Source organism: Siniperca chuatsi, linkage group LG5 (genome assembly GCF_020085105.1).
Source record: "Siniperca chuatsi isolate FFG_IHB_CAS linkage group LG5, ASM2008510v1, whole genome shotgun sequence".
In the NCBI taxonomy this organism is placed as follows: Eukaryota; Metazoa; Chordata; class Actinopteri; order Centrarchiformes; family Sinipercidae; genus Siniperca; species Siniperca chuatsi.
In genome coordinates, this window is record NC_058046.1 from 2,881,177 (window position 1) to 3,904,689 (window position 1,023,513).

General features: G+C 39.8%; 25 protein-coding genes, 6 long non-coding RNA genes, 5 other non-coding genes and 1 pseudogene across 66 annotated transcripts; 21 read left to right on the plus strand and 16 right to left on the minus strand.

Moving 5' to 3' along the window:
* Nucleotides 1–471: 471 nt before the first annotated feature.
* Nucleotides 472–6,289, minus strand: gstt1a (glutathione S-transferase theta 1a). The gene is made up of 5 exons (XM_044195203.1): nucleotides 5,935–6,289; nucleotides 4,814–4,901; nucleotides 3,937–4,093; nucleotides 2,599–2,775; nucleotides 472–843 (listed from the first exon to the last, which is right to left on the minus strand). The coding sequence occupies exons 1-5, from the start codon at nucleotides 6,272–6,274 to the stop codon at nucleotides 643–645; spliced, it is 963 nt and encodes a 320-aa protein (XP_044051138.1). The 5' UTR covers nucleotides 6,275–6,289; the 3' UTR covers nucleotides 472–642.
* A 1,749-nt stretch (nucleotides 6,290–8,038) lies between these two features.
* cfap157 (cilia and flagella associated protein 157) lies at nucleotides 8,039–18,414 on the minus strand. The gene is made up of 9 exons (XM_044195199.1): nucleotides 18,158–18,414; nucleotides 16,689–16,960; nucleotides 14,584–14,737; nucleotides 14,178–14,424; nucleotides 11,270–11,370; nucleotides 10,807–10,957; nucleotides 9,823–9,980; nucleotides 8,980–9,135; nucleotides 8,039–8,328 (listed from the first exon to the last, which is right to left on the minus strand). The coding sequence occupies exons 1-9, from the start codon at nucleotides 18,238–18,240 to the stop codon at nucleotides 8,121–8,123; spliced, it is 1,530 nt and encodes a 509-aa protein (XP_044051134.1). The 5' UTR covers nucleotides 18,241–18,414; the 3' UTR covers nucleotides 8,039–8,120.
* trnac-gca lies at nucleotides 11,009–11,080 on the plus strand. The gene has a single exon. It is a non-coding gene; the product is annotated as a tRNA-Cys (tRNA).
* trnac-gca lies at nucleotides 11,812–11,883 on the plus strand. Its single transcript has one exon. It is a non-coding gene; the product is annotated as a tRNA-Cys (tRNA).
* On the plus strand, nucleotides 12,140–12,221 carry trnas-gcu. Its single transcript has one exon. It is a non-coding gene; the product is annotated as a tRNA-Ser (tRNA).
* Nucleotides 12,798–12,869, plus strand: trnac-gca. The gene has a single exon. It is a non-coding gene; the product is annotated as a tRNA-Cys (tRNA).
* Nucleotides 14,018–14,089, plus strand: trnac-gca. Its single transcript has one exon. It is a non-coding gene; the product is annotated as a tRNA-Cys (tRNA).
* An 871-nt stretch (nucleotides 18,415–19,285) lies between the features above and the next one.
* On the plus strand, nucleotides 19,286–23,424 carry LOC122876164 (annotated as a pseudogene).
* Nucleotides 23,425–32,648: 9,224 nt separating this feature from the next.
* mmp11a (matrix metallopeptidase 11a) lies at nucleotides 32,649–67,791 on the plus strand. Its single transcript, XM_044195198.1, has 8 exons — nucleotides 32,649–32,946; nucleotides 46,067–46,287; nucleotides 51,232–51,375; nucleotides 54,162–54,295; nucleotides 56,255–56,493; nucleotides 58,034–58,238; nucleotides 59,792–60,052; nucleotides 62,356–67,791. Exons 1-8 carry the CDS (start codon nucleotides 32,725–32,727, stop codon nucleotides 62,472–62,474), a joined length of 1,545 nt encoding a protein of 514 aa, XP_044051133.1. The 5' UTR covers nucleotides 32,649–32,724; the 3' UTR covers nucleotides 62,475–67,791.
* Nucleotides 39,376–46,176, minus strand: LOC122875742. Of its 2 annotated transcripts, none has more exons than XR_006377902.1 (3): nucleotides 46,045–46,176; nucleotides 45,763–45,923; nucleotides 39,376–41,676 (listed from the first exon to the last, which is right to left on the minus strand). It is a non-coding gene; the product is annotated as an uncharacterized LOC122875742 (long non-coding RNA). The 2 variants fall into 2 exon arrangements; XR_006377901.1 differs by having other exon boundaries at nucleotides 46,035–46,160.
* LOC122875741 lies at nucleotides 59,239–59,883 on the minus strand. The gene is made up of 2 exons (XR_006377900.1): nucleotides 59,746–59,883; nucleotides 59,239–59,463 (listed from the first exon to the last, which is right to left on the minus strand). It is a non-coding gene; the product is annotated as an uncharacterized LOC122875741 (long non-coding RNA).
* A 361-nt stretch (nucleotides 67,792–68,152) lies between the features above and the next one.
* derl3 (derlin 3) lies at nucleotides 68,153–79,182 on the plus strand. The gene is made up of 7 exons (XM_044195205.1): nucleotides 68,153–68,785; nucleotides 71,090–71,155; nucleotides 71,233–71,306; nucleotides 71,449–71,542; nucleotides 73,928–74,123; nucleotides 74,839–74,929; nucleotides 76,372–79,182. The coding sequence occupies exons 1-7, from the start codon at nucleotides 68,666–68,668 to the stop codon at nucleotides 76,451–76,453; spliced, it is 723 nt and encodes a 240-aa protein (XP_044051140.1). The 5' UTR covers nucleotides 68,153–68,665; the 3' UTR covers nucleotides 76,454–79,182.
* Nucleotides 78,936–89,726, minus strand: smarcb1a (SWI/SNF related, matrix associated, actin dependent regulator of chromatin, subfamily b, member 1a). Of its 2 annotated transcripts, XR_006377903.1 has the most exons (10): nucleotides 89,571–89,726; nucleotides 87,976–88,087; nucleotides 86,291–86,420; nucleotides 84,485–84,622; nucleotides 84,060–84,187; nucleotides 83,797–83,963; nucleotides 83,507–83,697; nucleotides 80,571–80,702; nucleotides 79,306–79,400; nucleotides 78,936–79,154 (listed from the first exon to the last, which is right to left on the minus strand). XR_006377903.1 is itself a non-coding variant. In XM_044195204.1 (9 exons), the coding sequence occupies exons 1-9, from the start codon at nucleotides 89,652–89,654 to the stop codon at nucleotides 79,361–79,363; spliced, it is 1,122 nt and encodes a 373-aa protein (XP_044051139.1). In that variant the 5' UTR covers nucleotides 89,655–89,726; the 3' UTR covers nucleotides 78,936–79,360. The 2 variants fall into 2 exon arrangements, 1 of the variants encoding a protein (XP_044051139.1); XM_044195204.1 differs by having other exon boundaries at nucleotides 78,936–79,400.
* A 1,782-nt stretch (nucleotides 89,727–91,508) lies between these two features.
* LOC122875746 (ral guanine nucleotide dissociation stimulator-like) lies at nucleotides 91,509–157,968 on the minus strand. Of its 9 annotated transcripts, none has more exons than XM_044195214.1 (18): nucleotides 157,314–157,968; nucleotides 115,842–116,146; nucleotides 114,169–114,243; nucleotides 112,748–112,941; nucleotides 112,181–112,305; nucleotides 111,012–111,227; nucleotides 110,692–110,795; nucleotides 110,470–110,554; nucleotides 105,603–105,680; nucleotides 104,776–104,862; nucleotides 104,653–104,685; nucleotides 104,332–104,453; nucleotides 102,577–102,672; nucleotides 102,138–102,396; nucleotides 101,703–101,777; nucleotides 99,730–99,978; nucleotides 98,879–98,993; nucleotides 91,509–97,829 (listed from the first exon to the last, which is right to left on the minus strand). In XM_044195214.1, exons 1-18 carry the CDS (start codon nucleotides 157,332–157,334, stop codon nucleotides 97,654–97,656), a joined length of 2,415 nt encoding a protein of 804 aa, XP_044051149.1. In that variant the 5' UTR covers nucleotides 157,335–157,968; the 3' UTR covers nucleotides 91,509–97,653. The 9 variants fall into 9 exon arrangements, with proteins under 9 accessions (XP_044051149.1, XP_044051146.1, XP_044051144.1 ...); XM_044195211.1 differs by lacking the exon at nucleotides 157,314–157,968 and adding an exon at nucleotides 147,358–147,634; XM_044195209.1 differs by lacking the exon at nucleotides 157,314–157,968 and adding an exon at nucleotides 140,202–140,414.
* A 258-nt stretch (nucleotides 157,969–158,226) lies between these two features.
* LOC122875747 lies at nucleotides 158,227–158,969 on the plus strand. The gene is made up of 2 exons (XR_006377904.1): nucleotides 158,227–158,377; nucleotides 158,604–158,969. It is a non-coding gene; the product is annotated as an uncharacterized LOC122875747 (long non-coding RNA).
* A 718-nt stretch (nucleotides 158,970–159,687) lies between these two features.
* On the plus strand, nucleotides 159,688–169,382 carry ptgesl (prostaglandin E synthase 2-like). Its single transcript, XM_044196145.1, has 8 exons — nucleotides 159,688–159,697; nucleotides 160,093–160,526; nucleotides 163,938–164,126; nucleotides 164,503–164,558; nucleotides 165,515–165,667; nucleotides 166,183–166,383; nucleotides 166,495–166,612; nucleotides 167,903–169,382. Exons 1-8 carry the CDS (start codon nucleotides 159,688–159,690, stop codon nucleotides 168,029–168,031), a joined length of 1,290 nt encoding a protein of 429 aa, XP_044052080.1. The 3' UTR covers nucleotides 168,032–169,382.
* Nucleotides 169,383–170,664: 1,282 nt separating this feature from the next.
* On the minus strand, nucleotides 170,665–186,090 carry gle1 (GLE1 RNA export mediator). Its single transcript, XM_044195224.1, has 15 exons — nucleotides 185,863–186,090; nucleotides 184,045–184,287; nucleotides 183,371–183,529; nucleotides 182,054–182,202; nucleotides 181,900–181,960; nucleotides 180,407–180,658; nucleotides 179,019–179,241; nucleotides 176,521–176,633; nucleotides 175,798–176,010; nucleotides 174,640–174,830; nucleotides 174,418–174,547; nucleotides 174,122–174,226; nucleotides 172,921–173,003; nucleotides 172,738–172,801; nucleotides 170,665–171,804 (listed from the first exon to the last, which is right to left on the minus strand). Exons 1-15 carry the CDS (start codon nucleotides 185,959–185,961, stop codon nucleotides 171,736–171,738), a joined length of 2,154 nt encoding a protein of 717 aa, XP_044051159.1. The 5' UTR covers nucleotides 185,962–186,090; the 3' UTR covers nucleotides 170,665–171,735.
* Nucleotides 186,091–186,886: 796 nt separating this feature from the next.
* LOC122875749 (outer dense fiber protein 2-like) lies at nucleotides 186,887–197,085 on the minus strand. Of its 2 annotated transcripts, none has more exons than XM_044195223.1 (17): nucleotides 196,817–197,085; nucleotides 196,435–196,530; nucleotides 195,715–195,854; nucleotides 194,852–194,981; nucleotides 194,596–194,727; nucleotides 194,428–194,502; nucleotides 194,268–194,339; nucleotides 193,952–194,068; nucleotides 192,839–193,030; nucleotides 192,164–192,273; nucleotides 191,170–191,305; nucleotides 190,694–190,804; nucleotides 189,766–190,029; nucleotides 188,274–188,374; nucleotides 187,982–188,144; nucleotides 187,364–187,489; nucleotides 186,887–187,237 (listed from the first exon to the last, which is right to left on the minus strand). In XM_044195223.1, the coding sequence occupies exons 1-17, from the start codon at nucleotides 196,913–196,915 to the stop codon at nucleotides 187,091–187,093; spliced, it is 2,211 nt and encodes a 736-aa protein (XP_044051158.1). In that variant the 5' UTR covers nucleotides 196,916–197,085; the 3' UTR covers nucleotides 186,887–187,090. The 2 variants fall into 2 exon arrangements, with proteins under 2 accessions (XP_044051158.1, XP_044051157.1); XM_044195222.1 differs by having other exon boundaries at nucleotides 196,435–196,533.
* Nucleotides 197,086–197,355: 270 nt separating this feature from the next.
* Nucleotides 197,356–200,010, plus strand: si:ch211-51h9.7 (uncharacterized protein LOC558400 homolog). Of its 2 annotated transcripts, none has more exons than XM_044195232.1 (2): nucleotides 197,356–198,157; nucleotides 199,261–199,394. In XM_044195232.1, exons 1-2 carry the CDS (start codon nucleotides 197,843–197,845, stop codon nucleotides 199,342–199,344), a joined length of 399 nt encoding a protein of 132 aa, XP_044051167.1. In that variant the 5' UTR covers nucleotides 197,356–197,842; the 3' UTR covers nucleotides 199,345–199,394. The 2 variants fall into 2 exon arrangements, with proteins under 2 accessions (XP_044051167.1, XP_044051166.1); XM_044195231.1 differs by having other exon boundaries at nucleotides 197,523–198,275; nucleotides 199,261–200,010.
* On the minus strand, nucleotides 199,523–203,682 carry seta (SET nuclear proto-oncogene a). The gene is made up of 8 exons (XM_044195226.1): nucleotides 203,386–203,682; nucleotides 202,140–202,197; nucleotides 201,666–201,808; nucleotides 201,460–201,563; nucleotides 201,257–201,370; nucleotides 200,884–201,054; nucleotides 200,509–200,640; nucleotides 199,523–200,431 (listed from the first exon to the last, which is right to left on the minus strand). Exons 1-8 carry the CDS (start codon nucleotides 203,456–203,458, stop codon nucleotides 200,408–200,410), a joined length of 819 nt encoding a protein of 272 aa, XP_044051161.1. The 5' UTR covers nucleotides 203,459–203,682; the 3' UTR covers nucleotides 199,523–200,407.
* Nucleotides 203,683–203,836: 154 nt separating this feature from the next.
* On the plus strand, nucleotides 203,837–222,386 carry LOC122875748 (serine/threonine-protein kinase N2-like). Of its 4 annotated transcripts, none has more exons than XM_044195218.1 (22): nucleotides 203,837–204,202; nucleotides 204,306–204,429; nucleotides 204,536–205,107; nucleotides 205,397–205,559; nucleotides 207,771–207,922; nucleotides 208,745–208,958; nucleotides 209,932–210,060; nucleotides 213,201–213,310; nucleotides 215,708–215,851; nucleotides 216,225–216,300; nucleotides 216,463–216,655; nucleotides 216,982–217,117; nucleotides 217,859–217,911; nucleotides 218,022–218,079; nucleotides 218,179–218,270; nucleotides 219,136–219,312; nucleotides 219,611–219,673; nucleotides 219,781–219,857; nucleotides 220,261–220,403; nucleotides 220,666–220,773; nucleotides 221,739–221,819; nucleotides 222,151–222,386. In XM_044195218.1, the coding sequence occupies exons 4-22, from the start codon at nucleotides 205,403–205,405 to the stop codon at nucleotides 222,352–222,354; spliced, it is 2,367 nt and encodes a 788-aa protein (XP_044051153.1). In that variant the 5' UTR covers nucleotides 203,837–204,202; nucleotides 204,306–204,429; nucleotides 204,536–205,107; nucleotides 205,397–205,402; the 3' UTR covers nucleotides 222,355–222,386. The 4 variants fall into 4 exon arrangements, with proteins under 4 accessions (XP_044051153.1, XP_044051154.1, XP_044051156.1 ...); XM_044195219.1 differs by having other exon boundaries at nucleotides 203,837–203,954; nucleotides 204,140–204,202; nucleotides 204,306–205,107; XM_044195221.1 differs by having other exon boundaries at nucleotides 204,306–205,107; nucleotides 205,416–205,559.
* On the minus strand, nucleotides 205,454–207,898 carry LOC122875756. Its single transcript, XR_006377905.1, has 3 exons — nucleotides 207,765–207,898; nucleotides 206,862–206,998; nucleotides 205,454–205,583 (listed from the first exon to the last, which is right to left on the minus strand). It is a non-coding gene; the product is annotated as an uncharacterized LOC122875756 (long non-coding RNA).
* A 5,657-nt stretch (nucleotides 222,387–228,043) lies between the features above and the next one.
* Nucleotides 228,044–237,037, minus strand: LOC122875753 (palmitoyltransferase ZDHHC12-B-like). 4 transcript variants are annotated; one of them, XM_044195228.1, is made up of 6 exons: nucleotides 236,950–237,008; nucleotides 236,653–236,740; nucleotides 235,528–235,661; nucleotides 235,061–235,150; nucleotides 232,295–232,461; nucleotides 228,044–230,278 (listed from the first exon to the last, which is right to left on the minus strand). In XM_044195228.1, the coding sequence occupies exons 2-6, from the start codon at nucleotides 236,735–236,737 to the stop codon at nucleotides 229,963–229,965; spliced, it is 792 nt and encodes a 263-aa protein (XP_044051163.1). In that variant the 5' UTR covers nucleotides 236,738–236,740; nucleotides 236,950–237,008; the 3' UTR covers nucleotides 228,044–229,962. The 4 variants fall into 4 exon arrangements, with proteins under 4 accessions (XP_044051163.1, XP_044051164.1, XP_044051162.1 ...); XM_044195229.1 differs by lacking the exon at nucleotides 236,653–236,740 and having other exon boundaries at nucleotides 236,950–237,037; XM_044195227.1 differs by having other exon boundaries at nucleotides 236,653–237,033.
* Nucleotides 237,038–239,317: 2,280 nt separating this feature from the next.
* On the minus strand, nucleotides 239,318–247,938 carry slc25a25a (solute carrier family 25 member 25a). Its single transcript, XM_044195225.1, has 10 exons — nucleotides 247,665–247,938; nucleotides 245,856–245,982; nucleotides 245,640–245,727; nucleotides 245,422–245,533; nucleotides 243,606–243,764; nucleotides 242,668–242,820; nucleotides 242,441–242,548; nucleotides 242,147–242,314; nucleotides 241,629–241,779; nucleotides 239,318–240,768 (listed from the first exon to the last, which is right to left on the minus strand). The coding sequence occupies exons 1-10, from the start codon at nucleotides 247,821–247,823 to the stop codon at nucleotides 240,584–240,586; spliced, it is 1,410 nt and encodes a 469-aa protein (XP_044051160.1). The 5' UTR covers nucleotides 247,824–247,938; the 3' UTR covers nucleotides 239,318–240,583.
* Nucleotides 247,939–261,667: 13,729 nt separating this feature from the next.
* On the plus strand, nucleotides 261,668–300,292 carry LOC122875757 (protein FAM102A-like). The gene is made up of 12 exons (XM_044195234.1): nucleotides 261,668–261,827; nucleotides 261,917–262,204; nucleotides 281,998–282,118; nucleotides 283,640–283,669; nucleotides 285,551–285,667; nucleotides 287,987–288,033; nucleotides 288,875–289,026; nucleotides 289,920–290,024; nucleotides 292,263–292,458; nucleotides 292,639–292,760; nucleotides 294,641–294,710; nucleotides 297,056–300,292. Exons 2-12 carry the CDS (start codon nucleotides 262,062–262,064, stop codon nucleotides 297,099–297,101), a joined length of 1,149 nt encoding a protein of 382 aa, XP_044051169.1. The 5' UTR covers nucleotides 261,668–261,827; nucleotides 261,917–262,061; the 3' UTR covers nucleotides 297,102–300,292.
* Nucleotides 300,293–311,626: 11,334 nt separating this feature from the next.
* On the plus strand, nucleotides 311,627–315,688 carry LOC122875760 (C-X-C motif chemokine 13). Its single transcript, XM_044195240.1, has 4 exons — nucleotides 311,627–311,760; nucleotides 312,745–312,862; nucleotides 314,233–314,313; nucleotides 315,101–315,688. The coding sequence occupies exons 1-4, from the start codon at nucleotides 311,700–311,702 to the stop codon at nucleotides 315,141–315,143; spliced, it is 303 nt and encodes a 100-aa protein (XP_044051175.1). The 5' UTR covers nucleotides 311,627–311,699; the 3' UTR covers nucleotides 315,144–315,688.
* A 1-nt stretch (nucleotide 315,689) lies between these two features.
* Nucleotides 315,690–340,087, minus strand: cnot6l (CCR4-NOT transcription complex, subunit 6-like). The gene is made up of 12 exons (XM_044195235.1): nucleotides 339,949–340,087; nucleotides 335,512–335,633; nucleotides 334,337–334,523; nucleotides 332,083–332,168; nucleotides 331,786–331,875; nucleotides 331,561–331,629; nucleotides 330,586–330,743; nucleotides 328,620–328,774; nucleotides 327,762–327,913; nucleotides 325,802–326,029; nucleotides 325,266–325,468; nucleotides 315,690–322,217 (listed from the first exon to the last, which is right to left on the minus strand). The coding sequence occupies exons 2-12, from the start codon at nucleotides 335,621–335,623 to the stop codon at nucleotides 321,996–321,998; spliced, it is 1,662 nt and encodes a 553-aa protein (XP_044051170.1). The 5' UTR covers nucleotides 335,624–335,633; nucleotides 339,949–340,087; the 3' UTR covers nucleotides 315,690–321,995.
* On the plus strand, nucleotides 339,510–356,053 carry mrpl1 (mitochondrial ribosomal protein L1). 4 transcript variants are annotated; one of them, XM_044195239.1, is made up of 11 exons: nucleotides 340,052–340,109; nucleotides 340,666–340,752; nucleotides 341,513–341,621; nucleotides 341,846–342,113; nucleotides 344,285–344,368; nucleotides 344,775–344,846; nucleotides 346,485–346,596; nucleotides 346,963–347,063; nucleotides 347,915–347,996; nucleotides 354,242–354,357; nucleotides 355,498–356,053. In XM_044195239.1, exons 1-10 carry the CDS (start codon nucleotides 340,067–340,069, stop codon nucleotides 354,343–354,345), a joined length of 1,062 nt encoding a protein of 353 aa, XP_044051174.1. In that variant the 5' UTR covers nucleotides 340,052–340,066; the 3' UTR covers nucleotides 354,346–354,357; nucleotides 355,498–356,053. The 4 variants fall into 4 exon arrangements, with proteins under 4 accessions (XP_044051172.1, XP_044051174.1, XP_044051173.1 ...); XM_044195237.1 differs by lacking the exons at nucleotides 340,052–340,109; nucleotides 354,242–354,357; nucleotides 355,498–356,053 and adding exons at nucleotides 339,510–339,659; nucleotides 349,896–350,689; XM_044195238.1 differs by lacking the exon at nucleotides 355,498–356,053 and having other exon boundaries at nucleotides 354,242–354,395.
* Nucleotides 356,054–360,775: 4,722 nt separating this feature from the next.
* On the plus strand, nucleotides 360,776–613,098 carry fras1 (Fraser extracellular matrix complex subunit 1). 2 transcript variants are annotated; one of them, XM_044195242.1, is made up of 73 exons: nucleotides 360,776–361,359; nucleotides 367,074–367,105; nucleotides 441,742–441,849; nucleotides 446,093–446,185; nucleotides 449,330–449,489; nucleotides 451,497–451,630; nucleotides 452,906–452,989; nucleotides 455,933–456,034; nucleotides 458,561–458,752; nucleotides 461,770–461,859; nucleotides 464,371–464,518; nucleotides 473,731–473,874; nucleotides 477,724–477,870; nucleotides 488,919–489,062; nucleotides 491,086–491,226; nucleotides 491,993–492,133; nucleotides 492,243–492,410; nucleotides 502,547–502,687; nucleotides 505,598–505,744; nucleotides 513,575–513,730; nucleotides 515,644–515,790; nucleotides 516,910–517,056; nucleotides 520,398–520,538; nucleotides 521,165–521,305; nucleotides 521,640–521,780; nucleotides 524,932–525,232; nucleotides 530,750–530,834; nucleotides 536,816–537,139; nucleotides 546,182–546,341; nucleotides 547,081–547,259; nucleotides 552,408–552,524; nucleotides 553,097–553,211; nucleotides 555,127–555,264; nucleotides 556,735–556,767; nucleotides 560,061–560,192; nucleotides 561,719–561,847; nucleotides 562,892–563,139; nucleotides 563,772–563,923; nucleotides 565,658–565,820; nucleotides 567,455–567,587; nucleotides 571,906–572,096; nucleotides 573,230–573,386; nucleotides 577,558–577,821; nucleotides 578,344–578,532; nucleotides 579,551–579,670; nucleotides 581,713–581,892; nucleotides 586,871–586,995; nucleotides 589,650–589,790; nucleotides 590,206–590,433; nucleotides 592,315–592,428; nucleotides 593,564–593,714; nucleotides 595,561–595,720; nucleotides 595,925–596,093; nucleotides 596,604–596,850; nucleotides 597,853–598,197; nucleotides 599,260–599,420; nucleotides 599,815–599,962; nucleotides 600,090–600,295; nucleotides 600,412–600,568; nucleotides 601,151–601,351; nucleotides 601,494–601,681; nucleotides 602,273–602,548; nucleotides 602,962–603,194; nucleotides 603,309–603,469; nucleotides 604,214–604,428; nucleotides 605,056–605,206; nucleotides 606,062–606,169; nucleotides 606,410–606,569; nucleotides 606,862–606,978; nucleotides 607,101–607,267; nucleotides 607,790–607,995; nucleotides 609,644–609,790; nucleotides 611,023–613,098. In XM_044195242.1, the coding sequence occupies exons 1-73, from the start codon at nucleotides 361,272–361,274 to the stop codon at nucleotides 611,602–611,604; spliced, it is 12,051 nt and encodes a 4,016-aa protein (XP_044051177.1). In that variant the 5' UTR covers nucleotides 360,776–361,271; the 3' UTR covers nucleotides 611,605–613,098. The 2 variants fall into 2 exon arrangements, with proteins under 2 accessions (XP_044051177.1, XP_044051178.1); XM_044195243.1 differs by having other exon boundaries at nucleotides 573,233–573,386.
* Nucleotides 613,099–614,364: 1,266 nt separating this feature from the next.
* On the plus strand, nucleotides 614,365–626,937 carry anxa3a (annexin A3a). 2 transcript variants are annotated; one of them, XM_044195244.1, is made up of 14 exons: nucleotides 614,365–614,440; nucleotides 615,851–615,885; nucleotides 615,968–616,015; nucleotides 616,114–616,201; nucleotides 617,666–617,760; nucleotides 618,044–618,157; nucleotides 618,748–618,838; nucleotides 619,011–619,090; nucleotides 622,094–622,150; nucleotides 622,265–622,358; nucleotides 622,484–622,579; nucleotides 622,882–622,940; nucleotides 623,952–624,074; nucleotides 625,543–626,937. In XM_044195244.1, the coding sequence occupies exons 2-14, from the start codon at nucleotides 615,871–615,873 to the stop codon at nucleotides 625,600–625,602; spliced, it is 1,020 nt and encodes a 339-aa protein (XP_044051179.1). In that variant the 5' UTR covers nucleotides 614,365–614,440; nucleotides 615,851–615,870; the 3' UTR covers nucleotides 625,603–626,937. The 2 variants fall into 2 exon arrangements, with proteins under 2 accessions (XP_044051179.1, XP_044051180.1); XM_044195245.1 differs by having other exon boundaries at nucleotides 614,427–614,555.
* A 10,061-nt stretch (nucleotides 626,938–636,998) lies between these two features.
* Nucleotides 636,999–685,997, plus strand: bmp2k (BMP2 inducible kinase). 3 transcript variants are annotated; one of them, XM_044195247.1, is made up of 17 exons: nucleotides 637,000–637,579; nucleotides 637,675–637,982; nucleotides 658,390–658,508; nucleotides 660,128–660,233; nucleotides 661,331–661,473; nucleotides 664,377–664,498; nucleotides 666,447–666,528; nucleotides 669,978–670,110; nucleotides 670,821–670,924; nucleotides 671,010–671,089; nucleotides 671,446–671,594; nucleotides 671,977–672,194; nucleotides 672,304–672,444; nucleotides 674,144–674,373; nucleotides 675,017–675,186; nucleotides 675,649–675,768; nucleotides 682,951–685,997. In XM_044195247.1, the coding sequence occupies exons 2-17, from the start codon at nucleotides 637,838–637,840 to the stop codon at nucleotides 684,387–684,389; spliced, it is 3,501 nt and encodes a 1,166-aa protein (XP_044051182.1). In that variant the 5' UTR covers nucleotides 637,000–637,579; nucleotides 637,675–637,837; the 3' UTR covers nucleotides 684,390–685,997. The 3 variants fall into 3 exon arrangements, with proteins under 3 accessions (XP_044051183.1, XP_044051182.1, XP_044051181.1); XM_044195248.1 differs by having other exon boundaries at nucleotides 636,999–637,982; nucleotides 675,020–675,186; XM_044195246.1 differs by having other exon boundaries at nucleotides 637,000–637,982.
* Nucleotides 685,998–686,051: 54 nt separating this feature from the next.
* paqr3a (progestin and adipoQ receptor family member IIIa) lies at nucleotides 686,052–697,843 on the minus strand. The gene is made up of 8 exons (XM_044195249.1): nucleotides 697,646–697,843; nucleotides 696,492–696,723; nucleotides 695,763–695,925; nucleotides 694,513–694,668; nucleotides 690,843–691,040; nucleotides 690,109–690,199; nucleotides 689,387–689,556; nucleotides 686,052–688,621 (listed from the first exon to the last, which is right to left on the minus strand). The coding sequence occupies exons 1-7, from the start codon at nucleotides 697,704–697,706 to the stop codon at nucleotides 689,414–689,416; spliced, it is 1,044 nt and encodes a 347-aa protein (XP_044051184.1). The 5' UTR covers nucleotides 697,707–697,843; the 3' UTR covers nucleotides 686,052–688,621; nucleotides 689,387–689,413.
* Nucleotides 697,844–702,907: 5,064 nt separating this feature from the next.
* Nucleotides 702,908–738,364, minus strand: LOC122875766. Of its 3 annotated transcripts, none has more exons than XR_006377907.1 (7): nucleotides 738,292–738,364; nucleotides 721,931–722,004; nucleotides 714,333–714,526; nucleotides 712,900–712,977; nucleotides 709,505–709,872; nucleotides 706,478–706,583; nucleotides 702,908–703,909 (listed from the first exon to the last, which is right to left on the minus strand). It is a non-coding gene; the product is annotated as an uncharacterized LOC122875766 (long non-coding RNA). The 3 variants fall into 3 exon arrangements; XR_006377908.1 differs by lacking the exons at nucleotides 702,908–703,909; nucleotides 706,478–706,583 and adding exons at nucleotides 724,499–724,699; nucleotides 725,288–725,373 and having other exon boundaries at nucleotides 708,420–709,872; XR_006377906.1 differs by having other exon boundaries at nucleotides 702,908–706,583.
* A 121,396-nt stretch (nucleotides 738,365–859,760) lies between these two features.
* antxr2a (ANTXR cell adhesion molecule 2a) lies at nucleotides 859,761–940,146 on the minus strand. Its single transcript, XM_044195251.1, has 17 exons — nucleotides 939,634–940,146; nucleotides 934,643–934,714; nucleotides 931,512–931,583; nucleotides 930,400–930,481; nucleotides 930,181–930,285; nucleotides 929,726–929,794; nucleotides 927,862–927,942; nucleotides 924,455–924,515; nucleotides 923,168–923,263; nucleotides 920,474–920,543; nucleotides 911,221–911,299; nucleotides 910,696–910,791; nucleotides 905,439–905,489; nucleotides 904,169–904,258; nucleotides 901,915–902,085; nucleotides 901,365–901,445; nucleotides 859,761–862,436 (listed from the first exon to the last, which is right to left on the minus strand). Exons 1-17 carry the CDS (start codon nucleotides 939,792–939,794, stop codon nucleotides 862,398–862,400), a joined length of 1,476 nt encoding a protein of 491 aa, XP_044051186.1. The 5' UTR covers nucleotides 939,795–940,146; the 3' UTR covers nucleotides 859,761–862,397.
* Nucleotides 940,147–943,305: 3,159 nt separating this feature from the next.
* On the plus strand, nucleotides 943,306–949,740 carry LOC122876216. Its single transcript, XR_006378035.1, has 3 exons — nucleotides 943,306–943,397; nucleotides 945,636–945,674; nucleotides 948,410–949,740. It is a non-coding gene; the product is annotated as an uncharacterized LOC122876216 (long non-coding RNA).
* Nucleotides 949,741–979,223: 29,483 nt separating this feature from the next.
* Nucleotides 979,224–985,842, plus strand: prdm8b (PR domain containing 8b). Of its 3 annotated transcripts, none has more exons than XM_044197341.1 (4): nucleotides 979,224–979,638; nucleotides 982,381–982,605; nucleotides 983,293–983,524; nucleotides 983,907–985,842. In XM_044197341.1, exons 2-4 carry the CDS (start codon nucleotides 982,387–982,389, stop codon nucleotides 985,166–985,168), a joined length of 1,713 nt encoding a protein of 570 aa, XP_044053276.1. In that variant the 5' UTR covers nucleotides 979,224–979,638; nucleotides 982,381–982,386; the 3' UTR covers nucleotides 985,169–985,842. The 3 variants fall into 3 exon arrangements, with proteins under 3 accessions (XP_044053276.1, XP_044053278.1, XP_044053277.1); XM_044197343.1 differs by lacking the exon at nucleotides 979,224–979,638 and adding an exon at nucleotides 979,982–980,242; XM_044197342.1 differs by lacking the exon at nucleotides 979,224–979,638 and adding an exon at nucleotides 980,847–981,157.
* A 15,694-nt stretch (nucleotides 985,843–1,001,536) lies between these two features.
* fgf5 (fibroblast growth factor 5) lies at nucleotides 1,001,537–1,018,754 on the plus strand. 2 transcript variants are annotated; one of them, XR_006378117.1, is made up of 4 exons: nucleotides 1,001,537–1,003,445; nucleotides 1,006,408–1,006,511; nucleotides 1,015,259–1,015,787; nucleotides 1,017,047–1,018,754. XR_006378117.1 is itself a non-coding variant. In XM_044197344.1 (3 exons), exons 1-3 carry the CDS (start codon nucleotides 1,003,235–1,003,237, stop codon nucleotides 1,015,628–1,015,630), a joined length of 687 nt encoding a protein of 228 aa, XP_044053279.1. In that variant the 5' UTR covers nucleotides 1,001,537–1,003,234; the 3' UTR covers nucleotides 1,015,631–1,018,754. The 2 variants fall into 2 exon arrangements, 1 of the variants encoding a protein (XP_044053279.1); XM_044197344.1 differs by having other exon boundaries at nucleotides 1,015,259–1,018,754.
* The last annotated feature ends 4,759 nt before the right edge of the window (nucleotides 1,018,755–1,023,513 follow it).

Consider the following 1,023,513-nt stretch of genomic DNA (forward strand, 5'->3'; position numbering starts at 1 on the left):
AGTGTGATAATACACTTTAAAATGTCCGTTTTTATTTCTGCCTTCACTCCAGCAGGTTTTTTGTAAGTCACATAACCTTGTGTTTATCTGCAAACTAAATTTCAGAAGGCAGTTTAGAAGTTGACAAAATATTAAACAAGTCGGTTTTTATACATAATTTTGATTATTAATATTTGTGGTCTAGGGATCATAAATGTGCATTCATTCATAACAGCTCAGCAGGAAATAAATACACAATGAGTTGTTGTAAAGAACATTTGTGCTCATTTTTCCTGGTGAATATTTCCATCTGAAAAGTTTTAGAAGAAAACTTCAGTTTCACAGTTTTTATTTTGTAAATTTCTAGATTTTGTTCAGATTTTATTGCATGAAAATGAAGATTATTTTGTTGGCAAATCAAATTATGTTTGATTTCTGCAGGTAGAGACCCAACAGCAGTCTTTACCTAAATCATATAAACACACAGCCGCACAGTTTTCCAAACCGTTTAATATCTGGAAGCTGGTTTAAACGCTTATTCAGTACTTCATGACAAAGCTGCACAGGAATTCTGCTAATAAAATCCCCACACAACCATGAAATGAAAAACTAATGAAGATCATTCTCGACATCAGGGACAGTCGCGTTTAAACAGAAGCTTCTTCAGATGAAAAGCCTCTGAAACTTTGGTTTGAGTGTCTCCAGATCGCTGCTGTTCTGCATCTTCTGCGCCAGGCTGCTCGCGCTCATGATCAGCTCGTGACCTTCGTCGAACAACTTTTCACCGAGCTCCTTCTTCACTCGCTCTCTCCAGCCGATCAGCTTCGGCCGGCCTTCAAACACATCCAGGCCAGAGCCAAAAGGCTGCAAAACACACAGCAAGCACAACCTGAATACACGAAAGGTAATACTGCAATTACATGAGAATAAATACACATCACATGAACATGAAACGTCTAAAAGGGTCAGGATCCCTCGTGGGGTCAATGAACATGCAGACAGGGTCTTCAGAACTTTCTAATAAATTGATATTCGTCAGATATATTTTTCATATAAATGCAAATAAAATAGGCCTTAAATATATCATCATAATTCATTCTGAGCTCCCGCAGCGGTACTAATTCTGGGTTGTACATATCCTGAAGTAACGGCCGTATTTTTCACAACAATACTTTGAATTTCAAGTCCAGCGGCCTAGTGGTCCAGGCGGGTATCAGGTGACCACAATGCCCTGGAGCTTTGATGCACGTCATACTTCTTTCCCTCCCAGTGTTTGTCCTTACCTATAATGTAAACTGTCCAATGAAGGCAGAAATACAGCCCCCCCCAAAAAAAACTATATTTGACGTTCCATCAGTTTTGTTTTGGCTCAGCTTTTCCTGCCACGGTTAACGGTCGGCTTAACAAAGTTATTTTGGTTAAAGCAGTTCTCCAGCAATTCAGTACTGCACTTCCGTAAAGTCGGGGGGGGGCTCACAAGAGACCGATTAAAACAAGAACTGATTTTTAATAACATTTATTATTATTTATTTTTTCAATTATTTATATAGCACAATTCAGAATCAGTTACAAAGCGCTTTACAATTTGACAAATCGAAACAACATAAAGACACAACAGATAAAAACTAAGTTAGAACAATAAAATAAAATAAAAATCAATAAAAAGTCTAGAGCTCTGAAAGCAAAGGCTGATGTCCTTTGTGTCTAAGTCTAGATCTTGGAGAGACTTCAGAGGATCTCAGAGCAACATAAGGCACTAAAAGGTTAGACCTCACTTGGGGTGCCACCGCTCAGGGCCTTAAAGCTAATCAGAAAGATTTTGTCATCAATTAGAGAAGCGACGGGATGCCAGGACGTGAAATGTGGTCGTGTTTCTTAGTTCCAGTTAAAACCCCTGGCAGCTGAGTTTTGACTCATCTGTAACACGACAGAGATTGTGTGCAGACACCGGAGAGCACGGGTTAGTTTTAGTCGACAGGTGATGGCGGCCTGAAGAACAGTTTCCATGTTTTTGGTAGAAAGAAACAGTCTAATCTTTGAAAATGTTTCTAAGATGCAGAAAACGGGACTGAACCACAGATCTGATGCGAGTCTGGCACAGTGTGGGGTTACAGAGTGAGACGGCGTAACTAGAGAATATGAGAATAAGATATTTGCACTGTCTGCACCTCTGATTAATATCTCTCATCACTTATTCTCTTGTGTGGGTCAAACTACAAACATGCTGGATCCTACATTTCCCAAAATGCAACTCATACTTTGGAAAACTCCCTCCAGAGCCACAGAAGACATGATGCAACCGTTCACAGGCGGAGTAGTCCTCCTCATGACTAGTAAACTGAACTTCATGGGTAAAATTGGTGCCCTTTTAAGGTTAGCCTAACTTACATTGGTTACATTAAGTAGTTTTACTTTAATGCAAAAACACCCTGGTTCATTTCACCGGGTTGTTGGTGTTCTGTGTAATTTTAGAATTAGTTGTAGAGAGTAGTAGAAATCCTGCAGTAGTAGAAGTAGCAGTAGTACCAGGTAACCCAGGTTCTGTGTGCTATATAAATAAAGTTTTTACTTACTTTTACTTACCAGTAGTAGTTGTAGTAGAAATAGTAGTGTTATTACCTGCATGATGTCAACTATAGCCACCAGATCAGCCAGAGAGATTTTGTCGCCGATGATGAACGGTTTGTTCTGCAGGAATTTCTCCTCCAGCAGCTTGAGCGACTGATTCAGATCCTCGACAGCAACGTCCATCTTCGCCTTCGGGGCCTCGGAGCCCATGATGACAGGAAACAGAACCTGTTCGGAGAGACACGCAAAGATCAATCAGACTTTGTTAGAACCAGCAACAGCAGTTAATGTAGCAGCACGTCTTTCCCATATGACAGCGGCAAATTATACCTGATCATTAATATTCTGCAAGAACATTTAGAAAAAGTAGTCTCAAATGTTAAATGTGCTTAGCATATTTTTAGCCACGTTAGCAGCATGGCGCTAGAGATGACAATCTGACAGTCGGTTGGCCGACATCTCAACAATTATTGAAGGATTGCCAAAAAATGCGGTTCACACATTCACGATCCCCAGAGGATGAATCCTAATGACTTTGGTGATTCCCTGACTTTTCCTCTAGCGCCACCTGCAGGGCAAAGTTTATACTTGTCCTGTGAAATATCTCAACATCTACTAGATGAATTGGCACAACATTTTGTACACACATTCAGGTTCCCCAGACGACGAATCTTAAAGGTGGGGTATGCGATTCTACTCCAAGACACGTCTTTTTGTCAGATTCAGTGAATATCTCCTCACGGTCCGCTAGCTGTCCGTTCTGTATGCGCTGTACGCAGCCCCGGCTCTGTGAATGGGAAACAAACAAAGCGGCTCGGACCGGGCCACACAGCACTACTCCAGCCATGATGTGTGTGTCAGGTAACGTTAAATGACTTGCCCTCGGACATTCAGCTCACTTTCTAGTTTGCCAAGATCTGCTGTTGTTGTGATGTTAGCTGTAGCAGCAGGAGAGTTGTGAGCATCGCTGTCTGGAGCTGCTGTGCTGGCTCTGGGAAACCGTCTCGTCCTCTCTGGCTGTTAGCTTCGCAGCAGCAACTGTAGCGACAGTTTGCTAACCCACAACCTAGCTAACGTTACATGCTGTGTCGTCGTTCGCTCTGTATCATGGTATTGGATTTCTGCAGAATCGCATTCCCCACCTTTAATGACTTTTGTGATTCTGTGACACAGTGGCGGTTTTGAGTGAAATGTCTCAACAACTATTGGATGGGAATTTCAGGGATAAAGATACTAGTTGTAGTAGTAGGAGGAGACTATCAATTATTATAGATCTAAAAATGTTGGTGCAACAAAACAAACAAATTAACTCATGTTTGAACTGTTGAAATGTGTGTACTGAAGTAGGTCAGGCGAGGACCCAGCACCGGGTTAATCTGGGACTCGTACCCTGAGCAGGAAGACCTTTGAGCCGTGAGCTCTGAGGTTCATGTGCTGCCAGGACAGGTATTCATTAACGCGAGCTCGCTGCTGCAGGTTAGCTGGATACCAGTGATCTGCCACTGACGACGAATATTTCTGCACCAGGTACTTCAGGATCGCAACGCTGCAACACAGACAGCATAAAGAACATCAGAGGAACAAATTTATGTTCTGACCACAGCAAACATGACAGAGAATCTGATGTGATGTTTGTGAAACTGTTTCACCTCAACCCCTGTGATGTGCAGATGTTCAGAACAACAATCAGATACAATCAAATAAGAAATTAAATCAACCTGTTAAAACTCAACAGCGTCTTTTGTACAGCGTCTTTCCTCTTTTGGAAAAGAGTATAAAAGTTACACAAAAATAAGATGGTTTGCTCACACAAGTCCTTAAAGTGACAGTCTTGAAAGTAGCCCGAAGACCTCACATTTGTAATTTACTTGTCTGGGGGCCCTCTACAGGCTGCAAAGCCTTATGAACCCACTTAGCTTGTTTATGTCTCAGGCAGATGAGTGGAAACTGAAATCCATTCAACTCCATTGTTCTGGGATGGAGGCAGAGATTTGATACCTCAGCAGGTAAAACCAGAACTATCTGCGTGGCTAGCTCCACCTAGGGGGCAAGTGGAAGAATATGTTTTTGTAATTTGGGCGAGCTGGCCCTTAAAATGATGAAAGCAGCCTTCGAAAGAGCTCAACAAACTCTTCCTCGCAGGTTTCCATCATAACTTGCTAATGCCTAAAATATGAACAGATGGACTGATCAGATTTCCAAGACACTCATTGTCATTATTTGTAGATGTAAGGAAGTCAATCCTAAACCCAAACCATCGTTGTACCTTTCCGTCAGAATGAAGCTTCCATCCTTCATGACAGGAACCTTCTTAGCGATGCTGATTTTTCCAAACTCCTCGCTGTACTGCTGCCCTGTGACACACACACACAAATGAGATTCACAGATTTTAGGCTGGGACACCAACGGAAGTTATTTATACTAAATAACAATTTATTTACAACAAAATCATCAAAGCAAGTAGGTGGGAGGAATCTGTAAAGTCAGTGGTGTAGGGAGTGGATGAGTAAAAATATGCTGCATAGATGTTGTGCTGTAAAAACAAAGAAAAGGAAACAAAGCAACACCACAGAGGATTGGCTGCTGCTCTGGCTTATAGGCATGGGGCACACCGGGCCCAGGTCTGCCAATAGGTCTGCAGCCCTGGACACAGAGAGCAAAGCAACAGCAGAGTGAACCAAGAAATGAATACATGCACCCAAAGCACATAACTGAGGGTTGTTCCGCCATTTGGAGAAAAGGAGTAAAAATGGTGTTTTTTCAAACTCTCCCTCCCCTTTTCCGTCTTATCTGCTTTGAAACGCTTCTCTTTCCTTTATTTTCTTTCCCCAGCACGTCTCCGTTATACTCGATCACCTCAGGGACGCAGGAACGTTTTGTCTCGATGCTTTGACCTCCGACCCCGCGACATCCCGCCCACTGTTTGCTCGTAAAGTCGGTTATCTAGGAGTTAACGTAACTGTACTCCTCGCCTCGCTGGATGAGTCTGGCAGCTTTCTGGGTGAAATGTGAAAATGTAAACTGATCGCCCAGAGGAGTGTTGGAATGCTTACAGAGCAAGTTCAAAACCTGCTGGACGTTCAACTCCCAACGCCTGCAAAATGTGGTTACAGAGTTACAAACCCATAGAGATAACAATGGCTGGAAATATAACTATGCAGATTTCTGGGGCTGGAGCTTATGCAACAAGTTTAAAGTTTGCAGGTCATTCAACTCTGCAAACTCTACAAACATCTGGTGACTTTTTGTACATTTCAAAAAGCTCAAAATAAACTACTATTTTAAGGCAGAATGTGAACTAAAGCCTAAACCTTTTACTAAAACATGCACAAATCATCAATGCATGAATTCAAGAAGTCCCATCCCTGTCCCTGTGTGTGGAATTACCTGCAGCGAGGTCGACAAGCTTAAACTCAAAGGGAATCCCGACCGCTTTGGCGAACAGGAAGACGGCGCGGCAGGGCTGGGAGAGCAGGTCGAGGTAGAGCTCCATGATGTCCGAGTCTGAAGGCAGCAGCTTCGTTTCCACCACGTTCCCTCTGTGCTTCGGTCCTCTCCTGCCGCGCCTGTTATCCTCTGTCTGCCCAGAACTCCGCCTCTCCTCGCTGAGACGCTCATTGATTTTTAAATGGTGGCGACAGTTCAAAGTAAGCAGGCCGTCGTGGTTGAGCAGTCTGACCTTTGGCCTCAGCTTGGCCCGGTATATTGTAAACACTGCTGAGATCATCACAGTTTTATCTGCTTGGCATTCCTCTAATCTGTGTTTCAGTGTCCTCTTTATAATGTAAAGCAATTAAAGGTAATTAACATGACACACAGTCAATGATGTGATCATTGAGTGTATGTCAGACTTTACCCGCTTTTCACTAATGTCTGATTGTTACTGTGCATTTGAATTACCTTTAATTACTCTACATTATAAAGACGACACTGAATCACAGATAAAGGTTTTCAAAATGCATTATTTGTTGCTTTTTTCCTCTTGTGAAGACTCTGCCCTCACATGATTTGCACAAATCTTCACTCCACTTATTACATAAACTATGATTTTGTATCAACTAGCTGGTGTCTACAAAACTACATTCTTTATCATATTTTTAAATAATATAATTCTTTCTTAATTATTGTGTAGGGCTGAAAGTAGTAATTTAGAATAAAATAAAAATATTCAACAACAATTTTGACAACCAATTAATCGTTTATGTCATTTATCAAGCAAAACTGCAGAATATTCTCTGGTTCCAGGGTCTCAAATATGAGAATTTGCAGCTTTCCTTCATTTTAATCACTGTACATTAAATATTTTGACCGTTGGTCGGACAAAACAAGACATATGAGAATGTCAGATTGGGCTTTGGGAACTTGTGATGGGCATCTTTCTCTCTTTTCTTACATTTTTTTAGACTAAACTATTAATCAGTTAATTGACAACAATTAGGCTACTCAACAGAATAATCCCAATAATTATAAGATAAGAGATAAGAAAGACATTATTGTTATCCATCTGTATACAGTGCAGTACTGTACATAGAGGAATGAAATTGTTTCTCCTGGCCCTGGTGATGCAACATTCAGACTACATATAAGGTGCAACAACAAGATACAAAACAAGGTACAGACATGTAGTGCAAAACACAGGACAACTACACAAGAGTTATAAAAATATAAATATAAGTAGGTGCAAATAAGTGTAAAGTGAAGTAGTGCAGTAGCAACAGTTTGTGTGTCCCTGAGGATATTTATGTATACAGGATATGTATGTTGTAAGGTGCAAGTGGTCAGACAAGCTATGGTCCAGTGTAGAGGTGAGTGGGTGGGGGTTCCACGGGTGTTTGCTTGTTATGTTGAGCTTGGGGGCAGCAGGGTGTTGAACAGTCTGACAGCCTGGGGGAAGAAGCTGTTGCAGTCTGGAGTCTTGCCTGGATGCTCCGGTACCTTTTTCCAGACGGCAGACGGGTGAAGAGCCCATGGGAGAGGTCTTTTATGATCCTGGAGGCCCTGTTTGTGCAGCGTTTAGTGTAAATGTTGATGGTTGATGATGGACTCTGCTGACGTCACTATCCTCTGTAGGGGCGCAGACCCGCAGTATAAACCAGGTCCAGACTGTTCACCCCTCTGGTTGCAAAGTTGACATGCTGATAGAATTTCGGATGAACAGTTTTGAGATTTGCGTGGTTCGAAATCTCCGGCCACAAAGAAGAAGCTGTTGGATGTGCCGTTTGAAGTTCACTGATGGACCCGTACAGAACAGATCGTGACTCTTCAGTGTTCGTAATGGGAGGGATGTACACTGCCACGATAATAATGGTGGTAAATTCCCTCAGTAGATAGAAGGGACGACACTTTACTGTCATATATTCAACCGTCGGTGAACAGCGGCTGGAGACCACTGTAGCATTAATAAAAAAATACTTTGCAATCTGTAAATGTTCAGAACAGTAATTATATAGAAATCTACACAAACAGATCAGCAGTCAGAACAGAAGCAGGATTAAAGTGAGTAAAACCTTTATTTTGAAATAGGGCGGTGGGATGAAAAACATTCATCCTTCTTACTATTGACTGGATTTGGTTCAGCAGTCTGCAGAGGTGGAGGCTCCTGCCTCTGAATCAGCCTGCTGAGGAGGATCAGACGGGTCAGGCTGAGGAGCCGGGTCAGACGGGTCAGGCTGAGGAGCCGGGTCAGACTGGTCAGGCTGAGGAGCCGGGTCAGACTGGTCAGGCTGAGGAGCCGGGTCAGACGGGTCAACAGAGCTGGATGTCTTGTGACTGCAGAGTTTCCTGAGGGACAAACAGAGCAACATTATTCATACAAAGAACAGATTATACATCAAAAACAACAAATTTTGTAAAACAAGAAAAAAAAAAAAATTATAGTATATTTTTATTTATTTATTCACTTGGCGGCAGCAGAAACAGACATTTCATCACCCTATAAAGTTGATATGGCAAACGTGTTTTTCTGTATTAAGTCTAAACAAAGGAAACATGTGAACGAAAGTCAGCTTTTTGGCCATTTATACTGTAAGCATGCCTTGTGCGTGAGGACAAGGACAGGACAAACAGGACTGTTTGCGGTCCTACAGATCTTCCGTCGCAGACTGAAAAGTCATCTGTTCACACTGCACCGTGGCCCATAAAAAAACAAAAAACAAAACACCCCTTGAAGCAGTTCATCATATTTGATGAAGTTGATGTGTTTGCATAATTCTTGCAATTTTTGGATTGTTACTTTGGATAAAAGCATCAGCTAAATAAATGTAATGTAATGTAACAATGAATCCCTGTGAGAGCAGATCAGGCAGAGGAGGAATGTAGTTTTTGGAGCATTCGAATGCAGAGTGATAATAACATTTTTACACTGTAAACACGGATGTGACCCAACACTGCCCCCTGCAGGCAAAGCACTTGAGTTTTCAAGTCACAACAAACCTGTTGAGAGGCAGCTGGGTGCTGGTGGACGGGGCACCCGTCCTGGAGATGGCTGGTTTGTGTTTCCACGTGGGTCGAGGTACGAGGCCGAGGTCGCCTGGCCTGTAGCGAGCCATCAGGAACAACGGATCTGTGGCCAGGTTCAGGGTCTCTGCTCTGTGGAGGAGAGACAGGATGATGGGAACAGGAGCTGACTGTCTTGGCTCAGGATGGTGGGACGCTAGCTCTATTCTTTAATACAGTTTTGAGGTTTTTTTATACTTTATACTTTCCTTTTTTGAGAGACTTTCTATTTTGCCTCCACTACATTTCCATTGTACAAAGTGAAGTTTTACTCCACTACATTTATCAGACGCTGCAGTTAACAGTTTACATGTACAGATTTTACATTTAGCTTGAGATAAGCTCATAAAATATCCCTAATATCACTCTTCTTTACTTCTATCCTTTACTGTATTCTCTCTTCTTAATTTATAGAAAAGATAAAGATGTTGATATATAACTACTCAAAACTGCTTTTTTCTAAATATATTAGACATAAGTGAAGATATAGCAGAAGATTTAAAGCAGGGACACAGGATAAGAACTCATTTCACTGGGGTGTTTAAAACTTTACAGTCTTACTTAGAGAGGAATGCATTGTTTGAATATTTTGATGAGACCAGTCAACAGCTAATCTGGTTCTGGTGGGACTCAAACCTCAGCAGGACTCTGATCCAGCCCACTGTGCAGCTGCAGTGTAATCTGGGCTTTTCTAAACAGGAAATCAGCTGCCAGCAACACCAGTGTCATCACGAGTCATAAAACTAACAGACACGGTCCAGTGGAGAGTGATTCCAGTACCTGACTGGTTTGGGGCCAGTGGTCTGCAGTTTCTGTCCTCGACTGCTCTTCTCAGTGGAGTCCCTGAGGGCGGAGCCTGTTCCCTGGGGGGCAGTGCTCTCCAGGACCTCCAGCAGCCTCTGCATCTTCCATTGAGTCTCGGACCCCTTCTCTGAGTCCTGCAGAGGACAGAGAACACCAAATCTTCAAAAATCAGAAATTATCTCATTGGTTGAGATACACCTTAGTGGGCGGAGCCACAGAACCACAATTGTTCTCATGTTATTGAGATGTAAAAGGTCAAAACACTTTATGTTTATTTATACTACAAGTGAGTTTTTTTTCAGTTCTCCATGCACCTTGGAAGTAGGTTGTGCCAGAAATTCCTACTCTGCACAGGCAATAAGTATAAATAGCTAATAATGTTAATGAGCATTATTTGTTTGTAATAATGTTCATTTTAATGAGCATTATTTTCTTACATATTTGAGGGTGGAAACCTTACTAATTCTGTATTTAGTGATATTTCAAATGTTGTAAAGTCAATAAGGTCAATCAGTTTACATAAACATCAATTCACAAACGATTCAATCAAACTGTGGTAGATGATAAACAGCACAGGTGAAGGAATGCTTGTAAAAATACACTGTTATTTAGGTTTGTACTGTGTTTTATATTTTGTCAACCTTTAATGCAAAACTTTTACTTGTAATGGAGGATTTGACATTGTTGGAGTGTTTTGACTTGCTAGAGATCCTTAGTAAAGGATCTAAATACTTCTTCCACCACTGGATGTTTGTCTGAGCAGCAGAAGGTAAATTGGATGTCTGACTGTCCTGGATTAAAACCAGCCAAATTGAACCAATGAATCATCTTCCCTCTCTGGAATACAGCTCCCACAGATATTATGATATTTCCAAAGCCAAGAGTCTCCGAGGTTTCATTTCAAGCAATCAGATGCTGCAGCGGGAACTAAAGCAGCTGTCCTGACACTCCTGTTTTTACCTCCTGGATGTTTCTGATAATGATGACTGCTTCCTGCATGACGCCTTCCAGCTGCCTCTTCCTGCTCCTTTCCCTCTGTAGCTCGGCCGCCAGCTGATCTGTCTCTGATATTTTTCGACAGCACTCTTTGGACACTGAGGCCAGCTCCTGCCTGAAAACACAGACAATACAGTGACAATAACAGTGTGATGACTCTAGCAGTGGGGGTATAGCTCAGTGGTAGAGCATTTGACTGCAGATCAAGAGGTCTCCGGTTCAAGTCCGGATGCCCCCTGAACCAGCTTTATACTGTTTCATCCCCTCAGTAACGTATCTTGGATTGCCTGTTTACTTCTATGAATGGAGGCAGTGGAGTCGGCCGTAAATACTATCAAAAATGGTGTTTGATGCTTTGAATCTTGAGGATTATAATGTTTATGAAATGCACTGTATTTAATCTTAGGTATAGACTATAAACCTTTACCTGAGAGTCTCTTCCTTGGCCATCAGGTGCTTGTGGGTGATGCTACAGTCCGTTAGCTCCACCTCCAGTTGTTGGCACTTCTTCGTCAGCTGCTCCACCTCCTGAAGAAGGGAAGATGTTGAATGATTTTGGTGATTTTTTTAACTCGAAAAGGAGGACAAGGTAAAGGAGGTTCTATTGCTAACCTTGTGTATTTGTTAGCAAACTGACTGGTGCCTTGGCCCTTTGTAGATCAAACATCTGTGACCCCGGTTTCCAACCTACAAGTACAAGTACCTGGGAATACACATGGACAATAAACTGGACTGGGCTAAGAACACTCAAGCTGTTTTCAGGAAGGGCAAAATGCTACGTTAACAGAGTGTTGACTACACACTGTATCTATCTTAAAACAACACTCGTATAACTCAAAATACAACGTTTTGAAACTGCATATAATCATATAATATGTAGGTTCTAACAAGGGTTTTTATCAGTTTGTCGCATGGGCTTTGCATTAAGTTTGTTCACCTGCTGCATGCTAGAAAGCACAGCAAAGGTGTGGGGGTATAGCTCAGTGGTAGAGCATTTGACTGCAGATCAAGAGGTCTCCGGTTCAAGTCCGGATGCCCCCTGACCCTAGTTTATGCCACATCACGACAAATGTACTTCCTTTCTGTGTTTCCTACACTCTAGATAGTAAGCAAGTAAATGCAATGTTTCTCAAGCTCCAAATAAATAAATAAATGCTTTAAGGTGATGATACTCTATGTAGCCTGAGTTCGATGAATTCATTTGTTATAAGGAGCCAGGGAAAAAAATATTCTGTAAAATGTTTAAATCCCCTCTAACGCATCCATTATTTTCTGACATGTGGACACTGACATTGTAGACGAGGTGGCCGAGTGGTTAAGGCGATGGACTGCTAATCCATTGTGCTCTGCACGCGTGGGTTCGAATCCCATCCTCGTCGAAGTTAAGTTTTCAACAAATTCTCTTGGGATAAATAAAGTTCTACAGCTCCATCATTGTACTATGCTATGACTTTGGTGTGGCCACAAGAAGCAATAACAGAATATTGTAGAAAAGGTTTCAGTCGTATTGGCCAATAGGCCTGATTACTGGGCCATCATGGAAAGAAAAGAAGGTTAGTTTCAGGTGAAACTAGGCAGGGTAAGCAGCAGGCACTCAGGTAGACTCCTCCCTGAGGGCGGGGCCTAAGCAACACACAGTAGCTTAAATTTCTGTTTTCTCAGACCATTTTCACAATTGAGAATGACTTCCGGATGGGAGCCGAAACGTCTTGATTCTGAAAACAGTGTCCAGATGACGACGACTGAAACCTTTTCTACGATGGAACACTCCTGGACGAATGAGGGACTACACCGTCAATAACAGAATAGTTAGTTGTGCATGTTCTCTCACAAACACTGAGGCCATGTCCAGCCTGAAAAAACGACGACGACAACGACACATACTTCAGTTTGTCGCATGTTCTTTGCCTTAAGTTTGTTCACCTGCTGCATGTTAGAAAGCACAGCAAACGTGTGGGGGTATAGCTCAGTGGTAGAGCATTTGACTGCAGTTCAAGAGGTCACCGGTTCAAATCCGGTTGCCCCCTGGTCACTGATTTATGCAACTTCACAACAGACATACTTCTAAATGATGTCTGGGTTTCCTACACCCTAGATGGCAAAAAAAACAAATTCAATGTTTCATAACATACAAATAATACATGCTTTAACATTCAACCCTCTCATATAATGAGACTCTGGGTAGGCAGAGGTTAAATTAATTTGTTGTAAGGAACCAGGGAAGAACCGGATCCCACATCCATTATTTTCTAACATTACGACACATCATGTCTGACTGTACTGTACTGTATAGCGCCTTTCTAGTCTTCCGACCACTCAAAGCGCTTATCACTACATATCACATTCACATCACTGTGCATTACGTAGGTAAGGCATTAGTGAAAGAGGTCTAATTGCAAACACAGCTTATTTGTCCAGAAATATTGTGATATAAATAGAGACCGGAAGTGAAAACAAAACTCAAGAGGTCTTTGGTTCAAATCCAGATGCCCCCTGAGTCACAATTATATCACTTCTCTGCAAACACACTAATGTTTTTTAAACTCGAAAAGGAGCACAAGGTAAAGGAGGTTCTATTGTTAACCTTGTGTATTTGTTAGCAAACTGAGAGATGTAAAGGGCCAAGGCACCAGTGACCCCGGTTTCCATCCAGGGGGTCAGTGTGGACATGGTAGAAGTACCTGGGAGTACACATGGACAATAAACTGGACTGGGCTAAGAACACTCAAGCTGTTTACAGGAAGGGCCAGAGCCGCCTCTATTTTCTCAGGAGGCTGAGGTCCTATAACATCTGCCGGACAATGCTGAGGATGTTTTATGAGTCTGTGGTGGCCAGTGCTATCCTGTATGCTGTTGCATGCTGGGGCAGCAGGCTGACGGTAGCGGAAGCTTACAGACTCAACAAACTGATCCGTAAGGCCGGTGACATTGTGGGGGTGGAGCTGGACTTTCTGGCGGTGGTGTCAGAGAGGAGGATGCTGGCCAAACTACATGCCATCTTGGACAGTGTCTCTCACCCGCTCCATGACGTGCTGGTCAAACAAAGGAGCTGACAAACTGACAGATGTTTGATCTACAAAGGGCCAAGGCACCAGTGACCCCGGTTTCCATCCAGGGGGTCAGTGTGGCTTAAGTTTGTTCACCTGCTGCATGTTAGAAAGCATAGCAAGGGTGTGGGGGTATAGCTCAGTGGTAGAGCATTTGACTGCAGATCAAGAGGTCTCCGGTTCAAGTCCGGATGCCCCCTGAGCCCAGTTTATGCCACATGACGACAATATCAGTGAGTCACAATTATATCGCTTCTCTGCAAACACTGTTAATCGTTGTCCTCTTACCTTCTTGCGGGTGAAGCTCTCCTGTGTGATCTTGTTGAAATCTTTCTTCAGGTCGTCCAACTCAATGAATAGATCATTCTCTCTGCCTTGCAGGGCGTCCTTCTCCTTCTGCAGGGCCACGGCCTCGATCCGCAGGAACCGGAGCTGCCTCGACCGCTCGCTGTGCTGGGCCCTCTCCTTCTTAAGAATGTTGGAGGTCTCCATCTTAACGCAATCGTCCACTGCTTTCTGCCTCTTCTCAATCATCCTGTTGTTGGAGGACAGGGGACGGTAAGGGAAAACATCTACTGTTCGCTGACCATCTTTTTGAAGCAACAGTCAAACCAACATCAAAGAAAGGAGATCAGCATGAACGCTGCCCCTGCAGACGTAATGCCGCCTGTCAGCTGAACTCCTAGACTTTTACTTTTTCATCCCCAACTCTGCTTCCTTCTTCAGGCTGTGGATGGCAGCTTCATGCTCTTCCTTCTGACTGACCAGCTGCTTCTTCAGAGGCTCTTTGTCGGACAGCTGCTGCATCCACTGCATCAGCTGCTCCTGCTGCTCCTCAAACCTTGCCGCTGAGGGGAGGAGAGGAGAGTAAACAAGGAGAGGAGAGGATGCTTCCCACCGTAGGCTTCACACAAAGTGCTTGGGACAGTGTTTGAAACCCCCTCCCACCACACCTTTCCAACGCCAGCATATTGAACCCTTTACACAAAAACTCTGAGTACTTCAAATTCTCCTTTAAACGCTGTGAGAACCATATCCAAACATTTCATGCCAGGTGGAAAGACATTGAACTCTCCATTATGAATGATCCTCCAATTTACGCAGTATTGGCCCACAAAAATTGTTTTTTTTTTTAAATCTCTGGACGGCAGAGGAAATAAAACAGCTTTTGTCCTGATTTATGTTTTGAAATATATACTGCTGTCCCAAAACAAAGAAAAAATTAAATAACAGCCAAACCTTTAAAAAAGATTCATAGACTTGTCCTGCACTCGGGGACTTGACACGAAATTGAATCCACAAGGCTGTGATCATAGATTATGAGGCGACCCACCAGCCACTCCAGTCATTTACCTACCTGCAGATCTACCATCGTCGCTTAATCGATTTGGCCAGCTACAGAAAATTAATCAACAGCCATTTTTATAATCGCTTAATCATTAAAGTTGTTTATAACACTAAAATGCCAAACACTTGATTGAAAAAATAATCAATCAGTAATGAAAATGACAATAATTAGTTGCAGCTTTAGTTGTTTCTGTGCCGTCGTTGCAAATCGCAGAAATTGAATCCGTTCTAAGAGGGTGGAAGATGAAGCAACGAAATACTGTGTAACTATTGAACAATTCATCGAAATCGCAATTTGGCCAAGCGCAATATCCAAATCACAGAAGCTGCAATTTTTTGATAAAGGTCAAATGTGTGACAAAACAGCTTTATAATGAAGTACAGCGGTGCTGCAGAGACGCCCCGGCCTACACATCTTGTTCTCCAGATGTAAGAAAACACGTTTGTTTGGTACAGACCCCAACAAATGTCACATCATTTTGGCACATCCAACCTGCCCAGCGTTTCAGCTCCTGGTCTTGTTGCGTTGACCCCCCCATTTTAACCACGTTGTGAAAAATTTGGGGGTGAAATTAGACAGCAGTCTAAAATTTGATAAGCAAATTGATTCTGTGGTCAGGGCAAGCTTCTTTCACCTCCTAGCAAAGGTTAAACCCTTCTTGAGCCGTTGTGACCTGGAGAAAGCTATCCATGCTTTTGTTAGTTCCCGCATAGACTACTGTAATGCGCTCTATGTGGGAGTTAACCGAGCTGGTCTTCACCGTTTGCAGCTTGTGCAAAATGCTGCGGCCCGCCTGCTCACTAACAGTCGGAAACACGAGCGCATCACACCTGTCCTGTACTCCCTGCACTGGCTCCCTGTCCAGTTCACAATTCATTTTAAAATTTTGACATTTGTTTTTAATGCAGTCAGTGGCCTCGCACCTTCCTATTTGTGTGAGATTTTGAGCCCTCACCGACCCGGCAGAGCTCTACGATCTGCTGGGCGACATCCGCTGGAGGTCCCCCGGTCCCGGTGCAAACAGTGGGGCGACCGTTCTTTTGCAGTGGCCGGTCCGAAACTCTGGAACTCTCTGCTCGTTGACTTACGTCCATCACTGACCTGCCTTTGTTCAAAGCCAAACTTAAAACCCACTTATTTAGAATAGCTTTTAACACTTAGTGGCCCTGCGACACTTCTCTTTATCTTAATGTTGTAATGTGCTCTGCTGACCTATTTGTACTTTTATTATTATTTGTTATTATCATTATAATTTTTTTATCTTGTTTTTAATGTTGTACAGCACTTTGGTTCAGTTTCGGTTGTTGGAAGGTGCTATAGAAATAAAGTTTGATTGAGTTCGATTGACATCGTGACTTTAATAGTTTTTTCAGTGATAATGAATATTGTGATGCAAAAATGATCATTCCCGCTAATCCTGCAGCGCTACGTGTAACAAACGTTTGTCTCACCCCGCATCACGCTCTCTGAGTTAAGTCTGTCGACTTGTTCCTGCAGCTCCTGTATCTGCTGGCTGTGCTGCAGCTTCAGGGCCTCTCGCTCCTGCTCGGCAGCCTGCTGCTGCTCAGCCAGCTGCTCAGCCAGCTCGTCCACCATCTTCTGTTTTGCAACCACGAAGGGCTTCAGGTGCTCAGTGGTGTCTTTCTTGTCCTTCTCCAGCGCTCCGTACTGAGAGACGAGGTCCTTGTTCTGTTTCTCCAGGTTGTGGCATTCAAGCTGACATCTGCAGGACGAAGAGGGACACGTGGGTTTAAGGCAACAATCTACTATCATTTTTATCATGCTGAAACTGTGACTGAAGCCTGTCCTCAGTTACAGTATGTCAATAGCGAGGTGAAATATCGTGATAATTCTAGGAGCCAATAACTGGAGATGGAATTTAGAAAATTTCAATCACATTTCAATGTTTTACTGTGTGAAACAAAACTTAAAGGACCACATACCGTACAGTTTTTTGTATATATTTTTTAATCAAATGAGATGATACACAATGTGCAACATAGTGGATGTAAACCTGAGGTCAATTAAATGAACATTAACACAAGACAGAAAAATAATAGACTAATGTAAACGACCATTGTTGACTAACTTAAATACTGAAATAGTGTTTGAGGGCTGGAAGTAGAGCTGAAACAATTATTATATAAGAATTAATTCTTCAACTTCAACACAAAATTAATTAATCAACTACTCTGACAGACTATTCGTTGTTTCAGTCATTTTTCAAGCAGTAATGCCAAACATTGGTTGGTTCCAGCTCCTCAAATTAGAAGATTTTCTGCTTTAATTTGTCATGTGTGATAGTAAATTGAATATCTTTGGATTTTTTATACTGATGGTTTAATAAAACACTACACTTAAATACATCGCCTTGGGATCTGGGAAGTTATAATCAGCATTTTTCATTATTTTCTGACATTTTATAGACAACTAATCAAGAAAATAATCGGCACAGCATGGTAGTTAATGTCACTTTATATTAATTCTGGGTTATATTATATTTATTATATATTTTTTGTGATCAAACATTAAAGCTAATGCAAACACACTTCCTTCCCAATAATAGTGGATGTTGAGGTTGCTTAGTTCCAATATTTTTAGTTAAATATCTAAATTTTTTAACACATTTAACATGGTGGCAGTGACAGAACCATTTTATGTGGCACAAACATCTTAAAAGGCACAAACTGGTGCTAATGCTAACATGGCTAACACCACTCTCGCTGATGTTAAAGGGCTATGCAAATAAAGTAGGATTTTTTTATTAGTTAGGTTATATTTTCTAAGTTTAAAAGACAAAAACTAGTGAATATATCTACATTTATGCATCATTATGTGTTTAAAGAAACAATTACGGCTTTATTTCCCCCCAAAAGAGAAGCAGCTCTGCAGTGTAGCTAACGTTAGCTAACAGTCTTACCTCTCCAACCGCTCATCCAGATATTGAATTTGTATCAAATATAACGACTTCTCTTTGACGCCAGAACCGATTATTTCCGTCATAGTTCTGTGTTTGTCTTTTTCCTGTATATTGTTTGGCTTTCTGTTGTTTATCTCCGCTTTTTTAATCCTTCTTTCATGGCATTTTTCAAAGAAAGTTCACAGAAAAATCTAGGCTGAGAAGCTAAGCTAACGTTAGACTGGTGTTGCTAGGGAATGATGCCTTCAGGGACTGCTCGGAAAACTCTACGCTTTTTAAAATAAACTGACCATCATCAGAAACTATTCAGAAATAAATATATTATAATATAAAATAATCTAATATTATATAATATAATATATCAGAAACTTATTTCCCCAAAAGAGAAGCAGGTCTGCAGTGTACCTTAGCACAATCTTGCCTCTCCAGCTACTGCTCATCGAATTTGCATCAAATAATATAACGACTTCTTTAGTTTATCCACCATAGTTATGTATTTGTCTTTTTTCCTGTATAACTGGCTTTATGTTGTTTATCTACACTTTTTTTAATCCTTACATGGTCTTTTCAAAGAAAGTTCACAGAAAAATCTAAGCTGAGAAGAACTAATCTCTATGTTGTTTGGCAGGGAATGCTGCCTTCAGGGACTGCCTATAAGGTTCTACCATTTTTAGAAATTAACCAACCATTATCATCTGTTTCAAACTATTATTACTAGTACTATTACCATTACTGTTATTACTATTCTCACTTTATATGAGTATGTGACTTTGTACTTGTAAAACTTTAACATAATCATTTATTCATATGATTATTAGTTTATTTATTGAACATTTTAAGGCTTCATATGTCTGTGCCATTGTCTGGCTCAGATGGCGTCACTTTCATTCCGATAAATGAATGAAAATGAAGGTGGAAACACTACCAAGTCAATGCGTTTCGTCTTCAGTATCTGAGCCAGTTTATTCTAGCTATGCTGCTCTTTGAGTATTAGTCTTAGTCTGGTAAAGGACCTGACCCAAACATTGCTGTGTGGATGATATAACAGCAACATCACTGTGACAACAATAACAGACACATATACACGTAAAGATACAGACATAAACAAAAACAAAACGCTCAGACTGTATGTCAGGTCAGCTCGAAAATCTGTAATTGCTCAGTTTATAGTCAAGGTCTGTTTTATAAATGAACAAAGCAGTGATGTCTAATTTCTATTTTCATGTGCAGCAACATTCACCAGTGACTCGAGGGGAACCGATTTGCATGCTGGGTATTTTCATTTCCTCTGTAAGGACGCTGAGCATGCCATTCTGCTCCGAAGCCGGGAGGAATGCAACAGGATCCATCTCCGCTGGGCCTCTGCAACCATCTTTGGACCTGCTGATCTGAAGCCGAGCGGCACCGCCCTCCTGCTGGTTCTGGGAGTGCTCGCCAACGTCTTCAACCTCGGGGTCATGCTGGTGCAGCAGTGGAGGGCCGGAGGTGTGAAAATCGTGGCCGCCATCATCCGCTTCATCTCGATACAGATCTCCACCTTCGTCCTCGTGGCCTCGGTCTGGGCCAGGGTGCTCTGCTGGCTGGACTTACCTTTCTTCTTCTGTGTCACCCTGTTCGTGTGGCTCAGCAGCTTCTGGTCTGTGCGTCCTCTACTGCGTGAGGGTTTTGAGCTTCTCCTCAGCTCTCTTCTCAACCATCCTGAACGTCACCCTGGTGGTGACCTTACTGACCTCCTGCGTGGTGTTCACCCCTTTCTTCTGTTTCCAAAGCAAAACTCTTGTTCCAAACATGACAGAAAAGGCTGCTTGTGTCATCAGGAAGCCTCTGTTCCCCGCCTGGGTTGACGTCAGTGTTTATGTGATCATCTTCATCTGCTTCCTCACCCTGATGCCCTTCATGCTTCCGACTTCACTGAGGCTGGTCGTCTACCTCTCTGCAAACACGCCTTGTCCATGCAGAAGAAGCAGGGCGGCTCTCACACTGCAGAGTCGTACCTGCTCGTCTGCAGGCTAACGGTGGCTCTGGTCTGGGTTTACCTCACCACGCTGCTCACCATCTCCCTCTACTATTTCCATGCGATCTTTGCTTCTGGGTTGAGCACGGACATGCTCTTCTTTGGATTGTCCTGAGACCTGAGAGAGAAGCTCAGAGTGCTGTTCTGCAGGGGAAAGAACACAAACACTCTGGCCAGCAGAGCGGAAGATAAGAGTGGCGTAACAGCAACAGTTTGACTGAAGTTTGAGTGAACATGTATCCTGCATCTCATGTAATAATCCTCACGTTGAATTATGTAAGGTACTAATTCTAAAATGATGTGAAAAAGGGTTATACTGATTTATGACGCACTCATTACAGACCAAGTTACCCAGAAGAAGCGGTGCCTGCGCTCTTGCTTTACCCACGTACCGAAAATAGTTTTAATTCAGTAACTATCAAGTTTATAATTAACGCTAAGAGTAACTGCAGTGGCAGCTGGTTTGTTTTCCGTGTTTTTAAGTGCCAAGTTGGACACATCAGAACTTTTCAAAAGATCTGAGTGTCCTAGTCGTAATTACAACTTGGTTGTGGACTTGAACACTATTAACATCGGACACATAACATGAACCTGGCATCATACCATGACCACAGAAAATACTTGTTTCTAATAGCTGTCTGTTAAAATAGACCTTTTCCTGTCATAGAAGGAAATGCTAAGGTGTAAATAATAACATGTTTGATGGCTCTGTTCCATTTAGGTGTTTGAGTGGTTCCAGACTTCCTACGTCTCAAATGTTGTGACATTACTGACAGCAGCCTCTTGATGCATGAGAAAACACTCATGCATCAATACAACACACAATAAAGAAATCACCTGGAAAGCTCGTGCTGCCAGGGGTGGGTGGGGGTTTCTAAATTGGAGAAAGTAATTTGTTTCGGGAGGATGATTTATGCGTAGGCTACATGTGGATTCGGATGATGTCAGAGCCGCGCATCACTAGTAGAACAAACATGCTGTAGAAATTTTTGATTATTCAGGTTACCTAGTAGAAGGTTGGACCGTTCACACTTGAACCAAACAGAAACCTTCCAGATGAAAACACGTCCGCACTGAGTGGAAACGCTGAAGTGTGTGTCCGACAGACAGAGCTTCGTAGGACGTATTACAAATGGGAACCAGAGCCAGAAAATGACCACGCAAATGGCCATAAGCGTGGATGTTGTTGTCAGTCGACTTACAGAACAACAACTCTTAAATAGCCATATTTCTTCTCTGTTAGGTAACGGCCTCTGGCAACTGCTACCACAGCTTCTGTGTTGACTGTCGGAGGGAGACGTCACTCACTGTTCGAGCAAAACAAAACAATACAGAAATCAGCACACATGAAGATGATGTCAGACTGAATAACGCTAAAGTGAAACAACTGACACTGGCACATCTAAACGGAGTGCTGCCATTATTGGTGTTGTTAGTTACACCTGTGTCCAGCGTCAGAGAGGTCTGGCATGTAAATAGAATAATCCACATTTTGCAAATAGCACTGAAGCTGTAGGGGTGAGCTGCCATTTTCTCCTGTCGTTGTTCGTTTCACCCAGGTGAGTCAGCACTTTCTGAGGAGGTGGATTGTTTTCTTTGTTTATTTTGGCAACAAAACAAACAAAACAAACAGCTTAACCACCGTTAAATCTGTGCTATGTTAAACTGCAAGTAACCATGGCAACAGCACTAAAGCAATAAAAGAGCCATAGTGCCCTCTCAGGTGTCCTGGTACGAGAGGAGAGTCAATGGATCTTTCTTACGCTTTTCTTCATCTTCACTTTCTAAATCTATCATTATTTTATCATCAACAATCAACAATTAATGTGCCAATACTGTTATTAAATATCTGACATCAGCAGGTCGCTGTAACTATAATGCTGGTTACTTAAAGTAGTAAAATCTGCACCGCAGTTTTATATTCTTTGGTCATTTAGGTCTGCATTGTAATTATTATTATCATTACTACTGCTATTATTATTATTATTCCAAAGTTTGATGTTGAAAATGCCTGATTGTAAAATGTTTCCCGGTAAAGGTAAAACATTTTTATTGGATGGTGATAATTACAATTACTTTTTGTAATTGTTATTTTATTCACTGTATGTTTTATGTTATTTCTATTGATAGGCAGATAATGTGCACTAATAATGAAATGAATGATGGGTTGATTGACTGATTGACATCTCTTAGTGTGTGTGTGTGTGTGTGTGTGTGTGTGTGTGTGTCTTAAAGGCAGTCCTTGTTGTTGCAGTTCCTCCTGATCACCAACAGAGGTCCCTAAAGGCCCTGGGTTCCTACTCACCCCTTGAAGTTCACATCAGTTCATGTGAGGATCTGTGCGGTGGAAGTCATACCTGCAGGTGAAATATAGTTTTGTTTACCGAGGAGACGACTCTCAGAAACTCTCTCAGCTCCACCTGGAATGCAAAAGAAAGAGGAAGAGGTCAACTGGGTCATTTTATCAGACTGACTGACTTGACTTGGGTCAAAATATTACAGCAGAAAATCAGAAACACCAACCTTTGGAGCTCTCTGTAGTGATTTTGCTCATGAATTGTAGTGTTTTTACCTCAAATAGGAGCCACATGATTAACCTCTTGTTGGCTCTACTTGCACTTCTGTTGTTTATGTACAATTCTTCTCTTGTGTGTGAACCTGTTAGAATTTCGCTCTTTTGACTTTTTTCTTTCTATTTTGTACAAATGTGTAAATAAACAAACTGACATCACCATAAAGCAGATATCTCCACAATATTTATGAGAGCTTGCAGGTTTTTTTTTTTTGTCAAATCCCTCCAATTTATCAGAATTTTTTTTTTGTCAAAGTGGAAGTAATTTAGTAATTTCTTCGAATTTTCAACCTGAAAAACATGGCGTCTGTTCTGGAAAGGTCAAGTTCTTACTAAACTATCCACCTGAATGAATCTGAGGTAAAAAACAAAAACTAAAAACATAGATCATGCAGATACATGTCAATGCTTATTGTTATAGCTTCAACACCTATAATAGGTTTGAACAAGGTTTTGGGGTTTTGGAAAGGCGGTGTGTTACGTTAACATCTAAGCGTTTGCTGATTTGTCGAATGTGTATCTGACTGGGCTGAATTAGTTCTCAAGTGAAGCATGTGCGTTCATTCTTGACCTGGGAAATAGTAGATTGACGATACAATCCCAACTCAAGGTCCACTTACTGGCTTTTTCCCGAAAGTTTATAAGCATGCTGGATAGATACGTCCTAAAAGTGCTATGGGTGAAATCATAAAAGCTACCGAGTTGCACGTCAACAGATCCATCTTCACAACAAGTGAGTAAACTCTAATCGCTGATGAAGACTGCATGATATGGTCGAAAGCTTTGGAAAAGATAGTAAGTGGACCTTAAGATGGGAAGATCTCAAATGGTTGTTTCCTCACTTATATCTCATAGTGAAAACTTAACATGTGGAAGGAAATCTGTTAAACATTCAAATATTCTGCATATTACTAAAATTGTTATAATAATACCAATGAAGATTGAATTACCATAAAGTATAATAACTATAACACCGTAAATCTATTCATAAAAGTAACATGTAATTAAACTGTGTGAGATTACTGGATCGGCTGCATGTATTTTATCTTAATGCCACAGTTAAGGCTAGCTTATCGGTCCTGAAGTAAAGCTGCTTTGAAAAGCAAATGATTTCAACCATGCTGACAATCAAAACTCTTGAACGCCCACAGCTTCAGACTTCTTTTTATCACAGAAACTGCAGAAAATTGATTTTTGCATACGTAAACTCAGAACAGGAAAACTCATTATGTGACCGCAGAGGATGCTGAGGCATGACGTCGTTAAAGGAAAACCAAGATTAGCACTTTTCTGGCTCTGTTTTGATCTCCCTTCTTTCTGCCTTCACCCCTCTGGCCCTTTTGTTGTGGCGAGGCCTGCCAGGGGTCAGCCGGGGTCACGCCAAAAGGAGCGAATGAGGGTTAATGCCTTCAAACCCACTAATAACACCCACTGCGTCCCCCCTCCAGGGTCATTTTTCATAGCTCTAGGAGGCAGGCAGCTGGAGGCTGGTCGCTTCCATCCTTCTGGTTTGCATTAAATGGACACATGTGGTCTTTGTTTTGAGCAGTGCGGCTGACACGAACCCATAACCAACCGTATGAAAAATGGATTTCTCAGGCAGCGGATTTAAGCTAAACTTTGTTCAGGGCCAGTGTTTCACTTTAAACAGGAGGTATCGTAATGACAGGAAGCGGATGATTTGACTTGAGCCCTTTGTTAAGGATGACGGGCAGAGTATCGCTGCGATGTGGAACAGTCGGTCTGAGAGGGACGTTGTGTGCGAGTCGGTTGCCAGATATGAATCTATTCCCAAGATAATGTATGTTAGATGTTTCGGCTCAAACGTATATATATCACACGTCAGAGTTTTACAGCTGGATGTTGCCGTAAAAAGCAACTTTTCTGTCCACGACTGAGTTTTATACTCCAGGCTTTCACACAGTGGCTCAGTGTTTAGCTCAGGGACACATGGTGGTTGATGGACACATTAGCTGTGGCAGCGATCAAACCTGTGACCTTTTTTTATGATCGGACAATCTATTTAACCACCAGACCACCCTGTAACAACCAACAGCCACTGGATACTTCAATGAACTTTCTTAAAGGATAAGTCTGGTGATATTCTATATTTTTGTTATAGTCAACAAATCCCACAAAAAGACCAAAACCAACACTGAACGTATCTACTAACAAGTATTGTGTGTGTATCGAAGCCTTATATATCTACCTGACATGTTCCTTCATTACACACTGTAGTTTATTCTGACTCAGTCCCACACACACCGTCCTGCTGCCCCAAACACTCGAGCACCAAATGTGGATTCATCCGCCGCTGGAAATAGTCCCCAACAAATGCACTATTTCCTCCTGTTTGAGTAACGTTTGCTAAAATCTGCAGTGTCCAGCTGTTTTTAAAAAAAAAATGACTGAGCCTTTTCTATTTAAATGAAACAATCTCACCACCAGGTGTATTTAGTGGCTGTTCTGGAGCTTTCAATCACGACACATGATCTTCATCAGCAGATGAAGTTGCCCACGGGATTGTAGATGTTTAAATTTCCGTTTTTTCCCCCGATCACTTCAAAGACTTCTTATCCATGTTGGCTTAAAAGTTAAGGTTCAAAGTAAATTCTTTGAGCTTGGAAACAGCGGTATCCACCACAAGGTCCATTTAGTAAAAGTTCTGGAACTTTCGATCTTATCACATGATCTTCATCTGTTTTTAAAGATTTACATCTCCAGGCACCAATGGGCTTTGGGTTTACCACAGGCAAGGAAGTCAGAGCGTATTGAGAGTCAGACTCATTGTTGGTTTTGGATTTATTGACAATGAAAAAACTATAGAATAAAGACAGAATTATCCTTTAAAGGGACATTTTTAAATACTTCCTTTATATCTTGATACGACATCTGAGTAGTTGCAGGTATATCAGCAAATTTGCTTCCTTCAGGAGAATTAATGTGGTCCCATTAATTCTATAATACAGGAAACACTTACCAAAAAGCAAGATAACACTTTACAGTAACCACAAGGGAATCTCGTTTTATGAAGCCAAGTTGAGCCTTTTCATTTCAGTGGTGTGTTGCGTAACACTCTGCTTCCCTTCAGTCACCTGAAACCAACAGGAAGATTTTTCTCACCTCACTGAGCTTCACTTAGCATGAATACTGATTTGCAGGAACACACACAGTATCTGTTGTCTCGGAAAATAAAAGAGTTTTTATAATAACATTTTAATCTTTGGGCTTTTGGGATATCGAGTCATTCCAAGTCAAAAGTCCAAGGGAAGTCACGAATCATTGGTGTTAAAGTCAAAGTTTCACGTTTTGATCCTGTCAAGTTATGTCTATAAGCCACCAGAGTTGTCATGCAACTTAAAAGAAAAGTTTGACATTTTGGGAAATACGCTTATTCGCTTTCTTGTCGACGTCTGAACGCTAAATATGAAGCTAGAGCCAGCAGCTGGCTAGCTTAGCTTAGAACAATAACTGGAAACAGGAGGAAACAGCTAGCCTGGCTCTGAACAAAGGTAACGACAGTTCACCGTTTCACAGGGGTTATGTGCCGGACTATTTCTTCGCTGGCGGGCAACCAGTGGAGACTACAGGAAGTTACTGCCAAGAAATAGCCCGGCACACAACCCAAAGAAACAATGAATTGTTGTTTTCACAATTTGGTTTTTGCACGAACTAAACAATCGAGATATATTGTAATTTAGAGTTTTAGAGTTAACAGTAGGAAGATTTTGTTACCTTTGGACAGGCTAGCTAGTTTTCCCTGTTTCCAGTCTTTATGCTAAGCTAAGCTGAATGGCTACATAGTTAGCATACAGATATGAAAGTTAGGGATGTCCCGATTAAGTTTTTCTGATCAGAGTCCTTTCGGTATTTTCCACAGAGTCCAATCTGATACTTATATTTGCCTAAATGTTGATGAAATATGTGTCTGACACATTGAAACACCTTATTTTTCACAAGCTACTCGATCCAAATACTGAAGGCCCTGATTCAAAACTATGACGTTAATCTAAATGCAGCACTGTAGAGCCCGGCTGTCATTAAAGCGTGGCAACTCCAGCAGGCTGAGGTGGACAAAACACAGCGAAGTTCAGTAAAGAAAGGATTGGCCTTTGATCAGCTTTATTTTAGCCAATACAGATCATTATAATCAGCTCAGGACATCCTTAATGAAAGTGATATCAATCTTCTCATCTAACTCTCAGCGAATAAGCATATTTCCCAAAATGTCACACTATTCCTTCAAGTCCACACCTCTCCTCACCTTCACACCTGCAGAGTCCAACCACAGTCTGAGCTGTTGGCAGCTGCAGCAGTTGGGGATTATGTACCTTGTTCAAGGGCACATCAGCTGAGGGAGGGTGAAGTATGCTCAGATTTATTCTCCAACTTTTACCTTATTGTCACTTCAAAGTCTTTAAATTAACTTCATGGGTACATTTTCAAATTTCCTGGGATGTGTGAGCTAAGGTGTGCACGTGGGCAGATGTAGCGAGGGTTAACCTTGGACTGAACAACCGCCATCACACACACACACACACACATGCAAACACCAACTCAGCATTAGCTCAGTGGAACGCCACGTTGTGAGCCTTTTTTTAATTTTTTTTAATGGTTTTTGCATTTTTTACCAAAAACAAAACACTGAGCTCCATTACAATAATCTGTGCATGTGATAAACAGACCGAAGAGCCCATTCATATCGGACCAACAGCTGCTGCATCGGGTCCGGATGGAAACCACTAAATCTTTTCATCTGAAAAGATCTTCAGCTTGATTTCACCTGGACAAACAGACGTTAAAACAAGGACTGGATGTAGGCTTGGAACTAACGTGCAGGTGTCAGATTGGGATAATCACTATGTAGATATGGATATTTATGTTATGTTTTCAATAACGAAAATGTGTATATGGATATTGAATGGATAATGTATACATGAAGGGTTATACCCTGAAATACTAAGCAGTATTAAAGCTAGGGTAGGTAATGGATTTGCAGAAGCATTTTTTGTTATATTTGTTTAATTTCTCTTTATATCCCGACAGGAATCAATAAATCTAATGCTCTGAAATAAAAGGAAAAGAAATCCGGTATCTGTGGCCTTCGCAGACCTGTAATCAGAATCAGAATCAGAAATACTTTATTGATCCCCGAAGGGAAACACTTTGTTACAGCAGCTCACCTTTACGTCAGTGCACACAGGAGAAAGTACTAGCAAAAAAATATATAATACAATACACTATAAAAACTATAAAAAACAGGTCAGAAAATAAATTAAGTACCAAGTGGGTATAAGTATAAAATAAAATAAGTGTGAAGTACCAAGTGGGTTTACCGGTTGATGATGATAATACGGTATAAATGCAATGTAATAATATAAGTAATAAGTAGTATAAAGTAATAAGCTCATCCAATCATTTCATCCAGCCTAAAAGAAATGATTGGCTGGCCTACCTGCCTGCCTACCTGCGCACACTCTGCAAAATCACCAAAATGCAATAGGCACTTTCTTGGAGCCATCTTGGAACTGCATCTTAAAGCATTTTGCATTGTTTTTACATTATTTTTTAACATTTAGCCATGGATGTTGCCATTTGACCTGACCCTGTAGTCTCTGATAGCCTGTTTAACCCCTAGTTGAATGGGTTTCCCATGTCTGTCCTTTTTTTGTGTGTTTTTAATTACATCCTTCTACCTTAATCAACATGTTATGTGAAACTCCAGTTAGTTTTCCGCGTTTCCTGCACCAGTATCACTCAGATTCCTATATCTTTATTGGACTTGGCAGTGACTTGGATCCTAATTTAGAAGTGTATTTCTCATCTAATTGAGAGCTGTTGTCATGTGTTGGAACGCAGCCACCTCTTGTAAAAAGTACTGAGGAGGAAAATGTATTGGGACCATCTGTGGGGAACATGAGATAGCTAGTTTATATAATTTACGTGATGACAACGGCCAGTGCAGTGCAGGTTACTTTAGAGTTACAAGAGCAGTTTTAAGTCTTAAGACAACAAAGAGTTCAGAGAAGTTCAGAGTCAAATAACAGACCAGCTGCAGATCAAGAACATTCTCCTCTCAAACACGATAAAGACATATGGAGCACGATGGAAACGCAGTAGATCTTTAAGTTACAAACTTTTCTCATATGCATGCCTGAAGCACAAATGATCTCGTTGGTTGAGTTAAATCTTAATGGGAGGAGACGAAGCTACATGCTTTGGAGCGTAAGTTAACTGGCAAACATGAACAACAAAAACAAAACAATGATAAAACATAAACGACAACTTCTTTTTCCATATGAAACTCTTGCACTTAACTACCATTAATGATTTATTACATATCGACTGAACTATTGCAATGCACTCTAATCCTGTGTAAGACAAAAAACTAAAACTTCAGCTAGTTCAGAACGCCACAACCAGACTTCTTGTAAAAACTTTTAAAATCATTTTTAAGGCTCAAAGTGTTAGCTTCGAAGTATTAATGATTATTGCTGAGTGTGACCTGTTATCCTATTAGCTAATTTGCTAACCAACAAGTAATGCGGTTAGCAACAGCTAGTAACTTATACCTATATACACCAACAATTTGAAAATGAAAGTTTGCATTGCCAATTTCTGGTGTAACTGAGCCCTTAAAGGAATAGTTCAACATTTGGGGAAATACATTTTTCTTTTTTTGTGTCTGTGCGTTAAATTCAGAAGAGTGGGTTGGTGGTTAGCCTAGCTTAGCATAACTAGAAACAGGGGGAAACAGCTAGCCTGGCTTTGTCCACAGTGAAAGAGTGCGTCTCCCAGCACCTCTAGAGCTCACTTGTAAACACACTGTATCTGGTTTGTTTAATACAAACAGAAGCATAAAAACAACAGTTGTGGTTTTAGGAGGAGTTAGAAACTATTCCTTGGCGAACAACGGCCGGCGCAGTAATTGTGCGCCGCTTCCTGGAGTCTTGTCATCACAGTGAAGTTGCCAGGTTTGGCACCATCGTCCATGTACAGAGACCAAAACCTAAACTCACCGACCAAACCTGGCAACCAGCACTATAGAGGCGCAGCCCAGAAGCACCGGGTGGATGGATAAACTGTTGTTCATCAAAATATAGCTCCAACTGACTTACAGAGAGCTTTACCAGCACAAAGGGACAAAGGCAGGTAACTCCACCTAAAACCACAAATTGTAATTTTAACATTTCTGTTTGTCTATGTTTTTAACAAACGAGACACAACGTGCTAATTAGTGAGTTTTAGAGGTGCTGATAGGCACATTTTTACACTTTGGACAGAGCCAGGCTAGCTGTTTCCCCCTACTTCCAGTCTTTATGGCATGCTAAGCTAAAGTCGGGACTCTGTTCGATCTTCGATCTCACTCTCAGCCAGGAAGCAAGTAAGAATATTTCCCAACATGCTGAACTGCTACCAGTATTTAATTGCAAAACTATAGCTTTTGGGGGAGACATCATGTTAAACACGTACTGTGAAAGTTGTTTGTTGCTAGCTGTTATTTGTTTTTGGACCAATGTCACAAAGATATGAGTCTGTAAACTATACAAATGTTGAAAACAGAAATATAATCCTTGATTATTACATGTTATTGTGTCACTATCTTCTGTCTGCCTGCATCAGCCAACACACTAACAGCTTAAATGAGAGGGTGCAGGCCAAAATCCACTGACATCTGACCAATCCAGTGCCAGCTTTAACTATAATTGGCCTCTGTACATAACACATCTGCATCCAGCAACAGTCTCCTGTCCAGAAATTAGTAGTTTCACTTTCTTATAAAGCCTTTCGCTTTTCTCTTTCATTACACTTATAAGATAACAGGCCTGATGTGGTGCAGAACTTGCAATGTCTTTTTATTGGAGCCCTTTTTCGTGTCCAAATAGCCTTCAGAAACCTGACAGCCATTACACAGGAAAGCACTGCTAAATTCTTTGCTGCTATTAGTGGTTGTAATTATAGAAATGATCTCAAACTGACTCACAGAGAGTTTTTCCTGCACAAAGGGTCGGAGGTGGATCAGAAAGCTCCACGTGGGTCCGACTGTGCATGTTATCTTACAGCTGCAAAAGTAAATCAACAGATTCCCACACTCCAAGTATTTTCTTTCTTTCTTTATCACACACACACTCCTTCAAATCTCATAAAAACTACACTTCACACACATTGTGTCCCCTTTGATGTCAGTTATCATCAGAATTATTTCTCTTTTCTCTTTCATAAAAAAAATTACTTTGTTTCCGAGAGTTAGATGAGAAGGTTGATCGATCTCATGACTGAGGATTAAGTACAGCGATGGAGCGTGGAGGTGGTTAGCCTATCTTAGCAGACAGGAAACAGCTAGCCTGGCTCGGTTCAAAGTTCAGCTATCCACCTTCCAGCACCTCTATATCTCGTTTGTTTAATCCGTGCAAAAACAGATCGAACAACAATTTATCCATCCGCCCAGAACTTGTGTGCAGCGTCTCAGCTGGTTGGCAACCTCACGGTAACTCCCCCTAAAACTACAAATTGTCATTTTTACATTTCTGTTTGCACACAGATTAAACAAACAAGATACAACATGTTAATTAATGAGCTTTAGAAGTGTTGGTAGGTCTATTTTTGATCTTCGGACAGGGCCAGGCTAGCTGTTTCCCCCTGCTTCCAGTCTTTATTATGCTAAGCTAAGCTAATCGTCTGACTCCAGCTCTGAACCTAAAGGGGAACGCCACCGATTTTACACATCAAAGTAAGTTGCATGAAGCCTTTAGTGAAGTCTGACAAACGTCCTCAAGTGATGTCACTTGAGTCGGCGTCGGTCGGGGCAGAAGACTACAAGTTTGAAAATGAACACCACCTGTTGGTGTGGAGTTGGAAAGAAGTGAGCTCACCAGATGTCTGTAGCCAGCTGCTCATCTCCGCTGCAGGCTACATTAGCCGCTACGAGCATAACACACCTGAAGGAGCTGTCGGTGGTCGAGTTGCATTGTGGGTAATGTAGGCGCCAGGTTTGGACAAGGAAGAAGAATGTGCGGAATTAAAAAAATTATATCTCTGGTTCTGCTGCATCGATTTTGATCTTTTTTTTTAAAAATCTGTCCATCGTGAGTCCGAAAATGTTTTAGGAGTGCAAAGCTAAATTCGTGGAATTTTAACAGACAGATATGAGATTGATAATCACTGTTAGCATTAAGCTTATTTCTCAAAATGTCCAACACAGATGTCAAGTCCGCTGTATTTTTTCTAGGAATTTGGGAGTTTTAGCTATCTGAGGGAGTTTACATCGGCTCATTCCAGTATTTTTTTATTCCACTCATTATTTCCCCACCTGAATTTTACTCCCAGCTGTGTGCTAATTTTTCAGATAAATGTAAGAATTAAGTAATCCCTGGGTTGAGAAAATTCTGCTTTTTAGGCTTAATGAACTATTTACACAAGACAAATCTTTAAAAAATGCCATTTTGTAGCTACATGGTCTTCTTTTACTTAAAATAATAAAATGTTGTAGGGTCAAAGTGGGGAGCTTGAACAAAAATCACCTTCCTTTCATTCACAGGTGTGCACTGGGTCTGTTGGGCTTAACTAAATCCAGTTCTCCTCATGAGAAGGATTGAAACAGAGTTGTAGTGTGTTTTGTGGTTGTCTGGTTAGAACTTAGTTATTGTGTCCTTGTAATACTCTTATAATAATCCTATAATATTCCCATAGGTACTGCGCCTGCGCTGTGTCATGGTGTTTAATGTGGGATATTGTGTGCACATAGCCTATTTAATGTCTTCCTCCTAAAAGTTAGACTCGGGTTTCTCGGTCTGTATGAAATCAAAAACCACAGGTGGGAGGAAAAACGCAAAGCCATCATCATCATCTGTTTTGAGTTGACGTGCGCGCGGCAGAGAAAGGGTTAAGAGTCACGTGGTAGCGGGTGGTATTATCAGCCCTGGGCTGTAAAAAAAAAAGTGTGTATGTGGAGGAAAAAAAAACTTTAGGGAGAACAAAGAAATGAGAGTCTATTTAAAGAGAAGTCGCCCCGGATCCTGCAGCCGTGTGACTCCCGGCACACAGTTGCGCCAAAGCCAGCCTGCCTGTGCAGCACCGCGGCTCCGGACGGCGGCGAGGATGCGGACTTCTCTGATCGTGTGCTGCTGCGTGTTTGCGCTGCAATGCCTCCCCAGCACGCTTTGTCTTCCAGCGCGGGGATCCAGCAGGTACAAAGTGGCACCGGTGAGTTGGAGGACGCTTATTTTTTTTTTTCCACCTTTAACTTGTTGCAAAGTAGAAGCAAAATAAAAATAAAAATAAAGAGAGACGACTTTCCTCTGCTGCAGGAAACTTTCTGATGTTTTGGCGCAGAATGAAACTGTTTGGTTAAACTTGTTGCATGCATGGGAAATGATTTATTCTTTTTTTTTTTTTTTGCATTTTAAAGGAATCTGCAGTGTTGACTTTCTTCATTCTTTCTCCTGCTGCAAGTGACTCCCCCCCCCCCCTTAACACACACACACACACACACACACACACACACACACACACACACTCATTGGTTGCAATTGTTTTCTTGTGCAGACTTTGGGGCACTTTGCTCCAAAATAAATAGGCTGCTATCCGCATTGTTGCATGAAACATAAGTTTTTAGGTTTAAGTAACACTTTTCTGCAGCGCCTCCTATCTCATTCGCGCGCGCGCACACGCACGCCCGCGCTTTCCTCGGAATCATCAGGACCAATGACACTTATGTTGTAATTAAGAAAATGGCTATTTTACGCGCACAGAAGCTGACCTGTCACTGTAATTAGCCCGGGAGCTGCTCTTACTTTGAAGAAATTACTATCATCACTATTTATTTTTTGTCTGCTCAGCAGTCATGACTTTGCAGCCAAACCTGACGTCTTCCCCTCTCCGTGCCTGCAGCATGACAGCAGAGTGTTTTGGTTTTGCCTGAGTGCAGCCAGGTCTGATCTCTGGGGAGGAGAGAGAGAGAAAAATAAAGGTGGCTGAGTTCCCCTGTCTGCAGGGCAGGAAGCTGTAATAACAGCTCTTAAAGGCATTTAGTCAACAACACCATAAAAGAGAGGGGTCCTCCATATGGACCCGTCATGACGGCGTCAGTGGCACGCGTTACACTTCATGCGTGTCTGTGGCTTTACTAACTTCTTTTCATGTTGTTTAATGTCATTTTCAGTCATGTATTAGTCTCAGCTTGGTCTGCTGCTGTTTTGCACACCCGACCACATGCTGCAACTCTTAATTTAACACTTTTCATTCTAATATTTCTTCTTAATATGTTCTAGTGTTGTCATTTTGCATTCCATTATATTTTCCACAGCTTCATCATTGCCTTTATCTTGTTTATATCCTCTCTTCAGCTGTATATTACTAGGCTACTTCCTGCAGCAAACATTTAACCTTTATTTACACAGAGTAGGCTGGTTTAGCATGCGTGCTTTTTCACAGGAATGTCCTGTTTACAGGTATGCAGAAAAATAAATAATTTATCAAAACAAACAGGCAGCTCAGATAATCAGTTCCCGAGAAGAATGTAGCGTTTCCAACGAATAGTCTTGAAGTTTCAGAGAAGCGTTTTTATTTTTAGGTACGTTTGCAGATTATTTTAGGAGACTGACAGTAAATAATTGCTGTTATGTTTCTGCAGCATCAGCCAAGATGGCAATTTTCTGACAAGAGCCTTACAGAGAAATAAATACCACGAGGTCGGTATATCTGTCAGTCAGGGAAGAACAACCTCGTGATAAGACATGTGGTGGTGAGTGTTGTTCTTATCTCCAGTAAAGAACCGTAAAGGTGAATGAGACGGTGTAGTCCCTCATTCGTCCAGGAGTGTTCTATCGTCGAAAAGGTTTCAGTCATCGTCATCTGGACGCTGTTTTCAGAATCAAGACGTTTCGGCTCCCATCCGGAAGTCATTCTCAATTGTGAAAAAATGGGACGGGAACTAGAAATTTAAGCTACTCTGTGTTGCTTAAGCCCCGCCCTCAGGAAGGAGTCTACCTGAGTATCTGTTGATTAGCTAGTTTCACCTGAAACTGACCTAATAGTTTCCAAGATGGCCCAGTAATCGGTAATCAGGCTTATTGTTTTCTGGCTGCACCTCCCTCATCACTGTTAAGTACCTGATTAGCATGTGATTGGCGTGACCGAGGTGATAACACACTGTGGTAAACTTTGGGCAGATTGAATCTCAGACCACCATTTCTGTTCAAAGAGGGGTTTTCTTTTTTCACAAAAATGGCTTCCTTGACGCCCCGTTCAAACCAACTCTTCTCTCTACTTAGAATCTTCACCTCGCTGTCTTCAAATGTGCGGTTTGTAGCTTTTAGATGCAAATGCACGGCGCTCTGTAATCCTGAGTTAGCGTGTCGTCTGTGCTGATAAAGTCTTTTGTGAAGTGGCTGTTTAGTCTCACCTATGTAACGTTCTTTGCAGTTTTCCTCACTGAATGGAGTAGACAACATTGCTCTGTTTTTGCGTGGGCATCTGTGTGGGCACCGTAAAGGTGAATGGCGTGTTAAGCCCTGGTCACACCAGACGGCGGCACAGCATCATCGAGTTCACGTACAGGAGCCTGCGTGGCGCCGGAAGCTTGGTGATGTAGTAACCGAGGGCGAGAGAGCAAACTGCTGCAGCTGGAGAGCTGAACACTAACAAGCTAGCCAGGTGTGGGAGCATGCTAGCTCCGTAGCTAACGGAACAAGGTCACATCGTTTATTCAAGAGGCGTATTTGTACCATTGACTCCCGTCTTGTTTTGTGTCGCAGTTTATACTCCAGGAGAGGAAGGTTAGATAATGGTGCAACACAGCTAATAGGCCACGAGAGCTTCCTTCATCTTTGACTCTCCGGCTCTCTGATTCCACAAAGGTCCGAATGTTTTGCAGTTGTTCAGTGGCGTTGTTCAAACTTCAAGGTTAAACTTGACGCGAAAGATTCACGTTGATTTCCTTTGTACCCCCGAGCGAATCAACTGATTGCTCTGATGCCACTGAAATTCATTGATTTTCCCACAAATTTTTGCTATTTTAAATGCCGGTGCGACCAGACCTTAATGTCGGGATCCGACTGCACAGAATTAGCACCGCAATGGGCCGGGCCGACCCGACAGGCGTGGGGCGAACAAAAGCGAGTGTCGGGGGGGGACAATTTCTCATTTTAACCCCACAATTGTTTCCACCTTCTCTTGCAGAGTTTAAAATGTGTTCCATATCATAGCCTAGTTTATTCAAATAACAGTTTCAATATATATATATATATATATATATATATATATATATATATATATATATATATATATATATCAAAAATCTAAACTTTTTCCGGCTTGGTCTGTACCAAATTTGGTGGCGATTGCTCAAAATTTGTAGGAGGAGTAGCGAAAAAACTGATTTGGACAAAATTCAAAACGGTGGAAAATCGATTAGATCTAGACACACATTTTCCAGAAAGAACATAATTTTGTTTCTGAGACTCAGGGTTCAAAAGTTACAGACCAAAATGTAAAAATTGTTGTTATAGTGCCACCATCTGGCCAAATTGCACCAAATTTGACACTGCACCCCCGTGGGTCCTCAGCAATACACTCGCCAAGCGTGAAGTTGATCGGATGAATGGTTGTTGAGAAAATTGAAGGACAGACAGACAGATTCCTTTCTTTACAGTCTGATAAAACATGGGGAAAAACACTCAATGGTCAAAAAAATCACGAAGACTGATCTTAACGCATAACGATCGGTTAACGTGCTTGGAGATTTTGTGCTTCCTTTGTGTTGATTCATTAGTTTCCACACTATGTTTTTGCATACTTGAAATACTTTTTCCACAGTTTAGCTCACAGTCTTTGTCGACCGTGTGATTATCTGTTGAGTTGAAAACCAGGTTCCTACACATGAAAAATGACCCTTTTCCAGCACCTCATTATCAGAACTATGTTGCACCTGTGATGACAACTTGTTATGTCTGCTGGTCATTTCACTGGAAAGTCTAATCTGTAGTTTTGTCAATTTGTTCCCCTGTTGATAAAAGAGTGAGTGAGTACACAGGCCTGGACAGGCCAGGGTCTGTGGCATTCAGGGGCAGTGGGATTTACAAAGTGCCCGTTTTCTCTCTCGAGTGAAGAGGAGGGGCTAACCACTAACTGTTTGGATATCGCTTTTGTCAATAAAACCTGAGTCCCTTGGTTTTCCTTTTTGTTTTGCCCCATCGTGTCGATGTCTTCGGGGGAAGCGATTGGTCGGGGAACCGTGAGAGTAAAGGTGACATCAGAGCCAGCCTGGGTTCCCATCGCGCAGATCTAGGTCACAGCTGCGATACAACAGGGGGGCGGTGGGGGTGCTGTTAAAAGGCACATGCACCCCTCCTTCATAAAGATAATCAGATGCTTTTGTTAGTTAGCGAGGGGAGCCCTCAGCCTCGTTCATCAAACCTCGGCATCATGTTACAATATTTACAGTGATTCTGCTGACTGAATAAACCCTGTCAGGACTTGCTGAGTTTGGCAGGATGGTGTTGGTACTTGAATTTATTAAAGTGCACATCACTGGAGTTTTCACCTTGATTAATTTCACAAGGTGTGTCTCCATCTCTCGGCTCAAACAAAGATGGCAACTGGAGAAGTTCAATGTCCATGGTAAGGAATGGAGAGGTAAACCAAACAGAACTGACAGAGTTGGCAGTAGATGGGTTCGAGAAGGGGGGCGTCATCTTCCAATATAGCCAGCTAGGTAGCTGTGTTCATGAAAAATGGTGTGGATGAGATGGACACAGCTGTACATTTTGTTGTAAGTCAACTTACAGAAATAACAACTCTCAAACAGACATTTGATCACAACGTAAAAAACGTTAAGTTAACTGCTTCTAGCAACAGCTACCACAGCTTCTGTGTCGACTGAAAATGATGTCATATGACACTCACTGCTGATTGGTTCGGGTGATCCTAACAAACTTTGGCTTTAACTGGCTTATTTTGTTCAATTTAAAGTTTGTACTCACCAACGTAAGGAAACAAGAGTCTGCAGCCATGCTAGTGGCTCTGAAACTGTACTTGTGCTGGTGCTTTGAGCTAAATGCTAACATCAGCATGCTAACATGCTCACCATGACAATGCTAACATATTGATGTTTAGCAGGTGTGTTGTTTACAATGTTCACCATCTTAGTCTAGCGTGTTAGCATGCTAACATTTGCTAATTAGCACTAAACACAAGGTACAGCTGAGGCTGATGGGAATGTCATTAGTTTTGAAGGTATTTGGTCATAAACCAAAGTATTGGAAAATATTTAAACTTTGACCCAATGATGCGTCAGAGAACCACCAAAGCTATTACAATTCATCTTGAGGGGGACGCGAATGTGTGTATCAAATTTAATGCCAATCGATCCAATAGTTGTTGAGATATTTCAGCCTGAACGAAAGTGGTGACCGACAGACCGGCAGAACTTGACGCTGCAATTTATACTGCAGTATTAAAATCACCCAACTTTCCCTAGAAAACGAAATCTTGTGTTAACTGGGATGTCCCGACTTCAACTCTGACCTGGGACCTTTTCAATCCCTTTTCTCTAAAGCAGCCATCTCTGTCTAACTCTACCCAATCAAACCGAATAACGCATAAAAACAACCAAAAGATGCCAAAAAAACCCCCAAAACCTTAAACAAAATATAAAGACACGATTTGCCTGGTAACTATTACTCTCTCGGGGATGTGCTCTCATTAATAGTCTCAATCAACGAAGAAATAATCAGTAAGTCATCCTGCAGCCAGACGGACAGAAGATCCGCAAGTCTGAGGTCTCAGCGGAAGAGGTTTTTGTGGCAGCAAAGATAAAGGATTTAAGCAGATGCCCAGATGGTTTATATCACCTTCCACTGCCGAGTGTTTCTGATTTTCAGATGATATATTGGATTAGGAGAGTAAGAAGGAAGATAACGAGGTATTTGTTGATGAGAAATTATGCACCCCCCCCTCCTATCTGGCACTATAAATCCTCTCCCACTGTAAGCAATCCTTTGTCCCTGATTTCTCAATGAGAGCACACCCTTCAAATTGAAACCTTATCTGTCTCCTCATGTAAATACTCACTTATGACTTACTTCCTATCATCCAGATTCACTGTTATTAGGTTTAGACAGTTTCTTTTGGGCAGTTAGATATCATGCTGATGAAAAAGCTTCTAACTTTTGTCAGAAGCATTGGCAGTGTCACCTGTAGCTTCTTTCAAACAATCAATAAACTGGTGTGTGTTTTGCTTTGAACGTAAATGCACCCTCAGATCCTTTTTTTGCATCTCGTCGGTCTGTGATTTCTGGAGGAATTTTTCGATCAACTTTTGTGATTTCCTTTCGGCCCACTTTGCCTCAACCTTTCTTTTCTACGTCTGCTGCAGTTACAGATTTCCTACTGCCCTTATTCAAAACACATGTTGTGTGGATGCAAAGCATTCTGGTCTGTTGATGCTAATGCTCGAGTACAAATTGATCTCTGTGCCTTTTTTCACTGGTTTTCCCAAGAGAATGACCACAACTGATTATTATTTTAGGTTGTTGAATGAAATCTCAAATAACGTATAAATTGTATATTGTTTGAAAATACAGGATTTTGTTCTAATAAAACTACAAGAATTTATGTATCCCTAATAAACATATCAATCCACTAGCGAGTGTTTGGAGTCAGAATAAACTACAGTGTGTGTGTTCGTGGTGATGAAGGAACATGTCAACAGTGCAAGAGTTCGGCTCGCTGATGTGTTTTTAATAGTTTCTGGACAACGATGGAGCTCTAAGGCTCACAGGAAGAAGATATATCAGGCTGCGATACACACACAACACTTGTTAGTGGATATATTCAGTGAATAATAAAAATATCAAATATACCATACCTTATCTTTTATGATAGAAGTAGTAGTCAGATCCTTTACAAATACGTAGTAGTACCACAGTGTGAAAGTCCTGCGTTCATTTTTTTTTTACTTCAATAAAAGATAATAAGTTATTAGCAGTATATTAGCAGTAAAATGTTAGTTTTACTATCAGGATTTTTGTGGTTTCTTATGAAAAAGAATAGGGGGAAAGGAGGACTGAAAGATGGAAGGAATAAAATGAAGGAAAGAATGAAAGACACTGTAAAAAATACAATATATCCTCTAAAATGTAGTGGAGGGAAAGTGGAAAGTCTCACAAAATGGAAAAAAAGCAAGTGAAGTAGCAGAAATACCTGACTGTACTGTGGTTAACTACTACAACTTTGCATTTAAGGCATTAAATTGAGGGTCTCTCTCCTCCTGAAGATGTATTTTGGTTGAAAGTGGACTTGAAGCTGGACTCTGTCAAAGGTTTCTTAGTCAAACCAGCAGTGAAAATGTCCCGACTGCCTTCCGGCTCCCTCCAGGTTCTTGGTCGTGTCAAACTAAAGCACGGTGACCTGGTGGGGGGTGATGGTGGTGGATTTGTTGTTAGACTGGAGACGCTCTTCAGACACACCGTGTGCAGACATGTTTCTCTGTCAGATCCCCTACACTGCTGCTCACAGATCTTGTCATCACTGTAACCAGAAGCTAGATATGTCCATACTTGTAATGGACGCCCCCCCTCCTCCTCCTCCTCCACCACCATCACACATGTTCCCAGCATGAAGAAGCATCTACGATGCCTTTGGGCTCTTTGGGTGTTTCATGTCTCATCACCGACTTCTTGCACTCTCAGCAGAAAGTGACAGACTAATTGTCCCGAGGGTTGTTTTTATTATTTTAATTTTTTTTTTTTTACTTTCCCAAAGTCGTCACACAGTCTCCTGACAGGACTTCCATTGTCTGCTCTGAAATTACACATGAACACGCGAGCAGCAAAAGAATTAACAAGCGAGCTAAACACCCTGTGTTTATTGATACAAACTGTCTCAGTAAAACAAGAAAACATACGAGATATTCTATGTAGGGAGCTAATGCTCTTGTTTGGGTTTGACCTTGAACTCTGATGTGAAACCGGTTGGGAATCAGGCGCATTTAGGGTTTGACTCAGCCGTGGGGTCAGACAGGTCACAGGCGGGGAGGGGGGGGGTTAGTCTTTTAACCACAAGTTTTGGGGGTTTTCCATCTCCTCTTTGAAAAGACAGAGGCAGCGACCCTGAAAGCCGACACTCCCTTTACCTCACCTCACTGATTGGGATCAGGCGGCGGGCCGCTTCAGTCTAAACTGTCTAGTTTGGGGACAGAGGTCGGCTTGTGACTAGGTGATTTACAGTTCAAACCTCGGTCCTCAACAAAGACCACAGAGGCCGCTGAACACAAGGCTGAGCTGTGGGCAGGACACTGTCCTCACCAGCAAAACGACAGCATCAGTCGTTTGTTCAAATACCTAAAATGACCTGTTTGCTACCAGGGCCCCAGACCACGAGGGGCTGCAAAAGCCCCAGGTCCACTACATGTCAGTTGGTTATGACAATTTGATTAATCGCACATTTTTAGGGAATTTTCACATCTAGAGTTGTGGCCATGTCTTGTAAAGGGACCCTATATCAAAATCTAGCTGTAAGAGTTTTATTATTTTAGTTTATACTGCGGTCACATGATCCATATTCCTAATAAAGATATGTTTAATTAAATTACCACATACTAACACTAATAAAGTATTATGCCATCATAAGATACACTGGATACACAGCATACTGGTTACACTGGGCTTAATGGGAACTTGGAGGTGACATTGCATTGAGGGCAGTAGGTGGGGGGTCAGTAGGGGTCATTGCCCCGGGGCCACCTAACAGGTTAATCCAACCAACACGAGGACCTCTTGTGGCCATGTGGATATTAACGTCTGTCACGTCAGGAGCGAGTGTGGAGGTCGCGGTGGATGGATGCATCAACAAAACGTGTGAGAGGCAGCAGTTCAGGTCCTGTCAGCATCCAACAGCCAGTGTTGCTTTATTATCCCGAACCTTAAAGGCGCCCTGTGGAGAAACACGTTGCGTTTACATCCAGCGTTTCTCACCAAAACGTACTGAGTGTATCCTGGAGGTCTGACAAACCTGTTGAATGCATTTCCTTTCTCATAAAACATTTGCAAAGCTGATTTTTTTTTTATATATATACACAGTATATATTTTGAAATCGCAATTGTTTGCAGCCATGTTTGCTAGCTAGCAGTCTTCTCTCGTGACTTTGCTGTTGCATTGCTACATTTCTTGGCACCACCTACTGTCAACAGTGGAATAGCATGCCAGGAATGCATATTGCATTACCCACCAAAAAATAAATAAACGTGGGCCCGCTCATGAAAACAAGTGGACAAAAACACCACAGGGTACCTTTAACCAAGTAGGTTTTGTGGCTAAACTTGCCAAAACTTTATCATCAGAGACGGCAGGTGACAAAAAAACCCCACATGAATCTTTTTTTTGTAAAGGTCATACGTGCTTTGGAAGGCAATGCCAAACTACCTGTTTTATTGTTCATGTTGGGGAATGTGTTTCTGAGTCCCTGACATCATGTCAAAGGTAAAAAAAAAAAAAAAAAAAGAGAAAAGTAACAGGGTTTCAGGTTTGAATACGAAATTTTAATTTAACTTTATTATTTTTCCTAAAACAGTCGCATTTAAAGAATATGAAAATAAGCCTTAGAAATCGCACCATGTGTATTTAATCTGTAGTTGTAACGTAAAAACTCCTCCTCAGGTCATTAAAACAGGTGGTGAACTCAGCGTCCTCAGTGCTGACTCCGGGGGGAAAAAGCACACAAATAGAGACCGAATTCCATGCTAGTTAAGATTTCAACTAGTTTCGTGTCAACAGCCATTAGCCTGATACGTTTCAGACCTGCTTCACACTTTGATAAGGGTTTTGTTGTTTATCTGAGGTCTCTACTGCAGGTAACAGCGCAAAGACAGAAACCTCAGATCAGAATCGTCTTACAAACCCTCCGGAAAAACAGCAAAAAGAAGCAGTTTTTCCGGGGGCGCCTTTAAAAAACCTCTTGGGTGCTCAGTTTGGGAACCACAGCTGTTTTAGTTCATTCATAACAATACTAAAGAGCTATTTAAAGAAAACTGTATGACATGGGAAAGAAGAAACTTCCCCCCGTAACGTGAGTAAGTGCTTTGTGCAACAAAACAAGCAGCTAAAATCTCCTTTAAACAAAGTGAAACGCAGGAGGTGGAGGGGTGGGTGGTGTGGGTGGGGGGCTCAGGGAGGTGTGTACTGTTTGTTCTGTGATCCAGACCCATCAGTCACTGTGTTTCTGCAGTCTGGAGCACATTCCACGAATCCTGCTGGGTTTTGTTCCCCTTAACCTACAACAACGACACGGTTGAAGTCCCGCAGAACCGAGCGAGGAAGCCTCGTTTAAACACAACAAAAACATCAGTGCGACTTCATTCAGACAAACTAATTAAGTATTAAGCTGTTTTATTTTCATTATTCTATGTTTTATGGATCCAGTGTGGGTTAGGGTTGGGCTTTTGATATAGGATTTGTAAGGTTGATTTCAAAATCTTTGGTTTAATAATGCGTACAGCTGATATTTGATATTTTGATCCCCTGGGCTGAAACTCTGCAACATTAAATCCATCAGAGTGCGTTTTACGTTCGCACAGACATCTTATACTTTAGTTGTAAACATGAGGTTACATGAACTTAAAGAGAACTCATTTATTGGATAGCTTGGACTCGTTACCCGGCATCTTTGGGATCTTTAGAAAATCCCTAAATATGCCATCATTTTTTAAATCTTACATTTTTTAATCTTCGGATTTTAAAGGACGATAGTTTGGCCTGAAATCATTCTGCACTCTTTGTACAGTTATTTGGTTTTAGGCACCTGGCAACAAAATACAGGAAGCCTAATGGGGAAAAATGTAAAAGTTAAATTGAATGCACCGGCTGGCTTTGTTTACTGTTAGTTTACTGTTATCATTGAGACTGCAACTGGAACTCATCTGTCATAAATAATGAGGGACAGTAACTGTGCTAAGGGCCGAGTTATGCTGGGAAAGAACTAGATTGTGCGCCATATTGTCCGACCACGTTGGAAATCAAGTGTTGCTGTAGCTGTTCATGGAGAGGGGAGAGATGAGATAATCATTTAATTATAATTTAAATATGGAGATAACGGCGCACATTTTCAGACGGTCTCTCCTTCACATGAAAAGTGACAGAAACAGTTGTGTAAAGACTGAAAACGAGCTGAGAGAGACGTTGAAACTCAGCTTACTGTCTCACCGCCACACAGCTGGCCAATCGCGGCGTCAAAACAGATTGTCGGTTTCGGAAAGTTACTAAAATGTTCGGAGTTCGGAGTTTAGGTGTGTGTGGGGGGGGGGTGTTTCCAAAGCTAACATCCTAAAACGTTACATGTTAACATGCTACCTGCATTTTAACAAGCCAATATTTCCAAAACAGTGTCATGAGGTTCTCTCCATATATCTAGAAGACAGAGTTGGTAAATTGTTTAGAAGTAATATTGTTGTTTATGTAATATTTCTGTTTCAGTGGACCACTACGACCACTGCAGCATGTCAGGCACTATGAACGAACAGGGAGTAGACAGTAGAGATTACAGCTAAAAGGTTGGAAAGATGACATTAAACGAGTGTTGGTTTAATTTGTAGTGATGGCCTGCCTCACCCTGAAATACAGTCGTTTAAATGCTGCTAAAATAGCTGTTTCCCTTTCCCTGTCTACCTAACAACTTTCCCTTTTCGACCAAATGTAGCGTGGTTAAAACCAAGAAGCTAAGATGTCTTTTTACCTGCCTGTCACTGAATTAGTGTTTGGCGGGAACCTCCCTCCATCCCGACAATGACTCGTTGATATTTCGCGAGAGCTTCAGTATTTCAGAAAAGGAATTTATCAGTAAAAAATTACAGTAAAGCCAAAAATCAGAGTCACGGTGGCCTCGCAATCCTCGAAAGATTATGTAAGAGAGATGTTGTGGGAAGATTCATGGGATCTTATGATAGAGCTAGCTAATTAGTTTCATCTCTACACAATACATTGATAGCGTCTTTTCCCATAGGTTTTTCTGAGCAGCAGCGGAAAAGGAAATGCACGTAATTGTGTGATAGGAGGAGAACACCCAAACGTTCCCTGTAAGAGTGGCACTGCAGATGTGGTTTGGTTTAGAGGTGGAGGACTGAGTCAGATGAGGAGGTGCGGATGGGACGGCGCTCTGTAATTTGCTTCTGTGGAAATGAGCAGAGCCATTTCCTCTGGATCTGGTGGGGGGGGGTATAAACGATAATGGGACACCCTGGGACCGACTTGTCTTCTAAACTGGGGCAAACTACGTAGCTCTGTGACCTGATTATGAGTGTGTGCTGTCATTAACCTCATTAACCTTTCAATTAACTCAAAACGATGCTGATTCGTATCCAGGCAACGCTGAGGGACACGTCTCTCTCAGATCTTTCTCTCGGTTTCCTTCTTCCTGTCACATTTTCGTCTTCCTCACCTACTTCTTTTTCGAGGCGAAATCAGTTTATTTCAATGGCTTTGCTCACCGGTACGAAGTAAATCTGCACAAATGTTTTGCAAGTTTTGAGGCTCAGCTTCGGTGAAGTTTGACCTATAGAAAGCCGTTTTGACAGTGCTGAGCTTTGGGGTAATGAAGAGCCAGAGAGTCCAAAATGGAGAAGGCTATTGCAGCTTAGCTGTGTTGCACCATCCACTTTTATTTAACCTCCTCTGTCAGTGTATAAACTGCTCCGTGTGGTTACCCGAGACTTGTGAGACAGGAGCTAATGGCGCAAATACCTCTTTTAATTAAACTGTGTGAGCTCATTGTCCCCGAGATTAGCAGCTCGTTAGCTCAGAGAGCTTTTCCCCCCTCTTCAATAGCTCTTTATTAAAATAAACGATGTCCACTCCTGAGAACAGGGGGAGTAAACGGCGAAAAGAGAAGAGGAAAAAGAGAACGGAGAAAACAAAAAGCAGCTCAGAGAGCTATTGTGACTGACTAGCACTAGCATGTTCCTAGCTGGCCAGCGTTAGCAGTTAGCTCACCAGCAACAGAAGTTCACAAACAAAACATGCGAGTCGTACCTGCTTCTCCAAGTCCTGCAAGTGTGGCCAGGCTTTTATTCTTGTGTCCCTCTTGTCCTTCCTTTACTTTTTAAAAATGTTGCTCTGCTTTGCATTTTTGCTTCTTTTCTCCTCCACGTTTCTCCCTTTACTTTCATTTTCTTCTTACTTTTCATCTTCTCCTGAAACACGAATGATTTTCTCATTTATTTCCACACACTGTAATACTATAGCAAAGGCACAGCATAACTTGTTTAATTATTTACGTGTTTAACGACTCAACAAAAACCAACCTGCACTTACTCATGAACACCGATGTTTCCAGGTCTCTGAAAAGTTCCCCGAGCTGAAGAAGAGGGGGAAGGTTCCTCACGCTCAGGACTTAGTAAAGGAGACGCAGACCAACACCTCTAACACGTGGAACCGACCTCGCTGTGGCGTACCGGACTACCCCGCCCAGGAGGAGGTGCATTATCGGGGGCGATACCGCCAGAGACGCTTCGTCCTGCACGGAGGACGTTTGGAGAAGACAGACCTCACATACAGGTATCTGCAGAGCTGCATACCCACATCAGAATCAGAAATACTTTATTAAACCCCGAGGGGAAACTCTTTCGAGACGGAGCAGCGGCAACAGGCAGCATGCACGTTGGCGCGTGCGCACATAATAAATACATACTCGGTTCTGATCAGTGTCACAACCCGGCTCAAGGCTGGACAAAGAAGAGGAGAACACGCAAGAGTTGTAAGTAAAAATAGGTTTATTTTACATAACTAAAAAGAAATTAAGAGAAAGACAAACAAAATACAACAAAACCAAACAGGGTGGAAGCCAGGGGAGAGAGAGAGAGAGACTGGCTGACTGACTGACTTATAAATCCTGCAGCCAGACCAGGTGAGCTGCGTCTCCCCAACGACCCGACTCCGCCCAAAAGGCTCAGAGCGGCGTCACATCAGCGAACGCGTTTAAGGAATCAGGTTAACTTTCATTTCTTAACTTAGAGCCGCCGTGTTGGACAGAAAACACTAATTCATTTGTAAAATTCACAACATTTGATTGTTGGTTAGCAGTGGATAGTCACTAGATACCATGGTGAGAGGGAATGGAAAAGCATTACCTGATCGGACAGTCATTTATCTGTTTCCTATGTTTGCAAACAAGGAGGGATGTTTGTTTTTCTCTTAAAGACACTCACAGGGAATCACTCCACCCGTCCGATAGGAATATTTTACTATGTGCCCCAATTCCTTATGTGATTTGAAATAAAAAGAAATTCCCTCTAGATCAGAAATCAGAAATACTTTATTGATCCCCGAGGGGAAACTCTTTTGTTACGGCAGCTCACTGTCACGTCAGATGGCTTGTTTTCCAGCATTCGTGCCTGTAATTCAATTCATAAAACTTTATTCGTCCTGCAGGGGGCAATTTGAAGCAACAAACAAACACCAAAAACAAAAAACACAAACTATATTCATGTAAAGAATAGAATTTTAAAAAGTTCAAAGACACAATGCATAGCTGACCAACAGCGTCCAACACAGTGAAGACACATTATGTCAAAAAGTGGCGCACAGGCACAAAATAAGGTCCCCGTTATCAGAATCAGCACCTGAACAATCGAGTAAGTGACCTCGAGTGGAGAATTTTGTTTTGTCAACTGCTGTGAAATATCAAGCTCAACATGGATGAGAAATCCTAAAAGTGCGCAGAATAACAGACGTTCTCATCTACAGTTGCAGGACAACTTACAGGTTTAAAGAATGACTTCGTTTTTAAGAGATCGCACAGTTCTGAAGTTCATGGCGGACAAAATGATTCCAGGCTAGACTTCAGACACACACTGAATGATGAACTGGAAAAAGGGGGGAAAAATGAAAATGGGTGGGCCTATTATAGTAGTAAATGAAGTCTTGACATTATAATTCTGAAAAACGGGTGCTGGTTTTCTTTCATCTAAGGCCTTGGCACCATCGAGTGTCTGGCAGTCCTCTGCTGGTTTCTGCCTCTCTGTCTGTGTCTCCTGGGGTCCCTTTCATTGTAGTCATTCTTTTAACGCAACACTATATTAAGACAGAGAGAAAGAAGGGGGAGGTAGAGTTCTTTTAATAGCAGCACTGGCCACAGACTAATAAGATTCTGCTGGATCGGACCAATAAAGCGCTCACACTGACACCTGACAAAGTGATGCGGTTAATACACGCGTTGAAAGAGTAAATGAGTCCCTGTGTTTACTGTTTATTTAGAACCAGCCAGCATGTTGAGCTTGTGCAGCAAGTTCTGGCATGACACTTGAAGTCACGCTGGGTCAGCGGAGTTGTTTTAACCGCTTTAACGGTCGTTAACGAAACTGAAAAGGAGCTCTCGGGTGGCTGCGAAACTGAAAAGGATGGAGCTTGTCGTGGTTCAGGCGCAGGAGGGGAGGCCGAAATGAAGCTCAAAGAAGTATTTAATCAACTTTGTTTCGCAGTCATAGTTTTATTGATATTTACGACGTCATTCTTCACATTTTTATCTTCTACATTACATATGTAGTTGTAAAATTAAAGGATAATATACTGAATGTATTAACCAACAGGTGTGTGTATCACAGCCTGATGGATCTTCTTCCTCCATTGTCGTCCAGAAACTATTAAAAACACATCAGCGAGCCGCACTGTTGCACTGGGTGACATGTTCCTTCATCACCATGAACACACACACTGTAGTTTATTCTGACTCAGCCCCACACACACCGTCCTGCTGCCCCAAACACTCACTACAGCACCACATGTGGATTCATCCGCCGCTGAAAATAGTCCCCAACAAATGCACTTATTTCCTCCAGTTTGTTTGATGAAAACTACAGCGAGCAGCTGTTTGAGGAAATTACCGAGCCTTTTTTTAAAGATGAAACCATATGTTTGTGACCCGTTTTACAACATTTAGATCTTCAGCGGGAGCCAATGGGCTTGGAGCTGAGAGCCGCAGACAGGAAGTCAGAAAGTACTGAGACACGAATATAGAATAATGCCTGCATTATCCTTTAATAAAATCCTGGTGGAATAATCTATTTGAAGCTCAGCAATGTGGGTCAGATGAGTCATATTTAGAATAATATTTAATCTCTAATCTACTTTAATCTATCTCTCTCGCTCTTCCTGAGGTTTCTTCCACTTTTTCTTTATCTGAATCCAGGCTCTAAGGACAGAGGGTGGCGTATATTGTAAAGCCCCTTGAGGCAAATTTGTGATATTGTGATGTATAAATACAATTGACTTGATTTAATCTACAGGGTATTTACATTGATAAACTCAAGGATTTCAACCTATGTGAACTTTGCACCAAGGAAAGTCAAACTTAAGACACTCTGCACAAATATTTGCAGATTTGAAGTCTTGTTTGCACTGTGTTTGCACAAGTACACTTTAAATTAATGATCCAACAGAAATTATTTTCTGTCAGTCTTTTAATACAGAGTGTGTGGGTACCGCTCCTCTACACACCTGGGTTTAAATGAACATTTTTCAGAAAATGTCATGCTTTAGCTCTACCTCTCCTCCTACTGTATAAACTTTATGTAAAAACAAAAGACTTTTCCCATAAACCCTGCTGCTTTGTGTCCCTCTTGACCCTCCTTTACATGAAAAAGACACGAGCTGATGACAGCCAGAATAAATTCTTGCAGGTATGTTGACAGCCCAGCTTCCTGTTTTGTGCAATAAAATGATGCAGCAGATTTTTCTCGAAATCCAAACCAAAGTACACAGTAGAGACAGCTTTCTTAGAGATGGTTGCATGTTCACAGTGGCTGTAATTATATATCTCAACTCCACTTAACTGATGCTGAAAATAACTACTTTAACTTTAAACCTTTACAACAATAAAGCCTGTTTATGCAGGAAGACAAGCTGATTGCTATTAAAGTAAACAGGATACCGTAATAAACAATAAACAACTACTTAAACTGCTCATATCCAGAATTAACAGCTAGAGGTTAAAGGAATAGTTTTTAACATTTTGGTAAATACACTTATTTGCTTTCTTTCTGAGAGTGAGCAAATCGATATCAATCTAATGTTTGTGTTCAGCCTAGCTTAGCATAAAGGGGACAGTTAGCCTGGCTCAAAGTTCAAAAATCCGCCTACCAACACCTCTAAATCTCTTGTGGGTTTAATCTGTACACAAGCAGAAATGTAAAAACAACAGTTTGTAGTTTTAGGGGGAGTTACTTGCTGGAACTATTTTTTATTTTCTTTTTGAACAGTCAGGTTGCCAGCTTTGGTACCATTGTGCCAAAACCAAAACATGTGCTGACCAGGGGCAACTTGCAACTCGCACTTTAGCCGGAAATGTTGCACAGAATACTGGCTGAACAAGTCCTGAGCTCCATACGTAACCCACCCACAATGTGACAGGCCACATTGTTGTTATGCCTATTCGCCGGCTAGCTTAGCTTAGCACAAAGACTGGGGGAAACAGCTAGCCTGGCTCTGTCTGAAGGTAACAAAATCCGGCTACGATCACCTCTAAAGCTCAATAATTAATGTTATATCTTTTTTATTTACAATTTATGTACAAAAATTGAAGTGTAAAAACGTGAACTTTCCGTTTTACGGGGTAGTGTTATTGTGCCCGACTTTTTCTTTGCCAGGACCAATAACTTCCTGGAGTCTCAGTTACTGCTCTGAGCCAGAAAATAATCCTGCAAATAACCTATCGTTTAACGGAAATCTGTAATTTTTACACTTCGTACGGATTATGTACTGATATAACGTGAACTTTGTGCTGGTAGATGGATTTTGTGACCGTTAGACAGAGCCAGGCTAGCCTATTTTTGGTTTTTGCCAGTCTTTATGCTACGCTAAGCTAACTGGCTACAGCATGTAGCTTCACATTGACCGTACAGACATGAGAGTTGTATCAATCTTCTCATCTAACTCTCCGCCAGAAAGCCAGTATGTGTATTTCCAAAAATTAAAAACTATTCCTTTACTGTCAGGACTGAACATGTGGCCTCTCTACATACTGGGACAACCTGCTACCTTTCTGCGAGTTATTACTCTCATTATACAAAGTCAAAGTCAAATTCCATCGAATTAACAACCTATTATGTTGTCAAGTCGTGTTGGTCGTTGCTGATTTATTCCTAACTGAAATGTAAGGATTTATTCATTTCATTTCATTTTACTGCAGCAGTAGACAATGCCAAATGTACCTAATACTCTATATAATTTATGAAGTGTTTGTGTCCTGTTGGTAAGATAAGGAGGTTTCTATTGTTTAATTTTTTCAGTTATCACACTGGGTGGTTTTATCTAAAAGGAAAGGCAGGAGACCACGATGCTGTGTTTTGTTAGCGAGCCTGAGGGCATCAGTAACAGCACACCTTCCCGCTGATGAGACGTCTGCAGGTATCAGATTAAAGGGAGGCATGCGAGGCCGGTGGTCCCTCTCTACTATACATCCTGTGTGTATTGTGTATGTTTGACACCTGCATTGGTGTCCCGCAGGATCGTCCGGTTTCCCTGGCAGATGAGTGAGGAAAAGGTGCGTCGTGTCTTTCGGGAAGCGCTGAAAATCTGGAGTGACGTTACCCCGCTCACCTTCACCGAGATCCACAGCGGGAAGGCCGACATCCGCATTGACTTCACAAGGTGGGAAGCCTGAGACGTGGGGAAAAAAAAACATCTTTAATTGAAAGGAAAAGGAGCCTGCACGTGTGCTTTATGTGTAGATTAAAAAACAGATATTATTGCAAAATGAATAAAAAAGAAAGAAGAGAATATGAATATCTTCAGCCATGCTAGCGGCCACTTTGATTTGGTTCAGACATTGTGTCAAAATTAAAATTTGTCCAGTACTTTGGTTTATGACTAAATACTTGCTAAACTAATGACATTCCCATCAGCCTCAGCTGTACATTGTGTTTAGTGCTAATTGGCAAATGTTAGCATGCTAACACGCTAAACAAAGATGGTGAACATGGTAAACATTATACCTGAAAAACATCAATATGCTAGCATTATCACTGTGAGCATGTTAGTGTGCTGATTCGCATTTCGCTAAGCACAGCCTCATCTCACAAAAAATGAAAAACAAGACTAAACACGCACTGGTGGTGTCTGGATGTGCATAAATACGTCAGGACACACCACTGTCCTATTTCCCAGCGCTGACATCCTGACTACTGTGCCCAGACTTCTTGCTAGCGGCTCTGTGAGGCTCTACTTCGTCACAGCGCTGCTTTAAGCTAAATGCTAACATGTTCACAGTGACAATGCTAACATGGTGATGTTCAGCAGGTAAAGTGTTTACCGTGTTCAGCAGAACCAGTGGGTACATGGCTCACTGTTGACAAAAATGTCAACATGCTGTTGGCGCTAAATGAAACGTCAGAGGATCACCAAAGTAATAAGGATATAACATCTGGGAACCACGAATGTCTGAACAAAATGACATGCCAAGTCGTCTAATAGTTGTTGATATATTCCAGCTGGACTGAAGCGGTGGACTGACTGACTGACAGACATTGCCATCCCTAGAGCCGCGCAGCTACGTGGCTAAAAAGGATGCAGATATTGTTGTTTCTAATTGGCTAAAAGAAATTAAATCATAAACTATGGCAGCAACTAACGATAATTTTCATTATCAGCTAATTTTCTGATTGTTTTCTGGTTTAATAGATTCATAATTTTGTCAATAAAATGCCAGAAAAAAAAGTCTATGACTAAACCCATCGCAACATTTAAGAGCCCAGTGTATATAAATAAATAAACAGTGCAAAACACAAAGATATTTACTGTTTTATAAGTCAAAGAAAAATTAGAAAGTAGCAAATGTTTGGAATTTTTGCTTGAAAAATTACTAAATCAATCAATTATAAAATAGTTGCAGATTACTTTTCTGTTGAGCAACTGATCGATGAAACAGCTGATCGTTTCAGCACTAACATTTACATTTTATATCACAGTTAGGGGAATCATAAGTATGATGTTCATTTCTCACTTTTTCTCGATACAATGTTGGGTTTTCTACAGATTTTTAAAAAAATTCTTAGTTGATGCCAGAGTTTTATGTTGTGGTCACAACTCACCAGCCTCCATCCAACATGTACTTACACCACAATGTCCAATCAGCGATGTGTATGTGGGACAACATTTATGATTTCGTACCACTTTAATCTTAAAGAACTTGTGTTTTCACAATATGAGCTCTGTTTTGGTTTCACGCCGTAATGAATTGATGTGCTTCTTTCTCCCCTCTATATTCACCACGTGTAATCCTGAGCTCGTCAGTCAAGAGGCACAGAGTGAAACATTTTAAGTCTATTTATGAGGGCGGCAGAATCGGACCAATTCAAATGCGATTTTGCCAAAGATCTTTGCAACAAAGAGCTTCAGAGCGCCACAAAGATAGAAACAAGAGATAGTAGAGCAAGAAAAGACTCCAGAGATACAAAACCACCGTTTTATGGGGGATCTGTGTCATCTCCGAAATGACTTCATTCTCTTTCATGTAGCTTGGTTTGTTTATTCCTGCAGTGATTTCACGTTTTTCCCCTTTTGAGTCATGCTTTGTTGTTCGGTGTGTCACAGCAGTCTTTGTATGCCCTGCTGCACGAATATACCTCGGAAACTGTCTAATTATGAGGAAAAAAGGGAATCAAAAATCTCATTACTGTTGTGACTCATCACTGTTTACACTGACTTAAGCCCACACATCCCCACATGCGCATCTCATTATCATATAAGAATAATGAAAAGTGGAAATATGGTCAGGAACATGGAAAATGCTGTACATGTATGCCAAGACCCAAAAAAAGGGAAAATCTAATGAGCTAGTCAAAGATAAAGTATATCAGAGTGAAGTTAATTCAATTTGAATTTATTATGTTTAAGGAAGAATTAGAAGGTTTTCTTTATTTTTACCGACTGATTGGAGGTCAAAGGCAAAGTATAAAGCTTTATATTTCTTTATAGAGGGGGCGACACATTTAAAATTAGTGAGATTAGTCAAATCATTTTGACTAATCTCACTAATTTTAAATGTGTCGCCCTCTAAATGTGGCGACCCCTGAAAGGGAACAGCCGAAAGGAAAAGAAGAAGTCAAATCATTTGATTTTTTTAAGCAAAACTGGAAAAAAAAAAACCTCCATTCCAGCTTCTAAAATGTGAATATTTGCTGGTTTTCTTTATGATGAAATAAACTGAATATCTTTGGGTTTTGGATTGTTGCTCGGACAAAAGAAACCATTTCAATGCGTCAGCTTGGGTTCTGGCAAGTTGTGACGGGCAATTCTCATTTGGCAGACTATTCGATACTTGATGTTGACATTGTTTTAAATCTGCTATGAAAAGTTTGATTTATAAAGCTCATCGTGCTTTAAGCCTTCAGAGAGGCTTTCATGTTCATCAGCGTGTTTGATTTATGGACCTGAAGGTACTGGCACGGAGACAACCTTCCCTTCGACGGCCCCGGTGGGATTCTCGCTCACGCCTTCTTCCCCAAAACACACCGACAGGGCGACATTCACTTCGACTACGATGAGTCATGGACCCTCGGAAACCACATGGGTGAGTGTTTGTCTGAGAGGGTAAAGACAAAGAAAACTTTCTTTCTTTTTGACTTTTTTTGTATTGCTCTCAGTAGAACATAAAGACTACAAAATGAAAATTATTAAATAACAGACCAGCTCATAAGTTAATACATAATAAGAGTGGGTTTACTGTATGTTAAGGGTGACTTTATCTTTATATCTGCACTTAGTAAAAAAAGCACTAAATCGTCACATTACCCCGGTTTCATCTTCCCTTCAATGGCTTCCCGTTGCTTTCAGAAAACAATTCAAAATGCGATTAATCACTTATAAAGTGTTAAATGGATTAGCTCCAAACTGTATCTCTTACTTACTATGCGCTGACGTAAAAGGTTCGTACCACTATTTTTAAACATCAACAACAAACACACCTTTTTAAATGACTTACTAGACAATATTATATTACTTATTTATCTTATTCATTATTTTATCTCATGTATCTGGTTTTACTTTTTACTGTATACGTTTATTACTGACGCTCATGTCCTTTGTTAAAGCACTTTGTATCTATGTTAAGAAAAATGCTATACCAATAAAGTTATTTTTATTATTATTACTACACACACACACAAAAACAACAACTCCAAATGTTCATCAATAAATGAAATTCCAAGTCCACAGAGAAAAATAAAATAGAGTAAAATGAAATATAGAAAGAAAGAAAATGTAATAATAAGATTGGGTGTTAAATTAAAGGCATTACAGTTTCTTTTAGTCCCCAACAGGAATTCAAATAAACAAAATTATGCACACAATTCCTACAATAATCATTTCTCCCTTTACTCACTAAATGCAGCAACAAAGGAGGAAATAAATTAAATAGTGATAATAATAATAATAAATAAGAATACAGGATAAAATATTGCATGAGGCTTGTGAAAACAGTGAGAGACGGTAAGCCACATATGCAAGAGCCAGGAAGGACCATTATTCTAGGAAGTGTTATTATTCTTGCTTATTCTACTATATCCACATTCGCATGCAGTTACAATTTTACAAACTTAACAATATACAGAGTCCTAACTGGATTGTACAGCATATTTCCCCCGTACCTCAGTTTCAGAGTTCACTTTAAAACCATTTGTCTACAAAGCACTTCGTGGATTGGCTCGCTCTTACCTATCTGACCGTCTAATTCCTTAAACCCCACCCAGGTCACTCAGGTCCTCTGACCAGTCATTTCTGGCCGTCCCTCGGGCTCGGTGGAAGCGGGGGGACCGTGCCTTCTCAGTTGCGGGCCCCTGTGGAGCAAACTGCCCCACCACATCAGATCTGCCCCCTCTACTGAGTCGTTCAAAGCACAGCTCATGGCCCACCTCTTTTCTTTGGCTTTTGAACGTGCCTAAATTACTACTGCTAATTGGTCTTTTATCATGGTTGCTGTTAGTTTTTTGCATTACTCATTCATTTCATCGCGCTCTCTGCCTGGGGTATATGCACGATTTTGTTGTCTCTGTTGACCGGTTTTCTTCTGCCTATGTTTGTAAGGCACTTTGGTCAGCTCATGTTGTTTTAAATGTGCTATAGAGAAAAATTTGACTTTGACTTTACTTGTACAAAAACTATCATCAGTCTCTAAATCCAGTGTTGATTTTATTTCTGTTAGTGAAAAATAATCTCACTGGTTGAGTTAATCGTCAGCTCGGGTATGAAAAGTCAGATATCTGACACATCTGTAACACCAGGCTTTATCTTTAGCATGGAAACAGGTCGGATAACTGAGAGCAGATGAGTCAGCAGGCAGAGGAAGCGGGGAAGTGCTTTTTTTATCTCTTTGCTGGCACTGTATCGTCTCAGGTAGCAAAATCCCCACCTTCTGCCCCTGCAAGCAGGTCAAAACAAACGCCTAGAACTATTTTCAGACGCCATGTGAACCAGGTGTGGGTTTGCATCCTCTGAGGCTTGTCTACCCCCCCTCCCCTCCCCCCACCCGCAGGCACAGACCTTCTCCAGGTTGCTGCCCATGAGTTTGGGCACGTCCTGGGCCTGCAGCACTCCCGAGAGCCGGGAGCCATCATGTCCGCATACTACACCTTCTCCTACCCGCTGAGGCTGAGCGAGGACGACAAGCAAGGCATCCAGTACCTGTACGGAGCGCATCCGCAAGTCCTGCCCTCACCGCCACCCCCGCCTCCACCTCCATCAAACCCAGAGACCAACGAGATCGTCATTAATGTGAGTGGAGCTGATGCAACATTTAAAGAACTAATCCTGGGTTGAAATAACTGGTAATTTCAATGAGGAAAAAAAGGCTGTGGCACAAAACATCCAATACCAGGCAAGTGAATGTTTAAGAGTAAAAAGCTCTTAATAAATATTTTCATAAAAATGCACCAAAGCGTACCTGCACACTTGTGTCAAGAAAACTGAAGAAGGCAAGTGTGGAGGTAAAGTTTGGTCTATTGTTGGTCCACCACATTGGTCCAGACTGAAATCTCTCAACAACTATTGGATGGGTAGCCATGAAAGTTTGCACAGACACTCATGGTTCCCACAGGATGAAACCTACTGACTTTGATGATGCTAGCTTTTCATCTAGCGCCACCATGAGGTTGTCATTTAAGTTTTTTAGTGACATTTCTCAACACCTATTGGGTGGATTTCCATGACATTTGTTACAAACACTCAGGATGAACTGTAATAACTTTGGTGATCCTCCAATACTTTGGTTTATGACCAAATACCTGAAAAACTAATGACATTCCCATCTGCCTCAGCTGTACTTTGTGTTTAGTGTTAATCAGCAAATGTTAGCATGATAACATGCTAAACTAAAACGGTAAACCTGATAAACATCAGCATGTTAGCAATGTCCTTGTGAGCATGTTAACATTAGCATTTAGCTCAAAACTACGCTGTGCCTAAGTATAGCCTCACAGAGCTGTTGGCATGGCTGCAGACTCTTTGTATTGTTCTTATTGTCAACAAATCCCCCGAAAAGACCAAAACCAACAATGTGTTAGTCCGCTCAGTAATTTCTTAAAACAGCAGCTCGCTGTAGTTTTTATCAAAAGTTACTCAAACAGGAAGAAATAGTGCATTTGTTGGGGACTATTTTCAGCGGCGGATGAATCCACATTTGGTGTTCTAGTGAGTATTTGGGGCAGCAGGACGGTGTGTTTGGGACTGAATCAGAATAAACTACAGTGTGTGTGTTCATGGTGATGAAGGAACATGTCACCCAGTGTAACAGTGTGGCTCATTGATGTGTTTTTAATAGTTTCGGGACAACAATGGAGCTCTATGGCGCAGAGGAAGAAGACATCCACAGGGAATACTTGTTTGTAGGATCAATTCATTTTTATGGGCTCTGTTGACAAGAAGAAAAACGGTTATGGCGGTGGTTTCTGTGGTTGTGACAAACTTGAATATAGTGAATATCTTTGAAACCACACCACATCATACAAAAGTGTTTTTGAACCATAGATGATAAATGAGGGTCAAAGACAAAAGTATTGTAAGAGTTTCTCACAGTCGAGCACTGAGAAAAGGTTCCACTTTATTTTATTATTTTCTCTTGTAAAACTTGTAACTGAGAGGTTTTTCACTGGACCTTAAGAAGCACAAAAACCCTCTCTACTTTATTTTGGGATCCTTTCAGACAATAAAACGGCTCCTTAACACTTGACACACAGCCCACTGCAATAAAAATCCCTCTTGTTAGAAACTTTACGTTTGCGTGTGGAAATGAAGAAGTGATCTGTCTTGTTTCCAGCCCGACGCCTGCCAGACGGACTTTGATGCTGTGTCTATGATCCGAGGGGAGTTGTTCTTCTTTAAGTCGGGCTACGTTTGGCGCATCAGGGACGGGCATCTGGAGAGCGGTTACCCAGCGCTGGCGTCCCGTCACTGGAGGGGGATTCCCGACAACATCGACGCCGCCTTTGAAGACAAGTCAGGGAATATTTGGTTCTTTCAAGGTGGGTATGAGGACGTTTGAGCTTCTGTTATGTGGTTTATGGTTTCATGTGAACGCAGGATCATCAAGTATCACTTTTAAGCAAGTTTAAACAGGTTTAAAGTGTTAATTAACACAGAGTTGTGAAATTATTGCAATGAAGTCTTTCTGTGAATATTTCCATTAGATGTGGAAAATTTTAGTTATATATTATTGTGATTGTCCTTACTGTGAGGGCCTAAAACACAGATGTTGTCAGGTCACTAAACACCCTCTAGCAGCCATGTTGGATGTCTTCTACTCTTGTGTGGTTATCAACAGCTCTGTTTGTTTGTTCATGCACAAGGCGGACGTTGTAACGTACCTGAACAGACAATGAAACACTTCTGCACCGTTTTGACAGGGAGCAAATAGGTTTATAACTGATACATCTGGCTGAGTTCGTATTTAAAGATAAACTCCCTGATTTTGTTTTAGCAGCAAAGAGAGAAACCAAATCCCCAAACTTTTTCGCAGCTAACTCTTGATGTTTCGAAACTCAAAAAACAATATTGTTTTAAAACATCAAGTGAGTGCAAGCGAATAACAAAAGGACTTGTATCTTATCTTAAAATATATTTGGGAGCAAGCTAACCACTGTATGGTCTGCTAATTACTGCTACCTTCTGATAACATTTTTGAATAGCGCACTAGCTAGCATAACTGGTCGTAGCTAACATTAGCGCCAACATAAACATCAGCTGTCTAGTTACCTAGCTAATTTTGTTTTATTTGCTCTAACCAAGCCCCCAGTAAGGGTACCGTGCTTTGAAGCGAATTTTACATAGTGGCCAAACCGTGGAATTACAACTTCCATGTCCGTCACATGATGCACACTGGCCCCACAAGACTTTTTCCCCATAGACTTACAATGTAACGGTGGTTAATTGTTTGAGCGTCACAACCCCCAGCGAAATGACTCGTTTCACTATCAGAATTAGAGCCATTCGGCCTGATAACATTTGGAAAGTCTATAAGAGCCGCACGATTAAATCATTTTATTGATGATTAGTTTTCATGGATGTAGCTAGCTAGCAATGTAGGAAGATGACATTCCCATTCTTAATCCTGCATACAAAGCTCTGATTGGGCAATTGTTTTTCCAAACGGGCAAACGGCCTTCTAGGAGCACAACACCAGACCTCTGAATTGCTGCCCTGATTTCCGAAAGTCTGTAACCAGGATAGAAACCTTTGTTTGACATTTTCCTGGGGGGAAATAGAGACAAGACAGTATATCACTATTTAGAAACACATTTCTGACTCAGAACATGACTGAATGGATCTTAATTTAAGCGACACAACAACTTACTTGTTTCTTATTTAGAAATATTAGAGTTATATAATAATTTATCTCTATCTATCTAAGCAGAGAGTCTCAACTGTAGAAAATGCTGTAGTTAATATAGAAAAACATCAAAGCAGTAGCATTAAGTCAGTGTGTAAAATAGCAGCAGCTGCACAAAGACGAATGAGAAAGATTAGATTTACCAACAAGAGTTAAATGGCGTCCATTGTTCACCATCTCTCTCGGCAGGTGAGAACTACTGGGTGTTCGATGCTGAGAAGCAGATCAGAGGGCCGGAGTCCATCAGGAGTTTGGGTCTGACGGTGTCCGGGATCCAGGCGTCACTGCGCTGGGGCCACGACTCCAACTACAACACCTACTTCTTCAAATCAGGCAGCTACTGGAGGTTCAGCCCCCGCGAGAACCGAGTCGAGTCCGCCTACCCGCGCAGCATGCAGGACTGGAGCGGCATCCCCGACGACGTGGACGCCGCTTTCAGGGACATCTACGGTACATTAAGAGCTCCTGTTTGGGGTTGAAAAAGTTAGTAGTTAGTTGCAACGAGATTTCAATACTCCAAGACTGATGTGTTCACGTTGAGGCTGCGGATTCGTCAGTTTTAAAAATCAGCACTCCTTTTCCTCCAACCCTATATAGAGTGCTTAAACCCTGGGACAGAATCTTACCAAATGAGGGTCCGTGGTCTAATTTGTTTCAGTTTAGGGGTCCTTGATGTGAACCACAGTAGGGCTGGGCGATATCACCTGAAATTCGGGTGACTTGGTATTTAATTACAATTGCTTAAAACTGTTATGCCAAACAATACAAGATCAACTTTCTCTGTTGTGAATGAACACAGCAGAAGCTCACATTGACTGACACTGACTTGGGTGCATTAAAGGGCTAAATTACAAATGACAGCCTGTTTAAAGAGATTTACCAAACATACTGACATTACTTAACCTTAGTGCACAAATGCCCCAGTACGTAGCACTAAAGTCAGTGGTGGAAGAAGAATTCAGATCCTTTTCTTAAGTAAAAGTACCAATACAACAATGTAAAAATACTCCTTTACAAGTACAAGTCCTGCATTCAAAATCCTAGTTAATCCTAAATATTATCAGCTAAATGTACTAAAAGTATCAAAAGTAAAAGTACGCATTCAGCAATAAAATGTCCCTATTGAGGGATATATAATTATATATGACATTATTAGATTATTAATACTGATGCATCAATGTGTTGCAGCATTTTAATGTTGTAACTGCTTGAGGTGGAGCTAGTTTTAACAACTTTATATACAGTTAGCTAGTTTTAACTTTGTTATATACGGTTAGCTAGTTGTAACTACTTTATATTCAGTTAGCTAGTTTTAACTTCTTTATATACAGTTAGCTAGTTTTAACAACTTTATATACAGTTAGCTAGTTTTAACAACTTCATATACAGTTAGCTAGTTTTAACAACTTTATATTCAGTTAGCTAGTTTTAACTTTGTTATATACAGTTAGCTAGTTTTAACAACTTTATATTCAGTTAGCTAGTTTTAACTTCTTTATATACAGTTAGCTAGTTTTAACAACTTTATATACAGTTAGCTAGTTTTAACAACTTTATATAGCCTACAGTTAGCTAGTTTTAACTTCGTTATATACAGTTAGCTAGTTTTAACTTCTTTATATACAGTTAGCTAGTTTTAACTTCTTTATATACAGTTAGCTAGTTTTAACTTCTTTATGAACAGTTAGCTAGTTTTAACAACTTCATATACAGTTAGCTAGTTGTAACTACTTTATATACAGTTAGCTAGTTGTAACTACTTTATATACAATTAGCTAGTTTTAACAACTTTTTATACAGTTAGCTAGTTTTAACAACTTTATATTCAGTTAGCTAGTTTTAACTTCTTTATATACAGTTAGCTAGTTGTAACTACTTTATATTCAGTTAGCTAGTTTTAACTGCTTTATATACAGTTAGCTAGTTTTAACTGCTTTATATACAGTTAGCTAGTTTTAACTGCTTTAAATACAGTTAGCTAGTTTAGTCCAGTGGTTCCCAACCTAGGGGTCAGGCCCCTCCAAAGGGTCACCAGATAAATCTGAGGGGTCGTGAGATGATTAATGGGAGAGGAAAGAAGAAAAAACAACGTTCTGATACACAAATCTGTTTTCAGATTTGCTGTTTTTTCTGAAATATTGGATATTTTTTCTTCTTTGGGCCTCAAATAGTTATATGAATGAAAAATGAAGTTTAGAGGGGAAATGTCTTTTTGGTGTAACTGATAACTCATACACTGTTTTGTAAAGTGTTTGGAACCACTGGTTTAACAATTAATTGTATTTTAAGAGCTTATTTCTTTTAAATGTAAAATCTTTATTTGAAAAGTAACTAGTAACTATAGCTGTAAAATAAATGTAGTGGAATAAAAAGTATAACATTTGCCTCTGACATATAATGGAGTAGACGTATAAAGTAGCAGAAAATGGAAATACTCACGTAAAGTACAAGCATCTTAAAATTGTACTTAAGCACAGAACTTGAGTAAATATACTTAATTACTTTCCACCACCAACTAAAGTTACCTTACAAACTTAAATCAGGGGATACTGTCCTAGTCACATATCTGCACAGACTACTACTGAACAAACTGCATTGTGCATTTTAAGTATTTGAGTATGAATATCACTAAGTTCTTTAAACTCATGCTGTTTTGGGGTTTTTTTTTACAGCTGACTTGCAATGACTTTGCATGATTCCTGAGACTGACTATTTACACACAGATTTCACAGTATGTGTTTTCTATCTTTCAGGCTACGCTCACTTTATCCGAGGACGACAGTACTGGAAATTCGATCCTGTTGGCATGAACTCTTTGGAGGGCTACCCTCGCTACATCGGCATGGATTTTTTCGGTTGTAGAAACATGTGAGTCTTTTAACTGTGGAGAATCAGATTAACAGATTTTTTTTTTTTGTGAAAACGAAGAGGAGTTTTTTGGAACAGAGATGTTTGTATGTTCATCCTGCAGATTCAAGGGGAGGAGACAACCTCCTTTAAATCTGTTTATGCTTTACTCCATTTTACTCAGATCAATTTCACCTTCTTCTCAGGAAAACCAAGGTATGTTTCCTCAGACTCGGCACCTCCTGTGCAGCTATACTCATATTTATTTTGCACATTTTGTCACCACACGGCTGAGATCTGGGCCCTGTATTAATGATGCGTGATGCTGATGTGAACTGCATCGTTCTCACTTCCTGTCTTTGAGCCTGAAATTGAGATTTTCGACAGATTTCGGTTCACAGACTGTCTTACTCCCTGTAGTGGATGTTTTTCATTTCAAGCGTTTTGTTTTTTCATCATGGATGGAACTGCTGATCCTCAAGTGTTTGAAGAGTGACATCAAACTTAAAGCTGCAGAAGGTAGATTTGTGCATTATTTGCTGTAGATGGCAGCGAGAGTTAACCTTTGTTTTAATACTGTAACTTTAAACCCAGAAATCATTCAACATGGTGTTGGTAAACAGGCATCATCCACTCTCATGCTGTAATGTGTCACCAATAGTCAAGTTTCCACCCAAATGTAGCACAAATTTTAACAGAATTTCCAGGATATCGGCTAAAGAAAATGCAAATTAACACGCGATTCCATCCACTACGCAAATATTAGGAGTTGGGTACGTCGAGATAAACAATTCTCCATTAAATCAGTGCAGAAGAAGAAGAAACAATGGGTAACCATGCAACCAATGTTATGGTTGCATTTATGTTAATTTCATGTATTCATTTGTGGAACAGTCTCCTCATCGCTCCACACGGCTCTGATGTTTTCGCCTGCCGCTATTGTTCGTCTTTTCATTTCTTTGAGTCACATGCCTCATGTACGTCATGATTTACTCACCAAGTCCGTTTCCATTGCACTTCATCGCATTTTCTTATCACCGATACGTCAACTTTTCCACCTCAGCCGAGCATAAAAGCTTTTTTGCGGTATTTCAGTTTTAGGTTTTTCTTTTTTAATTTCTGGCGTTTCCACTCAGGTTTTTTATACTCAAATTGTAAATGCACATAAAAACAGGTGGATGGAAATGCACTTAACGACACATAAATTGTGCGTCTGACCACCAGCAAACTGTCTTGACAGTGCTGGCCTTTGATAGGACGAAGAGTCAAAAATGAAGAAAGCTATCATATTAGCCATTCAGTTTCATGTAAACTTGCTCTGACGAATGAAAAGCAAACGCCAATACAGCTTTCCTTTTCGTATCGATTTTGCTACGAATGAAACTTGCCATAACCAAAAAGGTACCCTGCCCCCTCCATCAACAGGGCACCACCAGCGATGGAAGAAGTATTCAGATCCTTTCCTAAAAGTACTAATACCACACTGTGAAAAATTCCCACTACAAGTAAAAGTCCTACATTCAAAACCTACTAACCCTAACCCTACTTTACTTAAGTAAAAGTATGTAAGTATTATCAGCCAAATTTACTTAAAGTGTGACAGTAAAAGTCGTCACTGTGCAGTAAAACGCTCCCTGTCAGTGTTTTATTATATCTGATGTTTCTGGATTCATATTCCTGCTGCATTAATATGTGTGTTGCATTTTACTGCTGCAGATGTTTCAGGTTGAGCTCATTTTAACTGCTTTATATACTGTTGGGTAGTTTAATCTGCAGCAATGCATCATGGTCTATAAGATCATCATGTGTTTGTAGCGTCGCTGTCCTGCGAGAACCACGTATCTCTAAAAAGTTTTCCTGAGCTCAGAGAAACAGCCTGTTTTCAGCTCTGTGACGATGCGTTTCCCAGCTGATCCGAGGGGGGGTTAAAGAGTTTATTCAGCTTCAGGAGGAGGAGAGTTTTCTCAGCACATGAAGGAAACTCTTCATCCTTCAGCTCATCACAAACATCTGGAGGACAGGAAGGGGATGAAAAACTGTAACCTGCAAAGTAACTAAAGCTGTCAGACAAATGTAGTGGAGTAAACAACACAATATTTGGTTCTTAGATGTAGTGGAGAAGAAGTGTAAAGTTGCATAAAATGGAAATACTTAAGTAAAGTACAAATACCTCAAATGTTTACATAAGTAGCCTACAGTACTTGAGTAAATGTACTTAGTTACATCCCACCATCTAATTAAGGAAGGACATGATATTAATTTTGCTGTGTCACTTTCAGGCACTTGTTTGAGTCTGCCAGTCAAAAGCAAAGGAGGCAGGATTTTAACTTTTCCCAGAAGGAAAGTCCCGATGTTACTGTAGTGTCACCAGCAACCGTCTAAATATCTAAACATGTTCTTTTCCATCGTCTGCATGTTATATGAGAGCTTTAGAGACGAGGAAGCAGAATGCAAAAGTCAACCAGTAGAAGCTTTTGTCGCAGTGGTTCACATTAATGAAGGGTTAGAGCAATGGTTAGTGTTCGGGTCTGCCAGAACCTGGAGGAGGAGGACATTTATACACAGGGGACGGGAGGGGAGGGGACGCCTGAGAGGCTGAATTAAGGGCAAGAAAATCCCAATTCTCCTGCCAAGGAGGAGGACCTTCATCTAGTTTCTTCTAAACGTAACGTTGCTTTGGGTAATGTTGTCTCTCTAAGTAAAAGAGTTAGTGATTGGTGATGACGTTCTGTCATTATTGGTGATTTCAGCGTGTTTAAGAGAAGGTTTTGTATATATTTTTTTATATTTGGGCAAATGTAGAAGGTTTGAATAAGTAGAGATCGGATGCTTCTCTCTGCTGCTGTGTGTGATTTAGGCTGATAACACGTCTGACTTTTTACATTAAACCTTTCCTCGTGTATCTTTTAGATGTTATTTTACTTTTCTTCACTGAAAAAATTCCTGCATTTCATACAATATGGAGCCTCAGAGAAACGAGTTGTTCACGGGTGAAGAAAAGGTGATAACATCACTGTAAGTCATGTTTTGATGTCACTCTTCTAACATGATGGTTGTTGGTAATCACTCACCAGCGTGCAGGCCTCTGTGGCAGTAAAAAAGCTCCAGGGCGCCATCTAGAGCGCAACACCGTCGTCCTGCAGGAGAAGTGTGATATTTCCTGAGAATGTCCTCATATTTTGTGATGAAGTCATCGCTCGTCTATAACATAACACGGTGCTCTATTCCGGTTGGTCACTGTGACACATTCAGGGACAGCAGCTGCTGCGTGGATCGGCGGTTCTCCACCTGGTCGGTTAGTCACTCCCAAAAACAAACTGCTGGCTTTAATCAATCTTTAGATCAATCACATAGACCACTAGCTGGATGGCAGTGGTGGAAAGTTACAAAGTACCTTTACTCAAGTATGACTTTGAGATACTTGACTTGAGTATTTCCATTTTGTACTAATTTATACTCCTACTCCACTACATTTCAGAGACAAATATTTTCCTTTTTCTTCACTACATTTATCAGCTGTAGTTAATAATCAGTTTTAAGATTAAAGTTTTACATTAAAAAAGATCAAAGCTGTCCCAAATCCTGTATACTGTTGTTACAGTTAGTAATCAAAAAGTCAACATACTTTATCATTTTATACTAACAGGAGATGATTCAATACGTGCAACGTCAATTAAACTGCGACTTTGAAACATCAAAAGGTTTTTCCTAACATTTAATACTTACTTTTTGTTTTCCAAGATCCTTCTGGAGCTGTTTCACCACCATCCACAATTTACGTTAATGTTTTCCAGCTGTGAGCGGCTCCTCCATTTCCTTTGTGCATTGCATTGTGGGAGAATAGCATCCATCAACAGCACACTTAAAAAAATGGCCGTATTTAGTATGCACTGTGTCTGGTTTGAGTGTACTTCATCTTGTCACTTTTCCAGTGTGAACACGCTATATACTAAAAACCTGCTTAGAAATAGTATGTAGTCTGGATTTGGGCCATATGTTAAAATTTGCCACCCGGCCACCCAACAATTGGCGATTACTGATATATTTACACAGGTGTGTGTGTGTGTGTGTGTGTGCGCGCTGGGTTAGCTCGCTGAACAAGAGTCTCACTCGTTCTTCAGAGGCAGACAATTAAATTAGAAAAATAAAATGACAAAAATCGCCCAAAAAAACCCCAAAACAACCAGCGATGCACTGAGCCAGTTGTCGATATATTCGTCCAACAACCCTAGTGTGAACCAGTGGTTTCCAAGCTTTTTGGCTTGTGACCTCTCATTAAACAGCCGGTATCTGGTTGGGGCCCCTTGTTGTGTTTATGATGTCTATGATTTGTTAGCAGTTCCACCAAAGAGACATTTCCCCTCTAAACGTCTCGCATTGTTTCATTTAAATAACTGTTTGAGGCTCAAAGAGGTCAGATTATCCAATATTTCACAAAAAAGATCAGGGGAAAATCCATAAAAGTAATATAAATTTGTTAGCAGAACTTTGTTTTTTCTTCTTTCCTCTCCCATTAATCATCTCACGACCCCTCAGATTCATATCTTGTGGCCCTTTGGAGGGGCCCGACCCCTAGGTTGGGAACCACTGGCCTAAACTAGCTAACTGTATATAAAGTAGTTAAAACTAGCTCCACCTCGAGCAGCTACAACAGTAAAATGCTGCTCTAACATCGATGCATCAGTATTAACAATATAATAATGTAATGTATAATAATATATCACTCACAGGAACATTTTACTGGTGAACGAGTACTTCTACTTTTGATACTCCAAGCACATTTTGCTGATAATACTATTCTTTTACTTAAGTAGGATTTTGAATTCGGGACTTTTACATGTAATGAAGTATTTTTACAGTGTTGTATTGGTACTTTTATTTAATAAAGGTATTTGAATGCTTCTTCCACCACTGCTGGATAGTGACAGGATCTCATGGACCCTAAAAACTCACGTGACGACCTCTTTGTGGGTCAGGACACCCAGGTTGAGAACCGCAGTGTCCCTGGTTGCAGCACTTGAAATGTGAAGGCTCAGTTCAGACTGTCGTGTTCTTCAGATGTTAGTTTTTCAGTGCAGGACACTGACGAGTCGTTACAGTTTTCATCATTCAAACTTTGTTGTTGTTGTTTGATTCATTTCTACAACTCATTTCAAGTGTTAATCAGTGAACTCTGACTGCTTTGAAAAAATATATTTATACACAGACAACTTAGTAAAGGTTTGTTGTACATACATGTCTTTGATTATAATTTTTTTTTTACTCAGCCTATACGCTGTACATTTAAATGTATGAACTGTGTGTTGTTTACTTTCTAATAAAACCATAACCTTTTTACCAAACAGCTGCCTCTGGAGAGATTACAGCTAATTCACCACGGAAACTTTAAAACTAGACATACTCTACATACTCTATTAATATTTTATTAAATATATAGTTTTTTTTAAATGTTTTTCTACCCGAAAAGTGAAAATGTCACTTTTTTGACCAACTTACCGCACTTTAATCTTTGTGCTGAATGAGAAAAATATGTATATTTAAAAAAAATCTGAATAATTTTCTTGACGTTACTAATAATTATCAATTTTTGTAAAAACATTACATTTATTGCGCATTAGACTTCGAAATCAAAGTATATCTTTTATAGTCTGAATCACTAATAATTTATATATATAAATATATATTATATATTTATGAGCTTTGAATTATGAGTTTTGAGTGATTTCTATGTCAAGTCTCAAAAAGTTTGTAAATAAATTCTCAGTCACGATATATTTTTCAAATAACGCAACAACGCTCGGCTTATTTTTTTAAATTTGTATTTAATTCATCTATTTTCTGTTGTGCGATTATTATTACCATCTCATTTTCAGCCCAGAGAAATGTCATGTATGTAACTTTTTTTTAAAATCTTTGACAGCTTTATTTTCACAAACTAAATCACACTGAGATTAAGGACCTTTGTTCGGAGGGAGACTTAAAATATTTGTTAAAGAAAATTAGGAAGATATCACAACACTGGGATTAAATGTGGAGATGCCAGAAAAAAACAACTTCTAAATTACATTTCTGCATCTGTATTCTGATGTGTTTGCCTTGAAAGTAACTATAATGTGTTAAAGTATGGGATGGATGGTGTTAATTGAAGAGTCAATCTGATTGGCTGGTGCAGTGAGGGGGGGAGGGGCCTGTGGCTGTTCCTCCAGTGAGTAAATCATGGTTGACAGTGAGGCAGCAGCAGCAGCGATGGCTCACAGCTTCACTCAGGAGTATTTTCAGATCCCCGTGGTGACCCGAGCGTACACGACCGCCTGCGTCCTCACCACCGCTGCCGTGGTAAGAAACAACAACAACAACAACAACAACAACAACTACACCTCAGTAACAATGGAGAGAGTTCAAAATCTGAAGCCCTGAAATCATTCATTTCTAACCTTTTTCTCTTAAAATTCACAGTCGAGCTGCTTATTATGAACTTTTAAGAAAGAATATTGATTTCCGGACTAGACTTATGTTAATATTAGTAAATGCAAGTTGTTATGCTTTTTTTTTTTATGTCAAATAAATTGATAAACCACCGAGCAGCATACAGTTTTTGTCAGGTGTTGCTTTTTCCACATTTACTGAGAACATAAATGTGTCTTTCAACTAGAAAAAGTCCAAATTTACTGAAAATCTGCAGTAGAAACATTTGAAATACTTTCAACATCTTAACAAGCTGAGGCTTTTGTTATTTAGACATAGTAAAAAACCATTAATTTCTAACTTTTTTCTCTTAAAATCCACAGTCAAGCTGAAGAATATTGATTTCCGGACTAGACTTATGTTAATATTATAAACGCAAGTTGTTTTATGATGTCAAATAAATTGATAAACCACTGAGCAGCATACAGTTTTTGTCAGGTGTTGCTTTTTCCACATTTACTGAGAACATAAATGTGTCTTTCAACTAGAAAAAGGCCAAATTTACCGAAAAAAATCTGCAGTAGAAACATTTGAAATAGTTTCAACATCTTAAAATGTTGAGTCTTTAGAGCTTTTGAAACAATATAAACAAGTTAAACAGTTTTAAAATGTCTTTGAGATGTATGAGAGTTTAAAGTTAAAGCGCATACATGTTAGTTAAAGTACTGAAAGGGTTTGAAGTGTCAGTTTAAGCGTAAGTAAGAACCGTCAGCTAAAGAGTAAAAAACAGCAGGTGAAATATTAGTTGAAGTGGAAGCGCTGAAGATAGTTGTAGTCTTTGCACCAAAACCAGCGTCAGTTGATTTGCAAGCGTTGACAGCAGTTGAAATGTCGGCTGACGTTTAACGGGTGAACGCAGCTTAAACGTCGGGTCAGATGTAAGCGATAAAAGCACTCGAAATGTTAGTCGAAGTGTAAGCTTTAAAATGAGCTGAACTGTTGGTTGAAGAATAAGAGATTTCAAGTGTCAGTTGAAGTGAAAGTGCTGAGAACAGCTGAGCGGTTAGTTTAAGTGTTGTCACTGAGTTCAGAACTCATTTAATGTGTATGGGATGAAAGCAGTCGAACTGTCAATTGAAGTGAAATACTGGAGATAGTCGTGGTATGTGCACTTGCAGTTGATATGCAAGCATTGACACCAGTTGAAATGTCAGTTGAAGTGAGAGCTAAAAGTAGTTGAACTGTCAGTTGAAGAGACAGCAGTTGACGTTCCAGATGAAGTTAAAGCATTGAAAGGAGTTGAGGTGTCAGTTGAAGTGTAAGCGTTGGTATGTCAGTTCAAGGTTAAACAAGCCATTTGAGTTGTTAATTGAAGTATAATCACTAAATGCAGTTGAACTCATCTGAAAGCAGTTGAACTGTCAGTTGAAGAGTAAAAATCAAAAGAGTCGAAATTTTAGTTGAAGTGGAAGCGCTGGAAATAGTTGTAGTGTGTGCACTTACAATGGTGTCAATTGAGATTTAAGAGCTGAAAGTAGTTGAAATGTGAGTTAAAGTGTAAAATATTAAAGCAGATGAAATGTCAGTAGATATGTTACGGGGGAAAGCAATTGAAGTGCCAGTTTCGGTTGGAGCGTAATCACTGAATGCAGCTGAACTAATTTAAATAGCATGTGATAAAAGCAGTTAAACTGTCGGTTGAAGAGTAAATAACAAAACCAGTTGAAATTTTAGTTGAAGTGGAAGTGCTAGAGATAGTTGTAGCATTGACGCAGTTGAAATGTTGGTTGACATGTAATGGGTGAAAGCAGTTGAAGTGAAATTTTGTAGTTGTAAATGTTGAAGTGTAAACTCTGAAAGTAGTTGAACTGTCAGTTTAAGAGTAAAAGATGAAAGCAGTTGTAAATGTTTTATATAAGGACATTTTAAGTGTTTATGTACTGTATTTGTCGTAAATTATAACTTCTATCAAGACATATTATTACAACTGTGTTTTACTATATAGTCACATTATTTGTTTATACAGCAGCCTCCACTTTATGGGGAGTTATAGTTGTGGACAAATACATTAATAAACACTTAAAATGTCCATTTATTAAATGTTTACATACTGCTTATATATACTAAATAGGGCCTTTAAGTCCTTAAAGTGTTACCAATACAATTCAAATATCAAAAAAATAATTACTTTATGTCTTGATACCTAACTTGCTGATTAATATTATTTTTTTTTAGCAACTTGAGGTCATCACCCCCTTTCAGCTCTACTTTAACCCAGACCTCATCATCAGAAGATACCAGGTAACATTAATCAACTATTTAGTAAAATAAAAACATAGCAATATGGTATATTTACACTCTTTATCTCTTTCTCTCAGATATGGCGCCTGATAACCAGCTTCCTCTTCTTTGGTTCTCTTGGATTCAGTTTCGTGTTCAACATCATCTTTCTGTATCCTTTATCACAGCGTTTCCTCTGGCAAAAACAGAACAAATATCTCAGTTTATCTATAAAAACACTTCTATAAAGTCTAACAGCAGCATTAGCATTATCACTAGGGCAAATCTGCAGCAGAGTCCTTAACCAAAGTAAGTTATCGATACTGTCGGATGCTGGAGGAAGGCAGTTTCCGGGGAAGGACGGCAGATTTTGTTTTCATGTTCCTGTTTGGAGGAATAGTGATGACTGTATCCTTTTAGATCCTTAGCAAAAAAATCCCCAACAGCTACCGCTTTTATGACACCCTTAAATAAAAAGGTCAGTTTTCACAAATAACAAAAACACATTTTCTCACGTAGATGAACAGATTTTGTCGTTGCCTTCTGTAAGTACCAGTGGAACTGGTACTTCAGATAAATGTACAGCGTGAACAATCGGGTAGTAAAGTAAGACGGGATGTTAGTGTTTGTCCAGGTTTTGATACGTCTCTGAGATTTCTGCCTCCACCCAAATATAATGGAGGTGAATGGAATTTAGTTTGTGTTGTTTCCATTATGCAAAGTTTAGATTTAATAAAATCCAGCAGCATTTTATCTTTCCAGAAACAAATGTTACTCTGAATAATCCACAGAACACACTGTAAAGAGTTTTCATTGGAACTGAAGAAATATTCCTTATGAAATAGCTGCAAGTGCAACTAATGATTATTTCCATGATCGATTTGCCAATTATTATCATCATCTATTCATTTTGTCTGTAAAATTGTGAAAAATTGTGAAAACTCACAATTTGCTAAAGCCCAAGGTAATGTCGTAACATTATTTATTGGTTTATTTAACAGAAACAGTCATAACCAACTCTGTACAATGTCAAAAATGCCCATCACTATTTACCAGATTCCACGAAGACGTCTTCATATTACTTGTTTTGTCTGATCAATGCTCCAAAACAAATATATTCAGCTATCACATCAGCCAATCCTCACAGCTGAGAAGATAGAAGCTTTTTACTTAAAATACTTCAAAGATGATCAAAATAGTTGCAATGATTATTTTTCGGATTAATCGTTTCAGTTCTACTATGAAAAAACGGTCCACAGTGAGGTCCGTCGGTTATATTCCAGACATTATTTGTAATATGTAACTCACCTCTGTCGTACTGGGGTGGAGACACAAATCTCAGAGTCAGAGCCTAATAATCAAAAACCCGGTCCCAATACAAGACCGGTCCTCAGTACCCAACCCAAGTGGTGACAGAAATCTAAGAAAAAATCTGAACAAATAAAACCAAAACTAACCGCATGGTTAGATACCAGAAGAGTTGACCGATAAAATGTGGGGGTTTTGTAATTTGGGTGAACTGACTTCTCTTCTGAGCTGTCAGTTTTCAGGTCAGTCTCATGTTTAGGTCATTGCGTGTATTCTCCTGCATCATGAGGGGTAATTGTTTCAGTAAGATGCCTGCTGGCTAAAAGCACGTAAAGCCAGCGACTGTACATGCAGCCGGTCTCTTTTTGACGACGCTCAGCAGTTTGTAGCCAGAAGCTCTTGTTCACATTCCAGGTTAATGATACAGTCCTATGGTATGTTTACCACAGATGTCCCTCTGGGCTGTTGTGAAACTGTCAAAGTGCAGGTTTATGGGGTTTTTCTGGAGCCATGTTATGTTTCATGGACAGTTTTAAGTGCAGGTCTACTGTACGAGGACTAATTCTGCTGTAATATCAGGATAGTACAGAGTTGAGTGTGTTAACAGAACAGTAACATGCTTAGCTTAGCATTCGGTAAACAATAACTCCAGCTGCGACAAAATGTCTGCCGATATTAGAGAGAAACTCATATAAATGTTTAAGTTTTAGGACTTTAGTCAAACAAATACTCCCATTTTAGCATCATATCAAGCACTGAGTGATTAACGTCCAGTACTTGTGTTTTGTTGTGTAACATTTCTGGAGGCAAACAAAAAAAACTAAAACGTTTTTCTGACTATAATGAACAAAATACAGTTCATTTTATGAACGGATACAAATCGTCACGGCCAGTCAAACGTATGAGCCATAATTATGAGCAGAAAGTAAAAGTTGTTCTTTTCTACTCAAAATGATGATAGTAAGTCAATAAAACATATAAGTTTGACTTAATGTGTCATAATTTTGCCTTAGTAAGTAAAATTTTTGACTTGATATTTCAAAACCTTAAATAAGTAATAAATCAATATTCAAGTCCAACTTTAAGTCAAAATGTTTAAAATGAAAATACTCTTTGTAAGTCAAAGTTATTCAGTAAAATTATGTAAAAATCAATATTTTTTTATTAAATAAGTCAATTATTTACTTAGTATCTCATAATTTTGACTAAGCAAGTAACTTTGACTTATCTCATAATATTGACTTACCAAAAATACTGAGAAAGTCAAATTTTTTGACATATTATCACATTATTAATAATTTACCATTATTTACCATTTTTTTCTTTTATCAACCCAAATTTTTAATCAATTTTTGTCCTTTTCCTGGCAGAAATGGGCTTCCATAAATTTTAAAATTAATCTCCACCTAAAACAGACGCTCTCAGGTGTTGTTTTTACTGTCATGAAACAAGCGATTAGTTGCATTTAACCCGAAGAACCTGCAGCTGTTCGGTCTGTTCGCCAACGTCTTCTTCCTGGGTCAGGCCTTCATCATCATGCTGGTGTACGTGTGGAGTAGAAGACACCCGCTCGTACGCATGAACTTCTTCGGCCTCCTGAACTTCCAGGCGCCGTTTCTCCCCTGGGTGCTCATGGGATTTTCGCTGCTGCTCGGAAACTCCATCGTGGTCGACCTGCTAGGTATAAAGACATTCCACCAACAACATCTGATGTAGCCAGACATTGTTCTGTTAATATAGGATGAGCAGATATGGCTTATTTATATATATATATATATATATATATGAGTTCTGCAGAACTGCGGAGTCTTTTAACAGTTCAAAATGGGCAGTCCAATTTAAAGTTTATAAATTGTATCAGAAATAACTGACTGCAGTGCGACAAGGTAGCGCACAGACCACGACACTCGCTTGTACGCAAAAGGCTCAGTAATTTCTTAAAACAGCTGCTCGCTGTAGTTTTTAATCAAACAAACAGGAGGAAATAGTGCATTTGTTGGGGACTATTTTCAGCGGCGGATGAATCCACATGTGGTGCTGTAGTGAGTGTTTGGGGCAGCAGGACGGTGTGTGTGGGACTGAGTCAGAATAAACTGCAGTGTGTGTGTTCATGGTGATGAAGGAAGATGTCACCCAGTGCAACAGTGCGGCTCACTGATGTGTTTTTAATAGTTTCTGGACGACAAAGGAGCTCTGCGGCTCAGAGGAAGAAGATATATGAGGCTTTGATACACACAGTACTTGTTAGTGGATACGTTCAGGGTTGGTTAGACTATGTAGATGGGATTAGTTGAGATTTGCCCTTTAAGCATGAATCAAACGTTATAATGATGCAGATGCATACGACTAATGCACTGAAGTGAAGTCATGCAGCTGTTCCTTCCCTCCCTCCTCAGGTATCAGTGTCGGCCACATGTACTACTTCCTGGAAGACGTGTTTCCAAACCAGCCGGGAGGAAGGAAGCTGCTGACGACACCAGAACTTCTGTAAGAATCAGAATTCATCTTTACTGGAGTCCAACACGTGCGTTTTTATTTATTTCATTTAGAGATGACTGGCAGAAACGACCACTACTGACTGACTGAGACTGTCTGGGAAGTTCAGTACTGAACCCCAGTACTACAAACTAGTCTGAACCACTGAGTATCCAAAACTAAAATGTACAGGCATCAAATGCTTTGGATGTCTTGTTTACTTCAATCTCTTAAACTAGGAACTATGTTTCAGACATTTCCAGATTTAAACACATTTTGTTAAAATGTTATAGATTTATTTTATACATTATTGTTGGTTGTTTGTATCAAGACAACATTTAACACTTCTGTTTTGGAGTTAAAATTCTCTTAATGTTCTGCAAATTAAGCTATCAGTGAAAGTAGTGTCCTGGGAACCATGAAGCGTTGCATCTCCCCAATCGTCACTAAATATTGTAATATTAGTTATAACTAACTATTGTCATCTAATAAAAGGCAGAGAACGTCCAAAAACAGAAGAGAGTATTGTCTTGATATTGGTGTGGAAACTATTCCAATCTAATAGATGAAAAGTTGTTTTTTTTAAGTGGAAATTTGCAAAGTTACCATGCGTTTGTTAAAGTTTTCTTAAGCATCAAACCCTCCGTAGGTTTGACATACATGCCTGTTTCATTTCCATGTCACTCCTCAGTTGTACAGAGGGTGACATTACACATTATCAGGGAACATTTTTCATAGAAACTTCTATTTATTTATATATATATATATATATATATATACATTTATTTGTTTTTCCCTCTTTAATTACATTTAATGTTATGCTTGTTAAGTTTCTCCTTTTCCCGAGAATGTTGAGGGATGGCAGGGAGGGTTTTTATAAATGCTTAGAAGGGTTCTGTTTATCCAAAATGAACAAAAAACAAACATAAATCAAGAAAATTATAATCTTTTCACAGGGCTCTCGCATTCTCACGCATGTTTCACTAGTATGGCATTTGTTTTGATTAGTGAAATGTACTAACACAAGAAGGAAATAGTCTGATGTTGCAAATTTGGTGAAACAGGCCAAATGGTAAGTGGCCAAAAGTCGCAGGGTTCAATCAGAGCAGACGCACATCCTGATGAAGTCCAGGCTTTTTTTTTTCCCGGTTGTACTTAAAGCGTCCAGATTCAGTATATTAGTATAAAGAAGATCAGTCTGTTTTATTTAGGTAATACAAAGAGATTTTTTTCTGGCAAGCGATACAGAAATATCCGCTTCCGTACCAGCAGACTACAGAGCAGCTTCTTTCCTCAGGCTGTGACTCCTCAGTTCATCCTCTGCACTCCACCATAAATAATAGTTTTCTGTTTGTTTGGTTTTTGTCTGTAGCATGAAGGGCCAACAGCTTGCATTTCATTGTACAGTGATATTTAAATTAACCTTGAACCATCACGTCATCCTTACTGTACAGGCGAGCCATGTTTGACCGGCAGGAGGACCCAGGCTACAGTCCCCTCCGAGAGGAGCAGCGGGACGAGGAGCCGCACGACTAACAGCACCAAGACCCCCGAAATCAGGAGAAACCAGCTGGCAGAAACACCATCGGACAGTGGATGTGGATTTGTGGAGCCCCGAGTCCTTGCAGAGGACAGTTAAGATGTTTAAGGACTGAACTGAAAGATTTTTATTTTGCCAAAGCATTTCGGAGTTTAATGGCACGTTCACACAAAGTTTATTTTAACTACTGAGCGTTAATTTGTCTTAATGAGAACAGCAGCACAGAGATGGCAGAAAAAAACAAGTCTCAGTTCTCTAACAAGAAGACTGAGCTCCAGTTTCTGTAGGACAGAAAATATAATTTAAACAAGCAATGAGCAATAACCCCAAAATGCAAAGGATTACAGGTAGAAGGAAGACAAAGCAGAACAAACTTAAAAAGGTACCCTGTGGAGTATTTGACCACTACTCAACAGAGCGATGGTTTGATGAGTGGGTCCTCGTTTTGTTCGGATCGCGCACAAGCATGCGTAGTATGCCGAGAAACTCAGCAAAGCGCCAACAAAAGGAAGCGAAGAAGACTGCTAGCAAGTAAACATGGATGTAAACAATACTGGATTCAAAAAAATCACCTCTGCAAATGTTTTATGATGAAGGAAAAGCACTTAACACATTTGATAGATCTCCAGGATACACACAGTGAGCGTTGGTGAGTAACACTGACTCTGAACAGAAACTTTGTTTACAAGGAAACTCCACAGGGCACCTTCAAGGTCCACTTACTAGCTTTTTTTTTTTTTTTTTTTAGCTTTCAACCATATCTCACAGGCTTTATTAGGGGTCATCACGTGACCTAAGACTAAGAATGACCCCTCTTAAACGAATGGTGATCGTTTAAGAGGGGAAATTGTAACCCCCGTTTCCGAAGACTAAGTGGACCTTCGAGTTAAGGTTATTCTGTCACACGTTCTGTTTAAGGTCAGAAATTAAGTTAACGGCAAGTAGAGAGACACTGTCCAACAACAAGCTCCAACTGCTTCACTTGGCCTCTGTTTACAAAGTTATTCACATAAACAAATGTATAGATTAATAATAAATATTTCACAGATGCTTTGGCAATGTTAACATCTGTTTCCCAGGCCAATAAAGCCCAATTGAATTGAATATAAACATTGTAACTGCGTAAAAGAAGTAGGAACAGTTAGTTTAAAATTGCCGACATCTTAAACTTTCATTTCTGACCCCAGCATCGCCTTCCCAGTGCTAACACGACCAGTTGTGTAAACTTGGTGTTTGTACGTTGCTTAGGAAGAGCTGAAAGGAGCGGGACTAACCCACAACTCCCTTCCCTGCTGTTGTGTCACTGCTGCAGGTTCACAGAACTGCCGACGGCCTGAAATCCCATCAGCCCCGTCTGCACACTCTGCACTTTCACCCACTGCCTTTGTGGGTCAAACACTGGGGACAAAATGGAAATTGCTTAGCACAACAACACGCAAACAAGTCTCTGTGGGACCCCAACAACAAAACACGTACTTCATCATCCCTTATAACACAGCACTGCTGAGAAAGATTAGTCACAACTGGGGTTAGACTGATGTGGGTGTGAAGGTCAACATCAAGAAACCAATTCTTTGTTTTCAGAGACTCAACAAGTTTTTTGTTTTTTCTTTTCAGGGTGGAAAAGTGTCTAAAGGAACATTTACATTAAGTGTGTGATCATTATGGGACAGAGAAATTCGGAGAATTAAGAATTAATTCTCAAAAACCTAAAACTAAGGCTAACGATTTAAGACAAATGTGTAATTGCAATTTTGCTGACCCATATTTCGAGTGAAACTGTGAGAAAGTTCTACAAATTAAACTACAGCCTTTTATTTGTTAAACAAGGTTGCGCCAAACAAACTTACAAACGCATTTAATCTGACAGAATAACGCAGGTGCTCGTTTCTGCGACCCTTTTTTAAACCTGCCAGTTAGAGAAAAGTCAACTTCAAAGTAAACTTGCCGTTTTATACAGAAAAATTGACCAATTTAAATCACATTAAGATATTACATTGCATGTTCGGCAACTCTGTTCACCATGTTGTCATTTACACTCGACAACTACCGAGCTTCCTGTCTGAAACTGTTGCGAGCGATCATCTACGAGTCTACAGCCACGCCAGCGGTGCCTTTTAGCTAAAAGCTAACATTGGCATGCTAACATGCTGATGTTAAGCAGGTATAATGCTTACCATGTTCATCATCTTAGTTTAGCCTGTTAGCATGCTAATATTTGCTAATTAGCGCAGAACTCGAAGAAGAAAAGTCAGAGATCACCAAATATTATTAAATTATATTATTAAAATGTATCCTGAGGGGAACATGAGCGCCAAATTTCATTGCAATCCATTTAAGAGTTGTTTCTATCCATTTCATGCAAACTCCATGTTCAACAATAATATCAGTAAACTCCAACATCGGTCTAACCCTTATGGAAGAAATACTTCAGTCAATAATGTTTTTAAATGATGCACAATATAACCAGACGGCAAATCAAGCTCTTTCACTTTTTTTATTTTTATTTTGTAAGAATTATTAAAATGTACAAAAAGACAACAAATACAACATAACAATATATTATCTGAGAATGGCTGTGTGGTTTTTTTCTCCCTCTGTGGTCAGGTAAAGAGAGTCAGTGGTCAAAAGTGAGAGAGCAGCTTCTCCACGCTGAGGGTCGTACGGGAAACACGAGGGACATTTTCTACAGGGGGCCTTTGCCAAACAGAACATAATATTAACATTAATAATAAAAAATAACACGGTGAACGGCCGAATGAGAACCCGGTCGAGCAGAAAAAGACATCCGGCGCGCGATGGAGGGACATCTTTGTTGGCGATGTTGCGAACCGTGACAGCGTCATACCTCAATCAGATGAGCACCGTTCCTGTAGGGGGCGCCGCCGCCGCTGACGCCTCATCTACCACGCAGGTGCCGTGTTCGCCAGTCGCCTCATTCGCCTGTGGAGCAAACGGGAACAGAGCGTCAACAACTCAACAACAACAGCCAGACAAAACGATCTACTGCGGTTTCCTCTTTTGATGGAAAAGACGCGACACAAAGTTTCCAAAGTTTAAGGTGACGTCTTCAAATTAGGGCCGCAACAAACGCGCATTTTTCAATTAATCCCTTGATAATGTTTTTTCAATTAATCATTTAGTCTCTAAAATGCGAGAAAATTGTGAAAAATGATGCAGGTGACGCCTTCATATTGTTTGTTTTGTCTAAAACCAGAAGATATGAAAGTCAAAAGCTGCAATATCTCACATTTGAGCATTTCTGCTGGATTGACGACTTTAACAACTAATTAATTATCAGAATTTAATTATTCATTTACTGTCGCTGAACTTACCAATTAATCGACCGATCGTTTCAGCACTGCTTAAAATAGCTCGTTGTGTCTGCTCAGCAGTCCAAAACCCCAAAATATTCAGTTTACAAAGACGTGAAACGGAGAAAGTTTGGCATTTTAGCTTAATAAATGACTAAAATGGGTCATCAGTTATCAAAATTGTTGTGTTTACAGTTTCTGTAATCTCTAATCGAATAATTGGTAATACTTTATTTTATGGGCCCGTAATTTCCTGATAATTTCCAGAACCATGTATTTTGTCACTAAATACAAGTAGCTGCAACGATTAGTCGATTGATCGATCGACAGAAAAAAAAATACTGAATTTATAATACTGAGTTATTTTTTTAAAAGAAAGAAAGCCAAAATTCTCTGGTTCCAGCCTCTCAAATGTGTATAATTTCTGGTTTCCGTATTCGTATTCTTGAACTAAATATCTTTGGGGTTTTGGACTTTAAAGAGGTCACCTTGGAAATTCTCACCAACATTTGTCACTATTTTCTGATATTTTACAACCAAATGATTCGTTGTTTAATCAAGAATCGAATGAATCTATAATCTATAAAGAATAAATTATCACCTGAACATGTTTCTGCAATAAAACCAATACAGGCTTTGCAGCTGTACCACATACTTACTTTTATTTTATTAACCTTTATTTAACCAGATAAAAGTCACGAGATAAAAAGTCGTATTTTGAAGACAGAGCGGGACATAAAACACAAAACTAATGAAGCAAACTGCAGTCGACTCTGTCGAACATCCAACCGACACTCACCTCGTGTTTCTGTCCTGATCTCTGATCTTCTTCTCCATCTCTGCGTCTGTCAGGGTCTCCAGCAGGGGGCACCACTGGTCAGCATCACCTGTGTTTCTAATGGCTATCTCCACTGTGGGCAGAGGGTTCTCACTGCACAACACCAAAAACAAGAAACAAACACTTCAGCTTCACTTTACAGCAGCACTCGACGGCTGTTTCTGCTGCGACTTCTCATTTCATGTGACTCAGATCGGATGTTTTCTAATCAATGTGAAACCTGGCCCCCGAAGCTTAAGCGGATCCTGAAACACGCACGCAAAATTGTACTTGAAAGCTTCAAAGATGGAGACCTGACACTGTTTCTGTTACAATAACTAAATATTATGACATATGACATTATGACAAAAAGACAGGATCGAGAAAGGAAATTCCTGACTTTGCTGATATTTTAGGAAAAAGCGCAACTAAACAGAAACATAGATGTGTAGATGTGAAAACAAGCGTGAGAAGCGAAGGCAAAATAACAGATCTGAGCTCATGTTTTTGTGCATGTGACCGTCGCTGTGAACACATACAGGCATCACATTCAGGTTATACCCTCCATAAATATATGAACATTAAAAAGGAAATTCGTAAATACACCAAGTTCAGCTCTGTTCAATTTGACTTTTCTTTGCACGACTCTCTGCAAACATCCAATCATTCGTTCTCATGAAATAAGCAGGAAAACAAATAAACAATTTCTTCCTCACCAGATGACTGTGATGGAGATCAGCGCTGCTGTCTGGGTTTTGAAATATTTCATTACTTCACATCCTGGGAAACTCAAACCCAGACAGCAGACTGTCGGCTGCATTTCACCCAAAGAAGAACCATCAGAGCAGCAAACGCCAAACCTTAACTTAACCTCGTTCAACTTCAGTCTGGGCGTTTCATAAAAAAAACCCCACACATCTGCTGGTTCACAATTAGAAATGCAACAACGGGCTTCGGGTGCTGGATGAGCATCCTAACAAGAAGCCTACAGGTGAGAGGTTAAAGGTCACAGCCACATCACCGTGGCAACAACATGCACAACAAGAGATGTAATAGGACATTTCCACACAGTTTGTTTCTTGCAACTCCCTAAAACAAAAACAAGAAATCGTCAAATTCCCCTTTTTCATGCTTGCGAAGGAAACACGGCTCAAGTCTCTCGTTGGACATCAGACTATAAAACCTTTCTAAAAGTTAGCAATAACGTGTCAAAATGTGCTAAAATGTCCCTCTAAAAATAATAAAATACCGTAATACACAACATTATGGCCTGCATCATAGCACGTTATCGTTTTAAATGTTAAAATATTTACTTTTCTTTCTTACTGTGACTATCCACATTACAGCTACATTCACATATGTAATGAACATAAATATGTTAAATATGAATATGTTTGACGTAATGGTGAAAACTGATCGTGTCGTGTGTTTCAGAAGCGATCCAAGAAAACTCATGCCTGTTTTCCAAACTGTGTTTACAATAACTTAGATTTAGTAGTTGTATAGTGTAAGGTTCTGTATAATGAGTATAAGGAATAATACCTTTAACGGGACATGATGTAACATTTTTATCATCATCCAGCACAAAACTGCCCACAGTTTCTCAAAATTATTTTTTTCATATTAAAAGAACACTAAATCCACTTATTAGGTTAGTAAATTACACGTAAAGTCACTTTATTATACTATCATCAAATAATTCTGGCGCCAGTCTATGAGTTTATTGCAACTGTAGTTATTTGCCTTTTTAAAAAGAGTACGTTTTCAGGTTGGTGGTGGAAAGAAAATTACTTCATAAAAAAAACCTGAGTGGAAACACTGGAAATAATTTTTAAAAATAATAAAAACTTTTTACGCTTGGCAGAGGTGGAAAAGTCGGTGTATCGATAAAAAAACAAATGCAGTGGAAACAGACTTGGTGAATAAATGATGACGTACATGAAGCATGTGACTTAAAGCTTCCACTGAAGAGCTGAAAACATCAGATGTGTGTGGAGCGATGAGGAGGCTGTAACCTTCCTCACATTAATACGTGAAACTAACAGAAATGTCATATTTCATCAGGTTTTCCCACGTGGTTTCTGTTCATTTGAGCTTTGACTGGAGCTCTTTTTATTACGTCAACTCGTTGTGTCCTCTGGTTTGACGGCACCCGACTGGAGAACTAGCGCCACCAACTGTTTCTCAATGAACCAACACCTAATATTCACAGCGGTTGGATTCATTCGCATTTTCTTTTGCCGGTTTTCTGGAAATTCGGTCAACATTTGCACTACATTTGGATAAAAATGTGGCTAGTGACAAAAAAGCATGCGTCGATCTAAACCTAAGCACAGACTGCTACGTATATTTTGTTTTTACCGGTAACTCTTACATGTTGGGGAAATGGGCTTGGTGGGTGAGACTGGATCTTGTATCATAGAAAAGGTTTCAGTCGTAGTCGTCTGGACGCTGTTTTCAGAATCAAGACGTTTCGGCTCCCATCCGGAAGTCATTCTCAATTGTGAAAAAATTGGACGGGAACTGGAAATTTAAGCTACTCTGAGTTACATAAGCCCTGCCCTCAGGAAGGAGTCTACCTGAGTATCTGTTAATAGCTAGTTTCACCTGAAACTGACCTAATAGTTTCCAAGATGGCCCAGTAATCAGTAATCAGGCCTATTGTTCTCTGGCTGCACCTCCCTCATCACTGTTAAGTACCTGATTAGCATATGATTGGCGTGACCAAGGTGTTAATACACTGTGGTAAACTTTGGGCAGATTAACAGAGGGACGAATGAGGGACTACACCGTCTTAACTGGATCTTGTACTGGATCCCTTCCATAAAAAAAAAAAAAAAAAAAGGCAGCCAGGATACAAAATGCAAGAAAAACACACTTTCAAACACACATTTTGCTCAGTGTTTGTGAAACCGTACCTGAAGGCATACGTCCTCTGGTGCCAGCTCAGCTGACCGCGGATGCTGTAGGCGATGGTGGTGACAAACTCCCCTCCCAGGCCGAGCTCAGAGCAAAGCTTCAGGGCAAACTTCTCCGGAGAGTTCTCCCTCTCAGACATATCCCACTCAAACTGGTCCACCAGAGAGATGTTCCCAACATGGATGTTCAACTGGAACAAACATTGGATCAACGGGAGAAAAAGACGGCTGATAAATGACTGCACTACATGCGTTACTCAGTATGAGCTACTGGCGGTGCAGAGCGTCACCTTGATGATGACCCTCTGGTCCGCCTGGTCCTCCAGGATGCTGTCTGTCGGATAAGACTCGATCTGCTGTCGGATGGCGGAGGCGATGGCAGGGACGAAGGCCAGCGGGTTGAGGTCCAGATCGTCACAAAGGATCTCAGCGAACATCTCAGGCGTCATCAGCTTCTCTGAAAATATAAAAAAAACAGGAGGATAATTCTTTTAATACTGATATTATAATTCTCGCTTCAAGGCCATGAGCTGAGAGAAAGCGATGATGTTACCGTTCATATTCCAGGTGAAAGCGTCTCTGAGCTTCTGTCCCTCGATCTCCATGTCCAGACGGATTGGAACCAGAACTTCAGACTGAGTGGCGTTCTCATGGATCACTGCTGGATCGTGGTCGTCAAAGCTGGGCAAGACAAACACACGGGGCAAAAACTTACTGACAGCAGCTAAAATTATACACTGCACTCATTGTAAATGTCTATAAAATACAAAACAAACAAAAAAAAAGTACTTTTTGCTTTGACAGACGTGAAAATCACAGTTATGCGGCACTATTAGCTATTAAAATGTGTCCAGAAGTGTCCCAAATCTCAATTTACCGCTCACTAAAGAGTATTGAGTATTTGTGATATAGGGAATAGTGAATGAGCAAACAAAGGGATTTCGGACACGGCCCCCTGTGCAGGTTCCTGTTGCTCACCACAGCGGGAAGGTCCTCTTCTTGTCTCGGCCCAGTCGGCTGCGGTTGATGGTGGTGGAGCAGGGAACCGCATCCAGGTGGTGAGAACTGTTGGGCAGCGTGGGAACCCACTGACTGTTCCTCTTCGCCTTCTGTTCCCTGGTGACAGAACAAGACATGTGGATGTGTGAGAATCATTCAAAATGAGATGGTCATGCAGTAAGTTGTTAATCTCACCTACACGGACTTCAGTGTTAAGCGTTTACAGGTTATATTCTACTCAGATGAGAGGGTAACGTAATTATTACTAGAGGATCTCTGATTTCAAACTGAGCCAGGTCAGTTAGACTGCGCACTCCCCGTTTTATTCTTCTACTCTTTATTATCTTAGGTTTTAGGCGTCATGTATTAATCAACAAGCAGAGTCGTATTGTGCTGAAAAGGAGGCTGTTTTATTCAACTGCAGATGACATGGCTTCCTGAAGTGTACGCCTATAAACCGTCAGATCAATTAGTGAAACCGGTGTTCACCATAAACTCAAACTCATACTCTAGCTTACTTGATCCAGAATGCTGCGGCACGTGTACTGACAAAAACTAGGAAAACAGATCACATCTCTCCAATATTAGCTTCTCTGCACCGGCTCCCTGTAAAATTAAGAATAGATTTTAAAATCCTTCTCCTCGCCTACAAAGCTCTTAATGGTCAGGCACCATCGTATTCTTAAAGATCTCATAATACCTTACTATCCGACTATAGCACTGCGCTCCCAGGATGCAGGGTTACTTGTGGTTCCTAGAGTCTCCAAAAGTACACCGGGAGCCAGATCCTTCAGTTATCAAGCTCCTCTCCTGTGGAACCAGGTCCCAGTTTGGGTTCAGGAGGCAGACACCATCTCCACATTTAAGAGTAGGCTTAAGACTTTCCTCTTTGATAAAGCTTATAGTTAGGGCTGGCTCAGGTGAGCCCTGAACCATCCCTTAGTTATGCTGCTATAGGCCTAGACTGCGGGGAGACTTCCCATGATGCACCTCTTTCCTCTCTCCTCCTCTCCCTCTGTATGCATTTTTATCCCATTACTGCATGTTACTAACTCGACATCTTCTCTCTCCTGTAGTTCTGTGCTTTCTCGTCTCTCTCCTCTCTCCTTCAGTTGCTTTCAGCAGGTATTTCTGCCTCCGGAGCTGCAGAGTCTGGATCTGTGGTTGTGGGCCGCCTGCTGCCCCCGTGTTCCTGCTCGACAACTGCTACTACAGTTGTTGTTATTGGCTCTGTTACTGATGCTGACATTATTCTTCCTATAGCTGTCATTCCTATTATTACTAATTTATTAATATCAACACTATAATTACTATTCTACTATATATATATATATATATAAATTTAAAAAAATAATAATTCTACGTGGTCTTTGCATTGTGCCTCCCTAACCCTCCTATCCCCTTCCCCCCTCTCAAAACCTAACACGGCAGCGGCGGATGGCCGCCCACCACTGAGTCTGGTTCTGCTCGAGGTTTCTGCCTCTTAAAAGGAAGTTTTTTCTCGCCACTGTGGCCAAGTTCTCGCTCGTGGTGGGATTTGTTGGGTCTCTGTAATTAATATTATAAAGAGTACGGTCTAGACCTGCTCTATAGGAAAAGCGCAATGAGATAACTTCCGTTATGAATTGGCGCTATATAAATAAAATTGGATTGAATTACTAGCTCTTTTGCGGAAGCCACGTGTGACCCGAGGAACCCTTTTGATGTGATGCCAAAGTGTAACTCATGGCGGCCCTGAAAGTCCTGTCCGGACGATGTTTTCAGAGGTGGCTGTAAAGGAGGTACCTGAGGTAGGCAGGGGGCTCAGTGCTGATGGAGACAGCTTTGTACTTCTCATCGTTTCCTTCGAGGATCTCCTCGACCTCCGAAGCCTTCAGCAGGGTCACGCTGGTGGCCAGCTGAGTGTAGCCGTGATCTGAACGACAAGAGTCAAAGAGTCAAATCAACACAGAAACAGCAACTGACGCCGTGAGCGTGGGACTGAGCTGGCCAGCCATTTAAATGATAACCATTGTGTATAAATTACAAAATGAGATGTTGTCAACCTCTAAAGTAAAATAAATGCGTTTAACCATCAGTGAGATAATCAGCATGTAGTTTTACATGACACGCTGACACTAGTTTTAGAATCAGAAATACTTTATTGATCCCCGAAGGGAAACTCTTTGTTACAGCAGCTCGTCTTTACGTCAGTGCACACAGGAGAAAGTACTAGCAAAAATATAATACACTATAAAACAGGTCAGAAAATAAATTAAGCATCAGGTCGGTATAAGTATAAGATAAAATAAGTGTGAGGTACCAAGTGGGTTTACTGGTTGATGATGATAATACAGTATAATAATACAATGTAATAATATAAGTAATAAGTAGCGGTGCAAGTACTAGAGCTCATTACTTTTTTAAATCTTTTTAAAACAGAAATGTATCAGTATTTTTGCATATTGAGAATTACATTTTTTAAAAACACTCCAAGGTTAAAAACCCGACTGAGAATTTGATTATTATTTTAACTGTAGTTTCCTGTTTATTTTCTGTCTCAAATTTTCTATTTGTGGAAAATACGTCTCTAATAGGGGTGTAAGCGGTACAAGTATTCGTCCCCGAACCGTTCGGTACAGGACGTTCGGTCCAGTATGGCGACTTCGCCAGTCGGCTTAGCCCGGTTAGTCAAGCTCATGTAGTGTCGCTGCCTGCGAATGTTAAACACAAATGAGGGACCAGAGCTGGAGGATCCTCCCTGACATTAAGATCCACTGCACCCAGTTACGATGGGCAACGATGAGTGTCAAACTGCCCATTGTTCAACTCAAGGCGGGTTTGTCTGTAGAAACACTTCAAACGCGACATTTACGACGGCATCACCCGAATGTGTCGATTAGCGGAACGAGACAGAAACAGACTGGAAGGCGAGTCCTCCTCCCCACAGCGTTCAGGCAGCCTCTCGCTGCAGATTCGGACCGTGCCGAAGCAATAACTGATGCTATAGGAGTGTTTATCTCGCAGATATGCAACCGTACTCGTCGGAGAGAATAGAGGATTTAAGCATTGTGCGTTGTAGTCAGTCCGTTGTGCTGCTCTATGTAAACGAGCACGAGCTGCAGTTGTTCGGGAATTATCAACAGAGTCTTATGATGGAGCATTACTGACATTTGTGTTATTTATTTTTATTGACAATAAGAAAGTATTTGAGTGCATTAACTGTTACAGTAATGGCCAATGAGCAACTGTTTAATGTTACATAACATTTAATAACATTTTTTCAAAATAACTTAAAAAAAAATGCATTTTTGTTTTCCTGCTGTACCAAAAAACATACCGAACCGTGACCCTAAAACCAAGGTACATACCGAACCGTTACACCCCTAATTTCTACATAAACCAATCGACTCCTTTAATCGTAATTAACTCTTAATTTCCATATTATTGAATTGACAGCCGTTTCTTTGTTTGGACTGCACTCTACTGACCGTGTGATGACTCCACTATTTTCTTCCGTTCTTCCACTGATGCCAGTTTTCTCCATAATGACGGGTATCTTTTATACAGGGAGCCTCTGAACATACGGAGGTAGTTTCCCACCTGAACATACAAACAGAAACAAATAGAGAATCAAGAAACATGAAGGTAGATGATCACTTTGGCTAAACAAAGATTCTTGATGATAATCAATTACTCATTAGTCATTTCTTGCTGATTCCAGTTTCGCAAATGTGAGTATTTTCTGGTTTTCTTCTGCGTATGATAGTGAACTGAATACATTTGGTGTTTGGATTGCAGGTGGGAAAATCTGAATTTGTCGATTTTTTCATCATTTTCTGACATTGCATACAACAAAGAAATAATTGATTAATCAAGAAGATAATTTACAGATTAACTGATAATGATAATAGTCACGAGTTGCAGCCCTTTACAACATCTTAACACGTTTTGCATATGACAAACACTGCTCAACGCAGTAGGACTGGGCGATATAATCTAAAATCTATATCACAATAAATTCTCACATTTCTGTATTGTTACCTGGATAACAAATCTAACTTGTTTTGCCACATACATCAGTTTATAACATGTCCTTCATTGTGCTGACTTACTTTGTATGCTCTTCTGGATTATTTAACTCCAGTATGACAACCTACAGATATTGTATTTGCTGACACAACACCAGGTCCCATTAACATTTGTAGTTGTAGTTATTTTAAGTTTTTAACTATATGGGATTCAGGCTTCAATATTTATTGAATACTGCACTAAATTTAAGTCAGTGAGCGATTCAGCGTGTCGGCTTGTCATCCAACCCTTGCATGTAGATTATATTATACATATTTAGTAGCAAATTCTGTGACCCATCAGATTAGAAATTTCAACATTTTTTAAATCATACTTACTTTGTTTGATATCTATTACTAAACACGGCGCATCTGTTGTATTTAAATAAGGCCACACATTTTGATAGCTGTGTTTTTTTGTGTATCTATCCACTAACGTTACAGTCTCTGCTATCACAGCTAGCATAATATAAGTACTAGGGGGCTAACGTTAAGAGTCTGGTATAACATACATCGGTTTATTGTGTAAGTAACATTACAGCTAACATGTATGTAATCTAATAGTATGAGAGGAACTATAGTCACGTAACAAAATACTAGAAAATAGCTAGAATTTGTTATCTAATTCAACAAGTATGAGACTTCCAGTTTCACTATGTCGTATGCTAGTTTAACGTTACATAACGCCGAAAAAAGCAGCTTTGGTTTGTTTGATAAAAGACCGTTAGCTAACTGTTTAACGTTAGCTAGCTCAAGGACGAACGTTTTCAGGTCAAACGTCACTCCGTTCCCACATCATATATATTAATGTGTTTTATCCTCGAGGCTATTCTCAGTTAAATTAACAATAAACCAGAATTAAATGAATGAGTCTCCGTGCGCTGTCTTCCCTCTCTGCTAGCATCGTTAGCTAGCTGGCTAGCTGCGAGCGGACCGGTTGCCAGGTTAAACAATACATGTCTGCCACATAAGCAAATAATTACAGTAACGATTTGTTAAAGAGGTGAAATGCTAACCTCCGATCCGATCATGTAAAAGTCTCCATCCTCCTCAAGCTGAAATTTGACCGGTTTTTGTCCAAACGTCTTGCTAAGCGCCATTCTGAAATGAAATAACAAAGCTCTGTGCTACTGCGCAGGCGCGAAAGTCAACAAAGTCCTGTCGCTGAGAGATGACGTTACAACTAACGTCTCGCTACTGTGTCAGTCAACAAATTAATAAATAATCAATGATAAACCTATCAATTAGTCAATCAATCAATCAATCTATTAAATAAAAAATCTTATTTCTAAAATATAACTTTGCTAATCCTTACTGAATCATAAAATCCCCATCTATTGCACAAGAAGAATTATGTTAATATTAATTATGGTAAGTTAATTTTAATTTAACTAAATCTGGGCTGAATATATAATTAACTGTATAATATAAAAATCTATTTATTTCTTATCCATTTATTTTGTCCAAACATGTACATAATGTAATAAAGATTATGATAATTTACTGTGTGTTTTAGGAGAGTTTGCTTAATCTTTCTGTGGACAAACAAGTCTAAAAGTATCACAGTAGATAATAAATCCTCCTGCCAGACAGTCTGGCCATTTGCACCCCACAAACACATTCATAGATATTCATCAATCCACGTTATCTTGCATTTTTATAAGCATGTATCAATACTACAGACCGATAAAGAACAAATGTACATTATTTTTTATTCCAATTGAGTTAGACATTTTAAAAAAACACTGAGGTCCTGAGAGCCGACTCTACTTCCTACACTATACTTCTACTTTTTTACTCTACCACATTTATCTGACTGCTGTAGCTACTCGTTATTTTAGATGAACATTTTAAAAACCTGTAATGAGCCAAGGCATTGGCATACAGTGAATTAAGCCGTCTGAAAGTATATAAAATTAGTAAAATTACCTCTACCACAGTCGGCTACAATATCAAAATGCTGCTTACAAGTTAATGCATTAATAATAATAATAATAAAATAGGGTAATATTTAAAAATGTAACACTCACAGAGCCCATTTTGGCTGCATAGTGAGTACTTTTACACTTTAAGTACATTGTGCTGATAATTATTACTTTACTTGAGTAAAGTTTTGAATGCTGGACTTTTACTTTTACTTACAGAGTATTTCTAAACTGTGGCATTTCTACTTTTACTTAAGTAAAATATCTGAATACTTCTTCCACCACTGTCATGGACAGCACCGCCCGTCACGCCCTTCTTAATGAACAGAAGAGCAGCAACAGCCTCACACCACCAAAGTGCACCGCTGACACGTTTTCACAGTTATATAGTAACATAATAATCACAATATCACATAATATCAGCAGAATCGCCTTTTTGTTTCACTTCATTCATTCTTCGTTTGTATTTTTCGAACCACTGAAGAAATCACATGTGTGTGTGGTGATTCAGAGGAACCAGGCGAACAGATCGATGCATCTTTTTGTACACTTTATTCATTCGTTGCAAGTTGGAATACGCATTGCACCATACTTTGCAAGTTCAATCATTTGACTTTATTGAGTATTTTTGGGGGTGTTTTATGACTTTACGGAGGAAAGCGAGCGAGATGAGGGATGTAACAAATGAGCCTGGTTGGACAGAGTCTTAAACCCCGTACGCCACCGGGACTCCCCATACTTTTATTTTAGTATAATATAGGAATAAAGTTCCATCTTATCTTAACTTTTAAAGGGAAAATTCCTTGCACTTCTTTACATATTACACATATATTATTATAATGCTTTAAAAGTCTCATTATGATCAGTTCAAGAGTTCAGTATAACATCCACATTAATTACAAAAGATCCTTTATTATTTTAGCTCTCTTCTGTCAAATAAAGACATTTTTTAGCCAGAAATTCCCATCTCGGTTCATTAATCTTAATGCAATAATAAGATTAAAAGATATTAAAATAAAGAAAAGAGTCTTTTTACTTTTATAAACTTAATGTTTATTCGTATATACATGAATATATTAATCTATAACCAAGAAAGGAGAGAATGTACAATGCAAAACAAAATCTCTATATACAAATCAATAAATAAACAAAAACATAACCAAGGGCAGTTTTGTATTTCTACGTAGGTTTTGTGTTCTTGGGAAAAGTAAAACAAAGAAGAGACTGCAGTTAGAAAAAGTTCTGAAATCCTTTTGTTAAAATGGAAAATGGCACCCGAGCACAGTTCAGGGGAACAAAACAACAACAAAATAAAAATAGAAATAAAAACACACACACCACGCCAGCTGGTTTCCAGTTTTTAGTATTTTTTTTTTGTAAACGCAGCCTTTTTTTGTTCAAACTCGCACAGAATCAGGTCAAATCACAACGTCATTGTCAACACGGGCTACGACGACACACAAACCGGTCCAACGTCAACCTCATCAGCACATAAGACGCTCGCCGGGTCCGGAAATTAATTTAAAGTTCCACTCGTGTGCACAATGTCTACGTTCTCAGAGAACGCAAACACACTTCAAAGTAGAGACGAAGCTGCTGCAGAAACGCTGCCGTTACTGTGTTCAACCGGGAAAACGAGGAATCACTGGAACCGGGACCAGGCATGGTTTGTTTTTAATGAACGGCCAGATAATACGAAAGTTTTTAATCCAACCAAACGCCACAGAGAAGGAAGTGACGCTGCGTTCAAGGTATGTTTGGAAAAGTGACCAGCTGTTTTAGGAAATTATTGAGACCTTTAAAAAAAGGAATTAAACTATATATTTGTGAGCTGTTTTTAAAAGAGTTTTAATAAATAGTAAATTTGTCTTTTTTTTTTTTAGGAATCTGTAAATCAGCTTTAAGAGGAGTGCAACAGATACTGCTCAGTTTCGACTGCTCGTGGATCAGCTGCAGTTAACTGACTCTTATAGTCTGTTTGTGACATCAAGTAGGAGATACGAAAACACTTTTTCACAGGCACCGCGGTGCATTGAAGGTCCTGTCGCAAACAAGTTGCTATGAAAGAATGGAGGAGGAATATCACTGAAAGTACATATATCTAATATATCACTACACTGCGTTGATGAACGTTTGTAACACTCTTAAAGTTTGTACCACTGCTCTGCAGGGTTTTCACCACAGATGTAGTGGGTTTTAAGCGGTTTTCATCCCTGAAATTTGGCCTCAAAAACCAGAAAAAAATATCTCAAAGTCTGATGTTAAATGTTGAGCACCAGTGGGAGGAAATATATACAGTAATATTCAATCGGTTAACAATTTTAACAAAGTTCTTACACACCATAAAGTCTTCTTGTTGAGGTGTGCAGGATCAGAAACTCATGACACTGTCGACCACTCGTACTCACAATTCAACCAGAGATTTGCTGCTACATTTTTTCAGTGAACGCACCTCAGATGTAGAGTTTGGTTGGAATAAAAACCTGGTTTATGGTTAAAAACTGCTGATTTTGATGGCAGAGAGTTTGGAATATTTGAAATTTCGCAGCTGTTTTTATCCCGAAAGACATTAAAACGTGAAAAATAGGAGGATAAATTCATGAAAGTGGGGTTTCTACAACAGCTTCATCTGCAGCATCTTTGCTTCAAGTCTCTTGGACGACAGTCTAATTCTCCACAGGGAAATGGGTCCAGACAAATGTTTTGTTCTCACCCTTTTTTTTGTTTTCCAGAAAAATGCGACAACAGTAAACATACAAACTAGATTTTTTTTTCACTGTGAAAGGCAGAGGAGACATCTGTTAAAAGTAACCTTTTTCTCACTTTCTTTGTTATTTTTGGCACATGTAGGGTCAAGCCCGTTGCCTTCGCCGCTTGCCAACAAGATGAGCAAAGGGCGGATGTTCACTACGACGCCATTAAGGGCGAACAAGACGAGGGGGGGGGTTTGTTCACAGTGCTCGACATGACGCGCTGATCAACAGGCAGAGAGGGCAGAGTGAAAGGGTTAAAGGTCACAGTGTTGAACAGCGAAGGATTTCACGCCACAGTGGCACGAACAACATCCACGACGTGCCTCCTGCCGCTCGTCACCATATTGCTTTCGCAGGTTTCTTCTTCTTCTTCTTCTTTTTTTTTTTTTTTGGGCGTTTCATTCATTTGATCGTTAAGAGAATTATGAACTTCATGCAGGTGAAAATAACAAAAAAAAGGCAATACATGGTTGCAGTGCAATCCAGGCGAATTTAGTGTTTTGTTGCAGGTGATATGAACAACTCAGGAAAAATCCAACCTTTGATATTCAGTCATGAAGTGTTTTTTGGTGAACTCATTTTGCCTTAGTGATTTCCTACATTTCCCAGGATGCTATGCGACAGCACAACAGAAGGGGTTTGAAAATGGGATTTCTCCACGTGTTGAAGCGGTTAGCGTGGAGTCGTAGTGACAGCGATACTCTGAATTCTGAAAGAGTTTAAAAGTGTGGTAGCCTTTCCAAAACACAAAAGCAAAAGCGTAAGAAATGCATTAAACAGTGTGTTTTGTTTGCTCTACCATAAGCCACAAACGTTAGCATGTCAGGCTAACTAGCTCACAACCAACAGTAGTAACCAAGTGTTACTTTCAGGGCCAAGGAGCACATCATTACAGGTTATGTTAAAAAAAAAAAGGTCCTGTTCATGACTAGCACATCTACTTTGTAGTATTTCCCCCACTGTGTGTGGAAGCCGGTCCCGGATGCTATCAGAGTTTAGGCTAACGTTAGCCGCTCTGTCCTGCTTTTTAGTGGATTTGGGAGAGTTTACACTCCAGCAACCCCAGCCTATGTTATCCGAGATAGTACGTAAGCTAAGCAGCCAAACTGGGATCGGCGTTACATTACATTTTGCCTTATCATACTTACAATACCATGACTAATAACTCTACCCTTCAATACAAGAAAAAATGCTGTTTCTTTATTTCCATGTCTTTTGCATGGATCATCAACTGGTGAGGATGTTGACTTTTTCCCTCAAACCTGTTAGCTTTAGCATGATATCATGTACGTAGCATAAGTGCATATTTAAGACCCCATTTAAAGGGTTCTCGTTTTAAACAAACTGGAAACATAAAAAAAAGTCAGCCGGAGGTGTTTTCAACAAACTCATGAAGCCAACATTAGCTTCATTAGCTAGCTAGCTACAGCTGACTAAATCTGTTAGCGACAGCTGGTATTTCAGCCGGCAAAATTACAGGCCGCCGGCCAGAAATGAGAAGCAGCTTTTATCTACTTTTGTCTGAAATCAAGGACCCATTTGTTTCAGAAAATACTAAGAACTTTGATGGTAAATCTGCCACCGTTGTCACTGTAAACTGCATATGTGCCTTGTGAGAATGGAGAGCTTGACAGGTGCAGAAACAGCAACTACGGGGGTTGGGCTTCGCTAACGGTGTGCAAACAGAGAGAAAATGCAGAATCCAGAAAAGAAGCCTTTTAAAAATGTTAGAAATGTAACTTCGCATGCATGGGAATAAAAGAAATATGGACCCCAGAAATGGATCTGAAAAACTAGCTTTTTTGTAACAGTGATAAAGTGTTTTAGGTTGGATTTTTCCTTTTAAAGAAACAGATCATTTACAGCACAGAGAGGAGAGAGAAGAGTCAGTTCCCTCACGTGCAGTTTGGCAGCATCACCATCGTTCATCTGGGCTCCTACGAACAACCTTTAACACACTTTACGGCCCGATTCAAGGAGCTTTTCTGCACTTTGACCAGTTTCCCACATGTGGAAATAATCAAAATCCATCTTTTCCACACTTTCTATAAGAGAGAGCCCACAGCGGAAAGACTCTGTTGTCATCACCGGCACGTAAAACCACAGCTGACACCGCAAGAAAACGTCCTGCAGGATAAATCAACTGGATTCGAAGGGTGCGTCTACAGCACACAAGCCTGTCATGGCACATTTGGAAAGTGGTTACTAATGGATGTGAAGGGTGATTCGCCATGTTGGAAGAACTAAACCACTAAACCAGAGTCTATCGCTTCTTCCCATGCAATGTTAGGGTCCAGGGTTAAACCAAAATATCAGAAAAATTTGAATATTGTTACACAGCCAGAAAAATGTTGAATATTGTTTTGATGATTTTATGTAGTTTACATTTTTGACCATTCTGTTGTAGCCAGAAAGTAACTACTGCAGAATCTGACAAGAATATCTTGTTTTTGATTATTAATATAAAATAATGACAGCTTTCACTGAAATACCTTAAAGTCAGCTTTTAGTGTCTTAGAAGGTATGGAAGCCCATTCATGCCAGAAAAAGAAAACATTTGAAGAAAAATTAGGAATGATAAAAATACTCATGGATAGACCTAAAACAATTGGTTGACTAATCGATCAGCAAAAATTCATCGGCAACTATTTTGATAATCGTTTAAAGTAATCTTTCTCGCAAAAAAATACCAAAGATCCCTTATTACTGCTTCAAATGAACAACATTTGCTGCAAAACAAGCTAATTGAAGACATTAACTTGGGCGTAAGAGAAATGTAACAGGCACTTTTCACTGTTTTCTGACATTAATTGATTATATCTGATTATAAATTATCAATCAATAACAAAATATTCGGCAGTGTCACCCTTATTCATGGTATTTCAAAAATGTTTTTTTTTCCTGGCAGAAATGGGCTTCCATACGGTCGACTGTTTGAAAGATTAAACAATAGTCTTCTGCGAACAGCAAACATGACATTAAAACGTCTCCCTCAGCAGGTAAGAAGAGACGTTTCTGCTGTCTTCCAACATGGCGGCCGGCGGTCAGGAAGTAAAGAAAGCAGTGAAGTGCGGCTCGAATGACATCTTCAGAAGGATAATTAGCAGCACCATATCAGAGCAGAGAGATGCGAAAAAAAAATGTACAAAGCAAAATGAAAATAAGTGTTGATATTGTGACGAGTCTATTAACAAAATCTCATGGTCCGTTTCAAAAGAATATACTGCACAGTTGGTGTTAATTGATATATACACTGTTTTTTTTTTGTTTGTTTGTTTTCAGCTCACTTGTTCTTCTTTCAGGAACGTTTTCTGTCCCGGTCAAGTGCGATCGAAGGACTGCCACATCCTTCACGGTGTAGTGGTTACGATTCATTAATAATAAAAAAAAAAAAGAAAAGACAACAGTGGCATGTGATTCATGGCTGCGCCCACTGGATTTTGACACCGTGTCTCCATTTTTAGACTACTTGACCTTTTGTTTTTTTCCAACATGGCAGCGTTCAGAAGTGAAAATAGTTCAGATCCCTCCATGTCAGCGTCGCTGGTGTTAAAATGCTGAAATGAGTCCCAGCGACCAAGAGCGGAGGGCGAAAGGTTCAGTGCTGCAGTCTTAGACACACTGTCGACATCAGGAACCCCGGGGCGAGACGGTAAAGGCGGCGGTACACTCACAACAAAAGTTCCCTGAAGAAATAGAAACACATTCGAACCCCCAGCTGTTACACACGTCTGTGTTTACTCGCTGCGGCTTCGTATTGTTCGTTAATGTACACTCCATGAAGGAGGGGGCGTGCATGAAGACTGAAAAGTAAAATGCAGAAGAAAAAAGGAAGGCTGCCGAGGGACGCCGGGGTTTTAAAAAATTGTTTTATCGAAGGTGCAAAAAAAATCTCGCGAACAAGAGGCTTGAACAAAAATGTTTAAGAGCTGACCGAGTGATGTTAAGGTGTAAACAGTTGTAAACAAAAAGTAAGACCAGGAAATGAAATGGATCTGCTTCTCCACAAGCTGACACAACCAGTTAGGTGAAGTTTCACGCCGAGTGGAGGCTGGTACAGAGTTCGACTAGTTCAGCCACCGAGCAGCGGCGCCCGACTCCAACGCAGCTGTTTGTTTTTTCCCCACAAACGAACTTCTTCACCAGTGGGCGTTTCCTGCGTCAAACTCGGTCTTTTAACGTCCTCGGAGGGTCCTGATGACACGACAGCTGTTACTAAGTGCTAAGGTACTCCTCTGCTTTCTGCTAATCCACAGAAAGGTTGCTCCTCTGGCGTCTCAGTCTTTGTCCAAACCAAAACTCAGATACTTCAGGTTAGTTTGCCTCCAACAGACCCGAACAGAAATGTTTCTTCTGAGGAGGAGTGGAGACCAGAGAGGGTTCAGGGGGTGGAGGGGAGGCAGGAAGTGGTGCGTTTCTCCTCAGAAAATCCCTTTAGCGATTTTCAGTCCCTTCTGTTTCATGCGAGGCAGCGTCGAACTGGCCACGTTCTTGGCCCGCACCGGCCGGGCCAAGCCGCGCTTCTTCAGCACAAAGTCGTAGTTGGCAGTGGAGTTCATGGCGTAGAAAACGTTGGCATTGTCCGGGATCCGAAGCTCTGTAGATCGAGACGAGAGAGAGAAGAAACAACACGTAGTCAGGCAAAACAAATCTGGTAAAAATCTTTTGTTTTGGTGAGAAATGAAGTGAAAATGAATCAAAAGAATAAGAACATCAGGAGTTATTCTTCCGTGACCAAATACGGGATTATTTTGTTTAATCTACGGAATAAGATAACAAAAAGATTACAAGATAATAATTACAAGATGATGATTTGTGTGTTAGCTGGGGGCTCAGCACACATGGTATTACTGTTAATAACATAATTTTACAGATTAACAGAAAAGCATTTTCTTTCCTTTGTCAGGGAGGAAGCGGTAATACCCCAATCTTTCAATTTATTTGTATTTTTCTTGGTGGCGGTTCCAATATAAATTTTCAACAAGGTTGGGCTGATATATCCAACTGCTAACAGGCTCGTTATAAAAATATTTGGCATCAGATTGAGATTCCTCCCTGCCACAGCTGCAAAACAAAAAACACCCTAAACAACCTGACAACATTTTCTGTTCTTTGTAAAAAAAGTATTTATTTACAGATAAGATTCGACCACTTTTCCAACATTTCATGTCTAATCTAGAGTTCTGCACAGGCCTACACCTGAGACCCCAGACTCACCTGCAACTTTAAGACCTGACCTGATCAAACCAAAGGTAAGATTTGAGAAATTTGAACCCAACGAGGCAGCTTTATTAGATACAGAAGCTATATTGTATCTGTATTTCATCCACTGCTGGCCATTTGCTCGCCAGGCTACACTCTCTTTCCCTCTCCCCACTGGACTTTGTGTATCTACAGTACTTACAATATATAAACAGCAAAAAGGTACAGTCTAAGAGAGAGAGAGAGAGAGAGAGAGAAATGTCTTAATAAATAACATCGGCAAATGACTTAACCTGAACCCGACCAGGGCTGGGTTATAATGGTTATTTTCAAATGTAAATTATTAAGAAATGTCTCTCTTCCTGTCTTTGACTGTCTGCGGACCTTTAGTCAGATCTTTGCGGAGACGCACAGTCAGAATGCGTTGTGTTTTTGGTTTTTTACCTTTGTCCTCAGAGATTTTCTGCATCAGCTCGTAGTCCTCGGTCTTCTCTCGCTCCAGGTTGTGTTTGATCATGGCTTTCCTGATGACGGCCGGAGTCTTGTCTTGACTCGTCACCTGAATCGAGGGACAAACATCAAAGCCTTGTATCTTTGTCAGAGTCAAACTACCTGTAATCTCTACAAAAACAACGTCTTCACGGTAATAAAATCTAAAATTAAATGTTGTTTCTTACTGCTAGCATGTTTATAAGACAAATTATATTTCTTTCCTGCTGTTTAATATTGTTTTCCTGAATCAGAAACGTGGTAAAACCTCGACTGCAGCCAGAGAGGCAGGAAAATCTCCAAAATGGTGTAAAAATAAACGCTGGCATATTCCTGTAAAAGTGTCCAGTTTACCAAATATCTGACTTTTCTGCCTGAAATAGAGTGAATCAGAAATTCAAACTTGTTTTGCCACTGAGATGTTTCTGAAATTGTTTTTAGATTTAAAAACAATTCAGTATGAACCAAAATTGTATCTAAAGTTTTAAACGTGGGCTTTGGCAAATGAACAACCATTTGGTTTATTACATTATGTTTTGGTTGTTTTAATTCTAATTATCTGCTAATAGTTAATTCTCAAGCCCTTTATGCGATCAGAAAGCTGCTAATTCTGTGTTTGTCGATATGACATCTTGTTTTTGCTATGCCCATATTATCCTACCATTTGCTAATTAGCATTAATACTGTACTAACACAATATTTAGCCGATTGTGGCAGCTGATGACACAGAGATTGTGATATTTTATGCTCACCGGCTCTAAAAAGTTTTATTTTCTGAAACAAAAAGAGTTTGGAGATGAACTCACCAGGATGCTCTTGTACATGTTGCCGTTCTCCACGTCCAGGCTGACCCTGATGATGCAGCAGTCGTCCACCTGCTGGTTGTACAGCGGCAGCGACAGAGTCGAGTAGTTCGACACCGCAGACACCGAGCGTTTGTGTGAGCGGGAGGCTGACAGCGGGGTGGAGCAGGAGACGGAGGAGGAGGAGGCGCTGCTGGAGCCGGAGGCCGAACCGGAGGTGTCCAGAGACGACAGAGACGTACACTCCCAGAACTGAACGGGACAAGAGGAGAGCAGAGGAGGTGGTGAGGACAAAACGCTACCGGACAGGACGCTGAAGGTTACACTAGGACTATTTTTATTATCAATTAATCTATCAGTTACCTTTTGGATTAAAGGAGTACTCCACCAATTTTAAATATCAGTTGTCATAGAGTGCTCAGCCTGTGAAAAGTTGTCATCAGGGTTATCTCTACCTGGGCTTGTAGATGAAAGATTTTTGACAAAAAGGCTGTGTGGAGTTTAAAAGATGTGGGCACTGACCAGTATTTACCAGGTCTAATGAAGAGGTATGAGAGTTGTATTGTGGGAAATGTAGGATCCAGTGTTTTTCGAGCTTGACCCATACTAGGGAACAAAAAGTCAGGAAGTCTCGGCCTCTGCTGCTTCATTTTTTTTACCATTATTTAATCTCTCTCCTGCTGCCCTTTAATAGCTCAATCATTTAGGCTGTAAAATGTCAGAAAATAGTGAAGATTTCCCATCAATCAACATTCAAATTATAACCGTGTCAATTAATTTTCTGCAAGTGAACTAATTGTTTAATTGACTAATAATTTCAGCTGCACCAATACTCATACCTTACCCATGTTAACATGCTTATGTTTACTATGTAACATTTGACATTGTTAGCTTGCTAACATGGAAGATCTACTCTATGAACTCGAGTGTTGGGATAACATGAAACTTTGACCTGCTGGTGGCTCTAGATCAGGGGTGTCAAACTCAAATACACAGTGGGCCAAAATTTAAAACTTGAACAAAGTCGTTGAACCTTTTAATATGAACCCAAACAAGTTTTGCTTTAACATTGAATGTGGAAGCAATGCTTATTACCATTCAATGTACAGTCCCCGACAAAAATATAGGGAAATGAAAATATTTGAATTGACATTTGCTTTGAACCAAATTTCAACGTAAAATATATTTATTTTTAATATTATTTTCATGTATTTTTTAGTTTTCTATATGATGCAATTTATTTTATAAAAAGATCAAAAACATTTTTTTTTATGTTTTTATTCCGACAAAAACAGGGAAATTAATCATTTGTTGACTTTCCGTGCCCAAGAATTACATCTGAACACCAATCTGGCACGCTAAAAGCAAGACTTTTCACTGAAACTCACCGTTTCATAGTGTCGTCTAATGTTGTGCTCCTTAGTTAAAGCCACGTTGGCTCCACATACGAGACAAACAGGTGTGTCTTTTACACAGGTAAACAGATATTCTGCCTCCAAAAAGCTCCTGTTTTCTGCCTTTCTTTTCGCCATTTTTGGGAAGGGGTAGCACGGTGACAGTTGTAGCATGAGGTCGCTATGACTACTGTCACACAGGAGAGGGCGTTTCTGGGTCCTGTCATGATTGACGCGCCAAAACAACAGCAGAGCATTATGGGATTTGTAGTATTAGTGGTGAATACGCTGTATAATACCGGCGGGCCAGCTCTAGTAGCCATTTGGTATTGCCTCTTATAATTACACTGCGGGCCAGAGTTTGACACCTATGCTCTAGATGAAGCTGAAGATGAATCAATAATTATTGAGGTATTTAACTTTAGACCCAGAATCAAAATTTTTGGTTTGACATATCAAGCACTCAGGAGCATATCTAATTACAGGTAAACATTGTTAAAAAGGTCGTTATACTGCCATCTAAAAATACTTGATCAAGTTTTCAGGATAAAAATGCAAATTAAAAAAAGTCAAACTTGTTACCGTTGATGTTGTATCTGCTGCTGGAGCTTCTCTCCCCAAAGCAGAGACGGTGAGTTTCACTGAAGGAGTCGACGTCTAGAGAGAGAGAGAGAGAGAGAGAGAGAGAGAGGAGAAAACAGAAGCCATCAACAAACAGCTACACAGGTGAACATGCAACACTAGCATATAATTGGCTGCTTAGCCTGTGCAGTTAAAGGTGGAATGAAGCAACCAGGAAGAGGTAGACAACATCACTTGTGCAATAATGGGACATTACGTGCAACATCATGGACATAATCATTGAACATTTTGAATTAACCATATACACTTACATGAGCTTTGATATTGTAAATACATAGCTATGTGCAACTCACCAAGGAGCAACCTTACCGTTAACCTTGTGTATATTTTTGACATTGTGTATATTTTGGATTTTGTGGATTTTGGATATAATACCTTTATACTGGTAAATGTTTGCAGTGACTTCTCTATCCCGTCTTTCCTTCTTACTTTTCTCTCATGTCCCTCCGGAGAATCGGACAGGAAGCTGGCGTTCACGTCCTCCAGGTCTGAACCACTGGAGCTGACAGAGGTGACGCTGAGGGCGTCGCCGCTGTCCCCCCCGCCTCCTTGGTACGGTCTGTAGTGCGAGTGGTCGAACGACTTGGAATGAGATCCTGGGGCGCTGCTGCAGCCGGCCTCCGTCAACTGCCGGCTGGACACGAAATAATAACAGGGGGTCATGATACTAGAGAAAAATCCTCCTACAATTATTAGGCTGAATGTTATGATTATAATTTGAGTTGTAATACATGTGGACACAGCTTGTCTCTCTCTCTCTCTCTCTCTCAACAGCTCATTCTGCACCTCACTTTTGATCAGCACTGTCACTTACTCGCTCCAGCGTTTCATGATTCCTCCGTTCTTCTTGGCTCGGAGCGTGTTGCTGGCCGACTCCGACAGAGGCTCGATCTCACAGGACAGATTGTAGCTGCGGGAACAGGAAATCAGGACGATGACAATGTTAATCTGAATCCATCTCAAGGATAAGACAGGACGGCCTTGTTATTCACAGCTGTCCTGCCAGTTCAGTACCCAGAAATCCTGCACTGGTATGTCAGTAAACAGAACCCTGAGTGCTGGAGAATCACGTCATTCTATGATTATGACGCAGGTAAGTCCAGCTTTCTCTGGAAGGAGACAAACTGAGTCTGCTCTTAATTATTTAGAATTTAATGTGGGAAAATAGAAGATCTGCTGTGTCAAAATCAGTAGGAATGGGTCATTTTTCTTTACATATTTTTACCAAACAAACTTGCCTGGTGCAGCTTTAATACTTTGTCTTATTTGTGTTTATATGCTGAATATAATTTGTCTGTTGTTTCAGATGCTTCCAGTGGATTTCACCACTAGAGCATGAATCTACCAGGCATCTTTCCCTTAGTGTTATCGTCATTTTTTTTCCAATGAAGTGCTAGCCGCCTCCTTTGACCACCAGTATCTTATTTTCTGAGTGCTCTGTTGCTTTTGTGCAGCAGTAAGCTTCTGAGCACTTTAGATAAAAATCTACTTTTTAGCTGCAGCTGAGAACAGCACTCAAGATTGTTGAGAGTAGACACCCGACACATACTGTAATGACCATTTCCACCAACATACACGGATGTTTTACAGTCAAAAAGGAGCACATGTTGAATGACTGAGGTCTACACACTGGATGTCAGGGGTTTGAATAACTACACGACCCCTAAAATCCTGTGAGTACATGACAGAAATACATTTTAAAAAATGCTAATCCAGAAAAGGCAAAGAGAAACACTGGGTTTGAATAAGACGGTGGATGGAAAGAAGAGGGCAACAAGGACTGCAAACTATACAGAGAGAGTTGGACAGTGGTGAAAGGAGTACTCAGAACTTTTACTTAAGTAAAAGTAGCAATACCACAGTGTAGAAATACTCTGTTACAAGTAAAAGTCATGCTTTAAAAATTTTACTTGAGTAAAAATACAAAAGTACTGGAATCAAAATATACTCAAAGTAGCAAAAGTAAAAATACTTATTATGCAAAATGGTCCATTTCAGAATCATATATATTACTGTATTATAAGTATTGATGCATTAATATACTGTACTTATCAGTTTAATGTTGCAGCTGGTACAGATGGGGCTAATTTTAACTACTTAACGTACTGCTGGGTAGCTTAATCTATAATAATATATCATAATTTTTTGTTGATTATATTTTCTATTAATAATCTGAATCTGCAAAGTAACTAAAGCTTTAAAATAAATATAGTGGAGTAGAAATATAAAGAAACATAAAATGGAAATACTCAAAGTAAAAAAGTACCTCAAAATTGTACTCAAGTACAGTACTTGATTAAATGTACTTAGTTACTTTCCACCACTGGAGTTGGAGGAGAGCGAACTTCAGAGTGAGGTCAACTTCAGTTGAGCTGTGGCAGCTCTTCTTATTTCTTGCCGATCGTAAAACTTCAACCTTAAAAATCATCTTGTGACTGGATGAGAAGGCAAAACTTCAGCACCACACGTTGTAAGATTTTATCTGGTCCTCGTCTGATTTTCTGCTCGCCTGAAGGGGCGCGCACTGTTGAGACCGAGGGAGAAAAACAGCACAAGTGGACCGACTAACCTCTCTGCCTCGCTGAGTTTCTCCACGCCTGCGAACCACTCTCTGAAGTGGCTGTCCTGAGTGAAACTGTAGTTGTTGGAGGCCAACTGGAGCAGTTTGATCTGAGCAATCACCTCAAACTCCTGCAAGTAGAGGGCAGAGCAGGAAACAGTCAAAGAAAGGGATTTAATTGTCAGATTTAGATTTGCCAGTTTTGTTTTTATCTGTTTTTTTCTGTTCTGAGCTGAAAGATGATTTCTAAAAGCCACTGTGCTTTTGTAAATCTTTTCTTCTTTTAGGTTTTTCCCGATCATTACAACCAAACAAGACAACTGAATTCACCTTTCTCCTCTTCTCGAAGTTGATCAGACCACCCTGAAAAAGGAGATAAGAAAAACATGAGAAAGTTGCAAAAAATTAAAACCTTAAACTTGTCACAGTAAAAACACGTGTCAGGTGTCTGACCTCAGTGTAATCCTTCATGGCAGTGTCCATCATCACCAGGTCCGTCAGGAAGGTCCCTAGGTAAGGAATCGTCCCCTGCATCACTCCCTGTTGACAGAAGGACAGAGGGACCATCAGTGGAGGTAAACATGGAGGCCGAGCGAGAAAACAACTTAATGTGGAGGTACTAAAAAACAAAAACACTTTCCTCAGGGCAGGATTTTTCAAGTTAGAGAGGCACAGAAATGCAGAACTAAAGTCATGTTTTACAGGTAAAATCAAAGTGGCTGATTAGGTCATTTTTCTCTGTTACAGCTGCATTTTGTCCTGACACCAGCTGCAGCTTTAATACTTTAGATGATGAATATAATTTGTCTTTTGTTTCAGATGCTTCCAGTGGATTTCACCACTAGGATATGAATCTACTAGGCCTCTTTCCCTTAAGTGTTGTTGTCATTTTTGAATGGTCGATATTTTGGAGGTAAAATCAAAGTGGCTACTATCAGCATTTTGATAATGTGTGGATTTCCTGACTATACCATTCCAGATATTTTCAATTACTCTTAAAAAGGAGCATCAGCTAAGCACTGTAAGAGTTTTATATTAAACATAACAGTATAAACATACAGTATATATAGTCTCTCTCTCCTCAGACTGGACAGACTTCACTTGCCACTAGATGGGGCTGTTGGCACAAAATTGGTGCTGCTCATTGCTCAGTGTGGAGAGGCAGCAGCCAGGGCTGATTGTGTGAGTATAACAATGTGAAGAAGAGCAGTTTATTCATAAATAAATAAAGACTGTGTTAAAAAAGCAATCGCCTCTGTTGTTTTGGTGTGTGGACTCACCAGGTCTCTCTGCTGCTGGTGTCTCCTCTGAGCTCGTTTGGGGTTGATTTCCAAAGTGGCGAACTTGGAGGTGCCCTCCTGCAGAATAATAACAGACAGTATGTTAAATACGCAAAGAAATAAACTGCAATTCTTTAAATCCTGTGCAACAGTTCCCCACATTTCACCAACAGGGCTTTATTACCTTCAAGTAACCCAAACACATCTAAAGAAGAAGCAGCAGCAGCATGTTTTTCTTATCATTTTCCATCCATGTCAGCTGACACCAACATTAATCTGTCTAAGAACTGTAGCTCAGCTGCAAAACAGTTTAGGCTTTTCAACGATGTCTAATCTAACTCTAAAAAATATCTCTGCATGTCTCAATGTGTGTCAGAGGGCAGCACACCTTGAATAAAAGTGAAAACAACTCCCACACAAGTTGGTTTATACTGTATATTTATGACATTTCAGTCTACACAACCTTTATCAGGTAGTTTGTGGAAACCAAGACATTGTAAATAAATGGTACTTCTACGTGGTAGAAGATGAGACATCCTGGTTTTAGTCCCTAGCAGGGGTCAAACTACAATTACGCTTGAGCCTACATTTCCCATAATGCATTTTATTAGACTTTACCCCCATCTCAAACTTGTAATCTCCAAGCCCAAGCCCAATGATCCTTAACCACAGAATATATTATACAACAGTTTTCAGTGGCTGAGTAGTCCTAACCGTGACGAGTAAATTGATCTTCATGTGTAAAACTGATGGAGTGCCCCTTTAATTCTGAAGATACGGCAATGGATCCAACTTAAATGACAACTTTTGTGTGAAAAACCGACTAAATCACTGCTGTTTTCCATAACACACAGGGTCAGGTGAGCATGCAGCTGGACTGGATGTTAGAGAGAAGGAGGGTGAGTGTTATCAAGTGGGAACCTCCCTTTTGTTGAACTCAGCCTGAAATACTTCCAAAAGCTTCAAGAGTGAATTCTGGCACACTTTTAACCTGCCTAAGTATAAAATGTAAATACATTTTTTACTTCCTAAATACTTTTTAAGGCCCTAAAAGTGCATGAAAGTAGATGGGAAACAATTTGTCGAAACATTAGTTAGGTAGTTTAGTTTTCTGATGTCTACAAAGTCATTTCTGTAATTACAAAGCACAAACATGAATGGGACCATATTTTCATGCAGATTGTTCTTCAAAACACTTTTCCTTGTTGCTAAATTTCAGAGGCAAAAAAAATCCCCTCGATCTGACCGAGTCGAGTGAACGCAGCCTGGCCTGAGCAGATAGAGCGAGAGAACGGCAACGCCCCGAGGTGCTCTCGTCAGATCAGAGCTGTTATCTGCACCTGACAAAGGTTTTCTCCTCCTGACTTGACGTCAGCGGGGGGATTCCCTCAGAGAAAGCCCTGGGTGTTAAATCAGCAAACTACTCAGGTTTATAAATAGGTGATAACACATTCACCGTCTCTTTTTTGACACACTGAAAAGATGTTTGTGTGAATGGGAAGAACCTGTTTCCGGTGTTTAAATTTATTTAGTGTCTACGTACAATACACCTCAGTTTGTTCAATTTGAAAACAGCAATTTATACGTCATTAGGTGTCTTTATAAGATAAGTCTGTATTTTTCTTAATGTCAACAAATTCCATGAAAAACACTGACTGTATTAACTAACAGGTGTTGTGTGTGTATCACAGCCAGAGTATCTTCTTCCTCTGAGCCACAGAGCTCCACTGTCGTCCAAAAACTATTAAAATCAGTGAGCCACTCTGTTGCACTGGGTGACATGTTCACCATGAACACACACACTGTAGTTTATTCTGACTCAGCCGCACACACACCGTCCTGCTGCCCCAAACACTCACTAGAGCACCACATGTGGATTCTTCCACCGCTGAAAATAGTCCCCAACAGATGCACTATTCCCTCCTGTTTGTTTGATGAAAACTACAGCGAGCAGCTGTTTGAGGAAATTACCGAGCCTTTTTTAAAGATGAAACCATATGTTTGTGACCCGTTTTACAACATTTAGATCTTCAGCGGGAGCCAATGGGCTTGGAGCTGAGAGCCGCAGACAGAGTAGGTAAGTCAGACAGCACTGAGAGACGGACTTACACATTTTTGGTTTCGGTAAGTCTTTGCTGAGATAATAGGGGTGGGCGATATGGACAAAATCCTTTATTATGGTATATGTAATTTTATATCATAATATTGATATCTATTGTGATAACCGGTAGATATATTTTAGATATAATAACCAGAGAATGTCTGGTTTTGGCTGATATAGTCAATTAAATACCTGACAAATAAAGTTACTACATCACAGTGACGTAAAAATCCAATATTATCACAAAGCAGTTGACCCCAATGGCCTAAAACAGGGATTCTCAAGGTCTGAAACTGTGGGCCCCCCTCAGACAAAAGCGAGATAACTGCACCCCCACAACACCTCCTCATCTACCCCCAAGGAACCGTGTTGATGGGACATTCTGAGCCTTAGTACGGTCAAAGAAATATTGATAGTGTAACATGAAAAAAGTTAATATTAATGAATACTGTAACCATTATTATTCTTTGTCTTACTTCTGTTTGGGGGCTAATCGTGCTCTCAGTTTTGGAACTACAGCTCCCATAATTTGGGGGCTTTGAGGGATCTATACAGGAAGTATAATGTTGTGGGCTACAATGTGACGTTTACCTTAACATGTAATTTTTTAGCTTATATTCGGCACCATTTAAAGTATGCCGAATTAGCTATTAGCAGTTCCTGTCTGCAATGTACCAATGGATGTACAGACAACTATCACTCGATTACTTTGATACAGAGGAACAATTAAAAACACGATGATCCTCAGGCAAGTTCTGGAGTTATATGGAGCGTCTTTTTTCTACGATTTCCAAGCAGACGCTTATGGGCGTTTTTATGGACGTTATTTGCGATGGAGATCGGAGATAATGATATAGTAATGATATACTTGGAAAGTGTAAGTCACGCTGAACTTAAAAATATGTGTATCATGTCTGTGTTCAGAGTGATGACTCCAAGAAGAAGTAAGAACTCTGACATAAATTGTGGCATAAATGTGTGTTCAAGCTAAAAATAAAAAAAATGTTAGCATTCTAATCTTTTGTGATGTTTTGTTAGTGTTGAAATGTTACTTATTATGACAACAGCAGTAAATGCAACATGTAGATTTGTCGTCTCATTTCCTGTTCAGTCACGTTTCTTTGTGTCAGTTCCTGCTGTCCTTGCACCGAGTGCGTCAGTACGAGCTGCAAAACACTCAGAAGGTGTCAACGCCTCTCTGCATTAAACTCCATAAATCAGATATATGATGACAGCAATCTGTCAGCTGCACGGAGCCCACCCAGGACATCATGAGTAATATGTGGATACTGTGATCCAAGAACGTGGTACAAGGTGTTCTGCCCTGCAGGATGTTTCTCTGCAGCTGTTATGAGACAGAGGTGAGAAAGTCCACCGATGGGACGGGTCACCGAGCCGTACGTCCTGCTGCCATCTGTTCAGCTGCAACGCACCGACGCACTCACGCAGATTGATTGATTGGTTCGTCCGATTAATAAGGGCTGATTAGAAGCAACCACTTTACTTTTTACTTCACCGTGTCTCTATGCTGTCATTTCGTTTTCTGAAGCTCCTCTTTCTTATCATGCAATCATCATTAGTATTACGGTACGTCTACTGTACGGCTGTGACAGCTCAGATCCTTGAACTCGTTATTGCAGGTTTCTTGCAATGACAATGTCAGTCTGCACAGATTTTAAGTCACTCTGGCTTAGAGGATCAGACAAATTAGATGGGACCAGATGGGTATCAGCACTGAGCAATACTGACAAACTCAAATATTGTGATTAGGGCTTCAACTGACGATTATTTCCATTATTGATTAATCTGCAGATTATTTTTTCAATTTCGTTTGGTCAGATAAATGTGAAAATGCCCATCACAGTTTCCAGGACCCCAAGATAACGTCTTCAAATTGTTTCCTTTTTCAATTCAATTTTATTTATATAGCGCCAATTCATAACAGAAGTTATCTCATTGCACTTTTCCTATAGAGCAGGTCTGGATCGTACTCTTTATAGTATCATTTACAGAGACCCAAAACATTTTTCTAACCAACAGCTTAAAACCTAAAGTAGGACTAAAGAGAGCAGCGAACCTTCACATTTGAGAAGCTGGAACTGGCTTCTTTTTATTTTTGCTTAAAAAATGACAAACAATTAATTTTCTAAAGTGTTACAGATAAATTATTTGTTGATATATATATATATATATTTTTTTTTGTGTGTGTGTGGCATTTCTGCTCTATTATGCTATTGATACCTGCAGGGGGTGACATGCAGCAAAGGCCTGGTACGCACTCTACCAGGTGAGCCACCGGGGCGCCCCCTAATTGTGATATTTTAATATCAAGATATAATGATAATGGTTATGTGGGGCTCAATATTGATGCTTTAATAGACACTTTCAAAATTATTTGTAGTGTTAATATGATGATCAAATGAGCAGAATGATGATTTTATTCAGCTAGATCTAGAGCCCTTAACTGTAACGCAGTATTTAAGACCAGAAAACGATAACGTTTAGGATTTACAGTATCTGAAAGTTACAATAATTAATTTACAGAAATAATTTGAATCTTACAGTATAATCACAATATATTATATTAATTTTAGTTATTAGTAGACAAGCAGAGAGCATTTTTAAATCTTAAAAGTGAAAACTGTTTTTTCTTACCTCCATTTTCACAAGGAAAAATTACATTATGAAGTTTTAACAAGCTACAACATATGTTTGATATTTTTTATATTTAAAGTCATCATTTTCTGTGTGTGAGCTGTGACCCACCTTCACCAGCAGCTCTCGGCTGAGGGAGTAGTTGTTGTCGTCTGAGAAGATCTCGGACAACTCGCGGAAAGTGCGGAAACTCTCCCTGTGAAGAGACGCAGAGGTCAGCGCACGAAAAAACAATCAGGCAAAGACCCTCTGCCTTCAACAGCATTCAATCTGTGCAAATATGCAACAACATATATGGAGCCCACTGCTGTTAACCCAAGACTGGAAACCTACCGTGACAATTCCTCCCACGTCCTCTTCAGGCGGTGGATGGCGTTGCACTGCAGGGCGGAGAGGATGGCTCGCAACGAGGAGAAGTTCTTCAGGATCCGACACTCCTAAAAGCAACGGGAACAATTATCCAGTCAGAAACAGATACAACAAACTGTGCTACAACTTAAAATGTTTTTAGTAGCCATGTTTTTCTCCTGTTCCTTTCTGTCTGATAAGCTACCAGCTCCTAGGAGACCTTCAAAAATCTATAATATCCCTTTAAAATCCCTTTAAATTGTTTCTAAGTGCTAAACTAAGTAAACCAGACAGTGGTTGCTCACCCGAGCCACGTCTATCCACCTCTCCAGCAGCCTGGCTCTCTGGTTGGGCTTCAGCGTCGGGTTGCTCAGGCAGGTGGTGATGACACAGTTGGTGACGGAGTTGAACTGGGCCACAGTGGCTCTGATGGTGGGAGCCAGGTGCTCCTTCCCCTTCTTATCCCGCTGAGACCAGATCCCCCCCAGGCAGTGGTAGGGCACCACCTTCTTAAACAGATCCTGGACACAGAGAGAAACAGAGAGATGTGAAATATTAACAAAACAGTTTGAATACAGCGTTTGAATACTTTATTTTACGCACCAAACCAGTCATTTTGCAAGTGTTGAGCGAGTTAGTCCATATGATTATGTGGTTTCAAGCTGAGGCTGTTTTAAAGGGTAATTTCACACAGAAAGGTCAGTTTACTAGTCATCGGGAGTACCAATCAGCATGCAGCATGTTGCATTATGGGAGGTGAAGGATCCAGAGTTTTTGGAGCTTGACCCTGTCTCCTGTGAATCTTTATGGATATGCAATACTAAGTCAATGGAGTGCCTCTTTGAATACTCTCCTTTGTGGTGGATTCAAGGAACATGAAGCAGGTTATTGAAATGTCCTAAAACCGACGGCTGCATGAAAGGTTGGAAATCAATCAAAAAATAAATTGTAAGTTTTGGAAAATGATCAGCAGCGATTGACGTGCAATTTGAGGTTAAACATGCAAAAGCACCGGCCTTCTATTAAACTGTTGTTTTAAATCCTGATATCATCAGTTTATTGCTCCTGTAAAGCCTGTAAAGGTGAAACGATTAGTTGATTAATAGATTAGTAAATTAGTCAACAGAAAAATAAACTATTTTGATAACCGATAAATCATTTTAGTAATTTTTTCAAGCAAAAATGGCAAACTGAGTTTCTCCAATGTGCTGCTTTTCCTTGGCCATTGTGTAAACTGAATCTCTTTGTGTTTAAGACTGTTGGTTGGACAAAAAAAGAAAATGAAAATGTCCCCTTGGGCTTTAAGAAATTCTGGGTAATTTTTCAGACTAAACGGTTAATCTATCTATTAACCTGACCTACCTTTCACTGATTTGAATGCTAAACTGTCTGGGAAACTATAGAGTTACAGTGGAACAGAACAGAGGTTGAAAGAGACTACATCTGTTGATAAGGGAAAGGGAAACGTCCTCACCGCGTCCATGAGCGTGAACTGCTCTGCCACCATGATGGGGTCAAACGACAGGAAACTAAAACCAGGAAGCTCGTCCTCAAAGCCACTCTCTTCCTGCGTAGCAAAAGGGCAGCCGATGTGTTCCCCTGAAGGGATAAAAAACAAACTTTTTCACAACACCGCCTCAACCTGAGCTCAACCTAAACACAGATCCTGCACTTCTTCTGTTTCAACACCTCATCCTTTCTTTGACCTTGGTGTTTGTTTTTTACTCCCCACAGGATCTGAACATTTCACTCAGCGTTCAATCTCACTGTGTGCTGATGGTGACTGTCGACTAGTTCTTATCATTTGTACAACCAAACTGTTCTTTACAACAACGAGTATTACAACATGTGAACTGACATTATGTCTACAGCTACATGAAATGTGTAGACAAATTGTTTAATCAAATTCTCAACATGAAAAACAAATCTAGCATTTCTCTCCTACATACATCTTTACATTGACTACAACTTTAGTTTGTACTGGGACCCCCTTATTCTGGAGTCCCTGCCCTGTTGTCCCTCTCCTGTCCTGCCTTCATACCATCAGGATCAGGCTCACACTGCTGTCGGCGGTGGAAGTGGGCCAGCAGGTTGCGGGCACGGCGCTCCAGGTCCGAGCCGGGGAAGTGGCGGTGAAGGTAGGACAGAAGCTGGTGCAGACAGTCGTAGTTCGGAGGGGTCCAGAAGTCCTCAGAGTACTGGTCCAGCCACGCGCCCAGGATGGACGAAACAGTGCTGCAACACACACAATCAAAGATGTTACGATATGAATATAAATTATACATCTGAGCTTATTTTAGTGTTGCAGTCAAGCTGTTTGGCTAAATATAAATGCCAAATACATTCTTCGAGTGAGGAAAGGTAACCTTGTTAAAGAAATAGTTCAACATTTTGGGAAATACATATTTTTGTGTTCTTTCAGAGAGTGAGATAACGAAATCTGAATCAATGTCATGTCGGTCTAAGTATGAGGGTGGAGTCAGGACGTGATAAGCCTAGCTTAGTGTAAAAGGGAAAACAGCTAGCCTGACTCTGTACAAAGCAAAAAAAAAACACCGTAGTTCATCATATTTCCCAAAATGTTGAATTAGTCCTTTAAAAAAAAAACATTTAAACGTCATTGCAGGCAGCTTTGACAGTAACTTTGAGCTGGTCCTTTGATTTTGAACTCTAACAATGCAAACAAGACATTTCTGAACCAATACTAGCATTTACAGTCGATTGAGCACCTGTTCTGTCGTCCTCATGTCAAATGCTAAAAATTATAAACGTAATGCTAACAAGCAATAATTTTGTTAGCATGAAATAAATATTAGAATTGACATGACATGACATAAGATAGGCTGTTTTCAAAAGGTATAAATAAAGTCATACTTTAGCATTAAGCTAAAGCTCGCTGCACTTCCTTGATTTTTAAAAATGAATTGAGAAACGCTAAAGGAAAACTGTACGTTTGTCAACCATGTTAATAAGACAACAGCTGCCCATAACCCTGGATTTCAGTGAGGCATGCTAATGCTGCTGAAATGGCAGCATTTACTTGTAACCCTTGGTTTCACTGAGTTATGCTAACATGGATGACATGGTAGCTGCTCCCAGTATTCATGGGTTTCACTGAGACATTTCAACAAACTATTTAACCTGAAGGCTGAATTAACTATGGCCTGTGGTTTCAACAAGCGATGCTAACAATGCTAATGATCTGTTTTAGTAAAACTGAAGCTACAAAGGGCAGTAAAAGCTTAAGTGTTTTTCTCTGTGATTTATTCAATTTTTATCAGTTCAAGAACTGTGTTTTATCAAACTTGTGCAGAAACAGCCTCAGTCTGACAGGTGTCTAGCAAAGAAAAATAACCTGCTAAAACATCAAATCCTGTTGAAACCCCCTTTGACCCGGGGAGGAGTGGGACGAGGCTCGGTGCTGTGAATGTACTCAGTGATTAATGTTGGCAGCAGACTCACTTTCTCAGCTCTGTGCAGTCGTCCTGCGAGACTCTGTGCGCTGTGGCTGCAGGGACATTCTGGAGCTTGGCATACCTACAAAAAGACACACAAGCTCAGTCTCGTTCAACCAAGTTAATGAAAAAATAACATTTAAATTATGATAAAAAGAAAAAACATCATACACTGAACTTGAAATAAAGAGGACCTTGTGTACACAGGGAGAAAAAACACACCTATTTCTAATTTTCTTGATTTTCTGCTTTCATTCATCTTGTAAGAAAAGGCGTTTTTGTTAATGTGTTTGGAAATGGCACATATAATTATATGGCCCATGCATGACAGAAAACTTTAACCTACTGTAACCATTTATCAACCAACTAAATTTTTAGAAATGCCAAAAAAACAAAAAACAAATTATAGCTGGAGATCTTCCTTAGTAGCAATCTCTTTTTCACCAATAGCTAAAATCTACCAGAGTTTGTGATTGTGATTATATTTGTAGAAAATGACATTTTGACTTAAAATCAGCAATAAAGTTACAAATGTAAAAGAGAAGCACAAGTGAGTCAACAAGCCTGTAATAAAATAATAAAATGAAAGCCATTTAAAACTTACAGAAACAGAAATTAATGTTTAAGGAAGCAATGCTTAAAGAAACACATATTCCTTGTTGGGGATGATGTTACAGTAAGTTTGTCATTTTATCAAACATTTATGTTCCTTTTCAATAAATGTTACTAAATTGGCACAAGCTACCTGTCTATGTTTAACTTATTTGAACAATTAAGTATTCGAAAGGCAAAGACGAAGCAGCAAAAACCAGTTTCTTGTTTCAAGTTTTGTAGCTGCTGAACAGGAAAAGAAAAAGTGTTGAAGCTTGTGTGAAGCGGTGATTTTGATTTTTAAAGGGCTGAAGACGTAAAATTAGAGAAGAGTCTGAAAAAACCTTTAATCATCTTGTAACCAGACGGTGTAGTCCCTCATTCGTCCAGGAGTCTTCTATCGCAGAAAAGGATGGGAACTAGAAATTTAAGCTAGTCTGTGTTACATAAGCCCCGCCCTCAGGAAGGAATCTACCTGAGTATCTGTTAATAGCTAGTTTCACCTGAAACTGACCTAATTGTTTCCAAGATGGCCCAGTAATCAGTAATCAGGCCTATTGTTTTTCTAGCTGCACCTCCCTCATCACTGTTAAGTACCTGGTTAGCATGTGATTGGCTTGACCAAGGTGCTAATACACTGTGATAGACTTTGGGCAGATTGAATCTCAGACCACCATTTCTGTTCAAAGAGGGGTTTTCTTTTTTCACAAAAATGGCTTCCTTGAAGGTGAAGATTCTAAGTAGAGAGAAGAGTTGGTTTGGTGTCAAGGAAGCCATTTTTGTGACAGTGTATTAGCACCTTGGTGCTGATTACTGGGCCATCTTGGAAACAATTAGGTCAGTTTCAGGTGAAACTAGCTATTAACAGATACTCAGGTAGATTCCTTCCTGAGGGCGGGGCTTATGTAACACAGACTAGCTTAAATTTCTAGTTCCCGTCCCATTTTTTCACAATTGAGAATGACTTCCGGATGGGAGCCGAAACGTCTTGATTCTGAAAACAGTGTCCAGATGACTACGACTGAAACCTTTTCTACCATCTTGTAAGATTTCTCCCCCAGGCAGAGAACCAGGGGTGTCACACTGTACCTGTGGAGCAGGAGATCCAGCACCTGCTTGGTGGTGGCGAAGGAGCGGTAGGTGCAGAGGAAGATGGTGACGTAGGTGGAGTCTTTGCCTCTGAACGCTGACACCATGTACTCCACCAGCCTCTCCAGGGTGCCGGCCTTGATCGTCCGCACCTTGCAGGTCTCGTAGAGGCTCAGGGCTGAGTCCGTCTCCACGCCCAGCCATCGCTGCCCCTTACTGGCCGACTGGTGAAGCTGCACCTTCCTCAGCGTGATGGTGAAGATGGCGTCGTCTTCGGCCTCCTCGCCGATCTCCTGCGTCGAGCTCTACAAGACAGAGGAGACGGAAATTGAGACATTTAACTCCAACTAACAGCCTCAGTTATTGGCTTATCTTTGTTATATCCTTAACTTTAGTGCTACAAGTCCTGGTGAATTTATATTTGTTGGAACAAGCTTTTCAAATATCTGCTTAGAGCAGATTAGAGGGAGTTGAAGGCAGAGGAAAGATGCCACCCTTACCGTGCCGAACGGCGAGTTAAAAATGTCCGACATCTCATTTTGGGACGAAACCCTTTAATTATGACCATCTGTGTAAGCTGGCCCTCTTCTTTTTTGGTCTCTCTCTCCCTCTCTGAGTCATACTTTGTGAATCATGTGCGTGGCCGTGCACAAACAAACAATAGCTTGTTACTAAACAGAGCTTACTGGATAACTGGCACTACAATACAAGCTGCAGCCTGTATATACCCAACAGGGAATTAATACAAGCCGCTTGTTGCATCAATGAGCGCTCTGTAGGCTTTTGCATGTCACCATCACGGCACTTTGTTGTTGTTTTCTCCTGAACATGAAAAACAAAAATGCAACAAGCCACGAAAAGAACGCAGTGGTGTTGACAGAGATAGTTTCATTGATCATTGCGACTGTCAGCAACAGTCGTGCGTGCAACCCACATCAGCACTGCTGAATGTTACCCAACGGAAACTAATCGTTGGATTACAAAACTAAACTCTACTTAAACTCTGCTTAAAGAGTAAAACCAGATCTTTCCTGATCATTTACTTTAAAAGACAGAACTCTGAACTAGAGCTGCGACAATTAGTCGATTAATCCATTGACGGAAAATTAACCAGCAACTATTTTGATTATGATTTTTGCAACTTCTCCAGAGTAAGGGATTTGGATTTTGGACTGTTGTTCGGACACAACAAGACAACAATATCTTCATACATTTTATAGATTAAACCACTAATTGAGACAATTGGTAGGTTAATCGATAATGAAAATAATCAGTAGTTGCAGCCACCTGCAATGAAAAGTGGGACTTCGACAACAGCTACATCTGTATAAGCACTAAGAGTTGTTTATGAATATTAATATATAATAACATTTTTAGGTCTTTACAAGAGCTGGGCAATAACTCATGATTAGTGGATTACTTGATTAGCCGATCGCCAGTAAATTGATCTGCAATTATTTTGATAAACAATTCATCATTTTTTGTCTGTTTTGTCTGACGTGATGCAAACTGTAGCACAGTTCACTGCACTGAACATCAGTTTTAATGCTTTATATGTAAAAATGTGTATACATTTGTGATTTTATGATATATAGATACATCAATACTATGTACTATGTCTCATACTATTTTTTTTTATCAGTATTAACATGAATACATAAAAAGGTACTGAAGGTATGTCTACTTGTTGAAATGGAGACTTCATTTGCACAAAAGACTGAACAAACACTGAAAACAGAAAAACACCAGCTGTCTGTGAACACCAAACCGAAACCAGTCACCGCATCGACTGGGAAGGGGTCATTGATACTGTGATATTGATTTTAAAGGCCTTTGTTCATTCCATACTGTGTTTTTGGTGCTAGTGTTAATAGAAAAGATACCAAAAAGCTTGACTTTGTTAAATTCTTTAGACAAATTGGTGATTATCTGCACTTAAATTCTTGAAACTGAATTTGTCTTATTGTCATTGGAATTTGGACTGGGGAAATAAACTTGTAGTACTTAAGATAAGGTATAATCATTAAAAAAAAATATTCCAACTTGCAACTATCTCTTATATTTCCAAAATAGAGCGCTTCTGGTCTACTTTAATACTCTTAAACCTAATACTAACAGCTAAAAGCCTAATAGTTGATACTCTAAAGGACTAAAGCCGCCTGCTATCACTTTACAAAATCTCAGTCTACATTTCGTACAGCTCAGTAGCACAACTTTCAAGTAGCGTATAACTAATTTTGTAAGTCCTCAAATGTGACAAAGAGAACAGTTTATCACACAGCAGCATGTGCTTCCAATCAGCAGATTGTATCACATATCTAACCTAAACAGCCGAGTTACAGTAGTGTGAGTCATTAAGGCCTCGATGGAGGAATGGCATGTAATCTGGCGTGCCACAGTCATCTGTCACGTCCTCTTGTAGTGCATCCTGGGAGTCAGTCATCACAGTCCATTTCCAAGGCTCAGTGTGACTCCCTGCTTCACTGCCTACTTATTTTGGTCGGGATCTATTCGGTAACATCTCAGTCAACGCCAAGTCCCTCTGTTGTGTCTTTGTTACCATGGAGACAAGCAAAAATGAGGATGGCTGTGAATTTGGAAAGCCGGTGTAATGAGTGATACAGTATCTTCAAGCACTGTTCAAAACTGTTCTTATATTTAAGTTCCATGTTGTGTGGACATGATAAAGAAGTTAAAGATATGAATTTAAACCTATGAGTATTCAGACAGAGACTGTCACACAGGGTTTCCTGACCGTTCACATTCACAAAAAGAGAAAATACAAAATAAGCAGAGCCAGAACACAAGTGAACTGGACAAAGTCAACGAAATGACATCAGATAGGATAAACTACAAAATACCAAGGAACATGTTGACTCCAAGCATGTTTCAATAAGGTGGTTTTGTCAGGTTGCACAACTCTTCTCCAACACGTCACGCTTCATTCCCCGACTGTTTTCAACTAACTTGCCTCAGTCAGGGTGGTTTCTGAAGTTGTTTCTGGTTTTCTTTAGGTCGAATCCAGAAATTAGTCGGGAAATTTAATGAGGAACTAGATTTGAAGCCGTTTCTGAAGAGTTTAAAATGACATTTGCTCTCAAAAACGTGAATCTTTGGAGAACAATGTGAATTTCAGTTAAACAAGGGATGCACTGAGGTCCACTGAAGACTGACTGATATAAATTAGTTTGGATTTCCATATGTACATGAGTATACTGTGTTTTTAAAAATTAGTTTTCAGAGTAGAATTTGCTATTTTGTACTGATGTAGATTCAACCTGTTTACCTAGAGATGGACAAAGATAAAATACTGCATTTCATAAAACAATATTTTGAAACGTTGGTTGTAATGTTGCTTTTATGGACATTTATATTTTTCTTATAAACAAGGAATAAACATGATTGTAATGTTGTTTTGAATACCTTGTATTTATTGGGATTAATAAGTCACGTGACTAACCGATGGAACGTCCCTGATGAAGGCAAGATGGATGAAAATGTTTGGGGTATAAAGCATGATATATATTGGAGTTGTGTGATGTGTTTAATTTGAATAGACTCGGACTGAAGCTCACATTGGTCTGCACTTTGCTGTGAGTGCGTTGGAAGCTGGAAACGGTGGGGTAGTCTAGAGCTGAAACAATTAGCAGATTAATCAATTAGTCAGTCAACAGAAAATTAAACAGCAACGATTTTCATTTTTTAATGAAAGATTAGATGGGAGTATTTGCTAGTTTTCTAAGTCTTCTATGTTAGTAAACAGAGTGTCTGAGTTTTGGACTGCTGATCGGACAAAGCAAGACATCTGAAGACGTCACCTTGGGCTCTGGGAAATCATAATATCAAATAATTTTTTGCCAATTTACAGACCAAACAATTAATTGAATACAACTGGTGTATTAATTGATAATGAAAATGAGTTAGTTGCAGCTCAGGTAGCAACAAGACTATTGAAACATAACACAGCTCCTCCAAAAAGAGAGTAAGATAATAAAAAATAATCTCAACAATCTACAAGAAACACCTCAAAACACAAGAGATAACAAACAGAAGAAAGCTGAAGCTGTTCCACATGCTTGAAAAACAACAATATTGTTCTTAAACACAAGAAAAAAAAGACTGGAGTGAAAATAAAGGCACAGAAACTGGTTCTAACTGGGAGCTCAAACCTCTGCCCACTAAACAAGATGCTGGTGACTCACGTGACGTCCCTGTTTCAACAAAAACTGAAAAAGTTAAAGCAAACTTTTCCCACTACGATCAGAACAATGAAGACTAAAGCTTACGCAGAAGGTGAACTTCAGTAACCCCAGCAGAGATCCTTACAGAGTGTGTTACAGAGGGAGGCTGTGTGTGACAGATGAACTTGGACAAACCCCTGGACTGTTGTAAATCGTGTACAGTATAATGGCTGGGGCACAGCTGCAGCGGAGGGCCTTGACAGCAGGAGAGGTGCTTATCAGCCAAAACACAGAGGCTGCGCTGCTATCACTTCGAGCCCTGAAAAATGCAGCGCTCAAGGGCAGCGCCTCGCTCCGTCCGCCGAGTCAATTCCCACCATAATGCTCCTATTCATCCCTGTTCCAGTGTGCACGAGTGTTGCCATGATAACCAAACTCTCACTGCTACTTGAACAAAACACTGAACGATCAATACTTTAAAGAGAAGGGTTCGGTGTCACCTCAAAAGGCCTGAATGGAAAGAACGGAACAAATAAAAGCTGAGACTTTTGAATGCTGCAACATTAAAATATCCAAAATCCAAAAAAAGGTCGAAACAAGCAGAAACATGTAAAGACACGAAGTAAAGACCAAAAGTTTTTCTGTTAACAGAGAGTCAGGAAGCAGGTGAGAGTGTTTTCTAGCCAGGAATCTCACAGCTGACAAGGGCTTTAGTTTGTAGGTTGGTCTTAAATTCGAAGAACGCAATTTACACTTGCAGCTGGTGATGAGGGACTCTTCTCTCACAGAGTCTTTCTACATGTTTGTTTGGACCAGCCCTGGATTTGCATTACATTTCTGAAGTGAATAAGATGAAACCTCTCTGGGCACTTTGCTCTTTCAGCAAGTGTCGGACTCCAGCGGCTGAACAAGCCACAACCGTGTTGAACTGGATCCCAGTGCAACTAAATTTACTGACAAAGTCGATAAGAAACTGTAAAGTGTAAATAAGAGGGAATTCCCTCTGAAGTGTGGACAGGAAGTTAGTCCACTGTCTCCTTTTAAATTTAGGTTCGTCTCACATTCCTTCAGCCTGACTCAGTGCTTAGTCAACCGGACCGCCACCATCCTGGTTACAAACACACTGGAAGTGGCAACTAAAGACAGGCAGCCTTCTCAGCACCCTGGTTCAACAAGCTGGATATTTTGGCAAAATCTTTACTTACATAACATAAGACAAAAGACGGTTTTAAAAAAAAATGCAGCTCAATGTTATTATATTTGCATTTTTGATTGCTGGCGGAGAATGCGGCTTCGTTGGAAATCACTGACTCCACCGCTTCGTGTAATTCTCAGCTCTGTGATCTCTCGTCATTCCTGAAATTTAAAGATCTAAATTTGGATTAAGAGAATCCAGAGCTAAATTTTACTCCCACTGGGAACCCATGATCTCCTCTTTAGACGCCTGTCATCTGACAAGATGTAACTCGTCTCTCTTTCCCCAACTTCTTTCTTTTCTTTCTTCTTCTGTGTTAACATTTGTTTACCTACCTTTTTGTATTAGTCCTGCTCAATTTGTCACTTATCTTGAATAAGTCTGTATTCTTGGAGTACTTTGAATAATGTTGACCAGGGCTGGCAGGAAAGGGATGATGGAGGCGTGGGTGAAGGGGTAGTGGGAAATGCTTTTCATCGCCTTGTACTCAATTTTCTTTTTCGCATTTGTCTTCAATAAAGCCCTTAAAAAAGATGGTTGAGACCATAATAAAATAACTACATCTGATAAATTGCAAAACAAAAATACAGCGGCTCACAATATGTTTCAGACATTTATGAAAAACAACACTTAGCATCTAATGTCTGCTATTAAAAAGGTGAAGGGTCCTCACTCAGTGCTTTGAGGCTGTAGATTCACTCGTTACTTGAGGTGTTTTGACTCCGTCACCTCCTCTGTCATCCAAACCTCTGGCCTCTACAGTACGCCGCTGAAAGCTCTCATTATTAGTCGTGGTCTTTAAGCCATAAAATCACAAATGTTCAGGGTTTCCAGCAGGGAACACTGGGTAACCTAGAACACTGCTTTCTGAACACGAGACACTAAAAACGTTTAAAACAAAGGCACTGATGGCTTGTATTTATAGAAACCTATTTACCCTTTGTTGTCAAGAACTATGTAGCTAAACAAACTGCATCCCAGCCTGATTTTTATTTACTTCAACAGAGATTGGTCTAAATCTAGTCACCACATGTTCCCGCGTTTAACGAAACTGTGTCAGAAAGTATTTACAGTAAAACTATAAAGGATTGTTTTAATCAAGATGTATGAGATGGGTGGTGGTTTTAAAATCAGGGCAAATTAAATACTGAAAACTAAGTAATCAACTACCGAAAAGTGCAACGTTACTGTCTTAACAGCCTGAATATATAGTTACATGGTACACCAAGCAACTTCAACAAGTTTCTGCCAAACCAACAGTCACACTCTTTTGTCTGACAGCAGAAGAGCCACTTATAATCTATAAATGGGTGTCTATTAATAGGTGACAATGATAATGACGTTTTAATTTAAAAAATCTTGCACTGCGCAGTATCTGCTAAATGTCAGAAATATAAATATAACGGACTGGATGTTAAACGCAATGTAAAACTTTAAAGTTATCTAATTCAACTCTGAAATGAATATTCTGTTCAGTGTTTCTTGGCTCGTCGTGTGAGTTTTGGAATAAAATCAGAAAATGAGAAAACTCCGGCAGGGTCCACAGAAATGTCTGGCATCCAGAGTCAGCCTCCTCCACACTCGCTCCAACAGTTATCAGATCTACATTCACCTACACCATCCTGACCATGAATGACCATGAATGTACATGTGGGCTGGAGGAATGCGAGGCGAATAAAAGTGTCAGCAGAGAGTGATGAGGCAGAGAAAAGGAAATAAGTTTCCAGACAGAAGAAAAGGGAAATTTATTAAACAGTCAGTCAGTCAGACGTAAACCATACATCTAACATGATGGTGTTTTCTCATTTACCACACTTACATGTCAACTGTCTAAAACTGCAGAAATCTCACTTTCTTTGCACTTTTTTGTACAACACACAGACATTACATGACTTGATTCTACGTTTAAAGGCACGTCATGTCTCCCATGATCTTCCTTTGCATTTAACAATTGGCCGATTCATCTTCCTTAAACTAACCCCGATAGAAATTCATCTGTTTCTGTGAGTATTAATATTTAAAAACCCACAGTGGTTGAAAAAAATCTCGTGCTGAATTCTGACCACAGCAATTTCTCAATCACAGCAGGCACTAATCTTCATCTCAGAAGGGAAACAGTTTTCTGTCTTCGGCCTGCAAATTAACCTGCATGATGCTTCTGTCGCTGTTGTGCAACCAGAACTGAATTCCTCACAAAGGCCATTAGAGATAAATAAGATTCCTCAGAGCTTTCCACAGAGATACAGGGACACATTCATGTGACACATTCATGTTCCACTGCGTGCAGTACTGGCACTGAAAACGTGCCACAGATACTGCAGCGATACTGCGACAACAAAGTCCGACGTGTCAGGAAACACGAGCAGTTAGACGATCAGACAGGTTGTAACAAGCCGAGTGTTGTAAATCACTTTATTCTGAGGTAAGACCAAAAGTGAACGCAGCCAAAACATCTCTAATAGTTCCTCACGACACAAGGAAAACTGTGGTAAGTCTGGTAGAGCAGAAAAAATGGTAAATGGCTGCATTTATATAGCATTTTAATCCAAAGTGCTTTAGAATTTGTCGCCAAACAAGTTTTTCTTCTGTGTTTCTTACCTATTTTTAGTGGTCGCCTTGTCCCCAGATCTCAGACATGAACTTGATGAGCACAAAGTTATTACAACTGATGGGAATGATGGCTAAAACTACAAAAATAAGACCCAGGTTACGGAAGTTAAATGTTTAGGGGAGTGACATAGAGATGTCAACACCTCACAAACTCCAAGCCTCACCCTCAGTCTTAACAACAGGCTGAACTTTTGGCTGACCTGCTCATCGGTTCAGAAATCACAATTCTGCATAACAAACGTCCCATTTTGATATCTGATGCTGCACAGTCGGTTTACACAGTCACCTGGCACCGGAACAGACTAAAACAAACATACAGGGACAAAAGTAAAACCTCGTTCTCAGCCAAATCCCCTCAAGGCCGAAACAGCGCTCTGGGAGTGTGTTCGGAGGCGTCTGCCAAATTATGGCGCTCATCAACAGAAAACACACCTGCCTCAATAGCGACGGCCCTATATGACCCTTAGAAAGCCCCTCACAGCCGAGCTCTAAATGTAGATCAGCGGGGAAACTCCCAGTGGAAAGAGAAAACCTGCCCCCAAAACAGTCAACACCTAAACAAAGCCAACAATAGCTCACGTCCATTACAACCCTGTAGCACAAGCCAGTGACTTCCCCTCGCTAACAATGACTGCTGAAAGCCAGTGAGATCATTTGGATGCGGGGCAAGAGACAAAAGAGCAGAGGGGGGTGTAACCAAGTGTTCAGAAACCTCCTCAGCGGTCTAAATATTGAGGCAGCGTGGCCTCAGCAAGCACAAACCTTGTTCACTGAAATCCTCATCGTACGAGAGCCGGTTAAATGGCTAAATGTCATCCTCCTTTTTCAAATTGATTGAAACCTTTATACAAACACAGGGGAAACTCACTGACAGCAAGCTTTCTTTTGGAAAATATAAAAGAGTGTAATTATAAAATTAAAAAGACTAAGAGTCTACAGCCATGCTAGCGGCTACCTACAATGCCATCCCTAGAGCCGCCCCGCTAGCATGGCTAAAAAGTAGTTATTGGGAAAATTTAATAAACTTTAATCCAAAGAAAGTAGCTAAAATGTGAAAAGGGCAAATACAAGACAACAGCTAAAAGAGAACTACGATAAAGGACAAAGATGTCAATTAACCAGCACCTATGTGATAGAAATGCTCTATTTATATTTCTGTAAAGGGTACACTGAAGAGTAGTATGGCTATCACCAGCAATCAAAAAATCATCAATCTTTTCTACTCAACAACCTTTCTCTCTTTTCCTTCTTCTCTTTGAGCAAACATGCATAAAACCACCACCACACCAGCAGCGCTTTCTCTGCATCTAAGCTAATCTCAAAGGTTCTGGATAATTTCTTTTTCCAAATTACCACCAACACAAAGAGTCTATTTCTGCCTTCGTTTGTGCCTCTTCCAGCCAGAGACTGACATGAACAGATTTTTCTGTGAAATTAAGTTGACAGATAAAGCCGTGGGCCAAAGAACAACTGATTAGATTTTGGAGAAGACCTCAATCCACATTTCCTGCCATCGGATTATTATTTTTATTTAGCTGTAATTTCAGATATATTCCAAATCTTCCGGGCTTGTTTACAGTGTCAAGAAATCACTGTCAATTCAAAGTGACGGGACTTAGTATAACAGAACGTTGCAGCAGGTTTGTTTTCTTTCAAGTGCCTTCTAGTTATTTGTACTTTGTACTTATTTGTCTCGCCCACACAGTTTGTTATATTTTCTCTCTTTTTTCACCAGTGGCACACACACATAAAAACTAAACCTTGATTTAACCCGTGGCTAAATGCTCTCCTCTCCGTGCGCTGCCTAAAACTGGGTGACGGAGCTATTGTGACAGGTATTAGTAATACACGCCAGCAGCTAAACTGGCTTTGTCAACCATTATCAATCACCAACATGCATGTACAGAGTTTCATTAGGAGAATAAACCTCTTATCTTTCATTGGAGTCTGGTGGGGATTCTGGCAGTGACCTCGTCCCAGTTTCTTTTAATTTGACCGAACTCTTGTACATAGGTGTTCACCCTGTTCACATACAACTGCTTTTCCTTGAACTGATATTTGTGCTGAAACAATTAATCAGTTGGTTGACTGATGACCAAATTATTTAGCAAGTGAACATACTAAACTGCAGCTTCTGAAATAAGAGTATTAACTAGTTTTCCATCATTTCATCATTATTGTAAATCAGATACTTGTGGGTTTGCTTTTTTGACAAAAAGAGACAAAACAATATCAACTCAAAGTCCATTTAGATATTCGTAATCACGGAAAGTCAACATCTACATTTCCACAGAGCAAACTTAATCTGCTGATGAGGACAGTTTTGTATGGTCAAAAGCTCCAGAAGAAGAAAAATCACTTCTTTAAAACACAAAAACTTAAAAACTCTCCACTGTGCACAGACAGTGTAGTAAAGACCTCCATACCCCTGCGTACAGGGACCAGATAATCCTGCTGAATCAAATCAAATCCCTCCAGAACTTTCTCTCCTGCTCTGTCCTTCCTTCAACTATGTGACTCAATAAAGAAAAATACTCAGAAATTTAGACAGAGTCTTGTTTTCATCAAATTATGAAATGCAAACACAGGCTGAGTTCTTGAACTTTGCGCTCTCACTATCTTTTGTTTGTGTGATCAAAGGTTTATATCTGGTTTTGGTCATTTGGTCTGGTCATTTTCATTTAAACAGTTTAATTATCTATCCAATATGCACCAATCAAATACCGCACATGTCTGTAGAGAATAAGAATTACCGAATATGTCACATCTGTTTTCGTTTCCAAACTGTTTGAGTTACGATCTGAGAGTTTCAAACAAACAGAAATCGATTAAATGTGCCTGAACAGAGAGCAGACGCTGCACAGAAGTACTGGGTGTATGGATAAACTGTTGTTTGATCAAGAAATAGTTACAGCACATAACTCCCCATCAAATAAAATAATGTAATTTTGTTTCCGTACAGATTAAACTAACGAGATATTAATATTTCTCCGAGCTTTAAGTCTTGATGCTAGGCTAGGCTAGGCTAGGCTAATCTCATCTGGGCTCCATGCTGCATATTTAACGCACAAACATGAGACTGACATCAATCTTCTCATCTAATCAAACATGTTGAAATAGTCCTTTAATAATGTAACATTTACAGACCCCGACAGATTCAGATTTGAGGTCCATGCAGGCTGCAGATCTCAGAATCTGATTTCGGCCCATATTTTAACTCAGTCCAGATGGGAAATTTAAAAAGGCAACTCCACGCAGCTTGTAATAGCCTGATTAGAAACCCTCAGATTTCATGGAGGGGAAAAAAAAAACTCTGATTTTGGACCTGTGATTAGGAACTTCTCTATAAATACACTTTAGATAATATGTTTTTCAAAGTTGCCTTATGTAAGACCACTCCAGGTAATTAACCCAGATCAGACAGACAGCGAGTGCAGAATCAGATCAGACAATTTAAGTATTTTTCCAGGCGTCGGGCCTTCACATTCCAGCCGTCTGTTTCTGTCGCTCTGTCTGCCGTGGAGATCCAACTCTCGGCTACTCGACTCTCTTCAAAATGAGCCGCGGAAACAAAAGCTCCTCTGTGCCGACTCGGACGGTCCGGCTCCTGTTTCTCACCTCGGCGCTCAGCTAAACTTAAAATCAATGCTTATCTTAAATTAGAGCCCATCGCAGTTCACCTCCACTCCCTCAGCCTCTGCTCACACTGCAGCTCAGAGTTTCCCAGTATGACATCTCTGTCTCCATGTGTCTCAGATGTGATGTTTTATAATCAGTGTCAACAGCAGAAAGCTCACTGAAGTTTTCTCACTGCAGATCTGGGTCACGTGGATAAAAATACCTGCAACAAGAAAACTCTAAACCAGTATTGTGTCCTGTTTTTGTAATGAGATATTCTTGTTTTTGACTGTCTGTGAGAGTATTTCTTCCATGTGGGATAATCAGAGTACCGTGTTATTATGTCATTCATCTGGGACTGCTTGGCTGAGTCACTCAGCTGCTTTTAGATTAGTTACAGTAGCTCTGGGTCAGATATCAAATCAGATATAGGATACTCTTAAGCGTGAAGGTGAACGGAGCCACAGAGACAACAGCAGCTCTGTTGTTCAGACCCAACAGTCCTGAACTGATCTGAACTGTTCTGGGAGTCCAGGAGCTGCAGGCCTCATTCTCTGATGTCCTCTGCTACCAATGCAAACTGATTTCTAACTGAATGAGCTGACAGTTTGAAGGACTTACTGTTTAAAGCCTCTTGAGACGGTCTCAATGAGCAGCAGTCTATTCTTTGTTTAGCAGTGTTTTATGTTGGTTTGGCCCCTAATCCTGCTGGTTTGCTGCTGGACTACAGCGTTTGGAGAGCTCTCAGAACTCTGCCTCCGCTCTTAATTATGACTATTTTTAGCTTGAATGCGCTGTTGTATACTGCTTGGCTGCAGCTTTTTACATCTGTGTCGGTTCGGTTTACTTGGCTCCCATGAAAATACGATTACAGTGGGACTTAACGGTTACACAAATTCAAACAAAACAAAAAAAGAAGGCTTAAACACAGGATATCTAAACAGCTGAGTTACACACTGTTCACTCTTTCCCAGCACACCAAACTGCAAACAAAATTTGGCCGTTTAAGACTCGCAGAACACGGTTCAGGACCCAATGTTGTGATATTTGAACCATATCGACCTTAAAATTTTAAAAACTAAGCTTTAACCGAAGTGAACAGTAAACCACATTAGATTGACAGAACAATTGATAAGCCCACAATAGGACGATCGCAGGTACTGAACATCAGTACTTTTTCATACTATAAAATATGTCCTTATCGATGAGTATCGAAAAGTGTCAAGATCCAAAATCTGGCATCAAATGCTTGCTCAGATTTGTAATCTAGAAAACGTATTCTTTGATTAGACGGTTTCTGATTTGAATCAAAACTTCATCTGGTAAATTCAAATGCTGGCAAATTTAGACCGTTTTATTTAGGCAAAGTTCTTGTACAGCTGCTTGTGTTTAGAGAACATTTGAGAATGGCTTCTTTGTAACATGAAAGAATGGTAGATAAACATATTCCTCAAAGTAACGAGCTGAAAACACGGTTTGGTATTGTACTAGAGCTGAAACAATTAGTCAGTTAATCAATCGCAACTATTTTTTTGATAATCAATTATTTTCAGAGCAATTTCTCAAGATCTGCTGCTCTTCTTTATGTGACAGTTAAGTTATAATTTTTGGGCTTTGGACTGTTTATTACATTATCAGCAGATTTATCAATAATGAAAACAGTTGTGAGTTGCAGCCTTAATTGGTAGCGAAACACAGGTAGCGCATCAGCACCAGAATCAAAAACATTTCAAACGATACCCTGCCCTGATCGTGGGAGGTGTCTGCGGCAAATGGTGGCCTTGCCAAGTTACTTAATAACTTAATAAATAATAAATCAACATAAGAGGAATTAGGGAATAAGCATGAGCAGCAACCCAACCACAGAAACTTCAACTTCAGATTGTTTGTAACCAAGAAAATTCAGAAATTATCAGCCAGCATGAAGCCAACCATTACTTATTCATTCAAGTCATGTTTTAGCAGCATTTGGTGCTGATCCGGCACTCATTTCAGACCTTTTGTGATATAAAACAATAAAAGAAACAAGTATGAAATAAAAATCTGCATTAACGGGGGCAACGCAGCATCACGTTTCTGTCAGAAGCCTAACACAGCAGTAACTCGACCGGTTAGCAAACCTCCATTTCAAAGGCATTTGATACTCAGCTATACGATACAGTACGTACAGAATCTACTCCGATGCTGGTTACATGGAGCCAGAGGGATCGACAAATGACTGAATCCAACCCAGCCCCTCCTCCACATCAGCCCCAGTGACCCTTCATACTGTAACAGAACCACAGTGTCGAGTAAGATTCACCTCAGCCTCTGGACTGACTGAAGAAAGGCGGCGATTGTGAAGGAAACCCCTCGGCCTCTGCAGGAGGGGGATTAAGTATTAGGCAATTGTGTTAAGAGGAGAGGATTAGATTAGAGCAGAGAGACGAAGCAGAGCAGGTTAGCTGGAGACGAGAGGCCGCGGCTGCCTCTCTGAGCTCAGGACACGCAAAGGGAAACATACAGGTTTTTAATAACTTGGGCTTGTGATATCAGTCCAGGTCTGATTGATGACGAACAGACCAGAGAATCAAAAAGAGAACATGTTATCCCGCCTAAGTGGACCAGACTGTCTCCATGTTGTATCAGTTATGATGTCGTCCTCGTCCGAACTGAGGCCTTATAAAAGACCAATAAACGTGATTACTCATCCTCCCTCCTTATCGGATCGAATGAACGGGACGTAAGGAGCGCAGTGCTGGAGAATGTTCCACTCGATCCATAACAAAGGACATTTCTACAGATAACAGTGATATCTTTGGGTCATGGGTTGAAGAGGAAAGTGATGCAGTGGGAAATAAAGAAGAGGGGGCTGTGGATATTATATTAGCTGAATTTGTCGATGAGGATAAAGTACACAGCCCAGAGTGTACAAAATAAAAAAACACATTGCCAGAAAAGCATTAGGGTTAATATGCTTGCGGCTCTGGGGATGGCAATGTCAGTCGGTTGGTCCACCACTTTGATCCAGACTAAAATCTCTATCTATTGGATGCACTGCCGTGAAATTTGGTTCAGACATTCATGTTCCCCAGAGAATGAATCCTAATGACTTTTGTGATACTCTGACTTTTCCTCTAGCGCCACCATGAGGTTCAAAGTTGTGCTTTTATGTGAAATGTATGTCCCCACAAGAGCTATTGGGTGGACTTTCAAGTTTTGTGCACACATTCGCGTTCCCCTCAGGATGAATTGTAATAACTTCGGCGATCCCTTCATGACCAAATACCTGTAAAACTAATGACATACCCATCAGCCTCAGCTCTACTTTGTGTTTAGTGCCAGTTAGCAAATGTTAGCATGCTAACACGCTAAACAAAGATGGTGGACATGGTAAACATTCCCCCTGCTTAACATCAGCATGTTAGCATTTAGTAGAGCTGGAACAATTAATCAATGAACTGATACTTCGCCGCCTATAAATCGTTTGAGTCGCTTTCCAAGCAAAGACATTCCCAGCTCCTCCAGTTTGAGTATTTGCTCATTTCCTCTGTTTTATATCACTGTAATCTCTTTGGGTTTTGGACTGTTGGTCGGACAAAACAAGCAACGTGAAGACGCCACCTTGGGCGTTAGGAAATTGGAAAAGGATTGCCTTTTTTTTTTTACTATTTTCTGACATTTTATAGACCAAACGATTAATCCAAAAAATAATGAGCAAATATTGAAAACAATCGTTAGTTGCAGCCCTAGCATGTAGCTCAAAACACTGCAGTGCTCAAGTACAGCATCACACAGCCGCTGTAGACTTTTAGTATTGTTTATCGTTAATAGACCCTGTCATTATATACCTTACTGCAGTTGTTTCCTGTCATTAATGCTGTGAATTTACATATCTATGGACTTTGTTGGCTACCTCACTACACAGTCTGGACATATTTAGCTTCTAGACGTACTTACAGTACAACTCTGGATCCCAGAACATAGCAGGAAATACCAATTTGTGATATGACAAACATATCTGAGCACTCTCGGTATTATTAACATTACATTATATTTGGTAAGACCTGACTCAGTGACACCCAAACTGGAGGGTTTCAGCTGGCACCTCTTCAGTATTGAATTGAATAAGTGTGCGTTCGGAGGGAGGAGTGATAACCACAGGGGTGAAACTTGTGAAAAAAGCAAGTCATCCTGTTACAGCTCTCTCGTGCCAACGTCTAGGGAGTGTCACTCTAAAATTTCTAGTATTATTTTATATGTTCTACTTTACCAGCTCGTCATGTCCATTAAATTACCTCATACAGATCCCATAATTTCCAGCAACTCAGCATTTGACATTGATAAGCTCTTTAAACGCCATCTACATTATTATAATAAGGCTTTACAGGGTTTAAACATATAGGATTAGTAGCTCTCTTCACGTTAGATTGCATCATCTGAAGTACGAGACAAGAAAAAATCATCATCATGTGAACTTATTTACTGTCTACAGCTGTTTTTAAGTTGTTTAAATATGTGATAAACTGGTTTAAAAGTGGAGTAAATGCAGCCAAAAAAGATTCAGAGCTAAAGCAGAGACAGCAGTGAAATCCTATCTGTCTGACTGTGGATATTTTTAGTTTTTATTTACTAACTACTTCTAAAAAAAAAAGGGATGTAACTTGGTGGTAACTGGCCTTAAATTAAACTCTTTTTATTCGTAACTTTGATTGTTAATAAATAATTTCCCCACCCTGGACCAGTTTGGGTCCTGGATCCGCCTGATCACAACAAACCGCATCAGCTAACGGACCTCAGTCGACTCTCATCCCCGCCTCTCCTTCACCCTTCTCCCTCCCTCCCCCGGCCTCTTCCTCCTCCTCCTCACCTCCATCAGCGGCAGGTCCGGGTCCAGATGTGTGAAGCTGTGCAGGACCACCGGGCTGCGGTCCTCCACCACCTCCATCCTCACCCCGTCCCAAATATTCCGCACCCTCCAAGACGAGTCAAACATCTCGACCAGCTTACCCGGCTTGACGCTGTGCGCCTCGGTTTGCATCCCCGGGAAATAGACCATGGATGCCCGCGGAGCCGAGGGTTCAGTCACAGCGACGGTAGCGACATTTTTTATTTTACTTTTACTGTTTATAGTGTTTTTAAAGCAGCGAGTCGGTGCTGCTGTCTGTGGTACAGCGGTTGTGTTGGATCACCGCTGCTGTCTGTTGCGTTTAGGGGAATCGTGACTCACACAGGGGCTTTTCTAAACCCCGCCCCCAGGCCTGTGCTGCCTTCACTGCCGTCGGAATATCAGAGACCACGGCTGTACCGGAGGATTGCCGTTACCGTTAATATTAATTCTGAGAAAACATGGATTTAACATTATTCCACGCTTGTTAGATCATCCCAGCAGTCCATAACTAACGGTCTGTTATTATTATTAGAAAATGTTATAATATAAAATAAAATAATTACATAATTATTATAAAATAAATCTGTAAAATGTTATGTATGCTACATTCACTTAACTGCACAAATGTTTGCATAATGCACAAATCATGTAGGGTATATAAGCAAAGTACTGCAATATATAATGTATGTAGTTTTTTTTATGTTTATTCCTTTATTGTTCTGTTGTTTATAATGTGTTTTCGACTTCTTTAGTGTTTCTTGTACTGTTTTAACATGTGAATTTGCCCTTTGGGGAGCAATCAAGTCTTATCTTAATTGAGAAAATGTTATTTTGTTGCAATAAAAACATCATATTCATCCTTAATGTATTTGGTTTACTCCCTATAAATAAATCATTTCAATTTATTGAATTTCTTTTGAGTTTTAATTTATTTATTTTTCGATTTTCCCTTTTTGGTATATCAGAATCAGAATCAGAAATACTTTATTGATCCCAGAGGGGGAAGACTTGCGTTAAAGCTGCTCACTATCACATCAGTGCACACAGGAATAGAAAAATAAAATAAAAATAAAATTAATACAAAGTGGATATAAGTATAAAAGCTAAAATAAGTGTAAGCACAAAAGTGGATTTAGCAATAATGAGTACTGTCAAGTTAGGTGTAGCAGATTAACCAGATTATTAAACGGATTATTAGATATATTTGTATATATATTTATACAATTTTTGATGAAAATGCAAGATGGATATACATTTGTGTGGAAAACATTAAGATATTAATCCGAATATTATGTTTCTGGCCTTCCTCAGCATACAAGTTCCTTAAAGTAACCTCTATAAAAAAAAACATCATATGACAGTCGACCGGCAAAACAAATATTTTTAACACAAAGCCCCCTTTTTTTTGCTCCGTAACAAGGTCTACACTGTGTGGTAAGATAATGTTTACAACATGTATACTACAAAGCGCAGGGCGGATACAAAGTGCGTGTCTACATGGTGTCCCTGAAGGCAGCGTTAACTCCCCCACTCTTACGTCATGCCTTTGGGAAATGATGGCAGTGTTGTTTCTGCTCTCACTATGGCAGCAGGCTGCTAGGGGAAAGGAAAACCCACTGATGTTCAGTTCAAAACACACATTTACACTGAACCAACAGCAGGTACTTGTACTTTACTTGAATATTTTCATCTTTTACTTATACTCGATACAACTCCACCACATCTTAGAGGGAAATATTGTACGTTTTACTGCATTTTCCATACATTCATTAAAGAGCTTTAGTTATCACTCGCATTTTTCTTACATGTTAAATGCATTTAACCAATAATACCATGAAATAAAATAGATATAATAATGTATGTACCACTTGTGTACATTTACTTTTGATGCTTTAATACGTAATTAACCTTCTAACAGAGTACTTTGACATTATTGAAGTAAAGGCTGCAACTAATGATCATCTCAATTATCGATTAATCTGCCAGTTATTTTCTCAATTAACTGATTAAACGTTTGGGATATGCCCATCACGAGTTCCCAGAGCCCGAGGCGACGTCTTCAAAAGTCTTGTTTTGATCGTCTCACAGTCTAAAATCAAAAAATATTAATTTACAGTGATATAAAACAGAGCAAAGCAGCAAAGCGTCATGTTTGAAAAGCTGGAATATGCAGATTTTTTTTTGCCATTTTTGCTAAATCTGAGCACTTCTATCAATACTGTCAGCAAGTCTAAGTCCATGACAAACCAGCAAAAACTGACAACAAATGCAGTAAAACCACAAACACCACCAAAAACACAAAGATCTGTAGTTCTCCACAAAAAAGAAACCCATTATTTCAAATGCCAGAAAGCACAACTCCTCAAAGACCTGACCCATCAGTCCCCGTTTAACTGAATTACCACAACAAGACAGGCTCAGTCAGAAGTCCATTCATTTTTGATGGATTTTACGGTCCAACGTTGCAGGAGCCTTCTCACAGTAGGAGCCTCTGTCAATTTGACATCTAACACTGCCTCCTACTGGCCAACGTCAGGAACAAATGTCTCACACAACACATCTGTCATCTTAATAAGATGCCCGGCAGGCTTTTAAAATGATTAATACTAACTCAGATTTATTCAGCCTTCAGTTTTAAATGACAAGAAGATATGTCAGCGAAACAAATGAACACAACACAGCCGGTTTGTATTTTTACAGATAAATTAACGGTGACCTTCAATCGATGTTTTCGAATTTCCAAAAATGTTTTTGGAAGAGAGCGAAATACTCCGCACTGGCTGTTCACGCGCTGACAGGAAGAACAGGTGTGAAAGTGATTGAGCAAGTTTAATAAAAACATCTGCTGCACCAGCTGAGGTTGAATCTAACCACAAACATGTCTGACCTCACCGGCCTCTCTCAACACGAGCTGCTGCGCTTCATAACTCACAAATCTGCAGCTGCTGGAGGAGAAAAGACTGTGTGTGTGTGTGTGTGTGTGAGTGTGTGTGTTTATGAGAGAGAGAAAGCGGTGAAGGACTGAAATCGTTTTTTGAAGATCAGTACTGATGCTGATGGCCACAAACGCAAGTTACCAACAACTGATATTTTGCGCAAATACTATAATTTTACATCTGATCGTTATCATTCCAAAAAATGAAAAAAGTATGCAGTATGTTTCCACCAAAAAACTGTTTTAGTCTGCCTCTACGCAGCCTTTATACCAACGTGAGACACTTAAACTGTCCATTACGGTCTGAATAAAGTTTTACCTGCCTTTCATTATAGAGTCATTTTTTAATTTTCTGGCAAGGCTGCAACATCACAGCATAAACAATGACTCTTTATTTTACATTTAAAGGATAAGGCTGGTGTTATTCTATCTTTTTCGTATTTTCGTCAACAAATCCCTTGAAAAGGCCCGGACCAATAATGTGTCAGTCCGTCTCTCAACTACTTTCTGACTTCCTGTCTGTGGCTCTCAGCTCCAAGCCCATTGGTTCCTACTGAAGACGTAAATCTTTAAAAATATATAGTTTCATTTTTGAAAAAGGGAAGGAGGAGGAAATAGTGCATTTGTTGGGGACTGGCGGATTAATCCACGTTTGGTGCTGTGGTGAGTATTTCTGGCAGCAGGACGGTGTATGCGGGACTGAAAGAAATATTGTCAGCCTTTCTGCCTTTAACATTTAGCAAGCTGCGCCTGACAGCAGCTTGTCAACATCAACACTTAAGATAAATCCAACTGCAATCTGATTTACTGCAGTGCACCTGACACTAAAATCTAAACCTAAAAAAAAAAAAAAAAAAGGCTGACCTGGAGCAAAGACAGTTTCAAGAAAGGGGGGCGATTTTTTGTTGTAGTAAAGTGACTGCTTCCTGTCACATCTGCAAGGAGAAAGCTGCTGTTGTCCAGGAAAACAACCTCAGGAGGCACGACAAACGGCTAAACATGGAGAGCAGTGTGCTAGATAGAGGAGAGGGAAAGACGAGTCGGTATAGAGTTAAAAACACTGCCGTTTTTTGGCCAGCCTAGTTTGAAACTCCTGATCTAAATGCTGTTTCGGAGGATTTTTCAACCACACGAGAAGAAAGTAAAACACTGGATACTGACTTTTGCATTTTGGGTGCTTAAAATCACAAAATCTGAAGTCACTGAACGTATCAGCCATTAGCAGAAGCGTCAGTATAAAAACATCAGCACTGGCATCTTCCAGAAAAACCCGAATGGGCTGAATCCCAGAAATCTCTAAGAGCTCGGAGAGACTGCCAACTTTTAGTCTGCTGCAATTTAACTAAAACTCTGCCTCCATCTGCTGGAAATCAATACCAGAGGATTTTGTTGTGCTGCCGCTGTGGCTCTGGCTGATGCTCCGACAGGTTTTATTGTTCCCTGAGGACAGTGATGCTTTCAGACCCCCATTACTTCCTTAATCTCTCTCACACACACACACAAAAAACCCCACAAGCTTGTACTCAGATGCATTCGCAAATAGATACGAAGCAGCATAATTAAAGACGTCGACCACACCTTACAAGAATTTGACAAATGTACACGGGGAGGTTGAACACTGTCAACCAAAACCGGCAAAATATTTCCATCATGACGAGGTTAAAACGTTAATCAGAGCTGTGACATCAGGAAGATATTTTAGTCCAGACGACACAGAGCAATGCAGAAAGTTCTCACTCCTGTCAGAATCCAATTTAGCAAGGCACTTCACCCCCAGTGGAGGCTCACTGGGCAGCCGTGGAGGCCTGTGGTTGCACTGGGCTGCTGCCAGGCGCACAATGTTCCCCGAGCGCTCCACAAACAATAAATCTGTAGCAAATAAAAGCCAATGAGAGTGCCAGACATGGACAAAGATCAGAGTTACGCAACAGGAAAAAAACAGGCTAATAAAATGAGAATAAATTCATTATAAATCATAGATGTACGTACAAAAGCCTGCTCATGAAGATCCTTTTGTAGAAGTCACAGAAAAATAACTAATAAGCAGGATTTTGTTTTTCCGAGATGCTCTGTGCTCAGACTTTGAGTCTATGTTTAGCCAAAATGTGGTTTTTTTTTTGTTGGACGTATTTTTAGATGTGAAGGTATCATATTTTCCTTTGCGATTATTTAAAACTGCGCTAATCAATATTTTCATACTGATAACGGATCAAATGACCACCTCTAATGTGAAAGGGAACGCCTGTCATGACAAACCCACAGAGAACCAAAACCAACTCTGCAGCTCTTCTGAGCCTTTTAGCTTCTTTTAGCTCCTTGTTTTGGTTCCACAGGAGATTTTCTGTATGATTCAGTCTCAGCGCTCTCGTCAACCTCGTTTCCAGCGGCAAACACTTAAAAATGTCCTTGGATCTGCTTATAACTACATTATTTATTTATTTATTTACAATTTATAATATGTTAATATGCTTATTAGAAATGATAATGAGGGTATGGCTATTAGTTACATAACAGCAACATCAAACATGGAAGAAAGCAAGACGAAAACAAATGAAAAGAGAAGCACCAATGCTAAACGTTGAGAGAACATACACCTACATTTTCTGCCTGCTTCTTCTACACCTGTGAAGGCCGAACGATTGCCGCTTACCTTCGCCAGACGACAGCTCATCGAGATGATGGACAGAACCTGACTGAGTGGGAGGACGGAGGTACAAACAACACATTTCGCTTTCTAAACCCAGGAGTCTTGATGTCAATTATTAAGTCCATTTTTTTATGTATAGCCCAAAATCACAAATTTGGCTCAGAGCCCTTTTATTGACACCTCAGGCTGAGTAGATCCACTCCTACCTGAGGATCTCTGATTGGATGCCAGCTCAGGCAGCTCAGACAACGCCAGAAATATCACCTGGGGGTTGACTTCTATTTCGAAAGCCAATTAGACTGGTAAAATATTTCATGCGGCTGCTGATTTTTAGAATCCGATGGCCAGAGAGAGTATGATGTGGGCAGGGGAAAGGTTGGCTTCCTGCCCTTCCTGTTGTCCCAGTTTGACATCTCTTAACAGGAGCAGACAGTTGAGGTCAAGCCTCTGTGCTGTTTCGTGTCGCTGCGAAGGCAGAACACTATAATGACGCTTAATGGTATCAGATTATCTCCAGGGAAGCATCTATCGTTTCATTTATATCTATTTCCCTTGCAGACGCGTCGCATTGTGATGCAGGAGTCTGATTTTTCACTCAAGAACCGACCTCACTGTTGTGTTCCTGCTTTTACCAGCTCTTTGTGATGTTTTTGTGTTGGAAAAAGTTCACCAGCTAATCAAGTCCAGGCAGAAATTCTTAACCTAATATCAGAGCTGTTTTTAAGACTGTCAGGGCCAAGTCACAAGTCTTAAAAAGCAAAAATAAAGTCTTTCAGGCCTCTGAATGCTGACCATTAAAATCACAGCATTTGAACAGTATGGTGTCAGAGCTGTGTTACCTGTGATCTGATCCAACTGATCGGCCCCGACACTGAGCCTAATGAACGGATCAGATATCAACCAGACACGACCACCACATTAAATCTTTCTTTATCCATGTTATTACAGAATTCAGTTTCTGCTATAAATGACATTTATTGAGTCATGGCGGGCAGGTGGCTCAATTTTTAGCACCACTGCACCCCTGTATAATATTGTCTTATTTATCCCAATGACTACCACACAGTTAAATCGGATACAGATTTTAAATTCAGGAAAAGGACAGCTCTGGTATCGGACCAGGACTAATTATTGGCAGATACCCTGAGTTTAGGTATCAGAATCAGTACATCGAGAAAAAATGTCAACTTGGTGCATATCTATGAGGCCTGACAATTAAATATAAAATCTAAAACCTGAGTGGCCGTGAAAGCCTGCCTGTTGCTGTCTTATTTATTTCCAATTGTTCCGACACTTAACTACGTCAAAAGACATGGATGTCTCACAACAGTCAAAATGATGGTAAGTCTCATTTTTGTGACTTAAGTCCAACCTGAGTCTAAAATCTGCCTAATACTGTTTGAAATGAATACACCTACTTCAGTTTAAAAATCATATTTAAGATTTTCTTCGTTCACATAACTCAGCAACATAAACTGTCTTTTGTTCTTAAGATTATTTTTACATTTCTGAATGTACTCGAGAGGGACGGTAAAGACACAGACAGGAAATAAGGAGAGAGAGAAGTAAGTATGACATGCAACAAAGTTCTCCAGCTAAAATCAAACCAGGGACATTGTGTTTACACGATGTGCATTTTAACCACTAGGCCCCCAGGACACCCGATACATATCACAGTACTTACACAATACTGTAGCACTAATCCTGAAAGCAAAAGGTAAGATAGGCAAGGGTAAGAATTTTTATAATGGGAAATATCTTTATCATATCTTTCTGATCATCTATTAGGTTGTCTGAGTCAGTGTCTTCTTTTAAGTCTCTTCTAATCAGAAAGCAGATCTGCAGCTGTCTGTTTATTTTATTGCTTTTATGTATTTTATTTCTTTTCTATTTTATCATTCACTGCGGTATTTTATTTCTTTTTGTGAAGCACTTTGTACTTTGTTTTGATAAGTGCTCTATAAATAAAGTTTTATTATTATCTCATCAACCAGTCAAATTAAAAGTACCTAATGTGAAATTAACCTTTAGAATTTCAAATGTATCAGCAGATAAAATGGTATCATTATTTTGCCTGTAAAGGGTGCCTTAACATGGTTTACCAATCAATACAAGAAACTCTTGACTGTGGCCTGAATCGCATTAGTAAGAGCAGGATGACCTTTTGGTTTACAGAAACAGACAAAAGTTCAATCCTTATCAACGTGTCCTCAGAGAGACACTAAACTACAAGCAGCTCAGTCTCATTAGGTGAGAGATTCATCTATATGTCTGAAAATAAAAGAAGACATCCATAAATCCAACCTGTCTGCCTGCTTTCCTGACTGTCTGGTAATAATCCTCGTCGTCCCAGCAGTCACCTGTCCTGACCAGCGGTCCACAGGTCCACGGGCTCCGGCACCACATCATGACTTCACTCAGAGCCAGACCAGAAACCTCCAGATCCAAAAACCCATCAACGAGCCTCCAGAGCTCGCACTCCCCTCGTCACAGATTGGCCGAACCCCCGCCCACGCTCTGCTCATGCATATTTACTTTACCAGCTGTGTAAACAACGCGAGGAACAACACTAGAAAAAATTAACTTTTGCTGGGAAAAAAGAAAATGGGTTTCCAGAAGCTCAGCAGGTCCGTTCTTGTCTGTCAAAGGTGAAGTGAAACCTCTTAGAAATAATGCCAATCTTCCACAACCACAACAACACTGCAACACTGTGGTGTTCACACACTTAGTGACTGCCAAACAGAAAATGAAAGCAATTTAATTCAAAGGGACTTCCCTGATTAACCAAAGGAGGGAATAACCTCATCAACAGGCCGAATTCTCCTAAATATCATCAGTGGTTGGTTTAGTTTACCTGCTCTAACAACTTTGCCAGTATCTGAAGTGTAAACAGCCTTGCGGCATTCAGCTGGTTGAACAATTACACTGACATGTTTTACGTTCTGCGTCAAATAAAGACATATAACGTTTCTTGTCTGTTTTCTGTCTGCCTGTTTTTAAGGGTTGGATGCAGCAACACTGACAGAAGAAATCCAAGGACCATCGCCTGAAAACAACTTATTGAAATGGTTGTTTAATCTGACCAACAGTCCAAAACCCAAAGATATTCAGTTTACTGTCAGATATGACAAAGAAAAGCAGCAAATCCTCACAGTGGAGAAGCTGACAATGTTTGGCATTTTGGCTTGAAAAAATAACTGAAACAGTTACTTGATTATCAAAATTGTTGCTGATTAATTTTCTCTCAATCGACTGATAGATTGACTAATTAAAAAATAGTTTCAGCTCCAAAAATAATTTTATTTTAAAGCAAAATAAAAGAAACACACTGTTTAATTCAATCGTTTAAAAGTTCTATATTTATCTTCAAATCTGCACACAGACAGCAACTTTAAACAACTGACTTCTTTTCGAGTGAGAATATGTCTATATCATGTCAATTAATACTGATATTATTTTATATATGTCGTGTGATGGTGGTGGTGCGCATTTGGAGGGGCCATGAAAAAAGAAATCAATATGAAGGGTTGCCTAGTTTAAAAAAGTTTGGGAACCGCTGGCTTAGACTGAGAATCAAAAGGCATTCTGGGAAATAGAGGAAATCGAAGTAAACACAAGTCAGGTGGAAGGAAAACTGGTTTACCTGAAGAACAACTTGAAATAACAAACAACTCATCATCACAGATGAATGAGATCGGACTTTCAAGCATCCAAGGAGAGATTTTATTTTTCCATTTACAGAGCGTCACTGGGAAATAACCCCCCATATGCGAGTTTCCCAGTAACAGACAGAGACAAGAAGAAGCTTCCCATTCACACCCAGTGAAGCAGCACCGGTCTGAGCTGCCTCTAACAGCCTCTGGATTTATTCCCTGCCATTATTTCAGCCAGCAGAGCCATTCAGGTGCTCCGCCGAGGTCCTGGCATTTAAAAATGCTTTCTCATGCCAACTGCAGCCAACTGGGAGATCACTGGGTGAGCGGCTCTGCTCTGAGGCAACCTGACAACCGTCGCCAAGGCTGAGAAAGAAACCCGCCTCTCTCTGTTTGTTTAGAAAATGGTGCTGTCGGAAAAATTACTCTGCATTTTTTGTTGATTGATCCACGACATCTTTTCATTTGATTCTCTTGACTTTAATGGCTGTTTGTTGTTTCTTTCTTTCTTTCGTGTCTTTGAAGTGAGATATTTCTGTCAGCATTATCTGATCTGCACAAATGAATGGTTGCATTTCTGCTTTCAGTCATTTCCATTGCTGCCTCTATTATCTGTCACAACACAAAACTAACTTAACAACCAAGAATGCAAAGTTTCTGTACTTTGAACAAAACTGTCCACCAAATTGCATGCTGACAGTAGTGGTGGAAGTAGAATTCAGATACTTTACTAAGTAAAAGTACCAACACATCAATAGAAAAATTCTCCATTACATGTAAAAGTATTATCAGCTAAATGAAGATTAAGTATCAAAAGTAAAAGCACTCGCTCTGCAGTAAAATGTCCCTTGTGAGGGATATATAATTATATATGACAGTAATAGATTATTAATACTGATACATCAATGTGTTGCAGCATTTTACTGTTGTAGCTGCTCGATGTGGAGTTAGTTTTAATACTTTATCTACAGTTAGCTAGTTTATTTCCATATATGTCGTTTACTTTATTAAAGAAAACGACAAGGCAAAGTGCAATGCATGTGGGAAGCTAATTAGCTGTAAGTCAGGTTGCACATCAAATTTGATCAAACATTTAAGGCAGACGGCATTGATCTGAGAGAACGTTCAGTATTTTTATTGTATGTATTTACTTTGTGAATGTTCAGTTAAAAATACTTTTTTTAATGAAACAATAAAAGTCAAAGTAAAAGCTTAAAAGAATAAAGATATTTTTGTTATCTAATCATTTAACCATATTGGAATTGAAACTGGGAATTGAAACGATACCCGTTATGATGCTCATTATTTGCTGAAAACTGTCTCACTGTTGACACTTTGACAAAATACTTAAATTCCTCAGAGAATCAACACTTGCTGAGCGCTTATCAACAAGTGCGCAGACATCCATTCATTTCCTTTAGAGCCGACTGACAGTTTGACAGCTCGATCACTTGGTAGCTGAGCACAGTTGGCTGCTGCTAAACGTTTTACCATCATTGGCCGTTAACAAGTAATAAGATTTCTGCACCTTCTTGTTTTGACCGGCTTCTTAAACAATTGTTCTTCCTGACAAGCTGCCGAGAAAGTTGATCGCAGCCATTCAAAGCTCACAAGCTTTTAACTCACGGTAAAGATAACACTGTCAAGTCTCTCAGAACGGCTGCATAAATTATTGGGGCTGATAATTTGGACTTTTTTTTTTTTAAACACTTCCCAGTTACCACAGGCCGAATAATAATGTGAACTCATCAAACCCATGCAACATCATGAAAGGAACGGAACAAACAATAATAATAACTACCCCTAACCTTTGAGTGATATAACAAGAACAATAACCCTTATATAAATGAAAAATCAGGACTAATCATTTTGATATAAATACAGCGTGATAAGCACCGTTCAAGATTATAAGTGAGGGATTTAACACTTTTAGGAATATTATTCGTATTAATCGTACTTCACCAAGAAGTTATTTGGCTATTTGAAGGCTGTGCACACCCATGGTAATCCCACACAGGTGACTTTCATTATTTTGGCAGATTAGACCTCTCGGGGCTGTGTGGGAAGGTACAAACTGTGCTTTATTAACATATCTGTTGCACCTGTTAGGGCAGGACAAATTACACCTTTATCGTTCTGACTGGTACATGGCAACCCTGTCTCTTAGAAATTACGTTTATATAGTACTAATTTGTTTTGTTTTTATTCATTTATGTTGTGAATAAAGGGCTGCATTTATGTACCGCTCTGAAGTCGCAGGGAGGCCGGGGTTTCACATCCTGAGTCTCATTTATGGTTAGATTTAGACAACAAAAGCACTTTGGTTAAGTTTAGGGAAAGGTTATGATAAATGTTAAGTAGTACATCGTGTCTAGTGCAAAGTAGACTTCAATATTAAACCAAGACCATGATCTTTCCCTAACCAAGAGCTGCGAGTGCCTAAACATAACCATAAAAATAGCGCTGTAGTCACTATAACCAGATATTGTTTTGCAAGATCGGATATTCCGGCGAATAATAAGTTGTCAGGGAACATTTTTGCGACTTGCCAGATACGTTAGTTAACATTTCCTCATTATATTAATAGAAGACGTAATCCGGTCGGCATTACGTTTCCATCAAAATGTATTTGCTGTTGCAAATTAGTTGCATATAAACGTAATTTCTAGTCAGATGACCTCACCTAAATGGTTTCCATTCAAATGTGACCAAATTTTAAGCAAATTTCCAGAAAATCGGATACAGAAAATGCGAATCAATGTGCGTTTCCATCCGTTACCGTTATGCAAATATTAGGAGTTGGTTCATCGAGATAAACAGCTGGTGGCGCCAATTCTCCAGTCTGGTGCCATTAAACTACTGTAGAAGAAGAGGGTGACGTAATTAAAGGAGCTCCAGTCAAAGCTCAAACAAACAAAAACTATTTGTAAAATTGATGGATGGAAATATGACATTTCTTGTTTCATGTATTTATTTGAGGAAGGTTACAGTCGCCTCAGCGCTCCACACAGACTGCTGCTATTTTTCATCTCTTAAGTGAAGCGGAAGCTTCAGCGGACGTTTAAGTCACATGCTTCGTCATGATTTACTCGCTAAGTTTGTTTTCATTGCACTTTGTTGCATTTTGCTTTTATCGATACACCAACTTTTCCACCTCAGCCAAGCGTAAAATCTTGTTTTTGAATTTTTGGCGTTTCCACTTGGGTTTTTTAAAAAACTGGTGGATGGAAACACACCTGTAGCTTCACCTACCCTTAACCTGAGCAGAGGTCTAATCAGGCAAAACACCTGTGTGGATGTGTAGCACCACAATGCACCCAGTAGCATCTTTTTGTTACGCTATAACTCCCTGGTAAACACAGGCTGTCTGTTATAAATTTGTAGTCTCAAACCCCGAGCTGAGATAACCCGGATGACATCACTATGATTTCATCAGCTGTTATTTTCTCAGACTTGACAAAGCTTCTCCACGGCCACAGAGGATTTTATACAAGTGTTTTCACAGCCTGGTGGTTTCCCTTTAATATAAAACAAATCTTTATGACTACATGCCTGGACTTTATTTCACTCTTATCACCCAGCACGACCGTAATACAACGACAGACTGACAGCAGGGAGAGCGAGTGACTTCGCTTGACCCCAGAGGAGAAATCGGGCCACATGAAACACAATCAGGTGTTGCAGCCGAGAGACGCTGAGTGGGTGTGAGAAAGAGAGAGAACAGCAAACAGCTGACAGCACGGCGGAGTATCAAATCTAATTAAATATTATTGTTAGAGTACATTTCATACAACAATATAACCTCAGGTGCTCTACAGATGTAGCGAACAACACGTTAATCAAGTTCATACACAGGCAGGAAACAACAGGACGTGATTTCGGCTCTCGTATCAGGGCTTTCTTGGCTCTACAGCAGGTTTAAACTCAGTAGTAAGTACATGTTCAGTTTCTTTGTGGAGTAAACTGAAAATCAGTCCAATCAAAAACAATCAATTCAATCAGTCTAGACTTGAAACTGAATGTGCACACACAGACTTTTGAAAGGAAGAAATACAGTATAATAGGCTACGTGGCCAAAAGTATGTGGACACATTTTAAACATGTCATTCCAAAGCCCCGGACATTAACCTGCTGCTGTAACAGCCTTATTATGATATCTAAAATATCATTGTATGCATTAAGATTCCTCTTAAATGGGACTAAGGGGCCTCCAAAACATGAAATACAGCCCCAGACCTAAAGTTTGGGCACAAGGGTGTCCACATACTTTTGGCCATGTAGTGTATTTTTGTTAGGGCCGCTAAAAGATATATTTTTAATGGGAAACGCTGCCATTTTTCTGTATTTAAACAAGAAAAAAAGAGCTATAAAAATCAAACGCAGCACCACAGACGTGTAAAATAAGAGGGCACAGTCTAACACCTGAATGTCTAAAACTGGAGCTCCATTTTAGTCAAAACTCTATAAAACTATTGCCATTTAAAATAGATGATAAAAGTAAAACTGCTCAGTGGGGACACGTTAACAGAGGAAGTAATGATCTCAAAGTCCAAAAAATATTAACAAATAGAACAGTTTAAAATGTAAAATAACAAACACTTGAGTCTCAGATAAAGAGCCTACGACCCTGAAGGTTTAATATCAGGCCAATAAAAAGGGCTTTGATCAACAACAACGTTAATCAAATGTTCACCCACAACAGCAGAAGATCTGCCCGTTGTTTTCACTCTCAGAATTTATTAACAAGCTTACACAGGAACACATTCGTTAGGTGCCGCAGGACAAGACCAAACATGTCAAAATATCAAAGGGCACAGCCTCCTCTGCAGGGAGACGGTTGCCTGGGTGTGCAGGGTTTGGTGGCAGCGCGACACATACGCAAAAATATACACAGCTGACCCCATATTTTCTCACGTGAAGCAAACAACCTCACATCGCACGGGCATAAGGTGACAGATTTTGGAATCTGATAGCCAGAAGCAAATCCAGGCAAACATAATCACCTGAGGGCAAACTGAGAGTCAAGATCAGGTGAGAAGTCACCTGATGAACAGCAGAGAAGGAAAAAGACAACAAAAAATGACAGCTGAAGTTAAATTCTACAACCTGCTGGGCTGACAAGTTTCCAAAACTGCTCATTATACTACTAGTGAGTCATGTGACTTTTGTTTACAAGCCCTAATTGGTTGTTAATTGATCCGAGGTGCGAAACAAAACAAACCAGGTACAAAAATGCAGCAAAATCAACTTCTCTGCTCTGATTCTGTGTAAACCACATATTACCACATATTATCACATACAAACACTCATACAGTACTTAATGCTTTCCCTAGCCCCTTACCCGAACCTTAACCATCACAACTAAATCCCTAACCTGTACCCTAAAACAAAGTCCTAACCCTCAAAAAGCAGTCTCTAACCATGGGGACCTAAATTTTTGTTAGTGTGCATTCAGGTTAAAGTCCCCAACAGGATATATGAACATGAAACACATCCACACACACACACAAACACACACACACAATAAATACTTAAATGTACTCTGCAGTATGCAGTGTCACTCACGAGTACACAGAAACACACACACCTACACGCAAACACATTCACCATTAGATGTGGGCATATACATACATTTGCATTTAATGTATGCTTACACACACACACATATATTTACAGAAACAGATAATGTAGCACATGCACACATGCATACATAACCTATATGAGTGCTCTCACACAGACATATACTGCATGAACATGTACACACACACACACACACACACACACACACACACACAGCTGGCGCTCACCAGGTCGTCCAGGATGGTGACGGGGAAATCGAACATGCACATCTTGACGGGCTGAGCGAGGGCTCTGTGCAGGCTGAACAGGGACTTGGCATCCATGCTGCACACTGAACGCCACCGCGCAGCCGCCGCGCGACTGCTCGCAAAACAAACGTACACCAAAAAAATAAAAAAAAAATTTAATTAAACGAGAAAAAAAAAAATCAAGGAACTCCCCAAGCTGGCTGCTCGCTCGCTCTGCCTCTCGCCGAAGACTGCGAGAAATCTGTCTCAGAGGAAAAAAAAGAAACCCCTCCACCTCCACCCTCTTCTTCCCAGCCACCAACAACCCTGCACCCCCCTCGCTTCCCTCCCTCTTCCTCTTCTCGCCTTTCCTCCCGTCCTCCTCTCTTCCTCCCTCACCAGGGAAAGTCTTAACTGTCAGCAGCTGCTCTCTTGTCTTTCCGTCTTCTGGAGGTATTGCCCAACACTCAGCTGTTATGCCACGACCGCAGTGTGTTTGCTTTCTCTCCTCTCTGTAATGTTCAGGCTGAAGCGCTCAGACTTGCCACATAACCGAATGCGTCTGCCAGACAAAAAAAAAAAAAAAGAAAAAGGAAAACCTTGCCAAATGAAATGCAGCAGGTACACAGAGGGGTTCTGAGGTGCCGTCTGACTCTCTTCTGCTTCATTATGCTGCAGCGATTTAATCAAGAGAGAAGGACCGGCTCTGTTTTGCTCCTGTAGTGCCAGACTGTCTGTGTGAGCCCATTAAAGATGAAGCAGGGTGACTGCTTCCTAGGCTGATGTATGAATCAGCCTCCCCTCTCATTAATGTTGCTGGTAAATGTGAAACCAGACGTTCTGGCGGGTTACCAGCCCTCATCTGAAAATTGTTTTCTTTTGTAAATATCTGTTGGGACGATAAAAGCGGCCGGTGAAGTCTGAAAATCTTCCAGCTGCTGTGACTCCTGCCTTTCTAAGGAGCGTTATTAAATCTTTGATGGTGTTTAGAAACTCAGTGCTGTGGGGTTTCTGCACTGCACCTGTCACAGACTCGGAGACCACTTGTCAATCAAACAGTGTGATGTCTTTTGCCATAGATTTTTGATGATGAAATGTTGTTAGGTTTGTTAGGTGGCCCTCCTTTCTTTGTCTGTCAGTCCACGTCTTGGCGAATGCAGTCCATGCTAGCTTTATATTGAGTCACAGTCAATTAAGTTTACTGTGAATACAGCCTGTTCAAAGGTTCCCTGTGGTGCTATGGAGCAATGTTTTGATGAGCAGGTCCCAGTTTGTTTCTCATGCTCTACTAGTCGTGCATGAGGATGCACATGTACGTGCGCGAGTATGCAGTTGATGCCAATAATGTGTATCCTTTGCAGTTTTGAATGTCATATGCACATTGTTTTGTACAGCTAACAATAAATTAGCATCAGTTTTAAAGAGACAGTTCACCCCAAAATGGATAGATAGCTCTACAGGTAACAGGAAAAATACATATTTTTCCTGTTACCTGTAGTGCTGTTTATCCATCTAGATTGTTCTGGTGTGAGTTGCCGAGTTTTGGCGATATCGGCCGTAGAGATGTCTGCATTTTTTTAATATAATGGGACTATGTGACACTCGACTTGTGGTGCTCAAAGCGCCAAAAAAATAAATTTGGAAAACTCAAAAACAACGTCTCTTTCCAGAAGGGATGACGCGGTGACTCAAGATAATCCACAGATTTGTTGAGAGCAGTTTCATGTAGGAACTATCGGTAGAAAGAAAATAGTTCCTACATGAAACTGCTGAACTTTAGCGATATAGCAACCTCCTCCTGTATCGCCATGTTAAGTTTTGTTTATGTAGAGCAAAATCTGAAGTTCTCAAGGAAGATATTCTGGTTTTAGCCAGGGATGATTTGGCCCTGATCTGCCCCTTAGTGGAAGTCCTCCAGGTACACTCAAAGTCCGCAGGCAAGTATGTGACCAATGCTGCATGTTTTGCAGCCACTTGTCCACACCTACCCATTTGTAAAAAGCAAGTATATCGTGAGACTTAATTTGTAAAGTCTGATTTGATTCGAGTTTCATCATCCGGGTGCACTACACTGGATCGATTGAACTTCACAACTGTGAGCTTTCTTTGCACCTCAGCGAACACGCTGCAACACTTCGATCAAACTCCTGCTATGTGGAAACTAACCACATCACACTACACTGAGGCTTCTGGCTGCATTTGAAGAGAAACTAAACCTTTACTGAACATTTACCTTCACAATAAACTGAATATTCTCAGTCTGCATTAGATGTTTAGTCTGCTGTTTGTAGGTGAGGGAATCCCCACAGCAGCAGGACTGAATCGGAGTCCGTCAGAAACATCTTTCCCTCCAACTGGACTCGATATTGACATTTTGATATTTTAGTTTACAGCCTGAACCTGAAGGCTCAAACTGCCTCCTGCAAACGCTCTAAAATATTTCTAGTCAACATCGTCGTATGTAGGTCACACGGCTTTTACCCCACATGGCTGATACAGTGATAGAAAGGAAGTACGTTTGCTTTGACCTGAAAAAAAAAACAGCCTCCGAGCTGTGAAAATGTGTCGTAATTTGTTTTTGAAAGCCTCTGAAGTTTTTTTTTTAATCTCACCTATCGCACAAAATCACGCTGTCTGTTTTAACGCTGCTTTGACCACTTTGCTTTTGTGTTTTATCATCGTGCAAATGTACTAAACTAAACTAAACTGAGCGCCCACACGGTGTAATTATTAACTGTGGAAACTTTGGGGAAATATATTGCAAAATAAAACACAAGGATCCTGCAAAATGAGCATCATCATCACACATTCCTCATTTTAAAGCTTTTCTTTCTTTCACTTGGCTAATATTTGCATATTTGCAGGACAGTCGGTCTAAATATTTTAAGTGTGCGCTGGCTCCAAGTCCAAGCCTGTAGTCTTGGGGAATTTGAACGGGGAACAAAGGCAGAATTCAGCCCCGATTCAGATGCAAATGATGTTCGACGTTGAGATTTAAAAGTACAGCAGCGAGTGAAGATGAAGTGCTGTTGCTTTTAAAAACACAGAGACAGTAGAAGAAGAAAAAGGAAAGAGCACAGCTGAAGGAAAAAGAGCAAGAGGGCCTGAAACACCACTGGGAACTGCTTTCACATGCAGAGGCCGTCCCACGGCTGAATACTGTAGGAGAGCCGTTGTCATGGAAACAGAGAGGCAAAGCCGGCTCTTCATAGGGCTATATAAGACCAACCTCCCACCCCCCCACTCCTCCCTTCCTCCTCTACAGATACTACGCCAGGACAGGAAACCAGTCTGTAACCTGCAGGTCCGCTTCCTGTGGACTCAGACAAAGACGGGACGGGCTGTGCAGATACACAAGAGGTCGGTTCATCTGCAACACGTGACTGCAAACCTGTCATTACCGCTCTCGGTGTGCAGTGTCATCTTGTGTGGTTAAATGCCGCTGCAAGACGATGATGAGGTGTTACAGTTTAGATGACGCTACCGTCCACAACACCTTTCAGGACGACATGCAACAGGAGAATAAGATCGACAAACATCACAGGTGACTATAATAAGAAGTCTGGATGTAAAACTTATCGTAACGTTTAACACAAAGCTCTGGATTCAGTACATACAGGGAATCAAACATATTCAGCACACAATCTGTCCAGAATCTGTTGAACCATGCAGCTCTGTGTTTGCTGAGCTCAGATTTTATCTTGAGTTTTTGTCACCACAGCTGGTTGCTTCTGTTCGATTGTAAAGCCGCTTTGGTGGAGAAACCACCCAAGTTTCAAGCAAAAGGTCAAAAGTTTAATGTTAGGATAAATTAAAAACGAAAATAAGGCTATTTTCATTAAGTAATCTGCCAATTATTGTTTCTATTAATCGTTTGGTCCATATAATGTCAGAAAATAGTCAAAAATGTCCTTCACAATTTTCCAAAGTCAAAGTTCACGTCTTAAAATTGTTTGTTTTGACGAACCAATAGTCAAAAACTCAAAGACATTCAGTTTAATATCGTAGAAATCTCAGAAAACCAGCGTATACTCACATTTGAGAGGCTGCGACCGGAGAGTTTAGCATTTTTGCTTTAAAAAATGAAGTAAAAAAATATTCTAACAATCAAAAAGCTGCAGTTTTGAATTTTCTGTCCATCAACCAATCAATTAATCGACCAATCGCTTCATTTCTAATAAGGGTAATCCTCAGGTGTTCAATATTTTTACTGTATTGAAAGTGACATTATCATGTCGTTACACCTTTTAGTAAAGAGGTAAAGGGTTGAAGCTGGAATTTCCTAGTGACGAATGTATTAATACATTAATGTTTAATCCTAATGATAATGTTGAGTTTAGGGCTGCAGACGCACTTTAATGTGTTATTAACACCTTTTCATGTCTTAGTACTAAATAAAACTGAGTGCAGTCACTGAGGGAGATGAGCTCAAATACTTCAACTCAAATGTAAAAAACATGTAACATTTACTTTGGTGTAACATTTTTGTCATTAGATGGCTTTCTGCAGCAGGAGGAACCTTGAACCTATCACATGCTGATAGTCACAACACAAAAAGAAAATGGGGAAATCAGCTGCCTTCAAGTTTTTACAAAAGCCCAGAAAGTTACAAATAACCATTGAAAATTGCCCAGTAATTGTCATGTTTTCAAACAGATACGATTATGCTGATATATTAGTGCTAAATATACGTGATAATGTTGATATCAGTCCCAATACCAACATTCAACACCATAACATCCGTTACATTCAAGCCCTTGTTGCCAAATGAGTTCACACAATGCTGATTAAGCCTTTCACCGCCAGGTAAATCTCTCTGTATTTGGTAATGATGCGTTTTACGCCAACCAGCAATGATTGGTTCGCCAGAGCAGAAGCGGGGGAGCAACCCAGAGCCACGTAGAGAGCGCCGCGATCCGCCATTGCTGTAAAAAAGAAGGTCCACTGGAGAGAATGCTTATTATTGAGCTTTGTTTACTGTTTTTGTTTTATTACGATTGTATAGTTCGTGTTAATATGCTACGGTGTATTGTATGCAGTCACGCCAATAAAGCCACTTGAATTGAAATTAAACGGAGATGACGCAACTCTCTCTCTCTCCCTCTACGTGGCTGCGGAGCGACCGTAGTGACGCAGCAGGCTGCAGCAGCTAGGAGTAAAACCTAAGAAGAGTCCAAGAAAAGTTTCTAATGCTTCAGATACAAAAGAAACTCAGCGTTCAGAGGAAGGATTACAGTCAAAAAAAGAAAGCGTTATATGGATAACCGCTGGTGTAGCTTTAGCTTTTCGTTGCTGGAGAGCGCTGCGAGACGGGACTGATGTTACTGATCTTGGATAGGTTGGTAAAATATTTGGAGTAGGCTGTGTAGCTATTACATTTACTCTGTCTAAATAATGGATAAATCTCATGGGATCCAATGTTTTTAGATCAGATTTGAACCTGAAATTGAGCATAAAATCATCTGCAGGTGATTCACCTAAGATTTTGTTTTTTATCACACCTCATGTATCAGAGCAGAGAGGACGGGCAGGATGAAGAGATTTCAAGCCTTTTCCGTCACTGACAGCCTGTTTTTTATTATCCTGAACAGGAAAAAACACCTCAAGAACTGAAAAAAAAAATCTATAAAAAGAACGAATGAGCAGCAGCCAGACTTCATGTTTCTGGCCTGCAGAGACTCTGGATGGAAAACTTGCCTTCAGTCAGCATAAACACGCCTGCAAATGATTACAGTGTCTACACACACAAATCTGATCCGGTCACTTGGAAATTACAAACGTGGACGGTCGGCTTTAGAGAGCAGATCTGAAAAACAAATTGGAGCTGTTTGCTGACTGAACAAACAGCTGACGAGAAAGGAAAAGGCAGAGCAAAACAGTCTGACAGTGAAATACTCAGAAACACTCCGAATGTTACACCGCTCCTGCATTTTGCAACACTGTTCATACACTTCTCCACGGTACAAAAGTGCTTCTGACAAGAGATTTCAAGGACAGGCCCTTCCTCCACACACAAACATAACTAATGCTTGTTTTAAAGAAAAGGGAAAAGAAAAACCCTCGGGACTAAAAAGTGCAGAAAAAAATGTCTGATTCTTGTCACATTCCATCAGACAAAGAAGTCAGATATGCTTGGAGGGAAGTCAAGCTTCAAGAACAGAGTGGCTTCTGGAGCGCCGTGCAGAAAAATGGAGCGCCGTGGCAGCGACAGAAAAGCTCACAGCTTTATCTACAATTCCTACAATAGTGGGGGGGTGGAAAAAGGCAAATACATGTTTCAAAAGAGGATAAACATCAACAATACCAGGGAGAGGAAACGGGATTTATGTGGAGGGGAGAAAAGAAAAATAAGAAAAGGTTGTTTACGGTGAATTCCAGGCGATGTGTTTGAAAGCTGGTGTGTGTGTGTGTGTGTGTGTGTGTGTGTGTGTGTGTGTGTGTGTTGAGGGTTAAATAGACCCTTTAAACAGAGGCAGTGGGAAGCCTCACATCTTGAAGCAGTCGCTCTCATCCTGCTCGCCTCACAGAGAAAGCCCGGCGGTGACCTCTGACACCGATTCATCGTGTTTGCTTGTGTCGGAGTAAGCCTTGCAGCGTTGATAAATGTTGGTTTGCAAGAAAAATATTACAATTTTTGTATTAAAACTGCGCTCTGAAAGTTTCACACTAAACAGACAAAGAGAGGAAAATAATAATAATAATAATGGTGAGTGCAGCTTTCTCTGGATGGCGCACACATCCACACTGGCAGTTTTTTGCAGTATTTTGCTCTTTATTTGTTACATCCTGTTGACGTGAAGTGGCCGCGCAGACACTAGTGATTCATTTCAGCAAACGGGGTGTCTCGATTACATCACCGACTCAGTTCAGTTTGTGATTTTAGCTCACCACATGGCACATTTTGACAAATATATGTTGCTTAGAGCTTCAAAAACATGCCCTTTTCCCTACAGGCCACATAATATCTAGATAGTAATCTATACAGTAGTTTCAGAAACCCCTTGAAGGGGTCACAAGATAAATCTGAGTGGTTACCAGAATATTAATAGGATAAGAGGGAAGAAAAACAGTTCTCACACACAAAATTACTTTTCTCGAAATGTTGCTTTTTTGTGTGAATTACGAGACAGTAATAAACCAAATTGTGATGATACGATCTTATCATGTTATGAAGTAAAAACTAACAAAATTAAAATGTTTGCCTGACACAAAGAATTTGGCTTTGTGTAATTTAATTCACAGTGGAACACAGGTCTTTGCTTTGAACATAAGTTTGATTATTTTATATGTGTATATTTGTCACATTGTGATATATATATACCGGAAAATAGCCACACTGATATGGTAATAATGATTTCAACCATACCAGAACCAAAAGAGATGCCAAGTCAAGGCAACTTTGATAATCACAAGCTATAGGAAAATTACAATATGGAGAAACAGAATGACAATATTAGGCAAAAGTACAAACATACATTATTAAGTGTAACAACCATCCTAAACTTGCATGCAGCCAAAAAAAAACTGAAAAGCATTCAAATAATAATGAAAAACAACATTTTTTTTTGGTATTTGTCCTGAATAAATGACACTTCATCCATCCATCCACTACACCCACTTATTCTGTTCAGGGTCACAGGGGGGCTGGAGCACATCCCAGCATGCACTGGGCAAGATGCAGAGTACACCCTGGACACGTTGCCCATCTAGCTATCACAGCGCTAACACACATACGGACACACAAACAGGACCTTCTGATTTTCCAGTTCGCTTGACCCGCTGGTCTTTGGACTGTGGGAGAAACAATCAGTCAGTATTAGACAATTAATAGAAATTAATTTCCAGCTGAGTGACTAATGGATTAATTGACTAAGCAGTCCACCAGTATCTCCTCTGCGCCTCGTCCTGAGCAGAAACACCTCACATCTCTGAAGCTGTGATGCATTATTGATGTGTCAGCTTTTGTTTACGGTCATTGATGCTGCTGTGGGAGTAACCATGAGGAAGAAACCCCGACCCCGACCCCGACCCTCGACCCCCACCCCCGGCAGTTCTTGGACAGCGGAGGTTAAGAGCTCCACTCACCGAAGGATATTTCCTTGAGGGCTTCCGGTCTGCAGCTCAGAATAACACCGAAGCTATTGAGTCTGAACGCAAGAGGGGCGCGACAAACACCAGCATGTTCATTTTCACAAAATGACACTGTATTTTTAATTAGCGGTTATTTTTCCAATTAGTCCACTAATTGTTTTGTTTTTAAAAAAGTTGGAAAATAAGTACAAATGCTCAAAGTGTCGTCTCTTAATTTCTTATTTAGTCTGAACAAGTATTAAAAACCCAAAATCAGTTTATAATGACATGAGAGAGATACAAAAGCTGCAAATTCTCACACTGTTCAAACTGTTGATTAATTATCTGTCAGTCGTTATATTGACTAATGGTTTCAGCACTATTTCATACCTTTTTGGCCGATAATAATTTAAATAATAGATACCACGAGTCTTTACATATTTGTTCACTGTTTAGTATGTTACTTACACTGCATTGTCCAGCGAATACAGTATTTTGTTTTTATTTTAGGGTTGTAACTAACACGTATTTCCATTATCAATAAATCGTTAAGTCCACAAAAATGATGACAATCGTCATCACAACATCCCAAAGTGATGTTATAATGTTATCGAATGTTTTGATTTGTCCCACCTACTATCAAAAAAACCAGATCCTCACACTGGAGAAGCCAAAACCAGCAAATGTTTGGCTTTTTACTTGATAAATGACTCAAATGCTGCTTAATCACTTTAGTTCTGTAAGGATTAGTTGATTAATCGCTTAATCAATTGACAGAAAATTAATAGATAACAATTTTGATAGATTAACGTGGAGCACAAATGCCAAAATCATGTTACTCCAGCCTCTCAAATGTGATGATTTGCTGCTTTTCTTTTATATAATTTGGGCGGTGGGAACGATTTTCTGACATATTTTTCATCAATTAATTGTACAAAAAAAAAATTATAATGATAAAATAATTGCTTGTTGCAATTTAATTGTATAAAAAATTAGTCATCAATTAATCTTTGGGATTTTTGATCGACTAATCATTCAACTAATGGTTTCAACATGATCGTTTCTTGACTGCAATGACCCAAATATCTACCCAGGATTAAATAAAGTCGTAGACAAAAACAAGTCAAGCATTACAGGCATTCGGTGCTGAAACACAGAAAATTAATTGAAAATCAAATTAATTGGTTACGTAATCTATAAAGACAATAAGACAAATATTCTAATATTGGTTCCAGCTTCTCCAATGTGGTGATTTGCTGCTTTTCTGTGTTTTATATGATCGTAAATTGAATATGTTTGGGTTTTGGCACTGTTGGTAAAAGAAAACAATGAAACTGAAGATGTCACCTTGGGCTCTGGGACCTTGTAATGTGCATTTTCTGGCATTTTATGGACTAAACAATGAGCCAATGAATCAGAAAAATGCTTAAATTGACTGGCGGTTACAGCCTTATAATGACAGAAGACAATGAAAAACAAATTAATGATCCTGTTGTTCTGTTCCTAAATTGGCATGTGTTGTTGTAGCCTAAAACAAATCCCTACAATGCCAAACTCCACAGTTTGAATGCTTTTCTAAAAACACATAGCAGCTGGAGAGACAGTGGGAGAGAGAGGCTGACTTTAAGCTGGGCACAGAGAGAGAGAGAGAGAGGAAGGTTATAATGAGGGTCAATATGTGCAGCAGGGTGATCATTAGAAAAGGTATTGATCACCAGAAGAATTACTGCACAAATCCACCTTGAAGCAAGTCAGTTTTACCAGACACACGCTGCGAAAGAGGTCTAATTAACGCCTAATTAACAATATGCAAATGAGTTCACACCTGAGCTCATTTGCATATGACCGCCCCCCCGGGCTTGATACTCTCCGCTAATTTTACTTACCTGTTTTTCCAGCATGATCATTCTCTCAGTATCATGACCTTCATGGAGTCGGTGTCCATGCGAGTTCAGGTTCACCGTTCAGACACACTCCTCCTCCTCCGCCAGCATCTTGTTCTTCACGGATGAGCGAGAGAAAAAATAAATAAATTAACGAATTTTAAAAAAAAAAGGGGGCTGTTAGCTAACAAGCGTTAACGCTGGGAGGCTAGTAGATATAGCTACGGTGCTTTTTATCCTTGAGATAAATGTCCTCGCTGACTCCAGCATGTCTCGACATCAATATAAAAAGGCATTAAGGAGTGTTTATTCGTGGAGGAAAGCACCACATCGGTCAGTAAACGGGGGAGGAGGAAAAAAAAAAACAACCAACGGCGAGCTGAGGGCTAGCTAACATTAGCGTGCTAGCGTTAGCCAGCTAAACCCAACGGTTATCAAAATTTTATTTGTCTGCTCGTGCCCTCATCCATCGCCGCTACGCTCCCTTCCAGTCACGCTCGAAAAAATACAACGGGAAGGTCTCCTCTAGCATCGGTTCTCAAAGCCTCGCCGTTGCTCGACGACGACATCCCAGTGAGGAGTGGTCAGTCCGGGGGAAGATGTGGTGGTGATTTGACCACTGATATTTAAATGGATGCTGCTGCTGGCTGGCTGGCTGAGGGGGAATCTCCGCTTTCACTAAGACAAGACGCTGCTGCTGCTGCTGCTGCTGCTGCCGGAGAAATAAGAGCATCTCAGAACAACGACGCTCCTGAACGCACCACACGTAGAACGACTCAGAGGCGAAACAGACGCTCTTGAACAGACTCCAAATCTATTTTAATACATTTATTTATTTATTTTTTTTACTATTTTAAAACGGCTGAAACAAATTAATATCCCCCATAAAAAAAGAACAATGATAACGAGACGGAAATTGTAATTCTTGACCTTAAAAATAGTAGTTTTACCCCCCAAAAGTGGTCCACTTACTACCTTGCTAGCTTTTTGTCATCTCCATGACAACGGAGATAACTTCTTCCGGCGATGAAGACCATGAGATACGGTTGCATGTTCGGAAGAAGCTAGTAAGTGGACCTTGAGTTACTTTTTTTTTTTGTCAAACAAAAATGTTTTACATATAATATTGATATCTTAGTTGTCAATTATTTATTACAAATGTTCTCAAATGCTATATTGTACTATTTGTAACTTTCTCTGTTTCAAATAAAATATTATATAAAATATAAACTGTGATATAATAGGGGTAGTGGGAGTGAGTTGGGCATCTGATTAAGATGCCTCCCTGTGGAGGTTTTTCTGGACATGTCTAACAGGGAGGAGAGCCCAGGGAAGAACCAGGACTTACTGGAGGGACTGTACCTCCCGGTCTGGCCTGGGGACACACATCAGGATCCCCCCCCAGGAAGAGCTGGAAGACATGAGGCTGATGAGAGGCACGCCTGGGCTTCCTCGCCTGCTGCCACCACACCCAGATTAACAGCAGAGAATAGACTGATGGATATAAAATATAAACAACATGAATATTATATATAAAAAGTAAACTAACTTCCTGCCATGTCGGACGGCATTCGAACAGTCCTATAATAGTCCTAAAATAAAATAAATACTCTCAATGGTATAATGGTCATTTTTTAAAGACTGTGTCAAGGGTATTTTCTCTGTTTTATATATAAATTGAATATGACATTTGAACACATGGGCCCTTTTCACTATTTTCTGCCATTTTGTAGACTGAACTACTAAACAATTATTAGAAAAATTAATCAACAGATTAATCAATAATAATTGCTAGTTGCTGCTACTGGCCAGGGACAAAATATTCTATACAGACTACACACTACAGCCTGTCTGCTACAGTTTTGGGCTGGACTGCATTAAATTGTAGGCTACACGTTGGCTTGTGTGTACAAGAGAATTTGACAGAAACCAGATAGACAAGATAAAATAAGCCTTTATTGATTGAAATTCAAGTGTTGCAGCAGCACAAGGACAGAAATAAGTGCCGATAAACAGAGGAAAGTAAATAAAAATAAAGTTATAATTATATAAAATAAAAAAGGATAAAGATAAATTAAAATTAAATGACACCATCTACTATAACAGTTTACACCAGATTAATATATAATATGATTAAGTAATGATACTTAGTGTTTGTCTGTATTATATAGAAATACAATACAAATATAATATAGTACACAATGTAATAAAACAGTCTATCATATTACCTTAATATAGTCTAATATAGTATGGGCTATAAAATGTAATGTGTATAGTATCACAAAACCTTGAATTTTGGGGAAAGTTTTGTACAAAACAAAGAGATATGTCACTTCCAGCTGGCTGGAAATGCCTTCAAAACAATGATAAGTGTTGCATGTGGATCTGTGTGGTTTTTAAAAAAAGTTTTACATGTTTTTATGTTTGGAGGAAAAAAACATATATATATATATATATATATATATATATATATATATATATATATATATATATATATATATATATACATATATACATATATACATATATATATATATATATATATATATACATATATACATATATATACATATATACATATACATATACATATATACATATACATATATATATATATATATATATATATATATATATATATATATATATATATATATATATATATGTATATATATATATATATATATACATATATATATATATGCAACTCGAGTGTAACTATAAACGAAAAAGTCTAAAATGTAAAAATTAATATATGAGTGACATAAAAATGAACTAGCAGGGTTCATCGTGCCTATTGTCTCACGTGGCCCCGGAGCCAGCACACAGCCTGGCAGGCTAAACTCGGGGCGACAACACCCTTTAAACTCCTCCCTCGCGGTGCATTCTGGGACTTTATGTAAAACCAACATGGCGGCCGCCTGCGCCAGAACGCTTTATAAGGTCGGCTGGAATATTTTGGAGTTTCCAGCCGCCCGCCGGCCCGGTACCGTTTCCTACCTGGTGGGGAACGTGAGCGCACACGGGTCCAAGAGGGCGTACGGTACCGGCGGGACCGGGGTCCGCTCCAAACTGCTCTCCTCTCTGCGGGGAGGAGGAGGAGGAAGAGGAGGAGGCAGGGTGCTGGGCTGTGCCTTCCTGCTCGGTGGAGGTTTGGGTTTATATCAGACTGTGAAGTTCAGTGTCCAGCAGCACCTGGCCGAGGCGGAGACCAAGGTGAGTGTCCGGTCACCGGTAAACGGTGTCCCTGTGATCCCCGTTAACTGCTGTTACCTAACGTCACATGTCTGCAGACAGAGTCACCTCAGTGCACTGATTGGACTAAATACATTTACTGAAGTACTTAAGTACAATTTTGAGGTACTTTGCCCCTTTGTACTCCACTACATGTATTTGACAGCTTTAGTTACTTTTGCAGATTCACATTATTAAAACAAAATATAATCAACAAATAAATTCTGGTGTATAATAATAATAATAATAATAAAATAAATAAAACTTTATTTATAGAGCACTTATCAAAACAAAGCACAAAGTGCTTCACAACAAGAGAAATAAAACACCACAGTGAATGACGAGATATAAAGAAATAAAATACACAAAAGCAATAAAATAAACAGGCAGTTCAGGTAAAATCAGGATCTGCTTTCAGATAAAAATGTGTTTTGAGAAGAGACTTAAACGAAGACTCTGACTCAGACAACCTAATTTCTTCGGGCAAGTTGTTCCAGAGCCTCGGGGCCCTGATGGCAAAACCTCTGTCCCCCTTAGTTTCCATCCTGGACTCAGGAACAGACAGGAGACCCCTGCCCGAAGACCTCAAACTACGTGAAGGTTCATAAGGGACTACAAGGTCTAAAATACAGTCTGGAGCCACGAAGAGCCTTAAAAGTAATCAATAAGATCTTAAAATCAGTCCTGAAACCAACAGGGAGCCGATGTAAAGAGGGTATTATTATAGATTAAGCTCCCCAGCAGTATATAAACTAGTTAAAATTAGCTCCACCTTTGCAACATTTTAAATTAAAGTCACACATGAATGCATCAATAATTATTATCCAGTTATATAATATATATTATTCTGCATAATGAGTACTTTTTACTTTTGCCGCTAACACTTTTGTACTTCCACTAAAGTAAAAAAAAAAAAGTGTATTTCTACACTGTTGCACTGGTACTTTTACTTAAGAGTACTTCTTCCACCACTGTCATTCTGCAGGTGTTACCACATCTGTTATCGTCGTCAAAATTTCAGTTCACCGTGTCGATCAGCTTGTATTGAAGCGGCTTTACTCGACTCTCCATCACAAACTCGCATCGTCAGTCGGGACGGGCGTTGTTCGAACCCGCAGGACTATATTTTAGATCCCAAATTTACTTTAAGATACTTAGATTAAATAGCAAATAAAATAAATAGCAGTAAAGACATCGAGAGTATTTAAAGCACTCGTTAAAAAATGGATTATACATTGTGTGTCAGTTGGTTTGTGGTAATCAGATTAATTGCAAATTTATTTGGGAATATATACCACCAAAGCACACTCATCAACTGAAATTAAGGGGGTGTTTAAGGTGGGTTTTGCATTATTACCTGGCTCTTCTACCTGTCTCGTAGAGGGGCATAATTTACATGCATGTTCCTACTGGAATTTGGGTCTGAGGAGGTTAATTTTCACTCCCTAATGGTTTAATCCAGCCATTATTTTTTATACACTGTGGATTTTTGTCTAAATTTAACGCTTTTTAACAGATGCTGATATCGATATTTGAGGATTCGAAGAATCTAATGATACTCCGGCCAGTTTCTTTACATTTACATGTTCTGCATTTCTGTATTGCAGTTTATTGTTGCTTATCAGCAGGCATATACACCGATACGATACTGCGGGGATGACGTATTTTTGTAGGCCAACCCAGAAGTTAGCGCTGGTTCCCTCGATTATTGCAGAAAATAAGATCTGCGGCAAACAAAAGTTCATGATTACGTTTTGTTCAGCAAGATAGTCTTCAGAACTCTGATTTTTGAAGCATAAATGCAGTCGCCAGAAGTAAAAAGCTCACGTTAGGCTTTAAGCGAACTACACCACGGTCGCATGACTTCGGCGTCATCGTCGAAGTTGGAAGCTCAGCGACGGTGATGAACTACACCATGGTCGCATGACTTCGGCGTCACCGTCGCTGAGCTTCCAACTTCGACGATGACGTTTAACGTCCCACTGTAGTCTCATTTAGCCTTTTTTAAGACACGTAAAAGCTTCAAAATTAACTTTAATGACGTATTTTATGTCGTAGAACAAAACGTGAAAACCTCCTTAAGCTCGTGTTAACCACAGACCTTATTTCAGGCATCTAAGAGACGAGGGAACCGGAGCTCGTTTCCGGGTTTTAGGACTCATTCCTATATCCATGCAAAGAAAATTTAATATTGAGGACAATGTTTGTACTTTTTGTTTAGCTAACAACTGAAACAAATGAGCATCTCGTTTTCTCATGTGTTTATTCAAAGATAGTTTGGGATAGTTTCTGTATTTGGGCTTATCAAAATAACTCGGGTGTCCGATCTTTCGATTACAATGATGTTAAATTTGGCGTTGTACTGGAGGACAAATCAAAAGATTTAACAATTAATAGCATGATTGTTATGGCAATTTTTTTCATTCACAAATGTAAATTTGGCAACACTAAACCTTTTATATAATGTTTTTATTCATGATATGTCATCTTTAAAAGAGTCTTTGAATTTTTGTAAATCTAAGAATGCACTTTGGCTATGTAATCATTTGGATGCTCTTTCTTTGAACCCTGTAACTCTGTAATTATGGCTTTCTTTGTTCTTGGTTTCCTTTTTGTTCAATTGTTCGACCTGCTCTACTTGAAATATTAAATGTTTAATAAGCCTGTATGGTTTTTGAAATAAATATTAAAGAGGAAGAGAAAAAAAAAAGGACTCTTTCCTGCAGCGCTCTGTAGCCACTATAAGCTAATATCGGCCAATCAGCTCACCTGATTTATCAGTCTAGCTCTAGCTGTTACAGCAGCATATTAACGCCCATTGATTTTGAATGACATGTTCAACAATCGCACATGGGAGGCATGTTTGGTGTCCTTGTACTTTTGGCAGTCAGGTATAAATCTGTAAAAACTGTCACAAAAACAACATTAGTTGGAAGCTACTGTACGTTAGAATCAGCCTTTTTAACATAACCTGTAATGGGACGGCGTAGTCCCTCATTCGTCCAGGAGTGTTCCATCGTAGAAAAGGTTTCAGTCGTCGTCATCTGGACACTGTTTTCAGAATCAAGACGTTTCGGCTCCCATCCTGGAAGTCATTCTCAATTGTGAAAATGGTCTGAGAACACAGAAATTTAAGCTACTCTGTGTTGCTTAAGCCCCGCCCTCAGGGAGGAGTCTTCCTGAGTGTCTGCTGTTTACCCTGCCTAGTTTCACCTGAAACTGACCTTGTTTTCTGGCTGCACCTCCCTCATCACTGTACCTGATTAGCATATGATTGGCTTGCCCATGGTGTTAATACACTGTGGTAAACGGTTGGCAAGTTGAATCTCAGACCACTCTTTAAACAGAAATGTTGGTCTGAGATTCAACTTGCATTGATTCAACTCGTTCCAGGTTTCAGGAGAAGGTCTGAAGTTGACTCTGTACCAGTACAAGACCTGCCCGTTCTGCAGCAAGGTGCGAGCCTTTCTGGACTACCACGGGCTGCCGTATGAGATTGTGGAGGTAAACCCGGTGATGAGGCACGAGATCAAGTGGTCGGCCTACAGGAAAGTTCCCATCCTGATGGTGAATAATGAAGTGGTAAGACGGTCAAATCTCAAGATGAGAGCACTTCATTTAGGGTCTCTTCACCTCGCATATAGGTTACAAAATGAAATAATTTGCATTTTGTGGAGTATTATTTTACTAATGCTGGCACTTCCACCGCCAAGTAGCACACCTTTCTACCTTAAAACTGGAGTTTTAACTTTTCTCAACCACTTTAATTTGGAAATCAGAAATGCGAGACAACACCAGAGAGCTGCTTCAAGCCTTTTCCAGTCTGATAAGAACACTTTGTCCTGATGCAATTCAGAAATTAAACTGGTTATTATTTAATTTCCATAAATGTGCAGTTATTTTCAAAGAAACCCTCCATGTCTTTTTGTCTTTCCTCTCTTTTGTTGCTCATCTGCAGCAACTGAATGACTCGTCTGTCATCATCAGCTCCCTCAAGACATATTTAATCAGCAAGTAAGTTGTGTAGCTTCCCTCCATGTGATGTCACTAATTATTCTAATTAACCTGCCTGGGCAATACACATCCAATGGCCTTCATGTTAAAATCAAATTCATTGTGTGGGGAGAACATGCAACACGGTCAGGTCGCACCAAAAGGAATTACAAAAACACCCATATTTTTTCATTTACTCTTGGTATCCAGCCATGCAAATAGTTTTGGTTTGATTCGTTAAGGTTTTGAGATTTTGTGCCTCCACCCGAGCACAATGGTGGTGATTTAGTGCAATTTAGTTTGTGGTGCTCAAAGCGTTGAAAAAATTATGAAAACAGTGTAAAAGAATTAAACAGAAACGTGTCTTTTCTTTTTTTTTTTTTTTTTTAAATGACCCACGTATTCTGGATAATCCACAGACTTCGGCGTTAACGGTAAAGCTGCAGTGATTAGTTGATTAATCGATTGACAGAAAATTAACTGGCAACCATTTTGATAATCACTAAAGCGTTTTTAGTAATTCTTTTTAAGCAAAAATGATCTGGTTCCAGCTTCTCGAATGTGAGAATTTTATACTTTTCTTCGTCATACATGACAGTAAACTGAATATCTTTGGGCTTTGGACCTTTGGTTGGACAAAACAAGCATCCTTGTGTATTTATATGGTCATTTTCTGCCGCTACTTATTTAATTTGCCTTGTAATTTTAGATGTTATTGCTGCTGTGGCTTTTATTTTGTGCCCTCCGGGGACAAAATAAAGTTGAAAGTTGAAAGATGAAAGCTATTAATCAAGAAAATAATCAAGCAGATTCATTTATAGTAAAAATAATCGTGACTTTTCTAAAATTTCCCAGGCAAATAAAACCAAAACTATCTGCGTGGATAGATGGCACTAGAAGTAAGAGAGAAAATAAACTGTGTATTTTTATAATTTGGGTGCACTGATCCTTTTAAATGTGAACCTTTTGTCATCCAGGGAGAAAAGCGTGTCTGAGATCCTTCGCTGCTACCCGGAGATGAAGTCGGTGAACGACAGAGGGAAGGAGGTGACGGAGTACAACAACAAGTACTGGGTGATGCTGAGCGAGGCCGAGACCGCCGCGATGTACCCCGAGAAGGGAATGCAGAAGTAAGTCCAGACCTGCTGCTCACACACAAACTACTGCCAGACGCTAGAGATAGAAATCATGGCCTGGAACCATCAGCATACTTTTATTTTGAAAGGTTGCACTCTGTGGCTTTGCTTTCGTCCAGCGGCTGCTTAGCGCACTTGCTCCCTGGCTCGTGGTTTCTCTTTCTCAAATGTTAAACGTCGTCCAAACACGAGCAGCTGCGCGAGAACTAAATGACGACTGAGCGAATTCCATCCACTGATGAAGGCCACGAGATGTGGCTGAAAGCTCCAGCAAGTCTGCATGATGGGAAATTTCCAGCACGTGGACTTATTGTGGACTCTAATTGTTTTAGAACTACATTCAGTATCTTTATAAAAAGTGATATCTGTCCCAAATTATTCAGTCTGACCCACATCCGGTCAGCCGACTTGGCAGCAGTGAACAGATTTTCTGTGTAAATGACATGAAAGTCTTATTGCTGCTATGATGTAAATTGTACTCAGCGTTTGTTTTGGCTTCCTGTTTTCAGAGAGGAGATGAAGTGGCGTCAGTGGGCCGACGATTGGCTTGTGCATCTTATATCTCCCAACGTGTACCGAACTACCGGCGAGGCCCTGGCCTCCTTCGACTACATCGTACGCGAGGGCAAGTTTGGTACTTACGAAGGTTTCTTTGCCAAATATGTCGGCGCTGCGGCCATGTTTCTCATCTCCAAAAGGCTGAAAAGTCGGTGAGTTAGACCTGAAGAAATATCTTACAATGAGTTTAGCTCCGCTTCATTTTCCAAGCAGGAGGAACTGCATCTGTTGCTTAAGGGGTCAGGACTTTGTATTTTTAACAGACACAACCTGCAGGACGACGTCAGGCAGGATCTCTACAAGGCCGTCAACGACTGGGTGGCAGCCATCGGCAAGAAGAGGAAGTTCATGGGTGGGGATCGTCCCAACCTGGCAGACCTGGTGAGGGAACACACCCGTCTCGCTCTGCAGGTTTTACGTCCAGTGTACCCGGACCCGCACCTTGGTCCAGGGTGAAATATCTCTATTAGATGGGTTTCAGATGGGTCAGCCGCAGCTTTACTTTGAGTAAAAGCAACATAGAAGTCACTCGCGCGCTTCAGATGTTCTGTTTTTGTCTTGCTGCTTTGTTAGTTTTTCGTCCAGAAACTTCATTTCAACCTGTATTTTATTTATTTATTTTTTTTTATTCTGAGAATGACAAGTACATTTAAATTAAACAAACTCCTATAACACAAGACAAACAAATGCTAAAAGCTAGCATGTTCTGCAAACATAATAAAAGGTTACCATATTAACTGTACAAATGTTAACATGCTTACAGAACGAGCCAAATTTATGCTAAACTTTGTTAATAAATGAATGGAAACAAGGAAACGAGTTAAGGTACTAGTCTGCATAACATGCTAACTGTCTGCATTTTAACATCAATAGTCTAACGGATTTTTAAAGGGACAGTTCACCCCAAAATCAAAAATACATATTTTTCCATTTACCTGTAGTGCTGTACTGTTTATCCATCTGCATTGTTTTGGTGTTTTCTTTCTACCGATACTTCCTACATGAAACTCCTCTCAACAAATCTGCGGATTATCTTCAGTAACCGGGTCATGACTTCTGCAAAGAGACGTTGTTGTTGAGTTTTTCAAATGTATTTTTTTTGGCTCTTTGAGCTCCACAAGCCGAGCGCCATATAGTCCCATTATATTTAAAAAAATAAAAATAAAAAATGCAGACATCTTTACGGCCGATATCTCCAAAACTCTGCAACTCACACCAAAACAATCCAGATGGATAAACTGCTCTACAGGTGAGAGGAACAATATGTATTTTTGATTTTGGGGTGAACTGTCCCTTTAACACGTTAAGTAGGCATGCTAACACGTAAACGTCTAAGTGTTAGCATAACTGTGATCATAGTAAACGTGTATGTTAACATGCAAGCTTAAGGCATGTTAGCATGCTAACAACGTCGGTATAAAAAGTGTTGATTAATCAATTCATTATTGGTTTATAAAATGTGAGAATATAAAAAAATCTTTATATTCGTCCTCAAATTGCTCATTACTGCATGCTAGCAGACAGAGGCTAAGATGTCCTATAATGGCCACCGTACAGTGAATAAACTTTATATTGTGGTGGTGGTAAGGATGTAAGAGCAAAGTTGTCTGTTTTTTTTTCATCCATCTAACAATATTGTTGTCTTTGGGTCAACTTTTCCTCCGTCTGCAGGCGGTGTTTGGCATCCTCAGAGTGATGGAGGGCCTGCAGGCGTTTGACGACATGATGGAGAACACCAAGGTCAAACACTGGTACAGGCGCATGGAGAGAGCGTCGCTGAACCACGAGGGCCGCAACTGACGCCGAGGTGAGTCGAACCGGTGAACAAGACCACGGAACACCATCCGGCCTCAAAAACACTGAACAGCAAACCGCCAGAAAGACAGCGACCGGCATCAGGAAGCAAGAAGTTCCTGCTTTGATTGTGGGGAAGACGGTTGAACGGTCACTACTGCCCTGAATTATTTCCTGCTAGAGTTTAAAACCTGTTGATCTGTCTGAAGGAGTTAACTGCAGACATTTATGAAGATAAAGAGATCACACACACACACACACACACATTAATATGCTGGCGCCATTTAAGGGCATTTTACCGACCTCTACTGGTGAACTTTGGGAACTGCAGCAACATCGATAAAACAGATATTGAAACGTACTTAACCAACACAATAACTTCACACTTTCACAACACAAACAAAACAAACAAGTCAGCATATATTTGATGCAGCAATTCTGTCATTTTCCTGCAAATATGTTCGCTTTCTTTGTGGGGAGATGAAAATATCACTTGTTGAATTGTTAAGACGGCCTACGGGGGTTTCCATGGAGGTCTGGAAAATGATTTTACGCATTTCCAGGCCTTGAATGGTGTCACAAAAGGTCAGAAAAATGCTCGAGAGAAAACATTTTCAGTCCTCAAAATGACCAAAAACATTTCGTAATTTGGGGAGTGCTCGTATTTCACAAACTACTGTATATAGTTTCTTTTAAAAAAAAATCTAAATTAACGTGGTCTTTTCCAGCGGTTCTCGACCAAAGACTCCCACAAGGACTCACAAGCTTACTGTATTTATGGAAAAAAAACAAGACTACAAATCTATTTTTCTATTTTCAGATTTTGCTTCAATTTTTGCCCCTTTTCTCTCATAAATATTGAACTTCTTCAGACTGTTAAAAGGGAACAAATTGAGAAATAATTAGCTTCAATTGGAGGTCAAGTACGCGTGACTTAGTTTTAAGTGATCTTGAGCGAGGTTTTGGTGTAGTTGACTCTCAGATTGCTCAGCTAAGTTTATCATTTAATTTAAGTTTATTTAAAAAAAAAAAAAAAGACACTTTCAGATAATTGCAGCTTTGTCTGGATAAACTGTTTATTTGGACGTTTTCTGTGTGAACTTGTCTCAGGTACCATGAGATCAGGTTATCTCTATTTATTTCAGATGATTGTTTCTCTGTGTAACTGATGCAGGATCAGTCTGGCAGATCAGCTTCTCTTTGGGGTAAAATAAAATAAAATGTTAAGAACTGGTGTGAGCTGCCCGTCTGAATGTACTTTAATATGTAAACCGCAGATCAACTTCTGAATTAATTGTATTAAAATCAACTCAATGTGCATAGTTGTAAAAAGGTAAAATAAAAAATGAAACCTGGAGCTGTGTGTTTTATTTGATAACAAGATAACCAGTATATCATTTATACTGTATCAGGCTTTGGTACAACACAGTAAGTAAATACAAAAATACGAAATAAGAATATTTTCTAATCACACATATGCAGGATTACATCTTGTCAGCTGCTCTTGTAGTTTTAATGTGGCCAGGTAGAAAACTTCATGCAAAACCTCAAATTAATGTTCTGAAGTTTGTAGTTTTTCCCCATAAATAATGTTTATACATCAGACAAATGTGACAAATTATCTGAACGTTAGAGTGCTACAAAACCGTCAACTCAAATCCTCACTGACCTTTTAACTATTAATCATTAATCATCATCTTTTGCTTATTTTATTTCTATTAGTTGATTGTTGAGTCTATAAAATGTCAGAAAAATGCCCCAGAAGTGCCAGGTTCACTTGAGGTTTTTGGTAATTTGAATACTTGCAAGTTTGTTTGGGAATTTTTACCGCTAATGTACCGTAACAACTGGGTCCTGCATTATTAAATAATCCCGTGGCCCTTATTTCTAAAACCTTAATTATTTTAGTTTGCCGTGCTCATACCACGGACTAACTGACGCACAATATTACCTGTTGCCAGGTAATATTCCAGGACCGGTTGGTTCCCGGTTCTGTGCCATTTGCACTGTATTTCAAGGGAACATGGAGGCAACAGGGGCCCTCAAACTGGTTAATCCAGCCATTAAAATGCCCGTCACTGAGCCCAAGGTGAAGCCTTCCAGTGTCGTTTTATCCGACCAACAGTCCAAAACCCAAAGATTGCTTTGAACATGGTGGAAAAATTACTGAAATGTTTATGTAAAAGTGATGAATGACTCAAAAGGGGGCATTGCGACCTTTGACGTGAGAGGATTCAGACCTTTGGGGGTCTCAACTTCTTGAGATATGCTCGTTCGAAACTGGTTCTGACTGGATTTTGGTGTTTCGAGAAGACGACGAGGAAGCTGCCCTCGTGACATCTTGGATATATCGAGGCTGGTGGAAGCGGACACTGTGCTGCGTCTGATGTGTGGAGTCTTGCGTCCTGGTACCAGAACTGTAATAATAAAATACATTTATCTTAAAGACACAGGCGTTTCTTTATTGATCGTTGGAAGCTTGAACCGGAGACAGTTTGACAATTTTACTCAATAAATTGTCAGTCAACTTCCGCTCTAACTGAAGATCGAACACACTGGCTGCGTGATTCCTTTACTCTTCTGAAAACTTTTCATGGAGGGTAAAAACAAACAAACCCAAGGACGACAGAAACCTCCAGTAAACTGCTGATGAGGTTTTATTGCAGACATTTGGTTTATAGATATAGATGCAGATGCACAATCATTCTGGTAACACACACACACACACACACACACACACACACACCTGTATAATCTACATTATATTCAGAACACACCTCTGGCTCTGCCGGAACAAAAAGCACACCGAGTTTCACTTTAAAGCGCCGAGTCGTCTTCAGGTTTCTGCTTCCACGTGAGGATCAAATCATTTGTGTTTTGGAAATATTGACTAAAATGCACTTCAGCAGTTTTGCAGTCAAACCCCTTTACATATTTCTGGTCACAATGATTAAACGACAGTTCATCGTCACTCTGTTTCCACACGGTGGACTCGTAAAAAAAAATAAATAGCAAAAGTTCAAATCGTTCAACACAATTTTGATTTGAACAGCGACTGTGGAGACTTAATAAAAACACAAACAGCAGTGATCCTGTAGTGGCCAAATAAAGTAAAATAAACAAACAGCGTTTACAACAAACTAACAGTAAGACTAATATAAACAGCTCCCACATTGTGATCCTGAACACTGGAGATCTTTGGAGGCACTTCACAAGAAACGTAAGGGAGACGTTCACGTCTCAACACAGCGCTAATTATTCGATGACACCCAGAAAACCATTCGAACAGATGTTGGCAGGACGGATGTGTTGGCGAGAGAAGCGCTACCTTCGCTGTTTGGAGGAAGCCAGAGATAAATATCTTGCTATCTTTCCAAAGCTGTCGGATTAATTTTTACTCTGGAATATATTGTATTCAGAAAGTGCAGTGGCCTCCGCTGTGTCGTTGAGACATCCAATAAATGAAACGGACACAAAAGTTCACAAGCCACAGAAGCTGCGTCACTTCAACACGCGAGACAACCATCGTCCTGCAGTCGCAGCTTCCACTGTTCCTCAATGATTGCTGAATGAAGTTGCAGAGGAAGTCTCCTTCCAGACACAGAGGACACGAGTTTCCCCGGCATCAGACCACATCCCTCTCTGCTTTATTCAGTCCTAAAAAACGGCGTCAGGCAGCAGCATCCAACATGGCTCCTCCTCCTCCGTCATCATGACCTCCAGAACACGGAGCTCAGCTGGCCTTTGGGCGGACTGATCTGCCGGCTCTTCAGTGACGTCTACGTGTTGGAGGCAAAGTTAAGTTTAGTTTTTTCCCCCACAAGAAACAAACCGAGACTGAGATCACAAAAACTATTTAAACACACTTTATAAATGTATATTTATAGTTTCTGTTTCTTCCTTCAGTTTATTTCTTATTCTACCTTGTTTGTTTTTATTGCCTATTTTATTATTCTTCCTATTTAATTTGTCCTATTTAAAATGTTTTCTGAGTGTGGAGGGGGCATTTCAATGTGTAATCCTGTATTGTGTTATGACAATAACGATGAACCTTACAAACAATTACAGAATCATCCTGTTGTCAACATTTCTACTTTAACTGCGCGTCGTCACGTCACGTACATGTAGATGTAGATGAAATGTCCGCATGCTGCGAGTGAATTTGACTCCTCGTTTTTGGGAAGACAGCTTTACGTTGTTCTTTCATCTCAGGTGCAGAAGCAAATGGCGAGCAGACGCTGTATGGATTAAGCCATTTTTAACCCCTAAGTGGTCGCCCCGTGACTAATTTATGAACTGGGCTGAATTCCTGCCAGACTGGCTGCTGTCTGAGGCTCGGATTGTAAAGATCAATAATCTGGGACCATCGGATGGATTTCTGAGGGGTCAGACATTTAGAGCTGCAGTTTGAACAGTTCTGTGATCTGATTTTCTGTTTCTAAACTGCATTTAATTACTGAAGTAGCATTTTACATTGTTGTGTCGGACACTGCTGTGATATAAATAAAACTCAACTTTGCTGCTCTTTTTCTTCTTGCTTCACGTTCAAAAGTAGAAATGCACAAAATGACATTGAGGACGTTGTTTGAAACAAAACCAGTGTGAACCTCACAGCGCGAGGCTGATTAAAGAGTTCAGTTAATGCAACATACAAGATTGATAAAGCCGTACAGTGTCTGCTCAGTTCAGTGCTAACATTAGCAGTAACATACCTCTAGAAACTGTTTGAGTCTGATGACTGAGCCCATCTGTCCAGTGCTGGTCACCGCTTCAATTCTGGAGACACCAAAGAGACACATCATGAGACAGAAGGAAGTTAAACTTGTGGCGACAGCTGCTGCTAAAATATTTGACCTTCTGGTGAAAGATGCTTTAAATCTACAGCGAGAGTGTACCTTGGGAAGTATTCCTCTTTAAGTAGCAGGATGAGTTTCCAGAACTGGACCTGATACTGCTTCATCAAAGCATTACCACAAACCTGAAGGAGACACGCAAACAAAACAAAAAAAAAAAAAAGAGAAAAATCAACACTGAAGTTTAGATGTTTAAGCCACATTTACACCCACAGCTGCTTTCACTGACCACAGTCATAAAATAAACTTTGCTGCATCACCAGCTTTTCAAACAGTCACTAATAAGGCTTTAATAAAGGCTCCCAGTCGGGGAATTAGCTCTGAAAAATAGTCAAAATGAAGACGGTGTAGTCCCTCATTCGTCCAGGAGTGTTCTATCGTAGAAAAGGTTTCAGTCGTAGTCAGAGCGCCGTGCATTTGCATCTAAAAGCTACAAACCACACATTTGAAGACAGCGAGGTGAAGAGAACCCCTCTTTGAACAGAAATGGTGGTCTGAGATTCAATCTGCCCAAAGTCTATCACAGTGTATTATCACCTTGGTCACGCCAATCACATGCTAATCAGGTACTTAACAGTGATGAGGGAGGTGCAGCCAGAAAACAATAGGCCTGATTACGGATTACTGGGCCATCATGGTAACTATTAGGTCAGTTTCAGGTGAAACTAGCTAATCAACAGATACTCAGGTAGACTCCTTCCTGAGGGCGGGGCTTATGTAACACAGAGTAGCTTAAATTTCTGAGTTCCCGTCCCATTTCTTCACAATTGAGAATGACTTCCGGATGGGAGCCGAAACGTCTTGATTCTGAAAACAGTGTCCAGATGACTACGACTGAAACCTTTTCTACGATAGTCAAAATGAACCTGCACTGGTCATAATATACTAAACTCTTACCTGAACTAACAGACTAACATATACTACACTTTGTACCGCCACGCTCACTGCGCAACACAGAACGCAGTAAGTCCAAACACAACAAAACACAAACACGCGCTTCTGAAAAAAACTCAGCACAAAAAGAGAAAACAACAAAAGACAACTGTCACTTTATACGCTGTATTTCACTCACTGTGATCTGCTTGGTCATACATTGGACGACGCGGCCCACAACTTACCCGCTGGCCGCCAGGAAGCCCCTCTGTGCCGTATGTTTTAACTGAATAATCTCTGTGCTCTATTGGGGATCTGTGTGTGTACAGATACAGCAATGCTGATGTTTAAAAAAGGTCTCAGGACTCACCTCAAGAAAGTCGAACAGCAGCGTTGCTGTGATGTCTGCCAGAGGCTCCATGTTGAGCATCTGAGCCAACCAACGCCAGCCGTGGTTCAGGCCGTGAGGAGCAGACTGAAACGCATCAAGTAAAAAGTGGATTCAACACAACCAGGAATCACTGTCACACAGATGTGAAGGTCTTAATAATGTTTGGAAACGGTGCCTTTCTGAACTCCACAGTGCAGTCTCTGTGACGATGGAGTGAACGAACAAACAAACAAACAAACAAACAGGGACCTCACAGGAAGTGAGACAGTTTTTACCCCCTGCTTGGCGCCGTAGGGCCACCTCAGCTGGATAATGGCGGCGTAGAGACGGATCATCCCAGACATCCTCTTCAGGAAACTGTCCTGACCTTCAACCCCGGAGTCGTCCACACGGTAACCAAGAATCCTGATGAAGTGAGGATTATTTTTGTGATTAATCAAAAACTTATTAACCGCGTAAAAAAGGAGGGTGTGGCGACACATTTCTGTCTCCCTGACCTCTGGTATTCCTCCACAGGCGTGCCTTCCTTCATCGGAGGGTAATGTGGCACTGCGTACGGACATTTCTTGTGCAGGTGGGCGAGGATGAACCCTCCCACTTGCGGGTGCAGCTCCCAGACGCCAGAGGCCACCACGGCGATGGGGAAAGCGGCTTCGTGGTGAGACGCCACCTCCTCCTCGCCTTGTTTCTACGGGGGGAAAATTTAAAATCAGAAAAAATAATCCCACAGGTAGTTTTGTTGTTGTGTGGTTTGTTGTGGGTTGTGTTTATTTGTACACATGATAGACTAAATACTGGTAATTTGATTGTTCTGTGTTGCATAAGAAAGTAAGAGTTAGGGGTTTTAATTCCCACTGTTGTCATCTGCTGTATATTTAAAAAAAGGATAGCACACTGTGATCTAATTTCTCTCTGCTAATCGATATTAACAACAGTCTTTGGGTGAAAGTGAGGTCTGTCTCACGTAGCAGGATTCCTGAGTTAGCTGGATAACTTGAGTAAAAACCAAATCTGAAACGCGTTCCCAGCTGCGCTCCGTAAAGTTACCCTGATAAACTCGGTAATCCTGCTTCAAGTGACAGACTGATCAACAAATTAAATTGCAGACTAAAAAGACATTTTCTATTGAGGGCTGCAACTCATGATTTATTTTGGACTGATCAATTAATCATCCAGTGTATAAAATCTCAGTGAATAGTGAAAGTGACCGACCAACAGTCCAAAACCACCGAAATATTTCCCATTTACATGGGAAAAGCAGCAAATCCTTATATTTGAGAAGCTGGAACCAGAGAATGTTCAGCCTTTTTGCTTGATTAAATAACTAATCAATTATTACAACAACTGTTGTAGATTAATTATCTGCCAATCGACTAACCGTCGCAGCACTATTTCTAAAGCCAACTTTAATACAATATCATGCGATTTCCCCTTTTTGACGAATGTAAAAGTGACCGACTGTAAAAATGACTAAAAAAAATAATATCATGTTATATTTCCTTGACGACACTAACTGAAAAGATTTTTAACATTTATTTTTGAATGACCATATTTTGGTGTTGCATCCCACATTTCCCCTCCTTCCCCACAAGTCATCTATTCAATTTGAGGAGTTTCTGGGATAATATAATCAAACAGCGCCAGAATGGACTCACCACAAACTTCTCAGCCAGTTTGTAACTGACGAAGTCCAGGCCCTGCGGATGCTGGGAGGTGGAGACAGACTTCCCCCCCGACACCACCGCCCGTCCCGACAGCAGCTTGTCGATCTTGTCGAAGATTTCTCTGAGCTGCGATCCAGAGTTGCTGGAGATTTGACTGACGGGGATGCTGGCTGCTTTCTGGAGCTCCAGCTTCAGCTTCTTGGTCTGAGTCCAGAGAGGAGACATGAAACCATGCGTACAGAGTTCTGCTCGCAAGCAAATACTGAAAATGTTACGCGTCACCATTACTGCACTTTTTTTCTTGCCACAACAGCGCTTAATATTACGGCTGGTTATTGAACCTAAATACGTTTTGGGCACTGTAGTATTAAAGACGTCACGTACTCGAACGTTGGTATGATCAGTTTCATAATCTTGTTTACTTTTTCTTTGATCATGTAGTTCTGATTTATATAAAACTTTGTACCTATTTTAAGACTGTATTTTATTTATTATTATTTCACTTATTGTATGGCTGAATCCACATATAGGGAAACTCTTCCTCTCCGACTGGAAAAATACTGGTACAAACAGTAAAGATGAATTTGTATCATGCTGTTTTAATCAACTGCTCTTTTCTCTTTTAATTTGTAAAGCACTTTGAGCTGAATTTGTGTATGAAAGGTGCTATAAAAATAAGATATTATTATTATTATCATTACTGCGCAAACTCACCTGGACGTCTTTTGGGGAGTTGAGTTGTTCGAAGGACTGAGCACACTGAGCCGCCGACTCCTGCAGCTCCTTGTACCATTTCAGCGTGCTGTCTTCAGCGCTGTTCTGCAGCCCTGTTGGAAAACAATAACCGTCAAATGTTTTAAAAAGTACTCGCGGTATTCTGTATGCCTGCATTACAGACAAAAAATATTAACTAGTAAAAACTCTAGCTGAGGATGCTGATGGAGAAGTACAGAGAAGGTCATAGGGAGTTGCATTGTGTCTTCGTAGATTTAGAGAAAGCGTGTGACAGGGTGCCGAGAGAGGAGCTGTGGTATTGTATGAGGTCTGGAGTGGCAGAGAAGTATGTTAGACTGGTGCAGGACATGTATGAGAGCTGTAAGACAGAGGTGAGGTGTGCTGTAGGTGTGACAGGGGAGTTCAAGGTGGAGGTGGGTGTGCATCAAGGATCGGCTCTGAGCCCCTTCTTGTTTGCTCTGGTGATGGACGGGCTGACAGATGAGGTTAGACAGGAATCTCCATGGACTGTGATGTTTGCGGATGACATTGTGATTTGTAGTGAGAGCAGGGAGCAGGTGGAGGAAAATCTAGAGAGATGGAGGTCTGCTCTGGAAAACAGAGGAATGAAGCTTAGCCGCAGTAAGACAGAATACATGTGCGTCAATGAGAGCGACCCAGGTGGGACGGTGAGGTTACAGGGAACAGAGGTGAAGAAGGTGCAGGACTTTAAGTACTTAGGGTCAACGGTTCAGACCAATGGAGACTGTGGAAAAGAGGTGAAGAGGCGAGTGCAAGCAGGTTGGAACGGGTGGAGAAAAGTGTCAGGTGTGTTGTGTGATAAAAGAGTATCAGCAAGAATGAAAGGAAAGGTGTTGAAGACGGTGATGAGACCAGCGATGTTGTACAGCTTAGAGACAGCGGCACTGAAGAAAAGACAAGAGGCAGAGCTGGAGGTAGCAGAGCTTAAAATGTTGAGGTTCTCTCTGGGAGAGACGAGGATGGACAGGATCAGGAACGAGGACATCAGAGGGACAGCTCGTGTTAGACGTTTCGGAGATAAAGTCAGAGAGGCCAGAGTGAGGTGGTTTGGACGTGTTCAGAGGAGAGACTGTGAATATATTGGTAGAAGGATGCTGAGGTTGGAGCTGCCAGGCAGGAGGTCTAGAGGAAGACCAAAGAGGAGATTTATGGATGTAGTGAGAGAGGACATGAAGTTAATTGGTGTGAGTGAAGAGGATGCAGAGGACAGGGTTAGATGGAGGCACATGATTCGCTGTGGCGACCCCTGAAAGGGAACAGCCGAAAGGAAAAGAAGAAGAAGTAATAACTCTAGCGAATGCAGTCCTTCACATGTAAGCATTCACTTCTTGCTGCCATGTGAGGGTTTGAAGTCTCATTAAAAAAAGAAAAGCTGCTCTAAACCATACGTGTATGTTAACAATAGGTCAGATGACTACATGTAATGTGAAAGGGGTCACTAGTGTAGCGATGAACCCGGAGAAAAATCACTCAACACTGAAGTTCCCGTTAGCTCTATGGAGCCAGTTAGCGTCTTTAAAACTCATTGTTTGGGTTTTTTCAGCCCGTTAACTTCAACTCGCATCGGTGTCATTTCCAGCAGCGTACACGACCGGCCCTGCACCGATCAGCAGGCAGACACAGTTAGAGACTAGCTGGTTAGGAAAGTGGAACATTTAGCAGCTAAAGAGCCAGATAGTTTTCTCAGGAGTTGGTGGAGACCAAACAAGAGCTGAAAAGAGAGTGAATACTGGACGTATATTCATCAACTTAAATTCACAAACACGACTTCAAATCGAATGATAATGTTTCTTTGTGTCTGCTGGATGTGTAAATAGGCAGATCGCACTGCCTCTGTCCGTATTTACTGAGACCAAAATTTATCTTCCATGAAGGAATTATATCTACCATACTATCAAAACACTGCGACATTAGAACCAGCGGTAAATTAAGACTGTCCTCCCCGGGATGATGACCGGCTGGTCCTCACATCTCCAAAGCAAATTGCCAAATTGGCATTATTTGGATAAACTGACCACATATTCGAAATCTAAATGGTTACTTACATCAAAACTTAATAAAGTGACATAACAGCAGCCCCGGGACGAAAACTATAAAACAGCTTTAAGCCAGGCTCAAAATCTCTGCCATCACCGCTGGTTGGCACAAAATGCATTCTGAGATACTTGGCTACCAAGTCCACGCGTCAGCTCCCGAACGATCCTCGATAACAGAACACTTGTTGCGTACTTGGCTGGATGTTGACTCTTTACTTGTGAAATGTCATCAGTCAAGAAAGCAATGTTTTTTTGTTACTTTACAGCCTCCTGACAGTTTTTTTCCCCCAGCTTATAGGTCGCCAAGAAGATTTTCTACCATCTGGTGAGTTCATTTTTAACATTTTATGAATGGAGTTCTAGGTGACGTCCATGCAGCGACACACAGTATACGGTCCTGGATCAGAGCGATTCTCTCACCTTTCTTCCGTGCCTTCTCTATGGCCGACTGCGCCGCCTTCTTCTGCGCTTCCTGCTGCGCCTGCAGCTCCGCCTGCTTCCTGCGCTGCTCTTCCTCCTCCTGGTCCTTCTTCTTCTTCTCTTGAGCCTTGGCGACCTCCTCCTGCATCAGCCGGATCAGCGCCCTCATCTCGTGGAGGGCTCGCTCGGCCACGGTCATGTCCTCCACGCTGGGAAACTCTCCCTGGAAAGACACAGTAGAAAAAGGTTACAGAGAGTCTGATGAGGGGGATGATCCACATCAGAGATCCAAGTCTGATTCATCCTGAACTGGGAAACCCGAGAGCAGCTAGAGAGAAAAACGCTATATAAAATATACAGAACACACATTACATATTCACCCTTAGTATCTTTTCAGTTATTAAAAAAACAACACATTTTCCCACACTGACACTAAGGTATATGGCACTTACACTGAATGAAATATTCAAAACCAAGATGGCATTTTATTCAGCTGCACCATTACATCAAACTTAAAACATTCTAGGTATCTTGTGCATCATTTATACACGTTTCCCCAAAAGCCAGCCTGACATGTTCAGTATCTTTGTAAAAGTGGAGATCGCCATTAGAAATTCAGATGTAGTTTCAACACTGCTTGACTGCGCACACAGTGTTTTTAAAAGATGGAGCAACCGGAAGGTCGAGGAGATGTGTAGTGTAGGAAAAAAAATAAAAAATAAATGGAACAAATGGGAAATGTCAAAGTGAAACTTGTTGTAGTGACGTGTTAGTGCTCAATCAATCAGTTGACTGATCGATTACTGGATCCAGCGAATATTCATCAACGACTTCTCCTTTCAGCCGTTTAACAACGTTCTCTGGTTCCAGCTTCTCTAATGTGAGGACTTGATGCTTTCCTCTGTGTTACGTCATTGTCAAATTAAATATCTTTGGATTTTGGACTGGTGGTCAGAGGAAAATTTATTATTATTATTTTTTTTAAATAAGCTATTTTGAAATTCTTTACGGCATTTTTCACATTTTCTGACATATTATTGAAAAAATAATCCACACCAAAGTACGATAGATCAAAGTTGAGTAAAGAAAACCGTTACGGACGTTTATAAAACGTTTGGGTGATCATTTTACAGTTCACTTTTATTTTATCTTCCAAATAAGTTCCTGTGGGTTTGTTTCCAACCTGTCTGATCGTCTGACTGCTCGCGTTTCTTCGCTCTTAACTTCTTGTTGTCTTAACAATGTTGTAGCTACTTGAAGTGATACGAATCAAGTTGTAACAACACAAGCACAATAATTTTCCATCTCTCTCCAGACTTTTCCCCTGTCAGCGTAGGAAGTTAGCCCCGATCCAAACCTGAACTTTACGACTCAGCAGTTACACTGACCTCTGCCGTCTTTCGCACCACCTCGGACACCTGGGAGCACAGCTGGTTCCCGCGGGTGCTGTAGGAGCTGAGGCTGGCCGGTGGGAGATCAGTTTTGGTGGATGGCTCCAGCAGCTGGTTGAGCTGCAGGATCTCCTCCTGGATGGTGTTAAGGTTACGCAGTCTCTCCCTGCCCTCCGCCTGCCGCTGCCGCTCGAGCTCCGCCTCCCGCAGCCGCTGCTGCTCCGCCTCCCGCAGCCGCAGGTTGAGGATCTGACGCAGAGGAAGACGAAGGAGATGTGTTTATACTGTGCAGAACACGCAAGGCTGCTTACAGATGTTTTTCTCGTGAGTTCAGGTGTATCACGCTATCACGAAAACAGGGGTCAGGGTCCATATTTAATCAGGTAACTCAGAATCACTCCTTGAAATTGTGCTACAGGTGAACCCAGGACTAGAAACACCCCTAACTCTGAGCAGAACTTGTGTTATTTATGAAGCTTCCCACACAGACTTTCAGCAAGGAGAAGGATTACGCCTCGGCGACAGCGTGACGTCGCTGTTTCACCACACTCTCACAGTTGCAGGTTGCAGTAGCAGAGAGTGGTAAAATTCAAAATGCGGAAAACAGCAAAAAAAATTTCTGCGCAGGCTTTATGTATATAGGCAAATAATACAGGTAACTAAGCCATTTAGGTTATATATGCAAAAATATGTTGTTGTAAGAAATAAAATCCTGCTCCGCCCCATCCAATCACATTGTTTTACAATGCCTATAATAATGTAATAGTGCTGTGTCCTGCATGTATTGTAAATACTGCAATGATGATTACAATCCCTCTGTAGGCTGTGGGCACTTGTCCACTGCCTTAAAACTGTTTTTGTTTTTTTTATTTATTTACAATTTATTAATTATTTGAGCATAGCGCTTCAATATAGCACGACCATTTTAAATAAATAAATAAACGAATAAATGAAGCCCCACATTTGCAAGAATGCAGCTTGTTCTGTAAATTAATTAATCTGCACGTTATCTGAGGAGCTGTGAGTGAGCGAAGTTTGATTTATTCCTGCCAGAATTGTTAGCTGTGACAAACTCAATTAATCATTTTCCCTGTTGCCGTACATCTGTGCGGACCTCGGTTTAGGCGGTGAGAGCACGAGCTCTCTTTTTTTAAATATATTTTTGCCAAAACTCTATTAATCTATTAATAAGCTCATTGTCATCACTCAATATGAAATGTCTCTGTCTGGCCTCCATCACTTGGCCCCTGTGGAGCTCTCCTAAATATCAGCTCAGATGGGTGTAATTAAAAGTTAATTAAGTTGGTAAAATGCTTCGACTCCTAGACCAAAAACACTGAACATTTTTTAGCCAGTTAGGACTGATTTTCTACTCTGAGATGCTTGGCAAATACCACCGGACTTCATGGTGTTTCCAGACCTTTAAAGCAACCGTCTTTAGGGTGTCGCTCACAGACGTGTCCTCTCTACACGTGGTCTGATGATCGTACCTTCATTCTGTGTCGCTGCTCTTCCTTCAGCTTCTCCTGACGCCCGATGCTCTCTTTAGTTCTACAGTGCAGGAAGTGGAAAAGTTTTGATCGAACGTAACATTTCAGAAATGAAACAACATTAAGACTTGCGTCTTTGCCCGATGGCTCTTACTCTCTGTCCATCATGTCCCTCATGCTCTGGTACTCCTGCCTCTGCTTCAGCTCCATGAACTCCTCGAAGCGTTTCAGCTGCTCCGACTCGGAGCTCACCACCGCCGCCACCAGCTTCTCTTGCATCTCCTGCCGCAGTTTGAGCGCCATCTGAGCAGACACATTTAAGACATCAATCAGGTGAGACTGCAGAGCTTCCTGTCTGCATGTCAGGGTTATTACACCTAACTAATCAAATGGGTTACATCCTTGTTTCAGGGCCGGTATGTATAAAACATCCAAGAAATGGTCTTAAAAATGGTCCTTTGACTTATGAGTCAAGAAAGTCTCAGCAAAAAGTAGGACTAAGGTAAGCTTAAAGTCACTTTCAGCTGCTTCAATATACCGAAACATTAAAGCTTATATGACATATTTCTTCTATAAGCAGGTTGACTTTTCCCCATTCCTAAAAATCATAAATAAGTCAAAGAAAAAAGAAGAAAAGGATATACTAACCATTTGAAGTGCTAAAAAAAAAAAAAAAAACAAACAAAAAAAAAGACTAACTTACAATAAAACTACTTCAAAAATAAAAAGTACTTGGAAAAATATTTTTTTAATAACAAGATAAATTCATTGTTTGGTTCACAAATGAAACACTTGGACACATGTTTGGCTGCAACTAATGATCATCTTCATTATCGATTAATTCAATTAATCATTTTATCAGAATGTTAGGGTCAGTCCACATAATACATTTACATTAATATAAAGAGAGAAAAGCAGTAAACGTTTGGTATTTTTGCTTTTATTCATTACATCGATTATGAAAATGATTCTTAATTACTTTTCTGCTGATTGACTAATCAATTTATCATTTAATTGTTTCAGCACTACTCTGAATGATCTAATTAATGAATCCGCCCCCCCCAAGATGATGTTCTGTCCAAAAATGAAAACTGTTCTTACACAAACACTGTATGCGCATTTATGCTCATGCCCTTGTTTAAAATGTACAATCTATTTCACATAAAACACTGTACAGCCAACACTTTATCACACAGCCGTTAAGTTGACCTTATGGGATAATAAATATTTTGCCTCCTCTTCGTTTTAAACACTGTACAGCTCTTTTGATTTTAAAACTGACATATTTTACAAATTTTTTATTGTTAATTTCGACTTCATATTTAAGATTTGTGACTCACAGTACTTTTTCTTTTACTTTGTTTATTGTGAACGTTATGCACCAAAATACCAAGACAAATTTCTTGCATGTTGAAAACCTACTTGGAAATAAACCTGAGTGTGATTCTGATTAAGAATCATAGTGTCTGACCTTGGCCTTTTCTCTTTGTTCCTCCTCAAATTTGATAATGCGTCCCGCCATCTCCATGGCTTTGGGTGACAGCAGGGAGATGGCAGGCAGTGATGAAGGACTGGAAAGTTCGCTGACATCTGCCTCTGGATCTTCATCCTTCGCGTCATCACTAACAGCCTGCAGCACGTTAACGTGAGGAAAGTCAGAAATTCAGACAGGTGGATTAATTCAAACAGAGTCGCAGAAAGTAATACAAAGTGTGTAGCTGTTATCATTTTACAGGGAAGAAAGCATAACATCCAGCTCCACAGAAAAGTTAAACATCCCCTTGAAAAACCGGGCAATCTGCTGGTTTTGAGATATTAAATTTAATATTAAAACTTGTCTGTTTTAGACTGTATCTCTTACATCTGAGTAATGCCTGTCCTTGCAAACCAAAACTGATGTAAAAACTAATTTGATGCCATGTAACATGACCTTCTGAAACCAGCAGTTCGGGTTGTTTCAAATATATCAATATTCTGTATATATGCTCTCTCAAATACCACTAAGCTCCAAAAAACCTTGGTAAAATCACACAAAAGTTATTCCTTTAACTATCAGAAAATACAGTTTAGTCTGACAAGCTTTTTTTCCCCCTCACATACAAAAACACTGAAAGACCAGCATGTACGCTGGGACGAGAGACTTGCCTGCTCACTCTCGATCCTTAAAGACGGGGCTGCGGACGGTGTGTTGTGCTTGCCGTTGATGTCAGGGATGGATCCTGTGGAGGAAGCCGAGGCCGAGATCTCCTCAGAGAGGCCAGGGCTGGAGTCTCCGGAGCTGGAGCCCAGAAAGCAGGACGTCTGCAGGGGCAAGGGGTCGAGACGCTCCAAAATGACCCCGGAGCGCGAGGACAAGCTGAGGGCCTCTTTACAACCAGCCAAAATATGCTGCAAGAACACAGACACACACTAAACCTCAAGCGTACTTCATTCATGGGGCGCGTTTAATGGTTTAAATGCAGATGAACACACACTGAGCTCCAATTATTTTATCATATCACAGACGTTTCAACTACACTTGTTTTTTTCTTTTCAAGGCAGTTTAAAAGACAACAGTCAGATGTAGTTTTAAATATATACACACCACCAAAAGTTAAATCACAAACAAATATTCACTATTAGACAAGAAGAGACATAGCATAAGTTGTGGATGGACGCTAATGATTAATTAAACAATGGCAATTAGGCAGTTTTGCTGGTCAATATTCTAATATTGAACACAAAAGTAACTGTAGTGAAATAAAAAAAATATATAACAAGTCCCTTTAATATGTAGCGGAGTATAAAGTAGCATAAAATGGAAATACTCAAGTAAAAGTACAAGCACCTCAAAACTGTGCTTGAGCAAATATACCTAATAACCAGTGGTGGAAGAAGTACTCAGATCCTTTACTCAAGTAAAAGTACCAATTCAAAAATACTCTCTTACAAGTAGAAGTCCTGCATTCAAAATCCTACTTAAGTACAAGGACAGAAGTGTTATCAGTACAATGTATTAAGTAAAAGTACTTTTTCTATCAGTCCTTGTGGCCTTTTTTTATTATTATACTACATTTCATTACATGATTAAAATCACTAACACTGATGCATCAATATGGTCAACGTGGAGCTAGTTTTAACTACTTTATATACAGTTAGGTAGTTTCGTCCAGTGGTTCCCAACCTAGTGTCCGGGCCCTTCCAAAGGTCACAATATAAATCTGAGGGGTCGTGAAATGATCAATTGGAGAGGAAAGAAGAAAAAATGTTCTGATACACAAATCTGTTATCATTTTATGAACTTTTTGCTAAATATTGGATCATTTGAACGGTTATAGAAATGAAACCATCTGATTAGTTTAGAGGGGAACCATGACAAGATGCTGCTTTTTTTGTGAGGGGTCACAGGCCAAAAAGAGTTTAATATTCAAATCTTAATCTGAAAAGTAACTACATCTGGCAGATGTAGGTAGTAGTTATGGACATTTTACTCCTCTACAAATGTAGAATGAGATTTTACTCTTAAAACGTAGTGAAGTACAAGTCTAAAGTGACATAAAAGGAAATAATAAAGTAAAGTTCTTGAGTAAATGTACTTACTGACTTTCCACCACTGTTTTATGTGGCTTACCTTAGACCTATTTTTTGGTGCGTATCCACCAGACAATGTCAGACTCAGTGGAAGACCAAGAGACAAAGTTTCTACACTAGTTAAAAAGTGAAGAGCCAGTTCTTCGTTTAGCTTAATACTATTAAGGTAAGCAAAACATTAGCTAAATAACGTTGACTAATTAAAGACTTCCACCTGCTGGTGCTCCTTCCTAATGGTCATAATTGGTGATTTTAGCAAACTGTGGTGCCGGTGGAGCTAAATGGTTAAACAGTCTAGCTAACGTTAGCTAAACAGGCAGGGACAGCTTTGCTAAAATTAACTAACGTTAGCCATTAGTCAGCTAATGTCTGAGTTAGCTAGAGTTAGCTCACCTCGCCCCTTTCCGACCAGTATGGGTTGTATATGATATTTCCCTTTGGTGAATTTTTTAAGGCCTGTAAAGTTTCCCATCGTAGATTTTCAGCAGGCATCACGGCAGGAGAGGTAAACAAAACCCAAACTACAAAACTACTAATAGCGCTAAGCTAAAGCTTGAGCCGCCGGATGAGGTTACATAAATTACAATCCGACGAGAAACAGCCCGCCTATTTCCGGGACGCTCTGTTTCCGGCTGGGCCATACTCTTTATTATATTTTTTTTATGGTTCGGCGATATCATATGAATAGCATTGCACACGATAAAATCTAAACTATGTAATAGCAAGATTTATTTTACTATTTCGAGTATTTCTGACCCGGTGGCTCAACGGGAAACACCACATTATTGCAGTCCCTAAAGCGGTCCGCCTTTTTAAATCATTCTGTCCATCAATTTTTTTCAAATACTCACCTCTCACGCCAAAACGTAAAAGCTGATTGCAATATTACACATTACACATATATTACACAAAATTCGGCGTAAAAGCCATTCACCAGTATGCATTTTATCTAATAGCTTCACCTGATCCATGGTGTGACTGCACACCCTGACAACCCAATTATAAATGTTGACATTTAAATTAAACAAGATTTTGTTGCATCACAAATATGCCGAGTTAAAGAACAGAACCGAGTAATTTATAAAATATCATAATTTATGTCTTATTTGGTTTTTATATTTGCAAATGAGCAAGAATATCATGAATTATTAAGTTCTAAATGGGGTTTGGCGTAAGTAGGACGAAAATGTTTTATTTAGGTAATCGCTTTATATGAGTTTACATGTTTTTTTTTCTAATTTACACAGAAATAAAATGTGAGACTTCAGTTTTAAAGAAGCCTCATGTTAAATGTTATTTAGGGAATTAAAACGGGGGTGTTTATTATGTGTTCTGTCAGAAAAAATGTATTTGCTCAAAAGGTGAAAAGGTGAGTATTCAAATTCAGATACATGAAAGATGGAAGCAATGCAAGAAATGTGCAGCAAGTTATTTATTCAAAAGAATATAAATACATTTCAGGCAACTAAAATGTAAGAATTTCATTTTTTAAAAGTTTTATTAATTTCATATATAGCATATAAAACTCTCAGGTCAAGCGTAGTAGTCAATAAATGTCATTTAGGTCTACTACAATGCTTTGGGAATGGATGAATGCTGGTCAGGTTGGAGGATTTTGCAGTCAGCTTGCGAGCAAAGAGTCATTAAACACGTTTCCATATGAGGTTTTGAGAAAATGAACATAGTTGTGCAGACTGCGGTTTGTAGAGTCTGACTGCTCCAGTCTGTCCTTCATGTTCTGCAGCTGACTCTGGAAACGACGCTCCATCTGAAAACAGAAACAACACATTTTCTTTAAACTAATTTTTATTTCCGCTGTTTGTTACAGCGCACAGCAGTTCTAGCATGAGAACCAGCGGTTGTATGTCCAAAATCCATGGACATCGCGACGTACCTCCTCCTTGCTTCGCTGTAGCTGACTCTGCTCCGCTTTGGCTCGGCTCAGCTGGCTCTGCAGGTCCAAGGCTTTAGACTGACACACTCTCTCTTTGGCTAAAACCCTCTGCATGTTGTTGTCCACCTGCAGGCCAGAAAGGAAAAAGTTGAGTTCAAGTTTTCCTCACTATGTTTACATGGACTGCAATATTATTACCACTATAAACCCCAAAAAAATAACAAAACACTAAAATTATTTATCATTTTTCTACTTTTAGATTAATTATGCAGGGGCACTGTAGACGTGTACACACATGAAACCAACTAACTGTAATTACTGGAGTTTTGTGGCCCACACATTTCTTGTATGAAAGTTGCTATAAAAAGTTATTGAAATAGTAAAAGAGAATGAGATATCTTGACTTTTATTCCTGTGTGTGTGTGTGTCAACCTCTTAGGAACTTGAGAAAAACCGGTACAGTTAGCAGAGTCCAACCTTGTTTAAATCATCAAACTGACAATATTCAGTCAAGCGTTTCTCGGCGGCCACTCTGTGACTCTAAGATAAGTAGTTATGTGATGTTTTGTTCTGAGGACGCTGACGGACAGGTAAAATAAGTGACCGTATAGTTCAGACCTGTCTCTGTGCGTCGTCCAGAGCTTGCTGTAGCTGTCTGGACAGGACGCTGCACTCGCGGGTCTTCTCCTCCAGCTGCTGCTGAACGCTGCGGATACTGGCTTCCTTCGAGGAGAGAGCCTGACACATCTCTTTGTTTTCTGCCTTCATGTCCTCCAGCCGCCTACAACAAACGACACAGAAATCAGCAGTTTGGAAAATGTATGGAAACCATTTCTGTCACAAAGCATTTTGTTTAAAGTAATACTTTTATCTTAAAAATGTATATATTTATTTTTCAAAGTGTCTGTACCGCTCTAAGTTGTGAATTTTCTCTTTGAGAACGTTGTTCTCCTCCTGCAGCAGCAGGTTCCTCTGCTGAAACGTCTCCAGCTGAGTGCCTTGCTGTTCCACCTGTGGAGGAACACAATTAACAAGCAACACAGTGTCAGCCATGATATAAATCCATCTCCGTGGAGGCGTCCTGGAGGCCTCGGGGTCTAAATCGCTGGCAATATAACAGCAACATCCCCAGTTCGAGTCCAGCCAGCAGCTGGATTTTCTGTCAGTTTTCTGTCACCTCTATGCTGCTTGTTTCCAAATAAATACCCCAAAACATATCTGCAGTATTACCTCAGTAAGCATGAATTTAAAAACTGTGATTCTCTTAAACTTATATCTGTAGCAATCACTGATTGAGTTTATGCACAATCATGTGAAAAAAAAACAAAACTGACTGGACACATTTCTGTTTTCTTATTATTCTATACATAATCTTTCTGTTTAATTATCAGCGGGGTATATACATTCTTTCCCATTAAAAAGACAAATGAAAGCCTTTTATTTTATAAAAAATAAAATACTAAAAATGTGTTTTGCTTCCTTCACTTTGATGTTTGAATGATGTATGTATGTTTCTTGTGAATACTGAATAATATTTGCATTTTCGTAGATGTAATTTAAAGATTTTTTAGCTACGCAACTTGAGTTTTTTGTAGAGAAACCCTATCAGACAGAAATTATTATTCAAAGAGATTTTTTAAAACATGTTTTGAGGGGATCTTTAAGTAAGAAAACATACTTTGGCGCTATCTGGTGGGAGTATCAAGAATGACAGCATGGTACTGAGTTGACCACCATGTATTTTTTCTTATTTATTTGGCTGGTTTTGAAAGGGATTCAGAAATTAGGCCAGGTGCCCACTAGACATTGTTTTGCTAGAGGACATCGCATATCACCCAGCGTAATTTCAGGGGATTTGTTGTCGATTACGCTCAATCAACCTCTCACACAAGAATGCCAGTAAACGCAGACTGGAACGGTTTTTATTTAAGGTCCGGAGCACAGAAGGGAAATCAACAGCAGTGCGGCGACTCATTCACCGCAGGAAGCCGAAGAGGTTCGGTAATGACTCTGCGAGAAGATTTATACAACTTTCATTAGTTGGTTTCTTTTGTAAAGTGAGAATATTTGATCTTCCACCAAAATCTTTAACCTGAAAAGTCGACAGTTTACCAAAACTCTGTCCAATTATCATGCTGCTTGTGAGACTATTTAATCTGTTGAAGACATGCTTTATATTGAAATGTCAGTTGTTGAACCTTATTAAGAAGCTCTATAACTGTGTTACAGACCTCATCTCTCCACATCCTGTGACTTCTGTTTAAAACCTTTAGTTAACTTGTATTTGCTCTATTTTAACAAACTAATGAGTGAAATACAACAAAGTAAACCTTCGTTATTGCACCATTCCGCCCCCCCTCTAACTATCAAAGCTATAATATATCTTACAGGCTGTTAAGTACCTTGTGTCTGACTTCAGAGAGGGCGGAGTTGTGCTCCATGTTCCTCCTCTCGTGGGCGTCGGCCTCCTGCTGGGCGTCTCTGAGCTGCTGCTCGGTCCTCCTCAGTCTGTCGGGCAGCGTCTCGAGCTCTCTGAGCCGGCCCAGCAGCTCCCTCCTCACCTGCTCCTTGTCCCTCTCCAGGCTCACCCTCACCTCCCGCACCTCCTTCTGTGTCATCTCCAGCTTCAGGCAGTACTCCTCCGATTCCAGGCGAGCCTGATGGACCTGCACAGAGAAGTCTGACGTCACTACAACACAGTAAACACAGTAAACTTCAACACTTTCCGGTATCTGAAGTCTTTCCAGGAAGAGATTATGCTTTTCCAGAGCGTTACTTTAACCGAATCACAGAAAATATATTATCCCATCGCCAGACGTAGATGAGATCTTATGTGTGTTTTTGTGATTTGGGTGAACTGAACCATTTAAAGTCTCTTTAACATTTGTTTGCGAAAGAAAATCTGTCACCAGTATAAAAACTTCCAAAACTCACGCTGATGTACTTTGGGTTTTTTTTACCGGGGCATGTTTGCAGAAATCAGTTTGGTTCTACCGACTCTATCGCAGAAAAGGTTTCAGAACACTCCTGGACGAATGAGGGACTACACCGTCTTATTTTGAAGAATTTTGGGCAGAAAACCTTGGATCTGGTTCGGGAACTCGAAAACACAGCCAGGAAATTAGCAGACCACATCTCCCTGAAACCTTTTCTACGATAGAACACTCCTGGACGAATGAGGGACTACACCGTCTTCTACCGACTCTATCGCAGAATTTAGAAAAGCAAATCATTGTGCAGAAATTTGGTCAAGTGTGTAAAGTTACTCGTCATTTGTTCGCAGGTTTGAGTGTGCAAAGTGAAGCAGCCTCGCTGAGAGTGTGACTGTACCTTCTTCTTGTATTTCTCCACCAGGTTTTCGTGCTTTTTGATGGACGATTTCAGCAGACGGGCTTCAGACTGCAGACCTCCGAGCTTCTGCTCAGATGACGTCAACTGACCCTAAATATGATGTATGATTATAATAAAGGCCATTGAAATACATTTCCTCTAGTCCACAGAAATTATGAAACAGCAGAAGAAGAAGCTGTCAAAACAGATAATTTAACAATATTTACAAATTAACACTTTTGTCAAGAAAATTAGCCATAAGAGACACATTTTTATAACAATTTAGGTGATGATGATTCATGAACACTCAGCGATCATAACGTAGAGAACACTTGTCTTCTATAAATACCCATCCAAGTTATTTTTCTTAAAAGCATAATGTGATGAATGAGGCGCGTTTGATTTAATAAATGTTTATGAAACTGATTAGAAGTTGTGGGAAATCTCAAATCTGCTGTAGATTTTTCTGAAGGTACCTTGAGTCTTTGGTTGTCCAGCTTGGTGGAGGCGTTTTCAGCGCTGAGGTGATGAAGCTGATCCCTGAGCTCCTCCCTCTCCGCCCGACTCCTCTCCTCTGCCGAATGAAGCCGAGAGTTCAGCTCGGTCACCTGACTGTGAAGGAAGCACGTACCACAATTATATACTTTCCAAATTTATAAAAAAAAATATATCTTCATGTCAGTTTTCTAGACTGTAATGAAATTAAATGTAAAGCAAACCTTTCAAGTGTTATTAAATTGAATATTTATAGCATTTCTCACTGCTCTATATACATTTTATTTATTTTTGTACTAATTTACAGAATCGAATAACTGACTCATTAACTCTCTGTCTTGAATACACCATAAAAAACGTGATGGTACTTCAGAAATTCCATCAATGTCCAATTTAATCAAAGTAACACTATAGCTGAAGATTAGTCCTCTCAATAACAAATATCACAGTATGTGAAATGACAGCTGTTGTACATTCAGTGTGTAATCATATTTTTTAAAACTCTGTTAGACTTGCAAACCTTTTTAAAAAAGGCAATAATTATCAAGTCTTTCATGCATTTTCTCTTAACTAGATAAACTGGTGCAGAGGCGGCATTATATGTGCAGGAGATCATTATTTTGATTATTTGACTCTGGGGTTTAATTTTGCTCATTCAAATGTTCAAGTAGTAATTTGTGACATTATTATAAACCAGTTCTATTTTGCGGCAAGAGGAGTTCTTGCTCCACATGACGTGCTGACATAAATTCTGTCTCTCTTACTACAAATCCATAAAAATTCTAAATTATATGATGAAAAAGACGCCAAAAATAAGTACGATTTTGATATGATTGCCTGATCATCCCGGTCTGTAAATAGGGATGATTGTATCAAAATAACAAAAAGTAAAAATCACAATGTGAAAATGTTTTTCGGGCCGTACTGTGGCGCACATCATGATGTTTTACAGCAACAAACTAAATGCGCACTCACAATTTGAGAGCAGATATGTCCTCCTCCAGCTGTCCTTTAGCGGCTGCCTCCTTAGAGTGGCGGAGGCACCAGTCGCTGGATGTGGACAGAGCTTGGGCCAACTGGGATTCCTTAAACAAAATACACATGTTGTCTTATCATTATTGTTTCAAGTTATTTCACACCTGGAATACATTTATATTTTGGGACATTTTGCTGAGACTCCTGACAAAAGGGGGTAGGAGCTGCAAGACAAGATTCACAGTAAAGTCAAACAAACTCAACAAGCGAGAAACTGTTCATTCCCACAACACGTCTGTACTGTAGTCTGCTGTGTGTTCTGTACAAACTCAGCCATCAGGTGCTTTCAAAGTTAAAATCAGGCTACAGTAGCCTGTCCTCGTGTGTGTTTCACTGGAATATTGCAACTGAACCAAGAGGCTGGCTGAACTTCCTTTGAACTTGATTTGCATAAAAGCGTGTGATCAGACCACCAGTGAGAAAACTAATTTGCATGCAGGATAAACCACAGAGAGGTCTGCGGATCATTCTAAGGAACTGGGAAAGACATGTTGCTTGTAATTTTTTGATGCGTTGTGTTCCACCAAGTTACGGGACTAATCTCCGCCCACCACTCTGATGTTCTGTGATTTTCAGACATTGTGGCGTAGACCCGTGGTACCTCTGAATACTCGCCTTCTCCTGCAGTTTTGCCGCAAGCTGCCTGGCGGACTCTTCAGCTCGCTCGGCCTGCTGGGTCAGCAGGGCCAGCGCCTCCTGGTCTTGCCGCTCCTCCTTATCCTCCTCTCTCTGCTGCCTCAGATTCTGCAGCTCCTCCTGCAGAGCCTGAAGATCCTCCTGCTGCTGCCCGCGGCTCTGCTGCATCTTCTGCTCCACATGCAGAGAAGGAAAGAGACATTCACACATCCAGTTTAAAGGGTAATACAGGCACTTATATGCTGTTGTGACAGTCTGAAAGGGATGAAAATCCCATTTCAGAGGGTCAAATAAGGCGGGTCAGCATCATCCACTTTCTTACATCCCGAAACACCCGGTAACACTGTATATGAGCAACCAATAGCAAGAACAGGCAGAACTTGATCTACTCCTCCACTACACATTTTTCTGGTGCAAACCTACTGCAACCTTCTTGAGTTCCAATTGGCTTAAAATGTCACAAGTCATACTTTCAGTAGAGGATTAACGGAATAATTTATCTTTTAAGATAAACACTCACTCTCTTTCAGGTTGCATACAATTAGATAGACTGCTTAATATGCTACTTCCAGCGGAGCTACTGAACGACAAAGAAGTGGAAGTTTGACCCGGACGTAGTTTATTTAGCCATGTTGTGGACAAACTGTGGATAACGCGGCAGGAGTGGTTTGAGAAGTTTCCATAAATGTTTGGACACGTTTTTTTTACCGTGACTCTGGGTCACCAAGCTGACTACAGCTGCTGTCCACCACAGAGGAGCAAGCTACAAACGTTTCAGAGCCTCCTACAGGGAATGAGTGAAGAAGAAACAGGCAATATGACCAAAAGTATAAAATCATCATAATATATAATATCATCACAGTATCACCATGCTGGATACTGATTTAGTAACAATGACAGTTAAAGAACGAGGGTTTTTAGCCTTCAGAGCTGAAATACGTTCGGACACCGGCCGTTTCCCTCTAACACCGACAGTAGCACCCATTTAACTGTCAGTGTGTGTTGGACCGATGAAAACAAGTGGTCCACGTCTGACAGTTCAAGTGTGTGTGTGTGTGTGTGTGTGTTTTATTGTATTTTATGTTCACAGACCTGAACCTGAGCAGCCAGATGGGCCTTTTCAGCTTCTGTTCTGTTCAGCTCAGATTCTAGATGGTCGCGGGTTGACTGCAGGATTCTTGAAAGCTCCTCCATCGTCTTCATGTTGTCCTGCCATGACAGAGGGAAGCAGAGGGGGAGGGGGGAGTTCCTAACTGTGAACACATGAAGCTTAAAAAAGGTGTCTATGGCTGTGTAAGAGATATAAACCTTTTTCTACAAAGCTTTGACAGAATACAAGTTGTGTAAACTTTCTACTTTGGTAAACCAGTGTAGTAGTAGCACAAATCTAATGGTGAGCTTTTCAAACCTTTTCAAAGTCCAAATGCTCAGCAAGTTTAGAAGCCTCTTTCTCCTTGTTGGTGAGTTTGGCCAAAAGTCGCTGTAAGAGAAGAAGAAAAACAAGAAAACTCTCCTCGCATGTCTGGTGCCTGACGATAAAGGTGAATGACCAGGTGATAATTACTCACAATGTTCTCTGCTTCACTGTCGGCGATTCTCTTCTTTAAGGCATCTTTCTGTTCTGACCACACCGCTGATTCTCTCTGTGGACACAACACAGCATGCAAATAACAGTAAGAAGAGAATTATTGCACGTCGGCATTTGTTCTCCTTGAGTTTTCTTCTACTTCCTGTACCTCGTATTCACTCCGCTCTCGGAGGAGCTCTCGGAGGCTGTGATTCGTGTTGTCAAACATCTCTATCTTCTCTAACAACAGCTCCTGCTGCCGTCCCAGCGAAGCTGCATGCAACTTTGACAGCCGCTTGTCCTAAAATATAATTGAATAAATATAAACACAGTCATGTACAGCATTGCATTCATTCATCCTGCATCTATCCTTCATCCTCCTGATCAACTGTGTACACAAAATGATCGTTTGGTGCCAAATTTACCTTGGCGAGGCTGTCGATAGTTTCCTTCAGAGCTGTCAGCTGATTAGCTACAGCTACGCCATCGATTTCTGCTTCTACAAGCGCCCTCAGCAGCACGTCTGTCTCTCTGGGTTGACCCCTAGAATCTGACCTGCAAGCAAGAGGAAAGACAATCAAACTGAAATACCAACGTGTGTATACAGCTGTCATCGCATGAGACATTTATCATAGGCCTGCATCTTTTCTGGTTATTTTGAAAGGTTAAGTTGCAGCAAAAAGGCATCTCATCCGCACAAAAAAGTTGGCATTTTCGTCAAAATTTATGATGATGAGTCTAAACCCACCAGAGTATTTTTACCACAGTGAGAAACTCCTTCTGTCTACTCCACAGCAGGTTTTATGTCCTACAGCTGTTTCACAAAATATTACTCAGGGACAAACTGCAGTGTTGACTAACACAGTTCCCCAAATAAAACAGCACACGAACAACAGTTTTTCAGTAAAAAGAGAAGACTAACACAGTGCACTATGTCCTGTAACTGTAACCTAAGTTTACTGTATTATTTTCTGGTCTATTTTTGGCAAATGTACGTCTCTGCCTGGACGACAAATGGCAACCCAGCAGAGAAGCCCTTGCTTTTTTAATTTTGAGGGGACTGACAACAACAACAACAAAAAAAAAACCTGACATCTCTTAAAACTATCTGGATGGGTTGTCTCATTGTCTACATTTGGACAGTTACAGTATCCACCAAAAGAAGACAAATCACCACAAAAGAAAATGTACCCAGATATGAAAAGTACATGAACTGTTCTGAACACTATTAAAGTGTGTTAGGGTGGGTTTTCCTTTGTTATTTTCCGGCTGCTGAAGAGGCTCATACTTCTTTAAACGACGAATGCTTTCTTGCTCTCTGAGTAGGACGCTGAGGTTTTTGGATACTGCAGCCAGCTCTTCTTCCTGCTCCTCTGCGTCACGCTGGTGTCCGATTCCACTTTCTGATCGATGCCGCACTCTGCTTCTCTGATCATGAGACACAAACAAACAAGACCCATGTTCAGCGATAGTGAATAGTTTCTAATTGAATTCGGACGACAAAACGTACAACAGGGCTGCACGATAAACAATAAATATCTGTACTGGATTCTGCAATCAAAGCAGGGGCTGAAATATGTTCTTAAAGGAAAAGATATTCAAGCTCTTAAGTATTTAAAGTATTCAGTGCTGCCTAATTCCCTACCGATAAAACATGCTGCGTATCAGTGAATATCTTCCATTTCAGTTCAGAGCATCAACATCTTTTACATGTTTGGAACATGTTTACGTGCTTCTAAATTGCATATTACCTCGGTAAACAAGCCATGAAATTAGATTATTACTTCTTACTGTTTTGTTTAAATCCAGTTTTGTTTGTAATCTTTGTTTGACCACATTCAGCACTCCTGTCAAACCCTTCTGTCCTGTTAGGGGTGCGAATCCCTGCCAGAATATCCTTTCCTCTCGCCTCTTGTGTTCATTTGCCTGCATGTTTACTGGCACTGTTTGAAAGCATGGCGGTGAGAGATAAACACTATAAAGAGACTTGACACTTGTATGAACCCACATCTCTTCGGCAGGACAGTCTTCCTGGAGGAATCCACGGCGTCCGGACCTTTGGCCTCCCTCCATCTCCCTTCACCTGGGCATCTTTTGTCCTGTTCTGCTGAAAAAAGGAGGGATTCCACAGGTAAAACACAAGACTTACTGTGGCATCCTCGTAATAATTTATTTGTAAACTCTTTAAAAAGTATGTTAAAGGGAAAATTACAAGGTAAAGAAACTAACAAATCAGTGGGGGTGACAACAGACAGGTGATGACTTTCACAGCTACAAAATAATGTACTATGCATCTGATATATTTGATCACTATGCATATATATCAGCATTCAAGGTGACCTATAAGAACGTCAATATGTATTTCCACTTTAACAAACCTGTGTACTAACCTGTGGGGTCCTGCTGGGACTCCTCCTCATATGAACATGTACAGGTGTGGTCTCCGGTACATGGACGTGAACCGGCGGCGGTGAATCCCGGGTTTTCATTCTTCTGAGACGTTACAACAACATTTAGATCGCGTTTAGGATCAACGAAGACCCAACCAAACAAATATTAAAAGCGGTGGTTCATTACGACCGCGCTAAGTTACATGTTTCCAAGATATTCCCAGACTTTTTGTCTGTGGAGCGGACGGTTGTTTGGGTCGACAAACAACCACCCTGATTGGCTCGCTCGCAGTATCCTGTTCTGTGATTGGTGGAGGCGCGTTTTCGATAAGCGTTGCCCGTGGTAACCATTTAAAGTAACGGATGATGTTTTAAAACACATTAATAGGGCCATCTCCTTACACTCTACTAGCTATCTAAGTTTGTATTTAACGGCCCATTTTTGTCTTACTATCTATCTTTCTTAATAAATAAATAAATAAATAAATAAATAAAACAATCCCAAAAAGGCACAATGAAACCCAAAATGGTGGGCGGGTTACACAATTATTTTTTTCCCCTACAGTTCAAATGTAGCAAATGTGTCAGTGAAATGGCCTTTCTACAAAGGCAGTATTATTTCAAACTTAAAACTTGTTAAATGCCAATTTAACAGTTATGTGACCGTTGTACTGTAATGTGTAATGTGCGCAGTTAGAGTAGGAAATGGTTGAGATGACTGCATTTCCTGTTTCTTTCCATGGCACTTCCGAACAGAAGTTAGCCTAAAGAGCAAGCTAACGCTCGCTAGCTAGTCGCCTCTTAAGTTCACGAATCACCACATAGTGGTATATTAACACTGCAAGTTAGTACTTCTTGATCGAGTTAACATACTTAAGTGATGAATCTGATATTCTTTCGATTGGTATTTGATAACCAAACGACAATCGTCGGTGTTCGCTCGACGCACCTCAGCTAAAAACAAAGCTACTGGGAGTTTAAGCTAGCTAGCTTGTGATTAGCCTTCCATGTGCGTGCGAGGCAGCAATGATGTGCAAGCGGAGCCTGCGGCTGCTAGTAAAGCAGCTGGAGAGGTTAATAATGCAGTATATTTCCTTTGTACTCCTGTTTTATCCCGCTCCATACCAGCCCGGTGAGGCGTGTGCTGCCATAGCGGAAGAGGGGGGAACCAGCCCCGCCACCCAGATACTGTGCAGGGCGTGTGGGCATGAGCTGGCGTTCGGGACGGACATCCATTTCGTTCCCAGCCGACTGGCGCTCTCCAGCCGCAACGACACGTTGGTCGGGGGCCGAAGGGTTAACATCCAGCTTTTCGAAAACCCCCACGGACACCGGTTTGAGGTGATTACGTTCAGAAAAGCGGATGTTACCAAGCACTGGCCGGCAGATAAACACTTCTCCTGGTTCCCGGGGTTCTCATGGACGGTGGCCACCTGTCCTCGGTGTAAAACTCATTTAGGTGGGTACAAACCCTTAATGGTGCAAACAAACAAAACAATAATAATAATGCATCTTCAACTTAAAACAAGTTATTACTGAGAGCAGTTTCAAGAACATTTTTTGATGAGGTCTGTGTACTGTGAGATGAGACAGGTCAGATCATTTCGACCACCAAGAAATAAACATTGCTGTGTAAAAACTTTATGCCTGTTTCGACCATCTGGTCACTTTTGTCATCACATACTCCTAACAAGCATGCGATAATTAAACTGTTAAAAGGAAAGAAATATGCTTAATCATGAACTACTTATATCTACACCAGACTGTAGTGATCAGAATTTAGTATATCATAATAAAGACTGTTTATATATATATATATAAATAAAACTTAACCAACAAATTCAAAAAAGTTATAAAACTTATAAACTTGTATTTATTCCTAGAACAAGTAACAGTTATTAAATCAAAATTGAGTTATGTACTCATGTAACTTCTTATAATCAAGTCTTGGAGATCATAAGATTCACTGTCTAAATTACGGAGCAAATAACTTTGAAAAGCAAGTCAAAATAAAAAATATTTTAAGGTTATGCATACTCAAGTTACTTTGGAGAACTGTTCTACTTGTATATATGCCACACTTTGTTATAGTAAGGATTTATTATTTGAAATCTTAATTTTGGTGCAAGTGATACTTTCAGATTTTAAGTCAAATGAGTCTAGAAACACACACCTGGTAACAAATCCTTATTAAATACCATAATTGGCATAAAGGTTTGGTATGTCATATTTGGGAGTAAGTGTTAACTTCAAATCTTAATCTCAAAGAAGAAAAAGCAAACTGAGAAGCAGCAAGAAACAGGCTTTCATGCTTATCTCATCCTTTACTGGCAGACTTCCCACTTGTTTGGAACCATTTGCTATATTTTAATCATGATATAAAGCGTGATGCCCATTTATCAAACACTTTAACAAGTTTCCGTTTGTCTTTTCTCTTACTCCAGGCTGGGCCTTTCAGCCCAGTGACTGGCCAGACACGATCACGAAAACCAGCTTTGAGGAGTCGGAGCACACCTTCTTGGCTTTAATCAGCCATCGTCTGTTAAGAGAAGACTTTGCTTCAAGCCTGCTAATGACTCCAAAGTCCTTCATGAGCTGACGGACTTTTGACTGTACAGTTAACCCAGGTGCCTTTGCTGCTACCTGAAACTATTTTTTTTAAATAAAGTTCTATGCACCCACTTGGTTTGAAAACTCCCACACATGTAAACACAGTATGTTTTATTATTGTAACAAAGCAAGCTTTACACCTCAAATTTTAAAACAGTTTCTTTTCCCCCCAGCGGAAAAGGAAAATGTGATTAACTGTGAATTCTATGAGATAACAGGTTTATTTTACCCATGAAGCAGTGGGGGCCAAAATTTACAAGCTTGTTTTTTTTTTTCCATTTTGTTCTTTATTAAAAATGTCATTTCAAATCTCAATGGATATCTGTAAAACAATACAATGAAAAAAAAAAAAGTCCCATAGAAATGGTGTCAAAATAACCACTCTCCCCAATAACCAACATACTCCTGCCCCTCCCCAGCTTATCCCACCCCCTCCCCCTAAACATTACAAGTCAAAGGAATGAGCTGGTACTCGTTAATCACATAGGGGAAAAATAACAGTTTGGGGATCATCACCCCAACTTAAGAAACAAAAAAAAAAATATATGGGAAAAAAAAAAAATATTGAGGTCAACTAGCGCTGGGTCACTACACCATGGCTTTAGTCAATTTACCACACAACCTTTAACAGGAGGAATTCTGTGTGAATTGTCTTCAAATTCTACTCAGGATGCCGTGCTGATTCTATTTTTATACTTTTCTTTTTTTTTTTTTAAATTATTTTTGAGACGACTTCGGGGATGGTACTCACAATTCAGGGCAAAGTGCCATTGGCCTAAGATGAGTCAAAGGAGAACATAACATGGCACCAACAAGTGAAGAGGCCTCAGAATGGAAAATGAAGCACACAGGTTTAAAAATAAAAATTTAAAAAAAAAAAGTAAAAAAATAAACATAAAATTAAACCTTTGCTCCCGAACGTGAGTGGAAAAACCAAACAGGGAATAGAAGGTTGAGGGTCTGGGTAGATGATGTTATTTCTTAGTCGTCTTCTCCCTCGTCATCCTGAAAGAATAAGACAAGTCAGTGAGTGTTGAAAACAAACTACTGTTAACGACACCTGTTTGACTTTATCACCGTACCTCTCCATCTTCTCCGTCGTCCTCTTCGTCCTCCTCTCCATCTTCGTCTCCCTCCTCGTCTATGTCCTCCAGACCCTCCTCATCCTCTTCGTCGTCCTCACCTTCACCCTCTTCGTCATCCATGTCAGGAACCTAGGGATGAGAATCACATTAAGCACTTTTGTTTGCCTTTCAGTTATACCAGAAGTAATAGAAAGTTTGCTTGGTGGGTGGAATACATTTTATCAGCGGGATACAGGCCTGGAACACCCACACAAACACAAAAATGAAGTAAATAAATGAACGGATCGCTAAAAGATGTTTATTGTAGAAAGTGGTAGCAAAGGAAGTGTATATGCCACAAGCAAAGATACATTAACCTGGTCGAATACATACCAGGTAGTACTGCAGAGGGTTTGGCCAGATGTCGTCCTTGATGACCTCCCCGAGCTCATCAGCGCCGGCGTCAGCGTGATCAGTGAACCAAGTGAAGAAGCTCTCTGGCTCTTCATGTTGCCTCTTCCTTCCTGCTTTGTTCTGTGTCTGGCTGGAGCGCTTGGTCAGGTCCTACAAAAACACGGAGAGAAATAAAATGTCTAACTGAAAACTTCATATGTGCGAGATCTGGTGTTAGGTCAGGTCATACTGGTTTAATATTTGCTTTTTAAGTTAAGAACTCAAAGCTAGCAAAGCAGTTCAGACAAAAACAAAGCCCATCTCTTCACCCCTCTAGTTTACTTTGCTGACAAACTCAGAAAGACACACATACCTTTCCTGATTTCCATTTGATTTCTGTTGACTTTGAAGATGGGTCTCCGCTCTCGTTCAAATGGAACTCTTTGGAAAGTACTTTGTTTTCGAAGTACGGATTTTCATCGAAATACTAGAAGATAAAAATGCACCCAGGTAAGAACATAATAAACAACTCGCACCTCAGTGTTGCGTGTGTGTACATAACATTACAATACTTACAAAATCTATTCTGTAGCCTGACTTGATGTCTTCAAACTCTGTCACCTCCACTCGGCTCAGGTAATGAAGTGCTTCTTCATCTTCCTCTCCCAGTAGGGCAGATACTGTGGGGGAAACAGATCATATAGACCAGACGTGAGTCACTGTCCAAATCATACAAACTTTTGGAAACTATGGAAATAAATACCTCATGTTGAATTGCTCACCTTGTGGATGGTTGACAAACGTGGTGACCCAGAAGTTGGGGATTTTGGCGATCAGTTCTGACCTCTTCTGAAAGAATGGCTGACGGAGTTTGTTGTATTTCTGTTCTACTTTGAGGATCTCCTCACTGGCTTGCTCGTTCAACCTGAAGGGAAAGATAAAAATCAAACCAAATTAAAAATCAGTCTTGAACGTTTATGCTGATTGAGTGTACAAAGAGTTCTTCATTTCAGTTCTGTATGTTGTCAATTATCATATTTATTTAGGGCATCAAACAGTGCATCATGGAGGTGCTGAGGTTCTGCAGATTTTCATGCAAACCACAGATTGCAGCGTCTGATTTCACTAGTTAGTTCCTTTTCTGCTAAGAGATGTACTAATCACATCTTTGAGCTTCCCGCTGGACAGAAAATCTCATCCCCAACTAGGACAAGATGTGACAACCCACATTTTTAACGATGACTTTTTTTTTTTACCTGTCAATTTCATTTTGAACTTCGTCAATGTGTTCAATAGCTTCTTGCTGCTCTTTCTCTGTGGAAAAAAAAAATAAATAAGTGTGTTACAAAATTATGTACAACTTATTACACACAAGTTAAGCGCACTGGTACAGGAAAAAAACTGATATTATTGTTAAATATAAAAAAAAACAAAAACGCATATTTACTCGCACAAAAATGGGGTTATATAAGTCATAGTAAATTTACTATCACTGAGTTACTTTATAGCCGCAACTAAAGATAACTGCAAGTCCGAAAACTACTGATGTCTAAACGAGCGATATTTAGCTATTCCAATAAATTTCGGTGTTTACAATAGCTAAAATCATTTTTAAGTGCGCGGTAGGTTAACAGTAGTTGTCAGGTAATCTGGCAGATTAAAACCCGTGGTCTCCCGGAGGTTAAGGTAATGTGTGCGGCCAATAGCTGCAGCTCTGGCGGCTCAGACACTCACCGTTTCCTGCCGACTGCTACCGACAAGGCCGCGTGGTTTAAATGTGGGACATTTGACTACACACACAGAGCCGCGATAACGTGAGAGACCGAGCTAGGACAGATGCCAGAATAGAGCCCCCTAACTAACAAACTGTTGCTCATATGGCGGAGTCCTGCATCCAGTTGTCTAAATATAATAATTACATAGCTTAGTTGACTGCAGGGCCGGTGAATTTAAATGCATTTTTTGAGTAACAAAACATAACGTCGTCAGCTAGCGTTAGGTAACATTACAACAACAACACTAGCTGGCTAACTGCTAATGCCCGAATGAAATGTACGACTTTTACGGTTATTAAACACCATAATAGAAATGTAAACATATATCGGCCAGTTTGAGGTAATTTTACAAGAATACACAGAATAATGATCCTCCAGCATCGCATACGACCACTCAGTCGGTAGCCAACGACATAACTGGCCACGCTGATGATGCTAAATCAACTAGCTAACATGGCCTCTCAGCACCGGTCTGAACTGAACAACAGCAGGCAGGAGTAGCGGCATGCTAATAACCGCGTTAGCTGACGAGCTAGCTGCTGTTCTCGAAATGTGAATACACGCAGCAACCGCCGTGGTCAACCGCGAAGAAGGTCCCGGTCCATTAAGGGAAATCAAAACAATACACACAATTATTGTTAACAATATTGCACCCCGTGGCAATGCAAATTATGTTAAGAGAAGAAAGTGAAAATGGCGGTGAACAGGAGGCCGCCATTCCCCTTACCGGAGGTTTCGTCCGCTCCGTCATGGTTCGAGTTCAGCTCCTTTTTACTCACTTTTGCCGCCGAGGCCGACATGTTTTCGCAAGCTGGGGTAACTTACAGACGTCTGAGAAAATAGCTGGTAGCTTTGAATCCGGTTTCTCCTTGAACAGGAGAACGTTAATTCGGCGTAAAGTTCAGCGTGCAGAAGCCAACAACGTGCTGCTTTCTACACAATGTAGCTGCCGATGAGCGAGCGAGGAGGAAGTCACAGCAAGCGCTGCTCACGCGCTCCTTTCATTACGAACGCGCCTCACCGAATGGAGCAGCGACGAGCTCCGCCTCTCAAAATAGGTCTCACTACTCGGCTCCAATTTGCTGATTTAGTACTGTCTCTTCTCTTAAAATCGCACCCAAAATGAACTAAACCTCGAACTGTTGCTTATATTCATCAAATCTGCGATTTTAAAATTAATTGCGGCCAAAAAATACGTTTATTCAGGCAAGGCCAAACCTTCAGTTGGACCGACTCGCACTTGCGCACTTTAAAAAGATGCTGAATATCAGTTGAGGCAGGAGCCTCGTTCTGGTGGTCAGTGCAAATTAGCCCGTTAGTCACAGTTTTGTCCCGAGCTAGCTAATTGTTTGTTTTAGATAAGAAAAGGTCGAATAAACAGGATATTTTTGTTTAGGTTATGTCCAGTAGCTTGCGTACTCCTTCATTGTGTTTATAAACAAAGCCATGTCTAAATTATAGCTTTACATTTTCTTATTTAGCGGGGAAAACCTTTATGCTAGTGAACGTGTAATAGCCAATAGTCCAATTACGACAAGTGTACGGTGAGGAATGATATTTTAAGCGTGTCCTTTTCATGTCTACATGTAACTCATATATTAATGACCTGTCAACTTGAGCCCGCCAATCTCCACTGTCATTTTACAGGATAACAGGCGGCTGAGAAGAGGACAACAACAACAAGACAAGACGTGTGTATGCAGGGCTTGGAGACATTCACATTGGGGATTCACAATGCTGTCAGCAAACCTAGCTGTATGCCCAAGATCATGTTAAGTACACCAGCAGCTGCTCCTTCATTTCCCACCCCCTGGATGTGTGTTGACTACTCTCAGTATGTTTATTAATGTCTTTCACACCACCTTCTGTCAAAGCAGGTTAAACAAATCTCCTAAAAACTGCAGGCTGGTCTCTTTGCCTTGTCCCGAAGGGAGCAGCAGCAGCAGCAGCAGCAGCAGCTCTGTGTTTGTCTTTTGGTTGGTGACAGCACGGGAACATGTGGTCCTGCAGCGGCCAATGCCGAGCCCAGAGCAGGCGATCAGCACTGTCAGACTAGCAGCAGCAGTGCTGGCACGGGAGAGGGACTCTGTAGTCCCCCTGCAGAGAGAAACCCCCTTAAAAGAGAGAGAGAGAGGGAGAGAGAGGGATTTGATTACAGAGCGGAGGATGAGGATGCAGTGGGAGGAAGGGGATGTTGCAGAGGAGTCTGCAAGGAGGCAAAAACAAACAGGAGGACAGGCTGTGTGATCCAGATCTCAAGATGTAGGAGCCGCATCAGAAGAGCCCTCTGTCAAAGTGTGAGTGTGTGAACGCACTGTAACATCAGGGGACTTGTGTTTCAAGGATAGTGAAGGTGGAGAGAGGCGCAACCTGAGAAGTCCCCTCTCCATCTCCACAGAGGATGACAAATTAGTCCTTATTCAGCAAGGAGCGAGAGCATCACCCTGAGGTTAGTGAAGTGCAAAGTCATACTGTTTCCACCTGATTTGAACATGTTGTTCTCACTTATCCCCTCTCTTCTTTGACACTTGTTTTTGTCCAGTATGGAAATGATTTGTGTGTGCAGCACTGTCGCTGGCGATTTCCTCATGCTCTGCCACTTGTTAATATAAACTATGGCTGTATTCAGTCAGTGTGTTGTTCATGAATGCGCTCCTGTCCCCCGCTGACCTGTCAGGGGGAAAAAGCGTGGTGACGAAGTGGGGCTTGTTGTCTCTTGATGTGATGTCTTTATCCAGGATCAGATGTTGTCCACAGCTCAGCAGATGCTGCAGGATAGCCGCTCCAAGATCGAGCTGATCCGACTGCAGATTATCAAAGTCACCCAGGCTGGCAGCAGCAGTGGCGGCAGCGGTATTACCGATGATGGTGGCGGCAACCATGACAGCTCTACACATGGAGGTCAGAGTCCTGGACCATGAACCCCTTAGAGGGTCACAGAATGATGCACTGAATGTCAAGAAGAGCATTCTTATATACACAAATTTATATGCCTTCTTTATGTAAGATTGGGGATATTACCAGCCTCTAAGCTTCTTCTAGTATGTAAACTAGCTCAGAAGAGGTATGAAATTTCTGTCTTTCACCGGTAGCAACTGCAACAACATCAACACATCTGTGACACGCTTTATGGCTTGTTTGTTACAGTCAGATTTTCTAAATGTAGAGGAGTAAGCTGGCTCATTAAACCAGAAATCTATCAGAAACAAGTGAAAACAGCATATTGGAATAATACAACTGTAATGCCATTTTTTTGGCTTGAAAACCAGACTGCAAATCTATCATTGAGCCATTACAAATGTGATGGGGGGGGGGGGTTCAGGCTAGAAATTGAGTTGTGAAATCTAGAAGCATCAGCATCTGGTAAAAAAATTACTGAGTCATTGGTATTGATAACCAATTATATCACTCCCTGCAGATACTATATGTCATGGTTATTTCTTTGGCTGCATGGCAGGAAAACTTGTTTGTTTCTCTTAAGAAATGACAATTTAGTGTCAGAGGTCAATGTCCTCTTTCTGTTTTGGGGATCACAACTTACAAAGACAACTCAAAAAGTTGAAACAGTTCAGGACTGCCTGGTAGAGTTAAAAGAAGGGGCTTATGACCACTTTTCTCTTTGATGTATCTCAGGCACTTTTGCAAACATCGGCAATCTTGATTTTTTTCTTTCCTGCTGATCTTAATCCAGATTCGTGGTTTTGAAAATGTTATGCTTTAATGAATGATTCAGTTCAATTTTAAGGCAGTAAAAGTATGCCAGAGCTTCCCTTTCATTGAAGAGGTTTAGGTTGGCATGTTGTAATAAGCTGCAAAAAAAATATTATTTTAGTTTCAGTAAAGTTTTAGTGTCCCCAAAAAGCATTTCCTGTGGAAAAAGTACAGGTTTTTGGTTTGAAAAAGGTCAAGTTCTGAGTAACAGTAGAAAACATTGCCTTTTAGCAACTTCAGTTCAGAAATATCAGTGCTAGTATCAAAAGCCCATATTGGTTAAACTGTGCTTCCTGCCAGCTCATGAGTGTTATTTGTATAATCCAGAAAGTGAAACCACTCTGACAGCATTAATAGAGACAGAGAGTAAATGTGACATTTAATTCTAAACTGGAGATGTGTGCCGTTTGAAAACTCTGAAACTAACACTTACAAAATTATGCATGGCTTGAAAGTAAAAGAGTATGAAATACGAGACAAGTAACTCTTTACCTCGTTTCCTCTGCTCATATTTCCTTCTCCTGACCCCCGGCCTCCTTTCCTCTCATCGATTCCTTATAATGATCTGCCGGGAATTGAAGTCCTCTACTGTTGCAGGCAGTTTAATTCACTGTGCGTCCAAGTGTCAGCTAAATGTGAAAAGGCAAATGTTAATACGTCAGGGCACGTTACACATTACACTCAGTGTCACTTGCTGCTTTGTTCACAATTTTCATCATCTTTACGTAGGAAACGTTGCACATTTCTAATCAAAATAATAAGAGATGAAATAACTGCAGCACTACTATCATTTTTCACACCCTATAAGCATATGCAAGACTTGATTAAAACATTTTTGAGAAAATAAGTACAGAATTCAAGCTTTTTCCTATACAAACAGAAACCATTTAACCATGTGTACAGTTGCAGTGCAGATTCCCCCCAGTAAACTGTTAGTTTTTTAGAAAATGATTTAAGCTGTTAAGGAAAAGCAGTGATTAAATGGATCAACATTTAAAACTAGACATTTGTAGGGCAAAGCCCCAAGCAGCAAGAGGAAAAAACTAGGATTCTTTCAGTCTAAATTACCACATTTTATATAACTGCTTTTTTTTCTCCATGGCTTGTCTCCTTATATTAACTTAGCAACAGGTGAAGGGTTTTTCTCCCAGTCATTTTTATCTCGCCTTTTATAGCTTTCATACGTTTCAGATAAGTGTCAGCTAAATGCCAGAAACATAAAAAATCTAATGTTAAGACCTTTGCCTGGAGCACAGTGACATTCGAGAGAAAAGGGCTCACTTCAGCTTTATAAATACTGATTGCAGGAATGAAAAGAGTTTCAGTGAGGATCTCTCGAGGATGTATCGCTCGTCTGAAATGAATTCCTTCATTCTGAAATTCTCTCTCTCTTACTCTCAGGGATCTCTCCGGTCGCTGTCAGTCCTGTGGATGCTCGTTTGGCAGAGTTGCAGCACTACATGCAGAGAGAGACAGATGCGTTGGTGCTGGCCAAAGATGTGGTGAAGCAGCTGGAGGGAATCTCATCGCTGGACCAGAAGGCACTGGCAGAGGTAGGTCTCTCAATTAGTTTTATTTTAAAGTAGCTCGAGTTCAGGGGAGCCAGAATGCTGATGTGCAATCTAAACATGGGGAAATAGATACAGGCTGGCAGTAGAAGTAAAACTGTGGTTAATGATTGTTGCCAAGTTTTTCAAGGATATTGACTTTCCACACTCACATGACAGCACATTCATGTAACTGTACACTTTGTTTTACCTGTCAACTGCATTGTAGAATAACCTGTAGCTACAGAGAAAGATGTCTACTTGGAACATGTTGAGAACATTTGGGTTCCCCTGAGTCCCCTGAGTTTTGAAGGCTGATACAGATATTTTTAGATTGGCGCCTCTGAAACCTTTAGATCATTAAAACTCTCTCAATGAAACCTGATTGATGGGCAGCAGCTCTTTAAGATAGGGGGACCCTCCATATGCGACGTCAGACAAAGTTTGGGATACATGTTACATGTGTACAAGTTTCCATTTGAATTTTATGTCACATATAAATGAATAGAAACCAGTAATATAAAGTCCAATCCCACATCACAGGTATGGTCCGTTAATTGTGTTAATTGAAAACATTAAATATGCAACAAAAATAAAGTTTAACGTCAGGTTTTCGATCCTGTTTAGCTTTGGTCAGAGCAGCACCTTCACTGGGCATCGATTTTAGCTAAAATTTGATATTTAATAAAAGCAAAAATTGTCAATCCTGGTTAAAGTCTTGAAAACATGTTTATGTTCAAAGTGCAGCACACTAACCGTATCCCAAAATACCAAACAGCACTATATTTAAGACCAAACATAACAACACAATGTTTATCTTCTTGTCAGGCTCGGTCCCGGGTGCAGGAGTCCTCCCAGAAGCTGGATCTTCTGCAGCTGTCCCTGGAGAAATGCCCGAAGGAAAAGAACCAGGCGCCTCTACAGCAGAATGCAGGGGGGGTCAACTCTTCAGAGGGACCCCCGTCTCCCCAAATCTCCAGACCTGGTTGTCCCCTGTCCACCTCCCCGTCCATCTTCTCTATCAGACCTGCCTCCTTGACTGGTACATATCTTTGCAAATTGCGCTTCTTGTTTCTGAACAATACTGACATTTTGTTTTGCGTGTATAGAGATAAAGTTTTCTGCATGATTCATTTTCACGCACTTAAAAAGTTTGTATGAGTAAGTGTGTCTGTATGAGAAAGAGGGCCACACTAATACTTCAGGTTTACTTGGTTTGAATAAAGTCAAGCATTTTCTCTCAGATTCAGCCTGATTTGCAGGTTATGGATTCTGCACAGCACCTTGAAATGAACATTTTTAAACAACATTTCATTCGAAGAAAGTAATTGCAAGTTGATTTTCTTTGTATTTTTTTCACTCAAACATGCAGCCGTTCTCTGTAGCATCATGGGTGCCCAGTGTTTGAACATGGTTTACCATATAGTGACCTCTGGCAGTCGATAATCAGATGTAATCTCTTGGTTTTGGACGGTTCAGTTGTAAGCCAGTCTCTCCCTTTTCGAGGCAAAAAAAAAAAAAAGCCTTTTGATGATGTAACGAGGAGACAAATCCTGGAGTTGCTCTGTTGGCAGCAAATAAAGAGAGCGATTCTCAGAGTAGTGAAAACACAGGGGGTGATTTTCTGCTCCACAGCTGTTAGCACTACAGTGAAATGAAGAAAATGAGGATGTGAAAGCTCGGTGTGCAGCTCCAGACAGCGCTGATTAAAGGCTTCAGTCTGAGAGATTTATTCATGCTGACAAATGAAAGGTTTTATTTTAAAATGCTGCTTTCATTTTGGTCAACTGTCTTAACTGAAATTCATTACCAGGCACTAGAAACACGCATGGTTACACAGTGTAGGGTTGAAGTATTTAGTAAGAACAGTTCTCAAAATCAATTCCAACTTGCGTGTAGTTACTTTTACACTTGATAGCAACACATTTAATTTAGTAGATGCTCTTCTTGTAAACTGAGAATTGAATATTCTGTTTTTAAAGTCAAAATTAAATTCTCTTTATTATTTTTTTCAGGTATACTTGAAGTCAGGCTTCTTGGATGTGAGGACTTACTGAAACCTCTGACACACCCAGAGCAGGAAAACCATCTGAGTCCCACTGAGGACAGTTCACCAGCTGCTCATGGGACCAACAGACCCTCTGGTAAGTGGACATTTTACATTTAGTTTTTACATTTTACTGTTTTGCCAACAGTTTAGCTTGTTTCTCAGCTGTTTCCTATTGAATATACAGTAGGATGAAATGTTATTGATCACTCAAGTACAACTGAATTCTTAGAGCAACAGAAACTAACAATATAAGTAATAATACAGTAACAGTATCTGTAATTTCTGAATTATTTCCTGGGATAGGTTCTAGAGAGAACTATGTAATTATAGAGAAAATAGAACAGGTGTTCAATTGGTATATTTCCAGTTGACTCCAATTACTTACTAGCATAACCTAGAGAGTCATTTAGTGAGTGCACAGCTGGTCAAATGAAAATGCAAAAATGTGAAATTTGTCTACAGGCAAGCATATAATACAACTACCATGGAGAGTAATGTTTTCTAATAATAAATAAATTATTTATTTGGGTTTAAATTGAGCTTTTTGGGGGGTTTTAAAAAGTCCTTTTTAAAACTTTTTCCCTTTAATTAGTGCCAAATTACATAGTTCTTTCCAGAAAACTTTGTTGGAAATTATTAGGAAATTATGTGGATCCATTAAAAAAAAAAAAAGTCACAAAAAAAAGACAATTGATAAAATAATAAAACACTAAAATGCAGACAGTCGTAGGGTCATGACGTATAAACATATGCTTGTTCAATTCACTGTGTGTGAATATGAGTGTGAGTGAATTACAAGCACGTTTAGATGAGTGTGAAAGTTGTTGCTCCATATATTAGCTGTTTTTCTGAGCTTTCAATCACATCTCATGGTCTTCATCAATTAATTGAGATTGCTCAGTTGCATAGTTGTTGTTTTTGTTTACACGGATTTACAGTTGTTACAGATATTTAAAAGCATTTTTACTAAAATTGAAACATACTTGTTGTAAAGTATGAAATACTTGTATAAAGGTTAATTTAATATCAATATCAGTGTGCTTATTGCATTTTATTACATCATACCCTCTGCCAAGGATGTTGAAAGGCGGCTATGTCATTTCAAAAAGTAATTTGCTAAATGGCATGACATTTACTTGCTATTTTGTTAAAATTGAACGGAAGAGACAAATGATTGAAACAAGTATAAACTCATTATAAGTTTGCAGCTTTGGAAGTGGAAGAATTACTCATTCACTGTTGAGTTTTCCTGTATGGCTCAGTGGGAATAGCATGCCATTAAAATGGTTAAAGTTTCAGGTTTGATTCCAGCTGGGGTGATCCACACTGGTTTTATATTTAACTGGTGCTCTTGGTTGTAGTGTCTAGAGTCAGTATATTAACACGAACAAAAACCCCAGGTACTGAAAGTAAAGTGAGTAGAAGGAACCCTCTTAAGGGAAATGAAGGGACATCATTGCTTTTTGTTTTTGTTACATTGATGATTTTAATTAAAGCTCCACTAATCAATATTTTTTATATCAACAATGAATCAAATGACTGTCATTTGAACCCACTGAAAATTCTCGCCAATGCTGCAGCTTTACAGAGCTTTTTTGTCACAGTTGCATCTGTTTCCTCTGATAAATCCCCTGTTCTCCGGTTCATCACTGCTTCACTGCCAGCACACCTGCCCCTCATTCCCCCGATCAGTGAGTTGTGTGTATATGTACCTGCCCACTTACCATTTGCCCTGCCAGATCATCAGTGTTGCTCATATCCTTTGCACACCTGTTCCTGACCTGCTCACCAGTTGTGCCCTCTTGTTTGACTGTTCGGACTGCCATCCCATTGCCAACTTGTAAATTAACTTGTTCCTGACCATTGCCTTTAGTAGATTTCCATTCATCCTACCTGCTTGCCTTGTATGTGTTTTTGTCTGCATTGGAGTCCTCCTCCCGCTGTTGCCTGAAATCACTAATCGTGACATTTTTAGCCTCTCTCAGTGCACATTTACTGTAAGGTTCAGTCTCAGCGCTCCCATCAGCGTTGTTTCCAGCAGCATCAGCAGCTGTTTTCAGCTGACAAGCTCTGAAAAACCCCCAGTACACTACCTGCCCAGCAGCAAACAGCAGACAGACACAGTTAGAGACGAGCTGGTGAAGTAAGTGGAAAATCTAGCAGCTAAAGAGCCAGATATTTGTCTCAGGAGTTGGTGGAGACCAAATCAGAGCTGAAAGGAGAGTGAATACTGGACTTGCGACTTTCGATGGAATGATAATGTTGCCCCGTGTCTGCTGAATGTGGAAGCTAACATGTTAGCTACAGTAACTTCATTAGACGATAAAATATTCTGCCCCAAATTGGCCAATAAGACAATTAATGCAGCTTTAAGTTCATTTAAATGAACTGTCTGCAATGCCGCAGCACTTTATTAACATAGAAACACCACTTTAAATCTTTGAACATACTCAGATTGTTTACTGCACTCATGTTTTCATGGACCCATACACTTAAGATGTTTTTTGTTTTTGTATTGATGATTTTATTCTTTGTCTGACGTTTTGTCAGCTCTATACTCTAGTCCAGAAAAAGAACATTTAGTTTTAACTGTATTTTTCACAATAAGACAGTGTAGTCCCTCGTTCGTCCAGGAATGTTCCATCGTAGAAAAGGTTTCAGTCGTCGTCATCTGGACACTGTTTTCAGAATCAAGACGTTTCGGCTCCCATCCGGAAGTCATTTTCAATTGTGAAAAATGGTCTCTGAACTCAGAAATTTAAGCTTTTCTACGATGGAACATTCCTGGACGAATGAGGGACTACACTGTCTTATTTTGCAGAATTTTGGGCAGAAAACCATGGATCTGGTTCGGGAACTCGAAAACACAGCCAGGCCATAGCTTAAATTTGACGATTGAAACCTTTTCTACGATGTATTTTTCACAGTTGAAATGAAAAATTAACTTGAACTTCTCCAAACACCAAAGGAAACAAGACTAAGGTGCACATATTGTAGTAAATTAACAAGTTAATCAGTTTATGAATGCTCAGATTTTAACTTTAACTCAATGAACTGATTAAAGTGTCGAGTTGACAGATCTAATAATCAGACTATTGCCTTAATCCGATTAGAAACACTTTATGTAAACACTCTGACTAAGTGAGCAGGGGGGGATTCAACAGGATAGATCCTGACAGTTGTTTGGATCGAGCCTGTGAATTGTTAGGTTCAGTGTTACTTTCTGTCCCTCAGTGGAGATCAGCGCGGTGCTCAGGCTGGACACCAGAGCGGTCGGCCAGACTCGCTGGGCAGCCGTCAGCAGGCTGAGCTGGGATCAGACGTTCTGCATCCAGCTGGAGCGGGTGAGTCCTGTAACTGACATGCAGTCAGTCTGAGTATGTTTACGCTAGTAGCACACTAGTGTCTCCACTTTGAAATACCCTTGTCCTGCTGTTGATCATACTGAGCATTTACATGAAACATGGCGAAACCCTGCGTACATGCTTCAGGGTTTTGATCATCTGCTTCAGTGTAGTCATGTCTTTGACTCCCCTTCATCTCAAACAGTCAAAAGTTAATTTACTCAAGTACTGTACTTAAGAACAACTTTGAGGTACTTGTACTTTCCACTTTCTGCTACTTTCTACTTTCAACCCCACTACATTTTGGAGGAAAATATTGTACTATTTACTCCACTACATTTATCTGACAGCTTTAGTTACTTTGCAGATTTAGATTATTAACATATAAATCAACTAATAAATTATGATGTGTTATTAAAGGTAAGCTACCTAGTAGTATAAAAAGTAATTAAAATTAGTTCCACATTTACCAGCTGCAACATTAAAGTGATGAACACATTAATACATCATTAATTATGATCCAGTAATAAAAAAAAAAGTAAAAATTGTAGTCTGTATTTTTGATGTTAGTGGCAAGTTTGTTATGTAGAAAGTGTTAGAAAAACTCAGAAACAATAGCTCCACCACAGTTTCCCATCATTTAAACCCCCTTTACTGTAGTCCATCTTCCAGTATTTGTGAGTCATTTTTCATGTTCATTCTGACCGACGCCACCCACGTTCCAGCAGTCTTTCCTGTGTACTTTACTTCCCTCCCGATCATCCTGTTTCAACCTGAAGTAAGTTAAATTACAGAAACAAGGCGCCATTGAAATATGTTCTCCGTGTATGATGAATGTACAGGACGTCTGTTTTCCCAAAAAAGCAAAAAATGTATAGACAGAAAGGGTTTTAGAAGTTTATTCAGTGGTAGAAATAACATCATTATTATAACATTATTTTGAGGTACTTTCTGCTACTTTAAACTTCTGCTTCACTACATTTCAGAGGAAAATATTGTTCCTTTTACTCCACTACATTTACTTGACAGCTGTAACATACAAAACACAATGATCTAATAAAGTATGATTTTAATTGATTAACTGGAAAGTTAGTTCCACCTTCATCAGTTACAACATTAAAATTATATTTATATACAGAATTTAACACTCCATTCTGCATGAACCTGCGCTCTTCCCTTTTGATACTGATGATACTTTCACTAAAGTATACTTTTGAATGCAGTACTTTTACTTGTAATGGAGTATTTTTACATTGTGGTATTGCTTCTTTTACTTAAGGAACAGATCTGAATACCTTTCCCACCACTGTTTATACGCCTTCTCTGTGTTCAACATTGAGACCTACTGTGCTTCTCACTGGTCTGAGGTCAGTCCTTTCAGTGGGCAGCAGGAGAAGCTGCTGGACACCATGATGTGCCCCCTCTACCCCGTTATTTGTAGCAGCTGTACTGCAGTGATTTATTACTGTTGTAGTTCTGTCTCTCACCAACAGGTGTCTCCCTAATACCTGCAGATATTAATTCATCACAAAATCTCAGTCATTTATTACACAGAAAATGTACAGGAAGGTAACAACTAAAAGCATTTTCGGCGCTAATAGTACAAGTGCTTCCAGGTGTTTTGTTTTGTTTGTTTCAAGAATTGAGACAGAAGTAAGTACTAGCACGGGGTTTCACCTAATTAAAACTCAATTCTGACTTTATAAGGTAAAGCCTCCACATCTGACTCAGTGCATTAACACAGATTTTTTGGATTGTTATCTCTACATTGCACATATCCTTTGTACTTTATAGTGTGAACATATATTAATACACACAATATTTCTACTTTGTTTCAAACACTGCACAGCTCTTTTCAATTTAAAAACAGATCATGTTTTTTTTCCATATATATTTCATATATTTTATTGTAAATGTTTCTATTTTATATTTCGGATTCTTGACATTTGCAGTACTTCTATTTTTTCTTTTTCTTTTCTCTTACTATGTCTATTGTTATGCATCAAAATACCAAGGCACATTCCTTGTATGTGAAAAACTACTCTGCAATAAACCTGATTCTGATTAAAACGTTAAAATCAGAGAAAGAAATCAAGTGTTCCAGTTTCAGATGCTGGTTTATTGTTCCCTCTGATTGGAGCAACACATTTAAAAGCTTATTTTGTTTGTTTGTTTGTTTGTTTTCATGATCAGTTTTAAATTTTGGAACCTACAGAACAATACAATCCTGAAATATATTTCCCGTTGGAAATATCATTGGCAAAAAGACAACTCTCTGCTGAAATCATCAAAGCAAATCAAACTAAATTAAATCTATCTTTTGAATATCAAACACTCCAGGTCCAAATTCATCGTCCACGTGTGTGCTTGTTGTGTCTGCTGTCAAATTACTGATAGTCTCGAGAGCTGGAGGTCGGTGTGTTCTGGCGGGACCGGAGGGCGATGTGTGCAGTCAAGTTCCTGCGACTGGAGGAGATGATGGACAACCCAGACCACAGCCAGGAGTTAAGTCTGGAGCCACAGGGGCTCCTCTATGCCAAGGTACACACAATGACCTGCCTGGTGTGTGGTAGCAAAGGTCCTATAATGTCTAGTAATGATCTGATGGTGCAATCAATGTGGTCTCCTAATAGAGAAATTCTCAAAAAGTATGGAAAAGTATTAAAAGTCTTCAAACCACGTGGAATTTTCTTTGTTTTATGGCCATGCTTGACTCTTTTTTTTTTTTGACTGGTATTTTTAAATCACACATTTTCGCCATATTTACAAGTATGTTCATATACGCATGGTATCAATTTAAATGTAATAAATTTGAACAAATTTTAAATATAAAATGTTCAGGAACTCTTTAATCTATGCATAAACACAAGGGAGCGTCCAAAAAAAGATGTTATTCTGTTCTGGATTTTTTCAGCTTCGATTCATTGACGCTGTCATTGAGCGGCAGCCGAAACTGAGACGTCAGCGATGTATCTTCACTAAAGAGAGAGGTACAGACGAACAACCTATAGGAGCACAAGATTTCATTTGGCCTCATTTGTGTTTCTGTTTCTTAAGTGTAACTTATGCTATGAAGCATGTCAGTATTTAAATTCTTCACTTTCTTTACCTGTTGTTGGTTGATCTGTTAAGTTATTTTTCTTCTTCCTCAGGGAAGAACTTCCTCAGAGCGGCCCAGATGAACATGAATTTTGCCACATGGGGTCATCTGATGATGAGCATCCTCCCTCGCTACAGCTCTTTCACCACATTCAGCTCGTCCCTTTCTACGACCCCCGACGTCGTGGCCAACAACACCCTGCGTCCAACTGAGAAGGAGCTTCAGACCACCTCTCCACTGCCAAGGTCAGAAATAAATCTAAGCATCACAACTAGACCTGACATAGTGTTAGATCGTAATTAGTAGAGAGTGTAAACCTCCACCAAAACTATACTTATTTCCAATTTGCATTGTCGCATCCTCTGCAACAGTATGTTTGTTTATTGTTTGGCATTTTATGAAAAGGCATTACTGTTTAGCAGCCAAGTTGAACATCCCAGATGTCAGACCTTCAGACTTTAGTACCATGGGCCAACACATTTTTTAGTGTGGGTGGATCCAGTTGGAATCAAGACTGTTGGGGTTGAAACTGAACAATTGCCTTTTGTTTTTTGTCTTTGTACATCTGCAGTGAAGCTCCAGTAATCAGACTCAGCATCACTGAGGATCAGCCCTCTCCCACCAGCCTCGACCAGGGAGACAACACTCCCACCATCATCACTACAGCACACAAAACCTCATCTGTGCCTGCACTGCAAGAAAACCTGGTAAAAGACTATTGACAAACCTGCCATAAAGGACATGTCATCACATTTTAATTTTGGGGTATTTTCACTTTACTTTTATCCAAAGTGACTTCGAAAGAATGAAACAGTAGCAAAAGCCTAATCTATTTGAACTCCAACATTATGAGCAATATAATAACACAACTAACAGTCTAAAGCTACACTAGCTGCTCTGTGAGTCTGTACTTGAGCACAGCAGTGCTAAATGCTAATGTCTCTGCTAGCATGGCTAAAAACATAAATGTTTCCAGTAGGTTTCATTCTTCTTTATATGATGTAATGTTAAAACCAAACATGTTAGCGATACTTATATTTTATAATGTTACAGTTTAAAAGAACAGAGGTTAAAAATGACAGTTATTCTACTTCACTTGTAGCATTTCATCAATTTCTTTTATGATTGGGGAAAATGCTAAGACATGCTATATAGAGCTTTTCATCATCCACCAGATGGAACTTCATTTATAAGGTGATTTTAGCTTTTAGTGAAGGATTAAGGAAGGACACTCCTGTGGGTTCAGAAACTTATACAATTCTTTCATTTTAAGAAACTCTTTTAAAACTCAGCAATGCTCTCTTGGATGGAGTGGCAGTAATAAATGCAGTGGAGCAGGTAGAAATGAAGAGAAACATTTGGATTGATATTTGGATGTGATTTGTGGTGAGCTGAATCTTGGTTGCAACTGAATGGTAAAATGTTCCAAACTTTGTCTTTATTTGCAGTCATCCATAAACAATACAGAAGAAAGTGAAGATCAACCTGTATCTGCTCCAAAGTACACACACATACACACATGCACACACAAGACATTATCTTATATACTGTAAATGTTAAAAGTTATGAATGAAACATGGCCTTTATTTTAAATGTTTGTGTCTTCACAAGGATGCAGATGGAAGATTACAAATATATTTCAGTTCTTGGCAGAGGACACTTTGGGAAGGTAACAGTTTAAAAGTTTTTCACTTAAGCTCTTCATGCTTGATCAAAACGTCTTCTCGTGTTTGTCCTCAGTTGGTTGCTTGTGAATGTTTCGGTCTAGGTCCTGCTGGCAGAGTTTAAGAAGACAGGAAAACTGTACGCCATCAAAGCCTTGAAGAAAAAAGACATTGTGACTCGTGATGAAGTGGACAGGTGTGTGGAAGGACTGGGGAAGCTTTAAAGAGTCACTTTATCCAAATTACAAAAAAACTAGACCTCTAAACGGGTATACCAGGGTCCACCCAAATTACAAAGCATTCTGTCTTCAGTAGAAAGTAGTTCCAGTAAAAACTGTACAGAGTGAGGTCTGTGGATTATACAGATGTACATTTTTGGTGCTTTGAGCTCCAAAAATACCATTCACCTCCATGGTTTTGGGGTGACAGTAGACCAATATATCAAAACATTGGCACGTAATTCCTAAACTGCATGTCAAGACACCACAAGGGCTAAGTAGAAGTTAAGTCACTTTGTAATTTGGGCAAATGGACCCTTTTAAACTTTAATAGTAACCAACTTTGGCAGTTTGCTTCAAATTAAATTGAATAAATCAAACGCCAACAATCCACCTTGAGAAAGGGTTTGTTTTATTGACACCGTTAATGCATTTTACTTCATTAAACCCTATTTGACAGAATAAAGCACCTTTATTGATTTCTACATTAAGCAAATCCATTACAGCAAAATAAGGAAAAATGTAATGCTTGCTGTAATTTAAATGAGTTTTAAGCTAAAAGAAGACAGAGGTAAAACAAAGTTAGAATTGACTTATTGTATTTCTTAGGCATTTAGTTTAGGGGCTCCATTTTTATATCTTTGTAGCTTTTTATTTTTTTTGTATGTATATAGACCCAAGGCCATACTTAATTACTGAATAAAAGTTCCTCAATATGAGCTAAAACTTTACAAGAAACAGTAAAACCACATTCAAGATCTAAAGGTGGCAATTTGTTATACAGGTCTAGGAAATGTGTTACGTTCAGAGTAATTCGTGTTAATCTGAGGCGTTATTCTGCAGCCTTATGAGTGAGAAGAGGATCTTTGAGATGATCAACGCATCTAGACATCCGTTCCTGGTGAACCTCCACGGCTGCTTCCAGACCAGCGACCACGTCTGCTTTGTCATGGAGTATTTACCAGGCGGCGACCTCATGATCCACATCCACAACAACGTCTTCACCGAGGCCCAGACCAGGTTCGTATGTCCTCCTGTAGTTTAAAGACACTCCACTGTTAGCAAACAGTATGTTTGTGTAATGTAAGAGCATATATATTTTAGCATTTTTACATTGTAAGATCATCACACTCTAAAAACCATCAGGTCTACGATCGAGAGAGAGCCAGTAAATATAGCAACAGAGTTTTTCCAATTGAAAATGGCTTGGTAGTTTATTTTAGGTTACATCAAAGAAACCATTTCTTTTCTAAAGATATTTAGGTGGCGCAGAAAGTGCGGTAATCCATAATCTAAAATCTGTTGTTGTTGTGTGCAGGTTTTATTCAGCATGTGTCCTGCTGGGTTTAGAGTTCCTGCATCTGAATAAAATCATCTATCGGTAAGTCACACCGGCCATAGTGATGTCATGTCACTGTACAGGTACTGTAGCTTCAGGTATAATTACATAAATTAAAGTATTTCTGATGTACTCTGTGTTTTACACAGAGATCTGAAGCTGGACAACCTGTTAATGGATGCTGATGGATTTGTGAAAATCACAGACTTTGGACTTTGTAAAGAAGGTGAATTGATTTAACACACTGTCAATACATCACCTGACTCTTTCCCCCACCAAACACACCTGCTACAACTTATTTTTGGCTCATTTCTTCACTACAACTTAACAGATTTACAAAAAGCCTCTATGCGTTGAGTTTTTATGCAATTATAGTAACTTTCAAATTATTCCCATGGAAGTTTTTGTTGGTAGAAAAATGTGAAAATCCTAGTGAAAATAGGTGCAATCTATGTGTTGCTTTCAGCCCATTGTCTGTGTACCTGAGTCGGGAAATGGTCGCAGCAGAAAATGGTTAAATCTTACACTTACAGGCTTTAATTACTCATACTTCTGATTCTTGGTTTAAAACTTACTCAAAACTCTTCTTAAGTCGATCTGTGATGATGCTTTTGTCACTCTTTCGGCAGGGATGGGTTACGGAGATCGAACCTCGACTTTCTGTGGGACTCCCGAGTTTCTGGCTCCTGAGGTCCTGACAGACGACAACTACACCCGAGCAGTGGACTGGTGGGGGATGGGCGTCCTCATCTACGAGATGCTTGTGGGAGAGGTTGTTAACACATATTTAATTGTGGATAGAAGTTGTGCCCCCTCTCCTCAGCTTCACTAGCATTTGTAACTCATTGTGTTTTTTCTCTGGTTTTTCTGTCATCATTTATGTCCATATTCAAAGCTTTGAATGACAAGGTGTTCAAATTGCAATGTCTAGTGCAATAGTAGATTCCCATTTAGCTATAAGTTTCCAAAGTATTAAATTCCAAAATATACCAGGGTTATATCGCTAACTCAGCATCTCTCTGCCCTGCTACTAGTCTCCGTTTCCTGGTGAGGATGAGGAGGAGGTGTTTGACAGCATTGTCAATGATGATGTGCAGTATCCAGGGTCTCTTCCTCCTGGTGCTGTCTCCATCATCCAGAAGGTAAAAGTCAAGTCAGCTTTATTTATATAGCCCAATATCACATATCACAAATTTGCCTCAAGGGGCTTCGCATCTGTACAGCATACAACACCCTCAGTCCTTAGACCCTTGATTCAGCTAAAGAAAAACTCCCCAAAAAAAACCTTTTAACGGGAAAAAATGGAAGAAACCTCAGGAAAAGCAAAAGAGGAGAGATCCCTCTCCCAGGACGGACAGACAGGAAATAGATGTCGTGTGTACAGAATAAACCAACATAGTAAAATTACAGTATGGACAATCAGGATGACAAAATTATAGATTGTAAACATATATGAAGAATGGATCCAGGAGGACGTTGAGCAACTTCAGGTGTCGCCAAACAGATCAGGACGTGAGCCACATGACCTCCTCTCCACCATGGAGACCTGGAAGAGGACAGACTACACAAACACAATAAAGAGGCAAGGCTCAAGAACACAGAGAGAGAGAGAGAGAGAGAGACAAGGACACAAAATCCACACAAAAGCCTCTTATCTGCTCTCCCAGTCTCACGTAACTCCTAACTATTTATGCCTCATTTTATACCCATTTCCCATTAATTCGGTGAAACATAATTTGGTATATTTGAAAACCTAAGGATCTTGAATAGAATATAAAATAATGTTTATGGCTGAAAAGGTCAAGCTTTGAGACAGATCCTAGCTGTAATAATCAAAAAGATGTTTAATATTATAATCTCATCTACCAGAGACTGTGATAACTGGTATTACTTTTTAAAGTATAATACATTTTTTGCACCGTAGCTTTTCAGACGCTAAGATATGATTATAATTATTACAATAGAGAAACAATTACAGTCAAGCCAGGGATCTGGCTGCCGATGGAGTTTCTGCAATACCTTTCAATATTCAGTTGGATGAAATTATTGTAATCTGAGAATGAACACTGGTAAACTTTGACAAACTTTCCTGTTCATTCGTCTACAGCTGTTGAAGAGGAATCCTCTGAAAAGGCTCGGAGCTGGAGAGAGGGACGCAAACGAGGTCAAAGGAGAGAAATTCTTTGAGGTTAATCACTTTCTTTAAACATTGCGTACTCTCTAAACAAATGGTTTGCTGATAAACTTCTAAACCTTTTTAAAAATCAATGTCCACCACTTGTGATTCAGCCTAATGAGATATTGATTTGTATTGATTAGCCATTGTATGAACCTGCCAAGACACATCCAAGCTGTGACAAACACATTCCACTAAATTATCGATTGCTGAAACCTTTGTGACTGAATGCTGTAAATTGAATGTTTTGATCAAAATTACAATAAACTGTGGACAGCAGTTAATATTGACTCAATACGAAAGGATAACTTCATTGTTCACTTTGTGGAAACTTGTCTTTCAGACCATCGACTGGGAAGCCCTGCTGGCCAAGAGAGTAAAACCACCGTTCCTGCCGTCAATCAAAGAGTCGATGGATGTCAGCAACTTCGACAGCGAGTTCACTCGACTCCAGCCAATCCTGTCGCCTCCCTCCAAGCCCTTCAGCCTCTCTGCCGAGCAGCAGGAAGCCTTCGCGGACTTCGACTTCTGCGCCTTGCATGGATGAAAGACGAGCTGAAAAGACCAGAGTGGGGAAATCACCACCAGACAAAATGTTTTTTTTTTTTTTTTTTTGTGGCTGGGAAGTTCAGACGCTACCTTGGCAGGTAACCAACCATCATCATTTACGTATAATCAACCCCCTTTTGACAAGAAAAAGAAGTCAAGTGACCAGTTACTTTACTTAATGTCCCTTTAATGTTTCTGTCCCAAAAATTATATATAATCAATGAGTCCTGTTTAGCTGTGAGTGAACAGAAGGACTTGCAAGAACATTTACAGGACTCTTTAGTGCTGTATTAGTTGATTAATTAATCAATCACTTGGCATAAAATTAATCAGTGAGACACATGAACACTTTTTACAACTGTTGGTCAGCCGCCAATAAGCACTTTTTTAACTTGTAATGGCCATTGGTCATCATAACTTTTAACAGTTTATAGACTAAGTTGATTAATCAAAAAAAAAAGACATTAAAGGAATAGTTGGGAAATAGTCTTATTTGCTTTCCTGTTGCGAGTTAGATGAGAAGATTGATAACTGCTTGCTAGCTTAGCTTAGCACAAACGCTGGAAAAGGGCAACCAGCTAGCCTAGCTCTGCCCAAAGGTAACAAAATCTACCTACCAACCACTCAACCCCACTAGCTGTTTCCCTGTTTCCAATCTTTATGCTAAGCTAAGCTAATCGACTACTGGTCCGTAGCTTCATATTTACCGTACAGACATGAGAGTGATCTTCATTTAACTCTTGGCAAGAAAGCAAACAAGTGTTCTATTCCATTAAAATAAAGTATTTCTGTAGTTGGAGCCCTGTATTGTTCAAAAACAGATTATAGGCTAGAAAGTGACCTCCTTGGCCAATAATCATTTAGCTATTTGTATTGATCAACAACCCTTCAAGCCCCCACATGGTCACTTTATCCTCTGGAGCAGTAAAAATCTCACTTAATTACCCCTTTTTAAAGAAAGTTCCCCACCCTGGTCTTGGTAGTACTACCAAATGAACAAACACCTTGGACATTTCTGCAGCTCAGTCATTTTTAAACCAGACACTACATACGATCCCATGGCTGATTTTGCTGACTGTTCTCACCGCCATCCAATCGACAGCCAGTTGTCGATCAAGTAACTAATCTATTTTGTTGTTAACAGAGCAAAGAAAGCGATTGTAGCCCTTTATATTCTCTGTGGAGAGTCGAGCTTTGTTCTGACTGTTCCAGCAGTAATACAACTCTACCCTCACCTGAGTTTATTCATGAGATTTGGTCAGGTGAAGGTGAAGGTGAAGGTGAAGTGTTGTACAAACTGATGAAAGGCAGATACAGGGTGCTTTAAGAGTTTATAACAGTATCACCTCTTCCTTACATTGCTTTGTTCCTCTTTTATAGTCTAATTTCAACACTGGATAATTTGCTATGTACCAGCCAAATACAGGGGGTTTACAAATGAGTGCAAACTAAATCTTAAATTACAGTAGCGTGCAGAACACTTCGTAAAGCTCTGATAATGTTTGATTGTTGTAAAGACTGTCAAGAGAGGTGTAATCTGCCTTATGTTGCCTCAAAAATGTATAAAATTGATGATTGTCATACCTCTCTGAAAGTTAATATGTAATGCTGACTCGTATTGTGTAGCAGTGTTGGCTGCCTCAGTTGCTGGTGCATCAGTCACAAACAGGGCATGTAATGTTATGTAATGTGGTAAGAGGAAATGTCTCACGGATCATGACGACATAATATCACAAAGGAAAACTACAACGGCACAAAGAGAGAATTAGAATTGCCACAGCCAACAGCACTGACTGATGGAAAATTTCCTTAACGACAAAAACAAATAATTATTTATTAGCTTCACCAAATTAGAATTTACTCCAGAGCTATTGTCTTATTATTTTAGTTACGCTGCGTGATAGGGTGCAGATCAATAAGTAAAATGTCAAGCGCTGTACACATCTTGGTCACAATTCTTTAAACAACTAATTGGTGAGGTGTTAAAAAAATAATTTTTAAATCATCAAATATTGATATCAATCTCAAAAATCCAGGATTGGTCGGGTTATAATAGTCACTACTCCAAAACTGTTAGAGCTAGCCAAACTAGCTAGGTAGCTACCCAGCTAAGATAACTCCTTTAGCAAAGTCACTGCTGATGTTGATATGCTAATGCTAACTGCTACTAGTTTCTGGCTAATCAAGTTCAGGTTTATTATTCCAACTATGATAAATGTAGCTGAGATAAAATTATGTTTCTTCAAGATTACGTTGTAGAAACATTTCGACAAAACATCACATAAAGCATAAAAACATTTCTCATCAAAACAGTGCTGAGAAGCTAATCATACATCACAGTTTGCTAGTTAAATAATGTGGTAGGATTAGCTAAACTTAATCTCATGTTCTCATTTCAAGCAGTGAAATGATTGGTTCTCTGTCATGAACAGTTCACAGATTAACTATAAATTTACTGAATTCTGTTAAGTTAAAACATTATTGCCATTTTTAATAAACTTATAAATGTAATTCTTGCCACTAATAACCAGTCGTAGCCTCTTTGAGCATCCTGTGTGTTGGAGACAGATGGAGTTTGCTTTGTGGCCTTTGCTTATTATATTTATTTCAGATATTTATCCCTCAGAGGTACAGTATGTGCTGCCGTTTCTATGCATCACTGTGACAGGCTTCGCCCACTGCCTTGACCAAACAAATGAAACAAAGCTAACCCAATTTCTGGTTACAAGACTTTTTTAAAAGATGTTAAATCCAACATGGAAATGTTTAATGTATTTGTCGAGTCATTTCCTCGTAGCAAAGACGTGCGCATCCACATATCAGTCTCCTCCTGACCAACTGTTTTCTGTTACAACGGTAGAAGTGCATGGCACCGTGGTGAACTTGTGCGCTAGATATCCTGTAATTGCTAGCGGTATAAAAGAAGCCATAGAGAATCTAATATAGCCATAATAGTTTAAAAAAAATATATATGTATTTTGAATTTAGCAATTCTGTGATACTGAGCTCTAATGATGTCAGTGCAATAAGAGAAGAGGAAGAAGAGGAGCGGCAGGGACGAAGCTTGAAGATGCATGCCCTGATTTTGTTGAAGTGCATCCAAAAGTCCCAATGTTTCCTTCCACCTTGTTTTTTGATATTTTCAAACTCACAGCTGAGTTTAAGAACATCAGCACTAGGGGAGCGCTGGGGGAACTATTGGGCACAATATCTTTAAAGAGTAACTTAACACTAAATTCACTTTTAGAATTAGTCAATTATATGTATAGTCATGTTATTATACTATCAATTGATCTAGTCCCAGTCTTTAGTGTTCACAGCAGTTCTTTACCTTTTTTCAGAGAAACATTGAGTAAATCTGTCATCTAGACCAAAAGAAATCTGTGACACTGTCTTCCACACCCCTTAAGTACAAGGCAACGTCACAACACCGCCCAATCGAGATATACAGTATAAAAACAGAAATCAACTTTCGGCTGTTTGGAGAGTTCTTCCCGACAACCGTACTGTCTCAGGCCGTCATCCAGAAGTCATAGAACCGTAGTTAACGCATGTAATTCTTGTTTGTAGTTGGAATTTGAAAAGAGATTGAGATTGTGCGACAGATAATAGTTGGGTCACAGTTACACTTAAGTGAAAAGCAAGCTTTTCGTCTCCAGCGTTAACAACTACATTGATTAAACAAAGACAGACGAATAAAAAACGCAGCAGAAAGCGCGTCTGTATGGAAGTATATATATATATATATATATATATATATATATATATATATATATATATATATATATATATATATATATATATATATATATATATATATATGACAAAACAACTGGGTGAGCACAAAACAAAAAACAAGAGCAAAATCAGTCTTGAGCGCCCAACCCCTCATTTCTGTCTGCTTTCTTGAAATTCTCAAATTTTGATTTTTTAAATAACGCATAAGCGTTGCTCAGTCTCATACGCCACTGCCCCCAGCTTTTGTTTTGAAAGTGGATGGAGGTGTCTAACAAGACGACACTTGACTTCCAGGTCAAATCGAACAGATTAGCTCTGCTCTCGGAAGTCTTGAGTTCGCACTCAGGGGGTTCAGGTCATGGATGTATTAATAGAGCTCATATGGCACCGCCACGCAGCCTTGCTGCTAATTTGTCCGCGTGGCCACTCACAGTACTGCAACGGGAAAAAAATCCCCTGCAGCCCCAAATAGTATTTTCCCCATAGACCACCATTATAAGAGAGATGTCTGTAAAACTGTTCACAGGGCACCTCGACCTGCAAGCAAGGTCGATTATGAATTTTTAATCCATGAATTTGTGTGAATGTTGTCACAATGTAGAGGTTTTGGGCCGAGCGGGAACAAGGTGGCAGGGCCAGCGGGGGGAAACGCTAATGAGCATGTGCAGAAGGCCGCACAACGTGGAAGCTAGAAAACCTTTTTGCGCTAGGCAAGCAATTGTGAGTAGGCGCCATCTTTGAATCAAGTATCCCTTTACTATAATCCATGGTTCAGATTACCGAAAGTGAGAATGAGCAACTTTGACAATAACAAGCGAGAAAAGCCATATTGTTTGTTTAAACGTTTAAACCACAGACTGTATATAAAGATGGACGACGTGACAGCTCCCCGAAAGTGAAGCCAAAACATCTCGAGCGCCCCCTGGTGGCTGGCTGCAGTATAGGTCATAAACCCCGCCCCCTCCATGTTAGTGGATGGGACATGAGCCAAACTAAAGTAAAAAAAAAACGTACACGTCAAATAAATTTTTCCCAAAGATGGTTTCTGTCATTTTAGGTAGTTCTTATCACGCTGATGTATGTTCAAGTGTTCATTTTTTGATGTTTGGTTTTAATTAGTTATTTGATGCTATAAAAAGGGGGTGTCACATCATGATTGACAGCTGAGGCCGGCTCGCGATTGAGTCGGCCAGGTGTACAAATGACGTCACCAGCGCAAGATGGCCGCACCCGCATCCAGTATATTTTTGCTTCATTTTTGTACAGTGGGTGGAAGTGGAGACGCGTCGTCCATCTTTATATACAGCCTGTGGTTTAAACAATGAATCTTTCAGGCTTAAAGCGTCTGTTACGCTCACGTTTCTGTCGTCACTCGCGCACAAAACTGATTCTGCTCTTACATATCTGTGCCCGATTGCTCTCGCATGTTCTTTTGTCATTTATTCACTTCCATACATAGAAGGTAGTAATTATCTGATTTGAAAGCATTTTTGAATACGCGAAGAAGGCGTGTTTTAGCTGTAACGGGGTGTTAAGTTGCTCTTTAAACAAATAGGACCGCTGTCCTGAAACTGAAAGGTCCCGAAAGGCCAGTATGTCCATTCATGGCCAGGTGTCCTGCTGAAGTGTCCCTGAGCAAGATACTGAACCCTCTACCGGATAAGATTGTCAGCTAAATTGGTAAACTGTAACAAGACAACCAGCCGGCGTTGATTTAGCTGCTGTAGCACTTTAAGTTTATGCTGCTGAATATTACATGTTACTTATGTGTCAGTACTGTATTTATGTACGTATGTGAAGCATCCTGACTAGGAATGTCAGTCTCTACAGATGTACTCTATAACAACATGCATATCATCAGTGTTTTAATGTACTCTTGTTGTCAAATAAATACAAACAGAACAAATACTGTAAAAAAAAAAAAAAATGTTTGCAAAATGGTGTGAAAATTATCTTTTTAAATTATTACATTTATTTTTAACAGTAAAAACAAACAGTTACATTAAACAAAAAGCAAAAGACATTATTTGCAACAGACATAAAGGCCCTTAGTGTTATAACGTGGGGTCACCACTCTCACGAGGCAACGACAGAAACATTTACAGAAGAGAAAGTGGTGACCAGACCTGAGGAAAAAATAGTTTCAATCAGGCAGAGTGGTTTTCTTCTGAAAATACTGTTTGTTTTTTATGCATTTCTGTAATTGTGGACTTAACTATCACCACATAGTGTTCAGCCTTTTTGCCCTGGAGTGTAATGAATCCAGCGATATTCAGTCAGAAAAGGGTCTGTAAAAAAAATTTTAAAAAAAGTCTCCCAGACAAATTGCTCCCAGACCAGAGTTTAATTAAATATTCAGGAATTATCTGCAAACCGTGAAGGGGAAGTTTCCATCTGCCAGCCAGATACTAGTTGTGAAACCTCATTGCTTTTTGGTCAGCAGAATCAAGTATCGCTGTCAAGAACCAAAAAATGAGCGCAGAATGTCAGATCCTTAGCCTTGTTTACTGACTCTTTGGTAGGATTATGCCTTACTTATAATTCTGTTCTTTTCAAACTGTAAAGAGCAACACACACACACACGCTGTGAGAGTATGACACGCGTCAAAACACCCGCACGAAGAAGTCTGGATTACTTTGTTAAATGAAAACAAGACTACAGCCATGCTAGTAGCTCTATGAGGCTTTAGCTAAATGCTAAAGTTAACATGCTAACATGCTGACATTTAGCAGGTATAATGTTTACCTTGTTCTCCATCTTAGTTTAGCATGTTAGCATACTAACATTTGCTAATTAGCGTTAAACACAAAGTACAGCTGGGTATTTGGTCATAAACCCTACATGAAAAGTCAGAGGATGACCAAAGTGATTACAATTCATCCTGAGGGAAACATGAATGTCTGAACCAAATTGAGATATTTCATTCAAAACCACAAATGTGAACCTCACGGTGGCGTTAGAGGAAAAGTCAGAGGATGACTTAAGTAGGGCTGGCCCCTAAAAGCCTAAATGAATCACTGCACTTTCTTTTTAGCTGCGTCACTGTACACAGAGCAACGGCATGGCAGAATATGAACTTTACAAACAGAGCAAAGTGACCTCAAACTTAACGCTGGTACGACCGCCTGTTCTGCCATCCAGTGTGAGGATTTTATAACTGAACTATTAACACTTTTTATTCCTCTGTGTGGAAATCTGATGTTTGCACATCACAGATGATGAACAAGGGCATTAAAACGTGAGTCTTACAGGTAAAACGTGAGACTCGTGTAGGCTAACTCTAACTGGGCAGGGCAGTGAATAATATATTTCTCATATTTGTAAGTAAGGTGTGTTGGAGAGAAACCTTCAGAGTCCGTGCATCGGGTTAGAAGTGCAGACTGATCGGGGACAGCCCTACACCAAAGTCATTAAGATTCATCCTCTGAGGAACATGAATGTCTACAAAATTTAATGGCAATCCATCCAATAGTTTCTGAAATATTTCAGTCAGGACCAACGTGGTAAACAGACATTGACATCACTGCTAGCGTGTTTAAAAGTTGTTTTTTTGTTGCAGAAAAACATGTTTCTACTCAAAAGTTAGGTAAGCGGGGTAATCATGTTTTGTTATGTGAATCACATCAAAAATCAGGTACAACAGCGTTGAAAATTGATTAAGCCATAACTAGCTTGAATGCAGGTAATTTGCTTAATGTCTGGCTGTATGTCTGCTCTCAACGTTTGCAGGTAGTTACGCAATTCAGTTGTCAAGTTCTACCCAAAAGGGAAATAAAAAGAACTGAAATCTGCTTTTGAGGTTGTAAAATGATTTTTTTTTTTTCCCTGAAAGTAGTGTCTGACAGTAACGTGCCGTCTGGTTGGTGGTCAGACAGAATTTGGGGTGTTTCTGTAGTATATCTGCTCCCACACCACCGTCCTGCAGATGCAGAAGAAATGCCACAGGTTGCAGAAGACTCCGCGGTCAAAGGGGTTCTCCTCGTCTCCGCAGTTCTTCAGGTACGAGATCCTGTGATGGGACATGAACTCCCAGGTGGTGTAGTTGATGGAGACCAGGTAGAGGTGGCAGCCCAGCAGCAGCAGCACCACCACAGAGAAAACACCAATAACGCCCAGCGCCGCCAACAGGAACCCGTTCACTCTGAACCACAGCTCCCATGTGACGCTGGGTGAAATGCCAGACCTGAAAGATACACACTAGTGTTAAAGAGAAATACAACCAGTGGTGGTGGTTATTTTCAGGGTTGTTCTCTGCCCTGAACAATGCCTGGCAGGCTGACTGTCTTGCCAAACTATGTACAGCCCCCAACAAGTACCCATCATTCACATCACCACCAATCATATGTTACAGTTTAGGTTATAGATGGTATCGATTAGAGTTTTGGTTCTGCGGATTTAACACCTGACATACGTGACAGGGTTGAGCGCATTCATTCATTATTATTTCAAACTGATTTAGGGACATGAGAATTAGGTCTGCCGATCCTAACAAAGGATGCAGAATCTGGTGGCAGTATATTGATCAGAAATTGATCATTCGGATTCCTAATTATTCTTAGCACTTACTATAGTAATACAAAAAAGCAAGCATGGCACATTTCTGACGGGTAGAAATAACCTCATTGGTTGGGTTAAACTTCAGCAAGCGAAGATATACAGTTTTTCTGGCTAAGTTAATATTAGACTGAAAAAACCAAGAGGTAAGAGAACAGGGAAGCCAAACTCTGTTACGTGCAAATTAGCAAGTTATCTTTAGTTAGCAGGTTAGCCTAACTAACATCCAAAGTTCAAACTAGCTGCACTAGTAATACTAACATCTGGAGATGTTGTTTATTTCTTGTCACTTAGGCCAGTGCGTTCCCAACCTTTTTGCCTTGTACCCCTCAAAACAAAGCAATCTGTATCACTGGTTACATCATGTCACCAAAGAGTGACATATTCCTTGTTTTATTTGAATAACTTTTATCCGAAGGAAGTAAAATTATCGACTAATTTACCAGAAAAAGAGGGCAAAGATTAGTGGAAACAATTAGAATAATGTTTAATGCTTTCCTCTTCTGTTAATCATCTCGAGACTCCTCGAATTCATGACTCCTTGTGGCGGTCCCAATCACTGGACCATAACAATTACTGGACCATAACAATCACTGGACCATAAGTGTATCTCTTAGTCCGTCTTCCTTGTCCCAGCTGCAACTTGTTTGGCTTCTCACTGACGCCAGACAGCGAGACAACGCCACCCGTGTGATGGCCTCTCTTCACCGGCTTCCAGAATCGATTTTTTTTAAATTGTGGACTGACGTCTTCTTACATCTCAGGCCTTTTCAACCCTCAAATCTTCTCCAGCTCTTTGAGGTTTTCTGACCCAAAGCTGTGCTGTTGTGCAGCACTTTGGTCAACTTGTGTTGCTTTTTATACATGAACTTGTCTATGTTTTATCAAAGTTTCTTTAAGTTTATTTGGATACCCATCAGTTTTCACTGTAGCAGTTAACAAAGACTTCCTTCAGTTGTTCTTTGGCTCTACTCAGTGAGGTTTAAGCCAACCAGAGATGTGTGTGCAATCTACATTAACCTTCAGAGCAGTCCAAGTTGGAAAATGTACATGAGCAACACATTAAAAGGTCCAGTGTGTGACATTTAGGAGGAGCTATTGGCAGAAATGGAATATAATATTCATAAGTATGTTTTCATTAGTGTAGAATCACCTGAAAATAAGAATCGTTGTGTTTGTATTACCTTTAGAATAAGCCGATTATATCTACAGAGGGAGCGGGTCCCCTTCCACGGAGGCCGCCATGTTTCTACAGTAGCCCAGAACGGACAAACCAAGTTTCGCAGCCACCGTAGTTTCTCCTACACGCTTGGAACGCGACGGTGAGGCGAGCGGTATTCAAATGGTTGCAAACTGCAATTTCACTGCTAGATGCCACTAAATCCTCCACACTGGACCTTTAAAGCCCCCGTTTACCAAATGTAAACAGAGATTAGTCTACCAATTTTCTAGTATTCTCAAATACGAGTGTTACCTAATTCAGCCTAATGTTGTAGAGATAAACCTGCAGAGCAGAGTACACTGTCACTATGTGATAATTTTTCACTGACTCAGAACTAGAAAGCAAACTGAGGGTGCAAGTATTTGACCAGATAAGGACATTTATCTTAAAGGCTACGGAGGGGGGGGGGTTCGGCAGACGTACAGAGCGATGTGAAGAGCCCACAGAAGAGCGAGCAGCTGCACCAGCAGGTAGACGATGAACCAGCGGTGGTTCCTCTCTCCTACGCAGTTCTCGATCCAGGGACAGTGGTGGTCGAACCGTCGAACGCAGCGTTTACACGTCTGACAGTGCTTCGCTCTCATTGGCTGCTGCTTGAAAAAAGAGAGAGAGAGAGAGAGAGGGGGGTGCTATTTTAACTGGGAAAAGTTAAACCACTCTCAAGGTCTTTCAGACCATTCATCATCTTTTGATACTACCAAAGTTGTCAGACATTTTTAAATTCTACACACAGTGGCTTTAACACCGTGTCTGCACTGGCTGTGCAGCCAAACAGTCGCATCACCAGCAGCTTCAGTGTCTACACAGGATGCGTTCAGGCACTGTACTGCTGTGTAGGTCACCCTTGGCAGTGCTCGCTGCCAATAAAACCACGCTACTACTACAGTTGTATATTGGGCTCTGAGTGCTGCCAAAACATGGGTGACCTACGCTCAGTATTGTGCCTGAACGCATCCTGTGTAGACATCAGGGTTTCTGCAGGTTTACCAAGTTCAATTTAAGACCTTTTTAGTACCACATAGAAAGCAGTATCATACCTGTTTTCATGATCATACCAGCCAAATTACTGAAGGATGATGGAAAACCAGTAGGGACATTATTATTATTATTATATCATATTTTTTTCAGTAGTTCCCCGCAGTATTTAGTAATAATTCCTATTTAAATTAAAGCAGCCTGGACCCAGATAACGACAGAAAATGTATGGGTGGATTAACCAATTAAAAATGATTAATTAATTTAAATTAATTTAAGTTTTTGCTGAAATCAGCACTTGCCTGTTATGATACATTGACTTCCTAGTTACTGTAGCTGCAGGTCTGGTGGTGCTGACTGAAACTCCACATAAAAAGGATTGAACAGCCTCCTGCAGCACAATCCACTGTCAACAACAATGCCGCTTTTAGTTTATAGGTGTGTAACGTCTCCCGGAAGCCCGCAATCACATACAAAAACATTTTATAACTAACATTACTGCTTACGGCAAGCAAGAGAAAATATTTAATACTTTTCTAAATTAAATTTAAGACATTTAAATACCTTCTAAGGCCATTTTTTTTAGGAAACTGACTGCAGTAAGACCTGCAGATACCCTGACGAGGCACTGACGGAGGACTGGAGCTGCTGGTTATGTGCTGCTTTAGCTGCACAGCCAGTGCAGACACGATGTTAAAGTCACTGTATGTAGAATTTGAAAATATGTGACAACTTTGGTAGTAACACATTTTCAAATTCATGCAGTTTTCTAAAAAGACCAAGTCTGCACTGTTGCACACAAGTGTGACTAATACCCTCAACTAACACTCTTGACACCTTTCATGAATGGTGGGTTTCTCCCTCTTTAATGAGCTGCTGTGGCTTTTTGCTGTATAATATCTTGCTGGTGCTGAATTCACAGCAGGGGAATCGTGCTGATTCGCTCACATTTAAGTAGAAAAAAAAAAAAAGAAAACACACTTGCCAGAGGATACAGACATGGATTGAAAAGATGCTTTAAGTCGTGTTTACAGGTGTAAAGTGAAATGCGAGCGGTTTTGAGTATACAGCTGTATTGATTCAAATAGCAGCAGATCAGTTACGTCAGACACACATTAGACGGACGACTAAAAACCATGAGATGTGGTTGACCTTGAGCTAACATTACATTCTACTATAAAAACAAGCAAAATGGAAATTTAGAGAATACATGGAAAGAAAGGAGAAGCGAATATGAATGAATATAAACAGTAAAAATACTGGATTTTCTTTTTTCTTAAAAGACGTTAGATCTGCTTTACAGCCTGACTGATTGCATCATCATGCAACAGGGTGACAAGACGTGTCCCAAGTGTTTTAGACACAACGAGGAGAAAAGGCTAATCTGAGTTTGAGCTGGAAAAGAAACAGAACATAAACTGATAGACTTTGTTTGATAAAGTATTGGTTATGACCTATGAATATGGATATTACATAGAAATAAAGGAAATAATTGGTATTGTCTGACCAGTTTTATCATATTTATAATTACTTTTTTCCCCCGTTTTGTTCTTTATCTGCTTTGTATCGATAAAAGTTGTGAGTACTGGTCAAAATGGTTATTACGTATGAAAATGGATATTATATGGAAAGAAAGAAAATACTTGGTATTGTGAAAAACTTTTTTTCCTCCCCCCTTAACTTTATGTATGTGGTCTACAAGTGTTATCACTTTTATAATTCTTTCCTCATTTCTTTTCTGTGGTCTCTTTGCTCAGTGGGTTTCCACTGGGTTTGTATGTGTATTTGCTAGATAAATGTCAAAAGACAATAGTCATTTTAATTCCCTTTGAGGACTAGATGGACCGAGACTGATATGGACTGGAGGTGATCCTAACTTGATGCCCTGTTGGTGTTGTCTCGGTTATGCCTCTCTTTCCTCCTGGGACTACTGGGAAAGCAACCCTTAACACAAAGCTAACTACTAATAAAGATTGAGCTGTATTGTTTTAAACCTGGTGACCTGCCTGTTCAGTTCTCCTGTGCATTTGTGTTCCACTAAAGCAAAAAATTACAAAATAAAGTCTTAAAAATATATATATATATAAACTGATGGAAATATGTGACTATGCAGACTTGTTGGGAAAGCATACGTGTCAATAACAAACTCGTGTTAAAAATTTCAGATGCCGATGAACACAGAGTGTAAGTTGGCGGCCGGCAGCAGCTGGTTACCTGCAGCAGGCAGTATCCACAGCGCCGCAGCCGAGGGGTCGAAGTCTGAGGAATCATCGACTCCATTTCCTCATTTGAACCCTGAACGCCCTGCGCAACACAGACTGATGTGGGTCACACACATACGCGCACACACACACACACACACACACCATCCACTGTGACCTTTACTTAAAAGGACTATAAACTCATGTTATTGCGTGTTTTAGTCTGTTTTCTAAAAATCACATGTACTTACCATCGCTGCTGACCATTTTCTATAGTACAGTATGGGTTTCTAGATTAATTCCTACAAGAAAATCAACTTCCACAGACTTTAAAACATGTGATAGGGTGACAACATGTTACATCACAGTAAACATGTAGTGGAAAGCACAGTGACCACTGTAGTGCAACAAACGATCAGAAACACACATAACATTGTTCACGACATCTGTGTCTGCTTGGTCTTTGTTAGTTCATCTCACCTGGACCGTGTCGGTGAGAACGAAGCCAGGGTCCATTAAAGAAACAGCAAAGTATAACAGCACCGACAGCATGACCAGGAGGAAGAACAGAACCGGCAGCAACAGCTCTCCTCGCTCCTCACACTTCCGCAAATCTGCACACACACACACACACACAAAACTAACTAATCTAGCCAAATGTGTTTTGTCTCAGGCCGTTGATACTCACGCACTGGTGTTTTGGATATGACTACTGCTGCTTCCATGCAATATTAAATCTAACCTGGAGATGGATGATATGGTCTAGAACATTCATATGAGTTTATTTAACTGTAATAAAGACTTTCAGACTGGGAAAATAAAACATAATTAAAGCTGTGTCATCACATATTATCACTACATAGCCTGTGAAAACAGTTGTATAATGTCTTCTGAGGCTCTGGAGAGAGTTTTCTGGATAAAGTCTGGAAAAATAACCCTGATGGCATCTAATGAAAGACGCTATCGTCATTATGGAAAATGTAGGATCCCTCGTTTTTGGAGCTCGACCCATACTACAGACTGAAAGTCCGGATATCTATATATATATATATATATATATATATATATATATATATGTTTCTTTTGAGTCTTCCACCTTTATGGAAGTCATTGAGTCACTGGAGTACTCCTTTAATATGAAATATAATCTCCACCTCCATGTAATAAGCAAACACATAACCTTGGTGATGGCTTGCATGTCCCAGCTTTTCTTTCTTTCTTTCTTTCTGTTTCTTCATGTAACCAGGTGAAAGTCTCACTAAGGTTAAAATATATTTTTCAAGTGAGACCATGCCAAGCGGGCATCATAAAAACATGACTGCAACAATAAATACATTATAAACAACATAAAACCCAGTTAAGGTGCATATAAAAGGAGGTATTTTAGTTGTCAGAACTATCCAAATAGAGCTAAAGAAAATGCTTTCTGAATTTGAGCAACAACAGTGGGACATCTGCATGAGTCAGGGGACCTGGAGCTGGACTGGGAGTCCTGGAACAACTCAACCTCTAATACTATTTACTATTTGTTTTAGGAACCATGTGATCTGTTGTTGTAACCTCCCTCCGGAACTGTACAAGTTGTCCCAGTTTTAATTAACTTACCGGTGTTGTGCAGGAACAGTATGAGGGTTATGACCCAGGTTAGCAGGGTGTGTGTGGCCCGAACCAGAAACCCGGTCCGAAACATGTTCTGCACCATTTTAATATATTTCATTAGCACCGCTGCTAATTAGCTAGCTAGCTGTTTTTTTTTTAAACTACATAGCTAGGGTGGTTAACGTTACGAAAATAAAACAAATACATACAAAATTTAATACATTCTAACTATGCTAGGAAATAAACGTGGAATTTATCAAATAATCGTGTAGCTAATTGCAGTAGTAAATGCGCATTTTATACATTTTATGCCTGAATCGATATTATCCATCCTGGTATCGCCACTTCCGTGTTTACGTACGGGACGCTGCGTAGGACAAAATACGCGGAATACTGTGCGAAAAAGTCAAACGAGTTATAATTATAGTAATCCTCATCCTACGTCAACTAATGTTATATAACAGCGGTGTTTACTGTCTAATCCCATCCCGTTAAAGTATCTGATGTTTTCTGCATTAATTCTAGGCCTATGTATAATTTACAATGTAAGAATGTAATAACTTCTCAAGGTCACAAGACAATCATGCAAAGTTATTGAAATATTAAGCGAAATATCTTCACTAAAACCACACCGCTTAATAAGTCAGCCATTTTTTGTATTTAATTCGTACGTACAAAGACTTAGTCTGTCTTTTATCTTTTATCTCTGCCCAGAGGAGAAAACTTTCTGTAGTTTCTGGGAACAGCTGATTAGCTGAATGCGGTTTTACTCTCCAGAAAATTAATGTTTCACTTGTTTTAAGCAAAACATGTTAAGACTGAGTGGGTATTTAAAACGAAAAAGGTCAATTAAATTGAATTTGTATTTATAATACACTTATTCCATGTGATCCAGTGCGGACAATAATGTTACTGGGAAACAACTTGAGGTATAACTATTGTAAATCTATTATATAACTCATAAACCCTCCTCCTCACTGTATGCATGTGAAGGTTAGGGCACCTTTTAAAGGATCAGTTCACCAAAAATAACTTTCTCACTCTTACCTCTGCTGGTATCTTTCCAAGCAGACAGTTTTATTTATCTAGGTTTTAAGATATCTATCTCTAAGCTAAGTCTGCCCCACCCCGATTCGCTGGAAGGTGTATTCGAAGAAAAGTGTCCACGAAGAATAACTCCCACTGTCAAAACCTTTTATTAGAAATGCTTGCAACAGAGAAACAGTCCCCATGAAACTGTGGATTATTCCCAATAACGGGGACACTTTTGCTGTTTAATTTGTAAGTTTGTAATAAAATGTCACCTCAAACTGCAGATATGTCAAAATCCAATCTGCATGGCTCAATGTCACTAATGGAGGTAAGAAAAAACTGAACTGAGCCTTTTAAATGCAGCTCTAACAATAAAGCTTGATTACAAACCAGTTCCTCAGTAGCTCATGCTGTGTTCATGTATGACAGCAGAAATGGGAAAGATTAACTGGCGAGCATTCACGTCATTAAGACGGTCATGTGAGGATTAAAATACTGAGCACTGACAATGTGACACTACGTGAAATTTGACTTTAATTACAGACGGTGTTCGGTGGATATGAGGCATCCATATTTGTTCGGTTGTCAGGCACTTCCCATATTATTAAGAGCCAAGTTGGAAATATTGGAGCTTTCCGTTTCCCGGATGTAATCACTATTAGCCGACTGATGCTGGGGTTTTTGAGGCCGATACTGATATTATTTGAGAGCTTAAAAACAAAACAAAAAAATCGATATCAGCCTTTAGCAATTTTTCTTGAACATAAACAATCTTAATATAGTTATTGTGACCAAGGTATGTTCTGAGTCGGACATTTTGCAGTTGAAAAATAAACTTGCATTTCCTTGTTACTTATCGGCCGACAAATCGACACTATACTGATATATCTTAAATAAGCTAATATCAGCCGATTTATCGGTCTTTATTCTTCATACTGTGAACTTTTGCACATTCCCTGGTCAATATTTTGCACATTCCTGCACAAAACTGTACAGCTCTTTAATTTTAAGTTATACTGTACATATTCTTTTAGATTTTATTGTCAATTTTCTTGACTTTGTGGCTTTTTAAAGATTTGTTTTGCTCCAAAACAAATTCCCTCGTATGTGAAAACCTACACGGCAATAAACCCGATCCTGCGCTCCAGCGATTTCGATTCTGACACGAAAGCTCTTTACAAGTCAAACTCGTAATTACGATAATTCAGATACGACATGAATGCATTTGATGCTTTAAATTCAAAATAATGGTGTAAAGCCTTGTTCGTCATTACCGCCTGCGGCAGAGTAACTGAAGTGAGAAAAAGCAACTTATGCCTTCATTAAATACCAACTATCACAGATGAAAATAAACTCTGCAACAGTGTCAAAAGACCCAAACTAATTCCACTTCTTTCTTGGTCACATGCAATGTCACTTGACCTGAATGTGGTCATATTTCTAAACTTTCAGTCACTTCTCACCAGCTGGTTTCTCCAGTCACTTGTTCCTGAAAGAGTCATCAGCTGCTGTAGTTTGTGGTTGAAGTGACATTTATGATCTGTATACAGAATTTGACAAATCACACAGCTCTTATAGCTACTTAATTCTGTACAAAAAAAAAAAAAAAAAAAAAAGGAAGACATCCGGAGACTCAGCATTACAAGAATTTGCATTTATTTGCATGGTCCATTAAAACAGTACTAAAACTCATTCTTTTCAAAAGAATTCAATCTTAATACTTGGATTGATATGACATTCATTCAGAGGCCCTTCCAGCATTGATTAAAGTGCATTATGCCGTTCCTTTTTCCAAGCCCTTGTTTTTTCCCCCCCAGTATAAGTGTTGTGAATTAAACAATCTGTGGGGTAACATTAAGACATTTATACCTTCAAAAAAAGGGCAAAAAACACATCTACACCTGTTAAGACATAATCTGAAGCACAAAAAAAAAAAAAAAAGTTTTCAGATGCTGAAACAGTGACTCGTGATTACAAACTCCAACACCCTTTAACATTTTACCCGACAGCTATATTTAGTGTTCGATAGCCACATGTTAAGGCTGTTGCCCTTAGTTAGGTCCCCACCCTGAATACAGTCACACTGCATTTTTTTTTTTTTTAATAACTTATCACACATTTGGCTCTACAGACAGGAAACATGCAGCATTATACCTCTGCTCTCTTCTAGAGAATAAAAATAAATACAGGACGGATGGAAATAAATACTCCATAGTCAGTCACAGAAAAATCCTGTCATCCATTCATCCATTCATTCATTCAGGACGGGGGTGGAGAGACATCAAACTCACGTGTGCAAAATCCTCTCATTTTAGAAACGCAATTATTTATTCCTACAGGCAGAACCGTTAAAGACTAAAACTTCTTAAAGAGCTTATTAATGCTTTATCTGCCATGTAAAAAAAAAAAAAAAACTACTCTGAATGAGAGTTGTTTTCAGTAGAGTTACACAACACGAGTGCTGGTGATGCATCTTCAGCTGACTGACCAAAGCTTGCAATGTCGCGCCAACGTTAAAAGAAACTGGACGCTTGCTCAGGCACCAAAACACAAGATGGCAGAAGAAGAAAAAAAAAAAAAAAAAAAAAACATTTGGCCCTCGATTTACAAAAATCACTCACTCCTCACGTTTCTCGTTTCAGCTCTCAACACAACTTCTTTAAAAACATAAATAGCAGCAATCGCAATCCCGACAACCTGAGCTCACAGAGTCCATATCATCCACCTTGGCCTTTCCAACGTTCAGTGTCCTTTCTCGTCTTTCGTCAGCTGACATTCACAGAATGAGACGACTACGCGAACCCTCGGAGGGGCCCAAAGGTCCCTGGGATTCCCTAACATGGGGGGGTGGGGGTGTATGAGGGTCACTTCATGCTTTGAAGTAACGTGACTGAGTTGGTGAGTTTCAGCGCGATGTCACTCCCAGGTGTGTCTTCAGGTGCTCGTACACCACGTAGCTAATGCTGACGGCGGGGATGACTTTGAGGAAGTTGGGGGCCAGGCCTCTGTAGAGCCCCGTTGGGCCCTCGGTCTGCAAGATCTGCCTGAAGAGACCCGTCATTGTCACCTGCTGGCTGCCGGCCGTTGCAGCTGTAAAGATAAAAAAAAAAAAAAAACAGGTTACACTTCAGTGATGTGAGAAATATTACTGTGATGAAATAAATGAAAAGATTAGGAGCTTCCTTGTTTGTCCCTTTTTCAAAAGGTCAACAATTCTCTGCAACGATTAATTTCTGTCAAAATCGACAATTATTTTGATATAAAAATCATTTAAAGTCATTTTTCAAGCAAAATTGCCAAACGTGACAGTTTAGGGTTTTGAACTGTTAGTTGGACAAGACACGTGATGGTGTCACATGCCGTGCTCTGGGATATTAGGATAGGTTTTTTTAAATAAATAGAACAAACAATTAATAGCTTAATCAAGAAAATAAAACGGCAGATTAAAACAATCATGAGAAAATTTAACGTTTCACTTGTACTCTCCTTGTTTAGTGCAATTTGACGTATGATGTATCATATCAATTTCTGCCTTTTTATTGGCCAATACTATTACTGAATCATGTCAGCCGCCTCGGATATGAGCATCCTTTCCTGACCACAGTTAGGAGGTATCCTCCCTGACCACAGAAACATAAAAATAGGTGTGGTCCTTTAAGGAGCTGCTACTTTAAGAAACTAAGTCTCCACACCATGTTGGGAAAAAAAACACGTTTGGCATTTCCCCACCCTAAGAACACGACTTTTTCCTGGGGTAAAACTCAAAATTATTTCCCAGCCAGGACATTTAAAAGTATTAAGACACTAAATATCTACGCAATAAAAATTTTGGTATTAGCAAAGTCAGCGTTCAGGCATTCAGTATGGGCTTCAACTAAACTAATGAACATCTGAAATAGTCAGATTCATACTGATAAAAAGGATCAGTATTTCAGGAGCAGAGGCCTCACCTTGTGCTTGCATGCGGGTGCGGACCAGAGCCAGAGGATAACTGGCGAGCTGACCGCAGGTGCTGGACACGGTGCCGCAGGCCAGCAGGACGAACACGCCAGGGTCTGTGCTGTTGGTGCCGTACTGCTGCAGGTAGCTGTTCTTCAGCGTCTGAGGGGGGGGGGAAGTATGCGATGAGAAAAAGTGCGAATATTCTCAGATATGTTTGTGTATTCAGATGATGTTTCACTCTCATTTATCTCAGTATTGTGTCACTTGGTCATTCACATTCTGTTACGTAACTCAGTCACGTATTTGCTTTAACACTTGTATCTTATCAGAGAGCAAAGTTAAAAGGCAAGTAAAACTATAAATGTCATGTATTTGCAGGTGAACAATAAGAAAGGTTTGTTTCGGGTTTATTAGCAGGGTGATAAAATACAAAAACTGATACTTTAAGCTAAAGAAAAGTAAGAAAAATAAACCCACAGGAGGTTTTACAGGGTAACTGTAGGTGTGTGTAGTGGCGAGTGCTCACCTCGTACACTGCCAGGTCGATGCCTGCGTAGGGGATGATGCCCAACATGTTGGGGACGTAGCCTTTATAAAACGCTCCAAGTCCTTCTCTCCTGAAAATCTGCTTGGCACAGTCCGAGATACCAGAGTACTGGCCGGTCTTCCTGAGAGCAAGACGAGTTTTTAGGACCTGGGGACGGATTCAGTAAAGAAAAATGTCAGTTTCAAGTCTTGAGAAGTCCTAAATACTGTTACCTAATGCCTTTTTAATTATTATTATTATTTTTTTTTAAGAGTAGATGTAACTGGTAATCACCTCCATGGGGTAGATCGTGCTCTGGGCGATCACTCCAGCCAGAGATCCTGCAACAAATCGCTCCAAGATGCTCAGAGTTTTGCTGTCGCTGCCGATTAAACGTTTAATCTGGAGAAGCAAATTGAGAAAGAAAAAAACATTAGTGAACAGACACAAACACCACCAAGCGTCATATAAATTATACATTTATAGACTTCACAGTTCACAGCAAGAGTCACTCGTCTCACCTGCTCATACGCCATGAACTTGAGGGCCGACTCGGGGGCAATTTTGATGATGTTCACACCATTGCCTCGCCATAACGACCTCATCCCGCCCTCTTTGATCATCTGCGTCAGCCCGGTCATGATGCACATGCTGTTGGTTCGGGATCCATAAACCTGAGAAGAAGACAATTAGATATAATCAGTGAGATGGAAATACAGCCCTAAACTTTTGTCTCTCTGAAATATTTAAGATGGCAGTTGAATTTTGGGATTAATCTGGCATGGTGCCATATAGGCCAGGATTTCTTTTGACCCAAAAAACGAGGCCAACTAGGTCTGTTTCCTAACCAATACGGTTCAAAGTCGACTTTCCACCTGGCAACTGACGCAAGTCAGGGCCATTGACACTTCCTGAATCTGAGTCAGACCTCTATCCCATTGAGGACGGCGAAGTTGACGGAGTCGAAGGTGAGCCGTCATTGGTCGGCAGCGTGGCTGTGACAATCAGCCCATGGACTCTGGCCACACGCTCTTACACACCGTCTTTCAAACATTAACTTGTTTATGGCTCTTAAGTAACTCACTCCAGAGCAATTTCTTTCAAGTTCCTTGACTAACTGATTTTCTCACCTGCAGTTATGAAAGACGTGAACCTCATTCACATTCAAAATTATATTTTTAGAGTTTAAATCTTTTGATTTGACTGAAGAATTGGGGAGGTTTCAGCATGATGTACATTATGTCTGGGTGGAAACCAGCTGGCGACTGGGTCTATCACCCACAAGCTGATGATAATTCTCTCCTGTTGCAAATAGCCAGTAAGATAAGAGTTTCCACAACTTCCACCCCCCCCACAAGGCCTGGAAACTCAAACTGTATTTTCCTCACTTTGCTAAAGAAAAACTTTTAGAAAGGAGGTTCAGCCTGTGATTTATGCAAGCTTGATTCGGTTGTCTTACCTGCATCATGACCTTGAGCCGGTCCAGGGGAGCGGTGCAAGTCCTTGAAACAGCTCCAGCTCCTCCACCTGCAACCAGGTGCCTCCACCACATCCCAGTCTGCTTCTCTTCTACGGTGAACTCATCAGGCACCACCAGGTTCTCACCCACATCGAATATCTGCCGGGGACAGAGGCATGAATTATTAGGTATATAGAGTAAATCTTTAAAAAAAAAAAAAAAAAAAAAAATGGCTCCAAGAAAGCCTCAAAAACTTTTGGAGGAGGTTGGAAGATGGCCTAGAAGACTCTTCACTTCAGGAAGATATGACAAAGATAACAGACTACAAGAGGTCAATATCAGGTGGACAACTTCTGGATGTTTAGTAGAACTTCTGTGTTGTTTTTATTAATTTGTCTTCACCACAACTGGCAGCTGTCACCTCGAGTTCCCGTTAACCAAACAAACATTCATTTAGCCAGTAAAAAAAGCTTCACAGGGCACTGAAAACTGCAGCACTGCATGTTTACAGTTTTCTTGTTAGCAGCACATGACAGTGGTTTTGTGTGACAGCCAATGAGTCACTAGACTCCTCTGCAACAGTAAAGGTCAAACTGTCACTGAACACCAAGTTTGTTTTCACAGACACCGCAGCGTACGTCAAGATTTTATTAATTTGCTCCACGAGCAAAGGGCAAAAGGCGCAAGTCCATAAGGAGACATGTTACGAAATGATCTAGGTCAGGAGCAGAAAGCAGACATGGGTTACAACTGGATCTGTCTAAACCTGCAACTTTGGATCTCTGCCATCTCAGGTCGCCTTAAACAGGTGTCTGAATTTCAAAAGCTTCTCAAAAAAAAAAAAAAAAAAGCTATTTTACAGGCAGAAATTCACAAGTAATATCACAAAAAGGGAAATATAAGTTTGTTTCTGTGAAGTCTCAGTTTTATTTGAATCAACTTAACAGAATTTTATTGCGTTAATAACAAACAGCTCATGTATTGCCCTGTCCTAATTAGAGGATATCAACAGCCTCCTCATCATAGGGAGTGAGTTTCAGAGTCACTCGCGGACGCACTGCCTCTGCTGTGGGGATTAAACCTGTGACCACGAAGAGTTCAAGCATTTCTTTTCTCTCGCAAACTTAAAATGATCCAGCAGCTCATGTTTCATCAGTCATTTGGCTGCGTCTTGCGTGACCTCCCTGGAGAGGCAACTCCAGCTCTATTCTTGGCCCTGGTCGAGGCTGCTAGACTCATTTCAATGCTGTGCCATGTAATAACTAGAACACCGAAGATCTCACTCCTGCAGGAGCTGTGCTATATCACTTCAGTCTCCACTTGCTCTGATTGACTGCTGCTCCCTTTTACATAACGCTAGACAAATCCTTCAGACATAATCCTCCCAGAATGGGATCAATTCCTTTAATAGCCTAATAGAGCTTAATTGCTGACGCACGGCGTGTGCCGATTGAGCCTTTCAGGGAATTTTCAGTTTAATTGACTTGTTTTTTTTTTTTCCCACCCCACACAGGAAGAAGGTACAATACCCTGTGCACTTTGATTAGTTTCAGCTTGAGTGATATCATTATCAGATGCCCTAATACCGTAATTAAGACTGGGTGAAATAGGACATCTGAAAAAAACGTATGCAACGTCAACTTCTGACTAGTTGAACTCTAGTTATTTCCACATTAATTTAATTTATTGTTGTCAAATTAAGTCAAACTAATGATTCAGATCTTCCCTGTTTGGGGTTCCGGTAGTCAAAGAGCACCATTGTTACAGCTCAGCTGTCTCTACAGCTGTTCCCTTTTGGGCAGACTGTTGAACTAACCGTAGAGCGTTTCCAGTAGAGGATGATCTCAGGAATGTTCTCCGTCTTCTCCACCATGGGGTAGTTGCTCCAGTCCTCACTGCTGATAGTTATCATTCCGTTCTTATCCATGCTTTAAAAAAAAAAAAAAAAAAAGACCAGATGGAAAAACTAAGACATTGAGCCCCTTAATCCAACAATCCAACACTGCAGAGGATGAAATGGTTGAATGAAATTACCTGTTAAGGGCTTTTTCCGCATGCTGCGGGGAAATATGCACACCGAGGTCCTGAAGAGACTGCATGAACTCCTTAGGATCAACACGGCCTTAAAAAAAAAAGGAAACAAAGACAAGGTGTAAGAAGTACTGTGGGTGAACGACTGACACAAAGTGAAGATGAAACCAAGCGAGCAGCGACACATCTGTAAACTAAACCGGGGCATCAGCCTCATACCTGCATTCTTCCTGTCAAGGCTTTTCACCACAAGCTTCAGATCTTTCTCATAGTCTTGCAGATAGTGAACAAAGTCCTCAAAGTCCAGCTGTCCATCTGAGTCATTTTCTTCCCTTTTGAAGGTTTTCTGCAAGGAAAAATTAAAAAGGCAATGAGACAAGGTACTCCATTTTAAGTCCGATAAGAGGACAGTAGAGTTTGAATAATGAGGGTTGTTGGGAGACTAAGAATTACATTTTACTGACAAAGATGCAAATACAGTGTGGTTTCGGAGAGAAACCAGTTTCAGCAGCAGCTGACTTCTTGCAGTGGTATGCAGAGGAGCCATGTGCGCTGACACATTTAAAAATAATATTAACAGGCACTTGTCAAAACAGGTACAGTCAGTTCTGAAATGTACTCTGTTTAAATGCCATTCATGCTGTCCTGATTATGAGAGAAGATTTAAAAAGGTGCACTGGCTTGCGTTTCATGACCCCACAAGACAGCGTTATAACCCATTTGCTTCTTGGCCGTCTTGAATGACTGGGATGACGCCTGTTCCTCCAGGGCTGGGGAGGTGATTAAGTACAGTAGTAACACCCTGGTCTATCTCAACTCAACTGCAGGTGGGCCCGCCAACTGTTTTAATCCGTCCAAACTCAAACCACCTGCGCTAAAACGAGACGAGGACACTGGCAGTGCTCCAGCCTGCTGGCCAGCTGATACCTGACCCGCTGCCCACAGCAGGCATATGACTGTCACACAGTAATGATACTCCGCAGGACATTCTGCTCTGCAGCTCACACGAAACTACCTGCACAAGTGCATAAATGTGACTTACAGCATGGTTAAAAGGGCAATGCCAGGTCACAAATTTTAAATATTTAAAATTATGATATTTCTGTACTAAATGACACATTTGTTCAGCATTTGTGTGTACTATAAAAGCCCAGAGAGAAAGCCATAAATTAAATTTCCACCAGTTTTCTAGTTTAAGAAAGGCGCATGTGTAAGTAAGAAGATAAAATCCCCAGAAGAGAAATGTTACAGCAGGACAGTCTAAAGAGGTAGGGAACAGATATAACTAACTATTTAAAAATAAATACAAGGGACATTTAAAAAAAAAAAAAAAAAAAAAAAAAAAAAGAAAAGCTAAATATATTACAATACGGTGCAATGTGCATTTTGCAAATATACACTGCATGTGCAGAGTAATGAATGTAGTACTGCAATGCCTGAACAGTTCCAGTCATTTGCATTTCAAAACTTTATAAAAATCAATACTATCATTTGTGCATTTGACACTATTTTACAACTTCAGTGTATTTCAGAAATTGATTGATCCGATAAGAACTGCCTCCTTTCTCTTTAAGGGACTGCCATCAGCTACTTTCGGGAAAGAAAGAAAAAAAAGCACTCGCATAGCACAAATTCCTTTTTAGGGTGGATTTCCCTTGTAAAAATGAATGACACGCAGCGCGGGCGGTTAAGTTCAGGTCAATTTTTCATTAAAAATTCATGGATGGACGAGATTGCATTTTAAGTCAACTAAATGTTACGTTATTATATTAATAGTTATCGCCTCGTTTTTTCACAAAAATTTTAAATGTTCTCGTAGCGACTTTTCTGGAAGCCGGTCAGCTTTGCGGCCTACTCGTAGAGGCTTTTCACTACCGGTGCTAATCTTTTCCGGCGACCGGAAAAAAAAGGGGTTTAGTGACGGTTAAAGTAATGAGATTTAAATAAGTAGGTAATTGCGAATCCTAAATAGACTGTGCGTTGACATATACTAACAATAAAAAGTTAACTTTCAGTGATTTTTCTTACCTTTCGCCATTTTTGGTAGGTTGAAAACTCCTGCGACGGAAGGAACACGCTCAGTTTGTTAAAGAGAGACTTCAGCTCCGACGGCAGTCCGTTAGACTCAAAATGTTCCACAATCGGGTCCGAGTTAGACACGGGGACGTAAAGGCACAGGCTGAGCATGTTTGGCTCCAGAAATTTTTAAAGTAACTACAATAAATAAATAAATAGCACACCGAGTTGTCTCTCCTTTTCGGTGTAATACTGAAATGCCGGTAAAAAGAAACGCCGGCTACTAAAGAATGACAAGAGGCCACGCCCCTTTCAGGAATAGCCCTAGGTCATTGGCTGTTGACGCTGTCCCGCCTACAAAATTAACGTAATTTTACTACTGACCAATCACTGAGGCCGCCCATTGATGGGCTCGGCTCGATCCCGCCTTCGTTCTTACGTTAAGAAACGGTGAATGCTTGAACCAATCCCATCGCTCCTTTCATCCAGCCATGTGAAAGACTAACCAATCCCGTCTTTTGATTCATTCATTGCCAGAAGAGCAAATAATATGCAATAAAGTAGAAGTTACTACTCTAGCTGCTGAAATAATAACAATAATACTATTAATAATGATGGACTTTATATAATTCTGTCATAAAAACAACTTATAAATAACACAAAGCCAAGAAAAAAGAAAGCAAGACAACCAAAACCAAAGACAAATTCAATTCAACGGGGACACAAACAGATAAAATACAATTAGAATAAACAATGACTTATATGAATAATGATAAGAAGAAGAAGTAGAACAACAACAAGTCTTTATTTGTATAGCACCTTTCAAAACAATTTGATGTTCAATTATAAACCTGAATAAATGAAACTGTTCCAGTCAAAGGTTCACAAGTAATGGAATTTATAACAGCACAAGGCAAAGCATATCTACTTTTCCAAAACAGGATGTTTTTAGATGTCTCTTGCTGTCTCACAGGTAAAAATTTAAAACATAGGTGTAACTTTTAGGCGTGCTAAAAGATTAACCTGTTGATAGCCCACAACATTAGCTAATAATGCAGGGCCTGCCTTAGTTTATTTTGCACTTTAGTAGTGTAAGTTCCCTAAAAATGTGCAATTAATACAACAGGGTGAAATATTACTTTCAGATAAGCAAACACGTTTTGAGGAAATCATAATTTCTTTGCATTTTAAATTACGTTTTTAACCTTACATTCCTGAAAAAATTGTATAGGCTACTTCATGTGTCAGCATTAACTATTAACCATGACTTTATTATCATCCCAAAGGGAATTTGGTTTGCTGCAAGGTATTAAGCACAAGATGTACCGATGACAGGGTTCAAGGTTCATGGTACATGTATTAGTCATTCTACAACACATGGCTGCACAATGAAATTTAAGTTGTAGTCACGCTAGTTCACGCTACACACAAATATCCAAAATCAGTACAGAATAAAAATAAAAACAATAAATACAGTGACTTTACAAAGGTAGTGGTATGTTAGTGCAGAGGATGAGGTGGAGCTGAGGAGTCTCACAGCCTGAGGACAGACAGCATTAATCATGAATGCTTTATGCTTAGTTTCAGTTCAGTCTTCATTGTCTTGCATGGGAAATCTGGTGTTGCTGCACGGCAAAAACAGACACATTAAAACAGACTCAGAAAGAAACATGTATCAGTTAGAAAAAAAGTAACGCACCAAAGTAAAAGAAAAGATAGTAAAACATGTAAAATTGATAAGCTAGTTTTGATTTTGAGCAAAACCGACAACAAATAGCCAGTGGTCCATTTGTTCCCTCATTTTATTTCTGCCTCAGGCCCTGTTTGCCAGTTTTGTCTCACTGAAGCTCTTAAACACCTTCTGCATGTCATGTTTAACCTCAAGTCTTTTTCTAGTGAGCTTTGGAGAAGCTGAAACAGTCCTGTCTGCAACACGCTTCATCAGTCTTGTACTTTCTTTTGTTTCCGTGTGTCACTCTGCTGCAGACACTATTGCGTCAATTTGTTTGGCCACTGACTCTGCAGAGACTATTGCGTCACTTTGTTTGGCCACTGACTCTGCAGCTAAGCCTGTTCTCTCTGTGAGGGCCGTAGAAATACTCTGGGACAAAGGATGAGCGCCAAAAGCCAAAAAAGGTGCTGAAGGAACGCAACCAGCTAGAGCAACCAGCTGAACCCCAGAGGCTGTCAGCTAATCCTGTCTGGGTTTACATACAACACACACACACACTCCTCTGCACGTAGCTTAACTGTCAGAGCAAAGTTGTAAATATTCATCAGATGTGTGTGTGTGTGTTTATATATAAATACGTTTTGGCCACTTTCTCTCGCATCATCTTTTAGCTATTTCTTCAAATTTAATTCTCTAATTAATTCTCATAAAACCAGACATGTTGACCATTTTCATCTTCCTTTTCACAAAACCAAACATGCACATCGTGGAAAAGGTTTCAGTCGTAGTCATCTGGACACTGTTTTCAGCATCAAGACGTTTCGGCTCCCATCCGGAAGTCATTCTCAATTGTGAAAATGGTCTGAGAACTCAGAAATTTAAGCTACTCTGTGTTGCTTAGACCCTGCCCTCAGGGAGGAGTCTTCCTGGGTGTCTGCTGTTTACCCTGCCTAGTTTCACCTGAAACTAACCTTCTTTTGTTTCAATGATGGCCCAGTAATCAGGCCTATTGTTTTCTGGCTGCACCTCTCTCGTCACTGTTAAGTACCTGATTAGCATATGATTGGCTTGACCATGGTGTTAATACACTGTGGTAAACGGTTGGCAAGTTGAATCTCAGACCACCATTTCTGTTTAAAGAGGGGTTTTCTTTGGTGCAGCCAGAAAACAATAGGCCTGATTACTGGGCCATCGTGTCCAGATGACTCCGACTGAAACCTTTTCTACGAGGGAACACTCCTGGACGAATGAGGGACTACACCGTCTTGTTTTGAAGAATTTTGGGCGACAAACATGTACACATTATCAAGAGCTCGCTATATTTTGAATAATTTACTTTTCTTTACTTCCCTTTTTTCTTCATACTTGATTATTGTGTGCTGGTTTGGTGAACTCTTCTGTTCAGTTTGTGTTTTTTTTATTGTCGTATGCTTTCTTTGTATTTTGCTAAATCTTGTTGTAGCCTAGTTAGGCCTATTAGTTTAGCAATATTTTCCTTCGTTCGCTTTGTTGAGTTGAGGGGAGGTCTGTTGTATTCTCAATGTGGTTTCTCGACCTCTCCTGTCACATCTGTTTTATTTCATCTGTTTGCAGCCTACGTTACAGACAACGTTGAATCGATTCCTCACACGTTTGCTCTTGTGTTTTAGGTTTTTGAAAGTCAAAAAAAGACACCATCCTCCAAACTCTCTTGAGACACAGAGTAACGCTCTTCTTAGCCCCATGCACACTGCTTAAACATGGACAGAAATCCAAACCTTGACAGGCCTGCGGTGCCTAGTCACAGTTGCTAAGCTATGATTGGACAGTTGCTGTTCAGAGGAGGGGTTTAGCGAAGGGCAATTCGTACTAGTCACAATGACACGTGAGATATCTGCAACTATTATTTTGACTAGTCAAAACTGAATTACAGATATCTGCAGTTGTCATTTAGGATGTGTGACGAGTTGAGTGTCGTTTTCAGTGACATCCATGCTGATGTCTGTAATTCAGTTTTTTATCTCTAACTGTTTTCACAGAATCACGTTATAGAAAAATTCATAAAAATTCTGACTAGTCACAATGTAATTACAACTAGTCAAAATGACGCTGTTGATACCTGTAATGTTAATTCCTGATACTCAAACTTAGCTAATAAATGTTAAAACAGCTTGCCATAGACACAGGGGCTGATTGGCGGTAGATGTGCTAGTACGGTAACGTGGGAGGAGAGCGACTCAGCCACGGCAGCTCACGTTTTCATTCCCGCTTGTTGGAGATACTGGAAGTAAGTTAATGTGAAACGCAGAGGCTGAGTCGCTCTCCTCGTGGGCCTGTCTAGTTCGTAGCGCCAGTTAGTGTCATAGCTAGGCTAGCATTAGCGTTTAGCAGACGCCTGGAACGGTATAGCCAATCAGAGGCAGAGTAGGGGGGGGGTCTTCTAGCAAGGAATACTGGGTAGGCGCGCCCAGCGAGTCAGTTCACTATTATCTTATCTTTATTAATAAAAACAGAATAAAAAAGAAATATATATCAGTTAGAAAAGGTTACACACAATAGCAGTAAAAACAAAGTAAAACATGTAAAATCAATGAACAAGTTTGGATTTTGACCAAAAGTGTATGAGTTTTAGAAAACTTCATTTGTTCCCTCACTTTTCTGCATAAAGCCCTGTATGCTAAACACCTTCTGCATGTCATATTTCACTTATGTTTACTTATTTTACTTAAGTTATGAGCTTTTGAGAAGCTAAAACAGTCCTGTTCTGTCTCTGCAACACGTTTCATCTGTTGCATCATTTTGTTTGGCCACTGAACTTGGAGTAGGGTGTCTCTGCAGGAGATGGGCGGGGCAACTGTCAAACATTTTTAAATTTGGCCAATCAGAGGCTTACAATCCACTGTCAAACAAAAACGAATTTCACCAATACGCCGCCTGAACTGTCAATCAGTTTTTAATTCGGCGAATCATCTTTCTCATAGGAGAAGGGGGAGGTTCGACACGAAGAAGCAAAGTTGCCTTGTTTCTCAATGTTTAGATCTGAAATTTTCAGCTCTAGTCAGAGGATCAAAGTATCAACAGACAGCAACTTTTTTAATGAACATTTTAAAGTGGAAGTAGACAACTTTTGATCATAACAGAATATAGTAACTTTCACCACTGCTCATTTTAGAAATCACACATCCTAAGTTTATTAGAACGGCATTTGTTAGCGGCTAATGAGCTACCACAGGCTGAATGCAGTAAACTGGATGTGTTATTACAACTGGATACCGGACCCCAAAATGGCGCCTATTCATTCCAATGAGAATTGCTCGCCTGGTGCACACGTGGATGTATAAAAAGAACTGAATACAGCGTTGAGGGCGGGGGCCCCGTTTATTTCTATGAAACATACTCATTGGCGCATGACGCCAAAAAAGTTCGACTTCCCGGGCTGCGGTCAAAAAGTCCCTCCTTTTTTTAAACACTTCTCCTTGACCTCGATAGAAAACGTCATGAGGTCATGGAAAGATGTGAAGGAGAATTCAAAGGAAAAGACAACCGCATGCTAAGAGAATCCGACTGCACTTACTAAGCGACGTAATTATGCGTATGTTATCGACGTGGGTCTGCCATGGTGAAACTACAATGTTCCGAATATGGACTACAAAAAGCATATCTTATTTCGCCCTGTGCATTCTTACCGTGTTGTTTCATGCAGACAATATAAACGTGGACAACCACGTGGGGAAAAATATTACTTCATTAACAAGGTTGGAATGGAAATTTTAAAAAGTAATACAGGCAGGGAGCTGGAGGTCAGTCACAGTTGGGGGTGCTGAGTATAGTCTGTAAAAGACAAGTGCTGAGAGAAGGTCAGTATATATAATGACGACATACTAAATGGTTCGCAATATTCATGTTTTTTGTATTCATTTGAATAGCCAAGATAACTTAGTTATTAACAACAGTTTACAACAATTTGAGAACATTTTACACTACAGCAGACAGCAAACTTGAACACCAACAAACGTTCAAAGCAGCCACAGAAACTACACCGTCAACAACACAGAACTATATGGAGCCAGGGCAGTGACTTTAAAATTTGGCATTGAAAATAAAATTTGGCATTGAAAACAAAACCGGAACTGAAAAAGGAAACATTGGCATTGAAAGTCTTGTATTGGAAAAAGTTGTATTGGCACTGAAACAAGTTTCACTGACAAATAAAACACAGACATTAACATTTATCTAATTTTAATTTGATATTTTTTTCTTTGCATTTTTTGTTTTTCAATGACAATGTTCTGATTTTGTCTTCATGTCGCTCTTTTTTCCGGTGACAGGTTTTTGTCACCGGTTTGGTTTTCAGTTTCAGCTTTCTGTCACCGTTTTGGTGTGGAGAGGAGGGGTCTGAGGGGAGGGGGCAAGGAGAGCGTGATTTACATATAATCTGCCTACTAAGAGAGAACGCCACTCTTCCTGAACCAGCCTCTGGCGTCACCGCAAACCTACGGCAATGGCTTCCACGAGTTCACCGGGAACTCTCAAACAGCAAGTCAGTCTGTTTCTCTCTGCCGTTGTTTTCTCACGTAGAACCGAGCTGGTTAAAGTTAACTTTTAACTGACGTTATGCTGGTCTGGCAGAGGTCTGCTGGAACAAGCGCTAACGTTAGCTGACAGCTAGCTAACTTTAGGCTCTCTGTGAACAAACAACGGCAGAGAGAAACAGACTTACTTGCGGTTTGGGAGTTCCAGGTGAACTTGTGAAAGCCATCGCCGTAGGTGTCAGAGGATTACTAGCAAAAAATATCAAAGTAAAATGAAATTATTTTTAATGTCTGTGTTTTATTTTTCAGTGAAACTTTTTTCAGTGCCAATACAACTTCTTCCAGTACAAATGTTTCCTTTTTCAGTTTTGTTTTCAATGCCAAATTTTATTTTCAATGCCAAATTTTAAAGGCACTCTCCTGGCTCCATAGCACTAATGCATGAGAACTGCAAGGAGATGAAGATGGAGAGTCAGCGACTGGACGGGGCGAGAGATGTGACCCACGACCAGTTCATCATAGTTCACAACAATGCAGCGCAGTGAGGATACAGACGTTTCATAGAGGAGACGAGCGGATATAACGCGGATCTGTTTACTGTTAACAGAGACTCCAGTCTGCAGTGTGGTTCATACACTTCACTGATAAACCACAGAAGAGTAACATTAGGCTTCATGATCAAAGGAAGTTTTAAAATCACATCAACACTTCTGTCCATATTCACACGCTCCCTCTCACTCTCGCTGCTGCGAGTCTGCTTTACGTTAACGGTCGAATGGCGCGTCGCTTTAAATGTCGCCGCCACAAGGAATTGTGGGACGGCATTATCTCCTTTCCTTTCACAAAGGTGTATCCTATGCTAAAGGAGACATGAAAGGAAGCACTGAAGCACATTTCCTTACAATTTAGAGAATTCAAACAGCTCTTATCATGGCTGCCACTTAAAGCAAAAAGGGCTATTCCACCGCATCAGTCTTGAGTCACTGAGTGAAACCCGGAAGTATCTGTTTTATTTCTATTATCTGGTTTTACGTATTTATATGTGTGCAAATAAAAAAACTAAAAAACGAAAGATGGTTTTCCCCAATTTGGTGCGGAAGAACTTGGTGTCCACATACTTTTGGCTATGCAGTGCATTTTGCGACATACATTGTCAACCATTTTTACGTAATTAAATCTCTTTTTATACCAAAACTGCAAGAATTCAGTCTTAGACCATTGGAATTTAAATCTTGTCAGGGTTAAAAAAAAGCAAACAAGAGATAAAAAGCACTTGAATGTTTTTATAAAATATGCAAATGAGGACAGATTTCTCTGCAGGTTTTCCAGACTGTAGTTTCTGCAGCTGTGATCCGACCTTCATTTGGTCCAAACACGTTAACCCTGATCATTATGAGTATTTTACTGTTGTAGCTGCTCGAGGTGGAGCTATTATGTTTCACTACTTTATATGCAGTTCAGTAGTTTAGTCCAGTGGTTCCCAACCTAGGGGTCGGGCCCCCTCAAAGGGTCACCAGATAAATCTGAGGGGTCGTGAGATGATTAATGGGAGAGGAGCCTCAAACTTTTTTTTAATAGATTTTTTTTGGGTGGCTTTTTGCCTTCATTCGACAGGGAGAATGAAGACGACACGCAAGCAAAGGGACACGGGCCGTAGCCGAAACCCAGGCCGCCGCGGGAAGGACCCAGCCCTGCGTCCACCAGGCGAGCCACCGGGGCGCCCCAACAGTTCTTTAATTAAACCACTGGTTTAGAGGGGAGGTGTCTCTAACAACGACGAGGCATCCTGTGAGATATTGTCACTGTTTTTTTATGTAAGAGGTCACAAGGTTTAGTCTATAATAAAGTATTGTATTTTATAAGATTATCACGTGTTTTTCAATGTAAAATCTTAATCTGAATAGTAACTATAGCTGTCAAATAAATGTAGTGCGGCAAAATACAATATTTGCAGTGGTAGAATGTAACTAAGTACATTTACTCAATTTTGACTCAATATTTTCATTTTCTGCTACTTTATACTTCTACTACATTTCAGAGGGAAATATTGTACTTTTTATATGATATGATGCAGTACTATACAACTAATCTGCCCAGTAGTATACGAAGTATCTAAAATTGGCTGTAATTAAACTGCATTTTCAAAGATCTAGAAATGTTTACAGTCATTTCAGCAGCTTGCAAACTCAGCAGTCCATTAACACACCAGTTAAAGTCCAGCGTGAGGAAAAACATGTTTGCGTAGTTGTAGTTGTTTGTTGAATCCTCTGCATCACGCAGCAGAGGGTAAAGGATAACCGTTACGACAGAGACACGTCTGTTTGTGACAAACAGGATTCAGCAGCACTTTAACCTGCGTGATCGGACAAATACAGGTGAGAGGTGAGGCAGAGTCTCATCAATAACAGGGAAATCTCAGTGTTACAACAAAATAACATGGTAGCAACACTGTTCTTGTTTTTATGGTTGTTAATGGGTTGTTTGGGACAGACAGGTAACAGGATGTTCCTTCCCGCCAAAGGCTCACCTTCTCATTGAATTACAACATTTACAACTTTAGTTAAAAGAGATGGGAAGCATGTTGTCCTTTATATAACGATGCAATATTACACCTCGTGTTCATTCACTAAGCATTTTGGGACGAGAACAGGGATGGGACACATGAACATCAGTTGTCATGGTGATCATCTCTACCCATCACTTCCAAATAGGGACCCGAGATATTCCTGAAAACATTTAAACTATTATTAACTCTCCCAGCTCATCGCTCCATTCTTTGAAGCTGACTTTTGATTTCCTCAGCACTGCGCTGCTTCTTGTTATGAGGGCTAGTTTCACCCATGAACTCACTTGTGAGGACAGGTTAGCCTCCATTGGTAAGATACCCAATATGCATAATGCTGGACCCTCAATGAACTCTGTTTCCAGTATGTTATTATTTGACGATAGCTGACCAGAAGTAATTTCACATTCATATAGCATGTGGGGCCAACGTGCCCCTTTCTTTGTTGCATCTCCAACAGCTATTATCTTCCCTAAGCCGAGTCTAGTAATTCCTATACATTATTCTAAATAAAATTAGGCGTGTCTGCAGGTCTCGGGCTATGGAGTACCATGACTGTACTGCTTTCCTCCAGGCTTCCCCATGAATAGATGTTCCAAGATCCACTTCCCATGTGAGCTTGACACCCTCATAGTTTGGGGATTGGTGTTTTCTAAGCTAGCTGTAAAACCTGAATGTCCCCCCTCTAAGCTTTCAACTTGATCACCCTAACTCCTGAATGCAGCAGGGGCAAGATTCCCCCCCCTTCTGTTGTTATTCAGCTCCTTATTTGAATAAACTTCCAAAAACCCTTTCTTGGGTATATTATATGTAAGACACCAGCCGTTCAAAAGGAGTGTAAATGTTTCCCATCAAACAGGACTTCCATTAACATTATTCCTGCTCTCACCCAAGTTTTTTCTTAGTTTGACATCTTGGAGAGCCGGTGAGTAGATTGGAGGCAGGTGTCGGTTCGAAGACTGAACCTGAACACAAGGAGTCAGGGGATTAGTCGAGGACTCAGCAAACATGTAGGAAAACTTTCTATAAAAGCAAAGTCAGAGTCGGAGACGTAGCACCAGTAATTTTAACGGACGAGCTGGCAAAGACTGATGACAAGAGCCGGGTAGATATGCTGCATGGTCTTGATTGGTGGATGGAGAACAGGCGAGCAGCAGCAGATGAGTAGCAGGTGTGTCAGAGTCTGAGTGGAGGTTCACCTGAGGCCGCGCCCCCACCAGCACACACATACACAAACAAACACAGGAGGGGGACCAACTGGGGACAAACAGACAGACACACGAGCTCGGCAGATTCGTCTGGTTCCCACGCTGCTCTTCTCCAGCTGTGTCCAGCAAATGCCAGCACAGGGTTTCTGTAAGGAAAGCTCGCATCGAGAAGGGCTCCACCAGCTCTTTCTCCATTGCTACCCAAGCAGGAGCACAGGTCTCTGATAGATGTGATTTAGATAACTGAACGAGCAGGCATAATTGTACAAATCTAATTTTGGGCATCCCAGACCCCCCTCCTCCACTGATGCATAGCATTTTTTTTTATTGAAAGAGGGCTTCTTGCCCGCCCTGTTACAATGTTGGCGAACAAGGAACAGGAAAGGACCCAAAGGCAGACAGCACGACGATTTAAGTGACTTAATAGAGCTTACAGCAAAAGAACAAAGGAAGGACACAGACTTAAATACACTTAGGTGATGGCGACAACGAGAAACCAATGACACAGGTGAAAACACTCGCAGCAATCAGCGACAGGAAGCAAAACTAACAGACACAAGAGGGAGGGAGAGTATTACAAAATAAAACAGGAAATAACAGGACAAAAAACCCCAAAATCATGACACGCTCATAGGAAGCTACTCATGGCTGTTATATCTAGCAAGGTGAGGAGGAAAATCCAGAGGTAGCATGTATGTTATATAATTACTACAATCATTTTTAAGGTATTTAGCTTTCCTATCAATGAGAGACCCAATTTGACCAGTTTAGTACATTACTTTTTTAAAAAGTTCATTATGGGTTGATCATGACACCCAAATAAACCAATCCAGACGGAAGCCATTTAAATTGCCAATTACTACGAATACTCGCGGGGGGGGTAATTTAGATAAAGGCATAGCTTCAGACTTAGCCCGATTAATTTTATATCCTGATATACATGAGAAAGAACCAATCAAAGACAAAATCCGTGGCACTCTGGGTTGCTTGACAACAGTGAAATATCATCAGCATATAAAAGTTACTTGTAAAGATTATCCGCTGATGTCCGGCGCTTGATAAATCCCACCTGATGTGGATGAATTGGTGTAGGTGCGTACCCCTCTACCCCACACCACGAGCCGAGCTCTTAGCTCTTTTTAAGTGAACCTCGAACACGTTTTAAGACTTGTGCTTTCCAGTCAGCAGCCCCTAAGCTTTGGAATAGTCTCCCAATAAGCCTGAGGTCTCTGGACTCTTTTAAAAAGCAGCTAAAAACCCATCTGCTCAGACAGGCATTTAGGTAGCATGTGGTATTTTATGTTTTAACTTGTGTCTTATGTCTGTCCCCCTTGTATATAAAATATCTGGTGTTTTAACTTATCATATTTAATTTAAATTTTATTTCTTTGACTGTGAAGCACTTTGTGACTGGTGTCCGTGAAAGTTGCTATGTAAATAAACTTTGCTTGCTTGCTCTAATCTTGTTGCTAAAACCTTAGCCAAGATCTTGGCATCAACATTAATCAAGGACACTGGTCTGAAACTCCCACACAGTTGTGGGTCTTCACCCTTCTTATGAATTAACGTTATCATCGCGTCCTGCATACTTTCTGGCTGGCTACAGCGAGGAGCCTTGGGGTCAACAAATCTAAGATTACCTTGCAGAAGTCTGTAGGGTTTAATCAACATTTTAACACTTGATGATCTGGCTTTTTGTGTGTGTGTGTGTGTGTGTGTGTGTGTGTGTGCTTCTTTTCACATTTTTAGGAAACAACCAGTATAAAATCAACACTCCTGTAGTATCAGAAGATACCCATCCACAGTCACATAAAAACACAATAAAAATCCACCAATAAATAAACTAAAACAGTAGAAACTAGAGTAGAAACTGAAATAATACTTTGACCATACTCATATGTGCTGAAAGTGTCCCACTTTTCCTTGTATTTCTATTTTCTATTTCCTTAAACCAGCTCCTTATAATGTTCCAATAAAAATATAGTCTTTTTCTCTATACTATCATACACAGTCTACTCAGATGGTAACTTAGCATTTTACTGCACACTGTACTGTGTCTGTGACAAATAAATCTTTGAATCCTGTACATCATATCACTGTTTGCACAACAAGGTGCTGCAATGTGCACACAGTGCAGTTAATAGAGACGTTTAGATGGATCCACTTTGCCTTTGCTTCAGTACTCTGCTGCTCTCTGTTGGCTGAACTTGAACCTGAACTTCATTTAAAACTGAAAACAGCTGAAATACATTTGATTTAATTTGCACGTCTGAAATTTAGTCATTTCAGTCATTGCGCAAAAAACACAGTGTTGATTTGCCTACTCCTCCCCTCACAGAAATAAACATTTACTCATGCTAAAACATCAAATATAATATAAATATGAGTATATAAACATTATAAAGATAATAAAAATATTAAATCTGTGGTGATATAGTGGATGAAACACCCTAATGTACTTTATGGTCACTTTAAATACATTATTATTAATTTCACTCTATTAAAGATCTGTAGGAATAAAGCTTGTAACTGTGCCGCATTCATTAAATGTCGGAAATATCGGAATTCAAATCAAGTCGTTTTAAATCAGCACAACAGCAGCTCGATTGTTTCGTTATTTCTGGAATAAAAGAGCAGCCATCCCAAACATCAATCAACAGTTATGGTATGTGGTGTGAAAGTCCTAACTTTGATATTTTATTATATATTTATTATTTAAAAAAAAAAAGAAAACAAACAAAAGCTGTATCTCGTTAAATATTACTGAAATATTACCAAAACCAACATTGTAGTCGTCACTTGTTGCCCCATTTGTCCCAGAAAATCCATTTTGATGTTTATGAATCAATAAAACATAGGTTAAATGCATTTTTTGGTGCTTGGAAGTTAGAACTTACAAGGAGTCCCTGAAGGTGGCAGCGGTGCGGAGTGCCGCCACACGGTGGCGCTGTTTCACCGTTGAGGCTGCAGGATGACGGGTCCAAAGAGCTGTGTCAAGCTAACAAGGGTGAGCCAGTAAGAAACCGGAAGTACGGTGATTTGAAAATAAAATCTACTAACGCATCTGCAAACTTCAGAAGCAGCGATTCATTGTTTTAAATTGTAAATTGATTTAAATAGTTTAAATGAATCCTACAGCGTAGCTCTAACTTAATATATTTAATATGTTTTGTTTCATTGTGGGGCCTATTTTAGTTTGTATTCCAGTAGGCTACGTTATGGTTTTATACATTTTACACAGTTTTCCCAAAGTGATTGGTTTAATTTTACCAGTCTGAATGACTGATAATGAATAAGTATCACCACAGAAAACATAATTAATTGACAAGGAGAGAAATTAAAAATGTCTAATCTAGTCATTGTAACTGAGTCAGTTTTTTTTTTGATTATAAGAAAAATCTTTTACTCATTTCATTCATTTGACTTATTTATTGTTTATACAAAGTTTAATCTCTGCTTTTGTCATCTAGGCCAAGATCACCTGTAACTATACTTGCTCTGTATTTTTAATGTCACTCTGCACAGTTTACTTAACACTTTTATTTACCCTCCCTTCTACATCAGTAGCTCTGCTTTCAAGCAAAGAAACAGCAGCATAGCAATACTACAGTGTAAAAATACTCAATTAAAAGTCCTGCTACTTAAGTAAAAGTACAAAAGTATTAGCATCAAAATATACTTAAAGTACTGTAAGTAAAAGTACTCATTGTGCAGAATGGCCCATTTCAGAATAATGCATATTATTTCACTGGATTATAATCATGAATAGATTAATGCTGCAGCTGGTAAAGGTGGGGCTAATTTTAATTACTTTATGTACTGCTGTGTAGTTGTTGTATTAACAATCTGAATATGTAAAGTAACTAAATTTATCTAATAAATGTAGCGCAGTAAAAACAATAATTCCCTCTGAAATGTAGTGGAGTAGGAGTATATGGTAACATAAAATGAAATTACTCAAGTAAAGTACAAGTACCTCATAATTGTACTTAAGTAAATGGACTAGCTGTTTTTTTTGTCACATTTGAATGTAAAAAGATTTGAGCTTTTATTCCGAAAGGTGCCAACCGGAAGTCACATGACGTACTCTCAGCTAGCTTGACGCTGCTAACGGAAAGTTCCTCCTCCCGGTGAAGAAACGGGGTTGAAACGTATTTTTCTGTCAGTTTATGTTCTTGAACTGCCGCTGTCGAAACTCAAAGGGACCCGGCATGTCTCCGGGTAAGTCCGGTATTACTTTTACACCACAAACGTTAACATTTATCCTCCTTTACTCGCGTTATTAACGGAAACACTTGATTTGTTTTCAGATTTCTGTGCTGTGTTATCTCTGAAGAAGCGGAGCTCGCATGAAAACACAGACTAAAACGTCAACAGTAGTTTAATTTAGCTTAGCTAGTCTTTAATAGTATTTTTCCCCTCCCTGTGTTTTATGCGAGTGAAGATACTAAAACAATGGCTTTCTTCGTGAAAAAGAAGAAATTCAAGTTTCAGACCCATCTGACGCTGGAGGAGCTGACCGCTGTGCCTTTTGTCAACGGAGTTTTGTTCTGCAAGCTGCGGCTGCTGGATGGAGATTTTGTCGCTACTTCTTCCAGGTAAAAACACCCGGAAACAACACTTCAAACAGGCAAAACTTCTTTAAAAGTCTTTCGGTACAATTTAATATAACTTGGAAATTATATTACCTCTGTCAAAGTCACTTTAATACACTTACACTATACTTATATGAAGCCATATAGTAAATTTAACTTTTTTTAAATGGAGTTTGGTGTAGGTATGATACTCTAAATGGCTCCTAATGTTGTTTATGATGTGTTTGTTATGTTAAATATAGTGATTTGCATAGGATTTCTTGTTTTAGGTGGCTGGTTTAGGTTTGTCCCCCCCCACCCCCCCCACTGCAGCATCACAAAAGTCAAACATAGACTAAATGCTTTGCTTTTGCATCTTTGTAAAATTTACTATAAAAGCATTGTTATTTTTTTAAAGCTGTTGCTGCTTTGTTGCACTAGCTTGCACCAGTTTTTGCATGTTGCCATGTTAAGTGGCCTCTCTGTGTATCTGCACTGGCACCTCAACTGGACTACCAGACTAAACACAACGAAACCTCTCAAACCAGTTCATTCTGGTCCAATTATCTTGTCTAGTAGCTCTAAACCTCCCTAGAATAACGGTTTACTCCAGCTGCTTTTTTCCAGCCCTGCTGTTTTCTGGTTGAATGACACCTGGATGTGATGACCTAGATAGTGAAGATGGCTTTTCATCTCCTCATTCACGTCACATAACTCCAGATTCCCTCTCTGGACTTCGATAACATCAACAACTTTCATCTCTTTCCCCTCCCTCGTCTTTGATTCACTAGATGAGATTATAACGGCCTTGAAAGTCTCGGCGTCAGATGTCTGTTCCACTTGTTAAAGGATAAAGATGGGACACAGTGAGTGTCTGGAGGCTGTTTGACCGTCGTAACCGCATTATACCTCTGAAAAACCCGCTAAAAGAGTCGCCAGGTTGAGGCATGACTTGACAACCTGTAACACAATTTCCCAAATGTTACGGACAGTTTGTGCTCTCGTGTTACAAGTTAATGTGTCGTGTTTCAACCTCATTCATCTAGAATGAAAGTAGAGCTTGTTTTAGCTGATTTTTCTATTTCCATGACAGGTGTGCACGTGTCAAAGGGGCCTCCGGACGCTCACTGTGTCCTACATGAGCTAAATAAGTTAGCAAACATCACAGAAAACTTTATTTTTTAAATTTTTTTTAGCTCTGATACGTTGTTTATGCACCTTCTTTTCAAAGCCAAGCCTGCCCAAGACTGTAGCTCAACTTGTAAAACAACACGATGCGTTAAATTGTTTTTATTGGCAGAGAATCTCTGAACTAACCCATTTTTCAGATCAGAATCAGAATCAGAATCAGAAATACTTTATTGATCCCTGAAGGGAAACTCTTTGTTACAGCAGCTCGCCTTTACGTCAGTGCACACAGGAGAAAGTACTAGCAAACAATATAAAACACTATAAAAACAGGTCAGAAAGTAAATTAAGTACCAGGTGGGTATAAGTATAAGATAAAATAAGTGTGAAGTACTTGAGAAGAAGATGAAAAGATGGACCCACATTCAGGACCTCAGTTGTCTGTGGTGTAAATCAGGAGGGAAAAGCAGTTTGTGGTTGGTGGCAGTGCCTCAGTCGACCCCTTTTTACCTCCTTTTTACTAAGACCACACCTCGTTTGTACCTCGTGTTCAAACAGGCCCGTTAAACTTCAAATCCGCGAGCTGACTGTGGCGTACGTCGGAGAACGTGTTCTCCGATCGTCCTCAGTAAAAGCAGATTGTCCTCTTTGTATTCGCTCAACCTCCCTGTTGTCACGTAGCATCATCCCACTGCAAGTGTGTGTGTGTGTGTGTGTGTGTGTGTGTGTGTGTGTGTGTGTGTGTGAGGGTCTTGGAGAGGGAAAAGTAAACACACTGACAGATCATCTTGATCAGGTTTCTTGTCAGCGGATGTTTCCGTTTTCTTACCTTTCATCGGCGAAGAAAGAGCACAAACACGTCTGTGAGGCAGAGATCGTCTCGTCGAAACCGAAGAACTACAGTTTTTGTGTGTAACTGATTTTATTAATGATTCTCATATATTAGGGCTGCACGATATGGTTCAAACAATCATATTGCGATTATTTTTGACAGATATTGCGATATGATTCACGATTAGTGGGAATGATCATTTTTGCATCACAAAAAAAACCTATTAAAGTCACGATGATGTGACATTTGTTGGGGTCTGTACCAAACAAACACGTTTTCTTACATCTGGAGAACAAGATGTGTAGGCCGGGGCGTCTCTGCAGCTCTGCAGCACTTCATTATAAAGCTGTTTTGTCTCACATTTTACCTTCTTCAAACAATTGCAGCTTCTGCAATTTGGATATTGCGCTTGGCCAAATTGCGATTTCAATAATATTTCGATGAATTGTGCAGCCCTACTATATATATATATATATATATATATATATATATATATATATATATATATATATATATATATATATATATATATATATATATAATTTTCAGTAATTGTTTAGTCCATAAAAGTCAGAAACGAATGACAAACGCTTTCATGAAGTTCCCAGACCTCGAGGCGATGTCTTGTAGTTCCTTATTTTGTGTGAGCAACAGTTTAAAAAAACCACAAAGAGAATCAGTCAAAGATATCAGGAGGAGAAAAGCTGAACATCCTCACTTTGGAGAAGCTGCAACCTACAAAAAAAAAGCGATTTAAAACAGTTGATGTGTTTTCTGTTTGACTAATCCCGTGGTTCCAAACCTGGAGGTCAGGAGCACAAGTTATGTTTATATTTCTGACTTTCCTTTTAAAGTTGTTTTAATCAGTAGTTAATATTAACAACGTGTAATGTGTTGCTTGTGGTGATGAACCCACAGAAAGTGATCACCAACTCTGCAGCTCTACGGAGCTTTTTAGCCTCTTTTAGCTCATTATTTTGTTTTTTTTCGACACATTGACTGAACGGCTTAGCCTCACCGCTCTCATCAACGTCGTGTCCAGCAGCTGTTTTCAGCGAACAAGCTCTGATAAACTCGCAACAACTGAACACTACCTGCTGCTTAATACAGCTTAAATCTCTGCTATTTCTATTGTGAAAACTGGATACTTTGACCTCGTTAGGCCTCTAAAAACTATTCAGCTTCAAACAGCCTGAAAGGGAATGTCACACTTTTCACAATTCTTATCACAACTCACAGACGTAAGAGGTCATTACGTCACATTAAGGAACTGCTGGACTAATCTATTAATCAACTTATTACTGTAGCTGCACTGCGATTTTTATTCTACTGTTTGATTTGTCGTATTGTACTTATTTTTATCTTTATATATATATATATATTTCTTTTTTTTTAACTTTTTAAAATCCTATTCATGTCTGTCTTTTTATCTTTTCTTAGTGCCTTTCTGTCTCACACTATGTGAAGCCCTTTGAGCTGTACAAATAAACTTGCTTTGCCTTGTTGTTTCAGCACTACGCAGCTTATGCTAACCATTTCAGTAACAACAATCATTTTTACACTATCTGCGTGGACTGAGAAATATGTAGCAGCATCGGTCAGTCCTAGGGATGGGACGATATCAGAATCAGAAATACTTTATTGATCCCCGAGGGGAAACTCTTTTGTTACAGCAGCTCACTGTCACGTCAGTGCACACAGGAGTAGAAGTACTAAGCAAAAAATATAATACACTATAATACAGGTCAGAAAATAAATTAAGTACCGAGTGGGTATAAGTATAAAATAAGTGTGAAGTACAAAGTGGGTTTACCGGTTGATGATAATAATACGGAAAACATGCAATATGCGATTTTATTGCGGATCGAGATAAAAAACACTCTAAGTTGAGCATAGTGAATTTCCATAATTGGGATAATTGTTAATATCCTCACATGAGTGACTTGAAAAGCCCAATGCCAGTTTATTTTTGTTAAAGGATTCCTGTATTTCTTAAGTCAATGAGTAAATTATATATACACTGATGCAAATGATGAATTTGTTGTCTGTACCGTTTGTCAACATGGCAGAGAAGTGAAAAATAGAGCCTGATTTAAAAAAAAATACAGGAATTATCATGTAAGAAAGAACAGACTCACACAATGTTGCTATTTTTTATTTATTTATTTATCCTTCATTTATACAGGGGGGCCTAACGATTTATGATTACCTTATTTAAGATTGTTTGTTTGTTTTTTTTCTAAAAAGGATGATCGCTAAAACACGTGTGTCCTATCTGTGATGCAATTAAAATATTAGTTTCTTAACAAAATGTAAGGTAAAGTGATTCCAGTACGTTTTAGTGCCATTTTAAGAGTTTTAAGCATATTTTGATGATTATCGGGATAATATCGCAATTATTTTGGCCAGGGTAATCGTGACACGAAATGTTCATATCGTCCCATGCCTAGTCAGTCAGTCAGTGAACTATTGGCTGTATTAACGACACGCTAACTCAGGATTAGAGAGCGCCGTGCATTTGCATCTAAAAGCTACAAACCACACATTTGAAGACAGCGAGGTGAAGAGTCTAAGTAGAGAGAAGAGTTGGTTTGAACGGGGCGTCAAAGAAGCCATTTTTGTGAAAAAAGAAAACCCCTCTTTGAACAGAAATGGTGGTCTGAGATTCAATCTGCCCAAAGTCTATCACAGTGTATTAGCACCTCGGTCACGCCAATCACATGCTAATCAGGTACTTAACAGTGATGAGGGAGGTGCAGCCAGAGAACAATAGGCCTGATTACTGATTACTGGGTCATCTTGGAAACTATTAGGTCAGTTTCAGGTGAAACTAGCTATTAACAGATACTCAGGTAGACTCCTTCCTGAGGGCGGGGCTTATGTAACACAGAGTAGCTTAAATTTCTGAGTTCGCGTGCCATTTTTCACAATTGAGAATGACTTCCGGATGGGAGCCGAAACGTCTTGATTCTGAAAACAGTGTCCAGATGACGACGACTGAAACCTTTTCTACGATATTGGCTGTATTGCCATGAAATTCGGTTCCGATATCCACAGTCCCCAGAGGATGAATCCTGCTGAGTTTGATCATTTTTGGTTCACATTTAAATGTTTCAACAACTTCTGGATGACTTGCATGTTAACGTTGTTATTGAAAGCATGTTGCCATGCTGATGTTAGCTTTTAGCTCGAAGCGCCACTGTACTGACGTACAGCCTCACAGAGCCGCTAACATTGCTGTAGGCTCTCGTGGTCTTGTTCACTCTTAGTCCTCCTCTTAATGTCAAACCGAAAAACAGGAAGACACAGACAACAGACCACACACCCACACACAACCAGTAATAACAAGAAATGTTAATATGGATATGTGCTTGTAACTGCATCACATGCAAAATCACATGTACAAAAGTCCGATTAACATATTTTAAGATTAGATCAAACTTTATTTATCCCGAGGGAAATGTTGTGCAGCAGTTATAGTACAAAGTAGGAAAGAGTGCAAAAATATCAATACAGGTGCAAAAATATCAATTCAGGTGCAAGTATAGAAATATTAAACAAGGTTTGAGAGCAGCTGTTGCTGGAATAATGCAGAATGTGTTTTAGATTGTGATAATTGTGAAATGTTTTCCTGCATTAGTTTATTAGTTTAAAGTTTCTTCTGTGGCCTCTGAGTTTCAGCCGTGAGAACGAGAACGCAGCCTTATAAAAAATGCTCTTTTGTCAAACTAAAACTCCAGTTTGCTGAGAAATGACAAACCTAAATGTTTAGAAACCTCGCTCTCAGCTCCTGTCCTCAGCAGCGAGGACTGCGTTGTCCGAGGCCTCTGTTCTCTCAGAGGCCACTCTCCTCTCCGGAGGTTATATAACAGCTCAGATTACCTCCTTCCCTCCCATCTCAGTTATCATGTCTGTGACTGAAAACAAGGCCCTCTCAGAGGAGGAGGCGACGGCGCAGGGAGGCTCCCTCTGCGGCGGACAGAGATTAGCGTTATGTCACAGATCTGACAAGCCCGGTCTTTGTACGGGGCCTGGCCGTGGGCCTCGCCTTGTTGTGGGTCGGGAACAGTGGGGGAATTAACAGCGGGCTTATCTAGCGGTCCGTGCTGCACCACATGAAAACCCTCCCAGAGTCCCCGTTGGCTCCAAGTCTGGCTGGAAGCACAGAGGATCACATGCTGCGAATGTGAGAGTCCAGCTCTCAGACCGATATGTCGGGACGATTTTAGTTTGGCCTGTCTGATATATGCCATCAGTCATCAGTGTCATCCACCGATGCGATATGACTGAGGTTCATCTGCTGCAGAAAGACACTCTGGAAAACACATTTATGCTTTGGCACTCATTGTCAGTAATGCATTCCAGTGTTCCTCTCACTTTATATTAGTTAGATATTTTGGTTCCTGACCTCACAGGACTGCTGAGATTCATCTGAGTGTTTTAGCGGCCGATATACTTGCTTTTCATCTCACTGTGCATGATGGCGACCTCACGGATCCTGCGTTCCTTCAGAGCGCTGGTTGTGAATTAACGCAAGATACGATCAGTGGGGACAAGTCAGGTCAGCAGCAAACCAATGGCAGCAACAAGAATGAGCTTTACTACTTAAGGTGGTCATATTATGCTCATTTTCAGGTTCATAATTTTATTTTGGGGTTGTACCAGGATAGGTCGACATGGTTTAATTTTCAAAAAACACCATATTTTTGCTCGCGCTGCACATTGCTGCAGCACCTCTTTCCACTCTGTGTCTTGAACGCTCCGTTTTAGCTACCGAGCGAGGCATCTCACTCCTATTCGATCTTTGTTGGGAGTTGCACATGCGCAGTACCTAGGTAAGGACTACTAGCCAATCAGAGGCAGAGTAGGGCATTTCCTGACGCGCAAGGTAGCGTGATCCACAACAAAGCCGGTAACTATGGCTTCGGTTCAGCCGTACAACTCGGACCAGCTTCACAACGTAGACTGGAGCAAGACGTTTCAGAGTGGTAAGTTATTCATTTGTAACTAATTTATCTTTCATATGTAACATTTTAACTGTGCACTGTCTCTGCATCACAGTAACAGCTTTATGCCCATTGACTGCCTGCAGGGTGTCTAACGTTTATTTTAATTTCATATTTAGGTCTACATTTGGAAACTGCTCAATTTGAATGAATTCAATGACGCACGTGCGTTACATAGTGACGTAGATACGTTATGGAAGTGCACACCTATTTTATGCACGAAAAAGATATATATATATATATATATATATATATATATATATATATATATATATATATATATATATATATATATATATATATATATATATATATAACACAATAAAGGAACGGGGAAAAGCCAAAAAGCATAATGTGACCACTTTAATTCAAGTTGGTAAAGATTTTAAGTGCAATTTTTTTTCTTCAGTGAGCACCCATCCTGCCTTTATGTAACAACAGTCCCAAACATGTGTGTGCACTCAGTCTCCAGAAACCCATAACTGCCAAAATCCTCATCATCTCCACACCCTTCAAAACACTTTCAAATAGTTTCGTAATGAAAAACAAGCAAAATCTCACTCTTAACTATATCAGTTTTTTTTGTACCAGCACTGATCTTTTAAGTTACCTTCTCTTGTTTGTGGCACGTTGCAGTGAGAAAACAGACAACAGGTGAAAATTCAGTTTCACTCACGAGTAAAGATGTCCAACAAGTCTAATTTGAGAACTGGTGTTGAATTTCAAGTACCAGGAGCGGTACCAGCAAACGTCCACTATATCCAGCCAGTAAATGCAGCCAGTCCGATATGCTGATGGACAATGTTTTATCTCCGTGCAGCTTTAGAAACCATGATTTTCAGGTGCATGAGTTCAGGCTTTATCAGCTATGACTCGTTTTGACATTTGAAGATTTTGCTGATTTTATCCATACTGCTCCTGACATTTCCAGAGCACAAACACTGCATGAAACCAACTGTAAATAGTGTGAAGACACAACCACAACATCCTGACTCTGTGTGCAATGAAACATTTCTTTGATGCTGCTGTAATCGTGTCCGATAGAGAAATGCCAGGAGGGGAAGTACGAGCTGAGGGAAGAAGATAAAGGCGTTTTTTGTATTTAAAGGTCAAGAAAAAACAGGAATGTTGGAGCAGTTTGAGGCTAAAGGCACCTGAGAGGAGGGTGGGATTGAGAAAAACTTAACATCCACCTCTCTGTAAAAGTGTTGTGCTAAAGGCAGAGAAGAAGAAGTAAAGTCTGAGTGAAACATCGAGCTTTGAGAGGCTGCAGCGAGTGTTTCTGATGTGGCAACGTGGACAGATTGCGTTCATTTCCTGTTCAGATACTGATTTAACCTCAGCAGTGCCGTGCTGATTATTCTTAATCAAGAAAACATTTATAACGGATACAAACTTTAGGTCTTAAGGTATTTAATCCAATCTCTTTCAGCCCAAAGTCCATATTAAAACATGATGCTTGTATATATCTATACAAAAGTATGATTTCCCATCTCTGGGGTTCAAATAAATCTGTTAAACTGGTGCAATCACTCAGTCTGCAAAGTGGTTAAACGTATCTAATGGACACTGTTGTAAAGCTGTTTCTAGTGGTGTCGTCTGAGGCTTTTCTTTGAGTGTCCACAATGAAGTTAATTAGTAAATTGTTATAGTTGACATGAGCAATGGCCAAAACTGCAAAGACCACATGCCAGGTTGTAAAACGCTGGAATTTCCCTTAACATGGCTAATAATAGTTTCTGACTCTGACACTGTACTCGTCCAGTATTGTGTCATGTTGTCAGACTGTGTTCACACGTTGTGTTAGTGCTTCCCAGCAGGAAGGTTCAGGATGTAGGTCTCAGGACCCTCAAAACTACCAGGCTTCCTGACTGTCTGTTGTCACCAGTACTTGACAGGTTTGAATGGTTGTAAATGGCCTTATGGAAGTTTTTAAGTGATTCTTCTTCATGTTCTCACTGAAAAATTCAGCAATGGTAATAACGAATGTGAAAGACGATGAAGATGATGGCTTTGGTCTCCTCCAGATTTGTTGTTTCTCCAAATATGTCTCTGGCATTCTCACATCTTTTTAAAGCAATTTCTTTAAATTTTTATGGCTTTTTTTGTGTGTGTGCCGTTTTTCATAGTATGGCAGGGGAGAGAGAGAGAGACGAGAAGCACGGCATGACATGCAACAAAGCTCTCCAGCCAGATTTGAACCAGGGACGTCACTCTCACATGGTATCCCGATGGCATCGTTTTTGAGTTTGTTCTGGGACCCTGATGGATTCTTAAGCGCTGACTATACTCCTAAATAGACATGCTGTTCTGTACATACCACACAGGGTGGTAACATATGCTCACATGTTCCACACAAGTCCAGTTGGCTCACTTGTAGACATGTGGATATGATCCGATGATGAAATTTACGTCACGTCGACTCTCACGGCTGCAGATAGTATACATTTGGGTTTAAGTGCACAGTGTATAACGGCTGGGTTGTGTAGCATTGTATCAGAATCAGCGTACAGTGTTTAAAGACGAAGAGGATGGAATGTGCAAATGTTCACAGCATAAAGAATATGTGCAAAAGAATAATCCAAAAATTTGTGTTAATGTAATGCATCAAGTTAGACATGGAGACTTTGCGTTAATGTAACGCGTGGTGTCCATGGTGCGGGATAAGAGTCAGTAATTCAACGCCGATAGCACACACCAGATGCACCATACAGAAAGAAGAAGTAGTCCAGGTGTGCCAGACTGTGGAGCGAATGTGATAATAATGCTGCTTTTCTGTAGTGTCTTCATATGGCTCAGCAGTCTGCACTGACGCAGTATTTGGGCTTAGAATAAATGTGCCACCCTGTGGTTGGCTGCGCTCCCTTTGGTTGCTCTAAACTCATGGCTCTGCCCTGCTTTTAAATGCCATGTTCTCATGGGATCTACTATGAACCAGACTGGTTCTTCTCAGCTCTGTGGATGGTCCCCCTGTGGTGCTGGCACAGAGGATCAGTAGTCATTAACCTCATTCAATCGACAGTGCCGCTCGGTATTGACGATGATGTAAGATGACCTTGTTTTCCTCCCCAGTGTCTCCATAATGGGCTGTGATGGTCAACAAGCCTGTTAAAAGTGATGTTTTAGGGGCCCCCCAGTAGCTCACCTGGTAGAGCGTGGCCCCATGTACACGGCCGAGTCCTTACCGCAGCAGTTTGAATCCGACCCGGGGCCCTTTGCTTTGTGTCACCCCCCTCCCCCTCGCTCTCCCACATTTCCTGTCTCTCTTCAGCTGTTCCTATCAAATAAAGGCAAAAAGCCCAAAAAATAATCTTTAAAAAAAAGTGTTTAAAAAAAAAATAGGGCCACATTTCACAACTTTCACTTTTTCCAAACTACTCCTGCTGACACGGTATCCAATCGAATAGATAGAAAATGAATCTGCACTATTTTTATAATCACTCAAACCTTTCAGTCATACATCAAGCATCTGGTTCCAACGTGAGGATTTGTTGCTTTTAACTGTGTTGTCACTGTAAATTCATTATCTTTGGTGTTTGGACTGTCGGTAGGACAAAAAACAGATTGCTCAATAATGAATTTGTTGCAGTACAACAAATCGCACAAAGAAAAAACGAGCGTCTCTGTCAATCAAGTAACGACACCCCATTGGATCTACTAAGAATCGTCCAATTAAAAATGGAGAATTGGGTTTATGAACAAAGCAGAGTAAGTGTCCCGTGTTAACAGCCCCGTGAGCGTTGGCTTGAGCAAAACAGCGAGGGAGGTTCAGTGGAAACACAAACAGGAAACCATCCCTCTGTTTTTAGGTTTTGTCAAGCAAGTTATTGAATAACCTCATCAACCAAATGGTACCTGCAGTGCTTTTGTGCTCAAGAGAGAATGTGTCACTTTTTTCACCTGGTCGCGACTCTTCATATGTAAGGCGAGGTTGGACATTTGGCATGCGAGAGAAGGGAAGAGACGAGTGAAAAGGAAGGAAGAAGTCCAGAGAGGAGCAAGTTTGTGAGGAGAGTTAGAAATCGACAGGGACGAGCGGCTTCTCAACAGCTGCTTCCTGTTTTCATCTCACTTTTCCAGCCGTTAGCGTTTTAGTGGGATGTGAGGGGAGGTCTGTGTGTGTGTGTGAATAGGGTACGGGGGTGTTTTGGACATTATTCCTCTGGTATCTGGCCAGGTAATCAAATGTTCTCTTCCCCCGTACCAGGGAATTCATGTGAAATTGATCGTTACAGCATCTCTCTCTAAGATTGATTTTTTTTTTTTTTTTATCTTGATGTTTGTATGAAGTTTTGATTTGAAGTGAAGAAAATACAATCCTGTGACATAATAGAATTGCTTTTACTGAAATACAAGCTTAAGTTGTTAGCACCTTCCAGGTTTAATTTATGTATTTTATCCCTAAACTGACAAACAATTGGCTTATTTAACAACAACTTAGATAATTTATTAATTATGTGTCAGTTGTCGATCAGAAATGCCAAACATTCACTGGTTCCAGCTTCTCAAATGTGTTGAATTGCTTCTTTTCTGTTATATCATTATAAATTTTAAATCTTTGGGCTTTATGTTGTTGGTTGGTATAAAAAAAATAGTGTCCTATAAAAAAAATCATAGGATGTTTTCCTGTCCAACAAATATAATGCCACCTCTGCATCCCCCTCTAACTTTTAAATGCTGATGTTCACTTGTGAAAAATTGAAAACTACATTCATAGTGACTGTTCGTGAGACCTATTTATGTAAGAGCATTCAAAGTAGAAACAGGGCCAAGCTGACTGATCTGTTTTAGAAAGCTTGAAAACTCAATAAATTATGGCAATTTTGTGCATGGAGACTGTAAAATATACTAATTGCATCTTTAAAAGGGTTCTCCAGAGGGAGCATCCCGGGAGTTTGATGGTTAAGGCGCATACCAAATAGCCGCAACATCTGCAGTTTGATTCTGGCAATGGACCTTTCTTGCATGTCATCATAAAGGCAAAAATGCCCAAAAAAGAATAATCCAGCGATTTTGTATTGTGCGTTGATAAAGCTGGGAGACTCACAAGACATATTAAAAAATGGTCAAAATTCATGCAGGAAAGGCTGTGGTGTCCTGACCTTTAGTCCATAAAAACACTGGATCCTAAATTTCCCATAATGCAACTTAGTACCATCTTTTCTTTGGAGTCTACCTTCCTGGTAAATGTCCATCTCTTCCATACTCTCCCAGACAAAGTCAGACTTGACAAAGCTCCTCCAGATCCACGGATAACATTATACAACGGTTTTCACAGGCTCAATAGGGAGTACTAAGTGACGAGTACACTGGCCTTCGAAATTGGTGACCTTCCCCTTTAAATAATGTTTATTTAGTTTATTTCATAAAAGTTACACAAATATAAGGGTGAAGGGTCCCAGATGTTGTTTGTTTCATTGCTGTTTTAATGGCTAATTTAACATCTGGCCAAGGGACGGCTGTTGAAAATGAGCCTTTTGGCTAACACTGGCACAGTTGCAGTGATGTTGATCAATGTGCATTCTCCCTGTAGAAGTAAAGTAAGGGGGGGGGGTTAAAGGTTGTTGGCGTCAGCAAGGATCGACCTCTGTGACTCCTCTGCTGCCTGCTGGTTCGTCCTTACGTTGCCGTTCCCTCTGCAGGATCTGTCTGCTTCCTCAGCACTCTGCCTTCGGGCTGTTTTATCTGAGCCCTCGATGTGACCCGACCCAGCCCGACTGCTGTTTGTGTTTCTGCTGCGGCCGGGGCCCCCAGGAGCCACGCAGCCAGGATGGGAGATAAGGATCCTGTACTGCTGCATTGCTCACATGTTGAGTCATCACATGCTGGGGTCCTGTTGGGGGCAACTCAAATTCTGCATGTTTACATTTCTGGCTTTCAGACTTTAAGGGTGCAATCACAACTTTAGTTTGTCTTCTTCAGTCTGAATCGTACTAGAGAAGTATTCTTTGTTGTTGCATTTGTTGCGATTGCTTCATTTATGTTAAGTTTTTCCACATAACAAGCCAACCAAGACTTTTAAACAGAAGTAACATGGACTCAGAAACAGCTCGATTACTGGACAGAGTTTTAATAACCTGTCATCTTGCCAGATTGCAGATTTTTGGCAGCCGGGAGAAGGTCAACACAAATCTGATTCCACTTCCTGGAACTTTAGTTCAGCATGATAGATATACTTATTATGTTAGGTTCCCAAGCAACAGTAACAGCTGATAAGTAGATATCAGTCTGACTCAGGGGTCACAGGCGGCATAGACATCTACTGATCAGTTGAAAAACATTTCACCTGGATGAAGAAACAGATTGTAAATGGAAAAATACTCAAATTCAAGATAAACTGCCCAAGGCATGGTTCACATTTCCTAAATAAAATTGCCAGTAACAATCTTATAAAGATCACAACTTGAAAACAACCTAAAAAGGCAGCTTAAAGACAAATCAAAGAGCTGTCTGAAACCATAAGTATGACCAATCTAAAACTATAAAACAATAATATACCTTAAAACATCGGCAGCCAGCAGAGAGAGCAAAGAGTTTCTGAAGCAGTGATTTAAATTCCCAGAAGATAAATCTATTTACTGAAGTTTCTTTGTTTCTAAACTGAAAACTCATTTCTTCAATACATGCAAGTACTTCATATCTGAGGTATCCTGGTGGCCTTGTGGTTACGTCGCAAACCTCAGTGTCCCTGTTTCGATTCCAGCTGGGTACCGTTGTTGCATGTCATATCCTATTTTTCTCGTCCGACGTGTCCTGTCTGTATCTACCCAAAAAAAGAATCTTAAGAAGTACTTCATGTCCTTTCTTTTGCTTCTCAAATCAAACCTCGTCTCCCAGTTCTTCCTCCGCTACTTGCTCCAGTGTTTGCTTCTCTGAGGTTAGAAATCCTCTCTTCCTCAGCTCCCCGGCTCTTATTTGCTTTGCTACCACTTCCTAATCTATTTTGGATATTATATAGTCACATGAATCGTTTGTTCCATCTCTTGTGGGCTTAACTCTTGGCTTCCTTACTTTAATTTGCGTGTAATTATTGATGGTGTAGGAATTTGAGCCTGTTCTACTTCTGCTCTCACTGCACGTCAGTAAATGCTAATGGATTACATTACTCTTCAAGCTGGGGGGAAAGTCAGTCTGCCTGCAGACTTGCTCGTCTCTCTAATCTGTTTGGTTTGAGGTTCTGAGCTCATTTTTGCACGCCATCTCTTTTGGTTCTTTCTTTTTAGTGAACATTTAACAGTAGTGACACTAAATTAAATGTAGATAGTGGTACCAGTGTTGCTCTTGTAGAAGTCCCACTTTTTCTTGAGCTGCTACTGCTCCATCTTCAGGATGACGTGTGTGGGAAGCATCAGGTTTTGCTCTATTTTCAGCTGTTGGAAATTATGTTTGGTTGAGGGACACAGCAGTTTTCTGTGAAATGCTGGCATTCACAGAAAACTGCTCTGGACAAATGCGAGAAAGAGGACACACACAATGACAGTCTTTGTATTAGTTTTTCTTTGCAGGCGTTATCATGTCGGCCTCCATTCCTGTGTTTATGTGAGCTCTGTTCAGCTGCAGTGGAGCAGCTCCAGTGTCTGTCTACTGTCACTGTGGCTTGCTTTAACAGAGAGTCTGCTGCTGAGCACTGTGCTGAAGTGCTGCTCGCATCTAGTCTTTTATTTTTGGATAAGTCAAGTGTCTTTGTGAAGTCTTTCCACAGCTTTAAATTCTCAAATGATGTCCAAACTAAATGTAAGATGTAAATGTAAAATGTATACCTCCACTAAGGCTGCTTGTTGTTTTAGCAATAGGTAACACGTTCTTGCACACCATAAATTCTTACTAATAGGTGCATGGGATCAAATACTCCTGACTGAGAAGGAATCAAAGGAACCTGCACAAAAAGTAAAACACGTGAGAATAAAAAGAGCGAACAGAAGAGATACAAAGGGTGCAGGTCAGATTAAAAACAAACGTCGAAAGGGTTATAAAAATGTCTGAGGCTGAAAGAGGGAGTGTTGGTGTGAGCGTCTCCTCCTCCTCTGAGCTGCTGGCAGAGCGTCGGTGGATTTGAGGAGTGTGAGGTTTCCATGGAGTCTGAACAAAGCCATCTGGACTGAGGAATGTGGTTTGGGAACGCATCCCGTTACACACTGGAGGACCAATAGCGTAGGGGTCCTGATAAGAGCTGAGAGAGAGAGAGTGTGTGTGTGTGTGTGTGTGTGTGTGTGCTTTTGTGTTTCTACTCTTCTGAGAACCTCACTCGTTTCCAGAGATAGATGGATGAGAAAAAATCCTCCAAGTGAGGACATTTTCACCTCTCTTCACTGCTTCAGAGGGTTAGTTTAGGATTGGAGCTTAGGTTTAGGGTTAAAGAGGATTTACAACGTGATTTGTGGTTTTTGTTTTTGGTGTTTTTAATCTCCTTGTTGTGAATCCCCAGTGCTTTATTTGCATGTGCCACAAGTTTTTGCAATTAAGCAAGTCCAGACCTTTTAATTCACTGCGTTTGGATGGTTTAATATCAGTAAACATTCTAGCATAAAGGGGCCCTGTGGAGTTTTCTTGTAAACAAACAAAAGTTTGTATGTTTACATTCAGTGTTCACTCACCAAAACACATTGTGGGTACCCTTGAGGTCTAACAAACATTTCGAGTGCATTCCCTTCCTCATAAATCATTTGAAAAGTATGAACATTAAAAAGTATTTTAAATCCAGCATTGTTTACAGCCGTGTTTACTAGCTCGCAGTCTTCTTCTTTACCTTTGCTGGTGAATTGCAGCATATCTCGGTGTGTTACCGTCACCTGAAGTTCAGTGGAATAGTGTGACACTATCGGTAGGACTGTGTGTCGTGAAATATATTTTCAGTTATTCAATGACTCATTTAGTCTAGAAATATCTAAAATCATAACAGATGCATATCATAAGGTCACAGAGCCCAGAGTGACTTTTTCAAATAGCTGATTTTGTCTGAAAAACCCAAAATATTCTATTTATTATGATATAAAATGGAGAAAAGCAATAAAACTTCATTTGAGAGGCTGTAACCAGAAAATGTTAAGTATTTTTACTTGTAAGTGAACAATCAGTTCCCAGAATTGTCACCAATCAATTAATTGATTCATTAAAACTAAAGATTAAAAAAAACCTGAAACTAAAACAACCCTGTAACTATCAATATTTTGTATTCATCGTCTGTAACAGGCTTCCATTACATTTAATACAATACTTGACAATAAATTACCAAAGGTGTTCTCAATGAAAGATGTTTAACTTTATGTAAAAAATTATAAATATACAGGATTTACTGAGGCTGCTCAGCCTCAGGCTCAGGTTCATTGTACAACCAAAATATAGCAAAAGGGGAAGTTTTGGCTTTGGCTAATATTTTCCATTAAAGGTGTTTTCTCAGAATACTGTGAAACATTATTAGAGGTGGTTAAAGAAAGAAAGAGACAAAATTACAAGGCAAGAGTGATATAGTGGTGTGATTAGTAGCAGCAAAGTCATAAAGTCCAGTATATGTAAACAGCGTACACCAGAATAATATATAATAATAATAATACTTAGCGTTTGACTGTACTGATATAGAAATATAATAGAAATACAGTATATAATGTAATAAAACAGTATAATATATTAACATAATATAGTATGGGATATAAGGTAAAGTATAAGGTGAGTACTAGTGCTGACAGATCGTCATCGCGATATGAACATGCGCGATAAACACATCGCAAGAGACTGCCTGAACTGCAATAAATAAGAAAAATCATTTAATTTAGGAATGGGTACTGAAACCCGGTATTAAACGGGCCGCGGGGCTAAAGACTGTAGTATTTATTATCACGCCGCAGCCTCTGCCCTGCTCTCTGTCGGAGCTGAGCTCCTCCACACAGACACAGTGAAGGTAACTCGTAGATTACTCAAGTTGAGGACAGCTACACTCGTTACTGTAAGTGCAATAAAACCTTCGCAAATAAAAAGCCAATACACCTGTTCAATAAGCATAAACATGTAGAAAGCGATATTAATAGAAATAGCGATAATCTGCTCTGTCTACAGTCTCTCATATGTTTTACACAACCGCTAGCTCGGCTAATAGCGAACTGTTACAAACAAGCTAAAACTAAGTATGTATGTAGTCTAACTGTTTAGCTTAGTTTGCCACATACCTTAATATTTGGCAAATTCTGGTAAACTTAGCTGAGACAAACCAGCCCCCCCTCCCTCTGCCAGCAGCACCTGCAGTGAATCACAGCAGCAGCAGAGGGAGGAGGACAGGAGGAAGGACTGATACTGACTCATGTCTGAGTTCTTCATCCTTCCTAAACTTCACTCAGTATTTTGATGTCAGGAATATGATTTATTTTACTGACATTTTAGATTTGTTTCCAGTGAGATATTATTGAGTTTATATAGTGACTTTGCTGTTGTAAACTTCACTGTTGCTGCTCTAGAAACAACATATAACATTATATTTACATTCAATTCTAATTCTGTTCTGAATTTAAAGACAACCAGGCTGACATAGTAACTGTATAGCTAACATACACATAATATTATTTATTATTATTGAATAAAGTTATCACACATCGCAGATTTTCCTCATATCGTGCAGGCCTAGTGAGTAGTATATCATAGTATAGTACAATACTATATAGCAAATATCACAAAGAATATGAAATATAATATTGTATACTATGAGTATAGTATGGTAATATGGTAATAAATATATATATATTACCATACTCCAGGCCTTCTCCAGCTCTTCTCTGAGCCCTTGGTATTTCTCTAGTTTCTCATGTTCCTTTTTCCTGATGTTGCCATCACTTGGTATCGCCACGTCAACCACAACGGCTTTCCTCTGCTGTTTGTCCACCACCACGATGTCTGGCTGGTTCGCCATTACCATTCTGTCAGTCTGGATCTGGAAGTCCCACAGGATCTCGGCTCGATCGTTCTCTACCACCTTTGGAGGTGTTTGGAGTTGATGTTTAGTGTTTGTGAATTGGCCACAGTATTGACTTGCCCTGCCTTACCTGCAAATAAATATTAAGTTTGTCAAATAATCGGAGCACCTTGGTAACCAAATGGTTACAGCACATGCCATAAAACCGCAACGTCGAATCAGTACGAATCCAAGCGGCGACCTTTGTTGCATGTCATGCCCCCCCCATTTCCTGTCGGCCTCTTCACCTCACTCTGTCCACTAAAGGCGAAAAAATAAAAAAGTTTAAGTGACTCCAGAAACATTTGGCTGTTCAGTTGATCTACTTCTCCTCTACTTGGACAGAATCCAATGAAAGTTCCCAGAATGAGCTCTTTGCCATTGAAGAGGAGAAAAACAGGCCTTTTTTTTTTTGCTTTTGCTGGTGATTGACAGAACATTTACACAAATTATGGTGCTCTTTAACAGGATGGTATTTAGCCTAACTGAAATGTTTGGTTGACAAAATGATGGCCATTCACAGAACAGTGTAGATTCCCATAACTTTGCAATAATGAAGACCTGCATGTAGGGATTTTGTAGTAATTTTTGTTCCCATAATGGATATGTCCTGACTTTGTATCTTTGGATGTCTCCCTGTTTTAGCACCAGAGTCATAATTAACTACAAATAACACAGTAGAATTACTTCTGCTCACAGTGAAAAACATTTTTAGCCATGCTAGCGCTGTGGCTCTGAGGATGGCAGTATCCACCACTTTGGTCCAGACTGAAATATCTTAAGAAGTACTGAATCAGTTATCAGAATAGTTAAAGGGTATTTTTTTGACAATCCACTGCAGGGCTGCAGAAAATCTGATTTTGATGGGAATCTTGTTTTGGCAACACAATACATGTCACAAGTGCTATATTAAACAAATTAGGATGTTTCTTTTTCAGTACATACCACACAAACCTACATTCTTTGCCGCTGTGTTTCTATGACTTTTCTTTGGAATTTGTTGAACTGCCAGTCTCATCAGCTTTTGTTTTCAGAAACAAACAGATCAGTGACCCGTTCTGTTTGTACACCTACTGCTGTGTTCCCACACATCAACCAGGATGTATGGATACTTAAAGGTTTTCCACTGGCATTTCTGACAAGGCAAACAGTGTTTGCACAGAAGTCTGATGACCATTGTACACTGTTTCCTTGGCAGGTTTTCTTGTCAGTAAAGCAGGTGGGAAAATGCTGAGAGACAAACCAGTTTACATGTTGGTAATGGCTGTGAGGTCACTTAGTGGCTCGAAAGACTTGTCTTGTTGATAAAATGTCGCCAGTTCACCGTCCTCAAACAAAACACTGCATCTCTCTACAAAATCATTGAAAGAATCAGCCAAGTTTCTAAAACGAAAAACTGTAATCAGTGTCAGAAGCCATGGGAATCAGCTCTCCGTTAGTTTTGGGGTTTTCTCAGTGTTGGTCTGATGAATCTGATCCTCAGTGGACACACTGGTCATGAGGCTGTGAGACAGGGATGACATAACTGGAAAAAATGTGTTGTTCTTGAGTCAGAGAACATAGCAAATCCAAATTATAAGTTGCCAAGTTTTGCGAGTGTTTGGGTTGGACCTAAATGTCAGGAAAAGTTTGGGGAAAAGTTCTTGTTTAGTCTTGTTCTGTGTTTAAATACACACTTAACATGGTTGCCATTTTACATAATATGTTTCAGTGTTGTCAGTTTCATTGCCTCAGCAAATAGCAAAATGAATTATATTATCGTTAACCAAAGTCTGTAACTCAAAAAGTTAGTTGTAAGCAGAGAGAGAAAGACATTTCAAAATGAATAATTCATTGGAAGCATAAGAATGCAGAATACCAAACTGTTCACCACAGAGGTTTATGTGTGATTTGTGTTGTTTTTTTCTCCTTACAGAGAGGAGGTTCAAGAGAACTGTGTTCGCTGGAGGAAGAGGTTTACCTTTGTGTCTAAAATGAGCGCCAACCCCCACACCGGAGTCCTGGATCCTTCTGTCTGCAGGGTGTCAGTCAGGAAGGTACGACTCTCAAAGTGTCCTCTTCAAGTCTGGAGATAAACTCAATGCAATGTCTTAAAAAGTTTGGGATTTGAATCTAAATAAAACAAAACTACCCTACTGTTGAGTCAAAACATTCAGTTATGCAGTTGCAGGCTTGTTTTATTTCTTCATGCTGTCATTATATTCTGACTAGTTTTTACCCAAAGAGTGAATAAGTCATATTACCCACCCATCATCAATACTGAACACTGAGCAGTTCTGAAATATAAGAGAGATTTTGTAATGACTTTACAGCTGTCAGGTAACAGACCATCTGGTGGCCATATTGGAGGATTTTAGCACTTAAGGCTTTATCCACACTACTACGTTTTTGTTTTTTTTGTCCACACTGCTGCGTCGAAAAAGTAGCAGTGTGGATGTAGCCAAGCGTTAATGTATGTTGTCTCAATACTAGAAAACAATGGAAGAGGCCGAGTCGAAGGTCGCCACACCGTGAGTGGGTGGAGCATTTCCTCCATCAAGTCCATTATTACCTAAAAATTTAGTTAATTTAACCCATGGATTGGTTAGTTTCATCAGTCAGTTAACTAGGGGTTAGGCGGCAGGAATAAGCTTAAAAAAAACTTGAGCGCTGATCTAGAGCAGTGTTTAAACGGTTGACTGGAACTATGTTAGAGCCATTTTTCATTGCAATGGTGTAATAAGGTATAAATCAGCCAAGGTGATTTTGCAGGTCAAAAGATGTCAAGATGACTAAACAACATCATCATATCTCTTATTGATGAAACCACATCACACTGTTTTTTCAGTGCGGCTGTTACAAAGAAGCGTGCTGCTATGCTCTTTAAAGACGGCATGCAGTTTGGAGCGGTATACCCGGAAATGTGACACATTTTTGTTTTCTGAATCACCTTTATTGCCAAGTAGGTTTACACATACAAGGAATTTGCTTTGTTATATTTAACCGTGTAGTTAGGACCTGCTTCGCATTGAAATATAGTCACTGAAATTCCATTTTACACAACTCTTATTTACAGTATATCCTAAAAAAACCTCTTTTATTCAAATTTGCCCAGTATAAACCTAGATGTGTAGATGTCTTTTGACCTGCAAATCACCAAATCAATGCATATTGGGAGGGGGTTTGTAGAAACACATGTTCCTCCATGTAAAATAAGTATAATTTTGGTATTGGTATTAAAACTCTTGTATCGTATTGCTACCAGTATCAGAAAGTTTTAAGTGATACCCAGCCCTACAGAACCGTATCCACTAACAAACTTGATTAACCAAAAACATCGTACAGACTGTTTTAAGAGGTTCGGAGACATTCTCAGAAAAATGTATCCAGGACATTTCAGTGCAGACATGATGCTAAATCTCCCATGTGAACGCCGCCTCGGTGCCATGCTCTGAGGAACCATGAGTGTGGTCTCAGCCTGTAATTTCAACTCTCTCGTTGGAGCCCTGTAATTCGAGGCCTCTGTAATATGAAGTTGGATCACTGGGTTCATTACTGTCTTCCTGTTTTCCCTGCAGGAACTCAAAGGAGGAAAAGCATATACGAAGGTAAGAGCTTGTGTCTCCCTCTCGGTCGCCTCACCTCTCACCTTCATAAACACATAAAAACAGTTACAGATGAGCTTGTCTCAGTCTCTGTAAACCTTAATACCATATCGTGTAAATATTAGCATTTCTCACAGCACTTTGACGAGCATGCCACTGGCAGGGCGTGACTATAAATCAAAAACTTGTCTTCCTTATGCTCACATTTGCTCGGAATCTGCAAAACATCCTGCCAACACCTCTCTAACCGTAACTTTAAGAGCTCCTGACAAATGAGTCATGTCTCATGAATGAAATTACAAGGTCAAACCCCTCGTGAAGGTAAACTTTTGTTGATCCATGGACGTTGTTGCCTGACAGGAACAGTTTCCTCTGTTTTTGCCCATTCTCCATTTAGATATCCTTTGGTTAAATATACCCTGCTTCCCTCCTTAGTAGTTGGCTTCCTTAAATACACACCTATGAAAACAGAAGCTCCTAAAGAAAGGGAAACCTGGAGAATGAAGAATGGGAACCTTGAGAGCTGCAGAGTTAATTTAAAATAACATTGCAAATGCAGTTAAGACAAAGGCAGTTTCCACATGGCAAGAAGCTGTGAGGGTTGTTTTTACAGATCAAGGTCATGTAGACATGTAGAGTCCTTATCAGTGTAATCTGGAGCTGCGTAGAAATCCCTGACTTACACTAAGTAGATTTCTAAATGGACCTTTAAGTTGATTGCCCTGATATGCAGCCCCTGTCCCAGTTGGTATAAATGCCAGTCAGGTGACTGCTTTATTTTATCCCAAAGAAGGCAGTTTGCTGAAACGTCGCTCTTCATCAGTTGAAATAAATGTATCTGACTTATGAGTGTGCAGCTTTCCCATTCTTTTTTTGATGTTTGCTTGCGAGCCAGCACCTGATTAGAATAGGTGTGCGTTTTCCCTCAGCTTTTTAGTGGTATTGTGGTAGTGTCCTAGTTCACTTGGGGCCTTTAACTTACTTATGGCGGCCTCCCACTAGCTGCTCCGGCTGGGCTAATCCAGTCCCAGAGGAGTTTAGTCAGAATACACACCTGGCAGCGCCGCTGTGAGGTGATCGACACCCCGCTGTTCTGAGCGATAAGACTTGTGGAGAGAATCCCCATAAATCAAACATGCACGATATTTGCGACGCGCTCTCAGATTCTGTCCCTCACTATTTTTTATCGCTCCCTCTGTCACAGTCTTGCTTATTTTGTAACGAGGTAGTGAGGCGTTTGTATTTTGGGAGGATGAAGAGAGAGAGAGAGAGAGAGAGATCGCGCCTGAACCAAAACATGCTGATTTGTTTAGCACAGAGATGTGAACGCACAAAAGGACGGCATCTTGCAGTGGAAGACTCCTGTCTTACTACCTTTCCAGAGTGCCATTCCACCCGTCAGGTGTGCCATAGATTTAGAGGAGTCGTTCCCGAATGGGACAGTGACATTAGTCCTGCTCTGGCCTTCAGTCCATGTTTTAATTAACTGAGGTCACAGTGACTTTTAACAAGTTAAATCACCACAAATCACCACACCAACATATGCTAACTGTACACCTGCTTATTCAGTGTAGCTTTGGAGAATATTATCAGCTAACTGTTTAAAATGTCAAATGTAATTGTCTTCATTAAAGCCGCTTTAAAAATACAGGTTTCACTCTTAGTCTGGTTTGATGTCTGTTAAGATTGACGTGTGGTTTTTGAACCCTGTCATACATTAAAACTTCAGAAGCTTGTGACGTTAACAATGTGAAATTTCTTGGTGTGCTAAACGATGGGCGTAGCAGAAATCTGTCCTGTCTTAACTCGTGTCAAAAATAAAGGCCAGTGAACCCGTCCATTAGTGAATCTAGAATTAACTCGTCTTCTCTTCTTCACCCTCAGCTGGGCTTCACAGACCTCAACATGGCGGAGTTTGCGGGTTCTGGCTCCACTGTGCGCTGTTGTCTGCTGGAGGGATACGACACCAAGAACACACGGCAGGACAACTCCATACTGAAGGCAAGAGATGGGTATTCAGTGACAAAAAATACGTTGTGCACGTTTTCTCCAATATGTCATTTATCTTGGCCAATGGTAGAATAATCTTAGAGATTAAGTCTGTTCCCTCATGGTATAAACAAGAAATTTGAACGTGTCAGAAATGTTATAGGTTTCAATGCCTGAAGCAAGTTTGATCATTAACTCTGAGACTTTGACCTTTGACCTTTTCATTGATTGCTTCCACTCCACAAATTTAGTCAGAAGCGGCCAGAGTGATAAAAGGTAGAGGATCAATTGTTCCTTTGTTATGTAAAACTGGTGAAGGACTTTTGTTTAAGTGCTTTGGTTTTTCTGTTGAAATGAAAATATATTTGAGTAGCTAAAATGAGTAGTTGATTATTCAATTTGTCAATCTACAGATAATTGGTTGAGCAAGTTTTTTCTCATTGTAGTAAAATGCCGCTTTTCTTTGTCTTAAGTGATAGTAAAATGAATATTTCAATTGTTTCTTGCTGAAAAATGTCAGATAACGTAACAAATGTCTTGTTTTTTCTGACCAGCAGTCTAAAACTAGATATTCAATTTACTTTCATCAGCAGGCATGTCATGTCTGATTACAGGCAGCCTTATCTTTGTGTTGTCTCGTGCCCACCGGATGTTATCTATTTTATTTTATTCATTGATAATAAAGACATTTTGTAAACCAAACAATTAATTGGCATAAATCACCTTGAGATAAAAGGATTAGTCCATTTTCAGCAGCCTGTTTAAAGCCTTTTTTGTGTGTGTGTTTTCGGCAATGACAAATTTTAAACACATGCAAATGAATGTAATAAAAAATAGCAGGTGCTTGGAGATGGCGGTAAAATAAACAAAAACTTGCCAGTCCAGGCGGGGTTAAACTGACGGTTTTCATTGTCAAATTTACGTTTCAGGGTTGACAGAGACATATTTTCAGTAAAGCACATCCCTACTTGTCACAATAGCCAGATGTTTTGAAAAGCTACTAAGCGTGGTCGGAGCTCACATGAGAAAACGTTGATTTGTGAAAGATATGATTGGCGGTGTCGCTACATCCGTAAACATCCTGCCCGATCGGTACTGAGCATGTGCAACTCTCAACAGAGATGAGAAGGAAGCGAGATGGCTCACTCGTTAGCTACATCCATTCACTATATATTTAGTTTACTTATTTTGTCATATATCAGATTTATGTACGCTGGGCCACACGGAGGCTGCTGCTGGGCCGGATGTGGCCCGCGGGCCGCCAGTTGAATAGGCCTGCTCTACAGAATCGATTCATATTTTTCAAGCAAAAATGCCAAACATAACCAAGTTCCAGCTTCTCAATTGTGAGGATTTGCCTCTTCTCTTTGTCTTATGTGAACTGAATATATTTTGGTTTTGGACTGTTTGAAGACCTCACCTTAGGCTTCAGGAAATGATGTTTTTCTCAACTTCTTGACATTTTATACAACAAAGGATTAATTGATTTGATTGAGAAAATAATCATTGAAAATTAAAATAATTGCCCAAAAAAATCACCATTTTCTCATCAGTTCAGAATACTAAGCTGCTAATTTCACTCGCAGCTGAAGCAGTTTAATGTCACTGTGGGTGAAGGAGGTTCTGGCTTATTCACTAAGGAGTTGAGGGACGCTGCAGCGCCACTCAGAGATCATCAACACAAACTGCTCTGTGAAACAAAGAGCCAAGACAGTCACGAGCAGTTTTGTCATCTCATTCCTCTGGTAGACTTTGTGTGGTGTTGTTGTGCGTAACTCATACGTCAGGGAGCTTACTGGGAATTTCCTCCAAGCTTCTCCAGTTAATTCATATTATTGCTTAAGCAGCCAACGGTTTAGTCGAAACACGTTCATCATTACTAAGCAATAACAAAAACATAGGTCAGACATTTTTGGAGTTTCAACTTGTGTCTTAGGTTTGTTGGGCTTTACATTTTGAACCTTTTTATTCAGACTTTTCTTTCTGGGCTGGGCTGATTTGGTGATAATGTTCAGGTTTTGATTATCCCCCTGTGATACCGACAGAAATATTGCTGCGAGACACAGTATGTTGATTAACGTCTGGTCTGTGCGGGAATGTAATCAGGTGTACAGGAAAGGGAAAGAACATGCGCTACAAAGGAAAAAGGCAGCAATTACGGAAAAATATTTCATCATTTTGTTAATGTTAGATCAGAGATAAGTGTAACAACGGCATGGGAATTCTTCTTGACGTGGCAGCAAAACAGACATTTTTACCTTTGGATATGTTGCAAAAGAAAAATGTTAAAACTGTGTGGTAAAATTTCTTTTTATGTTTTTTTTTTTAAAGGTGATCATCGGAATGACCCTCCTGTCTGGAGATCCGTGTTTTAAAACGTGAGTATTTCAAATTGTGAGATTTAGGAGGGTCTTTCTAAATATATAGGTTGAATGATTAACCACGCATTCCACCACAATGCCTCTTGGTCTGAATAAAAACATCTTGACCTGATGAAGGTTGGACTGGGGCTGAAATGTTAATGTTGACAGTAATTTCTAATATGTTTTTATACCCTTATGGGGTTTTTCAATCTCACCTTGTCAAACTTGTCATCACACTTGAAGGTTTTGTGTTTTGTTTTTTTTCCTCTTTTGTGTTTGGTATTTTGCCACTTGGCTCGTCTTTTAGCAATGTTAAACTTAAAAACACTGAATTTCTGGACTCCCAACTCCCCAAAGCTGCAGATATCTCCTATAGTATATCTGTAAAACTGTAAAATAAAATAAAATAAAAAGGGTGCGATTACAAAAAGGCAAAGCATGTTACCTTTGTGTTATAGCATTATCAGAAAGGAGTATTCTCCTAAGGGGTTGACCTTCTGTATGGATAAATGAACAAATACACGATTTACTGAAACTTTGGGAAAGTAATGCATCTCAGCACAAATAAGTCAACATATTTGTTGAGGGAGTTCTTCATAATTGGCGCTATATAAATAAAATTGAATTTAATTGAACTAATGTGTATGAAACCACAGGTATTTATTAGTGTCTTGATATTTAATGTACATTTTTACCGGATTGTTAAACATATTTGTGCTCCTCTGTCCTTTGTTGCCGCAGTGACTCCGCGGTCAATAAAATGAATCTTATCTGAGCGTGCCAAGCTAAGCAGAACTGCAGCTCTGCATTTAATCTGTTCCAGACTGATAAGTTGTGTTTTGTTTTGTTCCTGTAGGCCTCCCGGCACAGCAAAGTCCATCTCCATCTCAGGACGAGAACACACCCTGCAGCTGGACTGTAAGGGGGAGGGAACAGCCGAGCCCGGGCCGGCTGGAGGGGTTTCTCTGGGCCGAGCCGCCAAGCCTCGACCCTCCATCATCAGCTCAGGTACAACTCAGAAAGAGTAATGGATGTAATGTACTGCATCTGGAAACACAATTTGTACTGAGTATTTGAATGTTAATCTTGTTTTAGCTCAACCTGAATAGATGTGATGAGGAATTCGAAAGGATTTGGATTTGATAAGCAGATTTGCTACTGGGTTCAGAATCAATAAAATGGTATTGAATCCCAGCCCTTTTTCCAGGTACAGTAAAGTTTGAGGTCTAAAGGGATTTGAGACAGAACAGAAAACCTGTTCCCGCCAAAGTTTTTTAAATCAGTTTACCTGTTTTTAGAACGGTTATAATTAAGATGAGTATGAAAAAGATAAAGTGGTCTTGAGACTGGACTCTAGTCTTTTAGATTTTGGCTCAACCTGCCTCGACCCCCCCAGCCAGATGTGTTTCAGAACGAGCCAAAACTTCCTGGAAGATGTTCTAAAAATATATATTTTAAGAAGATTTTCCTCGCATGGAAAACCAGCTGGCATTGTTTAGGATTTGTTGAGTTTGAATTAAAATGAAAAATGAAACCTGTTTTTGTTCCAACTTGGAAAACAAGTTGAAAGGCTGTGGTTGTTCACAGCACTGGAGCGTCTGGTTCGGGAATCTGTCCAAAACACCTTTTCCACGTGAGAAAAAGTGATAATTTTCAGCCACGAGCCATGAATATCCAAGAGTATTCAAGGTTTCATTACAAAAAAAAAGTGTTTACAAAAGCAGTTACTTTGGACGACTGGTTGGAGTGAAAACCTGCCAACATACAATACATGGTTGTGAATTACAGCTCCTGTGAGTCAGAAGTGTCTGCTTGATGTCTGAACCTGCAGAAGGATTTCGACTCAAAATAAATAAATACGAGCTGGTAACAGTGTTGTTTTCGTCTTCTGGTGCCTTCAGGTCTACTTGAAGAATCAGAAGCGAACCAGTGCGGCCATGCAGAAGTCTTCCAGTCTGGTCACTCTCGTAACTCCAGCTACGCCAGCCAGCACAGCAAAATCTCAGGTACACGAGTCACCACGAGTTGTTTCAGCCAGCCTTCCTTTTGATATCTTTTAGTATCCCAGAAAAGTATCTTTCCTATAAAGTGAATTAAAGTCTTTATTTCATGTGTCCTGTAATTTCCTAATAATTCTGTAGGACATTTCCTGGAAAGAACTATGTAAACTGGTACTAATTATTGGGACAATAGAGACAATTTAATTTGGTTAGTTCTGTTAAGTTTATAAGCAGTTGATTTCCAGAGAAATTCCCTTGAAAGAGCTCCTAATTTCTAATAATAAATATGAATTTGGTTGTTATTGGATATTTTATTAGAAACTTTATTCTATTTATTCTTTATTCTATATATTATTCTATTTTGTTGACTTGTATTGTTGCCTGTAGGCAAATTGAACGTTTTTTGCACATTCAGCTGACCAACTGTACACTGATGAAAAGACCTCCTGTTCCCCCGGGAGCTGTGTTGTCGGGGGCAACAGGTCACAGCCTGATAGCCTCTCCTAAGGTCAAGGGTCAGACACATTTTTTGAAGCATTTCTGGAGCGTTTTAGACGGAAAATCACTCGTCTGTTGCACCTCAGTTTAACAAATGTACCAAGTTGTTTTTAGGCTCCAGCTTAGTACTTAGTGAAGCAGTGATAGGCAGCCATTTAAATTACACAAATCTGCTTTCTATATAGTGTGAACTACATGCACAGCAATCGATTTAAGTCACCAGTTTGACCATGAGCTCTCTGGTTTCACATTGAGCATGTAGAACTACAGCGGGAGGAATCGATACATATAAACACCATTTTCTTCCTGTATACTTCTCAAGTCTGTTTAAACCTCTTTTTGTCCATTGAACAGATGAATACGTTTCGTAGCATTTCTGATATTAGTCCAGTAATGCCTCTCAGGTCCCATTTTATTGTTCTAAATGTGAATATTTTTTTTTAATTGATTGTGTGCGTTCTTATGTGACTAGTGTTAGCTTTCATTTTGGCGAGGTCTCTCTTATAAAGGAGAAGAGAATTCCTGGTTAAATAAAGGTTAACTAAATTAATAAGTGAATAAATAAATTAGCTTGCTGTAGAAAGTTTGGCCGGCTGGTGTCGGAGACAGTGACAGTCATAATGGAGGTCAGAGTTGATGTGAAAAAAAAATTAATAATAATAATTAATATTAATAATAATAATACACTTTATTTATATAGCACCTTTCAAAACACAGTTACAAAGTACTTTACAATAAAAACAGAGTATATTTAAAACAAAAAGGGAATAAAACAAACTAAAAGCCATAAAACTAAACACATTATAAAACACAAAGAGAGTAAAATAAGAAAAGGCCTTATCACCTTTTGTGTATCAAACTGGACCTTGGAACAACCAGGAATGATGCATTCGAGGATCTCAGGGAGCGGGAAGGGAAATGGGGCACTAACACATCTGCTATGGGGCAAGGCCTCTCAGGGCTTTGTAGGTGATCAATAAAATCTTAAAATCAATTCTGAAAACAACAGGTAGCCAGTGTAATGAAGCCAGGATCTGTGTGATGTGATCATGATTCTTAGTCCGAGTCAAGATCCTGGCAGCGGAGTTTTGGATGAGCTGGAGACGGGATACTGATGCCGGAGAGTGAGGAGTTACAGTAATCTAATCGACTAGTTATGAAGGCATGAATAACAGTTTCCAGATTTTTGGTTGAATGAAAAGGTCTGATCCTTGAAATGTTTCTGAGATGATGAAAGCGGGATTGAACCACTGAATTAACACGTTTGTCTAAGCTGAAGTTTTGATAAAAAATGACAGATTGATGAAGATTTCTGCTAGTTATTGAATGAGATAGAGAACTAAGACTGTTTGATATCGTGACCTATGATCAATATCTCTATCTTATCAGCATTTAGCTGCAAGAAATTTCCACTTGTGGATGTCATGAAGGCAGTTTAACAGGTTGACAGTGATCTGATTCTGTCATTTAAAACCTTGAGATGGGCAGTTTCACTACTGTTTTTTTTCTAAAACCAGATTGGAATTTTAACATTTTTTTATTGATTAAACTCAACCAGCATACAAACAACTTTTAGCCACTTGCACTTAACCTAAGCGTTGTACTTGAGTGAACGTACTTTATTACTTCTCACCTTTGTTCCACACTGCTGTCATCGACCCAAAGCTGTTCCTCTGATAACCTCTGATATTAATCATTAGTCTAATGTCTCCTCCGCTGCCTTCTCGTGTCCCTGCCGTCCTGCAGGCTACAGCACTGAGCACTCCTGCTCCTCTAGCCTGTCAGACCTCACGCATCGCAGGAACACCTCGACAGGAAGCAGCGCCTCTGGGGGCTTGGGCTTCACTGCTGACACACCTACAGAGGGTGACAAGGACGCCGGACGTCCAGAAAGACCCCCTCGACCCCCGCGCCCTGTCTTACCCTCTAACAGGCCCCCCAGGTACAGACGCAGAGTACAGTCTTTTGTCAGTGTGTAATGGGATTGCTAGGATTTACACTCATCCTGCTTTAGATTTACATAAAAAAACCCCAACATGGAACAAGAAATATATAGCATTCTAGTTCAGTCATATTCTAATTACAATTTTCTTCTTCTCTTCTTCTATTTATTATATTTCAGGAGGAAGCAGGACTCAGTGGAGAGTCAACCCTCTTGGGTGAACGACACTCGCATGGATGCTGACGACATCGTGGAGAAAATTGTCCAAAGCCAAAACTTTGCAGATATCAACAACACTGAAGGTACAGTGGGAGTGTAGATCTCTGCAGAATGATAAGATTACAATAGTGATCGGCCATCAGTATAGCAGCTCCGTGTCAACCTCATGTGTCCGTGTGGTGTTTCTTGTGAGTTACAAAAGGACAAAAAAGGCCCAAAACAGTATTAAAAAACAGCGTACAAAGTTCAGTCTAAGTAGTGGTTGAGTTACAGCTTAAAACAAGAAGAAAACAGGCACAAATATAGCTGAATACTCAAGGGTTTAGTTCCAGGAGAGTGGGCTGTGTCACAAGCCTGCTGCAATCCATGCACACTAAACAAGACAAACTGTGAAACAGGGCCAAGATTTTAAATCTTCAGTTAGATCATAAATCACAATAACTTTTACATGAATTTTACAGCTAAGATCTGTTAATGTTTTGTTGGTTATTATATCAATCTGAAACACTGAAAACTCACACCTTCATCAGTTCAGTAAATAATAAATCTGTGTTCATGTTACCTCGTCTATGACATTTTCACTCAATATCAACAACACGAAGGTGAAACAATTTCACAAATGCCACACTGGGGCGGCTGTGGCTCAGCAGGTAGAGCGTGTCGTCCACTGTTCGATCCCCACCTCCTCCTGTCCACGTGTCGAATCCCAAATTGCTCCCCATGGTTGGCCGGCACCCTGCGTGGTAGCTCGCTGCCATGGGTGAGTGAATGGGTGAATGAGCGGCACCTATTTGCTTTTTTTTGGATAAAAGCGCTATATAAATGTAGACATTTACCAATTTACTAGAAGCTCTGTCTTCATTGCCGTAGTTTAAATGTGTGGAAAGTTGCAGATTGCACCTTTTTAAGAGGTGTTTATACACTGTAATAGCATTTTTAGCTCAATATTACCTTGGGCTTTGGTTCAAATTTGTAACAGAAATAGGTGTGGACAGAGATTTTAAAATGACTGGTTTGTTCAGCGTGTTGTCCGACCACATCAGGCACTCTCTCCTGGAAGACATTCATAGTGTTGCACTCAGTTGTTCACATGTAAAATGACAGAAATAGTTGGGTAACAAATTAAAAAAGAGAGCTAGAGAGCTGGCCAATCACGACTTAAAAAGTTACAGAAGTGGTCGGACACAGCTCCAATTAATCTGACGTTGGAAAGGTGTGTGGGGGTGGGGTTTCTAAAGCTATTCCACCATCCGACCAGCAGTTCTGATGGAGTATACTGGCCCCTTCAAGGTGAAAACTTTTGTCTCAAAGTGTAGAATAGGAAGCAACGTGGGACCGACCACAACCCGCAAAGGGAAGTGTCGAAAGCTGAAAACATTTTACTTATTGCAAATGAAGTTCTGTGGTGATTTGCCAAAAAAACTGACGATGAAAGAGAGAGAGAAGATCATCCTTGCAGCCTCTTTCCTCTTTTTTATGTCCCTTAATGGCACCAAGGTTACAGATACAAACAAAAACATCCTGTTTGGCACAATGTCACATACGTTGTTAGTTTGTTTACACGTTTCCTAACAAACAAGCTACTTGCTAGCTGGTGAGCATCAACTCGCCTTCGACGAGCAAAAAGCTGTAAAGCTTTTTAGAGTTTCTGGCAGAGGAAGATGTTGGTAGGAGTATTTTATGGGAAATGTAGTCTTAATTCTGAGAAACACCATCAATCATTCTTCAACATGGGCTCATTTGTTTACAGTGAGTCTCTTCATGTGAAGGTTTTACAGTTACTGCATATTATTGATGTATAAAAGTGGAGAACACGCCATGTGTAACTCCTGCACCATCTTTGGACTGAGCTCTCCGTCAGTTTTCCAGCTCTGTGTTTTGTCTCCTTTTATTGTCTGTGTGTTGATGCCTTCTGGTTTCCGTCAGCAGCTGCTAACCCGGTTTCTGTGTTTCTGGCTTTCAGACAGCAACCTGCGTCTGTTCGTCAGCAGAGATGGAACCACTGCACTCAGCGGCATCAGGCTTGGAAACAGGTGAAAAGCTTGACTCTGACTTTCTGCCACTTTCTTTATCACTTCCTCCTCTCCTTGATTCTCCTCTCATGTCCACTGTCTGGGTGTTGCTTTCTCTTCCTCTTTTCCTCTTGTCACTTTCACTTAACTTTCAGCAGATTGGAGTTTAAGAATTCAGAAATAATAGCAGATTGTGGCAATAAAACTTTGTTTTCTGGCTAAGAATGTGACCGAAATGTGTCTACACCACATATTTAACAAACAAATTTTTGAAAAAAGCATTTTCTTTTCATAATTTTAAAACTATATTGCGTCTTGGCTAAATTATTGGTACAGCTGCTTTGCTTTATATGAAATTAAACACTAACTAAATAAGCCAAACTTCTCAAATATGTCAAATATGAAAATTATTTTGTAAAAAAAACTTGTTTGGCACCGTTATTAAACCATTTCAAACAATACTCAGCTCTACTAACAATAGGCTGAAGCCTGAGTGAGCCCTCTTTTCACTTCCACTAGATTATTTTCTGCATTCTTTTAACAGCTAAAACGTGTTCCTAGGTTTTTAACTCGTGGCTAAGGCTCGCAGGAGCTGTTTGTTAATAAGCAGTGATGTTGATAGGTTTTCAATGTAGTGAGCCCCTGGGACCCACTCAAATGACCACCTGTGGGTCCCAGGGGCTCAGTACATTGAAAAGGGGAAATTGAGTGGGTCCCCATTAAAATTTGTGTTTGATTCTATATGGTTTTAATTCTGGTTATTCATGTATGTTGAAAATGTATCTGAAAATTAAACAAATAAAATCCCAAATCTGTAAATACACTGCAGACACACAGCAGCTGATAGAAAGAGGAGGTCATGTTATACAGAGAAATATTAGCTTTTTTCTGGGTGAATAAATGTTAAAAAGGGAAGATAAAGAGCAACAAGAATGCTGAGCCTTCAAGTTTCATCAGGAGTCATAACACCATCAAGCACATCATGTTTAATTAGGAAAGTAGTAGAAACACAAGATAAAAGGCGCCATATGTCGACAGGCTTCTTGTCAGTTTGGCATCAATACAATCCATAAAGACAAACTGTATTTCCGTACTTACATACTTCACATTTTGGATTTTGTTGCTACCAGCCTCTGTTGTTGTGGCAGAAGACCGTGGGAATGAGAGGCTATTGTTTCAAGAATTAAGATTTCTCACTGAAATATGTGCTGGTTGGTGGATCAGATACACGCCGAATTAAACACCGACTCATAGCACTGTTAATTCACCGGTAAGCTGCTTACCGTTTGGTGCTGGAGAGATACAGTATATGCACAGACGGTAAGAAACGGGTTTTTTGACAGCGTGTTTTCTTTTGTTTATTTCTATGATTTTAACACAAATTTGTTTTTCACAATGTAGCATTATCAGGGGGAAAATATGGTGCGTCCCCAGTGAGTTTACTGCGTCCTTTTGGATTTTAACGCGTCAGAGACGCAGGACGCGCACCTAGCAACGTCACTTAATAAGTGTTTTATCTTTTATCGAATTTCATTGTCCATGTTTCACTTACAATATGGATAATAAGTACCATCTGACAAAAAACACAACAATAAAACTGCTGTCTTTGACTCTGACATTTAACCAGTGATATAGTTCCTGTCTCTGAGGCTGCATCTGAAAATCATTCAGTATTGATTATATAGTCCACTATTCAGTACGTCTCATTCTATAGGTAGAATTATTAGTGTAGACTCAAATTGTCTGGCAGTGCTATCTAAAAAGTACACCCTTCTGTGCATGATCTGAATAGTGTAATATATTGTAATGTGATTGAGTCATCTGACACACTGTGTTGTCTACTACATATAATAAGAGAGGAGTAGAGGGTGTGCAGATTGTAAAGTCCTTTGAGGCAAATGTGTGATTTGTGATTTTTGGCTGATTTGACTACGTAATGGTGAATAAGTGAAAACCTGCTTCCTGTACACATCCCCTCTAATAATGTAGTAACTGTCTTGTATGACATCATTACCCAGGGATCATCCGTATCAACAGATTCAACAAAATCGATATTAAGTTTTAAGTATTAGTGTTTGTATTCTCTTTAGAAAACTCACATCATAATCCACCAATCCACATAAGATCACAAACCTTAAACAACACTTCATTGCCCATAAAATCCCATCCTCCTTTCTTATGACTTCAGTATGACGCTACGCAGTAAACTGTAATTAAATTTACATGGTAACAATAAAAGTGAGCATTAAAGAGATGTGTAAACTGTGTTAGAGTTTAACCCTCCACTACATCACACATCTAACACACTAAATTAACTTGTTAACACACACTCTGACTCTTGTCTCTGTATGTTTGGGTCCTTGCAGGGTGTCTGCAGGCGGGTACGAGCCTGTGGTGATAGAGAGCCATTAAACCGAGACCAGCAGAAGAGGCGGCATGTTGACCTGTGGATCGTCTCGTCTTCTGTCTCGCTGGTTTTCCTGGAGCTTCAGCCGGTCTGATGCTGTGAGGGGAAAACCTCGGCAGTTTGCACTTTATGTGAAGTTTGTGGCAGTCTGTTTGTCTGCACCTCCGTTCAGCTGTTTTTTTGTGATGTTGAGGGCGACTCAGAGTGAAAGCACCAATGCACAAAACGTTTCCCTGAGACTGCCTTGTGGTGTGTTTACCTGCTTCTGTGTTGCAGTAACAACATTTTGGATGTGGATTTAGATTTAAAGAAGTCCAGAGATTTCTGGAGATCACACTTTAATTTGCCCTGTTAAATGATAACGATACAGACACCAAGTCTTCCATGTGTCCCCAGTTTATTGTTATAACTGATGCTCTTTGCTAACTGTACTGGTAGACTAGCATTATCCAAAGTAAGAGGAAGGAAACATAGCGTTTAAAATTACTCAAGTTCTCATTCTCGTATGTCTAAGATAAAGCTAATGGGCTGCTGACACTTGACACTTTCTGCGTCCCAATTCCATGCTGAATACTATCTTTCTTTCTATATCTGCTTTACCTTTCAAAGCAAATTGAACATAAACATGTACAGTAACTTGCACAGAGAACATTTCGTGTGTGAGTATATAAAAAGCCAGTTACAGACTGGGAGAAATCCCCAACTGCTATTATTTCTGTGTCGGTGACAGGAAGTTACTGAGGCTCAGCTGCACTGCAGGCTGGACCGAAGTTACTTCATGATGTGCTGGGGATGTTTGGATGATAATGGTTTTCATGTTTATGTTCTCTTCTGGTAGCAAACCGGCCAATTTATTAGAAATTAAAAGTCAAAACATTTTACCTACAACTCCTGAAGTATGATGTGTGTTCATCTGTACCAACAATCCTTTTGTTGTGTACTTGAGTAATTTTTCTATAAGCTGACAGGTTATAGTAGCTTTAATTTGGCCACCAGTTGTGCAGCAACAGATATTTACAGCTGTTTCACTGTGGATTCAGTAGATTATTTTTTTTTAACACATCTGTAACATGTTTTTTTTTCCTTCTTCACCACATTTGTGTTGCTGCAAACTGTCTGAAATGGTAAGCAAGAATCCTACTGGTTAAGTTGCATAAAGATAAATGTGGAGTTTGTAATGTTGAACAGAGTTTCATTCTAATTTTGATTTAGCAGGGGGAAAGTTTCATCATCAAAACAGGATAAAATAACTTTCTGTGCAGTTTACATATGCATTGCATGATGCTAAATTTGAAGTGTATTAACTTCCACTGACAGGCAACACATCCAGCACTGAATGTGATCAAGTTTAGAAAACCACTGAGCAGCCGTGAAGATGCAGAAACTCTGAATCGCTTTAGTTTTTTTCTGTTTGAAGTTGTTGTTCCCTGTTGATCGGGGAAACACAGTAGAACCACTTTGTGCCTGTAAAGTTTCTCTTGAATGACCCTAAAGCACCAAGAAAACTGTGATAACAGGGTGCTCATGATGGTGAGGAGAGAAATAATATAATATTGTTTCCTGTTTTTGTTTCTTTATTCTGTTTTCCGTTTGTGTCAGTCATGTTGTAACGTGCAGGTGTAGCCATTTTGGAAATCCCACTGTATACTCACTGCATGTACACTACCGCTGCACTGTTGCTCCATCTCCATGAAGGATTCATTGTATACATTTTAGTTCTCCTCTCTCCTCAGCCATCAGAAGTTAAAACAAAATGTGAGGTCAGCTGAGAAACACTAGTTCTGTGGTACAAACTGTTCTGGTTTTACTTTGTCCAATTGAACAAAGCGTAAACTCCATGAAGAGGGATTTCTGCAGCGGCTAGGACTGTAAAAGTCTTTGTTGCCCCCTGGTGGAGCAACGGCCTGCTGTCAGGTTTTTGCATGAGTCCGTGCCCTTTTGGTGTTTACAAGGATGTTTACCTCGAGTTTGTTTACAGCTGTCAGAAAAAAGGACCAGTTTCTGTAGCTCTGACAAACACAGAAGGGGAACTGTAATGTTGGCAACCAGCTGGCTGGTTGATGCTTTTGTTTTTTGTTAGTTTTAGAAGCATGTTTTCTGTTTTGGAGTTTTAACTCTGCAAACAAGAAGACGGAACAAGAAGGACTTTTATCTTGTACAGAGTCTTAAAATCTTATTTTTCTGTTTGTAAAAAAGGTGAAAAAAGCTGTCAGTCTCAGAAATAATGCTGATAGTTTTAATTTCACAAGTTAAGATTGTCCAGGAAGAATTGAGTCTAGGCCTGCAACTACTGATCATTTTCCTCATCGATTTAATCTGGTGATAATTTGTTTGATTTGTTTTAATCGTTTAGACTATAAAATATCAGAAATCCAGGGTGACATCTTCAAATTGCTTGTTTTGTCCGACCAACAGCCCAAAACCGAAATATATTAAATATATGAAATCAGATCAAACACATAAAAGCAGCAAATCCTCACACTTGACTATGTGGAACCAGCAAATGACATGATAAATGTGACAAATAACTGAGTAATCAGTTATGAAAATAATTGGCGATTAATTTTCTGTTGAGCAAGTAATCTGTATCAGCCCAAGTTTAACTGCAGAAACAAATAAAATAATCCCTTTGGCAGAATATTTTCTCTCATTTACAGTAAAAATCTGCTTTTAAGACTCTGTTCTTTATCAGTAAACTTATTTGTATGGACGTTATTTTTCCATTGAAGCTGAAGTTTTTCCTGCTTGTCGTTTCACATCTTCATCACACTACGCAGCTCATTATATAAGTTGTCTTCACACTACCCTGTTTGTATTTTGCAGCTGTATGTTTATTAATCACATGGTTACTTCTTCTCACATTTGGGGATGAACCACTGATCGTATAGTCTGAATTTGGGTTTACATCACCACAGCCTTTAGTATTTTAAAGCATTTATTTATATATTTTGTTCCTTATTCTTTTTTTTTTTGTCTGGAGGTTTGTTATAAGCTATGCACACAACTCCCCTCCCTGAGCTTTTTTTCTATTAGTAAGTCTAACAAATTATTCTATTTTAACAAAACTAGTATAACCTAAATTTATAGAGAATCAAGTTGGAACTGTTCTTCCAATCACCACGTAGTTGCTACGTTTTTTTTTTGTGTGTTTTTTTTGTGGTATTTCTGCAGAAATGACAATAAAAAGCTAATCTGAGTTTGTTTCTGTGTCTTATTTTTAATCACCAGTGTTGTTGTTACATGATTCTGATATTAAAAAGGTCCCTCAGGAATATGTTTCAGTTGTGATGGAGTCTTTTGCAGTAGTGGAAGAAGTATTCAGATCCATTACTTAAGTAAAAGTACCAATACAGCTATGTGAAAGTACTCCATTACAAGTAAAGGTCCTGCATGAGAAATCCTACTTAAGTTAAAGTACAGAAGTAAAATTAACTTAAAGTATCAAAGTAAAAGATTGTTAATACTGATGCGAGTGTGTACTAGTTTGAATGACTTTATATATACCTAGGTAGTAAAATTTTGTTATTTATTTGAAAGTTTGGTTGGTGTTGTACAGCAGTCCTGTTTATGAGGACCAGGTAAGGGTTTTAGACCTTGAGAGTGAGAACATTTTTGGAAAAGTGAAGACTTATTCAAGTGACTGTTTAAGGGTTAAGACTTGTTTTAGGGTTAGGTTTAGGGGCTAGGGAATGTATTACGTCATTGAGGGTCCTCACAAGAATAGAAGAACAAAGGTGTGTCTGTGTGAAAAGGGAAAATGATAAAAAATTAGAGGATTGTTACAACCATCAAAAAATTGTACCTGAACTCTGCAGACGGCCACTTTAGTTTATATTTTGTCAACAAAAAACAACCAAGAAAAAACTTAACTTAAACCTACAGAACTGTGTTTTAAATTCTAATTTAGATCTCCAAAGATAACAAATCTGTGAGGCTGAATTTTGGGAGGAAATTTGTATGAAATGCATCCCACATCAACGAACATGAGACATTTGTGATTCTCTTCCTCCATCAGAAGAGGGCGCTCTGCACAACATTATTATATCCGTGCAGAGATGCTCTGTAGATGGCAGCATCTAGCCATAGACTTTACTAAGAGCACCTGAAGGCAATGTAAGGATATGAATTTTGACCTTTTCTTTCTTGTATCTTAGACTCATTTCCCACAAACATTTCTCTGAGGCAAAGCTGCTTGGGATGCAGGAATAATCTCACTTATTGAGTTAAACTTTAAAACCAGACATTTAACGTTGTTAACATTTAACATGACATTGATGGTGACAGAGAGATTACAGGAAATGAGCGGAGAGAGAAGAGGGATGACATGCAACAAAGGTCTCCTGTCCCCTGTCAAACTTGAACCTTGGACACTGTGATGACATTTCCAGCTCTTCCATAAAATTAGAGGACTTCGAAGACACAGGCGTTAAAAAAAAAAAAAAGGATGGTCAAAATTGGTGCAGCAGAAACTAAAATATTCTGATTTTTAATCCCTATTATAGGTCAAGCTCCAAAAATGCTGGATCCCTAAATTTCCCATATGGTGTCCCTTGATTAGACCCTCCCTGCCTGGCCTTTTGTTCAAAATGCGTAGTCTCCAACCCCAAGTCGGTATAACCCTGATGGCATCACCACGGTTATTTTCTCAGACTTTAGAAAGCTCCTCCAAAGCCGCAGAAGACATTTTACAACTGTTTTCAAAGGCTGAGTGGTACTCAGTAAACTGATATTGATGTGTAAAATGGATCATGACTGACATATTGATATTATTGAGTATTTGTTTTATTTAAAAAGATAAATGTATAGTTAAAAAAGTATCATAATTCTTGCGCAATTAGAGCTTCCTCTGTGTTCGACAGTATGATAATTTAACATGATAGTTTTGGAGCCTAAAACAGCATCACAGACCAGAAAGTTGAGTCACTAAACTGTATGCACTTGGACTAAAGATGGTGCTGTTGAGTTCTGACTAACTTTCACTTCTGAAGTCCCACCATCATCTCAGAAAAAGGTTGTTAAAATTTAACTTCCAGCTCTGATCTCTTAAAAATATAATCACCAAAAAGTAGATTTTCTTTATAATAACCATGGTTAGATGGTACTTCAGAGTCATGCACTACACATCACCTCTATGGGTGAACCATGGATAGCTTTCTTATCACCAGCTGTACAGACTTGAATAAGCTATGTACAGGTGTTGCACCAAATTCTGTGACCCAGACTATCCAGCGCCATTTTGGCCTTGTTTAATCCCTTAATGGCTTAATTAGGATGGTAGATGGTTGTGCAGACATTAGTGAATATGTGAGTTTTCTCTTCTGTATTTAATGTATGTATGTAGCTGTGGTTAATAACATCAATGTGTACTTGTTTTTGGTTTGAAACTGGATGTAACTTGATGTTTAGTGCATTTTTCTATTCATGCTAATTAAGAGTTAGAGTTAGCTAATTGGTTCTGCGCTATTGCAGCTGCTAACTTTAATTAACAAACATTTGGCGGTATTTTAGCCTGCTAAATAGTGTCTATAAATGTTGGGTTTTATCTGTAGTTAAGAGAAGCAATATTAGTTATTCTGTGTGTTTTATTTTCAGACACTCCTGTAGGTATATTTACATCGCTAACGTTATACTGCTAGCAACAGGACCATATTAAGCTGCTAGGGAGCCCTGGGGCAAAAATGAGTTCCCATCAGCACTACAAGATGTTTTAGCATCTTTCAGCTCACTGTTTTGGTTTTACAGCCCACATGTTTACTGGTTTTGTTCCACCACACTCATCAACCTTGTTTCCAGCAATAAAAACTCACAAACAGTACACCACATACTGAGCACCAAACAGCCTAGACAAAGTTGACCAATCGCTGGTGAACATAGTGGGGCATTTAGCTACTAACTTACAGAGCCGGATAGTTTAAAGCCAACTTTATAAGGTGATAATAGGTCAGTGGTTTACAGCTTGTTGCACTGACCTCAAGTTGCCAATTAAATGCAGATTTAAGGATATGCACCATAAGCATGTAAGCATAGTATAAACTAAAATATTAACCATATTAAAACTAGATTTTGACACAGGGCCCTTCTATAAGACAAGGCCTCAGGATTGTGTAAAAATTGAGGCGATTTCAGATTTTGATTGTGCTTTAGTGGTGCATTTACCAAACAAATTTGTAATTAATCAAATTAAGACAAGCTAATTACAGCACAGACAACCTGGGGCCTTCAGGGGCCCCTGAGGGTCAGCGACCCTGGGGCAGTTGCTCGCTTAGCCTAATTGGTAATCCATCTTCATCAGGAGCTGTGTAGCAGTCAATGCAAATTATCCAGCTAGTGTAATAGGGTAAACATCAGACCTACAGATCTCTTCTCAGGGCTGTGTTGGAACGCACAGACTTGGTTGACAGCTCTCTTGATGCTAGTTTTTCATTTATATATATATATATATATATATATATATATATATATATATATATATATGTATAATTGTTTTGTCTGTCCATTAAGGAGGCCATCATAACCAGAATTGGACTCAGCAACAAACCATGGTGAATGGAGATACTCAGCAGCGGCATCTGGACTCTGTAGGGTGAATCAGTGACAGAGGAAGGAGGTAAGAGAGGAGGAAGTGTACATAATGAAGCCTAACACAGTTAATCCAAAACTTTGTAGGATTAGAAGATGTTTTAAAAGTAGCATGTTTACTTTGCACAGACTTAATGAATGGTTTATGTGGCTTCAACCATTGTACAGTATGTGTGTGCAAGCTATCTGGATGTGCTTTTCAATCTTTCATTTCATATAACAGCAGTGAGAAAATATGAAATTTAATCCCGCATGAATTGAGCTTTTGGTCACCTAGGGGCTCTAAAAACAACACTGACATTTTATCACCTTATAAAGTTGACGTGGCTAACATGTCATCCAGCCTATTTACACATCCAGCAGATACCTAGCAACATTAGCATTCATTTGTACTGTATTTGTGTCCACATGGTGAATGTAAGTCCAATAATTATTCCTTTTTAGCTCGGGTTTGGTCTCCACTAACTCATAAGGGAAATATCTAGCACTTTAGCTGCTAAATGTTCCACTTCCTTCACCAGCTAGTCACTAACTTTGTCTGCCACTTGGTGCTGGGCAGGTTTATCAGAGCTGCTTCATAGTGACACTTTTAGAGTAAATGTTCTTGTGTTTCAAATACATGGGATATACAGTATATGGGCATCGAACAGGCCAGAGGGTTCTGGCACAGTGTAGTTGCTAGAGCAGCTGCTGATGCTGCTGAAAATGAGGTTGATGAGAGTGGTGAGACTGAACCTTACAGTAAATGTGCCATTAAACTAAAACTATGAGCTGAAACTTCACAGAGCTGAGGGGACTCTAAAGGTATCATTACGAGTGACATCTTTCATATACATACATACATATGCATATATACAATGTGTTTGTCTGCCTGGTATAACAGTCACCAAAGGGCCCCACAGCTTTTCTTTTGTTTCAGTCTCAAAATGAAAATCTATGGTTCACACTGTTTGCCATTTGCTGTTGTACAGCAGACTTGTGGTTGACACCTTAAAATGATGAAGATATCAACTACATCTTTATTGTATCAATCTTGGCATCTCTGGTCTATGTAGCATTAAAGTATAGAAGCTTTCCTGTATGTCATGAGTCAAGAATCCTACTTGTTAACTGACAGTTACAGGGAAATAAGACGTGTGACCTTTTATGGAGCACCACAGTGTGTGGTTAACAGTTTCCACAAATGAAGACGCAAACAAAGGAGATTTATTTGTTGTGTGGAAACAACAAATTTACGGTCAAAGATGGAACGTTTTTCATGTAGTGAAGCCCTCTGTTAACATAAATATACAGAAACACTTAAAGTGCATTAAATGAACAATGAAAAGATCAGGTCATGGAATAACCAGGGAAGTGTGGAGAACAGTTTCCACATCAGTGCAGTTACTGCAGTGGTTCCTCTAATGTTGTGGTGTATCACTTCAGAATCCCAATATAATACAAATCAAATGTAGTTTCTGAAGTTAATTAATTTTGTATAATAGCTTTAGACAACAAAGAAAAGGTGAGAGACACAGTAGCATTGTTTTCTTTCTTGAAAAAGTCTTAAATGTGTCTTGTGTTTTCTTGTAAACAAATTAAAGTTATATTTACATTCAGTGCTTCACTAGAACACAGTCTGTGTATCCTTGAATACTAACATATGTGTTGAATGCATTTGCTTCCTCATAAAACATTTGCAAAGCCCATTTTTCTTAAAAACTTGAAACCTGCATTGTTTACATCCATGTTAACTTGCATTCTTCTTCTTCCCTGTCTTTGCTGCGTTTCTTGTTGCGTTTCCGCTACCTGTAGATCAGTCGAATAGTGTGAAACCATTGTGTATCGCGTCACAGGTGCATGTGCATCATTGTGCGCGTGCACGAGACAAGCAAAACAGTGACCCATTCACTCCATGTTTGGAAAGCACACACAAATGTGTCGTTTAGGTACGAGAAGTTGTAGGAAAATCTAGCTGAGTGATATAACTCTGGGTTGATCCTTGAATATATGGATACAAATATTTGTTTTCTGTCATAGACATGAAGCAAGTAAAAAAACACACTTCTTTCATAAAGAAGATCTTCAAAGAACCATTTTAGCTTAATTTGACTGCAAACACAGGAGGCCCTCGACTGGTTCCTTGAGGAACACCGCACAGGTTTCATGAGAGCTTTCACTTTTGGCTAAATTCTGCTTCACCTAAGGCTCTGCACTTTAGTTGTTTTTCATCAGACATGTGCGTGAGTGAAGTGTAAGTAAGTCGAAATTTAACATCTAATTGTGGAATGTGCTATTTGTGTTTTATTCTGGTTTACCATTAGTCTCCACTTCCAGCACCATTCAGCCACAACATTAAGCATTTTATGTAGATCTTTTTCATGCTCTGCAAGTAAACTGATATCATCAGCATAAAGTAGTATACTAACAATCAAATCGTCTACTTTAACCCCCAGCTAATCTATAGTATTTCAACTGCTAATGAATTATACATTGCACTACAACAAAACAGACTTCTCTATTGATTGCAACAGGCTTCAAATCTTGCTGAACTAAGCAGTTAGGTTTCTAGTGCGCGCTTTACTCAGCAGTATCTCAGCAGGGTTGACCTTTCTATTCTGATGAATAAAATCGGGAAATTGAAATTCAGTGGTTTCCTTTTCTGGTAGGCAGATGGGTTTTCACTTTAAGAGACTGGTATACTACCCTAAACATGCCAATAATAGAATGCAGAGTTGGTTTATTTGGTAGGGGCTGCACTGCTTACCATGAGGAAGCGTCTGCAGTTGAGGTTGATTTCTCTTTTTTCCTCTGCTGGATGCTTTACTTTTGCTTCTGCAGCAACACAAAGTCTCCACATAAGTCCTTAAGTTTTGTCTTATGTTGAAAATGAGGAGAAACAAAGCAAAGTCTGTAAGTTTCTTTTAACAAGATTTGTCATAGGAAAATTAGTCCTGTGGCTGGTAGATATTTCAGACATTTCAGACTGGTCTGTAGTGTTAGGTCTAAATTTTGCTCCCAGGTTCCTCTAACGCAAGTTAGATTGGTTCACAAAAATAAAGATGGACTTAAAAAAGCCTAAAAAAGTTAGCAGGTCAACTACAGGCCTGCACTGCGTTGACATTTTATACTACTGTAAGTTCTTGTATTGTTATAGTCTTCGCTGTAAAGTAAAATGTCCATGTAATGGTTGAATTCTTCCAGAAGATAAACATTTTCTGCTTGAGTGAAGGGAGCCAAGCGGTTCTTGGTCATCCATGTTTTTCAGATCGAAAAAAGAGAATTCACTGCAAATTAGTTTTACTTAAGATAGTCAAGAACTAGTCAGCTTTGTGCAGGTGATTTAGACATCTCTCTTAAATCTGACTATTACGGCTGAAATACACGGGGCACGAACGCAGCACGACACGTCTGCCGCAACATGCCAGCAGCAGAGCATGTCCATTATAATCAACTGAAGCTGCTACACTAACCACGGAAACCACGCGCACCTGTGCAGGCATCGTGCTGCTCATCTCTGTTTTTATACAGCTGGTTTATTTTTTTTGCTATGTGCAGCTTTGCGGCCCTCCAACAGGTAAAAATTACGTAGAGCTGTGTAAAAAACGAGTACAATCTGAGTCTGACAGAGACCGATGTCTGTGTAGCAGGTAAAAAACCCAACTCCACCCCACCTACGTGATGCGTCGCGTCCGTGCCCCATGTACGGCTGTTAGTTAGATCAAAATGTTGTGAAACCAGCTCCTGATCTCAGTGCTGGCTTTATTTCTCCAGTCACAGTGACAGCAGAGTTTTAATCTGAAATCTCTTCCAGACAATCCCTCTTCCTCTAACCTGCTCTGTTATGGACATGTACAGTGCATTGTTTATGCCTCTGCGCCAGCGATATCCATGGCTGGAGGCATTATGTTTTCACAAATGTCCACTTGTACTCAAGGATGGACTGATTAGAATTTGGTGGTCAAATGACAAGGTCACTGTGACCTCACAAAACACGTTTTTAGCCTTAACTCAAGAATTGATTATCATATTTCGCAGTTGGTTGGACAATGACTTGGTGACACTTTTGACTCAAAGGTCACTGTGACCTCAAAATGATGATAAGCATTGACGCGGTAATTATGACAAAATTTCACACAGATGTCTAATGGGATACAATGATGAAGTGATGACATTTTTTACTGACACTGAATAGGTGACACTTTTGACTCAAAGGTCAAAGGTCATTGTGACCTCAAAATAGGTTTTTATCCATAATTTAAGTATGAATTGGGTGATTCCAGATTTCACACACATGTAGACTGGGATGACACAATGAGTAAACAATAACTAGCACAGTACGGGCTTTCCTCCATCTCATCAATTCTACCTTTCACTTCCTGCCTCATTCTGAATTTCGAGTGTCTTAGGAATTATGTGACTGCAAACAACATAGTGGAGTGTGCCTTGCTAATCGTGATCATGTGAGTGAGTCACCTACAGCTCATAGAGAGGCTTTGCATCTAAAAATGCCAGGAGAAAACAAAAGCACCACATTTCGTGCAGCTATACTCTATAAGAATCCATCTTTACATAGTAATCAAGTACATGTGTACCTGTTTAGACAATACATCTATGATAATCCTTCATTAATCAGTTCATACATATGTATCATCAATGTTGTGATAAAAAATACACTTTATACCTTTTATTCAATTCCTTCCAAGTATTCATAACATATATTATGAGTCTGGACAGACATGGATGTAAACTGCATACAACCATGCAGTGGTAATTCTAGTTTAAAAAACGGAAATCTTTTTCACACATAATAATGTGTTTCAGTGTTGCTTATACATGCAGCATTGCCCTGCATCAATTCCAGGATGAACTGTATCAAAGCTTTATCAGATGTCACGCACTTCAGGCTTTGATCTCGACAGTTTCCTGTTTAGCTCTGAGTTGGTTTCTTTGAAAATGTATGCGTGTGAATAACTCTGGAAATAATTGATACAATAGCATTTTCCCTCTTTCTGTCTTGCTTTCTGTCTTTTCTTTTCAGCTACTGTCAGGTCACTGTGGCCTCTGATCATTGACTTCTTAATTAATCACTTTCTTGTGATGATTGTGTGTCAGTCAATAGTTTTTAACCACTGAATGAATTTCTTGAGAAGAAGAAATGGGAAATGAAAAATGCTGATTATGATTAAAGGTGCAAACAGTTGCAACATTTGTTAAAGAACTGTTAATCCGAGGTCATCGCTTTTTCATTGTTTTGTTGGTACTTTAGGCATGGCACTGTGTAACTGTCTGAAACAGTTGTGTGATATTAAATCGGTGAAGAGGATGGGAGAAGGTCAGAGTGTTGGATATACTTAAACTGGACAATGCTGACTGAGGGTCAGTTCCCGAAATCATGCGTGAAAGCTCTTAGTAGTTCATGGATTATTTTTCTGTAAAACTGATTCCACATTAATGCTAATTAAAACTGTAGTTGTATAAACTTAAACCTAATCTTAACTTTATTTTAAACCTGAACCAAAGTGCTTTTATTTGCATTTGCAGTGAGGATGCTTTTTAAAAGCAGTAGTAGTACTCGACCTGAACTGTGACCTTAAATAACCTCTGACTAGTAGCGATCTCTAACAACAGATTGTGATCCTACAGGAACCTAGTACATTTTCAAATAAGACATTTTTTGAGTTATTCCCTCCATTACCAGAGTATGAATAACTGTGTACTACTAAAAACAACTACTACTACTAGACTACTTTCACATTATCTCAACTTCCCCTGCCTTCTCTCTTGCAGCAGTGCACTTGGTGGTCCACAGTGTGGGAATTAATTCTAGGCGATGATTAAAGTACTAATTAGTAAATGCAGGGAACAAAATAAGTATATTGTGCTCACAAATTTAGGTAACTGAAACTATATAAGGAATAATGTGTTAGGTGTCAGATGTATTTCGTGCCATTACATGTCCCCTCGGGCTTATTTTTTCGGCTGCTCCCTGTAGGGGTTGCCACAGTGGATCATCTGTTTCCATCTCACTGGCAAACCGGCCGATCTGACGATCCGACGATCCGCATATTTGATTTGGCATAGGCTTTTTATGCCGGATGCCCTTCCTTGAGACCGGCAATTAGGAATGCACTGGCTTGTGAATCCCCCGAGGCTTCAGAGGGTTCAGTGTCTTGCCCAAGGACACATGGGCTCTACCACCTGAACTAGAGCCGCCCCTCGGCCCCTCGGCATCATATATCAATCAAAATCTTTTCTCTTGTGCAAATCTCCTAAAGACATTAATTCATTTTGCATTTACTTATTTCATTGCCTGTGCTGGAGGGTGTTCCTCTTTCCTTTATAGACCCGTTTTGCATTTGTTACACATCTCTTCTCTATTTCCCCATATTTCTTGTTGGCCTCTACAATTAGTCAATTATTAAATCTGAAACAATATATCCTTAAAAGGTCCTCAAAAATATCCCAGGTAGCTCTCACATTTAGGACATGGACCTCCAGAACACCCCTTGTAATATAATTTTTTACATTTTTAAGCCCGATCAACTCATAATAGTATAATTATTCAATAAAAAAATATGCATGTAATATTCAACCTTGAACCTTTATTATCCTCTTTTGACCGACTAGAACCAGGTCCCCAACCTGATCCCAGCGGAGTTCAGTATTTACTGTACATGACTAAGCTCATCTAAATTTAATCTTAGAATATACATCTTATTTTCATAGACGGGAACTACAGTCTAATTTTGGGCGGGATAAGAATCCCCTCAATTAATTTCTTACCAGAAAAGGATGTGGTTATCAGTCAAGGACCTCTGAAATACAGAAGTACAGCTCTGCTCGAGTTTGGTTTTTGGTACTCTCCAGTGTCCTCCTTATTATTTTCTGTTCCTGATTCTGGCCAGGTTGAACCCAGACTGTTGCAATTACAGTTAGTCTGTCCTGGACAAAAAATCCATGAATCTGCTTTGGAGTTGCGTGCGATCGTTGCAGTTTTAGAGCTCTCCTATCACGTGCTGATGTTCCGTCTAGACAAAATTAAATTATTATTTTTTTTTCTCTGTTAAACATGATACTTTAGAATTTGTGCTTCTCAACCAGTAACTTGACTGTTTATGTAAATTTTAACTGAAGGTAAAATGCAGCAGCAGTTCAGTTCAGTGACCTCCCAGCAAAATGTGTAGCTTCAGCACTTTCTGCATTTGTAAGCAATTCTCAGATTTAGTCAGAGGGATAACACAGTCAGAACTGTAAAACCATGTTCAGTCATATATTACAATATAAAACCACATGACCGTTACCCAATGTTACTTTCAACCTTAACCATAGAGGTGTTTTATCATTTTTCTGAAAGTCCTGTAATTGTTGGAAGGCACTGACAAACATATGGGTTGTTTTGGAAGGCAAAAAAACTTTTTTTGTCATCAAGTTGCATTGACATCATATATAAGTTAACACTGGCCACTGTCCAGGGTGGCCCGCTCTGTAGCTGATGCTGCATTTACACCCCTAACGGGGATATAAGTTAATGGATGGATTTTAACACTTTTGAGTTACGTCAGCATCCAAGTGGTAATTTGTAATGGGAATTTAATTTTATTTATAAATATTCAAACGTATCAGATTTGGTGAATAATAATATAGACAAATTTGAAAAGCAAACAAACTCTAATTCTGTTTGTCAGCTAAAGTCCACCTTTCAAGGCTAAGAAAACTTACTGTAATTACTGTAACTGTAACTGTAACTGTAATTCACCCCCAGTTACTACTACTGCTTTTCATATTACCCTAAGTCAGTGCTAGACAATTATTCACTCAGTGTGTACAGTCAAAATAGTGAGTAGATCAGAATAAATCTGTAAAAACAGATCCCCAGAGGATAACCCAAATTTTGCTCACTCAGCAGGGACAGGAAAAGTACAGAGTGCTTCCTCCACACACTTCCTTATTTGCCGCTTTATAAACACAGACTCTACTCCATTCACTTTCAAACACTCTCACATCCTCATTGGTGCTGCAAGATCAAAACAACCGCCGAGACGATGACCAAATCACTGCTTCTGGCTACTCTGGCTCTTTGCTGCTGCATCACCACTCTGCATGGTAAGAGATTTTCTTTCTTTTATATTCCAACAGTTAATGACATAATTAGGTAGTTTTCTTAAAATCAACTCTTGTTTTTTTTTAAAACTCAGTAATCCAGTCTGTCGGATTACTTTTTATCAGTTCAGTATTTTTGTAATCTGTGCAACTAAAGTTAACGAACCAATAAGGTGTCATCTGTATATAATGATATTTTACTCATTTTCAAACTGGACAACATAAAGTGCCCACATATGTTTAGCGACCTTATGTTGCTCTAACACCAGATTTTTTATGTATTAATTTTTACATCTTGCAGTAGGCAGGCAATTTGACAAAAAACTCAAAATGTACCATTTTATTTTTCTGTAATAATCGTCTCATATTGTTTATATTCATTGTGTTCAAATGTATTGTTCTATTTCTTTAACGTTTAACCATTTTATCTTGTTTTATTTTACCTGATTTTATGCTTCATAATTTTTATTAAAAACTCTGCTACATGTATATTAATAAAGTGCAAAGCTTTATTAAACTTTTAGTTTCATAATTGAAAGTAAATACTGGTAGTTACATTCTGTTAAGTGTCAAAGTTCATTCTTGACCTTGAAAACAGTATCTTAACTCAAGGTCCATTTACTTTCTTTTTCTGGAGCTTTCAACCACATCTTATGGTCTTTCTCAGTTGATGGAGTTTGCACATTTAAGACCACTCATTATCACATGAGCAAAGTTTCATACTTAAGCTCACGTAAGCTGTTTCTTTGACAAGTAAGCAAACTCCGTCCACTCAGGAAGATCAGGAAGATGCTACCGAAAGCTCCAGAAAAAGCTACGGACTAGACCTTGAGTTAAATGAGTTAAGTCAAACTTCATTCTGATCTTCAGGGGTTTCTCTGGGGTTAAATGTATGGTCATTCTGTGGCTTAACAAAGTAATGCTGTTGTTAACAACCACAGACTGAGATAATAATTAAAATGATTTTTAAATTTTAAATTTTCACAGCCTATATCCAGCCGGGGTGTCGCTGCATACGGACGACCTCTTCTCCCGTTGCTGTCCGGGTTATCCAGAAAATTGAGGTGGTTCCTATTTCTGGACGCTGTCGCCGAATTGAAATCATGTGAGTAGTCATGAATTATTCAAAGGTGGGACTGTTTTGTTTCAGCTGCTGTCAGGATGACGTACAGTAGTTCTGAAAGAGGTATTGGCATCCTTTACTGAAGTAAAAGTAGCAAGATGTATAAAATACTGCTAAAAGAAGCACAAGTACCGTATTAAAAGCCAAATATACCAGTGGTGGAAGAAGTATTCATATCCTCTTTTGTAAGAAATAGCAATAACACAATGTAAAAGTAAAAGTCTGATATTCAAAATTCTACGTAAAAGTATCTAAATTAAGTATTATCAGCACAAAATATGGTACTTAAAGTATCAAAAGCACAAGTATTCATCATGCAGCAGCATGCCCCCTGTTGGTGTTATATAATTTTGGATTTGTGTTTTATCTATAAAATGCATCATATTTTTTAGCTTATATATTTTGTGTGTAAATATGCAAAGTAACTATAGCTGTTTTAGTGCAGAAAAAAGTATAATATTTCCCTCTGAAATGTAGTGAAGCAGAAGTATAATGTAGCAGAAAATGGAATTACTCAAGTAAAGTATAAATACCTTCAAATTATACTTAAAGCAATAGGTATAGTAATAGTAATAGACATTTTGGGAAATACGCTAATTTGCTTTCTTGTCATCGATACCGCTCTCATGTCTGTGCAGTAGCCCTGGAGCTAGAGCAGCAGGGCGGTTAGCTTAGCTTAGCATAGCATAAAGACTGGAAGCAGGGGGAAACAGCTAGCCTGGCTCTCTCCACAGTTCAAAAATATGCCTACCAGCACCTCTGAAGCTCATTAATTAACATGTTTTATCTAATTTTTGTATTTTTAAACTTTGGAGAGAGTCAGGCTAACTGTTTCCCCCTGTTTCCAATCTCTATACTAAGCTAAGCTAATCGCCTCCTGGCTCCAGCTCCGCACTTAAAGATTGATATGAAGCGTAATCAAATAACGCAAATAAGTGTATTTCCTAAAATGTTTTACTATTTCCTTCAAGTACAGTATTTGAGTAAACTTATTACATATCCTTGTTAACGAAAGATACTTCTGCACTCAGCAAAAGTGAAAGTAGTAAAGTAAAATTACAAAATTGCGCAAAATGTAAAAACTCATTATGAACTAATACTTAAAAATACACATGTACAGTACCGCTTTAGTAAAAGTACTTTATATTCCACTTCTGTTAAACTGAAACGTATTTTACTGTGACTCCTGTTGTCAGTGGCTCTGAATGGGAGCAGCATCTGAATACTAACTGTGAAAAATTTAACTTTTCTATCACTCACCTGTGACACAGGTTTACTCAAACACTGAGTCCAGGGTGATAATTTCTCCACTGTAACACAAAAAAAAATGTAATCGCTCTCTTTCTCCACAGAGTCACCAGGAAGAACAACTCTAAAGTTTGTGTCAATCCAAACGTGAAGTGGATCAACAAACTGCTCAGCGACTTGCAAAGGTAATTACTTGCTTTTACTTCTATCAGTGATTGTATTCTTGTACATATGAACATTTTACAGAATACAAAATACAAAAATAGTGCAGAAATGATTCGAGTAATTGATTGGTCAGTTGACTAAAAAGTTGTCATTTTAGTCATTAACATAGAAGATCCAACCAAAGGTTCTCTGGTTCCAGCTTCTCAAACGTGAGGATTTTATGTCATTCTAAACTCAATATCTTTGCTTTTTGGACTGTAGGTCAGAAAAAGGCCATTTGAAGAAGTCACATTTGGCTCTTTGAAATTGAAATGGACATTTTTCACAAGTTTCGGACATTTTATAGACTAAACGATTAGGTAAAATAATAATAGAATAATCGATAATGAAAATAATCGTTAGTTGCAGGCCTGAACAAAAAAAGTTGACTGTCCCGTGTATGGTGGTGATCGTGGAGATGTGTCATTAAGTTTTTTGTGTTTCTACCTTTGGTTTCCACAGTTATGAAACATTTTCAGCAGTTGTGGACGAAAGTTTTGTAGTTTGGAGGCACTGTTATCTTTTATTTTTTTGCGTTTGACCAAGTCTTATTTGTCATGGAACAGTTTCTGTTGTACAAACAAAAAAGGAATAATATATATGGTAATTAAACTTTACTAGAATCGTATTATACTGTATTTTTTCCGCTTGGTTATCGTGTCATCCCTGATCACCACACAACACTAAGCTACTGTATCTTTTATTGCTTTCTGAATTATTGTTATTGACTCCTGTCTAATAATTTTGTCTTTTTTGTTTTAATTACAGCTCAACCACAGTGTCGCCCCCTGCTTCCACAATCAACTATTAATCACATTTTGCAGCAACATTTGATGTAGCAATGGCTTCATTTATGTTTATTAAGCTGTGAATTAACTGTAGGAGGGCTGAGTCGCTGTCCAGCTTTAAGTAGAGTAGTTTTTCTTCAATCGACTGGCCTTTCTGGTGCAACCCTTTTGGAAAAATGCCTTCACAACTGTCTTAGTGCTTTACCCTTTTGACTATATAATGTATTATTGGGGAATTCATTAAACAAGCAAAAAAACATTATTGCTGTTTGGATACACAGACTCTGCTCTGAAATAACATGTTTTAAATGTGTTAATGTTACCATTTTATTGTCAAAAACCACAAATCTGTACTGTGAAGTAAATGTGTGATTGTTTTAATAAAGTCACTCATCACACAATTTACAAAATAGAGAATGCTTTCCTGTAAATGTGACTAAATAATGTTAATCAAATCCTGCTGTCCACATTGCACTGATTATATTTTGGATGGTGCTGTAACCCCTGACGTGTTTGTGTTGTATCCATGACTTTTTTATCATAAAGAATAAAAGCACATACAAAAAGACTCTTGAAAAATTAAGTTTATTGCCTACAGGAGGTGGGGAGAGTCAGGGCTTTGTATGGAGAGATGACACAAGTGCTGTTGAGCATGTTTGGTTTCAACTGAGGTGTAACTGCTCACATATTAAATACAGCTGTAGCCTTTGTAGAAGTCCTCCATTCATTCATGTAAATATCACTGCTTCAATATGGCAAAAAATTCTTTCTATACATACAAGAGTGTTGAGCCAAGTAATGACTGATGCCTTCTTTGGGCCCCCAGGAACCACAGAGGCTGGATGAAAACCTGAAAACCAGTTCCCCAAATGTCAGCTTTTTGGGGAACTGAGGAAAAACATCCTGCTTCAAACTGGCTGAAAACTAATGAAATTGAATTGAATTTATTAAAAAGTATCTCATTATTTGTTTTTATTTGCATTTGCTTGATTTGATTGTATTGCTTCTTTTCCTTGTAAAACACTTCCTAACTTTGGTAAAGGTCTACTTCAGTCATTTAGTATCTCCATAAAGTTGGGGCACTCACAAGAGAATACAAAAAGATGGTCAAAATCTCAGCAGCAGAGGCCGAGATATCCTGACTTGCAGTCGCTAGCATGGGTCAAGCTGCAAAAACAATTGATCCTACAATTTCCAAATTGCAGCTCAATAGCGTCTTTCATTAGACCCCCTAACTTGTTCCACATCCCACACCTCCAGTTTGTAACGCAGGCTTTCTGTTAAACATTTACAGTCTCTAGGCATGAGCTAAGGTGACCATAGCATTGCACGGTAATCTTGAGAGATGACATTATAGAGCTGCTTCACACCGAGTAGTTCTCTTCCTGACAAGTAATCTGAACTTCATATGTAAAATCAGGGTTCCCCTTTGAGAAAGGTGTGATATAAATAATAATATTATTATAAAAACTTTATCAATTCACAGGGGAGCATGCAATCTTTCAAATCTTTCATATGAAAGCATGAAAATTCCCCAAATTAGAGCAGGAGATCTTCCTTCAACATCGATGACAGGTCCTGTAGTCATTCCTATTTTTAAGTTATATATATGTCATCCTGTTTTTTGTAAAGTTGTAATACCTTTCAAAAAAAAAAGAAACTAACAAGATCATTTAATGCCTTTCGCTGATTTTAAATCTTTTCATTTATCTATTTATTCATTTATGCACGTTCTTTCTTTTTGGGAGTGGGTGGGGGATTAAAATTCCACTTTGATTTTACACCTCCCATGTGCGCTGTAACTCAGATTAGTAAGTATGTAAACAGGACCTCTACAAAGGATAGATCTGTATTTTTTTATCAGAGGAAAACAACAAAGTCACCACTGCCACCTATGTTGCCACCTATATGACAAACTTCCACTTGTCATCGCAGGCAAACAGTAACTTGTGTTGCTGCAGTTTTGCATCTTTGACATTTAATTGTTTAACTGCTTTGGCTTCCACAATACAAAACCAGCTTTGTCTAATTTTAGCAGCTCTCCACCACAAAGTTTTCCTTCCAACCAAATGCTCACTGGCTGCTCCCTCCTGTCTGCGGTGGAGGCTGGTGGGATTGAAAACCAATGTGGTGAAGAGCTACTTGTCTGTAATCTGGTAACAGAAACTTAATACTGTTATTACATATTACAGGTTTAAGTGCAGTTCTTTAAAATCCTCTTGAGAAATAATGTAGCACCTTTGTTGGTGACTGCTGGTGGCTGAGGATCCTCACCCAGTTTCACTTCACTTACTACACATAAATAGATCAAATCTGCTGAAAGTTGCTGAAAGGCAGCAACTATAAAATACTTTCTAGGAAGAAAATAACAGCAGTAACAGCCTTGCATTGTTTGTTCTTGTCACTCTAAGATGACAGATGCCAATTACAATTTTGAAGGAAAGACAGGAAACTGAAAGTTGTTTTTCAACCGTCAAACCAACTGACGGGTAAGACTTTTGAAAGTGTTTTGACACTGAAGTTGCTGCCTTTCCCCTTTGTAGTCCAAATCTTATGGTATTACTCATTTTATAATGGCCTCAGCAAATTTACCAGTGCATTAACCTGTGGTCAGTATTGTAAATTAACAAAGAATGCCATGCATTTTAAAAGGTTGTATTGACTCAATTTGAATTGTGCATAATCTCATTTTCATCAGACTTATTTGGAGTTTGTTGTGTTTTTGAATTCCTTTTCCACATCATTATTTACAGGTTAATACACTGGGAAGAAAATATTTCCACAGTTTCCTTTCCCGGTTTGGATGCAGCGACCTGGCCTAGTTGGAGGCCATCAAATTCAACTTGCAAATGCAGATTTAAGACAACAAACATGTTCATCCAAATGCTAAATGCTTTGTCAGATAATCATCATTTTCTCCGGTGAACGCAGCTGGGCGTCTTATTGGCCGCCAAAGACTAATAACCTCATGAAGCGACCACATTGCTGTAAAATCAGCTTGAATGAAGAAAAAAACAAAAACAAAACTAAAACAAACTAGGCCCAGATACTGAACAACAGAAGTTTTACATTCAGAAATCACATGCAGTGATGGCCGTGATAATCCTGTGAAAGATACAGCAACCTCTTTGCAGAGAAAAACTGCAACAAAAAAAAAAAGTCACCAGGGAAACCGCAAACAAGTGAGAGTGTGCATTTCAGATATCTGGTAGAAATGACTGATTTGTCCTCGATGTTATGGATACAAAAAAGCTGTTGGACTAAAAAAAAAAAAAAAAAACTGTCTGAGGTGAGCAATGATTCCTCAGTTTCAATTCCTCATGATCTCATCCCTAAAGGTTGGTTCAGGAAGGATTGGAGGGATGAAAGGATGGATGGATGGCTGGATGATGGCGCTGGGTAATCTCTGAGCGTCTTGGTCTCATGGGCAGTGCTGCTGTTGGAGATATTGTACAAACTAGGCACGTTGTTTGTAGAAAAAGTATGTGAGGTGCACTCTACAGAGACAAAATTAACAGGTCAAATGCTTGTAGGTAGTGATTGGCTGGATATTATTGTGGAAAAAGTAAAAGAAGTGGCTGTGGATGTTGGATGATGTGTGTGAAGAGAGATATGAAAGGGATCTGGAAAACCATTTTTGTGAAACATCAAGTAGAAAGAGGAATAAACCAAAATAATTTTGATTAAGCATCATCTCAGAGCGTGAAAAGCTTTGAACGGACACTTAGATGTGCACTGGAGAAATAAAAGCCATCAAGACAAACTGCTTTTAAACCTAGAACATTTATCTTTTTTTCTCAAAAACTTGGTAATACTGAATTGTACAAAGTACCAATTGAAAGACTGCATGTTAGTTAGAGACAGAAAATGCCCGTAGTTCAAAAACAAAGTTGGACAGAGACGTTTTGTCTCTACAAGAGAGACAGGTGGAGGTGGTACTGTATTCACATATGAGATTTTAGTGCACCGGGTAAAGAAAAAAAGTACAACAAGTACATCTTAGATTTGTGAGAAAAAATACGCCCCTTTATCGGAGAAAGGTACATTCCCCTCACAGATGTGAAAGACGCCCCGTCATCAAGGGCAATTTAATTTATGTACAGCTGTTGTACAAAATCAGAAAACCCAGTGAGGTGAGTTTAGGAGTGAAGTATAGGCCTCAAAATGCTCACAAAGATAGACTTCATCAACTCCACCAAAACTGGAGGTGTATCCAATAGCGTTAGCGTCAAATCATGCGCAAATGAAGCAAAGCCGATACTGCCTGTCCAGGCCGGTAAAACTGATCTGACTGCAGTTTAAAGCTGAGGTTACAGGGTGCCGTGTTGTGCTGACGCAAAATCCCAAAATTATGGCTTTTCTTTTCAAATACTGAACAGAGCAAATGCTTTGACTAATTTAACTACTTCAATCTCCAAAAGTCAGGGTTTACTAGACGCTACAGTGGGAAATGTGCCAGATATGTTAAACACTGTGAATGCATGTGCAGGCAACTATTATAGAGTCCCCTGCATAGATAGGGCTGGCTATCAATCCTCAATATTCTTTTTTGTACCAATCAAAATGTGTCTGTTGCACTAAATATCGAAAAATGTCTGAAGTACTGAAAGTTGGCATTGAATGTTAACAGGCCCCCAGTGGTTCCTAGGGGCCTGTTAATTATGTCATGATCCCTTGTGTGGGGTCCCAAGGTTTGGAGCCACTGGTTTAAATGCCATTAAACTGTTGAGAAGTTTGGCCCCTTTTGTAAAGGAAAAAGGTGGTTTTCTAGAATTTCATTTTAGAATTTCTCAAAATATTTTTTTAAAAAGTCAAAATTTTGGATTGGTACTGAAACTCAGGTAGTGTATCATATTGGCGCAAGTATTGATACCCAGTCCAACCTCTGCATTCATTTATCCTGTCGTTTCCACATTGATACTTGAGCCTCTCTTAAAAGCCAAACAAAACCAAATTATGATGTTTTAAAACTCCAAAGTGTCTCTAAACCAAATTTATTTGAATGCTTTTTGCACCTTCTGACGACTCAAAAATTTGACAAATTTGATTTTCCCAAGTTATTCTTTTTGGGAATGGAGCAAAAGTGCAGCAGCAGTTTTATCAAAAATGCACAAAGACGCGGGACTTCTACAACAACAACATATATGTATGTAAGTACATACATTACCTGTGCTTATAAAGGATTTGCAGAACAATAGCTTCCTGTTTGGTTTTGCTTGTACGATGCGACTCTGAGAGTCTGAGAGTTTAAGAGGTACTGCTGGATGCATAGCATAGCCCTGAGTTACAACTTACATAAAGGGCTATTAGTTCTAATCATCTGACACAAACATACAAAGTTTAGAGTCCACAGGAATCTGGCATTAAGAGGCTCCAACAACCAATTTCATAGTGAGCCTTTGGTAAATACATTCGGCTCCTGGTCACGAATCATTAGCAGATTCTTCTCAGGAAGTTTTTTTCTCTGGCACCAATAAATAAATATTATCTTATTATTGACAGAGCATAAGTCACTCATTCTGGGGAGATTCTTTGGCCAGTCAGGTGATGGGAAACAGGACGATACTCTTTTAAGACCGTAGGTGTTCAAAAGCACGACTTCAAAAGCTAAAAGTGTAAAGCGCATTGTTTGTCAATGACAGGATTGTGTTACAAATATATTTCATGTGTTAAAATATTCTTTAAAGCAAGTCAAAGAGTATGGGGCTAATTTGGTTGCGATGCTTACAAATATTTGGGATTTGAGGACTCATTTGGTCTAAAGTGATTGTTTTATTACTTGATAGTGCTGCAGAAAACTCACGAGTTGCATCTTTTAAACTACAGTGAGCATGAATCGGCCGAGATGAACATCTCGGTAACAGTCACGCAGCACTGTGAGGCGGCTTTCAGGTTGAGAGTTGCTCCCTGGCAAGAAGGACGAGTCAGGCGACACCCTTTTCATTCCATTATTTTCCACAATGCAAGTGTCAATCTGAAAGCCCCCTTAAAAAAATCTGTCATCAATATTATCAGTGCTGTTATGTGACCCGCAGCTGAGACATGAGATGATTTCATATTCTAGTTTCCATATGAAACACACCAATTTAGTGCTACAGTGACGTTACATTACTTTTAAAACGGCCAATCAGTACTTTTTATTTATATATTTTAAAAATCGCAGGTATTTTCTCACATGTATTTTGGTGTTTCACGGCTGATCAGAATTGAAAATATGGACCTTTCACATCCTCGTAAAACATTCCTAAATTCGATTCAATGGTTTGTAGTGTTACTCCGTTTATTAAAATACCTGTAATAATTTGGGAGTGATAGCAAGTTCCAGTTCTATAGACTGTGACAACATACATGTTGTGCTGCAGCATTAATATTATGTTGTGTTTTTACTCTAAAAAGATTATTTCACAGCTGTGTGAAATGAGAAAAAAACCCCAAATGATATTCAGCTCATCTGCTGACATTTGTGTAGTAGATTTATCTTTAAAAAGTTGATAGTATTAGTTAAGGTTTGTTGTTGTAGGAGCAGAATGAACAAGCGACCATTATCATATCTAAGGCAAAAAAAAACTACTGACATTGGGGGTTACCATAGCAACTTCATCCCAAGCCCAACATTTGGTATCAAGCCTTTTCAAGGGGAGAAAGAAAAAATAAAATAAAACATTTACAGTGTGCAAAAACACAAAAAGGAGCAACAAACGGGCGAATACTTCACTCCTTTTGGGTAGGTCTGTCTTAGGGTTGGAGGTGTCGGATGGTGTCTGAGCTTTAACATGATCGGCAAACTGTACAGGGTCCTGTATAAAGCTGGAGGGGGGGGAGGACAGTGTTTGAAGGTGGGGTAAGAAGGGTGGGTGGGGCTCTCTCGGGCTGCACTACCTGTGGACCGGCAGGTGCAGCCCGTTGAGGGGGTTGAGCGGATGGGGCAGGGGAGGCTGCAGCTCCAGCTGGGCCAGCAGGGAGAAGTGGTCCGAGGGGATGTGGGGGTGGGGACAGCCGGTGATGTTGTTGTCGATGAGCCACTGGCTGTCCAGCGGTCCCAGCAGGCCCAGGACACTCATGTGGGTCTTGGAGAAGAAGATGTAGTCGATCACGCCCTGCAGACACAAAGACATCATGTGATATCTATCAATCTAGGGCTGGGCATCCAACTTTAATATTTGGTGTCAGTGAGTATCGAAAGCTGGCACTGGAGAATTCTGCCAATTTTAGACTTTTTGTTGGTGTTTGGCAGTGCCTAAAAAAAAGACCCCTTTATCCATTTGACAAAATATGACAAACTTTTCAAATACATTTCTTAAAATTTGTCTTAAAGGAAAAGTTTGACAATTTGGGAAATGTGCTTATTCGCATTCAGGCCGAAAAATTTGATGAGAAGATTGATACCACTCTAACGTGCACTAAACATGAAGTTACAGCCAGGAGACTGTAAGGTTAGCTTAGCACAAAGACTGGAAAAAGGGCAAACAGCTAGCCTGGCTCTGTCTGAAGGTAACAAAATCAGACAGTTACTGCCCCCGACCAAGAAATAATCTGTCACATAACCCCCAGTAAAACAGCGATTTGTTATTTTAACACTTCGGTTTTTGTATGGATTAAGCAAACAAGATATAGTGCGCTTTAGAGGTGCTGGTAGGTGGTTTTGTTACCTTTGGACAGAGTCAGGCTAGCGGTTTCCCCTTTTTTCCAGTCTGTGCTAAGCCAAGTAAACCACCTACTGGCAGTAACTTCATATTAGGGTACAGACATGAGAGTGGAATGGATCTTTTCATCTAACTCTCGGCAAGAATGCTAAAAAAAATGGTATTTACCAAAATGTTGAACTTTTCCTTTTAACACAAAGCAGCTGTACCACAACACGGCCTAAATACAGTGTTGGGTAATGTCCCACCATCTGTATAAAACATTTTCAAATAATACCGACCACTAGTAATGTCACTGCTGTATGGAAACTCTTCATGTCATTTGATATGACACGTTATCTTATGGCCAAAGAACTATTCCAAAATAAATTTGGAGGGCACAGAAGCTTCAATTTTGAATCTTTTGTGCTTTTCTCATAGACCAAAAAAACTTACATGCTCAGTTTTTATTACCGGGTTTTAGTCTCAGATAAACTAACTGTATTAAAAAAAATGTATTTTTGCACTCTTGAGGGACATGTGCATTAGAAAATCCACCATAGGACAAATAATGAGGAAAGGATCCTGTAACGTGTCTTAGAACAAAAGGAAGACCTGAGGAAGAACATATCTACGCCCACTAATAATGTCGCTGACTGAAGCATAAGCCCACTGACTATTTCCAGTTTACGCACTGAACTTGACTAATTTCATTCTGCCTCTCTTATCATTCATTAGTTTTTTTATAATTTAATTTGTTTATACTAATGTAAACAAAATCTCAGTGATGATGCATCTGTAGAACTAATACGGCGTAGTCCCTCATTCATCCAGGAGTGTTCTATCATAGAAAAGGTTTCAGTCGTCGTCATCTGAACTGTCTGAATCTGAAAACAGTGTCCAGATGACGACGACTGAAACCTTTTCTATGACTGTAGAACTAATGGCACTAAAATAAGATAATAAGCCCTAAGCATACTAAAAGACAGTACCCACCCCAGCCACAGCCCGTTCACCCTGCTGCCATCTGGAAAGAGCTACAGAAGTATCCGCTGTCGAACCACCAGACTACAGAGCAGCTTCTTCCTTCAGGCTGAGACTACTAAACCATTCCACCATGTAAAATAGCTTTTATTTCTATGACTTATATATTCACTAATCTACAGTATATCATTTTTGTACATAACATTTGTTTTTGAGAAGGGAACTACAATAAAAATCTCGTTTTACAACCCTGTGTTGTAAAAATGATCAATAAATCTATCTTGTATAATGCAAAGATAAATTAACTTCTACACAAAACAGGGATTCTTTGATTTTTCCAAAATGAGCCAAAATATATGTTCTGTGAGAACCTCTGCATGTTAAAGGTTTGTGTTAGACAGTCGAGTCTGTGTGACAAATGTCTGCATGACTCATTAGGAACCAGAGCAGAAACCACAAGACAAATCAAAAGGCAAGTGCAGATTCAAATACAGGCATCCAAGTTGTGCTGTGTTGTATTGTAGCACTCTAAAGGGTAAATCACAGCTGAGACATTACAATGTTCAGGGCTTTCCATTCCCACGGGGATCTCCCATAATACTCATAAAGATATAAAACATTCCACATGTATGAATTTACGTTATGGCAAATACTGTATCACATCAGCTAGATTCGGGTGTTTAACCACTCACTGTTGAACTGTATGTCCATTAACTTGATGCTCAACTAGACCAAACGTTTGTAACTATATTCCAGTGAAGTGCAAAGTTGAATAGTACTAGCTTTTGCAAATTGCATATTTAAAGTGAAAACAAATCAGCCTCAGTGAAAAGGGTGATTCAGATAAATAAAAAGGGAAAAAAATGTATGCTTTGCACCAAAACAAAAATTATAAAGTTTTTAGTTGAAGAATTTAGCTGATGCTCGGCATGATCACAGCACAGGGGTTGCACTGCATTTACATCTTCATGCAGTGTCCCTGAGCTCTTTTGAATTGGCAGATATTTAACGTCAAACATCTACATTATCCAAAAGTTAGGCACAAAAGTAATGATCAGGAGGTAATGGGCACAGTCAGTTTGTTTGTTTACAATTACACTGGACCTCCAAACTTGGCTTCAAGGCCATAAATCAGCTTGAAGAACCAGTGGTTTTATATGTTTTAGCCCAATAATATATATATAATATACAAAAAACACATTCTTTTAAGTATTGCTAACCATTTTGGTAACCATGCTGTTTTACAGATTTGAATGTATTTTTTAAATTGTTCCAAGCATCCACTGGTTTCTGTTCTTTTTTGTGCAATCTGAAAATCTATTAGACCTTTTGAAAATGACTTGAGTTGTGTAATTCAATTAAGTTGTGCAAGAGTCTGCTAGTTGATTTGCTACCTTACAGAAATGAATGGAGAGCAATGGCAGCCTGTAACGGAAGGAAACACACATCCAAAAGTCTAAACTGGTACAGCCTGCTTTGGACAATAATCAGCAAATTAGGTATTTAAAACTTGCAAACAGACATAGAGGAGGTGTTTACCTTAAAGTCATATGTGTAGTTGGTGTAAGGCATCAGATTTCTGTCGTAGGCGCTCTTCAGCTGGAAGCTGTGTGTGATGCTTCCGTCTGAATTGCCGTTCTTGCCGTTGCAGTTGAAGTTGGTCAGACATTCATTGTAGCGTAGCTCCTTGAAGTCCTTGTGGTTCTCGGCCACTCCTCCGTTGCTCAGGTATTCCACCACACCTGGATCATACAAAGGTAAAATGTTATTGTAAAGGTGCACAACATTAATCGAGAACATCCCTCTTATTTTATAAAACCCTAAAAATGCCCCTAAAATCTATTGTGTGTGTTTATCTTCATGGAGATATACTGTAGTGTCCAATGGCTGAAAGGGAAACTAAAATCATTGAGTGAGAAGAATCACGCTGTGCGAATAACATTATCTGATACAAATTTATCCAACAATGAGGCCATAATACCAACATACAAAACAAAATTTGGAGCAACGTAAATTGAGGAGGACTACGAGACTGAAACGTTAACAGAGATTCCTGAAAGGTGAGACAGTCCTACCGGAGTCGGGCAGCGAGTTGAGGTCAGCACACAGGACGATGGGGATGGAGGATGGGTCGGAGGTTGGTGAACTGGTCGCCACGGAGCCCGAGGCCCTCTCAGCGATGCTCTTCAGCTCCGACAGGAACATCATGGTTTGGATCAACTTGACGTCCGAGTACTCGGGGTCCCAGTGCATGTGGGCGTTGGCCACCAGGATCAGCTGCCTCTCCTGTAGTGGCTTCATGCCTGAAAACAGAGAAGAAAATGGATTAAGCCACAGATTTGCAGCCAAAGAAGGATTGAAAAATGAGTGGAAATAAGTCAGGTCAAGTACAATTGCACACTGAAAAAAGAGGTTGAATGTTTAAGGAAAAAAACCCAACAAACTTTTTAGGTGAGAGGAAATAAATCTAAAAGGGATTTATATAAATGTCAAAACTGGAAACACAAGAAAAAAGACTGAAAAGGTTTGTTAAAACCCCCAAACCACAAAATAAAACCTGACTATGGACTTATTTTGGTTACTTTGGTTATAGAAAAAGCACAGAGCTCTGATGCAACTTTAGAAAATAAAGAAGTGCTGCGACAGTAAGATCAAATAATTAAAAGGAAGAGAGGGATTTACACAACGTGAGTGTAAAATAAATAACCTCAAACAGGGAAGTTATAATGTACATGTCATGTATGGTCACTGTCAAATACAAGGAGCAAAGTTTAATGAATGAACTGATAAATACTGATTATATGTAATATATGTTCAGACCACAACAGAAGAGTTTCATGAAACAGATCCACAATGACAATATTTTCATAACCGACTGAAATATTCTGTACACTTATTTACACACCAGAGCACTCTTTCATCCTATATCACCCCATTGAATGACAGTGAGTGGATTTTGTGGATTTCTAATCTAAGTCACTAGTGACACCTTGTGGCAAAAATACATTACTACAGATAAACCTTTCCTGTATTTTATTTATCTTTATTGAACAGTTTGGATTGCTGCTTACAAGCTGACTGCAATGCTATTTATTTTTGGCTACAGTGCAGCCATGGATCCATGTTATATTATACATTAATGATAACACTATATGGTCTTTCTGTTAAAGTTAGAGTTACAAATGTGTGGGGGTCGGTTCACAAGTACAGTAAATATTGCCTTGATTGATAATCTGCCTGTGGTGAAACTATTATTTGTTTGTTTATTGTTCAACAGAAAACAATTTGATAATCGATTCATCATTAAGTCATTTATCAGCTAGTCTGACTCACAGGATGTAGGCTGTGGGTATAAGTCTGCCATTGGCCAACTATTTCAGTCACAATTCTCCTCCCCTTCCGCTATGTGCGTGTTACCGTCGCTGCATGCTGGGCTTAGCGCCGCCCAAGGCGATTGTGATTGGTTTAAAGAAATACAAACAAGACATAGCGTTTTTTCCCCCCTATATCAGAATGATAATGAGTTCAGCAGCCAGACCGTTCTCCAGCACTGGAGCGCTAAAAAGCGTGGAGATAGGTCTGGCTACGCAACACTACTTATCAGCTTCTCAAATTAGAGGATTTGCTGCTTTTTTTCTGTGTTATATCGTTGTAAATTGAATATCTTTGGGTGGTGGACTGTTGATCGGACAAAACAAGCAATACAGACGTCACCTTGGACTCTATGAACTTGTGACAGGCCCTTTTCACTCGTTTCTGACATGCTATATACTAAACAAGTAATTGACGGATTAATTGCTAAAGGAAAATCATATTTAGTTACTGTCCCGGTGGGTTATATTGTTGTTACATTGAACCACAATGGTGGAGTGGAAAAAATGGATATGTTTCTGGGAAGCTGGACAACTTGGAGGCCTGAAAAGTGTTGCCTTGGATTACAGCACGACAAGACAAGGGATAGCAACATTGCACCGTCGTTACATCCTCTGTTTTGGGTAATGTTCTGAAGATGGTTCACAGAGCCACTGTTCTTACCATCGGAGAACATGTCCTTGTTGACCTCGAGCAGCACGGCCACCCCGATGTTGTCTTTGGTCATCACTCTGTTCAGCATGACCTCTGAGCCCTCAGAGTTGGCCATGGCCACCTGGTTGAACTCCACAGTGTGTTTCTGGACCAAAGTAAACCTGCAGAAACATCCACAAAGCAGCATAAATATCCATGGAGGACTATAAAAAGCTAACACTTTCCCTGCTTTACCACATACATGAATTGTAGTCATCCTGCTTACAACACACGCAGTCACAATGTGGTCAGAGTCAGTTTCATATCAACTTCTGTCCAGCAGCATTGGCATACTCTGAACTCTGATCCTAATCTTAAATCACTCTTTAAAGATCCCTCAGGCATTATTTATAAACGAGCTCTGAATATTCGTGATCTCGTAGTTAGAGCCGACCTCAACTGGCTTACATAGGAAAAACAACACGTTGTCTTAAGACCCGTTTTTCAGAGCGCAAAAGTAGTATATGCACTAATGACCAAAATAACCCTGTGGCTGTGCATTTTAACTTGTTCAAACACAATCCATCTACACTAGGTTTTCATGTGTCAAATAACTGGGACTGAAAGCGTGAAAACCCCCAGAAGGGGAGGGGACATCAACAACATCCTTCTGAATCGTAGTCATCCTGCCTACAACACACGCAGTCACAATGTGGTCAGAGTCAGTTTCAAATCAACTTCTTTAGAGAGACACCTTTTTTTAAATATCTCCCAATTCAAACAGAAAACATTCTCGGATATCCAAACAATACAAAAACCTACAAATACACAAATGTATTCAATAAAGCATGATCTGTAAAGCGTAAAAAGTAAAACTCTTAAACTCACTTCTCGGTCTTGAAGAACACAGCGCAGCCGTCCACGTGTTTCCTCTCCTGTTCAGAAACCAGCTTGGCACGAGACTTTGGACAGAAGTAGCCATCGTAGCCGCGCTCCTTTAGCGTTTCCAGAAACAAAGTGTAGTACTGCTCCGTCTCCACCTCCTGCAGACACACAGGGCAAGAAATGTCATCTAAAAGAGTCAATGAAATGTATGCATGAAAATGTTAGTAAGTGTGACACCAGAGTGAAGAGGAAAATGTAAAATTCCCAATTCACCAGATGAGGTTGCTCCGTCCTGAAGATGCCTTTCCATAAAAGTAAAAAAACAAACAAACCCTCTCTTGTTGGAAAGACTAACCAACATCAGCTGAGGTTTATTAGACATGAATCACATTCTAAGACTGGTTTTATTTCCACTTCTCACTTCTATCAATTGGATGTTTCTCTTATGAATATTCCTCATTTAAAAACAAGGTTCCCGTCGTTCATTTTGATGCAAAAATCCATAACGTCTCAATAACTTTCCATTTCAAAGACGGATTTTGGGTTTTGTCCAAGCACATGTAGGATGTAGTAAATAACTTTCCATTTTGATATTGTTTTTCCAAACAGCATAATAATGTGATTTCCAACTAATCTGGTTCATCTAATATTGAGAATCAAGTGAAGTTAAGTTGTAAAATGTATCGACCAATTTCTGCCATTCTTTGTAAATTCCTCAGTTTTTCTCCTTTTTTCCTGGTTTCAGCACCTCTTCTTGAACTTTTCAACCTCTGTAAATTCAAAAATATTCCCAAATGTCTTTGGCTAGTGAAGATCTTGAAACATCGAGGTAGCTTGAAAGACAATTAAAAGAGACTGGTGAATTTCTGTAATGATATAAGTAGGAAATAAGGGACTTTCCAGTCAATGGAGAACAAACAGTTTCCTATGCTGAGGACAGGAATCTAAACTGAGGACAGTTAATCAGTAATGTTTACCTCTTAATCTTCTAGACAATGACTTGCTTGTGTTGCAGGGGAATGGTTGGATACACTGGACGGATCTGAGCAGCAGCACCGAGTACAGGCTGATAATTACAGCACTGACCAGACTGAACGGCTCAATAAATCAGCCTCATGTTCTACTAAAACTGACACTGTTCTGAGTGAATCATCCTCGCTCTGACTTTAGAAGTCAGTGGCTGTGCAGATGGTGGGTGGAGACCTTCTTCTCATTAAAGGTCACAAGTGAGCTTGAGCAAGAGCGTAAACTGCTACAATCACAGCCAGTCAAAAGCAGGTACATTTTAGTTGTGCATAGTAAGTTTATCCTTTATTTCAGATCCTGATAGAAAGCCGAACAGTCTTGTGTTTAGTGCTAATTAGCCAATGCTAGCATGCTAACAAGCTAAACTAAGATGGTGAACTTAGTAAACATTACACCTGCTTAACATCAGCATGTTAGCATTGTCATTGTGAGCACGTTAGCATTTACTTTACACTCAAAGCACCGCTGTGCCAATGAACAGCCTTACAGAGCCACTAGCATGGCTGTAGACTCTTAGACTTGTTTACACAGCTGTCTAGCTAAGAGTTATTTCAAAACACATCGTGACATGAAGTGCCACAACATAAAAAGATCCCTGGGGAAAAAAAGATTTCTGCAAAGATAAAATGAGATGTGACAAACAACCGATATGACTGCTGATGACACTGTTCATTGCTCCCACAATTATTTTTTATTTATATTTATTACATCAAAGAAGTACAATGTTTTTAGCCAAGACTGGCTCTTTGTCAGGTAAAGAAGGAATGCAATAAATATAAATAAGAACAGAAGCATTTAATAGTGTCTTTTGAGATTTTTCACCTGCCCACAAAGCAAATCGTACTCTTTCCTGCTCTGATTGGTTTCTTTTTCTCTGGAAAAGAAAGTCACAAGGGAAACATGACGGCAATGTCTTCTTCAAGCTGAGAGGCCCCTCATTTACCTGCAGGCTGATGATGTCAGCGTCACAGTTGGTGATTTCCTCCATGATGCCTTTCTTCCGGTACTCCCAGTTGAGGGCCCAGGATGGACAGTAGCCGTACAGCTGTCGCGTGGCGTACTTGTCACACAGCACGTTGTAGCACATGACCGTGAACACGGCTGCCGGAGAGGATGGAGAGGAGAAGAGACGTTGAGATCCATGTAGTTTTAATTTTTAATTCCTCTGGTGTTTGCTGCCCTACTTATCTGACACTGGGACAGTACCAAGACAAACATTTATTATTATGCAAATGCCGCAGGTTATTACTTTTGGAAAGATATTCGACTGAAACATCTAATTTACTGTTTGTACTTCAGATGGAACTGGATGTGAATCTCACTCTTAACATCTCTCTTTTCTGGGCTATTTGGGAGAGTGGTCCACAATCTTTTTGGCTTGTTACTCCTGAAAATAAAACAATGTCTACTTGCGATCCAGCGAGTTGTGAGCAGTTCAACCAAATCATTTTTCCTTCTCATATCATTTTATTTCAAATGATTTTTAGGCGTGAAGGGGTGAAAATTATTCAAAAAGACATATTTTGTCTTGTTGAAATGTTTTTTTTTTAATCTTATTGATGCCAGTTTCCTATTTTGCTCGGTTTAATCAGGACTTTTTATCTGAATTCTTCATTGTCCTCCACTGAATTGTGACATGATTATTTTAGCTGATTTTAATATTTCTTTAGACAATCCGTCTGACACTGGTATTTGTACAGTTTCATTTGTGCAAGAAGGGACAGTGCCTCAGTAAGTGTTGATGCGATGCCACAATTGGAGATTTAAGCTGAGAAAAGAAGTGAATTTTTTATATAAAAATCTAGCCTGATGCAGCTTTAATTAAAAAATAATATATGTTTCACTTAGACATACAATCTCTACTCCAACAGGAAGTTGAAGGCGTTACTTGCAGTATCTTCGACCCAGATGAACGTACCTGTGGGAGTCATTTGGTCTCGCTCTTTCAGAGTGATCCAAGGTCTTTGGGGGAGCTGCTCTGGGTGCACTGGAAACAGGGGGAAATTAGGGATAAGCGCTCACTTGTCTGTGATAAACACAATGGTATACCTGCTATGACATACCCACGTTGTTCATGATTTACAATAAAGTGCTGGTTAAATATGCATGTCGTGTGGTAAGGTGAAGCGACCGAGCCATTTACCTGCTAGATTGTCGAGCATGTAGTTCAAAAGCTTTCTGGTTCCGTCCGGCTCCTGGTACAGATTGAGGATGTCTTGGGACAAAGGGTTTCCTGCAAAACAACCAGAAATATAAACTATATATAAAAATGTAAAGCAGGAAACTCACACTTAATTCACCAGCCACCATCGGTTTTTAGGAAAGTATCCACAAGTAAAAACTGGTTGCAGCCAGAATTCACCTGCATTTGGTGGATAGTGGTAATGTAAAACTAGTTCTTGGTCCAAAAATAATGGTAATAATAAAAGAAAGGACTCACCTTTTAGACCCAGGGTTTGTAACTGGAAAAGCCTCCCAAGTTCATAAGGCAGAACTCGTAAAAGATTGTTGTTTAAAAGCAATTCCCTGCAACAAAAAAAAAAAAAATGGGACAAAAATATCAGTATTTTGCATCTTAGTCTTTTCTTTCTTTCACAAACATTCTCTAACAGTGTGGTAATTCCTTGTCAAAACATCTTCTACCGCGTTGTCCTTTGTCGTCACTTCACTGAAGTCTTCCAGTCAAAATGTGTCTTTGCTTGTCATCTTCGTTGTTGTTTGTCAGTTTTGAGGTGAGATGCTTTTCTGAGCCCCGCGGGATACGGGTAATTCTCACCCACACATTTTCATAATCTTCCTCTTTCTTCTGAGTGTTTGATCACTGTATTTTAATTGTCATGTGTTTGATAACTTTTCTTCTATGCTTTGGAATCGTTTGGAATGTAATCCCTTGAATGAATCCGAAGAATAATTCATTTTTCAAGACAAAATATGCACTGCTAAAAGAAGTGAAAGCTTTGTACAAATGAAGTCATTAGCAAGATTCAGTGCTTTGTGCAAACTTAAAAGAAATGGAAAAATGTCAGCAAATATGCTAACTGTAAGCAGGGTGTGCTTGCTGCCAGTTTCAAATAAAGGATTATCCAAACACTGCAGGCTTTCAAAGCAGAGACAATGACCCTCATTCATTAAGTTATTATTTATTACATTCGACCATACACATTACATCTGAAATTCATATGTGGTGTCAATGCTACAGTCATTACTTACAGGTTTAATTGCATCTTTATGATTCATTTCAAAGAACTGTGAAAACAAAATGAATGGAATAATTACAGAGTAGGGTTGCTTGATGTGAGGTTTACATCACAAAGCAAAAGGTGACCACATATTTAAAGGACAGGTTCCACATTTTTTCAAATCTGCTTTAAAATAATGATGATTCCTCCTGTTCATTAAGAGATCCCTTGCTAATGTGCTTCCAATGTAAGTGATGGGGGACAAAATCCACAGTCCTTGTTGTGAAGTTTATGTGAAGCTAATACGAGGAGTTAACTAAATCAAGTGGATATCTTGCAAAGTTTCCGTTTCATTAATCAGAATCAGAAATACTTTATTGATCCCCGAGGGGAAACTCTTTTGTTACAGCTAGTAGAGAATTCCCTTTTTGTGTTTCCCCGGACAGTGTTGCAGTGCTGAGCTGCGGCTGAACTTTGGACTGCATTTTGACAGAGATCGGGGACTGAGGTTTTGTCCCCCATCACTTACAGCAAATTAAGGAGGGATCTCTTAATGGCCAGTACGAACAGGAGGAATCATTTCAGCAAGCAAAAACAGTTTCAATGTACATATGGGCACCTGACTATTGTTTTAAGACTGACCTGAAAAAGTGTGACCATGTCCTTTAATGAGTGAGGCTACTGTTGAAACCATCATCTAGCTAGTAACCAAAGTGATCACGGGGGGAGATGCGTCAGGATGTCTGACTCATCTTGGGTGACAGTTATTGATTGATAACATCATACATTCACTTTGCATAAATGATTATTATTCTATACAATATGCACATTACTCTGCACTTTACTACTTTTGCACTTCTGGTTAGATGCTAACCAGAAGTGCATTTCGTTGTCTAACTAATTCCCTTGCACTGTCTACACAGAGGCAGTTATTACGTAATAATCCCCCGGTTATATTAGGCCACTGTGGGCAATGTTACAAATCAATGAGCAGATCTGTTTTATGATAATATTGGATTTACACGATTTCTGCATCAATGTGATGAAGAACCCTGATTTATTCATACGATTAGAAAAAAACAGACATCCCCATCTGGTTAATACAGTATATCAAAAGTTAGTTTCTCAATTGAATTTCCAGAACATAAATCCCCACTGCAGTGTAAAATGACATAATGTGTACTGTGATTTTATTCATATCTTCTAGCTCTATTGCAGAATATTCACCCATCCTCTAAAGCTCTGTGACAAAACATAATCGTAAGTTAATTTTTCTTTCCATATTTAAAAAGCCTATTTTGAGTATCCAGGATATACTATCTCTGAATGGAGATGCAGTTAAAGGATGATTGTACACTGTAGATGTCATGCAGGCTGCTGCTGTGCTGAAGCTCTGTGTTCTGGTGAATTCAGTCCGCCCATGTTTTCACTACACTGTGCACATGTCAGTCACGTCCCTAAAATCCCAAAGTCTCAGGACTCTCCTGAACAGGACCAACCACACTGACAGCCTACCTGAGAGAGACCATGTTGCCCAGTTCGGCGGGCAGGCTGCGGAGCTTATTAGATGATAGGTTCAGGTAGACCAGGTTGGGCAGCTTGGCGATGTCCGGTGGGATGCGGGTCAGGTTGTTGTCGTTGATGTGCAGTGCCGTCAGGTGGGTGAGCGTCCATAACGAGGTGCTCAGGCTCCTTACCCGCCCTGCGTCAAAACAAACACAGGTGCAACGGATCACTTTCAGATCTCAGTAGAAAAACACAGATTTTATGTCTAAGCTTTCCGATCAATCGGACCAGGGAACAAAACAGTGTGTGGCTCTTCAAAACTTACCAAGACTTTTACTGAAAACTGATGTCAATATTGATATTTTTGTTTTGTGGCAAATAATTGTTTCCTTTCAAACCATTTTAGTTTTAGACTTTTTTCATGTGAAAACATGAAACAACTACATTCAGCTTTTCAGCCTTATCGTTAGGTCTATAAAATGTCATAAAATGCCGAAAAATGCCCATCTTTATTTCCCAAAACTCAAGGCATTTTCCTTATAAATCACTTACGATCGATTATCAAAATTGTTGCCGATTAATTTTCTCTTGATTAATGGCCAAATCGTTTCAGCTCCACTTTCTAGTGCCGGTTTCTGCAACACCAGAAATGCACGCACATACAAACAGTGGAAAACATACATAAAAGACACTGAATGCAGTGTGAGGGAGTTAAAAATGATAAGGAAACAAAAAACAACAAAAAGCACACAAGGAAAAACACTGGAAACTTATTTGATATTCTGCTTAATCTCACTGACTAGAACTGAGACTTTTATACATTTTTAAGTGTTTGCTCTTTAAGCACTGGGGAAACTGGACTCAACATGTAGGAGACCAGTATGAGGCCTGCCATACTGGTTTTCAAACCACTTTTCTGACATACTGGACTATTTTGACTATGTTGACTTAAAATAATTCTGTCAATTTTATTATTTTCATCTGGTCCACTATCGTTCCTTTTGTTCAGACACCTTTTTTCTTAATATTGCAAAGAATGTATGGTAGTGATTTTCAATCCTGGGCCCCAGGACTCTGCTGGGTTTCACTTCTGTTTGTTAAGGTGCAGATTTACACCAAAGCTTCAAGGCCTCAGTTGGGATGTTTTTATGGAAGCAGACAAGGGGGGAGTTAGTTAGACTGACCAGATATCTCGAGCTCGGCCCAGTAAGACTTCTTCCCATTGGCCGCCTCCTCGGCTGACATGATGGTGTAACATCTGCGGGGATCTGGAGGATCATATTTTTCCTTTGGCATACCTGTTAATCTGAAAAACAAAGCAAAGAACACAGAGATTCTAGTTTAAATTCAGAAACCATTAAACCCTATTTGTCCTGCACTAAGAAGAGCAAGACAACTCTACAGCCAAATAATAACAATAATAGAAAATTTAAAAATGAATGAAAAAAAAACGATGAAAGGCTTTACAGTTCTCAAAGTTAAAGGGTCCCTGTGGGGTTTTAGACCTCTAGTAGCTATGGAGTTGTTTTTCTATGAGCGTGTCCCCGCTTTGTTTATCTCGTGCATGCACATGAGGATGCACGTGCACGCAGGTGACGCGATACAAAATCCTACCAGTGGTGTCACGCTATTCCACTGATCAACAGGTGGCGGTAACACGCCAAGATGTGCTGCAATGTGGCAGCAAAAGTAAAGAAGAAGAAGACAGCTGGCTAGTAAACATATATGTTAACAATGCTGGATTTAAAATACTTTGTAAGATCGGCATTGCAAATGTTTTATGAGGAAGGAAATGCATTCAACACGTTTGTTAGACCTCAAGGATGCACACAAAGTGTTTCTGTGAGTAACACTGAATGTAAACATAACTTTTGTTTACAAGAACAGGGCACCTTTAAATAAAGGATAAAGGTAACAGGGATTAGAAATAGTAACATAATACCATTATAAAGCTTACTGAAGAAACACATTGTGAAATAATTGAGATTAATATAAAACTATTCTGATATAAATAAAACAGTGATACTTAGTAAGTGATAAAAAGATACTTGCATTTTGGCAAGAATAAAAAATATTTTCTGATTCTGTATTAATAATATATTTGGTTGTTTGGAAATAGTGATTGTTTTATTGATTAATTTGACACTTACTTTCTTGATTATTATACTGATAATTGATTTAGTCTGTAAAATGTCATAAAATTGTAATAAAAAAGTCCATCACAGTTTCCCAGAACACTAAACAATGTCTTTAAATTGCCTGATTTGTCCAACCAACAGTCCAAAACCCAAAGATATTCAATTTACAATGATATAAAACAGAGAAAAGCAGCAAATCCTCACATTGGAGAAGCTGGAACCAGAGAATGTTTGGAGTCTTTGCCTGATAAATTACTTTAACGATTAAAAAATTGTTTTCCGATTAATTTTCTGTCGAACAACTAATTGAACAATCAGCTAATTGTTTCAGCTCTACAACAAATAAACCTCAAAAAAGTTCCTGTCCTTATTGTGGTGTGTTTCAAAATATACTGTATGTTCTGTTTAATTTCAATAAGACATCTGTGCTTTTCTCAACAGCAAAACATATTCTGTTCAAGTCATCCAGCACCATGAAATACAACTGAGTTCTTGCATAAAAAGCTGTCAGGTGTGTGTGTGAAACAGACCCAGATTTCTTCTCACACAGATCAGTATAAACATCCACCAACAATGATCAATCGTGGCAAAGATGTAAAAAAAAAAAAAAAATATGTCTCCATGTCTCAGTGAATGGCAAGTCCCCAAAGTTCTACAGCCACCTGCAAAATATTTTCCAATGCATTTAGATATTTTAAAAAAACAGAATAACCACATAAATGACTGTCTGCCTTTTCAAGTGGCTGGTGGAGTCAGCAACCTCAGACAGCGTTTACCGCTACACGGCGGCTGGATGAAGGTGATTTTCCACCCTGAGGAACAGCACAAAGCCTCGACCAAAATCTGAGCCAAACCACAGAGGAAGCACCTGGAGGACAGTTATTACACGCTGGAATGAAAACTGGCGTCTATATAAAGAGCTGAGACACTGATGTCATACGTTTAATTATCGGTATGATGGCGTTCAGCATGTGATTTAGGGAAATAATTTTGACTGTTCAAGCCAAATAAAGGTGGAGAAGTAATAATGTGAGAAGATCAGGAAAATAAACGTTTCGTCTACAACCCACCGCAGCTGAAAAAAATGATGCCAACACTTTCAATTTTAAGAAACAGCTGGAATTTTAGTGCAGAATACAGACCTCCGCTCCAACAGCGGCTCACCTACCAGAGTCTCAGATAAGAGTCACAATCAACAGTCAACACATTTGGGCATTAATCCTGCCCTATGTGATCTCGCCCCTAAACAGATTCCTGCAAAACATATTTAGTTATTTTAAATTGCTAATGTCTGAAAGCATCTCCTGCATAAATCTGCAGTGGTCACAGGACAAAAAATGGAAAACATGTCATCATCAACATGTAATCGCTGAGCAAGTGCTACATCACTTGGTTCTTGTCTGAATCTGGACTTTTTTTTGGTTATATCGAAGGGAAATTCAAGTGTCAATGCAGCATGATATTGTACTTATAAACTAACCTAACAAATGTAAACTAACAAAATTAGGTATTTCAGTTTTTGTTTTACACGTGTGAAGAGTTTGGGCTCATGCAGTGTATAACAGTGGGACACAGTTCAGCTTGCATCGAACATCGTGATAACATTGTAATCGTGATACATATATCATCAACCATATCGCCCAGCTCAACCAGAAACAAAAACTATTTAAAGAACTTCAACCTGTATGTCACAGAACGTTAGAGGGCAGAGGACAGAAATAAATCAGACCAACCCAAAGTATGCACATTTTAGCCTTCAATACAACTTTCAGCTTAGACTTTAACTAAACTGGAGCTGGTCTTGAATCTAATTTGTATTTTATTTTTTTATTCTTTCTTATCATATAGTTTGTTTTGATTTTAAAATGACTGGAAGTGTGATATGTAACCAGGACACCACTGAAAATGAGACCTCGGTCTCAATGGGTTTTAAATAAAGGTTAATAATAATTTGGACTCAACAGATGCAATCTTGTCTACAGCCCTGTATTTTAAAAAAAAGGATGTAAGTTATGTTAGTCTTTGGGAAAGCATGTTTTTTTAATGCTACCTCTCAGAATGTTTATGGCATTATAATATAACATGCATTGCTGTTATTAACACACCACGTGTCACAAAAAAGTAACCAGAATGGGTGTTTTCCTAAAGCAGGTAAACATAATGAATGTATTCAAACATAAGAATATGATACCAAGACATATTTGTATAATATCTATGTCATGACATGAGACAAGATACCACCTCAGAGTTTGATTAACGCAATCAATTAAAAGGCTTAAAAGTCACATTATAATATAACTGACAGAAATAAATGAAAAATAAATGCCTCTATCTGATTGGTTATCATGTCCGCTTTACTAGCTTTTCCTCACACATCATGAGTATTGCTTGAAAGCAGTGTTCACATGCAAAAGACCAAGTTACTCAGTCAAAGATGTAAGAATTCCTTATGTCCTGACTAATATCCCATCTATTAGCAACCATGCAGTCTTGTCCTTTAGAAGCTGCAGGAGGTCTTCTCAGAAACCACCCAGCTTGCAGCAGCAGCAGGAGCTTGCAGGCTATTTGAACTCCCCTGCTCTGCTGCCAAAACATGCATGGCTCAGGGCTACATATAATAAACATGTAATATTGCATGACTTGAACAGCACGCGTACGAGCTGAAGAACTGTGCAAAAGGGGGGTAAAAGAACTGGGTGCATGATATTATGCATCCAGCCGCCATGAGGGTAGCTGGGGGTGAACAAGTTTGGAGAAGACTTATATAACCTGTTTACACACGACTGGGTCACAAGTAAGCGGCAACAGCGGCTGCAGACTGATATATGGCCTGCTGGCATTGGGTCATATCATAACCATACGGAGACAGGCACGAAACTGAAGTCGCAACGGCGACTTTCATCACATGCCTGAGATGATATCAACATTTCTCCTGTGGCTGTCACAGATAACCTAAATATTAAGAGTAAACTAAGAGTAATATGTTGCTTTGGAAACTGAGGAGTTATTATCTTAACATGGCGGGAGTTTTTTTAAATGGGAAAACTCTATGGCAAACTGCGCAAACAGCTGAGAGGCGAGTATCCAAACATAGCTTTTAATGTCAAAAGTGACAAGCACGTAACGTTACATGGATGGGCCCGTTCAGGAGAAGTCCGGCCCACCGCTCACCAGCTGTCACACCTGACAACGAGGTAAACACGCCCTCTGGATGTGTCTTTTTATGACTTTCAAAATGTTAAAACTATTAAAATATTGTCGAAACAGAGTATGAACAGGTTAACCACCCGGCGAGCTCAAAGCAGGGCGCTGGATTTGTTTGGCTAGCGGCTGCAGGGCGCACGCAGCCGGGGCTCACCGAGACGGACTGCGGGGGGAGAGACGAGTTGGTACAAATGGAAGCGGATTTAACTGTGAAATTTAACCCGGGACAGCGTGGAGAAGGTGTCCGCAGCATAAGAACAAAGTTAAAACTGACATTACCTTCATTCGGGAGCAGTAGAAGACGATTTATAGAGGGAATTGGTAGAGACATGCAGACACGGCTGGCGAACCCGTTTAGACCCTGAACGTCTCGGAAACAGAAGGAAGAACAACAAACATGGCTTCCGCTCGTACCCGTCCGCACACAAGCAGCCACCCCCGTAGTTTTTCTCTCGTTCCTGTCATCATGTCAAGTCATGAAAAATGTTTCTAAACTGGTTTTTAACATTAAGAATAAAACAAAACACAAGACACTGTTAAAAAAAAAAGAAGAAGCTATAGTTTACTAGGAATCCTATTGTGAATATAGCAGTTTCTGTTTTAGGTATTAGCTTAAAGTATTACCAAACACCATTTAAATCTCAGTTTAATATTATATAGAGATGCATATATTGCAGAGGATCTTTTTTATATATATATCTAGAAGCCACTGGAAAATTCGGCATGTAGTTAATCCAGCAAGAACATTTTCTTGTTCAATCAAATTTTAGTTTTATCAATTTCTCTCTAGATTTTGGAAATGACTAAATGTTCCTATAAGTTAAACATTTACTAAAATAAGTGAAGATTGGTATATCAAACGCATGCCGAATATGAAAGCGGACCCTATAAATTATATATACTTACTTCGTATTTTATGTAGGGTTTGAGTATTTACCAGTAGGTAAGGTCATTATAGATTGAGTGTTTGAATGGAGATATGGTTTTACTTCACAGGTGGAACTGTTCAGTACGTGTCGCTGTTTTCACACGGACCAGCAGCATTCCCAGACATGGCAACTTGCACGCGGACTGTGTGGAAAGGTCAGTTGTTTTGCTTTACATTTACCTTTTTCTAACTGCCAGTAAAAATGCAGGTCATGTATTTGCTAAGAGAAGTACGTGCTAATTCTGTCAAGCTTCCTTATTAGTGTGTCGTTTCGGTTAAAGAGCCTGTTAGCTTGCCTGCTGTTCTGTTTGCTAGCCCTCTTGGATGACGAGAGGGCAAATCAAATTGTCTTGCAAATCAGCGAGCCCGCTGTCACCTTGATAAAATAGTATTGGCAGGGGCAGATTTCCCTCCACGTGCAATTTATTAACAAGTTATTCCAGTTTCATGTAAATAACACAAACATTGGAGGCGGTCTGCTTCAGTTTGGCAGAGATAAGCCATGATGCATACGCTTTGCATAGGACATGAACTAATGTTTAACTAATGATTTTTACATTTTTTTGCAGTTTTAGGGAGGACATAGTTTAGAGTATTTATTCATATTTCTCTGCGTCATTTGACCCATATTTAATACACCAAGCTGATTTTATTTTATGAAGTTTACACCTCCTTTGTAATGCTTGCTATCAGTTCGCGTGGCATTAAACAGATACTTCTTAGTGCACTTGGTTTATGCAAAATGAAAGGGTGTTTAGAAAATATCACAGAAAACATCTCAAACTCTGGTTTGCAGTTTCATGTTGTGTCTCACAGAAAGAGAGAACAGCATCTGTCTGAGTTAAACGGAGGTCATCATCTGTACCCCGCGTCTGTTTGTTTTCATTTCTTATGCAGCTATTTTCTCTTTTCCAGTTTTAGCAGGATGTCAGAGGCAGCTGCTGAGAGCCGGTGGTCCCGCCCACGCAGGCGTCTCTCAGACTGCACCGAGGAATCTACCTGTCAGGACTTTCGCAGCTGTCAAGTGAGTTTACAAACCTTTAGTTTAGTAAAACCAGCTTTAAAGATCTTCATCCAGAGAGGATTTTCAGACTTGCTGTTTTTCAACATCATTCTGTTGAATGATGTTGAAAAAGATCATTCAAAAGATATCTACATCATTCAAACATAATGACCCAAATATCTACATCATTCAAACATAATGACCCAAATATTTCTCAGTTTAACGTCTCTTTTATTGTTTGTCAGGGCACTAAAGAAGGACAAGAAAGAGGACACAGAGAAGGAGGTGAAGAAACAAAAGAGGGTCATTGATGACAAAGACAGACATAAGCCCTACGGCAAGACGGCGTGGGCGCCTGTGGATGACGTGTACATTATGAGGTACTACCCCAGGACGATCTATGACGCCGCAGACGCCATCGACATGCTGAAGAACTTTCAGGTGTTGGACTTCACTCCCAGAGAGCAGCCTGTTTACATCGATCTGAGGCTAAACATGAAACTGGAGAAAAAGGTAATGGCTACAACACTGTTGTGTTCTTTTCATATGCGTAGGAAACAGTGGAGAGCTAAAAGGAAATGAGGGAAGTGGAATGGGGGACGTCATGCAACAAAGGTCCCTGGCCAGACTCGAAAAGGGTTTAGCTGTGGTTTCGTGGTCAGCATCTTAATTATGTTATGTTATGCTAGAAAATAAGTGGTTCATATGACGTGTTGTCCAACCACATCGGAAATCAAAAGTAATATACCTGTTCTAAACTGCCACACTGGAAGGTGGCGTGAATAGCCGGCCGTCATAGAGTAGATGAGATATCTTTTGAATATGGGGATAACAGCGTACACTTTCAGACACTCTCTCCTAGAAGGCATTCATAGTGTTGCACGCTGTTGTTAACATGAAAAGTGACAGAAATAGTAAAAAAAAAAAAAGAGAGAGCTAGAGAGAAAAGTTCAAACCCTGGCTCCTTTCTCTACATTACACGCTGCTGGCCAATCACAGTGTGAAGTGGGTATCAATGTTGGATTGTTAGTTTCGTAAAGTTACAAAAATTGTTGGATGCAGCTCCCCATATTTTTATTTCATAAAGGTGTGAGGGGAGGGGGTTTCCGAAGCTATTCAACCATCCAACGAGCAGCTCTGATGAAGCATAGTGACCCCTTAAATTCCTGGGCCCCAAAGAGTTCATTCCCATGGATATAATTAATACCAACATCATGACCCTGTAATCCATCTCGTAGTATTTTTCTAAAGAGTTTTGATTGCTCTTCACATAGGTAGTTTTTTCAAGGAGCGCACAGAGTCGAGAGCTTCAGATAGTATTATAGAGAGTGCAGACATAAAAGCTTTCAATAGCTGAGCTTTTTCACTGATATTATTATTCTCATATCAAATCCTCAGTTGAGGATCGTCACACTTGCAGGTGGTCAGATTTTCTTCTCAGTAGGATGCAATTTGTAAACATTTCTGACTGCAGATTATAACTAGAGCACAACTGATAAATAGGCCAAGCTCTCATACATTCAGTTTGCAGTTTATTATTTACACCTAGCTAAAACTAATGCAGTCTAATACAACAGTCCTGCAGTAAATCCTCCCTTCGGGAAGTCGATAATGTTCAGTTTTGTTGAAAATGAGAGGAGTTGATTCTGTGTTCATTATGGAGGGTGTAGTTTGTGGTGCTGTTGAACTGTATTGCATTATACAGTGAGGTGTTTCTGTTACTTAACCTACCATCATTGATATAAATGGGGTGGACAAAATAATAGAAACTGTCAGGTCAGGCTATAATTCTAACATAGGTAAATCCAAATTATAAGGCCAAGAGTGCAAAATCAAACCCAAATACATCAACACACTTACATTAAAACTAACAAAATAGATCTTCAAATTAATATGGAACATTTATGCTATATAGCTAAATTGTCACATCTGTATTGCTATGAATTTTGGGAAATCTTCTGAGCAAAGCAAAGGTCTGGTCAAGTCTGTGTCCAAAGCTAACTCTCTGCATGTCCCCATGAAGTCCATGAATCTGTGGGGATGTCTGGACATTTGGATTCGGCCTAACGTTTTTAGTCCCTGCTGTATCCCAGAAATGACCAGCAGCTTTTTTTAACCATCTAACTGGATCCTCAGAATAGAACAGGACATCCCGATAACGGTTGATCACTTGCCAAAGTGTAATTTTAGCAGTCAGACTTGTTTGGCTTTTTAAAAATGTGGTACTTTCCCACCCGGGCTTTTACTGTTACACCTCGCCTCCACATTTATTGCATCAATCTTTGCAACATGAGCAGTTTTGCCTAATCAGCAAAAACAGTGTGACACAGGGGAATAAAAACCTCATGTCAGTTTGTTTCCACATCACTTGACTGCACAGCTGCTTTGATGTCCAGACAGTCCACATGAGACAGACAGACTTACTACTTACAGTCTTACTCTCGTCTATCTGTCTCTGCAGAACTATGCGGAACCAATGTTCCTATGCATAATGAATTAAGAACACTCCCGAGAAATGAAAAATGAAAGTGGTGGCAGAAAAGATTTAATACTTGATTATCTAAGCTTGGCCTATGATTGACATCCCTCCTTTTTCTTATGTTTTCTCACAAATCCTTTATTTGCTGGTGAATGCTGAGTGTTGATAACTGTAATAATTTAATCTTTTACTTTTCTCTTCACAGAAAAAAGTGGACTCCTTCGTCAGCACGGTGCACTTACCGCACCCCTTCAAGACACAGATGAACAAAGTTTTAGTTTTTACTGAGGTAAAAAAAAACCTTTTATTTATTTATTTATTTATTTATTTATTTATTTATTTATTTTTTAAATCTTCCCTTTCAGCCTCACTGAATCTTAATTTAATAGCCAATTGATTGCTTGCTGTTGATGAATTGCTTTAATATTGTTTGAACATGATTCAGATGTGCAGCAACAGCACCTTTTTATTTGTCACCGTTTGTCTGTAATGAATGGGCTTGTGTAGCCACTGTTTAGATCACAGGGACCTGCAAGCGGGATTTGATTAATATTCCTGTTGTGCAGCACAGGTTGTGGGTTGTAACTTAGAGGTGCATGTTAACGACCATAATGAATGACACTGGTGGGGTCTGCCAGACTTTGACACCCAAATCAGATTCAAATGGGTAATTTTGCCTCTGTTTTTCTCTGCAGGATGCTAATCAAGCTAAAGTTGCCCGGGAGAACGGAGCTGTGTTTGCTGGCGGAGCAGAGCTCATACAGCCGGTGAGTTGGTTAAATAGCCTCTATGGAAAACTATCACCTATCAACAGTATGATTGCCATGAATTAGCTTGTTACAAAATACGTTTTCCAAATTCCAGTCAAAGTTAAAAATGAACAAAATAAGGCATTAGAGGTTTTCATTTAGACATTTTAAGACTTTTGTCTGATGCAATGCATAACAGTGGAGCATAGATTCAATTCAATTTTCTATTTATTTGAGAGAGAGAGACCTCCCCCGAACCCAACCATTCATTGAACATCAGTTTGATGATCTTTATATGCCTCTTTGCAAACAGTAGCCATATTGTGAAAGATATGTGATGTTGATTTCAGCCACATCGGTCCTGTTTCCCTTCCCAGCGTGCTGAGAGTTACTGCTTTATTTCAAATTCACACAGTTAAACATACTCATACTTCTGAGCTGTGCAGTAAAACTACCAAAGTCACAAGGGCAGTTAAGGTTGTAATACCTTGATCTAAACCTTGTCTACACCAGACTGTGGCTGGAGAGAGCCGTTGCTGACACAGATGGAGGACTGCAGCTACTGCTGCTGTTCTGCTGACGTGCTGCTTTTGCTACGTGGTCGGTGTAGACAAGGTGTAATCATGGTGGTCGTTTCTGAGGCAGAGGAAAACGTTTCTTGTTCCATTTTCCTCCCTGTGTTTGTTTCAGACAGGACTTGAATTAACCAATAAATCAATCACTTTATTTGTCCCCAGAGGGCAATTGGTCACGCAGCAGTGAAACACAGGATAAAAACACAAAGTACACATCATATAAATACAAAATAGGAAAAAAAGACAGAGTATACAAGTTAAAACAATTTTAAAACAATATTAAAGCAGTTTTTAAATAGTTAGAATATAAATAAGAACATAAAATCTATATGTGCTCATGTCACCTTTTCCTCACAGGTTGTAAGTTGAGAGATGACCGCGGGTATGAAAGTGTGTCTGTTAGTTTTGACTATATATATATATATATATATATATATATATATATATATATATATATATATATATATATATATATATATATACTGCAGTACTAGGAACAGCAAAGATACTGCGCAAAACCCTCAAGCTCCCTCTGGTAGAGGACCCGAGCTCGAAGGATGAGAATTTCCCGTCAGTGTTGTCTTTGAGTCACCTTCAGCTAAAGGTACACCTGAATTTACTGCAGCATCTACTGTAAATGACATTTACAAAGGCAGCTACACAAGTTAGTACATGCTGCCATAAAATTTGCAGTTTGTATCAGCTTTAATAAAGGTCTGAAAATCACCATTTTTAAGGCGAAAGATTGTTGGAAACTAAAATAGGTACAAAGAAACCAGATATCCGCTGTATGCCATGTTCATTTGTTTATTGGCTGCTAAAATCATTAACAAAAATCAAACAGGAAGGACAAATTAATTTATTACACAGGCTGCACACAGACACACACACACACACACACACACACACACACACACACACACACACGTCGGCTTCAACCCTTTAAATCTGCAAAACAGCTATTCGCTCCATTCATTGTGTATAGTTCAGACTCTCTGTCTGTATTTATATCTAAATGTCATTTAGACCCCCCACCTCCGAAGGAGTCTTTAAAGTTTAATCTGATTTTATTCATTTCCAGATCTTAGATGATGAGATTTCAGCAGACTTCTACATAGCGGTGCCAGATATACTGCCGAAGCTTGTACCGCTGAAAAACAAACTGAGGAAGAAGTTTCCAAAGAGCAAGAGAGGTAAGCTCAGGGTCAGAACGGTATGTCACCCTGGTGTGTCTTGCCAAAACTAAACTTAACTTGCAGGACGATTGAAGTCGTGACGATTTAAAACCTCCTTTTATTCACAAAAATGTTTTTATGTCAGTCTGTGATAACGAGGACAATTTCTCTTATTTCTGTTGTACCGTATTGTTGCATGGCTTCATAGATATTTGTCAGTCTTATTATTGCTCATTTAGCAGCTGATGGTTTTACTGCAGTAGCACTTACAGCCTGCCCAGATAACAAAAACAACTAAATGTCTAAATTGTAAATATATTCATGGCCGCAGAAGACATCAGTGCTGATCAGTTCTTTTCTCTGTCTCTCTCTGCTGACACTCAGGCTCAGTCGGGATCCACATTTCCAAGATGTTGGAGTTGTTTAAAACAGGTCATGAGTACATGGTGGAGAGCGACTGCTACATTAGGACCCAGATAGCCATGGTACGTCTCAACAAACTGGTGCAGAGCGTAGCACAGTGTGTGATTATTATAGCTGATAGTGATATATGAGAAAAGCTATGTGAGGGTGTGAATCTTTGTGTCAACACCAACCAAGAGGAGGCTTGCAATGTTCAGGGAAGAGACAATTTTACAAATTTTTAGATTTTGCAAGTCAAAGTGGTCAGAAGTTAGGAAAGAAATCCTGATTGAATACGTATGAGGTTGTATTCCTTACAGGAAACTGGAACATAAAATCTGTGCACCCTGAGGAAGACTGTGGGAAATGTTGGGGTGTATTTAGGCATGAAATGCAATTTTAAATCAGCTTTAGCAGCTTGTTTTGTCTCTCTGTGTGTGTGTGTGTGTGTGCTTCTACATTACAGCTTCCACCAGGCTACATTTTGAATTGCTAAAGATCATAAATTCATTTTAAATTGCAAAAATCAGCAAGGGAGTCTTTTTCTGATCTTAATACATTTTGTATCATCTGTATGACGTTGAAATGCAGAAAACACAAAATCATTCACCATTTTTGAAAAGGAACATGGCGACGTCCATTTTTGTTGTAAGTTGCCCGTCATGGACTAACAGGACTAATACCTGTTGCACACTGAGCATATACTTTACTTGAGTTCCCATGTTGAAAATAGAACCTCACAAGTTCTATTTGAAGGCAGCACATCATGACTGTAGTTGTATTTACTGAAGTAGTCAAATTTGGACAAACGGCAGATTACAGAAATAGAAAATGTAGATGTGAGACAAATAAACATTTCAGAAGAAAAAAAAAAGACGTAAAATACATTTTGTTTTTAGATTTTATTTGATACTATTTTCTCTCGTCTGCACAGCTCGACATGCCCAAAGAACGCATCTTTGCCAACCTGCAAACGATCCTGATTGATGTTTGCTCCCACCGACCAGCCGATATGGGTATGTTCACCAAAACCAGCCAATCATCACAACACACTAGTTCAGCCACTGACATAAAAGTACTTCAGAGCTGCTCTTCTTCTCTCAACAGCAGCTGATGAAGTCTCTCTCTAACGGTTTTGACAGCTCTTCAGGATATGATAGCACATTGTTGATTGATTTTTATTTGCCGAAATGGTTGTTGGAGAGAAAAGGCTTTCACAACGTGCCAGCTTTTATCTGCTGGCTGGTGTTAATTTCCCTCCTTGGTTCAGTTTACAGCTCGGTAGTCAGACTGACGGAGACAACAGGGAGATGGTCAGCAACATGCCAGCCTGGTGTTCCCTGTGATTTTTTTTTTTAGTTGTCCTATTACCTTTCCTGTAGTTACTAGACTGTATTTAGAGATTAGAGAAAACTGGTGTGAGGAACTCACAGCCAGATGGGCTTCATGTGGATCCAGAGGTGGAGAATATAACCGTTCTTCACTTACTGGAGTGGACTGGGGTGTTTTATTGAAAGGGATGACTGACTTGCGCAATGAAATTATTATACTGGATATTAAATTAACAACTAAACAAGTTAAAGGTCCAGTGTGTAGGATTTAGTGGCCTCTAGCGGTGAAAATGCAGATTGCAACCATTTGAATACCTCTCGCCTCACCCTCCCTTTCCCAGCGTGTAGGAGAAACTACGGTGGCCGCAGAAAACGCGAGAGGCCCAATCTAGAGCCGGTGTTTGGTTTGTCCGTCCTGGGCTACTGTAGAAATATGGCGGTTCAACATGGTGGCCTCCCTCTGTAGATAGAACGATTCTTATTTTCAGGTGATTATACACTAATAGAAACATACTTATGAATATTATCGCCATATTCTGCAAGTAGAGCCCCCTAAATATTACACACTGAACCTTTAACTTAACTTTTGAATTAAATGCACATGTCGGATCGTCAAACCTGGACCTTTTATCCGCAATGTGTTTTTTAAAAACATTTAATCTCATTTATTAAAAATCTCTTTCGGATGTACTTTGTCGACTGTTCCGGACATGCACTGCACTGGTTTCCATTCATTTGTGAACACTACTAAAATCAAAATTGATCATATCAAATCAAAGAATGTGTAATTCATCACAGTGAACATAAAGTCAGCATTCATTCGTGTCAAAATAACGTTTCAAATCAGTCTGCATTTAGATTGCCCTACTACACACACACCTTTATGATCACTGCGATGGATCACACAACAGGAGTCTGCTAATTGTTTTTCATAATGTACAGGAATGAATGGAAACTAGTGGCTGCCTGTAGTTGTAGGCAGATAAATTGAAAAATCTGAAACTGTATTGCATGCATTCGAAGATGATCAGAAAAAATATAAATATATGATTTGTAGTCAAGGAAAGCGTGAAACTAAAGCTCGAAAAAAACACTGGTGTGGTCCTTTAAACACTGAAATGAAAGTGCCCTGCTGAGGCAGTCGGGGCTCTTCCCAGTGCTGCTATGAACTCGAGAGAGTCGAAGTAAGAAATTCAGCCTTTTCAGTGTGTTGGGAGTTAATTCATTTCTGATCTTGTGTACATTTACTTCACTTTCCGTTCGATAATAAGATGCAGAGTGTAATCATCAGCTAATGGACCCTCATTAGAGGGACAGGCTTAAATGATCTAAAATATAATTGATTCTGAGCTTGCTAAATAAAATGTCATTAACAGTTCCCCCACTGAAGTGAACTACAGAGCTTTCACAAACACTGATTGAGGATGCTTTAAAACCACTGGCCCTTTGTGACCTGGAACTTCTCATATCAAGAACTCTTTACTTTCCCATTTATCTTGGAACTCTCTCTTGAGGACCGTATTGCCACTCAGGCATTTTTCTCTTCAGCAGACCACTGAATAATGCTTTTTTTTTTTTTTTTAGCTTTTCAGCCATCTTCCATCAAGATTTACAGCAACTCTGAACTGTTGAAGGCTGTTTACACACTCATTTGTGCGTGTTTACTGCTGGTTTGTTCTGAGGTCCACTTCCTCGTCAATAAAGTGTGGGTTTACCTTTGTTTCCAGGAAACAAAACTGGCACCCATTTTGATGTATGCAGGAAAATTGTGTAGACCATTGTATGAGCGGGCAGAACCACATGCTCATGGCTGAAGGGGGCATGACCTCCCAGAAGGGCCGCAGAGACATTACAGTTAAGCGCCACTTAACAGCTATTGTCATAGGAAAAAATCATCAAGGCTTGAACATTGTATGAATGTCACTAATAATTTTGTCATAACATGCACACTTGAATTTTCTTCCTGTAGAAGAACAGATTGTGTTCTGACGAAATGTACCGCAGTTTGTGTAAAACCTCCTCGTTCAGGTTGACTCAAGTACAGTTGCTTGCACCACAGTCATATTTGGATATTCAGATCACCAAATCTTTATCCAAACGGCTCCCAGATTTAGACTAAACCTTCTGTGTAAGAGCATACTAACATGTGGTGCATTATATCCTATTGGCCCCCTTTGAAAATATCGAGTCTGGTTTTCATGATTATCTTCTCTGTACTTAAAGAAGCACAAAGTGTGGACAAAGCACAAGCATTAGGCTTTTTAATGTGAAATGCATCACGCACCATAAACAACAGCAACAAACAGTGGACAAATCCATACTGATAATCTTGTCTTTATCTATTCTTCTGCCCAATAAAAGAGCTGCTTGCAAATCGGTATTTTTGTCCGTGTGCCCTGGGATTTTAGGAACCTAAATATAAATCAAAATACAAAAACTAAAACTAGATAGAGAGCGCCAAGCTCCACCAAGGCTGAAATTTCTCCAATTATTATTATTTTGATAATAGAAAATGTTTAATCTGGATCCAGATCTGACACAAAATACACAGATATAGACAACCATAAGGTGCAAGAGCCAGATTTTTTTATTCAAGTTAAGTGCAGTAGTTGAGAAGAAAGCGAAAATGTTGAAAAATCTCCCAAAAAAGAAATACTTCAGGATTTTCTGGATCCATACTAAAAACGAATCACTTGTTTCTCGGCTCACGGCCTAACTTTCCACCAGCTTTCATTAAAAAATGAGATGTCATGCTGATTACCAAACAAACAAATCCTTTTGGACCAAAAAGAAAACCTCCTCAGCGGAAGTCATTAAATGTTTTCACTCTGCTTCAGCCCGAAGAGAACCAGCAGCAGGTCTGTGGCTGCACTCACAGCAGATGCTTCTGTTTAAAGTGCCCATAGTAAACTTTTTATGCAGTTTTGTCCTGGATGATCCATCTGGGACTCTTCACCACTCACCCTGGAAGTGTTAATGCTCTGCTGAACCCGCCCGGCTGCAGAGAGCGTCCTCTGCGCTACAGTAGCGGAGTGAAACGTCTCACCCAGTGACTCGTTCTAGCCCTGTTTCATCGCAGAGCAGCTTTTGGCTATGAAGTCGTGCATCGAGCCGAACCACCTGGGCTTTTCTGAACCCTCGAAGTTTGTGCCAGCAAACATTATGCAGCAGTTCAACTTTCAAGAGGTGCTCAAGGTTTCAGGCAAAATTTTATTTCCTCTGCACCCAGAAGTCAAGCATCAGAAGATGTGAATATCTAGAATACTTACAGTTAACTAGAATTTGCCGCGTCAGTAACTGAGGGTTTTTCTTTATTTCCATTAAGGTCTTTTAACGAGTCATTTGGGCCGAAGCTAATGACTGCAGTGTGGGCAGAAACAAGAAGAAGCTTCACAGATAAATGCTTAAAACTCAGAAAAGAGCGAAGAAATGCAAAGTGTGGGTGAGGGAAAGAAAAACCCTGAGGGGCTTATGGGAATTATTCATGACAAAAGCACAGCCCTGTGCTGATAAATAAAGACCTGAATGCAGAAAATATAAGACAACAGGGAAAATGATGCTGAAATAACTATTCATAAGTAAGTTAAAAGTAAATTCATGAGACAAATAAAAGACTGCAGGGAATTTGTGCATGTTTTCAAATAAAAGAGAGACCGAAGATGTGTGGGTGAGAGAGATTGAAGGCAGCTGTTTAACATAATCTCATGCAAACTGATGCTCAGCCTGATATCTATTAAAAGTTTTCGAGCTCCTTTTTAAAAGATTTTTCCAGCTCTGTTATTCAGGGAGACTCTGGCTGTTTTATGCTCTAAATAACTTCTCATATATTTACAGTCATTCTTCTATAGAACTGCTCCATGTCAGGTGTGGACAGGTTTAACAGGGTTACAATGGCCTAATATTAGAAGTTAGATATTGTTCAGTTAGTCTTGTTCACTTCAGATATGATGGAGGTTTCTCTCTGAATGCTGCTACAGAAAAACTGCAAAAACATTTCTTTCTTCTCTCATTTTTATTTTTTGATTCTAAATGTTTAAAGATCACGTCCAGATATGTTTTGAGATTATAAAAAGACTCCTCTTTAAACAAGTAATTTGTCTGATATCGTTGTTCGTATATTTTTTTATTTAATAAAAAACATCTACTCCTTCTCCCTCATTGAAAAATCCAGAATCTTCAGAATATGCAAATATTTTATATTATATCTCCTACTTCACTGTAGAGCCTATTCTCAGCATATGTGCACTGGAGGCTTCAGGTTTCCACATTACATGCTTGTTTAAGTTGCATACTGGACCGTGATTGGCTCCAAACTAGTAGTGATGTCACAAAATCCTGCTGGTACGTACACAAGTTAAACTGAGATTTAAGGTGAGCACAAACAAACGTTCCTCCTTCAGCAGATGAAGGTGAAGGAATGACAAGCAAAAACACATTTCTGAGCAGAGGGCTTTAAGGAAACTATGGTCATTTATTCAGACAATTAACACTCTTGCATTGAGAAGTTTGGGAGTTTTTGTTACATGAAGAAAAGGGTTTGTAGAGAAATCCTGTTCAATTCTTCAAACGAGGTCTAATTTTAGTAGCGGTAACCTCCGGTATCATATTGGCACCAGTATTTTCAAACGATACCCGGCCCCCAGCGGTGGGTCACCCGCTTTACTGAAATGCTGATCTGAGTTTGAATGTTGACTTTTAGTGTCTCATGTTGCTCCGAGTGCTGTTTCAGAGGCTTTTCCACCATGACAGGAAGATAACTGTGGTGTAAAAACAGCTTCTGACACTTGATATCGCATAAATCAGGTGAAATGATTAGTCGATTGACAGAAAATCATCCGTAACAATAATAATGGATTCATTGTTTAGTCATTTTTTTCAAGCAAAAATTGTGAAAAAAAGCTAAATATTCTCTGTTCAAGCTTCTCAAATTAGGGAGGATATGCTGTGCGTCTTTGTCATATTTGTTGTAAATTTAATATCTTTGGGTTTTAAAATTTTGGTCAAACAAAACAAGAGGTGACGATGACGCCTTGTAATCTGGGCGTTTTTTAACGCAGCAAAAAATCTGCACATTCATTGATGATGAAAATAATTGTTGATTAGAGCTGCAACGTTTAGACAATCAGTCAGTCGAGAGAAAATTAATCAGCAGTTATTTTGACAATCGAATAATTTTTAAAGCAAAAGATGACAAAAACTCACTGATTCCAGCTTCTCAAATGTGAGGATTTGATTTGATTTGGACTTTTGGAGTGCTGGCCAGACAAAACAAGACATCTGAAGATGTCACCTTGGACTGTGGGAAATTATAAAAGCATTTTTCGCTTTTTTCTGACATTTTATAGACAAAACAAATAATCTGTTAATGGAGAAAATAATTGGCAGATTAATCTATAACGAAAATAATCGTTAGTTGCAGCCCTACAATTTATCAAAAATGATAATAGATTAATCAATAGTAAGAATATTTCTGCCCTAATGCCAAAGAGAAAAGAAGAGCAGCCTCAAAGAATTGTTAGCTGAATCTAAAAATATTACACTCACTTACGTCACGTGACTTGCATAACGTACTTATTTTAACCCAAACCATGATCTTTTCCTAAGCCTAACCAAACTGCAACCGTTTCACAACATTGTTGTTTAATGTCATTTATGTAACGTAGGCTACTTACAGCCGTCCTCACCTGCCACCAGTAGGGGCGCTAATCTAGGAAACGCTCCTGTGGGTCGTATTAGAGGGGAGGAACAAAGACCTATGTGGTTGTATGGGTTGGAGGACTTGTTGAAATTTTTCTTGAGCTGTTTTAAAAAGTGTTTTAGACATTTCCTCTCCACCTCCTGCTTTTGACTTCACGCCTCCCATTTTCACCACATTAAAACAAGCTCTTAATGATATTTTTCCTTTCCTCTCTTCCTCTTCCTCCCCCCAGGACCTTTCATCGAACGGGCGATCATCGCCAGTCACACCAGTGAAGCTCTGTGGTTCAAGAGCGAAGACGTTTTACCGAAACCAGCAGAGGAGAAGCAGGAATGACCTTCTCAGATTGTATATATTCACTGTATTGAATAAAGTATTTGTTCTGAGTTTGGCTCCTGAGTACTGGAATCTATTGTTTTAAAAAATCCCAGGAGAGTAAAAGGACAAAACATACAAGGTGACCTGGAGAGAAAAGTGACTTATTAACAATCACCTGCTACAGCTCATAAATCAGATGATGCTGTTACTGTTTTACAGGACATCTGGAGGTCCTAAGGTCTAAAAATGTTTCGATGGCTGTTACCTGAATTAATACTTGTAAAAGTATTTAAAATCCAGCTCTTTATCCTCATCCAGAGCGCGTTTGGTAGCACAGTCTGCCATGTTTGTATTTACTAACGCAGTTCGACCTCATGGCCTTTAAGAATTCATTTTTTAGATTAGATTCAACTTTGTACAAGTACAGAGACAACGAAATGCAGTTCAACATCTAATCAGAAATGCAAAAAGCAGTGACGTGCAGAGTGATGTGCGTATGTATAGAATAAACACCAAGGGGTAGATATGAATATGTCAGTATGAGCAGTATGAAATGAAAACACTAGGACTTTGCTGTTTTTAAAAGAATTCTTTACATTTATAGTTGAATTACCCCACGGTCGGTCAGAAATATCCTAACTTTGAGTGGTCTGTTTTTATGGTCTTTAACTTATAGTAGTTTCCAATTTGAAATCTATTTTAAAAATTTAGTTAAAGTGTTTAATTTCACTTGCTAAACCTGCAAATACCTTGTAAAATATGAATATCTGTATACTGTGATTTAAGACTCCAAATGTCTCTGGTCTTTTAGGGAAAACATAGAAAAAGAAAGAAGTGATTTATGTTATGGTGTAAATTCATTAATCTTGAATGAATTCATGTTATTGTCACCTATGAAGAGTCCAGACTTATCATTAGTATAACGATGTCTCTATAAAGTCTGTTAACTTGCATCAGACACATCAGCAAACCTGGAGAACAGACAAATGTTGCTTCATTCTCAGGTCTGTTTTGGACAGCCCTGCCCACATACTTTTGGTCTGGTAATGGTTTGGGCGCTTCACTTCCAATGAAGGGAAATCTTATTGCTACATCATACAGAGATAGTTAGACAATAGTGCACTTCCAACATTGTCTCAACAGTTTGTGTTTGTCCCTTTCCTGTTTCAGCATGACAGTGTCCATAAAGAAGTGGTTTTCCCAGTTTGGTGCGGAAGAACTTGACTGGCCTGCACAGAGCTCTGACCTCAACCCCATCCAACACGTTTGGGATGAACTGGAACGCCGACTGCGAGCCAGACCTCATCACCCAACATCAGTGTTGGACCTCACTGATGCTCTCGTGGCTGAATGGGAGCAAATCCCCGCAGCCAGGCTCCAGAATCTGGTGGAAAGCCTGAATCCAGAAGAGTGGAGGCTGTCATAGCAGCAGATGAATGCCTTCGGTATTGAAATGACTGCAATGTTTGGGTGTACACATACTTTTAGCCATTTAATGTGGTTTACTTGCAGCAATTGATATAACTCAGGTGTAGCACTGCCATCCATACACCAGGAGGCAGTATTGACAGCCTATGCTGCTGACCCCTTTTGAAATGAATTGAGGGCTCCCCTGCAACCTGTTGCAGCTAAAATCATCAGAAATATGAACATTGTCATTATCGGAGAAGTTTGATTTTCTCTTCTCCACATATTTTACTCAATAATTCATAAAGGCATGTGGGACCAACATTTGATGGGCTCTTTCATAATTTATAGACTATCTTGAGACCTTCATTACAGTATATGTGTGTGCAGAGTGGCTCCCATGGCATTTTAAACAATCTTGAAGGCTTCTTGTATTTGAGGAAGACAAACAGGGCCTGAAAATGACTGAATGGCCTTGAAAAGTTCACATCAGTTCATCAGTCCACCCCGGCTCCTGAGTCAACACTCACATCTTGAAGGAACAACCCCAGTGACGAAGATTAATGTTGATATAGCAGCAAGTCTAAAGGGATTTCACCGGGCGATTTCTTCACAAATAAAACTGAAGCCTTTGTGATGTCTTAACTCCAAAAAAGCAACGTTTAGGTAAGTTTTTCATTTTGGTCCTTGAGTTTAAGCTCCTCCAGCTGTTTTTCCTGAAGTGAGTGGTATCTTCATTAATTCATGTTTAGGATTAGAAGCCTGAATTTAAACTGGTGAATTCAAACTTTTTATATTATATATTTATATTAATATTCTTGTAACTGTCTCCCCACCCTGTTAAGACCAAGATTTGCTCTTACAAAAACCCAAAGAGCATTATTTCCACACAATGAGCATGAGCTGCTGACAACATACAGCGTGTCTTTGGGAAAGTAACACGTGCTATTTGATGTCCTAAACCACAGCGAGAATTAAGATGTCTTTTCAAACTGTGTGTGTTGAATTAGCGCAGCCAATTACACATCCATCTCCTGATGCTGTGCAGGTTGATATTCAGTGTAAGATGGAGATAAGTTGGAACTTTTATTGGTCCCTGTGGGGAAATCAGGCTGTTGCAGCAGCTAATGTAATAGGATTTGGCAGTGGAGAGGAGAGAAAAGAGACTATTAAAAGAGGCAATGAAAATTATGGAAATAGTAAAAATGATGAAACTGTTTCCTGTTTACAAGCAGGAGCTTTAAAAAAGTTGTTTGTTGTGTTGCCATTTTGACTCTTGACTCGCTTATATTCTTCATATATGTTTGCAATCTATCTATAATATCAGAAATACTTTATTGATCCCCGAAGGGAAACTCTTTAAATATAATATTCAGTCATTCAGATTTTCCATATTGTAATTTTACTATTGTTATTGGGTCTATTCTGCACATGTGAATATTTTGCATGTCTGTCCATCCTGGAAGATGTTTACCTCCTCTGTTGCTCTTCCTGAGGTTTCTTCCTTTTTTCCAGGGCAGGTAGAGGGTCTAAAGATAGAGGCTGTATGTATTATAAAGCCCTTTGTGATTTGTGATTTTGGACAATATAAATAAAATGGGCTTGACTTTGCTTGTATTGAGTTTCCAAACTGGCAGCCTGGGACCTCCAAGGGGTCTTGAGAGGGTTTGACGGTTTGCAGCAATAAAGAATCACTTAAATTCACTCCATACAAAGAAACCTGCAACATGACAATTATATTTATAATATATTTAAACATAATTGATTCATAGATTTATATTTATAATTTCATATTATGCCACACATGACATCAAAAATCTTCATATTCAGGATTCATTAGGACACAACTGTGTAATGGCTTGGGAGGTCATTTTGTTGAAATGTACCTGACATGTTTGACCTTTGACCTCCGTGAAGACAAAAGAAAATCGTTTAATATTCATTTGAGTCATTTTTCAACAAAAATGCCAAAACATTTGCACGTTTCAGCTTCTCCAGTGAGAGAGATTTGCTGCTTTTCTCCGTTGTATATTATTGTGAATTGAAAGCTTTGGGGTTTTGGACTGTTGGTCAGACAAAACAAGGCATGCGCTGATGTGATGGGCAATTTTTATCCTTATTTTCTGACATTTTATACACAAAACAACAAAATGATTAATCGTTTTTAATTGTTAGTTGCAGCCTTAAATTAATTTGTCAGCATTACCTAAAATGTGAGAACAATACATGTTAACAAATATATAAAGTGCTGTTCCTTTCATGAACAAGTTCGACGCTATGACCACTAAGGTTATACTGAGGTAAGACGGCTTTGCACAATCTCCGAGGTTACCCATTATCAGGAACAGTTATTTCATAGTAATAATTTCAGTCAACATAACTTCCAATCACACTCATTAAAAAGCACAGTGAATGATAAAAAAGGAAAGCAGTACAGAATCCATATCATGGATTGACCAGAGCTCTTGTATCAACCATGAATAACTTTATAAAACTACCTAATTGATGTTATTTATCTTTTTATTATTAGCATGAAAATGTCTCTGTGGTTATAACCAGAGATATATGAGGGTGAACCCACCTTACCTCAGTTGAACCTCCTTATTAAATTTGACCTCAGCGTGGAAATAAAGTATGTCTGAGTTCAATTATCAGCACAGAATGATGACGGTTTAAGTGTTCCTAATAGGGAAAATGTTAATTATTACTCATTTCTGGTCCCAACCCAACCGGCAGCGGTGGATGGCCGCCCACCCAGAGTCTGGTTCTGCTCGAGGTTTCTGCCTCTTAAAGGAAGTTTTTCCTTGCCACTGTCGCCAAGTGCTTGCTCATGGTGGGATTTGTTGGGTCTCTGTAAATAATATTAAAAAGAGTACGGTCTAGACTTGCTCTATAGGAAAAGTGCAATGAGATAACTTCTGTTATGAATTGGTGCTATAGAAATAAAATGTAATTGAATTGGTCACGTTGTGGAGGTTTTTCTAACTTGTATTGATCACAGACTGGTTGTTAGGGTTTACCCAATTTTTAAAAAAATCTTCCACTGGGTCCTGGTTATATATAGTTGCAGGGTGCAGACAGTAGCAGCATTAAAGCAGCATTAAAGCAGCAGAAATAAAGCTTGTTCAAAGGCAAAACTGATTCTGATCCCTGTTTTTGGCAGAGGACAAAAGGGCTGGGTGGAGATCAGGTTACTGCCATGTGACACTGAGGAATCTCAGTCCTGCACTCCCTCTGATTAAACATTACACTCACAGACAGAGAGCTGCAGACATCCTATAATACTCTACAGTTTAAATGGATATTATACAGAACACCCGTGAGTACCAGTACTTAAACTCACAATGAACTTGTTTTGTGAAAACATAGGAATGTTAATAACGGTAACCATTATTGATAAAAATGTCGTAAAATAAAGTAACCATAAGCTGCCACCAGGGGTGTGATAGTGAAAAGGGGTTAACATTACTATAAAGTATGTTAAAGTTACTATAAACTCAATATTTAAACATTTGATATGATTAAAGTGACACCAAAGAATATAGAAAGTATAATAAAGTGAACATTGAGCACATCAAACACATTTAAAAGTTCATATAACACAATATTTTAATGACACAATAAATAATAAAAATATGTCTATGTATAATAAAGCCCTTTAAAAGTTCAATATTTTATCAGTTTCTCCCAAACGTGTTCACTTTGTTCTGAGTTTTAACTTTTACACATCTACAGATTCCTCAGGGAAGCTTATAGTGAGACTTTATGAAATAAAAACCATAAGGTCAACCCTAAAAACTCCCTGTAGGATTATTAAAGTGATACCTTACAGTGTATAAATACACCAAATACAGTATATCACACCTAAAGTACTGCAGAATTAGATATCATTGCTCTAGCAACATAATGTAATGAAGCAATAAGTGATAAAATATGTTTAAGTGTATCAAAGTCACTACAGAACTGGTCCAAAACACACAGCCACTTTTTCCTTACTGCCAAGAAATCTGTATTTCCCCATCTGCAAAACTGAGATTGTCTGTTAACTTTCACACATGATGCAAATGCTGTGAATGAAAAAGGAATTCATCTGGGAAGCTAGTGATACTTCATGAAACAAAAAAATACCATAAGGCCACTACAGAAAAACCCTACAAAGTCCCTACAGGTATTTTAAAGGGACTACAAGTTGCATATGTCTATGAGGAGTTCAACCCAAGAGTGAGTTTTGCCTTTCAGATTTTTTAAATTCGAATCATTTTTGGAGGCATGGAGAAATTCAACTGTCCAGTATTATATGAGAAATAAGAAAAAAGGAATAATTTTGTGTGAAGAATTTAGTTTTCCAACCCTGGAAATGATCTCGTGAGCACTTACATTCATCTTGCGACCCCTTGGAGGGTCCCGACCCCTGGTTTGGAACCAGTGCCTTATAATTTGAATAATTTTGAATAATATATGATACCTAAAGATAGAGTGCTATTTAATCACCCTAAACTCACTGGGAATTTATATATATATATACGAATAGGATAAGAATATAATAAGGCTCATTATAGAAGATAAAATGCCATTAGATGAGATAAAATCACCATAATCTCCCTGCAGGAGACTAATAATGATATAACAGGCGGTAAAACCACCATAAAGTAAGTTAAGGTCACTATAAACACACCATAAAAACAACAGACACACTAGAGGTCCCTAAAACTATATAATAGGTGATACAATTGTGTTTAAGTATGATAGAGTGAGAGCACTCCAGAGACACTGTGGGGGGAAAAGAAACTGTAATTTCTTATTTTTGTAAACCTCAGATTTCCAGCTGTAAATGGGATTAAAATGATAAATCCCTCTGATTATTTTACATTCATTCAACACAAAATTCCCCTCAAAAAATGTTTTAATCCCCAAGGAGCAGAGTCCCCATCATGTGAGATTATGATATCTGCGAGGTGGGTGGTGGAGGTGGAGGTGGAGGGGGGGTGCAGCGGAGGAGAGGTGGGACGTCCTCCTGGAGAGAGAGAGGGGGAGGACGAACAAGAAGTAGAAGAAGAAGAAAAAGAAGAAGAAGTAGAGGGAGTGGGGTGTTCTGGGCGGACAAGAAGACCGCTGCACCGCAAGAAGTGACTTCAAACACCGCGCAACATTCGCTGAAAGTCCGACCGCTTCTTCGTCTCTCTTCGTCATGCGTCCCGGCTGCTGCTTCTGCTGCTGGTGAGAGGACAAATCACCTTGCAGCTGGGGATTTTCTGGCAGAGCTTTGTACCCGACCGGAGCAGTGAGCAGGCGGCGAAACAGGAGGTGGATACTTCTCCAGGTTTCGGGACTGCGCCGCATTCCAGCCCGGAGCGCAGCGCTCAGGAGTCGGACCCGGTGCGCTCAGTCTCTCCGCTCCGCGCCTCTTACAGATTCCTGGATCTTTCCTGGTTGTTTTCTTGTACATCAATAATGCACAGTGAGAACTGCCTTCCTTTGAGCTAGAGAGATAAACACAAACACATCCCGCGTTTCCCCCCTGGCTGGATTTGGATTTAATGCCCTTTTTGGCTGCGACCATGGGTGGGTGGTGGATATTTGTTGGCGCTCTGGCTGGGATCCTCACTGTCCCCTGTGGGATACATGGTTGGTATTTTTGGTTTCTTTTCATCAAACCAGTTGTTCCGGTAGTTATATTGGCTACTTTTTCAGCATTGAATCGTAAATCTGTCCAGGCTGCACCTAGAAATCTTGTAGGGGAGTGAAAGTTGTGGCCAGAATTGTCGTTTACCTTTTCAATTTGGAACAATTTCCATTGATCCAGGCAACAGTGAATGTAATTTGCTGAAGACATCCTGGAACTCCCTCAAGGACCCCTGGAAGGGGCAAGGACCCTGCTTTGGGAACCCCCTTGTTTCCAGGGGAAGAGGGCAGAGATTTAAATTTGTGCCATTTCAGCTTCAGGATTTGAAGTTTCCCATAATAGAAAAGTAGTGAATTTAAAGTAAGCTCTTTACACAAACATTCATTTGATAGGATTCCTGAATGAGCACCTGCCACCTGCCATGCAGACAAGTATTCATCATCAAGTGGATATTTAACTCTTTATGATGCTGAGAAAGCAGCACCCATACTCAGACTAGTCAAATTTGTCCCCTAATTGTGTTTACATCCCAGGAAGCATTGATTAGGTGATTTGGAGGTGAACATTTGTGGTTAAAAAGTGAAAGTTTTTAAGGTAAAATATGTTGTTTAAACATAATTTCAGTGACTACATTTCAACGTGAAGTTAGGACCTGCTTGACTCTGAGATATAGCCATTGAAATGCTGTTGAAACAACAGTTGTTTGTATCCTAGATGTATTAAAAACCTTATTTAGCTGAAAATTAAACATGAATTCTTCACATCTCTTGATCTGCAAATCGCCAAATCCCTTCTTATTGAGACAGAAGTGAAGTCAAACTTCAGTCAGTTTGAGAAAATCTAATTCAAAGAAGACGCAGGCTGGATACAAATACAATATCCAGGTCATTATCAACCAAAATAATCTCCTAGGTGAGTGAGACTATAATCTGCTTCATGGATGCTAACTCTGCAGATGCTCACAGGCGCACTCAACAAGCTGTAAAGGAGTCGGAATAGAAAAGCAACATGTGAAGTGAACATGTCTGAGTTGTCCTGTTGTGCATTTTCACTTTCTTAAATATCTCAACACGTCTTTGAATCTGATCCTGCTCGTGGCCCCTGTGCCATTTAAATATTCATGACTCTGCATTAAAGCTGAAAGGTCTGCTCATGCACAGCTACAATATTCCCATCAGTGGAGTTATAATGCATAAGACTGTCAGGAGCAGAATCCAAAGCAGGTTCCTGAACTGACCCATTCAAGGTTTCACTTCATTGCTCATATCAAACTCAGGCTTGTTGATATCACAGCCTGCAGGGAAAGAGGCTGCATGTTGAAATCTGGAAGGTGAACGTTTCTCTGCTCACATGCAGCTGCAGAACCTGACTTCAGACTTTTTAACAAAATCATTAGCGTCCTCTGTTCATCTCGGCACGTATCCAATCTGCTTGGCAGCACTTGCTTCAATAAAATTTCAAACTTTTTTTTTATAAAGCAACATACTCCTTCGCCTCCTTCCGCTGAGAAGAGAGCACGTTGGCGTTGGCAAGCAGAGCAGGATAGTTATAAAAGTTGAAATGTTATCGACGTTAAGTGCTGCTCGGTGGATTGGATGGATGGTGAGATGAAGAGAAGACATTCTGGACAAAAGTTTGTAGTAAAGACGAGTTAACTTCACATGTTGCTTTTCAGTTCAGATTCCTCTACAGTCTGTTGAATGCGACTGTGAGCATCTGCAGAATTATTTCCCCTGACCAAACCAGATTATAGTCTCACTCACTATTATTTTTGGTTGAATGGCCTGAATACAATGTTTCTGAGGCAAGTAACTGAACTCATTCCAGCATTGCTCCTCTTTAAATTAGACTTTTTCAAACTGGCCATTTGACTGCACTTCTTTACCATGATTTTCAGGTCCAAAGATGTCTAGACTTCCAGGTAAAGTCTAGGATACATACAACCGCATTTAAATGACTATATTTCAATGTAAAGCATGTCCTACCTACAAGTTCAGATATAATCACTGGAAAACTGTTTAAACAACCATAAAAACTTTCACTTTTCAACAAACTTTAGCCCAGTTTTAACACAGAAGATTGGTCTTTTCACCTACAGATCAACAAATCAATGCTGTCTGGGATACAAACACAACAAGAGGACAAATCTGATACAGATGCTGCTTTCCCAGCATCATAAACAGTTAAATCTCCAATGATGATGATGTACAATTTGAAGCAAAAATCCAACACAACTTCGTTATTTAATTTCTCAAAATGAAAAATTGTGGTAAAATATGCGTAGGCCTACTTATTTTCTCATTTTTGTGAAGTTCTTTGATGCCTATTTCTTTCAGGGCTGAGAGGAGCAACTCCATGATGAAACTCATTTAGACAATGATTATCCCGAGCTGATGAGGCATTTAAGGCTGTGTTTGATACCTCCAGATTCTGTTAATTAAAGAATCGACTTGTCAAAAGGAGCTTTCAAACCTCAATATGAGCAACATTTCTTATCTCAGGTTTCCGTAATCCTCTGTGGTCTTCCACCATATACCAAACCTCCATTCAAAATGTATACATTTGTAGAATTTTCTTTCCTCCCTCGAACTATGTTACAGCCACAACATTAAGGAATATGTGGAATAAGAGTACAGTTACTTAAAGTTACTGTACTCTTACTTACAGTTAGTCAAAAAAGGAAGAAGGAATCGGTTTTAATTACTGATGATGGTAAGTAAAACCGAAAGCTTGAAACTGCAACAATGCCTCTGCCCTTTTTCGGAGTAACTCCTTAGTTACTGTTCAAAATATGTATGTTGAATTAAGGTTCAGATTTGTACTCTTTAACTACAGTATGTACGGAAAATGACCTCTATTTTTTGCCCAGTAAGTCCATTTGAAGTATAAAAAACTACTTTATTGTGAGGCCAGCATGTTTTGGCAAAAGCTGAAGCTGAAATGCATCAGCTTAAACGCGCTGGTCTCACAATAAAATCGTTTTTTTTATACTGGCAAGTATTTCCACGCACCTTTTTGAAGTAGGTAAAGTCGTGCCAGATATCCCCTCTCTCATACTTTCATAAACAAAATCTGAATATAATCCTTTTTTTTTTTTTTAAATCTGCAAACTGGGTTACATTGAATTCACACTCACTCTTTGATAAAATGACACACTCACTTAAAGCCACGAACATTTGTTAACTGACGCCTCAGAGTCGAACAGAGTGTTAATAATTGTTTAAAATCTCAACTGTTAATTGGTTTTTGGAAACAGTTTTCTTTAGCAGCCGAACTGCAATGGAAAACCAGTTCTGTATATCTCCCCCAAACTGATTAAACTGCCAGATTATATTTTGCAGCGCACTCTTTCTCACATACGGAGAGATAAAGAGACAACAGCATGAAGCAGCAGCATAAACAGACTCGCTCTTGGGCATCTTGTGTGAGAATACAACTGTAACTGTACTCTCGTATTGTGGACCATTATGGTAAATGTTTACCTCTAGTTGTACTTTCCCCCCGAGGCGTCTCCGATTTCTCCAGTCTGGTTTTGTGACCTCAGGCTGGGCTGAGGCGCGTGTCCGTCCGTCTGTCTGTGTTTTCTTAACATTTAGCCTTCAAATTGAGCTGAGATAATCATCTGTGCCCTTCCATTTCCGTCTAAAGGTTGCAAATTTTCTGGTTTTTTATATTTTTAGAAGCCCCAATGGCCGCTGTTCATGATGCACTGAATATAAATGTGGTTAAATGCTTTAATTTAAGGAGTTGGAAGACAAAACAAAAGAGATACAATACTGAATTCTGATTGGGAGGCTTTTTAAAGACAGTGTTAGGTAAGGGATAGGGTTTACGTGTCCTTACTATGATATAAGGTCATTTAATGTTAGTGTTTTTAGATTTAGATTTACGGGTAGTTTTGTGGGAACATTTACCTTGGAGATTTCTGCTAGCATTAGCAAAATGCTACTTATCATTGCTATCTGAGTAGTGATTAGCATGCTAATGGCCTGGTGATATTTGATGGTAGAGTTGGCCATGATAAGTTACGGGAGGCCTCTTTTCACAGCACATAAGTATTTATTGACAGTTAGCAAAGGTTTCTGAGACTTGTGTTAGCCAGACGCTGCTTGGTAGCTTTGGCTTTGGAAGGCAGTGTTGACTGTGTTGACGTTGCTAAAGAAGGAATTGGTTCTGGTAAGTTAAACACATTGTTGAGCCTTCTTATTGTCGTGGGTCCAACTCATCAAAACTAAAGTCATCTGATACATGCACAACTTCTTGGCTAACAATAAGTGTAAGGAGATGATTCTTCTGTCTTCAGTCTCTGCATGTGTGGAGGGCTTTTGATACCAACGGTTTTGGGTTGTGTGTGTGAAGTCTCACAGGTGTGTGTCAGATGTTATATTTTAACCTGTAAAGCGTGCAGAGACCCTTTGGGTGATGTGCACTTTAAATAAACTGAAGTTAAATAAACTGAAGGTAAAGTTTTAGTGGCAGTGAGGAGTGGATTAAGACTAAACTGATGTTGGTTGGAGATCTGAGCACGCCCGTGGCATTCAAGTAAAAATGCCAGTCGAGCTAATAGAGCTAGCTAGCAGAATTTAGCCTGAGCAGTTAAAATGTGGATGTGACTCGAGTGTCTGCTTGAACAAGGGTAGAATTCAGAGGAAGTGTGCATGTTTAGGAGTTCAAAAGAAGGTTAATGTAGGGATTAACAAGATCTTTTCTTGTCAGATGGTGCGGTAGATGTATGATGGCACAGCCAGCTATCTGCTATACTGTATCTACTGCTCAGCCAAATGAAAAGTCAAGACCATGGTGGCCATTGTAGTACATTTCCGCTCTGTATTGTCAGACTGGACTCAACTTTCATCAGTCTAAGCTGGACTTTGTCAGACTAAGCTCAACATTGATTAGCCCCAGCTATCTCTTGTCCACTTCTGCTATACATTGTCAGCCTTAGCTACATTTCATCAGCTTCAGCTTTATATTGTCAGACTCAGCTGATGTTAATGGATGTTGTTGAAAGTTATAGTTTAACTTGATGAAAGTTTATCCAAATATGACAGTGTTGAGCTGATCTTGACAAGCTGACTGGGAGATGTCCTGGATTGGGCTTCCATGGAAAGCTCACAGCCAAAATTAGCCGATTAGATTAGATTAGATTAGATGCTGAAAACAAACCTGATTGGACAGATTTAAATGATTATTGAATGAGTAGAGACAATCAGGATTGCCCAACTGCGATGTGTTTCCTGGAGTTAGTCCATAACTGCAAAAAAGGGAGGGCTTCTTCATTGAAAATTTGCGATCCTATATGTATCAGTGAAATCTGAATTCCTGTAACGTGAGACCTTTTAAAGTGTGGTGATTTCATGGCTCAGGGAGATTTTGAATATTTGTTCCTGGATTATTCTCCCACTGGGATTCAGAATCTGTTGACATTTTCTCCGTTTTGCAGAGATGTAATGCCCACTTTCAGAGTTTGACAGTACGCTTGACACTAAGGGCGCACAGGACCTCACATCCAAGGGTTTGAAAGGAATTTATTCCTCATCTTTCATGAGGCTGATCTGCTCTTTGATCTGAGCGTCTCCAGGAATTAAAATGACAGATTTACATAATCCCTTAAATATATCGATACAAAAGGTTTCATATCGATACAAAAGGTGTGATGACTGGACTCTAATGCTATCTTTGTTTCTCTCCCCTTTTTATTTGTCTGTCATCCTAGGAGCTTGTATCTACGAGGGATCGCTGTATGCGGTAGGTGCACCCACCCATCCTATTTTATCTCTCTAGTGTCACTGGTTAAAATTTCCTCCCCGTCCGACAGAATTAGGATTTTGTGTCTGTTTGTAAAGCCTGATGGGTATTTGCTCATGTATTATTCACAAGGAACATTACCAGGTTAGTATAATGGACGGTTGAAAATGTTAAGTGTGTGTATGTGCAGAGATAGTAAAAAAACGTATGTGTTATCAGTAGGGATTGCTGCACATCCTCTGTTGTCTGAAATGTAGCCGAGAAGATATGTCTTATCTATAATGCATGCCTCGTACTGACTTTGTGGATGATAATGGCGATGAGAGAGCATGATGCAGCTCGGCGGCAGGCCTGGCTGCTAAAACAAGAGCAGTCATATCCCGCTGTTCTGCCGATTGAAGGTTAGGCTCTTTTCAAAGTTAGAAAGAAGTTTGTGCTGAGCTTTATTCCAGTGGTTCTGCTGGGTATTGGTGAACATTCAAGGTTTTGCACTGAGATGTGCTTTTGTTTTCTGTTCTTTAAACCCCGCTGCAGGATCCTCATATCCTGGCTTGCGACTTATTTTAATGTTTAATGTCTGACCGCAGCTACATGAAAAAGCTTTCTAAAGAGTCTCAGGTGAAGCTAAACTTTTCTTTAAACATTTTATTTATTTAGCTAGTTGTCCAGATCAGTTTTTCATCAATAGATAATTCCAAATATCCCAACCAAAGAAGAAGTGTGATGGTGTTTCAAAAGATTTTCCACCTGACGGAGGATAAAAGACGAAACACTGAGCCGTTTAAGACATTCAACACCAGCACAGATTGTACTTTGAGGTCATTCAGCCACAAGATATGCCTGTCTCCTTTTATTGGTTGAACCCAAGTTAAAATGAAGGAAATGTGCACTTTAGAAAAATACCACTTGTGTCTCGTAACATCTGGTAATCTCTCTTAAAAAGCCTTAAACATGGTTCACAGTGGTAGAGTTGTGGTTCCCAGGCAGAATAATGATGTACTGCTGCTACGTTCCTGCTGTGTTATCAACATAATTACCGTAAAGCTTAAAACGGTGAGCAGCAACATACCTACAACTACTTCCAAAATGCACGAGAACACATCCTGCCTCCCCATGTTACTTTTCCCCCGGCTTTGAAGAGGGATAATTGTTGGAGCAAGGATGTAAAGCCAGAAATGGGCAGTGTTTTAGGAGGGAAGAGGGGGAGGAGGAGTGGTGGTGGAGGAGAAGGGAAAGGAGGGGGTTTGTTGGAAAAAACGAGAGGGCAGGGAGACAGGTGGGACGTCCCAGCATGTCTGAACACAGTCGGGAAAAGGCCCTTCTGGAGTTCAAAGTGAAGAACTTACCCCCAACACCTGGAGTGGTGGGCAGATAGGAACAAATGGAAAATAAAGAAACACAGATTAAAGTGCAGGGCTCAATAGAGGCCCTCGGGCCTCCTGTGTGGTTTAGGTCTGTGATGAAAATAATCATAAGAGCAAAATAGCCTTCTCACACATGATCAGTTTCCTCTTTCTTCTTTTTCCAAACTTTAATTACTTTATTTAATTAGCTTTGGTTTTCAGCTTGATTTATGCCAATAATAACTCTGTCAATCCATGACCAAAGATTATTCTGATCATTCTTCACAGCTAAATTAAAAAAGACGTAAAGAGACAATTATGTATATGAGATGCCAGGCATTTAAAACCACAGGTTGTCTGCATGTTAGGGCAGTAAAACAGTATTTTCCCATACTTCTCTAAGGTTTCTCCATCCAGCAATTTTAAAATGTTTCCAGACCTGAAAATAACCAAATAATTCTTTCATTCATCTCCACACTTCTCTGTAGTGTGTATGAAACCTGGATAAGGGGTTTCAAGTAATCACCTCATGTATAGCTAGGCAAACACTGTGCGATTCTTATTACTTTTGTATGTTGCTTTAACTCACACTATGTATTTCTTTATGGACACTGCACTGCCCAAATGTTTTGCCCAGTCAGTGTGTTTATATGCGCTTCAGGAACCCGGTTACAGTTGGCTTTCTCCAGTAAGCTGATTTCTTAAACGCCATGTAAAACGAGAAATCTGGTTTCTGTAATCGGAGTAGAGGATTAGAGAAACTTGATAACCCCAGATAGATTTCTCCTGGAGAATGCAGATTCCTTGGCCATGTATACGGGTAAACGGTTGTCTGATTTTTACATGTCCATGACAAAGATTTCTGAAAGGGAAAAGTAACAGCGGCACAGGTCTTCTGTCACTAATACAGGTAAACAAAACAAAAAACAGTGAGCCATGCTCTCAAAACGAGGACGAGTGTAGTGGAGAAAGCTGATTATTGACCTGCTGCTGCGGATTTACAGTAACCAGGTTACTACAGTGCATGTAAACACATTCTCTGATTACCTGCATAACCTGGTTTCTCTGAGTAACCTGGTTACTTAAATGTAAAGGCAGTGATTGACAAGAAGAAAAATGGATTCACAGATGGCTGGGAAGATGCGGACAATATGGTCTGTCTGTTTTGCAGCAAAGTTATTTCATATCACAACACACAGACTCCAGTTACCACATCCTACTAAAGCAAGCAAGTTTATAACGGATCTTTTGACAGCAGCCATATGGGAAATCAGATGGGGGAACTGCTGAAACTCCAAGAAAGCCAATCAAAATTTCTGATATGCCAGAAGTCTGATCGTCCAACAGCCAGGTCGTTATACGTTCAGGCAATTAATCAGGCGTTGCAGCCCCCTCAAACAGAACGTCGAACTATAGCCACGGAAATTCATAATATTCGTCGTGTCTGCTCTGCATACTGTATAATGGAGGCACCGCCCTGAGCACAACTACATGGACATAAAAACTGAATCAATTTTTTATCTTTGTATTCAATTAAAAAGCTGCCAATCACTCTTGATTTTCATCAGTGTGGTTTTCAATGGAGATTTTTTTTTTGTGTCTGGAATTTTTTCTCTGTCAAGACTAAAATTCTGTGGGTTATACTTGTCAGTTTTTGGAATTTATTAAAAATTAAACGAATTTTGGTCTTCAAAGACCCATATTGATCAAAGCAATGCTGATTTGTACATGTAGTACAATGTGGGAGATAGATTAAAAGCAGTGAGATTCAGACACTGAAGAGCAACTCCTCGTGTCTAGTTCCCACGGCTGAAGCGCTTTGGATTGATCAGACCTTCTCATCGGTTGCGTTTCTACTGACAAGTTGCAGAGGCCAGGGGGAGACGGTGTTTCGCTGATGATTCACATCCACCTTAAATCATTCACCAGTCAGCTGTCTCCCAGCTCCAGCCTGGTAACCTGATGAATCACATCAGACTCACAGAGGGTCGTGCTCAGAGGAACCTGTATCGTCTGGGTGTAAACAGAGGTCTTAAGTGACGTCACCCTCAGGTCATTCTAAACATCTCAACCTCATCAGCTCATGTCAACTTGGACACTTACGTCATGTACTAAACATGGCTGCCAGTGGAGGAAGAAGCTCTCAAATTCTTTACATAGAGAGCAGGAATAGTCTCATCTTGGAATTTTGCAGTTAGAGATGTTGAGTGATTAATTACAGCCATTTGTAACTGAGGGGGCAACTTTTCAAATTCTGACTCATGTTTGTGTACTGCTAAATATAGGACTGCAACTCATTTTTTTCGTTATTGATTTATCTATTGATTATTTTTTTGATGAATCATTTAGTCAGAAGTGAACTTGTTGGGAACTCGTTAAATATCCCAAACAGCAAAAAGCAAAATACAGACAAGGGACAGCCACAGATGTTCAACTGCGGCCCAGCAGTGGCCCAATGATGGCCGATGGCCGGCCTAGTGTGTAGGGGCTGCAAAACTCTCTATATAAGGTCTAAAATGCACTGTTGTCATCAAACTAAAATGTGGCTTTTTTTAGAGAAGAAAAGTTGTCAGTACTTTATAGCTCATGTTTTTGTAAAACCTTAAACTGTTAAGATTTGTTAGGCCAATTAGAAATAACGTTCGTTCAGATAAATACTGTGGAGTAAAGAGTGCAACATTTCTCTCCAAAATGTAGTGATGGAAATGTAGAAAGAACCAATACCTCAAAAAAGTACTGAAGTATTTGAGTAAATGTTGCTGTATCATCCTACTGCAATCAGGAACCCACGCTGCCCATTGCTTTCACCAAACGGCTGTACAGTATGAAGCTCAAGGGATTGTGGGTAACGAGTTCTACATGCGTCCTGACAGATTTAAATAACTCCAGACTTATTGCAGCGGTGCAGTGTGCCACCAGGCCAGACATGCTGCTGAAATACAGCACATAGCCCGCAGTGAAGGCCAGCGGGGCTCGGCAACATGCAGCACTATGTCCAAATATATCGGCTGCCCCTCAAGGCTTGAATTCCTGGCATTGCAAGTCGCTCTTTCTGTAGGAATCAAAATGTAGGGCACCTCGAGAATAGCACCATCAGGACGGAGGTTCAGGCAGTAATGCCGAGGTTTACAAAGAGGCAGAGCTGGGATTCAACAAAGCATTAACCTGAACATGGCTGACTGAGGCAGTGTTTGTAGTTTAATGCGTTGGTACCACTCCAAACCCCTCGAGCACACCGGCTCTCCAGAGTTCACTCATTACAATATGAGCACATTTTTAGCTGCGACCAGCAGCTCTATAGCTCGCTTTGTCGGTCGGTCGGTCGGCCGGTCGGTCGGTCCACAGTTTTTGCCCTAATAGGCTGAAATTTGGCATGGAGGTCAAGTGTGTGTGAGGTTGTGTGTTTGTGTGTGAATGCATGAACGAGTGGATGCGTGAGCGTACGTGGTCGCAGCTATTGTGAATTCATGCTTGTTTGATGCCAAGTCTGTCATCCAGGCTGATGGACATGCATGGACGATGTGTCGTAGAGGGTTAAAGTTTCTTCTTGTCCTGATTGGTCCTGATTGTCTCGTCCCGATCCTGCCATGTTTACTCCTGAGTCATTTTTCTCCCATGTTGAGCATTGAGAAGCTCTAACCCAAAGAACTACTTATAACCAGTTCTTAATTGTGAACTGCTCACAAATACATAAGAAACAGGAATCTTTAGAGAAATGTTTTTTGATTCCACTCAGCTACTGTCAACTTCAGTGGTTCATTTCTGAGCTTATGACCACATTTCCAATTATGCACGCATCAATGCACATGTATAGTGTTTACAATATGTTGACCCATAAAAGGTAATGAAATTTGCTGCTGTGTACTTCTTTTGTCTCTTCGAACCACTGTCATCTCGCTCAAGTGCCTTAAACACAGTTCTCAGGGTTGGAGTTGTGGTTAGTGTGACATGACATTTTTCTGCTGAGCAAATAATCAGACATCATTTCCATTTTATGAAATGGCTGCAGCATATAAAAAAACCTGTCACATGATAATGAAACATTTAAATCCCTCCCAGTTCCTGTGCACGTTTACATTCTGAAATAGACAACACAATAGTAACACCACTCCCATCCCACAACATCATGTCACCCTGTAGTTTTGGATGTGTAATTGATACTACAGGAAGAGGTGTCATGTTCATCCAAGTAATGGACAAGGGGAGTCCTGGTGGCCTAGGGCCATGTAATCACAACATCGCTGGTTCGAGTCCGCCCAATTTGTTGTATTGTTGTCATTCCCCATCTCTCAATTCAATTCAGTTCAATGCTTTATTGGCATGGGAAAAAGACATTAACATTGGCTAACATGCCCCAAAAATACTTCCCATGATGGACAGCATTCACTCTGCAAGTGCGGCCGCTCGGAACAACTTTAAACACATTTAATTCCCGACGTGGTCGGACAACGCATTGTCTGGTTCGAGCATAACCCGACCCTTAAACCATGACCACTTACCCCTCAATTTTTAAAGTGTGTTTGTAGTCAGTTTAACACATGATTAGTTTAGTTTCATTAGCGAGAGTTAACTGTTAACGTAGCGTTACGCCTCAGTAGGCCTACTGTTTCCATAGTTAAGATACCTGGAGTACTGATGTAGCACGGCGGTTAGCCACTGAAGCTCTGTTTGAGGTGTCCTGATAAACAATGTAAATATTGTTTTATTTGTTTTATTATTAATATTCTAATTATTTTAAGCAGCCCTGATCACTTTTCATCACTGTAGCCTACCTCCATTCTTAAGTAAGCCTCCACATGTAATTTGCAGCACCTGAAATAGGCTACAGCTTCAGTGTGATTGCAGTGCACCAAGGTGATCTCGCAGGAAAATAGTTTTGCAGAACCCTTCTAGTCACTGTCAGAAAAACAATCTCAGCAGTATGTCTGATCGCTGCTGCTGCCCGACACGCTTCACAACTTGAGGTTGATGACGCTGACTTACAAAAAAAGAAAATAATAAATCGGCTCAAACTCAAATTAAAAGGAGAATACAGTGAAGGCAAATAAAGCGAGCTCTTTTAAAAGAGCCTATGTCTGACTTCCTCTGTGCTGAGGGATAATCTCACCAGCACGGGTTTTCAAATCCATGGACTTTGTGCCCATTGGGGTTTGGCGGTGAAGTATGACATTAAAAGCACTAATAGGATCTGACTGCTGTTGGACAGAATATGAATATTAGTGGAAACTGCCTTTTCCAAGGCCCCTTGATAGATTAACGCTCATGATGTAGTGATAATTCCTCTGTGACAACCGGGTCGCCGCTGACTGGTGTTCACCCTGCTGTTTCCCCCGCGGGGGCTCTGAACGACCCATGTGATCAGAGGAAAAGCCAAATCGGACCTCATCTCCCCCCTGAGGGATGAGACATGCTCCACAGGCACACTTCTAGGCTGCAGGAGGGAGCCTAGAGGAGGAAACCAGGAAAATACTGAAACTGGAAGAAAGTATTGAAGGGGAAAAGAGGCAAAACAGAAAGAGAAAACATCATGTGAGGGATGACAGTCTGCGACAAAATAAAGGCAGGAGGGAGGGTGTCTGACAGCAGGGACCCGACTTCACCTCAGTCCTATGAGACAGAAAGCCTGTGTCAGCATTTTCCTCTTTCATCTTGATAAGAATTTCTGGACAGGTAGGGTCACCTGACAGCGGGGGGGAGGAGATGAACAGTGCAGTTCTTCTGACTCAGTGCCTTAGAAGTAGTTTTGAACTTTTTTAAAAATGTAAATGGTGAACTTTGACTCCAAAATGTGAATATAATGTACCTGTTCAGGCCACACTGCAAAGAATATCAAGACATTTAGCCTCTTACTGAATCCTAAAGTCACATTTTCTTCCAAGTGAAGAAACTGGTGAGTAATATAATTTGATCTTGTTTTAAAGGATAAGGCTGGTGTTTTTCTTATTGTCAACAAATGCCATGAAAAGACCAAAACCAACAATGTGTTAGTCCGTCTCTCAAAACCCTCTGACTTCCTGTCTCTGGCTCTCTGCTCCAAGCCCATTGGTTCCTACTGAAGACGTGAATCTTTTCAAAACACCTCACAAATATATAGTTTCATTTAAAAAAAAAAAGGCTAGTTTCATTTTAGCAGTTGTTTTTAGGAAATATTACTTAGACAGGAGTAAAAAGTGCATTTGTTGGGGATTTCAGCTCTTGTGTAGCAGGCGTCCCGGCGTATGTGGGATTGAGTCAGAATGAACTACATATAATATAATGAAGAAACATGTCACCCAGTGCAAGACCGTGCATTATGAGAATTAAATATGAGAGCAAATGTTTTGTGAAGACTTACACTAAACCTGCACACACTTTCTTTTGTGGTCATTACTGTGTTTTTTGCACCTCTCAGCGATTCCGTAGTATTGTGGCAAAATTGGTTTCTGCAAAGTTAACACATCACTTCTTTGTGCCATAGGATTGTAAGAGTTTAGAAGACGAAGGCAGGGCCGCGCAATATTTCAACATAATCGTTGATAGAATTTCAGTGGCTTATATGAGCATATTGTGGTGTTTTATGAAATTATGTCGTCAAAATTAACGATTCTGGGCAAATCTTAATTATAAGCTAACAAAATTAAGTATTGAAGTATTTTTTCTAACGTTATAGATGACAGATAAACCGTTCACTGTGCTGCATATCATTTTGTTATATGTGATAATGCTAAAGAAAGCTCCTGCACTGAACGTTTGTGCTGACAGTGTGTAGGCATTCATAGTTGTTGTTTTTTTACATTGTTTCGTTTTTCCTACCGACAATCAAGACAAACAAACATTCGCCATACTGCATTATCAGTATTGTGATATTATTGGTCAGTGAAAGATCGAGACTTTTGTAAAAAATGTCACAGGTTTGGTTTTGGATTTGGTTTTTGGAGATGCATTTTCCTCAGTTGATAGAAGTTCATTGAATCATCAGTGACCAGATTGGGAACTGATGATCTAGACTCCTTTGTGTTATCTGTCAGAGCTTCAGATTCTGACAGATTTTGACTCAGTAGGAGGTTGTTTGTGTTTGGTGCTCAGCATCAACATCGCATAAAAAAAACTTCAAACACACGTTCAGTCTGGGATGTGCTGTGCCGCATCTCCAACTGCTGCCACTGTTCAAGTCAGGTCAAGGATAAAGGCTTGTTTGGAGCAGCAAACTCTAAAAACTGCAGTGAGTTTGTGCTTTTTTACCTAGCCAGGCTTATTGAGTAGTTTTATTTGTTAGATTCTGAATCCTGATTTCTCCAAATTAACCCCCGCTCCAAACCCAGCACATCCAGTTCCTCCTCGTTTATCCCTTTGAAAGGTTTTCCCTGCTACTGTGATGTGTGAAGTTCCCGACATAATGAAGTGAGCGCTGGCCTCACTGATACCAGGAGAATAGGGGCTTTTCAGAAGCGCTGTGGCCCAGGACACACAGAAATAGATCATTTGAGGACTTGCCATTCGTGGCTCTACCACATCTGAATTATTAAGAGGCCAGAGGCTGTGAAGTGCCTACACTGGCTGCTCTTTTCAAGATGCTTTTAAAGCTAAACTGCTTCTTGCATCTTGAATCGTTCCGTACTCTTGAGCCAGAGCAGCAGTTTCCCATTTGTTTTGCTCGAGGGAGAAACTTAAAATATAGTGCAGTATAGAAAAAGTATGTTTTATTTTCACGTCCATCACTGAGGTTGTTTGGATTGCATAAAAGCATTAAAGTTTCAAGACGCTGCAAGACTTATTAAGTAAGGTGCTACAGGTTACAGTTCTTAAAATCTTAAAACCCAATTGCTTACCATGAAAAGATCATAATCAGGACATGGAAATGGCACTTCTAATGCAGATAAATGTGAACAAAACTACCTTTTTCTCTTCATTTTGGCCTTCCATGCACACTAAGAACATTTGCTCCCTTTAAAATGATGCTCTCCTAAAAGTGTGGACACAGTTCTCATGTACCTACAGTTCTCGAAGTGTGAAACACTTTTTTAAAACAAAGAGGTATGCCTTCACAGGGCCGATCTGGTATTGTAGCGGGAACATGAAAACTGTCTGTTTCCTCCAACTCTTTCTCTGATCACTTTTCAAGTTTAAATTTTTCATGTTAATTTGTTATTTCAACCAAAAAAATATGGCTGAATGAGGGATTAGACTTCAGTCCATTTTTGTAATTTGGGCTTGTGTGTTTAACCTACACTGTTTCTCTGTGCCTACTGGTGACCTCGTATGCAGGTAAACGTTGAGCCACTAAAACCCCTCCTGGCACAACCCCCTCTCCCCTTATTAAGACAGGTATATTTGATATCTTCTTCTTCTTTTCCTTTCGGCTGTTCCCTTTCAGGGGTCGCCACAGCGAATCATGTGCCTCCATCTAACAGGTATATTTAATATGTATTCTATAAATAGACTTTTGTAATGTATTATTATATATTTGTATTTTGTATAGTACCTGCTTTCTGCTTATAGGCTATACTTTTTTCTACTAGTTTAAGATATGTATGTTATTGTGAGGCTTTTCATGTATTCTGGACTCTCAGATATTTATGTTTGCATTCTGGATCGGAGTAGCCAGTTTTTGTACATTAACATTGTTGTATCTCATTATCTTATGGAGATGGAAATGTAGTATTGTAGTTGCTGTTGCCTATTATTGACTTTTTGAAGTGCACTTGGATTGAGGGATGTGAACCTATTGGACTCTCTGCTAATCAGGACCTGATTAAAGGCACACCTGATGCCAATTAAGCACCGAGTGAATCTGATGAAGCCACATGCGAATCGCATAGTTTGCTCCTTGTTTTTAATGTAATCTGTTAATAAAATAGTGTCTATCCTAGTATCCTGTTGTGCGCTGGAATATTTATTTCTTTGGTTTACTGTGGTTTGCTCAGCACCAGCTGGCACCCAGGAGAGAAGCATTGCTGTGCATGGGGTATCTTCAGCTTTTTTTCCCCACATATCTATCTTCTGGGTTTAGAGGGATAGGTGAGTTGGGGTTATCCCTACATTAACAAGCCTGACTGGATAGTTGGGGTTATCATTGCATCGATCAGCCCATATGGTGAGTTGAGGTTATCGCTGCATTAATAATCTCATTATAGGACTCCATCTCTTATAAAATGTGTTCTTTTGTAGGTTATCTGCTCCATCTCATAGATATCCCAGATCCTCTGGTTCCACAAATTGTACGTGGGTGGCTCAGGCTTTAACCAATTAATTGAAATACATTTCATTGTTGCTATTAGTAAGATCTGCAATAAATAATTTGCAGCTCTTCCCTCTATGCCCTCAGGTTTTACCCCTAATAAGGTGATCCGTGGTTCTTGAGGGATGTCAGTGTGTAATATCTGTCTAAGAGCTCACTTACACGTATTTGATTGGCCAGTGCAGTGTATTGAATGTTCAATTGGATTGCAGCAAAAGTTGAGCCAGGTTCAATTTTGGTTGCTGGATGAGTGTTTTGTTTTTTTTTGTTTTTTTTTGCCATAGCCCTCAGTGTTGGGACCCCTACTGTGCCAACGCAGTAGTCACACTGAAATGAATGAGGAGGCTTTTTTTCAGTGCAGTGCTAATGTTGGTCTGACCATTGCCTTAGGGAATAGATAAAGAGAGAAAGCTAAGACAAAGGGAAAAAGAAAATAGATAGATGTATGAGGTGCAAGTAGGCTTTATTTAATTAAAAGCATTAATCAGAGTATTGGAAATAATTTTTTCCATCTTTCATGTAACAAGCCCTTAGAGGGCCTTCTGTTTGACACTGTCCCACGCCTCAGCAGTGCTGCCGGGGCTAAATGAGAGCCCCCATGCTCCCTCGACTGGAACTAAGCCCCCCCCACCCACCAGCTCTCTGACATGCAGAGCTGTGGAGGACTGGAGTGAAGCGTTGCAACCTTTGGCAAACACCCAGCTGCTGGGCTAATGGGCAAACAAACAAGCTAGCTGCTCCCCTTTCTCATCAACCCCCGCAACTCTGACCCCCCCCGACCCTCACCTCTGGTGGCTTTGACAGTTTCATCACCGAAGGTCTGGGAGGTCGTTTGCCTTTTGTCTCTCACTTCATTCATAGTGTTTGATTCCCGCCTCGCCATTCAAGCCAGTTTGCCTCTTATCTGTAAATACCAGCATGCAGCCCCTGAGCCCCGGTTTGTCTTTCTTGCTCTACTTTTCCTTCTGTCTGTGCCTGCAGGCTCTTGGAGCTACAAGTGTTTAGACAGAGAAGCGTCGAACTGAGCCAAGTCTTTGTCCCTGTCGGCTCAGACGGCAGTGTTCACACACGCTGCAGATCACAAACCTGCTATCCACAGGGTTCATTTTTTCAGCTTCATCCCTGGGTTTCCCTCTTGTTTTCTGTCCTGAATACAGGAAGAGGAAGCAGAACATCTTCAGGGACAACTGCTTAAAAAATGTATTCTTTTATCCGTAAGAAAGGACTGAAGGAATTCAAATAGCTATGAAGAATGAGAGCACACAAGGTTTTTCATATTTTGGAGAGATATACTGATTCTCTTGAGTTCCAAAATTATTTCATTATAAAAGCTCCAGCATTGTGCAAGGCCACAAAATCAGTCTCTTGTGTATCTGTTAAGAAGCACCATGAGATTTAAAAGTTGTTAACAATTTTTAATCTCATTCCTTTTTATTCCATTAATGCACAAAGTTTATACCAGTTTTCCTTGTCATCTGGAAGACAAGATATTCTAATCTGTCCCTTAGCTCATCTGCAAAATAAGAGGGAAAAAATAACTAAAAGCTCCATTAATATCACTCCAACATGTGAATTAAACTTTCAATTCAATTCAATTCAATTTTATTTATATAGCGCCAATTCATAACAGAAGTTATCTCGCTTTTCCTATTGAGCAGGTCTAGACCGTACTCTTTATAATATTAATTACAGAGACCCAACAAATCCCACCATGAGCAAGCATTTGGCAACAGTGGCAAGGAAAAACTGCAGGGGCAGAAACCTTGGAAATTTAACTTCACGCATGTGTGCATAAAACCTGACAGTAAAGCTCAACATTCATACTAGAAGGACTTTGAAGTTCTCGCAGTTTACTTAAAGTCTTTGTACTGTGTTATCTGGCCTGCTGGCTTCACATTCTGGGTTTTTAAACATTTAGGATTGTGAATTTTGAAGTTTTTATTTTTAAATTTCTGGGGAATTTTTGACAGTAAAGTTTAACTGCAAGAAGAACACCTCGAATTGAGGCTGAAAATACACAGACACATTTTAGCAATAGAAAATGTAAATGATACAGTTGTATACTTTGTCCCTTTATAAGCATTTGTAAAATGCAGGTGGTGGAAGTGAATTGTGGTCTTTGCTTCTTCTGCTATTGCTTAAGTGCCATTAAGCAAGGCAGTGAATCTACAGCTACTTCAGTGAAACAGCTCTAAAAGAGCGAGAATATTCAGCTGACTTTCTCTCGATAATTAAAGGTAAAAAATCATTCATATGTCAGCAGCCTGTTTTCCAAATTCCCCAATCCTCTTCCAACAACTCTCTACCCCAAAATCATTTCCTAGTGGCCCTCTGGGAGGCCTGCGCTGATTCAGAAGTGCTCTGATTTGAAATGAAGCTCCCCACGGCACTTCACACGCTACCCATGATCCAATCAGATGTCCAATCAGTTGACAGGATGCATGCCGAGAACATGTGGAAGGACAGTGATGTTCTGGTGGAGGTGGGTCTACCTTCCTCATCATGTTTGCCCTCTTCCTCCTCTACCATCTGCTGTCAATTGCAGATTGGAGTTTTTTTTTTATCCTGCTAAGAAGTCAATCTCTGGTCCACCACATTTTCCTTTGTGTCTGTCTGGATTATTGATGAAGCAGGTGAGGCTACAACTGCTGATTAATTTCATAATGGATTTATCTGTCCATGTTATGTTTGCTTTAATTGATACATGTTTTAATCTATAGAATGTCAGAAATGTCAAGTAAAAAATGCCAATCACAATTTCCTAGAACCAAAGTTGACTTCTTCGTATTGCTTGTTTAATCTGACCAGCTGTCGACAGCCCAAAGATATTCACTTCAGAGTGACTTAAACTAATAATCAATTGTCAAAAGTTCTCATACCTAAAGGACAAAATAGGTTGTTTGTCGGTGCCTTCCAAAATGACCCATATGGCAAAACGAGTCATATGAGCGTTTTCTGATCTGCTACCTCTATGGTTAAGGTCTGGTTGAGTTTCAGTAACTACAGCTACTTGGTTAAAGTTAGGGAAAGCTCATAGTCATGGTTAAAACAAATCAATGTTAGCTGCTCGTACAAGACAGTTGGACAGTAATTTATCTCACGACTGCAAGAGGCATAAAAGAAAGCATAAAAACAAGATGTCTTAAGCGTTTGAGGTTAGATTTAGGCAACAAAACCACTTTGGTTCGGGCTAGGAAAAGATTTTGGGTTGAGTTAAATGTTAATAAAGTTAACTCTCGTGCTTCAAGTCACTGTTTACGGTTTCAATATTTAACCAAGGCCGTGAGCTTCCCTAATCTTAACCAAGAGCTGCGAGTTGCCTAAACATTACCATAAAAACATGAATCATGATTTAGTTGCTATGAGCAAATATTATAGAAAAACAAATGAAATATGTCAGCAGCGAATACTTTGCTGATATGTCCAGTTTCAACATTTTGCATCTTGCCACAACATTCCCTCATTATGTTGACAAAAAATGTAATCCAGGTGAAATTCCTTCAAAACATACACTACCATTCAAAAGAAGACGGTGTAGTCCCTCATTCGTCCAGGAGTGTTCTATCGTAGAAAAGGTTTCAGTCGTAGTCATCTGGACACTGTTTTCAGAATCAAGACGTTTCGGCTCCCATCCGGAAGTCATTCTCAATTGTGAAAAAATTGGACGGGAACTGGAAACTCGGGCAGGGCTTATGTAACTCAGAGTAGCTTAAATTTCCAGTTCCCGTCCAATTTTTTCACAATTGAGAATGACTTCCGGATGGGAGCCGAAACATCTTGATTCTGAAAACAGTGTCCAGATGACTACGACTGAAACCTTTTCTACGCTACCATTCAAAAGTTTGGAATCACCTGTTATTTTGATGTTTTTCTTCTTTCCTTGAATAATGGCTATTTTAACATAGAGAAAAAAAAGTATAACTACACACCAAACGTATTATTTACATTTGAAATAGTTTTAGAATAATTAATTAAATGACTAAAACTTCCATTTAGTCGATGTCCCCACAATGTTCCACGACAGGGGAGAATACTGTTGTAACCATTTTTTCCCCAAAATACTCTTCGATTTTGAATTTGTTTTCCAGTCCAGAAAAGTGTAAGTGACCCTAGATGATTTTTGAACCACAATTGTGCAAATGGGCTCTAAATATTTTGGGAACCCGTTTTTCTTTGGGCCCTCTGCAGTCTGCTCAGTGGTTAGATTGAATAGGTAACTGTGATTTGTCAGTCCATTTATGTTCAGCTGCTATTTCGTGATCCAATTCCAACAGTGCTAACCGTAAAGTGTGTGAAGTTTTAAGAATAGCTTTGCTAAAGCAACACTTGGCACTGAAACAGGAACCTGTTCCTATTTAAATCTGCACAGATTTTAATGGTAAGCTCCCAATTTATTTTACCAATGACTGCTTATTTTTTATATTCTTATTTAACTGTTGCTCAGAGGTATCTTTGTCTCTTTCTGGCCTTCCAAATGTCTGTCTGGTTGAACCATTGTACAGCGTTCTGTTCTCCATGTACAAAATATAACTTTTTGCAAACCCTTCATACAAAATATCTATTTGTAAAGAGTACTTTCTACAATCTAAAAGCATGAAGGACCATTCAAAAATATAGAGTATTCCTCTCAGCCATCTAACTGTACCGAATCGAGCTTTTGTGGCATTCAACTCCAAACTTTGGAACGGTAGTGTATTTACAAATTAGTAGTATATACAAATTCTAAGTATATAAATGTAATATCTAGGAGACAGGTTTGGACTTTCAGGCAGCGACTGGAGTTTGCATTCCGTCACAGACCTTGTTAACCGTGACCACGATCTTTCCCTACCCTTAAGTGTTTTGTTGCTTAACTCTAACTCCATAACCACGATAGCATCTGTATTCAAATCCACCTTCCAATGCTGGCAGACTCCATCTGACATTTACTCCAGCTTTGAGCTGCATCTGATCGAGTTAAATGATCCTTTTCCCATGCTGTGCACTGTGGTGTACCGTCCACCAAAGTTCAACAAGGATTTCATACAGGATTTTGCAGACTTCTTGGCAGCGATTACATTAAAATACGATCGTCTTTTAATTGTCGTAGGATTTTAATATATTTGTGACATGTATATCAATCATCTGCCTGTTTTATTTAAAGCTACAGTCCCCTGTTCTAGGGTTACAACTTGTGTTCCTGTACACATGCGATTAACCTTCTAACTACGTCGCAGTTTTCTATTGCTTTTAAGGACTCTATGCTTTATACCCTGGATGGCTGCTGTGATCTCAGTGCTGAGGAGCTTACTACCCTCTTTGACTCCACTTGCGCTGATATTTTGGACTCTGTTGCTCCATTTAGGACTGAACACTTAAAGCCAGACCATTGGCTGAATAATTCTACCCGCTCTCTCAGACGCGCATGTAGACGAGCTGAGATGAAGTGGCTCCAAGTCTCCTTAGGAATCTTAAGGGACTGCTTAGCAAATTACCAGAGAGTCGTTAAAACAGCAAAAACTCAATTTATGTCTAACCATGTCTCTAGTAACAGTCATAGGCCTCAGGTTCTTTTCAATACTTTTAATTCTCTTAGAAATCCCTGTGACTCGTATTGTGCAGTATTGTGAATTACAGATAATTCAGAACGCTGCAGCCAGGATTTTGACCAATACAAAAAAAAAGAGATCACATTATCCCTCTGCTCGCATCACTGCACTCACTTTTTAGTCGCTGTTAAAGACCCACCTCTTCTCGTTGGCATACAATTCTAGTTGAGCTTGACACCGTGATTTCATTTTCTATTGTGCTGCTGTTCTTTTATTAACTTTTATGTTTGTTTATTTGGCATTTTATCCTGTTCAGCGCTTTGGTCAACAGTGGTTGTGCTATATAAATAAATTTGACATTGACATAATTGCCACACCTGTTCCAAAACTGACAGCAGCTGCTAATTGACGTTCAGCTGTTGGTCTAAATCTGTGGACAGCATCACTAAGTGATCACCAGTCAATTAAATGTTTCAAAATCAATAAAATCACTGTTTTTAGGTGTTAATTCTTTCTCTTATTATTTTTCAAAGAAGTTCATACAGGGGAGTCATTGCTGTACAATAGATATTGGATAGTGAGTACAAAAACTGACACTTATTTATATGGAAATTTCACCTCCTCTTCCTGACATGAATAGATAATAAGATGTCTACTTTAATTCTCATCTCGTACTTTTTTTTGCTGATGATTGGCATAAATCTCCAAAACCACGACAGGAAAAGCCTTAGTGTAAAATTCCCAGAGATTTAAAGCTAAGCGGTATAATTGTGCCCCAGTCTGTCAGAGAGAGTTTTATGAGTGCAGTATGATTATCTTTGAGTCTCTGCTCATTACCCTGCACTGTTAACTTTCTACTAAAAGGAGCCCGGTGGAATCACGGCCCGTAAGATAAAGCAGATGATGACAGTTGGAGATGGATGTTTGCCTTGGGGTAACATATTGGAAGCCAGACCCAGCCTGATGATGACTTCATTTCCCCTTCTTACCTGAACACCGCTGCCTCCCTCAGCAGAAAACAAAGCCGGTTTCCACTCTGTTCGACCCCACAGGATGCCGGGATTACTCTAGTGTACAAATCTTGGCTCCTCGTCTGACTGATAAGAAAGGAAGAAAATATAAAGACTGTTGGATTGTCGAGGAGGGGATTGATCTCCTTCACTTCCTGGCTCTTATTTCAAGCTGTATATGAGGTTTGTGTTTATTCATGATTGGCAAGTAAATTTGACTTCATCTCTCCTGGCCTTCCACTGACTTTTTGTTTACATTCTCCTGTGGATCGAGCGTATTGAGTTTAGCAGGTCATATTGGCTGTATTTGCATTTCCCACCCTTCCTTGCACACTCAAAGTTGAGATTTTGAAACAAAAAACCTTTCAAGAGAGATCAACTTGGCACATAGACTTGTTTTCATCTACCGAGACTAGTGCTGTCAGAAATCATTCCTTCAGTCATTCACTATTTCCTACATAATAAAGAAATAGTTTACCCTGTAGGGAGCAGTAACAGGAGATTTCGGACACTTGTAAATATCAGGATTTTGCCCACTGACAGGCGTAGTGTTACATAACTGTAGTTTCACTTCTATTGAAGGCAAAGCATTGCGAGATTGGTAGCAAATGTACATAGACATATGGACATGATATTTTTGTGTCACTGAGGCAATATATCGTGACTAAATTTTACACTAAGAGTTTGGATACTCAAATATAATGTCGCCAAGTAATAATAGTGTAGTAGGAATATAATAGGAAGTGATTTCAGACTCAGCATAAAAATTTTAAAGCCTCACCAGGGGAACTAGGCGCTACAATATTTATTACAACCCAAGTGTTTTCAAGGGAACCAATAACTGTGAGATGATTTTTCTGTTCTTAGAACCTCACTAGAAGTAAAGATAGCAATGTAAACTTTGTGCTGAACGTGAAAGCTCATGGAAATTCAAAAAAGGGCAAGGAATGGAATGGGATCATTTTCTGGGAAGCTTGAATGTGCCCAGTTGATTTCATTGCTGGCCTCTGGATTTAGAAATTTCCTGTCTCACAAATGGAAATTGTGCGGGTTCTTCCTCTAGAGACCATGAGCCACACTAAATTTAATAGATATCTGGCCAGTAGTTGTTGATATATCTAACTCTTGGCTAAAGCTTTGAACCAACTGCCTAACCAACCCAGTTACAGTAGCATGGTCTTGATTATTTGCAGGCCAAAAGTCGTCTAGACACAATGAGTTTGAAAAGGACAATTTTTTTAGATGTCCATGTTATGTAAACCAAATTCAGCCCAGTTTTAACTCGCACCCAGACGTATTTTGACCTGCAAATCACCAAATCAATACATTCTGGCAACTGACGACCAACATCGCTATCCTCAGTCTCCGACGCCTTTATGAGTGCTCCTACTTTATTTGTTGGTGAACTAGATGAGTTATCATTCACTTTTCAAGCTCTGCTTGAAGTTGCTTAAACACCACAGAAGCACTGCAAATATGTCGGTTTGCCCTTTCAGAATGCCCTTTACATGACTTTTGCCTAACAAGACCTGTTCTTTTCAAACCAGCAAAATTACATTTTCAAAATGACAGGAGGAAACTGTTAATATTCACCTTTGTGAGCCGATAGCCTATAATCCATTGACCTTTTCTTATGTGCATAAAAAGACACTTGATGCTTCTGAAGCCGAGCCAGCTGAAGCTGACCATTCACTCTTTGATCTGTTTGAATGATCTTTGCTCTCTAGTTAGAGAGGGAACATGCCTCGACTTGTTTTATTACAGGCCAGTCTGAGGTAAAGACTAAAAGCCTCTATCCCTTTGTTTTGCCTGTGAAAGGAACTTAGTTGACAGAATTTAACATAATGTGAGGCCTCGAGCCTTTTTAAGTGCCCTGACAGCCTGTAGTTCTGACCTTAGGGGGTAAAACAGACGTTTAAGGATGGATTTAAAGTTCAGAGACATTAGAAACAGAAAATATGAGGCACATATGACTCCTGCAAACAATTTGTTAAATTATGATCCATAATCCAGAGTTGATTTTATAAGAGAAGAAGAGCTGACACTGTGTGTGACCCCAGCCACCCGGTTTATTGTTGGTGTGAGAGCGAACGATGTGTGACTGAATGAGGACGTTAAACGTTTATTTTAACAGTCGCCTTATTGTCCAGATGACGTGGCTCTTTTGTCTTGGTCATTATTTTGGGCTGTAAAGAGTGTGAGATTTGTGTGATGGCGGCTGCGACAAAACAAGGACATTTTTTAAATTCCCGTGAGTGGAACTTACCAGCAAACTGAGAAGTTGTCTGCACGTCATTTGGGGAGCTTGCTGTGTAAACATCTAGTACATCCCTTTCACTTGGGTACGGTGTGTAAAATAATAGGAATGTCTGTCTCACAGGTGTATGCCTAAATATGATAACCACTTTACTCTCTGAAGCAGGTGGAAAGGCATGAACAGTTGTCTCGGAGCTAGAACGTGGGATGAATGTTTGATGAGCTGCCGTGCACGAGGGGGACGCTGTAATTTGTTTGCTCTGATTCGCGGACCGAACATCAAATGATTTCCTTGCAATTAGACCATGGTGTGAAGCTGCGCTGCTCTTATCGCAGCATTTATGTAATAGGGGAAAATTACATTTACATGTTCCATTTTTCCTGCTTTGTTGCCTCGGCTGAGTCAGCTGTCCTGCTCGATGACACCCTCTGGGCGTTTGACAGCTATGTCTCTGGTGGGCTGTCAGAGTTTTATTGAGGGTTTCTACCCCTGTGCCGCTGCTGCTCTGTGGGGTGTCCGTCGTTTTAGTGCCAGGGAGACAGGCAAACAAAGCCCAGACTGGAGGAGGGGGGTCAAGAATTAGGCTTCAGAGTTAAGTAAGGGATTATAGTTTGGTTACCTGGTGCATCAAGGTTTTAATTTCATAAAACCCCAGTGACATATTGGTCATGCCGTAGAGGCCCCTTGAGAAGCTTTTGTAGGTCTTTTTCCTTATAGAAAGAGATCAGATAAGTCAGGAATTCATAAAGACTCTCTGTATCTCTTCGTCTTCTAGTAGAATATTGGAAAGAGAGTTGCAACATTAAATAATAACAGTAACCCAAAAAAGGAAAGGTATGGGAAATCCATTCACATTTGTTCCATCATTCATTCAGTCCTGTGGATGGATTTATTTACTGCTCTGCTCCGATGTTGCCGTTTTGTTATCTCCAGTTATATTTAGAATTGGATATTAACCAGCTTCCTTGTCCATATCACCCTTTTTACCACTTTTTAACTGATAGATACAAGATTGTTTTTTAAAGGAACAGATCAGCTTGAACAGTTTTAACCCCAATGTTATGTCCCCATATAACCAAAAGTTGTATTATCTTCTGCTGCAAGAAGTTGCTTATCTAAAGTACACGTATCTAGGTGTGTAGGTGCTCATGTGACGAGCAAAACTCTGAGAGAGCTGCTGATTGTGCACCACAAAGCCCTTAAAGTGCTCTGAAAAAATGGACGAAGGTGAATGATGAAGATCTTATAATCATCGAAAAGCTCCAGAACTACTGACTAAATGGACCTTGTGGTGAGATTGTTTCCTCAACAGCGGTTTCCAAGGTTTAGACTGAACTTTGGACATCAATAAATGGTTAAACTGAAGAGTGATTGTGTTGCTAATTTTTTAATTATTGATTTTTATTTTTGTCCAATTTTAACTGCAATAAACAGATAATCTGGGGGCGCTCTGGTGGCTCACATGGTAGAGCGCGTACCATTATTAAAGCTAAATCCTTACCACAGTGTCACGGATTCGAATCCGTCCCGAGCCATCCCTTTTTTCTGCATGTCATCCCCTCTCTCTCCTCTGCCTTTCCTGTCTCTCTCTACTGTCACTCTAAAGCAGAAATGCAGAAAAAATAATTAAAAAAAACAAACAACAAAACATAATCTGATGGATTTTTGAAATAAAAGAATAAAATAATGAGGCCACTGACTTTTTCTGGAGACATTTTAGAAGTGCCCCAAGGACTCCTGAGTGTCCATGGTACTCAGTTAGGGGAACCACTTTGTTGCTACCTCATGCAGAAATGAATGCGTGGTTGATGGTGATGGTTTGTTTTTTTCTTGCTGAAGGAATATGGAGGGCTCATTTTTCTCGCAGTGACGATAAAGTGCTGCAGTTTACAGGAGCGTGGTTATCGTGGTAACATCAGGGAACATCTGCAGCCACACAGAAAGCATGAAAAATGCCTCACAGGGAGGAACCGTACTGGGACGGATGTCTGGATGGACGAAAATGCACCTCTACAACAATGAATGATGGCTACACATGTAGTCAGGTCATGATGACAACCTCAAATGACAGGTTAACAGTTAAATCTTGATCCACATTTGTGTCACCCGCACTGTAAATAGGCTCTGGTAAATTTTATTGCCTCTCCCTGTGTCACGTCATAAAGTAAAGAAACAATTCAGCAACAGTTTTTCTTTCCACCGAACCATCAGTTAATTCTCCACTCTGTCAGCCTTACATGAGTGCTGGTCGATTGTATGGTACATTATGCAGGGAAAAGCTGCAGCAAACTTTAAAGTTGGATGCAAAAGTCTGAGCAAAAAATAGAGGGAGGCACTATTCTTGTCTCCACAGGGTTAAAATGCCACCAATAAGCCTGGAGGGACAATAATAGCAGGCAATTACTGCTACCCAGCACCCCGTGCCTCCCACGTCTGAGCACAGCGACACAGGCATCTTTTATCTTGTCCACTGGAAATAGCACAGCGCTCGGCGTGCCTCCTGCTCGCTTTTTCGGCCTCAGCAGGCCCTCGAGCCTCTTCTAGTGACTGGTGTGGAAAGGTAAACACAGTGTCGCGGCTCCCCATCGCCTCCTCGCCACCTCCTACCTCCCCTCCCAGGCACAGAGGCCCAGCAATCATTAGTCTTGAGTATAAACAGTGCCACAACATCGACAAGTGAGTTCGCTTCATGAGCTAAATATCCCACCTTCTCCTTCTCGTCCTCCTCCTCACCTTCCTCCTCCTGCTTTCGCGCTCCGTGCTTCTTCACTCCTCCACCCACCCTTCTCTTCTGGGCTTTAAATAAATGACTTGAATTGTTATTTAATTTCTGTCTCTCGAGTAAATTATTAATCGACTGATCATTTCATAAAGTGATTTCAAGTATTTCATTATTTTTGAGTATTATTAAAATGTTTCATTTTAAAGTATTTGTTCCACCTTTTTGTGGGTGAGTGGGTCTTGGCGGCCTGCTAAAGTTCTCCCCCTCACTCCAACTAATTTCATCATGTACCAGCTTTTCTGAGATCCTATTTGGAAATGCTTTAAGCAGAAACACAATCCTCAGGGCCCTATAGGACACATACAAGGAGGACTTTAAGTTGTACCTACAGATATTTCACAGCAAGAGAGCTGCTATGTAAACAGCCACTTTAACTCTCAATGCTGCAATTAGTGTTCAGAGTGCTGCTGCTGAGCTGCAGTAATATAATGTCAGGCGTCGCTGATGCTGCCGCGCAACATCTGGACCTGTGCAGCGCTGAAGTCGACTCCACTGTAATTTGTGAGGGAACGGCAGTAAACACAAGGTGAGGTGCACAGCCTGGAAAAAGACAAGAGGTTGGGCTTCTCGTTATCTGTCATTAGTCGGCTGAGCCATTCATCTCTCTGGCATGTATGGGTGAAAAATACAGGTCGGCAGTATCCCAGAGAGCCCAGGAGATGTCTGTAACACTGGTGAGAAAGTGCTACGCCTGAAGAGAGGCGGTGGAATTGCAATTGGAGCTGAAACAAAAAGAGTGGTAGTCCAAGGGCAAGTAGGCCACAGGAACTAGAGAGGCTGGGATTCTGCTATATGTTCTCAGATGTGTCGTTGGAAGAGCTGTGATCAATGCTAGAGAGGTATTGATCCTGCTGATAACAGTCTGTATGAGAGGCCTTTTACAGGCTGCTTCAGGTCTTAATGAAGAGCATGCATGGTGGCAGCGGTGTCCTCACGTTGGCTTTGGTGACCGCCTATGAATAGGGGAAATAAGAGCTTCTCATGGAGATCATTATTTCGGAAGGCAGTGGACAGAGAAAGTCACTTACATGGCTGCTTTTCTGTCAGCAGGGACCTATTCTGAGCCATCGCAAATATATCTGTCTTCACTCCACAGCCGAGCAGAGACCCCTGTTTGAAAAGTTGAATGAAAACTGTTGGTTGATTCAAACATTATACAGGTCTGATGAAGATCTTGTTGGTTCTAAGGTGATACTTTATGCCCCATTAAAGACCAGACAGTGCTGAAGCCTGGCAGTTTGCAGTTTTTGTATGCATTTTTTACAAATGTGTCATCCCAAAAACATGTTATGCACAGAAAACACTCCTCATTAAAATTTGCACTGTGAAATAAAATGCAGCCCTCAAGTGGTGATGAGTCTGTTACTACTGATGAGACAAGACAATGTCAAGAGCAGAGAGAATTTCCTCAAGCTGATACTGCAGCTGCAGAATTACTTCAAGTTCTACTTTCTGAAGTTAGGAGCCAACTGTGACTTTGATCCAGCGGATGGACACAAACACACACATGTAGCAACAATTCACTTTCAGGGAAAAAAAATCTCATGTTTTTAGAAGTACATGAGTTGTCAGAAATACAAAATTCACCTCTTTAAAAGCCTTTTTGTCAGATGGAAAAAAACAGTCAAGATTGCTCCAAAACCACACATGGCCAACAACAGTTTTGTGAGTTTGTGTTTAAACCATAATGGACCAAACATACAGTCCGAAAGGCTACACACACACACTTGTTTTCAGACCACGTAGTGTCTTGACACACCGTAGTTCGACACGTGTTAGTGTGTCAGGATACGTCACTGTCCTGTTTCCCAGCACTGACTCGTCAACTCTTCAGAAACAAGCCTGTCTCGTAGGAATGCCGTTTATCTACATCTAATTTGTTGCCAGTTACGTTTTGATGTCTGGATTATGTTAACTGGCAGCGTTTTTTCCAGTAAAGAAAAAGTTATTCTTTTGTGCCGCCGCTAGTATAAAGTAAACATGTTGTGTCTCGTGTCTCACGTCACTGTTGGCTTTTTCAGTGTTTAACCAAGAACACAATCTATCCCTAAGCTTAACCAATTGCTGTCGGTGCCTAAACATAGACATGTGGATAGTGTGCACATCCAACATCCAACCCCAGTTGAATACAGGTGAAATGAATTGCAATGTTTTGACCTACAAAAAAGTTTCATCAGTCTTTAGTTGCTATGAGCAGATATTATATTGAAAGTGGATATTGTAGAAAAAACCGAATGAAGTTTGTTGTCAGTGAACATTTTACTGACACGTTAAATATCAACATTTTTTGTGACTTGGCAGATACATTTATTAATTATATTTCCTCATTATGTTGATGGGCAGCATTACATATATAAATTAGTCGTATATAAACTGGGTTGTCAGAAAAGAAGAACTTTTATTACGTTCACGCCTCGGATTTCCGCATCCTGGCTACTGTGCCTTAACTACTTCCTCTGTCTGTATGACACGTGCAGTTTGTGTTATGAGCATCAATTGACATGGCTGTGTCAAATGAAGCAACGCTACATGGTGGGACTTTGAATACCTCTGTACAGAAAGTAGCAAAGTATTAAATAAGACCCTCTGTTTCTCTGCTCCTCATTCACTTCTTGAAGTGTTAAGAAGTTTTGTTCATTGTCAGTTCAACGTTTTGCCCATTTAACTACTGAAAATTTGTTCCTAAGAAACAAACCCTTGGATTGTCTCTCTCTGGTGTATCACGCTTCTTCATTTGCTCTTTCATTTCTTTCCTAATATGCACTCATTCTTTTATAGGTCTCAAATGGATCATTAAGGAAAAACATCTCAGAAATCTATCAGCAGTGTCTGAGTGTATCCATTTACAGAAGAGATATCAGTGGCATTGAGCACTTTGAATGCCACAAATGCAGATATATAATCTCATGTTCATGTCTTTATTTCTCCTGAGGGAGTGGGAGAGGAATTCAGATGTAATGATCCTAAATTAAAGAAAAGCGATCAAGAAAAGGTGATATAAAACAAAAGATCCAGTGTCATCCTTTAAATTACCCCCTTGAAACTCATCTTTATAGACCGAGTTTAACATGTTTGTACCTGTTTTATTCTGAGTGCTGAATTGTCACTTTTATTCCTTAACATCCCTGTAAGAAAAGCAATATAAAATCAATTTCTGAGTTTCATTTTATTACTTTTCTTTTTAGTTTTCATTCATTTTTGTTTTACTGTCTGTAAAGCACTTTTTAGCTCTGCTCTGGAAAATTCAACACAAATGAGGTTTATTCTTATTAGTTTTAGTGCGCTTGCACAGAGCATTAACGAACACAGATATTCTGATTTGGGATTAGTCTTTAAGCGTAGAGTAAGCATAAACAATGTGGGAAGCAAATATCATTAATATAATTCATACACGGGATTTGCTTAGTTTAGATGCTTGTCTTGACAGATTTCCTCACAGGAAGTCTGACGGATTCGAAGTTCACTCTCGTTTCTCGTGGCACATTTCAGCTGTGCACCAAAGCTCTCAGCTCAGTGCTTTAAAATGTCCACCTCGCATTAAGAAACTGCCCTCTGTGACCTCCGGAGAGGCCAGCGTTGACACAGTTCAGCTCACACAAAAGACCAGTTGAATGGAACAGGTGAAAATAGGGCAGCTTTGGGTTTTATTGAGTGCAGCCATCTACACAGAGAGAGGCAGGGGGAGAAGGAGGAGGGGAAGGGGGAGGCCACTTGTTGTTTTCTTTTCACAGGACTGGGGTCTTGTTAGAGGGCAATAATGCTTTAACTGTCAGATTAGGATGTCCAGCCTGTGGCTCAGAGCCTCTTAAGAGGGAAAAGTGCCGTAGTTTGTCACGTATTCGACCATACCGATGGTAATTTGGGCCGATTAGTGAGGCAGCATTCACCCCTTATTTAAATCTCGAGGAATCAGTGAGGGCATGCCCTTGTTTTCAATGAAGTCGAGAGTACAAACCAGAATAAATAGACACAAAAAATAAGAGAAAACAACCAAACAGACAGCAACAGAACACAGTTAAAAACAATTATATTCAAGTGCAGAGTACTTTTGTAATCGTGGCTTTAAATTGACCTATAGGTACAAATGTGTTGAGTTTTAGTGTGTGTTGTGAAATGTTCCAAGTGTGTGCAGCACAAAAACCAAAAGCAGTTTTCCCAAATTTAGTGTTTTCATGCGGGACATCGAGCTTCAACCAATCACTAGATCGAGTCAAATAATGACTGTGGGACCAGTTTAATAAGGAAGTGATATATTGTGGCAAGTTGCCATTAACGGCTTTAAATAAATAGAATCCAATGCCTGTCACGTTTTACTGTTAGAGATGCCCACCCAACTTTTTCATACTAGATGCAATGATGAGTAGAATAACTGTCACCGGTAATAAATCTTAGGGCGGAGTGATAAACTGAATCTAGCGGCTTAAGAGTGGAGGCAGAGGCGTGTCTATAGATAACATCACCATAGTCCAAGACAGACAAGCAGACGGCCTCAGATATTCGCTTCCTACGGAACACTGGAAAATTAGCTCTGTTTCTATACAAATATCCAATTTTTTGTCGTAGCTTGCTGACAAGCGTGTCAATGTGAAATTTAAATGTAACTTTTTGATCCAGCCAGATCCCTCTCAATTATCTGTCCATTCAAAGTAGTAATATGCCCTCTATTGACCATAATATCTCTGGCTCTAGAAAATTACATGTATCTTGCTTGCATTCAGGACTAATTTCAAATTAAAAGATGCATCTTGCAATTTGTCAAAGGCTTGTTGTAATATCTCAGTGGCTGAGTGTGGAGTATTTGCAACAATACAAAACTGTATCATCCGCATAAAGATGGGCATTACAATTTGTTATAAAGGATGTAATACTGTTAATATAAATTGTGAACAAGACAGGACCCAAAATTGAACCTTGTGGAACCCCCTTTGACAGTGGTAGAAATACAGAACGATCATTTCCCAAAATCACCCATTACTGTCTATGAGACAGGTAGTCCTGAAACCATTTACATCAAAACCAGTATCACTTAGATTCTGTAGGAGCATAGCATGATCACAACATTCTCTGTTTTTCTTGTTGTGAATAAATTCCATGAAAAGACCAAAACCAACAAAAGTATCATCTGTGTATCAAAGCCTGATATATATTCTTCCTCTGTGCCACAGAGCTCCATTGTTGTCCAAAAACTATTAACAAACACATCAATGAGCCACACTGTTGCACTGGGTTCCTTCATTACCATGAACACACACACTGTTGTTTGTTCTGACTCAGTCCCACACACACCGTCCTGCTGCCCCAAATACTCACTAGAGCACCAAATGTGGATTAATCCACTGCTGAAAATAGTCCCCAACAAATACAGTATTTCCTCCTGTTTGAGTAACATTTGCTAAAAACTACAACTGTTTTTGTAGATTACTGAGCCTTCCTTTTTTCCAAATGAAACTATACATTTGTGATGAGTTTTTAAAGATTTATGTCTTCAGTGGGAACCAGCGGGCTTGGGGCTGAGAGAGTATTGACAGATTGACTGTCAATATGGTTGGTTTTGGTCTTTTCATGGAATTTATTTACAATAACATGAATATTAATACCATAAGCCTCAGCCTTTAAGTGTAAAGCTGAAATGATTTGTCAATTAATCGATTAGTTGACTAATTATTCCACATCCATTTTGATAATTGATTAATCATTTAAGTCATTTATCAAACATTCTTTGGTTCTTGATTCCTCAAATGTGAGGAATTTGCTGCTGTTCTCTATTCTACATCATTATATATATAGTAGTTTGGGGTTTTGGACTGTTGGTCTGAAACAAGGAATTTGAAGATGTCACATTGGTCTCTGATAACTTGTGATGAGCAGTTTTTTTGAACTAGCTTTTTCCAGGACTTTTGTATCTATACCTGGAAAAAATACCTAAAGCCTTTGAAAAAAATGACAAGGCCAACCCAAGCTGTCCCCAAATGTGTTCTCTCTGCAGCTGTCTGCGTTTGTTAACTTCCACCAGCACTGCATCTGATTCAGCTTAATAAGGTATTTATCAGGTAAGTATGCCAGGAGGACACATCAAAGCTGTCATAAAGAATCACTGTTATTCCACCAAATATTGATTGTTGAGCTCCTCCGGAAGAGGCTGAAGATATCGTTGTTATAATAATGATTTATTGAAGGGGAGAAAACCTGTTTCGTTTGCATTTTTCAGTGTGTAAATGGATTGTATAAGACTGTGTTCTAGATGAGAATATTTCTGTTTAAAATTTAATTCAAACTTGATCAATAGTTTGTTAAAGGATATCAGAAGTGTGCAACTGTGAAACTTCTGTCCAAGGCTGTATTTGCATCACAAAGCAGTCTCTTCATAAAGCTGTGCAAAGCAGATGAGTTGGTTTGCAGGTGGCACAAACATGGTGGTCATTAGACATGAGTGTGTACAACCAGTGTTTACTTCCCATTTGAAGAGGGAAGCGTCGTCTTTTATGACTTAGTTACAGGAGGCAACGATGATGGATCGTTTTTGCAGGAACAAAGGTTGCAGTTGCTGTGAACGCTACTTCTGCAAGTTAGTGTGTATGTGTGATGGAAAAGGAATGAAGCCTGGTGGTAAAGGACTATGCTGGAGTACTGAAGTGCTAAAACTTGCATTTTTTGCCTTGCAGTTTCAGTATTTGGCACCAAATGCGTTCAGATTCTTTATCTTGAACTTGATTTCACACAGTTTTTCATACATTAGGGAAGCAAAAGTTCTTGTATGTCTGTTTGTGTTAAGACGACATTAAACATGAGGAGCATTTCCATTTGATAAGTCATCTTAAGTCTGAGATGGGCAGTTGTAGAAAAACATGTTTATGCTGAAGCTCTCTTTGCTCACTCAGTTCAAATCACCCTGAACATGACTATCAGCTAAATGCCTCAAATGTAAATGTGAAAGATTTAACAAGAAAAGGCTTCGTCTTTGTAGCTCTGCAGTATATGGAAATACATGACAGTGATTATGAATTATTCATGGTTCCCTCCAAACTGTTCCTCCAAAGTTTGAAAAACTGCAAGATTTTTTTTCTCTTTAGTCATATTACATCGCTTTGATTCAGATTTGACCAGTCTTTAATTTCAGCTGCACGGAGCTTTAAAACCTACAGTCTCTTTATAGTATTCTTGTGAAGATCAATCGATCCTCTTGATCAGCAAGCGTCTATTAAATCAGTTTTTACGTGTTTGACCAGGTTGAAGTCGGCACTGTGTACTTTATGATGACTGATCCTCTTGGGGTATTTTCTCTTCAACTCTTTAATTACACAGTACCCGTTCCAAGTCCTGTGCTCCAATGGGAATCAAAGCACTGGAGGGCAGGAAGTTTTTAAGCAGAAAGTATAGACCAGACTCTGATGAGTCAGTCATGACCCTGAGGCTGCCGCTTCTCTTGTAAATTAGCCTTAAGAGGCCTGAGCAGCCGGAGCCTCCCTTCCCCATGGCGCCTGACGATGATGGGACATTAATGAGCAATGGGGTGCCTGAGGGCTCAGCCTCATACAAAAGACTCCACAGTAACAAGGACAAAAAATTATTTATTTCTGTAGCATTGAACTGTAGCTGGAGATAAAGGTAACATGTTATTGGCTTGGTTCTGTCTTTCCCCAGCAGAGAAGTACTCACATCTAAAAACTTAAATATACGACAGTGTGACCGTGGAAAAATATTCCCATACAAGTGAGTCATGCAGTCTTAATTTTGATTCTTGCTTATAACATTTGTTCACTTTTACTGAAACAAAAATCAAAGTACTCGTAGTGAAAAAAAGTTTTAGTTTAGTTTCTCCACTTTTTGTGATTTTCATGCTTTCACATCATTTGAAGAAACAAAGAGGTGAAGAAGAAAGGAAGGGCAGAGAAAACTCAGTAAAAGTACAGTAAAATGTACAAATATTAAGTAAAAGTAGGCATAGTGAAGAAGAGTGTTGAATGAAATCCTCAGATTTGGGAATGTTCATGCTGTCTGATCAGCTGAAGACACAAAGAAGGTTAGGAAGGAAAGAAAGAAATAAGAGATGGAAGCAGAAAAGGAAAGAAAGAAGAAAGAAAAGCCATGAACCTGGAACATCTCTAAAGCTAAAAGTAGCACTTCATTGGCTTTCCTCTCTCTTCTCTCCAACCAGCGGTGGGAAAAACACTCACATTCTTCCTCTAAATGTGTCAATACATCAGTGAACAATGCTGTGAAAGCCTTATATTCAGACTGTTACTTATATATAAACAAGTATTTGCAGTAAAATGTGAAGAAGAATCTTGCAGAGCAATTTTGCTATTGTGTGAAAACTTTCTATCTCCAGTTTGGAGGATTTTCATGCTTTTAGATCAGTTGAACAAAGAAGGCAGGAAAGAAATAAGGATGTAGAAAAGAAATAAAGAAGGAAAGCAAGCAAGCCGTGAACTTGAACCTTATCTAAAGCTAAAGGTAACACTCTCCTCTCTCCAAAGCCCCTGCAGGGAGGGAAGGATTAGGGAAGTCAACCAGGCCTGAGCACCAACAGGAGATTTGGATAGGAGCGGTGGGAGGAGGAAAGGGGGTGTTGTTGCAGCTCGGGCCTTCAGCTGTACTTTATGTGTGTCAAGTCGAGTGAATGAAGCAGGAAGAGCTTTTTTTTTCTCCCTTTGTGCTCTGCGTGCTCGAGCTGTTTGTGACGACAGGAGCTGAGAGGGAAGATGCTGCCAAACCAAAGACCCAACGCATCCTTTTTGTCCTGATCACACACACGATTCTGCTTCTCTTCCATCTGTTACCTGAGATTGCCTTTTTGTAATGACGCTCTTTTTCTTGTTGATGTGAGATTGTTGCAAAACAGAAGACACAGAGAGTTGTAGTGTAGTTTGTGTTGTGACAGTGCTGATAGATGGACTCAGATCCTCTAAGTACATACCAAAGTCCTGCATTCAGAATGTTACTTAAATAAAAGAGACCAAGTATTTTCCCCAAAATACTAGAAATTATTTAAATAGAAATTAAGACTAACCCTAACCCTCATGAATAAGAGAATGTGTTTCTTTTGCTTTTATATCTGTTAAAGAAGCAAAGTAGGACACAATAAAGAAAAGAGAGGAACTAAGGGAGAGAAAGGAAAGAAAGGAAATAAGAGGAAGAGAGAAGGAGAGGAGAAAACACAGAAAGAAAGAAACAAAGAAGAAAGGAGATGAAGAAAAGAAAGAAGGGAAGAGGAAAAGACAGAAGTAAAGGAAAGGAAAAAAGGGGGGTTATCGGAAGAAGGAAAGAAGGAAGGAAAGGAGAGAAAGATGGACAGGAAGGGAAGAAAGAGAAAAAAAAAGATAAGGCGAGAAGAAAATAGATAAGAACTGAAGGAAATTAGAAAGAATGTAGTAGCATGGAAAGAGGGAGACAAATAAGAAAGGAAGGAAGGAAGCAAATAGAAGGAAGGAAAAAGAGAAAACAGAAAAATTTGTAATATTTTATACGCTAATCTCACTGTTTTGAATATAAGATCTGAATGTGCGAAGTAACTCCTGTAGTAAGTGTACTTGTCAGATAAAAATATTTCCCTCTGACTAGCAGCAGAGGACGAATATGAAGTCTCACCTCTACAGTTTGATTGCTATGAACAGGATGTGTTTTTTTATTTATAGCCAGAAGCTTTGCAGCAGTGGTTCCTACCACAAGGACTGCAGAGTCCAACCCTGTGGAGCTTTCTGTCTTTTTGTCTCTCCAATGCCACCGTCTCTCCGCAGGCTGATCATTGTCTGACAAGGACTCGCCGCTATAACTCGACGGTGACCTTCACAAACCACGTCAGGCTGAAACAATGGAGCTCCATTAGTGCTGTACATCAACAGAGTGTCAGAGAGGAAGAGGAGGGTTGTGGCGCGCTGACAGTGAAAGTCACTGGATGGACATTTTCTGTTTCTGTTTCGAGGTCCAGATGGATTTACTGCAACACCAAGGATGCAGCTTTGAGGACAGAAGTCAAAAACGGCCTGCAGAAATATGATCGAAAATAACTCTAAATGACAACTTTTAAATGAAGTTCATTCAAAGTTAAAGGAGGCAGATAGTGAACTGAATATATTAGGAGTCAAAGTCATCGTTCACTGAAGCCTTAAATCTCAATCTGTGGTGTCAGATTGGAGGTTCAACATGAGATAAGATCCTAAAATATAGCAAATGTCTTTACTTTCTTCTTTCCTATTCTTTCCTTCTTTTCTGGTCTTCTTCTTTACCTTCCTTCTTTTCTTTCTCTCTGTTCTCCTCTTTTCCTCCCTTTACTTTTCGTCTTTCCTTCTTTTCTTACCATCCCTACCTGTTCTTTCTATTCATTCCCCTTTCTCTCCCCTTTTCCCTTATTTTCTCCCTTCTTTCATTTTCTTTCTTTCTTAAAACATAATCTTTCTTTCCTCTGTCTTTATCCTTTTTTCGCTTTCTTCTTTCCCTCTGTTTTCCCCTTTTCTTTTCATGCCCCCCTCTTCTCTTTTCTCTTACCTTCTGTTCCTCATTCTTTCCCTCACATTTTTCTTTCTTTTCTTTCCGCCAATGTTAGTTCTGTCCTTTTCTTTTTGTACTTCTTTCTTTTGATTATTGTTTCTCTCCTTTCTGTTTTTCTGACTTTCCTTTTCCCCCTTTGTTTCTCATTTCTTCTTATTTAAGTTTGGACACTTAAGTACACTTTATTGCTAATATTTACTTATACTCCAGTAAATGGAATATTTTTACACTTTAGCATTAGTAGTTTGGCTTCCTCCACCACTGTGTGACAGTATTTAAAGATGGCTGGCTGACAGTCGCTCTCATCAGGGAAATGAGCAGCCCTGACCAAGGAGCCTTGTGTGTTGTTAACACTCATCTTCCTCAAGATGACAGTAACGCAGTTTCGGCTCTGATCCAAGCACCAGCTGCTTTTCTGTCTCAAGAATTAGCAACATCAGGGAAGACACGATCGAAGAAAACGCTCTTTCATTTCACCTTGTATTCATCGCACACTTGGGAGGATAAAGGGATGTTCGTGGATGAGCGCCGACCAAAAAACCTGGCTGTCGTAGAACAGAGGCCATGAATGAGCCCTTTGTGCTCTGGGACTCCTCTCTGTGCTTCCAAAGCGACCAAACAGCTCCCAAAAACACGCTTTTGTCCAGCCTCATTTGTTCCACTTTTGGCTTTAGAGTGACTCTGCTGTCCCTGTAAAAGGTTTACAGTGTGGGCCTGCTCCTGGAAGTCAGAGCCAACCTGCAGCTCCTTTAGGGGGGATGCAGCACCTACATCAAACCCAACAGCACCTCCACACCTTCCTTCCCTCCCTGCCTGCACACACACACACACACACACACACAGCGGTATAATGAAATTCAAGGGTGGCTGATCCGCAATGCTCCGGCTTTGTGAGGAGGCTTTGAACTTGCACTGATCGACAGAAGGAATTCACTTTGTTGTTTACACCCACAACACAACCTCGTCTTCGGAGGCCATTCACCCCCACCACCACCATCCTTCTCTCCTTCCAGTGTGAGAGGGGAGGACTGAAGGAGAGGGAGAAAGCCGAGGGGGGATTTGTGCAAACATGGTCCTGTCTAAGCTCATATCAGCGACCTGGCTTTGATTTTGGTTCTTTAAATAAAACTATGCGTTCCTGCTGACGCTTCACGCTGCAGAGCTAGTCAAAGATTCAATATGTCAGAGGAAGCAGAATGCCTAATTGGAAGTTGAAATCAGGCTGTAATTACATCACTGAGTTGTTATATAATTATTGGTAGAATTGCAGTCTTGTACTCAGTTAATTAAGTTTTGTTCTGTTGCTGTTTGTATTTATTGGGACTGTAACTAAGGATTATGGGTTAGGGTTAGGCGTTATATGTTTTTTGATTAATCAATTATTGTTTTTTTTTTTTTTTTTTTTTTTTACAAATTGTTAAAAAACACTGGAAATGGCTGTCATAAGTTGACAGATTCCAAGGTGACATTCTCAAATTGCTCGTTTTCTTTGACCAACAGTTAAAAACACGAATATTATATTAATTTACTATGATATAAAACAGAGAAAAGCAGCAAGTTTTGACATTTTAGAAGCCGGTACCAGAGAATATTTGTCATATCCGCTTGCAAATTAGTTACACGATTAATCGCGTAAAATCAGTAAATAGTTTTGGGTTTGTTTCAAAACTATTTTTTAATTAACAATGAATGAAATGACTGTGAAAGTGGTCGCTTGCAGCCTCTTGTAGCTCATAGTTTTGGTTTTGCTGCCCATTTACCATTTTTTAATCGCAGGCAAACAAAGTTAGCAACCAGCTGGTGAAGAAAGTGGAGCATTTAGCAGCTAAAGAGCCAGATGTATTTGTCAGGAGCTGATGGAGGACAAAACAGAGCTAAAAGAGAAGTGAATATGGGACTTCCATTCATCAGGTGGACACAACTTCAATGGGATGATAATGTTGCTCTGTCTGCTGGATGTGTAATTAAGCAACAGTTTGCTAGCATGATAGCAAGTTTTTAAGTTGATTACATGTCAGAGTTATGTGTCCGACAGCTTTTTGTAGAGTTTTGCTGCCCCCAAGTGGCTTAAAAAAAATTAATTAATGTATCTTATGAGGGTTTTTTTGTGTGTTTTTTTGTTGTTGTTGTCAAATTATGGTTTCCAAGATCAAGAATTAACTTTCAAGCTCAATAGTTGTTACTGGAAAGCAGTTTTATTGTGTCATAAATTCATACTGCGAACAAAGCATGCTTGTTTGAGTTCTTCAACATATCAGTGTCACTTACCAAATATTGTAGCTCAGGTCTTTAGATGACTCATATAACTTTAATAACAGCTCTGATTTTCCTTCAAGGGTCTCAAAGGATCAGTGATTCTGAGCCAAAAATTTCCATTCAATGATTGTACATAACATTTTTTTGTTCAATACTCTTTCAACAAGAGATGCAGCTAGTGAGCTTAATTCAACTTTAGCTTTTGTTTAACTTTCCTGACACTAATACAGAGCATCAGCATCAGTCTGGCTGTGGTCCAAACCACCATCTGTAGCACATCCTGGTTGTTTTTGTGTTTCACTGTGGGCCGATGTTTTTGGCCTTTACAAAATCAACACCATGTAAACCTCTCACGTAGTCTAAAATGTTCTGTGAGTTCTCACCTTCAGCGCAGCTGGTGGGCTTCTCCTCAGCTTTAATTACTTCCCAAAGGTCCCAGAAATGCTGCTGTTTCCCCAATCGACAGGTTAACTTCCAGTGAAGATTTGCCCTTCACTGATGTGGATGAGATGAGGGCTGCAGCAGCAGGTCGGTGCTTGGCAGGGATGCCAAGTTTGTCCTGAGCGTTGCCAGACTGGGGAGATTTTTAACCTTTATTTCACAGATTTGCAGAGCACGTAAGCTCTGCTTCACACTGACACTAAAAGTCAGTCACAGAGACTCATACCTGGCAGCCATCTGGAGCAGTGGGAGGTTTTTCCTCAAAGGACAGCAGTGAGTGCAACAATGTGGATAAGAAAAGCCTGAAGCTGTTTGGCCAGTTAGTTAGTCCTGTAGCCATTGGCATGGAATATTCTTGTTTCTGATTGGCTGGCAGAAATCTGTTAAAATTGTTTAACAGTTAAGCCACCGTTCTAAATCAGTCACAACCATAGCAACAAGACTAAGGCTTAATGCTGCCTTATCTGATAACAACAAGCTTGACAAACACATCGTAATTCAAGGTCTACATACTAGCTTTTTCAACCTTCAACCAGAGCTTTCAACCACCTTTCATGGTCTTCATCAGCAGATGGCTTAGTTTTCATGGACATCACATGACCTAAGTATGGGACTTCAGATAACGTCCTGATAACGTCAGAAAAAGCTAGTGGGCCTAGTTAAGATGTTTATTTGTCATGTATAAAAGTTTACTTTGAATAATATATGGCATGAAAGAAAAGACTGTGTATTCCACTATTTTATATTTCTATAAAGCCCAGTGCATTTGGCCAATCTCACTACTGCAACATACAGCACCATTTGTGTTTAGTGACAAGTGATGCAAACAAAAATAAATGTGCAGCATCAAGTTGAAGTTCACATCTTCTGACACGTGGAGCACAAGATTATGCGAGTTTTGCCGAAAACGTGGGTGCCACAAAAAACCTGACTGCCACCAGTATGACAGGATTTTTGGTTCCAACCCTAAAGGAAACAGGGAGCTAGATAACTCTGACAATCTTGCAACCGATTCAATTCAGTAGGCAACACTTTGACAGCAGGTTCACACTCACAACAGCCACAATTAATGGAGCCAGAATTATTGGTACATTGTAGATATGTTTTTGTAATTTGTTAGTACTTTTGTATGTATTCTGTTTTGATTTAAAAAAAAAAAAATAATTTCTGATTCACGTTAGGGGAACCTTAAGGGAAAATATGTCTCTTGCTACACCACAGAAAACTGTCAAACAGATACTATTTCTACTACTAGAAGTTGTACTTTGAACCAGTTAAACCTGGACTAGACTGACAACCCAAAGATGATTTTAAATCCTGTAACACCGTGTTACTGTTGTTAAAGATGTTCTGGGAGAACATGCTAATTTCCAAGTTGCTGAGATTTGAGGATATTGAAGCAATATCCCACATTTGCAAATGGCTTATATAGAGCTGCTTCTGTGGTTGGAAACTAGGTTTGGGTCAAATTTAATCTTGATCAACACATTAGGTGCCTTTCTTATGGGATCTTTGGCGGTAGTTTTTGTTGGGTAACTCAGATTCTCCCAGGTGGCACTTGAACTACAAACCCTCCAGTCTGTCTGTCACATTTACGCTGCACCTTCTCACCGGCCGTTTATCCCCCCAGCGGACCCCGAGGCCTCAGAAATGTGCTGCAGTCACCTGTCACGTAGCCTCTGGCGAGAAGCTGATTTGTGCCGACGCGCTCGGCTGCTTCCACCCACTCTTTCTCTCCATCTGTCCTGCTCTTTCCTCCCACAGAGAGGTCACTGTTGCTGCTATTTCAGCCACCTCTCCTGTCGGCACACAAAATGTAAGACGTGGCGAAGGTGCTGTGAGGAACAACATGTGGATATCTGCCACATCAACCTCTCTGTCCAACGGCAGGAAATGATGTGAGAGGTTGACTTCCACATTCCTGTCTGCCTCTGAGATGATGTTTTATCTCCATGTGTCATCCTTATACTGGATTTCTGAACTCAAGTGTCATGCATTTAGGTGGTAGAGCAGTAGAAGAAGAACTGATATCTTTTACTTAAAGCTGCACAAATAAATATTTTTAAATTAACAATGGATCAAATGTGTAATGTGAAAGGAGTCACTGTGACAAACTCACAGAAAATGATCACCTAACTCTGCAGTTTCCCTCAGCTCTACAGAGCGTTTTAGCGTCAACCTTGTTTCCAGCGAAAGGCTGTAAAAACCCACCATACACTGCCTGCCCAGCACCAAACTGCAGACAGGCAAAGTTAGTGACTAGCTGATGAAAAACGTGGAACATCTAGCACACAACTTCAAATGAATGCTAATGTAACAAATGCAAATGTTGTGTTTATAGCTTTGTTGCGCTGTCCCCAAGTGGCAAAAAATAATTGTGGTAAAGTAAAAGTTGCGATACCACATAGGAAAAGAGAAACAACCTTACTAGTAAAATCCATCATTCAAAATTCAACAAAAAGGAAAGAATAATTAGCAGGAATGTTTTTCATAAAAAAATATAAATACTAATAGTGAAGAAGAGAAGAGTTTAGTTTCGCTCTCTGTTGAAAACCTAGTATGTCCAGTTTTGGGGATTTCCATGCTTTCAGATCAGCTGTAATAGGTAAAAGAAGGAATGGAGTAAGGAAAGAAAGAATAAAGGGAGGCACCAAAGAAATTATGAAATAATGAAGGGAAAAGAAGGAAAAAGGAAAGGAAAGATTCAATAAAGGAAGGAAAGAAAAAAGGAAAGATGGAAGTAAGCACACTGGCACTTTTCAAAACAGAAGTTACCAAGTACTTTACAGGATGAAGAAAGGAGAAAGAGGGAATAAAATAGAAGCAGAAGACAATATATAAAAATAAGGAGGCAAAAAGTACAAACCACAAAATATAAAGTTATGAAATAAAGATAATGCCAAAGAAAGATGAGCACTGATTTGATAAGCATTGGCTTCTCAGGGACTTTGTATGAATGGAATGAAGAAAGGATAGAGATGTAAAGAAAACTGAAAGAGAGAGAGAGTTAAGGCATCTGTGGTTCAGGCGGTTGAGCAAATTGTCCATTAATTGCAGGGCTGACGATCGATCGACCCCCTGTTACTCCACATGCTGAAGTGAACTTGAGCAAGACACTGAGTCCTGAGTTAGTATGAGTGTGTGTGTGTGTGTGTGTGTGTGTGTGTGGCGGGTGAATGAGAGGTACATTGTAAAGCTCTTTGGGTAAAAGTGATATATAAATGCAGTCCATTTTGGGATGTTTTTAACTTGTCTGAATTGTAAAATCTGAAACTGCAAAGTAAAAGCTCAAATTATACTCTCCATGTCTGCTTCGCAAAGAGATGGAAATTTCATTATCCCATGTCTGCATGCAGTTGAAAATATATGCGTGGACCGTATGCACCAACAAACGTGTGAGTACACGTCTGTGTGTTCACAAACCCAATGTAGTGTAAACAGAAACTGCAAGTATGTCCGTGTCCGTTTTGGACTACATCCAGCCCTTAAATCCAGCTGTCAAATCACAAGTTTAATATTTCTCTCTGACATGTGAAAGGGAAAAAGTAGAAAGTCTCCCAAAATGGAAACCAGAACCTCAAGACTGTACTGAGTAAATTCACTTCATTTCCACCGCTGCTTATAGATTGATATTTATGAAGCTGTTTATACCTGTATATACATTTATAACCGAAGGTCTTGTACGAGGGTGTAACGCTCGATAGAAGTGATTACTCAGCCTGTGTGTGAATGTCACGCCCCTTCATCTTTCTCACCACACACACTTCTCCATGAAGAATTAGAAATAAGCCGCTTTGTGTGTGGACTGCGATCATCGCCGGAGGAGCCGTCCCTCCTTCACTTTTCATCCTTTCCCTCCATCTCCCCTTCCTCCTCCTCCTGCTCCTCCTCTCCCTCATCCCTCATCCCTCCCCTCTCTGCTCAGATGAACCCGAGGGGAAGGTCGAGGAAGGGGAACGCTGGGGTCAGGAGTTCCCTTCAGCTCCAGCTCAAACACTGAGCAGCAGTGCCGCATTGAGCGTTTTGACATTAATAAATAATTACCTTGTTAGATTTTGGATATTAGTGTAATCACAGTAAACAAATGAGACATAACTGAGCAGACTGTCAGCCTCAAGAGCCCTCTACTCTGCATCTAACTGTTATGAAACACAGAGTTCAAGGAGGGTAATGCTTTATGGCATTAAGCAGGAAGAGAGCGCCTCAGCAAAGGGAGCTCTGGGCACAATATCCAGTTGATGTTTGTCCTCTTCGGGGAGGGCAAGGGTGGGCAGGGATGAGGTTAATGGGAAATGTGGTCTTAATTTTAAAGGGTTTAATGGTACTAATTTAATGAACCCTACAGGGTTCATGGTGCAGTGTTTTCAACAAAATATGCCTTTCTTGGACAGGATACTCTTGATTCTGCATGTGTGTATTTATGTGTGCGTGCAGGTTGGTTTGTGTGTTTCTTTTTTTTTTTAATTTTGTCCTTGTAAAGCACTTTGCAACCTTTGGTTTGATAAGTGCTGTATAGATAATCTTTATTATTTATCTTCAAACCGTATCGTGAAAAAAGCTGCTCCGCATACTCTGTTTGGGGATCTGATTGACGGGAATATTAACAGCATATCGTACCAAAATATGCTGTTACCCCCTTTTATTTTAGGAAACAGAAGCAATCTCTCATTTGTTTACTATAATTAGATTTCGTCAACAATTTAATGCTTTGGTGACATTTTAAAAATGCTCCATGTACCACCTTTAACTGCATCAGAGGGAGTCAGCTGGTGTTTTGGAGAAGCACATTTCTACTAAAGAACATGAGAGGCCCAAAAGTGGTAGATACCTTCCTCCTTCCTCCCTGAACTTCACCACATCCTGGCAGAGGAGAACATTTCCACTCGCCTCTTTGATTTTTTTTTTTTTTCATCTTTTCGAATTCACAGCCGTTCTGCTCATCTAAAAGCCCAATTTATTCCACCAGCAGAAGTTGAAAGAAGACTTTCCCCCCTCGGAGCTCTTTTTTCCCAATGTGAGAGTGGTTTTTCTGAGGAGGAGGAGGTTTTCATGAAAGAAAGACAAATCTCAGCTCGTCAGCTTGATTATGGCGACACCCACCTGGGATCGAGAGCTGGGATTTCTCCAAGAGCTGGATCTCATTCACCTACGCATGTTGATTTGCAGAGCTGTGAGGTTGTAAGAAATGATGGACAACATGGAGAAAGTGGCTCAGCAGAGGGTTAAGATGATGAATCTGGCTTTGTCAGAGATGTTTAAGGAATTTTTATGGTGTTATGTGTCTGGTAGAAAAGATGCGAGTGCTGGGTCAGAGGTGTAGTTCCGTTTAAAAGTAGGTAAAGCCCACTCCGTTGGCAGCTCGCTTTTTCTTCCAGAAGCCACAAAACAAATTGTCATGTACTCCAGGTACCAAGAAAAATGAGTGGTCATCAGAAGCTGCTGGCATGTGGCACAGGGTTGAGTGATGATTTTTCCAAAACTCAGGAGATGGATTCTAAAGATCAATTTCCTTTTGAGCCACCAGGGCAGGCGGGAACAGAAAAACCCCGTCAGGGAGTCAGAGAGCCGTGACTGGAATCTGTTCGGGTCTAAGGACAGTGTGAAGGGTTGAAAAGAAACATTTTGGGGGAGTTTTTGGGTGCAGATTTTGCATCAGCTGTCATGCATGAAAAAGCTTACGTTGTCGCTTATCTCTGACAGTGCAGTTTGACCTGATCGCTGCAGCTCCTCTGTGACTGGACTCATAATGTGTTGATGAGCATGTCTGGATGCTGCGATGCTGCGAATGAACCTGCAGTCAGTTCATGAGAGCTTTTACTTTTGCTCTTAAACACTCCAGGTTTCATTGCACAGAAAGTGTACACAACAACAGGAACTGCATCACCAGAAAATAGAGCAAAATAAAATAGAAAAAGTAGAAAAATAATTGCTTGAAGAAATTGTTGAAGAAAAAACCAGCTCAGTACACTGGAAAACCATATTGTACAGTGTTGGCAAAATGTCATGACGCTACCATTTTTATGCGCCTATACTATGCTCCATAGCTGTGAATACTAAAATTATGTTTTTCATTCAAACCAGTAAAGTAAAGGTATCCACACTTTTAAAGTGAACGCATCTGTCATCTCCGTAAATGTATTTATGCCACACTGGAAAAATTACAACATCCTCCAAACTAAACTACAAAAACGACTGTTTGTTGTTGCCGACTCTGATCTGCCTCCTCTATGTTTAAGGTTTGGCTAGGTTTAGGGACAAAAACTTCTTGGTTAAGGTTAGGAAAAGATAGTGGTCAAGGTTAAAGGAAACCACAATTGACTGTTGGTAGGAAACAGGATGCAATCAGCGACCTTCTGTGTCAAAGTCACATGTTTTGTGCATGTTTCTGCACCGACCTGCTCTTAAGAGGCTTTGCAGCAGTATAACAGTGTCATAGTACAGTGTCACCTTTTGTTCCAGGGAGATCATTATCACAAGGCCAGAAGAGGTCGATTGTCAGGTAAACATAAAAATTTGTATTTTTTATGCATTTGAACAAATAACCAATACCACTATTTTTTGGTGAGGAATTCAAAAAAATGAATCCATTACAAGTCCTACATTCAAAATGTAAGTATTTGCAGTAATATGTTTGAAGTATCAAAAGTTCAAAAAAGTTCCTATAACCAAATACTATAAAACCAAAACAAATATTATTCAAGATCCAGCAAAGATAAGATTCGTGTGGGCAGCACATTTAAAAATGTCGCCACTAAAAACATTAAATGTTTTTCAATAGATTGGTGACTGAGGAGTTTCAGAAGAGCCATTAATCACCTAGAGCATCACACTTCAGCATTTCCTGATTATTCCCGAGTGTCTGAAATCAGTCAAGCCGGTCTGACAGTCTGATCAGCTCCAGATCTTCATGCAAAACCAAAAATGAACTAAGAAACTAAGATAGGCTGCTGTTATTCACTTGAGACATATTGGAATAAGATAAATGTATCCAGTCAGCTGAGTATAAAGCTGTTGTGCCTCTTCAATCTGTGGTAATAACACTGAACTTTTGACCATCTCATTGCTTTGCTCTTTCACTCTCCTCTATTAGCCATTGTTTTAGTATGTAGGCTTTTTGATATATTAAACTCTATGTGGGAGTTTTTCAATATTTTGCAACAAATGAGCTTTCTGCATACAAAACTGTTGGAAATGAGCTGAGGATATTTATGTTGTCTTTGCGGTGGAGATGACTGTCTCATATTGATTTTTCTCTCTGAGTCTGAAAGGGTTTTTGGCCTTGGTTGTAGGCTGCAGGAGCAGAGACCAACATGACTCTGCTAACTCCGCCTGCCAATTGTTTACATATTTCACATAACTTCTGCTGTTGTGCCTCCAGGCACCTGCTGCGCCTCTCCAAACGTCTCGCCGGGGGCAAAATATCCAATAGCTGGTCTGTCAGTCTGCATCTGCTTGATAACACCAGAAATTACAGCTTTCTGCCTGTCTGCCTTCCTTCCTGCGATTTCTCTATTTTGACAGGCTGTGGACAGAGTTGTGCTGCTGCTGCTCTGTGTTTACTGTGTTTGCATGACAGGAAGAACTTGACTCACCTTGTTCTGAACCTTCTTTCCACCTTTGAACCTTCATTGATTTTCTAACAAATGTGCAGTTGATATTTAGCACTTTGAAAGGACCATGTGTATATATATATGTATATAAATAACTATGTATTGTTTAATTTAATTTAATTTATATTATATGTTACCCTAGTGGGGTGCACGGTGGCAGAGCGGCTAAAGCTCCTGCCTCCCAATAAGGAGATCGTGGGTTCGTGGGATCGATTCCCGGACCAGACCAACATCACACAATCTCTCTGGGTGGAGTCTGCATGTCCTCCCCGTGTTACCGTGGGTTCTCTCCGGGTTCTCCGGCTTCCTCCCACCGTCCAAAGACATGCATGTGTAGGTTAATTGATAACTCTAAATTGCCCGTATTGAATGAATGTGAGAGTGAGTGGTTGTCTGTCCTTGTCTGTGTCTGTGTTAGCCCTGCGACGAGTTGGCCACTGTCCAGGGTGTACCCTGCCTAAGGCCCAAAGTCACTGGGATAGGCTCCAGTCACCCGCGACCCCTAACGGGACCAAGCGGTAGAAAATGGATGGATGGATGGATGTTACCCTATTCTAATATGCTTTAATTATGTGTTATGTTATGTGTGTAGCATGAAGGGACTACAAACTCATTTCGTTGTACAACCTTGTGTTGTAAAACGATGAATAAATGCCCTTGACCTTTTTATTAGTGATTAGTAATGATTTCTTGAAAATAAAATGACTTATTTTTTGATATTATGGCTTTGTTCCTCGAAATTACGAATGTATTGTCATTACAAAGACATTTTTCATAAAACAATATGAATACAAATTTTTTTCCCCAGCAGGGGAACTCTGATGTAAGATACAATGCATGTTATAAAAAGTGCATTTCATTTTCATTTTCCTGATTGGAAAGCTTAACCTGTTCCTCAGTATAACGCCCAGTTTCCAGATATAACAGCAAAAAGGCAGAAGTTGAGACCTTTTACTCCTGTTTGGCTCAGTTCAGGTCAAATCTTTGCTGTCCTAAATGAGCAAGGCCTCAAGGCAGAAAACCCCCAATAAAAACACAATAAAGCAATGAAACAAACATTAAACGTGTATGTGTATGATATACACCATAAAATACGCCATAAAAAGTCCCTGTGATGTGTGAAAAAACTGCAACTAATACAAATAAGGATAAGATAAAGTGTGAGGCTGTGCAGGAAATTGAGAGGCAAATTAATTTCAGTGCTAAACCCCATTTTGATTATTTAGTTATATTCTGAGTTTTAGCATATTCCACATATCACTGGCCAACTTTTCTTCAAAAGACTGAAAAACAGAAACTTTAATGAATCCAATCAGAAATCCACATATATACTTCACATTACATTACATTAAGTGGTTTAAGACTGATTTCCTTCACTCCAGGCAGCCACTGGTGTCAGCACCAGTTCAGTACACTCAGAGATGTGAAACTTCATCTCAGTGAACATCATTTACTGCTTTTACAGTTTCTCAAGGTTGCTGTCGTGTTGTAACTCAGTTGCAAGTCAGAGTTTTAAAAACTCTCACTGTTGTGAGAGTCAAGGATGCTCTTGTAGGACCTGAGAGTGAGATGCCTAACAGCAAGATTTGCAATGAATATAACTCCACATCATCCTTCTCATCATAACATCCATTTGCTTATTCTTTGATTTTCTGTCCAAGTTCCAATATGTTTATTGGCAACAGACTCTTGCAACCTTTTCCCCCCTGAATGAGTGTCCAAAATGGTTTCTCTTTGTAAATGTGTGACACATTATGAAATATGCATGAAATATGATGCAAGATGACAACATGAAAACATGAAGAAACACTGGTATGGTCCTAGCAGGAGTCATTGCCATGCACCCATGAAGCAAACAGCCTGTACGAGATGTATTCGACGGCACACGGATGTTGTGATCCCTCACTGAAGGACATGTCCCTTGTTGTTCCTGAAAGGCAGACTAATGCCAGTTTTCGTCACGGTGTCTGTTCTCTCCCTGCTGCCCTCACTGTGGCATTTGTAGCATGTGTGGCACGTGAGTCTGCAGTGAGCTCCTCCAGTCAGAGTAACGTCACAGAGTCGATTCTGGTCCAGCTGTCGGGTACAGGGTTTGTTTGTGGTGACCGCTGTCTGGAAATTACAAGTGGATTATTGAGTGGAGACAATGAAATATAAAACCTCCACTAGTATCAGATGTACTGTAGTCACAATAGCCACATTTTAACATTATGGCAAATAAGGAAGTTGGATTTCAAGAATTCTTTTCATTTTTGATTTAGTCTCTCAGCTATTTTTCAAATAACCGTTTATTCTTTCAAATATTAGGTAATGATAAAAAAATACCGATCACAAGTTCCCAGAGACCAAGGTGACATCTTTAAATATCTTGTCTTGTTTCACCAACAGTTCAAACCCCAATGATATTCAGTTTACAATGTTATCGAACTGAGAAAAGTAAATAATGACTCTCTTACTCAAAACTGCTGTCTGTTGATTGACTAATCAGTTCTTTCTTTTATTGTTTCAGCCATTCAAGGGAGATTAAAGGAATGTACTGGCTTTTTAAAATATCAGATATCACTCAGTTTGTGTCTTCCACCTCTGATGGAATTGAGGTTCCTCCCTGACCCTAGCTACAGAAAGTAATGTTTTTATATATTGTTCATTTTAAGATGACAAACTTGGAAAGTTGGGGGATTTGGACATAGCAAATCCCTGCAGCCAGGCTCCAAACTCTGGTGGAAACACTGAAACCAGAAGAGCGGAGGCTGTTGTAGCAGCAGATTAATGCCCATATACAGTAAAATATGGGTGTATTGTTTGCCTGTCCACATACTTTTGGCCATGTATTGTAGTAGACACAGAAATAATGTTTTCCAGGAAGGAAAGGTGTTAATGCCAAATATAAGAGCTTAAAGTGAGTGTATATATTGTTTTGTTGCAGTGATGTAAAATTAGTTGACCAGGTGAGACAGTCATCTTGAATCTCATCTTGTCTTATGTTGTTTCTCACTCGAGTGCCTCAGGACTCCTCGTGGGCCACTTTTGGTTTTATGCTTTACAGATGTTGCCTTCGCAGCTTACATGTTTTATGATGTTGCCACTTTTTACTGCACGCTTTCTAAATTCATGCTGCTCCATCGCCAAAAGAAACTGCAAAGACAAATCATGTTGTGCTTTCTTTTCATCTGTCAGAAACTGCAGTGAACGCGCCGCTAATGAGACTTTTGAAGGACATTGTGTTTTCGCAACATACAATGTAACAATTTACTAGCAGTACTAATGCTGTATACACACTAGAGGTGAGAGACTGGATGAATATGAATATTGGATTTAAATTCCCTTGATCTAAATAACAAGAAAAAGATAAAAAGAGGCAGAGTGGAACCAAACCCAAGAGCATTAATGATGCTCAAATGATCTTTAATATGCTTCCACCCACCTCAGCCTGGTTCATCTGATACTTTTTCACTGTGGGGAACTTTAATCATCAAACGTAAAAATGATTCTTTGCTCTGTTCAAAGCTACACTTCAGTTAATGCCATTGTAGTTACAGTACCCACCTAAATGACAACCGACTGACATGAGGACGAAAACTGTCATCCAGAGTTAATGGAAACAGGATGAAAGCATTACAGCTTTGACTTTGAATTGTCCTGCAAAAGGTAAAAATCATCAAATGTCTGAATGTCTTCAAAACCAAACTCTGCAGGAGTAGTGAATTATAATTTTGCCTCTCATTCACCCATTCACACACACACACTCACACACCGATGGCAGCAAGCTACCCTGCAAGGTGCTGGCCTGACCATCGGGAGTAATTTATTATAATTAACATTATAAAGAGTACGGTCTAGACCTGCTCTATATGAAAAGTGCCCTGAGATAACTTCTGTTATCTATTTGGCGCTAAATAAATAAAATCGAATTGAATTGAAGTCCGTTCATAAACCATTAAAAACTCTTACTCTATCTACTTAAAAGTTGGCTGTAGGCTACATCTCTGTGGTTCTGTGTTGACATAGATGTGAGGTCCCTCTTTTTATCAGGTTATATGAATACACTAGTGCTATACTTCATTGGAATAGCCTTTTAACATTGTCCCACTTTATCTGAATTATACTGACAGCAAGAAAATCAAGCTGAAGCATGTGTAAACTTCCTGTTTGATACTGACAACAACCATCCACATGATGTCACAGGAATTATGTCATGTAACTTTGGTCATGTACTTCCACAGCAAGGTCTCAGCACCAATTGCTTTTACTCTCACTTTTCAGGGCACAAGTACAATGCTGTTTTCTTTTGCTGTCCCAACTTACCTGATGTCCCAATATATCCGAATTCACCCTACTGGAAACCAGTCTTCCCTAGTTCAGAGTTGGTATGAGGAACATTTAAAGCTGGTGTTTTGGTTGTTCACTTTGAACACCAAGGATGTTAAACATCTGTGCAACTTAGATAGCATGGCCTACTGATGTTTCTACATGTCAGTTATGACCTCTGACCTATTGATATAACTCAGTGAGTGGTGAATGGAATGGCATTGTGGTACGTAAATGGCATCCAGTGGTTTAAGGAAAGTCGCAGCAGCACGAGATTACAGTATATCGCCTTAATCACGTGTAGATAGTATAGTGGATTGTAAAAATTAAAGCTCTTTTTACCGTTCTCTAGTTAAGTCTATAACAATGCATCACATTTTTATAAGATGATCATACGTTTAGTAAAATATTAATCTCAAAAGTAACTAGTAACTACGGCTGTCAAAAAATGCAATACTTCCCTCTGAGATGTAGTGGAGTAAAAGTTGGATAAATATACTTAGTTACTTTCCACCTTTGGTCTGCATGCCAAATATTCAGTCTTGACTGAGAATGGATTTTAAACCATCTTCCTCCCTCCTCCCTTCATGGCTTCTTTCCCGGCGGCAGAAAAACATTTGAGCCAAGACGGATAAATACAGTACGGCACATTGGCAGTTTCCTTTTATGAGGCCACAAATAGTTGGCTTGCAGTATCGTGTTTGCTGCTGCGATGTAGGCCACGCCATGAGCAGCTATCATCTGATTCATAATGGCTGCCTGCCTGCCGCTGTCGTCTGCTAAGCGGCGTCAGGAATGTTTTACTCCACTGACGGCTGTTATGAATCCAGTTTTTGTGTGAACATCTACATTTCAAGACTTTTATTATATTGGCATGTAAAGGAAAAACCAACATGAAGTGTCTTAGTATGGAGTCAGGCCACCAGAGCCTCCAGAACAGCTTTAGTGCGCCTTGCCGAGTCTGTGGAGCTCTATTGGAGGGATGAACACCTTTCCTCCACAAGATGTTCCCTCATTTATGTATACAACCTTTATTTAAACAGGTCATCTCATTGAGATCAAGATCTATTGCAAGAGAGACCTGAGTACAGCAGATAGAAAGAAAAACAAACATAGCCAGAAATAACAAAAAGGACATATAGCATCAGAGACAGTCACAGACATCACTAAATAGATTTGAAGATGAAAGATTATATTACATAATTTGGTTTTATGGAGATGGTGGTGGAGAGCGTTGTCTTTGGAGTTGGTCCAAAATCTTCCATAGGTGTGCAACTGGGTTGAGATCTGGTGACTGTAAAGGCCGGAGCATTTTATTCACATCATTTTCAAACTCACCAAACGGTTCAGTGAGCCCTGGTGCACGGAAGCATCTGCATTTGATATGTTTCTCCACTCTTTCATTCAGGGTTTTCCTTTAATTTGTCCCTCGTCTGTACATTTGAATCTATCTGCCCAAAAAACTTAATGCCTGGCGACTTCATCCCCCCTCCCCGATATTCAGTTACAAAGTGAAAGTTAAAATAGCTGCTGCGTTTTCCTCATGGCGCCTGGCTGCAGCTGTTTTTTTTTCACCAGTGCCTGGAAAGTCTTTGCCACCAAAATAATCTGGGTTGGAGGCAGAGGGACAGTATGTGGAGTCATCACAGAGCTTTACTAAATATGGACGGCGCTGTCATAGATTCACACGAGCACCTGCTCATGCCAGCAGCAGCAGCAGCCCCTGCAGCGGGATGAGAAGTTCACTGGTTACACATGAAAGCAAAGTATAGAGAGAGAGAAAAGATGCACAAGAAGAGATAAGATGAAAATCTTAAGCATGTCAAAGACATGTTCTGGACAGCAGAACACAGTTGGGGAAAAAGACAACAGTCAAACCACCAAACTCCCGTTTTAAAGTTTACGGTTGTAAGAGTCTATAGATCAGACAGATACAGCAAAAAGAGCAGGAGTTACATGCATTGTAAAACTGCATGAATAAAAATGCAGCAGTCATTTCAGGACAGCAGACCAAATTCCTGTCTCCTGCCTGTAACCCAAAATCTCATTCCTTCCTCCTCTGCTGGCTCTAATATGCTCTAATTTGTTCCTGTCTTGAAGTAAAAATATCCCTTCCACCTTTTCTCCTCAGCTCTTTATTTCCTTAGCCAGCACTTTTCTGCTGTTCTTGAGGGTCACAGGAGTATTGTGTTTCACCTGTTGTCAGGAAACAGCGGTGGTGACTCTGACTCGCGCCCTGTTTACTATCGATTGGATGTAAAGTGAGTGGTACAGAAATGTCTTAGTGTACCATTACACTTTTGTACATTGGATATTCGTTCAAAATTAAACTTCAATTTCTGCTGGATAATTTTAAATACTTAAAGCTGTATTAACTGATTCTTTCTTTGCCACTAGGGGGCAGAACAATTTCACAACAAGCTGAAAACACACTCCTCTGACATATTGTTGCCTTTTACAGCTGTTATGGCTCATGTGTTAGCAAACAGTTGCCTATTTACATGTCCAGCAGAAACAGAACAACATAATCATGTACTTGGTTTTGTGTTTGTGTCCACCTGATAATTGAAAATCCAATATTCACTCATATCTGGCTCTTTAGCTGCTAGATATTCCACTTTCTTTACCAGCTAGTCTCTAGCTTTGTCTGTGTGCTGTTTGTCCTTGGTTTACCAGGGAATATTATCATTGGTGAAGTGTGCTATGCTAAAGTGCAGCAAAGTGAGAGTAAATTGATACACAAAACATTGTTTATTTGATTTTGTTGTAATCTTGTACTTGAATCTCTCAATGAATATGTGACATTGTCATACAGGTAAGGGGAAATTTAAGGGGAACATCCAAGTTGGAACGCAGGATGTGAGTTTTTATATTGCTGCACCATTACATCAAATGGAAAGTTGGAGATGATTTGTGTAGCATTTTGTTTTTTTTTAGATGTTTTGCATGTTCACCTTTCTCTGTAACTCCGCCTGACATATTTGGTGTTTATGGAAACTTTGGGAGCTCCACACAAGCATTTGTAATAAAGTTGTAAGAGTAACATGCCTTTCATTGGATAGACCTACAGTACATGTAGCTCTGCAAGATAGAGGTGAAACAAAAGTTACATCAATCTTAAGACTTAAACAGTGGGAAGTTGACATGTTGGTTTAAAATATTTCAGGTGCATATTCAATGTGTCTCTGCTGTTATATTCAGACCAAAACAGAAGCGACACATGTCAAAAGTAGAGAAATGATGTTGTCGAAGTAGGGGCATCTTCCAATCAATCACCTTCAAAACCCACTTCAAAACTGCTGCCTGTATGCTTGGAGATATACCAGACAGAAATTTTTGCATTCAATGCCAAACTCTTACTTTCAAACTATTTAAAAAACTTTGCGTGGATGTTGTAGTATTATTGGGAATGTAAGCTGCAGTGGAGCCTATAAGGAGTATACACTTGACTCTCAGTATAGACTGAAAATGTGATGCACAACATGATGCCGAATTGCTAATTCGAGCTTTCCCCAGATAGTCAAGTTCGTCTCGTGTATGTTGGAGTTATATGAAGTGGAATAAAATGGCACTGCTGCTAAAAATATCCAGAATTCATTGACATTTACAGGTAGAGTTAAAGATTCATTGAAAGAATCCTCAGGACAGAGATGGCATGTGTAACCCCGCTCGCTGTTCTCTCATTTAGGATTCTCTTTATTGCTCAGGAATTGCATGTTTAGGTGGAACGTTTGAGTCGTCAGGCGTCAACTTGCTGGTTCATCTTAGTGACGGTGAAAGAGGAAAGACTGAGTAACAGTTGTACCACTGACCATGAGTTTATCGTGGTTTTCTTCATGAAGTTTAAGATCTAAAGGGGGACAATAACTTATTTTAGCCCTACAGAGCCTTATATCATTTTGCTTTATTATTATGAGAGAACACATGCCCATAATTTTATATTTTAAAAGCCCTCTCAATGCTTCATATTAAGATTAGGAGTTGTTTAAGGTATGAAACAACTGAATTAGATCTTTTATATAAATAGATTTTTTGGAGTTTGAAACATTCAATTCAAAGAATTAGGGGGAGCCTAAGCCTGTTTATATTACTGTAGGTTTACACTACATGGTGTATTTGTGTATATTATGTGATGGCTAAGGCATGTTTAAGGTTTTTAAGGGATTCCTGTCTGCTAGTAATGAAGTGTTTTTGTCTCTGTGACAAACTGGTATCTACAAACTAAAATATTTTTACTAAAATACGGAGAAGAAGTCTGGTGATATTCTATATATTTCTTTTTGTCAACAAATACCACGAAAATACCAAAACCAGCAATAAATTGATCCTACAAGTATGAAGTATTGTGTGTGTATCCAAAGCTTGATATATCTTCTTCCTCTGTGCCATAGAGCTGCATTGTCATCCAAAAACTATTAAAAACACATGAATGAGCCACACTGTTGCACTGGGTGACGTTTTGACTTAATCCCACACACACCGCCCTGCTGCCCCAAATACTCACTAGAGCACCAAATGTGGATTAATCCACTGCTGAAAATAGTCCCCAACAAATTTCGTCCTGTTTGAGAGTGGCCATCTGTTTTAGGAAATTACTGCGCCTTTTCAAAAATGTATATTTGTATATTTGTGAGTCGTTTTTAAAGATTTGCATCTTGAGTAGGAACCAATGTGCTTGGAGCTGAGAGCCATAGACAGAGTAGGGAAGTCAGAAAGTATTGAGAGATGGACTAACATATTGTTGGTTTTGTTTTTTTCATGGAATTTGTTGACAATAAGAAATATGTAGAATAACACCAACTGAAGGCTGCATTCACTTTCGTGCTGTTTGAGTAAAATTTGTGGCAGGTTTTGTCCACTTATTTCTACATGTTATGAGCAACTATGAGAATAAACTGTTGAGAGAATTTGGAAAACTGAAAAGCTGTGACTTCAGAGGGTTGGGGTTCCTCACAATGCGTCAGATTTGTGGAAGTACCTCCATCAACCCTGAACAGTTATTAAAAGAATCTATGCCAGTTCTCTTGGGGTCTGAAGCCTGAAGAAGCCTCAAAGGTTCCTCGAATTACCTGCACGTTTCCGATAATTATCTTAAAGTAATGTCACGTCATCTTCGCTGGCTGATTCACCCTGCGGGCTGGATGCTGTGTTCACTTGACAGGTGACGACTGCAAATTGCTCTCTGAGGAATATTGATTGGAGGCAATGACCTTTTAGAGTTAACCCCTTGAGGTGATTGGACTGATGCAGAGACTTGATTTCCTCTATGAGCCTTTTGGGGCTGGTACACAGGAAGTCCACAAGTCAATCATTTCTAACCCTGGTGTAAAGATTTATCTGCTTCGGCCAGAATTGCTGAGGGTTGTACTCACTCCTGCTTGCACACACTGACACTCCCAGAGGTAAATACACCTATACACGTATTTAGGTCAGGTTATCTGCAGGTCAGTGAAATGTCTGGAAATAGTTTAAGAACCATTTATCTACAGTACAAGTGGTAAAAAGGATTAAACCTTACTGTTATTCCAAATATTTTTAGCCATGCTAGCAGCATGGCTCGAGGGTCTGTTGGTTGGTCGGTCCACCACTGTCCAGTATCTCAGCAACTGTTGGATGGATTACCATGACATTTTGTTCAGATATTTATGGTTTGTTAAAAAAATTGGTCCATAGCAAGATTTCTTACCTAATACATGCACAGAAACACACAGATATAGTCTGTTGTCCACTCTGTTTTCAAAGGTACTCCATTTCTTCTAATTTGTTATTCCTCCAGTTTGCATTCTTTCAATACCAGACCCCGTTGAGAATTTGTGTTATGTTCATATTCAAACTTATCTTCATCACCCCCTCGGGATCACAGCTCAGAACTAATCGACTGGACTCAAACTCACCCTCATCCCGATTTCCCTCCCACTTCACCCAAATCCATAGTGGTATAATGGCCTGTGACGGTGCAGAAATTACAGCAGTCATGCCTTGTCCATGTCATAATTGCAGCTGTCAGATCTGTTTCATGATGTCTTCTGCCAAATAATTACCCCGGAGCAGTGCTCACTGGGGGGAGAGAAAGTACATGGCAGACTACTTCTTGGCTCTCGCTTCCCAGCTAAGTCATTCAACACAGCACAGTTTGTTGGCTGGCTTCCCTCCATAAAGACTTTTGGAGACAGTTCTTGTGACTCAAAAGGCTGGCAGTGAGATGGCCGAGCGCAAAGTCTGGGATCGAAGCTGCAGAAATCCTACTTTTCACTGTGTGCTCGCAGAGCAGCCGCTGCACCTTTTCTCAGGCTGTGGGGGGACAAAACAAGTACTCCCTGCCTTTAATGTCATCCCACACTAATAAACCCATACATATCTTTATTCTGACAGCTAGATATCAGTGAATATGGAAGTATATTAAATTAATTACAAAAACAAGGGAGTGGATGTAGAAACATTGAAACACAAGACAATATATCCAGCGCTGAATCACGTTTTATTGCCTGCATTTTTAAGCTTTTACTTGTACTCCCTAAGATAAATTATTTAGAAAAATCAAGTTAAGCCTGACAGACATGACAAGACGAGTTACAGAAGAAGACTTTGCTCAGTCATGCTTAATAAAATTATATCATTTTAATAAATATTTGTCTGCAGCACCAATGTAGGAAAGGTGCAGGATACTATGTAAAAAAAATACATAGGTCTTCGGTTTAGTTCTTTTACACATGCAAATGAGGCCAGCTGAGAAAAGAAATAAGAAGTACAAGCCACAGGAGTCTTATGGGGTAAAACAACCTTCCAAAGGAAGAAACAAACCATTCTAAAGAAAATGAGACAAATAAAAACAGCAACAGGAGACCTGTGCTGAGAAACCAAGTCACATCCAGACTCAACATGGATAAAAATGAAAATAAGAAAGAAATAAGTTTGGAAAAGGAAACACTTGAAAATAAAGGCCTGATAGAGAAAACATTTGAGTGAATGAGAGAAGGATGAAGAGATTGGGTGTCTTTGTCATGGTTTGAGGGTTTATGTATGTTATTTCCTGTTTTATTTTGAAAGACTCTCCTTCCCTCATGTGTCTGGTATTTTTGCTTCCTGTTCCTGTTTTGATTGTTTGCTCCGCCCCGATTAGTCTCACCTGTGTTTTGTTGTCTCCCTTCACCTGAGTGTACTTAGTCTGTGTGCGTCCTTTTACTCTGTCAGATTGTCATTGTTTCCATGTCAAGTGTCCCTGCCTTTGTTCCTGAGTATTCTGTTGGAGTCATCTTCTGTTTCTCATGAAGCTTACCTGGATTTGGACTTGCTTGCTACCTGTCAGATGTGTTTGCTTTTGTTCAGATTGCTCCCCTTATTTTGACCACTGCCTGCCTGACATTGGTGTAAGCTTTTGTACTTTATTAAATCATTGAACTGCACCTGCTCTGTCTCAGTGTCTGCATTTCGGGTCCTACAACTGCTTTCCTGGTTACCCTGCTTGACAACGGTAACAGTTTTGTGTCATCATCTAGATTTCAAAAGAAGTTGAATGATAATATGATGAATGATAATGAAGAATAACAATCTAAACAGAAAAATCTAGGTTTTCTCTAGATTGCAAAGCTAAGAGTCTTCCTGATATGTATCTAACATCTTACATATGGTGGTTTCTGACTTCAAACCTGAACGTTTTTTTTTTTTCTCTAGAGAGCGTCAGATGAATCTGTAGCTTTTGCTCTCTTTTATGGATGAAAAGAGACGAGAGATAAGACCAGAGGAGACGAGAAGATGATATCAGATCAGATGAACTTTACTGATCCCGGAGGGGAAACTGGGTCATTACAGCAGCAAAAGGATGGAAATGAAAATAAAAACATTAAAGATAATAGTATCTGTCTACTCCAGCATGTCTCCAGGATGTCTAGAAAAAGATTCTTGGGTGACTGTTAAGGATTTGACATATTTACAGGTGTCGTTTTGCAGGTGAAGAATATTTCTGTTAATACATGGTGTTGCAAAAGTAGGTGTTTTATGTACACTGAAAACAAGCAGTTTATAGAGAGAGCAAAAAGTGAGTTGACAATAATCTTTTTATTTTTTTATTTTAATTCTCTTACAAATACTAAAAACCCCTTTGGTTTTCGTCAACATTTTAAAACAATTTAGAAACATTTAGAGATATACAGTAATCAACTACTGCTGGATGCATGTCACTCATCAGATTTTTGAAGTGTTTTTAAAGTTTTAAGACTATGAATCATTAAACTGAACCATTTCATGCTATTACATCCTGACACTCATTTGGTAAATTTTTCTCCAAAAGCACAATGGGAAAATCACTTTGCACTTTCCAGTTATATTTTTAGAAAGTACATTATCTTGCTCCATTTACCAGATTTTTCTCCTCTTGAATTATTCTGCCATTTGGTGTCTGCGGTGAGCTGGTCTGCTGTTTTAATCTGTGCAGTCAGGAACAGGATGAGTCCTTGAAGCTGAGTCCTGATGGAGTCGTTGAATGTGACCGCAGCAACTGATGCAAATGTTCCTGCAGCGAAAACATGAATTAATGATTTGATCACTGTTAGTTGCGATCATTAAGTCTCTGAGGCAACTTGACGCGATGGCTGCCCCCGCTGGCAGCAAACTGAATGTGTTTGAATTTTTATGTCAGGAAGTCAGGAGGAGTGGAGGTGGAGAAGAGGTTCAGCCATTGTTTGAGACATTTTTTACATACACTCTAAGACTGAAAACAACTTGCCACCAGTTTGACTGATTTAATGGGGCAAATCTACTGGCTTTCAATTAGCATAGATGGATGTTCTCACCTGTTGCAGCCTTAAGGTTTTTTGGGGTGTTGTTAAAGGGGAAAATCCATTTTTAGAGTCAGATCCTGGGCCTGCTCCACAGACACTGAATAATGGAAGCACTCCTGGGACTCTGATTTGTCTGGGATTTGGAGACATTTAATTTTCTCACGTTCAAATCAAACTTAAAAACACACAAAAATTAGCTGATTAATCAATTTGTCAATCAACAATAATTTGATGACAAAACAATCTCAGCTCAAGGTCCACTTACTTGCTTCTCCTCGTCCATATCACATATTCTTTATCAGCAGATGAGCTCGACTTTTAAGCCAACGTGGACGAGAGGTCGTAGAGGTTCTCAGAATCATGGATCTACATTTCCATGACGGCTGAGCTAACTCAAGCTGAAACTTGAGCTGAAATTATTTTGTCAACTGCTTCCAAGGTCAAGAATGAACTGTCAACTAATCATTTTAAGTCATTTATAAAAGAAAATCCTAAACATATGCAGGCTCCAGCTTCTCTGATGTGAGGATTTGCAGCTTTTCTCTGGCGCATATCATGAACTGAATCTCTTTGGGGGTTGTAAAAGTTTTTCAGATAAAATCAGCAACTGGAAGATGGCACCTTTGGCTCCAGTAAGTTTGATGGCCACATTTTGTAGACTAAATAATTCATAGATTTGTCAAAAAATAATAATAGATGGATTAACCCAATCAGTAGTTTTGGCCCTGATTCAATGTGAATGGATCGACTCCAAAACGACTCCCCAGGTCATGGGGACAAAATCTGTTCACACAGTCACATAGTTGGGGCTCTTAGCTGGGGAAAACAAACTGGTCCCCACAAAGTTAATCATTACATTTCAGGGATTAACACTCGGTTTTAGGGTTAAGGTTAGAATTAGGTTTAGGTCAAAGTTAGAGGAACTGTACTGCGGCAGTTAGGCGACATGTAGTAGTTACAGAAGGCGTCTCCAAAGATTGAATCTAAGTCAATGCGATGTCCTAGCAAAGTGACAAAAACAAGAGTGTTTGTGTGTGTTTTAGCGTTTGGATTTCCCTGCCAGCAAAATACTGGAAATGTTCAGTTGTGATAACATACTTGGATTATCAGTCACCCTGGGGCGGCAAAGCTGCATCACACACACACACACACACACACACACACACACACACAGACAGCAGTGGCCGGCAGCACTCCTGTTAACACCAGTACACAGCTTGGTGCTTGTAACATCATGTCTGCAGAAGTATCTTGTCGGCGAAGACAGGGGGTGTTTGGAGAGCCTGTGTGTGTGTGTGTGTGTATAGGTGTGAGTGTGTTTGTTTGTGAGCAAGGCAGGCAGGGGGTGTGTATGAGATTCTGCAATGTCCTCTCACTCTCCCAAAAAAAAAAGAAGAAAAAAAGTAGACAAAACCTCCCCTAAAGGAAGATCCTGTCTGGGTCTGAGCTGCTGAGCACAAAACCCAATTACAGAGCGGAGAGAAGGGAGATTGGATTATACAGAAACACACACACACATCAATACATGCACACTTTGGCCCATTTAGCTTCTTTAACAGTAGCTGTGCTCCACTTATCCTAATCAAGACACTAATACCACACACACAGGAGGAATAGCAGGGTGTGTGTGTGTGTGTTTGTGGGTTTTTTGGTGAAATTGACTTCTGTGAATGGTTAAGCCCTCACAGCCAGCAACCACACACACACACTCAGTGCAGGTTGTTTTCAGTGTTGCCAACTCTCGCAAGACAAATAAGCAACCGCAGCTTCAAAAACAAGCCCAATATTCATATAGCCTGTTACGGCCTCAATGTACTTAATATGGAAACGTTTTAGGGTGATGCTGACAACTTGGAAAACATTGTCCAGTAATGATTACAGTTCACATTGACGGTATATGTGATTGTTACTCACAAAGCGTGTAATCTGATTACATCTAGTCTGTAGCCAGAAAATAAAAAGTCTGTAACAATGCTGATTTAAATTTAAAAAGGAAAAGTAAGAAGAATCATGGGCTCCATTGACTTACATCATCTATAAAAAAGAATAAATCAACTAGGATAATGCCTTCATTCTAAAATGAAATATGTGTTTAAATTTACTTAGCAACCTATAAACTACTGTATTAACATATTGTTTAATTACAAAGAGTAGCCTACATATTTCAGAGAGCAATGTCAAAATTCATAAAAATGGTGCAATCTAAAAATAAAACTAAACCTAGGAAATCACTACAACACTATGAATAAATGTAAAAATGAAGTCGCTTGTCAGACCTTCCTGACAGGCAACCATAATTAAACAACCGCCGGTTTTTTTCAAGTGACTTCAAAAAAAGAAAACCGAAGTCGTGGATTATAAGTGGACTTCACAACTCTGGTTGGGTTGTGGTTTGAAAAGTGAAATGTATGGTAATGTGGTAATGCCGAGCATATGTAGTTAATCCTCTTAGTGGTTTCCTGTGAAGACTCTTGGTCTCTCTCTCACACCGCAGTAACTGTAACAACTCCAGCTCCCCATCATGCCAGTTTTTACTAGCTGGTCTGTAGTAAGAGAATTGGATATATATGTGAAAATATGTCTGTACTCAGTTGTCCACATCATAGGAACTATCTTCTACCCTCATTGTGTGTGTGTAGGTGCACAGCTATACAGACAAAAAAAATTAGTACAGTAAAAGTCAAGTCATACCAGCATTTAAAATGGTGAAATTTCATGGCAATTTCAATGGAACATTCAGGGGATTCACTTTATTTTGCGTCAATCTTTCGCTTCGAGTTGAAGAACTTTGACACTATTGATGACCAATAGCAAACTGTCTTGACAGTGCTGACCTTGAGGGGACGGACAGCTAGAGAGTCCGATATTGAGGAAGCTATCGTAGCTCGTTAGCTGTGTTGCACTATTTGCTTTTATTTAACCCTCCTCCTGTACCACAGTTATTCACATGATCCAAAATTTTATATTTAAAACCAAACAGAACATTTGACCAAATTGCTAAATTAATTTGCTGGAAGATAACTAGAAAGCCACAGTGACAACATTTGAAGGTGACTGGATGAAGCTGACATTACATTGTCTATGTGAGAAACATACAGGACATCTAAAATCTTGGCCGCATCATTAAAATTAAATGATGAGAGCAAGAGAATGTACTTTATGTTTGAGTGCAGTGTACTTTCATCTCTGTGTCAGTTTACTGACCCACAAGGAGTGTTGGTGAGTGTGTGTGTGTGTGTGTGTGTGTGTATTTTTCCTGCAACTTCACAGCGAGTGCATTTGCAGTGTGAGTTTGCCACACTCAGCTTAACTCTGCTCTAATTGCCTTCTCTTGCTCTGCACACACTCACAAACTTATAGCAAATGGCATATGTTATTTTTGTTGTGTAGCTCAGAGGGTAGAGCCTGGTGCTAAACTAGATGATGGCGCTAACACACACACACACACACACACACACACAGCTGCTGCTCCTCTCACTCAGACAGCAGTACGCCTCGTTTTCTGTGTCAGGTTCCCTCTGGCCGCTAAAGCTGTTAGGGAGCTGCCCCTCTGGTAATCGATACATCCTCATCTGTCTGTGTGTGTGTGTGTGTGTGTGTGTGTGTGTGAGAGATGCGTGGCTGGTCTGCCTAATCATTTTACACCCTTAAAAAGTGACACGCAAACTTCCCGTGCTTGTTTTACAAGCTTTAGATTTTGTTTTTATCATCTGCTACTTCTTGAACTGGCTGCATCATATTTCTGGGAGCAGATGTACGTAGCTGCTTTTTTTTTTTTTTTTTTTTTACTAAACTGCGGCTGCACTTTTACACCCTGAAAAGAAAGTTTTGCTGTGTTTACAACCTGCCAGGAGGTACAAGGAGCAGGCTGGTGTCTACTTAGCTGAGCTGATTTTGTCCAAACAGAGAGCTTTAAAGGCATGATTACACACACTGTTTCAGCCTGTTCAGTCCACTACACACAATGCTTGTGGTGACTGAAGCAGGGAAGATGAGACATGTGCATCCTTCGTTTTATGGCAGGGTGATGTCAGAGTACATCTAAACATATAAATCAGGGTGAGACCAGAGTAGAAACCAGAGTGACACTAGAAGGTGGCAAAGCTAACCTGTTTTTGTTTGTTTGGTTTTTGGAGGCACATGAGTGTTTCAGATGTCACATGAGAATATGTTTCATATCTTGTATAGCTTTACATGATCTGGAGTGTGCTCTTTAAAATAACACTAAACACCAATTTCATGCAAAAAACAGACCACTACCAGCCTTCAAAAGTTCTCCACCACACAGGAAGGGATGTGATGAGGCCAGCTCTCTGTGGTGACAGCAAGCGGCAACCATAACAGCTAAATGATTAAGCCAATGTGGAAGTACCATGAGATGCTGTTCCTCCAAGATGATTTGAGAGAACTCTGGCTGTACAGAAATGAATATGAAAACCACCAAATTCTCTCTAGAAGTATAAAGTCAGTCATTTCTGGTCACGAAAGGTTCGTGCTGTTTTGACATTTTTTCGTAAAATTCACTTTGGCAATCTGCAGATTCATAACATTTCCATATCGTAGAAAAGGTTTCAGTCGTAGTCATCTGGACACTGTTTTCAGAATCAAGACGTTTCGGCTCCCATCCGGAAGTCATTCTCAATTGTGAAAAAATGGAATGGGAACTCAGAAATTTAAGCTACTCTGTGTTACATAAGCCCTGCCCTCAGGAAGGAGTCTACCTGAGTATCTGTTGATTAGCTAGTTTCACCTGAAACTGACCTAATAGTTTCCAAGATGACCCAGTAATCGGTAATCAGGCTTATTGTTTTCTGGCTGCACCTCCCTCATCACTGTTAAGTGCCTGATTAGCATGTGATTGGCGTGACCAAGGTGATAATACACTCTGATAGACTTTGGGCAGATTGAATCTCAGACCACCATTTCTGTTCAAAGAGGGGTTCTCTTTTTTTACAAAAATGGCTTCCTTGACGCCCCGTTCAAACCAACTCTTCTCTCTACTTAGAATCTTCACCTCGCTGTCTTCAAATGTATGGTTTGTAGCTTTTAGATGCAAATGCACGGCGCTCTGTAATCCTCAGTTAGCGTGTCGTCTGTGCTGATAAAGTCTTTTGTGCAGTGGCTGTTTGGTCTCGCCTATGTACCGTTCTTTGCAGTTTTCCTCACTGCACTGAATGGAGTTGACATTGCTCTGTTTCTGTGTGGGTAACTTGTCCTTAGGGTGAACGAGTTTCTGTCTTAAAGTGTTGCCTGGTTTAAAGAAAACAGGAACATCGTGCTGTCTAAAGATCCTTTGTAGTTTTTCAGACAGTCCAGATACATAAGGGATGGAGACACTGTTCCTTCTTGGTTCTGTTACACTTTTGTCCTGTTTTTTGGCTCTTTTAACTTTGTTGATAGCCCAAGTAGGATAACCACAGGCTGAGAGTGCATTCTGGACATGCCTTTCCTCTTTCTTCTTACCCTCTGAGCCGGTGGGCACTTCTTGGGCTCTGTGTTGTAATGTCCGGATTACACCCAGCTTGTGCTGTAGTGGATGGTGTGAGTCAAAGAGCAGGTATTGATCCGTATGTGTTGGTTTCCTGTACACTTCTATCTGGAGCTTTTCCGTCCTCTCCTCTGAGTGTAGAACAATCAAGAAAGGCCAAGCGGTTCTCTTTGGCGTCCTCACGCGTGAACTTGATGTTGGGGTCCACAGTATTGATATGCTCTGAGAACGCTTCCAAGTCTTGTTTCTTGATTTTCACAAAGGTGTCATCCACGTAGCGGTACCAATGACTTGGTGGTGTGCCCGGGAACGAGGATAATGCCTTCTTCTCAAACTGTTCCATGTACAGGTTGGCCACGATGGGAGAGACCGGAGAGCCCATAGCACAGCCGTGAATCTGTCTGTAGAAGTGTCCCCGGAATTGTCTCTCAGGGCTTATGTAACCCAGAGTAGCTTAAATTTCTAATTCCCGTCCCATTTTTTCACAATTGAGAATGACTTCCGGATGGGAGCCGAAACGTCTTGATTCTGAAAACAGTGTCCAGATGACTTCGACTGAAACCTTTTCTATGATAGAACACTCCTGGACGAATGAGGGACTACACCGTCTTAACATTTCCATATAATTTTCAATATGGCTCAGTTGTAAATAAAAACAGTTAGATTTTAAACACTAAACACAGGCACAACATTGCAAGGCGTCCGAACAATCACAAGAAACTAGGAAATGACATCTTAAATAACTTAACTCCTCCCTCTAAGTGTCAGTCTGTATGACCCTAAGTCATTAAACTGGACATTGATCATTAACATCCTGTGTTAATACTGCTGTGCAATATACTCTTTTCAGTTTAAAATTCCCTATTTATTGATATTTATTCATACTTCTATTACTGCTGTGCAATATTCTCCGTCTCGTTATAATCTTAATAAGCTACACTTAACTTAACAGTTCACTATTACTATGGACTATTACCTGTTACCGTACTTTATACTGTATTATTATCATCAACCGGTAAACCCACTTTGTACTTCACACTTATTTTAATTTTATACACATTCCCACTTGGTACTTAATTAATTTTCTGACCTGCATTATAGTGTATTATATTTTTTGCTTAGTACTTCTATTCCTGTGAGCACTGATGTGACAGCGAGCTGCTGTAACAAAAGAGCTTCCCCTCGGGGATCAATAAAGTATTTCTGATTCTGATTCTGAAATGGCGCACCTTGGCTGCTGGATATGAGCGTCTCTCTCATCCATCATACGTAAATTTGTGTGGTGCCATGGCTTGCTTGCTGATCTCAAATGTGATGTGTGCATTGTGGCTTCATTTGTAATGTTTGAACAGAATCAGCGTTGATCTTTTTTCACATCAGAGACGCTTGTGTGAAAGCCAAAAAACCCTCCCAGGTAGATCAACCTAGCTGTCCCATGTCACAGATTTCATATCTAAAAGGTGCAAAAATTAGCAATATATGTCACAATCATGTTTGATGCTGAGAAATTATGCAAGAAACTCAACATTAACCTTTAGCACGCAGAGTTTACGTTACGTTCTCTCAAAGAGAGAATAGGATGTTGGCACACAAAGCTAATGATACTGGCTTAACAGTTAACTGTAAAAAGCAGCTTATTCATCATAGTGAAGCCTGTGTTTAGAGTTAAACCTTTGCTGGGAATGTGAAACATGACTCTGGTTAGTAGCCAACATGCATGTGAGCTTGAGTGCCGGGACATCCTCTGATGCTGGTATTCCTATGTACAGGATTACAGTTGTGTTGCAGTGCGGAGCTCCGGCTCTGCTCACAGCTGTCTCAAATTAAAATTTGGTTACAGATTCATAAGGTCCCCGGAAGAAATCAGAGGCATCAAAATGGGTCAGAAATCATTCGTTGTTAATTTTTAACTCAAGTTGCATTTTCTACATTCCTCTGAGGTGGAAAACAATGATTTTGAAACTTGCTCAGCCTCAAATCACTGGTTACACTGTAGCTGGGAGATGGAGGGCTGCTATCTGCATCACCTAACATGGCTTTCACTACGCCTGAGTGGAGAGCTGATGCATTATTGAAAAACCATGCTCATGTGTACATGGATGTGATGGCTGAGTCAGACCTGCAGGTGAATCCCTGCAGTGCGAGCCGCCTTTAATGCATCTTCTTCCTCGTGTTCGTGGAATATACTGCAGATAAAACAATAAAAGAGTGACTTCAAAGGCTTGCTCACAAAGCTATCTACATATATGAATTATTTACCTTTTGTTTTGTTAGCCTAAAAGCTGTTGTTCTTCTCTCAGAGTGGTAGACTGTTTGGCGTTGGAAGTGAAACGCGAGCCGGAGGGACGCGGATGTGTCTGCAGTATGAGTGCCAGCCGAACACTGTGGGCTGGCAGGAGCAACAAAACAGGAACAAATTAGATAGATTTGTCAAACAGATTTCGAATTACGCAACGTGAAATCTTTTTGACTGAATGCAAATGAGTTCGTCAGATGTGAGGAACCTGTAAACTGGATAATGAATGACTCAGCTCCTCCAAAAGTCGTACCATCAAAAGAAACAAGCTTCTCAGATTGAATCACCGCAGGCCTGTGAGATGAAATACAGTATGTGATTTACTTTCTGTACTTTCTGTTCACCTGCATCTCTGTCACTGTGATTTTCTTTTGGGCTCCTCTCACACTGAATCCCAATGACATTTCTTGTTTTTTATCTTTCCAATGTTGAAAATTCTAAATCAGACTACGTCTAAAGTGCAACAGAAACTGTCAGAGCAGTGTGAAAACTTTTGGCTGGACTGGCATGGATTTTTCATTAGAACTAAGGGGCGTTGAGACAAAGGAGGTGAATTATTGAGCGAAATGCTTCTGTTTGTGTGCTCGTCGTTGCAGAGCTGCACAGGAAAAAAGCCTTGCCATTATATCACACCTAGCCTTGTCATGAACTCTCTTCTGTCAGCCGTTACTCTCTCTCTGACTTTATTCATGATTTATGTAAAATGACATCCCTTTGTGGATGGTTTCTTTCTTTGTCTGCTTGGTGTTTTGAAAGTTCAAAAATATTAACAGGCGAACCATGAGTGTGCATTTCTATTCTTGACCCTCCTAAATGGGTCAGCGACTGTTACTGCAGTCTGGAATAATCCAAGCAGAACAGCCCAAAGTTATTTTAGTTTGCAGCACGCCATCATATAAAAAATGGTTTGAAATGACTCACTTCTTTGCAATCAAGTAGGTGTTTCTATTGCATCGAATCATCTCTTCAAATAAACCACTGACACATTCCTGCATGAAGCATTCATGATGCAACTCTGTCTCAAAAACAATATTTTCTATATCTTATCTTCACTGTGGCTTCAGTGCTAATCTCTCTCTTTATGTTGGACCCTGACTCTTTCAGGCCATCTGCTTGATGATCCATAACCCATTACATGCTTGATGCTGATATTTGGCTGCAGGAGCGATAGCAGCTATAGCAAGGCGAGAGCAGACAGCTGGATTTATGGGCACTGGGAGACCAACGATCAGCCAGTCATTTGTCATGTCTTACCAGCAGGTCCTCTAATTGGACCGGAGGCATGTGGGGAAAGTTGAATCAATGAGCTAAGTCACAACTTTTAAACTCAGCCATTTCCCCCAGATGAATATGTGTGGCTATTAGCATAACAATGCTAATGCAGTGGCAGAGCACACAGTCTCCTGCTTTACATGCAGATTCCTTAGCTGCTAAACAGCTTGTATTTGTGGTCAGATGATGGATAACATACAGGACAGCCATGGAAATTCATGATTAGACCATTGAGCAGCCACAGTCATCTCTGTACTCTTTGTGACTGCTTTGAATTTTTGCCAACGCTTTGATTAAATCAGACTTTTTGGCAGAGACTGTGACAGTTTTAGGTGTCCTTCAGCTGGGCAGCACTATAACTTTGCTTGTTTTCACAGTTTGCCTCGCAAGAAATTAGCATATAATCACCCGGCCGGCATTGAAGGAAGTTGTGGAGTAAAGCAATTAAACGGCAGCAAATGAATACATTTGAATTCATTTTGGCAGGGATTTAAAACAGGCGCGACACAGCTGCTGCCCTCTAAAAAAGGTAATGTTAACACTCCTCGTGCTTGTACTGAAGATCCAGAATGATGAGGAGACAGCTTGAGAGCAGGCAGCGATAATGAGAAAGAGTGGACGGGCTATTTGAAGTTACAACTTGTTACTGACTCAGTATTTTAATATACCTAAAAAAATAAAAAATAGGAAGCTGTTCAGCACTTTCTGTCTGTGTGCCGCTCAGATGAGTTGAGCTGCTCAATTCCATTTTTTGTCATCAGGAAAGCATCAAACTTGCATACTTTCCTCGGGCATCCTTTGAACTAGTGGGTTTTCAACTTTTTTCATGTTTATTTACCTATTGTATGCTTTTAGTAGAACATTTTTTTCTTTTTTTACAAGCCCAACAGGTAGCTGTTTTTGATTTACAGTTTAAATATACAAATAAATTCACATGGCACAATGTGTATCTTATTTGGGACGACACATCCTGAAACACCACATTTTAAAGAAAAAAAACAACCTCAAACTCATTAAACATTATCTATCTGTGATGTTCAGGAGTTATTTTGTGATAAAATGCTAAAATTCATCTTCTTGGTTAACTGCTTTCCTTCAACCTGCCTCATGTACTTACACGTATTCAGTATTATCCTACAATTCCCACATTCACAAACCCTGAGAAATGTGCCCGAGGTTGATGCTGTGAGTACTTTACTAAAGCAAAAGCAGAAGGTTTTCCAGTCAGAAAGAGGTGATTTGCCCCTCACAGAAAACCTAACATGTCCTGTTGCGGCATTGCATTGTGTTGAGTGTTTGATTGTTGGACATAAGTAAAACTCTTAAAAAAGTCTTGTCAGACACCAAAACCATACATCGATACTCTCATAGATGTTTCAGATTGTTGATTATGACCCCATTTTAATTGCGACCACTGAATGTGGTTTGGCAAAACAATCCCAACTCACTGTCCACTTACCTTTTCTGGAGCTTTTAACCATATTACACGGTCTTTATCAGTGGATCGCTTTTTATGAGGATGGATCTGTTGACATGCGGCCTCAGTAGCTGTTATGATTTCATCTATAGCGCTTTAGGACTTAGCTTAGTTGTCCGCTTATACATTGAGTTAAGTGTGAAAGTTCATTATTGACCTCGAAAATAATAGTTTATCAAAACAGTCAATTTTGCTAAATACATTTTTTGCTGTCAAAGTAAATTTCTCAGCTTATAATGATAATGATTTGGGGTCAACGCACTCTGCTTTGCTATTAGCATGTATTACATTATTGAAACCCGACCCAGTTATACGTTGGTGTAAACAGAAGTACACACAGATGTGCAGTACGGGGCCCCAGTGTGATCTGGTTGATCAGCTGTAAATATAAAGCTGTGTTGACAGAACCAGATTTCCCCTCAGGGAGAAGCTCAAGTGTTTTTGCAGCCGTCTGAAGCGTCTCAGTCGGCAGCAGAGCTGTTAGGCCGCTGTAAGCCATCACGTCCCTAGATTGAATTTGCCTCAGTAATAGCTTTAGTTTCTATCCAATTTTAGCCCAATTACATTTTGCTAGCCTGGCAGGCCGCCTTTCTTCAGCCTTCCCCACGTCTTGAATGGGAGAGTCCAACTAGTGTAACTGACAGCTCCACACAACTGAAGCCTGTTAATGTCTGACTCTGCCTTTTGTTCTTGATTGGATTTTAATTGAATCTGCTACTTAAACTAGTGTAGGGGCAACCGAGTCCTCCCCTTCCTCCATATTTATCCAGGGAGAATTGACTCGAGGATGCTGGTTGTTTTTCAGCTTCATCCTGCTTGATTTTCATTCAGGAAGACACACTCCTCACTGGGAGCTTCCCAGTGTGACCCCAGTAATCTGATGTTGGCTGCTGAACAAAGTAATTGCGGTTAAAGCTGCATTTTTTCCATCACTTAACTTTGCAGTTAACTGAGGAGAATATTATGAGAACACAGGGCCCCCTGTGCTCCTTCTGCTTGATGTTAGCAAGTTAGCATGCAGTATGATGAGAGAAGGTCAGAGTTGTTTTTAGTAGAACTAAAAAGATTAATCGATGAATCACTTAGTCGACAGACAAAAAAATTAATAAACTATTTTGATGTTGATTAAGTGTTTCATTCATATTTGAAGCAAAAATGCTAAACTTTGCTTAGCTGGGGCTAAGCTTTAAAATGTGAGACTCTGATGCTTTTCTTCGTCATATATGATGGTAATCTGAATATCTTTGGGTTTTTGACTGTTGAAAACAGGATATCTGAAAACATCACCTTGGGCTCCAGCCAATTTTTTGCCGTTTTATAGACAAAATGATTTATCATTAATCTAGGAAATAATTGATTGATGATTAATCGATAACGAAAATAATTTAGTTGCAGCTCTAAATTTTGTATACAGTACGTTATACAGCCTTTTTTTTTTTTAAATAATTGTGTGCATTGAATTATTGGTCCTATCATGCTTTTAATACCCCAAAAGTCATTCATATAGACTCTTCTTATAAACATGATAGATGACTCCACTTGAAGGCACCCTATTTCAAGCGAGCATCTGCTTTGCAGTAATTTTAGCTGTACAGTGTCCTGGTGCTCATCACTTTCATATGTGAAAGGAGCCTGCTAGAAAAGTCTATTTTTATCTAATGTTTTGTGTACATTTTGGTAATCCTCTGAATAAAATATTTACATATCATTCATTATGACTTTAGATACATTTTCTTAGATTTGGTGCACAACCACTGGTTGTAGCTCAGCCTAGAAATATTCACAATTATTCACTTTTTCCATCCACATAATTCAGTTTGTCTGGGATTCAAACCGACAACCGGTCAGCCAAACTCCCACAGTGCAAAACTCAAACTTAGTCCTATATAACAGCCTCTACTAGGATGTACTCTGTGTGAAAGTTATGGATCTATTTTTTTTCTTTATGAAATTGGAGACGTGCGGCCACGCTGGCTGAGCTGGTTCAGTTCTAAATCAAATCTGAGGCAGATATCTTTCTCCGGGGGGGAATGAAATAAGCCCTCAACTCCTTAGACATTTAATCAACAAATCCCAGGTATGGGTCTCTGTAGGGGACAATCTCATTGGGAGGAGGGGAGGAATGGCCACTACCACTCACGCTGCTGTCTGTTGTATAGCTCCCCTGGCTCGGACTTGTCAGAGCAGGAAGGAGCAGGTCGGGTAATAGGGAGCCCAGGGTTCGTGGAAACTATTTGCTCCACTTCGAGAGGTCTGAGTTTTCAGTGAACCTGGGGTCAATCCCATTCTGCTCGTGGTCTATTCAGGAGGCAAAGAGGACGAGGATTTGGAATTGAGCATAACCTCCTCGACCTCCCTGAGACCTCTGCTAAAATGGACTCGCCTTCAGAGACGTGGCGCTGAGTCCAATCAGAGCTGAAGTCATCCATACTGTTAGGTACTGTGCTAATTTTACGCAGCTCTATTAAGAAAGACTTACTGACATGAATGGCAGCCACAGAACCATAACAGCAAACTTATTTCTGAAGGCATACCTGCATGCACACAGACGTATTATTAATCCCAATGACCTCTTTACCCAATTTAAGTCAAACCAATCCAAATCTTTCACACAATGTTCTTGTTTTACAAACAAATACACACATACCAGTTATTAATATCATCTGACACTCCCACCACCTAAACACCAATTATTACAAATTAGTATTGCGTGCAACACGCACTTATTCACATGCACACATATCAATGGTTGAATACAAAAGGGGCAGTTACATTGGGACAAAATGTAATTAAATGTATTGTATGAAATCTCCTTAAGACATATTTTCTGATCACTATGACAATTTAAACCAAATAAAAAAGTAGGGCATCAGTGCATTTCAGACCCCTGTCTGCTGTTGATTTTATAAGTCAAATGTTCAGAAAATTCATTATTTTTGATGTACAATCAGTTTTCTTAATCTGTGAAAAATAGGAATGCCTCTCTCTCTGTTATTAAAAGATTTGAGTGCTGGAAATGTTGTTTTTTTTCTCTTCTGCAAACAGATAAAAAAGCCAGTTCGCACTCAACGCTTGACATACAAATGGACATTTATCTCCTAACCTTTGTATTTATCCAGTACTTGTACTTTCTCCTGTAATTTAATAGCTTTTTCATTTGTTTGTACTTTCTAAAATCAATTTTCTTGCTTTCACTTGAATAGATTTTTTGATAAAGTTTTATACTCAACCACTTTTCTAAAGAAAAGAATTACTGAGTAGCCTGGAGTTCTACTGTTCTGGTCTAATCAGAAGAATTTTCCATTTATATGTTTGCTTTGAACATCTTTTCCCTCGTCGGGCAAAGCTATCTGATAAAGAAAAGATGGATGGTGGATCCATGCTGAAAGGTTTATGGTCAGGATGTCACTCTGGCCCTTTCACAGTGATTGTATGGAAGATACTTTTGTACTTAAAGTTCAGAAAAGGCCAGGGGCTGGTATCTCTGGCCTTTTTAAAAATGCAAACAGAGACTGAGAGGGATTGGTATATTCAGCATGACAAACTGATTTCACTCTATCCTGTGAATTGCTCTTTGCAGTCAGAACACATTACCTGAAAGACAGTTCTCCTTCCTGTAATAGTGTGAATGAACTGAGGGGTGCGACTCTGAGTACCTGTCGCAGTGAATCTGGTTTTGTATCTTAGCTGGATTGCTTTTTCTTGTATTGGAACATACTCTCTGTACATTTCGATTAACTGCAAAGCCAGAAAAGCAGAGTGAAGAACTTTCATGTGTTAAATGTTTGCGGAAGACACATGAAGGTGTGTTCAGATATAATGCAAAGTGAATTTTCGCTGCACTGTTCTCTCAAATTTGACAAATTTTGAGTTTTTCTGTCTTTATTGGTCACACTCAACCAATGGATAGAGGTGTTGTGTGTCCGTGTTTAAATACAGCACATGTTCGTCCCTATTACCATGAGTGAGACAGCTGTCACCATGGTCTCCTGTACCTGTGTTAGAAATCCCTCTGGGCTTTCGCTTTACTCAAGTTGAAACATTTTCAACTCTATCTGAAGTGTCTTCATCTTGTCTGCCTGGCGTGAATTTGCATCTTGGACCTGCATTTGCATCTTTTCTTTGACTTTGTGTGCATTGTGTTTGATGTTGTACCTAAATTAATGTTTTAGGGGGGTGTGATTATCCTTATTTATTTATTTATTTTTTTTAACTTGTTGCACCTTGGTAACTTTTTCCCCAATCAGCTATTGTTTGGTTTGACCAAAGGCCATTTTGTTTCCATATTCTGCAGTGGACTCCACATAAAAAGGCTGTTTGGTGTTCATTAACATAATACAAGCATTATTTATGAGTTTCTGCACTGATTGATTGGCACTATTGCTTACCCACCCCGCTCTGTTTACATACATATCTAAAACTGTGTCTAGCAGTCCATAGACCTGAGCGTTACATACTCATCTTTTTTTACTTTTCTTGTTGTGACATCACACTGAGGGGCTGTTCAGATTGGCTAGTTCAATTAGCTTAGGCTGTAAATGCTGTGGTATGTGCCATTGGTTCATGCTATATACTTGTCCCTTACAAATATATAAATAAATATCATCATGTAAAAAAGTTGGCAAGGCAGTTCATTAAGCACTTCAATAACGTGTCCATATCCACAGCAAAAATATACACAACTTTTGTATTTCTTTACACCGCCTCTTTAAGGGGTTCCTCAAGGAACCATCCTGGATTCCCTTATGTTTGCAGTTAACTGTTAAAATTTCCTAAAAAAAACTCTCTAAATTTTAGCTTCTGTTAATTTTTCCATTTTTAATGTGGCAGCCATAAAAATCACTTAGCTTCATGATTTGAAATATATTTCATCCTGTACAAACATGACATTTCCTCAATAAATACTTTTTAAGGGGAATCTCAAGAGTTTAAGACGTTCTACATGATCTGTTTGTGCATCAACTAGTTTTGTTTTGTTTGACAGAGTGATTCCTTGTCAGCATTGTACATCTCAGATTGTGTGTGTCCGTGTTAAATAGATCCTGTCACAGGGAAGGAAAGCCTTGGGAAAACTGCAGCGCTCGGTTGACACCCACATTCTCGTTAATTCTGAAGGTCGCTCCTCCTCCTCCTCCTCCCTCAGCTGGAACATAAATGTTGTGTGCTGAGATTGCCCATGACATGCTTGCCCTTATATCAAACTCATTACACATCTGGCCACAGCTGTGCAGAGATGCACGCTCACAAACTCACAATTAAATACACAAACACATAAATAGCTCAAACCACACCATAGGGAACATATCAACTCACATGCTCTCTACAGGAGTGCCATTCCCCTCAGCTGGCTGCTTTCCCTAATTAGATTTTCATTCTGTAGTGTTCTGTCTGTGTCTTTCAACATGACCTATAGCTACTCCCACATTTTACTGCATGCTTAATGCATGACATTCCTGTGTACCTTAACTCAATTACCAAGTGTTTTTGTAAGAATTAAGTTTGGCTCTAATTTTTCACAGAAATTCAAAGTAATGGTTCAGTACTAGTTCAGATATTGTAGCAGCATTAAAGGATAAATGTAGTCTATAAATTTTTTTTGCCATAATTCATGTAGGTAACAATGTCGTTGTTTTGAGTAAGTTCATAGCTGAGATCTGAGAAAAGAAGACACATGCAGTCAGACAATCAGACGGGTTGGAAACAATCCTCCAGGTTAACCAAACTCATTTGGAAGACAAAATACTAAGGTGAACAGTAAAAGTATTACCCAAAGTTTTTGTTGTTAACATCCATCACAGCTTACAAACCCACCTCCCGCCTCAACTGTTTTACCTCCAAAAATAGTGGTTTGGATAATCGGGATTAACTCTCTGCTTGTTTCCAACCTCCCTGATCATCTCACTGCTGCTACTTTGATGTAGCAATGTCGCCGGGTTCTCCGATCTCAGCAATTAACTTGATGGGTACATTGGTATCATAACCAACAGAAATGGTGTCAAAACTACAAAAATAAGACCCAAGTTGTAATAAACTGAAATGATCTTTTATGCAAGGATAAGTAGACCTCTATGCTGCCTAGTAATTAATTCAGCATTGATTCGGGTTAGATACATGGCTTGTTTTTAGCCCTCAAGGGTTACAGGTAACACATTATTTTCTCCTCACAATGTGTAAGACATCCATGTGCATAACACTGGTTATAGAGAGCAAAATACTTACCTTCGATGTGTGTAAAATAACCCCATTAGGAATCTGTCCTTAACCGAGGCTCTGATTTTACTTTAGTTTTGTTTTATACACTACAAAAACCTTCTGTAAAACATGTAAATCTTTTTATTATTGAGTCCCAAAAATGTATCTGTATTAGAAAAAACTGGAATTATCCCATTGGCAGTGGTCTGTTAGTCTTGAAGGCTGAATATGAGACTGATGTGTTAAAGACACCAACGTTTTGTTGTGATTATAGCATCGTTCAAATTATTTTGATGGCATAAGTTTCTGTTTGTAGACAAATGAGACAGTCCTGGATGAAAATGTGTATAACCTATACGTAGCATCCATTCATCTCAGTGTCAGGTTGGATTCGTGGTGGAGGTATCGGGTGTCGAATGCTCTCTGTGCCAGTGGCATTTTGTCTTTTTTGAAACTACCACTAGTAGTCGCCAATGTCAAAAAATCATAAAAATCCTACACATGGTTTTTGCAGTGCATCTATAAAAAAATGTTCACAGGGTGGGCGCTCTCTGCTGCCAAATTGCAATTTGTATCCATTAGTAGTGGGGCTTTCCTGATTAACTTATATTAAATTTTCCCTTTGTACATGCAAGAATAGCAAGGCCAGCCATAACACCAGCCATAGATCCAGCCACAATCTAATGCCTACTACTGTGTACCCTCTTATATCCTCTTGTGTCAGAATAAATGGGACTATTAGGGGTCTGGTTGTCACCTGAGGCTAGCATTTTCTGACCATTAAGATGTCTGCTTTAGTTACCGTCTCAAATGGAGCAAAGTCTCCACATTTGATAGTCAACCCCCCGCCTCAAAGTGTCCACTCTATAAGCTCAGCTGCCCGTGGATATTCCCGTCATGAGTGGGTTATTAATCATCCAGCTATATCGGATTTATGGAATGTAAGATGATATATCTGAGCATATGCAGGCACTGGAATATTGATTTAGTTTTTGCTTTAAGCTAGCCATAAGACATTGTCAGCTCGGTGTTATGAGCTATTGACAAATAACAGGCATGCTAAAGGGTGCAGCCAACTGGCAGAAGTGATCTTGTGCTTTTCTGTCTTTTTTGCTCTATCTCATTGTGTAGTTGGCCATGGTGCTCAATGCTTTTAATCAACACTGAAGCAGTTTCATTTCACCTGCAGCAGAAATCCTTTAGTGTTTTACAGCCGTAAGTATAATGGATTATAAAAGTTCAAAGTGCGAAATGGTTTTCTTATTGTGGTGCTTACATTTTTTAAACGAGAGCAGTAAAACCTTACTCAGCTATATCATGTACCTCATACAGGCTGTAATGCAAACTGCTGCAAACAGTTCTGATTCCCATCAATATGACACTGATTTATATAAATCCATTGTTCCTTAAATTCATTTTTACTGTAATTTCATGTATCTATAATGCATGATTACTGCGTACTGTACAGTGGTTGTCATAAAGTCTGGCATCTGTTTTGTGTCAACAATGGTCAGGAGACAATTCACCTTGTAAAGTTAGACAGCAGAGTTTAATAACTGTTTGGTACATCAAAATGCAGAAGACTCAAGCAACTAGTTACCGCACATTACTTGCAAATCTCAAAGCAAGGGGGGAAAAAACTTTATATTAACACTTCTTCAGGGAAAAGTCTTTCAGCCAGGTAAAATACAGACCTTATTTATCAGTCACATTAATATGCACACAGGGGCCTATATGTTTACTGTTATTTACCCCGGCTGTCAACATAAAGATGACATATGGGTGTGCTAGGATATGATAATGGAGAATAAGAGAGTGATTTAGGCTTTTGCAGTGATGAATCAAGTCTGCCCTCAGTAGTGTTTCATGTCTGTTTTTTGTTTTGTCTTGACAGAACAACACATCATGGAGACCGCGGTCGTGTCAGGAGTGTACCTGCTACAGCGACGTGGCCATCTGCAGGCCCACCCGCTGCCCCAACCCACAGTGTGACTTCCAGAGGGTAAGACATTTTACATTTCACAGGAGAAATTTGGGTGCTTTTTATTTTTGGAGCAGGCAATTTCATTTTTTTTTTTTAACAGGATATGGCTTTTTTAATTCTATATTTCTCCTATTTTCACCAAATTCCTTGAAAAGATCAAAACCAACAGCAGGGCAATACTCACATGGGGACTATTTTCAGTAGCAGATTATTACACACATTCATTGTGCTGCGGTGTATGTGCATTGAGTAAAAAGAAACCACAGTGTGTGTGTGTGTATAATGAAGTAACATGTCTCCCAGTGCAACAGTGTGGCTCACTGATGTGTTATTAGTGAATAGTTTTTGGACAACAATGGAGCTCTGTGGCACAGAACAACTCCTCTGAGAACAAGTTACTGTAGTGTCGGACAAGCTCAAATGGCAAAAAAAAAAAAGACATTTGGTAATAGTATAGTTAAGTTACTATATAATAAAAATTGAGTTTTTCCTTTCTTTATAACTGTGGCATTCATGGCGTTAAAAGGTAAAGCTTTCTGCCTAGACAGGTATAGCTAGCCCTGGATGGCTAAAACTTCAGTTTTAGCTAGTTTATTGCTAAACGTCAGTTAGGCTACTATTAACCTGGTATGAGCTGATTTTTTTTAGTTAGTATCAGATTATTAAGATTCATAAGGTCAGCTTTCCCCCTTCTAACCTCTTGCTTTATGTTAAAATGCAAGTAGGTTAGTTAATTAGCTTAAAGTTATCAATATAGCAATAAATTAGTCTGGTATGGCTAGCTAAACTTGTGTTTTAGCTTAAATGTCAGTTAGGTAATTAGCTAACGTAGTTTGAGTAACGTTAGACTGTCTTTATTCAGTTAGTAAAAGAACATTAGGTTTAGCTTATAGAAATTAATTTTAGGGGCAGGTGGAGGTTTAGCAATTTAAAGATTTAGTTAGTTAACCAGGCTATTATTACAAATAGTGTTGCTAGTGCTGCAGATAACTAAACCGTAAACCGTTTTATCTTACTTTCACTTAATAGAGCTGCTACACAAACAGCACAGAACAAACAGAAAAATCTCATGGTTTGAAACAGCATTATCTCTGTGAAGTAACATGAAGAGGATAATCACAAGCAGTGTAGAAATGCAAGCAGTGTAGGAGTTCAAGAAGCTGCGACAAAAGCTTTCACAAAGTAAAAAAGTCTGTCCTGTGTTCTCACTTGACATAACCTAAGATGCTTTATCAAGTAAAGCCCATGAAAAAGTTTAAGGCAATACAAATATTTCTTCCAAAGCAGCTCTGCCTTTGAGAAATACTTTCAGAGCTTAAAACTTCAATTGATTGAAAGTTTTTGGAATTGCACAAAAATGGTGGGATCATATAGAAAAAAGTTCACTTACACCCATTACTGTGAGTTTTATGTGGTTAAAGATGCAGACCCACTGTCATTTATATTTTTTATCTATATTTTATATCTAGATGTGAAGGACATTGTTTTGTCAAAATACTCTAAGCCACTGGACAGTAACCAGAATAGTTTCCTAACAGTAACTGAATAAAATGTACATCTTTGAATATGCAGGATCCTTTTTTTTTTGGTGATATTTTAATCTACCTCTCTCCATTTCACCTTGAAGTGCAGACTCATTGTGAGCTGCCCTTACAACAAGAATCAATGAAATGACAGACTATTGTGCAGTGAAGTCTGCTGATTGAACCATTTAATTTGTCGACAACTATTCGGAGACTGTTTGTTCCAGCCAGCCTTTTTTGGCTCATTTGAATTCACAGAAACACATTTTCAAAGCTCTTTTTCACTCCATCTATCTGGCTGTTCCTCCCCATGCTTCTTCTTAAATGTGATCTAACCGTCAGGCCTATGGTGACGGCATCAAATCCAATCCCAGCTCTGAGCTAAGGCAACAATCAATGTCTAATGAATTCCACTCTGCTGGCTAGCAATCCAATGTTAATTAAAAATTAGTCATCATGCTCACCAAGCCGTGTGCTGCCTTCATTTAAAAAGCCCTTAAAATGTGACTCCTTCTCACCTGCACAGTGATAAAAAAAGTATTAGGTTTTTTTTTGTTATCATCTGCCTGTCTCTGATTATAGGGCTTTCTTTTGAAATCCACTGCCATTATCTATAAGCTTGAATTTCCTTTTTTTTCTCACTTTCCTACCTTATCGACTTTTCTGAAATCCATCATGTGATATGTCAATTTCACAGGAGTATTTTAATATTTCTGCAATGTTCTACATTCTGGGCTAATCATCTACCACAGATGTGTGTGTCTGGATAGGATGGCTCATATCTTTGTTTGCAGCAAATCCTCATATTTGAGAGGCTGGAACCTGCAAATATTTAGCGTTTTGGCTTTAAAACTGACTGAAACTATCAATCCATTATCAAAATAGTTGATTATTAATTATCTTTCAATCAACTCATTGATTAATTGAATAATTGTTGCAGCTCTAATTCAGCGTGATTTTTTACATTTTGTTTACCTTTTATTAATTAAGCAGTAAAAAATAGAGGGAAAACTGCCTCTGCACGTTTTATATTCATTGTTGCAATCATTAGTACTTAATTATACAATTTCGCCCTTCCCTTTTTTCACTGTTTCAATTTCACAATTTAATTTTGCAATGTTATTTGAAATTGAAGTCCTGTACCACTAACTAATAAAGGCACATACTGTATATGGCTGAAATAACAACCTAAATAATATCACAGAGGTGACAATGTTAGTGAAATTTTATTGCTTGTTCAAAACCAGAAATGGCACCAGCAAGAATAACATTTTGTGTCATATAGTAAGCTATCAGAAAATGAAATTAGATAAAATACTGCACAGACAATTCACCTAAAAACTCAAATTAATGAAAAGGTAGCCTTGAAAACTATATCTTCATATCTTACATCAGTCTCATATAAGTTGATATGATGGATACCATAAATATATGAAGAAATGTCACCTCTGTTCCACAAATAAGTTGGAAAGTCAGACTTTAGGTGCGTTCACGGTCCACTACATTGTTAGGTTTGGGTTTACATTATTTTATGATCAGGCAGGACAGTGGCTAGTAAATCTGTAATTCACTGGCCGCTCTTCACTGTTTCAGAGAAGCACATTATTGTTTAGTTTCCTAGTTCCTAAAGTAGCTGCGAGAGTAGAAAACCTTGAGTTTCACCATTGTAAGAATGCAGCACTCCAGTGATAAATTAACTCTGTTCTTCCTGAGCCTGAACCATCTCTCTTTATTTGCAGCAATAAAATCTCAAATTGGATCAAATTCTTGAACTACAGCCATTTTTTGGTAATACAATTTGAGGCAGGAGACAGAAAAAAGCTTGAGGGACTGACAAAATGAAAAGATGAGAAGTTCAGGAGACACCAGAACAAGAGCCTAAATATATGAAAACATTTAGAGGTTTAGATTATTAGTGTTTAATTTATTAGCACAAAGTGGCTGTTGTGATAGATTAATTTTCAAGATGCTGTCAAAATTCAGCTGGTTGTCTTGTTTCTATTTTAAATTTTGTGTGCTTGTAGGTGATTAAAGACGAGCTGAAAGTACAATATAAACCCTCAGTCTATCTGTTTATTCATGGCGAACTACTACCTGCTGCACAGCTCACTATCCATCTATTTGATTTCCCATACTTATTTTTTTACGTTTAGTTGCTGCCTGTTCACATGTAATTTGTCTTCTGCTGCTGATTCAGTGTAGCTCTATTCAGTTCTCTTTTTCAATTGACACAAAATGTTCTCTGAAGCTCCGTGGGGTTGTTTTCCGTCACCTTAGACAAATAGTATTCCTCCCCTCCTTCTTTTTCCATTTCATATAATTTGTATTTTCAAATAAACGACACCTAAACAATTCACCAGCTCTGCGTCTGGCCCTCGCTGCTTTCCCATTTGCTTCCTTCCACACATTCGGCCTCAATCAGGGCGTGTAGGCAGCGCAGCTAAAGGACTGCGTGTTGAATCTGTATTGTAATATGTATTATAATACCTCCACAGCTCCTGTATTCTACATGCTGTGAATGCCTGATAGTCTTCATATTTTTATTGTTGGTCCTGTTGTTATTTGTGTCACATGTCGGTTAATTTTCAAGGAAATCGTCAGACTGTAATAGACAAGTTTTGTATTCATGCTGGTGAAAGGGACTCGCATCATTTTCTCTCTCTGTCTCTGGGTATTTGTGTGTATTTTGGTTGTGCTTGGCGTGTATGTGTGTATTCATGCGTGTGTCTTTTCTAAAGGGCGAGCGTTTGAGGATCCCTGCCAACAAGTGCTGTCCGGAGTGCATCTCCTCGTCCCAGGGCTCCTGCCAGTACGAAGGAGTCATTTATGGAGTAAGTGAAAGTGACAGAAGAGGGAGAAAAGAACTTCTGTTTCTATGCTCTTTCTTTCCTCATCACATGATCATCCACCCATTCTACTAAAGCTAATATGCACACAGAAAGATGCATCCTCTGTAGATTGAAGTACACTACATCATCCTATGTATAAGAACATCTCTGTCCACATGCTTGACTGGACAGAGTCAGTCAGCTCCTGCACAGAGCTCTGACCTCAACCCCATCCAAAACCTTTGGGATGAACTGGAACGCCGACTGCGAGCCAGACCTCATCACCCAACATCAGTGTTGGACCTCACTGATGCTCTTGTGGCTGAATGGGAGCAAATCCCTGCAGCCAGGCTCCAGAATCTGGTGGAAAGCCTGAATCCAGAAGAGTGGAGGCTGTCGTAGCAGCAGATGAATGCCTTTGGTATTGGAATCACAAGTTCTATTATCACATATAGGTTGTAGGTTGTGTTTTTCGCTTGTCTCTGTGTTTGTAAAATATTTCCAGTCATTCAAAATGGATTTAGGTGAAATTTGGTGGGAAACCTTAAATCATAAGCGTTTCATCCAAGGTGATTAAACCCATAAATCACTTTTCAGAGGCATCAGTTTGTTAAATTTGGTCACTCCTGAAAAAGTGCTTTCAGAGACCCACCTCCTTCTCACTAAAGAGACAATCACTGTCTTCCACCGAGTGGTCTCTGGCGAGCTGGACTTTTTGGCAGCAATTTTGGACAGTACACGTCCTCAAACGAAACAAGGCCGGGTTTGGCGATTCCACTGGCATCACTTCCCTGGTGAAGTGCCACTTTACATGGATCTGAGCTACCAGGAGAGGAGTCATGGCCTTTTGAGGGCTTTACTGCAACTTCACTGACGAACAGTAGTGACAGTTTGTAACTGCTGTTACCAACTGATCCTTTCCCAGGAGGAACTGGAAAATTACGCTTTTCTCTTTTTGTTTTATGGAAGACTTGCCAATATATTCGGTTTTGAATTCACCAGTAGCCAATATGTTGATATTTTGTATATCACAGTATTTGAAAGTATGAGGGTTTTTTTGTTTTTGTTTACACAAAACTGTTACCCAGGAAAGCTCCAGAATCAGCACCTTGGAGTGCGGTTGTGACCCACAATTTTAATTTAGCAGATTGTAATTTTTCAATATTTAAAAGAAGAAAAAGCATATTGGCTGTATGCCAAAACCATAAAAGACTTTTTCTTGTTGTTTTTAAACAGAAACCTGTTCTTTCCAGGGTGAAACACCATTTAGATCAATTCTCCATTAAAACTCATACTAATGATATATTTCATGCAGGCTCAAGAAGGTTTTATTGTAGGTTTCACAGCGTGACACCTCAGAAAATGAGTGAAGTCAGATCTCACCGCTATCATTTTGACTGCAGGCAACATCACCATGCTGATATCTCATTTACAGTGAAAGAACAACACTGAACTCATTTATCCACAAATGGATGTATATCTAACTCTAATTAACACCCCTGAGATAGTTGTGTAAGTATGGATTCCATCAATCCAGTTCTGTCAATCACTGAATAGAAACATCCTCATGGTTTTATACCAACACATGTTGGCCTGAGGCATTTTCTTAAAACTATATAAAACGATTAAGAGAAATCTAGGAAGATCGCCAACAACCTTACAAGCTGGCAGTGCAGCTGAGCCAACAGTCAAAACCCAGTCTTTAACCGGACCGACTGCTCTGCTGAAACGACTTCAGAATCGTAGGTCTACACATACAAGGAATTTGCTTTGGTGTTTTGGTGCCTGACAATAAACATAATAAAAATATAAAGAAGTCTAAAGAAAGATAAAGCAAGTACTGCAGATCAAGAATCATAAATATAAAATAGACAATGAGATATTAAAGAATCTAAAAAAATATTTAAAGAAATTTAGTTATAAAATAAAGAATGTAGAATATGACGATATGTTATTTAAATTACAGAATGTGCAATGTGCAAAGTATTTACAGGGGAATGTGAATTGTTGATGAAGCCGGCTGCAGACGGAAAGAAACTGTTTTTGTGGCGTGAGGTTTTGGTCCTGATGGGCCGCAGCCTCCTGCCGGAGGGGAGTTTCTGAAACAGTTTGTGTCCAGGGTGGGAGGGGTCAGCCACAATCCTTCCTGCTCGCCTCAGGGTCCTGGAGGCTTCCAGGTCCTGGAGGGAAGGTAGACTGCAGCCAGTCACCTTCTCGGTGGAGCGAATGACACGCTGCAGTCTGCCCTTGTCCTTGGCAGTGGCAGCAGCGTATCAGATGGTGATGGAGGAGGTGAGGAAGACTGACAGGTCACCAGGTGGTCAATCTCCCACCTGCAGGCGGACTCATCTCCATCAGAGATGAGCCCAATGAGGGTGGTGTCATTCGCAAACTTCAGGAGCTTGACGGGCTGGCGACTGGTGACTGGAGGTGCAGCTGTTGGCGTGCAGGTAGAAGAGCAGAGGGAAAAGAAAGCAGCCTTGGGGGGGAACCGGTGCTGATGGTCCAGGAGTCAGAGACATGTTTCCCCAGCCTCACAGGCTGCCTCCTGTCAGACAGGAAGTCTGTGATCCACCTGCAGGTGGAGTCAGGCACACTCAGCTGGGAGAGCTTGTCCTGCAGCAGAGCCGGGATGATGGTGCTGAAGGCAGAGCTGAAAACCACAAACTGGCGTAGGTTCTTGGGGAGTCCAGGTGCTGGAGGATGAAGTGAAGGGCCATTTTTACTGCATCGTCTACAGACCTGTTGGCTCTGTACCACAGAGGTCAAGGCGACGGGTCTGTAGTCGTTAAGTCCTGTGGTCGTTAAGACCAGAAATTACAGATCTGCATTTCAGTTTTCAAATGTGAAGGTAATGTCCTCTCACAATGTGCCTCCTTGTCCACATTCAACTACACCCTCTTACTTTTTTATGTTTTTTTCTCCTCTCTTCCCATGGTCTCTTTCTGACACATCTTTTCTCTACCTTCTCCCCCCTCTGTGACTCTGTTCCCTCGTCTGTCACTCAGGCTTAGGCTTACAAAGTTGTCTCGTCCACAGAGAATAAAACAGCTTTCCTCATCCCACTGTCTCTCTGCTTCTTCCTCCCCATTTTTCCCCTCTGGTTGTGTTTCTGTGTGTAACTGTGTATTTCTCTGGTTCCCACAGCATGACAGCCAGTGGAGTCCTTCACCCTGTTCAGTGTGTGTTTGCTCCAGAGGGAGTGTATCCTGCAACACTCGCCCCTGCTCCCCTCTCAGCTGCCCTGGGGACCAGAGCCCTTTCATACCAGCTGGAGAGTGCTGCCCAAAGTGTGGCCGCAATGGAGGTGAGGCCCATGCAGATTTCAGATGCAGGCTTTGTTTCTTATGGAATTCTTTTAAAGTACCATACCTGTTTTGCATGTTTTGTCTAGTAATTACAAATCCCTTTGTTTTTCCTGTTTACTGTACTGTTTACTGTTTTTATTGGTTTCCTACCTCCAGATGGACCTTTTGTTTCAGTTTATGTCATAAGGCTATGGAAATTAACACCTGATAGTGGATGTTTCAGTACCTTTTTTTAGTTTTACTTCTTATTTTTATAAATTAAGATTATGGTATTGTTTTAATTATAATGCAGTTGAGAGTGGCGACTGTTTTGAAAGCTCTGTGTTATTGGTGCATTCAAGTGCTTGCAAGCTCAGACATGCAAGCTTTGAGAGTTGCACGTGTACCATACAGCAATCTTTAACAAAATACACACAGTCCTTTTCACAACAGCCATGTTTGCTTATTTGTTGTCTTTCAAGAGCATTTGTTTGTCTGTCTGACTATTTGTCAATGATGCCCTGCTTCACCATCTTATGAGTAGCGTTACACATTTAGACTGGGAGAGACCTCCCTTTCTCAAGGGCAGTTTTTCTGTAGCTGGAGTTCTCACTTGCTACTTGGTTACTGATGGTTGAAGAAAGGCATGCAAGTAAACAAAAAAAATCGCACAAATACACAATATATTGCAAAATGCATTAGAACCTCTGTGAAACAGTGTCACAGAACAAAACAACACAAATTACTGACACACACAGCCATGCATGTACACTAAACACCATAACCTATTTCAGGGCAGGAAAGCACACACACAGACAATATGAAATGCCACACACAGACACACACACACGCACAAATGGCTTGCCCTGTGGACTGCACTTACACATTCACACATGAAGCCTGAGTGTAAGTGTGTTTGTGCTCGAGCTCACAGTCCTACAGAGCAGCACACTGCCTTAGGTTAGCTCACTTCCTCCTCTCTCAATAAACATGAGCTCTGCTCTCAGCTCAGGTGGTTCTAACCTCAAATGGGTTTTGCTGATACTGCTTGTTTTGGTGACGCCTCAACCGTTTTTATCGAACCACTCCAGATTGTGTTGTTTTTTTGTCTGAGGCTGTCGACTACAGCATTGGTGCGACATGGGACTGAATGACTTTTCTTTACTTCTGCGTCTTTTGTGTTTGCATACATTATTTTCCAAAACATTACCAAGAGAATACATACTTTCTACAATAAGTTGCTTCATACAACCATGTTTATTTTAGTTCAAAAATGTCCAAAGATGTGAGTTGGTGCATCCATCCGCACAAAACCGCAATAAAAATGTAAACTTGCATGTTCCCAATGCAAGTCTTAATAAAAGAGTTAAATGCTTTTCATATAGTAAAATGATTAATGCGTTCAGGGTTACAGTGGTGAATAGTTTGGTGCATAAAAGTGATTTTACAAAATTAAAATATCGTAGATGATCATTTTGTGATTTTAAAGGAAACCCGCTTCTTAGATAAGTACATGAATCCTGTTCAATTCAATGCATGTTGTTCTGCCTTGTATCTTGAAATCCTGATCGACCTTTATTTTTTAATTTACTTGCCGAACCTGTAACATATAACAGAGTCTTCATTGGACTGTTTAGCAATATTTGCCCTGGTAAGTGGTCAGGTGCTTAGATCCCACAATTCATCTGTGTGTGTGGCATCTTGTCTTCTATCAGACAGGATGTTGTCGTGACAAACCCTGAGTTTTTAGACTGCACAGAGCGGCTGGAGCCGAGCTGAAAGGTTAATCTCGACTCTAATGATGTCTTGGAGCTGCTATGATGCATCCCAACAGTTAGCAGCTAATTAGCGACTACTTTTTCTCCTCAGCGTAAATCAATGAGTGTGAAGGCAAACAATGCTTGGACAGTCAGCTCATTACCTGACACCCATTTTCACTGTTTACTCATTTTGTGTTTATCTGTGTGTGTGTGTGTGTGTGTGTGTGTGTGTGTGTGTGTGTGTGTGTGTGTGTGTGTGTGTGTCAGAGTCTTGCTCCTGGCAGGGGACTGTGTACAGAGATGGTGAAGAGTGGAAGCCCAGCCTCTGTTCCAGATGTGCCTGCAGCAATGGGGAAGTCCAGTGTTCAGTTGCAGAGTGTCAGCAAGTGGCCTGCAAACCGGTGAGTTTCTGGAAATATAACACACTCTTTTTTTATTATGTTCACTTTGGCTCTCTGTCTGTTCTATTCATTATCTAGCTCATACTTACATGCCTATCCGTAGAATGGGAATAGCGTGGCTCCCACAGGAGTGTGACTGAAGGGAGCACCACCACCCAAAAGGATGGCACACACTCATCTTTCATTACCCTATGTGTTTAGCCCAACAGAAAGCAAGGACAAACTGCTAGCCATAAAAGTATACAACAGGCATCTTCCAACAACTCTAAAGCTGTCTCATTTCCATATACGATCTTGTATCTTGATAGTCAAGAGAGCTAGCCACCTATCCATCCAAGATAAATAAATAATGTGTAAAGGGGTGATCACACAGAGATGCACTGCTAGAAATGTGTCGCCATGCAAAATCATTGTTTTCCTATAGTATGGTGCGCTTGGCGTGCGCTCGTCTCTTGTGCCACGCTTCGCATTTTCTAGCGGTTTTTAGACGTGCATAAAAGTATTCTCAACTTTTCAGCAAAAGGCGCAGAGTCGCTCCGCTTGTCAGTGTCAAACTTGGCCCTGGCAGCCAATCGAATCAAGCAAGAGGCGGGCTTTACTACTTTACCACTTTCTTCCTGTTGCTTGAGCAGCCAGATAAATCTCTCTGGTGAGTATAATGCCGTTTACTATGCCGATAAGTTGGACTGCGAGAGAGCTACGCTCCTCTGGCGCACCAGCTGTTTTGGCATTTTTGAAGCGGCTGCACCTGTAGCAGTGTGTCTCTGTGTGATCGTCCCTTAAGACAGCTTTGGAGTTGTTGGAAGGTGTATTTCACAGCAGTACACTAATGATTTCTCCAGACTGTTTCCAGGCTTGTGCTAAGCTAGGTCAAACACCTGTCTCTGTTGCTGGAGGCACAAAGATGAAACTGATATTGATCTTATTTAACTCTTGGTAAAATTGTATTTGGCAAAATGTCAGGCTGTTTTAACATTATTGTCACAGCGTATATTTACAGTGCTGTCTGCAATAGAATTAAATTATAACACAGAAGAGGAAAATTGATTTTTACTTGCTCAGTTTTTATTATTGTTATTTTATCTGTCTTTCTCTTTCTGTCTTCCTCTCTCTCCCACTCTGTCTCTCTCTCTCTCTCTCTCTCTCTTCACACACACACACAACACACACACACACACACACACACACACACACACACACACACACACACACACACACACACACACACACACACACCTACCTGGTCTGACTGTTTTTCCCCCCGTCTTCCTTCAGCATGAGAACTTGGTGATCCAGCCAGGCCAGTGCTGTCCTCAGTGTGTGTCCAACCCCTGTCTGTCTGCTGGTAAACAGTACCAGGTAGGTCACCTGTGTGTTCGATTGTGTTTAAAACGTGTGTGTATGCGCCTGTTATTGTGTTGGTTTGTGTGAAAATCGACTGTGTTACAAAGCCTCTGGAAGAGCCATTGTGTGTGTGTATGTGTGTTACGTGATTTTTATGTGTGTTAGATGCAAATAATGACAGCTCATAAATCTGTACTTATGTGACCTGGCCCATTTTTTACTGTATTTTGTGACATATGCATGTGTGTGTATGTGAATGTGTATGTGTATTTTTATATTGAGATGAAAGCAGTCTAAGCTTTTCTCTCCTCTCCTCTCCTCTCCTCTCTAATCACAGTCTTCATCACCTCATCCACCCTGCTCTTGTTTTCTCCTGCTGTATTTACAGTGTACACTCACACACATGGATCTATGTTGTAAATGGGCACAAGGAATATCATATGGATTTTGTCTTACTGACAGTTAAACTTTACAATTTTTTGATACTCAAATTAGGAAATTAAAATAAAGATGGAGTTCACAGATAATCTGCTTTCTTGGTGAAATGACCAGACTGATATATAGATTTTTTGGTATGATGCAGTAAGTGTTTGTGCACTTTGCTTGATTATGTCAATACTGCAGAATATATCAATATTATAGTTGTCTACAGGAAGCCCCCATAACCTGACATGATTGTTTCTTTACATTACTATCTAGACTGTATAAAACATGGACATAATCTCCGTGACGTCACCCATAGGTTTCTGAAGAGCCATTGTGAAGCTCAGTGTGGTGGCTCCGACTGACGCCATCTTGGCACTGCCTGACTCCGCCGGCTCCCAGCTAATCCAAAAATGGGCAAAGAGGTGGAGCGTGGGTGGAGCTGAGTTGGGCCGAACAAAGCCTGGTTGCTGCAGCTAGCCACCTGTGACGGCACCCACCTGTCACTCAAAGCGGCCACTCCCCTAATTATGCATAACTTAATCAGGTTAATTCGGCCTTAATATAATTTAAATGGGTGAGTTATATAAAATTCACCCCTCTGTACAGTAGTCATGAATGGAGAAATGAACTATAGAGACCAAAACTGTTTTTGGACCAGGCTGTAAACATGTTTGTTTCTGCTGTAAAGTTGGCCATTTATAAAATGGGTGTTTATGGGGATTGACTCGCTTTTGGAGCCATTTTGAGGAACTGCAGTCTTTGGCACTTCGGCATTGGCTTCATTTTTCAATCCAGGAGGTTGCCGCTTGGTTAGAATGAAGCTGTTTGAACTCTGGTTGAACAAAATCGGAGTTTCAGTCTTCTACAAAGAGATCTGTGCTACAGTTCATTCTAAATCACTCACGTTTTAATTCACATAAATACTGAAGCACCTTTCATACAAGTTACTGAAGTTCAAAGAGCTCTACAAAGTGCTTTGCAGAGCTTTGATCTCTTTGATAAATGGCTATAATAAATGTTATATCAGTGAAAAATGTCTTCTTTCTTGTGAAATAATGAAATAATTAGCATCCTCCAGGCTTCAGTCAATATTTAATCGAGCAGTTTAGGCCTAAAGAGGAAGGAAGTTAGGATTTAATCTACCAACTACAGGAAGTTGACCACAAATTGAGACAGATGATATATTTAAGGCCTGAAACACATCAGGCATGCAGCCGCTGTGGGACAACTTCACTTTAGTGTCCTGATGAGAGAGCGAACGGACGAATATTTTCTATGCCAGGGACACAGAAGTTTATAAAGCAGTTGCACTGTCATGGCTGTTTTTAAATCCCATCACCACCCAGTTAGCATGGATTTGATGATTTGCAGATCAAAAGATGTCTAGACATCTAGGTTAAAACTGGAATAAATTAGTTTGAAACATGAAAGGTGAAAAGGTGTTCAGAGGTCTAGACTACATATAACAGTTATTTAAATGACTGTATTTGAACATGTAGTTAAGACCAGTTTTACACTGAAATATAGTCATTTAAATCCTCCTCAAACAACAGTTTACATGTCTAAAAAAACATAATTTTCAACCAAATTTAGCCCATTTTTAACTGAAACGTTAAAACTGGTAAATCACCAAACCCGCTAAATTACCCAAAGAATACTTAATGGGCACAGAAGCACCCCTTCTGTAATTATTCAGTAAATCACCTACCAGTGTCTTTACTGTTAAAACCTGGTTTTCCGTCAGCCATTGTGCTGTAAAAATTGGGTCTGTTTATTGATTTGTCGCAGTACTGGATAAACCTGAATCCAGCATGTTGTCCGCTGTTCTAAAAAAAAAGCCTTTATAGACGAAAACAGATTAGAGCTGTAAGAAACAATTATTTTCATTATGGATAAATGTGTGAATATTTGTAAGACGAAAAAAAAAATACACTAAAAGATACAAAACCAAATGCCCATTGCTCACATTTTAGATGATATAAGCCTTAAATAATTGGTAACTTTATTTGATAAATTACTTTAACAACTGATTATCAGAAGTGTCATTTATTAACTGCCTTTCCAAATGGCTAATTAAGTCATTGTCAAGTCATTAATTGTTTCAGCGCTTCACATTTATATTATATTTACGCAGTTGGAGCTTAATGTGAATACGTCGCTGCAGATGTGTGTGCAGGTTGTACGTTCACTGCTGCTCCTGTTTTTTTAGAGTTTAGTTCTTCACACTGTTGTTTGAAAAGTTTTGAACTTAAGGAGAATTATGTTGACATCTGATAGCTGGTATTTGCTCCTGACAGCAAAGTGCGTGTGTGTATGTGTGTGCCTGATAGTGTTTGCATGCCATTCACATTGTCTAGGCATCCTATTTGTACTCTGCATCCCCACACAGAAAAAAAAGACGCTCATTGGATTCAAATGAGCTTTGGGTTTCCTACAAACAGCCCGTGATTCACTGTGTATAAGACTGTGTAAGAGTGTGTGTGTGTAGCTTGCATATGGTCTAAGTGTGTGTATCTGTGTGTATCTTGGCAGCATGGCGAGCAGTGGCAGAAGAACGCCTGCACCACATGTGTGTGTGACCAGGGTCAGTCTAAATGCCACACACACACCTGTCGGCCAGTCACCTGTGACAAGGTGGGTAGTCTTACACACACATGCACACTCACAGACATTCAGTTTTATTCAGAATTCACCTCATACATTTGGCTCTGTGTTAAAACTCTAATGGATTCAGAGATGTTTAACTATTCAAGACCACACAGAAGTGTCCTCTGCTCTCTGTCTCACAGACAGACACACACACACACACACACAAACACAAAAGCACACACACACACACGCTGACATTTAATTGTTAATTGCAGGCAAATTTCAGCTTGTAGCTTCCTTTCTGTGCTGGAACCCTTGTTAGTGAAGTCAGACAGGACCATAAAACACAATCCAGACACATAACACAACATTAAAGGGCCACACACAGACAAGGACATCATAATGCTAATACAAGTGACAACTTAAATAAAAGATAGAATTTAGACAGTAATTATTAGACAGACAAAAGAAATTAAAGTTGTAATGCAGCTAAAGTGAAGTTAAATTGCAGTAATAAATAGAGATTTAAATTTTGATTTTTAAACCGGAAAAAGTTGGGGCATATTTACGATCATCAGAAAGTTCAGCAGAGAAGCTAAATGCATCTTCACCGTGTTTAGTTCTGACTGGAGGCGACCAGCTGATTAAAGATCTAAGGGCCCAGCTGAGTTTATATTCTTTAAGCATATCCAAAATGTATTTTTGCCTTAAGCCACTAAATAATTTATAAACTAGCTGCAGCACTTTAAAATCTATTCTATATCGAACTGGAAGCCAGTGTAAACCTTTAAGAATAGGAGTAATGTGCTCTTGGTTCTTGTTAGAACTACACTGATGACCCTGATGAAGGCCACAAGCCGAAGCGTGTTGGTCTGACAATAAAGTTGTTCTATAATAATAATAATAATAATAATAAGTGTTGCTGGAGTTTTGACCTATTCAGACTTTTTCCCTTCCCCAAGCATCTTGGAAGAAGGTGAAGTTGTGCCAGAAATCTGTCTGCTTCTTGTTAGAGCTGCAGCAGCATTCTGAATGTGCTGCAGTTGATTAATGCTCTTTTTAGGCAGAAACTATTGCAATAATCCACCTTGCTGGAACTAAACACATGAATGAGTTTCTGTAAAATCATGCATTGACAAAACCATAAACATTTTTAAAACGGCTCACGAATATATCGTTTTTGAAAGGCTCAGTAATTTCCTAACAGCTCGACACTGTAGTTTTTAGCAAACGTTACTTAAGCAGATATAAACAGTGCATTTGTTGAGGACTACTTTAAGCGGAGGATTATTAGTTATTATTAATACACATTTGGTGCTCCAGTGAGCATTTGCGGCAAGACGGTGTATATGGGATTGAGTCAAATAAACTACTACAGACACAATACTTAGTTAGTTAGTAGGATTCATTCATTATTGTTTATGATATTTTGTTTTTTATTTGTTGACAATAAAAAAAATATTGCCAGTCTTATCCTGTAAACTACATGTAGAAGTGAGACTAAACAAACATTTCCCATTAGTCTGTATAGTTCAGTTCATTTCAGATTTTGTTGCCCCACAAGAGGAAATTCTTTTTGTCATTAAAGTGATACAATAGTGTACAATAAAGAGTCCATGTGAGAGTCAGTTTATAGTATATCTGAAAAAATCTGTTTATTGCACATTTCAAATTCAAATTTATATGTTTGGAAATCTACAGTATGTATGATCAGAAGGGAGAATGTGCAATTCCTTAAATAGAGGACATCGAGCTGAAATCGCTTTTAATCCTTTTTAAATCCGTTTTGTATTTTAAAAAGCAGCCAATGCACACTATTTCTGTAAAATACTGAACACGCAAACTAATCAAAAGCATAGAGTTATATGCTCTTATTAAACCTATAAAGACAAAACACTTGCTTGGGGGAAGCGCTTATCAGGCTTCCTGCTGTTACTGCGAAGCCAGTGGAAACCTTTTTGAGGCACTTTTTTTTTTTAACTTGAACTAAAACTTAATGTAAAAAAATTCTCAGCTCTCCGTTTCTTCCACTGATTATAGCAGAAAAAACTGAATCCAGCACTGCAAAGAGAGGATCCCAGTGGAATCAAAGCCTTAAAACCTCCACTCTGAAATATGCAGATACCAGGAGAAAAAAGCTGAGCTAATTACTACCTGCTCTGTTCTGTTAATAAATGGTGACATGATTTGGTTAGACTTTGAACACACTGCCTCAAATACAGAGGAAAAAATATAATGATATCAACTGTTTTCATGAGATACAGAGGATCTCAAATTCTCAGCTGTAGAAGAGTTACATCTGCAGTGTCAGTAAATCTGCACCTCTAATCGCTTTCAAATAAAGTCGGTCCAAACTGCTTGGTGTGTTTTCCCTTAATAATGCAAGACACACACTCTCCGTCATCCTCTTATCTCTCTCTGCTGAAACACAAACAAACAAAAAACAGCATTTTTGTAAGCTCCTTGGGTTTTCTTTGTCTTGTCAGTTCAGTTTGCATTCCTTTATTCCCATCATCTGCACTGTACATGAAACAAACCCAAACCTAAACTCACCATACTGCTTCCTTCCAGGGTCTGACCAAAGTGAAGCGTGCTGGTCAGTGCTGTGATGAATGTGCCGCTGCCAAGGGAAGCTGCCTGTACGAGGGCGCTGTGCGTTACCATGAAGACATGTGGAACGGCACGGGCTGTGAGTTCTGTACCTGCAACCGGGGTCAGGTTCTCTGCCAGAGGGCAGAGTGTGGTCGTGTTGAATGCCCGCAGGTGAGCCTGAAAGAAAAAAGGTCTTCATTATAAACCAAGGAGAGACTTATTGGTTTGACTAAACTTTATTTAGCCTAGCCAGAGAGCTAAAGATTTTTACCTGGCTAAACTTTTGCCACAATGAATGAACTTGTCAGAGTTGTATAATCTTGTGTTATAGTATTAAAAATGTCTCTGCACAGTTTTGGTGTCTGATACGCCTTCAAACTTATGAATATATTCCTCCAACTTGACTTCCTGGATCAAATTTCATCTTTTCACCTGTACCTGTCGCAACATACCCCATGAACACAGGCCCTTTTTTTTGGTCTGAACACCTGCTTAGACTGATGCCTAGAATAAGTCTAAACATGCAAAGTTATCTCTGTTAGCTAATTAGCCTAGCTGACCAAGTTTAAACTAGTCATACTAGCCCTTAGCTAGCTATCGAAGTTAGTCTGCTAGCCTGCATCATGAATACAATGATGATAAATAAATAAAAACAGTTCATAATTTATTATCTTTTTATATTTCAATATTTTGAGTTCCTCCTTTCAATCATTTAAGTTTGCTGTTTTGCTAACCTGCTAACTGTGCTTTAAAAGACTTTGGTTCAAATTGAACTCTACCCAGTGATAGTTTACTTGACCAACGAGATTAGATTACACAATTTCTGAATGTAGAGCAGCTATTCTTTCATAAATGTTTGTATATCTAAAACTCTCATCTCATTTTTTCAACCAAAATAGCAAGAGGCAGTTAAATGTTTTGGCTGCGACAAGTTGGGTGCAAAACAAGTTGAAACTCCAGTCAACACCAAGTGACACCAAGGCCTATTATCCATGTAGGAATACATAGATAATGTGTGTAACCTACGAGAGGTCATACTTGCTGTACTTAACTTGTTTTCTTCATTAAGTTGTCGCTAATGATGATTTTTTTTTAATTAGTGTGGAACATCATCTATGGATCCAGAGTTCTTCGTGATCGTATGAGCTGGCTTTTCCTGCAGGCTCCACCTGCTCTAACCTTTTCTACCCTAGTTATCTTGCCCCCAAAATGCAACATGTCAGCACCCAGAAATCCCATTTCCTGGCTTTCAAATGGACCACTAAAAAGTTAATGGAAGATGTCACAGTTACTTTGTTCACAGTTTCCTACAGTGAGTGTAATTTGCTGCAGTGAAATGTACCAGTTCACAAGGTCTGATGTAACTATCGTCATTGGTATTTAGGAGTAAATCCAGATTGGGTGGAATGGGAGGAAAGGTGATCATTTGAGGTTACAAGGTTGGCTGCCTCCATCACAGATAATTCACTCAGTTAAGATGAAAGACAAGATGAAACCGCAATGATCTGTGTGGAAACTGGGAACAGCAGCAAAAAATAAAATAGAAATAAGACTGTAGAAAACAGGTGTTTAGTAAACTTGCACTACAGTTTTAGCACTAGAACCTGTCAGTAGGCACAAATAAATATGACTTACACTCAGCTACACTACACCTGAATGCATCACATCTTTTAACGCAATAATACTATCCCAATGTCAAATCAGCCTCAAATGAACACAAGCAATCAGTGGTAGCCTTCATGTGAAGACATGCTTATCAGACTTGGCCCAGTTAGGACGCGGGTCGTTTTGTGGGACAAAACAAGCAAAGAATTTTTGAATGTTATTCCCATAGTTACTTTTATCCCCTAAAATGACCCACTTTGGGCTTGGCACTGCGTTGACTCAACACCCCTTCCAATGTTTTCTTAAGTCAAGCAGATTTAATATTACTTTAATATCCCCTGCCACGACCAAATAAGCCCTCATTAATCATGCTGTATGGTGATAATTACAGCTGGTAAGTGTCATTAGCTGTAAGTAGCATAATTGGCATTTGTCCAGCTCTGAATTGAGCAAGGTCACTCTGCTAAGAAGATCAGAGTCATGCAGTTTTCACCCAGTGTGTGTGTGTGTGTGCAGAAAAAATAAAAGGAGGTTATGGGTTTAATGACATGTGTGGGTCAATAGGCAGAGAAAGGCACTGGTGTACAGTTATAGTAAGGGGGATTATGATTCCTTATTTTGCCACCTGAGCTGAAAATGTACAGTAATGGTACTGTTCTTTGGAGTTCTTAGAGCCAAAAGATTGCATTAGTGGCGTATTGCCATTGTAATGTGCAGAGCTTATAATTCCAATTTAGATATTTAAAAAAAAAAGTATTCTTATTAAAGGATTACAAGGTATATGGGCTGAGCAGATTATTTGAGTCTTTTGGCTTGTGAAAATCTTTTAAAAGCCAACAAAATCAAAAAAACCTGGTGGAAATCAAGGTCAATTTTCACACTCGCCCAAGGTTTTCGCCCAAGAGATTGTTGGCAATGCTATGTAAACACAATGCATCAACATGTAGCTGAATCACGATCATTATAATCAATAAAGATGATTTTGGATAATATATATATAGCCCAATCATAAATGTTTCAACAAATGTTACAACATATGACATCCTGTTGTGTTTTGTCATTTTAATAGCTATAAACACTATTTTATCTTTTCATGTTCAACCTTGAGTGCTCTCTGTGTCCTCTTCTATAATTCCCTTTAAAACATCAGGTTTTTAATTGCTCTATGCTATTTCAAAAATTACATATAAATACGTTTTAGTATTACCAGTTTAACTAAAAGTGTTTTGTCTCAATGTTTTGTCAAAGGTTTTTACAACTAAAATTAACTAACTGTAAATTGAACAGAATTGACTAAGACTAAGATCACTAAAATAACTGCAGATAACAGAAGGAGAAGTCAAGTGCGATGGACAGAAGGAATTATTAAAAGTATAAATTAGATGTTACAGAAACACTGCTTTTGCTGTTTTATCATGCTTAATATGAACCAAAAGTGTTCCTCAGTTCCTGACTATAAAAACTACACATTTTGAATTTGTATGTTATGACTTGGTGATTTTCCCTGTAGTTTGTATTATTAAACCGCTCTACAAGTGTAATGTAACTTCATGAATGCCAGAGAATCTTTTTCTGTTTTTTAGGGTTCAGACCTCATTCACCTGCCGGGGAAGTGCTGCCCAGAGTGTTCCACTGTGAAACCTTCCTGTTTGAACGAGGGGAAATCCTACAAGGTACTTCTATAATGGATCTAGATTTTACTTTGAGTGTGTTTGCGCATAAACATGAGAGGAAAATTGCAAAATAAGGCAAGAAATCCAAACTGTGTGGGAGAGACAAAGACACCACAGGGCTTCTGTAAAGCTTCTGTATTCTCAGAAGAAAAAAGGAAAGCAAGTGGCATAAAGTCTCACTGCAGAGGAGGCTGTTACACAAACAACCAAATACATCAATATTACGATGGATATAAATATAGAAATGTAAACTCTAAACACTGAGAATTAAATTTGCAGTTAGACAGAGTAAATATGTGTTTTAGGACAGAGCTATCAGATTACTTTGGGCTGTTTAGCCTGTAACAAGAATCTCTTTCTCATTATTCTGGCATCAACTTTATTATTCAAAGGCGAGTCCTGGAAACCCAGAATGCAAAGGCTTTAATTTTTTATATTTTCAGCCTGGGGGGAAATGCTCATGAAATGCAGCAGGCCACAGCCAAGGCCGAGGCTCGAGCGAGTGTAGAGAGAGCTGTAATAGATTTTCTTTGTCTCCCAGAGGAATTAATCTTACCAGTAGTAAACAAAGTTAGATACTGCATACTTACCACACCTACACACATCAATACATTCATGTCTCCACTCCAGGCCCGCTTGTGACTAGATGATTACTGGTTTTAAATTCCCAAGTGACAAGAAAAATCACAGCGGGGAAAGTTAATGAAATTATGTTTACCTACCACTTAACATGCTATTTAAAGCAGCCAAATAATACAAAATAATACAGTTTTCACTCGTCTCTTTCAAGACTTGATTGTCCCAAATAGGAAAACGGTATCGTATATGTTACGGTTGGACAATGCCATCTGAGGTCACTGATCCCTCTACCATCGTAACATAGTGATTTAAAAGCCCACCCCCTCTGGCCCACCCCCCTCTGATCCACACCAGCCCCCTCCCTGTCTGAAATTAACTAGCGCCAATGCAGGTGGATTTTCCGTTTGGCGAGTAAAATCTTGTTACTGAAAGTGCAATAAAAGCTTTGCGAGTAAAACGCCAATAAGAGTAAATTATCAAACCATTTAACACCTTAGAACTGATGAATATGTATTTTATGGAGTATCAGCCAGAGAGCACAAAAATGAAGGCTGGGTTTATTATAATTATTATAATAGCTCCTTGCGCCTGATTTACTAAAGGAAAAGCAGCTTATTTAATCACACTATTTATCGCCCAGTGAAAGCATGTTTTGATTTAGGCACAAACATAATTTTTTTTTTAAAATCTACCTGGTTTGCTCCTGCCTTAGTAAGAGTCTTTATTAGTCTGTATCACAAAACTGAGGATTAAAACTTACCTACAGAGCGAACTCTCCCGTCCTGTCCTGGGAACTAAATTTCAATAAAACTTCCAGATGGGCGAAGTGGTATCTTTTTTAGCGACCAAGTTTGTCGCTGCCATAATGCAAGGTGATTTGCCGCCGTGTCATCATGTCATTGTATTTTAGCACTGTTTAGTTGTACATGTTTTCCAGTATAAGGTTATCGTGGTCAGTTTGAGGATTTGGTCAGGTAAAAGTCATTCGAAAATCTGCAGGGAAGTGTATCTTCATAAATCGTGTTTGAAGTTACAATTAGGTGTGAGGTCTGCTGCAGGTTTAATCTTAAGGCAAAGATTAGGTTAAAAAACAACTTTTTAGGTTACTGTTTTGCTAGCTTGTCCAAAAAGTGATGAGACAGCCTGACGAGAATACGCACCAGGCACACAACACTCTGCGTGACACAGGACGTAAGGCCCCTGGGTGACATACCAAGTTTTTAGGGAGTCCCCTCATGGCCCTCCTCAGGTGTTACACCACCGTACAGGTTAACCGTTACACCTGATGAGATAACAGACCCTGAACGCTGCAGATTTCTTTCCTCTTTCGCTTTGGGCTGCAGGTCCAAGAGGCTCCTTAGATCCATGGATACAAGTGGTTTGTGAATGGGAGATAAAATCAAGCTCATGACGCTTGTTAGGTTTTGTCAGTCAGAAAAGTTTTGATTCAGTGTGTGATCTTAAGTGCCCGTCCTTGTCTGTGAGCTTTGACCTGCAAAAAGTCTTCATGATTTATAAAACCATTTCACTTTTCAAAGGTAAATCAGTTTTATGTGACTGATGTTCCTGCTGTTTGACTGACTATCTGTCCTCGGTGGGCCTCTGTCAGTTCACTTATTCTGCTTTGAAAATGTATATAAAAGTCGTGACTGTCAGGCTTTTTTTTATAATTTACACATACAGCTTATTAGCATTCAGCTTAGTGCCTGGTCTGTGTGGCTTCTTTTTTACTTGTGATTCAGCTTCTTCAAAGTTAAAATCCTCTGTTGTTAGGTGTTTTCTGTCCATCCCCTGTAAATATATTTGCCACAGTCGCACTTTGCACATAATAAGAACTTCAACCTCCTGCATTCACCAGGTCTAATAAAGTATTTTCCCTCTCTCTCCTCCACTTTAATTCCCTGTTTCTCTACCTTTCCTCTCTTTTTTTAGGACCTGTCTCGATGGACTGATAGCGGTTGCCGGGAGTGTGAGTGCCGTGATGCCCAGGTGACTTGTTATCTGCGCTCCTGCCCCACCTGCCCGCCGGGCACCCTGGTCATCACCCAGGAGGGTCGATGCTGCCCCGAGTGTCGCCAAGGTACATTGCTGCAAAGGATGCTGGGTGCAACTGTGTGTGTGTCAGGAATGTATGTTGTGTCTGGCCACTTCTGTAACATTCCTCTGCTTTCTCAAACCCTGCTCCTCTTTTAAATCTGCCTCTCTGACAGCACACACATCATAAAGGATTCACTGTTGGTGTCTGTAGGTGACTTTGGCAGGTTAAGGTCCCTCCTTCATTTTACATACACCTGTTTTTATAGTCTACTCATTTTTGTTATTCATATAAACCGCCTAGAAGTTCTGAGGCTTAGCCATCAGATCTGCGATATTCAGTGAGTTTTTTTGGGATGAAGTAGTCATTTACCTTTTAATTGTATGCACATTCTCATTTCCTACATTTACCACAACGCCTTTTGACAATCCCCTGAAAATATAGTGTTTACAGGAATAGGAACACAACTAACTAGAGAAAAAATACATCACATCGATATTTGTCGCTGTGTTGCATTTTAGTGCATTTTCCACCTCTGTGGGTGTATAAATTGGTATCTCTGCCTTTTCTTTGATTGATTTCTCCCTGTTTGATTGTTGGTAGAAAACTTTTCTGCTATCCAACTCTGATGGAAATAACTGCATGCAATATTGTCCATCAGGATCCATTAAATAAGGAAAATACACCACCAAACATGTTAAAAAGTGTACAATATGCTTCATAAACAGCTGTATTTTGTTTCAGGGTGTTTTGTACAGTTTTGTTCATTTAAAAGTTATTTGAATCTGTTGAATGATGGGACAATTAGGGCGTTGCAAGTAAGTCAGAAACATGCATCCTCCTCCTTAAACACTACTGTTACAATGTCTTCCTGAGCAAGGCATTTCACCAAAAAATGTTCCTGTGTTGAAGAAGATTGTGACTGTACTGCTCAGGTGTGAATGGGTGTGTCTTTATTTTATATCTCTTGCTTTTGTCTTTTATTGTGAAGCACTTTGCAATATCTGCTCTTGAAAGTAAAAATACTGCGTATGTAAATGAGAAGCTGATAGGATAATTAAAAAAGAGAGTGGGAGAGAGGCTCATAAACAGAGTGAGAGAGAGTTTATAGAAATGCAGGGCAGTCAGAGGACAAAATCCAAATTGTCCTTGGGGAGGAGGGCAGTGCTGGCCAAGCTGCTCTGTATGTTTCAGCATGCCATCGCCTGAGGAGACGGGAACAGTCACACAGAGTCAATATAAACTAGCAGTCTATCACTGCTTTTATCTTTGGCTTTAATTGAAACCTTTATTTATGTACAGTTGGTACTGTTATTTCAACATGTACTTTTTGTCTCTGTAATGCCCTTCGTCATATTTACATTCAGTTCTACACATTAATGTCAACATCAAAATTCAAACTGTTTAAAAAGCAGGCTGGTGATGTGCTTTGAATTTCTGGGTCAGTTTTGTTGTTTGATGGAGTTTTTTCTTTGTATTTTTCAAACAAAGAAGGCATCATTTGAAGTTGAAATACTTCCTGTGCAGTTTTAAAAGAGCAGAATGGTACAATAGTTTAAAAAATGTGAAAACTTTCTGAACACAGTGCTGCCCCTCGCCTCCCTGGGGCCTTAAAGTTGTAATTAAATGAAAAATGACTTTCACTTTGCTGGCCAATTTTCCATGGCAGAATATACACCTATTTAACAATAATGAGTGCAGAAAAAGCTTTTATTATGATACATTATAACTATAATGGTGACCTCAGTCTCAGTAGGTGCAAATAAAAATTCCAACCAGGGATTTTTTCTTATGATCTTTCCTCTTTCCCTTCAACCTGTTTCAACAGGAAATACCAAAAAAGGAAAATGCTCTCAAAGGCATTCAATTATGGCTTTAATCAAAATTCCTTCGGTAAGCCACAGCTCTTCTGTTTCACCTCCCTTGTTTGAAAAAAAAAGGTTGATCCGTCTTATTGACTGAAGATGAATATACAGACTGTCAGCAATTATAATTAAACAAATGTATGTTAATTTCTCATATAGATAAATACCCCAACAGGTAATTAAACAGTGGGAGAACATTGTTAAGATTTATGAAGGCTTATAATTAGGTTTGGCTGCATGAATGAATAATTACAGTTGGGCAAGGGAGACATTTTTTCATTGCACCATACAAATGGACCGTTTGAGACGACAATAGTTTTATGAGGTTGAATTGGATGAAGTTGTTTTGTTCACATTTAGCTTGTGTGCGTTCTGTGTCTCTTGACAGTCTTCTTGCTCTCTTCGTTTTTACTGTTTAGAGCATTTCTCCTCAGAAGCATATTAAAATGTCTAAAAACTAAAAAACTGTATATTCTCAGGCAAATACACAGTCTAATTAAGTAAACAACAGGGGAAACATATAAAATGTAATATCCTGAAGTAGCCAGTTCTTTTTTGCATCTAATAGCCTTGTCTGTTCATTAGAAAAACGTATTTCCTCTAAAAATTAGGTTTAATTCAACAGATTAACAAAACACCACATTGGTTCTTAATGATATCCAGCAGTTTATACAGTGACTTTGCTGTTCCATTCACTTAATTTCCAACTGCACCATTACTGCAGGTATTTTGTAATGGTGATGGCAGTTTTAAGGCAGTTTTGAGTTCCAAAGCAAGATTTAGTCTTATATTCATGTGGTGCAGCAAAAAGTAAGGGTGTGGACGTCTGGATGGTTAGCTTCGGTACCATCTCCTGTAATACTAGAAGTCACCGTTGGTGTTTCTTATATTTAAACATGAGAACAATGTTCCCCTAACCGTGACCAAGTGGTTTGAGGCATAATGCATGGGTAAATAAGGAATTCATTTGAGAATTGTTAGCAGTGAATGCAAATGTTGTGCTAGAAACCTCAAGGACAAACACAACCCCAAGTAATTTGGCTAATGAAAAATAGTTTCATGTGCATTTGTAGAGCTGATTAGGAGATTGAATGAGTAGGACGGCTGTCTGCTTAGAATTTTTCATGAAAATGGCTGAAAATGAAACACTAAAGAGTCTATTCTGACAGTTTGGTTTCATGTGGTGAAATTAACATATGAAGCTAAATAGATGCTGCATCATTTTTTGTGTCACGGTTCATGTTAATGTTGTCAATATTTTAGCATTAGCTATACATGCCTGATTATCCTTTAGTCTTCAGCAGTGGGAAGGTGAAAACTAACCAATAGCTATTAAGCTACTAACACTAAAATATACATTATCCTGCACATTGTGAGTCAGTTAATTTGATAAGAGGCAGTGGTGGAAAGTACATTTACTCAAGTACTGTACTTAAGTACAATTCTGAGGTACTTGTACTTTACATCTTAACATAAAACATATGATAATCTTATAAAATACAATACATTGTTAAAAGATTAAACCAGTGGTTGTTCGACCAAAAAACGGTGTCTTACGGCCCATTGTCACATTTCAGATGTCCGAGTTAACAGTTTCACCAAAGAGACATTTCCCCTCTAAACTTCTCATATGGTTTCATTTAAATATCTGTCCGAGGCCCAAAGAGGTAAAGTTATCCAATATTTCACAGCATTTTGTTTTTTCTTCTTTCCCCTCTTCATCATCTCTTAGATTTATGTTGTGACCCTATAGAGAGGGCCCAACTCCCAGTTTGGAAACCACTAGACTAAACTACCTACTTTCATATTTTATAATCTTTACTTTTCCTCTAGGCCTGTGGAATATAAGCAGTGCCTGAAGTGTTAGCTGATGGGGTCCTAATGAATAATACTGAGTGAAGATGACTCAGACTTATTTGTCTCAAAATATTCATTTCTGAGAATTGCAAGCTAAAACACCTTGGGTGCTTTTCAATTAAACTTTATATTTTCTATCTTAAGAATCTTCTCCCGAACTCTTTGCAGAAGAGTTCATGCCATCCATTACCCCTCTCTGTTCAACTTCTCACTTTTCTTTCTCTCTTTATTTTTTCTCTCGCTCTTTTTGCCTCTCCTCTTTCTTCATCAGCCCCCTCTCCTCTCTGTATGTCTCTTTATGTACCACACACTGTATATATGTAGAAATTATAGTGTTGGTGAGAAAAACGTCAGCACTGGAAATAGAAACACGGTCTCTCTATACATTCTGTACTGTACATCCTGTACATGTGTTAGTGTTAATACGTGTGTGTTATAGAGGGGTTAAAGGTGTGATTCTGTATTAAAGGTACTGGGAAGATGGTGTGTGTATGTGTGTATACATTGTCTGAGTGGGTCATGTGCGTTTTGCATGCGTACATAGTGATTATCATGTGTGCCTGAGTGAATAATTTAAATGTGTTTGTGTGATTTGTATATTTGCACTCACATTATTCTGCTCTTGCACCTGTTATCACCTCGCAGCTTGTGTGTATTACTGTATGTATGTGTGTGCAGTTAACTCGTTAACCCTGCCTGGCCATGAATTGGATTTCCCAACTGTGTTTAGATTACTGCTAAAAATAGAAAAAGGAAAAAGAAAACATATTCTCTCTTTCCCTCTTTTCCAACTTGACCATAAATCTTCCTTTAAGCCTATTAATCACGGCTGTCTATAGGCCCAGGGGTCAGCTTCCTCTCCTCTCATTGGGCAGTTCACACCCGAGGGCTGTAACCAGGAGTCGTGCTGCGTTCAGGCCTCATGGGAAAGGCTGTAGATGTGGGCCTTCTGCTTGCATATACAGTTCCCATCTGCTGAGGGTTGACCCAAATGAGTCTTTTAATATAGGTATTATTATTTTGTACCAATATATGTTCGATTATACCAATAGATCAGGGCATGTATTTATCAAGTGTCTTGGACTAAGGAATCATTCCTAACTGGTAAAAATGTTCTTAGAGTGATGCATGTTTGGGACTACTTTTAGGACAAGGATTAAGAAGTGTTTAATCAACTTTCTGAACCTAGGAAATGACTCCAGAGGTGTCTATACCTGTTAGGAGCTGCCAGAAGATGGTGTCAGTCAGAGTCGAAGGAGAGATGTTTCGGAAACTCCTGATGACAATGAACTTGTGTAAAGATGATGTTTTGACAAAAAAACTGAATATTTTTTGGGACTGAACTTGTGCAGGATGCAATCACTCCTTCCCCAAAGGATCCACAACCTAATGCTTTTTGCAGCAGTTTTGGCAATAATACATCAAATTTAACTGTTACAGCACCTCAGATAATGTGCCAATGTATTAATTTCCCAAAAACTCAATAAAAGTGGCCAGTGGCTTGCCAGTGTTAACTTATAGTCTACTTTGCAAATGGCATATTGGTCCAATTTTGAGATTTAAGCTATTTATTAGTTTTGGCATCATATTTTGGCAAAACTTGACTGCTTACACTTAAATAAAATGTTTCCATTATCTAAAACTCCAAACCACAACTATCAGAAAAACTACAATACATCATTATAATTTCTACTTAGTGGCTACAAGTGTCATTAAACAGCAACGTCACACTCTCTCCCAGGAGTAGTCCTGTTTTTTGTAGGAAGCTTCATAAATAACTCTCAAGTCTTTCCTTCTCTGAGGTAGGACTGTTTTTAACTTTCAGTGTGATTCCCAGAAGGGATTCTGAGATGTTTGATAAATATGGGCCTAAAATGTGTGCATCTGTAACCAGATCCGACACACACTACTTTTAGTCTAGCACACGGTTAAGTCACTTAATCCCCTCACCATTATTTCATCAGTTTTAATCAACAAATTTTGGACGAATTATATGGATTTGATCCTATTTGGGGCTTTATTATTTCAAATAAACAGCCTCATGATTGAAAATTTGGCAGCAGACTGCATGGGTGAATTACTGAATGATGCAGTGCCTTTTTAGTGTGAAATTACCATGAATCACCAGCCAAATGTTGGTGAAGTTTGGCTGTGGTTGGTAAGTTGGCTCATTCTCTAAGCTACTGTGGCAGGTAGCCAATCTCAGTTGGAGGTCAAGCTTGTGCTAACAGTCAAACTGGCAGGTGATTTTTTTCTCTTATACTTTTCTAACGACACTGGTTGTCATAGCGTCATCCCTGCCAAATGTTAACACATCTGCAGTTTCACACGGTGAGAAGTTTCTCATCAGGTGTTTGTCATAATCAGGTGGAGCTGTGCAGTTAATCGCGCCTGGATCCACATCTCTGGATCAGGTGTTTTCATACAACTTTGCTGTTAATCACACCTGCAGTTTTTAATTTTGTGCTTCAGGGATTCTGACTTGCTACGCTTGTGAGGAAATTAAAGTACAGTGTGCGAGCGTCAAAGCAGCCTTCTGTAAACAATGGCTTGTATCAAAGTGTGTGATTGCTGAACTTGTGCTGTAATGTGGCTTTATCCTCAAGAGGGAAAAATCCAATTCTGATTCCATCTCAGCTGTCAAAGCAAACAAGAAATGATCTTGTAACTAGTCAGGTGGCATTTTGTATTAAAGTATACTCATTTGTTTCCACTGTTTAACATTCAGGAATGTCATGAATGGAAGACTTCCATAGAGGATCACAGAATATATGCAAGAGATTGGTACATTACTGCTAGCTGAAGCATTGGCCACAGCTGAATAGAGAGATAAACACTTGACTGATATTTGTGTTAGCCAATAAGCCCGTCAGTGGACCAGAACATACAGTGCTAAGTATCTCAATCTCCCACTTTTCTTACTCGACTTCCTCCTTCTCACACTCTTATTTTTGCACACAGTTTTTCTCTCCCGTCCTTTCTGTCAGAGGAAAGACAAGGGGATGGTCGGATGAAAAGTAAGGTAAACAAAAGTGAGAATGAGTAGCAGATGGAAAGAATATGGATGGGAGAGAGAGAAAATTAAGCTGTAAAGGAGAAAGAAGACAATGAAAGGGAATAACGAGAGGTAGTAGATTGAGAGAAAAAAGAGAGATGGAGATACTAAGAACACTATGTTCTGGCTTACTGACAGTCTTATTTGCCATTAAGGTTAAAGTCTCACCTCCATCTTTCTCATGTTCTCTTCAATGCCTCTTTTTTTCTACCTTTTTTCCACTTTTCCCCCCTATTAGTCTCTCTAGTCTTTTTTCCTGTAAGTCTTCCCCTTTTCTTTTTCTGCTTCCTTCACTTCTCTCTGCCCTGTTCTGCAGTCATCACATTAATCAGATCCCTCAGTCACATTTTTACATGCAGCAAGCACTTTATTTACTCAATACATTCACATAATGAATGGAGCAATCACAGTGCAATCAAGTGCAAGCAGCCCCGCATATTGTTTGACAAGAGGTTGCGTGCATTTGCTTGTTCTGCAGTCCAGATAAACAGTGTTATTGCTGTCATCCCCGATTCTGTAATTTCAGATGCTGACAGGGTGTTCGGGTTTTTGAGACTTGTATTTCAGATTTTGAAAAGACAGGTCATTTTCAAAAGAACCTAAAGAGACTTTGACAGATGGGTCACTCTGCAGGATTGTGATGTTTTTTTCTTTCATACATTAATTGTACTGTATTTAAGGATGAATTTCAGCTGTTTCTCTCCATAGTAAACTAGAGGAAAACAGGCTGTTTACGCCTTCAGAACTCTCCTTAGTTAAAAACAAAAAACTTTAACAAACCCAGAGGGAATAAACTTTTTAGGTCATAAGTGCTCGGACTTAGTTATGGAAAGTCATGGAAAAGTTTATGCAGTTGCTTATGAGATGCTTACCCACAGTGTTGTCATTTTTTGAATTCACATTTACTTGTTTCATTTGAATCAGCATGTAGACCTATGGATGTTCAGATGAACTACACTGATGATACTGTAAGTCAGAGAAAAGGTCGGCAGCTTTGAAAATGTTGCTGATTTGTTTTTATAGGATTTTAAGTAGGTCCTTGTTGAGCTGTTACATCTGAAATACGTATGACCATACGTGGTAACCTTTACAAACCATCTGATGACTTGTAGGTTACTTCTTACTGTTTCCACTGCAGTTACATAGTTTGTTGCATGGAAAGTGTTCCCCCATTTTGGGGAATGTAATGTCAACATAGTAGTTATTGCTGAGTGTATCTTAGCAGTAACGGTGAGCTTTTGCAAGCGATTACGTTTTTGTCTTGTTACATTGTCAGAAGACTTTTCAAAACCTCAGAATGTGATTGATTCTTCTTGTGCCTTTGTTTCTAAATGTACTTGCATACGTTTGTGGCACATTGCAAAGCCCAAGTTCAGCATCAACTGGCATAGACTTTAATTTAAATTTAAGAAATCACACACGCTAGCCTGGTTGCAGACCTCTGAATCGCTGCCCACATCTCAGGTTTTGCCACGATATTAATTAAGTCACATGTTGTGCTCATTAATGGCTATTTTAGGCAGGATTAAGAATGGGGATGTTATCTTCCTGTGCCAGAGAGGTAGCAACAGAAAAAGTGTTGCAAAAATGGCAACAAGCATTGATGAGATTGACACAGCTGTACACGTTGTTGAAGTGAACTTACAGAAATAACTGCTACTGTTGAAATAACAATTAGTGAAATAATGGTTACTGTCAACAGCAACTGTCCCCAGCCTGCGACCATAGAAGCAGCATTAAGTTGCTTTCTAGATGCAGTAACCTATGATTTAGATAATGAAAATATTGTTTACACACTGGCTTACTCAATGAGTAATTAAGTGCAGTAGGTGGACAAATTAAAAAAGCAAGCTTGTGCTCATAAGTTCTTGGTAAAATGTTGGACAGACTGGGAATCCTTGTGGACAGGGAAAGCACTTCAGCACACACTTTATCACAAAATGCACCAGCTGTTGGCCGACAGTAGAAAAATGTGGATTTACTCAAAAACTCCCAGTAGGGCACATTTAACACAGTAAAACTTCTCTACCACCACTAACACAGTCTGACTGTAGAACCACATGTACTGGATGGAATTTGTTAGAAAATGTAATTTTCTGTGTGTAGTTTTGCAAAGTTAAATCTTTCTGACTCTGCTAACTGAGTTTCAGTGCAGAGCCAAATCTGTTTAGAATTTACAAAAAAATTAAATGTCAAAATGTGTGTGTGTATCATCAGAGAGTGACTTCAAGTCTTGAAAGTGGTCGTGCATCCATCCATCACCACCATCGCTCAGTGTCTGTCCAGATGTATAGCATAAAATTAGCATGAAATGAAATGTCAGAATGTATGTGTGTGTGTGTCTGTGTGTGTGTGTGTGTACATCTTTCTGTTTGTAGTCATGCATATATATATCATCTTTTTTTCCATCCAGTATCCACATTTTTTTCACTGAATTTTTCAAATCTCTAAAGTAAATAAATCAAATGTGTATTTTCCAGTCCAGTGCCATGCAGACTGCCTGTCATGTCTGGGGACCCCTGACCAATGTGAGAGCTGCAGGGACCCAAAGGCCTTCCTCCATCTTGGCCGCTGTCTGTCCGTCTGTCCAGCTGGCTACTACGCCGAAGGACGAGTATGTGCAGGTAGGACTGTCTTTTTTGGGGGCCTTTAATTGATAGTGCAGTCGAAGATAGACAGGAACGGGGGAGAGAGTGTGAGGGGATGACATGGCTGTCTTTTAAATATATACCATACCAAAATAGCTACTCAAAACTGGCCCTTGCAATTATCTGACTTTTACACTGCAGATGATGTTCTTTGCAAATAAAATGTTGTTATAATACTTTTTCTTGGGATTCACACAATTAATGGTTAATAAATGTTTTTCAATGTATTTCATTGTTTCGTTTTACTTGGTAAAGAATGATATAACATTTTAGTTTTGCTGAAAAAATAGGGTTGAATAGAGCGAAATTAACCTTTCGAACCTGCAATTCTCATAGAAATGTGCACATCTTCTCAGAATCATAACTTATAACTTACTATATGTCTGTCGGTCAAGGATAAACAGAACACAGAAGAAGGACAAAAGATCAGCACACTTCATTACTTATAGCTTCCGATAAATTTAAGTAACTTTAGATGATATTTTTCTGGTGCCACACACCACAGTTTGGCAATCAGGTTCATGTCTCACCTAAATCCCATAGTTAGCAGGCCATTACCTGTACTTTCTGATGGAAAGAAAATGTTTGCATTTTTATGGAAAATAAAGTTTCAACCACATTCTGAATTTAAGCTGCATCTATCCCTGCAGAGAATTATTTATTGAACATCAAAAAGAGGAACTAAATTTACAGTAAGCTAACCTTTACGTATCAGCCACTGAAAACAGACAAAAACTTACTTGACACATTTGGAAGTCAAAGTGCAGCAGCCCCGCAGCAGGCATGCATTAAAATGTAGCACTGCAGAGTCTCCATCTGGTTTATTTGTCTGTGTGTAAGTGTGTGTGCCTGTGTCTGTATTGAGTTTATATGTATGTTTTCCTCCTCATCCTTTTTTCATGTATGCGTGTTTGTGCCTGTTCGCGGTCACGTTTGCCCGACTCGAAAACCAGCCACACCACCTTGACCGAGCACTGACCCGCGACAGCCGTAATCTTCTTAGCATTTTACTGCATTGAATTTGTACCATCCCATTGAACCGTTCTCCTGGTGAGCCAGACATTTACTGCCCAAAGCTATTCATGAAGCTGCAAACAGCAAACGCTCAGATGCCGTAAAGCTATCAGGCACAGATAAAGGTATTAACTTTGAAGCCTAGCTGCTAATGCTAGCGGCCAAATCTTTAACAGCATTTCCACACTTGTACTTTAGAAATATAAAGAGGGGTGCTTAGGCCCTGAATGTGTGGACTGTGTATAGATGCAGCCAGTGTTGTAATAGCTTTATTTAACCAGGAAAGTGCCTCACTGAGATATAAGATATCATTCACCAGGGTTTTCTGGCCAAGATAGAGGCAGCATAATAGAACACAGAAGTTACCAAACATCAAATATGAACATAATGGTCAAAAATCAACAATGTAGATGTGATCAGAAGGGCAATGTAAAACTAATAAAATAACAACACCCAATGTACCATTACAAAGAATATGAAGCAGATATGTGATTAATATATTAAAAAACACCTAAAATATCTAAATAAAACTTTCTATACCAAACATCTTGTGTATAGTACATAGAAAAGTAGATCTTGTTTGATTTTGAGGCTTTGTAGCAAAATGAATGCTGTGATACGTGGTGTAGTGCTGTTTGAAGAAGTCTCCCAAAGGAATAACCAAAACTAACTTTTAAGATTTTCACCACTTGCTCTACATAAGGTAAACTGACACGATAACTGAATGATTGACTTGCTCCAGTTTTTTTTTATTCAAACACAGCATAACAACAGTAGCACAGGTGAGCACTTCATGTCCTGAGTAGCAGCTGCACCGGTCAGAAGAGATTAACAGTCTTGATGACAGAGTCCTTAATGACGACGCAGTGTTCTCACACTGCGTAATCCACTTGACAAACAGGATGTTGATATCTGATGATTTTGCAAAAACCTGCATTGCTTTAGTGACAACATTTTTGAACATGTAATGCCAATAAACTAATGCACTTTTAATTAGTTAGTTACTTCCAATAATGACAAAATGTATGAAGACTGATCAAGATTGTAGATTGCAGGTTATAAGTGGGAAAGGAGGATTTATTTTAAAAATGTGCAGCTCACTCATTTCATTAATATTAAACTATACTGAAGGATAAAAAAGCTGATATGATTGTGAAGTATTTCAGAATATTTCAGATTTGTGCATTTAATTGGAATTCTGCTTCACATAGATGATATTTCTTTTTTTTTGTGTCATTTTGATGCAGCCTTTATCAGCAGTGCATTGGACAGAGTCATCAGTTGTGTGTCAGTGTGATCCCTGTTCGCCTGATATTTAAAGAAACCAATAAAGCCACCAGTAGTCCAGACTGTGTTCAGTCTTCCTCTGTCAATCCCACACAACCTATTGTTTTTACTTAGTGCATGTGGATGACATGGGGTGGGTGAAAATAAAGCTGCGAGCCTGAACTCATGTTGTTAAGATCGTCTCTCCCACCCCTTTTCCTTCTCCTCCTTTTCCCTCAGACTTCTTTTTATCTTTCTTGACATCTATTTCTGCTTTTGCCTGTCTGTCAATCTCCCAGTCTCTTTTTTCTCATCTGTTTTTGTCCTTCTCTCCATCATCATCATCATCATCATCATCATCATCATCATCATCATCATCATCTTCATACTGATCGCAGTCCTGATCTTTCTTTCCACTGTCTTCACATCTCCACTTCCTCTCCTCTCTTCTTCTTTCCTTCTGCTGTCTCTGTCTGAGGGGGTGGCTGGGAGGGGATTTAGTTGCTTTTCATTCTGTAATCTTGAGATTTCTCATTAAAGAAAATCTGAAGTCTCCTTATTGCATTTCACTGGTTTCATTATTATGTTTATGGAGATGTTTGTAAGTAGATTAAATTGCACCAAACAGAGAACCTAGCCGCCAAGGTGAAAGATCTTGAACAGGATATAGGGTGTGTTTAATCCGACAATTTGGATGAAACAATGCATTCCTTCTTTCTGCACAACCTTCTTTACTGCTCTACATTTTAGAGCGATGTTCTTACCACATTAGTCTTAGACCTTTTTCATACATTTTGCAGGTTTCAGATAACTCTCGTGTTTTGTTTCTAACAGCACTTTTGGCCACATATACATAGGTGTAGACTAACCAGATATAATCCAATTTTAAATAGCAAAAAGTTTTAAGGTGCAATTGGTGATTGTGATAAAGATACGATGCAGAATCTTCTTCTACTTCTTCTAATTTTATCCATAGCAGTGAACCACCCATGGTTACCTGCAGCCTAAAAAGTCATCACTTTATCAAGAAGCCTAGAATATACCCATATTAAGGGCAGCTGACAAAAATGCCCGACTGTGTGGACAGAGACAACTTAATTAAAGAAAATTAGGGCCATCTTATGTGGAATGCAGCGTTGACCTGCCATGATGTACCGTAGTTACAGAGAAGTAAGTAATAAATCTTTCTTGTCCCAGGAGGGACATTTTCTGCTATTTGAATCACGATCTTGTTACACTCTCTTGAGAATATTTGCATTGCAATTAGTTGATTCACATTTTGTTTCTCCCTTTTATTTTGATATTTGCTTGGTTGAAATATACCTTGGGTTCACTTGGGTTTGAATGTGAGTGTTACTTTACTGGGTTCACCTTTGATGAACTGCACATGCCGATTCTCTGGTTTCTTTGCCTTCCACTGCGAGCAGGCTAAGCAATGACAGGCAGTCCTGTAACAATGAAGAAAGGTCAGCTAGGAAGAGAAAATACATTTTTGAAGTGACTGACAGTCAGACTCTTTCCCTCTCTCCTTCTCCTCCCCGACAGCCTGCCAGTCATCCTGTGCCACCTGTTCCAGCAGGTGGGACTGCCAGTCCTGTGGCTCCCAGCTGCCCCTGCTGAGTGCTGATAGTGGCCAGTGCCTGGCTTCCTGTCCTCCTGGTTCCTACCAGCACGACCACACACACTGTCGCAGTGAGTATCATAGGATGCCATGTGACTTAATGTGCTCTCCGGATGCCATTGTGGAGGTCAACGTGGTGTTTTGGCTCAGATTCAACCACTAACAAGCTGCACAAATTGGGTTACGATTAATGAGATTCAGATGACTCTTGTCAGTTAAACAGTTTCATTTGTCACAGTTTATCTTAATTTGGAGATTAATACATCTAAATATGCTCTATTCATTTAATTGCAAGGTTAATAAATAGATCTTCTTCCATATATGAAGATTGAATGTATATATTGACATGTTCTATAATATCATTAATAGTCACATATTGCAGATTATACTCTTTGCCACTTTTTATATATTGATAAATCACTCTTTATATATTATATAAGTATTTCTTTTCCCCACATATTTATGGAATATGGAATTTATGGAATAGCTTTGTATCTTTTACAAAATATATGTATAATAATTCCATATAATTTACAATAGTTTGATATAGACATCAATATATGATCATGGCATCTTTTTGAAAATGAAGTTGTTGTCAAAGACCTCCATCATGGCACCAAATTGGGATCAAACTGGCTGATGTGTATGAAGACAGATGGATAAGCTTGTTTCTGAAGTTTCACCTTCTCTCATACTTTCCCTTTTCTTCTGATTGCTTTTTTGTGTGTGTCCTTTTCTTGTCCTTACTTCTATGCTTTGTGTCTCCAAATGTTTTTATTCTCTCTACTTCTGTTATTAATCCCATACTTTGCAAATCTTTTTTCTTTACGCAAAATCAGAACCCTAATATCTTTCAGTCGACTGGTTTCACATCAACCTCTGGGCAGTGGGGCAGAAAGTACACCCACAGTTCAGCAAACCAGCAGTTTAACAGTGGGACTGCATCACCATGTTTTGGGTGCCTGTGATAAACTCTCTGTGACTTGTTTCCAGTGGACTGGTTCAGAATAACTTTGAGTGGATGTTCTGACTGAATATTTTACGAAGTGACAAAGGAGAGGAGCTCTCTCTGGGGTCCAAGTATTATTGCTTCAGTATTGTGGCTTTGCTGACTAAGTTCTAGGAAAACGCCAAAGAAAGTCATGTTTGGAGGCACAGCAGCAACCAAATGTGCTTGCGTATTGTACAGATTGAAAAATTCTTGCTTTTCATTGCCTGCATTCTGAACTGCTGCTGCACTTTGGCTCAATCTACCCGACAGGATTGTTTGAAGAGTTTGGAAAAGTTAGTTAAGTTTTACTATCTTTTAAAGTGGGTACAGAGAGTGCTTCAAATTTTTATCAAGAATAAGTCTAATTTTTTTACATTTCTGTCAATATTTGTCCCTCTCCTTTCTGCTACCCCTCTTGGTGTCTGCCCACGAAGTCTTTCAAAAGAACATTATGAAAACCAATTAACACTTGAAAATTGAAAATTAAATTGACTTGAAAATCTCAGTCTTAATTTGGCTTTTTCAGAGTTTTCGGTTTTATTGTCATTTCACTCAACTGAAGCTGATTGTGTTTTAATATCAGTACTGCTGCATTATGCTACGCTCTCTGGCTCCTGCCAATCACTTGAGACCAACAGGAAAAAAACAGAAAGGCTCTGCCAGGAAATAATTCCTTTAAAAAAACAAAAGGCTGAATAGTCAAATCCATATTCATTTGGGCGTGTCTTGGGTCCCTGCGACAGTAGTTAAATTCAAGCTATGTTTGAAGCACAACTTGCATATTTTTAAAACAATGAAAACCGAGTGAAGGTGTAAACATCAGGGGATGCACGGGTAACACAGGAGCAAAACATTCACTCACCACTGCAAAGAAGTGGGTTCTGTTCTTAGTAGCAATACCTTGACTTGGTTCCAAAGAAAACAACGGGCTGTATTTGCATGTGGGAAGCTGTTGAGGGATCACATTGTTGTCAATACAGTATCAACTCCTACTGGTTGGTCAGGCACCTGCATGGAGGGAGTTAGGAACTTCCCAGTTAGTCACAGCCTCCTGATGAATCTCCTTACTCTTAAATGAAAGGAAATGAAAGGCGACATCATGTGTGTCAGAGAAGACACATGGCTTTCTACACCTTTCGGTCAACTAGTGGAGCTAACAGTGACAAAGGCCACACTACCGAAGGACTGATCTAAACCAAATTTGGAAAAAAAAATTTTTTTTAATTAATTACATACTTAAACATTATGAAATGATTAGTAGAAAAGTAAACTAGTCATATACAGAATTTAAAGTACTGTACCTTGATACACTACATGGAATGAGAAATTGTCACACCTGATGCTCATTTTTGTTCCTGAAGCCTTACGTCTGTCTATGGACCATTAACTGGCTGATATTAGTCTATATTACTTAAACTCACATTTCCCTGTTGTGCAAGGTTTTAAAGACCAAATGAACAGAGAAATAAACTAGTCATAGAAACAATTTAAAAACTGTAGCTTACAAAGACACATGCATTCTTGTTTTATAACCTACCTAGAGTCTCTGCAGTGTTAATAGTGGATAAAAGCAAGAAGGGAGGCTAGATCGCACTGTACACATTGCTAATGCAAGATAAATGCTCAATGAGGACTGTCTACATTGACTGTTACTCAACCAGTCTACCTCAAAGGACTTCCAGCGCTCTAAAGCCTGGACCAATAAATAAAACTGTGGCTCAGTGAGCTAAACCCCTGTGGGCATGCTAATATACTCTGAACAGTTTGGCCGAGCGCCTCCATCGAATGGGGAAGACCTGCTGTGACTCCTGGGGATGATGGGTAGACATAGAAAGAGAGAGGGAGGGGGTGTGTGTGAGAGAGTAGAGAGTAACCACAATGGGATTACAGTCCGGTTCTGCAGCTCAATTTCACACCTTAATGAATATTGTCAGGAGGACTGGAATTCCAGACCTCCCAGTGTACAAGCTCCTTCAACTGCCTTAAATAGGATAGACAGCAGCAGCCATTGTAGAAAGCCAGCTTTGTTTTTATCCTGCTTCCATCCATCCAGCTTTATGTACTGTATGCAGTGTTAGCTATTTTACAAACTCTATGTGGAAATCCCACTTCATACATTTATGCTGCCTCTTTCCCATTTTGGTGCCATATACGCCGGCGGCATCCATTGTAGAATTTCCTTCTCGTGCATTAATCTAACATCTATCCTGCATTAATACTCCAGATATATTGCACCGTAAAAGCCAATGAATACCTTGGCAGCTGTGCAAGAAGTCTTCTGTCATGCATTCATCCTGCATCTATCCACAACACAAACCCCTTGTGTGTCTCAGCTAACTAGTCAGCAGACCGTTTCTTTTAACCTCCGACTGGTTTTAATGAGCGCAGCTCCCCTTGGTTTTTCCCAGGCACTTTCTCCTGGGGACGGAGGAAAAGAGCAGCAGTGGAAAGTGGGACTCACAATCACTGTGGCTGTGAATCAGTAGGTGCGTAGGGCGAGGCTATTAGGGTGGATTTAGCCTGAGTGAACTACTATTCCAACGTTTGTTTATGGGAAAAAAAGAAGGAAGGAATGAGGGAAGAGGTAGAAGAGATGAGAGCTGACAGCAGTAATAAGTGTGTGAGGTGTTTGGAAGGTGCTGGAGACATTAATGCCGGATAGTAGCATTTCTTGGCAGAGGACCAGGACCACCCAGAGCCCATTGCGTCATTGCAGACCTCCGTGGCGTTTTTGTAAATGCCTCTTGCTCATGACTGAAGGCTTTACTGCGTCTGCTTGTGCATACTTTCAAAGTCAGCTTGTTAATAATTATGGAGGGCATTGTGCTGAAGATATTATTCTCTCTTCATTCACCCTCTCCTTTTTTCTCTCCTCTTTAACCCATTTCTCAGTCCTCTGTTTTCCCTCTCGTCTCTAATGACTCTGTGAGACACAGTTGGCATGTTGTTCAAACTGTGCAGCTCCTGACTAGATTTTGAGTAAGTCAGGAAGGGATAGAGCAAAAAAAGTAAAGGAAAAGAAACTAGGGTCTGTTTTCAGTGTGTCTTGTCCAATATGTCCCACTGTTAGTAATCTCTTCATTTTTAAACACGGTTATACTCACTCATTTAGGCTGTGAGAAACACACACATTCCCAAAAAGCTGTAACCGTGATTTCTTTCTCCCAAAAGGACACTGTTATCTGCTCTCTCTAAAGTGTCTTCTTTATTACAGAATTTTGAACCCAAATTAGCTCTTCATCAGGTACAACAAATCCATGTAATAAAGAAGACATTTTAAAGAGAGCAGATAAAAGTGTTACAAGTCCTTTGGGAGATAGAAATCATAGAAACATACATGTGGTCATAACATAAATGTGGTCTTAAAATTCAACTAGGCTGAACTTTGGTTGTACTGGATGAAAAAAGTGTTCATGTACAGTTCAATATAAGCCACTGAAGTTGTGTTTTTTACAATACCATAGTAGAGTTACTGTGAAACTTACAAGAGAGCAGCTGACATCTCTATCTTTCTCTCCATTTAATTTCCTGTCTACTATCTATTCTATTTACAAACTCCTTTTTCATCCTAAAAGGAGTTAGTAGCAAGAATACTAACCTGTATCGGCCTTTTGAATTTGATTGTCGAGCTTCTGCTGACAAACATCTTTAAAATGTCAATTTATTTCATTCATAAAGTCTTTTCTGTGAGATTATGTGAAGGCAACATTCTTTTAACAACACTATTTTTACTCTTTTTGAAAATAAATGCTGCTGTTGGCTTTCATGCGTAGTCTACCAACATATTTCATGATGACTTCAGTGCTGTTCTATCATGACCTCTCATTCATACTTCACCTGAGAACAAGAAAAGCTTTTGAGAGAGCCATATTCTGTTTTTTCTCTGAAGTAGAAAACCTTTTGGCATTGACAGCTGTTTTTGTTTGGTTTGATTTTCACGGCTCTGAGATAAGACTTTGCTTTGTGAAATCTCAAGAAAGCCGGGAGATATTTAATCGATACTAGCTTGACTGTATCACCCAATTTCTTTTCTCTGTTACCTGAATTTTGCATTTCAGTTTCATTGTGAACGTGGCGGCTCAGGTGCCGAGGCAACCATGACAACAGCACAATTCCACTGGCTCCCTCCCCCTGTTCTCTTCTGGTTTTTGTCCCTCTGTCTGGACCTACTCATAGGGCCCTTGTTAAAGATCTGATTTTTCTCCGGCATGCTTGCTGAGCTAATTCTGCAGTTCGGCTTTACCAAGGAGAAGAAACGTTTGGGGAATCAAATGTTCTTTCTTCATGCAGTTTAGAAAGGAACAGTGTGCTAGCTAGTTGTTTTTTTGTGCAATATTGGCCATATTGTAGTTATAGCCATGTCTCTGTACTGATTTTGGATTGCAGCTTTTCAGATATAGGCATTTTGCTCTCAGTGACCAGGTATCAGAATAACAGGAAAAAAAAAAACATTCATATGCAAACCTGATTCCATTTCCGATTCCATTCCAATAATGGGGATTTTCAGAAAAAGCTCCTGTTTTTTTATTTTTTTATTTCACTCTTTACCTCTTCGCAAAGCTGCTTTCTCCGTGCTTAGTTTAATTGCTGAATCTCTCATCCCATCTCGTTTTATTACTCGAGGTTCGGGGGCTGTGAACCACGGCGGCGCGGTAATCGTGTGTCCCCGCCCGTCCCAGAAGGACAGAGAGCGAAGATTATCCGGTGCACCGTGTGACTGTGCATTCATCTCAACCTCCCCTGGTTTATGCAGAGTAGGCTTTAGAGGAGGTTTTTGGCAACTGGCCTGCTAGGATTACATTTGCTGATAACTTTGCGCTTCAGGCTGCACAGAAAAATAAATTGCTTTCCTGCAAGGGGCAAGGTAAAGGTTGTGTAATCCCCTTGTTGGCCATAACCATTTTTGGAGTATAAATGTGTGTATATGTGTGTGTGGAGTGACCCAATCATATAAATGTAGTCCCATCTTGTGCAGAATGCTTGTAGATGCCTGTTTTGTCTTTTTGCTTCATCTGCGAGAAGAATAGTTAAATATCTGGCATATCTCTTGCTGAAAGGGACAATGGTTATTATTTGATCAAAAGATGTTCGAATTTTCTTTATAAATGTTTGAATTTCGCTGTGGAAAAAGCAGTTTAATGAGGAATTAATGCATGATAGATGCCAGATAAATTACTTAGTCATTTTACTGAGTCTGTATTCTGCAATTTTCTGCTGGACAGCATATCATCTCATTTTAGTGAGAAGGTATCATGGACCCTCTCTGGATCTTCAGCACACTGAGAAGAAGAAGGAGAGGACAGCTAGAAAGAGAGATATTAAAATTGAACATGGGTGTAACAGATGAAAAAAGGCTTGAGAGAAAGAAACAGAGACACTCACACAGAGAGAAAGAGAGATGACAAGAAATCCAATGTGAAACTTGAGAGAGGCCAGAGGGCTGAGGCAAGAAAAAGCCTGGGACAGAGAAAAGAGAGCATCAGGGGAAGAGAGAGAGAAAGAAGTGCACGACTTCAGAGAGAGAGAGAGAGAGAGAGAGAGAGAGAGAGAGAGAGAGGGATGATGGCTAGGAAATAGGAAGAGGTGAGGAGCATAAAAATTTTAAAGTGAGCCAGGTAACTATTTCACCTGTCAATCTACCTGTCACATTGGAGGATAGGACTTTTCACACAGAACTGAAGAAGAAACTGTAAGCTTGGGATGTCCTGTGAGTTCATTCATTTTAATCCTTTGCAATTGACTGATTGCAACTCGTGTATACTTCACTGCCATCCATATTTCAGAGCTTAATATAAAATTCTAGATTGATTTCCTACCTCCTGGGCAACCACTAGTTTGCATGCATGTCAGTGCAATATAAAAATCAACTTAACAGAGACTTGAAAGCTGCCTGATGTAGGTAATCAATCACAGATAACATTTGCTGTACTTGCCTTTCATTTTGACCATATAACATCTTTGTCGCGTTGCACAAAAGTTGCATGGGGCTTTTCTGAAAACTTTTGGTGGTTTCGAGTTCTTTAGGGAAAAACTGCTACGCCTTAAAGAAATGACCGAATCATAATTATTTTCACAGTGTCCATGTTTACTTATTCTTTCACAGCTCATGAGTGCAATTGTTTTCAGCAGCTGACTCTCAAATTTTCGAAAGTGGATTGTCCCACATCTGCAGTAAGGCTGATTATGATAGCAGATACGAAAATATTCTCTGTTTCCTGAGGGAATCAAAATACATTTGCTTAAGCTTGAACCTTTCTTAATTTCTCCAGGTTGCACTGTTGGGAGACTTCTGAGACTTGAATGAATTGGAAGGGGGAGGCGCCAGGATGCTATTTTGAGGTTTCATTCACAATGAATGGCACGCATCTAGTGTTTGAGTCCATACGTGTGAATGGGTGGCAGATCGTTGCAGTAAATGGCTTCCTCATTCAATATGATATAACTTTAATGAGCTACCTGGATTTGAAAACGATGCCTGATAACACATCGCTCGGGAAATTAACTGCTTTGTTGTGTGTCAGTATAGTGGCAATGGGAGAAAATAACTCTCCAATTAGAGCCAAGAATGTAAATTACGTGCCTAACACTAAACACACGCACAAGCTTTAGTCTTGTGAGAGCCTGCTGCTCTGAGTCCTTATGTGTGAACTGGGAGTCAGACTCATGAGTTATGGACTTTTAAGTTCATCATGCTGCCGTAGCGCCGCCTATAGATGAAATACCATCAGTTATGATCACTCTGAACTGATATGTCCATGTATCATCTAAATTTGGTACATTTGCAGATTGAAGTTTTGTAACAGTTTAAACATCTCAAATAGCCTACTCTTTTTGGTAAGTTTCGTAAGTATGTCCCAAATTTGGTGAAGATTGGATCAAATTTGAAGGCCTAACTGTACACCAAATTTTAATAAAAATTTGTTGAAAAGTTTTTGAGGTATGCTGCTAAATAGGACAAACAAACAGGACTGAATACATGGCCTGCTTGTTAGAGGTAAAATATTTAAATGAGAGAGACTCAAGTGAATTGCACAGCAGAAATTGAGTGACACCAAAGCTCAGCATGGATAAGAATACAAATGACTAAATATCAAGGGAAATAGAACTTATTAAGTGTTTGTGGTAGTGAGAGGAATGGGGGTGTGTGTATGTTTGATTAAACAGAAAAAGTATGTTGTGTTCCTGGTAGGTAATACCAGGAACACTTTTGATGATAAAGAGTTTTCAAGATGATAAAGAGAAGGATGCAGAGAAATTGAGAGAAAATATGAACGTTGTTACCTGAGGTAAATCTGCATCAAAGAGCAGGAGGGATCAGTAGATTTATCTCATGCTGCTTTCCAACAAAGATAACATATTTGGTTAACTTCTGGCGTCTCCCATTAATTGAGTGAGATTTTCATCAGCATTTCTTAAATGGCACTGATTAAATTAATTATACTCTTCTCGGGTGAATATCCCCTCGCCCTGATGTGTTTTGCTCACTTCTTATGCTTTTTGAATTCTCTTCCCTTCCCTTCCCTTCCCTTCCCTTCCCTTCCCTTCCCTTCCCTTCCTCAGCCTTGCTTTGCCTCTGACTTTCACGTTTTTTTGTCTCTATCTTTCACTTCTTAACCTTTGACCTCATTCGCTCTACCTATTTTCACCTGCATATCTCTGTCTAGATTTCTTCTCCTTACAACTTCACACTCAGCCTGTGTTTCCAGGAGATGATGAATGAGTTGGAGGTTGTAAAATGTCTATATCTAATATCTAATGTTCAGCAGAATATTCCACACTCTTAAAACTAAAGACTTACGGAGATTCAAAGGGAACCAATAGGCATGTCGGGGGTTCTCACGAGATAAAATGACTTTGTTGGTCTTGAGGAAAAGGCAGTTTTACTTAATAGCACATTTCAGTACAGCCAAACTCAACTGAAGGTTTGTGGAAGTACTGTCAGGTGTCATGAGCCCTCAGCACATCCACAAAGAACCTTTACAGGCTCTCCTAAGATTGAGTTTTGAAGACGCCCTCAAGCTCACTGAGGTCTGGAGAAATTCAAGCACAAACATCACTTATTAAAGGCTGTTATCTTTCAATTTGAAGTTTTGCACTTTGTAGAATGGGCTTGAATACGACAAATGAAAAGTAGCCAGAGGTGCTGTATGCAAGCGTTTTCAAACTAATTGCCTATCAAGAAAAGAAAAGAAAGAAAATTTGTAGAAAATGGTTTATACTGAACGTAACCACTTTATATCTGAAAGTAAGATGCAGATGTGTGTGGAGGATGCATCACAAATGAAAGAAAATCCAATGAACTGCTCACAAAATTTTAGGGCATGAAGGCATTTTTTCTGTTTTCAGTTTTAAGTTTGCTAAAAAGGTAATCTTTTTGATCCATAGTAAGTGGCATTACACAGCAGGCTCCTTGAAGAATCCTTCCATACAAGAGTTGTGAAATCTGACAGCACTTCCACAAGTGTCCATCTCTCAGAGGAAGCTTCAAGACAAGGATTTAGATCTCAAAAGAAGGCCAGAGAAACCCCTTTGTTATTTGGTTGAAGTGTGAGTTCAAATGTTTTTGACAGATTCCTACAAGTCACCTAACTTCTTCTAACCATCTGAAACATGATGGGAGGGGTTTGTTGAACATTAAAATGGCTGATCCATTCAAACAACAAAAGAAAAAGGGGTTCAAGACTGCAGCCACAGGGGAACCCCAGAAGAATCTTTGAACAACCTTTTTAGAAAGTATCCATGGATTTTGTAGATGCTTCCACAAACCTCCAACATTTCAGGGTTCTTTAAGAAAGGAACACATTTTTTTGGATGTTCGAGGAACATCTGATGGACCCATGGACTCTGTTTAGATGATAATGGGAACAACTTCTAGGATCATGTGAAAAATGATCAGAAAGAGTTTCATATAAATATTCTAAGGAACATGAACTCTTTGTGAAGGCGATCCCCAAGGTTCCTTAATGCGTACGTAATTTTTGGAAGAAAACAGCACCAGCTTGTGAATGTGCATCAGAAATCTGGTGTACGTTGTGAAGTAAACAGTGTTGTCAGTGCAAAAGTTAACTATATCAGACCCAGAGTTTTCACAGCACTCCTGTGTTTTCCTTATAGTTTGTTTTTGTCTCTTTTTTTGTGCGTTTTTTGTAACGCTTGGTGTGGCACCTGGCTGTCTGTGGGCCGCTGGGAAATCATGTGTAATCATACCAGTTGGTGTTGAAATAGGTTTTTGGAGCTTTTATTTGTTCACATACACACATACAGACAGATTAGTGTGCAAGTATATGAAGACACAGAAATGTGTCACACACACACACACACACGCACACACACACACGCACACACACACACACACACACACTCTCTCTCTCACCACATACAAAAACACTCTCACACAGACACACTGTTAAATTTTTACATGGACTCCCCACATAGCTCACCTCACTCCAGCCTCCTGCTAACACAGTTTGTCTGTACTGTTGTCAGTGTTGTTAGTGCTGGCTTTACCGGGCTCATAAAATACCACTGGTAATGGCAGCTATGGAGACCACACACACACACACACACACACACACACACACACACACACACACATAAACAGGCTCTACAGTATCCTGTAGTTTGTAACTGACTTGCTGTATGATCCTGATTATCTCTTCTGTTTTTAGTGGTGCAACCTTAAAAGATTCCCTAATGTGCAAAGAGCAGTAAGGTATTAAAGTGTATAGTATTTTTTTCAGACCAAGCTTCTAGTTTTTAAGAAATTTGATTGTTTCTCCCACCTTCCAGGCAGAGATTTGAAATAGGCTGGATTTAGGTAACCTGTAACAATGAGCATGGTGTCTCATTTTATTGTTGTCAAAGCTACATTGTTGTTGTGTTGTAATGGAGTTATAAGTGCAGATGATTTGAAAAGCTTGTTTAACAACCAAGTTACACATCACTTATTACACATCATGTACAGTGTAATGATTTCCATACTGTAAGGAAAAGAATATGAAGATATATGTGATATGTAGCAAGTGGGCTAAGATATAAATACTGGTATGGTTATTTAAGACCATTTTACACTGGCAATATACAGTAAATAGATTCCTACTGTAAATGTTTTTCTATTTTTTCCTCCAGGCTGCCATGAGTCATGCTCAGAGTGCCGTGGGCCGGGCCAGCAGGAGTGTGTGTCATGTTCGGACCCAGCTGCCTTGCTCAAAGAGGGGGAATGTGTTCCTGACTGTGGCGCTGGTTTCTACGGTCAAGAAGGCATCTGCTATGGTAAAGTTGACACTGCACTGTAGAAACAGGTTATCTGGGAAAAACAGTGGGTGTGTCTCTGATGCTGTTATTGGTGTAGCAGGTTTTCCTTTTCAATATTAGGATTTTAGGTATGCAAGGAGAATTCCTACCTTTCCCCTTAACTCAATAACTGGAGCTGGAGCTCAGTCCAATCTAAGATCAGGATCAATTGCTAAAGACAAATTTCCCCTCAGGGATTAAAAGGAAATCACTTAACCTAGACCCAACACACACTCATGTAAATCTAAAATGTGGTTAACATGTAAATCAGTGACAAAACCACCTTGATTTAAGGATAAATATTGTTTTACTTGTCAGTTTTCACTTTTTGTTGAAGCCCTTTTCCTTTAACCTGAAAAGTCTACTTCAATTACAAATTTTCTAGAAAATGGACATTAACATATTACATGCTACTTAGAAAGCAAAACCTGTATTGCATTCTGGTCTATTTTCTATTTTCTATTTTCTATTGGACTCTGATTTTTCTGTAATAGATTCTACCACCAAACAACAAAGTGTGTCTATATATATATATATATATATATATATATATATATATATATATATATATATATATATATATATATATATATATATATGTATTTATGTATATATATATATATGTGTGTATATAATTATATATATATATATAATTATATATGTGTGTATATAATTATATATATATATATATAATTATATACATCTGGCAAGATTTTTGTGAGATCTAGCTTCAATAAGGTTTAAACAAGCAAATACAGAATATACAGTATATGTGATACTGTCAATTGGTGTGTTTTTTTCCTAAATTCAAGGCTACATTAAGAAAAACGTTTAAGGAAAAAGCAACTTACAAATCTGCAGTTATCCATCTGAAATGTGTTCACTGTGCAGCTTCACCTCATGAGGAGTAAAAGTTGATATTTAAACAGACAAATTAGATGTCTCAGAATGTGCCGATGCAGTATACAGTAAACAGGAAAACAACATCTTAGACAATAAGAGGTTTATTGTTAGCGGTGAACTGGAGGTGAAGGTTTGTTTGGGCTTGTTTTTTATTATCACTATGGAGCTTCTTGCCAGCACGTGATGCCAAAATGATAAATCAGCAGTAGCCAGAGTTAGCAAACAAACAATTTGAAATAATACAATAATTAGCAGTTCTCTTTTGCACTAATGAGGATTCAGAAGCTCTTTGAATAAAGAGATTCTGTATGAATATGGATGGTTTCTATTTTTGAGAGGTAAGATGAAGAGGAGCAAGAATAGGTCTCCCTCAGGGCGATGGTGAACTTAGCAGCACATAGCTAAGCTCTTTCTTTGGTTAGAACCACCTGGAGGGCTCTTCTATTCCTCCAGCTCATACGGAAGAGTTAAAGCACTCAGCGAGGAACCCTCTTTTAGAAAATGTCAAAACCCGAGGAACTTTATGGATAAAGGTCAAATCCATTAGAACTTGCCAGTTTGTGCTTTGAGGTTTTGTTTAAAATGTCAACATCTGGAAAAAGCTGAAGGGTTTTTAATGTCTCAGTTTCCCTCCTCAGGGCTTCCTCGTTTAGATTCGATAGGTTTCCTTTTTTGTTCCCTCCAGCATGCCGTAGGAATACCTTTCACTGATTTTAGCCTCTGTCGAGATGGAGGCAAAAGTCTGTTTGAGCCTTGTCATGTCAATATGGAACGCTACACACATACACACACACCCACACAAGTTTACTTTTGTTTTCTGGACATATTTTGACTTTTTTAACTAGACTTTTTTTTTTATCACTGTTAAATTACAACTATAACTACAACAAAAACTAAACACATACTTGCCAACAATTGAAACTAAAAGTTGGACTAACTCCATGGTGGTCCTCTCAGTGACAAAGTGAAATTCAGTATATTTCACAGACTCTGGTTAAGAGATCTTACTTGAGTAAAATTCATTCATTTTTAAATTGAGCACAATGCATTTTATCATTCCAACCAGAAGCCATTAATATTTACATGCTGTGGTTCACAGCCTGTGATTCGTCCTGCGCCTCCTGTTTCCCCGACAACCCCAAGTGCATGAGCTGTCTGCCGGGGACCGCCTTGCATCATGGGAAATGTATTTCCCAGTGTCCAATTCAGCATTACCTGGACAACCACAGCAGATGCAGAGGTAGGCTAAATCCTCAACACCTAAAACATAAAAAAGTGTTTTGAATTTTATGTTATTTGGCATTTTACATGAAAATGTAAAATGCATTTTTCTATTTCCAAATAGTCCAACTTGTTGTTGTTTGTTGCTCCTTCTATCCTGACATGTCATACTGTCATTATTAGTTAGTCATTATAGTAATCAATTTCATCTGGTCACACATACTGTAGTTTTCATTTGCTGCCTTCCTTTTTTGGTATTTGGGTTTGGTTCGTCTCATTTAACAGTAGGTGACAGTATTAAATTGATGGTTTTTGTACAATTAAAAAATGTAACCAAAGAAAACATTGAAACAGTTCCCAGTTCCAATGTCATCCTTAATTGAAAAATCTGTTTCTATCTTCATGTTAAACTTCTACGTTAATACGTAAACTTTGCCTCCTTAGTCAAGTATTGCAATATTTAACCATTGTTTTTACTTAATTATTTGTTTTAGATCTCTGGTCTTGTGCACAAATTTCAAATAGAAAATCAGGTGAAGTAACTTATTTATGAAGTCAAAGTTCTGGGAGTACAAGCCACTGTCCCTCAAGCAACCTCCTTTCTTGTTTATGAAAGAACATTAAGCATGTGAGGTACAAAGGCCTACCTACATTGCTGTAATGTTTACAGTCTACTTTAAGCATCACAGTGCTCTTCAAGTAAAATGTCATGAAATAGAGAAAGCATTAACCTTCTTTAAACCTACGGTTCTGGTTCAGCTCTTCCCTTTTTCTTTTCTCCTCAGGCTGTCACAGTTCCTGCGCTGCCTGTTGGGGTCCCTCTGTATCCCAGTGTACCTTGTGTCCAGGTGGGCTCCTTCTCCACCAAGGCCAGTGTGTGGAGGCCTGTGGGGAGGGACTCTACTCCCAGGACAACACCTGCCACAGTAAGAGCCTATATCTAAATAAGTCTTTTCTAAATTATACATGCCTGTAAAAAGTGCTTTCTACCACTGTCAGTCTGACCTTCTGACCTTTCATCTCCCCTGCTTTTAGATTGTCATCCCTCCTGTCGTTCCTGTGTGGGACCCTTGGCCTCAGACTGCCTCCGCTGTCTCAAACCAGAGGAAGCCCTCCTGCTGCAGTCCAGTCACCTCCAACACGGCGTCTGCACAGCTGGATGTCCTGCACACAGCTTCCTGGATTACATGCAGACATGCAGAGGTGAGTACATAAGGTTTTTTGTTGAATTTCTTCCTTTATTCGGGAGGATCAGTACCTGTTCTTAGTCATGGATGTTAACTAGCTACCAAGCCAATTAGCAAGTCAATTATCAGTCACTTTGGGTTTCAAAACAGATCAGGTAATCATTAGCACTAATGTAATTTGTCAAGCCGAATGAAAGCAAGCAAACTTCAATCAGAACACAAAGGAAAATCCATGACAAAGCAAACAAAATCTTGTTTATTCAAGCAAATGGCAAACCGTGATGCAAACAGTGCCTTAATTTCAGTAACTGCAGTAACTAGTGCTGGAATGATTAGTCGATCAGTCGATTGACAGTGAATTAATTGACAACAATTGTATTAATCAGATATCTGTTTTAAGTGATTTATTAAATAAAAATGCCAAACAATTGTTGGTTTGAGCTTCTCCAATGTGCAAATGTCCACCTTTTTAACTGCCATCAGAATGGTAAATGGTAAATGGACTGTACTTATATAGCGCCTTTCTAGTCTTTTCCGACTGCTCAAAGCGCTTCAGTTGAAAGACGACATTTTAGGCTCTGGAAACTCGCAATGAGCATTTGTCTTTATTTTTGGACATTTTATACACTAAACAATTAGTTGCTTAATCAAAATAATAACCAATAGAGTAATCAGTAATGAAAATAATCATTAGTTGCAATTCGAATGATAACTGAATTTCAGGGTTGGTCCTGCCTTTTAAAAAAAAAAATCTCAGCCTTGGTTCATATTGTAAGATATCCCATCACAAAGACACAACAAACACCTGCATCCAATGCATTGATCAGGAAGTTAAAAGTTTAGAAGACAACTTACAAAGTGAAGTGATCCTTTATTGCTGAAACGTGTAGTGGTGTCTACTGTAGATGTTGTATTGACACTCCAAGCTAATATAAACATATGCTACATGCTACAGTACAACTACTTAGTGCAAGTGTTATAGCAACATGCAGAATGGCAAAAACCTTCCCATCTTGGTAATTTTGGCAAAATACTAAAAGTTTAGACAGAAGTTGGGTCTTTGGTGCTTTGAAGGCATCTAGAATAGTATGTGTGTGTATGTGTGTGTGTGTGTGTGTGTGTAGAATTTGTGGATGTATTTCTGTTTGGAGAGGGAAGAAAGTGTGTGGAGACACCTGATTAGGTTGTTTGTGAGTGTGAAATTGTGCGTGTAATGGGCAAATTTTTTAGGTGGGTTTGAGGTTTGAGGGGACAGTCTATCAAGTGAGAATAATTATCACCCACCTACCAACACACACAAACACACACCACTGCAGCAACCACCTCCTTGCCAGAATGCCAGGAGGTATTTTTTTCTTTTCTTTTTTTTTAAATGAAGCAGGACAACGATGAAGAGGAAAAGGAAGATATAAAGACTGTAATCAGTTTTCGTTACCTCCCTCGTACCTCCAACTGTGTGCTGTGAAATTCTATCCATTTACCACAATCACCGCTCTACTAACTTCTTACCTCCCTGTTCAGTTTTTGTGCCCACTGACCATACTGCGTTCAGTATTTGGCAGGGTATTTCTTCTACCTGCTGTCTCTTCCTCGAGCGCAGCCAAGTCATTCGCCAACGCTGGCGTTTTGTTCAGCTCTACTTTCCTCTCAGCTCAATTTTCATCTGCCTGAGCTGCTGTTACCTGAAATGAGATAAAGCACACACTGCAAACCACTGGTTTAAAAGCTGCTGTGTACATTAAGATTGAATTTTAGATAACATAAGATGCCGAACATCAAAGAAGAAGGATGTTGCACTCATTTCTCTTGGTTTTGAAAAACAAAATTAGTCTATTTTAAAGCATTTTTGCACTGCAGCATTTTTTGTTTCCTTTTTTTAAGTAGTTATTGTTGACAGTCTTGTTTTCAGTCATGCTATCTTATTTGTATTTTTGGCCTTCATGAATCATTTCTAGTTTATGACTTTTGCAACACCAACGACTTTCCAAAGTAAACCACACAATAGGTAGACACCTCTTTTTGGTAAAGGTTAGGGAAAGATTGTGGTCATGGTTAAAAGAAACCAACATAGACTGTTTGTAGGAAACAGGATGTGAACAGAGATCTACCTAAGATTTAAAAATACGGGAGGTGTGAGTCTAAATATACGTGCAGAGTTGCAGTATCCATCGTTTGTATAGCGAACAGACATACCTGGACACTCGGGAAATGAAAAAACAATACAGAGCTTCAGTATACATTCACCGTTGAACTGTCCTATTATTTATCAAGAAAACTTGAAACTTTTAACTGATTTCAAAGCATGAACTGCAAGTGGAGATAGTGTAGGAAATGAGAGACATAGGAGATATGAAGAGTTTGAAGAAAAGGCAGGTTGCATTCTGGGTAGGTTTGTTGGGATTTCCCCCGTGGTTGCAGATAAGTCCTTGCTGTCTGTTTACAGTCACTCAGCAGCTGTGTTTCAAGTTGCGAGTACAGTTTAGTGATCATGTCAATTACAGGGTGCTCTGAGGAATGTCTTTATAGTTTCCTGTTAGCTGATGGTTCCTGGATACCTAAAGCTGGGGAGCACTGTAATTTGTTGCTTCTGTTGTTAGTACTTTTCCCTCGATTCCTGTGCTGTTTGCTGTGTGAGGAAAGTGAGTATTACCAAGACTGAAAACCTTCCTGCTGGTTTGCTGGCAGTCACAGTAGTTCTCAAATTGGAATTTGCAACCTCTTTAGGAGTCACACAATGATTATACTAGACAACACAAATTAGTTAGCATGCTTTTTATCTTTCAATAATCGATATTTGCAACCTCTGGGTTCCTTTTTATAATACATCAAATCAAACAGCAGGAATGCAGAAAGTAAAATTCTTCATTTTGCATCATACTTGGGCAGACTGCAAATGTATCCCTGCAGGGGACCATGAGTCTGCATCACTTTGATTTTAGGGATCTTGAACCTGAAAACATTTAGGTCATAGTATGATTTGTCTCCTCACAACAGTTTACTAAATTCAGAGTGGGCCAAGCACCAGAGAAATTTTTGTTTTCTTACCTGGATTGAATAGCCGTTAGCAGTAATGGATTCCTTAATCATCCTGGAAGAGACAATTACCAATCGATGAGTAGTAGTTGGATTGGAGTGTCGTCTAACACCCATTCATCTCTGCGATCGCATGGGACCAACACTGAGCCAATACAGGGGCTAGAGTGGGTTTCAGTTCAAGTTTAAGGCTATTGTCACTAAATGGAATGGCAAGCAAGTCTTGCATAGGATGTATTCACAATAACAATATATACAGAATTTAAGGAGAAACATCAGATTAACCAGCAAAAGGAGCAGAAAATTAAGTCAATTAAGATGTGGTTCTGATGGTGATGAATGATCTGCAGAGTGAACGGCCTGCTATCCGGCCCTCAAACATGATCACCTGCTTTGAGGCCTCTGACAGTGAGAACATGTCAGTGTAATGGTGTCAGGGAACTTGAACTGCCTACCCAGGTCCACATGCAGCTGCTAGCCGGTCACTTCAGTAAGTAAGCCTGCTGACATCCTGGACTGTGGTTGGAGCTGCTCACCTGCTCTTGTAAAAACAATGTGCGTCCAGGGAGGGCAGAGGTGCCTGCTGCTGTTGATGGCTGATACAGTGTGCTCTGCCACTACCTACAGCATCTTATCATGGCTTCAGCGATAACAGCTTTCTCTCAAAGGCCTTTGGGCAGCTGCTCAGGATGTACTTCAAGGTTCCTCGACCGGAGCAAAGAGGTGCCCGCCCAGAACTCTAATCTTGCCCCATATGTGGGGGTTGGATGGACTCCAGTGGGGGAAAGTAATACTTTTACTCAAGCACTCTACTTAAGAACAATTCTGACATAATTGTATTTTGCGTGAGTATTTCCATTTTCTGTTACTTTATACTTCTACTCCACTAATTTACATTTCAGAGGGAAATATTGAACTTTTTACTCCACTACATTTATTTGACACTTAAAGTTGCTAGTTACTTTTTACATTAAAAAAACATATGATATGCTTATATGATATTTTTTGCAGTACTATGTTACTAGTCTACCTAGTAGTATACAAAGTATTTTAACTTGCCTCCAAATTGACGAACTACAACATTAAAATGCTCTTACATGTATTTGTTAGTGATAAAAACAGAATAACATAATATTCTATAATAATAAAACACTTTGAAATGAGCCATTTTGCATAATGAGTACTTTTACTTTGGATTCTGTAAGTCCATTTTGATGATAATACTTCTGTACTTTTACTTTAAGCTGGAGTGCGGAACTTTTATCTCCCCCTTCTGGCAGTGAGAGTAATTACACAAACACTGTCAATGCGTGCTTATGACGTATGCCTATAGTGAGCTCGCCCCAGGCTTGTGCTCTGCTCTGGCGAACCAATCATTGCTGGTTGGCATAAAACGCACCATTACCGGTGCGCCAGCGCGGGAATGTTGCCACAGACACTGGATTTAAAAACTGCTGTATACTGCCAAATACAGAGAGATTTACCTGGCGGTGATAGGCTTAATCAGCATTGTGTGAACTCGTTTGGCAAGGGTTTAGAATGTAACGGATGTTTATTTCTATGTAAAAGTCCCGCACTCTAGCTTTAAGTAACATTTTGAATTCATGACTCGCAACAGAGTATTTTTAGACTATGGTATGTCTACATTAACACCACTGATAGACTCTGAGGCATGTTGTACTCAACATTGTAAATTCAATGTTGATGATTGAACTTGAGTTAGTTCAATTAGTATATTATACATCATGTAGTCATTTTATAATACTGTGAATTGATCCAAGTCTCAGTCTATAGTGTTCATTGCAATAGTCATTATTTGCTTTTTTTTCAATAATTCTGTCCTCTAGACCAAAACAAAAAAACAGGGGTTAAGTTACTCGTTAAAAAAACATTTGAATTATGTTTCAGCAACCCTTTAAAAATGAAATATTGGATTTCTGCTTTTTCCTGCTCACGCTTTCTTTTACTAGAAAGAAATCTTTGTTTGTTTGAAAATTGGATTTGAACTGCTTGTCTCAGCATAGAGTTACATCGTACATCAGCTATTGTGTCTGACTGAGTGCCACTTATCTAGTTTTCTTTCAATCTAAGCTTCCTAAATTAGGCTCAGCACAATGAGCTGAGGATCAACTTGATAAATGACGTGTCATTAAAGCTCTATTCACAGTAATATGTAAAGCAAGTTGTTCCATTCTGCCTCTATTCTCAGTAACAAAGCTTTCCCTCAGTGGAGTGTCAGTGGGTTCAGGTGCACGGCTGGTAACAATGGAGGCTATTGTACAAATCTGTGTGTGTGTGTGTTACTCTGACAGATACTCAGACCTCCTCAGCAGCTAGTGTCCTGCAGCGAAGGAAGATGACATGTGAACATGCACATGAGATTCACAGACTCCAGCAATAACGTACACACTTATAGACACACACAGTCATGTACACATTAAGTGGGCCGGAGCTGACGAGCTATCGGATGTCTGAGAGCAAATTCCAGGCTGTAAATCGCTCTCCTCTCCAGTCAGAAGCTCTCTGTGCAGACAGAGATAGTTGCTGTGTAGGAGGTTTAATGCTGCTCGATAGACAGGTCGAGCTGCAGCACACCGTCACGTACAGGAAGGGTTAACACACACCTGAACTGTGTTGGATCACTTTTCATAATGTCATAGACATTACAGTTGTTGTTTGTTTGGAATTTTGGAACACACGGTATAGATGGAGTTAAGATTGACAAACTAATTTATTTATTAATGCATTAATATTACAAATACAAATCATGCAGGTGAAATAAAGGTTGTGGCACTTGGTTATATACTTTACGGTTGTTTTACACTTGAACTGTGTTATAGTATTAGGTAGGTCTGAAGTTATGAGATACGTTTTGTGAGGTATGACAGATGCAACAAAAAGAGGAATCAGCTCTCAAGTTAATTCAGAAATGGGGACCAAGAGTCTAGGTGTGTTTGAAATTGAATGATTTTCCACCATGAACTGTGAAATCTGTAGAAAGTTGTAGTAGTCATGGATTAAAGTTCATAATTTCAACTATTCTTTGGGGTTTTATATTCAGAATTTAACTATAATTCTGCTTTTTTTTCAATCTAGGCCTTATACATCTGTCTTTTTCCACCATTACATCTGATTCTGTTAAAAATGTCACCTTGCTTTGCTGTAACATGCTAGACACAGCATGACAGATCATAGTGTACATGAAAGTGTAGTGGTGGCTGTCATCTGTGTGACTACATATCTGCTTGCCAGTTTTTATTGCAGTCCTTAAATCTGCTCTGAACTCTGAGCTTTCACAGCAGGCGAGCACCTGACCCTTTTGCAGACATTGAACACAAAAAGCACTGCTCCTGTTATTTCTGCGTTTCTTGTCCATTAACTCCTCTCACAAACCTAATTTTTTTTTAGTGTGAGGTCCTCTCTGATCCCTCTGAATCCAAATCATATTTAGCTTTTGTGAATATCTGTTTTCCTGGCCCCTCTTCCTGTGACCAGTTTGGTTTGATGACCCAACCAGAAGTTTCAAAACCTGATAACATTACTGGAAAAGTCACTGAGGTCAACAAATACTTCCAATGTGTTAAACTTAACTTTGGAGGAGCGGTCTCTTAATTTCCTTCTGTCTGAGTCTTATCTTTGGGACAAGCTTTATATAGTGACAGGAAGAATGAGACTACAGATAAAAGCAGGAGAGAAGACAGTGACGCTGTGCTTGAAGAGGTCAGTGATTCAGGAGGATCTCAGTATCAATGTACTTCTCCTTTGCATTACGAAAAAAAACAGTCATGGTAGTTGTCCCCAGTAAGGATACCTCTTCACCTCATTGTCCTTTTGGAGGATTTCCCAGTACAGCTGACTGGATGGGTACCTGAGGGAGATCCAGAGGGAGATCCAGAGAAGCTGGAGGTATCGGACATGTGGGCTTTTTCCCTTTGACCTTGACCAGAATAAGTGGCTAGAAAACAGGTAAAGGGATAGATGGAAACCTGATATCTTTCATAACCAGTTGACCAGAGAAGAAGCTTGGGGTAATTTGCTGCAGTTTAATTGAGCAGATTTAATATAATTTTAGTGATTTATAGCGCAGAAATCTGGTCAGGAACACGACTTCCAGTTTCGATAGCAGTCAAGAGTTGAAACAGCACAATTTTTCTTGATGTACTTGTAACTCCACTGCCAGAGCAGTTGTCCATTGCATTGCCATTCCCTCAAAATTGTCTCTCATAGAAGTGCATATCATAACACAGCAGAATCAATGTGATACGACACTTCAGACGAATGAGATATAACCCTTCACTAGTGTTTCTGCTGTGTAGCACGCAGAACTCTCTGCTGCACTAATGTAATGATCAGCCCTGTACTACCCGGAGGATCATTTGTGGAAGGCATCAAGGAGCACTCACACCCCCAAACTAAATCACAACCTCATCGACTGCGTCCACCTGAAATTATGACCCTATCAGCACAAAACAAAGTAATGAATCTGATTCTTTGAGCGTGTGCAGATAATGTGTGATGAGAACGCCTGCACACATGAATTTGGGTATTACAGGAATCAAAATGCGCTTTCCGCCCCACAACAAATTAGATATCCAAGCTGCAATAAAAGAACAAGAGGCTGCTTACCGTTCTTATTCGCTCCTCTCATTAATGGAATAAGTTCGACAGGAAGCCTATTTAATATGCCTCTGAGTGTTTGTTTGTTTTTGACTGTTTATATGAAGGTTTGTGTGAACTGAATGTGTTTATGTCACACAGATGTGACCAAGATGACTCTTTGTTGGTAGTGTGTTCATGGATGAACAGACATGTCGGTGGGTGGTAAACTCAATCACGGAAACATATAGTCTGCCTTCTCATCTCAGCTAACCAATTAAGTTGCCATATTTGACGGAGGGGAAGGGGATTATGGGTAGACAGCAGGGAGAAGGTGGGCGATGATGGGACGTCAGATTGATGGTTTCGGCTGACACTGTGAGTTTTCAAGGTCCTCGCTCTGACACTGAGGTGTTCCCAAAGGGTAAATGTTTTGTAGGTTGAGGCACACACACACACACACACACACACACACACACACATACGCACACAAGCTGCAGTGTTGGCTCAGGTAGAGCACCAGCCTGCTGCTGCCAGTGGCTGTCATGCAGAGTGTACACAAGACCCGGATACAACTGACAGCCCTCTCAAAGAATCCAGAGAGGAGTAATTATAAACACACACATACCTCAGTGCATATACTGTATACTAAAAAAAGTCAGGCAGTGCATACACACACACAGACACACACTTGGTGCTCCCGGCCGGTTGGTGATAGGTCTTTTGTCTTTCATTCCCACCACCACCACCAGCAGCCGGTTGGTTCGTGGCTCGGCTCAGCTGCCAGAGCTGATAGCGCTGCTCAGCTATTTGTCTTCACGCTGCCAAAGCAGACATCAAAGGCTGCACAAAAGACCTGTTTCAGGGCAGCAGTGGTGTGGAGTGAAGGGTGTGGGGCATCTAGGGGAAGGGTAAATAATCCAGGGACAGAGGGGTTGCATGAATTTGAAGCCAAGTGTAAAAAAAGACAACAAGTCGCCAAAAACTTCACACATAAAGTTAATACTGGTTAAAAATGCAACAGTGGATAGTTAAAAGCTGCATTAGGGAACACTTGTGTTAAAATGAAATGAGGTTGCAGAACAGCAGAGACCTGTAGATTTGTATTTATAGTCTAAATGAAACTCATCAGATAAGAACAGAAGAATTCAAAACCTAAAAACAACTCTCTTAGAAATCAGTGAGATAGCTCTCCAGCCAGCTCCATCCAATGTAATCTTAGATTGTTTTCTTTTTCTTTATTTCTAAATTTAAAATGATCTAGTTTCCTGTGTAATTTTCCATTTTTATGTCCTTTCATTAAATGTATCATGTAATTTATTACTACGCCATAACTACACTCAAACTGTATTCCTTTTGCTCTTTTATTTAATTTTACTCCATTTTATGAATTCTTATCTATTTTTAAATGTCGTCCTGCTGCATTTCTTTGCCTTATGTAAAGCCCTTTGTATTGTCTCTGTGTTGCAGAGATGCAGTAGTAAAAAACTTACTGCAGTAGTGGTTTTTCTGATCCTTTGGGTTTCTCTTGCTATGATGCATCATAGACATGCTAAGTTGGAAAACATGAGTGTGATGTATTTAGTTTACTCATGACACATTACATGATTTCTGAGTTTTAACGTTTCAAGCAATTAATCCTTGCTGCCATTTGGAGCCAAGTTACCTGGTGTAGCTTTAACCTCCCCACCTGCAACTTCCAAATCTGTATCCTTCAGATATAAATCATCCTAAATGATCCTTCTGGACGTTTTATGTTTCATTAGCTAAACTAAATAGTCCAAACTAAGCAGCAGAGCATATTTCAGAAGTCTTTGCTGGCTTGTGGCCCTCTTGGATCAGGCTCTCTGAGCTGGCACTGACTCTAGTGTTAATGCGTAACTTCTGATTGGTGAAGCTGGCTGCTGGCCTCATCTGAGTGTTACATTACTTCTAACTGGCAGAGCTGACTAAAAGCGCTTGAGACTCAGATTCCAAAAAAATGCCAATAGGGAAGGAACTTGTTACAGTAGAGTGACCGCAGGATAAAAAAAAATAGTGGTGAAAATTGGCTGCAGTTCAGGCTGAGATACATAGGCTGCAACTATTTATAGGTGTATACTATATTTATAGGTGTATACTATGTATAGGTGTATATAAGAGCAGTCCTCCTTCATTCAGTTTTGATACATTTATTCTGCTCCAGTAGAGCTAAATTAGTAGTATATACAGCAAAACAAACCCACACTGCCCTCAGTTGACTCACCCTACTGTAACAGTACGCTCCTGGTTGCTACTGAATGCTTAATAGTAAAAATGACTGCATCTTTTTTTTCCACAAACAAAATCCTTTCTAGAAGATTCAGTAAAATGAAAAAACAACAAGAAAATGGGTAGTCCACTCATTTTGTCATTTTATTCTTCTTATTGTTGCAATAGGAAGTGGTAAGGAAGCACAGTTGGGGGGTCGAGCATTCTCTGTCTGGCCGCAGCTTTATATGTTTTTATGGTGAATATGAAAACTGTTCTCTGTGTCCTTTTCAGAGTGTCACCCCTCCTGCTGGCTCTGTACTGGGCCATCTGCAGACAACTGTACATCCTGTCCCTCCCTGTCCAGCCTGCACGAGGGCCGCTGTGTCCCCAGCTGCCCGCAAAGCTTCTTCATCCAGGACAACCAGTGCCAAGGTGAGCACACACACACACACACACACACATTTTTATTCCTATACTTGTGAGCACACATGATGCATTCCCTTGTCCCCAACTTAACCTTAAGCCTTAACCCTAAAACTTAAACTCTCATACAGCCCTTTGAAGAGGTGAGGACTGGACAGAATGTCCTCACTTTGCAAAGATGTCCTCATTCTCAAGGTCAGAAGCTAGTCCTCACAAAGTAGTGCAAGAGCACACACCCAGAGATTTCCCTGTGCGAGAAATTTCCACTCTCTATTTTCTAGCAAACCTTGATGTTTATGCCTATTACAGTGTTTTATAATTCAGTTATGTAACTGATGCTTTAACCTTAAAGTCCTAAAATAAAATGAAACAATCACTGTCATCATTGTCATTAACAGTGCCTCTAAACCAATACAGCAATGATCAAGATAATTGTTATTCTCACACCAGTGGGACCATTAGCACTGGTGTTGTGGACTGTAGCTTGCCTCAAGCTGTTGCTGCCTTGATCCGCCTTAATCAAGAATAAACCACAGAGGCTGTAAAGCATTGCAGTTATTGGCTCACCTTCTTTGACCCATAGAAACTTGTTTCCACAGTGTAAGTAAGAAAACATGTTCAAAATGTTTTTCCTCCTCTGACTGATGCACATGTGGTTAACACCACTAAGACAATTTTGCTGGAAGGAGCACAGGAAAGAAATATCTTATTACTAGAAAATCTAATGCAACCAAAAAAGAAATAATAAAGTTGTGATTAATGATAAGTAAGTGTTTTTCGTGAAGGTAGGATTTATAGGACAACAGTGTGATCACCCATAACTAAATTTTCTTTGTATGCGCAGGGAAATTAAATGAAAATAAAACAATTTTACTGTCACCGTAAATGAGCCAAACTGTAATTGTTGGAGAGATTATTTTTATTTTTTCTTCAGAAGCAGCTTAAAGGGACTCGAGAGAGTTATGATTTGTTTGGAGGCTGCTGGATCCTGCTTCCTGGTGTTCTTGGGTCTAGACTATAGCTTTTAGTTTAGTCAGTGTAATGAAAAGCATTGATATTACACAAAATTAATTTGGCAAGCCTCAGAGATAGGTGTTAAAAATTCTGTTTGTGTTCACCACAGAATTTGATGTATTATCAGGTAAGGTCAGTGGTGAAAGCTTTTAACAGCCTGGCGCTAAAGTGGGATCAGTGAAGGTGTACTATATTAAGCACAATTAAACCAATTTCTCAAAATTACATCAAGGTCAGATTTGCTCCCACCTAACATCAAAAGCTCTACATAGCACTAAACTAAATACCATAGATAAAGTATAAATTTATGGTGGTACATGTACAATAGCTACCACAACATGGTAACCACTGAAAATAGCTTAGCAGCCCCCCCCCTAATGAAAATCCATTTGTTCTAATCTCCCATTCATTACATCGGCTCAGTTTACTGTCTCTGATCTCATTTGAATCAAGATGACCCCTTCTATCTCCCGTCTACCAGCTTTTAAAGCATACCGAATTTTCTTGTTTATCTTAACAAAAACCTGTGGTAAACATCATAGAATCTCTTAATAGTTTTATTTTTCTCCACACTTTGGCTGAGTAATTGAAATGGCAGACACAGACATATACCTAGACAGTGAAGAAAAACAAAGGGCTCAGATTACGTTTCCCCCTAGGATACCAAAATAAATGGAGTCTGTTTGCTTACTTGGCCTAGTCTCCTTCAGTGCTGATTGGCTCATTAGAAGCTACCCAGATACCCTGAAGAAGTATTGTATTTCTGTCTGCAAGAGAGTAAACTTTTACTACAAAGTTTTGGTGCTGGGGACTTTTTATGCTTGGCAATAAGACACAGCATGTAGTTAAAGCTCCATTAATCAATATTTTTTTTAGAATGGCAATGAATCAAATGACTATGAGTAATGTGAAAAGGGTGGCTCGTAGTGACAAAGCCACAAAGCATTATCGTCAACTCTGCAGCTCTCCAGAGCTTTTTAGCCTCTTTGCAGTTTTAGCAAAGTGTAGCTAGAATGTGGTGGCACCTGTCTTTACATGGGTTTATTCCACTGTAATAACATGCGTTTGAGGCTGTGGAAAAGTGCTGGAAGTAGACAACAACTGGGTTTCCATCCAAATATACAGTATGTCATCAATTATGACGACAAAGTTAGGTTTAGTGGGTTTGAAAACTTTTACTCTTCCTACAGGAGAGTTTTTCTTGATAAAGACACAATGTGCTAAATGGTGACGGGAACTGAATGAATAACAACCTTGACCAAATGGTTGTATAACAGTTCTCGGTCTGAAAAATGATCTGTTAAATATCTGTCTGCTGTAAATATTGTCCCTGATTTCACTCTCGTCTCTTTTGCAGTTGTATGGCCATTAGTTGGTGCATTAGAGTATTGCTATGTACTTTTTTGTTAAGCATCAAATATGGCCATCGCTGTACCTAATGGCCATTTATTTTTTGCAACAGCTTAAAAGCTTACAATGTGCATGATGGTTGGAAACACAGTTAATAATACTTAATGAAAACCTCTATCGTGAATAATATTTATTTATATTGTTTATACCCTCTTCTTCTCTCTCTTAAACCCCATATTATTCCTTCTCAATTGTTCCTCTTTACTCTTTTACTCTTTCTTTTCTTTTTTCCTTTCCTAAACTCCAAACTCTCATCTCCTCTCCTCTCCTTTTCATTTGATCCCCTCTTCTCTCCTCCCTCTCTGTTTCCCAAACTTCCTCTTCACTTCCCATCTTCTTCCTCTCCCTTCTGCCACACTTTACTCCTCCCACATCCTTTCTTCCTTCCATGCACCCTTTCCTGTCTCCTATGTCCTTCTCACATTAATCTATTTTTTGCCTGCTTTTGATCCTTTTCTCTTTGTCCCTCCCCTCCCTCTGTCTTCCATCTCCCAGCATGCCACCCATCCTGCCAGTCTTGCTCCGGGCCCTCACAGGCTGACTGCACCTCCTGCCCCCCGCTGGCCTCCCTACAGAGTGGCTACTGCAGGATAAGCTGCCAAGAGGGGCAATTCCTCAACGCTGTCACTGGAGAGTGCCTCAGTAAGTCAGCCTGTGTTTAAATGTGTGTGTCTGTGTTTGGGTGTGTGGATGGTGTCATGCACATTTCTATGCCACAAACGCTGCCACGAGTGCTTGTATTTTTAGCCTGAGTGGCCCCAGTGGGAATAGAACCACCAACTCTGTCAGGGTTAGTGCCTTGCTCTGCCCGCTGAGCTTTGCAGATACATAACAAGTCTTGTGTGTGTATATGTAGCTCCAATAACCTGCACCATTCATGAGAAATGCCAACCATCTTTGTAAAATAGATGTTCTCAGATTGATATGTTTTACTTAAAAGCTCTGCAGTTTGTTTCTTTTGAATTGTTGGGTCTAAAATGATCTGCAGAGCTGCAAGCTGAAGTAAAAGTCACCGTGTTTGCTGAAATAATTCTGCATTTTTGCTGCTGAGGTTTAGTAATTACAGTAGCTTATCTGATTAGTACCTCATTACCTGCTATAATTTGAATTATAGCAGCTGCTACAGTGAAATAATAAGAATGGAATAATGTGGCATCTCAAATAGTTTTCCAAAAGACACTCTTTGGTGGCTGACAGTTGGAGACAGTCTTGGATGGACATCAAAGTGGTTGAATCATTAGTGCAAAATATGCACAACTGTTATAAAATATCTGGTTCTTTGATGGAAAAATAGTTTTTGATAAAGGTACAAGCCTGTGTATTTAAACATTTAAGGAGAGTTTACCACGACTCCCAATATGCATTTCAAAAACACAAATACGATCACTGAGCCTTATATTCTGTTTTGCGCATTGCTAACCGTGAGCTAAAGCTAAAGATTACACTTTATAGAAACCTGATGGAACAACAACAGTTTAAATCAGTTTACTTTCAGATTCAGAGTCAGGTTTGATGGGGAACATTTCCTTTAATTACAGTAAAAGAGAACTTTGAAATGGGAATTTATGGCAGTGAAAAATACTTCTGGAACTACGGCTCCTCCCTATACACAACAAAATGGAGAAAAGTTTCTTCCATAAATGTATCTCCACCTCTTGGTGTAATAAAAAAAAAGAAACTTTTAATGAGTTTCTCGCTTGCAATTACGCTTTTCGGAGAAGCTCTACATGAAACATCCACCGGGATAAAGACAAGCTTTCTTCAGATCTTTGCTAATAAATACCAACCTTAGATACTTCACACTTCACACCTCGCCTCTCTTTCTCTTCCTCATCATGCACAAAAAATGCTATTTGTCTTTGGCAGGCAAAATATGATAAACTACCAGACAGAAGATAAATAGGTAAGATTGGAGTGTTTGTGTGTAAAGGTAGCTCATGGTGTTGTCCTCCTCCCTCTCGCTAGGTGATGAAATGAGTTTTTACCTATCTGGACCGCTGGCTGTAGATTAAAAACAGGCGTGTTTACATGATGGGAAGCCAGCATGGAAGAGATAGCAGGGGGGTAAACAGAGTCTGAGGGAAAAAATAGAGGCATTGACTTTTAATTACAGTTTCTGATGACACACACTGTTTGGAGATGTGAAACTGCAACCAGATTTTAGCTCACACACACACACACACACACACACACACACACACACACGTACATACATAAGTGTGCAGACACACACTGCTGGCTCGCACACGCACAAGCAGATAAGCATGGTCAAACACACACATTTGTTTGCAAAACACACACACACACACACACACACACACACACACACACATACATAGAACTTAATCTCAGATGGGTCAAGCTCAGCCAAACTCTAGTTAATAAAAGATGCCTTGTGGCACTTCTGGGCCTAGAAATCCTGGGGTCATCATTTCTGCCTGGCCAGGACACACACGCACACGCACACACACACACACACACACACACACACACACACACACACATATATATATATATATATATATATATATATCACTTTCGAACTCTTAAGATTTACACACACAGACATTTTCCTCCATTCCTCCTTTATTTTTTATTCTTGCTTTATTCTTCCCTTCTTTCTGCCATGCACACCCACACTTTATTTCTCACAAACACAAACACACACAGAGCCTGGGATTACTGCTGTCCACCCAGCGGTACCGTCGCTGTTACATAACCTCTTAAGGCGATGAGGCTTTCGCTCTCAATCATAAGTTCATATTAGAGCAGCCATCAGTAGCAGATGTCTCACTATTGGCTGTCTCCTCCTATTCTCCCACTGTCTATCTTTCTCTCACTCTCTCTCTGTCTCTTCCTGTCTGTGTCCCTCCACAGGAACTCTGATTTGATTCGTATTTGACAGCAGCAGCGTTCTTGTCACATACTTATTATGGCCATTCCAGCCAGGTGGTTATCCAAATTCCACAAGAGCTTGTCATTAAAACCCTCTTATCTAAGACTCTGCTCAGGGCCATTGCTCAGTCCTGAACTGCTGCTCATTTGTGATTTATGGTTTTGCAGAAATGCCCACATCTATTGGAGACTGAAACCTATATCTTCTACCCAAAAGAAAAGACAGTAATGATGAAAAGAAGTAAAAGATGTCACATTTGTTGTTGGGCCAGTGTTTCTCCTTGTATGAAACCTTTTAATTTTAGCTGATTTGCTTCTTTTCCATAAATACCATTTAGTTGGCTCACCTAGCTTTCTTTCCATTTTCATGTGTCATTATCCTCAACGTTGACTGAGCCAACACTGTCTCAGCCAGGCTGCTAAAATAATGACAACAGTCCCAGGTGAATGATGGGAAATAGTGACGTGGCAGAGCTGAAAAAATAAAATGTTGTTGAGATGCATTGCAAATAGCCTATAGAGTATGTAGTCTGATTTTGTAACTCGCAAAATCTCTCTTGCCAACCTGCTGCCTCTCACTCTCACCCTTCCTCTCTCTCTTCCTTTTTCCTAAATCTTTCTTGTCTGATATAAAGAGAATCAACTTATGTGCCAGTGACGAAGAAATGTTGAAATCTGAGCTCTCAAAGTCCAAATGAAAGAGAGTTTCTGGAACACTGCAGCTCAAGGCTTACAGCTACAAGAGTTTATTTGCGTCATAATTGTGATTGAGCTATTTCAACAACATATGAAGCTTAAAATAGACCTGCACATTGGATAACAGGAATGCATCACCATAGAAACAAGGCATACCAACATTGAAATAAAAGACATCAAGATCATGGTTTTATTTTCTTATTTCTTTCTGGTCAATAGAGAATAAAAACCCTCCATGGAAACACATTTAAGACACTTTGGTGCCTACAGCGACAGCTGCTGTCGATGTCTCTTTTCATGCATCCATCGTGTATTGATGCTGAAGACCAACATGAATTTGAACCAAAAAAAAAAAAATAGACCACTGATCGTTATAACTCCATTTAGCTGAATAGATAGTAAACAAATGGGACTTTTTCCAGTCTTGATTGGGAAACTGGTTTGGGTTTTTTATTAACTTGGGACCTTTTAGAGCATTTACTTTATTTACTTATTCAACATTTTATCTTTTGGTTTATTGTTTGCCCCTAAATCAGTTCATCAGAGAAATTGAGGCGGAATGCTGGCATATTTGCTGAAGTCTAGTTGCGCTCTAATTTGCAAGCTCTGTATAATTTATTTTTAGTAACGCAGGCACTAATATTTCAGTGTGACCCTGAGCCGAGCCGTGAGAATAGAAAACAGCGTTTGGACTCATGGAGGCCTTGTTTAATATTTACAGTGGTTAACATTGTAAAAGATCCAATGAACTTATCTCCCATCTGCCCTGCAGACAAATCTTACATCAAAAAAATGTTTTAGGAGTGAAACAAAAAAACTGACTAGGAGTTAACTGACAAAATGTGCAAAATATGGGAGCCCAAAATTTCTTATTTGGGAAGATAATTGTTGTTGCATCTTTGAAAGGGTTAAATCTTTTATTGCCCCTATTTCTTTCCTGGTGAAGACCCAGGCACAGAGCTAATTACAGCTTCATAGAATATGATGCACTGCTCTTTGTGCCTTAGCACTATAATTATTGTGAGCTTCATCACTGAAGCTGTGGTTTTTAATGTTCCTCACATGATGTGAACATAATTTAATTGTTGTTGTTGACCAGCTTTTTGCCAATTTTTAAGTTTTTTTTAAAAATGTCAGCTACTCGTGTAAATAAGTCCTCACAGATCAAGTTATTGTGCGCTCTTGTCCCTCATTTGTACAGTTGAAAGTTCTTCTCACGTACTTGTTCTGCATCTGTTTGAGTGACATACTGGAGCTAAGTTTGAATAATGTACAAAAAGAAAAAAAGTGTCTCCCAGTCAGTTTCCAGAACAATCATTATCCTAATTCTGACATCTAAAACTAAAATGGAAAAAGTTCTGCTCTTAACTTTTTCCATTTTTGGGGACAGAGCCAACAGTAATTCAGAACTGAGCATGAAGACAAAAGTAGGACTTCTTTAATAGCTGCATCTGTAAATCCATTCTTTGTTGGGACGACATGTCTAGACAGGGTGAAGATAGCGTCGGAGGACCACACAGCTTTTCTGTCTGCAGTGTTCTATCTTTTTTTATGCCTGTAACTTCAAATAAAGATGATGTCCCACTTTTGTTCCTCTTGCTTTCTGAACTACTGCTGCACTCAGGCTCCATCGCTGCTCAGAGAAACAAGTTTTATGCTCTTTTCAACTGCACAAAGTCACAAGGAAGCAACTAATTGAGAGACATTAGAGTCTTGATTTTCCTGTGTGACTCTTGTTAAAGAAATTTCTGCTCTATTTCAGGAGATGCAGGCAAAAAACCATGATATAGGATAATGTCTGGTATAAATCCCGCCCACAGGAGAATACGATCATCCAGAATGCATGCCATGCATTTATAACTCCAGCATACCTTTTTATGTGCTTCAAAAATGGTAACTACGCCATAAAGAGGGACTCTGAGGACCCAAATCAATACCATTTTAGTTTTATATTCAGTTTTAGTCTGCACAGTCAATAATCCCTGACGCCTGAGTTATCTTATCTCCACAGTGGAGCCATTTGTTTAGCGCCTGGAGCCGGATTGCCTGCACAGTTTTGGCAGGAGGAATGCTGATACGTGTTTTGTTGTAAAGTGATGTGATATGAAAGGTGTGGATGAGCGATGACAGAGAGGAAGTTCTTTATTTTCTTCGTCTTCTTTTACTCTGTTGATATTGGATCTGATTCAGAAGGAGAGTGTGACTCACCTGGGCAGATGCCATGTTCAGGAGATTGGAGTTTGAGTTCTACAAGCGTTTGTCAGAGGAAAAGCTGCTCTGAAGGCAGAAATAATCTCACTGTCTGAGTTAAATGTCAGCTGTTCAGAAATACGCAAGCAGACAAAAATAGCTGTTGGACACATGAAGAGAGATCAAAACATTTTTCCATTTAATTAAAACAGTTTACTTTTACTAGTTGATACATCATTGCCCCTGTTCTCAGAGAATAATCACTCAATTATGTTTTAAAAGACAAAATAAATGGGGACTACATGGACCGTACCAAACTGAGAAATAACTAATCCTAACCTAAACCAATTAACCATAAGTTTACCTACCTTAAACCCCAAGAATGGCATCGCAAGTTTGTAGTAATTTGACAAATGTACCACATAAATCTACCATAAATACACCATACCATCTACAACTTTACATAAGTGGGCATTGCCAAATGTATCTTATTTTCCAGTTCATTCACTTTCTGTCCTCTTGAATCTAAACTTCCATCTGCTGGTGCCTCTCACTTTTTAGTACTGTTTAGTCCCAAACTGTCTCACATAATTCAGCTGGACTGAGTTTGACCAAAATGAAACCAAAATGTGTAGAGCCAAACCAGCAGAGCTTTAAGCTTGGGCCACAGGGCAAAATGTAGAGATACGCAGGAGAAATGAAAATATAATGAATCATTAGTAACCAGCATTTTCCATCTCTCGGTTCAGTTGTGTAGATTAAATATCAAGTCTTTGGTTTTTAAGACTTGAGACTAAAGGTAAACAAGGTTTTGCCCTCAGGGCCCTGAGACAGACTCTGCTGGTGTAAGCAGAGTCTGTATCATCTTTTAAAAACTTCAAAACTTTCTGCATATTTTTATAGAAAATTAAACAATGGAAAAAGTACTAGTCTAAAGAAAGAACAGTGTAATAAGTATATTTAACCAAGCCCTGGAAACAGTGAGTTAAATATAACATGCCTGTGTTTGCAGCGCAAAGACGTTAAAAAAATACACCTCCTTTTTTTTTGTTTATGTCAGATAAGAATAGAAAACGTGGCAGTAGAAGTGTATTTCTTTCCTGTGTTTTGGTTTTTATTTATCCCAAGAACGCTTGGTTTAAGATTTAGGTTGTTCCAAGTGCAGTTCATTATTTTAACTCGCTTGTCTTTTATTTCATTATTTTTGCTTTTAAATGCATTTAAAATTCTCTCTGTTTTCTCATTTGTCTATTTGACTGTTAAAGCACTTCTAAACTCTCTCTAAACACCTGCAATACAGGTGTCCTCTTCCTAGTCCTGCTCATATTCTTAAAGGGTAAATCCACTGAAATACTAGTTTTGACTTGTATGCATCACCCAGTTACCCATGAGAGTGCCCAGTTATCAACAAAAACCTAGAAAGATCACCTGTCGTGTTTTCTGATTAAATCCAGATCTTGTTGTCACATGATTTGATTCCCCTGCTTTCACCTTGTAATGTTTTTGCAATTTTTTTCTCATTTACGTTAATCCTTCACAAAGAAAGAGAAGTGCTTTAATGGTCTTCTTTCTAATACCCCCACGTGATCCGCCTCTTTATCTGTTCTCACCTGCCCAACACACGACCCTCCACCTGCAGAGCTCCGTTGTTCTGCTTTTCACTGTAGATAGTTATCTCGGCACGGACGGATAGCTTTAAGGTCTGGCTCACTGTGCCAAGCAGACACAGATACCATCAGATAAAACAACACAAGGTGTTCTTCATTGTTCTGCTAATCTTGGCTCCTTTTGGGCGACCCTGCTGTGCTGAGTTCCGTGTGTAGAAACGGGTTTGTGGTTAGGTGGGAGGGGAGGGATGCCGTGTATGAGCGTAGTTAAGCAGAAGGAAAGATAGAAAGTACACCATGTGTTGTCCCCTCTGTTCTGTTTAACTAGAATTTCTTTTCCAATTTTCTTTCTCACAAAAGAAACATTACTTAGGTTTAATTAGCGCATTTTAACACCTAATTCCATTAGTTCTAGATGAGACATCCTCATTAAAATCTTCTTGTGTAACTATTCTTTAATAATTGCTCAGGTTTTCACTTGCTTTTCTGTTGTATGTCTTTCAAGAAGGCTTTGAATTCTCTGCCCCCCTCTCTGTCCTCAGTTTAACACTTCACATCCTATCAAAAAAACGATGAAGATCAAGATTTTACTGAAGAAACAGTGTTGAGTTGAAAATGATTGGGCAAAATATTTTTTATGACTTAAAAAATACAAAAAACAAAGGCTTCTTGGATTTAGACTATTGACACTGACATATAATCTTTTTGCAAAACATGCCCTTGAATGTAATTAAAAAGTCCTTATAGGTCCTATAAATGTCCTTAAATGTGATGTTCAACATTTTTTTGTGGTGACCCTGCTTTAAATTTAGTGTTGTCCATTTTAAAAATCTAAAAAAAGTTTTTGCAGTTCATCAGTTAATCTGTGCTCTGTATATTAGGACTTTTATGGTTACAGTAATAAAAAATAAACTTAATTTTGTCATTAATGTTTCCAAACATTTAATTTTGACGTAATAAAAGTACAGAAGTAGTAGCGACACGTTACCAAGTGTGGCTTTGATGGTGGCTTGATGTTTATCTGTGTACAGTGTGATGATGTGAGGAATCTAAGCCTTCCTTCCTGTGCGTGTCCTTCCTGCAGAGTGCAGTTCAGACTGTCAGCGCTGCACGGCTGACCTCCAGACGGGCATCGGTAGTGTCTGTCTGTGGTGTAAAGCGCAGAGGAGCTGGCTGCTGGGCGATCACTGCGTCTCCCACTGTCCCCGGGGCCACTACGGCTGGCATGGAGCCTGCATCAGTAAGGACTTTTAGTCTCTTGCATATATACAGTACATAACAAGGTCAGGGGTTAGGCAGTAGCTGTCCTGAATGTAAAACATGTAAGAAAAATCCAATGAAAGCTTGTATGTTTAATTCATCAGTCAAAGATCTTTAAAATTGGGGTCATTTGTTGACCTGGTAGGACCCTCTTATCCTCCGCTGATCTGACGACAACAAACAGAAAACATATTGAATTCAAAGCCAGCCAAACATTCTGCTTTATAAATAAGTCTTTACTCTGTTAGAGTGATATTCTCAGAGGTTTCTTCTTTTTATTTTGCAGTGGAATCAATTTCAGTGCTATAAAAGTACATAAGAAAGCTACTCAGAGATACACTCCCTGATTTTGTTATAATGCTCAATAGTACACCAAATCCCCAAATTTCCTCCCAGCTCAGTGTTGATTTTTTGAAGCTCAACTGTAAACTGTGTAGAGATTCAAAACAATGACTGGGCAGATATTTGGGGATTTGGAGGAGTTACTGTGTTTGAGAAAACCTGTATTCATGTTTAAACAGTTACCCAGTTACTCTGCACTAAACGTGACAGTACAAAAGGCTAGATGTTGGAATAAGACTATTTTAAAGTGTTTAAATTTTCTAGTTTGGGATTATATAGCTAAGAAAACCACCATCATCACCCCCATTAGGATCACTGTAGTCACTATTATTAATATTACCATCATCCTCATCATTACACTTATCAGCATTATCCTAATCATCCTCATTAACATCCCCATCATTATCGTGATCCTCATCATCCTCAACATCCTCATCGTCTTCATCCTCCTCCTCCTCATCATTCTTACCATCTTCATACTCATCATCGTCCTTCATCATCATCATTCAATTCAATCATCATCTGATTCTCCTCCTCCTCTTCATATCATCCTCATCCCCCTCATCATCTACGCCCTTCTCCAGTTAATCATCATTGTTATAATCATCATCCTCGTCATCTTCATCATCCTGTGTTTCAGCAGTAGCCTCTTCCTCCACACTGAGCTGCTGTAAATCTGCACACAGATTTAAATGCAGAGTGTGAACAGGAAGCTTCAGGCTGTAAGAGCAAAACCTCAGGAGTCTCATTTAGCTGAGCCCTAGACACGCACACACACACACACACACACACACACACACACACACACACACACACACACACACACACACACACACACACACACACACACACACACACACTGTAGTCACAAGCAACCAAATTAAATGTTTGATGTGTTTAGGTAACATCTCACTCCTCCTGGTGTTGATTCAGGCCTAATGATTTGAAGTTTTGCCACATTAGAGTGAAATATGAAGTTTCCATTTTTTTTCAACAATTTTTTTTAGTGTTGATGATTATTATGCAAGGCTGCATATAAGCAGTGTGTGGTGGTGGGGTGTGGGTAATCTGAGAACTTAGACCCTTGATAGTGATTAGTGAGACTTATATGTATTTTTTAACTCAAGAATATGGCTTTAATCAGAATTTTACATGATTTGTTTTTATCAAGGACTTGATATTTCAGCAGCTTTTAGTCATCCAACTTTTATAAGAGTTTCAAGATTTTCACGGTGGGCATATAATTACAGCACTGATTTCAAACTGCATATACTGTGTATCTGTTTTCCTTATATTGTACTTTCATGGTCTTTATTGATTCAGTATTGTGTTAGTTTCCAATAATACTGCATTATTTTACTGTCCTCTGCATACCTCATTCATATATTCTAAGCAGTAAGTTCAAGTGCTGGTATTGTTACATGCATCATGTTTACACTGCATTATTCTATTTTATCTCACATTTCTCTACTTGTTGTATTCTTTTAACTAAATGCTATGACCCAAAAGTTTCAACTTATGTTAATGAAATTTAAAAACAAATTTCTCCAGGATGCCATCCGTCATGTGATGCCTGCAGTGGGGCGGGGCCTCTCTCTTGTACTTCCTGTCCCGCAACCAGCGTTCTGTTGCCCTCGGGTCTCTGCGCTCCCAAATGTACCCTTGGTTACTATGACAACGGTCACAGGATCTGTCAGGGTAAGTGGGGCACCACCACTGCATCTCACCTGAAAGATAACATCTAACATATCTGAAGAACCAGAGATGTTACTACGTGCAATCTAGTAACACCTCTAAGATTACATCTGAAATAACATGGTGTTGCTGTTGTTAATGACTTTCAGGAGGTGGACACAATAATAAAAACACTAGACAGTACAATGGTTCTGTAGTAAACCAGCTCATTTTGTTTTTGAGACTTTCCTAGGTCTTGATTCAACTGTATAGTCATTTTTATGGTGAACATAAAAAAAACATGTGTGCTGTTTGTCTTTACTACTGCACTTTACTGTGTATACTGTCCTTTTCCACTAGCTGCATTATGCTGTATATGTTTGCAATGTTTGTGGCTGACGTAACTGCAATGGAAGCAGCAACTCTCTGTAGTGTTTGTACTTCCGTAAGTTGCTTTATGTTGCCTTGAAAACATTTAAAAACAGTGATTGTTAGGCATTTATTCAAGCTGACAAATACTGCTACCTGGTATTAAAAAATACTCAGACCTCATACCTCTGCCCAGGCTGCTTAATCCTCTAAATCAATCATGGGATACATGTGCCAGAGTTTACAAATAAGTGCAGTTAGTTGATGAGAAAATTGTGCAAATGTTCACAAATGCCATAACTTGACTTATTAAGAAATCCTTTAAAGGATTCCTGGATCTGCACACAAAAGACAAGAGACAGTTTTGCTTTTGTCCGTTTCCTGATTTTCTAGCAAATTTCCTTTAAATATGTTGAGTATTTTTTGAGATATCCCGTTAACTAGCAGGTAAACAAACAAAATCAAATATATTCTTGTTGGATGTAATAATGGATCAGGTAACTGCAGCCCGAAGAGCTGGTCGATCATTTGCAAACCCAACAAATGTTGTGGAATGAGGCAAAAGTGAAAAGTCTCAGAAATCGTGACGACAAATATGAAACATGATAAAACCACAAGTGTTCAGTAGGTTTTTTAGACCATCCCTGGGTCCAACAAAGCTACATTCAGCCGGTATTTGGTGATGGCAGGTGTTATTACATTCTGTCACTGATGCTTTCCCATCTGACCTTAAATCTAACCAGACCTCCACGTCGACTTTTTTGTTTTTGGCAGCGTGTGACAGCCAATGCCTAACGTGCGACATGGCCGAGGTTTGTACATCCTGCCGTGACCCAGCCAAGGTGCTGCTGTTCGGAGAATGCCAATACGACAGCTGCGCCCATCAGTACTACCTCAACACCACAACCCGGGCCTGCAGAGGTACGCCACTATCGCCATGACAACCCAACACACACTGCAGTGATACAGTGAGGGTGAGGGGATTGGATTAATAATGAGGATATGTAGTGCGCCCTTTATGATATTCATAAATTACTCTCCATCCATATTGCATGTAGTGCTGTGTGCTACATTGAGTTTATGGGGTCCATTGATCAAGTAATAAACTGTGGGACCAGATATGCAAATCCTAAACATTGTGTGTGCGTTTTAAGTCAGTATTACACCTTCCAGTGTGCAGAGAAGTTGATGAATGAGCCTCAGACTGAATCTGACTCTGTTTTATTCCCAATTCACAAATAAGATGTTTGAAAATATGTTTTGCCTCTATTCTCCTTTGTGCTTATCTCAAAGAATAATGACTAGATTGGATTTAGGTTCAGAATGTGAACAGCCCAACTCTGTTGTCACGCTGGCTTGGCACAGATATTCACTTTAATTCACAGAAAGCCATTTCATGTAAAGCTTTCTTCTCACAAATGTCACCTCGTAGACTTCCCTTTATCAACAATTTGGTTCAATGTAATGAGATTGTTCCAGGTATCAGGAGCCCAAAGGAACTGGCCCCTGAGGTGGAACCACCACTCCACATGTCTGTCACGGGATAAGCAGCTAAGCTAACTGCTAGTAGCATAGTTGGATTTCCTGTGCGGCAGCTATCAGTGCCTCCCACCTTGACAGGTAGTTTTAGCCATCCAGCCCGTGACTTAATGTTGATCTTAGTTTTCTTTTCCTCACCATGACATTTGGTGTGTACATTCATGTTCCCTACAGAATGAATAATAATAAATTTGGTGATGATATCATAAAATACACTTTCATGCTCATAACATATACTTATTTTATATAAATTACCAAAGACATTTACTGTGGCAAATCCTCTCAGGCCAATTTATTAATTTACTTCACGATCAATAAATCAATAAAGCTTTATTTGTATAGCACCCTTCATACAGGTTAGTGCTTCACATATGACTGAGTGTAGACTGTAATAGAGTAAAATAAAATAGATTAAAAGACAAAGATTAAAAAAATATGACAATGAGAAAAGGATTAAAAGCTATAATTATAATAGTTAAATAGAGTTAGATAAAAACTAGACTAAGAATTGGATCTAGTATTTAAAAAGACAGCTAAATACAATAAAACAATATACTAATTACTAATACTAAATTAAATAATCATAATAAAATAAAGTAAACCAGTCTTAATCAAAAGCCTGGCTGAAGAGGTAAGTTTTTAAGCTGCTCTCAGATCCTCTGGCAGGCTGTTCCAGCGGCTCAGGGCATAAAAGCTAAAAGCTGCCAAAAGTTTTAGTTTTGCACTTGGGAACAACTAACAGACTGGTGCCAGAGGACCTGAGGGGCCGTACCGGTTCGTATGCTGTAAACATGTAAGACATATATGCTGGTGCCGGACTGTGAAGTGCTTTAAACAAGTAAAAGAATTTTGAAATCAATACGGAAACTGACAGGCAACCAATGTAAGAACTTTAAAACAGGTTCTGGTTGAGCTGTAAAAAGTGTTGTGACAGCCATACATTAATATCTAAAATACATTAAAAAAAATAATCGATTTGTCCTGTGTCATCATGAGACACAGCCAAATAAAGTTGTGTGTCTTCAGCATAACAATGGAAAGAGATGCCGTGTTTCCTGACAACATCACCGAGGGGTAACATATATAGATTAAAAAGAAGTGGCCCTAAAATCGATCCTTGAGGAACCCCACATGTAATTTTGGAGGTTTTGGAGATGTTATTATCAATAGCAACAAAAACTTTCTGCCAGACAGTTAAGAAGAAAACCAGTTAAAAACAGTTCATGACAGTCCAATGTGATTCCTCAGTCTATTTAAAAGAATGTTTTGATCAACTGTATCAAAAGCAGCACTTAGATCAAGTAGCACCAACACTGAAAGTTTTTTGGCATCCAGATGTATCCTGATGTCATTGGATACCTTGGCTGTGGCTGTCTCAGTGCTATGATTAGCTCGAAAACCAGACTGAAACATTTCCAACCTATCATTTGAATTAATAAAATTGATTAACTGAATATACAGTTTATATACTGTATATATAAATATAAAATGTTTTTCTAAAATTTTACTTAAAAATGGAAGATTGGAGATTGGTCTGTAATTGCTGGGTATAGAGGGATTAAGAGAGGCTTCACAAGTGCAGTCTTGAATGCTGTGGGGAATACGTCTCGTTGCATCGAGTGATTAAAAATTGTAAGAACCTCCTCAGACACTGAATTATAAAACATTTTTTAAAAAGGAGGTAGGGATTGGATCAAGTGTTGTGTTCAGTGTTGTTACCACTTCCCTGAGCATTTCAGCATCAACCAGGCTAAAACTGTCTAGGTCAAAGTGTACGGTGAGCAGTGTTTCTTCAGCTTTGTGTTTTAGAGTCGAGATATACTAGATCTGATGTTGGCTGTCTTCTCTTTGAAGTGGTCCGCAAATTCATGACATTTAGAAGCCGTAAGATTGTTGCTATGGTCTGTGACTGTGTTTATGAGGTGGTCTATGGTGTTAAAAAACACTCTGGGGTTGCTTATATTAGTGTTTGTTAGGTTAGAAAAATAAAGTTGCCTAGCAGTACGAATTGATTTATTATACATTTTTTATTTTTCTGATAAGTGATAGTGTATCATATCGTTTTCTAGTACTTTCTCCTGTGTGCACTGACGTAAAGACAAGCTACTGTAACAAAGAGTTTCCCTACGGGGATCAATAAAGTATTTCTGATTCTGATTCTGAAAATCTCTTTATGAACGTGTAACTTCTTAGGATCAAAAACAAACTTTGGACCTCGACTTTTATCCATCTTATAACGTTTTTGTTTACAGAGAGCATTAAGTCCCACAGTGCTGCTAGCATGACTGTAGACTCTTTACAGTTTTATAATTATACGTTTCGCATTAGAACTGTATATTCTGTATAATGTAATCTCTCTCTGGTTTAAAAGCTCAAATTTTAGAAGCTCACACAAACACAGAGAGTTTTATTTGTCCTAATTGTGTATAATTTTCTTGTCAATAGTAATGGACCACAACACAAACACAACAGATGTTCAGGTGATAAGAGAGAAAGAAAAAAAACACAAATGGGTCTAAAATAAATTCCCTGCTGAAAGAGTTTATTAATCTCTTTTTCTCTCTCCCCCTTCCTCTCTTCTGTTCTGCTCTCACCTTTTGCTCTCGCCTTCAAAATCCCCTCACTTCTAATCCCAATGTCCCTACACACACACACACACACACACACACACACACACACACACACACACCTCCTCCTCCTCTGCTGCCCCATCCTGTTTCCAGAGTGTGACTGGAGCTGTAACGCCTGTAAAGGCCCTCTGCGGACAGACTGCCTGCTGTGCATGGAGGGATATGTGTTGCAGGATGGAGTGTGCACCCAGGGGTGCTCCCCTGGCTCTTATCAGGATGGAGACAAATGCCTCGGTCAGTCCACCAAAATGTAGATAAGCTGACCCACATCACAGTAAAGAAGAATAAATACGTGCAGCTACAATAGCGCTAGCTGCACATATATATCCTTCTTTTGTGCTGTTTTTCTATTATTTTTGTGCATTACTGACCACTTGAAGTTGCTTTCAGAGATTTTTTATCATCTATTTCTTATTAAAACAGTTAATAAACAGTAGAGGACTCAAAGGGTTCCTTTTACAAATCTAAATGGTCTGATGGTGTTTCCATGAATCTTTATTGTATGGTTGTCTTTTTAACTGTTCAGGTCAAATCTTCTTCTGAGGAACTTTAGAGTCCTTTACAGCTCTCATTTAATCTTATGTGAACTACCATATACTAATAGAATCATAATAATACAATAGTAATATATTTAACATAAGCACGATATTCTCCTAAATGCCAAATCTTCATCATTATAATCTAAACACAATCCACAAAAAACTAGGAATGAAGTAAATGTGCATTTTGAGTCCTATTAGAATGAAAATATTTCAAAAAGCTTTGTACGTCTCAAGTCCTTCCCTTTGAAGCCACAACAGCTTGTCATTTTGGTTTTATCCTTGAGTTTAATGCTCTCAGTGTGTGTGTCTCTCTGCCAGGCTGTGATGATCACTGTGTGGAGTGTCGGGGTCCCGGAGAGTGCCAGCAATGCCAGCCTCCTTACGCCACCCTGCAGGGTCAGTGTGTGCTAGAATGTGGCAGAAACTACTTCCTGGACGCCTCCTCCCAAGTCTGCAAACGTAAGAGTTAAGCCTTTGTTGAATACAATCCTCTCATGTTTTTATGTATTTAAGGAGTCAAAGACATGATATCAAAAGAGGGTCTCTGTGCAAGGTCAGTATATCAGTTTAGCTTAAAGCAAGGAAGCCTTAAAGTGTCTTTTGATGAAATGGAAGTTATAGAAACATTGTGTCCAACATGTTAAGAATTAAATCATTTCTAGATGTAGAAATTGACAAACTGAAGTATGAAAAATTCATTGTGTGGTTTAGCAAAATACCAGCAGAAAAAAATCACCAGCACAAAGAAAAATAATTAATGAAAACACTCTTGCCTAATCTACATCTTCTTTAGCTTGCTCATCCGACTGTGTGCTGTGTGACGCGGTCGGACTCTGCAAAGCTTGTCGTGACCAAACCTACCTCATGGAAGGATACTGCACACCCGACTGTGGACATGGATACTACGCTGACCAGAAGACCAGGACCTGCCACGGTAATATCATGATGTCTGTCTATTTTCTGTTTAAAGGGAAAAATGGTTATTGTCCCATAGCACAAAATGACCACAATTACCAATAGAGGGTCGATAGAGTTAAGAGCTGTTGATGAATTGCTTTAACTCAATAGTTATTCGGTCAATACTGACATTTCTGCCTGCCCTCACTTAAGGAGCTAACACTTGTAATAGAGTTTCTGATCGCTCTCAGCCGTCCCACCTCCAGGCACAACCTTACACATTCCTCCAGTATTCAGCACTTTGATATTTATGTATAATACTCCTCATTAGATGTCTCTGTTGGATCTCTGCACTAATTAGTCAGCTTCAAGCTCTTTATTTTGCTGTGTTACAGGTTTGTGCCAGTGACAGGTCACGTGCAGTAGGCATGTTTTTAGTAAAAGATAAGTTCTATTCAAGCTCAACAAAGCTTGGTTTAGAGATTAGTTTTTATAAAGCAAAATGCTGTACATGTTTTGTACTTAGCACAAGTGTGTGAAGTTGCATGAAACATCAAATAAATGTTAATATACACCTTATAGTCTGTCTTATCCGACAAGTCCACATAGCACAATGGTGAGGGCATTTAAATTATATGCAAATGAAATCAAGAAAGCCACATAAATAATGCAAATGATCTCAAGACGTCACAGAAAAACAAATCCACATGGCTGGTTGCTAGGCAACAGGCTGGTTAACCAAGGCGCACAGTGGTGAAGCTAACAGAAACACCCCACAGCCTGATGCTGTGTGAGTTGTTAAATGTTGTCCATCCAAAGCTACAGCTCATATAGTAAAATACAGATAGGTGCTGTTCTTGCTGTGTAATTAATTTGACAGCAAGTAATGTGGCTTATTCACAGTGTATCCAGAAAAGGTCACCACACAGTGCCAACAATGGAACAACTACAGCTTTTGTGGAGCCTGGGAACCAGACGAAACTGCGAGCTCATGTTTTATTTGCTCTGGCAGATGTGTCTGGGTCCCCCTGCGTCCAGAGAAGGAGTTTATATTGTAACAAATTTAGCCGAATGCCGAGAGGTCAGGTCGTTACTGTTCTCTCAAGTCTGACAAGCTAATTGATGACCTGTCAATCACACATAAAAGGCAACTCTTGGGGTAGAGCTGTATTCCATATTTTACTCCATTCCCTGTCTGTGATAAAACCATTTGCAGCTTTTTAGAATGGAGTGTTAGAATTAGGAAATACTGAAGAATAACTTAAAGGAACACGAGGGACCTATCTATAAGTAATTGATAACATTTCTTGGTGTTAATGGCAACAACTTTGATTTGAGTTTTTTGATATTGTGGTAATTCCACTGGCTAATAAAGGTCCTAAGTTACATATCAGCCCTTTAAAGCTGCACCAAGTGGGTTTTGTTGGCCACGTGGGGGCAAAATAACAAGCTGACAAACATAGAGGCCTAGAATAATTTATGTGTGTGACAGTTGCCTACTTACACATTCAACAGATACAGAGCAAAACATTAGCAGAGTTGTGTTTCTGGACATCTGATGAATGTAAGTCCAGTATTCACTCTCCTTTTCGTCTCCACAAACTCCTTAAGCTTAAACACTCTGTCCTCTGTGGGTGCGTTACTGCAAGTAACTCTTTAACGTTACATAAAAGTCTTTGATTCATTGTTAAAATAAAAAATATCATGAGTGAGCTTTAAAAGCAGACATCAAACTCAGAACTGAAGACAATTTCCAAAAGACTTACATGTCAAAAATGCAATTTTTGCCATGTCCACTATAGTGACAGTAGTAAAAGTGTATTTCTGCTGTGTCTTCTCTTTCAACGAGCGTGATTAAATTCAGGTTCTGCTTTCTTTTCAGCCGTCAGAAATTTGGAAGAACAAACTGCTAACATTAACTGCCTGCCATTGGGATTTTCTCATTTGTAATATACTAATTGGTTTTCCTGAATAACACTGAAAAGAGCATTGTCTGCAGAGTCAGGTCATTAGAGGAGTCTTGTTCTTTAATTTTTGGGCTTTTATGTTCAAACTGTGGCTGTCAACCTGCAGGCAGAGAGGCCCAAGGCCTTCAGGAGCAGACTGTGGTTGTGATGATTTATGAAATATGACTAAGTATTATTCTAATAGAGAAATATATTATCATGTGCCCCTTGTGATAAATGCTTTCTTCTTGTGAAATAATGAACATTTTTTAGCCTCTAGGCTTCAACTAAGCCACGAGTTAATCAAGTGAAGTAGCCTGAGAATAAATTGCTTAGGTTTTTGGGTTTTTTTCATTTTCAAAAGTTGAGAAACTATTGCTTTAAATTATAGACTTATTCTCATTTTAGAGTTTAATTACATGGCCAAAAGTTTGAGATTTTAGAGTGCCTATTGGCATCATTAGAGGAGATATAATGAGATTACAGTGTGGCCTCTTGAAAGAGCTGATCTTTAAAAAGTTCCCTAACAAAAGTCAGTTCCTATTAAAGCCAACTAATTTCATAACCTCCTCTCATCCCCTACACCCACTCAGTCTGATCCAGCTAAAATTTTAATTAGATACATTTAAGGCTTTCACATGCATTAAAATGCATGTGAAAGCACGAGAGTAATTATAGACTCTATGTTTTTCACTGTGTTATGGAAGTTTTTTTTTTTGAGTTTTCATTAAATTATTATTACAAATTAGTTATGACAATTTTCAATTTTATTTTCCCTTTTTTCCAATTTTATAACTTTTTTTCAGTAAATATTTCGTCTCTTAATACACTTAAATGTTTTATTTTAATCACCTCTGCTGTTTAATTGGAAATCAAATCCCAAAGTTATTAGTTTGCAAGTGTACTTTTGCACTTGAAGTGAGCTTTTGGAAATATGCTGTTCAGTATTTATTTTCCTTCTTAGTTTCCAACTTTAAAAAAAAATATATTTCCTCTTTGTTTTTAGGTTGTAATGGTCATTCTGATAATAATAATACTTTTTGCTTTAATCTTGTTTATGACTATGTGTACCAGCCTTCTCTCCCCACAGCAATCCTTAAAGTGTTATTTTCACCTCAGAGATGGAAAATGTTTTTTTTCACCTACAGTAGGGTTTTCAAGTTCAGTTTAGCTTTGATAATAGCACCAAAGATCATTAATTTCAGTTTTTCTTTCTCTTTCTGTCCTCCCTCCTTCTCTCAGTGAACACCCACCCCCCTGCCCTCCAGGTCAACGGTTCCCTGCTGGTTCCCCTCGGCGGTTTTGTCCTGCTGCCCCCCTCCCTGCTGCAGGTGAAGGACCCTGATAGTCCATCTGAGCGGCTGATCTTCCAGCTCGGTCAGGGCCCGAGTAATGGGCGGCTGGTCCTGTTCAGAGGGGAGGAAGGAGAAGGGAAGGGAGACCGAGGGAAGTCAGGTCGAGAACTGACCAGGAAGGACACCTTCACCTGGGCAGAGCTGAGAAGTGGCAGGGTCCGGTTCAGACACCAAAAAGACAAAGCCAGGTAAGTGGGTATGATGAGGTTTGTTAGATTTAGGGAGGTGGATGATGGATAATAAGCAAGAAAAATCCAGCCAGAAGCGCTCAAAAACTGTGAAAAAACGAGCTGTTAGTGAGATGAGTTTCTGGGTCCTTGATAACCGGACAGCCTGGTGACAAATCCAGATACTTCCAGCAGTTTTAATGAAATTTAAAAGCAGAACAACAGCTATCTGAAACCTCAATGATAAATGTCAGTTATTGCTGTCAGTTCCTCCGAATCAAAGCGTGAGGGCTTCCTTTCAGAGTTGCCATTTTGCACTGACATTCAACAGTGACAGGAAAAATCTGTAATGCAACAGGCAGAAAGACCAGTTTGTGTAGGAAATAAACTGGAAAATAATGCGGCCACAAGAAATTTTTAATGTCGCATAAAGGGTGTGGCTGTGGATGTGGGGAGTTTTCCCTCAGAGGAAGCTTATTGCTGTTGAACATGTTAAAGATCCTATGGTCATCATGCTTTCCATGCATGATTTTATTTTTCATGACAGTGATCCATACAATAACCATCTGCAGTTCAATACCACCATTGGTGGCATAAAAAAGGCAGACTTTCAAATGGGATCCATTTTTTTTGCACATTCTGTTTTGTTTTATTTCTGAAATATTTTTTTTATTCAGTTAGATTTGACTGTTTTACATGTAAAAATAATTGCTGACAATCCTGGAACGGAATAACCTGCTTAATCTCTCCTATTGCTACATAAACGTGATCCTGGTGGTGAGCCACAAATAAATTGGGATTTTGAAAATAACAGTCTTTTGTTTCTGGAAACACCAGCATAGAATTTAACCCGAACAGATACCTGCCTACCTTCAGTAGGCTGTAAAGAGAGTCACCAGAGTACAGGAGACCACCAGAGTCACCAGAGTACAGGAGACCACCAGAGTCACCAGAGTTAAGGCCATCAGTGTAGTTGTAGTAGTATAGTACTGTTGTTGATTACAAAACTGGTATAATCACTCATTAATCACAATCTCGTAGAATAAAAGTGGGAAACAACCAAAACATAAATAAAATGGTTTGTGCCATTTCAAAGAGGTTTATATTGGTGTGCCTTCACCAAATAAAGTGACCAAATTATTATGGAACACAAGTGCGCTGAGCTGCTTTTAGCAGGCGGGCGGCAGGCCGTGAGAGACACGCTCATTCTTGGCACCAAGGTTGCAGTATGCCACTGGATTGGCATCATCGCATCGTCTACCGCACCTCTCCTCCCACTGTGGCGCACGGCAAGTCACTAAGATACCAAACCTGCACATACGAGGAAATACCGTCAGTGCACCCTAGGAAAATACCAGTTACCTGCGCTCCGCGCCCTGTGCCGGCACAAAAATAGAGCAAATCACTTAAAGAGAGAGAAAAAATACAACAAACAGAAAGTGTGCAGTTGTGGGCAAGCGAGAGAGGAGGGGTGACAGAAGGAGAGACGTGAAACTGAAACTTTATTCGAGAATCTTGTAACATAATTTTGAACGGGTCAAATGCTGGTTGAGCGTGCTTCAGTAGATCCGTGTCATAAAGGGGCCATGACACGTCGTTATCTCCCTGTAGGTGTTCGATTTGATTGAGACATGGTGACACTGAGGGGCGTAGCAAATGATTCACATCCTTTTCATAGCCATCAAACCATTCAGTGGTTCCCTTGCTCCCTGTATGAAAGCAACTGCTTTTGTTGTTTCTAAACATATTTATTCATGGTTTCCTTTAATTAGTCACCTTCCTGTATAACAGTGTAAAGCAACACAAGGCTAGATTTTCCCAGACTGTCCAGTTTACACCCAACACTTAAAATGCATCTGGTATTCATATGTATTTCTCCTTTTGTTGCCAATGTGTCAGTTTTAACATGTGCCACGTCTATTTTAATATATAACCTTTTTAAAGCTGACATTAAACACCTTGTCTCCCTCCTCTCCATCCATGAGTCCTGACATTTCATTTTTTGCTGCTCTTGTTACTGTCCGAGCTGCCTGCCGTCTGTTTGATTTATGCAGCTTCCTGGTTAGAAAGTTCATTTCCATTAACCTACACATGGATTGGAGATGCATTCTACATTTACACTTCTTAGTTAATGTGGCCAAATTTGCATATGCATTTGTTCTGCATTTTTTGCTGTATTTGACAGTGTGGTTACCCAGAGTGAATGCCAGTGCCACGGATCAAAGAGGCTGCTAATATGTATAGAAGGAATACATGCAGCCTCTTTAGAGCTCAGCCTGGAGCCAGCTTTCCTCACTACAGCTGTTCTGCTGTGGCCTTTTCCTGCCACAACTCTGTGGCTGGGTTTGAATCCAATGTCTGTTCAGTCAGTCGGAATCGACATATTTAACACATTAGTCAATCCTGACTCAGTTGGTCTGGCCTAAAATGGCGGCATGCCAGTGAATTAGCAAAATATGGTCCACTGCCCAGTTTTGAGCCATTAGATTAATGGAGACAGCAAAACGTAAAGCCCCAAATAGGATTATATCTGCACATTACAGCAATATTTTTCAAATTATTTGGAGTAGGGGATGATGGCCACAGACAGAGTTACAAACACTCTCAGGTTTGATTCCCTTAAGACTCGATGTGTCCAACAGAGAAAAACGTTTCCAAATGCTGTTGAGCAAAAAACAATCCTCTACCAACTCACACACTACAAGTCACTGTGGATAAAAGAGACAGCAAATAATGATCGTGACATGTGGTGTGCTGTGAAAGATGAACTAAATTCATTTAACTTTTTCAAAAGAAGGTGTTTTCATTCATTACTGCCTCAGTAGAACATATCAGGTGTCAAGACACAGACACAAATTGAATTGTATGTCTTAAGTGGCTTACTTTACCGTTGAGAAGTATTTATACACACATACAAGCACACAGATCAAAAGCTGTTCCACTTTTGTCTCAAGGCTGCATTAAAAAGAATCCATCTTTTATCTATAATGAATCCAACAAATATACCAGTCACATTTATAACCTGCGCATAAAATGAGATTTAGAAGTACTATGGCATTTTTCCCCAAGAAATATATTCCTTATGTTACTTTAATAAGCTGTCACATACATCTTTAATGGGCCACAATTATTCTTACCATAACAAATGCTGTAAAGCTGTGACAAATCTCACTTTTGCTGCCAGCAATTGTAATTCAAAAAGAGTTTTATCATTGTTGAAAGGCATTGTAAGAATGTGTTATGTGAAGAATTAATTTTAAAGACGAATAGTAAGCTTACCAAATTTTTCACCGAGACACTGCATTGCTCAAGTGTTCAGGCAAGCTGTACAGGAGACTCTGGCTTTAGCAGATAGTAAATATACAGATGTGCAGTGGTGGAAAGTAACTAAGTACATTTACTGAAGTACTGTACTTAAGTGCAATTTTGAGGTACTTTCATTTTCTCCTACTTGATACTTCTACTACACTATAATTCAGAGGCAAATATCGTACTTTTTACTCCACTATATTTTTCTGATAACTTTATTTACTTCTTACTTTGCAGTTTTAGATTAATAATACAAAATATAATTTCATTTCATTTATTTATTTATAAGAGAGAGAGAGAGAGAAAATACAACAAACAGAAAGTGCACAGTTGTGGGCAAGCGAGAGAGGAGGGGTGACAGAAGGAGAGACGTGAAACTGAAACTTTATTCGAGAATCTTGTAACATAATTTTGAACGGGTCAAATGCTGGTTGAGCGTGCTTCAGTAGATCCGTGTCATAAAGGGGCCATGACACGTCGTTATCTCCCTGTAGGTGTTCGATTTGATTGAGACGTGGGGACACTGAGGGGCGTAGCAAATGATTCACATCCTTTTCATAGCCATCAAACCATTCAGTGGTTCCCTTGCTCCCTGTATGAAAGCAACTGCTTTTGTTGTTTCTAAACATATTTATTCATGGTTTCCTTTAATTAGTCACCTTCCTGTATTAAAGTGTTTTCCCAGACTGTCCAGTTTACGATTTAGATTAATAATGCAAAATATAATTTCATTTCATTTGTTTATTTATAAGGACCGCGCACATTAATAAACATTTCTCTAACTGTGCCAGTGTTAGCCAGCTGGCTAAATTTCAACTGCATCATGTATTATTATAGGTTAAAATAAGATATGTATTTATTGATCCACAAGCTACCCCGCAGTATGTAAAGTAATTAAAATTAGCTCCACCTTTACCAGCAACTGCAACTGCAACATTAAAGTGATGTGACACATGAATGCATCAATAATTATAGTCCAATAATATAGTATACATGATTCTGAAATGGGATATTCTGCATAATGAATAATAATAAATGTACTTTTGGTACTTAAAAAAAGTCAATTTGATGCTAATACTTTTGTACTTTTAGTAAAGTAAAATCTTGAATGTATGACTTTTACAGAGTATTGCTACACTATGATATTGCTACTTTTACTTAAGTAAAAGGTCTGAGTACTTCTTCCACCACAGCAGATGGGTGACAAATGAAAAGAAATACCAACATAAAGTGTATTAGTAAGCTTTGCTTATTGCTTTAGAACACAAAAAGAGATTGCTTTACAGTAAGAGGGTGCTGTTTTCACAACCCACTCACCAAACTGCATCTATCTGCACATGACAACTACAGTATGTTGTGGTATTTATGAGGTTAGATAACTGACCATTTAATAAAGGTTGGGGAAAGCTTGTTACCATAGTTAAATATTATTTTAAAAAGTAAGCGTTTATGGTAGCTGTGAGAGGGATGTGTTGAAAGGTGAATGTCTTTCTCCACACTACATAAACAGTACAATATACAATATTCAGTACAATATGATATCCCAGCATTTGTGGGAAATGTTGATATTGAATGAACAGGAAGCAACAGGATTTATGGGAAATATAATTCTAATTTTGAGGAGCACTAGCTTTAGCAGTCTTTGTTCACAAAAATGATTTCAGTTTCTCAAAAGAAACGAAAGTGGAATTTTGACTTTGAAATGCTACTGTTGTACCTTTAACACTTCATATGGTTCAGTTTGTAGCCACAGTTCCCTTTCAGCTGTCACTAAAGCAACAACCTGCTTAGTCATTTGGTCTTCAGCTGCAGATGGCCGTGTCCCAGTCCCAGCCCCAGGGAGTTGTGGGTAATAAGCCTTGTCTTTGATGATGCTGAGACAGCACGGTGAGAGGAGATATTGGTGATGAAGAGTGTGTGTAAGCAGGTGGGCTGCTGTGTGTATGTGCATGTGTGTAAGGTTACTGTCCTCCAGTCCCCTAGATATCACTGAGGTGATTAGGTCTAATGACTCCACACTAGGTTCGCCTCACAGTACTCATTTTCCCAGAAACCTCCAGGGCTAACTAAATGCTGTTTCTAGGTCATGTTCATTCAAAGTGAGTCTAGGAAGTAGAGAGAGAGAACTTTAACCTCTTTAATTCAAGGCTGTTTTTAAAATGATCTGCTTTTAAGTGATTTAAAAATTTCCTCTGTCTTTTTCTTTTTTTTCTTTCTTTCTTTCTGTAGGACTGGTGAGTTCACCTTGCGTGTCGCTGACCCCCAGCTGTTTTCTCAACCAGAAACCATTCAAATTCAAGCCGTGTCAATGCAGGTAACTGTCTTTAACTCTCCTTTATTTAATCAGGTACTTTTAATGATATTGGCATACATCGTTCAAAAAAAGACTTAATCATAATAAATCATTGCATCATAAATGCATTCACGCAGCAGAAAATTTGTGACAAATAGAGAAACGGTATCTAATAAAGACGGCTCTTTCCATTGTGCAGGTCAATTCAGTAACATTACAGGTCACAGAGAAGAATAGTCAGCCATGGCACATTTGTTTCCAAATTTAGTTTACCGTGAAACAGTAGACTGTCTTGGTCTGTACTCTGAGGTTAAAATGCTGATACTTCTTAAGAAAGTTTGCCTCAGAGAGAAAAGACACAAACCAGCTTCCTTCCAGTTTGAGATGGATTGCTGCTGCACACATGAACAGTTAAGACACGTAGTGATGAATTTTCAGTTTATACTGTATACTATTGGGTAGGGGTGGGCGATATGGCCAAAATCTTCTATCCCAGTATATGTAATTTTACATCACGGTACAGTAATTGTTCTGTAAATTCAATTAAGAAATGGTTTAAAATACCATACCGTACCTCATCACATTTGATTTATTTTCTTCTTCCATACAAACAAAAACAATTGCCTCACATGAAACAACACTTGAGTTAAAAACAAAAGACTCAAAACAGTAAAACAAACATTCTTTCAAAATGGAAGCTTTACCATGTTCACATGACAGAAGTCGCGCCCCTTTTTCGTAACAAGTTATTTTCCCTCATCTTGGGTTGGTTGGAATGCGTCCTGCTCTTATAATTTCACTCTCCCCCTCCATGTTTCTTGTCACTCTCTTCTTCTGCGGCGCTTGGCAAACCATCTTAGAGGTGCAGATCTGCCACCACAGTCACTCTCATGTCACGTGAGAACGTGGTACGTAGTCCTTATGCCCATATCACGTTATCAGCTTCATCCTTTACTGTGGATGACAAGTGACACACAGCCACAGGTAATCTGGTAAATCTGATGGCTCATTTTTTTAGAGTGTAGCTGTTTCTCATTTTGCTGCATCATCCCAGCTAATCTTCATTCCTCAATGTTTTGAGGATCTATCCCCACGGAGTGATGCCAGCGCTGTGATTGGCTGATGACAGCCTAACAGCCGTGATTGGTGTCGAGCTGACCTCTGATTTTGGCACAAATATGGAAAATAATGAGGAACAAGGGATTTAAGGCTCTCTCTGAGATTTGTTGATGGGTTAGTGTGACAGCTGTGCCTGCTCTGCTCTCTGCTCTGTGTGTGTGTGTGTGTGTGTGTGTGTGTGTGTGTGTGTGTGTGTGTGTGTGTGTCTGTGTGTGTGTATGAGTGAGCAATGCACAGAGACTACATAGATACAAGGGGACAAAGTGACAGAGGGTTGATAAACAGTTGGCAGAACTGAAAACGTGTGTAACAAATTTAAGTAATGATGTAATTACATGTAAAATGTTTCATTTCTCTTTTATTAGGAAAAACAAAATCATCCATATCTGTGACTAAGCACAGACCAAGCAAAATGTCTTGTTTTAAAAATTAGCTTTGGTTATATTATGAAAATATTTTACAAGTGGTACTATGGAGATTATATACAGATGGCATTACTATAAACAGAAGTATACTGATGGATATGTACAATAATGAATTGGACTGGGCAGAACAGCAGTGCAATGAATATAAAGTAGTAGTATAAAGTAGTGCAATACCTAAACAACTGAGGAAACTGTTTTTTTGCCATATCCTCGTCAGTGTTTAGCTACCATTGCAAACAGTTATATTTTTCAAAGTCTCTGTAGTGACTAAACCCACTTTATTGGCATACGTGACTGCTTTCTTAAATTTGAGTCCGCCCCGAGTGCTGTTTACAGATGGTGATTGAGTGGAGCTGCAGCATTCGGGCCTTTTTGGGGGGACTGCTCAATTACACCATCACTTGATTAGCTCAACTTTCTCAGACAATATTAGCAGAAGCAGCTGATAAGGAAAGAACAGTAATTTATGCACATAACTCAACCTCGTTGACTGTGTTTTGACTGACAGTTGGTCGGCCATTTTTGTCCACCAGTTTCTGCTAGTTTTTCTTACAATAAAACTCCACAGTAGTTGATTTCCATGCTGAAAAGCTACCTAGTGAGGTGGTTGTGGTTGGGTGAACAAAGTGTCTGTCTTTGAAAGTGGAGACCATCGTTTTCCTCCCCTTTCCTTCTAACAGTCAGTGTTGGTTTCTTTTAACCATTACAACAGCCCTTCCCTAACCAAGTGGTTTTAGTTGTGTAAATTTAACAAAACATTAATTATTAAGGTGGCAGATCAGAAAACACATTTTTGGAACAGTCACATGGTTCTCCAAGATTAGACGCTGATCTTGTCTTTTGTGTGTACGGCTGCATCGCCATTGTCTCCAAGTCCATTCAATTTACAGACATTTTTGAAAACAAACATTAACTCACTATGCTGTTTTTCAATCTTTGAACTTATTCACTCCAAAATGCAGCCACAAACATGTCACAAAGAGACATACGCAGTCTCAGGTGATTGCTCCTTTCACTCTACATCAAAGAGCATCCCAAATACTGATGTAACTCTCAGTGTTCTTGTTGTTTGCGCTAGTGTTGCAAAGAAAGATTCCCATATATTCACCTTGCGTCTTCTTTGAAAATATAGGTCTTTTCGGTAGTTGTACAGAAAGTCTTACATGTTTTCAGAAAATGTCAAGGTTTGTAGACTTGCTTTGAAAGAAACCACTCACCGTGTTCAAACCACAGCCAACATGTGCAGAATGGATGTGGATGTGTGCACACTGAGTGCATTTTTGCTTTTTTTCTCATTATCAGAAACACAACATATTTTATGTAGGGAGACAGGAATAAACTCAGGTATGTGTAAATTAATATGAGTGCACATATACTATACAGTTTCTACCAGCCGGAGCTGGTGCAAGCAAACTACATTGTACATTGGCCCTAATGCAAAAGGCCTAATGCAAAACAGGTTGACTGCAAAGTGGGATGGCATGGAGAAAAAGACCATTTGTGCTTATGCAAACCTCCCTGTATAACTAAAGGCTGGAAAAAAAAGAAGTGTTCATTGAAATCCCCATCAGATCCCCAGCCAGTGGGCGCCTCAGATTGTAATAGCCCCAGGAATGAAAGATCTGAGCTGCAGATAGCCTTTCCCCCTTCTGACAGGAGTGTCTGCTTCTTTTGAAAAAAAACTTCTAAGAGTCCAGTATCTGCTAATGGCATTTCTACAGAGGTGGTCTCACACACATAAAGCATATAGTACTTTTTGTAGCCTACATGTTCATCTTAAAGTGGCATCTGTAAGTTTCTGAGACTTTTTACTTTGCTTTGGTGACAGTTTGGCACTACTAATCTCTCCTTGCTGTGGACCTTCTGCAATGCCCTTTGCTGTCAATCACTACTGAGCCATTTCTATTTTGGATTTTTTTGTTGATAAAGTGTAAAGTGTAAAGTACAAAACAAAATGGCATTTGAAACCATGACGACTATACTTCAATGCACCATAATTTTTGTCCATGGGTCCAGGTTAACAGGAGTACAACAGTCTGTGTTGTGGCTGCTTGACACAAAAACAAAAACATTGTTACAAACCAAGAGGCTTACAGGCAGACAGGGGGATGAAATCTACTTGGGAAACACTTCCACTCTGCCCATCATGCCTCTGAATACCATCCAGTATGAACACAGCAAGAAAAACAAAACTAAATAAAGAGCAAACGAAACAAACCCAGGAAGCAGCACAAAAAAGCTTTTTCCATCTTCTTCAAGTGCTGCAGAGCCCCAGGGGCCCCATGGGTGACGACAGCTCCCTGCCAAATATGAACCTCACCTCTCCCTCAACCGTAAGGTGAGGATAAAAGGTTAGCTCTCCTACCTGAATGTGCCTGTGAGTGTGTTTGTTTTCTCCTGCCTCGGGGGAGAGATTTTGCCGGTTGCCTTTAGTGAGTTAGCATGTCTTAGCACGATTTAAAAGCAGCGCACACACCCACTTTCAGCCTCCACCAACACATCCAAAACCTTTTCTTTTCCCCCTTACGAATTGCAGAAGTGACGACACAGGATTTAGGTGGGCGCCCAAGGGCCCAGTTGCCTGTCTCTTGGAGATAATTCCTCTGACAACAGAAAATTTGTCACCAAACGGCCCCCAACTTAACACAAAGGGCAAGGGGCTGCGGATAACAACATGTTCCCTCTGTATTTTTAAGCCTTGTTTCAACTCTGTGTCTAGCAGTTTCAGCCAGAAGTCACGTTGGCTTGAAGATACACAGAGGGAGTGTGTGTATATGACTTTCCACAAGTCATTTTTCTCTTTGACGCTGGCTTGTTTCATACGTCCCCCTTTGCTTAAGCTGCTGCTGTAATGGCAAAGAGCTGGAGCTCAGCCAGCAAACATCCTGAGCGACGAATTGGACCCAAGCCCTGCGTCAAGCTAAACAGTTTGAAGCTCCCTGCCTGACAACTGGTTTGATTTAGGGCCATGGCAGAGTGATGTCTCCACGGGGACAGCCCATGCATCTCTACCTGCAAGTCCATCGCTGCCGAGCTGCCCTGCTAACAACTGTTGGCGGGGAGTCATATTAAAATGCATCAATGCCGTTTTTTTGGCCTCTAGCCTTTACTTTTAGTCTTTCTTTGTTGTTTTTTGTGTCAGATATCCAAACACAGACACACACAGAAGATGCAAAAAAATTTGATCAACGGTGCATTATTTGAACTTAACAGCGTGTATATTCAAGTATTCTCTATACATACAGATGTATACAACAACTCATAACTGCATATACTAAACATCTTAACTGCATCAAGTGAGTTTTTGACCACTAGGGGGCAGAAAGACCCATTGGCAGTTGCTATGGCTAAATTGTTAGCAAAAAGTTGCCTTTTTACACACACCGCAGACACAGAGCATTATCATTCATCTGGTGTCATGTTTGTGTCCACCAGACACCTTTTAGCTCTGGTTTGGTCTCTGTTAACTCCTGAGAAAACTATCTGGCTCTTTAGCTTCTAGACTGTCTTCACCAGCTAGTTGCGCACTTTGTATGGCTGCCATTTGATGCAGCCCTCAGGCTCTTATTAACCCCCAAATGTAGGTTGAGTGACTCAAACATACATTCTGTGTAGTTGGAGAGCAAAAACAATGAACTAAATGAGGCTGAAAGTTGCAGAGTTAGTGTTGATTCTCAGTGGGTTTGGCACTACAAGGGACACTTTCAAATGTCATTCAATTACAATATCAAAAATATCACTTAATGGAGCTTAATCTCTCTTTAAAAAGCTAAAATATATACAAACCTAAGTCCTAATTAAGTCTAGTTTCTCAAAGAAGGGGGGGGGGGCTGGCCAAAATGATGTTACTTTCCAGAAATATCCACACTCTGCACTTCTAATCCTCAATCCTTTTTATACAAGCATAGGGTAACAAACATAGACAGAGGCAGACATATAGTGAGCTCTGGATAAGGCCATACCCTTGCTCACAATAGGAGGCCTCCTGCTCTCACTGGTGCTCCTAAAATGACTTTATTAGCGAGATGAAGCTTTTCTCCAGCCGCTGTGAGGCTTCAGGTACGGCTGAGAGCAGCTTAATGAGGCGCCCTGCTTAACCTCTCCCTCACCATCTTCCTTTTCATCTCCCTCAGTGGCAGGACGCCACGGCCCCCATGCCCCGACCCTCTGGGAGAAAATTCATCATCTGACAATTTGGGAGTCTTTGGGGAAAATTGCTGTGTCTTTTTGCTGTGCTCTCAGCAAGCCTTTAAAAGTTTGAAAAATATTCTCAGCAGCATGTTCCAACACTAAAACTTTTCTTTTTACCCTAAAAACAAGGTGTTGCAAGGTTCTATCTATCTTTCTGTCAGTCTGTCTGTCTAAATCCAATCTATCTTTGTCATATCTGTCTGATTGTAATCAAAGCATGTCCTTACTTCTAGCCTCTCTTTCTTGTTTCTTTTAATCATTTCCCAGCCTCCGAGGGTCGTGACTCTAGCTCCTTTACCCGTGGAGGGCCGTGGCACCCTGGCAACTATCACTAAGTCGGTCCTGCAGGTCGACGACCCCGACAACCCAGCCGATGTCCTGGTCATGGTCCTTGAACAACCCCGCCATGGCCGGCTGACCCAGCTCCACGGCGACCGGGCGCTCAGCCGATTCAAGCTGGAGGAGCTGTCACGGGAACAGATCCAGTACATCCATGACGGCTCGGAGGGGACGGAGGACAGAGTGGTGCTGCAGGTCAACGACGGCCACAGCTACAAGAATATTCTCCTCCAAGTCCACATCAATCAGAAGGTAGGATGGGTAGAGGGGGAGGATGGGAGATTAATGGCCCAGGGCTGATGTTTGATATTTATATAGCGACATCATGCTTCCAAAATTAGCAGCTGTAGAAGTCTGCATTGATCCACTGATCCTGCATCTAATGGCTACATCCAAGGCTTACACTAAGCCCACAACTAGATGCTGCAAAGGTCAAACATTTTTCAAAATCAACCTGAAATAAATAATAAAAACAACAACAAATTTAAAAAATAAATAAATAAATGAATCTGGTGGTTATTTTAGAGTCGTCCTGCTCCTCACTGGCTCAGTTCAAACATCTCTGCGGAGGCAAAAGACCTGCATCGATCCTCTATTAATACTGGACGACGTTCTTTGCTGGATGTTACACAACTGAGCCAAATTAGTGTGTTGCACCTCAAAGCTCCAGCATCTCTTCACCAACTATAGTTTTCAGACTGTAACTCAGACAGTCAAGAAAAAACAGATCATCCTAGATGCCAAAGTGCAGAAGTTCACAAAGAATGCGGTAAAAGTGAGACTACAATAAGTGCATCTGCTGCCAAGTCCACACAGAAATCACTTGTACTGTGAAATAACAGTAATACAGCAACATCCACTCTATACTATTTACAGTACTTTGTGTAGTGTGCATGCAGTAGTATGCATAAGGCTCAGTTATAAAAACATTTTTGTTGTCCAAAAAAAAGAAACTGGTATTCTATTACTATTGATTATAAAATTAAAAAAAAAAAATATTTGCAGTCATGAGATTCTACAGTTTTACTGTAAGTCGTAAATTAGTTTTAGGGATAATCAGCAGCATAATCAGAATTTCTTTTTCATTTCCATCCATTTTAGACTACACTTGGTGGAAACATACTACTTTTGTGATTATCAGTTTAGTGCTGAAATAATTAGGAAGAGAAAGATATTTAATAACTACACTTCCAAAATCGAAATGGTCAGATTCAAGGTATTCAAGGTTTCTGTCTCCAGTGTGGATTTTGAAAAACATTATTCATGTGTAGAAATATTCCTATTGTTTTTAGTTTGCTTCAAATTTGAGTTACAATTTATTTCCTGACTTACTGAAGTAACGCTGTCTAAACATTTTTTACATCCACTGTATTCCTCTAAACTCCTTTAATTGCCTCAACTTAAGCATTCATCATACTGATTCTACTTGACGTGTCCACACAGTGTGCTTTGTTGACTTTAACCTTGAAAATAGTTTGCTGGAGGCACAGACTGATGACCCTGCATATTTAACCACCATTACAGAAAGAGCAGGTCAGGCTTTTAAAAATGGCAGCCATTATCCCTCCTCTGCCATCGCTTCTGGTGAAGTTTTTATGACGATGTAATCATCTGGCAACAAGCGCCGGCATGAGACAAATTTGGCATGAGACAAATTTGGCAGCTAACTCAGATACCAAGAATAAGTATGGGCACACAAACACACACACAACTAGAGACAAGACGGGATCTGCTTCCTTTATTGAAGATGTCTAGACAGACATCAGTGGCAAAAATGCATGTATGTGTCTTTGTGCGGACCAGTTTTAGACCTTGAGAGTAAGGACATTTTGGAAACTGAGGACTTTTTGTCCTCACTTCTGCAAAGCGCTGTTTGTGGGTTAAAACCATAGACTGTATAAAATATGGACATAGTCTCCGTGACGTCACCCACATGTTTCTGAACAGCGACTGGGAAGCTCAGTGTGGTGGCTCCGGGCCGACACCATGTTGGCAGTGCCTGGCTTCGCCGGTTCCCGACTAATCCAAAAATGGGCAAAGACGTGCAGCGTGGGTGGAGCTGAGGCGGGCCGAATGCAGCAGAATGAATTGGGGTCAGAGATGTGGTTGTGATGATTAAGGATAGGTTAGGGAACTATGGGAATGTATTATATGTATCAATGAGGGTTTTGACAAGTACAGAATTACATTTGTGTGTGTGTGTATGTGTCCTGCAGAAATCAGTCATTTTTGTGCTCTCACCGCTCTGTCAGAAGCTTTTATTTTTTAAGGTTTATGGAGCAAAGTCCAAGTCAAGTCTCAAGTCAATCATTAGCTAATTAAAATCAAGTTGGAAATGTGAAAGCTGACAACCAGACACAGCAAGGGTTACCGCAAGTTGTGTTTGTTTTTAGTAGTTTGTACACAAGCTCAGATCAGGTCCCTTCAGTGCATTGTGATGAAATATCAATAAACTTGTGCCACCTGCTTCATGGTACAATATAGAGATAAAAAGGCAGAAATATTCATTTTCTCTGAGTCCTCAATACTCAGATAATAATACTGAGCACGATGAAAAAAACCTATTAAACTCATTGTTTTCTGTTCTTACAGTAGATTTTTCTTAATTCAGCCACATTCTGGGTTATAGGATTCAAAATTAAATACATAAGCTGTTTGGTTTTGGTGTTCCAAGAGCCATGTTTCCAAGCAGTAAAATCTCAAGTCGAGCCTCACAGCATTAAGTCAAAGTCACTTCTCGAGTCTTTATTCTTGTAACTTGTCTGACTCGTGTGTCAGTTTTAAGTCGGGTCTCACGTCTGAAGTGTACAAAAACACACACATACTGTATCTGACTTACACACAGACTTGAGATTTTGCTCCAAAGATGTATTTTCCTCCTTTCTCTCTCAACAGTCAGAAGTAGCAACTTCACTTGGGTTAACTTGGGTTTAGAAACCTTCAAATTATACAAAACAACATCTCACCTCATTATGTGCCAGTTATACTTTGTCCTGGCAGCAGAGAAACTTTTCAGTGATATTTTTTCTGCTCACACACTCACTACAGTTTTAGAGGGCAGCTCTGTTTGTCTGGCTGCATACAGATGGTGTGCTTCAGGCTCAACTCCTCTGCTTTTTCCCCTTCTGTAAATCAATACCATCCCACGCATACACACTCTCTCTCTCTCTCTCTCTCTCTCTCTCTCTCTCTCTCTCTCTCTCTCTCTCTCTCTCTCTCACACACACACACACAGATATAACAGTATAAATTTACCGTACAATGTCCTGATGCTGCATTCTGTCGTGCATTAGACAGAGCAGGATGGACAGCATGATGGAAAGCTGAGAGAATGCCCTTGATTTATGTCAGAGTCTTTTGGACGAGTCCCAGTAGCGTCAGTGTCCCCACTTCCTCCTTGCTGGCTCTCGCTTGATCTACACAGGTAGATCACCATAGAACAGAGATAAGTAAGGAAATGTATGGAGAGGAGTAGCAGTTACTGCAGTAACTCTTGTCTTCTCCCAGCACGGCAAAAAGAAGAGGAAAGGCCTTATTTCACTGTTCTGACAGTGTGCAGTTAGAGGGAGATTTACATTTCCTTACTGCACAAGACAAGAGTCCAGTGTAAAAATACACCAATAATCTCAGATTATAACATAAAAAGTGGTTGCATTTTTAATACATTTTGGTATTGGATATGGACAATTTAAAACAGGAAGTGGCACAATAAAAGTTATAATTGAAATCCAAAAGTGCCTTCTCAGCAGCAGCAAGAGAGCATTCAACCAGCTGTAGAGGAAGCTTTACTCACCAAAATTACATCTCCATTCTCTTGTGTTTTCTTCTTTTTCATTCGCATACTGCATCACAGAGCAGGTTTGTGTGGTAAACATGAACATGCTGTGTGCAATTTACTGACGTTACCTTACAGGATTTCTCGATATTCAAGTTCAAATTAAAGTTCAAATCTCCCACTGCTATGTGGAGCTGACAATGTGCCAAGTTGTCTAATGTAGCTTTAACACTGTAGGCATCCTGCTGAGGAAGCTGCAAACTCATAAAGCTCAAAAATGTGTGGAGTGACATGGAAGAGAGCAGTGCAAGAAAAGAATCAGAAAATAGAAATAAGATCAAAGGTGATAAAACCAAAAATCTACTTAAAGAACCCCTTAATGAAGTCTTCATGAACCCTGACTGCTTCCACAAAGCTCAAAAATAAAACCCTGAGTGATTATTGGCTCTGCCTGGATTTTGACAAATCCGAGCCAATGGATCCTTAGTTTTCAGAGCGTGGCACTCTTTGTACTTCCAAGGCCACCATCCAGGCTGCAGCAGTGGATGTTGATGCCAGGCTTTGCCGGGGACAATAGGCTCCTTGAAAGTTGGATTACTGAGCTCTAAAGCAGGAGACTAATCAGGCCAGTAATGACCCTCTGATGGATGGACTTTCTCTCTACTGATCCTGAGCCCAGTGCTGAGCTGGAGCTCGGCTGAATAGGAAGCAGGACCCTTGGCTTTCAATTACTATCTCAGGGAGAACACTTTGAGCCTCTGAAAAACCCTCGGGCTCTTCTGTTCCCCAGCAGAAATGGAAGGGAATTAGATATTTTTTCTGATCAGCAGTCCAGCTTTGGAAGGCTTATAGCTCAGATCTCTTGTCATGCAGAAGACGGAGGCTGAGTGGTCTGAGTTTAGTTCTACTCCTGCTGAGCACTTGTCTTCGTCGTTGTTAAAGAATACGATAATTTGTTTAGAGTTTTCTTTTTTAAGCAATACTCCAGATCCTAAGTCTGTGATTACATTTTAGATTGCTCTGATTTGTTTCTGTTAAAGCTGCCGCCCCGTGTCACACGGCCCGATGTTTACTTTTGCCACATGCGCTCTCATTTTAGACACCATGGCGGCATGTCGCATTGACATTAAATTTGAATTTGTTGCCGATAAGGATTCAATCTCCATTCTGTGACTTTCACTTACTGTTTGACAAGTCCATCAGCTCATCCTGTTCACCCCTCCCCCAGTGGAATTATGGAAATATGAGAAATGGCAGTGTCATTGTCATTACAACAGCATGACCATCACGGCCGGCAGCTACACAATATTTTATGGATGATGACGACTCCATCTCGGCAAAGTCATTTATTTCTGTTTTGTGGACTGCAGCCAACTCTCAGTACAGCATCAACTCTATTTACATCCATCTCAGACCTGCTGGCTCAAAGCCCTTTAAAGGTCTGTGATTATGCACTTTTCATGCATTTGTTCTCAAAAGTACTGCGGCTAAGGAAAAGAATAATGTTGTTTTTTTGAAAATATATTTTGACCAACATTAGGGTGTGAAAAAATGATTTTCTGCAGCATCATCTGATGGCCTTCACTTATCCCAACCAACAACCCCTCACCTCCTGCCCATTTTAACCCTATAGATCCATTGAAAAGAACACAAGGAAAGAATTTTTTTTTTTTTTTTATTGAGTCTTAGGGCTCTAATCTCCTAAAAGTGGACTCTGTAGCAGAAGCTCTTGTCACAAGTGGAAATGGGTGACCAAATAATGTTTGCAGTTTTGGTGACCAACCACAAGGTTGGAGCAGGATTAATACATAATAGGTATAATAGGTATCATGCAGTATCAGCAGATGGAGTTAGCTCTTCTCACCCAGTTTAGAACTAGAAGACGGTTTAATGTATATGTTATTTTTAATAGGCTGGCTGCCAAGGCTGTTTTTAATACTTTTAGGGCAAGCCTCAAGTCCTTAAGGAAGTCTTTCACGTCTGTGACTACTGACCATTGAAATGGTCTGTGGCAAGGTCCATCTGTCCCTGTCTGACCCCATTTTACCAGATCCAAACTTGGGGCTTGAATATATTTAGTTTCAAGTCAAGGATAAGTCCAAATCAAGACTTGAATGTTTTTTCTTTAATGTCTCACGTTAAGTCTTAAGGGTGTCAGGTCTCAAATAAGTCAGAGCAGTCAAGTCCAAGTCAGTCCTTATTTTTGTCACTCAAGGCTCTCTCAAGTCCAAATCTGAAGCCTTCATCTATGCTGGCCACCAAAAATTAGACAATTGTATACTTGTCTATATCGAAAGATAGCAAACATTATTTCTATTCGAAGGAAAGGTCATTTGTGGTTTTGCTCAACGTAAACCAGTCCCATGATTGTCGATGGAGTTGAAGACATCATATCCTCATAGCCTGAGGAACATGACATGCATTAGCATTAGCCTAAGCTTTGCACTAGCACTAAATAAGATACCTTAAATCAACAGCTCACAGACCCTCAGAAACTGACAATGAGTCAATGTATGCAGTGAATTAAGCGAGCGAACTCCCCGTCCTCTCTGATATTTATTTAATTCACCCTCTCAGTTTTCTCGACAATCTGTTTTCCCAACTTCTCTATACTTTGTATCTCGTCAATCTAAAATTACATCAAGCATATTGAGTTTCTTGCTTTCCCAGAGGTCAAAAAGCAGAGAAATGAGCATTTCAGTTTCTTTGCACCTGTCTGAAAGAGATGCGACTTTCTGTCTATCTAATGGGGCAACACAAATCTCACTAGGAAAAAACTCAGCTCAAGACCTGCCAAACGGAGGTGCAGCTGCAGGACAAAGAGTCTGAAAGAGTTAGAGGTCTGGGGAAATCAGGAGTATTGGCAAACTTGTAAATCCAAAAAGGTTCCTCTGACCTCTTTTATTTTGTAGAGTGTGCTGTATGTGGGTCTGAGTGTCCTTGAGACACCTTGGTGGTCATCGGGAGAGGTTGATAATCTCCTGGATGATGTGGTCCTCTGAGTTAAAAGCCTGTCATGCTGACTTATGTGTTTTCTCTTCCTGGGCAATCCACTGCCCATTTGCGATTCTTTGCCTGCTGCTGCTGCTACACTGAAATAGTGTGATTTGGATCAGCCGAGCGGCAGGCAGAAGAGCCACAGATGGTTGGCGGGTTGTTATCTGCAAACACAGACACCCACACATGCATACACACTCATTCTCACACACCTGTGCACACATTTGTAATCTATTACCACCTACTGCCACAGTGTTTATGCCACTGCACTGATCTCCTGCAGTAAATGGTCAACTGTGCGTGTGTGTATGTGTGTTCAGCTAAAAAGACTGACCTGACGTCAATATTTTACGAAATGTTTTGGTACTACTTTTTAATAACACACCCTTTATAAGGGCTTTATTAATGGCTAAGAAGTCATTTATGCTTTATAACTCAGTGAGAAGCCAGGAACAAGTTTTAGCTGGTGTTTATATTTTCTGCTTCATAACAATGCAGTTATAAATGGCCGTCCATCAATAAACAGTTGTGGGTTTCTTACTTTCTAATAAGCCATCTTGTCTACATTAATTAATGTCATTGTTAATATATTTCTTTTGGTAGATGCTCTGCAAACCTCCCCCATTAGCTTAGTGATCCGACAGTTAATTTAGGGGCGTTCTTGATAAATTGAATAGGTAAAAAGACAAAGAAAGTCTCCTGCTGGAGGATAAACACCAGCAAAGGGGATTTTTTACAATATGGCAACCCATAAGTTCTGTAGAAAGTGTTATTGAAGTTTCTTCCTTTAAACTACATTTTTGCACGTTTTGGTTTATTGAGTGTTTTAAGACTAACGTTATATTAATGTCTTAAGAGTACCTGGAACTTGGATTTAGTACCACCTCCTGAGGAGTGCCGAAATTTAGGTTCAGGATCTTGCCCCCAAAGCGGATCTAGTACAGTGGAAACAAACGCAGAACCCGTGACAATGGTTTTACATTAAGTTATGGGTTGTCTGCAGTATAAAAGGCCTATAATATTTTTTTCTTGCAGTATACTTTAGTGAAAAAGCATCCAGTGTGAAATTATGTACAATTAATAATGATGCTGTGAGCTAATGATTACTTGGTTTCAGTGCATATCAAGAGTGTTGGTAAAATAGGAATATCATTGTTTTTCATAGATTTTCAAGAGTTGCCTAAGCAGTATCTGTCAATATAAGCAGTTTTTTATATAAGCTATTTTTGACAACTAGATGACTTTATATCCTTTAACTTCATCCAGATGTAAAATGTGGAGCTTTTGTTTACAGAATAAATAGCAGGTTGGTTTTATAGATTTCCAAGAAGTGTGTCATAACTGTTTTTATTTAGGCAGCAGGGTGACACAGTGAGTAAGAGGTCTAGTTTCAAAACCTCCCTGACAGCAGGCATCTCCCCTGCTGAAATGTCCTCGAGCGACACTGAATCATCCACCAGCTCTGTGCGCTCTCTGTAGCTTATCCCGCTCTTTGTTCTGTGCTTTGGAGGGAGGGCAAGCAAAACGATGAGTTACCTTGTCGCGGATCAATACAGCATCACAAAAATAAGTCTGATTCCAAAGTTGTGCTGGCAGTTCTTTGACCGAGAAAGCACAAATTGAGTCTTTTGTGATACATTTCTTCTGATTGGTGGCGCTAACTCCAGGTTTAGTGCTCAGGTGAAACTGTTGCTGATTGACAGAGCTTTACGACGGACTCCTGGGACTCACAAACCTGATGTTACAGCAGATGTGGAAAAAAACAAACTACACAAACTGTGACAACACAAAGTGGAAGTGACATCAGGCTGCACCTGAGAAATAAATAATAGAGACTGCTTCTGTTTCTCTTTACACATCAGTGCCTATACCATAGGGATTTCACATGGGATTTCTCAGTCTTAGTAATACTTAACATATTGCTCAGTTTACCATATCTGAAAGTAAATTTAATGTAAATAACTCTCGATTATGTTACTGCACCTATGGCTAATTCAAGCTAACGTCCTGTGGCAAACAGGAAGTGATGGATGTGCATTTTATTTATTGTATTTTTATTTTATTGTATTAGTCTGATTGGATTTAACTAACAAACCATCTTGTCAATCTCACAGTGTTTTGGTGAAATTCACAGACAGATTGTGGTTAGAAAAGGGAAATGACACAATTGTATGTTGTTAGTCTTCAAATCAATTAAAATGAAGTTGTGCAGAACTTGCTGTACCCAAACAGAAACCAACCACAGATATATTTCTGGAGGATTTCAATCTCACACATGTGAGACTCACTATGGCTGTAATGGCTGCCAAGGATTCTGTAAGGGATTTTTCTTGACAGATTTTGTATAGTATGAGAGAATAAGTTTTAAGAGAAAAACAGCTGGATAGTTGACATGAGCACTGACAGGTGAAGTCATGGAAAAGCAGTGCAGAAAAACATCCCACTAGTTATCACACTAACACCAAGGGATCTCGTAGATTTGGTTAAATGTTTATATTTGTGTGTGTTTGGTTTTTTAACAGGCTGCTGACTCTCCCCACGTGATTTCAGTGCCGATGACCTGGGTAAAGGAAGGAGGCATGGTGCGACTGGATAAAAAATACCTGCAGGCGGACTACAAGGGAGTCAGCACTGATGACATCGTCTACACCATCTATGGCTCAGATGGACAGCCTAAATATGGTACAAACTCAGTCACATGTAATGCCAATTCAGGAGATTCAGTTCAAAACAGGCTCTTTAATACTTTAAAGATCTGGAAGATTGCATACTCCTCAGGTGGCTGCAGTTTGGTTGACATGTCATTTAAACAGTTTGACATGAAGTTTTCTAAATGTCTTCTCCTCAACATATCATAATGAATGTCCCAAATCTGATTAGCCAGTTCAACTTGAGTAGAAATAGCATTTAATCAACCCAGTTAACATAATTCCTGTCTGCATGAGACACATTCTTACAGATCCTGCCATAGTTGTGGGCCAGGATAGAAGCCCATAGCTTCTTGCCCTATGCCTAAGTAGATCAAACCCTAACCCTAGCACGCCCGTGTCAAATCTTCATCTAAACAACATTTTTAAACTGCGTGTCTAACCTCATCTATCTCAGGGCTTATATCTTGTCCCAACCTTCCAGTGTGCTGTAATAATCACAGCACTTCTGCCCCTAATTCTGGTGAGATATGATCTGGGGATCATTATAATAATTGTGTGATGTTTATTCTTTATTCTTTATTTGGATCCCCATTAGCTGCCACTAAACTAGCAGCTACTCTTCCTGGGGTCCACACACAACAAAACATACATACATAACATATAAAACAAGACACATACACATGTAAAAAGTCTCAATAAGAACAAAGAAAAGACAGTGAAAGTATAATAACTGAGAGAAACAGTTCATCACCTCCAGCTTCTCTCTCCAGGTGAGGTGGTGCTGGTGTCCATGCCAGCTGACGGCCCGGCAGAAGGCTGGCGGCCCTCGCTAACCGACGACCAAGGCTTCACACCCACGACTTCCTTCACTCAGCAGGACGTCAACGACGGCACCGTCTGGTACCGCCACTTTGGCAGAGGGACCAACAGTGACTCCTTCCAGTTCCAGGTAAGTGCTGGAAGGTTGGGACAAGTGCAGCCATGTTTTTCAGTCATCCATCTTACTGGTGTCTGATTGAATAAATTATCTTCAGGTCTATTTTTTCTGACCTTTTCCGTGCGTAACTACATGAACTGTGTAGTGAGCATGCTTTTTAGCCCACATCAGTCATGTGTTTGAATGAAAAGAATTTAATTTATTCAGGCTCTTGCAAGTACATAATGGAAAACTGGAATACTTTGTTACTTTCCTGTAACTTAGAAGTGTAGAAGTGATCTCAAAAGTACAGAGAAGAAGTACTACAGCAATGAGCACCAACCAGCAAAAATGGAAGTAAGGTATCATGATTTAAAGAAGGGACAAAGAAAAGCTCAATGCAAAGCAGATCTTTAACAAAGAGGGTTAAAATTTAGTCATTGAATTGCATTATCCTAATTATGCCATGGTTACAAGGCAAAAAACCTGAAATACACATGTATTTGTTGAGCTTTTAAACTCAAAAGTAAACATATGCCAGATGAATTATGAGTTCACCCACAGTAGACCGTTAAATGAATTTCTTTTTTTACTTACTACTGAATGTGTAGTACTACTGCTGTACATATAAATAATTTCAAAAAACTGACTGAAGAAAATAAATACACTGTGAGAGAAGAAAACCTCAGGGGGCCGATGAGAACATCTCACCCCGAAAGAAAAAGAGGAGGAGATGGTGACAGAGATGCATGTCGTCGTCCTTGTTGTTTTTTCTCTCGTGCCCTCGTTTTCCCTCTGGAGTGATCTTTGAAGTTCACACTCTTACTCATGTTCCCTTGTGTTTATCGCTGCTCTTTTCCAGTCTTCAACCTTCCAACATCTCTCCCTCTGGCTTGACTTACTTCGTTCCCCTTCCTCTTCCTCTCATGTATCTCTCTCTCTCTCCCCTTCTCTCTCTCTCTCTCTCTTTCACCTGTATCTGTCTCTACTGTTTCTTCTATTATTTTTCTTATAACCATGAAATTGTATGGGTATACATCTATAAAACTGTGTGGTTTATAGGAATCTGTAAAATATGTTCTTCATTTTCTGTTTCTTATTTGAAAAGTTACAGTCCGCTCATCACGCAGTTGTTTTAATCACCAACCACTTAACAGTTTTCTTTGTATTCATTTGGACAACATTTTGGCATGTGTCTCCTTTTTTCCCTCTATCATTTATTTCCTTCCCAACTCTTCTTTAAGTGCGTTCACTGTGGATTTTTTCTCCATCAGTCCAAACCTTGGCACCAAACTTCCAATGTGATAGATAGGCACTCAAAATCAATCCATATCTTGATTAGCGTTGACACCAAATTACTTGCAAATTGGCACCAAATCCAAGACAATCCCAGTAAAACTGATGCAGCATTCATCATGCTGCAGTTAGAGCGTTTTCATGCCAGTCTTTCATGTATCACCTCAACTCCATTAGAAAAACAAAAGAGGCAGCCAAAAGCTACATCTAATCATCTCTCTCCCTCCGTCCAGCCCCCCATATTTTGGCTCCATCTATCAGGGTAAATGTGTTTCAATTACACAGTGCCGGATTCAAATTAAATTCTCAAGGGTCTCATCATTTTGACGGGACGTTGGAAAGCGGAGGCGAGGAAAACCGAAACCTGTCACAAACGGAACCGCTGGAAGCGTTTGTGCTCTTTGTCAGAGGTGGCGATTAAACTTGATGGTTTGTCAGGGTGGTATTGTCCTCCGCTGGTTTTTATCTAAGCGTGTGGCGCCTTGTTATAACTGATCGTTTTAAAATTCACTCTGTTTCTGCAACTCGGAACTCTGCAGCTGAACGTAAATAGCCTGCACAGCACTCTACATATAAATGTTATTATGTTCCAACATGTGATTTTGCAAATCAAAACCATGTACAAATCAGAGAGATGGTGATTTGCTGCCCCTGAAATTTTGTCTGGAGTGAAAAATTGTCATTTAAAAGTTTTGGTTTCTGTCGTGTGGCTCAAGGAATATCTTACTGAACCTATGCAACAAAGAAACCACACACTTGTGCTATACGTTTATCCTGTTAATTAAAGAGAATAAAAAACAAAACTAGGCGCTAAAAGGGGATAATAAGCTCTGTAGAGTTGGTAATTGTCTGTGGGTCATTTGAATCATTGTTAATATAAAGATAATAATTAGTAGAGCTTAAAGAAATGCATAGGCCCTACCCTGGTTCTAAATATAATACCACCTTTTCCCCTGAAAGTGTAGGTACAAGCCACTGGACCCAACAAAACAAATTGTGATGCTCCAGATGGAAACAAGAAGAAACCATTTGAGAATGCAATCAGCTGCACTCAGAACTCATTTGACCTGATGTCAGTAAACTTCACACAACAGCCTCATGTTTACTTGCTTTACAGTGCCTTATAGCCTCTTCAGATTGAAACAAAGGTTGTATTTCACTTTAAAGCAGAGACGTCTGTATATGTGACATCAGAGTTTAATTTGGGAATGGAGGTGGGACTCTTTGATTTTTGTTGATAAACAGGTGTATTTTTACATAACTTCTTATCTAATGCAGATTTAATGTAAAATGTATTGTATTTCAAATTATATAACATAATCTATATCATTAATGTTAAATGGACTAAAATACTGGAAAATGGAATCAACTGAATAATCAATCATATACTGCTGAAAAACCACTTTCAATAAATCCAGCTGACTCAGCACTGACTCTCATGATAACATTACTTGTGATTGGTGGCGCTGACTCTAAGCTTCATGCTGGTGTTACATTACTTATGACTGTCAGAGCTGACTACAAGTTCTTGAACTTTCTTTCCCCCAAATGCCACTGATGTGACAGGAACAAGCAGCAGCAGCAGAATAAGTAAGTGGAGACAAAAATTGGCTTTTAGAATGAACAAGCGAGGCTGCTGCTGTTACTTGTGTATATCAGGGGACAAAACAAGTTGAGGCTACATATTGTGGAGAGCTTGAGGAAGTAAAATAGAGCACCAGAAAAAAAACCCAGTTGATTTAAGTAGTGTGGGCCGAGAAGTTCAGCAATGGTGGCTATTACTGCTCATGCACACTAGGAAAACTATTTGATGTTCTTCTAAAATGATGTATATATGTGTATGTTTACCTGACAAGGACCTCTGGTGGCCGTGAGACTGACGCCTGTTGTCTGTCAGGAACAAAAGTGGAAGTAGTGTGATGTTATAGCACCGCAAGACGTCTTTTGGAGGATAGTATGTGACTTGGGCATGGAGACCGCTGTTCATTTCCTGTTTCCTACCGACAGTTAACATTGGTTTCCTTTAACCGTCCATGACCTTGACCTTTCTTTAACCTGAACCAAGTAGTTCCTTTTTTTAGCCTTGACCATGGTCATTCCCTAGCCTTAAAGAGAGGTGTGGTTACACATGCAACAGAACACACTTCCACACCTAACCACACCCAGTGATGCTTGATGTGGTGAGAAGTGACGCAGACTTGAAACTTTTGACCAGAGAGGGCAGTAAAACGCTGCCTTCCAGCCACTTTAATCTCTTTAACTGCCTTTTTTTTTTTAAACCAAAACCATAATCTTTTCCTAACCTTAACCAAGTGATTTTAGGTGTCTTAACCAAACTTTAAACATAGGTGTGGCCAGTCAACAAGCTGTCCTGTGAACCACTTTCATAACAGTCTTATGTAGCTGTTTTGGAAGGCACTGACAAACGATTATCTCCTGCCGATAGAGGTGTCAGATCAGAAAACATTCATGGGTCATTTCAGGAGGTGATGACAAATGACATATTTAGTTGTTTAGTTTGGAGGACTTGTTGGCTCATGCTATCTCTCTTTTCTTCTGTTTATTCCAAATAAACCTTACACACATCACTCCCTGTGCTGCAGGAAAGAGCTGCCGGGCAGCAAATGTTTAAAGAGCAACTTAACGCCCCGTTTTTGCTTGAGCACGTCCCCTTCACAAATTCAAAAGATGCATTTGAACCCTGACGGACAGATTTTTGGGGTCTGGAAGACAGAATTACTGAGTTTTCTCTAGATAAGGAAAGTAATTTCTGTTGTAATTAACACTAATATGGAACCAGGATGAATTGAAAGTGTAAAAAGTGACTGTACATATCATTTACTAACTCAAAAAAGTGGATTTAGTGTTTAGTTATTCTTGAAAACATGAAAGAGAAGAGAAGAATCGAACATTCAGTGAATACTGATAGATGATTATAAATCTGCTATTCTTGACGACAATTATTTAACTGGTGAAAATATAATTACTTGCATTACATAGAGACTCTCCTAACCTATTATTTGACCACTGAATATTATCTTTCTAAAAATAATATTTCCATGTGAGTGTGAAATATTGCCTAACAACAAGTCAAACTATTACTGCAAGGACGGTCGCTAGAAAGTTTGAAAGAAGGAACGATTTTGAGAGTGACAGAGGATGCTGGGTGTTTGGAAAAGAGGGAAAATGATCCTTTATTTTTTAATTTACTTCACAGAAAAATCAGCATGAGGTGTTTGTTCTGTCCACTGCTGTTAACCCATAGAGCAATCTGCTGCTTAACAAAGCACTCTGGACTCCTTCTGTGTCCTTTTATGCACTTTATATTTTGAAACAGATATTTATGGATTTTACAAAGTAATTTAAAAGTAATCAGGAGTGTAGTTTGTTTCAGCAAGAGTAATAACTGCCCTAACACTGGACACAGATTAGTACTTACACATTGTCAGCTGAGCAATGAGATCATTACACTGAATTTTACTCAAATTGGCATCTCCTCCATTAATATTCTTGTGGTGTAGACAATGATTTATGGAAAGAAACTGCAGAGCCTGATGCCAGGTTCACTTTCTCTTGTCACAGTTATTTGATTCTAGCTGGTTGTCATCACATCTGTTGTATCTTACTTCTGGTGATTCTCAAGAGCCTGTCATCAGCTCTGTCACTCAGAAATAATGTGTAATACAGAAGCCAATTTGCAGTGGAAAAACAGACATTTACTGAGATAATGTGCTGCAGATTGAGACTTCAAACTTCAAGATAAGAGAAGTTTAGTAGAGGATGGAGCTAAGGGAAGAGGAGTATGTCTAGGTGTGTTAAATGTATTTTCTTCAAGAAGTTTTCAATCTCTAATATAAGAGTCTGTGTGTCTTTGTGTGTCTGCAGGTTTCCACAGAGACAGCGCCAGTCATACAGAGTGATGCCCAGACCTTCACCATAGGAGTCCTGCCTCAGATCCCAGGATTCCCCCAGCTGGCCCCCGACTGTGACCTACAGATCACGGTGAGGGACCCAAACCTCGACTTCTATATAGTAATGTATGCATGTCCTGGAAAACAATGGGTTGTATTGTATTGTAAGTTTTTAATAGTACTATTTTATAATTATTTTATTGATCCAAAGGAACAGTAACACATAAAACATACAGTGCTCCCCTTCTTCACATCTGGCTGATGTCCCTACCCACCTCCTACAGTATAACTCTCTGAAGTCAGACTTACCTTAGTTCGCTGTTTTCCAGACTTCCCTGGTTTCAATGTTACCGTTTACTTACACCTAATTATTATTCTTATTTAAATATATATGTTATATATGATATATATAAATATTAGTCTCTCTGTTTCAAAATTTCCTGGATATTTCTTTAAAAGAAGTGCGCACCCTGTAACTTCTGCTGGTTGTGTGGTTAGTTTTCTATTTGTTTGTGTATGTGGATCCCTCAGTTCCTCAGTTCTAATCACCTGGGGCAGATCAGAATTGGAGGATATAGCGGCCCTTGTTTTACCTCTGTTCTCACCTCAGCTTGTGTGTGTGTGTGTGTGTGTGTGTGTGTGTGTGTGTGTGTGTGTGTGCAGGCTCTGGAGGATCGGGTGACAGAGATAACTCCTTCAGCTCTGTCCTTCCTCGACTCTGAGACTCCCAGCGAGAAGCTCATCTACAACATCACCAAACCCCTACCGCAAGGACAAGGTCAGGAACACACACACTCACACACACACAAACACACACATACTGCGCTTTTCCCTCATAATGTGGAAAAGATTAAAAGTATTAAAATCTAAGTTCTGTCAGTGGGTAGGAGTCTTATAATTAGACACAGATGTGAGCTTCTGAGCTTGTGTTTGACTCTTGACTCTGAAGCAGAGTGGGGGAAGTTAATGTGTTAAGCTACACTGTTCCTCATTAATTATCACTTAAGTGCCCATGAACAAGGCACTGAGATCCATAGTTTGCTGTGATGGAGCTGCTCAATGAGCCAAAGTTTTTCTTAGCAGCTTCCTGATATAAAAGTGGAAAACTTGGAAAGGAGTTTTACATCTACAAAATCTTCTCTGGGTAAATAAAAATAAGTGTTAGAAAAGAAGACGATGATGATTTTAAATTATTTTATGAGCAATTTAGGAGAACTTTAGCTTTAGTGCCTTGCTCAAGGGTTTAGCTTTTCCCAGCTGGGATTACAAAACTAACAACCTGTTGTTCATAAGCCTGCTTCAGCCTGCTCTCCAAAATGATTTAATTACTGTCTTTCAGTCTGGACTTTTACAAGAATGAGTGTTTTCCTTTTTGCAGAATTTAATGTGGCGTTCAGAACTGTAGTCATTAATTTCAGCATTGGACCATCTGACAGACTGGTGTATCATTTTAAGTTCCCCGTCTAATGAAAGGGAAAAACAATTTACAATGGGTCATATTCATCAACTAATGGACTGATAAATTTGTGTGGAAATCATTTTGAACACAGCAAATGAGCAGGACAGATTCAGATTAAACAGCAGCATTTGTCATGAACGTTTTATTTTCTAAAATTAAATTTTCATTCAGTTTCTGTTGTATTTGTTCTGAGGTCTTAAAGTTTGTAATGCCCGCTGTACTTTGGTCCCATCCCTGAGAAAAAGTGTTTAAAAATCAAGTTTTGCTCAGGTTTTGCTTTTTAGTCATTGGGAATTTCAGTAATGTTATTGATAAATCATTATACCCTTAACACACATACAGTTTTGTTCTAATATTCAATCGAAAGTTAACTTGTTGAACACTAGTATGAAGATGTCCTCCTATGAAGTGAGAAGGAGTTACACAACATTTTTCAGATGTGCAGCTGCTTGGGAAAGAGACATAACCTCATTGGTTAAACCTTTTTTTTGCTAAGCTATGACGCTATGACTGGCAAACCAAAGCAGGAAGTCTGCTTAAATGGAATTTCAAAATTAATCTTAATCTTTTCATTCATTCTTAACCCTGGCATTTGGCATGTCAGGTCAACAGGCTAGCTAACGAGGGTACCTAGAGAGCGATATATATAGTATGGCAGGTTTAAACCTGAAGGCCATCACAGCTAGTATCTCCTGTAACTTATTATGGCTTCAATTTTGTTTTCAATAATTATCAAGGGAGAAATACACCAGCGAAGTACATGGCATTTCTGCAACTATTGTTTTGTATGTAAGCCTACACACCAGTGGCGCCAAGCTGCTTGTCATCTTGGGATGATGTGTGGCGCCTCTTCAGGGTGCGCAACTACTATATTTCCCAGCATTGACAACTATTGGCACAATTGTATCACATTCCCTAATCAGCACATGCCGACTACTGTACCTTGACTCCTTTTTCTGTTGGTGTGGTTTGTCATATGGTGTAACGCTACACTGGATGCTAGGCTTCAGAATATTAGCTTCTTCCTCTCTTAACTCCTGCCTTTTTCACCAGGTGTGGTGTTATCTGTCCCAAAAAAAGGTTCTTCTGGCTCTGTCTGCTGAGCAAATGAGATTATTTGTGCCCCCAGAACAGCTTCGCCTCTGAGAAACAGTTCTGAATCTAATACTCCAGCGTAGGGCAGATGCAGGATAAATGTTTAAAGTGTATTGCATCCTGTGCTGCTTGTCCTCAGGTGCGATCGAGCATCGGGACAGACCGTACACACCGGTGAAACATTTCACTCAGGCCGACGTCAATAATGGCAAGATCATCTACAGACCACCACAGGCCCCTTCACATCTCCAGGAGCTCTACCAGTACTCCTTTATCGGTGAGATACACACATGCACACACTCACAAACCAACCTGACATAAGCATGAAAACAATGATAATGTGATTAATACAAGTATACATACTCACACACACTAACCTCCAGCTCCTGTGTAATACACTAATAATTTAGGAGAACTTGCCAGCTGTGTCACTGGGTAATGGTGTAGTTTTTGGGAGACTGATCAGTCGGTCAGCTTGGCTCTTACTGTATATGATGAGAACATCCAATATTGGATAATAAGCACTTTTTTCCATTAAATTGCCTTTAGTACATATTCTGAAAATCAAATGGAATTAATCTGAAATGGCTGCATATTGATCTTTAGCTTAGTGGTCTGCCGTCGCTGACCACAAGCACTTTCTGTGGAAACAAAATAAGCAATCCCAGCTTCATAACACTATATTAGTTTTCTAGTTTTACTACATGAAACCAGTGGACTTAGCCACCGCGTATTATTTTCAGGTGATTTACTATTCATAGAGCTGCTGCAAGCTCGCAATTTCTCATGATTGAAAATGTCACTTTCTGCCACTCACTTTGGTGTTTTGTTAAAGGGGCATGTCAAAGTCAATTTAGCAGACACAGGGAATACTACGGTGGAAACAGTTGTGTAATGTCCTCTATATCACTTCAGTAAGAGACGACCGTTCCAATTAACGTAATCCATGGGTACTATTCGTAGCTTGAGTCTCATTTGGTCACATGCTTTCTTAGCCCTCGGAGGGTTGATCTCACAGAAGTCCACTTGAGTTTTCCATTTTTCATTAAGTGACAGCCCAATACTCAACTCAAGTATTGGGATGTCACTTAATGGAAAATGACCTCCTTGTAATGTCTGATAGATGAAACTCCTGCTATTTCTGTACAGATCCTCTATGTCATACTAGCAAGCAAGACTTTTACAATACATCTGTATATCAGTTTAGAGAACTCTTAGCTTGATGATGATTCAGTATACATTTGGCACAGAAAATCATTTAGTACAAGTCATAATAATCTATCAACTGAAACTGGCTTTGGCTAGCCAACACTTTAAATTGTTGTTAAAGTTTGGTTAATGTTTTGTGGTCAGTCATTTTGCTAAAATTTTCTGCCATATATACTATCACCAAGCTGTCGACAATAAACTTAGCATACGTAATGACTATTTGAACTGGAAGAATGGAGTGGAGTGGAGATGAGACATTTTCAAAGTAAATCTGAGCCGTTTTTAAGAGACGTGCGTTCCAAAAGATAATCCAAGATCAAAGATGACTTTAGTTTCTCTTAATCTGGGTTTGTGGAGCTCTGTGGAAAGCTTTGCATCAGTAAATGATCCTCATTGCCTTCTGAGTTTTATGCATTATAGCATCATAGGTTCAGTTTTTTATGTTCACTGCAATGCCCTGTCAGCTCTGCCTGAATCCACTGTTTTTTACTTTCATCACCTCAGAGCTCAAAAAGTTTTCTTTTTTTAATCCCAACAGGCCTGCCGGAGTCGCTGAGCGTCTATTTCACAGGTAAATACTTCATCTTCCTTAATTTAGAGAGGAGGAGGAGGAGGAGGAGGAGGAGGAGGAGGAGGAGGAGGAAAATAGTTTCCTCTGTCCCCTTCATCCTCTCCTCTTTTCCTCTTTCCCACATCCTACACATTTTTCTTCCACCTGCTCTCTTCTTTTCCACGCTCAATCCTCTCCATCCTCTCCATCCTCCGTCTCATTTCCCCTCCTCACCTCCTCCTCCATCTTCAATCTTCTCCTCCTGGCTACTCCCTTCTACCCTTGATGTCTCTGACTAAAATATTGTCTTCTCCTGTCTTGTCTTTCCTCAATCTCCTCTCCATTTCTTCTTTTCTCACTCTCCCTCCTTTTTCTCCACCGTCACTCTCCCTCGTCCTCCACTTTCCCCTCTACTTTTATCTCCATTGTGTTTTCATCTTTCTTGTTGTGACATTTTTTCTTACTTAATAGTCTCCACTCTCCTCTTCTTGCTCCTCTTCTCTGACCTCAATTTCTCCTGTTCGCTTTTATCCTGTCCTCTGCACTTCCCACCTTTGATTTTATGTTTCTCACATTTGCTTTCCTCCCTTGATTTCTCCTTCCCTGTCCTTTCCTGTTTCCCTTCCCCTCCTTTCAGTCTTCACCATAAATGTCCTCCCCCCACTGGATTTATTTCTCTCATTTCCAGCTTCCTCTCGTCTCGTCTCCTTTCCTTGACTCCTTCGCCTTATCTTTTTTCCCCTCTCTTTCCTCCCCACTATCTTTTCTCTCTCTTTTCCCATATTCTTCTCCACACTAGATCGCTTCTATCTTTCCCTCTTCTTTACTTCTAGTCTTCCTTTCCTGAATTTCACCTCTGTCACTTTGCTCTATGTTACACTTATCATTTTCGCACTGATCTGGCTCGATTGGGTCTTCAGATCCTCTGTGATTTTCTGTTCTGACTCTTTGATACTGAGAAGACCAAGTCTCTTCTGTTTACTGCATGTTTGATGAAGCGCTGCTGCACTCTAACTTCATCCCCAACAGGAGCCGTTTGGGAAACATGTTTACGGGTGTTCAGAGACGTCACCAAAGTGCTTTTCACTTCAGTGTAGGCCATGAGGCACACACACACACACACACACACACACACACACACACACACAGTCTATGATACTTTGATCCTCCATCCATCCTGCTTCTGTTTTGACCTAGTACTTAGGGACACTAAGTAAAAGATGACTTCTGTTGGTTGCCAGTATAAAACGTAGCAACAGTAATCACCAGTCAATTATTGGTCTGCGGCACAAAAGAAGAAGTATATTTACCCAAGTATAGTGTACAGTTCTGAGGTACTTGTACTCAACTTGAGTATTTACATTTTGTGCAACTTTATATATGTACTCTACTACATTTCAGAGAGAAATATTGTATTTTAAATATTAATATTAATATTAGTTTAGCAACCACAACTTTAATAATTGTCATTTTTCAAGCACAAATTGCCAAACCTGCTCTGGCTCCTTTCAATTATGAGAGTTTCCTGCTTTTTTTTCCTTTTTATATGAATTAAATATTTTTTTAGTTTTCAAGTGTTGATCAGACAAGACATCACCTTGGGCTCTGGAAGAAAATGTGCAGAAAGATGAACAGACATACTGTGCAGTAGCTGTTACAAACGAAGTAAATAGTTATGAATTAGAAACATAGAATAAACAACTAGACAAACAAACATACTTTACCGGCCCATACTGTATATACAGGTCAGCAGTTTGTGACCGTGCAAAGAAGCAGTGTGTGGGTCGTCCACTAAAAAAACACAGGATAGCTATAAGGTTCCTTGAGTACATTTTGGTGATAATACTTCCATACATAATTTAAAATCTAACTGCTAAGGACATGTAATGGAGCATTAGTCAATACTTCACATCATAATAAAGTAAACTAATTAGAGCAGAAACCCAACTGAAATGTCAGGGAGAGAGAAATTATCTCCCAGTAATAAATCATGTAATATTTGTGTGAGGTTAGTAGTCAGGGTGTTTTTGCTGCATTACAGGCCAGAGAATGAGTAGAAATCTCAGCAACTGACCTGACTGACTTGTAATCAGGCAACAACCCCTATTAAAGAGATATTCTACTAATCATCTATCTTATGCGCATCAAATACTCACCCTCTGTAGGTTGAAAAGGAAGCTGTTCAAAGTTTGTAGTTTCCTTTACAGAGAACAGTGTTTGGGATCAACTTGAATTCATGTGTGTTACAAAGCATTTCAGTAACTCCACTCAGTTAGACTCCAGAGTGGAAAACATATCAAGACATCCAGTGAAACAGCTCCTGCAACATAATCCCCTGTTGATCTGTATGTCCAGTATGTTCCAAACAGTCACCAAATAAACTGTAGAAAATTTAAGCTTGACATTGACGTACTGCTTCTTTAAAAAGAGATGAAAGTCACGATACAGTATATATTCTTTCCATTATAAAGAATTTAGAGGTTAATTTTTGCCTTACAAACAATATATTTATTGATCGGTAGTGAATGTGATAATGTCCTCTGAATTTGCTCTGTGGATTTGAAAAACCTGGCAGGAAATTATGCTTTAGGCTTTTTTTCTTCTTTTTTCGACCGTCTTCCAACGTTGTTTCTTATAACGTTTGGTAATCTTTCTACTAGCATTATAATAAATATCTACATTTTGCTGTATATTCACACTTCTGTACATATTTCTCTTATTAACTTTAATTTCCCCCTTTTAATTCCAACTAATTACTTATTTACCAGAATAAAGCAGGAAAATGCACCAACATTTGAAATATGAGCTCATTTGAATGTGAAGTCACAATTTAACTGTTAAATATGATACAAACAATTTTAATTCATTATAATCTTTTATATATAATCTTTTTATATCCGAACGTGATAATTGGCTTGTTGTACTTTCTTGGTTAGTTGATCTTTTTTTTAGGTCATGTGTCGAAGTGACAAGTGGCGCCAATAAAGCCAATAATCCCCTCAAAACATTTAAGAGTGTTATGAGTTTCCACCTGAATCCCTGATAAATTGTTTCAGCAGTTCATTGATTCTGTGTCCTGATTCATGGAGATTTTTAATTACAGCTCCTGTGATCGTATGTTTCTTTCTTTCTTTCTTTCTCTTCTTAATAATCTTGTTTTTAGAGAGTCGACTCGAGGAAGCTGATTAGGTTTTTTTCCTCAGTAAAAGAGCTGGGGAGATAATTAGCATCAGAGGTGTGTGTGTTTTCTCTGTCTTTTCATGTTTTGTGCGTTCACTTTCATTGTTTTCTGTGTCCCTGTATGTGTGTCTCAGTGTCTGATGGTGAACACACCACTCCTGAGTTGGACTTTGCCGTCCTGCTGCTGTCGAACCATCAGCAGCCGCCGGTGTTTCAGGTTCTTGACCCGCTGCTGGAGGTCAGCGTGGGAGGACAGGCTGCCATAGGTAAGAGAAGAATGCATGCACAGCAGTGCGGATCGCAGTTATATCCATGGATAGTCTGCAAATGAATAGCAGATGGGTTGGGGTGGGTGAAATAGGGTGAAGGGTAAAAGAGAGACACTGTGCGCATTTACACATGAGGCACAGCAGCGTAACTTCATTGATTATTTAAATCTCCCAACACGCCGACAGGATCTAATGTTAATTAAGAAGTAGGACTGCACGATATGGTGAAAAAAATCCCATTACCATTATTTTGACAGCTATTACGATTACTCGCCTCTTCACCTCTTTTCCACAGTCTCCATTGCTCTGAACTTAGGGTCAACGGTTCAGAGCAATGGAGACTGTGGAAAAGAGGTGAAGAGGCGAATGCAAGCAGGTTGGAACGGGTGGAGAAAAGTGTCAGGTGTGTTGTGTGATAAAAGAGTATCAGCAAGAATGAAAGGAAAGGTGTTCAAGACGGTGATGAGACCAGCGATGTTGTACAGCTTAGAGACAGCGGCGCTGAAGAAAAGACAAGAGGCAGAGCTGGAGGTAGCAGAGCTTAAGATGCTGAGGTTCTCTTTGGGAGAGACGAGGACGGACAGGATCAGGAATGAGGACATCAGAGGGACAGCTCATGTTAGATGTTTCGGAGATAAAGTCAGAGAGGCCAGAGTGAGGTGGTTTGGACGTGTTCAGAGGAGAGACTGTGAATATATTGGTAGAAGGATGCTGAGGTTGGAGCTGCCAGGCAGGAGGTCTAGAGGAAGAACAAAGAGGAGATTTATGGATGTAGTGAGAGAGGACATGAAGTTAATTGGTGTGAGTGAAGAGGATGCAGAGGACAGGGTTAGATGGAGGCACATGATTCGCTGTGGCGACCCCTGAAAGGGAACAGCCGAAAGAAAAAGAAGAAGATTACGATTGCGATATGATTCACGATTATTGGTAACGATCGTTTTTGCATCACAATTTTCATTTTCACTGAAAAAACTATTAAAATAATGATGATGTGACATTTGTTGGGGTCGGTAGCAGACACTTTATTTTGTTTATAACTACAGTTTTTAGTTTTGCTGCTTAAATGTCCCACAATATTTGCTGTGACATTACTGCGCGCATGGAAACGTTTAAAAGTAGTGACAGGAGCCTCTCTAATTATTAAAGTAAATCGTTAAACAAAACGCTCATACATCAATATAACACACAATTTCAACTGCAATATAGCCTACAGGGACCGGTAGAGGTGGAGTGAAATGTCCATGCCCGTGCGGGTCTCTAAATCGGAGAAAATAATTTGTTCAGGTGGGTGGTGGGTGGATGATTTATGCGTACATGCGTATTCGGATAATGTCAGAGCTGATCCACGCATCACTAACGCACACACAAAAATACACGGCACTAATACTAATTTCCAAGAAGAGGGGCTGTGGTGAAGAGGTCCAGTCAGTGATGAAGCGGTCTGTGTGAGGTAATGAGCCTGATGATCAACAATACTGGAGAAAGAGGTGTGTGTGTGTGTGTGTGTGTGTGTGTGTGTGTAGGCGGTCAGCAGCTGGCGGTGAGCGACGCTGACACGGCTCCAGATGAGCTGGAGTTTGAGCTGGTGGAGGCCCCCATCCACGGGGAGCTGATTAAGACCGACGGCAGCACACACACCGTCATGACCAACGGTGAGATGATACACACACACACACACACATAACACAGACATATGGAAAGTTGGTAATGTCACAAATACTGACCAAGCACAAAACAAACTTAAACTATAGTCAGCCTGGATATTAAACAGGTAAAGGGTTCATAAGTGCAGATCAGAGATCCCCTGTTAGTCTTTCCTTCAGCTGTTTTGGTAGATTCTGATCACTGGAACATGTTCAGGGTTTATGATTGTGATTGTTTTAGACAACGTAAAACCCTTTAATTTCTACAAGCATCTTGTGATGCCAAAACCAAACAATATAGATATATATCAGATAGGTGTGTTTATATGTATTTATATGCTCCTGCCACTTTCTCCTCCACTGTCTTAACTTCATTTCAACAATATCAGACAGACGGGGTTAACCATCTACACCTTCCTTTTTTAAAACCTGCCTACATACACATTGTTAATAGATCAATATACCCTCAAATGTGTTTCTTTTACTAAATTTTTCATATTGTTCTTTTATAGCTCATTTAGTGGAGGTCCACGGTATACATGTGGCTAATTAACATCTTCGATTTCAATTTGTGAACTTCATAACTTTTTATAAATCTGCAAATCAAAAGTCACTTGCAAATAATGTTTAGCTAATAGGTTTCAACAGAGCATGCTCACATCTGGCTGTTCAGTATTATATCATTTTTTATTAACTTATTATATTCTTAGTTGGAGATTAATTGAAAGGGATACAAAATGAAAATGAGCAGCTTGGAAGGTAGAAGGTAATGTTCAAATACAGAGAAATTTCTTTTGTGGCCTCAAAAAATTGGTTACTCTCAGGGTTTTGTCCTCACTCACTCACAAAACTCAGTTGTACAGTACTTATTCTGTAGTTATAAAGCTGTCTCTGTACACCCTTAAATCTTGACTTGCAGATTTTGATAAACACCCTCAATAGGTCCACAGAAACCTCAGTAGGTATACAGAAAAATACAAGGACTCAAACCAGCAGTCAAAACCAGAAACACACAAACCCACACCTCCATTCACACCTTCTCCATCCGGTCAGGTGACACCTTCACCTTCAGCGACGTCACACGCAATGTTCTGCTCTACCGACACACCGGCCTCTCCACCCTGGACGACGCCATTACCTTCTCAGTTAGCGACGGCATCTCCATGGCAACCACAGCAGTGCAGGTGGTGGTGCTGGGCGCAGGGGACGACGGGCCGCAACGGGACCCGGCAGCCACACTGTCACTGGAAGTGGCTGAGAAAAGCAGCACTGTGATCATGCGCTCACATCTGGCTTATACTGTGAGTGAACGGAGATGAATGCTATCTGTAACTGTTAGCATCTTCAGAGATTGTAGAGCTTTCATTTGGTTTGAAGATTAGAAGATGTTTTTTATACTCTTTACATCTCTCTGCAATACATTGAGTCAGTTAAGATGCTACTTCAGGTGAAATATGGTGTTATATGTTTAGTTTGAGAGACAAATGCTAGTGGAAGCAATATTAGCATGAGACAGCAGTAGTTCTCTTTGACAAAGAAAGATATTTATAAGTATGTTTTTAATCAGATTATATGTATGTTATGGCAGTGAGCTGTTATTGGCACTTAGATTATTTCTTGACTTTTCAAAACCTGAAAAAGTGGCAGTTGTTGTCTTCAGGTTTATCTCAGCTGTAGACTATTGTTCTAATCTAAACTATTTGTTAGTTAAGGTTGGCTAGTACTGCTCCCTTTGAGTGTCTGCTTTGAGGTTTGTTTTGCTGTTAAGATGAATTTGGAATCGCAGTAAAAAGTTTTAAGAAAGTGGAACTTGTTATGCTCGTTATGTAGGGCAGAGGCAGAATAATTTCATGACAGGAAACTTGTGTTCTTCAAACTTGTAGTTGTCACTGTATGCATCACTACCACAGTCACAGTGTTTTGTCTCTCACAGGACAACGCGTCCCCAGATGACCAGATTCAGATCCAGTTGGTGTCAGTGCCAATGTACGGCATCCTGACCAGGAGCCAGTCCCAGCAGGAGCACCAGGAGCTAAGGGAGTACTCCTCCTTCACCATGGAGGACATCAGCAAGCACAGAATCAGGTAGGAAGGGCAACAGGTAGTATGTTGGTGAACAAATGTCAGAGGTTTAAGAAACTGTAGACAATGTAGAATGACTTCAAGCAAACCTGAAGAGTGCTTCAAATCAAAACCAAATATAAAGTCGGGAAGATTTTATGATGAACTCATCATGACCCTTGACAAAAATTTCCACCAAGATTAGACTATGTATTGTTCTTTTTTTACTTTTCTTGGTACTTCATGGTTATACCTTGGAGTGTGTTTTTCTTCTTTTTTTTGTTTATCAAATAGCCTACCAGAGAAATCATTCCAATGGGATGTGGAAGTATTTTACTTAGCTTCAAAGGCAAGAGTCTCTACAACCTGCAATGAAAAGTGCCCAAAAGATTATCCTTGGTTTCAGTACAGGGTTTTAGTTTCCCCTGATGGTTTAAATGCTACTTCAGAGGCTCGTAAAAACAGAATATCCGCATAAAACCTGCAGCTGTTAACCAAAAATGACTTTCAAAAACCCTTAGTCGTTTCAAGAAGCTGTCGTTGTGTAAGCAGTAAAGGTTCATGAGGGTCCATGGAAGAGAAGAGAGTGAATTAGCACCTTTTTAGTTCTTCAAAAAAAAAAAAAAAAAAAGTTCTGTTAACAGTTCCCTCATGATGACAACTTTTTTAGGAACTATGAGTAAAATGTGGATCCCAATTTTTCAGGACCTTGTTTTCACCTTGACCTGCAGACATATTGAGTTTATCCAGTGTGTTTTAAGAGATTCAAATGTGTTTCATAATACTATCAATCCACAGAGAAGTGTAGAATCCTTCAACAAAAGTTAAAACATGAAAACCACTTAGATTGAAGTCAAGAGGTTTTTACAGGACAAGAGCGATATGGTTTGGTTTGCTGAGGTAACGAAAGGATTTGTGAGCCATCAATTAAGAGGCTGTTGTAAAAGAAAGGTCTGGTGTTGATTCCACTCTGTCAGAGATAAAAAGGCTTTGGGGGTTCTTCACGCTGCGTCATGATCAATTTCTTTGATTGCAGCTGGTGTCAACGGGGATCATTTTCCCCTCAGCATCACAGCTGAAGAGGAAGCGGTAATAGCTTGCAGAGACATTTTGTTTTCCTTCAATCTAGCGTTTCTTCTCTCGAGACGAGAGCTCGACAAACATTAACGTTACCAAAACCCAGTAAGAAAACAAATGAATTAGCAGGAAATAATTGAGTTGCCTTTTCCCCATTACGTTCAATGACTCAGCCTGTTGGCATAAGCAATGCCAATTAGCATCACTCTGATATTATCTGCAAGAGGTACTGAGGCCCCTATGAGAGAAAATGAAATATACATATTCAGATACTAACTGCTTCATTTCCATAATGCAGACCCTGATTAGCTTTAGCGCAGGACAATCTCCTGGGGCAATCTTCAAATAGCTTGTATTGGTTTTGTCTCTGTGGCATTGGCTCATACAAACAAGAGCCGGGAATAGTTTTATAAGAATTAAATGGGATTAGAGAAGATTATACCGGTATGAATTTAAATTTTATTAGTGCTTTGCAGAGATTAGCAGCTGTATCGTTGTGGGAGGGCTAATGCAAAGCTTTCCCAAGCCCTATATCAATCCAGGACTTGACACATAAACAGGTGTTTACGTATTCATTAGAGGAGAATTATTGTATCTAACAAAATAGTTATTAAACAACATGCAATAAATGTAACACTTCTCTTTTTAGACAATATATTTAAGCAATATCTCCTTCTACAGATACATCACTTCCTTAGAGACTGGCAGCCAGCCGGTCACCGACATCTTCCACTTTGTTGTTTATGACGGAGACAACAATCGTCTTGACAACCAGATGTGCACTATCACCATTACCTCCACGCCCAGACAGCCACCGGTGGTCACAGTCCACAGCGGCATCAAGGTAGTCACACACTTACTGTATATACAGTATACACACATTTACACGTGAAAAATATTCAGTGATATTATATTATACATTTAACTTTCTGAGAACAGTACAGAGACACACACAAGCAATTCTAAAATTATCCTAATATATAAAAAATTACAATTTTATGGATGGTACAGTACATAAACAGTCTTATACGCACAAACTGCACATTGTTATTTCCTCTCCATTACCCTGCCTGCTCATAAGAGATTGAAATCCTAAAATACTCTTTTGAGTTTTTTAAAGCAGCTGCTGTATTTAGAAACAGTCATTAACGAGACAAATGAAGCAGAGGAACCCATCGCACACTGTCGCATGTTAGCGTGGGACAAACCCTGTTAGTAAATATCTCTGTGCTTAAGGAGACGGTTTCTTTTTTGCGTCTTATAAAAGAGAACACGAGTCTTATAAAAGTGAACACAGAAAAGCATCCTCTTAGTTTGAGATGGACTGTGTGTTTGATACATAATCACTCAAAACACAAACTGTTCATCCTCTCAGCTGAATCTTGGGACATCCCTTTCCTTTTTGCTTATCAAATATCCATTGGATGCTTCAGTTAACTACTCCCAGTAACCATTATTGCATTCGTTTCCTTTGCCAGTTAGAACTGTTAAAAAATGTCTTGAAATGAACAAGAATGCAGAACAACAGACACTCAGAGAGAGCCTAGCTCCAGCTGTATGGGGCACCTGGTGGAGGAGGGGAAGTGTGATGTCAGACCTAATGAAGGTTACTCTGGTACTCACTGTAGAGCCATCCTCAGGGATTGAACCTGTATTAGCACTGCAGAACCGCCCCTCCTGAAAGATTTAAAGTGAAATCCCAAAGGTCTCTACTTTAAAATCTCTCTGTTTCGATTAGACAGAGAAAAGTGGTAAAAAATCCCTTCTTTTAAGCAAGAACAGTCTCAGCACAAAGTGGAACTTTACACCAAATTTTTCATGTGTGTATAATCTTAGAAGAAAATTGAAGCAGAATCAAATTAATTTGTAGAGTGTTAAGGAAGGTGCATGTTATCTGATTCAGTCACTTTTTCATTAACATGTTTTTATTAACGTCCTCTACCCACTAGCATTGGGTGATGGTGGACATAGCGCTATGTATAAAATAGAAATAAATGTGCAGTAACCATCAGATACAGTTATTGAAAATAATTATTGAAACATGCTGTTAAAAACATTTTAATTGAATCCTGTATTGCTGGTTGTATCAGGGTTATTGATTCAGTGCAGGATGCAGTGAGGAAACTATATTAATTTGCAAAAAAAAAAAACCCCTGTATAATAATTACATAATTTTATAGGCTATTCTTGCTCCACGGGAGGTTTCTGTCCTCCCTGAGCAACCAACAAGCTATCGTGTAAAAAACAAAATCATTTAGAGAAAGTTGAGAGTTTTGACAGTTTCCTCAGAGGATGTAGGGTAAATAAAAGGCCTAACATTTGTTATACTATCCAAGTGACTGACTATTTAGAGCCTAACCTTTACTTCTGTTGATAAACCAACCCCACCCCTGTCTGCAACATTGTCGATGTAAAAATGATTCATAGAGCAAAAAACCTCGGGACCAACGGGACTTATTTTAGTATATTGTTGTTTAGGTCCAGGAAGGCGGCCGAGTGCAGCTGTCTACCAATCACATCGTAGTGTCGGACCTGGACACACCCAGGAAGGACCTGCTGATTTGGCTCGTCAGCCCTCCGAAGTACGGCTTTATCGAAAATACAGAGAGAGGTGAGATCTTCTTTTGTATGTGCGTGTGTTTTATTAGCATTGTGAAGTTTGGAGTTACAGACCTTCGGAGTATGGACATTGTTGCAGACAGGTGGCCTAACTTAGGCCAGTCTTTCCGTCTTCATGAGGCTCATGTAGGGTAACAAATCAGAACATGAACAGACAAAACATACTGTACGTGTATCAGTACATGTGACATGTGTATGTACACGGTCACACCTGCATTACTCCAAATAATTTTCACATTTCTATTTATGTCACACTCATACACACACAATGCCGGTTGAATTCACTGCGGTGGCGCTGCCATCTGTCACAGCTTGATTATGTTGTGAATTAGCACTGCCAGATAGCCGGCTACAGATGGGGCCATTGTTGAAGTCCCAATTTTGACTGCATGCTTGCTCAACCACTGCTGTACCTTCTTCTGTCCCCGAGAGGAACTGTGTGGAAAAATGAAAAAGGTGAGATGAGTTGCAAAGGAACTGATCCCCACTGGGAAAATGTATCATTGCAAGAGCAGAATGGAAGTCAAAAACCAAATAAAACACTTGGATATAGACAAAAATGGCAAAAAGAACACAAGCTTCTTACAGTAAAGTAATACATTTGAGGATAATAGTGTATGTAAAAGAATATGTAGCCCATTAATAATTTTATGTTTGGACTTTTATAATTCACGTATACAGTAAAGTCAACCATATGGGCTATATGCAGGATGTAGAATTACAAAACTGCACAGTTAACCATCCACATTTCTGAGGTATGATGATCACATGAACAAAATACTGCCCAACAATAACAAAAGAAAGTTTAGAAGGCTAAAAGAAGCTTTGCATTAAAGGGGCACTCCACCGATTTTACACAACAAGTTCAGTGGGGGGACAGGGATGGTCTAACGAAAGATCCTGTTGAGTTGCATCATGGGAAATGTAGGATCCGGTGTGTTTGGGGCTTGACCTTTACTTGAGACAGTATATCTAAAGCTCTGCTGGTACAATTTTTACCATTTTTAAAATCTGTCTCTAGTAAGTCCCTCCAACTTTATGAAAGTGTAATGCTAAATTGTTGTAATGGTCCTTTAACACAATTAACAAAAACAACATTACAAACAACATTAAACTTTTACAAAAAAATCTAAACTCAAGGTTCACTTGCTAGCTTTTCTCCCAAGTTTTCAACCGCATCTCATGGTCTTTACTGGTCATTTGCCGTCACATGACCTGAAGTATGGAACTTCCAGCCATGTAAGGGAGTCCAACTGATGTAAGGGAGTCCAACTGATGACCGAACGCGTGACCGAAGTCCCATCCACAGTTCACATGATGACGACTGAACCAACTCCATGACAACTGAGCAAACTCCATTAGGTGATGAAGGCTGTGAGATGCAGTTGAAAGCGATGGAAGAAGTTAGTAAGTGGACATTATTAGTTGTTACAAGTTAAAAAGGTAACTTGACACCCTCTTTTACCTTAAACACTCCACTCAAAATGCCTTAAACCCAGACACACACCACAACCATTTAGTGTTAAATTGTTCTGAGATATTTTTTTGTCAAACTACAATTTACAAGGTCAAGAATGAAATTTCATGCTCAAGCAAGCTCAAACTTGCTATCCTCATGTTTGCAGCAGAATAATATCACATGAAAACCATTGAATTAATAGCTGTTTGCTAGCGACATGTTTCAGCAACAACTGTTCAGCAACAGCAGAAAATTACCATGCTGAGTTGATATGTAAAGCAGCACTTCTCGTTTTTAATAATAGATGTGAAGCCATAGTAATACAAATTAGGCTCTGCCATATTACATGCAAGAAAGAGTTATCTGCAGATGTAATGAAGGATAAATGCATGGAGTCAGATATTTATATTGTCTGGTCTGCTGCTATAGATAAGCAGCTGGCACCAGTCTTCTCTCTCCATGGCCCAGCTGACTGACCTTGATGGCTGCTGGAGCAGAGGTACAGTTGTTGGTATTCAGCAGAGTCAGAGAGGTGTGAGGTGACTGGATCGCAGCTGTCACCAGGGCATGGTGTCACTGTCAATGTGTTGGCTGTTTTCCTCAAGAAACCCAATGTGCACAGGTTTTGTGCTGATGTGCAGATGCAGGAAAACACAAAAGGCATTCACCCACATGTTGACGTTCCGCATTTGCATGATTACATTACAGTTATTCAAACACACATATAGAATAGAACACACCTACATACATATGCTGTATTTATATGCAAAACATTAGCATTTACATTTGTGTGGTTAGCACAGAAACAGGCACACATACAGGGACCTGCTTATACTTCCTGAACGACTGCATCTTGTGCTCGTTTATACAGGGCAGGCACAACGGACTGACTAAAATGCACACGTGAAGGCACATTGTAGCACGGCTCAAGCACTTTGACCATATGCTTAAATTCTGTATTCTCTACGACCGAGTACGAGTCTCAAATCCGCAGCGATAAACACTCCTATAGCATTAGTTATTGCTTTGGCACGGTCCGAATCTGCAGTGAGAGGCTGCCTGGACGCTGTGGGGAGAAGGACTCGCCTTCCAGTCAGTTTTTGTCTCGTTCTGAACATTTGTATCCCCGCAACTAGTAAGGCTCTTAAAACAGCAATATTTGTCAGTATGTGGTTTGTTCCATGCAACACTGTGAAGTAAGAGATCAGCCTTAGGAGCAGCTAGTTGGGCTTTAAAGTTTTCTTAAATGATGTATCACTCATTCATTCATTTATTTATTTTCATTAAACATTTCAATTCAATTAGTTAAAACAGTGCAGTGTATGGTCACATAACTGGTACATACATTCATACAGACTTGATTGTATTTCTTTTTTATTTCATATGGTTACACTGTCTGTTCCTCAGCAAAATGAGATGATTACAAAGTATCCAGACATCTTAAATATATTCAGTACAACGGTTGTCAGTAAAGTATTCCTTCAAAGCAACTATACATTTAAAATTTAAAGTCTCAGAAATGCTTAAAGGTGTGAAAAGAAGTTATTAGATATATTTTTCTCTGTGAAATGACAGAATTATTGGATTAATATTACAGCATGCTCCCTATCTGCTTAACTCACAATATCTCTGCTTCATGTCCTTGAACAACTAATTTCCTGTTGCCTACCCATATGTCGTTTCACAACTGTCATCAGTCTTGTTCAATCAGAGATAGACCGAGATGTCAGCAGTGTTCTCTATTTTGGTCCTGAAATCAGCAGACACCATGTTTGAGAACAGAACAAAAAATGACTCTGCCAAAATCTGTGCATTTCTCTGGTGGCTGCAGGTGATTTCCCACCTGATTACGATTCTGCGAGGGTTCCCACTCAGATAAGAGACTCCCTTCCCTCACCTTATAACATCCAGATGATGGAGATGTGATTTACTGTTGTGCCTGGAAAACACACACACACACACAAGTTTGTTTCACTGTCCCCGTGGGGGACAGTCATTGACATGACGCTTACCCTAGCCCCTTACCCTAAACTTAACCATCACAACTAAGTGCCTAACCTTAACCCTTACCCTAACCTTAACCTAATTGTAACCTGTACCCTAAAACCAAGTCTTAACCCTCAAAAAGCAGTCTCTAACCATGGGAACCTCAATTTTTGTCCAAAATAGTTAGTGTGCATTCAGGTTAAAGTCCCCATATGAACATGAAACACACACACACACACACACATCAGCTATTGTTGAGCCCTGACTCAGCTCACCATGGAGTCCTCCATCTTCTGTGACGAAGACACTCACTCTTTGTCTCAAACTTCAGAGATTTCAAGGTTGATTTTGTGCATTCACTACAACTCTCCCTCGATGCCATGAGTGCCAGTTCATGTCATTACAGCCAGATTGGGTTTTGAAGGGGAATTGTAGGGAACTGTAAGAGTCTCTTGGTGCATCTATCCTGCATCCAAACTGCCAGACAATCCTTACTAAAGTGAAATAAAAAAGCTGTTTGGGGAAAAAAGACAAGTTTTGCTGTCATTCCAGCTGTCAGATGTTATAAGTGACGGCCTGGTAACTGGTCGCGTGAGAGGCACATGCGTTTTGTGTTACAGTATGGTAAATGTTGTATTGTACAAAGTGCTACTGCAATGTGAAGTCACAGCTGGAGATACAAATGAATGGGAGCTTCACAATAAGCAGTAACAAATTGACAGGACTTATGTAAACAGAGTGCTTTTTTAGGGGGAAAAAGTAACTAACAAAAATATCATGGACTTGAGATAATTTCTGAGAGACAGTAACTTTTCACTTTTTCTCAGATTTCTAATATATGTGTCCCTATTCTCCGGTCCACCAGAAGGCTCAGTTGGTGGCTCATGGGTCGTCACCCCTGATGTGCCTTTCTCAGTGGAGGACCTGTCGTCGGACCACATCTTCTACGTCCAGGACAGCCAGCACAAAGCTCAGGCCAAACAGGACGTCTTCAGCTTCTACATCAGCGATGGACACAGCCAGACAGAGGCTTTCAATGTAGAAATTGACATCCAGGTAACTGGTTTCTGTGTACCATAACATCTTAAATCTTCAACAAGTATGTTTTTGGCGCAACGTCTTGAACAACAGAATGTGAGGTGGTGTCAAACCCGTGGCTCTAGTTAACATGCAGTAAATATCCAAATTGTTGTTTAGGATTTGCAGCAACACCATCAGGCCAAACTTTTAATTTTATATCCACCTCATTGAATCCCAGTATCATGTTGACAGTGTAAATAATAGCTTAAATGATTATTAGATGGAGCTCTGCACTCTGTCAGAAATGTCTTGTTGGTAAAAGTAAGTAAAAATTACAAAAGCAAACAATACACCCTTAAATGTTCTTAAAAAGTTCAAATGAATTAACAAAATTGCTAATTTACTTGACTGTATTCTGGAAATTAGATTAACTATCTCTGACTTCAAAAGAACTCAATAAAAGTTCTTGAATTGCTTAATTACTTGAATTTAAATTGTTTTTTATTTTTTGCTTATTATCATTTATTAACAAAACACACTGGCCATTACAGCTGCTCTGTGTCATCAGGAAAAGTTTGAGCTGTAAAAGTTTAGTTGGGACGGTGCTGGTGGAAAGAGATGAGAGGAGGACTTAACAGCTGCACGCTCCATCAGTAATTGAAAAATGGACCGTCTCACATAGCAGCTCTTTTAAACCACTATCCTTGATCTGTACATGACTTCATATAAGAAAAATAAAAACAGCTCCATCCTCAGGCTGTCCCGCTTTAGTTTTTATATTCTGCCTAAACAAACTCCGTCGAAATCCATCACTTAAGCCGGTTTTATGTCTCGAGTTGAACTGATGAGGCTGTCAGTGAGCTGTTAACTGTGTGTGTGTGTGTGAGCTGTATGCATACAGTAAGTCTTTGAGCACATGTGTGTTTGTGAGAATGGGTGTGTTTGTGTATGTAGAGGTGATACTATAGAGTGTGTGTTTATTAGAAAAAAGAATGAGAGTATAGAGAGTGATTTTATATACAAATAACTTAAATGCAGGTAGTCATCTCTCTTCACCGTGCTGTAATATTTAAAGAAACTTCAACAGAAGGTTGAATCTTTCTCATTATGATTGTCTTTCTCATATGCGATTGTCATTATGTTATGAAGTGGTTTATTTCTCCTCTCAGCAGAGTAAAGAGGACAGAGAGCCTGCGGTGTCTGTCAGCAGCATCCATGTGGAGGAAAACTCTGGAGTCGTCATCACCAACTCGTCTCTCAGCGTCCACGACCAGGACACACCAGAGAATGAGATCCTCTTCACCATCATCAGGAAGCCTTCCTACGGTGAGCACTGATAACAGCACACAAACATACCACTGCATGTAGGCTTACTCTCAGCTGCTAGTTTATTAGGTCTACCGAGCTAAAAAATAATCCAGCCTAATGCAACAACCCTGCAATAAATCCTACCTTTGTTATACTGAGAAGAGTTTTGACTATTTAGTCACCTCTCAGTATAACACAGTACAGTTGAACAGTACCACAACCTTCAAAATGACCATAAAATTAAATCAACTGAACATTAAAACCTTGAAGGAAGAATGGTTTATTCCAGGGCTGTTGTATGAGACTGCAATAGCTAGGTGTTCCTGATAAACTGAGTGTACAGATGTACATTGCAGAAGTCCCAATTTTTCACTGGATTTTGAGCTCGACTTTAACTCCACATCCTGGATGAAACTGTTCATCAAACTCAGGTTTTGGTCTCTGGTAATGCCAAAGTTGGAAGAAAAATCTGGTAACTTGTGAACTCATTACAAGAATATATCAAACTGGTTCCACTGTTCACTGCAAGTCGCTGTTCATACAAGTTAAACGTATGAATGAAGATTTTCTGCTGCCACTGTAGGCAAGACATTCACACACATACATCCTATGTTGTATTGAGATCAAGGGCTCTTTTTCAAGAGGCAGTATAAAAGAAAAACATTCACAAAAAACATCAAAGCAGCAACTAGCCATTAAGCAGTAATTGTGGCATCATAATTACTGCTTTTAAAATCTAATGGAAATGTCAGCTATTGAGATTCTCATGTATATTTACATACCTGTACATACAGAAACAGCATACACTGCAGATAAACATTGGAAAATTATGCAAACAGATGAGCAGTCTATATATTAGCATATATACACAAATATATATACTCCCATGCACAACACGTATACTATCAGATATTCCTTCTGCACACACACACACACACCTAATAAACAGCCCAGCAGAGAGTTATGCTGAGGAGTATCCAGCATGTTGATAGTAAATTGTTCTGAATGTGATAGAGATGAACACACACACACACTCGTAAACACATTACTCTCACTTCCGACACCCAAACAGTTTAAAACAAGACAAACACACCGGTCGTCTGCTGCAGCGCCGCACTCTTGACTGCAGCCATTCCTCACACACTCGCCGCGCACGACACAACGACAAAACGACAAAACGGCACACTCAAATCAACTGACCTCCAAACACTCTGTTTTCCTGACGTCCCCTCAACATCACAAATTAAGTTTTGTCTCCTGCCTGCCAAAGCCTGGTAGACTAAAATAAATTGCTTCACAGAAAAATATTGTTTACTATTATTATTTTTATATTTATTACTCAGCAATCTATCATCTTACCCAATTTTAACAAAGTTTACAGAATCAGGAACTGGCTGAAAAATTCAATAAAGACAGTGAAAAGCAATAATAAGCTATTTGTCACATTGGAATAATGTCAAAGGAGAGACAAAAATGTAGTGCTTTGTTTGCTGTTCACGTTTCATGAGTCTTAAAAATGCTGTTTTGCTGAATGAAAAATATCAACCCCATAACAAGCCAATTAGATTATGTTTTGTTTGAGGTGTAGGAAACCGACTAGTAAAGTCAACCAATCATACATTTGAGGTATAGGGAATGGTTTGAGCTTCTAGTGCTGAGAACCAGAGAAGTGGCTTTTTATGGCTGCTCAAATTAGATAAAAAAAATAGAAGACAGGTACTGCAGAATAAATAACTAAACATATTTATTAATAGTTTTTGTTTGGAAAATATTGCCCCTTTCAAATTTCAGGCATTAATGGTTTCACTTTGTGTTGAGCAGTGTAACAGGCATCCAATTAGGAGCTGGTTTGTGGTCAGACAGAGTGTACTGCCAAAATTCTAATGTTAATGTCTTTTAAAAAACTTGTAATGCCTATAATCAATGTGATCAATTCAATACTTGTATTAAACTAAGGCAGAGAGAAAAAAACACGTAATATTTTAAAACACCTGGACATCTTTGAAGCAACATTTCCTCAAGGATTTTGATGTCAGCCCTTGTCCAATTTTGTTTTTTGTTGAAATGAAATTGTTCCATCTTTCACTCCTGGAATCAGTTTTTAAACCAGTAGGAAGACTGGGATCTAGTTTCAGATGTTTCACCATGTTGCTGTCAAGAGCCGACTGACCATGTCCATTAATATCCCTGCCTTTTCTTTTAAACTCATCCAATCTGCATGTTTTTATCATCTGGTGGAGATGAGGAGGAATTCCAGCTCACTTTCAGCTTTTTATTTTACAACAGAGTTTTTGGTCTTGATGACAGCGCTCAAAAAGCCGGTTCAGCAGATGACCCTCATGGATTATTCCGCCCAAAAACGTCCATTTGGTACATGCTGGGTGTTACCTCTCTAATCTGTCTCCCCCCCTGCCAGACACCTGCCTGGGGACGTTCCTCATAACAAGCTCCCATCCCTTCCCTAGTAAAAGCACCATAAAGCAGCCGGTGAAACTGAGTGTACCACCGCCATAAAACCAGCAGCGTGTACGGCTGATTTGAGAGCAGGAGAGGAGTGATTTCGTACAGGACAATGAGTCCCGGGCAGCTCATCTTTTTAACAGGCTGCCTCTCCACTGTCCTCACATCTCACACACAGACACACACACACGCAGAGTGAAAGAGAGACCCTTTCTAACGTAATAAAGACGTCAGGATGCTGCAACTCTCCAGCACACACAGACACACAGATTCACATCCAAAGTTACCTCACGCTATCAAACTTGTTTCATGTCAGCGTTTGGTGCCAAACAAATGAAAAAGTCGTACTAAAATTAAGTCCTAGAGTTAATTTTTAATAAATTATTACTCAGCTATTAGATTCTGTAAATAAATAAATATAATAGCAGTAGATATTACAAGAACAGGAAACTTTACATTCTACAGTATATACATTATATTTCATGTCAACATAAGTCATAAATGTGTACTGAATGATATATTGTTTCACAATTCAAAAGCACTGTGTATGCTTTATATAATATAGTATATATAAAAAACAATTTTTCATCACAGCTATATCTGTATTAGTATATACTGTGTGCCGGCCAATAATTAACAAGAAATGTCAGAAATGCTAAACATATGTTTGAGGTAATTTAGAAACAATGTCTCCTTTACATACTGTAGTTTGTCTGCCAGAGAGCACGGACAAGTTTATTTTTCAACTGTAAAATGGATCAGTACATATCTTGGTAACAATTCTTTAATAACAAAATTTAAGGGATCCTTATCAAAGATGTTTACGTATAAATGTATAGCACTTTAGGTTCCCTCCCAAATCTGTCCGTAGCACTGAGTACCAAAAAAAGACACCACATCACACCTAAAGCTGGCATCGAACGTTTGCTCAGATTTGTAGTACTTATTTTTTTAACAGTTTTTATTTTAATCATAATTTGGCCAATATTAAATTCAATTTTACTTGCTAAGTTCTTGCTTGTGTCTACATTGTTTTGATAATGGCACTAGTATTAAAAAGTTTTAAATGATACCAGCCCTAGTTATGTGTTTATGTTAAAAGCACGTATCAGGGGGTTGACCTAGTGGCCAAGAGGTTAATGTGTTATCTCTCCACTGTCACTATCTAGTTATAAGGCATAAAATGTTTAAATATCGGGCAATATATTTTTTTGTTGTTGTTTACTTTCAGATATTGATTCACTGCCAGACTTAAAAGCATAAAATTGGTCGGGCTCTGCTTTAAAACAATGCAGAAACATTATACTGCAAATATTTTAGAAATATATGTGTAGGAGGGAAAACGAGAGAGACTGTGTGTGTGTGTGTGTGTGTGTGTGTGTGTGTGTGTGTGTGTGTGTGTGTGTGTGTGTGTGACAGCGTGTGTTTGTGTCCTCTCATTATGCTCCAGGATTTAGGCTCAAATCCCATTTAAACCTGGGCTTTGATTTAAGAAGCAGTGTAATTTAGTAGAATCTAAAAAGTCTCATTAGTTTCTACAAAGACCTTTCTTGTCTTTCATGTACTGCATGAAAAACTCAAACGTCCTCCATTTGACTCAGATAATCACGGTACTTAACCAGATGGAGTTTGAGGTGCTGCTTTATTCAGCTACTATTAGCATGTGCTCACACACACACACCTATACCGTCTTCACTATCAGAGTTGCATTAATCTTTTATTCCCTCAGGCAAACTCCGCAGACGGCAGTTCTACTCTCAGCCGCTGGAGAACGGCCGTGTCCTCACACAGGGCTCTACCTTCACCTACCAGGACGTCCTGGACCAGTTACTGGTCTACACACCTGAAACCGTCAGCGGGGGTGCCGATGAAATGGGCTTCACCCTCACCGATGGCATCTATAAGCACACGGGCCGCCTCGAGTTCACCATGGACGTCAGGAGGAGCGAAGGACCCAGAATGACCGTCAACAGAGGCCTGCAGCTCCCGGCAGGTGAGATTGGAGGGGGGAGGGGGAGGGAGGAAGGAGGGTCGTGTTAGCACTTTATTTAATGAGGGAGAAGAAAATGTTGGATCTGTCATGTTTTGTGTTAATACAAGGTCTCAGTATATTCTTAGAAAGTGTGAGAAATGTCTTTAATTAAGGCCTTGAAAATATAATGAATACACTGAATACATAATATCATTTTACTGGCTCCAAGTGGGTGTAAGCAGCTAATGTAGTACTGTATTTGCTTTTACACAAGGTAGAAAAAAGAGGTACAGATTGTAATTTTGACAACAAGACTTGTTCAGATAAAATTAAACATCTCATTCAAAAAAGAAAGAGAAAAAAACCATCGAAACTTAACAAGAATGAGAATGGCATCAAAACAACAAAATGCATGAATCACAAATAAAGGACCGTCATGGTTGGGTGGGTGAGTGGGGTGGTGTTTTATCGAGGAGGAGAATATTTGTTTTGTGTAAGCATTCAAAAGAAGCTAAAGACGTAGAGTGTTCTGAATTATTTTAGGATCTTCGTCTAAGATCACAGAGCAGAATCTGAAGGGTACAGACATCGACTCAGACAGCCTGAAGCTCAGGTATGTCCTCACCAAAGACCCTCCAGCCGGCAAACTCCAGCTCAGCAAGAGCGGACGCGTGGAGAAAATTTCTGTTAAAGGTCCCGTTCACAGCTTCACTCAGGAAGACGTCAACAAAGGTACCAGCTTGTTTTTTAAGTTTTTCTATTTTTGTTTGTTTTGTGGTCTTCTGTCTTTCTCCTGCTCTTCTCAGGTGAGCTCCACACTCTTCTCTGTTCTATTAGAACAGATCTATTGTAAGCTATTGTAAAAGTCCTGCTTTTAATTTGTGTAATTCTTCTGGAGTCTTTGCTTTATCACCATGAAAAGTTGTGTGTTGAGTTTTGTTCTGTAGTTGGAGGTTACATGAACTTGAGAGTCTTTTGAGATGCAATAGATATTTGTTGTTAAAATATGCAACTGTAAATTCTACAGCTTGATTGTCAAGAAACAAATACCTCAGTACTTGCCCCAGCCTTTTCGGTTTAGCCACAGATTTTCTAAAATTTGACCTCTTAACCTCCACACTCAATATCCACACAGCGCACTTTCTTCCCCTCTTCTTCCCCAACTGTCAGTGGCCATGGTCCACATTCAAATGACCACGTGTACTTGATTTGGCAGGGCGATGAACACCGATCATGGTTTGGACCTTAAGGTCAAAAAACTATAACCTTTTTGGTTATGAATTTTAGCTTCTGTCTCAAACCAGTGGTATTGTTAGTGCTAGTATTTATCTAAATTTAAAACCTATCTGAGGATGTTGCTTCATCATTCAAAGGTTTTGTCTTTGGCTTTAATGAGGAGAAAATATGTTTTTAACTTCTTCCACCCTCTGCCACCAACAATCATTCTGCAAGGTTTTGCTGAGGAAGAACGGTGCCATCTAACTGTTACGAGACTTAAAGCAGTTCAGCACTTTTCCCTCAAATCCAATCATGGGACTCAAAGTAAAATAAAGAGTAGAAGGCGCTAAAAGCTGCCAATGCTCTCTTTTATGGTTGAGTTTCCTTACAATAATTTTGCTAATGTCTGTAGTTTAATATGATAATGACTGTTTGATGTTTAAATGCTTTTATTTTTCCCAGCAGTTAATGTTATACATGGAGCTGAAACACAACATTAAGTTAACACTGAGTGCTCGTTCCTGTCTTGCAGGACTGCTGCAGTACAGCCATGAGAAAGGGGAGAAGGGAGGCAGCCTGTCTTTCAAGTTCAACCTGGTCGATCCAGAGGGCAACAAACTGATCGACCAGTCCTTCTTCATCAGTGTGCTCGGTAGGGTTCCCTCCATCCTCTATTACCTGCAGCGCTAAAATAAAGGCTGAAGTGTTCCTTCATTTGGTGGAGAGAAGAAGGCAATTACTACAGATTTATCCCTTTGTCCTGCATGCTTACTGATGAGCCACTGCACCTTGGACACATCCTGAATATGAATTGTGTAGAGCCACCTTCTGTACAAGCCACTGTCTGCATTTTCTAAATCACAAAAGTACATAGTAATGGTATTTATATCTAACCCACTTTGACAGCTTGTTAGTTCTCACTTCTGCTTATGTTAAATAAGCTCGTTTTGTTGAAGTAAAAGGTGGTTAAACTGTGTTGAGGTGAGTTCATCCTCACACTCGAAAGCACCAAGATTTGACATTTATAGGCAGAGAGCATGGAAACCTTCCAGCTGATACTAAAAGGGAAGACTGGTTTAATATACAGTATATTGTACTGCTAAAATGATCTGCAGTACAATAAAGTCAAGCAATAGTTAATTAATCTGTGGCTATTTTGATACTTGACCACAAGTTAAAATTATGTAAGGAAAAGTAAGTTGCTTTAGTTTGTGCAACTTGTGATATGCATTTTACTGTAAATAGTATCAATAAAATTGTTTATTGCTTAAGGGAACAAATAAAATGCGTTACTTAATTTACAATTGAGGTCTTCACGGGTCCTCTCAGTTCCTGGTAACCAAGACCTGACCTGGGACCCAGTCCAAATTACATTCAGTCTAATAAGGTCGGTTAGGGAAATCTTACTTTGCCGCAGGTCTCAGGTCTGTGTTTTGTATAAGTCTAATACCTGAGTGCCATGAGCTCTGATCTTGTGGTGCGTTGTCATCATCACAGGAGTCAGACGGAGAGTGTGAACTGTGATCTTGATTCTTGTATTGCTGACATTGCTTGACCGCTACTTTTTAAGTAGCTGATCAGCATACTGCCGCCAGTGTCCATCTTTTCTCACTGTTTGGGTCTTTTTGGGTCCACCACATTTTGAATCAGCTTTATACTTTATACTCTGGTCCAATCCGGATAGGGTCAAGTTTCGATATTTGATTTAATTCTAAACTGTATGCACGACGGTTTCGGGTAGGTTTTCCACCTGTTTGTTTCGGATCGTGTTCAAAATTTTGGACCCCTTGAAGACCTCTAATTTACATTGTGAAATTATCACTTCATTTCAGAGATAATCGAAAATTGGTAAAATTAAATTAATACTTTGTTCTAAATACATACATATTTTGAGAAAATGTCGGGGCTGTTTTGTGGAAGAAGAAAGTTCATGCAAATGTAGTCCACTGTATCATAAAAGTTCAGTGTCTCTCAGTCAGCTGGATAGTTTCTTGTAGCCTGCGATGGCTGAAAACACACCAAAACTTTATTTTTCCACTCACTTCCTTCTGGGGACTCAGCCAAACCGTTTGCATTACAAGCTGCTGGAGACTGAAGGATTGTCTGTCCCTCACAGCCGAACAGCTTCCTGATTCTCTCATATCTTTCCCAGTCCACTTTTTTTTCCTGTTCTATATTATTCCCTCACTTTTTTCTCTCTTCTGCTCTCTCAGATGTGACTACAGTGACTACTACTCTGTTCATATCTCTTCCTACCACACTGCCCTCTCGTTACTTCCCTGCACTTCTCTCAATCTTTCCTAATCTGTTTGTCCAAATCTCTCAAACCTATATCACTCTTTCACTCCCCCCTGTGCCTTCACCCAACTTACTCTTTTCCCATTTTGTACTTGTAGTTGTGTCATTTCTCCATTTCTCCAGTTCTTAATATACCCTTCTGCTCCTCTTATCTTCTCTCCTTTCCCTCTCCCTCCCCAATCAGTCTCAGCGTCTTTCTCCTCCACTGCTTCAGTTCATCTTGTTCATTTTTTACCAGGATGAGAAATTGACTCTTAATATTTTTATCTCCTTTTGGATGAATTGTTGAATTGTTGAACTCGGGAAAGGCCACCATGGTTTTACTGATGAATCTTTGCTTGGAGGGGTCTCTTCTTCTTTCCTTTGATGATTTTCCTCTCCTCTTCTCTCCTCCAGAGGACCGTCTTCCTCCGTCTGTGGTGGTGAACAAAGGCCTGGTGCTGGATGAAAACTCAATGAAAAAGCTGACCACGCTGCAGCTGTCGGCCAGCGACCAGGACAGCGAACCGGGCGAGCTTATCTACCGCATCACCAAACAGACGAGTCTGGGTCACCTGGAGCACGCTGCCAACCCAGGTACCGACACCAGATCTGTGTTTCACGTTTTGGAACTGAAAGTTACTTATTTACTTGGTCTGTGATACTTATATTAGAGCATATTATTATGCCTTATTGTTTTCAACAGGGGACAAATCAACAATGTTAAAGGTGCCATGTACAGCAATGTAACGTCAAAAAGACATGTCCATGCCATTATTTGAGGTGTTAATATAATCGCAGCAAAATAAACATGACCAGGAGAGTAGACTGCTACTTCAGCCTCTCTTCTGCATTTGGCAGAGATGGAAACTTTATTCACATGATTTACCTCATCACAATTTTTCTTAACTTTTTAAATGCATGTAATGTCCAAGTTCCTACTGCGGCGCCCCCCAGTGGTAGCATCAAAACAGACACTAGGGCAGAGCACAATACATGCCACTGACTGTCAGAAGCTAGTAGTTTATCCTGTTAGAATATAGTATTCAATAAAAATGCGCTGGACTCTTGTATTTCCTCTCCTGTACTGGTTTTCTACAATGAGACTTCGTCACAGCTTTGGGATACGAAGGAAAATCTGCTGGATTGCTTTACAGCACAAAACAGGAACTGACTGAGGTTCAAAGTTTATTTTTTAACTTAGAAACAGCAGCTGACAAAAAATGTCATTTTAGCAGCTGTTCTGGGGCTTTCAGTCATATCACATACATCATCTTCAAAACTGCACAATCTGACACTGAAGCTCAAGGACAACATTATTATGTACCAAAGGACAGGCCGAATAGTTTTGTGTACTTTATATTGAGTGAAATGAATCTCTTATGAGAAACACATAAGATCTTTTGCAAAAATCCACTGATAATACAACAACATGCATTATTTAAGAAACAAAAAAAATAGTTTGTGCTCTGGATGTGAGAAATGAGAAACTGTTAGAACAGTGAAAATAATATTTTGGCTGATCTTCACCTTTAAGTTTATGCAATACAAAGATGAATGTTAATGTTATTCATAAGGCATTTAGAAAATAAATGCAGACAATGTAGGTAGTGAACATAGGCAGGTGTTGGTGTGTGTTTTGGGGGGGAGCTGAAAAATACTCATTCACACATTGATGAGTCTAATTGATTTTCTGCAGACTAATATACCATGAATTCATATTCAGTAAAGTTCATTCTGTCTTTGATAATTAACTCTACACAAACACACACAGAGGGAAGTGTAAGGCACCTTGCTCCAGTTCCTCTCTCATTTATCTCTGATGTATTCCAGCTGCACCCTAAAAACACACTCATACACTCTGTCTTTCATGCTTTTTTTTTGGCACACACACACAGATATTGAATGACTGCAGCCTTAACTAAATTTCTAGTGCGTGTTCAGTGTATTCCCAAACTCACTTGAAGTACAACAACTTCATAAATGCACATTTATCACAAAATATCACAAAACCACTGTTTTTATTTCCACTGGGAAATAAAACATCGTCTCTTACTGAATGTCACCTTAAAATGTTGTTTATGTAAAAACAAAATGAAAAGAAAAGAAATTGATGCATCTTCCAACCACAAAGTGGTGATTATTTGCTTCCGTGCTATTGAACAATTCTGCCCCGGCTGAATGGATTCCCCACATCGCTGAGCGCTCTTGCAGCATGCTAATTAGCTGAATGTTAACACCGCTCTCCAATCTTCGAGCATCAGTTCACCCCAGAGCCACAGAGCAGCTCCGGATAATTACTGCTAGCCATTCAGCCAAAGCTCATTCCATGCTAACACGCACACCTAGCTCCCTGCTCGTTTGGGATAGCTTGTCAGCCTACTAGGAATGTCAAGGTAACAGCACAGAGAGATGAATGCTCTCTTTCAGTGCCCACTTTCAAAGCCAAAGTCTTCAAAAGAAGACTGGCAAAGGTTATGACACCCCTCTCAGGTGGAGCAGGTGGTACAGTCAAAAAGGGCCTTGTTAGACAAATCAATGAAGACTATAACTCACTGCCCACTGACTCATGAATTTCGGTCAAGACTTTAGTGGTCGTGCAGCTGTTCAGCGGTCGCTTTTTTTCTGCCATGTCTCTCCTTAGAGACTGCTCTCAACTCCACCAATCAGAAGTAACATTGCTTTCAGTTTTCAAAAGGAAGTATAAATATTAAGTCAGATGCAATTAGACCGATCTACTTATCCAAGAGGCTTCATTAGTTCTTCTGGCTGTGTAGATTTCAAGGCATTTGAACAGCATTGTGTTGTTTACACCTTGGTCGTATGAGAGTTTAAAAGTTACAGATTGTTAATTAGTCTGCTGATCTTCTAATATCATATTGTATGTGGTCATGAATGTAGAAAAAACAACCACACATTAATTAGTGTCATAATACCCATCATGCCAATTACATCTGCAAGTTGGCTGACTTAAATACAAAAAACTGTGGCGTTTTGGCTCCACCCACAGAAGTTTAAATCATTTACAAGGAGTCACTCCTTACCAGCTCTGCTCTGTGGCATTTGTTATGTCCCAGTGCCATACTACATACTGATTATGTACCGGTAATACCATATGCTAATGTTTATAGTATACTTTTTTTGCAGTTAGTATACAGAAATCAACATACTTTAGACTTTAGAATGTCACTCGCAACATCACAAATAGAAAGCAAAATGGTTGTCCAAATATTTAATGTTTTATTTGTTTTCTGAGATCTATCCGGAGCCATTAGCAATTCAGTTTTTTACCTCCATTTCCTTTTTGCAGTCTGTTGTGGGCCGATAGTAAAACATCAACAACACACTCAGAAATCTAGTTTTTTAGTTTGCATACTCACTTTTTTGAATAAACATATGTGTGAACAAGCTACATACTCAAACCATGCTAAGAATTAGTGTGTAGTATGGAATTGGGACACAACTATTGAAAGCAGTGTAAGCACTGCCCCCTTACATGCAGTCATTGGGATCATCTGTCAGTGAGCTCCCAGTCAATTATCAATCTCTCGGCCAAATTCTCTCTGTTGTTTCTCTGCATTATTGTCCATAAAACACTGCTATATATTAAAAGCTTAAGTTACCAGTGATCATGTTTTGTCAGATTTAGGCAAGGCAAGGCTTCAGAACTTTACAAGTCTCTTTTTTCCACCTACCAAGCAGTATTTGTCACACTTGGAATTGCATGCTTTGGAAAATGTACACTACTTTTAGTAATAATGTTTATTTATAATAAATAAAAATAATAATGATCTCATATAGTGAATTTAAATTGTACAACCCTAAAACTATTGACCCACCAACACTTTCCCTAATCATTTTTCTAGTTTTGAGTAAATAACTCTTACAGCCTTTTTAATCTTTTGACTTTATTTGTGAAAATAAGAACTGTGATCATATCATATAATTAAATCAGTTTTGCACACACAATGCGCACACAGCATTTAGTCTGTGTTTAAACTTCTGGAAAACAAAAACTTTGTATTTCCTCTCGAGACAAATGAAAGGTACAATAGATTTCCGTTTAATACGATGAGGCAAATAAGCAGGTATTTTCATCACTGACTGAGAATATTGCCTCTGATTCCCTGTGTCTCTGTCCTGATTATGATGATGTATAAACTTCCAGCTGGGGAATAGATGGCACAAGCTACTAGGAGGGCCATAGACTTCAGGGTGCTTCACTGTGTCAAAAGTGAAGAAGATTGATGTTGAAAAGCTTTCATTTCCATTTCCTTAATGCCCTCGGTGACATGTTGAATGAGTTATTGCACTCCCTGCTTAATATCTGACCTGCTTCATTGGGATTTAGTTTTTGGAAAATTCCTCCCATCTGCACAGGAAAATAACTTTTCACCCATCCTGTCTGCTTTGGGAAATAACTTTGATTCCATCGCCAGGCTGTAATATTCAACATGTTATTACCTTCACATCAAAGTCACTGGCAGCATGAGATGTCCATTTATAGATAATTGAATATCCCTTCATACAATGACAGGACTGTAACAAACAGTGACTGTCTAATTTAAAATATAACACCAGGTAATGGGAAAATCCTGTTGGCTTTGAATTGTAGGACTTGCATGCTTTCATTTCTAGGCATAAAACCTGCCTACACCCATCTAGTATTAATATAGCAATTTATATGGTAACATTTTTGATTTGTTAAACTGACTGCCATGAAAATGAAATGTTAATAAAATGAAATATCTGAGATGGAAATCCGAAAAAATGGAAATTTGGCATCTGTCCATTCTCTCTTTTGCATTCGTCCTACATAACTATTTAACTAAAGACTTTATCATCAAACGTAACCATAAATACATCTAGGTATCATACAAAGAACTACATTGTCTCCTTTATGAAAGTGTCTTTAAGTATCCAGCCTCAACAAATCAGCAGAAATAGAACTCCTATGTCGCAAAATATGTTTTTTTAGTTTCACGCAGAGTAATGTTTGATCGTTGCAATCAAACCTGATTAGGTTTCCCACTGAGTTTTAATCCGTGGAGGCTTTAGAGAGTGAAGAGGAGCTGGAGCCTCGTTAAATAGGTATGACATTAGCTTTAGTTTAGTTTATTTGCTCATTAAAATGATAAAAGCCAAAAAGGAAAAGAGGAAAGGAACACAGTGTGTTTTCTGAGACAATTGGCAAGGGATGCTGATAAAACCACCTGATGCCAAAATAGAAAAGATGATAAAAACAAAACTCACAATGACAAACAGACTCGGAAGAATTAGGCAGAAGACAGTCGTCACTGAAATTCAATAGATTTGTAGAAAAACAACAAAATGCATAAACAATAAGTAACAAAGTGAGTGTGGCGGCATGTGTTCAAAGAGTAAGAGGGAAAGAATGGATGTCGTAATGATGTATTTTGTGTTTGTGTGTGTTTGTCTGCATCTGTGTGTGTACAGTTTCTGTGTAGCCTGTATGTGTGTCAGGATGAATCACTGAGTGTGTGGGTGTTCAAAGAAAGAGCAAGTAAATTATTTTTTGATGATTGTTTCACAACTATTCTTCTTCTCTCTCCAGGCACCAGAATCAGCATGTTCACCCAGGCCGATCTGGCGTCACGCAGCATCCAGTACGTCCACACCAGTGAAGAAGAGAAGCATGCCGACCACTTCTCCTTCACCGTGTCGGACGGGACAAATGAGGTGAATGAGGGCGTCAACTCTAAAGAATAAAAAGGGCTTTGAAGACCCCATTAGGGGTGGCTTGGTTCAGTTTGGTCCAACAATGTGGCACCTTGAAGAATGTTTCCATAATACCTACATTTTGACAAGTTAAGTGGTTTCAGGTAGGGATCCTCTGATCTTCTTGATCCTTTCAGCACAGACACTGATGGACAGGGTATTAGTCATGACATAACCAGCGGTTCCCAACCTTCTTTTCTTATGACCCCTTCAAATGAAGCAATATCTGCTTGTGACCTTCCATAACAGGTTATGGCCATTGAGATTGGAAATCTTGCAAATGAGGTCTGAGTGCATGTCTGTGGGCGCAATATATATTAGCAGTTCAACCAAACAGATTTTTCCCTCCCAGAAGAAGTGAAAGTATTCAGTATTTCACAAGAAAAACAGTTTAACAGTTGTAAAAAAGAAACATAACATATCATCTTGTGACCCTTTAGATTTGTCTTAGAAACTAAACTTTAATTAAAACATTCAGTATTCTGAAATCAGTTACTTTGATTCACTCACACTGGGCCGCCAAATCAGTTTTTAGTGCCACAGCAATGTCTGGACTCACGTTTCCACACAGTGAGTCATACAGATTTGAAATGTGTGACAAAGAGAGCATTGGTAGAGTTGAGATATGTGAATCATTAAATTCATTATTTTAGTAAAGGGGAATCCTCCTTTTCCTGAAGAGCATAAGGTCTCATAGCTAATTTATGTTTGGGCGGCAATTTTGAAATGTATTATTTCACAAAGACTGTGTTAAAGAGGGCTATGCTCAGTGCCGTAAGTAGGTAGGCTACAACAGAAATAAGTCTTAGCCATGTGCGAAATAAGTGGTCAGCTCAAAGTAGACATTCCCCATCACACAATCAAAAGTTTAGGATCAGACAACTCTGTTCAAAGAGACAGACGAGCATGTATGTGATTGGAGTTTGAGCACTTTTTAACAATAACAAACCTGATTTGGCACGCCTGTGTTCTCAGTTCTCATTATAATGAATTAAAGACAGGCAGTGTTCGTCCTCCACATAAAAAGCCCTTCAGACTGCTCTGTCATTGGCTTTTTTGTTTTGACAAGAAGCTTTTTAGCCTGAAATATCTTGCAACAATCCTTTATTAAAAGGGTCAGAAAAAGTTTTCTGACCCATAGCACAATAATTACTATTCAGTATAAGGCATCAAAGATTTTATAAAATATATTAATATATTTATATAAATATATATACCAAATCTAACAAGCTTTTTGAGTGGTGAGGAAGTGGCTCGCCAGCCCTTCCAGTTCGCCTCATGCATAAATCTGCCTTGCTAATCCAGACTAATGAGGACCAAAAGGACTTGAGTAAACATGTGAAGAAGGTCATTTGGCCTTCACGCCTGGCTGACTGCAGTGTGTGGAGGCTTTTGTGGCCACTGTAGTGGTTAGTGTGTGTGTGAAGTGGTTTGGTGCTTTTACTTTTGTTACTCTCCAGTTGAAGAGTATGTTTTGCATTGAAATTAAGTTGGGGTTTTTTTTTGTTGTTGTTTTTTTGCTTTTTAAAGTGATACTAAAGCACAATGTTTTACTTAGTGTGTGCTGAGATGGGATTGCTCAATGGCATAGCAGTACACAGTTTCTGTTATAACTGCAGCTTGTGCTATTTGGGTTATGTTAGGTTTTAAAGTTTCCATGACAGATATGTTGTTCCATTTGTTAAATTTCCACCTGGGCATACAGTATAGAAAGTGACTGCATATAGTTTTCTCACTTGACTGAACCGTATACAGTTAGTGGCACATTGTATTTTATCTCTTCAGCACCATTACCATCATCATTGCTCTCAGTGCAATACAATGAAAATAACATTGCATATCATCGCTGTCCTGTGAAAACCATGTATGTCCAAAACGTTCTCACGAGCTAAGAAAAACAGCCCTGTTTTCAGCTTTGAGTCATGGCATATTTTCAGATAATCCAATAGGCTTCGAGGATAGGTTCACATTTTTTCAAGTCTCTCCAATGCACACATGCCCACATGTATATTGAAAGAGTTATAGGTCACTGTAATTGTTCCTCCTGTCCGTACTGGCTGTGAAGAAATCCCATGCTAAAGCAATGTTAGTGATGGGGGACAAAATCCAGAGTTCTCGTTCTGTGCAAAAATGCATTCAGCTGAAGTTAATATGAGGCTCCAGCAGTGTGAGCATAAATCAAGTGAGTATCCAAAGGTGCCAAAGTTACGCTGTTTTAGTACAATATTCACTCTTTACATATGGTACATTTGGGCATGTCAGTATTGTTTTAACACTTGAAAAAACATAAACCTATTTAAGAAGTAGGAGTCAACCCGTAAAGGAACACTGAATCCTTCAAATTTATATGAACATTTCTAAATCACCAAATTTGGAGCTACATGGTTTTCAGTGGTCTGTGACAAAAGTAATCTTTAACTGAAGACGCACGAGTAATATTTCCTGGTGAACAAAATGAGCAGTGTTGCCTTAGAAAGATGGAAGAAACAGAACATATAAGTTTAGAGAAAATGAAATGAACCCAAAAATACTTGTAGTGATAAATATTGGGAAAGAGTTGCACATCTGCATTGCTTCAAAATTGATTCATATTGCCCTGTGTATGTTGTCTCCAGGTTGCCCAGACGTTCTATATTACCATTAAGCCAGTGGACGACTCCCTGCCGCTTCTCCTTATTCCTGGCATGAGGGTCCAGGAAGGAGTGAGGAAGACCATCACCGAATTTGAGCTGAAAGCCACTGATGCAGACACTGAGGTAGGACACTGGCTTCACAAATCCCTGAAACTCTTCGGCAACTTTCATTTTTAATTATATCTTTTTTTTTAACCTTTTAAAGAGCAGGACCTCCAAATAATAGTTGGTGAGCAACAGCTAAGCTGGCCAAACTAAGCTGTGTAAACTGGCCTCTGTTGTTCAGAAAGCCAGAAAAAAGAAAAAAAAAAGACCTGCCTGTTCTTCTAGGAAAGATTTCCCTGCAAAGTAATAATAATAAACTATATTTAAATGAACTCTAAAAAGAAACCCTCACTGTTTCTCTCTTTTCACAGATTTTGACGAACAAACTGATATCAAACATAACTTGCTCACCATTCAGTCAACATTTCTCTTCTTCACCTCTCGTCCATTCCTCTCCTTCCATTTTCTTCTACTAAAACTAAACTTTATCCAGGCGGAGTCCATTGTCTTCACTGTTGTCCAGGCTCCTCGTCACGGCACCATAGAGCGCACGAGCAACGGCCAACACTACCGGCAGACCAGCAGTTTCACCATGGACGACATCTACCAGAACCGCATCAGCTACAACCATGACGGCTCCAACTCGCTCAAAGACCGCTTCACCTTCACTGTGGCCGATGGCACCAACCTGCTCTTCATGGTGGAGGAGGGTGGCAAGGAGGTAACAACGTGTGTGTGTGTAATGCGTGTGTGCGCGTTGACATTTTTAGCACAGCATGAAGGCTAAATTTGTGTTGGTGTGTGTGTATGAGGCAGCTTCCTGACATTTTTATTGCTAGATGATTGAATTAGCAGAGGGCACGGGTGGGTGTGTCTGTATGTGTGTGTGTGTGTGTGTGTTTGTGAGTGCATGTGTGAGGGGTGGGGGGTGGAGTCACTGCTCTGACCTTTTTTATGATGGAAGGTGTGAATCAGCAGTTTGTGTGTCTGCTCTTGTACTTCTATCTTTGTGAGGACCAAGATGAGTTCTAGACCTGGAGAATGACAAAGTCAGGACATTCTTGGAAAGTGAAGATATTTTTTTAAAGTGAGAACATTTCTGGAAAAGTTAGGCTATTCAGAGAGTGAGGGCATTTTTGGAACTTTGTAGCGTGACAATTTACGGAAAGTAAGGACATTTTTGAGAGGAGAAGAAAATTTGGAAAATTAGAACAGTTTTGGAAAGTGAGGACAATTTTGTGTGGACCTGTTTGGAAGGTGAAGCAGAGTAGTACTCTCACAGATTATTTCATTTGAATAACCTTTAGAGGCCTTTAGGGGTAAAACTTAAGTATAAAAACTTATCACAGTTTAGTGTAGCAGAATTTTACTTCCTACCCGAAAATCATCTTGCAATCCCTTAGATTCATCTTGCCATCCCTCCAGTGGTTTGTTTTCTGGGTTAGACCAGAAACCACTGGTCTAGAATGCATTAAAGGTGGGGTATGCGATTCTAATCCAATACACGTCTTTTCGTCAAATTCAGCGAATATCTCCTCACGGTTCGCTAGCTGTCTATTCTGTGCGTGCGCTGAAAAAAAAATCTGCTGGCTCTGGGAAACCGTCTCGTCCTCTCTGACTAGCTTAGCTTAGCTGGATAGCTTCGTAGCAGCAACTGTTGCAACAGTTTGCTAACCCACATCCTAGCTAACGTTAGTTACATTATTTGGTGTGTCGTTCGCTCTCAAATCATGGTATTTATCATGGTATTGGATTTCTCCAGAATCGCATTCCCCACCTTTAAAAGAGAGTCCTCACAAGTATAGAAGTATGAACATCTTTATGTGTGTGTGTGTTGTTAATGTCAGCTTTATGGTGGCAGTTATGAGCAAGCCTCGGGGTGAATTGACTCCTCTGCTTGTCAATTTAGCTGTCCCTCTCAGCCGCCCTTCACCACCTGTCACTACAAATAGTCCATATGATTAAACTAAATGACAGCAGGCAGGTATTGATATCCCCAATCACACACACACACACATTTCTCAGGCTTGTGTTTAATATCTTTCGATCGCTGGGGTTCATTTGGCTCAGTGGTCACACATGGTCTGCAGCTCAGAAGACGGTTTGTGGCCTTAACGCTGCCGGAGGTGAATTTGTTCCACAGCTGCCGTGTTATTAAATAATGTATGAGCTCCCATAACGTCCTTTGGATGAATGCATCCTTCAAATGGCACGTGTCAAAGTTGGCCTTAACAGCGTCTGTGTGATGATAGGCTGCTCTTTCTGTATTCCCTCTTGTACCTCGGACACAATGCAGTAACTAGTAATATTGGAGTAGTTTGTCTGATTTAGCATTACAGCTTGAAAGGGACAAATCAATAAAGTAATAACCTGCCATTCTTGTTTTTTTTCACTATGACATTCAACCTATATCCAGCCACAAATTGCTTTGTATTCACTTAAATTGTATTGGAATTTAGGCAGTAATCTGAGGGACAGATATCTCAATGGGCCAATAAAATCAAAACTATTTGCATGGCTAGAGACAACCAGGAGTAAATGAGAAAATATGTGTCCTCTTTTTTGAGATGTATTTTTTATGGCAATTTTTTCGGTTTTCCAGATAGTGACTGCTGCTCCACAGAAGTTCAAGATCGATATTCTGCCAGTTGACGATGGCACGCCACGTATCGTCACCAACCTGGGACTGCAGTGGCTGGAGTACATGGAAAACAAGGTACAAGTCTTCCTCTTGCAGGGTCGCCTCCTCATGAACGTCTGCAAACACACTAGTCTTTGCTCTGTTTCATGGTGATGCGTATTAGCTGAAAAGGAAGTAATCTAATAAACCCTTTCGAATTGCCATAGTTAAGTTGCATTGCACTGCAAATTAAAATACTCTCTTCCTGCTCATTGGTCTCAATTAGAAGACTGTGGTTTTACTGGACACTTTATAGGCAAACAGGTTTGAGCAGGAGGCTGGGTTGTTGCAGAGGGGTCTGCATGCTCAGCAAAACTCATTGAGTAAAAACAATTTTTGTATCAAGAATGACTTGATTGTGCAAACACAGCTCTGTGTCTTTTCTGACCAACTGTATCACAGTAACATATTAAATGTGTCTTTGTGACTGACAGAAGTGCAAAGAGAAGCTCTATCACTGTTTGCTCACAATGTGTAATTTACTTGCTCCCCCTGCTGGTTTAAACACCTCAACACAATGCAACCACTAGTTTCTATGGCAGACGTTGTAAAAATGTCACTTTGTTCATTTATCCTGAGGCTGTGTTTGCACTGCAGGTAATTAAGTTTTGGATGTTTTATCACTGAGGAAAATTAGCATACAGTGTTAATCTCTTACATCTGCTTCTAACAGCTGGAAAGAAATCAGAACTTTAACAAACAAATTTTATAGATCTACCAGCAAATGCTTATTTGAATTATTCAAAGCTACATTTTCAGCAGGACAGGCAGAAGCAGTAGTGTACCAATTTTTTCTCTTTGGTTAAATAAAGTGCTCCAGAAGAGTGTAACTATAGCAAACTTAGGACACAAAAGATCAGTCTCTCATCTCAACTACACATTTGAGTAATTAAAAAAATAACAACACAATTCCAACAACACAGGATCGTAATCTGTATTAAGTTTATGAAACCACTACACAGTGTGAAAGGCAAAACAGAGGGTTCACATATTCATTGCCTTAATTTATCCAGATCCACTGCAGCAGTTAGAGAGAGAGAGAGAACAGAAGTCAGAGACACAGTCATCATCAACAGTAGTTCATGAGGGTGAAAAAGGCCCCGCTAACTCATTCGCCTTTAGATTGTACATAAGGTGGTCATTTCTGTCATTTCTGTTTAATTTCCATCAGGCCACCAACCTGATCACCAAGAAGGAGCTGCTGACCATGGATCCAGATACAGATGACGTACAGCTGGTTTACGAAATCACCACAGAGCCAAAGCATGGTTTCCTGGAGAGCAAGCTGAAACCTGGAAACCCCATCCCCACCTTCACACAAGGTACACAGGTTCCATCCTGTTTTCTTCTGTCCCTGATGTTTCATTTTTACAGCAGATACATATTAATACTATACATAGAAAAATATTTAGTTTGTTTTTATTTTTTACTTTTTGAGGAGCTGTGTATAGTTACATTTACTTCAGCTATTTCTATTATTTGTTAGTAAAGTGAAGATTTTTTTCTAATGTTTCGGCTTCAGAACAGTTTGTGTTCTTTTCACCGTCACTCTAGTGTTTTCTCTTTGGCTTCTAACATTGTGATTCCTTAAACTGAAGCTATGTCTGCTTGTGACCCCTAATCACAAGTTCTGGTTGTTTTTTCTTCTAAGATTATTTAATTTGAAGGATTTGTCAATGCCTGCAGAGGGAAAAGTATCTAGTATTTCAAAAAAGAAAAGCTAAAATTCAAAAAAGTGTAAAGTGAAGTGAAAGTCAGTGTGAAAGGTTGTTTTTTTACTTTCTTATCCTTTAATCATTTTGTGACCCCTTATCCAGGTTGATGTTGCGTCACTGCCCTCTCCTGTTCATCCGTTTTCTTGAGCTAATTCATAGTATTATGGGTACCACACTAGGAGGAGGGCTAAACAGTCATTTAACAGTGAAGTTTTGAATTGAGACTCCACTGCATTTTCTTTACAGTGAGAAGGAAACGTGTTGAGGGTCAAGGATGCAAGAACAAGGACAAAAACGTGACCCCACATTCCTACCTGAAAGTTTTCTTCAAAGGCCCCTCAGCAGCCGTGGGAGTGTTTTTCTTCCAGTTCCTTCATCCCCGAGTTTTCCCAGCCAATTTACAGTTTAAATCAGCAGAGTTCTCATCATGAGCCTGCTTATCTTCACCTCTAGGCTGCAGCCAGGGATCAATGTCAGAGTGCTTTTGTGAAATGTTGATCCTCTAGGCTGGAGAGCAACTCAAAACAGTCACTTTGATGTGTTGCATTCTCGTTTTGATTTGGAGCATGTAAACATCATTTTCTTAATGATAACAAATATTCAATAACTAAAATAAATCCTTACCCTGAGAGAGAAAAAATATGAATATAGTTGATGAGATTTACTTGGACAAACTGTCTGTCAACATCACCCCAACTGTCAACATTTACTCTCATATTCTGCCATATGCTTGCACTCAACAACATATTCTTGTTCTGAATATTAGTGCATACATTTTTTTTATATTCTCTGGTCCCATTTGGTACTGTTTTCTGTTCATCACTACAAGAGTTTATTCTGAGCTTCCTGAAGGTTATTTGAACATCTTTCTAGCTCAGGGACTCTCATCCTTTTTGTGGCTTTCAGCCCTCAATTACAAAGTATTTCCTTTCCTCCAACCTCCTCTGGAAGGTATAAATAAGCAGAAATTGTGAGCCAATGATAACATTCATCTTCATTTTCAAGTTTTATTTCTCTCAATTAATGCAAAAAGGCCAGAGGCTGCAAATTATGGAATCATTACTTTATAGAAACCTCATTCTTCACAAAGATTTGTATTATTAAGATTCGATCCCAGTAGAGACAGTCTGTTTTTGTTTGTGTTCTTCCTCACAGTAAGGTACATGCTGGTAATATTGGTGCTCATTGTCTCATAGGACAACTGTGACATTTTTTTGGCACATTTAAATATTATTTTGATATCAGAAACATATCTTTTCACATTCTGCAATGAACTGATGACCAACAACAGGATCTTTCCATGTTCTTCCACACAATGTGATGTATGATTGACTCCCAACCCCTTCTGTAACCTGAAAAGAGCTTAAAAGATGAAAAGAAACAATAACTGAATACAGTGAAATAAAGGAATTCGATGTAAGATCATTATTAATCTGACCTTGTTCCTTTCTAGCTGATATCAACCTGGGTCTGATCCGCTATGTGCTGCATCAGGAGAACGTTCAGGAAACCATGGACAACTTCAAGTTCCTGGTCAAAGACAGCAAACCAAATGTGGTCAGCGACAACGTCTTTCACATCCAGTGGTCACTCATCAGCTTTGAGCACAAAAGGTCTGTAACATATGTGAGGCTTTTACCAAAACCAACTGTTCATACACTGTTGGGGAATTTACTCAGATAAAAATATCATTATGAAATACTTAATATTTTCCCTAAATAACAAAACAGTTCTCTGTAAAGAAAAGTCATACCACTTTGTACCTGTCCAGCATCCTTAAGTAACATAACCTCTCACTTCCTCTGATGGTTCCACAGCTACAATGTGAGTGAGAAGGCCGGCACGGTGGCGGTGACGGTGAAGCGAACAGGTAACCTCAACCAGTACGCCATCGTGCTCTGCCGCACCGAGCAGGGCAGCGCCACCTCCACCAGCAGCGTCGGATCCCATCCAGGCCAACAGGACTATGTGGAATATGCTGGACAGGTAACCGTGCTTTACCAATGTCAAATTTTTATCATTTTGTTTTCATTGTTGTTTAGGAAATTTCAAAACAACAAAATGTCAAAGCTTCAGCCTTCTTCTACCTCTGGCTTTGACTTTCTATTGGCCTTAGAAAACAACCATTCATCATTTTGTTTGAACAAATCTTGACGTCCAGTACTCTCACATTCCTGTCATTGTTCCTGACAGCAAAATAATGATTTGACAGTTTCTAAAGTTTGTGTTTGAAGTTTTACCCTCAATTAAGACACTAGGGCTTCAATTTCTTGGCCTTTCAAACATTAGTAGCTTTTCACCTCTCGATATATACTGTTTTTTATTTGTGCCATCTTGTTTTGACATGCACTGATCTTGTAAAGAATATAAGTGCTTCCTATTCTACGTCCTCCATGATCTGCGTTCTTGGTTTCATACACTGACCATTAAATATTGAATATATCATAAGCAAAAGCACATATTGACTAACACCACTATTGTCCCGTTAATTCTCAGGTACAGTTTGATGAGCGCGAGGACACCAAGGTGTGCACCATAGTGATTAATGATGACAAGGTGTTTGAGGGAACTGAGAGCTTCCACGTGGAGCTGAGCATGCCTGTGTATGCACTGCTGGGCGGAAACACGCGCGCCATCGTCAACATCAACGACACAGAGGACGAACCAACTCTGCAGTTTGATAAGAAGACCTACCACGTCAACGAGAGCACTGGCTTCATCCACGCACCCATCGAGAGAAAAGGTAAAGAACACTGTACAAACTGCAAAAGGTTTCTAACATCCCTGTTAACCTCTAACTATTTTCCCCATTTAATATCCCATATATTTTTATTTAAATGAAAGGGACTTCCCCTTATTTTTCTTTTCACATATTTGTAATATTTGCATATATATTCCAAATCTTCTTGTTGCAACTCTTCTTTTAGGCCATGTGATGCTTTGCACCTATATTTATTCCCGTTTGAATATTTGAGGCATTTGAAGATAAAAATGCTACACATTTTGTGCATAATTTTGTACTAATTTACTTGAAAGTCAGTCCCACATATCTGGTGTCTTTGTGAATAATTTAAAAAGAAGATATATGAATTTTGAACGACACTTGACTAAAGAATATCAGTTTTGTAAAGATAAATCACCTCAGTGTGTGCAAGGTTAAAGGTTAAAGAAAACAACACCAAGTTAAACAGCAACGTAATGAATGTACAGCAAGCATGAATGTGAGGCAGGTCAACTTTTAATGTCAGATGCCAGATGGTAATACATGTAATACAGTTGCATCTGGTGTTAAAGACCCCACTTTTTGAGTATTCATCGTAATTGATTAGTTAATCGACAGAAAATGATTTTTTATTTTATTTTAATCACTTATCAAGAAAAACTGTTATCTGCTACTATCTGTTTCAAGTAAGCATGTTAAAGATAAGGCATGGAGCACAAAAAATACCAACCAAACTTTTATGGTGTCACATAAATCCAAGCAAACATGTCTATCGTTTGGCACAGAGTGCAGTGAATAAAACCTCCAAGGAAAACAAAGATAAGATAAGCTACGCTCATGTTTCAGTATAAACATGGAAAAGTAGGTCTGGTGCATTTCCCTAAAATGTATGCTATGTTGTTCACTTTTAAAAGGTGCGTATTTTAGAGCAATGCAAAGCTGTATTTGTCAAGTGCAGGGGAGATGTAGTAGCCAACATATGACCAGCAGTGGCCCTCCCTCTCTTGCCTCATTTCCACTCAGGTGACACCTCCAGCACCGTGTCTGCTCTCTGCTACACCGTGGGCAAGTCAGCTCAGGGCAGCAGCCTCCACGCTCTGGAGTCCGGCTCCGACTACAAGAGCCGCGGCATGACCGACGACAACCGCGTCATCTTCGGCCCCGGCGTCAGCATGTCCACCTGTGACGTTAAGCTCATCGACGACAGCGAGTACGAGCTGTCTGAGGAGTTCGAGCTGGTGCTGTCAGACGCCTCGGATAACGCCCGCATGGGGGACGTGACGTTGGCAAAGGTCGTCATCGATGGACCCAACGATGCATCAACTGTTTCTCTTGGAAACGCCACCTTTACTTTCAGTGAAGATGCCGGTATGAGCCGTTTTCTTACATCCACCTGTACACAGAGTAGTTGTATGATTCTCTTTTCCTTATGCATTTTCATATAATTACTTTTTCACCGAGAGAAATTCTTTGAAAAAATTATGGCACACTCTCTTTTCAATAGCTTTTTAAGTATTTAAGAGAAAGTAAGTATTTAAGAGAAATGTATACATTTAATGATGTTCACTGGGAAATTTAGGAAGGTGCCAAGAAGAGTAACAAATTGTCTTTGGAAAGGGAAGTTTCATAACGGCTACATCCAAGAATGTAGCATTCATTTCTTGCCAGTAGTGTAATATCTGTGGACCCCCTACCCTTTCCTAAATCACTACACATGAAACAGAATGTAAGCATACTCCCTGAACATTTACATTAGATTATTATCAGTTTTTTTTCAGTTAGTCTTTGGCAGTTTGTCACATTTTAGTATTTTCATTTATTTTGGAACAGAGAACATTCTTTTGAAGCAGGAAACACGGGATTGATAGATGCCTCTTACAATAATAATTTGCTCAACAGGCTACTGCTTTTAAGTCAGTGTTGACACTGTGTCACGTATAATTCTTTGGAATCACTTGTAGCAGCATTTTAACTTGAAAGCTAATGTCATACATTACTCGGTAGAAAAATGTATGTATTTATTTAGAAAGATTATGAGTCCTGCTATAAATACACCTCCCCCTCCACCCTCATTTCTCTGCCAAGCCACTCCTCCTCTCTCTCTTTTCTTTTTGTGGTACTCTGACAAGCTTTATTCTTGGATAAAGGAATCAACTAGGCAGCATTGAACAATCAGCATAATTAGTCTCAGCAAAATTTGCTGCAAAATTCAGTTTCTCTGTTAATTTATTCTGCTGCTATTAGTTCATGACTAATGAAATAACTTTAAAATTGCAGACCAAAGCAGACTTTGTAAACCAGGGCTATTGAAGGTTACCTAATATCTTAGGACCCTGGTTGTCATTTGTTTGCTCTAATAAAATGCCCCAGGATACATCTATAGTTATACAGAAATCCTGATTCTTTCCATATTTTTTAAACTAACTCCAGGCACAATTGAAATACCAGTGCTGCGCCATGGCAGTGACCTGTCCTCTGTGACCTCTGTGTGGTGTGCCACCCGACCTTCAGACCCCCCCTCAGCCAGCCCGGGGGTCGACTACATCCCCAGCTCCAAGAAGGTGGAGTTCAAACCTGGAAAAACTGAAGAGGTAAGGACAGAGATGTCTCACCTACAGCCAAAAACACATTTAGTGTTGTTGAAGGCATCTTTACACAGATATCTAAAAGTGTTAAGTCAAAGGCAGCTGGATTGGAATGAAAATAAAGAAGTCTCTTCATTAATTCTTCAAGATTAACATCTTAACCTGGATAAAAGTCCAAAGACCTCTCCATAAATACCATCAAAGGCAGTATGAGAAGCGTACCAAGGTGTTTTTAGCCTTATGACATATTTTGTAATATGCCAGGAAAGAGTTTTTTATTACCCAGAAAATAACCCATAGAACTAAGGACAAGGTGTCCTTCTTCCATACCTTAAGACAACAGACCTGGGCTAGGACACCTTTAAAATCCTTGCTAACGCTCTGGCCTCCTTTTTTACAGACCTGCAGTTTGACCATCATGGACGACATCCAGAACCCATCCATTGAAGGATCTGAGTCTTTTGTGGTGTTCCTCAGTTCTCCTCAGGGTGCTGTCCTCCAAGAGCCCTACGAAGCGAACGTCGTCATCACTGACACCTTCCAGGACAGTATGTACACACAAGAAAGTCACAGACATTATCTTCTCACATACCTTATGAATGACTGATATCTCAATTACATTGACCAGTATTTAGAATTTAGAATCAGTTTTCTCACAGCCATCTCCTCTCTCAGTTCCCAGCATGCAGTTTGAGAAGAGTGCCTACACTGTGAAGGAGAAAGACAGTGTCCTCCACATCCCCATCATTCGTACAGGTGACCTTTCCTTCAAGTCATCAGTGCGGTGTTTCACTCGGACCATGTCAGCCATGGTGATGGACGACTTTGAGGAGAGAAGGAACGCTGACGAGTCACGCATCACTTTCCTCAAAGGAGAGAAGGTAGAATTTAGTCCAAAATGTTTATCTAAAGTAGATTAAGTCAGTTTGTCTGTTTGGATCTTTTTTTGTCAGTTACCTGCCCATTAAAATGTTTTGTTTGTTTGTTTGTTTCCCAGGTAAAAAACTGCACAGTTCACATCAATGATGACTCTGTTTTTGAGCCCGAAGAGGAGTTCCAGGTGCATCTTGGGACACCGCTGGGTGACCACTGGAGTGGCGCCATGGTGGGCGTTAGCGACATTGTCACCATCACCATCACCAACGATGAAGATGGTAAGCAGGCACCTCATAAGTGACATACAGCAGATAGTTTGCTGGTGTGTAGATGTAGTCTCCCTGACTGCTGAACTACTGCGGCACCTCAGTTTTGTTCCAGAAAGAAAATGTTTGGAAGGATTTGATTTGTCATCTTTCTCAAGCTCATGAAAATCATAGATCATGGTTCTCAATGTATTTTATAAAAAAAAAAAGTTTGAATTTTGTTTTTGAAAAATATATATTCTTTGATCTACTCAACTAAACTCGTACTTACGTTCAGCTCACATAGCTCTTTTCTGATCAATACATATTTTTGCAAATGTATCAGGTCTTGTGCAGGTTCCTCCCTGGGTGCATTTATTTAAAAACCTTTTTAAAGTTTTCTATATTTTCTTTCAATTTTCATGTTAAGTTTTATCAACACCTTGCTAAAACAGTTTCAACAAAAACATTTTAACCTTCATGAAGGGAGGATTTATTACAGGACTGGCAACTGAGTGTATCTCTTAATGTGCAAATCATTATATACAGTCAATGACATGCAAGTAACCACCAGAGGGCAGCACTGTGACCTCTCATCCTCTCCTGTTCCTCCAGCTCCCACCATTGAGTTTGAGCAGGCATCCTACCAGGTCAGAGAGCCTCCTGGTCCAGATGGCATCGAGGTGCTCAACATCAAGGTGATCCGTCGGGGGGATCTGGACCGGACCTCCAAGATCCGCTGCAGCACCCGAGACGGATCGGCCCAGTCTGGAGTCGACTACAATCCCAAGAGCCGAGTGCTTAAATTCACCCCTGGTCAGTGCTTAAAATTACAAGTTATATACAAGTATGTTTGTAAATATGAGGTTCAAATTTAGTATGGACGGTAGAGGAAAGCAGGAGCATTATTACTGAGATTAAATATGGCTTAAACATCTCCCTTTGCTTCACTCTGTAGGGATGGACCATATCCTGTTCAAAGTGGAGATTCTGTCCAATGAGGACAGGGAGTGGCACGAGTCCTTCTCATTGGTCCTTGGCCCTGACGACCCTGTGGAGGCGGTGCTCGGGGAGATCACTATGGCAACAGTGACCATTCTGGACCAGGAGGCTTCAGGCAGCCTCATCCTTCCTGCCACGCCTATTGTAAGAAATGTTAAACGTAACATGACGTAACTCATCCAATCTGTCTTTTTTCATAATAATAACACAAACACAGAACAACATAAAGATGTAAAGCAGGAGCAGAAGGACAAACTTGTACAGAATGTGTTTTCAGCAGCTTTTTGAAGGACTTTTGTGACTGGCTTGCTAGTGACTTGTTTGTTTTCCAGCAGTGCTCAGAGCGTAACATGTTTTTAGCACTTAGGGAGCCTGGAGCTAGAAACCAGAAACATCTCCACTCCCAACAAAAGCACTCCTCTCCTCTAATACATATTCAGTAACTCCAAAACCGCAGCAGGAAACAGGGGCAGCACTTTTCTTCAGGCATTTGTTTACAGGTTTTTACATTTCTTATGCATTCAACCAGAACGACTTACAATGAGTACAGCTATGTTAATATGCCATTTAAATATAATATGTTGTGTGATTTGACCCCAAATGCCTTTTAGTTCCTCAACAGGAATCTCATCTCATACAGTGTTTGTGCTCTACCCACCTCATCTGGACCGTGTTAAAATAACAACAATGAAATAAAGAAGAAAAAACTCATTACCCATCTTCCTTCCTCCTCAGGTGGTCTCTCTTGCTGACTATGATCATGTCCAGGAGGTGACCAAGGAAGGCAGTAAGAAGACGCCCTCTCCAGGTTACCCTCTGGTGTGCGTCACCCCCTGTGACCCTCACTACCCCAAATACTCTGTCATGAAGGAGCGCTGTGAGGAGGCGGGCATCAACCAGACCCAAGTTCACTTCTCCTGGGAAGTGGCGGCGCCCACCGACACCAGCGGTGCCCGGTCCCCCTTCGAAACAGTCACAGACACCACCCCATATACCGGCGTCAACCATATGGTGAGTCGGGATTTCTAAAAGGGAATAAATGGAGGCGAGGTGATCAGTGCAAAAGCATCACCTAAAAATGATGCTGGCTGTGGTTGAGACAGACTTGAAACTTTCAACTAGAGAAGAAGTGAAACACTTCTTCTCAGCCTGACATTAACTTTAAAGAACAGTGACAAATTTTTCTCATAGACATGACATAACATCCTTACTTATCTTGCTTGAGTTAAGTGTCAACCCAAAAGAAAAAAAAGGTGATTCTTTAGCTTTATGGTGCTATAAATTAAAAAAATCACCTGGTAAAACGCATTAAACACCCTATTTTAAAATAGTAATGCTGGAAGAAAATCCCTGAATAGCCATTTTTCCTCTTTCAGCCTTTCTTGCAGTCTCATTAACTCTGCCTCCTCTGCTGTCTCTCTCAGGTCCTAGACAGTATTTATTTCAGCCGTCGCTTCCACGTTCGCTGCGTTGCTCAGGCCAGGGATAAGGCGGGTCACCTTGGAACGCCACTGAGGAGCAACATCGCCACCATCGGCACAGAGGGCTCCATCTGCCACACGCCTGTTACCACGGGAACCGCCAGAGGCTTCCAGGCTCAGTCCTTCATCGCCACGCTCAAATACCTGGACGTCAAGCACAAGGAGCACCCTAACCGGTGAGTAGGGATGGGTGGAAGGTGGCTTTTTAAATTGTATAAAAAGTCTTTACCAAAATTTTATGTGTTGTTTGTTAACATATTTTCTTTCCTGCTCTGTATGTCCTTGTTTAGTATCCATATCTCAGTGCAGATCCCCCATCAGGACGGCATGCTCCCCCTGGTGTCCACTATGCCGCTGCACAACCTGCACTTCCTGCTGTCAGAGTCCATCTACAGGCAGCAGCACGTCTGCTCCAACCTTGTTACCCTCAAAGACCTGCAGGGTCTCTCCGGTCAGTCACACAAACACACAATCCCATAAACACACACACATGGACCTCCTGTGAGTCCTGTTAACATCAAAGCCGCCCTGAAACAGGAGATGAAACATGAAACAGGATATTAAGCAATATCATTTACATGACATTTAACATTTAAAGCATTTATCTGATGGTCACAGCCAGATTCATTTAGAGTCATTAATACAACAGTGGGAAATGCTGCAATTCCTCAATTCAATGTTCTACAACATGGGCAGCCAGCTTTTCTCATGGTTTCCTAGTTAAAGAGTCCAAGGACTTATGTAGCTGATAATACATGCGAGATGATAAATAATGAACAAATCAGATGTAAAGAACGTGTTTCCTCCTCCAAATCTGTTATTTGCTATGTATGGACACCTCAGAGTGTTTTGTTGCCATAACCACATACCACCGAAAACAAGGTAGGCTGTGTTCAATTCCTAATCCTTTTTTCAAAGCTTGTTTGTAGTCACTATAACTCACGGGGAGCTCCGTATTACAGGGAGTTATCATCGGGTATTTTGGGACTGAGCGGAAATATTGTTTATATAGTTAATAGTTATAGTTAAAGTAATATACCTTGTGCAATGGATTAGAATGGTGCTTAAACTTTTACCAAATCTTTGTTTAAATCAGTAATTATTATTTTCTGTGACCATGGCACAAAGATTTGTTAGATCTGTTTCAGCTAATACAAACTTTCAGCTAATACAAACTTACAACATTCTTCCACAGAGACAGGTTTCCTGGATGATGTGTCCTATGACAGCATCTCTCTGGGGCCGGGTTATGACCGCCCCTACCAGTTCAACCCCAACGTCCGGGAGGCCAAGAGCATCCAGCTCTACAAGCACCTCAACCTCAAGAGCTGCATCTGGACCTTTGACGCTTACTACGACATGACTGAGCTCATCGATGTCTGCGGGGGCTCCGTCACCGCCGATTTCCAGGTACATAGGACAGTCAAGGGTCACTTCTTTCTGTGACCACCGGAAAATTGGTTTAAATTGGCAAAAATTATCAATTAGAACTATGTATGAACTATGAACTATCAATTAGAAACTATGTAGCAGACACCTCGACTGAGTAGCTATCCAACCAGATCTTTCAGGCTACAGTGATAACTGTCTTCAGATGAAAATCTAAATCTGGATCACCACCAAAATGTTACCAGGTGTTGCCAAAACTCCACTCAAGGTCCACTACTCACTTGTTCTGGAGCTTTTCAACATGTCACATGGTCTTCATCAGCAGATGTTTGGTCAGTTGTCATGGAGCTGTAGATGTTCAAACTTAACATTATTCTGAGCACTTTTAGGACTTCTTGTCTGTTTTGTCTAGCTTGACAGTCCATTCTCGACTTTGGAAAAAACATGTGACGTACATTACTGTCGAAAGCTCCAGAACGAGGGAGTAAATGGACCTTCATCTGTGACCACTGATCATAGTGCACGACATATTTGAATAAGATACTTTGTATCAAATACTCAATAAAGACTAAAAATCAACAAGAAAAAGTAGTCACTCCCAGCCCACAGGTGGAGAACCGACATTAAAGCATGCTGTTGTTCTTCCAGGTTCGGGACTCGGCTCAGTCCTTCCTGACGGTGCAGGTTCCTCTCTACGTGTCCTACATCTACGTGACGGCACCGAGGGGCTGGGCCTCCCTGGAGCATCACACCGAGATGGAGTTCTCTTTCTTCTACGACACCGTGCTCTGGAGGACAGGTCAGGACTAAACACAGCAGAGACCTAATAAACTGGAAACTGACTGTATCTCTTTATGAGCAAATCATAATATAAAGTTAGAAGTCCCACCATCATGCATTTCTTCTGGAGCTACATGTACCTATTTAAGTTTAACCATATCTGTGTATAACAAAACAAAGAGTCTCAACCAAGCGATTATGAGAACCTTTATTGCAGCTTTTGAAAGCTCTTAAGCAAATAATTTAAATCTTTCTAGGAGTTTATCCTGAAAACAGAGCAGAAGAGCTCACATACATGTGAAGTGGGATTTCAACATTTATACAATTGCATCATGTTTATACATGAAACACTGCAGTCATTTTACTCCTGATCTTTCTCCAGAGATACTCCATCCAAACACAGCATTAACTGAATTAAATGTAATTAAATGAACTTGTTATTTAACATGAATACGTGTTGGCAGGTCATTTTGTGTGTTTGGTGTTTTATTGCAATGTGAACTGTTTTGGTTTCATAATCATATTTGATAATGGTTTCTTGACATTGCGACTAGACATGTTGTATATACATATTTATTTATGTATATTGTGGTTTTGCTCATGCCGAGTAGGATCCCCCTTTGTTATACTGGATATGAGACAGGTGAAATGAAAATATACAACTTTATACAGTTTACATGTTTGTTTTTTTAACTTTCATTTAAGATTAATTTAGTGATGCATTTGGTCCATGTTTGCAAACATCTGACACATTATGTGAAATGATCAGTATCCTATTATGTTGTTTTATTTAATGAAATGTCAGTCTGACCAATGTTGCACTTCTGCTTTAATCTTGAGCTGACTTCCCGCGGCTGATGTTTCATGTCTGCAGGTATCCAGACTGACAGCGTCCTCTCAGCCAGACTGCAGATCATCAGGATCTACATCAGAGAAGACGGACGACTGGTGATTGAGTTCAAAACCCACGCCAAATTCAGAGGTCAGTTCACAACATCCACCACAACATTTCAGATGTTTGGGTCTGTACCTTGTCTTTAGAAAGTGTCTGTTGTCATAGAAATACAACAAATATACTTTGTTGACTTGGTGGACTAATCGATGAAGAGCAACAGACAGAGACAGAGGAGTCTTTTGGTGTGAAGCAGTCCACTTCCACTTCAGAGCAAAAAAAACCCCACACTTCTCTGTCTAATTTTTCTTCCATTTTTCCTTCCTCCAGGTCAGTTTGTCCTCGAACACCACACTCTGCCGGGCCACAAGTCCCACCTGATGGCACCTGACCACCTTGGAGGCATCGAGTTTGACATACAGCTGCTGTGGAGCGCTCAAACCTTTGACTCACCGTACCAGCTGTGGAGGGCCACCAGCTCCTACAGCAGGTCAGGTTTTCCAAATACAGTGTCATCCAGCTAAGGACTGCAGTAACCAGTCAAATTTTAAAGTACATAAGAAGACGTTAGTTGGAGGTCATGTTTTATGCAGGGAGTCTCAGACGGTTCCTTGTGGAACAACCAAACGGTTTTGTGGCTATGACTTTGACTTCTGAAAAACCCAGAAAGTTTTTCTCTACTCTTTTGGATTTCAGAAGTTCAACCCCTTGATTCTTCAGTGTACCTTCCTGTGCCTTGGTAATAATGCTTTTGTGTTGTCTTAATGTGTATCCTTCAACAGGAAGGACTATTCTGGAGAGTACACCGTCTTCTTGATCCCCTGCACTGTCCAGCCCACTCAGCCCTGGATCGACCCCGGTGACAAACCTCTGTCCTGTACGGCTCACGCTCCAGAGAAGTACGGCCCTGCTTAACTCCAACTTGAGTCCAAACAGTCTTAGTTTGATGATGACATATTTTAAGGAGCCTTTAAGGAGCCAAGTCGCTTGAAACCTGAACTGTCTTGTTGTTCTCCGACAGGTTTCTGGTGCCGATCGCCTTCCAGCAGACAAACCGGCCTGTTCCTGTGGTTTACTCCCTCAACACGGAGTTCCAGCTGTGTAACAATGAGAAGGTGTTCATGATGGACCCGGCCACCGCTGAGGTCTCTATGGCTGAGATGGACTACAAGGGAGCGTTCTCCATGGGTATGACAGGAGGGTTAGAGTATGGGGAGAGAAACAGAACTAACCTTCTTAAAACAGCCTTTTAGAAATATTCACTGAAGAGCAATGAGCGGCTTTTTGGTTTAACTGAATTTTGGGAGATTCTGTACTGACCTTTCTTATAATTTTCACAACACACTGTCTTGTAATTTTTGTTTTTCATACTCCAAACTTTTTTTGTATAACGGTGGCTGAGCTGGTGATTGATTTGATAAAAGATCAATCAAATATCCTGGACATGAATCTAATTTTTTCAATCATATACAGACAATCTATGCTCATCATGTGACCTGCAAAATAATGTTGTTTTTGTGTATATTTAATCCTTTTATTTACCATTGGTGTGAGATCTGCATTTACTTCATGTTATGAGTTACTAAGAAGTTCTAACCAATGCACCAAAATAATGTTGTAACCTTCACTTCATTTATGTCTTTATGCATTAAGTTTTATGCAACGCAAACATTTCTACAAATGCACTTGTCCCTCTGCTGCCCCCTGCAGGTCAGACTCTGTACGGCAGGGTGTTGTGGAACCCTGAGCAGAACCTGAACGCAGCCTACAAACTGCAGCTGGAGAAGGTTTACCTCTGCACCGGTAGGGATGGATACGTTCCCTTCTTTGACCCCACGGGAACGCTGTACAACGAGGGGCCGCAGTACGGCTGCATCCAGCCTAACAAGCACCTCAAACATCGCTTCCTACTGCTGGTACAAATATTTACGTTTTCTTTTGTTAACTCTGGTCTGTGGTACATGTTTAAATAGCGTTATTCAAAATGCATGAAATGTCTGCCAACCTGGGAGTAAATATCATTATTAAATATTAAATACTAACATATTGAGGATTCAGACTGTGTTACCACTTGGCAACCCAAGAACTCTAGAATTCAGATAAAAACAGGTTTTACATAATAGCCGAAGGTCTGTATAAATGAATAAAAGAGGATAAAACAAAATGACTTGTACTATAATGGTTGTCATGATAAAAAATAACATAATATACATTTCCATAGCATTAATTTATTCAGTACAAGAACACTACTTGTTTCTCTGAGTCTCACGTTTGAACAGAAATACTGTTTTCACTAATTAAAAAATTCTGGTCAGTTCCACTTTACCGTCCTTTTTATGCGTCTACCTGCTGTTACTGAAAATCGACACTTCCTGCTGTTGTTTTACAATAAAAGACTTTCTTTGCTTTTCCTTGCTGGAAGCCTTTTAATGGGAAATGGATACGGTAGATGTTGAATCACTAAAGAGTTATTAAGAGTTTTACAAGGAAACAGTGAAACTAAGATGATAAACGGGAGAAAATTTGAAAATGTCTTACAAAAATATGATCAAATATACTTATATATAGTATAAAACGGAAACAAAGGCCTGTATCAAATAAAAGCCTGATTTTCTTTGTAGTTGTCCACTACTGGAGAATCTATGGCACTCCCTGTCCTTTAGGGAAATTGTTGCTAGGAGGAAAACCAGGCTGCAGCAGCAGCTGGAGCGAAGATGGAACCACAACATTTTCATGAAATGAAACAGATGCTGAACTCTCTCCATTTAAAGAGAGAAGCTTCACTTTCTGGCCATGAAGGATGATGTTTGATTAAAACCTGCATGTCATATTTTTTTTGTATTTCTGTCCTTCAAACAGAACCGAAAATGTGATTTATTTAGTTTCAGTTTTTAATTTCATGAAGATCAAGCAATTAATACCTTTACAGTGAATGTCCAAGTGAAGAGTGTTAGTGCCTGTTTATCTCTGTTTTATTTCCGTTCAAAGGTCTTGTAACTGAATTTACCTTTTGTATAGTCTAACCCTCAGGTGGAAAGAGCACCTCAGATTTTCTTTTGATGTATTTGCTTTAGATGACCTAAGATAACCTAATTCTTCCTGTAATGTTATGCCTGTACTCAGCAGGCTAACATCCACCGTACACACAACAACAACACACACACACACACACACACACACAAATCTTCCTTTTTTTTACCTGCCACACCAGTCTGACCGGCCCCATTTCTCAGTGGGATGGCACCAGATTTTTTCAAAGCCTGTGGGTTATTTAAATTACTGACATTCTTCATCATGTAAATCATAATGTGTAGCAGAAATAATTACACACAAATTACACTTTAATGCATTTGTCCTGCATCTACACTATATTGCAGACAGTGCTGCAGACAATTCTTTCTTGAATGTCACTATATAGAGCCACTAGTTGAATTTCTAAATAATTTGAACCTTTCAACAGATGGAAACAGAACAAACTCGACTTTTTCAAGACTTTGTGCCATAGGAACATAAGTTTACTTTAAAGTGCTCTGATTATTTTCTCTCTTCATGTTTCCTCTGCAGGATCGTAAACAGCCAGACGTTTGTGACAAATTTTTCCACGATGTTCCCTTTGAGGCTCACTTAGCCTCAGACATCCCAGAGCTGCAGTCCATGACAGCCATGCCGGGCGTGGACGGCTTTACAATGAAGGTTGATGCTCTCTACAAGGTGTGTGGAACCGGCTGCACTACATCTGTGTCATGTATTGCAGTGTTGTGTTGAAGTTGGGACATATTCTGTCTTCTTTAGCCACTGAGTGATCTGATGGACGTCTCTTGAAACGTTTGCTTCCTGAATTCAGTTTCCCGTAGATATATTTTTAGGGAATATTGTTTTCATAGGGAATTAGACTGTTGATGTTTTATTTTGTGATGTCAACTTTACGTGAGCTTACAGATTTTGAAATATTGGATTTCAGCTTCATTTTTGAGAAATGTTGAGTTCCTCTGTTTAGTTATCAACTTTTCACAAGCTCCTATGAGGTTCCACCAGTCAGAGACGTTGCTGTTGCCATAAAAATATTACCTAATTTAAAGTTTGTCATAGGTGGCAGTCAGACCAGAGCAAATAACACAAGCCTAATTCCCAAAGTTTAAAATTCTACATAGTGTATATAAACCAGTTTTGAACAGGTTATCTCCTTAAGGAGTGTGGTGACATATTTAAAGGGCAATTTCAGGCCGGATAGCCGAAAACATTTTGTCTTCTGTAAATAAAGTGACTTCTTGTCATTGAGTGCGACCCTCCTCATCAGAACTCCGATTTTCCAATTTTATCGGTTTGTGTTTCCAAGTGTTGGGAGTACTACTGCACACCAGTGAAAAAAGTTGTATAAAGCCTTTAGTGTTGCCAGAGGGAGCTGTGTGAAGTCTGATAAATGTCCTCAAGTGATGTCACTTGAGTCAGCGTTGGTTGGGGCTGAAGACTACAAGTTTGAAAATGAAAAACATCTGTGGGCGTGGAGTTAGAAAACAGTGAGCTTACCAGACCTCTGCTGCAGGCTCCAGGCTACATTAGCTGCTACTAGCATAACACACCAGAATCTCTGAATCGAACAGGCGTCAGTCGAGTTGCATTGTGGGTAATGTGGGCGCCAGGTTTTCACTGATTCTTTGCATCGATTTAGATTTATTTTTTTCTAAACTGTCTATTGTGAGTCCGATGATGTTGTAGGAGTGCAATGCTATATCAGTCTAAAAGTGCTCTTTTAAGCATCTCATGTTGTTATTCCCTGATTTAACGGGCAGTTGGATGTCAAAGCATAAAGTCTTTACAATGTGACTTTTTCAAAAGTGGCATTAGAGAAAATGAAAGATTTTAATCCAGGATACTGAAATAAAAGGCAGGTTCGTTCAATACAGCAGCTAACCCCTTCTCTCTTTCTCTCTGTTGATTGACAGGTGGAGGCGGGGCACCAATGGTACCTGCAGGTGATTTATGTGATCAGCCCGGAGTCGCGGTCCAGCCCCAGGATTCAGCGCTCGGTGACTTATGAGCTGAGCCGCTCCAAGCGCGACCTGGTGGACCGCAGCGGCCGTCTGACACTGGACGAGTCGCTGATCTACGACAACGAGGGCGACCAGGTAAAGAACGGCACCAACATGAAGTCGCTCCGCCTGGAGGCCGGGCCCTCCGCAACCTTCAACGCCCACATGGGCACCTCGGTGGGCGGGGGCGTGGCCGCCCTCACCCTGCTGGTCCTGGTCCTGCTAGCCTCCTGCTTCCTGCTCCGCCGCTGCCGACGGTCGAACAAGAAGAAGAGCAAGAAGGCTCAGAAAGTGTATGAGGAGTATCCGCTCAACACCAAGGTGGAGGTGTGCATGGACAAGTGTGTGGAGAAGAACTTCAGCACCAAACACTGCACAGTGAGGAACATCAACATCCTCAACCGCAACCAGGAGCCCAACGGCAAGGCCAAGGTCAAACAGGTCAACCTGGAGGTCAAACTCCACAACAACCTCAACGACGGCACTGAGGTCTGAAACACTGACGAGGAACAGGAGGAAGGGCAGAGGAGGAGTAGGAAGTAAAATTATAAAAAGGTATTTTCTAAAAGAAAGTTTGTACTTAAGGAACGAGATGTTTGTTAATGTATTTTTATACCACTTTAAAAAAGGGAAGAGTGTGACGTGCAGACAGCTACGCAGCGTTTTAATCATTTCACAACTGGGCTACCTCAGGAATCCATAAACCACTCAGCTGCGTGAAACAGCCAAAACATCTGCATCTGAAACTGTTGCTAATTTCATCACTGTCTTACTTGACATTTACGTCCTTTTTAGCACCAAAATGGTGACTGGTAGCTCAGACACTGGTGATTGTTTCGACAAAAACACTTCTCTGCTGCATTGAGTCATTTCACTGCTAATAAATGTTACTCTGTAGAGTAGTAGTCAGTGTAGAAGTCCTCCTTTTCTGCATTTATCATTATAGTTCACTGTTTCTGCCGAAAAATTAACTCTTAAAAACTCTGATTAAACACAACAAAGGCTAATTTTCCTGTGGAGCGACTTCTACATCAGCTACAGCTGCTTCTGACTGCTGTGAAAGTATTAAGCACATACAGTGTGCCGTTATCGTCCGAGGCTGAATGAGTGCAGAGTGTAAATAATAACAAAAATGAATGATACCTATTCAAGTGCAATTATGCCATAACTTTAGTTAATCCTTCCCTCATGAGCAGGAACCTTATTTGCATTAAAAAAAATTGTATTTCAAGCCTTACTTTGAGACATTTGTACTGTCACGTTGAACAGATCGTTCTTCTTGTTTCAACACAAATTCTCATTTGTTTTGTTTGTACTGTATTCTGATAGCTGCCAATATTAAGTGCCATGCAGTATTTTTCCTCACAAATCATCCAAAGTGTTTTCTTTTTCTTTTCCAAGAGTGAGAAAGTGGACATTTCCATGTGATTGTAAATCAGACGCCGACATTTGGGCAACAACAAAGCTTTCGATCTCATCCACATGACATGCTTTAGCCTTACTACTGTTCTAATGAAAATAATCACTTTTTAAAATGATGTATTTTATAAAAGATGTGTGTCTACCTGCCTTCGTTCCGCCCAGACACAAAATCCCTCACTTAATTTTTATTTGCTCACATCTCACTAAAATGTTTTTTTTTTTTTCATTTATGTATTATTATGTTACCCTTTTATGATGTATTATGTTACACTCAGCTACTGATGTAAAAGTTACTGTAATTTTTTTTTAAGTGTATGACACTGGTTGGAGAGCACTGCAAAAGAAAAAACTTGTTTCTCATGTGAGATGTTGACGTGTGTTTCTCTCTCTGATCCACCCCCTGTTTTCTTTCAACTGTGTGCCTATCAAAACAACACGGGAACAGGAAATCATGGGAAATAACGATATATTTTTGGTGCTATCATTTTGTGGAAAATAACTACGATGCTATCAACATGATGCCTGTATTTGGTGCCTTTTTTAGTAATAAATTTTTTTTGAAACCCATGATTGTCCTGCATTCAATGTTTATTTGTGATTTTTGATTCTTTCCACTTAATTTTTGGGGGGAAAGTACAAATGAAAAATTAAATCTGACATCTGTGAAGATAAAAATAGACTAATCTGTATGTTTTTTTCTTTTTCTGCAAGATTTTGTACAAATATTTTAACATTTTGCACATGTAATGTAAATATCAAACGTTAGTGTTTTTGAGACATTTGCTGATGTTACACAACAAAATGGGATGTGATGTTTATGGACAGAGAAAATCGGTCAACAGTTACTCCTCAAAGTGGCAAAAAGTGACAAATATATATCATTAACATATTTTCCACTGTTTCTTCTCAAAAGCTGACACTTTGTCTTGATATATGCTAACCTTAAAATTTCATTTCATACATCATTAACACCTTAAAACCGTCAATACAATGACAGACTTAAGAGTCTACAGCCATGGTAGCTGCTCTGTGAAGTTGTGGTATGAGCTAAATGCTAACATGCAGATGTTTAGCAGGTATAATGTTTACTATGTTCACCATATCAGTTTAGCGCGTTAGCATACTAAGATTTGCTAGTTTGCACTTAACACAAAGTGCAGCTGAGGTTGATGGGAATGTCATTAATTGTGCAGGTATTAAAGGTTCCCTGTGGAGTTCTAGTAGTGCTATGGGGCTGTTTTCCTTTCATCTCATGATACACAGACCTACCGGTGGGGTCACACTATTCCACTGATCAACAGGTGGCTGTTACAAAGGTAAAGAAGAAGAAGACTGGATGTAAACAATGCTGGATTGTTAGACCTCAATGATACACACAGTGCGTTTAGTTGAGTAACACTGACTGTAACGGCAAAGTACTGGACTGATTTTGACCTGATGATGGCGCATGATGCAAAGTCAGGGGATCACCAAAGTTATTACAATTCATCATGAGGGGAACATGAATGTGTGAACCAAATTTCACCACAATCCATGCAATAGTTGTTGAGACATTTCAGTCATGCCACTGGCACCTGAACGGTGAAATAGAAGCAAACACAAAGTTCATAAACAGAACAGGTTAAAAGAAGAAGAGGAAAAAACAAACCGTAACTTTAAAAAAAGGAGGTCATCGATTTAAACATTTGTAGGCCTACAGATTATATTTCATATGAAGAATGGTGTAATTTCTTATTATTTTCAGAAGGAGGCCTTCTAAATGTAGAGAAGTGAAATGTACGAGCCGTCCCTGAAGGCGGCACCGGGCTGTACAGAGTGGGCGTGGTCAGATGACTCCTCAGGTACATTTCCAGTTTCCACAGAGATTGAAGGTGTGGGGAACGCGTTTCCGGTTCAGACACAAATCCAGGTGAGCGTTGCCGTGTTTTCTTTAACTCTTATTCATTTGTTGTCTTTCAGTGCACTTATTTTGTGTTTGACGGGCAGATTATTCTTAAAACAAGAGTTCAAAGTTTAGAGCAGAGGTTTGTACACAGATGATTACTTTTCCTCATTAATTCATCATTACCTGAGCTAAAACTGTATTCATTCTGTTCACATAAAGAAGTCTTGCAGTGGATCTGTTTTGCTTACTTACAACTTGACTGCACGTTTATTATATTTATAGTTTAATGTGAATCTGACTGCTTTTAAGTGGGATATTTTTTTAAAACCTTATATTATTTCAATTGGATATCAAGTTTACAGTTTGTGATCATATTCTGATCAGTAGAAAAGTATTTTTTGATGTAGTTTTTCTGCAGTAATGAGGCTTCATTGAGGCTGAAAGGTTCATTTACTTTACTTTCATCAGAACAGCTGATCATATAGGCAAACATAGATGTGTCAACAGGACAAGGATGTTTAATCCTGTGGTAAATTTTGACAGCTGCTACACAGACATCACAGTAAACTTTGAAATATTATACAGCTACTGTTCACACATCCTATAAAAAAAGAAAAGAAAATATCTGAAAGTCCTATAAGGTCACGATTACAATAATTAACTGCTGGACAGAGAAAGATTAGGGCCATTAGGGCTATTTGTTAAAGTTAACTCATCTCTGAGATTAATTTCAGAATTTTGTCAAAACAGTAAGAAATAAACTCGACTTGATGATTCATGCTTTAGTATTTTTATCATTGCAAAGATTTCGAGTTTGATGTAGCTGCATTGAAATCTCCAAATGTCCCGGCAGCACAGTTACACAGGTACATTTTGAAAAATTAGCAATGAACTGGGAATAAAATTTGGGGATTTGTGGGCAATATAACAACAGAATTCTGGCTTTATTCTCAAGATTTGGAGTTTTCACTGAGATTAATCAGTAGTCTGATGATTATCAGTAGTCAAGTAGTTTAATTTATCATGACACCTGTTTCATGCTATTGAGTTTCACAGGAACACTATAAGGAATCCTACAGAATATTATCTAAGATTGAATATAGCCTACTGTTAACATAACAAGACTACTGTAAACTCACATAATGACTTAAATAAAAATGCCCTAACTCAGTAAAGGATAATATATGCAATATATATAATATATAATAAACAGTAGACTAGAGAAAAATAACACATAGTGAATAATGAATACAATAAATTGCTACTGTAAACTCTGTTTTGTACCAGAAACACTGTAAGTCGTTATATGAACAGTTTTGAATTTGTGCTGTTTTATGAATGTAGTTTGGTGAGGATACGTCAAGAATAGAGGTGCTGACATAAATCACAAAATAACAAGAAACTATTAATGTGTTGTATTTTTTTTTTTTACAGAGGAACTTCGTGTTGTCATCATGGCATCTTTATGGGTAAGCCAAGTTCTGTGATTTTATTTATGATAAGGTTTTGACTGATTATACATTTTAAACAAAACTGATAAACATTCTGCAGGATGACTTGGAGAGTCTTGTGAATACTCCATCCTCTTTCTCAGCAAAAGTAGGTCCAACTAAACTTTCCTGTGACATTTATTATTGCACAAATGACAAAAGAGACGAAAGAAAATACAAACTGATGAATGTCACTGTGTTCTTCAGACAGGAGAGAGAGGAACCATCAAGCCCAAAGCAAACTTTAATGCAGTAGACGATGCTGAGGCTCTGAGGAAGGCCATTGAAGGACTTGGTACAAATACACACACACACACACACACACACATCATATTGTATAAAGATGTTGAGTCTCTAGGATACACAAATGAACATCACTTCAGTACATGATAAAATATTTCAAATTAAATTACAGTCAGTCTCTGTTGTATTTTGAGATCAACATAGTATGCTAACATGCTAAAGTCAGGATGCGTGTGTGCTAAATATATTATTTTTAATAATAATCATACATATTTCTATGGAGCACTTTTGTAGACACTTAAAGAAGCTTTACTTAACAAGCTAGCTAGATAAGTAACTAATGTTAAACACACAGCTAATGCTAATTTAACACCGTTAGCAACATGGTAACTGTGAACATGTTAAAATGCTAATATTAGAATTCTAACATGCAAAATTTTACTTGTTAAAACGTCAGCATGTAGCTAAACATCAAATAGCTTAGCTACATTACAGTAAGTGTAACGTTAGCTCATTATCTTGCTACATTCCCGTACAAAGCTAAAACACAGTACCTACATATTTGGTCAAAATTGACTGGAATCTGACTTTTTGGCATCTGTTTTACCTTTCATAAAAACTTATTATACCCTAGAAATGTGTAATTTCCGTGAGACAGCATGTAAAATTGTGACAGACAGACAAACAACTAGACAGCTAGCTAACGAGATATATCAAGTGGAAGCTAGCTAGGAAGATAGCCATGGCTACGGCTAGCCTTAGCTGAAGCTAAAACCAAATTGGGAAAAAAATTATTTATACATTTTGTCAAAAAAACATCTTTCTATAAGTTTATTATTAACTAAATGAGGCGGTGGCTAAATTTAATAATAATGGGCTGAGTAGTTAGCACAAACTGCCGTCTTAGCTGTTGATTCTAGTGGAATTCAGGCAATTTGGTCCAATTTAAATGTATTATATTGTGGATATATTTATTTATTTTAGCTGTAAATATTAATATTAGATAGACAGACACTAGCAAAACAGAGCTACACTGAATCCCTGTGGACTATAATCAAAATAAAGTTCATTTTCTTGACAAAAAATGTGAAAAAACACATTTTGTTCTGCAGTACCTGTAGGTCTTACAGGTTATATGGCAGCTATGTAGGTTCTTAATCAGCATAAACAGGCATAAGATAAAGGCACAACATTGTGTCTTTCTGTTACACTTTGAACAAAACTTCAAATGTTTTTCTTACTTTTACTCTGTCTGTAGTTATTGCTCTACCTTTTGTAGAGCATTACAGACAAATGTTTCCATTAATCTCAAAGCACAACTAAAGCTCTGACTAACATTTAGACTAATGAAAGTCCCAAGTCTGACAAACTGAATGCCCAATTGGTTTCCTGTTGTTAAACACAGTCTCGAGGCCGCTAGCGTGGCTATAAACTTGTTGTTACATTTATTTTATGTTGTCCCTTTTTTCATGTTTATTGATGTACCTCCTCACGTTTCTTTTTAAAAATGTTTCAGGCACCAAAGAGCAGACTCTGATTGACATTTTGACCCATACAAGCAGCGCTCAGAGGCAGCTGATCTGTGAGGCTTATCAGAAAGCCACTGGCAGAGTAAGATACCACTCCTGTTCTTATTTAAATAGAGTAAATTTCTCTGTATTCATGATTAAGACAACACTAGCATCATAACATGCAGTCTTTTAAAACAGCTCAGAAAAAGAGTTCCTCGCCTCCTCCTTGTCCTAACGTGACAAATAATCCTCACGGTTTCTGTGTTTAATCTGGTAATAAGTCTGTGCTTGGCTGTAGGCCAGAGGCCTTTGTGTATTTGCATGGGTGTGGTTGCGTGTTGCACACATATGAGTTTGCTTCTGTTGGAAAACTGACATCATAGGCTTTACTGGAGGACCTGAAAGGGGACACCAGCGGTAACTTTGAGGACCTGCTCGCGGCGCTCGTCACCCCTCCTGCAGCGTACGACTGCCATGAAGTGATGCGGGCCATGAAAGTCAGTTTTCTGAGTTTTTCTCACTTTTGTCATTTTCTCTCTGAGGGGTTTTATTTTATAACTTTACAAATAAATGTTGGTATGAGGAAAGAAAGATGTTTTAAACAAGTAGTATGAATACATTCAGCTTGGAAATATCTTTACAGTACCACATAACCAAAGCAGTAAGAAAGAGTTCCCCTTAACTGCATACCTTAAAAACGCCCTTTAACCTTTTGGATTAAAATGTGCATGGTTTCTTAGCTGACCAAAGTGAAGCCCTACATGTTGCTTATGCTCTTCAATGTGTCTTTGTATTAATGATTAAGGAGTTTAACCAGTTAATTTAAGATATATTTAAGCAGGGAAAACTGAGCCATGAAATTCAGCATTATAATGTACTGTGAAGTATATATGCACAGATCAAGTGATGATTAAGTTATTTTAGTCTGTTTATAAGGGATTTTTGGTCCCTGGTGAAAATTATAAATAAGGAAAGACCTTAGGTTATCATTGGATAATGCTGGATATGCTGTTTTGGAGTAGTTGATGATGTAAATGCAGTTCAGACAGTCAGCTCCATGTGGTAAAGTAACTGTGTGATGTTGCAGGGAGCTGGGACAGCAGACAGCATCTTGATTGAAATCTTTGCCTCCAGATCCAATGAACAAATCAAAGCTCTCAATGACGTCTATTTGCGAGGTAAAGAATGTAAACATTTTGTTCAAAAAGACTACATATTGTCAATGTCAGAGAATGACAGTCCATTCAAAGGCATGACTGGCCTTTTGAAAGTATACATTTCGTGTTTTGTGATTCATTTAATTTTCAAATATCAGAATCATGAGTTTGTCTTGGATGTTTTCCTCCACAGAAACACAGAAGAAGTTGACCCTTGAACTGAAAAACGAAGTTTCCGGAGACTTTGCCAACGCGCTGCTCCTCCTAGCTGAGGTTTGTCATTACAATATAAAGGAAAACTGTGAACAGTGTATGCACATACAGAATTATATCTTATCTAACTTTACATAAGACCTGTAATGTGCAAGACAATGTGGAGAGGCTGGTGCACAAAAATGTATTATAAAATTAGTTTTTTTATTTATAGTTATTTGGAGAGACAATAAAGTGATCCTCTGGATTAAATGAACAAGTTATTTTTATATGTTCTTTTCCCCTGAGAGAGAATTAAGAAAAATACATAGATATGAACAATAAGATAAAATGAAAATCATAGTTAAAGACAGAAAACAAAGAGGGAAAAGGGACAAAAAGGAGAGCACATATCTATAAAGGTGAGGGTAAACTGTGCAGGTACAAAGCAACATGTAATTTCAGTTTATTACAAATAGGGTGACGTTTCTTGCTCACATTCATCATCTTAACAGTCATCTCAGTGACTTAACAATGTGGGAAATAAACAAGTTCTGCTGGTTTGAACAATGCTTGTCTGCACAACAGGAGTTTGTAAACGTAAAACCACCAGTGGGTAGATTTAGATTTTAAGTGTTTAAAAGGATTAGCGGCTGGTGTACGGGAGGCGCTCTCTCCGTGCCATGTGTGGGGTCACAAGCATTTCCCCCAGCTCCTCAATGAAGAGCCTCCTCTTGAATGTCTTGGCCTGGTTCCAGGAGGGGGTCCACTGTTGTCCACAGCACAAAGGCATTGTAAGCAGACACGTCGAGGACGTTATGAAACAGCGCCAGTGGCCACCGACAGAGTCCTCCTCCTGCAGCTGTAGGTGCTGACAACCTGCAAAAAGGAAAGAAAAAAAGTTTAAAAATGTATACAAATATTCTTCCTCATCATGCACAAATATATCATTAATTATTTTACCTATATAAATCTAAGAAACGCTTGAATAATAAAAGCACTTCATATATCTCAGACAAGCACATAAATTCACTAAGAAAAATAAGTAGTAACTGATGCATAATGGCACATACCTTATCCAGGTTGTCGACACCTCCCTTGCACCAGTTGTAGTCTGCTATGATTTTGGGCTTCTTTTTTCATCATCAGTCACAGCTGGCTCACGGTGTTTTGTGCTGAGGAGCAGCACATTCTTCCCCGTCTAGGGATGTATGACACCGCTGTGTGGGTCCTCGTGAAAGCGAAATGGAGGAGAAGAGTGCTCTCTGCCTCACCTGCAGCAGTATCGGGAAGCTCTGGTTTGTTTTTTCGGATTGTGCCAACAAGGGCCACTTTCCTCTTCAGCAGCTCTTCTGCCAGTGAGTAGGAGGTGAAAAAAGTTATCACAGGTGACGGTGTTACCCTGGAGCCCCTCTGTCATCTCCAGGACAACCCTCTTTTCCCTGGTTTACCTCCGCAGCAGCCCCAGCCGGTTTCCCCTAATGTAGATATCCATTTTCCACGCATATGACGTCCCAACATCACAGGTGACCCAAATTTTGATCCCCATACTTGGCTGGTTTTTGGTAAGTACTGCCGGAACCCACATCGGCCTCTGAATGGGGACGAGCTGCTCATCCACACAGACATCCAGGCCCGGGTTGAAGAGCAGGGGAGCGATCGATCCACTTTTCCCAGATGGTCCGAAGGCAGCCAACTTGTCGTCCCTGTGGCGAGCAGGTCGAGGTCAGCCTGTCATCAAATCGCAGGTTGGAGTTGATGAGGCTTGAACCTCACGATGTGACATGGTGGCCCGAAGATGGCCCGTCCTTTGCGGTCATCCCACAGGCTGACCGTAGCTTCATTCCTTGACCGGTATACACCAGCCAGAAGCAACAGCCCAATGTACGCCTGCAGTTCAGTTGCATCCACTCTCTCCAGTCTGCGACAGAACGTCTCCCCTGCAGGTTGGTCATGTCCAGAACAATCTGGAGGATTTCCTCTGTCATAAACAAATCGAAGCTCGACTTTATTGTGCTGATCCTGGCAGTGGCGCATCGCGTGGGCCCCTGCGAGAGCACACCGGGTGGCTGCTGGATGGTAGCGCAGCGTCTCGGTGTGAGTGGGAGACCAGATTTGGCCACTCTTTGATTTCCATCCCACCTCTGTCTCGTCTGTGTCTTCCCAATTCTCAGAGGATTCATCAGAGGTAGCAGAATCAGACTCCACCTGGTACTCCACGTCATCTGTGTCGGTTTCCTCCTCGGTTTCCTCATGCTCCTCCTCGCTATCTGATTGCATGACTGCATCCAAAACTTGTTGCACTGTGAGCGATCTTCTCTCCATCTTGCCAGAAATGAAATGACTGTCCCCTCAAGCTTGATATACTTATAGACTTGGCTGCGACAGCAGCTGCATAAACTCACTGATGGTCTCAAAAACAAAGTCAGCATTTGTTTTGATTTTACCCACAGCTGCATCTTTGAAGCGTTGCAAGGTGCTCCCATTTTTTTTTTTATTTGAAGGAGTGCATGAGTGGGTGTGTATGTGCCACTTTGTAGGTGTGTGTTGCAAGCATATGATAAGAAGAAATTATAGAAGGCTTTGCACTTCTATATCAAAGTCAAGCTCATGTTTTATCTCTGTACAGCAAAGACACATGAAACAGAGCGAATGAAACAAATGCCATGAGAACCATTTACTCTTGGCTCATAAGGTCATGCAATGTACACAAGTACACCTGTAGTACAAATCTCTCACACACACACACACACACACACACACACACACACACACACACACACACACACAAACATCTTCAAAGAGCCAAATTCTAACTTCTGTAATTTGTCATTTCTATCTCTGGATACTGTCATAGCTGAGCGCACACATACGCTCACGTACATGCATGACTTGTTGTGCACATGCGTGTATGTGCACACACACGCCATACACATGCATACACACATGCACGCACACACACACACACACACGCACACACACACACACACACACACGGATTAAAATTAGGGGAACTGAAAATCCTCTCCCTTAACTGTGAGTGAACGGATGTTATTTAAATTAAAGTTTTGTTTCTGTTTCCAGGGCAAGAGGGACGTGAGCACCACAGTAGATACAGAGAAGGCAAAAAAAGACGCCAAGGTGCAGCATGACGCATGCTTGAACTTGTTTCATAGAGAAAAAGGTTTTATATACTGTAACTGTCTCTCTTTATGGCAAGTATATTTTTAATCATTTCATTTTTTTCCTATCCAGACTCTTTATGACGCTGGGGAGAAGAAGTGGGGCACCGATGAATCAAAATTTGTTGACATCCTCTGCCAAAGAAGTATACCTCAACTGAGACAAAGTATGTCATGCTTAACCCATAGTGTGTTTAGTCTAGACTAGAATAAAGTTGGTTCTTACAAATTATGGTAAATTTGGAATAACTGGAAATGTAAAGTGAGACTCGTTCGTTGCCTTTTTTTGTAGCTCTTGTTGAATACAAGAACATCAGTGGAAAGACTCTGCAGCAAAGCATCGAAGGAGAGATGTCAGGGGAGCTGGAGGAGCTACTGGTGGCTATCGGTAGGTTAATGTGCTATTTAATATGCTGTGTTACTTGGGACTTTTAATTCTAACATATTATACACTATATGGCCAAAAGTATGTGGACAAAATCTTAATCTCAATGTGGTGTGAGTAATGGTAGGGTGTCCACATACTTTTGATCATGTAGTGTATATCCTCATGTCCAGAGTGAATTTACTATCTGTTAGATATTTAAAAACCGTTGATTATGGCTTTATCAAATGTTATCTAATAACTATTTCGAAACAAAATGCTGTTTTTAAACCACTTTGTTTTAACAACTTTTGTCACTCCTCCAGTGAAATGTGTGAAGAGCGTCCCGGCCTACTTTGCAGAACGCCTGTACGAGAGCATGAAGGTGAATATACTGTTTTTATTGCATATGTTCAGTGTTGTAAAGACACAAACAGGAATAAACAATATCCAGTTCATAGCAATGTAGTTATGTTAACAGAAGAAATGCGTTTGGTTATATATAGAAAGTACAGCCCATAATATGAAGCTTCAGCAGAGAGAATTTTGAAATAAAATGTCTTTCTTTAGTAGTTGAGCAATATTATAGATCTACCTTTTACTACATGGTTGCTGAATTAGTACTGCACTTGAGCTGCATCCTCGGAAGGAATTATTTGGACATTTTAAGCAACTACATTTTTTTCCAACTTTGGCGCCCCCAACGGTTTTATCAAAAAAGACATTAGCTGTGTCCCAAATCCGTACTACAGTATATACTAATTCTGTACAGTATGTGCTACATGCTAATCATCATAGTATACTGTTTAGCAGTTAATATACAAAAATATCAACATACCTAACCATTATATACAGGAAATGATACAATATGTGTAACGTATTTCCAAAATGTTTTTCTAAAGATTTAATACTTATTCTTTTGCTTTCCATTTCATTGTGGGGGAACAGTGTCCACTTAAACATCAACCTTATTTAGTGAGCATAGTGTCTGGTTTTGTATACTTCATTTTGTCACTTCCAGTGTAAACACACTTCACACTCAAAACCTGCTTAGGATCAGTACATAGTACGGATTTGGAACGCAGCTGTTGTTGCAGACAGCAATGTATGCTGGTACCCCCCCTCCAACCACCCCCACCCCACAGATCCTAACCAGGAACACTAATGAATGAGATAAAAGCAACAACATAGGCTCTGCACCCATTTTCACCAGGACTGTCTTATTTTTCTACAAATACAAATGTATATAAATCCTCTACATAGTGGTTTCAAGTTAATGTCTGAGACAGAAGAGTTTAGTGTTATCATGTGCCAGTTTTACACTCTAGAGAGAAACGTACTAATGTAAGATAAATGCTGTATATGAATTCATTTTCACTGCCCATCTCGTTGTCAGGGTGGAGGAACAGACGAGTCGACTCTGAACCGGATCATGGTGAGCCGGTCTGAGATCGATCTGCTGGACATCAGAGCAGAGTTCAAGAAACTCTACAAGTACTCGCTGTACTCTGCCATCAAGGTGAGGAACTCCTTTACTAAAGATCTGATGACAATTTAACTCTGATAATCTGCACCTCTGGCCCCATGATTTGGATTTATTCTACTTTTTTCAAAGTTAGAATGAAATTACAAACAAAGAGTGATCAGAGGATTTGAAGCTCAGACTTGCCTGATCTGTTTTGTACTGGACTCTTTTATTTTATTTGGCAAGCCACTTTAATATCTGTGAAGCCAAATATATATGAATAACGCAAGAGCCAAGAGGTCCTCTGAGACACACAAAGACTGTACTGAGATAAAAGGACTAATCTGCTTGATAACTGGATCTCTTCATATTACACAAAACGTATCTAACATTTGAAATAACATTTGATGGGATTTTATTAACTCTTTTAGAATATACACACACAAAAAGATTTATAGGTGGGGGATAAATCTTCTGAAAAGGTGTCATTAAAGAACATCCTATATGGTAACGGTTGTTGTTATTTTGCACCTTGTGGTTGCCCAGGTGGGTTGGGTCTCCAGTAAATTACAACCCACATCCAGCCAATCATTTGTTAATTATTGCTGTAGCTGCTCTGGGATCAGAAATAGAGAGCTGCTGTTCTGCTAGCTTCTGTAACTCAATGCAATTTCTCACTGAGCATTTCAGTGTGTTCAAGTGTTTCCCTTAATGATTTAAACAGTCAGCATTCAAAAAATGAAGTTGAAGTTTGTACGTGCTCTTCTGATGTCATCTTTCAAAACGTTTCAGCAGTAATAGCTGCTACCTAAAAAATAAAAGTCTACACTTGTTGGCCCTCACTATTCATTCTCATAGCTCACCACTTTAACATGCAACACTTATGAGCTTGTGGGGATGGTGTTTGTTAAAGGCCACTAAAATCAGAAATATTAAATAAACATTACATTGACTTTTAAAAAAAAAGATCACCCCTGTCTCGACAAATGGAGTGAACCACATGACTACATACAATATACTGTTGAGCGTTGTGTCGTAGGGTTGGGTTTTTAGTAAACTGTGTTATTGCAAAGGTTAATGTGATTTTTAAAAGTTTTCTTACTTCTGGAAAAGAACCTGGAAGCTCTCTAGATGTTAGCAGTTTAGCCAAACTAAAAAGTAAGGTAGCTAGTCTAGCTTGCATTGTTCTACTACTGTACTGGACATTCAAATATGAGCACCTCATCATTTTAACAAAAACAAACTAATTATAATTATCATTCAACAGCTATAGCTCCATGCTGTTATAATCATGCGCCTATGGCTCATTGGAGCTGTAGTTGTTGAATGCTAATGCTTAGAATATGGTGAGAAAAATGAGAAAACAGCATCATGTTAAAGCTATTCATAAAAAAACAATTCAAGAAACCTTTTATGGAAAAATTCTGTATCCTCCTAACAACCCAGCTGTCCACCTGCTGAATTACTGCTCAGTGTGGTGGGAAGACACTTTTCTCCTCGCTTGTGTTACTGTGTCCTCCAGTCAGATCTGTCGGGCGACCATGGAGACTGTGTGAAGGCCATCTGTGGAGGAGACGATTAACCAACCCCTGCGGGCTACCTGAGGCCAAGAAGAAGTCTGCTTCCTCTTGAACTCACACTGCAGGCGTTCTCTGATACTTCTACTTTACTTTCATCTTCAGACTACTAACTGATAACTTGTTTACAGTCTTAGAGCAATAGACAGCTTTGAAAGACAGAGTTCATATGAAATCATGAAAGGACACTGAAAAGTCTGGAGAGACATGCAGATCATAAAAGATTGATTTTAAACATGAAAACAGCCAGTGCAGCAGAGAAATGTCAACTTAAGTTTTATTATAAAATTCTGTTTCGTTTCAGTCTGATTGCCGAGGGAATTATGAAAAGACTGCTAAAGATTTGTGGAGGAGATAAGTCCTAACCTCGACATGTTATAGCTCTCGCTATATCTTTATTCCCATTTCTCTCATCTTCTATCATTTTGTCCCTCTCTCAGCAGTGGTGGAAAGTAACTAAGTACTGTACTTAAGTACAATGTTATGCTACTTTATACTTCACTACATTTCAGAGTAATATTGTACTTCACTACATTTATTTAAGAGCTGTAGTTACTTTTCAACTTAAGATTTTACATACAAAACATGTGATTAGTTTATAAAACATGATCCATTGCTACAGATGAAACTGCCAAACATATATGAAGCAGTTATTAATTTGTTCCAGCTCAACCAATAACAACATTAAAGTACCACTTACATATTAACGCATTAATAATAATGATCCAATATAATAGTATAACACCGACAGTAGCAACTCTGCATTATGAGTACCATCCACACGTCTTTATACAAACAACTAGAGGAAACAACTTCCTAAACTTGCACATGGGCTCTTGCACGTGATGAAAGGAAACCCCCACTCAAAAACCTACTACGAAAAAGCAGCTGTTAGCAAATTTTCCGTGCATTTGTTGCTTTTGTTGATAACTCAATTAATGCAGAAGGTGTTACAGCAAAAAATATGACAGCAAACTTAAACATGAGCACTACTGTACAGTAGTAGTGCAGCAAGTACACAGTAAAAAGTGACTTCTATATTATAAAAATGTTAACTTTACCCTTGCTGAAAATCTAAAGAAATTGTCCAATGCTTAATGTTTGTTCATTGTGTTGTTAGATTACTGTAACTGTTTTAAATTGCAAAAAAAATATTTTGATTCAGTGTATTTGCCAATGGATTAAAAATAATTGATGGAAATTTTGGTAATGGGTTTGAGTCTTTTTGATGACTTTGTGATCAGGTAACTTGTGATAGGCGTTTGTCATTTATTAACTGAATGGTTAAATCCAACTAATTAATAAATACACCAATAAAAAAAATAATCATTAAATGATGACATGAACTGTATTGTTGTCATAATTTTGTTTGCTTGCATAACAAATACTCAACATTTATCAAATAGTTTTCAAAGTTGTTCACATAAAACAAAATTATGAGATTATTTTATGGGTCCTAAATGTTTTATTATTAATAATAATAATAATAATTTCCTCTGACGTTTCCTCCAAAGAATGTAATGTAATGTAATTATGTACTAGTTACAGTAATTTGAAGTATATAATTCCCGTTACTTGCTAGCATAATTTAGAAAATCTTTGCAGTGCACAGTAGGTCAGCTGAAACTTTTCTGAAGGAAAACATACAATTCCACAAATAAAGAGAAGGAAGGTGCCACTACTAAATGAATAATTCAATAATTCATTAATTGAGCTTTTCTCCCTATAATTAGTACCAAATTGCATAGTTCTTTACAGGAAACAAAAAGAAAAAGGCCTCACCAAAACAATAAAAGACTAATTAAAATAAATCATTACATTAAAAGTCTGTGGAAATGAGTGTAAGGAGGAGACGTTACTGTAGTGTGCAGTGTATACTTTTAAACAGTCAGAGTAAATAACTCGTTAACACACAGTAATGTGGCTGTTAACTGTGTAGTCTTGTCAGAAACCAGCAGGGGGCAGCACTGACTCAGCAGCAGGGTTTAAAGCTCCTTAAATGTCTGCAGGTCTAAAGACCCCCAGGGGGCTTTAAGAGGTTTACAGAGGCCACGTTTGGGGAAACTCTGAACTGTGGAGATTAGTGGAAGTCTTTTACCGCACTGGAGCGTTATAGAGAGAGATGCTCATTAACGTTCAGTGTTATGTGAATTCATTGCATCTCCCTGTATTTTGCAAACACTGGGAAGTAGAAATACTGTATCAATGGCATACTGTATATTGTGTTTATACATATCTATACTGTGTTGTGTTTATATTTACTTTTAATGTATAAACTGTACAAATTTTACAATTCTCAAATACATCCCCACACTTTTATGTTATTTATTATTAAGCTCATTTTTATGTGTACAGATCTTCTTGTTTCTGAATTTTTTTATTCATACATCGCAGTTTTCCTTTTCCCTGCTGAACCCAGTGACCAGCTCTCCTAGCAGAGATCAATATACTTTCAGCGCATCTTAAAATGAGTGTAAAAAATGCGAAATCATTTGAATGAAGATGGAGGACAGGTGGTTGTTCTTCTTTTCTGTTATTGCTTTTTGTTTTAGCCATTTAATGATAATGTTACATCTCCAGTTTGTTGTAATAACTCTTTAAAATATAATGAAATATACTTTCAAATGAGCTACTATTACATTGTCAGTTAAAAATCTGGTAAATTCCTGTAAACAATTTTAAATTAACAGACCAATGTCATGTCATTACATCATTACAATTACTGCTTTTTAAAATCTGATTTGCAGGGAAACCCTTATTACTTTTTTCCCATTTTATTTCACTTTCAGCCATTATTAATGGATTACACAAATCACAAACTGGCTGACTTTGGCCAATTAGGAGAATAAATACGTAGTTAATGTAAAAGTACATAGAAAGCAGCCAAAAGTTATTAAGTCAAAGGTCAGAGCTGAAGTTTCCTGACAGTAATGCAATTCAATAATCTATAATAAGAATGAAATACTGAATGTTGAGGACCTCGGGTCGTTATCAAAACAGTATAATGGACTTTGGATGAATAGAATAGACAAATGGGAAACAATGCACAATACTGAAACAGTCTCAATCAATCCATTAAGGGAGAACAGGTTTAAAACAAATCAATACGACTCATTTGCTGCAGCCTTGGGTTTAATGATATCGGATGGCCTCGTGAAGAGACAGAATATCATCGCACATGGCTGACTCACGCATATCTGAAGATTAAAACAAAACAGTGGAGTCAAGAGTATCAAAGATTTAGTTGTAAGAAATGTGAGAAGTGCTGCTCAGAGATGCCATTTAATTTCAGTTGAATATAATTTAACTTTGAGATGTGTCCTCTGTTTCCAAGTCAACATAAAATACATCCACAATGTAATTTAATTCCCACAGAAAACCCTCAGAAAGTGTCTGATACAGAATGACAGCAGCCTGAGGGGAGTCTGTTTTCTTGGTAAATCGAAGTTTTGTTCCAAAAATAACAAGAAAGTAAAACAATATCTGGTTCCTTTTAGAGAAAAGAACGTAACTTGAGGTTCTTGTTTGGCAAAATGGGGACACTTGTAGAGAGCAAATCCTCAAATGATTCAATGATGAACTTTCACTTAAAATGATGAAATTCAGATGTTTTGTTTGGTTTATGCAGTTTTTTGAAATGAACTGTTCAAATGTTGCCCAAAAACATGTAGCAAGAAAAAGAGCCCAGACTTTAAAAAAAAAAAGAAAAGTGGATGTCTTTCTCATCTTCACACAAAGCATACAAAGTCAAATAATATAACAGAGTTATAATTGTTGTAAATTATTATTTCGTCTCATAAATTTACTGGTAACCTAGAGTTAGACAAAATTACTGCAGATGGAGCCAAAGTGCAGAAGCCTTTCAATGGAAATGCAGTAAAATGTGACTGCTCATTAGTTACACCTTTACACGTTATTACCAATTATATGACACAAAAATATACCTCAGCGTGTAATCATAAATACACTGAATGTAAGTCTGATGTGTTCTAACCTGAAAGTGACAAAACACAACAATGCTGTAAGACATTTGCTTGCTTATACAGTAAGAGCTTGTTGCTGTTGTCTCCTACAAATTCTCATACTTAAATGACAAGTTAAGTGAACTTGTTGCTGGAAACTGCTGTTTCCAAGTCCTAAAATTCAGTTCAATTCAAAATGCTTTATTTGTCCCTTAAGGGGCTATTTGAGGCAGGTGAGTTTGCAAACACAAATACATACAAACAATTCATTTACACACATAAAAATGAACAAACAATACAAATATGATAATATAAAGACAGAGTTGAAATACACAAGGGTCAATGGCAGAGGCCAGTCCTTAGCTGGCCAACATCACAAAGGCACAAGGACTCAGAATAATGGTTTGAACAACATCTGTAGTTTCATGACAATTGAGCAAATTCCATCTGCTGATAAAGACCATGTAATACAGTCGAAAGCTCCAGAGCAAGTGTGTAGTGTAAGTGGACAGTTCCCAACAAAAAAAAAAATCGACTGTTATGGTCGACTTTACAATAAAACTCTCCTATGGACGTTGTCTGATCTGCCATCACGGTTTAGGGAGTCAATATGGCAACGTCAACAAAACACTGACGTCGCAGCTGCCAGTCACTGAAAAGGGTCAAATGAAAAGTCAAATCACACACAAGTTTTTCCTCTGCAGCTCCCTTACTCAGCTTTCTTGCTGTCACTGTCAACAAAACTGAAGTACTGAGAGAACCACGCTGCCTGATCACCTCTAGGAAGGTAAGGGAAGGCAAAGTTACAGCACATTTCATGCATAATGCATTAAAAACATTTTTTAAAAAAAGAAAGAAAAACAGCATAAAGACGTTATAATGCAAATTAAAACGATAGAAACTTTTTTAAAGGAAATGGAAAACGTTAAGAACAGACATGTATACAGGATAGGAGGGCGAGATGGTTCATGGTGAGTATTTCATGTTCAGTCAAAGGCAGTGCAGAACATCAGAGTGTTTAACCTTGATTTAAAGGTAGTTAAAGTTGGTGCAAGTTTAATATCCTCTGGAAGTTTGTTCCCAGACTAAGCTAAATGCTGCCTCTCCATGTTTGGAGAACAGTTAGCAGGCCCTCTACCTGAGAGGCCAAGTGGGTTCATATCGTAAAAGACAGTCAGAGATGTATTTTGGTCCTACACCATTAAAAGATTATTATAGACAAGCAGCAGTAATTTAAACTCTATTCTCTGACACACTGGAAGCCAGTGAAAAGACCTGAGAACTGGTGTGATGATTTCACTTTTCTTGGTCTTTGTTACGACTCTAGCAGCAGCTTTCTGAAGGAGCTGAAAATGCCTGAGGAGTTTTTTTGGAGAGACCTGAGAAAAGACCATTAAAGTAATCGAACCTGCTGGAAATGAAAGCATGGATTAGTTGTCGTGCCTGGACATGGCTCCTCTGAAAGGAAATATAATGTTTCATAAATTCCTGGATATTTTATTTATGCTGTAAAACACATCAGCTGCAGCCTCTGATCCCCTCCAAATGAAATCTACAGACTTCATTCATCGCCTTTCTGCAGCGCCTCATGTCTTCACGTCTTTCAGTCCTGCAGGGAGCCGACAGTTAAACTTGGGCCAGACACACTCACAGACTATTGAGGTGGATGAGAGCCCGAAGGCAAAGACGTTTTCCTCATTAAAGCCAAAGTAATCACCCAGAGTCCTTCACTCTGCCCCCCAACAACCCCTGCCTCTCGCTCTTTATCTGAACTGAAGGAAAACAGGAAGAGAGGCTTCAGGGCTACATCTATACATCTTCATATTCTGACAGCTTCCACTCACATCCTCTGTGTGTGTGTGTGTGTGTGTGTGTGTGTGTGTGTTCATGCAGTGTGATAGTTCGGGGGTTATCAGCACAAAAGACATTTAAAAACACAGTTTTGTGACCTATTTAAAGGCAGACTGTTTAACTGCTAAAATGTTTTCACTTCACAATAAGCCTTTGTTCATGCAGATAAAAAAATGTGTAAGTCGTTAATACATGATTTTTGGCCTGAATAATATGCAGCCTTGTTTCATGAAATATGGCCAACGGGAGGGTTCCTTCCTTGTTAATTAAAGAGCTGACAGTAAAAACAGAACAAGCCATTTTTAAATAGGACATACACCAACCAAAGTGGTTCTTCACTTAAAGCATAGGCTCACTGTGTTTCAACCTAAGTTTTATTAAAATGTGGTTTGCCATCATTTTTGATGCATTGCAGAACATCAATGATCGCTTCAGTTTAGTGAAACTAGACACTTTTTCCTCAAACACAGTCCAAAGTGTTAATTGTTTACTTGTAGTCTACTCTCAGACACACATGTCATACCAATAACAAACCACACTTCCTCTTTTAAAATATTTTTTTGGCATTTTATGCCTTTATTAGACAGCAATAGTGGAGATATTATTACTATTACTTATTACATATGTGGTGACACTGTATTTTATACTGTACTTTCATCATCAACCAGTAAACCCACTTGGTACTCGACACTTAGTTTATCTTATACTTATACTGACATGATACTTATTTATTTTCTGACCTGTTTATAGTGTTTATAGTGTATCATATCGTTTTCTAGTACTTTCTCCTGTGTGCACTGACGTAAAGGCGAGCTGCTGTAACAAAGAGTTTCCCTACGGGGATCAATAAAGTATTTCTGATTCTGATTTCTGAGATGACAGGAAAGGATTTTGTTATGGAGATATCCATAAAGTCCATGAAGTCCACACTGCATTTTTAATTAACTTCCCGCATCTGGCACATGTGTAGGGGTACTCTGATTTAGGGATTTAGTACTGCACTTCCATAAAGTTGAGATATGGAATTTGAATGCAGCAGAGGCCTGTGGGATAGGTTCTCAAGTCCCCCAACTTTATAGAGATAACCTTATACTAGGCACTAAAATTCATGATATCTCCTGACTTAGAGACTGTGGGACCTTGTCCCTAGAATGAGTCAAGCTCCAAAAATGCTGGATCCTCCCACAATTCAACTCAACTGTGTCTTTTCGTTAGACACCCCCAACCGCCAAAGTTGTTAAAACCCCAACAAACGCAGGCTTTGTGTTATAAAAGTGTCCAAGCACAAGCTGAGATAAACCTGATGACATTGCCAGAGTCTCAGACTGTAGAAAGCTCCCTCCAGAAAACATTATACAACAGTTTTCACAGGGCTTGTAGTAGTCCTTGTGATGAGTAAATTGATTGAATTGATGAGAAATGACTTATTATTAAAGTCATTAGGGATAACTGTAATTGTTCTGTTAAGTGGTCCTGAACTTTTTAGGAATCTTAATATATTCTATAGCATCATTGGTGTATTTTATTAGACAAATATTATTATCCTGTAGGAATATAAAGTATTCCTGAATATACATTCGTCAATGTAAGTCTATTTTGATCTATTATGTGTGGTAATAGTGTTTTTGAGGAACTATTATTGTAGTATTTTATGTTAATCCTATACTGAGTTTTTAGTGACCGTATGCATTTTTCTCATGCCCTAGTTATATTCCCTCAGACATTCCTACATGGACTGATAGCTTTGTTATCGTACCAGTAAAGTCTTGTGTGTAGCATTACTGTAGTTCTTTGTATGAGACTGCATGAAACCCCTAATTTGTGACTCTATCTTCTGTGACAATGTGTTCTCTCAGAGCTGTGTGGAGACACAGTAGCGCTCCAGTGAAGAAAATGAAACTCACAGGGGAAAACTAAGAAATTTAGGCCAAGTTCATCCGTGCTTGCTGCGCTCCAGACTCCAAACTGGTGTGTGATGCCAAGTGTAAAGTGTAACAGACCAGAATTCAAGAGCAGAGCTTTTATCCCTCCTGACATGAATCCAGGAAATGTAAGCTTGTCTGTGAATTTCCCCAATTATATTCTTCCCACGTAAAAAGTCTCCATTCAGAAACTGGACTGCCATTCAGAAGTACAGTACAGACCAGCACCAGTCTGCCTTACCAACACTTCACTGCCTCACTAGGTGTGAGGATGAATGGAGGCTGCAAGCAATGTTGGTAACAGATTTAATCCCTTAACATACAGTTTCCCCCTTTTCCCCCTTAAGTAGCTTTAAGGTTGGAAAGATTATGTTAGTCCACTGTCGGACAGCATAAAATATATTCCGTATCAGCTTATTCCAGCTCTTCCATGGAAGCTATATCCGGTTTCCACAGAGTTAAGTATTCAAACACAAGACATGTTTTTATGGCTGCAAGATTTAATCAAATGGAATCAAATCTACATGTTTTGGGCATCATTTTAACACATTTTTGCCCAAATTCCCCTTGACATATACAGTATCTTTGGAAACTTTGGCATCTCCAGATTTTTAATAAGGTGTAATGAAGGTTTTAGTACTTGTTTGCACAACATGCGTTTGTAAAGATGGAAGAAGACAGTGGTTTCCGACCCTTTAAGCACGTGACCCCTTAAAATGAAGCCGCTAACAGTATACTTGTGACCCTTTATCATACATGCTGTTGGTTATAGTCTTAGTATGGACGTGAGTTGTCAGCAGTTAACACAAGAGTGACTTTTCATCTAAGGATTTTAGAGGCCCAAAGCATTAAAAGAAAAACATTTTGGGTAATAGGTTTGTCTTTATTATCCCCGTAATTATCTTGTGACCTCTCAGATTTATCTTGTGGCCCACCCTACAAGTTGGGAACCAATGGTTTAAGAAGTTGTAGCAAAATGGCTTGTTTGTCTTTGAATATTTTTTTGTATTTATTTGCCAAGTGAGCAACCTCTTAAGGTCCAGTAAACGTGTCAGTGGCCAAACAACCCACCAACTGTCATCAGATTTGGATTTAAATGTTGCTAAAATGTGATTGGTACAAGCATGTGTGACATCACCTTTTTCTGAGTTGTGCCTACTTCAAACCAGTGAGAAGAGCTCAGTGAAAAAAACAACACAAACACAGAAATCTCTCATGTTAAATAACTATCAGCTGATTGAGAAAATGCATGTTGAGGGTCTTTAAAATCATTTTTAAGATTTTTTGTTTGTTCTGAACTGTTGGTATGAACTTGTATTCTAGACACCCATTGGGAGACTGTGCCCTTAACTTCCAGGAGGTCGGAGGTCAGCCTTAGAAGTGGTTCAGTTTTCTGCTCAAAGACACTCCAGCAGAGTGGATGTTTGTCGATACATCAACTTGCTGAATGATGATCTATCTGTGCTGTATGTTTCTGTGTGCATCTGTGTATTCAAACACCAACAGGTGGCAGCATACACCTCACACACAGCCAGACAACAATAGGTGTGTCAGAGAGGAAAGATTCCCCCCTGCAGAAGCAGGATGTGTCCAGACATGGGGGTTTATACAGTCATGTGATCCCGCTCTGCTCCTCCTCATCTCTTATGTAATCCCCATCTCAGCCATGTGCTCCCCGTATAACCACTGACTTGAACAGGGTAATTGTGACAAGTTACCCGCAGAAGTAGACATTTTTCACCTCTAGCAACTGATTTATAAACGACAGACTGTTGCACATGAATTAGACCACAGAGGGAGGAAAGTCTGCAGAATTATGAGGTGGATTCTCTAGCCTACACACATGCCTTTGTTCACAAAACCTGTAGTTCAGAGTCAGCTGGCACACCACTTCCTCATTAGCAGTGTCTGTTGAAAAAATAATTTTTTTCCCACTGCAGATGATCATTAAAATTGAAGGGAATGACGTGAGATCAATTTACTCATACTGAGGAAGTAACAGCCTAACCCATGCCTTAAAAAAAGACCAGCAATGTTTAACAGGCAGAACAAAGACACAGATGAGGATAGAGTTTTGATTAGGATTTTTAATAATGAACAGGGTGATAAATGTGAATGAGGCTAACACATTACTTTAGTGCAGCCTGAGATTTGTTTATTTATCCATGCACTGCATTCTTTCCAGCCTGTTTTGTGCTCTCCTTCCTCAACCAGACTGCTCAGTCTGTCTGTCACTCAGGCCGCCCAGTTATAGATGAGCATTGTCTGGGCGCTTCTTATGGAAGCCCATTGCCACCATGAAAAGAAAGAAAATACATTAAAGTTAGGGGGGAAATACTCATGGTAAATCATAATTTTGACACACTATCTCTTAATTTTGATTTAGTAATTTCATAGTTTAACTTACTATCTCACTATTTTGGCTTAGTAAGTCAAGTTTTGTCTTAGGCCTTTATCTGTGTTCTTGTCTGTACCTGTTTTATCTATGATGCTTTGGGAGCTGACTTGTATGGACTTGGGGTAGACAAGCATGCATTTTATATCAACCAGAGGTGATGGCGGAAAATATGAACCAGACTCAAAGCTGTTATCATTTTTGTTTTACAAATCATACCCTGTTACCAAATTATACATTTTTGAATTTTTTTTTTTTCAGGTGAAAAATGTATCATTTAGATTTTGAATATGTGGTGTATACATCAAATAAAAAACAAAACAAAAAAGATTCACCAGCTGGGTGAGACCAGCCCGTCACCTTGGCCGTTAGCAGCCACAATCATCCAGGGGAGAACAGTTTTATCTTGGCCCTTTGGTAATTTACCTGTGGCTCTATGATGTAATTCCTTTTGGAAGAAGAATTTTGGTCTCAGCGTTGAAATCTCATATTTGTTGCTGCCAAATTGGTTTGTCTGAGGATAAAGTTAAGGTTCATGTTTTTACTGGACAGTTAAAACAGTACTGCCTCTGTGTACTTTTGGGTCTTTACGTGTACAGATCTCACCAGACTTCAGTGAAAAATAATAAATATATATAAATGAAAACAAATAAAGGGTGTATGTTAAATTTCATTCTATCTTAGAGATACATTGCTGTGAAGATAATTCAATGCAGCTAAAAGAAAAAGCTATTTATTTATTTATTTTTTTCTGAAGAAATCCTGTTAGTGCACCCTTGAGTTGAGATTATTTTGTCACACAACAGGTTTACAGGTGTTTTAAAGTGTAATTACCAGGGCATGGATGAGCTGGTGATGTAGCCTAAGCAAGAACACTGTTGCCCTAATTGCAAATTGAGCATACTGCATTCTCGTTTTAGAGACTTTAGCAAACTTGCTAAGTTTGAATCCCGAGGACGTGTACTGTGTATTGAGAAAGGTCTATCTCATAATTTTGACTTGGTTACTAAAGAAAAATGTTGTATCACATAATTTTCATTCACCATGAGTATTTTATATATATATATATATGATATATATATATATATATATATATATATATATATATATATATATATATATATATATATATATGTCCTTCATTCATTAATTTTTCTCTCTTCCTGGCGCTAATGGGCTTCCATACAATCTCCACTTACACCAATCACAACAATTGGAGGGGGCGGGGCCACGTCAGGTTAGGTTGTCACTCTCATTGGGTAAATAACAAACCACCCACTTATTTTGTAGCCTGCCGTTGGGGAGTCACCAGAAGTTTAACGTTAGCGAAGCTCCACGAAAATGTCTCAAAGGTGAATGGAGATGGCACAATGAAAAAGACTTCGCTGGAGTAGTTTTGATACGCTTACTTGTGTGAGGCTCGGGCTCCTACTTTGTTAGCCCACCTGCATTCGGGGTGGCTCGTCTTGTAGAGAGGAACCGCTGTGGATGCTAGCGAAGATCGTTAGCCGCTAACTACCGCAGCTAGCGAGCTAACTAGCCGCTTCGCCCGAGTGAAGTGAACAAGTCGCGGCGTGTGATGCTAACGACGCCGACGCTACTTTTGGAGGTCTACTGAGTTGTATATATTCCTGGGAAGGATTCGTTGCTGCCGGAGGTGGTGTTATCAACACCGGTGCCAGCTGCTTTGTTGTGCTTCTCCCCTGCCCTGTCTTTATTGTTGGCGGAACGACCTCACTGCACACCGTTGAGTCCATGCACGCTAGCAACGGCTGCAGCCAGCTAGAGTGATGTGTCACATCAGCTACGAACCTATTTGTTTTTGAACATTTGTGAGTGGATGCTGTCACTGGTACGAGCTTTGGGAGACCGACGAGGTTGTATCATCCCATCTTGACGCCTGTAACGTTTATATTAACTGTACTTTCATGTCGTGTCACCCGACAGCTAGTAGTCCCTCCAGAAGAACCAGACGCGGAGCATGCAGGAGAAGAAAAGATTTCCGATAAGTAGATAGGGGACGTCGGACACAACCGAGTTAAATTGGACTGTGTGGTTAATTTTACCACCAAACAGGGATTGCATTTGGTGACTGGACTGAAAGTAAAGGATGAAGAAGTTTTCCAGAATGCCAAAGTCCGAGAGCGGCGGGCTCGGAGGGGCGTCGGGCTCCAGCTCCGGAGTCAGCAGCTACTTCGGGAAAGTGTTTGCAGTCGGCCGGTATCAAGTCACCGTGGATGAGCTTGTTGCAGAAGGTATGTACTATAGAACAGCATTACAGTGTGTGTTCAGCAACTCTTTTCTTACATGAAGCACCATGATTTTTTATTTTTTTTGGGACACACTCGTCATGCCTTGTTTGAAGAGAATAACTCACACAGGCACAGCAGTAAAGCAACTCCTCCAGCTTTGTTCCTTTTTTATGGGTTGGTAATTGGTTTGCACTCCACAGTAAAAGCTCAGTTTTCCCCCCTAAACATCAGCTTATTTCCCAAGAAATTATATGCAGAGTGATTGAAATAGGTCGCTTCCCTCTTCCAGGCTATGGACGCTTTGGTACTTAAAATGGGTCACCAGGGATTTGGTACATAGCTGAACTTAAAACTGGTAACTTTTCTCCATACAGCTGTAGTTTACATCCTGCTTCAGCTGCTCCACTGGGGGTGGGGTTGCCCCCAGGTTAACAATGGTCCAAACCTCCTGTGTCAACATACAGTATGTAAAGCTCCAGCCATTCAAAATTTGCTTTGTCCAAAGCTCATGCAAGTTTTTCTGCAGTTTGCTTTTGTCCATGAGGATTTTTTTTTAGGGAGTATGAAAAGTTTTGCTGTCTCAGCAGCTGTTAAAATTTACAAAGACTAGTTTATCCATAGGCTGGCTGAGAGACACTATTGTTTTGTGTTAACATGTACTAATTTGATTAGATTGCATAACATTAAAACAAATAACAACAGTGCTTGGCTGGATAAAGACATAAGGGATGACTTATGCAATGGCTGTGCCTACTCAGTACAGCTCTTAAGGATGTCAACAGGCTTCTTGGAAATGTTAGAAATTTCCTTCATGGCTTAACAAAGCCCTGCGTTCAGAAATGTTGAAATGAGAATATCCTCCATGCACAGACAGACAGGCCAAAAAATGAGGAAGTGTGGAAACAAACATTTTTCACAAAACAGCTGTTCTTTCACAAATGGTTCATTGCTTATCAAAGTGTATTAATTAGAAACATCACCAGCTAACCCAGCTTAGCCAATTAGTTGACTAATTGGTCGTTAGGGTCTTTACTAGGAAGTAGGCAGTCATATTTTAATGCTCTTTATTACAGAATAAGGTGATACTAATTATAGACTACTGGAAAAGTGTTAAATGTCACCCATAATATTCACAAATATGCTTTAGTCCTGCAGTACTGGGTTTTTCTGTGGAGGGACGATGGCACAGGAAAGACAGTTTGACAGATTTATTTGATATAAATCAACTAATTGATTACTCAATCTCTGCCTCTACTGTTGGAGGATTTATTAAGTCAAGGTCAGCCCAAATAATATAAACTTGGAAGAGTTCAGGTAGGTGAAAGTGAAACTATGCTCAGGCAAAAAAAAGTGCAGAGCTACTCCCTCCTGACTTTAATTGATCAAATCAAATGAAACATAAAGTTAAGAGACATTATTTAAAACATTGTGTACTAATATTACTTAAACCATAAAAATTCTTTGTAAGTCATTATGAATAAAGAATGGCAACTAAATGTTTCAGATGTCACAAGCATGTCTCTTCAAATAACACAACACCGTAAACATTCTGTCAGTCAAACTGTAAACCTGATCTCACTCGCCCAAAACAAAAAACAAGCAGCAGGCAGTCATGAGTCTGTGTCATCATATAATCATGTGAAGTGGCTGTGGCTGGTTTTGTTAACAGAAACACAAAGTTACATTGTGACCTTTGCTCATCATTCTGTTCCAAAGTAAGATCCGGGTGTCTGTGCCTGTTTGGGCTACACAGTTAATCATATAATTGTCTTTTTCGTTTCACTGACAGTGTCTGCTGCATTTAGACATAGACAAAATGAAGTAAGACTCCCAAGAGTAGAATATTTCTCCTCAGTCATTAAGGTAGAGTAAAAGTGCTAGGTGCCAAACGCTTATCAGAATCAAAAACGTGATGTGATATTTACAGCACTGAAAGGGTAGAATTCAAACTATATTTTTCAAAGTGGAAGAAATTACAAATTAAATCACCTTGAATTGAACCAGATTAGTTTTTTCTTCAGTAATTTAGAATTCAGTACCCAAGTTACACATTTTATTTTATGGGCTGACAACATTTGTACTCTACTGGATGTGATTTAAAATATAGTGCAATACCACACTTGAATAAAAAACTTTCTTAAGTAGAAATAAAATGACTCCAGAAAATGCTAGACCACAATTATAGCTGCTGCGCAGCTGTGGGTCGGGGCTGGGCATTTTGAGGAGAAAGATGAAAATAAGAAGACAAATGCAGTCAATCAGCAGAACATCCCAGAGCAAAGTTATTAGAAGTCACGCTTCTCAAATCCACACAGAACAATGCCTGAACAGGCATTAGCATATTTATTCTGCATCACACAGGGCTCAAACTCACAACCTTAGACACCAAGGGCAAGTCATGATCTTGCTGAGCTACCTGCCAAGCGAGAAACCATTTGTTAGTTTGCTGTCAATTGAGCAAAAAAATGGGGGAGGAAGCAGCTGAAGCTTGTCAAGGGCTGGATAACGAGTTAATAATTAGAATCAGGTGTGTTAGAGTGGGGAGATACCTAAAACATGCATGGCAGTAGCTTTCCAGGAGACGACTACTGATATAAGATGTTAACTGTGCATCACCCGGGCATCTCACAACCAGTGGCACGTGGTGATTACGTTGAGCTACCCACAGAGAGGAAAACTGGAGGTGGCTTCACACTAAGACTTATGCAGCCACCAGGGTTGTGATAACGACCTAAAGACAGATGTGTCTCAAATTCAGTTATCAAGGCAAAATTCTGAGAATTTGTCTAGACAACATAGAGATGTCTGTAATTTATTTTTTTAGAAAGAATGATTGCTCCATAAATGACAAACTGATGTTTAAAGATGCTCTATTTCTACTGACCGCAATGGTTTACATGAGGATAGAGTTCAAAATACTGCCAAAAATTCAGTTTTTGAGTATTCTGAAATTTGCCAGTAAAACATTTTGATGCACTGCGGGCTCACTTTTTGATATTTCAAAAAATTGGAAAACTGGATCGTTTGTTGAGGTCTGAAGATGTAGTGTGGCAAGTTTGGTGTTGATTGAGTAAAAAAATCGGAGGTGATAGGTTTAATTAGTTTTACAGTTTTTGAGAAAAACAGAGTGATGGACTTCATACTTCCTGCCAGCTCAAATCATGCGAACATTTCTGCTCAATTGGGCCTACATTTTGGTGAAATGTGGTAGCACATATGACTGATTTGTTAGGAATTTTCAAAGTTTTAAACTTTAAATAGTTGCTGTAGAGCCACCATCAGGACTATTGGCCCACAATGCCTGTTGAGGAAATTTGACATAAGACTGAATCTATGTGCAAAATTGTGTTTATTTTCATGCATGGGAAGGCAGATTTCCTAGAAATAATAACATTGGAAATTCCAAGAGGGTCCGGCAGCCTAGCTACCTGGCCCCTAAAAAGCTACTCCATTAGAGTAACCATAGTAAATCAACTAATTGCTTCCATCATACCACCTCTTCACTTGCATTCATGATGTAAATACACACTTACAGGAGCAGCTAGAGGATGCTTTCATATAAATATAGCACTTTACAGTGTCATGAGTGCATAGGGAGTGGAGCTCTTTACTCTGTCAGTGGTGGTCCCATGTGTCGCCCATTCAGCAACACAGGACCTCTAACCACCAACCAGCTACTGCAAATTCTTTGCTGAGGTTTAGCGGTTTGTGGCCGGAACCACTTGGCAGGTTAACCAGCCTACATTTTGAGGTGCTGTTCGGTTTTAAGATCTACTATGCTGGGAAAGTGGTAAAAGTCAAGGTTAATTTTGGTATTTACCTGCCTTTGTGGCCCAGAGACCACCAAGTAACTGTGCATCAGGCGTGTTTGGAATAGTTTATTTAAACTTTGAACTTTAGGTTTGCTTTTTGGCTAGATGAATGTCATTTGAAGATAGTAACTTCATTAATAACCCCGAGCATGCGCATGGAAACTAAATCTGAATTGAGTGCAGAAGTCTGCCATAATGTGAGGTCTTGTGTAAAGTGAAACCGGGGATGATAACAGCAGTTCCTCCTCGTCAAAACGTTTTGCGTGACAAAATCAGACGAGGCAAAACCACAGTATAAAATGATGCTCATATTGATGTATTTTTCCCCGTGTTCTTAATCATATTGGGTACCAAATAAGGCAGATCTTTTCATGAAGGACATCCAGGGAGGTTCATCAGTGTGCACAGGTTTGATCAGGCAGACAAACCTGCTGCTGGACAGTGTGTGGCATTGGGTCACTTATGTTACTGATGTGTAGGTACTGAGTGGATCATGTGATGTTTTTGAGGGGCTCATCTCCCACTTCCTTATTCAGGCCAGTTTAATGAAAAGCAAGAGATTCCCTTAAAGCTAAACACACAGCTATAGTTTGCTGGAGAAGAGAAACTGACGAAAACATTTATGAATGATCAGGTATCTTTGTTCCAAACAGTGCATACGTCACCATCTCCTCCAAATATATTAAAAATTAGACTTTCGTCAAGCTCAAAAGTTCTCTTGATGCCATGTGGTTAGCAATTTTTTTCCAGTGACATATCTGCAGAGCTGGACTGTTCCTACATTGAGTAGGAACATAGTCATTTCCCCCCACTCCCCTTTAGCCTCTGTGGTTTCTCTTGAGCTCTGTCTGATGCTGTCTCCAAGAGGAACACAGAAATGACATGTAGGAACAGGATGCATCTGTGAGCATGTCACCCTTTCTCCACTAACTCTTATCATTTGGGGTTCCTTGTCAGGACTTGGAAGTTTTGGAAATGTGTAGGAATTAATTTGATAAATTATGGCTTTGTAACGTTTGGCAGCTGCACAAAAAGTGCAACAAAGTTTTGGGATGTCATACTAGACACATATGAACTGTTGTTTTGAGGATTGATTTTTAATGTATAGAAATGTAAATAATAATATATAATAATAATAATATATTTTCAGCATACCAGATACCTATTTATTTTCTGTCAAGTCTGGAAAAGTATACAGTTTTTAAAATGTGTCATACGTAGGGATCCTTTTCTCAGAAGTCACTCCTACTCACATCTGCACTCAGTTGCCAGTTTATTAGGTACACCAAGCTATAACTAATGCATGGGACATAACAGTCCTACCTTCATGAGGATGATAATGTTCAGCTTTTGTTGAAACTGCTTTAAAGAGGTGTTGATTCAACTGTGTGGTCATTTTGGAGGCTGCCATTTGTGGTGCTGTTGAATTTCTATAGTGTTATTCTGACAGTTTTTCTATTAGTTTGTCCACCCCATTTATATCACTGAGGGTAGGCAAAATAACAGAAACACCGCTCTGTATAAGGCCACAAAACTACATACCCTAAAATGACCCATAAAGTTAAATCAACACCTCTCTACAGCAGTTCCAGCAAAAACATATTATAACCTTCATGGAGGATTTATCGCAGGACTGTTGTATTAGACTCCATTAGTTATAGCGCAGTGTACCTAATGACGACCCGTGACTTTTTATGACTTTTCATCACATAAAGGCAATACACCTCTATGGGTTTTATTTAGGATGCTTAAAGTCACTGTTTTAAAAAGGCAGACAAACTGATCGCTCTGTACCTGCAGTCAGAATATTTCATCAAGCAATTTGCTGAGCACCTGCTAAGCATTTAACAGATAACTGCCCCTGGAACATGTCTTGTTGTCAGCTTAACTTGCATAATAGCCCTTACGTCATTGTTATTTATTCACCAGACCACGGCCGTTACATGACTGCTGTACCTACCTCTCACTGTAGGTATAAGGCAAACAGTTCATGTTTGCATGTGTTGGTAAATTCTTGTTAAAATGTTACTGCTTCTTTCTAATTAATTGAAAAGACTTTATCTCAGTGGTTTCACTTCCTTTGTTTGCCGTTTTGCAAGCATGTTAACAGCAAGGTTATAATTCATCACTGCCTCACTTAATTAGGTTCTCCTCCATCTTCTGAGCAGCAAATATTTGCAGACTTCTTAGTAGTTCCCTGTGTTTTTCATGCATCATTTTAACCTTCATATAGAACACTTCAGAACAAGCTTGACTCTCAGCTGACTGGTCCTCTGATACATTGTCTGTGCATTTTAAGTGACATACCCCTGTCACAACTTTTTCTCTGAACATGCTGACCTCACACAAATTTGCCCTGTTTCCTTTCTGTCAGCAGAATCTTGAGACATTTACACTGGGGTTTAATAATTGCGCTCTGTAAGTCACAGGCTGAAGACATGAGAGCAGTGTAAGTCTTTCAGCCTAGGTCACAGGGACTCCCTGACCACGACAAGCCACAGATCATGTAAACAGGAGAAACGCAAACACGGTTTCCATGCAAACACTGCTCTGTTCACAGCGACTGTCCTTTGCCACTTGTGATCTGGACAGACGCCATACATGCACCAAACAGGCTTTTGACCTCTGCCACTACTAGAAATTTGCAGAACAAATGTACCAATGTGAATGCGGTTACACACATCACATGATATGCCAAAACAGTTTGTGAAGTACAGTGCATAAGCTCTTTGTTGTAAATTTCTTAAGCAGGGGTTTACATTGATTAAGCATCTTTGTTACAGAGAATATGATAAATGAAAGCTACATCCAAATGTTAAGTAAACATACTGTAGATATCTGCTGCCTTTTTGGGTCTGACACAGTTGAGATAAAATAAAAAGCAGTTGGCTTAGTGCTGACTGAAATGGTTGATATCAGTATCCTGGTATTAATAACAATATTTTTCCGAGATGGAGTGATAGAACACCATATTCCCTCATTTGGTGTTTTTATGATGATGTTGGAGGACACTATCTAACTGTGCACGCAAGAGAAAAGATTTTACAACTCTGGAAAGTTATTACAGTGGTAATCATTTTATCGTTTATTTGTTTTTTCACTCGTTAATTCAGGTTTTTCCTGTCATTTGTCACCCACTTATATAACAAATTTATTGAAAATAACATACAATAATCAAATTGATGCTCATTGTAGTGTACAGTGTTCCCCTATTAATCAATATATCTGACAATACAATACATCTTGTGTAGACCAGTGAACTGAATGACTCATTCTTTTTGTTTTCAGCCCTTCTGAAATGACTCTGTCGGTCGGCCCACCACTGTGGTCCACACTGAAATATCTCAACAACTATCGGATGGATTGCCATTACATTTTGTACAGACATTAATGATCCCCAGAGGATTAACCATACTGACTTTGGTGATCCCCTGACCTTTCCTCTAGTGCCGCCTTGAGGTTGACATTTGTGGTTTTGAGTAAAATGTCTCAACAACTATGGGATGGATTGCCACGAATTTGGTACACACATTCAGGCCCTCCTTGGGATGATGCTTCAGCTGTAATTTGTTTTTTGTGCTAAGTAGCAATTGTTAGCTTGCTAAACTAAGATTGTGAACATGGTAAACGTTATACCTGCTTACCATCAGGATGTTAGCATTGCCATTTTGAGCACGCTGGCCTTACCATTTAGCCCAAAGAAAGTACAGCCGCTAGCATGGCTAAGTTTAATGAAACTTTGCTTGGACTGAACTTTGTGAAGCAATAACACAATGTCATCATATCACCATGATACAATTCCAGTGAACGAATATAAATGAATCCACGAGTCATTATTCGATTATCACTCAACCCTGAGGTGGATAAAAGTTTATTTTTTAATTTTTTAATTTGCCAACACTTGCATAAACAAAACACATTGTATTTTGATTTAAACAAGTGCAGGTCCAATTGCTTTCCTTGTCTGTCTTATGACTTAAGAGAGGCTTCATTAATCATTGCAGTGCAGATCAGAGCATTCCTTTTTGATAATGTTTTTTGAATGACCTATTTGATCCTCCCTCTCTGCCAGGGGAGGGTGGTGAGAATGCATCCCATCTACATTATTAGCATACTGTACTGGTGATGAATAGGCACATTGTGCCCCTTTTGTTGTCTTATTCTAGCACCCTAGAAAGAATGCTGGTACGACGCAGCACTTGGTCCTGTGATGGGTATCGGTGCCTTTGTGCTTGCTCATTGAGGCCTTATGCATCTGCCTCTGCGTTGCCGTCCCTCCCCTTTTTGTGAAACTGCAATTGAATTAATTTCTACCAATTCATCATCACCCGATCTGAGGCGGGCATCAAGCCAAATGTGGGTGTGAACTCAGGTCATATGGAGACGCCAAACAGAAGGACATTGATTTGTCCACTACAACATTTTGCTTCAGTACACATTCAGTGATGGTTTTATGTCTTTGATCAGTGTATTGACAAATTGTGGTTTTATCAGCACTCCATATTTGAGACATATTACTGTATGTATCATTAGGAGTCAATGTAGTGGCTTTAAACAGTTAATGCAGCAGAATGACAAATTCAAATCTAATACAGCAGTGCACGGGGATGCCATATTGCCTCTTATGTTTTTTATGAAAGGATTCTTTGGTTGTCCTGACCTTGAATGTGGATAACTTTCATGAATGTGCTTTATGAGTGTTTGTGAGAAGCTCAAAGTTTCCCTTACTCATCATCTTTAAGTGTACTTGGTTCAGAGGTTTGTCTGCTCCTATTCAAGGTCAGCTTTCCGGAGAGACTAAGTACAGGTGAAAACTGATCATAGGCTTATGTGAGTTCACTTGACTCCATGATTATGCTCGATTGGATGGCGAGTCAGGAGTGATAAATGATTGGCTCACTCTTAGGGACTGATTCTGTGGGCACTGTAAACAAGTTGGTGCCAACATGTCACTCCGGTCTGCCAGAGGTTATATGGAATCTATAAAAAACATTTACGTATATTTTACTTCTAATCTTGCTGTTAACACTCGTTGTGGAAAAGAATTAACATCCATCCATCATAAATTAAATAATTTCCAAAGGGAAAAACTTGTCTTATGGCTCTGATGGCTGATGATAGGATTTCAGTCTTTTGTTGTGAAGGTGATTGTGTGCTTGTTGGGTGGCATACATTGAAGTATGAAATCATTACAAATATTATGTAATGTTATGCAAGAGTTATTGTTGCTTCTTTGAGATTCAACAGTTTGATCAGTTTGGTAAAATACATCTATTTCTGGTGGCATGTCAAATCAGAGCAACAAAAACAGGGTAGGTTATGTTTGCGGCTAGGTTTCAGTTTACGTATGATATACATTCATAAAGTATCCTGCAAGACATGGGCATGGGCCACACTTGCAGAATTTGAAACATCTACTTTTATCGCAGTATCCTGAACGTTTTCATATTACTGTGATGAGACTAAGGGAATTTGTCTCCCAGAGGATAAGAAAGGTAGAGATGATTGCCCAAGGTCTGTGTGTTGTTTTTCCCCCACTACATTTTGTACCTTGAACACTTTGACCTTTTTGACCGTTAGACTGTGGTCAAAATTAACATGCATACATACATGCATACGAACCGTAGACTGTATATTTAGATGGATGACACGTCGCCACTTTCTCCAAATAGACTGTAATGAAGACAAAATATCCTGCCTACGGGAGCTGCCACATTGTGCTTTTGGCATCATTTGGAGCCAGAGTCTGCGCAGTAGTGATGGGGGTTGGAGCCGCGGTATCGAGTTCCCGCCCATACACTCAATCGCGAGCAGAGCTCAGCTGTCAATCATGACATGTAACCCCCGTTTTATAGCAAAACCAAACGTATCAGAAAAACAAACACTTGAACATACATCAGCATAAGAACTACCTAAACTGATAGAAACCATCTTTGGGAAACATTTATTTGACGTGTATTTTTGTTCTTCCCATGCGCTAACATGGAGGGGGCGGGGTTTATGACCTATACTGCAGCCAGCCACTAGGGTGTGATCGAGATGTTTTGGCTTCACTTTAAGGGAGCTGACATGTCGTCTATCTTTACATACAGTCTATGATATGAACATACACCTTTTTCATGTCATCTTTGAAAAAGACTTCAAAGACATCATCAGATAATCTGATTTTTTTTTTTTTTTTTAAAAAGAAGGCAGTCTTTTCCCTCCTTTCTTGTTTTCCTTTGTATGTCAGGATTGGTGTTAACTTGGACTTCTCTTTCTCACAACTGAACTGACCCTGTTGTAATGTTTTCACCCTCGTGTATTCTTTTCATCCAGCCGCAGCTCTATCTCTTACCCAATTTCATCATAAAGCCTCCAAAGCGCAGCCACTTAGGTCTGTCGGTTCAGTTGTAAACTGTTGAGGTAAGAGGTATGAGAGCTGACTGCCAGAACCTTCCAGCTCACTAAGGCCAGAATGAAAAAAACATGTGCTCTCATTGCTGCACCTCCTCATATCACCTTTTATGGACTTGCTTCTCAGAAAGATTTCTTCACACACTTGCATCTTGTCTTTTAAAGAGCTTTGCATCATTCACCTGAGTCAGGGTAGAAATTAGATTGATTGCAGTCAAGGCCCCTGTGCTTAACATATAGGCTGAAGTGTAAGAATGAAAACTGAATAAGGAGGGGGAGTTGTAGTCCAGGTTGACAGTTTCTTGATGCATAAGTGCATCTTGCACTAAATGTCTGCAGTGGTGTTTGCAGTTTTCACTTGCCAGGCAGGAGTTACTGTGCAAACCGGAATTGAGGTGTGTGTTATGGGGGAGATAGGTGAGTTAGATTTGTGGTGGTTAAAACAAAGGTGACAGGGCATTACTCAAAGTTCTTCTTTTGACTTTTCTTTGTTAAATAACCAATATTTCCTTGACTAATACTGAGGCTTTGCTGTTTGACTTTCCTGTGGCTCTTCCTAATGTGCTTTCAGACAGGATTGTTTGTATATTTGACCCATGTTTATTCTTTGAGACTCTGAGATCATTGGTCACCAGTAAGGTTTGACTGATACTGATTTTATATTGCCCTGACAACACCCAGACCTAAGACTGTTCAGTCAGTTTGTCTGTCCTCCTGTCTGTCCAACCTTTTGATGTAGTGCAAGATAGTTTTGACAGTTACTAAGAACATTGTGGATGGAGAGAGGATGATTTGGAAACATTTTGGTTAATCTTTCATCCACCAAATTCCCCTTGACCAACATTTTGGTAAAAGACAAGGTATCTAAAAAAAGAATGGGTTTCCATTAAACTTGCTCTGGATCATTTTGAGTCACACGGATGAATCCTAAGGCCACAATTTCAACGTATACACAACCCAAGGCTGGGTAACAAACCTCAGTACTTATTTGGTACTGACTGAAATGTATCAAAAGTAAAAAAGTAATGACAGCTGGCATTAAGTGCCTGGTCAGATTTGTAATCTTGTATTATTTATTCATTGATCAGACGGTTTATGATCAAAATATTGCCACTTTTAGACTGTATTTTATGTAGGCAAAGTAGTTTTGATTTCCATGAATTTTGCTGAAACTTGCAAAGCTCACTAATGTATAAACCCTTCCTTATTGGTACCCTGTGAAGTTTTCTTGTAAACAATAGTTATGTTTACAGTCAGTGATACATACACTGCATTTTGGTGAGTATTTTGTCTAGCGCTTGCAAATGTGTTGAATGCACTTCCTTTCTCAAAACATTTGCAAAGCCAATTTTTTAAACCGTCATTGTTTTACATCCATGTTTACTAGCTAGCAGTCTTAAGCCTCTTCTCATCCTTTGCGGAAGTGTTTTCGGCACGTGTTGTACACAAGAGGCGTGACACACAGCTGGAATATACAAACCATGGTGGGAGCAGGACTCCAAGTGATCCTTGTTGTATTCACAAGTTGTATTAATGATTATTAAAGACAAATGTGCGATCACACTTTCTGGCCTCCACAGTTTGTGTAGTGCCCCGTAAGGTGCGCTGTTCTAACTGCATTCCTTAATGACATTTCACCTTGATATTTATTATGTTTTTACTGGCTACACCCAATTCCAACTGCTATAATGGTGACGGGATGTTACATGTGCAAACAGCTGCTAACGTCACATTATCATATCAACAAGAACATTCTCTTCTGAGCACTAACTTGCTGTATTTCATGTTGTCATATAGTCTGTTGCCCATTAAGTCTGCAAATGTCATTCCAAAAGTATAGTCCTGTGACAACAGTTGCAGTTGGGGGTTGTGTGCTACATTTGAGATATATATATATATATATATATATATATATATATATATATATATATATATATATATATATACACACACATTTGTAGTGCTTCACACAAATATATAAAGTCTATATACTGTATGTGTTTGTTAAATAAAAGGAAAAAGTGTGACATCCGTACATTCTTGTCACATTATTCCACGTTGTGAATTGAATTAAAAGTAAATATATAAGTTGTCATGAACACTGTTATGATCATCTGACAGAGATCATAAAATACAGTAGCAGGCTATAACAACAATAGACAGAAAATGCAGCTGTGCCACACATAAAATGACTGCTCCGAAACAAGGATATGTCATTTTGTTAATGCCGGTTGCCTCGACTCCTCCGCTCACATCGGTGGTGCGAGGAATACTCGCACCAGACTACGAGGAGAGGAATCGAGGAGGTACAAACAGAAATGAGAGAGGCCTTTTCTCTTCCCTGCCTTTTGTTGGGCATTGCTGCATTTCTTGGCATGTTACCGCCACCTGTAGATCAGTGGAATAGTGTGAAACCATTGGCACGAGTGTGCACTGTGTCACCCGCAAGCATGCATGTGCGTCCGTCGTGTGAAAAACGGCTCCATAGCGCTACCAGAGGTCAAAAACTCCACAGGGAACCTCGAAGTGCCATGCTCTGGATTCACATATTTTGGACAGGACGTCATCATAGGAAAGAAATAGAGTGGCAGAGTTTGCTCATGCAATGCTGTCATGCTCAAACTCTGCACTGGTACTAAACAGATGTACAAGGCACTTGCCAGCTGAAAGTGACCACGAGCATTGTGGTGCTGAATACAGAGCAGAATACCGACCTGCGTGTGAAGTGTGATGAAGAGAATTGGAGATTCTACTGAAAACCTTTTGATTAGAGGATGTTCTAAGAACCAAGTATTCTTACAAGAAAAACATATTCTTGAATGGTTAATTTAAGGATTTCCACAGAACAGAGCTTCATAAGATACTGATAATTCATGAACCCTTCTCCTTCTGGGGTTTCCCTCTGAATAATCTTGATTCCCCAAAACTAACAGGGGAACGATTTTTGTGATTATTTTGATTACATTTTCATCAATCTTGTACTGACAAGCAAATCTTAATCCACATTTAAGGAACATACTGGACTCTATACAGTTAAAGTAAAATGTGTGTGTCCTCTAAAACTGCAGTTAGCATGCTCATGCTACCTGTGACAAAGTCACACTCCCAGATGCCAGATTGAGGTTTTCAACTGTTTCCCCCCTCTGAATGCACCTTTCATTCATTTTAGTCCAGTATGCTTGCAGCATCCCACTATCTTCTCTGTGTTTTGGCAGAGTGCCCTCACCTCCAAACGTTTAAAAATATCTGACCTGCAAGAACCTTGGTTATCTCCTTGCTGTGGCCGCACATACTTGACTTGGCTGGAAGAGGAAACTTAAGCGACAGTGTTTGTAGCATTTCGTTTGGTTAGGTTAACTATGTTAAAGAGATGAGAGAACAGGTGTGAATTAAGCAGAGTGCAGTGTTATCTGTGTTTATGTTTAATACAAAAAACTGTTACTTAACTTTAATTATAAATTTAGAATCAGAATTTGTCCATTTTCAAATATCTTCATTTATCCAAAGACCAAAGCAGGATTTCTGCCTTGAAAGATGACACAGTGGTGTGGTGTTCTGTCAGGATAAAGCTCACAGAGTGCAGAATCTCTCAACTGCTTGCTAAAAGCAAGTACATGTCTATTTTTAGGCGGACAAGCTATGCCACTGATGCTTTTCTGAGTGTCGCTACGCTGTAACTTTTGAGGAATCGAGAGAAACAGATTAAGTGGTGTTCTTAACAGATAGTCATTTGCTTAAAGTGGGTTACAAGGGCTTGATGTTTGCAAACTGATAGTCTGTCAGTGCCTCAAGAACGTGAAAAACCTCAGGGTGGATGGTCTGCGCTTTGCTCTTACATTTTGAAACATGTTTGCGGCTTCCTTTACTTTGAGTTATGCAGGCTTGTTGTAACTCTAGTTTCAGTTACCAAATGGCATGTTTGGTCACTACATTACCCAGCCAAAGAACAAAAGTACTTCCCGCATTAGTCTGTATAAAACCGAATCCCAAAGGATTTGCTAAAGCGCTGTAGATCAAAAAGTCATTATTGGTAATTAGCAAGAGCAGCTGGCACAGCATGGCAAACTGGCAAAGACCTTGAAGCCTGTTAATGGAAATCCATTTCCCACATTTATAGTGGGGAAAAATGGCATCTGTTAGTCTACATGAAGAATTTACAGCCAAAGATAAGTCCTTTTTATTGTACATTTTAAGTTTCATCAAACAATACTCCTTTGAATGTTACAAAGATAAAAGAAGAGGTGATGGAACCTTCAGTCAGGACGTCTTAACTTAGAACAGTTTACCTAAGGAAATGTGTTCATTGAACTTGTATCTTCTTTGAAAACTCAATGTTAGATTAGGTTTGAATTCAGCATCGATTTTGTTGTATTGTCTTTTTATGCATAATTAAAGTAAATGGACGTCATTTGTTTGTTTTGCTGCAACCTGTAGCAAAGAGTACAGTAGTTTGTTTCTATGGTGTGACTACATCCACGTTGGCTTTTAATTTTAATTTTGAGGCATGAGAGTTTATTACTGTTATCATTAGCATCAAACTGATCAAGTTTCTTAAGATGATTACGACACGAATAGCATTTAAAATAATTGCCGTCTTATTTAGGAATGACACAGTTGAAGTATTTCAGCCTATTCATTTAAGTTCAGTGGAGAAATTGACAACCTTTTAGGGTTTGTGTTCTTTAAGAGAGTTTTCCCAAAAGGAGATCGCTTTCCAAGTTTTATTCTTATGAAATAACACTCACTTGAGAAGTTGAAGAAGGCCAAGAGGAGATTTGCAGGCGAAAGGAGGCACAGAAAACAGTGAATAGCGCCACAAAGTACAATCTTTACTTTTCACCAGATTTCTCATTTTGACCATTTCAAGTAGAGCAATTTCATCATTCACATAAGAGCTATAAATGTCATACAAGTATTCAGATTACCACTTTTACTTATTTTAACAAGCTAAAATGAAGGTGAGATATCCTTCACACTTTTGTAATGTAGTGCAACCACATGCTACTTTAAATTGTTGTAAGCTAGTTACTCTTATCTAAAAGCTTTACAACTGTGGAGACTTGTAGGGGAAGTGTTGTGGGTTCATGTTAGGGGATGGGGCCTCCAGGAGGAAATACCTAAGCCTGCTCCAAATGCTCTCTAAAAGAAATGGCATTCTCTCCTCTTAAAAGCAGCTCTACAGCTGAAGGAGGCACTTTGAATTGAACTACATTCTTAGTTTGTACCTTTTTAACAAGCTAAAATGTCATGCTGACTTAAGTATAAAGCTGTGGGCTGAAATGAGTGACATTGACAGAGAGAGATGAACCGAGACTGTCGGTCAGAGAGTAGTTTGTTATCACAGATGACATCATGCTTCAGAGGAAGAACATCTGCGCTTTGTGCCTAAGCAGAAACCATCAACATATCATCTCTGTTCGCTGCATGTTACTAAATCCTATAATCCTCCCTCTTTGAGACACTCCTTTACCACTTCTTCACAAGTTTTTTTTTTTTTTCTTTCCTATATCAGGCATGCTGAGTATCTGTTTTGCAAAGCCTGTTGAGATCCTCTTTCACAGGCTGTCATGTGGGCTGCCTGTGACTGTCCTAGTTAGTCAGGCTTTGCAGTGATGTCAGGGTCCCTAGCGCTGGATGCAGGGCTGGGGAAAATTCTCTAGTAATTACAGCCCTTGCTCAGTATCAGGCTTTAATGTTAGTACCCCCCTCCTTTCTTCTTGGCCTGATGGATTTGGGGTTTTCCTCCCAACTGTCAGTAACAACTGACCACGTCCTAACAGTGAAGTGCTTCCATCCCCTCTCCACAGTGCATTCAGCTAACAGACCAGCAAGAAAGGGGAGGTACAATAACAGTGAGATGTGACTAATGGGCGCTGAGTACTGGAGTTAGACATGCCCATCAGTGATGCTTTAATACTGAAAGGATTCACTTACACCTCTGTACACAAGAAACTTGCTGTGATGTATTATGAGTCTGTGCATCAGTCTAACTTGGAGCAAATCATCTTTTGATTTGCATGGACATCTGTTAAACATGCGTCAGTCTAAAATCAGCTTGTGTGAGTTACAGGTTGCTTAAGAGATGTGAGGACATGAGAAGGCAGATCAATCAAGTTTGTCACATGTATCATATAAGGTACAATCACAGTAAAATGTAATGATGATTCATTAAATATGGGGAAAAAGGGCAAATTTATTAGGCCTATGTTGTTAGGCTACATACAGCCTCTTGGCTCTTGGGGTTGGGGTTCAATATCCTTTTTATCAAATCTGAATCCAGTATCAAATCTGCTTATGAAATCCTCTCAAATCCATTTAAGTTTTAACTTTAAGCTACAGAAGTCATAAATAAGTTGATATTTAAGATGTGGAGGATGTCACAAAGAATAAAACTCAAAGGACTGACATTCAACTAATTTCTAGATATATTACATATTTGCTTAGCTTTATGGCTCCCTCACATTACTTTTCACTAATAAAAAAAGACAGGGACGAGGTCAAAGAGTTTCCCCTCTGCGATCAATAAAGTATTTCTGATTATGATGATTTTAAAAGACATATGTCAGATGCTGAGCTTAGCAAACAAACTATTTTACAAATTGGAACCACTTTCGAAGTGGACCTGGCTATCACAGCCTAACCTTATTGGATCTTGATTGTCACTTGTTCACCATCTTGCATCTGTTTACTTTTGCTACCAGGAGTTGTAAGTAGGCATCACATCTTTCTGAGGTTTGTAGGCCAAACAGGTTGAGAATCACTTGTACTGCATTAACAGTAGCTTTTGAATGGAATTAAGATTTGATTCTTTGTTTTTTGTAGACTGTGTTTGTCATTGATGTCAGGCATTATTGTGCTATTTCTGCACAGTCATTAGAAAAACAGTTCTGTGGTTATATGAGAATGCACTCATGAAGGTATTTTACATCTGTGTAGCCAGTGTCACTTAGTTACAGACAGCTTTGTTGTTGTTATTGGTTGAAGCCAGTATCCTGTACAGTGAGGGACCTTTTGTGTCGTTTAGGGGTCCCTTATTTGTCCAGGAAGTTGGTATTCTGGGCACAAAGCCCCTCTAAAACAAATCATTCCATCCAGAGCCACTCAGGAGAATAATACACTCAATAGCGTACCACTTCCGTGGCTGGCATAGTCATGGGAGGCAACAAAAGCCCCAGGGTGGTGATTTAGTGAGAACCTGATCCTGGAGCATATGGCCCCAGTCAGTCCCAGCACAGGCAGACATTTGGTAGGATGGCCTAGGCTGAGGCCTCTATCTTCTCTTAACTTTCCAAAAGCCACCTCCCCTCTGAAGACTCAACACCGGCTGCCAGGATCTGTGAAATAGTTGGTTTCTAATGACAGACAGATAACAGCTGGTGTCAGCGAATCTCATGATTGTCAAGAGTTCAGTTTAAGGAAGTGATCTTGTCGTGAGCTGTCAGAGACTTACGACTGAGTTTTATAGTTTATTGTAGACCATTACAAGATGCTTGTAGTTGGAGCACCATGGAGATGGGCCAGAGACAAAAGATGAGCAGATTATTCCCCCCAGTTGTGGATCTCTCTGGCTGGAATCATGTTGTTATCTGTACACCTCATCTGAGATCACTTGTGGTGTTTGCGCACCTCCAAGTCTCCTCTAGGTTAAGGCAACACAGTGGGAGTGAATTTGGTTGTTAGGATGTTAAGTGTAGCTATCCAGTTTGTTCAGTTTTCTGTTTTTGAGCAAAGGTTAGCTGTGCTTTTGTATCTTGTCCATGCATGCTTTAACAGCCTGTTCTTTTCAGCCTCTTCTTAGCCCTTTTGCCCGAGCAAATGGATTTTGCCTTGTAAAATCTGTCATCTGGCCCATGCAACCCCCGCATCTTCTTGCGACCCTTCTTGCCTTAAGTTTGATCTTTACTACATCTGCATCCTACATCTTGGTGTCAAAGCAGTACATAAAGCTTGAGATTTGCATAAGATGACTCACAGGTAGCTTATTCTTATACGGCAGGGTCATAAAGCTGTAGAGTCTACATCGCATATGATTGGGTTTCAACTTGCAGAAAGTCTTCATAAATGAGTGCATCCAGTGCTCTTTCACAAGACTCTTTCTCATATGATTCAGTTTTCTGCCTAAAGTTCACTCCCACTCCCTCAACTCTCTCGATGGCTCTGCACTCAACTGCCTCGTTCCAGGAGATCAATTTTAAGCCCGGCCCACAGTTTGAAGTGACCATCAAGCTAACCTTAGCACACGGGGCAGACCAATGCAAATGGATGAACTGCATCCAGCAGGCGTAAACAGCTTTGGCTGTTGTACTTTGTCTTGGCAGAATTTCTGTCTCAGTTTTAACTTCTTTGAGATGGCAGCAGGTCTGCGGATACAGCTGCTTGGTAGCTCCATACATAGCAAATATAATCATCTTTTTATTCTGTTACATTATTTTAACTATTCTAATTTAGATTGCATCAGGGATATTTCAAGTTATTATTATAAGTCAATTCCCACACATTTCTGTTCCTATATTCCTGTGCAGTAAATTTGTCATTCTGTGTATGTAACCCATTTTAGCAGCATCAGCGTAATGTTTTATAAGCTGCTTGTTTTGTTGGGTCATCAGCAGTTTGTATTTTTATTGTCTTTGTTCTAGTTTTTATCATTTGTCTATATGCAGCTAACCCTGACCTTGTGACTGTCAGCAGTAGAAGTGCTAATCTAAGATCCTGGTGATTTGTGACGCCACTGATCCAAAGATGTTTTTGAAATAAGGCAAAAATCTAGAGGAGACAGAATAGATTTAACAAATCCCAGTCAAAATGTACCGTCACTCTGTGGTGGTTCATGGTATTTCTCATTTACACTATCGCATGCTCTGCCTTGCTTTATTATCAGCTGCTGCTCTGCTATAGCAGGTTGTCTTTTGTCTCATTAGCTGCCTGTTCATCCCTCCGTGCTGCAGAATGGCATCAGTCACCCCTTCTATTCCGATAATGTGTGCTACAGTAACTCTCACTGTTGTGACTACATACAATGAAGCACTACGCTTAAGTTTGTTTATGTTTGCTTTGCCTGACTTTCTGCCGTCATCTGTTTACTGTCCTCATGGGGACACACAGGTTTAACCTGCATGAATAATTTGTGCTTGGGGTTTTTATGTTGGACTGTCCTCACAAAAACACAACTGCTGAGATCTGTTTAAACATAGTATTGGTGGACCCTTCAATGAAGGCCTTTGTGCCCACTGGTCACTTCACCACCCCTTCCTTTCTGCTCATTCCCAATCCAAATCCCTGCTTTTTTCAGCTTACCTAAGGTAACTTATTAGGCAACAACTGCGCTATTGTTGATCCTTTCTCTCTCTTCCTCAGTCGGTGGACTTGATGATGCCCACCAGTCAGTGAACCCCTCCTAATGAGACTGGGGACTGTCCCATCACAGTGCTAGTGGACATTCACCCAGAGAGGCACACAGGACAGTGACAACAGCTACTGGTCCCTGTCAACACAGTCTACTCCTACACCGGACAGCCCACTTCCAACCAAAAATCCATTCACTCAGTGCAATTTTAGCTTCATATCTCATTCTTTTAAAAACCTTGCTATAATTTATAAAGTAAATAGCTTAATTTACTCCAGAATTACACCCATTTCGAGTTAGTCAAATGCAAGCTAAACAAGCTTAGCGTACTTGCTCATAAAATGAGACCAGCAGCTCACATTGACTTTTAAGAGAAGATCCGAGTATATTTGATCTTGTTTTCAGCCCTGCTAAGTTTTGTACTTCGGTATGTTCCATATTCATACCTGGCAGCACCCAGTCTTCCACTGTTATCCACTGAGCAGCACAACTGGACCACTTAAGCATTAAAATGTCTGTTCATGGGCAGCTCAACAGAAATTAGAAATCTGTTTGAGAAATACAATGTTTGGGGAAAAGGAGTTTGTAATGGCAGATTTGATTAACCATGTATGTGTAAAGGTAATTTGTGACGTTAACTTTAATATGTCTTTGGCTTATTTTCGTACATGACGGCTATTTTTCATATAAGGGAGAATCAAGTCTTGTGTGAGCATTGCCTAATTTATCCTTAATGGTACATGACTAGTTTTTCCACATAGTGTGAACCCTGATAACCATTACTCAATAAAATAATTTTTATGTGTGAAAAGGACTTAAAAATGATGTAATGCTAACTTGTCGTCTTGTGTTTTTCCAGGAGGCTTCTCAGTGGTGTTTCTGGCTCGTACGCACAGCGGTGTCCGCTGTGCTCTCAAAAGGATGTATGTCAACAATGTCCCGGACCTAAATGTCTACAAGAGAGAGATCACTATCATGGTGAGAGCAGCATCACAGTGTTTGTTTGCAATAGTTGGAGACGGAGACATTATCTCTCAGCTCAACTGAAGTCTTCCTGCTTGTCTTTTATTGCAAGAGCTTAATTTGAATTATTAATTAATAATTAATTGCACATTAGTTTTGATTTACACAAATATTGATCATGCAAAAGGAAGTGTGGCATGATCTAAAGGCTGTGCATAACGGTACGAAGTCATTATGTCAACACGTCGGAATGTTGCCATTATTATGATATCATATTAAAAATTATACCGGTATTATCGTGAAAGCACACCCCTGTTTTCAGGCATTTAATTTAAGCATATCATTTGTGTTTCTAAGGGCCCTCATAAAGACGCATCCTCTCATAAAGCAAGGTGCATATAAATAGCTTCATTCCATCTTCCTTACCCATCCTGTTTTCCAGCATTTCCAGTCTTACAAGAGCAGAAGGCTTTTGGCTGTGGACTGGGTTACATTGTATTAATGCACCTGGTCCATTGACATCACATGATTACAGCAGATAATTCAAGGTGTATTATTTCATTCAAAGTTAAATATTCTCATTTATTCTGTAACCTACCAGACATGTACGACTTGGACAACAGCAGATGTTTAGTCTTGAACGTTTGACCCTAGTGTGTCAGTGAACAGCTCACTCTGAACTGTTTGGCCAGTTTTGTGTGTCTCTTCATTGCCTCAATAGCTGTTTAATACTCACCCACACAGACAACCTTAAACACTGACACAATCCTGGCCTGTTGGGACGTTGCCTTAGGTGTGTCGGTTTCCACAACACACAGCAGTCTCTCTTCTCACGCTGGCATTTAGCAACCAAACAAAAACACTGTGATGCTTTAATCCTCCAAATGAATTAAGTTAAGAAAGATTAGTCGAGTTAAGAGATCAGCATGGCGTAAGAACATGAAAGAATACAAAAAGCAATCTTGCCACACATAGTAGCTTGACTGCAAAGACGAGACTGGACTGAATTCAGCTGGATGTTAAACTTTTTGGGATGCGTTCTCTGAGGAAGCAATCACTGGCAGTTTGTTTTTTTTCTTTGGTCTTAGATTTACACTGCTCATACATATTAAAACCAGGAGGTGTAAACAAATGTCTAAACGCACAAGTAGCTTGTTTAGGAGGCAGAATTTAAGTAGTGTTTTTTTCCCCCAAAACAAATGTGATTTGAATGTCTGTAACTTATCTAACATGATTGATTTGTCTGTCCTCTTTAATGCACTTTACATTCATTGTTGTTTATACCACCTAAAAAGAGAGCATTATTCCAGACTGCAGTTTTTTCTTGCTTCATTTTCAACTGTAGATTGAGTAGTAGCGTCCCACTGCTGAACATGAATACTCATCAGCATTTACAGAAAGGGGCAAAAGTGTGTGTACACAATCCACATATATCCTTTGTGATCGCCTCTATAACTACCTTGTATTTTTTGTTTTTTGAGGTCTGTGTAGTCGGAGCTATGTCCTTAACAATTACGTTCTGGAGATGCACAGCTTCCATATTTAGTAGACATTTTCAAGAAGTATTGAGCAGAAAGAAATGAAGATCCTATCTTTGTGTCCTGATCAGTTCCATCTTTTCATCCTGTGTGTAGAAGGAGCTGTCGGGCCATAAGAACATTGTCGGCTACCTGGACTCCACAATCAATGCAGTGTCAGACAGCGTCTGGGAAGTCCTGATCCTCATGGAATACTGTAAAGGTACAGCCTCTCTGTTTGTAAATACATGCATGTTCTGATCTGAACCATAATATGACCACCATGTTTTATACTCATTCACAATTTAGCTTAATTAAAGTTGTGGGTTCTGTTTATAAGAGCTTCTGATTTTTATTTGGGGCAGGGTTAGTTAGGATTATTTTGGGACAAATACTGCTAACTAAACTAAATGAAGCAAAACTAAAGGAAAGATTTCGACTAATTTTTTATTCTTGCAAATTTGAGTTTAATCTTTTTGGTCCTTGTCATATACTGTAGTATTGATGGTGAATGATGTTTGGTCTCCATATCACAGCACTCCTTTTGGAAATTACAGCAATGCCTGCCAAAAAAAAAAAAAGCCAGCTTCATATTGTGCACAATAGGTAATAAATACATTCTAGAATTCACCAACTATCTACATTTAGTTTATTGGGCTAAATAGTTAAAGTGGCTTGAGGAGGAAAAAGTGGGTTACTTAGTATTTGTTTTGACATGTCTAATAGTTAAATGCTTTGTTGCTGCCTATGTCCTTTGTGTGGCCCCTCTATTGATTGTGACAGCTTGCTGGCCCAGCTTGGCTTTTTGGAAGGCTATTTTGAGCGGTTTTGCCCTCATTGGACAAGTTTACATGCAAACATTACTATGGTTACTGGGAATAATCAGATAGTTAGATGAAGCCTTTACATGGTATTTACGTATTACGTATTTACTATTTAGTTTACTTGAAAATGGAAACCTTGATCCTGCTCATGGGCGTCTGGTGGCAGACCATATTGCAAAAACATGACGTGTCATTTCAACCTTTTATAAATGTTTGTGGCTTATTGATATGGTCACACAAAATATGACCTTAGCGGACCGATCTAAAAATTTAAGGCATTTCGATACCATTTGCTATAATGTAAATATTGAGTTTTAATCAGGTAAAGTTCAGCGTGAGTGTGTGAATGTGAGCATACTTACACAGGACAGCTGAAAAATATCCACATTGGAAAATTTTGTTTGCAGTGGTCAAAACACCAAACATGCTGGTTTCCCAGCCTGAACTGATGACTTTTGTTGAGTCCTAAAGCTGTCTTTCCACCTCTGTCCTGCAGCGGGTCAGGTGGTGAAGCAGATGAACCAGCGGCTGAATGTGGGCTTCAGTGAGGCTGAGGTCCTCAACATCTTCTGTGACACCTGCGAGGCCGTGGCCCGTCTGCACCAATGCAAGACGCCTATCATCCACAGAGACCTCAAGGTGAAGAGGGCATTACTCCCTTTCCTGCCTTCATCCTTCTCTTTCCCCTTCCTCTGTCCCATCAATAGGACACCTTCATCTACTGGTTAGATGCAACTAATGATTATTTTCATTATCAAAGTTTTTATTTTATGTCAGAAAAATGCCATCACAATTTCCCAGAGCCCAAGGTGACATCTTCAGATTGATTGTTTTATTATACCAACAGTCCAAACCTGAAATATTTTCAATTTATGGAGATATTTAGCAAAGAAAAGCACCAAATTCTCACCTTTTTTAGAAGCTACAGCCAGAGAATTTTTGGAATTTCTCCTTGATAAATGACTTAATAACTATTGATTGCTGTCTAATAATTTTCTGCAGAGTCACTAATCAATTAATCAACTGATTGTTTAGGCACTAACTCAAACCATTGACAAAAAAATCCTCAGTGCACTAAAATCCAACTTGCTTGCTTACTTTGAGTTCCTCTGGCCAAAAACTAAACATGCAATACAATGGTAAAAGATTGTGCATGTTACTTAAAAGGGAAAAAAATATTCCTGGAAGCAGGAAGAGAATCAGTAAACGAATAACTGGGGAGTTACCATGAGCGGGTAAAGAAAAGTGTCACTTACAAACTTCCTCAACAGAAACCTCCCACCAAAAGATGTTTCAATACTACCCACACACAAGTTGTGAAGTGTGGTGCTGTGCACAAAATCTGCAGCAATGGATTTACAAAAATGTCAACAAAATCAAAAGGAGGAACTTGTAGATTGCCACATGATTTATAGTTTTAATAATAATTTATTAAATTTAATGACAGATGATGTTTATAAACTTAAGTGATGTAAATCTGCTTCATCAGCAGAAGAAAGAACGCTGGTTTCACTGCTCGTTCTAGTGCCTCTGCTTCCTCTTAAGCTCCCCCGCTTCCTTTGCCAGTTTGTTCTCTTATTTCCTCTCATCCAATACCCCCCCTGTTCATTGCTCATCCACCTCCTTTTTCTCTTTCTCCTCCACCTACTCCTGTTAGAGAACCAAACTTACTCTTTGTACAGGCCGGTAGCTGGTACATCTTGAAATTCCTCACTAACTGTCAGCTAACTTGATTGTGGGTGGTAATTTCCCACCCTGGTTGAATTCTCCTCAGTGCCCCATCACAGGGCCGCTGTACTCTGTCCAGTTGGACAAGCCTCTAAACAGTGCGGTCCCTTCAGCTCCACAGGCCTGTCCTCTGTTTGCTGTCTGTGTCTATCTGTTCAGCCTACATGGCTTACATAACATCACAGGGACACAAAAGACCACGGAGGCCCAGTAATGCATTGCCAGGGGAAGTGAGAGTGCAAAAAAGCCCCTTAACCCTGAGCTGTCAACAGTATTGAGACACTCTGTGTTGCTTTCATTAGCTCAGTTTTCCTGTGGACAGTGCAAAATCTTTTTCTCTTGATCCTCTTTTTGGTCTCTCCTCCTCTTCTGTGTCACAGCTCCTACAAATGCCGTACTGGATTTTTATTTTCAGATGTTCACTTTTTCACAGCCAGTCTCATCTTTGTTTTCCTTTTGTTTGTCTTTGTTTTCTTTCTGTCTCTTTGCTGCTTGTTTCCAATCTTTCCTCCACCTGCCTTCATTTCTTTCTATCATTCACTCCATTATTCCTCATACCCGTCTTTGCTGTTTTTTACGTTGTTACTCAGGCTTGAAATCTCTCTGCTGTGGCCTTAAATTAAAAGTACTATCTAAAAGTCAAGGCCTGAAACCCAAAAAAGAAACACATCTGATAACATGCAAATAAGAAACAGACCCGTTTTCAGACTGACATGTTATTGAAATTTGCCTACTGTGTACCAGGCTGCAGAACTGCTATGCCGATGAGGGTTTGTCTCACTACTCCATCACTGTGTTTTAAAGCAGTTTTGTGTGTGGGTGTGGGATTTGTGAGTTTTTACAATCAACTCTGTCCACTAATTGTCATCCATGCCTATTATGAAATAGTTGGGAATGCGCTTCAACTAGGGTTGTTTGTTTGTTCATCTGTCTGTCACAAACTATTTCATAGTCACAGCTAATTTGATTTTGATGGAATGAATGCGTCTCAATCACGACCATAGTCTAGCTTTCACTAAATTATACAGGATGCAGATTGTCCATGGGGAAGGAGCTATTTGGGCATTGTCAGACCACTTCTACACATGAAAAACCTGTAACAAAAGAAATAAATAGCAGAAGTTTAAGCCTGCAGGCAATGAGTGTTGTAACTGAAATTAAATTTTTTGATAGATACTGTTTTCTTTGCATGTGTTTTTGAAGATTTACATTAAACACTTCTACCAACGTAGATTAATTTAAAAATAAGTAATAAAAAAATAGATTTTTTGTTTTTGCCTCTGAAACCCACTCCCCTAAACATTAATGTTTTCTTTTCTTTGGACAAATAAAAGCTGGTTAGGTCTGTAAAGTACCCAGGTGGACAGTCATGGAGGGCAGAGGACACACGATGACAGGTTTAAAATGTAAAATATGAAACCTCAAACACACATACAAACAGCTATATAAAATCAAAAACTGCAGTTGTAACACTTTCAAAATGGCAGAAGCTATTACTTTCTTTTCTATAAGGGGCGCAGACTAACATGTTTGCATCTGTGGGTGGTGCGGGTTTGATTGCAAATGGTAAATGTACTGTACTTGTATAGCGTCTTTCTAGTCTTCCGACTGCTCAAAGCACTTTACACTACATGTACACATCAGTCTGCCAAGACAAAGTTACATTCAACTGCATTTGTCACTGCATATATACTCTGTCATGGTGTGTGTTGTTGAGTTTTCATTAGTGCCTCTGCAGTATTTTCATTCATGTTTTCCTGATGTTTTTTGTTTTTCATTAAAATGTCTAAAACCTCTGTATGTTGCTTTATCAGGTTGAAAACATCCTGCTAAACGACCAGGGAAGTTATGTGCTATGTGACTTCGGCAGTGCCACTCACAAAGTTTTGCTGCCACATAAAGATGGAGTGACAGCTGTGGAGGACGAGATTAAGAAGTACGTTTTTTTGGTACAGTAGCTGGTAAAACCATAATATTTACCTGCCATTTCTGTGTTCTGGCTGCTGGAACAATATTATTTTTAAATTGAAAAATTATATTTACTTGTAAAAGTGGTATGTAAAGTTGACACTGTCATTTTAAACCATTGCCAAAAACGACCAGCATATAATTGGCCTTTTGCACCACAGGAACTTGGGCAGACTGTTTTTAAAAACTCAGGAACTTTACCTGCATTTCACTTGCATGAATATGTATAGTTTCAGTTTTAGTTCCTGCCCCCCAAAAAGTCCCTGCTACTGAGATAGATTCTGGGCCATCATTAAGTACTATCAAGGAAGAGTTTGCACTGCTGTATGTCATTGACTGGTCAAACTAATGTCTTAAGATTGTTATGGAGCCAACTTCCCAACTAGTCAAAAAAAAAAGAGTGAGGCAACAAGCTAGACTGTTATAAGAGTGCAAGCAATTTAGAGAAATTAAATCTAACTTTATTACGAATTGTTTCAATGGAGTTACTTTCAAAAGCAGGAAAACACACAGCAGATCTTGTGACCTTTCTCGCATATTTGCCACCTCTGCACATCTACTTTCCAACATCCATGCAAAAATTACTAAAAACAACATAACTCTGCTGTCTCAAACAAAGCCGATTACTTTTAATTGGTTGAATTTGCCTCACTTTCACAGCATTTCAGATGCAGTGGGAATGCAAACAGGGAAGCACAAAAAGGACTTGTAGTTTCTATTTTCAGATCAGAATAGCTGATGTTCCCCAAACATAGAGCTGTACCAGCATACACTCGCATAACTCCATGCAAGTAAACCAAAAATATACACACTACTGCAAACAATCACACCATTGTTGATCTGTTGCAGATGATGGTGTATTGGGAGGTAATGTGGCACTCCTTTGTGGTCACGACCCCTGCACTTGCTGGCTTTGCAGTGTCTTGTGCAGTGTTAATGTATTCTATTTGTGTAGTGTCAAATCCCAGCAGTCTGTTCAGATCTGGCCTGTTAACTTTCCCACATTTATGGCTGCAATAAAGTGCAATGGGTGCTGCTTATCAGTAGTATATGACCGTGTGTAAACTCTCCATCTTCGTGATGCGGGTCATACAGAAACCATCAGTCCTCTGAACTGAGCTTTATAGTGAGTTTCAGCTCGTTGTTTAGCTGTCTGGCCGCAATCATAGCGTCATTTTTGGCCACTGGAGGCAGCTGTTTTTAGCGTAAGAGCTCTAAAAGCCCACTGTACACTACCTGCTCAGCACCAAACAGCAGATAGACACAGTTCGAGACTAGCTGGTGAACATAATGCAGTAGTGAAGCATTGAGCAGATACTTCCATCAGGAGTTGGTAGAGACCAAAAACAGAGCTAAAAGTCAGTGAATATTGGACTTACATTCACCATGTGGACAGACACATGACTCTAAATGAATAGTAATGTTGCTCCGTAACTGCTGTTTGTGAAAATACATTTGCTGCCATATTAACTTTAACTTTAAAGGACGATGTCTTTGTTGTGTTCACTACTTGTTTCAGCTGCCGCCAAGTGGCCAAAAAGTTATTGCAGGTTTAACAATACATAAGCATATAAGCAGCATTTTAATTTTGAAGCTGGTTGAGGTGGAGCTCTTATATATTCTTGAGTAGTTTTAATCTATACCAATTCATAATGTTTTACAAGTTTATCATATGTTTTGTATGTAAAATAATATTAGAAGTAACTATAGCTGGCAAAGAATGCACTAGAATAAAAAAAAGAGCAATATTTCCCTTTTTTAAAATGTATAAAGTAGCATTAAATGAGGAACAAGTACCTCAAAACTTTGCTTAAGTACAGTACTTGAGTAAATGAACTAATTCCTTTCCACCTCTGGTGCCTAGTCATTTAAACATTGACCTGACAATGACTACTTTCTGTTGTTGTATCTGACAGGTACACGACCCTTTCATATCGGGCGCCGGAGATGATTAACTTGTACGCAGGGAAAGCCATCACCACTAAGGCTGATATATGGGTAAGATCCTACTTTGTGTGTGTGCGTGTCTGTTTGTGTGTGTGTACAGTTTCTTTGTGTGGTGTGTGTGTGTGTGTGTGTGTGTTATGCACCCTGCAGGGCTGGTTTGCCTTGGCAGTGTCCTGGGCGTCACTCTGCCCCGACAGGTTCCTTCTCTCTCTCCGTCTGTCTCTCTCTGTCTCTGTCTGTCTCTGTCTCTACAAAACATTAAGCAACATAATTCACAACAAAGCAAGGACTCTACCTTGTCCTAATCATCCTTCCTTGCTGCCTGTCCTCTTCTTCTATTTTCCATCCGTTTGAGATAATTAGGCCCAGTTGAGGACCTCTATAAGCTTGTGTGAAATAGGCCTTGGCTGTTTTTAAAGGTGCAAGGTACAGAGGCAGGAACAAGGGCTTGGACAGCAGCCATTTTGAGGAGCTGTGTAATTTGAGGTACTGAAACCCAGGGAGTTAAAACAGCCAGCATATAAAGATGTGGCTGTTGATGGGACACTTTGTGCATCTAAATGTGTGCACTTTGCTTGGACTTGTTCACGTTCTGTTGTTTTACAACTTTGAAGTCCTAAAAATGATTGCTCAAATGATCAGTTGTTCCAGAAGTTTTTACTAAGAAGCACACATAATGCTTATTTTATATATACGAAAATATATAAAGATATGAGCATACTCTATGTATACTACATAAAAATTACACATTAAACTACCAAAAATAGAAAATATCTTCCCAAAAAAATAAAAATAAAAGAAACCAAAACACAGTTGCATATCAAAGCTGTCAGCCCAAGTTTCACTGAAGGGGGCTCCCTCTTTTACCAGTACAAAAAATTGGCCTCTGGTTGTAGGAAGACAGCTACTGTGGGACGTTTAACAAAAACACAGACTTCCTGTGGACTACCCCTGCATTTTTACTTCCTGTTCTGTGTTTAGCCACGTGTTTGAAAACTCTGCTGTTTTTATACATTGTGCCTCACACAACTGCCATGCATTTATCCACGCATTTCGGGGTTGTTGGCGGATATGCTGTCTGACTCAGATTAGGAGTTTAGTATCAGACTGGATTAGCTTGTTGAGTGGAGAACTGTGAAGAATATCCGTCTTCAGATAGAGTGCTTAAAGGAAAACATTCCCTAAACGCTGTGGCTAATTCCAAAGTCTCTTTCATCTCCAACTGCATCATCAATGAAAAGATGCCGGAGCCAAATATAGCGCCAACTGAATATATGATTTGGGAGCGCAGCACTTTTGCATGTGGATTTGTTTGGACAGCCATATTGCCAGGGGAGCAGACTCTGGGCCTGTTTTTTGAAAGCAGCTTTTTAGCCACTGAAATAAGGAACATTAATTCTTTGCTAAGCAGTCCTGTGTATCTCTGTGGGTGGAGAAAGGCAACAACATTGCCAGGGTTGGGGCTTCACTTTCTGCTAGGATGGGCTGTACTTGACGTGTTAAGTAGTTGTAGAAGTCTATTTTTCATGTGTATTTCCGGTATCTGTGATGGGTACTGGTGAGTACCACAGATAATTCTCCCTCTAGCCTTATAAAAAGTACAGATTGGTTAGCAAGGCTCGACATTAACTTGTCACTTGTCCTTCGGGCAAGTAAATTTACCTTTCACTTGTCACAAAAGTCACTTGTCAGGGTAAAAATTACGAATGCAGAATTCAGATCAACGAACAGTTGAAAGCATCCAAACAGTGTCAAAATATAAATTATTCAATTTATACATTTTATTAAAGTGGCTATATGTAACGTTTTCACCTCAACAAATCATTTTCATATTAATTTAGATTGTACAATAGGCAATGCAGAGTGATACCAATTAATGTTCAGATAAGCCCCTAGGTGACCTGCTTTTGTTGTTTTATTTTTCTCATAATGGACAGGTATTCGAAATGCCATATGGCTATTGTACTTTTTATTTGAGAGGGAGAGAGAGAGACTAATAAACATACCAGATGAATTACACATAAATAATGTAATTTAGCCTATTTGATAAGTGATTAATATGTATCAGCAACATCTCATTTTTGTGGATTACAGTCATTGAACAAGTGATTTAACAGTCAGTGGTGAGTTTTTTTTTTTTTTTTTTTTTTTTTTGTTCTTGGTGAACCACAGGAAGATGTTAAAGTTTTGACACATGCGCAAAACATTTCTTCAGATGCATATTTTGTGGTGTGGTTTAATTCTTCAGTCTTACAACTAACCCCAGATTGTGTTATAACTTACCCTGATAGTGAGGGGTTGTAACAATGGAACTCCTTGTATTTGACATTAATGAATTAATTCTGTTATATAGGTGGAGAATTTGGAAACATTAGTATTTGTAGTAAACAAATAACGGTACTTTCTGTCAAAATTTGAGAGCTATAACACAAATTTTAAAAGTTATAGGTGCTAAGACAAAAAGTGTGACAACAGAGTATTTTCAACTCCAACAACATGACAGATGCGTTGTGTTTAGGTAACGTCAAACTTTTTGGGTCAGTTGTGACTGATTCAGTGAGAGCAGGTCACAGTTCTCTAGGTTGGTGCTTAGCTAACGTTACTGCTTTCCCTGGCACTTGGCCAGGCTGCGGAGCCTGAAGGAACATCGCCGCCACTGTTCTTCTGAGGTAAAATGTTTGAACTGCGAGTGGTTCCTACTCTGCTGAGTTGGACGTATTGTAGGAGAAAAAATGCATTCGTTTCAAATTGGTATTCTGAATGTATTCATTTAACTAAATAGCCGAGTAACGAGTGGCACCTAACAAGGAGAATTTATTTTTTATTGTTTAATTGTAAAAATCCACTTGTCCCGGAGAAGCAGACAAGCCTAAATGTCGAGCCCTGGTTAGTTTTGTGTTACAATATACAGCTAGCTACGTCTTGTATCTCATATATAGACTTCTTGTTGGTTGTAGTAGTAGTGGCTGTATCTTCATAGTCTCAAGGGAATGAGGGAAGTACCTAAGGTTTAACCAGAGTGGCAACTCCAGTTTTGTGTTTCTCTGTTTCAGTGTAAACCTTTTCGACAGTTAGATAATTACTATTGAATCAAAATTCAATACTTTTTGACTTCCAAACAGTATGTGTCTGTAGCACTGAACATCAAAAACAGTCAAGCGTACAATGTTGGCATCAAATGCTTGGTCAGATTCATAGTCTTGTTTTCTTTGATCAGATATTTCCTTTTGTGAATAATATTTTTTCTCGTTTTAAGCTGTATTTTATTCAGGCAAAGTTGTGTTAAGCCAAAATTAAGCTGCGTTGCATTTGAGGTTTGGCTTTTTTGTTAAAAATAAAAAAAGGCTTTTATAGAAAGGGTTTTAAATTCTCACTTCACAATACAATAAACTCAGGTATGGTGTTGGCACCGGCATTGAAAATTTCAAGAGATACCCAGCCCTAAATGTTACTAAGTTCAGGTGTTTTTTTTTTCAAGACTGTTTCTGTTTTCTCCACAGGCACTTGGATGCTTGTTGTACAAGCTGTGTTTCTTCTCACTTCCATTTGGGGAGAGTCAAGTTGCCATATGTGATGGAACCTTTATCGTTCCAGATAACTCCAAATTCTCCTTCAAGTTACACTGTTTAATCAGTAAGTTTATGATTTAACATGGATTAATGATGTCAGAATGTGTGTTCTTATGATACAGGAGTAATAAATTACTACCTCAGAATCACCTATCGCTATTTAGTGAATCGCTATTTAGTATCTCTTCTATTTCTCCCTTTTAAAACGGTAAATAACGCTTAACTTTAAAGCATACTATTACTCTAGAAGTACTGTACTAGTTCTTTTTCTGCCATATTTTCAGTTTATACTGTTATGAAGGACACCTGAAGAAAAGGCATGTTTGAGGTGGAAAGCTTTCTCCACATGATGGAACTTGACTGAAGGCTTGACTGTGTCAAAGTATAGTTACTAACGCAATTACACAGAATGCAGCAAAGACATATATTTTCAGTCATTAGCTAGCTTGTAATTTGCACTCACAATCTTGTTTTGCTGTTACTTTGACAGTGTTCCTCTTTCTGCTGTGTTCACCCACAGAGAGCGATCTGTAACTGACTTTATTTTTGTTGTTATGCATTTACACAACTTTAGCCTGTTTGAACCAGTTATGATCTATCAGTCATGACAGCCTTGTTCACTTCCCTGAATGCATCCTGTAGTGGATCTTCCTTTTTAACATTATTTGACCAACAGCTCCACCAAGTGGCGAAATGGAATATGCACATTAACCAATATAAACCAGCCAGTGTTGTTCTGCACAGCATGTATAAAATGACCTCTGTCTTTTCCAGGATATATGCTCGAACCAGACCTGGAGAAGAGACCAGACATTTACCAAGTGTCCTACTTTGCCTTCAAATTAGCTGGAAAAGACTGTCCAGTGCCAAATCTCTTTGTAAGTCACCGGAATGAAGCAATCAGCGTGGTTTTAGCCTTTGCAGTCATTGCTTATTAACATAATACTCCTGTCCTTTTTCCAGAACTCTCCCATCCCTACGTCGCTCCCAGAGCCTTTAACAGCTAGTGAGGTTGCTGCAAGGAAAAGTATGACAAAAGCCAGGTACTGCTTACTGACGGGAGCAGACTTTTCTTATTTTAGTTTTCTTATTACATACAAACAAGCACAGGTACTGATAAATAAATTACAAAATATAATAATATAAGAAAACTCTTTCAATGTTGATAATTTGCATTTCATTTATAGAATAATTTATATCTTCAGGCTAATAAATTAAAATCAGTTTGGTGCTGAATTTAACATATATCTGTGCAGAACACATTAGACATCAGGCTCGCACACAGTGCAAACCTTGCTGTACATCCATATCTACATATCCACATTTTGAGGGACACGATTTATTTATTTATTGGTATTGGTCAAGGAAATTCAAACCACAACCTCATCCTTCTTTCCAGGATAACAGAGTCTGTAGGCCCGACGGAAACATCAATAGCTCCCAGACAGAGGCCAAAAGCAGCTAACAGTAACGTCCTGCCCCTCGCCAACACTGTCACCCCTGTCAAGATGGCCGTGCCTTCAGCACCCGTCAGCAATGGCCAGAAAGGTTTGTTGATCATTAGTGAGTTTGATATTTTATATCTGTAGAAGTTGCCATCATCTTGAAGGTATGTTCTTATCTCTGCACAAAAAAAGGAAAAGAAACTAGAATTACACATACTGTACATGATTGCACATAAATTCAGAAAACTAAAACCTGTTTTACCACATGAAGACACAATATGAGCATGTATTACAGGAAACCAGATGCTAAAGTTTTTTAAAGGTGTGGTAACTTTTGACAGACAGAGTTAAGAAATGGCATTTCTGCAAAGTTCTTACAGTATACTCACTCAGTGCTTTCAGTTATACAGTTTACTCGTGTTGGCTTCTGTGCTCGATGTGGTGTTCAAAGTAATAAATCCATCAATCGATAACTGTCTGGTCAGCTCCCACCCCTGGCTCAGGGCAAACATCCGTGCAGCCCCAGCCCAGCAGTCAGCAGCACCGAGTCCTGCAGCAGCTACAGCCTGGTGACCTGCGTTTACAGCAGCTACAACAACATCACCACCAACAACCACAACAACAACAACAACAACAACATCACCACCACCAACAACAACAACAAGCTGTGCAGCAACATGCACAGCAACTCCAATACCTCCAGGTACATCCGTCACACTGACCAACACACAACACATCATCGTAGAAGTCAAAGTCTGGAACTGTCACTAAGAGGAAGTTCAGATATTAAATCCCTTTACAACCCTCCTCAGTACCAACAGGCTGTGCAGCAATCCCTCCAGCTTCAGCAGCAGCAGGCCCTACTCCAGCAGCAGCAGCAGCAGATGATGATGCAGCCGATGTACCAGCAGCAGGTTGCTCAGGCCCAGGCCCAGGCTCAGTACGCAGCCATGGTGAGTTCTGTCAAGAGTTCTGATTCTGGCACCAAAGCTGCCAAGGCTTGAATTCTATTTGCTCCTAAAATGGACATCCATCAAATTGAATTTGCTTTTGTTCGCGTTCAAGCCCATTCAAGCATTTGTGAATGCTTCTACCTCAAAATCATGACAGAATTTCAGAGCAGAAGATTTTATCCAAAACTGCAATAAATAGTTTGAGCAAATGACAGCGAAACACATGGAGACGCAGCATGAAATAACACGTTAACTCATTTAATGTCAGAATGCCCTAAAATTGCTCTCTCTGTTCCAAACACTGGCAGCCAGTCCTCTTCAGTCGAATCGCTTCATTTCCGTGCCAAGCAGCATTGGAAGCAGACGCTCAAACTTCCTACTTACTCTGTCCAAATATTCAGAAAACTAGTATTTACGCAGTTACCGAATCAAACACACAAACACAGGTCCTCCAAATGCGCACTGTTAGGGCGGAACATTTTTTAGTCTGTTCCCACCGAACGCGTACCATCTGTTTTATTTCAGAGGCAATCTGGTCTGAGCGAAGCCACAAGGGGATCGAACAGAGGGTGAAATCGAGCAGTTTCCTCTGTGTTGCATCCTGACATATGAAGCAGTTCACAGGCAGGGGAAGAGAGCACCTCTCAAAATTACTGTTCTTATTCCCAAGATACCTGCTAAATGTTTAAAAGCAGCGTTTCCTCTGTGATCTTAGACCTACTCCTTATTGTGCTGAGGAAGCTTTGCTAAGTGACTGCAAATTTGTAATATGGTGTAATGACATGAGATCAGCTTTATTTGTGCAGTACTTTAAAAGCACAACAGTGGTGTGTACAGAAGTGCACAAATATGGTTTGTTAAGAAAACATGGAAAGGGAGAGGATGAAGCAACAATAGCTAAATAGCAATGTTTTTTTTGTTTTGTTTTTTTTGAAAGTTTAGACTCATTTCAACTCCTTAAGAATATTCACATAAATATCATATTTATATTCAAAGATCTGAGCTTTAGTCCATGAACAGTCCTGCTAGATGCTTCTGGTGGTCCCAGTTCCAAGTTACGGTTGGTTTTGTTGTGGCTGGAGATTTTTGAACACTTTGTGTTTTTGTGTTTCTAATGGAGAAGGAGCCTCTTTGAAGAAGTCAGATTCAGATCCATCGGGAAAAATGTTATATCTGGAGAAAAAAGGGGCGCATTTAGCGCAGCCAAGGAGCTGTCAGAGACCAAACCACAGCTAAAAGGAGAGTAATTATTGGAATTCAACTGAATGCTCCAAATGAATGCTAAATGCTAATCTTGCTCTGCTTCTGCTGGATGTGTAAATAGGTGATTAACTGTTAACATATTATCCATAACAGCTGATAATATGTTAAGACTATTTATCAGTTAGCTTGTTTTGGACTTTTTTTCTGCCCCTAAGTTGCCAAAAAATCAATTAACGTAGCTTTAAAATTGTCAGCCAGTGTTTGACGTGATCCTGATTGCATTTGGAACTTAGTTCATTTGTTCAGTTTGGTGTCCTACGTGCTGTTTGACTTTCATTCCTTCATCCCTCCCCTCCACTGTGTCCCCAGCTTTCCAAATCCAGAACTGGTTTCTAACCCCATTTCATCATCTTGTTGCCATCATTGTGCGCCATGAAATCAAAGGTCCGTCCCTCATTCCCTTCCCCCTCTTCTCCCTCTCTTCCTTCCCTAACAGCTGCACCAGTACCAACAGGCTTTTGTCCAGCAACAGCAACAACAGCAGCATCATCAACAACATCAGCCGCAGCAGCATCATCCCGCTCAGCAGCCTCTCCCCTATATGTCCTCCCCTCTTGAGTTCCAGATTCCGCTAGGTTCCTATAATGCGACTACGCCCACTGCTGGTGCTGGAACTGGCCAGCTGGGGGGACCATCACCTGTGGATCCCTCATACACTAACCCCAGGTAATATTGTTGGACATGTACTTGTGTTCTCTCTCTCTCTCTCTCTCTCTCTCTTTTTTTTTTTTTTTTTTTAAATCTCTTTCTGTTGATTCTCCAGCGAAAATGTCACTGCTGCACATTCTCATTGAAAGCTTACATGAATATTTTTTTCCCTTCTACAAGGATTTAATTAACTTGTACACAGCCACTATTTTTCCACAATAAAGTATAATTTTAGTTTTCCCAAATTGCAGTTACGTTATTTGTCCATAGTTTAATACAGATGGCTTTGGGAAAAAAGTCTTTGTTGACATAACATAACAAAAGCACAGTTAGTTTCCCATTATATGGAGTCTGTTATCCATGATTGTAATGGTGATTCCAATATCTCTATATAATTTGTTTACATAATGTGCAAAAGTAAGTTCAAAATTTAAAAAGCACACTTTTGTCACTTCTGCCTGTTGTGTATACTTATGTTTGTCTGAGATTTGTGAACTTACTTGTCAGACAAACATCCTCAGCCTCAGAAACTTTCTGTAGAGAGTAGAGTTCTCTTTAACTTCTAGATTTTGGTTTTAGGTATTATCTTACAGCCTTACTACTCTGTGCCGGAGGTGAATCCTATCCATAACAGGTTGTCACTGTTATTTTGTCTCCACAGTAGAAACCCTCTGCTTGCTTCAGATGGGCTCACGCCACCATCTCAGAGCTGTAACAGTACAGTCAGTAACCCCCCCGACATGTCGGGCTGGAACCCTTTCGGAGAGGACAACTTCTCCAAGTTGACCGAGGAGGAGCTGATCGACCGGGAGTTTGACATGCTCAGAGCAAGCAAGTGACCCCTTCAGTGATTTCATTATAGTGTTTGTCAATTATTTATGACTCTAATTTGAACAGATTTCACTGAAATTTAATGGAAGTGATGAGTGTTTTGTGCAGATTCAGATTTTTTTAAGAATTTCTTGACATCACAACATAGGGAATTTGTTTTTTACATTTTGCTATTTTCTTATGAACAATCAATAACGCATTTTCTTCAAAGAAAGACATTTGGGTGCATGTATCCCATGATTGTGTTTGAAGAAAATGCACCTGTGACAACTGCAATAGGATGCAGCATAGTTTAACAGTTGCAATTGTCTAAATGGAAAAGAAATAGTTTCTTAATTCCATATTTACAAGTGACTTTGTGTTTATACATTCAGAGGTCCATGTGGTTAAAAAAAACCTTGCTTAGGTGTCATCGTTGTAGATGATCTAAGTATCTTCCCCTCTGTTACCTTCTAACTACAGAAAAGCCAGTGGAGAGAACAGCCAGTTTGGAAATGGACCGACTGCAGCCTGCTGCCTGCACTGCCAAGCCCCCCCCACCAGAGGACCTGTTTGGCTCAGTCCCGTTTGTGGCCAGCGCAGGCAAGTCTTAGAGGAGTCTCTACCGTGAGGACCCAACATTGTGGAGCCACCTGCCCCCTCTCTGCCCTCTCCTGCCCCCCTGTCCAGCTCTTCTTTTTCCACCTGACCTCCAGTCAGGAGCTCCTATGCCACACAGACCCCACAGTGGGGCATTAAAAACCAATGAGCAGTCAGATTTTTGTTTCATTTCCCAATGTCAGTCGGCAGATTAGTTGTGCTTCTGTTGTCAGTATAAAATGTAAAAGTGAGCCGAGGCTCCTGCTCCTCTGTGACTAAATTAGGAAGAAAAGCGTAAGCCAGAATAGCAGGTGCATCGGTGAAGTGGTAAAAGCACTTTCTGAATTCACTGCAATCAGCTGTGGCTTTTAATACTAGGCTTGGTGGTGATCATTTCTAACTGCCCTGCTCTAAAAAACATTTATGCAAGTCAGCTGGAAGAAGTTTTCGAGTCTCCTCTATAGCTCGCTGGGTGAAGCAAGGCACTAACTCTGCCTGGGTTTGGAGTTACATTCCCTGTCTAGATCAAATGGCTGGAGCAAGGTACTAACACATAGGGCTCTCACTATGCGGGCTAAAAAAGTATACGCTCATGGTGAGGTGCTTTGCATAAAATTACAATTTTTATTTCAGTGCATAAAAAACTTTGGCGACAAAGAGCAAAAACTTCCAACTCCTTGCGTCCAACAAGGAACACAGCTGGATAAAAAGTTCCATCGGCACTAAAAGCAATATGAACATAACGAGGCATAAGTGGCAACCTGTCAGTGTGCAGAACATGACACGTGGCTGGTACTAATTAGGGCTGAGTGATGTCAAAATTGCACAATAATATACACCATAGAATGTAGTTGTCACTTACTGGTTTAAAAGATTTCATAAATCACATATGGTTGTTGATTTCTCATGGCTTTTTCATGCTGTTGAATTGTAATGGATTTGTAATATATTAGAATAGAATTTCACAGAAAGTATTAGAGCTCCATGAGAAGCAAATATTGATACAGTCTAGTTGCGCTTCCCTTAATGAAGTTCCTTATTAGTTTCAGCCAGTGCTAAACACTATTTTACTTGCAGCTTAAAGATGGCTGACTTTGTGTCAGGCAGTTTGTCTCTTTGGTTGTATTTTCCTTTCACTAGATGGTTTGTGCCCAATCCAGTTTTTTTGGTTGTTGCTAATTCTGCCCCTCCCAGAGTAATTATTTCTCATGTTGACTAGCTATGATACACGGTCTACCTATGTTAAACCTTTTTCAGATGCTCTAGTGATCTAGGTCCCAAGTTGTACACACAGGCTCGTGATTTTTGGAATTTATGCCCAGCGACACAGTCTAATAATCCTGCCATCTCACAAGAACCCTGTCTAACTCATCTCTCCCTCTCCCACTTGTTCAGTAGGTTTGAAGTCATTCATAGTAAGTCCTAATTCATTTAGTTAAAAAAAAAAATAAAATTCATGCATCATGATGTCGTACACATCCACAATGTCTGCCGAATATTAATTTAACATCGCTCAGCCCGGGTACTAATAAACTCCAATTGGGGGGAAAAAGATGACACTTGAACTTCCAGAGTTGTGGCTCTTTGCCATTTGTTTACATTGAAACACCATTGACCCTCTTCGGCCATTGAAACTGCAATGCAAAGATTCCTCACAAATTGCAAAATGTTTTTTTTTATTGTTGGGATAAAGCCTCAAATGTTTTCGTGTGGACTGTGCACTTTACTGTGGAGGCCGATGTTAACAGCCACTCTAATATAACTAGATAATAGTTCTCATTTGACTTAACTAACCAGTCAGACTGCATGTGGTTTAACCCAGACACAGATCATAGCCGTGGTATAACAATGTGAATATCAAAGTGCAGTATTTCTACATATATTACATCGGTGGCAGCAATAAGCTTTTGTGCCTCTGTACTCTTCCTGCTCCTTAAATGTGAATTGGTTACCATTTTGATAGGCAATTTACAGTAGAACCGCTGTTTGTAACTCATAGACTATATTTAATGATAAACAGTATCAATGCTAAAACACTTAGATATTTTCTAGAGGAGAGTGAGAGTTGATTTTTTTTTTTCTACAGTAAATTCATCTCTTGTGTTCTTAAACATGCAGGCTTAATGCAAGTCCAGTGGCTACAGTATAGAGTAGAATAAGTCAAGATAATGATGCAATATAACCCTCTAAGCACTTGAATGTAGGTGTGGAAATATTTTATTGTCTTCTCTTGTTACTTAATGAATATACAATTCTATATGAGTTCAAATTGGATCAAAGGAAAAACCAAAAAAAAAGAAACCAAACAGATTGAAGGGACTTTTGTACTGAATATTCCCAGATAGGTCAAATAAACCCACTTTGTTGCAGCTGGGTGTCATTCCTACAGGCTGGCATGAAATAAATTTGCAACAAATTTTCGATCAGCCTTTTAGCTTCCTGTGTTTGTGCCATCACATTGTGCCAGTTGGGTATTTAGGTTCCAGGTGATTCTTGGGTTGTTAAATATTCCGGTGCCAACACGCCGCTTGGCAACTTTTACACTCTCTCATTTGCATAAATCAGTCTGGTTTTATTTTCTGTGGTAGTGTCTCTGTGTCCTCATTTGGGTGAACTTTGGTCCACATGGCAACACCAGTGTTTGTTCAGCTTTTGACGTTTGTGTTTTACTTCCAGTAATAGCAAATTTCTCAGAGGCAGAACTGCTGTTACAGAAGCTTTAGTTTCAGAATTTAAAGTCCATCCTCTCAAATAATTTCACCTTTTTAATGTGCTTCTGTCTATAAAATACTAAAGGGTCCTACACAATGTGCGAGTTACAGACGAAAGTTGACAATTATGAGAGAAATGATGCGAAATCTTTGGCTGTCAATCTAAAACATTGGTCTTCGACCGCACTGTGAGACAAATCCTCTGACAGCTGATGACAGAGCTTTGACAGCCTCAATTTTCTGACAGTGTTAAAAAATTTAGGACGAAAATATTAACATCTACCTGACCAACAATGCTGACAGATATTATCTGTCAACATAATGTAGATCTGCTTAATAGGACTTTCCTGAGAACTGACACAACCTGGTACTCTAAACCATGTTATTTTTATTTTTTACGTTGAACACAACTGGCTGAAGGCACATTCAGTAGAGTAAATGTAAACTGTTGTGCAGAAAGGAATGCTTGATGAGTGTATGATGATATCCGTCAAAATGGTGAACATTTTGATTAGAATTATTATTATTATTATTTTTTAAATCCATACAATCCTAAAGGGCTGTATGTTTGTTAATCCTCACTGTGCTGCTGTTATTCCGCCTTAGAGCAGCAAGTGAGAAAGTCATCCATGCAGACATGAATCATACACATTTTTGTACAAATATATTACCTGGTAAAATATAATTCATGTGTTTAGCTGAAGGTAAGTTTGGAGAACAGTAAATGTTGCCTGATGCTTCTGTTCCACTTCATGTTTCCGCTCATATCACTGCCTGCTTTTATTGGGCCTTTGTGGGGGGAAAAACTTGCTTTATTTCAGTTCAGTTTTTTATTTTTTTATTTTACCATTTGCTTTGTTTCTTTTTATTTTTAATTTAGTAAGACAGCCATACTCAGAAACATCTTGTTCATGTGTATTGGTGGATGGATCTATAGTTGGAAAAAGGCAAACCATCAAAGCCCAAAAGTGAAAGGGATGACCAGAGCCATTAACTGCACTTTATTTTCTTTTTTAAAGTGCGAGGAAACGTGAAATATTATCCCAGGACTTGTGGGATGAACAAGAAAACGTAGACATTGAATATGTTGTTACATATTGTTTACATTTGCAAATTTTCTGTGCTTTTTCCTCTGTCTCGAGGTCTGGTTTCCCCCCTTTCTAGTATTTCTTGTCAGCTTTACATCCTGCTGAGGCATTAGAAGCCCCAGAACAGATCACTAAAACTTTGGGAACTTTTTATTTTAAGTCATTCTCATTAGAAGTGTTGAATAATGCCACAACTCTTCAGTTTTAGTTATACTCGATAGCAGCTCCGGGTACCTCTCCTGCAGTAAGAATACAACCTATAGATCGATACGTTGTCTTATACATATCTTGTTTTTGCAACAGACTATGTAAAAGGTCCTGTATCATAACTGTGAGTGTGAATGTATTTCTTTATAGAATGTTACTGATAAATAAAAAACGTTTAAAATCAATATTCACTTTGGTTCATTTTTTATAGCTCTTTAAAGTATTGGAAAGTTTAGAGTCTCTCCACCACTACACCACGTGCAAGATGTTCCTGTTATTAACATGGCTGTCTTTGTTTGAGCTCTCTGTCGTCCAATCAAACTCCATGTACAGTAGGGAAGGTGATGGTCAAAGCAAACATTAATGCACAATAATGTCGACTGCGTGTGTCCTGGACAAACAGGTGTGTGTAAAACATTAAAACATAAGCAGCTTACTCGGGGACGCATGGCCTGCGTCGTTCATGTTAAAGCCCTGATGGTGATAAACAAGTAAATGCAAGTTCTGACATTTTCCCCCTGGCTTCATTTGACTGTTTTCCCCCCTTCAAATACGTTTTAAAAAGGGCTGAGTTACACATTTCATGACCTTATTTGAATGACTTACATTTCTTCACGTTTATTTGTAATTGTGCGCTTTCCTGTTTCCTGCTGTTTCCTTCTGTCTATAGTGTTATTTCACTTGTACAGTTACATCATTTGTAACACACAGTCAGTTAAATATGGCTCATTCAAGTAGAAAACTTTGAAATAAATATTTCAAAAAAGGACTAAAGAAAGTTACATAAATAATTTACATTCTCATTTTGAAATTGAATAATCAGGTTTACAAGCGGTTATTTAAATGGAATATACAGAGCAGCTTGTTATATAAGATACCTGCAGTAAACAGTCTGTGCTTCAAAATAGATCCTCTGGTTTAGTTCATTTGATGATGCACTGTAGAGTGACACGGAGAAGTGGTACAGTTGAAATATTTTTCTCCTTTACCAAACCTTTTTCTAAAAGTGAATCCTCTGCAGTGATGTGACCCCAAACAGGCTGGTAATTTATTTTTTTTTGTTTGTTTTTTTTGGCTATTGATATTTTAATCCATTTAATCCTGATATTCACGCCTGAACAAACTGTTTCAGTTTGTAAAAATCTCAACCATACAGTATCTTTATTAAAATTATTTACATTTTTATAGGTCATCTTTTGACTGTTTGACTTTCCATTCATTCCTCTTAAAAGCACAAATCCTCCTCTGTGTCAAAGGAAAAAACAAATTAACCTCAACTTAAAAAGTTACTAAGTGATTTTTCCAGTGCGTTAGAATAAAATCAGAGAAATTAGATTTATTTTGTAAGTGGGGAAAAAAGCAGAACAGTTCTCTTAAAAAGAAGCAACTTTTGCATTCAGTGTGGATGTGATAAGGAAATGTGCTATACTGTATTAAGTATGTTTATTTTATTTCTTTAATGTTGCTGGATTCCAGCCACAATGGCATGTAATTAAGGAGTCAACTAATGATTATTTTCCTTTTATGATTTATCGTTGAATCTATAAAATGTCCAAAAAAGTGAAATAAGTTCTCTAAAGTGTCATCTTGAAATTTTAAATGTGACCATCAGGCCAACACCTTCAGGTATTCAATGATATAATTTTACAATGATTGGATGACATAAAAGAGAAAACCCCCTGCAAATTTAACATTTGAGAAGCAGATACAACTGACGTGTGGGGATTTTCTGCTTGATTAACGACTTAAATAATGAATTTTCAAAATCTGTTGATTAAGGAGCTTTGTCCTCCCAGTATTTTGAGAAGTCAACTACATTATTATCATTTGACTGTAAGACTGTTATGTAATAAAATTAGCAGTCTTTTATTGTCAGTAACCTTTTGGTTCAGATTCACTCAGTAAATGGTCGCCTCTGCGGCTTCATCAAATAAATCTAGGTTCAGTAGTAGTTGTTGCGTGAGGGAAGAGACTTCTCTAAGCTCTTGCCCGCTGTCGGACATTTCTAACAGATTTTTATCTTCCATCAGACGAGAGCAATCACATGCATGTTTTCACCACTTATTTGTATCTTTTAAGGGATCAGACGCAGCGTGTAATCCTTCAGCTTTTTCCCCAAAGGAACATCGACAAAACAAATCTGTGTGTCAGTCTTCTCTGTCTTCTCTCATGATTAAAGATTTTTCTATTGTGAGATAGTGTGAGATTGTCTCGCTCTGAGAGGTGAACATGATTAGAAGTTATAATCTGGGACCAATTGGGTAGAGCGAACAGATGCAGAACACCTCGTGTTTCCTGCATTAATGTTTTATTCCAGAGACTTTATCTTTTTATTGTTGCATTGTTCCATTTATCAATAACAAAGCTTTTGGCTAATCTGTCATCACGTCTTGCCAGTTTGGATGGTTGGAGACGTGGAGAGGTTTCCATTTTCGTGTTCACAGCAGGGGGTCCTTTCTCTGCTTTCTAATGTAGAGCTTCCACTGATAGAGAACAATAAATTGGCTCATTGTGTATGGCACAACTTATTTTCACTATAATTGGAGACTATCCACTTGCTAATTAGGCTAATTTCTAAGTTGCCATTATGCAAATCTCTTGGAAATAAATTTACACAAGGCACAAATTTTTCAGCAAATGCCAAATATGCGTAGGAATTTATAGAAATGCAGAACAAAGCTTTATTTTTTAAGTCTAAAGGAGGTGACTGACATCGTAAAGCTTTTCACCATGAGATTTAAATTTAAAAGCAACTTTGTGAATCTTGAAAAGCTGTGCGTCTCATTTCTTCTGCCTCTAAGCCTGCTCTTTTGCAGGGTCAGAGTAGAGAAGTCAGAGCAGCTTTTCGGCCATATTGAGTTTTGTGATTTCTCCTTCACTGCTCCTTCTGCTTCAGTATTGGACAAACTATTTGTTTTTGTGGGCTTCCAAATGTAAGTCAAGTAATCCTGATTTCAGCAGTGCCACATATTACAGAGGTCAAAGGGGCCAAGAGGCATTCTTAGAAAATGAAAATGTACTTCTGGCGTCAAGATTCTCCTTCTGTCACTCATCTTGTTATTTAAGGAAGGAAGGAAGGGTCTGAGGTTAAAACATGAAATGCACATTCAAAAGAATATTAAAAATACAAGAAGGCTGGTAACATCTTTAATTCTTGCATTTGTGTCTTGTTTCTGCAGGTACCAATGTGATAAAGACTGAGCAGACCAATAAGGAAGTCAGCGTTCCTGCCCCCATCTCATCCACTGCAGAGGGCCTGCAGCAGCCGGTGGCGGCCAAGGAACACAAACCAGGCAAAAAGAGCAACTGCAGACCAGGTGAAGAGTCCGACAGTGACTTTGAGTCCGACCCTCCTTCGTCAAAAAGCAGTGAGGATGAAGAGCCGGAGGAGGAAGAAGGCCTGAACAGTGAGCATGGAGAAGACACTGAGCCAGAGAATTTAGGACAGAGGCCTTTGCTGATGGATTCTGAAGAAGAGGGAGAGGAGGATGAAGACCAGCACAGCTCTGATTCCTACTACGACCCCAGCAGGGTCAAGAGTCGCTCAAAGAAAGCTCTGGCCGGTAAAGCCACTTCAGCCGCCACCAGGAGTCCTCAGAAGGATTCTGACATGACTCTGATCACCCCTCCTGAGTCGCCCAGCGGAGTGAGAGCTGCTCCAGCTGTGGATCCTGTGGATGTTTTTGGTGCTGTTCCCTTCCTCGGAGGAGTCTCACCTGTCGGGCCTTCAGAAAGCTCGGACATCTTTGCCAAAGCGCCTTTCAGGCAAGTCAGCCATGAGCCGCAAGCTGCGGACGAGTTTGACGTTTTTACCAAAGCGCCATTCAATCGGAACCTCTCAAAGTCGGGCAAGAGTGGCAGTGATGTTCCCATGGGCCAAACGCCGCCCATTTCCCCTGAGGGCATCGACATTTTCGGCTTCTCTCCCTTCCAGCCAGGCCCCACCGAACCGCCCCCCACCACCTCTAGAAGCGCAGAAGATATCTTCCGGCCATCTTTTGAGGAGTCAGCCAGCCCTCAGCAACAGAGGCTGAAGCAGCGCAGCCTCCAGAAGCTGTCGTCACGCCAGAGAAAAACCAAGCAGGAGGCCACAGCAGGCGGCAGCAACGGCAAGCGCCACCACAGTACGCCAACTGGAGGCCGCAAGACCAACAAGCCAACTTACCGCACACCTGAGCGAGTCCGCAGACACAAGAAGGTTGGCCAGAGAGACTCGCAGAGCAGCAACGAGTTCCTTAGCACCTCTGACTCTAAAGAGAACATCAGTGTTGATATAACAATGGCTGAAGGGAAAGACAAAGGAGCTTCTCTGCCGGTAGATGAGGCCCTTTTAGACCCGTTTGGAGCCAAACCATTCCATCCTCAGGATGGCAGCCGGCACGGCCAGTTTCAAGGACTCGCTGACAGCAAGAGCGACATGGGCACAGCCAATGGCAAGTCCTGGACGGGTTCTCTTCACGGTGATCTTGGAGAAAGCAGAAACATGGATGATTTCGGGGCGGTGCCCTTCACAGAAATGGTCATCCACAGTGGACCTCAGCAACAGCCGCCACCGCCATCCTCACAGCCGCTGGAGCTCGACCCGTTCGGATCAGCACCTTTTCCCTCGAAGCAGTGACTTTTCTTGCATCTTCCCGCTCTGCCAGTTGCTGTTAAATAACCCCTGAGCTTTTTTGGCTTGGGAACATCTTCAATCATGAAATGACAAGCTAACAATGTCCTAACGCTTCTTTAAAAAACAAACAAACATTTTAATACATCTCTCAGTTTCAATAACAAAAACCTAAATCCTGTGGAGTGTGAGTAATGTTTCCACATATCTTTCAGCTGTACCTGTTTGCTGAGAAGCCTTTTATGCTGCATCTTAACGCTTGTAAAGACGTTTGGACCGGGAGAAACGGAAAACCCACTCAAAAATCGTACTGTGATGATAAGCTTAACGTTTGACCGCTTGACTCACTGCAAAAAGCTCTTTATGGCCTGCCTTCTGATCTACCAATATGTTTTTTTTTAGCACCACAAAGCCTTATCCGAGCTGGGCTCTGCCTTGCCGCACAGTACCTCGGAAACCACGACACAGTCGGCCCGTGTTGGCCTTTCATGTCGGTGGAATCGTTTGGGAGTTGACCTTAACCACTTTGTTTTATCTTGATTAGACCTTTCTCTATGCATAATTTCACAGTAGTCTTTACGCAGCCAAATGTGGCTGTGATATGTGTTTGTTACACTTTGAATACTAGAAGGGATCGAATTTTATTGTACTTCCTTTAAAAGGATCTCTTAATTGGGTCAGGTTTAAATTTAGGGTCTTAACTGTTTTCTTATTTTCTAGCAGTAAACCTCTATGTACCGTTAACTTTCTTTTTTATTAAGTTACAACTCAACACATTCTGTTAAAAATAAGGAAGAAATAAAACACAAAGCCACATTAGACCACTAGTCTAGGTTTGTGTTTCAAGAACTTTGACCCCAACAGAAACTCGCAAGCTGTACTGCTATTTTCTCAACAATGTAAGTGCTGCTAACATTAGATGTGGTAACCATTGATTAAAGGATAAGACTGGCGGTATTCTATACATTCTGTTATTGTCAACAAATCTCAGGAAAAGACCAAAACCAACAATGTGTTACTGACTTTCTTACCCCGTCTGTGGCTACCAAGCCCATTGGTTTGTACTGAAGATGCAGTTTTCTTACTAACGTTACTCAAACACAAGGAGCTGTGGATTAATATATATTTGGTGCTTTATGGCACAGAGGAATAAGTTATAACAGGCTTTGGATACACACACAATACTTGTTAATGTCATGTTATTTGCTGACAATAACAGTACAGAATATCACCAGAGATAGTCTTTATCACAGGTCTTTCCGCTGCAGAATGTGAATTGGTGTATTCATAAAGGGAAAATCCATTCAGAAACCAACGGAGAAAATGTTATCAGGTCATTTGTTTTGTTTTGATGAATGCACTTTTCAGTGCTGAATTCTTCCATGAACTAGTTCTCTGTGCGCTCTACATTGACGGCCTTAAGCACTGCATTAACCTACACAACCATTGGCACATTTGTTTGAATTAAACCTGCAGGTTGCTGTGTTTTTAATCAGTGGAACCATTTGATACAACTACTTTCCATCTTTTTTTTCCCCACAAGGGTAAATCTTATATTGTATTTATCATGCTATACTGCTGTTTGATGCAATAAAAAAAAGTCATCTCACTGCATCTTGAGGTGGATGCTGTAAAGTGGAATTTAAAACAAAGCAGTTTCACACTTTAAACAGTGCATGGTTAATTTTATTTAGAGTCAAGTTCAGCAGTTTGATTGCTCAGGTATGAAAAGTTGATACAAAATGTCTGCTGCTACAAAAGAGTCTTAAAACCTATCAAAAACAAGAGAAACCATTACAGACAGTACAGAACAGGTTCATAATGAATAATTTAAATACAGAACAACAAAAAGAATGAAATAATACCAGAGAACATTTTTCTCGGTCTAAAACTTAAAAACATTAAATAGCACATAGAAAACAAATGACTTTCCTACCATTAAACTGGACATTGTTGTAATTCAGTGATGACAAACAGAAATGCTAATGTGACATGCATTTAATTTTCAAGCACTGAGCTTACAAAAGTGTAACATTTGAGAATTTATACATTTACATTTTTGAAATTTTGAGTAATTAATTTTAGATGACTTCTTTCCAACATGGATGTGTTGCATTTTGGAATGAAGCCATTTAAATACAAAACAACAGTTGATCTTTAACATTGCACATCACCCTAAATGAGCTGGAGAAAAAGTGTCTGAAAACACTTTTTGAGTTTGACAGTGGAAGATTCTCCTGTTCAGGCAGAAAAAGCAACCCCCCCCCAAAAAAGTCTAAATTCTAACGAGAGAAAAAGCAAAAGTAGTAAAGTCATCTGAATCTAAAATAGATAACAGGGCTGCACAGTCTAGAAAAGTTGCAGTTGCAATATGAACTGTTAAATCAGTGCTTGAATCCTTAAATACAAAACTGTGTCCAAATTTCAAACAAATTTTAACTTGACAGTAACATACACTTAAAGTGCTAAAAAATGCGATTTGAAATTGGTAGAAGCGTTCCTAAGTTTGTTCATCGTTGCTCGCCTTATATAATTTTCTGTTACTATACAATGAAAGTACATGTAGAAGGACATGGTCCTGTTTCCCCCAGCATGGTGCAGGTGCACTAAAGCTTAAACACTGATACGTACAGGCAGCTGAAATGTCTGCACACTGTGGCTTCTGTAAAAAATATTTTCTCTACTACTAGTTGCGTATATGTATATTTGAGTGTACAAGAAATGTATGTACTTTTGGAACAAACTGCTAAGTAATGCACTGTCAACATTACTTCATAGTGTAGACATAAGTATTAGTTTAAAGTTTAGAATTGGGACACAGTCTCAGTTTAAAGACCTAAAAGTCTCACTTAGCAGCTCCTAGAGGCCGAGCTGCTCCTTAACACCCCAAAACGGACCACTTCCCATTTTAATAAGCCTCAACTTTCACTGGTTAGGGCTGGAAGATAACAAAAGAAAGATGTGAGGGAGAGAATGTAAAATCAAGGTAATCAGGGATTCCACAACATTTTTAATAAACTGTGCAATGTCAGTTTGAACAGAGGCAGTGCAGCATAACACAAGACCACATGAAAAAACACATTCAATTCTGGAGCATCAGGTACTTCGAGTCTTACCTACATACGCAGCACCTGTATTTAAGTATATTTCACCATCATGGAACTAACACAATCTGTTTGTCTCACTCAGCAGTAAGAAACAGAAACACCAATACTGCACACATTAAAAACATACATGTATATAAACTGTTGACGGTAAAATTTTGAGCTTTGAGTTTTTGATTTTCTCATCTAAACAGTAATTGTGTGGAAAGATACTGCTTAGTTTTTGCTTGTTTTCATTAGGAAGTACCTCAGTTTCACCACAAATAACTTGTAATAGTTTGAAAAAAGAACGCTGTTAGAAATGAGTTGGGTTGAGTCTAGATCAGGATCAGATCTCAACACTGTAAAAACAGATTTGTTTACTCACATCCACCCATACTGTTAACACAACTGCAGAGGGATGACATTAACACCTAAAACATTTCATTTTCCCTTTTAAGGTTTTTACTTTTGATTTTGTACTTCCTTACTGAAGGAAGCCTAAAGGCAGTTAATCAAATTTTCAAAGAACAAGCTGTCTTTATTATAAAATGGAACTATATTCAAAACAGATTTTTGGGGGGGAAATGTGATTCAGATTGAGAACCACCGGTTTATAAACCTTTAAAAATAACTGAATGAATTGAAAACTTTTGGGAGTTAATGTAACAAGAGCTACATGATTAACAGGCACTTGCAGAAACGTGATCTCATAAAAAAGAAAATGCTACTTGACTTAAACTTGCCAACTTATTTGAATCTTGTTTTTTGCGGCTGCATCCGTGATGGAAGCCGCTTTCAAAGTTACGTCAATTTGAACGCAGTGCACATGCCTCAAATTCTGCAGACTTTGTAGTGTGACTACAGAGTTTCAGTGTTTTTTTTTTGGTGACAATGTGGTCAAAACTGGTTTCAGCCACTGTGACGGTTTACCTACAATCACTCAGAGGTCCTGTTTTATCTTAAAAGTATACACTCGACACATGTCACAGGTGTGACTCCCGTTTACAGAGACTCACAGGTCAGCTGGACTGCAGACACTTGCAGGTAAGAATGTGTCCATCTGTGGTGACAGAGATGGACTGAAGGGCTGTCCGTGGTGTCTCACTGCCTTTCACCTGTGCATTCTTGAATATGCAGCATTCATTCACCAACCTAAAGAAAGAAACAACTGGTTTAAACAATGACAGAGTTAACAAATCATAACTAGGGCTGAGTAACAAACCTCAATACTTTGTTGGTACCAACCAAAATGTGTCCGTACCACAGAGAATCGAAAGCTGGCATCAGATGTCTGCTTTTAGATTATTTTATTTAAACGTCTTGTACAGCTGCTTGTGTTTAGACAACATTTAAGAACTTTGACTTCTTTTGTCAAAGCAAAGGGTTTTACAAAAAATAAATATTTATATTACCAAACCGGTACAGAAACACATTATATCAGAACGAGTATCGAAAAGCTTGCAATGATATCCAACCCTAATCATAACAGCGGGTTGGTTTTTAAAATCCATCTTCACATGAATATGAAATTTGCAATTCTAATTTAAAGTTTAAACTCCACAGCCAGAACCTGAAATCACCATGATTCAGGCCAGAAACAAAATGCAAAGGACAATTATAGAGTGATTTCAGGTTCTGTTCTTTACATTTTCTATCCCCTGACAGTTTCTACATGACTTTACCCAAACGGACGGAAACATTCAAATCTACACAGCCTAGAAAACAGCTGGAGGCTTAATGTTCTAATTCAGTGAGGATCACTGAATGAGCGCACTAATACCAAAGCTATTGTATATAACTATAATATTTAGACAAAGTTTGTCCCAGAATAGGTGAGAAACGGTATAAACGTAGGAGGAGAAATATAAAACATCGTCTTATAGCTTTAAAATAATAAAAAGTAATAGTGCTGCTTACAGTTGAACAGTCAGGGGTCGCAGCGTCCTAGGCGTGTTGGGGGGCGTCAGGACAGGGCTGGCTGTGTCTGTACGCCATGATGAAGCATGACGACTGGTGCCACCAATAAAACATCAGCACCAGCAGCAGGTGCCACACCTGGTGACTGGAGCCCAGGTAGTTCAGCTGACCTGCAGCAACATCACAGAGGTGGAAAAATGAAGACCCGAGTCGGACAAAAACACACACTGAAAAGATTTCTCGGTACTGTGTGTAAAGACAGTTTCTAAAGCATTCTTTAACATTTGTCTTTTAGAAAACCTGCAACCTAAAGAAAACACCAGAGACACACACACTCACATGTTTGTTTCACTATCCCCATGGGGGGACAGTCATTGACATAATGCTTTCCCTAGCCCCTTACCTTAACCTAATTGTAACCTGTGCCCTAACACCAAGTCTTAACCCTCACAAATCAGTCTCTACCCGTGGGGAATTTTCAGCTCTAAAAAAAGCTTAGAGAAGGAAATACTAATGCTTAAAATGTACATTTTGAAACACAATCTTAAACAGTTTAGCAAGCTCAAAGCTGTTTGAGACACCTTTCCCTCCAAAACTAAAACTATTAACTACTAACATTTCACTGGTTAGTATTATAATATTCATCATTTCTGATCAACTAATCATTCCGAACAGTTGTAATCATTTGATTACGAGTGAAGAACAGAGTGACAGAGGCTCACCTGGGAAGTAGCGTTCAGGAACTTTTGAAACGTAGAAAATGAGAGCTAATGCAGCGAGGAAGTACATCCCCAGGACTCGAGGAACGAAAGCCTGAAGGGAAGAAACATTTATTTAACCGATGTGTGGATGAAACTGAAGGAGCTACAAACACCATGAGCCCAAAACAGGTTAACAAAATATCAGCTGCTGGCTGTGTGCAAAAAAACTGTCAAAAACATCAACAACTTGAAACGCTCCTAATCCTACAGCACCCTGTTGTCTGAGTTGAAATATTGGCAAGAGTTGCTCATCTTTCAGAGACCGACTGATACATTTGGGAAGAAAACTTTTGCAAATATTTATGCAATTCCACAATTGCATAAATATTAAGGCAGCAGAAAGAATTTACCACTCTAAGGAAGGCAAGATAGACGAAAATGTTTGGTGAATAAAGCCTGGTGTACTGGAGAAGAGTTGTGTGACGTGTTTTAATTCTGAAGAAAGAATCATTAGACCAGTGTTATTACTTCTCACACTGACATCAGGCAATAGAGACACTACAGCATACATCAGTGCATCTCCAGAATCTTGAATCTACACATATTTTGAAACTATTCCTCCATATTTTTCAGCTTGCAGATTAACTTTGGTTAAAATATTGACAGCACACAGCTCAACATCAAATTTAACCTCTCAAACAAAGAATCAAAGCAGTGAATATTATGGCTATTGTGCCAACACTGAGCGTGCTCACCTGGACGAGCTCTGAGGAGAAGCCTCCGGTGATGCAGATCCAGTGGACGGTGGGGATGAGGCCGTATCCGGCCACCGAGCAGAAGATGAGCGAGCGCAGCTGCTTCCACTGCTTGCTGAGGTAATGAGGGTGGATCTGAGCGAAGAAGACGGCCAGGATCATGGCCAGGACCGTCACCAGGTACACCTGCCGCCAGTACTGCAGGGACAGGAAGGTGACAGGTCAAACCACGCACTCCCTTCCTGTCACACACAGATGCTTTATTTCCTATAAAGCGAGTACATTTCACATGTTGCAGGTATCTGCAAGAGTCCCTGGAGGAAAAAACTATAATCTTATACATAAACGTACACACACATACTGTGTCAAAGTCAAACTAAAATCTTTCAGACATACAAGAACATTAATTCAAGACCTTTAAAAAACAAAAGAGCTGGTAAAACAGCGCGTTTATGTCCATTAATGCATTTAAAGTAGAAACAGGCAGCAGAAGGAAATAAAAGTCATCCTGCTGGCCTTTTAAGGCAAATGTACATTTTGCATAGTGGACTGCTGAGCTGTACTGTATTCACTTGTGAACATGAAGCACAGAGAAACCCAGTATTACATGATTCGAAAACTTCCATTAGCTGTATTAAAGACAGTTTTAAAGCCTTGGGATTTACACAATTCATGATGTTTTTTGACTTTTCAAGGCCCTCATGCACACCTTGTGTTTTAAGCTTCTTTTTTAGAGCCAAGTGATCAATTGGCAGAGAAAATGCTAAATGTTGGCTTGTTCCAGGTTCTCAAATGTGAGGTTTTGCTGCTTTTCTCTGTTTCATATCATTGTAAATTTAATATGGTTGAGTTTTAGACTGTTGGTCAGGCAACAAAAACAAACCAAAAGAAAAATTCTTGCAATGAGCATTCTTCACTATTTTCTGATCTTTAATTCATTGAAAAAATAAGACAGATTAATCAAGAATGGAAATAATTGTAATAAATTGTTTGTAGAGGCCATAAACTGCTTTCTGTGATCTTGTTTGGTTTAAGTAAAACCTCAGCTTGCCTGATCTCTTCCATTTCATGTATGGGTTTATTTGATCTGCATAAGCAAATGATGTTCCTCCATAAAACAATGAAGATCTTTCCATGTGCTAAAAAGGTCTCCAACTGTTTTTATCATACTGATGATTATAAACCAAACCTACACTGAGTCCTCACTGTTACTTAAACTTCTATAAGTAACTGTGCACAGTCTGGACAGCCTCGTCTCAGTCCCTTCTGTCCATTTGTGTGGATGTAGGCCTCCGTCCAGTCACACGTCCTCATGTAACGAGTCCTGCTGAATTTCACAGTGAATAAATTTGCACCAGGAACAAGGCCCCGCTCAGCTCCAGCCAATTTTTTTAAGCTCTTCTCCTAACAGACACCACGTTCTCTCCTCCAACTCTGCATTTATAAAACACTCGACGAGACAAGAGTTTGAATGGCTAAATATAAAAATGAGTTTTTCTTTAGGGACTTGGCTTGCCACAGGAGTGGAGCCACCCAGAAGCGGAGCCCTAGTCTTGGCAAGGACGGGGGGCCCCCTTCACTGAGACAGCTCCCAGACTTGCGAACGTCATATGGTGGGGAACAGGAGTGACGGACCGCTCCATGAACGCAGCCATCTGGTTTGGGCTGGAGCAGATTTCAGCTGCGTTCTGGGGGCAAAATAACCCGGCGCTTCCAATATGCGGGGGAAAGCGAACAGTAAGGAGTACAGCCAAATACTTCAGGAGTAAAGAAAAAAATAATAATTAAAAGAGAAGCACAACCAGGGAAAAAAAAATATATAACATGGTGGTGGGCGGCTGGAATAAGGAACTGAACAGGCTTGTGTCATCAGAGGCTGTTTTCCAAACAGCGAGCGCGGCAAAGGTGTCGTGTTGCTTATTTACCAGGAACAATGAGTCAATCAGCAGAACCAGACTGTGGGCTCCACTTCAGCTTTATTCAATTAGTGCTTCTCAGGCCGAGGACGGCGAGCTAGAAATTCTCCAGGGACGTTAAAGCGATGATACGTGCAGCGAAGCTACACATATTTACATTATCTATAATGTGCATGAAGCTGCAATGAATGGAATAGTAAAAGAAGCCTCCGTTCTCTGATCACCAACAATATGAGCAGCAAATATGGCTGAGTATCAAATCTCAATACTTTTTTGGTAGCAATCAAAATGTGTCTGTACTGTAGCATCAAGTATCAAAAACTGTTATCTGGTTATTCTCTGATCAGATAATTCCCAATCTCAAATAATCTTTTTATCATTTAAAGTATTCTTGACACGGGAAAAAGCAGTCTGACAAAAAATTCTCATCACAACACATCCACAAAATGTGTCTGAAAGCTCCAGAAACGCCAAATAAGTGGCGGTCTGATTCCACTCATGTTTGTCAGCTGTGTTTCGACCAAATTTAACATTTGAGAACTTTCTTTTATTATATCAAAAAGGGTTTTACAGACAAACACTTTCATATATAAGTAAAGGTATCAACAGTATTGTTTTGGTATTGGTACCAAAGTAGTATCGAACAATTTCAAAAGAAAGCAAAAGTCCGAGCCACAGCAGTCTGACAGTTTTTTCTGAGAGCATGGAAGAGTTAGGAAGAGAAATATGAACTCTGAAGAGAAGCAGATAAAGGAAAATAGTCGTGAGTACCGGGGACATATGTGGAAACAGGATATGAAACAGCGGAGCAGTTTGTTTGTGAACTAGACTCCACGAGGAGAATAAGCCGTTTACAAATAAACTGAGCCGGAGTGTAAGTGAGTCACGGAGGATCGGAGGGCAGCTTTTCACATTTAGCTTTTTGGATTTAAACCGACGCTCTGGATGCACTTCCAGAGGGAGACTGTGGTGTGCCGCATGAAGAGATAAGGGTTCAGATGACAAAGGAAGTGACTAATCTGTCCGGGATGTTTGACTTTGACCTTGCTTGTGACTTTGAAGACTAATGTTTTTTCTGTTGAATCTCTCACCGAGTAAATTGAATCTTTTTTGCAAATGTTTTGGCAGACGGAAACACAGCGACACATCAACTCTTGTAAAGTCAAGCTCAGGAAAGTCAGATGATAATCTAAACTGAAACTGAGTTCGATCAGTAGCATTGGTCTTTAAGCAAGTGCTGATAGGATAGGAATGTGAAATCTAAACGAAACTTTGGTATGTAACCAGACATCAGTTGCTGTCTGCAGACACGAGACACCTATCTGCTGTCTGATTAGATTCCTTCAAGTGCAATTTCTGTATTATTTCAACATGTCTCCTAATTTTATTTTTTATTAATTTGGTTTTAATACACTTTGTAGTTACCATTTATGTCAGGTGTATATAATTTTTTGTACCTTTTATTTCCCTTTTTTCATGCTTCATTTGTGTACAGTAGATGCTCTTATTGTATATATTATTCCAATCTTTTAAAGTGAGTTATCTATACTGTGCACATCTATTCTTGTATTTCTGCTGCAGTGACACCTCAATTTTTCTTGCGTGGGATCAATAAAGTCCATCTTATCTGATCTGATGTGCTGAGGGGTGAAGTAGCTGGTGAATTATCTGATTTACCACCTACGCTGTCAACATAAAGAAAACAAAATCAAAAATAAATTGCCAGGTGAACTGCGGGCTGAAGGTGAACTTACATTATTGCAGTAGAAGGTGTAGAAGACTCCGGGGACGTAGCAGCCCAGGATGCCAATGGAAACCCCCGCGTAGTCCAGCGCCATCCAGCGACGGCTGGTCTTCTCTGAGCGGTGGCAACAGAACAGGTGATAACCCACCGAACACAGCATACACAGCTGAGGATGGTAAAATCCAGAGGAGACGACAAGGGGAGAGTCAGGTTTTACAACAGCAAAGGATGTGATAAGCACAACAAGATAAAAAGAAGAAGAATGTTTATGATTTAATAAGAGGTGTCCTAACCATTTTCATTTCAAAATTCAGCCTTTTTTTATAGACTCATGTTATTTTTAATTGGACTTGAAGACTCTGGTTGTCAAGCCTCGTCCAGCCAACTGTTGGACTGATTATTTTTCATTTATTGAGAATAACTGCCAATATTTTGGATAAGGTCTGATGTCCTTCTGTAGCCACTCAGATTAAGGTAACACCGTGCAATTACCACATATTCAGTTTCCAAGATATTTGGCTAATTTGAAATCACCACATTGCTCAAAACAAGGAGAAACCTTGTTGTAATTGAGCCTGGAACGCATAACATAACGTAAAATAAGCCCTGCCGAGGTAAACTTGGCTAAACGTAAAGATGACAGAAACAGACCTGAAATATTTTTTTCAATTAATCCTTATTCATTTTTTACTAATTGAACAACAAATTGTTCTAAAAAAAAGTAACCGTGTATGAGATCATGCTTTGTCATTACATAGATATTAATACTTGATATCTGTAAATTTGACAAACTAAATAACTTTTCAAACAATTTCCAAGGTGAGAGGTATTCAATATGATGTTTTAATGATATGGAAGATGACACTTGTGTTGCTGTCTTGTCTTGTCTTGCTGTTTATAGAATCCACTGCAACACTGGGAAAAGCTCAACTATCGACATGATGTGACGCCACAGGATCAGCCACTCCCGTTTTCTTGTCTCAGTATTGGCAGCGTTACGTGCACAGATCTGACCCAACAAGATGATCAACATTTGAGAATAGCTGCCTAAGAGCTAAGTGAGGCACTATTACTGTGCTGTTTTTTTGCATTTTATAATAGTGCACCATACAGAGGGATTTATTAACACTATATGAACACATTACGGTTGCCAGCTGAAATCTTAACCACAGCACAGCCTTACTGTAATATCAGCCAACCAATGGGTTTGATAACCCACCAGCCAGTCATCTAACCAGACATAGTCAAGTAGTCCTGTACCTGGAAGCAGAAGACTCCGATGGAGTAGATGACGTAGTCCTCTCTGGAGGCGCCGGCAGCCGGCAGCACTGAGGCCATATTGTACACCCCGACGCAGAAAAAGAGCAGGAAGCCCAACAGATGGCTCCAGATATTCACCGTCTCATTGGACAGCATGAAGAGGCTGCACAGAGGATTTACAAACTTTAAAACGATCACTCAGATAAAAATATGTCATTCGGCTCCCAAAATCATCTTTTACTAAAGACTGAGATCAGTAATCTCCACCGCAGAGCCCAAAGTTCTTAAATTCAAACATCTTCATGCAACAAACTCCTGTTGCTTCACAGAATCAAAATGAATCCAAACCATTTGCTTTGCCACTGGTTAAATATTATCATATTATCACCCAAGTTAGCAAATGGGAAACCCTATCTGTAGGATATTTGTGGGTATCAACCTATTTTAAGGAAGTATCCATAAAGAAGGTAAAGAAAGAAAATGTTTGTTTTCCTGCACTGTCGTAAGGAAATCATCCACCTCTTACTATAACAGTGTTTTGTAGTTTTAGTGTGGTCTGAGAAGATGAAAATGCTGATTTAAATAAAAAAAATTATGCAATGAAGCACTGAGCATGACTTATGCAACAGACAGCTAAATAAAAAATCCCTGAGCCAACCTCTACAGTTGACTCTGACTCCCTGAGGAGTGGTCGCCCGGTGATCGCCCGTTCTGTTCTCTGCGCCTCACCTTTTGATGCACAGTCTGGACGGCAGGTAGGCTCTGTATCCATCTGTGATGTAGGGGTTCTCTCTCAGAAACACTGGGATCTGTTCGTAGGTGTACAGTCTGATTCCTCGGGGCACCAGCACGGGCCAATACTGATAACCTCCCAGCTCGATGTAGTGTGAAGTCTGGGCGTTCTTCTGGATTTTCTGAGGCATGGCTGGGCTGGAGGAGTCTGCTTTAGCCGGACCTGAAGCTGAGAACAAAAAGTCAGATCCAGATCAGATCCAATTAAGGCTGCCTCATCTTACATAACAAGTCTTACTAAACATTATAGCATGGTTGACCAATTAAATGCTTACATTTTGGCTGTGGCTTGTAAGTTTGTCTGATCTACCAGCCACAGTGTCAGGTGGAAGAGGAATACAAGTGACCAACTTACTGAAACTGTATCTTTAGTGATATCCTGAATTCAACAAGTGAAGAACATATGTAAATATAACCATATTATCTGTGTGAAAGAAACTAGAGGAGCTAATATCTGCTAGCTAACCTTACTTGGCTGCTCTAAAGGTGCAGCCACTGCCTCGTCTTGCATGTAATCTCATGTTAGCTACATTAACTATCTCCAGTTTATCCGCTCCGGTTTAACTGTATGGAGAAAAAACTAATACCAAACCCCGCTCGGTAATATGGAAATTTTCGGTCTTACGTGCTAGCAAACGTTCACGCCCCCAGAACATGGCTAAATAGTTTTTTAAAGAACACTTTAATCCAATAAACATCTGATATTATCAATAAAGTTTAAATTTCTTGAGACGATTCTACTCCTAGTCTTTACCTACCAGTAAACTAACGTTTCATTACTGGGGAGGGCGATGGCGAGCATTGTATCACCGATTAGAAAAGTTGAGGATTTATTGACATAACGGGCTTGCTATGTAAATTATTATGAGCCGACAATGCCCAAAGAACCGACTGAATTAGAAACCATTCATTAAGTTAAGTCTTACCAGGTAAATAATACTATCGTTAACCAAGTTAATCTTAAAATAAGAGAATTTTCAAAGCGGTTTGGCAACTAGTGGCTAATCCATTTTGAGTCTTCCTGAATAGGCTACTACAGGCTAGCTAGCATGCCGCTTTGATTAAAGCCAATAAATTAACAACAAACTCACCTTTCAATTTGGTATACGTGCAGTTTGTGCCATTTGGGGGCTTATAATACGTACTACGCATTTGTAAACATATGTTAACAATAATTTAAAAAACAACAACAACGCAATGTTGATCAAGTTTCGGCTACAACATCTTCCAAATCACCAGAGACGTCATCAATAATGGACCACTCCAGTGTGCCCAAGGACTGCCTGAATGAAAAAAAAAAAAACAGACCCAAACATATCTGGCTCAGACCACGCAGGGTAACAAGCCAGACTTGTTTTTATTCGTGGCAACTGAGCAAACTCCGCTGATGAAGACCTTGAGATGCAGTCGAAAGCCCTGGAAAAAGGTAGTAAGTGGACCCTGAGTTAAGATTTTTTTTCTCATCAAACCACAGTTTCCAAGATTAAGAATGAACTTTCAGACTCTACTTTTTCTCTTACAAAATGTATTGAATATTTGTACAGCTAAAAGTTACACGCCAAGAAATACAGCAAATAAAAGGAAACAATAAGACAATATTCACATCATTCTCAAAAGCTCAAGAGTTTTTCTTTGAAATTCTGTCTTAATTGCCAAAAGAAAAGCTAAATAAATATTCAAATTATGTGAAGCATGAAAAAACCCCAAACAAAACCCCTAATAGTATCATATGATTATACATTATACTACTCAAAGATGTAAACTTTATGGATTGAAACAGTTCCCCGCACTGTATTATCTGCATCTTAATGTCCACGCTGGTTGGTGGTCTCCATTGTAAATTATTAATAGCCAGTTAATAATAATTAAATATAATTTTAAATAGCTGCACAAGATTTGCCTGCATCCACGTGTCAGACAAGCAACAGCTGCACTGTACACAATAATAATTTGAATGCGCTAGTAGGTCTACTCCTTTTTTTTCTGTTCCTTTTTATTTCCTTGAAATTATAATTACTCATAATGATTTCTGTCTGTAGTCTGAATAAGTTTGACTGGCGAAATCAGCAAAGGGGCCCAGCCAGACTTGAACTGGGGACATTAGGATTACATAGTTAGCATTTTAAACCCTCAGGCCACAAGGTTGCTCCCAGATTATGCTTACTTCATTTAATCCTGGTCAAACAAAGGAGCACCTTCAGCAAAAGACTCATCCCCCCAAAATGCACCACAGAGCGCCACAGGAAGTCATTCCCGCCTGTGGCCATCAAACTCTTTAACTTCTCTCTCTAAGTGTCAGTCTGTATGACCGTAAGTCGATAAACTGGACTTTTGATCATTAACATCACTGCAATACTTGAAATAATTGTGCAGTATTCTCTGTTTAATACTGCTGCGCAATATACTCTTTTCAGTTTAAAATTCCCTATTTATTGCTATTTATTCATACTTCTATTACTGCTGTGCAATATCCACCATCGCATAATCATCTTAATAAGCTACACTTAACTTGACAGTACTCATTATTGCACTATTACTTATTATTATTACATTGTATTATACCGTACATACTTATCAACTGCTAAATTCCACTTTGGTACTTACACTTATTTTAGCTTTTATAGACGGTGTAGTCCCTCATTCGTCCAGGAGTGTTCTATCGTAGAAAAGGTTTCAGTCGTAGTCATCTGGACACTGTTTTCAGAATCAAGACGTTTCGGCTCCCATCCGGAAGTCATTCTCAATTGTGAAAAAATTGGACGGATTACAGAGCGCCGTGCATTTGCATTTAAAAGCTACAAACCACACATTTGAAGACAGCGAGGTGAAGATTCTTAGTAGAGAGAAGAGTTGGTTTGAACGGGGTGTCAAGGAAGCCATTTTTGTGAAGAAAGAAAACCCCTCTTTGAACAGAAATGGTGGTCTGAGATTCAATCTGCCCAAAGTGAGTGTATTATCACCTTGGTCACGCCTATCACATGCTAATCAGGTACTTAACAGTGATGAGGTAGATGCAGCCAGAAAACAGTAGGCCTGATTACTGATTACTGGGCCATCTTGGAAACTATTAGGTCAGTTTCAGGTGAAACTAGCTAATCAACAGATACTCAGGTAGACTCCTTCCTGAGGGCGGGGCTTATGTAACACAGAGTAGCTTAAATTTCCAGTTCCCGTCCCATTTTTTCACAATTGAGAATGACTTCCGGATGGGAGCCGAAACGTCTTGATTCTGAAAACAGTGTCCAGATGACTACGACTGAAACCTTTTCTACTATTTAGCTTTTATACCTATATCCACTTTGTACTTAATTTATCTTACCTGTATTATAGTGTATTATATTTTGATTTGCTTAGAACTTCTATTCCTTCTATTCTCAAGTGTGCATTGACATGACAGTGAGCAGCTGTAACGAAGGAGTTTCCCCTCGGGGATCAATAAAGTATTTCTGATTCTGATTTACGCTTAATGGGATTTATGTGTTCATGTAAGCGGCACTCCACACATAAAGTTACACATAAAGTTCAGTTTACTCGTCACAAGAAGCGCTACCCGGCCTGTGAAAACAGCTATATAATGTCTGAGTCTTGTAGGCTTCTTGTAAGGTCTCATCATTTCTAAAATATAAAACCTAAAAGCAAACTGGAATATTGAGGTGTGGCTCATGTTAAATGTGGGCCGTTCAGTGCAGCTCCCAGTCTCCTGACTGTCATCCCGCTGCACTGTGCGACTGTGTTACATCCTCCTGTCGCAAACTGTCATCAGGAATCCTCATCAGAGCGAGCGTTGTCCACGGACCTCTCAGGTGTGAGAGATGTTGGAGGATTCCCTCAGGAGTGAAGTCACACTCAGTCCTCCCTCTGCTGTTTACACCCCACTTTAATTGCCTCATTCTCAACTGGAAGTGTGTTATTCATTATCACTTCTAATACACCTCTCAGCACATCCACTCTGGCAAAGTGTCAGCTGCCAAGTTAAGATAGTAACTTGTGCATGCAAGGGCAAACAACAAGAATCTCCTGCTGCTGCAGTCGCAGCTCAGAGTTATTAATTGATTATGTAGGCCTAAACTTGGCAGTGATTTGCTACAAATGATTTTCACAGGAATTAAGCTAAAACAGGCAACAGATAGAGGAAAATGTACAATATGTCTTTTCCTTCTACTTTCTTTTCCACAAATTTTGAAATAGTTATAAAACACCTACCCATTTTTCACTGACTTCAGTTGTTTTTGCCCCTGGCAGTAAATAAAAAAGATTGTAAATGGATGTTTTAAAGCCTGAAATTTGTGTTTCTTCTTGCTGCCATCTTTTTCAGGTATAACCAGAAGCCATAAAATCCAAATCTTGTCAATGGAACAAGGAAGTTGCAACCACCAAGACTGTCTTCCTGTAGATAGGCCGAGACCCCTGTCAATCAAACAAATACTCCTTAAAACAATCTTGATATCCTCTAACTGGGACTGCAATTCTCAAAATCCCCACCAGGACAAAACAAAGTTACATTAAAAGGATAATTCCAGTTTATTTCAACTTATCGTTTTTATCAGTTATCATTGTACTCACCAAAATAAATGCTAAGATCTAGGACGACGGTGACACTACAACACAGTTTCATGGGGCAAGAAACATGAACAGACGATTAGTTGAGCCAGATTTTTGGAGATAAAACCAAAAATGAGCACGGCCAAAATGTTGCTAACAATCCCTCATTGCACAGGAAAACTGTGTGCACACAACTACGGTAACTACAGTCAGTCAATGTTGAACCTGGACATCGGTCTATAAACTGTGATGGATGTTCACAACAGACAGTTTGAGTTTGAAAAAAAATGCACAGTTCGTTTCTCTTCAGAATAAGTTTAGATAACCTGAGTGTTTGTTGAAAATGTCCGTCAGACTTCTTTTTTTTAGCAGTGTCATCTCGCTCCCAGATCTCATCAATTTATTTAGCGATTACAATATTATTATTTAGTGATAGGAATGAAACTAAAACCCAAATTGTATTAAAACTGTCCGTCCTTTAAATATTAAGACCTGAATGTCTTCATGAAAATAATTTATTGACTCTGTATTTAAAGGAATTGTTCGACATTTTGGGAAATATGCCTATTCGGTTTCTTTCCTGGAGTAAAATGGGAAAATCGATACCACTCTCATATATATCTTTGTGTTAAGTATGGAGCTACAGCCAGGAAGCAATTAGCCTAGCTTTGAATTAAGACCGGAAGCAGGGAGAAACAGCTAGCCTAGCTCTGTGCATGCTCTGTGGATTTCCCAAAATCTTGACCTATTCCTATAAATTGAGAAGTTGGAGTTTCCATTGAATTCAATGCAGCCTACTATAAGTTCTCTTGGAGGCAGCATCTAGTGGCCATTAGAGGAAGTGCAGCTTACAGCGTTTTCACATTGGCTTCAACATTCAGTGGTGTAGGTCGCCCTTTGGAAAAAGCTACCAGATTATTTGTGATTTCGGGTTTAACCATTGAGATCAATTCTGTTTTCAGTGCAGCTTTGACTACAATACACCTACTGTACGAACATCCAACTCCGCCAAAATCACACACCATCAGTACTTCCTCTAGCCTAGTCGTTTTTACAAAAAGGTCAGAAATGGTTGATATGAGAGTTTCATGGGTTTCCTTTAGGATAGCGCAGTGGATTACTGCCATCACTGCAGCTGTTCATCCAAAAAGGATTTAGGATCAGACCCTACATTCATGATAGAGGACACATCTCTCACATGCTCTGAAACCTGTGGACTCTGACGGAGGTTTTTCATAAGGACGACTCCTCTTCTCCCGCCCCACCACCTTCTTCCTGACTCCTCACTGATTCACTGTGACAATCTGTCGTCTGCCCTTTTTTTCCTGAATCTTTGTCTTTGATTTCTGTCCTCCATTTTTCTGTCAGACTTAACGTAGAGAAATGTGCCGCGATGTAATTGTGCGCTTAGGCTGCGTGTAATGGAACATGAAATTAAAGTGCTCCTACTTATCCTCTGAATGTTTCTTATAAAAGCAGGATGTGATTTGTGTATCGGCCATTTTATCAGTGTCAAATATCTCATTTGTGATGATTATCAGAGATACTGTAAGTGTTCCATGTTATGGCCGACTTGGGATATTTTCTTTCATAAAGCGCTAACTGCGGATCCGTCCTACAATGAAATGTGCAATAAAATGGCACTGCATTACATCTTAATTGAGGGTGCCTACACTGTCTTGGCAAGTGAAAGTCTCTCCTTTCCAAACAAGGCGCTGTTAGACTGGTTTAAATAGAGACAGACAGGCCCCCGGGCTACCAATGTCCTTTGGGATTGTCAGGGTCATCAATGAAACACAAGGCTACACTGGTGCGCTCCTCTCTGACTGTTTAATGGCACATTAAATACATTAGATGTTATAGTTCTTCTCACTGATGTCAAACCCATGCTAAATTGACTATATGTTACTGCACAGAGGAGAAATTAACAATGCATGACATGTTTTCCACTGCATCCATGTTTTTGTTTCCTCAGGCGCCTCTCTACCAAGCTTCTTTTGTGCACCTCAGCTTCCACCATTTCCTCTCCCACTTGCCCGTGCATGGAAAACTTTGATAACCTCAAATCTAGGGGCTAGAATCTTTATTTTCCTCTCAAACCCTGAACACAAAGCTCATAGGCATCACAGGCTTCGACACAGGGCCCGCCAAATGTTGGCCCGCCTGCCGTGCCAAGGCTAGACAGGCCCTTTGCAAAGCTCACACGGCCTCGCGGCGGCTTGTGCTCGTCAGCGGCCGGCTGGTCTCATTGGCTTTATTTATAGTCTGCGCCACAAGACATCTGCTGGAGACGAGACTCTGTCCTCTGTGTCCACACAGCACCGCACAGAGGGAGCTTGTCAACGTTTTTTCGAAGGCAAAGTGTTTGCGAGGACGCCGGTCAGAGGAGGGGAGAGACGGCTGCAGCCTCCTCTAATAGGACGGGTGTCCCCTCCGATTGCTTTCTCCGCAGCTCTGATTAACGAGACCGGAAGACAGAGGGAGGCTTCACAGTTTGTCGTGTCTTGTGTGTTAGCCGATGTTTACTTGATCTGAGAGCTGTTGTTTGTTTGGTGTCTTCAGTCTGGTCGTTGCTCGCCACTATTTTGGGACACTGACACTTGGATGCAGCTCGGCAGTCGTCTGAGGCGGCCTCGCCTTTTCCTCCCCCCCGCCTCCCCCTCCGTGTCACACAGAGTTTCTCTTCCTCTCCCATTCTCTTCTCTTCACATCGAGGACGTCTGGATGTCTCTGGCTGACCGTGCTTCAGGCCTTGACACAAAGTGCCGGGGACAGCTCTTTGCTCTTCCCACAGAGCGGGGGGTGAAGTCAGACTGTCACGGAGGGAGGGAGTGTGAAAATACTCTGTTTACATGTTCCTGAAAAGAACCAACCTGAGAAAGAGGCTCTTCATGAAGAAACAAAACCAAACAATCATGCAAAATCTGGTTTATCTCTGCTGCAGATTGTGGACACTAAATGTAATATTTGTATTCATACTGACCCAGTTAGCAGTGATTTGCAATTCAAAAAGTCTAGACAGTCTAGACTAGGTTGAAACTGAGCTAAATTTGGTTGAAAAGATTACACATGACAGCATTTCAGTGTCTATATTTCAACAAGTGGTTAGGACCTATTTAATATTGAAACATAGTAATAAAAAAACCTGTGTTTAGCCCAGATTTATCCCAGATGTCCAGACTTCACCAAATCGTCAAATGAATGCTTCATGGGGAGGAATCTTGTAAGTCTGTTCAAAACTGTAATGGAGCCTGGTTAGGCTCCCTGAGGAACCCCTTCATAAAGTTCTCATAGGGCCATCACGTCTCATCCGTGAAACAAATGTTAAGCAATATTTTTAAGGGGTGACTACACTGATCCGCCAGAAAAATTAAACATCACTGTGGTGACAGTTCATGAGAGAAAACTGGTTCATAGTGAAAAGAAGAGACAAACTACATATGATCGTTTCAATTAAAAAGTGACCTATGAAACCTGCACAGCCAACCTCTAACCTACCATCCCATCGTATCATCAGCATTACTACAAGCTGAACAACCGAAACAAATGTAGGAATGTAGCCTCTCAAAGACATCTCACAAGCTCAGTTTTCACCACAATGTCCATGAGGAGCTGATGAACTGGAGCAGATCAGATACGTCAGCCCAATCAGTGAACTATGGGGACTGGTTTAGAGGCTTAAAACAAAAACTTGTTAACAACTTTTTTAAAACAGGTGACACTGGCATAAAAGTATACAATGATTCTGCTGTTTCGGTGGATTATTTGGAAGATAATGTGAATCACCGCCTCCCTAGACTTCTAACCCTGATTCTGTAACTGTGATTCCTGTTTCTCAACCACAGTTTGTAGGTATTCAAAAACAATTATTGGTGGAAAGTTTAGGAGAAATTACAGTTTACGTGTTTTCCCACTCAGCTAGTCTTGTGTTTGTCCAATCATGTCAATGTCTGAGTGATGCGTATTTGCATAGTTTTTGTAAAATGGTACCCGGCTGAAGAAAAGGCCCATAGAGGCTCATAAAATAATTTTAAATGAAGTAACAAAGACAGTCGGAAGATATGTATTTTAGATTTTAAACACTGTTACAGAGTCCCTTGGGTTGTTGCTAAGAAAGTGCCAACTACACAGCATAGATTCAGTTTACATCTGAATGATGGCAGTCTGAAAAGCACTTGTAATCATGTTGGTCTCAAATTAGGAATTGTATCTACTTTCTTTAAAATAACTATTTGATTGTATTGTTTAAGATAATCTGGACCAAAAAAACAATATTTTTCTATTATTCTTATTGTTTCTGAACATTTGTTTTGTCTCGTTTCTGTTGTGCTGGGACTCCGGGTGCAAATTAGCTGCTGAGCTGAAACATTTACGTTGATGTTTCCCAAAATGTGCATGTTGATTAATGTGCATTGTCCACATAAATAATCAAATAAAAAACAGATCAAATATAAACCAAGCTGCTATTAGGCAAGTAATAACATACAACAACTTTACTTTTCTGCTTGGAGGCCATATGTAGAGCAGTGCGACACAAACGGGAAAAAATGAAATGTTGCATCAACAAATGCTCCAGCACTAATGTCTGAATCCTCGTAGCATCTGGGCCACTGAGCTCTTTCTGGGAATGAAATGGCATTGTTGCTCCTTGTACTTTTATTTTTTTGGAAAGTTTCATCTGTATAACAATATTGAAAGGCATTAGTCTTAATCTCTGCGCTTCCTTTTACTTTTTTTTAGTCTTAGAAGATACATCTGGTTCCCTGTCTTGTAATTCCTGCCGGGATTCCAAAGGAAAGCGAAAACAATTTTTACAACAGTGGAGGGATTAAGGAGGAGCGCTGGGTGGTTGTTTTAGGACATTTAGCTGCTGCTGGGAATGAGATTAATGCCTTCGAACAGCAACAACTGCTGCGACGTGTTGCACTTTTTGCAGCTGGACGAAACTTCCTGTTAATCCTTAATGGATCAGAAATTCTAAGTCCATCCTCATCACTCAGAGAAACTGTTTAAGCTTTTTGACAGTATGTATGCAGGGTACTTTATATTTTATTTTCAGAACAATACCAAAATAGGCCCTTTAATATACAACTGACTGTAGCTTAGACCTGCATATGCGCTGTTGCAGTTATCCTCTTTCTGCCGGGTTACATGGGACGCAGATTGGTTTTCTTGAAGATTTAGATTTAAAAAATGTAATTGTGTATTTTTCATAACCCAGAAAAGCTTTTTTTGTGATTGTTACTTGTACTCATCTACCTCTTATAACAACTCACCTAAAACAACTTGTTTTGGGTTCAGGCCACATAATCCTGCAGCGCAAATACATTTGACAAAAGTGCTGTAAGTGACTGCAGTAGCAGGTTTGTGTCAGACATTACCTTTACATCACAGGACGTATATTTGCTGTCTTTCCCTAATGCTCAGACAGAGATGGGATAGAAAGCTGTCATGTTTTCTGCTCCACTTGTTACGACCTGGAATAGTCTGCAGAAGGAAATTAAAATGAGGACACTGTTAACTCTCGCCTAAGACTAATATAACTTCTCTGGTAACTGACTCCATTGGTCACTGTCTCTGTTGTTAGCTCTTTTTGGCCTTTTTTTTTTAGTATTGTTATGTCTGGTTTTTAGTATTGTTTTGAAAAAGTTAGTACTGATTTGTCTGATTTTGGTCTCTGACCTCTGATGGACTTACCTGCTTAAATGAAGGTTAAATGAAAATCAATTTACAGCTTTATTACTCTATAGCTTATCTTATGGCATGCATACTTATATATTTACAAAACAAAGCCATCAGTATATCAAATCAGAAACTATTTCAGGTGAATTCCCCTGAGGAGGCATTGACATTCTGATATTTTTTAGACTTAATATATATATATTTTTTTACAGGTAACCATTTCGACAAAGTTCTTGCACACCATCTTACTGACAGGTGTGTAGGATAAAAATAAAATCTTCGGTTCCTTCTAAAACTCAATATCTTTAAAATGTAAAACTAAATTAAATCAAACCAAATGAATCGATAAACTGTGTCTCTACCCAAATTATGTTCCTAGTGGTGTGGAGAAGGCTTTGAAATAGCATTTAGACAATCATAACTGAGCAGTAAATTAATAAATGAAATATGTAAAAAATAATTAATTGTCAGTTTTTGACTTGGGTGTTGTATCGGCAGAATTTGGACTCATAACATCAGTATTTCTATAATCACGGCCTTGAGAGTTTAAAATCCTACTTGTGTAGTTATAAACAAAATGTTTGAACAAAACGTAGGAGATTGTTACTCAAAATTCATACCAGATGCTACAAGATATTATTTAATTAATTTGAGAGACATAGTGTATGCTAAGCATGTTAGCATGTAGCTTTTACCATTTAGCACTGGAGTCACAAATCTGCATTTGGCATTTATGCTGAGTTCACCAGTCTCACAGGAATGTATTATATTCTGTCACCACATCAGCGTATCTCAGCTCCATCACTACATGCCTCAGTATCAAACCACCACTGTGCTGCACTGTCAAAGCCTTTTAATTCTGTAGCTATTTAGTCAAACTATACAAGAAGATTCATGAGGAAAATACTGCAGTCATTTGTAATGTCTCTTATTTATCACTTGGCTGCTGAAGAGAGAATTAATTTGGATATTACTTATGAGTATGAGAATCTAACTTTCTGAGTGTCGGCAATAAACAGCCTCTTCAGTGAAATGTATCAAACTTGTGGACGTTAATTGCTGTGTAAATCTAACTTGGAAATAAAATTAAACTGATGGGTATCTTAAAAGTAAAGAGAGAAACTTGTTCAACTCAACAGACTCTTCAGTGCCACTCCATCTTATCCATTAAATACACAAGATATTTTCTGAGTATCAACTCTTTGATTCTTGTAGTTTTGTTTGCAATAACTAAAAAGTAAAGATAAATGAACATGAGCGACTGTTGGAAATCATCAACGATCATTGGGTGTTTCTCAGATGTGACTTGACTGTCAGACATCAGGCTGCAGTTCAGTTTGCATCCTGTGGAGGTCACTCTGTACCTGCTGTGGACATCAACACAGCAGCAGAGCAGCAGAAGGCCACCCACTGAACATGAGCTGCAAAACATTAAACTGATGAATCTAATCTGTCTGTCAGTGAGGAGGAGACACTGACCGAACAGTATGTGGCCACGTAGGATATAACGATAAATATCATCATCATTAGAATTTATTCGTTCAACGTAATTCTGCTCTTGATTCAGTTTTTCACCTCTACAGATGTACAATATACTATATCATTAAAATATTTTAAAATTCAAAACAAAATGTGTCATGAGGAAGCGTTTGTAATTTTGCGCACCTGTAAAAAAGTTGATTTTATTTGAAGTTTTTTGTTTGTTTGTACTTTTTCAGTTAGATTGTGGAGGGGCTAAATAAAAAGACGAGATGAAAAACATGCAAAAATTCAAAGAATCTTAACCACAATCTTTTTTTTCATCAGTCAGCTCTGAGCAGTACAAGTCCATCTTGTATTTGACAGCATGAATAATGGCAATTTTTCAATTTCTTTTCATTTATAACATCATTTTCATTACCGTTTTACATGCTTTTTTTTGTATTTTCTTAAAGCATGTTTTGCCTTTAGTTAACAGTAGAGAGCTGACAGAAGATGAGGGGAAAGAGAAAAGAGGAATGACATGTAGCAAAGGTGGCCAGACTCAAACTGGAGATCTTACATGGTCAGCATCCTGAACCCTTCGGCCACATGGACTCCCCTTATTTTGGGTTTTTAATTTGACTTATGCTGTGCTTTTTTACATTTAAAATCAAATAAAATAAAACCAAAATCACCCAAACAATGTCCATCTCAGCAAGAATAAATGTGTGAATGAGCAGCTAAGTGACTTACGTACAGTAAATCACAGACTAAACCCAGCTGTTGTTACTTGCTGTTTCACTGTGCTGCTACAACAAAAGACTCACAGCTGCAGAGCAATGAATCAGAGACGAGACTGAGAGGAAAAGGAATTCTCTACTTCCCTCTAAAGGCAGCAGGTGGCGCTATGGTATCTATGTCTGGGTCCTCCATAGAGACATCAACTTCCTGCAAGAGCTTAAGTGTATGAGACCCCCAAAACGGGCTCCTGCATCAGGCCAATAATAAATAACACACCATTTGGGGGCTGTTTCAACTGGTATGATTTATTAAAAGTTAGTGCATTAGATCAGGGCAATAATTGAAGTTATGATTAAGGAAATGACAGGATTGGGACATGCAGATGCTGAAAAATGGATGTGTGGATGGACAGATCTGGTTTGATAAATAATTCACAGTTGGATTAAAGCAGATTGAGATACAAGCCGAGCCTTTTTGTAAGTGGGTTTTTAAAAAAGATTTTTCTCATGGGATTTGTGCCAAACCTGCCGCCAGGAAGCTCTCGAGCTGTTGCTCCGAGGATCATCGTTGTCATCATATGCAATCCAATATTAAGATAGATGCTGCCTGATCCCATCAAGATAATGGGTTTCATGTCTCCTGGCGTTAGGGGGGAGGTGGTTGGTGGGACAGAAAAGATCTCTGCGGCTGATTTCTTTTGTTTCCTCCCTCCTCTCTGCAGGCATATCGACCCTGTGAGTCTACAGCACATGCTGCCACGCAGGGAAAATGCTAAATGAATACCTCAGAAGTTCAGCATGCGTCCTCAGGTTGGAGGCAGAGAGGAGATTTTGGTTTTCCAGCCAGGACAAAAGAGAGACACTTTGTTCACAGCAGAAGAGTTGTTCTGTCCCTATAATGGAGAGGAAGAGAGAAAACACACACACACACACAGACCGAGAGAAAAGGAGAGAGAGACAGTGGGGGTGGTTAGCCCTCAACCTGTCACCCCAGGAGAGGTCACACTGGATCTGTCTGGCTGCGGTCATACCAAATACATCCACGATCATTTCCAAATCTGGGGTCATATCTCACTTTGATTTTGTTCTTCAATCCAGGATGTAAACGATCACTAAACAATACAAACTGACAGTGGTGTCGAAAAGGCCAGGTGAACAATAATAAAGGACACTAGTGTACCTACAAACTGACTCAAACCTGTTACAGTATTTGGCTGCAGGTTTTGACTGAACTGAACTATGACAATGTACATTTACTCCATTAAATATTAAAGTAAAAACTTTACTTAGTAGAAGGGCAAAAGTATTAGCAGAAAATGTCCCTGAAGTAACAAAAGTAAGTACTCATCGTGCAGGTGGTGAAGTATTTAGTATTTAGCATATAAATACTTACATTCAGTACTTGAGTAAATGTACTTAAGTTAGGTTCCAGCTTTGCAATCAAATGGCTTTCTTTTCGAAACACTGATGAAGATTTTAATATTTTAACACCACTCGCATATAGGCTGAGTGCCTTTGGATCTAGTTTTGTATGTTTGTGGCAGCTATATTAACTCTATGCCGTGCAGGTCAGAGATGAAACATGTGCTTCACATAGTTTCAGTTGTTCACAAAGATGAGAGAAAAAACAGGTGAAAAAATGTTTTCAAATACCACAATGTAAATATGGTACATTCAAATGAACAGTCCTGCAATCAAAATTGTACTCGAGCATAGAGTATGAAGAATGCATTTTGCTTGAAGGGGAACTCCAGTGATTTGGTATTGCACTTCCATAAAGTTGAGGGACTCACAAGAGACAAAAGGGTCAAAATCAAATGCCAAAATATCCTGACTTTTCCCTGATATGGGTCAAACTCCGAAACCCTAGATCCTACATTTCCCATAAAGCAACTTGAGAGCGTCTTTCGTTGCACCCTGTCTGGTAAATGCTCCTGTCTTTCAAACTCCACACCTCCAGTTTGTAACAAAGGCTTTCTGTTATAAACGAGTAGACTCCATGCCCAGGCAGAGTAACCCCGAGGACATCGTGATTTTCACTTTAAAGCCGTATTTTCCTACAACAAATAAAGAAGTCTGCCAGTGCAGTTAGTGCGCACACTTAGTTTTCAGAAGCTTTCAGCCACATCTTTTAGCCTTTCTCAGTAAATAAAGTCTGCGCAGTTGCCATGGTCACATGACCTGGAATTTTGGTCATGTGATAACAGGTGGTCACATGACAGGTACACCATCCCTGAAAACTGAGCAAACTCCATCAGCTGAGGAAGATGTGGCTGAAAGCTTAGGAAAAAACAAGGACGTGGACCTTGTGATAAGACATTTTTTTGTCAACTGCTATTTCCGAGGTCAAGAATGAACCTTCAAGCTCAATATTTCAGCTTGTTTCAAATGCAGACGAACCTGTTTCAGGTATTATTAGTAGTGATCTATTTTTAGGTTTCAGACAATAATTTCTAGAAAATTCTTGGAAACAAGTAGATTTTTGTGGGAAACAGGTTGAAATATTCTGCAGCGTGGAGGAAGCCTCGTCCGGAGACTCCCTGCCCATCCAAACCCTGCATTCACCTAAAATAGGAGGTGTGGGGGGGTGTGGGTGGGGGTGAGTGGGCAGGGCACGGAGGGGAGTGGATGTCTCAAGGTCAAAGGCAGAGCGGCGAATTGGGGTGGAAGCAAACTAATGAGTTTTTCCGTTCTCTCCCTGCCCCGAACCGCTGGCATCACCTCGCTGTCCTGTCAATCCACCTCACCCACCCCCTCCTCAACCAACCAACCCCTCTTCTTCCCCTCCCATCTTTCTCTCTTCCCACCTTCACCGCAGAGAGAAAAATACAGCTAAAAAACTGTTTATTTCTGAACAGGCCTCTTAATCTATTTGGACTGGGCATAATAGGACATTTGCATGGCGAGCACAGCGAGGTGTCAGCGATAACCACGGGGTTGTGACATCCCCTCCGAAATATGCTGAGCTTTCGCTAACCTCTCATCAAACACGCTGATCTTTATGGACTGTATCATATTGTGCCGTAATGTGCTTTATTGTCCACAGAATAAGCTTTTCTTTAAGGTAATTGGAAAGCGGGAAATGGCCGCTATCGGCGGACTTTTTAAATACATTATTCCTGAAATGTGGCTTGTGTAATGACCCTGTCGGTGTAAAACGTGAGATTTATCTTGGCAGCAGAAATTGATCCATTTCACCTTTGTCTAATGGAAATTTTTATCAAGTATTATCTGTTTATGTAAATGAGCGTGGTCCCTGGAACGGAGGGGATAAAAAAGTCTGGAGGGGGGAGCAGTTAATCTAGGGCCTCTTTACGTGTCAGTCTGGACATAATGCATACAGGATTCATCTCTGTGGGGGTGGTTTGTGTGTGTGTGTGTGTGTTTCTGTACTATCTCTGTGAGAACCAGGATGACTTTCTTGTAGACCTTCTTAGTGAAGACATTGTTGCTTAAAGAGGATATTTTGGATGGCCCTCAGTTCTTTACAGGGCTGTTTTAGTGCTGATGTAGTGTTGATGTTTAAAGACCCATTCAAATGGACACTCTAACATGCTGGAACAATGTCACCTCTTGGAAAACAAGACCTCATTCTGCACATGTATGCCTAAACAAAAACGCCAACCAATACAGACATCAGGCATTTTTAAGGCACTCTGTTCCTCTGCTCTTTCAAATCAAATGGCCTTTTTCTCCACAACTGATATCCAATTGGTTTTCCCTTTACATGGATCCCTAACAGTGTTATATACTGATGTAACATCCTGTTTAAACACCGGTTAACATCACATGATGAAAGTACAGAATAGATGTCATTTCATGGGGCCTTTATGGTTAGGATTAGCATTTAAGGAATATATGTTGTCAGTGATGGTGAGTACGACAACCATGTATGTGTGTGTGAAGGCCTTCATACTCACAAATCAACAAGTCCTCATCATTGCAGTGAAATCTGAAGTAACCACATGAGCCTTTTTTCTGATCTGGCGTTCTCCTATCTATTGGTGGGAGGATGAAGACACACAAATCTGTAAAACTTACAGTGTTCATAGCCAAGACAATATGGTTACTCTGGTTATGTTTAGGCAAACAAAACAATGCGGTTAAAAGAAACCAACGTTTCAGACAGGACACAAACCAGGATTGAAGTCACACACTTTGTACATCCAACCATCCATAACCACCTCCTCTCTTAAGATTTGTTGAGGTGGTATAACATCGTCACACTACTTCTGACTTTGCTACAGAGAAAAAACGACCCCCAGAGGCCACTTATAATAAACATAAACCTACAGTATGTGTTGTTTTCAGCAAACAGCCAACCTACCTGTGCTACACCAGGTACTCTTTTTGTTTTTGACCACTAGTAGTGCTATGGAGCAATGTTGTTACGAAAAGGTCCCTGTTACGTACGTGTCCTGCCAACGGTTTCATATTATTCCACCGATCAACAGTTGGTGCCAAGAAACATAGCAATGTGCCGGCAAAGGCAAGGAAGAAGAAGTCTGCTAGATAGTACAGATGGATATAAACAAAGTAGGTTACAAAAAACATTTAAAAGATTTGCTTTCTATATGGTTTATGAGGGAGGAAATCTGTTAGGTTGTTAAAATGTTTTTGGTGAGAAAAAACTTGAAAACAACTGTTTATTTACATGAAAACTCCACAGGGTACCTTTAAAAGAAAGCTGTGACATGCAAATTTAGTTGCCATGGGTACTGCACATTGTCACAGTTACTGCACATAATTCAATTTAAATATGAAATACATTTGCTCTTATGGTAAGCTGTCCCAAACCCACACTGAACAATTTGACTGTGCTTAGTATCACACCTGTACTGGTTTCTGGTATGTAAATACTGCTGTGCATGGACACTTGAACATACCCTGCTGCTAAACCCTATCAACCACTTTAATGATTCAGTGTTGTACACTAGGGAGTAAAAATGGGTTTCAAATGTTTGGCACAGCAATTAAAGATGTATTTCATGTATAGAAATATGAGGGCAAGTCACTCAAATATTAGTGCCATGTAAAAAAGGCTTTGAATGTCTACAACAAAGCAGGCACGGATATTGTGTTAGTGTTATTTCTGGCTCCATAATGTCTATTCATCACAGAGGCTCTTAACATATTTCCATATCATAAAACTTTTCACGGACAGCTCTGTTATGTGCGGCATTATACAGTAACTCAGACATTTGGACATGTCAGCTGCAGAATAGATGGCACATTTTGGATCACTGACTGCGCAGCATGAAAAATGAATGAATAGCGTGGAGGCTGTGTGTAGTGGCGGTGGGCTACAGTCACTTAGAAGAAGCGCTGTAAAGATTGACAAGGCCCCCCTCACTTGTGTTTTCATTGCAGCGGACGCTTTTGATGTTTTATGGGAGAGGCCTCGCCTTGTTGCCGGAGTCTTTGCCGTGACAGCAGTGCGACGGTCTTGAAATACAGCTGGTGGGGGGGATTCTCCACGGAGGGCAGCAAATGGAGCTTCACCGGGAGCCAGCGAATCCCTGGTGGCCCCCGCTGTCATCTGCCATCCTGACAGGCAGACAGAGAGATAGAGAGGGGAGAGTCAGCCGGGCTAAGTGACAGACACGCCAATGTGACCCAATCCACCAGAGGGAAGGCTTCATCACTGTCTTAAACGCCCCGATGTTCTCAGAGGCCAGAGACTGAGAAGACCGGGTCTGAGCCCAGGCTAACCTCGGCCCGCAACCCCCCCTGCTGATGAAACAGCGGCCATGATGCATCACAGCGGCCAGAGTTCAGCTACAGCAGGCTGAGGGGAGGGAGCAGACAAACAGAGAGACAGTGTAATACAGAGGATGATGTATGACACCAAGCATAATGCTGCTGAACAGACACTGCACTCAAAAGGTCTTCTGGCCACAGCAAAAACATGAACTACCACACACTGAAGAATTCTCTGGCCTCAATCGTCCTTTGGTACATTCAGCCATTTTACAACCTGGTTATTTTCTTAGATTTGTCTTCAAAACTTTTTGTTTTTGATAACGATTAGCAATTTATTTACTGAGATTTGGAGACATCGCGGCTTTGCAGTTAATTAGGGTGAGACACATAAGATGACCAAACAGGTTGTAAACAAGTCCATTCATCATATTATATAAAAAATAGTTATTTGAAAGGAAAGCAAAGGTGAAAACACCGGAAATGTCTGTGCAGTTGTCTGATGCAATAAAAAACTTACATGCACATACAGCTACAGTAGGTAAGTATGGTAAGTTGAACATCTTCACAATAAATGACTAGGACAATGAATTTCACATTCACCTTTCAAATCAGTGGTTTTGATAATATATTTTTTTAACAACCTGTGAGATTGTTTGTGTTGCTGTGCTGGTTCCATGTCCACAGATCTCAGCAATTAAACCGATCAATAAATAAATGGTTAAAACTTTATAAAAATAATCTTCACCTTGTAAAAACAAAACAAAACAACAAAAGCAAACAAACAAACAAAAAACACAGAAGTTTCTTTTAAAGGAGATTTGATCGCATGTTGACATGAAGAGTACTACTCATTTTTTGATGTCTTCTATGGTTCTGAGGGGAGATTTGTCAATTCTGAGAAAATAACCCTGACAACGTCATTAGGGTTATATCAGCTTGGGCTTTTTTCTTTTTGGGCCGCATCGTACAGGGCTGAAATATATCCTTTGCCCAACACAAACCCAGGATAAACAGCCAAGATACTCTCAACTAAAAAGATAATCCAAAGTCTTCACAGTGGTTACACACCATTCATTCCAATAAAAGCTGCTCAACGGGCGCATATGCCAAAAAAGTTTTTCAGGCCCGTAAGAGCACTAGAGTCCGATTGAGAGCATGCACGTCTGAGACTTTGTGACATAAAATTATTTAATGATGGGGCTCTAGATTTTCCAAATTTTATTGGACTGAATGGATCAAGTTCTGATAATACAAAGAGTAATTTTGGAGTGTTTGTGATGCTCAGAAAAATGTATTCATCATTTTACAGCAGTTCCGTAATGACGGTGTATTTTAGACGAGAGGCCGTCACGTGATCCGGCAATACCAACTGTGGTCACTACGCCTAAATCACCTCACAGCCCAGTGCTGCTCCTGGAGGCTTGTTATGCTTAAAATAATAGTGCACTTTACCTGGAAGTAGAATTTGATCTGTTTTTAAAAAGGGAAATGTTCAAACCCAGGGATTACATGGTGAGACACAAAAGCTTTCGTTATCTGAAAACTCAACTTTATTTGTTATGCCCAGGACAACCACAGTCCTCTTACTGTTAACAGTTCCACTGGATCAGTTTGAAGTGCCATGCTCGAGGGCACATGAGCAGTAGATTCTGAGGGAGGGAAGAGTGTTTCTGGTTCTTCTAAGCTTGCCTCTGTTTCCTACACAATGAGTTGTTAGTTTGAAACCTTCAGCAGGTCCTCAGCTCTGTATTTCACTTCACTGCACGCTGATCTCTTCAGGTGAGCACCTGAGAGATGAAAATCCACCTGTGTCAATAACTACAGTCTTGGCCCATCATGGTGATCCACCGGTGGGACGTATGTGAGATGTTCTGCCTCTGTAACTGCAGGAAAGTGCTTTTCCAGCCAGTTCAGTCCTGTCTCTGTCCCTCAGAGACACAAGTGGAGACCATTTCATCCTCCACTCCGGCACTTCTGGGACTTTCAGTTTCATAAAGAACTCACAGTGCCGAGGTCAGCCGTCAACTCCAGCATCTCACTGAGGTCCCCAGACCAGAACCAAAGCACCTTCGAGGCCAGTGAGCCCTCAAACACTTCCCATTCCCTCCATCCATGACTCCTGGTATGCTGGGACCTATATGTAATTAAAAGGGGGGCTTTAAATTGCCCCCAAGCATTAAAAATGGATCCTGTTGGCAGCAAATGGAGCATCTCCCTGCTCATCTCCCGCCATCTTGTCTGGTCCTTGAGGGCTAGAAGCCCAGACAGATGCTCCTCCAGGAGGCGAGGGAGGTTTGTTTGTGCCTCAGGAGGAAGTGGATGTCTGTGATGGGCTGAATGCTTTTTGGAGGATCCTTGAAGGCTTTACATCAGAATATTGTTGCTGAAAGATGAACCAGCAGTCCATGAACGACAGGTTGTTAGTTAACGCAAACTTAACTGAAAAAATATTATAGTCTTTAATTAAGCACAAAGTCTTAAGGCCAAGACAGTTTTTTTAATTGGAGACCTGTTGTAAGGAAATAGAATCAAGACAGTTTTAAGATGTATAGCAATAATAAAATAATGAAAAGTTGAATTTGTAAATAAAACACACTGAGGGGATTTGCTGCTACAGCCTGACTTGTTCTGGTATGATTAGTAGCTTATGGTGGCTAATGTCCGTGAATGTTAGCTAACTTTACACTGATATTGCTGTGTAAATGACATTACTGAGACAGTTTGGTGACTTTTATGACTAAAGCAACTGACTCAAGAGAATCTACGTTCACAGTAGCTGCTGTTCTGCAAAAGTTACATAGTCTTGCTTTAAGTTTACAGTAGGAAAGTAAAAGCCAAGGTAAGAGAACTGCTAATAATAATTATTTTATTATTATTATTATTTATAATAATTATCACAGTACCTCTATGACCTTATATTAAGACCCTACTGTGGCCCTGGGTGTCCCAAAGGGCCCTTTGATATTAAAAAGGAAGAGTATGTTTTGTGGTCCTTAGTCGACATTTACTACAGTCAATCATGACTTTTAAAGGGTACTTCCACCAAATCTACACATGAAGATCAGTTTACATGTCATGTTAGTGTTTCATGATTTTTTTAATGTATTTTGTTGTTTGCATTTTGTCTTTGATTTTAAATATTTCTTGTTCGTCTCTTTTATTTCCTCTTTTCTTTCGTCCGTTCTGTAAAGCACTTTGTAACTACTGTTTTGAAAGGTGCTAAATAAATAATATTTGCTTTGCTAATGGGATTTTCCCAACTGTTTTTGCTTTTCTCTTTGCACATGCAGAGCTGAGCAGACACAGTTATAAAATAAAATCAGTCAATCAGTCAATACATTTTATAAATACAGATAGACAAAAAAAGACAAATATGCAACTTTGGTTCCAGGTGAACTTGTAAATAAACCGCCTGTACATTTGTGCTTTTTGCAGAAATACTCATTGAATTACATTGCTAACATAATAATTCATTATTATTCACCAATATTATAACATAATTCATGAATTTATGTTCCCCTTGTCATGATCCATGTTAGCTGTTTTTTTTAGATAAAGCAGCTTGAGTAGGATCTTTTATAATATAATGAACCTGCTTGCTACACCTTAAAATGTAAAAGAGCTTTGAGGAATTAGGTGATATTTAAACTTTAACCATAGGGAACCCCACAAGGTTCCTTGAGGATCACCATCACAAAGAGTTATAAACCCCTGATTCTACCTAAAGGCAGTTTTGGGGATTTTTTTTCCTGTTGTGGAACTCAGAGGTGCCCATCAGTCTACCACTGAAACGTCAAAGAACTGTAGTGGTGAACTCTCACTTTCTACAGTGTGTCTTTATGGATCAACCACATCTGCCCCAAACAGAAAGCCACAGAAATAAAGTGTGCTCCCTCTACACCAATGAGGAGCAGCTGCTTGTGTACTCGTTGCAGGAAGGCTAACCATATGAGCCCTGGCGTTTTCCCTCCACACTTATTTCATTACCATGAGCTTAGTGGCGAGGGCACCGCTGCATCATAGACACGGCTATTACTTTGAGTGTATGCGGGGCGTCTGACTCTGTGTGTGTGTGTGTGTGTGTGTGTGTGTGTGTGTGTGTGTGTGTGTGTGTGTATGCGAGGAGGAGGAGGCCCCTAACTCCTTGGCACCCCCTTCTGTGCACACACACACACACACACACACACACACACACACACTCTCCAACCTCTTGCAGCCAGTGTCAGAGCCTTCTCCTGTCAGTAATTTGTTGCTAATCAGCTGTCAGCTCGGAAGCGATGATGAGGTGATCATCGTGGGCGGTGGAAGGTAATGGCCTTAAAAGTCACAGAGTCAATGTCAATGGGATCACTCGGATTCAATCAGGGGCGGCCCGATGAAGGATGGCGCCCGCTGACATTACCACTCATTTTGAGCCCAAGCATCTGGGCCCTAGTAAATAACCATCAGTGGGTGGGTCCGGGGGACAGGTCATTAGCCCTGAGAAAAATAAATATCTCCTCTCTCGTGAAGGCTGCAAGTCATTTAGCACAGACTAGGAAATTTCACCCTAGATTAAGTATGATGAGCCAATATCAGTCAGAGGAGAGGCCATACTGAGCGGGGGGCCCTGATGAGACGCAGGGAAAATTTATACGCAAGCCTCAGCAAATGTAATATGATTTTAAAGGCGAGGAAGCGTGTTGGCACTGGGCTGGAAGGAGGGACAGGACCACTTGAAACTAGAGATTGACTGATGGGAGTTTTTAAGGGCTGATGTCTTTGGATTGAAGCTGCTGATCGCTGGTACTTTCTGCTGATATTCTACATTTGCAAATTTGCCCAATTTAGTGGCAAATATTGAAAAAGACTTACAGTTTCCTGTAGATTTAAATTCTTGTCAGGATGGGGAAACCTCCAAACACCAACAATGGGACACATTTCTGGGTTTGTTTAAATAAATCAATAAACTATTTCATCAATAAATAGAAAGTGAAAATTTAAAGGTTTTTACGCAGCTCATGACTGGCTGATATTCAACAAACAGCCAATATCAACCGCATTTTATCAGCAAACCAATATAACCGTCTAACCATACTTTAACTACACAAACTAAGTTTACAGCTCTCTGAGTGCAGTGTACAAAAGCAAAATAAAGAATGTACAAAAAGTAAGGTTTCAAAACATCGAAAGAGTTGGAATAATATGAACAATTAATAATACGCAGTTATATACAGTAGATTCAAGTTCAAATGTTAAATGTATAAAAGAGAGACAACAAGTATAAAAATCAATGCAAGTTTGCTGTTGCTAAGTTGAAGGAGGCGTCTAACTGGCTAATTAATACTGTGACTGCTACAGCCCCCCCCCCGGTCAGCTCACAGCTTGGAGGATGTTGCTAAGTTCTTACATCACACAAGCAAAACACACACGCACAGAAACCCTCCCACTTGATGCCAATGTTACTCACGGCTGTTTTCAATTCTGTTTCTTTAGAAATGAGGGGAGAGAGAGGGCCGACATGCAACGGAGGTCACCAGGTTGTTGTTCTCATTTGGTAATTAAAATTCGATTAATTTGGAGATAAAATCAACTCCCAAGTTAAATCTACTCTAATAAATGCTGGTTTAATATTGCTGCAAACACATTGAAAAGCCACAACTGGGGGAAAAAAAAAACAGTAACGACAATTGTCTGTTGAAATATTGTCAGAGATTCTATGACAGAAGCCCATATTCTTGCTGGCTTGCTGATTTGCTGCTGCACTTCAATCGTGGTTGCTTTTCTTTATGAAGCCAGAACCAACGAAAATCAGTAAAAGTTCAGTCATATACTTGACTTGTTTGACTACTAATCGTGTTATCAGACAAGATGATAACAATAATTACTTTTGTTGGTTTTGGGGATCCATACATCTTTACTGTCATCAAAAGTTGCAAGGATTTGTAGAGTTTGTTGAGATACATTAGAGTACTGGGTTATAAAACTAATGTATAATGTTAAAGAATGGTATTAACTGGATCTATGATATTAGCAAAGGGCAAATGAAGGAGAATTTGTTCTATGCCTGACACTGTATGCTTTTGAACCTCTATTATCTGTTTTGTTCATGTTGTGTCAAGTTTTGGACTACAGTAGAAGGAGACTCTATCCGGCTTCTCCTCTTATAAAAGTCGTGCACACACTTCATCCAACGTGACTAATGTAAAGCCTTGATGTCGCACAAATGACCCTGGTGGCTTTGAACTGTCATCAATCCAATTAATAGGAGATGGCTCTGAATCCATTACAGCAAATATAATACAAACATTATTATATTAACCTCCAAATCTAGTCTAATTCTGTCAACATAATTAATTTAATCCATTTGCAAAGTGCCAGTTTTATGAATAATTAATATCAACACTTAAATATTAAATATTCATTTTTGTTCATGTATCTCAATCGTGTTGGAGCTCTGCTGAGCTTCTCTTAGTCAGCTGTGTGCATATGAGTGTGAACGAGTGACCTCCCTAAAAAACGTCAGCATCCGTCATTTCAGCAAATGCCTAAAAACCACATGTTTACGTTGAGCTAACAAAGCTGCAGGAATTACATTCAGTTGGGAGCAAAAGAGGAAATAGTATGACATTGTTACAGAGCCACAAGTCTAACTTTGACACAGCAGACTAATGTTTGCTTCCCGTTTCTTACCGACAGTCAATGTTGGTTTCTTTTAACCATGACCGCAATCTTTCCCCAACCAAGTGGTTTTTGTGCCTAAACCTGCCAAACTTTAACCATAGCGGTGTCAGATCAGCAACAGTTTTTGGAGGTGCTGACAAACTGTGTTGTCCTGCTGATAGCGGGGTCAGACCAGAAAATGCTTATATCTGGCTTTCTGGAAGGCAATTAACAATGTATTTAGTCGTTTCCTTTGAAGGACTTTGAGTGTACTGGTGGATGTGTGTCTGTCTATACATGCACATGCATGTGTTTAACAAATATATGAAGCTGATATTAGCCTTTCATCAAACACCAGATAACAGCAAATAAGTTTGGTAGCTGCTGCAAAGAGCCTGGAAAACCTGCAATGCAATATTTTTACACTTCACATTTACATTTTATTTACTAGTTTCTTTGACTTTTGTAAATAAATACTTTAGACTGGGTTTCAATGGCCAGTTTCAAGAACCCATGATGGTCTAAAATGTTGTTTCAGAGCTTTTCCCACCACCACAAGATTCAAATTCAACTGTCCATCATTGCTGCAGCAATGGTTAGACCTACCTGCGAAACAGTGACTCCTGGGTTGCTGCATTGAAAGCCTCATTCAAATCCGTACTGAATCCTTGTGTGGTTCTCTGAAAGAGAAAGAGACAAAACCCTCTTAGGATTTCACCTGAGCCAGCTGCATGACAATGAGAGATGTGTTTTCAAATGTATCCACATTAGTGTCTACATCTAAATCAGCGACCTGTTTTTGATGAATCAGAGAATATTTTCAAAAAAATTATTGGCAGTGGCTTTGATGCAAAAACATTCATACAAACACTTTCCAACGCCATTTTCAGTCAGTCTCTGGTTCGTTTGCATACATACTTCACAGTCTGGTTCACCAACCCCCCCCCAAACCACCCCTCTCTCTCTTACCTCCTGGGTCCTGGCCATATATCTCCCCCTGTTCTCTCGCCCGATGCCCAACACTCAGCAACTCTTGGCGAGGCATCATTAGGTATAATGTACTTCCCCTTTCCCTCTCCCAGGGATATTTTGGAGTGGGGCGAGCGAGCTGACCTTACTGAAGGGCTCAGACAGTGCTGCCAACTCTGTCTGTCTGTCTCTCTCTCTCCTCTCCATTTATGCACCCCCCCCATACAATCCGCTCATCTCCAGCAGTGTCTGGTGGTCACACATATCAACATAGTGATTTACTATTGAAAGCAATCTTTCAACTACCAATCAAAATTTCGTTGTAACTCTTGTTATTGCCTTCATTAAGAACCAGCTTGAATTTGAACTACCCAAAGACTCTGCGGTGATCAGCCGCTCAATTTGTTTTTAATATACAATTGTTTTCTGTTGTCACATTAAGCTAGTGCAGATGGAGATGATCCTTTCTTGTACTGTTAACTTGAAGCATGTTTTATTTTAGATCTTAAACACCCAGTATTTGTTCACAAGGTTTGGTATTGAGAAGTGCTGAATTGGCCATCAGTTCAAAGTCAATATTTAACAAACACACATGTTTCAGAGCTTTAGAGTTTTTAGTTATTGGAGACTAAAACAGAGTTGTTGTTTTTTTTAAACAATCAATTAATGCTGCTTTAAGTTTAGACTAGCTTTGTGAAGCTAATAGCCCAACAAGTTCTAACTAGCTATATGAGCCAACAACTACCTAGGTATGCTAGCTAGGTGGTGTGCTGACCTTGAATACTATGTTAATGAATAAGTAGCAAAATGTTATTTTTCTCTATATTTCATATTCAGATTTTGACATTTTTTGCCAGTCATGGATCAATTAGTTCAGTTGCTCTCTGAAAGAGTTTGGTTATTTGGCTCCACCCATTCAAGCTCAACACAAACAATGAGATTATTTTTGGCTCCACAGCAGCTTTGCCTCTGAAAAATAATAGCCTGACCTACTGAAAGTTTGTGGTATTGCTTTATAAGACAGTTTTATTCTCACATAAAGATTTGTGAGTTGTTTGTGATTTATTCCTAAGACACTTGCAAATAAACAAATACCCCCCTCTCAACACTCGTCACCCTGCCATGTCCAGTGACAGAAGCAGGTGCTGGGTCCAGGTGGGCCTGCCAACACACGAGGCTGGCACAGTCCAGCAGGGGGTCCGACCGGGCCAGCAGTCCACCAGGATTGATATCACACCTCGAACACCGCAATACCTGCTGCCAAACTCCCTCCACAAAACTCATAAAACACATATACTGACTGAGTGCTTTAAAAGGCAAACTGGGAGGGTGTGCATTTGTGGATGAGCTGATGCTGATTGTTATGGTGAAATGATAAACTAGAGGGACAAATTAGCCCCAAGTTTGAATCGGTGTCTGAGTGTGTGTGTGTGTGTGTGTGTGTGTGTGTGTGTGTGTCTGCGTTGAAGCTGATGAACCCTGCCTGGAAGACGATCATTAGTGAGTCAAATACCAGCACAAATGGCCGCCCGCGATAATGGCTGACATTCATCTATGTCTGAGTCTTGTCCAACTCGCCGCTTAACGCTCACACAACAAGGGAGCTGAAGTCTGACGAGTAAAAAAAAAAAAACTTTGTGGAGGAAAGAGAGTGCAAACTCATCTCGAAGTATAACCCTGTGTCAGTTTATACACCTTAACATTTACATTTTGAGCTGATGTTGCCACTTAAAGTGAGTGGAATTACCTCAGATGACCCTAAATGACTTAGTAACACAAGATTACAAGCGAATAACGCTGGAAAGTGTTAAGATCTGAACTGTAGCATCCTGAAAATAGATTTAACAAAATATTCCTCTCACCGTAGAATAATCATGTATGATGAGGCAGTGCAAGGAAAGGAAAGGAAATAAAAGCTTGTTGCGTAACATTTTAACACTCACCCACTTTGGTGTGATCAATCAGGCGCCCGTGCACAGTCCATCCCTCTGCCCCCCCATCTGTTATTGCAAATGCTATCCATATAACAGGCGCCTGTCAATTTCGCCTGCTTTTTATTGACTCATCCTCTGAGCCATGGAGGGGTTTCGATCACAATTATCATTTTTTATGAATACATTTTCATGAATATATTAGCGTTTTCCCCACCACCGCCACCCACCACACACATACACATACACATTTGGTGGAGTGTTGTTTTCTCACAGTTAATCAGTGGCCAGATAAATCAGAGGCCATATTTGCAGTCCATCTGCTGGGAAGGTGCAGTGGGCTCCAGACGCCATTCAAACATGCTGGACAATAACAGGAAGTGGAAGGACAGCATGCAGACGTTGCAGGCATCACACTTCACTATTCACTATGTTCTGTCAATACAGATGTCAGGCCAAGAGGATTTCTCTTTTTCTGGAACAGAACACAAAGAACTTTTTAGGTTCTGCATGTTGCAACAAGTTTAGCTCTATTGATTTTCTTACCAGTAAATACTTTAAAGTCGTACACCCTGTTTTCGGGAGGCTGAACCACTGCCATACATGAAAGAGAACACTATAGTCGGCAGTTCACTCCCTGATGTTCTTGTTCCACCCATCAGCGTCCTGAAATCCCCAAACTTCCCCCTAGCTCAAGGCTTCATGTAACTTTTACAAGAAGTTACATGAAATAATTCAAAAGTTGAATTCATGAGCAACAGAACACACTCTTGCTCACTTCAGTAGACTAACCTGGTCTGGTTTGACTAGTAAGTTATTACGGCTAATGTTGGCTAATGTGAGCAAACTTAAGATAGATACTGCTGTATAATTTCTGTGTCAGTTCGCTGACTGTAAGACTCTTTGTCTCTAAATTTTCAGCAAAAGTTACATCTAAATTCAGAACTTTACTGTAACTTCTGTTGAGCCCCCCCCCCAAAAAAGAAATATTCTCAAACCTAGGATTCTTTTTCAGATTCAAAGCAACTCACGAATCTTGTTACCCACTCACAAACGCACTCACTCAAGTTTAGCGGTGTTAAGATTCTCCACATGGGGGAGCTGTTCAGTTGTTGTCAGATCATTTCCACACCTGTCAACCTGCACCCCCTATAGGAAAGCAAAATAACCAGCAGCAGCAGTTTAGACCTATAGATGTAGACATGCCGATGTTAGCATCTACAGGAAAAGAATGTAATAGCTGTTCCACTTGTAAGTATTTCGCCACCTGCAGGCAACGAGTGTTCAGGAACCAAAGACAGAACTTGTATTGTTTTCTTTTTGGACTAATAAAATCCAGCTAGGACTTCTGTAAAGCTTGTGTTGGTTTACTGTTTGTTTCATGAATTATCTTTCTCATCGACAAGCATGGAAATGCAATGACGTTAAGCAGTTAACTTGGAAGACCTTTAGGTCCCAGACTTTCCCGGCTGTACTGAAAGAAACTGTAGTAGTTATTGCTCAAAACCAAAAAAAGCATCTAGTAGCAGAAATCCCAAAGTTGCACAGCTGCTTGTCTGTCAAATTTGCTAACAGACAAAGAGACAGAGGTACAAACATGACATTTATCTAATCTTATTCACAGACGTATGACAAGATGCCTTCGAAAGAAACAGTGGAAAGAGAAGAAAAATTTTAAAACCAGGGAGTCAGGGACAAGGCACTGTCACTTAAAATAAAAAAAGAGCATCTTCACCGGTAACTCTATGAAACTCTGAATAAAGACCCAAACGGGAGCCGGGTGCTTTGTTATTCCAGATGGCTTTATGGGTCATGAAAGAGTGATTCACGCCTCACTTTAAAAGTGCTCATCGCTGGCCTGCCGTCTAACCGCTCCACTCCTTAAAAACCGGGAAGCACCCCATCAATTATTTGCTAAGCAGCCATACTGAAGATCTCACTTTGAACAGTGTGTGGGGACGGCAGCCCTGTCAGCGTGATGATAGATGCACTGGAGGCTCACGCTGCCCCCAGCACGCCTCTCTGAGGGTCGGCAGCTGTACAAAGCCTGAGCTGTCTGTGTGCGTGCAGAAAAGCAACACACACATACACAGAAACACACATACACACACATATAGGCATGCACGCCCTCAACTCCCAGGGATGCGTGCACAAACACACCTGCACATATGCAAACCTGCATTTGCATAAACTCCTTGTCTTATACACACATACTGACACACACAATATCGACATGTAGGAAAACTTCTAACAAGCGGTGGAACATAACTAAGCACAGTACTTATAAACAATTTTAAGGAAACTTACTTGACAATTTCCATTCTTTACTTTATACTTCTACTCTCCTACATTTCAGATGGAAATATTGTACTTTTTACTCCACTACATTTATTTGACTGTTGTACTTACTAGTTAGTTAGTTAGTTTGTGGATTAAGATGAATTAATATGAATGATGATGAATTGCTAAGTAAATAAATTGTTAGAATTAGCTCCTCCTCAACAAGCTCCAACATTTAAGTACTGCTTACATCTTAAAGCAGAAAGAATAATGATCCAATAATATAGTAATGTAACACTGAAAGAGGCAATTCTGCAAAATGAGTACTTTTACTTTTGATACTTTAAGTACATCTAAAACTCATGTAGTTTTACTTAAGTCAAATTTAGAATCCAGGATTTAATTGTAATGGAGTACTTTTATAGTTATTGTTACTTAAGTAAATGATTTGAATACTTTTTCCACTACTGCCAAAAAAAGTGGAGACACATGAATGCATGCATACAAATTTACATGGTACAATAAGTTCATTAAACAAGCAAAAAACAGAAAAATGAGCATCTTATCATCTTATCTCTGCACAGCTACAAACCCACCAGAGCCTGGGATACTAATTACACCATTTTAATGTCCAGTGTAGCCAATGGGGATTCAACTGGGTCAGAGGAGAATTAATAGAGCATTAATCAACATGCGCTAATTAGCTAATAACGTGTTAATTAAATCAGGTATTTAAAGTTCTGAGACGTGTAATGCTTATTCTACCGTACACGTGTCATCTACTGTAGCGAGAGAGAGAGACATTATGTCTGTGCATACATGTTGCAGCAGGGACGACAGCGAGTCAATACAAATGTCATGGTGTTAAATCTAGTTAAATCCGACCCTCATCGCTCCATTGGGACTTCCCTCTTTGCACCATTGTTATCCCCCTCCACCTGACCCCGCCCACCTTGACCCTTAACAAGTCTCATTTCTTCTCCCTTGTGATCAGCTGTGACAAATTTACACACAAAAACGCTTTCGGATCAATGTCGCCGTTTAGGCCACCATACGCCGCATGCTCAGCTGATAGATTCTACTGAGCAGGATCGAAAAAGGCAGAAAGCCAATTGCTGAGCTTGTCTGAGGTCCAGATCAGTGAATTACTTAGATAGTGTGGAGCCCGTCCCGGTGCTCTTAATGTGAAATCAATACTCCTTCTTCCACTAACCAGTGTAAAACGCTTGACCTGAGGATTGACTTTTTTGTTTTTTTCCCCCCTCTCTTCGTCTTCTAAGGAATGGGTCCGTAAGTTTGAGGACAGCTTTTATTTTTGATACACATATTAAGGCTGCTGTTCCTGTTATATCAGACACCATTGAGTCTTGGCTCTCGCTACTCCGGGCTCAACCTCACTCCAACCTTACAGCCCTGACTGAAACTGAAAAGAGATTAGTTTGTGCAAGGTATGATATGCTGCTTTGACAGCCTCCACTCTTCTGGTTTCAGGTTTTCCACCAGAGTTTGGAACCTGGCTACAGGGATTTGCTCCTATTCAGTCACAAGAGCATTAGTGAGTGTTGGGTGATGAGGTCTGGCTTACAGTCAGCGTTACAGTTCTTCGCAAAGGTGTTGGATGGGGTTGATGTCAGAGCTCTGTGCAAGCCAGTTCTTCCACACCAAACTGGGAAAACCATTTCTTGATGGACCTGGCTTTGCGCACGGGGACATTGTCATGCTGAAAGTGCCTTCTCCAAACCATTTCCATAAAGTTGGAAGCACACTCTTGTCTAAAATATCATCGTATGCTGCAGCATTAAGATTTTCCTTCATTGGAACTAATGGGCCCAAACCATCAACAGCCCCAGGCCGAAATCACACAAAAGCTTTTGGACAGTCTGAGTCAGACTAAATCTAACTTTATACAAAGCACCTTAATAAATAAATGACAGGCTCCTATGTGAGCTGTATTTGCATCACAATGTGAACAAATGCAGGTACAATGTAGCCTAACAGTAAATTTAGTAAACTGGTAAATCCACTTGGATATTTGCTAATGACTAGTGCAAAATAAGTCCAGTTATGGTTGTTGTGTAGGTTATATATCTCATTTTTGGTTGAAGTTTTGGTGTAAAACATGGCAGGGGTGCAGCATGTTCACACTCAGGACAATAAACAAAGTAGTGGACCTTTCCTGTAGTATTAGTAGTACCTGAGCCTCTTCTGAGGTTTTTCAAGGATTCAAAGTTGACAGTGAGTCCCACTGCCCATTTATTTATCAAAAAATGGTTTTCATGTGCCATCGCAGCCCGAGAGCCTGCAGAGTGTTATTTTAATCAAACACTACAAGCATTGATTTCTTACTTTAACCAAAATCAAGAGATAAATTCAGTGACATCAGCTGTGTGTTTGGTTGAAAGTAAAATCCTGTACAAGGTGAACTGTGAACAAGTTCCTTAGAGACCAGAGAGACATAACACTATGGGATATGAAAAAGCTGCTTAAAATCAATTGTTGATTTTTTTCTGTTCTCATTCACATCTCTCCTGGCGGATCATGTTTTAATAAACTCTCCGTGCATCCTCTTGACCCCACCGTGTCACTGTCTCCTCCTCCTGTCCGTCCCCACGCTCCCAGTCACGTCACCTTAAAGGAGGAGGCCACAGATCAATACGTTTGATGGGGAGGCAATAAGCAGCCCTATTAAGTGACAAAGGTTTACTCTGTAACAGCTGGGCTGGCGCGAGAGCCGAGCTTGTCTGACTAATGAATCGTGAAACAATCAGGCAGTAGCCATTTGTGTTTAGATCTGTAAATATGGCGCGGTACAAGTGCCAGACCATCGCTGGCACTCCAGCTGGGGCCACAGATGGTCTGGATTGGAGGCGAGGCGCAGGCAAACCGCTAGCTCCTCCGGCCCACACTGCACCGCACCTCCTCTGTCTCTGAGTGACAACTTCACTTTCGCGCTAACTTAGCCCGCCTGCCCCACATTGGGAGCCAGGATTCGGTAAAAAAAAAAAAAAAATTGAAAAAGAAAAAAAAAACCCTGACAGCTCCTGAATGGGAGCCCAGCCGATGAGCAGTCTTGCTGCAATCCGGCAGAGGGAACCAGGGGGAATAGAGAGCCAGGCGAAGGAGAAGAGCAATGATGATCCTGCTATTTAAAGACATGATCAACCTAATTAACCTTGGGATGCCAATGACTAATTCTGAGGTGGCTGGTCCACCACAAGAGTGTCGACGTGGAGGCCTCATAAATCTCACTAATAAGAAGCACTTTCTCAAATAGGAGGAACATGGGCACACAGGCTGGTCATTATTTGGAAGAGGATTGAAAATACTGTATGTGGTGTTCTTATCAGTCAAGCTGGGGAAGGAGGCGTCTGGCAGTGTGGCGGAGACGGACTGTATTTCACCCGGCGACAGCCGAGTAAATACAGAAACATTCAAATAGACAAATTCATTTCAAAGACCTTTTGTCATTTGCCTGCACAAATGATTGAAATAGAGACAGAATATATTCTGCTGTTGCAGTGAGGAGGGAGGGGGGTGGAGGGGTAGGGGGTACCAGAGGCGGCGTCCTTGAAGATAGAGCTATGAAAGAGATGAAAGGTTTATTTAATCTATTTTCAAGGTAAAATGATCTTCCGGCGCTTTACTCTACACATTTGGTGCAGTGAATGTGAAAGTGGTACAAAGCCATTACAATGCCCCAAGTCTATTAAACTGAATGACAGACGTTGTTTACAACCCCAACTGCTTCTGCAACCGCACCATTATCGCTGCATACTGATGCTAGCATCAACAGCAGGATTGGCTGTCATTACAGAAGGACAGCAGAGCGTCTTAAAGCAACGTTTATCAGCGTTTATAAAGGATTTGTAACCTGCTAATCACTAGATGGCAGGTTACTTTCATTACTTCCACCAGCATATTGCCCTGTGAAAGCTACACATTCAGACACATTCTGTCCATTTCAACAATATACTGACTGATTATAGAAATACACTGACGTCAGAATCAAACCTGTGACATTTTTGTTACATCCAGCACAATAGAACATTACTTCCAAAGATGATGTTTGTCTCAATTAAAATTTTTTTCTTTTACACAGGAGGTAGTCAACCCCTTCATGATAAAGTACTTCAAAGTAGCTAAATCCCATTATTACAGAAGTGGTAGAGTATTTATGATTGTTTGAATACATTAGGACAGCGTTGCTCAAACCTGCATGTTTTAGATCTCTCCTTGCTCCAACACAGCTGATTCAAATGATCAACTCCTTATGAACTGCTGAAGCTGCTTGATAACAAGCTGATCATTTAAATGAGCTGTGTTGGAGCAGGGAGAGATCGGAAACATGCAGGACAAGGGTTTGGGAAATGCTGCTTTAGGACACAGTGAAATAAAAATATATTTTCCAGTATATGTTTCATCCTGCTTTAATTGTTCTGATATGTCTTGGTATGTGTGAAATATGTTAAAAAAAAAAAACAGAAAAACATTTTTGAGTATTTACAGGTATCTACCAAAATTCCTGTTTTTTCTCCTTCTGTAAAATGTTGCAAATGTGTTTGATAACTCATCTGCACTCAAGTGTATGTGTAAATATTTCCAATAAAATTTAATTTGGGGCGATTAGCTAACCACTCCCGTGGCTAGTTTGTGTGTCGTAGTAACTAACAGAGCAATATCATGAGACACAGGTGTGTGTTTAAATTGTGTGTTTGTGATCTGATTTATTTACTTCTCCTCTAATGTAACAAAGCAGGTTGTGATTCTCCAGAGACTCATGCTTTCTAAGTCATGCCTACTTTTGAGTGATCAAAAAAAAAAAAACATGAACAATTTGATTAAACCCATCTAGTAATGATACCCCACCTGCATCTTCCATTTCATAAAACACATTATGGAATCAAAACATCTTCCATAAAAAAGAAGAAGAAGTACTCTTAATGTACTCAAATAAGAAAATGAATGGCACATGTATCCCATGAACATATTATGTATATATATATATATATATATATATATAAATAAGAAGAAGAAGTACTGCCCTTAATGTACTCAAATAAGAAAATGAATCTGGCACATGTATCCCATGATAGTCCATACTTTATATTATATATATATATATATATATATATATATATTATATAATAGTATAACTTTAGGTATTTTGATCAAGATCCAAAAGCAGATTAAACATTTTCTATTCCTGAAAGAACATATTGTGCTTAAAGGACTGTGCAGTCTCAGTGCTGCATTTTTATTCAGAATTGTTGTTGCATATTGCTTTAAAAACTCACATATGAATGTAGTGATTGCTAGAACTATGGTTGTCAATTGCAGCTGCCATTCAACAAATACGACCAACATTTGTAGGCGTGTTTAAAATTGCATCTAGCTTAAATCACTTTTAAGGTCCTTTGTCATGAGATGTTTTTGTCAAACCCATTTACCCATTTAAGTGCAGCTTTTTACAATGATCACATCCAATTGACATTCAGATGTTCTCCTTAAACACAGCACCCAGTCTGCTCCAGTGTCTGGATGTTCTGCTCTGCCATGTGCTGGAGGGATATTTATGGGCATCTGAATGTGCATGAGCAGGTCTGCAGAGCCTCTGTTTCACAGTGGTAATAATGCCGGGCCCAGACTTACTGTCCTTGCCCCTTCAGTCCAGTGAATACAATCCAGGCAATGGAACTTTCTGCGCAACGTTAACTGTCACGACCCGCGGCGGTGGCTGGAAATGGCTTAACTAAACTGTCAGATCTAATAAAGCCAATAAAGGGATCAGATAAATGTTTATTACATAGTGGGAAAAGATCATTTCTGGACAGAAATTGAGGATGACCTTTCCGGATAATTCCTCGCTGCCTTGGCCCCCCCTCTTTCTGCTGGATAAATCACTGGGTCCCCTTTTGTTTCACGGCTGATGGAGCCTTGCTGACGTGGGATTGTTAAAACCTCGCTAGCTCTTCTTTCTTTGTCTCCCCAATTACAGGAGCCCTCTGAGTCTGAATGCCACCTCAACACACAGACAGGGGCAGGCTGCTGTGCTCCTGCAGTTACAAAAGTCAGATGAGATAATAACATAATAACTAAGTCTTAATGCAGATAGAGCCTTTTTACAAATGAATATCTGCTGCACTTCTGCAACATCAATGTCAAGAAAATTAGAAGATGTTATGTAATGGTCTTGTTAGGACAGTAACTGCTTTCCATTTGCGCTTTTTCCTTATTTGGTTCTTCTCTATAACATTAGAAAATAAATTGTAGTAGTAATGCAGGATGTATGCAATATAAATGCATGAAGAACAACCTTTTCAAAGGCTACACCTGCACATTTTAATACAGGAGTTATATAGAAGAGTTATCACTTAACTCAGCACCAGATCTTTTCAAAATAAAAGATAGCATACAGTTTGTTAAAATAAATACAGCAAGCCCCAGTGGAAATTCACATAATTGGTGCATTTAAAAGAGATGACATTATGGTAACCAAGACCCCCCTTTTCAAGCGGTCTTGGCCTGGTTGTTTGATTGGCGCCACAGTTAAATGGACAGCTTTCACAGCAGCCAAAATGAACCCAGTCAAACTATCGAACACACCAGGGTTTGTTTCAACTGCACCGAGCAACTCAAGTGTGAAAGCACCCCGTTTTCAAACTATGACTAAGAGATGGGATCAGATCACACCTGCTCTGGCTTCTTTATACTGCCTGTCTGTTTTAGAATTTATTTTAAAATTTATAAAAAAATATTATTGCTCACTTTTAATGCATCGCATGGCCTGTCAAGTCCTTACAAAACTTTACAGGACGGCTAAGGACCAGGGTTGACCAAGCCTTTTCTTCTAAGGCTCCAACACAGCCTGAGAAGATCCACTTAGCTGAGTCTGTATCCTCTTGCCTCTCAAATCACACTTCTATTGTACTGCTTACCCAGATTTCAGTTCATTTGGCTTCCTCTTGTTTAATCCAGTTGTCTTTTTTTAGTCTGTCATTTTATTGCACTATTGTGGTTGTCTGCTGTGGTTTTATGTTGTACAGCACGTTGTAATTTTTGCTTTATGTTGTAAAGAATAGTGTTCTATAAATACATTTTATTATTATTATATTATAGGGGCAGCATCTAGTGGCCATTAGAAGAACAGCAGCTTCAAGCACTTCCAAATCAGCGTCTTTAATCAGCCTTGGTGTTTGCCACTCGGATAACACGGTGGAATGCTTACTTTGTAAACTATTATCAAACCTGCCAAGGAAAGTCCAAGTTAACAAAGTCAAAAAGCATAAGCTCAGCATTCATTATTAATGCAGGGGGGGGAGGGAACTGAGAGTCTTATAATTAAAACCAATGTAAAATTTAAGCCTTACACAGAAAACCTGTAACACTCATCAAATATGGATGACGACACCTTCCCACGAGCACCTGCACCTCACAGGTTCACTGCTGAACAGATGTGGCGTGATGAGATCAGGTTAGGGGGTGTTCGAAGATGCTTCCTTACTGCCGATCCCCTTTATTTTCCTCTCAGACACCCCCTCCCTCCCACGTCCTCCCCCCCGCCCCTCCTTGGCCTGTCCTCTGAGCTACATGTGGCATGGCTGCCTACTGCTTCCTGTGACAAGCCAAGCTGTCCGCTGACCACTTCATTTTTGATGTTGGCAGGCGAAACTCGAGTCAAGGCAGCCAAAGTGTGTGTGCGTGCACGAATACGCACAAACGCACACACATGCACACACACTGGGTTCAAGGGAACATCATCCAAGAAGAAGAAGAGTTTCCAAATGACCAAACACAGGCTGCTTGATGAGTATTTGCTTCGCCTCTTCTTTGTTTTCTCTCCATCTCTATCTCAGAAGTCCATCATTGTATCTCTGTTTATCTTTCATTCCCGTTCTTTCTTCTTCTTCTTTGTATTAATATTTATATTTCTGTCGTTCTTGGCTGCTGTTTTTCTCCTTGTTTAAGAAGCATTTCTATGTATTTTTTTCTCCTATTTTTCTTTTTGTCTTTCCTCCTGTTTTACTTTCTTCACGATTTTACTTTCTCTTTGCATTTACTTTACTTTCTGTCCTTGGTGCCTGTCTTTCTCTTTCTTAATAATGTCCATCCTTGCAGCGTTTACTTTCTTGCCGTTTCCTCCTTCTTCCTTCCTTCTTCCTTCCTTCCTTCCTTCCTTCCTTCTTTTCTTTCTCAATTTTTGCCTTTGTGTTTCTCTAATTGTTTTATTCTCGTTTTATTTTTGTCATTTTCTGTTTTGTTGTCTATATCTTTTTTTGTCACGTCTTGCTTTAGTCCGTCCAGTCACCTGTCTTTCCTTCCTTTTAATCGCTGTCAGTCTCTATACTGTGTCTTCTTTTGCTAATTATACTGTCTTTTTTCTTTCTATTTTGAGTAAACTAATACTGCATTCACTTTAGTAGTGTTAAAGCCACGTCACTCAGACTTGGATGATTTCTGCATTTTAACCTCGGTTGAAGGTTTGCATGCTCCTCAATTGTTGGATAAGATGAAAAACATATTAATGAAACAAAAATTATAATAACAGTTAATTTTAACAGCAATTTTGGCAGTTCCTGGTGCCAGAAAGTTGACATTTTAAACATTTTAGGTTTCCATATAACAGCAACCATATACTTTTTCCTGTTGTCTTAACTAAATGATGACCTGAAAGTACACTGTGTTCCTCTACTTCTTAAGTTATATAAACCATTTTAAAAACCCACTGGATTGTCTGAAAAAATTTATTGTCACAAAGCTGAAAACAAGGCTGTTTTTCTTGGCTCATGGAAAGTTGAAATTAAACAGATCCTTTCTTTTTCTTGGTTATTTCTCTTGCTTTTCTCACCTCCATCTCATGCAGAAGACATCATGTACTACTCAGTGCCACTGGACACCAACATGTACCCTATTCTCTGCATGTGTTTCTGTATCACTGTAATAGACTGATATGAGCCTAAAGACATGACAAGGCCCCTGTTTGAGGTCAGATACACATTAGATGTTGGGGTCAGGATAAGAGGCTTTGATCGGTGCTACCATGCTGGGTTCGTGAGGCAGGGGGATAGCCGGGTGTGTGTGTGTGTGTGTGTGTGTGTGTGCGTGTGTGTGGTCACAGCTATACAGTGAGAGTATATGAGGCAGGAGGGCCTCACCCAGCCCATTAGATGTGCGCACTGGCCTGTGAGATGTTGTATCACTTTAATTAGCGGGGGGCTGTGGGCCACGGCAGCATGAGGAGATGGGGAGAAGGTTGATTGTGTTTTAGTCATTGCCTAAAGCCACGACCCCCTTCACCCTCCCCCCTGACCCCTCCAACCCCCTCCTCCCCCCACCCTCATGTAAAAAGTTTTGTCAAGCTTGGCTTCCTCTCTGGGCCTTTTGTCAAAGTGGCTGATGACAAGATGACGACTGTTTTGTTTTGATGGCCACACATATTGTTCTTTTTCAGGTAGGAAACTGATGAAAATGATGTGTTCTATTCAAATATTTTAATTTCAACTGCCATAATTCCGTTTTCCTTTTAACCTCACATCTTCTTTAATTGCAGCCACATTTCCATATTAGCCAATCTGTAAGACCATTCATTTAGCCATTCCGCCTCCGGCCTCATCTGAATTTGAGGAAAGTGGGCAAAACTTAAACGCTGTCACACCGTCTGAATAAATTGCAAAATAATGAACATTTTAGATAACTGTGGCGAATCAGAGCACGCTGAATGCACGCTGGCACCGAGCCAGCCCCCACAGACGGTCAGAGATGGAGCCGTAGAGAGCGGGAATGGGGATTCTGGGTAATTGGACTCATTGTCCCATTGTAGAAGCTAATGAAGTGATGCAATTGAAAGGATGATTCTTTGCGATTGTCTTAAAAGTAATTCAGCAGCTTGTAGCATTAGACAGTTTATGAATAACAATAATTCCATGATGTTTAAGAAAACAAGATTTGCTCCAAAATGATGCATCCACCAGTTTCAAAAACGAAATCAAGCAGAAAATGAAAACAAATCCTCTTGATTTTGATGGATAATATTAAAGGTACTTATTCAAGGCATGGTGAATGCTCCCTGGCATCGAGCTTATTTATGATTATTTATGCTCCATATTTTGTTGTATTTCAAAATTTTATTCCTACTTCCTAAATTCTAAAGAAAAATGACAAAATGTAGTCCCAAATGATAAATGATGATTGTTTTTAAAGTAATAGTATTACAACTTGGATAACTGGTTGACAAAATGTATGATGTGGAAATTATTAATCAAAAGGATTTCCTCTCCGATACTTCTTAGTTCATTTTTTTCCACATGCAATTGTAATATCAAGCAAAATATAGTAAACTACTTACCCCAAATAACAAAAGCAGCTTTCATTATAAAAGAGTCACCATGGCAGTAACACGCTAATAGTAATACATGTTACAATGATTTCCTGTCAGAGGTCATGTTTAAAAAACACAAGTACACACCAGAAAATTGTGAAGATTGATGTCAGAGGTGAAAATCATTGGACCATAGTCTCCTAATGGCCAGTGTCAGATCCCATGTTTCTCTCTGTTAAGGCTGGGGTGCAGGGATGTGGGATTGGATGGGAAATTTTTTTTGGGGGGGGGGGGTTGATGGTGGGCGGTGCTTCGGTTCTTTATTGCTATCATAAAAGTTTACACGACCGCCATCTCTTACAATCCATATTGACAGGAGTTTTCAGAGAAAAAGCTCAGGAAAAGAGAAGAAGCCTTAGGTGCAACATACCCTTGTAATAGGCCAAGGAAAATATAGACTTATGGAAAATGAAATGAGGCATGAATGACCATAAGCGTGAAGACAATTACACCCTTCGGAAATCATATATTTGTGAAGATAATTTTTGGAGGAGTCTGCGTGCTAGGACCTGCTGGGGTTACAGTGTCTTATCTATGCTTGAACTCTCCTTGAACTTGGGATAACCGGCGCTGGAGTGGGACGTGGCTATCTGCCCCTGCATCTGGTTATTTTAGCTCCAATTTGCAGCCTAATGCCACAATTACCCTGATCTATGGCTCGAGTCACCCCTTTAATGGCTCACTGTCAAAATCAGCACATTTGCAGAAGCAAGGGCCTGAGAGGAAGTCCTGACTTTGCTCCAGTGATGGCTTGATTGATTTGGGAACTGCTTTTTTTGTTCCGCAAATGGCCAGATGAACCAGAAGTTAAGGGCAAATCAAATAACTTTGACTGATAAAACTGAATAAAGACTGAAATAAAAATTCTACAGTCTCCTTTACAAATGTCATAATGTTTGTAATAATAGCTCAATGTATTAGACTGATTGTGGTTAATAAAACTATAACACAAAGTGGAGAATGAAATAAAAACCTGAATCACTTCACTTTCTCCCCCTTCATTTGCTTCGTTAGTCTGAAATTAACAGACTTTTGTACTCATTAGGTCTTAGGTTTTTCTCCTGTTATATTTTTATAGAGAGCTCCATCATAAATTATAATTTTCAAAAGGTAACAGGGATCTTTGTCTACACCTGTTAATGCACTATTCTCTATTGGTTATTTGTAATTAGTGAGGAAGGATTAAGAATATGAGGTTACAAGAAAACAACCAGATTAAACTATATCTTGACAAAGCGAGCCTGCACAGCTGCAATGCTCACTACACAGCAGAAAACAAAATGGGACGGATATGAAATGGAGAGACGACGTCTTAAATGCTTACCACTAGTCTGAGAAAATATGTAAAATTTGGCCAGCATCTAGCATGTTAGCATGCTAATACGTTATTGTTGCCAGGTTAATATACTTACAGTGAGAGTGCTGTACAATCTGTGCTGGTCGGACGGACGGTCGGATGGACAGACAGAGAGACTGGCATCATCTATATGAATAAATAAAAAACAAATCTTGTCAGTTTTGCAAATCATATAGACCCATTTATTGGTAACTGCTACACCCAGAATTGATTTTCTTTCAAATGCTTTGCATTTTAAATACGTTTACTTCCAGGAAAATCGTTGATCTTTGGTGGTTACTTCATCGTGTACTAGTAGGTGTAATTACAAAGACTAACCGACGAAACAAGCACAGGCTTTCGCACAATCCCGCCCCTTTGCCTTTTCCAGCAAATCACGTTACTTTCTCTCATTACTCGTTGGTTTACACTTTTGAAGGATGTCTCTCTGCATTATGTCCCACCCCCACATGCTGTTTTAACAGGAAACGCATCAAATTAGTAATTAGTAGTTTTGTTCCATAAGTACACACCAGATAATAAAGTTGTGATAGTCAGAAATCTACAGAGACATGTAATTGTTAAGTCACTGTTATTGATCTCTAACCCCACTAACATTCAGCAGAAATATAATGGTATTATTATGCTATTGAGCAATAACTTATTACTCCTTGATTTATTAATCTAGTTAGATAACAGTGGACAGTGTTTTTGTGATTTGGAGTTGAAATGACATCTAAGGGTGAAACTGGGCTACATTTTGTTGAAACTTTTTGAATACAGTTTGTCTACATGTTGCAAGGTTGCATATAGTCATTGTTTCAACCACATTTAAATGGTTACAGAAAGGTGACTGCCACACGTGGAAGATATTACTTAAAAAAGAAAAAAACTATCTTCCAAGTGGTTGTAGCCTGTTTAGCCAGATGCATGGATATGTTTACACCTGCCACTCACTCTAAAGCAGTGTTCACTGTGTTAATGCCCATAAAGCTTGACAGACTCTCTGCAATCATGATCTGAATATGTCCCTTTGGATCAGAGTGTAATGATCAGAGCCTAAAATGTTGCTTTACAATGTAAGATATGCAGCTCTAATAACATGATACACTGCAGTGTGGAGAGAGTGACTCCACTTTGGCTGCCCAGAATCCTCTCGCAGCGATGAAAAGCAGCCCCCTGAAGTCCACTCCATCACGGCATGGCTCTCTGCCCTCGCTGTGGCGTGACTGGGACAAGGATGAGTGGCGGTAAAGGACAAACTCATGGACACCAGTTGGGCTCCCAGAACCAGCACACATTATTACCCCCAACAGAAGCCGAGTGAAGGTGGGAGCCAGGAGCCCGTCCTCGGCACAGCTTCGGTGGGAGATGCAAAAACAGATGGCCACCCCCAGCAAGACATTAGCAGCAGAGATTTGAAAACATCTTGAAGCCCCTGTCGCCACACAGAGACTGTGGTCAGGAGGCTAATGTGAGAATAGTAAAACATCGCTGTAAATGGTAAAATGAGCTGCGATAAGAACAACAGCTGTCCGAAATTAGAAGGAACTGCATGCTACAGTGTATTTATTTGGGTCTACAGTGTAACATTCAAAAGGCCATTGTCTGTGCATGAGGAAACTGCTGAAGCTTTACTTGGACCAAAGATGATGTTACTGAAATGGAACAACAAGCCAATTAAAATAGAGATCTACCCCGGGCTACCAATATATATGGAGATTATTCATTAACATAGAGCAACGTCAGACCTAAGATGTACTAAAACTGAACTCTGTAACATTATAACAGATGTAGAGTGCTTTTATTACAGTTATTTATTATTTTAATTATGGTGCAGGAAGGCAGATAACCTTCAATAGTCTAGCCTTATGTTTGCACCTGCATTTTCCCAAAATAGAGTTCAGTGGGTTAATGCCTATCTGCCATTTTGCAGTCATGACCTGGCAATGTTCCTACTGGACAATGGTGTAATCATATATGCCAAAAATGTCTCCAGAGCTTTTAACTGGATTTACCATCATGCTAAATGTCTATTGAGAGTATGAAAAAAAGATCTTAACTCAAGGTCCACTCACTAACTTTTTCCAGAGCTTTTAACCACATCTCACAGTCTTCTTCAGCGGGTGGAGTTTGCCCCATCCATTTGATGTGGTTGAAAACTGCGGAAAAAGCTAGTAAGTGAACCTTGAGTTGAGATTATTTTGTCAAACTCCTGTTTCTAACATAAACTTGAACTTTCACATTCAAGTCTATTTAGAGACTTCAACTTATTTCAAACTCTTGACTATACAGAGTTTAAATCAGTTTAAGCAACAGCTTAAAAAGATTTCAGTCTGTACTGTTTTATGGCTATTAACGATGGTATTCTGTACTTGTTTGTTTTCTTTGTGCGTCTATTCATTTATGTTTCACTATTTGTACTTGTTTCTCCGTAACCATTTTCTTTTGTTTTTCTTGTTTTACCTCATGGTAAAGCACTTTGAAGTGCGTTCTGTGTATGAACAGTGACATGTAAAGAAAGTGTATTATTATTTACCATTATTTTAGAACATTTCCAGCAGTCACTTTAATTATAGTGATGTTTACATTGTGTCAGCCATTCAAATTCTGGTTTAATCAATGCATCATTTTGATATTGGTTTAATATGAAATTCAGGATATCAACTATATAACTTAGATTTAGGGATTGGACTTTTATAATTACAATACAAGCACCAATATGCAAGGCATGGCAAGTATATTTGTATAGCCTACAAGTTTCAACTACAAGGCAATTCAAAGTGCTTTACATAAAACATAAAAGGCATCAAGACAAAATGTAAAAGCAACATAAGGTAATATAAGAAGACATTTATGCCTTTGTCCTTTTCTGAATGCCATCATCACCCCGACCTCTTAGATGAAGACTTTCTTTTACTTGTGAAAATGACAGATGAACAAATCACTACTGGCCTGATGCAAACATCCAAACAAATACTGCAGCAGGAAGCTCACAAAAAAGACAACCATTAAACAGAACCCAAGGTGACACATATCATTGTCTCCAGTCCGGCGGTTGTTCAGCGGGGGCGATATTTGTCGCAGCGGTGCCATGAGACTTGTGAACAGAGGGTTTGGCTATTTCTGGACATTTTCTCCACACCTGCGCCCAGAGTGCACTGGGTTGGCATTTCAAACTTTATCACCTGTCACAAGAGAGACACCGGCTGCTCTGGAGAGCACTGCTCCCTACCCTCCACCCATCCACTCGCGAGACATCACACCCGTCCTTGGAAGTTGTGCTTGGAAAGAGAAGACGAAGATTTTCCCAGTGGGAGGCTGCAGCCGCTGGCCAGCCGACGTCCATATTGTCTTCTGGCTCTTAATTGATTTGAGGGCTGAGAAATCATCTTGATCATGTAAAGCTAGATGCTGTCTTTTCATATATCTTTCCATATGTGCAAACCCACCCAAGTGGGTCAAATTTTATGTTATTGCTTTGCCTCTAGAATATTTTGCAGTGACAAAACATCCTGACAGGGATAATTATCTAATCTGTGTCAATATTAACAGTATAATCATCTTGGCCAAAATGATAATGTGGTATTATCTTGATAATAAAATATTTTTTTCTCTGCTTTACATATAAAAATGTGAAAATATTTAACTTTTTTGAAGACATTAAGTGTGTAGTTTCTTTCATCGTCCTTCCGCCAAGACAACAGCGGATTTTACGATATTAAAGACATGTTAAGCTTTTGGACAACCCTCTATTCATCGTCAGTTAGTATGATATTAAAAAATTATAGCCATGTGATAATCTTTGAAACAGATAATTTAGTTATATCTATGAATATCCAATTTCTGCTGCACTGTACAACTGGAGATGGGACTGAATGCAAACAGAAGTGAAGGAGTTGTCCTTACAAGGATAGAAAGGTGAGGAAACTTTTATAAAGTGAGGAAAGTGTTAGTTGCTTAAATTTAGGGTTTATAGTAGCATTATTATTATTATTATTATTATTAGTAGTAGTAACAGGTTAATATCAACATGGGGGGATGAATGTAGTTAGTGGAAGTCCCCACAACCATAGTAATTTAAATGTTAGTGTGTGTATGTGTGTGTGTGGCAGTCTCCCGGGGACACAGTGATCAAGGTGACACGTCTCTCTGGTCTCCACAGGGGGTGTCTGGGCTCCAGAAGGCCATGGGTGTCACGGCAACAAAGCCCCACACTGGATGATGTCATAAACACACACACACACACACACACACACACACACACACACACACACACACAGGGACCACTGGAGACTGTGAAAGGTTGAGTTTTACAGTTAAGTATTAAATTGTAATTAACTGTGATGATTCTGACGCTAAACGTTATCGTTTGTGTTGTTGTGTTTGATTGCAACATAATGTGCAGGTGTTCGTGTTAATGTGCCCACGCCTTTTATTACCCTGGCCACTTATACAGCAGCATTCATCGGTTGCAGTCTTCTGTCAGCTTCTATACAGTCTGGATCTGTTCAGTATTTTCCTCTGACCTACACGCTTAAGTCAGAAGAAAATAGATATGAAGCCTAAAAAGACACTTTGGGTTGCAGTTACGTGCGTAAAGGGCAGCTGGACAGATGCACTGGTTGGAGTTCAAGCGCTGCTCTGTAAGACCGATGTAAAATGGATGACTGACTGAAATGTGTCCAGTTTATCCAATGAATGCATTATTTGTTGTGTTAAACTGACTCACATTTGACATTTCAAGAATTGCACATGAACATTGAAACTCATATGGAACAGCTAGCTGACATTAAGTTTAGGAAAGTAAAGCAAATTTTGTTCTAGTTCGGGTTGTGAAAACAATGGGATAGGGGTAGCTTGTAGTGATGAACCTATAGAGAATTATCACCTGAATCTGCAGCTTTATAGTGAGTTTCAGCTCATTGTTTAGCTGTCTGGCCGCAACTTTACTGTTTTGGTTCACTCTCACCGCTCTCACAGTGTAATTTTCGGCCGCAGCAGGCCCACTGTACGCTACCTGCTCAGCACCAAACAGCAGACAGACACAGTTGGAGAGTAGTTAGAGACCAAAACCAGAAACCAAAAGAGAGTGAATATTGGACTTACATTCTTCAGGTGGCCAGAAACACAACTCCAAACGAATGATAATGTTGCTCCGTAACTGCTGGATGTGTAAATGAGCAACTGTTGGGTGTCTGTTGGGTGTCTCAAAAAATAAATATTGCAGGTTACAATCAGTAACCTAAAACAATCTGGGTTACTGTTCAAATTAAAAGTTGTGACACTGATGGCTCAAGTTGGCCCTTTTTGTCAACTGTTTGGCCAATTAACGATGATGAATTAGTTGGGAGTAAGAGCTATCTGACTTGCTGTTCGGTCGAAAGCGAATCCATGATTTAGTTCAGTTACATCTTATTTTTCACCTCTGCTTTGTCTTGTCTTCTGGCACAAAGCAAAACTTACTAGCACAGTACTAGCCACAACTATTAAAATGTTTTTATTTATTTTATTTTTTTAAATCATACATACTCTTAATTTCTATTGCAAGCATATAATTAGACTGTAAACAGATTCACAGTAGTGTTAAATTGGTAGGATATTTAGTCTTTCCGTGCTGTTTTTTGGATTACAAATACAGGATACTGACTAGATATTTCCTCTCACATAGACACAGCACTTATGGCTTGTCCGTCCATGGCCTGTCGTCTTTGTGGTGTGTTCAATATGCAACATGAAATGTAAGGCGACACAAAACATTTGATCAACAGGCAGTTTTTTAAGATTGGCTTGGTGTGTAAAGGATCCTTCCATAAACTGTCTGTGTTGGGGACATGTATTCCTCTCACACTTGGATTTTAAGACATTATGCTCATTTAATTAAATTTAGAGCGACCAGGCACTTCCTTCTTTATTCAGTATGAAAAACAGATTCCACACGGAGACAATCTATCACTTTGTTAGCTCAAACTGCACTGTTAACCTAGGCAAACACTGCAAAGTCTGTATTTTTACAATAAAGTACATCTTAAAAAGTAAAACTATATTCCACATGCACTGTGAAATGACTGGGGGAAAGACAGTGATGTCTTTTAAGATGAGGACAGGGCAGCTAAAGTGAGAGGGTCAAAAGCCCCTGCTGTTCTGGCATTAGCAGTTAGTACTGGTCATTATCTGTCCTACTCCACTACGCCCACTCAGTGTCTGTGTCTGCGTGTGCTGTAAGATCATCAAAAGTGCACGCCGGGGGGGAATTAGGGAATGAAACATAATGTCAGCAATAACACAAAGGACCTTGGTTTAACATTTCAGCCTGTACTGTGTCCCTGCTACAGCCCAGAGCAGAGCCAACACTGGCCTGCTGCTACGCTCTGACCCGCCCATCCACAGACTCTGCTTCACCATCTGAGGTTTGGAAATGTGTTTGCTGCACATGTACAAAGTCCACAAAAATACACCACGAGCTGCAAATATTTCACTGTCCACAAACAAATACTTCTTCATGGTTTGGAAATGCATATTCAAATAAAGTTGGTTTTTTCCTACATAATAGACAAAGAACATTAATCTTGTGCAATTTTACATTTTCTAAATTTTAATGTAATATATGGTTCAACAAGAGGGGGAATAGGCTACATTCATTGTTTGGACGCCTCAGTCCAACCAAGAAAATTTGTGACTAAATAAGTGCTTTTCCAAGTTCTTACCCCCCTTAGTGACTAAATAAGTGTGGCTAAAGTCATACACACACACACACACACACACACACACAGAGAAGCATAGACAACAGCAAATTATCTGTTATCTGCAGAATCATAACTGAGCAACAACAACTTAGTTCTTTCAGTTTAATCAAACTGAACACGTGCGCATACACACACACACACACACACACACACACACACACACACACACACACACACACACACAAGCAAGCCCACAGACAAACATGTCTGTTTGAGTATGAGAGTGTGTGTCTCTTGCAAGTGCAGTCCTGCAGGTGTCATTTTACTGTTGTGTGTAATGGGCTGCTTCCACCGTTTCATGTGTTACTCCTTAGGAAGGAGGAAGTCAAAATACTTAAACGGACATGCCTGAAGTCATTTGTACATAGAGGTATCCAAAAGTTCAGAGAAAGCTAACTGTAAGACTTTGGAAGACATTTTCTCTGGAGTTTTAGTTTCAGGCCAACTTAAAATCCAAAAATATGGAGACAAACCTGAAAAAAAAACCCACTTCTGAGTATTTTTGTTTACATGAGCAAATGAAAGTTGCACAACTATAAATATGCAAAGTAAGGTAGGAAGGAAATTAACAGTATCAGTCAACTTTGTTTAAAAAACAGACAGATTTTACTTGTAACCCATTCTGTATTAATCTAAAATGACATACTGCTCAAAGAAACCTATTATTACAATGTGAAAAACTACTTTTCTTGCATTTTTCTTTCCTTAAATCAGCCCATTACAGACATTTTCTGATTTTTCAAGGGACCTGCAGATTCCCTTCTGCACACACACACACACACACACACACATATATACAGTCAAACACACATATGCTACAATGCACACATGCAAACACACACATACTGAAAAGCCATCCCTTCCTCATCTTCACAGTTCTCAGTCATAAACCCTCCCCTCCCAACACTCCAACACCCACACATTTTCACCCTCTGCTTTTCCAAGTTCTTACCCCCCTCTCACCCTCCCCACCCACACACACACGCGCAAACACACACACACCTCCTCAACCAAACTGCTTGAGCCACTTGCCTGCCAGGGAGGCAAGATGGCCCTCCAGCCCTCCAGCCAATCAGACAGCTTGGCTCGCACAGGAGATCACAGGCCAGCTGATCCAGCCTCCCGACTTCTTTCTTCGTCTGCTCTTCTGGAAATATTTGGACGTGAGCTCAACATCGCCGATCGAGCTTCATGGGTCTGCTGGAGAGAGAGAAAGAGAGTGGAAAAAGGGGGAAACAACCATTAAAGGTGCCTTCTTACATCTAAAAGTAAAAATCTTATTTACATTTTGTATCTGTGTCCTTAAATAGAAATACAATTAATTCTCAAATAAAAGCTGGTATTCAAATAATGGTCAAGTTTCAAATAGCTGTACAAATAAAGACTGGTTGCTAATAAAGGCTGTGTAAAGAAAACACTGAAACACCAGAAGGCTTTAAATGTGAAACACCTGTGTAAGAAGTGTTAAGTTAAATTGGCGGTAGCTCAAAGGGAAAATTTGCCATTTTTTATGTGGATGTCCAATCAGTGTTGATGGTAAATGTAGTCAATTGAAGCAATAAATTCCTCAGTGCATGCTATATTGACAGAGAAAGCTGTGTTCTCCTCAGTGGCACTGCCAGCAGAGCTGTGCTGGCAGTGCTTACGTGTACCAGGATGCATTGCGCATGAGCTTCTGATGCCCACCCAGTGGGCTTCTGTATAACAACAAAACTAACCAAGTCTAGCTGCACTTCTACTGTAAATATCACCAAAATAACCGCTTCTAAACAAAAAACTTCCCCACTGCAGGCAGAGTCTAGAAATCAAGGCTGAAGAAGCCTGTAGTTCTTCCTTGCCTCCAGTGATGTCACTGTCTTGTCAAATGACATCACTGGATCCAGGAAGAACTACTTGGCAAACTCAGTTTTCTCTGTCAATATAGTGCTCACTGACTGGACATCCACATAAAAAAATGGCAAATTTTCCCTTTAACAGTGATCGAAAAAACAGCAAAGGGAATGCGACTGGATATAATTACTGAATAAAAACAGTATTTCTAATTTCTAATCTATTTTTAATGTAAAAAAATGCAGAATGTCCTTTCCTTTGGTCTCCCTACATATGGAGGACACTTCACAGGATGTAAGGGTCCACCCTTTCTTTATAGCATTCTCATCCCCTTGTTTATCATCAATAAATTGCTACTCTAGTGTGCACAGTGACCAGACTGCATGGCTATTTTCCCTCTCAGCTGAACAGAAGCATTATGGCACTGTAGGCATTCAGCTGATGCTTCTATCCACAGCGATTTACGATGCCTGAAACAGCAGAATGAGCTTCATCTTACAGATCACCAACACTACAAGCAGCCAGTAAGTGAGGAGTGCATGGTCACGCTCGCCTTGGTTTGTATCCAGTGTGACACACTCGCCCTGTTTGTTTTCCAGCCTGCAGCTGGGGGTGGAAATGCTGATCATGCTAAGTGGCATGTGGCTGAGATGCAGAAAAACACGCTTGAGCAGTTCTACCTTGAAATTTGCTTTTGCTCTTAAAAGACAAAAAATTTGTTATGGGAGCAGAACGAGATTTGTTGTGTGAACTGCTAATGGCAAGCTGAAACTAAAGCTTACACTTTGTATAAATCTGTTAAAACATTCAGCAGTTTGAATCAGTTCAGTTTTGGATTCATGGACAGTTTTGGATGAATTCAGCAGCTATGCCATAATACTTTGGTCTAAATTGCAATGCAAAGCTGAATTGGTTACAGCTCTGATTCACCCCTCTGACTGGCTGCTTTTTCATAGCAACTGCAGCTGAAGCTCATGGGTATTGTAGTATTTTGAGCCATCTGCCATACCAAAAACATAATTTCTCAGAAAGTTGGAACAATTAAAGCTGACTGACATAACATAAAGCTATAGCAATGTAAAATAATTAAGGAGATGTCTGTGTTTCTATGTTGAGGAACATCGAGGAAGAAAATTTGTCGTTTTTTTCTCCTCTCCCCTGTTCTGTATGCATGTATGTATGTATCTTCATTAGGCAATGGGTGGAAATGGGTTCAGGGCTGTCTTTCATTTACATATGTATCTATTTATTATGTAATTTAGACCTTTCTCTGTAATATCCTAGACATTTTTGATTTTACTTTCAGGTTGTAGGGTGGGGAGTAGTGGTGAGGGTGGGGTAAGGTGGTTAGGGAATGTCACCAAGGCAGGAATGGGGTTGGAAATATTGATGGCACACTGTTGTTGGTGTGGGGACACAATATACTGTATATAGCCTAGTATGTTGATGTATGCCTGTGGTTATACTACACTTTCTTAATTGCTACACCTACACAGTGTGCATGTTTAAAAGATGTAGTAAAAGAAATTAAAACTGTGTCACAAAAAAAAGAAAACACTGAAATTTACATTGATGAAAATACTTTGGCAACTAGCAGCTCCTCCCACTTTGCAACTCAGCCAATCAGAGTTTTCTATTTTAATGTCCCGACTGTGATGACATAGTGTGGAATTGAATAAATACCTCTTTTTAATAAACTATAGTGTGTTATTTGTGGAACGTCATGACAGACGTAAAACATGTTTTCCTGAGTCACAGAAATGAAATAGTGGTTAAAATCATGACTTAACTGAGGAGTTTAGCTATAACCAGTTAGATTAAACACTGTGTTGGCCTGTAAAACACACACACATCCATCCGTATACGTCTTTAAACAGCCATCTGTACACACAAACACCCTTCATGGCACACACTCTGAAGTGAAAATCACATCCCCATTCTACCGGGAGGGGAAACTGTTGTGTGATTATGATGAACTGGTTAAACTGCAATTACGCCGGCGAGCGATGGGAGAGGAGAAGACAGCAGTTTAGACGACAATTTGGGAGGCGGCTGCGTGGCTGCTGCAGCTGGGGCCTGTTTTAATGCAGTAATTGATAGACTCTGCCAGTCACTAGTGGGTTCAGAATTAAAACTCAAATTATCATCATTAGGAACCCCCCTAATTGCTGCATCAAATGCACATCAGCGTTTTTGTTTTTCATTATAAAATTACACTTGTGTTATTTAATTTCATCAGCTGCATTGACGACGTCCACTAAGGCCTTGTCAGTGATTTGAGGAGGATGTTTTTTTCCTCTTGTCAACCTACTCACACACTCCCAGATCATTGTACAGCCAGTTAATGAACATGTGATAGATGTCTGTCAGATGGAGGCCCCAGAAACACTTTTTGGTGTTGATGCAAATCATAAACACAATGCAATCCCACTCCACATAAATGCTGCAAACATTCTTGTATGGATGATTTATGAATCACTGGGAATGGTAGCTGTGCCCATTTGATGCCTAATAAAGTCCACTCAGTGATAACATCTGCATTCATTGTGGTGATGGCTGTGAATCTTTTCAGATCACGCTGAAAAATAAAATGACTTGACCCACATGCAGGCAATGGTAAAGAAGGTAAAGGATCCCCTATTGCAAAAGTCACAGAATCATCATTTCTATTTTTCTTTTTAAGACAACACAGAATCCACAGAAACCACTGGTTCCCAACCTGGTAGTCAGACAATATAACTTATTTGGGATATTTGGTTGATTGCAATGTCCCCTAAACTTGTGTGGGTTTAGATAATTATCATGTAATACCTAAGGAGGAAAGAAGAAAAAAAGAAACACACTGCACAAACTTTGCAGGTGAGACAGAAAGAAAATGAAAGCAAAATCTTTATGATAAAATCAGGCAAAAGAAACTGAATGACAACAAGGCTCAAACCAAAAAAAAAAGGGGGCAAAAACATAAAACTTAAAGGACAAATTAACTGGCATAAAATAAATAAAATCAGACCACATGCAGTGAAAGTGAGAATAAGTGGCACTGACCAAAACAACTGTTAAACATTCTGCTGTCCAGACAGGAACAAGGTTACACGTCACTCTGGAAATATAAAAGCTAAACGGTTGTGAAAGCCTACTTTATCCTACAATCGACAGAGTCTCCTTGCCCCCAGCTAAATCTGTCTTTGTCTGTGTGTGTGTGTGTGTGTGTGTGTGTGTGTGTGGCTCATACAGTAAGCATCCACATAGAACATACATACTATATGCTGAGCAAGCTAACCGACAAGAACTGGGTGCATGTGTGTTTTTTTGTAGGTGTGTCTGCGTGTGTGCCCTTGACAGCAGTCCTGACCTGCTGTTATCCAGCTGTAACACAGTCAAACACCGAACAATCAGCCTTTGCAGTGCTGCCAAGCAGTTAGCAATATGTGAATTAGCATATAGTCTGTCACACAGTAGAGCTAAATTGGTAAAATGTAACACAGAACCCTGGTGTCTCCCTGCAAACTACATATCAGGCATAAATGGACAGAGCTTTCAATGCAAGAATTGATGGCTGGCACCTATGAAAACTGTACTCTGTATATTTTATTTTTTGTGAGATTTAAGTTGCACATACAAAATTGTCCTCCTTAATATATGTTTTTTGTTTGTTTTTTCGTCTGGTGGAGGACCCCTGACTCGAGCTAACTTGTGTCTCCCCACTTCTCAAACCAAACCATCTTGGAGAGAGTAAAACGTGGGGTGTTTGACTTTTGAGTGTAAAGTGTGACCTTCACCATGTAATAAGAAAGACACGGGTAAGGGAGACAAAATATATTTGTTTGGGAACAGGTGACAAAGGAAAAACACTGCAATGTTGTTTTATTGTCTATAACATAAATCTGAATTTCCACAGTAAATCGCCAGTTTGACAGCAGTATCTTTCAAAAGCTCAGTGTAAGCTGTGTGGCATGTTCAGGGTGCTGCAGTTCTACATCAGTAACATCAGCAACACAACTGTATGCTACGAACACAGAGTCCTTCTTCTTCAAAAGTATTTTCCTCACTAAAATCTGGCCCAATTAGAGAATATTAATGATTGTTAAATGTGCATATGCTGGAGCGGGAAAATGGGAAGGTTAATAGACAGGCAGCGTCACACGATCGCATTTATCAGTTTCTATTTATCTCTCCTTGGGAGGTGGCAGGTTTACAGTAAATACCTTCTGTCCCCCTAATTTCCTAATGATGGTGATAATGATGGAGAATGGCGCAGTCATTAGCAAGGACAGGCTCTGTGCATCACTCTGTCAGCTATGTCTCTCCCAGGCCCGCAATGAGAAGTGATGGGGCCCAGCTGTTCCCCACATCCTCTCCCCAAACTGAACCTCTCTCAGAGACTTGAAGAGAGAGAGAGGTGGGGGGGGGGGAGAAGAGAGAGATAGAGAGAAGGTAAGAAAAGGGCAGAGAGATACAGAGAAATCAAGAGACAAAGAGAAAGAAGACCCAAACACCTGTCAACCACAAGAGGACACAAAATGTCACAGGCTTGTTATTAAGAAATTATCCCATTAGCCAACTTAGCTCTTAATTGAGAACATAGACAACAAAATCATCCATGTGTCCCTACTAAACTGTTCACACAGGTGTCCCATGCAAACACTTAAGCACATGCCTTGTTCACTGATAGTAGTTTACATGCTGTAGCTAAAAAGCCAAAAAGTATGCTGACAAAAGCATGCAGTAACACTAGTATCATGATAACACTTTACCCAATATGCTAATGTGTTGCAGGCTCCATGCTACTACTTAGTAGTCTAAATGCTAACACTTTAGTAGACAATAAAATGAGTAATTAGCAGACTGTACGCTAACACTAGCATATGCTATGTTTAGTGATAGCAGGCTCATTGCTAACACTTTAGCTTACCTCATGGGCAATATATAATTTCCGCTTCCGTGTAGCTACGAGGGACCATGGTGTCAGCTGTTCATGTTGGCGACGTGAGATATCTGTGCCAACAACCATGTGCTGCCCAAAATGTATGACCACGTGAACTGTACAACCATCAACTGCCCATGCGTGGAATGCATTCACATGCACTGACACACAACATAGCAGGTAAAGAAATGCTTGTGCATCAGCTGTCTGTGCTACTGTCGTATCTTTTGCATCTATTTTGGAGTATAGGCTATCAGGGATCTTTCTAGTCTGCATGCTAACCCATTAGCTAACCCTTTTGCATGCTGGGTGAGTTTAGGCTCTACACTAACACTTTGGAGCACACTATGTTTACACTTTGGCATACACTGCCTGATATAGTAGGCTCCATGCTAACAGTTTAGCATTCCTCATGTTGAGAAGTGTTTTTGAGGTGCCTTGAGTTTTAAAAAGTTAAATTTTGACATGTTCAGTTTGACCACCTCTTTAGGCTTGCATTGTATCGAGTAACAGTAATGTGTATGGCTTTAATATGCTGAGTGATAGTAGCCTCCTTTATACAATAGTAGTAGTAGTAGGCTTAGAACTAACACATTAGCATACACTATAATGAGGGATATGAAGTGCTATGCGAAGAATTTAGCATGCTAATATTAGCATGTTAAGTGATTGTAGGTTATCTAATATGTAGGCAAGCAAGCCAGTGTAAGAAGTGGTACAGCTGACAACATACAGTATATCATAATGTAAGTATGTTCAAACAATTTAAATTTATGAAACCACAGGCCAAAAGTTGTTTTTATTTTTAAAAACAGTAAGAAGATTTACATGGCTAAAAGCAAGGTCAGACTTCTTACCTCAGAAAATGCTTGTAGCCAAATAGCACTCAAGATAGTGTACTTTATGCTAAAGCTTTGTACTTGCAGCTGGAACACCTGGAACAGCCCCAAAGGTTTGGTGTTAATGATCTAACCTAATCTTTGAAAAGCCTCACAAAAACTTGTACATTCCTTTAGGTATATACACAGCGTCACAGCCAGTATTTGTCCTGTCTTTAATTCATTCTCCACTTAAAATTTCCTGTTGTTCTGTGCACCTTAATCACCAACAGTCATTTTACTTTTAACATCTCCTTCCCTTCCATTCTGGCTCTCTCTCCCTCGCTCATTGCACTTCTTTTTATTGTGCACGCTCCCTTTGTCTCCACCGTCTCAATTAGTAGTCCACATCACATGCATTACTATCAGCCTTGTGGAACATGTTACAATTAGAGCTGATACCCAAATATTCCTCTTTTCCAATAGATTAATTTGAGAGTGAGGCTTATCAGGCAGGGCTTCCTTGTCCTGTGTAGCAATAGCTTTCAGTAAAAAGAACGCTGGTATAAAGTAATCTGAAAGGAAGGCTACCATTATCAGAATGAAAGTTAAACACTTGGAATCCACTCTATAATTTCAGAGGAGACTAAAAATGAACATTTTCATTTGTCTTTCTTCTCCTATTAACCATAATTTTTCTCTTGTTAATCTTTGTGTGCAGAGTCTTGAATCCTTCAGAGGTACATATTGGCAATTGGACGACAAGACATGGCTTACAATGCACTGTGTAAATGAGTTTCAACAAGTTAAAATAATTATGCCCTCAAAAAAATCAGTCTGGCTGTTTTAAAACTGGTGGTGTTCAAAATTTCAAAGTCACCTCTGATGAATGGTGCAGGGTGATTAATTCATGATGGGATACGCCACCTTGTCAGGCCGAGCTCTTCACTGGGTAATGGCAACACATACATAATAGAACAGTGGTTCTCTGCCTCCCCTCGTCGTCTGAGGGACTTCAAAGGAATTAAAAATGAAGCCATCAAATTACATCTGTTGTGTTACTTTGTTCAAACAGTTGTTTCGGAACAGGAAAGTGGATCATATCACTCGGATTGTCTCTCTAACGCAGTGAAAGGCTGAGTTTGTGAAAAAGGCCGTAAAAGGTAAAAATTGGGGGGATTTGATTTGGTTTTTGTAATGGGCTTGAATGCATATCAAGTGTCTCTACATTAGATCACAGGCAGTTTCTGTCAATATATAATACATCTAACAAGTAATTACAAGTAATTAAAATTTATAAATATCTTTGATATTCAATAATTGCAGCAAAATTCAATTTTTTTGCATCTAACATCTACTTTGCATAATGTCTGATGGATGATAAAAGAAGTTAAACCAGATTTAAAAAAAAGATTTTTCCTGGGAAATGAGTTGAAACTGCAGCTGTAGTGCAGCAGCAGCATGCTGTAATGACTGGACTCCTCTGTACGTCTCTCCTTCGCTCAAAGAGTGAAGAGTCAGTTCAGCAGTGGAGTGACCTTTTCTTTAAACCCTGCAATAACTCTCCGGCTGACAGGCCGACTGAGCAGATGATCCCGGACTCCTTCATGGTGTGTTGCGACTGCACTCGGTGCAAAATGACAAGTGAATCAAGCTTCTATTTTTACCTCCGGGTGTGGAACTTGTGTCACTCTCGACCACTGCACCCAAGAAAATCAACCATGAAGTTTGGTTTTGGGCAATCTGACCGCTGACACCACGGAGCTGTCACTGTGATGCTCTTCCCCTCCATCAACCAATCCCTCGCCTCGACCTCGCACCACTCCTCACACCTGACTGGCACCAGGGGTAGCATGCAGGGCCAAAAGCGTGATTGACACCTCGCCCGATCTTCTGTAAACACCTTGAGATTTCGGCACCTCCAGCAGGGAAGATCAGTGACTTGTGTGAAAGAGGCCTCTCCTCCTGGCCTTGACTCAAGTCTGCTGGCGCTCGCTATGATGCAGCCTGACTTGTCAGAGGGCGTAACAAGATGCTGAGTGACTTAGCACCTCTGGAAATGTCAGCCCCCGAGCCGGCGGACGCCAGGCTGAGTGGAGTGAGGAGTGCACAGACCCCACTGCGACTGGCTCAGCTGCTGCCTGTAAGAAGCAGGGAGAACGACACATACACTCGACGAGATAAGACAAGCAGCAGAGATGAACCGGGCCCTGACGACGCCTTCTCGCCCCATTCCCCCAGATTTCTGCCACATGTCTTGCGCTTGCTTCTCTTTTCGGAGAAGTGCATCTGCTATCGTCCAGCTGCTGCTGTGGCTGAAACGGACCTTTGCTGCCCTAGTGCCCGATGTGCAGGGGGTACGACAAAGTCCATGCGTGATGTTGATGTGGGCAAAAGCAGAAAGCGGAGCATGCCTAAGTGCCCCATTATTGGTCTGGTGAATCATGTTTAAGGAGACAAGGCGCCAGAGAGACACCCAACACAGAGGGGAACTCAGTCACGGCACAGTCTGTCAGACCGCAGTTATTTACCATGCCAACAAACACATTTTTCTCTCCCAGAGGAAACTCGAGGATGTATAACGCAACATATTTAGTGCTACACATTTATAGAAGTCAAGCAGAAAGGCAGTTTGGTGAAGCATTAAGGAATCAGGAGGCGTAGAAAAGAAAGCTTTTACAAAAAGAGAGAGAAGAGAAAGACTTTGGAGCGTGAAGATGCTCGGTAAAATCTAATGGGCTGTTTACTCACCGCCTGCCGAGATCCACACTGCTACATTGACTCTTGATTTATATTTTCTGATTCATAGAGGCGCATGCATCTTACTTTAATCAAGGTTCTCCCTATCATCCCCCCCTCATCCCCTCCATCTCACTGGCTGCCATCCTTTTTTCCCCCACAATGCACATTAACAGCAAAAAATATAATCAGTTTTATGACAGACTATGTTTTTAGCACATGATGGGTGAATATAGCATTTTGAAAATGGCCCATCCCTATCCTCAATCTCCAAATAGATCCGCTGGGATGGAAGGCAATATCAGCTTTGAGGACAAAGTCTCAAGGGTGTGTGTGTGACCGAATGGCTGCAATCTGATGCCTGCTATTTTTCATGTTTGTTAACTAAATACAATTTGAGGGAGGAACTGAGTATACAGATAAGGACAAAGGCACATTATTTGGATGAGCTGACGAATAAAGTTAGAAGTCTGCAGTGTGTCTGGGACTAAAATGCGGGCAAGAGTTTCCGCAAATACTCGGAAATAATTACTGCTCCTGCTGGGGAGTTTAAGTGTCTCATGCTTTCAAGTGTGTTTTTTAATACCAGTAATTGTATCATATTTACGTTGGAAATGCTAGTGTACAGCACAATTGATTAGATTGTAATAAAGCACTGACAAGTAGAAAAGCTTTCCACACTTCACTGCCCCTAAAATAAATCAACCGTTCAAGATCACAGTGCATTTGTCATGAAGCCCAACAATAGCTGCTACCTTTTCTCAAAGAAAGCAAAGTTTTGCTTCTCTTTCAGGGGTTACGTTTCAGTTCAATTTCTTGCTGGCTGCTATTAGCCAATATCCAAGAGGGCTGGAAGGCACAGGTTCGGCAGATTATAGCTGGGGATTTCTCTTGACCTTTCAGCCAAATGCCATGCTGTTTGAGGTGTACAAGCTTAATTAGATCTGATCGTTCTGTTGCTTTCTAATCTTTGCCTGGCCAATTTTTGGCGCTGCAAATCGCTGTTGTTCATTAGCAGCGTTTAAGATGTGGAGGGCACAGGCTAAACAGAGCTAGTGAGGTTGAAATAATCCTGTTGTTTCTGACGATTCCACATGATGTCCACAACTGTTGCGTAGCTTGCTTTCAAGGAAGCCCCCCATTAATGAGGAGGATGGCCTTCCGAAGGTCCGTTTAGTGATGTACATACATCGTCTGGGAGAATTTTTTTATTTATTTTTTTAAAATGACACGCTCTCCCAGCTAATGTAGCCGCCAATTCACAGTGACATTTGCCATTAGCTCCATGCTGAATTCGACTGGCGACAAAAGCAGAAGAAAAAGCTCAAATCATGCCCAATTAACGGAGGCATCAAACAGTGAAAGTCCTAGCAGGAGATTTTACGGGCAGTGCATGGAGAAAGGTCAGGCTCCAGTGGAACAAGGCAAAGTCACAGGATTTATTAGAACTAATGAGCACTTTCGTTAGACCGAATTAACGCCGGTACACAAGCAAAATAATAAATAAATAAGTAAATAACTAACTAACTAACTAAAGGAGTCTGAGCATAACATTAGACACACACACACGAACACACATACTTGACTGGCTGAGCAGACTGACCCAGGCACAGATCTAAAATTAATAATGTCCCCTTAAATGTGTTAGATTTGTCAAATTGAACAGTTACCTGTTTTTAAACACGCTATTTTGAGCCCAACAGTAGATGCAACAAGAAACCGCCACATCTGGAAAACTTGACTGCATTAAAACAATAATCCAAAAATATACAGAGTTATAATTATTAAATGCGGGTTATAATTTTTCATTATAAATTGAATGCAGTTTTCATTTTAGAATTGATTTTCATTTATTTCAATTCAATAGTCAGGATATTCTACAGGGACTTAAAAGGAACAATTCATGGTCCAAAAGTAAATAATGGGCTTCCTACCAACACACACACTTTCACATTGAGCAACAGCTCTCTCATCACAATTACTAACACTTACACACAATACCAAATGTTTAATGCTTACAGATGCTGTAAATACTTTATTTACATCAGTTATGTCTGTATGTCTGTCTGTCTCTGGTATATAAAAATCTCTTCACACTGTCTCCATCTACCTAAACCACCTGAGCCTCCTTTTACAATCTCCTCATTGTACTAATGAGCCCTGAGCCCTTGAATCGAGGAGAGTGTATTTATTGAGATATTTAGATGGATTCTCGCACCTCTTGTCTTTCTCCCTCTCTGAAACGATGGAGGTGGAGAGATGTAACAGAGATTGGCTCTGACAGTGCCAAAATGAGGCTAACGAATATCCTAATGAGGAAATGTCAGCCATGTTCCCTCGTTCCAACCACACCAGATAGCTGGCCTTGAGAGAGAGGGATCCAAGCTGCAGCAAAAACTCACCAAATAACTGACCTCTAACTGAAACACCAGCTTGTTCAGTACAAATCTGTAAGCACGTTTAGTACAAATTATTTATGTGCGTTTCTGGATCAAGAGTTTGATCAAAGTTAAAACAGCCTCAACTTTGTACATCCGTGATATGGATTTACATTTTTGTGTTACACTGGGTTTATTGGGAAACAGGCCTAAAGGTGAGATTCATCCACAAAACAGCTATAATCTATGTTGTTTTAGTAGTTTCTGTCAATAATTTTGCATTGAAATGGTTCCAGTGCACCATGGTTTATTTTGTTTTATTAATCTACAAACAAACAAACAGCAGAATGGGCAGAACAATCTGTAGTAAACATTAGACTTTGGTATTAGTCCCTAGAAACAAAAAGAATATTTTGCACCGAGGTTCAGTGATCTACAGGGGAAACCAAAGCGACCACAGGGGCAGAAAATAGACCAGAATGCAGTGCAACTACAGGTCAGATTGTGTGTTGACTAGAAGGCAAAACAAACTCTAGGAAATGTTCCAATCAGATGATATCTAAAACTCAGAAAAGACATCAATTCTGATATCTGAGCAGTAAAAGAGTGCAAAGGTCAGTGCCACAACTCCTTGGAAACAGCTGTAAATAATAAAAAAACATCTGTATGAGCAAAGAATAAGCATATTTAGGACATATATGTACCATATGTACATTTCTCCTCATGTAGTAGTTGAAAACAGACAGACAGTCATTCATGTTTTCAATTTACAAGTTCTGGTTTGGTTGCAAGTGGACAACGAGAACCTAAAAACGAACCACATAAACCAAGTTTACAAAGTTTTCGGATGGATTGGACCAAAATAGAAATCCCCAGTTGTACAGTCACACATTAATACTTTCTCTTAATACTTTCTCTTAGCTGGATCATCTCTGAGGTACACTCAAATACTCCTCCTCTGTTTCCTGGGGACCCTGAGGAGCCACCTCAGGGACCCCTGGAAGTGCCCAAACCCTATTTTGACGACTGCCCCACTCAGACAAGTCACGCTCTCCTTATACCACTCTGACAAAGCTTTTTGGATTCAAGACAAGGCCCGATGTGACGAGCGATAGCATCGCATACAGACGTTTCCGAGATCTCTGTGGAAGCTGGATTCCATTAGAGAACAACAGGGACGGGCCCCTCAGTCCCCCAGGTCCTAAAGCAGCATATGACACAGAGCCTTAGGACAGAGGAAGTAACTCAGCCTTACATAATCCACTGGATGAGCTTCACAGAAGACAGACTAACTTAATGTGGGGGAGATATTAAGACAGTCCACTGCAGCAGTGGCACCACTAATACTACTAATAATGACTTAATAACTGACTTCTACAGGCCAACAGCAAATTCAGACTGGTGCTGAAGTTGATTAATCGATTCGCTGACAGACAGACAGACAATCAATGGAGAAGAGTTATCACACAAAATAAGACAAAATAAGTCCTGATTTGCGTGACTGAGACTGAACATACCAACAGAGGAGGAAATGGAAGCTGGAGGGTGTACTCGTGAAACCTTGCTCGTGTGCATCCTGATGCAGAGACAGACATACTGAGGGATGATGAGGTTGGTTAGGTTAGTATAGTAGTAGTAGGCGGAGGGGAAGTGGGGTGGGGGGATGGAGGGGTTGGCATATGGTCACATGAGAGGCACTATCACGAGTTCGAGAGCCAAAGCCCTGCCTCGTGTATGATATGCATTGTGGCAACAAACATGGATCGTGAGTTTCTGAAGCGTCTAGGTTGTATGCACGGGTGGTGGATGGGTGAAGGGTAAGGGGTGAGGGGTAGGTGTGTGTGTGTGTGTGTGTGTGTGTGTGTGTGGGGGTGTTATGGTTTGGGGACGTATGACGATGGCCTGAATTGAAAAGAGCCACCTTTTGATTTTGGACAGGCCCTGTTCCTGGCAGGCTGGCCGGCCATAAGGCGGGGTGGGGCCTGAGGATAATGGCAGCAGAAGGGAGAGGAGGCCGACAGCTGGCGAATTCTGCCCCAATATGTTTCCATGAAAGAGGCGAGGAAATTTCAGAAGACGCGATGCCCGAACGACACGCTCGGCGGCAAAAGAGAAGATTAAAAATAAAATTAGTTAACATCTTGCCTGTTTCACCCCACGATGCACATTTCAGCGCAGGAGGGGGAGGGGGAAATGATTGTGATGGCCATTCACATTACAACAATAAAAAAAAAAAACCTTAAAGTTAATTAGAAGAAGTCATGTGTCACCTCCTGAAGCTCGTTCAGCACACACAGATGTGGCCTGGAGTGTTTTAAACCACTTTCCATTATCTCTCTTTCTCTCTCGTCCCTGCATGCATATCCTGTTTTCCCATCCTAAGCATATTGTGAATCTAAAATGCAAATGACTCCCTCCTTTTTCCTTGTTCTTTCTTTTTTATTTTTTTCTACCTCCAATCACCGTGCCTCTAATGAGGTGTAAAATATGTGCATTAATGACAGAAAAGTTATTTAGATCTGGGGGAGAGTTAATTGGTTTTAATCACAGCCTACATCCATCTGGTTACGCGAGACAACAAACTACTTCATCCTGTTGCCTCATTAGACATATTGTGAGTCGCTACAACTAAAGCAGATACTCTTCTTCAACTAGCTTCCTTTATACACATTGTTCAGCTGCAGAGTGTTTATGATCAGGATGTGCAGATAAAACGGAGTCCATGTGCTCTCTGACCGGAAGAGGACTGACTGGTATCATGCCTCTTTGTTGCTCTGGTATACTAAATATGACCAACGGTAATTTACAGCAAAGTGTGCAGTCATTTATAACAGTTACAGGAACTGGAGTGAGATATGTTTTAATCTTTGCTCTCATGCTGGTGGGATGACAGATTAGAGATTGTTGATATGAAAAGGAAACGCATCCTGTTTTGTGCATAAAAGTAAGCATTGACTTTCTCTGTATCTCTCTGTTCAAGTGCTTTGACTTGCCTAACCATAAAAAACTTAATCATGCTTAGTTGTCACAAGTGAATATTGTAGAGAAACAAATCAAATATGCTGACTGTGATCATTTTGCAGATATGGTCAGCATGAACATTTTCCAACTTACAGATACATTCCTCATTTTGATGAAAAATTTAATCAAAACGTTCGCTGTTGCAAATTAGTTGTATATGAACAGTTTTTAGGAGACAGGGTCGCGAAAAAGTTGACTATATGTGTACCAGAAATGTGATATCTTTGCGCATTGTGATGCATTATAAGATTATAATACAACAGTATCAGGCATTTTATTTTAGAACGTGATTATTAACAAAATAAACTCCAAGACAAACAAAGTTTCTTTTCTAAGACATGATTTGAACACCATAGTGTCCTCCTCATCAACATCATACCTTCAAGCTTAACCCCTTTTGAACTAAACCTCATACTGACTGTCACGAAGCCTGCCTTCATATGTCTCAGTTTTCCTTTAGTCACTGATGAAAGCTTCATCTCCACAACATCCCTGACTGGTCACATAAGTTTAAAAACAGACATTAATTATGCCTCAGGGGAACATACATTTCGTGTCACCCTCTTGAAGAGTTTCTGTTTATGGGGAAGGGTCTCTTTAACCAAAGCATTCAGCTATCTGCTGTCTGTCTCCATCCGCTAAGCGTAAAGATGCTCTCACCATCTGTTGGTAGTGTGACCATGTCCAAAGGACCATGTTTCTGAGGATCCTAACAGGCCAAGAACTAAAATGTGTGAACTGCAGGCCTGCTAATCTGAAGTGTTGATAAGAGGCTTGAAAACATACCACGTGTGACTTACACCATAAAAACTAGGAGTTCACTGGGGAATCAGCCAAGATCCAGAGGGACTCAATATGCACCTTAGGGTTCTTTAAACACATAAAGCCCTGAAGAATTTCTTGCAGAATCCCAACAGTCTTAATTTTACAAGTGGGGATTTTAAATTTTCTTAAAGCCCTTCTACATTTTACAGTTGACGACGCCTGCTTGTTAGTTTGAAGATCTAAAACTTGAGGGAATCGTGTCATACTAAATGTTTTTTTGAAGTTTTCAAACTGAAGTAGCAAACTTTACTGCAGATGACAAGTGCATGTGAGAGAAGAAGGGTTACCCGTGTGCCTCATTAATCATTAGCATTTGGCTAAAAGGCTGCTTTATATTCCCCTACGATTCACACTGTCACTTACTGTAGTCCTTCTTCATTTTATGCTGTGGGCTTCTAATGGGTGCTGTTCAGATGTGTCAACTGAAATGGTTTTGTACGGGTGTAGCCTCACCTAAAGTTAGATTTTTTTCTCTCCAAACCACAGTCAAAGCTGCTACGTTTTTGTATTTGCTTCATTTGGGATCACCCTGCCAGCTATGAACAAACTAGAGTTGCATGAATGAACAAGCCATTTATTTATTGAACACTTTATGTAAACTGTTATTCCACCAGGATGACAGCACAGAATCAAAACAAATGTGACTTCAGTGTCTGTAACTTTTATGTAGGACTGCACTTTACTGTAAATTACTTTTTGTCCTATTTAGTATAGAAGTTACAAAGAAAGACATGTCGTTGTTGTTGTTGGGTCTATGACCTTGTATAGTATAAGAATAAAAAATTCGTTGTATTAGGGGAAAAAATGCCAGAGAACGTAATCCAGGTAGAAATTATGTTTCCCCTTAAACATATTTGGCAAAAATGATAGTAGGGACGATAATGGTAGTATACTGCTGTATCTTAACTGCTGTATCTTATCTTTTCTTCCCCTACCAGAGGCTTTAGGTGGGAGGGAATGTATGATGACGATATTGTATTCAAAAGCAGGGAGACACCAGCATTTCAGTTAGAAAATACACCTGCTTAGAAATATAATGGAGGATAAACTCAAACATTTCCTGACAGTTAAAGGTGTTTCATATTTACTGCACACATTGAGTACTTACAATAAAGTCCCCGACCCCCAAAATTAAAAACAAATTAAAAAAAACCTTTATGGGTGTATATGCTCTTTTGTCAGCTGTTGTGTCAAACATTTGCAAGTTATACATAGATTTAAACTGGAGTAATATACAGCTGAGGTGATGAGAACACGTTTTTGTGTCTAAATAGTAAAGAATACTGCATCCACATGCTTTCTGTATGATAGAAGACCAAATGAAAGCAACTGAAGCAGAGGGAAGATGAGGAAAATGACTTTGGTTTTCTAGAATTTTTGTAATTGTAAAGACCTTCTGTTTGTTGATGTCCAAGAAATTCTGTCTGATTAGAAAAACATACATGTTAATTATAGAAATCAGTATAGTTGCAGGCTTGTGTGGAATAAGAAAAGTTGTGCAATTTACTGATTTGCAGGGATGCGACAGTTAAACCAGCAGCAGCAGTGATGGAAATTGCTGTGGTAATAATTAAGAAGACCTTAGCATATTTAGCTAAATTAAGCAGCCAGATAGACTCCATATTTACAGTGTTGTTTTCTGGCTAATTTGCCTCGCGTCCTTATGTGTGGTGTCAAAAATACTCTCGGTGTTTACATTTGGTTCCTGTTTTCCTGCTCGTTCATTCTGATTGACATTTCTAAATGTATAGGGCCTGAGTGTACTGATTTCCAGCTATCCACAAATTATACAGCCAGCAAATGATGCGTGGTGACAATCATTATGGAATACTGAACTTTGACACCTAATCATGAAAACAGTATGCAAGTGGTACTGATAATTATCTGTGGGAGTGTCAGCGTGTGTGTGTGTGTGTGTGTGGGGGGTTCGTTGTCAAATGTTAGTTGCAGATTCCATGCTAATCATCCTTGACTGCATTAATAATAATCATATCTACAATTGTCATTTTTGTATAGGAAGTCAAATAGTTTCCAAATGCTATATATTTATTTAAACTACATGAAGAATACTTAAAATATAAAGCATCATGTCTTATATTGATGATGTAACCTCTGACAACCAAAGATTTTAATTACTTAGTTTGTTTGATTTATGCAATCAATCTTTTTGTGAGGGAAGGAATTAGTGTTTTTAAGTTGTGGAACGAAAAACTGGACAGATAAAGCAACAAGATATCATCAAACTGCTAATCTTTTGCATTGTGGTGAAAACACATAGTAATAGTAAACTAACAAATACACGCAAAACATATGTTATATAACATATATACTGTAAGTGTTTGTAGAAGATCCCAAATTGTTCGGGGGAGCTTAATTATCACTAACTGTTTTAGCCTCTTTTAGTTTCATTGTTTTGGTTCCTTGGTTTAGCCTCACATTACACCAACACCCAATATAAAAGTAACAAATCCACAGAAAACTGCCACCTACTGTGTAGCTTCATGGAGCTTTTTAGCCTCTTCTAGGATATTATTTTGGTTTCATGTCACATTAACTGTACGGTTCAGAGTCACTGCTCTCATCGGCGTTGTTTCCAGCAGCAGCAGGCAGCTGTTTTCAGCAAACAAGTTCTAAACAAATTACACACAGATAAAGATTAGCTGGTGAAGAAAGTGCAACATCTAGCAGCTAATGGGCCAGATAGTTTTCTTAGGAGTTGGTGGAGACTAAAAGGTGGGAAAGAAACATGACTCCAATGGGATATTTGCTGTGTGTCTGCTGGAAGCAGCGGTTTGCTAACACTGACTATAACAACTTAGTAGATAGTTGTTAGAGAGCCTCTTTGCCTCTTGATAGGTAAATAGTTGTGTGTGTTTCTTGCATGGTTGTTGTGAGCGAGTGGTTGTGAATAGGTCTTCAAATCTTTAATGTAATTGTATTTATTAATTTTGTAATAAATAAAAAATTTGCATTAAACTTGCTTTTTGAAAGGCATGGCTCAACACCTCATTTATGTTACGGAACAATTAAAATCTGACTTAAAACCTTTAATTAAATTTTTTCTTCATTGAAATAAGCATTCATGAAAAACAAAATACAGTTATAGTTGTGTCTGGTTATTCTGATGTAAATGTAAACCAGTCATGCCAGGGAATATACAAATTATCTGGATCACGGCAAAGGCCTCCACTCAAACAGCATAAATGTGTCCTTGCAACAGTGTTGTATCATGGGAATGGATGTGTTCAAAAGGTTGATGAGGAGGATCCAGGCAAACACACAGAGAGAGCATGGAGGCTGTAAAACCACAGTGGATTTTTACATCTGTCTGGCCTCATTGCTATGCATAGAGCCCCGAGCCACATTTCTCTGCTCGCACCTAGGGGTAGAGCACATTGGCTATGCCACCGCCCTGACAGATTACCGCCCTAAACAGTGGTGCCTCAGCCAGTGAGAAAGAGGCCTGCCAGCAACAGCTGTCCTTTAGCATTGGAAATGCTAAGTTCCCCTTTGACGAAGACTGAACGGGAATGAGTGTCAACAATGGTTCGCCCTGGAGTGGTTGCTAACATCTTGTAACTTTCCGTGCTCCAAACCACTTTTGTTGGATACTTTTAGATCAACAGAGCAGCTGAGTTGTAATATGTATGGTAATTTTTAATTTTTGGCCCCTCTGCTGCCCGTTGTAGAGAATAAAGAAAAAAAAACAAAAAACACAGTGTCAACAGTGCTCTTGAACTTGAGCGGTGCGTTAGCCGGCTGCTATGCAAATGAGGTCGGAGAAGAGGAAAGCAAACAAATCTGTTAATTGATACATTCTGTCGATGAAGGGCCTTGAGGATTACCTGGAAGAGCTGGAGTGTCATCGTCTGATGGCTGGGACACACTGCAGGAGTTTAAAGTGCATCTAATGGGGATGTTAGTGGTCATACTCTACAGCCTAATGGCAACCATTTTGTTGGCTGTGGAGAGGTGCCCAAGCTGTCAAGGGCCAGGCATTCGGAGTGACCACGGTGACATGCGGTGACCCCGGCGTACATGTGTACGGGTAAGTTCAACAGCCTCTCCAGAAAAAAGCCGTCCGTGGCAAGACGACACTAATTAAGGTAACACAGGCAGCTAAGTCCCACAAGTGTAGCACACAGTTGGAGTGTATACTGAACCTTGTCATGTAGGTCACTTTGGAGCTTTTAGCAAAGCTATGCATATTAATGGACCTCTGCCACAGCAGTCACTGCCTCGGCGCTCATGGGGGGCTTTGTGTACTAACTGTGGGGCTCTTTTCTGAAACATATGCATTGCAAATTGAGATTACGGCTGGTTACAGTTAGCACAGATCCCTGTGGCATTATTTAGCCATAACAAAAATAAGAGCACATGATGCAGAAAGAATTATGGGTTACCCATGGATGAAATTATTACAATAAAAGAGGTGAAGAGAGATGACCATATGCTTTGTTATATGAAAATACGCCATATGATTGAAATCCAGATTATTTCAGGGTGCACTGTCTATGCGTTTTAAGCAGCTATTTACCTGAACATTTACCTGAACATCAGGTGGCATGTTGACTGCATGTTAAAAATATAGGCTACGGGAGTTGTATACTATTCTATATGGTTTCACGGTCTCGAAGGCTTAAGGCACGTCCGTCATTTGGTTTTACAGATCATGTTGCAACACAGAAGGCTGTGAGTGAGTCAGTAAAAAAAATAAACAATCTAGCAGCGAATAATTGCTAACTTCTTGCCCAGAATACAGTTTACATTCATTACATTCATAGCACCATAACAAGAGCTTTGTAACAGCTAGATTGCACATTTATTAGTGCACATTCAACTGATATGTAGCCTCCCTAAGCCCTTTGAGGGATAGATGTGGCAGTATGTGCTAATAATTTACTTGAGAATATCAAATCAAAGCCATGGGGATAGAGAGGGGACAAGGACCCAGACCAGAGATGTTAAGAGTTATGTGGTATTTATCCTAGACCACCAGGTCATCAGGATGGCCCCAATTCTTTACATTTTGGTCATTTTGGTGGTGGACAGACAGTATATAGCCAAACGTATGTGAACAGGAGTTTTTCATGGTTTGGGCTGGGCCATTTCGTTTGAATTAAAGGAAATCTTAATGGTATACAATAATATTTTAGACAATAGTACGCTTCCAACCTTGTGGCAACAGTTTGTGTTTGTCCCTTTCCTGTTTCAACATGACAGTGCCCCCGTGCACAAAGCCAGTTCTATAAAGAAGTGGTTTTCCCAGTTTATTGTGGAACTTGACTGGCCTGCACAGAGCTCTGACCTCAATACCATCCAACACCTTTGGGATGAACTGGAACGCCGACTGCGATCCAGGCCTGATCACCCAACATCAGTGTTGGACCTCACCGATGCTGTTCTGACTGAATGGGAGCAAATCCCTGCAGCCAGGTTCCAAAATCTGGTGGAAAGCCTGAATCCAGAAGAGTTCAGGCAGTCACAGCTGCATGCTCATGGAGATGTTCAATCACATATGGGTGTAATGTTTTGCTGATCTTACATTTACAGTAATGGTTACTGTTTATTGGTGTGTATTAAAATGGGTGGATGGAAACAAATTTACATACACATACATGTTAAATCAGTATTAATCAGGACTTTGACATTACAGTCCACTAATAAATACAAGGTTTGAGTCAGCAGTCAGGAATGTGCCATAAAGCTGCATATGAAGCTGTTCATCAGGTGCCGATTTGACCCACAGTGTCTTGTTGTGTGCCTGCCTTTACTCTGATATCCTTCAGTTCAGTGGCATGCATGTGGCACGGATCTTCAGCTGAGCCTCACAAATCGTCTGCCGCCACGTCAGTCAAGCCTTGTTTACAGATATCCAACATCCTTTCTTTCTCGCTTGGCTGTCTCGCTGCGAAGTCGGTCGGGGATGTGTGATGTACATCATCGGTAATCAGATAAGTTGGGTACCATCCTCCTGCTTTCTCTCCAAAACAACATGTCCACTGAACTGAAAGCCAGAGTGCAACTGTCACATTAGCTGCCAGAGAGTACTCACTCCGCTACATGCCTGGTAAACAAACCCCGAAAGATGTTTTGCATGACAGACAGACTGACGGCTCTTTCAGGCGAGGCCAGAGCGTCGCCGAAAAGAGCCGCCATCATCTCCTCTCTGTTGTCAGCTGAAACTCTTTAACCAATTAAAATGGCAGAGCAGGGCGCATATTTGAATATGCATGACAGAATGTTGCATTTATGAAAAAAGGGGTTGAAACTGCTAATTATGTGGTCAACAGTCTATCACTGAGCTGTTTTACCTTCTATTTAATTTACACATGAAATCTCCCTTTTCATGACTGCAACCTGCATTTTGATCTCATGTCGAATTGTGCAAGCTTTCAAGTGTGCTGCTTTGATTAATTTCATATTCACTGAAAGGGATTCTGTCAAAGAACAGTGATAAAACCTCCCCGATCCCAGCTAACTGTTGTTTGTCACTTTTCATAATGAGCCGCAGCCTTGTTATATTTCCTTTTCCTGTAGATCATAATGGAGTGGTCACAGTTTTTCACCTCCCCATAGCTATGTTCTCCTGTGGAGGCGATACTAGGCGGTTAAAGTTATCACTTGATGAGTTTTGCTCTGAGCACTCTGGCAAAGTTGGACAATTATTTTTGAATCCCTGGGCTCTCAGAGGAGCGAACATGAGGGAAACGGCCAATTATAGAATGTGATTTATTAAAATATAAAAAAAGCAGTGTTTGTGATGTTGTTGGAAATGTCATTAGGCCAAATAGGAAATGTTTATGAATGCATGACTAAATGACTCATGTGGTTAAGGTCATAAAAATTGTTGGTGAGCACTGAAAACTACATTAATGTAAATATTTAATTTAATCTACCAAATTCAAAAAATACAGTTAATCAAAATGTTTCTGAGTGACTAGTCAACACTGACTATAACAAAGCAGTAGTCCACTGTAGCACAAACACAGTGTATTTAAACAATGTCAATTCCTCAACCACAGGGCATCCCACAGCCCAGCTGGGACACCGAAAGCCTTCTTCTCTGTTTCTGAGGTACGGAGAAAAAATTCCAGTCAGACCCTGCGCCGCTTGCCAAAAACACTGCTCATCCAAAGTCATTTGCAGCAAAGTCCATTATCATCATCACTTGTGGTGATGAATTCCCTATGATGGTGGCAGGCCCGCAGCAGCCTCCACTCATAATGACATTCTGCTCTTGTTGGCAGTCACTCCCCGTCAGATGGCTCATTCCCAACAGCCAGCGTGTCAGACAGAGCACACACACAATACTGGGCTGGGCCTCGCCGCCAGAAACAGGGGGACAACAGGAATGGCACTTGAAAGGCAGACTTCATTTGTGGGAAGGCCACAGTGTTCAGTCTAGTCAGCATGTTACTTTTAAAGGGGAGCTACCGTGCTCATTTCCAGCTCTATATTTTTTCATTCTGGGACTCCGCTAGAGTAGCTTTGCATGATTCACAGTGCAAAAAAAAAATCCAGATTTATCTTACTGTATACTGGCCCTTTATTCATCCTGTCTGAAACAAGCTGTTTTAGCTCCTGTCTCTTTAAGGCCCCCCTCCCTAAAACCCACTTTCTTCTGATTGGAAACCTGAAGAGGGGCAGCACCCAGTGCTTGTGAGCGGGACTTCCTAAAAAAAGCAAACTGTAAACCTACTACGTAACATCATTTCTTGTTCTTGATTGGAAACGGCAACTTCTCAAATCCATCCATACATGTTCAAACCCGAATACGATCCGGAATATGAGAGTTGACAGCACAAACATCCTCAAAAAACAAAGATTACAGCAGGACATCGCTGTTTGGTAAATATTATGCTCATTACCTGCTTATTGCGCGACATAACGATGGATTTAGTCTTTTAATCAGTTTTTCTATATATGCCCCTGTTAATCTGTGTACGTGTAGGAAATGTGCTAAGATGCTGACTGAAATAAATAACATCTGCTGTGAGGAAATCACAAAGGTAACGTAGCTAGTAAAACGACTGTATAGTATCTCCCTGCACCGTCGGTATTTGTATGCCGTATAAGTGACATTCTGATATAAATATGTTTTGTTGCGCTGTGCTTTCACATTTTTCTAAGCTTTTACATTTACTGTTCTAAACATACAGTGATGTGATGGGCAGGAAAAATCCTCTGGTACACATGAAGTGATGCAAATTCTATGACACATTTACTTTCAGTTAATTGACAAACTGGGTAGTTTGTATGAGCAGCAAAATCGATCATGGCAGAACAGAGAAATAAGAGGGCATCAGCTACAAGAACTTCAGAAACAGACATTGAAAAGAAAACAGCAAAGTAGCACCTGTACTGTTTGACTGACAGTCATTGCTGTAGTGTTTCACACTGTGCCTCCCTCAGATTACCTACCAAGCACCAGAAATGATGATACATAAGAAATTTAAAACATAACGTTCCCCATTACTACTTGACACACATCTTTAAGTATATTGATCAAAGTCGGGTCAATTTTGATTTAAATCCTTGATGGACAAAATGATGTCAGCCTCCAATGTTCATTATTGTCAATGTGCTGAAGGATGACATAAAAACAACTCTATGTCCAGACAGAAGGCTGATATTGGAAGAGTCAGTAAAACCCCGGAGTACCTCCTGCGAAAACATTTTTAACATGCTACGTGCTAACATGCAATGTTTTTAAAACAATTTCTTTCTACAATATCTGCACATGGCAACTATGGTATGATTAAGGTTTGGGAAGTAATGTGGTTATGGCAAATAAAATATGGTTAAGATGCAGTAAAGGTAGACAACTAAAACAGTAAGTTTAAAGTTAGGGAAAGACCGTGGTTAAAAACAGCAAACAGAAACTGTTAATGGGATGAGAACTACAGTCTCCAGCATACACTGTAATCAGCTCTTGGTCAAATCCACTGCAATATATTAAACGCCATGCATAGCATGTACACAGGGCAGAAAACGATTGTAGCTTTACCCAACAGTCCCAGTGGCAAGTGGAATGAAATTCAGTAGCCACAGCAGACGTGACAAAACGTGTTTCTCTTTAAGTACACATCCCATTTCCAATCCTACATGCACACTAAATATACACAAGAGAAAATAAGCATCATACTTAATATTTAGAATTGTTATGGAGGATGACTGACAGATAAAAGGTTAAACTCACAGACGGATGCTTCATAGATCAGTATTTGACAATCCGATGGAAGCATAAAGAAAGGTTTTTCAGTTAAGTGAAAGGGAGGGACAATGATGAGCTTCCCTGATTTCACTGCTAGACCAAATTAAGGTTGATGCCCCATGAAAAGAAATGTAAGAGGAGCTGCAAGGCCAATAATATTTAAAGCACCATGCGACTAAGTCATCACTTCAGAAATAAAACAGCTCTGTGGACACACAGTGAGTCTGCTTGCTCCAGCAGTACGACTCAACAACTCGGTATAACAAATGAGGCAAAAGGCAAAGCTGTGGAACCGCTGCCTACTGTTCCCCTTTAAAAAGTCCTCTAGATGCACATTCTTAATGTGAGGTTGGATTGAGTCTTTTAATGTCTGCTTGTTTGCAGCATCATGCAAAACTACAGTACTTACAGTTTTTACATAAGTGGTACTGTGAGCTCCAAGATATGTCAGCACATGATACTGTATGTAAACAGGAGTTTAAACTTGAAAATGTTCTGTTTTACATAACGTTATAGACAAGGTATTTGCATTTTAGGATTATCAACACCAGAAAACCTAAAAATCCTTCTCTCAAATTAGTAACTCATGCCCTAAAATTACAAATCAATCTCAAATAGAAGACTGAGCTTTTTAAGCCCAACTTCTATATGCAAAAGTGGTCCTGAAAAGTCCACCTTAACAATAGTTTTAGGTTCAAAGCTACATTAGTTTACATGTTCTGTCAGAAGAACTCCACATCAAGCTGAGAGACACACAACCCTGACATATTATCACCTTATGGAACTGCTATGGCTGACATCTTACAGTAGCAAACAGATGTCTGTTAACTCATCTAGCCAACATGGAGCAACATTAGCATTCATTTGGAGTTGTCCACCTGATGAATGCAAGTCAACAACTCCTGAGAAAAATATTGGTCTCTTTAACTGTTAGATGTCCTCCTTTAACTAGTCGTTAACTGTATCTGTCTGCGTTTGGTGCTGGGCAGGTAGCATACAGTGGGTTTATCACAGTTTATCAGAGACAGTTAAGAGCGCCAAGTCTGATAAATACATGCCGTAAAACCAAAGCAATGAGATCAAAAAAGACTCAAAAGCTCAGCAGAGCTGTAGAGTTGGTCACGATTCAGGGGGTTTGCCACTATTAGTGACGCTTTTCCACTTACATGTAGTCATGTGATTCATTGGTAATATGACAAATTAGTAGAGCTTTAAGGGTAAATTGTGAAATGCCTACCTCTTTGATATAACTGGACATAATAACAGCGCAGGGTATCATAACAAGAATAAAATGTAATTTTCCTTCCTTCTTTGGGATGATAATAAAACATTGACTTGTAAGATAAAACAGGAAATCCTGGGAGGTGCAAAGCAAGATGGCTGAAGGTGACTCTAAGCCCGAGCTTATCGGGGGATTCGGTAAACAAGAGGCCTGGCAAGCGCAGTGCTCGGCTGTTGACAACTGGTGATGGTGACCAGGTGGGATATGTTATCCTAACAGTCTGGAACTCTTGTGAATTATTTGCTGATAGATATAAACAGCTGTTATTCTTGGTAATGGAAAGCAATTAGAAACATCTGCATACTTGGCTGCGAGCGATGCCTCCGAATGGCGGCCGTGGCTCCCAGGTGCCACTGGGAAATAATTACATCATCAGGACGGGGGCCGGGGCTGGAGGACTGCTAGCGATCTGTGAAGAGCAAGAAGGAGAGCCCAAAGAGGGAAATACACACACACACACAGAAATTTGTATTAGTCCGACTTGTGAGGACTTTCTGTTGATTACATTTCAACCTCCAATCTTCACTGTCCTTTGATTCTAGTCCTAATCCTTAAACCCAAGACCTAACCTAAAGCTATCCTTACCCAAAGACTTAACCTAAACTTAACCTTAACCCTTCTTTATTTTATTCCATTTTGTCTATTCTGTAGTGGTACTGGCTGGATATCCTATTAAAGTTTTTTCTACGAAAATATTATGCCGTTCAGGCTACACAGTATCAGCCCAATAATGTCCCAACCTGACAGATGCACTATCTGGGACACCTTGGGTCAGGTGGTTTATACCACCTCTGCACACATGTATGCTGTACACTCACACTCACCCTCTGTCTACCGACTGGGAAAGAGAAAGAGAGAGCCCACCTTCACTGCCCAGTAACCATGAATGCTTCCAGGTTCACTCTCATTCATAAAACTGTGATTACATTTGATACATGTTATCACTGTCAAGTGGAACGCAAAGTTCTGTCAGTTCTGTATGTTATGCAAGTCATGAATGACGGCAAGCAATGAGTGGTTGGGGTCCAGTCAGACTTTGAAAACCCCTGGTGTAATCTGACATAGTCTGGCATTAGAAAGAGAAAAACTATGGTGCAACATGCACTCCGCATTTGTTGTTAGACCCTTGATTTAACCCAAACCTGACCCCAGTCATAATTTGAGCTCCTAACCTAAATAGTAAACTTAAACCAACCTTCAACTTATCCAAAATTCTATGCTAAATTATAGTGGTGCCTTCAAGTAGAAACATTTCTGGACATACAGACTGCAACAAAGATGATCATCATCTAAAGTGTTTGTGAAGTGAAAATATCCTCAAAAGACCATCTGATCCGACATACATATTATTTAGTGAAGAGATCAAGTTAGACAGCACTGGCACTGTCAACGGGACAGGTGCGACCTGACAAACCTAATCAACATTTCTCAACAGCGGAGGGCATCTGCTGCCACAGTAAATCTGCACTTTTTAGTGTTTCGGTACATTTAACCATAAAGCTAGATACAACAACAACACATTACTTAAAAAATTATACTTTTCAAGTGAGGAGGAATAATCAAAATAACCTTTGTAAAACTGTCCTCTCACCAAATGTCTGAAACTCAAACTGCTTCTCACAGGCGAACAAGTAGCCATTTGTTATGGTGATAATTAATTCTCTTTTCCAAGCGAAATCAAATATCTGTCTCTCTCTCTCTCTGATATTTTCTGAAGTATGAATTTCCTCTGAAAGTCATTAACTGAAACTCTTCAACCCTTATAAAGCCACATGGAGAACCTGACACAAAAACTGCTAATAGTGTCCTTGGCATGGCGTCTTTGTAGTATTCTTTGTGCTTTGTACAGTAATAATTCATCCAGAACAGGCTACCTTTGGACAGTAAAAAAGAGCAAAACATTGAATTCACACAACTAAAATTTTTTTTTTTTTTTTTTTTTTTTTTTTTACAATTCATCCTGTCTTCATTACTTCTTTACTACATACTGATAGTGATAAAAAAAGTTGTCTTGGAAGGAAGTTAACAGCCATGAACACAGTAGAGAGACTGGAGACAGTATAGATACGTTAAACCAGTCACCCTAAGAATTGTGTTTATAACTGAGTATCAGTGTATCTGGCTTTCATGTCAGAGAGTTTGCGTCTAGTCTTAGACCTATGACATCTTGCACGGATATTGTAGGAAAACTTGCTTTGAAAAATGTTGGCGTTGTCCAGTGGTTTAAAAATGATCCAACACCAATGTTCTGACTGGTTATAGGGTTTGAAAGGAGTAACGGTGGTAGTCACTTGTGCTGTGACAAGGACATAATCCCTCACCAGCTTCCCACAAACACAGCCAACAGTATTCAATGAGGCCAAAGTCAAAAGCAACCCTAGCAATAAACCCTAGAGCTTGAAAGCATAAAGTAGATTTTCTTAAATAAAATGTGTGTTTTTATTTTCATTTTTATTTTGCATCTTCACATTAATACCCTAACCACCTAATAATTGAGGGGTTGTTTTGTTTACCAATATATTGCTAAGTAGCTTTGAGAACAAAAATAGTGTGGCACAGATGTTGTGTATTTTGTCATACTTTAACCATGTTTTATGCTATAATATATATATATATATTTTAGCACATAACTGCAGGGTGTAAGATGCTGGCAGGGAAAGCATACATGGAGCGCCATAACCAAGTAGCTGGCATAGTGTACAGGAACATCTGCACGGAGTATGGACTGGAAACCTCGAGGTCAAAGTGGGAAACACCTCCAAAGGTGGCAGAGAATGACCGAGCCAAGATCCTGTTGGACTTCCAGATCCAGACTGACAGAATGGTAATGGCGAACCAGCCTGACATCGCGGTGGTGGACAAACAGCAGAGGAAAGCCGTTGTGGTTGACGTGGCGATACCAAGTGATCGCAACATCAGGAGAAAGGAACATGAGAATCTAGAGAAATACCAAGGGCTCAGAGAAGAGCTGGGGAAGGCCTGGAAGGTGAAGGCGACAGTGGTGCCCGTGGTCATCGGAGCACTCGGGGCAGTGACCCCCAAACTGGAGGAGTGGCTACAGCAGATCCCTGGAAGAACACCAGATACTGCGCAGAACCCTCAAGCTCCCAGGCCTCTGGTAGAGGACTCGAGCTCGAAGGATGAGACCACCCGCGGAGGGTGAAGGATGAAGTTGTTGTTTTATATATATATATATATATACATATCCACTGGACTCTATTATAACTGATGGAATTCAGGCTGACCACAGGCACTGATCTCCGGCAATGAGGAAACAACAGCTTGCAGGGTTGTCACAATTTCCAATCTGTAATGACCTGTTCGAATTCAAAACTCACAGTATATACAACAAAATAATCTCAAGTCCACTTTCACAGTGTATAAGTGCCGTGCTCTTTACTACAGCGGGGGAAGTTTGTAAAATGCACTTTCACAATAGAACAAATGTGAGTAAAGGTAAGACTGTTTGCAGACTTTGTAAAATGCAGCTTCCTTACAGTACTATTACCACAACGAACCTGTAACTCAAGTGAGACAGCAGAGGCACCACGAATGTTTACATGGCACTTCTCATCCGTTCGAATTTTACTTTTTGAAAAAGTGACAGCCCTAGCAGTTTGTATTTTACACTCAGTTTTACAGAGAGTGTGTTTGATACTCAAAGGATACATTTCAGACAGCGTATCGCTTTAAACTATCAGAAACTACTTGGACCTTTATGGTGGATCAATAAATCTGGGAAACATTTTCGGTTGTGGTACATCTCTGAAAAAATTACTTTTCAGTGCAAAAATGCCCATACTTTTACTGAGCCCTTCACTGGAAATGTCCTCTGTGATATTTGATAAGCAGTCAGTCACGCCACAGTGTGTCTTCCTCTAATTGTGTTGTGTATGGAGCTGCTGACCTTCTGCCCCAGCCTCCTCCTCTCTAAATAATACCGCGGCTCTGAGAGCCCCGACTGTGCGATGCCTCTGAATTTACCCCTGCTAAAGCATGACTGTGACTCTTCACATACATCAACGTACGGGCCCCTACTGAGTGTGCTCATCAGCTGTAAATACCAGCAGTCTGCGCTGCTGTAGTGAAATGAGCAGTCTCTGGGATTTGACCATGTTGTAAGGTTGCAGGTTGGGCCTGATTGTTAAACAGAGTGTCCTATCAGCAGAAGGTCACAGGCCTGATCCGCTCTGCAGGCAAAGAGTCCTGACTAGGTGTCCTTGATCAACACACTGACCCCTGACATGAAGCAAACAAGTCTGTGCACAATGGCATCAGTTATATGACAGTTAGGCTTAATTTGGAGAAAATGTGTGCGACCAATTTTACTTTTTATGATGGCGATATGAGGTGCAGTATAACAAAGATTTAGATGTACAGTTTTAATGTATACCATATTTGTATCTGCCTCAAGCATCCTGACAATTAACAGTTTTTGCTATGTAGCAAAAGAATTTTGAACTTATTTTGAATTTGTTTAATTTTGTCTTATCCTGAAATTTCCAACCAGCTCACTGATGATGTTTCAAAACTCTTCTCAGTTCACAACTAATTTTTAGGCTCTACATCTTCACTTATAATTCTTTACAACCTGGATCACGTATTGTGATTGCAGATGTCCAACCTGGTGCACTTTTACGTCCACTGTCAAGAGTCACGGTGAATTGTCTGTAACTGGTAGAACCGTAAAACTGAAGTAGAAACTGCATAAGTAAAGTGGATGGGCAAGCATGAATTGCTAAAGTAGTCATCTACAAGCTTGGAAATGTTTTACAGAAGAAGAAAATGTTTTTCCAACAGACTGGACATCACTTTGATCAAGATCCACACAAAAACAACAGCAAAAACAGATGGGGGGAAAAAAATCTCCTTTTCTACTACATAGTCTCAGCAGCAGACAGGAGATAGAAGTAGCTCCAACACAAAACATTATGTTTGTGCCTTTGTGTCACCGGGGCCTGTAATCCCTCGGGCAACAAACAGAAAATATCCGTCAGAACGCATGAACCTCCGGGCCGTGAGTCGCGGCTGTTGTGGCTGGATATGTTGATGCCGACTGGCGTACCTGTCACAGAAAGCTGCAAGCGCAGTTCAAAAACGAGGTGGCTGGTGTCACATGAGTCTGCTACGGTAGTTGTTGACGAATATGAGCACAGCAGCGCAGTACACAGTGAGTCAGCACTTTGTTTTCCTGACTTTTTTTCCCTACTTTACAGGGGGTTTGAGGTTGTTTTACATGAGGGCTAAATGTGCCCTACTCTGTTTGAGTGCTAATCTATAAGATCCTTTTTGCCTTTAATTTGCCTCCATATTTGTTAGAAATCTTTGTGGCTATGAGCTTTTTTGGTGTTACCATTGAAAGAATGTGAGTGGTCCTGTGATGCCTGTTATCTTAGATTGTATGTCGAATTGGCCTCAAAAGATAGTTAGACTGCAAATGGAGAAAATAATAATTGGATATAGGTTCAACCATTATTGTGTTTCATCAGTAGGCCTATATAATAGCAAGTAGCAAAACAAAGTGATGTTAGCATTCTTTTAAACCTTAACCACAATCTTTTCACAGTCATAACCAAATATTTTAGTTGCCTAAAAGTATAGCCATACCTCAACCATAATTTATTTGTCATAACCATGATCTGTCCTAACCTTAACCATGCTGTTATTGCCATGCACAGATAATGTAGAAAGAAAGATTTTTTTTAAGGTGGCACTTAACATTGTCATTGTATATACAGTTTTTCTGGGTGTTGCTGAATTGTCCAATATCAATGTTCGTTCTTGTCTGGTGACAGAGTTGCATTGTTTAAGCATAAAAGGCAACCCTCCACTTGTGAGTTTTTATTGCCAGTGACACTTCAGGTCAACAGATGCACTAGTTAACATACAGTGAGTTGCACTGCTGCATGCAGTGATGGGACATATAAAATCCAGGTTAAACCAATACAAATGGTACAGCACAAATCATAGCCTGATGTCTGTACTGGTGTGCCCTTTGTATGGGATAAGCCGCCCACTCCTACTGTAAAACCATTGTACATGGTGAATAATGTGATTCTGATATAACTCAGACTAGTACAGTCTGTTAATCTATTCATGGAGACTGTGGTGTCCTCATACTACAAGTCAAGTACATGATCAGATATACTTTTGTAAATGCTTTTCATTTAAACTGACCTGGCGGTCTGAGTTGAAAAACAATAATAATAATTGGTGTATGGAGGTACAGTACAGCACAGCGCAGTGGATGAAACCAAAGTACTTTCCTCCTCCCAGATGGTCCGTTCAGCCTTTTAATAATGAAATCTGCTTTTGTGTTATTTAAAAAATTACAATAACCTTTCCGCTAATCCCCCGACTTACGACCCTGTACACCTGGATTTCTGCGCTGCACGTACGTCTGAAATCCCCCCGGCTCTTGATAACATATTAGGATTATATCTCGGATATGGTTCTTTAATAAATAGTTTAGATAAGCATATCTGTTTAATTTTATCCACCCGCCCTCCCTGCATGCAGGATTACAGTGAAAGGGTTGGTTTTGTTGAGCGCGTGCACTGCAGTGTGCAGACAGAACATGCAAACATCTGTACAACAATTCATCAGAAAGAATTATGTATGGCAGACTGGAGGGCTCTAAGCTGTGTGTATTTCAACATCACAGTGTCCTCAATGACTGAGGCAGATCATAAATAATGGAAGCAGAATTAATTGTTTTATGCTATGAGCATGTGTTATATATATTGATGGCATACCATTGGCGTGCTGTTGCTCCGTGCAGGACTAGACATGTATACAGCGGCTTCCAATTTGATGAATGATCTCGATCTGGCGGCTGGATCGATAAGGTTTAGGTCTAGCTTATATTAATGCATACAAATGATGAGACAAAACAAACAAACATGTAAACAAACAAATAGGATATATAATCAATGCAGATCAGAAAACAAACAAACAAGTGGCTTCTGGAAAAGTAACAGACAACACAACAAGATTTCAAACACAAAGGTTAGGGTTATGCTAAGCTAGTTCAATAAAGGAAATGCTAGAGCATACAATGATATTTCAGACAACAGTGTGCTTCCAACATTGTGGCAACAGTTTGAGGAAAGCCCTTTCCTGTTTCAATGTGACAATTCCCCCGTGCACAAAGCCAGGTCCATAAAGTAATGGTTTTCCCAGTTTGGTGTGAAAGATCTGGCCTGCACAGAGCCCTGCCCTCAACCCCATCCCACACCTTTGGGATAAACTGGAATGCTGACTGTGAGCCAGGCCTCTTGTGGCTGAATGGGAGCAAATCCCTGCAGCCAAGTTCCTAAATCTTGTGGAAAGCCTTCCCAGAGGAGTAATGGTTTTGGAATATGTTTCCCTACTATATCACGTGTGGGTGTACCGTTCAGGTGTCTACATTCATTTGGCCTTATAGTGTATTTAAGATTCTCTGCTTGAAATTTATCTGTTGAACATACCAAAGTGGATCAAATGGATCCTAATTTAGCGACTAAAAATGAGTACATGGCCAGCCCAAGCATTTTTGGGGCCCTAAGCTGAATTTGCTTCACCCCCAGCCCCCTGAACACATCCACAGGCATTTAAGAGGGAACTGTAAATCATTGCTGCATAGTGGCCTTTAATGTTAACCTAAGTGGTGCTGAGGGATGCAACCCTATCACTAGACAAGACCTTTAACACTGGGAAATTCTTAAAAACTCTGGATGAGGTTCAATGCCAACATTTTCAAAGTTCTCCCCTTCTACAATATCTGCACATGGCAACTCGGGTATGGTTAAGGTTAGGGAAGCAATGCGGTTATGGTTAAAATATTGCAAACATTAGTTAATTTGAGGTCTGTGATGGGCGGTAAACTCTACTACATAAACACCCACCACCCCCTTACTGTACATTCCGCTTTGCTACATACGAGGCACAATACTTTCTGTGTTGGCACTGACCATTGGCATTGGACAAAAATCATGAGATGCAGACAAAGTCCCTTGGGATACTGGGCAGAAGGTATAACACAACTACATTAGTGGTTTCTGAAAGATGTCACAACAAACAAGCACCGTTTTTAGGCTTTATAAAAAAATCAACCACTGTAATGTTTTTCCTTCCCAAATTCAGTTATTTTTTTGTTTGTTTTTTTAAAAACAAGCCATAAACCACAAAATCGTTTTGGACAGCTGTATCACCTTTTCACAAATTTCACACATAACTTGGTTCGGAACTGATTCAGTTCATCTTTACACCCCCCTACTGGAAACACATCACTTTCTGTGGGCCAGAGATTTTTCCCCAGGAACTGGCTATGGATTAAATTATTTGTGTTTTTTAGTGTCAGTGACTGACAGCAGCAAAATTGCCATTTATTTATATGGAAGTATGGATTGGATATGGATTTTGTGGAATAATGCCTTTAAATACATAGCACCATAGTGTTTCATGGTCAAAAAAAAAAAAAAAGTGTGACAGACCTTTAAATTATGCATGCTGCACTTGACCATGAGGTCTGAATTTTCTAGGCCAAACACCCCACTCTCTGTGGGTTGTGACCCCCCCCACCCCCTGCTTTGTTTTTTTACCTTGCGTGCTAGGGCTAAATACCTCAGCACCTGCATGTTGCACTGATTTCACCCAGCCCCGGCAGATGGTCCTCACCCTTGACTGAACACACACTCCGGCACCTGGGACGCTGGGGAAATCCTTCTGTGCTCTTGCCACTCTGTCAGAGAGCACATGCACATATTATAAACACAGATGCAACGGCACGTGTGCAGGCATGCGCGTCCGCAAGCATGCACAGGCAACCATGAATGCAACGACAAGTGGCCCGAAGACGCAAGCACAACGCAAAGGCTTCTCGTTTCAACATATGAACACAAAGTCATTAACGTGTGAAGAAAATGTTTTAACAAAATAAAGAACTACTAAAATAAATGTACAGAGCAGTTTTATGGTTAAGTACAAGACACATAACAGGAAAGACATTTTACACACTCATTCACACACACACACACACACACACACACACACACACACCTCCTGTAATTTGGGAAAAAAAAGTAAATTGACAAACTTCAGAAAATGCAGAATCACAAATGTGTACTCTGTTTGCGCAGTAGTTATAAACATGCCAAAAATGACACTTGACACACAAATAAACAGACACATTTACAATTTTAATTGGCCAGTCAGGGTGTGCCCTGCCTACAGTCACTGGGATATCCAGTCTCCAACGGGGACCAAGCGGTAGAAAATGGATGGATGGATGGATGGATTTACAATTTTAATTCAGTCAACTACATTAATTCTCCAACTAGACCTAGTAAATCACAATGACACACAAAATCATACATAAAAAAACATTTAAGAAATGTCTTCACCCAAATTAAAACCTGTGTCTTAACGTTTGTGTCCATTTGTTTTCTAACTGGTCAAACAGGTCATAAAAATCTCAGCCTGTGTGCCCCATTAATTTGATTCTGCTTCCATTATCACTAATATGTATCTTGGCCTTGGTTCCCCCTCTATATGTATATGTATTTCAATACAATACATAGCCAAAAGTATGTGGACACCCAAACATTGCTGAGCTTCTCATTTCAAATCCCTGGGCATTAATCTGCTGCTGTAACAGCCTCCACTCTTCTGACTTTCCTCAAAAGTTTGGAACCTTGCTGCAGAAATTTGCTCCCATTCATCCACAACAGCATCAGTGAATGGCCACGGATGTGATTGTTGGTCACTGATTTCTTTATGGACCTGGCTTTGTGCACGGGACCATTGACATGTTGAAACAGGAAAGGGCCAAACACAAACAGTGTGCTTCCAACTTTGTGGCAACAATTATCTAAAATATCATTGTACACTGTAGTAGCTGCACTTCACTGGAACTAAGGGGCCGGAACCATAGAAGACAGCCCCAGACCAAAGTGCACCAAAGTATGTGGACAGGGGTGCCCAGTCTACATACTTCTGACCATATCAAAAGTGTATCTAAAGTGTTGACCGATTCAATACTCATTTTGTTCTAATGTGCCTTGGTATCCTGTGGTTGGTTTAAAAAAAAAAAAAAAATAAATTCTAGCATCTGGCCAGGGACTGGCCTTTCAGAATCACTTCTAAAAATGAACTTTTTTTCCAGAAATTCTTGTCTTAGTTTTACAAGTTACTCTTTTTTACTTCTTTCCCCTTTTTAACTCCATTGTAACCTGTTTTATTCCTTTATTATTTTACGGTGTTATTGTTTTATTCTTTGCTGGACGTTTATTTTTTGTCTTGTCTGATCACATTAACATTGCTTCTCTGTTTTTTCGTAAAGCACTCTGCTCTCTCTCTGTTTAGGAAAGTGCTATATAAATAAAATGATTATTATTACTATTATTAACTTCTACATTTGCACAAATATTACACATAAAACACTTTGGGTTCTACTACACACACAGTACACACACACACACTACACACACTAGCCAGCAGCTCCGCTCCAGAGTTGCAGGCTGTGTAAAAAATGCTGTTGTTGTCCCCTCACAAAGAATCACACAGTAAACAAGCAGCTGTGCTCAGATTCGTTGTGATGAGGAGGAGCTGTTCCTTCCTTGAGCTTAATGTGAAAATATGCCCCACAACCCCATGACTGCGTGCCTGGACGACTGCGACCACAGGCTAAAACGTACAGACAAATAAACGCCTCATGGCGACTTTTGTTGCACTTCTAGCTGATTTAATTAAAGAAGCCTTCTGTGCTAGCAGTGCAGGACAAAGGAATGTTAATGATGGAACTAATGGCTGCTGTTTTCCACACTGAGGGCCACACGTCGTCTGAGAAGTATCCCTGAGCTGAATTACAGACTGGGATGAGCTTCTTCATATGGACACAGACTTCACTTTTCATATCTGCACTGTCAAAGTGAGCGGCAGCGAATGCCTTTTGTTTTTTGCGTTAATTAAAATCCTCACCACACTAATGCGATGTATCGCTTCAACCAAACTCAGACTGTTGAGATGGATTTAACAAGTTGAATATAAACATATTTTGTCAAGTGGACAGCTAGCTTCATCTGGGTTTGAGGCTATCATTGTGTTGCAGATTTAAGGCGTTATTCAGCTGACACTTCTTTCTAGAGGAACTGTGTAACCCACTGTGAGGATTTTAAAAAGTCAGGGAAAAAGTATAACTTCATAAATCACAGATAAAGAAATCAACAAGCAACACGCAAGAGCAGGTAAAATTTAGTGTCGGCCTAAACAAGGAACCATTTTCATAATAACACAAAAAGGTTTTTAACTAATATCTGAATGATTTCTAAAGGTTGATGCTCTGACAGCAGGACATCGAAGATCATCTCAGCTTTTTGAAGGCTTTGTGAGAGTTTCGCTACCTGTATCTTTCATACTTGTATGTACAACTTGCTCATTTACATTTTTTCTCTTTTCTGTTTTGAATCTGCCTCCCAAGTTCAACCAAATCAGCATGCTTCATGTGCAGGTCTGCATGACGGTTACCCATAACAACCTTTTCTGTGTAGATTAACACACATTTACATGTATCTTTGCAGAAGTATAATCCCACCTAGATATTTCTTTACACTCAAAACAAGTAATCCTAAATTTCAAATTAAAATGTAAGTTTGTCCTACTTAAATCGTGCTACACGAAGATGATCCTAACAGGTCTTCCAAACTAAACAACAAAACTGGTCAGTTGTTCCAAAATAACCTGTGTGAGTGTTTTCACATCTGATGCCTCTATTGTCAGGATGACTTTGTTTGTATGTGCCTTCCAAATTCTATACAAGCGTTACAAAAAAATGATACAGATAAAAGGCTGATTCTGTCTACTTTTACATTTGGTCTTTCAAAACGGTCATGGCAGCTCAGTTTGAGAAGTCTATTGTTGTTTTAAATATTTTGTGTAAGGGATGTACAACCATACTACGCCATTAGAGCGCGTGAACTGCCCAGTGTCATCTGTGTTTGCATACTTACGTAGAGTAGTTTAACAGTTTAAATAATCACCATTGGCAGACTTTTTCACTAGGTGGAGGATACATTTTTATGACTCAATAAAGACTAAAAGACTGGGTATGATGGAAAGTATTTAAGAGATGTTTGTGGATTGCAGAAAAAGAGCAAAACCTGACCAAATTCACCCATATTTAGTGGGTAAATAGTGATGATTTCCCAACATGAATACATCATTAGAGTAACGAGGCCTGGAAATGTACTCCAAATTGACACTGCTGTTAACCAATGCAGCCGTTTTTCCTCTAATCTGGTAAGTGCATTTACCCTTGGCCTGTCTGAGATATTTACACACAAAGTGATGCAGAACTTCACTTCAGCACAGGTGTCATTTTTGTTCAACCTTTCAAGATATTAATGAAACTTCGCACAATGTTTATTCAAGAACTTAAATGAATCAGAAGCAATAAATCACGCCCAAGAGTCCGAAGCCCCTGGACACAGTCAAGGGAACTGGGTGATAAATCACTGGAAGAAAAGGTAATGTGGCCTTATACTTCAAAGTTTAATCGCCATGCAAAGAATCACTCTCTCCTCGCAGACGACAGAGTCAAAGATACTTTGAGGTCCAGACCTTCACTCCTGTCCCACATCAATCACACCTGGGCGTTTTTAATTTTCTGACTGTAGATCTCTCTTCTGCTGAAGATATTAAGGGACAAGTTATTTTTGACATTAGCTTGACACTTACCAAAGCAGCTGTTTAATGCGCAGCAACAGTGTTACAAAAGGTACTGTTAAAGTGTTTCATTCCCTGTAGGTGATAGGTGACAGGATAAGGGTATGTGTGACCTGCTATACATGCTAAATGGAGCTTCAAGAAAAGTTCAATGAGGGAGAATCAAACATCCATTGCTCTGTTATCATTTACTTCTGGATCTTCTCTAGCCCACCATTCTACATTTTAAAAGTGCGCTATTTCTCATACTTCCTCCGCTATAACCAGCTGTATCGAGCCTGTATCATAAAATTCTAACAATGACAAGGCTGTTTGATAATGAGATCTTTCCCTAGAAACTGACATAAGGCCAACGTTTAATCAATAAAGCAATGAATTCATTTGCTAGCTCCTGGGAGTTGGTTACCTCGTTGAGAATTTGGAGGTGTGCAGCCTGTCACCTGCAGCTCTTCATCTAACAGCTCACTGTGGCTGCTCTCTTGTTCCATTACTCCCTGCAATATTACAAACTGCTCCACTGTCAAAAAATGCCAAAAATGACCGTTGTCTTGTTAAGCTCACCGACAAACACATTGCATTTCCTGTGGCTCCTTCATAATAAAAAGCCAACTTGTGTTTCGACCAGTGAAATGCTTTTAATTTCATGCTGCAGCAGTAGGAAATGTTCCGTTTGCATTAGCAGGAACTTAATAACAGCATTTTTTCTGGGAATGCCGCCACAGACACCCAATTCATAATACTGCAAATGAAAGGGCTTTCATATAATTTCATCAGTGGGCCATAGCCTCAATCACCATTGTGTTAACTTATTTGGTGATAGATAGTGACCTAACAGACATCTATTTAAATGAAAATCTTGTCACTTTGAGTATTTGGATTGCTATCCATTGTATCAAAAATGCATCAGTTAAAAACATGTAATCAAAAGTCAAACTTTTCTATTTTTTAAGTTTTGGGGGTTTTTTTACAATTTTTTTTTAAAGAACCCAGGCCGCTGCAGTAAGTATTCTTTTTGCTGCAGTTTTAATGTTTTCTTTTGAAAAAGTGAGAATTGACGAAAAGCATCCCAGTGGAAATTGGCTCAAATTAGAAGCTATATTCTCTAACCTTCTGCAGGTTAAACCAAGTGTTTGTGTACTTGTTTCACCTCATTGTTCTTGGTCTGCAGAGAAAATGTCATTACCCAAACAGGTACAGGTAGTTTAAACTTAATGCTAACATACTGCAGCATCTTACCCTCATGCTTAACTTTACTTTTTTGCCCCACAATTGGTAAATAAGGATCTAAAAATTGCAAAGTTGTCTGCCCATATGTCGTCCAACCAGTCATTGTGTTTTGTGGTGTTAAATCTTTGCATTGCTTTGCATGTATTTACTCTGTATTCAGTGCTTGTTGGTGGCTTTAAAGTAAGAGCAGAGAGATACAGTAGGTGATTGAAAATGTTGAATCTCAATACCCAGAAATCCTGTGATGTAACATTATCAAAATTGCAAGTTTTGCAGTGGATGCTGTTAAAGTGAGTGAGCTAGTTAAAAAAGATGGGTTTTAAGAGCAGAATGCAGAACTTTCTGTTTCAGCTCCACTTCCAAATTCAGGACGATAAGATGGCTGGGCTTAGTCTAGTGATGTCCCGCTCAAATGTTTTGGCCCTGAACGGAGTCCTTTAACATTAGCTAAACTGAGTCCGATCCGATACTGGAGGTCCTTCTTCAAAAATCTTTTTTTATAAACCTTATAGTTTATCAATTTAAATTATTGATATGATTTGAATGAAAGTTTAACTGGGAGAATGCAGCTCATGACATTGACATGAAGCGATAAGCTAAAGAGAAGACGTATTACTCTGTTGGTGTTGTCGGAGCTACAGGAACACTCTGATTGTGCAGTGGTGTTACAGAGTGGAGCTTTAAAGGCTGCTCTGATTTCAGCATATGGCTTAGCCGTTATGAATCTGTAAAAATATAGCAGTATTCCCATAATCTGACAGGAATCTTATTTCTTTTCAGGGGAAAAAGATGTCAGATAATACATAAAAGACAGTTATACTGAGGCAAACTGTCAACTTGCTGTGTGTCACAGCCGTTTTCAAATGATTTTCTTTACTCATTGCTTATACTGGATTTGTTTGTACTGTTTCCCTCTGTGTTCACCTTGATATTTTCTGGTTGTGTGGTTTTGTAGTTAATGTGAATTTCTATGAGCTCCCCCTGGGTCTCTTTGTGTCACTAGCACAGATTGCGGTTTCTACACTTCTTTTCTGCTTGGTTCCCCTTTAAAGTCAATATTAAAACATAATCGTTGATTTTTGACCTTATGGAAGCTTGTCATTTAAAAAATCTTAAATCTGTTCTGTGTATTATCTATCCAATGTGGCATTTAGATTGGTTTATCTGTTTCACCATGATGTTTCTTTTTGTTTGGAGGGTACAGACACTGTAGTGATGGAAGTTGATTTGTACGCGGTGAGAGAACACACAGATTTCTGGAAAATGTTGTAATACATTATCCAACCTGACACCTCACTATAGCGAGTCATATGGTGTCCAGAAAAGCCCATGTTTGACTTCCATGACAGAACGAGCCCACAACAACCTCTACATACAGACATTTGGTCAGCAGGGGGGCTGTGACGAAAGAGTCTGTCCTGTATTTAGGCATATCAAAATGTTCTTAGGCAAGGCAATGAACCCCTAAACCTCAGGCATACAAAAGTTAAAACAACTATCTGTATAACATGTTTCAGAAACATGGTGAGCAATATGTAAGTTGATGCATAAAGAAAAAACAAAAATGATTGACATAGTAAAACTACAAAACATTCAAAAATACTCCATAAAAATCAAAAATGTCAACATAATTATGTCACAAAAATGTACGTAATCTCTAAACAAGTGAGGTCCCTGTTCTGAAAAATACATTTTTTTATTGGTAATTACTGTATGTTTCCACCAACAATGTGCAGCAGTTTGTAACTTAAAGACTGCACACACAGCGACCAGTGTGAGCTTTAGTAAAAAATCTTTTGAAAAAAGTTGGTTGTACTTGCTGTATTATATGTCTTGTATTAAAAAGGTCCAGTGTGTAGCATTTAGTGGCATCTAGCGGTGAAACTGCAGTTTGCAACCATTTGAATACCGCTCGCATCATCCTCCCTTCCAAGCGTGTAGGAGAAACTACGGTGGCTGCGAAACAGCCCTATCTGTTTGGTTTGTCCGTTCTGGGCTACTGTAGAAACATGGCGGTGCAACATGGCGTCCTCCGTGGAGGTAGTTACCTCCCTATGTAGATAAAAATGGCTTATTCTAAGGTAATGAAAATGCAACGGTTCTTATTTTCAGGTGATTATACACTAATGAAAACATACTTATAAATATTATATTTTCTGTAAAAACAATTTTTTAAAAAGATTATTATAATGTTTTTGATACCATGTAATTAGGGTGTTTCTGTCAGTTACATACAGGAAATTGATGGACTATATAGAGTAAAAAAGAAACCAGTAATAACGTCAGACACCACCCTGATGAATGCAAGATAACACTTGGGGAGTAAAGCATGGCACATTGGAGAAGAGTTTTGCAGCATTTTGATGGACTTCCACTGAAAAGGTTTCCAGCAGGTTTCGTTACTGAGCAGTCTGACATAGACCTCTGCATGTCTGAATGAAATATGAGGTCATGATGAATCAGCCCTTATCCTTAGCACCATTTTGCTTCCCAAATTAAATGCATCACACATTCATTCAAATTTTATCATGTTTATAGTTGTTGTTCTAGTGAGTTTTTAAGCCTTCAGCAATCACCACAATCATTTCTGGCTCCCGGTTGCATTAAAGATCTTTAACCCCAGATGAACTGGATAATATTTATAAATCACACTGTCCTGGTCTGTCTGAGGCTCTGGCTGCTACATCTGTTTCATCTTTTAAACCACCTCTAAAAACTTGGTTTTATAGACTTGCCTTTTATGTAATGACCTTTTTGTTTGACAGATGTGTTTTGTTTTGACTTCCCTTTATATGATTCTGCCCTGTTTATATATTTCCCATTGTTGATTTTATGTTTTTTAATAATTATTATAGCCATCCTTCTTCTTCTTCTTCTTGTTACAAATAGTTTACTGCAAACTGGCTACAGATGGGAGCCGGGACATTAAGTGAAAAATGATAGCACAACAAGCGTTAGATTAGTGGATAATATCTCAAAGTCCACGTTAATTTCACACTAAACTTTTTTGTTGCCTTACACATGACTCAGTGACAGTTTAGGATGCTACTCAGTGAAAGTTTCTCATATCTCTGCATCCTTGTACAGTCCATGCTTTTTTTGCATATTTCTCTGCACCCTAAAGATTGAGCAAAGACATCTGTGTCAAAATTCTGATCCCCTTGATGATGATGATGATGATGATGATGGTGCAGTTTGGGGGCCACTAGATTAAAACCCTAAGCTATTGACCCATAACTAAAGTGATGTTTGAGCTCATAATCTTTTCATCTTGTGGTAAGTGAAACCCGCTTTGTTGGATTTTGACTGTCAGCAGACAATAGGGAGGATCATTTCAACATGGCTCCATGTTGAGCAGGTTGAAGGGGGGGAGGAGGGATACAAGCAGAGAATGGGGAAGTGGGGGGAGGCAGCAGAAGAGACCAATATTCACCAAATTGTATCTATTAGTCTTGGCGTGTTTTTATGCACTGAAGTATTACCATTACATCCACCATAATAAACTGAAAAAGTCGCATCTCATTTCAAATCTTCTCCAAAAAACGCAAGCATCGAGAAGCATCTTCAACATCCTCTCGGGCTTTTCCCATTGTGTCTGGCAACGCGATTGTTCCGATACAGCGATGCAGAAAGGAGGATGCACTTGGGATCCAGGCAATTTCATTACACCGAGTCAAGCTGTTTCAGTTCAGGATCCAGGCCTTTGTGCCGGTTGCCCAGCACTGAGAACTGGAAACATGGCACAAACAACATTATGTGTTATAGCAACTTCACGCCGGGCCTTGTGATATGTCCATCTGCCGTGACTAGTGTTGCAGATCGCGCTGATCTCCCTGCCTCCCTGCCTGTGTTCCCTCGCCTCCTCTCACTGAAGCTCTCCAGGTTGCACGACCGCTCAGCCATAGTCGCCCTCAGTGCAAACTACTTTTGTTATTAAAAAGATGATTTTCTCAGTGCTGTTATGCTTTTGTCTGGATGTAGACGTTTTCACTGGCATGGTTTAGCCTCCAGTGTGCTTTATGGCTGCATTCTAGCATGATAATATCAGAAATTACAACTTATTCTGCGGTACACATTGTGTCCAATCTGCATTGAGTTCACACTAATGTATGTGTGCAGGATAGGACACGTAGGTACAGATGGGGCCATTGCAGAATTCCAACCTTTTGGTGCATGTTTGTTTTACTACAGTTTTATTACAGAAAAGTTAAGAGACATTAAAAATTGGAATAATAGTTTTGTAGTTGAGGTTATTATCTTTCATTCAGGTTTGTCAGTTAGCCCGATATTCATAAACTGATTTGTTCAAATGACATAATTCCACCTTCCAAGAAAAATTATTTGTGGCTTTAATGCAAAATGCACAGAAAAAGATTCTACACCAGATATCGTTTTATGATCCAAAATCCAACCACCAGACTGCCCAAAACCAAGTGAATGACAATCTGTCCCGCCTCTCAAGCTGTTGTCAAAAAACACAAGAGCAGATCTTCAGCTCGTCACCTTCCAACTACACTTTGATCTGATTTCATGTTGTTCCCCAAGATTACAACACTAAAGACTACACAGAGCATATTGGCGCACTTTAAAAGAGGTGGTTTACAGATGCCTGATCCTTAAATCCAAAAAATGAGGTGATGCTTAATTCATATCGCGCATTTATTAGAGACTATTTCTTGGGATGGGCAGGCAGGCAGGTCGATGTGAATGAGTTTTTGGGGTCGAGCTGCAGCATTTTACAGGCTAAGCTCATACTGAGACATATTGAGACACATTTTCATCTTGTGGATTATTCTTTCTTGGGGAAGGATGGACAGACGTTTGTGGGCAGATGCTATTTTGAAATATAAATAAACAAACACATGTCATTGAGTGTAATGGGGGTGAGGGGTGGGGGATGGGGGAATGGTAGAGGAGGAGTGCGTGTGTGGGGGGGGGGATCCTGAAGAGCCTCCAGCTATCTGCAGAAAGCTGATTATGCTAAAGTAGGGGATTCAACTAGACAAGTTTATGTCTGTATTAATCAAGGAAGAATATGAAAATCTCAGACGCAGCCTCTGTTCTATGATTACTTGGTGCATAATCAGATAAGGTGAATCTTAGAGGGAGAGTGTTATCTACATTATGGCGGCACATGGTGATGACAGCAATAGGGGATGTTCGGGCTGAGTGAATACAACAGTGTTATGATATCACAGTTGGTGCCGTTTTATGGGTTTAGTGGTGTGCTTGGTCCACGCAGCCCCAGCCACTGTAAAATTAGTGATGCATTAATACTACAATCCTCTTTTTAATATGACATAGCAGAAACAAATTAATACAACAAGAAATCCTAAATGTTATCAGATTTTTTCTTGTACCCTCTGAAAACTGAAATGAGAGCCGTAATCTGCAAATAATTCCTTTTGGGGAGCAGCAATAATGATGTGAATCATGCAGAAGAAAGACTGCAATAGTGGCCACATCTATCATTTCACCACTAATTAGTCCCTACAATTAGTGCCATGAAAGTACAAGAAATGTACTATTTTTAACAGATTGCTGTGTACATCAGTCCAGTAATTATAAAGTACAATCCTATGTCTACTTGGTCAATTGTTAGCGACAGAGAAAGCTTAGTAATAAAAATTGTTCATTTTTCCTTATTTTTAAAATGAAATCGACTCAAAGTAATAGGTTTAGTTTTGAAAACTTTAGTAACTGCAGGTAAGCAGCTGCATATTCAAAAATAATGAGTAGTTGCAGATATATTATAGCTATATTTTTGAATATTGAAACATATTTTGGAAAATGGTTCATGGGGAAGTAGGTCTTGGTAGTTCAAAATAGTACATTATGTTATTGTAAGTTCCCAAACACTTGTCCTCTGCAGCAAGAAGAGGCACCAGCAAAGATAGTGGATTTGTTGTGGAAGTCTCGTTTATTTTAATCAGCCTTCGTAAAGTTTGGGAAAAAGCACAGACTAGCCTTATCTGATTCTAGTGGTGCTTGATTTCAGTGCATAAAAGCACAAATATGGTGTGAAATACATCACTGCCAGCAGAAAAGACCATCAGTATGTACGCACATGAATGGACTTTATTGGCATTGTCAGCCAGGACAGGTGCAACCCTACAAGCCATAACAAGCTAATCTACATTTCACAGCATCAAAGAGTGTCTCAGCCCCGACTAATGTGTTGGCTTGTTTTCCACAGCTAAAACTATATACTAGTTATATGCGATAACTATATATGTAATATTATATATGATGTATATTTTACACTAAACATAACTGCCGTGCTCAACATAGTGTATATCAAAGTGTTACTCTGAAGGTCTTGTCTCTCAGCATATTAGTGTTCTTGGAGCACCACAGCTTTAACACCAAACAGAGTTGTTTAGAAAAGCCTTGAACATCTGGACGGATTACTGTTAGAAAATGATTTAACAGACAGCGCCCCCCCCCAAAAAAAGTTTCTACTTTTTATCTACTGCACTTACATGGAGGAAGAAAATGTTGGCACAAGATTTTTTATCAGCATGTATGTAGTCATGATGTTTTAGTATTACCAATTTTCTTTCTTTAAACATTTTTTCGATTATTATAATGCCAAATTTAGAGGATTGTGCAGCCTTTGTGGAGGTATGTGCCGGTTGAGCGCTTTCTAATGTTGGTTTTAATTAGCTACAGTAAATCACTGGTCTGGTCTTTGAAAACCAGACTTCAGTGTTTGTGTCAATAACAAGACACTGAAGGTACAGGGGCAGCAGAAGTAGGGGCAGGATGGCAGTTCTAGTCACTGATAGTGGTCAATAGAAATCATAAATTCCAGAATATCCCTTACATCAGAACAAAAGTCGTTTTAAATTGCTTCTGCTTCTGTTACTGTGATGGAAAAATGAGTCCCAAAACCACCAGTCAAAGTGAGTGAAGGAGGTACTTCTTCAGTCAGGTAATAACCACTGTCTTCCTCTTCCCAACTTTGACTCTAATGTATCTCCAATGTCATCAATGGATGAAGCTCATTTCTGCTTTATGTTGGAGTAAGAGAGGAGAGAGGCACATTTCATTCGCTGCTGTAATGACATAAACATCAATCTGTCTGAACTGCTGCTTAAATGACTGTGTAACCTTTACAGCACTGTTAAAGAAAGATGTATAATTTCTGCATAAAAAAGAGAAGCCGAGGTAATAAAAAGATGAGTCTAGCTGATGCACTTTCACTTTACTGGACTTGCAGTCTTTTTTATGCCCAGTCAAAAAGTCGCGCCCCGAGAGTCACTTTGTAAAAGACTCACTGATATTTCCTGCTTTTAAACACGCGCATTAAGACATTCACTGAATTTTAACAGATTTAAAAATTGCTGGGAACAACAACAGATTGAGAGCCATAAAAAGTAGAATAAAGTCTTTATTACCCACTGACATTCCCCACATAATGGAAATATTTTACAATGCCTCCCATTTATGGACCTCTATCCACTATAAATTATATTATGCAAGAAACATCATCATGACTGGTGGCATTAACTACCTTATATTAAATAGGTTTCCAGAGGGAAGGATTGACTTGCTATATGTAGCCTGGAACAAAATTCAATCTGCCGCCATGTTTAATACCACATTTTTTATTATCTTGCAAGCATATGTTGGAATGGCTACAGATGATGAAGCTAGCTGCTGGGCAAAGTGATCATCAGTGATGATTTTCATTTTTTTAAAGCTCTCTTAATAACAGGATCCGGAAAATTGTTTGTGACCTTTGACAAGGTTTTGCTGGAAACACAGAGGCTAGCAGCAGCAACTGTGCTAGCCTGCGGCATGTGTGAATATGCAAAGCTCTCCTAGTTCCCCCCCCCCATGTTTTTTTGTGCAAGGTTTCAACATGAAAACGTGAAATTGTTTGGAAACCTTTTGCCTTGCAGGGCCCTCATGGAGAGAAGCCACATAGAGCTGAGCTCTGCAAGAATGCCCAATGCCGCTTCCTTAGTTGACCATATGCCACATTCTGTTTTAGGGAGACTGTGTTTGTGTGGTGGCCTTTTTCCACTGAGCTGCAACTCTGGCCATGGGGAGGAGGTCAGGGACAGCAGCTGTCCAGCCCTCTGTGAGCATTATGACATGCAAGACCTGGCTAAAAATACAAGGTAAGCAAAAACATACCAACAATGCTGCCCTACTCACAGATTTCACCTCATGTTACTGTATGAGCATTACAGGTCTGTGTCTCATAAAACCACGTCATTCATGTCGTTACACTAGAAATGGCACTCCAGGAGAAACATGTGGGTCAAAAGGGTCAAAGAGAAATGTATAAGCAGTTAAACATACAGTAGCCAGGAGGGAAGAGGCTTGATGGATCAAGAGAAAAGGCAGCAGCTCATGGTGGAAGGAAGGAGCAAGGAGGAGGGACGGGGGGGGCAGGTGGTAGGCATGGGCAGGGGTATGCTGGTGCATCTGCCTGCGGCGATGGTATTGACGGACATATTTCCCACAGCTCCGTGTCACGGTGGGATCATCGCACATGATTACGGGAGGGATCAGCATGATCGGCTGTCGCTGATTTCGCTGACATCTGTCGGTGAGTTGATACAAGCTGGGACAAGGATTGCCCCAGACATGAAATCTTGAGCGACTGTTGAGCTGCGGTAGCTGAGGCTCCTTGTAATCTGCGCTACAACGACAAAGTGTCTCCATGCAGTGTTTTATCTCCAGAATGAAACGAGAAAGAACTTCATCAGCACATGGAGTTTGCTCAGTTTTAATGAAGATGGCTCAGTTTTCATTATACGGTCATATGACAACTGAGCCATCCACTAATGAAGACCATAAGATCAGTTGAAAACTCTATAAAAGGCTATCAACTTCAGTGACCTCAGTTGTTTTTTGTGTATGGTTGTTGTTTTATTTTTTTGAGTAATGGTTAAATTATTCTCAACAACTGTTACAAACAACGCATGAGTTTTAAGTCTACAGTATGAAAGACAAGAAAACCTGTCTTTCAGTTGGCAGAATCACATGTAAATTAACATTTTCAGGGTTATTTTTATAGTGTCAGACAAAGCAAGAAGGCGTCCCTGAACAGCAGCAACAACATCATCATCTATAAAAACACACTTGACTAGTGAGAGTGAAACATTACAGCAAAATGCAATTTACACTGATCCACTGATTGAGTGTCCTTTACTAAAACCAATACAGTATCCGTCCAGCTTCAAAAGATGGATTATTTATCCCTGTGAAAGTAATTGCATGGTTCATAACAATGAGATTCGGATTAAAGAATTCATTACGGGTTTGAAGCAGAGCACAGCTTGTATACAATTGCCTTTAAGTCCAGCCCAAGAGATAAAAATCATTTCCTCAATATGGACTGCTGGGATCGCTTTGATGTGACCCTCATCACGGCGGAGGCACAGAAAATTTATCTCCCAGCTAAGTCCTTTCTTCATTTCATCTCGGAGATTCGAGGGAAATTCTTAAACATATGACTTAAATTGCCGGTAATGGCTGAGTAGCGAGTCATCTGGGGCAAAAGCCTGAGCCCTTTCTCCTTTTTTGATGAGAGCTCTATCTTTGATTAAATGTCAGACTTTCACTGTCACATATGCTGGAAGAAAATCCCTTTTTTTCCTTAGAGGTTCCTCATTGGGCCGTTCCAAGAAAAAGAGATCTAAACTGCGCCCTGACCATGATGAAGACATCACGCTGCCATTCTTGTAATGAATCATCTTGGAGGTTGCATTTGACAAACCAATTGACAGAAAAGCTTTAATTTCTGATTTTGTTGAAAAATGTGCTGCAGTACATTTAAAGAAATAGTTCAAGGAACGATTAGCCTTTTCACATGACTGTAATTCAAACATCTTTGTGTACAGGCAAGGGTTTTGTCGAGACTTTTTATGTCCCAAGATTGTCTCAGTTCAGTTTGCATCCTGACAGGAATAAAATTATGGAGAAAAGTTGGATGGAAGAAATTGTTGAAAAGTTATTAAGATTGTAAGATCTGCAGCACTGACCACAATCTGTGGTGTCTAATCCAGCTGTCTCGAAGGTGTGTGATTACAATTTACAAATTAATCTCTCAATTTAATAGCTCGTTTGAAAAAATAATGAATGAATGAAAAGATTTAATCAGCGTACATGGTTTAACAACAAACAAAGAGCTCAACTGCAAGGAAAAATGTCACCACTGACAATAATATTCCTTGAGAAGAGAAATGTTTATAGGATACAAGAAATTTGAGAATAAATACATATTTTTTTAACATTTCTAAACAAGTCTACCATTAATAGTTGTTAAAGATGCTAATTTTTCACTGTTGTTTCTGCTCGGTGAGAAATTCAAAGCTAGCTGTGCAACTGAAGGCTTGTTTGGGGTTGTTTATTGTGTATATGACCAGTCATTTACATGAATAATGTCACCCCGCTTTACCACCACAAGTGTTTGACAGATTAGAGGCCAGCATCCAACTGCATTTTCATTCCAGTTATTTTTGTTTTAATGCATGTGTGAATCAATTAATTCTGTCATAAAAGGCCACCATAAACTGTGTGCTGAAGTTAATGAGTCCGGCATTACCACATCATTACACCAGCTGGCATAATGGAGCATGTGTTGTTTGTCATAATATATGCTGCCATGCTTAACAGTCATAAATTGTTTGGATTGGTAAATTTTGTTTTCTGTTTGATGACAAAGACAAAAGGCTTGTGCACTACGATTACCATATTAACAGCAAGTACTTACATTCATGCGTGCATACAGGTGACTAAGGATGGGATGGCAGGGTGATTGTCACGCATCCAAAGGCATTTTGGGATTCCATATACAGTACTTGAGATTTGTGGAGGTACTGAGGCTCCAAACCCTCTTTTATCAAAGGCTTTTTGAAGATGCACTGCCTTATTTGTGATTTTCATAGCACCCAGTAGCATCTCCAACACACTGCTTTGAAACTTAACATAGTTCACAGCTGCGTTTCAAAACAACCGTGAGCCGAGTCCATTTTCCCTACAAATAGAATTTCAATTAGGGAGTGAGTCTTCAGGGAACCTTCTGTGGTTCCATTGTGGTGTCTTGTAAGAGCTGTACAATTAAAGGCTACAATAAACTATTGTGTATTGAGACATTAAGTGTGTCTCTTAGTCATTACGGAAATTAATGAACCCGTGTATGGAACTTGGTAACGTTCAGGAACTGGTATCGAAGTCGAGGTATCGTATCGGTACTGATACTGAACATTTTTGAACGATACCCAGCCCTAGGCCTGATAGGACTGAGTCATCATTATCAGTCACCTTGGTGCTTGTTTTTCAGTGTCACCTGGGTTTAAAACATGTAAAACTGTAAGACTGCACATGAATGCTCCAGAGTTCTAATAAATATCTTCAAACAAGCCTGGTGTGAATGCATCCTAACTGTGTGAACTGTTTAAGGTGGGTGTTGCTGATAAACAGCATTTCCAACCCACTAACAGTTTTACTGTGCGCTCAGTCAACCTTCCCACAATAAAGGCAGTTAAAAATGCATCACAGTGAGTTCCACTCATGCAGCACATGTTTCGTTCAGTCACAAGCCGAACAAAATGTGCCTCCATCCATCCTCTCATAAGCAGTCTGCAGCACAGCGAGGGGGAGGAGCCCGGCCTGTCTCAAGGTCACCAGGCCCTTCACCACTGTGGCATGATGGGTAGCTCCTGCCCGTGCCAGCCAGCCAGCCAGGAACTGCCCAGGTTCGCATGGCCAGCGTTACCTTGACTGAAAGGAGAGAGGAAGGCACCGGCGCCCCCCTGCCGCTCAGTAACTGGTACCAAATGGTGCTTCCCTTCTGGGGTCCTGACCTGCGAGCAGGCAGAGTCCCAGGACACCTCAGAGCCGATCTGGAGGATGGGCAGACAGCTGTCTTCTGTCAGTGGGCCCGTGGCCCTCTAAGATCATCTTTCTCTGCACACACACACAGTCATTTAGCAGGAGATTTGTTCTAAAACCAGGGATGTACAGGACTGTACAAACAAAGCTCAGCACAGTGATTTTGGGTTACACTCACACTGCAACTAAAAATGTTCAAGTTGTGATGTTTCCCCCTCACATGTGATTAGAATCGCATGTTATCTAGTCAGAGTGACAGTCAAAATCTGCATGGAGTCTATTATTAATGCAGAATCGATTGACATGATTATTATTATTTTTTAAACAAGCTTCAGAGGAGAAGGTTCAAAAAAGGATGTATCATTGTATCACTTCCTGTTTTCAACATCACCATGTGTTCACATTGGGATGAGATATGGGCTACATGTTAACAGTCATCCAGAAATCTGGGAAATAAACCGGAATTCAGATTTGAGCAGGAAGGCCTACTGTATATTGTGAACGAGGCTATGATGCGTGACTTAAGGGGCAAGATGTAAAAATTATGCATACGCACAGAAACTACACTGTTTCCCAAGCATAAACGTCATAAACACTTATTGCATAATGCTCATGCTTAAGGTTGCCGCATGATGAACTGTGATTCGGCTAAATTACACTTCTTCTTTGCTGTTCTTTTCTTTTGGAAATTGGTGGAGCAGACATAGGAAGCCTAGGAAATCAGGGTGAGACTTATAAAACAGTACCATGCGTACATACAGCTCTATCAATTTGATGAAGAAACTGAAGAATTGCTTTTGTTCATACATAGTTTTAGTCCTCAATCTACATTACACAGAGTTTTATGCATCTGGTCTCAAGAGTAATATCAAAAAAGGAGCCAGGAACTGAATTGAATTTAAAAAAAAAAAAATCCATTGTGTTGTCAAACAAAGAGTAAAAGATCAAGCGAATTATTTCTGTGCAAGAGCATGTATGCTCAGTTGACTTTACCTGATTAAGTAAAGGTTAAAAACTTCATAATCATATTGAGCTCTGAGTCAATCTCTTGAATCTCTTTAAATCCATCTAGACAGTGAATATGAAAAGCCTTAGTGAAACAACAATAAATTCTCTTTTAATTCTCTTGAGGTAAGTCTCAGATCTCTTAAAAGAAATGAAGAGACAACACAGAAGATATAAGCAGTCTTAGTTCCTGTTCTGCTACCTCTACCTCTGAAGCCAGTGAGGCTCTGAGGAACAATGTTATATGGATCTTGATGGGGAGAAGCTGCATAATTAATTTGTATATTCTAGCATGACAGATGTTTGATTTTGGCTGTAAAAGTAATTAATAAGAGAGTGGAGGGAGAGGCAGATTGCTGGAAGATTATTTATGAAGACTCCTCACCAAGCATGTTGGGGGGGGGTATCAGCCCTTGCTCATGCCCATGCCCCAACATCACCTGCTCCCATGGCTGTCCCAGCTGTTAGTCTAGCTGCTACCACTGTCATCTCCAAACATTTGTTTAATGTCCCTCTACGCCCTGAAAACTAATTGCAACTGTGTTTTCCTTAAAATTTTATAACATCGTAGAGCTTATCGTGGAAAAAATAAACCACTAATTTAAAAACATACTCTTCTGATTGTTCCAAAGGGCAAACCAGAACACCTGCTTATACTTGTAAGAGGGGGATAAGTGATTCAGAGAATTCACCTCAGACAGATGTTGACATCTGCCTCACACAGAGGTAGGAGTGAAAATATTTTTGGAGGCCTGGGACTGGCGCACAGATACATGTATGATAAGTTGTCTTCTGTGTTTGGGGTGTGATAACACCTTCAGTTCGGTTTATTTGGTCTGAACTACAGCAGATAAGTGAACTGACACGCTTGTATTCGGTTTATTTTGGTTCACACGGTGCAGTTACAAACAAAGAAGGGCTTTAAACAGAATAGACAAGAAGGAAATCTACTGGTTCGGCAATCATCCTCTAGCTATGATTACAGTTATAATTTTACAAAATATGGACTTCCCTGCAATCTTCTCCTCCGGTATTTATTTCTTTGAAGGGGACAGGAAAAAATAGCTAAATATAAGCATCTGTATAGATGACATTGTTTTATCAGTCTGTTTTCTTGTAAGACTGTGTTGTTGTTTAGTGCCACTTTAGTTTAAATTTAGTTTTTCTGAACTACATTTCAGTAGGAATTATTCAAGACTGCTTCAAAACATACTTTGTGCGACTTCCCGCTTATTTACTCACTGTGTCTTTCAGGTATCCAGCTACAGTTAGAACTACCACTTTTGCAGAAACATATTAATTTAATGCAACCCCTTATTTCCCCAGTGCTGTAAAGTTCATAATCATGTTAACACAGTAATGTTTAGTAAGTAACAATAGCATGTTTTCATGTGTATGCTTCAGTTAACATGTTAATATGCTAACAATTAGCATTTTATCATGCTAACCTTCTTAGACATTAATGCAATGTTTGCAGTACAAGAGAATACAACTAAAAGTCAAAAAGTGGGGATCATGAATGTGTGTACCAAATTTCATGGCAACTCATCTGGTTAATGTCAAGATGTTTCACTCTGGACCACAGTTTTGGACCAACAGACTGATGGACCGACCAAAGCTGCCATTTCTAGAGCCACGCTGCTAGCATGGCTAAAAATAAGTCAGATGTGAAGCCAGGCAGCACAACTTTGGTCAAAAAGTATGCCTGGACTTACAGAGAGACAGACCGAGGAGGAGAAAGAAAATAATTAGATACGGCCAAGTGTTTTGCAACAGCAGGGACGGGACAATTTATGCCTCAATCTAGGCACAAACTTCCGCTTTTCTTTTTTCCCCTTTTTATTACAGAGCTGTACAGCTTCAGAAGATAATAATGAACTGTAATGGATGCCAAACAGTGAGGACAGGGAGTGAATGTAATTTTCTCAATGAGGGCATAAATCTCACATGGAGACTGTTACTGGAAAGTCTTGTGGATATTCAAATCTGCTGCTTTGATTGAAGCAGTCACAGTACATCACAGGCATTGTAACCAGACAGAAGGTTAGCGCAGGTGATCTGCCACAATGTGATCTTATTCATTGCAGGACTGGATGCTCTGTGGGGTCTTATTAGTCAGCAATGATTAAAAAAAACAAAGCATTGATAGTAGTGCACTGGAAGGGGGCGATTTAATCAACCCCCCCTCCTCCGTGCCGTAACATATATACGTTGTTGTGACAACAATAGTGTCTTGTTTCATTTAGCTGTGAAGTCAATGGGCTTACATTAATTCAGACCATAGCCAGGGCCGTGGATTATGGGAATTAAACATTATCTGAATAAGAATAGAGGTGGAGAGGAAGGCATGCATGGACAGCTATGGAGAGATTAAGGTCTGACTGATCTCTCTGTTAAACCTTATAGCTGCAACGTGATGAGACCCTCTGGTGAACAGCTTTCTGTACTGGCTTCTGCAGGTGTCACCTGCGGTGGTTAACTGGAAACTGCACAAGCAGTTCTTGATCTTTTATACCTCATCAGTATATCTGTAGTAGGATAGTATATATTTTGTTACATTTCATTGGGCAAATGATCTTGCGTGACCTCTGACAGGGCTCTTGAATCCCAGTTTGAGAAGTACTGGTTTAGCCTGCTGTGTCTGCTTTTTTATTTCACAAATTTTAAAAGATGAGCAAGAGAATGATGATAATTGATTTCAAGAACTCTGGGAAGACTGTATGTGCACTAAAAAAATGCTTTAGCCAAGTAACATATCTCTTCAAATACTTGTTTGACCTCCTCTTAGTTGTAAAATTAAATGCCCTTGATGATAAATGGGCAAAATTGCAGAATGGACAGGTAAGTTCAGCCATTGGAAAAGAAATTCTGTGCACATAATTGTACAGATGTGTCTGATTAATGGGTAATGTATTTGAAATTAATTACAAAGCAATAAATTAGTGCTCTAACACAAGACAAAGTGAATTGAATCTTTCTCTTTCTTGAAGGATAAATAGAGAGATGAAATATAATGAAGAAAGAAGGAAAGTGATCATAAAGAAATACATTTGCATACTAATTAAACCAGCGCAATAATCTTCCCAATATTCTTCAAAGGAGTGTACTCAATAGAAGTCATTTCCATAACTTACTGAATTATTGCCCTACTGTCTTACAGTACTGTGGGGAACTTCTCAGCTTCAACTGGTTAAGCTTTTGCCGTTGTTTCAAACTTTCTTGCTACCAGACTTCAGCATCATTCATTGTAACTCCCAGCACACCCTCAAGACGGGGTTAAATGTCCTTTCAATCTGTTAATTGCAAGACTTTATAATTCAAAGGAAGGGATCCAAGACCTGCTATAAATCAAACAACTACTCACGGGGTTTTAATGAATTCCTCCCTGTGACATTGCAGGTAGTATCGTCTAACCTGAAGACTCAACAGTATTCAGTGAGCATACTCATCACTAAAAATGCTTGTTAAAAAGTGATCCATGCTCATACAAATCATCTACAAACTCAGGTGTCTGTTCTGCAGCACAATGGGAGTTTAAAAAAAGTTCACTCAAATATTACATTTATGAAGCAGGTGCTAACCTACATTCAGCATTGCGCTGTCCCTTTAGAGTAGAGGAAACATATGGCCCTCTGCGACAGTTTCCTAAACACAGCCTGTCACCTCCAAAAGGCTCAGCAGCAATATTCACCTGCTAGGATACTGAATCTCACCTGATCAAAGGATGCAAAGGAAGAAATAACAAAAGATGTGAACGTAACAGTGCATACAGGACTTAGTGTTGCTCTTTGTCAGAGAGACAGAGAAACAAAGAAATGAATTTCATGCAGTTGTTTGACAATAGAAAGTGACAATCTTTTGTTTTGTTCATATTGTACATGGTATTTTTCCATCTTGTACTGCATGTTGTTAACATAATATACACTTCATGGGATTCTGTTCACTGCTCATGCTAATAACTCTTAACAAACCAGAAACATAAAACACATCACTCCCTGCGCACCAGAGCAGACGATTTGATGCTACACACCGATACTTAAGTGTAGAAAATTAGCTAATGTTAAAGAGCACTAGGGCTGAGTTGTTAACATTTTTTGGTGCCTCTTTTATGTTGTAATGCTGTAGAGCACATTTACCAAATCACCAACACTGAATCTCTCACCAACCGGAATTCACTCTCATCTTAGTTTTCAGTAAATAAATTGTCACTTGGCACTTTACTATTTTGTTTTCTTAGGGATAATATACAGTGAGCCGGTCATTATTGTGAAATTAACCCTGACAGGGTGAAGCAGGACAGGTCTAGAATCACCCTGAAGCAGTTAATTTCGCAAGAATGAATAGGTCGCTGCTTATTACACAGGTACTTACTAAAGAAATCAATAATTTGACACCAAATATTGATTTAATTGATTTAAAAATGTTTTTTTGCCACAGGACTTCTTTCTGCAGATTGATATGATTGGACTCGAGAGTCTATGATCAGACCATAGCAACGGCCTGTTATTCATAGCAGCGGTACCGTAGAATACCATAACTGACCAATCAGAATCGAGTATTCAACAAAGAAGCGTAATAAATAACATGAAATGACACCAGGAGTGCACCATTGGACGCCAATGAAATTGTAACTATGCCATCACTGCTGCCAATTTAAAATATAAAAACTTCACAAAAACCTTGAAGCCAGTGCTGCACTGTCTTTGTTTCAAACAACAAATATTAAACTTTTATGACCCTTTTATGTAGGTTTAATCACTATTATATTTTTGCTGCTGGACAATTATTTGTATGAAAAATCCAGTTCCTGGAAATAAGTGAGTGTGTACTGTAGTGAGAGGCGGGTCTGACATCATGTGTTGTTTGTATGTGTGCATGCACAGATGTGTGTGTGCCGTATGTCTGTCTTTATAAGATATACTGTAAGTTGGCCTGTTCCTACCCTCACTCTATCCGCATGGTAGTGAACGTGACTGCATTAACGCACAAAAACTTTCACTAGTTGAGATTAAATAAATCCTTCTGTTAATTTTCTGTCCGTCTGTCCCTCATCTGCAGTCACCAGGAGCGGCAGTGTGCCTCTCCATCCCAGCGGGGTAAACCTCTCAGAAGCAATATGTAATTAAACTCAGAGAGCATATTCTTTAATCCTAAAGGCTATTATAGATTTATGGTCAGTGCATTGTCTGAGCTCCACAATGGCTTTTCCTCACTGCACTCTTGTGGATACCGTGAGCCCATATATGTTCTTAAATGGGTAGATAAAGGTTTTGTAACCCTTTTAAATCTGGCTTCGTAATGGGAGTGCTACAATGGCTTACTGCCCTCGTGGGGTAATACGTTGGCTTTGTGTATTTGGCCCGGGATGGATAGAAAAGCTTTGAAAGGATAGAGGAATCTGTAATTATAATGCACCAACCGTCATCAATGACATATTTTTGAACCCATTTCCAGTCACATTAGAAACAAGCGGAGCAGTACATGTGAAATTGTAATTATGATGTATTCATTTTAGCTCCCAGGGATTAAAGTATTGAGTATGTTTAATTGTAAGTGTTCTACATTTTAGAACAGTGGAGCCCTGATTAAGAGTGACCTATCCCCACGACAGGATGCTTTGAAATGCCAATAATACTTAACTTAATTGCTACTTTTATTTGCAACATTTTGACTCAATCTCCATTCTCTAGCTCTGAGGGGAATCACTGATGTAATGTTTCCCTTGTGTCCTAATAAGCATGGGTGGAACAGGTTTTTTTTCTGCTTTTTTGTTTCATCTTTTCATTCAGTTTATTTGGCCAGGTCAAGAGAGAATTTATAAAAAGCATTTACAAATCATGACTGTGATCTTTCCCTAACTTTTCCAAAGTATTTTTAGTTACTACTACTACTACTACTACTACTACTACTACTACTACTACTACCACCATTATTACACTGAAGTTTGGGGGGCCAAAAACATCTTTCTTGTCTTTGTCTTGTGTTGAGTGCAACCCTCTACTCTCAGTATCAGTTGTCTAAACTTAACTAAGAGGCAGCAGAAAACACTCATGAGATGTTTTTGGAACAGCTATAAGGGTTGTTTTGAAGGGGCACTGACAAACTACCTATTTTGTCCTCTGGGTTAAAAAAAAAAAGAGTTATTGAGGAAATTATTTCAGAGAATCCTTTAATTATTTGCCAAAACAACACAGACTGGACTTGGATTTGTTTTGTCTACTACCTGTCTGTAAAATCTTGTTGGGATGATAATTTACCAGAACTCTGTCCAATTGATGGGCCACTTCACACAACTTTTTTGACAAGCTCTAGTTGTTTTATGACAACAGGTATTTGTGAGCTGTAACAGTCCAAATTCAAGAATGCAACACAGTTAACTTTTCCTCTGTGAAGTGGACAAAAGAAATGATACCAGGTGTGATCACACCTTTTATGTGCCACAAACAAGTAGTGACTTTTTGTCTTGTCCATGCAGCAGTTGGACCCCTTCGTCCTTCTCTGTCACACACACAACTGAAAATCACCAGGTCCTGGTGCCTCAATGATAATGTATTCTCTCTTATTTGACTTTTTAATGGGCTTTCACCTAATTATCATCACATGGTTTCTCATATGTGTGCTGGAGAGGCAACTCAGGAGTCGGGGAACAAAAGGAGGTCAGATTTGGAGGTGTTGGCACGTGGCCTGATTCGCTTTGGTACCCCCCTCTGCCCGCTTTTGCGTGATGATAAATTTTCCCCTTGAACATGATGTCAATATGTTGATGTGCCTTCCTTTATTAAGATACCATCCAACTGATAACAAGTCCTGCTGTGTGTTACCAACATAAATAATTAGAACAGAGACCAAGGAACGGCAGGTGGCTTTTGGCACAAAGAAATAATCATACTTGATGTGGAAAATAAAGTAAAAGGACCCATCTGTTCACGGCGGGGGGAGGTGAAAAAACACGTTAACATATTGTCAGTAACATTATGAAATACACAGTTAATAATTTAGTCATGGCACATGGCTCTGGACACTTGTTTGAGATAATCTAACAGAAGTGAGCCAGGGCCTGCTTCAAGGCTTCAAATTAACCGCAGATTTGCGCACTCATGACTTGTCCACCGGCCATTTTGTCACACGCGCTGCCAATTATTTACCCAAAGGGTTGATGTAGAAGAGATGCCCTGGCCTACAAATCCTGTTCTCCAGATGTAAGAAAACATGTGTGTTTGGTACAGACCCCAACAAATGTTACATTGTCATGATTTTAATAGTTTTCAGTGAAAATGAAAATTGTGATCCAAAAATGATCATTCCCACTAATAGCGAATCATATCGCAATTGGAATATCTGACAAAATAATAGCAATATGATTGTTTTTAACCATATCATGCAGCCCTAAGAAAGAGGTAGCAAAGCCATGTAATGCTGAAATAATCATCTCTGATATAAGATCAGCCAAGAAGCAGCAGCAGAAGGGAACTGTTGAACCCTGAATTGTCCAATACTCCGATTCAACACCCAAGATCTTAATTGTCTCCAAGAACAAAGTGCATGACCTGCAATTTACTCAATTTAGCAAAGATTTACTTTGAAATGTCATGTCACCTTGTTTAAAATCTGCAGATGAAACCACTGAAAAATCACAAGCTTTAACTAGAAACTTGATAAAGTATTTGCTGCACTTATGATTGATGAGAAGTGATAAATGGAAAAATTAAATTGTCTTTTTCCATGTGTCAAAAGTTACAAGCAATGGCGTGGAAACGCCTCCTGGAAGTATGGATGGCTTATGAGACAACAGGCACACCTTAATGGTCTCCCTTCTGCCTACCAGAGCACCCTCCCACCCTCACCATGTCGCTCAGTCATTTTCAGTGGTATTTTACAGGTTAACCTTAACTCTAACGTTCTGTTGTTAGCGGAAAACTGCACCTGGACTAAGTATTTTGTTCAGTTAGGAAATAAGAAGCAATACTTAGGAAGGATAAATGCATAAAGGGGATTTTTAAAAAAATATTTGATGTTGTGAATGAATTTATGCCATGGCAAATACTATATCTGTATGCACCCAGGCTCAGAGGCCATAATGGATACACTGGAAGACTCAAATTACCAAAATGAAGAGGCCATCTAGAATGGCCACTTGAGCCAATCAAAGTTCAAGAGGCCTCCTGTCAAGAGCTTCTTGACTGTTATGAGGAAGCATTGGCACATTAAGGCCACGGCAGGCGCCTGCATTGATATAATTTCCTCTTATTCTGTTTTGTACCAACAGGTTCATCTGTGGAGGGCCGCTCTGCAAATCAGATTTATTTACTTGTTTGTTTGAGATGATCATTTTAATGTTTACTGGTGTGTGGAATCATCCTTGGTATATAAATGAGATGATTAAGGCCGCAGGGCTTCCCCGCTCAGGGAGTTGAACAGCCGCCTCAAAACACAACAGTGCCTCCACTATGAGACCAAACTTCAACGCACATCATGTGCTTATCAGCTGGCATCTTCTCACAGCTTTTTCTCTGTGAGTCTGCATAAAGATGCAGTCATTTCAGTTTGAGAATACTGCAGCCTGCAGCCAAACCACTGATTAACAAACCTCTGCAGATGACATGAACTATTTGGACTGAGAGGGTATAATCTACTCCTCAGGATTCATGTATGTGTCTCTGCAGTATAGTTCATTTATCCATAGTGTAAATGTATAAACAGGGAAGAAGGGGGAAAAAGAAAGAAACAAACAAAACCTTTAAAATCAATAACAGCTGCTCCACTGAATGTGTTGTGTCTGTCTAAGATCAAAAATAGCAGAGTTTAAATGTATAGCTCTCAGCTAAAGCTGATGCACGTTCATCCTTGTAAGTGCTTGACTTGGAGTAAAAAAAAGGTGCCAGTGTTCTACACCAGTGGGACTATTTTATAAAAACTATTTTCAGCTTTGTGACTATGACATTAAAAGGGTTTACTGAAAAAGAAGATGAATGTTTGGTTGACGTTGGATAAATAAAGGTTATCAAAGCTGCAGCCAATAAAAGTAAGCAAGACTGTACAGCAGAAAGGCTCCCAAACTACAACAATAAAGTTTTTAAAGGGTTCATCAACATTGGCAATACTGCCATGAACTTCCAATACCTTGTCTCTGTCAGGTGTTATGAGTCAGGTGGTCTCATAACTCCAATTTAGGTGACTTTTATGTTTAATAATCTTAAACTAGCAACACTAACAACATGCTCCTTTGTGTGAGAAACATGTACAGACACTGGGCTGATGCAGAGTCTCACAAGCTTTTCTGGTCTCTGATCCCACAAGTCGGTATCAAAACTCATGACCTCATCAAATCAGCAGCTCCAAATTGATTGTGAAGAATTTAAGTTTATTTTTACTAAAGACATATCAACCCTGTCTGTATATCAAGTGACCCCTGTGGAGTCTGAAGGGCAACACCATCAGTTATTTTGCCTGTTTGTCTGTATGACACGTCTGGTGTGTGTTATAGGTGGTAATTGATACAACAGTTTGCTATGTAGCCGGTGTGTGTTGCAGTTGAAAACCACTGGGCTACTGAAACCCTGTTACACAAGCATGTCTGAGCATGACACTGGAAGAATGGCCGAGTTCCTTACTTCCATGAAAGTTTAGCGGAAATTGGTTTTGAAGATATAATGTTTTCAGAGGGTTCCGATCTTTACAGAAATCATTTGGTGGTTTAATTTTCTAATAACAACCACAATATCTGTACCAGATCCTTTTAGATAGAAGAACCACTGATGAACCTCGAAATTCCCATACAATGCCTATACACCTATGCACTTTAAGTTAAAATTCTAGCAACTCTCTGGTACTAATTGATTAATTATTCCAACTAATGCCTGAAAGAAGCAAAAGTAGCTCAACAAGCTTGCACTGAAAAGTGCTGTAGGACTTGTATAGCTACAAATCTAACTTGAAAGTTGTTATTCTCATCTAACTCCCCTTAATTCATTATATTAATGCCCCTTTAACAATACATTCAACTCAAGGCTCTTTCCAATCTTGTTTCAATTAAGGGTGACATGTTCAGACAAGATGCTGAGGTGCAACAGCAGCAAAAGTGAAAAAAAAAAAAAAAACACCCGCACATCTTCCCTAAAATGGCTGCTCTTGTATCCCTCGCAGGGAAACATTATTCCTAATAAAACTCTTTAATAAATACTTTACAGGTCCTTGGAGAGTTCCTTGAACCTGAAACGAAACACTGTCTGTACCCAGGAGCAAAGAAGGCCATTACAGCTTGTAGTGGAAGATTTAATAGGTGTCATAATTTATCATGTAAACCGAAAAGTGTTTCTTAATTAAGTGCGCGCGTTAATGAATTTTTTAATTTGATCCCTGTAAGTACTTTGCCATGCTAATTGCAATATTCCACACATTAGTTATCGGCTATTGCCCTTGGCTATTTGCTGTCGTGAGGAAGGGAGCCCCTCTTCCCCTTAGCTTAAGTTCATTAACAGAGTTAGCCTCAAGCCTCCAGCCCAAACTACAGAGGCAGTATTGCGAGTGTGTATACATGTATCTTAAGTTCTGGTCAACAAACAGAAATTAGTCAATGTTATTTGATTCTTTTCATACTGATTGAACTGACAGTGATTGGATTTTACTGATGTAAATGTTTTTTGTATTGACAAAAGTCCAACGAGTCGCACTACTTTTAGTTGTTTGAGCATCTGTTAACACCACATTCCTGTACCTCAGACTGAAATTGTACATGAGAGTAATCACTGAGTGAGCTATTTAAAATGACTAATGTGAGCCGGGCTCAGTCTTGATGACTGCCTTTGTATCCAAAGTCTCGCTATCACTGGTGGCAGGCTCATATTGTTCAGTGCAATTAATCTGTTTGAGAAACATAATAATGGAGTTGCCAACTGCTGCCTGTGCTAGTATTTTATTAATCAACTGCAATTAGGCAGTGTCGCTATGTCCTTAGGATGACTTTTCATTCACTTGCTAGGGAAAACAGTGCGCCAACACAACAGTGCACTCAGTGAGAAATACTGTTTGCTGCTACAGAGATCACAGATGGGCTCAGACTGACATAAAGTAGCAACAATGTGGGGAAATTATCGTCAGCCACTAACCAAATGCTAGTGCATTTTGGCTGTGGCTGTTTAGTTTGTCTACTTTATCAGTGACTTCAGCAAATAAACTCCATTTTGAGGCTGACTTACACTCTAAAACACCAGCTGGCTGCTGAATTTTAGAAAGTATAGCAGCACTACTGTGAAGCAGCTTCACATCCCAGACTGCAGTTTAGCAATTTACACCAGTTTATAAACATGGATGGATTATAAAATTAAGGAACCCTGGCCATAGACACCATAAAAAGGCCCCCCGCCACGGTGACCACACTGTTGGGGAAGTTTATGATTATGATTTTTTTCAGTACACTGGTGGGCCTATATTGCATTGTGTCAATAATGAACCTAAACTTAATTAGACCTATACATCCTACGTAAAACCTTAGGGGACAATCGCTCCCTTGAAAAGATGCCATCATGGCTTACTTTAAGCTTCTCAAAAGAAAGAAATGTTTAGGCCATTCTTTTAGTGTCTTAGAGGAACATTTTGCACTTGCCATTATAAATATAGTGATAACAGTCACTTTACACCCAGGTTCTGATTTAGGGGCCCGTCTGGGCCTGTGCCTGGTAGGCCTGTTTGGTAATCAATGCTTATAAAGCTCCAGTATATGGTTAAGCGTAACTTGAGGTGATGTAAATATGTATGGTTACTAACACATTTAATATTGCTTTAAGTGATATTGATACGACAATATTTGGACTTCTATCATAACTGTATAACCCAAGATTTTAAGCAAAGTTCTGTGTTGCTATGGGAGCAGTAGCAGTCTTCTTTTTTTGGCTCACGTAGGTTCAAAATAGTTTACGCTTTCAAAGCAACTGATAAAGATGAACAATGTAAAAGTTATTCAAACTAAACATGAATTTAATTTAATCAGTTGATACTGCATACTGAATCAGACCTTCTGAGTTACCCTACTTATATAATAATATTCTGCACAACGCTGCAGTGAGTTTCTCCTCCCTTCAACCCCCTTTCAGCACAGTCACGGTTAAGATGGATTTGCTAAGCCCTTTGATTTAGCCAAAGCCAAAGGAACACAAGGCCATTAACACAAATTTTATCCTCAAACCCCACCCCCTTTGTGTCATGACATTCAAGCCTAATGGAGAACTCTGCAAAGGCAAACGCTTCCCCATAAATGTTTCATGAAGTAATTCCACCCATATGAAGAAACTCAGAAAAAAATCTGTTGACATTATCCCGCCGATGTTGTTGGAGCATCTGCAGAGAAATGTATTTAATATTCACAGGCCGTCTTACACACTGACATTAGCCGAGAAAGATAATCCCTCAAAGATTAAATTAAATGTAGGCTGGAGTGTTTAGTGCTGCTATTGTTTTCATTAGTGCAAAAAGGAAATGTACTCGCTGCGTATGATATTAAATCGTGCTGCTGGGCAAGCACTTGACATCCATACTCCCCCCACCCCTCTGATAAAACATAATGTCATTCAGGGTCCATAATCTCCAAGCAGCAGGTTAGCATTATAGTTTTTAACTACACTTAGAGGTTGCTAAATATGCATTTGTGGTATTAAAATAAATCTCCTGTTGAGATAAAAGCAGAAGGTGCACTACACTCCCTGGCTGCTTTGAGCTATTTGTTCATCTTCACTTTGTGAGGTGAAGGGGGAGTTGGCGTTGGATTGTGAGGATGATAATAATGCAACATTCTACTATTTATTCAAGTAATCAGATGTTCTCTGTTGCAAGGGCTTTTTGGGGAAATGTCAACAGGTTGCAGGAAAGCAACATCTGCGAATGTTGATTAATTATGGTTTGACAGATGTTACTGAATGTCTGCAGAGTCTGGGATTTGAGAAAACAGTAGAAAGCCTCGTACAATCCAGTTATCCACACTGAACAAGTCAGGTTATAAATGGACATCAAGCACAACTTTCTTTCGCACTTGGTAGCATGGAAAGTTCTTAGATTTCTTGCAGTTTGCATATGGTATACTCCATTATTTCATTAAATATGCAGGTTTAAATTAAACACCATCGTTCCCTATGAAAAATTACGATCAATACAGCAGCAAGAAGCCAGAAGTAGGACAAACCAGATATAGTTAAGAAGAGAACAAACAGCAGTTTTATAAATACATGCATATATAAATATAGATAAAGCTGTATATATTCCAATACAGCTTAATGTATGAATTAAAATGTGAAAAAAGTATAACTGAACAAAAACGTTGCCAACAAATTACCCAAAAAAGTTCCAGTAGACAATGTACAAATCAGAAAGGTTTTAAAAAATATAAAACTGTGTTAAAAATAAAGAGGCATATTTGACAATGTAAAGAAGGGGAAAGTACAGTACACGCCAGTGTAAAGTTGTACTGGAGTGCTGTGACAACTTTCTGAGCTCTTCAACATCTGTGGTTTTCATGCTAATTGCTAGAGATCATGAAGCAGAAGATTCGTTTTTGAGTTCTTCCTAACCAAAAAGGCCCCCTGAGGAATTTTTTTTAAAAGCCACAAAAAATAATGACTAAGACAAATTTGCACTATAAAAACAGCCCAAAAATCATGCCCTTCCCTTCTTCCTGAAGATGCTCACTAAAGGGTATCTTCGGGGGACACAGAGCGTCTTGATTGATCTGTGAGAATGCTCAAGGTGCTGCACTGGCAGACCAGTTTCAAGGTGATGTGCACACAGAGCTTTGATAGTTTGTCTCTAACTTGTCTTGCTACTGAATTTATAAGGCGGCACAGTGATCCCAGCACGTCAGAGCATGTCGATGATTGACTACAATCACATTTAATAAATGCACATTTTGTATTTACTTGTTTTATTGTTTACTTGTTTATTTGTGTATGTATGCATACTGCTGTTTTGGTGTTTAATAATTGTGGAAATAATGTGTTGCTGACTTTCAAAGTTCTTCCTGCATCTTCAATTACAGTGTTCTGCTGATGAACTCTCATAACTTTTCTTATCACCACAGGACAACGTTTTCAGAGGCAATTCAAAAGGCATACTTTAACAGCAGTATACTTTGTAAAACTGGAGATTGGAGATACAGTTGCAATCTTGTTGTCAAAGAAAATGACCATAGACGTTTCTTGAAACTATGTGTAACTGGATGATGTTAAATGAATCCTGTATAGTATTGACAGGATTTGTAAGTCATTAGGCTTCCTTGATGACTTAATCAATTCCATATTACCATAACAGCTTGTTTTTTTCGTCATGGTAAACCTTGTAGAGAGGTATTTCTGTTCTTTAACCTATCCTTGCTGATATAAATGGGGTGGACAAAGTAATCGAAACGCTGGTCAGTATAATAAGTATTCAACAGCACCACAAACTACAGCCTCCAAAATGACCATACAGTTTCAACAAAAACTGAACCTCATAGCTGTCATGAAGGTAGGGTTTATTGCAGGACTGTTGTATTAGACTGCATTAGTTTTGGCTATGTGTACCTTTAATAAACTGGCAACCGAGTATATACATACTTGAAAATTATGATCAATTCCATTTTCAAACTTGACCTTGAAATTTGGGGCCAAACTCCTGTGGCCCCTAGTGTTTCAGCCAAATACAGTACCTCAACATTTTAAACTCTTTTTTTCTCATGAAAAACCTTGTAGGGGACACTCACTTTGGGTCGGTTGACTGTTAGTCCAGGTGAGGTACTGGATAGTCCACCCCTGCACCAGGGTCGGCCTCTATCACCTCAAGATCCCTGACACAGAGGGCTGCCCCCTCTGTCAGCCTGGCGTGGCTGATCAAGCTGTTCCAACAACTGGAAGACATCACAAGTTAAACACTCATTATTTTAATTTGATGCTAATCATGTGTTAATGAGACTAATCCTCGCAATGATTCAGGTAATTTGCTTAATGGCTCCAGTCCAGATTACAGCAATCAGTCACGTTTGATAAGACGTCTGTTGCGGGGCAGGGGGGAAAACTCGGTGGAGGAGAGGAGGACAGGGAACAGGTGAAGGCCAGCAGGCCTTTGGGAGAGTGAAGACATGCTAGTTCACCAACCCTCTCACCTTTGAGCTGCTAATGTCTCGGCTCAGCATCAGGGGTAGAGCTTTTTGATATTTCCCCTTCTTACAACCCAGAAGGCACTGGGGGTAAGGGAAGCAACGTATTGCTGTGTAATCAGGCATTTATTGTTTAGAAGATGATGATTAGGTTTACAAACGTAGATATCAAATAATATAATATATAATGTGAAATAAATAAAAATGACAATTAGAGAACTGAGACAAGCAAACAAAAGAAAAGAGCTGCAGGTGAAGCCAAATCAATGAAACAAATATAACAAAAAGGTGATTTCCTATCAACTCAGGAATGTGGCTAACTGGTCAAAAAAAAAAAAAAAAAATCAAAACCCCGCCCAGTCGCAGAGCCGCTAAACGAGTGCCTCAATGAGTTAACAGTTAACAATTCACAAACGTTTCAGTAAATGGAAGTTAATTGAAGTTTATCACTCCACACGCTGTTCACCAATCCCACCAAGCTGGATGCATTACAGCTATGGAACATATTGCAAACAGCTCAGAATAGTCTCCTCCTCAGAGCAGTGGCACAAGTCTTCAAATTAAATGCACATGAAAGTCCCAGTACATCAATATACTAATATCAATTTTCCATTCATGTCCATCAACCGCCCCTACTGTTTATCATAAAGACAATTCTGCACACTCAATTTCTATAGAAAATTCAATAGACTCAATGGGTTTTATCATCATAGACTGTATGATTTACTGTAGTCATACTGTGATGCTATTTGAACTTAACTATACACACAGACATTTTTCCCTTTGCGGTGGTCAAGACAAGAGAATTGAGTGTAATATACTGGAGATATATTTATTCATTGGTTTAAATGTTGTTCATTTGCATATCTTGTTATCAGTACTGCTGATATGTACATCATACAGTAGTGTGTTCACATTTAATATTGTGCCTCTTTTTACCCAAATGTGAAAAAAACATTGAGACATATTTCTTGCACATTATTAACAAACTCAAGTTCACTGGTTTCTTTTCCACTGATTGTTATGTTGTACCAGAAAGGATTTTATTTTTAAAACATTTTTTTTTTTGGCAAAGATCAGTTCTGAAGTCAGTATTAATCAATGCTTTAGCTAAGATTCAATGGGCAAAGCTAGCAAGCCAGTATTTCAGGGTGCAAGTACAAGCTAACCTTGATTGGCAAAAATGAACATAAATTTAGATACAAAAGATACATGTCAATTCCTTTTTTTTTCCATTCATACACTCATGTGATGATAGAAGGTCTTTTAGCAAGCTAACTAGCTGTCTTACCGAAGTAGCTACAGGCTAGTCTGCTAGAGCTAGCCAAATAAATATTCAGGTTAGTTAGTCTAACAAACCTAGCTAAGCTAACTAGCTAGTGTTAAATATTTTGTTTGGATAGATTTTTTTCAGTTACTGGCCATAGTATTAGCTTCATACTGTAAGTTTCTTTCTGTCTTACCGTTTGACTTTTTCCATCAGGGTTTAGTCTGGGCTTTAATGCTCTAGTCTGGCTGGAGCTTCTAGAAAATTTCAGCTAACAAAACAGCTAGCAGAGGGGGCGGGGCTTCTGTATGTAGGTGACTGGGGCGACTCCCACTTCCTAGAAATACAAAGTCAATATACTGTATAGTTTTATTTATTTTTTTAGGACTTTATATGTTCTTAATGGCTAACTAAATTTATTAACCGGCAATTTTCACCAAGTCAGTTTAAAAAAAAAAAGGTTTGTTTTAGGTGTGTGTTTGTTTGATTGACAGGTATCTCATCCTATGACAGTTAGCTGTGGCAGCTGCTTGCTCACCCCACCTCAGCCTCACCCAGTCTCCACCCTCTTTCCCCAAATCAAGATTTTCTTACCCCATTAACTTCCAAGATGGCAGCAAGGTGTAACCACAGCTATGAGCTTAAAAATGTCTTAGTGGGACATTTTAAAAATACAGTTTGATTTAAGTCATTAAAGCTTAAGAAATATGCATGTGAGGGAGTGTGTTGATTTTCAGTGCTCTCGGCCAATGACAATCTATGGCTTGCTCAACCCAGCTCAGCTCCACCATCTTTCCAGAAATTATGATTAAAACATTATTATTTTTTCTTTATTTGGATCCCTTTGAGCTTGCCAGTCTTTCTGAGGTCCACACAAAAAATAAAAATAAAATTCACTGGCAATCTGTTACAGCTGTGACAGTTTGTCTGCATTCCTTAAGTGTTTCCAGCCATTATTCACCTGCCCTGTGTCTCCTCTCTCTCTGTGTGTGTGTGTGTGTGTGTGTGCGTGGCTGCTGCTCCAGTCTACCTCCACTGACTCTCGACTCCAATGCTCTCACTCACCTGACGCTCATCCTCCAATCACTCCCTCAGCCAACACACCTGCCTCCAATCAGCGCATCCTCTGCAGTATATCTACCCTGGCTTCTTATCCCCTCATTGTTATTTCAACTCTCGTGCTAGTTACTAGTTGGCCAACGTTTGCTTGTATCCGTTAACATGTGTTTCTTTGTGTCTCAGGATCACTGCTCACCTGCCTGCCAGCCACGCCCCTCTCAGCCGCCATCTCCACCGCCATTACCTCCACTGCCATTCTGCCTGCTCTGGATCCCAAACCCCAGCTAACTCCTCACCCTTCTTCCCTTTATTCAATTAATCCTTTTATTACATTCAACCTCCTTGTCTGAGTGCTGCGTGTGAGTCCAGCCCTGTTTGTAAGGTAACACAATCTAAATTCACAGTATCAATGGAAATACAAAAGGTAGAACAAACCAAACGTAAACATAAGAAAATAGTCTAAGTAAAACAATTATACATATGAAAAGGTAGATAATAAAAACGTCAGGTGAAATAAACTGTCCAAATTAACTACAACAAAAAAAAGAATTATTAAGAAACAAGTCCAAAACAGCACTGCTGAGATGGAAGGAAGGTGTAAAATCATACAATAGTAAAAAACAAATTAACCCTAGGCCTCTTAAAATTACAGATAGACCCCTGGTGAGAAGCCACATTGTCGGGCAGATCAGTCCATCCTGAGAGGAGGAGTGAATGAGTGAGCTCTCCTCCGACTCAGATCAAGCAGGGGATGCTACGCCCCTGACAAATGGCTGCAGCATAATGACCTGTGAGTGCTAACAAATATAAATCGTTTTCTCTTGCATTTTTACTGTCGTCAAAACAAATGCTCATTAGCCTTTTATGAGGGATTGTGTGAATAATAAATAGATCCTAATTACCCCCTATCACAAATGCAAATGTGTGAATTAAAAGCAACGGGTAGTAAAACAATAGAGCTTCTGTCCCGGCCTAATATAGAGTCGAGTTACTGCATTATTGAGCAATCAATGGTTTAAATAATTTTTTTGTGTCCAGTTGCTTTACTTTACATTATTGTATCCACTGATTGATCTTCAATCCACCCTGTTTCCAATGAGTTCTAGCCATTTTCCTCTATTCTAATTGTTCTAAAATGTTATTCTTTTTCTAGCAGTTCTGCTTAAAATGAATATTAAAGCATTTGCTATAGCTCTGACCTTTGATCTCCTGATGATTAATATAACAAATGTTAATGTTCTCAGTTTTGCAGTACATTAAGATCACAAGTTATGTTCCCCAACATGTATTTACTTGTATATTTGGACTCACCCTATCAACCACAGGTATTTGCATATTGTTCACCAAACAAACAGCATTACAGCATTATTATGGAGGAAGCATTAAAACAATGGCACTTTGCCATAACCTTTCACATTTCTATGGAACACATTTTTCACCTAAATCAGAGGATAACCTATATTTTACACACTAATCCGAGCTAAAGCATGTCAGATGACTATACAGGGGGCACAATCCATTGTTCAGGCTGAAGGCTTATCCATGTTTCACATGCTGAGTGACAATGGACTTATGAGTCATCCCAGTTGGCCTCTGCGGCTTCTGACCGCACAGTCGGCAGGTTCTTTTCAATGGCAGTTAAAGCTGCTGCATGTGTTAATGCACCCACACCTTCTGTCCCACTCTGGCTGCTGAGTTTAAGTTCACTTAACACACACACACACACATTATGCAATCCTATCTGAGTTGAGCATCAAGGACAGATAAATAAATAAAATAGAATTAAAGCAGCCTGAACCTACATGATGGGTTCAGGGTTCATGATGTGTTAGGTTTTAATTTCTGTTAACTCCTTTGGTTTGATCAGATCTGATTTCCTTTTATTATTAATCTTGTCAGCTTGCTTAACATTACGTTACTGACACAGAGAGAAGGATGCAGACAAACTGAATAAGAAATCGGCATCAGGAGAATTTACTTTATCCTCACAGAAAGGGAAAGAGTCATTATTGTAACAGTGACATGCTATCTAAGTAGCTTGCCAAAATCAACTTATTTCACTTTGTCTGACAGTATCATATAGTCTGCATCATATTGTTCCAACTCTTCATTGAAGCTATATGATGTTAACTGTCAGGAAAACCCAAGACTCCATGTTTTCTATGGCTGAACCATTTCATCAAATGGAAAAAAAAATGTTTTGTTCAGGCATCATATTATACACATTTTCCCAAAATTCACCTTATATGTTTACATTACCTTACATCTTTGGAAACTCTGGGACCTCCTCTAGAATTAAACATTAGGTCCCGCAGGTTTGAACTATGTTTGGCTGCACAGCATGAGTTTGTGATGACTGGCCCTCCAACGAGTCAGAGAGGTTTATGGGTTAAATGTGTAAAGCACGAAAATCTGCTAAGGTTAATAAAGACAGGGAATTTGATTTTGCATGTGATAATCATGCAAAAGTAAGTTCAATCTTGGGTTCAAGTATAGAATCCATCCAATGGATATTCTCTAGCCCACCTCATGCATGGTGTTTGATGTGAAAGGAGACTTCAGTGAATTTGATCGGCATCTAAATGTGATGAAAACGTGTTGGGGTGAAAGTAAAACCTCTTTGACTGAGGTGATAAATGTTATAAGGTACTTTAGATTAAAGCTGGTTCAAATTCCCTCAGAGATGACGGAGCGACTGACACTGACTTGTTGCAACCCCCACTGTCATGTAGATTACGCTTTGTCCTACACCAAAAAGCTCTCTCTCTTACACTTGAACTCACCATGGGGATTACAAAAAAGGTAGCTCACGGCTTCCATTTCTGTTATTGTTTGTCAGGCAGCTGCATGTGGACTTAGCAGCCCCCAGCTCAACTCTAGCTATGTGTGGATTAGATCTGCATGATCCGTTAGATGGATAATTATTATTACCACGTCCCAATATCATTTCAGTTGTCACACCCCAATACTTTGGGTTACATATGGGTGCGTGATTTATGTGATGGGCAGACAGAGTTCCACCGATATAATGTGCAGGGCAGATGTGGCCATTCTAGACATCCCACAGTTTTACTGCATTCTGCATTACTGATGCACTTTTTCATCATCCCTAAAAGCAAGGCCACACAAATAGAGGGGCACTCCACCAATTTTACACATGAAGTTCATTATGCTCAACCTGTGGAATATACTCAGCCTGTGAAAAAAGTTGTACAATGTCTTCTGTGGCTCTGGAGGGAGATTACTGAAGTCTGCAATAATAATAATAACCTCTGTTGATGTCATCAAGGTTATCTTGGCTTGGGCTTGGAGACTAACAAAAAGTCTGTGTTACAACCTGGACATCTAGTTTATGAGACATGGGCATTTACCAGGCAAGGGAAGCCTAATGAAAGATGCTACAGAGTTGCATTATGTGAAATATAGGAGCCAGCTTTTTCTTAGATAGGTACTAAAAGTCAGGATATCCTGGCCTCTGCTGCTTCAATTTTGACCTTTTTGTTTTATCTGTTTCTCACAAGACACACAACTGTGTAGAAGTAGAATTCTAAATTGCTGAAGTTCCACTTTAATTATTTATCTGTTTTCACTTGTCAGGACTTGTGAAAATGGTTTTAATTCAGGAGATACATACGCAGTGAAAATAAAGCAATTAAACAAAGGTCACACATGGTCACGAGGTAATGAGATGGATAGTCTGGATTCTGACAGATTAAGGCATGGCAAGAAACTAATAGTGATGCCCACAGTGGCTGGTAAATAACCATATTTAGCAACTTTAAGTCAAATCTAACTTATTTTTTAAAACATTTAGCAAATTTTAACAAACAAAGCTGCTGGACAACAAGAAAATGCTCCTGCAAAACTTTATTTGGGTAAATAGAAGTGAGAAGAGAGAGACTCTTTCCCCAACTATCAGTGCCAAAAGTAGGTAGTTTTTAAAGAGAATATAGCCCTCCAATGATGGTTGGTTACCCTTTGTAGCAGAGAAATAACATCCCCCCTGTAGTTAAACCCCAAATGCTGAGAGGCTGAAAAACATTCCTCTTAGAAATGATCCTCTTGTTGTGAATCTGACACAGCTCCCCTCACAGGTCTCTGCTTGAAATGCTCTGTGGCGTCTGCCTCTCTGATCACTGGCCTGATTAATAGGGGGCTGAATTGGAAATTTAATTGGATGTGGTTACAATTATAAAGTCATGCTCTCCCCGGAGCGGCAACTATGACTGTCGGACGGCGCCGACAGGGGGAACAAGATATCAGCGGTGGAAACATGTTCTGTCACACCACCCCCACGTTATTCCAATAGAGAGTGATGTCAGGTGTGTCAGATCAGTGTTCCCCACAGAGGAGCTGTTAAAACACCCATACTGCTCTCATGGTGGCAGGCGTTGACCTCTGTGATGGTGTCCGCTGAATGGCCTATTTATCACAAATGTGCCGGTTGCACATGTGGTGCAAGGTTTTACTACAGGTGACTTTTGTGGTTTTTAAGGGGGAAATTCTTAGAATGTGGCAGCATGCAGAAACAACACTTTTTTTCTCCCACATTTACTTATCCAGAGAACACAAAATGCTCTTTTCCCAACACAGTTTAACACATCACACCTGGGAGCTGCATAGTACAACATAGAGTTTTATAGTGAGTCACTGAGCAGCTCCATTGGAGCAGTTATGTGCTGTGCTCTCAGGGAGCCTCACCGTTAACCAATATGCTAAGCAGGGCTTGTGCAGATATGCATGTTCTCTCCCTCTCTGCATCATTTTCTCTCCCTCAACATTTCTTCAGCATGTCTACTTTGAGTAGGCTATATTTGATCCATCCACTCAAATTTACCCTATAAACCCTCTCAGAAATCACCCTCTCACTTGCTCACATGTCCCCTCTCTGCAGTCGCAACCCCACCTAAAGCCTCCGGAGGTTGAGAGAGCCCTCTTTTGGTTGGAGTCAATATTACACCATCACTATACCACCACAGTCAAATCTCATCACTGAAATGTAAAGGGCTCTGTCACACCCAGTTCTGGCACAACCATGCGCGCTGTTAGTCCAGCATACAATAAAATCCCTGACATATGTAAGATTGCGTCATGCTTTTTTTTCCATAAACTAAAAAACTTAAAGAGGATGAATTTGAAGCTTCCCCCACTTATAAACTGCTTTTAGCAGTCTGTAGCAGCAGCCACCACTGACAAATGAAAATGGAGCAATTATTAGATTGAAGCCAAGAAACAGTGATTGTGTGCTATTGTTCCTGTTGGGCTGGATCTCTAGCTATTGCATTACATTGTAGAAAGTAAAAGGATATCAAGGAAATTGTAAAAGTTGCTCAGATTGTAAGTCCTTTATGACAAATTATTTTCATCTTGATTTACCCCCCGTTCTGTAATCCTAGACTTTATTTGAGGAGAATCTTGTTTTATTTATTAGCCATTTTTGTTTTGATTAGATCCTTATCTTTAAAGGGGATGATCCAGCTGCTTTGACACGTTTCTAAGTCTGTAAAGCCAACCATATCAAATTGGCTTGGACTAAAGTAAGGGTAAAACAGCTTAAGCAAGTTTATTGGTAGGGCTGCGATTCATGGCTAATCTATTGATTTTTCTTGATTAGTTGATAAATTGTTTAGTCTATACATTGTCTGTGAATAAGGACAAATGCAACTGCAACAGTGGAGGAGCTGGAAGCTACAAATATTTGGGATTTTTATTTGAAAAATTATTTAAAACCTGTTTTAAATAATTTTTTAAAACAGCATGTGTAGCATACTGAAATATGAAAGAACATACAGGAAGTCCTTAATCCTTTATCATATAATGTTTATATGTCGGGGGGCTCTCCGTCCATAAGGGTAGAGAGGATGTCAGTCAGCCCCCCCCACCACACACACACACACACTCTGTTGACATGCCAAGTTCATAAAGAAAGCGTTTCATTTCATGCCCAGCATCGGCACCATGACTGCTCTGCATGAACAGGTTGTTCGTCAGAGTGTACGACAAGCGAGGAAGATCCTCGAGCAGCCAGCGCTGCAATGCATAAAGTGAGATACAAAACAAATGGGCTAAACACAAAAAACAGAGAAAGAAGAGAGAGAGAGAGAGAGAGAGAGAGAGAGAGCAGGAACCAAACATATGTATGTGTCGAAAGTCATGTCCTATTTAAATGACTATTATTAGAGCGGGTCACCATCTGCGAGGGGGACTCTGAAGATTATGCTCAAAAACAAACAAACACATTACCACATGATAATGCTAGCTTGTTAGCAGACAAGCTGAAACCTTACAATGACTTTTCAGAGGCAGCAGCAACTGTTGCATTTATCCTGCATTTTATTCAGAATTGAATTGTATCCATTAGGTGTACCCCCCCCCCCTCCCAACCCCGCTGGGTAGATGCCCATGTTTTCCAAGTTTCAATAGAGACATCACTGATGGCATCACTATGACATCATCAGGGTCATTTTGTTAGGCTTGACCAAAGGCTTCAGGGCTACATTAGACATTGAACAAAGGCTGAGAAGCACCATCATGGTAAGTAAATTGATGTGTAAAATCGGTGGAGTGGGTCTTTAAAGCTACTCGCTAAGGGGGAACAAAAGGGAAAACTGTATCATAAAGTGTCGAAAGAACCTTGTAAGAAAAAGTTTGTTCAAATAAGAAACTTTAGGATTCTTTCTTATTGCCCTTTGGATCTGGAAATATAAAAACAGTCTGTAAAACCCCAAATGTAAACAGTTTTTCTCCTGGGAAGCCAATCAGGAAGTCTAACTTCATATACATTTTCATCTATTCTGAATTACTGCTGATATGAAAATGATTTCAGACCTGAATATTTTGCAGTATAGACAAAATGCATCAACAAAAGTCACATATGTATATTTTTTCTCAAACAATATCTCTCAGGCATGGAGTCAGAGTGCAGCAGTTGAGCAACGCTGCATTAAAAAGTCAGACCTCTGCAGTCGCTCCAGCGTGCAGCTAATCGGAGTGGGTATGTTGTTCTCAGAGCTAATGTCACCTTGCTATGAAGGCACATATTGCGCAGTGTGAGAGCAACTGCTTTTCAGCCCACACAAACAAAACAGATGTTGTGGGTGTCAGGGGTCGGTGTGCAAGCTGCACGGGCCTTAATCAACTATTTAAACAGCTGAGAGCTAATGACGTCATTACAAACACAGATTTACAGGCACTTTCAGCTCCCTCTGGTGCGACTGGACACATTTTCATTTTAATTCATCTAATTATTTTTGTTGTAAGATAGATGTTGATGTATCATGCCCACAGTGTGTTTACTTATTCTTGTCGTGTGTTCACGTTTATCTCGAATGTCATACAGCGTGTCTTATCTGCTGTGTGAGTTCTTCTTGGTTTGTGTCAATGATATTATGTGACTCACTTGTGACGTGTCAGCGCCCATGAACCAGGTCAGCTTCTTGTTCATCTATTGTTTTGTAAAATATATTTGGGATTTATCCAGTTTAGGAATATCTTCCCCACATAAACCACACAATCGTCAAGATAGCAATAAACACAATTTAGAATTACTAGTAGAAAAATAAAATAGCAAGCTGAATAATTCATTAATAATTACAGACAGAAAACACTCAAGTTGTAAGGTGCCTTGGATAAAAGCACCCATCAAATGGAAAATGCTATATTAGAAAAAACAAGCTGTCATTAAATTTGCATTGCCTGATTTTTTTGGCCACTTGAGGGCAGTGGAAACAAGCTGTAAACACAACACTGACAAATTATCACTGTTTAAGTCTTTTTTTTAACTGAAAAGAGCTGCCTGCTGTATCTGGAAATGACGCTGATGAGAGCTGGTGAGAGTGAACCAAAACAGCAAAGTTTGAGGCCAGAAAGCCAAAACAATGAGCTAAAAGACGCTAAAACACTCCAGGTCAGTTTGTTGGATCCACAAAAGTCATCCTGGTAGGTCTTAATGCAGCAACTGTAAGTGGATCCAGTGAGACAGCCTCTGTTAAAACTCATCACTCTCAGGATGCTCGTAACCCCAACGAATGCACCTCCTTCTCCTTGTCCCACCTCAACTTTTATTGTAATTGCACCCTCTTCTCCTTTAAAGCATACCGCTTTGATCCAGACTGATAAGTGCTTACACAGCACTCGTGTACACAGAGCAGGTTGTGTTTCCCTGAGCATCCCACCGCAACCTCAGACAATTAAAGAACAGATCGAGGAGACAGACCACTGTGTTTCCCAAGCCTCCCATTGCCTGCTACAACAATGATGGCTGCGGCTTCCTGTCTCATTCAATGACAGAACAGCGTGGCGGTGGCAGTGGGGACATCAGAGAAGTGAGACGGACAGTTAGAGAGGAAGGGAGAGGGAAAAAGAGCCTGGGGGTGTTGCAGTCAGTTTGTCAGAGAAACTCAACGGCCACCAGAGCTCCAACCTGCGTCACTTTGAATTCCTGGTCCCGCCACATGATATCCCCCCTCCCAAACCGCCCCTACACCCCATCCTGTCCGCCTGAAGATAGAAGATAGTTGCCCTGGCTGTGAAGTAAGGTCGGCTGTAACAACATGTAGGCCCCGACAAATGATTGATTCCCTCCTAATTCTCTCAAATAGGATGAGGAGGGTGGAGGGGGAGGAATGGGGGCTGAGGAGACTGAGTGGTAGATTCGATGGGTTGGGCTGTAGAAGAAGAAAAGGGGTGAGAGACAATAAGTAGGCCACCCTGTGTCAGGTAAACTTTGGGCTTGTAGCTAACTGGACGTGTCAGGGCGGCTAAATGTTGAGCTGTCGCCTTGGAACAATGGGGTTAAAGATATGAAAAAAAATAAAAATCTTATGCTAGCGTCACACAAGATGAGAGAGGAAGATAGGGGGTTGGAGTAGGGACTATGAATTCCTATGTTTCAGTTTTTGCTTTTATGAGTTGAGATGCACAGGTTATTGGTTTTGTAACCTACTTTTTAATGCTTATAAAAAAACTCAATATCCACTGGAGAGTTAGCCTGATAATCAGACGCCATTTTGTTTTCACGTCATTTATTTTGACACTGTGTTCATGTTAGCCTTTTCCTGTTGGGAGGGCTAGTTTCTTTGCCCTAACCAGTCAGTAAATAAATCGTTCTTGTCAAACTGTGGTAGCAGTTGTTGGGAGCAGTTAACTTAAAGTTTGACTTGTTGATCAAATAAATATGTTGATTTAAGAGTTGTTATTTCCATAAGTATACCTACAACTACCAATACGGCTGCGTCTATCTCCTCCACTCTTGTTGCCCCTGTTACCATTTTTCTGGCTCTGACACAGGAAGCGATGTCTTCTTGATTAATCCTTCCTGTCCTGTGTCTTTGTTAACTATGTAACAGGCCAGCATGCTAATTTAGTAAAACACCCATAAGCCCTGCAACCATGCACATGGAAAATACAAGTATTCATTCCATTAGAATGAATCAATTCAATTTGTTCATTTGGTACAGATATCATGTTTTGACTAATTAGACACCAGTTTAGTTAGTCTGTGAAACACAGTGCATTGCATTACCCTTTACATTGCATTACACACACCTGCCAGATGTTTAATGGACACATTAGATTGATGCAGCATATATGGGCATAGATCATCCTTAACCATCTGTGTTATTACCAGGTTGAATCACTACAATTATTTAATAGCTGCAAATTAACAACAAAGGTGACTAAGTGACTTTCTTATGAATAAAGCATGTTTGAACACCTTCCTGTTCTCCAGAGGGGCATTATATATACATCATCTATCAATATGGGAAGGCTGAGGGATACAAGTCAGAAGAACTAACTCACTGTAGTGCAATTAATGGTTATTGTCAATAATCTGTCCATTTTTTTTTTACATAAATTGTGTATACAAGTACAATGATCATCACAACTTCCCAGAGCTCAGGGTGATGTCTTTAAATTGCTTGTTTTAAATGGCTACACTGTTTTATCCAACCAACAGTCCAAAAACCAAAAATATTCAATATACACTGATATAAAACAGAGAAAAGCAACAAATCCTCACATTTGAGAGGTTGGAACCAGGGAATGTTTGACATCTTTGACTGATAAATGAATTAATGAATAATCTATTATCAAAACTGTAGTTGGTAAACAAATCCTTTGACTATGAGCATATTTTTATGTTCCTCTTCTTTCCAGTCAGCAGTCTCTAGCTGTTCTAATAAGTCATGTAAGCGTATGGGACCAACAACAGTGATCCAGAGCTCCTCTACAGAGACTGGGCATCTGCCTTCGTTAATCAACGGCCCCTTCCCCCTCCCCGAGTACGAATCGGAATAATGAGTCAAATAACGTGCTAAAAAGTCAATGAGACAGAGACAGAGAGAAAGGGGAGGGGAGGGGAACTGGAAAAGACAGGAACGCCATGTGAAAAGGAAGGGATTGAAAGGGAAACAGTATACAGAAGAAATAGGGTGTTGTGCCATTTCATTGATAATTGACTGTTTGTGTATATGTGTGTGTGTGTGTGTGTGTGTGTGTGTGTGTGTGTGTGTGTGTGGCAGCCAGCAGTTGTTTGCAGTGCAGTGCTTTGGTTTTTTATCACATCCACAGAGACACACCGCAGCATCCATGCATGACTGATGGTCTCGGCTGACACCCGCCTCCCCTGGCCTGTCTGTCTTAAGTGAGGAACCCCCGGGTTTAATTGCAAAGGGCACATTGGAAATGAATCATGAGAGAAATGAGAGAGAAAGGGGTAGAGAGAGAAAGAGTGTGTATTAGACAGTGATGATACAGTCAACAGGAATGAGACTCATTGTGTTTTCACTTGAAGTTAACCAGCTCTGCATTTTTGTCAGTAACCTCTCTTTCTATGTGATTGTGATATCTCAAAAGACTCAAATGTTTTATGTTTGAATAATATATTTATTGTAAATCCATTGCATGTAGTGTACAGTAGGTTATTTAATGAGCGATGCATTTAATCTGTATCCATAACTTATTAGCACGCCAAATAGTTAATTTGTAAATGTTAAAATTGTATGTAGTTGGCAATTTTTTGGATTTTGTCTCTAATTTTTGCTCACTTTTGTGGTGCTTCTGCTCCACTTCTGTCAGTTCAACAACGTAGGAGGTACATATTTTTCGTTCTAACTTCTTCAGATGACTACAAACAAACAATACTTTTTATGTACTATCTAAAGGTTGAGTCATTATTGCGCTGCATGTATTGTATCAGCAGGGGCGGGACAGACCTACTGGAGGGCGGAGCTTTGTCTGTGGGCCCGCTTCCCCAGTCACTAATTAATATAATCAGTATAAACACAGAAATTGCCAAAAGTATGCCTACTGAATCATAAAAAAATCAGAGCACTAGTTCATAGTTTTATTATTTTAAGCCCTGTATAATATAACTTTATTTTTAATATTAATATATATACTATAATATTCCTATAATATCTCTGTCTGGACTTAGAATGTGGTGCAGTTTAGTAACTTACAACAAACTTAAAATATGGTACTACTTAAAATACCACACTCTGGCATACAATATTACTTCAAAATATTGATATAGCAACTTGCTCTTTTGTATTTACACCCCATGACCTACCCAACATTATCTTTAATTATCTGCAGTCTGCAGCAGCCGAAGCTGAACAGAGTTGGTGGAATATTCTTAAAACCCACACCACACCCAATCCGGTGTTACTGGCCTTTACTACTAGTTTACCACCTTGAAACAAGCGGCCATGCAAGACAGTCATCCTCACAGTAATGTGCTAAACGGTATCACTTCAGTACAAGGACAGCGAATGTTACGCTGTAAAACCACCGACAAAAAATACCATCCTCGCTGTCAACAAATGACGACAGTATGAATAAGATCTGCAGCATTGTCGGCTTATCCCTTGCACTAAAATTAGAAGAACAGTTTTGCAGCCAAAAATCTACCACACTCAACTAGTTTCTCCATTCTCTGACACTCACAACAAACACAGAGAAACACACACAAATAGTTTTTATGTTATTTACCTAGGTCTGTGTTTCTCAATGATGCCTGGTTCGACTCCAAGATAATGAATTATCCAGTTAACTCCAAACAACAAACTAAAAACAAGTTAATTTCCACTTTTAGATTCCCATCCTTCTGTTTCATGCTGGCAACCTGCCAAGGACTTTAGACAGAAGAACACACGAAACATATTCGCAAAAAAAGCTTAAAGACAGTCAGACATTGCTATCCCTAAAGCCATGCCTCAATGTGGCTATAAACATAAAATTTGTTGGGTCTCTGTAATTAATATTATAAAGAGTATAAAGAGTACTGCTCTATAGGAAAAGTGCAATGAGATAACGTCTGTTATGAATTGGCACAATATAAATAAAAATTTAAACATTAATTACTTATATGATGGTGTTAGTATTCGAATTTCCTTTGCAGAATAACACACGACACTGTGGACTACCACAGCTGAATAGTTGCGTATTCTGAAGGCAGCAAAAATACTTTTATGAAAAATTTGACTGGAAAATACAAGCAGAGTGTAATACTTAAATATGAAGTAAAAAAGTAGGACTTCTACAAATGCTATATTTCTGTATTTCAGCCTTTCCTGACTGTAGTGAATTCCTGAACAGGCCAGAAATTTGCATTAATCACCTTCTCAGCAGTGATACATTATGGGGAGATTCTTCTGATTCAGTTCATCATTTGATGTTATCAATGTGGCAAGTGGAAATGAGGTACTAATTGGTAATTTCTGACACATTCAAACAAGGTGACCAGTCAATATGGAAATATAACTGATGGGTCAAACCGTGACAGCAGGCAGCGGAGAGAAATGATTGTACCCGGTTTGCATTAACACTCAACCAACTCACACTAACATTTGGTGCAAAGGAGTGTGAGTGCTTTGAATATGCAGTAGATATAGTATAAGTATTCCTGTGACCTGCAATGTGCATGTGAGACAGAATTACTAGTAAACAAACAACCTGTCCAGAGAATTTCTGCACATTCATAACAATTTAAAGCGTAGCAAAGAAAAAGATATTACTCTTGTATTTTAATTAAATCACATAGGCCCTGTGAGAAAAGGAGGGAGTTTAGTAGGTTCTATCATGCCCTTCATCTAAGAAGTTTTTGTCCTCCATCTTATGTTATTTTATTTAATGTAGAATTTTGCCCCATTAAGCAGCTTGTACATTAAGCCTTTGAGTATTGAGGAAAACATGAATTTTAAGAAACATTCACAAGACTTTTGGGTCGAAGCATGATACTGGATGCTGACACCATGCGTACACATGTGGCATTACGAGACGCCGGTATTACAAATTGGCTGTAAGTGTAATTACCCCTGTTGCTAATTGTCCCCCGTGAAAGTGGCACTGCCCATGCCATTACAATCCGCAGCCACTTCAACCTCGCTGATCAATTATTTCCACTTGTGAATAATTAATAACAGCTTAATTGTCCACATTGCTGGGGAAGAGTCAGGACCTCATTTACACCGACGATGGCAGCGAGAGCTCTGCGGCACGATTCTTTATTCATATTCTTGTTGTGCGTGGTGTTTCTCTGTCACTTTATGAGACGTTGTTTTTCATTACAGCTAAACACACAAATGGAAATCGGAGAGTGTTCACATGGTTATAATCCACAGCCACAGTGACCTGACTGATCAATTATTCAAAGCCATTTGCCTTTGAATCAGTCACTGACACACTGCTCGGACGACAGGAGCTTGTACAGCTACTAGGAGAACAGCAGGGGGTCCGGGCCCCAGCGGAGCTTCAGGTTCAGACGCCTGCACACTTACTTCCAGCCTGTCAGTAGGAGTCACCAACGACCTTTAATGCTCTCACCCCCCACCTCTCCCGAGGCTAAAGTAAATTAGCAAGTGTCTCTGAGGAGCTCCTTTACAAGGCGGAGGTCTTTTAAGATACAACATGTCTTATGAATGTGTGATTGTAAAATGGAAGTAGAGTCGCTGTAGCGTTCAGAGTGATTCAGGAAGAACAGGCAGGCGGGTGCCGATAGCTACAACACTGCAGGATGGAGGATAATGACAGGTTAGGAGCGGGAGGCACCTAAATGCAACATCAATGAGAATCAGCGTTTACAGCACCAAACAATGAATGTCACCATACAGACAGGTCAGAAATTAAAGGAAAAACCTGAACAAATGAGTGGAAAAACATGACAAATGCAGATGCCACCACACATGATGGCTCACTGAATGATTTGATGAATATGACAATGGTGTGAATCACGCAACGGCCTTCACAATCACCAGATCTCAACCCAATTGAACACCTGCATATGAGTACAATAGTGGGCTTAATTCTGGATATATTTTGTCGTCAAAATAACAATCCCTGATATTTTCATGAACATAACTCTAATTTCCTTGCTGTAACACATTCCACCCGTTGCCAGTTCATGAAGGATTTTCACATTTCCTGTCAGTATCTGATAGGTCTGAAAGATGATGCACTACATTTCAAGTTTGCTTGGTATAAATAGAAGAACTGGGTATAGTTTGAGTAGCGCCTTGTTAGTGCATTGTAATTCTAAATCATCTATGTAGTCAAGAGTAGTAAAATGTTATGAGTTCATCATGGTTGCTTATCTGTCTCATTGCTCTCAGTGAATAAATGCTACTATTTTTGGCTGACAATGCATATAAAGCCACTGCACAAGAAGTGATGGCATTTTTAGCCGTTTTTTGTAGGACAAGGAAGCCTTTATTTTAAAATGTTATTTTTTTAGAAAAAATCTCCTTAAGTATTATTTGTGTAGCCACAGCCTTCATGCCAAAGTACTCTGCTGCACTGTTGTTGGCATCCAAAAATACTGAATAGATCCATACTCTTGTATTGGGTGACACATTTCGTCGGGACACTGAACATGGCCAATGTAGTTGATTCTTTGACTGCATTTTTGATACGTGGAGAGCAGCTCCAAGTCAGGTAAATGTCACTGAGCATGCTCAGCAAGAATATGCCACCGAATGTCACTGTGGGGCTTTTTGTGTGTTTTTGAAATTTATACTGATCATAAAGAAATTGTAGGACAAATTCGTTGCTGGTTTTTGGTCTTTTCATGGGATTCGTTGATAAAATAACAACAGTCTTATCCTTTAACTATCTGTCTGTCACCTTGAAGGAAAATCCTAACAACAAACTGTATAATTTTGATTCTTTTCTTCTGTTTACTGTTTAAATAGAAGAGTAGTACTGTCCGTACTCTTTCGGCCATTATTCACTCCCTAAATAACACTTTCTGTGTCATTTCCCTGATTGCATTCAAACGCACACAAACTACTGAATAGCAAGACAGAGAGGCCTTGAAAGCACTTTTTCTCGTCCAGATGTTGGTGACATCTCCCAGGCCATTCAAGCCTCACACAGACAGGGTAAGTCACCCAGAGACCGCAGAAGGGAAATTACATGAGGAATAAGAGCCAGTTTGTGTGCTTTTCCATGCAGGCTTAAGGGAACAGTGGGGAGGGCGCTTTAATAGACAGTGCGAGAGGTGGTGCGATGGCACTGGATCCATGGCAGCTGTTTCCTTCAATGTTTCATGCTTATAGCCACAGCTGCTCTCCAAATGAGAGTTAATATTGCAGGGGGGCCGTCCACCCTGGGTCGAGCCTTGTCGCATGGTCTGAATGTCAAACTCCACCCAGCAGGGTGACACCGGCTCAAAGGACACACTGTGTGATTTTTCCCCTCTCTCCTCTTTTGCCCTCTCCTCCCCGTCGATGTGTCTTTCTGCCTCATTGGATCTTTTTCTCCCAAATGGACAAGGGTGAAATCTGTATTTTTCATGGGCACACCAATGTGGTTTCAGCTTTAAATCAAAAATAAATGAGGAAATAAAAGATGGTTGTCTAGTTGTAGCCGGGAGAACTCTGTGTTGACATTGGGATCCGACTGGTATGTGTTTTTGAAGGCTGTCACTGATACTAATGTTTCACAGAGAAGTCAAAATTTTGCCCCTGCTCAAGTTTTATTGTTCTTATGAAAAGATTCAGTGTTTCGCAGATGCATTTAGACCATCACAAGAAATTAAAACAGTAAAGCTGATGAAATGCTGTTTAATCACTGGGAAACGCATTGTGGTTAATTTCACAATGGATACAATAAATGAAAAATTAATTTCCACAGAATTGAATTTTTTTTTACTGAAATAGTTTTACGTGTTTTTTCTCAGACAGAAAGATCCAGAGGTGGGTAACAGACAGACTTTCTAATCTCCAATAATTACAAATCAGGCCAAAGTTACATTATACCTTCAGCTACTGCCACAAAGTAAAAAGATTCATTCTCAATATTAACTGATCTTAATGTAATTTTTTCCCCAAGCACTGTATAATTCCATTAGCTTGTAAATTTTAACATGATGATTCCCATGAGAGCATCTAAAGTATGAGAGCACATTCAGTGCAACAACTCCTCACGCCTAAACAACAAAATAGGTCGTTGTTAAATTCCAACAAGACAAATATGAGCTCATGTTTTGCTCTCAACCCTCCTCCTCCTCAAGACTTTTCATGAAGGTGAGAACATCACACTACTGACTGTAAACAAGCAGTTTTGATGAAAATGTCCACTTACTAGCTTTTAACCACACCTTAATAGCTTTCAACCATATCACACAGTGTTCAGTGAATGGAGTTTGCTAAGTTGTCATGGAGATGGATCTGTTGGCATACAAGCTCAGTAGCTGTTATTGTTTATTCTGTAGCACTTTTAGGATTTCTCGTCTGTGTTGGCTTCTAAGTTAACCATGAGAGTTCATTCTTGACATTTGAAGTAGTAGTTTGACAAAACAAGCCCAACTCAAGGTTGCTGGGAGCTAGTGTAAAAAGTGAGTAAGTGGATCTTGACTTGTTTTAAGCCTTTTGAACAAATGACCAATACAGTCATTTTCCTGGTGAAGACAATCTTTTCAGTTTTTGTCAGTAATTAGAAAGAAGGGTTCTGACATGCGCAGTATACAGAATCCTGCCCTCCACCCCGAGCAAACTTTTGGAAAAAATGGACATGAGTACTGGGCACCATATAGGTTTACTGCTTTACACCAAACAATAAAAAGAGTAGAAGAAGGTTACTTCTAAAGTTATTAACTGCAAGAACGCCACCCAAAAAGCCCCTCCTGTGATTCACAATCTCTCATGGATAAGCAAATATCATTTAGTTCAGGCGGGCCAGTTTGCACAGGAAAAGTATAGATAATCTAAAAACTGAAAGGAAAACAAAGGGCGGAATTAACATGACAATCTTTTGAACTGATTATTACATTGTATACCACCTCTGTCAAACAGAATGAAATTTCTGGCGGAATGGGCCAGGTTATTTCCACTGAGGTGGTTTCATGAGGCATTATTTTGATGCGACTAAGCTTTTATTCTGGATATATGTGGAATAACAGCATCCATGTCAACACAGCTAGTGCCACGCTCTTCCTATAGACATACGCATGACCTGCACAGTAGACCTGTGCTTCCTCTGTGCTGATAATATCCATAGTGATAGATGCAGGGTGCCCCTCGACCCTCTGTTGCGTCTCACTGCAACGTCGGGCACTAGATCCCTTTGGACTGCCACACACACACAGTGGTGGCAGCGATGAGCATGATTTGAAGTGTCCTGTCTGCGGCGGTGCAGCTGCATAAAGGAAACAGCTGCTGAAATATAACAGGCGGCCTCCCCGTGTCTCCTAGTATCTATCACACAAACACAGTGGCCAGCTCAGCCTGGAGAGAGAAGACACAACAAAGACATCTGCAAAATGGCCTCGGACACACAACCCCACTGATGTGTGCACTGTTGTGATGTCGTCTTCTCTGGGTGGATGACAAGCGTGCCGCTGTGATGTGCTCTTCTCCGGGCTTTATCCCACTCCTGCTGTTTTCTTTTTTGTTTTATGGTGAGACACTGACACACAAACAGGAAATGATGTTTCCGAGTCTGACGCTGCATCTTTGTCTGGTTCAAGGATGGTCCAGGCCTTCGACGGTCACTCTGGTTCCTGTCCTTATCCTCGCTGCTTGGTATTCTGGACTTCCTGGAGATGTCACTGCAGTTCATGTGTGTTTACATCTTGAGTCTAAATACAACCCTTTAAAATCCTTGGAGCTAATCCTGACCACACGGTGTGCAGCACAAAGCAGACGGTCAAAGACCAGTTCTGACTCAAATGGCGTCCATCTTATGAAGATACAAAATGGATACCCGGGAATAATCGATGTGAAATCAATTTAGAATGTCACAATAATCTGAAACTGTCGATTCCACCTTTCTGCCCATTGTGCTACAAAATCCGACTTCTGTCTGTTTTTTACATCTGTGTGTCATGGATCTGGATCAGCAGGAAGTCATTATATTTAGAAAACTTTTAGGAAATCCAAAAAGCTGTTCAAGCTTAAAGTTCAAAATTTAATGTTGTACCATCACATACACCAAACATTGCTCCTGATGATATCCTGATAGTGCAGATCCTTTTCAGTATAGTTTGAGCTGAGAATGTTAGCACTTTTCCACAAATCTCTCAATACACTTTTTTAAGACCAGTGTCATTCAGTAGATGTTACAGTTTTAAATTTGGTATAAATGTAAGTCAATACTTTCATTATTTCTTATTTCTTATGCATTCATTTCCAGGAGAAAATACATACAATATACGGTTGCTTTGTACAAACTATGAAATGATTCATTTCACACATGATTAAAAAATCCCGCAGTTTCATTTGATTCCACATATGGACAATTGGTGGCATTAAAGCACTGTAAAGTGTATTCTCCACTGAAAGAGAAGAAGAACAAAAGCTGACATTCACGTTTTGCAAATGTTCTATGAGGTAGGAATTACATTGAACATGTTTGTTAGGCCTTAACAAAAAAAATACGATTTGGTGAGAAACACTGAATGTTCACAAAACCCAAATTTGATTACAAAGAAAACTCCTTAGGTTGCCTTCAATGACACTCTGCTTATCTGGTTGATGGAATTATGACCCCCAGAGGAATAAGAATAAGAAATAATAATGTATCACCAAACATCTGGTTACTGTCAGTTAATGATGTTCCATTACACCATATCACAGAACAGATATGATTATATAACACTTGAGGTTTTCTTTTCACCTCATCGGCTGTTTAATTCTCAGTGGGAGTTTTAGGTTCCTGGAGTCTTTCAGCTTTCACAATACCATCTTATCACACTTTGAAGGGAAACAGAAACCTCTGCCAAGTTATTTCTCATAGACGTACCATACACCCCCACACCTGTTGCGTTACAGCTCCTTGGGGGATGTGCCATATTGCTGACAATTACAAGACATAAAAAAAAAAAGAAAGTAAAGAAAAGTCAACGGCATATGGATCTTATTTAAGCAGCTCTGGCGGAATTGAGCTCAACCAGATGTTTTGGCAATCCAGCATGCTGAAAGGTGGAGTTATTGGTGTGTTATTTGACAGATGACCCCATGGTCCATACAAGCCAATGACTTCAGAGATCTCTGAAAAATTGAGTTGCTTTTCCATGCATAACATTCCTCTCACTTCTGGCAGGACCCTCCCTTTTCTGTCTGAGAAAACTGGCTGCCATTCAAGATTTACATCAAAGTATCTGTCCTGCATCATTTTTATTGACAGAAAGTTCTTTCATGATTTACAGAAGAATTATATTACTAAAACAGAGCTTATTTAAAATTCTAATGTCTCAACAATACATTTAAGAGATTCTCTCTCAACAGCTGAGTGCTGAAAAGTAATTTCTTTTTCTTGGGACTAATCAAGCCGCAACCTCCGGGTCTCAAAGTGAAGCCAATGTGGAAGTGCCTTAAACCTGTAGTCTTTCTGATGGCCAGCAGGGGGCGACTCCACTGGTTGCAAAAAGAAATCAGATTGTATAGAAGTCGATGAGAAAATGTCTTACTTCTCACTTGATTTATTACCACAGTTAACGCTTTCCTAATGAGTTTATCTCAATCACTAGTTTCAAGTCTTCTTCAATACAGCGTGATGTTCATTTTGTAAATTATCTTCCCATTTAGAGTAAAATAGACGATAAAGCAGGGTATGCTTTAGGGCGTGGCTACCTTGTGATTGACAAGTCGCTATCACAGCGAACTGTCAGTCGGTATAGAGGCGATGCGTATCAACTGCACTGTGTACATTTAACTAGCAGTGAACCTGTTTTTGGGTGCTTTCAAGAACTTTGACCCTTTCACAGTGTTTTCAGTTCATGAAAGTTAATTGTAACATTTTGGTCACCTAAAAATGTCTCGTTCAGCATTCGGTTGTACTAAAAGACACTCTAAGGAGTCAGTTGTTCATTCAGTAAGTACATTTTGTTTTAAGTCTTTTTTTCTCTTGCCAATATTAGTATACCAATTAATATCACAGTTAACATGAATTACGGATGGCCCTTGCTAACCAAGCTAGCTAGCTCCACCCTCTCATCCAAATATGGTCACTTCTGGTTCCAAAAAACCAAGATGGCGATGGCCAAAATGCCTCGAGGCTTCAATGGTAGTCAAACCAATGGGTGACGTCACAGTGGCTACATCCACTTCTTTTATACAAAAGAAGCTGGTGCAAAGATTCTGCAAATGTAAATCTACATTAGAGTTTAAAAAGTGGAGTTTCTAAACTGGGTACAACCATGGTTTCCAGCTGAATGAGCAGTCAGAGATGTTTTGGTGGTTACTCTCTCTCTGGCAGCCATATTGGAAGTCTTAGGTTTGTGGCAAACAATCGGCAGCGTTTTCATGGTTGGCTTTTTTGTCACACTGTGCCTTTCAGTCATGCAACTTTTACAGACTTAGTGCTCAATGTAAACACTGCTAGTGGAACAACACACTACATGCTAAGTAAGCTAGCAACATTTGCTACCCTGCAGACTTCTCACAGTCAACGTCTTGACAGCTAACTGTTCACAAGTATGTTTTTGATTAAATGCTAATCCATGGAGTTACAATTCAACTTGCTCACCCAATGGCCTAGCAGTTGTTTTACAAAAAAGGATATATCTATCTATCAATCTATCTAGATCTAGCTAGCTATCTAACTAGCTAGCTTACAGCAATGTACACAGCAACTGGCTGCGTCGTGCTCCGGCTCCATCGTGGCTGCCGAAGACGAGCCACTATCATTCTAGCAAGTGTGTGTGTGTGTGTGTGTGTGTGTGTGTGTGTCTCCACCGGGTTCGTGTCCGGAGCATCATCTCTACACGCTCTTCTCCCTGCCCCGCTATCTTTACACGCACACGTGCAGCTCGGGTCTCTCGTGAAATTCACTTGTGAATGTATATAAAAAACTTGCATTAAAATTAAGATTTATTTGATGCACTTCATTTGTTTCTGACGTTGTCTTCACACATACACAGCAAAACTAGTGTGTGAGAGAGAGAGAAGGAGAAAAGCGAGGGATAGAGGGAGGGAGATGGCCCAAACCTCTGTTCTGTCCCCTCTTGCTAGCTGTGAACACCTATACTTTAATGCAGTCCTATTCACGACGTTGTTGTTCTCATTTACACTTTTTTCCGTTTCTTTTGACAGATAGCGGAACGAGTATAAAATCACGGCTCATAAATAGGCTTACTATGTTGACTACTACTACTACTATGTCATTGCCAAGCTGCTGAGCTGCAGATAAAGTCATTATTTAACGATCACGTCATCATCAAACAAATAAGTAAACAAAAATACAGGTTAATTACAGCAGCTGTGCTGTGAGATTGTCTATATTCACATTTAAAAGGTCTGAAGCAACAAAAGGCTGTCATATTTAATACAGCCAAGATGCATCCCTTGCCACATCTAAACAAGCTGCAAAGTACAGAGCCCCCTAAAGGTCACGGCGAGAATTTTTTGAGGTCTACTTTTGCATTCCCTCGTAATACATTTTGCGTTCTTGCGCAATGAATTTTGCGTTTCCCTTGCAATACTTTTTTTCTTCCACTCCTTGAGAGCCATATGTCTATTTCCGCTCAGCTGCTCCCAGCGCAATGCCCCCGTTTATCAGCTCATACTTTGAACTGGGCATTAAGTATGCTGATATAGTACGACTGCTCATTAGGCATGCATTGTGTAATTAGTGAAAGTAAACCTAAACAAATTCTTAGTTTAAGAGGTCTCTCCAGAAGACAGCAGTACGGTCATCTGCAGGATGCTGTCGGTTTCATTAGTGAACAGTTACTGTACTCTGTACTGTACTTTTATCCCAGAGGGGTTTCACTGAGGAAGAGGAGACGTCTCCAGAGACGGAATTACAGATGTGCAGTTGAATCTACCTCAGAAAGCCAATGTGCTGTAATTGTATGAGTCAAAAAAGCAACAAACAAGAAGGCGACTGAAATGCTGCAAACAGAGTCTGTGGTTCTGTCACAGAAAGAGCAAACTAATTCCTTCTACCAAAAACAGGTTTTGGTTGAAGGCCTGTTGCTATACATGTGGACAATAATTGATGTTCCTTATACAAACAGCTCCTACCCAGAAGTTTGATAATGTTCTAACTGAAACTTCTTTGCAATGGACATCATATAAGGTGAGGTGTCCATAAACAATATATAGCTCAGAAGGAATGGAAGAGGAAAAGTATTGCGAGGTAATGCAAAACATATTACGAAACATATTACGTAGCAAACATATATTTATATATTTTGCAATAATTTTTGATCTCACATATTTTCACTGTTGCTATTATTAGCTACAATTATTAATGGCACACTTAATTAGATGGGAAATAAACACAACAGCTATGTGGTTATACTCTCTATTACAAGAAAATAATGGACACCTACATGCCAGTTGAGGGATCTCAGTGGCTGGTATGATATTTGGGTAATACACAGGTAAGTCTGGAACCTACACAGTGACTCTATCCACGGTAACTGATTTCTGATCTAAGTGCATAACTTCATGGAAGATTTTCAAACACATATTTTGACTGCATGATATCAATCCATATTTCATAGTATATATAGTATAGTATCATCTGCCCAGTATTTCAGAGATGTGAGTCTTGTACATTGAAGTCTGTGTCCTAGAGAACCATTTGTCTCACGTCTGGTTAGCTCTCCATGCTACTTCTCACATATGGCCTTCTTCAAAGAACGAGATCTCTGTTGGAGCCGGTTTCCCATCTGGCAAAGTCATATAGAGCCTCTCAGAGCAGAGCTCGCAGGGTGACGCTGAGCTATATCAACAGTGACAAAAGTATATTGAATAATTATCTTTGGAATTAATACATTAGCCCAAACTTAAGTAAATGTCAGCAGATCAGTATATCTGGGAATAAGAGGGAGAGCGGAGGAGAAATGTGAAGGACGCTGCGCTTCATTAATCACGTCTTGCAAAGTAATGTAGACAGATGAAATGATTCTTACAGAGAGCTGTCATTACAGTCACACTGGTCATTTTAGATATCTAATCTCACCATCACATCTTCTTAACTAGATAGGGGGGCAGAAAATTAACTAATTCAGTCCCGTTTACCTCTATGAAGGATTTCCATCCTATTGATACACAGACATATGTGAAACATAGAGTTTCAACCAAACAATGTTATCATGGTAATCTCCATAAAGCTTGGCTAACCTCAGCTACATGAACAGTGATATTTACAGTAACATGAGAGCTTTGACAATGTATTCAGACCCATTGTTTTTAAATCTGTTTGCTTGCCAGATGTAGTTCTTTGATCTGTCTGTGCCCATCAATACTCTTGATGGGCACAGTCTTTTTTCAAATTTATTTTTTGGTCTTTGTCTTGACTTAGACTCAACCCCCGTTGGGACTCGGCCTGGACTGGATCTCAACCCTGTTCTGACTTGGACTTGTTGCAGACTTTCAAAGGTTAGTAAGCATGCAGTAAAAAGATTGAACTTCAATGGCTAAAGAGAGACTCCAGTTGTCAGCATCTGTACAATCATCCAAAGTTACCCTCACAGTGAAACATGAGTGATATTTCCTGTGACATGAGCATCAGTTTGTCATGAGTCGCACACACCCAAACCAGACCCTGCTAAAAAGTGTGTTTACATTATTCACTGGTATGAATAAATCACTCCCAACTCTTGATTGTGCAGCATATGTGAGGCCTAAGTTGTGTTCATCTGCCATTCCAAACATCTGTTTAGCCACAGCCTCTGTGGAGCGCTGCTCAGTAGTGACCTAGCTTGAGCCGCTGGGACATGAGGATGAAATATGCATGACAAGTATATAAAAGAAAACACACAAGTGAGTTCATGGCGGTGGGTTATTGATGACCCTCCATCCTGTCTCTTGAGCTGCTATCTGTCTTATTTTGTTTCCCAGAACTTCTCCATATTACATGATCGTTCCAGGGTCAAGGGGTCTTGCATACATTTCTGTTTACACTTTCAATGTTGCATGTGTGCTCATAGCAACTAAAGCATGATTAATGTTTTTTATGGTTATATTTAGGCTCTCACAGCACTTTAGAGAAAGCTCGTGGTCTTGGTTCCATATTTAAAAAGTCAAAACTGACTCACAGCACGATGCAGGGAGTGTTTACTTTATTAACAATTAACCAAAACCCCAATCTTTCCCTAACCTTAGCCAAAGTGCTTTTGTTGCTTAAACCTAACCACATGTGGGACTCAGGATGTAAACACCAGTCTCTGTTATTAAAGTCCTCCATTTTGTATGGCCACCATCCATCCTGCTACCTACAATTTGTGCATGGTACAAAAACTTTCGTACAATTACTCATCCCTCAAAATGTATTTGGCAAAATGAGTGGTAGTTAATGGTGGTATACTATGAATATTTCAAAACGTATGTATGTACAGTATGTTGATACATCATCATTTACAATGAACACAAGACTGGGAAAGGATAATGGATAAGGAGACAAGAAATGTAACTAACCACCAGTCCTCAGCTCTTGCCTCAGGGGACAGAAATAACAAAAAATAAGACTACCTAACCTGTGCATGATTTGTCCTGTAATAACATGACACTAGAGCATGCATTCATGTTAGTAGCACTTAAAGACTACAAGGGACATAAAGACTACAAGGTTATGTAATGACAATTTCAAGTTTGATCCTGAAAATCCTTTTACGTTTGGATTTACTGCATTGGAGAAGAAGATAGGCCATGCTGAGATATTTGGTATTCTTCATCCACGCAATGCCAATCAAAATACCATTTTAAAGTTACTGAATTGATCCAAAACCCAAAAGGGACTCAGTTTAAGCCGCTGAATTTATCCAGCTTCATCTGCCAAGCTCAGCCTTTAAATTCCAGAGCCAGAATCTTTTCAAAGCAGTAGCTAATTGCTTGTAGGGATGATTTGAAGTTGAGAGTTTGACGCCTGTGATACCGTTCAAAAGGCCTTAAAGGGCCAGTCAAACAGCAGTGTCTATGAAAAATGATTAGGACATTGACTTCTAAAATTGCTTAAAGCTGGATATAACCCTGTCCACTTAAGCCTTTTACAGAAAATGACCATAATGCAGTATATTTTCTTAATGTAATTTTAGAAGAGTATCTGTACTCTTTGAACAATTAGAAACCTCAAGTTGGGAACATGTGATGTGAAACTGTAGAATTTCCCTTGGCTTAAACAAGGAGGAGAAATAAAGAAAACCACTCTACATGTTTCTAAAATATTCCTGTAGGAGCAAGAAACAACATCGACCTGTTCCCATAAGATAAAAGTCTGTATGAAAGAGCAGGATGAGATCAGGGACATGGCAGGCCTCCTCCTGGCACAGTCTGCAGTGTTAATTTATCTAGATTAAGTTGTCTTGATCCTATTCAAAGTGTGACCTCCTCCATACAGTAGCAGGTGCTGTGGCAAGTAAAATGGCCCCAGATGATTGATGCCTTTTCAATTAGTCACAATGTGAGACCTTCACATGTCACTCTCCCTTCCTCATTAATGACACGCTGTGTTAATACTGGGTGTGTTATAGAGCCTCTGAGTGAGGTTTGTAATTAATGTGCATGGCCTTAAAGACACAAGATGAGTGAGGGATCATCTGAGCTTGAGGTTTTTCAGTTAGGCATTACATTTTATATTTATGTACTTAATTATCTCCATACTCCATACTACACACACACACACACACACAAACACACACACACACACACAGATTTCTGCTTCCACGAAAGTTAGTATAGACATGTACTGCACAAAATGTATATGTATTTATGAATTATTTTTTGTTTCAATGAAATGAACCCCCAGTTGACATTTGATTGATAGCGAAAAAGTTCAATCTTATCTCTCCCTGAGGCTTCCTATAATTGTGTGTACAAGAGAGATGTCTCTAATGCAGTGACATTTAGACATGCTTTTAATGCCCATTATTTTATTAAATGGTTAAGCCAACACCATCAATATATAGCATATTGTAGGTAATTTGATTTTGTGTAATAATATAAGGATTAAAGTATAATAAATAAATAATAAATATAATAATAAAGTAATAATAATTAAAGGACAAAGGTGGTGATATTCTATGTTTTTGTTATTGTTAACAAATCCCATGAAAAGACCAAAACCAATGAATTGACCTTACTAATAAGTCTTGAGTGTGTATCCAGAGCCTGATATATCATATTCCTCTGTGCCACAGAGCTCTATTGTCATCCAAAAACTATTAAAAGCACATAATGAGCCACACTGTTGCACAGGGTAACATGTTTCTTCATTACAATGAACGCGCACACTGTAGTTTATTTTGACTCAATCCCTCATATACCGTCCTGCTGCCCCAAATACTCCATATGTGTATTAATCCACCACTGAAAATAGTCCCCAACAACTGCACTATTTCCTCCTGTTGAGAAACGTTTGGTAAAAACTACAGTGGTCAGCGTTTTAAGAAATTATTTTGCCTTTTTTTAAAATGAGGTTACCTGTTTGTGATACAGTATGTTTTTAAAGATGATTGTAACCAACAGACTTGGGGCTGAGTGCAACAGAAGTCAAAAACTGTTGAGAGACGGTCTTGTGCATTGTTGGTTTAGGTGTTTTCATAGGATTAGTTTTGTCTAAAATATAGAACATCACCTTAATGTTTTGCTTTCTGACTTTGTCGTCTGCAACAACTAACAAGCCAAAATACAACCACCTCTGACCAAGCCAACAGTCGGTTAACAGGACACGGAGAGAGAATCTGGAAGTTTGAATCACAGTCAGATTTACTGAACACAAAAGATCACTCGTGGCAGGGTATTCAGGGCGTCGGAGCAGGCGGCGGGGATTCAGACGAGTATCGCTGACTCCCGGAACAGAACACACAAGGAAAGGGAGAGAGATGCAACTGGACCATGACACGTTGTACTGGTATAATGCTAAAAATGGTGCCAAATATACAGTGGTGTGAAAAAGTGTTTGCCCCCTTCCAGCTGTAAATTCATTAAATGCACAACACTGCCTCACACTGTGCATAGAGATACAAGATACAATATAGATTTATTGATAATTTTTCCAGCACAGGGTTGTATAACGAGATTTTGATTGTAGTTCCCTTTATGCTACTCAAAATCAAATGTTATGTACAAAAATGATAAACAGTAGATTAGTGAATATATAATAAGTCATAGAAATACATGGAACCAAATGTTGAATATCTGACATGGCAGACTCAGATACTGACTGTGTTTGAACTATATAATAGTCTGCTAAAAATGTTGAGAAGCTCCAGACATCCATCAGCTTTTCCAGCACTTACCTGGGTCCAGGTCACAGCGGCTGCAGGCTAAAGGAATGAACATGCTTCTCTGACCTTTATGTAAGCAAAGGTGTACGGGAGACGGTTGTGTAGCTGTTTCGAACCAGCCTCCTGACGGAAAGTTGGATCAACCGACCATCCTCTCTGACGCGCTGGGCCACACAACGCAAATCTGCGATTTGGAAAGTGTGCATGTTGACCCCTCTGCAAGCCTCAATGACCTACAGTTACCCATAAAACCTTCCTCTGCGTAGTTGTTTACGGGCATCTTTGCAGAACTATAATTACAGGGACCACAATGTTTGCACAGGGAGGGCCCCGACGCAGAAGCTCCACAAATAATCGCAAGTTTTCCTGGTGAAAAAGTCACACCTGGCTTAACTTCTGCTGAAACATAGTGCCATTCGGCAAATCAAATGTGTGAACGCACACCATCCTGGTAGATGACTTTGTGACATGAATGGTGTAATACTATTTACCTTGCAATTGTTGAAACAGATGATAAAATTAGGTATTGTTATCTAATATGTTATCTGTTTTGGCATCACCCTTGAAACCCACTGATCTGTTATTCAAACTGGACTTCCTGGATCTTAATTCATGGTCTCACCTGTACAGCAACACAAGTACACCAGTGCAGACCCTTACATTTTTTAACACAGAGCTATTTTAGGTCTAAACATGGGTGATGACGTATAGTCACCCAGACCGATCTTCTCAGGCCGGATGAATATATTTCCCCAGCTTGCTGACAGAGTCTGTCCACATTACCTCCACAGTGAGACGTCCTGATCAGACCACGAACCACTTCAACTGGCAGCTTTCAACACCAAAGAGCAGTCTTACTCCGAGCTCCTCACAATCTGTTTTAAAATCTATCTTATAATAAAGAACTTGATTCACAAGTACCAGTAAGACAGTTATTTCTTCAAAATTAGCTACAGTAAGACATCCACTGTTTGTCTTTATTCTTTTTTAGCCACGTTAGCTGCATGTCTCTAGACTGCCCTTCTTACCAGCAACATTGTGTTACTGTACTCATATCAGCAGCACTGTAATAAAGAGAGTTTGTTACTTGTGAAGTGATGAGTCTCGTGTTTTGAGCTGTAAAGCAATGAAGAAGGTTTACAATAAAGACACACCGCATAAAACGCAGCGTAGAGGCTGGTACCGTGACGGTCTTTTTTTTCTTAAGACTTAATGTGATGATTTTGAATTGTTACACATGGCACCTGATAACAATAACAAGTGATATTTCTACTTGATGTCTGCTGCTTTTGGGGTGCAAAAACTGGCAAAAGTAAAACATTTTTAACACTGTTTTCATTTTCACTCACATTAACTTATCCATGATGAGTAGAGGAGACATGGCGATACTGTTGGTGTCAGATCTTGACAGGCCTTTACCCCGGACTATAGTGAAGCCCTCATATCAGTGACTGTGTTTCTTTCCAGCGGGAAGCGAAGGTTTGGTAGTGAAACAAGTGGTGGGTTGTGGATGAGGTCAACCTGTGCCCAGGGGCTTCCTCAGGTGAGAAGATGTCAAGGGAATCTAGAACTGGAGATGGATTTCTGCACCGCAGAGCCATACGGACTCCCGGGGGCTACTCTCACTTTATCTTAATGTCATTCTCTTTCATCCATCCAAGCGGGTGAGATGATTGAGGCTGTCCCAGTCAATTGTCCGAAAAGGATTTGATAGAAGAGCGAGTCAATGAGGAGGAGAAATATACTGTAATATACAAGCAGAGGAAAATATTCACAGTCACGGGGATCGTGACAGTTTGATGGTAGATGTAGAGTTTTGGTAGATTTGTTGCCTACAGGAAAATGACAGGAAATCTGCTGATTGTTGTACAGCGACAAACAGGAACTGAGACTGGAACTGTTCTTTCACAAAAATAACAGAAATAAATCCTTTGGAGATTTTGGTGATCGTGGAAGAAAATTGTAATTTTATGACAGAAAGCCCCTCATATATTAAGGGAATAGTTCAACATTTTGGGAAATACACTGATTTGCTTACTTTCTGAGAGTAAAATGAGATAATTGGTACTGGTACCACTCTAATGTCTGAACCAGAACATGGTTATCCTAGCTTAGCATAAAGCCTGGAAGCAGAGGGAAACAGCTAAAAAAGCTTAAACAAAATGTGCCTACCGGCACCTTTAAAGCTCACGAATTAACATGTATCTTGTTTTTTTAAGCCGTACACAAAAGAAATGTAAATGTGACATTTTGTGGTTTTAGGGTGAGTTACGTGGTGAAGCTATTTGTTGATGCACAACAGTATCCATCCACCTAGTGCTAATGTGCAGCATCTCTATAGTACCAGATACGGGTGGTGAGCGCAGGTTTTGGTCTCTGTACCAAACTTGGCAAATTCTCTATAAAGACAAAACTTCAGGAAGTCACTGTGTCCAGCTGTTGTTTTGCCAAGAAATAGTTACACCATGTAGGTTATATTTCTGTTTCTGTTCAAATTAAGCAAAGAAGATACATGTTGACAGGTTAATTAGGGAACTTTAGAGGTGTCGGTAGGTGTATTTTTGAACTTTGGACAGAGCCAGCCAAATGTATTTCCCAAAATGTGGAATTCCTTTAAACAGTGGGTGTCAGTGGCTCCTGTAAATGCATTGAATGACAAGAAAACGTTTGTCATTTTAGTTAAACTCCATATGTAAATGCATCCGAAAGATGGACTGCTACTGGTTCTGTAAACATAACTGTCAGGTTGAATGTTTATGTGTTTTTCAACAGGACAAAAGGACAGGACAAGTGATTTGTGGCCATGGGGTGGATGAATTACATGCCTGGGGAATACCATGTCTTAATTATTTTTAATCTACATTTCAGTCAGTTCTATAAATGTATGCTTGTGCTGTTCTGTAGGATAAATTCATAAAACGTTAGTTAACAACAAAAAACATGGATTTTGATCTTTATTTTTAGTGTAAGTGACCAAAAGCTGAAAAACTGAATTCTCTGAGAAATCCCAGTTTAATATTTAGTTTTAAATATTTAATATTTACCTATGTTTACGAGCATACCTAAGTCCTCTGTAACTATTTCCTCATAATCTAGTGGTTTGGGGAGCTTGTCTGCAAAACAGGATAATCGTGAGGATAATCTCAATTATTAAAAGAATGGTACAAATATGATTCACGATTTGAGCGATTGTTTGAACATACGACAGAACTGAAGCAAAACAAAGGCAGGCCAGCGGGGTCAGAGAAGGAGGCAGCCAGGGAATTATCATGTATGTGTTGTACATGATCAATCTGGGATCAACAGTGTGATTTGTTTGGGCATTTTTGGCTCTGGCTCTGGCACTCTATTGGTCGATTGTTATGTTGTTGATCTGGGAATTTGACCTTGACATGTTTGATGTAAGGTACTTTTTGTGGATTTTAGGATCAGTAAGATGTCTGAAATGTTGATTTAAATGTGAAATTAAATTGATTCCTCTATACATTCTAAAGAAATAATACATACTGCAAAACAGAGTGAAATTCAGTATCAGCACTCTTCACAGCACACTTCAGATGGTAGCACCCAACATCCTGCCAGCCTCATGAATAAATTATTTCACTCCTCACTGCCAAACTGTGCTACAATGAGCTAGACTGTATTTTTGCCATTTAAATTTTGAGCCCATTTTCATGCAAATGGGAAATTTATTGTCACAAACCAAGTAACGCTGGCAGTAACACCTTATCTTAATGAATATCAAGTGCGGCTGTATTTCCCTGCTGCAATAGCTCACTAATCAAGTTTTAGTTGGAATGTGATTCATAAAGGGACGATTCATGGCCCCTCGACTTACACTCTGCGGCCAATACGACTGAGTTATAAGGATTGATGAAGTCATCCATCAGATTGATCGCCAGCATTCTACCAAATGAAAATGATTATCAAATTACTGTGGCCGAGCCGTTAAAAGAACCCAGACTCGTAAAACTTGGAAGTTAGAGCTTCTCTGAACCCACTCAATTAAAAAGTACGAGGTAATCGCTTATACATGCTGTTAGCTTGAGTTATGGTGGTTAGCACAGTCACTGGTGCTCCTAAGTCTATTGTGCAATTACTTAAGAAATTATACATTAAACCTTTAAAAAGTATCAAAGGTTTAAGTTGAGGTGACCTTTAGAAAGTGCAGTAAAGTTAAATAGGAAGTTGGACTGTAAGGGTTTTTCAATTAAAACTGCTGCGAAACATAATCCTTAAGCCTCCCTCCACTGTCAGTAGTGTGACATGAATTCTTAGGCTATAAGCCAAATATTGATATTAATCAAAACCTGAAAATGAGTTAAGCCTCTTTACTTGTTTATTGATTTGTTTTTGACCTTTCACACCAGGATGGATGCCCAGTGTAAACAGTAGACCTATTGTTTCATACTGGCCTCCTTCAGACTTCAGTGAGGATATAAATGTTCAGTTTTAACAGTCACGGTTAAACTTAATTTAAAGGACAATCTTAGATCCATGCGTTAAACAACCCTGTTGCCAGACAAGAACACTGACATTTCTTAATAATGTTTTTTTCACAATCAATGTCAACATTAAAAAAACCAAACGTTTCTCTCTACAGCATGGCAGCTACCGTAGGGTTAAAGTCCGGGAAAGGTCGTTGCTAAGGTACCAAATAAAACCAAAAAAACAAAACCAAAAAAAAAAAACCCTCTGGTCTCCAACATGAAAGTCAGACATGCTAACAGTACCAACAACTCAACCTGCTGTCACTTCAGAATTGATTGACAGGCCTGCTAACAGACAGGCTAACACTAGACAACAACTAAATCTGAATTATTAATATTTCCTAATGCTGTCAAAGGTTTTGTTTTTCATCATTAATGTTTGATAACACAACAGTAAAACAGATTTGTTTCCAATTACCATCGTATCATAAACACACAAAACATTTGACAAAAAATCAAAAACTCAAGGTCCACTTACTACCTTTTTCCAAATGTTAAAATGTTGAAAACTGATTTAAACTTTTTCTATTACACAGTATACAGTATAAAGAAAACTATAAAAATAGGAGTAACTCCATCATGCTCAAGGCAAAGAAAGATTAGTAGTAATGAAGTAGTGATGTAGTGGTATAAACCATTATGACAAACTCTCACATACTGTATGCTGTCAGAGGCAGATTTGGAGCGACTACAGCCAACGTCAAGACACTTTGAAAAAATCAACAAAACCAATTCAGACGAGGCTTCAGGCTTCTCATGAGTTAAATGTTATTTGTGAAGTCCAGAACCAAACCTGGATTTTCAGCCTCCCATCACGGGTTCGCTTCTCTATAAATCACCAGACTTCCTGTTAAAATCAGGTCATTTGGTTCAGGATGTGGTGCTGAAAAATTAAAACAATACAACTTGTTGAGTATGATACATTTTTTATTAAAGTCAACACATATACAGCTTGTAGTCCCCCTGGTAAACTATTCTGCTTTTTAAATTTGTCTTAAAAAAATATAATTTGTAAAATTCATATATTCATTATTATTATTAATTTCACAAACTAATATCTAATGAGACCTCCACAAGTAATGGCTGCCATTACTATTTTGCAAATACAAACACCACTGAATGAATAAATGATTAAAACTTTTTTTTTTTAGCTTTGATGATTGAAACACATAACTATGCCTCATTAATTAACCCATATTTCCACCATAGACATTTTGCTCTTTTCCACAGCCTCAATGAAGACCTGCTGCATATTTGTTCAGCCTCTGGGTTTCATCTTTATTCATTCTTCAAAGTTACAAGGAAACACTCCAACCAAAATATTAGAGACACTAGAATATAATCTTAACATCAATTATTTTCTACATTATGAGGGCCTCCTACAACAACAAATGCTAGAGCAGAAAATGGGAACCACCTCAGGTGGAATCCAGATATTTTTGAGAAAGATTTCAGGTATTGTGTGATGAAAAACAAAAACATTCACTCTCACTAATGCAAATTAAGCTTTTAATTCCTGTTTTTGGTTAACCATCGAAATGATCTCCCTGCATTGAGGAATTCCTCACCTTTTGTCAATAAACATGCTTTATCTAAAATAAGAGCTTTAGCGCTAACACAACTGATGATTGGCCCATATGTAATACTCTTGATTTCAGAGAGGAGAATAACAACAACAGTAAGTCCCTGAATGCTTTTGTCCCATTGTTTTGACAGCTACTTCAATTACCACCATATGACACTGGGGACAAGGTGACAAACATGTTGTTGTCTGTGTGCACATGAAATTGTTTGTTTGCCTTCGCAAATCACCAGGTTGAGCTAATATCTCACAGCCTTTGGTAGATTAGACAGTTTGGGAGGTGTCAATCAGCAGCCCTGCCTTCTACCATCCTAGACTCACTGACCTGCGGACCAATAGAAAAGCAGAGAGGGAGCATCACCCTCCACCTTTCAGGGAGACAGAGAGAGTGCAGGGGGGGGCTGCACTCTCTCTGTCTCCCTGTCCTTCACTCCCTTCATTCACTGAGGATCAAGCCTCCATAATCCCTGGATTTTATATCCACCAAAACAGCTTGGGCCCATCAGCAAATTGCAATGGCATATGGTATAGGTTTATGATTCATCTGGCACATGCATAGCAATGAGAGCCTCATCATCCGTGGGCAAACACCAGGAAAATATCATAATGTTAAACGATGCCAGCCATGGAGAGAAGTGGCACTGGGCGTGTGGGAGGCTGTGTTTGTTCGGCCCAGCGAGCGCAGCAGCTGAGGTTGTAAACAGCGTTTCGGATCTGTCGTCCCTCCCGCGGTCTGGGCTAGATTAGAGACTGGCGCTGGGAGTGGACGCTGCAAGAAGAATCTCCACCGGGAGGAGAAGATGGAGAGACATTGAGAGAGAAGGAGACAGGCAGCCTGAATACGTCTCAAACACAAAACCCCAAAACACCAGTGTGTCATCACCAATGTCAAAATTTTGGCCCTAGTTTGAGAAAGATGAAAAAGTTGCAGATTCATGATGCAATAACTTCAAATTAATTTAAGATGAAATGGAAATGAGTGTTTTTACAGCTCCACAGCATAAAATAATCATTATGTAAAAGGTGGAAGGTTAATAGAGTCATTGATTAATAGCAAGATCTTAAAGATCACATAGCTAAGGGCAGAGTTCTCTTGTTTTCAGATTCATGAATGTATGAACAGGTCAGACTGCATTAGTGAAGCCCAATTATAAAAGCCTTTTCAGGAACCTTCTATTTATACCCTTTAGGTCAAAGTGTTCTAAATGTTTGGGAGGTTAATAAGGATTACTCTTCTTCAAGTGTAATGAGATTACTTTACTCAGTGAGAAAAGAAATCCAAAAACACTTCATACACCAGTCTTCATCAAAATGGATCACGCACGTAGCCACTGTAGCTGATATGCACCTCCTCAAAAATGAAATACAGTGCTGTGGTTGCTGCAGAGATACCACGTGGAGACAGCAAGACCTGTGATTGGTCATCTTGAGCTGCTCGTGTTTTATGCTTCAAGTTTCTGATGTTTCTGATAGAGGTTATTGAAAACTGCTCACCACGATCATCGCTTTCACAGTGAATGAAAGAGGTTGCACTCAATTTTGACACGGGGACAGAGCTAAAAATGCAGGACTGCCACGAGGCCCTCGTCATTTTATTTTAAATTGTGCATGTATTGGTGCATTTATCCCAGATACATTTGAATTAAATAAAATTACAACAAACAAATTCCCACAAAGTGAACTTGGAGCTTTTGAGAGCCCCTCAGGATCTGGGGCCCCAGGGAGGTTGTTTACTTTGCTAGTTGGTAATCAGTACTTGGTCAGAATGAAACAAGAGTCTGTTCTTTACTTTTCTCTCTACATACCAAGCTGAAAGCTTCTGTTTTGCTGACAGGCATTAGAACAGGGACATGTTCTTTATCAATTTGTGGATTCTGATCAGATGCTTTAACAGTTAGCTGTTAGAGCTTGTTGCTGTGGACAGACCTGGATTTTACATTGTCACAAAAAGCATAAGAATACCATTCTGTAAATACTAAACAATGAGTGTATTTCCAAGTAGGCCTAAGTATTCAGCCTCCTCAGCCATTTTATTCCTTACTTCTGCTTTCTTCCCTCCTGCACACATGCATGTTCTGACACCCAAAGGAGCAATGAGCCAAGGTCAAATAATTCCAAATGCTGCATTCATTTGAAAATGTATGTATAATGTAATAAATAGAATTTTTATTTGGCCAGTAAGTGTAACTTAAATCAAATATAATGCGTCACTGGAATAGCTGATATGATTACAGTAACACATATACCTCGTTGTAAGACATATTTTATGCATATATTTCTGTTAAAAGCACATTTCACCCGAGTTAACTGAGTTGTCATTAGTATCAGAGTTTCCCGCTGCTTGTTCACCCACAGACATAATCCACAACATTAGCACCATTTCCAAACATCTGCTGGAGAAGTCAGAAGCGATCTGCTGCCTCCTCTGCCCGGGCCTCTTTGGAAATGTGACATGATTACATACAAACACCTCCAGCCAAAGTTTCCCTCTGCCTTCATTAAAGCGCGACGCAGAGCGCTGCTGGCAAGGTGACTCGACCCAGCTCTGCCACGGCTCCACCCCCACTGGGCCGACACGGGCTCACACAGCCCCACGCGATTGGCTCAGAGGGCCTTCCGTCAGCCACCGTGCCGGGTCAGTATGGGTTCAGACCAGACGCGGAGCAGAAGCGACCACGGCTGCCTGCGTGGATCTGCTGCTGGACAGGCCTGCCATGAGCTGACAGTCAGTATGTTGGAGGTTTATCATTAGCAGGCTCCAGACGGCCCGTCGACCCCTCTGGCCGAACAGGTGATCTTGCTCAGCCATCTGACTCAACATATGCCCCCGCAGAGCTTCAACACACATATTGTGCCATCATTATTTCATACCTAGCAGGAGCATCTCTGAGCGCAGCACAGATTTTGGTGCAAAAGCAGGCTGCTGTGAAAAGAGTTATTCGTTTTTTTCTGTGTGTAGCAATAGGTGGTGAGAGGGAAATAAAGTCCAAAAATGGCATCTGCAACCTTTTGCATGTGCTGATCATCTGTTCATTTGAGAACACGTTCAGCCAATATTTCAAATATTAAAGTATTTTCAAAACACAAGATAGTTATGACATCTTTTACTTGCCAGATTTTCCCCACAGTACCTCTCTAACCTGCGTATCAAATATTAACTTCTTCTATGAAATATGACTTCTTAGGTTATCTTTTAGTTGTTCAAATGTTCAAATCAAAAGCTGGTGAAGTGGCTTTTGGTTTTTAGGGTCTTGGCTGGTGGAATACTGTGCCAGACTGCATTAGACGTCTTTCAATATTAACTCTGTTTTAAAACAGACTGGGAATTAGGTCTGTCACGATAACTACTTTTGTTGGACGATAATATTGTACCAGAAAAAATTGCGATAAACGATATTATTGCCATTACAAGAGCATTTTCTGTCACTGATATGATAGTGATAATGTAATAGCATAATAATACAAGTACACCACTTCAAAAAACAAAGACCTTTTAAGCTGCCTGAAACCCACCTATGGTGTAACTCGGACAGCAGATGACAAGAGGACGGAAGCAGCGCGACCAGAAATGACAGAAAAACTTGTCTCAGACTCTACATAGTTTTTTTCTGTTCATTCAGCTTAGGCGCATAGGAAAAAAACGCTCAGCCACTATGCCAAAGTCTTATAATGTAGGGAAAACCATGCTGTTTAATCTGGCATCATGCTGGTTAAAATGTTGGTGCCATTCTTATTCAAATAAACACGCATGTATTTTTTGCCGATTTTGATAAGTCGATAAAGTAATAATCGAGACTACGGAGAATATTCATTTTCTCCTGAATATTAGATTTTTCTCCTGATTGTTTTACTTATTTTTGTGTTAGATGTTGTTACATGTTACACTATGTATGCATGTGTAAAACTGCGTACTGGTACTCATCATGCACCATGGCCCCTTTCAGCCTGTTACATATAGTATATTATTTAATAGTTATTACGAATGCATAAATATGTATGCAGAATTTTAATGTTGTAGCTGGTCGCTAATTTTAACAACTTAATATACTGTTGGGTCGGGCTGTGTATTGTTTTAAACCTTTTGATACCTGTGCCAATACCAAGTGATGCTTTTTGATACGTTACTTTGAGAAAAAGAAACATGTTTTTCTATAAAAACCCTTTTTGTAATTTAACATGAGAAGGCAAAGTTCTCAAATGTTAAATGTTGTCTAAACACAAGCAGCCGTACGGGTCAAGAAATTGGCAACATTTTGGTTTAAATCAGGAATTATCTGATCAAAGAGGATTATGGATATGACGTGATGTTTGATGCCAACTTTCGGCACTTGACAGTTTTAATACTCTGTGCCTACAGACACATTTTGGTCAGTACCAATACTCAGCACTATTGTTGGGTAGTTTCAGTTCTATAACAATGCATCATACTTTATGGGCTGATGACATGTTTTGTAATCTGCTCGGAGCAGAAACACGCAGCAGAACCAAAGTCTTTGATCTTACTGCAGCGACACGAGAGCCTGCTAGACCTCTGCAACAAAGTTTAGCGCAAAGGGCTGCCACACACAAAGCCTGCCAGCTAACTTCACATGCTAACAGGAGCACGAAGCAAGTTAACGCTGAGCTGTTAACTCTGTAAGGACAACCACAGGCGGAACGACCGGCTTCCTCCGATCTCTACAAGCGGACACTGCACAGCAACAGGCGCTTCCACAGCGGAACCACAATTCTTCTCAGCTTGGCTCGTCTTGACAAAGACAGAGTCTTTGCATGCTAACTCCTTTTAACTTGGCACCTTTTTCCTAAACAGATCATACACATACACCTCTGGTGTGGCCCTTAAAGACAACCACACCCGGCGGAGAGTAACTTTAAAGCTCCCGCTTCACATGTTTCTTTGTTTCTGACCACGCGGGTTCATGCTTGTGCACGCGAGACATACAAAGGCAGAACAAAGAAACATACACACATTCCTTTTGGCGTGCACCCATACCTGCGCACACACACATACACACACACACACCCTGTATTCTGTAAGTTTAGTATTTAGAGTTAGACTTCACTTTGTGTGCAAATGCTTGTGTATAATTACGCTGGCTTCTTTAATGTTGCACAAGAGTGAGTCATTTGCCAACCTCTTCTATGTTGAACTCCAACTCAAATCCTTCAACCTACTAGCTATTGGTGGTAATTTTGGTTATAGTTATTAATTTAATTATGAATCTGAGTTCCAAAGTGATAGTTGTGTATTTTATGAGACTCAATCAATCAATTGGCTATCATTTCTCTTCTTTAAGAAGAGTGGTGCCCCAGAGGACTTTATTCATTAAAGTTATTATTTATGATTATCTCTGATAATCTTGATAGCCAAATTTAATTGATTGCACCTACACAGTTTGACCCCCCTTTAACCATTGTAAATCCCAACACTGGCGAGATAGCAGATGTATGTACCACTACATTTATATGAGAGGTATAAATCTTTCATTTTTATATTTTTTCATCTCTTAATTTTAGCATATTTTAGAGTAGTGATAAAAAAAGTAGCAAAACGGACAGATCTAAGGAAAGTACAATACTTGAGTAAATGTACTTAGTTACCCAAGCCTGTTTTCTAAGTAGATTTAAAGCTTTTGGAGAGACAAATGTCTCATGGTTCATTATGATTTTATTCTACTGTAGTGCATATAACTGCCCAAATCTTCAGTGTAATATGATTGGACTTATATTACATATACATATGTGGGCTTTCGCTTCCTTCCTGCTCTCTTGAAATAACTGTACACCATCACTGACATACTGTCTAATCATCTTACAGGAGTCCTAAATCTTTATCAGCATATATAGTATATTGGGCTTTAAAATTCACAGGGAGCTCACAGAAAAGAGCATCAAGATAAAGCTCTGAAATCCCGAACCGTCAAGCTCTCCTAATCCCCCCACCTGCATTTTCCACAGCCGTCGCTGAACAGCAGCCCTCCATATCGCCTGAGAAGGGGATTTAGTTGTAATGCTCTCAGAAATACAATGCATAAAATCAAGTGTCAACTCTAACAAGCTGTTCTTAGGGCGGATGGGCTGCCCTCTGGATCCGACAGGGTCTGGGCACAGGCTTTGAAAAGGTTAGCGGCCATACAGAGTTGCAGCATTTGATCCCACAGTTACCCAAATTTCAGAGACAACTGTGCAAATCTGGATAACCTGGGAAGCCAGACGGGCTTTCGGGGGGCAACAGCTGCTTAAGTCCGTTCACTGCCTGCCAGAGAAACTTTATCAGGGGAAGTGGAGGTTGAAATTTTATGGCAGCTAAGCCCCCTCCATCAAATTGCGAAAACAGAACCTTGTGGCACAGCTCAGGATGGATTTAGGAGTTTGCTCGGTGTTTTCTTGGCTGTGAGCGTTAATATAAAAATAGAAGAATGCAAAGACCTTCTGATGCTGCTGTCCTCATGTGCCACTTTTATTCCAATCAGTATGTTAGACTAGGGATCAACTGAAAACAATAGTGAACTATTTTCTTCTCAAAATCACAAAAATTCTTGTTTAAACCCACAAATTGCTGCAGTGACGTCTGATGTGTGAGGGAATGTTCATCAACTTCAGTCATAAAAATGACCTTCAAAATGAATTTCCATTCTACAAATTGATCATCATGTATATCTTTTGTATCATTTTTGTAAATTTCTTTGCTGCTGAAATAAAGAATATTCGCAGTGTCTAAGCTTCTTTAAACACATGACATCTTTTGGGTAATTCAGCTGCTTTATTCTCCTTTCAGATGTCTTTTCATCTCCAAACTATTTTGTTTGTTCAAGTATGGCAGTATGTTACTGTGTACTGAGCCCGTTTACATATCACATAATGTATAAGCTTGAATGGCAGCATGGTATGTGAGCAGGCTCCAGTGTGAAATAATGGCACTTCATTAAAAGAACAAAATAAAAATTTGTCACAAAGTGTGATTGTAAACTGGAAAAAATAGTAGTAGTTACAGTTTAGTTTTTTTCTTCAGAATTTCTTCTCTGGGCTGTTTTGGAGTTATATTTTTTTAGGATGATCCCACATTTTCCTGTTCTTGCTTGGTATTTAGCGCTAACAAAACAGCCAGAGAGAAAGAAGATCAGACTGAAGGAGGACTCTGCAGGAAATTTGATTTCACAAATCTAAAGAGAAAGAAGAAATTTTCCAAAAAAATCCCAACTTCATATTATGCAGATTTTTATTCTGTCTGAGTTTGAAACAGATTTATATTGACAAAATGAAGTATACAGAGTGAAATAATGAAGCTAATGTAGACATGTTGACATTCTGATCAGCTGATGGTCTCCTCTACACTCCAGATCCTAAAACTATCTGTGTGAGAGCTGATGGAGCTCAGAGAGCTCTGATAGCTCCGCAGGTTCAGAAGCAGATGTTGTAACTGTGAGGTTGTGGGTTTAAATCCTGTTCTGTGTTTAAATATATAATTTATCTCTTCTGCAAAAAGCATTTGTTTGCATTAAAATACAACACAATACCATATACAATGTTCTTATGCAACTCTGTAGGAAGCATTCTGATGTTCAGCACATTTATTGTTTTTTTTATGCATTTAGTTATTTTTTTACTTCAACATTTTGTTATGTATTTATTTCATTCAGGGTTTATTTATTAATGTATTTCTTTATTAATTTGTTTTGGTTATTAAGTAGTATTGATGGAGTTGATTGAGTCAACACTGGTACAGTAAAAATTTAAAGTTAATCTTTTACATGAAAAGGCTAACTTCTACATAAACTAACAGTGTTGCCACTAACATACAAAGACAGCAAAACAACAAAAAAAAAACAACCCAAAAACCAAGGGCAGTTATGTGCTGTTTGAATAGTGGTCGTGCACCAGATTTCAGTCTACAAACGTTTGCAGGATGAATATTAAACTCAGATTACCACAAGTGTTTTCTGCAGCCGGCTGTGTTTAAAGCAACACAGCCTGTGACTGCTGCTGCTAATCATAAGCACAACAGTAAACAGAGCACATAAGCAGATATTCTGATAAAGCAGTTTATAAAACTCTGTGATTTTTAATGTCTCCACTAGCTGGTTTTAGTTATTTAAAAGCTGTGTGAACTGGTCAGCTGTAAGCAGTAATCAGCTTATGGTGATGATTTTGTTTAGTTGATTTAGCCATACTGTCTGTGGATCAGAATGCAACATGGAGGATGTATTTAGTCCAATTTATACAGAATCAGCAGTTAAAGCTCAGGAAACGTTGAGTCACTGCTTTTATAAGGTTCTTTGGTTTCATGCAGCTGTTTGAGTGAAATATTTGTAATCAAGACTTCAGTAAACTAACAGACAGTAAACAATGAGATGATGACTCTTTACTGCTCACCAGTACAGCTGGTACAAAGTCAATGCATTTGTGTCTGTATTAAGGATGCAACTGTCAATGCTTTTATTATGTTTTAATAGACGTTTGTAGCTTTTTGATTCATTGATTGTTCAGTGTATAACATGTCAGAAAATAAGGACGGATGCCCATTGCAAGTTTCCAGAGGTGTTAACTGGTAAAATTACTAAATTTCCTTCTGCTTCCCTATGTAGCATCAATAAAGTTTATCTTACCTTGAAAGCCCAGCAGGATTCAGTTTATATATATGTATATACATACACACACACGCACACAATACAACACAACACTTTTACTTTTGATATTTTTACATACACTTTGCTGATAAAACTCCTGTACTTTTACTTACATAAAATTTTACTTGAGACAGAGTATTTTTATAGTGTCGTATTGCTACATTTACTAAAGTAAAGGATCTAAATACTTCTGCCACCACTGATGAGGACCCTGTAATGGCTGGCTTTAATCACTTGTAACAATAACATTTCTGATTAAATCAAGGTTTTTATAAACCTCTTCTGCTTCTGAATGCCTGAAGAACTTTCTATTCACTGGGGTCAGTTTTTTTCATATTCAGGAGCACTTTAAGGTCACCTGGGTTTTGATCATATGTGAAACTGACTGAGCACTTTGCTTTTGTATTTCTCTTAACTTTATAGAAAAGGGGTTTAGTAGAAAAAAAATTGTTCATGTTCAGCAATGTAAGGTTTGGAAAAAAGTATAATTTTGGTAACAAAACTCAGAATGGAGTCAGAATAGAAGTCATTCTTGTGTCTACAGAACTGTCTATTACTGCTCAGACAGTTGATTCCTCACAGTAACATCGTTACATGACGATATTTTAAAACACAATTGTGTGTCTGGACTACACAAGATGATTTCTTGAGAGTTTTAGTGGCATTAATGAGACCAAAACCTGATTTTGCTAAACAAACTTCATGAGAGAAGAGTTTAGGCTATAAAGAAAACACACACACACACACACACACACACACACACACACACACACACACACACACACACACACACACACACACACACACACACACACACACTTCAGCTGGCATCTTGTCACAGCATGCAAACATGGATAAAGCAGAAGGTGTACGAGCGCATATTTTTTACTAAATGCAAGACCTCATTTTTGGGGCGTTGAAGACCTTGGAGGGATTCTGAGTGTGTGTGTGTGTGTGTGTGTGTGTGTGGTGCCTCCGGTGACTGACTTCACAGGGGGAGAGGCTGCACACTGTCCATTCCACTGTCCACACACACTCTGTATAATCACGTTCCCTGTCGGGCCCTATAAATCTGTAAGGGCCCAATTAAAGATCGCCTTTAGCATGTCCACCCCTACCAGCACACACACGTGTTAAAAAGAGAGAAAAAATAAAAACACCGTTCGCTTTTCATTGAATGTATATTTGACACAACAGACTGCAGTGTAAAACAATAACAGGGATTGTTTGACTGGAAATAAAAACAGTGTAAAACTCGTAAAAAAAAGCTTTGCAAAAAAAGTGTGTTTTTGGTATTTTGGTTGCAACTGACACACATATGTGCAGCTTGTGTGACTTGAACCTGGACTTGAAGGTGCGATGTGAATATAAAAAGGCAGTATGAAAGACAAAAACTGTACAATTTTTAAAATTAATAAAATGATAAATTACAATTCTTGCACCTTAACTGAACTGATAATAATGTACTAAGCAGAAAGTAGTGCATGCAAATCAAATTAATTTCAAAATTGAAATGACGATATATCAACAATTGTGATCTACTTTTTTAAACGTTAAGTTGTATTTTAAAAGGGATGAAGCTGAGATCTTGGCTGTGAATAAATGGTTTGAAATAAAAAAAAAAGTCAACATAAATGACGTTAAAACAACCTCATTTAACAAGTACAGAAATACAAAAATGCCAATCAAAGGCATCAATTTACAAGAAGGCACAAAGAAATTCAACAATGATCTTTTTTTGATCAACAACAATAGGTGTTAAAAATGAATACCATGGTGTGTAATGATGTGTGGAGAGGACACAGTGTGACGTGTTTTTAGCACGGGCGACTCGTGTTGTGACTGCTATGTAAATATCTCATTAGTTCGGGTTAATAACATTCCTGTGCTCTTGGTTGTAACATAAAAAAGACAAGATCTAAGTGCTAAAATTTCCTCGTCCACCGTCCGTCCAGAAAGAGGCTGATGAGCCTATTAAATGTCAGCCTGCAAAATTATGCAAGAGGCTAAAAGCGTTTAAGTCGGACATAAATACCAGCACACCCCGAGGATTTGATTTGGAATTATTTATGTCCCTCCGATCGGGATGAAGAGGAAACAAAGGAATAATTAGACTGGCGTGTTGCGCGCCGCCCATCTTGCGCGCTCTCGTGCCCACCGAATGTGAGACGCTCACCCATTCCCCCTCAAACTTGATGGTTGTTGAACTTATTTTTAGTGTCATTTGATAAGCTTCCCTGCTTGCACAGAGACATCCCACTGACCCAGCCACTGGTCATTGTCTATACCACTTCCCGTCAAAGCCGGCGCGCTTTGTCAGGTTTCGACTCGAATTTCCATTTTGCATCTGAAGTACGGTATCCAAAGTGACTGGATCATTCGAGCCTTTTTCTTCAGCTGATGCCCCCTTCCTCCCCCACAGTGTTTCCGTTCACACTAACATCATTTGGGATTGGCGTCATGACAACACGCTTGAGAAATCCACAATATATATAAATATATATCCCCTGCTTTTTGGGGTTAGGGAGCTGGGGGTGGAGGGGGGGACATAATTTCTGGAAATGAACAATACTTATCCGTCCATCGCATCCGTTGCTTTGGGTTTGCGTTTTGGACGTGGTGCACCATCACCGCGGTGCTGTGTCCTCTTTTTTTTCCTGTGAATAACGCAGTAATAGGTCATTCAATGTCAAAAGGCATAAAAAAGAGACAGCCAAGTCTTCACAGGCTGCTGCTTGCTGTTCCCTTTAATTATTTTAATTAAACTTTGATATTCTGGTGCTGAGAGAACTAGTGAGTTGTGACGCAGCCGAGAAGCCCTCAGAGGATTGAGACGGTGGGCAGAGGAGTGTCGAGGCAGCTGTATCTATATCTTAAAAGTCTTAACTGATAGGCCTGTTTATGGGCTGTGATGTGCTACGCCTTGCTGAGCAGAGAGCAGACTGCGGTGAAAACAGGGGCAAAAAACACCAAGCGCCATGTCAAGATCTTAAAGGCATCAATCCCTCAAACCTAGCTGGAGATCGTCCTGGTCAGGAGGCTGTCCTGCGGTCGAATAACGCTCTATTAATTTTCTTGTCCCGAGTGCATAATGAAAGGAAGGTGTCTTTAAAAAAAAAACTAAAGGCAAAGTCTTGGTGCCTTCCAATACCTTGGGGCATCCTGTCTACAATTTATCATGCGTGTGCACTTCTCAGTGTTAAAATGACAAGATAAGCCAGTCAAAGGGCAGCCGCCAGGCATCCAGCACTGAAGTTGGAGAGGGTTTGTGATGAGACATTGCCAAAAGGCAACGGACTTCTGCACTTGTGAGGCCCACTGGGATTATTCCGACTTCCACGCCAAAGGCAAACAGGCCCTTTCTCTATGTTTTTTTTTCTCTCTTTTTAGATAGCTTCCGTCTGTGTCCATGAAATTAGGTTTTTCACAGAAGGCACAATATGGTCAGAATATGTTAAGCCTTTGGTGCGCACGAAAAGCTAACTGAGTCTGAGTGCTAAGTTCTGGGGAGCCATGTGCATAAACTCAACTTTTTTTTTTTTTTAATTAAAAAAATATCTGGTAATAGATAAAGGCAGTAAATAACTTAATGAATAAGAGTTATTATTAACATTTCACCCTGTGTGCTTCAAAGGTCTAAGGGCAGAGAACCAGAAGGGAAACTTTGTGCATGAAGCAGAGCGGAGTGAACAGATAGTGGTTTTAGCTGCAGGATTACAGATCCTCAAAAAAATCTGAAATTCTTCTCTTGTCCACAGTGTTCGGCACATGTTGGTTTTCACACAGTGGTCCTTCTCTTCTATTGATGTGGCACACGGTTGAAATTAATACACCGACCCTGAAAACCACAGAGAGAGAAAGAGTATTACAACTTTTAGAATTAAGAACCGCCTCATACTTCACTGCAGTTTTTCAAGCACAATCATTTTTGCTAATTCACTAATATTTCTAATTAGCATCTCTTATTACTTCCATTTCATTGAATTAACCATGATTTGATAATTGACTCTTTGATAACAGATATTTCTATTAAAATAACAAAAATAAAATGATGTCCACAATAATAAAGATAATATAAAGATAAATGTAAAAAAAAAAAAAATGGTATGTATAAAATATGTCTTCCGACACATCCCAACACAAGTAAAACAAACCAAGAAAACAAAGCGAAGGAGGTAATATTCAATAAACACAGTGTAGTAATAAAAATAATAATAATAATGATAAGAGGTCATACAGAAATAGCATATACTATAAAACATATAGAGAACATTCATGACAGTTATCATTTCAGGACATTTAAAGTAACACCATACTCCAATCAGCAGAAAATGTATTTAAATACATTCAAACAAAGCAAACATTCCTGTTTCGTCTCCCTGTGCATGGTATCACCCAACATGTGTATCTGTGTGTGTGTGTGTAGGCAGCTGTCTGAGCCTCTCAGTGCAGCAGCAGCCTGTTCACCAACAGTAGGCCAACTGGCACCAAGAGGGAGCTCTCGCACAGCGAATCCCCCAGCAGCCAGCAGGCCTCCAACCTCACACTCACACACAACTCTGACCCTCTGCACCTCTTCATCTCTCTCCGGCTCTGTCAGTGTGTTTACATGTGATTACTGTGACCTGATTCCAACATCATAAAGGTAGTTAGCAATACTTTATTCATTAATCCTTGTTGGGAAATTTGTCCTCTGCATCCGTTGACTAGTTATACATATTGAGAGGCTCTGAGCAGCATCAGTGCAACAAACAAGGTCTAACTCCATGACTGAGGCCAGAGCTCTGCTCAACAGCAACAGCAGAGTATTACTAAAGGATAGGTGCACCCAAATCACAATAGAAAACCTCCACATGTCATATATATCCATGCAGATGACCAATGCAACGAGGGTGAATGGAATTTTGTTCGTGCTGCTCAAAGCAGTGAAACATGACTCAACAGCAACATGTTTTCCCACAAACAATGTCTCTGTTATGGCGGACAGTCCACAGACCTCTTGGTTAGAAAATAGTTCCTTAAAAGTTTAAAATCGCAAGTGATAAGTGAGATGGTGGGCAAAAACTCTGTAAAACAAAAGCCTCCAATCGGCTTTGAACTCAGGACCTTGTGGCTGTGAGCAGACAGTGTGAACCTTTGAGCCAACAGGTATCCTGGTATCTTTAAAGGATTAAAGATACCAGGTTCACAGAGCCACATTTCTGCTGGACAACCATGTTTTCCTGAATTTCTACCAGGTGTTTCGCAAGTGCACGTGCACATACATGACAAAGACTTCAGACAGAAAGTATCCCTTTGGCCCAGTGTGCCAGGATGAAAAGATCATGACTCGTAGCGGTGCATCCTTGTATCCAAAATAAAACAATCCAAAGTCCCTCTGAAACTGAAATAAATCAGTCTGAATAAGATGGTTTGCACAGCTCAAAACATGTAAATATGTTTTCTGAATTCCTGCCTGAACCTGATTTCTTATGTGAATGTTAATGTGCTCTGCGCTTCTTGCTCTCTGGCTTTCCAAACTGATTAGTTCTTATTGTCCAGGCGTGATCTCCAAAGACTCAACATGTTCGGACAAGTATGAACATTTGCTGATAGTACTACTGTGGTTGTCATAGTAATAATGCAGACCATGACGCAGTAAGGGTGTCCAGACTTTCTGCTTCTCTTGTCCCAACGGATGACTTCAACTATGTTATTGCATTTATGGCTGCCCCCTCTTAGTCGACTACACAATTTATCAGTCGTTATAGTCTTAGTTGACTAAGACATTTTTAGTCCATTAGTCCTTTTTGTGTATTTAAAGGGGAATGAGTGTTGTGTCATTAATCATTATTGAAAAAGCTTTGGTCCTAAATGAGGTTTGGGTTTTTACAAGATCCCTCTGACTACACTCATCTGCAGAGGGAGAATCATCCTGGAGAAGCTGCTTTGTCAAAGAAATTCTGGGATTGTTAGTCAACTAAAAATGTCTTGAAATGATTAGTTGCATTAGTGTTGATGAAAAAAAAATTTGGATTTCAATTTCAGAGGTGTGACTGGAGAGTTTTGAATTAGCACAGAATTAGATTTTTAAGACCCACCTCATGTGCCGAGCTGAATTTGCATTAAAATGTGCACATTTTAATGCAAATTTGTATTTGCGCTGCACAGCCCTTTCCTTCTCTGTTTGAGAAAACAAAAGCACATTCTTGCACACACAGGCCTCACACAGTCCAGGTGGATGCTTCCCATTGAGATATTATGGACAGAAATTACCAAGACATTGTCTCCTGAGCTGCAGGGTGAATTCAGAAGTCAGCAGCCAGTTCCTCTGGTGTGGGAGCTCTTACAGTATCTGCACTACAGTCTGGCTCGGGAGCAGAAGTGTGCACGGACCGACTGTGACGAGGGCTTTAGACAAGCTGGAGAATCTTCCATTTCTCATTATTTGGCAGGGCTGGTGGGTGTTTGGTGGAGGGGTGGGGGCTTCACTCCATCTCTGCATGGTAAGCCCCTCGACGTGTACCCTCTGCAACTAATCTCACACAGTCAACAAATAAGGCACATCAGATGCTGTTTTGGCCGCGGCCGTCAGAGCGGCTAAGTTCAGTGGATTTTACGGGTTTTACGGCGCGGGGGCTCGGTGAGGGAAGAAGTGCTCTCTGCCGCGGCAGAACGGCAGGCAAAGCAGGGGGATCTGGTGCGAGGGCGAAGCAGGTGCAGCACAATACGGTCAAACCCATTCCAGCTCCCCTGTTCCCGGATGAGCGGGGCCCGACTTGGCAGGGAGCGCCGCCTTGTAACTGGGCCATGTTGGAGAGATGGAGGCCCACCTGTGCCACCCGGAGCGGCAGAACAATAGTCTGAATACGTCAGCATGAAATGTCAGTGAAATCTCATCAGACGGACGGGAGCGTGACTGCAGATAGATGGGTGGATGAGTCAGGTGCAAGGAGATGGAGAGGTGAAGAGACAAGAGGAGGGGGTGAGGTGGGGGTCAGAGAGAGGCATCGACTTCCAAATGAAGACTCTGATGAATAAGTTTCATTACAGACACCCGACTGGCTTTCTACTGAAATAAATGGAAATATATTGAATGGCGATTATAATGGGGACTAAACTGATTATAACACCCATTGTTGATGTACCTGAGAGGTCCAACACACAAAAGTAGATAGTTAAACTAATGATTATCTATATTATCAATCAATCAATTGATAATTAATAGATTGTCTTTTAGTCTGTAAAATGTCAAAATATAAAGTACTGCCCATTGTAACTTTAAAGAGCCCAAAGTGTCGTCTTCCAATTGTTTATTTTGTTCAAATAACGCAAAAACGCAAAACCATTCAGTAGCTGATGATGTGAGGCAGAAAACCCCCCCCCTGCTAATTGTCACACTGAAGAAGCTGGAACATACTGTACAAATGTTTGGCATTTTATTTGATGAACTACTTAAAATGATTAATCAATTATTAAAGCTGTGGATTAATTTTCTCATCAATTCATTGGCTGCCCATAGCAACACTAATACAAATATTTTCAGTAATGCCACTTTTAAAAAGAACTCACAGCACAACAAAGAGCTAAAATGCTGCCAAGATTTACAGGATTCTTGCACTGTTTATTCCAAGTTCTGTTCTGGAAAATTGTCTTGTGTAGTCAATAATCTCAGCATCTGAAATAATCATCCCAAGTCCCAGTCCCAACTCAGCGTGTTGTGGAATACTTCACTATCTGACTGGAGTTTTCGCCACCTACACTGAAGTCTTGTTAGCGGGCCCTCGCTGCGTGTTGACAGGAGCTGCAGAGGTCCACGTTTGCCCAGTCCTCAGACAACATGTTTGTCACTTGGACTGTTGGCTTGTAACTTGAGGCAGAGCTCCAGAAGTGAAGTGGAGAGAGTGTGACTGTATGTGTTTGATTTTGACTCTCATCTCTCGCAGTGTTCGCACCCTGAGCAGCTTGAGTCCCCAAGAGCTGCAACTCTCTGAGGAGCTCGGCTGCACGAGATGGTGAGATTCAGGAAACAGACTGCAGCAACTTGGAGCTCAGACCAAACTCTGTGCCATTTTATGTGCTTTTGTTCTCTTGCAGTATTGGCTTGCTGTGACATACTGCAAGATACAGGAAGATTGAAAATAACAATTTTCATGGTCGTTAAAATATTGTTTGGGAAAGGATCGTGATGGAACTGAGGAATATTTTTGTTTCTAGTGGTTGAAGATTTGAGTCAAACGTGTAACAATGTTTGTAAAATCTAACTACAAATCGGTTGCTACATGCCTGGGTGGGGCTTAAGACCTATAAAAAGATAAATTGAACAACTGGTTACAATTTGGCTCCTTAACTTCATTACAATATTAGAATTTTATTTTTTATTTAATGAACAACATTTCGGGTAGGTGACAATGTCTGTGACCTTTGTCTAATGTTCAAAAAAAAGAGGCTGTTTAAGGTGTATTAGGCTTGGGCTGATTGTCAATTTAACTGAAAATTGATGAATGATTGAATCTATCGGCAATGCCTATCTAGCTGCAAATGCGTGACAATTTTTTTGGGGCCAGAAAAACAATGCGACACACTGAGGTGTGTGTACATGTACATACATAAATAAACCATTATTTGTCTCTTGTATTTTATCTGAACTAATTCTGTCTGTAGCCTACCATACATTTACAATTTGATGCGTCTTCTACCTAGCAGCGCTACGGCTGCACAATTTACCGGGATCGGGCAGAACAGATCATTCTAAGACAGAGCTCGGAAGGGCAGTAAAAGCTTGTCTCCTTGTTGTAGGCTAATAAACAACCACGTGTGTGTAGCAAGTGTGTGGCGGAGTACAAGTGAGAGAGAGTGAGGAGCGAGTGAGAGCGCGAGCGGCAGAAAAGTGATGGTGAATGGAGCAGAGCAGAGGGAAAGGTTAGCAGTAAGTTGTCAATCTGGCTGTAAATGTACAGTGCAGGTTACAGTGTGTCAGTTAATAAATGCTGCAGCTTCTCAAGACCAAGAAATGTCGCGTCTGTTGTTTCCCCAACTGCAGGGAAAGTGAAGGGGGTTAGTCCCGAAGCCCTGGTTAACAACCACAGCTACATTTTAAGAGTACTGTCTGCGGTGGAAACGCAAAATAGATCAATGATAATAATATTAAAATAATATTAGTAAAGTCATTAGGTAATTCAACAGCACACGATGACGCAAGTCTAAGGTGTATAGGTCCTTTTTCTCATTTCCGACCTCAAGGTGGGACTTGGAAAAAGGTTACCTGAGTCAACAAAGGCTGGAAGGTTGTGTAAACTTTTCAAAAGATGTCATAGAACCAACATGGAATGCTGGCTAGCTTAATGGTTTTCATAATGTGTGTGTACACTGCAATCATTTCCAAAATCAACTTCACTGATTCAGCTGGCAGCACCTGTTTAAAAGCCACATCTGCAAACAATCATTCAGTTATCCAAGAAATGACCCTAAGTTGAAATTTGAAGTGTTTCAGATGTTTGTTCTGACATCTTCAGACTGCATGAAAAGCTTTTAGTGAGCAGGTTTAACTGTAGGTTGCAACTGGACACGTCTTCCAACTCACAAAAGAAATGGAATACGAACATTAGTCATATTGTTATTCTCAGCTGAATCCATTCATTGTGTGCAGGTACTGAATCTGAGGGGTTTTAGCACAGCAGCTCCATGGTGGATGGAGACCAAACTGTCAGATGCCCTTAAAATCACAACATCAACACACTTAAACTCATAGGTCATTTTGTAGTCTGGAAGGATCCGATCCTGAGCGTGAGTCAGGTCCTGGAAGTTACACTTGTGTGTATTTTAATAGACATTTTTCTTGACTTAAATTAATATAAATATATTAATATTCCAAATAATAAAATAAAATAATGTAGATAATGTCATCTATAATCTATAAATTGAACAAATCTACAACAAAAAAATTATGCTGCCATGTGTTTGTCTCTACATGACGCTCAGAACCAGTTTGAAATGAGTCTACACAACAATTTTTGGGAGACAAATAACAGGAAATAAACACAGCTTCCAAATGTTTGTATTGGATTGTCGTATTAATTGATTGTATAGTTTGTCACATTTAAAATAGAAAAGACAAAAAAAAAAAAAAAGAAAGCACGAAAGAAGGCATCCATTTAGGTTACAGAAAGAATCTCCCATCTGGAGTGTAGTGTGAAAACACTTGCAAGCATGAGAGTTGTAATCCAGTTGCAAGATGCTTATTTTGCAGTGATAAGCTACAGGCTTTGAAAGATTTTATTACCAGAACAGAGACGTTTTTCCACATTAGAGCTTTGCAGCCTATACAGTAGCTTAGTTAGTCTAAGGCTTACTTAATCCAACAGCAACAGGACGACTGCAACACTCATCACATTATTCCAACACTTGTCTGTTGTTCTGACAAAATGTTAATGAGCTGAACAGCGAATTCATACTGCAAAGTACTCATATGGCTGTTTGTTTACTGCACGAACTACCAACAGTATGTACTGCTGCTTCACTTCCACCTAAAAAGGTTTGGTTTTGGTTTCTCATCTGGTTTCAGAAATAACAAGGAACGTTCTGGTAATAATACACAAAGAGAATCATTGCTCTATGTGTACGGTAATATTAGGCACATCACAAATTTTAGTCCTACTGTTCTACACGGTTTGTAAACAGTGACTAGGAAACAGTCTGACTGGTGAATCCAACTGGTGCATCACAGATATGCCTCTGTATCACCTTCAGGACAGACCTCCTTGCATCTGTCTGATGCGAGATCCCGGTGGAAGCCAACACGAGATCTCAGTTGAATCTAAACACTGGATTCCTATTGGAGACGCGCAATACAGCGCAGGAGACCCTGGCGCACAGCTATGACATCATCACCTCTGTAAAGTCTAGCGCCACGCACTGCTCGACGTCTTTCCAGTGCAACCTCCGTTGCCGCAGGAGACGCTCAACGTTGAACTTTTTTCCTTGACAGTCTCAACTCGCTGGACGAGCAACAGATTGTTTTGGGTTTGCTGAAACACACTTTTGGATCCCGATTGTTATACTCCACATAATCTTTGAGAGAGTCGCTTTCTCCCCACTTTCTCCCCAATAAAGTCGACTGCTGCTTCCCCACAGGAACAGTTTCGCCGTTGAACCGGCCGACAGCACGGACCCGGCCACGTCAGTGTTGGGAGTCCCAAATGGACCGATGCATTAAACTGCTATCAAGAGCGATCCCAAGTAAGAGGCTTGTGTCTGGGCAGAGATAGATTTTATAACTGTGTGTTACTTCATCTAAGCTTCATTGTTGTGAATTGTGCTTTGCTTATTGTGGGAAGTAACGGACCGCCGTGTCCTGCTTTGCTGTGTGTTTTTGTGCTTAGCACGTTCCATTGTGTATCGGTACCACACTGTTGGACCGTTTAACTGTGTTATTTTAGCCAGCTAGTAACTGACCAAAGTCCAGTAACACAGCTGTTGAATCAAAGTCTGCTGCCAGGTTCCTGTGTGATAAAGGGACAGCTATTGTGCTTTACCACAGCATTTGAGATTTCTTCTCCACTAACCCACACGCCTTTACACACACATATACACTTACACACACATCTCAAACGAACCAGATAGCGTGGTAGCATAACTAGCTTCGCACCGTGTTATCTTGAGGACAAATACAGCATTCCCTCCATTTTGGCTCTGCACCTTTGTTTGAGTTACGCAGGTCTGGCCGCCACACACACACACACACACACACACACACCCTATATGCTTGCTGATTGTTGTATGCTTATTGTGTTTAGATCAGATGACAGTGGTTGTTGACTGAAGTTATTGATTGTTAAATCAGTGCTAATGTTGAATAAACGCTATTGTATCTTTTAGAGCAGATGCCTGTGGATATTTTGTGCAGCTGGTTGTGACGACCAGTTCACCCTTCCACCCTTATTAATGTAAGATAAGTACTTTAATTATCGGCATCTTTAGGTGGACAGCCACCTTTGAGATTGTTTTTCATGTTTGGTTATTGATCCCTGATCCTAGGGTGGTGCCCCGTCATTATTAATCCATATTCATAATTTTGATAATATTAATAATTGCATTCATATGCATACATATCTTTGACATAGCAATAGTGCCATTTATGGGTTTTTGTCAGTGATCATTTCCATCTGGAGCTCATTCCTCATCCTGAACTATATGGTACTTATGGTGGATTTAACTTTAAATTTAAATCCTTAGACTTAGTTTTACTAATCCAGGGTTTAATTTAAACATTTTATTTTAAATCTTGTTGAATCATTAAAAAATTTTTTTAAATAAAATGTTTTGCTTAAACAGATCCCTGCTGGTGCAATCCACCCCAAGTACAAGTACCCTAAGTACAAGAAATCAACTTGTCAAAAAAATAAAAATATAAAGAAGGTGTGAACTGTCCCTGCCTGTCGAGCCTCAGCCACCAGACATGTGTTCTGTGTCCTCTGCCACATATTGAACAAATTAAAAGTTCAAGTTAGAGGGAGAAGCACAGCTGCACGGGGACAGAGGGGAGAGCCAGGGTGTGAGCAATCCTCCCTCCACGAGGCTGCTGGCCCTCTTCTCACAGCCCCTCGTCCACACACACACACACACTGCCCACACAGCGCTGCCATCTGGCCTGCTGGGAAATCAGAGCCACCTGAGACTCGGCCAAATACATGATGCTCGCTGACAACTCGGGCATTTCTTCTCATTGTAAAGAGATGAATAAAGATTATACAAGCACATAAGGTACATGGGAGGACAACATTTTAAAAAAAAGTTACTCCTTTCACTAGTGTGAAGTTTAGCAGACATCCTGGAAGGTGCTGGAAATTACGTGATGCCTTCAGGATGACATTTTTTTCCTGTTCCAAAACAGAATAGCGTTTCCTTCTATACTCTCTGTATCCAGTAGTGCATAGTGCTATCACACATTTTAACAAGACTAGGTATCGTGAAGAACCGACCTAAGCTTCTATATTGTTACCAAAACCACATATACTTCACGGCCTAAAATATGTGGAAACCCATTAACAACATTACACCCATATGTGAAAGTTGAACTTTTTCTTGCAAAACCATGGGCATTATTCTGCTGCTACAACAGCCTCCACTCTTCTGGATTCAGTGTTTCCACCAGAGTTTGGAGCCTGGCTGCAGGGATTTGCTCCCATTCAGCCACAAGAGCATCAGTGAGGTCCAACACTGATGTTGGGCGATAAGGCCTGGTTTGCAGTCAGCGTTCCAGTTCATCCCAAAGGTGCTGGATGGGGTTGAGGTCAGGGCTATGTGCAGACCAGTGAAGGTCCACAAAAAACTGGAAAAAAACATTTCTTTATGGTCCTGGCTTTGTGCACGGGGGCACTGTCATGTTGAAACAGGAAAGGGACAAACACAAACTGTCAACACAACGTTGGAAGCGCACTATTGTCTAAGAAATCATTGTAGGCTAAAGATTTCCCTTCATTTGGGACTAGGGGGCCACGCCCATGCACAGATAGCAAAGCATTAGTAGACAGGAGGGTAATCTGCCTTTACGATTAAAATCAGCCTGTCATAGTAACAGCCTTTAGCAAGTGCTAAATGGTATGTTTCACAGAAAGTATAAAATTAACTGTCTCTAACTCATTTCTTGGTGGTCTAGTGGTCTAAGATGCACACCATCTGGCTCCCTGTTGCATATAGGATCCAGTTTAAAATTCTCACTATTACTTACAGAACATTGCACAATCAGGCTCCTGCATATGTGGCTGAACTACTATGCCCTTACTCATCAGCTCTCTCTCTTGAGCTGATGAACTTTTAGTTGCACTTTTCATGTGGCTTGGGTGGTCATTTCATCTATTTCTTTCATGTATGTTAATGTTTTTGTAAGTCTTTGTGACTTATGTCTGTGAAAAGCGCTATACAAATAAAGTTTACTTACTTACTTACTTACCACATTATGGCAACGTCTCTAGTTCAAATCCAGCCAGAGACCAGGGATGGAAAGGCTACAAAAATAGTTTACTCAAATAAAAGTATGACTGTGCACTTTAGCTGTCTTTTACCAGTTAAAGTTAGCATCATGCTATGCTAGGTCAGTGTAATACTAATATATAATGTTAGTGTTGATTCAGACACAACAGTAACCCACATAATCCAAGCAAATAGCAATACAAAGATTTACCATCAAAACCTACGAAGATATAAAAATCCAAGCACTGGCATCATATTTACATCCCAGGCCTTTCAAACAGCAACACTGCCTCCAATAGTCTCAGTGTAAATAAAGTGGTGGTTGATGGGCAATCAGGCTCTTATGGCTACTTGACTGACCCAGGGAGCAGAGAGGGAGTGAGCGACAGCTTGCAGTAAAAAGTTATGCTAGCAGGCAGCAGCATATGGTCTGCAGACTGTCAGAGCATCGCTGGCTCCCATTTCCTGCAGACAGGAGAATATCTTACTGAGTGGAGAAAAGAGAAACGTATGGTTAAGAAAAAGTCCAGGTTCTTTGGTCTGAACCATCACGCTAGTGTTAGCAGTTCTGTTTTTTTTGTTGAGGTTTCCACTGCCATTTGGAAACAATGTTGATCAGACTTTAACTTCTTGGTGCAGCACTCTGTTGTAATTTCTCTTCTTGTTTTTTCATATCAGTCTAAACTGTATCAATTATTTTTTTATGCTCAGGTTTTCAGACACAGAGAACTATGCTCATATCTTCCATTCTTACATCTTGAGGCCATATTGAATATTTGTGATTATTCAGATACTATTGAGCTGTGGCATTGCCTCTAATACTTGCTTCCTCGTGCCACAGCACTGAAAACTGATCTGCAAAACAGCATCAGCCTAAAATCTAAGCCTAAATAAATATAGAAAAGCTGATGTGACTGTCCAGTGTGTATGTATCCTAGGTATTGTGCAGCAAGAGCAGGTTGCCAGAAAAAAGGATGAATCTGTTAAAGGGTTAGCCATATGGCCAAGCCACAATGGCAGCATATTATTGGTGACAGCAAGTTGTCTGCTGTTGCAAAATCGAAGTTAAGGAAGATTAGGATGCTCGCTTGACTTCAGTACAGGCTTCAAACACCTCATAACAACATTTTTATGGTGCTGACTTCGTCTTTTTAGCATAACTATTGTGGGACCTAACGCCAAATACTGCACATACAAACTGGTAACTTACTCAGAGACAAACCCTGTTTCTGTGGGGAAGGTCAGGTTCAGCTATATAAAAAGATCCTGGAGCTTTTAGGGCTTCCGAGTGTTGCTCAAAGGCACTCCAGCAGGGGACATGTTGACAGCATGGCGGTCTGACCTAATGTCTTCCACCTGAAAGCCTACAAGGCAACTCTGCTGCATCCTATTATTTACAAAACAGAAACGACACCATCTGGGGTTCATGCTAGAAATTAACATAAAGAAGTAAATTGTTGCTTTGCAAACCTCCTCCAAACATAAGGAAATAAGACTGTGATAAGACATGAGTTTGCATCTCCTGATGCAGGTTGACCTGATGATTTGTAGGTTCTATTCAGTTTTCGGTTTCCTATTGCAGCATCTGTCAACCTGTACCTGTTCACTCATGCACCCAGTCATTGTGCATAATACTGCCAGCTGAATGTCTAAAATTAAACAGTTCTTGACTCTGTATCAGCTGTCTGTTGTTGCAGGGATAAGTGATATCTCCTGAAGCTTGAACATCGAAGCTGCAGAACTGTAGGTGCAGCTGTTTCCTGCCTGGGCCTCCTGCGTGCAATCCCCCCCCCCGGTTTTGTCAGAGCAAGTGCACATCATTGGCAGCTAAAAGCTCTGGGCACCGTCCCTCTGGTTGTTCCAGAGAAATGCCAATCGTTTTGGCGTCGATGGGGCCCTCACAGACGGCGCAGGAAGGCACAGATGGCACTAATGGACGAGCAGAATCCAACCGAGGGACCGGGACAGAGCCACACCGGAGCGCCGTCCAAATAACTGTAGTGTGAATGTACTGTATGGCCAACGCGCCGCTCTGCTCTACCGGATAATTTAAAATGATAAAATAATCATAAGAGAGGGAGATCGTGGGAGGATCGGTGTGGAGCGGTGCCAGGAGGATCAGACAGAGGAGAGATTGTTCTTGGGCTGATATAAGAAGTGAGTTAGACAGACCTCGTCCAAGTCAACCCACTCCAGCCAGACAACTGGGTTTACAGCTAATGGATTGACTGAGACACTCTGTCAAGGAAGAGCCAGTTTATAGACTGCACCTCCTCCTGGTACAATGGTACTTTCATACAGCGTGTGAGCCAGCTGATAGACTGTTTTACGACCTGTGAGGCAATAGACTTACATTTAGACTTTTTTTGTCGCCCAAATCTTTCCCTCCATTTCCCACGTGATGCCCACATGCTGCAAATCTTAACATTTGTTGTGTAAAGCATTGACAAATACATTCCTGTGTCCACCAGTCTCTTTTTTAGCTAGTAGTGCTAAGCAGATGCTTGTAGGAAGAACTAGTCACAGCTTTTAGTGGTGTTAAGAGGCCTCCGAAAACCTGTTTGGAACTCTGTGTTCTTTTGATAAAAGTTTAAATACTTCTAAAGGGTCACGATACCTTAAGTTTGAGCCTTTTTCAGCCTTCTGTGTGGTTTCTAAAAATGCAAGCAACCTTCAGAGCTGAGAGGAAAAGCAGATAGGTGGGCAGATTGGAAAAATTGGGACATTTTACAATTCTGCAAACCACCAAAACAGCACTATATAGATAAAAGTTTGTCAGGTGCTAGTTGGCAATAGGAAATACAGTAAAAAGCATTCAAACCTTAGAAGATGACACAAGTAAGATACTAAGTTATAGCACACGTTACATGAAAAGAAGCAAACTGCAGCAGCACCCGAATTCCACCCAAAAAAAAGGAAAAAGAAGCCAATTCTGCAGTGGACACACAGCTGTTCAGTGTCCCAAATGCTCAGATCTGCCGTACAACATGCTCAGACAACATGTGCAACCCTTCTGAACAAGGATTCCAAACACAAACCAAAAGTAAGGAGGGGGCCATTTGTTAATTTTTCTTCTTGGTGCCACAGTGTATCAGCATCCACAGAGAGCCAGTGGGCTCATCTGTACTTTTAAATTACGTGTCATCGCCGTAACTGTCCTCCCAGAGAGGCCAGGAGAGACGCCACAAACACTCAGAACTGCACTCAAAACATAAGCTCACATCGTGTCTCCCGGCCACGACCCTATCAACAAACAGCTCTTGTATTTGGTTAAATAAAGTCTGTGTAATATTTGCCTCTTAATACTTCACCATAAAATTTGTCTGTTTTATGCTAAATGGAATGAACCTCGCCATGGCTTAAACCTCAGGGGTTTTAGATGCATACAGTACACAACACCACTGATGATAAAATATGTATTAACAGCGTCACGTTTTCAGCATCTTAGAAAACTGTCATGCAGTGTCATTATTACAGGAAGACCTAAGAGTAATGTGTCTTTTCTCATTGCTGCAGAAGATATTAGATTTCAGAACTGTGTTTTTAGGTATAATAATTTTACTTTTCTGTTGCTTTTTTATCCCTGAGGTCCACATAAAAGGAAACAAATAACACGTTAGAGGGGAGAAAAATCACCAGGTAAAAGAAATGCATTAAAATAAAACAATTAAGAAGCAAGTACTGAGTTGTGGTGCCTCTTTGTTAAAATGTCAAGGATGTCAATGTCAAGTAAATGGAGTAAATGTGTTTGACTATTAAAGGAAGTGAGAATGAATTAAGTTTGAAGACTTGATGATAAAATTCAGGTACTTGCTTTCCAGTCACATTTCTGATGTGACAAGGAGGCCAAAACGTTTTATAAACCATTAGAATTTTTCAGTAAAATGGCGCTGCTGCTCTGGCTTCCACTCATGACTGCAGCATTGTATTATTGAATGCAACTAATGTTGCTTCAGTTTAACTGTCTGACCTGTTACTACTGTACACCGGTTTCAATACAGGACCTTCAATAGCAGCAGCCTTTACTGTCTGCATCCTTAATCAGGCAGCCTATAATATTAATCATTCCTTCCTATTTTAAGTCTTAAAGGAAAGCGGTTTCTTCCAAAAAATAAATATGCTGAATATCCATTTGGTCTAAACTTTGTTGCCTTAAATTCATCTGTCAATATTTAAAAAACACAGATGATTCAATCTTCAAAAACCTATTTGTAAACAAAGGTTTTAAGATGACTCATTACCAGCAATGTGCTTTACTTTGATGCCAGTCGTGTTTTTGTCAGAGTAGGCAGATATATTTTCAAGTGATGAAGATCTCATTTTGGAATGAAACTCTTTGACTGGCCTCAATTTTTGGAAAGTGTCCTCTCAATGTGTGTAAATGTGTGAGTGGGTGTGTGTTACTACTCCTGTTCCCTGCATGGTTCCCCCTCTTCCCCCTCCACCAGCGGCATGCTGGATGGGGTCACATGTGATCTGCTCTGAGCGGAGATGCAGGCCATGCGACAGGGAGGGCCAGTAATTGGAGTGAGCTGTCAAGACGGGGCGGTGTGTTTGTGTGTGTTGTGCACGTGCCAGGGAGGCTCCCCTCCTACAGGGTGGCACATATTAAAGTCCCTGATGAGACTAATGCAGGAGGAAATGGGCTTGGCGTTGCGCCCGGTCGAGAGGTGAAAAGGATGGCTGGTCTGGGTCAACCATGACCTGAAATGAATCTGGAGCAAGTGTGAGAAAAAAAAGCAGAAGATAAGGTTGATTTGTATGGGTTTCTCTTTTATGTGTGTAATTCTGAATTGTTAAGTTGTTGGTTTTTTTTTTTTTTTTTTTAATTGTTCCACTGGATTTGATTTGCAATGAATATTCATATTTTTCCAAGCAATTCTTTAAAAAAAAAAAAAACCCCAATGATTTTCTGTTTCCAAAATAAAAAAAAACATCTCATATTTGTATCATTACTGAATCATTGATCCTTCAGACGCGCAATTAGCGAGAGAGAGATCACAGCCCTCGTTTCTCATTTAAGAGTTAATCAACAAATTAAAGATGCAGATTTGCAGCTAATGACGTGCCGACGTGAACTGCCAAAAACATGCAATACTTTCCTGCAGTTGACATGATTAACTACAATTACAAAAAAGGTAAAACAAAAGAATTAATGGAAAATTGTGTCTAATCACAGACACAAAGGAGATAATTGCAGTGTGGTTTGATGAATTAGTTATTATTAGTTTCTCTGACAATTTTGGTTTATTTTATTTCTGCCAGTACATGAACATCTGTAGCTGCCTTATTAGTGTTCGGCTCTGACAGACAGAAAAGTTACTGTTAGTTGTTTTTAAATTGTTTAATCAATTAGTCTGCATCATTTTGGTTTTTGGGTTTTCTTCTTTATTATTTTGTCTTTTCATAATTATAATAACCCCTGTTTATTCTTGTTTTACAATTAACTGATGTTTTGTTTTCATTTTTGAACCTAAATAAGATTTTAAGATGTGTGGATGTGAAGTAAGGTGTTACCATGTACCCAATTTTACTCAGCGTTTGGTATCAGTGTGAAAAAAATTACATATCTGTGAAAAAAAACATCAGCTTAAAATTTGCACAATTCCTTAATTATATTATGTTTTGACCCACAAATGAGACTTTGTGCGTACCTTGAAAATTAAAACACGTTTTAATGATTGATATATATATATATTTGACAGATACTTGTGGATTGTTTTTTGAATTTTAACTCTGTGTTGTTGTGCTGTATATTCCAAAGGTGTTCTGCTTATTTAGCAGAGCTCACAGTTGATTTACACTTAAGGTTCTGGGTTCATAATTCACGACCAAAATCTGTCTTCATGTTCAAAGTTAAATCTGATTTTACAGCAAAAACTCCAGCTTTAAATCTCAACAGGAGAAAAGTTGTTATTTATGAGGCTGTAAACTAACAGGGTGGAAATACAAGCGAGCAGTGGCGGCCTGCTACGCCGGGTGGAAAGGCTCGGTGATAAAGCATCTTGTTAGCTCTACTGAGGAAAATATGCTTATCAAGCCGCATGTTAATTCAAGCAGTAAATAATGTGATCATCGGCCAGCGATGCTGGAAATATAACAGCGTGAAGGAGCCTGAAGCCACGCTGACTACAGGGAGGTGTTGTGTGTGTGTGTTTTTTTTAAAACATGGGCTACAAACTGTGAGAACTGGGTTAATGTGACCTGAGCAGTGAAGACATTAGCAGCAACACACACTGGGTAGACCGACAACAGGCATTTTACCAAACCCACACAAAACCTCACACAGCTGTGTAAAGGCAGGATCCATGAATAAAAATCAATGTAACATGATAAATCAATGCACAAGACAAACTAGAAACAGATTTTTTACTGGATGTCTACTACTGTACTCTGATGCTGGAAAACTGTTAAGTTCAAGTTTTGTGCTGCTTTCAGGTAGAAGTGAAGCCGCTAAGTGAGCAAAAATGAATAAACTAATACACAAAATTGGTATTGGTAAAATTTCTTAAACTGAATTATCTAATGTTCAGCTGTTCGGACTGTAATTCAGTAATTCAATGTCAACATGATATGATCTTGCCATATTATCGTTTCACTAATTTATGTCCAAATTAATGACTGAGAAGAAGCAGCAATTAAGAACTAGTGATTTCAAATTGTTCTTCAGGTTTTTGTTGTAAACATAGAAAGAGTTTGGTCTCATGTAATGCATGACGGTGAATCATTTAATCGCTTTGAGCATCAGTTTGATTAGGTATTTCCCATATTGTGATATACATTATGTTGATGTTGAAACTGGTCCTTAATAATAATAATAATAATAATGATAATGATAATGCTGTATTGAATCGCCATTTTGCCCAGGTCTAATGCATGTGTCCCACAAACTCTAAATACAAACATGTAATTACTACATTTGGAAAGACTGCCTTCGAGTACATTGCACCACGTAATTGGAACAAATCACAGTGGATTTAAAATGTGTATGTACCTTTTTTTTGTATGATTTTAAATATTTAACTTTGAACATATTAAAAAGACATTTGTTGTTATTTTTAATGCTATTGGTGTATGTGTTTCAATCATGTATGTGACTGAACTATGTCTGTTGTATGTCTTCTCTTTGTACATATGTAGTATGACGGCCCACCCATGTTTGCATAATGCACAAGATAAAATAAGCCTGGAGGACACCATATGCACAATATTTTTAACACTGACAACTACTACCTTTTCTTTTTCTTTAAGAACTATGAAGCTGCATTAAACACATTTTTGACCATTAGCAGGCAGAAAGATTTCAAAACCATCTTACAGAAACAACACTGATTTATTAAGTTGTTATGGCTAACATGTTAGCCAACAACTGCCTACTTATTCATCTGCCCACTTATTCATCCATCCAGTCCATTATTCCCGCTCCTGAGAAACATATCGGACTCTTTAGCTGCTAAATGTTCCTCTTACTTCACCAGCTAGTCGCAAACTTTGTCTGCTGTTCAGTGCTAGGTTGGTGAGAGCCCGAAGGACTCAACCACACAGTCTATGTGCAGCTGCAGTGACAAAAACTCAACTCTAGCGTCGAGCTGCTGATTGACATTAATTCTCAGTGAGTTCAGCACCATAAGCGATTATTTTGCAGATTATCAGGGGAACTGAATAAGGCCTGATCTCTGTTTTTTTAACCACACATGTCCCTGCTGGCATCAGAGAAAATCCTGCATTAAAAACTTTCCACCATGCTGTCTTCCTCTCAGCTTTCCTAAAGTCTCACTAAAGAGGAAATAACACAAAGAATCACAGAATGGAAAGAATGGAAAACAAATGAACAGACTGGAGCTCTTTAGTTTTGATTAAAACAAATCAACAAATCGAATACGGCAAGTAAATACTCCTTGTGAAGAATCGTCTTTCATTGTGAGCTTCTTAGGAGCTTCTCAAAAGTGCACATCAACAGTTAAGGCACACAGGTGTTAAGTTTCAATATCATCAGGATATGTACATCTAGACAATAACGCGCTTTGGGTGCAATACATTATTTTTGCAATAAATCTAGGGGCTTTTCATTTTAAGTCCCATCATTCCTCCATACTCTGTGTTCAAACACATCCAGAATACAGGAACACACAAGGTGACAGATATGTATGACCCTGTATACCTGCAGGAACTTATCCAGGAACCTTTTATATGCTTTATATAAGCTGTTGAAATTTCTACCACAGGAACTTTTCTTGGAACATGGAAACCTTTATAGGAACTCAGGAATTACATCTGCATTTTGACTGTAGGAACATACTTCTAGTTTTGGTTCCTGGGTGAAAAATGCATGCAAACCATACATTTACAAAAGGAAGCTGTCATATTTTAATCTGTTATTAGTCTTATTTGCTTCATCTTTATGGTTATTTTTATACGCGTGAATTGCAAAAACAATGTGCAAAATGAACTCCAAGTTGCTGGTTTAGTTTCTGAGTTTGGTTCCCAAGGCTCCTTAGTTTCTGAGATTGTTTTTTTTTTTTTTTTGAAAATAGTACCCAATAGCCCTTCCAAATCCCATAATTTCCTCCCAGCTCACCGTTGATGCTCATTGCAAAATCAGGGAGTGTATCTTTAAGAAATCCACAGGGTGCTACACCTAAATCAATCCAGATGAAAACAACTGTTGCGTGCCTCCGTGGTACATCTGCTTTTTTTTAAGGGACTGCCCTCTTCAACTGTACAGCAGTTCTCATGACTGTCCTTAACACTCTTTGCTACGATTGTGAAAAAAACTGACTGTGAACTTGAGTCAACTCTGGTTGACGTGGGAGTTGGTAGAAGAATGGGGGCGGGAGCCTTGATTTGCAGTATGATGAATCGGCACACAGCACGCTCAAACCTTCCCCGAGGTCCAGCAGTGAAATTAACAAGTTTGGCAGGCCGATGCTGCCCTCTCAGGCGGTCGCAGAGTGTTGCTTTGCGAGAGGAGGGTGGGCACTGCCTCTTTGTCTCAATGGAGACAAATCTTGGGCGGACTGTTTGTTTGGGGAAAGGGTGTGAACGGAGCACAAGTCCATCAAATCAATTAGAGTCTTATGCAGAGACGGCCTGGCTTGGCCTGGGCTGAAGGAGCTTGGCCCGATCTTTTGTGAGGGGTTATGTGAGTCAGAGTGTTGCCACAGCCAACAGTCATGACTCGTGTACTCACAACACCAGTATGAGCGGAGGGAGGAGGGGTGAAAAGCTTGCATATGGCCAGAGCCAGTGTGTCACATTTGGGCTAGAGTTCACATTGGGCTCAGATGCTCACACCAATGAACTTGTGAGGATTGCCGAGCTGCAGCACTGCGGTCGTGTTTGAGGGCGAGATTTACCAGCTTAGAAGCGATGGGTAGAAAACTGTACTGCATGTACACTGACATCCACTGTTTAAGTCCAACTGCACGCACTTATCCTCCATCTTATCCTTAACTAGTACTGCAGACGGTGTTTATGCTCTACGGTTGAATCTTACACTTGAAAAGAAATTCAAATATCTCTGAAGAAGAGTGAACAGCCCCCTTTTAAATGAGTATACTGAGAAAAACTTGACTGTACTTGCACAACACTTGCTCTTAACTATGGGAGCAGAAATAGCAAGTGAACAGTTCAGCTACTATTCTGTAAAAATGTAACAAATACTATTCTGAAGTATTTATGCAGGATGAATGTGAGATAAATACATTTTCTGAGTGCATTTCAACAGAATCAGCATGGTTTAAGAGGGAGGAGAGAAAGGAATGCAGGAGCTGCAAACAGTTATGAAGTGAACTGTATAAATTATAGCACCTGCAAAATGACTATTAAGGCATTTGTATGCAAAAACAAGTATAAATGTGAATTTCCTGTGAAAGTACAAAAGCTTTTTGTTCATATCTCTTTTCAACAGGTCATACTCACATTTGTATGTACCACTCACAGTGATCCTGGATGACTGGAGGGAAGTAGTATTCCTGTCTGTCAATAATCAAGCTTGGATCCTTTCCAGATCAGTGTCAACCTAATACATCAACTAACACCATGTGATTTCTCAGGTGATGAAGCCTCTCTCACCTTGACTTTCTAGTTTTGAATATATGCAAATTCGTCTTTTCACACTTTCCAAGTGATTTTCTTTTTCTCTCTTTAAAAATGTGGAATCAGCAGACAGATGTTATTATGCTATAACCAAATGACTGCATGTCATGGCCTCACTGGGCAGCAGGGATGTGTGTTTTAGCAACTATTGGCATGCAGCTACAGTACAAGTTCTTGTGATTGGTATATGGTGGGGTATATTTAAAAAAAAATCTTTTCATACATCTTTCTCTGTCTTACAAACTTCCAGTAGAGCCTGCTAAAGAAGAAGAGTGGGATGTTGCAGAGTTTGTCTCAGTGTGCAGCCAAATTGGGCATGTGTGGTTATAATGTTCCATTTAGGTGTCAGCCTCCTCCCTGAGAGGTTTTGCGGCACTAATAACAACACCAAGCTACTTCCACCTTTGCTCCTGACAGACAAGAGTCAAAATCCACACAGCCACTAGATCTTAAGTTAGTTACATACTGTAAACATAGGGAGGCATTTCAACAAATCACTAATGTTGTTGTTCTTCTTGTGAGGGCAGTCTTTTTTAAGTGGTGCTGTTTCTGCTATGACATGTCAAAATGTCTGCCGTAGTGCTGAAACAATTAGTCAATCAACACCTATGTTCATAATTGTCAACATATCAATTCATAAAAAATAAAATCAACAGATTAATCGATGACAAAAACCATTCTTCAGTTGCAGCCTTGATTTGCTGTGAAAAAAGCTTATAAAAAAAAAAAATGGGTCAAATTACATAAATTGCAACTTTTTTTTGCATATCTGCCAACATATATGCCAACGCTGAAACACGTATAATAAGCCAATATCGTCGGTCTCAAGTTAGCAACTCAAAATCTCCAAATGTCAACTTCCACATGTGAAAAATACGTTTTTGTCACTGCTCTTTCCGTGATTTAAATCCCTGCACTAACACTGATTGCTCTGTTTAATTAAGCAGGTTTTCAAGCTCTGCAGTGGGTCAACACTCGTTTCAACTTCTGCTGCCGCCATGAGCACAAATCTGAGTGCAAACTGCATTATGTTAATTTATTTGCATATGTTGGGAACTTCAGACATTCACAGTTGCCTGAAGCCTCATCTCAAACACTCAGTATTAAGCGCAATTATTCAACAATGTGGAGCAGCCTCATTCTCTATTGCATGGCATTGAAAAGGCTAATATCACTGCTGTTTTCCTAATGGCGAGGTTGGTGGCCATGTAATTCATTACTATGTGCATACTGCAAGTCTCAGAGGATATTTCACCAGGAGGCCCCACATATGATGTTACTTTAACTGGCCGAGACCATTTCGCTGCAAGTTTCCAAGTTTTTTTGGGGAGTCAAGCTGTACTGTTAGGGTGACATGCATGCTAATCAGCAACGCCTCATCCTCTAGTCTTTTATTATGCGCTTTTCAACACAGCGTGTCAAGATTATTTCATTTGAAAGAAAACGCCAGCTGTCATGTTTTATGCATTCGCTTTTCAGTTCAATTTCTTTTTCATGTTGCTGTTGGAAAACGCAGCTTGACTTGTGCTTCAGCTTTTATATTTTCCAGCGTACAGGTTTCATACATTCACTGCAGATGCTTAGGCCTTGATCGCATGCCAGCCAACTAGACTCCGTACAGCGGCGATGGAATATGACACCAATGTAGCGTCTGGAAGGGAGTGTGTTGGGATACAGCTCCATTTCAACTTTATCTCGTTGAAACAATCATGACTTAACAGTTCATTGTTTCCTGAATGGGTAAAGCACAAATGCTTTTCTGGGTCACATAATAATTACAAATAATACTAAAATGGAATGTGTGTGTGTGTATATATATATATATATATATATATATATATATATATATATATATATATATATATATATATATATATATATATATATATATATATATAAATTTGAGCACAGTAATCTGGCATTAAATGCTTTGTCAGGACTTCTTTACATATTCTTGAATAATATATTTTGTACTGCCAATTTTCTATCATTTTATTTAGGAAAAGTTGTTGCGTGAGTGCTTGTGAGCAGAGAGAGATTATTTTGCTATCGGTACCAAAACTCAAGTATCATATTGACATCAGTATCCAAACATTTAAAATTATACCCTGACCTGCTTTTTTATATCTTAATTTTGTGAATATAAACATGGTCATGTTTTTAGATGTATTACATGTAGATGCAAGGCTATTGTCAATTAGCATGAATGAAAAGAGTAACGCCTGCACGCTGACTCCAAACCACAATTTATTCAAAAAGGACAAATATTTCCATCGCAGTCGTCTCTTTGTCAGGTCAAGATGCATTTTGTGATTCAACAAAACATACCAAACTGCTCAATGCATCAGTGTTAAATAAAGAAACCTGCCTAAATGTATCCAAAAGTTAGAAAAGTTCCCCGATTTAGAGCAGGAAACATCAGTTCAAAGAGTCTGACCAAGCATTTACGGGCAACTTTCGACTTAATACCAGCTCTATTCACAATATTGGTAAGACTATTTTTCCCAATATCACAATATGTATAAAAAATCTCATACTGTATAATGCAATGATTCAGACTAAACTCTTCACACATGCACTTTAATAACTTTGATTTCTTTGCCAAATTTACTTGGAATCATGAATTTGAATAACTGAATTGTGTAAAATATGATCACATCATCATGATATGATTCCTCTTAAAGCCAATGAATGATAAAACCGAATTATCACCCAGCCATTAGAATGATACGTTCAGCAGGACTATCAGATATACTGATCAATTGCCGTATAGTGTGCAGGGCAGCAACTCTCACGTACTCGATCTGTCTAATTGACTCAAATATTCTTCCCTGAAATCCCAAAGGACTCTGGAGCAAAACCTGCACATACACACACAAACACACATGCAAATGTTACACACATACACAAACACACACACACAGAGGCCCCCTGTCCCCTTCGCTTTCTCCTCCATAGCCCCGGCTTCATTAGCAGCGGTTTGCATCATCCCCGATGAAAACGTCACATGTCATCAGTGGCTCCATTCTTTATCACTTCCTGCGGTATAGACAGTGTAACCTTCAGAAACCTGCTGCCCACAGTTTTACGTCTTAATTAGGAGCACTGTCAGAGGCGCCCAGCGCCCCTCGTCCCGATGTGAACGGACAGAGAGGGATGGAGACGGAGAGGGAGTGTGAAAGACGCAGAGGAGGACAAAGTCAGACACGAAGGCAGCAGACAAAAGCGGTGAGAGCGAAGGAAGGAAAAGATGTACAGTGGAGAAAGAGAGAGGGGCAGGCAGGAGATGGAGGGGGAAGAGGAGGAGGGTTTAGAGGGTGAAGAGGCGAGACTGGAAGTTGTGAGGTGTGCAATAAAAGAATTTTGTGTGAAGCAAAGTTTCATCACGCAAAACAAATGATAATGCTCGGGCTGCTGTACACAAGTATACATCATCTTGTGATGCAGAAAACCCCCACTCAAAACTAAAATTCAAAAAGGCAGGATAGATATTATATACATATTTTTAAGGCTGGATATTATTTGAAATTTTCGATACTTGTGCAAACACAATACCTGAATTTTGGCACAATACTAGAATAGTTTAGTAATACTTTTTATACTGTATACCGTACTTATTGATATTAACATGTTTTTCTACAATTTTGTTTCATTTAACAAAAGAAGACAAAGTTCTTAAATGTTGTCTAAACACAAGCAGTTTGTCTAAAACTTGATTTTAATCAGGAACTATTTGATCAAAGAATATACAAACAAGATTATGGCTCTGATCAGAAATCCCATGCCACATTTCGGTACTTGACAGTTTCCACTTGGTACAACAGGCAATATTGTACAGTGCCAACAAAATACTGAGGTTTAATGTCCAGCCATATTTATGTGAGCTGCAAATGTTCCAAAAATAGTGCAAAAACACATAAAACCGAAACATCTAAAACAGTTAAAAGCCAAATGCCCTCCAAGCACACAGAACAATGCAGAGGCCAAATGCAGTCCAGGAACCTTAAGGTGAACTTTGGTGATGAAACCCTGTGAGGTCGAAACCAGTGGGCGTTTTCAACCATTATGCTCGACCCAATAAAGGCTTCTAATATAATGTTTCTCCTTGCTTTGGCTAAGAGTGTCAACCCCCCCCCCCATTTCTTAAAGAAAATAAATTCTCATCTAGAGTTCCTTAGAAAATATTTTCACGTAGGTTTTGTTCAAAGACAGCAGCAGTCAGCAGGAGAGTGCGGAGAGAGAAAAGGAGGAGGAGGATGATCTGCAGAGGAAGACGAGCACAAGAGAGTGGAAGTTGTGTTGGCTACTTGCTCGCCGAGAAAGAGTGAAAATCCGGCTTAGCGGCGAAAACACTGGAGACGCTTGTGTCCTCAGTTTGGGGACAGCTGACGGGTTAACACTATTAAGACGGCAGAGAACACAGGACTGAATGTGCATCTGTGCTCCCAAACAGTGGGATTGAACGCTGCTTTCGAGGCATTCACTCAGACACAGATACACAGACAGACGGACCGCAGAGAAGCAAAGGGACGACTCAGGAACACAGATTCTTTTTGTTTTTTGTTACTACATTTCTATCATGGCTTTATCTTTCTGGGAGTTCATAAGCAAACACAGCTTTAAGATGAATTTAAGATTCTTTCGTTTGGCATTTTTGTTTTTTTGTTTAATTTGCATTTTAATTGCATGTATAGTATAACGCTTTACGCTTATCTCTACACCCGAATAAAGTTCATATTTCTTAACAGCCCCCGGGTGAACAAACCGCTAGTGTGGTCCTGACAAACAGCAACAGAAATAAACAACAAGCAATAAAAGGAAAACCTCACTGAAGCTACGCTGGCGAGCTGCTGTACAGCAATGAAAAAAGCCATTAGAGCACTTAAGCATTAATTAAATCTGTATCATCATTACTCAGGATAATTGAAGGTGAGACAACCTATCAATTGTAAAAGATCACACTGTCATTAAGGTTAATAAGCTGTTTTATAAACTATCGTCATTAACATCAGATACATTTATTATAATGATAAACGACATATTGATAAAATAGGCGATAAAATTGGCGTTTTCTTCCAAGATGGTTTAGGGTGGCATGGATGAGGTGAGACAAATGAGACAGAGAGAGAAGAGTAAATCAAAGTCTAATCGAGATGAATACTTGATTCTGCACTTTACTGCAGGAAAAGCCTAAAAAAATGACCATAATGAGAGTATTGCATGAGGTGGGACAGAAGAAAGAAATGACAACTACATCTGGAACCCCTTCAAGAATGTTTTCAATTAGCCCCTGTGCCGTTTTGCCAACTACTGTCACATCTGCATCTTTTCTCTCAATCAATTATGAAACGCTGTAATTTATTCATGGGATACTCAGGCTCCAGTTGTGAGAATGTATGACAAATTCAACCCCTGGAATGATAAAAAAGCTTTCAGCAGCATCCTTAAAGAAGACATCTGTTTAAATCACAAGACGTACAGTGAAGAGTCGCACAGAGATTGTTTTCAGTAAATAAAACCCTCTTTTCACCGTGTGACCGCACAGCTGCTGATGCATTTTTAACAACTGTAAAACTGTCAGAAAAGTCAGGGTTTGAGTTTCTTTTCAGCCACAGGACATTACAGGGAAATAGTTTGGTAAAAAAAAAAAAAAAAAAAAAGTATAACAAACATATCTAACTCCAGACAGAAATACATTTGCACGTGCTACCAATCAAGCAAGGAAATCTCTCAGAGGATTTTTCTTCTCAGCCGAGGTCACTTAACATAAGCAGCAAAAAATTAATCAGTGTCAAATACGAATAAAAACGTCTTCAAATAGCTGTTGAGCTTACAGTTTAGGATGAAAGAGCTCGGGCCATTTGCATGCTTAAGCTCATTAGCATAATTAAGCTCATGTTTAAAAAATGCCAAAGGCCTGGCGTTGAAGGAGTTAACGAGGTGGAGCCAGTAATTGGACGAGGAGTGACCCTTTCACAGTCGGTGACAGGGACACGGCTAATTCACTTAAATGGTCACTAGAGGCCGATCCAAACAGAGACAATTTGCATCTTGGGGTGCCTTACTGTTAAAAAGAGCTGATCTGTGATCTACAGTTAGGGATGGACCATACCAAACTTTTTTTAATTGGATATGGATATGAGATGATTTTGTTACAACGATACTGATAATTTCTAAATAATTGTCATTTTTAGAAGAAAAAAAAAAATCACTTCAAGATTTCTTAATCTTCTTAAACAGACAATGGATTTTTTCAGAGCAACTTCCATTATTTGTGGCACTCTTGTCACAAACAGTATCTATAGCATCTTGCTGTATTTTTATCTACAGGTTAAGAGTAGCACCACGCCACGTTTTTTTTCCTTTCTGCCATTCTCGCACAAGTTTGATGCTGAAGTGCGCGACTGTGTGAGGCTGGGCGCTCGGTTCTCACAGGTCACATTGGTTTCCACAGTCATGTGACACGGGCCAGGTAAATATGTCAGGGCACAAACATTACAGGGCACGTTTGGAAGTGATGCAGCCATCCACGCTTTGTATTTATATAATTTTATTAGTGATTTTTTTTTTTTTTTTTAAAGGAATCGATACCAAATGAGTAGTTTGTGAGTATTGAAGAATCGATCCCGCAGTATCGATCAGCCCATCCCTATCGACATTATTCACCTTTCTGCGCTGATTGTGTACCCTTGTACCACATGTACATCTAACAGAAAACCTTTTAAAGGATCTACTTACTTACTTTTGTCTGCCTGTGCAGCATCACAGGATCCCAGTTACACTATAACTGAACTGTAGCAAACACATGCTGGCGCTATTGCCATGGATTATCGGATATCGGCAAACATTTACATAAAAGTCCGTGGTTCATCGAAGCACCTTTAGCGTTCGTGAAATCTTGTGCCTGGTCCATTTGCCTTGAGTGTGGTAGCTGTTGAGGTTACCATATGGGTGCAATCTAGGCCTGGGTGACAGTTCAATATTACTATGTAGTGATCATCCCAAAATTCTGGTCTTTTTATTTTACATATTGTATATTTAGAGTTTTGTCTGATATAAAGCATAATGGCGGAGACCGGCACCATTGTTTGCATTATTATTATTACTATCGTATGATTCATTTGCGACACTTGATGTGTCAATATGGTTAAAATATCTAAATGAATACTGTAAGACAGAAGTCAGCCATATAGACCAGTCCTTTTACAATCTTAAGCTATGGTTCTTCAGATTCACCTTTCAGAAAGCGAGACCTGTCTGAGTTTTATCAGCTACCAGCTTCAGCGGAGTACGAGGACGACAGCAGAGAGAGGGACAGAGGGACAAAGGGGAGAAGGAGGTGGTGTGTGTGGTAGGACGGTCATGAGGACAAGACTCAGGCCTGCAAATCAATGAGTAGAGCCACATTAGTGACACTTCACTGCTCTAGTCACAATGGAGGAGAGAGGCTCAGTGGGGAGATGTTGGGGGGGGGGGTCAGGAGGCCATTCCATTTATTTTCTTACCAAAACAGATCACAAATTAAAATAATAATATTCATAATAAGCCTGCATGACAGTGTTTTGCTGGTGAAATCAGATTTTTTACAAGAAAAGAGAATTCCATTTTAAGAAGAAACAGAGAATTATAGACTTATTGAAGGGTAATTCTCGCTAAATGTTGCTAATACAACATTATCAACGACGGCAAAGCCTGAAGATTAAACAAGCATAAAAAAAAAACCTTCCGAACTGTCATGTTTACATGTTTATTCATAACGTACGTCTGTTATCAAACGCAAACATTTTAGAGCGGATCACATTACATGTAGCTTCACGCGAGTGCCCTTCACTACATATTAGCCGGCACCGTCACACTGTTACATTTATGTATACAAAATACGAGCAGGCTAATTGAATATTCACTGTGAACATATTCCCTACATAACATTACTCCCCGCTTCCATCTTTTTAAAAATTCAAATCGATGGGAGGAGAGGAGGGAAGCATTAGAATACATTACTGCATGTATGTGTGATCCTCCCCCCTCCTCCCCTCCTTCTCCTCCCTCCTCTATATGTCTGTCAGGAGGTGAGCCTAGAAGGAGGAGGAGGAGGAGGATGGCAAAGTGCACGCGACGGAGCTGGCCTCGGCAAAGCTGACGTTAACAATAATGTAATTTAATTAAGATCCCAGCAGTCCTCGCCAAACGACGGGGCTTTGATTTTAATAGGTGATGAAGAAAAGGCTCGGCATACGGCGACACCGCCACAACCAGTCTGAGGGGTTCTGGGAAAAAAGGCACCGGCAGGACATCAGTTTAGATCGTATCAGGCGAGGGGGGGGATGTGCAGGTACCAGCCCCGGCCACCCAAATACAACAACACAGATCAACTAATGGAGAGGAAAAGGGGAGACCTCCAACACGGGGGGGGGGGCTGGACACTCCCAAAAACAACAACACTGGAAAATACTTGATTAAATGGCAAAATACTTTTCTAGCCGAGTGAATAAAGCTGTGTTTGAAGTGGATTTCGCTGCAGAATGAGATTTAAAGGGACGAGAAAACAAGAGCTTATCCAAAACTGACCAAGAAGAGATCAGAGTCACAATCTTCACATGCAGATAAATGACATTAAATCTAGAAGGATATTAAAATATCTAACAAACAGCATGTTTTTTTTAATATAATATTGCTCGAGAAACTGTTTTGCTTTGTTGTTTTTTTGTTGTTGGAAATCCATCTCTGTAATAATAACAATAATAATAATAATTTAAAAAACCAACAAAACCCTTAAAGCCTGGGCTTTGATGAAAATATGTGTACATGTATGTGTGTATTCTATGTATACAAATACATAAAAGTTGGAATCCTCTGAATAACATACTGTACATGTACATGTGTTTTACAAATACTGTGTCAATGAGCCTTTTAGTAAAACTGAAGCTGCTCTTTAAAATTATTTGTAACGCTCTTGACCACAAAACGTAAGTGTTAAGAATTAAAGTTATATAAATTTGAATGCATTCTGAAATTAAAATGTTTAAATGGTCATTACAGGAGTGAAATAAACCTCTGACAACACAAATCCAAGACTTAGATTCTGCGAAATTCAGAAAGAACTAGAAGGTATGTGGTCCTGATGTCTCACTAATCATTTTCTCATTATTTCTCTTTCTTCTCTTTCCCACATTAGGTTACTTTTCACTTTACTCCTCCAACCAGCCGCCACCAACAACAATTAGCTTCCTTTTTCTTGGTCCAAGAAACACACACACACACACACACACACACACACACACAGACACACATGGGGAGGGTCCCCTCATTGGTAATCCTGTTACCAGCCAGGTCCCAGCCTGGACTCACCGTGCGGAGGCTTGGATGAGGAGGGGAGGGGAGGAAGGAGGGGAGAGGGGGGGATTAACATGGCGGTCATTATCAAATTTACAACCAGTCATACAGACATCTGCCCTACTTTTCCTCAGTTAATGTAAAAAGAACTAATCTGGTTAAGAGAGCACAGGCACGGTTCATAAATCGGAGGCGCTCTCTGCCATAGTTAAAGCTGTCACTTCTCTTGTGGGGGAGCGGCGGCTGAATGGAGCTGTCAGTTGGCTACTTGTTAGGGCTAACAAGGCCGTCCACTGATAGGACTAATGAGGCCCAGGGCTCGCCGCTACCCCGCACAGCCCACCACCACCACTGCTGCTGCTGTATTATGTGCTATATAATGTATAAAGAGCTCCAAGGATGTGAGACAGAACACAGATCAATATTGATTATTAGGGACAAACGAAAAAAAACCTAAACTAAACGAACACCAAAAACATCCGTCTTAATAAGTCTTTTAGTCTTATTTTGAAAAGAAAATCTCTACTTGTTCCCAGTGCAGTTTCCCTTGTTTTAGGAATTCTTATCACTTAGATTTACATAGACTTATAGACTTTAGTGTCTTGAAACACAACAATATAAAGCGGATCACTGCACAACATGTAGTATCAAGAAAATGACACCTGATGTTTGAGTTTTTATTTTTATGAGAAAAAGGGGCAATAATGTCACCCTACTGGCAGAGAGTTTGCGTTGGGAAAAATGAGTGTCACATCAAAAATACTGCAGACTAAATTAGTTAGGAAAATTATGTTTCGCGGCGCATTTTATTTATTTAACAAGCACACCATAGAAAAATCTGCAACACAGCGTCAAAAAACAAGAAGGCGAGAGTAAAATTGTTTTGTACTTAAGAAGAGCATGGCACTGAAGTTATCTGCAGAATGCCTGAACATGAAAGGTTGTACAGTATATTCATGGTTCTGAATACAAAGAATTGGTTAAGTCTTTTAAAGTACTGATCTCTGCCCGTGAACACGTGTTGTGGTGTCTTCTGTTAGTGGCCACAGCAGGGGAGATTTGCTTGGAAAGATGGAACAACTATGTTGTTTGAATTTAGCAGTGAGCCATCAGGACCAATGAGACAAAACAACACCTGGAAACTTAAACATCATCAAAAAATCCAGAAGTCAAATGAACACACTATTTAACTGAAAAGATATTTCTTGGAAGGCAGAGATACACTCGTACTGAATACTCTCGAGTTTACAAACTCTTGAGTGAGTGAAAAATCCTAGGGACTCCCCAGCGGCTAAAGAGTGATGAATCCCTGCAGGTGTCCCTCAACTGTTATATTTCACAGTGGCGGCCAGCTATCAACTCTGCTGTCCATCGCCCTCTTGAGTAAAACCCACACAACACACATGCAGTGCAACAAGGAAGCAAAAAAAAACCCAACACTAAATAAATTCCCCCCCTTCAGTATGGAGAGATAAATGTGATGATGGTGGTTGGAGGTTAAATGTCAAGCATGAGTAACGTCTGATAGTTATTTTGAGCTTTGTTTTTCCAGAGTCAACTCCAGCCTTTTCCAATGAAGCCTTGTCTCTTCTCCCAACGCTTCATTATTTGTGACGCTCTGGTTTAATTCCAATTACCCCTGTTAATTAGGAAATCTCATGCTCTCTGATCCAGGGGTTCGTTTCAACTTAATGTCATTTGCCAGGTTGTTTACTTTCGATTAAAGCCTTTTATTGTGAAATTAAGTGTTACATTTGTTTCAACGGAGGTATTTATCTGTGTGACGGTAAACATCCTGACTGATGCCAACATGTAAAAGTCCTCCCACATGCATTACCCTGTGTTTATTCTGCTTTAGTGCTGCTGTCAACTCTTTCTTTAGGCATATATTAGTATCACATTAGCATATTGTCTTATCAGACGTTTAGGTACCAAATTATTCCTTTCAACGGCTGTGGGGAGAGCAAAACGTGGGCCTTCTGCAATGCAGAAAACCTTCAAAGATGTGTCATCTTTTGGCTCTTCTGAGGCTTTTATTTTAACACCGAACAATACAGTTTGACGGCTTTTATTAGCTTCAAGAAAGATGTTCTCACCATATTTAGTGTGGCACTGTAATGCAACAAGATAAAAGCAACAAACAGGAAGCGTGAAAGGATGAGTATGTGTGCATCTGTTTACATTTTTCTTTAACAATACCAAGCAAATGTTTGCTCCGCTTTACATACTGAGATCAAGTGACAAAAGATGCAAAGAAAGAAGCTGCTAAATACACCCTTTATGTATAAGTCTGAATAAACAGTCTGTTGAATGAATTTCACTGCTGAGCAAAGTGTAAGAGTTTCAATATCATCCATTCTCACTGTCTTTTAAGATTTTGTGGCCAACGCAGCTATTTCACCTCTTGTATTTTCTAAATGGGTCATTGTGTATCTCTCAGGCCACAAACAGCCTGCCTGATTTCCTGTGAGGCATCCATTTCCTCTCTTGGATCCTTTCCATGTGACCAGCCTGCCCAGTACATACTGATACACCAGTACAACCAGTATGGCAGCCAGTTTACTGCTGATCCTATGGCATTGCTATAGTCCAACATTTAAATCTGTATTTAAAATCTGATTCAGTGATGTAGTGAGTTGGGTTTATTAGCTATACTAGATGGATACATGCTCTTTAAATGGCCGATATTTTGCCTTTCTAAAACCCCTACATCTACAATTTATCTCATCTTTTATTTTTAAATGGCATATGTTTTTGCTTGTAGAATAATTTCAGCCCATTCATTCTGAACAAATGGGATGGGTTAAAAGTCATTATATCGCTACCATATTAATTAGGATAGCTTGGTGACATTTCAATTGACCATGTTCTATCTCACAAAACTGGTATTTTTAGAATTTCTCCAAAGTATTCCTATTCCTTGTTTTTGAAAAATGATAGACAGTAAAGTACACATGTGTTTAATGGTGGAGAACCAGTGGTATTCATAAAAGCCTGCATTTCCCATGATCCCCCTCAGTTCTTGTTACAAAGATGATGCTCTGATCAAAGCTTTTCTCTGTGGCTTTTCTGAAAATGATAAACATATTGGAAATGACACCCCAAAAAAAAAAAAACAAAATCAGCCGTTCACTCCTCTGCCATCTGCCATTGAGAGAAACTCTGAGAGAAACTTGAGTTCCATTTGCGCTGGAAGAACATTTCTTACAAAATGTGACCCGGTGGCTCACTATGTAAAAATGCGGTGCAGAGGCCAGAGAAAGGCTGCCAATCCTCTCAGGCATGGTCCTGTTTGTTGTTTGTTTACAGTAATTATACTCATGTCTCAAAATTAATGTGGTAATTATTGATAACTTACTGATGTTAAAATGCTACATGTAGCACCTTCATGCCAGTCAAATATCAGGCAAATATCTTCGTCCAATTTACAGTCTAATGTTTCACTTGGCTCCATTTCCATGCAAACAATCACCTTGCGGCACCTCGCAGCATCCTAATTGAGCCCTGAGAAACCGGCAGGCACTACACCGAGCTGCTGAGGAAGGAGAAAATAAACCCAAGCATGTATTGCTGTGACCTCCAAGGACAGCTCTGCCATGCCATGCCAGGCCAGGCTACGCCAGGCAAACAGACTGTCACCTCTACCCTCGGTGGCCCTCGGCTTATGCCAGCCATGTCCTCCTTTTTTTTTTTTTTTTTTTTTTTTATAAACACACCTCACTTTTACATCCATCCTTTTCTTTCTCTCCTCCCTCCATCTGACGCGACTCTTCCAGAGCAGGTCTGTGGAGTCCCTCTGCTCACAGTCACTTAATTAAACGCTCCCGCAGCACCGTCTACAACGTGAAGGACGGCTGTTAAATTAAGACGCCGTCACAGCCGGGGCACCAAGCACTGGCAGGGTGATGGAAAGATAAACCAGCCGAGGGAAGAGAGGAGGGAGAAGAGACACAGAGAGGTGCAAAGCTGCCTCTACGACTGTAGTTTCCAGCCTCACATGTACAGTTTCTTAGAGGTTAGTCCTAAATCCAGTCTTCCTCGTAGATTTTCTCCTACTCTACCTGCTCTAACTTCTCTCCTGATGTGAAAAAATAAGGTGTTCTTCCTAATGATTTTATCGTCATGGGAATACTTTGTTGGCTCTAATATTAGTAAGTGCAAAATACAATGATATGAATAAGAGAAAAGCAGCAAATCCTCACATTTGAGAAACTGCAAACAGTGAATATTTGTAATTTTTGCTTAAAAAATGACTAAATATTTATCAATTATAAAAATGTAATTTTCTGTTTATCAGCTAATCAATACATGGACAACATTGTCAAAGTGCTGCATCTTTAAATCCTGCACCGTCTTCTCCAGGTGGTTTATATAGAACAGTACAGGGATTTACATTCGTTCTGCTGATGCACTCATTTGTTATTTTGCTTAAGAAGATTACGTACATGTAATTATGTGCTTGATAAACTTTATTTTTTCCACTTTGTTGACACTCTTTAATGTAGAAGAACTAATAGTCTGATGTCACATGTGATAAAGACAAGCTAGGACAAGAGAAATGAGAGTTACTGAGAGAGGTGGAAGGATTTGTGCTAAAATGGCGTGCTCAAATAACGTTGCAATATCCAAGAGGCTACTGAATGGCAAATATGCTTTAGCAGTAGTATAAAGGTCCATCAGATAATACCATTAACCTCCACACACAACAGCATACTCAGCCCACACGTCCCCCTGGTGAGGAACAGATGAGAGCAAGACGGAACAAATGGAAATCCAACTGGAAATCCACACAGACTCAGAAGAACTCCAACGCCTGTTCTCTGTTTTTGGCTTGCCTACTCTTGTGTCTTTTTCTGTAGGAGGACACAGAGGGTTTAATGTATGGTAACACATCATTCATTGCACACCTTGTTTAAACATTTTGTGGACAGCTGCTTTTAGAAAACAATACCTAGAGTGTGAAGGTGGGGTGGGCGGTGAATGAGAGAAAAAAAAAAAAAGATTTCTGAAAAACCAAAAAACCAACAAAAAAAAAAAAAAAAATGCACATGCATGCACACCGCCGCCTCTTCAAAAAGAGCCTGAGTGAGCACCAGAATAAGGCCAACCTCCCTCTCCCTCTCTCTCTCTCTGCCACCTTCCTCTACCTGCTGTCCCCAGTCGATCCCCGGCAAAACTTGGCGGCAGATGTTGCTGTGCTAAGTTGGCTCTGAAGTGCCTCCCCGGCTCCCCGGTCTCACCGACAACACAGTCAAACCACATTAGATCTCTTTATTTGTGCCTGGGGCAAGTTCGGCACTGCAGCTGTGTCCACCCCCGCTCTACCTTTGGTGTTGAAGGCCCTCGGGCGCAAAATGTGAGACCACAAAAAAAAAAAACGAAAAAAAAAAAACTGTTTCACTCATTTTCTGTCTCGCTTCTGCATCTGCTGACAATCCAGCATTCTGGCTCCGGGCGGCAGCACTGAGGGAGGGATGGGGGTGAGGAAAGGAGACTGCTGAGGGAGTGAAGGGCGGTGAGGATGGAAGCTCGGCGAGGAGGGGGGGAGGGGGAGGGGGTGAGGGGATGGCATGGACACCCGGGTCCCCGTGCTGAACAGATGTCTGCGACAACCTGCTTCCTTACACCTGTACGAGTCCTTGTAACCCGGCGGATGCAGCCCGCTGAAAAATTCATGACCCCGGAGGTTTCCTGTCCACCATCAAAGACAGCTGCCCTCCCTCCCCTTCTCCCTCACTCCCTGCTGCCTCCCCTCCCTCCGCTGCTCCTCTCCTCTCTCTTCTCCGTGCCACCGCTGCCCGCTCTGCCATCTACACCTAACCTCCCACCGGACAGTTCACACTCCTCTCACTCTGATCAAGTCCGGTTTATCTGCTCAGCCCAATATCACACGCATGTCTCACTGAGGGCCAGGCTGGAGAAGGCCAACAACAGTAGCAGCTCAACATGAGCTCTCTAAGAAGACAAGTAACAATAAAAAAAAAAAAATTCCCATCTTCAGCTGAGGGTGCAACAGGAGGTGGGAAAATTGCAATTACTAATCAGAAAGTTGTAACAGTTCTAGAAATCCAACGGTGGGATACTAATGTTGTAAATCCAATATTCAAAAGTCTAGTAAAAACACGGAATAGGTTCAGGTAAAAACTAGTCCAGTGAAATGTGTCCAATGAAAGTCTAATATCAGGTATATGATATCACTAGTACATGCAAACTGTTTTAGTGCCCAAAGCCTTTAACCACTCCACTAAAAAGAGGAAACATGCTAACACAAGTATCAGTCTTAAATATCTTGGCAAAGGTGACTCACCCTCATCGGACAGTTGTGATTTATTTTCCACTGCCCAGATTTTAAATTCTTATCTTTGACAATGAAACCTGAAACCACAGATCTGCATCAGTCAGTTGGGTTTGGCAACTGATGCCAAGTTTCCATATATCCTAGTCTTTGTTTGATACTCTGCTACTTAAACCACATGCCGCCTTCAACGTGGAGTTGTGAATGATTGACATGGATTTTGTTGGGGTGTAAAAGTAATCAGTCAATCTGACTGTGTTGTTTTCAAAATAACATTTGTAAAGCAAAACCTGTAAATTGATTTATATAGATTAATATTACATTGAGGCGTTTCTTACTAAAGAAAGAACTAAGTTCATTCTTGACCTTGGAAGCAATTGATGAAGCCATTTTACCTCAGATAGTGAGTATTATCTAGTGATATAATTGAAAGCTCCAGAACAGCTACTAAATGAACCTTTAGGTGAGATTGATGACCCTGGAACTAAGAATGAACTTTGAACCTCAACTTTTAAGCCAACATGGATGAGAAGTCCTTAAAATGCTCTCAAAAGACAAAAAATTGAACATGTAAATTCCAAAAATCATAACTAACTTAAAAATAAATTATTTCTGTTTTTGCCAATATCCAGTTTCCATTCATTGTCAAGTACTGCTCTGCTATAACGTAACTTCAAACACACATAGCCTTCGTGGCCTCCTGTGTGATTCTCTCCTGTGTCCTCTGTGTACAGTCTTGATCAAAGACTTAAAAGTGGAGTTTAGTGCAGTGATCGGCATGTGAATGAAGTGAGCCAGCGGTGCCGGGGACTCCACTGGCAGCTTTTCTTCCATGTCCTTTTCTATCCTACGAGCTTTGACACAACTGGCTTACTCACCAGTGGGCTTCACTCTCTGTTTTCTAAGCTTCCAAACTGTTTGCTCGGAGCGACTGAGGTGACCTCTTGTGTGGCAACAGCTATCATCTTTTACACAGTGGGATCTGCAGCCCTGATGTTTCCACATTCTGCCTTTTACTGCTTAAAACTCAGACAGTTGGATGAATACTGGGCAGGGGAATTGTTGTCATTTCAGCATGAAAACAGCAACCCTTCAAAGAGTGTATTGCAGGAAAATATGCAAGTTTGGTCATCTAATGAAAACCCTAGCCTCATCAATATGCCACAACACAAACAGCACCAGCCCATTTAACATATTGTTAACAATTTATCATGGCAGTGAAACAAACTCACAGCATACTTTTTGGCCTTTCAGAGAGTAGTGTAGCACAAAGATACCTTGACAGCACACACGTCTGTTAAAGAAGACGATCGGTTTTGAGGCACGTAGTAACAACTGGCCTGCACTGGTTTTGCTTACATTGCAATACAATCATTTGGTTAAAAAGTTGTAGTCTTTTAAAAGTCTAGGTTACATGTAACTGCTGTTGACAGCACTTCAGTCCCTGTAGTTTATTGTGTAGCAGGTCTTGACTACATACTGAAATATAGTCATTGAAAAGATGTTTAAACAATGGTTACGTGCGACCTAGCTGTCTATCAACATTTCAACCAAATTTTGCTTAGTTTACCCATGATATTTGGACGTCTTTTGACCGTCAAATGTTAGGTCAAAAGATGTTGATGATGTTTATTTTTATGGTGCAATTCTTCTGCAATTCTGAGTTTTGCTAAACAGCACTGTGACGCCCTGAGTAGCAACTGGCAGGCTCACAGCTGGCTCACAGCTTTCCATGTTCTGCAGAGCAGCAAACGTTATTCCACTTGAGACGTTTGCAGTCTGACATCATTCTATGAACCATTAAAAAAACTCATGGTTTTTTTTTTATGGTTATTGTTTCTGTTCTCAGACCTCTTTGAGGAGGAAGATAATCAGTACAGCCTGTACAGCTTCTGCAATATTTTACTTCATTCACAAAAGGGAAGTGTTTGGGAGGAGTCAGTTATTTGTCTCTTCAGTTTCAAATGCAATTTATTCCTTTAGCAGGCTCTATGCAAATGAGGTAATGCTGTTCTACCTTGTAGCATTCAAAAAAAGAGCTGTATGCAGCATTAATGTAGGACTACTACACTGGCTACCACTGTCCAAACATTTGTAGGGGTGACTTCATACGAAGAGGCTAATGAAAACCTGTTTCTGGGTCTGAAATCTGGTCAAAAAAATGTAATCTAAACGCTCCATCACTCTACACCTGTCTGCAAACTGATTCTAATCTATGCTATTCATTTTGAGATTAGGCATATATCTCAGTGTCAACAGCAGATGGTGTGGTTTGTTGGATTAACTGCTGCCTTAGAAAGCTAAGAACATATCAAAACATCTGGTTAACTCTGACTTGGTGGCAGTTTGTGAGCAGTGTGCTCTCCTAACTGCCTGTGGGGCGTCGGGTTTCAGTGTGTTGGTTTGTGGCGGCGATACGTTTCCTCTTCTCTGACGGAGGTTGAGAAAAGCCCAGAGGATGACCATATTAGGTTGTCCCCATCATGCTTCCTTCAGTGAGCGTTTGCAGCTGTAACTCACCATCGGCCCAGTTAGGTAACAACAACACAATGCTAAACTTGTGCCAGCAACTTCCTCTGCTAAGCGGCAGTACACAGATTATTGTACCTCCATGGCTGTAATTCAGTACTGCAATAAAACAACGAGTTTTTAACTGTAATCGTGCTGACTCAAAAGATTTGGAGGGATAAAAACTCTCAAATTAAGTCATACTGGGGATTAGGGCTTTTATAATAGTGAAAAAAAGAAGACTGACCACAGTGCTGACTGATACAAGAAATTTATATCCCTGAATACAATAAACTGCACCGATGACCACTGACGAGACTTTGACTCACTCCCTTGAGGCTGTAGGTTTGTGCAACTAAAAACCCAACACAACACTCCAACGCTGATTTACTGTATCCCACACACACACCCTACAGAAAAACACCCACGTACACTTTACTGGTTATTCAATCTTGCATGCCTCCGCATATTTTCTTCATAATGAGTATGGTCTGTGTTTTAGGCCTTTCTGCAAATATGTTTTCCACTGGGAACAAAAGTGTCAAGAGGTGGAAAACGCTATGGTTCTTTTCAATGACTTACCTTCTCTGCAGATGTGGGTCGCATGAGGGAAACTCGGTCATACTGTCGCCCCAGCAGAGCCCACAAAGCATCGAGACGACCCTGATAAAAAAGAAAAATGGGATCTTAGTTCAGCAACATGTTCGTTAACCTTATTTGCAGAAACGGTAAGAAGAATCTAATGGCCTTTAAATTAGCTGGTCTTGAATGGAGCTGGCTCAGGTACCATCACGTGACCTTAATGTGGAATTTTGTGACCTCTGTCTTGATTCAAGGATGATCTTTGGGGTTAAGATCACCCCCTTCATATCAGACCACTTGCTATCATTTGTCCAAATTTCCACTCTTAGGTTGCATGATGACTCCTGAGCCAGCTTCATTTGCTGAATGAAGACCACGAGAGGCTGCTTTAAAGAGCCAGTAAGTGGACCTTTGACCTTAGATGATTTTGTTACATAATATATCAAATGACAAACAAGTTAGAGGGAAGAGAACTGAAAAAGAAATACAAAAAACCCCAAACGTATTCAGTCACATCAGTTGCATGCGGGTACATGGCTGTAGCACTTACCTTGATGGGAGTGTACCATTTGTTCTCGTTTTGATGGTAGGTGGGGGCGGCCTTCGGGGTGGGACGTTTGATCATTGGCTCCTCTGCGTCCTCTGGTATGGACACTACAGCATTCTTTGCTTTCTCCAGCCTGGCCCCCTCCTCGGTCGAACCCTTCTCACCCCAGCGCACCTAGACAGGTGAAACCACACACACACACACACACACACACACACACACAACACCAATTTAAGAGACAAGAATGGCTTATTCGGTTCTTTTTCCATTCATTATTGACAAAATATAAAAATTACATTAGTGCTGAAACTATTAGTCGAGTAATTGATTAGTCGATTGTAGGGCCGGGCATCACTTGTTTCTACAGTGGTCCCGAAAAGATACTGGAGCTTAAAACTAAACTCAAGTATCGACTTTTAGTACGTAAAGCTCCAAAAACACAGGATCCTACAACTTCCCATAATGCAACTTGATAGTGTATTTTCATTAGACCCTCACTGGTTTGTCAACGGCTATGTCTTTAAACTCCACAACCCCAGTTTGTAACACAGACTTTCTGTTAGAAAATGTGTAGACTCCAAGCCCAAGATGAGATAAGCCTGATGACATCACTATGACATCATGGAGGTGATTTTCTCAGACTTGACAAACTTCCTTCAGAGCCACAGAAGACATTATGCAAGTATTTTCATACACTCAGTAGTAGTCATGGTCGCTCTTAAATGCAATCGATAATGACAATAATAAGTAGTTGCAACCCTTAATTAAAAATCCGTCGTAATAGTCATGAACTACTAAATACCATCCATACCAGCCAATAAGCAGGCAGGGGAGGCTGAACACACTTTCAGCCATTGAGGAGCTAACCAGTACAGGAAGGAAAAACAGGATGATAATAAGAAGGGAGTTGGACAACTGCTATCACTATATATCCATAAGAAAATGAAATGACCTGAAAACCTGTTTTTGCTTTTATTAATAAGCGCATTTACATGTGGTGTAATGTGTTATGTGTGTGTGTGTGTGTGTGTGAGTGTGTGAATGTAGGCCTGTGTGTTAGTTAAGCTGTCCTGCTTTTAATTGAATTCATCACATCTGTTGCAAGGAGGAGATAAAAAAAATCCACCGTCACATGAATGGGGAGAGGTGATTAATTAGCGACACAGTTTTCAAGCTGTAGGTTAAGCCGTGACAATATAGAACAGCTTTTCAGAATCATCTCTGGGATACATCCCTGGCCTGCCGCATCAAGAAAAGAGAGGGCTGCGATGAATAAAAGATACGTTGTCACCTCAGCCGGCTCAATACACATTTGAAATATTGGCAGCGGCAAGGCGGTGGTTTTCTCAGCATGGCGTCTTAAATGTGGATGCTGAGGAGAGGACAGGTTGATCTTAACAAGCACCTCTTTCTCCATCCATAGGGGGGAAAGCTTCAGAAGTGGAGACGGGCCTGTCGGTGGGAATCAACCTGCTACAGGAAGAAGAGAGCGACGGGATAGCCGGGCTCGCAGCTCACCAACTCTCGTGGGGAAGAAGTCAAGAGGTAGGAGCTCTCTGAGGATTCTGGGAAATCCCTGCAATGCCACTAACTTCCTCGGGGCTGAGAAGTGGTAGGGGGTACAACAGTGAGGGGGGGGGGGGAGCTCGTCTTTAAACCTGGATTCCCTTCGGAGGAGGCAGATAACAAAGGGGCTGCCAAGGTTTGAGAGTTGAGAAGGGGGAGATGAAGAGGAGAGGTGGGTGAGGTGGATATGTCAAGCTGACAGCAGCACTCAATCCTTCATCCTGGCAACGACTTGATCCAATCAGGCCCGGACGGCCAAGGACGAGATGGCAGGGCCTGTCATGTCGGAGCCATCAGTGGACTGACGAGGACAGCGGCCCGGCCGGTCAGTCAGTCAGTCAGTCCCTCCTCCTGCTGCCTGTGAAACTCAACAAACTTGTAGCTTCAGAGAAAAGACTGAATGTCAGCAGTTGTCTCTAAACCTGATGCCGGTTTACAGGATAACAGCTGTCAGAAATGCCTCACTTCCTGCTGTGTAGAATTTTATCTTTGTAGGATTTCAGTTGGTAAGAAAAGATAGTATTACTGCCCTAATGTTTTAAAATGTGCTGCTCAAATCATTTCACATCAAGACAACTTCATGAAGATTCATGTGTCAAACATAATGAAAGAGACGTGACTTTGTGACTGTGATGAAAGTGTTTCATGCTCCTGAAAGCAGTATGTTGGGGAATGACAGTTAGGCTCTCACCTCCATGCGTTTGATCCCTCCAGCTCCTCTTCCTCCGTAGTAGGAGGCGTCCACAGTCGGCCACTTCTTCTTGGGCAGCTGCTCTGGTTCCTTAAAAACACAGGGAAATTAGGAGACTTATACTCATACAGTATAAATGTGTATTGTAGTTGGACCCATATGCCAACTTTATTCTTGTAAACAACTGCATCCATCAACTCTACTGCATGGACAAAAGGAAGGTAATGCAGGACTGTGCTTGCTATTGTTCTATTTTCCTTCAATCCCATTTATAAATAATTGAATGCACTTCCTCTCAAAGGAAAGACTCATTTACGCAATTTAATCAGGAAGGAAGAGACGTCCTTACTTCTACGTGGTTGAAGGAATTATTTCATCAACTAAATAATTACTTAATTTCCTCAAATTATTTCCTTCAGTATTATTAATCCTGTGCAGATTAATCCAGTCTTGCAGAGGGAACTCTTAAAATCTAGTGCTTATTATGATATAATGATATCATTTTCCAGTAATAACACAAAGCTTATTCAACATACAGTATAAGGGTCATAAAAAACAAGAAATCAGCTTAAATGTCTCAGTGTAATACCAGCAGCAACTTCTCAAAGGTTTCCTGAAGGAATAGTTTTTTGGGAAATATTCACTTTATATATAATTCACTTTCTTTCAGAGTGTAAGAAAAGATTTCCCACACTATCTGTATGTATGTTAATTACAGAGTTTGGGCCAGGAGGTAATTAGCATAGCTTAGCATTGAGACTGAAAGCATGGGGAAACATCTAACCTGGCTCTGTCCAAAGTTAAAAAACCCAACCTACCAGCACCTCTAAAGTTCACTAATTAATACATAATATGTTTAATCTGTACACAAACAGAAATGTAAAAGCGACATATTGTGGTTTTAGTGTGAGTTACATCTTTACCAGTATTTATGCTAAGCTAGGCTAATCGCCTCTTGGCTCTAGCTTCTTACTTAACACAAAGACATGAGAGTGGTATCCATCTTCTCATCAAACTATTGGAAAGAAAGTCAATAAGCCCATTTGCCAAGATGTAGAAATATTCCTTTAAGCAAAATTTCTCCAAAAGCTCCATTTTTGTTGATTAAGTTAATTTCAATGTGGTATATAACAAAGTGCAGTATTTGTTCTGGGACTCTGCTTGATGATTTATATTTTCATCTATGGCACTTTAATGGCACACAAATGAAAAAAAAAATTGGTATCAATATAAATATTCTGGTATTGTGGCACTTTAGTGATATACTCACAGGTGGTGGAGGACGGGAAGGTGGAGGAGGTGGCGGCGGGTCTTTGATGACCTGGATAAACAGAAAAAGCAAATGAGCGTCAGCACAAAGTCCACCAGGGGACGTATACAGACACACACAATCACACGCGCTCAAACCTTGTCAAGAAAAGCACAGACGAGGCTGAGTGAGGTGATTCGTGACAGGTGACTGAGTCAGAGAACAGAGACGTCCCTCTAGCTCGTTGCACTGCGGAGACGCTGCCGCTGCCAGGCTGCTTTGTAACTGCAATTGGCACCCCATCGCCTCGATGACTACTGATTACAAGGATTCTGCTTGTAAACCAACATCAGGGGCCCCCCGTGCAAAATAAAGAAAAGCTGAAAATAAACTTGTTGACAGGGGAGTCTTTGGGCCGAGCACTGCTGCCCGTTTAGCTCTTAATTAATTGGATGGGGTTCAGTGCTCCCAAGCAATCCCCCCAATCATAAAGTCCTAAGGAGTTAATTAGCTCCAATGAGATACAGAGGAGGAGGCTCGGGCTCAGCTCCAAGCTCCGTCTGCGTGGAAGATGAGTGGCGGCATACACACAGGAACAAAAAAAAGGCAAAACACACACACACCCACACATAACCACGACACCCCTCTCCCACAGCAGAGTGACCAGCCCAGCGGCATTGTTCATGACAACACTGGATGACATGGCACCTGAGGAGCAGGTTGTCCACAATGTGATTCCACTCAAGGACAAGATGCCTCTACTGGGTTTTTCAGATGTGCATCGCAAAGCAAAGAGCAGCCTGACAGTGACATTTGTCAGGTGTCAGTCAACCGCTTCACATACTGATGTCCAACTTTTTACTGCAGGATTGCTGAACACACCACTGCCACTCACTCTGTCTGTGAGAGGGATCACGCTGGAAAGACAGTTTAAGTCTTCTGTGTTTTCAGGTTTCAGGAGTTGTAAGTCGTCGTCTGGTAAATAGTCATTACAGAGGACAGGCCTGTAGCTCCCAAAACGCAGAGGTCCTGTCTATGTTGTCTGAAAATTGTGGGATTTAGGTGCATAGACCCCTATGAGGGTGCCCTGTGCTGAAAGTATTAGTCAATTAATTAATCAATCAGTCAATTGACAAAAAAACTATTTTGATAATCAATTAATCATTGAAGTCATTTATCAAGAAAAAATACCAAATATTATGTTTCCAACTTCACAATTGTGAGGTTTGCTCCTCTTTTCTGTTTGATATCGTTGCAAACTAAATATATTTGGGTTTCGGACTGTTTGTTGGACAAAGGTAGCAATCTGAAGACATCACATTGAGCTCTGAGCATTTTTCCCAATTTCTGGACAATATTTATTCAATATTAAATGATAATTAAAATGAGGTTTAGTACTCTGCTCAAAGGCTCATCAGCAAGGGTTGATAAGAAAAGAAAGAGTGTTTCCTGTTCACTTCTCCACCCACATTTTCCCAGGCTTGGTGTGAGATAAGGCCTTATTTAACTGTACCCTGTTACACAATAGTGGACGTTAACACTGCACACAGAGTACAGTAGCTGGCCTATAAATACTGTACATATAATTGAGGACATATCTCAACTTGAGGTGTGCGGCAAAGTGGAAGGCAGACCTTTGTCCATTTGTCATCAAAGACAGATACTTCATTGTCATCACTGGTTATGCATTTGCTAAATTGGTATTGGAGGGAAAAAAGAGCAATGTAATTATGGCATATCATAGATATTAACAGCTGTTTCATTCACTGTTAAGCACAGGGATACCATCACACTCTACACATACTGTTGTCATTAGAATAATGAAAAATAATCAATTAGGGTTAATTAATTGCTCTTTGACACGCAACTGGCTGTAAGCAAATCCGGTAAAGGTCTATTGGTAGCTTCTCCATACGCTGATTAACATCATTTCAGCCACACCTTACGTTGACAGGATTATCTCTTTTTATTAAGTAATTATGCAGCAGATTTCCTGGACATATTGTGGGATAAATAAAGCATTATACAAATGACGGGGCTCTGCTGCTCTTTCCCAGCTACCTGATGAACAGATGTGAAGAGGAGCGTTCAGCGACGTAATTAAAAACTAAACTGCAGGATACTTAGCTGCCTGACATCAGCCCCAGCGGCTCGCCACCGCCGCCACGACACCAGGGGGGAATCAGACCAATCAGAGGCGCTCGGGGCATTGTCCCCATATGGCTGTCTCCGTAACTGTCCAACTGGACTTGATAATCTGTTCATTCCCAACCTCAAGCTCAAACCGTGTTATGTCAAGCTGTTTCGGGAGGCTTACCATGATGGATCAGTGGCAGGTGGCATATTTGGAAATTTAAAAATGATTTGTGCTTGTAACTATGGACAAATAAATCTGTTTGGAGAAAATGAAAATGTTTCCGAGGGGAAAAGAAACAAAAGAAGATAAAAGTTCTGCAACGGAAAGCAACATTGACAACTTCTAACATGAAATAAAATGAAATTATCAGAGATTATTAACATATTAAGCACAAACTAGGTGGAAAAAATGTCCAAAAGTGCATCTAATGTAGCAGTAAGTCATTTGTAATTTGGATAAACTGGCAATGTAACTCAAAACTGCATCTCCAATCCCGAATCCTTTGATTTGAACTAAAGGCTATGCCATTCTGAGTTTAATTTCCAAACAAATCATAAACAAAGAAATTACCACTGCACTGCTTGTATGACCTCTCTCCTGGCATCAATCCATGTGGGAGAGAGACAGAGAGAGAGAGAGGGATTGTGGGAAAGAGGTTGGGCGTGTGTGTGTGTGTGTGCGTGGCCTCATCCCGACTGCTGAAACCTGGCAGACTGGGGGTTTAAATATTAACAAGCCACACATGGCCCTCCTCTTCAGCCGCGTCCCTCGATGGAAGGCAACAGCAGCTCTCTCCACCAAGACAAACACGTCCACGGCCAGACATGCTGCAGGGGGTTTACATTTTAATGCCTTTGTTGGTTTTCCAAAATATGCTTCCATCTCATCCTGGATGGGCTCCCTTCAGGTCCACAAAGCCAGGTGACGTCTATCATTTAAGGGGCGGCGCGGTGAGCGGAACGGGGGGTGGGGCGATGGCGGTGGTGGAGGGTAAATTTGCCTTTATCAGATCTCAGTAGAAAAAAGCAGAGCCACAGAAAAAGACCAGGGTCGACCATCTGCAGCCCCTCTCATAGCCCCAACGATAATCTGTTGTGGATTTTTGTAAATGGTTAAGTGGGTGAGACCGTTTTCCAAAGGCGATGAGGGCAGGGTGAGGCGTTTACAATAGTAGTTTTCATGAATATCCAGGACTAAAGAAAAGTTTTAACAATGGATTAAAGAAATAAATACCTTCCATCAAGTACAATCAAGTTGTTGAAAGGGAAACAATAAAAGGAGACCTCACAACTGAATTGCAGATTCAAGATTCGTTAATCTTGAATCTGGTGATCTGTGGAATTAATAAATAACCTTCCAACTTCCACATTTAGACCAACACATCTGCACTTACTAATGAAATTCTCTTTAATCACCAGAGCCTCTGAACTTGCAGCAGCATGAGTCTATATATATATATATATATATATATATATATATATATATATATATATATAAAAAAATAAAAATATATAAAAGCCAATACTAGCCTGTTTTCACTTTCTTTTTATACCTTAAGGCTTCTTACTGTGAGGGATGGCATCCTACAAGAACACAATATTTTCTGTCTGTGCTGTTTTCCTCTGTGATTTTCTCACTGGTTTAACAATTTTATTTTATTTTTATTTTTTATTTATTTTTATTATTTGGTCAAGAATAAAGAGAAATATTTAGGAATTGAAACAAAGTTTTCAGAAGCTTTAACTAATCAGTAACATTTTTGTTAATTTGGCTGATTTGTATAGTTTTTATCAACACAATGTCTGTGAATTATTCTATAGTATAATATGTACTTTCTGTAATAGGAAGAGCTTCATACTATGTTTGTTTACAACTGGAAGAGTTCACTGACCTACATCTGTATGGTTGCCAGGAGGTGCTGTTGGTGTGCTCTGATTGGTGGGTTTTTCCAAGGTCAAATTTATATGTATGGTGCCAGTGTTGTTTGAAAAAATCTAACTTGTTGAAGGACAGAAACGTTGTTAATAAAGCGTGCAACATTCCTTGCTTCCTTCACAGGCCTGTAGGTAAGACTTTATAGTGCGCAACAGCTTTGTTAAAACTGTTATTTTGTCCCTTCTAATTTTGTACATTTCTGATTTAGCAAAGCAAAACAAAAACAAAGTGCACCTGAAATGAAACACTCTGATTGACAGGATTAGTAAAATAAGAATTGTGTGTTTACCAAAACAGAATAAGTAGTTTAAGCTGGAGCATGGACATGGCAGATTCAACTGTGATTAAACCATAAACAATCTCTGTGATTATTACTAATCACTTCAGTCCCCAGGTAGGCCTAATGTTAGTCCTGGGCAAACAGAGATTTTGTTCATTTTCATGCAATCTGTCACTCACATTCTTCTCCTGCTAATCTATCTCTTGCTTTGTTTTTAACATAGTTTGTTCACATAAAGTGACTTCATCTCTTCTCAGAACTTGTGTGTGATCATATGCAGCATCAGTCACTGACCTGCAGGATGTGGGCTCATCACTTCCCGTTTGAGGTTCCTCCTCTGTGGTGTTGCTAAGCCATCGCGGATGAATGAGGTGAACAGGAGGTGACGGGGTTAAACAGATGTTGACGCCCTTCAGGGCTGGCTGCTGAACAATACTGAGCTCGCTGTATGAGCGGCCTCAGACACACTTAAACCTGGCTCTGACCTGCTGGTTATCATCGCTTTATGTTTACAGTTTTGGGTGTGAGCATAAACTTCACACACTTTGGACAACTACCCCAACTACCGTTTGATTTGCTGCATTTGCATAACAGGATGTTTGTAACTGTCAGAATAAAAAAAAAAAAAAAAAAAAACACCCAGGGAAGATATTTAATGTTCTCACTGCTGACTTTTGTCCATGCAACAGATTTTTATCAAAATTAGACATTGCAAGTCCTGTCTTCACATCTAGAGAAGGTAGCAGTGAGTATTATTTTTTATTATTTCTGACTGCAGGCAACATATGAGTTCTTTGGCATGTTTTGCCAGCACAACAACTTCTGCTGTTATCTCCATGCAAACCCAGAGTAAATTATTCATCAACTCTGGTTGCCCAAAGTTGAATATGTTCAGAGTTGGCTATGAGCAGTGCAGCAACACTCACCAAGGTGCAGCAAAGAGGCCAGAACCACCACATGAGGGCCAGAGCTACGAGGATCAGCAGCACCAGGAAGACTATCGCCACCGCTAAACCATCTGACTAGAGGAGAAAATGAAAATAAATAATCAGTTTATTCATCCTAAAAATGAAGAATTTTTAAATTAAATATCTGGTAATTAGCTGGTGGACAAATATCAGAAGTTTGTTAGAATGCAAATATAAAATGCAGATGAAGACGGAGGTTTACAACCTTTCAATAAAACAACTAAACCCCCACAATCATATGTTTTTAGTTGATCACACACACAGGGACGCTAAATGGCATAAGTTAAAGTCGTACAAAAAAATGGTATAAAAAAATGAATATGGATATAATATGTAAACATGCAGAGGCAACTAAATGGCGAAAAAAGGTAATCCTGATTATTTTACAAGGTTTTATTATTATTATTATTAAAGAAGATCAGAGCTCGGTATCATTTCAGATGCTTTCATTTTGTTTCATATACGAAGGTAATTCAGACTCACACATGTGGAAGCAGTGATGGTGTAGGCGCTGGAGATGAAGGACTTGCCGTTGTTTAGGCTGATGAGAACATCCATAGTCCTGTAAGGAAAAGAGTTAGTGTATTAGTGTCACAGTAATATGTTCAATTAACCATATCTGATACATACAAATTGAACTAAAAACCACTGTTAGAGTCTCCTCCAGGTGTCCACACATTAATTTAGCAAGAAATACACTTCATAACATGACAAGAAAATCGAAATTGTACACAAAACATTAGCTGTTTTACCAGCAATATCACCTTATTGGTATCGGTGTATATGCTGGCAGATATGCACATAGAAATTGCAGTGTTGTTCTATGCAGCATTTTTATGTATTTTTCACTATTATTTTGCTAAAGTGGCAACATTTTTGCTATTACTGCCTCAGTTGATATCTTTTCAAAGATCTCCAAGAGATACATTCTTAATTTTTTTTTTTTTTGCAGTTTCTGGGTGTTTTTATCTGCACTGAAAGACAAAAAAAATCTACGCACTGGTTTTTCTTTTGGATAGAGACAACATCACTGTCCAACATCAGGGGACACAGAGGTACGGCCCACTGACACTGGATTAAAAGGGTTGTCAATCATGTTCACACAGATAAAAAAAAAAAAGAAATAAAATAAATTATTGGTAAGGAACAAGGAATGTCCAGGTCTTGTCTTTCAGTAGATTTCTTTGTCACAACTCTTTTATTACCCAAATATGAGAGCTGTTTATGTTTTTGAGTAAAAAAAGAAAATGAAACTAGCTACAAATACTGTGTGTTAAAAAAGGAACATCGGGTTGATGTATAGGAATTAGATTAACTTTTTTTCATTATCAATATCAGTATCTTCCTCAAAGGTCATACGTCGGTAGGGTTCTACAAAACATCTCTTATGACTTCCAGTGATAGAATAAAGAACTAAATTGTATTATCTCACAAGCAAATCCTGTTTAAAAATGAGTAACAAGTCCAGCGCTCACATTAGCACAGTGCTCAGTAAAGAACACAATGCAAACTAAATGGTCAAACTCAGAGGGAGGAAATCCTCTCATTATCACAGCCGTCAGCATGTGTGGATGAAGTAACCTGACTACCAATAACAAGGCTCGTGAACTCCTATGACTTATTTAGAAGGAAAAATGCACAGAAAATGGGCGCAATTAAAACCCTAATGATGAACGGCACCGCAATTTCCATATGTCTATTACACCCAATCCAATTACAGTAGGTTTAATGAGAATTCAGGATATGGAATGAGCCTGAATTGCCTGAAATCCTCCCTCCAACACAAAAAAAGAGGAGAGAAAGAAGTACGCAGTGCGGTTTTGTGTGTGAGGGGCCAGCTGTGAGTGTGTGGTAGCGTACAGGGGAGGCCTGCATAAAAACTGGTGCTGCGGAATAATAACAAGAGAGCTCTTTGCTTTGCTTTGGATTTTGCCTGAGGCAGTGCCTTGGGCCACCAATTCTCCTGTGGTTCAGAACAGATGAGCAACCAGACCATGTGTCCATTACTATGCAGTGTATTCTAAATATTCTAAACTGACTCCTTTGCACCTTTCCTAATTTACCCACGCTAAATATTTAAAATACAATTCGTGGAACTTTAAATGTCAGATGTCTCAGTTGAGATCAAGATCTCACTTTCATTTATACCATTTAACTTTATTTGTAAAGGATGGTTTAGCTGAGCAGAGCCATTAATAAAACAGTACACAAAGTACAGGTTCAATTAAAGCACACAGGTAGAGGACAATTATTCAGAACAGTTTTAAAGTTATAGAGAAGTATAATTGTTTAGATTTTAAGGTAACATTACAGATTGCTCCAAAAGTGTGTCCTAGTTCAATTCTGGCCCGGGATCCTGAAGCATTAAAAGAAACCCGAGAACCAAACACATTCCGAATCTGACAACCGTAAAACCAGAACACAAGAGACAACAGATAAAAACGTCAGACAACCAACAGTCAAGCGACGAAGAGTTTTCATTAAAACTTTTACCAGAGTCGTAAAAAATCCAGTCATGCCAAGATTAGTGTGTACATATGGTGTATCTAAGGTGAAGAACGTATTTGATTGTGTGCTGTAGTTAAAAGGCTTAAATGAGAGAGGAGATGTGTGACAGTAGAGGTTTATATATTTATCAGACGTTTATCATCCCTCCTTGTCAATAAGAAATTCAATCTAACTTTGCGACACAGAGAGAAATGATGAAATTATTTTTAAATATTAATTTTGAATTATGAATTATGAATCTGTGTATTCCACACTTTCTTTTGATCGGTGCTATGTGCCCTATTTCGATGACAGGCGTTTGGTTTGTTAAACTGCACTACCACCCTGGTAGGAAAAAGGAGGTTGGACTGTGACAATCACTGGGCACGCACACTAAAGAAGGCCCGTTCGTGCTCCCTTCCCTTCTTAATCATGAGTGTATAAATACCCAACATATGAGAACACTCTAGAAGATTAGAAAACTCCTATTTTTGAGTGTGAACCAGTTTGCTTCTATCAGAAAACATCCCTTTGCGTCCGATGTGGACTACTGAAACGCTGAACGCCTCTGCAGCTCCAGGTCCTTGCATGTTAACTAAGTGCTTGTGCTGATTGGGTGAGGGGAGAGGCTAATTTAGCTGACACCCTTAATCCGTGATAATGGTGGGCAGGTTGTTAATCAAGGTGGAGGTGTGGACCCGGCGTGTGAAGGAGGAAAGCTCCCAAGCGAGTTACGCTGACAAACGCCCGCCCCCCTCCCTCACCTGACATCGCTGGACATCCTTAATGCACCACAACCCAACCACAGTTGGAGAGGCCTTTTTTCTTCCTCCCTGAGACACGGGCTGCTAATTTACCGACTTACTGTCGTAGGCAGAATCTGCTCCAGCCCAGAGCCATAAGTCATATATGCTCTTCTCTTTTTCACCCTTTTATTTCCAGGAATATTAACAAAAGAATGATTAGTAATTGGGTGACAAGATTTATTAAAGTGGTTATTCTGCGCCACAGTATTACAATATTACATTAGTGCTGAAATGATTAGTCAGTCGATTAGTCGCTCGACAGAAAATTAATCTACTACTTTTTTTGTTAATCAACTAATTGTTTAAGTCATTTATCAAGAAAAAGTACCTAAAATTTTATTTTTCCAGCTTCTCAAATGTAAGGATTTGCTCTGTTTTATATCATTGTAAATGTAAAATGTAAAAATTTTGGGCTGTTGGTTGGACAGAACATGAAATTGGGAGACTTGATGACAAAATGATTAATTCTTTAATTGAAAATAAACCCCCGACAGATAAATTGATAATAAAAATTGTTAGTTAAACAACCCAGTGCATATCTAGTGATGGTGCACCAAAACATTGATGCTCTAAATTCTCCTCTTTTTCAACAAAAACAATGATGGTGGCCATTACACAGGCAACATCAAGCAAGACACAAAATAAACAGGGGACAGAAAGGGTCCAAAAGAATGATAAAAGGCAACTGAGTGACTTTAAAAAGGAGCCAGATGAATAATTTAAAAACAATGCTCAATGTCATTTAAGTTTTCCATGGTAAAAGCCAGCGAGTGACAGAGGAGAGAGCTGCAGCTGCATGGTGGGTCGATGGTTATGTTTGAATAAATGGGAGATGAGAGGGCAGATTGTCACAGGGCCATGGGATCAGTCAAAATTTGGGTAGAAAGCCGACACAGGCACCCAGGGACACCAGTTGAATGGCATAGGGCTTCTTCTCGATGCAGATCTATTGCTCCATGTTGGAAAAACTTTGTCCCCAGGCTCGCTGTAATCTGTCAGAAAGTAATCCCACCGTGACACTAAGCTTTGGTGATGTGATACAGCTGGAGCGGCAGACAATGGTGACGCTAATGGCTTTCAAACTTCCCTTAAAGATGTGAAAATTGAGGAGGCTGAATAATTCACGGCAGAGCATATGCGAGGCCTGTCACTCAACATCCAGGAGTCATCACTCTGCATGCATTTGTGTGGCAGAAGTTCTGACAGAGGGGAGGAAACTCGGCTGACAGGAGGGATCGCCTCGTGAAGCCTGGGGACCAGATGAGAAGTTGTGTTCCAGAGTGCGACATCCACCATTTGGAAAGAGTGACATGCACTCTAAAACTGACTGATGGTACTATATTGAAATATAGTGATGGTTTGCTGGCATGGCAGCTGGTTACTTAAAGGACTATACCAGTGTGTTGTACCATAAAACTGATTAACTACAAATCATTACAGTTTTAACAATCCAAGTAGCAATTGGTTTCTATTCATTTCTGTATCAATTAACTGACTTACTATCTTGAGATGTATAATCCACCACAGTAAACATTAAGCCTTTGTCAATGTTACATTATTATGTGATAATGCTGTAAAAAAGGCAGATTGATTTGAAAAGATTGTACTGCATTGATTTAAAACGATAATGTAATGACAAAGTTCGCTGCCAAAGATTACACAACTCAAGCAAATTGCTAATACATTTTCAGATCATGGCAATGTCTGCACTGAACATTCAAAACCCATCAGCATGAATTTCAAAATGATTAGCTTTGATGTAAAGTAGTGTTTCAAAGGGTCCCAAGATAAATCACAAAATGATTAAAAGGGATGAGAAGGGGAAAACAATTGTTACACAAAATTCTGTTTATTTTTTCAGACCTTATTCATTATCTCAGATTTGTTGTGAGCTAGGAAAAATATGTATTTTTGGTATTGGGGTGAACTGTCCCTTTAAGAATGTTTGTCACTTAGGATCAAGGGCAAGTTGAATTTTATGTTTCAGTTTATTGCTTATTTTTGTTTTCCGGTACCAAGAAGAGTTTGAATCATCGGACATCGCACATTTAAGTCTGAAGCTGACACATTGCTCCTTGCATCCTTCAATCAGAGACAGCTGGTTCCAGCTTCATCATGTGACAACAAATCAATGCACATCCAACATGTCTGTGCCACAACATGGATGACAATCAAACAACAGGACAGTTCTATCATAAACATCTTCATACCCCCACTGGAGCAGATGGAGTGATGCTGCTGCTAGCAGCAGCCCTGGGACAGCTTGTTTAATTACTGACGAGCGTTAGCATTAGCTACTGTACCTGCTAGGTAAAGCAGGTGTTGACTTTCCCCTCGATTATTTTTTGTCCTCCACCATTATTGTGAAAACACCAGGTGAGGACATGCTGCTGCATGATCGCAGCCACTTAACCTCTCGATCGGCACCCCAGCAGGTTATGCTGGGTCTCCTAATGGGGATATACAGAGGGGGGAGGAGGAGGGGGGAGGGGAAAGGGTGGGGAGGGAAGGAAGGGCGTCAGCAGATGCCACTGTTTCAAGCCTGATGCCACAGCTGTCAGCACAGATGATGCCTCTGCAGTGAGTGCTCCTACACAGCTCGACCAACTGAGGACACTGTGATTCCTGGACATCGAGGCTGGATGTGGAGCCGCCTGCTCCGAGTTCCCAGTGGGACAGGAAACTGCAGCTGAGCACCTCACCTCGAGTGACTGCTGTATCTGAAATATGTTCCCAACCAATCCATGTCTGTGAGGTCAAGACAGAAATTCAAGCAGAGTTCGCTGAGGAGAAGGTCTCACGTGTAACAACGTGGCCAAAAAGGGGAAACAGGGAGACGGAATGTGCAATGAAAAGGCGATTCTTCTTCGGCTGAGTAGAGCCGTGTTAACGGAGTGCCCTATGCGCCGGAAGCAGTGATGGAGCAGAAGCAGACAGATGGATGGAGACTTAAGTTTCCAGGCTCTGCCGTTACATGCAGGTGGTCCTGGGTGCTGGGATTGTCAGTGCATGGTGAATTATTTAAATGGGGAGTGTGGAAAAGGGAATGGCTGCATCTGTCGCACATCCTTTTAAAGCCCCTCCAGCAGATGTGTTTACTCACCGCCCGTACCAGCTAACTACTTTATGGGTCACCATCGGCAGCCAAGAGTTAATTAAGCAGGCCTTTTGCAAATGGTGGGCACGTAGCATCAGCATCAGCTCAGGTCCTATCAGGTCGCAGCAGGCGCTGTAGGCCTGTGGTTTACAGATGCAGTCGCTTAAGTTCATCTTTTTACTGCATCCTTGGCGAGTTGGTTGAAAGATATAAGATTTTGTTTGGCTTTCCTGATTTCTATTCAAGAGAGAAAAATCTGGATAAAGCAACCAGTTGTATTTAAAATTTTGTATTTTCTTCACATTGATAATTGAAGAAAACCAGGTAATTGCAATCCCACTGCATTGTGTGAATTTCCTATATTAGTGAAAGCGACAGCAGCAGGAATTAGTGTAAAATATAGTATTTCTAGCAGCTGGAGGAAAAGAAAAGGAGCAGTGACCTGCTGTAAAAAAAAAAATTTAAATTAAATAAATGAAAGGAAACTAAGAAAGAAGTCTGAGCAGCCTCGACAGAGGTATGCACTCTCAATCTTTTAAATTTGTAATTTTATTAGCAGAAAACTAGTCTGCATTTTATAATGTGCATTCTCAAGGTTAGAAATAACAGCAAAAATGTTTTTAAAAAAATGCCTGTTCTTGTAATATTAAGAAATCCTTTAAGATCCAGATCTACACCAAAAACTCATTTTTTATTAATTTACTCGTGGCCTAACTTCTCAATCCATTTATTTAAAAAAGGGACAATACAGGTAGACATGCAAATAAAATGGAACACAGATATATATAGGACTTATTATATAGGACGCTAATTTGCAGACCTGGTCACTGGTTAGACTTTTGAATACAGGGTTAAAAAGTACTGAACACACAAAAAAAAACATTGTTCGAGAGTTCAAATGCATGTGTCTATGTACTGTATATACAATATGTACTGCACAGGACTGTATATGCATCAACATACAGGTGCAAAAGTGCATTTTTCTTGCGAGTGTGTATGTTGTGTGTACGTACATGTATGTCTTTGTGGATATAGTGGATTTATGCAAAACTTGTTCAGCGTTCAAATGTTTGTTGTTGTTCAAGCCATTATTTCATTAAAAACTTAATTTATTTGGAATCTGCAAGAAGACTTTGTGATAGCCTGCTAACGAGCAAAAAAACAAGTAGAACTGAAAACACGAATGCACGTCTAACTTCATGTTTTATATCCCTTCAAAAACTCATGTTCCTCTTTCAGCACTGTCAGTTTCTGGCAGAAAAACATGTTCTCCATGTCCATGAGCAGTTTGGACGTCAAAATGAGAGGATTATCTGAGGTGAGGTTCAAGTTGATTTGGAGTTACAGCATCGCCGTCATCATATGATACATAATCTGTTTTAGAGCTGAAAGACCTTTAGGAGCCAACGGCACTCATAATCATACATTTTTGATTGGATTGCAGTCATCGAGGACATTAAAATCTGTTGTTCCATCTAGAATGCCTTAGCGATCATCTGTTATGGTTTGGGATTATAAGAGATGACGTTAAAATCAAACAATAGCTATGCAGTCAGGAATAAATGCATATTTACACTGTTTTCACTTAAATCTTTGTGGGTTGTATGTATGGGGTGTTTTTCTGTCAGGCTCAATCTACAATGTTTACTGCGTCTTTACGCTACACCAAAGTCTTCATCCCTTCATCGACTGTTTTTACATACAGCTGATTTACAGATTTAGGAGTTGTTTATTCGCACAAAAAAGAAATGGAAAAAAGAGGCAGAAAAAATAAAAGCTGTGAATGTAAGACCAAGAGAACCAAGAGCTTTGAAACATCTTAGCTAAATATAAGAGAGATACGAGTGATTTAAATAAAAAAACAGAACTCAGAGGAGAGCAGCACAAAAACAACACAATGCCTGAAGAAAAGGGGAAATAAAATTGTTTTGAAAGAGTCCCGATGTTGGGGAATGTAAGAGAGAGGATGTATCTGTGTGTGTGCGGTTTTACAGAAGAAGAACAAAGACATGATTCACTCTGCCGATTTCTACTGAGATAAGCTTCTTGAATTCCAGTTGCAGCTGAAAAACAAACGCTAAGAGCTGACATTTACCAGACAATACTTTTCTTTTCTTCACTATTTTATGGCAAAGTAACGATCTGTAGGAGAACATATTCAACCTATTTAGACGATCCCATTTATAGATGCCGGATCCATAAGAGAGTTCACAGAGCCTGTCATTAAAACTTCACACATTTCAAGGTGTCCACATGCCAAGATCAAAACTTAAATACATCTACAGAATAGAATAAATTAAATCTGATAAGAAAATAAGCAGCATTTTATTTCAGAGGAACATGCACCACTTCAGCAGTAGACCACATGATTGGCCAATATCTGATAGTGATATACTAACATTTAATTAGAATTACCACAGCGGGTTGTATACCTCCGCCACCCAGTCAAGTTGCAGCTGACATCCAGATGCGAAGCCTCTTTAGCTGTAGGTGAAACTCACTCACAGGATCATGATTAGCAAGGCGCGCTCCAATACGTTGTTTGCAGTCACGTGATTCTGATGATGCTTGAAATTCAGAATGAGGCAGGAAGTGAAAGGCAGAATGGACGAGATGGAGGAAAGCCCGTACTGTGCTAGTTATTGTTTACTCATTGTGTCGTCCCAGTCAACATGTGTGTGAAATCTGGAATCGCCCAATTCATTCTTAAATTATGGATAAAAACCTATTTTGAGGTCACAATGACCTTTGACCTTTGAGTCAAAAGTGTCACCTATTCAGTGTCCGACCCACTGTGAAATATGGTCACAATCTCCCCTTCTGCTCCTGAGTTATGGTGGTGAAAAATGGCCAAAAAAGTGTTTTTCCAGCATATTATGATGCCACAGTGAAAATGACCTTGGACCTTTTGGGTAAAAAAATGTCATCACTTCATCATTGTATCCCATTAGACATCTGTGTGAAATTTAGTCCTTGTTTGTCAAGGTCATTTTGAGGTCAGTGACCTTGACCTTTAAGTCAAAAGTGTCACCAATTCACTGTCGGACCAACCGTAAAATATGGTCATCAATTCTTGAGTTATGGCCAAAAACGTGTTTTGTGAGGCCACAGTGACCTTGACCTTTGACCACCAAATTCTAATCAGTTCATTCTTGAGTCCAAATGGACGTTCATGAGACATCGTGTTCACGAGAATGGGACGGATGGACGGACAACCCGAAAACATAATGCCTCCAGCCACGGCTAGCGCCGGCGCTGAGGCGGAATAAAAAGTCAGCACCATATGCAACACTAACCAATGCTCCACCAGCTCTTCCCTCCAACAGAAACCCCACAGCCTACTTACTTTCCAACTTCATAAAGCTTCGGTGCAGGACACAGCAGATAGTCATTACGCACAGTACTCGGCTTCTGATCTGTAAAAACCAAAAGAGAAGACAAAACAGTGTTAAATTAACTCCTTGGATGACTCACACTCTTGTTCCTGTAACGGTGGATCATTTTATGTGTCTTCAGATAGTTACTGCGATTAGTAATAACAGTAAATTGAGCCTATGTAACGCTTGCAAAAAGGAGGCCACTGTGGTCAAAAGTGGTAACAACTGTATAATAGCGCATTAAATTTCCCTACATTTCCCATGATTCTCGAGTCAGAATTTGTTTTCAATACGCGCTGCATCAGAAAAGGGCCAACTGTAAATTACATCAGCATTAAACCTGTGTTAAATACACAATATTCAAAAGCTATTAAAAAAATACTGGGCATCTCAGATTTGTAATCCCAACTGGAAAAAAATGTATTTATTTACCCAAAACATCCTTTTATATGAAATAAAGCCACAGTTATTATGAACAATATTCCATTATCAACTGAGTTTTCTGAGTGTTCCCTCTCTGTATTACATGGCAAGGATCATATGAATTTCTCTCTAAACTAAATATCAGTTATATAGTAAACCTAATTTCTTTTTAATAAGTGCACACTATTTTGCTGTCAGGAAAGTGACATATTGTGTCATGTGTTTGATATTTCAGCACTTTTCTATTGCTGGGAGTTGCATGAGGGTTAGAAAAAGAGAGAAAGATGACATATTGGATTATGATCTGTGAGTGAGTGTGTGAGTGTGTGTGTGTTCGTTCATCAGCACAGGTTGACAGAGGCCTGAACCATCTTCAGCCATGGAGGTCGTTCAGATTATTGATTTTTTGTTTTTAAGCTTGTCTGCTAGGGGCTCCAACTGGATTGGTGATGGAGAAGACTGTAGCATCTGTTCCACATATGTGGTGTGTGTTTCATAGCTGCCATGATGCCTGTCCATAATTATAAGGTGCCCCACTGTTAAAAAGGTCTGGGCTGAACACATGCAAAAGCCAATAAGGGAATAAATAGCCCCAAGTGGGCGAATGTGAGACAGCCTAAACTGAGAAAGGACTAACAGGAAGACATCTGCTAATGGCCACTTCCTGATTCGGATGAAGTTCTTTTTTAAAAAGGAAAAAAAATATGCTCAAGTGCTTTAGTTAAGTTGAAATGTTGAAAATCAAAAATAACTTGTCAAGGAGAGAAGTGTTGTCATTGGCAGTCGTCAATCCCACACATCCCACGGCCAAATGAGAGCTTGAAAAGATTGGCTTTTGGTGCCAAATCCCGTTTGCTTCCTGAAAAAGGATTTCTCTACAGAACAGACTGCAAGCTCAAAATAAGGAGCACAGTGACCTACATATCCTCCTTTCTTCTGTTGAATTTAGATCATATAGATAAGGAGCTGCGATGAGATTACAGATATGTCGGGACAGGGATTTGTTTTGCCATGTCCTTCCTCTGAATGCCCACCATCAAGTCACATCGCAGCTAGTTGAATAAAAAGATGTGTTGAGTTAGATGCTTGGTGCAGGAGATGTGATGTTTTCTATGTCCACACCATGGACATAAAATGCAATAAAAACACAATAATAATAACAACAACAACAACAACATAGGCCCATTCTCAATCACCCAGAATAAAAGCCAACAGTTGCTCTGCTGACTTACAGATAAATATCTAACTTTAAATAAATGGCAATGTGGAATGGGACAGCACTTTGTGAATTAGATGTTACCTGGATAGCTGCTGTGTGCACCCTTCTCTATTTCTAAGACTAGGACAGTATGAAATGTGGGTATTCCCCTTCAGAAAGTCTTCAGTTCTGCAGAAAAGGTCCACAAGAGAGTCCTTGCAAATGTTTGGGTAATGCAAGACATTGGAACTGCACTGATGAATTTGTTGTTTGATAATTTAGTAGTATGAATCTTTTCCCTTAGTTCCTGTAGACTAAGTCATCATGGCTGTAGGCGAACTGAAGGCTTTGTGTGACGATCAGCTGTGTAACTAATGTGTGGCATTGAGGACAATGTGGGTTTTTTGGTGAAAAAGATGAAGCTTTCCTAAATTAATATACATAAAAATCTTAAGAAAACTTTAACTTAAAGGTCTGAATTCAGTTCACACTGGCCAGTTTACTCATTCCCTCTGATAAACTGACTGCAGTGTTGAACACATATATTGTATAAAATGTAAATGATTCATTATTGTATTAGCAAATCTCCTGCTTTTTCAAAAACACATAACAGCAACAGAGTGCCTCTTTGGGTTTTGACTAAATGTAGGAATCTCCACAAATTCCAATAAGTTGGTGCTTTATTAGCTTTTGCTGTCCTCCATGCTAATGCTGGTCTAGCCTGATGTAAGATTTATGATTTATTTATTGTCAAAACAACACCCACGAATTCCAGTTTGTCTATTTTAATTAGTGATACTTGTACATGCTTTGAGATGCCGATTTAGAGCACATATCAGTGAGGGCCAGACAGGAAGTATTTTATGAATCTGCATTTGGCTTTTTTTTCTGTTCATAGTGATTAGAAAATATCAGAGCTGTGCTGAATGAACATTTTAAGCTGCATTTTAAATTCAGCCAAAGATTCTGCCAAATCTGATCTTAGTCGAGATTTGACCAAGTGAATGCAACGTATACACTACCAGTGATTTCAACCACTTACTGAAGGTTTGCTGGTCGACTATGAAGCTGCAGATGACGCCTTCATTGCTGCGGCCGAGAGTGAAGCCGTTCCCTCTGAGGACAATGTCGAAGGACTCTGTGGCATGTAAACAAATGGGAGATAAGGCTGGGAGGAGAAACCTACATATAGTAGGTAACTATGTTTTTAACTAGAATTTTAACTAAATTAAAATTCTGTAAAACTTTTGATGATCATTTTCTTTGCACATTTTATCTTTCAATTTCAACTTTGATTATTTCTTGTAAACTAAGTTTTCTTTTAAGGGTCTTAATGAGTATCGGCACTATGCAGAGCTTTCACAAACTCCTAGTACTGTGAAACGTTGTTCAACGAATATGAACAAAGTTTCTGTATCTATAGATTGGACTCTTTTTGGTGCAGAGGCATACAATTTTACAACATAGGAGTTTACATGACGACTGAGCAATATCCAAGTTCTCAGATGGCTGGCAGGATCAGTAGCAAAGTTATTCCTTTCCAAATTATATTTTTATAAAAACAAAAACTTAATGGTCTAACTTCTGTATTGCATGTTGTGCTGGACCAATCTACATCGAGATACACTTGAAAGTGTCTCTTTTCACAGATTCTGAGTTATATGCTGATAGATCTGAGCATTATTCACACCAGTGGTTCCCAACCTGGGAGTCACAACCCTCTCAATGAGGGGGAAAAAAAAAAATCAGGGTCACAAGATGATTAAAGGGATAAGACATACATTTGTGTAACAGAAATTTATTTTTTCTGACTTCTACTAACTTGGATACTTTCCTGTCTTTAGGGCCTCTAAAACGCCTTCAAATGAAACAGTCTGAGAAGGATAACTTCACTCTTTGAATGCTCACAACTCATGTTTTGAGTGTGCCATAACCAGTGGTGAAGGGACATTGCATTGCTTAATTTTAAAAGAGCACAAGCCAAAAAGGTTGGGAACCACTGTTTTAGGTGGACCACCCCCAAGGGGTTGGGCATTAATGGCTAAACAGCTACAAAATATGAAATCATTTCAGTTTTCTGGGGTGCTGTGGGGGAGTTTGAGTGGCCTAAGTGCTGTCAGATGATTTGCAACTACCCACACTGATATACTCCTTGTCTCTAAGCAGACTTGTTACCTCACCACTGCTTAAAACTGAGACCTCTTTCCAATTTCGCTTGGAAATATGTCACAAGTTCAGTAAGCAAGCAGTAAAAAGAGGGATTCCTGCAGAGAATGAACCTATTTGTGCGGCGCTCCAGGGACTGACTGTAGCAGGAGGATCCACTCACCGTTCACACAGATGCTGGAGGGCTCCACACTCAGGATCTCTGTGCACGATCGCTTTAATATCTGGAGGATGAGGAAAAAAAAAAGGAAATGGGTACATTATCGCTTGAGAGCCAAGAATAAATACATCAAGTCCTGGCCGTTATCAGCTCTGTCAAGTTTAGAAAACAGATTAGGGTGCAACACCTGAGAAATGTCTCACTCCCGATCGGGGCCTGGCGGCTAAAGGAGAGCGCTGAATATCAGCGGCGAGGAGAACAGGAGGGAGAAACGGCAGCTGTGTCAGCCTTTATGGGAAAATTATGCAAGACTATTACATTTCTCAGTTCTATTAAAAACCTCCGGGATCCCGCATTATCATATAAAGAGGCCTGTGTGAGCCCACTGTCATGGAGCTGCACTATCCGCTATGATTCAATAAATCAACAAAGGACAAACTATGCAAATCCCAGTACACAGTTGGTAAAAAGAAGCATATTAACTGCAATATAGGACACTTGAACCTTTCATTTCATGTTGAGTGAAACTTCAATCTGAGGCGTGGAAGAGGGAAGTGTTTACAGCGGCCTTATTAAATACGATGGTTTGATATGGAATCGTTAAAAGGGGAGAGGGTTGTATATGACAGCTGGGAGGAATAGGATCTGCTGCTGTTCCTCTGTGCCACTATTTTCCCCGTCTAATTACTTGTTTGGCAGTGCCCGAGAAAAAAGAAAAAAAATGTAGAAAATAAAATGTATTTTCTTTTTAAAAAAAAACTTGATTGAAATTAAAATGATGGAAGGACCCAAGGAATTAAATAGTTTCCCCATCAAGTGTAGAAATGTGAACAGTTCTGCTCCAAAATGAGAAATTTGCCATTTGGAAAAGTAGCACTTACTCTTAAATATTGCAAAATATAGTACTTTTCAAAGAAATGTGGCTAAATTAAGTAATTTGTTAGGGTTGGAAGATCTACAAACTACATCCTCAGTGTTTTGGAGATATTAAAATATAAGCTTTGGATGCTGGGATTAGAGGCTTCAGTTTGGTTGAACTCAAACAGCAGCTATTCATTTCTCTGGGATCTTGTGACAAACATTATTTACAGGCTGCAGGGGGAAAAGGAGGCAGTCGTCCAAATATCCAAAGTCATCCAAATATCTCCGCCAGTGTTGTGGGGTTTCTGACAGGATGAGGCTGGTTTAGTCATTTTGTGGAAATAATTAGGTGGAAAGGTTCATGAGGGCATTTCTGTCATCCATTATTGAACAGGAATGCGTCACAAGACAACATCTGAAAAATCTTGAAGTCGGCGACACCGTACAGGTTGCTAAACTCAGCCGAATGCGTTCAGTAGCTAAAAGGAAGTTAACGATAATGCGCCTACATTGCAATTTGGGGTTTTCCCAAAAGGCCTGCAGCTCAGACAACAAGGGCCCAGTGTAGTAAAAAAAAAAAAAAAAAAGGCCTAACAGGGTGCAGAAACACAACTTTGCCGAGCTCTTTCTGTGAGTTTTTTCATGCTGGTCACGGAGGCAGCGTGGATCCTGCAGCAAAAGGCTGCACAGATGATCTCAAATCCTCGAAATCCAACAGAAGAGTGAGGAGGCCAACTAGTCAGGAATCCAGTATTACTAAATCAGAGAAGAATGCTCCGCATTTCATTTGGATGCTGGAAGCATCACTGTGCTCAGCGCCTCCGAGGGCTGAGGAGATGAGCTTTTTCGCTGGTGTGCTGGACATTCTTGTACAGGCTTTAACACGTTTTGGAAAGTGTTGTTGTGTCTGTTCAGTATATACATGACTTTAAAAGGGAAGGACGACCTTGTGAACAAGACACACTGTGCATACTCTTCTCTAGATAAAATATTTTCTTAGCTCAGCACAAACTGATCAGAAACATATTTCTTCTAATTATCAATTATCAAATCCACCCTTTCAGAGGCTTTAAGCACATTTTAATGTTAATTATTACAAGCTGGATTCACATGCTCATTAGACATGACAATATTCTTGGTTTGAACCAGTGTGTCATTTCCCCCCCCCCCATTCAGTTTTCAGGGTGCTATGGTTACTCGTACTTTATAACGATCCAACAACTATTACACCTGTTTTGAATGAATCGCAATAGTATTTTTGATAACTTTTTATCATTTTGCTGCAAAATATGTGAAAGACTCATCACCTAGACTCAGTTTAGAGCACCTCAGATGACATTTGGGGCCATGCAATTGTTGGAATTTTAAAAATATATTTACATTACATACATTCATTTAAACACATGCTTTCAATCACAGTGATGCTTTGTTTAAATTATTTAAGATAAATATGAGGAGAATATATTCAAAAGGCATATTTGGCATCCAAGATACTCTGCACATTAATATCTGCACCCACGTCTGCACTGCACTGTTACATTTTGGGAGACAACAGACTGAGAGCCACAGTTTTACTTGACAGTCATGTTCAAAGTAACATAATCAATCATAGTTGTACTTTGCATCACACAACAGAAACACGACACACCCTTTGGCTTTGCATCCTTCCAGCTGCATGTCTGACAGCTCCGTCTAGTTCTGCTCTTTTCCTAAACACTGCTGGCCTTGTCGGCTCTGACACAGATGTAAGTCCAGCTCAGGTCAGTGAGCTCCGCAGGGCTCCGGGCTCGGATTCATGTAAAAATGTTGCCATACAAACCCCTGCCTTGGCTGACAGCATTTAGGCTAAAAGCTGCAGCAAATGGAAAGTATCACTAATTGGCTGGCAGAGGACGGGGAGGCTGCATGGGAAACTTCATATAAACACTGTTTAAGGGACTCTTATACTCTGACAGCTATTCATTGACTACAGCATTACACTGACAAGATGGGCTTGATGTGTTACGCTGTTTTTTATTCTGAAATTTTCATCTAAAAAAAGTAAAAGAATTAATTGTATTGAAACGCTGCCGCTGCACAGAGTTTTGACACTCAACACAATAAAAACACTGTGAAGAGGATGTCATGTGGACAGTGACTAACTGTCAAACTGCTCCCATTACAGTGTCTAATTTGCTACAGAGTAGCTGGGACATTTCCTTCTCTGTCTATAAACTGAGGACACCACGAGCAGATATTTCCACAGACAGTTTCCATGCAGCTTAGCAGGAAGTGCGCTGAGGTTTTGCTTTAATTTGTGACAAACTTCAATGAAGCCAAGGCAGGAATCTATTTTTTTTTGTTAATCTCCCCACCTGATTCCCAAATGTATGTTACCACCTTCAATTATTTCTAAAATAAGGAAAAAATGATTACCAGATTTGTGCTTAAGTGTCTGGTTGTGGAAAAGAGAAAATTATCTTAAATTCCACTTATTAATCTCATACATCAACCACAAAAACTGAAGGTCCAACAGCACACACACACAAACAGAAAGGAGGCAAACTTACAGAATTGACAATGCCTTTGAGTGCGTGGAAGCCATCTTTGACAGGAAACACTTGGTCCTTGGTGTCCGCAATATCAGCAAGCTGTTGGTATCATGAAAGAGTTGAGTAAACAAGAAGTACTGCTGATTTAATGCTGCTTTCTTCTTTTTCTGTTTTCCTCTTTATGACTGAGCACTGTCTTTCCTTTCATATCATGGGCAGGAGGAGACATAGCAGATGGCATGACTGTGGCAAACACTTTGCTCAACCATAAAAAAAAAAAAATCATTGCAGCACAAACTGGGAGCAATATTGCCTTTGTTTTTGACTTAATAAGAGCTCATCACAGGGTGGTTACCAATGGTTACAAGGGACAGGCCACCATGTTGGAATACAGACAGTAAAACTACTGACATCACTGACATAAGAAGGAAATATTCTGACTTCGGTGCAGCTCAGATATTCTGACATCATTTTATTAAATGAGCGTGAAGACTATATGTTGTGGAGACAAATAATAAATAAAAGTAGTGATCAGATTTTTCTGTGGCCAATTAAATGTATTGATTGAGCAGTGTGATGGGCCAATAATTGATGTAACAGCCAATGTAAATGATGCTTTTAATCCACAGTTTCTACTTAAAACAGCAAACAATGGTTCACAGTAAGCTTTAATAGTTACACTCCCTGCATATCAGTGTTTAACAGATTGGCCTGTGCAAGTGGAAATAATATCCAGCACAGAAACACACACTGAAATATTGTGATTTTTAAATCAGGAAATTTGTAAAGAATTGCCTGATTGAAGATATTTTTACACTTTAAAAACATCAATACTCACTCGCTTAGCCTCTTACTAAGAACTCTTTAGGCCCAAAACCGTCTTTTTACAACACACTGTCATTTACAGAGCTTCCACAAAATAGATCACATCAAACAATATCTGAGAATTCACTGCTCATATCTTAAACTAATGTAAATGCACTAAAAGCAGAACCATATGATGGACTACACTTGTCTTGTTCTGTTTTTTGTTCATGGTTGCACACTTCAAAAAAAGGGATTCAAAGGGAACACCCGCTGTTTAATTTGGTATTTGTGCAATGTAATTAACTTAGATGTGTCTAACAATCATTAGCTGTCATTTGTTTTTTAACCAATTGATGTTTTGTTTACATTAATTTTTATTCGTTATTTATTATTGTTTCATAAGCTGACTGAATTTTTTTTTTTTTTTTACAGTGTGGAAGATTAGCAACCGCTAATCATGGAGTGTCCCAGTAACCAAACTGTTACAGCGCTCTTCACTATCTACTGTCCAACAAAGGTGGAAATGCCAAAAAATTCAAAATAAAAGCTTAGCTATAAGCTATAGCTATAATATTAGCAATCACTAATCACTGTAGCTTATGGGAAACCAGGAACTAAACTAAAGCTCAGACTTTATCCTGAAGAAAATTCCAGATATACGGATATTGTTGTCCTGGAAGCTCCAGAACTCCGCTGGGAGCAGCATATTTCACCTTATTTTGGCAAAGCAATGACTATTTGGAGCATACTGAACATGCAGTTGCACATCTAAAAAAAAAGACTTATGCTAAGAGATGTTTTTATTGATACTTTGTCACTAATTAAATCCACTATAACTGACGTGAACTCAAGTTGACCGAGGCTTCTGTTAAGTCTGCAGGGGGTTTTGGGTTTGATACCGAGAAGATTTTTGGAATATCACTTTAAGACATGGATTTTCCATACAGGTAATGACACTCACATTCCATGTGTTTACAACGCGTCTCTTGTAATAAAACGTAATTGTTCAGCATACGTTCAGTGAAAAACTTCACTGGTGTTTGACAGCTGCAGAGTAAGACTAAAGCTCTCTTACCTGCTGCTCATCAAAGTCCTTGATACCCACACAGTAAACACGAGCGCCATATTTCCTTGCCTCATCAGCCTGCAGATCAAACAAATGTGTAGATGATGTGCAACAGGTGCAATGTAAAGAAAAAAAAATTACACCATAAAACTGAATACATGCTGGAGGTCGAGGCTCCATATCACATTCAAGAAAAAATATATATTAATAAATATTTCACTAACTAAATAAAAAAATAGGAAAACATATTTTAAAAAGCTGAGGAAGAAAGGAACATTTAATTTGTATTTAGAATTTGTATTTGCAGTTAAATTAAGCTAAATTGAAGTAAAAAATTAAGTGTCAAGTGAAAAGTGCGACATCAGCTTTGGAACCAGCATGAATTCTGTTTTGACAGCACAATTTCAGCATTTTGACACTTAAACAAGACAACTTGTACAAGCGTTTGACGATATGAATCTCACCGCTTTCACTGTGAGCTCGTGCACGTAAACTGCAAGTTTCCCGTCTGTCAAAGCCAGGATGATGCTCGAGGACTTCGTCGTTTGTTTCTCTATCTGCGTTGAGGCCTTCAGGTTCAAACGAATGACAAACATTTCATCAGACCTCAATTTCACAATAATTTGATTATTTGTAAAAAGCTACTGAGTTGAAATTGGATTTATTTGAGACGGCAAACTGACCTCTTTGATTCCCTCATGCATGTATGTTTCACCTGCTGGTTTCACGTCCCGCAACCGCTTCAGACCCTCTTCTATCTCGTATCTTAAAAACACACATGAAGTAAATGGTTGACATTTTGGTCCACATGTGCTCTACTTTACTGAAATCATATCAGAAATTAGTATGCTTATTTTTTCACACTGTGGGTGAAGGTTTCTGTATTACCACTGAAAAAAAACAGCATGTTAACACCTCATTCATAATCATTTGTACAGCTACAGATGGTTGTGCTGATTACCACAGGTCACGAAAAGAGATGTTAACAAGTTGTTCTTGTAATAAAGATGAAAAGAGAAGCTGTATATACAGAGTCTCTCGGAGTCTTTTTTTGCATTTAGAGGCCCAGTGGGAATTGAACCTCAAACCTCAATCTAATGTCACCATGCAAACATTTCACATCATCTACGGTGGCCTGCAAGAAGAGGCCAAGTTCACCCAGTAAACCCAAATCAACAAAATACTTTCATAGTATGTAACTACAGAAAGGTAAAATATACAGTATTATAATAATAAATATGATATTATTATAACAGCTTTGGAAAAATGTGTTAAAGAATTAACACAGCTCACAGCTTTGGACTGTTGGTACTTCATTTACACACTGTAGGTTTCGATGACGGTGCACATAACCAATTTATTTTATTGAATAGAATGAAAATGAAGCACATACTTGGATGTGAAATCACACTTCATTCAACTAGAATCTTACCATCAGTTTACTGTTTTTATTCATCTTCATACTCAGTAATAGAGGGAATGACAACACAACTGACAAGTTGACAAATTTACATCATCTCACAATTGTTGTTGTTGGTGTGAGATATAAAACTAAATATAAAAACTGAGCAAAACTATAGACTTATATAGTTAAAGTTGTAATTTCCTTTAAAGCCTTGCCTCCTAAAATTCCAGACACCTTAAGGCATATTTAGACCATGAGACTTCTTAAGGTAAAGTACAGTAATCATGGAAGCAGCATTGTACTTCAAGGTTGTTGCTGAGAAGTGTTACTAATGTACTGATATACTAATATGACACCACAGTATCATGAGTTTATCCCAGAGTTCAGTACCTGTCTCCAGTCAGGGGCAGCAGGACTGTTGCTTTGGCCGAGAAAACGATGAACGAGACCCTCATACTGGGGCTAAAGAGAAAAACAAAAATCAAGAATTAGGAATTAGAAATCCTACGTTTTTTCAAAATTTCTCATTCTTAAAATGGAGTAGTACTATTTTTTCGGGTTTTCTTCTTCCTTACTCCATAAAATCATCACTTCCGCCCTTCATCCTCTTTATCAACCACCCACACAGCATGACACGTAAAATACTGAATGGCTATACATGAGTCAGTGTGACTGACAGTTTTATATAAAGCTTTTACATGAGATCAGTTCAGTTAGTGAGAATGAAAGAGGCACGAATAATTAGCCAAACAGAAGGGGGCCTTTGTAATGTCAACTAATTTTAGTGTACGACTTAAAGCAGCATTGTTGGAGCTGAAGGAAGTGATTAATCAATTCACAGACAAGAAACATGTTGTTGTGATGAGTCACATATAAACACACACACACACACACATCCTGTTTCACAAATATATACTTTGTACCTGTGATGATTTTTAGGGGTGTGAACTGACACTGGACACTCTGATGTGTCTCTGACCACAGAACGAGTCTTCTCTGTACAACCTGAACTGTTTACATTCAGTGTCCCTCTGTCATATTACGGCTGACTGTCTCATAAATATGGATGATTTTTTTTGCAAACACAGCTGGTTTCTGAGTAAATATCCAGCTGGAATTTGTGAAAACTATATCAGCACAGAGATGAGGAAAATGTACAACTCCCAATTGTAAAACTGTACTTCACCGCCTTGTGTTGAGAATTGTGCAAAAAAACAGTTACAAACCAGTTAACTTCTTTACGTAAGTAAAGAGTTCAAATACTCCAATACAAGTAAAAGTCCTGTGATTTTACTTAAGTAAAAGCAAAGCATCAGTAATTAAATGTACTCCAGTATTAAAAGTAAAAGATGTCATAGTGATAAAAGTAACTGTCAGAGTGTTATGAAAATTAAAATACCAAAAAGTGGACATGATGAAATGATGAAAATTTGGAATGGATTATACAAGGTTTCAACTTGACAGTGAAAAAAAATAATGGAAATCCACAAAACTGAGATACAAGGTACTATTCCCAATTTTTAAGATTGCCCTTAATTTTCCCCCTGTTGGGCGTAGTGCTAGATATTGTTTGAACATTTTCAATATGGGTGCCAACAGAATACCTAAGTTTTGTTATCAATAATTATAAACTTTTTCCCCAATATCTTAGTTTGAGCAGTATAAACTTTTCAGAAAATATTCATTAAAAATATCTTTGATAATATATAAAAGGCTTTTCAACAAAATCCTTTTCTATTTAACAAAACAAGCCAAACTTCTCAAATGCAGGGATTCCTCCACTGATGCTCTTCCTGGGGTTTTCTGAGGATTGTAAAACCCTTTGAGGCAGTTTTGGGCTACATGAATAAAATTAACTTGAGTTAATACTGAGGATTTCGATGCATGCATGACGAACTAAAAGGACTACATGCTCCTCTACATCAATTCAATTTTCTAAAAACTCGTTAGATAACTTCACAGTAATATCACTAGTATCAGAACTGGTATATGAAGAGAAAAAGTCTGAGCATCTCTATTTATAATCTTAAATGCTATAAGTAACCAGTAACTCCAGCCATCAAATAAATGTAGGTGAGAAAATGGTACAATTTTCCCTTCTGAAATATAGTAAAATATTCAAGTGAAGTACCAAATAAAGGATTAAAGTACTGAAGTATAGGACTTGAGTAAATGTACTCAGTTACTTCCCACCTCTGTTACAAACACAAAGCACGCGGATGGCATCCCACAGAGCGAGTTAAACTTCAGATAATTAAGCGCACAAGTGTTTCCTTAAGAGATCCGAAGCCTTTGGAGCATAAGGAGAGGTGCTGATATTTCTCACCCACATGACACATGCCCAGTCGCGATCCTCCCCCGCAAACATAGCACAATCTTTAAGCCACACGGCCAGATTTGGCAGGGAGCAGTAGAAGCTGTATACATCCACATCCTGTCTGCAAGTTTCAGAGTCATATGTGGACTAAAAACTAACCACGCTCAAGTCACGGATGATAAGTCGTGGGTGGTGACTTAACGTGGAACTTTAGGCTTTCATTGGAGCTTAAGATTGTTACCTCTTAAGAAGTATTGAGATATTTTCTACTAGTTTCAACTATGGATAAAGAGGCAGCAATGCCGGGGGGGGTTGGGGGGGTGAAGTAGTCCAGTTTGCTCCACATGGCGGAACAGAAGAGCTCTTGGTGAGCGAGCATTGTTTAGCAGATTGTCCTCGTTGCCTTCCAGTGTTCTTTTGCTTTACATTGTCTGCCTGTCAGCCGTTCTGTGGTGGAAGCAGGGGATAAGTGTGGAGCCGGACCCCCCCGGTGCAAATGGCCATTCTCACAGCCCAGAAGACTGCTCCTCTCTGCCACCCACTCCCACCTGGTGTCTTTGCTATTTTCTTCAACCAACCACTTCATTCTGGCTGGGTCGCTACCGTCTGTACTGTGCTGGCAGGCGCCGTTTGACTCAAACGTTATGCAAGCTGAACGTTTCAAGCCGGTTTCTCCGGTTTCGTCTTTTTAATGAATTTGAATGTGCAAAAAGGATGTCATTGATTTTGCAAATTGATCGTTTGTAAAACAGGTGGGAAGTGCTTTAAATGTCGCAGGGTCTTTAATTATAGACATTTATCCGATAAAACAAACATGATAATGTTAAACAGATAAAAAGGTATTCTGTCAAAAGTACTATTTCCCCAAACTCATTCGACTTAATTTCCTGCTATCAGTTATCCCGTCAGTGTAGATAGCGTCTATAAGAGATGGTGAATATCTTTTCTGAAAGAACATTCGTCTTATATTTACTGCTTTGATTGCTTTATTACATGTATTTTGATATTGCTCCATGTTGCTATCGTTGCTTGCCCTCGCTCCATAAAATATCTGCTTGTCTAAGTCTGGGGAGCATAATTTCACTTCATGTTTTTGCTAATTGTGAAACCCTTCCTGACTCTAGCTAGGATTTCAGACCACATGAACTTTTTTTTTGTTTCCAAGGAAAATGTATGACATCGACGATGGCGACTTTGTACTCACCTCACAAATCTGTCAGTAAGGTTCTTCACAAACGAGTAAATCTCAAACCAGTCAGCAGAGACACTTCCAGACCTGAAACAAGAAAACAAGCAGCTCGTCAGTGGCAGCAGATTGTGTGCCGGGGAGTAAAACACTGTACAGTATTTGTGCTTTGTACCACAACCACAGTTGGACATTAACACCAGCCACATGCTGGATAATTGTGCTGATAAGTCTGTGTTCTGTAGCAGCCACTTCAGCTGTTAGAACCCTCAAATGTTCACAGGAGCTTTGCCTTTCTACAAATCTAGTTGGCTGGTCGAGTAGGAATTTATTTCCCAAAATAAAAAAGGTAGAAAAATCACCAAAGTGATAGGACAGTAACTAGCCTACATCTAACGAAAAGGAGGTCGTTAGACAGAGGTGGGGGTAACTAAGTACAGTTTTGAGGTAGTCAAGTCAATTCAAGTTCATTTGTACAGTTCAGTAACACATTCATGCTCTCAAAGGGCTTATAGGCCACCATTAGCAATGGCTCCCGACCCAGCCGAGCTCTCTAAAAAGACGAGGAAAAACTCCTCAAATAAAAAAGAGCATAAGTTCAGAGAAAGATGGCCGTGTGTGCTATAGGAGCTATGGGAATGAAAAGGCGATTATAAAAGATCAGAACAGGAAATTTGTAACAGTAAAAAAACAGCAATACATCAGATTTAAATTTCCACTACTAATGTACTAAATCCAACCACTTTTCTTCCACCACTGTCTTTAGTCTCATTAAAACTAATTAAGACTTGGTAAATGTTAAATACATTCCTCGCTGTAACCAAGGACAAACCAATGTTAGGTGGGTATCAACCTGTAGCCCTTGGCCCTTCTCACCCCTCGTTAAGTCAATCTGACCACAATGAACACAGTGTGTAAAATTTGCCCTTGATGTAACGACAAAGAGGTAATTAAAATCAATAATTACAATTCAATGTATGTGCGGAGAACATAAAACAGAAGAGTTTGACCATTAGGAGGCTCATCTTTCATGCCACCTCTGTCTCCTCCCTGCTGCCCAAAGACAAGGTCACACAGAGGAGGGAAGAGACGACTGTGAGGAAAGTTCCACTGCACTTTGACAATGTTCGAGTGTCAGCAGGTAATGAGCAGTGGTTAACTGTGGTTTAGTCTCGGTGCGGCAGTTTACATTTTACTCATTGCCTTGTAATCTGGGTGCATGGAGTACATAATTATTGGGTTTTTTTCTGGAAAAGGCAAATAACTTCTGTTGTAATGAACACTATAGACTGAAACCAGGTTTAAATTATAGTGTAATAACGCGAGCACAAATTATTTACTAACTCAAAAAAGTTAATTTAGTGTTAAATTACTCTTTGATAAAGCTTTCAGCCTATTTGAGAGCTCTAGCTCAATGAAATGAAGAGTGAATCTTTCTACTTGTTTGTTCATCATAATCACAACACATATTATTTTGAAAGTGTTTCCAGAGTCACCAGTAGTGATCACCTCATTATATTGTACATTGATATTGAGGTATGTGTTGTAAAATATGTCACCTAGTGCTAAAGTCCATGTGATTATTTGATCTATGCCAGTTTCTCAATTGAATTTCCAGAAAATGTATATTGCTATCATGATATTAATTACATATACCAAGATAGAAGATTGTATTGTGATTGGATGGTCAAGAGCAGAGCTTCCCCCTCCCTCATTAACACCACCGAAGTGCCCTTGAGCAAGGCCCTTAGACCCCAACTGCAGCTCAGTGACCAGTGCATCAGACTGGGGTTGTACTGGTGAGCTTTCAGGTGTGGATGTGTGTCACTGTGCGGCTGTGATCAGGGCGTTCCTGAAAAAGGGGAGCTTGGCTCTCAGTGAAACTTCCCTGAATAAATAAGTCTCAGTGACATTAGAAGCATCACTTCACAGGACGTTTCCTTGGAAAGAGCTGCCTAAGTGTTTAGGAGACCAAACAGAAAAGCTTTCATGAACTGGCCTCAGACTGAAACATCGTCACTTGGTGTTAGAACATCAAAATGGACATTTATTTGTACAGAAGTGTTGCAGATTACTGCTGCAACAAATCCTGCAGGACAAACTGCTGACATTAGGATCTAAGTCTTATCAGTACAATCAGGAAATCTGACAGTGGAGCTATTTTATCTGCAGGGATAAAGTAAACTTCCTTCAAAGAGACATGCAACTATTTGACACTCTGACAAACTAATCATGGAGCAATCACCACATATTAGGCTTTTGCATTTCACAAATATAAATGTGCATATGTAAATCAAACAGACCCCCAACCTACAAATGCATACAAAAATGCAGAGCAAACTAAGATCTATGCACTTCAAACTTGTGCAAATAATCTCCGTCATCATGCTGTAATTTTGCAATTAAGATGAGGGTGGGGTAGTTTGAAAATGGGTCAGGGGAGCAGTGTTTCAACTCAACGGCCTTGAGTAATGGCACGTTTCCAAGCCGGGGGAGGACAGGATTAAAAACAGTTGCTGTCAAGGCTATCAACTCTCCATAATATATTGAAAGCCTTTTTGCACGATGCTACTGCAGCACTGCAAAGTTTTGCTGAACTGAGTGAATGTGGCTGTGCAGTATCTGTATGTTTGATGCCTGAAGCAGCACTCTGAGTGCATTAAAGACACAGGAAGTGGTACGTTACCAAAGTCTGTTTAAAATGGTGATGCAATTCTCTCTTGCAAGTTTGCAGATTAACACACAACATTCAAGGAATTCTCAATGATGTTTAAAAGGTCTTAGTTTTAATGACATTCAAGGACTCAAACGGTCATATGTTAAGGTAATACGTGACAATGGTAAAACTCCTGCTAGTTGATCCTATACGAAAGACTATGGGTGAGTCCATCTCCATAAATGTTGAAATGATGTAACCCACACACAACATAGAACTTATTTATAAAAGTATTTAAGCATTTCCTTCCTTTCATGGTTACTACCCCACATTGGCAACATGTCCCGTATAAGGTAAACAATATATGGACAAACTTCATGACACCATGTGACCAACTGTGATACTTAAAGACAGCATGGTTTGGACTTGGTTAACATTAGGTGGGGAAAAAAAACTATTTGGTTAGGGTTAGGGAAAGGTCGTGGTCATGGTTAGACTTGTGTGGTCCCACGAGGTTTGTCAATACTCTCTTCCTCCCATGTAACCACTGAGCATTGCACATTTCCAGCCAATCAGGGACAGGCCTCAGTTATCTACCAGATCTGAGTAATCTCAAGCCAGACTGATTCTGGACCAGATCCACCCAGGTTCAACCTGACCAGTTTCAGAAAGTTTTAACTTTCCAAGTAAAGCATGAACATGCACAGCTTTTCCCAACTTTGAGGGACAGCCCGGGTGTTTTAGTTGTAGCTGTAGCCTTACACACTACATACAATTGACTTTTATTTTTTTGTTTACTTTCCAGGCAGGCACTGTTTTAAATTAATTGCCAGAAATCTTCAGAGACTTAAAACATCTTTAACTGAGTTTGGTAATCTGCATCTTCATGAACATCATGTCTGTTTTTATTTAGCTGCAGAGAGATTTGAAAGGTCGGTGCTGCATTACAACGTATTGATAACATCACTTTCACATACAAAAATGAAATGAACTGAAACCAATGGTTGCCTTGTTATTCAGATATGCACTGTGGTGGGACCATTATGGAAATAATTTGACTTTTAGTCTTTTTAGACTCTGTCATGCTGTGTTTCATGCAATTCATTGTTTTTTTTTAAATTGTTTTGTAGTTTGTATTTACACATACACACATCTTCTGTGTATTGTGTATATTTTTTGAAAATACATTTGTGTATACTGCATATGACAGAATGAATTAAACCAAACCTTGGAACCGGTCGGTAAAGTGTACAATGACATGTAGAAAATGGGCTAAAACATGCAAATTCAGTGGTATGGTCTTTTCAGTATTCTGATGAGCACTACGCAGCTCCACTTCAGCAAGCTATAGCGATCAGCTGCCTTACTCATGATGAGCACCTCTGTGATAGTTAATTAGGAAGAGGAACCTAGTCTTAACCCCATCCAACATGTACATGAGATGTTACACTGAAATCTGTGACCCCTCTGTGACACAAGAGGGTCAACTATGGAAAAAAGATTGACAGGTCAGGTGTTAGGCTGTTACAATGTGGCCACTAGTTCGTACTATCACAGTTACACTAAAAAAGAATGTGGGTAACCAAACATTACACCTATAATTGAATGTTTGAACCTGTTATTCCAAAACCATGGGAATTCATCTGCAGCTATGACTGCCTCCACTCTTCTGGTTTCAGGTTTGCCACAAGATTTCGGGACCTGGCTGCAGGAATTTGCTCCCATTCAGCCATGAGAGCATCAGTGAGGTCCAACACTGATGCTGGGTGATGAGGTCTGGCTCGCAGTTCATCCCCAAAAGTGTTGGATGGGGGGTTGAGGTCAGGGCTCTGTGCAGGCCAGTCAAGTTCCACACCAAACTGGAAAAGCATTTCTTCACAGCCCTGGCTTTGTTCACTTGGATGGTGTCATGTTGAAACAGGAAAGGGCCTTCCCCAAACCTTTGCCATTATTGTGTTAACTACCACTGTATACTGTAGCATTCAGACTTACCTTTATTAAAAAGTATGTGGACACCCCTGCTTGCCATATGTGGAGAGGAGTGTCCACACACTTTTGGCCAAATTTCTTACCCAACCTAATACCATGGTGTCACCATTTATGGTAGCAGCTGACCATGCAAAAAAAAAAAAATTCCTAACCAGGTCACAGAAAACGGTGTCACACCTGCGACCAAGCGCCCCCTCCCCAACTCCCCGGCCATACCCGTTCTCTTCCCCCTCCACAGACAAACTCATTTACCGCATTTCAAGGTGTTATCTTGTTTTGCATAGTGCAGCGGTAGCACTATCTCCGTGGTTAGCCTCAGTAAGAGTGGCCAGCGGCCTGAAACCAAAACTTTTTTCTTACTTACTTGTCTAAAACAAAGTAGAGGTCGTACGCTCCGTGACAGGACGCTTCCTCTGCCCAGCAAGACGAAGCAAACAAACCCAGGAGGATCACAGCAACTGCCGCCGAAGTCCACCGAACCTTTTCACCCTCCGTGGTGAAATAACGTGACAACTTTTCCAACATTTTTGCCGCAGAAACTCAGTGAAGAGTTAAGTCTCTAATTAGCCTTAAGTTGTTTCGCAGAGCGGAGAGACAGCTGAAGACGACGTGCACATCCCGCAGTGTGAGCAGCTACATGTCCGAGTTCCTCCAAAACAACCAACTTAACTGATTGACCTGCGAAATAAAGGAAATCACGGAGCCGACGTCATCAGCTCTGTAGTTTCTTCATCTTCCTGATTCATTGTTCACTCACATCCTCAGTAAAACCAAACAGGCTACACCGACTCTGTTTTCAAGATAAACTAATCACTGCTAATATAAGCCTAAACTAACTTCACCGTCCTAAAGTCCATACTAAGGAGAAAAGTTAGGCTGCCTTCCAGTGCTCATCGAAAGCTCGTACTTCTGAGTGCTGCTTTTTTTTTTTGTTAACCGTAGCTGGAAATTATTAGAAAATGATTGTGATATGAGTCATAACACTTTGATGGCATGTGTTTTGTTTTATAAATGCACTGACACAGGGCTAAACGCTGCAGCAGTTAACAGTAGAATGAAGAGATGTTGTTATTAAGCATACAACAAATATTGTATTAAGAGGTGAAAAAGTGAAAAAGATTAAAAAAAAAATTAATAGTAGTTTGGTAGTAGAGTATGAGCAAAGGAACTCCATTGCAGGTAATTTCTTTTACTGAATCAATTAAAAAAGCTGTATAAAATGTACTAAAGCTCCAGTGTGGAGGTTTTAGTGGAATCTAGCAGTGAAATTGCAGTTTGCAACCATTTGAATACCGCTCGCCTCACCCTCCCCTTCCAAGTGTGTAGAAGAAACTACGGTGGCTGCGAAACTCGCAAAAAACACGAAAGGCCCAATCTAGAGCCAGTGTTTGGTTTGTCCGTTCTGGGCTACTGTAGAAACATGGCGGTGCAACAGGGCGGCCTCCGTGGAAGGGGACCCGCTCCCTCTGTAGATATAATGGGCTATTCCAAGGTAATGAAAACACAATGATTCTTATTTTCAGGCGATTATACACTAATGAAAACATACTTAGAAATATTATATTCCATTCCTGCCAATAGCTCCTCCGAAATGTTACACACTGGACCTTTAAGTATCCGATCAACATTAAAAGTAGGCTACTGCTTGTTGTGAATAACAGCCCATTTCAGAGTGTCAAATTACTGATGCATTAATGTGTAATCAGCATGATTTTTTAGGGCTAAGTCTAAATACTGTATTTTATGTAATTCAAGGTAATTTAATCTATAGCAAAGAATTATATTTTATAAGGTCATATTTTTTTAATATGAAATTTTAATCACAAAGTAGCATAACTGTGGTGATAAATGTAGTGGAGTAAAAGTAGAATGTATTTATTTGGGTTTAAAGTTGCACAACATAAACATAGCCTACTCAAGTACCTTTGAAACCCAGATGTCAGGCTCAGATGTTCTCTGCTTGAATCAGTCTCTACCCTCAACACACGTCTTTAAACGTATCGCCAAATTGGTGACACAGTGTTACCAATTATTTGGCTCTTCTTGTTTGCCCAAGTTAAAATCCAGTCTTTCCGACAGCACGTAAAGGCTTCATCCGTTTCTAGTCCAGTGCGCATGTCCGAAGTGCTACCAGCTGTTGGACTTCTGCAGCCATCCCAGTGCACACACCCAACAACATCTGCATCATCTTTTCTACAAGGCTACTTAATAATGTTACGTTAACAATTGTCGCACGGGGCAGATACTTGAGTTTTGTTTTTTTCTTCAGACTGTACAGATTTAATGGGGCCTGTGTAGTTGGAGAGCAAGGCACTAACACTGCAGGGGTTGGGGGTTTGATTTCCAAAGGGCCCATGCACGACTGTTGAAATCTGTTTGCTGTAGTATGCTTTACTCAGTCATTGTTTATTATTATTTAAAAATATTCAACAATAGTTCTGGCTGATATTAGAAATATTTAAGGCCAAAATTATTTTTCATTTAGCTGACTCATACAAAGCATTTTTGTTCCAATGTAATATACCTTATAGGTATAGACAAAAGAATTAGAATTAAATTGCATTTGTGTTGCACTTAAAACCCCATGGTTCTTGTTAACTTTTGACCTGCAAATTAACACAAAAAGAGAACCTTTGATACTAAAAGATGAATATGTAGCTTCTCCTTTTACTCATAATTTCACAATTCCCTCAAATATTCTTTTGACATACGGGTCGAGACCCTCTCATTGAACCATAGATATCAGCTTGGTTTGTGTCTGCGACACACTTCATTTACAACAGTATGAACATGTGACAAACAAAGCAGGCATCCAAACACTTTTTTCAAAAGTCTGTTGGCAAAATGAGAACAGGAAGAAGGTGCAGATGTGAGGTCTGTGAAATCAAATATGTCTCAGTAAAGATGTTGCATAAGGACAAATTCTGAAGTGTAGCATTAAAGTATTGCTTTTATCAATTTTGTTTTTGTAAGCCTCTCTGCGTTTCTTTTCTCATCCAGTTTGTGTTTCTTCATTCCTTCTTTTTCAGTTTTTATAACTCACATGTGCAAAGTAGACATTAATTAACTTTGGCCTGTGCTCCTTCAATATTGCACAACAGAAACAGACGCTAGAGAGCACAATAAAACTGTTGAGAAAATGTCAAACTATTCTTTAAAGCTAACTGGTAACATTGTGTGGATATGGTTTCAGTTTTTTAGAATCAGAAACAGGTTTATTGTCCAGTAGGTTTTCACATACGAGGAAATTGCCTTGGTGCTGTGGCACGTAACAGTCGAAATATACAAAGTAGGAGAAAAGATAAGTACCGCATTTAGAGCAGCTGATCAGTTGTGTCTTGATGTACATTTTCAATGCTGCTCTGCAATTAGAAACACAGATTTCCGTTTGCCATGGTAACACAAAACAACTCCTTGAAAGCATTGAGCATCACAGATATGACATGTAACAGTGCAAGAGCATGGGGAATTTTCTGTTTAACATTTAATTAAATTTGTCTTTTTATTCAAGGCACACTATGGAAACTGCAGGTGCCTCTTCAGCATGGATGGCTCATTGTGTGATTTCAATCCCCAAACCTGGCAGACTTCGTGCATTTCTCTGCTCATTGATCTACACCGGGAGCTGAACCTCTAAACCTGGCAATGCACCATGGAGCTGTATGCATCAAATGGAAGCCTTCCTCATCTTATTGCCGCCATGCTCCACCCACTGAGCAACACAGCACCATTCAACCAAATGCAATATGAACATGTGGCCAAGTGGCATTCCAAAACCAAAAATCTTTAGGGGAATACCAAGACGGATGATGCAAATGTTCTCACAGTTGTGTTTATTGACTCTAGATGAGTAATTACATTTCACAACTCCTGTGTCTGACTACCTTCCCCTCAGGTAAGAATAAATACTAATGATACCTTTCTTCAGGTGGTATTTTCCAGATTTGGTCTTATCTGATCACTCGTGCCTCTTGTTTAAACAAGGTGTGTGTAGCCGGTAGAGAATGTGACTTCAGGCTATGAAATTAGGTAAAAACACTGACCGGCGCTCGAAGTGAAAACGGCACAGCTGTTGTCAAGCTCTACCTGGTTTACCTGTATCTGCTACAACAAATGTTCACAATGAAGGTAGGCTATTATGTATTTATTGCAATTTCTGTAATTCATGTAGGCGTGTTTGTTTCCTGGTTTTGCAAGGTATGTCTCTGTCTAACCATACATAGCAAATAAGACGGCGATACAACAGCTGGCACCAGCACTGAAATCCATGTAAATCTAGCAGCAAAACAAAAGTTTGCAGTCCATAGTCATTTGGAGGGCTGCCTGTAATTCTTGAGGAAATCTATTTTTCTGTATTCAGTATAACATATTCCCAGCTGTTTTGAATCAGAATCAGAAATACTTTATTGATCCCCGAGGGGAAACTCTTTTGTTACAGCAGCTCACTATCACGTCAGTGCACACAGGAACAGAAGTACTAAGCAAAAAATATAATACACTATAATACAGGTCAGATAAATTAAGTACCAAGTGGGTATGAGTATAAAATTAAAATAAGTGTAAAGTACAAAGTGGATTGTACGGTAAGTAAGTAAGTAAGTACTGTGTGGTATAATAATACAATGTAATAATATAAGTGATAAGTAGTAGTGCATGTACTGTCAAGTTAAGAGTAGCTTATTGAGGTTATTATGAGACGGTGGATATTGCACAGCAGTAATAGAAGTATGAATCAATAAATTAAACTGAAAACAGAGTGCATTGCACCGGAGTATTAAACAGAGAATATTGCACAATAATGGTTGCATAATTGTGCCATGACATACTGTAAACTTTTCTACTTCTAGAGGTGAGAAAAAGTCATTGTTTTGCAAGTCACAAGCAAGTCTTAAGTCTTGGTTATGAAGTCCCAAGTCCTAAACTTTTTGTTTCGAGCCCAAGTCATTTTGCGCCCTTCACCAAAATAAAGGCCATTTTAGTTTTTTAAACAGCGTAACAACTGGTACATTTACACAAATAGTAACTGCATTTTAAGTGTGCCTTGGTGTGTTATTCCTGTGATACAATGACAAGCAATTGTAATTTTTTAGCCGGATGTTTGGCATGTTGTTTTTCGTTGACCCCAGCCCCTTCGTTGAGTCCCTATTTGCTCGTCTGCACTGCCAAAGACCTTTCCCTCCTGTTCACACAACATGATTGGTTGTTATCAGATTGATTCAAGTATATATTCAGGAAAATGAAGCGTTGATTTGCCACACACTTTGCTTTACCACATCATTTTAAGTCAAAATGCTAAATTTCAAGTGAAGTCACGAGTCATTAGTGTCAAAGTGAGTCAGGTTGCAAGTTTTTTAAGTCATCAAATTCATGTGACTCGAGGCCACACTTTGGTCTGCTTGCCTGCTTTGACAGTGAACTTGGCCTCCTCCTGCACATCACTGTTCTTAAAATACAGCAGACAACCGTGAGCCAAAGATGGTTTCCAGATGATTTTGGGAATGTGACATTCCAATATATTTAAAGTTGACAATCAAGTTTCTATTGGGATGTGTTTCGAGTCCACTGTGCACCCAGGCTGGAGCAGTGTAAAAGTAAATGCTAACACAACAGCTGTAGACACTATCAAAAGTAAAATTCAAATTCATGTGTGTATATTATATGAATATTTCCGTAAAGATGACATGTGTGTTTATATTTTCAGGCTAATGTCTGGCTTTTGCACTAATACTAAATACTGGATATCTGCCAAATAGTGATGTCCTCCATCAACACAGTAAATTTAATTGCTCAACAAATATTTTTGAATCTTAAATGTAATTTTCTAATAGTTTTCTTGCCCTTTTAATGCTGTTAAACTTCATATAAGAATTGTATGGGTTTTAGAGTTTTCTTAATCCCTCTCCCGCCGGATTCCTGACCATTAGCCGACCGCCCATTCCCGCAATGTGCGTTCCACTCCCGCCCGATGGAAGAGAGTTCCATTGATTTCGTGTTCGCTCCCACCCGCAGCAAAAATTCAACCGCCCGCTCCAGCGAGATTTCATTGGAGAGTTTTACTGTGCAAAAAGGGCTTGAGTACCGTTGTAGAAACATGTACTATGAGTGACACACTTGCACATTTTTGCCATGAAAACCTTAAAATATAGCCCAAACATACTGAATATTGAAAACTGGCATAGACAACGTACAAAAAACGTGCAAATACATGTTGTTTAAATCCTGACTGCTTTAAGCTCTTATTTTGCTCTTCTCTCAGGAAGTACTCTCACTTTATCAAATGTATGAACCAATTACTCAAACCACAGCTTCTACTAAAACATGGATTATACAAAGGAACTAAATCTATTTTCTTTTGTTGTGCCTCAGTGTGAAAACTACGCTGTCACACAACTCCATATCAGCGAGGTAATTACCACTAACACACCTCATCAAATCTGAATAGTCCAGAGAACAGCTACACACGAGTATAATTATCTGGCAAATCAAAGTCTAATTAGATTTTAATTAGAATGTTAATTCTTTTGCACGCCATTTGGTTTCAGTATATGCTACTTAACTTGGTGTATCCTGAGCAGGGCTCCATAAAACAAAGAGAACAAAAAAAAACACAACAAGCATGTATTTCCCATTATTTGGCAAATGTACATGTTTATGAGAATCCAGTGGCTTGAAAAAATAGTTGCAGTGCATCAATTTTTCATGGGGCTTTTAAGCTGGAGGAGAAATCAAATGTGACAGTTAAAACAACAACACTAATTTATGGAAGCAGGGAAGTGTTGAAGCTAATCAAGAGATAAACCCGTGACAAAATGCAAAAGTGCAAGAACAAAAAATATTTCTAATAGTTAAGAAAGAAGCCTAGCAACATTTCAACAATCTACCCTCAAACGTAAAGGATCGTAGGGATCCGTAGAACACCAATAAACCTTTGACCTCTTTATTTAAAATTATTCATTTCTCATGCAGATATTGCAAGAGAAATTGTCTTCATCCTGCACAACGATAAAACAAAAAGGTTGATAGACTTTTCATTTCCAAAGAAAACAGATATAAAATGACCATTAATCACCTCATCAAGACCAAAAGGAATTCAGAAGAGTTCTGCAACACCATCTACTACAGTATCAAGACAGCATACTTCCCTTTGTCACAGCCACTAAAAATGGGAAAACAAATACACTCTGCCTCCTAAAACTAACTGTATTTGCTTTCTACACAATGGGGTCAAACCCACAGTCTTAGAAAACACAGATTTCAGCTTCATTTCTGTGCATTCAGCACCGTGTCCTGTGAGTATTTAGCCTATAGCTTAGCACAAAGACTGGAATCGGGGGGAACTGCTAGCCTAGCTCTATCTAAAGTGCTTTTCAACAACTTCAAAGCTGCCTGACTTAATGTTTGAAGAAACACAAAGGAATTGGGGTTTAATGACCAGTTAGCTTGCACACTGGAACAATCTAAAGAATCTCAGAGTCCTGTCTGCATATTGACATTTGCACACTTTCTTAACTCTGAACAAAACACAGGTATTTTTTTTTTTGATATGTTGATGGCTAGCAAAATTGAACATCTAAATAAGCCTATTTTGGATTTGTTGAAAGACGTGATTTTTCCGCTTTTGACAGAGGCTAACTGTTTCTCCCGGCGTCAGCTTAGTTTGGCAACATGTCAGATCATTAAAGCTTGCTGATCATTAGCCTAATGTCTGGTAACATTGTTTGTTGGGCATTCCTACCATAAACCCATACACATTTTACAATTCTACTTTGATAACAACTATATAAATATATAACAAATACATCTCTATATAATCAGTGTGTCTGAGTTTGAACTTGACCATCTTCAGCTTTAGACCCAGGAACCTCAAACAAGACCAAACCATGACAGACCAAGAGGCCTTCACAAATCACAAATTTGCCTGAAAGGGCCACAATCCGTACAGCACACGACACCCTCTGTCCTTAGACCCTCGATTCGGATAAGAAAAAACTCCCCAAAAAAAACTTTAATGGGGATTAAAATGGAAGCTCAAGAAGAGCAGCGGAGGAGGGATCCCTCTGCCAGGACAGACAGACGTGCAATAGATGTCGTGTGTACAGAATAGACTGACGTTGTGAAATTACAGGATGGAGAATCAGGATGACAAATTTATAGATAGACTGTAAACATACATGAAGAATACGTATCTGGGAGGATGCTGAGCAACTTCAGCTGCCGCCAAACAAACCAGACTTCAGCCACACAACTTCCTCTCCACCATGGAGACCAAGAAAGGAAACAAACACACAGAGGGAGAGAGAGACCAGGCCAACATACAAGGAAGAGAGAAAGACAAGAGGAGTAGATCCACTCTAACTCACAGAGGGCAAGGCCTGACTCTTTCAAGTGCATTTCAAGTTTTTCTAGCCACTCAATTCAGTGACGATACAGTAGGTGTTCTCTTTACTGTAACAACTGATTAGAAACTCTTGCTGGGACATAAATGTTTGGGGTGTAGACAGTTGTGCAAAATTATCAAAGCTTTCAACCAATTGACAGCATTACTGAATCAGTTTCCTGCTCTCTGCGACTCAGTGTGGTTTAGTGTACAGTAAATATTTCTTTACTGTTACTGACTGTACAGGTTCGTCCTCTGAAGGTCCTTGAAGTTCAGAGCTGCTGCGTGTTTATGATGCTTCATCAAGAGAAAAAAAACCCGTTATCGATAATTGGAGAGGCGTCAGAAAATCACGGCACCTAAAGAAAACCTACCAAAGAAATATTAGTCACAATAACAAAGATCCATCGAGCCTTAATAGCATCTATAACTCATAATTACCTTAATAACTGTTATTTTAGCTTGTTTTTCCTCCTTTGAGAAAGCATTGTTTGTCACTAATGGCATCTTAAGTTGAAATTGAGTGCCTTGCCCACAAGTAAACAGCATCTATCAATCATGACTTGAGGCCAAGTGTCAAAACACACAAAAGCCAAAAGTGTCTGTGTGTGTGTGTGTGTGTGTAATGAGTGTAGTGTGTGTAATGAGTGTAGTGTGTGTGGGAGTTAGACAGCTCCTACACCTGCCTGATATGTGTAAATGGTAATCATGCACACAGTGACCGTCTTTTGTTGTTTTTAACAAACTGTTTTTCATTTCATAGCAACGTGCAAAGTCATCAGCTGCTCCACATCAGCTTCATCAGTTACTGGTGTTACCGAAGACGCGCCGCCATGTTGGAAGATCCTAACTGATGTGGTTTTAATGTGTTCAAATTGTGCTATATACCAGATCACAGTTCTTATTCTTTGAGCATTGTGGTTTGTACTTCGCAACTGCTTGTGGCAGTGATGTAGTGTTACATAATCAGGCAGCAAAATGAATCCCAACACCATTATACAGTAAACAAAATCCATTATGAACAGAGATTTGTTTATTTTCAAAAAAGTATTCAAGTTGCACAAGGTAACTTTTAGTAGCAAGATACGTCCTTTAACCAGACATCAGAAAAACAAGGTCAGACGTGACTCTGTCTTCCCATTAATGGCAGCTATATGGCTAGATGTGGTGGTAGACAATATCTTATATCTGTCTTCATTAGCAGTTTACAAGCCAAGCTACAAGACTTTCAACTCTTTGAATGCCCACTAATAAAGGACAGGTTTGGATTCTGTCAAGTCTATTTTACTACAATACTTACAGGCGATAAGTGTGTTGAAAGAGCTAATGGACACTGTAATCATCCCTCCTGTTTATACTGGCCATGAAGTGATCTCTTCATATTGTGTTTATACTATAACTGATGAGGGACAAAATCTGCAGTCCTGGTTTTATGCAAAGACACTTTCTTAAGTTTAGCTGCAGCTAGTATGAGGATACAGCAGTCTGTGTTAGACAAATCAAGCGGGCATCTTCCAAAGTTAGTCTCTTTAATTCAAAATTCCCTCTCTGTGTTTTCTTGCTATGCGGTGGCAGAGGGATACTTCCTGGTAGTTGCATGTTGGTTTGTTGCTGGGACACAACACTGGCAAAAAACCTAAAAGCCATTTACCAGGATGAAGATACCATCTCGATTTGGCTAACTAAAACCTTCAAAAAGTCACAGAATTTGAAATTCTTCCTTTCAAAGCTGTGTTTCAATGCATAGACCTAATAATCAAATATTCAGTGTGTGTGGCCATGCAAGGCCTGCCTATACTGTCTTACCTATTACCCTAATTGTGCTGGAATTTTCCAGGGTCAAAACTTAAATGTTTTTGCTTTCAAATCTCATAGCAATTTTGCGATTCAAGTCCAAATTTTTATTTATTTGTTTATTGAACAGGGACAGCGCGCAGTTTTTTAGCTGTACCAGAGTTAGCTATAAGCTAATTTTCATCTCTAGTCCCTTAAAGGTCCAGTGTGTAACATTTAGGAGGAGCTATTGGCAGAAATGGAATATAAAATTTATAGGTATGTTTTCATTAGTGTATAATCACCTGAAAAGAAGAATCGTTTTCATTACCTTAGAATGAGCTGTTTATATCTACAGAGGGAGCGGGTCCCCTTCCACGTAGGTCGCCATGTTGCACGGCCATGTTTCTACAGAAGCCCAGAACGGACAAACCAAACACTGGCTCTAGATTGGGCCCTTTGTGTTTTTTGCGAGTTTCGCGGTCACCGTAGTTTCTCCTACACGCTTGGAAGGGGAGGGTGAGGTGAGCGGTATTCAAATGGTTGCAAACTGCAATTTCACCGCTAGATGCCACTAAATGCTACACACTGGACCTTTAAGTCTCAAGTCTTAAAGCTACAGCTAGATATGTCTCTGTGCACCCCCACTTTGGTACTTAGGATAGACATAGATAGTGTTATAATACGACAGTAAGTAGGCCTATAAGACGAGTCTAAAAACATGAAGAAAGATGAAACCCTAATGAAAAAAAATGACTTCACAGGTACACAGAAAATATCAAGATTCCCATGTTCAATTTTACATTAAAAATATTGCCAAATCCAGCTTTGATTATGATTATTCCCCTTAGAAGACCCAGTCATCATACAGTTACCAACAGGTTGAGAATTATGTGTCTAACTGCAAATTCATATTCACAAAGATGTATGTTTGAACTGACTTCTTGTGGGTTCACCCTCCACTACATCCCTGCACGGCTTTAGACTCTATGCTCCTCTGAGGCAGACGTTAGCATTTAGAGAAGGACAGGCAGCAATGCATCGTCCAGATAATGAAATAAATCCACGTTTGATCCTCTCATCGTCTCCCGGTAATTGTTCTTGATTCCCCCTTTGTGTTTCACGCTTGACTCCCCACTCATATCTGGGCCGTGTATGAAGATGTGCTCGTTCCCCCTATCAGTGACAGCAGAGTTCAGTGATTAACAAATGAAGGATCTTCTTTGCCTTAATCTGTCTCGAGGCTTTTTTTCAGTTGGCTCCTGCAGAAACATGTTTGGCAGTGACAGCACCTCTGCTTCCATGTTTAATTGGATTAGAGGGAAATCGGGATAAATACACTCTCAGACGGGACGTCAGAGAGGGCTGGATGAGGGAAAAACAGGTGATGAAGTCGTTTCAGAATTACCCTTTCAACTTCTTTCACTGTGCTGTTGAGACGTCAAGGATTTCTTTGGCGTGGAGTATCATGGGAGGAAGTGAAAGCCTGTGTGAGGGTGTATGGATTAATTTCTGGAAACATTAGGCTGAACCAATTAATGTCAAAGCAGGACCATTGTGGGGTTTCAGCGGTGGGGATGGGGCAGGGCATGGTTCTATTAAATTCTCTGGTTAGTCCAAGACTGAACATGATGGTATATTTTGCACTGTTGTTTAATATCTTTCAAACCTGACCATTGTCATGGTGCTATGTGATGAGAGTTCTATGTTTTTAGCCACACTGTCGGTCATTTATATACTTGACATGAGTTGTTTCCTCAGTGGAGTCATAAAAACACAAGAGTTGGGCAGCAGATTTCCAGTGTTTCTAAAGTCCATAACTGAAAACTCGGAGAAATTCATGGTCAGGGCCGGACCAAACACATCAGACAGATGTCATAGACACACAAGACAAATGATAGTCCTGGTTCCTGTCACAGTGTTAGATGGTTTACCGACTACATTTTGGCCCTGTGCTGGAATAATCATCAGGGGGAATAAGTAATCAGGTTTTTCAGCTATTTGAACAGTTTGGTGTTGCAGTATGTGAATTTGGTCCTACTATATAGAAAAGTTAGGATCAAAACTTAGTTCCAATGTGCTTAATGCTCAGATACTGCAGCACGACCAAAAGTAAAATTGTGGAGGTTGGGATTTTGGATGGGAGTAAGAAGTCTTTTACTTGTACACATGAACCTCAGTTCACTAAACTCAGTTTAGTTTTGTCAGGTCAGCATTAATTATTCAGTAAATTCAAGAACATGTTTAATATAGACGGAGTTATTTTAATCACCTAAACTCCAAAACTCACCTCCATCAATGAGTGCCCTTACATGTGCACTAGTATTCTGGTTATGATCGGGTTTTTGGAGTATCCGGGTTCTGTTTTGCACATGTAAACAGCTTATCCTGGTGTCAGAAACCTGGTTAAGACCTTATCCCGCTTTTGAGAAACCTGAATATGCTACCCAGAGTACTCCAATAGAAATCAGGATACTGTGGCATGTAAACACCTTATTCTGGTTTCTGAACATTCTTTGTTGGTATAGAACATAGTGGCTGAGGTGGTGAGAAATCAAGACACACCTGCAGCCAGACGATCAGAAACCTGGATACTGTTATGATCATGTATACAGGGATATGAATAACCAGGTTTTTCATGTTCCACATAAATGCCGAATCCCAGAATAGAATAAGACTCAAAACCAGGATACTGGTGCGCGTGTAAACATACTCGATGTTTTGAGTCTCGAAAGGCTCTGAAAAAAGTGTGGCGTAGGCCAAATCCTTCGCGGAGGTCGGCAGCTGTAGCCATCTTGGATACGCAGCAGTTACACTACAATGGATTCCAATGACGGCCCAGAGTCTTGGCAAAAAAACATATCAAAACATCTCACAACGCCATAATCGATTTCTCTGCTATCTGTCCAAATGCTCAGTATTACAAACACGTATGCCAAAATTTGGCCAAAAACCTAGCTTCTATTTGTGGGTAACTGAAACAGCTTACAGCGGGATGTGAACAGCTAACCATACCAGTGACAGCTTTGCATTTAAAACTACTGAAAAACACAGTGAAATGGGGTCACTGTTTGAATACATTGTACTGTTAATCCAAGATAACTACAGCTGCCATCCTCTGTGAAGGAGTATTTCACTAATCACAGAATACGGTGCGTTCTACCAGTTTGCTCTGCTCTGCTCTGCTAGCCTAGTGTCTACCTAATGTGGAGATTCACCTGGCAAAGGGAAAATAAATAACTCTTTGACATTGAAATACGGTTTATCTAACAGTACACAACATTGAAAATGATTTTACATAATTGTAAATGTTTTCATTTTGATAGATAGATATTATTACCCACAAACTTTGGATTCAAACCTGCTTTCCCAAAAACTGACAAACAGTGAATACCTCCTTCTTCTCACAGTTCAGACACTGCCGCTAGTCTGTAAAAACACAACCATCAGTTTGCATCCATCTCGTTCCTCTGTCTCACACTCCCACCTGCCTCCCCTTTCTCCCCTCCCTCCTCCCCCCTCTCTGTGTTTTATTTACTTGGCTGACATGCAGCCTTCGCGCTGGCAGCTTTGTCCATCAAAAGGCACCTGCTCCTGGTGATTGTTTGTTCACCTTCCTGTCCAGAGCGCTGCAGATGAGTGTCAGTGTTTCGCACACACACACACACACACACACACACACTCTGATGAAATGTCTCCCAGGCTGACTGGCCTCCTGTGCAAACATCAGGTCAGCGTAACGTCCCGAGGCATGTTCACAGAGTTTCATCATTGCATTACGTTTACAACATTTTTGGAAGATATTTTGTTGAGACTCTTTGCATGAGTGTGTAAGTTGGGAATTCAGAGTCTTGCTCAAGGACATTTCATAATGCATGTTTGTTGATTGACACACTGCTTAATTATTGCAGAGCTAATCCTGTGAACTTCCAGGTAAAAGACCCTCTGAAATCAAACTTCTCTGCTCACCAGATAGGTCCTAGAAAACATATCCAGATGGCCATGAATTGCGCCATTATTACTTTGCACCATTAGTACATGAATTATTTTTTTGGTAGCTTTTGGTGGCATTTAACTGACATGAAGTGGCTTATAATAAGGAAAGGAGCAACGTCCAATCATATTCACTTGCTGATACACTTATGTCAACACGGTTGCAGCTCCCTCCACCACCCCAACCTCCTCCTTACATGTATGTCATACGTTTGTTAAGGGGCCTTTTTTGCCAAATCTGACTAACCATTTGCTATGGTCAATTCCTTGAGAACTTAACTGAATCGGCTACTGTTGTAGGGAGTGGACACGTACTCTATGGTAAAAATTAATTTGAGCCATTTTAGGGAAGGTTATACGCAATACATTTTGGCATTTCCTAAAGACACTAATTAGGATGTATACCAAGTAACAGATCAGAGATAAAATTACATTTGAATTTTTGCACATTAAGCGGAGCAATTCTTGGCACAACTTCACCTACTTCCACAGTGCATGGAGAGAAGAAATAGCCTGAAAAAGTCAAAACTCCAGCAACACTTGAAGTGTAAAGAGCCTGATGAAGGTCTATTTTTTGGCATAAATAGACTTTTTTTAGGCTTTTAGTTGAATATTTTATCCATGAGTTTACCAAGAAAAACCTCCTCATTTACAAAGGTGTGAAGTTATAAGCATATCAGTGCCTTGGTACTCTATAATTTAAAAAGAATGAGGTCTATAGAAGATTACCAGTGACTGAAATCAAAGCTAAGAAAAGTTGAAAAGAAAAACACTGCTTTTACTTTCAGTCGAAAGAATATTGGTACAATGGATGAGGATATTGCACAGAAACACATGAACAGTATGTGGTGACACATGCTCTCCTTACATTTCCTCAGGCATGTTGTCTTGTGCTGTGTGTCACATACAAGCTCTGTTTGTCATCTAAGGGTTCTTTTTCAAGATCTCAGGAATTTTACCCCATTCCTGCTCCAAAAGAGGTCTTTGTGATCAAAGCTGTACGTTCAGTGGGGCATGAAGAAGTGGAGCTAGCAGTGCTGAACATCCCTGACTGGTCAAATGTGAGCACAAGTGCCGCTTATAAATACATGCACTAGAAGAAAGAGCTGAAATAAATACAAGCTTGAGAAAGAGTTTGAGTTTGAGCAACATTTCTTTCTCTCTTTGAAACATTTCCTCACATTTAGCAGTCAGTAGGTCCAGACAGTCATAAGAAATTTCAAAAACAGAAAGGATCATTAAACAGTAATAAAGATCACAATGATAGTAGTTGCACTTCTTCCTACTTGGCCTAATCATCACAGTTCTTGAGAAGTGGTGGGGAAAACTTGAGGGGTCCTGGTCTTTTAAGTTCCTCTGTTTCTAAGATCTTTTGGTGGAAAATGACTCATACTGGTTCCAACTATGTAGATGATGATTGTGTGTTCATCTTCGTGTTAGTGTGTATTCATAGGTTTCACTTCTTCAAATGATGACATATTATACAAATCAATAGAAGGAGGTCAAATGAGTTGAAGTGGTATTAAGTAATACACGACCTTTATCAACCTCTATTGGAAAACAGTTGCAATTGCAACAACCCTGAGAGGCTTGATTCTCTTCTCACGCCTCAGTTGGCAGGATCTTCAGATTTTTTATTTTGTTCCAAAGGAGAGTACAGACTGGAAAATCAATACTGAAAGCCTGAAATCTAATCACCTGGTGAGCAAAATAGTCCCCATGCAGACATGCCAATGCTGTTTTGTTGCTATACGGCAGCAAAGATCTTGCCACTGCCTCTTCACGTTTAGATTCAACGTCAAAACTATGACTGAATTGAAGTTTCATGTTAGAAATGTGTTTTTTTAGAGGTTTTTGCTATCTGAGTTCAGAAAAAGTAGTCAATGGAAAATTTGATTTGTGAAGTGTTACTTCACAAATGTGTGTGTTTGACTGAATGAGTACATAAGAGGCAGAGAAACAGTGAGTGGAATAAAGAAAGACAAAGAGAACGAACAGCAAGAGCGCAGCCGCTGATGTGAAACCAATGTGGACGAGGCTTTCGATTAGCTGTTGCTTCGCATGTCAGGCTGCGGCGCTGCTGAACACTGACGGGGGCTGATTGGTGAGGGCCATCCCTTTACGGCTTAATGATTGTCCCATAGCACCCTGTCCCTTGGGGGGAAAAACACTTTTTAAAGAAGAGGGAAGTCCATGAGCCTTGCTGTTGCTTAAGTTGCCAGCAAATAATCCGTCCAACCTCGTCACCTCCAGTGCGACCCACAATCCTCTCCCCCCTTGTTCCACCAGCCCCGGTTCAAACTGCCCCGGGCGCTTGGAGCAAGACAGCGAAGAACAATTGCTGTGTTCACAGTTCATCTTGCCAATGTTTTTTCCAGCCTGTCATAGGAGTCTTTGCACTTTTCCAGCGTTAGAAGAAAACTTGCTGGCACATTGTTGTTTGGTCGTTGCTCAGGAGAGGGTTTGACCTCACATGACCTCGCAGAAGGGACAGGTGCTTTGATAAACGTATAGCGCAACATGCTGTATGAATGCTTGCATTAAACCTTAACATTAGTTAAATGCATGTACAGTAAGGATTACATGCATGGCTGATACCGTAGGCCTATTGATCATGTATAACCTTTCAGTGACCAAACACCACACTGGTTTTCCTTCAGGTTTTTTCTTTATTTTTCAGGATTGTGCCATATTGTATCTGACGACCATGATCCTCTTTTTTTTTAGTAGTTTGCATTGTTAGAAATGTAAGATTATCATCCATTTTGCCCTCTTTGCAAAGAGATTATATTTTCAGTCCAATTTGTTTGTTTGGCAGCAGGAGAATGAGAATAACAGGTTTTTGTTAAATTTGACTGCATGTTAGATTATTTGCCAAGGAGCAAGTGATCCGTTTTTGGTGCTGATCCAGGAGTTTCCTAAAGATTTTTACATCGTATCTTGAAGGCATTTTTGAACATTTTTCTCATGACCTACTACACTTACTTAGATAAAAAAAAAAACTTGTATTGTTGCTGATCTAGAAAAGCAAAATTGTCATCAGTTTTTACATTCAGCGGGGACATTTTGTTTTCAGTACCATCTCAAAAATATATTGTGTCTTAAAATCTTGTTGGTGTTTTTTTGCTTTAAATGAAATTAATACAACTTTAGGCATTAGGCCAACATGAACAAGAAGCCCTGAAAGTGCTCAGAAAAAATGGAAATTTGAACTCCATCTGCTGATGAAGATGGTGTGATATAATTGAAAGCTCCAGAATAGCTACTAAATGGACCTTGTGGTGGTTTGATTTTGGTGAAACTCCTGGGATTTTTACAAGGATTTCATAACATTTCAAGATTTTTGAGCATTTCTGCTGTTTTCACATAGATTACATGGCAGATTATTTCCATTATTTTCTGTTACTGTGTGTATCTGATGCAGATCCAGTTTGACATTACAAAATTGTAAATATGTTTTATTGTTAAAATAATATATTTAGAGGGGTGCACGGTGGCAGAGCGGCTACAGCTCCTGCCTCCCAATAAGGAGATCGTGGGTTCGTGGGTTCGATTCCCGGACCGGACCAACATCACACAATCTCTCTGGGTGGAGTCTGCATGTCCTCCCCGTGTTACCGTGGGTTCTCTCCGGGTTCTCCGGCTTCCTCCCACCGTCCAAAGACATGCATGTGTAGGTTAATTGATAACTCTAAATTGCCCGTATTGAATGAATGTGTGAGTGAATGGTTGTCTGTCCTTGTCTGTGTCTGTGTTCGCCCTGCGACGAGTTGGCCACTGTCCAGGGTGTGCCCTGCCTAAGGCCCGAAGTCACTGGGATAGGCTCCAGTCACCCGCGACCCCCTAACGGGGACCAAGCGGTAGAAAATGGATGGATGGATATATTTAGAGGAATATTTAGTCTTGGTGGATGTATGCACTGGTTTTTCTTTCACGACTTTACCACATTGTATATTCTTTTAATCATGTTATTTTGTTGTTGGCTAGAAATGTATGATTGTCTATAAGATTGTAATGCAGATTCGTACCTGTGTTAACCGCCCACTTCCTCAGAAATCTCCTTTCAAACAGGTGCTGTTTGAAAAGAGCAACTCTTGCCAAGTCTGCAATCTGAGTTTATTTTACTGTTACATATTTATTTGTAATCTGGACACGTCCCCAATATCTTAGATGCAATGTGAGGTTAAATGTGATGAGATATTCATATGATCTGCTCCCCTGGCTTTGGAATCAATGAAGAAATCCCCCCCTGTTCTCAGCGCTTTAATGGATTTACCTAAGCAGTCACACTTGAGTTCACGCACGGACATACCTCCTCACTCAACTTGACAACCTTGCCGGTCCGCATTTACTCTGACGACCAGGAGTATCTAACGCATGTGACAAAGTCCTCAGACAGACCAGGGCGGCAGTGGGGGGGGGCGGGCCTTGCCTGCTCCCCCTCAGCGTCACATCTCTTGACAGCTGCCATTTTCAGTACCGTGCTTCGCCCTTGTAGCCAGTCGACTGCCAAGTTCCCATCAACTTTGCTTTCTCGCCGCCTTTTCCTGCTCAGGTTTCCAGAGCGCAGACTGGAGACAGCGGAGGGAGCTGCCGCAAAGTCGCCAGAGATTAGCAACATGGGCTTGAGGGCCAGCAGGCCACCGCCCGACCCTGAGTGATAGCTGGAGAAGACAGAAAACTGAAATGAAAAACATCCTGAACTTTGTGCAGAGTTAGAAATGAGGCTGAGATGGAGAGGATGTTCTGCCTGATGCTGAATAGATGCTGATATGATGGTTGGCACAGAGATTAAAAACCTAGTGTGACTACAGAAGTAGTGTGTCTTTTGCCAAATCTAGACCTGATATTACCGCAGAATAATTTTACATTTTTATATTCATTTTTATCATGCTGTGTTACATGTATGTGAAATTTCAAGGTTAGGTTATGATGCTGAACTTCATTTCAATATGGCTACTATACCCCTTTATCCTTCCCTAAACGTAAACCTTTCATCAGCACACACACACACACACACACACACACACACACACACACACACACAAATACATGCATAGGATATACTGTATTTATATATAATTAATATATATCAATCTTAATGTTTGGCAACAATAAGGCCTATTGAATTGAATGTTAGCATGCTAATGTTAACATTTAGCTCAAGGTGCCTAGGTAGGCTTACAGAGCTGCTACCATGGCTGTGCAGAAGACTTGAGTCCTGTTTAATAAACTAAGCTAGAGTAACATTGGAAAACTACCCATTGAGGATCAACATTGGAGTCTTTTTATGGAGACAAACATCTGTGGGTCTGTTTTTATACTATATATATTTTTGAATCATATATTCTGTGGTATTCAAAGGGCTTAACCTGACTGGTGAGTAGGCAGAAGAACTACACATGGACCAAGAAGTGATGCAAGAGATGTGTCTAATTGATAAATGTTCTGGAAACATACAGTTTTGAAAGGAAATAGCTTTGTGCCTCTATTTTCAATTCCTGAGGGTTAAAAGTAAAAGTCGAAGCCAAGAATTAAGAGTAATATTGGACCAAATGTGACAGAAAATTCCCCTGCTGTGACAAACTGACAGTGTTGATTAGGAGAGTCACTACTCATATGAGCTAAGATACTCTGGCTGGAACACAAGTGAATCTCTGCTCCCTGCCATTCGCAGAAGTGTAATCAATAACCTCAGCACATTCCCTCCTCGCCAAGCCTGAGTGAGAGAAAACACATGTTAGGTATTGTAGAAGTATCAGATCAGTCATGCATAATCATGCCTGGCCAGGCTGCATAAGTGAATTCAGCCGTTGTTTAGGAAACTTATTGTTTGGAGGACAGAGAACACAAAGATTCATCCAACGTCAACTCTTGTAACCTAAAAAGCAGCTAAACAAACAGAAAACACAATGACAAACTGTACCTTCCCTCGCCTGGAGTCTTTAGTTTAGGAGGAGGCAGCATGACGGGAATCATCTTGTTTGTTTCTTTTGGGGGCTTTTTGTTTTATTTTAGCTACAATGGCATGAAATTGTTATTCCTCTCTGGAATTCACCTCGGGTTCTCTTTATCTTCAGAAAACAACTCAGAATCCGGTTTCACAGTTTATCGGGCTCCTCTTGTATATCATGTTCTAGCTGTTGTAAAAGTTCTTTTTCATCTGTTTATCTTGAATCTGTGCTGTGTGTTCAGTGTTACAAAGTGCCAGGTATTTCATTTTGACCTGATGGTGACACTAGAAGAATAGCCAGGAGGATACGGAGACATCTTGGTAACTCTTGTGAGGACCATGAATGGAAATAAGCTTTAAAACTTGAAACATACCTTCCCCTTGACCAAACTGATGGTCAAGTCGAAATTTTAACCTAACAGTGGTGCCCTACAGAAGGTCAGGGGTCACCAAAATCATAAGAAAACATCCTCTATGGATGGTTTCCATAGAATGCTTCCTCCCTGCCAGATTGCCATTTCATTTGGCAAGTTGATTAGATGTCTTGTAATGGGCCAGTGTTGGACAGACCAAATGTCTTAAAGACTGTCCAGCAGGGGCGATTCTAGGATCAGACATTTATGGGGGCTCAGCCCCCAATGAGAATGTGACATAAAACAGTCTTGACTTCACTCTCTGTTCACTTTCTCACCTGGTTCTTCCAGCTCTCGCTTTCTCTCTCTGTCCTCTGTCTCTCCATCCTCCCCTCTCCCTCTTTGCATTGACAATCACACACAAACTTTTTGTATGCACATATAATCTCATAATAAATAAAGCAAACAAGTATTTGTGACGTGAATAATTGTAAGAGGAGGTTGGGGAGAATCCACATTTGATCAATACATCGCTTAGTAATGTGAAATCATTGTGGAGTCCACTGCAATGAATGTGGGCAGAACAGCAGCTGACTTGGCATTATAACTAACATCTTGACTACCTGTCCACTTTCTCACCTGGTTCTTGCTCTCACTTTCTCTCTCTCTCTTTCCCTTCTTCATCCTGCTCTCTCTCCTTCTCTCCCTCTCAGTCCTCCTCTCTCCTTCTTTTTTGCTGTCAACCAAAAGGCAAACATAACAACCAAACAGAGTATTTATAATTCAATAAAAGCTAGGAGGATGTGGGAGAATCCACATCAATTTATAACATTATTCTATTTGATAATTGGGTTTCTGTGGGTAATGCAGTCAGGTAACATCATTTTGACCTTACTCTGTCATCTGAACCTGGCTGTTTTGCTGTGAAAACAATTTGTTTATCCATCTATGGAAAAACAGACATTTCTTAGGGGTCATGTATGAAATTGAAAAAGGGCTTCAGCATAGCCAACGTCTTTACTGCGTCGGCAAATTCATGCTGCATCTTAAACAGAACAAAACAGAGAAGGATGTGCAAGATTCCAATGCTTCAATTCACTGTCCATAAATGTACCGCAAATATACCAGAATAAGAAACATTGTGAACACTTTAACTAAAATAATAAAGGGCGCAGTTAGCTCGTTAGCTGGCAAGTGTGCAATGCAAGCACACTAACTCAAAGCACTAACATCAGCCGATAATCTCTGAGCTAGCTAGCTAGCAACTATTCACACCATGGAACTTTAACCATGGTGGCCTAAAATGCTTTCGGGGCCGCAGGGGGATTCGTCGTTGCAATACCGCAAGTGACCACTGGATAGAAATGGCTGCAAGGCTGAGCGGCAGCGCCGTATCCAGTTCCCTTTATATATCCATGTGCCTCATCCATACCAGCTGCCCGATCCGTTCTGCACATGCACAAAGAAGGTTGCCGCAAATGTGCCTGTTCAAAATACTAAAACTAAAATCTTTCACATCAAGATAACAAAATGGTTTTTAGTCATTGGAAATGTAATAGTTCACTATTATGTAATAGGAAATTAGTTATAAAAAACCTTTATTAACAGCACAATAATTTTATTAACAACACAATATTATAGTAGTCTAAGTTAAAAATAGAGATATTATTATTATATTACCTGAGGTATATGTAGTAACTATTATTTGAAACAAATACACTTTTATTTTGCAGCAAAATAATCAATTGTAAAAAGTGACTCATGTTAACCCGTTCTCCCTACTATAAGAATACAATTTTTTTGATTTAGAGGGAGCCGCATGTTGTACTTGACAAACAATAGTTTATCCATCCGTCCACTGCTTCTTCGCAGCGCCTCCGCTGGTTGCCTGGCAACCTCACTGTGACAAGAAGACTCCAGGAAATACTGCTCCTAGCTGTTGTTCGCTAAGAAACAGTTATGGCACATAACTCCCTGTAAAACCAGACATTATCGTTTTTATATGTCTGTTTGTGCACCAATTAAACAAATAAGAGAAAATGTGTTAATTAGTGAGCTTTAGAGGTGTTGATAAGCATAACTTTTAACTTTGGACAGAGCCAAGCTAGCTGCCTACAGTCCTTTTGTTAAGCAAGGCTAATCGCCACCTGGCTCTAGCTCCGTTCATACGGCAGAAATAAAGAGAGTAGCATAAGCATATTTTCCAAAATATCAAACTATCAATTTCCTTGAAGAATAAACTTACATTGTATTAACTACACATCAGTAGAGTTTTACTGTTTACTTTTCTGATATTGGGTCTAAACTTAATATCAACTCTCTCAAGCTGTCGTCAGCAGCTATTGTATGCTAACCACTTGGCAAAGGTAATCACTGAATTGGTACTCCTGACCTAGTAGCAAGTACAGATGTTGCTGAAATTGTCTGATAATGAAGTTGAGTATTAAAATGTTTTGATAGAAAGTTAAGTATTAATTAATTAACATTAATTAAAGCATAAAACTCAGGGGTTTATCTCAACACCAGACTAGTTGATACTGTGTATAAGCTTCACTTATGAAAAACTTACTAACCCTAACCTTATGATCAGTACAGTTAGAACAACTTCAGACAAGTGAAAAGAGCAGATTTTATAAGTAAAAGTAGAGTATATCCAGAGATGATACTGTATTTTTTTTTCATATTGTGTGTATTCTGACCAGTTTAGGTTAGTTTAGAATTATATAATTCATGAAAAACCATTTGTAAGAAAGTGAAACCTATTTTCAAAGTTTGATGCTGTCAGATAAATGTTTAGTTCAGCAGGCAGCTGTGTCTTCTGTTAAAGTCCCCTCAGTGTCTTTACATCACGCTGTGAGTATCCATAGGACCATCAGTTAACAAGCTCCATCTCAGCCCGGAGTCATGTCCCTGTAATGTTCACCAGAGAGCCACATCATCTCCTTTCACACGGGATCCCTTTGAGGACAGCCACAGCACAGCACAGCACAGTTTTTTCATCTCGGACTACTGTGTGAACTTTTAATGCGATTACCGGCCACATAGGATGACATGAGTCCAGGCCACGGCGTCCGTTTTGCCAAAGCGAACATAAGAGGTTTGGATGGATGGTGGGCAAATACCCCTGCACATCCCTCCTGGCAATCACTCCAGCCTCCTTCTCTGGTCATCCTCTAATTTCCAAAGGGTCACTGATCTAATATTAAAGGGCTGTGACAGTAATGAGCGCTGCGGATGTGTGGTTTGAGACTGCGGGATTAAATGGGCGCAGTTACAATACCAGTAAACCCGGGCCAATCTCAGCAATATTTAGCCGGACGTTGAGCTGCAGTGCCTGAGCCTCAAGTCATGTTAGCTTAACACCAAACGGCACTCAAGTACAAGGGGGTGGGGAGGTGTGTGTACGTGTGTGTGTGTGTGTGATGCTCAGTTAGAAGCTTAGACTCGAACCGAGGCCAAACATTTCAATGGGTCGCATACTTGGCTTAGCAGTGGAACATTTGCTGCTTCCCAAAGTCTTTTGCTCCAACTTCCTCAGGCAGTTTGAGTGGATACACCTGAGTGTCGCTTCAGTTTTCTAAACTCTGGAGTTAAATAACCTGGGACTCATTCATCCCTCCTGCAATTACAGCAGATTGCTTCATTTGCACATGAAATTGGGAAGCCTCTTGTGCCTGTGTAACAACTACTCTGCAGGAATTCTTTTTGCTCTGCATTGAACGACGGACGCCCTCTCTGATTTTGACATTTGTCAGCATTGTGTAATTGTTTTATCAGATAATCTGTTGGATTTAATTCTAAACTCTTTATGCCAACCAAACTTCTCTTAGAAAATAAGCAGGATTTGAACTGAGTTGTGTCACATCCCCTTCCACACTCTGATGCTTTTTTTTCTTTCGCACATTCTCTTTCAGTCTCTGCAGCTTGAGGCCAAGAGTATGAGACCAATTAAAACTCAGAGCAAGGTCTTACAACCATCCTCTCTCCTGGCAGGCGTCCTGGTAACACGTTGCACATTCTTTGCTCCAGTAAGCCTTGCGCTCCCTGCCCCATTTCCCAAAACCACATAAGACAAACGGGGACTGGTGGCTCGGGGTGCGTGCCAGGCTCAGACACGCATCACCAAAGACAAAGGAGATCACAGTGGGAATTAGGGGATTCCCCAGAGAGCAGAGGGGAGGATGATGGTGGTTATGAGGTAAATCTGCTGTGAAATCTCCCCCATGTAGAAAGTGCGGAGGACAACGGCGTCTGCTTAGCCCTGACGTGACAAGAATGAGGTCGATGAACCCCGGGTGCATGACCCCTGAGTAAGTCCAGGAAATAAGGTGCCGGGGGCGATGCAGTGCTTCGTTAAAACCAAGGGTCACTTATTAAGGGCAGGATTCTTCCCTCAGCTTAAATGTCTTGAAGGAGAGGGGGGCTTCAAAGTGATTATGGTCAGACATGGTTATCTATGTCAACCAGGGTCAGAAGTTAAAGGATCCCTGGTGACTGCCGGCATGTCCCGGGATGGTCCCCCCCACCCTCCCTTAGCTCCCTGTGAGGGATCACTTGAAGTCCAGAGGGATTTATTTTCATTAATGCCACCACTCAAATCCTGCAAGCCATATGGTACTAAAACAATTTGTAAGAGTGAGTTTTTATTACCCCTCAAATGCTTAAGAGTTTTATTCAATTGTATTGAATAAAATATAAGACATGGAAATACTTATATATAAAATATTATGCTCAAATAAAGCAATAAAATCATTTTTATTGTGTGACAAAACACATTTATAGCATTTGGGCTTCAAGTAAAATAGCTCTGGAAGAAAACTAAAAATCATTACTTATGTCAAAGTTTTTACAGCTGCTTTTTTTTTTTTTTTTACAGATTTTTAAATTTGTAATATGTAAAAAAATTATGTTTAAAAAAATAACATGATAAGGAGTTTTATTGTTTTCTAATGCAGTGTAAGTAATCCCATCTTATCCTGCAGACAAGTAAGTCTTGAGGACATATGGATTAAAACAACTGAGCAAAATTCATCAGTCAGTTTCTGGGAACTTCCAGCTGCTTAAAAACAAGCAAATTGTATTTTTTTCCAAATCAAATAAATTCCTGCATGAGTTCCTGTTAGGACCGCAGCCAAAGCAGCAATGTGGCGAGAACGTGTCCCTTCTACCACAGCTGCATCTGTGCTGCACATCTCTGTGGATGTGCATTTTCACAGGTGATTTTGCACTGGCCAAACGTCCATGATGGAGGTCCTCCTCACTGAGGCCTCTTTCATGTCACTGTCAAAACAGCTCGTTAGGTCTCGGAAACAGGCACTTTTAGAATCCACCTTTTGAATATTTCTCACGACAGGCTCCCGAAAAAAAACCTTCCAGCCCTGAACGACTGTCTTCGGAGTCTGCATGGGTTTTCAGTTTTTGTTTTAATTCAGTTTTTTAGTCTGTCAGCTAACCCTCTACCCCCTCTATTCTCATTCTCTTTTCTGTCTCTGTGTGTTTTTGTCTCTTTCAGATGAAACTTTGATGCACTTATGGAACGCAGAGCTCTCCCTGTGCAGGGAGTCTAAGAGGGGCCATACACCCCCAAACACACACATCTACACACACCTCGAATGCCCTCCACTCAGCAGCTGTGTCCCACTGTTTGCTTTAAAGGAAATGCCCCCCCCACACCCTGCTCTGCTCGCTGCCGGCGTCCGCCTGCCAACGCCCGGCGGGACCCGGCTGTGTGTTTGCTGCTGTTGCCTTTGATTTGCTGTTTTGTGCGGCGGCCCTGTAGCTGTCCTGGGCCACCGCAGGTTCGGAGGGGTGGAGATGGGTGTGTGTGTGTGTGTGTGGGGGGGGCTTTCCACATAATTTGTGAAACATTAAAATTGGTGACATGAGCTTTACTCACACAGGACTAGTATGATGTGAACTGAAAAGCGTGGGCCTGGGATACAACAGTGTAAGTTAACGAAAGTAAAGAGTTTGTCACTTAATGTTTTCTGGTTTGGTTGTTTCCACTACTGCCTCCGATTATCACTACTGGAGGAAGACAGAAATCTGTAAAAGAACAAGCACAAAATAATATGCAATTTAAATTCTTATCATCATCAAGGGTTATCTGTATATGAAACAGTGCTGGGGCCACATGTAAAATATTTTAGTCGAGAGATTAATTTCTAATAATTCTGATAATAAAGTTAGATTTATAAAATCAAAGCCCAATTCAAAACTGAAACAAAGTTAGGAAAGTTTAACACATCAAAATTAAACAACCACTTATTATTTTTAATTATCTGTATGCTAAAATATTTCTGATTTTTGTGTAACACTATTATAAAAATAACACTATTATATCATAGTTAATACAATAAAAAAGAAAATGGGGCTCACTTTCCACTTCCAAATCAAACAGCTCACACAATCTATTTTTCGCCTTACATTTTTGAATGTGCCAACCTCAAAGACCAGAGGATAAATACCACTTTCGCTCTCAAAAAGATTATTCTCAGAGTTCAGTAATTGCAAACAGCTATCTGTTTGCACCAGAATACGGAAGAAAAATTGTGCCAGAATTTTCAATTGACAAATAACAGACTTGACTAATTCTGTCTTTATTACAATCGCTGGACTGGACAGTTTTTTTTGTATTTTTTTTTTGTTTTTTTGTGCAAATCAGTACATCCACATGTAATAAAAGTCATATGTGAGTATGAGCTCTTGTAACAGTACACATAGGTGACTAGAAAGGTATTGCCTGACTACACTATACTTTATGCTGCAGTTACTTTTCTATTTGGCTAAAATCCATTTATATTAAGGATGTACAGTTTCAAATAATGTTTGCATTTACTAGGAACATTTTCAACATTTTATATTATTGTGAATTTACATTCAAATCACATCTGACAAGGATCAAATTAGTGTTTTTATCAACAAACTTTTGAAATTGGGGGATTCAGTCTGAATTATCCCAGTTATGTGAGACAAGGAGAGCAAAGCCAAGTGGTGCATTTGAAGAGTTTGGAGGACATTGCCCTGCACAGACTGAGGCAGATGTGCAGCTCTCTTCCCAAAGTGTGTTTTTGTTTGCTGGGTTGTGTATGGGAGGATGCCCTGAGGGCAGAGGAACCTGGAACATTAAGCCTTGCCATGGCGGCTCAGTACAGCTCTGAGCCTTGCACTGCTCTGGCAGATTGCCTGGGGTAGAGGTGGCAGCAGGGGTGGCACAAGTTTGGAAAAGGCCCCTTAGCTTGCTCCTCTTCACTCTTCTGGGACACACAACCCCACTCCCTGTCCGAGCCGGTGGAAAGGTTTTTGTCACATTATTTTTGGAATCACGTACGTCACAGAAGGCAAAGTTGGCCTATGTGGCCTTTGTTTGAATATGTTCATCAAGGACAGAGAGAAGCAAAAATTAAAACATTTTGGAAGATGGATGCAAATGACCAGGTTGTGTTCAGTGACTGGACAGTCTTTATGATGCAGAAAGAAAATGTGTCACCATCTCTTTGAAAACGTCCCAAAATAATCACCGTTGGAGCAGACGCTAGGTTGTTCTCTGCTCCTGGGAATTGAGCTGAAAGGCAACAAACAAACAGGATTTACATGACAGAAAATCTTCAAAAGGAAGCTAGGTCAGCGTTGTGTTTATGTGCGTCATGGTTGGTACAAACTGGAGCTGTTTGAGAGACTCGTTTGATTATAGAATCAGCAGAGATAACAAGAAAGAGGCCTTCACCGGCCAAGTCATTTTTACAACTTGTCTGAACAGGAGAGGCAGATCTGAGGACATTAGGCTTTATTTCCAGCTTTAATATTTCGTCTCCGCTAAGTGGCCAACAGGGCTTCATCTCTCAACCATGAAGAAAAGTCAAAAATGTCTACTATTCTGTACGTTTTCAGAACATACAGTAGATAATGCAGCAATTACTCCCCCTCTCAAACAATTGAAGATCCTTTGGATTCATGTATTTGGACCAAGTGTGAAAACTGTTAACGGACCCAAGACCATTTTTTTGGACCCAGCCCAGGCATATTTGCCAACCCTCCCGATTTTCTTGGGAGACCCACATTTTTCATGGCCCTCTCCCGGTTTTCTACCAGGGTCACAATTCTCCCATATTTCTCCCGATTTAAGACACATTTTCATACCTTTTTTCCCATTTCAGTGTCACAACCTGTTTCCGGTGCTGTACAGCATGTACAAGCCCTACGACTCTAAAAGTCTACTGTTTCCACCCGGACAACAATACAGCTATAACAAATGGCGTTCCTGGCATACACGGAAGAGAGCTGCTCGTGCCCATGCTCACGCCTCATCCTCATGTATGTATATGCTCGTCCTCCTCAGTGAGTGAGAGACAGAGAGAGAAATAGAGAGTACTAAGAGAAAGAAATACTCAAGCAAATTTCAAATTTGTCCTGGAAAGAAAAATTCCCGTTTCTTACGGAAAGTTTTAAAGGAAAGGGGCGTGGCCTGTATTCTGGTTTCGAAATCCTCCCTATTTTGGAGGTCTCATGGTTGGCAAGTATGCACCCAGGTGTGACAGCAGCTTTCACACTTAAACAATTGTACCAAATTCTCAGGGCGAACAGCCTCAGGTTCAGTCAGCCCAAGTGTGAAAATACCCTTAGAAAGCCATCACACCTACAGTTTATTTTCTTGGAAGACTTGACTTGACTTTGATACATTTGTGTATGTGATTCATTTAGATTCTCAAAAGCTAACCAGAGCTTGAGAACAATGTCATTTAGATAACAATAACAGGTTTGGTAACCTGTTGTTCCACAAGGTTAGATGGTCACTGTTCGGTCACTGGCTGACAGTGACACTGACCAACAGCCAAACAGCAGCCTGAGACACAACACAACAAGATGCTCAGACTTTGAACTGCAACCAACTTTAGCTTTCTAGCTAATGTCTCTTTCTTCATACGCATGGAGACATGTCTTGTGTTGGAAAATTAGTTACAAACAAACATCTATTGGTGCAAAAGCTTTTGCAGGCTAAATAGCTAATTAGCTAGGCAGCTGTAGCACATTTAACAGTTAGCAATTACTTACTTAGCAAGTGCACTGACCTGCAAATGTCAAGATGTCATCGTTATCCGTCTGTGTCTGTCCTTGGCCCAGGAACCATTTTAAGAACTCAGGAACCTTAAGTGTGTTTTAACCAGAGGAACCAGGGTTTGAATTTAACTCCTTAGCCATAGTTCCGGGCCTCCCAAAAAGTCCCTTCTATGGTGTTAGTACTTTTCAGTGGAACTTCCAGGACTTTCTCGCTCACTGGTCAAACACAAACTTTGACTTGCGCACACCTTGATTTACCACTGGGTGGCTGTGCTCAATCTGGCTGTGCCGTGGAGCTGCTCACTACACAGCGGCAAAGACAGGGAAACCCGCTTAAATGGCGTGCAGGCGGCATATAAGGTGGCAGCTATGACGTTGAATCTCTATCAGCTAATAATCAGATAGCAGTAGGCGGATGCTGTGGTTAATTTGATCTTTTGACACCTTATGAGTGTAAGTGATAGTACAGTACCTTTTTCATTACGATTTAGTCACTACAAGCAGTGATAAATATGTGTATATTACAATGCTGTTGGTACATATGATATTTTATTTAGTGGTCGCACAAAGCCTTCATTTCAAGTTGACATTGGTCACGTGCTGTTTTGCGCAAAATTGAAATGGAGAGGAAACAATACCTATTCAGCTCACTAGTATAAATATTAGGGCTGCGGGTGGATATTTCTTGTAATCTGCCAAAAACGCTCTGGTGTTCTCAGTCTGCGTTTCCACCTCTGCATGTCTTCTCTACAAATCTGTTCAATACAGCCATTCAAACATCCGAGCTGTGCAAAAGTAAATGCAAAGAACACTCTGTTATTGTTTCCTCATGTGTGAAAATTGCACCTCAAACATTGCCGTAATTTTTTAAAATCAATTATCAGACTTATTTGCCTAATTTTCACTGTGCTCCAGATGTGGTGAAACACAAATGGAAATGTGCGAAAGTGAATTTGAGTTCCTGGTTTAGTTCCTGAATTAAATTCCTGTGGCGTCTTTGTACCTACGACTATTCGGTCGAAAAGGGACAATTGTGGCTCGCTGCCTCTGCCGGCTTAGCTGTCAATCAAACACGTACACCAGCCCGCCCACTCAGAGGCTTGGAGGCTATGGAAGCGAGTGGCATTGTTCACACTCGACCAAACAAACCGAACAGAGGTACAGTAGAAAATGTTCCTTGATCTGAACGCAGCCTTTCTCTTTGTCTCTTTCCCTCCCTCTTTCTTCCTCTCTTCTGTCTCTTTCTCTTTCTTTCTCTATCTGTCTCTTTCTCTTTGTAGTTAGAGCACCAGAAGCTGCGGAGAGAAGAGTCAAATCCAGCCAACAAAGCTATTGAAGCATTACTCCCCCTTCCTCTCCTCTCCTCCCTCACTCTCTCTCTCCATCCCTCTCTCTCTGTCTCTCTCTCTCCCTCTGTTCAGGCCTTGCTGTGTTTTTGGCAGTTACTACTGACCATCATGAACATCATTGCCAATTTTTGTGAAAACTGGCACATATGGCAGCTGAAGTGCCATATGCCATACAGAATATTTTTTGGCCGTTTCCCCCATTTGTATAATCGCTGGATCCGGTATAAAAGTGGCTCATTATTAATTCATTCATTCCCAGTTTTTTTCCTTTTCAGTTCCCCTCTGTGTTTTTTCTCTTTTTTTCTCATTTTCCTTCATTTTTTCCAGATCCATTTGATGTCTATGAGGACAGGAACGACAAGTTAATTTAACGTGCAGTGTGGGGATTAAAGCATTTGGTTAATTCAAAGCTAAATGTGGGGATTACTGCCAGTGCGGAAGTCCATCTTCATGCATTAATGTTGTTTGTATTCTGCACTACTATAGCACAAATTAGGTTTTAAATGCTTTACATCAGAACTAAATTGGTTTATTGTAACAACAAACCCAACTATTGTGACATTTGATGGCTGGAAAGAAAGTCATTTTATATTTGTGATTTACCTTGCAGGCTGAGCCGACACGCAGCATTCGTTAAAGGACAGGCCTAGCATTTGTCTATATTTTTCTATCGTCAACAAATCGTCACAAAAAGGCCAAAACCAACAATGTGTTAGTCCGTCTCTGAATGCTTTCCGATTACTGTCCCCTGTCTGTGCCACTCAGCTCCAAGCCCATCAGTTCCTACTGAAGATATAAATCTTTAAAAACAGCTCACAAATATATAGTTTCATTTTTTAACAAAAGTTTCAGTCATTTCCTAAAATAGCTGGGTTGTGTAGTTTTTAGAAAACCATATTCAAACAGGACTAAAGAGTGCATTTCTTGGGAATTATTTTCAGCGGCAGATTAATAAAATGCTGCTTTGGTGAGTGTCTCTGGCAGCAGGACAGTGTATGTGGGATTGAGTCAAACTTGAGTACTAGAGTGTGTGTGTGTGTGTGTGTGTGTTCATGGTAGTGAAAGAACATGTCTCCCAGTGCAATAGTGTGGCTCACTAATGTGTTTTTAATAGTTTTTGGACAAAAATGGAGCTCTATGGCACAGAGGAATATGATATATCAGGCTGTGGACACACACACTGTATTTGGTAGTAGGATACATTCATTGTTGGTTTTGGTCTTGTCATGAGATTTGTTGATAAAAAGAAAATATAATCTCTATAATCATCAGCCTCGTACTTTAAAATGCTCCTTTGTCAGATTCTTGCATTTTATTTTGTGCTAGTGTTTTCCACCTGTCAATCAAACAATGTGGGCAGTACTTTAACGTAATGTTTTTTTTTTTCTTCATCTTTGTCTGTTTGTCTGGCTCTTACTTAACCACCCAGTTCTTCTTGTGTATTTCACATGAGCCAAAAAACAAAAAACACATCACTTCCTGTGTGACAGAGGAGGATTTAAAAAGCTAATTTCAGAGATATCCTGACCTGGCTGAAGGTTGAGTATTATATCATTGAGAGTGAGTAGCAGGATTGACATTTATTTTGATTAAATCAGCCAAAACCTCTTCTTACCGCTGCCTGTGCTTCCTCCTCTGTTTCACGTGAACAGCTTTCGCATTCCTCTTCCACTATCACAGGAATTGTCTCCTCGTGTGTCTCTCTGTCTTTCTTTGATATTCACACTCACACACAAACATCACACACTTCCTCTTTGCCTCAGAGTCGCTGCCTCTCTCTTCCCTCTCCTCTTCTGCCCTCCATTGGAAAGAGACTGGAAGGTCTACGCTGACTCCTTCATTCACAGTCTCGTCTCAGTGCTGCAGCTCGTCCATCATCCTGTCAGTTAGGGATTAGGATTTTTTATCTTCTGTAACTCTTCTTCGCTGCATCTGGACTGTGTTTACAACAACTCCACCCAGAGCCATAGCCTCATTGATTCATCTGAACAATGATGATGTCACTAATAGATAATCAGAAGATACGGGGGCTGCGTCCAAAATCACTCCAGTGTTCACTCGTTAACTACATACTGTAACAGTCAGTAGTTTGCAGTGCGCTCCCAACCTTTTTGATTTATGACCCGTTCAATGAAAGTGACCCTCATCGTAGGTTGTGAGCTGTGAGCAGGACTACCACAGGGATTTTTCCTTCTCAGATTGCCATCATTTGAATATTTTAGAGGCAATAAGAGACAATAAGATAGCGAAAGTCTGACAAAACGTGCACAATTTTGTGTTTATTATGTGTTTTGTGTTTATTACTTCTTATTTTGTAAATCATCTTGCAACCTCTCAAATTAATCTTCTGACCTCCCTGGTTCCCTCCCTCCCTCCACCCATCCACCAGCTCTATAGGTAGTATTAAATTGAGTTTTTCCACGCTTCTACTATCACACAGTGTGAATGGTTTTGGTTTGATTTTAGATCACATTGTCTTAAAAACAAAAGTCAATAGTTGCATCACATCAGCTGAACGCAAAAAGAAAACAATGGCTCAAGATTTCATTAATAACCTGTCAACGAACTTGTAGTCCTGCTTGTTTTTGACAACTTGATATTTAATTGTAGTTCCACAACGTGGCACTAGTATAAAAAAGGAGCTTCCGGCTACATTGTTCACTTGAAACACTTAACACGAACACTTTGGCCCCGGTGCTATAGCCACGCAGAGTACGGACCACTCAGCATGGCTGTGTGGCTGTGGCTATGGCTGGGCACAGAAAGTATTCAAGAGCATGCCCACTGATGATACTGAGCTGTACAGGCAGCAGTCTCACACACTCAGTAATGATCTCAGTAATTTATCAAAGGCACAGCATTGCATTTGCTATGGGCACTACATTTTTCTCTTCTTTGTGAGAATTTTTGAGGGTACTAGAGAGTATATGTTTTACAGTTAAAAAATGTAGTTGATGTAGATAGATTTTTATGAGATTATTTTCTTGCAAGACAATAACCCTTTTCTACGTCTTCTACATTTCTGACATATTTCTGACACATAGACCGTGATACAGTCCATAACAGATAAAACAAATACATTAATATTGAAGTTCATCCACGTTTTTGTGTCATAATATGTAAACAACACCTCCTTTATACTCCACACCACACCTTACACCCTCCAATTCCAACCACCCATAGAGGGTAAATGTAAAATATTAAAAACAAAACTTCAACACAGATATCAAACGATATTTCATTTAAAGTCGAGTGGAATGAGTGGCATACCTACATTATAGGAATGTCCCTAACTGAAGATAATGTCCTAACAACAATATCAAACAACAGACAATATGAACATGAATTTTATTTTCATTTTGTTTATACTTTACTTGTACAGATGGATGAAAATGCCTTCTCTGTCTCAGAAATGCTCAGCTTTACATGGATACAGATACACACATTTACAGACTTTTACTGAATCATCTGGGGTTTATTACCTTGCCAAAAGGCACCTCAGTAGTAGTAGGTCAGGAAGATCCTTGGCATTGGAACCAACAACAATTAGAGGTGGAAAAGAGAGTGCGATACAAGTACTTAGGCTGTTTTATAAAGGAACAAAGTGTCCTCTCTTCCTGTTATTTTATTTATGCGTGTGTGTATGGGTGTACAGTATGTGTGTGCATGGGTGTGTTGGGCCATTAAAAAAAAAACATATTCCACTCCACGTATCAAAGTGGAGGGAGATTTATTAAACAGCTTTGTTGGAAACAATAACTGTCAACATGTCCACAGCTGAGGACTTCGACGTCTAGGTGAATAACTGTGTTTTTCCTGTGATGTGTTTACCCATCGAAGATCAATGCATTTGTCTCCAGAGCTGCTTTTTTTTTTTTTTCCGAAGCACAAAACATGCCTAATATTTGATGAGACGCTGTGACAGTACGTCCGGGATGCAGCGCTGCCGGTGTCTGACTGCTGAAATCCATTTGCAAAAGCTTTTGTTGTCATTCTCGTGATATGTTGAATGAAAGGAAGGGGAATTAACTTATCATTACCACAGAATTTTGCACCACAAGGACAAGTTTAAAGATAAAGTTTAGCTTACAAGTTGCTTAGGTTTTTGTGAGGAAATATTTAAGAACGCCTGTTGATCCATGATAAAAATATGATCTTGTCAGAAACTCTCTTTATAATTGATGGCTGGGCATTTATAAGCACAAGATTGTTCCCACAAGATGTTGCATGATGACGGTGAATTAATCATGGCGTGGGCATCAACCTTCTTTCCTCATACAGTATTTATTCAACGGGTAATTTGACCTGATAGGAACTTCAGTTGCACAGTTGACGCAGGAAAAGGTCAACAACTGTTCATAATGTCACTATTCGTTTTTTTTAATTTCGCGCTAATTGTCCTGGTTGGACCTCTTCTTTCCATTGTTCCTGCTGCTTCTGCACACAGTCAGTCACTTTCTGTTGACACAGAAGAAGTTTTACTGGCAGCAGTTAACTTAATTTTCGTTATGTCGATGGATGAGATATGACAATTTAATTAAGAGTTGTTATTTCTGTAATTTGACTTATGACTTTGACTTGTCGATCTCATCCACAGTTGTCCCCATTTTTGTGGCCATTGTTCTGACGTTAATTTTTTGGCTCTGGCACAGGAAGATGACATCCACAGTCTTCATCCCTCCTACAAGGCACTGATTGGCTTGGTTGTTTTTTCGACTGGAAAAACAGCCTTCACTAAGAACACTAGACCTATTCGAATCACTGAAGAAATCAGAGTGATTCGGAAGTCTGGAACCAGGCAACATAGTTGTAGGCATCTATCACTATCACAGACAAGAGTGTCGATATTGGACAATTTATCAGATCCCCGGGTTATGTTCCATGACAATGTTATTTTACATGTAATTCTTATGTTTTTTCTCGCTTTCTAAAATATCTGCTCATGGCAACCACGGTACAGTGAAGGTTACAGAAAGATCTTGGTTACGGCAAATAAACCACTGTATAGTTAAGCTATGGTTAGCGTTTGATAACTAAAGCACTTGGCGAAGGTTAGGGAAAGACTGTGGGTGCAGTTTTTAAAAAAGGTGAACATTAATTACAGGATGCATCAAAGTCACACTGCTACATGTCCATCCACCACCTGACATCCACACCCTTACTTTTTGCCTTGCTAAATAAAGGGAACACTACTTCCTGCAGTGGCACCAAACGTTAGCGCTGGATGTAATTTGTGAAGTATGGTATTCTCTAATATGAACGTAGGCTAATTCTTAGGAATACTGATATATCTGTGTTGATCACACTTGTCGCACTGTTCTTGGCAATTTTTATCTGTTGTTATTTTGTGGCTCTAGCACAGGACGACAATGTTCACATTCTTGATGCTGCCTTCAGAGCTCTATTGGCTTGGTTCTTTTTCCAACTAGGAAAACAGCAACACCAGACTCATTTGAATTTGATGAAAAAAACTGGAAATGTGAACAGCAATTCTGAGGTCTGGAACCAGGTTCCAAAGTTGTAGATATCAGGGCTCGATTTAAGACGTAATTATTAGCATGTACATCATCAACATGCTAACATTCAAATAGTAATGCAAACACTCAAATGATAATGCTAATATTAGCATGCAACATTTCACACTAATATTCTAAATGTTGACATGTTAAAGGTCCAGTGTGTAGGATTTAGTGGCATCTAGCAGTTTGCAACCTTTTGCATACCGCTCGCCTCACCCTCCCCTTCCCAGCGTGTAGGAGAAACTACGGTGGCCGCGAAACTCGCGAAAAATGCGAAAGGCCCAATCTAGAGCCAGTGTTTGGTTTGTCCGTTCTGGGCAACATGGCGGTGCAACATGGAGGCCTCTGTGGACGGGGACCCGCTCCCTCTGTAGATAAAAATGTCTTATTCTAAGGTAATGAAAACACAACAATTGTTATTTTCAGGTCAGGTCATACACTAATGAAAACATACTTATAAATATTATATTCCATTTCTGCCAACAGCTCCTCCTAAATGTAACACACTAGCTACAGCTGTGGGTGCAGCTAAGGCTAATGAAAGCAAAGTGCAAAAATGGCCACCGTAAGGTCAATAAATCCTCTGATTTAGTTGTGTCACTTTCCATGTTTTAAATATCTCTTTTTTTAAACTAAAAACTCTTTTGTTTCATACCTTAAAACTTACATTGTTATTTCTGAGCAGCTCTCAGTCACTCTCTCTTGCTGTATCCCATCTTTATCTGAACAAATCCAATTCCTCAGAAATGAAATATGAGAGTATTGACTTCATAATCTTTGCCTGGAAGCTGCCTAAAATGTGAATGTGGACTGAAGGGAGTGGTGTTCAGGAAACAATACAGCTGTCAAATTATCCAGATGAGTCACAGACACACTGCTCCCCCAACTGTGAATGTCCGTCCTTAGATACACACACACACACACACACACACACACACACACACACAAACCCTCCCAGCAATATCACTGTCTCCCTCTCTCTCTCTGTGAACACACACACTCTCACACACATCTATCCTCTCACTTCCTTACACGAGAGATATTTTAACTTGTTTGTTGAAACTGCACAGCTTGTATTTTCTTCTCTTCTTTCTCAAGATGTCAGTGCAGAAATGAAACTTTAATACAAAATCTAAAAAGATCAGAGAAACACAAATCGCTACATTTATTAGAATGAACAACAAACCAGTCACACAACAGAGCAGTGATCACATGGGATAACTGCAAGCTGATTTTACTGTAATTTACACTAATTTCTTGAATAAGAAAGGCAACAAGGAGCCAGTGTTACTTTAATTTTGTATAGCATAGCATCTTACCACTTCCTTGATTTTGCATGGACACATACACATTTTTTACAACAATAACAATGATTTCACCAAAATAGATGAAAACCGCAAACAAACATACGTAGTTACGATTTTTCACAAACACACAGTGAAACCGGCAGCTCTCAGCTAGCTGTGACAGCTGTATTTTATCATTCATGGGTTTGTATTGTGAGTGTGTCTGTGTGAATTTATTCCATTTCCAAAAATGTTTGGTGCTCTACTGATCATTCACTCCATGAAAGAATGCTTAAACTGATCTGCACTTCACCTCAAACCAGCATGTACGCGATCTCACGGCATCTGCAAAATGTCTTTTTCTTTTTCTTTTTCTAACCAGGGAGTGTAGGGGGTTAAGGATCTCTGTCTGCGGATGGAGTTTCAGAATAAAGGCAATACAAAAGAAGCAGACAAGACATTTTCAGAGTGTCACAGCTCTTAGTGAATCTGCCTAGTTGGACCGGTACCCAAATATAATACACACGGTATTTTAAATATTTGATCTTAACTTTTGTCTTTTGAGATAAAAGCATTCAGTTGTGAAATAATTTAACATTTGAGTATCATCACTTGGTGTCAAGGTTCATCATTCAGCATGTTTTTACTTTCAGCAGAGGGAAGTGAAGAGGAATTGATTTGTTTGATGGCCTGTGAGCATCCCAACCACTTTCGCTTCATGTTTCCTGCTGCTGCCCCGTTTATGATTTTTAATGAGCTCAGGTTCAGTGTCATCTACTGCCGCTAAGTGACTTACAGCCATGATCAAGTCATAATGGAATTTGAAGGGCAGCGGTTTGGCCCACCACACTTTCTTTCATTTCTTCCCTTCTGAGGCGCCCTTAAGCAGTTCACTGTTTCAGGTTGCTGTTCTGTAGCTGGCAGTGACCTTTGACCTCCCTGGTCATGTATTACATCACAATTCTTATATCAAATTAACAATTATCTTTTGAAACTGGCAAATATAAAGAAGTCAAAACTCTTCTTGATCTTAAGAACAATAAAAGTGTTGTTTGGGCCACTAAATTGCAGTTTGACAGAAATAGTAGTGAAATAGTATTTGTCTCACAAATGAATTGTCCAATCCAACACCTGACACAATAAGTTCAAGACAAGTGGTGTGTAGTTAAATATAATAATTGTTAAATATTATTTGGATGCCATTTACTCTGTATTTTGCTTTTCCTCGCAGTTTATTTGTCGAAACAGAATTGTACACTTTTCAGAAAATAAAAAGCTCAATCTGCTGGGGACAGGATATTGATGATATCATTGATTTTTATGTTTCTATAAAAAAGGTCTGGTAATTATTTGCCCATGGTTACATTTATTACTAAAGAATACAAATCTTTCGATTTTAAAAGTCTTCTTATTGTTACTTGACTGAAAAAACATTTGTGGTCAGTCATCATATCCATTAGGGAGCTAAAAGTGTTCTTATTCCAGTTTAACAGCATCCATGTTTGTGACTAACATCTTTAAACTAGTCATTTTTTAAAAGAAGAAAAATGAAAAGTTTTACACAGTATATAGTATGAAGTATAGAGTTAAATATTAAGAATTAAGGACAGTGTGCAGAAATGCCTCCTTGTAAAGACAAAAGTCATTTTTTTAAAAACTCCCAATTTCAGTGCTGCTTCTGAGCTGAAGCTTTCTTTCCTTACCATCAAAATATCAGCCGCTCAGTCAATGCAGATTATACACTGGCGCCCCCTAAACGAGCCTGAACACAGTACAGACAGCAGCAGCAGCAGCGGTCCGCGCTCAGACTACCCGGGATGCAAAGCCGCTCTGGCCGCGTGCAAAGCCGGCTGGCACGGCGGGGAGGCGGCGGAGGGAGCCCGCGGTGCCCCGGCGCTGCACGCTCGGGATGTCCGAGTCCAAAAAGTACTTCAGATGCGGGTTAAAGCCACAAAGGAAGTCCGTTTAATCAGCATACATGTCAATACATCTTTGAGTGTCACCCCCGAGTTTAAAATGAAGCTTTATGACAAATAATGAAATAAATAATAATAATAATAATAATAATGAAGTGAAAAATATTTGTGCTTTGACTCTCATCCAGCTGAAATTGCACTTTTCTCCAACATCCGACTCCTTAAATGCCACTTTATTCTAATACAACCACCAACTATTGTGATTAGAATTACAATAATAATGGGAGGGGGTTGGGGGTCGTTATCCCTCTGCTCGTCCATAAATCGCATCAAATGACAGTCGGCCAGTGAAGAGTTAAAGGGAGGAGACGGAGAGTGACACGCCTCATTGGGTAGATTATGTGCCGCAAACAAAAAGTGTGTGTCGGTGTGCCAGTCAGCCAGAGCATCGGGCCCCATCTGCACGCCTCTCTCTCTCTGTCTCTCTGTCTCTCTGTCTGCCTTTATCCGTCCAGCTCTGCCTACCCCGCCCGGTCACTTCCAGTGTCGGCGAGTATCTGCAGCAGCAGCAGCAGCAGCAGCAGCTCTGTCACTTTCAGCACACCGGGGGGGAAATGTACTGACACTACGGACCAGACCGGGAGCGCAACACCATCTCCATCACCTCCATCACCGTCACCGCATCCCCCTGCTGGTTTTCGGGGCTTTTTTTCCGGGGGTGCAAACGGGTTTTGATTCGCAGCATCGCTCGCAATTCGTTTGTGGATTATTGTTCCTCCTCATCGACGGAAAGGTAGGTTTGTGAAACGCAAAGCTGTGTGTGGTTTGGATAGTTTTAGAGGAGGCGAGGGGACGGGTTTGTTTTGCGCGGCACAGGCTGCGACACATCCTGCAGGCGCTGAAAGCGGCGCAGAAAGACAAAAAAAACAAACAAAAAAAAAAACAACCCAAACGCAGATGTTTTAGCGCCGCGGACAAAACCCGCAGTTCAGTCACAGCGCTGATGTAGGACAGTTTTCAGCCTGGCACGGCTTTAGCAGATGGGTTAAACACCCCCCCCCGTCTCTGCTCACCCCCTACCCCACCCGCAGTGGGTCTGAATGGGAAGGTGGCTGCTTTCCTCCAGTTTGTGGATGTGCAAACATTCCGCTCTTTATCTCTTTTCTCTTATTTGCGCCTGGCCGCGACACATAGCATTCGTCGAATATTTTGGGAGGTTTTCTTCCTTGTGAAGCGACTGTTCCTGTTCCTCGGAACAGAAAGGGGTTCTGTACGGTACCGGAAACAAATTCTTTAGGCTGGCAGCGCTGAGAGCCACTCTGGAAAGGCTCTCCATCGCACCGTGCGCAAAATGTTGTACAGAGAACCTTTCTGTTGCTGTTGAGCCTCTTAGGAAGGTATAAAATACTCCAAAAGCAGCGGGATTTAAAAAAGAATTTTATTAATAACTATCCAGGGTTATTTAATCAGGTGCTCCCCTTTCTTATTTAACCAATCAAAAAGGGAAAATCAGAGCCAGAAGCAAAAGCGAGAGGAGAGCCTCGCTGTTCCTGCCCGAGCAGTCACTGAACAGCAGACGATAGCTCCTCTTTCCCTCCAGTGCAGTTGTTAATATCAGACACTTTTTTCGGAATTGGATCGCTTTGATGCGCAAATCTTTGATACTGCTTCCCGATTTTTTGCGCAGAAGAAAACAAACTTTTGGTCCAACTGTGGATGTCTGTAATGTATTATATTTTTCTAATTAATTAGGTTACTTCATATTGCACACGCTGTGTCACGGTAGAAGTTGTTTGAGTTGTTCGTAGGGATTTTTTTTATTTTTATTTTTTACATGTTATAAACTGTTAATAGGACAAGTAAACATCAAACCAAATCGCGGCTGAAATAATAGGTGAAACTCGTGCTATGGGCCCAGAAAGCAACAGTAAAGAGTTCCGAATTATTATTATTATTATTATTATTATTATTTATTATGTTCAATGTCTAAAATATTGGTGCAACAATAATCCACCCCACAGTACAGACTAGAATATGATCATTTCAGCAATTTAGGAATGACTTTTTTTTAGATAAAGCGTTTTCTTCGCGGTTCCAGCAGCGCTTTCTGACAGCGTTGAAAGCCATTATTAATACTAGTTTTTGTTTTTTTTGAATTCCAGTATATTCATATTATTCGACGTGTCCAGTGCGCCTCGTTTGCGGCTGAACAAGCGTGTGTCGGGTGCAGCTTTCCGCGCACAGTCGCCGCTGCAGAGGGAGGAGAGGAGGGAGCGAAAGAGCCGCAGCCGTCTAAACACACACATTCAGAGGTTAGAAAGGGAGAAAAGAAATAATTAACTGGTCGTGCTGCTTTAATTACAGTCTCAGAGGGGAGCGCGGTGGATTATGGTAATGAGGCGGCATACGCTGCCGCTTGTAGAAAGGAGAGGAAGGTTGGCTGACATGAAATCACTGACTTTGACAGTCCACTTGAAACCCATTGGACATGCTGTCTCCATTGGACATGCACGGACCTCGCCAGCTCCTCCTGAGTGCGCTTCTTAAATTCTTTCTGTTTCCATAAGGAAACGCTTTAGGACAAGCAGGCCGAACGTGTCACAGCAAACCTATAAACCCTTAATATTAGAGCCTATTCCATTTCTATTCATTTACAGCCTCATAATAAAAACATACCATAAAGCCCGATAAGGCAATTGTAAATCGCCGTCGAAGACCACAGTCAAAGTCGCTTTAGGAATATTATAGAAATATCATGGGATGTTTTCGAATTGAATGCCGCCAATCATAATAAGTGCAGCTGAACAGACAAGAGCAACTGGAGCCCGTAGAGGCCTGCTAATGCTAATATTAATAATGATATTAATACTAGTGCTAATACTTAGTAAAGGCCTAATAATAACAACTCAGTAGTAATCAGCCGTGTAGGCATATCTGAAGTTTTTAATATTTTCATCAAATATGTGATATATATAAGCCGAGATAATAATAATAATAGTAATAATAATAATAATAATAATACGAATAATAATAATAATAATAATAATTATTATTATTATAGGCTAATATCGTGATTTGTATTATTAGCCCATGTTTCGTCTGTTTTGATTTTGGCTACATTTTCTTATCCTTAGAATTGACAACGTTAGGAAACCCTGTGATCAGGATGCTGAAGGTGATGCCGTCATGAACTTATTACGGGGTTTGAATTCATTAGAAAGCCTGGCCAAAAAGGAAAAAAACAGAAACGGGCCCCCCGAACGACGCCCTTGACAGCTGGTTTGGCCAATCTGTCTAGGAAGAGATTTATTTCCTGTATCAGCAGGGACAGTGGCGCTAAACGCACTAAACAACCACTCTGCGCAGGTTCGGGTTCAAATGTATGGCTTCTGTCCGGCTGATGCGATTTTAGAGCAAATAGTATTGGCACAAAAAAAGCCCCAAATAATTATTTGAATGTAACAGTTGTTGTTTTTGGTATTTTTGTTTCCCATTCCGCACCTGACCTCTGATGTCTCTGTCTCTGTCTCCGCAGTGTGAAATGGAGGAGTCCAGCTCTCAGAAGTTGGTGTGGGACGGGGACGCCAAAGCGGTCCAGCAGTGTCTCACGGACATTTTTACCAGCGTCTACACGACGTGCGACATCCCAGAAAACGCCATCTTCGGGCCTTGTGTGTTGAGCCACACGTCGCTGTATGACAGCATCGCCTTCATAGCTCTGAAATCCACCGACAAACGCACAGCACCTTACATCTTCAGGGTAAGAGGGTCTTCATTTTTATTTCTTTTATTGTATTAAAAGAGCCCCAGTATTATTATTTTTTTTAATTAGCCCACTATGTTTTATATTTAATTTTCAAATACAAATTCTACCAGTTAGCATCTTAACAGGCCTATCAAAATCCCCTTCATGTATGCTTTTCTTGTTGTGCAGCTCCAAATATAGCAAATATATTACTAGAGATTTAGGCCCTTGACCTGTTTTGCACAGCAACACTGGGGCAAGGAGCTGAAATTATTATTAACAAATATATTCCCATGCATGAGCAGAAATACTACCACAGTGCCATGCTGGTAGATCTTTGCAGTGATATTTAAAATAAGAAAGTCATTAACTTTAGACTGCAACAAAAGCCCACCTAAACAAGTAATTTAATACTTTATTGAATCATTTCTACAAGAAGGGAAGCATCTGCCAATGCACTTGAGATCATTCTGTTACAGTGAAAATCTGTTTATTTCAAAAATTGCTTCAGACTGTCAATAATTGTGACAAGTGTCATACGCCTTGTTTCAAGATGTTGGGGGAGATTATATGTCCTTATTTGCAGTATTTTCATTTATTTTAATTTTAAAAATAAGATTTTAAGGCAGAGAATTTGCCTGAAAAAGAATTTGAGTTGTTTCACTGATGTCATAACTCAATGGGTGTGCATGTGTTGCACAGGTGGACACCTCAGCGGCCAACAGCACCTCAGAGGGCTTGATGTGGCTGCGGCTGGTCCAGTCCGCCCGGGACAAAGAGGAACAGAACCTGGAGGCCTACGTGAAAAACGGCCAGCTCTTCTACCGCTCGCTCCGCCGGATCGAGAAGGACGAGGAGCTGCTGGTCTGGTATGGCAAAGACCTCATCGACCTGCTGCTGCTCAGCTCCAGCAGATCGCCCGCCAAGAGCAAAGGTGAGTCAACTGAAATCATATCAAACTGGACAGTAAACTGTGTTGTAGCTCATGTTGACCAACCACCAAAATAGTCACATTATCATTTGTTCTCTACGGTCTTTATTTTACTTCCCAATCACATACATTTTAGCTCGGCAGCTTCTTTGGAAATACATTCCCCCTCTGGAATTGTTTTCACCATTGGTCAATTTGGGATGTAATGTCTCGCATTGTTTTGCACACTTTTGGAAACTGTGTGAAAATGTCTGAATTCAAATTTAGTGCAAAATCCAGTACAAAGCTAATAATTCTTGCATTATTATTAGAAACCAGACTTAAACTGGACAACTTTAGGATATCTCTCTTTGTCAGAACTCATCTCCGTCTCTCTTCTTCCCAGGTTCGTCCCACCACTCATGTCCTGACTGCAGCCAGCGGTTCCAGTTTGAGTTCCCTTTCTTGGCCCATCTCCGGTTCCGTTGCACCAAAAGACTGCAGAGCATCACGGGGGCCGACGAGGAGCCTAGCAAAGAGAGCAGCACAGAGCGACCAAACACAACCCCAACCAGGACCAGCCCAAAGCTGGTACGCTCTGAGGGCTTCAGCAGCCCTCAGGACAGCAACAAACCCTCCACAGACTTTCATAACCTGGCCAGGGATCTAGAGAACAATCGGACCAGCCCGCCGAGCGACAAGGAGGCTGAGATCTGCAGCGAGAGCTCGGGGAAGAGGAAGTTCTCGGAAGTAGAGGACCGGGAGTGCCGAGGGCCTGGCCTTCCACAGTCCAAGTCTAAAGACGAGCTTGCGACGTCTGCACAGAACTACAGGGGAGCGTACGGCCTGGAGGAGAACCACAGGTCCTTCTCTCCGCCGGGCTCCACACAGCTTGGTGAGGGCAAGCGCAGCGCCTTCACCGAGGTCAAGAAGTCACCCCAGAACCTCAAACACCACAGCGGCAACAAAAACCTCCAGAGCTCCAACTCTGAAAACAAAGATGGTGGTCGTCCCAGCAGCAATCCATCGGACAAGCACCTCAACATCAGGCAGGTGCTGTCGGAGACCCAGCCGCCCCAAACCTCACCCATGGGCAGCGCTTTCACCTCTGTTAGCCAGCAAGGCGGCGGCAGTGGTGGAGAGAGGAAGAGCGCCTTCAGCCAGCCGTCTCGTTCCTCCTTCTCCCAGATCTCACCGTTGGTGATGCCGCCCAAGCTGCTGGACTGCCACCCAGCGGTGGGCGACACCATCTCCTCCAGCAGACTCTACCAGGCCGACCACCTTGCCGCCAAACTACAGGGCGCAGAACTGGGTGCCAACTGCCCCGTGCCGGGCGGCATGGCCAAGCAGAACCCCTTCGTCTACGCCACCGCCTTCTGGCCCAAGAACTCTGGGCATATTCAGCTTCAGATGCCCTCGGCGCTCACCCTCCTGCCGCCCTCCTTCACCTCCCTCTGCCTGCCGGCGCAGAACTGGTGTGCCAAGTGTAACGCCTCCTTCCGCATGACCTCGGACTTGGTTTACCACATGCGATCCCACCACAAAAAGGAGTACGCCATGGAGCCTCTGGTCAAGCGGCGGCGCGAGGAGAAACTCAAGTGCCCCATTTGCAACGAGTCCTTCCGGGAGAGGCATCACCTGTCACGTCACATGACCTCCCATAACTGACTTTTAAAGACTAACAAGGGAGGGACTTTTTTTTTAAACAAAGAGGGACTGTGACCATGCCTGGATTTAAGCAGTCCGAATGGAGATAGGCCACTTAAAAATACACAAACACCCCTTGCACTTGTTTTCACTTTGGACTATGATCTTCTAATTCCTTTTCGGTCTGTTTACTCTTTCTCCCATGTACAAATGTCATGTTTTGGGTGTATGCAAATGAGTTTCAACTTCAAAAATGAATCTATTTATGAAGCACTTAAAACTTTGAGAATAAGGGAACATTTAAATATGTGTAAATGTACAGTAAGTTGTATTTTATATCATATTAATGCAAATATAGAGAAGAAATACAAATGTAGTCACACGTCGTGGTTTACAACACAGCAAGTTTTTTCATGTCTACAATGAATATGGACACAAATTGGGGATATTATGTCAGACTATATTTCAGAGTGCATGTAATATTAAATAATATTGATTTAAGATGCAGTCTATACATTACGATGTAAATAATTTGTTTTATTTGAAATACAAAGTGTAATATTTTGTGTCAGTGGGGAATAGTTTCAGTGTTTCTTCCTTTTGCGGAAATTTACTACTTGATAGTTTATCTAATCATGTTGAATGCATTGACAATAAAATAGCTTTATTTTCAGCTGTTGCCTTCCTGGATTTTTTTTTAAAACTGCAACCAAAATATATCTATCTTGATTAACAGCATCCTTGGTCTTCATTTTGCATTTATAAAACAAGATCAACATTACATTTTTATGTTAAATAAAATGTGTATGAAGCACAAAAAGTATTTTTACCTAATTGTATTGTTTTTTTATGTTTTACAAAAATTACATTTCATATCAATCTTAATAAAATACAGTCCAAATAAAAATACATACAATACAACATTTATATAGTTTAAAGTCAATTTATGGTTAGTATGGTTAATGTTTCCTACTATGTTAATTTTCTATTGAAAATACAAGCAGGGTGTCACCGCTTATCATTATTATTATTATTATTATTATTATTATTATTATTATTATTGACATAGTCTTTAATAAACGTCGACCACATTAATCCCTACACTACTGAAGTCTCCCCTGAGAGGTCGCTTCAATTACAGTTTTAGGAAAAAATTAACATTCCCATACCTGCAAATGTAATGTTTCATACGGTTTCATGTTTAAAATACATAATACGGAACAGTATGTTTTCGGAATAAAAGGTTTAAAATGAGGAGAGAATGATTTCTAATTCGCTCAGATCTTCAATTGTTGTGGCAAAGCAGAAAATATAGAATCGATTATCGGCTTATCAGTGAGAGCATGATACGCCATTGGTGGTTTTCTTCACAGAATAAAACGTGCTGTACGTCTGTATTTGAGATTTATTTATAAGTCATAATATTTAATTCATTTCCCTTTGTAGAAAAAGCACAGTGGTCTTAAAATTGCAGACAAAAGGCTTTCTAAGAAATCCGTTGATTCATTTAATTTTGTGTTTCTATTTTTTTTTTAAAAATGCTTCACAAACTCCTGTAAGCTGGAGTGAGGACGAGCTGCCTCGCCTGCACAGAAGCTGTGATAAATAAATATATAAATATCAGTAATGTAGCAGCCGTCTGACCTTCATTTGGAAAAGCTTTCAAATGAAAATCCTGAGAGAGAGCACAATCAGAAACAGTAAACACTTTTTTGAATAAATAACACATGCTAATAAAAGTGTGGGTTGATGTCTGTGGATCAATAATCACCGTTTACTGCTGATAATACAATTGCATGATTTAAAAAAAAAAAAAAAAGAATCAATACGACCGCGTGGGGAACATTTCAGGACAGAAACCAAAACCGAAATGTGGAAAATAGTTCAACAGCGCCACCAAGTGGTCAAGGCGTAAACTACACGAAAGGAGAGCTCACTGAGTGTTATAGCAGGTGGGAGAGATTTTAAAGGTTGAAAACAATATTGTGTAATGAAAAAAGTCTTTAGTGTATATATAATATTGTAAAATGTCAGGGCTATAATTTTACATAAGCTACTGAGTCATCAGAGTCATCATGCGGCTAATACCATTAATTATGATAAAGTGAATTTAAACTTCTCTTCAAGCTCCACATGCACCGAAATATAAATATGTATGTCAGCCAAGCTCAAAGTGGACATAAAAAATAAATCAATCATCAAATCTCTTAAAAGCACCCAGGAGTAAGGTCAAAGGTCACAGCCGTAGTTTCTTAGCTGATTTCAGCGGTCAAGGCTTTGAAAGGTCGTTTAAAGCTGTGGTCCCTCACTTTGCAGACCCTGCTCACTTTATCTTTTGAATATGACACATCTTGATGTTCATTTGACAAAACAATTCCAACTTAAGTTTTACCTACAAGCTTTTTCCAGAGCTTTCAGTCATATCAGATGGTATTCATCAGTGGAAGTAGTTTGCGCAGTTGCTCAGTTTTAAGTCCACATAGATGAGAAATCCTAAAAGTGCTATGGGTGAAATCGTAGCATAACGGCCACTGAGCTTGCGTGTCAGCAGATCATTCTCCATGACAACTGAGCAAACTTTCAAACTGCTGATAAAGACTGAGATTGATCAGCAATATTATCACTGGATTAGTAATATAATCCAGGTTGAAATCTCCAGAAAAATATGGTAAGTGGACCTTGAGTTGGGATTGTTTTGTGAAAATCCAGTTTCCAGGGTGAAGAATGAACTTTGATTTGAAATGAATGTTAGGTGTTGTCAGTCTGAGGACTTCAAGACTTGGACGCACATGAAACTCAGCTGGTTGGATCATCCATACAAAAGAAGAACATTTCTGGTTATTTGATAAAAAGTCAAAGGCCTGTGTACATAAAAATTAAAAAAGTAGTTGTTTGGTTAGAAATATCCAGTCGCCAAGCTTAAAATTCTGTTGCGTGCTCCAGTAACTAAAGAAAGAAACTAAAGAAAGAAACTAAAGATTCCACTTTGTAAAAACCTGATAAACACTCAGCAGTTGTTCAGTCCACGTTCAGATTCTGGGATAATGTTGTGTGAATTCAGCAGCTATGGTGTGGTGTTTCAAGTTTATATGGCAAAATATTCCGAATATGCTGCAGCTCTGATTCGCCCCACGGACTGGCTTCTTCTCCCTCGCAACCGCAGCCGAGACTCTTGGGTATTGTAGTATTTAGAACCAGATGTCATACCAGGGTCAAGTTAACAGAGAAGACATGATTTCTCAGACACAAAAGTTGAAATAATTAAAACTTATGGCCACAACATAAATTTATAGGAGACTTTTGTGTTTCTCTGTTGAGGAACATTGAAGATATCATTGAAAGAAAACTTAATTTAAAGTGGGGGGAAATGCTTCTGGAACCAGCGGATCCTCCTGCTTTGCAACCCTATTGGGTTGGCAGCAGAAAGCTTAGAGACAGATCTCTCAAAACCTCAGGATATACAACTAAAACTATCTGTATAGCTAGATACCACTAGGGACAAGAGGGTAACAATATGTGCTTTTTGGAATTTGGGTGAACTGATCCCTTTGATCTGATCTGTTTCACACAGGACAGGAAAGAAATCACATCAGGAGCTCACTGAGTTGCAGTGAGATAAAAAAAAAACACATAAAGAGGTCGAGGTTGAGAGGAGTGGATACAGCGCGGCGCCATGATGCTCACATGATGATAAATTACAGCACTGGTGCACATGTCTGCATGTTACATCTCAGCTCACATCAACACACACCTCCCATGTCAGCAATCCAAACAGGTCATCACCACAAAGGCATGTGATCGACGCGAGAGGTAGGCATCGCTAACTATCACCCTTCTCTCTCTCTCTACACACACACACACACACACACACACACACACATCACTCCAGTGATATTTAGTGCCCTCATGCTTTGCTGCTTGTGTCATCGTCCCTTTTGTGCCCCAACTTCCCCCCCGACACATTTGTCACTGCATCACTCAGCGCGGAGCGGCATGGGACAGTTTATATCTCTGCTAAGCTGGCACTTCCATTTGGCCTTCCGCCCCGGTCACACTACATTTTTAAATTTCAGGCATTTAGCTGATGCTGTCATCCGCGGCAAGCGAGCAGGGAAGTGAGCAAGCAGGTAGAGAAACCTCAGACGGACTCAGTGTCTGTCTAAACTGCGGTCCATGCTCAAGAATTTACATCAACTTTGATACCTGACCTGCGTCCAAAATACACACTCTATACTATTGCTATATACCGGTAGTATAAGTAAGTATACACAAGGCAGGAAATAACACAAGACGTGCGCCAAAGAACATCAATCAAACTGCTACTTTGCAAAGCTGCCACTGACGTCAAACTGAACAAACAGAGAGAAAAATGTTTGGTTTAATAATTCAAGATGTTCCAGGAGCCATCTTATTGCTGCACACATTTCCGGTTCTGAGTAGTTCCTCCATGTCCTATTTGCATTCCACTGGGAGCAACCAGTATTCATCTGCACACATACATTTCATTGTTTCACGCAAAAAGTGAAGAAGTAGTGGTGTGAAGGATGAAAAAGGAAGCTTAAGAGGGAAACAGCCTTCGTCGTGTCTGCCGTGTCAACGGACGCCTGTAGCACACACCAGACGTGCCCTAAGGACTGAAGAAGCAGTTAAGGTGCAGTATAACTGGCAGGTGCCGATCCAGACAAGTGGACCCGCAATGACGTGCATGATGTTGCCGTGTGGGGGCCTAACATAGAAAACAAGCGTGGGGGAAGTTGTGACTTTCTCTCCGTCTGCCTTAATTGTTATTCATGTTTTTTTCTTGTTTCCGTATCGGTCTCTGTTTAAGAGATTTGGTGATGTATGCCGCATACTGCCAATGTGTACTGCCCTTAGATGATTAACAAGCACTTTGTTTGAAGCATACTGAGGCCCTCAAGTTGGATTTGTAGTTCTGTGCTAATGGTTATAGCGTAGCTACTGTTTGCAGCCTACACACACATAGCCGCTGTAGCTACACCGTGGCCAGTGTGTAGCTCTTCAAAACAACATTATACTTATATATTACTAAATTGTTTTCCCAATTGCATTGTGGTAATCGCTACCTGGATTATGTTGATTATTGAGTGAATTCAATTCACTTTCAATTCAATTGTATTTATATATATATGTATATATATATATTCATAACAGAAGTTATTTTGCACTTTTCCTATAGAGCAGGTCTAGACCATGCTCTTTATAATATTATTTACAGAGATGATGGGAATTGTTGGGTCTCAATAAAAAATATTATAAAGTACTTCTATATGAAAAGTTCAATGAGATAACTTCTGGTATGAATTGGCGCTATATAAATCAATTGAAATACATTTAATTGAACTGCAGATGTTTTCTGCATTAAACCAAGACCATGATCTTTCCCTAACCTTACCCAGGTGCTGCCAGTGCCTAAACATAACCATAAAAAGTTTGATACTACTGCAGTCACTGCAAGCAGATATTGTATTGCAAGATCGGATATTTAGTTGGAAAACAAAAGAAATAAGTTGACAGTGTCACATTTCAAACTAGTTGTAATTGGACATCATTTCTAGGAAAGAGGGCTACCTCAAAAGTGCAGCTACGGAGATAACGAACAAAAGAACTAGCTCAACCATCTCCATTGCAAGCCTTCTGCTCACTGCGAACATTGCTCTCTATCACATACTACATCTGTTTAGGGTGGTGATGGGTGAATTGGGGGAAATCTGATGCTGGACTATAAAAACCCATGGTGTAGGAATCTACTGCCAGTAACCCCTTGTGTATTCACATAAATCCTTTTTTACTGTCAGTGGGCATGATGTTGAAAGTTTAGCATGGTTTCAAATGGGTTTTCAACAGTCACAGAGTAACCTTGTCACTTAAGCATATTCTTTTTGTGGCAAGCTCCCAACAGAGGTGCCCTGTGCACACAGAGGGGTTCAGACAGCGAGCTAACAAGGCTGTAAAAGAAAAGTTCAGATCAAAAGTATCGATTTCACACAGCGAGAGAGTCCTGGCCTGCGGCCCTGAACACACACACCACGATCTGTTTTAAAGTCATAATCCAGGGTTTACACAAGACCGGCTCCTCCCGCTGCTGTCTGATTAGGATATCGCTGTCACATCATTATCTTTTGAAGGTCTAAATATATACAAACAGCATCGTCCTCTGTGCACTTGCACTATTTCTGACCCACAAAGCACTCAATCTACAGGTCCGCTGACAGGGACAAATTTACACATCAAGTCCACTCTGAGATGATCCTTGTGCATCCACATGCCTGTGACAGAGTGTCTCTCCCTCTGGGACTCTACCTGTCTTCAAGGCACGTCTGAGTCTTGGATTCTTCACATCGTGGAGATGGCGAAGACTCCGGAGGTTAGATATTTAGGTTGCACCTGTTTCCCGGCCTCAGACGCCTTTCTGCCTTCTACAGAAGAGCGTGGATGTAGAACGGATTCAGTACAGTTCACTGAAAACTTTGCCAAAAGGATGAATGTGTTACTGCTCAGTTAATAAACCGATGTATAATAAAATGTAGTCCATGTTACTGTTGTGTGGTCCTGTAATCATTTAGTATTTTTTCTCTGTCTGCCGTTTGACCCTTAGCTGTTGTAACTCATGTACTCTCTTGTTTCACTATCAATCTCTGTTTATAAGATTTAGTGTCATTCAACTTCTGCTGCCTGTTTTGTGGTTTTGTTGCCTCTATTTTTTTCTTTAGGGGTGTGACATTCACATTCACCATTCCAAGGGTATATATATATATATATATATATATAGTTTCCACTTTATTAAGCACTGCTAGTTAAAGCTTAAACAGCCAATGAATCCTACCTTTATGAACGTGTAATTTTCAGTTTTTGGTGGCCTCATTTATATCAACAAGGGTAGACTAAATATAAGAAACACCTGTCAGTATGTTAGAGTACAATTCAACAGCACCACAGACTACAGCCTTCAAAATTACCATTAAGTTAAATCAACACCTCTCTTTAACAACCAAACAAAAACTGAATGTACTGTATATCGCACTTGCACACACTTTATTTCTTTCTTTTCCCTTTTTTTATTTGTGGAAGTTTAGTATTAAGATATAAAGTATATATGTATTATTATTTTATAGTATTATTCTCTTTTATTCCTGAAATATCTAATACATAATGTCTGAATTTTAGCAAATACAAAAAAAGATAACTTATTATTAAAGTTACAGCTTGCAAATGGGCTAACATGAGTGCATGACACACATTTGTACAAAGGACACTGTTTCAAATTAAGAATTGCGGCAACAAATTGAACAAAAACTACTTTACAGATGTTCATTTATTTAGTCTAACATGAGCACAAGGGACAATAACCAGGACAATAATGTCTAACTTTGCAGCATTTAATCAATGTTTTGTACTAATAAACAAATAATTTAATTTAAAAAAAGTCAATACACATCTTAATGAAGATGTACAATAACTACACGTGTTAACATCAAGTAACTGAAAAAACTATGCATTAACAAAAATTATGCATCAGTCTTGATGTAAAATTTTAACAAATCACAATTGATGATGTAACTTTTCAACCACATATATTTTGACTATTTTGTAAAGTTATAAGTGATAAGACAGTCAATGCAATTAAGTTGCATTTAGAAATTTTATTTATGAAGTCACACAAACACACAAACCTGGAAAAATGTGATTCTATTGGCAATTACAGTAAGTTATATAAAGTATATTAAATCCATTAAAATTAAAAAATACAGTACAATACATTTTTCTAATTTTGTACTTAAATTTCAACTTTGTGCTTGAAATGGTTTTGTAAAGGAAATATTTTTTCCACTTGCTGACTATCTCAGTCTTTTCTGTATTTACAGCAGGTTGGCTGCTGTTTGACATCCATGATGTAGTGACTGATTTCACGCAGCAGGAGCTGAATATGGTCGTATAACTTTGTTACACATTCCACTGCTGCTTTTGAAGTACATCTCCATAACAGCCACGGCATACAGTTTTCTTGGAGGCCGGGTAGGCATGCTGTCCCCCCTCCCGACTTCTTCTACCCCTCTTCATGTCATGAAAGTCAACCCAACTTTATCAGTCCCAGTAATGACCGGAACACGAGGCAGGGCTCAGGTTGAGAGTTGGCCCGTCGTGTGCCTGTCTTTCCGGACGACAGCTAAAACAGCAGAGGACATCTTACTTATTTACAACCGGCAGCCGTCCACTTTAAGCTTACAACACCACCACCACCACCACCACACACACACACACACACACAAATACAACCATCTCCTCCGAGACCGCAGAGGAAATGTATGGTAAAACTAGACGGAACAAATTTTTTACACTGCTGAGAGCACATGTCATTTCAAATCTGATTTAATTACACTCCTGTTTAGACAGAGGCAGGCAGTGGTGGAAGAAGTATTCAGATCATTTACTTGAGTGAAAGCAGCAACAGGAGTCCTTGAGGACCTGTGACTGATCAATGTTTTTTTAATAACATTGGCATGAGCTACATGCCACCATGCATCATGATTGGGCAGTTTAAAGTGTCATTCTGCATAAGATGAAATAAAACAGCACATTTTTTACCATTTTCCAAAATGGAAATACTTTGCAAAAAAAAAGTAAAGAAAAAGTTAAAATTGTACTTAAAGAGGAATTTTATGTTGGCGTCCCCATTGAATTCACATGTGAGGAATTGGATTTCCCCCCCAAAAATGTATAAAATCAGTACATACATTACAGTGACATTTGACTTGACATCACATAAAGGAGGGCAGCCAAGAAGGTCAAATTTAACAATAACAAATATGGATCCTAATGCTAGTTGGGACAGTAGTGAGGTTTAAAATACATATTCATGTGCATATGATGGACCATATTCTTGTAATTTTGAGCGTGAGGGAACCAGTGGGCAGGTTTTGGTTGAGTGACCATCGTTAGCTAACGATACCTAACACTGTGTTGTTTCACATCAGTTTGCTAGCATATATCAGTCAATACCAGGAAGGGATACGGGAGAAACTGTTACGATGACGTATAATCGCTAGAAAAATGCTGGAAATATTGCACGGTAACTGTAGTTTTATGGATGCTAACAAATTATTTGTTGTTTAACTTTGTTACAATCACGAGGCTTCGAATTTTAATATCAAGTGTTGTAGAATACACATTTGTCTTTTTCCTTCAGAATTTGAACAGTAAATCCCAGGAACACGTTTCACTTTTTCCAAAGACAGACGAAAGCAAACCTCAATCAGAGATTGCACTGAGTTACAGAAGCTAGCGGAAGAGCGGCTAAACCTGGAGTTGATATGAAAACATTGGCTCTCTATTAGGACTGTCACATTTTTCATTTGACATTCCAACTGTCGTTCAAGCGTGGGAAAAGTTTCAAACAGGCTGTGCCTTGTACTTCCAGCAGGGGACGTCCCTGTCTTTATGCTGACTTTGTAAAACACAGCTGCCTTACAGTAACGTTAGCTTGTGAGGCAGCAGAGGCACGGTGAATAACCCGCACACACTGGATTTAGCCTGGAAACACTTAACTATCTTTTTTTTTTATTTGTTCGAAAACCTGAACAAATGACATGTTCATTCAAATGCTTCCCATTTGAATCTTTTGAAAAAGTGAAAGCCCTACTGTCTATTCAGGAGCTTTCGAGCTATAAGCACTAAACCCAAACTGCTCCGGTTTCTGATGTGATGTGAATGTAAAGCAGGAATACGTTGAAAAGTTATATTTTTAAATACGTAAGAATGAAAGAGTATGTTCTTCTTGTAAAAATCAGGAATTAAGAAGAATATAAGAACATATCTCCGACTGTGTGTGTGTGTGTGTGTGTGTGTGTGTGTGTGTGTGCGTGCGTGTGTGTTTAATACATGGGAGTTCAAGTGTGTAATCAGGCCCAGTAAAAAGTCCAAATAAAGATGTATGGTGGCCCAGGGGTGGGCCAGATGCAGAGGTGGATAATGGATTAGTGAAGATCAGTGTTGTTCAGTCCGGCTGTTTCCTGTGAGGAAAAGCAGACCAGATTTATCTTCTGTCCTCCGTCCCATGGCCACCCAGGGACCACTTAAAGGAAACAGATCTAAGTCTGATGTGTAAATATCTTCAGAAGGGATTTTCCGAGAGGAAAAATGGATGTGCCATCATGAGTCGACCAGAACAGAACAGAACAAGAGAAGAAGAGTCTTTGAAATCCTGTGACCTGTAGATTGTTAAAAAAGTTTCTGGAGCGAAAAACAGATTAACTCTACACAGAAACTCTTGTAGTCCCTTTTTTCTTGTGTCCTTGAAGAACTCCTGTTGCACTTTGGTTCCAGTTTGGAAAAGTAAGTTTTTAGGCATAGGCAATGGTCTAGAAACTAGTTGGCTCAGAGGCAGTCTTGTGTTATGATGTACTAATTAATTTCTAGCTGCATGCTCAGTTGCAGCAACAGCAGATTTAGATTAGATTAGTTGTACATGTGAAGCAATCTTGGGAAGTGCTGAAAAAAAGCACGCATGGCATGCACATCAACTCTTCCCCAAATACATCATTGTCTGCATCTACTTCTTAGGTCCTGAAAACCTGTTTTGGGATTTGTTGGGTCTGGGTAAATAATATTATAAAGAGTACGGTCTAGACCTGCTCTATAGGAAAAGTGCAATGAGATAACTTCTGTTATGAATTGGCGCTACATAAATAAAATTGAATTGAATTGTTTGCCACTAAGAAAGTAGGATCAGTCTTCTGCATGTCTCTGAAATGTAAGAACATTTATATTATGCATCTTGAAATCTATTCAGTGAGTATGGAACACTCACCCTTAGTAGTATTGAAAGGGAAAATTCTCAAACCACTCCTGCAGCATAATCCACTTCTGTTGATCCCTGAGCTAATTTTGGCAAAAATATGGGATTAAAATCTGTCCATTGTGAAAAGAAGTTAGTATGGGAATCAATTGTAGCCACAGGTGTGCTTGCAAGCAGCCTAATCCGTGCCGGGAAAAACTTCTAGCTTTTACGGCCAAAGGTTGTATTCAAAAGACCAATTTTAGGTGGAAAATCACATTTTTTTATGGCAGTTAAAACAAGAAAAATCACTGACTCTAAAAGGTAGAAGCAGAAGAGCACAATGTTAATGGTTTTTAAGCTTTCACATTTTATGCTTTTATTTTGCGGCCAATATGATGTATCTGGGAATCATTCTACTGTACAGAAAATGTCTCAGGCTGGTGTAAAGAGGCAAGAGACAACAACAGACAACTTCATCTGGCCACGAAAATAAGGTGAAAGACTGCCAATTTTACTACAAATAGCATTTATGTGGCTTCTTGTTTGCATTAAGTAAAACATTTCAAAATGAAAGGGTGAGGGTTGAGATACAATGAAGGGTCACATTTTTTGATGAGTTCTAAAATACCGCTACATTTCATTTTCAGCACGGACACATAATTGTTTCTCAAGACAAGCAGGTTGGCTCTTCATCACCGCCACTTCTAATATTCCAGTGGGCTGTTCAAAAGTATTTCATGGTAATATTGGTTTGAATTTTTATGTATGTCTAATAATGAAGTGTTTATGTGGTACATAATGAAGTGTCACTGTAAATGCTTCAATCTTGATTTAATCTTTTGATTAAAAAATGTGAGTTAATAAACATAAACTTGTTTTTATATTTATATTTTAACCAGCAAAGAATGGTGTTTCAAGTATTTACATTTTTCTCCGGCACTAATGTCACAAAGTCAAATTCCAGCAGAACTACGCAAACATACTATCAGGCACACGCTTCAGCTCCATTCCTTTCTGTTGGATGGGCTCCAAGTTTAGGATTGCGATCAGCTGCTCTCAGCTGTTTTCACCAGGAGCTGAAGACCTCCAATAAAGCCTCCACAGGGAACATGTCATCACCTGAAATCCAACCTGCACACTTCTCCACCTCGGCCTCGGTCCCGAACTCTGCAGGAACCAGAACCTGGTCCAGGACGAATATTGCTGCCATGTTCACTCACGCACCTTAACTCTTGGCTATGTGAGTGCATAGAATGCTGTTTTGTACATATGTGGAGTTTTCTGCTCCTGGTCTGCACTGAAGTTGCAGGGCTGGTTTTAATAAGACAGACTCTGATTTTTGCTTAGAACTATCATTCTAATGGTTCTGAACACAGAGATGTAGACTCAGCAGGGCCGTTGAATGCAATCAATCATTTACTTGGTAAGAGTTCAAAGCACACTTCAGCAACAGGTAATCAGTCAGCGAGGGAAAACTAAGCAGGCAAGGGGCAGTCAGGCAAAACCGGAACGAAGGCTGGATCGCTAAGACTGCATAGCACATTAGACGATCTGGCAAATGACTGGGGAAAGAGGGCTGGTATATATGGAGACAATGCAAGAATTGGGAACAGGTGTGCTGGCGTGTGAGGGGATCAGGTGACTGGGATTGGTGGGAACACACTGAGGGCAACTACAGGGCAGGTGGGGAACAGCATGTATCTGAAATGACAGATGGTAATGACTGAAAAAACAGGAAAAAGAGCTAAAATGTGCTAAATGACTAAACAGAAGTAGCCATTGTTACAATCATATAGAGTTCAGATAAGATGTCTGTGTTGCACGAAGCCACACGTTACACAGGACTCATTTGCTATGGGTAAATACAGCAGATCAAGCTACAGCTTCAAGCTGCTCGTCTTAGTTTATTACACACAGAAAAGTCAACTCTTTTCCATTTGATAACCAACATTTTTGGTTCTGAGATATAGGAGTACGGTAGGTTAGCTAACTTTGTAGATTTCAAATTCGATCAGTCTTGGATTTTTGTGCAGGTAAAGTCAAAGTACAGTCAAGGTAAAGTAAAAGCTAAACCAAAGGCATTAGTGTGCTTCACACCAAGTGCTTGTCAGATGGCTGAACAGGGTCCTGAAACCCCCTCCTGTCACACCTTTCTGATGTTGGAATTGGGGACTGCATCCTCCAATCTTTCCAAATCTTTAACTTTCCAAAACTGAAAATCCGACAAGCACCCCTACTCCACACAGGATTTGAACGTCTCTGTCAAGTTCCCTTTTTTCACTCTTCTCACGGCTACTTCTGTTATTTTTGTGTGTACAACCATTTGAATGCCTTTGAGGAGAGGCTGCCCAAAATTGTCTCAGCCCTTTAACTACAAACACTTTTGCATGTAGACATATTTGGGCAACACTTCGTACAAGCTGCTTTGTTTGAAGCACACAGATGCCTTAAGACTGGTCTATTTCTGCTGACCAGTCTCACATATCTTAGGGAAACCAGTAGCTGTCTCCGCCCAGTGGAAATTATCTCAAAATGGAACTTTGGCTCTTGGAACTCAAAATAAGCATGTTTTTCCTAATTCCTGAAAATTTGAAGATACAGGGTTCCTGCCACAGTGTCATTGCCTATTTGTTTGCAATTTCTCACTTGTTGAATGTTTTCTTTTTATTTTTCACCTTTATGATTTTTTTGGCACATGCTCTGCTGCGACAACACAGTCTGTACCACCTTGTTTTGAAAGTTATTTTGTGTGCAGACTGTGAAAACAAATTTCCTCTATAGAGAACAATAAAGACTTAATCTGAATCTGAATCTTATGTGATCTCTTTATTTTTAGTAAAGCCATGTGTCCTCTCCAAATGAACTCATGGTGACTCGGTAAGAGAAACTCGGTCGTAGAGGGTCCTCCATCCACAGCAATGCTTATTAACAGTGGATCAGAACCCCCAAAACACACACACCCTCCCTTCTTCTCCATGCTGACAGGTGGTGTGTTTGTAACAAGTAAACAGGTGTCGCTTTGTGGCTCCGCCAAGAGACAGCAAGCCAAAAAAACCCAACAACAAACAAGCAGCAGTGTCCCTGTCCTGCTAATTACTGTGTTGATCACCTTAGTCTGAAGTTTAGTTAAAATGCCTGGCTGCTGAGCCCAGGCTTTGCAGTTCAAATGCATGTCTCATTTCCCCCTGCGACTATCCTTTCTGCAAACTCTGTCTTCTCATTTCTCAGAGCTGTCTTTCAGAGCAGGCCTTGAAGTTTGAAAGAAGGAAGGTTCGGGGAAATGGGTATCTGTTGTAACTCAAAGAGGTTGTCAGCGGAGTGGGAACAACATGGCCTGCGGCAAATGGCGGACACTGCAGACGACACGTCGGCGAGGCTCCGGAGGGGCTGCTGATGGTGGGAAGTGCTGAAGGGGACGTCCCACGATGTGTTTGTGGATTCAGTGACACTTTTGACGTAACACTCCTTAAAGTCAATACAATCAGCTGGCAGTAATTTGTTTATGTGTGTCGATGAAAATGGCCTCTTCACACTGCAGGGTATGTCTTCGTTCTTGTACAAAGCATTAGTATAAACACTGTAAATCATACGTGAAGAGGGTTGATGAATATGAAAGGAACTTGGCTGACCTCATTAGCCGTAGCAGAAGCAACCACAGAAAAGCCTGAGGAACCATCTTAAAATATTGGGTGGCCAAAGAATATGTACACACAAACTAAGTGTGCCCGAGTAATCTGACTCCCACGAACGGGCTCAGAGATCAAAATAATATACAACAATCTGAGGCACAGCTCATTAATTCTGACCCATACATGCAGGACAAGCAAATGCTGCAACTAATTAATTTGTCCACATCAGTCAAGTATGAAACTGGAAAACCTGCACACTGTCAAAGATGAGCTTTGGGGGACTCTTGTGTGCTGGTTTTCTCAAGACGTCTCTGCCATTTACGATCTCACAACTGCCCTGGGATTGCAGCAAGAAGGAACAGCGTTCCGCTTTTTTAAGGCAAATAGTTAATGTAGAGCTGTTGACACCCAATATTTAGTTCTGTTATTCAGTTTTCTTTAATTTGACCTTTTTTTTATGTCAAAATTGTTTTCAACTCAATTATTTCCACCAGAATTTTGTTGTTAGATCAGAGAGTGAAATGTGATTTAGACCGTCTTTTTGGTAACTTAGACAAAATGCTGTTAATTGCTATATGGGTTAGCCGCTCTTAAAAGAATACTCCCCTGTACACCTGGGATTTAAGTATCAAGTACGTAAGAATGACACACACAAGCATTTTTTTTATCTGACGTCACTACCGGCAGGACAACATAATTTGTCTGTGTTTTATGATGTCACATGCTGTGGTTGAGGTTTGGTTAGGTTTAAGCACTAATATGACCAGGGCAAGTTTAGGGAAACATCACTTAAAATGAGTGTTAAAATGACTACTTTGTTAAGCCTAAGGAACCTTTGTCACAATGGTTACAGTAATGACCACATTAACGACGTGGTTAAGGTTCGGGAACGATCGTAGTCATGGTTAAAAGAACCCACCGTCGACTGGCAGTAGGAAGTGAGAAATGAACGGCAGTCTCCCGTGTAAAGTCAGACATTTTGTATATTTTTGTGTGTCTCTATAATGATGTCACGCTTCTTCCTCCTTTGCTCCCAACAAACAATGGTCTTAATTTCTACTGCCAGTAGACGGCTTTGTCACTTGAACGTAAACTTATTGTTCTTCAGAGTTAGAGGTCATGCAGAGTTGCATTTATTCTACAAATATGATTTCTATGTCAAGTGGGATTTTCTGTCCAAACACGGCATATTCTCCAAAGCTGAAATGAGAACATGATTTTACTTCTGTGGTTTTACTCTTTACATTCAAGGAAAGTGTCCTAGTATTAAACATACAGCTCAAAATAGCTTTTCTACAGTGACTATGCAGACTACTTAAGCACCACTGGGCATCAGAGGAGTATTGTCATTATGTTGATGATTGAGGCCTTGGCCGGTCAGATGCTCCCAAACTGTGCCCTCGACCCTCCAATTGATCACCGTCTCTGGGCTCAGACGGTTCAGGGCCGCAGCAGAACCTGCTGTCTGCTGTTTGCTTAGACTAAAAAGCTGCTAAAAGCTGGGATCAATCGGGCGGGAGAATCAATCAGGATCATCCATGTTTATACGACTCAGGAGGATTACCTCACTGTTACTGGAATGGCCTCGCAGGAATGACTGGCCATTAGAACAGTGGGACTAAACACTGCCCTGCTGTTTACATAAAAGGTAATGTGGGTCCGGCCTCGGCTTTGTGCGCCAGAGACAATTAGGCCCCTATACAGGCCGTAATCCACCGCCGGGCACGAGGTAATCAAATTCAAACACAGCCGGGCCCCCGAAAACAATGAGGGATGGGATTACAATGAATGCATGTGAAGATAGAAAATGAATAAGCTTAACAGTGAACATGTGCTGCAGTGACCAAGATTCCAAGTCTACCGCATCAGATGGATGGTTTTAAAATGCCCTGTATTTTAGCACTTTTGGTTGGTCAATAAGTATAAGCGTGAATTGAAATACTGCAGGTAAGGAATAGGTAGGTGTTCATTATTTTATTTTGTGTGATTCTTATTTTTAGATCTTAATAACTCTGATTAAGCACCTGCACCAGGCAATATCATTTTGCCTATAATTTGTTGTACAAATGATGCAAGTGTTTTTAAACAATGTCAGTCGACTTTACTAAAGCAGCTCCCTTCAACAAACGCTGTAAGAGTCTCAGTAGGAAGTGCTGGCTGGTTAATTCATCGCTCTTTGAAACCTCAGAGATTGAGGTGCTTGGTGGGGCAGTTTAGGCCACTCAGCAGTCATTTCTGGAGCTCGCAGTAGAAAAAAAGTTAAGCTGTTAATCAATCTGAGAAATAAAAGATTGTCTTTTGTCTTACAGAGAAATAACCCAAACGTATGTTACCGGACAAGTTCATACTTCTCAAGATTATCTGAAAACAATACCAGCATTCCTCCTGCCCATACTGGCCTCGAAGAGATCCCCTTCTAGTGCCTCTAGTGATGGGGGACAACATCCACAGTCCTTATGTATTCCAAAGCTTAGTGGAAGCTAGTTTGAGGTTTCAGCAGTACCAGTTAGACAAATCAAGTGTGCATCTTCCAAAGTTAGTCTTTGTAGTTAAGTTACGTTAAGGGTTCAGTATGCTTGAAACGAAATTGGTTTGTGCGGCATGTTGTCGGACTGTGTCTAAAGGCAAATGTGTTTATACCAGTTTGTACCAAATGGCCACACTCAAGGGCGGGGTGAAAAGAAGCTGTCATAAAGAGCTGTGGCAAGCGATAAATAATTCAAACAGGGAAGAGAGGCCACACTTTTGGACAGTCTCTGCTCAGTTGTGCGCATGAAAAGTGATAATCGTGTGAAGAATGAAAAAAGAGCTTGAGAGAGAAGTTCAAATTCTGCCTACTTTCTCAGCTCCCCACACCTGGCCTACGGCTGTGTAAAACATGACAGAACAAGAAGAGAAGAAAGAGAAGGACTGTGTGTTTAAATGAGTGCATAGTGTATTGTTTTAACTATCCATTTTTGCAACAATCCACTATCTGATCATTACAGTGTCTCCTCTGCCACTGTGCACTGCTCAGAATACATCAGGCAGCTTGTCCTGTATGCATGTGGACGTATCAGATGATAAGGTGGACTAAAGCCTATAAATACGGCTGCCTGAGTCTCCCGGTGAGCCAGTGTTTAAAGCACCTGCGCCACCTGATGATCTCTGCTGTCTGAACCCCGCCGTCCTCCCTCCTGTGCTTAACGTTTCGTTATTTCGGTTCATCTCTTCTTCTATGGAAAGAAGCGCCGTCAGAAGAGTCGTGTTTTCATGTATTTTCACGTATGAATTAATCGCGTCCTCGCTCTATTAAAACGATGTCTCCCTGTGCGTAAAATGCCGCGCTTAGTGCGTCCTGGCGCGGACGATTCCTTTGAAAATGTGCGGTGTCAGTCGCGTTTCCTTCACGCCCCGCTGCTGTGGATCGGTGCTGAGCAGGAGTGGCATCTCGGCGACAAAATCTGGATGAAAGAGCGTCCTTTAGAGCTCAGGCATGCATCGAGTAGTGAGATCATTGGCGTTATAAATATCCCCGTGCCAGCAGAACAACTCCAGCTCCTGCAGCCGGGGTAATGCCCAGGAGCGCTGCAAGCGTGTGTGCGCACGGTTTCTGGCGCCCAGACCTCAGGAGCGACACCAAAATGCTAGAAGTGGCCTAGCGAGTGTCTCCTTTTTGGAAGCATGAATGCTCCTCTTTACTTTCTGACCGTCGCTCACTTGATTTGCGCCGCCGCCGGAGCACACCACGTCTCTTTGGAGCGCCAACTTCTGGAGGAGGAGATCAGTTCGGGACGCAGGACTTGCAGGCTCTACTGTAGGGTTGGCATCGGCTTCCATCTCCAGATTCATCCCGACGGCAGAGTCAACGGCAGCCATGAGCCCAACCAGCTGAGTAAGTCATTCACTCCGGTTTCACGGTGCATGGAGCAGCCTTACTACTAAATTATAAACGTCTGACGCGCAGATGAATCCGGTGCGTCCCGCAGAGAATGCGCACTTGGATCTACATTGCTGAATCAGCTCTAATTGATTCCCTTCTGTTTGCAGTTGTACATGTATTAAATGTCATCTCTGGAAGTTCTAACAATAATGATTTACACAGGAAGAGTGTAAGGACCGCGCACCTAAACTTAGGCTGCCCGACCCTGTGAAATATCTGAGCAGCGGACATCTGGTTGACGAGCCTTGTTTGTGTCTCTCCGGGATGTTGGCAGGTAGACTATTTGTGGAAGTAACAGGTGCAGCAGTATGACACCAGGATGTGTTGGATTGCCAGTCAGCACGATTGTCATCACAACAACGCTACTCCATACACTGCAAAAAATATCCACCATAAGAATGAAACTATTATTGTTATTGTCTATTAGTGAATCTTCAAACTGTTTACCTTCAAAACTGGTGAAAATATTGTTTGTTTTGCACGCAAATATAATGATCTGACCTTTAAATGAAATAGGTCACACATAAAGAAATAAAGAGCAATAATACGTTGATATACAAGTACATTATTGTGCTCTGTGGAAATATCCTTTAAGTTGATTTAAAAGAAATACATTTTTTTAGAATTAAAAACTGCACTGAGTTACTTTGCAGTGCAGGTGGCTGATATAAGCAAGATTATAGTGTCCAGACTGATGTGATGTATTTCTGCAGGATCCAGTAATTTAAGAAGCATAGACCTATGGACACTGGATATTCCAGGCTGATACCAATATAGATAATTGAAAGTAGAAAAAATATGTATTGGCTGATTTATTTACACACAACGTAAACAAACATTTTTTAAAAATAGGAATCTAGGTATCTTTGATAAGCTAATATCAGCCCATATACTGTATATTTATCAGTCTACTTCTAGTAAAAAGTGGGGGACATTCAAATATAACTTGTGAATAAGAAAGAGATTGAAGAATGTCAGTGTAGCAAGATCATTTCCTCTTGTATCAAATCCAAATATATCAGTTTTGAGATTTGTGTCAATGTCTTAAAATAAAGCAGACAACTAACATCAAGACTTCACAAGATGTTGAAAAGTATTAACTAAACTAAACTGCTTCATAAACTTAGATGGATATGAACCATGAATAATTCAGCACACACCAGTTTTCAGCTGCATCCAGAACAAGGCTAATTAGGACAATTAGCTTGAGCTTTGGCTGGAAACATTTATTAAAAACCTAAATACAATATTAAATACAGAAGTTTTCAAATGCCAAAGTTTCCACCGCACGGTATGTGAATCTTGTCCCGTGTCATCTTGGCCAGAAGACTAAAGTCATAAATCAAAACTTTCAGTTTTTACTGCATCAGATCTCTCATTGCTCATCCGCCAGCGAAACAGCCGAAGCTCACCGTGAAAGTGCACTTGTGCCTCCATTTCATGGTTCCCTTTAGAAGAGTTGTCAGGTTACATGGATTTCAACATGACAGCCATGTGGTTTTGAATCCTGCATGACAGCGCTGGAGACGAGCAGGAGACTGGGCGTCTTAGATTTGTAATATGAAGATTCTTTTATCACACTGCGTTACATTTCATACCACTGCGTCACAGAATACCTCAGATAGTAGTTAATACACAGTTCATGTTACTGTAGAGACAATATTAATCACTTCTATGTAAGTTTCATTTTATTTTGACTTTTCATTCATTCTGGGATACTTGACTGACCGTGGTGCTGTACAGCAGTCAGATGGATACATCGGGTTGACAATATTGTGTCAATAACAGCATTTTATTAATTGTTAGAGATCTCTGTCTCTCATGTGACCATGACGAGTTCGTCCTTTGAACCAGTGCGTTGTTATCCTGCATGGAAGAACAGCTAACTGACGATTGTCATCAGTCTGGATTTCAGTGGACAGCTTCAAAAGAACACACATTGGCACACTATTCTACTTTTCCTTGCACCCTAACTCACCCTAGAGTTAGGGTGCCAGTGCAGAACATAACTTTACAAGAATTATGTTCATATGCATTTCAGAAAAAATAGGTTTTGGGAGAAAAGTACTTATGCCCAGATTATATTTTTTATCAACATTTAAGATGGATTTTTTTTTCCTTGACTCATCTACAAAATGTTTATTCTGATTGCAACAGCAAAATGTTCATTGTCCATGATTCGGGTAAGCAACCGGGTTAAACCTGGTTTTGGTTAAATGTAAAAACAAAACCAAAAAAAAAACCTCACAGCACTGATTTTATATATGAGACAAGATACAAACTCATTTACATCTCTGATGTAAATGCCAAACACTTTCTACCACTCCATCTCCATAACCACACTTTGCTCAGCAATATATGAACATCACTTAGCTTCTTGCTTAGGCAACAAATGTTGCCAATAAACATAAAAGGCTATTGCAAATTATTTGCATATGAATTACATTTGTAGGAGTAATGGTATTTGTGAATTTCTACCGCTTCTGGCCACTGAGCAGTCTTTCTGAAGCAGCAGGGGTTTAGGGGCCTTGTTCTTCTACACCATACTGGCCAGCCAGTCTGTGGTTCAACCTGGTGACCCTCAGGTGGTGATCCTGCCTCTGTGAACTCCAAACCGCTACCGTTAGTCCCACAAGCAGTGTCAAGTTAACCACTGATAAAGAAAGTTGCTCATTGCCCCGTTAATTTGTACTCACCCAGACATCAGTGATCTCAATGAACATGCTGTAAGATCAAGATAAGTGCCAAAGGTGCAGCTGAACTGGATAACTGAGCTGACACGACAGCAGAGCAGGTCACGTCCAACTCTGTTACCCAGTCTGTGGAATAGCGAAGAGATACAGAAAATAACAAGAGGAGTAAAAATACATTCAGTCATTCATCAATCATCAGAGCATGCTGTTTGTCCATGCAGGTGTCCTGGAGCTCTTTGCGGTTTCTCAGGGGGTCATTGGCATCAAAGGGGTCTACAGTAACAGATTCCTGGCCATGAATAAAAGAGGACGACTCCACGCTACTGTAAGTATCCCACACACTTCACAAACTGCTTCTGTTTGTCACCCTGCACTGTATGTACAGACTGCTGACTGTGCAGGATCACTACATGTTGTTTTGAAGTGTTGATTGCAGTGTTGTTGCCTAATCATACAGCTGAAATGGCTCTTAAAAGGTTAATCAGCTATGATGGGTTTGAATTTGTAAAAGTGATGGCATCTTGCTAATGTTTACACTCTAACAGATAAATGAATGCTGGAGATCTATTTAAAGCTACACTAATTGATTGTTTGGCCATTTGGGGCCAGATGAACTCCACAAAAATCTATCAGACACACATCCTGACACATTACCACCTTGTTGGTAAGATGTTATTACTAAAAAGTTAGCAAACAGTTGCCAATTTCCACATCCGGCAGACAAAGGAACATTATCATCCCCCTGGAGTCGTGTTTGTGTCCTTGTGATCAGTGTAAGTTCAATATTCACTCTCCGGTTTGGTCTCCACAAACTCGTAAGAAAAACATTTGGCTCTTTAGCTGCTAAATTCTCCACTATGTTCACCTGCTAGCAATTCAGGGACTGAACCAAGCAGTAAATATGCTGTAAAACCAAAACAATGAGCTAAAAGAGGCTAAAAGCTCCATAGAGTCCGATATTTTTTTTCATAAACGTTCTTTAGAGTGTTCACATCTCTGAACTGTCTTTTCTTGGTGGAATGAACATACAAATGGTTGATAAAGGGCGGACTCTCTTGGACAGTCTCTCCGTGAAGGCATCCATGGTGTTGCACTTGGTTGTACATATGAAAAGTGACAGAGGTAGTTGTGTGAAGAGTAAAAAAAGCTTCACAGATAAGTTCAAATCATGTGTCAGTTTCGGAAAGCCCTCCAATTCTAACATCAGTCAGTGAGTTTTATATTGTTTACATCGGATTTTGATCAAACATTTCTTGTGTTCTGAGCAGATTTCCTGCCAGTGTCTACACCTGGTACCAGAATTTAATTTGGCCAAATACTGCACATCTGATTTGCTGCACATATGATGCTCCTCTCTGCTGCAGTCCAACCTATTTTGGACATATGAAATGGGTGTATTTCTCCATAAAAACCTTGCCTAGAGCAGCTATATTTGTTTTATTAGTTTGCGCAGCTTTGCATCCGTGCATCTGTGCTGCATAACAAAATCCCCAAATCTGACATCAGCATGTCATGGCATACTGCTGTAATCTTTAGCCACAGTTTCGAAGACTTTCAAATCCCCCCAAACACACAGTAAGCCCAAATCTGCCCACAGCAGCTTGGCCTCGCTACCATAAGCAGGCAGGCCGGCCAGCCAGCAGCCAACCACACTGACGAGTCATCTGTGGGAGCCTTGGCAGGCGTATTGATAGAAGCGGCTCCCTATTAGCATGTGTTAATGGGAAGAGCAGATTATGTCCTGTCTGGGACGGCTGATAATATACAGAGGAGTGAGCCACAAAGTCAAGATCAATATGTTGAGTCAGCCAGGCAAGCAACAATCGGAGAGCCGGATAGTCTGTGAGCTGCTGTGGGTATGAATGCTGAGGAACGGCGATTTATGCCCCTTCAGCTCCCGGTATTGTTTCATGAAACCCTGTCAGTGGGGAGTAATGTGGCGTCTTTCCTCAAAGTGCATTCTCAGCCTCAGCTTCCTAGAATCTACTAATGCGACTGTGAGCCATCCAACAGCAGATACATATTCAGTTGTCATTTTAAATTTCTCGGGGTCAAAGCACGTCCCAAACAAGATTTAAATATAAACCAAAACTGGGGATAAAACAATACGACAAAGCAAAACAACACACTGCAGGGTATTGCCGCAACATCATTTTTGTTCTGCTGGAAATTTGTCATGTACATAGCCACAGTCTGACTCAGTGGGATTTTCTTTCTTGTGGTCCAACGTGTCTGAAATCCGGTCTCATCTGCCCCTTCATCTCCCATTCCAAACTGTCGAAATGTCAGAAATGAAAGTCCAACTTTCCACATCCACTCCTTCTGCACCAACTCAAAGGCTGATCGTCTGTTTGTGGCAGGTTTTGTTGTGTCTGCATGACTCCCTCAATCAACACAATCGGGCTGAAGTCGATGCCCTTAGAGCAGAGCTGTTCGCAGGTTCCAGCATTAAGGGATGGGAGGCTTTAATTAATATTCTTTATATTAATAAAGATGAGCCCTTCAGTCAAGGACAGAAAATACATTTGCTGAAACGCTTCCATTTGCTTAATAACTCAGTACTTATCCTCATGATCACAGAGCAGGTTTAATTACAAATCAACACTACTGGAGCGGCCTTGCTCAAGGGCACGTCAGCATGCCGATTCTTCCTCACAGCTCAAGGGCAGTCTACCTTGTTTTGTCATGTGATGTCAAGCAGGGTAGCCAGGGAATACGAGGAATACAAGGGTTTGGACCCACACACAGGCACAGAGACAGAGCTGGTAAAGTACAATGATTTATTTGGGGGGAAAAAAGCAGTAGACCTACCAAGTGATCAGGCAGGTGAGTGTCAAAACCAAAAGCTGTCCAATGCAGGTAAACAAATCCAAAGGGCAGGCAGAAAATCCAGAGTTCAATGAAACAAGAAGAAAGTCCAAAAACACTAGGAACACTGGAGGAAGGGCTGGAACGCTTGATACAGAGGACGAAGACAAACTGGCACAGAACAAAGGAGGAACACGGACGTAAATACACACAGGAGAGGGGAGACAACGAGACACAGGTGAAACTGATCAGGGCAGGAAGTAAAACTCTTTCCAAAATATACAGAAGATAACACAACTAAACCCCAAAACCACAAGATGTTTTCTGTGTTGAATTATCTTTGGTTTGGGATTGCTGTGATTTTCAGTGTCAGTTGCTTCAGTGGCAGGAATAATCTAGTTGATTGAGTTAAATGTCAGTGGTCAGGTATCAAAAAAAGAAACCACACCTCCCCATGATGCTTCATGGGTAACCTGAGATGAATGGGCTGAAATCAACACAGACTGCACCAAGTTTCACTGGGGTTGTCTCATTTTTCTTCAAACAAAAATTTTTGCCCCTCAGAAATCTGAATATTTTTTATAATCGCATAAAAATTTCACACATAGTGGCTTTAACATAGGTGACCCTCCAAGGTCAGAGTAGTTTTACGAGTCTTTAGCTCCCTAACTTGGCTAGTTAACAGGCCTGCAAGCTTAATAATATCATGTATACAGTTGTCATAATTGAAATGTAATAAATAGTAATGACTTTGTCAGTGCCAATCAAGCAGTTTACCAAAACCTTTGATCCACACCAAGACATTTTGACAACTAATCACCCCATTACAATTCATTCTTAATGACTTTGGGCACCCCCTGTCTTTCGCAATAGCACAACCATCAGATCAAAATTTCTGCTTGACACGTTAACACTTTAGCCTATGAGAAGTTAATTGAAAATGAATGCCCAGCAATTAATGATAATTGCTGTTGATATTCATTTTCCCCAGAGGATGAATCATAATGTTTTGATGACCTGTTGACCCTTTCCCTTTATCACCACCATCAGGTCAAATGTCCACAAGAAATCAAATCAGAGATATCAAACTAATGGGCTGAAATTTACTGAGCACATTCATGGTCCCCACAGGATGAACCCCCCCCTCCACTAGCACCATCTTCAGGACAAATTCTTCATTATATGGCCCATTACTGTAAATGCAGTAAGTATAACAAATTGTCAGTGTGTTGAGCAGGAAAGTTAATTCCTTACCTTGGCTGACAGTAGTTAAAATTCAGACTATTACAAAAAAGGTTTACTTGCTGGCTGTATTTCTGTGGAACTTTCAACCGCATCTCGCGGCCTTTCTTGGTGGATGGAGTTTGCTCCATGACCACTTACTCCATTCACTGAGGAAGACTGGTTGAAAGCTCGGCATAAAGTTTGCAAGTGGACGCTGAGTTAAGATTGCTAAAAAATGTCAGTTTGTTATTTGTGCCATATAAGACTTTGCAGCCTCTAAAAGCTGATAGCAGGCCTTTAGGCTTAAAATTTATTATATAAATTGCAGTTTTATATGAAGTAAATTTTAGTTTGATGTTTTAATCATAGTTTTTTTCAGTACAGCTCTACTACTTACTGTAGATACCTTGCACTCTGTGAGACTGGTACTCTGGCTCCAACCGTTGCAGTTGGGGCTTATTTTTGCCTCCGGAGCAGCTCTGCCTCAGAGAAATATTTGTATAACTAAAACTCCAATCTGTGGCTACAGCTGCACTGTGCTATTTAACCGCCTTGATGATTTGGGGTGGATGTAAACCTCGGGGGCCACAGACAGGCTTGGGCCTCACGTCTGGGTGTCAGGTGACACCCTGAACCTTATCTTGTTGCATCGTCTGTCATATTTAATATTTAGATGTTTTCACAGTGACAATTTATTGGCTAAATAACATGCAAGGAGACAGATGCACATTGCTCTACATGACCTACTCAGCAAGCCATCACAAACACTTTTTAAAGGTGAAAGGGTCACCTGCATTTGTTGAACAAACGTATTGTGTGTGTGTGTGTGTTTCATGTTCTTATATCCCGTTGGGGACTTTAACCTGAATGCACACTAACCCATGGGGACTTGTGTCCCCGTGGAGACAAAAATTGAGGTCCCAATCGGTAGAGACTGCTTTTTGAGGATTAAGACTTGGTTTTAGGGTACAGGTTACAATTAGGTTAAGGTTAGGGTTAAGGTTAGGCATTTAGTTGTGCTGGTTATGGTTAGAGTAAGGGGCTAGGGAAAGCATTATGTCAATGACTGTCCCCCACGGGGATAGTGAAACAAACGTGTGTGTGTGTGGGTGTGTGTGTGCTATAAAATGAAATCAGAAAATGCTGATATAACATTTTATTAGTGAAACCACCTGAACGTACTTGTGTTTTTGATGTCTGTCATTTTTTGAGATATGTCTCAGCTACAGTTTCTTTTACATCTGATGCATTTATACTGAAGACACAAACACTTCATCACAAGCCCAGTTCCTTAAGTTAGTGTGCATAAGAGTAGTTATAATATGGTCCTAGCAGGTTTTACCATTGACATTCTTGGTTTTGAGTGGCAATTCAACAAATATTGATGGATTGCCATGAAACTTTGGGCAGGCATTCATGGAGAGGATGAATCCTACTGACTTTGGCGATGCCCTGACTTGTCATCTAGTGCCACCATCAGGTCAAAAGTTAATTTGTGTGTATGACCAAATACCTGCAAAATTAGTGACATTCCCATCAGTGTCAGCTGTACTAATCAAATGTGAGGATGCACATTTATATACACTAAACTTGCTGTATTAGTAGTCAAGCCGGGGGAACCAGGTAAACAGGAGTAGGACCCAAAATGCAGACATCGGAGGCAGAGGGATGTAGTTCAGTGATTTAGTAGAAACAAAACGGCTTACATGGATTGTCAGGAAGGCAGAGAGTAAAACCAGGACAGGCAGTCCAAAGCACTGGCAACTAATCCGAAAAGGAGCAGTCAGACAATCCCAAGTCCAAAGAAACAAACAATAATTCCAAATCCAGAAAAGCAGTCCAATAATACAGAGCCCAAATACAGGAAACAAAGGCTGGGACGGGAAGACAAAGATAATCTGACAAAGAACAAAGGAAGCACATAGACTTAAATACACTCAGGTGAGGGGAGTTAACGAGACACAGGTAAAAATAATCAGGGTGGAGCAAACAATGAAACTGGCGGGAAAGGCAACCAAAGACAGGAAGCAAAACTACCAGACACATAAAGGAGGGAGAGTCTTTCAAAATAAAACAGGAAATAACATACATAAATCCTCAAACCATGACAAAACTAACGTTGTGAGAATGGTAAACATTATCTACTAAACATTAGCATTGTCATTGTGAGCATGTTAGCATACTGACATTAGCATTTAGCTCAAAGCACAGCTGTGCCTAAATACAGCCTCACAGAGTGTCTAGCATGGCTGTAGACTCTTTGTCTTCTTCTTTCATTGTTGTGTTGTGTTGTTTTGTTTCATCTCAACATAAGAAGCATCAGAGAATATTTTCTTGGAAAGAGTGTTTAGAAAAACATTCATTTTCAAGTTCACAACAGGCATTTTTCAGTTGTGTCGTAGCTTAAGAGTCTCATGTTGGAGTGTTAAGTGTTTTTCATCCAGTTAGTTACAAACCGTCCCTAAAGTTTGTGCATATCAGGATAGAGTGTAGAGTGTAGTCCTAGTTTAGTTTGTAGTCGCTGATTTTAGTTGAATTGGAATTAACAAAGTACTCTATCCATCTATCTGTAGTAGGGGTAAGAATAAAAAAGACACATTTGTGAAGAAATATTATTTTACAGTAACTTTCCACCTCTGCCCTTGATACAGCTAACCCCGAGGATCATGGGAAAGGTCCCTTTAAAAGAGTGTGACCAATCCAGCAGGGCAAGAGCCAGGTTAAACAGCTGTACAAGCATTATGATTTTAACAATAAGATCTCTGGAATCTGGCTGCAGCCATTAAATCCTATGAAACACAGCAGGGGCCAAAGCTCCTTCCTAGTATGCCTGTTTGTGTGTGTGTGCATGTGTGCATACATGCCTGTGTGTGTGAGTATATTCATACATGCTCAAATGGATTTGTTTCCAGATGTGTAATTCCCTGACTGGTACCAGAGCTGGTATGTGGCTCAAATGTAGCGTTCTGTTAAATCATTGCAATCCACCCATAGCAGTGACTCGGGAGGTCTGTACAGTTTTCTAATCATTTTTAAAAACAACAGCCAAAAGGAACAGTCGGTCACTTTGAATAACTTTAAGGTTTGTACTATTCTGCCGCGGCCGCAGCACACTCTCTTGTGACTGGCATGTTTACCAAACGTTGTAATGGCATCATTTTCTGCTATGCTTCACTCTTCAGCAAAGCAGAACAGTTTGTTTTAATTCAGAATGGCAGGAGGTTATACAAGGAAGTCACACTGCAGCAAGAAAGCAGGCATCCCTGGGTACATGTCAGAGTTTCCCAGCCGAGATATTTTTAGGCACAAAACTGGAACATTCAATGAATATCTGCATCTCCGTTTCTGAAAGTAGTAGTAGTACATTGTCCTGAACATTTTAGTAGACGACGTTTGGTTTGGTACACAATATATTTCATCTTGGTAGGTTTGGTTCAACCTATGACCCAAAAAATTTCAGTCTAATACAGTCTAATTACAGTTTAGGTCTACTTGTGGAACATATATTCAGAAGTACGTGTTCCACCTAGAACTCGCACTTATTTGGCATTATTTCGGTTGTTGTCTGTAAACCAATATATGATGGTTATGTTGGACCAGCAGTAGTGTGGGGAGTATTTGGATCCTTCAGATTATTATTACTGATGCATTAATGTATAAGCAGCATTTTAATCCACCAATGCAATAATCCTGCTGATTAGTCCATTGCTGTTGTAACAAACATGATGAGAAAAAAACAGCCTGTGTGTCTTCATTTAGACATTTTTCCTGGTTAATGCACAGGCCATAATGAGTTTTTGACCAGTACAAAGGAGGCTCTGCGGCTGTCAGTCAAAGCATCTCTGTGATAAGGAAAGTCATTTAGATGACTTTGAAACCCACCCCCAAGATGAAAGCGAAATTTTCTGTTATTTTGGAACGGTCTCAGCTTTACAGCAGCTAACCCAATCAGATCCCAATCAGACGATATTATGTTGAACAGCAATTGGGCCGTGCAGTAAGCTATTACAGGTTGAGATAATAGAGTGTTTGATGTTTTCCCACTTTGAATTCTGCTGTAATTATGGTGTTACAAAAATGATTCAGCTCTGTATCATTAAAAATTCAAGAAGTTTTGGACGTGTTTTTCCCTTGAATTTTGGTCATTACATACAGTAATAGGTCTAACATCAGCCTCGCTTTCCATCTCTATTTGTAGCCGTCCCTAATCAGCTATTGTGTGAGAAAACACAATTTGGCTGTTCTGCATAATTTTCTATTCAATTCAAATGATTTTTTTTTTATCTGTTACATAGTGAAACAAAGGGCAAACTTATGCAGATGTGCTACAGCTCGCTACAACTTTGAAAGGAGATTTTGGCACACAGACTTGTACACTTGTACAGTATAATATGAATCACCTGTATTAATTGTTATTTTAAAGAGAAACAAATGGCATACCTTAGATGACAAGGTGTGTCCCCTGCTCTTTTTTCAGAAGAAGGAAACACATCTCACACTAAGGACAGTTTACATAGAAGATCACAAAAAGTTTCTCACAGTAGCAGTATATATGTATGAGTATGTGTATGCCCTTGTGTCAGATCAGTATTAACAAGGAAATAAAATGGCATCGGTGGGAGAATCTGGCAGAGGTCAGCTTCCAGATGCTTGTTGGTGGGGGCTTTCTTGTAAAGGAATAAGAGCCATTACTTTTTCTTTCCCCGACTTTAAGACAATTATCTTAGCAGCAGTTAACAAGAGAAACACAGGGTTAGGTTACATGGTAGCATGCAAACAGAGTTCCCACATGTTCTGCAGCTGAGTCTTGTTTACATGTGGACAGATCCAGTATCATGAACTCAGAAATGGAACATGTGGAACAATTTACAAATTTGGCAGATTTAAAGATTTGTTAATTAAAAATGAATCACAAATAGTATCATTAACTGATGAACAAATGAACTATAGTTTTCCATTCAAAGTTCCAATAGATTAAAACCAAGAGAAAAAGGCAAGAGGTAACACCTGTTAATATCTTATATTTCCCTTCTTTTGTAGGAATGGTTCACAGACGACTGTAAGTTCAGGGAACGTTTCCAGGAGAACAGCTACAACACTTATGCCTCAGTAATCCACAGGAACCACAGGACTGGTCGCGAGTGGTACGTGGCAATCAATAAGAGAGGGAAAGCTAAAATGGGCTCCAGCCCGCGGGTCAAATCCCAGCATGTCTCCACCCACTTCTTGCCCAGGGTCAGCCTGCACGACAAGAGTGAGCGAGGCTTCACCATCACAGACAGGAGCAAAGAGAGGAGGAAAGCCCCGCCGCCACCACCTCCCAAACCTCCTGTGGCGAAGGCTAACATCCATGCAGGAACAGCACCGAGACGTACGCAAGTGAAGTACTGGCCCAAGTACCGGTTTGGATAGATGTCATAGGGTTTGGCTCTATCTGGGGGATACAAGGTTCATAGACGATGGACATAAAAGTAATGGGTGTGCCCAAAAAACTGACAATGGTCATTTATCACATTCAAAGCATTCCGGGTATCTATGAAGTGTGGGAAAAACCTCAAAGGGCTGCCAGGTACAACTACTGAGCTTTTCTTTGTTGAAACTATGATCATAGTTGGGAGTTGCCTTTTCACTTGAGTTGATGATGTTTTATGTTATCATTTGTGTACATGGTGAACTTGCCCTATTGACATTTGAAAAAATGTCGTTTAAAAGCAGATGCTGTTAAAGCTGAAATCCATAACTTTCTGTATATTCTTGGTGAGACATACTGGAAATGATTTTTGAATTATACATTGAAGACAGAAAAGTCATCCACGTTGTTCTGCTATCTTGCTAGCTGAATGAAAATGTCCTCAACTGACCATGTGGGGTCCTCCGTCATTTCCAAATTGGAAAGGGACTGTACAAAAAATATTATGGGGTAAGTGCAGACTAGAAAAGGGGTATGTATTTTTTTTACTGTAAGTTTTTTCTCACCCCAGAGTTATATTTTATTTCCACAATTTCTTGTGATATATATATTTTTCAAAATTGAAATAGGTGGAACAAAAAGATTGCCATGGGTCATAAATGTGCATTTTGCCACAAGCAGAAGACAACAATCATGTCTTTTTATCAGGGCTTTATTTTCCTCAGAATAATCAACCATTAGCCAACAGTGGCTCCCACCTTCATTTAAAGTAGATCTCAGTAGAGATATTAGGGGGGAGCGCTTTGAAATTTTTATTCTAACTCAAGGAGAGGTTCCGAAGACGATATTAATATTGCTGGGGATGCCTTTGTGTTTTTAAAAAGTGAAAACATTTTTGTACAGTCCCTAAAGTGGTGAAACTATGAACCAAAGTAGAATGGGATGACACAGATTTGTAAAATGGATTTCAGAGTTATGTCGTGTGTGACTTTTTTTCATAGCACAAGAAAGTGAAAGTGAAAAGTAAAATTAAAAGGAAGACAATTATTTAAAATTTTAAAATACGTATAAAATGAGGAGGGAAGCACAAAACATTATTGTAAAATTGTACAATTTGAATGCCATTGTCAGCCAGAAAAGTAAAGCAAGCAAGTCGCTACTCAGATCATGCAGATGACAAAACGTGATAGTTACGTTATGGATTTCAGCTTTAAACACTGAAAAATAATTACATCACAAATATGTATGCTCTCCCTGTTAGTTAAATGATAAATAATGTGATACATCTGACTCCAAGGCATATTTTTTTGCCACTTTTGAGAAATGAAAAGCTTTCTCAAACCGGCTTGGAAAATGCTTCAAACATGTCTCCTGCCTAAACATACACACCGACCAACTGTCCCCTTTCCTAACACCAGATTTGTGATAATCAACATGAAAACGAGGACTGGCTCTCTGGAGACTCCCCCCTCTTCCTGGACAGCTGTGAGGGATCAAGGAGAAAACTGTCCATCAAAACTATCATCTTAGCAACCGGCTGTCCCCCAAAAAATCCAGAGTCATGACCTCATGGCATTCCACCCAGGAGGAGCATGCAACGCCATCACCGCAGGGATAAAGATGCCGAGAAAGAGTGGTCACTTGTTTTGGGGAAGGTTGAAGCTGTAGGTGTATCAGATGGCAAACAGCCGTGGAATGGCCATGTAGACATCTCTGGGGAGGAAGGCAGGGTTTGGCTGCAAAATACATAGCCTAAGAGCCCGAGTTATAAATTAAATGCTGTCTTTAATTTAATTGTTTGAATTACTTGAGCTTGGGGTACGTTTTGCAGAAGCGTTCAAAGAAATTCAGTTGGACTATTTCTCAAACTACTTTGATCATCACTGACCACTGTGAACCTGTGTATTAACCTATGGGAAAATGTTCCAAGTGCAAAATGAACCCAACAGGTGCCGATAAAGCATTGAGTTTTCGTGTCGGGTTCGGGCCGTATCGTTGCGTAAAGCTACATGCTTGGACTGGATTCAGGTCTGGTCATTTTCTTGTCGTCATTTATTAAGATGTTTCTGTCTTTCTCTGACTGTGTTAATAATCTGCTCCCATGTGTGCCATGTGTTGCAAGTAGATATGCAATGCCCAGTGGTAAGAGGCAAGAGTGCATCAAATGTGCTGCATTAGCCTGGTGGGCTAACTGTCAGTAATGGATGAAATAAAGCAAAAATATAGCTTCGGGTCTCAGGCTTGGTCTCAAATTTGGCAGTGCAGTCATTGTCATTTGGGTCGGGTCTTAAAGATGCGGGTATGACCCGGGTTTGGGTCTCAGTTTTGAGCCTGTGCAGAACTCTACTTAGTGCACAAACATCCATCAAGGATGCGTTATAATCCACATGTGTTGTTATAATAGAAAATGTTAGAAAATTGTTAATCTGAATCTTTACCCACATCTGCAAACAAAGACACAAAATGACTAACAATCATGGGAGTCAAGTATGAGTTCATAAGAAAATCTACCTATCTTGCAAGACTAAAAATGCCTTGAAAAGACTTCTAGATCTACACCAAAAATAAATCTCTTGTTCCTCAGACGGTGGTCTAACTTTCCAGCAAATGTTATTAAAATCTATTAAGACCTGGAGAGATACCCTGCAATGTAACAAGCAAACAAGTTGAAAACAAAACCTTGCTGGTGAAGATTACAACAAAAGACCGCCATCGTATAGGGCAGCGTTTCCCAAACCTCTCCTGGAGTACTCCTTGTGCCGCATGTTTTACATCTCTCTACTCCAGGAGAGGTTTGGGAAATGCTGACACAGGGGAAGACAAAATATCTAAAAGGAGTAAAATGCTTCTATTATAAAGTTATATATATATAAGTATATATATATATATGTATACTGTGGCCAAGTGTTTCTGTCCAGGCAAAGTGAAAAGCTACACGCTCTGGGGCACTTAGAAACTAGATATCTTGATGCTGTTTTTTAATCATCTTCTGTGCCGACATCATGTTTATGGTCCTCATACACATCCCAAAGAAATATTTTTTGTACCAGAAATTTTTTTATGAAAACTTATGTATGAAGAAGAGTTTTTATGTTACATGACTATTAAAAATGAATATATCAGTGGATATTCGTATATGTATTATCATTATTATTAAATGCAGCAAGCGGTTATACTCTTATGATGCCAAATCTGCTTACTTGAGTAGATTCTGCTCTCTGGTGTATTTATATGTTGGATGAGTTTTAAGAGGCTAGGCTCAGAGGTATTGTACATCTCACTGAAATCCTAAAGAAGAGGAATCGGTCACAGAAAGAGTCCAGGATCACAGTGGCCGACTAATGAAAGACAGGTGTGTGTGTGTGTGTGTGTGTGTGTGTGTGTGTGTGTGTGTGTGTGTGTGTGCTGACAGGACTGTGTTGGCTGATGTTCTCCAAATCCTCTGAGGTCATGACAGTTTTTACTTTAGTCTAAAACAGGCCCGAGCGCTGATTACTTTCCAACATTCTCCATCTTCTTTATGATATGAGCATGAGTAGGATTCATCCTTCCCTGACACTAATGTTTTACCATTTAGCCTCATTAACATTTTGTGTCACTATGTCACAAAAAGAGAATTTTTATTTTATCTTCTCTTCCATGAGGAGGTCAGAGGTCACTTCCCATACTGGGGGCTAAGCCAGAATATCTTGGCCTCTGCTGCATCAATTTTGATTATGTTTTTATTTTTTTTATCTGTCTTTGGCAAGTCCCCCAACTTTATGGAAGTGAATATAAAATCACTTGTATTATGGCTGTGATTGCTATCCCTCTTTTTTTTAAATAAAATGCTATAAGTGCTGTCTACATTTGGATTGTAAGAGCACTATGAGCATATTCGGTGCATTGCAACAGCACAAAATGTGGCCAAAATAGTTTAATAAAACGAGAAAATATGGCCAAAACAACTGCTTCAACAACATTTCAAAAACTGTGTATGTACAGCTGTGAAACAAGTTTATATTTGGTATTTAAAATGATATTTTAATGTATACAGGCGTGGTTGACTGAGGATGCATGTTTGTTTTTAGCACTATCGTGGCTCCACAGTCACACAATTATAATTATTATGCTTACATATATACTTTCTGTTGCCCCTTGAGTCACTCCACTAACGCTTACTTGTTCAAGAACACCATGGCAATAAAAGAAGAGGAATGTTTCTAATTTATTTTGACCAATTAGATTGCCTCAGAATTAGACGTTAGAGTAACTAGCCCCAAAAAGAATTATTGATTGGCTCGAGAGAGAGGCCCAATCAACAGGGGGCCAGCACCACAGCAACTCCTCCAGGGCCTTGAATCCACAGAGGAGTAATTACTTCCTGAGAAGTTATACATCTTAGAATCACATCCTCCATTACACATGATTTCTTGTTTCCCGGGGAACCTGCGTTGACTCAGCCGTGTCTTCTGTTGTGGCTTTTTTGTCAAAATAGTCATCTAAATCTTCTAAAATTACCAAAACGTATGTATATTTAGATTCTGTGTGAAACAGTGAACCTGATCTCTGATGTTAAACTAATCCAGTCGAATGAATGTTTTATCCACTCCTCCCCCTGCTCACCGACTGCTGTGTTTATGCTTAACAACGCTCCACTCGCAGGAGCTAATTAGATGAGGTATTATGTTTTGCTGCGGCATGAGAGGCAGATTTACATTACATTTCAGCTGGAATTCTAATCCAGACTGCTTAACTATGAGAAAAACAGGAGCAGTAGCCAATAATATTCCAGTCATCTCAGAGGCATTACGTATTTGTTATGTATATTACAAATATGCTATAGTCAAAGTCAAAGAGTCTCAACAAGTTATGTGAGACTAGCACAAACTTTGAAACACAGATAACACGTTGAGGACACAAGTTTTAAAAACAATGCAAGGTTCACAAACTAAAAGAAATTAGAATCTTTCTCATTAATCCCTATGACAAAATTCTGAGAATTGGGAAACAGGAGCGGTATTAGTGAGGTACAGTGGCACACATGGGGATATGGTGAGCTCCGCTGAAAAGCAACATTTTTACCTTTTGTCTTGTAAATCAGCAGCTTTTTTATACACTATGTAACTTTGGCTGAACAGCAGCCACTGTGGCTACAAGTGCCACTTACAGAATAATGACACATTGAATGTCCCTTCATTTCCCAAGATTATCTTGAGTCAGATGCTTTAAAGACATCATAACTATGCGTCTGATTGAGAGCGAGTGAAGTGGGACCACTAGCAGGAAGCAGACATGTCTCCTGGTGAGGTACGATGTGTGTATTTCTTGTTTTACGTGATAAAACCATTGAAAGGTTTAACTGTGACGTGCTAAAAAGTAGCTTAAAAGGAAGACAAAAAGAAAAGAACTTTGCTAACATTAGTCACCATTACTGGTCACAAGACCAAATATGATTGTAATGACAAAACCCATGAGTGTATTGAATTAAGGGTCTGTTTTATTGCTTCTGAATTCAGCATGAACAAAGTGTTATTTCCTCTTTTAAAAGTTATGTAGTCTTTTTTCAAAATGTGTGGACAAAAGTATTTGCCTATTCCTGGCTACACTTTGAAAACACATACTACAGAGTTTAAATTTGGTTTGCTTTTGTGAGAAAAGCATAATAAAATAATGACATTTAACATCTTTGAGGATCAAAGTTCACTCTTGACCTTGACAAACTGCAAAAATCTTATTTATTGGGTTTGTTGTTAAGCCTTTTTCACAGCAGCCATTTTGACTCGTCAAAGGAAAAGCACAAGTGTTACTAATAACATTAATAATGGCTCCATTCCATTCAACTGTTCCAGTAAGCCATGACAGACAGTAAACCTGCATGCACAATACCAGGACTCTGAAACTGAAGCAGCTTATTGGAATTCAGCCATTTTATTATTTACACATGCTCTAGTGTAAAAGCCAGGCTAAATGTCTATAGTAGATACCAAAGTATAAGAAAAGTATTTTTCTGTTTACTCCTCTCAATGTATAGGCTACTGATTTGTCATTCTCTCTAGGATTGAGACAAAAAAACAGTATAACCATGAAAAGGAGAAAAAGCAGCAGTACTGTATGAAAATTAGAATTGTGCCGAATGTCGTCTGATCCTGTTGACTGTTATAGAACTGTAAGTAGGCTACTGTATAATTTTTACCAAAATCCTTTCATTAGAAAATCAGGTAAAAAGAGTCAGAAGAGGAGAGAGAAAGAGTAATCACCATGAAAAAGATTGTTCAACACAGAATAAGAGCAACAGAAGTTTGGCGTTCATTATTCATACTGGTGTTAAATAATGAAGTGGGACTTTATTTCTAGGTAAGAAGACACTTGGTGACCTCAGAAATGAGATGTAGCTTGCGTGACAGTCTTTATTTTAAGTTGAACTTGAAGGAGCAGGTTCCCTTATTAACCAACTTGCATCTCTACTGCTCTGCCCACCAACCCTGCCCGCCATCTGCCTCCACTTCCTTTTGTCTTATTTTCTGTCTGCGTATGCTCACATTGGCCATAAGTTACATGGCTGCTGCATTGGAGCACATCCATAATAAAATATTTAATCATTACCTCACTTTCCATGGACGTCATTGCAGAGCCGTTAAAAGTCATGCTGAATGAGAAAATTTAAACAAAATGATAATAAAAGATGACAATAACAGCCAAGAGTCACAGTATTTCTGCAAATGGAGCTGAGAACATTCCCACTAACATTTCATTCTGTATTTTACAGTCAGTAAAGGTGCCAAATAGTGTAGATTTGCCAGGATGTAGGATTGACATCATGGGACTGGATAACTTTGTCATCTCGTACATTGTTCCAGCTTTAGGCCCAATATGAAGTGGAAAATGAGTTCAGTGAAGTTTATCAGGTATACAAATATACAGTATTACAGAGGACATGTACTTTTCCAGCTGTGATATAGGGATTAGCTACTTTTAATTTAAATGAGTTGAAGTCAATGATTTGCCATGTTTACCTTCTTAAGGAAGAGCCACTGTAATGACTCTGCACAAACAAGTTTGGATTAAGCCGCTACAGCAGTGGTTCCCACGTGTCACAGACTCTCAAGGCTTTGTCTCTGGAAGTTGGGCCCCTCTTTGTTTCTGGGCCCGGAGTAGAAGTCCTCCCAGGTTCGAGGCAGACTTCTTCGTGGTCTCCTTGGTCCATCAACCACACCTGACCTGTGACTAATTCAGGCATATACACACCTGTAACAGCAAAACTGTCCAGTCCATCCATCCTTCTGTCACCACACAGGGTAACACAAACCTGCTGTGACTCCAATATATGGGGAGAGCTGGGATACCCAGCTCAAAACAAACACATTTCTAGATAAAGTAAATGCCATCAGAATCAACAATGGTCTGTATGACGTACCGAAATGTCAGTGGTCTGTGGAAGTTAAAATGGGTCCAGAGTGATATGCGATATGTATTTTTAAGGTATGATTTTACTGTGAAATGTACATTTTTGGCACCAGGATTTCAATTGTGCTGTCAAACTGCAGTGACCAGTGTAAAAAACTTCTGTGTGAATTATTTCTGAAACTATTTGAGCCATTGAATGAACAACAGTTCTCTACCATTTTAATAATGTTTTGAAAGTTGTTGTTGTTGTTTTACCCCCCCATGTGAATGTAATGGTCTCTTGCTGCATTTAGGGGCGTGAGCTTGTTGACTTCCACTTCCTGTGATGTGCCGCCAAACAGTGGGTCCGCACCATTACGACGCCGGCGTACGCCTGTGGTGCGCCGAGTAGGCGGAGTCTGCACACCATTTAAAAGGCGCATAGTCAAGCGTCGAAAGCCTACCTAGACCACATGGCCCATACAGACAGAAACAGGTCAAGGGAGAGTGATAAGACAGA

What these genes read in the sequence shown, in the direction of transcription:
- gstt1a (XM_044195203.1), bottom strand. Translation starts at nt 6,274, where the DNA reads ATGATCTCAGCAGTGTTTACAATATACCGGGCCAAGCTGAGGCCAAAG. An exon ending in CAAAGGTCTTCCTGCTCAGG is followed by an intron (nt 2,776 to 3,936) that starts GTACGAGTCCCA and finishes CTCTCCGAACAG; the next exon opens with GTTCTGTTTCCTGTCATCAT. An exon ending in CTATAGTTGACATCATGCAG is followed by an intron (nt 844 to 2,598) that starts GTAATAACACTA and finishes TGTGTTTTGCAG; the next exon opens with CCTTTTGGCTCTGGCCTGGA.
- cfap157 (XM_044195199.1), bottom strand. Translation starts at nt 18,240, where the DNA reads ATGACGGAAATAATCGGTTCTGGCGTCAAAGAGAAGTCGTTATATTTG. An exon ending in CTCAGAGAGCGTGATGCGGG is followed by an intron (nt 14,738 to 16,688) that starts GTGAGACAAACG and finishes TCCTCCCCTCAG; the next exon opens with CGGCAAGGTTTGAGGAGCAG. An exon ending in GCCAAGGAAGAGACTCTCAG is followed by an intron (nt 10,958 to 11,269) that starts GTAAAGGTTTAT and finishes CTGTGTTTTCAG; the next exon opens with GCAGGAGCTGGCCTCAGTGT.
- mmp11a (XM_044195198.1), top strand. Translation starts at nt 32,725, where the DNA reads ATGAGAGTCTATTTAAAGAGAAGTCGCCCCGGATCCTGCAGCCGTGTG. An exon ending in ATCCGCATTGACTTCACAAG is followed by an intron (nt 51,376 to 54,161) that starts GTGGGAAGCCTG and finishes ATGGACCTGAAG; the next exon opens with GTACTGGCACGGAGACAACC. An exon ending in GAATATTTGGTTCTTTCAAG is followed by an intron (nt 58,239 to 59,791) that starts GTGGGTATGAGG and finishes CTCTCTCGGCAG; the next exon opens with GTGAGAACTACTGGGTGTTC.
- derl3 (XM_044195205.1), top strand. Translation starts at nt 68,666, where the DNA reads ATGGTTGACAGTGAGGCAGCAGCAGCAGCGATGGCTCACAGCTTCACT. An exon ending in TCATCATCAGAAGATACCAG is followed by an intron (nt 71,156 to 71,232) that starts GTAACATTAATC and finishes TCTTTCTCTCAG; the next exon opens with ATATGGCGCCTGATAACCAG. An exon ending in TTGGAGGAATAGTGATGACT is followed by an intron (nt 71,543 to 73,927) that starts GTATCCTTTTAG and finishes AAGAACCTGCAG; the next exon opens with CTGTTCGGTCTGTTCGCCAA.
- smarcb1a (XM_044195204.1), bottom strand. Translation starts at nt 89,654, where the DNA reads ATGGCGCTTAGCAAGACGTTTGGACAAAAACCGGTCAAATTTCAGCTT. An exon ending in AAGAGGACCTTCCCGCTGTG is followed by an intron (nt 84,188 to 84,484) that starts GTGAGCAACAGG and finishes TGTCTTGCCCAG; the next exon opens with CTTTGACGACCACGATCCAG. An exon ending in CAGAGGACGTATGCCTTCAG is followed by an intron (nt 80,703 to 83,506) that starts GTACGGTTTCAC and finishes GGTGTTGTGCAG; the next exon opens with TGAGAACCCTCTGCCCACAG.
- LOC122875746 (XM_044195206.1), bottom strand. Translation starts at nt 132,483, where the DNA reads ATGGTCTATTTCCCGGGGATGCAAACCGAGGCGCACAGCGTCAAGCCG. An exon ending in ACTTCGAGAAGAGGAGAAAG is followed by an intron (nt 104,454 to 104,652) that starts GTGAATTCAGTT and finishes CTCTACTTGCAG; the next exon opens with GAGTTTGAGGTGATTGCTCA. An exon ending in AAACATTTACCAGTATAAAG is followed by an intron (nt 101,778 to 102,137) that starts GTATTATATCCA and finishes CTCTCTCTCTAG; the next exon opens with ACGTCGACTCCTTCAGTGAA.
- ptgesl (XM_044196145.1), top strand. An exon ending in TGGCCGAGGCGGAGACCAAG is followed by an intron (nt 160,527 to 163,937) that starts GTGAGTGTCCGG and finishes AACTCGTTCCAG; the next exon opens with GTTTCAGGAGAAGGTCTGAA. An exon ending in TCCAAAAGGCTGAAAAGTCG is followed by an intron (nt 166,384 to 166,494) that starts GTGAGTTAGACC and finishes TATTTTTAACAG; the next exon opens with ACACAACCTGCAGGACGACG.
- gle1 (XM_044195224.1), bottom strand. Translation starts at nt 185,961, where the DNA reads ATGCCTGCTGAAAATCTACGATGGGAAACTTTACAGGCCTTAAAAAAT. An exon ending in ACTGGTCGGAAAGGGGCGAG is followed by an intron (nt 184,288 to 185,862) that starts GTGAGCTAACTC and finishes GTGTTCTTGCAG; the next exon opens with CATATTTTGGCTGGTTGTAA. An exon ending in CCTGTGGAGGAATACCAGAG is followed by an intron (nt 174,548 to 174,639) that starts GTCAGGGAGACA and finishes TCACTTCATCAG; the next exon opens with GATTCTTGGTTACCGTGTGG.
- LOC122875749 (XM_044195222.1), bottom strand. Translation starts at nt 196,915, where the DNA reads ATGAAAACCCGGGATTCACCGCCGCCGGTTCACGTCCATGTACCGGAG. An exon ending in CTATCGACAGCCTCGCCAAG is followed by an intron (nt 194,728 to 194,851) that starts GTAAATTTGGCA and finishes ATTATATTTTAG; the next exon opens with GACAAGCGGCTGTCAAAGTT. An exon ending in AGCATTTGGACTTTGAAAAG is followed by an intron (nt 194,069 to 194,267) that starts GTTTGAAAAGCT and finishes CTGTCATGGCAG; the next exon opens with GACAACATGAAGACGATGGA.
- si:ch211-51h9.7 (XM_044195231.1), top strand. Translation starts at nt 197,843, where the DNA reads ATGATGTGCAAGCGGAGCCTGCGGCTGCTAGTAAAGCAGCTGGAGAGG. An exon ending in TCGGTGTAAAACTCATTTAG is followed by an intron (nt 198,276 to 199,260) that starts GTGGGTACAAAC and finishes CTCTTACTCCAG; the next exon opens with GCTGGGCCTTTCAGCCCAGT.
- seta (XM_044195226.1), bottom strand. Translation starts at nt 203,458, where the DNA reads ATGTCGGCCTCGGCGGCAAAAGTGAGTAAAAAGGAGCTGAACTCGAAC. An exon ending in CGGAGCGGACGAAACCTCCG is followed by an intron (nt 202,198 to 203,385) that starts GTAAGGGGAATG and finishes TTTTTTCCACAG; the next exon opens with AGAAAGAGCAGCAAGAAGCT. An exon ending in ACGACGGAGAAGATGGAGAG is followed by an intron (nt 200,432 to 200,508) that starts GTACGGTGATAA and finishes TTATTCTTTCAG; the next exon opens with GATGACGAGGGAGAAGACGA.
- LOC122875748 (XM_044195217.1), top strand. Translation starts at nt 205,403, where the DNA reads ATGTTGTCCACAGCTCAGCAGATGCTGCAGGATAGCCGCTCCAAGATC. An exon ending in CTTTGGACTTTGTAAAGAAG is followed by an intron (nt 219,858 to 220,260) that starts GTGAATTGATTT and finishes CTCTTTCGGCAG; the next exon opens with GGATGGGTTACGGAGATCGA. An exon ending in CTGTCTCCATCATCCAGAAG is followed by an intron (nt 220,774 to 221,738) that starts GTAAAAGTCAAG and finishes ATTCGTCTACAG; the next exon opens with CTGTTGAAGAGGAATCCTCT.
- LOC122875753 (XM_044195227.1), bottom strand. Translation starts at nt 236,764, where the DNA reads ATGAAATATATTAAAATGGTGCAGAACATGTTTCGGACCGGGTTTCTG. An exon ending in ACTGTTCCTGCACAACACCG is followed by an intron (nt 235,662 to 236,652) that starts GTAAGTTAATTA and finishes GTGTGTGTGCAG; the next exon opens with ATTTGCGGAAGTGTGAGGAG. An exon ending in TGGGCTCTTCACATCGCTCT is followed by an intron (nt 230,279 to 232,294) that starts GTACGTCTGCCG and finishes TGTATCTTTCAG; the next exon opens with GTCTGGCATTTCACCCAGCG.
- slc25a25a (XM_044195225.1), bottom strand. Translation starts at nt 247,823, where the DNA reads ATGCTCAGCCTGTGCCTTTACGTCCCCGTGTCTAACTCGGACCCGATT. An exon ending in TCGACCTGGCAGTGTACGAG is followed by an intron (nt 241,780 to 242,146) that starts GTGAGCACTCGC and finishes CCCCCCCCTCAG; the next exon opens with ACGCTGAAGAACAGCTACCT. An exon ending in CACCCGCATGCAAGCACAAG is followed by an intron (nt 240,769 to 241,628) that starts GTGAGGCCTCTG and finishes TTATCTTTACAG; the next exon opens with CTGCAACGGCCGGCAGCCAG.
- LOC122875757 (XM_044195234.1), top strand. Translation starts at nt 262,062, where the DNA reads ATGGCTTTCTTCGTGAAAAAGAAGAAATTCAAGTTTCAGACCCATCTG. An exon ending in GCAGGGTGTCAGTCAGGAAG is followed by an intron (nt 282,119 to 283,639) that starts GTACGACTCTCA and finishes TTTTCCCTGCAG; the next exon opens with GAACTCAAAGGAGGAAAAGC. An exon ending in ACCCTCCATCATCAGCTCAG is followed by an intron (nt 289,027 to 289,919) that starts GTACAACTCAGA and finishes TGGTGCCTTCAG; the next exon opens with GTCTACTTGAAGAATCAGAA.
- LOC122875760 (XM_044195240.1), top strand. Translation starts at nt 311,700, where the DNA reads ATGACCAAATCACTGCTTCTGGCTACTCTGGCTCTTTGCTGCTGCATC. An exon ending in CTGCATCACCACTCTGCATG is followed by an intron (nt 311,761 to 312,744) that starts GTAAGAGATTTT and finishes AAATTTTCACAG; the next exon opens with CCTATATCCAGCCGGGGTGT. An exon ending in CTGCTCAGCGACTTGCAAAG is followed by an intron (nt 314,314 to 315,100) that starts GTAATTACTTGC and finishes TTTTAATTACAG; the next exon opens with CTCAACCACAGTGTCGCCCC.
- cnot6l (XM_044195235.1), bottom strand. Translation starts at nt 335,623, where the DNA reads ATGCCAAAGGAAAAATATGATCCTCCAGATCCCCGCAGATGTTACACC. An exon ending in GGCAACATGGTCTCTCTCAG is followed by an intron (nt 332,169 to 334,336) that starts GTAGGCTGTCAG and finishes TTTTTGTTGCAG; the next exon opens with GGAATTGCTTTTAAACAACA. An exon ending in GTGTTCTTCAAGACCGAGAA is followed by an intron (nt 327,914 to 328,619) that starts GTGAGTTTAAGA and finishes ATGTTTCTGCAG; the next exon opens with GTTTACTTTGGTCCAGAAAC.
- mrpl1 (XM_044195236.1), top strand. Translation starts at nt 340,067, where the DNA reads ATGGCTTCCGCTCGTACCCGTCCGCACACAAGCAGCCACCCCC. An exon ending in ACATGAAACTGGAGAAAAAG is followed by an intron (nt 342,114 to 344,284) that starts GTAATGGCTACA and finishes TTCTCTTCACAG; the next exon opens with AAAAAAGTGGACTCCTTCGT. An exon ending in CCACCGACCAGCCGATATGG is followed by an intron (nt 347,997 to 349,895) that starts GTATGTTCACCA and finishes TTTTTTTTTTAG; the next exon opens with CTTTTCAGCCATCTTCCATC.
- fras1 (XM_044195242.1), top strand. Translation starts at nt 361,272, where the DNA reads ATGCCCTTTTTGGCTGCGACCATGGGTGGGTGGTGGATATTTGTTGGC. An exon ending in ACTGTGACCTACAGATCACG is followed by an intron (nt 552,525 to 553,096) that starts GTGAGGGACCCA and finishes GTGTGTGTGCAG; the next exon opens with GCTCTGGAGGATCGGGTGAC. An exon ending in CGCACCCATCGAGAGAAAAG is followed by an intron (nt 596,851 to 597,852) that starts GTAAAGAACACT and finishes ATTTCCACTCAG; the next exon opens with GTGACACCTCCAGCACCGTG.
- anxa3a (XM_044195244.1), top strand. An exon ending in GCCTGTACGAGAGCATGAAG is followed by an intron (nt 622,941 to 623,951) that starts GTGAATATACTG and finishes TCTCGTTGTCAG; the next exon opens with GGTGGAGGAACAGACGAGTC. An exon ending in CGCTGTACTCTGCCATCAAG is followed by an intron (nt 624,075 to 625,542) that starts GTGAGGAACTCC and finishes TGTGTCCTCCAG; the next exon opens with TCAGATCTGTCGGGCGACCA.
- bmp2k (XM_044195246.1), top strand. Translation starts at nt 637,838, where the DNA reads ATGAAGAAGTTTTCCAGAATGCCAAAGTCCGAGAGCGGCGGGCTCGGA. An exon ending in AAAAGTATGACAAAAGCCAG is followed by an intron (nt 671,090 to 671,445) that starts GTACTGCTTACT and finishes CCTTCTTTCCAG; the next exon opens with GATAACAGAGTCTGTAGGCC. An exon ending in CGTCAGCAATGGCCAGAAAG is followed by an intron (nt 671,595 to 671,976) that starts GTTTGTTGATCA and finishes CTGTCTGGTCAG; the next exon opens with CTCCCACCCCTGGCTCAGGG.
- paqr3a (XM_044195249.1), bottom strand. Translation starts at nt 697,706, where the DNA reads ATGCGTAGTACGTATTATAAGCCCCCAAATGGCACAAACTGCACGTAT. An exon ending in TCGGAGTCTTCTGCTTCCAG is followed by an intron (nt 694,669 to 695,762) that starts GTACAGGACTAC and finishes TACCATCCTCAG; the next exon opens with CTGTGTATGCTGTGTTCGGT. An exon ending in TCTCCTCAGAGCTCGTCCAG is followed by an intron (nt 690,200 to 690,842) that starts GTGAGCACGCTC and finishes TCTTCCCTTCAG; the next exon opens with GCTTTCGTTCCTCGAGTCCT.
- antxr2a (XM_044195251.1), bottom strand. Translation starts at nt 939,794, where the DNA reads ATGTTGGAAAAGTTGTCACGTTATTTCACCACGGAGGGTGAAAAGGTT. An exon ending in TGCATGAGGGAATCAAAGAG is followed by an intron (nt 930,286 to 930,399) that starts GTCAGTTTGCCG and finishes TTGAACCTGAAG; the next exon opens with GCCTCAACGCAGATAGAGAA. An exon ending in TCAAAGGCATTGTCAATTCT is followed by an intron (nt 924,516 to 927,861) that starts GTAAGTTTGCCT and finishes CTCATCCTCCAG; the next exon opens with ATATTAAAGCGATCGTGCAC.
- prdm8b (XM_044197341.1), top strand. Translation starts at nt 982,387, where the DNA reads ATGGAGGAGTCCAGCTCTCAGAAGTTGGTGTGGGACGGGGACGCCAAA. An exon ending in CAGCACCTTACATCTTCAGG is followed by an intron (nt 982,606 to 983,292) that starts GTAAGAGGGTCT and finishes TGTGTTGCACAG; the next exon opens with GTGGACACCTCAGCGGCCAA. An exon ending in ATCGCCCGCCAAGAGCAAAG is followed by an intron (nt 983,525 to 983,906) that starts GTGAGTCAACTG and finishes TCTTCTTCCCAG; the next exon opens with GTTCGTCCCACCACTCATGT.
- fgf5 (XM_044197344.1), top strand. Translation starts at nt 1,003,235, where the DNA reads ATGAATGCTCCTCTTTACTTTCTGACCGTCGCTCACTTGATTTGCGCC. An exon ending in CCATGAGCCCAACCAGCTGA is followed by an intron (nt 1,003,446 to 1,006,407) that starts GTAAGTCATTCA and finishes TTGTCCATGCAG; the next exon opens with GTGTCCTGGAGCTCTTTGCG. An exon ending in GAGGACGACTCCACGCTACT is followed by an intron (nt 1,006,512 to 1,015,258) that starts GTAAGTATCCCA and finishes CTTCTTTTGTAG; the next exon opens with GAATGGTTCACAGACGACTG.